This window comes from Aedes albopictus, chromosome 3 (genome assembly GCF_035046485.1).
Source record: "Aedes albopictus strain Foshan chromosome 3, AalbF5, whole genome shotgun sequence".
NCBI lineage: Eukaryota > Metazoa > Arthropoda > Insecta > Diptera > Culicidae > Aedes > Aedes albopictus.
The window spans coordinates 169,871,053-170,901,946 of record NC_085138.1 but is presented as its reverse complement, the minus strand read 5'-3'; the positions used below and the strand labels follow the sequence as shown (position 1 = coordinate 170,901,946).

The 1,030,894-nt window shown below is 39.5% G+C and overlaps 4 protein-coding genes, 4 long non-coding RNA genes and 1 pseudogene across 23 annotated transcripts; 3 read left to right on the top strand and 6 right to left on the bottom strand.

The window, feature by feature from the left end:
- Positions 1–117,343: 117,343 nt before the first annotated feature.
- LOC109402762 (ras-specific guanine nucleotide-releasing factor 2-like) lies at positions 117,344–956,486 on the bottom strand. 14 transcript variants are annotated; one of them, XM_062861318.1, is made up of 27 exons: positions 956,069–956,485; positions 955,557–955,933; positions 946,523–946,667; positions 861,430–862,602; positions 775,647–775,715; positions 775,362–775,535; positions 761,321–761,427; positions 760,991–761,138; positions 759,916–760,224; positions 752,876–753,053; positions 752,292–752,714; positions 752,108–752,231; positions 750,458–750,801; positions 749,951–750,319; positions 741,649–741,975; positions 740,948–741,576; positions 723,893–724,023; positions 716,916–717,101; positions 649,349–649,369; positions 634,166–634,520; positions 633,859–633,974; positions 633,591–633,710; positions 603,364–603,526; positions 567,657–567,854; positions 542,949–543,458; positions 166,221–166,855; positions 117,344–119,144 (listed from the first exon to the last, which is right to left on the bottom strand). In XM_062861318.1, exons 4-25 carry the CDS (start codon positions 861,517–861,519, stop codon positions 543,270–543,272), a joined length of 4,770 nt encoding a protein of 1,589 aa, XP_062717302.1. In that variant the 5' UTR covers positions 861,520–862,602; positions 946,523–946,667; positions 955,557–955,933; positions 956,069–956,485; the 3' UTR covers positions 117,344–119,144; positions 166,221–166,855; positions 542,949–543,269. The 14 variants fall into 14 exon arrangements, with proteins under 14 accessions (XP_062717302.1, XP_062717309.1, XP_062717299.1 ...); XM_062861325.1 differs by having other exon boundaries at positions 749,951–750,304; positions 955,557–956,486; XM_062861315.1 differs by having other exon boundaries at positions 955,557–956,485.
- On the bottom strand, positions 308,454–310,182 carry LOC134291192 (uncharacterized). Its single transcript, XR_009998962.1, has 2 exons — positions 308,678–310,182; positions 308,454–308,551 (listed from the first exon to the last, which is right to left on the bottom strand). It is a non-coding gene; the product is annotated as an uncharacterized LOC134291192 (long non-coding RNA).
- Positions 324,390–340,953, bottom strand: LOC115261202 (uncharacterized). Of its 2 annotated transcripts, XR_009999491.1 has the most exons (3): positions 339,121–339,517; positions 337,479–339,025; positions 324,390–326,620 (listed from the first exon to the last, which is right to left on the bottom strand). It is a non-coding gene; the product is annotated as an uncharacterized LOC115261202 (long non-coding RNA). The 2 variants fall into 2 exon arrangements; XR_003894838.2 differs by lacking the exon at positions 324,390–326,620 and having other exon boundaries at positions 335,415–339,025; positions 339,121–340,953.
- LOC134292110 (uncharacterized) lies at positions 341,681–343,625 on the top strand. The gene is made up of 2 exons (XM_062860870.1): positions 341,681–342,105; positions 342,225–343,625. Exons 1-2 carry the CDS (start codon positions 341,971–341,973, stop codon positions 343,230–343,232), a joined length of 1,143 nt encoding a protein of 380 aa, XP_062716854.1. The 5' UTR covers positions 341,681–341,970; the 3' UTR covers positions 343,233–343,625.
- Positions 731,795–739,586, bottom strand: LOC134292264 (uncharacterized). Of its 2 annotated transcripts, XM_062861314.1 has the most exons (3): positions 739,323–739,586; positions 739,185–739,252; positions 731,795–739,126 (listed from the first exon to the last, which is right to left on the bottom strand). In XM_062861314.1, exon 3 carries the CDS (start codon positions 738,998–739,000, stop codon positions 732,413–732,415), a length of 6,588 nt encoding a protein of 2,195 aa, XP_062717298.1. In that variant the 5' UTR covers positions 739,001–739,126; positions 739,185–739,252; positions 739,323–739,586; the 3' UTR covers positions 731,795–732,412. The 2 variants fall into 2 exon arrangements, 1 of the variants encoding a protein (XP_062717298.1); XR_009999549.1 differs by having other exon boundaries at positions 731,795–732,076; positions 732,147–739,586.
- LOC109430340 (uncharacterized) lies at positions 765,705–769,352 on the top strand. Its single transcript, XM_019706400.3, has 5 exons — positions 765,705–766,590; positions 766,652–766,858; positions 766,920–767,306; positions 767,826–768,510; positions 768,572–769,352. Exons 1-5 carry the CDS (start codon positions 766,558–766,560, stop codon positions 768,697–768,699), a joined length of 1,440 nt encoding a protein of 479 aa, XP_019561945.3. The 5' UTR covers positions 765,705–766,557; the 3' UTR covers positions 768,700–769,352.
- Positions 797,042–797,767, top strand: LOC134292008 (uncharacterized). The gene is made up of 2 exons (XR_009999407.1): positions 797,042–797,180; positions 797,236–797,767. It is a non-coding gene; the product is annotated as an uncharacterized LOC134292008 (long non-coding RNA).
- LOC134292094 (uncharacterized) lies at positions 804,080–804,857 on the bottom strand. The gene is made up of 2 exons (XR_009999459.1): positions 804,667–804,857; positions 804,080–804,611 (listed from the first exon to the last, which is right to left on the bottom strand). It is a non-coding gene; the product is annotated as an uncharacterized LOC134292094 (long non-coding RNA).
- Positions 956,487–969,262: 12,776 nt separating the features above from the next.
- On the bottom strand, positions 969,263–970,567 carry LOC134284102 (histone H2B-like; annotated as a pseudogene).
- Positions 970,568–1,030,894: the final 60,327 nt, after the last annotated feature.

The window sequence follows — 1,030,894 nt, the reverse complement described above, 5'->3', positions numbered from 1 at the left end:
ACACTTTAGATTATGCTTTGCTACTTCCACTTCACTAACTTTGAAGTTACTTAGCACTGCTACTATCTTCACTAAGTTTTGGAATAACGTCTGTTCTGGTCGATGAGTCGTTTTGAACTTGTTCGATGAGCGCGAACAATAATCGCATTAACTATATGGAAATTGGCTATCTATTTTGTCGTGAACACAATATTCTTTTGTATTACTTCCGATCGTGCATCCTTCTCCCGCCTACACTGCATTGTTTTAAATTGCGCATCTAATTTGCATATTGCAAGTACTAGGCTACCCTGAATTAGCAGTTAATCTCTTTTTTTCGCAGTAGAGATTTAACCGGAATGAGACCCTTGAGTGGAGGCACTCATTTAATTTAAATTCGCGAAAGCTTCAGTAGTCCCATCACATTCCGTAAGAGCTCGCTCTAGTAGCTTTTGAGTCAGGCAAGTACACCTAAAATCTGGATGTACATTTTTTTTGTTACAGGGATTCCTCCTGGAATTCATCCATAAATAGTTCCATGGAATTTCTCCAAGATTTCCTATAAAGATTTGTCCAGAAATTCCTCCTGAAATTCCACCTGGAACTTGTCCGGAAGTTCCTCCAGGAATCCCTCCGAAGGTTCCTCCAGAAATTTGTTTCAGGGATTTCTCCAGGGTTCTTTCCAAGAATATCTCCAGGGATTCATTCAAGAATTTTTGTAGAATTTTCTCTAAGAAATTTTGCGGGAATTCCTTATGAGGTTTCTTCAGAAATACTCCAGGAATTCCTTCAGAAAGTCCTTCAGGAATTCATATAGGAATTCCTTCAGGAATTCCTCTGGGAATTCCTTCAGGAATTCCTCTGGGAATTCCTCAGAAATTACTACCGCAGTGTCTCCAGGGGCTCCTCAAGAAATTCCACCAAGATTTACCGTAGGTATTTCTTCAGAGAGAGATTGCTTCCGATATTCTTTCAGGAAATTCTATAGGAATTTTTCCAAGGGATTCCTCCGGAAATTCTTTCAGGTTTCCTCTAGGAATAAATCCATGAATTTCAACTCCAGGGATTCCTCTAGAAATCCGTCCAGGAGTTATTTCACGGGTTCTTCTAGTAATTCCAGCAGGAATTCCTCCAAGAATATACTAGAAATTCCTGCAGGGATTCCTCTAATGATTCTTCCGTGAGATTCCTCCAAGAATTCCTCCTGGAATTCCTCCAGAAATTCCTCTGGGAATTCTTCTAGAAATTTATCTTGAAATTTCATCAGAAATTTCTCTAATGCTCCAGGCATTACTCCAGGAACTTCTCCAGGGATGCCTCTAGGAATTGCTGAGAAAATTTGCTTATGATTTCACAAAAAAAAAGAGCCTATGATGCTTCGTTCTATGATTTTTCAAAGTAGGTGGTGTCTGTGGAAAATGTTTGATTTTCACTGGAGTTTTCCGGAAAATTAGGCGACCCTGATTTTTTTCAATTTAGTTTTTCAAATATATATGATCCTTACCTAATTTCATTAACCTTCAGAAGCTTCATACCAATTTGTACGATAATAAAAAAAAATCCCTTAATGCTCCAGGCATTAGTCCAGGAACTTTTCCACAGATTCCGTATGGATTTTTTCTAGAAGGTTCTCCCGGATATCCTCCAGAAATACATCTCCTGTGATTTCTTGAAGAATTCCTCTAAGGATTCCTCCAGGAATGCATCCAGAAATTCCTCCAAGGATTCATCTAAAAAAAAATCAAGTAATTTCTACAGGGATTTCTGATGCGAATTCTTCAGATTTATTTTTCCTGAAATTCCTAGCATAATTGTTTTTCGGATTCCTCCAGAAATTCATCCAGGGATTCCTTCAGGTATACTTTCACAAATTACTCCAGGGATTCCTGCAGGTATTGCTCCGAGAATTCTTGTAATGATTTCTTCCGAAATTTCTCTCGGGATTTTTTTAAAAATTTCTTCAGCGGTTAGTTAAAAAATTACAGTATTCCGTTCATAATGTTTTTCAGGGATTCACCCCAGGGTTTTTTTTAGGATTACTTGTAGATTTTTTGAATAATTTGAAGGATTTCTAGAGGAATTCCTCCAGCGATTTGTATTGAAATTCTTTTAGATAATTTTAGAGGGACATAGAAGCCAAGAAATTCCCCAAGAAGTCATCCAGGAATTCTTTCACAATTATCTCATGAATACCAAGTCTTTTACAAGTCCAATCATGAATACCTTCAAACTTACGATTACATCTTGCAGCACCAGCTTTTAAATAGATTAAAACTTCCTCAATGACCATTTGAATTTGTGCGTTGTTTGATAGACGCAAAAATACCCCTGGCCCACGAAATAAAAGAAATTAATAGTGACCGACTAGAAATCACCTCCAGCATGGTTTTAATGAATACACTCGCGTTTACGCTTCAGCTACGTACATCTATTCTCACTAGGAATTCACAAACTTTTGCTGGAATTCCATTGCAAATTCAACCAGAGTTTTTTCCCACATGATACTTGATTTCCATAAAGAATCACTTAACCATATTTTGCAGTAATGCTGCTAGAAAATTCAAAGATTCTTAAAGATACCCATCCAGCACACTTAATTTGGAATACCGTGTTCGGTAAATTCTTGACGAAAATAGAACAGCTGAATACAGCTAGACTGCATTGTTTACCTTTTGCACCCGATTTTGACACTTGGTGTACTGAGCCTCAGTGAAATCGATTACCGAACCTACCGAAATAGTTCTGCTGTTCTATTTGCGTCAAAAAAGTGCTGAACAGGCAATTCAAGATTGAGTGTGAGGAATTCCTGGAAATTATCATTTAAATTTAATTTCTCAGCGATTTAAAAAAGAAGTTGTACAAAGTATTGCTTTTTATATAATTCTGATTATATAATATTTCCAAACAAAACTAACTAATTACATAGACCACTTTGGACAATGATCTTATAAAGAGTGACAAGTTAAGAATTGTCTCCAATAACTGTCAATTTAACCCTAAAAGGGATACCTGGGGTCCATTGGACCCCAGGCGCCTTTCAGAGCTCGTCTATGATGGAACACACTCAGCGAGGTGACGAAACTGAGGCCATGAAGGTATCCCTTTTAGGGTTAAACACATATTATGCCAAATAAATTTCTATTACTGTACGTGCAGTTGAAACCCGGAATTTTCGACTAGCGAAGTTGGATTTTTCTCCAAATCCGTGCGTCGGACCTAACTTCGAAAGTGGTGCGCTGTATAGCTGTTTGGTATACAGCGCACCACTTCCGAAGTTAGGTCCGACGCACGGATTTGGAGAAAAATCCAACTTCGCTAGTCGAAAACTCCAATTTTCAACTAAATTGAGAATATAGATCTATGTTTGTCACCACGACAGTGGATTTCAGATTTTTTTCTAATTTCCATATATAAAGTCACGAAAAATTTCTGGGGGGGGCCGTGCGGATTCTGGGGGGGGGGCCTGGCCCCCCTGGCCCCCCCTCTAGTTACGCCAATGGGGACTCCTGAGGTTATGTGAAAGCACTTCCGACCCACCTCCGTGTCGTATACTAGTACGCGATTCTGGAAGTAGCTTCCGAGAATCTTGTACAAGTACTCCGGTATCCCCAGACGCAAGAGCGCATCGGCAATAGCAGCCCAACTGGCGCTATTGAATGCATTCCTTACATCCAGAGTCACTACCCCGCAAAAGCGAATTCCCCTCCTCTTAGGCTCGAGTGCTTTCTCGGCGGTTTTTGTAACCGACAAGATAGCGTCTACGGTGGACCTCCCCTTCCGGAAGCCATACTGGTTGCTCGAGAGACCATTTACGCCATTCGTTCAAATAGTTTCATTACGCAGCTTGTTAAGTATATTGGTCGAAGATTTTTTGGATCGTTGGTTTGCTTTCCCGGTTTTGGTATCGGGATTAACAGTGACTCTTTCCAGTTTTGAGGAAAAGTACCAGATGCCCAAATATGGTTGTATGCTTGGAGAAGTTTCTTTTTGATGTATAAAGGAAGTTTTTTGAGCATTTCGTTGTGTATATCGTCAGGACCGGGCGATGTTCCTTTTAATCCGTCCATTTGATATAGAAGTTCAGTGATTGTGAAGTTTTCATTGTACATTTCGTTTTCGGCGAATGATAAACAGACGCCTGATGAACTTCCTGGAAAACAAAAATATCCTTACAACAGAACAATACGCTTTCCGAAAAGGAAGACAAACTCTGGATCCACTGACGAAAATAGAAGATATTTGTAATAACGCCATCACAGAAAATAAACATGTCGAACTACTTTTTCTTGATATAGAAAAAGCCTACGACAAAACATGGCGATATCTCATAAAAGAAAATCTATCAAAAGCAGGAATTGGAGGCCATATGGCAAACTTCTGCGAAAACTTCCTTCAAGATCGAAGATTTAGAACACTATATCAAGGATACACCTCAAATCTCAAAATTCAACAAAATGGAGTCCCACAAGGATCGGTACTAGCAGTCACCTTCTTTCTACTGGCCATTAACAGTATCACAGAATGGCTACCCAAAAACACGATAATCAAAATATATGCGGACGATATAACTATTGCAGTCTCAACTCGCTCAGCCAGATGGACCAGACTTCGTATCCAAAAGATACTTGACCAAATCGAAGCCTGGAGCAACGAAACCGGATTTACCATATCAACACAAAAATCATCAATCATGCACATAGGAAACCGCAAAAAACTACAAAAGCAACCACCGGCACAGCTACGACAAATTCCAATCACAACAACAAAAATAACAAAAGTGCTAGGAGTCTGGATGGACTACAAACTAAACTTTAAACATCATATACAAGCAAAACGAGAAGAATGCAACAAAATCATATCTCTGATGAGATGCATCAACAGCACAAAATTTGGAGCAGACAGGAAAACTCTATTACGTATCACAAACTCCATGCTAGTTCCCAAGCTCTTATACGCAGCACCAATCTTAAGTAGAGCAAAAGACAACGATATAGACCGACTAAAACCAATATACCATAAAGGAATCCGAATAGCCACAGGGGCTTTCCACTCTAGTCCAATAGAAAGCATGCTGTCAGAAAGCGGCCAGCTTCCGCTCAACCTCATAATAGCAGAACAACTGATCTTATATGCAGCAAAACAAACCAGCCGACAGATTATCTCAACAGAATGCTCCCTAGTTAGGCGAGCAATTCAAAAAGTCGAGGAAATGGACATACCTTTAATTACAACAGAATCAACAACACCAAAATACAACCGCCCGGTTGAAATCCACGGAGTAAACCTCGAAATCTCCAATGAAGCCACCACGATAGGGAAGAAAACCCGATATCAGGAGTTAAGAGAAACGAAATACTCACACCACAAACACATATATACAGACGGCTCAAAAACCCTCCAAGGAACCGGATGTGGAATCTTTACACAAGACACTGAAATCAGCATAAATCTACCATCGCACTTATCTATATTCAGTGCTGAAGCGTACGCAATCAACAAAGCTATTGACCTCTACCCCTCAACCCTCTCTGTTATCTTCACCGACTCAAAAAGCGCACTAATGGCCATCAAAAATCCAGATATAAATCACCCCTGGATTCATGACATCAGAAATAAGCTGATTAACAACCCCGGCCGCACCGAATTCTGCTGGGTCCCCGCTCATATAAACATAACTGGAAATGAAAAAGCAGATAAACTTGCAAAAAAAGGAGCAGCCGAACTCGGAACAACAAACATCAATACCCCATATGATGATTACAAGAAGCTAGTTCGCTTACATGCCAGACTCAACTGGGAAAACAGCTGGCGCAACTACACAGGAAAACTCCGGGAAATTAAGTACGACACCATAGAATGGCACACCTCAAATATGCTCAAAAGAAAAGAGAGTCTCATCATCACCCGACTAAGAATAGGACACACTAGGGCAACCCACGGTCATTTTGCCCGAAAAGAAACAGAATCCATCTGCAACACTTGTGGAATTAAAACAAGTGTCAAACATATAATTCTAGACTGCCTTAAATTCGACAACGCCAGAAAAGAAAGCAAAATAGCTTCATCATTATACATTGCCCTGGGCAATGACATCAACGAAGTCAAAAAAACAATTAGCTTCATCGAAAAAGCCAACCTCGCAAATGATATCTGACCAAACAAAAATAATTGATAACAACAGTCATCAAAAACCATCCACAAAATCGAATATAAATTACACGATCAAACCAATCAATCATCATAAAAAGCGCAGCAGTCCAGTAGCAGTGACAGAACCAACAGTGCAAAACGATCAACCAAATCAACATTAACAACCATCTACAAACATGGGCGGAACGAAATCCAAGGAGGAAAACACCGCCCATACACACGGAAATCAACTAGTGACGGTGATCCAGACTCAGGAGGTCCACTCCACGGAGCACCAGGAACAACAAACGCTGCTGCACATCATACTGGTGTTGCAGACCATCATCATCCTAATACTGGTGGCGAAGATGATACACAAGACGATGCGGAAACGGTGGATGAAGAAGGGCATCAGAGCGGCCCAATCCATAGCCACACTGGACGTGTGAAGACCATTAAGAATTTCATTACCACTAAATAATAAAATAATTTAAGTCTGAAATGTAATCTTACATAGAACGTGAGTCGAATGACTATAGGTTAAAGACTCACGAAAATAAATAAATAACAACAACAACAACCATTTACGCCCTCAGTGAACTTCAACATTCTATTGAGGATGATCTTTTCGAGCACCTTCCCCGCCGTGTCAATCAAGCATATTGGTCTATATGCCGACGGGTCTCCGGGTGGTTTCCCCGCCTTTGGCAATAGTACCAGGCTCTGCCTCTTCCAAGCTTCTAGGAAAACTCCCTCGTCCAGGCATTTCTGCATAGCAGACCTGAACATCTCGGGAGCTTCTGCAATAGCTACTTTTAAGGCCAGGTTCGGAACTCCGTCCGGACCTGGGGCCTTACCTACGCTAAGGGACTTAGCTATCCCCGCAAGTTCCACATCGGTGACCCTTTCCTCATCGCCAGCCCCAGTCCCCGGCTGTCCTACGAAAGGAGGCCAAGGACTAGGATCATGACGCGGAAAAAGTCCTCCAATGATCCCCTCAAACATCTCTGGAGATTGCTCTGTAGGAGCCATCACACCTCTCGTCTTGGCCATAACGATCCTGTAGGCATCACCCCACGGGGTCGTATTGGCACTCTGACAGAGACCCTCAAAGCAGGCCTTCTTGCTTGCTCTTATCTCGGTCTTGAGCGCGGCTTTTGCAGCGGCGAACACCACCCGCCGTTCGTTTCGCTCTTCCTCTGATCGTGCTCGCTGCATCCGCCGCCTAGCCCGTAGGCAGGCGCGGCGCAGGTCCGCAATCGCGTCGGTCCACCAGTAAGCCGGTGGCCTCCCATTTCTAGGGTGGACTCTCCTAGGCATGGTCGCATCACACGCACGTGAGAGCACCGCTACCAGCTCGTCGCCGTCTAAACCGAGTAAGTTTCGCTCACGGCGGAGCGCTTCCCTAAATACCTCTTCGTCGATGTATGATGTCTTCCACCTACGAGGGCTTGGCCTTGGCCTAGCCGCCTCTTCTTCTATCCGCTGTCTGCTGTTGTTGTAGTCGATACTGTAGCGAACCGCCAGGTGGTCGCTGTGAGTGTAGCCATCATCTACTCTCCAGTTCGAACTACTTGTTAGGCCAGGACTACAAAAGGTCACGTCAATAATTGACTCCGCTCCGTTTCGACTATAGGTACTCTTGGTACCGACGTTAGCCAAGTCGACATCTAAGATGGCCAGTGTTTCTAGCAGGATCTGACCCCGCTGGTTCGTGAAACGGCTTCCCCATTCCACAGCCCAGGCATTAAAGTCACCCGCTATTACCACCGGCCTTCGCCCTGTTAGCACGGTCGTTAAGCGGTCCAGCATTTGCGTGAACCGCTCGATCGGCCACCGCGGAGGCGCATAACAGCTACAGAAGAAGACCCCGTTTACTTTGGCGACCACGAAGCCCTCATAGGTAGTAGACACCAACTCCTGCACGGGGTATTTACCCGTCGTCCATATCGCCGCCATTTTCCTGGTCCCATCCGAGGCCCAGTTGCCGTTGCCGGCGGGTACTCGGTATGGGTCCGAAATGATGGCGATATCCGTCTCCCACTCAGAAACCGCCTGACAAAGCAGTTGCTGAGCCGCATCACAGTGGTTCAGGTTCAGCTGCGTTACCTGCACTGTGATTTGTTGCTCACTGCGGCTTTCTTAAAGGCCGGGCACCCTGGACCACCCATCGCATGTCTGTTTTTCGAGGTTTTCCCGGTACAGATCATGCATATGGGCGGACTCGTGCAGCTTTGGGCCTTATGACCTTCAGCGCCGCATCGCCTACACAGTTTGCGCCTGTCGGGGCCTTTGCAGTCCCACGACTTGTGTCCTGGTTCCAGACACCTGAAGCAAACCTCAGGTGGCTCGTGGAATGTCAGGTGACAAACACACCAGCCCACCTTAATACTCCCTACTTTAACGGACTTTTTAACATCCGCCACAGGTAGCTGAACCAAAGCTATCTGTGTCCCTGCTGGCCCTCTCCGTAGCTTAACGGCTGCGGCGGCCACCTGCACATCGCACTGTTGCCGCAGTGCCGTGACGAGCTCTTCCACTTCGGTGATCTCGTCAATGTCTTTGACCTTGAGAGTCGCCTCATGTGTCAGAGCCCTCACCTGCACACCTTCGCCAAGGACCTCTTCTGCCAGCCTTTTGTAGGCGGCGCCCTTGTGCTCCTTCTGGCGCTTCAGCTCCAGGATCATCTCGCCCGTACGAGTACGTCTAATACTGCGTACGTCGGCTCCAAGACCCTCAAGCTTGGCGTCGCTTCGCATCGTCTTCAAGACGTCCGAGTACTTGGACTGTTCCGTCTTGATGACGATAGCGTCGCCTTTCTCACGCCTGGCACCTGCCTTCCTACGCCTTGGTTTGGCGTCCTGTACTTCTACCTGCGGATTCACCTTCTTCTTCTTCTTCCGCTCTACCTTTGTCCAAGGAGGGTCTTCTCCTTGGACCGCCCTGCTCTGTGGCTGCTGAGGGCCCACCATTGGTCGCAACCCCTTATTCCCATCATTCCGGGACGGGCCAGCCTTTTCAGGCCCACCCTTCCCAGCTTTCCGGGAACCCTGGCTGGGGTCCGACTTTCCAGCGTTACCACCGGCTTTCGGGGTTATTATACGCCTGGCCTTGCGGGCGCCGCCAGACAGCTCCTCACCTGACGGCTGCCTCGCCCGCTTCTGCGAATGCTTGTCACGTTTGTCACGAGCATTCGCTTCCACACTCCTCGGACTACCTGCGAAGGAGAAGGCCTCTGTTTGTGTAAACTTCGAAACATTCTCCTTTGCTGGTTCCGCAGCTGTAGCAGCCAGCAACGCCACCGCGTGCTCCTGCTTGGCTTCATCGACAGACACTCTAAGTCTAAGCAAGGCCGTTTTCAGGTCCTTGCTTTTATTCGACTTAGTTGTCGCAAAGTCGATGATTTTGCCAAGCTGGTGCTCAGCAACCTCTAATGCGGGCCGTCCTTTACCAACTTCTTGGCTTATGGCCCTCAGCAGCCACGCTCCGTCCATGACCTCCACCGGCTGGCTTGCCGTGGAGTGGACAGGAGCTCCCACGCTTGAGCTACGTAAGCTACCAGCACCTGACTCCTCGCTTCTCCTTGTCGGAGACCTCATCAAACCACTTCTTGCGAAGGGGTTGATCGCACCACTACTTCCACCTAAGTTAATTGATTTTTGATTTTTGCTCATACTTGTTCCCACGAGTTGCACGAGAAATAATGTCCACCACGCCAGAGCTCTGCATTAACGCGGTAAGGGACAGCATACTGTGGGGGGTGCCCAGGTACCCCACAGGCTCCGTTAAAGATCGAGCATCTTTTTCACCCCCTCGATCACTCATTCCTCGGCACGGGTCGCTTGACACCTTGAATTGGGGTTAGTAGGCCTATTCTTAGCCGGCAACTACGCGGCTGACTCGCAAGCGGGGGGGTGCGTCAGGCCCCAGGACATCCGTCCCTGCTGCCCCAAGGTGATGTCTGTGTGTATGTATGTGTGTGTGTATGTGTGTGTGTATGTGTGTGTGTATGTGTACAAAAAAACTCACATCACTTTTTGGCAGTTAACCTCAACCGATTTTAATGATCAATGGTTCATTCGACGCGGAATCTGGTCCCATTGTTTCCTATTGAAAATGGTTTGGATCGGTCCAGCCGTTCCGGAGTTATGGACATTTAGGTGTTCCGGACCAGTACCCTTGGAAGGGGCCATACATAAAAATGTAGCAAACACATACATGCGACACATCAAACTGTGGCATTTTGGATAACTTGATGAGAAGTTAGCAAGAAAACAGTCTCAGACCTTATCTGAACCGGTTATGTTCCGGAACCGGTTCCGGATGTCCCGCTGGAAGTGGTCAAATAATAAAGTGATCCAAACCCATGCATGTGACACATCAACCTGCGGCGATTTCGATAACCTGATGAACAGTTAGCAAGAAAACAGTCTCAGACCATATCTGAGCCGGTTGTAATCCGGAACCGTTTCTGGGTGTCTCGCCGGAAGTGGCCAAATAAAAAAAATACCAAAGCCATGCATGCGACACATCAAATTGCGGCAAATTCGATAACCTGATGAACAGTTAGCAATAAAACAGTCTCAGACCATATCAGAACCGGTTGTGTTCCGGAACCGGTTCCGGATATCCCGCCGGAAGTGGCCAAATATAAAAGTGAACCAAATCTATGCATGCGACATATCAAAAAGCGACTTTTTTGATAATCCAATGAAAGGTTGGCATAAAAAAAGACTCAGACCTTATCTGAGCCGGTTATGTTCCGGAACCGGTTCCAGATGTCCCGCTGGATGTGGTCAAATATAAAAGTGATCCAAACCCATGCATGCGACACATCAACCTGCGGCGATTTCGATAACCTGATGAACAGTTAGCAAGAAAACAGTCTCAGACCATATCTGAACCGGTTGTAATCTGGAACCGTTTCTGGGTGTCTCGCCGGAAGTGGCCAAATAAAAAAAATACCAAAGCCATGCATGCGACACATCAAATTGCGGCAAATTCAATAACCTGATGAACAGTTAGCAATAAAACAGTCTCAGACCATATCAGAACCGGTTGTGTTCCGGAACCGGTTCCGGATATCCCGCCGGAAGTGGCCAAATTTAAAAGTGAACCAAATCTATGCATGCGACATATCAAAGCGCGACTTTTTTGATAATCCAATGAAAGGTTGGCATAAAAAAAGACTCAGACCTTATCTGAGCCGGTTATGTTCCGGAACCAGTTCCGGATGTCCCGCTGGATGTGGTCAAATATAAAAGTGATCCAAACCCATGCATGCGACACATCAACCTGCGGCAATTTCGATCACCTGATGAACTGTTAGCAGGAAAACAGTCGCAGACCATATCTGCATTGGTAGTGTTGCGGAACAGGTTCCAGGAGCTCCACCGGAAGTGGCCGTATATGAAATTTGACAAAACTTTTGCATGCGACACGTCAAATCAAGGCTTTTCCGACAACTTAATGACCGGTTATCTAGGAAGTATGCTAAGGATGCTGTGGATTATGGACTGTCAGTGTTCCCGAAATTAGTTCCGAGTATCCCTCCGAAAGCGGCTAAATATTAAATTGTACCAAACCCATGCATACAACACAGCAAAGCGCGGCATTTTTGATAATCTAATAAACGTTTTCAAGCAAATAGGCTCAGACTACTTAAGAGACTATCGGTAGTGTTCCACAACCGGTTTCGGACCGGAAGTGAAACCAAAACAATGCATGCGATACCTCAAATCACGGCTTTTTAGGTAACATGATGAACAGTTGCAAAAAATAGAGGAAAGCCATATCAGTGTGTTACGGAACCGATTCCGGGAGTCCCGCCAGAAATGGTCGAATGTAAAAGAGAACCAATATATGTGACATATCAATGACTTATTCAGTAACATGATAAACGGTCAGCCAACAAACAATCTCAGACCATATTTGGGAGAACCGGTAGTATTCCAAAACTGGTGACGAGACGAGTAACCCACCGGAAGTGGTAGAATATAGAAGGGAACTAAACCATAGCGGCGTTTTTGATAATCTGATAAACGATCACCAAGAAAATAGTCTTAGGCCACATCTAGAACTTGTAATAATATTTCGGAATCGGTTGCGGGTGCTCCATCGGATTTAATAGAAGTAAACCAAAATCATGCATGTGATACATAAAATCGTGGGTTTTTCAAAAATTTGCTGTACGGTTAGCAAGAAAATAGCCTCAGATTACATTAATTTTTAGCTTCTTAGGTACCCGATGAACAATTGACAAGAACATAGTCTCAGACCATATTTGATACAACCATACAACCGGAATCGATTCCAGGTGTCCCACCGGGAGTGGTCAAACGCGAAATTTAACAAAACCCATGCAAGCTGTACATCAAATAGCGGAATTATAGAAGTGAACAAAATAAATGTCAAAGCGATATATCAAATCGTGGCTTTTTTGATAGCCTGTAAACGTTGGGTAAGATTATAAGTGAAGAAATGGCCAAAGTCTTCATATATGCAAAAGAACAAAGTTGTGACCAAAGCGATCTCTTCAAATCACACCACTTCAGATTCCTGCGGTGTAAATGTATAGTAGGATGGATCAACGTTTTATATAAAAATATAATTTAATCGCATCAACCTTATACAGTTTTTCTATCTCCAATCTCCTTATGCTTCTAAAATTACTGCTCACAATTTGGGTGCGGCTGGTTGAGCCCTCACTCTTCTCATTGCGATTGAAATTTGAATGGAAAATTTACATTTTATGCATTTCCCTCGTAAGAAGGTCAAATTTTACATGAATCGTGTTACCAATGGTAAAAAAATAGCCTGAAGTGTGCTAAATTAACATTGGCGAAATTACAAAGTGATCTGTTATTGTGAATAAAGTTAAGCTTCTTCATGCACCCCGCTGCCGTAGTGCATGAAATGGAGCCATAATGACCCTAATGCACGACTAGGGATTAGGCGGTCAAGCAGTCAACTGAGAGGTCTGATATTTGTCAGCTCTGTATTGATGTTGAACTTTACATCGGAATATGTACCATAAATAAGTTTCCCAAATCGATGATGGCTTTGTTAAAATTGTTGCTTTTCTATATAAAGTGTTTTCAGGATTCAAGAACATGTTGGCTAACGTCGACGGAAAGTTCATGAGCTCATATTCGACGAGAAAGGCACTATCACCACTAGGTGGATTAATCTGGGTTTTTAAATTTAGTATTGTGCATGGAGATGCTCTATACTCATGATAATCGACGACATTTCCATTACGAACAGTTCCTGGACCGACAGGGAATTGAGCTCTTAGAATGATCTTGTTGAATACCCACGCATCTACTGCTTCTTTTCATTATAGCTTGTATGCTGAAGATATCTATTCTACATGCTTCTGCACTAAAATATTCAATCTACCACCATAATGCCGCTAATGAATGTTTGGACAAACACGCTGTAATGGATGCTTGGTTCTAGCTCATTCTTTCCCATGCTCCAATTACTCATGCACGGCAAGATTTATGAGACGGTAAACGAGCTCTCGCGGGAAGTGCTTTCTTTTACATAAACGGGAGAGATTATGAGCGATGGTATAGTAGTGGCATCGACCCCTGCTGATGTATGGGGTGACATCCATTCCTGCATTCCACCCGCTGCTGCTGCTGGCTGCCGCACTACCGTTGGTGAAGGATTAGCTAGCAATTGTTTTCCCATCCTTGTCATGTCGTGAAACCGAGGCTTACGTGGTGGGAGGCACCGAAACATGCGGCCAAGCTTAGACAGTAGATATTGTAACTAATTTTATGAACCAATAACTTCCGCCTCACTCAAACGGAGCAGCCAGTGGTGGCAAGTGCCGGAGCTTTGATCCGTAACGAGTCTGACGGTTTCCGGAAGCGGCGTCATTTTGCTCGATGAGTGCACTTAAAATTTATTGGTTTGTAATGGCTGGCGGTTACGTGAGCCCTCTTCCATGAATCCACGAACCACTCTTGAAATTTTTATTGACATGTTGGGTTGTGAGTTTTTGAGAGGGTGCATTTTGAAGGCATTGTTTGGAGTGATTGATGTGATTGGAATTCATAATTAGGCTCTTACTATGAAAATGCGTAGCTTAGCTAGGGTAAGTGTTCCAATTATGGCTACAGTACCAATTATTCGCCATAGTTGATTTTCACCCTTTAACCATGTAAATCCACAAGAAAGGAATTGTGAACAACAGATCACGTTCACAAAAGATGGTTGCACTCATTTAAACTCCACATTTTATTTTGACTTTTTGTCAACCCCCCCCCCTTCAAAAATTTTTGGCTGAATTTTGCATTTTGAGGGGGCACATAAAAAATATTTATCAAAATTTCGGGTTTCGCTCAAAATACTTTAACAAATCCGATGAGTTTTTAATATTTTTCAAATTAAATGCTTTATTATTTTTATCCCCCCCCCCTCCACTAGTCAAAGAGTGGTGGGAAAAAAAGTGGAATAAATATTTGTAACGGCCTTACGGTAGAAAAAACCCAAATTAATCCACCTATCGGTGATAGCGCCTTTCTCGACGAATATGCACTCTAAGATATTTCCGTCGCCATAAGCCGAAGTGTTCCTGAAAATACTCTAGAACGGAGCAAATATCATTTTCTTTTTTTGTCACAGTGCTCGTTCGTCAATGAGGGAGTGGAGTTGATAAATAATAAATGTATTTGATGAAAAAAATACTCAAACAAATAAGCAAAATCGCTTAATTCATCGGGTTTGGTAAGAAATTTTGTGGAGGACTCTTTACCTTAAAATTTAAAAATTTATTGGTTTATTCATTTGTGCCCTTCCTCAAAATGTTGAATTCCGACCCAAAATTTCCAAGGGGGGGCCCTCTTGACTTAAGAGAAAATCGAAATTTGTGTCAGCCTTGTCTAGAAAAGGGAGCATTCATTAAGTACGTCACGCTTAAATTGGAAATTTTCGACCCCCCTCTCCCCTTTCATACGGGTTTTTCCTATATCTAATGCATTGCAATGCAAGAATCTTATCAAAGCCATAATCAAATTTGGAAACTAATTGATGGCTCATATTCCTTTGTTATGTATTATGTTAAACGTATAAGCAGAGCTGAAAAATATTAAACCTCTCAGTTGACTGCTTGACCACCTTCACTAGCACTGGATGCCGAACATTATCAAGACATTTCAGCAATTTTTTTTCTGCACAGTTTAGCCTTTACTTTATTATCATTGGTTATACTGCCGTCCCGAGCAAAGTCCAACAACAAAATTACAGCAAATCGAAAACATGATTTGTATTCAGCAACAAATTGATATCATTTTATATTTACTTAATTTGATTTCAAATTTTGCTTTCGGTTTGCTGTCATTTTGAATTAATGTAAATATTTAGTGTTATAATAGTTTTTAAATTTTTTAGTTATCTATGTGAAATAATTCTAGGGATATATCATGAGTGCAATTGTATTATTGCATTTAGGATTTGATATCAACCGAAAAACTCTACATTTAACGATTTTTCATTTTTATTGCGCTGATAACAAAAACAGTTATCAATTTGCTATCATCGATAGCAGGAATGGTTTCAAATTTGCTGTCACAGGAACATTTTTCTGCTCTCTTTTTTGATGTTTTAACCGTTAAAACGACCAAAACGATAACAACCTGAGTTATCAAAATTTGCAATATCACAACATCAAAATTAGTTTTCAATTTGCTATCAGACTTAGCTCGGGGCTCTACGCATGATTATCCCATGTTATATGAGATTCCCATATAACATGGGACAATTGGCGTGGAACGGCAGTATAAGATTCATGTAAAATTTGACAAAAAAAAAGTGCAAGCAAGTAAAATTTCCCATAATAACACCCATTCAAATATCAACCGTGTTACAGAGCGCGATGGCTTTACCAGTTGCATCAAAATTGTGCGCAGTAATTTAAGTCGCAAAAGGGGATTGATGCTATAAAATTAAAATTTTCCCATACAACATTGATCCATCCTACTGTATAATTACGCCTCAGGAAAATGGTGGGGTTTGACAAGATCGCTAAAAATTTTTATCAAGATTTTGTTCGTTTACGCGTATGTATCGCTTGCATCGATTTTGTTTTGTTGTAATTTCAGCGATGTATCTAATCCTGATTCTGCAACACTGCCGGTAATCTTAGGTGTGGTCAGAGCTTGGGTCAAAGACTATTTTTCCTGCTGCCCGTTTATCTGGTTATCGAACATTTTTGATGATTTGATATTTCACATGCATGGGTTTGGTTCACTTTTTAAACTGGCCACTTTCGGCGAGACATCTGGAAACGGTTCCGGAAAACAACCGGTTCAGATATGTTATTTAGAGGATTGGTTGGTGATTATCGGTGATAAACAGCTTGTTAAGCGTTTCGACCAACAATTCTTCGGTCATCATCAGACGCATTCAGCAGGATTCACCCCTTCAACTTCGACAGTTTACTATATTAGCGATTCAGATATGGTCTGAAACTATTTTCCTCCTTACCGTTCATCTGATTATCGATAAAGCCGCTATTTGGTGTGTCGCATGTCTGGGTTCGGTTCACTTTTTTAATTGGCCACTTCCAGCGGGACAGCTGGAACCAGTTCCGGAACACAACCGGTTCAGATACAGTCTGAAACTTTTTTCCGGCTTACCGTTCATCTGGTTATCAAAAACGTCTCTTTTTGATGCGTGGCATGCATGGTTTTGGTACACTTTTATAGTTGGCCACTTTCGACGGGACACCTGGAACCGGTTCCGGAACACAACCGGTTCAGATACGGATTGAAACTATTTTACTGCTTACCGTTAATCTGGTTATCGAAAAAGCCGCTCTTTGATGTGTCGCATGCATGGGTTTGGTTCACTTTTTTAGTTGGCCACTTCCGGTGGGACACCTGGAACCGGTTTTGAAACACTACCGGTTCAAATATAGTCTGAAACTACTTTCCTGCTTACCGTTCATCAGGTTGTCGCAAAAGCCGCAATTCGATGTGTCGCACGCCTGGGTTTGGTTTTTTTATTGGCTACTTCCAGCGGGACATTTGGAACCGGTTCCGGAACACAACCGGTTCAGATATGGTCTGAAACTATTTTACTGATTACCGTTCATCTGATTATCGATACAGCCGCTATTTTGTGTGTCTCATGCCTGGGTTTGTTAACTTTTTTAATTGGCAACTTCCGGCGGGACACCTGGAACCGGTTCCGGAACTCAACCGGTTCAGATATTCTAAAACTATTCTCCTGCTTACCGTTCATCAGGTTATCGAAAAAGCCGCTATTTGGTGTGTCGCATGCCTGGGTTTGATTAACTTTTTTAGTTGGCCACTTCCGGCGGGACAACCGGAACCGGTCCTGGAACACTACCGGTTCAAATATAGTCTGAATCTACTTTCCGGCTCACTGTTCAACTGGTTATCGAAAATGCCGCAATTTGACGTATCGCATGCATGGGTTATGTTTACTTTTATATTTGACCACTTCCGGCGGGATACCCAGAACCGGTTCCGAAGCACTACCGGTTCAGATATAGTCTGAGACTATTTTCCTACTTCCCGTCCATCAGATAATCGAAAATGCAGTGGTTTGATGGGTCGCATGCATGGGTTTGTTGCATTTTCATATCTGGCCCCTTCCTGGGGTACCGGTCCGGAACACCTAAATGGCCATAACTCCGGAACGGCTGGACCGATCTGAACCATTTTCAATAGGAAACAATGGGGCAATATACCACGTGGAATGAACCATCGGTCGTTGAAATCGGTTCATATTTACTATCTAAAAATGAGGTGACCTTTTTGTACACATACACACACACATACATACATACACACACACATACATACACACAGACATCATTTCAACTCGTCGAGCTGAGTCGATTGGTATATAACACTTGACCCCTCCAGGGGCTCTATCAAATTTTCGTTTTTGGAGTGAACATATAGTCTTTCGGTACACCTTGGTGTACGAGAAAGGCAAAAATCATTTTCCTTAAAATTTCGGCTTCCTTGCACCCTTTTTCGCCGTGGTGTACCAGTTATGGCTAACCCCATAAGGAATGCATGCAAATAGTGCGAAAAGGAACCGAAGTTAAAAAATGTAACCATAACTGGTACAAAGATCCTATCATTTTTTTTTCCTCCCCTGTTGGGGAAATTAAGCCACTGCGTCCAATGGCTGAACTTTTGTGGCATGAAGATCCTATCATTGGCATACGCTATAATAAATACTAAAAGTAGTTTAGGATCCGTTTCTAAATTTTTCCTGTAAAGTATGGAAACTAAGCAATCTTTTAATATTTCGCTTGTTTTACGGCTCTTTCAGTCTATATGAAGCAGCTAAAACGCCTTTCGCATCTACTGTCCTACGTTTCGGTGTGTATTTCACCTTCTTCTGGGAAATACACACCGAAACGTAGGACAGTAGATGCGAAAGGCGTTTTAGCTGCTTAATATAGACTGAAAGAGCCGTAAACAAGCGAAATACTCGTCAATACAGTCGTTAGCAGTCAGTGCAATCTTTTAACATATTGATGACATTCGCTGGTCTTCTTCTTATTTTTGTACAAATAGATTTCCTTAGGTTGGTACATGCACCCTAAGCATTGTTTTCTGTTATAAATCATCAATGAATAATATTTCTTTAAACATCCCGAACCGTTCCTGTAAAATTGGGTGATCCCAATGAAATAAAGGGATCTGCAGTTTCGCGTTCTGAACTTTCAATTGTAAATCTGTTTCGGACGCTAGGTTGATGCTTTGATCACACGTTACAGAGGTACAATTTGAAATTTAAAAAAAAACCGCTAATTAATCCACCTAAGCCGCCTTTTTGGATTTGGGTCCGCCATCTTGGAAATTCTGGTCGTCATTTATGGAAGCCATACTTCTTCCCCATTACCAACTGCATGGTTTTAGAGATTCAAACTCCATTAAAGACAGACTTACTTACCTTACCGGTCAGGCTAAGGCCGGGGTAGCCTCTGCTGTACATAGTAGCCGCCTCCATTCCACTCGGTCCATGGCTGTTTGTCTCCAGTTCCGCATTCTGCGTAGGGTCCGCAGATCGTCCTCCATAAAGACAGACTTGTTAGAATCCTAATATGGCCGCCACAATGGCCGACTTTGGCACCTACTCACGATTTTGAGGGTACAAATCTCTTCGTAAACCTCTGAGCTTCTTATTTTAAGCTTTTCACAAGTGAGCAAGAACAGAATAATAAAATGCATTGTTGTTTGAAGCTTGCTTCTTGAGATTTGTGTGTCTGAAGTTTTGATGCACTGTTGAACCGGGATTCCAAGACGTTTGTCCCTAAACAGCCGCCATATTTGACTACCATCTTGGATATTGTGGTCACCATTTTTGGACTCCAGACCAGGGGACCCGCATGCGGCAAGATAGGCCTACTGCTCATCTTTTGCGAGTGTGTTAGTGTGACTGGTAACGCGACCAGAAGCCTGTTCGAATCCTGCTTGGAAATCGGTTTGATTTGTCGATGGGGATGGCCCGCGAAATCGCATTGTGTTGATTGGGAAGGCCCGCTCGATGCATGTTAGGTAGGCGTAGTTTGTTCGAGTTTGACGTGCCTGCACCCTCCCTGCTCCAGACATCTTCTCTATACCAAATACAGTCTCTTACCGTTTTTGATAGCATTTTTTTTCGCCGATTTTGACAATACCCGAAGTTGGCAACGCACGATTTTGGCAACAATATTTTACCAATTTTGTCTGTGTTTTAGCCTTACTTTTCCAAATAAAATCAACATTCGTAAAATTCTTCAAAAACGATTTTTTTTTCAAATCATGACATAATTAATGATCGTCATTTAAGCGAAGCGTTTTATTACTTTTGAATAGTCCATATTTATAATACATAGGGTAAACGTTCCAATAGTGGTGCTATTAGTAGCTGCTTGTAGTAAAATAATTGAATATAATTGAAAATACCATACAATAAAAAGTCTGAAAACGTTAATCAATAGTTTTTCATTTAAACTTGCTTGGAAAAATGAAAAAAAAAAAAAACACTAATTATTTGAGTTTTTCTTATAAATCACTTGCACCAACTATAGGTACACAGTTCCTATTGTGGAGGTAAAATTTAACGTTGGTTCCTATAGTGGCACATCCCATTGAATTCTTATGAGACGCACCACCACCACTATATGTAGGTGCAAAGGAGCAAAAAAGTTGAGAAAGATAATTGTTTAAAATAGATTTTTCAACAATTTCTGAACACAAAACTGAATTAATGTCATTAATTGAGTATAATGAATCTATGAAAAATATCATTCGTAAGCTTTTTGGTCGAAATAGTGCTAAATTGCCAATTGGGTTTGCCAATTGGGTTTGTGAAAGTGCGACAAACAATGTATTAAGTATAAAAAAAACCGTACGAGGGGGGATGGGGTGGTCGAAAGTTCCCGATTTTAGCGTAACGTACTTAATGGATGCTCCCTTAGTTTAAATGCTGTTCTAAATTTTACAACCTTTTTAATGCAGGTTATTTCTATGCAATTTCAGTTTATGCATCTTTTTAATGTCCTGCAATATTGTGTATATAAAAATGTAATAATGACGGTAACAATGGCAACGGCAGCTAGGGGCGAGCAAAGGTTGATTGCAGGAAGTTAAAAGGGGTTTCAGCGGGGTACCAAGAAATAGCAGGAGTGTTTCAAGGAGTTACCAGGAGATCTCAGGAGCGTTTAAGGGGGTTTTTGGACTCCCTCTGGGGGCTTCAGAGATTCTAGGAGGTCTCAGGAGTGCTTCAGGTGGCCTTAGAGGGATCAAGGGGAGTTCTAACGGGTCTCAGGGCCATTTCTGGGGCATTCCATGGGGAACCAGGGCGCAGCAGAAGGACTTGGGGGCATGTTAAGGGGAAATCAAAGGGTTTGAAGGGGTCTCATGGGTGTTTCGAAAGATTCTGAGGGTTTCTGGGAGTACCTTGAGGTAAAGGTCATTTTAGGGGGTCGCAGGGGCGTTTTAAGAGGTCTTAGAGGCGTTTCAGGAGATCCAAAGGTCAGACGCGCCAACTTGGTCAAATTATTGGGGGGGCAGAGCCTGTTTTTGCTGATTTTTTGTATGGGAAAATTAAAAAAATCGTCAAATATTGGGGGGGCAAATCTATGCTTGCCCCCCCTAAGTTGGCGCCTATGCCAAAGGGGTTTCAGGGGAGGACCTGGGGGTCACGCTGGGGTTATTGATATTTGTAGCAGGTCTTAGGGCATGCTGGTAGGTGGAACCGAAAACGACCGGATCCGTCTGGGTAGTAATGTTACGATAGACGGGTATACTTTCGAGGTGGTGGAGGAATTCGTCTACCTTGGATCCTTACTGACGGCTGACAACAACGTGAGTCGTGAAATTCGGAGGCGCATCATCAGCGGAAGTCGGGTCTACTACGGGCTCCAGAAGAAACTGCGGTCAAAAAAGATTCACCCACGCACCAAATGCACCATGTACAAAACGATTGGTGGGAGTTCGGCTTTGCAGTCTAAAGTTCTCTAGAACAACCGTTTAGGATTCGTCCCTACGTTTCGGCAATTGTTGGTGCCTTCTTCAGAAGAAGGCACCAACAATTGCCGAAACGTAGGGACGAATCCTAAACGGTCGTTCTAGAGAACTTTAGACTGCAAAGCCGAACTCCCACCAATCGTTACATCCAAACAGTCGATCCCTCGAACATGTACAAAACGCTAATAAGACCGGTGGTCCTCTACAGGCACGAGACATGGACCATGCTCGAGGAGGACCTGCAAGCACTCGGAGTTTTCGAGCGACGCGTGCTAAGGACGATCTTCGATGGTGTGCAGGAGAACGGTGTGTGACGGAGAAGAATGTACCACGAGCTCGCTGCACTTTAAGGCGAACCCAGCATCCAGAAGGTGGCCAAACCTGGGAGGATACGGTGGGCAGGGTATGTTGCAAGAATTCCGGACAACAACCCTGCAAAGCTGCCGGGGCCCGTGGCGCAGTGGCTACACGTTCGCTTGATGGTCATGGGTTCGATCCCAGCCACGGCAAGTCGTCAGTTGCCAATGAAACACCCCTGAAAACCCTTGGAACTTCCTGGAAATTCCCTTGACCCCATCTCAAATTTCCAGGACCAAGATCTGTTCTTGCAAACTACATTCGCTCATTAAAGCCCTGACTTAAGTTATGCACGAATAACCTTTTTTATGCCCATTTTAATTTATGCACCCCCAGCCAATACAAAAATACATTTCTAAGGCTAGTTTCCACTTCGTACGTACTGAACCAAGAGATAGAACAAGTAATGGTCAAGTATGTAATGATTCCACTTCAAAATTACTCGAGCAGTTCGCAGGCGGCAAGCAAAGTGTAACATCGGTAATATCTCCCATGCAATTCAAATGGAACTGTCACTTTTCTTTGCGGAAAATAGTCCAATACTGTCTAATATTCCGTAAGGAAAAGAAAAACCATTTTTTGAGTAAACATAAGTATAGCCTTTCAGTACACTTAGGTGTACGAGAAAGGCAAAAAGAATAGATGGTGGGCTAATTAAAACAGCTAATTGCAAACAAAACGTCAAATTTGTATCTCCAGCGAAATCCGGTGACATTAAATGCACATTTTATGCTCATTAAAGCGCCAAACTTGCAAATAAACGATATCTATTCCCATGACACCACCGATCCTTTCCAACGTATACGCATATCGTCGGTTTCCTGCAATAGGGGCACAACTAAAAATAAATGTGAATATTTCAGAATAAGCGTTTGAAAGCTGGGAATCTTGAAGCACATCCTAATAGTTCACACATTTCACTCATCAGTCATCATATATATTTGACAAAAGTAAACGAATTTTGATTGTTCTTCTTCTTCTGTATTACTCTACGTTCCCAGTGGAACTAGGCCTGCCTCTTTCCAATTTAGTGTTTTTAGAGCACTTCCCCAGTTATTAATTGGAGGGCATTCTTTGCCAGCCTTTGCATGATTTAGTATATCGTGAGGCAAGCACAATTATGCGCTATGCTCAGGAAGTCGAGAAAACTTTTCCGACTGGAACGGGAAACGAACTCGCCGACTCCAGATTGGCGATCTTAACCACTAGGCTAAATATATTTTGATTGTTGTTCCATTGAAAGGCACTTTTGGATTATTTGTTTCGTAAATTTTGGATTACTATTTTTAACGACTATTGAAAAAGTTGGCTGATTTCAAGTTGTAGATTTATTGCAGAAAATTGGTAAAAATGACAAAATCTCGCGTTTCTCAACGAGTTTTGGAGCGGGTCTTTGTGAGGTAAAATTTTACATAGTTCTTCATCATTTGCCATCAATATCTCAAAAATGACAAATTTTGAGTTGTGCCCGTATTGCAGGAAACCAACGATATGCTTTCAGTAGTGCGTGGATTTGCCACCACTTGAAACACCAATGGACCTGCTGGGTCAGTTGAACCAAATCATGCTGAACTAGCGGTCAGCCATTTATGTCAAATGGATGACATTACGACAATGCTACCGTACTACACATCTAGGTGGTGGCACGCTTGCAATTAATCCTCCAGCCAGCCTGCCCGATGGAGATCTGGTGGATGAGTTGGTCTCATTAGGGCGGGAATGGTCACAGCCAGCCAACCAGCCAGCCAGCAAGCCAACCAAGCAGCCGAACACAGGGGATATGCTGGAGCTGGTTTGGTTGCGGCTGCTTGATTTGGTATACAGTGGTAATGGAGGTTACGCAATAATCACCACTTTTCGGGAGGGATAACCTTTTGGGTCATGACATATTGCAACGATTTATTCGCAAGTATAATTGCGATTGCTGGCAGTATTTGAAACTTAGCTTTTTTAAATGGCTTGCATCATTCTAACTGGACAAGTTTTGCATGTATACTCCCGATTTTTTAATAATCTTTGTTGGTATCACAATCATTTTTTTTTCATTTATCAACTTAAACTAGGTGATCTATGTATTTTTACACACTATCATCCTTACTTGGTAAAATAAACCAAAGCTTTTACCAATATTGTCAATTACATATATTACATTTCATTTGAAGCAGCAGTAAAGAGTTTTGCAGGCTTTATTTTTCACCTGCGTGTCAGCAATAAATTTTCTAACTTATTTACCCTAACTCCAGCCTAACTATACCTTTTGAAGCCGGAAGGGTCAATATGATCCCGGTGATGAACCCGAACATAACAAACATATTCGCGCAGCGAGGTTGCGGCAGCAGTGACGAAATTAACCGGCTTCAAATGGTTAATACTGGAGAAACTTGTAATTAGAATGCACGAACTGTTGCTAATTGACAAATTGAGAAATGAAAGCTGTGAAAAAATCGCGTTCTGGTGAGATTTGAACCCACAACTCCGTATTCGTAAAACTTTAACTAACTCAGCCACATAACATGTAGTGCCTATACGGAGTCGTGGGTATTTTAAGTTGGGATCTGGAGATTTTTTTTTTATTATCGTACAAGTTGGTACCATGATTCTCAGAATTTAATGGTTTTTATTTTCACAGGTAGGGTTCACATAAAGCCCGTATCCGCAATAATCGGGACACAGACACCCAGCTGTAACTCTGCAATAGATACATAAAAATTACTCAAATTTTGCCTAATAACATCTAAAGAATGAGTTCATTTCACCTACAAAATTTCATGTGAATCGGTACAATATTTTTTGTTGTAGCAATGAAAGAGTAGAATGCCCGCCTTTGAATTTTGTACAGCCCCTAGTTTAGCTTGTCAGTTCTGTAACTTTTCAATTTGGCAAAGGAAATAGCTGAAATTTTGAACTCAAACCTCTTATTCTACATTTCGATGCACCATCAACAATTTTATAGTCGAAACATGTTTTGGGACTGAACGTGATTTAAGCCCCTCAGACAGAAATTATTCAGCACCCTTTATTGTTTCAATTGTCCTATTGAAAGTACTATACCAATGATCATCAAATTTTGCAGGCATAATTTACACATAATCAACTACCTTCAGTGAAAATTTCATGAAAATTGGCAGAGAAATTCAAAAGTAGGCAAACACCGCACATAAAAAACGAAAAAATTTCACTAACACTCACTCCTATCAATACCAGTAGCTTTCAAACCAATTGATTAAAGTCGATGAAATTTTGCAAGAAAGTGTTTCTATAAGTATCATAACTGCTATCGAAATTTCATAATTATCATCACAGAACTTTGAACTGTAACGTAAAAGAACCATCTATTATGCGATTGTAAATTGGTCATGCTGTACAAAATGCATAGAACCACGCCTGTTTGTTTTTCATCCACAGTTAAAAATAATGCATCGATTTTTATGAAATTTTGCATAAATAATAAACATACACCAAAGAGTTCTCAGTCAATTATTTGGCCAATTTTACCGATTCATTACAGAGCTACAGCCGTACTTTTGTGTCCCGAATATTGCGGATACAGGCTTTATATATGAACAAAAACTAAGGCTGATACAAATTTAATTTTGACTTTTTGTCTCCCCCCCCCCCCCGTTCAAAAAAAATTTGGCTAAATTTTGCATTTTGAGGAGGCAGATAAAACAATATTTATCAAAATATCGGGTCTTGCCAAAAATTCTGTAACAAATCCGATGATTTTTAAATATTTTTCTGATATAATGCTTTATTTTTTTATCCCCCCTCAACCGGCCAAAGAGTGGTGGGACAAAAAGTGAAATAAATATTTGTAACGGCCTAAACTGAGAAAAATCAGGGTCGCCTAATTTTCCGGAAACCGCCATTGGAGATGGTGTAGTGTCTTTAAACAAAATGGGTTGTAAAAGTCGGAAAAACTATTTACGAAGTTTGTAAAAATTCCCAAAACAATATTTTTGGAAGGAAATTGTATAGGCTATATTCTGTGAAAATTTCAAGATGTGTTTTTTTTTCGTTCCTGCCCAAGTAACAAATTGACAACCTTTCAGCATTCATGCTTATTTATAAAGGTTTTATTGTAGCAATGTACATGCCACTTTACCTAATGAGCGCATTTAAGGATGCAAAGCAATTACTTTACTACTGGCTGTCTCAATAACCTTTTGTAGCTAGAAAATAAAATCAATCATTGATAAGTTTTAATGACTAATTTAACACGGCATTCTATACCTTCATAAAGCCGTTCGATAAATCTGTCGAATTGATACTTATGAAAACCATAATAAAATGCTTCACAAGAGTGTTTCGTTTCCATAAATGCCACTACTAAACCAGCGGAGCGACTATCGCCCCCGGTGGTCACTGTCATTAATTTTTTCATCACTGCGAGGAGTAGCGGAATTCCTTAAGGAACCACAATTTGCTAGCAGGTATTATTTGGAGAGGAGCAATCTTGTTATCCAGGTCCTTCCACAGAAATAGGACCTGAATAGATGAACCGATCACTACGCGGGACGCAAACGCCATGTCAAATTGGAAGGTTCGGAGACGACTGAAAGTCGTTTGCGAAATATGAACTGACGCGGCTCGATGGTTTGCCGATTTCCACTGTGATGTTGTTACTGAGTGTGAAATAGTAATATTTATATACCTAGTTACATGCAGCCGCGATATGCAAGCGCTTTTGTACAATGTAAAATGAGAACAATTTACGCGAAAGATGATTCAAATGTAAACAAAGCGGTGCATCTGTCAAATTCTTATCTGGCTGCTGTTCGATCTTCACAAATGTTGAAAAAATGCTGAACGGTTTAATATCGGCTTTTAAAGCAACTTTTTGGCATGTATTCGGTGTTCATAAATGCGATTTTAAATTTGTTTGTATTAATGAATGCTTTTATAAAAGCAAAGCAGCAATGCTGATAAAAATGAGATTTTCGCATTCGCCATATTAACTGCAGAGATTTTCGTTGATACGAACTGTAATTTAGAACGCATTTTTATGTCACAATTCGTATTATTCAGCATTATCTTGAACAAAAATTGCGTCGTGCTATGGAAGAAACCATAACAGGAATGTTTTAGGCAAATTTCGTCAAAACTGATATTTCAGCGAAAAACTTAACAAAATTTTGTAATAAAATATTTTAGAATATTACAGATTTCGATGGGGGAACTTGTTTTACAGATGTTTTACGGCACTTTTCACAGTAAATTTCATTGGCCCTTGGAAACTGAGGCACTATATAGCAAATAACTAGCCGTGATATTTTGTAATTTTGGAGCTTCACTGAAAGATTATTTATTTTTTAGGATGAATTTATCGAGGCAATTTATAATTTATAAATGCCACAATGTTATTATGAATGCCCACGCTAGTGGAAGTAGCAGCTGCCAAGGCAGAGTGACCTGGAAAAGGTTTTTATAAATGTCATACTACTTTATTGCAATTGATATTTAGCACTCTTCACAACCTTCCCAAGGGTGGGCCAACTGGCCGGATTTCATTCTCCAAGAGGTCTTGATAGAAGCAATGAAGATGTTATTGCTTTGATATGTGTTTTATGGACATTGATTTATAGCAACCTTGTAGTACAGCATAAAACTAAAAATGTTACTTGGGTGGGTAATGATCATTTTTTGTGCAAATTGATATTCAAGACGGTCGAAAATCCGCCAACATCTGGACAATTTCCACAAAATTGATCATAACTCAGGAACGGAGAAAAACCACAACTTTAAACATTTCACAGAATATAGCTTTTTTGAGAATTTTTCCGGACTTCCTAACTTGTTTTTCCGACTTTTTCAACCGATTTTCCTCAAAAGTGTCTACGATGCTTCATTCTTGAGTTAAGATTTTTCAAAGTAGGAGGTGTCTGTGGAAAATGTTTGTTTTCCATTGGAGTTTTCCGGAAAATTAGGCAACCAATTTTTCAATTTAGTTTTTGTTCATATGTATTTATGAACCCTACCTGGAAAAAAAAATTCAATAAATTATGAGAACCTTCATACCAATTTGTACGATAATATGAAAATCCCCTTCTACCAAAAATGACACGCAAACTCCGCTTCTTGGCGGAGATACAGGGGATAGACAAAATGATCGGGGCAGGCAAAATTTTCACTTTTCAAAAAATGTTCAATTTGCTGTAACTTTTCGAAAAGTGCATCAAATATTTTTACTGTAAGTTCTCCAACTAGTTGTGTATAAGTGGACAAAATTTGGAAAAGATCGGACAATTCTTCACGAAGTTATAAAGATTTTTGAAAAAGATAAAATTATCCGATAGCCAACTTTGAGCTGTTATATCTCCGGATTCAATGAACCGAATGCAATGAAATTTTGACCATTCATGACTTATATAATGAACTCTGGAAAACATTTAACTTAACTTGAATTTTTTAACAAGCGAAAAAGTTATAGCGATTTTATTTTTTTCACGATTTTTTAGTAAATTGGTCTATTTTTAATGTGCATCCCATTACTTTTTCAATTTATTGGCGGCTATGTTGTTACTTTCCTTCAAAACGTATTCATATATAAGTCAATTAGAGGGAAACTAAATGAACTATAATTTGCATCTTGAATTTTGAAACGATGTTGATGTTTTGGATAAATTAGTGTTTTTTTAGAAAATAATCTAATCGTTATAACTTTCTTCCATGTTAAGAATATTAAGTTAAGTCAATGGTTTTTATAGCTCATTATATAAGTCATAAATGGACAAAATTTCATTGCATTCGGTTCATTGAATCCGAAGATATAACAGCTCAAAGTTGGCTATCGGATAATTTTACCTTTTTCAAAAATCTTCATACCTTCGTGAAGAATTGTCCGATCTTTTTCAAATTTTGTCCACTGATACACAACTAGTTGAGGAACTTACAGTAAAAATTTAAAAGTATTTGATGCACTTTTCGAAAAGTTACAGCTAATTGAACATTTTTTGAAAAGTGAAAATTTTGCCTGTCCCGATCATTTTGTCTTTCCCCTGTACCTGTGTCATCTGCAAATAACGATTTTTGACATCTCTGAGGCAAAGGCTGAGTAAGCCAAAGGTAAAGATATTATATAATACTAGCTGACCCGGCAAACTTTGTCTTGCCAAGCTGTGGTGGTTTGACAACTGTTGAGCTCATAGCATCACCGCACTCTAGATTGGTTTCATATCGATCGTGTTGATCTCCTTCCCAGCTCATAAAAAACCATCATTTTGTCAATTTTCTAGCTTTTTTAGTTGATTTTCGTAGCTTTTTTTACATAAAAACACAGCCACCATGAATACGAATCGAACCATGCAAGAGTCATGCTGATCGGATCATCCGATCGCGAGTTTTGTTGCCTCAAAGGGACCTATCTATATATAGATAGATTGGCCCCAATATTTTCTTTCAGCGCATGTATAGACTTCTGAGGATTTTCCAAAAATTTTGTCCAAAAAAAGCGTACAGCAGAGATTTAATTGAGAAAGGTAATAGGCAAACTTTTTGTTTCTCAATTCTGTGAAGCATTTTTACTAAGCTATACCAAAATTTCCCCGATGGAATATTTTCAAACTTTCCATTTACACTATTTAGCCGTAGTTCTGACATTCTGTGAAGAAAAATCTGAGGTACACGAAAGTTCGATAATAATCGAAATTTTAACCCGGTGAGTTTTCTAAGAGTTTCCTTGAGACAATTCTCCCTCCAGTGATCTCTTTGAAATTACTTCAGAGATTTCTTTAATAATTCTTTAGTAATTTTTGTGCGATTTCTGGAAGAGCTGTAGAAATATTAAATATTACGTGGATCTCTAAAGGCATGCAAGAAAATATCTCTGATGTGCGCTTCCATCGTTTTCTAACAAAAAATGCTTGTGGGCATTTCTGCAGGTCCTGGACTTCTGCTTCTTCTTCTTTATGGTTCGACGTCCGCACTGGGACTTGGCCTGCTTCGTTTCAACTAAGTGTTCTTTGAGCATTTCCACAGTTAAAATAATTAATAACTAATGATTGAAGGGCTTTCCTTGCCTGCCATTGCATGAATTAATATATTTTGAGGCAAGTGCAATGATACACTATGCCCAAAATGTTCCAGACTGGAAAGGAAATTGAACCCGCCGTCTCAGGAATGGTGACGCATAGCCTTAACCACTAGGCTAACTGAAAACTGCAGATCTTACCGAAGGAATTGCTCAAGGAATTCTTGCAGAAACCTTGGGAGGAATTTATAAAGAAATTCCTATAGAATTTGTAAATGAATTTTAGATGATTTTTTGAAAATTCCATGGAAAAACTTCTGAATAAATTGCTGAAATTCCTGAAGGAATCCCCAAAATTCTGAAGTTTCTGGGTACAAAAATATATGTTCGCATGAATTTCAAAATCCTGGCAAAATAAAAACCCTGAAGGGTTTTCTGAAGAAATCCTCAGTAGAATACTTGTTGAAATCTTAAGGAGTACTTTTGAGCGAATATCTGGAGGAATATCTGAAAATACCCCGAAAAATGTTTCAATGAATTACAGAAGGAATTTCTTAAGAATTTTCTGGAGCAACTTCTGGGGAAACCGCTGGTCAAATTCCTATTAAAAATATTAAGGAATTCGAAGAAAATTTTTTTGCAGAAATCATTCAATGGAAATCTTGGTGTTCCTATAAAAAAATATATTAGTTTTTCCTGGAGAAACGCGTAGAAACGCGTAGAAACGCGCATCTGAAAATGCCCCTGGAAAATAATCTTGAGATATTTCTAATGGAATTTCCGTGGGAATATAGGAGAACTTACTTATTTTCGGCCATTCTGTTCTCTTCATCATGAATAGTTTTGTTGAACTTATTTTGTTTTTTTTTTTAATTTTTATTATTGTGTATTTCAACTTAAGCTAGTTCTACACTGATGAGCTTAAAATTGTCCTTAAATATTTCCTAACCAAGCTGAATTATACAACCAAGTTTCAGGAAAAAAACACTCATGACGAAGAGAACAAAGCTGCCTATAATACCCAAAGTCACCCTATATTTGAAGGATTATATAGAGGAAATCCTAAAGAAATTTGTGTATCTCGGGAGAAATTCGTGCCTAAATCACTGAAAGTAACAACGCAAGAATCTCTGGAGGATTTGCTGCAGAATTGAACCCCTGAAGAAATATTTCTGGACACATTTATCAGGAAATATTCAATGGATTGCCAGGAACAATTCCTGAACAAATTTCTGGTGGACATCTCGAAGAAATACCTGAATGAATTTATGAAGGAATATTTGGGAAATTTTCTAAAGAATCATCTGGAAGAATTTCTGAAAGAAACCTCGAAAGAATTTTTGATTTACTCTGTAGAAAATTCTAATTAAAACCCTGGAGAAATATCCGATTAGTTTTATAAAAGAATAACTGGATTTTTTTTTTAATTATTCCTGGTAGAATTTCAGTAGGAACCCGTAGAAATCTACCTAAAAGAGTACTTAAAAAAACATGAGGGAATATCTGATGGAAATACTGAAGAAATGTCTTAAAGAAGTCCTGGAAGATTTTTTGAAACAAAAAGAGCCGGTCGTGCTATAAAAAATAATGATTGATTATACGACGAAATTTCTGGAGTATTTTTTGAAGGAATTCATAGAATTATTTTAGAAGAAATCTTCCTAGGAAACCCATATGATTTTTTGGAGATTTTGTTAATGAATTCTCTAACGACAATCTCGAAGGAGATTCTAAAGGAAATTCTGAAGCATCTGAAGCAATACTTGCAAGATGTTCTAAAGAACTAGGAAAAAATCCATGGAAGCATTTCTGAAATAAATTCCTGGGAAGTTTTCCAAAAGAATCAATGGGACAATATGGGAAGGAATCCAGGAAAAGCTTTAAAAAAGTTCCTAAATTAATTCCGGGGGCAATCTCTGGAAAGCTTTCGAAAAAATACATAGGAAACAAAGTATTTTTTCATCAATTTAAATCGCTTAAGGATTACGGAAGAAATACCAGGAGGAGGTTTTTGGATGAGTTTCGTAAGATATAAGATAATTGGTGTTACCCTTTTGCATGAATTAATTGATAACTTTCAGGAGAAATCTTCCAGAGAATTTAGGAAGCATCTATGCATTCCTGGAAAATCCCCAAAATATTCATTTTTCATTTTCTTTGAAGAAATTCTACGGGTGACGACAAAAAAAAACACCACCACTCTTAAGCAAGTCGAGGATAAAAATAATAAAGCATTTAATCTGGAAAATATTAAAAACTCATCGGATTTGTTAAAAAAACTTTTGGCAAGACCCGATATTTCGATAAATATTTTTTTATTCTGCCCTCTCAAAATGCAAAATCCAACCAAAAATGTTTGAACGGGGGGAGACAAAAAGTCAAAATTAAATTTGTATCAGCCTAGGACAAAAAAAAACCCATAGGTTTCTTATTAGTAGGAGAAATTTCCATTATGTATGTAAGCGCAAAACTTGTGATATTCACATGAATGTTTGTAAGAGGATGAAAGATTAGAGTACTTCTTCTTCTTGGCGTAACATCCTCACTGGGACAAAGCCTGCTTCTCAGCTTAGTGTTCTATGAGCACTTCCACAGTTATTAACTGAGAGCTTCCTCTGCCAATGACCATTTTGCATATGTATATCGTGTGGCAGGCACGAAGATACTCTATGCCCAAGGAAGTCAAGGAAATTTCCTTTACGAAAAGATCCTGGACCGACCGGGAATCTAACCCGTCACCCTCAGCATGGTTATGCTGAATACCCGTGCGTTTACCGCCTCGGATATATGGGCCGAGATTAGAGTACAAATTATTCAATTTGTGAGTGCGCGAATCTCAAATGCCATGGGTGTTAGGTTCAAGAGTGCAAACTTTTTAAAGGGTGATTTGTGATGATAGTTCACGTAGTCGTAACGGTTGAGATTTGACCATGTGCGTAGAACATTTTTTTTCACCATTTATGGTCCTCTATCACCCTGTAAAAAGTTTGCACTCAGGAACCAATTCATCTGCGATTCTGTTGATGATATTTGTGGGCTTGAGATCCTTCATCGAGATTGAGCCTCGCTCTGGATGTGTTTTATATAGAGCTGGCCGCAGTATTTCTTCGCCTTTTCCACTCGACTAATTTAGTGGATTTTGGTGAGCTTCAGACTGTAGTCCATCAGGACGTTAGCTAGCTGCTCCATACTCATATCGTCGAGTTTGCGTTCGAGTGGCTTGTTGCTGGGAACGCATGAACTCTTGATCAACTTGAACTTGAACAACAGTTCTAAATTGCGTACTTTTCCACTATCACTCAACCGATCAATAAACTGTATCTATGATCTGTCCTACTGCCCTACGTAGACTGTGCCTCTGCGGATAGAGGGTGGGCGTCTGGCTAAAGTCAACGATCCATGGAACTTGTCGAAACATTTCCATGGGCAAAAGTCCTCCTCTTCCTGGCTTTAAGATGGTCAAAAATAAGTCTGCGTAGTTTATGTACAGCGTCCTAGATGTACAAAAAGTGCTTGCCGTTTGGTATGACAATTGCTTCCCACACTGCCCAATTCGCTGCGGTATGCAAACCGTAACAAAACCTACATACAGGGGATAGACAAAATGATCGGAACAGGCAAAATTTTCAATTTTCAAAAAATGACCAATTAGCTGTAACTTTTCGAAAAGTGAATCAAACATTCTCAAATTTTCACTGTTTGTTGATCAACCAGTTGTGTATCAGTGGACAAAATTTGGAAAAGATCGGACTATTCTGCACGAAGTTATAAACATTTTAGAAAAAGGTAGAATTATCCGATAGCCTACTTTGAGCTGTTATATCTCCGGATTCAGTGAACCGAATGCAATGAAATTTTGTCCATTTATGACTTATACAATGAGCTCTGAAAAACGTTTGACTCAATTTGAAATTTTTATCAAGAGACAAAGTTACAGCGATTTCATTAATATTATGATTTTGTAGTAAATTGGTCTATTTTAAATATGCCTCCCATTACTTTTTCAATGAATTGCGGCCTATGTTGTTTTTTTCTTTCAAAACATGTCTGTGTTCAAGACAATTAGAGGGAATTTAAATGAGCTACAATTGGCATATTGAACTTTGAAACGATGTTGAAATTTAAGAAATTTTTTCGATTTATTAGAAAAATAATCTAATCTTTATAATTTTCTTCCATGTTAAGAATTTTAAGTTAAGTCAAAAGTTTTTCAAAGCTCATTATATAAGTCATAAATGGTCAAAATTTCATTGCATTCGGTTCATTGAAACGTGAGATATGACAGCTCAAAGTTGGCTATCGGATAATTATTCCTTTTTCTAGAATCTCCATAATTTCGTGCAGAATAGTCCGATCTTTTCCAAATTTTGTCCACTGATACACAACTAGTTGATCAGCTTACAGTGAAAATTTGAGATGATTTGATGCACTTTTAGAAAAGTTACAGCTATTTGAAAAAAAATGAGAAGGGAAAATTTTGCCTGTCCCGATCATTTTGTCTATCCCCTGTACATGTGTTTGACTAATATTGAATCGCAATAAAATCCAGTAAACTCATCGATTCGATTCATGGAAACATGTGGGGGCTTTCTGGTAAACGGTATTCTAATGTGTCGTTCAGCACCAACCCTGGTAAAAGAATATTGCGGTCCCAATTTCCCAGAGCAAATCAAACCAACGTCGTCCTCGTCGTCGTCTTCGCCGTCACCGTCACCATCGCCGACCGGTGGGTTCCGTGTCCGATTCCCATTAGGGTGGCGAGCGAAAATCTTTCTCCTTTATGTTCGTTTCGGTCCATAAAAGTTTATTTCCCCACTGGGTGGTGGCACACTCTACTAGGAGGACGTCACCGTCGCGTCGGTCGTCCCGTAAGCCGGGTTTCTTGCCAGAGCCATAAGGTGACGCTATTTTCTTCCCTCATTTCTGCTGTTTAGGGCGTTCTTTCTTCCCGGTAGGTACCTAACTGCGGCCATTTGGCACCGGCATCTATGATAGCGCAAATTAGGCCAGCGGAGTGCGATACGGCAGGTTGAAGAAATGCGTCAATGATCGTAAATTTTACGAGCCGTCAAGAGAGTTTCGGATATTGCTATAGGTTTACAGTGCCATTTACTAATTAATGCCGCTATCCGGGCTGCTGGATTACGGGAATGCTTGTTTTCAATTTGGGTTGCTTTATTACTAGGATAGCTTTGATGTACTATGCGGCTATTGAAATTCTATTCAGATATATTCATTTTTATGAAAAGTTTACCGGTTAGGGAAACAATGTTGCCACCAAGTTGAAACGCTGTCTATACTTCCTTCAGATATTTCTTCAGGAATTTCTCCTCCAGTAAATTCTTCCTCGTGAATTTCTCAATAAGCGTCTTGTGGGGTTCCGATTTTAGGGCTTGTTCCAATTAATAATGCATCGAAGAATTTATCTAAGACGATTACCATCAAATAAGTGAACTAGATAAAAAAAAATCTCCAGGAATTTTCAAATAGCTGCCTTCTATTTTTTCCTGGAGTTCTTTCTGAAAATTCTACCAGAAAATGAATCGAACAATTCCTTACAAATTTTCTACAGGGAATTCCCACTGGGATTTCTTCATGAATCCCTCCAGTTATTCCACCTAGAATTTTTTCAGGGATTCCACCAGGAAATTATCCCGGCATTCCTGCAGACATTCTCCCAAGATTTCCTCCCAGCATTTCTCCAGGGATTTTTCAGATAATTCTCGTCGGATTTTTTTGCAATTCCAGCACAGATTTGTTCAGAAATTTCTCCAGGGAATCAAGAAACCGCCAAAGAATTCTTCAAACAAAATATCCAAGGATTTCTCCAAGAATTCTACCAAAATATTTTCTATGAATTATTTCTTAATACTCAAGGGTATTCTTAAGAAATTTCCCCAAGTATCCTTACCAAAATTCATGAAGGGATTTTTTCACGAATTCATGCAGGGATTCCTACAGGATTTTTTTTCCAGAATTTTCTCCAAGGACTCTTCTAGGCATTCTACCACGGAACTTTCACGATTCCCTGCAGGGACTCATACAAGAATTTTTCTACGGATTCTTCTTGGAATTCCTCATGGAATTCCTTTAGGGATTTTATCCAGGAATTCCTCCAGTAATTTCTCCAAGAAATCCTCCAGGGATGCCCTCAGAAGTTCTTCCAGGCATTTCTCCGGAAATTCTTGCAGGAGTTCCTCCAGGGATTCCTACACGTATTTTTCCAGAAATTTATCTAGGGGTTTCTCCCGGAATTCCGCTTGGAGTTTCTACAGGAATACATTCGGGGATTTCTCTAAGGATTCTTCCAGAGGTTTTTACAAGAATTTATCTACAAATGTCTCAAGGAATTTCTCCAGGCATTCTTTCCGTAGTTCCCCAGTTATTCCTTCAGAAACCCTTCTAGGCCTTCCTCCACGAATGCATTCAGGGAGGATTTCTGGAGCTCCTCCATGATTTATTTTAGGAGTTTCTCCGAGAATTCCCACAGGAATTCCTCCAATTTTTTTTATAAATTTTCTCAGGAATTCTACCAGGAATTCATCCAGGTATTTTCTCATAAATTTCTCCAAGAATTCCTCCAGAGACTGATCCAAGAGTTCTTCCAGAGATTCCTCAAACAATTCCTTCAGAGATTCCTCAAACAATTCCTTTGGGGAATCCTCCATGGATTCCCACAGGGATTTTTTCAAGAATTCTTGCAAGTATTCCTCCAGAATTTCCTGCAGGTATTCATCCGGGAATTCCCCAAGAGATTTCTTCGTTTTTTTTTTTCAGAAATTCCTTCAGGAATCCCTCGAGTAATCCAGGGATAGACCTCCAGGTATACTCTCCGGAAATCATCCAGGCATTCCTCGGGACATTTCTCCAGGAAATTCACCAGGCATTCAACTATGAATTCTTCCAGGAGCACCTCCAGGGATTTGATCAGATATTTCTCCAGGGATTCCATCCAGATTTTTTCTAGGGATTTCTTCAGAAGTACATCCTGAGATGTCTCTAGGAATTCTTCCAGAGATTCCTCCAAGAGTTTATCCAGAAATACCTCCTCCAGGGATTCCTCTTGGAATTCTACTACGGATTGCTTCAGATATTACTTCAGGAATTCGTCCAGGAATTGATTCAAGAATCCCTGGAATCTAGGGATTCGTCAAAGAATTTTTTAAGGCATACATACAGGAGCTCATTTAAGAATTTCTGCAGAATCCTTCCAGAAATTTCTCCAGCAATTCTTCGAGAGATTCCTCGAATAATTTTTCCAGGGACTCCTCCAAGGATTCCTTCAGGAACTTTACCAGATATTCATGCAAGTATGCTTCAAGAAATTCCTGCAGGTGTTTCAGATATTCCTCCAGGAATTCCTTAAGGGATTTCTACAGTTTTTTTTTTTTCAAATATTGCTCCCAGAATTCTTATAAAATTTTCTCCACCAATTTGTCCAGCAGTTACTCCAGGAATTCTTCCATTGATTTCTCTAGAGAATCTTTTTGGAATTCTACCACGAATTACTTCAAAAATCCCTCCAGGATTCCGCCAGGAATAAGTCCTGGAATATCTCCAGGAATTCCTCCAGGTATTCCAGGCTTAAATTCAGTTTATCTTAAAAAAAAAAATCCTCCAAGAATAACTACAGGAGTTCCGCTAATAATTCCTTCCAATATTCTTCTCGTAATATCAGAACATATTCAGGGTTTCCTTCAGATGTTTCAAAAATGCTTCCATCATCTTTCCAGGAATGCACTTAAGAATTTCTTCAGGGATTCCTCCAAGAATTCCTGCATTTTTTTTTCAAATTACTTTAAAGATTGATAGAGGAAATACTCCAGCTATTGGAATTGTCTAAGATAATTTTACAGGGTTGCAAACATGAGGCTGGAAATTCTCCTAAAAAGTAATCCAGAAATATTTCCCCAATATTTTTCAAGATATTTTAGGAGTTCATCCTCGGATTTAGTGAGGAATCCATCCAAAAATTCCTTCGAGAATACCCCTGCAGCTCCTGCAAAAGAATTCTTTCAAAAATTCGGTCTGCGATTATATGGTATCCTGAGATTCTTATTTTCAACAAGAAATCCTTCGAGAAGATATCCATGGATTTCTTCAGGAACTACTCGAGAGTTTCCTGTACTTACTTACTTTCAGTCCTGGGCACCCACGGTGGTGCAGAGGGCCGAATTGAAAGATTTCCATCCTGGGCAATTGCCGGCCATCGCCTTGACCTTTGGCCAGGTCAAATTTCTGTCAACTTGCATGATTTCGTTGTTGAGGCTCCGCCGCCATGAGCCTCTGGGTCTGCCTCTGCTGCGATGTCCTGCTGCGTTCCAGTCTAACGCTTGTTTGCAGATTTCGTTTCTGCCCCTGCGTAGAGTGTGGCCGACCCACCTCCACTTTCGCTCCCGAATTTCTGTCGCTATCGGCTTTTTTGATGACATCGACGATGGAGCTCCACACGTTGGTGATCCAGTTGTGAGGCCACCATGCACGAATTATATACCGCAGGCATCTATTTATAAGAACTTGCAGCCGTTGAGTGTTCTCCACTGATACACACCAGGTTTCACTGGCGTATAGCAGCACAGATTTCACGTTCGAGTTGAACATTTGGATTTTGGTGCGTCGACTAATCTGGTTTTTTTTTTCATACATTTCTTAAACTCGAAAAAGCAGCACTCGCCTTCTTGATCCGTGCACCTATGTCGACCTTGGTGCCGCCATCGGCCGCTATTTGGCTACCAAGATATTGGAAGCTTTCAGCATTCTCCATTGGTTGCCCAGCTACCGTAAAGCTGGAAGGGTTGATCGTGTTTACATCCAACGATTTGGTCTTGTTGACGTTGATGGTAAGACCTGCCGCTGAGGAGCGATTGGCAAGATCATCGAGCTTGCTCTGCATATCAGAACGCCGTTGAGCAAGGAGAGTAACGTCATCAGCCAGTTCGAAGTCATGGTAATGGTCTGCCAAAGCTATCCACGATTTGATTCACGGTCAATCGCACCTACCAGGATTTCGTCGATTACGATGAGGAACAGTAGCGGTGATAGAATACATCCTTGCCTCACTCCAGCAACGACCCGGATGGGATCGGACAAAACACTGTTGTGCAGTACTCTGCAAGAAAGTGCCCTGTACTGTGCTTCAATAAGGCCGTTGATTTTCTCAGGGAGACCCTCGCGCCTGATGGCTTCCCACATGTTTTCGTGATTGAGGCGGTCGAAATCAATGAACACCAGGTAAAGAGACTCTTGGAATTCATTGATTTGCTCCAGGATGATATGGAGCGTGACAATATGGTCCACACAGGATCGTCCGGTACGGAATCTTGCTTGCTGCCGTCGGAGAGTTGCGTCAATCTTCTCCTGTATCCGGTTTAGGACCACTGTGCAGCGGACTTTGAGATCATACACAGTAACATGATGCCCCGCCAATTATCGCATACAGTCAGGTCACCCTTTTTGAGTACCTTTACTAAGACGCCTTGCATCCAGTCGGCTGGAAATGCGTCGAACCCTTGGCGTATCATGCTGAGGTGTTGATGGCGTGGCCGACACTTGAAAAAGGATTTTAAAGTGCTCGAACCAGCGTTTCAACTGGTCACGCGGGTCGGTCAGTAACTGTCCAGATGTGTCTTTCACGGGCATCGTAGCATTCATCTTAGTCCCACTAAGGCGACGGGAAATATCGTAGAGGAGACGGATGTCACCGATGTTTGCGGCTTTCTCGCCTTCGTCGGCTGGGAAGTCCACCCACGCTCTTTTGTCCCGTCTACATGAGCGTTTTACTTCCTCCTCGAGAGCCGAATAGCGCTAATGGGCTACGGCTTTGGCTCCTCGTGTTTTCGCTCGCTCTATCGCGGTTTTGGCGTTCCTTCGGTCCTCTATCTTCCTCCAGGTATCATCTGTGATCCATTGCTGTCTCCGGGTGCTCACCCGGTGGCGATGAAGGCGTTCTTGATGGCGCTCCATCGATCTTCTACGCTTCCACCTGCTGGAATATCTGCAGCACGGTTTTCTAGCTCCTCGACGAAGGACCTTTTTACCGCAGCGTCTTCCAGTCGGCGTGTGTTGAACCGGCTCCCGATTTTTTCTTCTTGTCGCTGGATCCTGGCAGTGCGCTGTCAGATCTCGCCGATTAGAAGATGATGGTCGGCAAAATAAGGGACGGCCAGTATTATTCGTAATTAGTTTGCCATTGGTCAATATAAAATTGAAATCGCAATTAAATTCTATGTATGCACAATATCGCAGTCCAAACTTTAATGTAACTTCTAACTGCTGATGAGGTTTAATGAAAATGGAACAGTCTGCACTCTGCATCAATAACATTAGCGGAAACGTTTTGCTTACTGATTGCGTATCATTTATCTAATCATGAATTAGTCCTGAAAACCCCGGAAAAATAATTCTCACGGTTGATTTCATCAGCCCCGCCTCACTGGGATAAATCAAACGACTACGGTATTGTCATTAGCAAAAATAATTGCAAACATTTACCACAATTGTGCCGCACCAACACCAAAGGGCGCGTTTTGGTCACAATTATGACCGGTCGACCCATTCTGTCGGTTTAAACTAGCCGTCACAATGACAGATGCCAGAAATGAACTTTTATGCGCCATCATCCTGACTCGATCCAGTCAGCGAAGTGGAACCCCGTTTTTTGCGGCGGCCATTTTTCGGAGCAATCAGACCCCGTCATAATTATTGCACGAGGCAATTATAGCGAATTCTCGCGACTCGTTTTGGATTGGTCCTAATAACGACGAACGGGTCGGGTCGGGCATTGACTGTTTTTGCTCACTGGCGTAGGACAGCAGGGCCCCGGACCGGTGTAATAAAATTAACCGTTTCGAATAATAATAACCCAAATTAGAGATTCGTGCGCGTTATCTATGCGGATCGTCGGTGCGATGCATTTGGAAGCTTAAACTGCTATCAGTGAGTTTGGCGATTTACCTCAGAGATTCTCCTGTGGTTATTGGTGACAGTTCACTTTGCTATTTGTCCATCCTTTGAAAAGGCAAAGTTTTTTGGAATATTAATCTGGTAACTATAAACTATAAATGGCGGACAAATTATGCCTGAACATGAAAAAGTCCTCATGCTCAGGTGAGTTTTGAACTCACGATTATTGCATGGTAGACTAATGTTTTACCACAAAACTACCGATTTTTGACTGTAGGAAAACGAAGCATGGTGGATGGGATTCGGATTTTCATGTAACCTCTAAACTGCTGTGTCACACAGTAACATGACCTTGAGTTAGGGAACGTCCATAAATTACGTCACGTTTTAAGGGGGAAGGGGGGGTGTCAGTCAAGTGTGACAACCCATACACAAATTTCAGAGGTCTCACACAATAAGTGTGGCATAGGGGGGAGGGGGCCATCAAGACGGCCATCGAGGCCGAGCCTGACATGTTCAGAATGGCTATGCAGTATGCAGATGTGCCTAGACAGAGGCGAATTTCCGGAGAGGTGGAAAAGGCAAAGATTTGGTTCTACTGCCCAAACCCGGGAAACCACCTGGCGACCCGTCGGCATACAGACCTATCTGTCTGCTGGACACCGCCGGAAAACTGTTGGAATGGATCATTCTGTCGAGGCTGATGGTCTATACCGATACCGAGAAACCCGATGACTCTGGTCTCTCGGATAACCAATTCGGCTTCCGGAAGGGTCGATCGACGGTGAATCCGCTGTTGCGCGGTCGTCACGCTGGATGTTAAGAATGCGTTCAACAGCGTCAGCTGGGCCGCAATTGAGTGCGCAATACACCACCTAGGAGTCCCGGTTAGCCTATGCCGGATACTGGAGAGCAACCACCGACGAACCGACGTGACAGCTAGAACAAATAAATTCAAATTTGTTGTCCCCGACGCCATGATGAAAAATAGCCGAACACTACCGCCTCCTCTACAACGGTTCGCGTTATTTGATAGCTTGACTTCCAACCCCCGTGTATTAATATAGGAAGAGGTTCGCGTCTGCGCTTATTTGACAGAAGCGTTCGCTCGCTTCGCTGGTCGACCGTTAAATTTGGGGGGGGGGGGGACAGTTTTGAATCACCACTGTAACGTCGGTTCGTCGGTGGAGCAACTTCCAGAATAGGGTGCTAATCTATGACACCAAAAAAGGCGAGAAGAGCTACAACATCACCGCAGGGGTCCATCCTGGGCCCGGTACTATGGAACGTGGCGTATGATGGCGTATTGAGGCTCAAACTTCCACCGGGCGTAAAGCTGGTCGGCTTCGCCGATGATATTACCCTTGTAGTATACGGCGAGTCGATAGAGGAAGTGGAACTGACAGCAACTCATGCAATTGGCATAGTGGAGGACTGGATGAGGTCGAGACATTTGGCACTCGCGCACCACAAAACGAAGGTGGTGGTGGTAAACAACCGCAAGTCTGAACAGCAGGCAGTGGCCACCACAGGTGGATGCACGATCAACTCTAAGCGCTCACTGAAGCAATTGGGGGTCATGATCGACGATATGCTGAAATTCGGAAGCCACGTAGAATATGCATGCAAAAGGGCAAGCATGGCGATAATGGCATTGTCAAAGATAATGTCAAATAGCTCGGCAATAGTCTCGAGTAAGCGTAAGCTGCTCGCGGCAGTAGCGGTCTCCATACTACGGTATGGCGCCGCTGCATGGTCGAAGGCGCTAGTGGTTAATCGAAACGTGAAGCGACTTGAGACTACCCACAGGCTGATGTGCCTTAGGGTGGTGAGCGCATACCGCACGGTCTCAAAGGCCGCGGTATGTGTGCTAGCGGGCATGATGCCCATAGCTTTAGTGGTGGCAGAGGATGAAGAATGCTTCGAGCGACGCGGCATAAGAGGCGCGAGGCGTATCGCCAGAACCTCGTCTATGTTGAAGTGGCAGAGCGAATGGGATTCCTCCAGCAAGGGTATGGACACACAGGCTCATACCAAGCGTGTCCAAGCCCGAGCAGAGGAGAATAGCAAGTTAATAACTACGAAATCACATAACCTGTTTTTATATCTTGTTTTGTTATTATTGAATTATCAAGGCACAGCTTTTCCATAACAAATTTTGTTGGACAATCTCATTTTGTTATAATCAAGCTATTGATATACATTAACTAAATTACATTTAAATAACATGTTTTATTGAAGTACAAGTTTAGTTATTGTTGTAGTATTGATCCACTCATCAGCAATAGCACAACAGTCACAAGTTTTGAAATTACAGCAACAATTCGACAATTATGACCTGTCCCTTTGAATTGTTCAATTTTTGTATTCAGTTAAGAAGGAAATTTCTGAACGACTCCTTTTAAGAATTCCTTAAATAATTTTGGGATAAGCACAAGTTCTGGAGGAACTTTCGATAAATCCCTGAAGAAGTCTTGGTCTTTTCTTAGAAATTTCGAAGGTAATTCTTCTGAGCAATTATTAGAATTCTTGGCTGAATCTTTTAAAAAACTCCTGGAAAATCTTTCGGAAAACTCCTGGTGAAATCCTCAAAGAAATTTTCAGAGAAATCTTAAGATGAACTCCAGGACTAATGATCACAGGAAATTCTGAAGAAATCCTTGAAGGGATTTTATGCAGTATTCTTGAGGAATTTCTAGAGGATTCTTTGAAAATCCATGAAAGATTCCGTAGAACACCCGAAGAAATTTTTAGAAGATTTTTGGAGTCATTTATGGAAAAGTTTATGACCTAATCTGTCGACGAATTTCTAGAAGAATTTTATGACAAAGTCACTTGATAAGCATATAAGGAGTTTTTGACGGAATCCTTAGAGAAATAAATAGAGGAATTTTAGAAAAAAAAATATTGCAAAAAATTCTGGTGAAAGTCCTGTAGGAATCATCAGAGGAAGTTCAGGAAAAATTATAGAAAATTTTTTGGAGGAATCCTTGTAGAATCCAGGAGAAATATTCGACATTATTCTTGAATCCAGGGAAAAATCGGAGGAAATAAAACAAAATTCCAGAAAAATTGTAATAATTTGTACAATATTTCCAATATCCCAAAAAAAATCTGCAAAACTGTTGAGCATTCTAAAAATTCTTCAGTTTCCATGCTGTTAAAAAAAAAAACAAAACAAAAGTCACAAATTGCTATCGACGATCAAACTTTTTCAAGTACACGTGTTGATTTCAAAACCGTGCACCGAAAACAATTAAAGTAGAACAGTATATGAATTACAGGTGGAAATCGAAGCTTTTTCGATCATTTGAAAATATGTCTTACGTCAGGGTGATGAGCCTCATGTTATTGGCGGGCTTGTAAGACAAAGCGAATAATTTTATATAATAAGTATTATAACTTATTTAGTAACGAGTTTGATATCATAGCAAATTCTGCTCTCCGATTATTATCAATAACATATTAATATCAAAATTTGATATTGAAATGTTTTCCGAATTCACTGTTATTTAGTTGTTATTAAAACTAACAAAACAAGTTATTGAAATGGGTTCCCAGGAACATTTTTTTGTTATGAATTTTGTTATTTTGCCGCTTATGACAGACAAGTTTATAACAAAATATGTTATGGTAATAACTTAGAAATTATCGATTTTATTATTCAGTTATTTTCCTCAAATAACACAGCTTCTTATGTTGTTGTTATTCCCTTCTGCTCGGGAGTGGACGAGCAGGCCCCATGGCGAGGTGAAATTTTACTTGACTCAATTTCTGTCAGGCCATGGGTGCTTTAGATGGTATCTGCACAGATTCGGACATGCAGGTTTCCCCGCATGTCCGGAGTGTGCAGACTGCGACGAGACCGCGGAGCATGTGTGCTCTTTGAATGTCCACGTGGAGCAAAGGTCGAGTATGCAGGAGGTATGCGGTAGAGATATCACGCCTGACAACATTGTTGAAAGGATATGTATGGGGCGGACAAGTGGGACTCCGTTACTTCCACGGTTTCTCGAATCGTACTTGAACTACAGAGTAAATGGCGAGCCGAACAACAGGCAGTTGAGTTGGCCCGCCTTCCCCATCCAGGAGCTTGAGTTCAACGGGTAATCTAAGTACTAGCCAGGACCCGAGCCTCCAGGGGAGAGTGAACAACTTAAGGCGGTAGCTGGTGGAACGCTTACTATTAGAGTGTACTCATGTACGGTCCCCCCCTTCTCGAAGTCATCCCTAACGGGCGTACCGCGAAGGTAAGGAAGAGAGAGAATGAGTTTTTAGTGGGTCGATCCCCACATCACCCGAGGAACCACCTCTTGGGTATCTGTTGCAGATTTTCTCATTCTATAAAAAAGGGGGGGGGGCGGGGGTTGAAAATTGTCAATTTTTGCGTGACGTAATTTATGGACGCTCCCTTACTATGTTGACAAGACATTTAGTTTGGTTGGTTTTCGCTGATCTAGCATTAGCATTAGCATTAGCATTAGCATTAAGCGAGTCGCACAAATTCGTAGGTGGTACAGTCCTAGACCGCTGTTATGAGGGTTGCCTCCTTCCCGTCCGAACCAAAGCACAAAGATTTGGGACTAATCTCTGACTCTTAGACAAGACTGACGCAATCCTCCAATGGTCGAGCACTGTCCTGGCCACGTCCTTACGACTGCTGAGGAATGGGAAAGGATGGTTAGTTTTGGACACCTATGAAAAATGTAGACAACTCTACGATCTCTCAGGCCTAGGTGTCACAGGAATTTGGGTGTTGTTAGTGGAAGAGTAAACTCCACAGGATACGCTTGGTTAACGTCCAGGCACACCATTGTTAGACTGCTTCGAATCAGTTGTCTGCCCAATTCATCCTGGTTTCCTCGTCATCTTGTTGGCATTCGGTTGAATTACTAGATTCTTCGGTTGATAATCTGAAATATAAAATAATATTAACATCGTACGTCAAATAAGCTACATATTAGTGATACGCTCGCCACAGTTACATATTTTTAAAATATTATTTATATCGTACGATACATTTACCTGAATCCTGCTGCAATAAAATGTTAATTAGCAGTACATTGAAACACAAATACTACAAAACACAAGGAAAAGAGCATCAAACTTTGATCTTGGAATATTTAAAAATACGGTAAATATCAAGATCAAAATTTGATTTGGTAGATCTTACACCGCAACGCACCATTCTAAGGTGATCTACCCACGTTACGGGATGTTTGGTTGGTTTTCGCTGATCTAAACATAAAATATTGCTCAAATGCTATCAATTTCTTCGCAGATAGCAGTAGTATATTAACCTTCCAGGACGCGCGCCACCAAGCAACCGAATCTGAACCGCGCTCGCGCTGTATACGAAAAGCGAGGTTTTTTGGTAGTGTTGTACTTTTTACAACAGCGCGCGCGCTGAAGGGTTAATCTTCACAGAATAAAAACCAGCCAGATTACTATTGAAAATTAAATGGCGTTCAAAATTTTGGGAGCGTCTGTTCTAAACTGCGGTATAGCATCGGCAACTGTCTGCGTGTAGGACAGAAAGATCAAGTCGAACGTGCACCAGCTGCTACGCGGAGGTTTTGCTAACAAACCTGGCGACCGGGCGTAGTTCAAACCACACATTCATAAGAACACGCTCGGGATTCATAATTTATCGGCTTTAATAGCCTGGGCTGGATTCGAGTGAGCTCGTCGGCCATGGTGTGCACCATCTGTAAAATTATATTTACCAATAATATTTTGCCAAACCGAAAAACAACCCATCGCATCGCATCGGTCGGCGTACGCACAATCGCTAATTTCAAGCACAAACATCACAGAGAGTACTGTGTATCCCATACCGTTCTGGGGTGAACCGTTTGGGCGGCCTCTTTCCATAACGATGATGCGGTGATGATGATGATGGTAGGTTCATGAGCGCACCGAAGGGGAAACATGCAATTTGTATCTGCTGGACCGTTTGTTGTCAATTTAATGGGGCTCTGCAACAGCCATGTAATAAAGAAAAACACCACTGTGGGCGTGCGAATTTTAATCGTTGTCACCCACCCCGATGGAGGTGCAAATGTAATAATTGATTTTATCGATTTTATGTTTTGAGTATGTTACATTTATTGAAGTGGGCGTTCTGTAACGAAAATTTGCCATTTAAGCTATTCTCGGGTGGAATTGACGTACCGACAATCAAACCCCTGCAAGGGGAATAACAACAGTATAAAATAATACGTAACTTAATACTGTTATACCATATTATGTTGTAAACTTGTCTGTCATATGCGACAAACAAAAAGAAATTATCCTGGAGGGCCATTTTAAATACTTGTTTTGTAAGTTTTAATATAATTTAATTACTCATTCATTTAATTGATTAATTATTACTCTAAATTCCATATATATTTCTCGATTATACACGGTTCGTAGTGCTCTCCATCTTCGGTCACGCTCCACCTGGTCCACTCATCCTGCTCTCTGTGCTGTGCGCCTTCTTGTACCAAACGAACCAGTCGTGAACACCAACTTTGCAGGGTTGATGTCCGACATTCTGGCAACATGCCCCGCTAGGGCAGTTCAGATTTCAAACATGTAGAAAATTCAAAGCTCCCATAATATGTTCTTTACAATCCTTGGTCCTGTAAAATTTTCAACCATAAGGGTATTGATGTGGTCCAAGGCACGGCTAGTATTGTTGTCAGCCGCCAGTAAGGATCCAAGGTAAACGAATTCCTCCACCACTTCGAAGCAGGCACCAACTTTTTCACTCACTCACGCGAGTAACGATCTATCATATTGTCGCTGCAGCACTAACCTGCAATTCGCTGGACAGTCCAGCGACGCGACGATGTCCAGCGACGTCAATGGAACTGTCATTGCAGTCCTGACGTTGCGCTACCAGCTACCATTATTTACCTCACGCTGGCTACGTGCTTAGGTTTCCAATCTGAGTTCTGGAGCCATTTTTGGTTAGATTTGTTCGTTTTCATCCGTTTTTTGGCGTGCTGATGGTATTTGAACTTAAAAAGCCACCGAACCGACATATAATCAAAGGTAATTAAAGAACAATTCACAGCGGCATCGGATGCTGTCGAACGGACACCTCAACGGTCATGATACTGGTCGTCACCGACGTCGGCATCTTCAATTGGGCAAAAAAGTGTTTGATTGCGTGTAAAAGTAATCCTGTATTATCAGCGTTGGGTTTTGTGAAACAGAGTGCTGTGAAAGTATCTATTGAAAGGTATGTATTTAATTACAATAAATTGTGATCAGCTCCTCCAAAAGCTCTTCGTCTTGCTTGTGAGCATTCAACTAATTTCAATATGCTTGGTGGGAGAAATGCATCGGGAAGTAAATAAAAATCACGGTATGTTAGCCAACAAAAGTTGTCTTGATCCATGACGAAGATCCTTAAAAATTTGAATGATTTTATCAGGGACTTTATCAAAATTTTGTGAATTTAATTGTATTATAATACAATATTTAATGTATCACCTTGATTCTTTGAAATTTGATAGTTAAGCATCAATTTACAGCGAAATATTTATTTCTTTTTTAATTCATTTTTATAAAATTTTATCAATTCGGGAAATAAGACTACACTCCATGAATATATTATGATCATCGCTGGAGGTTCGTGTGCAGTCCAGCGACACATCGCTTCCGATTTTTTTCTGCAGGCACAATATATTATCCGGATAAAGCAGCCTGCGGTATTGCGATAAAATAGAAAAAAATCCAACGGGGTTGCGGTGGTTTCGACCACCGCAGTCGTTCCGCTAACGTCAAAAGTGCTCGGTTCACACTAAAAAGCTCTCACTCACTTGGTTGCCATAAATTTCAAAAATAATGAAAATTGTTTCATTTATGGTTTATGTAATCGCAATTGCTGCCACAACATGTAACTTATTTCTAAACTATATTAGATGTAGTTTTAGCACTTTTGTATGCAGCTGTACGCCATTAAACATAATTTAGATTTTCAACTATTTATTTTTGTTTCAAGGTTGTGTGGATACTTTTCGAAGTGTGCAGCAGTTTGACGTTTGCGGAACAGGTTTTCTTTGTCTTCTTCACTCCGCCAGATTGAAAGATTTCTCTGGATAAGCAATATTTTCCTTGCACCCATAGACGATTAAAAAGGCGCTCACTCCGGTTCCTTTGCGTGATAAAAGTATGCTCTCTCCAACTAGCGCTCGTTCGCTCTCACAGGAGAAAAAGGTTGCTCAGTCTGCACCAATCCACGTTTTCATTCGGTTGACATCTGAACGGTGCCGTGTTATCTAGATAGCCTTGAATATAAGAAGTTGTATGTAAACACGGACCACTAAACGTCAAATAATTAATCTCGTGCATCGATGGAGACGTTATGTAGCTCGCGGACGGAGTGAAAACTTGGATGCTTTGTTGTTAATCCGTGAGTTGTGCATGGAGAGAAAGAGAATTATCGTGAGCGCTGGAGTGGGAGACTTATATTTTTCTTCCCATGCAGTGAACAATCATGATCGCGGAGGCGGATAAATCCGGGGATTTTGATCGCGTGAGCGAAAAATTGGATACCTGCTTCGAAGGTATCCACGTCACATTACTAGGTACGTAGACGGAGCCGGTCCTGTTCGCTTCCGCTTGTCAGCATGTACACGGAAAGATCAATGTACACAGAGCAAGGAGTAACTTTCACGCAGCGATCGAAAAGACAAAAGATTTCATGCAAACTTGTGTGAAAATTCACGCAATTTGTGTATCACCGGATCAGCACATTTTTTTGTGCTGATCCAGTCGTACGCAAATATAAGTGAAAAATCCTTTGTCTTTTCGCAAGTTACTCATTCGCTGTGTACTTTCGTTTTAGGGTGTACTTTGTTTTGGACGCATTCACCAACAGTGCGACCTTTGCTGCTCCGCGTTTCAGGCGGGTGTCCAGTTCTGGCACCGTTCCAAATGTTCTGGCGGTAATGCCCACGTCATCCGCTATGCACACAAATCGACCGGATAAGTAAGAACGTGCCTCTGGAGCCGACCTACTGAAGCCGGCTGTTCGGGTTCGTTTTGAAGTTGACCATCAATGTTAACTTCTTTTCCTGATCAGCCTAGATAGCTGTGTAGTGTCGGTAGCGGTTGTCTCAATTGGCTAAGAATAACACTACGGACCGCCTGATCCAGTGGTAAGAGTCCACTAAACAGGTGACCCCTAATTCATGGTGTTATGCGGCTTTATGCTTACCGTGCCAAAGAATGAATGGTTAGGGGGGTCTAATAAAAACCAAACCACAAACGGAGCCTGTGGAGAGTTAAGGCGTCCTTCACAGTATTACGCCCTTACTGCGCTAACCGGAGCAATGGTGCAGCGGACCTTGCGTTTCTCCGAGATAATCAGTTGCCCTTCTTAAGTCTCAAATTTGAGGCTAAATAAGGGCGGGGTTATTCAAATGTTGTTAATTAGCTTACATTACTGCCTATATGGGTTCGCTTAATGCGTTTTCGCCATTGGCGTTTTTCAATTGACCACGATTTGGTTCGTCGTTGATGTTTCCTGTTTGTGCTGTGATTGTGAAGTGCGTTATCCTGTCTAGTTTGGGTAGTGGCTACAGCAAGGAAACCTCAGATCAATTTTCAGCGTAAAAAGCGTGTGTAGCCCAAGTGGATCTACTTCAAAAAGTTCATTTTCGTAGGGTAACTTCTGTCTAGGTTACCTTGTGAACCCAGCGTTGCTTTTTTTTATTATAGATGAACTGTCGTGCCTCGAGCATGCTCTATTTTAGAATAACGTTAACAGTATGTTTCAACCTTTCCTTATGGATGCCTTCAAGCAAGCTCTTGTTTTCAGCATCTTTTCGCTGATATTTGGCATCTGAAGTAGCTCAAACATTGATTTGAGATGCTTCAATTTGATGGAATACTTAGGTAGTACAGTTCATGGTTAACTTAACATAGAATTGCACCTAACCCAACTCTGCATGAGCAGAATTTGTCATGACTTGACTGATTGGCATGTGTCAGATGAGGACTCTCCATTTGACCTTTTTGCACTTTGGAGTGTTCCTTCGCAAACTTTGCGTATTCAGGCGTACCTGCTCAACAAGCTAGGGAACCTGTAATAATTGGTTGCGATCACATTTTATGGATAACTCGCTTCCATTGCTACTCCAAGAGAGTTTAATTATGGTTTTGTTATTACAACGCCCTTCATTGTGGTATACCATAGCTACTGCTTTGAAAGAAGCTTGTCCTCTGCGGTCTGTGCGGACCGCAAGAGGTATTCCTGAATGGAACTCGGACCTGTTCAAGTTCTAAATATCTTCGGATAAACCAGTCTTTTGTATAGTTACGAATCTTTAGCTTCTACCCCAAGGATTGTAGCTATAGAATCGATTTATTGAGCACTAAAAAGCTCTGCTTACTTCAAATCTCCTGAAGCAAATGGGGCTTTATCCTATTTTTCTCCAGAGGGATTTGAGTTTTTCAAACATGTTTTGAACTCTTGTAGTTTTCTATTGGGTATTTTCATGGCATGAAATTACTCTGTAGTTTTATCCCGAAAGGGTGCGTGCGTTGTAAAAAGAAGGAATAAGTTCCAGATTTATCTGGTTACGTCGTTCTTTCTGAAATGCTCGAAACGCATTATCGATTATCACATCTGTGATGTTCGTCTGGCTAACATGCCTGTTCATGTGAACTCACATGTCTCCCAATTTGGGATGTCCACAGTGACTCTTTTACATAAAGTTGTATACGTTTTCAAGAAAGCACTCGCTCAAACGTAGTTTTTGCTTGGGTGATTTCTTGAATATTGAGGATGCTTTTGATGACGTGCCTTTCTATGTCATATTGAATGTCACATGACGTCGCAAGTTACCTCCAATGAGCTATAGGCTCTTTTTACGCTTATGCGTTTTACAGTGTCCTTTTCAGGGCACTGATTAACCCCGTTGTGGTATGAGCTATGAGCTCTCGTTGCGCTTATGCGTTCATTCCCTCTTCTAGGGCACCCCTTCCTATTTCATCACCTTTCCCTTTCCCAATTCCCATCCCTTGTCCCATTCTCCCTCAGGTAAATGATGAGATAGGCTCATATGTATGGCGATGGCACAAATGTCCCAAATGGAGGATAACGTGCCTCTGGAGCCGGCCTTCTGATACCTGAAGAATGTGCCTCTGGAGCTGACCTACTGATCCCGTAACCCGGCTCGTCGCATTACACCTTCCAGAGCGATGTTGTTGCGACCTTGTCGCAGTCTCCGGCGACATTCGAAAGAACTGGATAGTTCACCCAAAACTCTTACGCAGTTGTGTACACCGTCCATCGTTGCTTTAATCACAGTCTATTCAGCTTCTCAGGAAAGACGTTCCCGCCCATGATTTTCCATAGCTCTGTGCGGTCGGTACTGCCGTATGCCGCTTTGAAGTCGATGAACAGGTGCTGCGTTGAGACCCGGTATTCATGTCATTTCTGGAGGATTTGCCGAACGGTGAATGTATAGTCCGTTGTCGACCGACCGTCGATGAAGCCGGCTTGATAACTTTCCACGAACTCATTCGTTTTAGGTGACATGCGATCGAAGTTGATCTGGGATAGCACGTTGTAGGCAGCATTCAAAATAATGATCGCTCTGAAGTACTCACATTCTAAATGGTCGCCTTTCTTGTGAATGGGGCAGATTACCTCATCCTTCCACTGCTCCGGTAACTATCCAATTTCCCAGATCCTGACTATCAATCAGTGCAGACAGGTGATCAACTTTTCTGGGTACACCTTGACGAGTGCAGCTGCGATACGATCCTTACCAGCTGCTTTGTTGGTTTTGAGCTGGTGAATGGGATACTTAACTTTCCTCAGTGGCTCATTTCCGTCCTCTGCTGCATTGGCGTAGTCGTTTCCTCAGTTGTCGTGTTCTTCCGTGCCTACGCCTTTCACGCCATCCAGGTGCTCGTCAAAGTGTTGCTTCCACCTTTCGATCACCTCTCGTCCGTCCTTCAAGAGCCCTCTGTCCTTATCTCTGCATATTTCAGCTCGCGGCATGAAGCCGTTGCGGAATGCGTTGACCTTCTCGTTTTCACGTACCCGGCAGTGCTCTCGGCTGTGTCATTTATGGCTGCTTTAAGGACAGACTTGTTAGAATCCCAAAATGGCCGCCACAATGGCCACCTTTGGCACCTACTCACGATTTCGAAAGCACAAATCTCTTCGTAAATAAAACCAGCGCACCTGAGCTTCTCATTTTAAGCTTATTAGAAGTGAGCAAGAACAAAATAATAAAATCCACTGTTGATTGCAGCTTGCTTCTTGAGATTTATGTGTTTGAACTTCTGATTCACGGTTCATGCGGGATTTCAAGATGTTTGTCCTTAACTGTTCACCAACAGTCATCTAGAGGGGCCACATCGAGCTCGTCCTCGTCTGGCAACGCTGCTTCGAAATTCTACGTGTGCGCTGCGCGAGTACCGTGGCGGTCGCCGGTACCGTTTACACTAGTTTACAGCATTTTTGAACTCGGTAAGCTGATGATCATTTTTGGTGCAGAATCATGCCCTGAGTTCGAAAACGCGAAAGAAAAAAAATTAAAGTAGAGCGGAATTTTTTTCGTTTTTCCATACAAGGTTGATGATTTGGAATCGATTTTTGTTCTATTTTTAAGCAAAGTCGCTCACTTCAAACATCTCATTCTCCGTAATCAATGCTCCGATTAAGCTGACATTTTTACTGTAACTTGCCTATATATGATATGTCAACTAAACGTCGAGAAAGAATTTTTAAGTTGGTTGAAGTCCTTCTTCAAAACCAAATACACACATAATTTCTATAGGAGCACCTCTGGGAATTCCTTCACGAGTTCTTCAACGAGTTGATCCGGGAGTTCCTTAACGAAATTCTACGGGATTTCCTTGAGGAGTTCATAGAAATTGCACTGGAAATACCAGAAGTTTCCTCCGATAATTCCTCTCGGAGTTTCTTTTGTTATTCCTCTGAGAGTTCTTCCGGAAATTCTTCTGGGAGTTATACCGGCAAGTTCTGTAGCAGTTCCTCCTGGAATTCTTCAAGGAGTTTCTTTAAAAGTTCGCCCGGATATTCTTCCAGAATTTTCTCTGAACATTCCTCTAGAAGTTCTTGTGGGAATTTCTCAAGGGTTTCCTCTAGGAATCTTCCGGGAATTCCTTCAGGATTCCTCACCAATTAATTACACTATGAGTTTCGCTGTGACTCGCTCTAAAAGTTCTTCCGGGAATCCCTCTAGAAGAATTCGTCTAAAAGTGCTTCCGGGAGTTCGAATATCTTCGGAAACACCTTCACGACTTTCACCGGGAAGAAGCTCCCCAGGCAATTTCACTTCAAGTTGCTATATAAGTTTTTTCTAGAACTTGCACTGGGTATGCCAGGAGATTCCTTCTAGAAGTCCTTTAAGAATTTCCCTGAGCGTTCCTCTAGGAATTCTCCCGGGAATTTCTCTAGAAGTATCTGAGTTCATCCGGGAATTTCTCTACGAGTTCTTCCGGGAATTTTTCCACGAATTTCTTGGGAATTCTTCTACGAGTTCCATTGGGAGTTGCTCTAGAAATACGGCTGGGAATTCCTCGAGAAATTCTTCCGGGAAATCCATTAAGAGTTCATCCGAGAACTCATCTATGAATACCACTGGTTATTTCTCTACGAGTTCCTCCTTGAATTCCTTTTCTAATTTTATCTACAATTTTTCTACGAGTTTCTCCGAAAATTCCTCTGGCAATTACTTTACTATTTGCTCTAAAAATATTTCTGGGAGTTGCACAAGGAATGCCCGGAATTTCCTCCTAGAATTTTTCTGTGAGTTCCACCGGTAATTCAACTAAGATTATTTTTAATCACCGCATGACTTTATCATAATCTTTAATTGGCCTTTTTCGGTGATATATCACCGAAAAAGGCCAATTAAAGTTAATTATGAATTCAACTAAGAGTTCCTCCGGCAATGAGTTCTTCTAAGATTTGTTTCCGGAATTCTTCAAACGTTCCTCAAAGAGTTCATCAGGAAATTCTTTTAGATGCTCTTTTGGAAATTCGTTTGAAGTTCATCCGGGAATTCCTCTGGGTGTACCTGCCTCTACGAGTTCCTCCGGGAATTCCTCAAAGAGTTTATTCGGAAATTTCTCTAGAAATTCCACCGGAATTCTCTAGAATTTTTTTCAAGAATTCCTTTAGAAGGTTATTCTGAATCATTTTTTGGGCAGCTGATTCACCATAACAATAATTTTAATAAATTTTTAAAAAGCATGTGAACATAAAAAACCCGGATTGATCCACCTAGTGGTGATAGTGCCTTTCTCGTCGAATATGTACTCATGACGTTTCCGTTGACGTGAGCTGAAATGTTCCTGAATCATGAGAATACTTTACTTAGAATTTTATCAGAGCCATCATTGCATCATTGAATTGACTTTAAACTTATTGATGGCACATATTCCGACGTTATGTTCAACGTATAGGCAGAGCTGGAAAATATCAGACCTCTAAGTTGACAGCTTGACCTCCTTCACTGGAGGCCGATCAACACCAAGACGATACAACATTTTTAACAAATAGAGATACCTTTACAATTTTCGACAAAGAATTTTCTACACACTTCTACCCAACTAACCAGTAAGCATTTAAAATAGCACTCCTTCAACATTATAGTTGCCTTTACGACAAGTGCTAATTAGCCGTATATACGCCTTTATTGCTACTCCACAGCAGGTTTTGGCAAAATAACGGGCTGTCTAAGTGCTACCCCTTCAGGAACGTCGTGACAAAATGTCAAAGAAGCGTAACGCCAGTAACGCCTCGTCGAACAAAACAAAATAAAAATAGATTTACGTCTGCTTCTCAGTCTCTCAGCCCGCTTCTCCGCTTCCTCATCCTTTCACACTCCAGCTAGTGATAGGTGGTTCTTTTTGCTTGTTTAAGTAGTGATTTGGGTTCGAACTTAGGATCCGAAGATACTGAAATGTATTTACTTCTCAATCTGCTGCTACTGCTCCACGATGCTACAGCTGTGCCGATGTCGTGCGTTGAATTTATCCCAAATATAAAGAATGCTTGGAAAACAGCTCCAGTTCGAACACCCAAAACTTGTTTTCAAAAAGATATTCCGTTGTGTGTAGAGAATTTTCATTTCTTTTTCGATCTGTAGCATATAATTTTCTTTTCCTCTTTCGAATAGTCTTATGATCCGCCCTAGGATCCGCCAAACCATCCACCTATTTAGCATCAGCGCACATTTTCCGACGAAATCATAATTAGTCATTTTTGATGGCCAAGTTCCATCAAACCCAGCGGCCGCAATGTTTGCTTCTGAGCTCTTGAATTGGTGAGGGAAAAATGAAGAAGCAAATCAGAAGCACAATTTTGTAAACAGAAGCATAGTTCCTGTAAAAGTGAGACAACATGTGCTGTGAAATGCATAACATATCTCCCATCCTCTTTGCTCTTAGCATTTAAAGAGCAGTTGGGAAGCATTCTGATTGCTTCCGAACACAAACTCCTCAAGCAGTTGAAATGCTAATTCACAGCTTAAAACTTTTGAGCAGCACAGCTTATGCTATTTCAAGGCAGTTATGCATTCGAACTGCTTATGTAGGGCAGCAAGCATCTGAAATGTAAAGCTTATTTAAATGCTTAGTGGTTACCTGGGTACACACGCTATATTTTATTATCATGCATGTAAAATTTGACAAAAACATGCAAGTAACTGAAATTTTTCATACTGAATCCCATTCAACTTTCAACCACATTACAGTGCGTGAGGGAGCAACCAGTCGCACAAAAATTTTATGCAGTCATTTTAGATGCGAAAGAGAATTGAAAAAGTTTGTTCGGAGTTATTACGATTAAATTTTAATTTTCCCATACAACGTTGACCCATCCTTCTGCATTATTACATCTCAGGTATCTGAAATGGTGTGATTGGATGAGATCGTCTTAGTTTTGTCAAGATATCTATCGCTTGCTTTAATTTTTGAATTCCGACGAAGCACCCAACGCTAGTTTTGGAATACTACCGGTAGTTTCTTATGTGGTCTGAGACTATTTTCTTGCTAACCGTTCATCAGGTTACCTAAGGAGCCGCGATTTGATGTGTCGCATGCATGTGTTTGGTTCACTTAAATATTTGGCGGTGGAGCGGGCCTGGTTTGATGGTTAGAACACAAGACTATCATGCCAAGGACCTGGGATCGAATCCCACTCCCGACATATTCACAAAATGTAGGTTCTTCCTTCGGAAGGGAAGGGTCCCAAGATGAACTAGCTTCGAGTTAAAAATCTCGTTAATAAAGACAAAAAAAAAATTATTTGGTCTCTTCCGGAGGGAACCCGGAACCAGTTCCGGAACACCACCGGTTGTCTCAAATATGGTCTAAAACTATTTTTACTAACCATTCATCAAATCGCCTAAGGAGCCGCGATTTAAAGTGTCGCATGCATGGGTTCGGTTCAATTTTATATTTCGCCACATCTGGCGGGACATACGGAACCGATTCCTAAACACTACCGGTAGAATCTTAGGTTGTCTGAGACTATTTTCTTGCTTATCATTCATCAAGTTATTGAAAAAGCCGCGACTTGATGTGTCGCATGCCTGGGTTTGCTTCACTGTTATATTTGGCCACTTCCGGCGGGACCTCCGGAACCGGTTTTGGAACACCGGTAGTTTCTTATGTGATCTGAGACCATTTTCTTGCTAACCGTTCATCAGGTTATCGCAAAAGGCGCGATTTGACGTGTCGCTTGCATGGGTTTGTTTCATTTTTATATTTGTCCACTTCCGGCGGGACGCCCGGAACCGGTTCAGGAACACTACCTGTTCAGTTATGATCTGAGACTATTTTCATGTTAACCGTTCATCAGGTTATTGAAAAAGCTGCGATTTGATGAGTCGCATGTATGGGTTTGGTTCACTTTTATATTTGGCCACTTCTGGTGGGACCTTCGGAACCGGTCCCGGAACATTACCGGTTCAGATATGGTCTGAGACTATTTTTTTGCTTACCGTTCACCATATTATCGAAAATGCCGTGGTTTGATGTGTCGCATGCGTGGGTTTGTTGCATTTTCATATCTAGCCCCTTCCTGGGGTACCGATCCGGAACGCCTAAATGGCCATAACTCCGGAACGGCTGGACCGATCCGAACCATTTTCAATACCAAACAATGGGACCAGATTCCGCGTCGAATGAACCGTCGGTCATTAAAATCGGTTGAGATTTACGCCGGTCACGCCGCCGCCGCCGACCAAAAAAGTGCAAAACGCCGCCGCCGACAGAATTTAAATCGGCGCACACCTCTAGCGCCGTCAGTTTTTCCGAAGCTTACCGGCTTCGTCAAGCTGCAACCGCGAACGCTCGGCAGTTGAATCTAACGATAGGAAACAAGCGAGGAAGGAGGAAATGAAGCTGTCGCAGCGTCAAGGGACAAGTGAAGCGTGCCAGCGTCAAAGGAGACAGGTGGAAAGTGTGGTTGTGGAAGAAGTAGCCCCGCTGACCGTTTAAGCAATAGGAGGAAGAAGAGTGTAAGGCATCAGGTAGATGTAAGGAAGTAGGAGGAATAAGACTCACTTGTAAACTAAAACCCCAATTTACGCTCAAAACGGGGGGAGCGTAAATTGGGGGAGCGTAACTTGGGGGGAGCGCTATTTGGGAATTAGTGCGTAAATCGGGGGAGCGCTATTTGGGAATTAGTGCGTAAATCGGGGGAGTGTTTTTTTTTCAATTTTATAACTAGTTTGTGAAGATCGAAATCACAAAGTTCCTAACCTATGAAAAGGTTATAAGTTATTCAATTACAATTAATAATTTAGCAGTTTTGCTAATTTGAGTGGTTCCCAACCTACGGTCACGGGCCAAGCGAATTTCTCAAGAATCAAAGGTGTGAGGATAAAGTGAAAAGGTTTTTCGCATTCTGCACTTCAGGGAGTATGTACTTATCACAATGTAGTTGTATTGCAACAATCAGTGGTTTCCAACCTATGGTCACGGGCCACGTGAATATCTCAAGAACCGGAAGTGCTAGGAAGAAGAGCAAATGTTTTTCGGATTGATCATCTCAAGGATCAGTATCTCTGATATAGATATGTTGTAAAATCAGTGGTTTCCAACCTATGGCCACGGGCCACGTGAATATCTCAAGAACCGAAAGTGCTAGGAAAAAGAGCAAATGTTTTTCGGATTGATCATCTCAAGGATCAGTATCTCTGATATAGATATGTTGAAAAATCAGTGGTTTCCAACCTATGGTCACGGGCCACGTGAATATCTCAAGAACCGAAAGTGCTAGGAAGAAGAGCAAATGTTTTACGGATTGCTCATCTCATGGATCAGTATCTCTGATATAAATATGTTGAAAAATCAGTGGTTTCCAACCTATGGTCACGGGCCACGTTATTATCTAGAGAACCGAAAGTGCTAGGAAGAAGAGCAAATGTTTTACGGATTGCTCATCTCAAGGATCAGTATCTCTGATATAAATATGGTGAAAAATCAGTGGTTTCCAACCTATGGTCACGGGCCACGTTATTATCTAGAGAACCGAAAGTGCTAGGAAGAAGGGCAAATGTTTTTCGGATTGATCATCTCAAGGATCAGTATCTCTGATATAGATATGTTGTAAAATCAATGGTTTCCAACCTATGGTCACGGGCCACGTGAATATCTCAAGAACCGAATGTGCTAGGAAGAAGAGCAAATGTTTTTTCGGATTGATCATCTCAAGGATCAGTATCTCTGATATAGATATGTTGAAAAATCAGTGGTTTCCAATCTATGGTCACGGGCCACGTGAATATCTCAAGAACCGAAAGTGCTAGGTAGAAAAGCCAATGTTTTACGGATTGATCATCTTAAGGATCAAGATCCCTAATATAGATATGTTGAAAATTCAGTGGTTGCCAATCTATGGTCACGGGCCACGTGAATATCTCATGAACCGAAAGTGCTAGGAAGAATAGCTTTAAGTTTAAGTTCGTTTGGCCAAATGTCGTTTGGCCGAATGCCATCTGGCCGATAGGGTCGTTTTTCCGAATGCCGTTTGGCCGAATCATGATCAAAAGAATTCAGAGGAAGTTTTCGACATTCTAACTGCCAATATGACCATCAGAAGTATTTCCTTCTTTCAATCATAGGCTATTCTTTCTAGTATTGATTTTCATTGATAAGTTGGCGATATTATATCAAAGCTTTTTCGTTCTTTGATCATGGGCTGTTCTTTAGAGATATACTGAAACGGGAAACAATGCCATAGTCACTTTATTTCATCATGCATTTTTCTACCAAACGGCATTCGGCCAAACGACTTTTTCGGCCAAATGGAGTTTTACCAAACGGCATTCGGCCAAACCACCCGGAACTAGACGTGTGTGCCGCCGCGCCGCGCCGCCGTCGCCGACGATTTTTCCACGCCGCTGCCGCCAGTTAAACTGACCCGGCGCGCCGCTGTTCATATTTTTCCACGCCGCCGAACAAAATTTCTCACTCCGATGAGAAAACGGTAAAGATTTTTTCTCGCCAAAATTTTACGAAGCACCTATTTAAACATGGTAGCAATTTTTTGAACAGTTTCTGTTGTTTTTTCTTCTGCATATTAGGTGTATTTTTCTGAAGTTCTTCTTATTTATCTTTTATAAAATTTTTATGAGATTTACTTTAGTGATTTCTTACAGCAATACTTTGAAGATCCTTACTTATTTAACTTTAAGTAATAAGCGAGTCTCTTTTGTAAACCATAACGAGTTATAAAAACATTTTTTGGCGGTGATCTTATAAGGTTAACAAACACATCCTCCTAAATATTCTTTTTTATTTCTTGGAAGATTTTCATGGCAATTTACTAATGACATTCTTGAAGGCCATGCAATCTTCAGAAATTCCTATAGAGGACCCTCCAGAAATTTCACCATGAATTCTTCTAAAAAAACTCCATGCTTGAGAAACTCCCCCATGGATTATTTCAGAAATTTCTCCGAATAATCTTTCAGAAAACCATTCATGGATTCCTGACATTCTTATAGCGTTTTATTATTAGAAAATAAAATGTCAAGAACTCTTTCAGAAAAATCTCCAAGGATTCTTAAAAAAAAATCGAGTGTTCCTTCAGAAATATTGTTAAGAGATGTTTTAAGTTTCTCCATAAACTTTCCACCTCCTGAAATGGCTCCATTGATTTATTAGAAATTCCATAAATAAGGTCACGCAAAAATATCAATTTTCAAACCACCCCCCCCCCCTTCACACTCTTTGTATAGGACTCTGAAATTATCGAAAAGCCTCGCCCTTCAAAGCGTGGCGTAACTTATGGACGTTTGTCCTTCAGAAATAACTCCAGGAATTATATTTACACAGTTATTCCAGGGATCTTTCAGGAATCCCTATATCGGATACCCCAAAAAATCTTAGGTCTTTTATTATAAATTTCTTCATGGAGTGTCTCCAGGACATTCTTCAGGAGTTCTTCCATGAACTCCAGGAGATATTCTAGATATTCTTTAAGAGATTTCTGAAAAAACTCATATAATTCATGAGTTCCTCCGGGTATTCCTTCACGTATTTCACCAGTAATTCCTCCTAAAAATTTTCCAAGGATACCTTGCGGATTTTTTCTTTTGATTCTTTAGTAAATTTAGAATTATCTTCAGTAACAATTCTTAGATAGTTTTACATATATTCCTTTGGTAAGTACTATGAACCCTTACAGAAGTTGAAGTATTTCTCCAGACATTCTTACAGGGATTCTTTTAAAACTATGTTCTTGAATTTCTTCGGGAATTCTTCCCGAGCATCCTCCATGAATTTTGTTAAAAGATTTGTCTTGCAATTTTTCTAAATATTGAAACGGATGGGGAAAGATGAAACACGAAGTTTTGAAATAGATTTGTAAATTTATCCTTCGCTAAAAAATTGATTGAAACAAAAACCATGTGTTATGGCGATCAAACTGTTTATCATCATTAGAAAACAGCATGTTAACCCGCTTTTTCATCTTGCCACACTCGATTCAACTTGCCCTGGTGTACCTTTATGAATCCCTGCAGGAATTCCACCAAGGGTTTCTGAGGGAGATTTTCCAGTAATTGCTTTAGCAACTATTTTTGGACATGTTTCAGAAAATTCCTTGGGATTCTTTCACATAATCTTGGAATTAGATGAACAATTTATTCAAAAATTCCTCCATGGATTCTTTCAGAAATTCCCCCATAAACTCCTTCAGTAGTTTAAGGATTTTTCATGAATGTCAGTAAGAGATTACCTTAAACATTTTTCCATGATTTTCTTCCAAGGAACCTCTTGGAAAATATCGTCAGGGGTTACAGTAGAAATGCCTAGAAGGTTTCTTTTTGGAATGCCTCCTGCGGTTCTTTTAGAAATATTTCATGGGATTCCTTTGGAGATTCCTCCGGGAAATCTTTGAGATATTACTCCACAGATATTTACAGAAGTATTTTATGAAATTACATAAGACATGTAGGAGTTGTTATTGGAGGGTTATTTGAAAGAGTTTCTATAGAAATGTTAAAAGCTTTCCTGATGAAATTTAATTTCATTGAAACAATTTCAGAAGCAATCGTTGGAGGAGCCCCTGGAAAAGCCTTGGGGAGCTCCTGAGATGCACCAGAAAAGTTCAGTTAATTGCACGCCGTGGTTTATTTCCCCAACCGAGTAAGAAAAAAATCTCCTGAGATGGCTTTGGAGGAATTTCTAGAAGAATTTTATGAGAAATTTTTGGAAAAATTCAAGGAAAATATCCTTGATTAGTTTCTGATAAAACCGCTGAAGGCATTATTAAAGAACATCGTTGAGGAATTTCTGATTTAAATCACGACGAAGTTTCTGAAGGAAGCCTTGAAAACAATTAATCGGAAATTCTTGCAGAAATTGCAGACAAAGTTCCAAAAAAATCTTGAACAAATCCGCTAATGAATTGTTGAAGGATGATTTGGAACAAACCTTGGAAGAACTCCAGGACATACTTCTGGATTCTTGAAATAATTTCTTGCATAATGTCTGCATGGTATTAGTGGATAAAACTTCCTGATACAATTTCCCTAGAAGAACTTGTGAAGTATTCATAAGGGCCTGTCCATAAACTACGTTGACTCTTAAGGGGGGAGGGGGGTTCAGGCCAAAGTCTACGTTCCAAACAAATTTCGAAAATTTTGTATGGACAAAAGTCTACGAGGGGGAAGGGAGGGTCTGAGATTGTCCAAAAAAAGTCTACGTAGTTTATGGACAGCGTCTACTAAAAGAATCGCGGGATTTTTTAAGGGTCGCCGGAAAAAATCTGAAAGAATCCATGAAGTTTCTGTAAATCGCTAGAGAAGTTTGCGATCTCACCATTGGCGTAGCTAGGGGGGGTTCCAGGGGTGCCTGGCACCCCCTAGAATAAATTTGGCACCCCCTAGAATTTTCCCGTTAACAATCACCTAAAATTACAAACTGCGCACGGTAAATCAACTATGTGTTAATGGCGCATTTTAACAAAACTCAAGCTATACCCGGGATTACTGTGGATACTGTGAGAACAATCAATAGACTTACCTATATTCTTCAAATTAAGCACCAAAGTGATGCTTGTTTATACTTGCTTATTATTTTGTTGAGAACAACGATAAGTTAAACATGAGGGGCCCAGATTCAAAGGGGTGTAAGTGACCATTTTGTCGATTTTGAGTTGAGCATATCAATAAATTCTTCAGATTTCAAACTTTTAGGAACTTTTTTAAGATGTTTTTACGATGATTAAAAAAAATACAATAAATCGTAGAAAATTGGGTTGATTTTGAAGCTCCATACATTTTGTATGGCATGAAAAATTTGTAAAAAACTTTGAACCTCATTTACTCGAAAGTGGGTTTTTGTCACTTACATATGTACTGCACACCCTTTGCTTCTAACCTCCTCACATTATCTTTTGGAAAAATGAAGTGAGGTGTATGACCTAAAATAATATCTTAATTTTAAACAATCAACAAAACAGTAAAGATTACGAATTAATTAAAACTAATGCGTTACGGGTGGTACGTAATTTTTTATTTTATTTTTCTTTATTATAGAGGTTTTCAGCCCTAGGCTGGTTCATCTCTCAACAGTTACGAAAATTGATCAAGGCAGGCAACAGAAAATTATTAGCAGATTAGCAATTTGGGCCAATCTAGTAAATGTACAGTTAATTTGGATCGATCTGGTGCTATTTGGGTTCAATTCACGGTAGATCCAGAATGATTTTTGTGACTGCTCTGGGTAGAGTGTCAGCCTGGTGTGAGCCATTTGCTTAAAATTTGCTTGGTTACATATGGACCTCTCACAGTTGACTAATTGAATAGATAATAGACACTTTCTCAAACCAAATTTCAACATGATTTCCTTCCAGCTGGCTAATTATAAATTGTATAGCTCTATAAGCTGCGTTGCAGAGCCTTGTTCAAATAAAACAAACTGAAATTATTTATCACACTCAGTACGCCCCATTTAAAACTCCTAATGCTTTTCCAATTTTTGAGGTTTATTATCGAAGTTACGTGTCATTCCTTCAAATATAGTATTTTTAGGGCAGAAATGTTACACTGAAATTGTTGCAGATGCTCTATTCAAAGACTATGAAATCTTCAAAAAATCACGTATAATACAGGAAATTTCAATACTTATCGCGACAACCCGTTTGATTTTTAGCTTGAAAACAATTATGTGAATAATTTACCAGAATAATTGTTAGAAGTTTGAACTCTGAAAATTGCAAAATTCATAAAATTACACACAACACATCATATTCATATGTACAGTTCCAACTAAATATTCATTGAATCAAATCAACGCTGTTATTTTGTAATTTTGAACCAATTTCTTGTATTACAAGTAATTATATGGAGATACGCATAATACAGGAAGTTGTTGTTTTGGTGGACCATCAATGATGGAGATGAACATTCATATCAACATTTTATTAATTAAATCCAAGATTAAATTGAACTAAGCATTTCTTTGGACACAGGGTGAGCCATTATTGCAACCATTGTTAAATTCTTTAACAATTCATTCGGTATTTCCATCAGTAACAAATTTGTAAATTTTGTTGACAATTGATTTGGGATTCGGTTATTCCTGAATTGCTTTGTGAATTTCTGAAGTAATGTTTTTGAAAATTGTTGTTCAATTTCTTTGGGATATTTTGCAAAAATAAGGAAATGTTTTTTGGAAATTTCTTTGTAACTCCTCCGTTATTTTTTTTTCTTTGAAAAGTTCTGTGTAAATTCCTTTATTTATATTGCAATTTCTTTGGGGATCCCTTCGACATTTTTTACAGTTTTTTTTTTGAGAATATCTGCGGTAGTTCCAATGAAATTTGATCACCAATTTTATTGAAAATTCGTTTTGAAACTTAAAATAATTTGTTTTGAAACACCGATGATTCCTTTGAAATACCTTTGCCATTTCTCTTTGCATTTTTTTTTTGTAAATTTCCTTGACAGTTTTATTGTGATTTGTTCTGTATTACTCATGAATTCTTTCTATTTATTTTCATTACTCGTAGACTGCCTCGAAAATTTACTTAAAAACTTTGTCGGTATTTCTCTTAAAAAAATTTTCGAAAGTTTCTTTAAGAATTGTTTTGGCTATTTAATCGAGAATTTCTTCGGCGATCCTTTTGTGAGCTACTTCGGTGTTCAGCACTTCTTTTGGAAGTTCCTCCGGTAATTTGTTTGGAAAAAACTCTTTAAATATTTTTAGTAAATTTCATTGGTAGCTTTTTCGGTCATTTCTCTAGTAAATCCTTAAGCCATTAATTTGGGAAATTCCTCGGACGGTTTCTTTAGCGATTATTTTCACAATTGCTTTGGCGTATTCTGTTTTGTTCGTCCGTGTGAATTTCGTGGGGCGTTCTTTTGACAGTTTCTCACATAATTCCTTCGGTAACTCAGAAATTTTCGAATTAACTGAAGGAGTTTTAAAAAGGAAGTTCGATTTTCAAAAGAATATTGAAATAAATGCTTAATCGCAAAGGAGTTTTCGATGAAAATCTCAAAAGAAAATTCGAAGAAATACCCTCAAAACTTGCTGAGGAATTTCAGAAAGAATTCCCAGATCATTTGCTATAAAAATTGCGTTTCCAATGGTGTTTCCAAAGTGATTCCTATAATAATAGCCAAAAGAATTTATGAATAAATTATGATATATGAAAGATGAAATTATGAAAACAATTGGCCAAATCCTATTCCAAAATAAATTGGTCAAAAATATTCCATAGGAGTTGCCGAAGCAATTTACGATGGAATTTTCAATATTATGCAAAAGGAGTTTCAGAGGAAATCTTTTCCAAAAACCATGCCAGCGAAATTCTCGAATGTTTTGTTGGAAAAAAAACATCGAAGGAATTTCTGAACGAATTTGAAAAGGGGTTCGTCCAAAATGTGAAGAAATGTTCAAAAGAATGGTCCACTAAAATAACTAAATCGGCCGCTATGAAATGAACAAATACCACCATCGTAGATTTGACGTAACTCGACTGCTGTCACCGTGTTACAGTGCATATACGGTGGCACTTTTGTTTTGATGCGGTGAGCGGCGGAAAAGTTGGTTTCAATGATTGATTTGCGAAGATTTTTCCAAAAAAAAACCGAAGGAAATCTCTTAGAAATTTGTCAGAGGAATTTTCAAAAGAAATACTGTATAACTTCCCAAGGGAATAACGAAAGACGATTCCTGATTTGCCTGATAACATTTTCAAAGCAAGTTTTATTGGAATTGCCGAAGTATCCCGAAAAAAACTGTTGCAGGAATTCCTTAATTTATTAATGAAGAAATCGCGATGAATTATTTGTCTGATAACATTCACTGGAATTATAGACGTGAATTATAAAAGAATTGCCCAAAAAGTTTTCAAAGTAATTGTCGAGAAATTCCTCAAATATATTATCAAAGGAATATTTAATTACAAAGATAAAATAAATTTAAAAAACGTATCGAGAAAAATCCCGAAAAAATACAGTGGGAATTGAAAGACTTCACCGAAAGATGTTGATATCGAGATACCGAGAGTTGCTGGAGAAATTGAATAAAATATCAAATGGGTTGGTGGCATAATTAAAGGAAAAACTCTTGAGAAACTTCTAAAACGATTGGTGAAGGAACGCCCAAAAAATCCGAAGGATTTGAAATGACATTTAACAATAAGCCACTCAAGCCACTTAAACTCCATGAACTTACAAATGAAATTATTAAACGATATGCTGAAAGTTTTTTTTTTGTTTGTAACAAATCCCAAACTTATTCCCAAAGAAATTCTCAAAGAAATTATCTAAGAGGATACAAATCAGTTGCCGAAGAAATTTGTCAATCTCAATGAAATTACTGAGGGATTTCCAAAAGAAATTTGAATTGTGCAACAAATTAACAAACCATTTTCTAATAAATTGTCGGACAAATTTCTGAGGAATTCCGAACTAATATCTCCGAAAATACAAACTTCTTGTATTTTACGTACTTCTTATCAAAAAATTGTTGTTTTTATGAATCATACTCTCAATTGCTCTTCAAAAATAAGTTCACGTAGTAGTTTTTAACTTATAAAAGATAAAGACAGTCACTATTTAGGTTGAGTTCAAAGCGAAAATGCAAATAAGTATCCTGATTTTTGGTGTTAAGTATTACAGTTGCTCTGGAAAGTTATGTTTATATTCAAATGATTGCTTGCATGCGATAAAACACAGAGCTTGCCGTAGTAAACTTGAAGTTTAGAATGAAAATACAAATTTCCTATATTAACCTTATTTTTTGGAGATTTTTTAGTTTCTGCGGTTTACTGAGTTTTTAGTTCACAATAATACAGCATTTGTCTAATAGACATTTTAAACACCTCACATTAATCTAGAAGGCTGAGTTCCACAATTTTGCAAATTAGATCAATCGGTTTTAGCGGCTGAAAAAAGCCACTAAATCTGGCACCCCCTGGGCACCCCCTAGGAAAAAATCCTAGATACGCCAATGGATCTCACCTGTGAAGGAATATCTGAGGATCTTCCAGGAAGCCCTCTGGAGGAACTTCCAGAAGAAATGCATGCAAGAATCCTACGAGGAGGTCCTGAAAAGAATCCCAACCGAACTGAAAAAATATCAGATTTTACCATAACAGCACTGGTCTAAAATGAGTTAAAAAAAAAGAATATCCTAGGAAGAGACGTGCGACGTTGTGAATTTCTATCGAGAGGAATCCATTATAAATTTCCTGGTAAACGTCCTCAAGGATTGTCTTTAAAATTTATAGCATAAATCTTGCAGGGATTGTTTTAATTGATATCTCTGATTTACATACGTTTACACCTTTCACACAAAATAGATGGAAATTGTACTTAAGGCGAAACTGGAAGCATTTTCTCATTTTTTGGTTTTTGATTTTTTATTAAATAACGCAGCAACATTTTCAAAACCGGTTTTCGTGCACATGTAGAGTATGGATCAAGGTATCTTCTGAATTTTTTTGAGGTGGAAAATGTTTTCCATTTTTTCAGAAACCATTTTTTTGTGAAATTTTGTTCAAAAATGGTTTCTGCAAAAACGAAAAACATTTTCCTCTACAAAAAAAATCATAAGATAACTTGATCCATACTCTACATGTGCACGAAAACCGATTTTGGAACCAAAAAGTGAGGAAATGCTTCCAGTTTCGCCTTTAGTACAGGAAACAAATTATTCTGTATTACCGTTTTTAAGCATTTTACTAAAAAAATAAGGTCACGCCGATTACGCCGCCGCCGCCGCCGCCGAATAAGGCGAACGGCGTGGCGCCGGCGTCGCCGCCGCCGCTGCATCAAATTACTATAAACGCCGCCGCCGGTGAAAACTGCTTCGGCGCACACGTCTACCCGGAACCCTATTGTATAATGCTGCTTGTGATGTATAATTTAAAAAACCGATTTCATTTGCTCATCGCCTTTAAGATTCTTGAGGAATTCGCATGGCCCATAACTCTAGCTTGAAAATCCCTGATGTTTACAACACCAGAGCATTGTAATAAATACCCCTTGATATGCATAATCACTCTTTCTCCTCGGCCTTAAGGTTCTTGCGAAAACAGCATGGCCTATGACCTCAGCTTGAGAACCACTGTATCTCATCTCTCATCTCATCTCTCATCTCATCTCTCATCTCATCTCTCATCTCATCTCTCATCTCATCTCTCATCTCATCTCTCATCTCATCTCTCATCTCATCTATCATCTCATCTCTCATCTCATCTCTCATCTCATCTCTCATCTCATCTCTCATCTCATCTCTCATCTAATCTCTCATCGCATCTCTCATCTCATCTCTCATCTCATCTCTCATCTCATCTCTCATCTCATCTCTCATCTCATCTCTCATCTCATCTCTCATCTCATCTCTCATCTCATCTCTCATCTCATCCATCATCTCATCTCTCATCTCATCTCTCATCTCATCTCATCTCTCATCTCATCTCTCATCTCATTTCTCATCTCATATCTCACCTCATCTCTCATCTCACCTCTAATCTCATCTCTCATCTCATCTCTCATCTCATCTCTCATCTCATCTCTCATCTCATCTCTCATCTCATCTCTCATCTCATCTCTCATCTCATCTCTCATCTCATCTCTCATCTCATCTCTCATCTCATCTCTCATCTCATCTCTCATCTCATCTCTCATCTCATCTCTCATCTCATCTCTCATCTCATCTCTCATCTCATCTCTCATCTCATCTCTCATCTCATCTCTCATCTCATCTCTCATCTCATCTCTCATCTCATCTCTCATCTCATCTCTCATCTCATCTCTCATCTCTCATCTCTCATCTCTCATCTCTCATCTCTCATCTCTCATCTCTCATCTCTCATCTCTCATCTCTCATCTCTCATCTCTCATCTCTCATTTCTCATATCTCATCTCTCATCTCTCATCTCTCATCTCTCATCTCTCATCTCTCATCTCTCATCTCTCATCTCTCATCTCTCATCTCTCATCTCTCATCTCTCATCTCTCATCTCTCATCTCTCATCTCTCATCTCTCATCTCTCATCTCTGATCTCTCATCTCTCATCTCTTATATCTCATCTCTCATCTCTCATCTCTCATCTCCCATCTCTCATCTCTCATCTCTCATCTCTCATCTCTCATCTCTCATCTCTCATCTCTGATCTCTGATCTCTCATCTCTCATCTCTCATCTCTGATCTGTCATCTCTGATCTCTCATCTCTGATCTCTCATCTCTCATCTCTCATCTCTCATCTCTCATCTCTGATCTCTGATCTCTCATCTCTCATCTCTCATCTCTCATCTCTCATCTCTCATCTCTCATCTCTCATCTCTCATCTCTCATCTCTCATCTCTCATCTCTCATCTCTCATCTCTCATCTCTCATCTCTCATCTCTCATCTCTCATCTCTCATCTCTCATCTCTCATCTCTCATCTCTCATCTCTCATCTCTCATCTCTCATCTCTCATCTCTCATCTCTCATCTCTCATCTCTCATCTCTCATCTCTCATCTCTCATCTCTCATCTCTCATCTCTCATCTCTCATCTCTCATCTCTCATCTCTCATCTCTCATCTCTCATCTCTCATCTCTCATCTCTCATCTCTCATCTCTCATATCTCATCTCTCATCTCTCATCTCTCATCTCTCATCTCTCATCTCTCATCTCTCATCTCTCATCTCTCATCTCTCATCTCTCATCTCTCATCTCTCATCTCTCATCTCTCATCTCTCATCTCTCATCTCTCATCTCTCATCTCTCATCTCTCATCTCTCATCTCTCATCTCTCATCTCTCATCTCTCATCTCTCATCTCTCATCTCTCATCTCTCATCTCTCATCTCTCATCTCTCATATCTCATCTCTCATCTCTCATCTCTCATCTCTCATCTCTCATCTCTCATCTCTCATCTCTCATCTCTCATCTCTCATCTCATCTCTCATCTTATCTCTCATCTTATCTCTCATCTCATCTATCATCTCATCTCATCTCATGTCATCCTTCCCTAACCCTCCATCCTATCCTCTAAACTCCCCTATACCCTACCCTCTACTCTAACCCTCTATCCTATTCTCTACTCTATCCTCTACAATAAGCCTCTACCCTACCCTCTACCCTATTCTCTACTTTAACCTTCTACCCTAACCCTCAACCCTACCCTCTACTCTAACCCTCTATCCTATTCTCTACTCTATCCTCTACAATAAGCCTCTACCCTACCCTCTACGCTAATCATCAACCCTACCCTCTACCCTACTTTCTCTTCTACCCTCTATCCTAACCCTCTACCCTAACCCTCTACCCTAACTTCTACCCTACCTTCTACCCTAACCCTCTACCCTACCCTCTTTTTTTTTACTCTACCCTCTACCCTAACTCTCTACCGTACCCTCTACCCTACCTTATATCCTATCTTCTATCCTAACCTTTTACCCTACCCTCTACCCTACCTTTTGCTCTACCCTCTACCCTACCTTCTACTTCTACCCTACCCTCTAACATAACTTTTCACCCTACCTTCTACCCTACCCTCTACCCTAATCATCTACCCTACCCTCTACCCTAACCCTCTACCCTACCTTCTACGCTAATCATCTACCCTAACCTCTGCCCTCAACCCTACCTTCTACCTACCCTATCTTCTACCCTACTCTCTACCCGTACGCTCTATCCAACCCTCTACCCAACCCTCTACCTTAATCCTCTACCCAACCCTCTATCCTACCTTCTACCCTAATCCTCTACCCTACCCTCTACCTTGCCTTTTACCCTACCCTCTACCCTACCTTCTACCCTACCATCTAACATTACCCTCTACCCTAACCATCTACCCTACCCTCTACCCTTACCCTCTATGTATCATATGTATCACATGTTACTTGTTCCCGAATACCTAAAACCCCAATTTACGCCTAAGGAGCGTAAATTGGGGGAGCGCTATTTGGGAATTAGTGCGTAAATGGGGGGAGCGTTATTTGGGAATTAGTGCGTAAATCGGGGGGCGCAAATTGAGTTTGGCGCAAAAGAAGTGAGCGTAAATTGGGGTTTTAGTGTACTTGTGTTCACGAAAGTTTGAATAAAGTGGGAAAAGTGTGTTGCAATCCGGAGCTCAAGTATTTTCTTGGTCAAATTCCTTGGTCGCGACTGGTTACGCGCATATGCCGACCCCGAGGCAATGTAGAAAGGGGTCTCATTGATGCCGGATAGGGGGCGGCCCTATTAGTTACACATTTCAATATGATAAGTTCCATATTAACTAGGGTAAGTGAATTGACCGAACATATTTCTTCACATTAGGTGTTGGCAAAAGATGCCGTAATATTCTTTTTTGCAATTTCTCATCGTAATAGGCTGTTTTACCTCACGCAAATCTGACAGGAAAAGGCCTACTTTCCCACACCAAATTATCAGTGCTGTAATGGTTCATTACAGCACTGATTTGCGTTGCGTAATGAACCATTACAGCACTGTTTTCAGTTTTGATAAACTTCTTGATGCTTTCTGGACACAGGTTTGAAAAATTGTGACAACTGCACAGTATAACCTGCTATGATCAGATTTTCTTAAACATGGCTGTGAACATCAGTGTGCAGTTTGATGTAAAAGTTTTGTTAAAAACTATCCTCAAGTGGTAATTTATGAAATTGCAAAAAACGTTGTACGCATCTCGGTGCAGAACTCGATTTTTACAGCACTCGTCGTACTTATCCAACTCGGCAAGCCTCGTTGGATAAGTGTACAACTCGTGCTGTAAAAATCTTCATTCTGCACCTTGTTGCGTAAACTACTATTCTGAAATTTCTGTAGAGTTTCTTCAAAATTTATTTTGAAACCTTACAAACTGTGTGCCTCAGTGCCCTAGTGCACCGTGAACATTTCACATGTGCGCCACAGGCTGTTGAGTCAAAATACAAAGAACAAACTTTTGTTATTCAAGGCGAAATATCTTTTTTGTTTTATTTGGTAAACCTAGTATCGCCTTACAGGCTTTGGTATTCTTAACCAAAGCCTTGACTTTTTAAGGGACACCCCAAAAGAAAGTCTCTTCCTTCTTCTAAATTTCAGTTTAAAAGTAATTCCGAAGTCTTTGAATGTTTTCCAACATTTCTGACACCCTCATGAAATTTTTAAGTTTTTACCATTTATTTTGTAAATTAAAAAGTTTTGACATTTTTCGTTAAACTTTGATATTGTTATTTGATCTTTTTGTAATTCTATTTTGTTTTCGATTTTATTAATAGCTTGTAATTATTATTGATATTTCCAGCCCTAGGGTTTTTAGAATTCGCTCATGTTCAGTATCATTTTTAAAGTTGTGTCCCTCGAGGGATCTTACACAAAAACTAAAAACTGATCTCTCACTGTCAGCCATCCTGACAGATTCTAAACCATTCATTTTATATCTATGTTTTCCCTAAATTTGGTAGTCTACATACTTTATTTAACAAATTTATAAGTTTTGCATTGCAGTCCTCTATAAATAATTGTTGATAAGAAATGAGAAATTTTTAACTGAAAGTGTTAAAATCATCAAATTCTTTGTAGAAAGCCGATAGTGTGCCATGACATTTTTGAGAATTTCAAAAGGTGCGCGGTAGCAAAAAAAAATGGGAACCTCTGTCTAAAGTAAATTCCTACCGAATTCCTGCAGTAATCCTTTTTGGAAAACCGTAAATGATTTTTTTCTGATGCTCCTACGGTTTTTCAAAGAAACTTTTGCAAGGATTGCATCATAAATTAATTAATGCTTCATAAATTAATTAATAAATTAATTCATAAATTCATAAAGTAGTATTAATTCAGTAATCCATTCATACATATCAACAAATTCTCCTTCAAAAGTTCTTGCAGAGATGCCTTAAAGTTCTCCAGGTATACTTCGAAAAAATTCTTCCTGGGATTTCTTCAGGAAATATTCCAGGCACTGCTTTGGAGATTCTTGGTAAAAATTGAAAACTAGAAGGCAGATAATGTTGATTTATTGGAAAACTGAGAGATGAAATTGTGAGTAAAAAAATGCGTTTAGGTGGGAATCGAAGCCACGACTCTTTATTTGCCGGACCGGAGCATCAACCAACTGAGTCACAGAGAAGGCAACGATTCTTCGGAATTGAAAGCCAAACTGCTTCCTAGCCCACATCCTCTACACACCCCTGTTTCACGATTCCATCTCGCGGTTGCGCCTTCTAACTACAAGCAAGAGCTAATTGTTTTTAGAGTTCCCTGACTTACTCTTTCACTACGCATACCTTGCTGGTATCGATGAAACGCAACATGAAGTTGCAACAACGGATAAACACCGCACCATTTTGGTCGGTTATTTTGTGTGTGTTTTATCCTATAATTCTCTATTATGGTTTGCGCTGAAAAGTTGATCGAGCATCACCAGCGAATAATCAATCGATAAGCTTTTCAGCACAAACCTACTTTTGGTTCTTCGGATACCGTCCACCCCCGTTGGTTTGACCTCATCTAATCTGAACACTTTTTAATTTGACCCCCGCTTATATGCACATCGTTCAAACTAAAAATAGTTCAAACGTCATTCTTCCCATGGAACGGGGTGAAACAGAACGCAGAAACAACACAAAACAGCAAATCAGGTTACCATCAGTGTGTTTTTCGACGCCCACAGGGTTACTAGAAGTTCAAATTAAAAAATGAACCCCGTTGGTTTGCATGAGGTGTCGTTCAAACCAACGGGGGTAGACGGTATTGTGCTGTTGAATATTCGAGATGTGGCTTCATTATATCCTATAACCATTGCACTTCTGTTACATCCGGCTAATTTCGGATTCAAAACCACGAAGTATTACAAATAATAGGGTAGTGGACGTATTTTGGCCCGGGTAGGCACCATGGGAATTTTATTAAATTTATCATATAATTACTAAAAAAAATCTTGGCAATTTTTGGATTTTCCATTAAAAAATTTTTCAACATTTTATAGAGATTGTATGATCAATGTGACAAAACTTCCAAGGTGGGCCAAAATACCTTCCCGGGTCAAAATACGTCCACTATCCAAGTTCACTGTTAATTTCTGATCACTGACCTAACTTCATTTGTTCTGTTTCAAACTTCCTTCTGCGACATGAACTATCCGTTATGCTCGTGTTGCTGAGCAGTAATGAGTAGCACAATCAACTCATCGTTGCATTCAAGCTGGAAATAATAGCTTGTTCGAAAACTTTTCAATCTGAGCCATGATCCAAACCAAGAATGGTCTGCACCCGGCTTTCGTGGCATCCTCGTGCACATTTATCCCTCCATTACCGGAGAGTAAAAAGTTTAAACTGTTCCCAAAAACTAAAATGTTCGCTTTCAAACTAACCCCGCGTTTTTCTCTCTTCTTCTACGTCTCGTTCCAGATTCCGCCAGTGTGGTCGTCCATGTCATAAACGGCGAACAGCCCGCCGCAATGCAGCACGGGAATAGCAGCGCCAATGGCATTTTAATAAATAAACATAGTTTTAGCTTAGCATACCTGGCGACCGTCCCGGGCGGTACAAATTTAATAATATCATTAACGTCGTCATCCATTGGCTTGGTTCTGAAATCGGTGTTCCTGCACAGGTGACTCGCGCTGTAAAACTTCTAGGTAGTGTATAGTTACCTTCGTAGAGAATGTGAAGTGGATGAGCGCCGCCACCGATTTGGTGTAACTTTGGGTCGTTGAATCGTCGTCGAGCCGTACCTATACATATGTTCGTTTTAGTTTTGAGCGATTGGATTGATTTATATCGTCTTTGGAAACAAGTATACCCGATCCCAAGGATTATGGAGAACAATAAAGGATTCTTTTACTGTGAAGCAGAGCTGTGAAGGCATAGACTGGCCCGGAAAGTGAATGCACTGCTGATTTTTGTTTGACGACTTTTGCAAAACTAAATCTAAATTGTTTAACTTTTCAAAAAAGTTAACAAAATTCGGTTTAACAGAAAATCTGCTAGCGTTAGGTTCTTAAACGCTCTACCAAGTTTTTCCAGAAAGCAACAAAAACTTCGATTAGTAGCTTTATAATTATTCAAAGATATTAACATTCTCAAGGCATATTCCCTTTGAATATTATGAATTCCTTCAGAGTTTTGTTCCAAATCATTTAGGTTTATTGAGGTTTTCTAAGAAAGTGTAGCCAAGAAAATGTTTCAAAGAGCAAGTGTTATTCCTTACAGTATGTAATCAATGTGTTAATTTCGTGAAGGAAAATTTCTATGAAGTATTTCGCCGGATTCCTGCAATAGCGACACAACTCAAAAAAGTAAATTTTCAGAGTGAGAGACTGTAAATTGGGAAGTACCTTCTTCAATTGCACTTATTTTACTCATAATTTGATAAAAATAAACGAATTTTGGTTATTGTGCCAAAGAAAGGGCCGGATAAACTATCTGAGTTTTGAATTACTATTGTTAAGTTGGCTGAATTTCAATTGTGCCTTTGTTAGGTACACAAAATTCATTCATCTCGCGTTTCTCAACGAATTTCAGATCGGGTGCTTGTGAGATGTAAGTTTACATCATGGTTTTTCATTCACAGCAATCATAACCTCGAAAATAACTAATTTTGAGTTGTGCCCCTATTGCACGGAACCGATGATATATGGCTTCATGTACCTTGAATTTGAGTAACTAGGCGTAATGAAAATTGATGGAACTGCTTAGAAAACAGCGGGCTTGACACGCTGGCATCAAGCCTCTGTAATATAGTGACTTACTATAAGTGAGAACCAGAGATCTTAAGAGAAGTTTAATGCAGTAAGGCTCCGTTGCCAGTGCAGTACTGTCAGGGTTAAATCAGAATTGGTTACTCAAGGTTTCCAAGTTTCAGCGCCCCTATATCTACTGGCACGCCCTCAAAGAAATAACATCACTATCGCTCCGAATTAGGAATTGTCCCGGGAAAACCCCTCCATGCATGATTATTTCACAAAACTTTTCTATAATTGAAAAGGACATTCGTGTTTGAATTCCTTTTATAGGTTTGGCAAGAATTTTTATGAAAATTTCTAGAAAATTCTCCAGGATTACCTCCAGGGACACCGCTAGAAACTCCTCAGTGGATTCTCAATTGATTTTTTAAACATTTTCTGGAATGTTTGCAGAAAAAAGATTCATTGAATGATTTAAGCAAGAATTTAATTTACTGTTCCTCTTAGTATCCCTTCAGAATGCGTTCCTGTAAATGAATTTCCTTTAAAATTTCTCTAGGAATTCCTCCAGAGATTCTATCAGAAATCACCCCGGGAATTTTCAGACTCAGACTTTTTCTGGGTTTTCTTAGAAAAATATTTCAAAAAATGGTTCACGGGTGTCCTAAGAAATTACTTCCAAAGTGATTCTATGGGAAATTCTTTCAAGAATTGCCACATAAGTTTATGCTTGAATTCCTAAATGTATTTCCTCAAACATTTCCGTGGCCATCTCTTTAGAAATATTGTCTGAGTATTTTTTAAGAAGTTTTTCGTTGTTTTTATTTAAATTCCTCTAGGAATACCTATAAATTTTTCTACACAAAAATTTGGTTTTCCTTCAGAAATTTATTTTGGCTCAGCAGCTTTTCTCGTCAATTATTATGAAATTTCTTTGGAAATCGAGAGCGCATTGCGATTGAAATTTGTATAGAAGTTAGTATGGGAAAACGTACTTTTTTTTCATTTTATCCATAATTTGATGTCTTTTGTCTAAAACCATGTAACTACAAAATGTGTGGAAAGTAAAGCGTGGATCCCAAGATAAAGCTGTGGGCTTCGTGGCCGTGCGGTTAGCGGCGTCAGTCGTCTAGGCATTTCGTAAGCCTCGGAGTGCGGGTTCGATTCCCGCTCCAGTCGGGGTAAACTTTTCGTCAAACGGAAAATTCTCCATTGGGCCACTGGGTGTTATTGTGTGTTGTCCGTTGTCTCGTGTATGTAATGTTCAGTCTGTGCAGCCTCTGGCTGAAGACGGTGTAGTGTCTTTTTTTTAAATGTCTATTAGACTGGGTCAACAAAGTCGATTTTTGGAACAAAGCTTTTTCGATTCCTTTTGGCGTCCAAAACAACTGCGCCAAATTTGGGATCGATTGGTTGCGCGTCCCCGTATTCCGCATTGCGGTTGAAATTTGTATGAAATTTAGTATGAGAAAACGTGCTTTTTTGCATTTTTCACCTAAATTGATTTTTTTTGTCTAAAACGATGACGTTAAAGTATAGCCTTGGATATGACGAAAAACTTTGCCGAAGACCGCAAAGTGATCCGACGCTTGTGAAAAAAGGTATTCGCTTGGTAACCTAGGTCAAAAATTGAGATTTTATTATTGATGTTATTCTTTTACATGTTAAATGTTATGCACCACCGGGCAATCTGTACGCTATAACTTTTTTCACAATTATCAGATCACCTTGCGGTCTTCGGCAAAGTTTTTCGGCATATCCTAAGCTATACTTCAACGTCATTAGGTAGAACGTTTTAGACAAAAAAAAACAATTTAGGAGAATTTAATAATTGCATCAGGGATGTTTTCAAATTTTTTCTCTGAATCTTTTGACAATTCCTGAAAAATCTATCCTTTGGCACTTTTCAAGGAGCTTTTCAAGAAACTTTCCCATGAGGGACTGTCCATAAACTACGTAGACTCTTAGGGGGGACGGGGGGTCTGGCCAAAGTCTACGCTCCATACAAATTTCGAAAATTTTGTATGAACAAAAGTCTACGAGGGGGGAGGGGGGTCTGAGATGGCCGAAAAAAAGTCTACGTAGTTTATGGACAGCGCCTTAATACCTGTAAACGGTTCTCCAGGTATTATTATTATTATTTCAAGGATTTCTAGCATTTTTTTTTTCAACTTCTGCAGTAGTTCTCCGAAAAATCTCTCCAGAAATGGTTTAAAAGCAAATATTCTGAGAACTAATCCAGATATATCTCCAGCATCCATGGGGCTGTCCATTTATTACGTAAGGGAATTTTTGCGATTTTTCGACACCCCCACCCCCCCCCCCCCCCCCCCCTTGTAAGATTTTTTGTATGACAGCCCGAATATTTTTGTATGGCGCGTAAGATTTTTCAAACCCCCCCTCCCCCCAAAAACCCTTACGTAATTAATGGACAGCCCCCATGGGATAGCTCAGGAATTTATTGAATGATTTCTTCAAAAATTCAACCAGTACCATTATCTGAGATTTTTGCAGATTTTTTTAAAGAGATGCTTCCACAACGATACTTCCTCTACAATTTTTTCTAGAACTCCCTTGAGATATTTCTCAAGCACTTTTCCCCTGGAATTACTTGCCGAGTTACTTCAGAAGTCTCTCTTTTTTTTAACAGAAGTTGGCATTCATGAAGGAATTCAGCAAAAGATAATTTCAGAAATTGTTAAAGTATTTTTGTCCAGGAATTCCTCCAAAAAATGTTCTAGAATTTCTTCTTGGTGTTTCCAAAGGTATTTCCAGGAGGTCCTTAAGGGATTTCCTGAAACAAATAATCCAGGAACCGCTGAAGGAACTTCTCGTAGAATTCACGCAGAATCCTGGGAAGAATTTTCGATCATAATTCTGTAGAATTTGTGAAGACATTTTTGAATGATCTATTGCTAAAATTTTGAAGAAAACTCTCGAGATAAAAATGTCTTCTTAAGGCTCAAATAACCATCATTCAGTCATCAGCAATCATCAATTATTGGACGCAGTGGCTTAATTTCCCCAACAGGGGAGGAAAAAAATCATCAATTATTCAAAAGCAGTTTTCTTGCAAGAAATCCAGAAAGCGTCAATGAAAATGATTTCACTGTTATCTAGATGGTGAGTAGAGTGCAGTGATAAATTTTCATTCAAATTGGTTGTGATTTCAGCAAAAAAACTGCTTTTGATTTTCTGGCGAAAGATGATGGTTTCCTCTTAAAATAATTTCAGAAGGAGTCACAACAGGAATTTCTGAAAGAAACCCTGAAGGAATTTCTGAAGAAATCATAAGAAGTATTTTAACCTGAGTCTCAGGAAGGATATCGAATATCTAAAGAAAGATATAGGTTCTTGTACCATTTGGGCAAGTGTACCTATTTTGGGCATTTGCCGCTATAACTGAGTCAATTTCAAACCGATTGATTTGAATCAATCTGTACGTGCCTAACTCTATACAAAATTTGAAATCAATCGGTTTGAAATTGACTTAGTTACAGCAGCAATTGCCCAAAATAGGTACACCTGCCCAGATGGTAAGATACCCTACTTAAGAATTTTCCGGAGAAATACCCCGAGAAATATTTCCAGTGATATTCCTATAACAAATATTTGGGGATTTATATCAAAACTCCTGGAGAAATAATTTAAAAAAAATCCTGCATTAGTTTTGTAAGTATTTCTAAAGAAATCTGTGCATGAATTTCTAAAAAAGAACCTGTAAGAATACTTGAAGAAACACATAGATATGCATCTACAAAGATCCCTAGTTCAAACTCTTGCGATATGTCTAAACAAATTTCCAAAGCGAATGCTAGGAAGTATTCTTGAATAAATTTCCTAAAGAATCCGTGCAGGAATTATTGGAATTATCCTTAGAGGAAATGCCCGATAAATTTCTGAGATAGTACATGGAGAAATATCTGGCTAAATCCTGACGGGATCTCTGAATGAATTTTACCAGAGATTCCTGCTTGAATCATTGAGGATTTTTTGGATAAATCCCTGTAGAAATGTCTGGGCACATTCATGAGGAAATTTTTAATGTAATCCCCAAGGCAACTCTTTAGCAAATCTCAGGATGACTATTTACAGGAGCAAAATTTTAAAGGAATATCTGGAAAAGCATCTGAAGCAACTGGAAGGATCTAGAAGTGCTGGAAGAATTTATTAAATAAAAATTTAAAAAATCTGAAGAAAATCCCGGAGAAATTTCCTATGCTTTTTAAGCGGATCCCTAAAAAAATGCTTGGAGGAGTTTCAGAGGAACCCACAGAGATCTACCTCATAGAATTCTTGAAGAAATTTCTTAAAGAATCTCTGGAAGAGATTTAAAAAAAATCGCCGGAGAAGTTTTTCAAATAAACCTTGAAGGATTTTAAGACCAAATTCCTGAAGTAATTTTTAAGGGATCCACTGAAGAACTTTAGTGGAAATATATGTAAGATTTCCTTGAACTTGGAAGCCGTAGACAATTATATTGAGAAATGTCACAAGGAATGTTTGGACCCCCAGGGAGAAATGTAAAAGAATCCCTGAAAGAATTTCTGTAGCAGACTGTGGAAAATTTTATAAATAAATCCTTGGATTTGCTGGAAATATTTATGGATTTTCTTCAGAATCACCGAAATCATTTTTGAAGGAATTCATAGATGATTTTCTGGAAGAATTTTTCGGATTCCTGAAAAATCTATGCGGGTAGTTTTAAAGAAGCTGTTTTAGAGGAGATTTCGGAGAAAATTCTGGAGGATCATTTAACGAAAATTCCGAAGAAAACTTTAGAAGAAATTCTGATGCGATCCATGGAAGATGTTTTCGAGAATTTTCATTAGAAATCCATGAATGACTTTCCGAAAAAAATAATTCAGGAAAATTTTCTAATGCAATCCATGAAGCAATATAGGAAGAAATTCAGGATAGTTTTTGTCTTTGTTTTTGTGAAAAAAAAGTCTCGAGTTTCATTTCTAGGGTAATCTTTACAATACTAGAAATTCTAAAGGAATGAATGAAAATATTTCTGCAGTTTTCTTGGAAAAAACTGCGAAGATATTCATGGTACCCAAGCAGCACCTGCAACATCCTTCAGATTGTGGCTTTCTATGCTTTGGTCTATATGAGTTGCACTAGAAGCACACGAAACTTCCATCTTGTCAGTTGAGTTGCATTTAAACTGCGAAATCCGTAAAGTTGCGGCTTTGTTTCATAGAAATCATAAATTACCACGTGTTTGACATCGATCTGTGGAGGCGGAGCTTACATATTGCTCGCAAGTGATAATACAGTCAGCTTACATTAAATGTGTTATGTAACATGCCTGAAACATCTAACTCTGGTTTGTTTGTTCAGATTAGGTTCCATATGCGTTACAGAAAACTTGAGCGTCTTTTCATTTTGACAGTTCTCTAACTTGCGACAAAGAAGGTGCAATAAAGTAAAAGGTACCTTCAGTAGCTTTTATGGTGTGTTGAGCATCGATTCTCTCACAGAGCGTTTGGTGTAGTATGTAAGGTGAGTAGATAATACTCCTGGTGTCCATGGTTCGAGTCTGAACAAAAATTTTTCCCAACTTTTTTTATCATTCCTCCTCGTTTATGTTGCATAAGAATTCAGAATCTGCGCTTTTTGGGTTTCAAAGAAGAAGCAATTGTGTTCTGTCGTCCGTAATACGGACAGTGAATAAATTGCACTAAAGTTGCTATTACTGGATTAGCAACAAGTCGTGTTGCTTGGGTAAATTCTTAAATTCTTAAAAATTTACTGAAAGATATACTAATCGCTGAAGGAACTTCTGAAGATATCCATGAGAAGCCAAATAATACCATGGTGTGGAGCGAACCTGGTGTGATGGTTAGAACACTAGACTATCACGCTGAAGACCTGGGATCGAATCCCAGTCCCGACAAACTCGCAAAATATGAGTTCTTCCTTCGGAAGGGAAGTAAAGTGGGTCTCGAGATGAACTAGCCTAGGGCTAAAAATCTCGTTAATACAGATAAAAAAAATACCTTGGAGAAAATTTCCGAATGAATTTTTGATAGATTTTTAAACCCTTTGAAGCTAGAATTTTTCTAACGCCATTATAGAGTTTTTTCTTCGTTTTGTTTTTGTATTTTGGTGCTCAACAACATAAAAAGGGTAGAATATGAAATATGTTTTACAGCCCACAGGTGTAACGATAACTTCTTTCAATATACAGCCTTTGGAAAGTTCGATAGACAGTATCAGATCAGTTGGGATATCCTAGGTCATCCAAACTATTCTTTAATTCATATCCTAAAGTCTACGGGTGTAACGGTAACTTCTTTTATTACACAAAGTTTCGATTTGTAAATTATCATGTCCAGTAAGTCTCCTGAACTGCCCCTGCAGATACTATCTACAAAAGATCGGAGCAATCTAAACCTCAAATTGCCGCTTCTGTGACGAGGAGAGGGAAACATCAGAACACATCCTCTGCTATTGCAGTGCACTCACTCAACGTAGGTTCAAAGTTCTCAGCAAGCCCTTTTTAGGGCCTGCTGACATATGGATCTTATCTCCCAAGGACGTGGTTGGCTTCATAAAGCTAGTCTCGCCAGAATGGGGGGAGTCACATACTGTAACTCAGGATCTCTATTCATCAATAATAGATGGTCTTGAGTTCAGTCGATACCTAGGTATCTCAATGTATTGAAAGATGTTGTAGCGTATATTGTATTTTCCCGGGTGAGTCCTTCTGGCTCACCTCTTGTTTAGGATAGAGATGAACCAGCCAAGGGCTGAAAGTCTCTTTAATAAAGACAAATCAATCAATCAGGTATCTCAGTGACAAATATGTTACTGAGATAACTTGCGTACCTCACAGCAAAAGGGTATATCACAATAGTTCTAAAATCTGGACGCAGTGATCTTCATCCGACAAACGAGAGAGAAGTATCCTGAAAGTTCAATAGACAGTATCAGATCAGTCGGGATATCCTAGGTCACCAAACTGTTTTTGAGTTCTGATCCTAAAGTCAAGGGTGTAACGGTAGCTTCTTTCATTATACAAAGCTACGATATGTAATCTATTATGTCCAGTAAGTCTTATGAATGTTCAATGGACATCATCAGATCAGCTGGAGTCTTCCAAACTATTATGATGTTTAAAATCTAGCATCTACAGCAATTGAATTTATGTATTGGCTATATAGAGTTATGTTGCATAATTTATTATACTTACTGGAGCTCACACAATATAATCAGATACATTGATATAGCTTCGGAATATTGAGAATCGTACTCACTAACCTGCAATGTATTGCATGGAGTCTGTAGTCGTAATAATATTTTTTGGTGTTTTGAGTCACACAACATTACTAATCGTTCCGCGCCCGTGCTTGAGAAACTTCTGTCATGACTATAGATTTTTAAGAACTGAGCTCCAGAAAACCCACACATTTCTAATAATGCCTTGTGTCCTTCAACTAAGTATTCAGTGAAACAATGTTGATTCAAATGTTCATTGAAAGTTGTTAGTTATAGAGAAGTTTAGTAATCCAGAAATATCTCAAAAGTATTTTGGAATGGCTCTGAAGTTCACAGAAGTTCATGGATGGGCTGAAAGTCTCTTTAATGAAGACAAATCAATCAATCAAAACAATCAAGATCATGGATCTGGGTGGGTTACACTAGGTAATGTAACTTTCCATAACACTAACAATAACTACAACGAATGCAGATGTCAAAAAATGAGTTTCATAAAAGTTTGTACAATTTTTAATATTTCAAAGGTACAGAACAATGTTTAATAGTCTTTGAAGAATATTAGTCAATATGGTTATACAATGTAGCAGGCTAGCATTACAATTGTAGATATAACGTTATATACGTTATGAAAGATTGGATGACCTAAATTATCACAAAATTATCATGGAGTGGTTTGAGAGTTAAGAGGCTCATGGGTCCTATTTGGTCATGTAACGTTTTTATCCTAAACGAAATCACCAGTGATTATTGTTATCAACAAGGCTTCATTACAGTAAGGAAGACCCATACATAATATCCCAAAAATATACAAAAACGCTTATTGCTTTTAGAACTATTTTGGTAAATACAGGTGATTATGTAACACAACTTACCGTAGCGGCAAAAGCTATTATCACAAGTGTAGACCTGAAGCTATGATCTCCGGAGTACTTTGGTTGATTGTTTGGAATATCTCAAAAGTATCTTGGAATGACTCATGAAAATACCAGGGGGATTACAGATTCCAGTTGAATGTGAAATGTTACAGTTCATTGTGAGAATACCTACTGTTACTGTCAAGAGATAAATATCTGGACAGTTTGGACGACCCTAGATGTCCCAAAGGTTTATAATAATATTTTTGTGCGGCTCCGTGGTCGTGCGACTAGGGTCACCAAGCCCGTAGTCGCACCGTGCTAATGAGCGCGGGTTCGATTCCCACCGCAGCTGCCAGGAAAAAAATCAGCCGTTCTACTGGGCATTGCATGCTAGTTCGTTGTCTAGTGTTGTGCTTCCTTCGCAGAGCGAAAAAGCTCACTGGAGGCATTGAACGTATCCGTGTCTTTTAGTAACCGCGATTGATCATGCAACGTTACTAAGTATATCAGATGTGGCTAATGTTACGAGTGTAGATGATAAATTCTGAATTTTTGTAGTTTTGAAGGACCATACAATAGAACAATTTGGACGACCCTGAATGTCCAAAAGGTTCATAATTTTATCTAGTATATTTTATATTGGTCCAGTAACCGCGGTTGATTACGTAACGTCACTCACTTTCGCAGATATGGTTACGAATGAAGACCTGAAGTTCTGATCTCCAAGGTAGTTTGACTGACCTGGAATACCGAAATCGTGTATCTAAATGCATTTTTCTTTTATTTTTCATTTTTCTTGATTCGGCTTTCAGTCTGTTTCAATTCAAAACGGATTCTTATGTTTTCATCCGATGTTTCGGATTCGGACACATTTATTTTGCCTTCTTCTTAGGAATCTATCCTATTCTATTCGATTTTTCTTACACATATTTGAGAAGGCGCTCATGCTTGAAATTAAAATAAAATTTGTTTCCTATGTATACCATGTAACTTCGATGACATCACTAAATGACGGGTAATATCCATTGGGAATTTTATATCAACAAAAAACTTGCGTTTAAAATTATTTGCATATTACTGGAAACCGCAACATAAAAAAGTAATGCTTTCACATTCCGGGACAGTCTATGTGCATAGGAACGTAGAAAATGATGACACTGCACGTAATGAGAGTTTTTCATCGGATTACGAAACATCTGGTTACTTCATGTGAAAGAAAAAAAAATCAAAATGATATCAAACCCATTTGAATAAAAAAAAGAGTCCTTGCTCGTCACCACAATCAGTATAGAAAATGCAAAACGAGACTTGTACATATATGGTGATGGATTTTCCCAGCCCCGAGGCACGGTTCCTCTCGTTAGGATAGTAAAATGATAGCAAAAAAAAGCAGTAGATAAATTTACATTCGATAATCAGGCGTCGCACATTCAATTTGTACAGCCATATTTCAGAGTTCATTGTATTACTCGCCCGGAGGACGGAGCAGGATGATCAGTCACAGGAGACGAGAGGATGCGGTCTGACGAACACGGTTGAAACACTGGAACTTACTCCTATGTATGTACGTACATCAACCGGATGAAAAAGTTAATTGAAAATTTCTGACACGGACCTGTTTGATCTCGAAGGCTGGAATGAGAACGATACATTATTGGGATGATGCTATTTTACGCACAGAACCGTTCATTCAGGTCCCCGGCCGGTAGGTTATTCCGGCCCACGCAGCAGCAAGAATCGAACGAGAAGATGGTTGGGGTTCACATTGGGAAGGAAATTGAAATTGAAACATGGATGATACTCACATGGTTGGAAAATGTTACTCTTTGATACGTGATGCTGCCATTGATATCATGCCAGATGGGTGCAGATTTGCGAATTTACGGTGGATTACTGGCGTATGAGTTCATTGAAAGCTATGGATAGTAGCCCATTTCGGGAACACGCTTAAGGCTTGTTTTATTTTTACAGAATTCAAGGTATTGATCAAGAAGTGCTGGTATATACTGCCCATGATTACAGAGTTGACGTAGGCACCATTGCAGTGAACATTTCAGCAAATTTGTTATTCCCAGGTAGAGGTCTAACATAGACAAGCAAAACGTAATATTGAAAATATGTAAATAATATCTAACAAAATTTTTCTGGAGCATCCGAACACTTTCAACGCCTGGCGGATGGCGAACATATAGTCCGTTATAGCGCGTTTACCTATGAATCCAGCCTGATATTGCCTAACGAACTCTCTTGCAATCGGTGATAGACAGCAGCATAAAATTTGAGAGAGTATCTTGTAGGCAGCGCACAGTAGTGTGATCGCGCGGTAGTTCCCGCAATCCAACTTGTCGCCCTTTTTGTAGATGGGACACACGATACCTTCCATCCATTCCTCCGGTAATACTTCCTCCTCCCAAATCTTGGTAATGACCCAGTGTAGTGCTCTCACCAGTGCTTCTCCACCGTATTTTAGAAGCTCGCTTGGTTGTTGATCTGCTCCAGCGGCTTTGTTGTTTTTCAACTGGCCAAACTGCTCCACAATCTCGTGGAGGTTATTGGCCGGAAGTCTTTCGTCCTGCGCACGTACTCCTGGATCTGCTACGCCACCTTCGGTGCTTGTACCGTTGCCATTGAGGTGCTTATCGTAATGCTGCCGCCACCTCTCTACCACGTCATGCTCGCTCGTGAGAAGATTCCCGTGATTGTCTCGGTACATGTCGGCTTGTGGCAGAAAGCCTCTGCGCGGGCGGTTCAGCTTCTTGTAGAGCGTCTGTGTGTCCTTAGCGTGGTACAGCTCTTCCATCGTTCCGTGGTCTCGTTCTTCCTGCTGTCGCATCTTTTTCTGGAAGACTGAGTTCTGTCTGTTCCACGCCTGTCTGTAACGTGCCTCATTCGCTCTCGTACGGTGTTGCGACATTGTCGTCTCTGCTGCATTCTTCTGGTTTTTCAACAGTTCACATTCGTTGTCGTACCAGTCGTTTATGTAATTTGGAGTCACGAAGCCTAGTGCTGCAGCCGAGGTACTACCTATGGCAAATCGGATGTCCCTCTAGCCATCTTCAAGTTTAGCTGCACCAAGCTGCTCTTCCGTTGGTAGGGCCACTGCTAACTGCTGCACGTAGTCTGGGAGCTCTCACTGTTTAAGTAAATATCCATTGCACAAACCTGTATGAGATCACGGATGCGGAGGAGCTTGTCATGATACTGCGGCAACAGTGCGTGGTACAGGTCAGCCTATGGAAAGACCCGTAAGGGACACAGATGTCCTTGATTCGGCTACCTGTAGAGGATACCAAATCATCCAAGAAGGTAGAAAAGTTCAAGGTGGGATAGTCAAAGTGTTTGCTAAGCATTTATCAGCCGCTGGAAGCTTATTTCAGGTGTTTGGAACTGGGCCACAAGTCACGGGACTTCGAAGGCTCTGACAGAAGCAAGCTTTGTGGGCGTTGTGGAGATGAAGGCCGTAAATCACAAGGCTGCACGATCGCACTGGAGGGCTTCACTTGAGGCCTAAAGTTCAAGGCTTGTAAGAGAGCCTCAGTTGACAAGTCAGAGTGCTAGTAACGCAGCTGAACCTGAACCATTGTGGCGCAGTCGAGTAACTTCTGTGTTAATTAGTCGCTGAGTGGGGGCTGCTGCAAAAAAGTGAATCGATAAGGAGAGCGTCAAACATAGCCACGACTCCGAATCACAGAAACGACTGGTACGACGGCGAATGTGAACAGTTGAAAAACGAGAAGAATGCAGCATGGGCGAGAGTGCTGCAACACCGTACGAGAGCGAATGAGGCACGTTACAGACAGGTGCGGAACAGACAGAACTCAGTCTTCCGGATGAAGAAGCGCCAGCAGGAAGAACAAGATCGCGAAGCGATGGAAGAGCTGTACCGCGCTAAGGACACACGAAAGTTCTACGAGAAGCTGAACCGCTCGCGCAGAGGCTTTGTGCCACAAGCCGACATGTGCCGAGATAATCACGGGAATATTTTCACGAGCGAGCGTGAGGTGGTCGAGAGGTGGCGGCAGCATTACGATGAGCACCACAATGGCAACGTTGCAAGTACCGAAGGTGGCCTGGTAACCGATCTAGGAGTATGTGCACAGGACGAAAGACTTCCGGCCCCTGACCTTCAAGAGATTGAGGAGGAGGTTGGCCAGTTGAAAAACAACAAAGCCGCTGGAGCAGATCAACTACCAAGCGACCTTCTAAAATACGGTGGAGAAGCACTGGTGAGAGCACTACACTGGGTCATTACCAAGATTTGGGCGGGGGAAGTATTACCGGTGGAATGGATGGAAGGTATCGTGTGTCCCATCTACAAAAAGGGCGACAAGTTGGATTGCGGGAACAACCGCGCGATCACACTACTGAGCGCTGCCTACAAGATACTCTCTCAAATTTTATGCCGCCGACTATCACCGATTGCAAGAGAGTTCGTGGGGCAATATCAGGCTGGATTTATGGGTGAACGCGCCACAACGGACGGAGATGTTCGCCATCCGCCAGGTGTTGCAGAAATTCCGCGAATACAACGTGCCCACACATCACTTGTTCATCGATTTCAAATTGGCGTATGATACAATCGATCGAGAACAGCTATGGCAGATTATGCATGAATACGGATTCTCGGATAAACTGACACGGTTGATCAAGGCGACGATGGATCGAGTTATGTGCGTAGTTCGAGTATCAGGGACACTCTCGAGTCCCTTCGAATCTCGCAGAGGGTTACGGCAAGGTGATGGTCTTTCGTGCTTGCTGTTCAACATTGCTTCAGAGGGAGTAATTAGGAGAGCGGGGATAAACACGAGTGGAACGATTTTCACGAAGTCCGTTCAGCTGCTTGGTTTCGCTGATGATATTGATATTATTGCTCGTAAATTTGAGACGATGGCGGAAACGTACATCCGACTAAAGAGTGAAGCCAGACGAATCGGATTAGTCATTAATGTGTCGAAATGTACTTCAAAAGGCTTTCCGCTAATTGTTGGCAGTTATGCTAATGCTCACCATATCATCTGAGGTAGCTCAGACATTAACTAGAAAGCCTCCAGTTTGATGGAATACTTAAATAGTACAGATCTTGCATTACTTAACATAGGCAACCGCCCAACCTTCATGGTATCATGGTATTTTTCCTTCCTTTTCCCTCAGGTAGATGATGAAGTAGGACATAGGCTGCTATTTTGGCGATGGCACAAATGTCCCAAATAGAGGATAACGTGCCTCTGGAGCCGGCCTTTTGATACCTGATGATACCTATGACGGATTGGATGTCCCTCCAGCCATCTTCAAGTGCAGTTGAGCCAAGCGCTCTTCTGTTGGTAGGACCTCTGCCCACTGCAGTGCGTATTCTTGAGTCACTTCTATGTTCCGTAGCCACTCAATGTTGAGCCGCGGCGATCGACTTCGACGCGTGGTAATAACTGGTGAAAGATTTGTGCTTATGCATTCAGATACTAGGTAGTGATCCGACTAGGTAGTGATACAGCGACTAGGTAGGTAGGTATGCGATCTTCCCAAGTAACAATGCCAGTTGAATATCAGCTTATTCAGCCAAAATTTTCAAAATAAAGCTTCAGACTTGTTCAGACTTGTTAGAATCCCAAAAAGGTCTACGAAGACATCGAGTTCGGAAATTTCATCAAGCCCTACTTGAGGTCCTAGTTGACGTTGCTTGTTGATGACGTGAAGCGGATTATCACGTCCAGTTGTTGCGCAGCCTCTTCAATGGCAGAAAGTCCTTATCTGTTTTCATCGCATCGCCTATGTCCTAGGGTTCCCAAGTGAGTGTAACTCTTTGCAAGTGAGTGTACCCACTTCCCCCTCCTGTGAGATGGAAATCAGTCTGGCTTTCTGTTGCGCTTTTCAACTTTTTCTGTGGCTTAGCTGGTATAATGACGATAGCCTCGTAAAGGATGGGCTAGAGGTGATTGCAAGGTGGAAGTATCACTTTGGTGAACGCTGCAAATGTTCTACGAATAACTTGAGAATTGTACACACCGTGTGTTAATGTGAAATTTTATTCCCTAAATACATTCAAATAAAAGTTTTGAGAGATTTTCAAACAATCTGAAAATAGTTGTGTAAATGTTCCGGAAGGCATAAATGCATTAGTTGTTCATTTCAATGCCAAAAAAAAAAAAACACTTTAAAACGTACCACCACATGTGTCGTTCAATGATTTCCATACCCCTGAGCAGAATGAGCCCGAACCACAATAATCGACACTAATGAATTCCATTATAACTCTCACACAGCATGAAATTGATGCAGGTCCGTGTTTGATATGAAGGCGAAAAAACGTATATTGTGCTCCAGAAGAGAAAAGTGAAGAGATTTACCATGTTTTTTTTTTCATTTTGATATTAAAGGAGCAGACTGTATCTATCTCCTTGTTGCAGTTCACTGTAACTATATCCATGACTTTTGTAGATTTGTACGAGGCGTGATGCAAACGTTTAAAATTTCGATTGAGATTATTGGCATCTACGGATGGTCAGACATGTGTACGTCTCAGTTTCAGGAACAAATATTCAGACAAACGATTTTCAAGAAAATGCCACCCTTATTTTTACCGCGAAGCATACATTAAGTGTAAATTGAAAGCCAATAAAACTGTTTTTAATAAATATCACCCCTTTTACTTTAAAGAATATGATGACCTCAAACCTATATTTTTTGTTATTTCTTGCGTTTCTTCGGGGATTTAGTTGTATTTTTTCTCATAAAAACGAGTTGAAAGCTCTTCAGTTCAGAGCTCGTAAAACATCAATTGCAATGTTTAGAAGGGTGATTTTTTGATTTGGTTAAAATTTAAATCATCAGTTTGTTGTTTTGATTCTAGTTTTAAAGCGAAAAGAAAAATGAATGTTATCCATAAACTATGTTAGTAACGAGTAAGTATTTAAAATGAAGAAATTTTGTTTACTAGAACAGAATTTGCTCCTGAAGGTTTGAGATGGAAGCAGGTGTGTTTTCAAGAAGTTTCAAAAAAAAAAACAGAAAGGAGAGGGCCCCTGGGGATTTAAAAGGGCGATTAGTGATATCAAAAAGGTTAGCGTACGATTAAGGGAAATTGCAGAAATTGTTCCAGTGCCTAGTTTTTAATTTAAGACTTTATTTATTTAGAGTTCCAATTAACCTTACCTATCTTTTACACAGGGCCGCATCTAAAAACCGTTCGAACCTCTTGAGAATCACAAAAATGTCTCTAGAATCCCCTAGAGCATCCTGGGTAACCTCTTTGAAAACCCTCTGAATTCAATTCATTTGAAACCTGCTGAAACATATCTAAAACGCCATTGCAAATCCTCCAAAACTCCCTGAGAATTCATAAAATGCCCCGGAAACCCTGTGAAATTCTCTGTAGCCTCATAAATTCCTTCTGAAACATCCTTGAAATACATGAAACATTCCTAAAACTTTCAAAAGAGGTCTCCAAATTTCTTGAAACGTCTTGCAACTCCTTCAAAAACCTATAAAAATAAAAAAATCAAAAAAAGAATTTTTGATATTTTTTTTTATCTGCCCCTTCGAAATGCAAAATCCATAAAAGATAAAAGTCAATTATTCAAAATGCAATTTGTGTCAGTCTAAAATCCGATGTTTATTTATCCAACTAATTAATTAGGCGTCGTCCACAAATTATGTAACGCTCTAGGGGGAGGGGGGGGGGTGGATTAAGCCGAGCGTTACGGTCCATACAAAAAATAGAATTTTTATACAAAAAAGCGTTACGGAGGGGGGAGGGGGGTCCAAAATTGTCGATTTTAGCGTTATGTAATAAATGGATGCTGCCTTATTTATTTATTATTAGCATGCTATTCCGTGGAACAATCCTCTACGTTTTGTCTTCCATCATTATAAAACGATGTTTTTATCGTCTTCTAAGTAAAATACCAACCCAGCGTTCTCCGAATAGGAAAATCGGCGCCAGCAGCCACAGCCCTTATGAATTGACAGTGTAATTTAAGCAGTACCATTGGCGATTATCATATTTCATTCAGAGGCCATAACTCAATCAGGTAAGAATTGAACAACATTCAACCTGCATTTGTAAATCGAAATGAAAATATAACAAACATACATCGATAATCAACTTAATTTACTTTTCGGTGGAATAATTATGCCGGCTTTTGGTTGGGGAAAAAAATCATTAACTCGGAAGCGAAAGGTAATCGGATCATTCGGCTTGGCCAGTGATTTATAAAGCGGTGGGCCTCTCGTTCTCGGGCAGGGAACGTGGCAGCCAAGGCGGCATTAAAGTGACATATCCGGGTGACAGATGGGTCCAGTCAGGCCCTTTTTGGTTGACGGCAAGGCTGACCTCACCAGAGTGATTTAATTGAAATTAAATCTCATTAAATCAAGAGGAAACGTTCATGTCATGTTCACATAATAGGATTACGCGTCCAATAAAGTGATTGACTGTAGAATAGCACAATAAATATTGCATAATTTCGTGATGGTGAGATGAACAATTGGATAATCAGTTGGAAATTTGATTAAAAGCAAGAAATGAACAGCACGGGGTGAATAATCCAGTCGAAATGCAGTGAGTCACCAGATGAGCTGCAATTACACAAGATGATTCCTTGGTTGTTTTTCCATACATTTCTTAAATTCGCAAAGGCAGCCTTCGCCTTCTTGATCCATGCACTTATGTCGATCTTGATGCCACCATCGGCCGCCATTTGGATGCTACGATTTTGGAAGCTATCAACATTCTCTATTGCTTGCCCAGCTACCGTGAAGCTGGAAGGGGTGACCGTGTTTACATCTAACGATTTGGTCTTGTTGACGTTGATGGTAAGACCTGCCACCGAGGAGCGATCGGCAAGATCATAGAGCTTACTCTGCCTATTAGAGCGCCGTTGAGCTACAAGAGCAACGTCATCAGTCAATTCGAAGTAATTTAATTGCTCCATTGTAATGGGTTGCCAGAGCCACACACGATATGGTTAACGATCAATCGCACCTATCAGGATTTCGTCGATTACGATGAGAAACAGCCTCACTCACCTAACCCACAAGATACCGTTCTGCAGCACTCTGCACGAAAATGTCCTGTACTGTGCTTCAATGATGCCGATGATTTTCTCAGGGACACCCTTGCACCTGAGGGCTTCCCACATGTTTGGAAGCCGGGAGGTGTTTATGGGGGAGAGCAAAGGGAGGTTACAGGAGTATTTCAGGGGGTCCCAAGAGGTTTTAGCGGGGTACCAGAAGATCTCAGGGGGTTTTTGGGCGTCTGAGGGGGTTTTCGAAAGCATTGCAGAGAGGATTTTTGACTCACTTTGGAGGCGTTACTGGTACGTTTTAGTGGGTTTCCACCGGTTTTATCAACGTTTTACATACATTAGATTTATTTGTGCAACATCATTAAGACAAGACATAGTCAACAATAGTACGCCACAATACTCGGTTTGTGGCTGCTGTCCATCCTCGGTCGCGCCCAATGCACGCCAGGTCACGCTCCACCTGGTCCGCCCATCGTATTCTATGCGCTCCACGCCTTCTTGTGCCAACCGGATCAGTTGCAGACACCAGCTTTGCAGGTTTGTTATCCGGCATTCTTGCAACATGCCCTGCCCACCGTATCCTTCCGGCTTTGACCACCTTCTGGATGCTGGGTTCGCCGTAAAGTGCAGCGAGCTCGTGGTTTATTCTTCTCCGCCACATAGCGTTCTCCTGCACACCGTCGAAGATCGTCCTCAGCACGCATCGCTCACAAACTCCGAGTGCTTGCAGGACTTTCTCGAGCATGGTCCATGTTTCGTGTCCGTAGAGGACTACCGGTCTTATTAGCGTTTTGTACATGGTGCATTTGGTGCGTGAGTGAATCTTTTTCGACCGCAGTTTCTTCTGGAGCCCGTAGTAGGCCCGACTTCCGCTGATGATGCGCCTTCGAATTTCACGACTCACGTTGTTGTCAGCCGTCAGTAAGGATTCAAGGTGGACGAATTCTTCCACCACCTCGAAGGTATCCCTGTCTATCGTAACATTACTACCCAAACGGATCCGGTCGTGTTCGGTTCCGCCTACATGCATGTACTTTGTTTTTGAGGCATTTACCACCGGTCCGACCTTTGCTGCTTTACTTTTCAGGCGGATGTACCGTTCCAAATGCTCTGGCGATAATGTCCATGTCGTCCGCAAAGCACACAAATTGACCGGAATTAGTGAAAATCGTTCCGCAGCTGTTGAGACCAGCTCGTCGCATCACACCTTCTAGAGCGATGTTGAAGAGTAGGCATGAGAGTCCATCACCTTGTCGCAGTCCCCGGCGAGATTCGCATAAACTGGATAGTTCACTCGAAAACCTTACGCAGTTTTGCACACCGTCCATCGTTGTTTTGATCAGTCTAGCCAGCTTCCAAGGAAAGCCGTTTTCGTCCATGGTTCTCTATAGCTCTGCGCGGTCGATACTGTCGTATGCCGCTTTGAAGTCGATGAACAGGAGAGGCGTTGGGACCTGGTATTCGAAGCATTTCTGGAGGATTTGCCGTACGATAAAGATCTGGTCCGTTGTCGACCGGCCGTCGATGAAGCTTGATAACTTCCCACGAACTTATTCGTTTTAGGTGACAGACGACGGAAGATGATCTGGGATAGCACTTTGTAGGCAGTATTCAAAATAGTGATCGCCCTAAAGTTCTCACATTCCAAATGGTCGCCTTTCTTGTGAATGGGACAGATTACCCCTTCCTTCCACTCCTCTGGTAGCTGTTCGATTTCCCAGATCCTGACTATCAGCCTATGCAGACAGGTAGCCAACTTTTTTGGGCCCATCTTGATGAGTTCAACTGCGATACCATCCTTACCAGCTGCTTTGTTGATTTTGAGCTGGTGAATGGCATCCTTAACTTCCTTCAGCGTGGGAGTTGGTTTATTTCCGTCCTCCGCTGCACTGGCGTCGTCATTTCCTCCGTTGCCGTAGCCTCCCGTGCCTACGTTCTCCACGCCATTCAGGTGCTGATCGAAGTGCTGCTTCCACCTTTCGATCACCTCACGTCCGTCCGTCAAGAGGCCTCCGTCTTTATCCCTGCTTATTCCGGCTCGCGGCACGAAGCCGTTGCGGGATGCGTTGAGCTTTCGATAGAACTTCCGTGTTTCTTTTGGAACGGCACAGCAGTTCCATTTCTTCACACTCCGCTTCTTCCAGGCGGTGCGCCGCGGCGCTTTTTCTCCCACTTCTGTTTATAACGTTCCACGTTCTGTCGGGTCCCTTGCTGCAGCATTACCGCCCTCGCTGCGTTCTTCTCCTCCAAAACCGTTCTGAACTCTTCGTCGAGCCATTCGTTCCGTCGATTCCGTTCCACTTACCGATGGTGCTCTCGGCTGCGTCGTTGATGGCTGCTTTCATTGTGCTCCAGCAGTCCTCTAGAGGGGCCTCATCGAGCTCGTCCTCGTCTGGCAACGCGACCTCGAGATTCTGCGCGTATGCTGAGGCGACATCCGGTTGTTTCAGTCGCTCTAGGTTGTACCGTGGCGGTCGCCGGTACCGTACATTGTTGATGATGGATAGTCTGGTGTCACCATCACCAGATGTGGTCGGAGTCGATGTTGGCGCCACGATAGGTCCTGACGTCGATAATGTCGGAGAAGTGCCGTCCGTCAATCAGTACTTCCGGAGTGTGGGCTGTGCACGTTTATTATGCTGAAGTTGAAGAATCGGCCCTTGATCCTTAACCTGCACATTCTTTCGTTGATCGGCCACCAACCGATCACGCGCCTCTGCATATCACCCATCACGATGAAAGCTGTTCCCAGCTCGCGTGTGTTGCCGCAGCTCTGGTAGATGGTATGATTACCTCTAAACGTTCGCACCATGGATCCTGTCCAACACACCTCCTGCAGCGCTACGATGCCGAACCCGCAGTCCTTTAGTATATCGGCGAGTATGCGGGTGCTCCCAATGAAGTTGAGAGATTGGCAGTTCCACGTACCGAGTTTCCAATCACAAGTCATTTTTGTTCACTGGGGCCGTTGCTGTTGGTCTCGGTAAGTATTATTCTGTTGCTGATTTTCCGTTACAATGATTTTTTACGGCTGGCTCGTATGGCCTGACACCAACCCCCTACTATCCGGAGGACCATAGTGCACAGTTGAGCTTAGAGTCCTTCCCTGGCACTCGGACGTAGATCAGCCGCCCCTAACATGGGGATCAGACGCTGTTGTGAGCCGCTCCTCCTGGAGAACAGACGCTCAGGTTTGCCGAAGCAACGGTTGTACATGGTATATTTGGTGCCAGGGTGAATCTTTTTCGACCACAGGTTTTTGTTGAGGTCATAGTAGGTCCGACGTCCGACTTCCACTGATGATGCGCCTTCGTAGTTCGCGGTTAACGTTGTTGTCTGCCGTTATCACCACCTTGAAAGTGTGCCCGTCTGTCGTAACACTGTTGCCTAGGCTTGCTTTGTAGTTCGTGGTTCCGTTTGCCAGCATGCACTTCGTTTTAGACGCGTTAGTCGTGAGTTCAACCTTTGCTGTTTCACCTTGAAGGTGGGTGTACAGTTCTGCCGCCATTCCACATGTTCTAGAAATAATATCCATGTTATCTGCAAAACAGACAAATTGGCCGGATTTCTTCAACATCGTGCCTTGGCTGTAGAGCATGGTTCGTCGTATAACACCTTCCAGAGCGATGTTGAACAGCAGGCATGAGAGTCCATCATCTTGCCGTAGTCCCCGGCGAGATACGAACGAACTTTATAGAACGCCCGAAACCTTTACGCAGTTTCTCACACCGTCCATCATCACTTTTATCAATCTAATGAGCTTCCTGTGGAGCCGTTCTCGTCCATGATTTTCCATAGCTCTCTACGGTCGATATTGTCGTACGCCGCCTTGAAGTCAATAGGCGAGTGGTGCGTTGGGATCTGGTATTCATGGCATTTTTTTTTTGAGGATTTGCCGCACGGTGAAGATTTGTCCCGTTGTTGAGTGGCCGTCGACGGAACCGGCTTGATAACTTCCCACAAATTCATTAACTTTGGGTGAAAGACGACGAAAGATGATCTGGGATGGCACTTAGTAGAAGGAATTCAGAACTGTGATCTTTCGGAAGTTCTCGTTTTCCAACTTGTCACCTTTATTGTAGATAGGGCAAATGACCCCTTTCTTCTACTCCTCTGGTAGCTGTTCGGTCTCCAGAATCTGGACTATTAGCCGGTGCAAGCAACTTTTTCAGGCTCTAGATGAGTTCAGCTCCAATACCACCCTTACCAGCTGACTTATTACTCTTGAGCTGCCGGATAGCTTCCTTAACTTCACTCAACATGGGTTGGCTCGATGTTTCTCCCTACTGTACTGACGTGATCATTTCTTCCGCTTCCTTGGTTCTCTATGTCTGCGCTCCCCGCACTATTCAGGTGTTCGTCGTAGTGCTGCTTCCACCTTCCGATCACCTCACGTCCGTCAGTAAAGATGCTCCCGTCCTTATCGCTGCACATTTCGGTTCACGGTACGAAGCCTTTGCGGGATGCGTTGAGCAGCTGGTAGAACTTCAATTGAATCGTTGATTCTTCACACTTTGGAGCTTAAATTAAGAACTTCGGGAGTTCACTCAAAGACAAAAATCATCTGTTATTTTCCTAAATAGTGTTGTGCAGTTTGATGAGATGTTGAAGCTTCAAATCACTTACAAATATTTCAGTTGATCCAAATACATACCACCCCAACGTTTGCGAGTGTCCCTTCGTAATCCATCAGCGAACGGTTTCCGCATCACTTTTGAAATCAAACGCATCAGGTTTATTTTTTTATGAACTGAATCGGATTACCATTTTATCATCCTGGGGCACTTGCTTTGAAATAATATAATGATCCTGTCAATTGACATTCTCATGTTTCACTAACTAGAGTGGATTGCATACCGCCAGTGCGTATCTATTTTTAATGCTGTGGCTAAACGTGGCGATTTGATTTGACCAACAAGTTTTTTTTTGTTTATTTGCTTGTTACCCACTACGAGAGAAAACTCGTTATGAAAATGGTACAATCCGTAGATTTAGCATAGAAACGAGTCGGCCAGATTGTGCAATGGTGTTTGCATAAATTATGATGAATTGATTTACATGGAATTGATTGCATTGCTGATTATTATACTATCAAAGCATACAGGGTCACAGCGTCATTAGTTATCCTTCATTCCTAAAATAATCGGATTCGAAAACACAGCATAGGTCGATTCCGATATTTTTGTTTTTATACCTGTTCACTTCTAACAAAATACAAAATAATAAACAAAATAAACAGTGCTTCTGTTCTTATTCTATTCTCTGAGGATAAAATCAGGAGTGCTATACCTCATACAGAAACCAATACCCTACTGAATAGTTTTCTGATAATTTAGATGATAAGTGCATAGAGCTGTGTTTTGGTAATCAGATTAGATAATGTATATGATGGTAAAACATAATTTTAATAGTCAAACATATTTTGAATTATTTTTCTAAAAGTAACCTCTCTGCTTGCACAGAGCCTGGTTCTCATCGTAGTGTAATATGAACACCTTCGCAGTTATGAACAGATAGCTTTTTTTGCCAATGACCATTTTTGCATTCGCATGTCATGTGGCAGGCATGAAGATTCTGTAAAAAAAAATCTGGATCGTCCGGGGATCGAACCCGTCATCCTCAGCATGATCTTGAAGAATACCCTCGAAAACTACTTGGTCGCCTGAAATGAGCCTGAATTAATTGAAGCTCAATTAAGCAATACAAGATTTGTTTCTCAATTGCTTATACAATGTTTACTCTACCTAATTGACCAATTATTTCCCACAGCACTATAGTTTCAAGACAACGGCAAAGAAAATGTAATCGTACAAATTCTTAGCGCTGCTGGCATTTTTCCCTGCCATATGAACGCAGAGAAATTGCTGGATCGTAATCTGCAACATGGGAGCAAATCGTAGCTGCATACATTTTGTTTCATAAGCCATTCCTGTGAATGCGATGTCAACGCCGCAGAGCGCCAAAAACAGCGACGACCCCACCATTCCAGCGAAAGGCATGCTTCAGCAGATAAATCATAGTGGAATGAAATGTGTGAATATGGAACTGTGCGAGGCAGTGTGGGAGATATGCATTGCAGCAGATATCCACGAGCAAGTTAAATTAGATTAAAGCATTTAGCATACGAAGCAGCGGAATTGTACATCTCGTGGAGTAGAGGGTCTTGTTTCCCGGACTGAAAAAAATCCCGGGATTCGGGATTTTTATTTTCCAAATCCCGGGATTTCCCGGGATCCCGGAAAAAATCTAAATTTTCTAAAAAACGATGAAAAAGTTAATGGAACGATTTCTTAAGCCCTTTTAATTAACTTCGATCAACTAATAACCATTATATTCGAAAGAAAATACATATTTCATAGACATTTGATTGTGTGAGGGCAGTTGGAGACATTCAAAGGTATTTGTAAATTTTCAAATAAGTTCATCCTCTTCCGCAATAGGTTAACTTGGGCTATAGGTTAACTTCTGCCTTACTTATCCGAAGGAATTTTTTGACAGAACTTGATGATATTTCTAGAGTAATCCCTTATAGTTTACCCTGAGACGTGAATGAATTCTGTGTGAGAATTTTATGACGGAGTTAAAATGGCAGTGTTAGAATGGTGATTTGAAAACTTCAAACGGCAATTTCTTAAGATATTATTTGTCCGCATTTTGTTTTTTTTTTTAAGAAAATGTGTGACTATTTCAATTATATGTGGATATACATTCATGTTAATATTTTAGAATTTCGATTAGTTGTTTTGGTGAAATACATTGAAGAAACTGTGGAAAAAATCCAGAATAATTCAAGACAGACCCTCTCAACAAGCTTCTTGTTAAACTGATATGAATATCTTCAAAAAAATCCTTATAAAATTCTTTCGAAAATTTATTTATGATTTCCATTTCAACATTTCTATCCCAAAAGTCCATTGATCTTTTTTTCGATTTATTTGGCAGGATGACAACTTTAACAATTTATTCAGATGTTTTTTTTGTGGTTTTAACAACAACTTTTATATTTCTATTATTTCCTTTATATGGCATTAAATTATATTCTTCGATTTTATTGTACGATTCGCTTTATTTTGTTTTTTTTTTGCAATTCGATATTGCTCTGTTTTTCACCATAAATCATCACAGAAATTTCTGCAGAAGACTTAAAAACGGTGTGCTGTTTCTTCTTGTAAATAAATTCCTGATTTCTCTTAGAAATTTCGTCAAAATTATCACTTGTATTATCTCTAGTGATTGTTGAAATGAGTTCCGCAGAAAATTTCGCCTGGACTTAAGAACAAAATGTCTCAACGAATTTTATCGCAAATATCTTTACGAAATCGTCAACAAATACTTCAAAGATTGCCAAAGTCCTGCAGAGGTTAGGGATTGTTTATCCGTTTTATTTTGAAAATTCTGCGAATTTTCCTCATAATTCAAACGTAAATGTGCAAGCAATTGATCAGGGCTGTTGAATATTATATAACAACACAGTATTCTTAAGGGATAACTCCAGAAACATCTAAAAATATTTGCAACAGTTTACATATTTCACATATTGTAAAAATGTTGAACATTGCCATAAATTTAAAGAATACTACCAGAACAATCTAGCTTGAAATAAATCATTTTATTTCACATTCCGATATTCTGTCTGTTGATTCAGTTTGCTTTTAATTGTAATGTAACGCCACATAAATGAAAAATGGAAAGGCAGTAATAAATTGTAAAATGTAAAATCAATGTAGAAACAAAAGATTTCGGCTCAGCTATGCCCATGTGGCGCCCGAGCCTTCCAAATAAACGAATAAGTAAAAAAAATGAAAAATGAATGACATAAATTCAGCCAAAATATCTTTGGTTTAATTAGTTGGATTTTCATCTAAGCTTGATTTAAGTAGAAATAAACTATACCTGACAGATAGCGTAGAATTGGATGGAAAAAGAAAACATTGATAAAGAGAAGATTTCAAAGTGAAAAGGTTTGTTTTAGTATTGTCATTTTTTTTTTTATTTTCGGGAAATCTCGGGAATTCTGAAAAATATCCCGGGATTCGGGATTTTTCAGATCCCGGGATATCCCGGGATTTTTGTCCCGGGAAATCCCGGGCAAGACCCTCTATCGTGGAGGATGACGACGACAAGGATGACGATGGATGAGATGGTTTCTTGTGGAATAATGCCTGTCTAAAACTAGATTTGGGCTAGATAACAGCGCTGGCATGCTCTTTTAATTGGTTCATCCTTCATTTTGATGCATTGCTGCATGCTTGAGTGTTGTTTTAATATTTCGAAATTTGTGCTAAGCTGGCACTCAAACGGATTAAAGGCGTGGGAATATGTTACTTGTATGAATCCTCTTATATGGGACGCTAATCGGTACAAAGTTGATGGAAGCTTTGCATCGAGTCAAAATTAGTTCTTAATTCTTATGCATATCTATATATATACCGTCGATGGGGGTGACGATGGGTCTGGGGGGTGAGATTGGGTCAAAACGGAGAAACATAAAATTTGAAATAACTCATCAACTATCGCTAATTTATATTGAAAACTTTATATTATTTCAAAGAGAAGATGCTTTTAAACGTCATGATGCAGAATAAGATGTTTGGCAATCATCATTTTTTGTTAAATTTGTGGCTAAACTTATGTGATGAAACTACATACTAGTAAATCACCCTGAAAAAAAATATCCTTCGCAATGGTCCATACAAGCACCTAACCGTATATTTTCTTATAAGTAGTTAGCTGTAGGTATTACCTGGTTGATGCAATGAAAAAAGCGGGCTGTCATTGCTCTATTTATTTAAAAATTCAATATTTTCGACCCTATGTCAAAATATTAAGAATGGGGGTGAGATTGGGTCAAGCAAGTTATTGAGTGCACATAAGTTATTGAGTGCACATAAGGGCCCATATAGCCGAGGCGGTAAACGCGCGGGTATTCAGCATGACCATGCTGAGGGTGACGGGTTCGATTCCCGGTCGGTCCAGGATCTTTTCGTAATGGAAATTTCCTTGACTTCCTTGGGCATAGAGTATATTCGTGCCTGCCACACGATATACACATGCAAAATGGTCATTGGCAGAGGAAGCTCTCAGTTAAAAACTGTGGAAGTGCTCATTGAACACTAAGCTGAGAAGCAGGCTTTGTCCCAGTGAGGACGTTACGCCAAGAAGAAGAAGAAGAACCTTAACTAAAAATTCAAATTGTTATAAAGTCTCCGTTTGACGTTAGAGTGGTGCCATGTTTACCGTATCTTCATAAAAACACGCTTTTTTCGAAAATATGTCGAAGAAGTGTCAAGCGAGTGTGTTCCTACGTTTAGTGCCTAAAACCATTTATAAAAATACACTAGCTCCTCTAATCTGCATCTAGCCTTTAGTGTATTGCATACTTGTTTCAATGTTATTGCGAGAGAGGGTCTAATAGTGTGAAATGTTGTGTAACATAATATTTGAACGACCCTCTATCTTGAGAGGCCAATGAACATGTACATAAGAGTTTATAACGAAGGGTTTGGTTAAACATTTCTTATGCAGTATACTAAAAATATAATGTTTTTTTTTTCAATCAATCTTTCAATGCGTCCCTCCCTCATTGTAATCTCCCCCCTTCTCTCTTGGAAGTTGAAACTTGGATTGGAAACGTGGATTTATCATTTTTTTAAATTACCTAAGTTTTTATTCGTCATGGTTACAATGTATTTTGAATAGATTTACTAGATATGATCAAAAAATTAACTTATATTCTTAGATAGGCGACTTCGAATACTTTGACCCATTCTCACCCCCTCTAAGGGGTGAGATTGGGTCAATTTTCAATCATTTGTAGTTTAGTAAGTAATTCATATAATGTGATACTTTTTTGCTAAACTATCTTTACCACATAGAAGAGTATACATACCAAATTAAAAGTTATTCCGACTTCAATTGCATTTGTTATTTAACAACTAATCTTTGAGTATCCTTTTTTGACCCATTCTCACCCCCAACGATGGTATATAAAAATGAATTTCTGTCTGTCTGCCTGGCTTTATCTCCTCTCACGACATTTTTTTATTGATTCTGTAATTTTGTTTATATGATGAATAGTTTGAGCGTAACATGCTACCCCCAGATCGCTACCAGGTGTTTTTGCCGGCTATTCGACCTAACGACCTATTCTGCCTAACGACTTATTCGGCCCAGTAAACATTTTGGTCTGTATAATTTGTGTTATACACTACTATATAGTAGTGTATCCTAAATGTAATCTCAAAATGAAGCTCCAATTTGGAGAGGATTGTTGAAGGACCAATTTATACAAAAACCTAACTATTCGTTGAAGGAGTCGGAACGGAGCTCTAGATGAGGTGTCATTACCGCTCATTACTATCGAGCTTGAATGTCTACGAGAGGAGGTAATGTTTGCAAAAGGCTATCCGTGGCGCAAACAAGAAACTCAAGCGTGCTTTTATGAAAGAGACAGCATTACAGCATCGGACTATATGGCTAAAATATAAACGACACATTATAAAGTGATCATTCTTTATAAATAAATCCAAAAGTCCCAGTAAAGAAACAGGGGTGTAAGTAATAATAGATAACAAAATTTCCGTAAACTAATAAAAAATGCATAACCAAATCAAAAGTTTTCATAAATAATAAATTTTTGAGCAATTAAAAACGTAAAAAATGCAATGAATAAATCAAATGTTGCAATAAAAAACCCAAATTAATCCACCTAGTGGTGATAATGCCTTTCTCGTCGTATATGTTCTCACGACCTTTCCGTCGACGTAAGTCAAAGTGTTCCTGAATCCTGATATTTAAAAAAAGTAAGCATCTTATCAAGGCCATCATTGAAATGACTTAAAACCTATTGATGGCACATAGTGCGACGTTATGTTCAACGTATAAGCAGAGCTGAATAATATCTGATTTCTCAGTTGACTGCTTGAGCACCTTCACTAACACTGGGGGCTGATCAATATCAACACGATACTAACAAGCTAAGATATAACTTTTAACACAATCACAGATCACTTTGCGGTCTTCGATAAAGTTTTTTCTGCTCATTCTTGATTATGTTTTATTGACCGTTGAAAACAATAACGTAGTGAGTATAGTGAGACGTCTGTTTGTATGTGGGTTTAATTTGGCAAGATTTTGTTCTCATACACATATTTATCGCTTGCATTGATTTTATTTATTTTCGTAGTTCCGGCGAAGCACCAAACACTAGTTGTGCAACCCTACCGGTAGTCTCTAATGTGGTATGAGCCTATTTTCTAGTTAACCGTTCCTCAGGTTATTTAAAAGTCGTGATGTGATGTATCGCATGGTACATTTGGTTACTTTCGATGCGGTACTGGAACAGGTTCCGGAGCTCCACCGGGTTTACCAAATATTAAGACTATTTCATTGCTAACGTTCATTAGGTTACCTAAAAATCACGATTTGATTTATCTTATGCATGGGTACAGATCACTTTTACATTTGACCCCTTCCAGTGGGACACCCAGAACTGGTTTCGGGACACTACCGGTTATCTAAAATATGGTCTGAAGCTATGTTCTTACGAATCGATCATCGTGTATCAAAAAAGGGTCAGTTGGCCTAGTGGTTGGATCGCCAATCCGGAAACGGCGGGTTCGATTCCCGTTCCGGTCGGAAAAATTTTCTGGACTTCCTGGGCATAGTGTATTATTGTACTTGCCTCACAATATACCAATTCATGCAATGACAGGCAAAGAAAACCCTTCAATTAATAACTGTGGAAGTGCTTTAAAAAACACTAAGTTGAAGAGAGGCAGGCCAAGTTCCAATGCGAAAGTCGAGCCATAAAGAAGAATAATTTATCACAAAAGCTGCTGTTTGATGTACTGTCAAACCCCGCGTAATCATCACTCTTTAATACGACACTTTTTAATTTGTACCCCGCTCATTCGACATTTGTCGAATTAAAATGATCAAATGTCACAGTGTCATACACTGTAAGTACGGATGATCCGATATTGTGGTGTTACTCACACCCGCAGCTTCTCCTCGTGCAGCTGCTTCTTCCGAAAGTTCAAATTTGGTGCTTTCCGACACCTGATCCGTTTGATGATCAACCGCAGTGAACCTCGGATCGGAAGCCAACAATCGTAAAATGAACAAGCTATCAATTCGTACCACCACAATATCTGTAAGATTTGTGTTCAAAAACAAATCATACAATCTAAATAAAACTAAAATAGAGTTTGTTTATCGAATTAAAAGTTTACGCCGGTTATTTGACAGCAATCATTGTCGAATTTCACATTTTACCACTTTCGGTTCACATTTTAGCACTTACTGATTGTCCATGATATGGTCTTAGACTAGTTTCATTCAAATTGTTGATCAGTTTTCCTTAAAAGTCGCAAATTGATGTAATGCATGTGTGGGTTTGGTTTATTTGTGCATTTCACCAGTTCTGGCGAGGCACTCGAATCTGGTTCCGGAACACTACCGGTAAATGTGGCCTGAGACTTTTTTCTTGCTGATCGTTCTTCACGTTATCGAAGAAGCCGTTATTCAATGTGTGCGTTTGGTTCCGTTCTACATTTGACCACTTCCGTCGGGCCACATGGAATCGGTTTCAGCACACTATTGGTTTTCCAAAGTATGGTCTATGATTTTTTTTCGTGTTAACCGTTCATCACGTTACCTAAAAATCATTTAATGTGTCGAATTTATGGGTTTGGTTCTCCTTTACATTTACTCCTTTACTTCCGATGGGGCAACCGTAATCGGTTGCGGAACACTACCGGTTGTTCCCAATATGGCCGGAAACTTTTTTTTGCCAACTCAATGTACCTAAAAATCCGCAATTTTCTTGTGTCACTTGCATGGGTTTCATTTACTTTTATATTTGGCCATTTCCGGCGGGAAACCCGGAACCGGTTCCGGGTCACCACCGATTCAAATATGTTCGGAAAATATTTCCCTGCTTACTGTTCATCAGGATAAAATAAAGCCACTATTTGATATGTCGCATGGATGGGCTTGGTTAACTTTTATACTTTGCTACCTCCGGCGGCACATCTGGAACCGGTTCCGATATGGTCTGAGAATGCTTTCTTGCTTACTGTTCATCAGGTTACCGAAAAAGCTGCGGTTTGATATGTCACATGCATGGTTTTAGTTCAATTTTATATTAGCCACTTCCAACGAGACAACTGGAACCGGTTCCGGAACACAACCGGATCAGATATGGTCTGACAATATTATCCTGCTTACTGTACATCAGGATATCAAAAAAGTCACTATTTGGTATGTAGCATGCATGGGTTTGGTTAACTTTTATACTTGGTCACCTCCGGCGGGACATTTGGAACCGGTTCCGGAACACTACCGGTTCCGATATGGTCTGAGAAAGTTTTCCTGCATACTGTTCATCGCGTAATCGAAAAAGTCGCGGTTTGATATGTCGCATGCATGGGTTTAATTCACTTTTATGTTTGGCCACTTCCGGCAGGACACCTGGAACCGGTTCCGGGACACTACCGGTTCAGATATGGTCTGAGACTATTTTTCTGCCTACCATTCATCAAGTTATCGAAAATGCCGTAGTTTGATGTGCCGCATGGATGGGTTTGCAGCGTTTTCATATCTGGCCCCTTCCTGGGGTACCGGTCCAGAACACCTAAATGGCCATAACTCCGGAACGGCTGGACCGATCTGAACCATTTTCAATAGGAAACAATGGGACCAGATTCCGCGTCGGATGAACCGTCGGTCATTAAAATCGGTTGAGGTTTACTGCCAAAAAGTGATGTGAGTTTTTTTGTACACATACACACATACGCACACACACACACATACATACACACACACATACATACACACACAGACATCATCTCAATTCGTCGAGCTGAGTCGATTGGTATATAAGACTTGACCCCTCCGGAGGCTCTATCAAATTTTCGTTTTTGGAGTGAACATATAGCCTTTCGGTACACCTTGGTGCACGAGAAAGGCAAAAAGCCACTTTTCCCACCAAATAACTTCGAATTTTCCATAAATAATAACCCGATTTTTCCATAATAAATTGGAAAATTCACTATAAAAAAATATCTAAAAAGCAATAAATAATTCAAAAAGTGCAATAAACAAAAAAAATAATTATCAATAAATGTCAAAAAACGAGCAATAAACGTAAATGCATTTTGAGTCAAAAATTCATATAGACCATGCGGCGATGCCGCATAGAGGGTTGAGGAACTGAGGCGGCAAAAGGCCGCCGAAGTTTCCGATATCCGATGCACCGCAACTGCATCGATTCGGTTCTAGGCAAACCACAGATCAAAGAATTTGCCCGGTATAATATAAACATAGATGTTATCCCTTTTTTTAGGTCCGACGAGCGATAGCGAGTTTGGACAGCAAGCAATTGCTCGGTAAATTGCAATCATAGTTAAGCAAGCTTTTCAGTCGTTTCAGTCATATAAGTGCGATTAAACATTTCACTGCCTAATTTTTTCCTGCATTTGTTTCTCACGAGTAATTTAGTCATTTTTGCCTTTCTCGTACACCAAGGTGTACCGAAAGGCTATATGTTCACTCCAAAAACGAAAATTTTATAGAGTCCTCGGAGGGGTCAAGTTTCATATACCAATCGACTCAGTTCGACGAGTTGAGATGATGTATGTGTGTGTATGTGTGTGTGTATGTATGTGTGTGCGTATGTGCGTGTGTGTGTGTGTATGTGTACAAAAAGGTCACCTCATTTTTAGATAGTAAATATCAACCGATTTTAACGACCGATGGTTCATTCGACGCGGTATATAGTCCCATTGTTTCCTATTGAAAATTATTCAGAACGGTCCAGCCGTTCCGGAGTTATGGCTATTTAGGTGTTCCGGATCGGCACCCCAGGAAGGGGCCAGATATAAAAACGCTGCAAACCCATGCATGCGACAAATCAAACCACGGCATTTTAAATAACCTGATGAACGGTAAGCAGGAAAACAGTCTCAGACCATATCGGAACCGGTTGTGTTCCGGAACCGGTTCCGGGTGCTCCGCCGGAAGTGGCCAAATATAAAAGCGAACTAAACCCATGCATGCGACACATCAAACAGTGGCTTTTTCGATAACCTGATGAACAGTAGGCAGGAAAACATTCTCAGACCTTATCTGAACCGGTAGTGTTACGGAACCGGTTCCGGGTGTCCCGCCGGAAGTGGCCAAATATAAAAGTGAACCAAACCCATGCATGCGACACATCAAACAGTGGCTTGTTCGATAACCTGATGAACAGTAGGCAGGAAAACATTCTCAGACCATATCTGAACCGGTAGTGTTCCGGAACGGGTTCCGGGTGTTCCGCCGGAAGTGGCCAAATATGAAAGTGAACCAAATCCATGCATGCGACACATCAAACAGTGGTTTGTTCGATAACCTGATGAACAGTAGGCAGGAAAACATTCTCATATGTATCATATTTGAACCGGTAGTGTTACAGAACCCGTTCCAGATGTCCTGCCGGAAGTAGCCAAGACGCATAACACCGCGGCTCTTTAGGCAACCTGATCAACCTTTAGCAAGAAAATAGTTTCAGACCATATTCGGATCAACCGATAGTGTTCCGGAACCGATTCCGGGTGTTCCGCCGGATGTAGTCAAATGTGGAAGAGAACCAAACCCATGCCTGCGGCACATTAAATAGCGGCTATTTGAATTACTTGATGAACGATTAGCAAGAAAATAAGCTCAGACCACATCAAAGATCTTTTTAAAGACTACCGATAGTGTTCCGGAACCGATCTAGGGTGTCCCGCCGGAAGTAGCCAAGTGCCAAAAGGAACCAAACCCATGCATGCGATACATCAGATAGATTTTATTGACGAGTATCTGGCCTGACACTGCAATGTGTCGAATCCATACAAGTTTGCCTGGGTTTTTAACTCGTGCGCAGAGTAAGACCCACTGCGAACTTTTGCCCCGCATTACTCTATGTAAACAAAAAAGAGATTTTCACATGAGGCGCTGAATTTCGTTAAGGGCTACTTGTGTCACTTATCTTTAGGATGATTTGTGAAAAAATACCCGGATTTTTCACGTTTCTGAAATGCTCAATGTATTAGTTGCTACGGTAACAGCGAACTTTTCCTTCGATTGTCTCCGTTCGTGGATTTTGTTAGATACGGTGTTTGGTAAAGTTACACGTGAAATCGTTTTTGTTCGTTTGACGTTTACTCACTACCGCCATCAAGCCAGCAGCGAGTTGTGAAATGCAACCTGATGCACTTGGCGATTATTTTTTCGTGACGAAGTTGATGATGAATATGTTCCAAATGATATGTCTGTTTGTCTGTACTAAAGCAATCTCAACAAATCACACCATTTCAGATTCCTGAGGTGTCAAAATATACAGTAGGATAATATACAGTACGCATCAACCCTCTTTTGCGTCTAAAACTATTGGAATTTTTTATGGATTTTATTGCTTGCATTTTTTGTCAAATTTTACATGAATCTTGTAACCTATAATAATAAAATATAGCCTAAAGTGTGAAGAAAAAACTTTGTCGAAGACCGTACAGTCATCTGTGATTGTGAAAGAAGTTATATCCTAGCTTGTAACTATCGTCTTGATGTTGATCGGCCTTCAGTGGTAGTGAAGGTGCTCATGCAGTCAACTGAAAATTCTGATATTTTCCAGCTCTGTCTATACGTTTAACATAATGTCAGAATATGTTCCATTAATAAGTTTCAATTTTTTTTTTTAAATTATTGTTTTTCTCAATAAAATATTCTCGGATTACGTCGACGGAAAGATCATGCTTCGAAATGATGGCCCATGCACAGAAATTTTCTATACAAAGCAATAGTGGAAGATTACAAGAACAGGGACCGAATTCTAGACCACACGATAGGTAGTAGATTGTCCGCATCACGACGGTTTCAAACCGAACGGACTCAATATATACCAAAACTTCCGTATGAAATTTTTGAGTTTAGCAAAGCCACCTTGACAAGGAAACCTTAACCAATTGAACCCCTGAAAAAGCCCCATACGGACCGAAACGTCGGAAAAAATCATAAATTAGTGTTTTCGATTTCTCCAAATTGCAGTGCCAAAATTCTGAAGCAAAACTATCTCAGTCGTATCCCGACCAAGGAAAGATCATGAGTACATATTCGACGAGAAAGGCACTATCACCACTAGGTGGATTCATCTGGTTTTTATTACTTATTTTGAATTTTTTAATGCTTTTTCAATATATTTTTATTGTGAATTTTTCAATTTATTATGGAAAAATCGGATTTGTTTATGGAAACTTCGAAGTTATTTGGCGGAAAAAATGGCTTTTTTTTATTGCAACAGTTGATTTATTCATTGCATTTTTCACGTTTTTATTTGCTTAAAAATCTATTATTTATGGAAACTTTTGATTTATTTATGCATTTTTTTTTATTTGTATATGGAATTGTTTTGTAATTTATGACTGCTTACACCCCTGTTTCTTCACTGGGACTTTTCGAATTATTTATGGGAAATTTTGTATTTATTATGGAACGTTAGATTGTCTGCCCGGACTATATGCCACCGAGTTAGAGTTTTTATGAAAAGGCAATATGGAAACTGACATTATAGCAGGCTGCACGGAACTGCCAAACTACCCAAAATTGAGTTCTTTTGACGAAATTCCATAGTTCGGCCCGATAAGCCAAAATTTGAGTAAATCGATTAAACTCACGCTAGGTAGATTGCCTCTACCCCAGCTTAAAAATATACTCAAGAGTAGGTGAATTCAACCTAAACACTCCACCCCCCCCCCCTCATTCAACTCATTGTTGAGTAAACCGAAATTTACCCAAAACTGGCTTATTGGGGTCATGGACCCACTTTGGGTAGATGCATCTCTGTTTGTTTTTGACAACAGAGAGGGAAAACAACCTAATTTTGGGTAACGAGTTTATTCGATACACTCAGATTTGAGTAAAATCGACCCAAATATTAGGTAGTTTGGATTTTCCGTGTGAGATTTATGTTGCGTTAGCAGGCGGCTAAAATATAAACGACTCATAAGAAAGTGATCATTCTTCATGAATAATTCGAAAAGTCCCAGTGAAGAAACAGGGGTGTAAGCAGTAATAAATAACAAAATTTACATAAACAAATAAAAAAATGCATAAATAAATCAAAAGTTTCCATAAATAATTGATTTCTGGGCAATTAAAAACGTCAAAAAAGCAATTAATAATTCAACTGTTGCAATAAAAAAAAGCCAATTTTCCCACCAGAAAACTTCGAATTTTCCATAAATAAATTCGATTTTTCCATAATAAATTAGAAAAATTCACAATAAAAAAATATCTAAGAAGCAATTAATAATTCAAAAAAGTGCAATAAATAAAAAAATAAATTATCAATAAATGTCAAAAAACGAACAATAAACGTAGATGCATTTTGAGCCAAAAAAAATGATGTAGAACATGCGGCGAAGCCGCATAGAGGATTGAGGAACTGAGGCGACAAAAGGCCGCCGAAGTTTCCGATATCCGATGCACCGCAACTGCATCGATTCAGTTCTAGGCAAACCACAGATCCAAGAATTTGCCCGGTATAATGCAAACATAGATGTTATCCCTTTTTTAGGTCCGACGAGCGATAGCGAGTTCGGACAGCAAGCAATTGCTCGGTAAATTGCAATCATAGTTACGCAAACTTTTCAGTCGTTTCAGTCATATATAAGTGCGATTCAGCATTTCACTGTCTCATACTTTCCTGCATTTGTTTTTCATGGGTAATTTCGTCATTTTTTATTGCATTTTTTGTATTTTTTTATTGCTCTTTCGATATTTTTTTATTGTGAATTTTCTAATTTATTATGGAAAAATCGGATTTATTTATGGAAAATTCGAAGTTATTTGGTGGGAAAAATGGCTCTTTTTATTGCAACAGTTGATTTATTCATTGCATTTTTGACGTTTTTAATTGCCCAGAAATCAATTATTTATGGATTTTTTTTATTTATTTATGCATTTTCTTATTTGTTTATGGAACTTTTGTTATTTATTACTGCTTACACCCCTGTTTCTTCACTGGGATTTTTCGAATTATTCATGGGAAATTTTGTAGTTATTATGGAACGTTTGATTGTCTGCCTTAGCAGGCTGTGATTTATGTTGCTAGCAAGTTATGACAGAATAAAAGATATAGTATCTGCAACTGCACGTCTTTCTTCACTACAGTATAAAGATATTCAATTCAGAAACATTGCTATTCTACCCATCCCTGATCCCTAAACATGATTATTTTGTATGGAAAACGGCTCTGTCTTTATACTTATTTCTCGCACTGTACAAAGGTACCTATCTATCTAATATACGTTAACTCAAGCGTTAAGTGGTATAGTCACGTTAAACCGATGGCCCAAGTACGACATGCAAATATTGAGTAGAGAGCCAGAGAGTCTGTGAGGTAGCACGCGCAAACGATGGCAGATTGCAGTTGAAGAAAACCTAGACGATCGGCCCAGGATGAGGCCCGTGCGCAGAAAAGGCGGCCAGGGAGGGATTTACAGTAATTTCGGAAACAGACGGCGGCGTCTAGTACATGGAAATTCAGTAATGGGAGGTGTTTTACTCCCAAAACCCCTTCCTTGGGCACGGGCCTGGGTCCGGTTGATTAGAATTTTGTATTATTATTTTTTTGTTTTTGTTTTAAACGTGTACAAAACGAGTAAAAAGTAATAAACTTTTCATCTCTCTGTTAATTTCTGTTATCATAACTTATCTTCTACATTATTTTGCTCTTTATTTGTGCTAGAAGTTTACGTTTCCACATTTGCAAACAAAACATCGTGCATCGATTAAAAACTCGTCATGTTGGTAATCCGTCATCCTGAGGTATATGCCATCAAATTTTCATGAAAAACGTCAATGTTTACGGTCGCCATATTGCATTATGGTCACCTAATTGTGTATCAAAATTTAGTACGGCCTAGGTTTGTAAGTCATTCCTATCATGCTCTTTAAAAAGGCAATAATACGGCATTCCGAATGATTGCAAATCTTTCATTTCACGGTCACCATATAGTGTTGACTGACATCGCATTAAAAATGGAATACAATGTCAACTTCTACGAACTAAGGAGTGTATCGGAAAGTAGTTGAAAATGTTCAGAATGCTCTATCTCGAAGCTGGGTTGGTCTTTTCATTTCGATTCTTCTATGAAATATTCACAATATAGTTAAGTTTAGAATATCTTGGAAAAATTTGGAAAATGTTTAGTATTATTGAAAATATGGTTAAATGAATACACCTCACAAAATAAAAATCTGCACAAAATGCAATTTAGTAAAGATTTTCCAACATTTCAAAAATCTGTAGCGAGTAAAATTTGTACGATAAAAAATCTGGAAAATATTGATGCTTGTTAACAGTTATGTACACATAACATATCATTCAACACCGACTTTCAAAAATAGAAAATTCTCCTATATCTACAAAATGGTCCACTCCAAAAAACGTCTATTTTTTGGTTAAACTTTGAAGTTCTGCTTTTAATATCTTAAAAGGTTTTTTTTTTTTACTAGTTCATTTATTTAGTAGGCTCAGGCGTGAGTATCACTTTACGGAGCCGAATCTGTTATTTTTGTGTATACAATAATGTAATAAAAACAAAACTAAGCACAGTAACAAAAGAAAAAAAAACTAATAAAAACTAACTAATAAAAACTAACTAATCATGATAAAAAATTATTTCATCCAACGGGGTGTTGGTTGCTGCGGCGATCCTCTGCTTATCCTCTTCGATTGTCGATTGTCGTTCCTTTTCATCTGTGATCCATTCGTAGGTTGGAATTCGCACCCTACACTTGCTGAGAGAAGCGTCGGGAACGATGATCAGGCTACTATCATCGCTTTTGCTCAACGACGGGCTGTGATTATTCTTCCTTTTGTGTGTCTGGTTGACCGCAACGTCCGAATCTCGATCCGTATCGAACGACCGTTGTCGCTTAGCATCCATCTTCTTTGTTTTTTGCTGTCTCTTCTCGTCCATTGTTTCACTGTTGTGTGAATCCGCATCGGCCGTTGCCGCTGCGATAGATGTGTCTATTTCTTCTTCTTCTAGATGAGCAGTATCAAGCACTGCCCTCGGCTGCTTTTGCGCTTTCGCACACTGTCGTTCTCGCACTACCGGACAACTTTTTTTCAAATGCGTGTCTGACTTGCAGGCAAAACACTTCAATTTTACACCTTCGTAATATATTCTGCCTTTCCGATTGCGGAAATAGAGAATATCCGGTATCTCTTTTTCAATGTCCATGTAGAGCCCACGGACACCAGTGAACATGTCGAGTTCAAATTCTGCCGGGAAACGTTCGCGTACGGTACGCTTAACTTTCCCATACCTCTGCATTACTGCTGCTAGGTCCGCATCGGATACTTCTGGCGGTAGATCGAACACGCGCACGTAGCGTGTATTCCCAGCTACCGACATACGGACAGTCACTTTATTGCCATTGGTATAATGGAAAGGCAGTGACTGGTCATTGTTCGCAAGCACAAAATTCATGGCTTCTTCGCATTTGAAGCGGATGAAAACAGACTTCTCGTCCGAAATCTTGTACGCTGTATCCATCAACGACTGGTCGCCGTTGAGGGTTTTAACAAAACGCACCATATCCGTCACGGAGGGCTGGGCGGCATCTCCAGGAAAAAGAAAAGCCAAGGTGTTTTTCACTGATACATCCGACATTTTGATCGTGCGTTTCTATTTGTATTTCACCGCGAGCACAAAAACGAGCGAGCGAATGAACAGAACGTCTGTCCACTTCGAGAGGCGATCGTTGACTGATCTTAAAAGGTTATGAAATTATTTTTTTTTTGCCCTAACTTACTCATCCATAAATTAAAAAACATACCCTATTTAAAAAAATGCAAATATTTCATTTTATGTATTTTTTAATTGCGTAAACATGATTTTGAGGAGCATAGAAAAAGGGGGTTCCTCAAAAATGGCCTTTTTTTTCATTTTTAAGAATTGCGCTTAAATGCAGCGGAGATTTTTCTAGTAAAAAATAATTTGCCTATATCATGAGGATTCTTTAGCTTATTATATTTGCACAAAAAAGTTGATAATTTTCAAACATTATCGAACTTTTTTCGCAATTTCAATTTTTTAGAAGGTGTGCAAAAATTTAAAAACATGCGTTCAGTAATCTAGGTTAAAAACCCAGTTAAAAGAACATTTTTAGAAAATCATAAAAGTCATTTCTTTTTTCAAGGATTTATACAGTATCTCCAAAAATAAAATTACTTAAAAGTTGTATTAAACTATTTTTGAGGCTATTTTAAACATTTTCAACTACTTTACGATACACTCCTTACTGCGTATTAAGAATGACCATGTTTTCAAGTTTTCAAGGTCTCGCCATTCTTCCAAACTGTGAGGTGTCGCAATTATGTGTATGTGTGTTTTATGTATGCTCACGGTTACATCGATCACATCGCATACCAAAGTGAATCCTGATTAATGTAACTATCAATCCCTCCCAACTAACAAAAACTCCTTCCCGCGACAACTGTGGAGGGCACAGTAATATATACAACCTCTAGTAGCAACGGTTAAATAAATGTATGTATGTAGTAGCAACGGTTGTCGAACTAACATTCCTTCCCCTCCCAGGTTGACCGTAAGGACGTGGCCGGCGCCGTTATTGACACATAAAACTGTGAGTTCTCGGAACGTGTACATTGAGGATGCTGGGCTGATCCCATGCCCCATCTGTTGGTTCTCTGTGCAATTCCGCTAGCTCTGGTCAATCACGGAGTAGAAACTACGAAGTGTGCGGTCACCAATGCTCATGCTCATACTACTGCCATTTGAGCACCAAAACTGAAATCAAAGAATGTCTTCAAAATACCATCTAGAATGTATCCGAATGCTCTATAGACTGTTTCAGAAATTATAAAAACACTAACGAATGACTGCCATTTAATTTTGAGCACAATATCCAAAAAAGTTTCTTCTAGCTCATGGTTTCCCAAACTGTGGGTCGCGACCCCCCAGGGGGGTTCTTCCTTACGGCTCGACGTAAGAAAAATTTGATCAAGAATCGTCATTACGGGCCTTCTCAATACAAAAACTTTTGTTTCAAATTTCTCAACAACAAAGGAAGCACCAAACGTTAAGCAAACGAATGTCTTACTTACTGCTTACTGCATTTTGTTTTTATGTTATGACAAGCTGTGCTATCTGAAGGATCGAATGAGCTGAAAAAATAAATTGGATTAAATTAAATGTGTTCAAAGCTTAAAAAACTGTGTGGTAGTTCTTATGTTCCGTAAAAAAACTCAAGAAACAAGAACCTTGATCTCAAAATAAAATGTTGTGCAAAAGCCTTGATTGATTACTTTTTTTCTAAAGTTGACAGTGCTTCAGATTTCTTTCAATATCAATAAAATACTCACCAGGAGAAAATAAAAAGCTTCTTAAATGCACAGATCGAAAAAAGAGTGTAAAATTCTGTGACATATGATGCACATAATTGGAGCGTGGGGTATCACAGAAGTTTACATGACATATCATGTAAAGTTCATGAAATATCATGTAAACTTCCATTATATGTCATGTAATTCAGCATGACTCTGAGAGTTTACATGACATATAACACAAATTTACATGATATATCATGTAAACCATCATAACACTAAGTTTACATGACTAAAATGAAGTTTACATGACGTGTAAATCTCATTATTTTTATTTGTGTGGGACGGTTTCGGATAATGAATTCTAACTCGTAATGTCCTTGAAGCTTGAGGTTGAACTTTTATTTTTTTTAAGAAAAGAAAGGTTTACATTGTTGTGTTTTATCGAGTTAATCGTTTCAAGTTTTATCTTTGGCATTTTTTTTCTTTTGGTGGAATATAGGATTGAGCAAAACTGGACTTACTGTGGTTATAATGTTTTATTTCACTAGTTGCTTTTGGAAAGGAATGTGTTTCAAAGTTTGGAATTCGTTTTGTTACCTTTCTGAGGAAAATTTTTGATTATTATTTTTTCATCACTGAAAAATTAAAAAAGAGGATTTCAAGAACTTTTAATGTTATTTGTAAAATTGATTGTTTTCATTGAGAATGCTCAGCTCAGCCATATTTAAGAAATGTTAGCATTGGCGCATTAGTAAGTGTTTTCCATTCTTCACGCATAATTTGAGTTTTCGCAAATTTGTTCCAGTGTTTGATGTGTTTATGATTCGTCATAATTGAATCATTGTTCTCACAGTTGCATTCTCTTAGGGTTGTCGTGTTTTTTATCAACTATCAATAAAATACTTGGTTGCACGCAGTGCCTAAACTACAAATGGCTTTATATCAACATTTCAACAGACAGTTAACAGGTAAAAGGGACCCTCTTGGTGCTTAATACTAAGGATTGTTCGCAATCAGTCCAGCAGATTTGATACACTTGATGAATAAGATCATTTGGGTTTGATTTGTTTTTTTTTGTAAGTTGTTAATCTTGTTGAGTATAGAAACGTTATGTTGATTGAATAGGTAAAAGGTAATACATCACATTTTGTTTCTGCATTCGACGTTCGGCTAAGCTCTTGGAAATCCCATTCGCGTCGTTTCCAATTCTACCCTTTCGTTTATAGTAGCCAACAGCAACAGAAAACACCGTACCACTTGGAGATCCATCGATAACACCAAGTCTAATGAGCTAGCGCTTTAATGAATTGGCCACATTTCTTGTTTCCAACAATCGAATAATATCAATCTGATTTATTGAACTCTTCTCTCTTAATTTTCTACCGCATAGTCCCGATCAAACGACTTAGATATGGAAAACAGCTTTCTCTTGCTCTTACATCTAGCTCTACTTCGGCGGTGGTTGCTCATGCAGCTGGCAGCCCATCGTGCCATGTTTGATTTGTTTTTATCGTGTTCATAAGAAGATTTGAGGAATGTTAGTAAATTGGAGAGCAGATTCCAGTCGTCTGGCTGTCTCCTGGTAAACACTAACAAAGAAGTTAACATTGAGTTTCGTTTTCTAGATTTGGTTTATAAATTGAGTCATTTGCTAGATATGTAGGATTGTTTTTTTCTCTTCTCTCACTTTCCCAGTAGAAAATTATCCCCATTTCGTCCTCTACAGGTGTAATCCACACATTGGAACAAGACAAACACTAGATGCTCTATCATTTTTTCTTATTTCTGGTTCACTCGACTACTCCTTATTGTTTATTCCTAGTACACGTACTCGTGAGTCCAATACCAAGTTATGACCAGCATAACAAACTATTTCTAGATAATTCTATTTCTACAAAGTTTATGCAATGCATTTATATGGGAAGTTCATATTTTCAAGGTTAGCTGATTTAATCGGATCAAGACAAAAGAGAGAAATATTACCGGAATTGTAGCAGATGAACAATTTTATTGATTCTCTAGTGAGCGAAGAAGGGAAGAGCAAATATTATTTTGGACGTGTTAGAACGTGTTGAGCCATTGTTCAACATATTCGTGTTTTTACAGGCTAGTTTTTTTCAAAGTCTCTGACAATGTTTCATTTCATTTGAATAGGAGGAAGGATTCTCGGACTTTTGCAACCTGGAAAGAAAAAGAAAAACAAATACATAATTAGTATTGTTATTTGTCGTTTTAGATTTTATACATAAAGATTTATTACTTCATCATGTGCCGTTTATATTTAAGTCTATTGAGGATATCGTCGGTTGCAATGGGGGCACAACTCAAAAAATGTGATTTTTCAGAAAAAGTGTTTGCAAATTGGAAATCTTGAAGTACATCTTAGCATTGCACATATTTCATTCATTATTTGAAAGAAGTTAACGAATTTTGATGGTTGTACAGTGGTTTTTCGGTTTTATCACGGTCGAAAAAAATTTTACCGTGATATAAACGAAACCGTGAATTTAGCGGAACGAGAAATAAATGTAATTTTTTTTATCCAAAAACGTTCAGCTGCAAAATATATAAGTCGTAGCTAATATTTGTTAACTGTTTTGGTGGACTGGACAATGCTGTATTCATTTTATATTGATTTCGGAATGTTTTAAAACAAGTGTGATAAAAACGAAATGATAATCGTGATATAATCGAATAGAAAACCGTGAATTTGGGCGAGTAGTGATTAAAACGACTAGTGATAAAACCGAAACGCCACTGTATCATGGAAAGAGGTTGTAGAACTATCTGTTTTGTGAATTTTTGATGACTATTTTCAACGACTTTTGAAAAAGTTGATTGATTGCCTTTATTGCAGAAAAGTTCCAAAATCTCGCGTTTCTCAATGAATTTCGGAACGGGTCTTTGTGAAATGGAAGTTTACATAGATTTTCATCATCACACAAATGACAAATTTTGAGTTGTGCCCCTATTGCTGGAAACCGACGATATATCGTCGGTTTCCTGCAGTGCAGCACAACTTAAAATTTGTCAATTTTGAGAATTTTTTGGCCAATGACAAACAATTATGTAAACTTTTATCTTAAAAATCTTCTTCTTCTTCTTCTTTATGGCACTACGTCCCCACTGAGACTTGGCAGGAATTTCTGCAGGGATTCATCCAGAACATCATGCAGCGATTCTTCCAAAGATTCTTGCAAAAGTGCTTTCAGTTAGTGATTTGGGCAGAAATTCTTTCAAAATTTCCTCCAGATATTCCTCCGCGTATTTCCCTAGAAATGTCTAAGGCATTTCCTCTAAGGATTACTCTAAGAATTTCTGCATGGATAATTTAAAAAAAATATTCAGTAATTTTTCCTACGACTTTAGAAGATTTGTTTTTGGAAATATCTTAAGAATTTTTCTAAGACATCTTTACAAAAGCTTATCTAAGCCTTTATCCAAATATTCCCATTGGAATTCTCCAAAAAATACTTTCACAGATGCCCCAGCAACATTTTTAGAACATTCTCCAAGAATATAATTAAACATTTCTTCAGGAATATTGCTAAAATGCCTCAATATTTTTTTCTTGGATTTTCCAAGGATCTTGGCTAGTTATTTCTCTTACAAATTTATCCAAAATTCCTCTTGAGATTTCTTAAAAAAATCCTTGTTCCTAGAAAAAATCTAGAAAGAACCCCGTAAAATTGTCTGCTGAAATTGCACATGAAAGTACTGAGAGGTCCCTGAAGGATTTTGTGACGGAATTCTTGGGAGAACTTCTGAAGATGCATCTGGGGAAATTCTTCAAAAAATTTGTTATACAATTTCTGGAGAGATTAGTACACAAAAAACGATTTTAAGGAAAACAAAATCTAAGGGAAATCCTGCAGATACAAAATTGTGGAGGATTTTTCTTTAGAGAACTACTAAAGAAATTTCGGAAAAAAATGTTTTTCAAGAAACTTTGGAAGAGCTGGAAATCTGAAGAACCATGTACACGAATTTATAGAAGAATTTCAAAAATGGAAAATGCCATTGAATGGATTCTTGAGTAATTTTGCTTAGATAATCTTATTGTAAGTAGAAACATCCAAAGCATCACCAGAAAAATTTCTGAAAGAATTCCTGAATGAAGGTCTGACTAAACCTAAGCAACCTTTGGAGCAACCTCTGGAAGAATTTCCAGACGATTCTGTGGAGGAATGCTTCTAGAAGAATTTTTAACAAAATACTTGAGAGTATGCCACTCTGAACCCTCGATCACATCCAATTCTCGCCAGATCACGCTCCACCTCATCCGGCCATCGTGCTCTCTGCTCCTTGTATATATGGAGTTATACCTGAAGTAACTTCTAAAGAAATAGTTTCTGAAAAACCCCCGATAAAAAAAATCTTATTTCCTGTAGAAAACACCTTGTGCAATTTCTGAAAAAATCTCCATATCTTCATTGAAAAATTCCTTCTGGCATTGCATCTTTTGATTAATTCTTTGGTAAAATTCCTAGAGAAACCCATACAGAAATTTCCAGAAAAAAAAATCTTGTGAAATTTCCAGAAGAATACGGAAAAAATCTCAAAGAAATACTTTTGAAGAAAACTCTGACAATATTCCTAAAGGAATTTGTTCAAAAATGTTTAAAGAAATGAAGGAATACATACATGCACGAACTTCAATAGTAGTCTTCGAAGCAAAAGAATTTATGAAGAAACCTCAGAAAGAATTCCTAAAGGAAATTCTGAAGAAGCTCGTGGTTTTTTTCTCTGCTCGGAACATAAACCACTGCGACCAAAATAAGATCTATTGTGGTATATCCCGTGTCCAATGAATTCCCGAATAAAAAGGAAGCATTAAAATCATCTCTACAACACTAATTAGCCATGAACACTTTACTTGGGAATCCATGCAAAATTTTCTAAAGTATTTTAGGAATAATACGCAAAGTATCTGAATTAATCATTCTATGAAATCCAACAAATCCCTGAAGAAAACTTGCAATTGAATCTTTGATAGAACTTTCAAAGAGTCTGTAGAGGAATATCGGGAAGAATTTGGAGGGTGATCCTTGAGAAAGTTCTTGAAGAAATTTCGGGACGGGTTTCTGAAAGAATCCCCGAAAAATTTCCAATATCACAAAAAAAAGGTGTATCCTGCAAATATGTGAGAGACAAACAATTAGAAATTCATTTTTTTCCTTACATATATGAGGGCGTATCCAAGGGAGGGATTTTGGGGGTTAAAGCCCTTCCTTTACACAATTTTTGTACAGTAGGCGCCCTCCGCCTTTTACAGAAAATGAGAAAAACTCCTCATTAGGCGATTTCTTCATATCCAGTAGGGCAGAAACTTTTCCAAATTTCTATCCTCAAGAACAGGTTACTCAGAGAGTAACTTGGAGTAACCTCGATGACACCATTGCTAGGAGGAATCTTTGGAAAAAATCTTTCTGAAATTATTATAAAAATCTATTCGATAAAAACTTCAAGAAAATTTTGATAAAGTTTAAAAGAATCCCTGAAGAAATTTCTGTCGGTCTCCCTAAAGTTCATGAGAAGGGATACATTCCAAAGAATTCTCGGAAGAATCTTTAGAATTTATATTTTGAATTTTGAGCCGCAACTTTTGATTTGTGTTCGCCATATTGAATATTCTGATCGCCATTTTTGGACTCCGGACATCTTTCCCATACCAAATATACTCATATTGCACGGTTTTATAGAGTTTAAAACTCCATTAAACAGCCGTCATCTTGGATTTCAAACCCCCACCTTGGACATTCTAGTTACCAGTTTTAGACTCCGGACATCTTCCCTATATCAAATATAACCATATTTCATGGTTTTAGGGCCTAAAACACAATTAAACAGACACCATCTTAAATTTGGAGCCGCCATCTTGAATATCACGCTACCATCTTGAATTTTGGACCGACATCGTGAAATTTCTGGTCTCAAGTGTTGATTTCCGCACAAAATTCGGCAACCATACTGAAGTTTCCAAAAGCACCGCAGTTCGATGTGTCGCATTATGAAGTTAGGTTCAGTTTGATATACTGCCAGTTCTACCGGTGCTGGTCCAGATCACTAAAATGGCCATAACTCCGAAACGCCTTGACCTATACGAATTATTTTTAATAGCTAATAATACGGTAAAACTCCGGTTCGAGCTTTAATCCGAAAAATCGGCCAATGGGAAGTGCCTTAAAAGTAAGTGAACTTTTTGTACACAGACATACTTACACATTCACACACATACATCATCTCAATTCGTCTATATTGGTATATGTGATTTAACCCTCCGAGCCTTCTATCGAAAACTCATTTTTTGAGTGAACATATAGCCTTTCAGTACACTTTGGTGTACGAGAAAGGTCAAAAGGTTTCTTTTAAAAATGCTTAAATTATTTCATCACGTATTCTTTTAGAGTTTTTGTTCATAAACTGCACTTTCTCGAGCAATCATTCATTCAGAAACGGAAATTTCTCAAGAATATTGTCTAAAGTTTCTTTCAGCAATTTCTCTAGGGATTGATCCAAATATATTTATCCAACGATTTCAACATTAAGGGATTATTCTAAGAACGTATACAGGGACCATCTAAGAGTTTCTCTTTTTTTTTCTGTAGGTAAAAGGTTATGTTTTTATCAGACCCCTTAGCCTGCACAGTACGCAATTAGCAGTTCGTAGAAGGGAAAGCAAACCAAAACGCGGCTTTGGTGTTTCAACTGTAGGTGGACGCGTCCTTTAATCCTGTTCGAGTTCGTATGAAGTTGATCATCAATATTAACTTCTTTTCTCGATCAGCCTAGATAGCTGTGTAGTGTCGGTAGCGATTATGTCAATTGGCTAAGAATAACACTACGAATCGCCTGTTCCGGTGGTAAGAATCCACCAACAGGTGACCCCTAATTAATGGTGTGATGCGGCTTTATGCTTACCGTGACTAGAAATGAATGGCTAGGGGGGTCTAATAAAAACCTAACCGCTAACGGAGCCTGTGGAGTACCAGGTCGCCCTCCACAGTATGTAGCCCTTACTGCGCTAACCGGAGCAATGGTGCAGTGGACCTTGTGTTTCTCCTAGACAATCAGCTGCCCTTCTTTAGTCTCACTTGAGGCTAAATAAGGGCGGGATTATGAAGATGTTGTTAATTAGTTTAAATTACGGATGCTTTCAAACAAGTCATCGCATACTGTACTTCAAAAGGCCTTCCGCTAATTGTTGGCAGTGATGCTAATGCTCACCATATCATCTGGGGAAGCTCAGACATTAACTTGAGAGGCTCCAGCTTGATGGAATACTTAAGTAGTACAGATCTTGCATTACTTAACATAGGCAACCGCTCAACTTTCATGGTATCTGCTAGAAAGGAAGTGTTAGATATAACGCTTTGCTCTAGCAGAATTAGTCACGAGCTGACCAATTGGCATGTGTCAGATGAAGAATCTTTATCTGACCATCACTATATCTTTTATGAACATTTAAATGTTACTTCGCAAACATTGCGTTTCAGGAATCCTCGGTCAACAAACTGGAATCTTTTTACTGAATTGGTTGCGGCCAAATTTCATGGATACTCACCATCCATTGACACTCCAAATGATTTAGATGATGCCGTTGATACCACAACGACCTTCATCATGGAAGCTTTTGAAGAACCATGCCCTCTACGGTCTGTGAAGATCACAAGAGGAACCCCTTGGTGGAACTCTGATCTGGCGAAACTCAGGAAACAATGTAGAAAGAGTTGGAACAGACGACGTTCAGCTGGTTCGGAGGCTTTCAGGTCGGCTCGCAAGGCCTACAGCAAAGCTCTCCGGTTTGCTGAACGATCCGGCTGGAAAAACCTTTGTACAAATGTTTCCAGCTTGAGTGAAGTCAGTCGATTGAACAAAATCCTTGCGAAATCAAAGGATTTCCGGGTGAACGAACTTCGTTTGCCAAATGGCGGTCTGACTTTCTCTGATGAGGAAGTTCTGGAATGCTTATTCAGCACACACTTCCCTGGATGTGTGGATATTACATCTTCGGATAAACCAGATGTCTTTTCTTGTAGTTATGATTCTTTAGCTTTGACTCGGAGTATTGTAACTATAGAATCGATTGAGTGGGCTCTTAATAGCTTTGCTCCTTTCAAATCTCCTGAGGCAGATGGGATTTATCCTATTTTGCTTCAGAAGGGATTTGATTATTTCAAACATGTTTTGAAAAAACTACTTGTTTGCAGTTTTGCTACAGGGTATATTCCCAAATCCTGGCGGGATATTACTGTAAAGTTTATTCCAAAAGTGGGTCGTGCGTCGTATGAAGAAGCAAAGAGCTTCAGACCTATCAGTTTGACCTCTTTTCTTCTGAAATGATTTGAACGCATTGTGGATCATCACATCCGTGATGTTCATCTGGCCAACGTGCCTCTTCATGTGAACCAACATTGGATTGGTAGCAATCTGGTAAGTCCACTGTGACTCTTTTACACAAGGTTGTTTACGATATCGAGAAAGCATTCGCTCAAAAGCAGTCTTGTCTGGGTGTTTTCTTAGACATCGAAGGTGCCTTTCGATGCCATATTGGAAGCCGCACGGAGTCATGGTATATCTCCAATGATTTCCAATCGGATTCACCAAATGCTCAAAAACCGATATCTCTTCTCGACATTGTGTCTAGCAGGGATTAGGAAATTGAGTGTTTGTGGATGTGGATTTGTGGATTATCACCGCTTTTGTGGAATCTTGTAGCAGATACTCTATTGAGGCAACCCAATAATAGCGGTTTTCCTACTTATGGTTTTACCGGCGACTACCTAACATTGTTAGTTGGTATGTGCATCAGCACCCTTTTCGACCTGATGCAAAGCGCCCTTCAGGTAGTTGAGGGTTGGTGTCGCCAATATGGCCTTTCGGTTAATCCGAGCAAAACATCTATTGTTCTTTTCACGGAAAGGCGAAACCGTAATCGCGTTCGACCTTTGCGTCTCTTTGATTCTGAAATCGATGTGACTGAGCAGGTAAAGTACGTTGGAGTCATTCTTGATTCCAAGCTTTCCTGGACACCTCACATTGAGTTCAGAATCAAGAAAGCTTGTATGGCCTTCGGGCAATGCCGGCGAACCTTTGGTACAACTTGGGGTCTAAAACCCAATTATATCAAATGGATTTACACAACTGTGGTTCGGCCAATATTGGCTTATGGATGTCTTGTGTGGTGGCAAAAGGGCGACATGAGAACGGTCCAATAAAAGTTAGGCCATCTCCAAGGGATGTGCTTAATGGCGATGTCTAGAGCGTTCTCTTCAACTCCCACGGCAGCGCTCGAAGTTCTCTTTGACGTTGCCCCACTACACATTCATCTCAAACAAGAAGCACTTTCTTGCACTTACCGGTTACGGGTACTCGGTCTACTAGAGGAAACTCCTGTGAACCGCACATCAACACACACCTCGTTGTTTTCACTTTTGGTGAATTGTGACAAAATTGTCCTTACTCCAAGTGATCTTACAATTGCTTGTAATTTTCCATATAGGACATTTTCCACGAAATTCCCTTCTCGGGAAGAGTGGACATCTGGATATTTGGAATGAAGTATTTCAGACGGAATCGTATGTTACACTGATGGCTCCCTTCTCGAAGGTCGAGCAGGTGCTGATGTTTATTCTCGTGAGCTAAGGCTGCATCAGTCTTACTCACTTGGTAGATACTGCACCGTTTTTCGGGCGAAATCTTTGCTCTTATGTGCGGAGTGCAATCAGCACTTCAGCAGCACGTAATGGGAAAAATAATATACTTCTGTTCAGATAGCCAGGCTGCTATTAAAGCACTTGCTTCGGCCAACTCCAGGTCGAAGATAGTTATCGCTTGTCGAACTCAAATCGAGGAGCTGAATTCAGCAAACGCTGTTCACCTTGTATGGGTACCTGGTCATTCTTCCATCGCTGGAAATGAATTGGCTGATGAGTTAGCTCGCACTGGAGCATCACATGACCTCATTGGCCTGAGCCAGCTATGTTGGGTAAAGCTTCAGATTCACACCTGGGCTGCCACTCAACACAGACAATACTGGAATACTTTGGAGTCATGTCGTCAAACCAAATTGTATTGTACTGAGCCATCTCCAAAGGTGGCGAAGTATCTTACAAATCTGTCAAAGCAGAATTGCAGCATTCTGGTCATAGCGTTGACTGGCCACTGCCGACTCAGCTATCACATGGCGAATATTCAGCAAGCTGATTCATTTGCATGTGATAGCTGTGAATTTGATTATGGAACTTCGTATCATTTGATATGTAACTGTCCAGTTTTTGTGCAACTGCGTTTCCGAGTATTCGGTAAACACTTATTAAGTGAAACTGAGTTCAGAAACCTGAATCTTCAGGATATTCTGTTGTTCGTAACCCGCTGTGGTAAAGAGCTATACACGCTAAGAAAACCGTTTAGATAAAAGTGAACAAACAAACGCAAATATGAGAACATGCAAATATACACCGTGAACTGGTACTAGTTCTAGCTGTCAATATGGGCGTTCAGGAAAACGTGAAATCTAGTTCACGGTGTACATTTCTTATTGTTGTTATCGTTGCTATGCATAGTTCCCGTTTGTCCCCGTTGCTGTGATTGGGAGTGCACGTATAGGGCACTGCAAGAAATTCTCTCCTTCTCTTTCACTCTCACAGAAATTATGTAAACAACAAGGCCAAGAAACGTCAAAATCCCATACAAAATCAAAATAGTGCAGTGCCCTATATCGGAACGGATTTATTTGCGTGTATAGTAGCCTGGTACACGGTTTATATGGGAAAATACAAAAAAAAATGAAAAACTCAAGTTCCTGTATACTTTTTGAGTTCCATTTTGGTCGCAAACTATATTTTAGCGCCCGCCATTCTTAGTTTTTCATACGATTTACTATGGTGAAATTTTACTCCCGCAAAGAAAAATCGCTATGAATCACCCCTAGATCCCTAAAAATAAGTCGACGAATGATTTCTGTAGAATATTTTACTAGGAATCAGACCTCCGAAGACAGCAAATCGATGCGACGTTCGTGGAAAAAGTTATAGGGCCTCACCCGATTGATAAAATAACGAGATTTTATTATTTATTGTTATTCCTTACATGTTAAACAGCGTTTGCATGCCATTCGGTTTTCAGTCAATAACTTTTTCCACATGCCTCAGATCGCTTTGCGGTCTTCGGAGGGTTGGTTCCTCGTAAAATTTCCAACAGAAATCATTCATCGATTTATTTTTAGGGGTTAAGGGGCAACCTGTGGCGATTTTTCTTTGAAAAAGTGATTTTCCCCATACTAAATCGTATGAAAACTTAAAAAGGCTGGCGCTAAAATATAGTTTCTCCGATCGATCTGAAATTTTGCACAGTTCATATGGGACCAAAATGGAACTCAAAAAGTGTACAGGAGTAAAATGTCTTTTTGTGTCCCACGCTAGTGTATAGGCTCTCTTTCGCTATATGCGTTATTACAGTGCCCTTTTCAGGGCGCTGTTTAAACCCATTGTGGTACGATTGTGCGTTAGTACCCTCTTCCAGGGTATTTTTCCTATTTCGCTTCCTGTCCCTATCCTCATTAAAATCCTTTTTCCTTCCTTTTCCCTCAGGTAGATGATGAAATAGGCTGTTCTTTTGGCGATGGCACAAATGTCCCAAATGGAGGATAACGTGCCTCTGGAGCCGGCCTTCTGATACCTGATAGCCTGCACAATACACAATTAGCAGTTTGTAGAAGGGAAAGAAAACCAAAACGCGGCTTTGGTGTTTCAACTGTAGCTAGGACGCGTCCTTTCATCCTGACCGGGTTAAATTTAACTAACACAAGTGACCTTCTCCGTATAGCATCAGAAACGCGTCTTGAAAGATTCTCGATTCCTCGACAGCAATCATCAGCGTTGAATATTTACGATAAGAGCGGAGCTGTTCGCAAATTTACATTTAAATTTGGTTTTCGCTTCTGCCTCTTTGATTTCACTAAAAGCGAATCTCGAGCCACCCACCCACCACACAGTCCGACAGAGCTGAGGAGCGGAGTCAAGTGCGCTACCGACGACGACGCGAGCGGTGAAGCTTTCACTGTTTATCGCCATCCGTTTGCTCCACCAGCTTTCGGTCCTGTCTCTTTTGGGCTCTGAGCTATGCATGAATTGAAGGGGTACAGAAATGAAGAAATTTTCTTATTGCCAAACAGCCAGTCATATACTTTTTCGCCCTATATCTGATCTCTGAGGGCTCTCTTGTTGATGGTTGCGGCTTCACTTTGATCGTTATTTGAGTTTTCCGCGACAGCATAATCGATTCCCGCGATGGGGAAGTTCGGTCCGTGGTGGAAACGGCGGAAAGTGAACAATGCTTTTGTGTTGTTCAGAGCCCTGCTGGATGGGATCGTTGCCAACTGTGTTGTTCGTTTGTTTGTTTTCAATTTTTACGGCCAACTTAAAATCGGCTGAATTTGGGTCTATCTGAAAAAGGCTGAATCCCAAATTCAATTGGCAGAAAGTTGGAAATTGCATTAGCCGTTAAGTTAGTACGCATTGTTGTTTGAGGGAGTTTTTTACTTGATGTTTGTTTTTTATTTTTTTCAATTAGTACAACAAGGAATTTGTGAAATTGGGGTTTGGATATTCTTTAGGTTTCGATAACCTTTATTGCTTTAACGAACACGTTGTCTATATTATTCTTATAGTCAAAGTATACTTTACAAGAAACACGGAAACTCTATCAGAAACTCAACTCGTTCCGCAACGGCTTCGTGCTGCGAGCCGAACTATGCATGGATAAAAGCGAGAGTCTCTCAACGGAAGCACGTGAGGTGACCGAAAGGTGGAAAAAGAACTCCGATGAGCACCTGAATGGTGTAGAGAGCGCAGAGATGGAGGCCCAAATCAGCGCGAGAAATGACTACGTAGGGTCAAGTGGGGTAAAATGCCATTTTTCAAACTTTCATCGTTTTCTATGATAATTAACCTCATTTGTTAGGCTTCCAAAGTGGTAACAGCAACTAGACAATATTAGCTCGATACTTCAGCAAAAATATTCACAAAACTATTGCATTTTCATCGATTTTCAGCGATTTTAAAAACTGATTCGTAAAACGGAAGTGGTGCAAAACGACCATCTGCCATGGGGTAAGATGCCACTTCATGAAAACATTCAAAAATTACGTCCATCAGTTTCCGGGCATTTCCGACTCCTTTTCCCCCTCTGTCCCGCTCTTTTCGTATACTCAATAATTGGAGTGTTACACCCCTCCCGGCAAAATGATGATCGTAATATTTGAATGACCCCTAACATGGAAAGCTTAGACATCAACAACCATGCGTCTCCATGTGTGGCTCAATCTCGCTGGAAACACTTGGCTGGTAATAAAATTACCAGAAAACCTTAATTGCAAGCACGAAAAACCGGAAGTTGCCAATTTTCATTGGGAGATCAAAGGATTTCTCGTGGGTTTGGTGGCCAAGCTTCTAGAGGAATGTTTGATGCAAACATATCTTGACACCATTCACCTATAGCAATGATCAAGTTCCATTCAGGAATGATTTTATGAGTTGGGCCATTTTACCCCATCTTGGCATTTTGGGCTTTGTTCCCCTACGTCAGTACAGTTAAGGGAGTACCAACGCAACGAGCCAACTCCCACGTTTAGGGAAGTTGAGGATGTTATCCAGCTTAAGAAAAACAAGTCAGCTGAAAAAAAATGGTATCAGAGCTGAACTCATCAACATGGGCGCGGAAACTTTACTTGTTGGATTTTATCACCGTCAACTAGTATATATCTTTTATTTCGATATTTATTCGTGTACGAATAAAATAATGTTGTTTTTTGCGTGTCGTTTCGGCCCCAAAAACCATCATTGTTTTATTCGTTCACCGAGAATTATCATCAAAAAATATATATGGGCTCGGAAAAGCCGGCCTCCTGCCCACCCCTAGTTTCGCTATCCAACTTTATCACCTTGCCGATTAGGGGTGATACATAAATTATGTCACGCAAAAATCAACATTTTTCCACCCCGCCTCCCCGCTATATCCCTCTTTTTGTATGGGACGTCAATATTTTTTTGTATGGGTAGTCACGCTCTACAAACCCCCCCCCCCTCCCCTCACCCCTGATAGCGTGACGTAATTTGTGTACGACCCCTTACTGCGATAATTATCAGAAGACAAATAACAAAAATTGCGCAGCCAACGAGATTCAAACTTAGACCCTCCACAACAATGTTTCTTAGTGCGCACCATAACCACCCTGCCACACAAACTGATCGAGAGGTAGATGAAATTTGATGCATAAAAACTACCTTTGGAGGCGTCGGCAAGACGGAGAAGCAAACTAAGAGCAGAAAGCAAACCAGTCAGCCGACTGGTGATAATCTATTTTCGGCGCTGCAGGACGAGTGAGAATACTTTCTCGGGAGAAAACCGGATCTGAATTAATCGCATGTCTTTTTTCGCCGATAATGCGTGTGAGAGAGTTTTCTTAGATCGCGATCGTGAATGATAATTTCATTCCCTGCTGAACAGCTACTGGAGAAGTGGAAGCGAGGGGTTATATGCCCATCTACATGAAAGGTGACAAGTTGAAATGTGAAAACTTTCAAGCGATCATAATTCTAAATGTCACCTACAAAATACTATCCTAGCCGCTTCACAACAAACCAGATCTTTGCCGAGCTCTGGAAAATCATGGACGAGAACGACTTCTCCAGGAAGCTCACTAGACTAATAAAAGCGGCGATGGACAGTGTAAAAAACTGCGTACGGGTTTTGGGCGATCTGTCGGGTTCGTTCGAATCTCGCCGGGGACAAGGTGGTGGAATTTCATGCCTGTTGTCTTATACGACGAGTCGGACTAAACAGCTCACGAAATCCGGCCAATTTGTCTGTTTTACGGATGCGGGACATTTGTAACAGTGACTGAACTGTACATCCGCCTGAAACGTGAAGCAGCAAAAGTTCGGAGGATCGGACCGGTTGTGAACGCGTCAAAAACGAAGTCCAAGCTGTTTGGAGGAACCGAGAACGACAGGCCTAGGCAGCAGTGTCTTCATACCATCTACCTCGGAACCTGAACAACGGTAAACAACAGTTCTTTGACAAAAGGTTGAAAGGACAAAAGGTCGAAAATACATGTGGTCAAAAGGTCGAAATAGATAAAATAACTAGGACAAAAGGGTCGAAAATACATGTGGTCGAAATCAAGAATATGACTAGGACAAACAACCTTAATGAATACGTTGGATAGGAAGCTCTCAGCTGGACTCTCATACAATGATCCAGAGATACAGCTACTATATCAGAAGACTGCTTTGATGGAGCACTGTATACAACAACGGCACAAATTTGACGTAGCCAACCCTACAATTATTGACAACTGCTTCAAAACACAGGCTCTCCCTGTGTTGGAAATATGCCACATTCTCACCATTCCACAAACGGTGAACCGTCGTACCGATACGGAAGACATGAGCGCTACATACATCTTTCTCATCACATCGGTAGACAATCTCCGGAGAGAAAACAGACGTACAGATGGATCGAGCAACCAATACAATGATGCGAGACAAACAACACAATATCACACCGTCGGCTAATACCAGTAACGGATAAACAGCTGATCAGTAGAGGCGACCATGTGCACCGGCAGGTAGTACCCGTGCACCAGATAGGGATTTCCCAAATCCGACCGGAACGAATGGCCCAAACGTGTGCCAGACGGTGTGACCCTTTTCAACCCGACAGTTCTAAACTTGTACAAAATTGTGTAACTTGTTGATTAGCGTATCGAGTGAGTTTGTGTAATGTAATTTTGTGTGTTTAACCTTAGTAAGGTCTTGGGGTCTTATTTGTAACTTTTTTTATGGGAGCTCCCCTAGGGGTCGTCTAATGTTTTGGATGAATGGAAATGATAGTTTTCCGACAAATTAATTGGAAAACTATCATTTCCATTCATCCAAAACATTAGACGACCCCTAGGGGAGCTCCCATAAAAAAAGTTACAAATAAGACCCTGGGGTCATTTTTGACCCCAAACTTTGAACGGCTCTCAAAAATCAGTGGCTGGGCCGATTTTGATTTTCTTTGGCCCAAATGAAAGCCACACATGTCTAGTTTTCAAAACCACCGGAGAGTTCCGGATTTGGTCACTGTGGCCACCGGGAACCTGCTTCAACTGAAAAATGCCGCTTTAGAGACCCTAACTTTGGCAAGCTATAACTTTGCAACCAAACAAGTAATCAGGACCGTTCAAGAATCGTTGGAAAGGTACTCACGTGGACTTTGATTAAAGACATTAATATTGACTAATTCTTAAGAACCGGTTCCGGAAATCCGGAACATCCGGAAAGTAATGTTTTTCACGATAATGTGCTACAAAGCACATTCATATTATTAACAGGATAGAAGTTTTTGCATCAAACTTCTCTAGGCCATACTACAATCTGTCGAGAACTATTTCTGTATGTTTTTGGTTATGTCCCGTCCTTCTGGAACCGGTTCCAGGGATCCCACAAGATGGCCAACGAGTTAACTGTAACGAAATTGAACGGTTTTCCGCGCTAAACACATCTGCGTTGGTTAACTCATGATGAAATCTCAATAATTTCACATGCTCCATATTGTTGTGATATGTAAAAACATTGTTGGACATTGTGGTCCTATGTGGCCACCGGAGTGACCACCGGAGAAACCCGTATTGAGGGACTTCCATGTTTTTGCAATAAAGATAGGCATTCGACGGCTCTAACTTCATGATTTTTCATAGCCATGTGGCTTCTGGCATTAAATAGAAGAATTGACCATTCTGGTCTGTTTTGGCCACCGGAGTGACCACCGGAGAAATCCGTATTGAGGGAGTTTCATGTTTTTTCGACCAAGATAGGCATTCGACGGCTCTAACTTCATGATTTTTCATGGCCATGTTACTTCTGGCATTGAAAAGAAGAATTAACCATTCTGGTCTGTTTTGGCCACCGGAGTGACCACCGGAAAAACCCGTATTGAGGGAGTTTCATGTTTTTGCAACAAAGATAGGCATTCGACGGCTCAAACTCAATGATTTTTCATGGCCCTGTGGCTTCTGGCATTGAAAAGAAGAATTGACCATTCTGGTCTGTTTTGGCCACCGGAGTGACCACCGGAAAAAAATGGCATTGAGGGACTTCCATGTTTTTGCAACAAAGATGGGCATTTGACGGCTATAACTTCATAATTTTGTACTATTTTGACTATTCTGGTCTGCTTTGGCCATCGGAGTGACCACCTGGAGAAACACATACTAGGAAACTTCTATGTTTATTTTTAAATGCTCATATTATCTAGATTTATCACCAGAAGCAGTCTTTCGACGGCTCAATTTTCATGCTTAGACACGCGACATATTATCTTTATGCTCAGTTGTTATTCTTACTGTTCAACAAGGTTATTCTGTAGTAGAGGCAATTCATGTTAAAATATACTGCGATTCTTGTAGTCTGATACTGTACTGTCAATGGTAATATGGTTAGTTCGAGAATTGAGGATAGTATTACTTCGGTTTACAAACAAACCTTTCATCGTATATTTTGGTTAACACCACTTAACGTTTTGGTCGTCTTTGTTCACTGTTCTTGAAAATCACATCGTTTTTTTTCATTATCTTTTTAGATATGTCCACATTATTTGTTAGTTCCTGATATGCTTTCTCCTTTGCCTTTCTTGCTGGCTCTATTTCCTTATACGTGAAGTCAGCTTTTTCAGAATGAAAAGTTGTCTTAGTTGGTAGGAGAAGGGCTTTCTTTAGGAAGACAAACAATGTTTCATTTGAATTGGGGAATTATCGAGTTCTGCAATCGAGGAATTTAGTCACAAATATTATCCATTTAGTGAGTTTTATGAACATTGTACAATTGGGTTAATAGTTGATTCAGATTATTCATAATCGGAAACCCAAAAATATTTCATCATTTTTGGTGCACGTGGAACAATTTTTAAAATTCATTTTTTTAGCTATCATTCTATCAATTGAACTGTTCTTTATTTCATTCACGAAAATTTAAACTGTTTTTGTTTATAAAAAAATATTCGTACTAAAAATGTGGTATACTAAGAAAAATGAGCTCTTTCAATTAGGCTAGAGAAAATATAAATATTTTATTCACTTAACAACCCGATTCATGTGAAGAAAAATTGGGAAAATGTGGGACTTTTTTGCCTATTTTTGTGAGATTATTTTGGATATACAGTGGGGTTCCGATTTTGGCGGAAAACGGAATCTTTTTTCGTCAACATTTTTTTACATTTCTCTGTTTGTAAATGATTACATAATATGCCTAGTTACCATTATGGAACCATAGGACGATCTACGCAAGTAACACACTTGTCACCGAAGAGTCACGGCGGCGCAGGTTTTTGTTGCGCAGAAGTCACTGTGACTTACTCCTAGCCAGTAAGTATTTATTTGTTAGACGTAAGTCACAGTAACTTCTGCGTAACATAAACCTGCGCCGCCGTGACTCTTCGGTGACAAGTGTGTTACTTGGGTAACCCCGGAACAATTAGTTTGATCATATTTTCGTAAAGCAGTTTGTAGCCTCATCAATGAGGATCAATGAAAGGATCTCTAAAATCAAATATCCTTATGCGTGTAGCTAACAATATTTGTTACTTTTTTGAAACATAGTATAAGTTCTATGTGAACTCTTTCCATAATTGTCCTTTGTGCAATTTATAACCGCATTAGTGACGTTAAAACGCCTTAAAAGCTTTGAATTTATGATAATGTTGATTTTAGATATTAACTGCTTCTCAGAGACTTTACAGGTAGTGTTTTTTTTGTTTAATGTAGAATGACAAACAACACAGTCAATAATACACTGTGCTTACAGTTGAGTAAGGCCTTATAAAGTGTGGCCTTGTTTGCCAGGCAAGAAGGTGTTAAAATAAAGTTATAAAGCAAAGAGGCAGCATTTACGTTGTCACAAAAATAGGATCATTCGTGAAAGATACAAACATGAAAATCATGGACAAATTCCCAGTCAACAAACCCAGTCTACACACGACTGCATATTATACAGAATGAGACAACAAAAAAGAAAAAAAAATTGCAGACATTTAATTGGTGTATGTCCGCATATGCATCATCCCATTCAGCAATATTTGCAAACATTACGTCAGTTTGGCAATTTGAACCTAACCATAAAATATCTTAAAGGAACAACAACTTTCTCGAAATTCTTAACGAAATTTCTGATCTATTTTGTAACATATTCTCATAATATGTGGATAATATTCACGAAATTTAACAGGAATTGCTGAAAAAATCCCTTCTTGTAATATTTTGTGAAAACTCTGAAAAAGTTTTGGCAAAATTTCTGCAGGTGTTTCTGAAAAATAAATCTTGTGGGTTTATTCCCATTCGCAACGAAATTCATGTGTAAATTCATATAAATATCAATGGAATTCTTGAAAAGAGCCATACAGACTAAACGACTCATAACTGAACAGCGAACACTGAGTTGACAAAGACCAGTACTCAACCAACATTTTGGTCGTATAAGCATCGAATAAACTGCTTTTAACCCTCGAGTGATCACGCTGCTGTATTTTGTACAACACGTTGAAATAATCTCGCTTTTTGTTCTCAGCATTAGCGTGGTGCTGACGGTGGTGGCCAACCGCGCAAGTTACGGAAGGTTAACCTAACTTCAACTAAAAGTGGAGCGGACCTAGTGTGATGAGTAGAATACGTGACTATCACGCTAAGGACCTGGGATCGAACCCCACTCCCGACAAACTCACAAAAATATGTGTTCTTCCTAAGGCAGGGAAGTAAAGCGTGGTCCCGAGATGGACTAACCTACAGGGCTAAAAACTTCAACTAAAGAAACTGTTGTTCAGCTACTTCTGTTTGTTAGGTATGACTATGAACCATTTGGACATCCTGGACAAACTTGTAAATTTTTTAGAGCCTCGGTGAACTTATTTTAACATTTCCTGGATGAATTCTGTGAGGAATAAATTATTATTTTTTATATATTTCTAGATGTCTGGAGATTTTAACAGAGCCAAACAATAAGCCAAAATTTATCACTAAGACAAATAGTGAGGTGGTCCCATAAAGATTATGAAATGATTCTCTCAAAGCAATTTTCCACAAAATTCTCTAAAGCAAAAGTACCCCCAGCGGACCCTTGTGCTCTAAAGGACAACACTTTCGCGTTGTAAGTAAGTGGTCAGAGAATCAATTCTCAGCTCTGCCACCAACAACTTTTAGACAAGCACAATTATTCAATCTATCGTGTCTACTCTAAGCAACTGCTCTAACGAAAGGATAATTTGATAACGCTTCTGGACTACATCACTGCAAAGAATAAGAATATCAAGAACGCCCACTCCGCTGATGCTCGGTGGGACACTACCGCAGCGCTATCTGCGGATGAAAGTTCAATCTTCATGTGATAGTGTGCGTTACTGATTGTGGGCGGATACCAAAACATACGCACACCATCTTTTCTTATGACAAATCACGAATATTGTTACATACACGCAAAAAAATCCGTTCCGATATACGTGAACTCCCAATCACGGCAACGGGAACAAACGGGAACTATGCATAGCAACGATAACAACAATAAGAAATGTACGCCGTGAACTAGATTTCACGTTTTCTAGAACGCCCATATTGACAGCTGGAATAAGTTCCTGTTCACGGTGTATATTTGCTTGTTCTCATATTTGCGTTTGTTTGTTCACGTTTATCAGAACGGTTTTCTGAGCGTGTAGAGCTTACATCTTGAAACAGTTTAAGCGCTTATAGAGCGCCACTTGTCTTGTCGCTTGACGTTTACATATAAAAAGGCAAGAGAGAGCATTCTTTCTATTTTTATTCTTTAATCACTGTCTACTGGACTGACAACCAATATGAACAAAAATACCTCGTGCTCATCGTTCTATCATCGTCAAAAGTAGAAAAGTAAGCAGTAGTAGTGTAAGAAAAATATTATTAGTTATTAGTGTAAGAAAAAATATTATCCAACAGCACACGTTCTAGTCCTAGTGGACAAATGACAGACTACAAATGTGCGAGGAAGTAAATTTCTAAAACGTACTTTGAACATCAACGCCACAGCTTAAAAGTCGTGTATATTTACCATGGCCAATGGCCATGCTGAGGATGACGGGTTCAATTCCCGATCGGTCCAGAAACATTTTGTGAAGGAAATTACCTTAACTTTCTTAAGCGTAGAGTACCTTTCGTGCCTGTTGCACGATATACACAATAATATCTGTGGAAGTGATCATAGAACACAAAGCTGAGAAGCAGGCTTTGTCCTAGTTGAAACGTTATGCCAAGAAAGAAAGATCTATTCAGTTTTGTGCACCCTGCAAACAATAAACAGTTGGACATAATATAAAAAGATATATGGACCCATACATCACGTATTTAGGATATGTGTGGCAAACTTAAATGGGCTGGTTCCTTTGTTCGAATGCCAGAATAGCATAAAATCGATATTATTTCTAATTTATATAATACAAGTTGTCTATTAGAAGAATTATTTATCAATATTTGCTATATTTTTATTAGACTTGAAAATGTTGCCAAAAACGGAAAACTTTGTTGCCAAATTCAGGGGGTGCCAAAAACGGAACATGCCAAAAATGGAGCATGCCAACAGCGGAATCCCACTGTAGCTGTTTCTTCTTGATATTTGTTAATTCCAAACATTATTAAGGGACTTCCCTTAATACGAGTTTCTCCGGTGGTCACTTCGATGGCCAAAGTGGACCAAAATAATTAATTATTCTTTTTAATACTAGAAGCAACATGTTAATTTCAATTCTTCTTTTTTATGCCAGAAGCAACATGGCCATTAAAAATGATGAAGTTAGAGCCGTCAAATGCCTATCTTTGTTGCAAAAACCTGAAACCCCCTGGTCAAAGTGGACCAAAATAATTAATTGTCATTTTTAATACCAGAAGAAACATGTCCATGAAAAACCATTGAGTTAGAGCCGTCGAATGCCTTTCTTTGTTGCAAAAACATAAAACTCCCTCAATACGGATATCTCCGGTGGTCATTCCGGTGGCCAAAACGGACCAGAATGGTCAATTTTTCTTTTCAATGCCAGAAGTAACATGGCCATGAAAAATCATGAAGTTCGAGCTGTCGAATGCCTATCTTTGTTGCAAAAACATGAAACTCCCTCAATACGGATTTCTCCGGTGGTCACTCCGGTGGCCAAAGCGAACCAGAATAGTCAATTGTTCTTTTTAATACCAGTAGCAACATGTCCATGAAAATCATGAAGTTAGAGTCGTCGATTGCCTATATTTTTTGCAAAAACATGGAAGTCCCTCAATACGGATTTCTCCGGTGGTCACTCCGATGCTCAAAGTGGACCAAAATAATTAATTGTCATTTTTAATACCAGAAGCAACATGTCCATGAAAAAACATTGAGTTTGAACCGTCGAATGCCTTTCTTTGTTGCAAAAACATGAAACTCCCTCAATACGGATTTCTCCGGTGGTCATTCCGGTGGCCAAAACGGACCAGAATGACCAATTTTTCTTTTCAATGCCAGAAGTAACTTGACCATGAAAAATCATGAATTTAGAGCCGTCGAATGCCTATCTTTGTTGCAAAAACATGAAACTCCTTCAATGCGGGTTTTTCCAGTGGTCACTCCGGTGGCCAAAACAGACCAGAATGGTCAATTCTTCTATTTGATGCCAGAAGCCACATGGCCATGAAAAATCATGAAGTTAGAGCCGTCGAATGCCTATCTTTGTTGCAAAAACATGGAAGTCCCTCAATACGGGTTTCTCCGGTGGTCACTCCGGTGGCCACATAGGACCACAATGTCCAACAATATTTTTACATATCACAACAATATGGAGCATGTGAAATTATTGAGATTTCATCATGAGTTAACCAACGCAGATGTGTTTAGCGCGGAAAACCGTTCAATTTCGTTACAATTAACTCGTTGGCCATCTTGTGGGATCCCTGGAACCGGTTCCAGAAGGACGGGACATAACCAAAAACATACAGAAATAGTTCTCGACAGATTGTATTATGGCCTAAAGAAGTTTGATGCAAAAACTTCTATCCTGTTAATAATATGAATGTGCTTTGTAGCACATTATCGTGAAAAACATTACTTTCCGGATGTTCCGGATTTCCGGAACCGGTTCTTAAGAATTAGTCAATATTAATGTCTTTAATCAAAGTCCACGTGAGTACCTTTCCAACGATTCTTGAACGGTCCTGATTACTTGTTTGGTTGCAAAATTATAGCTTGCCAAAGTTAGGGTCTCTAAAGCGGCATTTTTCAGTTGAAGCAGGTTCCCGGTGGCCACAGTGACCAAATCCGGAACTCTCCGGTGGTTTTGAAAACTAGACATGTGTGGCTTTCATTTGGACCAAAGAAAATCAAAATCGGCCCAGCCACTGATTTTTGAGAGCCGTTCAAAGTTTGGGGTCAAAAATGACCCCAGGGTCTTATTTGTAATTTTTTTTCAGGGACTAAGGTAGGTTAAATATTCGAAAAATATCGGTTTTTCCGTGACTTTCTTGCAGAACCGGTGTAGTCGCACACGTTTTTATATGCCATATTCTCATGTTCTGCTTATAAAACGAGCTGTAGGTGATTGAATTTAGATATGACGAAATGAATTTTTCAGCACTGTCTTTAGTCTCACTTGAGGCTAAATAAGAGAGGGATTATGAAGAGGTTGTTAATAAGTTTAAATTTTCACATATATGGTTTCGGATTTTACGATTTACATAGTGTATTCTGGGTATCCTCGCCTTTAGCGTTTTCCATTCGATACCGATCTGGTTTTGTTGCTGTTGTTCTTTGTTGTGCTGTTATTGCGAAGAGTTTAATCTTACCTAGTTTGGATAGTGGCTACGGTTAGGATAGCTCAAATCAATCTTCAGCATAAAAGAACAGCATCGATCAATCTTTGCAGACCTATTCAAAATGGTACAGCCCAAGCGGCCTTGGTCCAGGAACACTACTTTCGTTAGGGGAATTTCTATCTAGGAAACCTTGTGGACTCGGTGTTTGCTACTTTCAGTAAACATGAAATGGCAAACTCGCGTATCATGCCTCGAACCTGTGAGCTTGTCAACAACGCAATAGTTGCTACACTCATCTCTGAACTAATCACTAGAGATGTATGTGCTATCACAATGGATGTATCTGTTGGAAACCTCAACAGGAAATACGTCTATTGTTCGGAGTATTTACCGCATGATGAACCATCCCCTACAGATGCTTTCAAACAAGTCATCGCATACTGCACTTCAAAAGGCCTTTCGCTAATTGTTTGCAGTGATGCTTATGCTCACCATATCATATGGGGCAGCTCAGACATCAACTTGAGAGGCTCCAGTTTGATGGAAATCTTAAGTAGTACAGATCTTGCATTACTTAGCATACACACCAAAAATGGATTGAGGGTTTCAGCAAAATTTTGCTGAATTTTGCCGAGCTGAAGATTTCAGCAAAAAAATACTGAAATTCAGCAAAATTTTGCTGATTTGTTCAGTAAACTCTGCTGATCACCAGTAACGTTTTGCTGAAATTCAGCAAACTTTGCTGAAAGTTCAGCAAAAATTTTTGCTGGACCTTTCAGCTCGGTAAAATTCAGCAAAATATTGCTGAAAGCGTTTGGTGTGTAGGCAACCGCCCAACCTTCATGGTATCTGCTAGAGAGGAAGTGTTAGACATAACGCTTTGCTCTAGTAGAATTAGTCACTGACGAATTGGCATGTGTCAGATAAGGAATCTTTATCTGACCATCGCTACTTCTTTTTTGAACATTTAAATATTACTTCGCAATCTTTGCGTTTCAGGCATCCTTGGTCAACCAACTGGGATCTCTTTACTGATTTGGTTGCGGCTAAATTTCATAGATACTCACCATTCAGTGACACTCCAAGTGATTGTGATGATGCCGTTGATACTACAACGGCCTTCATCATGGAAGCTTTTGAAGATGCATGTCCCTCTGCGGTCTGTGAAGATTACAAGAGGAACCCCTTGGTGGAACTCTGATCCGGCGAAACTCAGGAAACAATGTAGAAAAAGTTGGAACAGACGACGTTCAGCTGGTTCAGAGGCTTTCAGGTCGGCTCGCAAGGCCTACAGGAAAGCTCTCCGGTATGCTGAACGATCCGACTGGAAAAACCTTTGTACAAATGTTTCCAGTTTGAGTGAAGTCAGTTGGTTAAACAAAATCCTTGCGAAATCTAAGGATTTCCGAGTGAACGAACTTCGTTTGCCAAACGCCCAAGCAGCACACAAGTCACAAAGGAGCGCAAGCAGCGCAAGTTTCTGGTTGTACAGAAACCATATTCATGTAAATCTAACTCAAAGTCAGAATAACTTGAAAATAACTCGCGTCCAACCAAAAACCTGCGCTGTCGACTCTCCTTTGTGACTTGTGTGTAGCTTGGGTGGTATTAACACTAAGGGTATGCGGTATGGTTTTTTTTTTTCAAAGCGAAACGAAACGAAACGATATGTGACATTTTTTAAGCAATGCGGTACGAAACGAAACGAAATTCAAAAATGTTTCGTGAGATCGATACGAAATCCGAATTCACTCGGTATTTTACGAAATTTTCGAAAAAGTTTCGCGAAATTTTGCAGTTATATCAAATTGATCAGGAAATGGATGCTGCATGTTTGATTTTTTTTCTAGCGGTGGCGTGGCGGTGTTTCCGTTTAGTCTCATCTTCAAAAGACTTCATTTGCTACAGTTCCATTTATAGGTTTGTTGCTGGGACTGCCGTTTTTCTACCGATTCTCACATCAAACCCGACATTGGATTTGTCTTCGGTAAGCTAAAATGTTTAATTAATACATTTATTAGAACAAACATACATAAACATACATAAAGGGCTGTTCGGGCTCGTTTAGAAGTTGACCATCAATGTAAACTTCGTTTCCCGATCAGCCTAGATAGCTGTGTTGTGTCGGTAGCGGTTGTCTCAATTGGCTAAGAATAACACTACTGATCACCTGATCCAGCGGTAAGAGTCAACTAAACAGGTGACCCCTAATTCATAGTGTTATGCGGCTTTATGCTCACCGTGCCAAGGAATGAATGGTTTGGAGGGTCTAATAAAAACCTAACCACAAACGGAGCCTGTGAAGAATTAGGGCGCCCTCCACAGTATTACGCCATTACTGCGCTAACCGGGGCAATGGTGCAGTGGACCTTGCGTTTTTCCGACATAATCAGTTGCTGTTCTTAAGTCTCAAATTTGAGGCTAAATAAGGGCAGGATTATTCAAATGTTTTAAATTAGCTTACATTACTACCTCCTCTCCTCTCCCCTCTTCTTGGCATAACGTCCTCCTGGGACAAAGCCTGCTTCTCAGCTTAGTGTTCTATGAGCACTTCCACAGTTATTAACTGAGAGCTTCCTCTGCCAATGACCATTTTAAATACAATTCACACCGTCTTCAGCCAGAGACTGCACAGACTGAACACATTACACTTACATTAGACAACGGACAACACAGAACACCCAGTGGCCCAGTGGTGAATTTTTCGTTTGACGAAAAGTTTCCACCGACTGGAGCGGGAATCGAACCCACACTCCCTGGCTTACGATACGGCTAGACGACTGCCGCCGCTAAACGCACGGCCCCGAAGCCCACTGAAGCATGTGTAAAAAAAAAAAAAAAAAAAAATCCTTTACGAAAAGATCCTGGACCGACCGGGAATCGAACCCGTCACCCTCAGCATGGTCATGCTGAATACCTGTGCGTTTACCGCCTCGGCTATATGGGCCCTTAATTACTACCTATATGAATTCGCTTAGTGCGTTTTCGCCATTGGCGTTTTTCAATTGACACCGATTTGGTTTGTCGTTGATGTTATCTTTTTGTGCTGTGATTGTGAAGAGTGTAATCCTGTCTATTTTGGGTAGTGACTACGGCTAAGAAACCTCAGATCAATTTTCAGTGTAAAAAGCGTGTGTAGCCCAAGTGGCTCTTCTTCAAAAAGTTCATTTTCGTAGGGCAACTTCTGTATAGGTTACCTTGTGAACCCAGTTTAGCTTCTTTCATTATAAATGAAGTGTCGTGCCTCGAGCATGCTATATCTTCGAATAACGTTAACAGTATGTGTCAACCTTTCCTCACGGATGCCTTCAAGCAAGCTTTTGTAATCAGCATCTTTTCGTTGATATTTGGCAGTATTGCTACGATGATTACATCATCTGAAGTAACTAAAACATTATTTTGAGATGCTTCAGTTTGATGGATTACTTAGGTAGTACAGTTCATGGATAACTCAACATAGAATTGCACCTAATCCAACTCTGCATGAGCTGAATTTGTCATGAGTTGACTGATTGGCATTTGCCAGATGAGGTATCTCAATTTAACCTTCTTTGCACTTTTGAGCGTTCCTTCGCAAAATTTGCGTATTCAGGCGTCCCTGATCAACAAATTAGGGAACCTGTACTAACTGGTAACGACCACATTTTATGGATATCTCGCTTCCAATGCTACTCCAAGAGAGTTTCATTGTAGTTTTGTTACTGCAAAGCCCTCCATTATGGTATACCATAACTACTGCTTTGAAAGAAGCTTGTCCTCTGCGATCTGTGTGGACCCCAAGAGGTATTCCTGAATGAAACTCTGATCTGTTCAAATTCAAAATATCTTCAGATAAACCATTCCTCTTTATAGTTACGAATCTCTAGCTTCCGCTTGAGAATTATAGCTATATAATTGACTTAATGGGCCCTAAAATATCTGCTTACTTCAAATCTTCAAGAGCAAATGGGGTTTTGTCCTATTTTTCTCCAGAGGGATTTGAGTATTTCAAACATTTTTTAAACTCTTTGTAGTTTTTAATGGGGTATTGTCATGGCGTGAAATTACTCCATAGTTATGATGTTCGTCTGGCTGACATGTCTATTCCTGTTAACTCACATGCCTCCTAATTCGGGAAGTCCACAGTGACTCTTTTACACAAAGTTGTATACGTTTTCAAGAAAGTACTCGCTCAAACGTAGTTTTTGTACAATCTAGTTGAAATAAAAAATACCTTTTTTTCTTTTTGTGGACAATCAAGATATCATTTATGGAAGGTGAACCATCATTACCAACTAATTGCGTATTCATGGTAATTGAGCTCCATCAAACATCAAGCAACTTATCATAAATTATGCTACGCAATAACCACATTACATCTAGAAGCGGCTTACAAAAAAAAAATCTCATCGCCCCAACAAATTGACGAGCTGCTTTTTATACTCCACTGTCAAGTTTCCGAGAAAATTTGCGCTGTGCAACCCGCTGCGTGCGCTGTGATGTCCGTCTCCATCAGATTGTATTATTTTTCCTCCGAAGCCGCCCAGTCCAGTCCATTCCGTTCGTTCTCTCTGACAACCGGCGACTGATGACAAGCAACGACGACGACGATGGCGGCGTGTCGCGACGATGACGATACCCAATTCAAGACGAGAGAAAAGTTTATTATGAATCTGCGACCACAAGACGGTAATCGGATTAAATCGCCGAGATAGCGAAAATATGGCAGCTAATAGGATCAGTGGTGACCGAAATTTTACATTCTATTGGGTCCGGGCCGGGGGTTTGCGCGAAGATGGAGGAAGAAGGATGATATTTTTTATTATTCTTGCAAAGTATATAGCAATGTTACTTCCCTGATTGGCAGATATTGATGGAATTAATTCCTTGAAATAGTGTTCTCTTGAAAAAAGATGCAAGAATGTCTTCCGAGAGTTCAGTATTGCACGGTGTCGTGCAAGAGGGGCAAAACTCACACACTTAAAACAGAATGCCGAGATCGGCTGTGCAAATCTCGGTTAATATTCATTTGCTGAAATCTCGGCTAAACGCTGGACGTTTAACGTTTGATGCTACTCCGTGACTGACCGGACACCGCCTCGTGTTTTCAATCGCTCGTTGATGATCTCCGATGTACATAGGAGTTGTTTACTACTCGGTCCATGGCTGTGTGTCTCCAGTTCCGCACTCTGCGTAGGGTCCGCAGATCGTCCTCCACTTGGTCGACCCACCTAGCTCGCTGCGCACCACGTCTTCTTGTACCGGTCGGATGACTCTCGAGAACCATTTTAGTTGGGTTACTATCCGACATCCTGATGACGTGACCCGCCCACCGCAGCCTCCCGATTTTCGCGGCATGGACGATGGTTGGTTCTCTTAGCAGCGGATGCAGCTCGTGGTTCATTCGCCTTCTCCAAGTCCCGTCTTCTATCTGGACTCCGCCGTAGATGGTACGCAACACCTTCCCTTCGAAAACTTTAAGGGCGCGTTGATCGTAGGGTCCATGTTTCGTGCCCATAGAGGACGACCAGTCTAATCAGCGTTTTGTAGATGGTTAACTTCGTGTTACGACGAACTTTATCCGATCGTAGAGTTCTGTGGAGTCCAAAGTAAGCGCGATTTTCTGCCACAATGCGCCTCTGAATTTCTCTGCTGGTGTCGTTGTTGGCGATCACCAGTGAGCCCAGGTACACGAATTCTTCAACCACCTCGATTTCATCACCGTCGATATAAATTCGGGGTTGGCGGGCGCGGTGATTCCTCCCTGGAGCCCTTTGCCATCATGTACTTTGTCGTCGACACATTAATGATCAATCCGATTCGCCTGGCTTCACTCTTTAGTCGGATGTACGTTTCCGCCATCGTCTCAAATTTACGAGCATATTTGATATACAAATATCAATATCATCAGCGAAACCAAGCAGCTGAGCGGACTTCGTGAAAATCATTCCACTCGTGTTTATCACCGCTCTTTTAATTACACCCTCTAAAGCAATGTTGAACAGCAAACACGAAAGACTATCACCTTGCCGTAACCCTCTGCGAGATTCGAAGGGACTTGAGAGTGTCCCTGACACTCGAACTACGCACATCACTCGATCCATCGTCGCCTTGATCAACCGTATCAGTTTATCCGGGAATCCGTATTCGTGCATAATCTGCCATAGCTGTTCTCGATCGATTGTACCATATGCCGATTTGAAATCGATGAACAAGTGATGTGTGGGCACGTTGTATTCGTGGTATTTCTTTAACACCTAGCGGATGGTGAACCTCTGGTCCGTTGTAGCGCGTTTATTCATGAATCCAGCCAGATATTTCCCCACGGTTGCAATCGGTGATAGATAGCAGCATAAAATTTGAGCGAGTATCTTGTAGGCAGTGCTCAGTAGTGTCACAGACAAACAGACGTAACTCCTTGAGCGATTTTCATGGAAATCCATCGCCCAGTTCACACTACCATCACCTGGTGGAAAAGTTGCACGAATCACTGTGTTGTGCAATATCGTCAACAGAAGGCGCTAGTGTGAAATGTCAAACGCATAGAAAAACGAGCCGCGCACCTCTGGTTGTGAAAGCCACAACTATGAAAATTTAAAATGATCGTTAAAAGCGTGGTCGATGGAAATTTCGCAAGTGTTACGTCTGTTTGTCTGTGGTAGTGTGATCGCGTGGTAGTTCCCGCAATCAAACTTGTCGCCCTTTTTGTACAGGGGATAGACAAAATGATCGGGACAGGCAAAATTTTCACTTTACAAAAAATGTTCAACTAGCTGTAACTTTTCGAAAAGTGCATCGAATATTCTCAAATTTTTACTGCACTCTTAAAAAATTAGGAATTTACACGTGACGTAAACCATCAACGTACGTAAAGATTTCATGACTGAATGGCAAATTTGATTTAATTTTACATCCATCATGTAAGTTCGAGTTGGTTGCACAAGATGACAACAAACCTATCTGATCAGATAGGTAGAAACAGTTTTACATTTATCATTTGTCTCACAACTTGGTGGTACAGCCGAGAGGTAAAGTGCGTTCCTCTCAATCAGTGGACCAGAGTTCGAATCCCATGCATAATTTTACTTACATATCTTTTATCTTTATCTTTTATTTTATCTCTCGCTTCGGCTCTTTTATTTTATCTCTCGCTTCGGCTCTAGCGATTGCTAGCTCGACTTTATTTGCGATAGAAGATGTGAATTTGTGTCAAACGGGCCGCTCCTTTTATGTGCATCCAAGTGAACTTAAATTTACATGATTTTTTCTAAGAGTGTGTAAGTTCTTCAACTAGTTGTGTATCAGTGGACAAAATTTGGAAAGAATTGGACAATTCTTCACGAAATTATAAAGATTTTTGAAAAAGATAAAATTATCCGATAGCCAACTTTGAGCTGTTATACCTCCGGATTCAATGAACCGATTGCAATGAAATTTTGGCCATTCGTGACTTATATAATGAACTCTGGAAAACATTTGACCTAACTTGAAATTTTCAACAAGCGAAAAAGTTATAGCGATTTAATTTTTTTCACGATTTTTTACTAAATTGGTCTATTTTTATTATGCATCCCATTAATTTTCAATTTATTGGCGGCTATGTTCTTACTTTCCTTCAAAGCGCATTTATATATAAGTCAATTAGAGGGAAACTAAATGAACTCTTTTCCAAATTTTGTCCACTGATACACAACTAGTTGAAGAACTTACAGTAAAAATATGAGAATATTTGATGCACTTTTCGAATAGTTACAGCTAATTAAACATTTTTTGAAAAGTGAAAATTTTGCCCGTCCCGATAATTTTGTCTATCCCCTGTTGATGGGACACACGATACCTTCCATTCATACCTCCGGTAATACTTCCTCCTCCCAAATATTGGTAATGGCCCAGTGTAGTGCGCTCACCAGTGCTTCTCCACTGTATTTTAGAAGTTCGTTTGGTAGTTGATCTCTGAGAGAGAGGAGACAGCTCATTGACAGCCACGATGTTTACATGTCTTCTTCTTACTTCTTTGTACAACTTTCGGCACCGCACAATGGTTTGAAAATATAATATCGGTCAAAAATTATTTTCATACTACGTTCGCTGCTACAATCCATAGACAACTAATGGATTCGTTGCGCTGGTTTAGGAAAACTGATCATCATTATTTTATCTTTTTAATTACAAAGAACGGAGCCATATTTTAAAAAGAAATTTTGGAAATTTCACTACCTTACACCATCAATGTGCGATTTTCAGTTCGGTTCGCGGTGACAGTTTGTGACAGGTCCTCCTTGATATCAAGTAGCACGCAATCGAAGCCAGCTGTCTTCTCTCTCTCAGGTTGTTTTTCAACCGGCCAACCTCCTCCTCAATCTTTTGGAGGTCAGGGGCCGGAAGTCTTTCGTCCTGTGCACATGCTCCTCCAATCTGTTACCACGCCACCTTGAGTACTTGCAACGTCGCCATTAAGGTGCTCATCGTAATGCTGCCGCCACGGTACAGCTCCTCCATCGCTTCGCGATCTCGTTCTTCCTGCTGGCGCTTCTCCTTCCGGAAGACTGAGTTCTGTCTGTTCCGCGCCTGTCTGAAACGTGCCTCATTCGCTCTCGTACGGTGTTGCAGCATTCTCGCCCATGCTGCATTCTCCTCTTTTTCCAACTGTTCTCATTCGCCGTCGTACCAGTCGTTTCTGAGCGATTCCAAGCAACAGCATCAAAATTAAAGAAAATTTTTAATTCATGATTTTCTATTGAACTGAAACTTTGCACAGTTTTTCAGTTCCATCTAAATCGCCATTTTTCGATATCAAATTTTTATTTAGAGCCACGACTAACTTTTCAAAAGGGTGTATGTGAAAATGGTTCAAAAATATTCAAAAATATGCACAGCAAAAACGGATTGTTCGATTGTTATGAATTTTTCAGCAAAGTTAGATAGCTAAATGGTGATTTCTAAGAAAATATACACTGTGAAAAAAAATCTATTTTATCATTGAAAATCAAAAATCAAAAAATGGCGATTTATATGAAATTGAAAAACTGTGCAAAGTTTCAGATATTTTTGAAATGGTCGCTCAGGATCGACTGACATGACTCCGTGGAATTCCTCTTCTGTGATTCGGAGTCGCGAAGCCTAGTGCTGTAGCCGAGGTACTACCTATGGTGGACCGGATGTCCCTCCAGCCATCTTCAAGTGTAGCTGCGCCAGACTGCTCTTTCGTTGGTAGGGCCACTGCTAACTACTACGCGTAGTCTTGGGCCACTTCTACGTTACGCAGCTGTTCGAAGATGAGCCGCGGCGTTCGACTACGACGAGTGGTGATAACTGTCGAGAGTTTTGAGCGCATACATACAGCGACTAAGTAGTGATCCGAATCTACATATCGTCCCCTTAATGCTAGAACTAGGTAACTCAAAAATCATAGTTTCGAGAAAAACGACTTTGAAAATTTTACTATTTTTCAAGCACTTGTTCCAATTATCTTCTAGCATTGATTGCTTATTCAGCTTCTACTCTTTCTGCTAGAAGAAAAAGTTTTGAACTATTTTGGGTTAAACCTTTGATATAAATAATAAATGGTTGAAAAATTGTCGAGTTACCTAGTTATAGCACTCAAAATGCAACATAAATATTGGAGAAGATGTTCTGAGATACCTAGTTTTTACCACTATTGATATCATTCTTTTTAGTTTTCTTGTTGCAGTATGCAAATTCAAAAGGGTTTACATGTTGAAAAGGTGTATTTACTGAATTTGCTAGGATACCTGCTATATCACCACATGACACCTCAAAATGTTCATAAAATAATCGTCTACGAACAATCACAGTTTCCAGCTAAATCAATACAAGTAAAATGTTTTAAGTTTTTAAGCCTAAAATGAAAAACAGTAGTAGATTTCCAATCTACTAGCAAAAGAATGACGAGTAACATTTCCACGTCCAAGCGTTCGATAGCTTTTTACCTGTACGGTTTAAAATAGATATGATTTTCTTAGTTACCTAGTTATAGCACTCAGTTCTTGTATTCTACACTGAGATACCTAGTTTTGAAATTGGTGAATATTTTCGTCGTTTATAATCGTATTTCATTGGTCTTTGGATATATTATAGAGCTCAAAAAGCTCGATATAATGGTATATTCAACTCAAAAACGTCAAATTTCGAGTTACCTAGTTCTAGCATTAAGGGGACGATATATTCGCACTACGGTATGTGCGGACATTGGTTATATCCGAGAAGAATTTACCGTCGATTAGAACGTAGTCGATTTGGTTTTCTGTTTGATGGTCGGTTGATCTCCAGGTGGCTTTGTGGATATCTTTGTGGGGGGAGAAGGCGCTTCGGACTACCATACCACGAGAGGCTGTAAAGTTTACGCATCGCTGGCCGTTATCATTCGATACGGCGTGCAGGCTGTTTCGCCCAATTACCGGTCTGTACATTTCCTCCCTTCCTACCTGCGCGTTAGTGTCGCTGACAACGATTTTCACGTCACGCGGCGAGCAACCATCGTATGTTTGTTCTAGCTGCGCGTAGAACGCTTTTTTCTTGTCATCAGGTCTCCCTTCGTGTGGGCAGTGGACGTTGATGATGCTGTAGTTGAATAAACGGCCCTTAACTTTCAAATGCACATCCCTGCGTTGATCGGCTGCCAACCGATCACACTTTGTCGCATCTTGCCCAACACTATAAATCCTGTTCCCAGTTCATTGGTGGTGCCACATCTTTGGTATAAGGTAGCCGCTCGAGAAGTCCGAAAAGTCCCAAAAAAAAAATGACCACGTGGTTTATGGACAGCCCCTTTGTAAGATGAAAGTATGCATATTTATCATTTGCCATAAAAATCTCAAAAATGACAAATTTTGAGTTGTGCCCCTAATGCAGGAAACCGACTATATAGTGTATACTGCCGAGTTCATAGCTCTTTATACGTATGTGATTCGAATACTTTTACGTTTCCTTCCAAAAGCAAAACTGTCTCACCAACAGCAACATCGTGTGATTAGTGTTGTGATTTTTTGGTAAGCCACCCTCATCAGTCTGCCAGGACCACGCAGTATCTCAAGTAAGGCAACAATGTCCATTCCGCATGACCCCGTAAACCGTCCGTACATAGTTACTCTTGGTCTTTCGCAAAGTGCCAAATCAACAACCGTCAACCAGTCAGCTGCAGGGCTACAATCGTTCATTGGAATTGCTTCCCGTACGTGATCCGACTTACCAAACTGTGTGGAACCAACAACGCGTAACATTTACACTTTGCCCAAACGCTACTACTGTTCATGAACCACACCAAACTTACTTACACGGCAACGAGAAAAGCTCCAATCACGTCGGCAATGGAGTGCAACACAACACACATTAGATCGTGCCGTTGTTGGCCCGTCCGTGTTGTTATCGTCAAAGAAAGCTAATGAACGTTGCTCGATTGCAAATCACTGTTTTTGCGTATTAATGGAAAGCAGGGTAAATCCTCCGAAGGTATTTGTTCCCTGGTGGCATTGACTGGTACGTTGTTATTCTTGTGATTAAATCTCGACTCGGAAAAGTGCAAATTGCTTCTTCAAAATATGGGCCAACCAGAGGCGTAGGCAGTATACGAGCTTAGGGAGGATTGTCGAAAATGACGGTGATAAAATGCTGATCCATTCTAGGAATTGGTGGTGGAAAACTCTCAACACGAATTTGTGAGCCTTCAATTTACGCCCATGGACATTGCCGTACTGCAGGTAGCGCAAACTGAGCTCATCGATCTAAATTAGCCAATTAATCCAAGAGAGAAGCAGAAAACGTGAAATCTTGAGATGGTGCTGTTTTGCATGGGAAGATGCCACTTGGCGAAAAGATTCTGTTTGTTCACGAATCACGGAGCACGATTGCCCGTCTAGCTGGGGTCGAGTTTCTGCGCCAGCGGCTCTTTGAGCCCGCAAGAAAATCTTTCCACTTTTAATTGAAGTGATAAATCTTCAGGAACCAACACTTGATCTGTCTCCGTATTCGAGACATTCGATCCAAAGGTCAACAAGCACCGCGCCATGCTGCTTCTGCAACAAACAGAGAAATGTAAATCAAGATAGCGATTCAAAACAGTAGCGCAATCCGGCGTTAATTTAATTAGCCATGGAATTCTTTTCTGCGTTATCTACCTTGGTTGTTTTTTTTTTTCTTGACAGTTAGAGAAAGTTGGTATCTTGGTGATACGCTCTAGATTTAAATGTAATATCTTAATTTTCGAATACCTAATGAATGTCGATATTTACTTGGATGCTTGTTGGGTTATGGTTTGCTTCATTGTGTTACACCAAATAAGAAAATCCTTCTGGCCCGGATATGCACCAATCGTTCCTTATCATTCTGAGTGAATTGAATCTCTGAAGCGAAAGTGCAAACATCATCGGTTTCCTGCAAAACGAACACAACACAAAAAATCTGTATTTTCTGAATAAGCGTTTGGAAATTGGGAACCTTGAAGCAACTCCTACTCTTTCAAATTGTACGCCGCCGGCCGTCTATCATCGCTTGCAAGAGAGTTCGTTGAGCAATAACAGGGTGGATTCATGGGTAAACGCGCTAGAACGAACCAGATGTTGGCCATTCGCCAGGTGTTGCAGAAATGCCGCGAATACAACGTGCCCACACACCACTGGTTCATCGATTTTAAATTGCCCTACGAAACAATTGTTCGATACCAGTTATGGCAGATTATGCACGAATACTGTCCCTTCGAATCTCGCTGAGGGTTACGGCAAGGTGATGGTCTTTCGTGTTTGCTGTTCCACATTACTTTTGAGGGTGTTATAAGGGGAGCGGAGATCAACACGAGAGGAACTATTTTCACGAAGTCCGTTCAGCTGCTTGGTTTCACTGATGATATTGATATTATAGCTTGCAAATTTGTGACGAAGACGGAAACGTACATCCGACTAAAAATGAAGGCAAGCGAATCGGATTAGTTATAAATGTATCGAAGGCATAGTACACGAGGACAAGGGCTCCAGAGAAGAATCACCGTGCCCGCCATCCCAAATTTTATCGACTGTGAGATATCGAGGCGGTACTTGGACTGACTGGTGACCGTTGAAAATGACACCAGCAGATAAATTCTGAGACGCATTTTGGCAGTAAATTGAAGCATGGACTCTACGTGCAGAGGACCAACGCGCCCTTGGAGTTTTCGAACGGAAGGTGCTGCGTGCCATCTACGGCGGAGTGCAGATAGAAGACGGGAATTGGAGAAAGCAAATGAATCTCGAACTGCATCAGCTGCTGAGAGAACCAACCATCGTCCATACCGCGAAAATCGGGAGGCTACGGTGGGCGGGTTACGTCATCAGAATGTCGGATTGCAACCCGACTAAAATGGTTCTCGAGAGTCATCCGACCGATGCAAGAAGACGTGGTGCGCTGCGAGCTAGGTGGGTCGACCAAATGGAGGACGACCTGCGGACCCTACGCAGAGTGCGGAACTGGAGACAAACAGTCATGGACCGAGTGGAATGGAGACGGCTACTATGTACAGCATGTCCAGCTCTGTCACGCCGAAAACGCATTTCTCCCGGTTCAGTTTTGCATTGTTTTTTTTTTTTTTCTAAAACAGACAATACTTTTTTCTTACCTCAGGTCGTGTTCCTCGCGCTTGCTTCTAGCGACTACCACGTCATCTATATAAACTACGACTCCATCGATTCCCGCTCCCGCTAGCATTTCCGTCATCACCCGCTGACATATTTCCGAGGCACAGTTTATCCCGAACATGAGCCGCTTGAAACGCATCAGATCTGGGTTCGACTGGATCCTACAATTATGAGTGACGGAATGCGAGATAAAATATGGCGTACATCATCGCACTGCAGATACCTTAATACTTGGAAATCCGGTTCTCGCAACTAACGCATCCTGGTCCTACAGCCTTCGATCTTTTAACCTTTTATCCTTCTTCTTTTAAATATTTTGTCCTAGTCGATTTCTCCTAGAGCATTTCGGCGTGCAGTCTGATAAATTGCATTGATTAATTATTTATCATCACCGACGTTTCGGTCCGGCTATTGGGCCATCTTCAGGGCCCAAATATTCTATTAAAATTGGCACAAATTAACATTAACCTACCTTAGTCCCTGAAAAAAAATTACAAATAAGACCCTGGGGTCATTTTTGACCCCAAACTTTGAACGGCTCTCAAAAATCAGTGGCTGGGCCGATTTTGATTTTCTTTGGTCCAAATGAAAGCCACACATGTCTAGTTTTCAAAACCACCGGAGAGTTCCGGATTTGGTCACTGTGGCCACCGGGAACCTGCTTCAACTGAAAAATGCCGCTTTAGAGACCCTAACTTTGGCAAGCTATAATTTTGCAACCAAACAAGTAATCAGGACCGTTCAAGAATCGTTGGAAAGGTACTCACGTGGACTTTGATTAAAGACATTAATATTGACTAATTCTTAAGAACCGGTTCCGGAAATCCGGAACATCCGGAAAGTAATGTTTTTCACGATAATGTGCTACAAAGCACATTCATATTATTAACAGGATAGAAGTTTTTGCATCAAACTTCTTTAGGCCATAATACAATCTGTCGAGAACTATTTCTGTATGTTTTTGGTTATGTCCCGTCCTTCTGGAACCGGTTCCAGGGATCCCACAAGATGGCCAACGAGTTAATTGTAACGAAATTGAACGGTTTTCCGCGCTAAACACATCTGCGTTGGTTAACTCATGATGAAATCTCAATAATTTCACATGCTCCATATTGTTGTGATATGTAAAAATATTGTTGGACATTGTGGTCCTATGTGGCCACCGGAGTGACCACCGGAGAAACCCGTATTGAGGGACTTCCATGTTTTTGCAACAAAGATAGGCATTCGACGGCTCTAACTTCATGATTTTTCATGGCCATGTGGCTTCTGGCATCAAATAGAAGAATTGACCATTCTGGTCTGTTTTGGCCACCGGAGTGACCACTGGAAAAACCCGCATTGAAGGAGTTTCATGTTTTTGCAACAAAGATAGGCATTCGACGGCTCTAAATTCATGATTTTTCATGGTCAAGTTACTTCTGGCATTGAAAAGAAAAATTGGTCATTCTGGTCCGTTTTGGCCACCGGAATGACCACCGGAGAAATCCGTATTGAGGGAGTTTCATGTTTTTGCAACAAAGAAAGGCATTCGACGGTTCAAACTCAATGTTTTTTCATGGACATGTTGCTTCTGGTATTAAAAATGACAATTAATTATTTTGGTCCACTTTGAGCATCGGAGTGACCACCGGAGAAATCCGTATTGAGGGACTTCCATGTTTTTGCAAAAAATATAGGCAATCGACGACTCTAACTTCATGATTTTCATGGACATGTTGCTACTGGTATTAAAAAGAACAATTGACTATTCTGGTTCGCTTTGGCCACCGGAGTGACCACCGGAGAAATCCGTATTGAGGGAGTTTCATGTTTTTGCAACAAAGATAGGCATTCGACAGCTCGAACTTCATGATTTTTCATGGCCATGTTACTTCTGGCATTGAAAAGAAAAATTGACCATTCTGGTCCGTTTTGGCCACCGGAATGACCACCGGAGATATCCGTATTGAGGGAGTTTTATGTTTTTGCAACAAAGAAAGGCATTCGACGGCTCTAACTCAATGGTTTTTCATGGACATGTTTCTTCTGGTATTAAAAATGACAATTAATTATTTTGGTCCACTTTGACCAGGGGGTTTCAGGTTTTTGCAACAAAGATAGGCATTTGACGGCTCTAACTTCATCATTTTTAATGGCCATGTTGCTTCTGGCATAAAAAAGAAGAATTGAAATTAACATGTTGCTTCTAGTATTAAAAAGAATAATTAATTATTTTGGTCCACTTTGGCCATCGAGTGACCACCGGAGAAACTCGTATTAAGGGAAGTCCCTTAATAATGTTTGGAATTAACAAATATCAAGAAGAAACAGCTACAGTGGGATTCCGCTGTTGGCATGCTCCATTTTTGGCATGTTCCGTTTTTGGCACCCCCTGAATTTGGCAACAAAGTTTTCCGTTTTTGGCAACATTTTCAAGTCTAATAAAAATATAGCAAATATTGATAAATAATTCTTCTAATAGACAACTTGTATTATATAAATTAGAAATAATATCGATTTTATGCTATTCTGGCATTCGAACAAAGGAACCAGCCCATTTAAGTTTGCCACACATATCCTAAATACGTGATGTATGGGTCCATATATCTTTTTATATTATGTCCAACTGTTTATTGTTTGCAGGGTGCACAAAACTGAATAGATCTTTCTTTCTTGGCATAACGTTTCAACTAGGACAAAGCCTGCTTCTCAGCTTTGTGTTCTATGATCACTTCCACAGATATTATTGTGTATATCGTGCAACAGGCACGAAAGGTACTCTACGCTTAAGAAAGTTAAGGTAATTTCCTTCACAAAATGTTTCTGGACCGATCGGGAATTGAACCCGTCATCCTCAGCATGGCCATTGGCCATGGTAAATATACACGACTTTTAAGCTGTGGCGTTGATGTTCAAAGTACGTTTTAGAAATTTACTTCCTCGCACATTTGTAGTCTGTCATTTGTCCACTAGGACTAGAACGTGTGCTGTTGGATAATATTTTTTCTTACACTAATAACTAATAATATTTTTCTTACACTACTACTGCTTACTTTTCTACTTTTGACGATGATAGAACGATGAGCACGAGGTATTTTTGTTCATATTGGTTGTCAGTCCAGTAGACAGTGATTAAAGAATAAAAATAGAAAGAATGCTCTCTCTTGCCTTTTTATATGTAAACGTCAAGCGACAAGACAAGTGGCGCTCTATAAGCGCTTAAACTGTTTCAAGATGTAAGCTCTACACGCTCAGAAAACCGTTCTGATAAACGTGAACAAACAAACGCAAATATGAGAACAAGCAAATATACACCGTGAACAGGAACTTATTCCAGCTGTCAATATGGGCGTTCTAGAAAACGTGAAATCTAGTTCACGGCGTACATTTCTTATTGTTGTTATCGTTGCTATGCATAGTTCCCGTTTGTTCCCGTTGCCGTGATTGGGAGTTCACGTATATCGGAACGGATTTTTTTGCGTGTATGTAACAATATTCGTGATTTGTCATAAGAAAAGATGGTGTGCGTATGTTTTGGTATCCGCCCACAATCAGTAACGCACACTATCACATGAAGATTGAACTTTCATCCGCAGATAGCGCTGCGGTAGTGTCCCACCGAGCATCAGCGGAGTGGGCGTTCTTGATATTCTTATTCTTTGCAGTGATGTAGTCCAGAAGCGTTATCAAATTATCCTTTCGTTAGAGCAGTTGCTTAGAGTAGACACGATAGATTGAATAATTGTGCTTGTCTAAAAGTTGTTGGTGGCAGAGCTGAGAATTGATTCTCTGACCACTTACTTACAACGCGAAAGTGTTGTCCTTTAGAGCACAAGGGTCCGCTGGGGGTACTTTTGCTTTAGAGAATTTTGTGGAAAATTGCTTTGAGAGAATCATTTCATAATCTTTATGGGACCACCTCACTATTTGTCTTAGTGATAAATTTTGGCTTATTGTTTGGCTCTGTTAAAATCTCCAGACATCTAGAAATATATAAAAAATAATAATTTATTCCTCACAGAATTCATCCAGGAAATGTTAAAATAAGTTCACCGAGGCTCTAAAAAATTTACAAGTTTGTCCAGGATGTCCAAATGGTTCATAGTCATACCTAACAAACAGAAGTAGCTGAACAACAGTTTCTTTAGTTGAAGTTTTTAGCCCTGTAGGTTAGTCCATCTCGGGACCACGCTTTACTTCCCTGCCTTAGGAAGAACACATATTTTTGTGAGTTTGTCGGGAGTGGGGTTCGATCCCAGGTCCTTAGCGTGATAGTCACGTATTCTACTCATCACACTAGGTCCGCTCCACTTTTAGTTGAAGTTAGGTTAACCTTCCGTAACTTGCGCGGTTGGCCACCACCGTCAGCACCACGCTAATGCTGAGAACAAAAAGCGAGATTATTTCAACGTGTTGTACAAAATACAGCAGCGTGATCACTCGAGGGTTAAAAGCAGTTTATTCGATGCTTATACGACCAAAATGTTGGTTGAGTACTGGTCTTTGTCAACTCAGTGTTCGCTGTTCAGTTATGAGTCGTTTAGTCTGTATGGCTCTTTTCAAGAATTCCATTGATATTTATATGAATTTACACATGAATTTCGTTGCGAATGGGAATAAACCCACAAGATTTATTTTTCAGAAACACCTGCAGAAATTTTGCCAAAACTTTTTCAGAGTTTTCACAAAATATTACAAGAAGGGATTTTTTCAGCAATTCCTGTTAAATTTCGTGAATATTATCCACATATTATGAGAATATGTTACAAAATAGATCAGAAATTTCGTTAAGAATTTCGAGAAAGTTGTTGTTCCTTTAAGATATTTTATGGTTAGGTTCAAATTGCCAAACTGACGTAATGTTTGCAAATATTGCTGAATGGGATGATGCATATGCGGACATACACCAATTAAATGTCTGCAATTTTTTTTTCTTTTTTGTTGTCTCATTCTGTATAATATGCAGTCGTGTGTAGACTGGGTTTGTTGACTGGGAATTTGTCCATGATTTTCATGTTTGTATCTTTCACGAATGATCCTATTTTTGTGACAACGTAAATGCTGCCTCTTTGCTTTATAACTTTATTTTAACACCTTCTTGCCTGGCAAACAAGGCCACACTTTATAAGGCCTTACTCAACTGTAAGCACAGTGTATTATTGACTGTGTTGTTTGTCATTCTACATTAAACAAAAAAAACACTACCTGTAAAGTCTCTGAGAAGCAGTTAATATCTAAAATCAACATTATCATAAATTCAAAGCTTTTAAGGCGTTTTAACGTCACTAATGCGGTTATAAATTGCACAAAGGACAATTATGGAAAGAGTTCACATAGAACTTATACTATGTTTCAAAAAAGTAACAAATATTGTTAGCTACACGCATAAGGATATTTGATTTTAGAGATCCTTTCATTGATCCTCATTGATGAGGCTACAAACTGCTTTACGAAAATATGATCAAACTAATTGTTCCGGGGTTACCCAAGTAACACACTTGTCACCGAAGAGTCACGGCGGCGCAGGTTTATGTTACGCAGAAGTTACTGTGACTTACGTCTAACAAATAAATACTTACTGGCTAGGAGTAAGTCACAGTGACTTCTGCGCAACAAAAACCTGCGCCGCCGTGACTCTTCGGTGACAAGTGTGTTACTTGCGTAGATCGTCCTATGGTTCCATAATGGTAACTAGGCATATTATGTAATCATTTACAAACAGAGAAATGTAAAAAAATGTTGACGAAAAAAGATTCCGTTTTCCGCCAAAATCGGAACCCCACTGTATATCCAAAATAATCTCACAAAAATAGGCAAAAAAGTCCCACATTTTCCCAATTTTTCTTCACATGAATCGGGTTGTTAAGTGAATAAAATATTTATATTTTCTCTAGCCTAATTGAAAGAGCTCATTTTTCTTAGTATACCACATTTTTAGTACGATTATTTTTTTATAAACAAAAACAGTTTAAATTTTCGTGAATGAAATAAAGAACAGTTCAATTGATAGAATGATAGCTAAAAAAATGAATTTTAAAAATTGTTCCACGTGCACCAAAAATGATGAAATATTTTTGGGTTTCCGATTATGAATAATCCGAATCAACTATTAACCCAATTGTACAATGTTCATAAAACTCACTAAATGGATAATATTTGTGACTGAATTCCTCGATTGCAGAACTCGATAATTCCCCAATTCAAATGAAACATTGTTTGTCTTCCTAAAGAAAGCCCTTCTCCTACCAACTAAGACAACTTTTCATTCTGAAAAAGCTGACTTCACGTATAAGGAAATAGAGCCAGCAAGAAAGGCAAAGGAGAAAGCATATCAGGAACTAACAAATAATGTGGACATATCTAAAAAGATAATGAAAAAAAACGATGTGATTTTCAAGAACAGTGAACAAAGACGACCAAAACGTTAATATACGATGAAAGGTTTGTTTGTAAACCGAAGTAATACTATCCTCAATTCTCGAACTAACCATATTACCATTGACAGTACAGTATCAGACTACAAGAATCGCAGTATATTTTAACATGAATTGCCTCTACTACAGAATAACCTTGTTGAACAGTAAGAATAACAACTGAGCATAAAGATAATATGTCGCGTGTCTAAGCATGAAAATTGAGCCGTCGAAAGACTGCTTCTGGTGATAAATCTAGATAATATGAGCATTTAAAAATAAACATAGAAGTTTCCTAGTATGTGTTTCTCCAGGTGGTCACTCCGATGGCCAAAGCAGACCAGAATAGTCAAAATAGTACAAAATTATGAAGTTATAGCCGTCAAATGCCCATCTTTGTTGCAAAAACATGGAAGTCCCTCAATGCCATTTTTTTCCGGTGGTCACTCCGGTGGCCAAAACAGACCAGAATGGTCAATTCTTCTTTTCAATGCCAGAAGCCACAGGGCCATGAAAAATCATTGAGTTTGAGCCGTCGAATGCCTATCTTTGTTGCAAAAACATGAAACTCCCTCAATACGGGTTTTTCCGGTGGTCACTCCGGTGGCCAAAACAGACCAGAATGGTTAATTCTTCTTTTCAATGCCAGAAGTAACATGGCCATGAAAAATCATGAAGTTAGAGCCGTCGAATGCCTATCTTGGTCGAAAAAACATGAAACTCCCTCAATACGGATTTCTCCGGTGGTCACTCCGGTGGCCAAAACAGACCAGAATGGTCAATTCTTCTATTTAATGCCAGAAGCCACATGGCTATGAAAAATCATGAAGTTAGAGCCGTCGAATGCCTATCTTTATTGCAAAAACATGGAAGTCCCTCAATACGGGTTTCTCCGGTGGTCACTCCGGTGGCCACATAGGACCACAATGTCCAACAATGTTTTTACATATCACAACAATATGGAGCATGTGAAATTATTGAGATTTCATCATGAGTTAACCAACGCAGATGTGTTTAGCGCGGAAAACCGTTCAATTTCGTTACAGTTAACTCGTTGGCCATCTTGTGGGATCCCTGGAACCGGTTCCAGAAGGACGGGACATAACCAAAAACATACAGAAATAGTTCTCGACAGATTGTAGTATGGCCTAGAGAAGTTTGATGCAAAAACTTCTATCCTGTTAATAATATGAATGTGCTTTGTAGCACATTATCGTGAAAAACATTACTTTCCGGATGTTCCGGATTTCCGGAACCGGTTCTTAAGAATTAGTCAATATTAATGTCTTTAATCAAAGTCCACGTGAGTACCTTTCCAACGATTCTTGAACGGTCCTGATTACTTGTTTGGTTGCAAAGTTATAGCTTGCCAAAGTTAGGGTCTCTAAAGCGGCATTTTTCAGTTGAAGCAGGTTCCCGGTGGCCACAGTGACCAAATCCGGAACTCTCCGGTGGTTTTGAAAACTAGACATGTGTGGCTTTCATTTGGGCCAAAGAAAATCAAAATCGGCCCAGCCACTGATTTTTGAGAGCCGTTCAAAGTTTGGGGTCAAAAATGACCCCAGGGTCTTATTTGTAACTTTTTTTATGGGAGCTCCCCTAGGGGTCGTCTAATGTTTTGGATGAATGGAAATGATAGTTTTCCACAAAAAAATAATTGTCTGAAAATTTCAGATTTCTAGGCCTTTCGAAACAAAAGTTATAGCGAATTGAAATTCGGAAAAGGTCAAAAAAGACCCCAAGACCTTACTAAGGTTAAGGTAAATGTCACGGACTACCTTCGAAAAATGCAAATGATATTAAAGGTGAATATCATTTGGCATTTTTTAAAGGTAGTCCGTGACATTTACCTTAAATATTCGAAAAATAGCGGGTTTCCGTGACTTTCTTACAGAACTGGTCTAGCCGCACAAGTTTTTCATATACCATATTTTCAGGTTCAGCTTTTAAAATGAGCTGTAGGTGGTTGAATTTAGATATGACGAAATTAAATTTTCAGCACTGACTAAAGAAAGGCAGCAGATTGTCTCGATGAAACACAAGGTAAACTGCACCATTGCTCCGGCTAGCGCAGTAAGGGCAACATACTGTGGAGGGCACCCTGGTACTCCACAGGCTCCGATAGTTATTAAGTTTTTATTCCGATAGTTATTAGGCTATTCATTCCTAGGCACGGTTAGCATAAAGCCGCCCCACACCATGAACTAGGGGTCACCTGTTGGTGGATTCTTACCACCGGAACAGGCGGTCCGTAGTGTTATTCTTAGCCAATTGAGACAATCGCTACCGACACTACGCGGCTATCTAAGCTGGTCGAGAAAAGAAGTTAATATTGATGATCAACTTCATACGGGCTCGAACAGCCAAGCACAACCAAACACAACTTGACAAACCGGATGTCACTAGGGTTCGGTTTGGTAGATTTTTCACCGTAAAGCAACTCGAAAAGGTGATCTACCTCCGTTAAAGATCGAGCATTTTTTAAACCTTCTCAGCCATTTACTTACACCTTGACACCTAGGATTGGGGTTCCCTGTTTGGTGGATTTAAACCCCCGGAACAAGTGGCCCATAGTGTTATTCTTAGCCAATTGAGACAACCGCTACCGACACTACACAGCTATCTAGGCTGATTTGGAAAAGAAGTTTAAATTGATGGTTAACTTCTAATCGAGCCCGTTCAGCCCGTCTGCTGCATCAGCGAAGCCGTTCCCTACATTGTCGTGGTCTCCCGTGCATACAATTACCACGCCATGCAGGTGCTCATCGATGGGCTGCTTCCACCTTTCGATCACCTCACGTCCGTTCCACAAGAGGCCCGTTATTATATCCGCATATTTCGGCTCACGGCCGTTGCGGGATGCGTTGAGGTTCTGGTATAACCTCCGTGTTTTATGGGAGTAGCACAGCAGTTCCATTTCTTCGCACTCCGCTTCTTCTAAGCGACGCTTTTTCCCGCGAAAAAGGCGAGTCTGCTGTTTCCGCTTCTGTTTGTAACGTGTCACGTTCTGCCGGGTTCTTTGCTGCAGCATTACTTCCCGTACTGCGTTATTTTCCTCCAAAATCGCTCTGCACTCCCCGTCGAACCATTCGCTTCGTCGACTCCTTTCAATTTACCCGTGGTGCTCTCGGCTGCGTCGTTGATGGCTGTTTTCACTGTACTCCAGCAGTCATCTAGAGGGGCCACATCGAGCTCGCCCTCGTCTATCAACGCTGCCTCGAATTTATGTGCGTATGCTGAGGTAACATCCGGTTGCTTCAGTCGCTCTAGGTTTACGGTGGTGGTCGCCGGTACTGTACATTGTTGACGACGGAAAGTTTTGGACTTAGGTCGGAGTAGATGTGCCGCCACGATAGGTCCTAATGAGCATGAGCATGAGCATGAGCATAGATGACCGCACAATTCGTAGTTGCTACTCCGTGATTGACCAGAGCAATCGAAATTGCACAAGGAACCAATGAATAGGGCTTGGGACTAGCTTACTATTCTCAATGTACACAGGTCGAGAGCTCTCAACTTTAATAAGGTCAATAACGGCGCCGGCCACGTCCTTACGGTCATCGAGGATGGAAGGGAATGTTAGTAAGACAAACGTTGTTATAAAGACCGCGAATCGCTACATCTCCACGTTTGTCTCAGGAAGGAATTTTTTGTTAGTAGGGTAAGGTACATTGTCAGTCCGGGAGTCACCTATGGTTGGTGATATGATTTGACAATGGATCAATATACACAAACCGCCGTTAACAACCAACCACTTTTCGACGCAAGAACTAGCCAAAAAGAAAATTCTATCGCGCGTCTCCACTCCACTAGGGAGCAGAAACCTTTAGTCTATTCCACACAGAAATACACTGAACGTGACTCACTTGTCGGCGCCCGGATTTTTTCTCGACCGGCGAACCCGAAGTAACATTTTTCACTCTTTTGTGTAAATGCAAAAAATGAAAGAAAATATTTATTATCAACTAAAAGTGTATTGGAAACTAGCGCCGAAGGGAAGCGAAAAATTCGGAACCGACTCGAACCACGGCGCGCGCACACTCGTCCCGTCATCGGAGCCCCGCAGAGAGAAGAGGAAAAAAAAATCGCAAAAATCTAGCAAAGCGAGCGCGCGAAACTTTGCTGCTGCCGAACTACCGCACACTACTCTGTGCCGCCACGATAGGTCCTAATGTCGATAATGTGCCGTCCGTCAATCAGAACGTGGTCGATTTGTGATTCCGTCTGCTGTGGTGATCTCCAGGTGTAACGATGAGGGAGGCTGTGTTGGAAAAAGGTGCTACGTATGGCCTTATTTTTTGGAGGCGGCAAAATCAATGAGTCGTAGGCCGTTTTCATTTGTCTGCTGGTGGGCGCTGAACTTTTCAATCGTCGATCTGAATTACTCCTCCTGGCCTACCTGAGCGTTTAAATTTCCTACTCGTCGTTCAAGCTGCGCGTGAAATGCGTCTTTGTCATCATCAGTGCTTCCAGAGTGAGGGCTGCGCACGATTATAATTCTGAAGTTGATCCTCAACCCGCACATTCTTCCTAAGATCGGCCACCAACCGATCACGCTCCTCTGCATATCACCCATCATGATGAAAACTATTCCCAACTTGCGTGTGTTCTGGCAGTTCTGGTAGATGGAATGATTACCTTTAAACGTTCGCATCATTGATCCTGCCCAACACACCTCCTGCTGCGCTATAATGCCGAACCAGCGGTTCTTCAGTAGATCGGCGAGTATGCGGGTGCTCCCAATGAAGTTAAAAAATCGACGTTCCACGTATCGAGTTTCCAATCGCAAGTCCTTTTTGTTCGCTGGGGTCGTTGCCGTTGGACCAACTGCTCATTCCAATCTCGCTAAGAACTGCGAGAAAGTGATGGGTGTCACATGGGAGCTGATTTGCGTAGTTGCGGTTAGTTGAACTTTTCGTGATGGATTTTCTTGACATTCTCGTGTTGGCTATCAATTAACAACTGCGAAAGTGCCAATCAAACTTTGATCCTGGCTCTGTCCCAGTTGAGACGTTACGCCAAGACGAATAAGTAGTCCTCAAAGTTTTTCATGGTTGAAAAACGGGATGAATGCATTTAATCCTTTTTTCGTCCCAAAAAGCTTAACAAAGTATTTTTTATTGCGGTGAACCGCGTAGTGAATGTTTCACAGAAGGGTCATCGTAAAAAAAGAAAAGTTTTTACGATGATTACAGCTCCTAATTGGAAAGTACCTAACTGTTCGGTGTGTAGTAGTACTGCAATTGAGCATGTTCTGAGCTGACGTTAGCGAACTCACTTGGAAACAATGCTTTGTACATATCTGCTAAATAATAATCAAACTTTGTCTTGCAATTCGTCCCAACCACACCTTTTACATTTGACCTATGACCTCCGATTGTACACAATGTAATTCGCGTCTATTAATCAGAACGATTCCCACACTCACCTGTGTAACATCCATCAAAGCACCGTCATCCACCGTTCATCGGAACCGCCGTCAAAGTAATCCCTTTGAAACGCAGTGGAACTCTCGCTCTGGAGCGGGGAAAAAACACCGATTGGCTTTTCACTCTGTGCCCTTCAGTCAGTGCAGTGGTGGCGTTGGCGTACGGCACTCGCTCGCTATGAAAGTCCTGATTGAACTTTGTAAAGGTAATTATCCCGAGCACGAGCATCATCATCATCGTCATCATCACCATCAGACGAGCGAACTTTGATTGCATTGATTTATGTTGCCGGCGATGATGATGTTGGCGTCTTTCGCTTGCATCCTCCGAAGTCACACTTGTAGGAGCGTCATCTAATGAAAACCGTAGTAGGTACGACGTCGAACATGCTTTTTCCCTGCTCTTTGTTCTGCGTTCAGTTTGACCTCCGGTTTGGTTTTTTTTTTCTGCGCCGAGCTAAATTTTCCCTTGAAGTCGAGCTGAGCTGTTGGAAGTGCATGGTATTAGATCCGATTTTTTCGCAGATCTGCACACTCTCTAGTCGCTATCAGCCACACTCTGGCGTACCTTTTTTTTGCAAGCAACTGGCCTTTCCGGTGTTGATGGCTTGTGAAACTTATAATTGAGTTAGTGTCTGAAAAGATTGGAAAACAGAACAAAAAACATTAGAAATCGCGTACTCGATGTGGCGGTACACTATTCGAACAGTTTTGGTGAAAAGGGTGTTGATTGGTTCGTAGAAGGATTAAGTATTCTGTTTTAATAGTAATGCTGGGATTTTAAAATGTTTATTTTCAATCACAGTATTTGTGAACTGGGCTGCAAAATGGTGAGCGAACAAGGGGCGTTCAACACAGCCCTGATCCTCACAAGTTCCTACCTCATGCTACTGCGGGTCAATCGATGACAAAACCGCCAGCTAAGAGTTGTGTGCTTAGCTAGTAGTGCAGCCTGGGCACTGTTGTCCTTCTGACTTCAGCTAGATTGAGTAGGTACAGGGGATACTCAAAATAACTGGGACAGCTAAAATTTTCACATTTCAAAAAATGTTCAACTCGCTGTAATTTGTCGAAAAGGGCATCAAATATTCTCAAATTTTTACTGTAAGTTTATCAACTAGTTTTGTATCAGTGGTCAAAATTTGGAAAAGATCGGGCCATTTTACACAAAGTTATAACAGTTCTAGAAAAAGGTATAATTATCCGATAGCCAACTTTTAACTGTTATATCTCCGGATTCAATGATCCGAATGCATTGAAAATTTGATCATTTATGACTTTTATAATGAGCTATTAAAAACATTTGACTAAACTTAAAATTCTTCACACGAAAGAAAATTATTTCGATTAGTTTATTTTTCTAATATAACACACATTTATCCAAAACTTCATCATCGTTTCAAAATTCGAGGTAGTAATTATTGTTCATTTGAATTGAATATATTTATGTTTCAAAGGAAAGCAACCAAATAGCCGGCATTAAATTGAAAAAGTAATGGGATGCATGTGAAAAATAGATAAATTTACTGAAAAAAACATGGAATAAATTAAATCGCCATAACTTGTTTTCTTATTAATAATTTCAAATTAAGTCAACTGTTTTTTAAAGTTCATTATATAAGTCATAAATGATCAAAATTTCATTGCATTCGGTTCATTGAATCCGGAGATATAACAGTTTTAAGTTGGCTATCGAACAATTATCTCTTTTTGTAGAATTTTTATAGCTTCGTGTAGCATAGACCGATTTTTTCCAAATTTGAACCACTGATACACAACTAGTTGATGAACTTACAGTAAAAGAGATGAGAATATTTGATGCCCTTTTTGAAAAGTTACAGCGAGTTGAACATATTTTGAAAAGTGAAAATTTTACCTGTCCCAGTTATTTTGAGTGTCCCCTGTACATACCGAGCGCCTGTTCACCAAGGAGGTGCGGGTCTAACAGCGTCTGTCCTGGCATCCAGCGGCTGAGTATGAAATACTCCTCCACCGGAACTATACCTAAAGTGGTCGGCGTTAAGTCAGAGGGGACCGAGTAACAAAATTGACGAAAATTAGATTTTTAAGGCATTTGATTAAGAATTACTTAAGCTACTTGGAACATTCACCCGATTTTCTTAATATTACAATTAACGAGAGTTATAGCACAATTTTATTTTGATTGAACTGCGAAAATCGTTAATAGTGTGCAGTCAGAGTGGACCAAATGCTTGATGTCAAGAGAGCTGAAAATATGTGTATTGGTTAAAATCCAATAATCAAAATAGTTTTTCATCAAATTGTGATACGTTTCCAAATCGTATGACTTCCTAACGCATTTTCTGATGATTATTGATCACGAAAGCACGTGGAAATCAATTTTACTATGGTCAATATAGTATTTTACAGATCATCGTGTTGAAGCATATTGTGGCATTTCGCGTGCAGACAGAGTGGACCATGTCTAAGAAAAATAGTTGAAATTACCTTATTCTTCGTAATCCTCTCCATATCAAAATATGTTGGTTTAGTAGCTGCTGGGTATCATAATAAAATGTACCAATACCCGTTTCATGAAGAAATTGATTTTACCGGTTATTTAAGAGTTGTGTACTTGGTTCACTCTGTCTGAACGATTTTTTGAAAAACGCCAGTCTTCTGAATAAATTATTATGAACTGTGTAACTACAATATTTCAAAAACGTACCGAACTATGAAAATATGTTCAAAAGTTGTTGGTTATTAAATGTTTAAGGTAAGAACTCTTAAATAGCTTATTAAATGACTACCCTTCATGTGGCATTGAACTGTTGTACGTGATCCTTTCTGACTGAACATAAAAATTGAAAAAGGTAATCAACAGTGTAATAACAGAAACATCAAATTTCAAACTTCCTGCTCACATTATACACCACTCCCATTAACTGTTGTCCTACTTGTGTATTATTTTTTCATCAAATATGTAAAAACTTGAGTGTGAACTGTAGTTGGTTGTAGATTTTCCAAAAATCGTTCAGTCAGAGTGGACTAAGTACAATCAATAACTTAGCAATTTCTCGGTTTCAAGCTTTATTTTACGTTTTTTCTCGATCAAGAAAGAGCGATGCTTTGATGAATAGTTATTCAGATATATGGCAAAAAATCAAGAACATATGTTGAAAAAATTAAAACTTATAAAGCTGCAAACTTTAAAGTCGTTTTTCTATAAATTAGATAAAAGACACATGGTCCTCTCTGACTTAACGCCGACCAAGTGGAAGTCCCACTACGGAGGATAGGCCTACAACCTACTGTTCTCGAAACCCAAAAACAGAAACCGAAAATGAAATACACTCAGTAGCAAGCTGATTTTTTTTCCTAAAATGCGTCATGTTCAATCCGCTGCAACTTTGACAATTATCAATATTTTTGGCTGAAAATTTTACCACTTTATCATCAATATATTGATAATGTATGGACAAAATTTCAAATTTATAGAAATTATATATTTTAAGTTATAACAACTTATATGAAAAAATCCATTTTTGGACATACCTTTTTCAAAAATCCGTATTTTAGTGAAACATTTAAGTAGCTTCATAAAAGTTTCACTGAAGCGTCAATATATATAGGAAATGTTGTGGTCAAAATTTGAAATGTTTTCATCCAGTGGTTTGGGCCACAGAAATCGTCAAAGTTGAAGTACCACTGTGGGTGCCTACAGTTTTCACTCCATATTGACCACGCTGAAACACCGGTGCAGAAAAAAGCCGAGGTCAATTCGTTCCATTAATGCTTTGATCTAAGTTTTAATAAACAATCTATATTATATGACATATTTTTATAAATTTTCGTGCGGTCTGCTAGTTGTTTATGACATTCTACACGTAACATATAGTGCGTTACGCGTTACACGTAATGCGTTACAAACATACGTATATTAGTGAATATACAAGTAGTTTGATTAATTTACAAATTTTGGCAACTGTTAAAACCTTATCATAAGCAAACAAGTGATGTTACATGCCTTTCTATATCATACTTAGTGGTTCTCAATTATACCCCACAAGTTGTTTGCGTATAATATTTTTTTTACAGTTGCCAAAATTTGAAAATTATACAAACTACTTGTACAATACTTGTATATTCACTAACATATGTATGTTTGTAACGCATTACGTGTAACGCGTAACGCACTATGTGTTACGTGTAGGAATGCATAAACAACTAGCAGACCACACGAAAATTTATAAAAATATGTCATATAATACGGATTGTTTATTAAAACTTAGATCTAAACATTAATGGAACGAATTGACCTCGGCTTTTTTCTGCACCGGTGTTTCAGCGTGGTCAATATGGAGTGAAAACTGTAGGCACCCACAGTGGTACTTCAACTTTGACGATTTCTGTGGCCCAAACCGCTGGATGAAAACATTTCAAATTTTGACCACAACATTTCCTATATTTGCTGACGCTGCAGTGGAATTTTTATGAAGCTACTTAAAATTTTCACTGAAATACGGATTTTTGAAAAAGGTATGTCCAAAAATTGATTTTTTCATGGTTTCCTGCAATAGGGGCACAACTCAAAAAATGTGAATTTTCAGAATAAGCGTTTGAAAATTGGCAATCATGAAGCACCTCCTGCAAATTCACTTATTTGTCTCATTATTTGACAAAAGTAAACAAATTTTGATTGATGTATCATTGAAAGGGGCTGAAGGACTATCTGTTTAATGAATTTTTGACAACTATTTTTCAACGACTATTGAAAAAGTTGACTGATTTTGAGTTGTTCCCTTACTGCGGAAAATTGGTGAAAATGCTCAAATCTCGCGTTTTACAACGAATTTTGGAACGGGTCTTTGTGAGATGAAATTTTACATAGTTTTTCATCATTTGCCATCAAAATCTCAAAAATGACAAATTTTGAGTTGTGCCCCTATTGCAGGAAACCGACGATATAAGGCTGATACAAATTTTATTTGACTTTTTGTCTCCCCCCCCCCCTTCAAAAATTTTTGGCTGGATTTTGCATTTTGAGGGGGCAGATAAAAAATATTTATCAAAATTTCGGGTCTTGCTCAAAACTCTTTAACAAATCCGATGAGTTTTAAATATTTTTCAAATTAAATGCTTTATTATTTTTATCCCCCCCCCCTCGACCAGTCAAAGAGTGGTGGGACAAAAAGTGAAATAAATATTTGTAACGGCCTAAGTTGTTATAACTCAAAATATATAATTTCTATCAATTTGAAGTTTTGTCCATACATTATCAATATATTGATGATGAAGTGGTAAAATTTTCAGCCAAAAATATTGATGATTGTCAAAGTTGCAGTAGATTGAACATGACGGATTTTGGAAGAAAAATTCAGCTCGGCTTTTTTTTTTGCTACTGAGTGTAGGGTATCGGGATGCTTCGTTGGCATAGTCCCCTCGTTCGGCCTAGCTCAACGTTAACCAAAAACTCAAACAAACACGCATAACTGGATATCGGAAAAGGTATGCGGTAAACAACTGTAACATTTCGTTTCTATGTTAGCACTTTGGAGCATTAAAATTGAATGAAAATGTCACTTTGTTTAGCTTTTGTAGATGCCATGATTCTTCGGCTTAGCGGGTAGTCTATACACATTATCATAAATGGCATGATTCTGAAACATTTTGAACTGACTTTTCAATAACTGAACATTTGATGCGACGGTCAAAGACGCTATTTTTAACTTGTATATTTGTTTTCAACGAATAATAACTATTTTACAAATTGAATGTGGGCCGAATATTGAGGACATTTTTTCACTATGTACCCAAATCTTGGCCCATCAGTAAAGTGACATCAACAACATTGCTTGCGTAAGAACCAGAAAGAACGAACAGGAAGAAAGATTTTGTGTAAAAATGTAAAAATATAACACATTAGTAGGGTTGCGTTGTTTTCGTTAATAAAATAAGAAAGATCTTAAGTTTGAGTAATTTATTTACAGTTTTTTGAAAATTTGGCATCGAAAATGTAATGTACAAGTAAGATTGGTGAACAAACAGAGATAATACTTCAGCAAAAATATTGAAAAAATAGATAATAAGTGGTTCTAGTGCATGGAAAGCAAGGCCAAGGCCAACTTTTTTTTTGTTTTTATTTCTGTGTATTTTAACTGAAGCTAATTCTACATACTGGAAAAACTTGTAATTAGAAGGCACGAAATGTTGCTAATTGACAAATTGAGAGATGAAATTTGTGAAAAAAATCGCGTTCTGGTGGGATTTGAACCCACGACTCCGTATTCGCTAGACCGGCGCTTTAACCAACTAAGCCACAGAACAGGTAATGGTTCTGCGGAATAGAAAGCCAAACTGACTCCGAAGCCGCACCGTGAACACTTCCTAATTCTACACTTTTTTTTTTTACTCCCCTGTTGGGGAAATTAAGGCTTTGCGTCCAATAGGCTGAACTTTTGTGGCATGTCCCGTTTTGATATTCACATCTAGCCAGCTAATTACCATGTGTCAAGTAATCAGCTACTGCCACGACGCGTCGTCTCCCAGTCAGGTGCAATGGAATTGATAAACTCCAAGACCTTCCCAGGTTTTGCAGACCAGATCTCACTGGGTTGCAAGCAACCACTATTTAGAAATCTTTGCCTGCGCGTGTATAAAGCACCACAACTGCACAGCAGATGTTCCGAGGTTTCACGTTCCGTATTACAGAAACGACAGATATCACTCTGGATATGGCCAATATTTTTCAAGTGATACCTGCTCGGGCAGTGTCCAGTTACTAGGCCAGTGTATGTACATAGAGCTCTCTTGTTGAGCTCTAAGAGCTTTTTGGTTTTATAAGCATTTGGTGTTATGAATCGTTTTGACTGATTGCAATTTTTGACGTCCATCCAATTGGATATCACCCTCTGCTCAGCCCAGCGTTTCAGGTCCATTTTAATTGTACAGTTTGATATACCTCAGAATGGTTCTGGGTCAGCAAACTGTAAATTGGAACCACTTTTAGCAAGCTCGTCTGCCATTTCATTCCCTTCAATGCCACAGTGACCTGGAACCCAGTATAAGTTTACTGAATTCCCTTGGCACAGCCTGCGCAGTGAAAGAATGCATTCCCAGACAAGCTTTGAAGTACATTTGTAAGCGCACAATGCTTTTAGTGCAGCTTGACTATCTGAGAAAATACAAATATTTGCATATCTGTATTTTCTCTCAAGGCAGATATTTGCGTATTTCAAAATAGCAAGAATCTCTGCTTGAAACACCGTAGGATAGTGTCCCATCGCCACTGAAATTTGTATTCCAGGGCCGTAGATTCCTGCTCCCGTTTTTATTCCAACTTTTGAGCCATCTGTATAGAATTTGATTGACCCTTGACGAACAGTGGGACCTCCGACTTCCCAATCTGCACGAGTTGTTTCGTGCAACTTGTAAGGAACATCATGGTTCTCCACAGGTTTCATCCAGTCTTTAATCATTTTCATTACTGGCCTATTTTGGAAGTATTGTGAAATGCTCAGGTGACCTACAAGATCACCTGGCATAATTTTTTCAACTCGATCAAATCTCAGCAATTCCTTCTCTGCTTCTAATTGCACGTACTCGTGCAAAGGTAGCAGATTGAGAATCGCATCTAAAGCTTTTGATGGAGTGCTTCGCATCGCTCCTGTAACAGCAATGGACGCAAGACGTTGAATTTTCGCAAGCTTTGATTGCGTGGTAGCCTCTTTTGTTTTTGGCCACCAGACAAACGAAGCATACGCCACTTTTGGGCGGATTATGGCAGTATAAATCCACATTATCATTTTTGGTTTCAAGCCCCACTTCCTGCCAATAGTTTTAGAGCATAACCAGAACGCACTTGTTGCCTTACCGATCACGGACTCAATTTGAGCATTCCAGTTCAGTTTAGCATCCAGTATCAAACCTAAGTGTTTGACTCGATCACTAGGATGAATTCGTATCCCTCCAAGCCGAAAAGCTTTTAGGTTGATCTTCCTTCTCCTAGTGAAAGGGACAATTACGACTTTTGACGGGTTGATGCTAAAACCCTCCTTAATACACCATGAATGTGTATAGTTTAGAGCCCTTTGCATTCTCTCCGAAACAGTTTCGTCATACTTTCCTCTCACTATCATGACTATATCGTCTGCAAAGCCCACAACTTCGAAACCTTTTTCCTTCAAGCTTCTTAGAAGATCGTCTACAACCAAGGACCACAATAGTGGTGAGAGGACTCCTCCTTGAGGGCAACCTTTCGTTGCCCTTACTGTTATAGAAGAACTTCCCAGCTCAGAGGTGATTTCTCTTTTTGCAAGCACAGTATAAATCCAATGTATGATACATTGGTCGAAGTTTTTGTTCTCCATGGCACGCTTCATAGATGAATAGGAGGCATTATCAAATGCCCCTTCTATGTCTAAAAAGGCGCATAGAGCTTTTCTTTTGCTGAAAACGTTTTTTCCACCTTTGTTACTAGCGAATGCAGTGCCGTAACCGTTGACTTACCAGATTGATAAGCAAACTGGAAGTCAGATAGGGGATGGTCTTTTATGTAAGAAGAATTGATAAAATCCTTCAAAACCTTTTCCATAGTCTTCAACAAAACTGAAGAAAGACTAATTGGCCTGTATGCTTTGGGATGCGTCTTGTCTCGCTTCCCCTTTTTTGGTATAAAGATAACTTTTACAACTCTCCATTTTGATGGAACGTAATTCAATCTTAAACTAGCCTTGAACATCTCAATTAGTGGTGGAACCAACACCGCTTCTCCATTTTGAATCAGTGCTGGAAATATTCCATCAACTCCTGCAGATTTAAAAGGCTGAAATGATCTAATTGCATTTTCCACTCTGGCCTTCGTGAAGATTTCATCAGCTAGATCTGAGGCGGTGTTTATTGTACTAGTTGACTCCGATGAGTTTATACTAGGGCATCCTTCACCTTCCTCAGATATAGTATCATTGGAATCCACACTTAGAACCGAACCTAGAAAATGGGTTTCCATCATTAAATCCAAAGTTTCACGAGGAGTTTTGGTAAAAGCTCCATCGTCGCGCTTCAGGTTTCCCAATTCATTTGAATGATCTTTTGCAAGCGTTTTCTGTAGTCTTGCAACTACAGGAGTGCTTTTATGTTTTCACATGTCAGCATCCAAGATTTTCTTTTAGATTTTCGTATTTCGTTGTTGTAATCAGTCAGGGCTTTCCTGTACTGAGTCCAATCTCCCGTTTGTTTCGCTCTATTCAACATTTTACGAGAAAATTTTCGAAGGCGATCCAGTTTTAAGTTCCACCATGGCACGTCTCTAGTAGAAGACGATTGTATAGTGGGACAACTTCTGTTAAAGGAATTGATGATACTTTCATTTACCCTTTGAGAAAATGATTCTAACTTTTGGGTTGAATCTATAGTTTCTCTCATTGTAAATGAATGCGTATTCAACAATTCTACATATTGATTCCAGTTTGTCCTCCTGGGATTTCTAAATGCGGTTCTAGAATAATCTCCACCACTCCAATTGAAGATTATGTGTTTATGATCAGATAGAGAAATCTCGTCTGTCACGTGCCAGTTTGTGACCTTGTCAAAGATTGCAGCATTGCACAGTGTTAGATCCAAGACCTCTTGTCTGATTACATTTGAGAAAGTAGGTTTATCACCATTATTGCAAATGTCTATATTGTTCGAAGACAGATACTCTAATAGTGACTCACCTCGACTGTTAATATCCGTACTACCCCAAACCGTGTGATGTGCATTGGCGTCACAGCCAATGATAAACGATTTGTTGTTTTCTTTACAGAATTGGACAAATGATGCGATCTCAGGAGGAGGTGCCTCAGGAACATCACCAGGAAAGTAAGCTGAAGCCACAGCGATCTCAGTTTTACCCCTAGTGGTTGGTACCTCTACCATGATCGCAACAATGTCCTTTCTGATAAACTCTGTAATAGGATAGCATTTTAACGTTTTGCGTACTAAGACAGCGGTTCTGGGTGAATCTTGTTGCTCATCATAAAATATTTTACTATTTTGTGTCAGAACTCCACGAATCTTTCGTTTATTGGACCATGGCTCTTGAATAAGCGCCACTTCCAGTCCTTCTTTTTTAAACCTTCGACTCAACACAGCAGAAGCACCTTTTGCGTGATGAAGGTTTACCTGTACGAACTTAATTCCTGTCATAAAAAAAATTTCATTTACCCACTTTTATTAAGCCTCAGAATTGAGACGTAAGAAAAGTGGCCGATTATCCCGGAGACAAATAAGGTCCACTGCGCCATTGCTCCGTTTATCACAGTAAGGGCAACATACTGTGGAGGGTGCCCTGGTACTCCACAGGCTCCGTTCACGGTTAAGTTTTTATAAGACCCCCCTAACCATTCATTCCTAGGCACGGTACGCTTAACACCATGAATTAGGGGTCGCTTGTTTGGTGGACTTTTACCACCGGATTAGGCAATCCGTAGTGATATTCTTAGCCAGTTGAGGTAGCTGCTACCGCCACTACACGGCTATCTAGGCTGATCGGGAATAGAAATTAAAATTGATGATCAACTTCTTTAGAGCCCGAACAGCCGGCACTTGAATAGGCCAACGTTGTATCCACTAATAGGCCAATTTTTGTACCATATACCAACGTTGCATACCATCGCATCGATTCTTTTCAACTTAATTAAGTAAATTCTTGAATATTTACGTTAGTTTACTTCCAATTGGTGAAACATGCATTGCCTAGAGTGTGTAATAGGGTCAACATATTATATACCCTATTACAACCTGATTCAACAGCAACGACTTTTAGCGCGAAACGACGGACAAGAGATGGAACTTGAAAAATCTATTAACCCTAGCCCAGCAGGGTTAACTGGCACAACTAGCCAATGAGGCAATCCGTATCTTGAGATCCTAGGACTGAGCGAAGTCCGTTGGCTGAACTTTGAAGAACACAGATCGGCGTCGGGGAAAACTCTGCTCTACTCTACGATGTGAGCGCACTCCTCGTCACCGTGGAGTTAGTTTCCTGCTCAGCGCTCACATCTGTGCTGCGCACATGAAGTGGGCACCTTATAATGAGTGGATGACTGTAGAAAGATTCATAACACGGGTTCGATACCTTATCATGATTCAATGTATTTAACGCGCCAACCGATGCTGCCGAAATGCAAGACAAAGAGAGCTTTTACAGCCAATTAAATGCTGCCGTGGACAAGATTCCGAAAGGTGATACCAAGATCCTCATGGGCGACTTCAACGCAAAGCTTGGTTCCAACAACATGGACTGAGCACGTCATGGGACGCCATGGTCTCGGAGAAATGAGCGAAAACGGAGAGTTGTTTGCAGAATTTTGTGGCAACAGTGACATGTTGATTGGGGAATCACTCTTTCCTCATCGACCAGTGCACAAAGTGACATGAGCTTCCCGTGATGGCGTCGCGGAAAATCAAATCGACCACATCTGCATCAGCCGAAAATGGAAACGAAGCCTTCTTGATGTGCGGAACAAACGCAGCGCCGACATTGCGTCCGACCATCATCTTCTAGTTGACGAAGTCCGGTTGCGCATTGCGAGGATCCATCGACAGGAGAAAATCGGGCGCCTAATCAACACACGCCAACGCCAAATGAGCGACCGAAAACACAAGGAGCCAAAACCGTAGCCCGTAAGCGCTATTCGGCTCTCGAGAAGGAAGTGAAATGCTCATGTAGACGGAACAGAAGAGCGTGGGCGGACTCCCTACCCGACGAAGGCGAGAAAGCCGCAAATTTCGACAATATTCGTGCTCGAAGAAGACACATCTGGACACTTTTGAAACACCTGGTTGACCAGCTAAAACGCTGGTTCGAGCACTTTGGAAACCTTTTTCACGTGTCGGCTACGCCAGCAAAACCACAGCATGCTCCTATAGCAGGAAACCAACGATAAGCAGACTAAGCACGATGATCTTGCCAATCGCTCCTCGGCGGCAGGTCTTACCATTGTCAACAAGATCAAATCGTTGTATGTAAACACTGGCAATCCTTCCAGTTTTACAGCAGCCGGGAAAGCAGTAGAGAATGTTGAAAGCTTCCAATACACTGAAGTTTTTTTTTACGCGGTTTTTTTTTACGCGGTTTTTTTTTACGCGGTTTTTTTTACGCGGTCCGTCCTAAAAAAAAACCGCGTTATTTCAAGACCCGTCGTAAAAAAAAACCGCGTTATTTCAAAAACCGTCGTAAAAAAAATCCGCGTTTTTTCAAAAACACGCGTGAAATACTCAGCACCACATCTAACGTGACTTGACTTTTTTTACGACGTTTTTTGAAATAACGCGGTTTTTTTTTACGAAATAACGCGGTTTTTTTTACGACGGGTCTTGAAATAACGCGGTTTTTTTTTACGCGGGACCATTACCGTCGTAAAAAAAAACTTCAGTGTATCTTGGTCGCCAAATGGCGGTCGATTTTGGCACCAAAACTATCTGCGAAGTTATCCGAAAATGTATTAACCTTACCAGTTTCTTTGAAAACGGCTCACTTGTGGCACACAACGTGTGCGTGGTGCCGTTGAGGGTGGCTGAGGACGCGACTACTCGAGGCTCGAGGGTTAAAACCGTTCAGTATTTTTATCGTTATTTTGTGAATTTAATGAAGACATGGTTTTTGAGTAATAAAATAGTACAGCCCTACTATTTATGTTTTGTAAATCCAACTCCAACAGTCAAAGCAGCCATCAACAACGCTGCCGAGAGCACTATCGGGTACGTAGAACGGAGTCGACGAAACGATTGGTTCGACGAGGAGTGCAGAGCGGTTCTGGAGGAGAAGGATGCTGCAGCATGGAACCCGACAGAACGTGGAGCGGTACAGAAAGAAGCGGAAGCAGCAGACCCGTCTCTTCCGGGAGAAAAAGCACCGCGTGGCAAAAGCGGAGTATGAGAAAATGGAACTGCTGTGCCGTTCACAAGAAACACGTAAGTTCTACCAGAAGCTCAACGTAACCCGCAAAGGCTACGTGCCGCAAGCCGAAATCTGCAGAGATAAGGACGGGAGCCTCCTGACGGACAAACGTGATGTGATCGAAAGGTGGAAGCAGCACTTCGACGAGCACCTGAATGGCGAAGAGAATGTAGGCACGGAGGACCAAGGCAGCGGAGGAAATGACTATGTTGGTGCAACAGAGGACGGGAACGAACCAACTCCCACGCTTAGGGAAGTTAAGGATGCCGTCCACCAGCTCAAAAACAACAAAGCGGCTGGTAAGGACGGTATCGCAGCTGAACTCATCAAGATGGGCCCGAAAAGTTGGTCACCTATCTGCACCAGTTAGTAGTCAAGATCTGGGAAACCGAACAGCTACCGGAGGAGTAGAAGGAAGGGATAATCTGTCCCATCCACAAGAAAGGCGACAAGTTAATGTGTGAGAACTTTCGAGCGATCGCCATTTTGAATGCCGCCTACAAAGTGCTATCCCAGATCATCTTCCATCGTCTTTCACATAGAGTAAATGAGTTCGTGGGAAGTTACCAAGCCGGTTTCATCGACGGCCGGTCGACAACGGAGCAGATCTTCACCGTACGACAAATCCTCCAGAAATGCCGTGAATACCAGGTCCCAACGCACCACCTGTTCATCGACTTCAAAGCGGCATACGACAGTATCGACCGCACAGAGCTATGAAAAATCATGGACGAGAACAGCTTTCCCGGGAAGCTTACCAGATTGATAAGAGCAACGATGGACGGTGTGCAGAACAGCGTAAGGATTTCGGGTGAGCTATCCAATTTATTCGAATCTCGACGGGGACTACGACAAGGTGATGGACTTTCCTGCCTACTCTTCAACATCGCCCTGGAAGTTGTTATGCGACGAGCAGGGCTCAACAGCCGGGGAACGATCTTCACGAAATCCAGCTAATTTGTCTGTTTTGCGGATGACATGGATGTTATTGCTAGAACATTTGTAACGGTGGCAGAACAGTACACCCGCCTGAAACGTGAAGCAGCAAAGGTCGGACTGGTGGTGAATGCGGCTAAGACAAAGTACATACTGGTAGGTGGCACTAAACGAGACACAGGACAAGCCTTGGAAGCAATATTACGATAGTCGGAGATACTTTCGAGGTGGTAGAAGACGGCTGACAATAACGTGAGCCATGAAATACGAAGGCGCATCATCAGTGGAAGTCGTGCCTACTATGGGCTTCAGAAGAAACTGCGGTCAAAAAAGATTCACCCCCGCACCAAATGTAGCATGTACACGAGACATGGACGATGCTCGAGGAGGACCTGCAAGCACTCGGAGTTTTCGAGCGACGGGTGCTAAGAACGATCTTCGGCGGCGTGCAGGAGAACGGTGTGTGGCGGAGAAGGATGAACCACGAGCTCGCTGCACTTTACGGCGAACCCAGCAAGCAGAAAGTGGCCAAAGCCGGAAGGATACGGTGGGCAGGGCATGGTGCAAGAATGCCGGACAACAACCCTGCAAAGTTGGTGTTTGCTAACCATCCGGTTGGTACAAGAAGACGTGGAGCGCAGAGAGCACGATGAGCGGACCAGGTGGAGCGTGATCTGGCGAGTGTTGGGCGTGACCGACGTTGGAGAGCTGCAGCTGCAAATCGAGCATAAGCGTAACTAGGTCATGGCTCTAGAGGGGCCAAGGCCATGTCGATGTAGATTTTTTATACTAAAATGACACTTTTCGCCTGAATTGCGTGTTTTTTTCCAAAATGGATTATTCTGGAGGGGGCCAGGCCCCCCCTGGCCACCCCCTATTTACGCCAATGAAATCGAGTATTATGGCGGCAATTGGGCGGCAAATTGTTGATTCAGTATTATCATGAATTTGATGTTAACTAAATAAATGAATCCTACAAAATGGTCCATAAGGTGAGTTGTAAAATGAGTGTATCAAGATTTCATCCTCTAAGAACAGCAGCACCGAGTGAATTTCGAAATAAATTGATTTCTATGTGTAGGCTTCCATTCTTTTGAACCAATTAGCCGAGGGCAGTATCCTTCAAAGTAATCTAGAACGTAAGCTGTACAACACTTATATAAACAAGACAGCTCATAAGAACGCTATAGATTTGATGGTTTCAACATTGTGATTTCAACATATTTAACTGTTTATTTTTTATTCTCATTCTCACTTAAGAATAGCGATGGTTTGCTTTTCTGCATCAATACAACAACCCTCAAGAGAAGCTGGATGGTATTAAAGTATTTAGGGAAGCCTCCAAAATGTCAAAACGTATTATGAATAATTAGTGTCTAAGCCTCTCCGTGACTAAGAAGCCATTCTTCGATACCAAATCTTACCGTAAACTTTTGCCCGCTTTGTTTTAGCATGCGGTTCCGGCTTGGGCAAACACAGCATCTCTCGGCTCACACAATTAGATGCTTATCCACGATGGTACCAGTTCATAATTCATCATAAGACAACTTTACGCAGCCGAGAAGCAGCCTTCACAAAGACCAAATCGCAAAACCATCATCGCCACTAAAGCTGCCATAAATTGCTTTAACCAGGGAACCAAACTTGGTTGGTCCGTCTCGTCCCTCTGGTTCGCACCTCCTTATCCAATCCACCCGAGGTTGTTTGCCTTCGGATGATACCAACGAACTGCTGTGCTGTGCTAACTTTAACCAGACACAGTGTCAGAAATTAAAGTTTATCACAATCTGAGAGACACTTTCAACGAAAAGAACACGGGGGACCATTACCATGGCGAAGAAAACTTTTTTCTTGCTATTATCCTTCAATTTGAGTAAGTACAAGGATGCGAAAAAATCCGCATCAATCTACTTTTGGAGCAGACGTACTATTTTGCATTGATAAAACAAAATACTGCTGTTGGAATTGGAAGTCCAGTGGGAATACTAACAAAAACTCCTGCAGAATTCCCGCAATAAACTCCAACAAGGTTCCCAGACGATACTTCAGAAATAATTTCAGAAGCATCTCCTGGAAGATTCACAGTAATAACTAGAGGATTCCCAAAAGGAACACCTCTCTTGGATTTCCAGAAAGAACTGCTGGAGAATTCCCAGAAGAATCCCCTGGAGGATTCCCAAAAGAACTCATGGACGAATCTCAGCAAGAACTCCTGGAGGATTCCCAAAGGGAACTACTGCAGGATTTTCAAAATATACTACAGGATTCCCAAAAGAAACTCCTGAAGTATTTCCAGTAGAAACTCCTGGTGGATTTCCAAAAGGAGCTCTTTGAAGAAGGAACTCATGAAGGATTTCGAGAAGAAATTCCTAGAGGATTTCCAGAAGGAACTCTTGGAGGATTCCCAGAAGGATCTCCTGTAGGATTACTAGAAGGATTTTCTCTGAGATTCCTAGAAGGAAGTCCTGGAGGATTCCAAGAAAGAAATCCTAGAAGATTTTCAGAAAGAAATCCTGGAGGATTCCCAGAAGGAACTCCAGGAGAATTCCCACAAGGAACTCCTGACGAATTTCTAGAAGAAACCCCCGAAGGATTCTCCGAAAGAAATTCCTGGAGGATTTCAAGAAGAACTTCTGGTGGATTTCCAGAAGGATTTCCTCTAGGATACTCAGAAGGAATTTCTGGAGAATTCCCTGATAGGAACTCCTTGAGGATACCCAGAAGGAACTCCTGTAGGTTTATCAGAATGATTTCCTTTAGGATTCCCAAAAGGAACTCCAGGAGGTTTCCCAGGAAGAAATCTTGGTGGTTTTCTAGAAAGAAATTCTAGAGGATTTCCAGAAGGAACTCCTGGAGGATTCCCAGAAGGAAGACTGTAGAATTACTGGAAGAATTTTATCTAAGGATTCCCAGAAGGAACTCCTGGAGGACTTCCCAAAAAAAAACCTGGAGGGTTCACAGAAGGAACTCCAGGAGAATTCCCACAAGGAACTCCAGGAGAATTCCCACAAGGAACTCCTGGAGAATTTCTAGAAGAAACTCATGGAGGATTCCCCGAAAGAAACTCCTGGAGGATTCCCAGAATGAACTCCTGTAGGATTATCAGAAGGATTTCCTCTTGGATTCCCAGAAGGAACTCCTGTAAGATTATCAGAAGGATTTAATCTAAGATTCCCAGAAGGAACTCCTGGAGGATTTCCAAAAGGAATTCGTGGAGGATTCCTAGATAAAATCCAGGAAATTTCCAGAAGGATCTTCTGTTAGATTACTCCTGGAGGATTCCCAGAAAAAAAAATTCCTGGAGGATTCCCCGAAAGAAACTCCTGGAGAAGGAGCAGGAATTCCTGTAGGATTCTAAGAAGGAACTCCTGGAGGATATCCAGAAAGAACTCCTGAAAGATTCTCAGAAGAAACATCTGAAGCATTCCCAGAAGGAACTCCTGAATGATTAAGAGAGGGAACTCCTGAAGGATTCCCAGAAGGAACTCCTATAGGATTCACAGAAGGGATTTCTGGAGGATTCCCAGAAGGAACTCCTGGATGATTCCCAGAAGAAACTCCTGGACGATTTGCAAAAGTATTTCCTCTAGGATTCTTGAAAGGAACTCCTGGAAGATTCCCAGAAGGAACTCCTGAAGGATTACCAGAAGAAACGCCCGGATGATTCCTTGAAGGAGCTCTTGGAGGATTCACAGAAGGAACTTCAGGATGATTCCAAGATAAATCACTTGGAGGATTCCCAGAAGGAACTCCTGGATGATTCCCAAAAGGAATTCCTGAGTGATTCCCAGAAAGAACTTCTGAAGGATTCCCTGAATGAACTTCAGGAGGATCCCAGAAGAAACAACAAGGGAATGCCCTGAAGGAACTCCAGGATTCCTAGAAGGAACTCCAGGAGAATACACAGAAGGAACAACTGCAGGATTCCCAGAAGAAAATCCTCCTCCAGAAGGATTTCCTCTAGGAATCCCAAAAGGAACTTCTGAAGAATTCCCAGAAGAAACTCCTGAAGGCTTCCCAGAACGAACCCCTGGAGAATTTCCAGGAGAAACTCTTGAAGGATTCCCAGGAGAAACTCCTGAGGGTTTCCCAGAAAGAACTTCTGGAGGATTCTCAGAAGAATCTCCTGAGGTATTCCCAGAAGGAACTCTTGGAGTATTCCCAGAAGGAACTCCGGCATGATTCCCAGAAGGATCTCCTGAAGGATTTTCAGAAGAAACTCATGTATGATTCTTAGAAGGCACTCCAGGAGGAATCCTAGAAGGAACACCTGGAGGATTCCCAGAAGCATATCCTGGAGTACTCCCAGAAAGAACTCCTGAAGGATTTCCAGTAGAAACTCCATGAAAATTCTCTAAAGAAACTCCTATAGCATTCCCAGAAGAACTCCTGGAGGATTCCCAGAAAGAACTCCTGGATGATTCCCTGGGGGATTTCTTGGAGAACTTCAAGGGAATTCTCAGAAGAAACTCCTGGATGACCTCCAGAAGGAGTTCCCGAAGGATTTCCGGTAGAATCTCCTGGAGCATTTCCATAAGAAACTCCTGGAAATTTTACAGAAAGAGCTCCTGGTGAATTCCCAACTCCAGGACGATTCCCAGAAGGAACTCCTTGAAGATTACCAGAAGGAACCCTAGAAGTATTTCCAAAAGGAACTCCTGGAGGATTCTCAGATGGAACTCCTGGAAAATTCCCAGAAGCAACCCTTGGAGTATTTCCAAAAGGAACTCCTTGAGGATTTCCAGTTGTTACTCCTGGAGAATTCTTTTGAAAAATTCACAGGAGGAATTCCTGCAGGATTCTCAGAAGAAACTTCAGGGGGGTTCCCAGAAGGAACTTCTAGAATATTCCCAGGGTAAACTCCTGGAATATTCCCAGAAGGAATCCCAGGAGTATTTTCAAAAGGAATATTTCCAGAAGGAACTCCTGAAGGATACCCACAAGGAACATCTGGAGGATTCTCAGAAGAAACTCTTGGAGGGTTCCCAGAAGTAACTCTTAGAGGATTTTCAGAAGGAACTCTTGGAAGACCCCCAGAAGAAGCTCCTAGAAGATTCTCAGAAGAAACTTCTGAAGGATTCCCAGAGGGATCACCTGGAGGATTCTCTGTAGAAACTCTTGGAGGGTGCCCAGAAGGAACTCCTGGAGGATTTTTAGAAGGAACTCCAGGAGGATTCCCAAAAGGAAATTCTGAAGGGTTTCCAGAAGAAACTCTTGGAGGGTTCCCAGAAGTAACCTCCAGGGGATTCCCAGAAGAAACTCCTAGAGAATTCGCAAAAGAAACTCCAAGAGGATTCCCAAAAGAAACTTCTGCAGGATTCCCAAAAGAAACTTCTGCAGGATTCTCAAAAGGAACTCCTGGAAGATTCTCAGAAGGAACTTTTGGAGGGTTCCCAGAAAAAGCTTTTACAGGATTCCCAGAAGGAGCTCCTGGAAGATTCTCACAAGGAACTCCTGGAGGATTCCCAGAAGAAGCTCTTGGAGGGTTCCCAGAAGAAGCTTCTAGAGGATTCCCAGAAGGAACAGGGTTCCTAGGAGGATCTCCTGGAGATTTTAATTCGACAGAAGGAGCTGAGCATTCTTCTTCAGATTTCGTATAAGAAACATAAACACACAATCCAAATCTCTGGAGCAGAAGAAGTGGAAGCCAAACGTCCTTGCCACTACCACTGTGTGCTCCGTCGAGATAAATGATGACAGTCAGCTTAAAATGATTATTATCCACAAGGCAAGTTCATTTATCACGAAAATTCGTTTTTGTGTTTCCACGGCTTCGCACACGGCTCGGGGGAGTTGGCACACTCACACAGCCGAGAGAGGAAAAAGTTATTGCAAAGGTAAAATTCTTGAAATAATTACCATGATTTGCCACAGCTACGGCGATGTGACGGTAATGCCGCGGGTCCGCACCGGTTTGATGCACGACGAAATGCTCATTTTTAGGTGGAGTAATATTGTAACTCACAGGATTACTCATTATATGCTCCCCAAGAGTTTGCACTGCGAAATGTGCGCTCGACTCGGCTACTAAGTTGGTCGCCGGCATTTCGAAGAGCTTTCCGGCTGAAGAATGGTGGTAACTAATGGTAACGGTCAGACAGCTTGGCGCCTGCCGGCTCTTCTGTGTGGTGCGGACTTTTGTTGTTCATCACTGCTGGAAGCAACTGTCACTGTTGTTGGTTGGGATGCTTGGCCGTTCCGCAGAATGTGCTGCTGTGTGTTAGCTTTTGTCGCCGACGAGCCGAATGAATTCCCATTATACAATGTAACGAGTTTCCTAGCAGCCATTGTGGTGAATAATGAAGTGAATTGTGGGTGGACGAGATTGAATTAGAAGTGACTTTGTACGAGAATGAAGATAATCGGTTGTACATTGTCAAAGGAAATATCAATGAAAGGCCGATACTGTTTCTTGGAAATGCTTATATTGTCATAAGATGTGGATATATGGTTATGCCCTAAAAGGTTAGTCGTGATGAAAAAAATATAATGTCATAGAGATGATTCAAGTCATACAGAAAGCAAAAATACCAAATTATAACATATTAAGGTTTTGATGAGCACCTCAACGGCGACGTTCCAAACACCGCACCCTGCTGAGGCAGCAGGGTCGAAATTCCTGGGGCCTGACGCACCTCCCCGCGTGCGAGTCAGCCACGTAGTCGCCGGCTAAGAATAGGACTACTAACTCCAATTCAAGGTGTCAAGCGACCCGTGCTGAGGAATGAGTGATCGAGGGGGTGAAAAAGATGCTCGATCTTTAACGGAGCCTGAGGGGTACCTGGGCACCCCCCACAGTAAGCTGTCCCTTACCGCGTTAATGCAGGGCTCTGGCGTGGTGGACCTTGTTGCCCGTGCGACTCGTGGGATGAAAAAATGAGCAAAAATTCAAGAAATCAAAATTTAGGTGGAAGTAGTGGTGCGATCAACCCCTTCACAAGAAGCGGGTTGATGAGATCTCCGACAAGGAGAAGTGAGGAGATAGGCGCTGGGAGTTGCGTACGCAGCTCAAGCGTAGGTGCTCCAGTCCACTTCCTGGCAAGCCAGCCGGTGGAGGTTATGGACGGAGCGTGGTTGTTGAGGGCCGTCAACCAAGAATCCAAAGGACGGTCCGCAATAGAGGTGGCTGAGCAGCAGCTTGGCAAAATCATCGACTTTGCGTCCACTAAGTCGAACATAAGCAAGGACCTCGAAATGGCCTTGCTTCGACTTAGGGTTTCGATCGACGATGCCAAGCAGGAGCACGCGGCACTCGCGTTGCTGACTGCTGCAGCAGCGGAGCCTGCAATTGAGAAAGTGCCGAAGTTCACCCAAACGGAGGTCTTCTCCTACGCAGGAAGTCCGAACAAGGCGGAGGCAACTGCTCGCGACAAACGGGACAAGCAATCGCAGAAGCGGGCGAGGCAACCGTCAAGCGAGGAGCTGTCTGGTGGTGCCCGCATGGCCAGGCGAATCATTACCCCGAAAGTCGGTAATAATGCCGGAAGGTCGGACCCCAGCCAGGGTTCCCGGAAAGCTGGGAAGGGTGGATCTGAAAAGGCTGGCCCATCCCGGAACGATGGGAACAAGGGGTTGCATGGGCCCTCAACAGCCACAGAGCAGGGCGATCCAATGTGAGGACCCCTCTTGGACGAAGGTAGAGCGGAAGAGGAAGAAGATGGCGAATCCGCAGGTAGTAGTGCAGAACGCCAAGCCAAGGCGTAGGGGGGCAGGTGTCAGGCGCGAGAAAGGCGACGCTATCGTCATCAAGACGAAACAGTCCAAGTATTCGGACGTCTTGAAGACGATGTGATGCGACGCCAAGCTTGAGGGTCTTGGAGCCGACGTACGTAGTATTAGTCGAACTCGTACGGGCGAGATGATCCTGGAGCTGAAGCGCCAGAAGGAGCACAAGGCTGGCAGAAGAGGTCCTTGGTGAGGGTGTGCAGGTGAGGGCTCTGTCACATGAGGCGACTCTGAAGGTCAAGGACATTGACGAGATCACCGAAGTGGAAGAGCTCGTCACGGCACTGCGGCAACAGTGCGATGTGCAGGTGGCCGCCGCAGCCGCTACGGAGAGAGCCAGCAGGGACACAGATAGCTTTGGTTCAGCTACCTGTGGCGGACGTTAAAAAGTCCGTTAAAGTAGGGAGTATAAAGGTGGGCTGGTGTGTATGTCACTTAACATTCCACAAGCCACAAGAGGTTTGCTTCAGGTGTCTGGAACCAGGACACAAATCGTGGGACTGCAAAGGACCCGACAGGCGCAAACTGTGCAGGCGATGCGGCGCTGAAGGTCATAAGGCCCAAAGCTGCACGAGTCCGCCCATATGCATGATCTGTACCGGGAAATCCTCGAACAACAGACATCCGATGGGTGGCCCAAGGTGCCCGGCCTTCAAAAAAGCCGCAGTGAATAACAAATCACAGTGCAGGTAACGCAGCTGAACCTGAACCACTGTGATGCGGCTCAGCAACTGCTTTGTCAGGCGGTTTCTGAGTGGGAGACGGATATCGCCATCATTTCGGACCCATACCGAGTACCCGCCGGCAACGGCAACTGGGCCTCGGATGGGACCAGGAAAATGGCGGCGATATGGACGACGGGTAAATACCCCGTGCAGGAGTTGGTGTCTACTACCTATGAGGGCTTCGTGGTCGCCAAAGTAAACGGGGTCTTCTTCTGTAGCTGTTATGCGCCTCCGCGGTGGCCGATCGAGCGGTTCACGCAAATGTTGGACCGCTTAACGACCGTGCTAACAGGGCGAAGGCCGGTGGTAATAGCGGGTGACTTTAATGCCTGGGCTGTGGAATGGGGAAGCCGTTTCACGAACCAGCGGGGTCAGATCCTGCTAGAAACACTGGCCATCATAGATGTCGACTTGGCTAACGTCGGTACCAAGAGTATCTATAGTCGAAATGGAGCGGAGTCAAATATTGACGTGACCTTTTGTAGTCCTGGCCTAACAAGTAGTCCGAACTGGAGAGTAGATGATGGCTACACTCACAGCGACCACCTGGCGGTTCGCTACAGTATCGACTACAACAACAGCAGACAGCGGATAGAAGAAGAGGCGGCTAGGCCAAGGCCAAGCCCTCGTAGGTGGAAGACATCATACTTCGACGAAGAGGTATTTAGGGAAGCGCTCCGCCGTGAGCGAAACTTAATCGGTTTAGACGGCGACGAGCTGGTAGCGGTGCTCTCACGTGCGTGTGATGCGACCATGCCTAGGCGAGTCCACCCTAGAAATGGGAGGCCACCGGCTTACTGGTGGACCGACGCGATTGCGGACCTGCGCCGCGCCTGCCTACGGGCTAGGCGGCGGATGCAGCGAGCACGATCAGAGGAAGAGCGAAACGAACGGCGGGTGGTGTTCGCCGCTGCAAAAGCCGCGCTTAAGACCGAGATAAGAGCAAGCAAAAAGGCCTGCTTTGAGGGTCTCTGTCAGAGTGCCAATACGAACCCGTGGGGTGATGCCTACAGGATCGTTATGGCCAAGACGAGAGGTGTGATGGCTCCTACAGAGCAATCTCCAGAGATGTTGGAGGGGATCATTGGAGGACTTTTTCCGCGTCATGATCCTAGTCCTTGGCCTCCTTTCGTAGGACAGCCGGGGACTGGGGCTGGCGATGAGGAAAGGGTCACCGATGTGGAACTTGCGGGGATAGCTAAGTCCCTTAGCGTAGGTAAGGCCCCAGGTCCGGACGGAGTTCCGAACCTGGCCTTAAAAGTAGCTATTGCAGAAGCTCCCGAGATGTTCAGGTCTGCTATGCAGAAATGCCTGGACGAGGGAGTTTTCCCAGAAGCTTGGAAGAGGCAGAGCCTGGTACTATTGCCAAAGGCGGGGAAACCACCCGGAGACCCGTCGGCATATAGACCAATATGCTTGATTGACACGGCGGGGAAGGTGCTCGAAAAGATCATCCTCAATAGAATGTTTAAGTTCACTGAGGGCGTAAATGGTCTCTCGAGCAACCAGTATGGCTTCCGGAAGGGGAGGTCCACCGTAGACGCTATCTTGTCGGTTACAAAAACCGCCGAGAAAGCACTCGAGCCTAAGAGGAGGGGAATTCGCTTCTGCGGGGTAGTGACTCTGGATGTAAGGAATGCATTTAATAGCGCCAGTTGGGCTGCTATTGCCGATGCGCTCTTGCGTCTGGGGATACCGGAGTACTTGTACAAGATTCTCGGAAGCTACTTCCAGAATCGCGTACTAGTTTACGACACGGAGGTGGGTCGGAAGTGCTTTCACATAACCTCAGGATTCCCGCAAGGTTCCATCCTGGGTCCGGTGTTATGGATTGTCATGTACGACGAGGTGTTGAGGTTAGAGTACCCAGTGGGAGTGGTGATTGTCGGATTTGCCGACGATATTACGCTCGAAGTCTACGGTGAAACGATCGAGGAGGTGAAGTTGACTACCGACCACTCGATCAAGGTTGTGGAGGCGTGGATGCGGTCCAGAAAACTGGAGCTGGCTCACCACAAGACAGAGGTGACGGTTGTTAACAACATGCAGTCGGCGCAGCAGACGGAGATCAGTGTAGGAGAATGCACTATCCTGTCGAAGCGCTCTGTCAAGCACTTGGGCGTGATGATCGATGATAAGCTTACCTTCGGTAGCCACGTCGATTATGCCTGTAAAAGAGCCTCCACAGCTATTGCGGCACTGTCCCGGATGATGTCCAATAGCTCAGCGGTGTACGCCAGTAAGCGCAAGCTTCTGGCTAGTGTTGCTACGTCCATACTTAGGTATGGCGGCCCGGCGTGGGGTACCGCGCTAAGTACTGAATGCTACCGACGGAAGCTGGAAAGTACTTACAGGCTTATGTGTCTGAGGGTTGCAAGCGCGTACCGTACCGTGTCACACGACGCTCTCTGCGTCATTACTGGTATGGTGCCTATCAGCATTCTTATCAGTGAGGACATGGAGTGCTTCGAAATGCGCGGCACAAGAGGCATACGCAAGACTGTCAGGATGGCCTCTATGGTCAAATGGCAGCGCGCGTGGGACAGTTCCACCAAAGGAAGGTGGACCCATAGGTTGATACCGAGGGTAGATAGTTGGATTAATAGGCGCCATGGGGAAGTTTCATTCCACCTGACACAGGTCCTTACAGGTCATGGTTGCTTCCGACAGTATCTACACCGTTTCGGGCAGGCGGATTCTCCCGAATGCCCAGTGTGCAATGGTTTAGAGTAAACGGCGGAACACGTGTTGTTCGTGTGCCCGCGTTTTCGCACAATGCGTGACCGCATGCTTGCCACATGCGGGGAGGACACAACTCCGGACAACTTGATCCAGAGAATGTGTAGGGATGAGATTAGCTGGAATGCCGTTTCAACGGCTATCACCCATATCGTCTGGGAGCTACAGAGGAGGTGGCGCGTGGACTCGGAGAATGGCTAGTCCAGATGCAGTACAAGAGGTGGTCCAGGGGTTCGAAGTCGGCTTCGTAGGTCATACCGGTGCCCTGCGGTCGAGATCGACCCTTACAGCGATTAAGTGGCCGCGGAGAGGAAGTCCCGATAGCGGTGCTGTCGTGGCGTCGGTCTACTGGGTTGGATCCAAGCCCGCGGTTGGAAAGGGGTCCCCGGCAAGGGTCGGGGTAGGTGAGCTCCTGCTGTCTGCAACCTACGGGTGCATCTGATAGGGCCTGAAGGGTAGTGATACCCTTCTTTTGCGGGCAGGTCAGATCGGGTTGCACGTGGGCATCAGTTCTTGATGTCCGCTCAGCAGTAGGGCGCGGGCGGGGTTGACCCTGCCCGCTTTCCGAGGACAAAGGGAGTGGCGAGGACCACTCGGGAAACTGGCTAAGCGCCAGCATACTATCGTGATGGACTCTCCAGAGCGAGTCATCGATGTTCGTTGCTGCAAGGCTACGGCAGCTAACCTTGAGGGTGCGATGTGCACTAGCCCCTCTCTGAAGCAATACCTTCTTGGTGGTTCCGGAGAGACGTAGGGTTTGGCGACCATAGGAATGTGTTTTAGTGGGTCGAGGAGAGAGTAGTCCTGGCTTCTACCGGCATTGTAGAAGACGGCCTCATCCCCACACTACCCTAACCTTCCTGTTAGGGTGTCTGATGAGCAGATTTATCCCCCTATGGTTTAGAAAAAAAAAAAAAAAAAAAAAAGATGCATCCTAAATCATACCTTCAACCTTCCCTTAACTCGGCCTTTATCACGACCTTGGCGGCAAACACCCTTTGTCGCTCATTTCACTCCTCATCAGTACGTGCCCACTGCATCCGCTTCCTAGCCCATAGGCAGGCGCTAGGTTCAAGCTATATCACTTAGCTTTGGCATCAGTGTGTAACACTTTCGCGTGTGAAATTTCTTTTGTGTAATAATCGACTGCCGAGCATACCCAATGGCAGTTCCTGCTGGTAGCTCGTTGAGTACTCCTTAATTCCTTTACAATCGTCACAACTGCTGATAAAAACCAAGTTCTACAAAATATCCGTATCAAAGGCAACGTCCACTTTTTGACACAATTATAAATACTTCCAACGGCGAGTCAAATCCGTCTGAAGTTCAATTGAAGCATTGATTGCACTTTTTTGCATTATTCGGTACCACTTCTGGCAATTTTCGTTACCCGAGCAAAAAACATCCGCGCTTTAACTGCGCTGCCGCTGGTAATGGTCCTTGGGGCAATTGCAATTCACTCCAATTGCCGAATCACCGACTCCCAACACCTCTTCCCCCTGAGTCAATCGGTGCTGTGGTGGCCCACTTTTCAAGTCTGGGACGGGACGCAGTGCTCTCGTGGCAGTAGGAACTCGTGTTCCAGTTCCGGCCCCGTGCCCCAGCACCATTCAGCACAGCAGTGACAATCGCGTCACGGAAGCCAATAATTTGCGAACCCATCAGCACAAAACTCATGAAAATTTCAATGCAATTAAAAATAAAGCACCATAAAACGAATTGCGATGCATAAAAACCATCTGATTAAAAAATTAATTTTTAAGTCATAAAAACAATTGCCGAGACCGTCGTCGTCGTCGTCGTCGCAAAACTACTGACCGAAAATGGACAAATGGACGCCGGGGTTCGCATATTTGCTTTATTGCACTTTGCTTGCTTTTCTCGATTCCGAGCGCCCCCGACCGAGCGGAGAAAGAACACAGCATACCCATTGCAAATTATTGAAAATACAGCTTTCCAAGAAACTATTTTTTTAGTTCCAGGTTCCATTTGAATTATCTTGGATACTCGAGAGTTATTGTAGGACAGTTTTGGGATATTCCAGTTCGGGAGCTTCAGATAACAACAACATGCATTGAACTGTAAGGTTATGTTCAAAAATCAATGCATATCATATGGGGGATGATCTGAGTAGTTCAAGCAGATCACGCTCAATTTCTGGAAACTACAGCCGTAACAGTAATGATTTTTGACTGTACAATGTTTACGTTACTCACTCTACCAGGTTTCGTATTCCAAGCTTTTTACAAAAATTACAATGACTTTCACAAATACCGTCATTTCATGTTAAGATAAAATTCATCTTCATTATCATATTGGTCATTTCTTCCCGATCGGGGAGTGCCTTTGTGTGCCATGCCTTCATCCTCCGGATGGTTTACGGAGTGTATCTCTCACTGCAAATTCACCTCGCGACGTAGTGTCATTTTTTCCAGAGTATGCACACACACTCGCCGAGACTTGAATTGATCAGTTTCGACCGAAGTGGATTTTCACTCTCTGTTTGTTTGCCTTTGGCCCTTGTGTGGAATTGCTTTCCGAAAAAAAAAAGATTTAATTGATGCACATTTACATAGGAAGTAAGTGCTCTGCTGCCTCTGTCGCCTCCGGGGCTTGAGTAGATTTTTCATATTTCGTTACAGTCGAATAAAAGATAGATGGTGGGCGAAATTGATATTTTGTCGGTTCCTTTTTATTTTAATTTGCAGAACACTGCACTGGAGGCATGGTTTAATAAAGTAAATAAAAGTTGCACTGAAGCCCCAGCATAAGCAGTTATAGAAGAAAGGACTGGGTAAACAGTTTCTCCTGTCCTTCCACATAAAGAACCGATTTATGGCCACGTTCATGTGGCAACCGAATCTGTGACGAATACCAATTGAGTAGGCTTGAAAAATGCCGGCTTTGTACTCCTGCTGGATACTGGTTTTGCCGAAGAAACCTGAACGTCTGTTCTTTAGGAGGAGCGGCTCACAACAGCGTCTGATCCGCATGTGAGGGGCGGCTGATCAACGTCCGAGTGCCAGGAAAAGACAACTCAACTGTGCGCTATGGTCCTCCGGAAAGTAGGGTGTTGGTGTCAGGCCCTACGAGCCAGCCGTGAAAACCCATTGTGATGGAAAATCAGCAACAGAATAATGCGAACCGAGACCAACGACTACGACCCCAGCAAAAAAAAATGACTTGCGATTGGAAACTCGGTACGTTGAACTGCCGATCTCTCATATTCAATGGAAGCACCCGCATACTCGCCGATCTACTGAAGGACCGCGGGTTCGGCATCGTAGCGCTGCAGGAGGTGTGTTGGACAGGATCCATGGTGCGAACGTTTAGTGGTAATAACACCATCTACCAGAGCTGCGGCAACACACGCGAGCTGGGAACAGCTTTCATCGTGATGGGTGATATGCAGAGGCACGTTATCGGTTGGTGGCCTATCGACGAAAGAATGTGCAGGTTGAGGATCAAGGGCCAATTCTTCAACCTCAGCATAATAAACGTGCACAGCCCTTACTCCGGAAGCACTGATGATGACAAGGGCGCATGACAAGGTAGGCCAGGAGGAGGAATTCAGACCAACGATTGGAAAGTTAAGCGCCCACCAGCAGACGAACGAAAACGGCCTATGACACATTGATTTCACCGCCTCCAAAAACATGGTCATACGTAGCACCTTTTTCCAACACAGCCTCCCTTATCGTTACACCTGGAGATCACCACAGCAGACGGAATCTCAAATCGACCACGTTCTGATTAATGGACGACACTTCTCCGACATTCTCGACGTGAGGAACTATCGTGGCGCCAACATCGACTCCGACCACTATCTGGTGATGGTCAAACTGCGCCCAAAACTTTCCGTCATCAACAATGTACGGTACCGGCGACCGCCACTGTACAACCTAGAGCGACCAAAACAACCGGATGTCGTCTCAGCATACGCGCAGAATCTCGAGGCCGCGTTGCCAGACGAGGGCGAGCTCAATGAGGCCCCTCTAGAGGACTGCTGGAGTACAGTAAAACCAGTCATCAACGAAGCAGTCGAGAGTACCATTGGGTATGTGGCATGCATTTGACAGAACGAAAGGTTCGACGGAGAGTGCAGAACGGTGTTGGAGGAGAAGATCGCAGCGCGGCGGTAATGCTGCAGCAAGCAAGGGCGTAGCCAGCTTTTCGGTCGGGGGGGGGGGGGGGGGGGGGTGGCAAGCACCCATAGTAAAAATGTACCTACTAGGTTTCATAACTAAACGCAACACGATGAAATTGAATATAATAAATTTATATTCTATATGCTTTATTTAACCCTTAACCCTGTTGTATTTTGTACAATACGTTAACAACAACTCGCCTGATCTACACAAATCAACGTGGTGCTGGTAGCGATGGCCAATTTCTGGAAGATTAAGGATTTTTATTTACTCGTGCAATATTTTGCTCTGATTTTTTTGTCAATGTCTACAAAACATTCATCAGAAATTATAGCTGAACTCTTTTGGAAATTACGAACTCTTTTGAGGATAAACCTAGAATTTCCTGGTTCCTGCATGCCTTCCATTTATCTTCCAATACTATTTGCTGGAGACATTCCTCCAGATTTTTTTGAATTTTTGAATTCCAGAAGGAATTTCTGTAAGAATTTAAAAAAATAAACCTGTACGAATTCCTGGATAAATTATGAGAGGGATACCTAGTGAAATTCTGAAGAGATCTCATGAGGAATTTCTAGATAAATATCTGGAGGATTCCTTGGAGGAAATTCTAGAGAAATTCCTGGAGGAGTTCTGGACGGAATCCCCAGTAAAATTTCATAAGAAATGTCTTTAAAAATTCCTATATGAAATCTTAGAGAAATTTGTGAAAGAATCCTTGGAGGAATGCCTGTAGAAACTTCTGAGCAAATTCCTGGCGTAATTCCTGGAAGAATTCCTGAAGAATTTCCTTGAGCAATTTTTTGGATGAATTCTTGGAATCCCTAGGAGAATTCTATGAGAAATTCCTGAAAAAATCTCCAGAGGAACTCTGGGAGGAATTGCTGAAGAAATTTATGAAAAAAAAAACCTTTGATAAATTCCAGGAGGATTTCCTGAAAGAACCCTTGAAGGAATTTCTGGAGGATTCCCTGGTGGAATCTCTGGAGATATCCCTCGAAAAATTCGTGGAGAAATCCCTGAAGTAATTGCTGGAGGAATCTCTGGAGGAATATCTGGAGGAATCCCTGAAAAATTCCTCAAAGTATTCCTGGAGAATTTCCTAAAAGAATCTCTGAAGAAAGCCCAAGAGGATTTCCAGGAGAAATTCGTGGACGAATTGCTGGCATAATTCCTGAAGGATGCCAGGAATATTCCGGAAGAAATTCCTGGGGTATTTCCTGGAGGTATTCCGGAAGAAATTTCCTGGGGAAATTCCTAGATAACATCCCGGAGGAATAAGTGGAGGAGTTCCTTGTGGTATTCCTGTGGAAATTTCTGGAGGAATCTCTAGAGAAATTCTTGAAAGAATTACTGGATGAATATCTAGAGGAATCTCCAGAAGAATTCTGAAAGATTTCTGTTTCTATTTATGTTATTTTTCTATTTTTGAAAGAACCCCTTGAGAGATTCCTGGAGGAATTTCTAGTAAAATTCCAAGTGGAATTCCTGGAGAAATTCCTGAAGGAATCCCAGGGGGTTTCCTTGAAGAAATTTGTGAAGAAATCCCTAGAGGAATATCTGGAGGAATCCCTGGTGGAACACCTGGAGGAATCCCTGAAAAATTCTTAAAGGAATTCCTGGAGAATATTCTTGAAGAATTTCTGAAGAAATCTCTAGAGGATTTCCTGGACGAATCTTTGGAGAAACTTCTGGAGGATTTCCTGAAGGAATCTACAAAGAATTTCCTGAAAAGATTTTTCATGGAGAAATTCCTGGAGAAATTTCTGGAGGAATTCCTGATGAAATTCTTGGTGTAATTCCTGAAGAATTTCCTGCAATAGTTCTTGGATATATTCCTGGATAAAATCTTGGAGGAGTTGCTGGAGGTTCTCCTTTGTGAATTGCTGGCAGAATCCGTGAGGGAATCTCTAGAGGAATTTCTTCAACAACTTCTGGATGAATTTCTGGGGGAATCTATGGAGAAGCTCTGGGAGAAATTTCTGAAAAAAAAAATCCAGAAATTCACGGAGGGATTTCAAGAGAAATCTCTGGAGGAATCCCTTAAGCAATTCCTGATGGAATCTCATGAGAAATTCCCGGAGAAATGCCTAGAGGAATTGTTGACATAATTTCTGCAAGATGTCTAGAGAAATTCCTGGAGAAATTCCTGGGGTAATTCCTAAATAAGTTCCTGGAGAAATTCCTGGATAAAGTCCTGGAGAAATTCCTAGAGGTATTTCTGGAGGAATCTATAGAAGAATTTTTGGAAGAATTACTGGATGAATGTCTAGAGGAATTTTGGGAAATTTCTATTTTTATTCAATTATTTTTTCTTTTTCTGAAAAAATACCTTGAGAAAACCCCGGAGAAATTTCTAGCGGAATTTCTGGAGGAATTCTTGGATAAATCCTCGAAGGAATTCTTGGATAAATCCTCGGATGAATTCCTGAAGAAATCCTTGGATACTTGGATATCTAGAAGCAGTTTGTAAAGAAATTCCTGGGGGAATCCCTGAAAAAATGCTGATGGTATTCCTCCAGGATTTTCCTGGAAGAATTTATGAAGCTCCCTAGAGGATTTTCAAAAATAATCTTCAGAGGAACTTCTGGGGGATTTCCTGGAGGAATCTTTGAAAAATTCCTGAGGGTATTCCTGGAGAATTTACTGGAAGAATGTCTGAAAAAATTTCCAGAATTTCTGGAAAAAATCCTGGAGAAATTGTTGACATAACTTCTGAAGGATGTCCAGGAGCAATTCCTGGATCAATTCCTAGAGAAATTGCTGGAGGTATTCTTGAATAAATTCTTGGGGTAATTCCTGGAGAATTTCCTGGAATAGTTCTTGGAGAAATTCCTAAATAAAATCCTGGAGGAATTGCTGGAGGTTATCCTTTGGGAATTGCTGGCGGAATCATTGAAGGAATTCTAGGAGGAATCTCTGTAGTAATTTCTTCAAAAATTTGTGGATGAATTTCTGGGGGAATCTCTAGAGAAGCTCTGGGAGAAATTTCTGAAAAAAATCGCCAGAGAAATTCCCGGTGGAATTTCTGAAGAAATCCCAGGAAAAATCATTAGAAAAGTTCCTGGAGGAGATTTTAGAGCAAATCCTGGAGGAATGCCTGTAGCTATTCCTGGAGGGAATACTGGAAGATTTCTTGACGGAATTTCTGGAAAAAATCCAGAAGGTATTCCTAGAAAAAGCCTGGAAGAATTTCTGAAGGAATCCCTGAAGCATTTCCTGGAGTAATTCCTAGTGGAATTCCTGAAAAAAAAAATCGTGGATGAATCTCGTAGGGAATTCGTATAGGAATACCAGTAATAATTCCTCAAGAAATCGCTGATGGAGTTCTTGAACAAATTCGGGAGGAATCCTTAGAAGAGTTTCTGAAGAAACTCCAGAAGGAAACCCGGAAGAAATTTCAAGAGGAATTACTAAGGGAATCCCTAAGCAGTTCCTGGAGGAAGTACTGAATCAATTCCTAGAAAAATTCCTTAAAAAATACGATGAGGAATTGCTGGAGGAACCCTGAAAAGAGTTCGTGGGAGAATCTTTGGAGGATGTTTAAAATAAGTTGTTTCAGAAAGAATCACAGAAGGAAGTCCCGAGTTAAGTCCTGCAGAAATTCTTGGAAATACTCCTGGAGGAATCTCTATAAAAATTCCTGGAAGAATTTCTGGAGAAATATCTATGCGCATTTCAATTCCCAGAGGATCCCTGGAATAATTCTTAGAGGAATCTCTGAAGAAATTCATGGAGAATTCCCAGTAAAAATTTCTGAAGAAATTGCAGATGGAATCCTTGGAGGAATCCTGAAGGAATACTAATAAGAGTTCGTGGAAGAACGCCTTGAGGAATCCCTGTAGCAGATCATGAAGAAACCCCAGGAGAAATCCTAGGGAATCCCTAAATAGTTCCTGGAGGAAGTATTGGATTATTTTTTGGAGAACTTCTGAAGGAATTCTAAAAAGTGTTCCTGGGGAAACTCTTGGAGGATTTTTTTTAAATAATTTCTGGAGTTGTTTCTGAAATAAACACAGAAGATATTCCCGGTCGAATCCATGGAGGAATGTTTGAAGGAAAATCTGGAGGAATTCCGGAAGCAATCCCATGATTCCTAAGGAAATCCCAAGAAAACTTTCTTAACAAATTCCTGGAAGAATTTCTGTAGGAAAAAAAATGAAGGCATCCATGTCTGCAATATTTTTTGAACGAATTATTGTTTAAGGAACTCCTGGAAATTTCTGGAGGAATTATCGAAAAAAGCACTGGAACAATCACTGAAGGAACTTCTAAAGATATCCCAGGAGAAATTCCCGGAGGATTGCCTGGTGAAACCCATACAGGAATTCTTGGAAAACTCTCTGGAGCAATCCATGCTAGAATCACTGAAGGAATCCATGGAAAATTGCTGAAGGAACTCATCGATGTATCCTTGCAGAAATATTTGTAAAAATCTGAAGGAATCGTGGGAAAAATTCTTAAAGCATTTCTTGGAACAAACCCCAAAAAACTATCTGATTCCTGCAAGATGTCCATGAATATAACAGCATATAATTCTACAAAGTCCTTGTTTTTCCCTACCTGAAACTTGCCATGCTGTTTTTGTGTTCCATGAATAAACATCACAAAATTTAACCATTTATCCAAGTTTGTTATTTGGTTAAATTCTATGATAAATATATATATATAGATCTCTTGGAGAAATACTTGGCGAAATTTCCTGTGATTCTCAAGAAAAAAAAAAGGTTGGATAATTGTGGATAAAAACCTCAATTATTAGAATAGTCTAGAGAATAGTTTTTTTTTTTTAATATTTTTTCTGGAACACTTGAATTATTGACAATCTTTGAATCGGCTTGAATTAAAAAAAAATCTGTCGGCCAGGGGGGGCCACGCCCCCTGCCCCCCTCTGGCTACCCCCTTGGCAGCAAGGGACCCAACAGAACGTGGAATGTTATAAACAGAAGCGGAAACAGCAGACCCGCCTCTTTCGGGAGAAAAACGCTGATTGGGAGAAGTGGAGTGCGAAGAAATGGAACTGCTGTGCCAAGAAATGCGGAAGTTCTAACAGAAGCTCAACGCATCCCGCAGTAACTTCGTGCAGCGAGCTGAAATGTGCAGGGATAGGGACGGAGGCCTCTTGACTGACGGATGTGAGGTGATGGAAAGGTGGAAGCAGCACTTCGATCATCACGACAACGGAGGAAACGCCAATGCCAGTGCAGCGGAGGACGGAAATGAACCAACTCCCACGCTGCTAAAAACCAACAAAGCATCTGGTAAGGATGGTATCGCAGCTGAACTCATCAAGATGGGCCCAGAAATGTTGGCCACCTGTCTGCATCGGCTGATAGTCAGGATCTGGGAAACCGAACAGCTACCGGAGAAGTGGCAGGAAGGGGTAATCTGCCCCATTCACAAGAAAGGCGACCCTTTGGAATGTGAGAACTTCAGAGCTATCACTATTTTGAATGCTTCCTACAAAGTGCTATCTCAGATCATCTTCCGTCGTCCGTCACCTAATACGAATAAGTTCGTGGGAAGTAATAAAGCCCGTTTTATCGATGGAAAGTCGACAACGGACCAGATCTTGATCGTACGGCAAATCCTCCAGAAATGCCGTGAATACCAGGTCCCAATGCATCACCTGTTCATTGACTTCAAAGCGGCATACGACAGTATCGATCGCGCAGAGCTATGCAGAATCATGGACGAAAACGGCTTTCCTGGGAAGCTGACTAGACTGATTAAAACAACGATGGACGTTGTGCAAGGGTTTCGGGTGAACTATCCAGTTCATTCGAATCTCGCCGGGGGCTGCGACAAGGTGATGGACTCTCATGTCTTCTCTTCTACATCGCTCTGGAAGGTATGATACGACGAGCCGGGCTCAACAGCCGGGGAACGGTTTTCACAAAATCCGGTCAATTTGTGTGTTTTGCGGACGACATGGACATTATCGCCAGAACAATTGGAACGGTGGCAGAGCTGTACACCCGCCTGAAACGCTAAGCAGCAAAGGTTGGACTGGGAGTGAATGCCTCAGAAACAAAGTACGTGCTGGTAGGCGGAACCGAACTCGACCGGGTTATAATGTTACGATAGACGGGGATACCTTCGAGGTGGTGGAGGAATTCGTCTATCTCGGATCCTTACTGACGGCTGATAACAACGTGAGTCGTGAAACTAGAAGGCGCATCATCAGCGAAAGTCGGGCCTACTACGGGCTTCAGAAGAAGCTGCGGTCTAAAAAGATTCACCCACGTACCAAATGCACCATGTAAGTACAAAATGCTAATATGACCGGTGGTCCTCTACGGACACGAGACATGGGCCATGCTCCAGGAGGACCTTCAAGCACTCGAAGTTTTTGAGCGACGCGTGCTAAGGACGATCTTCGGTGGTGTGCAGGAGAACGGTGTGTGGCGGAGAAGGATGAACCACGAGATCGCTGCTCATTACGGCGAACCCAGCATCCAGAAGGTGGCCAAATCCGGAAGGATACGATGGGCATGGCAAGAATGCCGGACAACAATCAAGCCTAGTTGGTGTTCGCGACACATCCGGTTGGCACAAGAAGGCGTGGAGCGCAGCGAGCACGATGGGCGGATCAGGTGAAGCGTGACTTGGCGAGCATCGTGCGTGACCGAGGATGGAGAACAGCAGCCATGAACCGTGTATTATGGAGAAATATGGTTGATTCAGGTTATCTTGAATTTGATGATGAATAAATGAATATTATTATTATTATTATGTATTATTATTATTATTATTATTATTATTATTCTCCTTCTTCTTTCTGGTTCCACGTTTGAACCTGCACTTGGCCTGCCTCTTTTCAATTTAGTGTTCTTTATGCACTTTCACAGTTATTAATTGAAGGGCTTTCTTTGCCTGCCTTTGCATGAATTTGTACACTGTGAGGCAAGTACAATGGTACACTATGCCCAGGGAAGTCGAGAAAAGTTCCCGGCCGAAACGGGCATCGAACCCGCCGTCTCCGGCTTGGCGATCCAAAGCCTCACTATTAGGCTAATTGGAGACCCCATATACAACGTTCATATAGTGTGGAAAGTGCCCAATAAGCTCCCGATTTTGCACGATAGAATAAGAACAATCAATAAAAAAGTTTTAAAACACAATAAAGAATTGAATTTAAGGCTTACAACAATCGGTGGAAACAGTGAAAGCCCGAAAACATAAGTCATAACATTCTTCCACATATGTAAATATTTCTCCATATTTATGTATGTAATTCTTGCTATGAGTTTTTTTTTTGCTGTCATGACTTCCATTATCCTAAATTGGACAATAAACACATTTCAGCCACTCAATTGATTCAATCCCCTAGCAATTTCACAGTACACTCCAATTGCAGAGCAAGCTCAATTTACGCTTCCGTCAAATTCTCGCTTCCAGTCAGAAAGTCCCTTTTTGTTAAGGGGTCATTTAAAATTCAAAGTGGCGCGCCTCAAAATGATAGTCTTCCCAAAAGTCAATTACCATCAGGACAATTCACATATTCACCCATTCCCATAATTGGAGTCAGTTTGTCGGCCGGCAAAGATCTCGGCGAGCTACAATTTGTGTAGTTCACCGAAAGTATGTCTACACCCGAAGCGATGCGGAGGCCAACCCTCAACTATCCTCCCATTAACATCATAAAAAGCGCCGCGCAATAAAATGTTTTACCGAGTTTGCCTCGCTCTAGCCTCCACGCGCTGACTGCTGCTACTGGCTGCCAACTGGTTCCGGATCGTTGTGCTTCGTTAGACGTCGACAAAATTCGGAGGAGGACCATTCAATTCCTAGAACAGTTGCTATCTGCGGCTCAACAACCGTCGTCGTGTCGTTATTTTTCTATATGTCAGCAGCAATGGCAATGCGTCCATCCTGTTCAGAACTTCCTTCTTTCAGGGCGTCGACGCAAGCGAAAAAAAAAACACAAACGGCTCAATCTTCAATCCAACGACCGCCCAACCGAGGACCGTAAGGCCGGCGAACGTCTTTGCTGGGATGGAATTACTTCGCGGTGGATCGGAAGGCAAGGCAAACCCTAAGAGGGGAAAATAATTTCTGCACTTTAGTTTTTACGATTATGACAATTATTGGCCATTAGGCTTGATAAGGCTTACTGCACGCTGGCGCTGACTAACAGCGTCTAGCGGCGGAAGCTGGATGTTCCTGATGGAAGTGAGCCATTGCTGCTGCGGTGGGTTTTCGTTGTGCGTTCGTAGTCTCCATCATAGTTCGTGTCTGATAAGATGAGTGAGGGTGTAGCAAATGGGTTCGCTTTCGCTCAATTATCCATCAAGAAGTCAAAAGGAGTCATAACAGCCGGGTACTGGTTTCTTATGGAGCTGCTGGTTGTTAACGGTTGGTAAATGGAAAAGAATGTCCCATTTCAAACTATGCCAGGTCGCATATCAAGTCATTAAAGGATCGTTCCTATACGACATAGGCTTTTTCAGGGTTGAAAAGGGGTTGGTTATTTGATGGTGTGGCAAAAATCTAAGTTGCATACAAATATCCAAAACATGGAATACTGGAATGGAACTTATACACGAATTTCGCCAGTTTCGTTCTCTTCGTCAAGTTTTTTTTTTAACCTGTTGAAAACATAGTTGGCCTCAAATTTTTCTTTGTGATATTGGGACTTCTTACAGGGTTTCCTTCCGAAATCCCTACAAATGGAAGAAATATTTCATTGCGGGAATATATTACCAGAAATATATTCAAGGATAACCCAAAAAAAAAATACTCCTGAAAGATTTTCTTTATAATTTTCTCCAAAGTGAGATTACCCAGAAATTTCAATGGATTTTTTTTCTTATAAAACCTTGGTGGTCCTCTTCCGAAAGTCCTTTTTTCCTTTTGGGGAAGTCATCCACGGATTTCTCTTGGAATTCTTTTGAACATTTTTCATACATCCCTTCAAAATTTCCTCTAGAATTTTCATCGGAATTTCCGTTACAGGATCCTACAAAAATTTCCCGAAAAAATCCACTGGAGATGTTTTCAGGGGTTTCTCAAGAAAATCCTCCATAGATTTTTCCAGGAATTTATACGAGAATTGTTTCCGGATATCATCCACGGAATTCTTCAGAAACGCATTCAGTGATTCTTTAAGATTCAAAGATTCCTCCAGAATCATCTCCAAAGAATTCTTTGGAAAATCTTTCACATACTCTTTCCAGAAATTATTATGAAGGTTAATTCAAAAATACTCTCTGGAGGTTCCCAAAAAATCCCCATGTGATTCCTTCATTAATTTGTCCAAGGATTTCAAGTTCAAGTAAATTTTCCATGGATTTCTTCCAAAATTAATTCATGGATTCCTACAGAAATTTCTCCAGGAATTTGGTCTTGCAATCTGCCAAGGTTTCTTACAGAAGTTCATATGGCTATTTCGTTAAAAACATTCTTCCAAGAATTCTTTAAGAAATTTCTCCAGGGCTTCCTTCTGGTATTCCTTCTTCAAGAAATCGTTAAGATATATTTTTACGGGTTTGTTTCGAAACTCCAACAGGAATAACTTTAGAAATTCTGCTGTGGATTCGTCCAAAAATATCATCATTTCAATTGGCATTTCTTCCGAACGTCCTACTGGGATTTTTTCAGAAATTTTTTGAAAGATTTTTCAATAAATTAGTCTACTAGTATCTTTGAAAACTTTTCCAGATATTCCTTCAGAAATTCCAACAGAGATGTGTTTGAGAAATGTTCTGGGGATTCTATTGAAAATTGTTTATGAATATGTCCCGATATTTCTTCAGGGATTCATTTAAAAAAAAAACTGCAGAAATTCCTCCGGAGATTCGTGCATTATTACCTTCAGTGATTCAGGCCGAAATTCCTCCTGATATTCCTGCAGGAGTTCATACAAAGGTTCCTTCAGGACTTCCTCGCTCCAGATATCCTTTAAGGATAACACCGATAAATGTGTTCATCGACTTCAAAGCAGCATACGACAGTATCGACCGCACAGAGCTATGGAAAATCATGGACCGGAACAGCTTTCCCGGGAAGCTGACTAGACTGATAAGAGCAACGATGGACGGTGTGCAGAACAGCGTAAGGATTTCGGGTGAACTATCCAGTTCATTTGAATCTCGACGGGGACTACGACAAGGTGATGGACTTTCCTGCCTACTATTCAACATCGCCCTGGAAGGTGTTATGCGACGAGCCGGGCTCAACAGCCGGGGTACGGTCTTCACGAAATCCAGCCAATTTGTCTGTTTTGCGGATCACATGGATGTTATTGCCAGAACATTTGGAACGGTGGCAGAATAGTACACCCGCCTTAAACGTGATGCAGCAAAGGTCGGACTGGTGGTGAATGCGGCTAAGACACAGTACATGCTGGTAGGTGGGACTGAGTGAGACAGGACAAGCCTTGGCAGCAATGTTACGATAGACGGGGATACTTTTGAGGTGGTAGAAGAATTCGTCTACCTCGGTTCCTTGCTATCGGCTGACAATAACGTGAGCCGTGAAAAACGAAGGCGCATCATCAGCGGAAGTCGTGCCTACTATGGGCTCCAGAAGAAACTGCGGTCAAAAAAGATTCACCCCCGCACCAAATGTACCATGTACAAGACGTTAATAAGACCGGTGGTTCTCTACGGACACGAGACATGGACGATGCTCGAGGAGGACCTGCAAGCACTCGGAGTTTTCGAGCGACGGGTGCTAAGGACGATCTTCGGCGGCGTGCTGGAGAACGGTGTGTGGCGGAGAAGGATGAACCACGAGCTCGCTGCACTTTACGGCGAACCCAGCATCCAGAAGGTGGCCAAAGCCGGAAGGATACGGAGGACAGGGCATGTTGCAAGAATGCCGGACAACAACCCTGCAAAGTTGGTGTTTGCTAACCATCCGGTTGGTACAAGAAAGCGTGGAGCGCAGAGAGCACGATGGGCGGACCAGGTGGAACGTGATCTGGCGAGTGTTGGGCGTGACCGACGTTGGAGAGCTGCAGCTGCAAATCGAGTATTATCATGAATTTGATGTTAACTAAATAAATGAAAATGAACGATAAATATAATTTCACCGTGGATTATTCAAAAATGTTTCATAGGAATTTATACGGAAATTCAGAAGTTTTCGGAAAATCTTTCACAGATTTCTCGTAGAACACTTTTATAAAATCCCGCCAAGAATTTTATGAAAAGATTTCTCCAGGAATTTCCTTATAAATTGTTCAAAATTGTTGTTTTTCTAAGTTTTGTTTGATTGGTTTATCTTTAGAGACTTTCAGCCATTGGCTCTCTTTTCCTAGGAATTCCAGCAAGGTTTTTCCGAGTTGTTTCTCCAAGAAGTTTTTATCGTGGGATACCTTCAAGAATTTTCCGGGGATTTCTCTGGATATTCCTCTGGAGATTCATTCTGAAGTACTTCCTAGGATATCTACAGATATTACGGAAGATCTCTTGAGATGAAAGGTTCAAGCTGACACTTCGGGGGAGATTCTGCCTTGTTGATCATGGGACTCCTGATGGTTTCTTTCAGAAATTCTTGTTGGGGTTGCTTCTGAAATTTCTTTGAGGACATATTGTTGTCTCAAAAGACTTTTTCAGAAATTTAAGGATTTTTTTTAGTAATTTCAACAAGGTTTTTTTTTCAAAAGTTCTTCAAGGGTTTCTGAAAAATTCTTCCCTATTTTTTATCAAATCTTACACGGATTGCTTTGGAAATTCTTGCCAGGGTTTCCCAATGAGTTCGATTCTTGTTGAAATTCCTACAACGATTTTTAAAAGAAATTGTTGCAGTTTCATCAGAAATATCTCCTAAAATGTCTTCATAGATAAATTTTCTGCTGATTTTTTTCAGATATTCTTCCAGGGATTTTCAAAAGTGCTTCCAGAAATTGCACAAAAAATATTAAGGAATTCTTCAAGAAATACCTGAAGCAATTTCTGAGGAATCATTGAAGGGTTTTCTCAAGAAATTCTTTGAAAACTCCTGGGGATACGTTGGGAAACTTTTAGAATAAATTCTTAATTTTTTTTTGGAGGAATTTCTCGTCAAAAATTCCTGAAGCAATTTATTAAGATATCTTATGAGTTAGTCCTGAATGAATGCCTAGGAGAATACCTGAAGAAACACCTAAAGATATCCTACGAGTGAATACTAAACAAATCTCTAAACAAATGTCTGCCAACATCGCAGACAAAGGTACTGGTGGAAGGATTTTCTGATGAAATCCTGGAAAGAACCTGGAGCTACCTTTGGAGTATTTTTTAATACAATTTTGGCGGTGAAAAATAAAATCTGAAAGAATTTAGGAAGAAAGGAAGGAATAAGTGAAAAAAGTTCTTCTTCAAAAATAACACGTATGCAGGAGTTCCTGAGGCTTTCCCTGGAGAAATTTCTAGTAGAAATTATTGAGAACTTTCAAAGAAATCCTAAAGAAAAACTCCTAGAATAACATTCTTCCAGAAATGTTTGAAGAAATACATTAAATAATACAAGCATTTACTTATGTAAACTTGAATGGAATTGCCATAAAATCCTTTCAGGAATATCGAAAGAAACCCGTGAATCAGTTGCAGTTTTTCTGGAGCAATTCATGAATAAATGCTAAGGAAAACTGCTGTGGGAATTCCTGATAGAATATCTGGAGGAATCCCTGGAATATTTTTCAAAGAAATTCATATACATGGATGCATTTTGAAAGGTACTAAGATACATTGTTAGAAGAATTCTTGCTAATATCGCATTCTAAGAAAACCTGCCAGCATCTTATTTTAAGAAACTTCTGGCGTATTCATGGAGGTAATCCTGAAGGATTTTTTTTTTATTTTTCTTGCAAAACTCATGAAGACTCATGAAGACTCAAGAATGTCCCTTTCGAAATAATCTTGAAAAATTTGTGAAATAATAATGCATTGAAGGGTTTTCCCGAAATAATTTTTAATTGAGCGTAACAGTGCATTCATTCCCTTGGGCGTACCAGTAAAATGGGCGCTGATATTTGGAAACCTTGAGTTACTAGCTCTGATTTAACTTTGACAGCACTGAAAAGGTGGAAGACAAAAGGTGGACGTTTTGTGGCATTTGTTGTTAACGATGCGGCTTTAGACAGCCTTACATGGGTAGTATGGTTATATTCAATATGTAAGGCTCGCACGCTTGAGAAAGTGTGCTGATTTATTACTTGCTGTTGTGATTCTTCCACGTGATCCCTTTGAGATTCCTCCAGGAGTCCCATTTGCGGTTTCTACCATTTTTTTTCTGCGAGTCTTCAGAGAGTTCGTAACCAAATTCTTCCGAAATTTTATTCAGGATTTCAGGAAATTCTGGGATTCTTCCTAGAGTTCTTTTCGAAATGACTCAAGAGATTCCTTCCAATTTTTCTGAAGCACTTCTTTCTGGGACTGTTTCATAGGTGTCCAGATTCATTCAGAAACTTTTTTTGAAGATTTTCGCAGTTTCTGGGATTCTTCCAAGAATTCTTTCCGTTGCTTCTCCATGGATTCATTCATAGGATTTGTTTTTCATTTCTTCTTAGGATTTATTTAGGATTCCCTTCGAAGTTGGCTCTAGGATTTCTTCAGGAGCTTTTTCTGAGATTTCTTTAAAAAAACTTTTTTCAAGGCCCTTCAAAGGATGCCTATTGAGATTCCACGGAATTCCTTCTAAGATTTCTCTAGAAGATCCTTCAGTGATTTCGCTTTGGAAGTTTTATCTGATATTCTTCAAGTTTATTTAGAAATATCTTCATATTTTTTATAAGACATTACAGAGAAGAAATATAATCCCATATGCAACTATTGGAAGAGAACCAGAAGGAACTCCGGGATTAATGCTTCACAAAAGTGCTTAGAAATTGTTTCAAAAATTCCTCAAGGAACTCCTATGTACGGTAATCCTGAAGTGAGAAAAACTTCTTCAGGAATTCCTTTAAAAAATTCTGGAGGTTTTCAATTAGGAGCATCTAGAAGAGTTCTCGAATGAACTTCTGGGGGAATTCCAGAATTCCCATAAGAAATTGCCGGAAAAAAATCCCCGAGTAACTCCTAGAGAAATCTCGGATGGAATTCCTGGGGGAATCCAGAAAGAATCCTGGAAGAGTTTCCTAATAGAATCCTAAAAACGAATTATTGGAGGAATAGAATAAAATACGCTGACGAAATCCCAAAAAGAATTTATGAAACAATCCCAGAAAAAAAGCTACTGGAGGAATTCTGAAAGGAAATTCTGGAAGGTTCTCGGATGAAATCCCGCTTGAAATTCCTGGAAGGATCCCAGAAGGAACTCCTGATATATTCTCAGAAGAAAATCCTTAAGGATTAACAGAAAGACCTTGTGGAGGAATTCTTGGAGAAGTTCGTAGATGTACTTCCGGAAAAAAAACTCTTGTACCACAGTAGAAATGCTTGGAGGAATCTCAGAAGAAGATTACCTCCTTCTCAAGTTTCCTAAAAGGTACCCCAGAAGAAAGAGTTCATTAGGAATCCCAGAAAGAACACAATATAAAGGAATTCTGAGGCATTTTTTTTAGAAATTTCAGACGAAAGTATTGAAGAAATCCCAGAAGCAACTCCTGGAGCAATTCTCAAAACGGGGAATCCAGGAAGAAAATTCTGAAGGGCCCCTGGAAAGAACTCTTGGAAGAACTCAAAAAGCAACCTCTGGGTCAATCTCAAATAGCACTCCTGGAGAAATATCGGATGGAAAAGAACTCTAGGAAAAAAATCAGAAGAAACTTCTGTATGAACAAATGAAGGAATACCAGAAGGAACTCTGAAGCCAAAATAAATTTCTGAAGAAATTTGTTTGGCTGGCCAAGCATTACAGATAATGGATCGTTTGATTTGAAATTGAAAAAATGTAGTTACAACCAATACAGAGCACTTTTTCGAAGACTGAAACCTTCCAAGATGCATATTTAGAGCTCTTGAATAAGATTAAACTTATCTGGATAAGTTAAAGTAGGTGTAGATTCAAATATGTTGAATTGTAGAAGTCATCAACAAAACTAATTTTTCCGATGAGTGCATTTTTTTAGAATGAATATCCTAGACGTTCACTAGACACCAGAGGCACTTCACAGACATTTAAGAAGATATTAAAAAAAACATATCTAGAGTAGTTACAGCCAATCTAGTTCAAAATCTAATAATTATACGTAAGGCATCAATTTAAGGTACTTATTCGAAGACTCTAATCTTAGAGAATACATATTCAGAACATCCCAACATACATTTCCGCTGTACAAAAGTTGAACAAACGACTCAAAACAAACTTTAGCTTAAGAAACTGTTGTTCATCTAGTTCTGTTTCTTGGGACTAGATAATCATATCGAGAGATACAGCTGATCTAGATCAGTTTAATCAGATTATACAAAAACCGAAGCATAAAAACATGATTTTATCATGAACTAAAAGTAGAAAATTTAGAAAACTGAAAATCGGTTCACAAGCAGCTGAGAACGAGCTGCTAAGAGTAAAGTCACACTTTTTCTGGGTAAAGTTTTTTTTTTATCGCGGTATTATTTAAAGTGGTAATATTGGCACGGTAAAGGCTGGGTATGCTGCGCAATTCAGATCCCATCGTGATCCACTAGTCTCTGCCCAGCAACTCCTATCCCTACCTCCACGCGGTACCGGCCGGAAACTATGAGCAACCTTAGGGAAGATCGGGTAACCAACCCCGGTGGGACCTTTGGTCGTAGGCTGACAGGGAAGGGGGGGTTTGCTTCGGCAAACCTGAGCGTCTGTTCTCCAGGAGGAGCGGCTCACAACAGCGTCTGATCCCCATGTTAGGGGCGGCTGATCTACGTCCGAGTGCCAGGGAAGGACTCTAAGCTCAACTGTGCACTATGGTCCTCCGGAAAGTAGGGGGTTGGTGTCAGGCCCTACGAGCCAGCCGTAAAAACCCATTGTAACGGAAAATCAGCAACAGAATAATACGAACCGAGACCAACGGCAACGCAGGGCCCATATAGCCGAGGCGGTAAACGCACGGGTATTCAGCATGACCATGCTGAGGGTGACGGGTTCGATTCCCGGTCGGTCCAGGATATCTTTTCGTAAAGGAAATTTCCTTGACTTCCTTGGGCATAGAGTATCTTCGTGCCTGCCACACGATATACACATGCAAAATGGTCATTGGCAGAGGAAGCTCTCAGTTAATAACTGTGGAAGTGCTCATAGAACACTAAGCTGAGAAGCAGGCTTTGTCCCATTGAGGACGTTACGCCAAGAAGAGAGAGAGAGAGAGAGAGAGAGACCAACGGCAACGACCCCAGCGAACAAAAAGGACTTGCGATTGGAAACTCGGTACGTGGAACTGCCGATCTCTCAACTTCATTGGGAGCACCCGCATACTCGCCGATCTACTGAAGGACCGCGGGTTCGGCATCGTAGCGCTGCAGGAGGTGTGTTGGACAGGATCCATGGTGCGAACGTTTAGAGGTAATCATACCATCTACCAGAGCTGCGGCAACACACGCGAGCTGGGAACAGCTTTCATCGTGATGGGTGATATGCAGAGGCGCGTGATTGGTTGGTGGCCGATCGACGAAAGAATGTGCAGGTTGAGGATCAAGGGTCGATTCTTCAACTTCAGCATAATAAACGTGCACAGCCCACACTCCGGAAGTACTGATGATGACAAGGACGCATTTTACGCGCTGCCCAAGCCACGACGTCAAGATCATCATAGGAGATTTGAACGCTCAGGTAGGCCAGGAGGAGGATTTCAGACCGACGATTGGTAAGTTTAGCGCCCACCAGCAAACGAACGAAAACGGCCTACGACTCATTGATTTCGCCGCCTCCAAAAATATGGCCATACGTAGCACCTTTTTCCAACACAGCCTCCCTTATCGTTACACCTGGAGATCACCACAGCAGACGAAATCTCAAATCGACCACGTTCTGATTGACGGACGGCACTTCTCCGACATTATCGACGTCAGGACCTATCGTGGCGCCAACATCGACTCCGACCACTATCTGGTGATGGTCAAACTGCGCCCAAAACTCTCCGTCATCAACAATGTACACCGGCGACCGCCACGGTACAACCTAGAGCGACTGAAGCAACCGGATGTCGCCTCAGCATACGCGCAGAATCTCGAAGCCGCGTTGCCAGACGAGGGCGAGCTCGATGAGGCCCCTCTAGAGGACTGCTGGAGTAGTGAAAGCAGCCATCAACGACGCAGCCGAGAGCACCATCGGGTACGTGGAACGGAATCGACGGAACGAATGGTTCGACGAAGAGTGCAGAACGGTTTTGGAGGAGAAGAACGCAGCGAGGGCGGTAATGCTGCAGCAAGGGACTCGACAGAACGTGGAACGTTACAAACAGAAGCGGAAACAGCAGACCCGCCTCTTTCGGGAGAAAAAGCGCCGCCTGGAAGAAGCGGAGTGTGAAGAAATGGAACTGCTGTGCCGTTCCCAAGAAACACGGAAGTTCTATCAGAAACTCAACGCATCCCGGAACGGCTTCGTGCCGCGAGCCGAAATATGCAGGGATAAAGACGGAGGCCTCTTGACGGACGGACGTGAGGTGATCGAAAGGTGGAAGCAGCACTTCGATCAGCACCTGAACGGCGTGGAGAACGTAGGCACGGGAGCCCACGGCAACGGAAGGAACGACGACGCCAGTGCAGCGGGGGACGGAAATGAACCAACTCCCACGCTGAGGGAAGTTAAGGATGCCATTCACCAGCTCAAAACCAACAAAGCAGCTGGTAAGGATGGTATCGCAGCTGAACTCATCAAGATGGGTCCAGAAAAGTTGGCCACCTGTCTGCATCGGCTGATAGTCAGGATCTGGGAAACCGAACAGCTACCGGAGGAGTGGAAGGAAGGGGTAATCTGCCCCATTCACAAGAAAGGCGACCATTTGGAATGTGAGAACTTCAGAGCGATCACTATTTTGAATGCTGCCTACAAAGTGCTATCCCAGATCATCTTCCGTCGTCTGTCACCTAAACCAAATGAGTTCGTGGGAAGTTATCAAGCCGGCTTCATCGACGGCCGGTCGACAACGGACCAGATCTTTACCGTACGGCAAATCCTCCAGAAGTGCCGTGAATACCAGGTCCCAACGCACCACCTGTTCATCGACTTCAAAGCGGCATACGATAGTATCGACCGCGCAGAGCTATGGAGAATCATGGACGAAAATGGCTTTCCTGGGAAGCTGACTAGACTGATTAAAGCAACGATGGACGGTGTGCAAAACTGCGTAAGGGTTTCGGGTGAACTATCCAGTTCATTCGTATCTCGCCGGGGACTGCGACAAGGTGACGGACTCTCATGTCTACTCTTCAACATCGCGCTGGAAGGTGTGATGCGACGAGCCGGGCTCAACAGCCGGGGAACGATTTTCACAAAATCCGGTCAATTTGTGTGCTTTGCGGACGACATGGACATTATCGCTAGAACATTTGGAACGGTGGCAGAACTGTACACCCGCCTGAAACGCGAAGCTGCAAAGGTCGGACTGGTGGTGAATGCCTCAAAAACAAAGTACATGCTGGTAGGCGGAACCGAACACGACCGGATCCGTCTGGGTAGTAATGTTACGATAGACGGGGATACTTTCGAGGTGGTGGAGGAATTCGTCTACCTCGGATCCTTACTGACGGCTGACAACAACGTGAGCCGTGAAATTCGGAGGCGCATCATCAGCGGAAGTCGGGCCTACTACGGGCTCCAGAAGAAACTGCGGTCGAAAAAGATTCACCCACGCACCAAATGCACCATGTACAAAACGTTAATAAGACCGGTAATCCTCTACGGGCACGAGACATGGACCATGCTCGAGGAGGACCTACAAGCACTCGGAGTTTTCGAGCGACGCGTGCTAAAAACGATCTTCGGCGGTGTGCAGGAGAACGGTGTGTGGCGGAGAAGGATGAACCACGAGCTCGCTGCACTTTACGGCGAATCCAGCATCCAGAAGGTGGCCAAAGCCGGAAGGATACGGTGGGCAGGGCATGTTGCAAGAATGCCGGACAACAACCCTGCAAAGCTGGTGTTTGCAACGGATCCGGTTGGCACAAGAAGGCGTGGAGCGCAGAGAGCACGATGGGCGGACCAGGTGGAGCGTGACTTGGCGAGCATTGGGCGTGACCGAGGATGGAGAGCGGCAGCCACAAACCGAGTATTGTGGCGTACTATTGTTGACTATGTCTTGTCTTAATGATGTGGAACAAATAAATGTATGTATGTATGTATATTGGCCCCTTGGGGGATATCCAGATCGTTGCAGTTCTCGTCACATTTTGAATTAAATTTGAAAAGAAAATTGCAGTTGAATGATATACCTTTTCAACCATTTTCATCCTCGTACGAAATTTTGTTGAAGTATGACTATTTTTTATGGTGGCTCCGAAGAGGAACGGCCAAACTAGCCGTCATCACTGCAACGCCATTTTCGAGGTCGTTTAGATTTCAAGTAGACGTGGCTAGCTAGTGCTGACTAGATCGTCCTTTTTGCATACAAATTGCTAACAGCGATGTGCAGTTCAATTCAATGGAGCTTATAGCATAAAAATAATAGAAAATTTGTATTAAATACACTTCTAAAATGAATATTTTAAATTCTCATTTTCTTTCAATAGAAAACTAGCTACCATCAACGGAACGGTGGCATAAATGTACACTCGCTTGAAACGTGAGACAGCAAAGATCAGACTGATGTGAGCTTGTCAAAAGTGAAGTACATGCTGGCAGAAAGAACCACGAACGACAGGACAAGCCTTGGTAGCAGTGTTACGATGGACAGGAACATTTTCGAGGTTGTGGAGGACTTCGTCTTCCTCAAGTCATTACACAGCGCAACATTTTTTTGTCTCTAGAGCAATCTTATGTGTCTCTGCTAGATTTTGGGCCGCTGAATCCGAATCTGTGCTCAAATTTTCTTCGGCACGTCACAATTTTGAGCTATACCTCAATTTATAGGCAAAATATGCGATTTTGTTTTTTTTTGTGTCCCAACTGGGACTTGGCCTGCCTCGCTTCAACTTAGTGTTATTTGAGCACTTCCACAGTTATTAGTTGAAGGGCTTCCTTTGCCTGCCATTGCATGAATTTGTATATTGTAAGGCAAGCTCAATGATACACTATGCCCAGGGAGTCGAGAAAATTTTCCCGGTTGGAACCGGAATCGAACCTACCGTCTCTGGATTGGCGATCCATAGCCTTAATTACTAGGTCAACTGGAGACCCCAATAACTAGGTGTTTCCCCTTTCTATTCTCTGCTTATTAATCGAGCAAAGGAAACGACAGACTTGAATTTTGGGCGGCTTTTAAAGAGTTTTGTGATTCCTCATTTGAATGAAAATCTGTTTTTTTTTCTATTTTCAACGCATTTATTTATTTTTTATCTCTAATTTATAATTTGCTTAAAATAATCTTAAATTTCTTTATGAGATACTTCAAAAAAATATTGCAACGTATTTTAAAGATATTTTATTAAGTGACCTTATAAACATCAGACTAGCCTAGACAAAGAAAAAAAATCAATCGAGATATTTAGGTTCAAGTGAACACTTCTTTAATCAAAAAATATCTGGATTCCTCAAAGATATGCTTTTCGGAGGACACAACATCGCAGAAGCAATGGACAAAGAATGTCGGGAAAACACTTTAAATTGTTATTGTTGCAAAGCCAAAGTTAGCTTAAGTGAATTATGGAGGAAATAAAATGCAAATTTAGAAAGGGATTCAGTATTTTGTATCAAATCAGCGACGTGATCAGTTGTGTAGATCCGAGCGACCAGCAAACTCGTAAAATTAAACAAACTATTTCAAACGATTTTATTTTTAAAACTTCTTGCAAGGGAAAGTGGCACAACAGACATTAGATAAGTAGTTTACTAACAGTCAATCTCAAATCAAAAATATCTGAATTTATTGCATACTAGAAACCAACTTTTTGATAAATAAGAGACGCATATTTATTCAAAACAATGAACGTCTTAAGTAGTCCAGATTAACAACAAGTGTATCTTCGTTTATCACATCACACTCCCTGATATGGTTGGCTTCAACCCCGGAGGCCAGCCAAATTACTATATGTGTCTTATAGTTTGATACATCACTTTACATGGTTTCAACCCTGGAGGACATATGATTATGATAGAAAATACAGTACGGGTCCTTAGACTTTTGGAAGGACAGTGAAACAATATTTCGTATCGCTAAAAAAACGCAAAAAGCAAAGATGAAAGGGACATATACATACTGAATAGGAAAAGAATACACAGTCCGTGCCGCAAACCGAGAGGAACAAGACGAATTCAGTCTTCACTTCAAAGTTCGCAACAACGAGGTATCGATGCGTACTGAAACCAGACTTGAGAAGTTCTACAGCAGCTGTTCCAATTTTGGTATAACAGTCGCTCTCACGTGTCATATTGACGTTCGACGGAGAAATTCAAGATATGATAGACAAGGCCAACGAGTCCGACCGCATAAAGCTGTACCATCTGAAGAACTCGCTCATTGCTATAGTAATCTGACCTTATTAGTATGTTGTAAGTAGACTCAAAATAGCGAATTTGAAATATGTACATCAACTGTTCACAACTGATTGAACCGTCCTCAAGTTCAATCAATCCGAACTCACGCTCTTCAAAATTGTTGCTACAAGATAGTGAAAAAGCCTTTCACAATTTTAATAATAGAAATAGAACTTTAAAAGAAACTACAGTGTTGGTTCTTGACTTTCAAATATCGTTGGGAAGTGACCCAAGAGACGAGGCGTGCCTCAACGACGTCACAGTCAGTAAATCCCACCTTCGATTCCGTCAGGTAATGGGTATTGATTTGCCGATTAAAAACTTATCCTTTCTCTGCAAAGTCAGCAATATGATCCACCGCAACACTAACACTGTAATGACGGTGTCATATTACAGAAAAGCTATAGTCCTGAGACTATGACTTCGACAACAACAGCAAGCTTCACTTTCAAAACATAAATGGTGATGCTCGATCGGAGTGATGTACGTTTTATACATCATGAGGGTAGTTATTATTTTCTCATCATATCTACCCAGCTTCTTCTTCTTCTTCTTTATGGCCCTACGTCCCCACTGGGACTTGGCCTGCATCGCTTCAACTTAGTGTTCTTTGAGCACTTCCACAGTTATTAATTGAAGGGCTTTCTTTGCCTGCCATTGCATGAAATTGTATGTTGTGAGGCAAGCACAATGATACATTATGCCCAGGGAGTCGAGAAAATTTTCCCGACTGGAACGGGAATGGAACCCGTCGTCTCCGGATTGGCGATCCATAGCCTTAACCACTAGGCTAACTGGAGACCCCAGCTATTTGTACATAATAATTCGAACATTCATTTATCATGCATCCTGGAAAAAATATGTTACCTGATGTGGACGCATTGCTTAGCCTTGATAGTACCGCCAATTAGGTACAAATAGCTGGGTAGCTATTTATGATGAGAAAAAAACTACCCTCATGATGTATAAAACGTACATCATTTCGATCGATCTTCATCATTTGTGTTTTGAAAGTGAAACTTGCAGTTGCTGTTGAAGTCATAATCTCTGGACTATAGTTTTCATGTAATATGTGACCGTCATGAAGCAGAAAACAGTTATAGTGTTGCGGTGGGTCACATTGCTGGCTATGCTTCATAGACGTTAAATCGTATCCAGTCAAGGTAAGTTCAAATTAACGCGGAATAATTAATAACTTGGTGCAATAAATTTATTATTGATTTGTTAAAATATTAACAATATTTTCTTTTCGTTACAGATGTTTTCTAACTTAACTGGGATAAACTGATTACATTCAAGATGACATGTTGGTAAAGCTGCAGCGACTAAGCCTGAAGTCGTAAATCATTTTCTGAATGCGTGTTATGAAGAGGAAAAAGAACTATTCAACGGAAAAAGCGATGTCAAATTCAAGTTCTGACGGGATAGAAGGTGGGATTTACTCGAGCTATTTGAAAGTCAAGAACCAACACTGTAGTTTCTTTTAAAGTTCTGTTTATACTATTAGACTTGTGAAAGGCTTTTTCACTATCTTGAACAATCTTGAAGAGCGTGAGTTCGGATTGAATGAACTTGACGTTGGTTTTATCAGTTGTGAGTAGTTGATATATTTCAAATTTCCTATTTAGAGTCTAACAACATACTAATAAGATCAAGAGTATTGTATTGTTCTTTGCTGTGCATGCATCGCTCCTGTAAGGGGTGAGTATGGCAGCATAATCGATCGCGTTCGCTATTGTCTCGAGTGAAAATTAAAACAATAGATGCGCGGGTGTTTAGTGTTCAGTATTGTATTGTTCTTTGCTGTGCATGCATCGCTCCTGTAAGGGGTGAGTATGGCAGCATAATCGATCGCGTTCGCTATTGTCTCGAGTGAAAATCAAAACAATTGATGCGCGGGTGTTTAGTGTTCAGTATTGTATTGTTCTTTGCTGTGCATGCATCGCTCCTGTTAGGGGTGAGTATGGCAGCATAATCGATCGTGTTCGCTATTGTCTCGAGTGAAAATCAAAACAATAGATGCGCGGGTGTTTAGTATTCAGTATTGTGTTGTTCTTTGCTGTGCATGCATCACTCCTGTAAGGGGTGAGTATGGCAGCATAATCGATCGCGTTCGCTATTGTCTCGAGTGAAAATCAAAACAATAGATGCGCGGGTGTTTAGTGTTCAGTATTGTGTTGTTCTTTGCTGAGTATTGTGTTGTTCTTTACAGAGAAGAACATTAATCAAAACAATTAGATGATCGGCATTGAACCACAAAACCCCCACAACAATTGGTGAGATCTTTCCAATATTATTTATTTAGAAATAATTCTACTTCATCATATTTAACTGCATATAAGTTGAAAATTCGCTATTTTCAACATCCTTTCATCTATTGGAAGATGCTTCAGTTCTGGGCTCTTTCTAAGTTGATGAAGGGATTTATAAATGCTTGCAAGGACTTGGCCAGGTGTGTGGAGCTGAGTGAATCTATGACATTGAAGATAGTAGCGACATCAGCAATGTCAATGGAAATATTCAACTTTGCAACTCCATCCAAGATTTGTGCAAGTATTCATGCTATGCTATGCTATGCTAACAACATACTAATAAGATCAAATTACTACATTTAAGAGCGAGTTCTTCAGATGGTACGGCTTAATGCGGTCGGACTCGTTGGCCTTGTCTATCACATCTCGGATTTCTCCGATGAACGTCAATATGACACATGAGAGCGACTGTTTTACAATACAACAGCTGCTGCCGATCTTCTCAAGTCTGGTTTCAGTACGTATCGACACCTCGTCGTTGCGAACTTTGAAGTGAAGACTGCATTCGTCTTGTTCGTCTCGGTTTATGACAGGGATTTACTGAACAGCAAACATTTACTTTTTACGTTTCATAAGCGATACGAAATATTGTTTCATCATTAATAAGTATTCACAGTCATTTCAAAAGTCCTAGGCCCCACATGTATTTTCTATCATAATCATATGGCCTCCAGAGTTGAAACCACGTAAAGTGATGTATCAAACTGGAAGATACGCTTCTTGTGAATCTTGATTAACACTGATCCGCTTTTTTTCATTCTTTTGAATAAATATGCGTCTTTGATTTATCAAAAAATTGGTTTCTAGTATGCAATAAATTGAGATATTTTTGACTTGGAATTGACTGTTGGTAAACTACATATCCAATGTATTTACTTTTTTTTTGCTAAAAAACAGGATCGTTTTTTTTTTTTACTTTTACGTCGCTAGCTTGATGCAAAATACTGAATCCTTTTCTTTATTTACATTTCGTCTTATATAGTGATTTTCACGTTTCTGTAACGGTTAGTAGACATTTTGTTTAAAGCTGTGTGATATATAATATTTTTCGTATGGTTGAGTAATAGTTTTTTTTTTAAAGTTCTACTGTTCTTGGCATTTGATGCTGTTAAACTTGGATTTTACCGTTTATGACGGTCATGAATAAACGTGAGGTTTCTGCCCGATACTAATGGTATCCACCATAATTTACTTAAGCTTACATAGATATTAACTTGTCTTTGCATTAATAACACTTCGAATTGTTTTCTAGACTTTAATAACAACGGACTTTTTTGTCCTTCAATTCGTCGGTATGTCTCCCTCGAAAAGCATATCTTTAAAAAATCTACGTATACTTTGATTGCAGAAATCTTCACTTGAACCCTTGAACCTAGGCATCACAATTGAATATTTTTTCTTTCGTTAGAGTTTTTTAACATCACACAATGAAATATATTGAAAATTAGACGGCAATCATTTTTGAAAACTTCTCAGAAAGAAAATAAATTAAGATAGTTTTAAGCAAACTGTGAATCAGAGATAAAAAATAAATGAATGAGTTGAAAAAAGAAAAAAAAGACAGATTTTCATTCAAATGAGACATCACAAAACTTCTAGTAAACTTCCTTCAATTCAAATCTATCGTTTACTTTGCTCATTAGAAGAGCAAAGTTAATGATAAGTTTGATTTTTTTTTTGGAATGAACTTTTTCATCAGGTCTTTTTTCAATCTCTGTGGTAACAACAACTATACAACTATACTATACCCCCCCCCCCCCGCGTGGTCATTAGTCCATACAAAATTTTATATTCGTCCATACAAAATGGTCATTGGCCGAACCCCCAAACCCCCCCCCCCTCATGACCACGTGGTTTATGGACAGCCCCCAAGTGACCGACCGCTTGCAATCGACCATCACGGATTTGAACCAATTTTGGCTGAAACTTTTGTTTAGATGCTAAAAGAAAAAATAATCCAAATTTTGGTGCCGATCGGATCACCCCTCGGCCCGAGGCAGCTCCCCTCGTTTTGGCCGATATGAAAATTATCCTCTCTTTCTTTTATTTTTATCATTGAAACGATTGCACATGCACATTTTCGACCTAAGGCTTTTTAAAAGGAAATCGTTCAGGGAATACAGAAAAAATATTATTTTTTTGATACAGTGTTGCCAGATATCTATTTTTCAATTTTAAAACTAAAAAACGATTTTTCTCAAAATACGTATATTTTGATTTTAAATTTTTTGATTCCATCGTGTTTATCAGACGTTTTTCGACCGAAAAAGCTTAACTCCCCAAGGTAATTTGCGTCGTTCCTGAGGTATATGGTTTTTAAGAAAAAATAATCATTTTTTTTCATATAAGTATCATATAAAATCAGGTGCAGTTTCTAAATTTCGTAAAAAAAACATTGTTCGATGCCATATAAAGACGTTTTGTGATGATTTGAACAATATCGAGTATAAAAAGAATTTTTAAAATTGTGTCAGTGTTGCCAATTTACCTTTTTTTTATTATAACATGAAACCTAACCTTCAAGTGTTTGACAATGTACAGGTTATTCTGAAAAATCGCACCATGTGTGCTGCAAGATGTGTGAGCAAGATAAAAACAATACACATCTTCTCTAACGACCTTGTTGTTGATTTTTTCTTCACAGGCAAACATACGTAACACCTAGAATAATTTCGAGAAAATCCATCGCCTAGTTCACACTACCATCAACTGGTGGAAATGTTTCTCGATATACTGCATTGTGCAATATCGTCAACAGAAGGCACTAGTGTGAAACGCCAAACGCTTAGAAAAACTATGCGCGCACCTCTGGTTGTAAAAGCTACAACTATAAAGGTTTAAAAAATCGTTAAAACCGTGGTCGATGGAAAATTCTCCATTTTTTACGTCTGTTTGTCTGTGTTTTCTTGTTTATGGTCCTATCTGACAAAATGACCCTATAATTGGCAGTTATTGTTAGTTTGATAGTTAGCAATAAAAAAAGTTGGTTCATTGGAAAAGATGAGGAAAAATTGTTAAAATGTAAAATGCATCTATTGTGAAATTCATTTCAATTGTCATTTTATTCATTTCAACGATGTTGTAGATGGAAGTGTTGCCACACATGTCATTTTTACTGTAAACATCTAATTTACACGGAAGCTTTCGTAAATAGATAACACAAAATAAAAACAAATGATTTTTGTTTTTTTATATATATCGAGCACATTTGGCAACACTGCATGAGTATGAGCAAAGATGGCAACAAAATTCATGATTGCTACTCCATGGTTAATCGCAGCGAACGATTGTCGCTTTAGTTTGTGTGTTTGCTTGTCAGCGACGACAGCAGCCACTTCGATCACTTTCCAGCATTCTTCACCATTCGCCATTCATTCATTCGCTTGCGATCAAAACTGCGACGAACTGCAACAAATATTCATGTCAAGCAACTTGCGCATGGCTTCCCACAAAAAGGAGTGAATATGAATGCAGTGAGGCGAATATACCAATCCTTAATACGATACTATACATTGTCGATCTGGGAGTCACATATAACACTAGTTTACAAAATAAAATGGAAGTCGTGAACTTCTGTCAACGACCAAAATTTTTGAAGCACAATTTAGTACTGATTTCGAAACCATGCTTCAAAAATTTTTAAGCAGAACAGTTTTTGAGTTTTAGCTCAATATCGAGTTTTACAACTTTAAAAAATATGGAATTTACTAAAATTCAAATATCTTGCGTTTTGTTCAACCAATTTCAAATCTTTTTCCATAAATTAAAAGCCGAATACAATACCATTCGATCATCTGAATGCAGGTTTTGCGTCAGATTGATGAAATTCAAGATATTGGCGAGTTTTAGGGACGATCTCCTTAAATTTTAGCCAAATTTCCAAAAATATATGAAGAAAGGTATTTTTTTCAATAAGAAAAAAACAATCTAAAAATTCTTTCTCAGCGTTTATTTGACATATCATATGTAGGCGAGTTACAGTAAAAAAATCAGCTCAATCGTAGCATTGTTTACGGAGAATGAGATGTGTGAAGTGAGCGACGTTGCTTAAAAATAGAACTAAAATCGATTTCAAATCATCAACCTTGTATGGAAAGTCGAAAAAAATTCCGCTCTACTGTAATTTTTTTCCTTCGCGTTTTCGAACTCAGGGCATGATTCTACACCAAAAATGATCATCAGCTTACCGAGTTCAAAAATGCTGTAAACTAATGTAATTAATCAAACAATCGATTTGATTTATCGGAATTAACCTTCGCGTACAATCGATCTCTTTTGCATGCAAAAAAAAGCCTAAGAAAAGTTATTACCCTCTAGGGAGCAAACGCCACTAATCCATTTCACTCAGAAATTTTAGTTCATTCTTCGCCACGAAGAACAAACGAAAACTCATACCGTATATGGTATGAACACAATGCTCAACACTGTTCTTCACTTCTCTGCCCGGGACATTAAAGACATGATCTATTATTCTGCGATCCCCTCATAGGGGTGATGCATTTACAGTAAGAATAAACGCAATACTAAGTTTCCCCGCACATATTGTTTGCGTTTCCGCGGAATACTAGCATACTTGGCAACACTGCCGCAAAAATCAATCAAAAGATATTTTACAGGGATTTTTATAAGGAGGTAAACCTTCGAATATGAAATAAAAATACTGAAGTCTGAGCTACCAGTTGCTCGACGACGCGTAGTATCTAATATTATCTAATTCCAAAGGATATCATACTTCATATTTTATCATATTCCATATTTTTAGGCTATGAAATTAGCTGTGGGTCATTGAATGTAGTTATATCGAAGTAACATTTTCAGCACTGTTGCTTATAAATACACTCATCAAATGTGAATATATTTTACGTCGATATTGCCAAATGTCTCTCTCTCTCTCTTCTTGGCGTAACGTCCTCATTGGGACAAAGCCTGCTTCTCAGCTTAGTGTTCTATGAGCACTTCTACAGTTATTAACTGAGAGCTTCCTCTGCCAATGACCATTTTTGCATGCGTATATCGTGTGGCAGGCACGAAGATACTCTATGCCCAAGGAAGTCAAGGAAATTTCCTTTACGAAAAGATCCTGGACCGACCGGGAATCGAACCCGTCACCCTCAGCATGGTCATGCTGAATACCCGTGCGTTTACCGCCTCGGCTATATGGGCCCCTAAATGCCAAATGCCAAATGTACTAAACCTAAATATAAAAATACTTTTGGCTTGTTAATTAGATTTCATACTAAGGTTCTAGTAAAATTAGGATTTCTGCAATAAATATTACATATTTGGCAGCACTTCCGTTCAGATAATGTTAAAATATATAAAATTTGTTTAGAAATAAGAATTGATGATATCAATAGATACATTTTTTTTAGTTCAAAAGGTTTTGCTAGTCCATTACGATAGACTCATGATTGATGAACTGGCAACACTGTCACATTTTTTAAATCCTTAATATACTTGATATCAGTGATGTTTTCAATCAGATCAAAACACGATCGACTACCGTTCTTTTCCCATCCAACCAACACCCTCACAGTGTGACTACGCATCGCCTGTCAACACGAAAACTGTTGCGGTAACTCAAACACTGAATGAACAATGATTTATCTTGAGCATCTCTCAGCTTCTCGTATGTTCATCATCGCATGTTTTTATTATGAATCGATTCATTCACCGCTGCCAAGCTGATATTCATTATCACTTCCCGATCCGATTGACGTCTACAATTTTCGTGGTCCGATCGAATCAATATAAATTGCAGTCGGAAAATTTTCGCTTTCAAAATGTACCGTAAGGCGAAAACGCAGAAGGATAAAATTTTGCAAGTGGTGGAGCAAATTCGCGACGGAGACAAAACGGTTTACCAATGTGCGGTGGATATCGACTGTGCGGAAGAATGTTTCTATTCACAGAGTAAAACATTTATTGCCGGGAACTTCAAACGGCACTTCCAGAGCCATCACCCACATGTGCTCAAGGAACTTGCCTTGGAAAAGTGCAGTGCGGACGAAGACGAGCCTGGACAGAAGAAGTCCAAGGCATGTAAGCCTAAACTGGCAGTGGAGATGGAGAAGCGAGACGGTAAGTTATGTAAGATGGTTATCGAGGGATTATTGAAATTTTACGCTACACTTGAAAAGGCAAGTTGTAACCCCATATCTTGCATCAGATGGGAGGGGTAGGCAATCCCTATTAACATGGGATAACTATGCTGCACATTGCAGTTTAGACCCCTACCTTTTCCGTATAGTATTACGCAATTTGTAAACAGCTCCATACATCTCTTTTCCAGGCTTTCTCGGACTGCTGCAGCTCGTAACCTGCAACAATTTGCCGTTCAGTTTTGTGGAATGGTCCGGTGTTAAAACACTGCTGCACCCGATACTTAAAGCGTGCGGAGCGGAGATGTCACGGCAGCGAGTATCAGAGTATGTGAGACTTGCTGCTTCCGCGATCCGTGAGATCATGCGGTCGCAGTTTGAGAAGCAAACAGTCAGCATAAAGATCGATTCTGCATCGCGGCGGGGCAGATCAGTGTTTGGCATGAATGCACAATATATAGACGCGGATGGCAATGTGCAAATCAGGCATTTGGGTAAGTTTTGTTGTATATTGTTATTGTGAATAATGGAATATTCTGCATATATCACGTTCTACAGCATATGCCAGTCTCGCAACACGGGGTAAAATGTTTAACAAGGAATGAACTTAAAAGTTAACATCTATTGGATCAAGTCAAACCACATATTTGAGCATTGGGTGTTTTGGTCAAATACTTGACCCTGTGTACTAGCACCTTATACATTTTATCTTTGGTTGAATTTAGGGTTATTCAACAATACTTAGTGTAACGCGTACAAAAGGTTTCAGGGCGTTTCAAGAGGTTCCAGTTAGATTTCAGAAGATTTGTGCGAGATGTTACGGGAGAGTTTCAAGGATTTGCAATTAGGTTTCAGAGGGCTTTTTAAGGAGCACCAGGGGGTTTTAGTTACGTTTCAGAGAGCTTTAAGGAGTTTCGGTAGTGTTTCAGTGATTTTCAGGAGGGTTTTGAACACTATCGTGCGCAGGGTTCTTGCTTAGGGGGGGGGGGGGGGGGGGGCACTATAATGATGGTGCAATATATGATCATGGTGCAAAATATAATCATGGTGTTACAAGCAATATGAATTCCCAAGCAGGGGTTTCAACATGCTGTGGTGCTAACATCGCCAAGTACTTCATATTGGGATTCTGGAGAAGGCAAGGGAGAAGGCTTCGGACGGTGATGATTTCAAGGCAACGCGAAACTTTAATATGAAGTCATTACCTCGTCTCTTATAAAATTTTATTAACGTATCAAATACATCGGAATATATCGAGAAATTTATCAATTAGAAAAAAAAAATGTGGTGACAATTAGTGGCGCTAGAATCGGAGTAGAATTCATAGACTGAGTCAGAATTCCTAGATAGAAAGTTTCGATCGGAATCCTTCTTGCAATCTACAGAGATTCCTCCAAGGATTCGTGCATGAATTCCTCCAAAATTTTCCTAGGAATTCCTCCAAAAATTCCTCCAAGATGCCTCCAGGGATTTCTTCTAGGAATTGCTCCACGGATTTCTCCAGAAAATCCTGCAGGAATTTCTACCGGAATCCTTCCAGGAATTCCACGAGAAATTCCACGAGGAATTCCTTCAGGAAATCCTTCACGGATTCCTCTAGAAATTTCTCCAGGATTTTTTTCAAGTGTTTCTGCAGGAATTCCTCCATGGATTCATAAATGAATTTCTTCATAAATTCCTCAAAAAATCCTACAGAAATTTCTCTAGGAATTCCTTTAGAAATTCCTCGAGGAGTTCCTTCAAATATTCCTCCAGGAAGCCTCATATATTTCTCCCGAAGTTCCTCAAGTAATTCCTCCAGTAAATACTGTTCAAATCAACACAAAACGTCTTTATATGGCATCGAACAATGTTTTTTTTGGCGAAATTTATAAACTGCAGCTGATTTTATATGATACAGGGGGTGGCCAAAATGTTTCGGATAGGCAACTTTTTATCTCTCACAAAAAAATTCAACATGCTGTAACTTTTCATAGAGTGCATTAAAAAATCTCAAATTTTGACTGTTTATCAACCTGTTATATGTGCATCACTGTTACAAATTTGGGCTCGATTGAATAATTTTTCACGAAGTTAGAACCGGTCGGGTAAAACACTATTTTTTAGACAACTCATTTTTGATCTGACATATCTCGGAAACCAGTGAACCGAATTGAATGATTTTTTAGCGTTTATCAACAATATATTAGTTCTTAATACAACGTTATAAGACGTAATATTTTCTCACGGCGAATTAAGTTATATCGACTTGAAATTTTTACACATATAGAGGAAAATAAGGCAAATTTACAATACCACAAAAATAACTAAATGTGTTCTTCCTTTATTCTAAATAGCCTCTAATATATCTTATTAAAAATAGCTTGAGAACAGAAGTGGAAAATCTTTGAACATCAACAATTCGTCCCCTTAATGCTAGAACTAGGTAACTCGAAAATCATAGTTTCGAGAAAAATGACTTTGAAAATTTTACAATTTTTCATGCAGTTGTTTCAAAGGTATGGAGCCCTGAAAATGTTTTTGTTTTGCATTTATTGCTTATTCAGCTTCTAGTCTTTCTGCTACAAGAAAAAGTTTTGAACTATTTTGGTTTAAACTTTTGATAAAAACAATAAATGGTTAAAAAATTGCCGAGTTACCTAGTTATAGCACTCAAAATGCAACATAAATAATGAAGGAGATGTTCTGAGATACCTAGTTTTTACCACTATTCATATCATTCTTTTCAAATTTCTTGTTGCAGTATGCAAATTTAAAGGGTTCACATATTGAAATTAACGTGTAATTACTGAATTTGCTAGTATGCCTGCTGGTGATACATGACACCTCAAAATGTTCATAAAATAATCGTCTACGAACAATCACAGTTTTAGCTAAATCAATACAAGTAAAATATTTAATTTTTTTTTTGGCCAAAAATCTAAAACAGTAGTAGATTTTCCATCTACTAACAAAAAAATGACTAGTAACATTTCCACGTCCAAGCGTCCGATAGATTTTAACCTGTGCGGTTGGAAATAGATATGATTTTCTCAGTTACCTAGTTATAGCACTCAGTTCTTGTATTCTACATTGAGATACCTAGTTTTGAAACTGGTGAATATTTTCGTCGTTTTTAATCATATTTCATTGGTCTTTAGATATATAATAGAGCTCAAAAAGCTCGATATAATAGTATATTCAACTCAAAAATGTCAAATTTCAAGTTACCTAGTTCTAGCATTAAGGGGATTATTAAACTTATTGACATTGACGTAAAAAAATTACACTTTTTCGAGAAAAATCCAAAAAGTGTCAATCCATGATAACTCTTTTCAACGTTCAAAAAGTATCTATGTTTTAAAAGTTTGTGAAGCATTTGTATATTGTTAGTGTACGTTCAAAATTTTATTCAATTCGGTTCACTGGTTTCCGAGATATGACAGCTCAAAAATGAGTTGTCAAGAAAATAGTGTTTTACCCGAACGGTTCCAACTTTGCGAAATATTAATCAATCGAGCCCAAATTTGTACCAATGATGCACATATAATAGGTTGACAAACAGTCAAAATTTGAGATATTTTGATACACTCTATGAAAAGTTATAGCATGTTGAACTTTTTTGTGAGAGAAAAAAAAAGTTGCCTATCCCAAACATTTTGGCCATCCCCTGTACTTTATATGAAAAAGTTAATATTTTTTCTTTAAAACGCTATATCTCAGGAACGACGCAAATTACCTAAGGGAGTTAAGATCGAAAAACGTCTGATAAACACGATGGAATCAAAATTTTTAAAATCAAAATATACGTGTTTTGAGAAAAATCGATTTTTAGTTTTAAAATTGAAAAATATGATATCTGGCAACACTGTATCAAAAAAATAACATTTTTTCTGTATTCCCTGAACGATTTCCTTTAAAAAAGCCGAAGGTCGAAAATGTGTATGTGCAGTGGTTTCAATGATGAAAATAAAAGAAAGAGAGGATAATTTGAGGATATGAATCAGCCAAAACGAGGGGTGCTGTCACGGGCCGAGGGGTGATCCGATCGGTAGCAAAATTTGGATTTTTTCTTCTTTCATCTAAACAAATGTTTCAACCAAAATTGATTCAAATCCGTGATGGTCGGTTTCAAGTTTACACATTTTCTCGATCATTTCATATGGAATGACCCATATATATCTAGGGAACGGAATGTTGTATAAAGCTGAAATTTTCTCATTTTGTCGAGCCAACTTTGATTGAAAATCAGTAAAAATGTCTGCTTTGCATTCCGTTTCCCAGATTATATGTTTGGACAGCTTCAGAACCCAGTTCCGGATAACCGAGTCCGGCCTGTAATACGACATGAACTAAATATTTTGGATTTACCGGCTAATTGTATTCTACCGGTCGCTTCAGTATGGCCTCCAAAGTAGCCGTTTTATAAAAAGAGTAACTTGAAAATGAGCTTAAACACTTTTAATGAATGCGCTATTGCTCGTTGCCTCTAGCTACTCAACGACATTCATTTTTTTTTACAACTAAGTTGATTTTAATATGAAAACGGCTACTTAAGTAATCGGTGGAATATAAGTAGCCGGTAAATCCACAATACAAAGGCTACGGGTGTTGCCACAAAAGATCTGACAACGGCTCATCTAAAAAAAGTGAAATAATAACGATAGGTAACACGAGTACACAAGGTGCCATAGGTAACATCTAGTCTTGCTGTTCCTCTTTGGAGCCACCAACAGAAGTCACCCTTCAACTCGTTAAAAGAGTAATAAGGCTTACAATGGTTGTCCAAGATTATCGTGTACAAGCAATTTCTATCGAATTAGATTTCAAAAACAACAGGAATTGCTATTATTCGGTATATTCTCGTACATTGAAGTCAGTTATTGATTAATTTAATATTACATCGTTATTACAATAAAACTGAATCAACATTTACCAAATCGTTCTGCGCTTCCTCCCAGATCTTCTTGTGGCATCCGAATCCCTTGCGAACACCAGCTTTGCAAGGTGTATTCCGGCATTCTCTCAACATGCCCGGCCCATCCTATCTTTCCAGATTTTGCGACCTTCCAGATGCTAGGTTCGCCGTAGAGAGCAGCAAGCTGCTCGTGGTTCATTCTTCGCCACCACACACCGTTCACCTGCACATCGGCAAACATGGTCCAACGCACCCGACGCACGAGCACTTCGAGTGCTTGCATGTTTTAATTGAGCATAGTCGGTGACTGTAAAGAACATACAGTTTTATCAGCATTTTGTACATGATACATTCGATCGCAGTTCTACACGCAGCTAGAATGGTGCTACGATGGTTGCTCACCGCGTGACGTGAAAATCGTTGTTGGTGACATGAACGCGCAGGTAGGAAGGGAGGAAATGTACCGACCGGTAATCGGGCGAAACAGTCTGCACGCCGTATCAAAAAATAACGGCCAGCGATGCGTAAACTTTGCAGCCTCCCGTGGTATGGTAGTCCGAAGCACCTTCTTCCCCCGCAAAGATATCCACAAAGCCACCTGGAGATCACCCGACCATCAAACAGAAAACCAAATCGACCACGTTCTAATCGACGGTAAATGCTTCTCGGATATAACCAATGTCCGCACATACCGCAGTGCGAATATAGATTCGGATCACTACTTAGTAGCTGTATGCATGCGCTCAAAACTTTCGACAGTTATCACCACGCGTCGAAGTCGAACGCCGCGACTCAACATCGTGCAGCTGCTAACGTAGAAGTGGCTCAAGACAACGCGCAGCAGTAAGCAGTTAGCTACACTTGAAGATGACTGGAGGGACATTCGATCCGCCATAGGTAGTACCTCGGCTACAGCACTAGGCTTCGCGACTCCGAATCACAGAAACGACTGGTACGACGGCGAATGTGAACAGTTAAAAAACGAGAAGAATGCAGCATGGGCGAGAATGCTGCAACACCGTACGAGAGCAAATGAGGCACGTTACAAACAGGCGCGGAACAGGCAGAACTCAGTCTTCCGGATGAAGAAGCGCCAGCAGGAAGAACGAGATCGCGAAGCGATGGAAGAGCTGTACTGCGCTAAGGACACACGAAAGTTCTACAAGAAGCTGAACCGCTCGCGCAGAGGCTTCGTGCCACAAGCCGACATGTACCGAGATAATTACGGGAATATTCTCACGAGCGTGAGGTGGTCGACAGGTGGCGGCAGCATTACGATGAGCACCTCAATGGCGACGTTGCAAGTACCGAAGGTGGCGTGGTAACAGATTTAGGAGTATGTGCACAGGACGAAATACTTCCGGCCCCTGACCTCCAAGAGATTGAGGAGGAGGTTGGCCGGTTGAAAACCAACAAAGCCGCTGGGGCAGATCAACTACCAAGCGAGCTTCTAAAATACGGTGGCGAAGCACTGGTGAGAGAACTACACTGGGTCATTACCAAGATTTGGGAGGAGAAAGTATTACCGGAGGAATGGATGGAAGGTATCGTGTGTCCCATCTACAAAAAGGGCGATAAGGATTGCGGGAACTATCGTGCGATCACACTACTGAGCGCTGCCTACAAGGTACTCTCCCAATTTTTATGCCGCCGTCTATCACCGATTGCAAGAGAGTTCGTGGGACAATATCAGGCTGGATTCATGGGTGAACGCGCCACAACGGATCAGATGTTCGCCATCCGCCAGGTGTTGCAGAAATGCCGCGAATACAACGTGCCCACACATCAATTGTTCGTCGATTTCAAATCGGCGTATGATACAATCGATCGAGAACAGCTATGGCAGATTATGCACGAATACGGATTCCCGGATAAATTGATACGATTGATCAAGGCGACGATGGATCGAGTGATGTGCGTAGTTCGAGTATCAGGGACACTCTTGAGTCCCTTCGAATCTCGCAGAGGGTTGCGGTAAGGTGATGGTCTTTCGTGCTTGCTGTTCAACATTGCGTTAGAGGTTGTAATAAGGAGAGCGGGGATTTTGTACGATTTTCACGAAGTCCGTTCAGCTGCTTGGTTTCGCTGATGATATTGATATTATTGCTCGTAAATTTGAGACGTACATCCGACTAAAGAGTGAAGCCAGGTGAATCGGATTAGTCATTAATGTATCGAAGACAATGAACATGATGGCAAAGGGCTCCAGGGAGGAATCACCGCGCCCGCCACCCCGAATTTATATCGACGGTGATGAAATCGCGGCGGTTGAAGAATTCGTGTACTTGGGCTCACTGGTAACCGCCGACAACGACACCAGCAGAACACTTCAGAGGTGCATTGTGGCAGGAAATGGTGCTTTCTTTGGACTCCGCAAAACCCTACGATCGAATACAGTTCACCGTAACACGAAGTTAACTATCTACAAAACGCTCATTAGACCGGTCGTCCTCTATGGGCACGAAACATGGACCCTACGTGCAGAGGACCAACGCGCCCTTGGAGTTTTCGAACGGAAGGTGTTGCGTACCATCTACGGCGGAGTGCAGATGGAAGACGGGACTTGGAGAAGGCGAATGAACCACGAGCTGCATCAGCTGCTGAGAGAACCAACCATCGTCCATACCGCGAAAATCTGGAGGCTACGGTGGGCGGGTCACGTCATCAGGATGTCGGATAGCAACCCGACTGAACGAGAGTCATCCGACCGGTACAAGAAGACGTGGAGCGCAGCGAGCTAGGTGGGTCGACCAAGTGGAGGACGATCTGCGAACCTTACGCAGAGTGCGGAACTGGAGACAAACTGCCATGGACCGAGTGGAATGGAGACGGTTACTATGTACAGCAGAGGCCACCCCGGCCTTAGCCTGGTTGGTAAGGTAAGTAACATTCGATCGCAAATACTTGTGGAGCCTTTAGTAGGCCCGACTTCCACTGATGATCTCACGTATTTCGTATTTCCCGTCTTACATTATTATCAACCGCCAGCAAGGATCCGAGGAATACGGATTCATCCATGACCTCGAAAGTGCCCCCGTCTATCGTAGCACTGCTACCAAGCCTTGCGCTGTCGCTAGTTGTTCCTTCTACCACCATGTACTTCGTTTTTGACGGGTTCACCAACAGCTCGATCTTTACTGCTTCACGTTTCAGGCGGGTGTACAGTTCTGCCAACGTTCCGTTAAAGTAAGTTATTTTTCAATGGAATGAAAATGAGCATATCAAATATATATTTTCGAAGTGTATTTAATCTTAACTTTTAGGAACTTTCGGCCCTCAGACGTTGAATTATTCTTCTGTCATCGGCAATGTTTCGGTCCGGCTATTGGAGCATCTTCAGGGCTCGATACACAAATTAACAGGCCACACAAGTTTTGCAAACGTCCAAACAGTCGAGTTGTCAGTCGACGCTATCTGGTACACTTTTGGGCCATTCGTTCCGGTTTGGTTCGGGTATTCCCTAGCTGGTGTACGAATACTATCTGCTATCAACCGGTCGGTACAGGGGAAATATTCCCGACTGTTTGAACGTTTGCAAAATTTGTGTGACCAGTTGATTTGAGTATCGAGCCCTGAAGATGGTTCAATAGCCGGACCGAAACGTAGGCGATGATAGAGGGGTAATCAACGCAATTTATTAGACTGAGGGCCGAAAATTCCAAAAAGTCAACCATCATCCAGTCGAAACTTGTAATTTAATCTAAACTTTTGTGTTAATTTTAGACTATAAGCTAAATTTAGTAAGATAGCACAGAAATTGAAATGGGGTGAAAAAGGAGTCACAGCGTTATAGGAGGTTTGGTTGCACATCGTTGTTTACAATTTGTATGCAAAAAAGAAGATCGCGTCAGTATTCTTTAGCCACGTCTACTTGAAATCTAAACGACGTTGATAATCTTGTTGCATAAGTTCGATATCAGCTAGTTCTGCCACTCCTCCTCGGAGCCACCAACAAAAATCGCCATACTTCAACTAAATTTCGGTTGAGGGCGAAATGGTTATAAAAGGAAATTGTTATATTAGGGTAATTCTTGCTGAGACCGGCCCACTATTTACACCTTATCTTCAAAAATGTTTAAGGTGCTGATTTTCTGAAAGCCCTCGCCTAAAAAAGTAAGAAAAATGCATTTGGTTACTCAAATTGATGGACCCCCCGTTAGTTAGAGCCACAACAATTTTTGCAGACCCCTCGATTTTGGTCAAATGGTGGCTCACTTAAACCGTTATAACTCGAAAGTTTCTCCAACAACCACCTCAAAATGAATTGTTGTTGAAAAGAGGAGAGATAGAGCTACTATTTACAATAATAAAAAGTTGGGTCGGCCATATTGATTTTGGCCGCCATCTTGGATTTTTATACTAAAACATTTTTTTCACCATGAGGGCAACCACCGATTTTCAAAATTTTTGCATCAATTGAAGGCTGGGACATTTATACATAACATATCAAAAAATTAGAGATGTCTTTTTCTTCTTTCAAAAGTTATTTGCAGTTTTGTAAATTAAACCACGTTTTTTCCATACATTTCCATGCGCACCGGCAACGACATGCAACAGCATCCGAGTTTACGCCTGCATGTATACACAAAGGCGCGTGCCGCAAAATTTGGCCAAATCGGAGGTTCGTTTCCGTTTTTGACTGTTTCTCAATTATGCGGGCATTGTTTTTATAACTTTTTTAGTGTTTTGAAAAGCTTAAACCTTCAGCTTTCCATTAGTGGGTTCAGAATTCAAATTCGTGTTCGTAAACACTGCGAAATAACGCTGCATTTATGTAAACAGCCGACACCGGGCCCAGTGCCCAAAAGTGGCATGATTTACAAAACGGCAGATAACTTTTGAATGAAGAAAAAGACATCTCTAATTTTTTGATATGTTATGTATAAATGTCCCAGCTTTCAATTGATGCAAAAATTTTGAAGATCGATGGTTGCCCTCATGGTGAAAAAAATGTTTTGGTATAAAAATCCAAGATGGCGGCCAAAATCAGTATGGCCGACCCAACTTTTTATTATTGTAAATAGTAGCTCTATCTTTTCTCTTTTCAACAACAATTCATTTTGAGGTGGTTGTTGGAGAAACTTTCGAGTTGTAAAGGTTTAAGTGAGCCACCATTTGACCAAAATCGAGGGGTCTGCAAAAAATGTTGTGGCTGTAACTAACGGGGGGTCCATCAATTTGAGTAACCAAATGCATTTTTTTTACTTTTTAGGCGAGGGCTTTCAGAAAATCGGCACCTTAAACATTTTTGAAGATAAGGTGTAAATAGTAGGCCGGTCTCAGTGAGAATTACCCATTATATTATTAAAATTTATTTTATTCTTTTTGTCAATTATTTTGAGGTTGGTTTCGTCAGTGCAATAAAATAAAATATTCATAAGTTCAACTTGCCCCACATATGCACCGAAGCAAATAGAACCAGCAAAGGAGAAGTTGAACATAAAAATCAAAAACAGATTTTCACGAAAAAATCATGTGCATGATCACAAAATATTTACCTTAAACCACGAAAGTAATGATGATAAACCAAGGCGTGTTAGATAAATACCTGTAAGTAGAAGGAAAAAAGGAAATATAAACTGTTATCTCTTTGTGAGTTGGATATGACATTTTATCAGCTGTGCTCCTGGTGGTGCTAACAGTAACTATTTTTGTATTCAATGTAGTTGTTGGCGTGATTATTATGAATGTATTCCAAAAAGAAAATGAGTCCAAAAAATTGATTGTTTTAATAAATACAATTGAAGTTCTTTTTTGCTTCGGATGCCATGAGATACCTTTTTTTCTCTCTTTATTTACTAATTCAAATGTTACAGCTCGTTTGTCAACGTGGGTACCACGTTAGAGGGGAGAATCTCTGGCTGATGTGTTGTAGTATACGCACGAAGTCTGAAGATCACTTTCTTATTTACTAACACTGTTGGCTTGGTGTTTATTGCTACGGTGCTTCTTTTCTTCTGCACTTTCGACGGTAGAGAGAATAATGTGCACACGCTTAATATTTTATGCACATCGTATGTGTAACACTAACACAGTGACAAGCAGGGCGCGGAGGCTGAAACATGCCGCATTTCGTCGTTCCCGCGTTTTTGCGTTTTTCTTTGTGTTTTTAGTTCGTACTTGAGTGGAACGCTGATGGAAGAGTGAACGGTCGTCGAGATTGTTTTTCAGTGCGTCGGGTATTCTCGCTTATGTATTTTTTTTCGGATTCTTCGATGGACGATCGGAGAATCAACGAGCGGTGTGAACGAGTGCACATTTAATATGGTTGGACCGTTTGCATGCTGAGACCAAAGCCAAACATAGAAAACCAGCTGGTCAGGATTACCCGGTGAGTTCGTTCCTTATTACTTTTTATATTTGAACATGACATATATGGTGATTTCGGAGGGGTAGCCTAAGGAAGTTAAATGAACTGGTTTCCGGGCAAATGTGCGTGGGGTGGCCAGACTTTGTCACGAGATAACAATTATCATGTTGTTTTCCGAAGGTCTCCAGTGAATTTAGCTTACCCTGCTACAACAAACCATCAGGTAGATCATTCCGTTCCGGTATGACTCTGCACTCTGCAGCCATAGGTAATCCTTGCGCTGATGGTGGGTACACAATCCACGGTGTGTCTGGTAGAACAAATTTATTACAAAAAAATGGGCATCGCTAATTTTTACGCTACGTGAAAGTTGACGCTACCAGCTTTCATTCAAGCCCAACATCGAAATATTCCATCGGGGGAACTTTTTCATACAAAAATTGGGTATGTTTGTTAAGTAGAAATAGGGATTAATTTGGAACCGTGCATTTTGTATGGGGAAAAACAGTATTCTGAAAAAGTTGTTCGGGATCCCTCGGTGGGTTTTTTTGGGGAACACGTTAAATGAAAGCTAGAAGTTCATATTTTCGAAAAACGGCGGATTTGGCGATGCCTAATTTTTTGTGATAAACCTTCACCATATGCACGCCGTGAATCATCATCATCATCATCATCATCATCGTATGTGTAACACTAACACACGCTGCGAAAACGGATGAAAAATGACCGGAATGTGTGAAAATTGTGTGTAAGTCATACTCACGACTTGAGTGGTCCAAAATAGAAGCCCGAGATCCTTCAGGAGTATTGATATTTCTTGTATTTACTACAACAATTTTGAGTTCTGTTTGGCCTTTTTCGACAGAAAACATGTTGCTCTACGTAATGGCTACTGAAATTGTCCATATTTTGAAGTGGGAACTTTCTTTTTTCGCTGAATTGTTCATCCACTTCCTTAAGGGGGACAGCTATTCCGGCATCTAAGTGTCGGGGGAAGCTTCAGATTGACATCAGGGCTGCAACTCAACACAAACAATACTGGTATAGTTTGGAGTCATGTCGTCAAAACAAATTGTATTGTACTGAGCCATATCCAAGGGTGGCGAAGTATCTTACAAATCTGTCAAAACAGAATTGCAGCATGCTGGTCAAAACATTGACTGGCCACTGCTGACTCAGCTATCACATGGCGAATATTCAGCAATCCGATTATGGAACTTCGAATCATTTGATATGTAACTGACCAGTCTTTATGCAACTGCGTTTCCGAGTATTCGGTAAACACTTATTAAGTGAACTGACTTCAGAAAACTGAATCTTCAGGATGTTCTGTTGTTTATAATTCGCTAAACATTTTATGCAGTATTACAGTGCTCTTTTAACCCTTATGTGGCCGACAGGGTACCCAGGTACCCAGCGCCCATTTAAAAAGCACGGTGTAGAAAAAAGCAAAAAGTTCGTCGGACACATAACGGTTAAGGGCGTTGTTTGAACTGATTGTGATAGGCTTATGCGTTATTACCCTCTTCCAGGGTATCTTTCCTATTTTTTCTACCTGTTCCTATCCCCATCCTATTCCTTATTTCCATTCTTCTCCCTCAGGTAGATGTCAAACTGGGCGTTATTTATGGCGATGGATGGCCTTCTGATACCTGATACGAATCATACAAATATGAACATTAAAAGTAATCGTTGAATTTGGATGGATAAACTTTCGCAATGACAAGTGTATCTTTCTACACGGGGAAAGCTAGAATTTCTCGTTATTCAGATCCCATGGCCTCTGTAACTCTATCCATACCTTTCTGTGGGACCGGCCGTAAACTGCGGGCAACCGCAGACACGGCGACAGCATAACCAATCTCGGTGGGAACTTTGTTTGTAAGTTGACAGGGAAGGTGACTCTAGGAGGAGCGATCCATAACACTGTTCTCCTTATTAAGGACGGCTGGTCGAGTTCTGAGTGCTGCTTGGGAGTGACTCTAAGCTCAACTGTGCATTATAGTCCTCTGTAAAGTAGGGGGTTAATGTTCGACCCTTGGAATCGGCCGTAACGAAGACCAACAGCAACGACCCAGTGACATAAAAGGACTCGAAGAACTTTCAATCTCGCAACTTCATCGGAAGAACCCGCATTCTCGCCAATCTACTGAAGGACCACGGATTCAGTATCGTAGTGCCACAGGAGGCATGTTAACACTTTGATATATAAGGGATATCAGCACATTACAAAGTTTTAGCAGAGTTCCATAAATCTACTTATTTCTAAATAAACCTATCTATCATATGGGCCAGAAGGGCTACAAAAATATACTGTCAATGTGTTTTAACTGTCCGATCTAAAAACTTGCTTGATTTTTGTGTGAGGCGGATTAGCTGTAAAAAAGAAAAAGGTTCCAAAGGTTTCGCGAGGGGAAGAGGTATTGCCTAACCACCTCTAGGTGGCAATCCGCCACCATTTGTAGGCCAGGATGCCCCGATGTGAAAAAGAATAAAAGAGGCAGTAATCTGCGAAGCTACAAGCGGGACTTACGACACCGGGATAGGAGATCCCGGGCTGCCCAGAGCCGATGAGAAAATTAGATGCTGTTGTACATCTGTGCGTCCTTGAGAAAATTTATCAGTTGCCTCTAAAATGATGGGTCATCATTTTGATGTGCTCTGACTACGTTGGTGATGTCATGTATTTTTCTCAGATCCTCAAGAGCTGGACAGTGGCTTATAATATGCTCGGTTGTGCAGCGTTCGCCGCACGATTCACAATGTTTGCGGAAACCATCAAGCTGTTGAATTTTGTACAACACGTTGAAAAAATCACGCTTTTTGTACTCAGCATGAGCGTGGTGCTGGCGACAGTGGCCAATCGCGTGAGTTACGGATGGTTAACCCTCGAACGATCTCGCTGTTGTATTTTGTACAACACCAACGTGTTCAACAAAAAATCTCGCTTTTTGTATTCAGCATTAGCGTGGTGCTGACGCAGGTAGTCAACCGCGCGAGTTACGGAAGGTTAATAAGCAATAACTCATACTCGGCGACCCATGGATTTTTCAAATGAAAGTGGCTATGCCGATAATTATTGTGAAATCAGAAAGAACTTGGAGACTCCAGAAATTCCACCAGGGACTGGTAATTACTGGCGCAATAGTTTTTTCATAATGATAGCACTATAATCATGCGTCCTTTGGCAAAAGCAAAACGACTTTAGTGGGTGGCTCCAGAGAGGAACAGTTTCTTAAACAAGCAGTAGCTGATTGAATCTGGATTTGTCGAAATGAAATTTTCAGCACTGCTAGTGAGACTAGTAAATGTTCCTCTCTGGAGCCACCAACTAAAGTTGCAGCGTTGTGATGTTGAAAAAAAGATATAAGAAAATTTCAGATAAAGGTTTTTGCGTGCCTTTATGTCTATTCTTTCTTGGGCAAATGTACTTATTACACAAAGGATCATTTTCAACCCATTTATCTCGTTAATAATTAATCTTGGTAATTACAATGTAAACCTGGTGGCGCTTACCCTGCGCTGTGTGTGCCTATTTTTTTTGTGCGAAGATGCACCAGAATCCGCAGTGTGGCGGGTTTGATAATAGATCGAGTGAGCATGCATGATAACAAAAAAAGCGGAAACAAATTTTATTGACATTTTTTTCCAACATTCGCGTCTCATCCTGCCCCGGTGTAGGCCTTACGTCGATGGAGTGGAAGTCGTTGCCGGCGAAAACCGGGTGTGAAATGATGAGCTTCTTTGACGCCAAGTGGACAATCATTAATACGCCGATTTGTTAAGACCTTGCCAGGGATTTTGTGATATTTGTTTTAAACAGGAAATGTTTTAAGTTAAATTTGCTTTTTATTCATTCAGTAAACCTAGCTGACAATATAAATACAATTTTTTTCTAGTTTCGTTTTCAGTTATAGAAGTTAAAAAATGAAATACAAACAACAGTGTGGCATCTAAGACATTTTGGAAGACTTGGAATATTGTCACAAAAATAATATTCCGTAGTGATAATATCACGGTTCGACAAGATTCTTTTGTTTACAAGATGAAATATTTTCACAGTTCAAAGACATATTTTTCTTTCTATCGTATCTTCATAAAGACTTATTCAAGACTCAAATTTGTAATGCATATTGTAATATTGTGAAATTGCAGAAACGTTGGTATCTTTTAAAACAAAAATAATATTCCGTAGTGATATTGTGGTGAGCTGTCCTTCCAGGCAGGATTGGACGGCACCACATGCCTACCCGACTAGGGATTTCGATGTTGCTTCGTAGGCAGTACCAACTGCCATCTATTTTTGCATCCTTTTGCGAAGGTACATGTAAATCAACACAGAGAAAGAACGCTTGCTACCTCTTTGAGGTAGACAATCGTTCTATTATGTTTAGGTAGTTTTTAAGTTTAGTTTTTAAGTGACAATGAAAATAAAGTTGAGACTCAGTTTTAACCCTCTTACTTATATCACCTCCCCGATAGCCATCTGGCATCCTGCTGGATGCTGGACGGCTCAAGAATATTACATTGGTGGCAGCGGTTAAAATCGTGAAAAGTTTACAGTGAAAAAAGTCCAAAAACTGAACGAATTAATGAAATTGAAACGCGTGTAGTGTTTGAGTTATGACCGTTAATGGGGGAGCTCTCCACATTCTGTAGTGAGAATATCACGGTCAGAAAGCCTTTGTTATGTAACCGCTTTCACAAAAAAAATTGAAATAGAATTTGAAAAAAAAAATTCTAGTGGTTGGATTCAAAAATAATAGAAATAGAACTTAAAAAGAAATAACAGTGTTGGTACATTTCATTTTCGTACTCATGCGACCTTTGGTCATATGATGACGACTTTTTGGAGGAACTTTACTTTTTTGTAAAAATAATTGAAATAGAACTTAAAAAGAAACCACAGTGAAGGCATTTTAAATTTTCGCACTCATGCGACCTTTGGTTATATGATGACGACTGCTAAGCAGAACTGATAATTGCAATCAATTTGCAAATTGTAAGTCGTATGTCTCATTTTGCTAGAAAATTCTTTTTTTTTTCAACTTGCGTGCGACTGTCAAAGAGTGAACAACATTGTGTTTTTTTATTTGTGTACAGGCAAAACCCTCGATTTGCAGTATTAGACGTAAACATTTCCGCAAAAAAAATTGAAATAGAATTTGAAAGAAATTACAGAAAGGTTGGATTTTTCACTGTTTGTAAAAAAAATTGAAATAGACCCATAGTAAAAGGATAGTAAATGCAACATGGGAAGCTGACGGATCAGCCAAAGAACGGAACGTGAGACTGCAGCTTACGCGAAGATTCTCATTTATTAGAGTTACCTCCCACCTTATCTACCCGTGTAGGGAATTAGGAATTTCCATATTTCCCTCCCCCCAAAAAGTCTACGTGGTTTATTAATGGCCACAAAGTAACATTAAATGAAGCAGATCTTCATTGGAGAAAGAAATCCAGTACAAGAGGCAATGAAGATTGAAGAAGACAACAAGATTCACCATGTGTCGGAAACAGTTCAAAGAGTGTATGAAAAAAACCCAAGCTATGAATAAACAACTCAAAAGTCAAATTGATAAAATTTATGACGGCATACATTCTTTAGATCATGGATATTCTTTATATGACTCAGAGATTTTACATGCTGGATTATTGGACGCAGCTATGTTAGCTAGAGCAATGGTTGAAGAGATTGTTAATAAGTACCGAAAGTGTAGAACATTTCCATTAACAACCAAAGAACTTCACAGAGTTAAAGCAAATATTTCAAGTTCACTACCTGCTGGATACATTTTATTTGATCATTCGACTGCAATCAAATTTGAAACTCATTATTTGAAGTCATTAAAGATACGATAATTGTTGTTGACGACTGAGCTATATAGTTTAGCATAAGAATAAACAAATGTACGTTTATGACAGGGTCAGAATAAGAAGATGCCTTGGTGCGTCACCGAAAGGCACCAAAGCTTGGCGTCAGGTCAGGTAAAGTCGTTAGGATCAGGTAAAGCTTAGACATAAGAAAATCCATAATTGTAAGTAGAAATAGGAAATAAAGCATTACTATCTCAGCATCGTTGGAGTTCAGTTCACTCTTTCAAAGTTGGAAAAAGAAAGTCAATATTTTTTAGTAAATCAGTGTCATCGTGAGACGAGTTTGATTTCTTGGGTAAATAAATAGTCTCGAAAGAATAATATTCCATAGTGATAATATCACGATCCGAGAAGCTTTGTTTATGTATTCTCAATGGTAAAAAAATGAAATAGAATTTGAAAGAAATTTCAGTGGCATGGTAGTTTCTGTCAAGGTTTTCGCACTCATGCGACCTTTGGTCATATGATGACGACTTTTGGATGTAGACTCTTGCTATCCGTAAAAATAATAGAAATAGAACTTAAAAAGAAACAACAGTGGTGATTCTTGTTTTGGCATTCATGCGACCTTTGGTCATATGATGCCGACTTCTAAAGAGTAGAGTATTTTTCAAAAATAATATTCCGTAGTGATAATATCATGGTCAGAAAGCCTTTGTTATGTAACCGCTTTCGCAAAAAAAAAATGAAATAGAATTTGAAAGAAATTCTAGTGGTTGGATTCAAAAATAATAGAAATAGAACTTAAAAAGAAATAACAGTGCTGGTATATTTCATTTTCGTACTCATGCGACCTTTGGTCATATGATGACGACTGCTAAGCAGAACTAATATTTGCAATCAATTTGCAAATTGTAAGTGGTATGTCTCATTTTGCTAGAAAAATCTTTTTTTTTTTCAACTTGCGTGTGACTGTCAAAGAGTGAACAACATTGTGTTTTTTTTATTTGTATACATGCAAAACCTTCGAATTGCCGTATTAGACATAAACATTTCCGCAAAAAAATATTAAAATAGAATTTGAAAGAAATTACAGATAAGTTGGCTCTTTATCTGTTCAAAAAAAATTGAAATAGAATTTGAAAGAAATTACAGTCTAGTTGGTGTATCTTTAAAATTCTCATACGAATAGGAAATAGAAAATATTGAGAAATTCAAGTAATTAATTATTTTTCTGATACGAAAAGGAAATAGAAAACATTGAGAAATTTCTGTGGCTTTGACGTTTCATCTAGATTCGTAAAAATAATAGAAATAGAACTTAAAAAGAAACCACAGTGAAGGTATTTTAAATTTTCGCACTCATGCGACCTTTGGTCATATGGTGACGACTTCTATGAGTTACTTTTTGTATTTTTTTAGCACTCATGCGACCTTTGGTCATATCATGACGACTTCTATTAGATTTTTTTTTTTATTTTTGGCACTCATGCGACCTTTGGTCATATGATGACGACTGCTAAGCAGAACTGATAATTGCAATCAATTTGCAAATTGTAAGTCGTATGTCTCATTTTGCTAGAATTTTTTTTCAACTTGCGTGTGACTGTCAAAGAGTGAACAACATTGTGTTTTTTTTTGTATACATGCAAAACCCTCGATTTGCAGTATTAAACATTTCCGCAAAAAAATGAAATAGAATTTGAAAGAAATTACAGATAAGTTGGCTCTTTATCTGTTAAAAAAAAATTGAAATAGAATTTGAAAGAAATTACATTCCAGTTGGTGTATCTTTAAAATTCGCATACGAATAGGAAATAGAAAATATTGAGAAATTCAAGTGGTTGGTTTTTTTTCTGATACGAATAGGAAATACAAAATATTGAGAAATTACTGTGGCTTTGATATTTCATCTTGGTTCGTAAAAATAATAGAAATAGAACTTAAATAGAAATAACATTGTTGGTTCTTGACTTCCGTATACGAATTGTAAATAGAAATATATAGAGAAACTTCAGTGATGGCATCAAGCCTTCGCAAAAATAATAGAAATAGAACTTAAAAAGAACTTATGATGGTGGTAATCTTGCGTTGAGAAAAAATAATTGTGATGGAATTCATATGAATTCCGCTGCTTCACGCCGGTTGGCGTGTTTGGGGTTAGGAACGTTTTTCTCACGGAGCATGGCCGAGCGCATGCCCATACGCCATTGCAATTTTTTGATGAGTCAGCAAACATAACGTCCACGTGTGGCTGAAGGACGCCATCTTGGAAAACTCGCATTTCCGGTCTCGTCGGAAATTTGGCATTGCTTTGCCAGTCGGAATACAGTACAGACTTTACCTCAGCCTTACAGACATTCGGAAATTGATTTTTGTGAACCTGTAAAGAACAGAAAAGAAAAGTCATATAAAACCACCTTACAATTCCATAGAAGTTATAATTTTTTCTCCGTTAAACACTGTTGTCCGTTAAACAATTGTTTGATTCATTATGCACTGAATCTCCGGAGTTACTTTAACTTCAGGCGTGGTGTATTTCCGCCATTTTTCGTTGAATCACCAATTTGTTAAACAGTTTTAAGATTCACGATCACTTATAACATAAACACTGTTAATATTGGACTATAACTTCACAAGAACAACTTCAAGATTCCCTTCTTAAACACAAATGATGATAGCCAGTATGAATGCTGTGCATTTATACATATTTTGGGTAGGCAATTTGAAAGTTACCATCATATCTACCCGGCTATTGGTACCTAATGAAAGTACCTGAATGAATCGTTTCGAATCAGACAGCAACATTAACATAAAATCACATGTACCTACACTCCGCTCTTCTCAGTTATACATAATCTAAACTTTCTGATCTGGTTTTTTTGTAGCACAACGTATCTTCACCGAACTGCATCAGCTTTAGTCCTTGGGATTTGGTGACCTATTGCAGAAATACTCTGGAACTGTTAGTGCAGCCATACTATTTGAAAACTTCACTGTTCACTTCCAGAAACACGTATGATGATGATCTGAATGAGCTGCGCATTTTATACACCGTTTAGGTATACATTTCTTCCTATCTCATCTACCTGTCTACTTATGGGTAGATAATATAATTTATATAGGTAACTCTAACAATTTATACCTACTCTTTTGTCGCTTTTATTTTAAGACTGGAAAATTACCTGATGCGACTATCATTAGAATTAGATTACAAATTGTACAAGGATCGAGGAAGCGCTCCTTGGAAGGTTCTCAAGTTCGTCAACTACTTATAGTCAATATTATCAGGTTCTGGCACAACAGCATCCAGCAAGACGTGTTGAACTCTTTACTGTTTACATCTACAAGATTTGATCAATCCATCCAATCGCAAGGGCACTCTATTCGTCTCCAGTATAGCTCCCGGTGTAACCGACGATGAATTTATGCGACTGGTTGGAGGTTTTGTCAGGCTGCACGCGAAAATAGGTACGCTTAAAAAATGTACGAATGTTACACATTCTATGTGCTGCATGGATGTTTACAAAAAATAATACTTTTATTTTAGAGAGTGACTTTGGGCATTATCGGCAGGTTTGCTCCAGCAATTTAACTATTTATGAATAATTTTCTGGTTCACTGAAATTTACAAATTGAACGCGTTATATCATATCGTTCGGTAGGAAAGGTACTACATACATACATACATACATTTATTTGTTCAACATCATTAAGACAAGACATAATCAACAATAGTAAGATACTATGAGCGTTAAAAATTTTTCACTCAAACGTAACGGTGTTGGTTTAATAAATTTTGAAATGACCGGATAAAGAAAACAGAGACGTAGTCCTACGTCAATAAATAAATAACTAAACTTTCTAGCAACTTGTTCAACAAAAGCAAACGTGGTGGGTACAATTTAATAGAACTGTTGAACTGTGACGGGTTGTGTTTCGAAAATGGGAGCGCGTAGGCTGAGTGAACCAGTTATCACCATAATGGTTCCCTATTTAGCCAGTGTGATTTGTAGAGATAATACAAAATTTTGCACCATTTCACGGGTTTTAATGACAATATACATTCAAATTCTTGCTACTAAAAATTTCATAATAGGTCGAAACTCTGAAACTTTCAAAATTTTCACTTTGGACAAATAGGGAACCACTATGGCCATAACTGGTACACTTACCCTATAATTGTATTACCACAGCATCGGCAATGGATATTTTAACCGTCGATATAATCGCTTCTGATATATATTACAGTCTTATAATACCACCTATGACGCAATACCTGCTCTTGTTTCGAGTTTTACACCATTGGTGCTTTGAAAGACCTTTTCTTTGACACGACCAATACACAACAACACAGTCATAGTTTTCACAGGTACTATACACATACCATTTGCTCAACTCTTCGAGCTAAATTGATTGATATATTGACGATCCCCCCCCCCCCGCCCTTCTTTTCGAACGCGACAATTTGAATCCGTCGCGAGTGAAACCATCGCCAGAGTCGTCGCCAGCCAATCAGCTGGCAAGAGTGTGACGTTTCTCCGATCTCATAAACACAAACAACATCAGAGGTGGTGCTTGATTGGTCACGATGATTCAGAAATGCCGACTGGAAGTGTGAAAGAAACGTACAATACGAGACTTAGTCCTCAGGACCTTGGACCAACAGTCGGTTTTCTAACACATAATCATACTCATTTTAAAAAAGGGAAAGCCAGGGCACTGACAGGCGTTGTTTTCAATATCTATTGTCGCAAAAACTACCAGGTTCGCTGTTTTCTTTGTAGTCAAGTTAACAGTTTGTGGACGACACTCCGATACCCAGCTCTTAATTTTTGATTGGTCCGTAACTGTCAGATTGATGTAACACACTAAATATTATTTATACAAATGATAAATTACACGGAAAAATTACCCGGTAAAAGTGAATATTATTGGGAACCCGATTGGAAACACGAAAATCATTGTTCGCAATGTACTTTTAATTGTAATCTTGTGGGCATTTTCCTCCTTTCCATCTATAATAAACAACAACAACCGCTGCCGCGTGTCTCACTTACCATATTCTTCCCCAGCAGCTAGATGCAAAGTGGACATCCAATACACGTCGATTTATTGAAGCCTTGTTAGGGATTTTGTGATATTTGTTTGTAAATCAAATAGCGGGGTATCGTTTTAGTTAGCTTAGCTTTTTTATTCATTCCGTAAACCTAGCTTACAATCTAAATACAAGTGTTCATCTTGCTTGTTTTCAGTACCAAATGTTTTCAAAAAATTGAAATAGAATTTGAAAGAAATTACAGTGGATTGGTAGTTTCTATCATTGTTTTCGCACTCATGCGACCTTTGGTCATATGATGACGACTTCTAAAGAGTAGAGTATTTTTCAAAAATAATATTCCGTAGTGATAATATCACGCTGTTGCATTTAAGCATGCTAGATAAATTAATAGATAAATTCAGAAATCCTCAAGTCATAAAACAATTAGAAGAAAACCTTTTTTTGCAAACCATCACAAAAAACCAGACCGTCATAAACCGTCAGTTTGTAACGGCATAGGTAAAAACCCAAACAATAAAACATAAGAGAAAACCCAACAACATTTGTGCAATGACAAGGGCCCTATCCGCTCTTGAGCATGAGCTACCCGTTAAGCATAAACAGAAAACAGCAACAGAGAAATTTGTAAACTAGTATTTAAGGCTTGAGGTAAATAAAACCTTCTCAGTCTTTTAGATGGAAGTTCAGATAAGCGGACATGCTGTCCGTATTGTGTGATGAGTTTAATCAATATCACAAACCCGTGAAACTGCGTAAGAGCATACAACTAATACAGGAAAACACAATGAAAAACTTCGTCAATCTCAAAAATAATATTCCGTAGTGATAATATCACGGTCAGAAAGCTTTTGTTATGTAACCGCTTTCGCAAAAAAAAATTGAAATAGAATTTGAAAGAAATTCTAGTGGTTGGATTCAAAAATAATAGAAATAGAACTTAAAAAGAAATAACAGTGGTGGTTCTTGTTGTTTTCGCACTCATGCGACCTTTGGTCATATGATGACGACTTTTTGGAGAAACTTTACTTTTTTTGTAAAAATAATAGAAATAGAACTTAAAAAGAAACCACAGTGAAAGTATTTTAAATTTCGCACTCATGCGACCTTTGGTCATATGATGACGACTTCTTCTCAAAATGTTTCTACAACTTTCCGCATTCATGCGACCTTTGGTCATATGATGACGACTGCTAAGCAGAACTGATAAGTGCAATCAATTTGCAAATTGTGAGTCGTACGTCTCATTTTGCTAGAAAAATCTTTGTGAACAACATTGTGATTTTTTTTATTTGTTTACACGCAAAACCCTCGAATTGCCGTATTAGACATACACATTTCCGCAAAAAAAATGAAATAGAATTTAAAAGAAATCATAGTCTAGTTGGTGTATCTATAAAATTCTCATACGAATAGGAAATAGAAAATATTGAGAAACTCGAGTGGTTGGATCTCGTTCTGATACGAATAGGAAATAGAAAATATTGAGAAATTCGAGTGGTTGGATCTCGTTCTGATACGAATAGGAAATAGAAAATATTGAGAAATTCGAGTGGTTGGTTGATTCTCATACGAATAGGAAATAGAAAATATTGAGAAATTCGAGTGGTTGGATTTCGTTCTGATACGAATAGGAAATAGAAAATATTGACAAATTCAGGTGGTTGGATCTCGTTCTCATACGAATAGGAAATAAAAAATATTGAGAAATTTCTGTGGCTTTGATGTTTCATCTTGGTTCGTAAAAATAATAGAAATAGAACTTAAAAAGAAATAACAATGGTGGTTCTTGTTGTTTTCGCACTCATGGGACCTTTGGTCATATGATGACCACTTTTAGGAGAAACTTTACTTTTTTTGTAAAAATAATTGAAATAGAACTTAAAAAGAAACCACAGTGAAGGTATTTTAAATTTTCGCACTCATGCGACCTTTGGTCATATGATGACGACTTCTATGAGTTACTTTTTGTATTTTTTGGCACTCATGCGACCTTTGGTCATATGATGACGACTGCTAAGCAGAACTGATAAGTGCAATCAATTTGCAAATTGTAAGTCGTACGTCTCATTTTGCTAGAAAAATCTTTTTTTTTCTCAACTTGCGTGTGACTGTCAAAGAGTGAACAACATTGTGATTTTTTTTATTTGTTTACATGCAGAACCCTCAAATTGCCGTATATGACATAAACATTTCCGCAAACAAAAATGAAATAGAATTTGAAAGAAATCACAGTGTAGCATACTAATTATTCCAAATTAACAATCATAAAATTACACTGATTAGGGTTTCCCAAATGGTCAACGACGGGAAATACCGACTTACTTTCTTACCTCTTCGAGTTGTAAAAACCCAAACAACCTTTTTACCAACAAACAAAAAACCCATCGCTTTTAACCTTTCTTTCAACCGTCAACAAAAAAAAACCCATACGTAACGGCACTGCAATGCCAAGGCAATGAACAATAAACTTACCTTTTAGATAAACATCACTTACCTGTAAAAACATCACCAGACTGTTGTACAAACAGCTACCTAGGCTAAGAGAAATGTGTAAACATAGTATATAAGATATAGTGAACATTAAAGACACATGATTCGTGAAGTTCAAGTTTAACTGAGCGGACACGCTGTCCGTTGTTTTATTCCTCAAGTTGTGACGTTCACCGCCAATCCTCTCTGAGTTTCTTCCGACCAGAACACCAGCGAACACGATGTTCGAAATGATTGTTGTTTAACTGCTAAAGTGTTATTATAGGCCGATACCGTCGCAGTTGCCGAAGCCGCCGAAGAATTATTTCGTTCAATTATACAATATATTGTTTCCGACTAGAACATGGCGACCGGTGATTTAAATCTGCAATCATCGAATTAGAAGTGTGCGATACAAAAGTGAAACAAGTGCTTTGGTAGTGACAAACATTAAAGATGGGCTGGTTTTCTACAGAAAATTTTATTACAAACAACAACATGGCGGTCGAGGAAACGAGGATAATCGCAATCGTACTCGTGGTACTCACAGTGATATTAGTTGCTTTCGGAATGTTTAAGGCTTACAATAGCCATATGAAGGCCCACGTGAAGCACGCGGCAACAAGAGAGGCTGTGTTAAATAACGTTCGCGCGTTATAACAGACTAATGTTTAGAGTCCCATGTGGAACACCCGGCTGTCGGCCGATTTGGGCACGCCTTCCAGAAGAACGAAGCACGACGGAACCTACAACAACGACGATAACCAACACCGTGAGTGAAAAAGACAATGAAACAGAACATATGGTGTGCCTAGTATCCATCACAATATTAGTGTTTGTGTTGACAGTGCTAATTATCACTGTTTCGTACGTTTACATGCGGCGCAAGAAGACGAACGCGCAAACGAAATTAATACAAGTGATCATCGCGGCAGCGCAGTCCGCCGCAGTGGAAAAAGGTGAAATGCAGTAGCACAATTCCGTGGTCAGCATCATCAAAATATAACAAGTCCAGGGGCGATCGGTCGAGGCCAGATCACCCTGTGGGACAATGCAACGAACGGAGCGCAGAGATCCATAACTTCAGGGGCGAACGGTCAGAACCAGACCACCCTGAGCAACGAAAGGGGCGAACGGTCAGAACCAGACCACCCTTAGGGCACGAGAACGAGCATTAAAACAAATTCTTCGGACTGGTTGGTATGATCTTAAATTAAATTAATCCTTTTTCCTATACGATGCAATAAATCAGATGACCAGATTGAAGGAAATCAACCAATACATAAGCAGAGAACATCTAAATTTATTAAAAAGCATAAATCGTCCACGCTCATTACAAGGGGTAACAGAAAAAACCGAAATCTTGAAAGATTTATTTATCGAATACAAACTCATTTTAAAAAAAATACGACAATAGAATACCACCATTAGAATGGAATAGAGAGATAGAAGCGTACCAGGCACTTAAAACAAAATATAATGAATGTATGAATATTCTGGAAAATACGCAGATAGCTACTACCTCTCGAAAGTATTCATTAAAATCTGTGGCAAAAACAATTATCATATGCAAACGCTTAAGTGGCGACAAATATTCGTGGGATTATTCACCCACTGTTTCCATCACGTCAAATCCAAATCCTTCTAATACACGTTTGTTCAAGTCCGTTGTCAACGCCATAATATTTTGCCAAAAATTAAGTGGAAGCGTTAAACCGTGGCAAAATACACCCACCGTTTCCATCACGTCTACACAAAACACACAAATTATTACAATGCCAGACCCGGCACCTTTTGACGTCAAGTCAGCGACGGCGATCGTACAGCCATACGACGGCTCACACGATGCCCTGAACACTTTTGTCGACTCAGCTAATTTGCTGAAAGAACTGACCACCGCGGAACACGTACCGATTGCAATACGGTTTTTAAAAACCAGGCTGACCGGAAAGGCTCGGTTGGGCCTACCAGATGCTTTAGCCACTATCGATGAGTTGATCAACGATGTTAAAAACAGATGCAAAGGCACTGTAACATCCGAGACCATCGTGGCCAAATTAAAGACCACCAAACAAAGGGGAGACACGGAGAAGTTTTGCAACACCGTCGAGTCCCTATGCCATCAGCTACAAGCAACATACGTGGAGGCCGGAGTGCCAACTGCCGTAGCGAAACAAATGGCAACCAAAGCAGGAGTTGACGCCCTCACCTCCGGCGTTACCAATAATGAAGCCAGGTTAATACTGAAAGCATCTACTTTCACGGACATTAATCAGGCAATTCAAAAGGTAACGGAAAACGCGACAACCAACAATATCGACACCCAAGTCCTAGCGTTCAATTCAAACCCTAGGCACAACGAGAGGAACTCGTTTAGTCCCTCGTTTAGTCAAAATCGTGGGTATCAAAACCACTACGGACATCGCGACAATTACAGAAGTCAAGATCAACGGCAATCACAACCACAACACAGAAATAATTTCAACCGAAATTATACTAGAAAGGGATCCCAACAACCCCGACCTCAGTCCAATCAACCGCAATATAACAACCCACCGCAAAGATTCTATAACGGTTATAATAGTAATCGCTTCCAGCGTGGAAGGTCCAACTTCCCATCAAGAACCATTTATACCACGAGCGCCGAACAGGCTCAACCATTGCAGGCGTCAATGTCGTTCGACACCCCAACTTCAATGGCAGTAGTACAAAACCATCATCAAAGGCTGACGATGCCACCGGGTGGCCCAGTTATGCAACCAGGTGGCTCGACGCAAAACAATACTTTTTTAGGGCACCAGGGCCAGTACACGGGCCCACCAAATCACTATATACAATAAATACTAGTGCAGCCAATTTTGTGACGTTATACGTACAAATGGCCAATCGCAAATGCACGTTTATCGTCGACACAGGAGCCGAAATTTCGCTTAGTAAGATAGGATTATTAAATCCTATGCAAATGATTAACACTAATGTAGTCTTTAGGGTAACCGGTATTACAGAAGGCGTCACCACCACAATTGGTGAAACCAATACGAACATCACTTTTTCAAACAATTTAACGGTAAATCATTCGTTCCAACTGGTTGGAGATGATTTCCCCATCTTGACCGACGGTATTTTAGGTCGAGATTTCTTCATTAAATACAAATGCACATTAGATTACGAGAGTTGGTTGCTCAACTTTAACTTTAATAATAGTTTGGTATCAGTACCCATAGAAGATAAGATTAATGACATTATCTTGATTCCAGCAAGATGCGAAGTTATTAGGAAAATACCGAACTTTGAAGTAACCACCGATTCAGTGGTTTTGTCACAAGAAATCATTCCAGGCGTATTCTGCGCGAATACTATAGTTTCGCCAAATGCTCCGTATGTAAAACTAATAAATACGACCTCCAAACAGGTTGCTATTGCACGTTTTGAACCGAAAATTGACCCATTAAATGATTACACTAAGCCTGAGCCCAAAGGCAGTGATGCTCAAATAAATCGAAACGTTCGGTTAAACAAAATATTTTCAGAAATTAAACTGGATCAAGTTTCATCCCATGTACGACCGAAACTGGAAAAGTTAGTCAAAGATTTTCCGGACATATTCTGTTTACCTGGAGAAAACCTGACCACTAACAATTTTTATTCACAGCATATCCCATTACAGGATACTGCACCGGTGTATATACCCAATTATAAAAGTATTCACTCCCAACAAAAAGAAATTCAGGATCAGGTACAAAAGTTAATTGATGAAGACATTATTGAACCATCGGTGTCTTCGTACAATTCACCTATCCTATTAGTACCAAAGAAATCAGACGATGCTTCAAAGAAATGGAGGCTCGTCGTGGATTTCAGACAATTAAACAAAAAGGTGCTGGCAGATAAATTTCCATTGCCTCGCATAGACACTATTTTGGACCAATTAGGTCGAGCTAAATATTTCAGTACGCTTGATCTTATGTCGGGATTCCACCAAATCCCCCTAGATCAAGAGTCCAGGAAGTATACTGCTTTCTCCACTCCTTCTGGACACTTTCACTTCAAAAGATTACCATTTGGGTTGAATATCAGCCCAAACAGCTTTCAAAGAATGATGAATATAGCAATGGCTGGACTTACTCCAGAATGTGCTTTCATCTACATCGATGATATTGTAGTTACAGGATGTTCTTCTGACCATCATCTTGATAACTTACGAAAAATATTTGAACGACTAAGGCATTACAATTTGAAACTTAATGCCAGTAAATGTAAATTTTTCAGAGCCGAGGTTACTTATCTTGGTCATAAAATTACAGATCAAGGAATTCTGCCGGATGACTCAAAATTCGATTTATTGAAAAACTTCCCTACACCCACAAACGCAGAAGAAGCTCGTAGATTCGTAGCTTTCTGCAATTACTATAGGAAATTTGTCCCAAACTTTGCGCATATTGCCAAACCATTAAATGATTTACAGAAAAAAGGTTCAACGTTTCAATGGACCAAAGCTCATGAAAAAAGTTTTCAGACACTCAAACAATATTTGATGTCACCTCAGATTTTGCGCTATCCAGATTTCTCTAAAAAATTTATACTGACCACAGATGCATCGGATATAGCATGTGGTGCTGTACTTTCCCAAATGTACGAAAATGGAGACTTCCCAGTTGCGTTTGCAAGCAAAAGTTTCACACCAGGAGAGCGTAATAAACCAATAATTGAAAAGGAGTTAACAGCAATTCATTGGGCCGTTAACTATTTCACACCATACTTGTACGGAAATAGGTTTTTGGTCAGGACAGACCATAGACCTCTAGTATACTTATTCAATATGAAGAACCCTACATCGAAACTCACTAGAATGAGAGTCGATTTAGAAGAATTTAATTTTGACATTGAATTCGTAGCGGGAAAAGCAAACGTTTGTGCGGACGCGCTCTCACGTATTGCAATTCCTACTACCTCAGAACAACTCAAAACGCTAAGTGTTCTCATGGTTAACACAAGAGCCATGGCAAGAAAAAAAGCAACATTAACTACGTCCACGGATTCAAAGAAAAACTGCAGTAAGACTGATCATCTTACAGCTTGGCAAACCGAGAACCCGTCATACACCACAAAACTACTTAAACTTGGTTCTGAAGTGCACCACAACCAGTTAAGAATGTTCATTTTTAACCATAATTATAAGAAAATTTTAGGAGCAGTCAACGTTCCACTAACGCGCGCTAATGGAAGCCGAACACTAGAGTTCGCGTTTCTAGAAATTGGAAAAATACTCGAGAAATACGGAAGAAATATTATCGCATTATCAACAGAGGACATTTTGTTTAGAAACGCATCCCTGCATACTATAAAGGAAATCGTTAACACAACCATTTCCAGTTATCAGCTAATCATATACAAACCTCCAACAATATTGACGAAGCAGGAAGATATAAACCATATATTACATCAACACCACGCTACTCCGGTAGGTGGACATGTTGGACAACATCGTTTATATCTAAAAATTAGAGAGTTTTACAAATGGAAAAATATGAAAAATGACATCACAACCTATGTCAGGAATTGCGAAACATGTAAATTAAATAAAATCACTAGACATACTAAGGAAGCAGAAGTCGTAACCACTACTCCTTCCAAGGCATTTGAAGTCCTTTCAGCGGATACAGCTGGACCCTTTACAAGAACTCACAGCGATAATAGATATATTTTAACCATTCAATGCAATTTGAGCAAGTACATAGTTCTCATACCACTAGCTAATAAAGAAGCCAATACGATTGCCAAGGCACTCGTAGAAAATTTTATCCTCAAATATGGACACTTCCTTGAATTAAGAACGGATCAAGGAACAGAATATAATAATCAGGTATTAGAACAAATTTGTAAGATTCTTGAAATTAAACAAACCTTTAGTACAGCCTATCACCCACAGACCATTGGTGCGCTTGAGCGAAATCACAGATGTCTCAATGAGTATCTGCGATGTTTTGTTAATGCTCACCAATCGGACTGGGATGATTGGGTAAAATATTATGAATTTTGTTTCAACACCACTCAGCATACAGAACATGGCCTAACTCCGTTTGAGCTCGTTTTTGGACATAAAGCTACTCTTCCACAAAATATATATAATAGCTCTGTAATCGAACCTATCTATGATATCGACCAATATTTTAACGAATTAAAGTTTAAAATTCAAAATTCCAATGCAATAGCGAAACAAAACCTAATCGATAATAAACAAAAACGTCAAAGCATAGCCAACAAAAATATACATCCAATTTCATTAAACGTAGGAGATAGAGTATACATTAAAAACGAAAACAGAAAGAAGTTAGACTCATTTTATATAGGTCCTTACATAGTAGATAAAGTAGAAGATACAAATTGCACCATATCACATCCAAACACAAACAAAGTGTCAACAGTTCATAAGAATAGAATAATTAAAGCATAATCAAAAAAAAAATTGTCCCTTTTTTTTTGTCAAAAATTTACATTTTTTTTTCTTAAGGAGGGAGGTGTAGCATACTAATTATTCCAAATTAACAATCATAAAATTACACTGATTAGGGTTTCCCAAATGGTCAACGACGGGAAATACCGACTTACTTTCTTACCTCTTCGAGTTGTAAAAACCCAAACAACCTTTTTACCAACAAACAAAAAACCCATCGCTTTTAACCTTTCTTTCAACCGTCAACAAAAAAAAACCCATACGTAACGGCACTGCAATGCCAAGGCAATGAACAATAAACTTACCTTTTAGATAAACATCACTTACCTGTAAAAACATCACCAGACTGTTGTACAAACAGCTACCTAGGCTAAGAGAAATGTGTAAACATAGTATATAAGATATAGTGAACATTAAAGACACATGATTCGTGAAGTTCAAGTTTAACTGAGCGGACACGCTGTCCGTTGTTTTATTCCTCAAGTTGTGACGTTCACCGCCAATCCTCTCTGAGTTTCTTCCGACCAGAACACCAGCGAACACGATGTTCGAAATGATTGTTGTTTAACTGCTAAAGTGTTATTATAGGCCGATACCGTCGCAGTTGCCGAAGCCGCCGAAGAATTATTTCGTTCAATTATACAATATATTGTTTCCGACTAGAACAACAGTCTAGTTGGTGTATCTATAAAATTCTCATACGAATAGGAAATAGAAAATATTGAGAAACTCGAGTGGTTGGATCTCGTTCTGATACGAATAGGAAATAGAAAATATTGAGAAATTCGAGTGGTTGGATCTCGTTCTGATACGAATAGAAAATAGAAAATATTGAGAAATTCGAGTGGTTGGATCTCGTTCTGATACGAATAGGAAATAGAAAATATTGAGAAATTCGAGTGGTTGGTTGATTCTCATACGAATAGGAAATAGAAAATATTGAGAAATTCGAGTGGTTGGATTTCGTTCTGATACGAATAGGAAATAGAAAATATTGACAAATTCAGGTGGTTGGATCTCGTTCTCATACGAATAGGAAATAAAAAATATTGAGAAATTTCTGTGGCTTTGATGTTTCTTCTTGGTTCGTAAAAATAATAGAAATAGAACTTAAAAAGAAATAACAGTGGTGGTTCTTGTTGTTTTCGCACTCATGGGACCTTTGGTCATATGATGACCACTTTTAGGAGAAACTTTACTTTTTTTGTAAAAATAATTGAAATAGAACTTAAAAAGAAACCACAGTGAAGGTATTTTAAATTTTCGCACTCATGCGACCTTTGGTCATATGATGACGACTTCTATGAGTTACTTTTTGTATTTTTTGGCACTCATGCGACCTTTGGTCATATGATGACGACTGCTAAGCAGAACTGATAATTGCAATCAATTTGCAAATTTTAAGTCGTATGTCTCATTTTGCTAGAAAAATCTATTTTTTTCAACTTGCGTGTGACTGTCAAAGAGTGAACAGCATTGTGTTTTTTTTATTTGTATACATGCAGAACCCTCGATTTGCAGTATTTGACATAAAGATTTCCGCAAAAAAAAATTGAAATAGGATTTGAAAGAATTCTCAGTTTAGTTGGTGTATCTTAAAAATTCTCATACGAATAGGAAATAAAAAATATTGAGAAACTCAAGTGGTTGGATCTCGTTCTTATACGAATAGGAAATAGAAAATATTGAGAAATTCGAGAGGTTGGTTGATGCTCATACGAATAGGAAATAGAAAATATTGAGAAATTCGAGTGGTTGTTTTATTTTTTTGATACGAATGGGAAATAGAAAATATTGAGAAATTTCTGTGGCTTTGATGTTTCATCTTGGTTCGTAAAAATAATAGAAATAGAACTTAAAAAGAAATAACAGTGGTGGTTCTTGTTGTTTTCGCACTCATGCGACCTTTGGTCATATGGTGACGACTTTTATGAGAAACTTTACTTATTTTGTAAAAATAATTGAAATAGAATTTAAAAAGAAACCACAGTGAAGATATTTTAAATTTTCGCACTCAAGCGACCTTTGGTCATATGATGACGACTTCTATGAGAAACTTTTTTTTTTTAATTTTACGCACTCATGCGACCTTTGGTCATATGATGACGACTGCTAAGCAGAACTGATAATTGTAATTAATTTGCAAATTGTAAGTCGTATGTCTCATTTTGCTAGAAAAATCAATTTTTTTTCAACTTGCGTGTGACTGTCAAAGAGTGAACAACATTGTGTTTTTTTATTTGTATACATGCAAAACCCTCGTTTTGCAGTATTAGACATAAACATTTCCGCAAAAAAAATGAAATAGAATTTGAAAGAAATTACAGTCTAGTTGGTGTATCTTTAAAATCCTCATACGAATAGGAAATAGAAAATATTGAGAAATTCAAGTGGTTGGTTTTTTTTTCTGATACGAATAGGAAATAGAAAATATTGAGAAGTTACTGTGGCTTTGATATTTCATCTTGACTCGTAAAAATAATAGAAATAGAACTTAAAAAGAAATAACAGTGTTGGTTCTTGACTTCCGTATACGAATTGTAAATAGAAATATATAGAGGAACTCCAGTGGTGGCATCAAGCCTTCGCAAAAATAATAGAAATAGCACTTAAAAAGAATTTACGATAGTGGTAATCTGGCGTTGAGAAAAAAATTATTGTGATGGAATCCGCTGTTTCACGCCGGTTGGCGTGTTTGAGGTTAGGAACGTCTTTATCACAGAGCATGACCGAGCGCATGCCCATACGCCATTGCAATTTTTGATGAGTCAGCAAACATAACCCCCACATGTGGCTGAAGGACGCCATCTTGGAAAACTCTCACCTCCTGTCTCGTCGGAAATGTGGCATTGCTTTGCCGGTCGGAATACAGTACAGGCTTTACCTCAGCGTTACCGACATTCGGAAATAGATTTTTGTGAACCTGTAAAGAAAAGAAAAGAAATGTAAAACCAGTCACTTGCAATTGTGTAGAAGTTACAACTTTTTCTAAAAAACACAGTTCTTACCTTAATTGTTTAATTCATTATGCACTGAATCTCCGGAGTTACTTCAAGTGATCGTATCCCTAATTTGGGATTGATCTTTTTAAAACTTCAGGCGTGGTGTATCTCCGTCATTTTTCGTTGAATCACCAATTTGTTAAATAGCTGCATCGGTTTTAGACTTCACGATCACTTATTACATAAACACTGTTGATATTGGACTATGACTTCACAAGAGCAGCTTCAATATTCACTTCTTAAACACAAATGATGATAGTCAGTATGAATTCTGTGCATTTTATACATCTTTTTGGGTAGGCAATTTGAAAGTTACCATCATATCTACCCGGCTATTGGTACCTAATAAAGGTACCTGAATGAATCGTTTCGATTCAGGCAGCAACATGAACATTGAATCACTTGTACCTACACTCCGCTCTGCTCAGTTTTAATCTGAACTTTTTGATCTGGTGGTTTTGTAGCACAACGTATCTTCGCCGAAACAATTTGTATCGTAACCGCTTTAGCCTTTGGAATGTGGTAGAATTTGGTGAGAAATACTTGGGAACTGCTACTATGGCTGCACTATTTGAAAACTTCACTCTTCACTTCTAGAAACACATATGATGGTGATTACTCAGAGAGCTGCGCATTTTATACATCGTTTAGGTATACATTTCTTCCTATTTCATCTACCCGTCTACTTGTGGGTACATAAAATAATTTATATAGGTACGTTCACTCAAATAATTTGTACCTACACTCTTTTGGTTTAAGATTCTATGTTTTGTTCATTGTGAGCGTTCCAAATACTTCCCTAAACATCATAAATCTTAAGGGCGATTTCTTCACCCTGGCCAGGTTTAGTTATATCGGTAAGCCTGGCTTACGCATTATGCCGAGGTGAAGAAATCAGCCCTAAGTGATTCAAATAAGAACAGTATTGGATTCCTGAATACATCTAGTGAACCTCACAGAAAAATATGTTAAGCAATCTTAGTGCACCCGGAATTGCAATTGAAATAAAGCTATTACAAAAATTTTAATATATTTCAGCGATGGCTCAACCGATTTTCAAAATTATTTTACTAATATTTTGTTCACTCTTTGGCGAGCGTTCGTGCGAGACAGTCGCAACTTTTCGTTCGTCCGGTTTGTCTCCCGATTCTATCCAGTTCGGTGGCTTTTTCCAAAGTGCTAGTTTTCCGAGTGATCAAGTGTTGAAGTGATTATCCCTAGTGGGACGAGTGCGGTTGGCTAGGCCACAATTTTTGACGCAAAAGTTCGTTTGGTTTGAGTAAAGTTCACGTTTTCATTATATCACGTGGCGCATTGTCCAATCATCGAGCACAGCAGTGCAGCACCCCCCGCACACCGCGCCGCTCGCGCGGCCGTGATCGGCTTCTTCCAGTGAGTACCCAAGCTCATCGTCGTCGACAGCAGCAGCCCACCGAGAGAAGAGCAGAGAGCGTTCAACCGCCGCACACCAGCGCAGCGTCGGGCGCTCAGCAGCAGCTCGCTTCCTCCCTGTGCGGGCCATCCGATCGCTTGGACCTGTCGTCGTCGAGCCTGTGGCTAAACAGAGTGCACAAAGATAAGTACATAAAGGTACCTCTCGTTGTTCCCCCCTCTCCACTGACTCTTTGATTAGATTTAAGGCTTCCCCAAACCAAGGCGACTTTTCCGGCGACACGATTTTTTATCGCCGCGATTTTTCTCAACGACTACAGCGATAAATGCGTCGCATCAACCATCTACACCAACGCGAAAACTAGTCACAAACAAAACTTAGTCGCCCCGCGACAGCGACGAAAACTGTGCATGCAGCGACCAGCGCCGCGACACACCGGCGACAAGTACAAAAATCGCTACACTGTCGCTTGTCGCCTGCGACGACGTCGTCGCAGTGTGGAAGGTCCCCTTCAAATCAGTGCGCAGCGATTTCGCGACAAAAACATAGCGACAAAAAGTCGTGTCGCTGGAAAAGAGTCGCGTCGGTTTGGGGGAGCCTTTAATTTGGTACATAAGCAGTTTTTTCTCACTTTTCCTGTAGCGTTAATTTTGTCCCTTGTTTTTTGATTATTTCTCGTCCCTGTGATAGTGGTAGTTTAAGATTTTTGAGTGACCCGTGGTGGTAGTTAGCTACCACAATGAGCGATGATGATGATGGCGGGGGGACATCGTACCGCATCAACGAAGCTTCGTTATTGGCATCGGACTGCTCGAGCCAACAAGGCGATGTAAATGCTAATCCCTTTGTCTCCCTTCACCCTGGTGCTTCTGCAATGGACACCAACAGTAAATCTGTTTCGACGTCCCCCCGCCTCAAGGCCTACCCTCCTGACTTTGGCGGGCCATATGTTGTTTTCTTCCGACCCAAAGGCAAACGTTTGAACACCGTTCAAGTCAGCAAGGATCTGACTAAGCGGTATTCTTCCGTTGTCTCCATTGACATGGTCGGTACAGCTAAGCTTCGGGTGACAGTAGGCGACCGTAAACACGCTAATGAGATTGTGGCCTGCGAGTTGTTTACACTTGAGTACTTCGTTTACCTACCAAGCGCGTCGATAGAGATTTCGGGGAAGGTCGCCGACGCATCTTTGACCTGCGAAACGATCATGCAAGGCTGTGGTCGTTTCCATAATCCTTCTCTACCTCCTGTCCAGATACTGGATTGCCGGCAACTGCATTCGGTATCCCAGGAGGGCGAGAAGAAGGTTTACGCACCATCTGAAGAATTTTCTGTGACCTTCTCCGGATCTGCATTACCAGATCTGCTGGTGATTGGCAAACTTCGGCTACCTGTGAGGCTGTATGTACCGAAGGTAATGAATTGCATCAATTGCAAGCAGCTGGGCCAGTACTACAGCAATAAACCTCGCTGTGCAACATGCGGGGAGAGACATGTGGACGGTGCGTGTAAAACGCCGCCCAAGTGTGTTTATTGTGGCAGCGACCGTCCACATGATCTGATTGATTGTCCAAGGTACATACAGCAGAAAAAACATCAAAAACGATCGTTGCAGCAGCGATCACGGCGAAGCTACGCCGAAATGCTGAAAAAAGCTGCCCCGACCGTTGAATCCCGTAACATCTACTCGTCTTTATCTCTCGATGATCAGGGCTCTGACTCTGAGGTCGGGGACGGGGTTCCCTTTGTTTTCAAGGGTGAAACGAGGAAACGGATGAGGCTCCAGAGACCCACCAAAAAACCTCGGAATCTGCCTAGCAACGACCCCCAACCCACCATGACAAATTTGAAGAGTGGTAAGAAAGTCACAAAACGTTCCCCTCCGGGATTCAAAATCCAGGACGAACGAGACTTTCCATCACTCCCGGGAACATCTAAAATCCCAGATGTCCCACGTTTTTCGAATTCTCAACCGGAAAGACAGCATTCGGAGCACCAGGAGCAACCTCATGGTGCGCCATTGTTTACGCTCTCTGGCATCGTAGACATCATCCTCAGCTTCTTCAATGCTTCAGATTCCGTGAAGAACATTGTAAAAGGACTTCTTCCTTGTGTGACCCCTCTTTTGAAGCAGTTGGCTTCTAAAATGCCCCTCCTTGCGACAATCGTATCTTTCGATGGCTAATTTAACCACCGAGGTCGAAGATACGATTTCGGTTCTACACTGAAACTGTCGTAGTATTACACCGAAATTAGACGTTTTTAAATTTTTAGTTAACAATTTACAATGCGATGTTTTTGCACTATCCGAAACATGGCTGACACCTGATGTAACCTTATTTTTTCCCGATTATAATATCATTCGCCTTGATCGATCCGACTCGTACGGAGGGGTGCTTCTAGGGATCAAGAAGCAGCACTCATTTTACAGAGTCGATTTTCATCCGATGACAGGCATTGAAGCCGTCGCAAGTGAGGTGACTATCCGAGGTAAAACCCTCAGTGTTGCCTCCATATATCTTCCTCCGAGAACTGTGATATCTCGCAGGGATCTCGCCCACATCTGCTTGGTTATGCCCGAGCCTCGGTTGCTCATGGGAGATTTCAACTCCCATGGTACAGGCTGGGGGGAACTGTACGATGACAGCCGTTCAACGTTGATATATGACCTTTGCGACGACTTCAACATGACAATTTTGAATACCGGAGAAGTTACACGAGTGGCACCTCCAGCTCAAGATGGCAGCCCTAGAAACAGCCGATTAGACCTCTCAATCTGTTCGAGCTCACTATCGCTGGAGTGTACATGGAAGGTTATCCAGGATCCCCATGGTAGTGATCATCTGCCGATTGTTGTTTCTATTTCCAATGGGTCACATCAACCTCCATCTATCGACATCGCCTACGATCTCACCAAGCACATTGACTGGGAGAAGTACGCAGAAGCAATTATCGACGGTGAGCAATCGGTAGAAGTCCTTCCACCGCGGGAAGAGTATCAGTTTCTATCAGAACTGATCATCAGTAGCGCGCTTCAGGCACAACGTCGACCAGTGCCAGGTCCGTCGGTTCGCAGGAAACCCCCCAATCCGTGGTGGGATAGTGAGTGTACAGAAATCTATCGCGAGAAATCCGCGGCGTTCAAAGAGTTTCGGAAACGCGGTTCGGTCGAAAACTTCAAGTGGTTCGCTTCCCTTGAAAGCAAGTTCAAGAACTTGATCAAGGCGAAGAAAAGCGGTTACTGGCGTCGGTTCGTCGAGGGTTTGTCGCGCGAGTTTCTCCAGGAATTCCTAAGGAAAGTTCTTTCAGGAATTCTTCAGGGATTTCCCCAGAAATTCCTACGGGGATTCCTCAACGAATTCCTTTGGGGATTTTCCAGGATTTTTTTTCGGAGATCACTTCCCAAGCAACACACATGTTATATATTAGTTACAACAGTGCAAATTTTGGTTGTATAGAAGTTTACATGACGTTATTCCAACAACATGTTAGAATTACGTAAAATTAACTTCTATACAACCAAAGCTTGCGCTGTTGTAACTCTTATATAACATGTTTGTTGCTTGGAATCAGGGATTCCTTTGGGGATACCTCCAGGGATTTTTTCGGCGATTCCTTCAAGAATTTCTTTGGAGATTCTTCCAGTAAATCCTTTGAGGATTCCTCCAGGAACTCCTTCGGATCAACTTTTTGCATCTCGTTACATAAATAACTATTTTCATTCAGCATACCATTATTTCATCAGTTGATATATTTTGGCATCATATACACATTACGTAACAAACACATCTCCCGTTATATTTGAAAAGAACCAAACAATTTAAAATTTCGTTTCAGCGAAAAAAATGCTGAATTTGCGACTGATATCAAAATATAATTTACGATATGCTTTAAAACAGACTTCAATCAAAGAATATCCCAAACAATGCCTGCAGAGATTCCTTCGGATATTACTGCTGGGATTCCTCTAGAATTTTCAAGGAAAAATCATCCAGATTTTTTCAATGATGAATTCCCGGTACAAATTTCCAGCAGTTGGAAGCATCCAACTAAAATGAATTTCTCTTGATATTCTTGGTATTCTTGGTCCTAGAATTCCGTATGAAATTCCTTCAATCCGCCTAGGATGTCTTCAGGAATTCCTACTGCAGATTCTTCCTTACCTTCCTTACCTTTACCTTAAATACCACCAGGGGTTCCTCTACGGATTTTCTAAGAATTATTTTTGCGATTTTCAAAAGTTTCCCCCAGAATTTCCTGTTGATGGAACATAGGAAATCCTTTAGTACTGCTGGAATTTCTCGAAGGACTATTCAAGGAGTTCCTTTTCCTTGAATTTCTGCAGAAACTCGTGCTTGGATTTCTTCAGAATCCCTTCCAAATATTTTAGGAATTTCTCCAGGAAGCCCCAGATACCCGAGCAAGATAGAATAGGTGTAGAATACCAAACTGAGGTATGCGAAGCCTAAAACAATACATGGTGCGGGTTCTATAATTCAATAATACCTCAAGCAGTCCTCATTACCAAACCAATACTTCGTTGGGGTATTTTTGTCGATGACTCGATACCTTGTATTGGCATGTTGTCCAGGATTTTGTCCATGGATTTCTCTGGAGATTATTTTCGAAATCTTCTTTGAATTACAGTGATTTCGGTAGTGATTCAGAAACTTCTTTCAAATTTCTCTAAGGATTCCTCCAGGGGCAAATGAATTCAGAGATTTCTACAAGGTTCCCTCTAGCGAAATTGTGATTGTTTTTGTATTAAGCGTGTTTTAGCGGAATTGGCATCACCGCTCTCAGTACTACGTGTGTATCATAGACCTAGCGCAGAAGCTGTTTCTGGGGTAGAATACTTTGTAATATAACGCGAAAAGACAACGAAAATGGAGCCACTCGTTGATCTGAAATGGGAAATGTTATTAGTGATGTTTATTTTTATTTTCCGCTCAATTATGATTTATGACTCAAGCTGTCCACACCCGTTTCACCTATCGTCTACTGTCTTCAAAATTAAAAAAAATGTATTGTTTTTTTTTTGATTTTATACGAAAGAGCACTTCCACTTCGATTTTTTTTCAGATTGTTAGAACTTTATTTTGGTATTTCAAATCTATTTTAAAAAGATTTTTTTTTGGAATTAACTTTCGATAGCTGGGCAACTGTTTGACAACTCTGCCCAGTACAAACTGCGATGAGGGGTGGTCCGACAAATCGCTCCCATTTAAGCTTAAAATTTGATTTTAAATTGGCATAAAAATTCACGAAAATTAGGATTTTGGCTTTGTTTGACGTGCAAATTCAGAATATCGAATTATCTCAACATCGTTAAAGAAGCCAATTATTATAAGCTACGAGAAAACTGTGTTGCAGTAGGCATTTCATGCCAACAAAAATTAGAAGATAAAATTGTTCCGCTATAAATAGCAAAAGTACATTTCTAATACTACAGCCCTATTCATCACATTTTTTTTCTCGTTCATCAACACTGACACAAAATAATATAAACCACACCCCTCTACCACTGATAGAATCAGAACCTTTTTATGTAGTTCAAAATTCACAAATTAAAACTATGCTGATTTTGCCTAAAATACAAATAAGGTCCCCTGCATACAATATTCTAAAGGAACACCTATAACTTACGTCACGCTTTACGAGGAGAGGGGGAATTCAACATAGTGTGACGACCAATACAAATACATCGGGGTCTCAATAAAACAGAATTACTAGGAGGAAAAGAATAGATAAAGAAAATGTGTTACGGTATTTATGGACGTCCCCTTATTGAAATTTTTAGCTACGTCAAAAAATAATTTAAAACGTTCACAATGAAGAAGTAGCACTGGTATGAAAGAAATTTGAACACCCTTAGATTATATTTTCTTCAATTGTCTGAAATTTGAACAAATATTTTTTTTTTTTACTTATTCGTTTATTTGGAAGGCTCGGGCGCCACATGGGCATAACTGAGCCGAAATATTTTGTTTTTACAATGATTCTAAATTTTACAATTTATTACTGCCTTAAAACTATGTTAGTTTGGGAAGCCGAAGTACTCGCGGCTGTTTCGAGGTTAAGGATTGAAGAAGAAAAAAAATGGGAAGGACGGATTAATGGGTTTAAAACTAAATTATTTGCTAACTTATACTAAAACATTGATGGGACAAATTGTCCATATCTGTAACGGAACCAAAAAGAAAAGACTTTATCGGTAGAAAACGACAAGAAGAGGACAAACGGAAGGGGGGTGACGACAGACAGGGGCGAACAACAAAACCAAAAGGCGGACAACGAAAACAAGGAACGTACTACATCAAACTCTGACATCAACACGTTTCAAAAACTGATAAATCAGGTTCATGTATTCCAAATCAAGTCCTGCCAACACTTCTCTAACGGGTTTCTGTTGTTTTCCTCGGACCCGGAGAATTTCATGCAGCTCAGATCTGACCTCATGATACTCATTGCATCCCCACACGACATGTTCGATATCCTGGTAAGCCACACCACAGACACAGAGATTGCTTTCTGAGAGCCCAATACGGAAGGTGTGTGCGTTCAACAAATAGTGGTTGGACATCAACCGACACATCACACGAATGAAATCGCGGCCTAAATCCAACCCTTTGAACCATGGCTTCTTCGACACCTGTGGAATGATGGAGTGCAACCATCTACCCATCTCTCCATCTCTCCATTTGTGTTGCCAGCTGATCAAGGTCTCCTGACGGGCCAATGCAAAAAATTCGTCGAAGGCGATTTGACGCTCGTAAATATCGCCTTCGCTAGCGCCCACCTTAGCCAGAGAGTCCGCTTTCTCATTGCCCGGGATTGAACAATGTGAAGGGACCCAAGCTATGGTGATGATGTATGAGCGTTTGGACAAAGCACTCAAGACTTGGCGTATTTCTTTCAGGAAGTACGCTGAGTGCTTCATCGGTTTCATTGACCGAACAGCCTCCAGAGAGCTTAGACTGTCGGTAAAAATGAAGTAGTGCTCAGGTGGAAGAGTGCGAATGTACTCTAAGGTGTAGTATATAGCCGCGAGCTCAGCAATGTATACCGAACATGGCTTTTGAAGCATGAAGGTGGCGCTATGAAATTCGTTGTAGACACCGAATTCAGTCGAATCATCGGTTTTGGAACCATCTGTGAAGAACTGTCTGGCCCCGCTAACATGCCCGAACTTATTTGCAAAAATTTGTGGAATACCTATGGAACGAAAAGATTCCGGTATACCGGTGATCTCATCCTTCATAGAGAGATCAAAATCCACAGAGGAGCTGTCGAAGTCTGAGAAGTTGTCACGATTGGTGTTAACCGGAGATGGGCTTACCTCCAGTGTCATGTACCAGTAGTACACACTCATAAAACGAGTTTGGGGATTCTGTTCGAGCAGCTTTTCGAAGTTTTCTATGACTAACGGATTCACAACCTCGCATCGGATGAGGAACCGGAACGACAACTCCGCAAAGCGGTCTGTCAGAGGCTGTACACCAGCAAGTACCTCTAAACTCATTGTGTGAGTCGAGTTCATGCAACCTAACGCGATCCGAAGGCAACGGTACTGAGCCCGTTGAAGCTTCAGCAAGTGTGTTTTCGCCGCGGATTGAAAACAGAAGCTACCGTATTCTAAAACCGACAGAATGGTTGTTTGGTACAGCCTGATCAGATCTTCCGGGTGTGCTCCCCACCATGTTCCGGTAATAGTTCGCATAAAGTTGATTCGTTTTTGGCATTTCTGTATCAGATACACAATATGCTTCCCCCAGGTGCATTTGGAATCGAACCAGACGCCGAGGTATTGTGAAGACATGCTATGAGTGATTGTCTTACCCATCAGAACGAGCGGAAACTTAGCCGGTTTGTGTTTTTTAGAAAAGACAACCATCTCAGTTTTCTCCGGAGAGAACTCGATAACCAGCTTAAGAGCCCAAGTAGACAAATTGTCCAAAGTATCCTGTAGTGGTCATTGCAGATCGACTGCTATTGATCCCGTTACAGAGACAACACAGTCATCCGCAAGCTGCCTTAACGTGCAGTTTTCCATGAGACAATCATCTATGTCTCTGACATAAAAGTTGTAAAGAAGGGGGCTTAGACATGAACCCTGGGGGAGGCCCATGTAGCTAATTCGTGAAACTGTCAAGTCGCCATGAGCGAAACTCATCTGCTTCTCAAACAGCAAATTATACAAAAAGTTGTTCAGAATTGGTGAAAGGCCACTGTCGTGTACTTTGTCAGAAAGAACATCGACATAAACTGAATCAAAAGCCCCCTTAATATCCAAAAACACTGAGCCCATTTGCTGCTTTTGAGCAAAGGCAAGCTGAATTTCTGAAGAAAGCAACGCAAGACAGTCGATCGTACCTTTGCCTCTGCGGAAACCACACTGTGTATCTGACAACATGCCATTCGATTCAACCCATTTGTCCAGTCGAAAGAGAATCATCTTCTCCAACAGCTTCCGTAGACAAGACAACATCGCGATTGGACGGTACGAATTATGATCCGACGCGGGTTTCCCGGGTTTGTCGCGCGAGACTTCGATGAGAACTCTTTGGAACGTCGGTAGAAGAATGCGTAACGCGTCGTCCAGGTTCAACTTGCTTAAAAACCTCCCCGACATCGCTAAGAGGCGCTTGTTGAACTTGTTCAATCAGTTCCTGGATAACAACATCGTTCCGGATGACTGGAGACAAGTGAGGGTGATAGCTGTTCAAAAACCCGGGAAACCCGCGTCGGATCATAATTCGTACCGTCCAATCGCGATGTTGTCTTGTCTACGGAAGCTGTTGGAGAAGATGATTCTCTTTCGACTGGACAAATGGGTTGAATCGAATGGCATGTTGTCAGATACACAGTGTGGTTTCCGCAGAGGCAAAGGTACGATCGACTGTCTTGCGTTGCTTTCTTCAGAAATTCAGCTTGCCTTTGCTCAAAAGCAGCAAATGGGCTCAGTGTTTTTGGATATTAAGGGGGCTTTTGATTCAGTTTATGTCGATGTTCTTTCTGACAAAGTACACGACAGTGGCCTTTCACCAATTCTGAACAACTTTTTGTATAATTTGCTGTTTGAGAAGCAGATGAGTTTCGCTCATGGCGACTTGACAGTTTCACGAATTAGCTACATGGGCCTCCCCCAGGGTTCATGTCTAAGCCCCCTTCTTTACAACTTTTATGTCAGAGACATAGATGATTGTCTCATGGAAAACTGCACGTTAAGGCAGCTTGCGGATGACTGTGTTGTCTCTGTAACGGGATCAATAGCAGTCGATCTGCAATGACCACTACAGGATACTTTGGACAATTTGTCTACTTGGGCTCTTAAGCTGGTTATCGAGTTCTCTCCGGAGAAAACTGAGATGGTTGTCTTTTCTAAAAAACACAAACCGGCTAAGTTTCCGCTCGTTCTGATGGGTAAGACAATCACTCATAGCATGTCTTCACAATACCTCGGCGTCTGGTTCGATTCCAAATGCACCTGGGGGAAGCATATTGTGTATCTGATACAGAAATGCCAAAAACGAATCAACTTTATGCGAACTATTACCGGAACATGGTGGGGAGCACACCCGGAAGATCTGATCAGGCTGTACCAAACAACCATTCTGTCGGTTTTAGAATACGGTAGCTTCTGTTTTCAATCCGCGGCGAAAACACACTTGCTGAAGCTTCAACGGGCTCAGTACCGTTGCCTTCGGATCGCGTTAGGTTGCATGAACTCGACTCACACAATGAGTTTAGAGGTACTTGCTGGTGTACAGCCTCTGACAGACCGCTTTGCGGAGTTGTCGTTCCGGTTCCTCATCCGATGCGAGGTTGTGAATCCGTTAGTCATAGAAAACTTCGAAAAGCTGCTCGAACAGAATCCCCAAACTCGTTTTATGAGTGTGTACTACTGGTACATGACACTGGAGGTAAGCCCATCTCCGGTTAACACCAATCGTGACAACTTCTCAGACTTCGACAGCTCCTCTGTGGATTTTGATCTCTCTATGAAGGATGAGATCACCGGTATACCGGAATCTTTTCGTTCCATAGGTATTCCACAAATTTTTGCAAATAAGTTCGGGCATGTTAGCGGGGCCAGACAGTTCTTCACAGATGGTTCCAAAACCGATGATTCGACTGAATTCGGTGTCTACAACGAATTTCATAGCGCCACCTTCATGCTTCAAAAGCCATGTTCGGTATACATTGCTGAGCTCGCGGCTATATACTACACCTTAGAGTACATTCGCACTCTTCCACCTGAGCACTACTTCATTTTTACCGACAGTCTAAGCTCTCTGGAGGCTGTTCGGTCAATGAAACCGATGAAGCACTCAGCGTACTTCCTGAAAGAAATACGCCAAGTCTTGAGTGCTTTGTCCAAACGCTCATACATCATCACCATAGCTTGGGTCCCTTCACATTGTTCAATCCCGGGCAATGAGAAAGCGGACTCTCTGGCTAAGGTGGGCGCTAGCGAAGGCGATATTTACGAGCGTCAAATCGCCTTCGACGAATTTTTTGCATTGGCCCGTCAGGAGACCTTGATCAGCTGGCAACACAAATGGAGAGATGGAGAGATGGGTAGATGGTTGCACTCCATCATTCCACAGGTGTCGAAGAAGCCATGGTTCAAAGGGTTGGATTTAGGCCGCGATTTCATTCGTGTGATGTGTCGGTTGATGTCCAACCACTATTTGTTGAACGCACACACCTTCCGTATTGGGCTCTCAGAAAGCAATCTCTGTGTCTGTGGTGTGGCTTACCAGGATATCGAACATGTCGTGTGGGGATGCAATGAGTATCATGAGGTCAGATCTGAGCTGCATGAAATTCTCCGGGTCCGAGGAAAACAACAGAAACCCGTTAGAGAAGTGTTGGCAGGACTTGATTTGGAATACATGAACCTGATTTATCAGTTTTTGAAACGTGTTGATGTCAGAGTTTGATGTAGTACGTTCCTTGTTTTCGTTGTCCGCCTTTTGGTTTTGTTGTTCGCCCCTGTCTGTCGTCACCCCCCTTCCGTTTGTCCTCTTCTTGTCGTTTTCTACCGATAAAGTCTTTTCTTTTTGGTTCCGTTACAGATATGGACAATTTGTCCCATCAATGTTTTAGTATAAGTTAGCAAATAATTTAGTTTTAAACCCATTAATCCGTCCTTCCCATTTTTTTTCTTCTTCAATCCTTAACCTCGAAACAGCCGCGAGTACTTCGGCTTCCCAAACTAACATAGTTTTAAGGCAGTAATAAATTGTAAAATTTAGAATCATTGTAAAAACAAAATATTTCGGCTCAGTTATGCCCATGTGGCGCCCGAGCCTTCCAAATAAACGAATAAGTAAAAAAAAAAAATATTTGTTCAAATTTCAGACAATTGAAGAAAATATAATCTAAGGGTGTTCAAATTTCTTTCATACCAGTGCTACTTCTTCATTGTGAACGTTTTAAATTATTTTTTGACGTAGCTAAAAATTTCAATAAGGGGACGTCCATAAATACCGTAACACATTTTCTTTATCTATTCTTTTCCTCCTAGTAATTCTGTTTTATTGAGACCCCGATGTATTTGTATTGGTCGTCACACTATGTTGAATTCCCCCTCTCCTCGTAAAGCGTGACGTAAGTTATAGGTGTTCCTTTAGAATATTGTATGCAGGGGACCTTATTTGTATTTTAGGCAAAATCAGCATAGTTTTAATTTGTGAATTTTGAACTACATAAAAAGGTTCTGATTCTATCAGTGGTAGAGGGGTGTGGTTTATATTATTTTGTGTCAGTGTTGATGAACGAGAAAAAAAATGTGATGAATAGGGCTGTAGTATTAGAAATGTACTTTTGCTATTTATAGCGGAACAATTTTATCTTCTAATTTTTGTTGGCATGAAATGCCTACTGCAACACAGTTTTCTCGTAGCTTATAATAATTGGCTTCTTTAACGATGTTGAGATAATTCGATATTCTGAATTTGCACGTCAAACAAAGCCAAAATCCTAATTTTCGTGAATTTTTATGCCAATTTAAAATCAAATTTTAAGCTTAAATGGGAGCGATTTGTCGGACCACCCCTCATCGCAGTTTGTACTGGGCAGAGTTGTCAAACAGTTGCCCAGCTATCGAAAGTTAATTCCAAAAAAAAATCTTTTTAAAATAGATTTGAAATACCAAAATAAAGTTCTAACAATCTGAAAAAAAATCGAAGTGGAAGTGCTCTTTCGTATAAAATCAAAAAAAAAACAATACATTTTTTTTAATTTTGAAGACAGTAGACGATAGGTGAAACGGGTGTGGACAGCTTGAGTCATAAATCATAATTGAGCGGAAAATAAAAATAAACATCACTAATAACATTTCCCATTTCAGATCAACGAGTGGCTCCATTTTCGTTGTCTTTTCGCGTTATATTACAAAGTATTCTACCCCAGAAACAGCTTCTGCGCTAGGTCTATGATACACACGTAGTACTGAGAGCGGTGATGCCAATTCCGCTAAAACACGCTTAATACAAAAACAATCACAATTTCGCTAGAGGGAACCTTGTAGAAATCTCTGAATTCATTTGCCCCTGGAGGAATCCTTAGAGAAATTTGAAAGAAGTTTCTGAATCACTACCGAAATCACTGTAATTCAAAGAAGATTTCGAAAATAATCTCCAGAGAAATCCATGGACAAAATCCTGGACAACATGCCAATACAAGGTATCGAGTCATCGACAAAAATACCCCAACGAAGTATTGGTTTGGTAATGAGGACTGCTTGAGGTATTATTGAATTATAGAACCCGCACCATGTATTGTTTTAGGCTTCGCATACCTCAGTTTGGTATTCTACACCTATTCTATCTTGCTCGGGTATCTGGGGCTTCCTGGAGAAATTCCTAAAATATTTGGAAGGGATTCTGAAGAAATCCAAGCACGAGTTTCTGCAGAAATTCAAGGAAAAGGAACTCCTTGAATAGTCCTTCGAGAAATTCCAGCAGTACTAAAGGATTTCCTATGTTCCATCAACAGGAAATTCTGGGGGAAACTTTTGAAAATCGCAAAAATAATTCTTAGAAAATCCGTAGAGGAACCCCTGGTGGTATTTAAGGTAAAGGTAAGGAAGGTAAGGAAGAATCTGCAGTAGGAATTCCTGAAGACATCCTAGGCGGATTGAAGGAATTTCATACGGAATTCTAGGACCAAGAATACCAAGAATATCAAGAGAAATTCATTTTAGTTGGATGCTTCCAACTGCTGGAAATTTGTACCGGGAATTCATCATTGAAAAAATCTGGATGATTTTTCCTTGAAAATTCTAGAGGAATCCCAGCAGTAATATCCGAAGGAATCTCTGCAGGCATTGTTTGGGATATTCTTTGATTGAAGTCTGTTTTAAAGCATATCGTAAATTATATTTTGATATCAGTCGCAAATTCAGCATTTTTTTCGCTGAAACGAAATTTTAAATTGTTTGGTTCTTTTCAAATATAACGGGAGATGTGTTTGTTACGTAATGTGTATATGATGCCAAAATATATCAACTGATGAAATAATGGTATGCTGAATGAAAATAGTTATTTATGTAACGAGATGCAAAAAGTTGATCCGAAGGAGTTCCTGGAGGAATCCTCAAAGGATTTACTGGAAGAATCTCCAAAGAAATTCTTGAAGGAATCGCCGAAAAAATCCCTGGAGGTATCCCCAAAGGAATCCCTGATTCCAAGCAACAAACATGTTATATAAGAGTTACAACAGCGCAAGCTTTGGTTGTATAGAAGTTAATTTTACGTAATTCTAACATGTTGTTGGAATAACGTCATGTAAACTTCTATACAACCAAAATTTGCACTGTTGTAACTAATATATAACATGTGTGTTGCTTGGGAAGTGATCTCCGAAAAAAAATCCTGGAAAATCCCCAAAGGAATTCGTTGAGGAATCCCCGTAGGAATTTCTGGGGAAATCCCTGAAGAATTCCTGAAAGAACTTTCCTTAGGAATTCCTGGAGAAACCCTCGAAGAAATTCCTGGAGTAATCCCCGAAAGAAATCCTGAAATAATCCTCGATGGAATTCCGGGAGGAATCACCAAAGAAGTTTCTGGAGGAACCCCCATAGGATTTTCTAGAAGGGAGGAATCCTAGAAGGAGTTCCTCCGAATGAATTCCTGAAAGAAAGTCTGAAGGAATTTCTGAAGCAATCCCCGAAGGAATTCCTGGAAGAACCCCCGAAAGAATTCCTGGAAGAATCCTCGAAGGAATTCCTGGAGGATTCCACGAAGGAGTTCCTGGAGGAATCCTCGAAGGAGTTGCTTGAAGAATCTCCAAAGAAATTCTTGAAGGAATCACCGGAAAAATCCCTGGAGGTATCCCCAAAGGAATCCCTGTAGTGATCTCCGGAATAAATGCCTGAAAAAATTCCCAAACGAATTCCTTGAGAAATCCCCGTAGGGATACCTTGAGGAATCCCCGTAGGACTTTCTGGGGAAATCTCCCTAGGAATTTCTGGAGAAATCCCTTTAGGAATTTCTGGGGAAATCCCTGAAGAAATCCTGGAGGAACTTTTCTTAGGAATTCCTGGAGAAACCCTCGAATAAATTCCCGGAGGAATCCCCGAAGGATTTTCTGGAGTAATCCCCGAAAGAAATCCTAAAAGAATCCTCGATGGAATTCTGGGAGGAATCCCCAAAGGAATTTCTGGAGGAACCCCCATAGGATTTTCCGGAGAAATCCTCGAAAAAAAATCTGGAGGAATCCCCGAAGGAAATGCTGGAGGAAACCCTGAATGAATTCCTGGAGGAATCTCCGAAATAATTCTTGGAGGAACACCCGAAGAAATTCCTGGAGAAATATCCATAGGAATTCCTGTAGGGATCCTCGAAGAAACTCCTGTAAGAATCCTCGAAGGAATCCAAAAAAAAAATCCTGCAAGAATCCTCGAAGGAATTCCTGGGGAAATCCTTGAAGAAATTCCTGAAGTAATCTTCAAAAAAACAAATGCCTGGAGGAATCCCAAAGGGACTTGAAGGAATTCCTGGAGAAATCTCTGAAAAATTTTCTGGAGGAACCCCAGAAGGAGTTGCTGGTGAAATTCCCTAAGACATTCCTAGAGGAATCTTTGAAAAAAAAAATCCTGGATAAATCCTCGAAAAAATCCCAGAAGGAATCCCTGAAGTAATCTCCGAAAAAAATGCCAGGAGGAAACCTAGAAATTTGTGAATGGTGTTACTGGTAGAGGAATCTGCAAAGGAATCCCGAATCCGGTTGAATTTTTACTGGAGTTCCTTACATTTGGTGAAAGTCTTCGCAAATACTGCCATTTAAAAAAAAACAATTAGCGACCAAACCTGCTATGAAATCACGAGTCAACTACCAGCGAGCAAGAAGGAAGCCACCGTGTCTTCAAAATTCGCTGAAGTAGGATGTCTGCTATTCACGGCGGGTATTGGAACAAGCGAATATCTGCAAAACTTCTCCCCTACATGATATGAAATTTGGAGCCGCGGTCGTTTTTAGCTGCAAGGCACTTCCAAAGTGAGAGAGGAATCCAGGTCGAATATAAATCAAAGAGCGCGTGACAATTCTCCGGAAAACAAGCTGCAGCTGCAAATTTCAGCTGCTTGTTGTATTTGTTTTGTTCACCTTTGACGTTTCTGCACGCTGCACGCAGCCAGTTATTTTGAATTTGAGATCAATCTTTAGTACGCCGAAATAGGCGTACTAAGATTAAAACTCGGATTAAAATCATGGATGATACCCTTGATGATACCGCTTGGTGTTTGAGAAAATCAAGGATAATACGTGCTTGGCGTCTAATACGCTGTGGAGCTTACCGCCATAAAAATCCCGCAAAACAAACTACGACACTAACTGGTAAATTTAACAGCTGATAGTTTTTAACAAGTTCCACTTAAAACTAGTTTAAAACTGACATTGTTCCTGTACACAAAATACAGTGGGCAAAATTGAATAAAAAATTGAATCAATTTTTACCAAAATAATTACGTTGAACTATTTTGATAAAAAATGATTATTTACAAATACACATGAGACTCGTAACCTTAAACGAGTTTTTTTTAGATTTTTAGAGGGGATGTCCATTTATTACACATCGCAAGTTTTAATGCAGTTTTTTCTTTATTATCCAACTAGCTGTCCCGGCAAACTTTGTCTTGCAAAGCTGGTGGTTTGACAGCTGTTGAGGACGTCTCAGCAACGCACTCTAGATTGGTTTCATCTCAATCATGTCAAATTTCTTCGCGGCTCATGAAGAACCAGTATTATTTCATTATTCATGCTTCTTGATTGATTTTCGTAACTTTTTATGTACAAAATACAGCTACCATGAATACGAATCGAACCGTGTAAGAGTCACACGAATCAGTTCACCCGTTCGTGAGTTTTGTTGCCTCAAAGGGACGTCAAACTCATTTATATATCTATATATATAAAAATGGATTTCCGTCTGTCTGTCGGTCTGTCTGTCTGTCTGTCTGTCTGTCTGTCTGTCTGTCTGTCTGTCTGACCGCTATGCATTCGGAAACTACTGAACCGATCGGTGTGAAATTTTGTTTGTGGGTGCTGTTGGGACCGGGGAAGGTTCTTAGCTTGGTGCGAGACCTCTCCGGTCCTTGGAACGGGGGGCTCCCATACAGATGACTTTGCGGGAGACGTCCCTATGAAGCCGTACGTCAAAAACACAGTAGGCAGGCAGTACGACGTTTGCCGGGACAGCTAGTATATAATAAAGATAGATATAGATAGATACAGTCGAGCCTCTATTAGTCGATGTTCCTTGACTCGATATCGACTCATGGAGGTAATTTTTTCCATACTGAAAAATAATTTCTGGGTTACTATGATGGCCCCCCAAGAAAGCTTCCCAAGGGATTTTTTTTCCTTGAGTCCTTCAATATCGACTCATGGAGGTTTAACTGTATATATATCATTGTCCTTGCTCCACACCGCTTATTCGATTCGTAACCAGATTCTATGCCTTCTCCCAAAATTTGGGATCATTTTGTAGAAAATTGAGGCTGCACAAGCCCTTCAAATTTTGTATGGGAATTACTAAGGGAAAGCAATTGTTTTCATTCAATTGCCCGTATCATTTTCCCAAGTGCCCTAGAGGGTTAGTTGATCATTGGTATTTCTAGGCTACTCTATCAGCTACAACTTTGCCGAAGACTGCATTCAAATCGCATGCCTTATTAATTAGTTATCGATTTTTATCCAGAATCGAAATCTTTACTCATGATGGTTAAACTATTTGGTGGACATCACTGCATTTGGCAGTTAAACATAGTAGGCAGGGTTGTGCAGTTTCAGGATGGTTATTGTCAGACGACACTCGCTTTAACCATCACTTCATACGACAAACGCAGTCCATCAAAACATAATCGATTCACGCAAAAGCCACTCAAATCAAACCTCGTTCAATGCAGAGTCAACCACATCCAACAGGAGCGATCGTCTCTTGTTTTCGAACCATACGATGAAACAGCGAAACGAGTTTATGTTCTACGCCTTGCATTCATATTCGTAGGGCATACTATGTTTGTGTTTGTTGCGCCATGCAATACTGCTTAACAAATCGACCTTCATCCTGGCGCTTTCAGATGAGAGTCACCCAGCAGTGAGTGACATAGCTCTGCGTCGGATCGACTGTTAACAAGCGTTCGGCTGCTCAGGTAATTTGCAAAGATAGAGCGTGGTGCGGCAGCCACTGTATCAATGCGTTCGTCTCAAATGTGTTCGTAAGCAACATAGAGACGGTTGATGGAGGAAGAAGGGCAATGTTGATGTTACGGCTTTTTTGTGTTATGATAGTCATAATGCACAGTTATTACACATTCTTATTCCAAAGGGTCCAAAAATTACATCAAAACGGTTGGAAACACATTTTTTGCATAACTCTGCCACTGCATAACGAAATCGGTCCAATTTGTATTGACGAGTATCTGGCCTGATAATGTGTCGAATCCATACAAGTTTGCTTGGGTTCTTAACTCGTGTGCAAAAAAGACCTACTGCGAACTCTTGCCCCGCATTACTCTACTTACCATCTTCTACCTCAATATCTGGACGCAAAATGGACATCCAACAAAACGCCGATTTATTGAAGCCTTGTCAGGGATTTTGTGATACTTGTTTTTTATTTCAAATAACGGGACATCATTTTAGTTAACTTTATTTTTATTCATTCCGTAAACCTAGCTTACAATCTAAATACAATTGTTTTTCTTGCTTTGTTTTCAGTTACAAAAGTTTTCAAAAAAAATTGAAATAGAATTTGAAAGAAACTACAGTGAGGTATCTTAGACATTTTAGTAAACTTAGAATGTTATCGCAAAAATAATATTCCGTAGTGATAATATCACGGTTCGGATAGACTCTATTGTTTACAAGATGAAATATATTCGCAACTCAATGACATATTTTTCTTTCTATCGTATCTTCATTAAGACTTTGAATAAGTCAAAGACTCAAATTTGTAATGCATATTGTAATATTGTGAAATTACAGAAACATTGGTATCTTTAGAGGCAAAAATAATATTCCGTAGTGATAATATCACGATCCGAGAAGCTTTGTTTATGTATTCTAAATTGTAAAAAAAAATTGAAATAGAATTTGAAAAAAATTTCAGTGGCATGGTAGTTTCTATCATTGTTTTCGCACTCATGCGACCTTTGGTCATATGATGACGACTTTTGGATGTAGACTCTTGCTATCCGTAAAAATAATAGAAATAGAACTTAAAAAGAAACAACAGTGGTGATTCTTGTTTTGGCACTCATGCGACCTTTGGTCATATGATGACGACTTCTAAAGAGTAGAGTATTTTTCAAAAATAATATTCTGTAGTGATAATATCACGGTCAGAAAACCTTTGTTATGTAACCGCTTTCGCAAAAAAAAATGAAATAGAATTTGAAAGAAATTCTAGTGGTTGGATGCAAAAATAATAGAAATAGAACTTAAAAAGAAATAACAGTGTTGGTATATTTCATTTTCGTACTCATGCGACCTTTGGTCATTTGATGACGACTTTTTGGAGAAACTTTTTTTTTTGTAAAAATAATAGAAATACCTGGAACTTAAAAAGAAACCACAGTGAAGGCATTTTAAATTTCCGCACTCATGCGACCTTTGGTCATATGATGACGACTGCTAAGCAGAACTGATAATTGCAATCAATTTGCAAATTGTAAGTCGTATGTCTCATTTTTTTCTAGAAAAATCTATTTTTTTTTTCAACTTGCGTGTGACTGTCAAAGAGTGAACAACATTGTGTTTTTTTTATTTGTATACATGCAAAACCCTCGAATTGCCGTATTTGACATAAAGATTTCCGCAAAAAAAATTGAAATAGAATTTGAAAGAATTCAAAGTCTAGTTGGTGTATCTTTAAAATTCTCATACGAATAGGAAATAGAAAATATTGAGAAACTCAAGTGGTTGGATCTCGTTCTTATACGAATAGGAAATAGAAAATATTGAGAAATTACTGTGGCTTTGATGTTTCATCTTGCTTCGTTTAAATAATAGAAATAGAACTTAAAAAGAAATAACAGTGTTGGTTCTTGACTTCCGTATACGAATTATAAATAGAAATATATAGAGAAACTCCAGTGGTTTGAACTTGTCATATACGAATTGTAAATAGAAATATATAGAGAAATTCTAGTGGTTGATATTCCGTCTGATACGAATTGTAAATAGAAATATATAGAGAAACTCCAGTGGTGGCATCAAGCCTTCGCAAAAATAATAGAAATAGAACTAAAAAAGAACTTACGATGGTGGTAATCTTGCGTTGAGAAAAAAATAAATGTGATGAAATTCATATGAATCCGCTGCTTCACGCCGGTTGGCGTGTTTGAGGTTAGGAACGTTTTTCTCACAGAGTATGGCCCAGCGCATGCTCATACGCCATTGCATTTTTTTGATGAGTCAGTAAACATAACCTCCACATGTGGCTAATCTTGAAAAACTCTCACCTCTGGTCTCGTCGGAAATTTGGCATAGCTTTGCCGGTCGGAATACAGTACATGCTTTACTGACATTCGGAAATTGATTTTTGTGAACCTGTAAAGAACAGAAACGAAAAGTCATGTTAAACCAATCACTTACAATTTTTTAGAAGTTATAACTTTTTCTTCGTAAAAAAACACAATTCTTACCTTAATAGTTTGATTTATTATGCACTGAATGTTCGGAGTAACTTCAACTGATCGTATCCCAAATTTGGGATTACTCTTTCTGGAACATCAGGCGTGGTGTATCATCATTTTTCGTCGAATCACCAATTTGTTAAACAGCTGTACCAGTTTTTGGCTTTACGATCACTGATAACATAAACACTGTTGATATAACTATGACTATGACTTCACAAGAACAACTTCAAGATTTACTTCTTAAACACAAATGATGATAGTCAGTATGAATTCTGTGCATTTTATACATCTTTTTGGGTAGGCAATTTGAAAGTTACCATCATATCTACCCGGCTATTGATACCTAATAAAAGTACCTGAATGAATCGTTTCGAATCAGGCTGCAACATGAACATTGAATCACTTGTACCTACACTCCGCTCTGCTCAGTTTTGATCTGGTGTTTTTGTAGCACAACGTATCTTCGCCGAAACAATCCGTATCGTAACTGCATCAGCTTTAGCCTTTGGATTTGGTGACTTATTACAGAAATACTCTGGAACTGCTACTATGGTTGCACTATTTGAAAACTTCACTATTCACTTCCAGAAACACGTATGATGATGATCATTCAGAAAGCTGCGTATTTTATACATCGTTTAGGTATACATTTCTTCCTATCTCATCTACCCGTCTATTTGGGTAGCCTGGCTTACGCATTATGCCGAGGTGAAGAAATCTAAAGAACCTCACAGAAAAATATGTTAAGCATCCTTAGTGCACCCAGAATTGCAATTGAAATAAAAGTGTTACAAAATTTCGAATATATTTCAGCGATGGCTCAACCGATTTTCAACAGTATTTTACTAATATTTTGTTCAAATCTGAAAATTTCAGACAATTGAACAAAAAATATTCTAAGGATGTTCAAATTTCCTTCATGCCAGTGCAGCAGATATGATTTTTTTTCTCGCCCATTACTTCTTCATTGTGAACGTTTCAAAATGTCAATATGCTTCAAATGTTAAAATAGTAAAAAACTAATGTCATTTTCGATATTCATGCTGCACCGGTGTAGCACTTTTTCTGCACCGCTCAAGATAGTGCAGCACTCAAAAATTCGAGAGTGTAACGGGTGTACTCCGTGTCCACCAATCAATGTTTGCAAAGATGTAAATATTTTACTTTTTATTCACGCACACCAAAGCAACTGCACCGAAAATGTTCGTTTTTGCAGCGAAATGTGCAGTACGAAGCGGTGTAGCACCGTCACAAAAACGAAAACGACACAAGAAAAACATGTAGCGTGTTAAAAGCGGAACCTGTCTATCAGAATCCTTCCTTGCGAACTAGTTGAAAATGACTGCTGTAACTAAGCCGAATACTTTATAACTTCTCCATGGTGATAAAGTGATATGACATGAACTATACAAAGGACACGAGGTATACCACAATGGCAATTAGGGTTTCGAACAACTTGGGCAGACGCGTCAATTTCCAGCACCTCACAGCAAAATAAATCAAAATATCACTTGCCTCATATTTTCCAAACACCCTTCCCTAAATCGTCCCCTTAATGCTAGAACTAGGTTACTCGAAATTTGACGTTTTTTAGTTGACTATGCTATTATATCGAGCTTTTCGAGCTCTATTATATAGTCGAAGACCAATGAATTACGATTATAAACGACGAAAATATTCGCCATTTTCAAAACTAGGTATCTCGGTGTAGTATATAAGAACTGTGTGCTATAGCTAGGTAACTAGGAAAATCCTATCTATTTCTAACCGCACAGGTTAGCAGGCTTGGTGGTGGAAATGTAACTTGGCATTCTTTTGATAATAGATTTAAAATTCGTGAGATGTTTTTCATTTTAAGCTCGAATATTTAAAATATTTTACTTGTATTGATTTGGCTAATGTTGTGATTATTCATAGAAGGCTATTCCATTAAAATTTTAGGGTATCTTGTGGAGATATAGAAAGTATTCTAACAAATTCAGTGATTGCACGTTAATTTCAATATGTAAAACCTTTTTAAACTGCAACAAGAAATCCAAAAAGAATGACATGAATAGGGGCTGTCCATAAACCACGTGGTCATTTTTTTTGGGAATTTTTAAACCCCCCCGTGTGGTCATTTGTCCATACAATTTTTTTTATTTGTCCATACAAAATGGTCATTGGCCGAACCCCCCCCCCCCCCCCTCATGACCACGTGGTTTATGGACAGCCCCATAGTGGTAAAAACTAGGTATCTCAGAACATCTACTTCATTATTTATATTGGATTGTGAGTGCTATAACTAGGTAACTCGACTATTTTTAAACCCTTTATTGTTTTTATCAAAAGTTTAAACCAAAATAGTTCAAAACATTCTCTTGCAACAGAAAGAGTAGAAGCTTAACAAGCATTCAAAGCTAAAAGAATATTATTTTAAGGTTCCATACCTTTGGAACAACTGCATGAAAAAATGTGAAATTTTCAAACTCGTTTTTCTCGAAACCTTGATTTTTGAGTTACCTAGTTCTAGCATTAAGGGGACGAAATAATCGTCTCCCGCAAACCTTTTGCAACGGGATCCACAGTCAATGAGCTAGACTTTCACTCTAAAGCCGCACAAGTGCTCAAAACAAATATAGTTTACTGCATTGCTAACTGGACTGCGACAGATTGCGGAATCATAAATAAAAGTGCGATATTGCATCAAATCGTTCCGGTGTCTTCACCGCACTTATTCATCATGAGCTAATGAATTAGTGCGCTGAAGACACCGAAACGATCTGAGTCATGGAAATAATCGTTCACGATTCATTCATTTCGAGCTCTCTCACAAACATTCTCGCGGAACGAAACACAATCCCAGCAATCCTGTACCGTCTACCCCCGTTGGTTTGACCGCATCTAATCTGAACACTTTTTAATTTGACCCCCTCTAATCTGCACATTGTTCAAACTAAAAATGGTTCAAACGTCATTCGGCTCATGCAACGGGGTGAAACGGAACGCAGAATCAAAACAAAACAGTAAAAAGCGTTCCTATCAGTGTGTTTGTCGATGCCCACAGGGTTACTATAAGTTCAAATTAAAAATGAACCCCGTTGGTTTGCATGAGGTGTCGTTCAAACCAACGGGGGTAGACGGTATATAGTATGTTACGCACTCAGGCGAATGAAGGGGAAAAAGCAAATACACGAAAATTATGGCAGCGTTCATCGTTGTTCGCGTTCACCCGTTGACTCATTCGGTACGGGACTGCAATCGCAAGGCGAATGTCTTGAAAGGATCACACGTGAATGCATCAGGGGAGTAAGCTGGCTGTCAACTGGGAACAAATTGCGCCTACCCTCTATTCAATTTTAGTACCATAAGAAGGACGTAACGGCCAACCAAGAAAATATCTATTTTCGTTCGCAAAATTGATTTGAACACCGTTTTATCATGCTAAAAGCAAGTCAGCATGTGATTCAAGCATAATCCCACACATTTTATTTAGATTATATTGAAATATTTTATTCCCAAAAAAATCGGTGTTTTGTTTTCGCCATTATGAAATATTTGCCTCTACTCTCGCTTGTTTTTGTTTTCGTTTTGTTTGGAGTGCGGAAATCGCTTGAAAATTGAAAACTCCCAGAGCGGTTCTGGTGCTTTAATATGAGGATAATTTAACGCTACAACTCAAGAAATTTCGATAATTACCTAAAAAACTGAGCATCAGCACCGAAAGGAAGAGAAAAACGCTGATGTTTTTACTATTGTTGATGTTTATAAACAACTAAACAAAAGAAGTTTACAAATTAGAACCAACAGCAGATGGCGCGCAGGTGGGCATGTTTGGGTGGGCGTAGAGGGTAGGATCTACCACCCCTGGAATGCATTCCTTCAATCGCGGCGATTCTTTCGTTCGTCTTACTGCTGCTGATGGTGCTAGTTTCATCTATCCCGTTTGTTGGGGGTATTAAGCAATTGCGTGTTTTAACTAATTAGGAAATTAACTAGTATCGATGGTAAATATGAAAGGGTCTATAGATTTCCACGTAATTTGAAATCAGGCAATTTTACTAGTGCATGTGGATAACATCGCCAAACGTACATTATTTATTTGGGCTTATAGCAAAGATGGGCTAATTTCTGATTTAGAAAAACAATATATAACCGGAAAAGGGCAATAAATTATCATGTTTACATACTTGACAAAAGAAATAAAATACTACCGCTATATTGTACCGTGTTTTAATAGATCAGGAGAATTATTACTCTGGTTTATATATGTTTTTAATGTGAACCAAAGATTTCACTATTTCAATAATTTTGACAGTTACATTTTGGCCAAGGAATACAGGGCAAACAAAAATATTTGTCACTCTCAAAAAACAAATCAAAGAAAAAGCCGCAATGCATTTGTCAAAAGTGGTCAAATATATATCGTTCAGGCATATCAGGCACAAATCGGCGAGTTTGATCCTCATCAATGTCCCGGCGGCGCGGTAGACATGCATGCATTCAAGTACGGTAGAAGTATGTAGAAATATTTTCTGATAGAAAGCTAGCACATCTCATCATGATACATGGTACAATAGTAGATATATTTTACCGAACCAACCGTTTTCGCGCCGCACCATCTGCACAATGTCACCGCCAAGGTCAACGCATTTTCCCCCTTTGCCCTCGCACGACCAAGGAAATATAACACGAATAGACATGCTTTACATTCCCATCTAGCAATAAATTAAGAAAACGCACTAAACCCGCAAAATAACATTCTCATAACAATCACGCGAATGCAATCTTTCATTCACACTGAATCTAAAATTTGATTCGTGTGTGAACGTTCGCGTAAAGATTCATTGAATCACGGCCCAACCGAAGAACCACGATCGACATGATTCAATTGCTTCGGTGCCATTCTCTTTATGCAATCTTTCTTTCTGCAGTTCATTTGTATTGAGACTCGGTGGAGTTCATTGGAACGGTTTGATCCAACCGTGAGCGAACGATACAAAGCAATCAAAACAAAGAGCGCAGTTGGCAAGATGAATGTGAGTGAATGAATTTTCCCGTGCCTGGATCTGACACCAAATCGCACTTTTATTTAAGATTCCGCACTTCCTCGTCGCACTTTTAACTGCACAATGAGCAATATTACTCGCAGACGGGTGCACTTCGGCAGCACAAAGATGGGTGCCGAAGTGATTTCCCATTTGATTTTGCTGGAAGTTCGGCACTGGTGCCGAGAATTGGTGCTGGACTACTCGTTCGCAGTAAACTCGTTCAAAATCAACTTTCCGGCAGAAAATCTTCACAACAATCACTGTTAACAACAAGTTCACTCAACAAGGTATCTGATTCAGACGGAAGAAGTGGATGAAAACAGTCGTTTCGTTGTGAATTTAGGTGAATATAGAACATAATTGTGTTTACATGTTGTGCCGGGAATAGGGTAAAAAACCCTATATGCAAATTTCCTTTTACGCATGTGAAAGTAGGGGAAAGAGGGGCATAACGCCCCGGCTAAACATATGTGGTCATAAACCTGAAATTATGCTTATTTTAAGGTCGTATTCTGCCTTGGAGCGCAGTTTACTAAGAGACTTCAACTTATGGCTCGCGTGCCCGCAAAATTTCCCATTCAAATAAATAATTCAAAAAAGTGTTACTTTTAAGGTGCCGAAAAACTGCTGCATGGACTTCAAGGATGTTACAACGTATCAGTAATGTTACAATAATCCATTGATTATGCTTGATTATGATCATAAGGCCTTTACACGTAGTTGACTGCCTACACTTGTAGCCTCCAGACGCTTTCTTGAGATCTCCCGTGCTATCAATTCGGTGAAAAGTATGGTTTTCGAAAAAAAAAACATTTTAAGGCGAAACTGGAAGCATTGCTTCACTTTTTGGTTTTTGATTTTTTATTAAATACGTAGCAATATTTTCAATATTGGTTTTCGTACACATGTAGAGTATGGATCAAGGTATCTTCTGAATTTTTGTTGTGATGGATAATGTTTTTTCGTTTATGCAAAAACCATTTTTGAACAAAATTTCACAAAAAAGATGCTGTAAAAATGGAAAAAAAATTTCACCTCAAAAAAAAAAAATCAGAAGATACTTTGATCCATACTCTACATGTGTACGAAAACCGATTTTGAAAATATTGCTTCGTTATTTAATAAAAAATCAAAAACCAATAAAAAAATGAGGAAATGTTTCCAGTTTCGCCTTAATAGTTGATTTTAGTGTTATTCTCGGGTCTCGGGCGTCCCGACATTCGAAAAGTAGAACAGTTTTTAGAAAATGAGCTACAGTTAAATCTTGCGGATGTAAAAAGTATCCAGTTACAATACACGCGTAACTGTGTTTATATTGAAATGGTGAATCACGATACGGCGCTGGGCTATGAAAAAGCGCACAATATCAAGCGGTCTTTAGTTTTAAAAGACAAACAGTTTAAAATCCTCGTGCATGTGGACAGCGAGGCAGTGACTGTTCGCGTGCATGACCTGCCCCCTTCTGTGCTCCCTTCTGTGCCCCATACCTCGGTCGCTAATTTCATGATGAAGTACGAGGATGTTTCCATACAAACGGAATGTTGGAAAAATTACTTTGTCGGCATACCAAACGGAATTCGAGTGCAATTGATGAGGATCAAACACCCGATCCCTTCATATCTTACGATAGCCGACGAGATTTGCTTTGTGGAGCACGTGAACCAAATTAGAATCTGCAGGCGGTGCTCCAGGCCGGTACACCCCAAACAGAGATGCTTGGAAGAAACCGCATCACCTCCTGAAACAAGAGCAACAACAGCATCAGCAGCAGCAGCAACATCTCAATCAAGCGAATATTTTTTTTTTTTTTTCGATGCCGATTTCCCACCGATGAGCAGTAGTCAACCGACTCCATCCTCCCCTGAAGTAGGTGAAACATTCATTGAAATAGTGGTTACAAATCAAGCCAACCAAGTAGAGCAACACAACAACCGGTGCCCTGCGGTCGAGATCGACCCTTACAGCGATGAAGTGGCCGCGGAGAGGAAGTCCCAGTAGCGGTGCTGTCGTGGCGTCGGTCTACTGGGTTGGATCCGAGCCCGCAGTTGGAAAGGGGTCCCCGGCAAGGGTCGGGGTAGGCGCGAGACCTTGCTGTCTCGCTGTCCGCAACTTTCGGGTGCATCTGATAGGGCATGAAGGGTAGTGATACCCTTGCCTTCAGAAGGTCAGATCGGGTTGCACGTGGGCATCAGTTCTTGATGTCTGCAAAGCATTTGGGCGCGGGCGGGGTTGACCCTGCCCGCCTTTCGAGGACAAAGTGAGTGGTGAGGACAACCCGGGAAACTGGCTAAGCGCCAGCATGTTACCGTGATGGACTCTTCAGAGCGAGTCATCGATGTTCGTTGCTGCTAGGCTACGCAGCTAACCTTGAGGGTGCGATGTGCACTAGCCCCTCTCTGAAACAATACCTTCTTGGTGGTTCCGGAGAGACGTAGGGTTTGGCGACCATAGGAATGTGTTTAGTGGGTACGAGGAGAGAGTATTCCTGGCTTTTACTATTATAGTAGAAGACGGTCTCAGCTCCACACTACCCTATCCTTGATATTAGGGTGTCTGTTGGCAGATTATTCCCCTATGGTTTAGAAAAAAAAGCAGAGCAACACAGCACATCTGGAGACGACGACGACCGGAACGACAGCTCATCTTCACCATATGAGACCAACGACGGAACGAACAAACGACGGCTGTCAACGAAGCGCGCCAAGGACAAAAAGAAATTATATGATACTTAGGAGTGACAAAGTAACTGTGATTTTATTGACATGTCTGTTAAAAATATATAGGTTAAAAGTCCTATAAGCCTTTTGGGCGTCTGGGCCTGCCAAATAAAGAAATTTAAAAAGGCCTTTACACGCGGAAGTTCTTGGATGACATAGAATATCTTTGTAAATTACATCTCCATCTTCCATAAATCTATATGATTTTACACCGTATCAGTAATGTAACAACAATGGATTAAATACGCTAGTAGACCTTCAGGCCTATACTTGCGGAAATTCTTGGATGACCTAAGCGCAACAGTTACTAATCATAACAGCGTCACCAGCTTCTGCAAGTATTTTATTCCATTATATGGGATTTGACAGCAAGCACACTTATTTCACTGAGCAACTGTTACCACCCATCACAAATACATACAAAAACATCTGTCACTTCGCAAAACCCACACGCATTTGTTTTAGGCGGGAACATATTTTCACTTGTTTTGCCTTGCGAGTGTCATTGCGATTGTATGTCTTGCGGGCGAACAATCGCCGCTGGACTCTAATAAAAGCTAAGCGTGACAATATTACAGTCTTATATTACCACCCGCGACGCAACACATGTTCTTGTTTTGAATTTTACATCTTTGGTGCTTAGAAAGACTTTTTCTTTGGCAATATGTACGACGTACGTACAGGGGGTGGCCAAAATGTTTGGGATAGGCAACTTTTTTTTTCTCTTACAAGAAAGTTCAACTTGCTATAACTTTCCATAGAGTGCATTAAAAAATCTCAAATTTTTACTGTTTGTCAACCTACTATATGAACATCATTGGTACAAATTTGGGCTCGATTGATTAATGTTTCGGAAAGTTAGAACCGTTCGGGTAAAACACTATTTTTTAGACAACTCATTTTTGAGCTGTCATGTCTCGGAAACCAGTGAACCGAATTGAACGCAATTTGGAACGTACACTAACAATATGTATATGCTTCACAAACTATTAAAACATAGTTACTAGAGTGGGTCAACGTTGTATGGAGAAACTTTAAATTTGATCGTATCAACCCGGAACAAAGCTTTTTCAATCTATATTAGCGTTCAAAACAACTGTGCAAAATTTGGGAGCGATTGGTTGCGCCCCCGTATTCCGCATTGCGATTGAAATTTGTATGGAAAAACGTTCTTTTTTGCATTTTACTCATAAGTTGAATTCTTTTGTCTAATACCATGTAATTAATAAAGTTAAAGTATAGCCTAGGATATGCCGAAAAACTTTGCCGAACACCGCAAAGTGATCCGACGCTTGTGAAAAAAGTTATTCGGCTGGTAACTTGGGCCAAAAATTGAAATTTTATTATTGATGTTATTCCTTTACTTGTTAAATGTTAAGTACCACCGGGCAATCTGTACGTTAAAACTTTTTTAACAAGTGTCGGATCACTTTGCGGTTTTCGGCAAAGTTTTTCGGCATATCCTAGGCTATACTTCAACGTCATTAGTTATGAAATTCAAATAACTCAACGTACATATGTACAGATGGGTAAATTATTGGTTAAATTGGGAAAAAATCCACAGCTCAGGTGAGATTTGAACTCACGACCCTCACCTGAGCTGTGGATTTTTTCCCAATTTAACCAATAATTTACCCATCTGTACATATGTACGCTGAGTTATTTGAATTTCATAATTTGACCACACGGATTGGTATTACCGAAAATTTGCACTTCAAGTGAGTCGTCATTAGTGAGATCGTTTCAGACGAAAAATTTCATTTTATGAGAAAAATGCAAAAAAGCACGTTTTCCCATACTAAATTCCATACAAATTTCAATCGCAATGCGGAATACGGGGAAGCAACCAATCGCTCCCAAATTTTGCACAGTTGCTTTGGGCGCTAAAAGGAATCGAAAAAGCTTTGTTCCGAAAAATCGACTTTGTTGACCCAGTCTAATAGGTACTTTTCATACGTAGAAAAAAGCTATCATGGATCGACACTTTTTGGATTTTTCTCAAAAAATGTGATTTTTTTACATCAATGTTAATAAATTTTAGTTTTGACATCCAAAGATTTTCCACTTCTGTTCTCAAGTTATCTCTAATCAGATGTATTAGAGCCTATTTAGATTGAAGAAAGAACACATTTAATAATTTTTGTGTGGTATTGTAAATTTGACTTATTTTCCTCTATGTGGGTAAAAATTTAAACCCGGTATAACTTAATTCGCCGTGAGAAAATATTTCATTTTATAGCGTCGTATTAAGTAATAATATATTGTTGATAAACGGTAAAAAATTCATTCAATTCGATTCACTGGTTTCCGAGATATGATTGTTCAAAAATTAGTTGTCAAAATAATAGTGTTTTATGCGAACGATTCTTACTCCGCGAAAAATTAATCAATCGATCCCAAATTTGTACCAATGCACAATGGGGAAAAAAATAGGTATAAAACGCGAATAAATACAATATCTCTGCTCGGAGTGCATGGATTTGAATGAAATTTTGACACAAACTACAAAAAACTCTACAGTTTCGGATAAGGAGGGGGTCATTCGCCGCACGATGCTGGAAATCAGTGTATCAGGTCCGTTTTACGCCACTCTCTCTCTTTTTCACATTTTTGGAAAAATCCTGAAGTGCAAAATAAATCATTTATTTGATTCGTGTTTAAGTTAAAACTTCTGTAGTATCGAATGGAGCTGGTTTAAGTCACCGCACGGCCTTAAAAATTGAAATATCTTCAAATAACCCCGATATCCCCTATTTCTTTAAATTTTCACATGCATCTCCGCTCGGAGTGGAATGCAATCGACAAGAGAAGGAGCAATCTTATGTCAAATTTCCGATACATTGGAAGTTTCTACACAAAAACGAGTTAAATAAGTCATTTATTTTGCACGCTGGTCGGGAATAGATGAGGATTTTCTCAAAAAGGTGTGGAAAAGAGAGCGCGGGGTAAAACGAGCTCAATACACTGATTTCCAGCATCGTGCGACAAATGACACCCTTTTTATCTGAAACTAGAGATTTTTGCAGTTTGTGTCAAAAATTCATTCGAATCCATCCACTTCGAGCAGAGATATTGAATTTATTCGCGTTTTATACCTATTTTTCCCACTGTGCAATGATGCACATATAATAGGTTGACAAACAGTCAAAATTTGAGATTTTTTTATGCACTCTATGAAAAGTTACATCATGTTGATTTTTTTTTGTGTGACAAAAAAAGTTGCCTATCCCAATCATTTTGGCCACCCCCTGTATTCTAATGCAGCACAATAGAGGCACGACCAATGCACAACAACACAGTAAAAGTTTCCACAGGGCAGTGACAGGCATTGTTTTCAACATCGCTTGTCTCAAAAACAACGTCACCATGTTTGCTGTTTTCTCTGTAGTCAAGTTAGCGGACGACACTCCGATATCCAGCTCTTAATTTTTGATTGGTCCTCAACTGTCAGATTGATGCAACACACTAAAAATTATTGTACAAAAGACAAACTACGCATTTTCCCCCTTTCCATCTATAATAAACAACAAAAACCGCTGCCGCGTGTCTTACTTACCATATTCTTCCCCAGCAGCTAGACGCAAAGTGGACATCCAATAAACGCCGATTTATTAAAGCCTTGTCAGGGATTGTGATATTTGTTTGTCAATCAAATAGCGGGGAATTGTTTAAGTTAACTTTATTTTTTATTCATTCCGTAAACCTAGCTTATAATCTAAATACAATTATTTTTCTTGCTTTGTTTTCAGTTACAAAAGTTTTCAAAAAAAAATTGAAATAGAATTTGAAAGAAACTACAGTGTGGTATCTAAGACATTTTAGTAGACTTAGAATATTATCGCAAAAATAATATTCCGTAGTGATAATATCACGGTTCGACAAGACTCTTTTGTTTACAAGATGAAATATATTCGCAATTCAAAGCCATATTTTTCTTTCTATCGTATCTTCATTAAGACTTTTAATAAGTCAAAGACTCAAATTTGTAATGCATATTGTAATATTGTGAAATTACAGAAACGTTGGTATCTTTTTAAACAAAAATAATATTCCGTAGTGATAATATCACGGTTCGGGAAACTCTGTTCATTAGTTCTCCTTGTAAAAAAATTGAAATAGAATTTGAAAGAAATTACAGTGTGGTATCTCAGACATTCAACAGACTTCAAATATAACCGCAAAAATAATATTCCGTAGTGATAATATCACGGTTCGATTAGACTTTTTGTTCGAATTCGCAAATTTGTAATGCATATTGTAATATTGTGAAATTACAGAAATAATGGTATCTTTACAGGCAAAAATAATATTCCGTAGTAATAATATCACGATCCGAGAAGCTTTGTTTATGTACTCTCAATGGTAAAAAAATGGAATAGAATTTGAAAGAAATTTCAGTGGCATGGTAGTTTCTATCATTGTTTTCGCACTCATGCGACCTTTGGTCATATGATGACGACTTTTGGATGTAGACTCTTGCTATCCGTAAAAATAATAGAAATAGAACTTAAAAAGAAACAACAGTGGTGATTCTTGTTTTGGCACTCATGCGACCTTTGGTCATATGATGACGACTTCTAAAGAGTAGAGCATTTTTCAAAAATAATATTCCGTAGTGATAATATCACGCAAAGAAAAGACTTCGTTAATCTCAAAAATAATATTCCGTAGTGATAATATCACGGTCTGAAAGACTTTGTTAATTTCAAAAATAATATTCCGTAGTGATAATATCACGCAATGAAAAGACTTCATTAAACTCAAAAATAATATTCCGTAGTGATAATATCACGGTCAGAAAGCTTTTGTTGGATTCAAAAATAATAGAAATAGAACTTAAAAAGAAATAACAGTGTTGGTATATTTCATTTTCGTACTCATGCGACCTTTGGTCATATGATGACGACTTTTGGATGTAGACACTTCAAATCCGTAAAAATAATAGAAATAGAACTTAAAAAGAAACAACAGTGGTGATTCTTGTTTTGGCACTCATGCGACCTTTGGTCATATGATGACGACTTCTAAAGAGTAGAGCATTTTTCAAAAATAATATTCCGTAGTGATAATATCACGCAAAGAAAAGACTTCGTTAATCTCAAAAATAATATTCCGTAGTGATAATATCACGGTCTGAAAGACTTTGTTAATTTCAAAAATAATATTCCGTAGTGATAATATCACGCAATGAAAAGACTTCATTAAACTCAAAAATAATATTCCGTAGTGATAATATCACGGTCAGAAAGCTTTTGTTGGATTCAAAAATAATAGAAATAGAACTTAAAAAGAAATAACAGTGTTGGTATATTTCATTTTCGTACTCATGCGACCTTTGGTCATATGATGACGACTTTTGGATGTAGACACTTCAAATCCGTAAAAATAATAGAAATAGAACTTAAAAAGAAATAACAGTGGTGGTTCTTGTTGTTTTCGCACTCATGCGACCTTTGGTCATATGATGACGACTTTTTGGAAAAACTTTGCTTTTTTGTAAAAATAATAGAAATAGAACTTAAAAAGAAACCACAGTGAAGGTATTTTAAATTTTCGCACTCATGCGACCTTTGGTCATATGATGACGACTTCTAGGAGTTACTTTTTGTATTATTTGGCACTCATGCGACCTTTGGTCATATGATGACGACTTCTATGAGAAACTTTTTTTTTAATTTTACGCACTCATGCGACCTTTGGTCATATGATGACGACTTCTATAAGAAACTTTTTATTTAATTTTACGCACTCATGCGACCTTTGGTCATATGATGACGACTTCTTCTAAAAACTTTTCTACAACTTTCCGCACTCATGCGACCTTTGGTCATATGATGACGACTGCTAAGCAGAACTGATAATTGCAATCAATTTGCAAATTGTAAGTCGTATGTCTCATTTTGCTAGAAAAACCTTTTTTTTTAACTTGCGTGTGACTGTCAAAGAGTGAACAACATTGTGTTTTTTTTTATTTGTATACATGCAAAACCCTCGATTTGCAGTATTAGACATAAACATTTCCGCAAAAAAAATTGAAATAGAATTTGAAAGAAATCACAGAAAGGATGGATCTTTCACTGTTTGTAAAAAAAATTGAAATAGAATTTGAAAGAAATCACAGAAAGGTTGGATCTTTCACTGTTTGTAAAAAAAATTGAAATAGAATTTGAAAGAAATCACAGAAAGGTTGGATCTTAATCTGTTTTGAAAAAAAATTGAAATAGAATTTGAAAGAAATTACAGATAGGTTGGCTCTTTATCTGTTCAAAAAAAATTGAAATAGAATTTGAAAGAAATTACAGTCTAGTTGGTGTATCTTTAAAATTCTCATACGAATAGGAAATAGAAAATATTGAGAAACTCAAGTGGTTGGATCTCGTTCTTATACGAATAGGAAATAGAAAATATTGAGAAACTCAAGTGGTTAGATCTCGTTCTTATACGAATAGGAAATAGAAAATATTGAGAAATTCGAGTGGTTGGTTGATTCTCATACGAATAGGAAATAGAAAATATTGAGAAATTCGAGTGGTTGGATCTCGTTCTCATACGAATAGGAAATAGAAAATATTGAGAAATTCAAGTGGTTGATTTTTTTTCTGATACGAATAGGAAATAGAAAATATTGAGAAATTACTGTGGCTTTGATGTTTCATCTTGGTTCGTAGAAATAATAGAAATAGAACTTGAAAAGAAATAACAGTGTTGGTTCTTGACTTCCGTATACGAATTGTAAATAGAAATATATAGAGAAACTCCAGTGATTTTAACTTGTCGTATACGAATTGTAAATAGAAATATATAGAGAAATTATAGTGGTTGATATTCTGTCTGATACGAATTGTAAATAGAAATATATAGAGAAACTCCAGTGGTGGCATCAAGCCTTCGCAAAAATAATAGAAATAGAACTTAAAAAGAACTTACGATGGTGGTAATCTTGCGTTGAGAAAAGAATAAATGTAATGGAATTCATATGAATCCGCTGCTTCACGCCGGTTGGCGTGTTTGAGGTTAGGAACTTTTTTCTCACAGAGCATGGCCGAGCGCATGCCCATACGCCATTGCAATTTTTTGATGATTCAGCAAACATAACCTCCACATGTGGCTGAAGGACGCCATCTTGGAAAACTCTCACCTCCGGTCTCGTCGGAAATTTGGCATAGCTTTGCCGGTCGGAATTCAGTACAGACATACATTCGGAAATTGATTTTTGTGAACCTGCAAAGAACAGAAAAGAAAAGTCATGTTAAACCAATCACTTACAATTTTGTAGAAGTTATAACTTTTTCTTCGTAAAAAAAAACAATTCTTACCTTAAATGTTTGATTCATTATGCACTGAATCTCCGGAGTTACTTCAACTGATCATACCCCAAATTTGGAAATTTCTGGAACTTCAGGCGTGGTGTATCTCCATCATTTTTCGTTGAATCACTAATTTGTTAGACAGCTGTATCAGTTTTAGGCTTCACGATCACTTATAACACAAACACTGTTGATATTGGACTATGACTTCACAAGAACAACTTCAAGATTCACATCTTAAACACAAATGATGATAGCCAGTATGAATTCTGTGCATTTTATACATCTTTTGGGTAGGCAATTTGAAAGTTACCATAATATGATATTATCTACCCGGCTATTGGTACCTAATAAAGGTCCCTGAATGAATCGTTTCGAATCAGGCAGCAACATGAACATTGAATCACTTGTGCCTACACTCCACTCTGCTCAGTTTTAATCTGGTGTTTTTGTAGAACAACGTATCTTCACCGAAACAAATTGTAACTGCAGCAGTTATATCCTTTGGGATTTGGTGACCCATCACAGAAATACACTGGAACTGCTACTATGGCTGCACTATTTCCACTATTCCACACTTCCAGAAACACGTATGATGATGATCATTCAGAAAGCTGCACATTTTATACATCGTTTAGGTATACATTTCTTCCTATCTCATCTACCCGTCTATTTGTGGGTACATAACAAACTATATATAGGTACGTTAACTCAAATAATTTGTACCTACACTATTTTGGTTTAAGACTATGTTTTCTTCATTGTGAGCGTTCCAACCACTTTCTTAAACATCATAAATCTTTTGGGCGATTTCTTCACCCTGGCTTAGGCCTTAAACCAGGTTCAGCTGTATGGGTAGCCTGGCTTACGCTATATGCCGAGGTGAAAAAATCGGCCCTAGGTGGTTCAAATAAGAACAGTATTGGATTCCTGAATACATCCAAAGAACCTCACAGTAAAAAAAGGTTAAGCATCCTTAGTGCACCAAGAATTGCAACTGAAATAAAAGTGTACAAGGCAAACAGTTTCAAACAATGAACAAATCGCTTTCGCTCTTCGTACATATGTACAACAGAGATGGTTATATTTGCGGTTTAGGGGAAGATGATATAGATCGATGAGATTAGAATTGAACCTTATGACAACTAAGTTGGCGGGTCATTAATTGGCTCGGTAGCTTAGTTGGTAAGGCACTTGTCTAGCGAATAAGGGTCGTGAGTTCAAATCTCACCTGAGCTGTGGATTTTTTCCCAATTTAACCAATAATTTACCCATCTGTACATATGTACGTTGAGTTATTTGAATTTCATAATTTGATCACACGGATTGGTATCACCGAAAAAAAAAAATTTGCACTTCAAGTGATTCTAAGGATGTTCAAATTTCCTTCATGCCAGTGCAGCAGATATGATTATTTTTTTCTCGCCCATTACTTCTTCATTGTGAACGTTTTAAAATGTCAATATGCTTCAAATGCATAAATAGTATAAGACTAATGTCATTTTCGATATTCATGCTACACCGGTGTAGCACTTTTTCTGCACCGCTCAAGATAGTGCAGCACTCAAAAATTCGAGAGTGTAACGGGTGTACTCCGTGTCCACCAATCAACGTTTGCAAAGATGTAAACATTTTGCTTTTTATTCACGCACACCAAAACAACTGCACCGAAAATATTCGTTTTTGCAGTGAAAAATGCAGCACGAAGCGGTGTAGCACCGTCACAAAAACGAAAACGACACAAGAAAAACATGTAGCGTGTTAAAAGCGGAACCTTTCTATCAGAATCCTTCCTTGCGAACTATGTAGTTGAAAATGACTACTGTAACTAAACCGAATAATTTATGACTTCTCAATGGTGATAAAGTGATATGACATGCACTATACAAAGGACACGGGGTATACCACAATAGATCAAATATTGGTCGTAGTGGTTATGTCCCGAACAGAGAAAAAAAAACACGGGAGCGTGGCAATTAGGGTTTCGAACAACTTGGGCAGCCGCGTCCATTTCCGGCAGCTCACAGCAAATCAAATCAAAATATCACTTGCCGCATATTTTCCAAACACCCTTCCCAAAATAATCATCTCCCGCAAAGTTTTCGCAACGGGATCCACAGTCAATGAGCTACACTTTCACTCTAAAGCCGCACAAGTGCTCAAAACAAATATAGTTTACTGCATTGCTAACTGGACTGCGACAGATTGCGGAATCTTAAATAAAAGTGCGATATTGCATCAAATCGTTCCGGTGTCATCATGAGCTAATGAATAAGTGCGCTGAAGACACCGAAACGATCTGACACCAAATTGCACTTTTATTTGAGATTCCGCACTTCCTCGTCGCACTTTTAACTGCGCAATGCACAATATTACTCGCAGACGGGTGCACTTCGGCAGCATAAAGATGGGTGCCGAAGTGATTTCCCATTTGATTTTGCTGGAAGTTCGGCACTGGTGCCGAGAATTGGTGCAGGACTAGGTGCAGTAAACTCGTTCAAAATCAACTTTCCGGCAGAAAATCTTCACAACAATCACTGTTAACAACAAGTTCACTCAACAAAGTATCTGATTCAGACGGAAGAAGTGGATGAAAACAGTCGTTTCGTTGTGAATTTAGGTAATACATAATTTTGTTTACATGTTGTGCCGGGAATAGGGTAAAAAACCCTATATGCAAATTTCCTTTTACGCATGTGAAAGTAGGGGAAAGAGGGGTCATGTGGTCATAAACCTGAAATGATGCTTATTTTGAGGTCGTATTCTGCCTTCGAGAGCAGTTTACTCCCTTGCCTAAGAGACTTCAACTTTTGGCTCGCGTGCCCACAAAATTTCCCATTCAAATAAATAATTCAAAAAGGTGCCGAGAAACTGCTGCATGGACTTCCAGGATGTTACAACGTATCAGTAATGTTACAATAACCCATTGATTATGCTTGATTATGATCATAAGGCCTTTACACGCAGTTGACAGCCCACACTTGTAGCCTCCAGACGCTTTCTTGAGATCTCCCGTGCTATCAATTCGGTGAAAAGTATGATTTTCGAAAAAAAAACACTTTAAGGCGAAACTGGAAGCACTTCCTCACTTTTTGGTTTTTGATTTTTATTAAATAACGAAGCAATATTTTCAAAATTGGTTTTCGTAAACATGTAGAGTATGGATCAAGGTATCTTCTAAATTTTTGTTGTGATGGAAAATGTTTTTCGTTTTTGCAAAAAGTATTTTTGAACAAAATTTCAAAAAAAAAGAATGCTGTAAAAATGGAAAAAAAATTCATCTCAAACAAAAAATCAGAAGATACTTTGATCCATACTCTACATGTGTACGAAACCCGATTTTGAAAATATTACTTCGTTATTTCATAAAAAAAAACCCAGATTAATCCACCTAGTGGTGATAGTGCCTTTCTCGTCGAATAAATACTTATGATCTTTCCGTCGACATTAGCAAAAATGTTCCTGAGTCCTTTGTATAGAAAAGCAACAATTTTAACAAAGTTACCATCGATTTGGGAAACTTATTGGTGGTACATATTTCGATGTTAAGTTCAACAGAAAAACAGAGTTGCGAAATGCATTGGGATCATTATGACCCCATTCTATTCACTACGGCAGCGGCGTGAGCATCAGCTAATGCATGAAGAAGGTTAACTTTATTTACAATCACAGATCACTTTGTAATCTTCGACAAAGTTTTTTTTAGCACACTCTAGGCTATATTTTATGTATTATCATTGGTAACACGATCCATGTAAAATTTGACCTCCTTACGGAAAAAATGCAGAACATGGAAATTTTCCATTCAAACTTCAATCGCTATCAGAAGAGCGAGGGCTCAACCAGCCGCACCCAAATTGTGAGCTGTAATCTTAGAAGCAAAAGGAGACTGAAGATTGAAAAAACTTTATTGAGTGTTGATACGATCAAATTATAATTTTTCCATAAAACGTTGATCCATCCTACTATATATTTACACCGCAGGAATCTGAAATGGTGTGATTTGATAAGATCGCTTTGGTCACGATTTTGTTCTCTTGCATGTATGAAGACTTTCACCATTTCTTCACTTATAATCTTACCCAACGTTTATTGCTTTGACGTTTAGTTTGTTCACTTTTATTATTCCGATATTTGATGTGCAGATTGCATGGGTTTTGTTCAATTTAACGTTTGACCACTTCCGGCGGGGTTATCTCAAATATGATCTGAGACTATGTTCTTGTCAACTGTTCATCGGGTTACCTAAAAAGCCGAATATTAATGTGATCTGAGGCTATTTTCTTGCTAACCGTTCGGCAAATTTTTGAAAAAGCCACGATTTTATGTATCGCATGAATGATTTTGGTTCACTTCTATTTAATTACTTCTAATGGAACACTCGCAACCGATTCCGAAACTATTTTCTTGTTGAGCGTTCATCAGATTATCAAAAACGCTGCTCTGGTTTGGTTTCCCTCTATATTTTACCACTTCCGGCGGGTTACTCGTCTCATCACCAGTTCTGGAACACTACCGGTTCTTCCAAATATGGTCTGTGATTATTTGCTGGCTAACCGTTGATCATGATACTGAAGAAGTCAATGATATGTCGCATGTATTGGTTCTCTTTTAAATTTAACCATTTCTGGCGGGATACCCGGAATCAGATCCGTAATACACTGATATGGCTTGCGTCTATTTTTTGCAACTGTTCATCATGTTAGCTAAAATCCACGATACCTCAATGCATGGGTTTGGTTTGAGCCTATTTCCTTGCAAAGTTTATTAAGCCATCGAAAAAGCCGCGCTTTGCTGTTTCGCATGCATAGGTTAGGTTCAATTTTATATTTAGCCGCTTTTGGAGGGAAACTTGGAACTAGTTTCGGCACTACTGTCAGTCCCTAATGTGGTCTTAGCCTACTTCTTTGATTAGCGGTCATCAAGTTGTCGGAAAAGTCGTGATTTAATGTGCCGCATGCATAAGTTTTGTTCACTTTTATATACGGCCACTTCCGTCGGGACACCCGGAACCGGTTCCGAAACAATACCGGTTCAGATATGGTCTGAGTATTTTTTTATGCCAACCTTTCATTATCATAAAAGTTGCGCTTTGATATGTCGCATGCATGGATTTGGTTTACTTTTATATTTGGCCACTTCCAGCGGGACATCCGAAACCGGTTCCGAAACACTACCGGTTCAGATATGGTCTCAGACTGTTTTCTTGCTAACTGTTCATCAAGTTATCGAAAATGCTGCAGTTTGATGTGTTGCTTGCATAGTTTTAGATCACTTTTATATTTGGCCATCCGAAACCGATTCCGGAACACTGTCGGTTCGGATATGGTCTGAGATTGTTTTCTTGCTAACTGTTCATCAGGTTATCGAAAATGCCGCAGTTTGATGTGTCGCATGCATAGTTTTGGATCACTTTTATATTTGGCCATTTCCAGCGGGACATCTCTTACGGTTTTCAAGATATGCAGCGTTTTGTGCGAAGTACCCCTAAAACTAGTTTTTTCAGTGTAGCTTTAACAGATAAAATCCTACAGTTTCGTGACCTTCTACAAACTTGTTCAGGACGTCGAATTACACATTTCTTCCGAAGATGTCAAGTCATTCTATCTAAAAACAAAAAAGTTATAGGCAAATTTATCATATTTTAAGGTGTACTTTTACCTTAAGTAACTTCCGGCGCAAAATGGCGCAGATGGCTCAGTTGGTAGTTGAAAGATTAGACTTTTTACTATCACTTGGGGGTGGAAACCTTCGTGGGCAATAGTGGGAAAGGTGGTTTAAATACATGACAAAAACTAATTATTTTGCCTGTAATACAAGCAAAATAAATAAAAAAAAATAATTAAGAAGCCCACAGTATTTTTTACTGCACTGTGATACTTCCGGCAATATTTTACAATGTTTTTGCAAAAACCAGTGAGTATTTATCACTAAAAATTAAAACATCAGAACAAAATATTGTTCCCGAGAGTTATAACTAATGCTAGTTCTAAATAAAAGTATTGAATTTCTTCAAAATAATGACAATATATCTATGCCCAAATGAATGACAACCTACTCGATAGTCATAAAACTGAATGGCTACGGTGGTTAGAATATCAAATGCGTTTTGATAAATACCTTCGCAGTTCTTATAAAGGTAGTTGTAATTTTACATTCTTCAATACATATTTTGACGATTTCCTGGTGAAAATAAAGTTAATCTTTTATATCAAATGACCAATTTGATATAACATTTTATTTTCAACCCGATTTTCGTGAAAAGTACTGTTAAAAATATGAAAAGTACTTCAATTAGCTCATGATGCAGACGATGGGACGTAACATGTAATTGGTTAACATCAAGAGATTAAAAGTAATGTTTGAAATTAAAACAAAAACTGTCGCGTTATTTCTGGGCACCCCCTTTATTTTATTGATTTATATCTGATATATTTCTATTGCTTCCCAGTTGTAAGTCAAACTCGTGGATTACCGAAAAAGCTGTTAATCTGCTATCGGACGAATCAAAACTGCTCCTGATATTTTCCGATACTGATTCCGTAGTTGAAAAGTCAAACAACAAATATAAATATAAATACATGAAAAAATAACTAAAAAACTACTATGTGTTTTGATGCACATCTTGAACTGTTTGATATTTCCTTCTTCCTATTTCTAGCGCTACTTAACTTGAATATTGCCCCAAAAAAATTCAAACAGGTAATTTTAAAGTAACTTTATCAGAAATTGTCTGACCATCTGATAGTAAACAATATGAATTCAAAAACATGAATAAAATAATCTGTTTGGTAAAAACAATGCTCAATGCTCAAAAACGACACGAATGCAACTTTGGTGTAAAGTGTCGCTAATTTAAGTAAATAATTAAATAAATAAATCATGCTCAAAAATGTTGTAAAATATTGCTGGAAATAACGCAATGCAGTAAAAATTACTGTGGGCTCCTAAATGATTAATTTTTATTTGTTTTTCTTGTATTACAGGCAAAATAATTAGTTTTTGTCATGTATTTAAACCACCTTTCCCACTATAGCCCACGAGAGTTTCCACCCCCAAGTGATAGTAAAAAGTCTAATCTTTCAACTACCGACTGAGCCATCTGCGCCATTTTGCGCCGGAAATAGTTACTTAAGGTGAAAGTACACCTTAAAATATGATAAATTTACCTATAACTTCTTTGTTTCAAGATATAATGACTTGACATCTTCGGAAGAAATGTGTAATTCGACGTCCTGAACAAGTTTGTAGAAGGTCACAAAACTGTAGGATTTAATCTGTTGAAGCTACATCGAAAAAACTAGTTTTAGGGGTACTTCGCACAAAACGCTCCACATCTCGAAAACCGTGAGAAATGGAACATTGACATGTTCTACGATTTTTGTTCTCCTATTATGGGCTACAACTTTGCCCAAGACGGTAAACCTCTAAAAAAAATATTTCGAAAAAATAAATTTTTTATCTCATTTCTAGGGGGATTAATCATTTACTACATTTTATCAAAAGACGCCTTTTAACATGCAGAAAAACTTTGTAGAACACGCTAAACCAACCTAAAAAAAGTTATTTATTTTTGATCGTAAAATCATTGATTTCGAACACTGTGCGACGTACGTATTCTAATGCAGCACAATAGAGGCACGACCAATGCACAACAACACAGTAAAAGTTTCCACAGGGCAGTGACAGGCATTGTTTTCAACATCGCTTGTCTCAAAAACAACGTCACCATGTTTGCTGTTTTCTCTGTAGTCAAGTTAGCGGACGACACTCCGATATCCAGCTCTTAATTTTTGATTGGTCCTCAACTGTCAGATTGATGTAACACACTAAAAATTAGAACCCGTAGCTTCCGGGAAGGTAAGCCCAGCTCCCTGGGTTAGTGGGTTGGTGTCAGGCCCTGCGAGCCAGCCGTAAAAAAGACTAGCACCGGAAAATCAACAAGAGAAGAAGGCGAACCGATACCAATGGCGACGACCACAGCGACGAAAAGGGACTTGCGATTGGAAGCTCGGTACGTGGAACTTCAGATCTCTCAACTTCATCGGGAGCACCCGCATACTCGCCGATATACTGAAGGACCGCGGGTTCGGAATCGTAGCGCTGCAGGAGGTGTGTTGGACAGGATCTATGGTGCGAACGTTTAGAGGTAATCATACCATCTACCAGAGTTGCGGCAACACACGTGAGGTGGGAACAGCTTTTATAGTGATGGGCGACATGCAGAGGCGCGTGATCGGTTGGTGGCCGATCGACGAAAGAATGTGCAGGTTGAGGATCAAGGGCCGATTCTTCAACATTAGCATAAAAAACGTGCACAGCCCTCACTCCGGAAGCACTGATGATGACAAAGACGCATTTTACGCGCAGCTCGAACGCGAGTACGACCGCTGCCCAAACCACGACGTCAAGATCATCATAGGGGATCTAAACGCTCAGGTAGGCCAGGAGGAGGAATTCAGACCGACGATTGGAAAGTTCAGCGCCCACCAGCTGACGAACGAAAATGGGCTACGCCTCATCGATTTCGCCGCCTCCAAGAACATGGCCATTCGTAGCACCTTCTTCCAGCACAGCCTCCCGTATCGTTACACCTGGAGATCACCACAACAAACGGAATCGCAAATCGACCACGTTCTGATTGATGGACGGCACTTCTCCGACATTATCGACGTCAGGACCTATCGTGGCGCTAATATCGACTCCGATCACTACCTGGTGATGGTTAAACTGCGCCCAAAACTCTCCGTTATTAACAACGTACATTACCGGCGGCCGCCCCGGTACGATCTAGAGCGACTGAAGCAACCGAATGTCGCCACCGCATACGCGCAGAATCTCGAGGCAGCGTTGCCGGACGAGGGTGTGCTCGATGTGGCCCCTCTAGAGAACAGCTGGAGTACAATCAAAGCAGCCATCAACAACGCAGCTGAGAGCACTATCGGGTACGTAGAACGGAGTCGACGAAACGATTGGTTCGACGAGGAGTGCAGAGCGGTTCTGGAGGAGAAGGATGCAGCGCGGGCGGTAATGCTGCAGCATGGAACCCGACAGAATGTGGAGCGATACAGGCAGAAGCGGAAGCAGCAGACCCGTCTCTTCCGGGAAAAAAAGCGTCGCCTGGAAGAAGCGGAGTGCGAGGAAATGGAACTGCTGTGCCGTTCACAGGAAACACGCAAGTTCTACCAGAAACTCAACGCATCCCGCAAAGGCTACGTGCCGCAAGCCGAAATCTGCAGGGATAAAAACGGGAGCCTCCTGACGGACAAACGTGAGGTGATCGAAAGGTGGAAGCAGCACTTCGACGAGCACCTGAATGGCAAAGAGAATGTAGGCACGGAGGACCAAGGCAGCGGAGAAAATGACTATGTTGGTGCAGCAGAGGACGGGAACGAACCAACTCCCACGCTGAGGGAAGTTAAGGATGCCATCCACCAGCTCAAAAACAACAAAGCGGCTGGTAAGGACGGTATCGCAGCAGAACTCATCAAGATGGGCCCGGAAAAGTTGGCCACCTGTCTGCATCAGTTAGTAGTCAAGATCTGGGAAACCGAACAGCTACCGGAGGAGTGGAAGGAAGGGATAATCTGTCCCATCCACAAGAAAGGCGACAAGTTAATGTGTGAGAACTTTCGAGCGATCACCATTTTGAATGCCGCCTACAAAGTGCTATCCCAGATCATCTTCCGTCGTCTTTCACCTAAAGTAAATGAGTTCGTGGGAAGTTACCAAGCCGGTTTCATCGACGGCCGGTCGACAACGGACCAGATCTTCACCGTACGGCAAATCCTCCAGAAATGCCGTGAATACCAGGTCCCAACGCATCACCTGTTCATCGACTTCAAAGCGGCATACGACAGTATCGACCGCACAGAGCTATGGAAAATTATGGACGAGAACAGCTTTCCCGGGAAGCTGACTAGACTGATAAGAGCAACGATGGACGGTGTGCAGAACAGCGTAAGGATTTCGGGTGAACTATCCAGTTCATTTGAATCTCGACGGGGACTACGACAAGGTGATGGACTTTCCTGCCTACTATTCAACATCGCCCTGGAAGGTGTTATGCGACGAGCCGGGCTCAACAGCCGGCTTACGATCTTCACGAAATCCAGCCAATTTGTCTGTTTTGCGGATGACATGGATATTATTGCCAGAACATTTGGAACGGTGGCAGAACAGTACACCCGCCTGAAACGTGAAGCAGTAAAGGTCGGACTGGTGGTGAATGCGGCTAAGACAAAGTACATGCTGGTAGGTGTGACTGAGCGAGACAGGACAAGCCTTGGCAGCAATGTTACGATAGACGGGGATACTTTCGAGGTAGTAGAAGAATTCGTCTACCTCGGTTCCTTGCTAACGGCTGACAATAACGTGAGCCGTGAAATACGAGGGCGCATCATCAGCGGAAGTCGTGCCTACTATGGGCTCCAGAAGAAACTGCGGTCAAACAAGATTCACCCCCGCACCAAATGTACCATGTACAAGACATTAATAAGACCGGTGGTTCTCTACGGACACGAGACATGGACGATGCTCGAGGAGGACCTGCAAGCACTCGGAGTTTTCGAGCGACGGGTGCTAAAGACGATCTTCGGCGGCGTGCAGGGGAATGGTGTGTGGCGGAGAAGGATGAACCATGAGCTCGCTGCACTTTACGGCGAACCCAGCATCCAGAAAGTGGCCAAAGCCGGAAGGATACGATGGGCAGGGCATGTTGCAAGAATGCCGGACAACAACCCTGCAAAGTTGGTGTTTGCTAACCATCCGGTTGGTACAAGAAGGCGTGGAGCGCAGAGATCACGATGGGCGGACCAGGTGGAGCGTGATCTGGCGAGTGTTGGGCGTGACCGACGTTGGAGAGCTGCAGCTGCAAATCGAGTATTATGGCGGCAAATTGTTGATTCAGTATTATCATGAATTTGATGTTAACTAAATAAATGAAATGAATGAACTAAAAATTATAATACAAAGGACAAACTACGCATTTTCCTCCTTTCCATTTATAATAAACAACAAAAACCGCTGCTGCGTGTCTTACTTACCATATTCTTCCCCAGCAGCTAGACGCAAAGTGGACATCCAATAAACGCCGATTTATTAAAGCCTTGTCAGGGATTGTGATATTTGTTTGTAAATCAAATAGCGGGGAATTGTTTTAATTTACTTTATTTTTTATTCATTTCGTAAACCTAGCTTACAATCTAAATACAATTATTTTTCTTGCTTTGCTTTCAGTTACAAAAGTTTTCAAAAAAAATTGAAATAGAATTTGAAAGAAACTACAGTGTGGTATCTAAGACATTTTAGTAGACTTAGAATATTATCGCAAAAATAATATTCCGTAGTGATAATATCACGGTTCGACAAGACTCTTTTGTTTACAAGATGAAATATCTTCGCAGTTCAAAGACATATTTTTCTTTCTATCGTATCTTCATTGAGACTTTTAATAAGTCAAAGACTCAAATTTGTAATGCATATTGTAATATTGTGAAATTACAGAAACATTGGTATCTTTAGAGGCAAAAATAATATTCCGTAGTGATAATATCACGATCCGAGAAGCTTTGTTTATGTACTCTCAATGGTAAAAAAAATTGAAATAGAATTTGAAAGAAATTTCAGTGGCATGGTAGTTTCTATCATTGTTTTCGCACTCATGCGATCTTTGGTCATATGATGACGACTTTTGGATGTAGACTCTTGCTATCCGTAAAAATAATACAAATAGAACTTAAAAAGAAACAACAGTGGTGATTCTTGTTTTGGCACTCATGCGACCTTTGGTCATATGATGACGACTTCTAAAGAGAAGAGTATTTTTCAAAAATAATATTCCGTAGTGATAATATCACGCAAAGAAAAGACTTCGTTAATCTCAAAAATAATATTCCGTAGTGATAATATCACGGTCTGAAAGACTTTGTTAATTTCAAAAATAATATTCCGTAGTGATAATATCACGCAATGAAAAGACTTCATTATCTTAAAAATAATATTCCGTAGTGATAATATCACGCAATGGAAAGACTTCATTAAACTCAAAAATAATATTCCGTAGTGATAATATCACGGTCAGAAAGCTTTTGTTATGTAAACGCTTTCGCAAAAAAAATTGAAATAGAATTTGAAAGAAATTCTAGTGGTTGGATTCAAAAATAATAGAAATAGAACTTAAAAAGAAATAACAGTGTTGGTATATTTCATTTTCGTACTCATGCGACCTTTGGTCATATGATGACGACTTTTGGATGTAGACACTTCAAATCCGTAAAAATAATAGAAATAGAACTTAAAAAGAAATAACAGTGGTGGTTCTTGTTGTTTTCGCACTCATGCGACCTTTGGTCATATGATGACGACTTTTTGGAAAAACTTTGCTTTTTTGTAAAAATAATAGATCTAGAACTTAAAAAGAAACCACAGTGAAGGTATTATAAATTTTCGCACTCATGCGACCTTTGGTCATATGATGACGACTTCTAGGAGTTACTTTTTGTATTATTTGGCACTCATGCGACCTTTGGTCATATGATGACGACTTCTACGAGAAACTTTATTTTTCAATTTTACGCACTCATGCGACCTTTGGTCATATGATGACGACTTCTATGAGAAACTTTTTTTTTTTTAATTTTACGCACTCATGCGACCTTTGGTCATATGATGACGACTTCTAGGAGTTACTTTTTGTATTATTTGGCACTCATGCGACCTTTGGTCATATGATGACGACTTCTTTTGAAAACTTTTTTTTATCTTTTTTGCACTCATGCGACCTTTGGTCATATGATGACGACTTCTTCTAAAAACTTTTCTACAACTTTCCGCACTCATGCGACCTTTGGTCATATGATGACGACTGCTAAGCAGAACTGATAATTTCAATCAATTTGCAAATTGTAAGTCGTATGTCTCATTTTGCTAGAAAAATCTTTTTTTTTTTTCAACTTGCGTGTGACTGTCAAAGAGTGAACAACATTGTGTTTTTTTTTTATTTGTATACATGCAAAACCCTCGATTTGCAGTATTAGACATAAACATTTCCGCAAAAAAAATTGAAATAGAATTTGAAAGAAATTGCAGATAAGTTGGTTCTTTATCTGTTCAAAAAAAATTGAAATAGAATTTGAAAGAAATCACAGAAAGGTTGGATCTTTCACTGTTTGTAAAAAAAAATTGAAATAGAATTTGAAAGAAATCACAGAAAGGTTGGATCTTAATCTGTTTTGAAAAAAAATTGAAATAGAATTTGAAAGAAATTACAGTCTAGTTGGTGTATCTTTAAAATTCTCATACGAATAGGAAATAGAAAATATTGAGAAACTCAAGTGGTTGGATCTCGTTCTCATACGAATAGGAAATAGAAAATATTGAGAAATTCGAGTGGTTGGTTGATTCTCATACGAATAGGAAATAGAAAATATTGAGAAATTCGAGTGGTTGGATCTCGTTCTCATACGAATAGGAAATAGAAAATATTGAGAAATTCAAGTGGTTGATTTTTTTTCTGATACGAATAGGAAATAGAAAATATTGAGAAATTACTGTGGCTTTGATGTTTCATCTTGGTTCGTAAAAATAATAGAAATAGAACTTAAAAAGAAATAACAGAGGTGGTTCTTGACTTCCGTATACGAATTGTAAATAGAAATATATAGAGAAATTATAGTGGTTGATATTCTGTCTGATACGAATTGTAAATAGAAATATATAGAGAAACTCCAGTGGTGGCATCAAGCCTTCGCAAAAATAATAGAAATAGAACTTAAAAAGAACTTACGATGGTGGTAATCTTGCGTTGAGAAAAGAATAAATGTGATGGAATTCATATGAATCCACTGCTCCGGTTGGCGTGTTTGAGGTTAGGAACTTTTTTCTCACAGAGCATGGCCGAGCGCATGCCCATACGCCATTGCAATTTTTTGATGAGTCAGCAAACATAACCTCCACATGTGGCTGAAGGACGCCATCTTGGAAAACTCTCACCTCCGGTCTCGTCGGAAATTTGGCATTGCTTTGCCGGACGAATAGGGTAGCTTATCATCCTCATTACTAACATTTAGTAATTGTTATTCTTGAACCTGCAACAACAGAAAAAAAAGAACTTTAATACCATTTATTTATATTTTTCAGAAACTACTTATAACTTTTTTTTGTGAAAACACGATTCTTACCTTAATTATTTGATCCACTATGCATTTGATTGATTTGTCTTTATTAGAGAGACTTTCAGCCCTTGGCTGGTTCTTCTCTATTCACTATGCACTGAGTCTCCGCAAAACTGAGATTCTGCAGTTTCTCTTCTTGGCACTTAAGTTGTGGTATGTCTTCGCTATTTTTCGTTGAACCACAACAATTTGTGGCATAGCTGCAACAGTTTTAGGTTTCACGATCACTTATAACGAAAACACTGTTGAAGTTTCATAGTCCAACTTTAAGATTCACAACACAAATGATGATGGTCAATATGAATTCTGTGCACTTTTTACAGTTACCATCATAGTTACCATCATATCTCCCAGCTTTGGTACCTAATGAAAGTACCTTGATAAATTGTTCCAAATCAGGCAGCAACATGAATTTTCTGCGTGTTCATTTGAATCACTTGTAGCTAGACTCAGCTGTTGACATTTTTCTGATTTGGTGTTTTGTAGCCAGGGATGGGAACACTCACTTTCAAAGAATTACAGTCACTCACGAATTCGGTATGCGTGTGCGACTCCTACTCTATTCGGCAAACTTTTAGACAAAATCCCAAGGCAAAAGTCGTCCATACATCGTTGTTTGATTGCACGCTTCTGAGCTGAGAAAACTGCAAGTGAGTGTAACTCTTTCCAAGTGAGTGTTCCCATCCTTGTTTGTAGCACAACCTATATTCAAACAGCAATTCACCGAAACTATTTGTAGCTGCATTAGCTTTAGGACGGTGACTTTTACAGAAATACTCTGGAACTGTTACTATGGCTGCACTTTTTAAAAAAAAAAACTTCACGCTTCACTTTCAAAAACACGTTTGTTGATGATCCATCAGAGAGCTGCTCATTTTATACGTCGTTTAGGTATACAACTTTTCCAATCTCGTCTACCCGTCTGTGGGTACAATAATTTATTTAGGTACGTTAACTCGAATAATTTGTACCTATTAGTGTGGGACACCAAAATACATTTTACTCCTGTACACTTTTGAGTTCCATTTTGGCCCCATATCAACTGTGCAAAATTTCAGCTCGATCGGAGAAACTATATTTTAGCGCCAGCCGTTTTAAATTTTCATACGATTTACTATGGGGAAAATTACTTTTTTAAAGAAAAATCACCACAGGTTGCCCCTTAACTCCTAAAAATATATCGATGAATGATTTCTGTTGGAAATTGTACGAGGAACAAACCCTTTGAAGACCGCAAAGCGATCGAAGGCATGTGGAAAAAGTTATTGACTGAAAACCGAATGACATGCCCACGCTGTTTAACACGTAAGGAATAACAATAAATAATAAAATCTCGTGATTTTATCGATCGGGTAAGGCTTAATAACTTTTTCCATGAATGTCGCATCGTTTTGCGGTCTTCGGTGGTCTGATTCCTCGTGAAGTTATCTACAGAAATCATTCAACGACTTATTTTTAGGGACCAATGGTTGACCTCAAGCGATTTTTCTTTGAAGAGGTAAATTTTCCCCATAGTAAATCGTATGAAAAACTAAGAATGGCGGGCGCTAAAATATAGTTTCTTCGATCGATCTGAAATTTTGCACAGTTGATATGGGACCAAAATGGAGCTCAAAAAGTATACAGGAGTTGGAGTTTTTCCATTTTTTATATTTTCCCATATAAACCGTGTACCAGGCTAGTACCTATGCTCAATGTCATCATACTTGTTGCTTATGGTTTAAGAGTGGAAAATTACCTGATGTGTATTGAGACTGCTCATTAATTTGAACGGGGATCGATAAAGTTCTCCTTGAAAGATTCTGAAGTTTGTCAACCACTAATTGTGAATGTTATCAAGTTATAGTATGTTGTAGCAAGTAACTTGGGCTTATTTACCGAAATCATTCGTTTCCAAATTTCAATGTTTGCTATCCCTATCCGGGTAGACGCACAGATCTAAATCAAATGACGAATCAATCAAATTTGGCATCATTTATTATTTCGATATTGAAATGCTACTGAAAAATTTGACTTAATTTACCTATGGTGATTAGAACCTTTATAACTCACCCTTATTCAAAACAACATTATTGTCGTATTTAACATATTTGCTGTTAGATTGTGCATTTTGGCATGCTTCAAAATACCAGCTTTAACCTATGTGAAATAAAGATAATATTTATCTCAGAAATTACCACGACACACTTGTTGATGTTAACTTAATGTTTCTATCGGTAATGATATCGTCGGTTTCCCGCAATAGGGGCACAACACAAAGTTTTTTTTAGATTTTGATGTCAAATGATAAAAAAAACTACATAGGCTTTCATCTCACAAAGACCCGTTCCGAAATTCTTTGAGAAACGCGAGATTTTGTCATTTTCACCAATTTTCCCCAATAAAGACACAATTCAAATTGAGTCAACTTATTCAATAGTCGATGAAAAATAGTATCCCAAAATTCATGAAACATATAGTCCTTCAGTTCCTATCCATGATACAACAATCAAAATTCTCTTACTTTTGTCAAATGATGAGAATGTTTACATAGTTTATCGTCATTTAGCTTCAAAATCTCAAAAATGGCAAATTTTGAGTTGTGCCCTTAGGCTGACACAAATTTCGATTTTCTCTAATGTCACCGCCCCCTCGGAAAATTTTGGTCGGAATCCGTCATTTTGAGAGGGTACACAAATAAATTATTCAAGAAATTTAAACTTTTTAAAATAAAATAGAGTCGTCAAGAAAATTTCTTATCAAATCCGATGAGTTTGACGATTTTGCCTAATTGTTTGGGTAATTTTGCATCAAATGAACTTATTATTTATCATCCTCCCCCTTGACGAGTCAACGAGTAAAGTGACAAAAGAAGAAAATGAGATTTGTTCCGGCCTTATTGCAGGAAACCGACGATATATATTGTTTTACCCTCTGCTAACCCCCACACCAAAAAGCTCTCGTGGAGCTTCCTGGTTGTGGACACACCTAACAAAGTACAAAAAACGCGAATATTAAGTAACTAAGAATTAAAAAAAACTAATGTGAAATCCCAGTGGAGCATTTGCTCCTATAAAGGGATTCACGAATAAAACCAATAACAATTCTAAAATTTAATTATATTGTGATAACGACTGTGGCTTAAGAATGAAGTAAAGCTAAAATATACTAAAATGCAGGAGAAAAAACCCAACTAACAATCAAGTGTGCAGAAGACACCGAGACAATTCGATGCAAAATCGCGGTTTTGTTCACGATTCCGCACTTATACTAACTGTGATAGGCAACGAAACTGCGGACCAGCTAGCTAGGGAGGGATCTCTGGGTGCCTTGTATGGACCGGAACCCTTCTGTGGAGTATCATCAAGTGCTCTATCGATGGAGCTAAAAAAATGGGAGAAACAGAGCGTAGGAGCAAACTGGCATACTGCACCTGGAATATCCCAGTCAAAGAGATTCATCGTGCCAAGCGTGAAAAACACGAACACACTACTGAAACTTAGTAAACGCGAATTAAGTGTGTACACAGGATTGTTAACCGGGCACTGCCCATCTCGACACTTTCTATTGAAGCTCAAGAAGATTCAATCAGAAGAATGTTGGTTCTGTGGTTTCAACTCTGAAACCTCGGAACATCTACTTTGTGAGTGTAGTTTTCTCTTTAAGAAGAGAGAACGTTATTTCGGTGGATGCATCATGCACTCCCGAGATATCTGGTGGAATATAAATCCCAAGCAGGTAGTGGCTTTCATTTTCGAAGCTATTCCAGACTGGGGTTTAATGCAGGCTTAAAAAAATTGTTAGTTGTTAATACAAGTAAGTGTACTAATGTACTGCATAAAGCAACTGGGTCTTACCACAATAGATCAATTAATGGTCGCAGTGGTTTTGTACCCCTACAGGAAAAAAAAACTGCGATAGGGATCCAGTGGGGTGAGAAATGCGCAATATGTATACTAGCGTGGGACACAAAAAGACATTTTACTCCTGTACACTTTTTGGGTTTCATTTTGGTCCCATATCATCTGAGCAAAATTTCAGCTCGATCGGAGAAACTATATTTTAGCGCCATCCATTTTAAGTTTTCATACGATTTACTATGGGGAAAATCACCTTTTCAAAGAAAAATCACCACAGGTTACCCCTTAACCCCTAAAAATATATCGATGAATGGTTTCTGTTGGAAATTTTACGAGGAACAAACCCTCCGAAGACCGCAAAACGATCTGAGGTATGTGGAAAAAGTTATTGACCGAAAACCGAATGGCATGCTAACGCTGTTTAACATGTAAGGAATAACAATAAATAATAAAATGTCATTTTATCGATCGGGTAAGGCTTAATAACTTTTTCCACGAATGTCGCATCGCTTTGCGGTCTTCGGAGGTCTGATTCCTCGTAAAGTTATCTACAGAAATCATTCAACGATTTATTTTTAGGGATCAATGGGTGACTTCAAGCGATTTTTCTTTGAAGAAATAAATTTTCCCCATAGTAAATCGTATGAAAAACTAAGAATGGCTGGCGCTAAAATATAGTTTCTTAGATCGATCTGAAATTTTGCACAGTTGAAATGGAACTCAAAAAGTATACAGGAGTTGGAGTTTTTTTCATTTTTTATATTTTCTCATATAAACCGTGTACCAGGCTAATGTATACCCCAGTATGGAATTATAGTAATAATAGCAGTTTACCCAACAAGGTGCAGAATGAAGATTTTTACAGTACGTGTCGTACATTTATCCAACGAGGCTTGCCGAGTTGGAAAATTAAGATAAGTGCTGAAAAAATCAAGTTCTGCACCAAGTTGCGTACAACGTTCTTGGCAATCATAAATTACAATTTGAGTGTATGTAGTTTCAAGGGTCCTCCAAACCAAGGCTATTATCGCCGGCGACAGCGATTTTTCAGGCGAAGGTTCATTGAAGCCGAACCTTGCACTTTCTACAGTACAATTGGAAAAGATTAAACATCGAATCGCACTGAAAGTTTTATCGATTGATTATCACCAGTAAGTAATCAATCGTTAAAAATTTCAACACAAAACGATGCTCGGTTTTTCCTATATGTGCTTTTGAAAATGCACTACTGGGCTTCAATGTTCACACACCTGAAAAATCGCTGTCGCCGGCGACAGTCGCGTCGGTTTGGGGGAGCCCTTAAACAAAACTTTTTCATCAAACTGCCACGGTGCTCCATTTACTGCTATTATAAAATAAAATATACCATCAAAACCTGAAACGCCATTCTCTTTATTTATCAATCCTACACCTCTGGACAAATTTTTAAAATCATCGTTGGGCGAATTTTTGAGTAACGCCCTTTTAACCTCTGAAAAATCGAGTTTTCTATAGAATAACGGGTGGCCACTAAATAACGGGAATGCTTTTAGCAGCTGATTAAAAACAATAGAAGCATCCATAGAGTAAACATTTTTTAGACAAAACCATCGCCTATATATCCACAAAGTCAGCGTGTTTTTTATTTTGTGTCAACTTATTCTGTTCTGCAAAAAACGACATTGAAACAGGAAGCACTACCAAAACGCCTTGGACGGCTCTACTGATTGCTCAAAACAACCGTAAAAAAAGTTAATAGTAAACCATTATAAAACTAGAACCCGCCCGGTTTTGAATGAATTCCACATTTCGGCATCCCAAGAAACAGATCCTGAAGGAAATAGAGGAAAACTAGCAAAACCAATAAGCATGATATCATTTCACATAATAAAATCTTCTTTTGTGACATGGGCTGGATAAATCAATAGAATGCCTTGTTAAATAACAAATATTTACATCAAATCACATTTACACATTGAACAAGATGTAAATGGTTCGTTTTAAAAAAAATAGCACAAAAAAAGTTCAACAATGAACCGCAGTGCACAAATTACATCGACACGTTTTTTTTTTTTTTTTTTTTTTTTTAACCTTCAAAATTTAGTATATTTCGTTGATATTGTATAAAATTAATTACAGAGCAATTAGTTACATTTCAACTGAGAGATAAAATTCCATTTCATTGACGTCTACTGCATTATCACAATTATTGATGAAGGTGACGTAGTTTACAAACATTTTAAGAATTTGAATCTTTTGGTTCCTATTGATATTGTCTAATGTTGGATGTATAAGTTCTTCGAATGATAGTCTCCTCCGTCCATTCAGGATTGTTGCCAGCATTCGTTGCAGACGCTCCCATGCCGCAGTTACTCTCGTACATTCGCATAATTTGGTGATACAGAAAAATAACATTTTTTGGAAATTTCTATAAATGTCATTTACGGGAAAAGGCTACAACCAAAGCAAAAAAAACAAGTCAGTATCCCCATTTTTTCTTATTACTGTTTGAGTGTGTAGATGCTAAAGGTAGCTGAGAAACCATTTATTTTGACCAACGATTTCACAGACGCAGAAAATGCGTGAAAGTAAACTCTGAAAAGTCGTACAAAGCAGTTGCTCCAACATCACTGCAAAAAATACTGTACAAATTACTACGTTCAACTTTCTTAAATTTTATATTTTCCATGGACGTACATTGTTAAACGTTTATGATAGTTAAATTCAGATTGCCATTTTTAAAGATCATATATTTTTAAGAGCACATTCAAAGCATTCCCGTTATTTAGTGACCACCCGTTAGCATCACATTTCATAACAGAATCATGAATTAAAGGCATCAATAACAGAAATTATCATGAACAATATTGATATTTGGTAGTATGCATTCATATGAATATCGTTGGAGTGCATTTTGTATCAAAATTTGTCATTACGTCAATATACGGTAGAAGTTCTTTGGGCCTATAGGAAGCAAACATTACATTGGTGTAACAAATTCAATTAAAAGTATATTGTATTGTGATTCCATATGTCAATAGATGTTCATATTACTGTCAGTCATAGTGATAGTATTCACATGTATATCAGCACCAACATTTCAAAAGGTCGTAACTGATCTTTAAAACAATATTTTTTCCCATAGCTGTAGATCGCATCTCATCCTTAACAGGACACCAATAACCATTATCGGAAAGAATTGCATTTCCTCCGTCCAGTAGTGGTTGTACATTGCAACGGAGAGATAAAGGTTTGGTTTCGGCTAGCAGTTTCGCCATTTTGAAATGTTTGCACCGATATATTAAAAGCGTACACTCTCTATAAAGCAAATATGCCTTAAAACAATAGTCAAATATGGGCAACCACAAATTAAACAAAAAAAAATATGTCTGGGTGCCAAACGGCTTAAGTATAGAAAACCAAAACATTGAAAGGCCAAAAGACAAAAAGTCGAATCATGCTTCAAATAATCACACATAAAATGCTGCATGAAAATTCTTTTTTTTATATGTAGGTAAGACCTTTGGGCTGCAAAACGGTGAGTCGATAAGGAGAGCGTCCAACATAGCTCTGGTCCTCACAAGTTCCTACCTCATGCTTCCACGGGTCAAGCGATGACAAAGACCGCCAGCTAAGAGTTGTGTGCTTAGCTGGTAGTGCAGCCTGGGCACTGTTGTCCTTCTGACTTCAGCTAGATTGAGGAGGTACGTCCCGAGCGTCTGTTCACCAAGGAGGTGCGGCTCAAACAGCGTCTGTTCTGGCATCCAGCGGCTGAATATGAAATGCTGTATCGCGTCAGCTATACCTAAGGTGGCAGTCCCACCAACGCGATGTAAGCAGCGCGACCCCGGTAAGGTAGCCTGTCGAAACCTTTCAACACTACGAAAAATGAAGTAAGAAATAGAATATGCGAACGATACTCTCGGAAACCGACCCGGCAACGAAATAAGGACTATGATTGGAAACTCGGTACCTGGAACGTCAGGACCTTAAATGAACCTGGACGAGTGAGCCTTTTGGCTCGTGAATTGCAGAAAGTTGGTGTGTGCGTGGCTGCTATACAGGAAGTGCGGTGGCCCAAAACTGGTGAACGTGAATTCAGGGCGGTGGATCCCGTCGCCAACACATCGTTCAAATATAACATCTACCACAGCGGCAGCGATAAGGCAGAACATGGGGTCGGATTCATGGTGATCGGGAAACAGATGAAGTGAGTTATGAGGTGGAAGCCGATCAACGAACGGATCTGCGTATTGAGGATCCGGGACAAATTCTTTAACTACAGCCTGATCAATGTCTATGCGCCGACAAACGATAAAACCGCTGATGCGTTTTTTGAATGTCTTGACAAGACCTATGGAGAATGCCCAAAACACGACGTTAAGATTGTCATCGGTGACGCCAATGCACAGGTCGGAAGAGAGGACTTTTTCCGTCCAATCATCGGTACGGAGAGCCTTCACTCCGTCACTAATGACAACGGCCTGAGATTAGTCAACTTTGCTGCCGCCAGGGGGATGGCCATTAGTAGCACCTACTTTGCACGCAAGGATATCCACAAGCACACCTGGAGACACCCAAACGGCGATTTTTGCAACCAAATCGACCATGTGCTGGTAGATGGCCGACATTTCTCGGACGTAATTGATGTTAGAACTTTTCGAGGTCCCAACATCGACTCAGATCACTATCTCGTAGTTAGTAAGATTTGAGCTCGGTTATCAACCGTGTCGGACTCTAGGAACCGGCGATCGATGCGTTTCAACATCCAGCGGTTTTCAGCAGACGGTACGGTAGCTGACTATCACCAGAAGCTGGACGAGCGGATAAGTGAGATCAACGAGAGCGATAATCTCAACACTCTGTGGCAGTCTATCCACGGAGCGATTAGTACAGCAGCGTGGAAGGTGATAGGTACTGCTCAAAGACGACCTAGAAACGGGTGGTTCAACGAGGAGTGCCAGAGAGTAACGGACGAGAAGAATGTTGCCAGAAGCCGGATGTTGGTGTCGGGGACCCGGCAGAGCAGGGAGCGATATAGGGAAGCAAGAGTAGCCGAAAAACGAATCCACCGCAAAAAAAAGAAAGAGCACGAGGAAAATGTGATTTCCGCGGAATTCCACGGAATTCACCCAGGCGAAATTTATGATTTTGAATTTCGTTTCGTTTCGCCAAATTCTAAAAATTTCGTCTCCAAAAAATAGATTTTGACGAAATCAAACGGAATTCCGCGGAATGTCTAATAAATTTCGGAAACACATAAACACTGTAAACGTCCACATCATCTATCGAAGATATTGCTAATCTCAAGTTACTCAAAAGTGTTTTAGGAAAACATCGCTAATAGCGAGAGACAACAAACTACTCCCAGGCTCTATGCTAAAGTCAGAAAAAATCTCGAATTTACTTCTTATCTTAGGCATACCATCAAGATCTTGCTCAATAGGTAAAGCCTGCGCACTTAAGAATCGGTACACTTTCAACCTGCTGCCGCTCAAAAACGATGTCACTTGGAAAAAGTGTTGTTAGAAGCAATTGAAGCTTATCTATTGTAGTTTGTAGGAAAAATATAAAATTTGCTGTTTTTATATTTTTAGATGAACTATTGGTCTGAATTCGTAAATAGTGCCAGTTTTTTCTGCACACATTGAGCAAAAACCAATCATTGTCAGATTAACGATTTGTGTAGGAATAAATAATTACCAAACCCACCTATTACGCGGTATAGAATAGTTGTGTTGATTAAGGAATGTAAAATATTCCATGAGTGTTTTAAAATTTCCAATATAGCTATGGTAAGCCTTTGAAGGGTTTCATGGAAAATCAAAGGCTTGCATAGATATTTAAGGTCAAAAAAGTTGTTTTCGCATCAACGTTAGTTCGGCAAATACGCATACGGGAAGGCTACTATACGAATAGTGTTGGTATACAAGTAGCCATTGATTTGATGCAGAACAATATAAATAATCGTGGCTCGAAAGCTGTATGGACTATTGCTGACGAAATTCATTAGATGTGTTTTGATGGCGTGAAATATCTAACTATTTTTTAAATAAATGTGGATCTACTCGAAAGTTTTTTAATTGTGATCATAGAATCGCACCTCTCTCTCTCTCTCTTCTTGGCGTAACGTCCTCATTGGGACAAAGCCTGCTTCTCAGCTTAGTATTCTTTGAGCACTTCCACAGTTATAAACTGAGAGCTTCCTCTGCCAATGACCATTTTGCATGCGTATATCGTGTGGCAGGCACGAAGATACTCTATGCCCAAGGAAGCCAAGGAAATTTCCTTTACGAAAAGATCCTGGACCGACCGGGAATCGAACCCGTCACCCTCAGCATGGTCATGCTGAATACCCGTGCGTTTACCGCCTCGGCTATATGGGCCCTCGTATCGCACCTATAGTTCCATAATCTATATGGTTTTCAGTGTTTTATTTATAAAAACTATCTTATTTTAGGTTTATTATGAGGAGTTAGCCTTATGACTGTTAATTTCCGACTACTGTGAGGAAAAACTGCTAATAATTCCAAAAATAATCCAGGTTTCGATATGAATTAAGTTGGGACACTTGAGTTAATGAATTGTAGATGCAAAAAACGATCCCAGGAAATATTTTTTCATAAAAAATTACTTTGAGTAAAATTATATTTTAAATATAGCGTGAATGGACAATAAGGCTATAAGCACATACTATAAGTTTATTATGGTCTTGTGAACCATATTTGTGAAGAGTTTAATGCCGTAACTTGTTTTGAGCATATCTTTGATAAATATAATTTTGTTTCTTGTGGAAATATCAGCCCGTAAGCTGTGAAATTTGCAAATATTGACGATCTTTGGTTTGTGCAGAATTAAATGGCATAAATTTCACAATCAGGTCAAAATTTTATCTTAAAGAAATAAAAACTGAATTTTTCATATTTTTCCTACAAAATACAATAAGGCCGGAACAAATCTCATTTTCTTTTTTTGTCACTTTGCTTGTTGACTTGTCAAGCGGGGGGATGATAAATAATAAATGTATTTCATGAAAAATTACCCAAACAATTAGGCAAAATCGTCAAACTCATTGGATTTCTTGAGAAATTCTCTCGATGACTCTAATTTCACTTTAAAATTTTTAAATTTCCTAAATAATTTATTTGCGTCCCCCGTCAAAATGTCGAATTCAGACAAAAAAATCCGAGGGGGGGGGGGGTGTTACATGAGGGAAAATCGAAATTTGTGTCAGCCTAAATAAGCTTCATTTTCTTCTTACAACATTTTTTTTCGGGGTCTAGAAAAGTGTGACAGTACATATATTGGGTATAGGGAAATTGCGTGACAGAGGGGGGAGGGGGGTCTAGAAATCCCGAAAAACGATCGACGTAATATTTGAATCTTCCCATGAAATTTCGTCATCGTTCGTAACCTTTGACGGACTGAAGCAGGGCGATGCTCTTTCGAACTTACTGTTCAACATAGCACTGGAAGGAGCGATAAGGAGAGCTGGTGTGCACAGGAGCGGAACCATTGTCACGAAGTCGCATATGTTCCTGGGCTTCGCGGACGATATCGACATCATCGGAATCGACCGTCGGGCCGTGGAAGAGGCGTTCGTACCTTTTAAGAGGGAGACTGCGAGGATTGGACTTACGATCAACACCCCAAAGACTAAGTACATGATTGCTGGTGTTCAACGTCGGTCCGGCCGTGGTAGTGGTGACGAAGTGGTGCTAGGTGGGGAAAAGTTTGAAGTTGTGGATGAATTTGTTTATCTTGAAACTCTAGTGACGTGCGATAATGATGCTACCCGCGCGGTGAAAAAACGGATTGCGTCTGAAAATCGGGCCTTTTTCGGTCTGCGAAACCAGCTGAGGACCCGCAGGCTGCAAACGAAGAAAAAACTCGCGTTGTACAATTCTCTGATTCTCCCGGTCGCTTTAAACGGTCATGAAACGTGGACGTTAAAAGAAGTTGATCGGAGAGCCTTTGGAGTCTTCGAACGTGAAGTGCTGCGAACAATACTCGGCGGTAAACTGGAGGACGGCATCTGGCGGCGTCGCATGAACTACGAATTGTACCAGGTATATAAAGAGATGGATATAGTGAAGCGAATACAATGCGGCAGGCTGCGGTGGGCTGGACACGTAGCTCGTATGCCGGAGGAACGACAAGCTAAAATTATATTCAGCAGAGAACCAGGAAGGGGTCATCGGCTTCGTGGGAGGCCGCGCACACGTTGGCTTTTTGCAGTTGAGGAGGACCTAAGGACTCTAAACGTTCAGGGCGACTGGAAGCGATTGGGACCGAGGTCAGTGGAGGCGGATACATCATTCGGCGTAGACTCACCGCTACGAGTTGTAGCCAATCAAGTATCAAGTAAGGTAAGACCTTTTGTCCCTACTAATTTTATTTTTTTCGACCTATTATACATTACAAGAAAAATTATCGCGCAAAGTTATGCAAAATGTAAATAGATATGCGCGGTTACATTTAATCGTTTCAGTGTCTTCTGCGCGGTCAATCATTAGCTATTTACGCATTTATAGTAGAAGACACGAACAAGATATGATGCACTGGCGGCGTTCTATTGACGATTTTGAACATTTTTGTGTGATAATCTACGGCGAAACGCGCAATATTGTCTTCGATTTTTTTTTTGCATTTCTACGTTTTGTTTTCTTAGCCTCAGCATTTCTAGAGCGCGTTACTGCTTTCCAAAACAACACCTTTTTTTCAATTTATTCACACAAGCTAAGACCGTTTTCAGATAGAACAAACATCGATCTTTCGGATAACGGTGTTCATTTGCGTGGGCGAGCTGCTGTTGGGCCCTCGAAGAGATTTCGTAAAAAAGGCACAAAACTTGTTGGGCCCTTTTCAAATGTTGCTCCAGAAATGCAATAAAACATTAATGACAATAGAGTGAAGAAAAGTTAAATAAGTAGGGACAAAAGGTCTTACTTACATATTTTAAAAGAAGAAAGAATTTTCACCCAGAATATAATGTTTGATTATTTGTTGCCTGTTCCGACTTTTGGTCTTTCGATATTTTGAATTTCTATTCTTATAAATTAAGATATGTGGCACACAGACATATTTCTCTTTGTCTAATTTGTGGTTGCCCTTGACAAATTTTGACTATTGTTTTCAAGGCAGATTTGCTATATAGAGAGTGTACGCTCTTAATTTATCGGTGCTAACATTTCGAAATAGCGAACCTGCTTGCCGAAACCAAACCTTTATCTCTCCGATGCAATGTACAACCACTACTGGACGGAGGAAATTCTTTCCGATAATGGTTGTTGGTGTCCTGGGAACGATGAGATTCGATCTACAACTATGGGAGAAGATATTGTGTTGAAGATCAGTTACGTCCTTTTAAAATGTTGGTGCTGAGCATGTAAATACTATCGCCTTGACGGAGAGTAATATGAACATGTATTGACATATGGAATCACAATACAATATACTTTTAATTGATTTTTTTACACCAATGTAATGTTTGCTTTCTATAGGCCCTAAGAACTTCTACCGTATATTGATGTAATGACAAATTTTGATACAAAATGCACTCTAACGATATTCATATGGATGCATACTACCAAACTTCAATATTGTTCATGATAATTTCTGTTATTGATGCCTTCAATTCATGAATCTGTTATGAAATGTGGTGCTATCTTATAGAAAACTCGATCTTTCAGAAGTTAGGCCCTTTAAAAGGGCGTAACTAAAAAATTCGCCCAACGATGATTTTAAAAATTTGTCCAGAGGTGTAGGATCGATAAATAAGGAGAATGACGTATCAGGTTTTGATGGTATATTTTATTTTATAATAACGGAAAATGGAGCACCGTGACTGCACTCTGATGTCCATGTTTAAGAAAGTCTGATCATAGCAGGTTATGCTGTGAAGTTGTCCCAATTTTTCAAACCTGTGCTAGAGCATGAGCATGAGCATAGAAGACCGTAGAATTCGTAGTTGCTACTCCGTGATTGACTAGAGCAATCGAAATTGCACAAGGAACCAATGAATAGGGCTTGGGACTAGCTTACTATTCTCAATGTACACAGTTCGAGAGCTCTCAACTTTAATAGGGTCAATAACGGCGCCGGCCACGTCCTTACGGTTATCGAGGATGGGAGGGAATGTTAGTAAGACAAACGTTGTTATAAAGACGGCGAATCGCTGCATCTCCACGTTTGTCTCAGCACATTAAAAATTATTATACAAAGGACAAACTACGCATTTTCGCTGCTGCGTGTCTTACTTACCATATTCTTCCCCAGCAGCTAGACGCAAAGTGGACATCCAATAAACGACGATTTATTGAAGCCATAACAGGGATTGTGATATTTGTTTGTAAATCAAATAGCGGGAATTGTTTTTAGTTAACTTTATTTTTTATTCATTCCGTAAACCTAGCTTACAATCTAAATACAATTGTTTTTCTTGCTTTGTTTTCAGTTACAAAAGTTTATAAAAAAAATTGAAATAGAATTTGAAAGAAACTACAGTGTGGACATTTTAGTAGACTTAGAATATTATCGCAAAAATAATATTCCGTAGTGATAATATCACGGTTCGACAAGACTCTTTTGTTTACAAGATGAAATATATTCGCAATTAAAAGACATATTTTTCTTTCTATCGTATCTTCATTAAGACTTTAAATAAGTCAGAGACTCAAATTTGTAATGCATATTGTAATATTGTGAAATTTCAGAGGTTGTTTGTATCCTGAATGGCCCATAAAGGGTCACTCCATAAATTTGTAATGCATATTGTAATATTGTGAAATTACAGAAACGTAGGTATCTTTTTAAACAAAAATAATATTCCGTAGTGATAATATCACGGTTCGGGAAACTCTGTTTATTAGTTCTCCTTGTAAAAAAAATTGAAATAGAATTTGAAAGAAATTACAGTGTGGTATCTCAGACATTCATAAGACTTTGAATATAACCGCAAAAATAATATTCCGTAGTGATAATATCACGGTTCGATTAGACTTTTTGTTCGAATTCGCAAATTTGTAATGCATATTGTAATATTGTGAAATTACAGAAACATTGGTATCTTTAGAGGCAAAAATAATATTCCGTAGTGATAATATCACGATCCGAGAAGCTTTGTTTATGTATTCTCAATGGTAAAAAAAAATGAAATAGAATTTGAAAGAAATTTCAGTGGCATGGTAGGTTCTATCGTTGTTTTCGCACTCATGCGACCTTTGGTCATATGATGACGACTTTTGGATGTAGACTCTTGCTATCCGTAAAAATAATAGAAATAGAACTTAAAAAGAAACAACAGTGGTGATTCTTGTTTTGGCACTCATGCGACCTTTGGTCATATGATGACGACTTCTAAAGAGAAGAGTATTTTTCAAAAATAATTAATTTTTCAAAAATAATATTCCGTAGTGATAATATCACGCAAAGAAAAGACTTCGTTAATCTCAAAAATAATATTCCGTAGTGATAATATCACGGTCTGAAAGACTTTGTTAATTTCAAAAATAATATTCCGTAGTGATAATATCACGCAATGAAAAGACTTCATTATCTTAAAAATAATATTCCGTAGTGATAATATCACGCAAAGAAAAGACTTCATTAAACTCAAAAATAATATTCCGTAGTGATAATATCACGGTCTGAAAGACTTTGTTACTCTCAAAAATAATATTCCGTAGTGATAATATCACGCAAAGAGAAGACTTCATTATCTCAAAAATAATATTCCGTAGTGATAATATCACGCAATGAAAAACTTCGTCAATCTCAAAAATAATATTCCGTAGTGATAATATCACGCAATGAAAAGACTTCATTATCTCAAAAATAATATTCCGTAGTGATAATATCACGCAAAGAAAAGACTTCATTAAACTCAAAAATAATATTCCGTAGTGATAATATCACGGTCTGAAAGACTTTGTTACTCTCAAAAATAATATTCCGTAGTGATAATATCACGTAATGAAAAGACTTCATTAAACTCAAAAATAATATTCCGTAGTGATAATATCACGGTCAGAAAGCTTTTGTTATGTAAACGCTTTCGCAAAAAAAATTGAAATAGAATTTGAAAGAAATTCTAGTGGTTGGATTCAAAAATAATAGAAATAGAACTTAAAAAGAAATAACAGTGTTGGTATATTTAATTTTCGTACTCATGCGACCTTTGGTCATATGATGACGACTTTTGGATGTAGACACTTCAAATCCGTAAAAATAATAGAAATAGAACTTAAAAAGAAATAACAGTGGTGGTTCTTGTTGTTTTCGCACTCATGCGACCTTTGGTCATATGATGACGACTTTTTGGAGAAACTTTGCTTTTTTGTAAAAATAATAGAAATAGAACTTAAAAAGAAACCACAGTGAAGGTATTTTAATTTTTCGCACTCATGCGACCTTTGGTCATATGATGACGACTTCTATGAGTTACTTTTTGTATTATTTGGCACTCATGCGACCTTTGGTCATATGATGACGACTTCTATAAGAAACTTTTTTTTTTAATTTTACGCACTCATGCGACCTTTGGTCATATGATGACGACTTCTATGAGAAACTTTTTTTTTTTAATTTTACGCACTCATGCGACCTTTGGTCATATGATGACGACTTCTATGAGAAACTTTGTTTTAAATTTTACGCACTCATGCGACCTTTGGTCATATGATGACGACTTCTTTTAAAAACTTTTTTTTTATCTTTTTCGCACTCATGCGACCTTTGGTCATATGATGACGACTTCTTCTAAAAACTTTTCTACAACTTTCCGCACTCATGCGACCTTTGGTCATATGATGACGACTGCTAAGCAGAACTGATAATTGCAATCAATTTGCAAATTGTAAGTCGTATGTCTCATTTTGTTAGAAATTTTTTTTTTTCAACTTGCGTGTGACTGTCAAAGAGTGAACAACATTGTGTTTTTTTTTATTTGTATACATGCAAAACCCTCTATTTGCAGTATTAAACATAAACATTTCCGCAAAAAAAATTGAAATAGAATTTGAAAGAAATTGCAGATAAGTTGGCTCTTAATCTGTTCAAAAAAAATTGAAATAGAATTTGAAAGAAATCACAGAAAGGTTGGATCTTTCACTGTTTGTAAAAAAAATTGAAATAGAATTTGAAAGAAATCACAGAAAGGTTGGATTTTAATCTGTTTTGAAAAAAAATTGAAATAGAATTTGAAAGAAATTACAGATAGGTTGGCTCTTTATCTGTTCAAAAAAAATTGAAATAGAATTTGAAAGAAATTACAGTCTAGTTGGTATATCTTTAAAATTCTCATACGAATAGGAAATAGAAAATATTGAGAAATTCAAGTGGTTGGATCTCGTTTTTATACGAATAGGAAATAGAAAATATTGAGAAATTCGAGTGGTTGGTTGATTCTCATACGAATAGGAAATAGAAAATATTGAGAAATTCGAGTGGTTGGATCTCGTTCTGATACGAATAGGAAATAGAAAATATTGAGAAATTCGAGTGGTTGGATCTCGTTCTCATACGAATAGGAAATAGAAAATATTGAGAAATTCAAGTGGTTGATTTTTTTTTCTGATACGAATAGGAAATAGAAAATATTGAGAAATTACTGTGGCTTTGATGTTTCATCTTGGTTCGTAAAAATAATAGAAATAGAACTTAAAAAGAAATAACAGTGTTGGTTCTTGACTTCCGTATACGAATTGTAAATAGAAATATATAGAGAAACTCCAGTGGTTAGAACTTGTCGTATACGAATTGTAAATAGAAATATTGCTTTTTTCACTGAAAATTTTCCTGGCTTCGCTGAACAACATGACGTTTATTTCCAGCGAAGGCTTATGCGATACATAAAAACGCTGAATTTCACACTAACACTGCCGAAAATCTGTCAACAATAACTCAATACACATGCATTTTCAGCGAAAAGATCTATTTACGTGACAACAATCCACTCCCATGACTACCGGGCGGCCGCCGTCAAATATCAGGATTGCCAACTGTCCGGCGACTGCTGTCCGTTTTCTTTGTCGCCGAATCTGGCGCTGGGTCTTCGGCGCGGAAACCCAAAGGTGGGAATAAAATTTTGGGGTTTGCGCGCAATATATAGAGAAATTCTAGTGGTTGATATTCTGTCTGATACGAATTGTAAATAGAAATATATAGAGAAACTCCAGTGGTGGCATCAAGCCTTCGCAAAAATAATAGAAATAGAACTTAAAAAGAACTTACGATGGTGGTACTTTTGCGTTGAGAAAAAAATAATTGTGATGGAATTCATATGAATCCGCTGCTTCACGCCGGTTGGCGTGCTTGAGGTTAGGAACTTTTTTCTCACAGAGCATGGCCGAGCGCATGCCCATACGCCATTGCAATTTTTTGATGAGTCAGCAAACATAACCTCCACATGTGGCTGAAGGACGCCATCTTGGAAAACTCTCACCTCCGGTTTCGATGGAAATTTGGCATTGCTCAGAATTACTGACATTCGGAAATAGATTTTTGTGAACCTGTAAAGAACAGAAAAGAAAAGTCATGTTAAACCAATCACTTACAATTTTGTAGAAGTTATAACTTTTTTGTAGAAAACACAATCCTTACCTTAATTGTTTGATTCATTATGCACTGAATCTCCTACTTGGATTGGCACAAATTTGGGAATTCTCTTTTTGGAACTTCAGGCGTGGTGTATCTCCGCCATTTTTCGTTGAATCACCAATTTGTTGAACAGCTGCATCAGTTTTAGACTTCACGATCACTTATAACATAAACACTATTGATATTCGACTATGACTTCACAAGAACAACTTCAAGATTCACTTCTTAAACCCAAATGATGATAGCCAGTATGAATTCTGTGCATTTTATACACCTTTTGGGTAGGCAATTCGAAAGTTATCATCATATCCACCCGGCTATTGATACCTAATAAAGGTACCTGAATCGTTCCGAATCAGGGCACTATTTGAAAACTTCACTCTTCACTTCCAGAAAGACGTATGATGATGATCATTCAGAGAGCTGCGCATTTTATACATCATTTAGGTATACATTTCTTCCTATCTCATCTACCCGGCTATTTGTGGGTACATAACAAATTATCTATAGGTACGTAACCTCAAATAATTTGTACCTACGCTATTTTGGTTTAAGACTATGTTTTCTTCATTGTGAGCGTTCTAAACACTTACCTTAACATCATAAATCTTTCGGGCGATTTCTTCACCCTGGCTTAGGCCTTAAACCAGGTTTAGCTATATGGGTAGCCTGGCTTACGCATTATGCCGAGGTGAAGAAATCAGCTCTAGGTGGTTCAAATAAGAACAGTATTGGATTCCTGAATACATCTAAAGAACCTCATAGAAAAATCAACCGATTTTCAAAAGCGTGTGGCTTCGTGGTCGTGCGGCTAAGGTCACCAAGCCTATAGTCGCATCGTGCTAGATGCGCGGGTTCGATTCCCGCCGCAGCTGTCAGGAAAAGTTTTCGGCTGTGCCACTGGGCGTTGCATGCTAGTCCGTTGTCTAGTGCGTGCTTCCATCAAAGAGCAAATAGCTCACTGAATAGCATTGAACGTGTCCGTGTCTCTTTTTTTTTTAAAGTATTTTACTAATATGTTATTCAAATCTTCAAATTTCAGACAATTGAATAAAAAATATTATAAGGATGTTCAAATTTCTTTCATGCCAGTGCAGCAGATATGATTTTTTTGTCGCCCATTACTTCTTCATTGTGAACGTTTTAAAATGTCAATATGCTTCAAATGTATAAATAGTATAAAACTATTGTCATTATCGATATTCATGCTGCACCGGTGTAGCACTTTTTCTGCACCGCTCAAGATAGTGCAGCACTCAAAAATTCGAGAGTGTAACGGGTGTATTCCGTGTCCACCAATCAACGTTTGCAAAGATGTAAATATTTTGCTTTACAGGTGGGAGCCTAGGATTCATTCCTAAGCGAACCATATCCACACATCAGTGTGGACTTACCACCTTTGGCACCGGGAGGTGACCGAGCACCGGCACATACGAACTGCTCAAGCGGAGTAAGCCTAGGCGTGGTGGGGGACCAGCAGTGGGCTCTGCTGGTCCTCTTCAGAAATTCCACACAGCCGGAAGCAACTCTGTTCAAGCGATATGGCACCACTTCCAAAGTGTCACAGCCCAGTTATATATGTGTATATACTTAAGTGCCTCGGGCACATCAGGAACGATGCCAGTAAGTTCCTGATTATGGTATACTGGTCATGCTTAGTAATTGGTAAAAGAGATGGTACACGCTAAGGTAACTATGCACAAGTGAGCTGATGGCGACGGCATTCTATCCTCTTAGTAAGGTCGGGTGACACTGACTTGAAACGGCGGATAGGCTAATGTCGACGCTGTCTTCCGCCCCATAAAACCGTGGCATGGCCTTAAAGTACGTTCCTGATCTGTGCCCAGCTTAGACACCTATCTGGGTGGAAGTAGGTTCAGATGAACACTCCTGATTAGCGCTGATCCGGCTCTGAGCTCAGTCCCCATAAGGGCCTGGGCCAACCCTCGGGTGGCCTCGCTGCTTGCATAGATAATTACCAGGATCCTTGGCGACTACTTCATTTACAGTGAGGGATAGCGGCTCTAAGGGGGGCCCAACAGACATGACTTCGAAATTCAACAACTGTAACAACGTGGTCGAGTGTGGAGTAACTGAGGGAGCAGCTTTGAACCCGTTCGCGCGTGGAGGCTTGGCTAGATCGCCACTCCAAGGGGCTGGTGCACCCACCAGCGAACCAGCGGCAGGAAGTTCAAGTGGAGAAAGTGGTGCACGAAGCGGTACAGCGCCGACGGAGGAAGCACAGATGACCGGTGTGGACCTCACGCGGGTGCTGAACCGCAACAGGAGCGGGCTACCAAAGATGTTGGTAGTTGCCGAACAGCTGGATGAGCTGATCAGCTACACGAGTGGGCGGACAACCATCAGCAAGGACCTGAAACAGGGCCTGCTGAAGCTCCGCAAATCACTGGCTCTGGCCAAGAAGGAGTACGACCTCCTGGTGGAAGAGCGCAGTGCTGCTGATGCGAGCAGGGAAGAGCGGTCCACCCAAACGGACAACTTCCTCTTTGCTGAGCCTTCTGAACCTGCTGAGGAGACGCGGCCCAAGAAGCGTCCGGCAGAGTCGGGTGCAAAGCCGCAGAAAGAGAAGGTGAAGACTAGCGTAGGTAACCAGGCTGCTAAGCCGGTTGCGAAGCGCGCAAGGGACAGGGAAACCAAGCCCCAGCAAGCCAACAAGAGGAAGAACGGAGGCCAACCGGACCAAGGGAAGGAGAACCCTTGGATTACGGTAGGAAAAAAGAAGAAGGTGAGAACTACGAAACCAGCCCGCAAACGAGCGAGAAGTGACGCGTTGGTCTTCAAAACCGAGGCAGACACATACGCCAAGGTGCTGAAGGCCATGCGAGGCAAGAATCGTCTCTCACCGTTGGGCGCGGATGTAAAAAACATCCGGCGCACCAGGACGGGAGAGATGATGCTAGTGCTGAAGAAGGAAGCAGCCAATAAAGGTACTTCCTACAAAGCACTATCCCAAGAGGTACTTGGCGAAAAGGTGCAGGTAAAAGCCATAACGGCGGAGGCAACTCTCCAGTGTAAAAACCTGGACGAGATTACCGACGCTGAGGAGCTCGCAGCCGCACTCAAACAGCAGTGTGAGATAGATGTACCAAGTGCATCGATCCGCCTGCGTAAGGGTCCGGCTGGCACGCAGATTGCCGCGTTCAAACTCCCCGTAGGGGATGCGAATAAGGCGATTTCAGTCGGGAAGATCAAGGTAGCTTGGTCAGTGTGCCCGCTCAGCATATACGAGCCGCCAGTGGCGTGCTTCAAGTGCTTTGAGCAAGGGCATAAGTCCTGGGCATGCAAAGGCCCAGACCGGAGTATGCTCTGCAGGAAGTGTGGAGTAGAAGGCCATATCGCCAGGGAGTGCAACTCTGCACCAAAATGCCTGATTTGCACGGCGAACAAGGGCCACACGACGGGCGGGCCTAAATGTCCTGGCTCGCGAGGAGGTCGAAGTTCCAAACGATAATGCAGGTTACACAACTAAACCTGAACCACTGTGAAGCCGCACAACAGTTGCTATGGCAGTCAGTCTCGGAGTCAAGTACAGACATCGCACTACTATCGGACCCATACCGCATCCCTCTCGATAACGGAAACTGGGTAGCGGATAAGGCCAAGCTAGCGGCGATCTGTACAACCGGTCGTTTTCCGGTCCAGGAAATAGTTTCCACGTCGCACGAGGGCTTCGCAATAGCGAAGATCAACGGGGTATACTACTGCAGTTGTTTTGCCCCTCCCAGGTGGACGATAGATCAGTTCTCCTCTATGCTGGAATCGTTAACAAGCGCAATGGTGGGATTGAGTCTCGTGGTCATCGGTGGAGACTTCAACGCCTGGGCGATTGAGTGGGGTAGCCGCTTGACTAACGCGAGAGGTTGGGCCTTACTCGAAGCTATGGCTAGACTAAACGTGGATGTCGCGAACGTAGGCGACAAAAAAAACCTTCAGTAGGAATGGTGCAGAGTCCATCATTGATGTAACCTTCTGGAGCCCGGGTCTAAACCCTAGCTCGGACTGGAGGGTCGACGATGGATACACGCATAGTGACCATCTGGCGATTCGATACAGAGTGGAACACGGAGGAAGACGGCCACAGCCGAAGGTCATCGACCGTCATCGGGGATGGCTGACCTCGCGATTCGATAAGCCGGCATTTGTGGAGCGATTGTTTATGGAGAGTAACACCGACGATCTATCCAGCGATGATCTTGTCGGAACCCTAAGCCGTGCATGTGACGCCGCTATGCCAAGGCGATCCCTACCCAGAAATAGACGCAAACCGGTGTACTGGTGGTGTCCAGAAATCGCAGAACTCCGCGCATTCTGTTTAAGAGCTAGAAGGAGGATGCAAAGGGCTCGTACCGATGTGGATAGAATTGAACGAAGCGAGGCCTACAGGGCGGCTAAACTGGCACTGAATAAAGAGATTAAGACTCGTAAGCGGGCGTGCTTCGAAAATCTCTGCCAGGCAGCCAACACGACCCCATGGGGTGATGCCTACAGAGTAGTCATGACCAAAACGAAGGGCGCGTCAGCACCCCCAGAACGCTCCCCAGAGATGCTGCAGAAGATCGTGGAAACGCTGTTCCCACGCCACGATACAAGACCATGGGCCCCCTTCCCTATAGCCAAACCGGCCATAGCGAGGTAGCCCCGGTGACGAACGACGAACTCATTGCAATAGCGAAGTCGCTTAAGTTGAACAAGGCTCCGGGTCCGGACGGTATCCCGACATTAGCCATCAAGACGGCCATCGAGGCTAAGCCTGACATGTTCAGAATGGCTATGCAGATGTGCCTAGACAGAGGCTAATTTCCGGAGAGGTGGAAAAGGCAAAGATTGGTTCTACTGCCCAAACCCGGGAAGCCACCTGGCGACCCGTCGGCATACAGACCTATCTGCCTGCTGGGCACCGCCGGAAAACTGTTGGAACGGATCATTCTGTCGAGGCTGATGGTCTATACCGAGAAACCCGATGATTCTGGTCTCTCGGATAACCAGTTCGGCTTCCGAAAGAGTCGATCGATGGTGGACGCTATTAGGGCTGTAACCAAAACGGCCGAGATAGCGCTCCAAAAGAAGCGAACAGGAGTCCGCTACCTGCGCGGTCGTCACGCTGGACGTTAAGAATGCGTTCAACAGCGTCAGCTGGACCGCCAATGAGTGCGCAATACACCACCTAGGAGTCCCGGTTAGCCTATGCCGGATATTGGAGAGCTACTTCCAGAATAGAGTGCTAATCTATGACACCGAGGAAGGCGAGAGGAGCTACAAAATCACCGCAGGGGTACCGCAGGGGTCCATCTTGGGCCCGGTACTATGGAACGCGGCGTATGATGGCGTATTGAGGCTCAAACTTCCACCGGGCGTAAAGCTGGTCGGCTTCGCCGATGATATTACCCTCGTGGTATACGGCGAGTCGATAGAGGAAGTGGAACTGACAGCAACTCACGCAATTGGCATAGTGGAGGATTGGATGAGGTCGAGACATTTGGCACTCGCGCACCACAAAACGGAGGTGGTGGTGGTAAACAACCGCAAGTCTGAACAGCAGGCAGTGGTCACCACAGGTGGATGCACGATCAACTCTAAGCGCTCACTGAAGCAATTGGGGGTCATGATCGACGATAAGCTGAAATTCGGAAGCCACGTAGAATATGCCTGCAAAAGGGCAAGCATAGCGATAATGGCATTGTCAAAGATAATGTCAAATAGCTTGGCAATAGTCTCGAGTAAGCGTAAGCTGCTCGCGGTAGTAGCGGTCTCCATACTACGGTATGGCGCCGCTGCATGGTCGAAGGCGCTCGTGGTAAATCGAAACGTGAAGCGACTTGAGAGTACCCACAGGCTGATGTGCCTTAGGGTGGTGAGCGCATACCGCACGGTCTCAAAGGACGCGGTATGTGTATCGCGAGGCGTATCGCCAGAACCTCGTCTATGCTGAAATGACAGAGCGAATGGGATTCCTCCAGCAAGGGTAGATGGACACATAGGCTCATACCGAGCGTGTCCATGTGGACGAGCAGGCTCCATGGCGAGGCGAATTTTCACCTGACTCAATTTCTGTCAGGCCATGGGTGCTTTGGGTGTTATCTGCACAGATTCGGACACGCAGGCTCCCCCGTATGTCCGGAGTGTGCAGACTGCGACGAGACCGCGGAGCATGTGCTCTATGCAGGAGGTATGCTGTAGAGATATCACGCCTGACAACATTGTTGAAAGGATGTGTATGGGGGCGGACAAGTGGGACTCCGTTACTTCCACGGTTTCTCGAATCGTACTTGAACTACAGAGTAAATGGCGAGCCGAACAACAGCTTGTTGAGTTGGCCCCCCTTCCCCATCCAGGAGCTTGAGTTAAATGGGTAGTCTAAGTACTAGCCAGGAGATAAGTGCGACAATATCACAGTCTTATAATACCACCCGCGACGCAACACATGTTCTTGTTTTGAGTTTTACACCTTTGATGCTTAGAAAGACTTTATCGTTGGCAATATGTACGACGTACGTATTCTAATGCAGCACAATAGAGGCACGACCAATGCACAACTACACAGTAAAAGTTTCCACAGGGCAGTGGCAGGTATTGTTTTCAACATCTCTTGTCTCAAAAACAACGTCACCATGTTTGCTGTTTTCTCTGTAGTCAAGTTAGCAGTTTGTGGACGACACGTCAATACTCTTAATTTTTGATTGGTCCTCAACTGTCAGATTGATGTAACACACTAAAAATTATTATACAAAGGACAAACTACGCATTTTTCTCCTTTCGATCTATAATAAACAACAAAAACCGCTGCCGCGTGTCTTACTTACCATATTCTTCCCCAGCAGCTAGACGCAAAGTGGACATCCAATAAACGCCGATTTATTAAAGCCTTGTCAGGGATTGTGATATTTGTTTGTCAATCAAATAGCGGGGAATTGTTTTAGTTTACTTTATTTTTTATTCATTCCGTAAACCTAGCTTACAATCTAAATACAATAATTTTTCTTGCTTTGTTTTCAGTTACAAAAGTTTTCAAAAAAAATTGAAATAGAATTTGAAAGAAACTACAGTGTGGTATCTAAGACATTTTAGTAGACTTAGAATATTATCGCAAAAATAATATTCCGTAGTGATAATATCACGGTTCGATAAGACTCTTTTGTTTACAAGATGAAATATATTCGCAATTCAAAGACATATTTTTCTTTCTATCGTATCTTCATTAAGACTTTGAATAAGTCAAAGACTCAAATTTGTAATGCATATTGTAATATTGTGAAATTTCAGAGGTTGTTTGTATCCTGAATGACCCATAAAGGGTCACTCCATAAATTTGTAATGCATATTGTAATATTGTGAAATTACAGAAACGTTGGTATCTTTTTAAACAAAAATAATATTCCGTAGTGATAATATCACGGTTCGGGAAACTCTGTTCAATAGTTCTCCTTGTAAAAAAAATTGAAATAGAATTTGAAAGAAATTATAGTGTGGTATCTCAGACATTCAACAGACTTTAAATATAACCGCAAAAATAATATTCCGTAGTGATAATATCACGGTTCGATTAGACTTTTTGTTCGAACTCGCAAATTTGTAATGCATATTGTAATATTGTGAAATTACAGAAACATTGGTATCTTTAGAGGCAAAAATAATATTCCGTAGTGATAATATCACGATCCGAGAAGCTTTGTTTATGTATTCTCAATGGTAAAAAAAATTGAAATAGAATTTGAAAGAAATTTCAGTGGCATGGTAGTTTCTATCATTTTTTTCGCACTCATGCGACCTTTGGTCATATGATGACGACTTTTGGATGTAGACTCTTGCTATCCGTAAAAATAATAGAAATAGAACTTAAAAAGAAACAACAGTGGTGATTCTTGTTTTGGCACTCATGCGACCTTTGGTCATATGATGACGACTTCTCAAGAGAAGAGTATTTTTCAAAAATAATATTCCGTAGTGATAATATCACGCAAAGAAAAGACTTCGTTAATCTCAAAAATAATATTCCGTAGTGATAATATCACGGTCTGAAAGACTTTGTTAATTTCAAAAATAATATTCCGTAGTGATAATATCACGCAATGAAAAGACTTCATTATCTTAAAAATAATATTCCGTAGTGATAATATCACGCAATGAAAAGACTTCATTATCTCAAAAATAATATTCCGTAGTGATAATATCACGCAATGAAAAACTTCGTCAATCTCAAAAATAATATTCCGTAGTGATAATATCACGCAAAGAAAAGACTTCATTAAACTCAAAAATAATATTCCGTAGTGATAATATCACGGTCTGAAAGACTTTGTTACTCTCAAAAATAATATTCCGTAGTGATAATATCACGCAATGAAAAGACTTCATTAAACTCAAAAATAATATTCCGTAGTGATAATATCACGGTCAGAAAGCTTTTGTTATGTAAACGCTTTCGCAAAAAAAAATTGAAATAGAATTTGAAAGAAATTCTAGTGGTTGGATTCAAAAATAATAGAAATAGAACTTAAAAAGAAATAACAGTGTTGGTATATTTCATTTTCGTACTCATGCGACCTTTGGTCATATGATGACGACTTTTGGATGTAGACACTTCAAATCCGTAAAAATAATAGAAATAGAACTTAAAAAGAAATAACAGTGGTGGTTCTTGTTGTTTTCGCACTCATGCGACCTTTGGTCATATGATGACGACTTTTTGGAGAAACTTTGCTTTTTTGTAAAAATAATAGAAATAGAACTTAAAAAGAAACCACAGTGAAGGTATTTTAAATTTTCGCACTCATGCGACCTTTGGTCATATGATGACGACTTCTATGAGTTACTTTTTGTATTATTTGGCACTCATGCGACCTTTGGTCATATGATGACGACTTCTATGAGAAACTTTTTTTTTTTAAATTTTACGCACTCATGCGACCTTTGGTCATATGATGACGACTTCTATGAGAAACTTTTTTTTTTTTAATTTTACGCACTCATGCGACCTTTGGTCATATGATGACGACTTCTATGAGAAACTTTTTTTTTTAATTTTACGCACTCATGCGACCTTTGGTCATATGATGACGACCTCTATGAGAAACTTTTTTTTTTAATTTTACGCACTCATGCGACCTTTGGTCATATGATGACGACTTCTTCTAAAAACTTTTCTACAACTTTCCGCACTCATGCGACCTTTGGTCATATGATGACGACTGCTAAGCAGAACTGATAATTGCAATCAATTTGCAAATTGTAAGTCGTATGTCTCATTTTGCTAGAAAAATCTTTTTTTTTCAACTTGCGTGTGACTGTCAAAGAGTGAACAACATTGTGTTTTTTTTTATTTGTATACATGCAAATCCCTCGATTTGTAGTATTAGACATAAACATTTCCGCAAAAAAATTGAAATAGAATTTGAAAGAAATTGCAGATAAGTTGGCTCTTTATCTGTTCAAAAAAAATTGAAATAGAATTTGAAAGAAATCACAGAAAGGTTGGATCTTAATCTGTTTTGAAAAAAAATTGAAATAGAATTTGAAAGAAATTACAGATAGGTTGGCTCTTTATCTGTTCAAAAAAAATTGAAATAGAATTTGAAAGAAATTACAGTCTAGTTTGTGTATCTTTAAAATTCTCATACGAATAGGAAATAGAAAATATTGAGAAACTCAAGTGGTTGGATCTCGTTCTTATACGAATAGGAAATAGAAAATATTGAGAAATTCTAGTGGTTGGTTGATTCTCATACGAATAGGAAATAGAAAATATTGAGAAATTCGAGTGGTTGGATCTCGTTCTGATACGAATAGGAAATAGAAAATATTGAGAAATTCGAGTGGTTGGATCTCGTTCTCATACGAATAGGAAATAGAAAATATTGAGAAATTCAAGTGGTTGATTTTTTTTTCTGATACGAATAGGAAATAGAAAATATTGAGAAATTACTGTGGCTTTGATGTTTCATCTTGGTTCGTAAAAATAATAGAAATAGAACTTAAAAAGAAATAACAGTGTTGGTTCTTGACTTCCGTATACGAATTGTAAATAGAAATATATAGAGAAACTCCAGTGGTTTTAACTTGTCGTATACGAATTGTAAATAGAAATATATAGAGAAATTCTAGTGGTTGATATTCTGTCTGATACGAATTGTAAATAGAAATATATAGAGAAACTCCAGTGGTGGCATCAAGCCTTCGCAAAAATAATAGAAATAGAACTTAAAAAGAACTTACGATGGTGGTTATCTTGCGTTGAGAAAAGAATAAATGTAATGGAATTCATATGAATCCGCTGCTTCACGCCGGTTGGCGTGTTTGAGGTTAGGAACTTTTTTCTCACAGAGCATGGCCGAGCGCATGCCCATACGCCATTGCAATTTTTTGATGAGTCAGCAAACATAACCTCCACATGTGGCTGAAGGACGCCATCTTGGAAAACTCTCACCTCCGGTCTCGTCGGAAATTTGGCATTGCTTTGCCGGTCGGAATATAATACACGCTTTACCTCAGCATTACTGACATTCGGAAATTGATTTTTGTGAACCTGTAAAGAACAGAAAAGAAAAGTCATGTTAAACCATTCACTTACAATTTTATAGAAGTTATAACTTTTTCTCCGTAAAAAAGCACAATTCTTACCTTAATTGTTTGATTCATTATGCACTGAATCCCCGCAAAACTGAGATTACTCCAACTGATCCTAATGCAAATTTGCAATTCCACTTCTATGACCTGGCACTTGAGGCGTGGGATGTCTCCGCCATTTTTCTTTTTCACTGGTTTCCCGTTTCTGCTAATTGCGTTTTCGCTGTGGTTACAACAGCTCCCATTCCAACAACTTCACACATAGGTGATTATCAATTTTTCCTCCTGGGAGAAATATTGCTTTTCCTCTAGCACAAATTAAAGCACATTCCATTATGGAATCACAAATCCAATACTTTCACTTCACCATTTTCCTTTTCTTTACTCACTTTGTACGTGCCACACTTATCGCCTTGACTGCCGAGAAACGAATGATGCCGAACCGTTCCTGTCATACGGCTTATGTAGTGCCGGCAGGTAACAGACGTACGTTCGACCGTAGCCGTGTTGAGAGTTGTTGTTGCCGTTGGTATTTTACCTATCGCTCGGGGTAGCGCATGTTGGTGTTCGTACCACGATCTGAGTTGTATCGGGCTGGGTAGGAATAACATTCAACTATGAAGACATGTTTCTGCATGAAAATTGTGAACATTTTTCGCTAAATCTCAGGAGTTTTCTTTGAATCCTTTCAACTGAAAACATAATTAGGTAACCGTTAAGGGTTTCGATCCGGGGCCCAATTTTCTGCGGGTTATAATGTTGTAGGTTTCCAGAAAATCAAGTTTTTTGGTTGTTAATTTTGGATTATTTCCATTGCGCCTTAAATCTTTATGGTTATTTATACAGTAATAAGAGGTAGATCTTTCCATTCTTCATAACGATGAAGCATCGATTAATTGCCAACCTTCTGGTGTAACTCAAATTTTATTCATGGTATAAAACGTTTCTGAAAAACCAGTCTGAACTGTGAAAATCGATCGACAAAGGCAGTTTGTGGGGTCCGCCATTGCGGTTTTGAACCACCCTGTGTCTTGTTGGTTGTCTGCTGCCGAACGGTTTTCGTATCATGGTATGCGTGACGCAAGACTAAATTTTCCGCTGGGCGCACTAAGACAGTGATGACCGGCTTTCAACTGTCGACCGTCTGGAAGGGAAGAATAGCGCGAAAGTAGGTAGAATGACGCCCTGCGAAAATTCACGTGCAATCTTGAAGGGCTTTGAAATGCATTTTTGGAGATTTTCATAACAATAATTTGAATGACTGTTGGGGAACAATTGTCCTGGAGGTGAAATCGAGTGATGGAGTTATTCAGCATGAACTGTTTTATGGTATCATTCGCAAGTTAGCCATGGCCTAGGTTATCGATTTATGGATGGGGTGTGCTCTGCAGATTATGCTATTTAGCTTATCGCTGCTGCTGTATGAACAGTGTGTCTATCATCCTTTAAACATTTCTACAAATCGTCTGTTTCCACGAATGTTCATGATTTCTTTAATATAATTTGCGATATTGGTTCAAAGTAACAACAACTATATCAGCGTTGCTGATGTGCTGATTTGAAATATCTGCCTCTATTCGCTGGAAAATTTATTACAACTAAGAGGTTATGGAGATCATTCGATTAACTGTTTATGCAGTCTGTTCATTCTGATCTTTTATGCAGTCATGTTTCTTCTCATATAGTTTCATCATAATTCAATTGTACTGATGCTGCAAAGCTTTCAAATAAAATGCATGGAGTTTTGGGACACAAAATAAAAACATTTGTCGGAAGTCAAGGAAATGTCGGTGGTTTTTGGCTATCGTTTTCACAAGTCACAGGCCAGCTCACTGGCATTGCATATGCTCTGCGAAATTGTGATCTTATTTTTTTTTTTTATAAAAATGTTGATACTTCAAATAGGTTGCAGTCTGTTTTCTAGCCAGTCACTTCTTGCTAACTTTTTCATTGTCGACCAGTGTGTGGTGGTTGCCTTTGAGAAAACGATGGAAATGAGTTTTCTTCTGGCAATGGCCTGGTAATGTATTTGTGAAATACCTACGTTCTGCCTTGCGTTCTGCTCTTCTTGCATTCCAATGCAATTGTAAATGTGATAAGAATCTGCCATGTGGCTGACTATTCTTGAAAGGGGGTTTTACCGTAAGAATGTCTAACATAGAGCTTCACGTTTTTGGAAACTTTCAGAGAAGTTTTCCGATTATATGTAACGTGAAACTGATTTCCCGTTAATCCCGTTACTCCCGTTAATAGAATATCGATTTGTTATTCACATGGAAAGAGCATGAAAGCTCTCCAAATATTCTCAACTTGGTTTACGCAACAAATTAGGTGTAAACGGTCAGCTAGATATAACAAATCATGATTTGGTTAATTTTTGGGAATTAATTATATTTGTAGCAATTGTTCACTTCGTCAATGGACGTTGAACATAAAATTCTGGAGCTCGATTTGAACAGGTCGTATGTGCTTTCGTCGATATAAAACTCAATCAGTTGAAATCGCTTATTATAGCGGAAACTGTTTAAAATTAACATAATTGATACATACAACTGATTCCTCTCCAAATGCACCTGGGGGAAGCACATTGTGTATCTGATACAGAAATGCCAAAAACGAATCAACTTTATGCGAACTATTACCGGAACATGGTGGGGGAGCACACCCGGAAGATCTGATCAGGCTGTACCAAACAACCATTCTATCGGTTTTAGAATACGGTAGCTTCTGTTTTCAATCCGCGGCGAAAACACACTTGCTGAAGCTTCGACGGGTTCAGTACCTTTGCCTTCGGATCGCGTTAGGTTGCATGAACTCGACTCACACAATGAGTTTAGAGGTACTTGCTGGTGTACAGCCTCTGACAGACCGCTTTGCGGAGTTGTCGTTCCGGTTCCTCATCCGATGCGAGGTTGTGAATCCGTTGGTCATAGAAAACTTCGAAAAGAAAACTTCGAAAAGCTGCTCGAACAGAATCCCCAAACTCGTTTTATGAGTGTGTACTACTGGTACATGACGCTGGAGGTAAGCCCATCTCCGGTTAACCCTTCAGCGCGCGCGTTGTTGTAAAAAGTACAACACTTCCAAAAAACCTCGCTTTTCGTATACAGCGTGAGCGCGGTGCAGTTTCGGTTGTTTGATGGCGCGCGCGCTGGAAGGTTAACACCAATCGTGACAACTTCTCAGACTTCGACAGCTCCTCTGTGGATTTTGATCTCTCTATGAAGGATGAGATCACCGGTATACCGGAATCTTTTCGTTCCATAGGTATTCCACAAATTTTTGCAAGTAAGTTCGGGCATGTTAGCGGGGCCAGACAGTTCTTCACAGATGGTTCCAAAACCGATGATTCGACTGGATTCGGTGTCTACAACGAATTTCATAGCGCCACCTTTATGCTTCAAAAGCCATGTTCGGTATATATTGCTGAGCTAGCGGCTATATACTACACCTTAGAGTACATTCGCACTCTCCCACTTGAGCACTACTTCATTTTTACCGACAGTCTAAGCTCTCTGGAGGCTGTTCGGTCAATGAAACCGATGAAGCACTCAGCGTACTTCCTGAAAGGAATACGTCAAGTCTTGAGTGCTTTGTCCAAACGCCCATACATCATCACCATAGCTTGGGTCCCTTCACATTGCTCAATTCCGGGCAATGAGAAAGCGGACTCTGTGGCTAAGGTGGGCGCTAGCGAAGGCGATATTTATGAGCGTCAAATCGCCTTCGACGAATTTTTTGAATTGGCCCGTCAGGAGACCTTGATCAGCTGGCAACACAAATGGAGAGATGGAGAGATGGGTAGATGGTTGCACTCCATCATTCCACAGGTGTCGAAGAAGCCATGGTTCAAAGGGTTGGATTTGAGCCGCGATTTCATTCGTGTAATGTGTCGGTTGATGTCCAACCACTATTTGTTGAACGCACATACCTTCCGTGTTGGGCTCTCAGAAAGCAATCTCTGTTTCTGTGGTGTGGCTTACCAGGATATCGAACATGTCGTGTGGGGATGCAATGAGTATCGTGAGGTCAGATCTGAGCTACATGAAATTCTCCGGGTCCGAGGAAAACAACAGAAACCCGTTAGAGAAGTGTTGGCAGGACTTGATTTGGAATACATGAACCTGATTTACCAGTTTTTGAAACGTGTTGATGTCAGAGTTTGATGTAGTACGTTCCTTGTTTTCGTTGTCCGCCTTTTGGTTTTGTTGTTCGCCCCTGTCTGTCGTCACCCCCTTCCGTTTGTCCTCTTCTTGTCATTGTCTACCGATAAAGTCCTTTCTTTTTGGTTCCATTACAGATATGGACAATTGTCCCATCAATGTTTTAATATAAGTTAGCAAATAATTTAGTTTTAAACCCATAAATCCCTCCTTCCCAATTTTATTTTATTATTTTTTTTTTAATCCTTAACCTCGAAACAGCCGCGAGTACTTCGGCTTCCCAAACTAACATAGTTTTAAGGCAGTAATAAATTGTAAAATGTATAACCATTGTAAAAAAACCAAAAGATTTCGGCTCAGTTATGCCCATGTGGCGCCCGAGCCTTCCAAATAAACGAATAAGTAAAAAAAAACGGATTCCTTACAAAACAGGCTTTCGGTTCCATTATCAAAAGCCTCAAAAATATCATCCATATTGCTACAATAACTAAAATGAACTGATCGAATTTTATACCAACGAAAGCACATACGACCTATTCTAATCGAGCTCCAGAATTGTCCTCGAAACTCTCCGTACCGGTTGGAATTTTGCGACCACGTTTTAGGCATCCCCTATTTGATTTTATCAATGTTCGAAAATTTCTGCAACAAATGAATCTTAGATTTTATTAAATATGCTAGCGAATTAGGCTGACACAAATTTCGATTTTCTCTAATGTCACCCCCCCCCCCCTCGGGAATTTTTTTTTTTGGAATTCGACATTTTGAGGGGGGATACAAATAAATTATTCAAGAAATTTAAAAATTTTAAGGTGAAATCAGAGTCGTCGAGAAAATTTCTTAACAAATCCCCGATGAGTTTAACGATTTTGTCTAATTGTTCGGGTAATTTTTCATCAAATACATTTATTATTTATCATCCCCCCCTTGACGAGTCTATGTGACCAAAGTGACAAAAGAAGAAAATGAGATTTGTTCCGGCCTTATACACTTAAAAAAATCAGAAAAAGTTAACATGACAGAATTTGAAAGAGTAAAATTATAAAAAAGGCTCTTCGTAAAGTTTAATAGTAATAGCAGAATAACATAAAAGGGTCTCTACTAAGCATGAAGGATATGGACAATCCGGAGAAGATGGGACGTATACAATATAAATGCAAGGTCATGCAATAGTAAGGCTATTGGGGATCGAAACGTTTCATTTATTTCAAAGGTCAAATTTCGTCTTAATTTTTTTGTACGAAATCTGCCGAAAATAGTACCCACGTGTTTCATTATATTCCAAACTCAAATTGTGTCGAAAGCTTGAAAGAAATAGTTGGCAAAGCAGTTCCAAATTCTTGTATGGATATTAGATCAATCAAAATCGAAGCTAAGTATTATCATCATAAAATGTTACCTCGTCTACGACTTTTTCACAGTGGCCTAGCATAGTTTTTCTTTTGTCAAATATGAAATTCTACCGAGCGTTCCATAATATTGGACAAAATATTTTGCCATTATTGTAGGTAAACTAATGCAAATGCATTCAAACATTGGGCAGTCAATAGCAATGGAACGGAACTAGGTAAAAAAAAGTAAAAATAACGATACCGGCAAGGTAGGTATGTTCCAGAGTGTGATTTAAGATACCTAAGCGCAAGCAAACGGACGCACCTCTTCTATCCTTTTCCTGAGGCTCTCACTTTTTCTAGCTTTCAGTTTTATCACGTGATATTCACATTTTTATTTATTTTTACCTGCGAGCGTTTGTTCAGCGTTTTTTTTTTCATTACCTTGAACCCAGCGGATGTTTCGTGTGAATTGTGGGTCGAACACCTGATGATTTCCCAGTCAACACACAATCGCATATGATGTTGAATAGGATGCTAATGCGGAGGCGATATGCGTACACTTTACACGCGGTTAGATGGAAGCAGGTACGCATATGGCCTCCACTTTAGCATCCTATTCAACATCATTTACGACTTTGTGTTAGCTGGGTTATTAAATTATTCAAGAAATTTCTTCGAGTAGTAGTGACTAATAACACCTGACTTTGTAACTACCTCACTTTTACAGGTATTGGACAAAAAGCAACTGCCCGAAATAGATCTCCCCGCTAAAATCATACCAGACCCTACATTTCCATTCGAAAATTTCTAAAGATTCCAAAACCGTTAGATAAATGACCGAATCATACAATATTTTGTTCGTGACGGCAGGGATGGCATGCTGCTCTGTGTGAGTGCAAGTGTGCTCGATTTTAATATGAAAATGAGCTGCTCAGTGCACATTTTCAGTGCGAAATGCCATCCCTGCGTGACGGTCGCACAATTCGAATGGCATGTATGAGCCAATCCAAAGATAGCAGTCAAAATGACTGCCTTGCAAATGCCAAAAACACAGATCTCGTCATCTAAACAGCACACAAAGCTGACATTGCTACTCATTGTTCTCTTTTACCTCTGCCGTCTCCATTCTACTCGGTCCATGGCTTTGTGTCTCCAGTTCCGCACTCTGCGAAGGGTCCGCAGATCGACCCATCTAGCTCGCTGCGCACCACGTCTTCCTGTACCAGTCGGATGATTCTCGAGAACTATTTAAGTCGAGTTGCTATCCAACATCCTGATGACGTGACCCGTCCACCGTAGCATCCCGATTTTCGCGGTGTTGACGATGGTTGGTTCTCTTAGCAGCAGATGCAGCTCGCGGTTCATTCGCCTTCTCCAAGTCCCGTCTTCCATCTGCACTCCGCCGTAGATGGTACGCAATACCTTCCGTTCGAAAACTCCAAGGGCGCGTTGGTCCTCTGCAAGTAGGATCCATGCTTCGTGCCCATAGAGGACTACTGGTCTAATCAGCATTTTGTAGATAGTTAACTTCGTGCAACGGTGAACTTTGTTCGATCGTAGAGTTCTGCGGAGTCCAAAGTAAGCTCGATTTCCTGCCATAATGCGTCTCTGAATTTCTCTGCTGGTGTCGTTGTTGGCGGTCACTAATGAGCCCAAACACACAAATTCTTCAACCGCCTCGATTTCATCACCGTCGATAGAAATTCGGTGTGGCGGGCGCGGTGATTTCTCCCTGAAGCTTTTTGCCATCATGTACTTTGTCTTCGACACATTAATGACTAATCCGATTCGCCTGGTTTCACTCTCAAATTTGCGAGCAATAATATCAATATCATCAGCGAAACCAAGCAGCTGAACGGACTGCGTGAAAATCGTTCCATTCGTGTTTATCCCCGCTCTCTTAATTACACCCTCTAGAGCAATGTTGAACAGCAAGCACGAAAGACCATCACCTTGCCGTAACCCTCTGCGAGATTCGAAGGGACTCGAGAGTGTCTCTGATACTCGAACTACGCACATCACTCGATCCATTGTCGCCTTGATTAGTCGTATAAGTTTTTCCGGGAATCCGTATTCGTGCATAATCTGCCATAGCTGTTTTCGATCGATTGTATCATACGCCGATTTGAAATCGATGAACAAGTGATGTGTGAGTACGTTGTATTCGCGGCATTTCTGCAACACCTGGCGGATGGCGAACATCTGGTCCGTTGTAGCGCGTGCACCCATAAATCCAGCCTGATATTGCCCCACGAACTCTCTTGTAATCGGTGATAGACGGCGGCATAAAATTTGAGAGAGTATCTTGTAGGCAGCGCTTAGTAGTGTGATCGCGCGGTAGTTCCCGCAATCCAACTTGTCGCGCTTTATGTAGATGGGACACACGATACCTTCCATCCATTCCTCCGCTAATACTTCCTCCTCCCAAATCTTGGTAATGACCCAGTGTAGTGCTCTCACCAGTGCTTCTCCACCGTATTTTAGAAGCTCGCTTGGTAGTTGATCTTCTCCAGCGGCTTTGTTGTTTTCCAACCGGCCAACCTCCTCCTCAATCTCTTGGAGGTCAGGGGCCGGAAGTCTTTCGTCCTGCGCACATACTCCTAAATCTACCACGTCGCTATTGAGGTGCTCATCGTAATGCTTCCGCCGCCTCTCGACCACCTCACGCTCGCTCGTGAGAATATTCCCGTAATTATCTCGGCACATGTCGGCTTGTGGCACAAAGCCTCTGCGAAAGCGGTTCATCTTCTCGTAGAAATTTCGTGTGTCCTTAGCGCGGTTCAGCTCTTCCATCGCTTCGCGATCTCGTTCTTCCTGCTGGCGCTTCTTCATCCGGAAGACTGAGTTCTGCCTGTTCCGCGCCTGTCTGTAACGTGCTTCGTTCGCTCTCGTACGGTGCTGCAGCATTCTCGCCCATGCTGCATTCTTCTCGTTTTTCAACTGTTCACATTCACCGTCATACCAGTCGTTTCTGTGATTCGGAGTCGCGAAGCCTAGTGCTGTAGCCGAGCTAGCCTAGTGTAGCTGCGCCAAGCTGCTCTTCCGTTGGTAGGGCCACTGCTAACTGCAGCGCGTAGTCTTGAGCCACTTCTACGTTACGAAGTTGCTCGATGTTGAGCCGCGGCGCTCGACTTCGGCGAGTGGTGATAACTGTCGAAAGTTTTGAGCGCATGCATACAGCGACTAAGTAGTGATCCGAATCTATATTCGCACTGCGGTATGTGCAGACATTGGTTATATCCGAGAAGAATTTACCGTCGAATAGAACGTGGTCGATTTGGTTTTCTGTTTGATGGTCGGGTGATCTCCAGGTGGCTTTGTGGATATCTTTGCGGGGGAAGAAGGTGCTTCGGACTACCATACCACGGGAGGCTGCAAAGTTTACGCATCCCTGGCCGTTATCATTCGATACGGCGTGCAGGCTGTTTTGTCTGATTTCCGGTCTGTACATTTCCTCCCTTCCTACCTGGGCGTTCATGTCGCCGACAACTATTTTCACGTCACGCGGCGAGCAACCATCGTATGTTTGCTCTAACTGCGCGTAGAACGCTTCTTTCTCGTCATCGGGTCTCCCTTCGTGTGTGCAGTGGACGTTGATGATGCTGTAGTTGAAGAAACGGCCCTTAATTCTTAACATACACATCCTGGCGTTGATCGACTGCCACCCGATCACACGTTGTCGCCTGTTCCCAGTTCATTGGTGGTGCCACAGCTTTGGTACAAGGTAGCCGCTCGATGCCCGCTTTTCCACACTTTCTGTCCAGTCCAACAAAGTTCCTGCAACGCCACGATGTCGAAGTTGTGAGGATGTAGTTCGTCGTAAATTATCCTGTCACATCCTGCGAAACCTAGTGACTTGAAATTCCAAATTTCCAATCGTAGTCCTTATTTCGTCGCGTGGGTCTTTGCCGATTGTATCGAGCCGTATTTTTTCTCCATGGTTATTCGCAATGGGGATTTTTACGGGTGGCTTATTGGGCCTACGCCAACACTCCTGTCTCGCCGGAGGGCCATCGTGCCAGTTCTGTTTAACGTCCCAACCAACACTGGGACGACCACGCTGATGGGGCTACCACCTTGGATCTAGCTGGGCGTGGTGCAGCGTTTCTTAGTCAGCCGCTGGATGCCAAAACAGACGTCCTTGGTCCTTGGACGTTGTCCTTGGTGAACAAACGCTCGAATCGTACCTCCTCAATCTAGCTGAAGTCATAAGGACAACAGTGCCCAGGCTGCACTACCAGCTAAGGGGCTGTCCATAAACCACGTGGTCAACGTTTGTACGTCAGTCCGGTCGGAGAAAACAGTGACCAAAGCGTAGGCGATAAAAAGTCGAAGAAAATCGTAGGCGATCAAAGTCGATAAAGCCGTCAAGAAAGCTCCACTGAAAATACAGTGAGGTACAAACGGATCGACACAATAGCACCATAGCGGACGCCATTACACCATGACTCCGTATATTGAACGTTTCCAGAAATCTAACAAGAAAACGTGCATCTAATCCTTGAAAAAGGTTAAATAAATAACCGAAACCGTCGGGTTAAAATGCAATAATCGTTTTTGCAAACGTTTAGAGACTGCCAAGGCCGAAAACACCCCCTCTGCCGGTTCAAACACCAACAGTCGTAACGAAAATCAAATTAAAATTTTTGTATGAACAAATGACCATGAGGGGGGGGGGGGGCTTGAAAAGTCCCAAAAAAATGACCACGTGGTTTATGGACAGCTCCTAACCACACAACTCTTAGCTGGCGGTCTTTGTCATCGCTTGACCCGTGGAAGCATGAGGTAAGAACTTGTGAGGACCAGAGCTATGTTGGACGCTCTCTTTATCGACTCACCGTTTGCAGCCCCGTTGTTGTAGAGCAGAGTTGCGCAATATCAGTCTTGTCACGTGACTACTGATATTGCACAATCGTCACTAACACTCCAGGCCGTTCAATATCAAAATACAATGACAGGCAACGACCTGATATTGACCCGCACTCTAGATCACAATCATTGTAGCTGATGTGATATTTTAGTGGTTTTCGTCAAAACTCAATCTTTTTTGTGACCAACATGCAAAACTTGTTATTTTGTACCACATATTAAAATATTATCTTGAAAAATCTTCATTTGGATTTGACGGTGACTTAACAGAGCGCACGCTGACTTGGATCGCAGTCGACCTATCAAAATCAGCGCTTTGCTTACCATTGACAGTGACGGTGTGCAACTCTGGTTGTAGGTTCAAAGCTTTTGCTATAGTGACGTCAAATCCGACATAAACCTATCTTTGACCTGTTTTTATTTTGGTTATCAAACCCAACATAGACCCAACAGATGTTCGATGTTGGTCCAACATTCGATAAAAATTGACCCGACTTCAACCCGACATTCGATATTTTTTCAGCCTGGCGGAATTTTGCAGGGTTTTTTGTGTGTCGTGCCCAGTCGTTTTAAACATGACTAGAAGGAAAACTGACTGAAAGATTTATCATTCAAATGAATGAGATGAATTTTTTGCAACACTGTCATGATTTCTATAATGATTCCATCAGCTATTTTCCACGGGATTCCTTCAGGAATAAATTAATCCCTGATTAGGAAAATCTTGAAAGGACTCTTTCAGAGATTCTAGCCAACATTCCTTCAGGCATTACTACACAGTTTTTTCCTGGTATTATTTCAAAGATTTCCATTTTATTCAGAGAACCCTAGTGTAACTGTTACAGGTATATGTGTCAGGATTCTTACTGGTATTCATTGAAAGATTCTTCTCGGATTTAATTTTCAGGGATTTCTCGCGGGATTCCTCCAGTAATTCCTCTCGGGATTTATTCTGTAATCTTTCAGTCGAGCTTCCAGCTCAGATTCCTCTTAAGATTGTACTGCCGTCCTACGCATAATTGTCCCATGTTATATGGAAATCCCATATAACATGGGACAATTATGCGTAGAACGGCAGTGTACCAGATATGATTTTAGGAAACCCTCCCGGAATTCATATAAGTTTTCTGCCGGAATTGCTTTAGAAAATCGGGAACTGACAAATGTTCTAGTCGACAATCCTTCAGGGATTACTGCTGAAATACCTTGGCGGGTTTTGTAAAGACTTCCTTTAGAGGTTCCTGCTAGGATTGCTCCGGGGATTTCTCCTTGCATTCCCGAGCAGAGGAAAAAAGCTCAATAATAGCATATTTTGATATGGAGAACAAAAAGTGATATTGGTTTGTTTGAGATAAGAGGTAAAAGTTCTGAAAATAATATCTCAGATTTACTCCTGGAACATCATCATTATAGCACATTTAGCTCTTGGTAAGATCTAGCCAATAGCAGTGAGCTATTTGATTGATCTTCAAATATCATATTTTGCTATTGGTTAGATGGTTCAAGAACAAATTTTTGCTATTATTTTCAGTACTTTTACCTCTTATCTCAAACAAACTAATATCATATTTTGATCGTCAGTGAAGCGCCCTGTACCGTCCAGGGGCTGCATTAAACACTAAACGGAATGTGATATCTTTCATTTCATTACAGTCCGACAAAATCTTTTAATTAACTATATTGAAGTATCACGAAACATCACTTATCTTATATTACAACGATTCACTTTTTTCTTATATCACCTTAACATTTTCTGTATTTCTTCACCGAACTACTTAAGCTTAACAATCTAGACGCTTCTAGCTTCTTCTTGACCACTACTAAGTCCTACCTACAGCCTTAGGACAGTATCTAGAGGTGTCCCACATGGGAGCTCAAGACTTATCCGATGTGCTGCCTGCGTTAACGTTGTCACCGAACTCCCCGACTACTGGCCCCGACTGAAGCCAAAGCCTCCGTATTTATAGCCTAAATTTCCTAGCAATACCCGAACCAGCTTGAGCGTGTCTAAAATTCCTACGATCATTCTCGTCTTGCCGAAGATGTCATGATAAATCCTAACAATGCCCGAACCAACTTGGGCGTATCCAAAACCCTACCAAATGAAAATACTAATAAGTCCAAAACCTAGACCTCTACCTATCCTACTTGTCCTCATCGTGATTAAAATCCTTCTCTTCTTGAAAACATCACGACTCTTCTATCTTGGGCGTATCCCAAGCCCTACCAAGAATATTAATGCCAACGAAAAACTTAAATCTCCTAACCCCGCCTGACTTGGGCGTGTTCGCGCAAAACCTACTGAGAAATTTACACCAAGGCCTACATCTTCTAGCCCCGCCTCACTTGAGCGTATACAAGGCTTGGGTGTGTGAAAGAATTGAACCCCACCATCGACGTCATTGTCATTCTCCCCACCATCATCATCGTCACCATCATCATCCTCATCGTCTTTGGAATTTGGCACCAAATTCTCCAAAACAAAGCACCCGCTTTGTTATTGAAGTGTACCTTACTTGGGCACAATGAACCCTAGCCGAGCCCCGTCCGCGGATGTTGGTTGAAATTATACCCCCACATTCTTTTCTTTCAGTTTACTCGAAGTCAAAACAAATCGAGTGCAAAACAAGTCCGGCGCCGTATGCCGCCAATACGGTGTCTCAATTTCAGAACAGTCCAGCTAAGGTTCACCTGAGTTCAGAACCTTACCCGGCCAATTCGGCGCCTTGATTTCGAAACAAAAATAAACAATCTTTGTTCCAGCGCGATCAATATGATGTCGCGGTTCCATATCATTCTTTCGGGTTTATTACCCATCGTTGTCCCAAGCGTAATTGAAATTGCATCACACCGACCGGACCTAACGCGGTGCAACACGATCGCACCCGGCCACCACCGGACGATGATGGGTTATAAAAACTAGGTAAGTAACGAATGGTGCGATTTTCGTTGCTTCCAATATTGAGCTTCTCGAGAATTTTTAGCATTTCGAAAAGTTTCTCTTCGACCTCTAGGCTGCGCGCCAGGGTATAATGTGTGTTGGGCACTTTGCGACGATTAACTCAAATCCGCACACCAGCGCACAATTTGCACGCCGATTGCCTATGCGCCAAGTTTTTTACTAGCCAAATCACTATTAATCAGTGGTTTAATGAAGTAAAAGCGTTGTTATCGTCAATAATATCTTTGTTGTACATTATTTCCAGACATAAAGACGTTCAATATTTTAGACAAAAAATGGAACCGAACCCTGAGAGAGATAGAGCTCTTGGCGCGAACCATTTTGACACTTGTTTATTTACATTTTGTATGGCGCACAGCCCGGCGCATGGGCTGTCGGCGCACCAGTTGTTGGCCAGTATGCGGATTTCAGAAAAGATTCGCAATATGCCGCGCGTGAGGTAGGTAGACCCTACGATGAAAATTGAATCTAAAATCCCCCGGACAGCTGTTGGGAATGTGGGGTGAAAATGCATTTTTGTTTCAGTTGAATTGACTTTGAATAGGAAGGCGTGGGAATATTTAGGTCTTTGCAGTCAGTACTTGAACTCTGCCCGCGTTCCTTCAAGGAATCTTGCGGGAGTCTTTCAGGTATTCATGCCAGGATTCTTGTTGTGGTCCCTTCAAAAATTCTTCTCGGTTGTTTGATATTCCTCAAGGGATTTCTCCCATGATTCCACCAGGGATTTATTTAATTATTCTTCCAGGGAGTTCTGCCGAGCTATCAGCTGGAATTGTTTTCGTGTTTTCATTGAGGATTCTGAACGAGATTTCTTTCGTGACTTTTAGGGATTTCTACAGGAAAAAATGCTCCGTGAGTTACAGCTAATCAGAGTGGGAGAGTTAGATAAAAATAGAGAAATAAAGTGAATACACGTTGATATTTATAGTAAACTTTGACGCCATTTGGCAGTCATTTTCTTATTCTTCGTGAGTAATTATGCTCTCTTCAACGATATACTGATCGGAATACAACGATAGTAGGCTTACATGGGTTATTATTGAAGATTTGGAAAAGGCTGAGTTGAGTATCACATCTTACAATACTTTGTGACGGCAGGCACGAAGGTACCCTTTAACCAAGAAAGTCTAAGAAATTTCCTTTACGAATAGATGCTAGACCGACCGGGAATCGAACCCGTCATCCTCGGCATGGTCATGCTGAATACCCACGACTTAACAGTTGTGGCTATAAGGACCCTAGGAACTAATGGTACTGTAGAATGCTCTCGCAAATGATAAGGCAACTGCCTCTAGGAAGATTAACCTTACCGATAGAACCCGCTAACTCCGGTAGACACGCATGCATTGAAGAACGACCCCACCCAGTACGGAGGGTTAGCCTAACATTAGCCTAATGTGAGACTAACTGGCCAGCATGTTAGGCTAACTTTTTGTCTCACTTTTGCCTAATGTTAGTCTAAAATTAGACAGATATGACACACTTTTGTTAGACATGTTGCAAATTCGAAACATGTTTGTTAGTCTAACATTAGACTAACGTTAGACATGTTTTAGTATGGGCTGTTAGACGAATGTTAGGCATAGATTTTATGCTGCTTGTTTTCATTCCAGCTGTCATCCGAGCAAGAAGTGTGATTGTAGTAGTGAACTTTTATCGGCGTTCACTACTACAACCGCACTTCTGCCTCGAATGAAAGCTGGACGAAACATATTTATTAAAAAAAATCGGAGCCTGTTTAAATTTTAATTTTAATTTTAATTTTAATTTTAATTTTAATTTTAATTTTAATTTTAATTTTAATTTTAATTTTAATTTTAATTTTAATTTTAATTTTAATTTTAATTTTAATTTTAATTTTAATTTTAATTTTAATTTTAATTTTAATTTTAATTTTAATTTTAATTTTAATTTTAATTTTAATTTTAATTTTAATTTTAATTTTAATTTTAATTTTAATTTTAATTTTAATTTTAATTTTAATTTCAATTTTAATTTCAATTTTAATTTTAATTTTAATTTTAATTTTAATTTTAATTTTAATTTTAATTTTAATTTTAATTTTAATTTTAATTTTAATTTTAATTTTAATTTTAATTTTAATTTTAATTTTAATTTTAATTTTAATTTTAATTTTAATTTTAATTTTAATTTTAATTTTAATTTTAATTTTAATTTTAATTTTAATTTTAATTTTAATTTTAATTTTAATTTTAATTTTAATTTTAATTTTAATTTTAATTTTAATTTTAATTTTAATTTTAATTTTAATTTTAATTTTAATTTTAATTTTAATTTTAATTTTAATTTTAATTTTAATTTTAATTTTAATTTTAATTTTAATTTTAATTTTAATTTTAATTTTAATTTTAATTTTAATTTTAATTTTAATTTTAATTTTAATTTTAATTTTAATTTTAATTTTAATTTTAATTTTAATTTTAATTTTAATTTTAATTTTAATTTTAATTTTAATTTTAATTTTAATTTTAATTTTAATTTTAATTTTAATTTTAATTTTAATTTTAATTTTAATTTTAATTTTAATTTTAATTTTAATTTTAATTTTAATTTTAATTTTAATTTTAATTTTAATTTTAATTTTAATTTTAATTTTAATTTTAATTTTAATTTTAATTTTAATTTTAATTTTAATTTTAATTTTAATTTTAATTTTAATTTTAATTTTAATTTTAATTTTAATTTTAATTTTAATTTTAATTTTAATTTTAATTTTAATTTTAATTTTAATTTTAATTTTAATTTTAATTTTAATTTTAATTTTAATTTTAATTTTAATTTTAATTTTAATTTTAATTTTAATTTTAATTTTAATTTTAATTTTAATTTTAATTTTAATTTTAATTTTAATTTTAATTTTAATTTTAATTTTAATTTTAATTTTAATTTTAATTTTAATTTTAATTTTAATTTTAATTTTAATTTTAATTTTAATTTTAATTTTAATTTTAATTTTAATTTTAATTTTAATTTTAATTTTAATTTTAATTTTAATTTTAATTTTAATTTTAATTTTAATTTTAATTTTAATTTTAATTTTAATTTTAATTTTAATTTTAATTTTAATTTTAATTTTAATTTTAATTTTAATTTTAATTTTAATTTTAATTTTAATTTTAATTTTAATTTTAATTTTAATTTTAATTTTAATTTTAATTTTAATTTTAATTTTAATTTTAATTTTAATTTTAATTTTAATTTTAATTTTAATTTTAATTTTAATTTTAATTTTAATTTTAATTTTAATTTTAATTTTAATTTTAATTTTAATTTTAATTTTAATTTTAATTTTAATTTTAATTTTAATTTTAATTTTAATTTTAATTTTAATTTTAATTTTAATTTTAATTTTAATTTTAATTTTAATTTTAATTTTAATTTTAATTTTAATTTTAATTTTAATTTTAATTTTAATTTTAATTTTAATTTTAATTTTAATTTTAATTTTAATTTTAATTTTAATTTTAATTTTAATTTTAATTTTAATTTTAATTTTAATTTTAATTTTAATTTTAATTTTAATTTTAATTTTAATTTTAATTTTAATTTTAATTTTAATTTTAATTTTAATTTTAATTTTAATTTTAATTTTAATTTTAATTTTAATTTTAATTTTAATTTTAATTTTAATTTTAATTTTAATTTTAATTTTAATTTTAATTTTAATTTTAATTTTAATTTTAATTTTAATTTTAATTTTAATTTTAATTTTAATTTTAATTTTAATTTTAATTTTAATTTTAATTTTAATTTTAATTTTAATTTTAATTTTAATTTTAATTTTAATTTTAATTTTAATTTTAATTTTAATTTTAATTTTAATTTTAATTTTAATTTTAATTTTAATTTTAATTTTAATTTTAATTTTAATTTTAATTTTAATTTTAATTTTAATTTTAATTTTAATTTTAATTTTAATTTTAATTTTAATTTTAATTTTAATTTTAATTTTAATTTTAATTTTAATTTTAATTTTAATTTTAATTTTAATTTTAATTTTAATTTTAATTTTAATTTTAATTTTAATTTTAATTTTAATTTTAATTTTAATTTTAATTTTAATTTTAATTTTAATTTTAATTTTAATTTTAATTTTAATTTTAATTTTAATTTTAATTTTAATTTTAATTTTAATTTTAATTTTAATTTTAATTTTAATTTTAATTTTAATTTTAATTTTAATTTGTTAATTTTAATGTGTAATTGTAATTGTAATTGTGATTTTAATATATATATTTTAATTTTAATTTTAACCTCAAGTAAATTAAAATTAAATTAAAATTAAATTAAAATTAAATTAAAATTAAATTAAAATAAAATTTAAATTAAAATTAAAATTAAATTAAAATTAAATTAAAATTAAATTAAAATTAAATTAAAATTAAATTAAAATTAAATTAAAATTAAATTAAAATTAAATTAAAATTAAATTAAAATTAAATTAAAATTAAATTAAAATTAAATTAAAATTAAATTAAAATTAAATTAAAATTAAATTAAAATTAAATTAAAATTAAATTAAAATTAAATTAAAATTAAATTAAAATTAAATTAAAATTAAATTAAAATTAAATTAAAATTAAATTAAAATTAAATTAAAATTAAATTAAAATTAAATTAAAATTAAATTAAAATTAAATTAAAATTAAATTAAAATTAAATTAAAATTAAATTAAAATTAAATTAAAATTAAATTAAAATTAAATTAAAATTAAATTAAAATTAAATTAAAATTAAATTAAAATTAAATTAAAATTAAATTAAAATTAAATTAAAATTAAATTAAAATTAAATTAAAATTAAATTAAAATTAAATTAAAATTAAATTAAAATTAAATTAAAATTAAATTAAAATTAAATTAAAATTAAATTAAAATTAAATTAAAATTAAATTAAAATTAAATTAAAATTAAATTAAAATTAAATTAAAATTAAATTAAAATTAAATTAAAATTAAATTAAAATTAAATTAAAATTAAATTAAAATTAAATTAAAATTAAATTAAAATTAAATTAAAATTAAATTAAAATTAAATTAAAATTAAATTAAAATTAAATTAAAATTAAATTAAAATTAAATTAAAATTAAATTAAAATTAAATTAAAATTAAATTAAAATTAAATTAAAATTAAATTAAAATTAAATTAAAATTAAATTAAAATTAAATTAAAATTAAATTAAAATTAAATTAAAATTAAATTAAAATTAAATTAAAATTAAATTAAAATTAAATTAAAATTAAATTAAAATTAAATTAAAATTAAATTAAAATTAAATTAAAATTAAATTAAAATTAAATTAAAATTAAATTAAAATTAAATTAAAATTAAATTAAAATTAAATTAAAATTAAATTAAAATTAAATTAAAATTAAATTAAAATTAAATTAAAATTAAATTAAAATTAAATTAAAATTAAATTAAAATTAAATTAAAATTAAATTAAAATTAAATTAAAATTAAATTAAAATTAAATTAAAATTAAATTAAAATTAAATTAAAATTAAATTAAAATTAAATTAAAATTAAATTAAAATTAAATTAAAATTAAATTAAAATTAAATTAAAATTAAATTAAAATTAAATTAAAATTAAATTAAAATTTAATTAAAATTAAATTAAAATTAAATTAAAATTAAATTAAAATTAAATTAAAATTAAATTAAAATTAAATTAAAATTAAATTAAAATTAAATTAAAATTAAATTAAAATTAAATTAAAATTAAATTAAAATTAAATTAAAATTAAATTAAAATTAAATTAAAATTAAATTAAAATTAAATTAAAATTAAATTAAAATTAAATTAAAATTAAATTAAAATTAAATTAAAATTAAATTAAAATTAAATTAAAATTAAATTAAAATTAAATTAAAATTAAATTAAAATTAAATTAAAATTAAATTAAAATTAAATTAAAATTAAATTAAAATTAAATTAAAATTAAATTAAAATTAAATTAAAATTAAATTAAAATTAAATTAAAATTAAATTAAAATTAAATTAAAATTAAATTAAAATTAAATTAAAATTAAATTAAAATTAAATTAAAATTAAATTAAAATTAAATTAAAATTAAATTAAAATTAAATTAAAATTAAATTAAAATTAAATTAAAATTAAATTAAAATTAAATTAAAATTAGATTAAAATTAAATTAAAATAAATTAAAATTTAATTAAAATTTTATTAAAATTTTATTAAAATTTAATTAAAATTTTATTAAAATTTTATTAAAATTTTATTAAAATTTTATTAAAAATTAATTAAAATTTAATTTAAATTTAATTTAAATTTAATTTAAATTTAATTTAAATTTAATTAAAATTTCATTAAAATTTAATTGAAATTGAATGAAAAATAAATCAAATTGAAAATAAAACGACTCACCGACACGATGGTGCCAAACTTAACGGAATCGGTCACTGTTTTGGAGATGACTGGTTCCGGCGACGGTACGACGCGAACGAAACGGACTTAGTGGCCAGGAGCAGCGACGATTAACTGACGGTTTCGACAACGCAACGACGGAAATGGTTCCTACGGTTTCCTACTATTTGAGACGAGCATTTTTTTTTTCTTTTTCTCGACCGACGAACGCGATTTTTAAGATGCCGCAACTAACAAAGTGTTTTTCCACTGCCATTTGCTCAACTGTCAATGATGCGCGAAAAAATCGAACATTCAGCATAAATTCGGGGTTATGATTTATGCTCTCCAAAAATTTTCGATGAGCAACATAACTAACAAATGCCTAACATTGTCGAACGCCTAACTTCCTCCGTGCTGGGCAACTACAGCGGTGCACGTGATGTTTATTATGAGCGAAGAAAATAATAAACAGCAAATGCCAGAGCAGCCATACTGCAAGCAGCACCACGCCACGTCGTCGTCATCGTCTTTATCCAGAGTGCAGAGCAATAACGGCATGCCGAGCTAGCAGTTAGAAAGGAGAGACAGCCCAACCGAGGAGGAAAGTTGCGTAGTCGGAACTTGAAGTGCTATTAGATGCAATTTCTTACACTCCATTTCCGGCGTACGCTTCTACGCTGCTGATGTTGGGCTGGTTCGTCCTCGTGGTGCGACCGGATACTATAATGAAATGCAGCAATCCCTGTCTCGCTTTCTGTGTCTCCCCGTGGCTGCCTCCCTTTATTGCTATGCATGGAATCCGTTCGACAATGTCGAGTGCTGTCCTATGTTTCTGTTCGAAACGGGCAACTTTGTGCACCGCTAGCTGGCCATAAAACTCAATTGATGTAGCAGAAGAGAACGCCGGCTCCGTGGAAGATTGTGAGTCCTGATCGGGGGTAAGTTCCGTCGTTCTGGTACAGGAGCTTGTCCGTGGTTTGTAAAGTGGTTGCTTTATTGCTAACAACTATTTCCGTTCGGCGTCTCTGGTCAAGAATGGTACGAAACCATTAAACTACGATTATTTATCTAATAAAAGGTCGTATGCAGAATGATAGTTTATGTTTAATTCAGTAGGAATGTAATAGGGTCGTCTGAATAAACCATTGGTTTCGTGCAAGCCAGGTGCAACTACAAATTTGTTACACGATATCATCCCCTTAATGCTAGAACTAGGTAACTCGAAAATCATAGTTTCGAGAAATACGACTTTGAAAATTTTGCAATGTTTCATGCAGTTGTTCCAAAGGTATGGAGCCTTAAAAATAATTATTTTTGTAGCATTTATTGCTTCTTCAACTTCTACTCTTTCTGCTACCAGATTATGATTTATCGGCCGTATTCTATTTATAACTTAATCATTTTATGGCTATATCGGTATTTTTCTACTCAAAGTGTGTTGAATAGAGATCAATGATATTCGCTAGGTTGCGAACAAGTATGAAATTAATAGAAGGTGAAATTAGGCAAGTAGGCCATGTGTTGAACGAATACATCTACTACAAGAAAAAGTTTTGAACTAGTTTGGTTTAAACCTTTGATAAATAATGGAGGAGATGTTCTGAGATACCTAGTTTTTACCACTATTGATATCATTCTTTTCAGTTTTCTTGTTGCAGTATGCAAATTTAAAAGGGTTCACATATTGGAATTAACATGTAATTACTGATTTTTTAGGATACCTGCTTTTTTTTTTCTTTTTTTTAATAATCTTTATTAGTATCTCAATCAATTTTTACATTCTTCAACTTAATCTTGGTGTTCTGTGTATTATAACACACTATCATCCTAATTTGGTGAAATAAATTTAAGCTATTATCAATACTAATTAATAACATATTACATTTCATTTGCTGTAGCAGTTAAGATTTTTTGCAGGCTTTATTTTTCACCTGCGTGTCAGAAATACATTTTTTCATTTTATCCCAACCCTAACCTAACTTAAACTAATTATACAAAGAACTAATCGTAGCAATAGAAGACTGCAACGATTTTTGACGAAAGTTGGCAATGATTTTAGTTGACATCTGTTCCAATGTTTCAATATTTGAAATTTGATGCAACTCATTAGTGCTATACCAGGGAGGCAACTTCAGAATCATTTTCAAAATTTTATTTTGAATCCTCTGAAGTTACTTCTTTCTGGTATTGCAACAGCTCGACCATATTGGGACAGCGTACAACATGGCCGGTCTGAAAATTTGTTTATAAATCAAAAATTTGTTTTTGCGACAAAGTTTTGATTTTTTATTAATAAGTGGGTATAAACACTTAATGTATTTATTGCACTTAGTTTGAATACTTTCTATGTGGTTTTTAAAAGTTAAGTTTTTATCTAGTAAGAGCCCTAGATACTTAACTTCTTCCGACCAATTTATTGGAGTTCCTCTCATAGTGACAACATGTCTACTTGAGGGTTTCAAATAAAGAGCTCTTGGCTTATGTGGGAATATGATAAGTTGAGTTTTGGAAGCATTTGGAGAAATCTTCCATTTTTGCAAATAAGAAGAAAAAATATCTAAACTTTTTTGCAATCTACTACAAATGACACGCAAACTTCGCTCCTAGGCTGGAATACCTGTGTCATCTGCAAATAACGATTTTTGACATCCCTGTGGCAAATCAGGTAAGTCGGAGGTAAAAATATTGTATAAGATTGGTCCCAGTATGCTGCCTTGTGGAACACCAGCTCTTACAGGTAATCTACCTGACTTGGAATTTTGATAGTTTACCTGAAGTGTTCGATCCGATAAAAAGTTTTGAATAATTTTAATAATATAGATTATAGGAATTTCTCGGCTCTGGCAACCTGAGTGGGTAGCAAAAGGCTGTTTTGCTCCTACATGTAAGAGCAAAACAGCCTTTTGCTACCCACTCAGACTGCCAGAGCCGAGAAATTCCTATAATCTGTAGAATCCACAGTCGCAAAATCACACGTTTAATAATATATAGTGGAAAATTAAAATGTTTCAATTTTACGATCAAGCCTTCGTGCCAAACGCTATCGAATGCTTTTTCTATGTCAAGAAGTGCTACACCAGTGGGGTAACCTTCAGATTTATTGGAACGAATGAAATTCGTTACCCGTAAAAGTTGATGAGTAGTCGAATGTCCATGGCGGAATCCGAACTGCTCATTGGCAAAAATAGAATTTTCATCAATTTGAATCATCATTCTATTTAAAATAAGCTTTTCAAAAAGTTTACTGATAGATGACAGTAAGCTAATTGGACGATAACTAGAAGCTTCGGCAGGATTTTTGTCAGGCTTCAAAATTGGAACAACTTTAGCATTTTTCCATTTTTCAGGAATATATGCTAACTGAAAACATTTGTTAAATATATTAACCATAAATGATAAGCAACTTTCTGGAAGTTTTTTGATGAGAATATAGAAAATTCCGTCATCACCCGGAGCTTTCATATTCTTAAACTTCTTTATAATAGATCTCACTTCGTCCAAATCAGTGCCCAATGAATTGTCGAAAATGTTCACATTTTCTTCTTTTGTCACTTTGCTCAATGACTTGTCAAGCGGGGGATGATAAATAACCAATGTATTTGATGAAAAATTACCCAAACTATTGGACAAAATCATCAAACTCATCGGATTTGCTATGAAATGTTTTTCGGCGACTCTATTTTCACTTTAAAAATTTTAAATGAAAAACAAAGGATTAAAGCGCTGTTTGTTTTGTTTCTTATTTTTGTATTTTTTTGTAAAAATGCGTGTTCAATGAAAACAAAAAGAACGGAATCAATCGGTGCCGTATTCGCTTGTTTTCGAATAGGATAAATATGGGAGCGTGAAATTACTGATGGAACATATACCCTAGTTTTCCATCTGCTTCTTTCTCCAGTGCAATTGTCTTTCATGGGTGTAGGTCAGCGTTTCTTAAACTGTGGGTCGTGACCCTCTGGCGAGTCGCTAGCTGATTAACCACGTGCTTCATAGATGGCCGCAAAGTTTATTGCAGACTTGCATAAAATATTTCATACGATTTCGAACAAGAATTTTAGATATTTATGTACAACAAAAATTCTTGTTGGAATCTACTACACTGAGAAATATTTCTACTCAATGACTGAGTTGGCCTTACTTAGAAATCGAAAAATCCTTCGTTTTCTTACTCAGTTTCCGTTAAACTGGGACAACTCATTGCCAATGGGTTGTTCCATTTTTAGCCGAAACTGAGTAAGAAAACAAAAGATTTTTCGATCTCTGAGTAAGACCAACTCAGCCACTAATTAGCCTGTGCAATAATTATTTTAGGAATTCTTTAATTTATCGCTATTTTTCTTAGGAATTCTTTAATTTTTCCGATTTTTTTTATTTTATATGTAAAGAAGTTTCCAAAGCAATTGGCTTCTTAAGCGCTGTTGAGATAATTCCATATTCTGAATCTGCATGCCAAACTGAGCCGAAATTCAAATTTTCATCAATTTTGGTGTCCGGGAATCTGTTTGAAAATCAGTTTGAAGTTTGTATGGGAGCGATTTGTCGAATCACTCCTCGTCGCATTTTGTACTGAGCGGAGCTGTCAAACAGTTACCTAGCTGTCAAAAGGTGATTTCAAAAAAATCTTTTTAGGTATCAAACTAAAAAAATGTTTTTAGGTATCAAACTAATGTTTTAAAAATCTGAAAAAAAAATCATAATGGCTCAGAAAAAGGTTCTCTTTCATATAAAATAAAAAAAAATCTGTACTTTTTTATAATTTTAAAGCCCAATTGCTGCATTGCCGATGTTTTTCCAATGGAAATTCTCGTTAAGTTCTTGAATAAATTGCAGGAAGCATACCTAAAATCCGAAGCAGTATATAATATAAGATCCTCTTCACATCTGCCACGCTTTCTAAACATAGCTAAGGCATATGCAGTGCTGCAACACTTTTTCAAAATGACACGAATGTCACAATAATGGTAAAGTGTCGTTAATATAAGTAGTAATAATAAAAACTTTTTAAAAGTTCTCCTTTCCCCTTTCCCTATCTTTTTGTCGTTATTTGTTAAATTTTCCCAAAGGAAATTTCTTAGAAATGCCTAAAATAAATGTCGGAGAATTACTTGAACATATAAGAAAGATTCCAAAAAAAACTGAAGAAATGTTAGAATCATTTCCTATAGATAGAAGATCTACAAATGTGGAATAATGGTCAGAAGAATATATGGGCACCTATTTAATTATTTTTATTTGTTCTAATAAAAATGTTCTTAAACTAGAAGCTCTCATCGGAACTTCGTCAGTAATTATTACAGAAAGCTGCATTTTAGAACTGCAGAAATCCTATTATTTTATTCAAATATCTAAGATTAATTATTTCTTCCGCTATTTTCAATGGTTTTTCTACGGTGTAGTGAAAAAGTTTCATGACCTCTCTGCCCCGTTCCGGACGGTGCACAGTGGCTGCTTTCGTCATTTTAGCGCGCTTAATTAATAACTTTTTAACTATGACGTTTAGCGTCATGGTGTCTTCGAGAAAGTTTTTCACTATCACAAGGAGCTTCTTTTGAACTACTGTAAAAATTGATCAATACCCCTAAAAGTGAGATAGAATTTTTTTTTTAATTTTTCATGGAACAAGTTTGGCGTCTTCACAAAAGTTGTGGAAAATGTTGATGTAGACGCCAAGTTTGTAACTCAGTTCCTTTTAAAGATATGTTAAGTTTTTTATCATCAGCCCCTTGAAAATGGTTTTTTCGCAATAACATTCTAATAACTGATTCTACAATTTTCTCATGTTCTACAAAGTTATAGATAATGGTAAAATAAACAATTTCGCCCAACATGACGCCTCGCTAATTTCAAAAACTAAATAGTTATAACGGTTTTTATAGTTTTTTGGGCCATATTTCAAGCATATGTAATTTAGCTATTGGCAATTATATGCAAATTTCTTTTTACGCACGTGAAAGTACAAGTTATTGTCTCTCCTAGAAAGCCAAAGTCATCGAACTGTTAGAGACTGTAACATGATTTTTGTATAGAAACTTACAACCATTTATGTTACTTTTATATGGGATTTATTTATATCTTCAACATAATTATTTGACAGTTTAAGTCAACTTGCATTTTTATTGTTATTGTAAGTGTGTGTGAAAGTATAGAAAGGTTTGTGGTCTATTCAGGAACATTCATGAAGTACGTTACATGAAAACTTACCATGAATATTCGCCATGTGATAGCATAGTCGACAGTGGCCAGTCAATACTTTGACCAGAATGCTTTGACAGATTTGTAAGATACTTCGCCACCCTTGGAGATGGCTCAGTACAATGCAATTCGGTTTGACGACATGATTCCAAATTATTCCAGTATTGTCTGTGTTGAGTAGCAGCCCAGGTGTTAATCTGAAGCTTTACCCAACACTTCGATATCGGAATAGCTGGCTCAGGGCCAATGAAGTCATGTGATGCTCCAGTGCGAGCTAACTCATCAGCCAATTCATTTCCAGCGATGGAAGAATGGCCAGGCACCCATACAAGGTGAAAAGAGTTTGCTGAATTTAGCGCCTCGAATTGAGTTCGACAAGCGATAACTATCTTCGACCTGGAGTTGGCCGAAGCAAGTGCTTTGATAGCAGCCTGGCTATCTGAACAGAAGTATATTACTTTGCCCATTACGTGCTGCTGAAGTGCTGATTGCACTCCGCACATAAGAGCAAAGATTTCGGCCTGAGAAACGGTGCAGTGTCTACCAAGTGAGTAAGACTGATACAGCCTTAGCTCACGAGAATAAACACCAGCACCTGCTCGACCTTCGAGAAGGGAGCCATCAGTGTAACATACGATGCCGTCTGAAATACTTCTTTCCAGATAACCAGATGTCCACTCTTCCCGGGAAGGGAATTTCGTGGAAAATGTCCTATATGGAAAATTACAAGCAATTGTAAGATCACTTGGAGCAAGAGCAATTTTGTCCCAATTCACCAAAAGTGAAAACAACGAGGTGTGTGTTGATGTGCGGTTCACAGGAGTTTCCTCTAGTAGACCGAGTACCCGTAGACGGTAAGTGCAAGAAAGTGCTTCTTGTTTGAGATGAATGTGTAGTGGAGCAACGTCAAAGAGAACTTCGAGCGCTGCCGTGGGAGTTGAAGAGAACGCTCCAGACATCCTTTGGAGATGGCCTAACTTTGATTGGACCGTTCTCATTTGGCCCTTCGCCACAACACAAGACATTCATAAACCAATATTGGCCGAACAACAGTTGTGTAGATCCATTTGATATACTTGGGTTTTAGACCCCAAGTTGTACCAAAGGTTCGCCGGCATTGCCCGAAGGCCATACAAGCTTTCTTGATTCTGAACTCAATGTGAGGTGTCCAGGAAAGCTTGGAATGAAGAATGACTCCAACGTACTTTACCTGTTCAGTCACATCGATTTCAGAATCAAAGAGACGCAAAGGTCGAACGCCATTACGGTTTCACCTTTCCGTAAAAAGAACAATAGATGTTTTACTCGGATTAACCGAAAGGCGCTTTGCATCAGGTCGAAAAGGGTGCTGATACACATACCAACTAACAATTCTAGGTAGTCGTCGGTAAAGCCATAAGTAGGAAAACCGCTATTCTTGAGTTGCCTCAATAGCGTATCTGCTACGAGATTCCACAAAAGCGGTGATAAGACTCCCCCTTGGGGGCATCCACAAACACTCAATTTCCTAATCCCTGCTAGACGCAATGTCGAGAAGAGATATCGGTTTTTGAGCATTTGATGAATTCAATTGGAAATCATTGGAAATATATCATGACTCCGTGCGGCTTCCAATATGGCATCGAAAGGCACATTGTCAAAGGCACCTTCGACGTCTAAGAAAACACCCTAACAAGATTGCTTTTGAGCGAATTCTTTCTCGATATCGTAAACAACCTTGTGTAAAAGAGTCACAGTGGACTTACCAGATTGGTAGGCATGTTGGTTCACATAAAGAGGCACGTTGGCCAGATGAACATCACGGATGTGATGATCGACTATGCGTTCTAAGCATTTCAGAAGAAAAGAGGTCAAACTGATAGGTCTGAAGCTCTTTGCTTCTTCATACGACGCGCGACCCACTTTCGGAATAAACTTCACAGTAATATCCCGCCAGGATTTGGGAATATACCCTGTAGCAAAACTGCAAACAAGTATTTTTTTTCAAAACATGTTTGAAATGATCAAATCCCTTCTGAAGCAAAATAGGATAAATCCCATCTGCCCCAGGAGATTTGAATGGAGCAAATCTATTAGATGCCCACTCAATCGAGTCTATAGTTACAATACTCCGAGCCGAAGCCAGGGAATCGTAACTACAAGAACAGACATCAGGTTCCTCCGAAGATGTAATATCCACGCATCCAGGGAAGTGTGTGCTGAATAAGCATTCCAGAACTTCCTCATCAGAGGAAGTCAGCTCGCCATTTGGCAAACGAAGTTGGTTCCCTCGGAAATCCTTAGATTTCGCAAGGATTTTGTTTAAGCGACTGACTTCATTCAAACATTTGTACAAAGGTTTTTCCAGCCGGATCGTTCAGCAGACCGGAGAGCTTTTCTGTAGGCCTTGCGAGCCGACCTGAAAGCCTCCGAACCAGCCGAACGTCGTCTGTTCCAACTCTTTCTACATTGTTTCCTGAGTTTCGCCAGATCAGAGTTCCATCAAGGGGTTCCTCTTGTCATCTTCACAGACCGAAGAGGGCATGCTTCTTCAAAAGCTTCCATGATGAAGGTCGTTGTAGTATCAACGACATCATCTAAATCACTTCGAGTGTCAATTGATGGTGAGTATCCATGAAATTCGGCCGCAACCAACTCAGTAAAAAGATCCCAGTTTGTTGACCGGGGATTCCCGAAACGCAATGTTAGCGAAGTAACATTTAAATGTTCAAAAAAGATGTAGCGATGGTCAGATAAAGATTCTTCATCTGACACATGCCAATTGGTCAGCTCGTGACTAATTCTACTAGAGCAAAGCGTCATGTCTAACACTTACTCTCTAGCAGATACCATGAAGGTTGGGCGGTTGCCTATTTTAACTAATGCAAGATCTGTACTACTTAAGTACTCCATCAAACTGGAGCCTCTCAAGTTAATGTCTGAGCTGCCCCAGATGATATGGTGAGCATTAGCATCACTGCCAACAATTAGCGGAAGGCCTTTTGAAGTACAGTATGCGATGACTTGTTTGAAAGCATCCGTAGGGGATGGTTCATCATGCGGTAAATACACCGAACAATAGACCTATTTCCAGTTGTGTTGAGGTTTCCAACAGATACATCAATTGTGATAGCACATACATCTCTGGTGGTTAGTTCAGAGATGAGTGTAGCAACTATTGCGTTGTTGACCAAAACACAGGCTCGAGGCATGACACGCGAGTTTGCCATTTCATGTTTACTGAAAGTAGCAAACACCGGGTTCACAAGGTTCCCTAGATAGAAATTCCCCTTACGGAGGTTCTAGGACCAAGGCATAAGTCTGAACCATTTGCAACCAACCAAGGCATAAGTCATGAACCATTTTGCATAAGTCTGCAAAGATTGATTGTTGCTGATTAAACTCTTCGCAACAACAGCACAACAAAGAACAGCAGCAACAAAACCAGATCGGTATCGATTGGAAAATGCCAAAGGCATACACTGTGTAAATCGCATAATGCGAAAATTCACATCTTCATAATCTCGCCCTTACAGGGGATAGACAAAATGATCGGGACAGGCAAAATTTTCACTTTTCAAAAAATGTTCAACTAGCTGTAACTTTTCGAAAAGTGCATCAAATATTCTGAAATTTTTACTGTAAGCTCATCATCTAGTTGTGTAGCAGTGGTTCAAATTTGGAAATGATCGGACCATTCTCCAAAAAGTTATAAAGATTCTTGAAAAAGGTAATATTATCCGATAACCAACTTTGATCTGTTATATCTCCGGATTCAATAAACCGATTGAAATGAAATTTTGACCATTTATGACTTATATAATGAACTCTGGAAAACATTTGACTTAACTTAAAATTTTTAACAAGAGACAAAATTATAGCGATTTTAATTTTTTCACGATTTTTTTAGTAAATTGGTCTATTTTTAATATGCATTCTATTACTTTTTCAATTTATTGGTGGCTATGTTGTTATTTTCCTTCAAAACACATTTATATATTGATCAGTTAGAGGGAAATTAAATGAACTATAATTTACATCTTGAATTTAGAAACGATGTTAATATTTTGAATAATTTGGTGTTTTATTAGAAAAATAATCTAATCGTTATTATTTTCTTCCGTGTTGAGAATATTAAGTTAAGTCAATGGTTTTCCATAGCTCATTATATAAGTCATAAATGGTCAAAATTTCATTGCATTCGGTTCATTGAATCCAGAGATATAACAGCTCAAAGTTGGCTATCGGATAATTTTACCTTTTTCAAGAATCTTTATAACTTCATGGAGAATGGCCCGATCTTTTCTAAATCTGAACCACTGATACACAACTAGTTGATGAACTTACAGTAAAAATTTGAGAATATTTGATGCACTTTTCGAAAAGTTACAGCTAGTTGTACACTTTTTGAAAAGTGAAAATTTTGCTGTCTCGATCATTTTGTCTATCCCCTGTATTTAGCCTCAAGTGAGACTAAAGAAGGGCAGCCGATTGTCTCGGAGAAACTGGTCCACTGGAGGTCCACTGCACCATTGCTCCGGTTAGCGCAGTAAGAACAACATACTGTGGAGGGCACCCTGGTACTCCACAGGCTCCGTTTGTGGTTAGGTTTTTATTAGACACCCCTAGCCATTCATTCCTAGGCACGGTAAGCATGAAGCCGCATCACACCATGAATTAGGGGTCGCCTGTTGGTGGACTCTTACCACCGGAACAGGCGGTCCGTAGTGTTATTCTTAGCCAATTGAGACAATCGCTACCGACACTACACTGCTATCTAGGCTGATCGAGAAAATAAGTTAATATTGAAGATTAACTTCATACGGGCCCGAACAGCTGGCAAAACCAATAGCAGTGAGCTATTTGGATAATCTTTAAATATCATATTTTGCAATTTATAATAGGGTGCGACGCAAATGCCCATCATACAATATGGAGCAGCTCTGATATTAATAAAAGAGGAGAAGATCTCCTGAATTACATATCATCTAATAGTATTGACATGTAATAGAGGAGATTCTCCAACTTTTATAAATGCCATCCGGCAAGAGGTTTTGGATCTAACAATTTGTAGCGACCTCTTGTCGGACAAGATTGTGAACTGGCATGTTTCCGATGAAGAATCATTGTCAGATCATAAACATATCCGGTTTGACTATAAAGCTGGACTACAAGTATCGGATACCTTCAGAAATCCAAGAAAAACAAACCGGGATCTCTGTCGTTTCCATTTGTTGAATGAAATTTCTTATAACGGAGAGCAAATTACTTCGGTTTCACAGTTGGAAGGTGTCTCTGATGAGATTGGAAACAAATTGGTCTCTTCGTATCATGCCAGCTGTCCTGTTCAACATAGGTTATCAAACAGGGATGTATCATGGTGGAACAACAGGTTGGCGGAATTGAGAAAGAAATCTAGACGTTTGTTTAACAGGGCGAAAGTTACTTCTGACTGGGATCCATATAAAAAGGCCCTATCAGAATATAACAAAGAATTATGGCAAGCCAAACGAAAGGATTGGAAGAGGGTATGTGAAGAGATAAACAACGCCCCTACAGTTGCAAGGCTACACAAAGTCCTTTCTAAGGGCCATTCAAATGGTCTTGGCAGCCTTAAAAAAGAAGATGGAAGCTTTATCGTCGATTCTTAGGAAACGTTGGAAGTAATGATAAGAACTCACTTTCCAGGGTCGATTCCTTATTTGAATGATGAGCAGGACTCAGACGAGGCAAGACATGTATGGTCGACAAATGCCTATCAAAAAGCTTGTAAAATCTTCACGTCATCTAGGGTCGAATGGGCATTGAGTTCTTTTCAACCTTTCAAATCAGCTGGGAAAGATGAAATCTTCCCAGCGCTACTTCAACAAGGTAAAGAAGTGCTTTGTTCGCTTATAACTGAAATGTTCAAGGCTAGCGTCACTCTGGGCTACATACCTAAAGCATGGAGGAAGGTTCGAGTTGTGTTTATTCCGAAAGCTGGCAAAAGGGATAAAACAACTCCAAAAGCTTTCAGACCGATAAGCCTTTCCTCAGTTCTATTGAAAACAATGGAAAAGGTATTGGATGACTTTATCAAGTCAACCAGCTTAGTAGAGATACCTCTTAGCAAATTTCAATTTGCGTATCAAGCAGGTAAATCTACAATAACAGCGCTTCAGTCGCTAGTAAATAAAATTGAGAAATCGCTTCAAGCCAAGGAAATTGCCGTGGCTGCCTTTCTCGATATCGAAGGAGCATTTGACAATGCATCCTACAGCTCAATGCGTTCAGCATTGGAAGCTAGAGGCTTGGATAAATGCATAATAGAATGGATAATGGCTATGCTGAAAGATCGGGAGATTTCTGCTGATCTTGGAGGTGCGCAACTATCTGTTAGATCTATGAAGGGCTGTCCTCAAGGCGGAGTATTATCGCCCTTGCTGTGGTCTTTGGTAGTAGACGAACTCCTTAAAAAGCTAGCTGATCAAGGTTTTGAGATCATTGGATATGCAGATGATGTGACCATTATTGTACGTGGGAAATTCGATGCCACGATCTCTAATCGGCTACAATTTGCGCTCAATATTACGCTAGAATGGTGTAGGAAAGAAGGCTTAAACGTAAACCCCTCAAAAACCACTATAGTTCCTTTCACTAGAAGGAAGAAATTAAGTCTTATGCAGCCTTATTTAGACGGAGTTCGAATTCACTTCTCAGAAGAAGTCAAACATCTTGGCGTTACTTTGGACAAGAAACTGAACTGGAATTCTCATCTGAACAAGGTTATTACAAAGGGTACAAATGCTCTTTGGGTCTGCAGTAAAGCCCTAGGTAAAACCTGGGGACTTCGGCCAAATATGGTATACTGGATTTATTCAGCAATAGTCCGGCCGAAAATAACATATGCTTCACTTGTCTGGTGGCCCAAAACAAATGAGGTAACCGCTCAAAGGAAATTAAGCAAGCTTCAAAGGCTTGCTTGCATATCAATAACAGGGGCAATGAAAAGTACACCATCAGCTGCTTTAGATGCCCTTTTCAATCTACTACCATTGCATCAATTTGTGCAAATGCAAGCGGCAAAAAGTGCCCTGCAATTTATTCGTTTCAACAAAACAATGGACGGGGATCTTGTGGGTCATCTGAAGATCATTAGAGACTTCGATCTGAACTCAAGTATAAAAACAGTGGAAGATTGGATGATTACGAAGACCAACTATGATGTTCCCTTTAAAGTGGTGAAACCAAGCCGCTATGTTTGGGATTCTAGTGGGCCAAGTTTACGCCCAGGTTCTATTGTATTTTATACTGACGGTTCCAAAATGGGTGAAAATACAGGGGCTGGAATTGTAGGCCCTGGCATCAATAAAGCTATACCAATGGGATACAGTCCCACTGTGTTTCAAGCAGAAATTCAAGCAATTTTGGAGTGTGCTTATACATGCCTCAAGAGAAACTACAGGTTTGCCAAAATCTGTATCTTCTCAGATAGTCAAGCTGTTCTAAATGCGCTAAAGGCATTCACGTGCCAATCTAAGCTGGTGTGGGAATGCATTCTTTCTCTAAAGCAATTGGCCATTAGGAACGAGGTTATACTATATTGGGTTCCTGGTCATTGTGGAATTCAAGGAAATGAAAAAGCCGACAAATTAGCAAGACACGGTGCAGCATCGTGTTTTGTTGGTCCTGAACCATTTTGTGGAGTTCCGGAGTGTACTCTTAGAATGAAACTTAAAACCTGGGAAATGTCTATGGTAGAATCTAATTGGAATGCCACGGATACTTGTAGACAAGCTAAAAGATTTATAAGACCCAGTGCAGCAAAAGCCAAGGCCATATTAAATCTGAACAAAAAATATCTCAGGGTAATAACCGGTCTGATGACTGGGCACTGCCCAAGCAGATATCACTTAAATAAGATTGGTAAAATTCAATCTTCTGAATGTCGTTTTTGTCAAACGGAAAACGAAACTGCTGAACACATTCTATGCAAATGTGGAGTACTATATAATTTAAGGTCGTCAATATTAGGGAAAGGGTTATTAGAGCCCTTGGAAATTTGGCAATTTAATCCGAACAGGGTAATCGACTTCATAAAACGAGTTGAGCCTAGTTGGGATCAAGTGCTACATCAACCAATGTCCATCGCATCTCAATTGTGACAGGATATTTGATAAGCACTAAAGCAAACATGGGTCATGCCACAATATTCCTACATAATGGAAGCAGTGGTTCAAAGGCTCTACAGATAAGGGAAAAAAAATCATATTTTGCTATTGGTTAACTGGTTCAAGAACAAATTTTTGCTATTATTTTCAGTACTTTTACCTCTTATCTAAAAAACCCAATATCACATTTTGATCGTCAGTACTTGAACTCTGCCCGGGTAGTACACTAAATAAATCTAAATCAATGCTTTGTAGTCAAAATAGTTTTCTATTATTTGTGAAAGGAAATTTTGTTTGGAAGGTGTCTTTATTATTCTTTAGGTAGATTCACAGATAACATAACGCTTGCTCTTATTTAAGAGTGGGACATAAAGCTATTGCTATTTGGTAGTGTTATTGGTTCACATTGCGTCCTGATGAAGTAAGATATATTTCAAAAAACCTCTTAAGCAACTTTTATAGCTATGCATTCATGAGAATGATCAGAGCATAAGTAGATATCAATCCAAACTCACCATCAATGTTATCTTTTCTCGCTTATTCACCTTCGTTCAATGTTTCCAAAGCGATAAAAATGTGGAATTTTATTGGTGTATAGCCTCAAGTACATCACGTTTCATAACTGGAGTACTCAAGAGGAAATTATCGCATAAACCTACCTCCACGATCCGTTAGACCAGAAAAAAAATCAACCTTCTTATTGGCAACCATCGTAAACTCGATTTCGGAGATAATCCCAAGAAAATTCATAAACATAAAATATAAAACGGTCGTAAACTGGTAATACCAGAAGAATGAAATCCTCTCAAAATACCACCAGCCAGCATATGAAGGTAATTCCTCGACCCACAGGTAGCAAGCACAAGCAGCATTTTCCGGAACACTTTCCCAACCTCGTACTTATTGAGTCGTGATGAAATTCCATTAATTCTCACATTTGTTCCGAAGTGGCCAACAACGTGAGCACACCTCCTGCTACGGACTCATCCTCCTGTGTAGTTGAAACAGAAAAACAGACACGTTTGCACCCCAAGTGATGGCATTTCTCTGAGTTCGGCTAACCAAGGACGTTGCAAGAAAGCGATGAACTCCCAAATCCGATTCAAATCGATTTGAGAAAAGGTTTAGAGTAATTGATTTTTTTAATAGTTATACAAAAAATCTAAAGGGTTTCCGACAAACTTAGTTTTTCCCAAAGAATAGTATGTACATACTAGAAACATTGTGGTTGGAGCACGCAGTGCACTGCGTTGACAGACAGTAATTAACAAGAAAGGATAAACTTACAGCAACAAAAAATCGTGTGCTCTTGCGGGATTCTAACCCACGACTCTATATTCGCTGACCGGCTCTTCAGTCAACTTATCCTCAAAACAGGTTAAATCTTTCTTTGTCCAATGTCTGTGCAAAGACCAGCTACGACACTGCTCAGCAGCAAACAACACTGTCAGCTACTACTGGTAACAATCGAACGGCACAAGAGCAGCAGTTCGTCGACGAGCCAACATTGCTGCAACATCAACACGGTGGCAACATAGCAGTCATCAGCATAAACATGACTCGATATGGCCCATTAGGCACCATTTCGCTCTTTTCATTTTGCGCATCACCCACTTACCTACTCCCAGTCCCGACAGGATGCCCGGCAGAATCCCACAGTTATAACTCGATTTACGCACTTTGTATCACTCCGGAATGCTCGCTGCTGGAGCACGCCGAGTACAAACCTATCATTTCTGATCCCGATGGCTGACGTTGTTGTTGGACTGCCTTCGTGAATGTACATAGCTTCTGACCAAGTTTTCACACCAGCAGAATCACTGGCACTGCAGCAGCCGTACAGTAGTAGCAGTGAAGAGCCGGCAAATGACTAATTCGCCATAATTTACAGTAGATTTAATTTAGCTGATTTCAACGGTTTCTGGGACGTTTGACTTGATTTCCCAGAGCGATTGTTTGGAAAGAATGTGACGAAGCGAAAATGCCCGGTTTCGCAAATATGTCATCCCCAGTAAAGGGCGGCGGCTAATAGGGAGGAAACGGATGATTACCGAAAAACCATCGTGTTGACTGATTTACGGGTGGAATTTATTGGACTTGGATGACATTGTGGAATTTGTGCCAACGAATGTGGGCAGCAGCGGATGAATTCGTGTAGCTTAGATGGAATTTTTAGAATGAAAATTTGGATGGGTTAGAAGTAGCTTGTGAAGCCTGATCATTCGAAAGTATTTGTTCGGTACTTTGCAAGGTACTGTGTACTGCGTATGGTATATAGTCGATGTAAATTATTTTATATGTTATCAGCCTAGTAAAATCATACAACATAATTGAACAACGACCTTTCATTTCTATTTCAGATTTTGAGCTAAGTTCATCAAATTAAATCATACTCACAGGTTTTCAATGTAGATCATTTCTTCCCATTCCAGCTGTTTGGTTCTTCTTGTGACTTACCTGAAATGAGACAAATAAAAAAACATCTTTGAAACATTTGGTTTTTGCTATTGGACTACGTTTCTGTGAAATGACTTCATATTTTAAAATTGATCAAACGTTACATTTGAGTGTAAGATGCTAAATCTTCTTTCTACTGAACAATATTGAGTATTTCCAGCTCAACGCACGAATCACGTAGATACGACCTTTTTAAATTCATGTATGAGCTGCTATTTGAACATGTTTTCAATGTTATATGTTTTGCAATATTCTTTACCTAAGTTTTGATAAGGGTGTTTGAAAAAACCTTAAAAGTGTAGCTCAAAACGGTTAGTTGGATTTAAATGATAAATGGTGAAAAAATTTGTTCTTCGCATATGGTCATATCTCAGCCGTTACGTGGTTATTGAACTTTCCATGTTTTTGATTATTATTGCCTTAACTGGCTATAACTTTAAAATGATCAAACTTATCGCAGTTTTTTTACCCTTATTTGAAAGATTATTGAATTTTCTATCAAATGACAACTTTGAATCGATTGGTTTAGTTCAATAACTAAGTTTTTTAGAGCAAATAGCTCAAAAGTAGTGTGTTTTAATTTGGTTTTGTCAATTATCGAATGTTTCAAGCGTAATAAATTAAAATTCTTTCATCGGCAAACTTGTGGCCTCTGTTCTACTCAACAATTGGTTCTATGACACCAAACTTCTAGCTTTTATCGTTTTCCTGCAATTTTGATTTAAATGTGCAGCACAGTGCACAAAAAAGTGCTTACCTTGACAGTTGCTAATTTATGATCTGAAATGCAATGTTTGAATCGAAATTGCAAGAAAACGATAAAAATAGAAGTTTGATGTCACACGAAATGTAGAGTAGAACAGGGGCCACAACTTTGCTCAAGAAGAAATTTTAAATTAATACGCATTTTTAAAGATAATTGACAAAAACAAATTAAAACACACTACTTTCGAGCTATTTTCTCTAGAAAACTTAGTTATTTAACTAAAATAATAGATTCAAAAATGCCATTTGATGCCATTCAATTACTACGTAACGGTTGAGATTTGACCATATGCATAGAACAAGATAATGTAATGCTTGATCAAATGCCTTAAAAATCTCATTTTCATCGATGTTGTTACAGTGAACTTTCGGTCGTTGGGCTACGTTTAGGTGGGCTGCGTTTTAACTGGGCGCCCGTTAGGTGGGCTATAGACGTTTTAAGTCAAACGTCACTTTTTGACGTGAAGCACGATTTGTCAAGGTTGGTAGCCCCGAATCTCTATTGTTAGAGATAATTTGACAGCACAAAACTCAGCCCACCTTGTGAAAGTCTTTCACTAACTGGGCTACGAGCTTAGTGCAACGAACGAAAGTTGACTGTACTTGGTCCCCTCCAACTCAAAGCCGACCAATTACACAGCGTAACAAAAATTAGCTTTTTGTCTGTCTCAAGAGCAAACATGTGTGTCTTCAAAGGATTTTGGGCCGCTGAATCCGAATCCGGGCTCAGATTTGCTCTAACACGTCACAATTTTAAGATATACCTCAATTTATAGGGCAAAATATGCGATTTTGGGCTTTTTTGACTGCAAGCCATTAAGCAAGGAAATATTTTTTTGAAGCAATCTAAAGGTTAATTGGTCAAATAACATCTAAATTAACGACTCATGCAAAATATTTCGTTTTACTAAATCAAATTTGATAGTTTTAAGCGATTTATGTTAGGTACGATATTTCCCATACAAGTCATCCTCCAAAAGTTGCATGCGAGTTTTCATACTAACATAAAATGCTTAAATCTATCAAATTTGATTAGGTAGAACGACATATTTTGCATGTGTCGTTAATTTAGATGTTAATTGACCAATTAACCTTTTGATTGCTTAAAAAAAATAATTATAGGCTTAATGGCTTGCAGCCAAAAAGCCCAAAATCGCGTATTTTGCCCTATAAATTGAGGTACAGCTCAAAATTGCGACGTGTTAGAGCAAATCTGAGCCCGGATTCGGATTCAGCGGCCCAAAATCCTTCGGAGACACCTAAGTTTGCTCTTGAGACAAAAAAATGTTGCGCTGTGTTATAGGATTATTTCCTAAGCTAAACGATTTCCAACAACGTTGTTGTTAGATTCTGTGCATAACAAGTTGTTATGATCATCCAAAAGTTGCTCGGCCTCATCTTTTACAGCTGAGTAGTCACATTCCTTCTGCAACTGCTCAACAACGTCCTGCAGCGATTTGTACTCCTTGATCAAATCAACGAGCTTATCCTCCAGGTGCGAAATCTGCCTGTACGTTTCGTTACTCTTCAGGTCGATCTTGATCTCCTGGTTACGCTTACGGGCCTCGTCAACCACATTCTCCGTGACCCGTTTCTTGTCTTCCAACTCTTGTAGCACCCCGGACAGCTCGCTCATCTTAACGGTTGCCTCCGATCGCGGGACCTCCAGGTTGCTATACTTCTGTATGTTGCTCAGAGCTTCCGTTTCTGGCCTTTAAAAAGTTTACACTCACGAACCTAACACCCTGTATATGAACACAAACTAATTTGAAAAAAATCAGGGTCGCCTTATTTTCCAGAAAACTCCAGTGGAAAACAAACATTTTCCACAGACACCACCTTCTTTGAAAAATCACAACCCAAGAACGAAGCATCGCAGACAGATTTTTTTTGTGAAATCATAAGCAAATTTTCTCAGCAATTCAAAAACAAAATACAAAATGGAAATTGTTTCACACAAAATTTTCCACTGTTAAAGAAACTCACAAAACTAATATTTTTGAAAGAAATTTTTTTTTATAGCTTTATTCTGTAAAATTTTCAAGATGTGGTTTTTCTCCGTTCCTGAGTGGTGAAGTTTGTGGAAATTGTCCAGATGCTGGTGGATTTTCGACCGTCTCTATTACCACATCTTGAACATTTTACAGAATATAGCTTATCAAATTTCCTGTCAAAAATATTAGTTTTGGAGTTTTTTTTCCGAACTTCAAAAATAGTTTTTTCCGAATTTTCCAACCGATTTTCCTCAATAGTGGAAAATTTTGTGGAAAACAATTTTCATTTTGTATTTTTTTTATTGCTGAGAAAATTTGCTTACGATTTCACAAAAAAAAATACATTGTGTCTACGATGCTCCGTTCTTGAGCTATGATTTTTCATAGTAGGTGATGTCTGTGGAAAATGTTTGTTTTCTACTGGAGTTTTCCGGGAAATTAGTTTTTTTTTTTCAATTAAGTTTTTATATAATATATATATACAGCCATTCCATAGAAAAACGATATAGTGCATCTCCGATTGTCGTGAAACTTGGTGGGCTTGTAGTTCTTCGGAATTAATTAGACCCGTATTTTTTTTTTTATTTCGTCATTAGGGTGACCAATTTTCATATAGGGTAGTCCAAAAAATAAAGGTTTTTTCAAAACCAAAAATTTTCAAAAAATCGTAACTTTTGAACCATTTGACCGATTTTAAACTCTTTTTTTTTTGTTTGAAAGCTATTGAATTTTAGTTTTCAGGAAAAATACGTTAAAGTGGCTATAATGTAAAGAGTACTATAAAATATGCAAATATATTAGTTTTTTCACGTTTTCATGGTCTTGGGACCAAAGAGGTATCCTGGTTTTATATTTTTATCAGAATATTCAGGAAATTTGGCGTAACATATCAAAAAATTAGAAATGTATGTTGTTTTGTTTTTGAGATATGATTTTTTGAATATAGAGAGTCATATATTTTAGTACTAAATAGCTACTCTAAAATTACTTGGAATTGTAAATTCTCATAAAACTATGCATAGTATTGCTTTTTAAAATGATTCCTGGTGGTTTTGGTATCCATAATATTATAAGGCATCAAAATATAATCACATTTAAAAAAGTGTCTTGTATGGGAAAATTTGACCTTTTATTTTCAAAAAATCATATCCCAAAAACTAAAAAATATACATCTCTGATTTTTTTTGATATGTAACGACAAATTTCCTGAATTTTCTGATAAAAATATAAAACCAGGGTAACTCTTTGGTCCCCAGACCATGAAAACGTGAAAAAACTAATATATTTGCATATTTTACAGTACTCTTTACATTTTAGCCCCTTTAACGTATTTTTTCTGAAAACCACAACCCTACTATGGAAAAAAATCAATAAATTCTGAGGACCTTCGTACCAATTTGTAAGATAGTAAAAAAAATCCCCTACTGTTGATGTATTCGATGTAAAATCAACCCAAGATAAAGTTTTCAGTGAAATCCACAAAACCAGTCATGAAAAACATGAGTTTTCATGAAAAAGTAATTTCGTTTTTGTGCTAAGATATAACGTGTACTATTTTTTTCCCAATTTGCGCTTATTCTGGGTAACAAGGCAAATGCTGCAATAATATATTTACGAGTGATTTTGTAGTTTATCTGGGGGTTATTACTGAAATTTTTTTCAGTGTTGTACGTTATATCGAATTTGCTATATCGAGGGTACGTTATATCGAAGATTAGTTAGCACCCCCTAGCACGCTTAATTCTAGCACGGCTCAACCCTAGCACCCACTTAGCACCCATCAGCTATTCCAGTGAAAATTAAACAAAACACATGAAAGACATAACACACATGTTGAATGTCTCAAACAAAAACATAGGGGAGACTGAGGAGACTTGATCCCTAGGGAAACTTGTTCCCCCCATATTTTCTCGGAATCAAAAACAGTTTTCTTCTAGCATATTTTTTTCCAAAACAACATCTGGACAGACGACAATGATTTGGGTACAATTGATTTTAATTGAGTATTGAATTATTTTTTAATGGCTGATGGTTTGTTTTCAGTCCTTCAGAAATCTTTTAGGCAATTCCGTAAAATCTCAATAACTTTGTGAAAATTGAATCAAATCGTGTCAAAATTTCACAGCACATAGTATAAATAAAATACATTCAAACTTATTTATCCAAATAAGGCTGTTATATAAATATTTCAATTAATGTAGCTTAGTGTATGCAACAGTGACATGGGGAAGCTTGATCCCTCGAGGATTACACACTAGACTGTCCCAAAAAAAATCGATGTTCGAAAAGTCAAGGTGCTCAACCCTTAAATGAAAGATATGCATATTTGAAGCATTTTTGTAGAACATTTCGATTTTTTTAAAAATCATTTAGAGGTTCCGCTAGGGCAATTTTTGAAAAATGGACTTTTTTCTTGAAAAGTCTCAAAAAAAATCATTTTTTCGTAATATTTTTTCAACTTCTGAATTTTTTCAATATTTTTGTATTTTTCTATGGACCTCTAGGCATTTTTGAAGGGGATAAGTTTTTGAAATATTGTATTTATATTGACGGCAGAACCGTTTTTGCGCTGATAAAAGGACTATTTTTTGATAATTTTTCATCTAAATTTGAGAAAAAAATACACGCACGATTTTTTATTTTCAATTTTGAAAATTTGATCTGATAGTACTATTTGTATGCGTCATTTCTCAAAAAAAAGATTTAAAATATCTTGTCTAGAAGCTGAGATATTAGGATTTTAGTAAATGGACAATATTTCAAATTTTTGCAAAACTTTGTATATTTTTAATATTATAAGGTTTTCGTGACACTCCAATGTACGTATATTAAAAGAAGTTAAATAAAAACAGCTTTTCTTGTTGTATGGTCAAGCTAGTTTAAACATGGATCTTTTATTCTGGGCTGGTTGGCAGTAGATTCATGAAGAGCTTTTATCTGAATAACTACAAATATGACGGGTATCGTGGTTACTGGTAGCAACGTATTTAGTTCGAGATTACGTCGTGGATTTCCCGACTACTGCGCCCATTTTTTCTGAAACGACCATTCCTTGCAGAGATTATATAACATTGATACAACCAATAAAAACCATAGTTAGGACATGATTTTTACTGTAGACTTGAATTTGAAATGTAATGGACAATTTGGTATGTAACCCGGCAACGGGGTGCATAGTTATTCGGACAAACGCCGATTGTCATACAAAATTGCCAACTTTGGGATGGTTTAACTATATTTCCTTTGATGAATTAAACTCAAATTTTGATACGAAACCGACACGATGAAGAATTTTGCGTTTAAGAAATACAAAACATTTCTGATCACATGTGTTGGCGTAAGTGCAAAACTGATCGAACAGCAACACACGTGTAAATCAAAAGACTGCCATTGTCCGATCACTTTGACACATTTTGGTTGCCCTATCGTGCCTAAGCTTGTGATCAGACACGATTTGTATTTCGTATGTGCAAAATTCAGCATATTTGCAATTACGTGTCAAAATATTAGCTCAATACATCAAAGAAATGAACGTTTAGCAATCATAAGATGGCGTATTTCCTCAAAAGCCTATTATTGTCTATTATTTTATAATTTTTTTTAAATCATTCCTGACTTAAGTTAGTTATTTTTTTATTGATTTCATCACTATTATGTTATCTTTGCATAGAATGGTTTTTGCCACTTCAGAACAGGGGTGGAATTGTCGAGAATTCCACGACATAATATCGAAATTAATGCGTTGCTACCCGTCATTGTTGTAGTTATTCAAATAAAAGCTCTTCATGAATCTACTACCAATCACCCCAGAATAAAAGATCCATGTTTAAACTAGCTTGACCATCCAATAAGGAGAGCCTAATTTTGAAGCCCAACTACTTTTCATATAGGTACATTGGAGTGCCACAAGGACCTTACAATATTCCAAATATACAAAGTTTTGCAAAAATTTGAAATATTGACCATTTACTATAATCCTAATATCTCAGGCTGATTCTCAGCTTCTAGACAAGATATTCTAAATCTTTTTTTTAGAGAAATGACGCATACAAATAGTACTATCAGATAAAACTTTCAAAATTGAAAATAAAAAATCGTGCATGCATTTTTTTCTCAAATTGAGATGAAAAATTCTCAAAAAATAGTCCTTTTATCAGCACAAAAACGGTTCTGCCGTCAATATAAATACAATATTTCAAAAACTTATCCCCTTCAAGAATGTCTAGAGGTCCATAGAAAAATACAAAAATATTGAAAAAATTCAGAAGTTGAAAAAATATTACGAAAAAATGATTTTTTTGAGACTTTTCAAGAAAAAAGGCCATTTTTTAAAAAACGCCCTAGCGGAACCTCTAAATGATTTTTTAGAAAATCGAAATGTTCTACAAAAATGCTTCAAATATGCATATCTTTCATTTAAAGGTTGAGCACCTTGACTTTTCGAACATCGATTTTTTTTGGGACAGCCTATTACACACACATTATACATGTGAAAAATAAAATTCTATTTGGAAGCCTCTATTTACATGGAATTCTAGTATATTCAATGATAAAACGTGTCAGATAATTATTATTTTACTAGCTGTACCCGGCAAACTTTGTCTTGCCTACTGCATTTTTTGACGTTTCAAGCCCCTAGTCAAGCGCCCAAGTCCCCGTTCAAAATGTATGAAAACCAGATTTTCAAAAACTCGCAATTTTTCCATGTTTTAGGCCTCATAAACCTTCCTTGGGTGAAAACTAACAAAACAAAACTTAGACGACCCAAATCGGACCACCCGTTCGCAAGTTATGCGCGGTCCCACGTATGCCACTGCATTTTTATATATATAGACTAGCTGACCCGGCAAACCATGTATTGCCCATTTTAATTATTGCTCTTGCACAGTTTTTCTAATGTTTTGTTAATTTTCTTAACTTGTTCTACATACGAACATAGCCACCCACCATATGAGGACAAATTGATCCGTTCAAAAATCTTGTTGATCATTTCATTAAATAATTAGTTGTATGGCTTCAAAGAGTATGTAAACTCATTTGTATAAACATCGGAAGCCCGGCTTCAGAGGCACGTTATCTTCCATTTGGTACATTTGTCTCAGATAAAGAATACTGTTTGCTAACCAACTTTTTATCAATGTAATGTAAACGGAAAACTCGATCATAGAATTTACAGTTCAACTGCCATAAACTACACACCAGCGCCACTCGAAAGAAAAACCTTCGATAAAAAGAAGGAAACATTTAGGTATGTTGTAAATTTTAGCAGTTGGTCCATAAAGAAAATGGAACAGTGTGACTTGAAAGTTATCTGTATGGGAGCCTCCCGTTCCAGAAATCGCATAGGTCTCACACCAAGCTAAGAATCTTCCCCGGCCCAAAAATATCTAGGGAATCGCGCCACTTGGGCGGTGGCTTCTATATTCGTCTGTTTTCCAATATAACTCAGTCAAACTTAAACCAATTGACACAACTTTTGGAATGTGGTGAGATAGGTAGAGTATCTACCCGTGTAAGGTACACCGGGGCAAGTTGAAACGGGTGGAACAAGATGAAACAGCGGGTTAACATGATGTTATCCAATGATGGTAAACAGCTTGATTGCCATAACACATAGTTTTTGATTCAAACAATCTTTTAACGAAAGAAAAATTTAGAAATTGTATTGATATCTATTTCAAAACTTCGTGTTTTATCTTGCCCCACCCGTTTCAACTTGCCCCGGTGTACCTTACAACATTTCAAGTCAATTGGTTCAAAATTGACTGAGTTATAGTGGAAAACAGACGAATATAGAAGCCACCGGCCAAGTGGCGCGATACCCTACCTACAAAATTTCACACCGATCGGATGAGTATTTTCCGAATGCATAAGTGTCAGACAGACAGACAGCGCGAGTAATAAATTCCTAGAGAAATTCCCAGAGGTATTTCTGGAGTAATTCCATGAAGAATTCTTGGATGAATATCCGGATGAATTACTGGAGGAAGAATCTTTAGTGGCATCCCTGATGGTATTCCTGGTAAATTCCTCGAGAAATTACTGGAAAAACCTGGTGGAATTACTGAAGGAATCCTTTGAACCAATTCCTGGAAAATCCCTGGATTCTTGGAATAATGCGTGTATAAACTCCGGGAGGATGATTTTTTGGATAAATTGCCGTTGTAATTTCTGAACGAATTACTGCTTTAATTTCTTTGGGAATTCCTGAAGTAATATCTGCAGAAGTACCTGGGATAATTTCTGGGGCAATTCCTAGTGGAATTCTTAAAGGTATTCCTGGAGAAGTCCCAGAATCAAATGCTGAAGAAATGCCTGGATGAATCCCTGGAAGAATGCCTATGAAAATCCCTGGAGAAACTCCTGGAGTAATGCCTGGAGGTATTCCTAAAAGAATTCCTGGAGGAATTCCTAGAGCGATCCCTAGTGGATTCCCTAGAGAAGCTCCTGAAGGAATGCCTGTGCGAATTTCTGGAGGAATATCTAGAGAAATTACTCGAAAAATCTTGAGAAGAACTCCTGGAAGAATTTCTGGTAGATTTTCTTGAAGAATCGTTGGAAAACTTTCAGGTAGAATCCCTGGAGAAATCCTTTAAAGATTTTCTGGAGAAACTCCTCGAGGAATCCCTAGTGGAATTTCTACAGGAATTTCCCGAGGTATCTCTAGAGAAATACCTGGAGGAATTCCTCGAGGAATCCTTGAGAAATCTCCAGAAGAACTTCTGGAGGAATCCCTTCAGAAATTCCATTAGCAATTTTCAGTTTAATGTCTGGAAGAGTTCCAGAAAAAAAAAACTTAGAAGAACATCTGGATGAATTATTGGAGGAATTATCGAAGGAATTCCTGGAGGAATCTCTGCAAGAATCTTTAGAGAAATCCCTGAAGGAATTTCTGGTAAATACCTATACCAATTCCTGAAGAAATTCCTGGAGAACATGCTGGTGGGATTCCTGGAGGAATCCTTGGAAAAACTTCTCAAGGAAACTCTGGAAGAATTGTCGGAAAAAATGCTGAAAGAAATACTGAAGAAATTCTTAAAAGAATTTCAAAAAGAAATTCGTGGAGGATTTTCTGAATCAATTCCTGGATCAATTCTTGGGGTGATTCCTGGAGGTATTCTTGGTGGCAATCCTACAGGAAATGCCTGGATGAAATCCAGAATTCCTGAGGTAAATTCTGCAGGAATTCCTGAGGTAATATCTGCAGGAATGCCTGTTGGAATTCTCAAATGCATTCCAGGAGGAGCCCCAGAATTAAATCCAGAAGGAATGGCTGGATGAATCCCTGGAGAAATCCCTATGGAATTCCTTGGAGGTATTTCTGAAAGAATTCCTGGAAGAACTCCTAAAAGAATTCGTGGAGGAATTCCAAGAGCAATCCCTAGAGGAACTCCTGAAGGAATGCCTGCAGGAGCTTCTGAAGGAATTCCAGTACATACCTGAGGGAATTTTTAGTGAAATTTCTTGAGCTATCTTCTAAGGATCTCATGGAGAAATTTCCAGAGAAATCCCTAGAGGAATTTGTGGAGGGTTTCCTTGAAGAATCATTTGAGAACTTTCAGGAATAATCATAGGAGGAATTCTTTGACAAATCCCTGAAAGAATTGCTGGAGAAGTTCCTGGATGAACCCCTGGTGGAATCTCTAGAGGAATTGCTTAAGGAATATCTAGAAGGGAGTTTTAGTGGAATCATTAGCGGACTTTATAGAGGAATTCCTGGATGAATCCCTGTAGGAATATTTAGACGAATCCCTGAAGGAATTCACAGAGGAATCCTGGAACAACTCCTGAAGAAATTTCTGGAGGAATCCCAAGCAGAGTGCTTGGAGTCATTTTTAAAATAATCCCGAAAGGTTTTGTACCAGGAGCCTTTACCACTCTTGTATTCTGGTCACGTGAAATAATTGGCCACCTGAAGTTCGTCTGGAGCCCCGTTGCATTCTGGGCTTTTAGCAAATTGTTTGTCTGGAAGAATCCATGCCTCGTGTTGTCCAGAAGTGCGACCTACAGCACTAGATCATGTATTCTGCCTCGAGTCCAGAGAAGTCCAGCGTTGTCTTCGCCGGACCGTCTAGTTCTACGTGGTGCCAGTTACTGGACACCATTTGACGCCACGACGCTACCACCTATAATACCTGTCACGTCGCATTAACTACTTGCGCGTTCATTACTTCGAATTCAGTTCGAAGGAATTCAAATTTATTGATTCTTCTTATAAGATTCACTCCGACACAATATCGACTGTTCTTTTCGAGCACTCCACTTTGAATGATAGGATGGTCGCGATGCAAATTGTTTGAGACCGAAAAGCTAAAACGCAGTTTCCCTGCAAGCTGTACAATGTTTAACAAGCCGTTTCTTGATTGGAATTTAATGAAAATAGATGGAAATTTCCACAGGAGTGGAAATTACGCAGCAGGAAAATGCATTGAGATTAGGTCAATTCGCCTTTTAATATGCAACCATCGATGTATCCGCGAATTCAAAGTCTATCATGCCGAAATATCGAAATTCGAGCTTATTGACTTCCAGGTGGCAGCACAAGTACGAAATGAATAAAAGCTTCAAAGTGGATTTTATGCTGCAGGATACACGGAAAGAAATTATTTCCTTCTTCGGATAAACATTGAAAATAATTCCGAATAACAATAATTCCGAATAATTATTTAATTTAATTTGGCGAACAACTTGACATCTTACAGAAGGAAGAACTCACATTCTGCGAGTTTGTCCGGGAGTGGGATTCGATCCCAGGTCCGCTCCCCATGTGTATTTTAATGTAAGTGTTTTTAATATAGTTTTTTAAGAAAATAGTTTCGTAGATAAAATTTATTAACTGATTACCTGTACATACTTTCTCCAACATCCAACCATACTTTAGTTACAATGAATTGAAAAAATCAAAAAATAAAATAAGAAAAAAAAAATACTAAATGTTATTCGAGACACATTTTACATAATCCCATACAATTTTCTTCATTTAGGGAAAAAAGTGTGTATGGTTTTTTCTTTGGTACTTGTACGTAGAATTTAGAAAAATGTTTTCTTTTAATTGTTTTAAAAGTCAATAGGGGGATTCACTTAACAGCATACCTAAACTGATTGATTAAACTACACAGTGATCCACGAACCAGAAATACGAGGAAAGATGCATTTAGCGCCTTCAAATGATTTTTTAGACAAATATGGTCTTCAACAAAGTTGTTCCTCATGATAAGGCCCTCTTTCCAATTTATATGAATATTAGGGTGGTCCATATTTTCTCAGAAATTGGAAACCAAACTTTTTTATTTGTAAATAATATATGTATATCTATACAGGGGGTGGCCAAAATGTTTGGGATAGGCAACTTTTTTTCTCCCACATAAAAATTCAACATGCTGCAACTTCTCATAAAGGGTGAGTCGATAATTATTGTGCCATTTTCAAACTAACGTAACTTTTTTCCTACTTCACCAAAATCAACCAAACTTTGCACTGTTTCTCCTTATAGTCTATTGTTTACATATAATTTATTGAGCAGTTATCGGTGAGATTCCGGTCGATATAGAATAAAGTTAGTTAACAGTTCTAAAAAAGATGTTGTACGATCACATGCTAAAATAAAAAATCATGGTACAGCGCCTTGGAACAATTAATGATTATACATTATCAGATCATCTTAATGTTCGTCAATAAGTTTCAGGAACGGTTGTCACTGAAACATAAGCTTGGAGCTGGGTGAAAACCAGGCACGATACGCATAAACAAACCAGAGAGCTTCAATTATTTGTTTCAAGTGGAGCCTGAGCATGTCCGTCCACATGGAGGGCGTTAATTGAAAATGTCGTGAATTTCATCAAAACGCATTCTAAATTTGAACCTATACCAAAAAGTTGAAATACATACGTATACTAAAGTACTGTAAAAATTTGGTTTCATTTCGTTAACTGTAGACAATTTGCGAATCAGTTGAAGGTAGGGTGGCACAATAATTAACGACTCACCCTTTAGAGTGCATCCAAAAATCTCAAATTTCTACTGTTTATGAACCTGTTATATGTTCATCATTGATACAAATTTGGGCTCGATTGAATAATTTTTCGCGAAGTTAGATACGTTCGGGTAAAACATTATTTTTTAGACAACTCATTTTTGAGCTGTCATATCTCGGAAACCAGTGAATCGAATTGAATGAATTTTTTAACGTTTATCATCAATATATTGATACTTAATGCAACGTTATAAAATGTAATATTTTCTCACGGCGAATTAAGTTATACCGGGTTGAAATTTTTACCCATATAGAGGAAAATAAGTCAATTTTACAATACAATACAATACACAAAAATTATTAAATGTGTTCTTCCTTTAATCTAAATAGGCTCTAATATATCTGATTAAAGATAACTTGAGAACAGAAGTGGAAAATCTTTGGACACCAACACTAAAATTTATTGACATTGACTTATTATATTTTTTCGAGAAAAATCCAAAAAGTGTCAATCTATGATAACTTTTTTATACGTTCAAAAAGTATCAATATTTTAATAGTTTGTGAAGCATTTGTATATTGTTAGTGTACGTTCAAAATTTCATTCAATTAGGTTCACTGGTTTCCGAGATATGACAGCTCAAAAATAAGTTGTCTAAAAAATAGTGTTTTACCCGAACGGTTCTAACATTACGAAACATTAATCAATCGAGCCCAAATTTGTACCAATGATGCACATACAATAGGTTGACAAACAGTCAAAATTTGAGATTTTTTGATGCACTCTATGAAAAGTTATAGCACGTTGAACTTTTTTGTGAGAGAAAAAAAAAAAGTTACCTATCCCAAACATTTTGGCCATCCCCTGCATATATAAAAATGCAGTGGCATACGTGGGACCGCTCATAACTTGCAAAAGGAAGGTCCGATTGTGGTCGTCTTAGTTTTGTTCTGTTAGTTTTCACCCAAGGAAGGTTTATGAGGCCTAAAACATGGGAAAATTGAGAGTTTTTGAAAATCGGGGTTTCTTACATTTTGACCGGGGACTTGGTCTTGGCCAAAAACTTGAAACGTCAAAAACGCAGTAGGCAAGACAAAGTTTGCCGGGTACAGCTAGTATATATAAAAAAATGCAGTTGCATACGTGGAACCGCGCATAACATGAGAACGGAACGTCAGATTTGGGTCGTCTTTGTTTTGTTCTTTTAGTTTTCACCCAAGGAAGGTTTATGAGACAAAAACATTGAGAAATATTTTAGTTTTGGGAAATCGATTTTTCATACGTTTTGCACGGGGGGACTTGGACTTAAAACGTCAAAAAACGCAGTAGGCAAGACAAAGTTTGCCGGGTACAGCTAGTAGCTATATACATTCTTTGGAAAAGTTGTAGATCTATAAATTTTTAGCAAGTTTGCTGGAGACAGATTTTATGTAGTTTGAAAATTGACCGATCTAGAGATATTTCTCTAAATTAGCTCAGGATGATTCAAGCTAAACAGGTTTTCTGGCTTCAAATTTCTTAGTTTCAATTTCTCATCAAAGTCGCCCAAGAAACAGTTGTAGAGCATTTGAAAACGCGTCGTTTCGTGCGCTGAGACGATCGTTATCACTTCCGGTGCAATAGTTATGAGCGATTTTCTTAAAAAATCATCGTCTATTCAGAAGGCGATATTTCGGGTTGGGGCAAAGATAAAAAATATCTTTTTTCAGCATTCAAAAAAAGAAATATTATTATAAAACATATCAAAAAATTAGAGAGGTGTTATTTTTGTAACTCAGGAAAAAAAATAGTAGATAGGTGCCCATTTTTTCTAGAAATTCTCAATGTCTTTTGAACAGAATGACGTAGCAACATTTTCAGCGCACGAAAATGTGCGTTTTTGGAAGCTCTAAAAGTGGTTCTTTAACGACTTTGATGAGAAAAGAAAAGAAGTCCTCAGAACAGCAGTCCTCAAAACAGCCTCAAACATTTTCGATGACATAATTTCAACCCAACAAACCGTTTTAGGTTTATATGTTTTAAAGAATAAAATTAGGCAGTGACAAACAGGGCGCGGAGGCTGAAACATGCCGCATTTCGTCCTTACCGCGTTTTTGCATTTTTCTTTGTGTTTTTAATTCGTACTTGGGTGGAACGCTGATGGAAGAGTGAAAGGTCGACGGTCGTCAGTGACAAGCAGGGCGCGGAGGCTGAAACTTACCGCATTTCGTCGCTCCCGCGTTTTTGTATTTTTCTTTGTGTTTTTTGTTCGTACTTTGTGTAAACGATCGACGATAGCTCGGTGGCAAGAGTCCACATTGCCCGCATCGTGGTGCTCGTGCTCGTCGTTATTCCGAGTTCGGAAATGCTAGTATCCAAGAGATTGTTTTTCAGTGCGTCGGGTATTCTCGCTTATGTATTTTTTTTCGGATTCTTCGATGGACGAGCGGAGAATCAGCGAGTGGTGTGAACGAGTGCACATTTAATATGGTTGGACCGTTTGCATGCTGAGACCAAAGCCAAACATAGAAAACCAGCTAGTCAGGATTACTCGGTGAGTTCGTTCCTTATTACTTTTTATATTTGAACATGACATATATGGGGATTTCGGAGGGGTAGCACAGCGCAACATTTTTTTGTCTCAAGAGCAAACTTATGTGTCTCCGAAGGATTTTGGGCCGCTGAATCCGAATCCGGGCTCAGATTTGCTCTAACACGTCACAATTTTTAGCTATACCTCAATTTATAGGGCAAAATATGCGATTTTGGGCTTTTTTGACTGCAAGCCATTAAGCTTGAAAATATTTTTTTTGAGCAATCAAAAGGTTAATTGGTCAATTAACATCTTAACTAACGACTCATGCCAAATATTTCGTTTTACCTAATCAAATTTGATAGATTTAAGCATTTTATGTTAGTATGAAAACTTGCATGCAACTTTTGGAGGATGACTTGTATGGGAAATATCGTACCTATCATAAATCGCTTAAAACTATCAAATTCGATTTGGTAAAACGAAATATTTTGCATGAGTCGTTAATTTAGATGTAAATTGACCAATTAACCTTTTGATTGCTTAAAAAAATATTTCCTTGCTTAATGGCTTGCAGTCAAAAAAGCCCAAAACCGCATATTTTGCCCTATAAATTGAGGTATACCTCAAAATTGTGACGTGTTAAAGCAAATCTGAGCCCGGATTTGGATTCAGCGGCCCAAAATCCTTCGGAGACACATAAGTTTTCTCTTGAGACAGACAAAAAGTTATTTTTTGTTACGCTGTGTAGCCTAAGGAAGTTAAATGAACTGGTTTCCGGGCAAATGTTCGTGGGGTGGCCAGACTTTGTCACGAGATAACAATTATCATGTTGTTTTCCGAAGGTCTCCAGTGAATTTAGCTTACCCTGCTACAACAAACCATCAGGTAGATCATTCCGTTCCGGTATGACTCTGCAGCCATAGGTAATCCTTGCGCTGATGGTGGGTACACAATCATCATCATCATCATCATCATTTAAAGAATAAAATTAGGCTTTTAATACGCCCTTTTAAAAAGTAAAGTTTGGAAAAATGGTTTCATGTTGATGCAAAAGTAAATGATTCATAGAATCTGGCAATTGAACATAAACTAATTGAAATTATAAAACATCGTGTAAAATAATGTCATTTTTTCGTGTTTTGGGCTGAAAATGCTTCCAGGCAAAAACATGAAAATTCAAATGTAAAGAAGCATTTAATTCTTATTTAAACTCTGTTGCAACAGAGTTGCAAAAAGTTGATTTTTTTCAGCAAGAGTCGTACATTTAGCCGGGGCCCGTGGCGTAGTTGGTCACACGTTCGCTTCATATGCGGATGGTCATGGGTTTGATTCCCAGCCCCGGCACTTGCAATTTTTCGTCAGTTGCTTTTCCCCCGAGAGCAACTGACACTGACCCTCTTCTGAGCCCCATGGCTCAAACGGACCCGGATACCTGGATATCGGCGAACTGCTACTCATATTGGACCCCCAATCGGACTGGAAAGGAACAACGGCCATCCATCATCATCCTTGTGCTCATCATTCTACTAGGTATAAAGTAGAAAAAGTGAAAGCAGCAGAAAGGAAACCAGTTCGATAAAGTAGAATAGAATCTAGGCGCTGTACAAAATGTAAGTGCAGCTGTCAATTGAAATTGCTCACGTAGTGCCCCAGTGGACAATAGAGCTGTAAATTAGGTTAAGTGATTAAGAATAAAAAAAAAGAGTCGTACATTTATCCAACAAGGCTTGCTAAGTTGGATAAACTCGCAGAGTGCTGAAAAATCGAGTTTCGCAACGAGTTCCATACCTACTTTAAAGAGCCATATTCGTTTTATGTAATTACTCTTTCATTATACTACTCATTTGAGTTGCATAATGATCATAATGCAACTCAAATGAGTTGCATAATGAACATTATGCAACTATTTTTCATTATGCAACTCATCTCAGTTGCATGATGAGCCGGTACGGAAAAGTAGGTCTTTATGATACTGAAATGAGTAATATAAAACGGATTTTCATAGCCATCAAGTTTCTCTTAAGGCAGTGAAGATAATGCAGTAATAAATTCAAAAAGCAAATTTGGCTGATTATTGATTCTAACATGTGTATTTTCGTGATGTTAAAATTTTAGTCGCTGTACTGTGTAATCAGTATATCGTCGGTTTCCTACAATAGGGGCACAACTCAAAAACTGTAAATTTCAAGAATGATCGTTTGAAAATCGACAATCTTGAAGCACCTTCTACAAGTTCACTTATTTCTCTCATCATTCGACAAAAGTAAACGAGTTTTTATTGTTGTATCATGGAAAAGGACTAATAAGGACTATCTGTTTCATGAATTTTGGATTACTATTTTTCATCGACTATTGAAAAAGTTGGCTGATTTTGAGTTGTGCCTTTATTGCGGAAAATTGGTAAAAATGACAAAATCTCGCGTTTCTCAACGAATTTTGGAACGAGTCTTTGTGAGATGAAAGTTTACATAGTTTTTTCATCATTTCAGGCTTTCGATTTGAATAGGTCCTAAGTTTACTGTTATTAATATGTGGATTCGATCTATTCAATGCCAGATTTGCCATCAAAATCTCAAAAATGACAAATTTTGAGTTGTGCCCCTATTGCAGGAAACCGACGATATATGCCGACCTTAGACTGTTGCCATTATGCAAAATATTTGCCATTGAAGTCCGATACTCATACAAGGTTACTGTGATTCGCGTTGTGTTGGTAATTTTTTGGGCCCGTTTGGCCAAATATTATTCATGTCTAATGGGCCTTTTAATCTGTAAAAAGTAACGCCAGATGCGAAAAAAAAAACATTATAATCAAGAAAGGCTTACCCAGATAATCATACTTAAATTAGGAATTTGTTGTAAAATTTTGGCATTACAAAGAAAATTAATATGATTGATCGGAAATAAATTCTTCTCTATTGTATGTTTGCTCTATCGTCAAATATGTTTAGAAGCATGACAATAACGACAAATACCTACACAAAACATAGTTGAAAGTACTAAAGCTCGAGGCAACGTTATTGTTACGATTTGGAATCTCCATTCAGAGCGTGCACAGTTCGTGCCAGAGTACCTAGTTTCACCTCAATGCTTCTGTGTTGTCGTCGTCGTCGTCGTCGTCATCGCAGTGGGGAATAGTCCTAGGTACCTACAACGAATCTAACCTGGACTGGCGGCAACGACAAATACCTTGCATATCCCTTTCCTGGAATCGGCATTCGACTGAATTCACGGTAGGAGTGCTGCCTGCTCGGATTTTGCACGATGTAAACGTATTTTAGCACCGTATGCAGAGGTGGATTAGTGCAGTTGAAACTGTTCTGTTTAACAATATGTTCCTACAATATGATAATAGGTATTTATGCAACAAAGGAAGGACACGACCAATAGCAGCGCTGGTAAAATTAATCTAAAAAATCAAACCAGCCCCATATTACGGTACTCGTTTACAAGAATAATAGTGGCGTCGGTTGCTGAAGCTGCCTTACCCCACTGACTGGAGTCTTTCGACATGTTCATAGGCCAGCAGAAATTATACGTGATACTCCAAAAATGACTCTATGCGCTCTGGATTCTGACTACTGCCGCCGCCGCCGGCTGGAGGGCCCAAGTCCGCATGGATTCACGGAAGCAGGAAAGACGTGACTCGTCTGGGTGGTCGTGCTGGCACGAAAATATTTAAATTGCTGCTGGAAATGAAGAGGAAAAATTTAATCTGAATTTAACGTGTTCTACACATTTAATTCGTGAACAATGATTTCGAACAAATATTTTACTGGTTATTTATGTAAGAGTACATTTTATGGGCCATTTTATGTCGCTATGCTCGTTTGGCAGCACTATTTATGGCGGGTGGCGAGAGCTTAGTGAGGCGTAACAGGAGCAGATGGGCCGCCAGCCCCGAATGGCCCCGAACGACGGACGGATTTGAAAGGGAAGTTTCGGTGAAAATAGTAAGCTCGCATTTTAACTCGGAAGGCCGACCCATAAAACTAGAAGCTCAGCACTCTCGAAGTAGCACCACCACCGCACCACCGGTGCAACGCTTGAAGAACACATGTTGGTGAAAGGCTCGCGGGTGAGATTTTGTTTTACGAGTGAGCGAGTGTTGTAATCGCACAACCGCCCTTGATATATGCGAGGCTCTGTGTGAAACCCATTTGTCTATATATTTGACCTGGTTGAGACGGAACTTAGCCAGCTATTTTCAAGGATTGAAAGCAGCAAACTGGATTTTATGAGGTCGAAAAAGACACGTTACATTTGTGCCAGCTTTTTGCTCTTGTGCAAGTAGTGAATCGAACGAAATGTTTGGTTAAATGGGGTACAATATGTTACTTAATGGAATAGCAAACACCTTTGGCAATAGAGGGCTGCAACGACTTTTGTCAAAATTTTGTTATGATTATACAAAGTATGTGTTTAAATGTCTCAATATTAACTAAATATACACCTTAATTGTGTGCTATATTAGTTAAAACGCCATTTCCATTGTGATGCAGTCTACGGTAAAAGGTATTCTGCTAGGACTCTCTCGCAAATTCGGGAGAAAATCTTGTTGAGTTACAATGAACATACTGTGAATGAACTTTGGTACGACTTAGAGGAAAATTCGGTGGAAAATCGATGGAAATTCAAGTAAAGATTCCTGCATATGAGGAAAATAATACATAGTGTTATTCTGGGAGAGGTGTGATACAAATCGTATCAGTATTTGTCGAGATTTTTGGTGAATTGATGTTAATTCCATTGACATTCAGGTTGGTAGAAGACTTCCCAGTGTGGCTTACTGAAATCGTTTTGGAATATTTGCCAAAAGCTCTTAGGAGTTTTGATCGTGACTCCAGAATAACTCAAGATTTTTCCAGAGGTTTATTCAGAATACCTCCAGAAGTCCCCTATCGGATTCCTTTGGGACTTTTTTTTCTATGATTCCTAAAGAGGTTCTATGTGGAATTCCGCCAGGAGCTGCTTCCGGAATTTCTGCTAGAACAATTCACAGAAATAATTTCAGTAATTTCTTTGAGAGTTTCTCCTGATATTCAGGTATCGGTAGGTCGGCTCCAGAGGCACGTTCTCCTCCATTTGGGAAATTTGTGCTATCTCCATGAATACGAGCCTATTCATCATTTACCGGAGGGAGAGGGAAGGGAGGAATAAGGAATGGGAAAGGGAAAATGAAGGTAATGGAATAGGATCGCCATAATCGCATAAGCGTACCACAACGGGTTCAAGCAGCGCCTTGAAAAGGGCACAGTAAAAAACGCATAAAGCGTAAAGCAAGCCTATAGCTACTTGCAACAACGGATTAAGAACCATGAAACATCCTGAAGATTCAGGCTTCTTATGTCATTAAGCGTTTCTGCTACGAGATTCTATAAAAATGACGGCAAGACTCCCGCATAGGGGCATCCACATACGCTCAATTTCCTCATCGCTGCTTGGCGTAATGCCGAGAAGAAATGTCGGTTTTTGAGCATTTGGTAAATCCTATTGGAAATCAGTAAAGATAAACAGGAAAATCCGCGCGGCTTCCAATATGGAATCGTAGGGTACGTGTTCAAAAGAACGCTTTATCGATATCGTAAACAACTCTGTGTGAACGAATCATAAAAGACTGTCCACTTTGGTAAGCATGTTGGTTCCCATGGAAAGGCATGTTTGCCAGAAAAACATCATGGATGTGATGCTCGACAAAGCGTTCTAATCATTTCAGAAAAAAGAGGTCAAACTGGTAGGTCTGATCTATCGTATGAAGATCAGACCTACCAGTTTGACCTCTTTATTTACACCCGGAATAATCTTGACAGTATAATCCCGCCAAGATTCGGGAAAAGCAAGGCTGCATGCAAGCAGTTTTATCAAAACATATTTAAAGTATTCACATTTTGGAGATTAAAAAAAAAGCAAAACGATTTAGTGCACATGTAATTGATATGTTTTTATCAGGATCATCCGAAGATGTAATATCCACACATCCAGGGAAGTGTGTATCAAATAAGCTTTTCAGAAAATCATCATCAGATGAAGATTATTGCCGCTCGAGGCATGACACGCGTGATTGCCATTTCATTTTTACTGAAAGTAGAAAGCATCGGGTAAAACGCATAATTCGAAACCATATATCGTCGGTTTCCTGCAATAGGGGCACAACTCAAATTTTGTAATTTTTGGGATTTTGAAGGCAAATGATGAAAAACTATGTTAAATTTCATCTCACAAAGACCCGTTCCAAAATTCGTTGAGAAACGCGAGTTTTTCTCATTTTCACAAATTTTCCGCATTAAAGGCACAACTCAAAATCAGTCAACTTTTTCAATAGTAGTTGAAAAATAGTAAACGAAAATTCATGAAACAGATAGTCCGTTAGTCCCTTTCCATGATACAATAATCAAAATTCGTTTACTTCTGCCAAATGATGAGAGAAATAAGTGAACATGCAGAAGTTGCTTCAACATTGCCAATTTTCAAACGCTCATTCTGAAAATTCACATTTTCTGAGTTGTGCCCCTATTGCAGGAAACCGACGATATGTGCTAATTAAAGCGAAGACACCTGCATGGAAATCCCCCTACAAAAGTTTTGTTCTTGGATTAAAGCTGTTCTTTTATGCTAAAATTGACCTACTGCGTTCAAATAAGTGCTAGATAAAAGGCGTCTTCGGCAAAGTTGCTCGACAACATTGCCTACAACATTGCCGAAGAACTCCATCGCGTTTGACTTAAAAAAAGTTCTATTCCAGATTTGAGTTAAGACTAGAACCACCCTAATCAAGCTCATTTTGAAAAAAATACAGCAAACAAAATGCAAACAACCTAAAATTAACGATAACAGAGATAGAAAATGTGTTCCTGCTAAAACGTGGATTCGGACCATTATGCACTGCCAAAGCGAAATAGCTCTTTTCAGTGCTATGATGAACAGTCAGTTTGAAAGAACATCACCCTGCTTCTGTTCATATTAGGGGCGTTTAATTTCGTTTCAATGAGACACTTTCATGCTACATTTGAATGAGTCACTTTTTCTGTTTGACACACTATTCAAATCTTTATTTTCGATTCGGAAAACGTTCTCATTCATCGTAGCACTCGGTAGTCTCTCTTCGGGGTGGCGTTGCTTGTGCTTCACTCTGCAGAGCAGTAGTGTCTCTTGCGCGTTAGTCTCTCAATGGTTACAGCCGCCGGTTAATTGGATTTAAGCGGTCGAACTTGTGCACCTTTTTCATAAAACATATCTAATGATCATTCTATTGACGTGCACCACTATTTGAAAAATTGTTTTAAATAGTGTTTTTTGCACATTGAAAATTGTCAATGACCCACAATTGAAACGAAAATCCAAAGTGTTTTACTTCAATTTTCAAACACACTTGTTTCAGTAGCAATAATGAACGAGCGTGTTGCAGTGTGAGTTATGAAGCATCGCAGCAGTCCCGTCGCATGGGATACGATTTGCTACAGCTTTCGTGCGTCATGTTTTCCTTTCGAAATTGCACGTCCCTGGTTCATATCATGGTTACGATCGATTACGCAATTTCATCCTGCTTAACGACGTAGGTTGAACTTGCTCGAAGTGCTGCATCCTGTTCTTACACATTTGTAAATAAACGTGTGAGAGCAGGATGCAGCAACTTCGAGCATGTTCAACCTACGTCGTTGAACAGGACTATTATCTGCAATAACTTGTTTCTGTTAACTGAATCGTTCGCCGTCTTGAAATCAATAAACAAATGATGAGTCTGCAAGTTGTACACCCAAAGTTTTATCGAGAAGTTGCCACAGAGCAAGCATATTATCCGTCGTTGAGCGATCCTCACAAAACCCCGCTTGATTTTTGACGCTGAATTGACCTCAGCCTGTTGACCCTCTAATACCCAGGACTTCTTCGGGGATTTTAAAAACGAATACTCTACTTTTCTCTTCTTTTATTCGTTTTATAATGGAATCTCTTGTAGATTTCTTTAAAATTTTCATGCATTTTTCTTGTGAGTCTTCAGAAATTGTTGTTCTAGAATTTTTTTTAGGAATTTTAGAAGGTAAGGTCTGGAAGATTTCTAAAAGCAGTTTTGGAAGTAATCCTTGGATGAAGTCCTGGAGCTCTCTTTATAGAAATTCGATTTCGATCCTAATAAAAAATCGATTTGTTTGTTTGTTTTTTTTTTTTAATTTCTTGATACTTTTTAGCCTTGCAATTGAAACGGCCTCATCAACATTGCGTAAACAAAAACGTTTCTGTCGACTTAGGGCCTTCTGGCATCTACCCACGCATCTCCCCTCCATTAACAGAAAGCTTGATGTTTGCGCTTTCTGTTAGTGGTGAAGAGGTGTGTTGGTGGAGTTCTAAAGGCCTCAAGTCGACAGAAACATGTTTGTTTACAACCGTTTCAATTGTTATTCTTGACTTGTTTGGTAGGAATTAGATTTTTTTTTTCTATTCCTTGTGGAATAATGGGTAGTACGCAGATCGCAAGAAATTTCTTGGCCTATCTCGATGCGTGGAAAATTCAGGCAAGAAATCGCTCAAAAAATAATAAAGCGTTGCCTTATTCCGGATCCTAGTATGGAGCTGAAACGAAACCTCAAAATAGGGCTTGCTGTGTTAAATTTCTTGACCATTCCTGTCCTTAAGGTACACCGGGGCAAGTTGAAACGGGTGGGGCAAGTTGAAACACGAAGTTTTGAAATAAATTTCAATACAATTTAGAAATTTTGCCTTCGCTAAAAGATTGTTTGAATCAAAAACTATGTGTTATGGCGATCAAACTGTTTATCATCATTAGAAAACATCATTTTAACCCGCTGTTTCAACTTGCCCCACCCGTTTCATCTTGCCCCGGTGTACCTTACATTACTTTCTGCAGAGTTTTTGTGCAATTTTTAAAGATTAGGTTAGATTAGGATAGGTTCCTGATGAATCTATGAAAGAAAATTTATTTGGATGTGGGATTCCTAGAAAAGTATTTGAAAAACACAAAAACACAATTCCATTGAAAAATAAGAATTATAACATGTTGGATAGTCTTTTCCAGAATTCAGGGAAGAACCTATTGGAAGATAGATTGTAGGAAATCAAAGAGAAATAAAACCTGAATGAATTTCTAGAACTTCCTTGAAGAAATCCTTAGAAAATCGCCTGGAGGAATCTCAAGAACAATTCCTCGAGAAATTGTTCAAATTAAAGAATCCTAGGGATTTTTTGGGAATGCTCCAAATAATATTTTTTAGGATTGATCTTCGAATGATTTAATGATAATTGCTTGTATGAGTTGTTTTTTCGACTAATCTAATTCTACTCAAAGTTATATAGAGTAAGAAAAAAAATGAAAAAAAATGGACTGAATCGCAATCGAGTGACGATAGAAATTAAACAGATATTGAGATTAGCAGAGGGGAATTGTTGAACAACTCAATCATCACGACGATTTCCATGCCTAACTTCTTGGTCTTGAGCGGTTAGGGATAAATAGTTTAATGAATACTACTAATCCTAGACATGAGAAAATATGGATGTTATGATCTGTTGTTAATTTTTTTTTAACGTGTATTTTAACATTTAGCTAATTCTGCACTTTTTTTCGGATTTATTTTTAAGCTGTTTTGATTTAAAATAATTTCTCTCGTGCTTTGACATACATGTACACATCGGTGTATGTGTTGGATGTTCACCTAATGCTATCTAAAAAAGATTTAGATTGTAGAAAGATGCAAACCATGTGCACTATGTACACCATGTCCAATAAGTTCTCATACAAAACCAAATTGAATTCATTTCACATCTGTTTTTGGGATTTTATTGTAGGGCCTAACACTGATCAAATACAGCATATGTTTTGGAATCAGGGGCTACGTACAAAAGGCTGAATTACGAAAGGCTGAATCACAAAAGGCTGAAATTACAAAAGGCTGAATATTGAAGCGGTTAAAACTTTGGACCCTTTCGAATTATCTCCCCTCACTAAACTCCGTTCCAACTTTCTAGTATCTCTATTAATCACGCGACGAAGTAAAAATTCCGACCGGTCACTTACCCGAATAAGTGTAGACTGTCTCATCGTATCCTCTCCTCATCCATCTTCGGTAAGTATAGTAGGGTGGTCAGTTACAATATTAACAACTCAGACAAAAAGACGTATCACTCCAATGGATCACTAAATTATCTAAAACGACAGCTATGAAATGAACAGATAGCGCCACCGTAGCCTTGTGTGTTCGACGTAACTCGACTGCTGTCACTGTGTTGCCGTCCATATACGGTGGCGCTTTTGTTTCGATGTGATGAGTAGCGGAAAAGTTGGCTTTAATGAATCATTGGGAATAATTACGTACTTGCATTGATAAATAAACATTAAAATAAACATGTTAATTGAAAATTCGCGGTCGATTCCCAGCTTTGGCACTCACATTGGTTTTGCGTGAGCTTGATCGTCCTACCGTTCCCTAGTTCATGGCTGGCCAAACTAAACCATTGTGGGGGAACATGCTTCAGTTACTATGTTCTGAACCGGAAAGATTCACGACTGGTCATAATGCTATGGATTATTGAACGCCTACATGACTAAGACAGTATTTTTCAAAAGAATGGCATATATTTCAAAGAAGGGAAAGTTTCTGATGATATTGTTAGTAGCCGTAATGTCAACAATCTCCAAAACAAACATGACTCGAAAGAATAGCTCATGTCTAAAGAAGGAAAAAATAACAACATGAATATTGTCAGTTCCTTTTTATGTTCGTTGGTATGCACCATTAGCGTCTTCACTATGCTCAGTTTCGAAACTAAGGCCCATGCTGACGGTCACGCGTTCGATTCGCATTCGAACCAAGAACTTTTCATTATGAAAATTTTCTTGACTTTCTTTGGCATTGAGTAAGACTGTAACACGGTATGCTTAAGCTGAGAAGCAGGCTTGATCTCAGTTCGGGCGTTACTCCAAGAAAAGGAAGAAATCCTATAACTTATATATGCATTTTCATATTTTCAGCCTTTTCAATTTTCAGCCTTTTGTGATTTCAGCCTTATGTTACATTTTCTTAATTTCAGCCTTTCGTATTCAGCCTTTTGTGTATTCAGTCTTTTGAAGTTGAGCCTTATGTTACCATACCGAAATCAGCTGTCCTTTATACTTTTCTACTCGTATGAGTCGTAAATACATATCAGCTGGCACGCACGTCATTTCATTGGCATTTCGTCTCATTTTAACGAGTAATGATTTCAAGTTGAAACAAATTAAGTTCCTGTCCTTATCATTGCTAGTAGCAACTATTTTTTTTTTTTTTTTACTTGTTCGTTTATTTGGAAGGCTCGGGCGCCACATGGGCATAACTGAGCCGAAATCTTTTGTTTTTACAATGGTTTTACATTTTACAATTTATTACTGCCTTAAGACTATGTTAGTTTGGGAAGCCGAAGTACTCGCGGCTGTTTCGAGGTTAAGGATTGAAAAAAAAAAAAAAAATAAAATAATATTGGGAAGGAGGGATTAATGGGTTTAAAACTAAATTATTTGCTAACTTATACTAAAACATTGATGGGACAATTGTCCATATCTGTAATGGAAGAAAGGACTTTATCGGTAGACAACGACAAGAAGAGGACAAACGGAAGGGGGGTGACGACAGACAGGGGCGAACAACAAAACCAAAAGGCGGACAACGAAAACAAGGAATGTACTACATCAAACTCTGACATCAACACGTTTCAAAAACTGATAAATCAGGTTCATGTATTCCAAATGAAGTCCTGCCAACACTTCTCTAACGGGTTTCTGTTGTTTTCCTCGGACCCGGAGAATTTCATGCAGCTCAGATCTGACCTCACGATACTCATTGCATCCCCACACGACATGTTCGATATCCTGGTAAGCCACGCCACAGACACAGAGATTGCTTTCTGAGAGCCCGACACGGAAGGTATGTGCGTTCAACAAATAGTGGTTGGACATCAACCGACACATTACACGAATGAAATCGCGGCTCAAATCCAACCCTTTGAACCATGGCTTCTTCGACACCTGTGGAATGATGGAGTGCAACCATCTACCCATCTCTCCATCTCTCCATTTGTGTTGCCAGCTGATCAAGGTCTCCTGACGGGCCAATGCAAAAAATTCATCGAAGGCGATTTGACGCTCGTAAATATCGCCTTCGCTAGCACCCACCTTAGCCAGAGAGTCCGCTTTCTCATTGCCCGGAATTGAGCAATGTGAAGGGACCCAAGCTATGGTGATGATGTATGAGCGTTTGGACAAAGCACTCAAGACTTGGCGTATTCCTTTCAGGAAGTACGCTGAGTGCTTCATCGGTTTCATTGACCGAACAGCCTCCAGAGAGCTTAGACTGTCGGTAAAAATGAAGTAGTGCTCAGGTGGGAGAGTGCGAATGTACTCTAAGGTGTAGTATATAGCCGCTAGCTCAGCAATATATACCGAACATGGCTTTTGAAGCATAAAGGTGGCGCTGTGAAATTCGTTGTAGACACCGAATCCAGTCGAATCATCGGTTTTGGAACCATCTGTGAAGAACTGTCTGGCCCCGCTAACATGCCCGAACTTACTTGCAAAAATTTGTGGAATACCTATGGAACGAAAAGATTCCGGTACACCGGTGATCTCATCCCTCATAGAGAGATCAAAATCCACAAAGGAGCTGTCGAAGTCTGAGAAGTTGTCACGATTGGTGTTAACCGGAGATGGGCTTACCTCCAGCGTCATGTACCAGTAGTACACACTCATAAAACGAGTTTGGGGATTCTGTTCGAGCAGCTTTTCGAAGTTTTCTATGACTAACGGATTCAGAACCTCGCATCGGATGAGGAACCGGAACGACAACTCCGCAAAGCGGTCTGTCAGAGGCTGTACACCAGCAAGTACCTCTAAACTCATTGTGTGAGTCGAGTTCATGCAACCTAACGCGATCCGAAGGCAACGGTACTGAACCCGTTGAAGCTTCAGCAAGTGTGTTTTCGCCGCGGATTGAAAACAGAAGCTACCGTATTCTAAAACCGATAGAATGGTTGTTTGGTACAGCCTGATCAGATCTTCCGGGTGTGCTCCCCACCATGTTCCGGTAATAGTTCGCATAAAGTTGATTCGTTTTTGGCATTTCTGTATCAGATACACAATGTGCTTCCCCCAGGTGCATTTGGAGTCGAACCAGACGCCGAGATATTGAGAAGACATGCTATGAGTGATTGTCTTACCCATCAGAACGAGCGGAAACTTAGCCGGTTTGTGTTTTTTAGAAAAGACAACCATCTCAGTTTTCTCCGGAGAGAACTCGATACCCAGCTTGAGAGCCCAAGTAGACAAATTGTCCAAAGTATCCTGTAGTGGTCCTTGCAGATCAACTGCTATTGATCCCGTTACAGAAACAACACAGTCATCCGCAAGCTGTCTTAACGTGCAATTTTCCATGAGACAATCATCTATGTCCCTAACATAAAAGTTGTAAAGAAGGGGGCTTAGACATGACCCCTGGGGGAGGCCCATGTAGCTAATTCGTGAAGCTGTCAAGTCGCCATGAGCGAAACTCATCTGCTTTTCAAACAGCAAATTATACAAAAAGTTGTTCAGAATTGGTGAAAGGCCACTGTCGTGTAGTTTGTCGGAAAGAACATCGACACAAACTGAATCAAAAGCCCCCTTAATATCCAAAAACACTGAGCCCATTTGCTGCTTTTGAGAAAAGGCAAGCTGAATTTCTGAAGAAAGCAACGCAAGACAGTCGTTCGTACCTTTGCCTCTGCGGAAACCAAACTGTGTATCTGACAACATGCCATTCGATTCAACCCATTTGTCCAGTCGAAAGAGAATCATCTTCTCCAACAGCTTCCGTAGACAAGACAACATCGCGATTGGACGGTACGAATTATGATCCGACGCGGGTTTCCCGGGTTTTTGAACAGCTATCACCCTCACTTGTCTCCAATCATCCGGAACGATGTTGTTATCCAGGAACTGATTGAACAAGTTCAACAAGCGCCTCTTAGCGACGTCGGGGAGGTTTTTAAGCAAGTTGAACTTGATTCGATCCATTCCTGGAGCGGAATTGTTACATGAAAGAAGAGCAAGTGAGAATTCAACCATTGAAAAAGGCCTATCCATGTCGTCCCTATCTTCAGAAACATCACGAATTATTCGCTCGACGGGCACGGAATCTGGACAAACTTTTTTTGCGAACTTGAGAATCCACCGAGGAGAGCTTTCTCTATCCTCGTTTACCGACGACGCGTTACGCATTCTTTTTCCGACGTTCCAAAGTGTTCTCATCGAAGTCTCGCGCGATAAACCCTCGACGAACCGACGCCAGTAACCACTTTTCTTCGCCTTGATCAAGTTCTTGAACTTGCTTTCAAGGGAAGCATACCGCTGAAAGTTTTCGACCGAACCGCGTTTCCGAAACACTTTGAATGCCGCGGATTTCTCGCGATAGATTTCTGTACACTCACTATCCCACCACGGATTGGGGGGTTTCCTGCGAACCGACGGACCTGGCACTGGTCGACGTTGTGCCTGAAGCGCGCTACTGATGATCAGCTCCGACAGAAACCGATACTCTTCCCGCGGTGGAAGAACTTCTACCGATTGCTCACCGTCGATAATTGCTTCCGCGTACTTCTCCCAGTCAATGTGCTTGGTGAGATCGTAGGTGATATCGATCGATGGAGACTGATGCGACCCTTTGGAAATAGAAACAACAATCGGCAGATGATCACTACCATGGGGATCCTGGATAACCTTCCATGTACACTCCAGCGATAGTGAGCTCGAACAGATTGAGAGGTCTAATCGGCTGTTTCTGGGGCTGCCATCTTGAGCTGGAGGTGCCACTCGTGTAACTTCTCCGGTATTCAAAATTGTCATGTTGAAGTCGTCGCAGAGGTCATATATCAACGTTGAACGGCTGTCATCGTACAGTTCCCCCCAGCCTGTACCATGGGAGTTGAAATCTCCCATGAGCAGCCGAGGCTCGGGCATAACCGAGCAGATGTGAGCGAGATCCCTGCGAGATATCGCAGTTCTTGGAGGAAGATATATGGAGGCAACACTGAGGGTTTTACCTCGGATAGTCACCTCACATGCGACGGCTTCAATCCCTGTCATCGGATAAAAATCGACTCTGTAAAATGGGTGCTGCTTCTTGATCCCTAGAAGCACCCCTCCGTACGGGTCGGATCGATCAAGGCGAATGATATTATAATCGGGAAAAGGTAAGGTTACATCAGGTGTCAGCCACGTTTCGGTTAGTGCAAAAACATCGCATTGTAAATTGTTAACTAAAAACTTAAAAACGTCTAATTTCGGTGTAATACTACGACAGTTCCAGTGTAGAACCGAAATCGTATCTTCGACCTCGGTGGTTAAATTAGCCATCGAAAGATACGATTGTCGCAAGGAGGGGCATTTTAGAAGCCAACTGCTTCAAAAGAGGGGTCACACAAGGAAGAAGTCCTTTTACAATGTTCTTCACGGAATCTGAAGCATTGAAGAAGCTGAGGATGATGTCTACAATGCCAGAGAGCGTAAACAATGGCGCACCCTGAGGTTGCTCCTGGTGCTCCGAATGCTGTCTTTCCGGTTGAGAATTCGAAAAACGTGGGACATCTGGGATTTTAGATGTTCCCGGGAGTGATGGAAAGTCTCGTTCGTCCTGGATTTTGAATCCTGGAGGGGAACGTTTTGTGACTTTCTTACCACTCTTCAAATTTGTCATGGTGGGTTGGGGGTCGCTGCTAGGCAGATTCCGAGGTTTTTTGGTGGGTCTCTGGAGCCTCATCCGTTTCCTCGTTTCACCCTTGAAAACAAAGGGAACCCCGTCCCCGACCTCAGAGTCAGAGCCCTGATCATCGAGAGATAAAGACGAGTAGATGTTACGGGATTCAACGGTCGGGGCAGCTTTTTTCAGCATTTCGGCGTAGCTTCGCCTTGAACGCTGCTGCAACGATCGTTTTTGATGTTTTTTCTGCTGTATGTACCTTGGGCAATCAATCAGATCATGTGGACGGTCGCTGCCACAATAAACACACTTGGGCGGCGTTTTACACGCACCGTCCACATGTCTCTCCCCGCATGTTGCACAGCGAGGTTTATTGCTGCAGTACTGGGCGGTGTGACCCAGCTGCTTGCAATTGATGCAATTCATTACCTTCGGTACATACAGCCTCACAGGTAGCCGAAGTTTGCCAATCGCCAGCAGATCTGGTAATGCAGATCCGGAGAAGGTCACACAAAATTCATCAGATGGTGTGTAAACCTTCTTCTCGCCCTCCTGGGATACCGAATGCAGTTGCCGGCAATCCAGTATCTGGACAGGAGGTAGAGAAGGGTTATGGAAACGACCACAGCCTTCCATGATCGTTTCGCAGGTCAAAGATGCGTCGGCGACCTTCCCCGAAATCTCTATCGACGCGCTCGGAAGGTAAACGAAATACTCAAGAGTAAACAACTCGCAGGCCACAATCTCATTAGCGTGTTTTCGGTCGCCTACTGTCACCCGAAGCTTAGCTGTACCGACCATGTCAATGGAGACAACGGAAGAATACCGCTTAGTCAGATCCTTGCTGATTTGAACGGTGTTCAAACGTTTGCCTTTGGGTCGGAAGAAAACAACATATGGCCCGCCGAAGTCGGGAGGGTAGGCCTTGAGGCGGGGGGTCGTCGAAACAGATTTACTGTTGGTGTCCATTGGAGAAGCACCAGGGTGAAGGGAGACAAAGGGGTTAGCATTTATATCGCCTTGTTGGCTCGAGCAATCCGATGCCAATAACAAAGCTTCGTTGATGCGGTACGACGTACCCCCGCCATCGTCATCATCGCCCATTGTGGTAGCTAACTACCACCACGGGGCACTCAAAAACTAACACTATCACGGGGACGAGAAATAATCAAAAAAAAAAAAACAAGGGACAAAATTAACGCTACAGGAAAAGTGAGAAAAAACTGCTTATGTACCAAATTAAATCTAATCAAAGAGTCAGTGGAGAGGGGGGAACAACGAGGGGTAACTTTATTTACTTATCTTTGTGCACTCTGTTTAGCCACAGGCTCGACGACGACAGGTCCAAGCGATCGGATCGCCCGCTCTGGGAGGAAGCGAGCTGCTGCTGAGCGCCCTTCGTGGTGTGCGGCGGTTGAACGCTTTCTGCTCTTCTCTCGGTGGGCTGCTGCTGTCGACGACGATGAGCTTGGGTACTCACTGGAAGAAGCCGATCACGGCCGCGCGAGCGGCGCGGTGTGCGGGGGGTGCTGCACTTCTGTGCTCGATAGTCGGTCAATGCGCCACGTGATATAATGAAAACGAGAACTTTACTCAAATCAAACGAACTTTTGCGGCAAAAAATGTGGCCTAGCCAACCGCACTCGTCCCACTAGGAACAGTCACTTAATAACTTGATCACTGGGAAACACTAGCACTTTGAAAATAGCCACCGAACTGGAAAGTATCGGGAGACAAACCGGACGAACTAAACCTTGCGACTGTCTCGCACGAACGCTCGCCAAAGAGTGTGTAGCAACTATGGCCATTAGATAAAAATATGAGACTCGGTATTAGTGAAGTGCGAAGCCGTTTTATTTTGTACAAAATAAAACGTAAATTAAACAAAAATGCCCATTAAAATGTTTAAATGAGATATGTTGTTTTAAAGAAGCATGGCTGCATCTTATCGTGTTGTTTTCCACCATTCCCAAAACATGCTTGAATCCCTTTTGTGGTAAATTTTGTCTAAAAATTTACGTTTTATGGTGTTTATGTTTAATATAACGGTCATTTTCGAGAAAATCAGCCCAAGTTAAGCATACTTGTAAATTTCTTACCATTTCATCACTAACATTGTATTGTTTTATCCTTAGTGTATCCATTTGGTACAATACTTGGGTACAATACTTGGGATAAAAAAATTTAACTTTATGGGCTCTATTTAGCTACCGAAGAATGAAACACTTTTCGAACCGGAGCCAGAGCAAACAGATTTCAGAAAACGGTAGTGCACTGTTAGGCTTATAAAAACTAATAGAAAATAAAGTTATTCTAAACCATATGCTTTATTTAATCAGTATTATGTGGCCCTTCAATACATGCATTCATTTTGAAAATATAAATCACAGATATGAAATGAAATTATATTTTTCAAATTTTTAGTTTGTATGAGAACTTATTGGACACGGTGTATTTTTCTTTAACCCTTGGAAGCCGGCAAGCGTTACTATGGAGTTTTTTCTACGTTTTTCTGTAGCTTTGGTGGTTAATACCATAAAAATAGTATAATATAATGCAGAATATGTTTTCTGGATATCCTAGGTCATCTAAACTGTTCTTGAGTTTAGATCCTAAAGTCTACGGGTGTAACGGTAACTTCTTTCATTATACAAAGCTACGATTTGATATATATTATGTCCAGCAAGTCTTCTGAAAGGTTAATAGACATTATCAGATCAGTCGGGATATCCTAGGTCATCCAAACTGCAAGGATGGGAACACTCACTTGCAAAGAGTTACATTCACTTGCTATTTTCTCAGCTCAGAACCCAAGTAACACACATGTTATATAAAAGTTACGACAGCGCAAGTTTTGGTTGTATAGAAGTTTATTTTACGTTATTTCAACACAATGTTAGAATTACGTAAAATAAACTTCTATACAACCAAAACTTGCGCTGTCGTAACTTTATTATAACATGTGTGTTGCTTGGGAAGCGTGCTATCAAAAAACAATGTATGGACGCCTTTTGTCTTGTGAATTTGTCTAAAAGTTTGCCGAATAGAGTATGGGTTGCACACGCACACTGAAGTCGTGAGGGAGCTGCGAAGGCAACTCTCCACGAGGTGAATGTTAATTACACTCACCTCGTGGAAAGTGGCTTTCACAGCTCTCTCACGACTTTGGTGTGCATGTGCGACCCATACCTGAGCGCCAGTGTCACCAACAGATGATATCAGAGATGGGTCAGTCATGCTTTCAGCAGCGGCGGAAACGAAATATGTAAAATAAATCAATGAAAACTAGACCTGCCAGTTGGTCAAACAGGTGGCACTGTCCATAAACTACGTAGACTCATTTTTGGCCATCACAGAAAGCCCCTTCCCCTGTCGTAGACTTTTGTCCATACAAAAAATCGAAATTTGTATGGAGCGTAGCATTTAGCCAGACCCCCTCCCCTTCCTTCCAGGAGTCTACATAGTTTATGAGCAGGGGCAGGACCTAATGATTGGCAACCGCCTAGGATAAAGAACGTTCAAGACGATCCTCAACTCCGTCAAGGACTGGTGATAAGTGATTGCAATAGCATTTCTGTTAAGTTGCTCTCTTTCTCTTCTTGTCTTAACCCTTTGACTGAGGAAAAACTTGCTTCTCAGTTTAGTGTTCTATGAGCACTTCCACAGTTATTAGCTGAGAGGTTCATCCGCCAATGACCATTTTGCATGCGTATATCGTGTGGTAGGGACGAAGATACTCTACGTCCCAGGAAGTCAAGGAATTTCCCGTTACGAGAAGTTCCTGAATTGACCGGGAACTGAACCCGTCACCATCAGTACAGTTCTGTTGTATATTGTGCATTGCAGCTATCGGGCTTATAAATCTAAGTTAAATTCAGTATATTCAAGTACACAAGCCAAAAACACAACCAATTTGTGATATTCAATTGCTAACATATTATCAAAGAATCAATAGAAAAACGTTATCCTGATAGAAAATGCTACTTTAACCAAATGCTCATCAACACGAATTAAGTAGCATCCGAGAAAGAAGACATTAATAATGCCGGTGTGTGTTTTCTTTTTTGGTGTTTCATAACAGCTTCCTGTTTCATCTCATAATAGCCCACAATTACACTGCCATTCATATAAATCAATCTATTTAAATATAATTTTAAAAGAATAATAAGATGATTGATTCCTATAGGTACCGTAAACCGGGGTCAAATTGATCTCTGGGTCGAAATTGATCAGACGTTTTTCAGTTAGATTAAGCATACTTTACATAGTTTCCTTCCAAGTATCGTGATGTAGGAATCCTATACTAAACGATAAATACGAGAAAAATATTTAAAACATACCTTATCTAACAGAAAAACGTCTGATCAATTTCGACCCGGAGATCAATTTGACCCCGGTTTACGGTACTGAAATTTGAAAGCATACACCTGTTTTATTAAAAAAAAAAATACAAAATAATTTTGACATTTTCTTCATTATGTGACTTGAATCTAGCAGCATGTGATTTACATCGCTACCAACACAGTATTGAAATAACACAAACCACCCAGTAGTGAGTGGACGACACATTCCGTGTAATTAACAACAGACCAATGAAAAATGGTCACTCATAAAGAATGCGATTCGGAAGGCAGTTTTTCTAGGGCTTGGTGGTGCTTCACTTCCACCGTTTCGGAAAATAATTCACCCTCTTTGGCTCCAATAGATTGTCCCTGCTGAAAGAGCATAACCATAATGTAAAGCGACCATATAACTCATATCAAGCGTTTATTTGTGGGATGACATGGTGAAGCTGCAAAACGTTAAACGATAAGGAGAGCGTCCAACATAGCTCTGGTCCTCACAAGTTCCTACCTCATGCTTCCACGGGTCAAGCGATGACAAAGACCGCCAGCTAAGAGTTGTGTGCTTAGCTGGTAGTGCAGCCTGGGCACTGTTGTCCTTCTGACTTCAGCTTGATTGAGGAGGTACAACCCGAGCGTCTGTTCACCAAGGAGGAGCGGCTCAAACAGCGTCTGTTCTGGCTTCCAGTGGCTGAATAAGAAACGCTGCACCACGCCCAGCTAGATCCAAGGTGGTAACCCCATCAGCGTGGTCGTCCCAGTGTTGGTTGGGATGTTAAACAGAACTGGCACGATGGCCCTCCGGCGAGACAGGAGTGTTGGCGAAGGCCCAATAAGCCACCCGTAAAAATCCTCACTGCGAATAACAAAGGAGAAAATACGACTCAATACAATCGGCAAAGACCCACGCGATGAAATAAGGACTACGGTTGGAAACTTGGAACATGGAATTGCAAGTCACTAGGTTTCGCGGGATGTGACAGCCGATCAACGAAAGGATGTGCATGTTAAGAGTTAAGGGCCGTTTCTTCAACTACAACATCATCAACGTCCACTGCCCACACGAAGGGAGACCTGATGACGACAAAGAAGCGTTCTACGCGCAGTTAGAGCAAACATACGATGGTTGCTCGCCGCGTCACGTGAAAATCGTTGTCGGCGACATGAACGCGCAGATATGAAGGGAGGAAATGTACCGACCGGTAATCGGGCGAAACAGCCTGCACGCCGTATCGAATGATAATGGCAAGCGATGCGTAAACTTTGCAGCCTCCCGTGGTATGGTGGTCCGAAGCACCTTCTTCCCCCATAAAGCCACCTGGAGATCACCCGACCATCAAACAGAAAACCAAATCGACCACGCTCTTATCGACGGTTAATTCTTCTCGGATATAATCAATGTCCGCACATACCGCAGTGCGAATGTAGATTCGGATCACTAAGTCGCTGTATGCATGCGCTCAAACCTTTCGACAGTTATCACCACGCGTCGAAATCGAACGCCGCGGCTCAACATCGAGCAGCTGCGTAACGTAGAAGTGGCTCAAGACTACGCGCAGCAGTTAGCAGTGGCCCTACCAACGGAAGAGCAGCTTGGCGCAGCTACACTTGAAGATGGCTGGAGGGACATCCGATCCGCCATAGGTAGTACACTCGGCTACAGCACTAGGCTTCGCGACTCCGAATCACAGAAACGACTGGTACGACGCACAGTGGCGGACCTCCATACAAAAGTCGGACAAAACCTCAAATGTTAACCGAAATTGCTCAAATTCACAGGTTATGATAATTTTAGTTCCCTAAATCTATTTCTGATATGGAACTTAACATATATTTTGATTTTACTATATTAGGGTGGTTCAAAATTTTGAAATCTGCTGATTATGGAAAGCATGTAAAAATAATCGATAATAAACTATCACGATGTGCTTTCTGAACGTAGGTTTTGATTAACCTTTTAATTTGGGGATTCTTAAATCATGTATTGGTTATTGAAATAAACTATAATTGTGTATTTGTTGCTGTTAGGGTGGTCCAAAATCTTCAAAACTACATGAATCATTAGAAAGATTCGTTTACCTACGTTTTCTTCCAATGGATCAATTCAGGTACACACCAATGTTGGCTGACAAGACGTGGTCTATTCTCAGAGACTGCCCGTAGACCACGTGACATTTTACGGTGGGTGCACGGAGGTGTGTTTATTCAATCGTTATGGGGTCAGATAGTCTAATATAATGAACTGCGTAAAATTTCAACTGCTTTTTATCAATCTCGTTTCAACAACTTCATATATGCTCTTCCGAGTTTGGGTTGTTGGGTTGTCATGAGCTGACCAATTGGCATGTGTCAGATGAAGAATCTTTATCTGATCATCGTTACATCTTGTTTGAACATGTGAATTTTACTTCGCAAACTTTGCGTTTCAGGAATCCCCGGTCAACCAACTGGGATCTCTTTACCGATTTGGTTGCAGCCAAATTTCATGGATACTCACCATCAATTGACACTCCAAGTGATTTAGATGATGCCGTTGATACTACAACGGCCTTCATCATGGAAGCTTTTGAAGAAGCCTGCCCTCTGCGGTCTGTGAAGACCACAAGAGGAACCCCTTGGTGGAACTCCGATCTGGCGAAGCTCAGGAAACAATGTAGAAAGAGTTGGAACAGACGACGTTCGGCTGGATCGGAGGCTTTCAGGTCGGCTCGCAAGGCCTACCAGAAAGCTCTTCGGTCTGCTGAACGATCCGGCTGGAAAAACCTTTGTACAAACACAGAGAACAGACATCCAGGCTAGAACAAATTTCATGATGTCTGTTCTCTGTGGTACAAATGTTTCCAGTCTGAGTGAAGCCAGTCGATTGAACAAAATCCTTGCAAAATCTAAGGATTTTCAAGTGAACGAACTTCGTTTGCCAAATGGTGATTTCACTTCCTCTGATGAGGAAGTTTTAGAATGTTTATTCAGTACACACTTCCCCGGATGTGTGGATATTACATCTTCGGATGAACCTGATGTCTTTTCTTGTAGTTATGATTCTTTAGCTTCGGCTCGGAGTATCATAACTTTAGAATCGATTGAATGGGCACTTAATAGCTTTGCTCCTTTCAAATCTCCTGGGGCAGATGGGATTTATCCTATTTTGCTTCAGAAGGGATTTGATCATTTCAAACATGTTTTGAAACAACTACTTGTTTGCAGTTTTGCTACAGGGTATATTCCCAAATCCTGGCGGGATATTACTGTGAAGTTTATTCCGAAAGTGGGTCGCGCGTCGTATGAAGAAGCAAAGAGCTTCAGACCTATCAGTTTGACCTCTTTTCTTCTGAAATGCTTAGAACGCATTGTGGATCATCACATCCGTGATGTTTATCTGGCCAATGTGCCTCTTCATGTGAACCAACATGCTTACCAATCTGGAAAGTCCACTGTGACTCTTTTACACAAAGTTGTTTACGATATCGAGAAGGCATTCGCTCAAAAGCAATCCTGCTTGGGTGTTTTCTTAGATATCGAGGGTGCCTTTGACAACGTGCCTTTCGATGCCATATTGGAAGCCGCACGGGGTCATGGTATATCTCCAATGATTTCCAATTGGATTCACCAAATGCTCAAAAACCGACATCTCTTCTCGACATTGCGTCAAGCGGCGATTAGGAAATTGAGTGTTTGTGGATGCCCCCAAGGGGGAGTCTTATCACCACTATTATGGAATCTCGTAGCAGATACGCTATTGAGGCAACTCAATAATAGCGGTTTTCCTACTTATGGTTTTGCCGACGACTACCTAACATTGTTAGTCGGTATGTGCATCAGCACCCTTTTCGACCTGATGCAAAACGCTCTTCAGGTAGTTGAGGGTTGGTGTCGCCAATATGGCCTTTCGGTAAATCCGAGTAAAACATCTATTGTTCTTTTCACGGAAAAGCGAAACCGTAATGGTGTTCGAACTTTACGTCTCTTTGATTCTGAAATCAATGTGACTGAACAGGTAAAGTACGTTGGAGTCATTCTTGATTCCAAGCTTTCCTGGACACCTCATGTTGAGTTCAGAATCAAGAAAGCTTGTATGGCCTTCGGGCAATGCCGGCGAACCTTTGGTACAACTTGGGGTCTAAAACCCAAGTATATCAAATGGATCTACACAACTGTTGTTCGGCCAATATTGGCCTATGGATGTCTTGTGTGGTGGCAAAAGGGCGAAGTGAGAACGGTCCAATCAAAGTTAGGCCATCTCCAAAGGATGTGCTTAATGGCGATGTCTGGAGCGTTCTCTTCAACTCCCACGGCAGCGCTCGAAGTTCTCTTTGACGTTGTCCCACTACACATTCATCTCAAACAAGAAGCACTTTCTTGCACTTACCGTCTATGGGTACTCGGTTTACTAGAGGAAACTCCTGTGAACCGCAGTTCAACACACACCTCGTTGTTTCCACTTTTGGTGAATTGGGACAAAGTTGTCCTTGCTCCAAGTGATCTTACAATTGCTTGTAATTTTCCATATAGGACATTTTCCACGAAATTCCCTTCCCGGGAAGAGTGGACATCTGGTTATCTGGAGAGAAGTATTTCAGACGGCATCGTATGTTACACTGATGGCTCCCTTCTAGAAGGTCGAGCAGGTGCTGGTGTTTATTCTCGTGAGCTAAGGCTGTATCAGTCTTATTCACTTGGCAGACACTGCACCGTTTTTCAGGCCGAAATCTTTGCTCTTATGTGTGGAGTGCAATCAGCACTTCAGCAGCACGTAATGGGCAAAGTAATATACTTCTGTTCAGATAGCCAGGCTGCTATTAAAGCACTTGCTTCGGCCAACTCCAGTTCGAAGATAGTTATCGCTTGTCGAACTCAAATTGAGGAGCTGGATTCAGCAAACGCTGTTCACCTTGTATGGGTACCTGGCCATTCTTCCATCGCTGGAAATGAATTGGCTGATGAGTTAGCTCGCACTGGAGCATCACATGACTTCATTGGCCCTGAGCCAGCTATTCCGGTATCCAAGTGTTGGGTGAAGCTTCAGATTGACACCTGGGCTGCCACTCAGCACAAACAATACTGGAATAGTTTGGAGTCATGTCGTCAAACAAAATTGTATTGTACTGAGCCATCTCTAGGGGTGGCAAAGTATCTAACAAATCTGTCAAAGCAGAATTGCAGCATGCTGGTCAAAGCATTGACTGGCCACTGCCGACTCAGTTATCACATGGCGAATATTCAGCAAGCTGATTCATTTGCATGTGATAGCTGTGAATCCGATTATGGAACTTCGTATCATTTAATATGTAACTGTCCAGCTTTTGCGCAATTGCGTTTCCGAGTACTCGGGAAACACTTATTTAGTGAAACTGACTTCAGAAACCTGAATCTTCAGGACGTTCTGTTGTTCTTGACCCGCTGTGGTAAAGAGCTATAGGCTCTCTTTACGCTTTATGCATTATCACAGTGCCCTTCTCAGGGCGCTGTTCGCACCCATTGTGGCACGCTTATGCGTTATTACAGTGTCCTTTTCAGGACGCTATGTGAACCCATTGTGGTACGCTTTTGCGAGTATGACGATCCTATTCCCTTACCTGTCCTTTCCCATCTCCTATCCTTTTTCCTTCCCTTCTCCGTCAGGTAAATGATGAATAGGCTCGTGTTCATGGCGATGGCACAAATTTCCCAAATGGAGGAGAACGTGCCTCTAGAGCCGACCTACTGATACCTGATACCTGATATGCTCTTCCGAGTTTGGGTTGTAAGGTACATTGAGCTCTGCTATCACTTGTCGAAGCAACCGAAACAAACCCATCTATAAAGAATTGGCAATTCATATTCGCAATATTGAAGGGAATTTTTGATAAACGATCATCAGTGATCGGTAATCATATTTATGAACAGTAGAGTTTCAGTAAGAAATATCAAAATCTTTATCACTCTGTGTGTCGTTCAATAGAAATGTGTTTAACGAAACTGCATGAATTACATACAATAAAACTTCAAGTTTTATAAAAAAAAAAACAGTATAAGGGGTTTCACTAAAGAGCGTAAAATGTTCGCTTCATAAAATTGCGATTCAAATATTCGATGATTGCCTTGGCGATCGCGACGTTTACCCTGGAAAATATTCAACGTTGCGTTTTAAGCCGTTTAGTGAATTCCTTTTATATTTTATAGACGATTGTTGCTTTGAACTGTAGCGATGTGCTTGTAGAAAAGAAACACGTAGATGTCGACGAATTTGTGTCACCATATATTGAAACTTCGATAGAAGTTCGTGAATCGTGATTGCTTCCAAGGTTGTTGAGCAATTCTAACGATTAAGATTAATCGAAGAAATGACCAGTTTAAGAAAATCAATGAGCAATGGTTTGTAGTTATTTTTACATGTTTTTCATGGTTGTTTTTGTCTTTCTTTTATTTTGAAGGTTAAACGAGTTAGTTGTATCTAGTGAAGCAACATGTGGGTAGTGTATAAGAAAATAAAGGCTTATTCATACTTAGTCATCACTCCTTTCCTCTCCAGCTTACTGTTTTTAACTAGAGCACCCACCTTCTTGTGTTTTTCTGTCAAAAAATAAAATAATATTTAAAAAAAATTAAAAAAAATGTTAGAGCTGTGACCATTACATTATCAGATACACCCATACCCCCAATCTACCCCCCCCCCCCTCCCCCTTATGACCATCTGACTTGGTGAAAGTCTCTTACAAGAATGAAAATTACACTAAATTTTAAGTATTCGGAAGTCAATTTGAACTATGTTAAGATAAAATTTAAACTTCAAACAATCACTTCCTCCACAACCATGCGGCTCCGTTGTGACCTGATACAAAAAAAAAAATTTTTTTCGCACTTAGCGCAAAAAAGCGCAAACAGTGACCTATATAGCCAAAAACTAGGCAACATTGCACGTCATATCCGGGATACGGCGTCGTTTTCTGATGTTTCCTAAACAAGTACTGGATCTCTTTAATACGAAGTTTTTCTCCAAAATTTCATAAAAGTCAATATATTTGCATATTGTAAAAACATAATAATTTTGTGATTGAATTCCAAACAATCCCTGAAATGTAATGGTTATTCATACCCAAAAACACAAAAAATATTGTCACATTATTCAAGTCTTCCTAACTTTTACAACAAACTCATGAAGAAAGCTCATAAAATAAAGACAATAAATACTAATATTGTAGCACATAAAACTTCAACTTTGAAAAAATCTACAAGACTCAATTTTCGACCAAATGACTTGAAAATTTGGGGTTTTCTTAGTTGAAGTATCTATAATGGAAGAAAAATATTAGAAAAATAAAATATTGAAGTCGATTTTTGAGGTTTTGTCCGGCTTCCGGCCACTGTGCGACGGTGAATGTGAACAGTTGAAAAACGAGAAGAATGCAGCATGGGCGAGAATGCTGCAACGCCGTAAGAGAACGTATGAGGCACGTTACAAACAGGCGCGGAACAGGCAGAACTCAGTCTTCCGGATGAAGAAGCGCCAGCAGGAAGAACGAGATCGCGAAGCGATGGAAGAGCTGTACCGCGCTAAGGACACACGAAAGTTCTACGAGAAGCTGAACCGCTCGCGCAGAGGTTTTGTGCCACAAGCCGACATGTGCCGAGATAATCACGGGAATATTCTCACGAGCGAGCGTGAGGTGGTCGAGAGGTGGTGGCAGCATTACGATGAGCACCTCAATCAATGACGACGTTGCAAGTACCGAAGGCGGCGTGGTAACAGATCTAGGATCTAGGACGACAGACTTCCGGCCCCTGACCTTCAAGAAATTGAGGAGGAGGTTGGCCGGTTGAAAAACAACAAAGCCGCTGGAACAGACCAACTACCAAGCGAGCTTCTAAAATACGGTGGAGAAGCACTGGTGAGAGCTCTACACTGGGTCATTACCAAGATTTGGGAGGAGGAAGTATTACCGGAGGAATGGATGGAAGGTATCGTGTGTCCCATCTACAAAAAGGGCGACAAGCTGGATTGCGTGAACTACCGCGTGATCACACTACTGAGCGCTGCCTACAAGATACTCTCTCAAATTTTATGCCGCCGTCTATCACCGATTGCAAGAGAGTTCGTGGGGCAATATCAGGCTGGATTTATGGGTGAACGCGCTACAACGGACCAGATGTTCGCCATCCGCCAGGTGTTGCAGAAATGCCGCGAATACAACGTGCCCACACATCACTTGTTCATCGATTTCAAATCGGCGTATGATACAATCGGTGGACGTGTCACATCATCAGAATTTTGGATAGCAACCCGAATAAAATGGTTCTCGAGAGTCATCCGACCGGTACAAGAAGACGTGGAGCGCAGTGAGCTAGGTAGGTCAACCACGTGGAGGGCGATCTGCGGACCTTATGCAGAGTGCGTAACTGGAGATAAACAGCCATGGACCGAGTGGAATGGAGACGGCTACTATGTAGAGCAGAGGCCACCCCGGCCTCAGCCTGATCGACTACTTCCCCCCGATAGTTTGCTTCAAAATGAAGCTGAATTCATTAGGCTGGTAACGATATGTCCCTATAAGAAAGCATGAGAAATGTGTATCTGTAAATGCCTACCGTTACTGAAATTTAGTAAATTGAAACGATTGGACTTGCATAAATTTAATCACCAATAATTTAATAATTATTATATAAAAATTTTTGGTGGGGTTCTTGTGACGGTCCTCCCACTGCAGCTCTCCTCATCACTAGAACAGGACGATTCCCCGGCAAGCCGGCGATTATACGGTTCGATGTGGAAGCTTTCATCCTTATCCGGATTACCCATACTACAAGATTGATTTAATGAGTTCGACGAATAGGACGTTGATGCGGTGGTTGAGCTGGATGCACTTGAAGAGTCATTGTTGGACTCGGGTGATGGGGAACATTGAAGTTTTATCTGGTTCTGGTCGGACATTTGGGGGTGCTTCGCGAAAAGTAAAATGAACTGGTCCCTAGCTTTAAATGGCAGTGTCGGTTGTTTTGACAGCTCGTCTATGGTCACTGGACTAAGAATTTTAACGAAATCGTGAAACTCATGAAAGGAAGCCTAAGAAGTGGTTTATAAATAATATAGTTTTTTTTTTTTTGAGTGGAAGAGTCACGTATTTCACATTCCATACCTTTTGAATTGGGATGTAGATTGTTGAAATTATCTTCCAAAGCATAAAATATCAAGATAATGTTTACACAAGTGTTAGGACTGTTTCCGATCCGTGTCTACTACGATCCATGTAAATTGCTTTTAAAATGGATCACTGAAATAACTAGAGTAAAGCCTGTATCCGCAATAATCGGGACACAGAAGTGTGACTCAAGGTGTGGCTGTAACTCTGCAACGAATCGGTAAAATTGGTCAAATAATTGACTGAAAACTCTTTGGTGTATGTTTATTATGTGTGCCAAATTTCATAACTCTTTTTAACTCTGGATGAAAAACAAACGGACGTGATTTTAAGCATTTTGTACAATCATGACCAATTTTCATTCGCATAATAGATGGTTCTTTTACGTTACAGTTCAAAGCTCTGTGATGATAATTATGAAATTTCGTTAGCACTTATGATACTTATAGAGACACTTTCTTGCAAAATTTCATCAACTTTGATCGATTGGTTTGAAAGCTACTGTTGTTGACAGGGGTGAGTGTTGGTGATACTTTTTCGTGTTTTTCATGTGCGATGTTTGCATTCATAACTTTTGACTTTCTTTGCCAATTTTCATGAAATTTTCACAAAAGGTAGTTGATTTTGTGTATATTATGCCTGCGAATTTGATGATTATTGGTATAATACTTTAAATAGTGCAATCGAAACAATAGAGGGTGCTGACTAATGGCTGTCTGAGATGCCAAAATCACGTTCAGTCCCAATACATGTTTCGACTATAGGGCACTGCATGGAATCCTCTCCATCTCTTTCACTCTTACAGAAATCTTGTAAACAACAAGGCCAAGAAACGTCAAAATCCCATACAAATTCAAAACAGTGAGGTGCCCTATAAAATCGTTGCTCCGTCGTCATCTAGAGCTCCCTCGCCCAGCAGTTATCAAGAGACCACCGTTTACTATCAGAACGTTGGCGGTATGAACAGTAGTGTCGCGGATTTCCGTGTTGCTATCTCCGGTGGTTGCTACGACATCATCGTTCTCACCGAGACTTGGTTGGATGCACGAACGCTTTTCCACCAAATTTTTGGTGACGAATACGAGGTTTTCCGGCGTGATAGGAGCATTGAGAACAGCAAAAAACTAACAGGTGGGGGTGTCTTAGTAGCTGTTAATTGTAGGTTAATTGTACCGAGAAGAGTTGATAACCCCTCTTGGATTGGTTTGGAGAGCAAGTGTGGGCATCGATCAAGCTGGGTGATCGCACCTTGTTTTGTGGTGGATACGGCCCTGGTAGCAGCACATAAAGTGCTGATAAATAAACAATTCCAGTTAATGTAAAAACACAAGCTCAGCATAACTGCAATCATACCACCCGGGCGATGACCGCCCAAGCGACGAATGCGATTATGCTGAGATTGCACAAAGGGTCACGTAGCCACCACCGAGGGAGACCCTAAGTTAAGGCTGAATTATGAATAAAGAGCAATCGTAGTCTAACCACCAACGGAACGCGTCGTTATTACTGATCACGTCCCTGACTAATTTAGGAACGCGTAGCAGTTTCTCTGTGCGCTGTATATTCCACCTGATCGCAAACGTGAAGTATCACTTATGGAATCACATTGCCAGTCATTGTTCTCTATTCTGGAACTCGCTAGACCCAGGGATGAAGTTGTTGTGATAGGTGATTTCAATCTCTCTGAAATCACGTGGAGCAGAACATGCAATGGCTTTCTCTATCCTGACGTAGACCGCTCCGTCATTCACTCTTCCGCGTCTTGCCTTTTGGACAACTACAGTGCTGCAGCGCTCTCTCAAATCAACCACGTTTTCAACCAAAACAACCGCAGCTTGGATCTCTGCTTCGTTAGTGCACAGGACATCGCCCCACTCATATGCGAAGCTCCGACTCCTCTAGTGAAATTAACACGCCACCATCCTCCTTTGCTGTTAGCCATCAATTCAAAGTTGCCAATTGAATTCGTTGTTTCTCCGATTGCCGTGTCCTACGATTTTCGCAAGGCTGATCATCGCAGCATCAGCGAACTATTAGCCGGTCTTAATTGAGGCGATATCTTAGATACCGAGGACATCGAAGCTGCTGCTCGCACTCTGTCCAATGTGCTGACGTACGTTATTGACAGACACGTTCCTAAGAAGCTACACCGTCATACATCGCGTCCTCCATGGAAAACAAGTGAGCTCCGTTCGTTGAAATCTGGTAAGAGGGCCGCCCTGAGGAAATCCACCAGACACCGCACACTGTTACTCCGGAACTACTATGTGAGGATCAATTGAGGGGGTTAGAAGCAAAGGGGTGTAAGTGACAAAAACACACTTTCGAGTAAATGAGGTTTAAAGTTTTTGACCAAATTTTCATTCCATACAAAATGTATGGAGTTTCAAAATCAACCCAATTTTCTCTGATTTATTGTAATTTTTCCAATTATCGTAAAAACAATCTTAAAAAAGTTCCTGAAAGCTTGAAATCTGAAGAATTTTGCGATATGCTTAGTTCAAAATCGACAAAATGGTCACTTACACCCCTTTGATTCTGGGCCCCTCAATTACGAGTATAAACGAGTTGCAAAGCGATTCTTCCTACGTTACCAACGCGGCATTCAGAGAAAGCTCAAATCCCATCCAAAACAGTTTTGGAAATTCGTGAATGAACAGCGTCGCGAATCTGGTTTGCCAGCTTCTATGGCACTCAATGACAAAGTTGTTTCCTCTCCGCAAGACATACAGGGGATGGCCAAAATGTTTGGGATAAGCAACTTTTTTTTCTCCCACATAAAAATTCAACATGCTGTAACTTTTCGTAGAGTGCATAAAAAAATCTCAAATTTTGACTGTTTGTCAACCTATTATATGTGCATCATTGGTACAAATTTGGGTTCGATTGATTAATGTTTCGCAAAGTTAGAACCGTTCGAGTAAAATACTATTTTTTAGACAACTCATTTTGAGCTGTCATATCTCGGAAACCAGTGAACCGAATTGAATGATTTTTTTAACGTTTATCAACAATATATTGATACTTAATACGACGTTAAAATGTAATATTTTCTCACGGCAAATTAAGTTATACCGGGTTGAAATTTTTACCTATATAGGGGAAAATAAGTCAATTTTACAATACCAGACAAAAATTACTAAATGTGTTCTTCCTTCAATCTAAATAGGCTCTAATATATCTGAATGAAGATAACTTGAGAACAGAAGTGAAAAATCATTGGATATCAACACTAAAATGTATTGACATTAATGTAAAAATAAATACATTTTTTCGAGAAAAATCCAAATAGTGTCAATCCATGATAACTTTTTTCAACGTTTGAAAAATACCTATGTTTTAAAAGTTTGTGAAGCATTTACATATTGTTAGTGTACGTTCAAAATTTCATTCAATTCGGTTCACTGGTTTCCGAGATATGACAGCTCTAAAATGAGTTGACTAAAAAATAGTATTTTACTCGAACGGTTCTAACTTTTCGAAACATTAATCAATCGAGCCCAAATTTGTACCAATCGTGCACATATAATAGGTTGACAAACACTCCAAATTTGAGATTTTTTGATGCACTCTATAAAAAGTTATAGCATGTTGAACTTTTTTGTACGATAAAAAAAAATTGCCTATCCCAAACATTTGGCCACCCCCTGTATGTAGCCTTTGCGCCGACAAATTTGCTAGTGTTATCGTCGACGAGGAGCTGGATGATAATCACGTCGCACGTTCCACAGTTTGGGCAATCGTTGAGCAGCGTTGACATTGGCGAGAATATGATTGCCAGGGCTGCCTTAAAACTCAAAACGTCGTACAATCCGGGTCCCGATGGTATTCCGTCGGCGTTCCATTAGATGCAAACCCACAACCTTCTGTCACCATTGCTTCACGTTTTCCGACTCTCCGCAACCACTGGCCTATTTCCAACATTCTGGAAGTTTGCACACATGTTTCCAGTCCACAAAAAGGGGAGCAGACAAGAGGTTGGCAATTATCGCGGCATTACTTCGCTCTGTGCCATCGCCAAACTGTTTGAAATCGTCATCATGGACCCCGCTATTCGCTCACTGCAAACCGTATATTAGCTCAGACTAACATGGATTCATGCCGGGTCGCTCTACGGCCACTAATCTGCTATGCCTCACCTCCCATATCATCCAGAGCATGTCGAAGCGCGTTCAAACAGACGCTATTAACACCGACCTGACTGTAGCATTTGATAAATTGCACCATCGTATTGCTGTAGCTAAACTAGATCGGCTGGGAATCCATGCCCCCCTGCTGCAATGGTTTCAATCTTACCTCACTGGTCGGCGCCTGTCCGTCGTTACAGGTGATTGCCAGTCCTCTTCATTTGCCGCAACATCTGGTATCCCACAAGGCAGCCACTTAGGACCGCTGATCTTTTTGATCTATTTCAACGATGTAAACATGGTGATCGCGATTATCCTTTGCGGATGATCTTAAACTATACCTTCGGGTTCGCTCAATTGAAGACTGCCATTTCCTTCAACGACAGGTGGATGCATTCGCTGAATGGTGTACCTTAAATCGAATGGAAGTGAACCCATATAAGTGCTCGGCGATCTCGTTCTCGAACAAAAAATGGCCTGTACTGTTCAATTATAATTTGTAGGGTACCTGACGTGTTAGTCATATCAAAGACCTTGGTGTAGTCTTGGACGAACAGCTCTCCTTTAAACAGCATATCAGCTATGTCGTCGGGAAAACTTCGAGTGTACTGGGATTCATATTCAGAACAGCTAAAGAGTTCACGGACGTCTATTGCCTTAAATCCTTGTACTGTGCCCTATCTCGATCCATACTAGAGTACTGCTCGGTTGTTTGGAACCCGTTCTACAATAATGGGGTCGGAAGGATCGAGTCCGTTCAACGACGGTTTTTGAGGTACGCTCTTCGACGTTTGCCTTGGAACAATCCATATCGTTTACCAAGTTATGAAAGCCGCTGTCAGCTAATCCACTTGGAACCGCTGTCGACCCGTAGAGATACTGCTAGGGCTTTACCTACTGGTAACAGATATTTTGCAGGTACGCATCGAATGTCCCGCTCTCCAAGGTCAAATAGACATCAATGTCTAACCTCGTGCTCTTCGCAACAACTACATGCTTCGGCTGCCTTTGAACCGGGCGAACTACAGCATGTTCGGGAGTGTCAATGGGCTGCAGCGTAATTTCAACAGAGTTTCTTCACTGTTTGATTTTAACGAGTCTCGTCAAATACTTCGTTGGAGATTCAGTCTGTTTTTTTCAAGGTCTACTTTCATTTCATTTCATTTATTCATAAATATACTTGTAGAATAAGGGTAATCCCTTATAAAACTCTACAATCGGGTATTCTTTGTTGTTGCCTGAACCACTTATTCGTATAACACAATTCATTTTTTAATACTAATAATAATCTTTAAACATATAAATTCATTAAACTACCGCTACTTTTTATCTATTCTATTAATTTCCTTCATTAAGCCAGTCTACACATTCACGATGGAATCTTGCGATTGTATGAATTGCCTTTATTCTAGCTGGAAGCTGATTCCATAAAACAGCTGCGCGTACAAAAAAAGAGTTACCAAAATGCGAGGAACGATGTTGAGGAAGAACGAAATGTTGGACACGTGTACTTTGAAAGATTTGCAGCTTCTCTCTAAGGTATTGAGGCCCCTGGTGTATTATTCTAAAGAAGGTTAAACAGCTTCTTAATTTGAAAAAGTTTTGAGACGAACATCCTAATAACTGTCTCTGTAAATGGCTTACACTAGAATATCTTGTTAAATTGAACACCCAACGTATGCACTGATTCAAGGATACTCTCAAACGGTCAAATGCAGCAGCAGAAGCGTTTAAAATCAATTCGGACCCATATGTAAGGTAAGGTAATAAAAGGGATTTGAAAAGCCTAATTTTAGTAGAGACTGGTAGCATCCCGGCGGTCAGTCTTAGGTGCCGTAGCCCTGCATAAATTTTACCACATAAAGAATTAATTTGGGCGTCCCATTCTAAATTACGTTGAAAAATAATTCCCAAATTAGTAGCTTTATCAATGTAATCTATTTCATCATTATTGATAAATAATCTGGGCAAAACAGGTGGAACAAGCCGTCTCGAAATAAACATTGCCTTAGTTTTCGAAGAGTTTATCGGTAGCAAATTAGTTGCTGACCATCGAGCAACATTCCTTAGATCAGCATTTATAAGTCTTGCCATACTATTAGGATCCATGTTAGTTGAAAAGTAATAAAGCTGGACATCATCAGCAAACATATGAATAAAACATATCTTTAACAGTGATGGAAGATCATTAATGAAGAGAGAAAATAAGAGGGGGCCTAACACAGATCCCTGGGGAACTCCTGATAAAATATTAGTTGGACTTGAAAGATTTCCATGGAGATCAACTACTTGAGAGCGACAATTCAGAGAAGATTTAATCAGATATACTGCATTCCGGCCAAAATTGAATTGATGAGATAGTTTTTGTAATAATTTAACATGGGAGACTCTATCGAAAGCCTTTGAAAAATCTATTAAAAGTAAAAAGGCAGTACCCTTTTTATCGATATTTTGTAAAATATCATCATGAACCTTAAGCAGAGCTGTAGATGTGCTGTGACCAGAGCGAAATCCTGATTGATATTGGCTTAGCAAATCGTAACGTTGAATGTGAGACTGAATTTGACTTTTCAAAATTTTTTCAAAGACTTTGGAAAGAGAACAAAGAATGCTTATTGGGCGAAGATTATCAAGATTGTCACCTGTTGGTTTCTTTCGTATTGGAATAATTCTAGCTGATTTCCATGCGCGTGGGAATTTAGAGGTGGAAATAAAGAGATTGAATACGTATGTTAATGGCGAGATAATCATAGGAAGAATTATCTTGATGAACCGCAAAGGAATACCATCTAAGCCTATCGCATTAGAAGAAATTGAAAAAATGGCTGCTGAGATGTCCTGTTCTGAGCAAGGAGAAAAGTCAAACCCATTTGTGTTAAGCGGCGGAACTGACGGAAGTGATGTTTCTCGGGTAAAGTGTTTTCCAAAGTAATCATTGATCTCATCGTTAGTGAACTTTGAATGCGGGCTATTTTGAACATTCCCAGTTACATTAAGATTTTTGAGTTTTTTCCACATTTCTTTGTTTGAATTGGCTGATTCTAAATTAACGCTTATGAAGTCAGATTTAGCCTTCCTAATCAAATCGGTTACTTTATTCCGAAGCCTCTTGAATTGCGCATGATCAGAGTTATTCCTACTACATATCCATTGACGGTAAGCTACATCTCTCATAAGCATGGCATTTGCGATATTATCATTAAACCATGGAGCATTAGATTTTGGACGATAATGTACAAGTGGAACAAAATTCTCATACAATTCAGTAACGCAATTGTTGAAAAAATCTAGCGCTATATCAGAGTCAGAAATACTGTATAGCAGTGACCAATCAATTTCACTTAGAACCTGAATAAGATGTGGATAATTTATACGATTATAGTCTCTTTGTGGTATTGAAGGGTTTGTTCTGGTACGCGTAATATTCAGTGATGAAAAAATCATATCATGCTGAGAAAATCCAGAATCAGCGACCTGATTGAAATTCAACACAAAGTTTGTGTCGTTGGTTACCAACAAGTCAATAAGAGAGCACCCACCAGAATAGAAATGTGTAGGTTCATTGTTTAAACGTGATATCCCAAATGTATCCATCATGCTACAGAATCGATTTGTCCTCCCACATGACTTCATCAAGTTTGTATTGAAATCGCCAATCAATACTATACTAGTGTAGCTAAGTGATAATTCTGTAAGTTTTTCATCCAAGACACCAGCGCAATCAACACCAGGTGGGCAATAAATCACACCAAGAAGAAATTTTTCATGGTTGATTCGAACATCGATAAATAAGTATTCAGTGCGATTGCTATCATTCACATCAACTAATGACTCTGAAGCAGCAATTATTTTACAAACTAGGTCATTTTTATAATATACACATAATCCTCCACCTCGACTATACCTACGGTCGTGTCTCAAGAAACCATACCCATCGATAGCAACAGAGTTATCAGAAACATTTTCATGTAAGCAGGTTTCAGTAACACAAATTAAATCTAATTTACTGTTGGTAAAGCAGTTCATAAACTCATCGAATTTGCTCAATTGACGGGCACACAAACTTTGTACATTCAAGTGACATAGATTGATACAGTCATCTCGAAGAGCAACACCCATTTGCACGCGCAACATTAGTTGCTTGACTAACCGGCATCATTGGGAAGCAATACAGTCAAACATGAAGTGAAGAACAGGCAAAAATGAAGGAAAATTGTGAATGGATAAAACAGCAGTTCAACAAAATACATCGTAATCATCGCAGAATATTTGCTAATCACCTACATTACTATTAAGTGGTCCGAGATCGCTAATTCAACTAATGAAAATAACTATGAGCTACAAATACAGCAACAAGCAGCAGCAACAGTATCCAATGGCAGCAGCGCTTTGTAGCCACTTTGGTGTGACTGTCAGGAAGGAAGAATACACGGAAAAGTAAAAGGAATGGATTCACAGGATAAAATCAGATAGGAATTATAAAAGTATTCATAGGAGTGGTAAAATATCTATTGACTTTCAGGAGTGGAATAATCAAAGGAAAACGAGGATAGGAATCACGGAAAAAAATGTTTGATGGGAAGATGATAATACAAGGAAAGGTATTATGTGTGATGTCCGTAATCGGTTAGTTGAGTAACGTCGAAAACCGGTTGGGCGGCAACATCTCCCATCGGTTTGACAAAGATTATCCCAGCCTTCGAAAACACATTACTTATGTGGCCCGAACGTTTTAGCTTGAGTGCGATCCCTTTGATATTTCGCGCTGATTCCGTTAAGTTTTCGTTCAGAAGCACTCGTTTGCCACCTTCAAAGCCCAGATCACTCAGGGTCAAGTTCTTTCTGGCAAGATAGCGGAGGAAATAATCATTCCTCGAAGCTTTGAACGCAAACTGAAGTAGAATAGGAGGCGTAGCACCGACGGCGATAGGAAAACGGGCTAGACGCTTGGTGTACACAGGCGGAGCATCGGAATCGGTGTATCCAAGAGTAGCAGACATCTGTTTTACTAGTACGTTAGTATTCTCAGCTGGACTGTACGGAACACCAATAAGCAGCAGATCATTCGATTTAGAAGCCCTGTCAACAGCATCCTTATTTCTTTGGATCTGGTCATCGATGTTGGTCTGTGATTTCCTTAACTGATTAAAATCCCGTACACAATCAGTCTTCAGTTGTTGTACCTCGTTACGTAGCGTAGACATTTCATTCACCAGAGAAGCGTTGCTGGAGTCAATCTTCGCCTCTATCCTCGCGTTTCCATCCTCGATCATCTGCTTCATTCGTTGCAATAGTTCATCAAAATTCTCCACTTAATCCGCAGTTTGATTGAGGTCTTCTCGGGAGAGTGTTTTTGTTTGGCTCTCACTACCAGATCGCAGGGAAACGGTGAGTGTATTCTTGTCCTTCCCCATTGTGCCGACACGGTATTGCACTTTGTTGTTGTTCATCCGAAATAGAAGATGAAGTGAGCGTTTGTTGATTTATAACGACGAGAGAGATGATAACAACAATGCATTGCAATGGAGGGCTCAAAATTGCGGTTTGATCCAGTAGCAAAAACACAGTTTTTATTCAGATTTCAGTCGCAATCCAGCAAATAACATGATTTTTAGACTAAGCGAGGGTTAGCTGGTCACACCATCACGAAAAAACGGCAGCTCACAACCAATTAGCAGGTCAAAATCTTAGTTGAATCACGAACACTGACAACTCACTCCCTACCAGACTGCATTCTCCTCACACTCTTCAAGAATACTTCAAGAATACTACTACTTAGTGTTTATTCTGTATGCTGCTTTTTGTTTTTGTATGTGTAGTTTCGATTATTGTATTGATTTGTATTGTATTAATTGACTATCCATTGTAAGTATGTAAGTTTTATATGTGACTGTAAATTTTGTACTTTAAATCTTAGAATTAAGTAACATCATTGGGGCTTAAACATAGCCTGTTGATTAGACAAATAAAATGGAAATTGTGGTCGTGCGGCTAGTGTCACCAAGAATGTAGTCGCATCGTGCTGAGGAGCATGGGTTCGGTTTCCCCGCCGCAGCTATCAGGAAAAGCTTTCGGCTGTGCCACTGGGCGATACATACTGGTCCGTTGTCTAGTGACGTGCTTTTTTCAAATAGTGAATAGCTCACTGGAAGCATTGAACGTGCCCGTGTCTTAAAAAAATCCTAAAGAAAAATCATTTTAATCTTCTAGAGGAACTCTAAAACTAACTCCAAGAAAAAATCTTTAAGTAATTTCTGTACAATTTTTAAAAGGATTTCTTTGAAAATGCCTACAGCAATCCTTGCGAAAATTGTCGACAAAGGTTCTGGTTGATATCTTGAAAAATCCTTTAATACAATTCCGGGGGAACCCCTCAGGGTTATCTGAAGTTATAAGTACACAAACATCCTTGAAAGATTTTTTGACGGAAATTTTTGAGAAACAAAATAAATCCTAGAAGATTTTTTCAGAGAATTGCAGAACTGGAGAACCAAAGGGTTAGTATTTATGGAAGAATTTCTTGAAATTCCTAAAATGTCAGTGAATTCATTTTTAATTTATGGAGGAATGGCTGAGAGAATATGTGTGAGAAATATTTTAAACATAACTGGAAAAAATCTGAAGAAAACCTTGAAGAAGAAATCCTAAGTAATCCTACCGTAACTTCTAGTAGAGTGCTTGAGAACTTTCACGAGGAATTTCAAAAATAAATGCGAATTGATCAAAATTTTAAATAATATTTGAATCAACCTCTGGTAGAATTTCAGCCATGATAGCTGGAAGAGTTCCTGGTAAAATCTGTATTTCTAAAGGAAACTCCAAGAGCAACTTCTGAAGAATCCCTAAAAAAGTCTCCGAGTGTCTGTGAAAAAAAAATATCCTGGAATTACAACACCTTTCGAAGAAATTACATCTTTCGTCGAATTCCTGAAAAAAAAAAACCTAGAAAAGTATCTGTGAAAAATTTATAAAAGAATTTCTGAAGAAATCTCAAAGAAAAACTTCAGGTGAAAATTCCAAAAGAAGGGTAAAGCATTGTCCATTTAGAATCCGCGTTTCAGATTTTTTTTTATGCTTTCCAAAGTTTTAAGGCAGTGATTCCCAAAGTGGGCGAATTCGCCCCCTTGGGGGCGAAAACGACATCGAAGGGGGCGAAAATTTTAAAAATAGAAATTGGGGGGCGAAAAATCCAACAAGGGGGCGATTTTCCAAAAACCATTTCAATCAGAGTGATTTTGGGTATTTTTTGACAATTTCGGTCTCTTTGTCAAGAGGAGTTTTTGTCATTGTCTGAAAGTTGGTCGAACCAATCAGCCCGATTGGAAAAGTTTCTATATAAATTTGGAATTTCACAGGCTTATTATACCTTACCAAACAATAGAATAAGTTCCCCTTGAACGGGTTGTAATTATTTTCAGAAAGATTCATTTTGAAACCCTAATCTCAACTCAAGTGCAACTATTTCGAAGAATTTGATCATGTGCTTTTCTTTAGCCATCAGCCATTAAGTAAAAACAGATCTCTTTTAAAACAACAGTTTTCGCTTTTTTTAACACAGCAATTCCTATATTTTTTTAGTTGTGAATAATTTAAAATGCCAACTATCAAATAACATCTGATTTAATATAATAAGTCTACTTAATGCCCTTAATTCTCGAATACAGTAGCAAATTTTGAAAACGACGTATAATCAATGCTACACCATTGATTATACGTCGTTTTCAAAATTTGTTACTGAATACATGTTTGAAATTTTAACATTTATGTAGTACATTTGTTGTTACCTGGTATATAAAAAATGAAGTAATTACAGAAATTCTACTCGTTGATTATCGCAAGTTTACAACAATATGATTTGATACATTCTTCATATATAAAGAAATACGAAACTTGTGTGTCCTTGATTTGGTCTCAGGTGTAAATTGAAAACGCGTTTTTTTTTTAAAGCATTCATATATTCCAAGATATAGAGAAGCTCTGAAAGTATTTTGATTTTACCAGAGTTTTTCAATGGTATTTTGAGATTTTCTGATAAAAAAAGAAAGCAGAATTTTAAACAAAATTTGGGATTTTAAGATTGTATTTAAGATGCTTATGCCTTTCTTTTCTTGGATTTTACAAATGTCCCGTTATTCGAAGTTTATATTAAAGATGACATTTTACGCCTACCTATTTAGTAAAATTGCTGAAATTTTCCACTCTACTTGAAAGTTTTTTGTTTTATTTTTTGGCATATTAATTACGGAATTATCTAACTTACGGTGAAATTTCAATCTTCGTCGAAATTGTGGAGTTACTTTGAGAAAACCAAGACGACTTATAAAGCTGAATCCTTAAACCCTACCATCTATTCTTCCTGCATCGATATTTGGAAATAATTTTATTTCGAAGTCACATTTCCTTGAAATTCCAGCAAAAAATATGATTCTTAAATGCTATTTATTCACGATTTTATATTATAAACTGAGGAGCCCTCTTCTTCCGATTTCAAGCTTTCAAGAACTGTCTTAAGAAAAATACAATAAATCAGAGAAAATTGGGTTGATTTTGGAACTCCATACATTTTGTATGTTACGAAAAAATGGTGAAAAACATTAAACCTCATTTACTTGAAAGTGGGTTTTTGTCACTTACATCCCTTTGCTTCTAACTCCCTCAATTTAAAGCTGAAAATTAAATGAAAATGTAATATTTTTTTGCGCACGTTTAAACATTAAGAAAATAAAAAAAATACAGTGAAAAAAAGCAGGTTTTGTTCTAGTGGCTTACAAAATAGACATATTTTGTAGATTTTAATGCAATTCCAAAATTTCGAATCGTATTTAAAAAAAAGCAAGCTTAGGGGGGCGAAAATATTTTTCAACAGCTTCAAGGGGGCGATTGCTCCGACAAGTTTGGGAACCATTGTTTTAAGGTTTTAAGATATTTATGACGAAGTCTCTCCTCGAATTTTCAAGAACACAAATTTAAGGAATCGTATGCCAGTTTACACTGAAAAGTTGTTCAATTGTTTATCACCAACAGGTTACATTAGTGCTCCTTGAGGTGTGACTTCGTCATATATTGACCTTAACCCGTATCCGCCCAACAGAAAGCAAAAAATTCAAATGGCTGCCATTTCGTCAATTTTCAACCAATTTCTTTCATTTTTTGACCGTTGCATTGTTTTGATGCCTAGTTTTAGGAAACCTATTGGTCATTTTTTAATTGTCCGTCTATCCGGAGTTATTCCGGTGAGTCACTGGGTCACATCCGGTAAAAAAGACCCAAACTTCCTTTCGCCACTCAATTTCTTAGAGTAACTGCTGAAAATCCAGTTTCATTTTAACAAATTTTCATAATCTGGACCACAGTGATATTTTCAGAAGCAAATTAGGCGATGTAACCAGTTCCAGGCTGGATCCCTGGAATCTACTCCAGGGACCCCCAGGGAACCGGCCCAAGAGCGGTCAAATATTATTTTTCGTTCAAGTTTAGCAATATGGGTATCAAACTTCAACATTTTCTAATACCAGTTAGAAAACGGTCGCTAGAAGATGTTTTGCACACATTGGCCACCGGGAGGACCGATCCGGTGATCCCACGCGGAACAAGATGTCGGCCATTTTGAAAACTGTTTGCATCCCACACTGGGCAGAACGATAGTGCTCTGGATAACCGTCCTAGAGGCTTCGTTTCTTCAGAGAAATGTCTTGTGACAGTTTTTACTATAATCTGGTTATCTAATACTTGATCTAGATAAGTTGAAACTGATCTAGATCAGTTCTATCTTTTTATAGAAGTGTCCTAGAAGAAAATTTTCTTCTGCAAAGATGTTCATACTGCTTTTTTTGACATTTCTTCCGAAAGCACCTGGACTGTAAAATGTTAACAAAAGGCACAGTGGACCACTTCATGAAAAAAGTAAAAAAATATGTTTGATCAATTTTTCGTGAAAAAATATTTTAAAATAATGCTTTTACTACACGTTTGCAACCGTATCGTCCCTACAGAAAACAAAATATTCAAATGCCTGCCTTTCGTCAATTTTCAACCGATTTCTTTTATCTTAGAACCATTTGAATCGTATTGATGCCTAGTTTTAGGAATCCTGTTGGTCATTTTTGGATTGACCGCCTTTCCGGAGCTCCCTTTGGGGCTAAATTTCTTAGACTAAATGCTCAAATCCCAGTTATATTTCAACGAATTTTCACAGTTTAGCCCAGAATGATACTTTCAGAAGCAAATTAGGCTTCCCATACTTGGAACCGGTCCAAGTGTGGTCAAATATTATTAGTGTTGGGCGGGTTAACCTTTCCGACTTTTTTTTCATGATTTGTGCTTGACTGATAGCTGCCTGTTGAAATATTTGTACTTGGGGTTGGGACATCGGAAAATGAAGCATTTTCAACTTTTGTCTTTACGAAATGACAGCATAACTTAAGTATCGATTGACCAACAATAATCCAGCGGCCAACAAAGGATATATTTTCAAGTAACCCACCACGATAACTATATGCAAATTAATTCTGAAAAATTATGTAACGGTGACAAACATGCACGACCATTTGTGTTTTCCTCCCTGATTGCCCTATAATCCATGCAACAGTAACGCTTTGTTCTCCGAGATTGTCCCATCGGGTGGTATGAAAAAGAATAAAAAATTAGCATAAAATATTGACGCAGTTAACAGGATACTAACCATGTGCATCCTTGTCTTGTCTGTCTAGGAACTTCTTTTGATATCAGTCGACGACGGATGATGGGTGAAGACCGGTAGAATGGGGCGAATATCGCCAAAGAAAGTCAAAACACACCATCCAGCTTGCTTTGGCTCTGGTTCCTCCGGGTAGGGCAATCAAAACGTCGAGAAGAGCTGAGATGAGTCTTTCATTGGATCATCGGTATCCTTCGAATAAATAGCTGAATAATTTTACATGAAAGCAAAGAATAAATGGAAAGTTCCTCACCAGGGTTTTGCTGCATGACCGGAAGGTTTGTCGCTAGCAGACCCCAGGAGCATGCATACACGTAAAGTAAGGGGTTGTTGGTGTGGAGGTAAAGGGCTATTCCAGAGCAAAAACGGATGCAAATTTGCGTTTTCTATCCCACTTTTTCTCTCTCTCCCTGCCCTGGGTGTATGTGTTAGCGCATGGCATCACTGCAACCTAGCCTCTGCTGCAAGATGCAAATTTGATCGAGTTTTATTTTTGCATATTTCTCTAACTGGGGGTACTGCGAGCAATAAGGACAAAGAAAGCAACCTAGCAACAGTGCAGATTCCCATTACATAGCTCTTCAGGGATATTTTTGTCGATAATGACAAAATGCATTTTTACCCTTGGATACGTTGGGAAGAATTTGATTGCAACGATGGCGCTTGTTTGATTTTGTTGTGCATCACGAAGCATGGCATCATTTATTGGAGAGCAATGAATACTGAGAAAACTAAATGAAACATTTTCGAAAGATTGCTAAGCTCCTGTTGCATGTAGCAAATACCCATCTTTAATAATGACGTAGTTTGTCTGCGTTACGATTACGATTTACTTATTTTTTCCTTATGATCACCTCACACAAGGGAAATGTATAGTTTATAGACAAGATGATCGGTGCAGAAAATTTTTCGACGATAATCAAGTTGCTGTAACTTTGCGAACAATCCACCGATTCTGAAAATTTAAGAAACATATGGCGAAGAAGTGTTTTTATTTTGTTTTATTTTACCTTTGTTTTAGGGTCCTGAAATCTAAAAACCGTTGTAAAGACCGCAAATTAAAGATTACGAACTAATTCAACGGCAACGACTGTAAGCGCGAAACAATGGACAAGATTTGCAGTTTCGGCAGTGCCGTATGAAGTTTGAAATCCTAGCACTGAGAGAAGTCCGTTGGACGAACTTTGGAGAACAAAGATTGGCGTCGAAACAAATTCTGCTATGCTCTGGTCTACGAGGTGAACACACCCCTCTTCACCATGCGGGGAGTTGCTTTCCTGCTTAGCGCCCATGCTAACGCTGCGCTCATGAAGTGGGAACCTATTAATAAGAGAATAATTATTGTAGCCAGGTTCAGACTACGGGCTCAAAACCTTACCATGATCCAATGTTACGTGCAACCGATGCTACCGAATTGCGATACAAAGAGAACTTTTACAGTCAATTAAATGCTGCCGTGGAGAAGATTCTGAAAGGTGATAGCAAGATCCGCATGGGCGACTTCAACGTGAAGGTTGGTTCTGACAACACGTCATGGGACGCTATGGTCTCGGAGAAATGAGCGAGAACGGAGAGCTGTTTCCAGAGTTTTGTGGCAACAATGACATGGTGATTTGGGGATTGCACAAAGTGACATGGGTTTCACGTGATGGCATTACGGAAAATCAAATCGACCACATCTGCATCAGCCAAAAATGGAGACGGCTCGAGCCTTCTTGATGAGCGGAACAAACGTAGTGCCGATATTGCGTCCGACCATTATTTCCTTATCGGCGACATATAGCTGCGCGTTGCGAGGATCCATCGACAGGAGAAGAAAATCGGGCGCCGGTTCAACACACGCTGAATGGCAGACGCTGCGGTGAATAGGTCCTTCGTCGAGGAGCTAGAGAACCGTGCTGCGGTTATTCCAGAAGGTGGAAGCGTAGAAGATCAATGGAGCGCCATCGAAAAAGCCGTCATCGCCACCGACGAGAATAATTTGGGTGAGCTACGCATCCGGAGAAAGCAGTGGATCACAGATGATATCTGGAGGAAGATTGAGGAGCGAAGGAACGCCAAAGCCGCGGTAGAGTGAGCGAAAACATGAGGAGCCGAAGCCGTAGCCCGTCAGCGTTATTCGGCTCTCGAGAAGGAAGTGAAACGCTCATGTAGGCGGGACAAAAGAGCGTGGACAGAGTCCCTAGCCAACGAAGGCGAGAAAGTCAGAAATACTGGCAACATTCGTTACATCTCACTTCGTCTTAGTGGGACTAAGATGAATGCTACGATGTCCGTGAATGACACATCTGGACAGCTATTGACCGACCCGGCTGACCTACTGAAACGCTGGTTCGAGCACTTTGGAAACATTTTTCAAGTGTCGGCCGCGCCATCAACATCTCAGCATGACCCGCCAAAGGATCGATGCATTACCCGTGTCAACACCGAAGCTCCATCAGTACAGGAGATAGAAACAGCCATCCGTAGCATGAACAGGGCCCCAGGGGTTGATCGCAAATCAGCTGAGATGCTCATAGCTGATCCCGTAGTATCCGCAATACTGCTGCATCAATTATTCTGCCATATATGGGAAACCGCGACCTTTCCAGCCGACTGGATGCTAGGTGTCTTATTGAAGGTACCCAGAAAGGGTGACCTAACTGTATGCGATAATTGGCGGGTTGCCCAGGACTCAAGATAAGTAAGTATTCCTTCAAAAACTACAACTTTTGGCAGAGACGCTTCTCTCTAGAAAGTTCTCAAGAGATTCTCCTAGAAGTTCCTCCAGGTGGGGGGGGGGGGGGGGGGTCCTAGAAGTTGCTCAGATATTCCTCCTGGGATTCCATTTCTGTTCATGGGATTTTTTTTGAGAAATTGCCTCGGAAATTGTTTCAGAATGCTTTTCCGGGGATCTTTGGAAATTTTTGTCGGGTTTCCTCCGGATATTTCTCTAGGTCTAAAGATTACTTCAAAATATGCTTGAGACGTTTTGACCACTAAAACCTTAAGAAGTTTTGCAAAAAAATATTTTTAATAATCATTTTGAAGTACCTATCTTTTAGAGCTGGATTCCTACATATTTTTTTAAAAGAATTCTTTTAGAAGTTTTTCTCAAGTTTACTCCATGTTCCAATGTTACCCATACATAATTGAAAACGTTTCATGCTTTATAGAAAACTTACCGGTAAAACATAAAGTTTTCAAATTAAAAGTGAAACTTTGCATCAATTGATAATACTGAAATGCTTGATAATAAAATGCAAATGCTCCTTTAAATAAATAAAATTGTACCAATTGTAAATTGAATATTGCTCCATGGAAAAATTATATTGCACTATGGAAAATAGATGGATTCCATAATATAAAATATGAATTGTTCCATGAAAAATTGATAATTCTCCATAAATAGCAAATTATCATAATTTAAATTCGGCACTGCCGAATTGCTTGACATTTCACTACCTAAGTGGCGCAGATGTTTGAAGTAATGGAGAATTTTTATTTTTTATAAGTACAATTTTGTTTTTATGGATATTTGCGTTTATTACGGAACATTTTAGTATTATTTATTGGATCCAAATTGCAATTTTCATGAGAAAATCTTGTGTTTTGCGCTGTCTCAATTTGTTATGGTCGCAATATCCTTTTGCCTTCAGAAACTCCTCAAGTGTGTCCTTTGGAAATCCTTTCAGTCAGCTTTTTCCATTAATACATTTAGGATTTTCGCTTAAATGTTTCATAGGAATTTCCCCAGAGCCTTCTCAAGGAGTTCCTGCCAGATTCCCCAGGGTTTTATCCAAATATTATTTAAAAAATTCTATTGAATATTTTATTCAGAAATGTATTTAAGAAATTTTCAAAAAAAATCTTAGAATCTCAAGAGGTACCTGCAGGGATTCCTTGTAGAGCTTATCCAGCATGTTTTGTGGAATTACATGAAGTACTTCTATAAAATTCGAAAAAGGAATATCTAAAAATATCCTGGAGGAATCTTTGCAGGAATTCCAAGGGATATTTCTGAAGCAACGACTGGAGCAATTCAGAAAAAAACCTCCTAAATTTTTTCAGTAACCCTTGAATACATTTTTTTAGTGATTCCTGAAGTAACCCTTGCACAATGGTCGGAAAAAGATAAAGTTCGGCCAAAACTCTTTTTATGTGTTTAATCGAAGTTATAGGTTGCCTAGATATGTTTTATAGTATTTTTAGTGTTTAAAAAGGGGTATTCAAAAATTACGTGATTTCAAAAATTTCAAAAACGGTGAAAATCAGTAAACCCCATATTTTTTGCGTTTTTTGTTAAAAAAACAACTCGAATTTAAATAAATGATCATCTATCGATCAAATCCAATCAAGTTTGTTCAAAACGTGTGAAAAATGTGGAAAGATAAATTTTATTTCAGTAAAAAATGGAAAAATAACGTAAAATATATGAAAAAACATGACTTTTTTAAATAGCTCTAATTTGAAAAACTGCAAATTTCTGCAAAATATTTAAACGTTTTTAGGCAGCTCTGAGCATGATGTTTAAGATGTACTATTCGAAATTGCGGCGACACGTGACGACACGAACCGTTTTTCAACTTAAAAATTACCAAAATTTCTAAGGTACAATATATGAAAATTTGAAAAGTTTTGTGACATACTAATTTTGCACCATACGTGCATTCAAACAGTCCAATAACAAGCTTTCATATGCTGTATAACTTAAAACATATATTTCATTCTCAAAATATTATTATTTTACTTTTTTCGAATAATTCATTTTTCAAATTTATGACTTATGCCACTTAGGCAGTGTAAATGTCATTGAAATACAAAAGCTGGTATGCTTTTGATTAAGAATCATAAAAGTACAATACATTAACTTTGTTATAAGGTGAAATAAAGTTTAAAAATATCAATTTCGTTTTTTGAGAGTTTTGGCCGCCCCTTTGTATGGAGCCCGACCAATGTGCCTTGGAAGAATTTCCGAAAGAATTGAAAATAATTTTTGAAAATATCTATAGATTTTTTATCTGTATTAACGAGATTTTTGGCCCTAGGCTAGTTCATCTCGGGACCCACGATTTACTTCCCTTCCGAAGGAAGAACTCAGATTTTGCGATTTTGTCGGGTGTGTGATTCGTTCCCAGGTCCTCGGCGTGATGGTCAAGTACTCTAACCATCACACCAGTTACGCTCCACAATATCTATAGATAAATTTCTGCAAAATAAAATTCATAGAAGCATTTCATATGAAATCACTTTCTGACATTCACGACAGAACCCTTAAACTACTGTAGGAGCCTCTAGAAATATTTGTGAGGGATCTCCTGAAAAAAAATAGAAAAAAATCCATAGAGCAACTTCCACAAAAGCCCTTAGAAGATTTTTTTTAATTAATTTTCTATCAAATTGGTGTACAATTTTCTGAAAAGATTCTTGAAACAAAACTCCTTGAAAAACCTTGATTTGGAATTTTATATATAGATGGCACTAGTGAGCATGTAAGTATTAACACAGAGAACAGACGTCTATCTTTGCTTTCTGCCTTGTGTAAAACTTTGTAACGGTCATATCGGAGTATGTCGTTATGCTCCCGCTGCGTGGCGCCAGCGCACATTGGAGTAAATCATGTCAAAACCTGATCATAAGTGGAAAAACTCAAAATGAAGCAATTGGATTTTCCGTTGTGTTTTTGCCAAGTGAAATTATCGTGTAATCGTTTGACAGCTAAGCAGTGTCCAAATGTTTTGTTTACGCTTATCAGAAGAGGTTTAGTGAAGGTGAATGTTACCTGTTTTCTTTGATATGAAAGAAAGACAATTACACCGTCTTCGACCTTGCGGCCTCTACAGACTGAACATTACAAACATTTGACAACGGACAACACATAGAACACCCAGTGGCCCAGTGGAGAATTTTTCGTTTGACGAAAAGTTTTCCCCGACTGGAGTGGGAATCGAACCCACACTCCGAGGCTTACGAGGCACCTAAACGACTGACGCCGCTAACCGCTCGGCCACGAAGCCCACAGCGCGTGCAAGTTTTGACCATACAAAGTGAATAAAATTGATAGTCAATCAATTCAACGATGCAGTTTGTTAAAGTAGGTTAATGTTGTTATTCTGTTAATTTGAAACCCAAATAACGTTAAGTTTACATACAATACATGAAAATATTGAAAAAAAAAATATTTGATGGAATTCTTTACCGTACATTCTAAATGAAATAAGTCGATTTTCCGGCTGTTTCCGGGAAATCTGCATTAAGTGTATGATAAAACTATTGTTCCTCTTTCAAATGCAGAAAGAAAACCTTCCGGATGCTTCCGATTTCAAAAGTTGCAACACTTTGAAAAAAATCGTGATTATTATATTATTATATGATATTATTTCTCAAAAAACACTGTTCGGCCCTCTGATTGTATTTTTGCTGAAAACTAGAATTCAACAGCTTTCAAGCAAAAAAAAGAAGTTTAAAATCGGTCAACTGGTTCAAAAGCTGTGATTTTTTGAAAAATTTTAGTTTCGAAAAATCTTGATTTTTACAATCATAAAATTGCTCACCCTAATGACGAAATAAAAAAATACGGGTCTAATTATTTTCTATGAACTACAAAACCACCAAGTATCACAATGTTCGGAGATAAACTATATCAATTTTCTACGGAATGGTGGTATTATTATTTAAAAAAAATCTTGTTGAAATCGGTTAGATTGGTTGTTTCTCACTGCTAGGTGAATTTATTGTTATAAAATTCATTGAAAACTATTAAATACGTTTTATTACTAATTTGGGTTGTATTTGGGTTGTCCGTTGCGTTGATTTGTAGGAGCACTCGCGGTTTATTGTGGGCTATTGACCATCAAGAAATCAAACATCGTGATGCTCGAGAAAAATATTTTGACATTTGGCACTAACCTCACTAAAGAAGAAGTTGTAATTTAGTTTTTCTAGTGTTGTAATGATTGCCCCAAAACAAACAAAACCTATTTTGATATGCGCGTGTTGAATTAACGCTATTGAGACGTATTACAAAAGTTATTTAGAAATGCCTTCACAATCCATTATTGGCTTGCTATCATAATGCAATTTCAACAATGTTTCAACTTTATAATGATTATGAAGGTTTGTAGAAATAGATAAATTTTTGAGTAACAGTACCGGTCAAAAACTTGTTTACATATTCTTTATTTAAATGAAAATGTGTAATAAATTAGTCTTATTATTTTCCTTGCTTGCAAATAAAACTATTATTAGCAGTTGTAATGTACAATTCATCATAATGGAATTTCATTTCAGGCATTGTCAGTGTTAGTCATTGTGATTCGGATTGTAGGTTTAATCAAAATTGTGATTGAAATAGTTTAGAGTACTCTGAATGTCACTGTAGGTCTTTCGACAAATCTGCCATATTGCTTTTGCATGTAGATATACAATTTATCTTCACATATCAGGATTAATTGGTTGGGACATGTAACGTTTTCATTTCAATTCAATGGCGCTTAATTCACAGGCGAGTAAAACTTGTGGTTTCACGATAAATCTGGAACCGCATGAAAAACATGTGTATGTACGTACTACTATTGCCCAATTCAGATTATTTTATTTGAATAGGTTTGAAAATAAACCATGACTTGGAAATTATTTTTCGGGTGGATAAAACTGAATGAATTTATATTTTTTCTTTTCAGAAATTTTCCACGTTTAAAATTGATTCTAAGTGATGATCGTTAGTTATATCACTTAGAAATAGCTTAATGTCAACATTTGCATATCGTACGAAATATAAGTGTATATCTTAAGTTGTATCACTCGGAAGTAGCTTATTTTCAACTACCAAATACGTTTGTATTAAAATAGTATTTTCCAAGTTTTTATTGTAAAGAAATAACTAATTTACAACTAATAATTACTCAAGCGTTGATTTGAACGTATTGTGGACGTCATTTTTAGTACTATAAATGTATTCGAATACACGTTATACAACTAGTGAGATGTTTTATAAGCCGCCATTTTTTGCGCTGTTTTGATTATATAGGTGTTCGCTTTTAAGTCAATTTAACAAGAAAAATACTTCCGGATAAGCATTAAAAGTGAATTTTAAACTATTATATAACATGTTGTGTTGCTTGGGAATGTTGTTTATTAGGTCAAGTGTTTACTAATGATGGATCGTTTGTTTGAAAATTCCTCACATAGATGGCGCAACTAATCCTGCAAATTCTATATTTCATGTATCTCAGGATCCTGAGCACCTAAAAAGATGATATTTCCGGCAAAGTTGTTGGGCGGTTAATGACTTACAGATGATGTGCCGTTTGATTTGGATCTCCACGTATAGGTGGCGTTACTGAGCACGCATACTTCATATATCTCATATATCGCAAAGATGAAGTCCTCGGAAATGTTGTAACGTAGGGCAAGTACTTGCTACAGACCATGGGCCGTTAAATTTGTAAATATGTCATACGTAGATGGCACTGGTATGCATGCAAATTGTATATGTCATATATTTCACGATTGCGGGCTCAAAAAAACATGGGGTCTTTGTCAAAGTTGTTGAGTACATCATCAACTTACAGTTAGTGGGCCGTATAATTCGGAATTCCAGGTGGCGGTACCTAGCATGTACAGGGGATGGGCAAAATGTTTGGGATAGGCAACTTTTTCTCTCCCACAAAAAAATTCAACATGCTGTAACTTTTCATAGGGTGTATCAAAAAATCTCAAATTTTGACTGTTTGTCAACCTATTATATTTGCATCATTGGTACAAATTTGGGCTCGATTGATTAATCTTTCACAAAGTTAGAACCGTTCGCATAAAACACTATTTTTCAGACAACTCATTTTTGAGCCGTCATATCTCGGAAACCAGTTAACCGGATTGAATAAAATTTTGAACGTACACTAACAATATGTGAATGCTTCACAAACTATTAAAACATAGATACTTTTCAAACGTTGAAAAAAGTTGTCATGGATTGACACTTTTTGGATTTTTCTCGATAAAATGTAATTTTTTCACATCAATGTCAATAAATTTTAGTGTTGATATCCAAAGATTTTCCACTTCTGTTCTCAAATTATCTCTAATCAGATATATTTGAGCCTATTAAGATTGAAGGAAAACCACATTTAATATTTTTTGTGTGGTATTGTAAATTTGACTTATTTTCCTTTATATGGGTAAAAATTTCAACCCGGTATAACTTAATTCGCCGTGAGAAAATATAACATTTTATAATGTCGTGTTACGTATCAATATATTGTTGATTAACGTTAAAAAATTCATTCAATTCGGTTCACTGGTTTCCGAGATATGATAGTTCAAAAATTAGTTGTCTATAAAATGGTGTTTTACCTGCACGGTTCTAACTTCGCGAAATATTAATCAATCGAGCCCAAATTTGTACCAATGATGCACATATAATAGGTTGATAAACAGTCAAAATTTGAGATTTTTTGATGCACTCTATGAAAAGTTACAGCATGTTGATTTTTTTTTGTGGGAGAAAAAAAGTTGCCTATCCCAAACATTTTGGCCATCCCCTGTAAATTTAATGTTTCATATATCTCAGGAATGATTGCCATACCTTTCAGTTTTACCCATTTTGTTGAACCAGCTACTATTTGCGTCGTGGGTCACACTGTGCAACATAATGATAATAAGTACAATTTATGTGTGGGTATATGTTTCTTCTACTTACATGCCAAACTTGTGACCGTGCGGATAGCATCGTCAAACATACTCGATGTTGTAACATACTATTTGAGAAACAGAGAGAGCGGCGCTGGAGGCGTAGTGGTTAGCGTGATTACCTCGCACCCCAAATGATCTAGGTTCTATCCTACTCGACGCTCCCGTAATTTGTGAGACAAATATATCTGATCACGTCTTCCCACGTCCTAGTCCATGTGTTGTTGGGTTTGAAATGTAGGGTGTCATGTAAATGCGTGTGGATGTCTTCATGGCCATCCGTATTTGTGCTGAGTACCATAATTAGGCGGAAGTGATGAATATCTCAATTTTTGAAATAGACTGTAATTGTTTAATTGTTAAATATCAAACGTGAATTGTTAGTGTTAATGTAATGTATGTTATAAAACTCTGAATGTGTATCGAACGTAGTAATTTAGAAGGTTTACCTTACACTACTGGAAATAAATGCTAAATAAAATAACTAAATTTAATATTCTAGAAAAAAAGGAAAACTATAACTCATGTCGAACGGTGCGCCAACAAATTTCAGCTCAAACAAATGTTTTTCAAAGGCTAATATTTTAGTCATTTATGTACAAAATTTCATTTTATTCGTTTCCCTAAATGCAGAGATGTAGTAGTTTGAATAAACGGAAATGACATTAGAATTATTTTACTAGAAACACTCCAACTTTGAATTGAGTCAACATAATTACAGCTAACTAGTTGGTAATTACACTGTGTTTCGCAAACCCACTAAGTAGATGGCGGTAGTGAGCAAACGTCAAACAGGAGCAAAAACGATGCGAGCGCCATGAGCGAGAGATTTGCGAACTACAGAATATTTGAATAGTCCGTTAAAAAAGGAAACGATAGGAAGTAAAGTGAGACGTCTGTTTGTCTGTGCTTGCATGCTCATGCAAATTTGCAACTAGCGCCACCTAGTGGCAGAAACTCGGATCAAACAATAATTCAAATAAAAGCCCTTGATCAACTATCCAACTTTGCCGAAGACACCGTATTTTCAAATAATCAGGATCCTGAAATATGTACAATTTGAAATTTGTTTGCAGTCTGGCGCCGCTTAGCGCTGGAATTCCGAAACATACGTACCATCATCTGTAGGGCCTTTATCAACCAAACATCTTTGCCGAAGACACCACGTAATCAGGGTCCTGAGATATATGGGATTGAAAGTTCGTTACTGTTACATCTGATTGTCTGTGATTTATGTGATGTCAAAGACAAGTAGACGTAACGCTGAAAAAAATTCTATCCCATATATTTAGAGAGTTGATGCCTTCGACCTAAGTCATTCAGCTGCTCAAGAACTTTTCGATGATGAGCCGTATGATTCGAAATTCTATCGCTAGATGGCGCTAGAGTAATAACAAATTTTAAATTTTACAAATCTCAGGTTCCTGGTTATTTAGAAATATGGTATCTGCGGCAAAGTTGTTAACAAGATCAAGGACTTTCATTTGATTAGAGTGTCTGTCATTAAGTGGCGCTAGTAGCAGATTTGCAAAAATATAGAAATTTTAATTATTAGCTGGACAATTTTATTTTATTAAGTTCACTAAAAATTCTCAAATTTTGACTGCAAGTTCCCATACTAGTTAGCTATAATTGGTACAAATTTGGGCTTGATTGGTTTACTCTACTTGAAATTGAAGTGTTTCTAGTAAAACACCTAATTTCTCTGCAGTTCATTACACTACTATATCTTAGGGTTAAGTTAACCAAAATTAATGAAATTTTGAAAATATATGACTAATCCACTGGTCTTTGATTATCATTTGACCTGACTCACATATGTCTGAAGAAAAAAAAATACAGCTTGTTGAATACATTTATTGAAATTCCAATTATTTGCAACCTATTGCCAATTTGTAACTAGCGCCGCCTAGACATAAAAGTTTGCATCAAATGGTAAAAAATTGCAAGCCCTTAACTTATCAAAAGTTTTGCCGAAAGAACCATCTTTCTAAGTAACCAGCGTCCTGAGATATTTAGAAACTAAAATTTACAGGCTCCCTAACGCCAACACTCTAAGTCAGTGTTTCCTAGATTTGTGAGATTTATTTTTTTCTATGGAAAAAAGCCGAAACTTGTTCAGCTGAAGCCCTCAAAAACCCTCTATTTGACACTACTGTGGCAAAACTGGTATTTAATGTATATAAATTAGTATCTCTTATTAAAAAACCAACATTATTGCATGTAAAACAATACATTTTGAAATCTTGTTTGTGCAATACATATTCTTGAACAAAAAAACGAGCAAACAGGACGGACTGCAAAAATTCACGAAAACTCGTTATTTCCACCAGATATTTTACCAGTGTTTTCCTACGCCCGAGATGTTTGGTCACAAGTACTCAAATAAAGGTGCCATTAGACTGTTTGTCATTATGCCAAATATTTGCCATTGAAGTCCGACATTTATCCAAGGTTGCTATGATTCACGTTGTGTTGGTCATTTGTTGGGCTTGTTTTGCCAAATATTTGTCATCATGGCAAACAGTCTAATGGCACCTTTAAGAGAGGTGGGAAAATGAAAAAAAAAAATACTAAAATATTTTTTATGCAGAAAGAACAAATCAGAAATTTTACTGTGTATTTTCATATGTAGTCAGCTTCTCTCAGTAATTGAAAATAATGGAAATCCAGTATAAATTGGAGAACTTTTTTTATTGTCAAATAAGTAGACATGCAACAGTCATTATTCGGTTTTGAAAGAAATCAACGCTGAATTTGTGAAAAAAAAAAATCAAAATAGCTCCTAGTAATAAGCAAAGATTGAAATTTCTCCGGGAAGCTTCTCAGAAATATTTTCAAACAATGTGTGACGGCTTTCATCCGGAAAGTGTTCTAAAATTCGTCTGAAACTTCATGTTTTTGATTGAAAATTCCATGATAAAAACGCCTATTAATGCAAAAAAAAACTTTCTCATCAAGTAAAAAAAACGGTTCCTCTCATAATATTTTATTGAAGTTTCTTAAAATAAATAATATTAGATCTCCATAATTCCTAGGAATTCTTTAGGAAATTCATAAAGCAGTTTTATTTGGGTTTTTTCTAGGAATTTTGCCGAAAAGTTCGCATAATCATAAAAAAATTCTGTAAAATCTAATCGATTTCGGAACAGACATTTTTCAGTAATCCTAGAAATATTTTTTTTTAGAATGTTCGGGATTTTGAATGATTCGGTTGTCATTCTGGACTAGCATTTTAATATTTTTGATATTTTTCAAATATTGAAAAAATCGCCCCCCAATTTTGGTTTTTCAAATTCTCGCCCCCTTCGACCTGATTTTCGCCCCCTGGGGGTCGATTTCGCCCACTTTGGGTATCACCGCTCTAAGTAATCAAAATCCTGAGCATGTAGGGCGAAAAATTATGTTAGTGTTATATCTGTTTGTTTCTGATATCACAAGATGTGATGTCTCTTAGATTTTTTTTGCGATCCACTAGTATGCGTTTGGTTCATCAAAATATTTGAACAGTCCCCTGTGAACACTCTGCCTGTGCACTGAGTAGTGTTTTTTTTATTTTTTTTATTTTGAGTGCGCGGAAATAGTGCACTGGGATTATAACTTGCGGGTTCTCAATGCTCTAGTAGTCTAGTCACCCGCACACAAACTCTGCAATTTAACATGTTTAAACATTGAAAAGTGAACAAAACTGCGTGGTTCAGTGAAAGATGAGCGTAAATGGGCTCAGTTTCTGCGCGACATGCCAGCCCTGCCAAATAGTCAGCATCTTGTGCTATATGAGATATACAAATTGAATACTACACAGAAAAAAATAATCATGTAAAATTCAGCGAAAAATCATGCACATAAAGGGAATGCTAGAGTTAGAGCATATTTACATGAGATATCATGTAAAATTACGTTACGTTAGTGTAAATTTCCGCTAATAGTCGCGTAACCGGTTGGAGTCCATGACGGTTTACGCGATGGTTGGCGGAAATTTACACGATGGTAATGTAATTTTACATTACATCTCATGTAAAAGTGCACTAACTCTAGCATTCCCTTTATGTGCATGATTTCTCGCTGAATTTTAATTACATATTTTTTTCTGTGTACTGACGCCACCTATGAGCAAAATTTAGAGTAAAATTACTCATAATTTATAAGTTCTTGCAACTTGTTTGCAGAATCTTAAATTTGCCAAAATAATCTTAAGCTTCTGCAAATTAGTTGCAAGAACTTGCTGTAATGATTCAAAATGTGTATGCTCAGTAGCGTCATCTAGTGATAGAGGTTCGAATCAAACGGTCCATTATCTGTATATTCTTGACTTACCAAACATCTTTGCTGAAGATAGTAGAGGCAGTAAGAGAGTTATTTGGGTCCTGGGATATTTGAAATATAAAATTAGCATACTCAGTAGTGCCACCTTTGTGGATTTCCGAATCAAACTTGCATCATCTACAAGTTCTTGACCTACGAAACAACTTTGCCGAACACACCATCTTTTTATGTGATCAGGATACTGAGATACATGAGATGTAAAATTAGCATGCTCACTAGCGCCTCCTATGTGTGGAGTTTGGAATCGGACGGCCCATCATCTGGAAGAGCTTCACCAACACAACAACTTTCTCGAAGACGTCATCTTTCTAAGTGATAAGGATCCAGTGATATATGAGATACAAAATTACATGCACACTAGCACCACGTAGTGGTGAAGATTTGATTCAATCGGTCCATTATATGTAAGGGCTCGACTTACCGAGCAACTTTCCCGAAGACGTGACGCTTCTACAAGCTCTAGATATTCCGATAATTTCGTTTTTAGACATTATATTACTAAATCGGTTATATCAAATAGCGCCATTCAAATTACCCAATTCATCGCCAGATGGCGCTTAACTTACCGAACAAACTTGGCGAAGACATGAATATTCTAAAGCAACAGAATCAAAAGATATAGATAATTAAATTTGGGGTCCAAATGAACCACAGGTATACAAAATCACCCGGTTCAACTTTGACATGGAATAAAAATCAAAGTACTTATGCCTTGAAATCAACTTTACTTTTGCTTAAATAACAGATCTAGAACAGACTAGTTTGAAGGTATTGCAAAAATAAAGTCAATGTGTTTTCCCAAACTTGTTTGCCATTACTCCAAAGTTGCCTGGGTTCCAACATTTCTAGAGAAATCCCTTACATAAGTTCATGGAGGATTTTCTGATAGAATTCCCGAAAGATTTCGTGAACGTTTTGAAAATTAAATCTTTGGTAGAATGTCTGCAGAATCATCCATATTTCTGCAAAGAATTGTAGAAAAATCTTCCTAAAGAATCCGAGTGAAAGTTTTAAAGGTGTTCTTGAAAGAAATCCATTGTGTAATATCTGGAGGAACTCCTGAAGGAATCTCTGTATGAATTTCTGCAGGAATCTTTGGCGACATATTTACATGTTGGAATCACAGAGAACGAAAGCATGATTTAACTTCGGGAGTCATTCCATGAGACATTCCTGCGGGAATATTCAATAGAATTGCTGGAGAATTTAAAAAAAAAAAGAATATCTGTAGGAGTTTGTGAAAAAAATTCTGTAAGCATTCCCTGGAATAATCCATGTAAGGAATCTCTGAATTTTCTTAAGAAACACATAGAAGAATTTCTGAAAGCAAGGATTTTTTTCACTTCAAAAAAAATTCTTTGAAGGTTTTCTGGAATCGATGAAAGACTTCCTGAAGAAACTTTTGGGAACAAAAACTGAAGAAGTGCTTGAAAATATGTTCGAAGAAAAACTTCGAGAAGTCAATTAAAGATTCCCAGGATAAAAAAATACAAAAGGTTCATAATAGATCCCAAGAAAAGTATGCCAAAAATTTACAAAAAAAAAGTGTCCAAACGATTAAAAATACCTCTATTATAGCTATCAGGCCTAAACAGGTGGTTCTTCTACATTTTCTCAGGAATGCATATTCTTCTTCTTAGTGTGTCATCACCAGAGGAACTAAGCTTGCTTCTCAGCTTTTTTTTTTTTTTTTTTTTTTTTTTTCTTTTTTTTTTCTCCCCTGTTGGGGAAATTAAGCCACTGCGTCCAATAGGCTGAACTTTTGTGGCATGTCCCGTTTTGATATTCGCATCTAGCCAGCTAATTACCATGTGTCAAGTAATCAGCTACTGCCACGACGCGTCGTCTCCCAGTCAGGTGCAATGGAATTAATAAACTCCAAGACCTTCCCAGGTTTTGCAGACCAGATCTCACTGGGTTGCAAGCAACCACTATTTAGAAATCTTTGCCTGCGCGTGTATAAAGCACCACAACTGCAAAGCAGATGTTCCGAGGTTTCACGTTCCGTATTACAGAAACGACAGATATCACTCTGAATATGGCCAATATTTTTCAAGTGATACCTGCTCGGGCAGTGTCCAGTTACTAGGCCAGTGTATGTACATAGAGCTCTCTTGTTGAGCTCTAAGAGCTTTTTGGTTTTATAAGCATTTGGTGTTATAAATCGTTTTGACTGATTGCAATTTTTGACGTCCATCCAATTGGATATCACCCTCTGCTCAGCCCAGCGTTTCAGGTCAATTTTAATTATACAGTTTGATATACCACAGAATGGTTCTGGACCAGCAAACTGTAAATTGGAACCACTTTTAGCAAGCTCGTCTGCCATTTCATTTCCTTCAATGCCACAGTGACCTGGAACCCAGTATAAGTTTACTGAATTCCCTTGGCACAGCCTGCGCAGTGAAAGAATGCATTCCCAGACAAGCTTTGAAGTACATTTGTAAGCGCACAATGCTTTTAGTGCAGCTTGACTATCTGAGAAAATACAAATATTTGCGTATCTGTATTTTCTCTCAAAGCAGATATTTGCGCATTTCAAAATAGCAAGAATCTCTGCTTGAAACACCATAGGATAGTGTCCCATCGCCACTGAAATTTGTATTCCAGGGCCGTAGATTCCCGCTCCCGTTTTTATTCCAACTTTTGAGCCATCTGTGAAGAATTTGATTGACCCTTGACGAACAGTGGGACCTCCGACTTCCCAATCTGCACGAGTTGTTTCGTGCAACTTGTAAGGAACATCATGGTTCTCCACAGGTTTCATCCAGTCTTTAATCATTTTCATTACTGGCCTATTTTGGAAGTATTGTGAAATGCTCAGGTGACCTACAAGATCACCTGGCATAAACATTTCAACTCGTTCAAGTCTCAGCAATTCCTTTTCTGCTTCTAATTGCACGTACTCGTGCAAAGGTAGCAGATTGAGAATCGCATCTAAAGCTTTTGATGGAGTGCTTCGCATCGCTCCTGTAACAGCAATGGACGCAAGACGTTGAATTTTCGCAAGCTTTGTTTGTGTGGTAGCCTCTTTCGTTTTTGGCCACCAGACAAAGGAAGCATACGTCACTTTTGGGCGGATTATGGCAGTATAAATCCACATTATCATTTTTGGTCTCAAGCCCCACTTCCTGCCAATAGTTTTGGAGCATAACCAGAACGCACTTGTTGCCTTACCGATCACGGACTCAATTTGAGCATACCAGTTCAGTTTAGCATCCAGTATCAAACCTAAGTATTTGACTCGATCACTAGGATGAATTTGTATCCCTCCAAGCCGAAAAGCTTTTAGGTTGATCTTCCTTCTCCTAGTGAAAGGGACAATTACGACTTTTGACGGGTTGATGCTAAGGCCCTCCTTAATACACCATGAATGTGTATAGTTTAGGGCCCTTTGCATTCTCTCCGAAACAGTTTCGTCATACTTTCCAGCTTAGTGTTCTATGAGCACTTCCACAGTTCCACAGACCTTTTTGAAGTTGTGTATCGTACGACAGGCACGAAGATACTCTATGTCCAATGTACATAACGAAAAGTTCCTGGGCTGACCGGAAATCAATTTCATCACCCTCAGCATGGTCTTAATGAATACCCGCGCGTAGATTGAAAACGAACGTTAGTGCGATTTGTATATGAAGTTATGTTACAATTTGAATATGACTGCGTATCAAAACTGGGTAAAATGGTGTTAGATTTAGATCTTTGTTTTCTCATTTCAGAAGCCAAATTATGCAGCATATTCTGCTATTGAATGTTTTGTTTCAGCTGTAATAATTTTCATCATCTTATTTCAACCAACAGATACGGTTCCTGTTACTGATGGATTTACGCCACTTGACTAACAACCGAGCCGTGTACTGCAAGTCAAGTGAAGCAAAAAAACCTTTCTGCAACGTGACCTTCATCTTAATCTGATTTCCGACTGAATCCCAACTGAACATTAAATTTTCATGGTGAACCAACCGGAAGAAGTTAAACCAAAGATCTCTTCAGGATCCGAAAAAAAAACCTCACATCTGCCGGTGACAGGGCCACTTCATCCCATGGCCAAACCCAAAGTTCCTAGAAGTGCCTATATCATTTCTTTACACGAGATCCGGACTGTCCGTCCACTGCTGTGTAGCCGGCTGAAATGGCAGAAGTAGGTACTTCGCAGCAGACACAAAATCGGATAGAAATTCAATCAAATAAAACTGTCAAATTTCTTTTTGGATTCGCTTGAATTTCCATTCCCTGCGGCTTTAGTCGACTGTTGCTGCTAATGGTGCCCGTAGCATGACGGCAAAGTTCACATGCTGGCCCAGGAAAATCCGGTCCAGCCAGAGCAGCAGCAGCCAGCGGTGGCACCACTGGGATACGAGCCGAATCATGAAACAAACTTTTTACTCCTATTGAATTACAATTATATTACAGCGGCAGAGCAGAAGAGCTGCCGGAGCCATAAAGTGCATCTCGCTTTGGGTCGTGCCTGGTCCGATTTCGATTTCGAGTGAATCAGGTGGATGCTGTGTAAGAAAATGTTCCCAACTTCGGGACTAAAAGATTGGTCTCCGTACTTTGGGAAGTTGGATGTGTGGCGGAGTAGGTTTACTGCCTTACCTATATATTCCGGCCGGTCCCGTAGTCGACGGTGGAAGAAAGGCGAAAAATTTGTGTGGCGATAATAATTTATTGGAGAGACACCTGGAACCGACGCTTACCGTAAGTAAATTTCTTTTACGGTTTCCGGAAATACCTAACTTCCTACTCGCTGGGGAATGGTGGTTAAGGTTAGGGCAGAGTCGGAGCAGGTGGTTTTGCGAAAAATAACTTCGGAGTCGCGGAGAACGTCTAGATAAATCTTGGATGTACAGTTGATGATGTTTTCCTTCAGTAACTGGCATCACTGATGAAATACACCGGAACCTCTTATTATACACCTGGCTGAGTATGCATAAATTGAAAATATGCATCAATTCAAAAAGCAGACAAATATAGAAGGAATGTTTTACATAAATTAAGTTTTAATTGGGCTTTAATGGGGAAAATTTGCGAAATGAGGAAAGCTGTTTGCAAGAACAGGCGTTCCTCGTGGGTGTCTGAGATGGGAACAAAGGGGTTCCCAGGAAGTTTCCAAAGAGCCTAAACGTAGGGAATTCCAAGAAGCTTCTGGGGCGTGAAATTCCTGTAGAAATACTTGGGAGAATTCCTGAAGATATTATAAGAGAAATTCCTGAAAGGAACTACTGAAATTCCTGAAGGAACTACTGAAGGACTTCTTGAACGGCGAAATTCCTCTAGAAATTTTTGGAGGAATTTCTGAGAAAATCACTGAAGGAATTCTCGGACGAATTCTTAAATTAATCCCTGGAGTATTTTCTGTAGGAATTAAGGTTTCTAAAGGGTTACAGAAGTATTAATGGAGGAATTTCTAAATTCATGAAAAAAAAAATTCTTTAAAAATATTTGGAGACATTCCTGCAAGAATTCTTCAAGAAATTCCTGAAAAAGTTTTTTGAGGAATTCCTAAAGGCATTTCTGGAAAAATGCCTGAAAGAAATCTTGGATGAATCTCTGTAGTAATTTTTGGAAGAATTTCTGGAGGATTCCCTGCAGGTTTTTGAGGGAGTTCTTCGAGGAATTTGTGGAGAAATTCCTAGAGGAATTTTTGAAGATTGTTTTAGAGTTATTCCTGGAGAAATTCTTTAAGGAATTCTTGGATCAATTCTTGGAAAAAATGCTGGAAGTATGTTTGGAAAATGTCTTGGCAGAAGTCTTGGAGGAATTCCTTGAAGATTTCTTTGGGAGTTTCTTGAGAAATTTCTGATGGAATTCTTGGAGAAATTTTTGGCAGAAATTCTTGGAAGACTACCTGGAGCTCTTTAGAGAAGTTTTGGCGAAATTCCTGAAAGATTTATTGGAGGAACTTTGGGAGGAATTCTTGGAGGAATTTCTGGAGAAATTCTAGCAGTAATTCCTGGGATAATTCTTAAGTTATCTTTTTCTTTTTTGTGGTTCGACCTTCGCATTGGAACTTGGCCTGTCTCTCTTCAACTAAGTGTTCTTAGAGCACTTCCAGAGTTATTAATTTAAGGGCCTTTCTTTGCCTATCATTGCATGAATTTGTACATTGTGTGGCAAGTACAATGATACACTATGCCCAAGAAGTCGAGAAAAGTTTCCCGACCGGAACGGGCATCGAATCCGCCGTCTCCGGATTGACGATCCATAACTTTAACCACTAGGCTAACTGGAGACCCTAATTCTTGGATTATTAACTTTATTTAAGAGGCTTTCAGCCCTAGGCAGGTTCGCCTCGGAAAATTCTTGGAGTTATTGCTGGGGGAATTCTTGGAAGCATTTCTGAAGGAATGTTTTGATGAATTCCTGAAGGAATTTTCGGAGGACTTCAAGGAGGGATTCCTGTAGGCATTTCGGAATTAATTTCTGGAAGAATTCCTGGAAATTCCCTGTTGTAGCCTCTGAAGTTTAGTTTTATGGATTTTCTAGGAGGAATTATTTGATAAATACATATAATTATTTCTTACTAGCTGGCCCGGCAAACTTTGTCTTGCCCGGTTGGGGTGGTTTGACAACTGTTGAAGTCATCGCTGCACCGCACTCTAGATTGGTTTCATTTTGATCGTGTTGATTTTCTTCCCAGCTCATGAAAAATCAGCACTTTTCCAATTTTCGTACTTTTTAAGTAGATTTTCGTAACTTTTTGTACATATAAACACAGCCACCATGAATACGAATCGAACCGTGCAAGAATCGAGCTGATCGGTTCATCCGTTCGTGAGTTTTGTTGCCTCAAAGGAACTTTAAACTCATTTTTATATATATAGATTTATTTTAGGAAAGATTCTTGGAAGAAGTTTTAGCAGAAGTCTTCAAGAAATTCCTGGAGATTTTTGAAGGAATATCTGGATGAATGCTTCGAGGAATTACTGGAGAAATTCCAACAATAATTTCTGGAGGAATCCCTAGAATGATTTCTGGAGAATTTTGTGAAGAATTTTCTTGAGAAAATTCTGAAGAAATCCCTGGAGATATTCTCGGAGCAGCTCCAAGAGGAGTTCCTCTAGGAATCCCTGAAGCAATTTTGAAAGAAAATTGTGGAGGAATTTGTGTACGAATTTCTTGAAGACTTTATGGTAATTCCTGGAAAAATGGCTGAAGTAGTTCTAGAAGAAATTCCTTGGGAAACATTCAGAATCATTCCTGGAGTATTCTAGAATCTAGAGCAATTCCTGGAGGAATACTTGAGAAATTCCTGGATAAATTTCTAGAGGGCTTTTTTGGAGAGTTCATGGTGCCAAGGGCTGAAAGTCTCTTAAATAAAGACAAATCAATCAATCAAGAATTCATGGAGGTATTTTTGGAGTGATTTCTCCAGTAATTTTAGGAGGATTTTTTGTAGAAATTTCTGAAGGAATTCTTGGAGAATTTCCAGGGGTGTTCTTGGAGGAACTCCTAAAAGAATTCTTGAAGGGATTTCTTTGTGATTTTTTTTGAAAACTTTCTGGATGATATCTTTAGGGTTTCTGAAGGAATGCTTTGAGGAATTGCTGAAGGAATTCTTGGAGGAATTCCAGGAGGGATTGCTGTAGGCATTTCTGGAGAATTTCCTGGATAATTTTATTGGAAAAAATCTAAAAAAACCCGGTGGAATTCACGGAGCGATCCCGATATAATTATTTGAATAATTCCTAGAGTAATCCCAGGTGTAATTCTTGAAGTAATTTTTGAAGGATTTCCTAGACAAATTTATAAAGAAATGCCTGGAGGAATTTCTTGAGTAATGCAAGGAATAATTCCTGGAACAATTTCTGATGGATTTTCCGGTGAATCCTGGTGGAATTACTGTAGGAATTTTTGAAAGGATGCTAGGATTTTTAGCGGCAGTCTCCAAGAAATTCCTGGAGATTTTTTGTGAGCGTATCTGGATGAATGCTTCGAGGTATTTCCGGAGAAATTCCAATAATAATTTCTGATGGAATTCCTAGACTGATTTCTGGAGAATTTTGTGAAGAATTTTCTTGAGAAAATTCTGAAGAAATCCCTGGAGATATTCTCGGAGCAGTTCCAAGAGGAGTTCCTCAAGGAATCCTTGAAGCAATTTCGAAAGAAATTTGTGGAGGAATTTCTGTACGAATTTCTTGAAGACTTTATGGTATTTCCTGGAGTAATTGCTGAAGTAGTTCTAGAAGAAATTCCTTAAGCAATTTTCAGAATCATCCCTGGAGTATTCTAAAGCAATTCCTGGAGGAATACTTGAGAAATTCCTGGATAAATTTCTAGAGGTTTTTTTTGGAGAATTCATGGAGGTACTTGTGGAGTGATTTCTAATTTTAGGAGGATTTTTTGTAGAAATTTCTGAAGGAATTCTTGGAGAATTTTCAGGGGTGTCCTTGGAGGAACTCCTAAAAGAATTCTTGAAGGAATTTCTTTGTGATTTTTTTTGAAAATTTCTGGATGATATCTTTATGGTTTCTGAATGCTTTGAGGAATTGCTGAAGGAATTCTTGGAGGAATTCCAGGAGGGATTCCTGTAGGCATTTCTGGAGAATTTTGTGGAGAATTTTAATGGAAAAAAACTGAAAAAACCCGGTGGAAATCACGGAGCATTAAACGAACATTCTATTCGATGAAAATATTATAGAGTATACCAATACTGCAAGCTATTCTTCGTGAAATTTTCGACTAGCATTCCAGAATAGTTTGGATGACCAGGAGGGTCCATTTATATGCCTGTAAACACCCAACTAGTAACACACAGAGATACTCGTAATACTATGAGGTACAAAAGACACAATCGTGAAACAGTTATGCCATGTTATGGGATGTACACTTCAATAGACTTTGATGGGTAGTGATACATTGCATGATACATTGCATGATACATTGCATGCAAAGGGGGGAGCTACCATGCATTTTTTAGCACAACTTTTACCCTTGACTATTAAAAAAGACTCCAGGATAAAATGTTTTAAAACAAAGAAGATATTGCATTACTACCAAAAGAAGATCGTCCCGGGTGTTTACAGGTTAAGGGCGTTTTGTCAGATTTTGTTGGCGCTCCAGTTGTATTACGGTGTTATGACGATAGTCATGACTTCAGTGACTAGGGGACGCTTATAGGAGAGAGCAAAGGGAGATGGCAGGGGCGATCCATGGAGTTGCACCTGGATGTTTCAGTTTTTGGCGGTTTTAGTGAGATACCGGGATTTTTCAGGGGCGTTTCAGAGGGTCCCAGTGGGTTTCAGAGGGTCAAATGATAACTCAGGGGGTGTTTAAAGAAGTCTCAGGTTTACCTCAGGTGATTCGAATGGGTTCCAGGGGGTCTCAGAAGCTTGTCATTGATCTCAGGGGCGTTTCAGACGTTCTCGAGAACAGTTCCAGAGGGACTCAGAGTTGTTATTGAGAGCTTTAGGGGATACCAGGAGATCTCAGGGGCGATTCAATTAGGCTCAAAGGTCTCAAGGAACTCATGGACGTTTAAGGGAGTCTCACGGTCGTCTCAGGTGATTTTTGGGGATTCCAGGTCGCTTCATAGGTCTCAGAGACGTTTCCGGAAGTTTTTTATCCTCCTCTGTTGGGGAAATTAAGCCGCTGTGTCCATTAAGCTGAGTTTTGTGGCATTCCGGAAGTTCAATGGGTGCCTCAGGAAAGCTTCATTGGGTCTCATGGGGTTCCGTGGAAGTACCAGACAGTCTCAGAGACAGGTACCAGGAGATGTCAGAGGCTTCAACGAGCGTTTGGGGGCGTTTTATGGGGTTCAGGGTATTCTCATGGGGTTTTAGAGGGTTCTATGAAATTCAAGGGGGTCCTACGATGCTTCAGGGGATATCAGGGAGTCCCAGGAGGCTCAAGGACGCTTCAAAAAGTCTCGGGGGGTCATGGAAGTTTTCTCAAGGGCGTTTCAGGAGGCTTCAGTGGCGTATTGGGGGATTTCAGAGGGTACCAGTAAGTCTCAGGGGGGTTTCAAATGGGTCCCAGGAGGGCGTGTCAACAGGGTCCTAGGAGGTTGTAAAGAGTACCCGGGTCCAGGAGGTATCAGTGGCGCTTAAGGGTATCTCAGGGACGTTTTAGGAGCATTCAGTTGGTTTCAGGGGGCACCAGGGATTTCAAGGCGTTTCAAGCAGGACCCAGTTAGTTTCAGTAGACTTGAGAGAATCGTTGCGGCAATCCAATAGTCCTTAAACTTCTCATCCACCGCATTCAGCTTGTGGATCAACTTCGTCATATTCGCCAGATGATCAGGAACGTATCCTCCTTCCGGCAACCTCGGCATTATAAACTTCCACAGAAAAAGCACCTTCGGTTGTAGTAAGTTGCAAAGGAATATATAACAATAGACTGGGTCAACAAAGTCGATTTTTCGGAACAAAGCTTTTTCGATTCCTTTTAGCGTCCAAAACAACTGTGCAAAATTTGGGAGCGATTGGTTGCGTCCCCGTATTCCGCATTGCGATTGAAATTTGTATGGAAGTTAGTATGGGAAAACGTACTTTTTTGCATTTTACTCATAAGTTGAATTGTTTTGTCTAATACCATGTAACTAATGAAGCTGAAGTATAGCCTAGGATAAGCCGGAAAACTTTGCCGAAGACCGCAAAGTGATCCGACACTTGTGATAAAAGTTATAACGTACAGATTGCCCGGTGGTGCTGAACATTTAACATGTAAAGGAATAACATCAATAATAAAATCTCAAATTTTAGCCTAAGTTACCAGGCGAATAACTTTTTTTTGCAAGCGTCGGATCACTTTACGGTCTTCGGCAAAGTTTTTCGGCATATCCCAGGCTATACGTCATTATTTACATGGTATTAGACAAACGAATTCAACTTATGAGTAAAATGCAAAAAAGTACGTTTTCCCATACTAACTTCCATACAAATTTCAATCGCAATGCGGAATACGGGGACGCAACCAATCGCTCCCAAATTTTGCACAGTTGTTTTAGACGCTAATATAAATTGAAAAGGCTTTGTTCCGGGTTGATACGATCAAATTTAAAGTTTCTCCATACAACGTTGACCCACTCTAATATAATAAGTAAGTTGCTGAGGAGTTGCAGTATTCTACGATCATTTTGTTGCTTCGGATAACTCAAAAGCTATGAGTAAAGGCATCACCTACCCTGGACCAACTACAACTACAACTTGTATGGATAAAATCGATTTTTTTTTTCAACTCGTTGCATAACTTCAAGTTCAGCCCTGCTGAGCACAATCTTCTACACTAACTGTCCTTCCTAATCACTAAAACCCATCCCTATTGCAATCTGTAACCAAAGCAACTGCACAACTCATGCCATCTGCAATGGCTAACTGAACTGCAGCAACGTCTTTATTCTAAGGTTAGCAATCATCCGGCATGAAACCTCCACCCAAAGTCCACAATCACAGATTTGCCAACGCCGATTTACATCTTTGAAGGAAATCCACCCCGTCGTGGTTCACAGTATCACCACAAATATCCATCTCGAAGGCACCAGCCAGCCTTCCCAGAAGAGAAGATAACGGTGTGGCACAACCCTGTTTGCAACCACGACAGAGGAATAAAATGCATTATTATAAGCGCTCGGTGGCCCACAAGACCCAGTAGCCGGCAGTCGAGCTGCGATGTAGCGGAAAGACCAAGATAATGCTTGCTCGAACTTTTCCGGAAGGAAGTCGGTAAAAAGCATCGCCTTCAAATTAGAGGAGAAAGTGGCAGCGCGCGAACAATGCTCGGAACGACCGCAGCAGCACAATGCATGCATGGTGCGCCGCGAGGAGAGCGCGTTTAATGGATAACCTAAAAGTGTTGGGGAAACTTTATCGATAAATTTACGCTCTCCGTGCAATCCGGGAGTCCACGTGGGAGTCGGACGGAGACACTTTCTTTCCCTTTTTTGTGTTCATGGTTGTGGTTGTCTTCGAAAGAAAACCCATTTGTTTTCCACTTTGCAGGAGCCTCGAAGGCATATATTACGTCGTACGGGGAGAATGCGCGTTGATTGCCGGAAAATAAGTGGTGATATGAGAGAAAACTATTTTATGACCTATGTGCGTAATTGGAAGATGTAAGAATGCATGATTTATTTAGGACAACTGTATCAGTGAAAGATACTCATCTTCGAATCAACTTAAGATCTCTCTCTCTCTTCTTGGCGTAACGTCCTCACTGGGACAAAACCTGCTTCTCAGCTTAGTGTTCTATGAGCACTTCCACAGTTATTAACTGAGAGCTTCCTCTGCCAATGACCATTTTGCATGTGTATATCGTGTGGCAGGCACGAAGATACTCTATGCCCAAGGAAGTCAAGGAAATTTCCTTTACGAAGAGATCCTGGACCGACCGGGAATCGAACCCGTCACCCTCAGCATGGTCATGCTGAATACCCGTGCGTTTACTGCTTCGGCTATATGGGCCCTCAACTTAAGATGGAAACCGTGAAATTGTCACCTGGAGAAGTAGATTGGAATTAATTTCCATAGATACATAACCATTCCCGAACAGGTATTCTGTTATCAATGTCGCTGTCCATTGGAACATTACCAGTTTCCACCGGTTCCGGGTCATTTGGCCGAACGCCATTTGGCCGAATGCCGTTTGGCCGAAAAATGAATGATGAACTTAAGTGACCATGCCTTTGTACCCAGCCCCAGTATAACTTGAAAGAACAGCCTATGAGTCAAAGAAGGAAAAATCTTTGATAAAATATAGGCAGTTTCAACGCCAACTAATCCCTGAAAATCAAAACAAGAAAGAATAGCCTATGATTAAAAGAAGGAAATATTTCTGTTGATCATATTGGCAGTTAGAATGTCAAAAACTTCTTCTGAATTCGTTTGATCATGATTCGGCCAAACGACTCATTCGGCCAGATGATATTCGGCCAAATGGCGTTCGGCCAAACGGCATTCGGCCAAACGGTATTCGGCCAAATGGCCGGACACCCCTACAGCGATCCGCCATGGCGACGATGGACACGCCTAAGGAAATAAGTTTAGGTGGTTCACGAAATTCAGTGGTTACATCTACCACTCGGTAGCCTGTTTACGGATACATATTTGTTTTGTTCCTTTTTTTTTGTAAGAATAAAGGAATAATAAAAAAATAATAAAGGAACTCGTCCGTACTTTATAAAATTGTAATCAAATCCATCAATCAGACGAAAGTTTACGCTTCCGCATTCCAGTACATTCACCTATATTCACCTATCAAGACATAATCTTCTCTCCGTAAGCTACTGATGAAGGGAAGCTACTGAAAATGAAGATTAATTCTCTATTGGCCCTACGTAGTGAACGATAATCAATGCTGTGAGTGATCACCCACCCATCCACATTGAGGTAATCGATTTTCGTGCGCCGATTGATAATTATTTACCACCCAGGTTTCAGCCGGCATTGGTTCCGTATTGATACTGAACGAACCGCCCCGGGGATTGATACGATTTATTATCACATTATGGTGCTAATCCTCGACAATGGCAGCAGTAATCGTCAAGTGAAATTTATGAGACACAACAAACGGAAACGAAGCCCGTTGGTGATGGAGGTGATGGGACATCAAAAGGTTTACCGAAGTGAGTTAATCTGATTGGATTATAGCCATTAGCAAATAATAAAATTGTTTATGGAGAAAAATCTATTACATTGAAGTTTGTTTACCTTTGTGATATTTGAAGCAGAACACCGGCAAAGGGAATTTCAATGTACATAGAAGAACTAAAGAAGTCTGGTGGAAGTAAAATTGAACTGGAGTGCATTTCAGGAAGGTCATAATTAGGGAGTCAGAGTTAAAATCTCGTTTTATGGGCCCATATAGCCGAGGCGGTAAACGCACGGGTATTCAGCATGACCATGCTGAGGGTGACGGGTTCGATTCCCGGTCGGTCCAGGATCTTTTCGTAAAGGAAATTTCCTTGACTTCCTTGGGCATAGAGTATCTTCGTGCCTGCCACACGATATACACATGCAAAATGGTCATTGGCAGAGCAAGCTCTCAGTTAATAACTGTGGAAGTGCTCATAGAACACTAAGCTGAGAAGCAGGCTTTGTCCCAGTGAGGACGTTACGCCAAGAAGAAGAAGAAGAAGAAGAAGAAGAAGAAGAAGAAGAAGAAGAAGAAAAGGTTAAAATCTCGGTCCAGACCAGGATCTTTCGTAACGTAGATTTCCCTAACATTCTTGCCCAAAAGCAAAACATAAATTAACAACGATTTGTCTTAGTAAGTCACATTCATACCATGTCGTCTTTGAAGAGCAACACCAGAAAGAAGAAAACTTGTAATCGAACTTCATTGGACCAGTGAGCCCTTTGATTAAGTCTAAACTAATTGCCGCTTTTCAATCATCAGCTGAAAGCTTCATCCAAGTTCATTTGCACTAGGTACTCATGGATTTCCCAATTAGCCAACAAACGGCAAAGGTAACGAAACGGTGCACTTGAAAGGCGAGCAAACTAGACCGAGCGTCTGCAGGACAGAAATTTGGTAATGTCGACGGTTTGCTGCAATAGGGGCACAACCGCACAACCAGTGCTGTCATGGTTAAATCAGAGCTGGTTAAATACTTAAGGTTTCTAAACTTCAGCGCCCCTATACTGGTACTACACCAAGGAAATGGCTTCACTGTTGCGTTTATTAAGAATTATGTATTCCCCTCTACATATGCGTTATTATATCTATTCAACTATCGCAGAAGGGACATTTTTGATGGAAATGCTTTTATGTGTTTTGCAAGAATACTTCTTAAAGTTTTTAGAAATTTCTGCAGGATTACTTACAGGAACACCTCCAGACATTCCTTTGTGCATTTATCGAACATTTTTTGGAATGTTTCAGATAATAAAATTTGTATTTATCGAAAGATTACTCTTTGTATCCCTTCAAAATGCAACTCCATGTGTCCAAAGATTTCTTTGAAAATTTCTCCAGGGATTCCTCCAGAAATACTTTCAAGTATTTCCCCAGAAATTTAACTTCTTCAGTAGTTTTCAAGAAATTTCTCAAAAGATTCATCTTGAAACTGAAATTCTTTTTAGGGCTTGCTTGAGAAATGCAGAAAATCCCACAAAAACTTTTTTCAGAAAATTCTGCTTGGATTTCTTCAGAAATACCTTCAGGTAAAAGTCAGTTAATTCATGTTTTTTCACGGGCACTCATTTGAAATCTCTTCTAAAAAAACTCTCAAGAGTTTCTCCCGGAAGTTTCTTACGGTATTTTTCAATGCATTCCTTTTGATTTATTTTAACCTTCCTTCTGCGACTCTTGCAGAATCATTTTTCCGAATATTCCTGCATAATTTATTCCAGAAACTGTGCATAGCCATTTTTAAGGAATTGTTTAAGAAATATGTACAAACTCCTTCAGATATTGTATAAGATATTTTTCTTAGAATTATTTCAAAGATGTTCTTTGAAGAATTCCTTCAGAAACTCCTCCAGAGGTGCCTCAGAAATTAATTGAGGAGAGAAAAAAAGGATTTCACCAATACCAATTTTTGGGAATTTCTCTACGGATTTTTCCATAAATCCCTCCAGGAATTCAAGAAGATTTTTTTCTTGTAACTAATTGCAAAGATGTTCCATAAGTCTCCCATGATTTTTTTCTGATATTCAAGGGGGTTCCATAAGATGTATCTTCAAATATTATTCAGGAATGTTTGGTAAGAAACACCTACAAAAAATTCAAAAAATTCTTCTAGGAGATTACAAAGATAACTCCAGGGCTTTAGAAGGGATTTCTTGTGATGATCCTCCAAGGATTTATTAGAAATTCCTTGAAGAAATCTTTGGTAACAAATTCTGCAGTGATCTCTGAAATAAATCCGAATCGATATATCTGAATAAACCACAAAAGCAATTTACAAAAAAATGTATAAATTTTTCAAGAAATCACTGAAGGAATTCCACGAAGATTTCTTAAAGAAACGCTGGAAAGAATATCCGAAGGAATCCCTGTAGAATGTGTAAGGAAGTTTTTATAAGAACATCTGAAAAACTCCATGGAAAAAGTTTTGAAGAAATGCCTTACAAAGTTCCTGAATAAATCCCTCACATTTTAAGGAAGTCTTTGGAGATGAAATATGTATTTTCCAAAAAAAAAATCGAAAGGTATCTCAGCAGGAATTTCTGAAAGAAACCCAATGAAATCTTCAGTAGAATCCCTAAAGAAATCTTAAGAAGCACTTTTGATTAAGTCTCTGGAGGAATATGATAGAAAACGCTCTCAAAAATTTCTGAGGCAATTTAAGAAGAAATTTCTAAAAAAGTTCTCGAAAAATCCTTCTTCCTAGAAAAAATATTGAGTGATTTATATGAAAATTCATGGGGAAATCCTCTAATAAAATTATTGAAGGGTATTCTTTAAGAAATCTGTGAACGAATTTCTGAAAAAAAATCCTGAATACCTCGAGAAACGAAAAGATAAGCTTCCGCAAAAATCCCTAGATAAATCTGGCAAAATATTTCTTAAAGAATTTCCATGGAAATTCTGAGAAAATAATTTTGATTGAATTTCTGAAAGAATACGTGTTCAAAACTATTGGTGTTTTACGTAGAGGAAATATTTAATGACTTTCTTATCGACACGAATGCAAAATTGTGTAAAGTGTCGTTAATAAGCAAACAAACAAGCAGACAAACTAATAACTTTCTAGGGTAATACATAGAGGAATTCTTTGAGGATATCCGGAAGAAATCCCTTTATAAGCTCTTTATAATTTCTGGGGAAGTTCCTGCCTGAATCACTGAAAGTCATAATGTAAGAATCTCTGGAAAAAAAAATTCGGCGGGATTTAATGGATGAGTCCTTGAAAAAATATTTGGACACTTTCGTGAGGGAATTTTTAATAGAATCCCTAAAGTAATTTCTTAACAAATCTCTGGTGGATTTTCCGAAAAAATACTTGACCAAATTTCTGGAAGAATGTCTGGAAAATTTTCTAATAAAAACCACGGGAAGAGTACATTGAAGAATTTTTGGAATATTTTTTAAAGAAATCTCTGTAGAATATTCTGAAGGCATCCCTGGAGAAATTTCCGATGATTTTTTTTTCAAACGAATCCCTAGAAGAATTCCCAAATTAATCCTTGTTAAGTTTCAGATTTAACCCATGGAAATCTACCTAAAAGAGTTCTTGGAGACATTGTTGGAGAAATTCATGGCGAAATACATTAGAATCCCAAGTAACATTTTTAGTCAGATAGACTAGAAGAGGTTCTCACAACCGTCAAAAACCAAAATAAAAGGTATTAGGTTTTATGATGGTTCTCAAAACCTTTTCAGGACTAATTGGTCATCAAAATGTCGCTTGGAATTATGATGGACTTCATGGATTAACAGGACTTGAAATCTTTGGACAAATTTATGGACAAAATTTTATGAGGAATTCATGAAGGGATTTCCTGGGAAATTTTTAAGAGTCTACCTGGAAGAATATCTGTGAAAGAATCTTTGTGGAAATTTCTAAAGGAGCCTGCAAAAGATTTTCTAAAGATATCCTTGGAAAAAGACTAGAGGAACCTTTGATTTTTTGCAAAAAATCAAAGAAAGTATTTTTCAAGGAATGCTTTTTTCAAAGAATTCCCATATGGATTCCTGAAAAAATCCTCGGGGGGGATGATTCAGAATGAATCCATAGAAGCTCTTCTAGAGAAATTTTTGAAAAAAAATGAAGAAGGATCCTCTAACCGAAAATCCGAAAGAAATTCTAGAAGAGATTTTGAAGCGATCCATAAAACTATTCTCTGAGGAACTTTAAAAAAAGCTGCAAAAGATAAAAAAGAATTTCTGGAGGATTTTCCAAAGATGGAGCATTATCAGAAAGAATCCAGGGAAGGTTTTATAAATAAAAAAGCTAAAACAATCTGGGATAATCTCTAGAAAAAAATTGGAGAACAATCAAAAGGAAACTAAAAAGTTTCTAAAGGAATAAATGGATAAATTCCTAAGGGGTTTCCCAGAGAAATCTTTGAAGGCATTTATGGCAGATTTTCTCAAAATTCCTTGAAATATTTTCTGAAGAAATCGCTGGAGGAATTTCCGAAGAAATACCTGGAGGATTTTGGGCGAATTTCTGAAGATGTCCATGAGACACTAAACAAATTCCTAAAGAAAATTTCGGAATGAATCTTTGATAGATTTTTCAATGAGGCTGTTGACGAATTTCAGGAGGCATTTGTGAGACAATCCTTGAATAAAATTACGAAGAAACGCCGTGATGAATTTCCAAATCAATCTTCGAAGTATTTCTTTTATTTGTAGTTATTTCTGAAGGAATCCCTGGAAAAAGTCCCAATACCACAGACATTACATTGCACGTAAAAGGGCGCTAAAAATTGAAAACTCTCAGAGGTAACACAAATACATATATACATGAGACCACAAAAATTCGTTGACGGTTTTTGAATTTAGAGGAGAAATTTCACAAATTTAAATATAAACATGAATTATTACTCTGTGTTTATGTGGGAGCGCAGAAAGATTTGGAAAATGATATAGGGATTTTATTAGATTCAGGATGGCGGAATAAAGAATTCCTTCGTATAAAAAACTGGTTATTCTTAGACATACCATTTTGGAAAACGGCATAAGAAACTGTTCTTATATTCATGTGGCTGAAAGTAATTTTGTAGAAGCAATCCCTAATAGTAGTTTACGCAACAAGGTGCAGAATGACGATTTTTACAGCACGAGTCGTACATTTATCCAACGAGGCTTGCCGAGTTGGATAATTACGATGAGTGCTGTAAAAATCGAGTTCTGCACCGAGGTGCGTACAACGTTTTTTGCAAGTTCATAAATTACCGCTTGAAGGAAGTTTCAAACAAATCGTTTTCATCAAACTGCATACTGATGCTCATAGCCATGTTTAAGAAAATCTGATCATAGCAGGTTATACTGTGCAGTTGTCACAATTTTTCAAAACTGCATCCAGAAAGTATCAAGAAGTTGATCAAAACTGAAAACAGTGCTGTAATGGTTCATTACGCAACGCAAATCAGTGCTGTAATGAACCATTACAGCACTGTTTATTTGGTGTGGGAAAGTAGGCGTTTTCCTGTCAGATATGCGTGAGGTAAAACAGCCTATTTATTACGATGAGAAATTGCAAAAAGACATTATAAGAGGCACTTCTGACATTCCAAAATTATAAATAATGTCCTATCTGTTTTTAAGAATAAATATTTTTCAACGGCTAATGAAAATTTTAACTGATTTTGAGTTGTACCTTTACTGCCCAAAATTGATAAAAATGTGTAAATCTCGCGTTTCTCAATGAGTTTCGGAACAAAACTTTGTGAGATGAAAGTTTACACTATTAAAATATCTAAAATGACAAATTATGAGTTGTGCCCCTATTGCAGGAAACCGATGATATGTACATTTATAAAGAGGGTTAATTTCCTTTGAAACACAAACTTCGGCAGAAACTAATCTCACTCGTTTCGTTTGCTCGCAAGAAACGGCATCGGTATGGGATGCAATCTGGGCTTCCAATTTGATCCACAGCTTTCCTTCCAACTCCTTACCTTCCTCGGGTGTAATCGTAAACTTTTCATTTACATCGGCTCTATCTACAACATTCCGTCCAATTCGGTTGGGTTTTTGTATTTTGCAATCATATCAATAACGATTATCAAGATGTAATTGCAATTTACATACAAATTTGAGCGATCGTTTCGTGTATTCTCATTATTCTCACTATGATTGCACAATGAATTAACTCAACAAATTTAAAAATTCCATTGATTTTTTTTTTCAAATTTGATGTAAATTTGTCTGGATTTGCGATATTTTTGCCTTTATAATTTAATGTTTGAGAAATTGCTTGGGTTCATTTCCAATTTTCAAATGTACATGAGGGTTTCACAGTATTTGATACATTCACTCGCAGGATCGGTTCAATTAAACTAGGGTATTGGTTCCATTATTGAGCGTGTGGCTCCCATTTTCATCCTACGAAAAACAAAGGGTTGATGCGTTGTTTGTTTTAAATCGTATTATTGTATTTTTTGTTAGAAGTGAACACGCATGAAAACAAAAAGAATGGAATTAAAAAATCTTTCATTCTAGAAGAACATCATGAAAATCAAAATTCAAGTGAGGAAACACTATTCCGAACAAAAGAAGCAACGAGGACTCATGTGACCCATTTGAGTCATTAAAGAACAAATATCCAAAAGGCGACCCCTTTTCTTCCTCGTCTGAAGCGAACGAAAATAAATCCTCCGCCAGTTCATTTTCCCCGTTGACAACTGAAAACTCGCGAAAACAAATGTTTCCCGAAACGGGGCTGTTCATTGATGTTGGTTGGCAAACAAACAACAACGGTGCGGCGCGCAAAGGTTTATATTTGTGTTAAAATTTATGACGCCATTAATTGTCCAGCCGGACGAGACGAATGAGTCGACGGGTCACATGTCACCGCGCGCGAACCGAAAAATGCGTACATTTTTAACCCGACCTGGTCTGGTGGTATGTGACCTGACGAACGAATAAATATTGAGTTCACCGATTCACAGATAAGCAAATGAAACATTTGAAGGAAAATTTAAACCCATAAAATCTCAAATTATCGTGGAATGCGTAAAAGGTGGAAAATGCCTTAGGGTAACGTCTATCTGACTGTGGTCAGTGTATCGTTACGGCCATTCACGCAATATTGAACACCCGCTGGACGTGAAATGCAGGTGTAGGGGCGCTGTGCGTCGTACTGGACAACCTCTTTTTCACGCTTTGTGGCAATCGTCATTCAACAACGTTGATTCGAAAAGGTAAACAATTAATTATCAAAAACTCATTAATTTGTTGCGATACTGGTTGAGCTTTAATGGGTAGAATATTTATCGTTGCGTTAGCATGCGCTATTGTTCGAAAGAATAGAAAAAAGCAAGCGTTTTTTTAACGTGTGTACGCCGTACGGGATATGTTGACCGAACAACGCTCCCATTGTCGCCAAGCCCTACGTCTCTCCGGAACCACCACGGAGAGGGGCTAGTGCACATTGCACCCTTAAGGTCAGCTGCGTGGCCATGTAGCAACAAACATCAATGGAACACTTGGGGGAGTCTACCAAGGTAGTATGCTAACGCTTTGCCAGATGCTCGGGTGGCCTTACCACTGTCTTTGTCTTCAGAAGACGGGAGCGCTCAACTGTTCTGCAAGCATAAAAACTCTATTTTACTTTGAGGTTACGGTCCTATCAGCAAGCACCAGAAAGAGCCAATAAGGCGTTCATCTGCCCCGGTTTTTATAAGGGACCCCTTTCCGATCACGAGCTCGGATCCAACCCAGCAGACCAATGTCACGACAGCAATGCCACCAGGATGTTCTCCCAGCGGGCACGAGTTCGACCGCAGGGCACTGGTAAGACCTATGAAGCCGACGCCAAAGCATTAAGATCACCTCCTGTATACCCGGGCAGAGATCAAGTACTGACGATCAATATGTGATATTGATTTTGTAGCATACCCTAATACACAAATGTCATACATGCAAAGTCAAACTGTAATAAAATTTACTCACCAATAACAAAGCAACGACCGGGCGCAAAAGCGCATAGTTATGCAATCGTAAACAACACATCTGGAAGTCATTAACCACCAAGGCGCACCGTTCTATCGACTCTCTCTCCACCTCTACTTGTGTGGCGCGAGGCCCGATAGCCCGCAGCGCGGAGGATTCAAATTACAAAGCCATAGGCACTTGAAACAAATAACCCAAAAGAATCGATAATGCAAGGATAGGCAATTTTGGCTATTTGTCACTCCAGTCGTCTTCTTTACATATCTATACCACTCTTTCAGACACATGTAATGTATTGTATTTGACAGGGTATAAAAACCCTAGAACTTTCAGACAATAAAGGATTCTTTTGATTTAGCTCGACCCAATTGGATGTTATCCAATCTTGGCTATCGACCACTACGTTGAAGACTCCAATGCGACCCACTTGGTGAATACCAGGATGGCCATCGCACCGTAATTAAAAGTAAGTCCGTCGCGTTTGCACCGTAGCCGTGTTCGTTTGCACCATACCCGTGTTCGAAAGTGAAACCATAGTTATATCTAAGTGTGCACGTGCAGTTTAAGTGAAAACTGGAAGAAACCAGGAAAATTTGTTTGAGATAAGAGGTAAAAGTACTGAAAATGATAGCAAAAATATGTTCTTGAACCATCTAACCAATAGCAAAATATGATATTTGAAGATCAATCAAATACCTCACTGCTATTGGTTAGATCTAACCAAGAGCTAAATGTGCCATGATGATGATGTTCCAGGAGTAAAATTGAGGTATTATTTTCAAAACTTCTACCTCTTATCTCCAACAAACAAATATCACTTTTTGTACTCCATATCAAAATATGCTATTGTTGAGCTTTTTCCTCTGCTCGGGTAGCGTCTTAACTAGTCACTCCTCGAGTCCACGCGCCATCTCCTTTGTAGCACTAAGACGACGTTGGCGATAGCGCGGACGCATGTACAACACGTGTTCCGCCATTTCCGCTAAACCTGTACAAGCCGGACTTTCGGGAGAACCCGCATAACTACGAAAGGAGGCCAAGCACAAGGATCGTGACACGAAAAAAGCCGCTCTATGATCCCCTCCAACAACAATGGAGATTGTTCCGTAGGAGCCATTACACCTCTTGTCTTGGTCATCACGATCCTGTAGGCATCACCCCACGGATTCGCATTGACACTTTAACAGAAACCCTCAAACCAGGCCTTTTTGCTTGCCCTTATTTCGGAGTTCAGCGTGATTAAGCCGCCTAGCCTATAAGCAAGCGCGGCGCAGATCCGCAATCGTTTGAGTCCACCAGTAAGCCGTAGGTCTTCCATTTCTACCACTTATCTACCACTTATCTAGGCATGGTCGTATCGCATGCACGCGAGAGATTCGCTGCCAGCACATCACAACTTAAACCTAGTAGGTTTCGCCCTCATGAAAGTGCCGCCCTGAATACCTCGTCGTTTAAGTATGATGTCTTCCGCCAATGAGAGCTTCGCCTTGGCCTAGTCGCCTTTTCCTCTACCCGCTGCCTGCCATTTGCTGCATTCGATACTGTATAGATCCGCCTGGTGATTGCTGTGAATGAAGCCACCGTATACCTTCTTGAACAAACTACTTGTTAGGCCATGACTATAAGAAGTAACGTCGATAATCGACCCAGCTGCATTTCGATTAAAGGTACTTTTGGTAGGTACTGACATTAGCCATATAGACAGCGCGCCGGTGAACCAGAAGTCTATCACCAACACTGATGTCTCATTGCAAGCCGTACATCAGTGAAAATCAACATGGTTACATCTCGGGTAGATCCACTACCACGAATCTCTTGAACCTTACATCTCACATTACGGACAGCATGGCTGAACAAGCCCAAACAGATGTGGTCTACACGGATTTGAGCGCTGCATTTGACAAGATTAACCATGCTGGAACGATCGCTAAACTTGAGAGACTTGGGATCGGCGGCCAGACACTACGCTGGCTCTACTCCTACCTCACAGAACGCTTTCTGACGGTTGGACTTGATGGGCATTTCTCGGAAACTTTCAATGCTACTGAGCGGTTCCATATCATTTCAGCAACGAGTAATTTTCATATATCTTCATTTGGATGAAACCTTGCATACAAGTCTTTGGGGGAGAAAAACGCCGTTTTGTACATCAAATTTGCAAGAAAAAAGTATTTCGGTAACATTTTTCTAAGATGCACCGTTTAGAAGATATTACTAATTTAATATTGATTTTTTTGATAACTTAATAAGTTTTAGCCCTTTTCGGATGTACTCCGTGTTTCTCCAGTTTCAAAAGTATTTTTTTCGGAAAGATTGGAAAATTTTGAGTTAAAATGACACTGACAGCTTAAAGATTTGAGTGAAATTCTCTGCCTTAGAAGTATTTTGAAACAAGTTACAAAATCCCACTATCAAGAACAATGATTTCTTCCAGTGGTTTTTATTGCCTTCTGCTGAAAACGTGCTAATAAGTATTAGATACAGGTAATTAGATACCAGTTAGCTGTACTACGTACAGTTGGTAATTGTAAACATGGTCTTTGTTGGAACTAGTCCACCATGGCCACGCTGGCCCAGGCTTGTAAACATTCGACACTTTTCACTGCCTTCGTTTCGTTGTCGCGGTCGGATGTCAGCTTGTTTTATTTCATTCGAACGCGACCGCTACCTCTTACACACAACACAAGCGGCAGAACAAAGATCAATAAACAAAAAAGTGGATCAAATCAACGTAGTCTGACACGATGACATTAGTATAATTCCAGCTTTTCGCAAGATTTCAGCCAATTTTGATTAAAATTGGTATAATATTAGTATAATATTAGTCACCTTCCATCAAACTAGACGGCTGCCGACTGATACCTCAATCAACAACCGCCGCACTCTTTATTCATTCCAGGTATATACAATTTACAATCTTCTTCAATAACAATATAGGGTAATTGTTCCCATCGTTGCGGTAGTACCTATTGTTGCGGTAATGGCAATTGAGCACTTTTTCGACTGAAATGTTACCAAAAGGTATTTTTAATAGATGTATGGTGCTTAAATTATGAGATTGCACCATTTGTTTGCTTAAGATTTGCCCAAAAACCTATTTTAAAAAAATATTTTCATAAATGTGTTTGCTGCTGTGTTCCTATTGTTGCGGTAGTGTTCCTAATGTTGCGGTATCCCATATGATTTCAATGGGATACCGCAACAATAGGAACAAAATACCGCAACATTAGGAACACATACCGCAACATTAGGAACACAATGATCTTTCAGATAAAAACGAATAAAATGCTCATAACAACATCAAAGTGGCAATATTTCGTTATTTTCCCGTAGATTAAGGATGGATTTTATTATTTTCAATTCAATCCATGTAAAAAGTTTGCTTGGGGCGATACAATTGTGGTTTAAACATGAACCCAGCGCTTAACTCCTCCATGATCGGATCAATTACCCTACCTACGCCAGCAAATCTACCTCGCTCCAACTCTCCAAACTCGTACCTGACGATACCTGAGCGTTCAACTCTACCTATCTTCCAGCAGTCTTTACCCAGCATTCTATGATTTATACCCGTGAGCTGTATAATAATGTCTGACTCGGTTCTGAATTCATCCAGTATCTACTAGGGAAAACCAAACAGTAAATGCAGAAAGGTTGCTAGAAGCATAGTGATTTCATAGTAATTTCAGCTAATAATCCAGTGTTTTTGAACTAGATCCAGTGTTGTTTGATAACATAATAATTGTAAAGGAAAGTGTAACACGTTTTGGTGCTAAGGTAAGTTTTAAATACACATTTTAATTATATGTGTTGTGATATTTTCGTTCAAAACTAAAAATTGGAAAATATTTTCTATGTTACAGATTACAAAATGAGTAAAATCAGATGTATTCGTCCATTCAAAGACATTCAGTGTTCGAAAGAGCTGCGATATCTCACGGATGGTATCATCCAAAAACTGAAGTCAATTGAATTTTCCAAGGTATCCACACTGAACACCAAGGATTTTCGTATTTGTTCGTCTTGCCGTCTACATATTGATTCAAGAGCTCACCTCACCCAAAACGAAGAACAAAGCGTAGCCGGTGGCTCAAGGATGCCAACTGTTCAGACCATACCTGTTGTACCTGATTCGCAAAGCTATGAAAGTTTGGTCAGGATACCATCAGCGTCAACGCTAAGCACAATTCAATCAAATGAAGACTTCACGATGCCTGTAGACGTCGAAATATTCAACCGAGGAATAGCAGCTATTCGTGTTTCGCCTATAGATTTAGGTTAGGTTAAAAATGTTCACTATCCTGAAAAAAAGTGCGCTGAAATCGTCGAAGGTGTACGAAGAAATCTTTTTAAATTAGACGCTAAAACAGAAAAAGCAAACGAGTTTAATGAAGTCATAGAAAATATGAAAATTAAATTTTTAAATTCAGCCACAAGGCAAGAAAAACTATCAATTTTATCATTGTTACCAAAATCATGGTCAGTACAAAAAATTGTAGACGAATTTAAAACTAGTAGAAATATGGCATCAGATGCAAGAAAGGAAAAAAATAATGTATTAGATTCATCTCAAGGTTCAAGCTCTGGAAAAGCTTTGAGTAATGAAACAAAAGAACTGGTTTTGATTTTTTTTGAGGACGATGATATAAGCCGTGCAATGCCAGGCCAAAGAGATTTTGTTAGCGTAAAGACAGGAAATAAGAGATTAGCTGTTCAGAAAAGATTGTTAATGATGACATTAAGAGAAGCTTTTAATCGCTTTAATGAAGTGTACGTCAATGTAAAAATAGGGTTTTCATCATTTGCAAGCCTCCGGCCAAGGCAATGTAAACTATTGACTATCACAGGAACACATAATGTTTGCGTTTGCACTACGCATGAAAATGTCAATTTAATTCTACATAGCTTAAAAAAATACAATGTCTTGAATGATCTAAAAACATTAACGAATAGATTACTTTGCGAAAATAAGACAACTCATTGCCAGAAGATGTAAAAAACAACTCATTGCCAGAAGATGTAAAAACTGCCCAGATACCTCAGTTTTAGAAGACAGTTTATTGAAACAACTGGAAGAAAACTTTGTTGAAAAGCTTTCATTCGAACAATGGGTTACCACTGACAGATGTGATTTAGAAACTATTGTAAAGCAAACCGATGACTTTGTTACATTTTTCAGCTCAAAATTAGAAAGTTTGATTCCGCATGATTTTGTAAAAACCGAACAATCCAATTTTTTGAAAACTACAACTTGCAAGATGGTGAATTTTTGGCTATTTGTGACTTTTCTGAAAATTACAGCTTCGTTTTGCAGGATGAAGTTCAATCACACCATTGGAACGTGCAACAGGCCACAATCCATCCTTTCGTAATATATTATACTGAAAATAGGCAAATTAAACATTTTAGCTTCATTATAATTTCAGAAGAACTAAGACATGATTCAGTCGCTGTTAATTTGTTTATTGATAAAATCATGAACTTTTTACAAATTGATCAAAATAAAAACATGAAAAAAATTTATTTTATGTCAGATGGTGCTGCTTCACAGTATAAAAACCGAAAAAACTTTTCTAGCCTTTGTAAGTTTAAGTCAAAGTATGGTATTGACGCTGAATGGCATTTCTTCGCAACATCGCACGGAAAAGGTCCATGCGATGCTATTGGAGGTACGATAAAACGCATGGCTACCAGAGCAAGTGTAGCCAAAGAACGCGAACACCCGATAAAGACTGCAAGATAGTTGTTTAATTGGGCAAACAAACGAAAAGAAGAAGAACTTACAAAGTTGTCATTTTGTTATTCTACTACAGAAGAATACGAAAATATGTCTTTGCAGCTAAATAATCAATATAATAATGCAAAAAACAATTCAAGGAACTCAAAAATTCCACTCATTTCTTCCTCTATCAGAAAATACAATAAAGGCAAAGCTTTATTCAAACTGCCCTGACAATGATGCCAAAATATTCGATATTGTTAAGAAAGTTGTGTAAACAATAATTTGATAAAAATACAGGAATAAAAATAAACTGATGTACAAAGTATAATCTTATTTTTTATTGCGCACAAATACCACCCCTGAAAAATAAGCCTTATTCGCTCTTTTGAATCTTGCTAATTGAGGAGCTTGCGATATGCAAGAGTTGAATGCACATTTTCAACACAATACACCAAAAACCACTGGAAGAAATCATTGTTCCTGATAGTGGGATTTTGTAACTTGTTTTTCAAAATACTTTTAAGGCAGAGAATTTCACTCAAATCTTTAAGCTGTCAGTGTCATTTTAACTCAAAATTTTCCAATCTTTCCGAAAAAAATACTTTTGAAACTGGAGAAACACGGAGTACATTCGAAAAGGGCTAAAACTTTTTAAGTTATCAAAAAAATCAATATTAAATTAGTAATATCTTCTAAACGGTGCATCTTAGAAAAATGTTACCGAAGTACTTTTTTCTTGCAAATTTGATGTACTTTCATAAAATTAGGGCGACAAACTTTTTTGACTTTACTTAATAGCTTTTTTTGAAAAACGTAATTTTTTAAAACATTTTTTTTTTCATTGTAACCTATTTTTCTCCAGAACAACCCACTGTGCACTAGGTAGCATTTTCAGTCAGCTATAACATAAGGGTAATAAAAAAAATATTGACATGTCACTTTTGAGGGAAAAACTATATTTTAGTTCAAATCACAAAAACCAAACATATTTTTTTACCGTGCATATTTTCTCCATATAGCACCAACAATTGTCTAAAACTTCGCCGAAGACACCAAACCGATCGGACAAACCGTTTTCGAGATACAATTTTTTGAAGATATCATGTGCATTTTTCATAGGCCCTTCTCATAAGTAAGGCTAGATTAAAAATGGCGAACCAAGTATGCAAAACGGCGTTTTTGTTCCCCAAAAACTTGTATGCAAGGTTCCATGCAAATCAAAAAATACAAAAAATAAAAACTGGAAAAATTTCCCACTTGTTCGTGGAATCGCTCTACTTCTGGAATACCTCAAGGGATGTTCCTGCTGTATTTCAACGATGTCAACTACGTTATCAAAGGCCCACGATTAAGCTTCGCAGACGATTTGAAAATGTTCCTGCGCATCCGTTCTATCTGTGATGCTACGATGCTTCAAGCTGATTTGAATGCCTTCGCGAACTGGTGCAGTTTGAATCGTATGGTAGTTAACCCCGAAATATGCACCGTTATTTCGTTCTCTCGGAGAAAACAAACAATCCTGTTTAACTATCAGTTACACGGAACAGAACTTCAACGATCTGACCATGTGAAAGACTTAGGTGTAATTCTGGACGTTCAGCTGACTTTCAAACACCATTTGTCGTATGTTATTGCGAAGGTTTCTACCCAGTCAACCAGTCATCGTATAAGATGTTGTATAAGATGGGAAAGTGGAGGCGATATGCGTACACTTTACATGCGCCTAAATGGAGGCATGCACGCATATGGCCTCCACTTTATCATCTTATGCAACATCTTATACGATGACTGGTTGTCTGGGTAGGACTCTAGGATTCATCTTCCGTATTGCCAAGGACTTTACCGACGTCAACTGCCTTAAGTCACTCTATTGCTCGCTTGTTCGTTCGACTCTAGAATATTGTTCCGCTGTCTGGCTTCCATACTATCAGAACGGCATAGAAAGGATTGAATCGGTTCAGCGTCGCTTCATCCGTTTTGCACTTCGCATGCTTCCCTGGCGTGACCCTCACCGATTGCCGAGCTATCATAGTAGATGTCGATTGATACACCTCGAAACGCTACAAACACGCAGAGATGTTAATAGAGCGATGATAATCGCGGATTTGCTGCAAGGGAGAATAGATTGTCCTGCTATTCTTGCACTGATCGACATTAGTGCTCGCAGCAGAAGACTACGGGCTAATGCCATGTTACGATTGCCGCTCCGACGAACTCTTTTTGGACAAAACAGTGCAATGATTGGCCTGCAACGTTGTTTTAACAGAGTAGCGTCAGCTTTTGACTTCCATCTTCCCAGGCAAACCATCCGCCGTAATTTTATTGAAGAACTCACCTCCAGAATAGTGTAATGAATTGTATTGTAGTTGTTTTGTTCTGTTTTACGTATTATCTTTTACTGTTATTTGACCGAGCTTTGTTGTTTTTGCCTTTCTCGTACACCAAGGTGTACCGAAAGGCTATATGTTCACTCCAAAAACGAAATTTTTTTAGAGCCCTCGGAGGGGTCAAGTCTTATATACCAATCGACTCAGCTCGACGAGTTGAGATGATGTCTGTGTGTGTGTATGTGTGTGTGTGTGTATGTATGTGTGTGCGTATGTGCGTGTGTGTGTGTGTGTGTGTACAAAAAGGTCACCTCATTTTTAGATAGTAAATATCAACCGATTTCAACGACCGATGGTTCATTCGACGCGGCATATAGTCCCATTGTTTCCTATTGAAAATGGTTCAGATCGGTCCAGCCGTTCCGGAGTTATGGCCATTTAGGTGTTCCGGACCGGTACCCCAGGAAGGGGCCAGATATAAAAACGCTATAAACCCATGCATGCGACACATCAAACCACGGCATTTTGAATAACCTGATGAACGGTAAGCAGGAAAATAGTCTCAGACCATATCTGAACCGGTAGTGTTCCGGAACCGGTTCCGGGTGTTCCGCCGGAAGTGGCCAAATATGAAAGTGAATTAAACCCATGCATGCAACACATCAAACAGTGGCTTTTTTGATAACTTGATGAACAGTAGGCAGGAAAACATTGTCAGACCATATCTGAACCGGTAGTGTTCCAGAACCGATTCCTGGTGTTCCGCCGGAAGTGGCCAAATATGAAAGTGAACCAAACCCATGCATGCGACACATCAAACAGCGGCTTTTTCGATAACCTGATGAACAGTAGGTAGGAAAACATTGTCAGACCATATCTGAACCGGTAGTGTGCCGGAACCAGTTCCTGGTGTTCCACCGGAAGTGGCCAAATATGAAAGTGAACCAAACCCATGCATGCGACACATCAAACAGCGGCTTTTTTGATAACCTGATGAACAGTAGGCAGGAAAACATTCTCAGACCATATTTGAACCGGTAGTGTTACAGAACCCGTTCCAAATGTCCTTCCGGAAGTAGCCGAGTATAAAAGTTAAACAAACCCTCACATGCGACGCATCAAATCGCGGCTCTTTAGGCAACCTGATAAATCTTTAGCAAGAAAATAGTTTCAGACCATATTTGGATCAACCGATAGTGTTCCGGAACCGGTTCCAGGTGTCCCGCCGGATGTGGTCAAATGTGGAAGAGAACCAAACTCATGCCTGCGGCACATTAAACAGCTGATATTTAAATTATTTGATGAACGATTAGCAAGAAAATAAGCTCAGTCCATAACTAAGATCTCTTCAAAGACTACTGATAGTGTTCCGGATCCGATCTAGGGTGACCCGCCGGAAGTGGCCAAATGCCAAAAGGCACCAAACACATGCATGTGACACATCAGATAGCGGCTTTTCAGATAACTTGATGAACGGTCAGCAAGAAAATAGGCTCAGACCACATTAGACAATATCGGTAGTGTTCCAGAATCGTTTCAATTGTTACGCCAGAAGTGGTCAATTGCACAAATGAACCAAACCCTTCCATTAGACGCATCAATTCATGGCTTTTTAGGAAGCCTGATGAACAGTTAGCAAGAAACTAGTTTCAAACCATATAAGGTATAATCAGTATTGTCCCGGAATCGGTTCCAAGTGTCCCGCTGAAAGTGGTTAAATGAAAAAGTGATCCTAACCCATGCATGCTATACAACAAATCGTGACTTTTTAGATAACCCCATAAACGGTTAGCAAAAAAATTGGCTCAGACCGCATTCAAAACTACCGATAGTGTTCAGGATTGGGTTTCCCGGGTATCCTACCGAATGTGGCCAAATACAAAAGTGAACCAAACCCATGCATGCGACACATCAAACCGCGTTTTTTTTTAATAATGGAGCGTCCATAAATTACGTCACACAAATTTTGACAATTTTCAACCCCCCTTCCCCCTATGTCACACTTTGTATGAGGCCTATAAAATTTTAGTATGGGTCGTCACACTTTGCCGAACACCCCCTCCCCCCTCAAAGCGTGACGTAATTTATGGACGTTCCCTAACCTGAGGAACGATTAGCAAGAAAATAGGCTCAGACCATATTGGAGGCTACCGATAGTGATGCAGAACCAGCATTGGGTGCTTCACAGGAACTATAAAGGTGAACAAAGTCAATGCAAGCGATAAATATGTGTAAGAGAACAACATCTTGACTAAACTAAGACCACATATATACAGACGTCTCACTCTACTCACTAGCCATCGTGCTTGTTTCAACGGTTGAATCAAATATAAATCAAGCCTAACTTTACCAAACACCGTATGTAACATAGAGTAATGCGGGGCAAAAGTTCGCACCTAACAGTCTTTATCAAATAACTATTAAACAAAAAGAAAATAATATCGTTGTTTCTCGTTAAACGAATCCCTGTCATGTTACCTTCGAAACGTAGTACTAGATTTTTTCACGTTCTTTTGGTAGTTTTAGTAATAATAATTTTAATTCAAGTACTCAAATGCGAACTTTTGCCCCATAGTTTGAAGTTCATTAATTTCATGTAAATTCATGTTCACCATTTCACTCTATGCACGAAATGTGTTTCTTTCAATTCATGACATTACATGCCAATTGGAACACGGCCTGGTACTTAGCTTTAGTATACAGTGTATTTTATGAACACTTCCAAAACTTATAACAAAAAGCGTTACTGAAGTTGTCAAATTACATTGTGAAGTAATTACAGTTGTAAGTGTTACACAAAATACTTGAAAAAAAAAACAAATATGCTGCACAAATTTTGAACGGGACTGTAATTTTAATCTAACCTTCGTCAGTATGGTGATGAATTATAAGTATGAATTTACAAACGAAGCCATGAAAACCCCAAAAAAAAGTAGAACAACATAATTATCCCAAAAACTTTCAAAGGTTGACATGAATATAGCGAAAAAATGTTCCAAAATGTTTTTCAGCTTTTTCATTTTTAAAAGGCGAACACACTGATAGCCTTATAATCGATTTTCTTCCAAAAATAAGTTCAAATCCTTTTTCAGAACGATTTAAAGAATACGGTCTACTACACATATTATACATAATATTAGTTTCTATACGAAATCGTCATTGCTTCAAATGTTTTGTAACTATATTGATGCTCTAGATTCAGAAATATAGTGTGAACTTTTGCCTCACAGCTACTGCGAACTTTTGCCACACTTTCGAGGATTTAAAAATGTTCATTCCTACAAGAAACACTAGAATCTTTTTGTTTATTCAAGTGCATTTCTCGAATTACTATGGAATGACGATTCTCCGACATCAAGAGATTTAGTAAATCTTCTTTCGATCATTACAAATTCTTATAACAAAAGGTCCAAAAATTACATCAAAACAGCTAGAAACACATTTGTTTACATAACTCTGCCACTACATAACAAAATCGTTCCAGTTTTTATTGACGAGTATCTGGCCTGACAATGTGTCGAATCCATACAAGTTTGCCTGGGTTTTAACTCGTGCGCAGAGAAAGACCCACTTCGAACTTTTGCCCTGTGCGAACTTTTGCCCCGCATTACTCTATGTAAACAAAAAAAAAAAAGATTTTCACATGAGGCGGTGAATTTCGTTAAAGATTACTTGTATCACTCATCTTTAGAGATGATTTGTGAAATAATGCCCGGATTTTTCATGTTTCTGAAATGCTCAATGTATTAGTTGCAATGGGAACAGCGAACTTCCCCTTCGATCGTCTTCGTTCGTGGATTTTGTTAGATACGGTGTTTGGTAAAGTTAGGGTAAATCGGGGTAATTTGGCCACCTTAAGCAAAAGTTGATTGAAGATGCGGAGAACAACGTTTAATCTCTCGTACATCGTATGGTCAGAATGTTTCTAATAATACTATACTAGTTGCATAAAAATATCATAGTCTAATCGTGTTTAAATTCCAAAAAAATGATTTTTGAAAAAACTGTTGTTTTTGGGTCGATTTTGAACCGTCGGGGTAATATGAGCACCCTATTTTCAATAATGAATTTATATCGCCTAATGCAATACAAACTTAATATGCTTTGCTTGAAGTTGAATCATATAGTATCGACTTAAAGTATACAGAAAACAAACAAATTTGAATGTTATTTAAGGTATTTAAACAAGAGAAGTCTTATAAGATGTTTTTGTTCAGCCCTCGTCGGGGTAATTTGGCCAACAATTTTAAATTTTATTTTTCTTATTTATTATGAGACTAAATTACTTCGTTCTAATGTTTCGATCGCTTCAATATCAGGCCAGTATTGGAGCTCCTAGGTGGATTTCAAAACATACTAGATTTTAGGTGATTTTCCAGTGGTGCTCAAAGTGCCCCATTGGCCAAATTACCCCGACTACCCCTATGCGTGAAATCGTTTTTGCTCTATTGACGTTCCCTCACTACCACCATCAAGCCAGCAGCGGGTTGTGAAATGCAACCTGATTAGCATTTGGCGATTATTTTTTCGTGACGATGAATATAACAGCAATATGTTCCAGGTCTCCAGTTAGCCTAGTGGTTAAGGCTATGGATCGCCAATCCGGAGACGGTGGGTTTGATTCCCGTTCCGGTCGGGAAAATTTTCTCGACTCCCTGGGCATTGTGTATCATTGTACTTGCCTCACAATATACAAATTCATGCAATGGCAGGCAAAGAAAGCCCTTCAATTAATAACTGTGGAAGTGCTCAAAGAACACTAAGTTGAAGCGAGGCAGGCCAAGTCCCAGTGCGGACGTCGAGCCATAAAGAAGAAGAAGAAGATGTTCCAAATGATATGTCTGTTTGTCTGTACTAAAGCAATCTTAACAAATCACACCATTTCAGATTCCTGAGGTGTAAAAATATACAGTAGGATGGATCAACATTATATGAGAAAATGAAAATTATCGCATCAACCTCGGACAAAGTGTTTTTCAATCCTCTTTTGCGTCTAAAACTATTAAGAACTTTTTTATGGTTTTATTGCTTGTATTTTTTGTCAAATATTATATGAATCTTGTAACCTATGATAATAAAATATAGCCTAAAGTGTGAAGAAAAAACTTTGTCGAAGACCGTAAAGTCATCTGTGATTGTGAAAAAAGTTATACCCTAGCTTGTAATTATCGTCTTGATGTTTATCGGCCTTCAGTGATAGTGAAGGTGCTCATGCAGTCAACTGAAAATTCTGATATTTTTCAGCTCTGTCTATACGTTTAACATAACGTCGGAATATGTTCCATTAATAAGTTTCCCAATTTTATTAAAATTATTGCTTTACTAAATAAAGTATTCTCAGGATTTAGGAACAGTTCGGATAACGTCGACGGAAAGATCATGCTTCGGAATGATGGCCCATGCACAGAAATTTTCTAAACAAAGCAATAGTGGAAGATTCCATAAACAGGGACCGAATTGTAGACCACCCGATAGGTAGTAGATTGTCCACATCACGACGGTTTCAAACCGAACAGACTCAATATATACCAAAACTTCCGTATGACATTCTTGAGTTTAGCAAAGCCAACTTGACAAGGAAACCTTGATCGATTGAACCCCTGAAAAAGCCCCATACGGACCTAAATGTCGGAAAAAATCATAAACTAGTGTTTTAGATTTCTCCAAAAGACTGCAAAGCCAACATTCTGAAGCAAAACTATCCCAGTCGTATCCCGACCAAGGAAAGATCATGAGTACATGTTCGACGAGAAAGGCACTATCACCACTAGGTGGATTAATCTGGGTTTTTTTAAGTACAAACCATCATTGGGACAATAAGTCTGTTGATGTATTAATAATAAATAAATAAATAAACTGGAATAACTGGACCAATTTCGGCACCTCGTTAGTCGGGATGCCATCACCGGTGTCAAGAAAACGTCCATCACCGGAGTTTTCTCCGAAGGAGTAGGCCAGGTCCACCGTCGTGGACTAGACTGAGTAGTCCGCGGAAAGCACCGAATATTGGTTGTCCGGGCGCATGTGAACTGGAAGCTGGCCTGAACCGGAACCGCAGAACCGACCTCGGCACCGTACCGGGAAGAAAAATCAGTTGCGGGAGAATTTCCACCCCACTCAGAAACTGCCTGACAAAGCAGTTGCTGCGCTGCGTCACAGTGGTTTAGCGTCAGTTGTGTTGCCTGCACTGTAATTTATCAGTTGTGGCTCTTTTGCTGGGTGCTTGCTGTTCGCGGATTTCACGTAACATATCAAACACGTAAGTGGACTCGTACAGCCTTTGCCTTATGGCGTTCACTGCCGCATCGCCTACACAGCTTGCTCCTATCAGGGCCTTTGCAGTCCCATAACTTGTTTCCTGGTTACAAACACCTGAAGCAAATCTCCGGTGGCTCGTGCAAAAGCAGTTGGCATATTGACCAGCCAAACTTTAGCTTCTCTAATTTAACGGACTTGTTTGCGTCCGCCTCAGGCAGCTGTATCGAGACTACCTGTGTCCTTGCCAGGCCCTTCCATAGCCGAACGGCTGCGGTGACCACCAACGCCTCACACTGTTGCTCTTCTGCGTCAGTGATATTATATCTATGTTCTTCACCTTCAGGGCTGTCTCTTCCGTAAGTGCGCTCACCTCGACATCCTTGCCAAGCACCTCTCCGCCAGACTACTTTAGGCGATACCCTTGCGCTCCTTGTCGTGCTTGAGCTATAAGATCATTTTACCTGTACGAGTACGTCTTATTCTGCACACGTTGGCTCCCTGATCCACGAGCTTGGCGTTGCTCCTCATCGCCTTCTAGTCTTCCGAGTACTTAGACTCGTTCGTCTTCTTAATGGCGAGTTCATTACCCTTCCCTCGCTTAGTTCCTGGTCTCCTCGTTTCATTGGTTTAGCGTCCCAAAGGTGATGTTTCTCCTGCTTCTTCCTTGGTTCTTCCTGTCCAATAGGGTCCAAAGGACTATGGTGGTTGCTAAGGACCTACACATGATTGCCACCCTCTGCTCCCTTTGATTTTTGACAGTCCGATCTTTCCAGACCAACCATCCCAAGCTTCCCAGGGCACTTGATAGTGGTTCGACTTTCTGCCATTACTTCCCTTCATTGTCTGGGTTAACAACCTCCTGACCTTGCGAGTACATCGCCTGGAAGTTCCTCACCTCACAGCTACCTCCCTCACTTCTGCAATTGGACTGTGAAGGCTTCTGCCTGAATAGACTTGGCCACCTTCAGCTTCACGGGCTCTGCTGCTACCGCAGTTGCCATGAGTTGATCATGGTCCTGCTTGGTCGCAATTGTTGACTTACTAAGTCTCAAGGGCTCCTGAAGTCCTTGCTGCTGTTCACCTCTGTTCTGGTTGATTCCCTGCGCTATCATTTCGCGCAAAGCCACCTCCTCCTGTCCCTGTTCACCTTAAAGGATCCTACCTAACCCGCTTCTTGTGAAGTGCTTAATCTCACCACTACCGCTACTAACTGTTTTCTGATTATTTGTATATAAGATCATTTTGGAATCCCACGAGTAGCACCGGAAAGGAGGTGCCCCGGCATTCTCCACAAGATGGCTTTGCTACGCCAATGTTTTATTATTATATGTTCTGCTCATACTGGTATAACACAGAGGTGGGAGTCAGATACTTTACCAGTTGAACAAAAAGCTAGCTTACTGAGCATTACTGATAACTGAAGCATTGCTGATTGGTTTAAATTATCCAACCAAGAAAATTCCAGAAAGCCGGGTTTCCATTTATATGACACATTTCATAAGCATACATCCACTTCATGAACTGAACGTTGTTATTCTCATTATGTTGCATAATACTTGCCTGATGTTTGCTTCCCAATATTTGCCTGCTGAAACTAAAGCAGATATTCAAATACATTCACCATAATGAAACGTGCATTGCTTTCTAGGACGACGACAGGTCAACGGTAACTGTAAATGATGCTTCTCCTCGATTAAATCTTCAAAGCGTCTCCGAAGAAGCAGAATGCACCGAAGAGTCACTAATTAATTAACAGCGAACATCTCTTCTTTGGGCAAACGAGCGAACGGCCAAAGTGGTGTCAAGTGTTCTGTTTGTACAAACGAACGAGCGACCTCTTCAGTTTATGTGGAGCAATGCGCTGCTGAAGAGCCCGAACCAGCAAAGCTCGTTGGATGTCACACGAAATACATCCAGAGAAGTTGGCATGGCCTCCGGGTGGTCGTCCTCGTCGTTGTTGAAATCCAACTTCAACCGGCACGAACCTGCATGTCAATGGCGGTCGGAGGGGTAGGTGATGTTAAATTTAGGACGGCTGCTAGCTAGCAATGCTGCACACCGCTGTCATGTGCAGATAGAACATCTAAAAATGTTCCATTTGGCGGAAATATTTCAAGCATTCGAAAAGCCATGAAAAGCTTTAAAAAGTGGATATTTCACAATGTCAATTCGGGGTCTAACCTTCGAGATATATCGCTAACCCAACATCATCCTCGGTTATTTAGGTCGGGAAAGTCAGTTCCTCCCAATTCATAAATTACGAGAAATACACACACACACACACAGTTTTCTTTCCATGCGATATCTACTCCCCTCCCAATATGGTGCACGTGACCGTTTTTGTCTGGTAGAAAAAAAAAAGCTCTGTGGTTGTAGGAAAAGAAAGGCAATGCAAGGTATCTGAGCATTATGCATGGTCATAAATTACGGCAGGGCTTTGCTATAAACCTTTTTACATGTGCAGTCTCATCCATGAGTTCAAACAATACATTCGCTTTCTTTTGGTAGCGTCTATATTGGCATTCTCCGGTTTTCTCATTTAGGTTCACACAATGATGTAGCAAGGGGGAAAATTGGGATGCTCTGCCATAAAAACATCGCATGTCGTTCGGATATTACTAAGGATTTTATTAACATCTAGTGAGAAAGGTTCCCATTTCTGCGTTGTTGATGAAGTCGCAGAGACTTGCCGCTGAATATCCTGAGAGTAGAGATAACAAGGATAAAGTGCGCAAATAGCCAACAATGAAATGGAAATTTCCTTGATTTCCTTGGGCATAAAGCATGTGCGTGCCTGCCACAGAATGTATACAAATGCAAAATAGTCATTGACAGAGGAAGCTCTCGGTTAATTACAGAGGAAATGCTCATAGAAAATTGAGCTGAGAAGCAGGCTTTGTCCCAGTGAGATGTTGCGCCAAGAAGAGATAATGTGATTATATGAACGCCTTAAGAACACCTCTTACGACCCTCCATAAACAGGCCTTACAACCCTTCAAAAGGCTTCATAGGTAAATTTATTCAAAACCAACAGAAATGCGACTTAAATACGCATGGAAGATTCTTTGAAGGCCAAAAGGTAAGCAAAAAGTATACATTTAACCTGTATGTTTCAGTTTCGGATGATTCTCTTCCGGGAATGTATAGCTCCCCGATCAGAAAGGCATAACAAAATTATAACCGATTGAGTTATTTATTTCAAAAAATTTTCATAACAGAATGAGTTATAAAATTCGCCGGTTAGGTGTTAAAATAACAAAAATTGCTCTAGCCATAACATAATTATAACAGGTCTTGATACAATTTTAACAAATTTATAACAACGTGAGATATAATAAATCTTGGAATGATCGAGAAGTTATAACACATGCTGTTATAAATTAGATATAAATATATTGGGTAAAAATTGAGTTGGGTAAATTTTAACTCATTTTTTGGGTAATTTTTATTAAGAGTGTTATTTATTTTTAGCGAAAAGTTTTTTGTACAAAAAACTTGCCCCACTTAGTATGTAAAAAACCCACACCCAGACGGGAATCGAACCAAGGACGCCAGCCTTCAACTACAATCCGGCGCCTTTATCCATGAGGCCATTGCAGCACTTGAAGTGAGGGGAGGTTTAAGATCAAGTGGTTCTTCGTTTTGGTGGCTGGTCTATAAATAGACTCGTTTGTCCAACGCACAGGCGAGGGAAACTATGACGTCACATAAAAGTATTCTTGATACAATTGATCGCAATTACGTCATCTTAGGATATAATAACAAAAGTGGATATAATTTAGTTACAATTGTAACTCAAGAATGTGCTCTGCATTTTAGCATGTTTTGTCTCGTGATTCAGACCAGAAATAAATGTCGTATCTTCTTTAAAGTGGTAAAGATAGTCAATGGCTCTCAGACATTGAAAAGAGTGGTACAGTAATGTTCCGATTTTATCACCCTCTTTCCATAAATGTTTTCAAACACTGTAAAAATCTATATGCGTTTTCAATATTTTGAACGTTGGAAAGCACGCATACAAACTTCATCCTGAAGAAGAGGGAGGAGATTTTCCCTAAAATGTAACAGGGCATTAATAAAAAATGAAGGTCTGACGCGTGGAGGGGGTGATAAAGTCGGAACATAACTGTATACAATTTCACCTTTTCTTGGCGCTAGCGAGATAATTATCTAATGTTTCTCACCATAAAGGAAGTTCCTGCCTAGCAAAGTTATGCAGTAGTCTTGTGATTGGAAATTACATCACTTCGTGGCGTTAGTATGCATTCCTGGAGATTGTCAGATTTAGGTGGCTTGTGAAATAAAAAAATAAGTTATTATTATTATTTATTTATTAACGAGGTTTTAACAAATAGTCATTCGCCTCCGTAAAACTAAAAAAAAAAATAAGTGTTTAAAGCCAAATTTAAACATTATATGGTACAAGAATTGACATACTAAAGCAACTTTGTGAGTTTTGCTTTGCCTCGTGATCTCATATAATGTTTTTATTTTCAGCAAAAATACTCACAACAAGCAATTTCCTCAAGTATTCCAAGCTACTAGGTACTTCACTAAATACTAAGTATTCCAACTTCGAACTTCGGTATTTGCCTTGGCATTTGCTCAATATGCATGACGATGTCCATTAACATATCGATAATATTCTGCTATTGATTGGTTTTTCAAAAGCTTTTAACAGGGTTTCTCATTTTGAACTGCTGCAGAGATTATCACATCTGTTTGATTTCCGTTGAGATTCTGTGTCACTGAGTAAATCCTATTTGAATAACCGCTTTCAAATAGAGGAAGTTAAAGCAAATCATTCTAGCCCGATCGGTATTCCATCGGGAGTGCTACAAGGATCGGTTTCAGAACCATTGCTGTTAGCCTTATGTGCCAACGGCCTTCCATCATCTCGTTGTTATATACGTGAAGGCTCTCTTTGTTCTGATTCTCATTAAATTATCACGATATCACATTTTTACAATTTGTTATGTATAGATCAAAAAAGGGTTGCTTCTAGGGTTGCTTTATCTACCTTCTGACATGAGAAAAATCCAAATTCATAAATACAAGTACGTTGTAATCAAAATAGAGGAGACTTAAAGAGAGTCTCTCATCTGCAGATAACCCCTATAGGCATGTTTGTCGTCAAATGGGAGCGTACGAGTAATTTTGAAATTTGTGTAAATGTTAATCGTTCAATGAATGCCATGCAAAAGTGTAAACATTGGTTCTCCGTGAGGAGTAGTGGCTGGCCCATATAGCTGTAAGGGCGTGGGTAGGGTATCCAGCAAGACCACGCTGGGTGTGAAGAGTTCGATTTCCGGTGGGTCCAGGAACTTTGCATAAAGGAAATTTTCTTGCCTTCCTTGGGCATAGAGTATCTTCGTGCCTGCTGCACGATGCACACATGCAAAATGGTCATTGGCAGCGGCAGCTCTCAGTTAATAACTTAAGCTGAGAAGCTGGATTTGACCCAGTGGGGACGTTACGTCAAGACGAAGAATTAGTATGGGAGTGAAGAGTATGGCTGTACACCACAGAGCGGCGAAATTGCGCACCAAACACCACCTGTAACATATTCATTTGACATACACTTCATTTTCAAAACTATAACTGAGTTTGTTATAATGTTGATATAAAGATGATCAATATGAATTTATTTTGATTATAACTGATCTTGTTATAATTCTGATATAATTATATCAGGTTTTCAGATCAATTCTGTCAAATATATCTAAATATAACAAACGTTGATATATATATCAACCGTTGATATAATTTTGTTACATTTTTGTTATGCCTTTCTGATCGGGTCAGGGGCTGCACGTAGTCATTTTTTCCTGAACTTTGGACCCCTTCCCCTCTCCCCCCCTGCGACCTTGCGTGGTGCCAGCCTTTTTTTCATTAAATCATTTAGTTTTACTTAAGGCGAAACTGGAAGCATTTCCTCAGTTTTTTGGTTTTTGATTTTATATTAAATAACGAAACGATATTTTTTAAATCGGGTTTCGTGCACATGTAGAGTATGGATCAGGGTATCTTCTGATTTTTTTACGCGGTAGAAAATGTTTTTCGTTTTTGCAGAAACCATTTTTGAACAAAATTTCACCTGATCCATACTCTACATGTGCACGAAACCCGATTTTAAAAATATTGTTTCGTTAATTAATAAAAAATCAAAAACCAAAAAACTGAGGAAACGCTTTCAGTTTCGCCTTAAAGGCAGTCTTTCCAAGGAAAAAAAATGAAAATTTTAATTTTGAACCGAATTCAGGTTATGATTACCCTCGACTAGAAGCACAAAACAAGATCATAACAAAATTATGACAACTGTTATTAGAAATAACAATAATTGATATAATTCTTTTACAAGGATTTTTCCGTATGAATATCCACAACAAAACTATACTAACGTTTGTTATTATTTTAGTAACAAAATAATAACAAAACTTATTATGTATAACAACATTTGTTATACTATGCGTTATAATAGAATTACCGCTAACATAATTTCACAACACGTTTATTGCAATGTAACAATGTTTAAAAATGTAACAAAATTATTTTAGAATTCATTAGATTTTTTGTATTGTTGCGAAATAGATTGATATTTTTTTGTTATTTTGGTCACTCGAGCCAAGAGATTTATAACAAAACTTGTAACAACTTTATTCTGAAATATATAACAGAACTTGTTATCACTTTGATACAATTTTGTATGTTTAATCTAAAAAAAAAATATATAATCTTGTTATGATTATATCTCAATTAGTTTTATTTTTGTTTAAACTTTAACGAATTTTGTTAGAAATATTGTTATTTTAACTGCTAACAGTGCATGTTTTATAACATTTGTATCAATGCCATTGTAACAAAATATCACAATCTGTAATATTGTTGTTTTTCCTATCTAGTCGGGTAGTTGGCGATTCAATGCATTTGATGACTGAATCGTCAACTAATCATTTTCTGGAAGTACATCTACATTCTCTCAAAATCATAGTTTTTAACTGCTTAACCTTATCTACAGCTGTTAATAAACTATTGATGTGTAGCTAGATCATGGTTGTGCCCATTCTCTCTGCCACTTCAGCATAGACGATGTTCTGGCGATCCGTCTCGCGCTCTTATGCCGCGTTGCTCGAAGCACTCTTCGTCTTCTACTTTCACTAGTGCTATGGGCATCATCGGTTGAAAACTAGCGCACTTGACCATGTAGCGGCGGCATACCGTAGTATGAAAACCGCCACTTTTGCGAGCAGCTTACGCTTACTCGAGACTATAGCCAAGCTATTTGACATTATTTTAGACAATGTCATTATCGCCATGCTTGCCCTTTTACAGACATATTCCACGTGGCTTTCTAAATTCATCTTATCGTTGATCATGACCCCCAATTGCTACAATTAGGGTCCATCCATAAACCACGTGGTCATGTTAGGGGGGGGGGGGGGGGTTCGCACAAATACCACGGTCCATACAAATTTCAAAATTTATGTATGAACGAAAGACCACGCGGGGGGGGGCCTTGCTTTCGGAATCACCCAAAAAATGACCACGTGGTTTATGGACAGCCCCTGAGCGCTTAGAGTTGACTCCTTGATAAACACGAGAAATAGCGGGATGCAAAGATGTGGCACGGAACGCCTTTCCATCCTTCTCTTTCTCGTGTTTGTTTAGTTTAGGAGAGTGAGCCAGAAAAAAGAAAAAAGCTAGATTCGCCAATGTCAGTTCCACTTTCTCTATCGACCTACCGTATACCACGAGAGTAATATCATCGGCAAAGCCGAACCGCTTCACGCCCGGTGGAAGTTTGAGCCTCAATACGCCCCATCATACGCCGCGTTCCATGGTACTGGCACAAATGTCCAAATGTTCCAAATGGAGGATAACGTGCCCCTGGAGCCAGCCTTCTGATACCTGATAGTACTGCACCCAGGGTGGAGCTCTGAGGTACCCCCGCGGTGATGCTGTAGCCCCTCTCGTATTCCTCGGTGTCATAGATTAGCACCCTATTCTGGAAGTAGCTCTCCAGTATCCGGCAATAAGCTATCTGGGACTCGTAGGTGGTGTATGGCTCACTCGATGGCACTCTTATCGAGCGCTATCTCGGCTGTTTTGGTTACAGCTCTAATAGCGTCCACCGTCGATCGAATCTTCCGGAAGCTGAACTGGTTATCCGAGAGCCAGAGTCACCGGGTTTCTCGGTATAGACCATCAGCCTTTCTTTTTTTTTCTAAACCATAGGAGGGGGGGGGGGGGGGGGGGAATCTGCTCAACAGACACCCTAACAGGAAGGTTAGGGTAGTGTGGGGTTAAGGCCGTCTTCTACAACACTAGTAAAAGCCAGGACTACTCTCTCCTCGACGCACTAAACACATTCCTATGGTCGCCAAACCCTACGTCTCTCCGGAACCACCAAGAAGGTATTGCTTCAGAGAGGGGCTAGTGCATATCGCATCCTGAAGGTTGGCCTCGTAGCCTAGCAGCAACGAACATCGATGACTCGCTCTGGAGAGTCCATCACGGTTACATGCTGGCGCTTAGCCAGTTTCCCGAGTGGTCCTCGCCACTCACTTTGTCCTCGGAAGGCGGGCAGGTTCAACCCCGCCCGCGCCCAACTGCTTGGCAGACATCAAGAACTGATGCCTACGTGCAACCCGATCTGACCTGCTGAAGGCAAGGGTATCACTACCCTCCAGGCGCTATCAGATGCACCTTCGTTGCAGACAGCAGGGTCTCACCTACCCCGACCCTTGCTGGGGACCCCTTTCCAACCGCGGGCTCGGATCCAACCCAGTAGACCAACGCCACGACACCCAGTTAACATTTTGGTCTGTATATTTCGTGTTATGCATCGCCATATAAACACCAATTCAGTCGTATAAACTGCACAAAACTGCTATATGCGTACCAAAGTGGAGGCCATATACGTACTCATGATAACTTTTTTCGACTTTTTCTGACTAGCACTACGATGTCCCAAACAAAACATCAAAACGACTTCCCATAACAAGTAATAGGGTGCCTAAAGTATTGTAAATAAAAAAAAAATGCTCCTGGATTCGAACACGGAACCTTAAGATTCATAGGTCGATACGATACCACTGTACCAACGCATCTTACTTGGTGAAAGAGTGAGTATTGACCATTATAAGCTTTAGGTACCTAACCCGTTATAGTTAACTTCAATTTTTTTGATGTGGAAATTTGCTAAGTCGTTGCGATAGCATTTGATACTTTTCTGACCTGATATATGTTATATATTATTGTCTGTCAGATTATACAACATGTAGCGAGTTTGCACTCCGTTATTTATGACTAGTCTTGTTGTAAACATTAGCGCCGTGTTGTTTTCGTCGTCGTCGTCGTCGCGGTCGCGAAAATAAATTTATGAATTCGTCGGAGTTTTTCGGAATTTATTTGAGCGATTATCTAGCTTGTGCGTCTATCATAGTGTGGAAAATCTAAGGATATTGCCGGAACCCTCATCCAAGGCCGCGCTGAATTCAAGGAACTGCTCAACAGAGGATTTCCCCCAGATGGTTGTGCCCGCAGGTGCCTTTTTTTGATCGCCTAATGAGATGATGGTGACTTATGTGCGGTGTGTGCAAAAATGCAGCTTGACATTGAGTGCGGTAGATAGCATTCCGGTCACCAAGGCCGTGCGCAGAGGACACTGCATCTTGCCGATGGATCCGGAACCGTCAGAAAACCGAAAGTTCCGGAGTGTTTTCCATTGTGGATTTCCAAGCGGCGGGAGTGATTCACATGAATTTACATGAATCAGATCACCTGAAGATTGCTGGGGGAATCGTACGTTCGTTTCATTTTGAGTATCTGGAACCACCGTAAGATTTATTGCCAAACAACAATGAGGTAATCATGGCCATTCAGGGTCCACCGTACAAGCTGTGGGTGGTAAATGCTTCCGAGATTAGCAGAAGTGCTCGAGATGGTGTTAGAAGCTAGTCAAGAAACTAGCTAAATATCAAGTGCAGATTACAATCTTCTTTAATGAGAAGTGGTGTTCATTTGTTACAGAAGCTGCTGGCGGTGGGCAAACATGTGCAAAAGTGAATAAAAGTAGCTAGGATCACTGGTGGCTTTTTGGAACACAGGAAATCGGCGAGTTGCAGTTTTCATTGTGAGGCGAATCGGGTTGTGGGGATCAAAAAGCAATGAATATTTGTTCAGAAGTTTACTGTAAGACGGATCGGACCCTCAATCTCTTACTTTATATATATATATATATATGCGGGTAAGTTTTTCAATTAATATGAAGACCAATTTTCATTTCTGTGTAATTATGTTGACAATTTAATGCGCAATGCGATTTTGGATTGCGCTAACTATGACTCATTGTGTGCAACATAGATAATCGTTAAAAAATCGCAATGATGATTTATATACAAGCTGCTTAATCATTCTTGCACCGTGGTTTTGGCATTTTGTGCGATTGTGATATTCGGCGAGTGTAAATGCGATTTCTCGTACACATGCTTTTACGATGCGTGGTTTACTGGGGCAGCACCGCTACCGGGACTTCCTCTCCGCCGCCACTTAATCGCTGTAAGGGTCGATCTCGACCGCAGGGCACCGGTATGACCTACGAAGCTGACTTCGAACCCTTGGACCACCTCTTGTACTGCATCTGGACTAGCCATTCTCCGAGTCCACGCGCCACCTCCTTTGTAGCTCCCAGACGATATAGGTGATAGCCGTTAAAACGGTGTTCCAACTAAACTCATCCCTACACATCCTCTGGACAAGATTGTCCGGAGTTGTGTTCTCCCCGCATGTGGCAAGCATGCGATCACGCATTGTGCGAAAACGCGGGCACACGAACAAAACGTGTTCCGCCGTTTCCTCTAAACCATTGCACACTGGGCATTCGGGAGAATCCGCATGCCCGAAACGGTGTAGATACTGTCGGAAGCAACCATGACCTGTAAGGACCTGTGTCAGGTGGAATGTAACTTCTCCATGGCGCCTATTAATCCAACTATCTAATCTACCCTCGGTATCAACCTATGGGTCCACCTTCCTTTGGTGGAACTGTCCCACGCGCGCTGACATTTGACCATAGAGGCCATCCTGGTAGTCCTGCGTATGCCTCTTGTGTCGCGCATTTAGACAGAATGATCCGTTCCAACACTTTCCCGGCGGTGTCCAGAAGGCAGATAAGTTTGTACGCCGACGGGTCGTCAGGTGGCTTCCCGGGTTGGGACAGTAGAACCAATATTTGCTTTTTCCACATATCCGGAAATTCACCTCTTTCTAGGCACATCTGCATAAACGTTCTGAACATGTCAGTGCTAGCCTCGATGGCCGTCTTGATGGCTACTGTCTGGTATGACCCGGACCCGGAGTCTTGCTCAACTGAAGTGATTTCGCCATTGCGATGAGTGTATCGTGGCGAGGGAACAGCGTATCCTCGATCTTTAGCAGCATCTCGGTGGAGCGTTCTAGGGGTGCTGACGCGCCCTTCATTTAGGCCAGGGGTTTTCAGCCCTTTTGGCTCGCGGTGCACTTTTGGGAAATGAATTGCTTCGTGGTGCACCTGTTCATTATAGTCAAAGAATCCGATTTGTCATATTTTCCAAAGTGTCTTCCTGGTGCAACGATATATGTTGAAATACTTTTTTTCCATTGATATGATAACCGTCAACCCCCGTTGTTTGAACAACTCCTCATGCAAACCAACCAGTTTTTAATTTGAACTTCTAGTAATCCGAAGAGCGGTTTGCTGTTTTGTTTTAATCCTGCGTTCTGTTTCACTCCATTTCATATTCTGCTCATGACGTTTGAATCATTTTCAGTTTGAACGTTGTGCAGTTTTACGGGGGTCAAATTAAAAAGTGTTCAGATTAGATGCGGTCAAACTAACAGGGGTAGACGGTATAACATTGGTTAGCTTTTTTGTAACTTGTCGGAGCTTACTACGAGTAAAACTGTTGATGAACCTGGAACATTTTTTTTTCTGTTGTTGACGGTATTCTTGAAAATTTTCAGACAACAATAGTCTCCGGTGGATTCCTAACAAGTTAACAAGAACCTCGACGAATTGCTGCGTTTACCCTTATATCAATTTTTAGAATTTTTCAACTATAACTGGATTCTCGGAAGATTCCTGGCAAATTTGTTATAATTGATAAGATTTTCGGTAAATTTCATCCTTGTTCTCTGGCCGATTCATAAGGAAATTTGAAGTTAATACAAAAACAATCAAAATACGAAAAGCAATGGAAAATTGAGAGAAATTCTAGAATGCTGCTTGCGAGACCCTTTCCCAGGTCATACGAGAATTCGTAGTGCAATACAGGTTGAATTTCTTTTAAGATTTTCAGCGAAGTTATTGAAGATGCACTACAGATTCCTTGTATAACAATTGATGTCCGGATTTATTAAAAAAAATCATTCTTACATTTCTCTCGACATTTTTGGTAAATCAAGGGTAAATCAAAACTCTCCCTCAGCAAGATCCTTTAAAATTTATATTATAGCGATCGTTCGAAATTTCGTTTTGCAGTGGACAACGTACTTTCGAAAATTGTTGGTTAAAGTGATGGCAGGACTTTTTAATGTCTTGCGGTGCACTTGTTGAGACTTTGCGGTGCACCAAGTGCACCGCGGTGCACGATCTGAAAACCGCTGATTTAGGCCATTACTACACTGTAGGCATCACCCCAAGGGGTTGTGCCCCTTAATGCTCCTCAATCTCTTTGTTTAGTGCCGGCCGCCCTGTAGGCCCTCTACAGGGTTGTTTTTTTTTGTGATGAAATACCCTTCTCACCGGAATAAAGTTCCAAGTAGAGGAGAGCTAGCATTTAAACTTATAACTACATATAACTATATAACTTCCGGAATGATTCTATTGACAAGCATTATTTTTCTTTAAACTACCTCAGTAATTCCTACAGAAAGCCCATTTTCGATTGCTCCAGCAATGAGGCTCCCTCAGGAGTGTCTAGTGGAATCCACCAGAAAGTCTTGCTGAGATTCCTTGGGTAATTCCAGCTGGAAAATTCACAGCAACACTTGGAGGGCTCCTAAGAGCAATCACTGAAAATTCAGCTGAAATTGTTTAAGGAATCCCAGCTAGAGCTCCTGAAGAAATCTTAGAAGGAATATCTACAGGAATCCTAGCGGATATTGCTGCTGCTGTTCCAGGAGAAATTCCTTAGGATACCGTGGAGAAGTTTTTGGAAAAATCACAAAAGGAATTTCTATAGGAGTCGTAGGATAAGTTTTTGGAGCAATCTCAGCAAAAATGTTCAGAGAACCCATCAGACATTTGTGGATAAATTTCAAGAGGATTTCTCCAAGGATTCATTCATGGATTCCTCCAAGAATTCCTTCAGGAATTCCTCTTGGAACGCCCACTGGGATTCATGCGGCAATTCCTGATTTCTATATTTTTTTATTCTTCCAAAAGATGCCTCCACATTTTTTTCTTGAAAATTCCACACAAATGCCTTCTGGGTTTCCTCCAGGAATTCATCAGGTGGTTCCCGCAAAGATTTTACCAAAGACTTCTCCGAGTAATCCTGTTTTTTTCCTATGGGATTCATCTTGCAATCCCTGGTTTGATTTCTTCAAGGATTCCTCCAGAAATTCACCAGAAGTATAACTTATGAATTCATTCTTTGCTTTAGAATTCAAGCCTTACTTTACCAAACCGTATGTAACATATGTAAACCAAAAATTATTTTTTCACATGAGGCGCTAAATTACGTTAAGGGCTACTTGCAGGGCCGGATTTACAAATGTGGGGGCCCGGGGCCACAGTGTTATGGGGGCCCCTCTGTATAGAGGATATGTTTTTGCATATAACATGGGGAAAAATCTAAAAAAAAAACATCAACAATTCCGATAAAAATGTATCAATGAAGGTATTACTGTAGTTGTGAAACAATTTGAATAAAGAGCAAAAGAAGTTGATATTCACTAAATTCATTCATAGCAGATTTCATTTCTTTTGTTTTCACGCTATAAACAATGATGAAATGAATTTACATAAAGTAAAACATGCTTTTTGCCAGTGTGCTCACAGCATTAGATCCCAGATTTAATAAAAAATCATGCTAGAGTTCACATAGAAACTGCAAGATGAATTTATAGCTGAATTTTTTGGAGAAATCTAGTATAATTTGTAGCGCATTCGGTAGTGTCGCTTTTGTGAAATTCAATGAGAATTTCTTGGGAATTCCTGCGGCAATCTCTGATGAAGTTGCTGGTCGAAAACAATAAAGTATGAAAACTTAACAAAAATTTGTTCTAATGTTACTGCTGGGAGACCTGGCGACCTCACAAAAAAAAAATTCAATTTATCTTTGAAATCAAATGGATTATTAAAAATATTGAAGAAATTTTACCGGGAATCCATGAAAAATTTATAATGTAGTTACGGATATAAAATACTATTGAACATGAAAATCTATTGCTGAAAACCTGGACAAATGATTAGCCAATTGCTCCACAAATTTCTTCTATAATTTTCTCAAGAAATCTATTGATGTTATCAGAAGTTCGCCAACGATTCATCCTAATTTCAGTAAGCAAATCTCTCAACTCATGAAATTTGAGCTTAAACTATTCAAAACAATCCCTTATATTCTAGCTAGATAACCTCCAGAAAATGTTGCAACAGTTTTGGTGTCCTCCGATTTGAGTAAATTCAAACTATTCCAAAAAAACTTCCAAATTTCGAAAAAAAATCTTTCAATTCCTCTAAAACCTCTGTGGTAAATTCTTAAAAATGTTTGTATTTATGTATCTTAAATGAATTTGAATTGTTCTCAGCTGAAAGGTAAACCAAATCTCTGTAAATGTAAATGTAAATATTAAATGCAGTAACGTTGAATTCCAGACAAATAAATTAAATTGAATTGAATTGAAAAAACAAACTTATTCAGCAGGAAATTTTTGACTCTTCAATTTACAGAGTTTTGCTTAAGCGTAACTTGTTCATAAGTCTAGGGAGGGCCATGGCCATGAACTGCTCCAAATATTCTTATTGCCTGAATCTCGTGATTCTGGAGACGGCCAGGCCTCCTGGCCATCCCATACTTACGCCAATGGAGATTTGGTGTTTAGCATGAATTCAGTCGAAGATATTCTACATGATTTCTGGTAATTTATCTTGAGCAATTGCACAAATAAAAATAAATGTAAAAAGCTAAAGAAACAATTTATAATTTCACTAAAAGCTGGACAAATAGTTGCAGTCTTGCTGAAACGAATCACAAATAGTTGCTTGAAGTTTTAATGACAGAAATCTAACCAAAAGAGAAGGGTCTTGCACTAGTGTTTTTTTTTTCTTGCATCATTTTTTTTTTTGTGAAGTGAAATTTTGTGGGGGCCCCTGAAATGTGGGGGCCCGCGGCCCTGGCCCCCCTTAAATCCGGCTCTGGCTACTTGTATCACTCACCTTTGGGGATGATTTGTGAAAAAAATACCCGCATTTTTCAAGTTTCTAAATTGCTCTATGTATGAGTTGCTATGGGAACAGCGAACTTCCCCTTCGATTTTCTCCGTTCGTGGATTTTGTTAGATACGGTGTTTGGTAAAGTTAGGCTTGAATTCCTGTAGAATTTTTCCAAGAATTCCTCTTCGTATTCTTACTGAAAAATTCCCTTCAGATTCTTCGAGAACTTTTCTCGAACTTACTCTTGGATTTCTTCATGCATTCGTGGGGGAAATCCTCTAGGAAATCTTGCTGGAATTTCTCCGGGAATTCATGGTGGAAATCTTTTGATAAATAATTATAGAAATACCGTCTGAACCCGAGCAGAAGAAAATATCAACAGCATAATAAAATATGTTTTTTGGTCTAATAACTGTATAATGGAATCAGTAATTATTATGTTATTAGCATAACATATTATGTTTTAAACTTGTCTGTCATAAGCGGCAAAATAACAAATATCATAGCAAAAAACCCAGATTAATCCACCTAGTGGTGATAGTGCCTTTCTCGTCGAACATGTACTCATGATCTTTCCTTGGTCGGGATACGACTGGGATAGTTTTGCTTCAGAATGTTGGCTTTGCAGTCTTTTGGAGAAATCTAAAACACTAGTTTATGATTTTTTCCGACATTTAGGTCCGTATGGGGCTTTTTCAGGGGTTCAATCGATCAAGGTTTCCTTGTCAAGTTGGCTTTGCTAAACTCAAGAATGTCATACGGAAGTTTTGGTATATATTGAGTCTGTTCGGTTTGAAACCGTCGTGATGTGGACAATCTACTACCTATCGGGTGGTCTACAATTCGGTCCCTGTTTATGGAATCTTCCACTATTGCTTTGTTTAGAAAATTTCTGTGCATGGGCCATCATTCCGAAGCATGATCTTTCCGTCGACGTTATCCGAACTGTTCCTAAATCCTGAGAATACTTTATTTAGTAAAGCAATAATTTTAATAAAATTGGGAAACTTATTAATGGAACATATTCCGACGTTATGTTAAACGTATAGACAGAGCTGAAAAATATCAGAATTTTCAGTTGACTGCATGAGCACCTTCACTATCACTGAAGGCCGATAAACATCAAGACGATAATTACAAGCTAGGGTATAACTTTTTTCACAATCACAGATGACTTTACGGTCTTCGACAAAGTTTTTTCTTCACACTTTAGGCTATATTTTATTATCATAGGTTACAAGATTCATATAATATTTGACAAAAAATACAAGCAATAAAACCATAAAAAAGTTCTTAATAGTTTTAGACGCAAAAGAGGATTGAAAAACACTTTGTCCGAGGTTGATGCGATAATTTTCATTTTCTCATATAATGTTGATCCATCCTACTGTATATTTTTACACCTCAGGAATCTGAAATGGTGTGATTTGTTAAGATTGCTTTAGTACAGACAAACAGACATATCATTTGGAACATCTTCTTCTTCTTCTTTATGGCTCGACGTCCGCACTGGGACTTGGCCTGCCTCGCTTCAACTTAGTGTTCTTTGAGCACTTCCACAGTTATTAATTGAAGGGCTTTCTTTGCCTGCCATTGCATGAATTTGTATATTGTGAGGCAAGTACAATGATACACAATGCCCAGGGAGTCGAGAAAATTTTCCCGACCGGAACGGGAATCAAACCCACCGTCTCCGGATTGGCGATCCATAGCCTTAACCACTAGGCTAACTGGAGACCTGGAACATATTGCTGTTATATTCATCGTCACGAAAAAATAATCGCCAAATGCTAATCAGGTTGCATTTCACAACCCGCTGCTGGCTTGATGGTGGTAGTGAGGGAACGTCAATAGAGCAAAAACGATTTCACGCATAGGGGTAGTCGGGGTAATTTGGCCAATGGGGCACTTTGAGCACCACTGGAAAATCACCTAAAATCTAGTATGTTTTGAAATCCACCTAGGAGCTCCAATACTGGCCTGATATTGAAGCGATCGAAACATTAGAACGAAGTAATTTAGTCTCATAATAAATAAGAAAAATAAAATTTAAAATTGTTGGCCAAATTACCCCGACGAGGGCTGAACAAAAACATCTTATAAGACTTCTCTTGTTTAAATACCTTAAATAACATTCAAATTTGTTTGTTTTCTGTATACTTTAAGTCGATACTATATGATTCAACTTCAAGCAAAGCATATTAAGTTTGTATTGCATTAGGCGATATAAATTCATTATTGAAAATAGGGTGCTCATATTACCCCGACGGTTCAAAATCGACCCAAAAACAACAGTTTTTTCAAAAATCATTTTTTTGGAATTTAAACACGATTAGACTATGATATTTTTATGCAACTAGTATAGTATTATTAGAAACATTCTGACCATACGATGTACGAGAGATTAAACGTTGTTCTCCGCATCTTCAATCAACTTTTGCTTAAGGTGGCCAAATTACCCCGATTTACCCTAACTTTACCAAACACCGTATCTAACAAAATCCACGAACGAAGACGATCGAAGGGGAAGTTCGCTGTTCCCATTGCAACTAATACATTGAGCATTTCAGAAACATGAAAAATCCGGGCATTATTTCACAAATCATCTCTAAAGATGAGTGATACAAGTAATCTTTAACGAAATTCACCGCCTCATGTGAAAATCTTTTTTTTTTTGTTTACATAGAGTAATGCGGGGCAAAAGTTCGCACAGGGCAAAAGTTCGAAGTGGGTCTTTCTCTGCGCACGAGTTAAAACCCAGGCAAACTTGTATGGATTCGACACATTGTCAGGCCAGATACTCGTCAATAAAAACTGGAACGATTTTGTTATGTAGTGGCAGAGTTATGTAAACAAATGTGTTTCTAGCTGTTTTGATGTAATTTTTGGACCTTTTGTTATAAGAATTTGTAATGATCGAAAGAAGATTTACTAAATCTCTTGATGTCGGAGAATCGTCATTCCATAGTAATTCGAGAAATGCACTTGAATAAACAAAAAGATTCTAGTGTTTCTTGTAGGAATGAACATTTTTAAATCCTCGAAAGTGTGGCAAAAGTTCGCAGTAGCTGTGAGGCAAAAGTTCACACTATATTTCTGAATCTAGAGCATCAATATAGTTACAAAACATTTGAAGCAATGACGATTTCGTATAGAAACTAATATTATGTACCGTCAAATGGGGTAACTTGCAACACTTTTCGACTTTGAAGCAATATCATTGAAAATCTAAACATTTGAAACATCCTGTGAAGCATCGTGTACGCTAATTACCCCGAGTAGAATACTATGCAGCACTTGGTTTACCAAAATACGTTGTCACCTAATCAGGAGGTGCGAAATACATGCTTGTTGCAAGTTTCCCCATCTGTGGGGTAACTTGCAACATAGGACATGAAGCTAAGTTAGCTATCATTAAACAGCACTAACATTCTAGCATTTAGTCGTATTGTGAAATTTTGATGTTATGCATGAAACATACCATGAAAAGATGTACACTAACCAATTGACATATAATTTTTCATGAAAGGATTGATAGTTATTGCAAGCGAGAGTATATCGTTTAGCAACAGGTCTCACGTCCCTCAAACACAAAATATATATGATTCTCTTGACTTAGCACTCATTACAAAATATCAACAATGTTTATTGTCATTTCTTGAAAAGGTAGAGTGAGTCATCTTCAAGTAGTTTTTAGTTTGAAGTGGTGTTTGGCAATTTCTGCTAAATTAACATGATTGAAACACATCTATTCTACTTTTTAAATTTCAAACTCGCTAATTTGGGTATTAAACTGAAATAATTTACTCCATCTAGGTTCAGACTTGATATTGGTGATTGCTTTACAGCGTTCATAAACAAAAATTGAACTTTTATGATGATGAAACATGAATGAAACTTCAAAATGTGGTATTTCTTAACAATGTTTGAAGGTCACGTGCAAAAAATGTAAAAAATGAATTGTCATTTGAAAATGAACGCGTTACGTAATCAATAAATGATCAATTTCGGTTATTTCTGTCAAGTATATCGTGAAATGAAGATAAATAATAGAAGGTTTCGTCAAATTTAACTGTTGCAAGTTACCCCATAGTGGTTGTCGAATATAATAATGATTTTTTGCATTACTTAGTCGATAAATTTATCAAACTTTTATCGTTTAGCTAAGCTTACTATTAGGTACCCTAACTGCAAGCAAGGTCACCAAACTTATCGCACTTACCATAAGGGAGAGGTCAAGCACGATTTTCATACTTGTTTTTATGGCATAAAATGAGCAATCCGTTTTAACAGTGTAGCTAAACCATAAACAAAGAAACAAAGCTAATTTTTATACTAAATCGATCCTTGATACACATAATCTCTATAACCGAAATAGTAGGGCATACTAGTTTTTATTATTATTAGAAAATGCTTCATATTTAGTGTATGTCATCGTGTTGCAAGTTACACCGCTGTTGCAAGTAACCCCGTTTGACGGTATAATATGTGTAGTAGACCGTATTCTTTAAATCGTTCTGAAAAAGGATTTGAACTTATTTTTGGAAGAAAATCGATTATAAGGCTATCAGTGTGTTCGCCTTTTAAAAATGAAAAAGCTGAAAAACATTTTGGAACATTTTTTCGCTATATTCATGTCAACCTTTGAAAGTTTTTGGGATAATTATGTTGTTCTACTTTTTTTTGGGGTTTTCATGGCTTCGTTTGTAAATTCATACTTATAATTCATCACCATACTGACGAAGGTTAGATTAAAATTACAGTCCCGTTCAAAATTTGTGCAGCATATTTGTTTTTTTTTTTTCAAGTATTTTGTGTAACACTTACAACTGTAATTACTTCACAATGTAATTTGACAACTTCAGTAACGCTTTTTGTTATAAGTTTTGGAAGTGTTCATAAAATACACTGTATACTAAAGCTAAGTACCAGGCCGTGTTCCAATTGGCATGTAATGTCATGAATTGAAAGAAACACATTTCGTGCATAGAGTGAAATGGTGAACATGAATTTACATGAAATTAATGAACTTCAAACTATGGGGCAAAAGTTCGCATTTGAGTACTTGAATTAAAATTATTATTACTAAAACTACCAAAAGAACGTGAAAAAATCTAGTACTACGTTTCGAAGGTAACATGACAGGGATTCGTTTAACGAGAAACAACGATATTATTTTCTTTTTGTTTAATAGTTATTTGATAAAGACTGTTAGGTGCGAACTTTTGCCCCGCATTACTCTATGTTACATACGGTGTTTGGTAAAGTTAGGCTTGATTTATATTTGATTCAACCGTTGAAACAAGCACGATGGCTAGTGAGTAGAGTGAGACGTCTGTATATATGTGGTCTTAGTTTAGTCAAGATGTTGTTCTCTTACACATATTTATCGCTTGCATTGACTTTGTTCACCTTTATAGTTCCTGTGAAGCACCCAATGCTGGTTCTGCATCACTATCGGTAGCCTCCAATATGGTCTGAGCCTATTTTCTTGCTAATCGTTCCTCAGGTTAGGGAACGTCCATAAATTACGTCACGCTTTGAGGGGGGAGGGGGTGTTCGGCAAAGTGTGACGACCCATACTAAAATTTTATAGGCCTCATACAAAGTGTGACATAGGGGGAAGGGGGGTTGAAAATTGTCAAAATTTGTGTGACGTAATTTATGGACGCTCCATTATTAAAAAAAAACGCGGTTTGATGTGTCGCATGCATGGGTTTGGTTCACTTTTGTATTTGGCCACATTCGGTAGGATACCCGGGAAACCCAATCCTGAACACTATCGGTAGTTTTGAATGCGGTCTGAGCCAATTTTTTTGCTAACCGTTTATGGGGTTATCTAAAAAGTCACGATTTGTTGTATAGCATGCATGGGTTAGGATCACTTTTTCATTTAACCACTTTCAGCGGGACACTTGGAACCGATTCCGGGACAATACTGATTATACCTTATATGGTTTGAAACTAGTTTCTTGCTAACTGTTCATCAGGCTTCCTAAAAAGCCATGAATTGATGCGTCTAATGGAAGGGTTTGGTTCATTTGTGCAATTGACCACTTCTGGCGTAACAATTGAAACGATTCTGGAACACTACCGATATTGTCTAATGTGGTCTGAGCCTATTTTCTTGCTGACCGTTCATCAAGTTATCTGAAAAGCCGCTATCTGATGTGTCACATGCATGTGTTTGGTGCCTTTTGGCATTTGGCCACTTCCGGCGGGTCACCCTAGATCGGATCCGGAACACTATCAGTAGTCTTTGAAGAGATCTTAGTTATGGACTGAGCTTATTTTCTTGCTAATCGTTCATCAAATAATTTAAATATCAGCTGTTTAATGTGCCGCAGGCATGAGTTTGGTTCTCTTCCACATTTGACCACATCCGGCGGGACACCTGGAACCGGTTCCGGAACACTATCGGTTGATCCAAATATGGTCTGAAACTATTTTCTTGCTAAAGATTTATCAGGTTGCCTAAAGAGCCGCGATTTGATGCGTCGCATGTGAGGGTTTGTTTAACTTTTATACTCGGCTACTTCCGGAAGGACATTTGGAACGGGTTCTGTAACACTACCGGTTCAAATATGGTCTGAGAATGTTTTCCTGCCTACTGTTCATCAGGTTATCAAAAAAGCCGCTGTTTGATGTGTCGCATGCATGGGTTTGGTTCACTTTCATATTTGGCCACTTCCGGTGGAACACCAGGAACTGGTTCCGGCACACTACCGGTTCAGATATGGTCTGACAATGTTTTCCTACCTACTGTTCATCAGGTTATCGAAAAAGCCGCTGTTTGATGTGTCGCATGCATGGGTTTGGTTCACTTTCATATTTGGCCACTTCCGGCGGAACACCAGGAATCGGTTCTGGAACACTACCGGTTCAGATATGGTCTGACAATGTTTTCCTGCCTACTGTTCATCAAGTTATCAAAAAAGCCACTGTTTGATGTGTTGCATGCATGGGTTTAATTCACTTTCATATTTGGCCACTTCCGGCGGAACACCCGGAACCGGTTCCGGAACACTACCGGTTCAGATATGGTCTGAGACTATTTTCCTGCTTACCGTTCATCAGGTTATTCAAAATGCCGTGGTTTGATGTGTCGCATGCATGGGTTTATAGCGTTTTTATATCTGGCCCCTTCCTGGGGTACCGGTCCGGAACACCTAAATGGCCATAACTCCGGAACGGCTGGACCGATCTGAACCATTTTCAATAGGAAACAATGGGACTATATGCCGCGTCGAATGAACCATCGGTCGTTGAAATCGGTTGATATTTACTATCTAAAAATGAGGTGACCTTTTTGTACACACACACACACACACACGCACATACGCACACACATACATACACACACACACACACATACACACACACAGACATCATCTCAACTCGTCGAGCTGAGTCGATTGGTATATAAGACTTGACCCCTCCGAGGGCTCTAAAAAAATTTCGTTTTTGGAGTGAACATATAGCCTTTCGGTACACCTTGGTGTACGAGAAAGGCAAAAATGTTCATAGAAGGATAATTCAATAACATGTTTTGTTAGATCAATTACAACTTAATAACAGGAAATTTGTGAACTTGTTACTGTTGTGTTATTCTTCATCACATATTTGTACATTCTCTATAGCAGAATAATAACTAAACATGTTCTACAACAAAATATATTATTGAAATGTTATCTTGTGAATATATCCCAAAAACTTGAATATAACAAAATAAGATTGCCCATCAAAACATGTTATTAAAAAGATATATTTTGATAAGTTAACAGTAACAAATTATGATATAAAAACAGACTATGTGATTTTGTTGTTATTAATTTGCTATTCCCCTCTGCTCGGGAAAATGCAAGATAAACACAAAGATGAATGCTTGAAAAAAATCGTGATATCAGAAAAAAAAAATTGGAAGCTTTCCCGGAGAGATTTGTCAAAGTAATCGTTAGCGCAATCCCAGAGAGAATCAACGAAGCTACTTCTGGAGAAATCCTAGAAGAAATTCAGGATGGAATTCCAAGAGCATTTCTTAAAGATTTTTCAACGATTTCTCTTGGAATTTCCATAGGGATGCTCACTGAGGTTCCTCCAAATAACCCTTCCAGGATTTCTCACGGGAGTCCTTTTGTAGTTATTCCAGAAATTCCTGTTATGATTCCTTCAGAGATTTTTTGAAGGATTCCTCTAGGCTTTCTTCTTGGAAAACATGCAGTAATAATTTATGGGTTTCCTTCAGAAGTCCTTGATAGAATTCTTAAGCATTTTCGGCAAGAACATCTACAAAACCAATATTGTGCTCACCTGAGTATTTCCGGCAGGTTTTACATGGGCAATTAAAAAAAATAAAATAAAATCTAAAGGGGTTTCTTACCACAAATATCTAGAGGAATCCCAGTAGCATTCGTAAAGATACCCCAGCAGTACTGCCTAAAATAATTCTTGAGAATTTCCAGTAGAAATACAAAATTTCCGAAGATATCCACGAACTAGTTACAGCAGGTGTATCAAGAAAAAAAAATTGGAGGAACTCGAGATGGCATGCATTGCGGGGAGGTTTCCTGAAGCTATTCTTGGATCTGAAGGTTAGTTAGAGCAATCATCGGAGGAATCCTTACGGCAATATTAAAAAAAAACCCTGGAGGAATTCATGAAGAATTTCTTGAGAATCCCACCAGGCAGTTGAAATGCAGGCTCTGTATGACTTGAAGCGTTATTCCAAAAGAATAAAAAGAAAAAGAGGTGTATTTCATCACAATGATTATTTTTATAGAACATACGAGAACTAAAAAAAAGCATAGAGAGGGTTGTAACGAAAAATACTATGTATTATTTTGCAATTCAGCACACTATTTTTTTTTCATACTTGGCAAGCATACTTGGATAAATTTACAACTCGTGCTGTAATAATCACCCAGTAAACATTTTGGTCTGTATAATTTATGATATGCGACACCTTATAAAAACCAATTTAAAAGCATAAAATGCACGAAACTGCTATATGCGTACCAAAGTGGAGGCCATATACATACTTCTGACGATTGTTTTTGATTTCCTGTGATAAGTATTACGATGTCTTCATAATCGATGAAATAGCAGAAACAACGACTTTCTATGATTGGTAATACGACGGTACCTATTCTCGACAAAAAAAACAAAGTTGAGACACTCAGCCTCGAACCGAGAACCTCGAGATTCTGAGTCTGGCACCATACCACTGTACTAACTGCTCTCTCTCTTGAGAAATAAATAAATTGTAGTCAAGATAAGCAAAAGTTTCTCAACCAGCAATAATTCGTCACTTTTCCTTTCGTTATTTTTGTTGAGAAATGGTGAAAATCTTCCTAAGTCATAGAGATTTCGTTCGGCATGATTCTTGTATTATATATACTAATACCATAACCTGTCAGATTATACAACCTTTAGCGAGTTTGAATAGCCGTAATTGTGATCAGTCTTGTTTACTTTTCCGTATCAAGTGCACGTCGTCGTCGTCGTCGTTGTGGATGAAAGCACATCCAATTTTTCTAATTAATTACTCGGTTCGGTGTTGAGTGAAAAACCTCTTCTGAAAAAGGCTTCGTTCGATATGGACATTATCTGTGTGAAGCTATCCGGACCGGAGTGTAGTGGAGAATCTAAGTGTTTTGCTCGCCGGAAAGCTCGCTGAATATTGCTTGCCACCTTCCAGGACCGGAACTTACATACGAAGGAGTAACTAGTAAATCCAGAGCTGGTGATAGCATCCCGTGACAAGAGATATTGATCCGGATGCAAGTCTTTGAGAGATTAATCATATTTTAGTGATTAACGGGATGTTTTTTTTAATGTTTTGAAATCGTGTGATTGTGAGGCGACCGGCGATGATGGGAAAGCGGAGGACTGCTGGTGGACTTTTTTGATCTTCGATATTCCATGTTGCACTTATTTTAAAAGTAAGTATTGCCATTTGGTTGGAAATAAACCGTTCTGTGGTGATGGGCGAAAGGATCGTAGCAGTGTTAGTCAGTCAACACCCAAGAAGTTGGCTTACACCACAGGCACTAGAAAGATTACATGAATTTGAGAAATAGGTAGAAAATTGATTATGTTTTCGGATCATAATTATATGTGTTCAGGTTACATAATGCATTAGGAAGTGGCCAAAAAAATGGTCTAACTTTACAACGAATGATCTGCTGTTTTATATTTACATGAAATGTTGAACGCCATCGTATCGCATTTGGGTAACAATTTTCGCTAAGTCACTATGATTTCATTCGATCCTTTTTATCCAAATACTGGAGCTGTCAATTACTAGTACTTATAGCGATCCCAGATCGTGTTATTTATGACTTGTTTTGATTCCAACAGTGATTGTCGTTAAGGAATCACAACGATGAATGATATATAAGTTTTTCTATCATTCACGTAGAAAGATTTTGCTTTTCTTACGATCCTGATTTTTGATAATGAGAAATGCGATTTTGCCTATGCATCGTTATGCGATGTGTGGTTATCTGGGGCATTATCCTGCAACGCATTGCATAAATAACTATTAAGGGGTTTTCCACAAAAAATGAAGCACAACACTTAAAATTGCCGGGGCCCGTGGCGTAGTGGCTACACGTTTGCTTCATAAGCAAATGGTCATGGGTTCGATCCCAGCCCTGGTACTTTCGTCAGTTGCTTTTTCCCCCTAAGAGCAGCTGACACTGACCCTCTTCTGAGCCCATGGCTCAAATGAACTCGGGTACTTGGACATCGGCGAACGGCAACCCATAATGAATCCCCAATCGGACTGGAAACAGGATCAACAAAACAGCCATACATCAACATCCTCGAGCTCATCATTCTACCATGATAGAGTAGAAAGTGAAAGCAGCGCAACGGCAACTAGTTCGATGTAGTACAATTAGAAATAGAATACATTTAGGCGCTGTATATAAGGTACACTTGTACGTATGTACAGCTTCCAATTGGAATCGCTCACGCAGTGCCCTAGTGGACAATAGAGCTGTAAATTAGGTTAAGTGATTGAAGAATAAAAAAAACACTTAAAATTGAGCAAATAAGTTAATAGTTTGTTCGGCAAACTTTCCTATACTATACATTTTCCTGCAGCACTCAATTAGGCTTGCTCAAGGATAATTGTGCAATCAACTCGTCCTGGCAACTCATCCTCTTGAAAACATCACCCCCTTGTTACGTTCTTGGTAGCCAGCATAAAGTGCATTAAAAGCTTTCCAACCAGGGCAACGCTGTATTCTGGTGGTAGTAACACTTTGGTTGGGCGTTTGGTTCCCACAAATTTACCGGGAATATAATAATTTGCTGCACGACGGGTAGTAACGAACGGTTTACTCGTTGCTTGCTGTTAGCATTGCCATTGCATCTTGTTGAATGTTTTGCACAAAGTAATGTGTGACTAAAATAAACGGTGATACGAACAAAATAATGGAATGGTAAAACGTTCCTATAATTTTCATTTAAAATATTAAGATCGATTTTTTTCAATTAGCGTGTAAATTCTGGTTTTGCCGAGCTCAAAACACTAACTTCCTCAAAATGTTTCCAGTACGTTCAAGATAACAGATTCTCTTGTCGGATTCTAAAATATGCTAATGATTGTTTTTTTCTGAGAAAAATTAAGCAATACTACAACTTATTTTAGACAAACATAGTAAAAAAACGGTTGGCCATTTGATATGTCTATATAAAATTTAAATTAAGCTAGTTTACAGCATTTTTGAACTCGATAACCTGATGATCATTTTTGGTGTAGAATCATGCCCTGAGTTCGAAAACGCGAAGGAAAAAAATTACAGTAGAGCGGAAATTTTTTCGACTTTCCATACAAGGTTGATGATTTGAAATCGATTTTTGTTCTATTTTTAAGCAAAGTCGCTCATTTCACACATTTCATTCTCTGTAATCAATGCTCCGATTGAGCTGATTTTTTATTACTGTAATTCGCCTACATATGATACGTCAGTTGAACGTTGGGAAAGAATTTTTAAATTGTTTTTTTCTTATTGAAAAAATACATTTCTTCATATATTTTTGGAAAATTTACTAAAATTTAAGGAGATCGTCCCAAAAACTCGCCAATATCATGAATTTCATCAATCTGACGCAAAATCTGCATTATGATCGTATGGTATTATATTCAGCTTTTAATTTATGGAAAAAGATTCAAAATTGGTGGAACAAAACGCAAGATATTTGAATTTTATTGAATTCCATATTTTGAAAAGTTGTAAAACTCTATATTGAGCTAAAACTCAAAAACTGTTCTACTTTAAATTTTTTGAAGCACGGTTTGGAAATCAGCGCTTAAATATGCTTAAAAAATTTTGGTCGTTGACAGAAGTTCACGACTTTCATTTTATTTTGTAAACTAGTGTTATCCTAAAAGCCATTATTAGAATTAGGAAGAATCTTGATTTCCCCTGTTAATCCCAAAAACACGATTAACTGTTTCGACCAGTTTACCAGTTCGTCAAAATAAAAAGCGAAGAATTATTGCAAGACTAACTATCACTGAAAATCATCCAACCACCATCGAAAGCTCTTCCATCGTCACCCCCAAACTCGCTGACAGACAGCCATAATTCAAGAGCCATCGTCGTCATTCGTTTCGTTGGATGTCACGGGAAGCCGCAGTCCTGGACCCAAATTGAGCCGGACTGACAAACAGAGGAGGACATCCGCCGCCGTCGCATCGCTCTGCTCAGTCGGTCCGCATCCGTCCAGTCAGTTCGTCAGTGCCAGTGGTGACCATTACCATCACCATTTCGACCGACCCGACGGACGTCGGTGGACGATTGATTAAATCAAATACGACAAGCGCTCATTTGCTCTTCAAAGTGTGTCTCTCTAATCACTAATTCACCATAAACAACTCATCAAATAAATCTGCACCCATTTCGGGATACCCGTAGCATAGCAGTGCCACTCGTGGTGGTGTTGGCGGTTGGTATGGTCTCTGCATGCTTCAGATCCAGATTCGATGAACTGTGGTCTAGGAAGGAGACTTACGGGACAGATTCATTTTGAAGCTTAACATTATATAATTATAACTCGAACGCACGTTGGGCGGGCCGGCGAAGTACGTCAAAAATTTACATTTTTTTTTTATAGGATGAGAAAATCTGCTGAGGAGATACCCAAGAGATGGTTCCTCTGGTTATGTGGGGATCGATCATCTAAAACTCATTCTCTCTCTTCCTTGTCTTCACGGTACGCCCGTTAAGGATGATTTCAAGAAGGGGGGGGGGGAGGGGGCGTTCATGAATACTCTCTATTGGTTAACGTTCCACCAGCCACCGCCTTCAGTTGTTCTCTGTACCGTGGAAGTAACAGAATCCGACTTGTCCGCCCCAGTAAACACCGGTGGCCTATCTTTCGCACCAGGTTCCGACCGCCAAGAGGCCAGACTCGTCACGATGAGGTCGGCCAAACGATGCTGAACCTCTTCTGGGTATTAGAAGCGGTTGACCAGCTCATCGATCGTTCGGGGATTGCTAAACTGGCGGTTACGCTCTATGCTTAGTCTACTAGGAATTTGTCCAGGATTATTCGCAGGCTAAACATTCGTTCCATTGTTAATCGGCCCTCCAACTGGTATTCTTCTACGAAGGACTTCTCACGCGGTTCTAGTCCGAACAGAGGAGTCTTGTACACACAAATAAGTGAGTTATCGCATTTGTATCTGTGTTCTCTTTTGTAGATTTAGCATATGAGCAAACTTCCTCATAAATCTACAAACCGGACCACAGTGCAGCGGAATGGACACACCCCGATGTGCATGTGAACTATCACGGGGTGACCTCCCGGACAGTCTCCTTCTTGGGAATTTGTGATGTTGCTCCGAAACAGGAATCCATTTGACCGAAAGCACATCATCCATTGGAACTTCCCAAACCGTGAAATGGAATGTTTGTTCAACGGCCGTCGTCGTCGTCAGTTTGGCTAGTGCTGCAACAGCAGTAGCATCAACGTCAACTTAATCAAGCACGCTCCGATGCACCCTGGCATGTGAACGAGAACAGGGAAAGATGCCCACTAACGACCAACCGGACCCCGTCCACGTTCCGTACCCCCAGGTCACGCCATTCCGGGCCATCGTAAAGTTTGGGTTTATACAAGCACCACCGACAAGGAAGCTTCGAAAACTTGTCCATTCGGCCGCATTCCCTGCTGACTCATTTGGCAGCGATGGTCGGCTAGTTTATGGCAGGAGCATTCATCAATCTATCGGGGTATCTTCGACGAGCGGGATCAAGAAAAGCCAATATTTGGACACCAATGCCTTCAGGAAAAGAAACATTGGCACGAACAAAGTGGAAATCTCCGAAAATTGCAACTGATGTGGAACAGTTCGAAAGCTTGCATTGTGAGAAGATAAGTCTAAGTGGTCAAATTGTTGGATTGAACAGTGGAGCAAGTAACTTGACGATCATTCATTTTAGTGTTTTATTTTTGTTATGTTAGGCTGATACAAATTTTATTTTGACTTTTTGTCTCCCCCCCCCCCTCTTCTAAAATTTTTGGCTGGATTTTGCATTTTGAGGGGGCAGATAAAAAAATATTTATCAAAATTTTGGGTCTTGCTCAAAATTCCTTAACAAATCCGACGAGTTTTTAATATTTTTCAAATTAAATGCTTTATTATTTTTATCCCCCCCCTCGACTAGTCAAAGAGTGGTGGGACAAAAAGTGAAATAAATATTTGTAACGGCCTTATATGGAGGAAATTTTATCTTTTCCCATAAACAACTTCGTATTCGCATTGAATATCCATTCGCATCATGACCAAGCTGTACCGTACTCGTGAAATACCACTGTTAGACTGGCAAGGACTTAGGTAACATTATGGGTGTTTCTACGAACACATTGCTTTCAAAATGCATCATAACATAAGTATCAGTAGGTCGGGCTAAGAGGCACGTTTTCCTCCATTTGGGAAATTTGTGCCGTCATAACATCAGTGGTAAATTATACTAACAAGAAATAATCGTAAACTATGGAATGAAGAATTTTTCTTCATGCTTCTTCCTCGCTTTCGTACTGCTAAGAAAACTAGCTTCCATTTGCCAAATCATTTCTACAACGTCTCACAAAGTGTAGTTCGTTGCTACGATGGAAATGAGAATACGCCATTAGCCACGAATGAACCCATCACAGTCCGATTGCAGAGCAACAAAGTTTTAATTGAAATTGCACGGTAATTTTGCTAAGTATTTTCGGATAGCCATCAAAATCTATTTCCAAGGACTAGAGCGGTATATCTGTTGGGAAATTTTCCCAAATAGGAACACATTTTAATCAATCTGCAAGGTTGTGCAGTAGAAGAGGATTCACCAAACGAAACCAAACCAAACGAAATTCGCAATGGTTTTGACGATGAAGCGATACAGAATAATTAATTGATCCGTAAAATCAACAAGAACATTGATTCCATTAAGAATTAATCGAGGCACACTTTAGTAAATTTTACGTGAAATTTTCAAAGTTTTGACAATGATTCAGAAAAAAATCATGAAGGAATTTCCGGGAAAATTCACAGAAGATTTTTTTTTTGGGGAACTCCTGAAGGAATTCTTGGTAATATGTCTAGAGGTATTCTTGAAGGAATTCCTTTAGAAATTCTTGAAGGAATTTATTGAGAAACTTATGGATAAATTCATGAAGAAATGCCCGAAGAATTCCTGGGGAAATTCCCGGAGAAATTCTGGAGGAATTCCCGGAGGAGTTCTGGAGCAATTCCTCGCGGAATTGTTTAAGAAATTCTTGAAGGAATTCCTGAAGGAATTCTTGGAGAAATTCCTGGAGAAATAAGATTATTTCAATATTGGAGGAATTCCCGGAGAAATTCCTGGAGGAACTCTAGGAGGATTCCTGGGGGAATTTCTTGAGGAATTACTGGAGGAATTATTGGAGATATTTCTTTAGAAACTCTTGGGAAATTGCTGAAAGAACTCTTGGAAGAATTCTGGGAGAAATTTACGGAAAAAAACTTGGATAAACTCCTGGAGGAATTCTAAGATGAAATTTCTTGAGGAGTTCCTAGAAGAATTTCTTGTGGAACTACTTGAGGTATTTTTGGAGAAAGAATTCCTGAAGGAATTCTTAGTGAAATTGCTAGAGCAGTTCTTATAGGAATTTCTGGAGAAATTCACCGAAAAATTCATGGAGGAATTGCTCGAGGAATTCCTGAAGGAATTTCTGGAGCAACTCTTAAAGGAATTCCTGGAGGAATTTTTGGAGGTTTTTCTTTCTTGGAAGAATTCCTTTGGAAATTCTTGAAGGAATTCCTGCGGAAATAACCGAAAATAATGTTGGAGGAATTTCTGGAGCAATTTACTGAGGAATCCTGCAGGAATTCCTTAATGAATTTCAGGAGGAATTCTTGGAGGAATTCCTGGAGCAATTCACGAACTTCTGGAAGAATTCCTGGAGGAATTTTCGGAGTAATTCACGAGGGTTCATTTAGAATTTGCTGGAGGAATTCTTGAAGGAATTCCTGGTGAAACTGAAGGAGAATTTATGAAAGAATTTGCTGAAGAATCCTGCAGGAATTCCTTGAAGAATTGTTGGAGGGAATCTTGGAGGAATTCCTGGAGAAATTCACGGAAAAAATGCTGGCGGAGTTCCCGGAGGATTTCCCTAGAGAAATTTCTTGAGGAGTTCTTGGAACAATTCCAGGAAAAATTCCTGGAGCAATTGACGGAGGAATCCGGGAGGAATTTCTTAAGGAATTACTGGAGGAGTTCACAAATTCCTGGAGGAGTTTTCGGAGTAACTCTAGAGGGATGCTGGGGAAATTCCCAGAGAAATTCCGGCCAAAACTCTTAAGAAATTCTTGAAGGAATTCCTTTAGAAATTCTTAGAGGAAATCCTGGAGAACTTCCTAGAAAAGAACGTTGGAGGAATTCCCGGAAGAATTTCCAGAAAAAAAATCTTTATGAGTTCCCGGAGTAATTTAGAGCAATTTCTTTAGAGATTGATGTAGGAATTCCTTTAGAAATTTTTGGAGGAATTCCTGAAGAAATACCCGCAGAAATTCACGGAGGAATTCCTGGGGAAATTCATGGAAAAGTTCTTGGAGGAATTCGGGAGGAATTCTGGAGAAGTTCTGGAAGAATTTCTTGAGGAATTGTTGGAGAAGTTCTTGAAAGAATTCCTGGAGGAAATCTTGGAAGAATTCAAGAAGAAATCTCTGGAGGAATTCTCGCAAGAATTAATGGAGGAATTCTTGGAGGAATTTCTGAAGGAATTTCTCGAGCAATTTCTGGAGGAATTCCAGGAGGCATTCCTGGAGGAAATTTCTTGTAGAATTCCTGAAATAAATTTCTTGATGAATTCCTGGAAGAGTTCCTGGAGCATTTCCCGGATAAATTTGTAGCATAATCCTTGAAAGAATTCCTGAAGGAATTCGTGAAGGAATTACTAGAGGAATTCTTGAAGGATTTTTTGGAGAAATTCATTTAAGAATTCTAGGAATCCCTTAAGAACTTCTGGAGGAGTTCCTGGAGAAATTCACAAAGAAGTTCTTGAAAGAACTCCCGGAAGAATCTCTGGAAGAATTTGCGGAGGAATTATCAAAGGAATTCCAGGAGTTTCTTCGGGAATTCGTCCAGTACTTCTCCAGAGATGTCTTTAAAAGTTCGTTCAGTGAATGTTTTAGTGCTTTTCCGTGAATTTCCACAGATTTTTTTCTAATGGTATTCGTGGACGACTTTCTTAAAGAACCATCAAAGAGATTCCTGAAAGAACTTATGGCAACATTAAAAAAAATAAAATATGAGAGGTTTTTTGATGAATTCTAGGAAATATCTGTGGAGGAATTTTTTAAGCAATCCGATAGGAAATTTTCGAAAAGAATCCCTGGATGTTCTTCTTAACGAAGATTTGTAAAATGTTCTAAAAAGAGTTCATGAATCACTTTCTGAATTTTCTGAAAGAAGTCATAAAGCACTTTCGGAAAGAATCCATGGAAGATTTTATAAAGTAGTTCTTTAACCTAATTAGAGAACCTTGGAGAAATTTCAAAAATAAAATACAATATTTTTTAAGGATTCTCCGAATGAATTCCTGAATAAATTTTCAGAGGGAACTCTGAAAGAATTATTGGCAGAATTTCTTATAAATTCCCTTGAAGGTTTTCTGAGCAATTAACAGGAGAAGAGAAGAGACGAATGCCGAGGACGGAAAAGCGTCTCTAGACAAAAAAAAACAGGAGACATTTCTTAAGAAATTCTTGAAGGAGTTTCTAAATAATAACATGGAGACATGTCTTTAGACATGTAGAGGTGTTTTAAGATCTTTCCTTCGAGAAATTTCTGGAAGAATCTCTCCACAAAGTCATCGTTATAAGATTTCTGAAATTTATAGAGGGCTTTCTGAAGCAATCCATGCAAGATGCTCTAAACCAAACATTCTAGAAATTGCTGTAGGAGTCCTTGAAGAACTACCGAAGTACGCAAACAAAATTTGCTTTGTGTAAGATGCTGATTCTTCCAGTGGCCCATGAAAGGTAGACGGTGAACGTTAAGGGAGATATACCAAAAAGCTTTCAAAGTTTTTGAGTGCAAAGTGCTTTGGATAATTCTCTGTGAGAAACTAGAAAATGCTGTGTGACTGACACGCATGAATCACGAGTTGTCTTAAGTGCTTATCCAAAAAAGCTACCAATTTGCCTGATCTCTTATATAGATTGAATACGAAAGCAATGTTTTGACCACAGCAGTGATTATTATTTGAGGTTGAGACATATCGATTTTCCCTATCTCATCGTGATAGTACATAAACAATAGTAATGTGACAATCGCCTGTGCCTAACAGTGGAAGAATACTTGCACAGAGATAGACCCCAAATAGAAACTATGATTTCAAGGCCCAAGGGCATATCCGTTCCAAATTTCTGGACCTATTTTGAGTTATTCTACTATGATAATACATGAGCATGAGCATGAGCATGAGATGACCGTACAATTCGTAGTTGCTACTCCGTTACTGACCAGAACAGTCAACATTGCACAGGGAACCAAATGGATGGGGCCTGGGTGTAGCTTTCCATCCTCAATGTGCAATTTTGAAGGTTCAAAACTTTATATTGTCAGTACCGGCGCCGGCCACGTCCTTACGGTCATCGGGGAAGGGAAGGAATGTTGGTGTGACATCCGTTGCTACTAGAGACCGTGTGTACCTCCGCATCCCAATGTTGCGATCATTCATTTGCAAAGATTAACATTCATTTGCTATTATCTCATTTCAGAAGCATGCTATCGAAAAACAATGTATGGGTGAATTTTACCTTGTAGTTTTATCTGAAAGTTTGCCGAATAACATTGGGGTCGCAAACGTATACCAAAGTCGTGAGCGAGCTGTGAAAGCAACTTTCCACAGCGTGAATATAATTTACATTCACAGCGTGGAGAGTTGCCTTCACAGCTCGTTCACGACTTTGGTATACGTCTGCGACCCCAATGTTATTCGGCAAACTTTCAGATAAAATTACAAGGTTTAATTCATCCATTCATTGTTTTCCAATAGCATGCTTCTGAACTGAGATAATAGCAAATGAATGTAAATCTTTGCAAATGAATGGTCGCAACCTTGCCGTATCCCCACGGTTGTCACAGGAAGGACGTTTGTTAATGGGAAGGGAAGGGATAGAAAGTTACATAGATCTGGATTCACATTGGTAAGTGATGTGAGCTATGCAACCCTTGATATGATTTAGTCTTCCGCCAGCCGGCTGTCGGAAGAATACAATAATTTTATAGTATGTTTGTGTATTAAATTTAATTATATACCGGGTATGAATATTTTTTTAAACCACGCTTACGTTGGATCAACTCGTAATAACGCACGTTTTAAGCTTATCGTTTCTCAGTCAGAAAATAAACTGTATGCAATTCCGTTTAGTGTTACTGCCAATGCTGAAAAACCGAAACCCGCGCCGTAGCTTTACGAGAAAACTAGACAACTAAACAACTAGCAGAGTCGTTGCTTTTAAGTTTCATCTTTGTTCTTGTATTACTTTTTTTCGCGTTCCCGTGTTAATAAGATTGCGGATAATAAAACCGTTGTACATTAGACCTCTTCACTTTGAAACTTTTTTTCTCAGATTCTCCGTGACACATCAAATTATCAATCCACATGTAAAACCATCAGTCCAAAATTGAGCCAAATTGATGAAGATTTAAAGGTGTATCAAATCGATTTTGTGTTTTTTTAGCCGTTTTCACAGAAATTTACTCAGAAATTCACAAAATTGCTCCGAAAAGATGTCGGAGATACCGTTAAGATATAGTTAGAACAATACTCTACAACTTTGCCGAAGACACTACGGTGTTTAAATTGCGTATTTCGAAGTTATTCAACAATTTTAGTTAAAAAATCACGAAAAAACACGATATTTTTACGATTTTACATATAAAAGTCATGTAATTTTACATTGTTTTTAGTGACTAAATTAATTAGCGATTACTCCTTTGTGTAACGAACATTTCGTCCATACATCGTTTTTGTGTAGGAATTCGTTTTCATTGACTAATTATCAAAAGCATGTCACGTTGATACTAAAAATCGCACAGAGTTACCAGCACGAATTAAAACAAAGTTACCCATGATTAAGACGTCATGCCATCGTATTCTAATGTCTTTTGATTTAAGTATCAGAAATGGTGCAGATGGTAAGGCTCGAGCTTGCGGATCAGAAGGTCCCAGGTTCAAGCTCAAATACATGATAAACTTTTTTTTTCTTTCTTTGTAGCAGTTAGGATGATGAATCTGCCATGACTTACACGCAATCTCCCAAAGAATAATGATCGGGACCTGCCAATTAAGCCCATTCCAGGACTAGCAAGATATTAAGTTTGTTGACAATAAATCATGTCGACGATATCAGCTGGGCGAAATATTGAGCATCTGTTGGATAATGATCAATTTAGCTAAATACGATGATGGAACTGCTTCTGGATGCAACATTTTACAGAAAACTGTGGGTGTAGCTTACTTGTTATCTATCTACCCACAAATCAGCACAACTACACGATGAAGGGAAACTTCATTCTTACTATGCACTCTACTGTTCCGAAACAATGCTATGATGCCAAATTGCAATGAGATGCAGTGCATAGTTTCATCAACTTATAGCAGGATCGAGACGCAAAAAAATCTATTCCAGGACTCGAACCTTGAATCTTCCAATCCACAATCTCATGCTTAACCAACTGCACCAAATTTAAACTGATGCAGATGAGACAAAGAAGTGTAATGACGTTTATATCATGGGTAACTTTGTTTTATTTTATGCTGGCAACTCTGTACAATTTTTAGTATCAACGTGACAAACTTTTGATAATTAGTCAATGAAAACGAATTTCTACATTAAAATGATGTATGGACGAAATGTTCGTAACACATAGGAGCAATAGCTCATGAAATTAGTCACCTAAAACAATGTAAAATCACATGACTTTTACATGAAAAATCGTAAAAATATTGTATTTTTTGGTGATTTTTTAACGAAAATTGTTGAATAACTTTGAAATACGCAATTTAAACACCGTAGTGTCTTTGGCAAAGTTGTAGAGTATTGTTTTAACTATATTTCAACGGTATTTTCGGTACCTTTTTGGTGCAATTTTCTGGATATTGAAGTATATTTTCGTGAAAATGCTCGAAAAAACACAAAATCGATTTGATACACCTCTAAACCTTTATCAATTTGGCTCAATTTTGGACTGAAGCCTTGTTTTAGCATGTGGATTGATAATTTGATGTGACACGGGTAGGTCGAAAAAAAGTGAACAGGTCTATTGTACATATTTATTATCCGCGAATGTTCGCAACGCGTAATATTAGTTAAAAGGTGTGATGAACAGAAATACATTATCATAAATGTTCGAAAAAGAAATCGAAATTATGGAACTCAGCACGAATAAATCGACGCGAAAAACGTGGTCTACTTGTCACTGTATCGTAGGAAATCTTGACCTTTCTAAAGAAAGAGATACTTCGCCGTTTTGATCGCTGATTGCCTGCTTGTAAATCTGAAATAGAAAAAAGTAATAAATTGTGATACGTTCTCCACTGTTATATTTTTGCAAATTGTTATTTATATATGGTTTAAATTTACCTCCATCCCTCTGAAACAAACGGTATATTAGCAGTGAAAAATAAATAGAATAAAAAAATAAATAGTGTAAAAAAGTAAACCAAATCTTGATCCTGGAATTTTCCTCCATTTTAATAAACCAGGCTGGAAAATAGCAAGATCAAAATTTGAAATGGTAGATCTTACACCGTAACGCACCATTCCAAGGTGATATACACGGAAAAAAATCCATTCCCAAGACCATGAATATGACTCATAGTTTCCCGATATTTTTATGATTTTATGTTATAAATATACACCATGATTAAATTTTATGATCTTATGATTGATTTCACCATAACGCTATGCACCCGTTATTGTTTTGGCTTTCGACGACCAAAAATGGAAAATATAATCATGAAGCTATGATTAAATAAGCTGGGATCATGAGTAGCATTCATGAAGCCAAGAATAATTTTCATAAACCTGGATGCAGATCCTGATGCTTTACCACCAGATTCATAAAATTATGGTTTGGTGAGGTAGAACCATGCATAGAATTCATGGAATCAAAAAATACTTTTATGATTCCGTCGTCGTCGGACCTATATGCTTCTCAGTCAAATTCATAAAATCATGGTTGAGGGAGATGGAACCATGCATAGAATTCATGGAATTAAGAATTACTTTTATGATTCCGTCGTCGTCGGACCTCAATATTTCTCAGTCAAATTCATTAAATCATGGTTAAGGGAGATGGAACCATGCATGGAATTCATGGAATTAAGAATTACTTTTATGATTCCGTCGTCGTCGGTCCCAAATGCTTTTAATTAGATTAATAAAACGATGCAAGCTAAAATCATAAGAAAATAAAATACGTGATATCAGAGCCCATTTCTATGATTTTGGGACCTATCCATCATCCTTTTTTCTATGAGCAAGCAGCACTTTTTAGTTGGCCTCTTGTTAGTGAAGATATGTAATGTTCAAATATAAAAGAGAAAAACAATGGTCGAACTCACCGGATAATCATATTTAGCTGGTTTATTATTTTTGTCTTTGGCATCTACATCCAACAGGCTAAGGATGCCCTCCAAACCACATCAATTGTTCACTAGTTCACATCACTTGATGAGTCTCCGAACTCCGAACGAAAACGCGAACTAGGCACTGTTTACTTTTTGCGCGTTTACTTTTTAGTCAATCAACTCCCAACAACCTGCCGAATCTTACGGGCACACTGTTTCGATGTTCCATTTCCTCATATATGCACATTTATTACTCTAACCAAATAAAAACTTTGCAAAAATAGCAGGTTCAACTTTTTCCACATGTCTGTGCTGGACGACCGCGCGATTTATATAATTGCATATGGCAGATAAATGTAACGCTAGGAAGCGACCATGAATATAATTTATGAAAATGCTTGTTTTTATTCATATTTCTGGCCAACTCATTCATGATATTATGAATTTTAATTATGATATTATGAGTTGGCAGACATCATAAGAACATGATTTTTTATTCATGATTAGGGGAATGGATTTTTTTCCGTGTACCCACGTTACGGGTTTGAGTTATTCTACTATGATAATACAATGGATTTAGATTGATGAAATTCTTAACATATAAAAATACTTCAAAGTTTTGTTTGTTTAATTCTCATCACCGAGATATTTAGTCCAAAGATAATCCATCTTAAGAACAGCTTCAATTAAGTACATTTTAAACCCAATTAAAAGTTCGCAGGTCCTCAAAAAGCAAGTACCAGCCATCAACTTACAGATCCTGTTTTCACTCAAACCGTACGTATAACACCCTGAAAGAGCAACTCTTCTGAAACGGCATTTCGCACTTAAAATGTTAAACATGTTAGGCATTTTAGTGACAAAGTTGCACCACCATTCGCGTATCCTCGCACTGTGCAGAGCACTTCATTTCTGCGATTATCACTTTGGCTAGGCTCGTGGTGGTTGGTACGCGTAGGTACAAGAAAACTGCCGGGCTGGGCTGGAGTGGACGGTTCGCCGTTTTGCATGTCCTGTTCTAGAGGGTTGTGTGGGATCGCGCTTCCAAGTGATGTAGCTACGCTGGCTGCTGCTTGTCTCGTCCGAGGCTGGTCGTTGGGGCAATCGTTTCGTTCACATGCTACCACCGCTGCATAGCAAAACGATGTACAAGAGAGAGAGAGTAGCCGTAGAATTAATAGTTACTCATTGCAAGCATTAACTTATACGGCTCTGGTGCAACTGGAAACGAGAATACCAGCTGCAAAAACGGAAACACGAATTTCTTCTCAGGGTATATGGTACGGTGTGTGTATTTGTGTCAACGAGAAGTAATCGCCGCCATTCGTACCAACCAGCCCTAATCGAATTATAAACATTTGGTTTACCGCCGTGGTGCAAGTGCAACGTTGTGGGAAGAATTGGTGTTGTCATAGATGTCAAATAAATTACCAATTAGGTAAAAGTTTAAATTTGTTCACAAGAACTGTTGAAAAACAGTCAAGTTAAAGATCATAATGTCTCCCAAAGCAACAATACTTGTAGACAGCGCGGTATGTCTACACTCTAGAGCCTCGGGCATTTTGAAATAACAGTCAACGAAAGAATCACCGTCGTGGGAAACAAACTGTTACCACAGCAATGGATACAATTTTCCCCGTCTCTGAGTGAAACATTAGAGTTCAACAGTTCCCGTCGTACCGCAAACCGAGGAAAATTTATCTCAAGAAAAAAAAAAATATCAAACATACTTGAAGAACGGTTTTATTGTTTTGTAAATATCCTAAATAGACAACCTGGATGGAGCAGCCAACATAGCTTCGATTTTTTACAAGTTCCTGCTTTAGGTTTTGTAGGGACAATAAAATTACATCGACCACCATCTATGAGTCATGCTTTAAGACGAAACTGGATCCATTTCCTCACTTTTTGGTTCTTGATTTTTTATAAAATAAAGAAGCAATATTTTCAAAATCCGTTTTGGTGCACATGTAGAGTATGGATCAGGGTATCTCCTGATTTTTCTTCCAGATGGAAACTGTTTTTAGTTTTTGCAGAAACCATATTTAAATAAAATTTCACAAAAAATGGTTTCAGCAAAAACGAAAAACATTTTCCACCTGGAAAAAATTCAGGGGATACCTTGATCCATACTTTACATGTGTACGAAAACAGATTTTGAAAATATTGATTCGTTATTTTATGAAGAACCAAAAACCAAAAAAATGAGGAAGCGCTTCCAGTTTTGCCTTAAGCTGATAGTATAGCATGGAAATTATTGTCTGTTCTGGCGCATTAGCTACTCCTTATGAGGCAGGCCATCAAATATGATGTGGACAGCACGGCTCTGATGAGGTAGCCTGCTGAAACCATTCAATTACCAAGAAAAGAGCAAATTGATCCAATGGCAACAAATTCAGGATAATAAAAAAAGTATTCCTTTAGGTGTTCCTTCAAAAAATTCAGAGCAGGAATTTTTCTTTGTAGTTTCTCCAGGAATTTTCCTAAAAAAAAATTCTCGAAATTTCTGCAAAGATTTCTGCAGAACACCTCAATTTATTATTCCAGCAATTTTTTTTTTTTTTTAACAAAATTTTGCAGTTCCAGCAAAAAAAAAAACAAATAATTTGGCAAGAATTCATCTAGAGATTCTGGCAAAAATACTTAAGATAATTCTGCAGGAATTCAGAAATCAGAGATTTTCGCGGGTATTTCTTTAGGCATTCCCATTCTTCAACCTTTCTGGCATTTTTTTTGCTGAAATTCCGCCAAGAATCAATTTTTAGTATTTCCCCAGAAATTCTTTTAGACAATTCTCAAACGAGAGATTCTTCAAAAGTTGATCCACGTACCCCAGAATATCAATAAATTTATTTTAAGATTTGCTCAAAATTCTCAAGGAAGTTTTTCCGAAAATCCTCAAAGCATTTCTCCAAGATAGTTTCAATGAATTGTTCTGGTGATAGCTGCAGAGGGTTCAACAGTACTTCCAGGGATTTCTTCACCATTTGTTCAGGTATAAATATTTTGGGCACTTGCCGCTTTAACTTAGTCAATGTTAAACCTTACACGCAAAACAAGAAAGACTACCAAAAATTGTGATATGCCTTTTCTACCAATTAATGTATTAAAAACGTACAGAAAATGTGTTAAATCATAATCTATTCGTTGTATTAAGATGCGCTACACGGTTCCACAGGTTCCATACCACTACACACAAACACCACTATTCAAACCCGAGAAGTAGAACCGGGTTGTTTCTAAAAATAACTTTCGCTTCGCTGCTGAGCTTCGCGTCCTATTGTCTACTAGGAATTTTCCACTAGTAAACAGTAAACTGCCGGATGCGGCTTGGGATGCGGGCTTTCAGTGCACAATGGGTTTAGAGTCGTAGGGGCATCTGGGGTAATACGCACTGTCGAGGCAAAACGCACCCCCTTTGTTTTTCAGGGATTATCGATTTTAGAGCTTTGAAACCTTATCAGTCTAATAGAATGTCTTAATAAATGAGCATCTGGAAAATTTTACATATCTGCGTTACGTAATTAGTGAGAAAAATGAATAAAATTGAAAAGCACGATTCTGATGTAATTTTCCCGATCGTTTGTCGAATGATTTGATGGTGAAAATCGACCAAACATCTAATGCTGTTGTGTTTATTCAGTTCATTGAGGGCAATGCTAAGCATAGGAAAAATAACTTAAACAGTAATCTACGTAAATTATATGTTTTAAACTATTTTATTTTTTGCTATTGATTGGGGCAATATGCACTCCATTCGTTGGGGCAAAACGCACCTATAGAAAACAAGCTGTAATCATATCTATGAGTGCTCTGTAAGTAATCGCAAACAAAATTGAGCTATTGTTTGTCTTAAAACCTTATAAAACATGCATTTTGTCTAAGAAGTAAAAAGATTTCTAAACTCGACGGTGCATCTTGCCTCAATGTTGTGGTGCGTCTTGCCCCTTTGTTTGAGTGCATCCTGCCCCATTGTTGTAGTGCATTTTACCCCGAGCAAGGGTGCATACTGCCCCGCATAAACATACGAAGCCGTAATGTTAGTCTTTACAAAAAACGTTATTTTCAAGAGCTGAACTGTATTAAGTCTGAAATTTTGTTTGGTTTCTGAATGAAAGTATATGCAATGAATGCATGCATTAAACCAATAAATTATTGCCTTTTTATATGCATTTGGACGCATTATCCTTAAGTGGTGCGTATTACCCCAGAATCCTCTATTTACGAAGTCAAAAATGTTTCTGCCAAGTTCTGTCATTTTTTTTGTATTATTGTGAAATGAATACGGTCACTCGAGTGTGGCTTATCCAAAAATCTGCTGAATAATTATTCTCTATACAATTTCAAAATGTTCTACAAAGTTGTAGCAAATTTGCAAAAAAAAAAAACGTTCAAATGATTAGAACTTTTTGAAAACTATTCAATAAGTTGCAACTTCTTTTCCCTTTGGACATACTTTAGTCGAGTCCAATTGTACATGAAGACCAATACATTAATCATAAACTTTCAAAATTAAATTTAATTCGGTTCGCTTAATCCTAAGGTACAGTAATTTGATAAACAGGAGTCAAATAACAGGTATTCTACTAAAAGGGCTCTAATTTCGTGTAGAGTTAATCAATCAAGACCAAATTTGTACCAATTATATCTAACTCTGATCACTTACAAACTTGGTGTCTTCGACAATGTTGTTTGGTAGGTCAAGGGCTTACAGTTAATAGTCCACTTGTTTCGAAATTCCGCCACTAGGAAGCGCTAGTTACACATTTCCAAAATTAAGCAAATGAACGATTTTTTTTCGTAAGCTGTAATTTTGTTTTCTTTGAACGTATTTAAGTCAAGTCAATGGTTTTTCAATGAGCTATATTATATTATATTAGTCATAAATGTGCAAAATTTTATTTCATTCGGTTAACTTAATCATGAGATATATCAGTTTAACGAAGAACACTCAAATATGAAACATTTTACTAGAGTTGCTCTAACTTCATGTAAAACTATCCAATCGAGCTCAAATTTGTATCATTCATAGCTAATTAGTTGTGCAACTAGCAGATAAAATTTGAGAATTTTCCCTACACTTTAAAAAAAACTTACAGCTTGCTGAATATTTTCGAGATAATAAGTAAAAGTTGCATGCTTCTACTAATTTGCAACTAGCGCCGTCTACTGGCAGAATCTTGAACTAATCAGCTAATCAACTGAAAGGCCTTAATAAACAAAACAACATTGCCGAAGAAACCAACTTTCTAAGTGATCAGAGTCCTAAGATATATGGAATATAAAAATTGATTTATCGTCAGCGCTACCTAGTGGTGGAATTTTGAATCAAACGGCCCATCAAAAGTAAGACCTTGGCTGACCTAACAACTTTGCCAAATATACCGAATATTTAAGTGATCATGGTGCTAAGATATACGGTATGGAAATTTTGCAAGTGCTACGTCTTGTTGTCTGTGATATCTGTCATGCCAGAGACAAACAGACGTAACTCTGATTAAATGTTTATACCAAATATCTCATGATCCTAATTACTTGGAGAGTTGGTGTCTTTGGCAATATTATTTGGCTGGTCAAGAACTAACAAATGATGGACCGTTTGTTTCAAAATTCTACCACAAGGCGGCGCTAGTGAGCATACAAATCTTATGTTCCATATATCTCAGGACTCTGATCACTTAGAAAGTTGATGTCTTCGGTGATGTTGTTAGCTTGGTTAAGGCCTCTCAGTTGATTAGCTGATTGGTTCAAGGTTTTGCCAGTAGGCGGCGCTAGTTGCAAATTAATTGAAGCATGCAACTTTTATTTAATATTTTGAATATATTCAGCAAGCTGTAATATTTTCTAAGGTAAACCAAATATTCTCAAATTTTACCTGCCAGTTGCACAACTAGTTAGCTATAAACGGTACAAATTTGGACTCGATTGGATAACTTTACATGAAGTTGGAGCAACTCTAGTAAAATGTATCATATTTGAGTGTTATTCTAAAATTGCTATATCTCTGGATTAAGTGAATCGAATGAAATGAAATGTCGCACAATTATGACTAATACATACACAGTTCGAAAAAAAACCTGTAAAATTATGACGGATCGAATGTAACAATAGGACCCCGTCATATATGATAAAAATTTTTGTGCGATCTTAAAATTCCATTGCAGATATTTCAGGCCAAACATGTCTAAAGGTCCTATCTGCAGAAGAGAGGCTCTCTTTGGTTTCCCTCTCTTTCGTTAATATCTCAGCTGTTTATTTGTATTATGATTATCTCCTTGCATTGAACGATGGTCAAAACAATCGTCTTTTGATATGTACTGCAAAAATAGTTGAAAAGTGTACCATTACATTGCAATAGTTGAAAGAGAAAGTGAACAAAGAGAGTCTCTCAAATGCAGATAGGACCTATTGAAATGTTTGGCCTGATTTGTTATAAATAAAATATAAAGTTAAATTGAGCTTCGAGCGAGAATTGAACTCAGATCCTTGGGGTGTGAGTAGCACGCCCGAGCTCTCTCGGCTATCTCAGCTTGTTGAATAGTAGACAACCAAAGACAAACTGCTTCTACCATAATGCACGCATTCCCGACATGCTCCGGCTGCTGCAGAGAGTACTGAGAGAGACGACGGGGAAACCGCCACAGCTGCGAGCAGCCGTTCGTTTAGCTGATGACGGAGAGTGGCTGGCATGATTTATAGCAGATGCATGTAAATTTAAAGCGAATATGTTTTAAAATCTGTAAACAAGCCTTCTGACCAGCAGCGGGCTGCTCGGCTGACGTTAACTGTTGGTGATTTACATTTTTCTGCCGCAAATTTCAGTTGATCTTCAATTTACGTGCTGTTTAACTTTCATATTTTTTTGCTGTGTAGCTCTTTGAAAAACCTTTGACTTGACATAGACACGTTCAAAGAAACAAAATTTACAGCTTGTTGATTACTTCACGAAAAAAAATCAATCATTTGAATGATTTTGCAAATGTGTAACTAGTGCCACTAAGTGACGAAATTTCGAAACAAGTGGACCATTAACTGTAAGCTCTTGACTAACTGAATAACATTGCCGAAGACACCATCTTTCTAAGTGGTGAGAGTCCTGAGATATATGAAATTTAAAATTTGCTTGATCTCTGGCGCAGCTTATTGGTGGAATTTCCAATTAAACGATCCATCATGGAATCGTAAATAAAATTATTAGAGAGCAGATTTTTGAATCAGTTTAACCAGGTGTTTGACATAACAATAATGGGGAAAAGGATCAAAAAATAAAAAGAAACTTTCTAAAACACAATATGTGTCTAAAAACTTAAACAGTTTTGTCTTCGTAAACACGGCTCTGGGCCCATTGTGCAGTGTGATGGCTGTATCACTTCCATCACCAAGCCACGTTTGTGTTGTTTATGATGGCTTTCAGCCTCTCGTCTATCCATGTGCAGTTGTAGCCGTGCTGGTTAGAGCGCAGGGTACTGTTAATCACCATTATAGTGTCTCGGTTCGATTCCCGCCGCTGCCCGTATTTCATTTTAAACATGTTTTGGTAATTGATGCCGCCGCTGCTGCCATGACCGGTCTAAAAATAGAACAAATAAAGAGAAACCAATGCAACAGAGCACACGCACACATGCGAAATTTTCCTTTTCCAGATTCTAGGAAGCCAATACATTTTTTGGTATACTGCCACCTACCAATTAAGATATGTTCAGTATCTAAACATGTACAAAAAATTCGAACCATTTGATGTGAAATTGATTTTTTTCCTCCCCTGTTTGGGAAATTAAGTCACTGGATTCTGCAAAATTTTTTTTTTCAAAGATTCAGAAATTTCGAAAATTTCTGAAGGATGTCCCTTAGAAGGTATTTTCGTAGTAATTCCTTTAGGATTAGCTCCAGAGATTTTTCTACAAACTACACCAAAAATTCCTCCACTAACTCTCCACAAGTTTTCTTCAAGAGTTCGTTCCGGGATCTCTCCAGGGTTTCATTCAGTAGGATTCAAGGATGCCTTTAGGAGTTTCAAGGATTGTTCCAGAAGTTCCTTCAGGGTTTCTTCCAGGAGTTCTTTCAGGGATCGCTCCTGGCATTCTTTCGGGGATTGTATATATTTCTAGGAAGATTTAGCGATATCTCCTCAGGGATTCTTCTAGAAGCTCCGTCAAGGATTTCTTTAGGACTATGATCAGATATATATCCAGGATTTCCTTCAAGGATCACTCATGGATTTCCTACAAGAATTTCTGCAGGATTTCTTCGAAGGAATCTTTCAGGGTTTCCTTCTGGAATTCCTCCAGAAATTCTTTCAGAAGATCCTCTTGAAATTCCTTCGGATTTCTTGTGGAATTCTCCCAGAGTTGCCTCCTGAAATTCTTTCGAGGATTAGGGGTAGGCGGGGCATTATGGACACCCGGGGCAGAATGGACACCCTCAATATTTTGAAATATGCGAACTTTTTTGAGCTTTTAATAAATGGAGAATATAGTCCATTTGTCTAAAACGTAGTTTCAGGAAAGTAACATTCGAAATTAAAATTATACTTGATTTTACACTAAAAAGTTGCGTCCTCTGTTTTTTGTGCATGGAAATTATAATTTTCACACCATCTACAATAAGATTTAGCGATTAATTTATTGCGGGTCGATTAAAACCTGATATTTCTAGAACACATGCAAGTAGTTTTGCTGTATCTACATGCTTAACATGTTTATATTTTCTTTTTCATTATATCAAAAATCAAGTTTGGAAATATCTTCTGCTGCCGGGGCAAAATGGACACTCACCTTTTTGAAAGAAGCGCAAGGGAAAAATAAATCACAAACCAACCAAATTCTTCGATTTCAGTAAATTTTCGGTTAAATGTTCACTATAGTAGACATAGGGTGAAACAAATTGGTCAAAAAATGACAGCAGTGGAAAATAGTTGTTCTAGGCACAGCTGTACATGCCGACAAAAACGAAGCTTTATCCAAAACAGCCTGAATTTAAATTAACTGAACAAAAATGAACTACTTCGGCGTATTATTCATCCATAATAGTTGTTTTGTAATGAAATGACTTTATAGGTGTAAATAATGTACGAAATTCGTAAAAGTCTCATGTTGTCCATTCTGCCCCGTATGCTTGAAGACGGTCATGAAAAACTAACATTTTTCATAACATTTTTTGAAGTGGATAAATCATTTTTCTTCGTGATAATTCTTATGCAATAGATGCTAAATAGACATTAAAAGGATACATGTATCAAAAAACTGAACTTTTTTGACATCTTGCCAGGTAAAGTTGGCAAAAACCTTAGGGTGTCCATATTGCCCCGCCTACCCCTACACCTGAAATTCCTTCGGGGATCCCTCCAGAAGTTTCTTCGGCAATTCCACCTGGAATTCCTTCATGGGTTCCTCTTGGAATTTCTACGGGGATTCCACCCGGAATTCCTTCGGGAATTCCTTCAGGAATTCCTTCGGAGATTTCTCCTGGTATTCCATCGGAGATTTTTCCGGGAATTCTTTTCTTAGGATTCCTATCTTAAAAGCGTGACCTTGCCATTACATTTAAAGGCTTCTAGCTTATTAGAAAACATAAAAATAGTATGAAAATCGATACGCTATTGCCTTTTAATGACAATGGACAAATTCGAACAAGGGTTAAAAATTGGTATTCGACCGTAATAATTTATGCCATCATAAGTCATGGGGTCTCCAGTTAGCCTAGTAATTAAGGCTACGGATCGCCAATCCGGAGACGGCGTGTTCGATTCCCGTTCTAGTCGGGAAAATTTTCTCGACTTCCTGGGCATAGTGTATCATTGTACTTTTGCCTCACAATATGCAAATTCATGCAATGACAGGCAAAAAAGGCCCTTCAATTAAAAACTGTGGAAGTGCTTAAAGAACACTAAGTTGAAGCAAGGCAGGCCAAGTTTCAGTGAGAACAAAGAAGAAGATATTTCTTTGGAGATTCATTCTGTTTTTTTTTACCTTGTTCAGTGATTCTTTCAGAAATTCCTCCTTGCATTGCTATAGAAATTGTTGCAGGTATTTTGTCCACTAATCCCTTCAGAAAATGATCAAGAAATTGTTCTAAGGATTCTTCAAAAATATTCTCCAGGAATTCTTCAGAAATGTGCTCAAGATGCTTTCAAAAATTTCTCCAGTATCGTTGTTTGCAATTGATGTGTTGGCAGGTCATCGATTGATTTTGATTGTTTTCCCAACAACACAGAAATGATTTAGAGATTCAGAATTATTTCCAGGGATTCCTTCAGAAATTCCTCAACGGTGTCAATTAAAAATCTCCACAGGGTTTTCTTGTAGCATTAGTTCCAGTGGTTTTTCTACAAATTTCACCAAAAAATGCTTCACTATTTTCATTTTGATTTTTTTTGAGAAAAAACTTTCAAAATTTCTCCAAAAGTTTTTTTTATAAAATTCTTCTAAGAAATCCTCCAGAAGTGTCTCAAGAACTGTCTTCAGCTATTCCTCACTGAACGTCCTGAAGTATTTCTCCAGGGATTCCCTCATAGGTTACTTCAAAATCTGCTTCAGGGAGTTTTGTCCAGGAATCCCTTTTGTTATTCCTGTTCGGGTTTGTCACTACGACCAGTTTTAGATCTATTGTGACATTACCCGTATCCTTAGTGCAGTGCATGTCGCATTACTCAATTGCCATTGAAGGGCAATAAAGTATCGATTTTGATACAGTTTTTGTTTTGTTTTTTTTTAGAAAACAAAACAAGAGTACTGATATCACTAGTTTACAAAATAAAACGAAAGTCGTGAACTTCTGTCAACGACTAAAATTTTTGAAGCATAATTCAGCGCTGATTTCGAAACCGTGCTTCAAAAAATTTAAAGTAGAACAGTTTTTGAGTTTTAGCTCAATATCGAGTTGTATAACTTTTTAAAATACGGAATTTAATAAAATTCAAATATCTTGCGTTTTGTTCAACCAATTTTATATTTTTTCCATAAATTAAACGCTGAATATAATACCATTCGATCATCTAAATACAGGTTTTGCGTCAGATTGATGAAATTCAAGATATTGGGGAGTTTTTGGGACGATCTCCTTAAATTTTAGCAAAATTTCCAAAAATATATGAAGAAATGATTTTTTTTCAATAAGAAAAAAATAATTTAAAAATCCTTTCTCAACGTTTATTTGACATATCATATGTAGGCGAGTTACAGTAAAAAATTCAGCTCAATCGGAGTATTGATTACGGAGAATGAGATGTGTGAAGTGAGTGACTTTGCTTAAAAGTAGAACAAAAATCGATTTCAAATCATCAACCTTGTATGGAAACTCGAAAAAAATTCCGCTCTACTGTAATTTTTTTCCTTCGCGTTTTCGAACTCAGGGCATGATTCTACACCAAAAACAATCATCAGCTTACCGAGTTCAAAAATGCTGTAAACTAGTGTATCCCTCCCAAGTAACAATTGGACAGCATTTTAGCATTTGATGGAATTTATAATGGTTTTATCGATGTATCGCGCGTCTCCACTCCACTAGGGAGCAGAAACCTTTAGTCTATTCCACACAGAAATACACTGAACGCGACTCACTTGTCGGCGCCTGGATTTTTTCTCGACCGGCGAACCCGAACTAACATTTTTCATTTTTTTGTGTAAATGCAAAAAATTAAAGAAAATATTTATTATCAACTAAAAGTGTATTGGAAACTAGCGCCGAAGGGAAGCGAAAAATTCGGAACCGACTCGAACCACGGCGCGCGCACACTCGTCCCGTCGTCGGAGCCCCGCAGAGAGAAGAGAAAAAAAAAATCGTAAAAATCTAGCAAAGCCAGCGCGCGAAGCTTTGCTGCTGCCGAACTACCGCACACTCTCAAGTCGATTTCAAGTGGTAAATTAAGGAAAAATCGCCATTCTGACTGATTTCAGGATGAATTCTATTTTACATCACGCTTCAGCTGTCAAATTTTGATGGTTGCCATTTGACTACTATAAAAACTGAAAAATGACAAAACGGTAATCAATCAGCATTGATAAATGCTGTTCGACATTCATAAATTTCATATTAAAGCAAAGTGCTCTTTTTTCAAATTTTATGAAGGCCGAACAGCATTGACCACTGAAACTGTCACTTACGGGCTCCGCCATGTTTATTTTTCTCTTTTCGAGAATTTGTGAGAATTTTCAACTGGATTATTCTCGATTTGTCTGCCATAAAAGAGAAATGACCTGATTTAGAACAAGATGCAATGTTGTTCGGAACATAAAAAGTGAACGAAAATAGCACCACCTGCAAAAATCATCAACTTGCTATTTTTTGTGTTTTTCAAAATAACTTTAAATATGTCACTTTCCGAAGCTGCAATTCAAATATACGTCTTTTTTTACGTATTCCGCAGAAAATTTCACACGGCACTATAAATTTCCCCTCTATAAAAGGGATATTTCACATAAAAAAATCAGGAAATTACAGCTCTCGATTTTGTTTTCAATCCTATGTTTTGGTTGAAATAAATCTGTCAAAATTGACGAACTGCACAAATTCAACTATGCAATGATAAAAGATAGTTGTAGTGGAACCAGCACTTGTCTAGAAAAAGTGGCATAGAGACGACAATCATAAATGCCAAACGGTATCCCTGGGGCAGCATTAATAATCTCTTCATAACCTTAAGATGGTTGGGCCAACTAGACATATTCTAGTCTCCAAGAGGTTTTGATAGATAGTTTGGAGGTTAAAATGCTTTGACTCCGGTTTTATTGATCACGATTTATGGCACTCTTGCAGAGTTTTATAAAACTTAAATTGTTACACAAAAATTTCTCTAGGAATCTCCGAAGGTATCTCCACAAGTTTTTTTCATGGATTTTTTCAAAAATTTCTTCAGAGATTCCTGCAGATATGCCTTCAAGTGTTCTCCAGTAGTGGAGTGCTATTTGTGGAAGAACTCCTAAAAAATTCTTAAAGAAATTTCCTGGAGGAATATTGGAAGAAACGCCAGGATATATTTCAGACGAAATCGCAGGATCAATTTCAAAGTGAATCAAGGAAATAATAATGTATCAAGGAATTCCTGGAGAACCCTTGGAAAAATTCCCGAAAGAATCTCAGAAAAGTTGTTCAAAACAGACCAATTTCTAAAAAAAAAAAAAAAGTTTAAATCATTGGCGATTACATCAATTCTACACGTAGTTAGTGTCTTTTTGTGCGGGAAATCAACTAACTTGATTTGGTATTGTGTTTAGCCAAACCGTAACTGTCTTGTCAATAGTTTGCTGGTAAATGACTCAGCAGATGATATGTAAAGGATTCTACAAATGATATGTGAAGGATTCTACAAATAAATTCTCGGATTGGTTCTGAACTAATTACACGATAAATTTCTAAAGAAATTCCCGGAAGAATTTTCTAGCATGAAAAAAAATCTGAAGACATGTTTAGATGTTTTTAGGTCAATCAAACTTCAGGAGTTTGAAGCCATCGCAAAAAAGATTCCTGAAGAAATTTATAGAGGGCTATCTTAAGCAATTCATGTAAGATGCTCCGAAATAAACTTTTTTTTTAATTTTCTGTGGGATCCCTTGGTAGAACTACTGAAGTACGCAAACGAAATTCACTTTGTATAAGACGCTGATTCTTCCGGTGGCTCGTTAAAGGAGGTATTTTTGAATGCAAAGTGCTAGGTATGCGAAACTAGAAAATGATGTGTGGTGGAGACGCATGAAACACGAGTTGTGCTTATCCAAAAAAAAAACTACCGATTTGGCACCGCTCTACGGTGCGCGATGATACAGAAACAAGTACCTGCATAGAGCGTGGCTTCAAACCTCACCCCCACCCCATCGGCAACGCTCTTTGTGTTTTGCGCGTTCCTGTTTTCGTGACTCCTAATGAGCAAAGCTCAACGGTGTACCGTGGTTTCTCGCTGCATTTCTGCTGTACACGTACCTAACCAACTGAAGCGCAGCAACACCCTGCTCCGTCATCTAGGTTTGTTCCTAACCGCACGCTGCTCCCGGTGGTGCAATGTGCTCTCTTTCGAAAAGAGCACGTTAATTTTAATGTCCTCCTCGGAGGATGTTAATATCTGTTAAGCTATTATTAAAAGCCACCGGTGCTTACGGGCTTGAGTGGATGCAGGATACGGGAATGGCTTCCTGTTGTGTCGGGGAATTATTTTCTCGCCATGCTCAGTCGGTGTGGTGATGTTTAGTGGAATCGTTTTTCATATTTTTGAGAAAATGTGTAAACAATAATTAATTTGCTAATCGTTTCACCTTTGAAATAGTGGGAGTGAGAAAAGCATTGCAAAAACAATTTGGTTGCAGTTCAATATTCTTCTTCTCCAGATAGTTACGAGGATTTCACCAAAGATTTATTCAGAAATTTTCCTGGAAATTCCATCAGGGATTTCTTCACCATTTTTTTTATAAACTTCTTCTATTCTTCACAAATATGTTTACTAGTTGCTCTATAGTCTCGAGATTATTATGAATATCACTTCAGAAAATCCTCTTCAGATTTCTGCAGGAACATTTCAAAAAATATTGGTACAAACTTTTGTCGGGATTTCTGCAAGAATTCCTTCTAGAAAATTCTGGGTAATTCTTCCAGGGATAAATAAAAAGTGTTCAGAGCTTCTTCAGAGTTTAACCCTTTGAAGCCGGAATTTTTCCAAGCGTTATTATGGAGTTTTTTCTACGTACGTTTTTTATAGTTTTGGTGGTCAACAGCATCAAAACGGTTGAATATTATGCAGAATATTTTTTCTGGATATCCTGGGTCATCCAAACTATTCTTGAGTTTAGATCCTTAAGTCTACCGGTGTAACGGTAACTTATTTCGTTATACAAAGCTACGATTTGTAATCTGTCATGTCCAGTAAGTCTTTTGAAAGTTCAATAGACAGTATCAGATCAGTCAAGATACCCGAGGACATCCAAACTGTTCTTGAGTTTAGATCATAAAGTCTGCGGGTGTAACGGTAACTTCTTTCAGTATACAAAGTTACGATTTGTTATCTATCATGTCCAGTTAGTCTTCTGACAGGTTAATAGACAATCTCAAGACATAGATCGCAAGGTCTACGGGTGTAATGGTAACTTCTTTCATATCATGTCTAGTTAGTCTTCAGAAAAGTTAACAGACAGTATCAGATCAGTCGGGATTTCCTAGGTCATCCAAACTGCTCTTGAGTTTAGATCCTGAAGTCTACGGGTGTAAAGGTACCTTCTTTCATTATTCAAAGCTACGATTTGTAATCTATTATGTCCAGTAAGTCTTCTGAAAGGTTAATAGATAATATCAGATCAGTTGGGATATCCTACGTCATCCAAACTGTTTTTGAGTTTAGATCCCCAAGTTCACCGGTGTAACGATTACTTCTTCCATTACACAAAGCTACGATTTGTAATCTATTATGTCCAATAAGTCTTCTGAAAGATTAACAGACAGTATCAGATCAGTCGGGATATCCTAGGTCATCCAAACTATTCTTGAGTTTAGATCCCAAAGTCTACGGGTGTAAACGGTCACATCTTTCATTAAAAGCTACGATTTGTAATCTATCATGTCCAGTAAGTCTTCTGAAAATATCAGTGGTTGTTTTTATCAACACAGGCCGAACATGCCGAATAATGCAGATTAGTCGATATGATTTTACCTATGTTTTTATAGCAAAAAATAAAATATCGTATTTTTTATTTATTTGGTTAGACTACATGTAATTCTACTAGAATACAAGGAAGCCCATTATATCCCAAAATTATATAACAATGCTTACTGTTCCCGTAACTACTTTGGTAAGTACAGTGGACTATGTACCTAACGTAGAGACAAAAGCTGTTATCATAAGTGTAGATCTGAAGCTATGGTCACCGGAGTAGTGTTGATGACCTGGAATATCTCAAAACTATCTTGAAATGACTAATGATATGCCAGGATGATTACAGATTACAGTTTAAAGTTCATTGTGAGAATAACTACTGATACTATCAAGAACTAAACTTCAGGATAGTTTGGACGACCCTCAATGTCCCAAAGGTTCATTATAATACATAGTAGACTTCAGGTTGGTCTAGTCACCGCGATTTATTATACAACGTTACTTAGTATGTCAGATATAGCTGATGTTACGAGTGTAGACCTGAAGTTCTGAGCTAAAAAAAATTGGCTGAACTGGAACATTCCCATAGTGACAAAAAATGACTTTTGAGATTTCAAGAGCTTCACGAATCTCAGCAGATTATGCTATGCTATTATTCATGGTGAAAACACATAAAGTTTTTCTTGTAGATTTGAAGGACTTCATTATAGAGCAGTTTGGACGAACCTGAATGTTGCATTGGTTTGTAATAAAAAAAGTAGACTCCAGATTCCTTGCTCCAGTAACCACGGATAAATATGTCACGTCACTCCCCTGGAATATCCCTGTAGTGTCTCTCTCTGTAGTGTAGTGACATTTGAGATTTCAAGAGCTTCGCGGATCGCAGCAGATTATACAATACTAATATTTATGACAAAATCACATAAATTTATTCTTGTAGATTTGAAGGACTTCATTACAGAACAGTTTGGACGATCCTGAATGTCCCAAAGGTATAATAAGCTAGTATACTTCAGATTGCTCCAGTAACCACGGATAAATATGCAACGTTACTCAGTATAGCAGATATGGCTATTGTTACGAGTGTAGACCTGAAGTCCTGAACTACAAGGTAGTTTGGCTGACCTGGAATATTCCTATAGTGTCTATAAGGGGTGATACACAAATTATGTCACGCAAAAATCAGTCTTTGTCAACACCCACCCCTCCCCCCTATGTCGCACTTTTTGTATGGGACCTCAATAGTTTTTGTAAGGGTCGTCACGTTCTGCAAATCCCCCCTCCCCCCTAACAGCGTGACATAATTTGTGTACGGCCCCTAAATGACATTGTAGATGTCAAGAGTTTCACGGATCCCAGTGGGTTATGCAATGCTATTATTGGTGGCGGAAATACATGAAATTATACTTGTAGATATGAAGGACTTCACTATAGGACAGTTTGGAACACCTAGAACATCCCACAATATAAAACACCTTTCGATATTCTTGACGAAGGTTAAATGAATACATTTAAACGTTACCCACGTCCAAATTCAGCTTTTAGAATAACTGGTATGTCAATTATTTCGTTTTTTTTTTTAAATTTCATGGTATTCAGGATGTTCTAGGTTATCAATGAAGTCCCAAATTCAAATATTCTCATTTTTTCTAATAGAGGACTCAATTTGCAACAACTTTGCCGAAGACTGTATTCTGTTTTATCAAATTGGTGAATTTATGCAGCCGTTTCTATGTTGGGGTCATATATGACCATTACGGCTTCAAAGGGTCAAAGTAATAACTTTAACAGGGACAAATCTGAACTATTTTTAAGGATTTTTATTTTTGTTTTCTCAGAATTCCCTTCAAGTTTATCTCTAGAAATCCTTTACCTCGAATTATTTAATTATCTAAAGATTTTTTTCTGGTTTTTTTCTCCTACAATTTGTTTACAAGTTCAACAGGAGCTTCTCTATAAACTATTTCACAAATTCCTGAGGGGTTTTTACAAGATGATATGCAAAAACATTACTTTTTTATCTGTATTAACGAGATTTTTAGCCCTAGGCTAGCTTTACTTCCCTTCCAAAGGAAGAACTCACATTTTGCGATTTTGTCGGGAGTGGGATTCGGACCCAGGTCCTCGGCGTGATATTCAAGTGTTCTAACCATCACACCAGGTCCGCTCCACTGCAAAAACATCTCTTTAAAATTTCTACAGTAATTCTTTCAGAATTCTTCCTAAAATCCTTTTAACTAAAAACCCTAAATAACAGTTTCGACATTCGTTGACAAAAGCAAGATTTTGGCGTTTCTGCAAGTTTTGTGCAAAAAAGGCACAACTCAAAATCAGTCTTTTTTTTTTAAACAGGTAGTCCTTCAGGCCCTTTCCAATATACAACAATCAAAGTTCGTTTTGATTTGTCAAAAGTTAAGGTGAAAAAGTGAACTTGTTAGATGAGCTTTTAAATTCCAAATTTTCAAACGCTTTTTCATAGTTGTGCTCCTATAGCAGAAAACCGACGATACATTGTATGTTGTTTACTTAAACCTCATATTATAAGCTTGAGCTTGATTGACCGCCAAACCAGCTACAATCTTCTGTTTTTAGGCGATAATGGCGCCTGCCACCTCAGGTTGCTGGTTAACGTGGGAGAATGGGAAGGAGATGATGATTGTAATCGTTTGTATCTACATCAGGCCGTACATACCTCTACGTCTGCACACAGTCATGCGTATGTCAAAATATTGGCGGGATATGGTTGGCGGAGGGTTCACACATTGGTGCGTGGATGCCACACGTAAGGTGATAGAATTGTATATTTTATTATTATGAAGATGATTGCATAGCTCATATGCGTTATCTGATAGGTTGACACTGTGCTTTGAAAGCCTGGAAGGAAGGGAAACGGCTTTTTGCAAATCCGTTTCTGTACCAGCAATGGCTATAAACATTAGAGTGGGTCAACGTTGTATGGAGAAACTTTAAATTTGATCGTATCAACCCGGAACAAAGTTTTTTCAATCTATATTAGCCAAAACAACTGTGCAAAATTTGGGAGCGATGGGTTGCGTCCCCGTATTCCGCTTTGCGATTGAAATTTGTGTGGAAGTTAGTATGGGAGAACGTACTTTTTTTGCATTTTACTCATAAGTTGAATTCTTTTGTCTAATACCATGTAACTGATGACGTTAAAGTATAGCCTAGCATATGCCGAAAAACTTTGCCGAGGACCGCAAAATGATCCAACGCTTGTAAAAAAGTTATTCGCCTGATGACTTAGCCCAAAAATTGAGAATTTATTATTGATGTTATTCCTTTACATGTTAAATGTTAAGCAACACCATGCAATCTGTATGTTATAACTTTTTTCACAAGTGTCGAATCACTTTGCGGTCTTCAGCAAAGTTTTTGGCATATCTTAGGCTATACTTTAACGTCATTAGTTAGATCGGTTTAGACAAAAAAATTTCAATTTATGCGAAAAATGCAAAAAAGCACGTTTTCCCATAGTAAATTCCATACAAATTTCAATCACAATGCGGAATACGGGGAAGCAACCAATCGCTCCCAAATTTTGCACAGTTTTTTTGGACGCTAAAAGGAATCGAAAAAGCTTTGTTCCGAAAAATCGACTTTGTTGACCCAGTCTAATAAACATCTGAATAAACATGAGTTGCATATGTAGAGGAGGGAGAAAGTATATAGAAAAATACAAAGTAGGAGGAAAAGGAAGGACCAGAGATTGAACCCACGACTTTCTGCATACGAAACAGAAGCGGTAGCCTTTAGACTACCAAGCTCGTCATGTTTATTTCCACCACGTATTATGTTCAAGATTTTCGGATTCTGAAGAAATTTCGGACAGAAAACAATCGGTAATTTTTGTTTCAGATGACGTTAAAAAACATTTCACTAATTATTCAGATCGACTTTATACAACTTTTGATGTCACAGCTCAAGGAGTAAATAGCAGAAAGTACAATAAGTAAGTAATTTTGCAGAAATTGTTGGCTACATAGTTTTTAATTGAAATTTTTTGGAATACTTGATAAAATGGTCAATGGCACCATTAGATTTCCCTGTAATTTGCGCTACGTTTTTTTTTTGAAGTTACACTTTTTTTCTAGCTTGATAACACTTTCATAATTAAAATCCCTTCTTGATAAACAACGTAATATGAAAATACATTTATGAATTTCCAGTTAAACAAATGCAATCGAAATGACTTACCTTCTAGGAAGCGAAGCATATGAATGCCGTTCGCCTGATGCATCGATACTCGTGCCACATGATACTACTCCTCGAGCTCACTATCCCCACAACTTTCATTCTCTTCAAACATTTATCACAATAGCCTAGCCACTTGTCACTCAAATTCACTTCACTTCAAAATAAATACTTCCACGTTGCAATGTCCATTTTCTCTCGTTCTGCTGCTGCGCCGTATCGGATGGATTCAACCTCCAAATGTTCAATGGATTCACAGTGCGACAAGGTCCCCCTCCCACTCACTAGCTCCCCGGCATGCCCCGGTGCAGAAAAATGTAAAATTTAAACATTCGCCGTATTGGGTGCACTGAGACGCGAACTGCGCGGTTCGATCTGCAGCGACTTTCGGTACAATTCGTCGTCGTCCAGCAGCAACGATGTATCCAGGAGGTAGGATGTAACTTTCGGTATGTGATCTACTTTGTACGGCGTCTGTTGGAAATGGCGAATCTCCCGTATCACATGTGCGATCTGCGAAAATTCCGGAAAACCAAAAAGCAATTTATGTATGAGACGGGTGAGTATGGGTGTGAGAGAGAGAGAGAAAAGTACGCTGATCGAACAACTATTGCACCGTACGTACGGCGGATGGTGCTTCGCATTTCGAACTCGAGGGGATGCTAGAATAACCGACGAGTTATGACTACATGAATGCAAAGCTCCGACTCTAAATGCTACCAGGTACCGTCGAATGAGGTGAGATTGTAATTCGTTTCCTCCATTTCGAAGGAACCCCTTAAGGAATTTCAGAAAGGATTCCAGGAGGAATGCTTGAAGCATTCTCGTAAAGGAGTCTCCGAATGAATTTTTGATCTTTTTGATTTTTTTTGGGAAATTTATGTGAATAACGTTATTGGCCAGTCAATCAACCATAAATATTTTTGGAGACATACAATTTTGATCGTAACAAGCTAGTGAGATAATGGTTCATTCGAATTACTAATACATGTTAGAAACTTCGAGCCTTTTATCGAAAACTCAGTTTTAATGCAGCTTTTATATGTGTTGGTATATTTTGGTATTTAAACAAACATAAAATTTAAAGAAATGCTTCGATTTTATGTAAAAATCTCTTTGGACTCCTCCACGAGTATTGTGTTGTTCTTTGCTGAGTATTGCGTTGTTCTTTACAGAGAAGAACATTAATCAAGACATTTAGATGATCGGCATTGAACCACATAAACCCCACAACAATTGGTGAGATCTTTCCAATATTATTTATTTATAAATAATTCTACTTCAGTATATTTACTTTATAACTGCATATAAGTTGAAAATTCGCTATTTTCAACATCCTTTCATCTATTGGAAGATGCTTCAGTTCTGGGCTCTTTCTAAGTTGATGAAGGGATTTATAAATGCTTGCAAGGACTTGGCCAGGTGTGTCGAGCTGAGTGAATCTATGACATTGTAGATAGTAGCGACATCAGCAATGTCAATGGAAATATTCAACTTTGCAACTCCATCCAAGATTTGTGCAAGTATTCATGCTATGCTATGCTATGCTAAATCTCTTTGGACTCCTCCACGATTCTGTGAATGATTCCTCAAGGATTTTTTTTAATTCTATTCGTCATTTCTCCAGAGATTATACATATCACTGATTCAACGCTGGATTCATTTTGGGATTTCTCCCAAAATTCATTTTGATAGAGACGAACCAGCCAAGGGCTGAAAGTCTCTTTAATAAAGACAAATCAATCAATCAACCAACATTCATTAAGGGATATTTTTGGTATTCCAAGGGTTTCCTAAGTTTTCTCCAAGGATTTCTTTAAGAATTTCTTCTGGATTCATTGAAGCGTTCGTCTCTGAATTCTATCATTCACGTCTCCGGAGATTCATTCATTGATTTTACCAGATTTTCAGGTATTCTTCCCAAACTTCATTAGGAACTTTTCTGAGAATTCCTTACGGGCTCCTTTCAGGTTTTCCTCTCGAGATTTAAATAGGGCTTCTCCCCATGTTCCTTCAGAGATTCCATGATTTCTTCATTGATTTCTCCCCAGATTATTTTATGGATTTCCACCAATTATTTAATGCCTTAATCTCATTCAGATATTTTTGGGAAATTCAGTTGTAACTCCTTTCGACATTGGCCATTGCTTTGAAAATTCCCAGACAATCAGTTGAGCTTGCCCAAAGAATTTCCAATAGAATGCACGGAGAAATTTGAATACGTTGGATACTGACACTTTTCAACACTGCATGGAAGCCCCCCCCCCCCCCCCCCCTTTAGGGGGCATATCTCAAAATTGCATTACCCTAACCTCCCCCCCCCATATCCCCTTAACACCCCTTCTTTCCCGTAAACGAACTTTATACCTAATCTTAAGTACCTACTCCAACTGATCTGAACACAATCCAATTCCATTTAGGTAACGTTACCTAAATGGAGGGACCTAAATAGATTTTACCTAAATGGATCCTACCTAAATGGAGGTTTGAGTGTATGGAGTTTTCGAATCAATTAGCAAAGTAATACTTAAAGGGATTTCTAAAGGAAAATCCAAACAAATTCGTGAAAAACTTTCTGAGAAATTTCCAAAGGAATTGACAGGTTCACCAAAACTACCTAAAAAAATTTAAAAAAAGCTGCTAGTTGGATTTCTATAATAATTTCCAAAGGAATTCCTGAAGATGGAAGCTTTTCAATAAAATTTGCCAGCCAGTGAAGAAAATTGTCAGACAAAAGAGGCACAAAACATGCAACTAGGAAGGTGCGAGGATTAGTCTTTATCCCTACTGGTGACAGATAATGACATGATCTCGAAATTTTTTGTTGCAGACAAAACGGAAGCTGAATTTGTTGCGTACTTTTCAACTCGTGAATAATCAATTATTACTAACCCAAAGTCGAAACTGTTTGATGATAGAGCTACACCAGAGTTGCAGTGTTTACCGACTCGAAGTTACCGTTCGGAAATCGCAATGCAAGGCTTAAAAATCTCTAAACTCGTGGTCTACGATGATAATCCCATTATTTTCAAGTTGGGACAAACTTATGTCGCATGGGTTGTTTTGTCGCAACAAATACAAGTTGCGACATTGTCATTATTGTTGCGCGATGGTTGAATTTCGATTCACTGGCCAGAGCTAACCTCTAAATAAATTGTCGAAATACTGGAGATAGACAAAATGATCGGGACAGGCAAAATTTCCACTTTTCAAAAAATGTTCAACTAGCTGTAGCTTTTCGAAAAGTGCATCAAATATTCGCAAATTTCCCTGTAAGTTCATCAACTAATTGTATATAAGTGGTCAAAATTTGGAAAAGATCGGGCTATTCTCCACGAAGTTATAAAGATTAATGAAAAAGGTATAATTATCCGATAGACAAATTTGAACTGTTGTATCTCCGGCTTCAATGAACCGAATGCAAAGAAATTTTGACCATTCATGACTTATATAATAAATTCTGAAAAACGTTTGACTTAACTTGAGTTTTTTAACAAGAGGAAAAGTTATAGCGATTTCATTTATTGTTTGATTTTCTAGTAAATTGGCCAAATTTTAATATGCATCCCGTTACTTTTTCAATTTATTGATGGCTATGTTGTTACTTCCTTTTCAAACAAATTAATATATAAGTCAATTAGAGAGATATTAAATGAACTATAATATGCATCTTGAATTTTGAAACGATGTTGAAGTTTTGAATAATAAGGAATTTTATTACAAAAATAATCTAATCGTTATAATTTTCTTCCTTGTTATGAATTTTAAGTTAAGTCAAAGGTTTTTCATCGCTCATTATATAAGTCATAAATGGTCAAAATTTCATTGCATTTGGTTCATTGAGTCCGGAGATATAACAGCTAAAAGTTGGCTAGCGAATAATTATACTTTTTTCAAGAATCTTTATATCTACGTAGAGAATTGCCCGTTCTTTTCCAAATTTGGACTACTGATTCAGAACTAGTTGATAAACTTACAGTGATAATTTGAGGATATACAGGGGATGGCCAAAATGTTTGGGATAGGCAACTTTTTTTCTCCCGCAAAAAAATTCAACATGCTGTAACTTTTCATAGAGTGCATAAAAAAATCTCAAATTTTGACTGTTTGCCAACCTATTATGTGTGCATCATTGGTACAAATTTGGGCTCGATTGATTAATATTTCGCGAAGTTAGAAGCGTTCGGGTAAAACACTATTATTTAGACAATTAATTTTTGAACTGTCACATCTCGGAAACCAGTGAACCGAATTGAATGATTTTTTTAACGTTTATCAACAATATATTGATACTTAATACGACGTTATAAAATGTAATATTTTTTCACGGCGAATTAAGTTATACCGAATTGAAATTTTAACCCATATAGAGGAAAATAAGTCAAATTTACAATACCACACAAAAATTACTAAATGTGTTCTTCCATCAATCTAAATAGGCTCTAATATATCTGATTAGAGATAACTTGAGAACAGAAGTGGAAAATCTTTGGATATCAACACTAAAATTTATTGACATTGATGTAAAAAAAATACATTTTTTCGAGAAAAATCCAAAAAGTGTCAAACCATGATAACTTTTTTCACCGTTTAAAAAGTACCTATATTTTAATAGTTTGTGAAGCATTTACATATTGTTAGTGTACGTTCAAAATTTCATTCAATTCGGTTCACTGGTTTCCGAGATATGACACCTCAAAAATGAGTTGTCTGAAAAATAGTGTTTTACCCGAACGGTTCTAACTTTGCGAAAGATTTATCAATCGAGCCCAAATTTGTACCAATGATGCACACACAATAGGTTGACAAACAGTCAAAATTTGAGATTTTTTGATGCACTCTATGAAAAGTTACAGCATGTTGAACTTTTTTGTGAGAGAAAAAAAAGTTGCCTATCCCAAACATTTTGGCCATCCCCTGTATGATGCTTTTTCGAAAAGTTACAGCTAGTTGAACATGTTTTGAAAAATGATCCCTAAGAAGTTGCCAAATGATTTTCCTTGAAAATTCCGCAATTATTCACACAGAATTTTCGAAGGAATTCTCAAAGAATATGCTGCCGAAGTTTCGGAAGGAATTCCAAAAAGATTTGCTTGAGAAATTCTCAAAAGAAATAATGAAAAAAAAAAACCTCAAAGCAATTTCTGAAGGAGTTTTATAAAGAATTCTATGGGAATTGTCGAAAGAACTTTCGAGCGATTTCGGAAGGAATACCCGAGGGAAAGTCTTAAAAGAAGACTCTTAGAAATATGCCAAAAAAAATTTCAAAGCAATTACCGAATGAGTTTCCAAAGTTATAATCGACGAAGTCTTAAAAATACTTGCCTGAGAAAATAACAAAGGAATTGCTGATGATATTCCCAACAAAATTGTTGAAGCATTGAATTTAGCAAAGGTATTCCGAAACAACCTGCTTCTGGAATTCCCTAAGTAGGTACTTATTGCAAAAATCTCACAGGAATTGTCTGAAAAATTATACAAGAATTGTGTCATTGGAATTATACAAGAATTGCCGAAAAAGCTCTCAAAGAAATTTGTGAGGAAGTTCACGTAGTTATAATTGGATGATTTATCACAGGCATTTCCAAAGAAATTTCTGAAGAAAATGTCGGAAGAAAAAAATGCTCAAAAAATTTACTGACATCATTGCTTGAGAGACTACTAACAGAAAATGGCGAAGAAACTTCCGATAGAATACCACGAATGAGTGATTCATTTAGGGTTTTCTTCGAAAATCCTGAATTTATTCAAGGGTTCCTTCATTTATTCTTCTTGGATTTCTTTAAGGGATTTTGTACAGGTTTTTTTTAGGGATTTCTCCTAAGGGAACCCTAATGAGATTCTTTTAATGATTTCTCCAAAAAAATCGGAATCCTGGGAATCCTTTTAGGACTTCTCCAGGATCTCAAAGGACATTTTTTGAGCCTCTTTAGGGGATAGTTGCTAAGGGTCTTCATCCTTGTCGTGGATATTTCACAGAATTCCCCCCGGGGTTTTTTTTTTCAGGATTGGAAATTCCTCCTGAGACATCGCTATTATATCTTTGAGGGTGTTTCTCCCGTGTTTTCTTTTGAAATTCCTCCAAGGAGTTCTCCTGTTGTTTATTTAAGACTCTATGAAGATGAGAAGGGGATTCTTCGATAGCTGAACTTCAACTGAGTTCCCATCGAAATTTCTGAAGGAATTTAAAAAAGTTTTGGAACAAAAAAAATTTGAGAATTTATTTTTGAAAGAATTTCCAAATATTTTGGAACAGAAAATCACACAGGAATTTCCGAACAAATTTTCAATGTCAATTATATTGAAATCCAATTGAATTTTTCATAGGGAATATCATGAGATGTATGGTTCACAAATTCTAAGATTATCCCGAAAAAATCTTAAATAATTTGCTGAAAGATAGCTCAATGAAATGTTCAATTAAATATCGGAAATTAATTTCTTATGACATCTTCTTCTTCTTTACGGCTCCACGTTCCCACTGAAACTTGGCCTTTAACTCAGTTTTCTTTGAGCATTTCCACAGCTATGTATTGAAGAGCTTTCTTTGAAAATTTTCCCGACTGGAACGAGGATCGAGCCCAACAAATTAACTTCCGAAAGATATTGTGAAGGAATCATCAAATTATTAACCAAAAGATTATTTATGAATTAACGAAAAAGCTTCACGAAAATAAACGAAGGTATTTTTTTTTATTCTTCAACCACTTAACTTAATTACAGCTTTTGTTCACTAGGGTACTGCGTTAACGATTCCAATTGGCAGCTGCACTTACATTTTGTACAGCGCCTAAATGTAGACTATTCTAATTCTTCTATATCGAACTGCGGTTGCCTTCGCACTGCTGTCACTTTTCTACCCTGTCCATAGTAGAATGATGAGCACGAGGATGTTGATGTGCGGTTCTTGTACCATTTCCAGTCCGATTGGGGGTCCATTATGAGTTTTCGTTAGCCGATATCCATGTTTCCGGGTCCGTTAGAGCATATGCTCAGAAGAGGGCCAGGTGTCAGCCGCTCTCGGGGGGAAGAGCAACTGACGAAAAATTGCAAGTGCCGGGGCTGGAATCGAACCCATGACCATCCACTTTTGAAGTGAACGTGTAGCCACTACGCTACGGGCCCCGGCATCCTAAAGTAATTGACAGGCATATTTCCACCAAAATTACCTAAAAAAATTTCCAAAGAAGCTGCCAATTGAATTCCTATAAAAATTGCTTAAGGAATACCTGAAGACATAATCCAACCCCTAAATAAATTGTCGTAATATATTCCAAAGGAGTAACCAAAGGCTTTTCCATAAAAATTTCACATAGAATTTTCGAAAGAATTCCCAAAGAATATGCTGCAGAACTTTTGGAAGTTATTCCAAAAAGATTTGCTAAGAAACTACCGAACGGTTTTTCAAAGGCCATACCAGAAACATTCTTGAAGAAAATTTTGAAGAAATCGCTAGGAATTTCTGAAGGAGTTTTAGAAAGAATTGTATGTAAATTGCCGAACGAACTCCCAAACGAATTCTGAAGGAATGCCCGAGAGATAGTCTCAAAAGAAGACTCTGAGAAATATGCCGAAAAAAATTCCAAAGGAATTACCGAATAAGTTTCCAAAGTTATAATCGACGAAGTCTCAAAATACTTGCCTGAGGAAATAACAAAGGAATTGATGATGTTATTTTTTTTTTTTGAGCATAGATGACCGTACAATTCGTAGTTGCTATAGCATATAGTATACTCCGTGATTGACCGGAACAATCGAAATTGCACAAGGAACTAACAAACGGAGCTTGGGAGTAGCTACCGCTCTCAGTGTGCACAGTTCGAGAATTCCAAACTTTATTAGGTCAATAATGGCGCCGGCCACGTCCTTACGGTCATCGAGGAAGGGGAGGAATGGTAGTGTGACGTACGTTGCTACTAGAGACCGAGATCACCTCATCTTCTCCACGACTGTCACGGGAAGGAGTTTTTGTTTGGGGGGTGTTCGGGTAAAATAACCTATTTTTGAAGCAGCTCGTTTTATTTGTAGCAGCTCAAACTGTAATTTATTAATTAACAATAATTTAACAATTTACACTAATTCAATTATAATTTACTTACAAGAAGTGGTCTACAAACTCCTCTTACACGCTTCGCTCCTATTCCAATTGTACTTTTAGGGATACTGTCCTCTTGACGCGCTAGAAATTTGCCACTTTAGGTTGATTTTAGTTCATCGAAACCGGGCACTAATTCGACTTGTTTTGGTTTTTCTCCTCTTCTATTCATACTGCATGAGCCGTCAATATTTTGATCTACGGTAATACACCGTGTGACCATCGCGTTGGTGACCGTATTCTGCGGTGTGTTAACAGGGGGGGTAGAGTCACATGATTTGGATTCACTTTGGTAAGTGATGTGATTCATGCAACCTTTATTTGAATTAAAACATTTATTCATTTTAACTAAAATATTACAAATGTCGACACCGAAGATGACGAACCATTCAAATTATTATGTGAGTGCAAAAAAATGAAATAAAATATTTATTATCAACAAAAAGTGCTCTGGGAACTAGCGCCGAAACATGACGTCACGAACTTTCCAATATTTGCTAATTAAATACACAAAAACAGCAAAATTTTATGTTATAATGGTGAAATTTATATATCTGCATTAACTATTAAAATAAAAATAAAATTTGTAGCCAGCCCGGGCGATCCGTCTCAAAACACGTGGCTTAAGCGCCACTCCACAAGGGAGACCACATGCCCAATTTTAATTGCCCGGTTGAGACTCTCCTGAGGGCGAGTCCATAGATTCTCCTCGAAAGGAATTTTACAGATCGTTGGCTGGCTTACGAACCAAACGTCCGAACGGGTTCACCCTTTTATCACAACGAAATTCTCTACTCCCAAAGACACTCAGAGATTCCGGTAAGAGATCCACTCATTCTCCCAAACGATGCAACATACTGAGTCACTCGTTATTTCTCATCACGGGCAGACTCTCCGATCGTCGCGCAACAAATCAACACATAAGAGATGGACTAACTGCCCATTAATCAAACCCCAACTGGGTGGAGGACGGGAACCGATACTTATCGCGAAGTGACGTGCAACACATGAAATTAACTAAACACCAAGGAGCTTACACAACACTAACATTTATTTCTGAAAGACGGAAACGGAATTCATGGAAGTTTTAGTTATAATTTTATTAACATCTAACAAACATTTCCCTTCGATTGTGTGTGTATTGGTTTTGGCTAGCTACTCCCTATCTTGTGTGCATTCTCTTGCCCTGTCTGTCTACTCTCACTCTGTGCTCATGTGCTTTGCGTTATCTCGCGTGACGTCACGGCTTTAGCAGCGCAGATGCGTATTAGTCTGCGCTCCTGGTTCTACGGGGATCGACACGGCGGTAGTTTGTCACGCACGTGTTCACGATCCAAGGTTTCGTGTTCGCTCTAGATGCGCATTTTTCTCAGTCTTTGGACTGGCAACAAAAAACTCCGAGGCGCCCTCATCGGACGCCCCACTTCACTCCAAAAAAGATTGTCTGGTATGACTCACCGGTTTCGTTGGTCTACTCTACCGCAGTCGATGACCTATGGCTGGGTCAACGATCTCGTCCACCGAGTTCGTTCAAGATGGACGAACAGCGACTGAATCGTCAATGCTGACATTGGATGTCCTAGGATGGCGGTGGATGCATTCACGAGGTCCCCTGAACCTCGCTCGGCCGATATGTTGGTGAATCGGGCGACTTCCAGCTGGTTGACGGTCGCTGGGCACGTTTTCGTCCGTTGAGGGGCAGGTTTTGGGCGCTTGGGTGCGAGATGAATCTGCTGCGAATAAACATCCTAGCGGCTAAATCGAACACTAAGCACAGGCACTAAACGCACATGAAAAGCACAATTACCTTGCTATGTTTGGCTTCCTATCTAATTTCGCACACAATTTTCAAAACTACGCACACTTTCTAGGAACTGGGAATAAATTAGACATTTAATTATTTTACATGCACATAACGTCACTAACTTTCATACCTTTTATGAAATCGAACAAAATTCTCAAACGCGCACACCTCTGATTAACTGAGAAGTCACGGACGAAATGGACAAATCTGTGGCTCCTCAGATTAAAGAACATGGACCTCGTCATTTCCCGAACTCCCGTCGTGCACTTTGTGACTACAGAACCCCGAAGAATAACTCAGTACGAAGGTCGTGCCGCTGTCCTTTTCCAACCTTTCAGTGAGACGGAGGAGCCCGCCCCGGGAAAGATTTTGCAAAGTGCTCGCAACTCATGATTGCATAATCTAAGGGATGCTTCATATTTGAACTTCTTTTCGTTCATTAATCTGATTGACCTTTCCAATCTTATTGAGATATATATTTGGACTACATTAATGGAATTCATGCCGGTATATACATATAAACTATTTACAAAATTCCTGACTGCTACAAATTCAAATGAAACGAGCTCACCGATAAATATCTATCCAAGTGTCCAACGCCTGCAGCATCTTCCACTAACTGGCTTTGTCTCCGAAATAACACACAACCGCTCCGATTACGACACTGCACACAGTCAAATCGACGACGACGCCGCGGGCACCCCGAATGAAAAAAAGCGGCACTTCCACTTTGCCTCCCAAAACACACTCGGTTCGGATTCCCGCTGAAAAAATCACTTTTAATTCCACACTAATACTAAGACTAACGACGCGTGGTGGAAGGACGACGAGTACTGGCTGGAACTAGCCACCAATTCGGCTCGGACTCCCGCTAAAAATCACTTTGAATTCCACACTAATACTGAGACCGACGACGCGCGGTGGAGGGACGACGAGTACTCAACAAAGGAATTGATGATGTTATTCCCTACAAAATTGATGAATCATTGGAATTCTCAAACGTATTCCGAAACAACCTGCTTCAGGAATTCGCTAATTACACAGCGTAACAAAAATTAACTTTTTGTCTGTCTCAAGAGCAAACTCATGTGTCTCCGAAGGATTTTGGGCCGCTGAATCCGAATCCGGGCTCAGATTTGCTCCAACACGTCACAATTTTGAGCTATACCTCAATTTATAGGGCAAAATATGCGATTTTGGGCTTTTTTGACTGCAAACCATTAAGCAAGGAAATATTTTTGTTTAAGCAATCAAAAGGTTAATTGGTCAATTAACATCTAAATCAACGACTCATGCAAAATATTTCGTTTTACCAAATCGAATTAGATAGTTTTAAGCGATTTATATTAGGTACGATATTTCCCATACAAGTCACCCTCCAAAAGTTGCATGCAAATTTTCATACTAACATAAAATGCTTAAATCTATCAAATTTGATTAGATAAAATGAAATATTTTGCATGAGTCGTTAATTTAGATGTTAATTGACCAATTAACCTTTTGATTGCTTAAAAAAAATATTTCCAAGCTTAATGGTTTGCAGTCAAAAAAGCCCAAAATCGCATATTTTGCCCTATAAATTGAGGTATAGCTCAAAATTGTGACGTGTTGGAGCAAATCTGAGCCCGGATTCGGATTCAGCGGCCCAAAATCCTTCGGAGACACATAAGTTTGCCCTTGAGACAAAAAAATGTTGCGCTGTGTTATTGAAAAAATCTTCCCGTAGTCGAAATTGGATGATTTATCACAGGCATTTCCAAAGAAATTCCTGAAGAAATTGTCGGAAGAAAAAAAAAATGCTCAATAAAATTACTGACATCATTGCTTGAGAGCCTACTAACAGAAAATGGCGAAGAAACTTCCGATAAAATACCCCGAATGAGTGATTCGTTTAGGGTTTTCTTCGAAGTTTTGTCCTGAATTTCTTCAAGGGTTCCTTCATTTATTCTCTTGGATTTCTTCAAGGGATTTCGTATAGGTTTTTTTAGGGAATTCTCATGGGATTCTTTTAATGATTTCTCCAAAAAAATCGGAATCCTGGGAATCCTTTTAGGACTTCTCCAGGATTCTCAAAGGACATTTTTTGAGCCTCTCTAGGGGATAGTTGCTAAGGGTCCTTCATCGTTGTCGTGGATCTTTCACAGGATTCCCCCCGGAGGTTTTTCCAGGATTGGAAATTCCTCCTGAGATATTGCTATTACACTGGAACCTCTTTTTATGCACATGACTGGGACTGCATAAATTAAAAATATGCATAAATTAAAACAGGCATAAAAAGAAGGAAATTTTTGCATAAATTAGGTTTGGGCTTTAAATAGGGAATCTGGTTAGCGAGAACAGGTCTTGCTCCTGGGCAGTTGAGGAGGGGCTAAGGGGGTTTCCAGAAAGTTCCCAGAGAGCCCAAAAAGGGGGGTTCTAAGGGGCTTCAGGGGCGTTTTGAGGGTTTTTTTTCGGTGGATTTGGGGAGCCTTTCAAGGGCGTTCTGTCAAGATTTTTGGTGTTTTCATTGGATTACGGGGAATTCAGCGGTGTTTAAATAGTATTAAGTGGGTTCCAGTGGCGTTCCAAGGGGCTTTTGGGGCAATTCAAGGGATCTCAGGCGCCATTGAAGAACGATGCAAGAGATTTGAGGGGCGTTTTAAGGTATTTCAGAGTCATTTCAGAGAGTTTCAGGATGTTTCGGGAACATTTTAAGGGCATTTTAGGGGTTTTTGATGGTATTTCAGGGGCGTTTCAAGGAATTTTCAGGTTCGTTTCAAGATTCAACGGGTTTATGGACCCTATTGAAGGCGTCCAAAGGGGTTTTAGAGGTATTTTAACTCGATTGATTTCAAGGGAGTTTCAATTGGATTACGGAGGTTTCAGGGGCGTTTCAAGGCATTTTAGGTCAGGGTTGTATCAGGGGGTTTCAAGACAATCTTTAAATCAAAGGGTTTATCATTGGTGTTTTTAAAGATATTGTGTTGGGGTCTCTAAAAATCCTTTAAAACTTCCTGAAATGCCAACAAGATCCCCCTGAAACCCCTACAACCCCATGTAACGCACCTAAGTCGGTCCGAAACCCGCGGAAACTCATCGTAACGCTTCCGTAACGACTCTGAATCCCGCAAAAAAATGGTCTGAAACATCCAGAAATGCCTCCAAAATCTCCCTTAAACTCCCTCGGATCCCATGTAACGCACCTGAGAGGCTCCGAACCCCCCGAAAACTCATCGTAACGCTTAAGTAACGTCTCTGATTCCCACCGGAAATCCTCTGAAACGTCCGGAAATGCCTCCAAAATCCCCCTTAAATCCCCTCGGACCATGTAACGCACCTGAGACGCACCAAAATCTCTGAAACCTCCTCCGTAACGCTTCCGTAACGCCTCTGAACCTCGCCGAAAATGCTCAGAAACTTCCAAGAATGCCTCCAAAAATCTCCCTAAACCAATACCCCTACAAATGTCTCCGCAACGCTTCTGATAAAATGCTCTGTGGTTTCCTGAAATGACTCCGAAACCCCCTTAAGACCCCCTCGGATCCCATGTAACGCACATGAGGATGAGACCTTCGGAAACACCCAAAAACGTACCTGTAACCTTCCTTTGCTCTCCCCTGTAAATGCTCCTTGGCCGCTGTTGCAATAGTTCACGTCATTATTAAATATTCTTATGCACCATATAGGATTTTTCGATAGCTGAACTTCAACTGAGTTTCCATCAAAATGTCTGAAGGAATTTTCAAAAAGTTGCATATCAAATTAAATCTTGAGAATTTATTTTTGAAAAAATTTCCAAATATTTTGGCACAGGAAATCACAAAGGAATTTCCGAACAACTTTCCAATGGCAATTATAGCTAAAATCCAATTGAAATTGCCAAAGGAAATATCATAAGATATATTATGGTTTACAAATTACGGCCCATATAGCCGAGGCGGTAAACGCACGGGTATTCAGCATGACCAGACCATGCTGAGGGTGACGGGTTAGATTCCCAGTCGGTCCAGGATCTTTTCGTAAAGGAAATTTCCTTGACTTCCTTGGGCATAGAGTATCTTCGTGCCTGCCACACGATATACGCATGCAAAATGGTCATTGGCAGAGGAAGCTCTCAGTTAATAACTGTGGAAGTGCTCGTAGAACAGCTGAGAAGCAGGCTTTGTCCCAATGAGGACGTTACGCCATGAAGAGAGAGAGAGAATGGTTTACAAATTCTAAGATATTCCTGAAAAAATCTCAAATAGTTTGCTGAGAGGTAGCTCAAAGAAATGTCCAATTAAATAGCGGAAATTCATTCTTTATGGCTCTACTTTTCCACTGGAACTTGGCCTGCATCTTTTCAACTTTGTTTTCTTTGAGCATTTCCACAGCTATGTAATGAAGGGCTTTCTCTGGAAAATTTCCCGACTGGAAGGAGAATCGAATCTACCATCTCCGAACTGGAAACCCCTAATTTCATATGAATTTCTAACAAAATTTCCAAAATAATTACCAAAGAAATTACACTTGTTTACAAATTAAAATGAAAGTCGTGAACTTCAGTCAACGACCAAAATTTTTGAAGTACAATTTAGCACTGATTTCGAAACCGTGCTTCAAAAAATTTTAAGTAGAGCAGTTTTTGAGTTTTAGCTCAATATCGAGTTTTACAACTTTTAAAAATATGGAATTTACTAAAATTCAAATATCTTGCGTTTTTGTTCAACCAATTTTAAATCTTTTTTTCATAAATCAAAAGCTGAATACAATACCATTCGATCATCTGAATGAAGGTTTTGCGTCAGATTGATGGAATTCAAGATATTGGCGAGATTTAGGGACGATCTCCTTAAATTTTAGCCAAATTTCCAAAAATATATGAAAAAATTTATTTTTTTCAATAAGAAAAAATACAATTCAAAGATTCTTTCTCAACGTTTATTTGACATATCATATGTAGTAAAAAAATCAGCTCAATCGGAGCATTGATTACGGAGAATGAGATGTGTGAAGTGAGCGACTTTGCTTAAAAATAGAACAAAAATCGATTTCAAATCATCAACGTTGTATGGAAAGTCGAAAAAATTTCCACTCTACTGTATTTTTTTTTTTCCTTCGCGTTTTCGAACTCAGAGCATGATTCTACACCAAAAATGATCATTACCAAAAAAAAAATACCGGAACAAACTTCAACACATTTTTCAAAGAAATCCCAAAATAGTTTACAGAAGGGCATCTCAAAGGAATTTCAATCCTATTTTAAACTGAATTCCTTACGAAATTTTCAAAGGAATATCTAAAACAATTAGACCAAAAAAAAATCAAGAAAGTTTCGAAGCAATCTTCAAGTAATTTGCTGAAGGAAATCTCGAAGTAATTCCCAAACAAATTGCCAAAGTTATTCTCTGAACTGAAACTGAAGCCGAACTTACGGAAATGTCGTCGGAAACTGAATTTCCAACGATATTGCCGTAAAAATTCAATAATAATCGAAGAAGTTTTCGATGGACTTCTTAATTGATTCTCGAAGAAAGAAATGACAAAAAATACCAGAAATTTCGGAAGCAATTTTCAAATTAATTGCCGAAGGAAATCTTAAAGGAATTACCAAAAAAAAATGCCAAAGTCTTCTGAATGCATAACGCTTTTTTTGAAATAATCAACACAACAGTAACAGGAAAAAGTACTCAGAAATTTCCGTAAGAATTCCCAAATATTTTGCCGAAGAAAATTTCATGGTAAATTCCATGTAAATTGCCAAAGACAATTTCAGTTTAAGCAACAACGAAATACCCGGAAGAATTACCAAAAACAAAGATATATATATATATATATATATATATATATATATATATATATATATATATATATATATATATATATATATATATATATATATATATATATATATATATATATATATATATATATATAAGTTATAGTTGCTTCCCACCAACCAAACAAACCGAACATCGTAAACGACCAGAATAGTCAACACCATCAAGTAAGGAATCTGCAACGTCAGCAGGTGGAGCTAGAGAAGGAGCTGCAACGACTCCGCGCGCATTTCTACGAAGAACAGTCTACAGCACCGCAACCGGACACCACCACGAGGCACCACAACGCGATCCAATAGAGTGTGCATACTCAGCAAGTAGCTGGACAGGGCTCATAGGTAGTCAGGGACTCAGGATAGGTATAATAAATCAGTCTAGAGTCAGAGCTCTAAGTGTGAAGTTCAATTTTGTGTTTTTTTAAAAACCTCTATCCGCAGCCCCGTTTTATAACTGGCTTAGTGCGGTAGGATACAGTGGTGCAGTGATAATTAAGTGAGTGCGTTCGTGGAATCGTCGACGAGGGAATATCGACCGACGAGGAAACATCCCCAAAGGAATATTGGAGATTTGCAGCGAACTCCGGAATTGTCACCACCCACGGACCTGATTGCTGACTCCCATCATCACCCGCGCGACGGCTTATCGCGCAAAAATAAGGTTAGTAACTTAGTTAAGAAACAGTGAAAAGTGATCCCCACCAAACATAAATGAAACGATAAAGAATTTTGAAATAAGGCGCAGTCGAGATAAAAAAAAAGATTATTTTAACCAAATATAAGTGAAACGATAAGGAATTTTGAAAAAGGCGCAGTCGAGATTATAAGGTTATAATCGATAAAAATATCAAAAAGTGATTTGAAAACGGACAAGCTATTGAAAAGTGCGTGAAAATTACGGTGAATGCAGAATTTTAGTAGTTAGTGAATACACATTTTCCCAGTAATCCCAAAATTTTAGTGAACCAAAATCTCAATTATTCCATTTTATTTTTCTGAAAAACGTGCGAAAATTACAGTGAATGCAGAATTTTAGTAATCAGTGAATACGCATTTTTCCCAGTAATCCCAAAATATTAGTGAACCAAAATTTCAGTTAATCAAAAATTGAGATTTTGAAGAAAATTTAAGCGAACCAGGATCTCAGTTGATCTAAATTGAGATTTTGACGTAAATTTTTTGAAAGCCGACTTTTTAAGTGAAATCTAGTATATGAAAAACGTGCGAAAATTACAGTGAATGCAGAATTTTAGTAATCAGTGAATACGCATTTTTCCCAGTAATCCCAAAATATTAGTGAACCAAAATTTCAGTTAATCAAAAATTGAGATTTTGAAGAAAATTTAAGCGAACCAGGATCTCAGTTGATCTAAATTGAGATTTTGACGTAAATTTTTTGAAAGCCGACTTTTTAAGTGAAATCTAGTATACTGCATGTTCACCCGAACAATGTCGATGGAACTACAGCAATTGGTGGATGAGCTGATGGCAAAAATGGAGCAACAACGGCTCCAGATTTCTGCCCTTGAGGCCTCCAGAAACCAATCAAGTAGTCCGTCACAGCAAGCTACTGTGGCAGTTGAGAAAAGGTTCGATGGTTTCAGTATACCTGATCCCATCAAACTTATTCCGACTTTTTCAGGAGAACCGGCAATGTTATCCTCCTGGATCGACTCCGTCGACCAGAAAATAACGTATTGCCAGGCCACTATAAACGACCAAACCACTGTGGACAGAGTAATGCCACTCTGGACTGGTCTCATCCGAGACAAAATTGTCAAAGATGCAAATGATGTATTAGTCAGAAACCAAGTAAAAAACGATTGGAATGAAATAAAGCAGGCCTTAAAGGATGAGCTGGGAGATAAACGTGACTTAGCCACGCTAAGTACAAAAATAGCTCAGCTGAAACAAGGCAACCAAGATCTGACTTCATATTATCAGTCATGCAAGAAGTTAAAAGCGGACATAAATGCTAACCTTCTTGCAAACGACGATACCAGACCGTGTGTCAAGATCTTAATGGTTAACTACGAGGCAATGATAACTAACGCATTCATTGACGGCCTTCCCGACCATCTCTCGTCTTTAACACGAATTTATAGGCCCAAAAACCTGCAAGAGGCTTATGAAGGAGCCTTAGAACAGCATTTGGCCAATCAGCGGAGACGCGAAAAATTGTCAAAATTTCATGACTCAAACACTTCAAGAAATCTTAACAGTAATTCGAAAGGTTATCCCTTTGGACAAACCGGGCGTGGGTATAATGCTCCACAACCCCAAAACAGACCCCAAAATTCAAACCCCCATAATTCGAATTCATCCCAAAATAATCGCTTCATTCCCCAACAAAAGCATGCCAGTAACTTCATCCCACAATACAACAATCGCTTCAGTCCACAACCTGGCCGACTCCAAATTAAACCAGAGATAATGTCGCAACAAACTAGACAATATCACTCTAATTTAAATCACCATGAATCCGTTCAACCCCAGTGCGAACAACCAGATGTTACTGGTTACGACACCCAATGTTGTAACTGCGAACCAAGTTACGGTCAGATGACAAACGATGAACACCAAGCTAACATTCCGGTTGAGGAAAATTCGAATTCCGATTCACTTGTCAATGGTGAAAACCTAAATTTTCATCTGGGACTGGACATTCCCCAAGAGGAATGACCAACAACTTCCTTCCCTATATCGTGATACAATCACCCAAATTTGGAGAGATTAAATTGCTTATTGACACTGGTGCCAATAAAAACTACATCTCACCGAAATTGGTCCCATATAATTCCATTAGATTAGGTGCTCAACATAAAATTACTAACATAAGTGGAACCTTCTCTGTGGATAAATTCACATATTTTAATCCGTTCGTAAATTTCAATAAAAACCTCCCATCTCAAAAATTCTTCTTATTCGACTTCCACAATTTCTTTCAAGGACTGATAGGATACGAATCTTTAAAGTCATTGAGAGCTGTTATCGATACGGCTAAGGATACCTTGAGAATTGGATCGATAGAAATCCCACTCCACAAAAAATTCCCTGAAACGATAAATATAAATGCAAACGAGACCAAGGCTATCTTCATGCCAACGTCCGTTTCGGACGGAGATTTCCTTTTCGGAAATGAGGTCAAACTGCTGAAAAACGTTCACATTTTGGCTGGACTCTACACCAGCAAGAATCATCGTGCTGAAATCCTCATTCACAACTTCAGTAATGAATCCCAAGAAGTCAGCCTTGGTGATGTTCTTAACGTGGAGCTTAATAATTTCGAAGTCACTTCTCCACAAAAGTCGGATCCTAACAAAACAGAGTCTTTAAACCAACATATTCGTATGGATCACTTAAATTCAGAGGAAAGGACAGAACTAACAAAGGTGCTTGGTAAATTTCAAGACGTGTTTCACCACGGAAATGAACCTTTAACCTTTACAAGTGCAATTCAACATGAGATCAATACAAGGGATGAACTTCCCGTATACACAAAGTCGTATAGATACCCCTTCTGTCACAAAGAAGAGGTACAACGACAAATTATGAAAATGCTCGAACAAGGAATCGTTCGACATTCAAGCAGTCCATGGTCTTCCCCAGTATGGGTAGTGCCAAAGAAGCTAGATGCTTCTGGACAAAGGAAATGGAGATTGGTTATAGATTATCGAAAGTTGAACGAAAAAACTTTAGATGATCGTTACCCGATCCCCAACATAACGGACATTCTAGATAAACTAGGAAAATGTCAGTATTTTTCAACATTGGATCTAGCTTCTGGCTTCCACCAGATAGAGCTAGCAAAAAAGGATATTCATAAGACAGCTTTTAGTGTCGAAGGAGGACACTACGAGTTTCTCAGAATGCCCTTTGGATTAAAGAACGCTCCCGCCACATTTCAAAGAGTGATGGATAACATCCTCCGAGAACATGTCGGTGTGATTTGCCTGGTGTACATGGATGATATCATCATCTATTCAACCAGCCTGCAGGAGCATTTGATAAATATATCCAAAGTAATGGAGACTCTTCGCAAACACAATCTGAAAATTCAGATTGATAAAAGCGAATTTCTCCAGAAGGAGGTAGCCTTCTTAGGACACATAGTTACTCCTGAAGGAGTAAAACCCAATCCGGATAAAATCAAAGTTATCCAAAATTGGCCTTTGCCAAAAAATGAAACCGAACTCAAAGGGTTCTTAGGAACCATGGGTTACTACCGAAAATTCATAAAGGATTTTGCTAAAATTGCAAAACCTTTAACCCAGCAACTACGTAAAGGCGAAAAGATCACTCATTCACCCGAGTTTGTATCAGCCTTCAATCGTTGCAAAAATATCCTGACCAGTAGCCATGTGCTTCAACGTCCGGATCTTTCGAAGCCATTTGTGCTCACCACAGATGCTTCTAACTACGCTTTAGGCGCGGTTTTGTCACAAGGGCCCATTGGGAAAGACAAACCTATAGCCTTCGCGTCACGTACGCTGACGAAAAGCGAAGAAAAGTACTCTACAATTGAGAAGGAACTTCTCGCTATCGATTGGGCGTGCAGATATTTCAGACCATATCTGTTTGGTCGGAAATTTACTTTATACACGGATCATAAGCCGTTGACTTACGCCTTGAATATGAAAACATCAAATGATAGGCTCATTCGGATGAAACTGCGACTTGAACAATTCGACTATGAAATTCAATATCGCCCCGGAAAACAAAACGTCGTCGCAGACGGTTTGTCTCGTCTTCACCATGAAATAAATATTAACCCGGCAATAAATGCTAACGAACAAGAATCTTTATCATCATCCAGCGACGAAGATAAATCTGATGACAATAACGATAATGATGACAGTGATAGTGGGACCGTCCACTCCAGCTCATCTGATGCAAGTGACTTGATCAAAATGACCTTACGACCAATTAATGTCTTCAAAAATCAAGTTTTAATTACAGAAGGGCCAAGGAACGATGAATCGTACGAGGAAATTTTCCCCTCTGTATTCAGACGAACCATCACCAGAGCAACATTTGGATTGGTGAACGCCATAAGTATCTTCCGAGACTACATGCATCCGACCCGAACGAGTTGTATCCTATGCCCAGAAAAATGGTTAAAATGGATACAATTAGCTTATAAAAACTATTTTTCCCGTAATAAATCCTTCAAAGTTGTACTCACCCAGTCTATTTTGCAGGATATTCTTACCGAAGAGGGACAAGACCAGATCATCGAGGAAACGCACGACCGCGCCCACCGCGGAATCGAAGATAATTACAAGGTGATCTCTGGAAAATACTTCTTCCCAAGGATGCGGAACAAGGTAACAAGTTTCGTTAACCTTTGTAATATTTGCCTTCAAAACAAATACGAGAGGAACCCATATAAAATTAAGTTCGCATACACCCCAATCCCTGCTAAACCTCTCGATATCGTTCATATGGACATCTTCATATCCAGTCCAAATATCTTTCTATCCGCAGTGGATAAGCTATCTCGATTCGCGATGCTTATCCCTGTCAAGTCAAGGTCTATTCCGGACATTAAAAGGGGTCTCGTTAAATTACTCACGACATTTAGAACCCCAAAGATGATTGTGTGTGACAACGAAGTCGCTTTTAAGGCAATAGAAATACGAGGTCTCCTTCAGAGGCTTAATATAGAAATTTATCACACACCGTCAGATCACAGCGAAGTGAATGGTATCGTGGAACGATTCCATTCAACTTTAAGCGAGATCTTTAGGTGTATTAAACATAAGTTTCCCGATCTTTTGAACAAAGAAATATACAAAATAGCGACGGAACTGTACAACACAACCATACATTCGGCAACTCAACTAACGCCCTTTGAAGTATTTTTCGGATGCAAAGATGGCGACGAAAGACCACTTGATCTCCCAAAGATACTTGAAAATAGGGACGAACTCTTTGATGAAATTATTCAAGAATTAGAAGCGCGTCAGAAAAAACAAATTGATTCTCGTAATAAAACTAGGGAGGACGACCCAATTTTTGAACCAAATCAAGACATTTTTGTAAAAACTTCCGGTATTCCTAATAAAAGAAAATCTAAATTCAGAAAACAGAAAGTTAGGGTCAACAGGAGGAAAACAGTGATAGATTTCAGAGATATTAAGCTACACAAAGGAAATTTAAAAAGGAAAAGGAAAGCTTGAAAGATAAAAGAATCTGTCCCCTCCAATCTTGAATTGCCTAATCGAAAAAAAAAAAAAACCATAATCATACTAAATCCATACTAACACACTAACTTTAACTTTACAGCTAATATGTGCTTCGATCATTATATACAGTATAATTCCATACACATTGGCAGACTCATTTTTGAATGTTATAAACATAGGAAATAACCCAATTGTCGAAATCAAAATAACCAATTGTAAGATACAAACCGGAAACATAAAAATCATACACCCAGTGAAGCTAGATAGAATTGAGGAGAGCATGGAAATTATAACGAATTCATTCTATAACAAACTAACAAATACTAACAACCCCTTACACGAAGTGATCAAGTTCAGGATTAAGAAGCTATATGCAACTCTCTATGGATTGAAGCCACAGCAGGCACGTCGCCACCGACGATGGGATTCACTAGGCACCGCGTGGAAATGGATAGCTGGATCACCGGATGCGCAGGACTTACACATCATCAACTCTACCATGAACGAGCTTATTAACCAAAACAACCACCAATACAAGATAAACGACAACATCAACAACAGGATTACGCAGCTCACGATAACCGTTAACCAAATAGCTAACTCCCTCAACAGTAAAAACAAGGCAAACCTGGATGCCTTAGATGCAGTCACAACAATGTTAAACGTCGACGTCATCAACGAGCTATTGGACAACATTCAAGAAGCCATCACCCTCTCAAAGATCTCCATCAGTAACAACAAAATTCTATCTACGCGGGAAATTAACATCATCAAATCAACCCTTCAAGACCAAGGAGTACTCATCCACTTCCCAGACGAAGCACTTCAATTCGTTACCCCGAAGGTTGCTGTTAGAAACGGTGATTTACTGTACATCCTTAACGTTCCACAGCTGGAATCTACAACATCGACAATCACAAGGATCTACCCACTCATCGTGGATAATCAAATAATCAGATCATACCCAAGCCACATCATACGGCATGGTAACAAATTATTCACGACCAGAAACCCAGAAGATTTCGTCCAAAAATCAACATTCATCACAGAGTTTGAGGACGACTGTATCCAAGCCATCATATTTGGAAAACAGTCACGATGCAGTTCTATTTTCCAAAACGAAACCACCCAACAACTGGTAAACGAGAACACCCTATTAATCTCGAATGCCGTCAACCACACCTTGGAAACAAATTGCGGACCAGATACCAGAAGAATCACCGGAAATTTCATCATCAAATTCAACAACTGCACCGTCAACTTCAACGGCCAATCATTCCGAAGTTCGGAAACGTTCATCGACACCGAAGTAATCAACAATGCATTTCACAACAGTTTAATGGAATGGAGTCTTCATAAACCACACGACATAGCAGAGATCAGCAATACTGCAGTTAGTAACCGGCAAAAATTGGACCACGTATATCTGCAACAAGACAGTCTACATTTCAAACTTTGGACAACGTTCGGAGGAATTTCGATATCAACCATACTTGGATTTTGCGGTATTTGCATCATCATCAAAGTCATCGTGAAAAACATAACCAACGGACCGGGACGTTCCGTACTTGAGGAGGGTTCAGTTATAGTTGCTTCCCACCAACCAAACAAACCGAACATCGTAAACGACCAGAATAGTCAACACCATCAAGTAAGGAATCTGCAACGTCAGCAGGTGGAGCTAGAGAAGGAGCTGCAACGACTCCGCGCGCATTTCTACGAAGAACAGTCTACAGCACCGCAACCGGACACCACCACGAGGCACCACAACGCGATCCAATAGAGTGTGCATACTCAGCAAGTAGCTGGACAGGGCTCATAGGTAGTCAGGGACTCAGGATAGGTATAATAAATCAGTCTAGAGTCAGAGCTCTAAGTGTGAAGTTCAATTTTGTGTTTTTTTAAAAACCTCTATCCGCAGCCCCGTTTTATAACTTATATATATTTCCTTTACTGGCATTTAACCAGATTTGCTGGTATGTCTGTAACAAACTGGAAAAGCGAGAGCATGCGACCGTGATAAGATCTCGTGCAAGAGTAAGTCTTGGCTTCATAAAAAAAAATCGCCCTGACTTGTAGCTAGTGGGCACAAACGCGAGTGTGTTGTGTATTGGCATCTAAGCCGAAAGGGGGATGGGTTAATGAAAAAGGAGTGTTCACTGTGTGGCTTTCTATTCCGCAGAAACATTACCTGTTCTGTGGCTTAGTTGGTTAAAGCGCCGGTCTAGCGTGGGTTCGAATCCCACAAGAGCGCGATATTTTCACAAATTTAATCTCTCAGTTTGTCAATTAGCATCATTTGGTGCTTGTAAATTACAAAAAAAAAATACTAAAATATTTTTAAGAAAGTTTTGAAGAAAATTTTTGAAATGATTTGCTGAAAGACACCTCCAAGGGACTATTGAATGAACTACCGAAGACACTTTATACTGAATTCTCTACGAAATTGAAAAAGAATTTAAGAAAACATTGACTAATATTTTTTTACAAAATTCTCTACGAAATTGAAGAAGAATTTTGGACAACATTAACTAATATATTTTCACCCAAAATTTCAGGCAATTTGGTAAAACAAAAACCATGACGAAGAGAACTAACTTGCTGATAATACCCTTAGTCGCCCTATTTAAAAAATCAGGTATTTCTTGACCAATGAGTTCAATCCACTGATCAAGGTCACCTTGCTCAACGATACCCCATTTAGCAGCAGCAAGTCTCGAGTTTCGAAGCAGCGAACGCGAGTGGCACCGCCATATCAATCTTCATAAATCAGACCATCGAGGGTGTTTTTTTTCTCCTCCCGCTCGCGCTCTTCCCAAATGGTACTTACCATTCGCATTTTGGAAAAATTCAGCAAACCATCCGGTGTAAAGTCCGGCGTGCCCTCTTCGATGAACGAGAGGTCCGTTAGATACATGCCCAGGTACGGAATGCAGGGTGGATCACAACGATGCAGTGCCTCCCGCATGACGCGAAACCTCCCATCGGAGCACACCACAGCCTGCAGTTTTGTGATTGTCGATTTGATCTGGAACGGGAAACGGGAAAATTATTGGTCCTCTCCTCTGGTACGGTACTAGACGGTTCGTTCTCTTGAGCGAACGAAAATTATTCAAGTGCTGCCGAAATGCGGAATGCAGTGGATGTCGTATTCAGTCCAGCTGGAACGGCGAATGCTGTCCATCAAACTTTTTCTGACTCATATTTATATGGAAATTGAAAAGTGCTCGCACTTTCAAATTTTTGAAAACTGCATTAGGTAGTGTGTGCTGAATCGTTTACAAATTGCAGAGTGGAATCCTTGCATGCGAAGCATGTTATTTGAACAAGAAATAAAATGATGGAATGCACACCAACAAAATGGAAATCGAGATTTTATGAGAGTAAAATGGAATATTTTCACCTATCATACACGGAAACGACGACCGATGCATAAGCTTTCAGATTTTTTTTTTCATTTGCCTTTGCTGAATTGTAATTGAAGCTTTTACGCATACTAGAACCATATTTGGAAATGCTCTATTTTTGGTTTTAACCCCGCTTCATAAGCACAAGGGCTACTAGAAAAAACGGTGTTTTGCAAACATCGCAATTGATAAATCAAGCTTAGGATTTCCTTTTCTCTACTTCCAATTAGTTGATCCTTATGGATTACCTACAAATCAAAAGACATTTAACGCAATGTGAAACCATCCAACGGCAGTAAGTTCTATCCGACCCGCTTTCACTCGACGCACATTCATCCGGAGCAAACAACGCGGAAAATTTATCGTGATCTTAATTTAGAGCCCTTTCACCATCGTCGTCGTCGTCGTCATCTGTGTGCCATTTGGCAACTTGTGCCAACTTTGGCACTTGCCCCAATAAACTGAAATCTAAAGGATGCGAAACAATGAGCATTACTTTGTCGGGTGAGTTTTCACGCCGGAGAAAGCCCGAACTGCTACTACTGTTGGCCCGGATCCAAAGGTTGCCGCAATGCTTCCGTCCGACCGAGGTGAAGCTGCCCAAAATGGGGTCGTATTTTTCGGAGTTGGGAACAAATCGGATTGCATGCAACGGTTTTTCATGTTCCGCTCGAACAAACTGGTGTCCTTTTGTATACTGTGGGGTGGTTTGGGTATAAAATTAGTAGAAAATATTTTAACTGTTGAATTTTCCTTTGAATTTAAAGTGAGTATCAACATGTTTTAAAAAGTCAATTCATGTAGAAGAAAAATCAGAAACAAACAGTCTCAGAAGAAACTAGTAATTATTTGCCATAATCAACAGTGAAATTCAAACAAACAAAATGGTTCGACTAAATCACACATGCATGCAAGAAAGTCAAAAGTTCAATGAAAGAAGAAAGTTCAAACTCTCTAAATGGTACTTGAAGAGGTAAGATTCTTCATCATTCAGCAACATGCTCCACTGTGCAGTATGTGTTCAACACAGTGTGTTGTGGCCATTGCTGTTACTCGAAAGTGCAAGTTCATCATTTGTTTGTGTTATGTTTTGCCATGCATTGCTTATTCCACTAGATTCAGCAGTAGGCAGTATATTTTGCTTCACAAGATTTCAACTTGCATGCATTCGATGCCAACTATGCATCGCCTGCACCATGTATCATTCTTAAGAAACACAGTTCGGAAGTAAGTTTAAAGCTCGTGGTTATGATGAAGCTTGCAATAGGGTAAGTGTTCCAGTTATGGTTATAGTACCAATTATTCGCCATAGTTGATTGTGGTTTAGGGACAAAACGTCGAAAGACAAAACGTCGAATGCCAAAACGTCGAATGCCAAAAGGTCGAATGCCAAAACGTCGAAAGGGACAAAACGTCGAAAGGACAAAACGTCGAAAACGAGTAATCTAAGCAAATAGTAAGTTCTTTATTCTTTTAAAGGATACTCATTCTTTCACTTGTATCTGCCAACTAGTTCAGAGGGGAGTCTTCCTGAGGCTCCCTGAAACAACACCTCAGGGTGGGCATGTGCACGGGGGTGAATCTTCATCACGAAAAGAGCCGCTCGTTTGACTGCTGCACACTAGCGAACCTGGTGGTGGAAAGCAAGCTTTTTGTGCAGCGAGCATAGGGCGGGAGCGGGGCACGCTTTGATGGTTTTTTATTTCTCCAAGGAAATGCATTCCAATCTAGTTCTCCAAGTGAAAATTTCACGACTTCCACCTCTAAACTTCAAATTTGTTCGAAGATACACATCTGTTCTGTGGCATGTGTCTTAACCAATTCTTCGCGGGTAGGGGATATTCGCGCTGTAATATATAAAAACTCACATCACGTCACGTTAAGTGTAACACTATTTATTCTCGAACTTTCCCGGCCTTTTCTTCTCTTACTTCTTCGGAGCCCCTTCTACTGGCCCCAGTGTTGCATTTGAACTAAACGCGAGCCAAAAATGAACTGAGCTTGGATGTGTCATCAAAACTTATGTGCGTCCTGACCAAGGTGCTGCCCTAGGCTTTGTGGCGCATCTGCATACATACGTTGTTGCGTGAAATTATGCGCCACAATGAAGTGGTACATTTGGCATCGGGCATTAAGATTCTGCACCGAAATCCGGATTTTCCGTAATTCACGGTGACCGAACCGGTTCCCCCTCTCAATAGAAGGTGAGTTTCTGAATTGAATCAGCCCAAGATTGCTAGAATTGGTGAAAAAATGGTAGAAACATGACCATTTCAGTTTACCAGGTACCAGGGTACCATGTTGGCATTCTGCGGGTGCTGTTCTTACTCAGGTTGCGTTCACTGTCGAGCTCACGTGCGTTTCAAATTTTGAACTGAACAATGTTCAAATATGTTTGATCGCAGCGTGCCGTTTTTGAACTTCAATGCAAATTGATTGCATTCAAATGCAATACTGCGAGTGGCACAATGTCAGCGGCACCTTCCACAAATGTTCAGCATAACGTCATAACTTGCTTCAGGGTGGCTATGATGGTGGTCTCTAGCTATCGTCGGCCGAATCTCTGGCACATTTAGGGTGGAGATGGCGATCATCAGGCGCATTATTCCTTCAAGGGCGTCTGATTTGGTTACGGCTGTACTTCTCCGCAATTCATCCGGAATTCCAGTATATGGTACTAGCACAACAATGCCAAGCATCCACACAATAATCTTTACACAGCCGGTGGTTTCAACTCGGGTCTGAAGCATCCTAGAGTGCAAAATGAGTCACTGACCTTCAGCGCTTGGGCAGAGACCCGAGATAATGAGACATAATTAGTGTGTTCTCGTTAATTATTTCGTCATCCTGCCATCTTGGTGGATCTACCGTATCGCCACCCCTCTCAAGTTATCAACAGGAAATCAAAAAAAAAAATCCACACTGAACTGCGAACAGTTACACACTTTTCGACGTTTTATCCTTTCGACGTTTTGTCCCTTCGACGTTTTGTCCTTTCGACGTTTTGGCATTCGACGTTTTGGCATTCGACGTTTTGTCTTTCGACGTTTTGTCACCCATTCGTTGATTGTCACCCTTTAACGATGTAAATCAACAAGAAAATTTTTGTGAACAACAGATCACGTTCACAAAAGGTGGTTGCACTCATTTATACTCCACATTTTGCTCAAATTATGGTGGAAATCTGAGGATTGCGGACTGAAATTTGACAGCAGCCAGGCTGCTGCCAAACTTCCAAAATGATCAGAGTGTGCCAAGATACAAGTTCGATTGGAAAAGTCACGCTAAAATATGTAAAACGTTCAATGACACACAAACTTTTTCATCATGAACGGAAACGTTTTTCTAACGTTTTTCTGAGTAAAATTTAAATGTAATACAAGACCAAAGTTTATAAAATATTTTTTAAAAACCCGTGTAAGACCAAAGCAGTTGATTATATACGTTTTATTGTAACTTTTGCTGTCGGTAATTTGGTTAAAGTTTGTGTGGAGTAGTTTGTGCGTGCACTTTGAAATTGATCTCCATAGAAATAAGCAACTCAACAACGGGAAGCACTCGAAGAAAAGATACGTGTTCAAATTGAATGATCAAAATAGTTGAGTCCGCACACCTCAGGTGGAAATAAATCATTTTCCTTAAAAGTTCGGCTTCCTTGCACCCTTTTTTGCCATAGTGTATCAGTTATGGCTAATCCTATAAGGATTACATGCAAATAGTGCGAAAAGGAACCGAAATTTTAAAAAAAATGTAACCATAACTGGTACAGGGTTCCCAGCCGACGTTTTTTGCAATTTCATAATTTACCACTTGAGGATAGTTTTTAACTATTTTTTTTTTCATCAAACTGCACACTGATGTTTATATATGTATATTAGAGTGGGTCAACGTTGTATGGAGAAACTTTAAATTTGATCGTATCAACTCGGAACAAAGCATTTTCAATCTATATTAGCGTCCAAATCAACTGTGCAAAATTTGGGAGCGATTGGTTGCGTCCCCGTGTTCCGCATTGCGATTGAAATTTGTATGGAAGTTAGTATGGGAAAACGTACTTTTTTGCATTTTACTTATAAGTTACCAGTTGCATACCATATAACTAATGACGTTAAAGTATAGCCTAGAATATGCCGAAAAACTTTGCCGAAGACCGCAAAGAGATCCAACGCTTGTGAAAAAAGTTATTCGCCTGGTAACTTGGGCCAAAAATTGAGATTTTATTATTGATGTTATTCCTTTACATGATAAACGTTAAGCACTACCATGCATTCTGTACGTTATAACTTTTTTCGCAAGTGTTGGATCACTTTGCGGTCTTCGGCAAAGTTTTTCGGCATATTCTAGGCTATACTTCAACGTTATTAGTTAGATCGTTTTAGACGAAAAATTTCAATTTATGAGAAAAATACAAAAAATCACGTTTTCCCATACTAAATCCCATACAAATTTCAATCGCAATGCGGAATACGGGGAAGCAAGCAATCGCTCCCAAATTTTGCACAGTTGTTTTGGGCGGTAAAAGGAATCGAAAAAGCGTTGTTCCGAAAAATCGACTTTGTTGACCCAGTCTATACAGGGTGACTGGTAATTCGTGTTACACCCGAAAGGAGGTGAAAGTAGACCATATTTGCAGCAAAAAAATGTTCTACAGGTAGGTCCGGAAATCACTGCTAAGTGAGTTATTCAAAAATTAGTGTTATTAAATTACCCCATCTTTAAACACCTCTAACTCAGAAACTATGAACCGTATCATCAATCTTAGCGCATGGATAGAAAGCTTAAAGCTTTGTCTTTTAATGCTCTTTGGACAGGTAAATGATAAAAAGTCATTTAAGTGCAGAAATTTTGACTTTTATGTAAAAAGAGCCTAAAAATGTACCCCCTTTTCACCTTTTTTGATAGTTTACTCGTGAAAAACGTGATAAATGTGAGAAATGTTCTTCTACAAAACATTCATTTTTTGATACGCTACCAAACTGTCCTTTGGAGCAACATTGTATCTTTCATAGTTTTGTCACAATCTTGAATTCAAAATTTTGTGAAATAAATCAATGTTTTTATTGCAATACTGTCTGGCAACCCTACACGTTTGCTTGCTGTTGGTCGTCGTGCGCATGGCAACGAAGTCCAGCGTCGCGGCGGCGGTCATCGTTTGACAGAGCCAACAGTGAACGGCAAATTGCGCGCAATGTTTATGAATCAATCTCAAGGCATCCTTTTCTTTGGGTGAAGATTCAATTCGCCTAGTTGATGGCATGCATACACCCACACCCACTCACTGGTGGAATTTAGCGAGATCATACCGCTGGGTGGCACCGTTTTAAGGGATATTCAAACCTACGGGCCGGGACTGGGTCCGGGCCGGGGCTGCGGCCGAGACTCGATAGGGCTTTTGTCGCTTCGTTCTCACTGCACACAATGCTCACCGGGCTATAGCGCCTGCGCACCAGCAATTTATGTTGCGCGAACGCACGCACAGTACGAAGCGGTTGTCATTTATTTTTGTTTTTGTTTCTTTGCACTGTCTCCAGTGTTTGTGATGTACATTCATCAAGAACTTTCTTTTGTAATTTCTACAGGAATCTGGGATTCCTCCAGCTTTTTTATGATTTCCCTTGGAGTGCTTTCTGGGATTCTCCCGTAGTTCTTTCTGGAAAACCTCTAATGAGATTCATCTAGGAGTCTGTCCTGGAGTTCTACTAAAATTTCTTCTGGGATACTTTCAAGAAATGGTTTAGAATTTTTCTCCAGAAATTCCTCCAGGAGTAGCTTCCCACAGTTTATTTCTTTTCAGTTCAACGGGAAGCCCTCCTGAAGTTCCTGAGAGTGAGTCCAGGAGCTCCCCAGGCATTACCCAAAAAATACCATGGGAATTTCTTTAGAATTAGCCCAAGAATTCCTCCAGCATTTGTCGTAGAATCCCCCTAGGATTTTACTGGGAATTTCTCCATTATAACTCTGGAAATAAATGCAGGAGCTGATCAATAAGTTCGCCAGCAATAATGCATGCTTCTCTTCAGGATTTTTCCCTAAAATTACTGAAGCACTCAAGGGATTTCTCCAGAAATTCCTACATTAATACCACCAGGACTTCCTCAAGGGATTCCTCCAAAAAATCCTCCACGATGTCAACTAAAAATTCTTCCAGTAGTTCTTCCAGGAATAACTCCAGAAATTCATCTCGAAATTCCTATCGGAATTTCTCTTCAGAAATTGTAGAAGGCATTCCATCTCAGCTGTCGCAAGGACGTGGCCAGGACAGCACTCGACCGTTGGAGGATTGCATCAATCTTGTCTAAGAGTCAGAGATTAGTCCCAAATCTTTGTTCTTTGGTAACGGCCAAGAAGGATGCAACCCTGATAACAGCGATCCAGGGCTGTACCACCTACGAATTTGTGCGACTTGCTTAATGCTAATGCTAATGCTAAGGAATTGTAGAAGGCATTCCATCAGGAATTCTTCCAGGGATTTCACAGAACAATTTTTCAATAAATTGCTCCAAGACTTTCTCTACGAATTCCTGCAAGGATTCATCTAGGAATTCCTCTGACGATTTCTCTAGAATTTTTTCCACGGTGCCCCCCACGAATTCTTCCAGTTATTCCTCCATGAGTTCCTGCAGGAATTCATCCCAAAATTCTACCAGGAAATACTGCAGGGATTCCTCCAGGAATTCCTGCAGGAATTCCTCCAGAAAATCCTCATGGGATTCCTTCAAGGAATTCCCCCTAAATCATCCAGAGATGCTTCCAGGAATTCCTTCAAGGGTTCATTCAGGAATTCCTCCTGGAATTCCACCATAAATTCCTCCTGTAATTGCTGCAGGAGATTCTCTAGAGATTTCTCCAAGGATTAATCTAGAATTCCTTCCAGAATTTCTCCCAGGAAATCATCAAGAAATTCATCCAGGAATTCCTTCAGTAATTCCTCACAGAATTCCTCTAGGAATTTCTACAGGGATTTCTTCAAAAATTTCTCCAGAAAGTACTCCATGCATTTCTCCAAGAATTGCATGAATTTACTCCAGAAATTATTCCAGGAATTCCTCCAGAAATTACTTCAGGTACTACTCCAGGAGTTCCTCCAGAAATTTCTCCGGAAATTCCTCAAGGAATACCTCCAGAAATTTCATCAAGTATTTTTCCAGGAAGTCTTCTTGGAAATACTCCAGGCATAACTCCAAGAATTTCTCCGTGAATTTCTCCAGATATTTCTACAGGATTCCTACAGGTGTTTATTCAGGAACTACTGCAGTCCTCCAAATTTTTTCCCAGGAATTCCTCCAGTGATTCTTTCATAAATTTCTCCAGTAAATGCTCCAGAAAATTCTTTAGAGATTCCTCCAGAATTCCTTCCTGAATTTCCTCCAGAAAATCGTCTAGAAATTCCTCCAAGAATTCCCCCAGCAATTCCTCTAAGAATTTCGCCAGTGATTCGTTAAATAAATCTTCTAGGAATTCCTACAGAAAATCCACCAGAAATTCATCCAGGCATTCCTCCAGAAATTTCTCCAGAAAATACTCCTCGAATTCCTCCAGGAATTCCACCAGAAATTACTCCAAGAATTTCTTCAGGAATTCTTCCATAAAGTCTTCCAAGAAATACTCCATTAATTACTCCAAGAATTGCTTCAGAAATAACTCTAGGAAATTCTCCAGGAATTGCTCCAGAAATGACTTCAGGGATTCCTACGGGATTTTTTCCAGAAACTTCTTCAGAATATCCTCAAAAAAATCCTCCAGGAATTCTACAAGGAAATACTTACGGGATTCCTCCAAGAATGACTCCAGGAATTCCTCTAGGATCTACTCCAGGGATTCCTGCACGAATTCTTTCCGATATTTATCCAGGAACTCCTCCAGGAAAGACGTCAATAATTCCTCCTGGAAACAATCCAAGAATTTCCATAATTTCTCTTTGAATGACTCCAGGAATTCGTCAAAAAAAAATCCTTCCGGAATTTTTCCAGAATTCCTTCCAGAATTCCTTTTAGAAATACATCAAGGAAATGCTTCAAGAATTTCTTCAGAATTTCTTTAAAGAGCTGCTTCAGAAGTGGCTCCAATCTTTTAGGAATTCCTTCACGAATTATTTCAGGAATTTCTCCAGATATTGCTTACGAATATCTCCAGGAACTCGTCTTGAAGAACTATTTCAGAACCTACTCTAGGAATTACTCCAGGATTTCCTCAAGAAATGTGTCTAGAATTTCATCCAAGAATTCCTTCGGTTAATCTTCCAGGAATTCCTCCCGGAATTATCTCAGGTACAGGAATTCCTTAAAGAGCTACTCCAGGGATTTCCTGGGAGAAATTCTGGAAGGAATTCTAGATTAATCCTTGGAGGAATCTCTAGAGAATCTCCTGCAGCAATTACAGGAGGAATTTATGGTGGAATTCCAGGAGGAATTCCTGAATGAACCCTTGAAGGAATTCCTGGAAGCATCTCTGGATGATTTAGGGGGAATTCCTTGAAGGAATCCCATGAGGATTTTCTGGAGGAATTCCTGCAGGAATTCCTGGAGGAATCCCTGCAGTATTTCCTGGTAGAATTTTGGGATGAATTCCTGCAGGAACTCATGGAGGAATAACTGGAAGAATTCTTGGGGGACACCGTGGAAAAAAATCTAGAGAAATCGTCAGAGGAATTCCTAGATGAATCCTTGCAGGAATTCGTAGAGAAAGTCTTGGAGCAATTTATTGAAAAATTGTTCTGTGAAATCCCTGGAAGAATTCCTGATGGAATGCCTTCTACAATTCCTTAGCATTAGCATTAGCATTAAGCAAGTCGCACAAATTCGTAGGTGGTACAGCCCTGGATCGCTGTTATCAGGGTTGCATCCTTCTTAGCCGTTACCAAAGAACAAAGATTTGGGACTAATCTCTGACTCTTAGACAAGATTGATGCAATCCTCCAACGGTCGAGTGCTGTCCTGGCCACGTCCTTGCGACAGCTGAGATGGAATGCCTTCTACAATTTCTGAAGAGAAATTCCGATAGGAATTTCGAGATGAATTTCTGGAGTTATTCCTGGAAGAACTACTGGAAGAATTTTTAGTTGACATCGTGGAGGAGTTTTTGGAGGAATCCCTTGAGGAAGTCCTGGTGGTATTAATGTAGGAATTTCTGGAGAAATCCCTTGAGTGCTTCAGTAATTTTAGGGAAAAATCCTGAAGAGAAGCATGCATTATTGCTGGCGAACTTATTGATCAGCTCCTGCATTTATTTCCAGAGTTATAATGGAGAAATTCCCAGTAAAATCCTAGGGGGATTCTACGACAAATGCTGGAGGAATTCTTGGGCTAATTCTAAAGAAATTCCCATGGTATTTTTTGGGGGTGCCCTGGAGAAATGCCTGGGGAGCTCCTGGACTCACTCTCAGGAACTTCAGGAGGGCTTCCCGTTGAACTGAAAAGAAATAAACTGTGGGAAGCTACTCCTGGAGGAATTTCTGGAGAAAAATTCTAAACCATTTCTTGAAAGTATCCCAGAAGAAATTTTAGTAGAACTCCAGGACAAAAACCCAGACGGAGTAGCTGGAGAAACGCCAGGAAGGACTCCTAGATGAATCTCATTAGAGGTTTTCCAGAAAGAACTACGGGAGAATCCCAGAAAGCACTCCAAGGGAAATCATAAAAAAGCTGGAGGAATCCCAGATTCCTGTAGAAATTACAAAAGAAAGTTCTTGATGAATGTACATCACAAACACTGGAGACAGTGCAAAGAAACAAAAACAAAAATAAATGACAACCGCTTCGTACTGTGCGTGCGTTCGCGCAACATAAATTGCTGGTGCGCAGGCGCTATAGCCCGGTGAGCATTGTGTGCAGTGAGAACGAAGCGACAAAAGCCCTATCGAGTCTCGGCCGCAGCCCCGGCCCGGACCCAGTCCCGGCCCGTAGGTTTGAATATCCCTTAAAACGGTGCCACCCAGCGGTATGATCTCGCTAAATTCCACCAGTGAGTGGGTGTGGGTGTATGCATGCCATCAACTAGGCGAATTGAATCTTCACCCAAAGAAAAGGATGCCTTGAGATTGATTCATAAACATTGCGCGCAATTTGCCGTTCACTGTTGGCTCTGTCAAACGATGACCGCCGCCGCGACGCTGGACTTCGTTGCCATGCGCACGACGACCAACAGCAAGCAAACGTGTAGGGTTGCCAGACAGTATTGCAATAAAAACATTGATTTATTTCACAAAATTTTGAATTCAAGATTGTGACAAAACTATGAAAGATACAATGTTGCTCCAAAGGACAGTTTGGTAGCGTATCAAAAAATGAATGTTTTGTAGAAGAACATTTCTCACATTTATCACGTTTTTCACGAGTAAACTATCAAAAAAGGTGAAAAGGGGGTACATTTTTAGGCTCTTTTTACATAAAAGTCAAAATTTCTGCACTTAAATGACTTTTTATCATTTACCTGTCCAAAGAGCATTAAAAGACAAAGCTTTAAGCTTTCTATCCATGCGCTAAGATTGATGATACGGTTCATAGTTTCTGAGTTAGAGGTGTTTAAAGATGGGGTAATTTAATAACACTAATTTTTGAATAACTCACTTAGCAGTGATTTCCGGACCTACCTGTAGAACAATTTTTTGCTGCAAATATGGTCTACTTTCACCTCCTTTCGGGTGTAACACGAATTACCAGTCACCCTGTATAAACTTTGATTTTAGCAGGTTATACTGTGCAATTGTCAAAATTTATAAAACCTGCGTCCAGGAAGCATCGAGAAGTTGATTAAAACTGAAAACAGTGCTGTAATGGTCCATTACTTAACGCAAATCAGTGCTGTAATGAACCATTCCAGCACTACTAATTTGGTGAGGGAAAGTACGCCTTTTCCTGGCAGATTTGCGTGAGGTAAAACAGCCTATTGCGACGAGAAATTGCAAGAAAAAAAATTTTTAGCATATTGATGGCATTTGTTGGTCTTCTCGTTATTTTTGTACAAATAGTTTTCCTTATGTAGTGGCATAATTGGTACAGGCACCCTACAGAGAAATGGCTGAGTATGAAATGTTTAATGATAACAGTAGTTTATCACACTACAATATTAGCGTGGTTCATAGTAATCGATTTTTTCTGATCAAGGTTTTTTTGTACAATTGATAAGGGCCATCAACCACAAAAGAATGGGCTATCTTCACAGAGGTGGCCGAGTAGCAGGTTAGTAAGATCCTCGACTTTGCGTCCACGAAGTCCAGCATAAGCAAAAACTTTGAAACGGCACTGTTGTGACTTTGTAAGTCGATGGACGATGTCAAGCAAAATCACGAAAGACTCGTGAAGACTGCAGCAGCGGCGGCAGAACCGGCGAAAGCAAAGGTTACGAAGTCTACCCATACGGAGGCCTTCGCTTTCGCAGGAAGTCCATAAAGTGTGGTGGCTGCAGGGAGGCAGCCGTATGGTGGGGAGCTGTCTTTTCTTTTTCCTTCTAAACCAAAGGGGGATAGTCTGCTCAACAGACACCCTAACAGGAAGGTTAGGGTAGTGTAGGTCTGAGGCCGTCTTCTACAACAAAAATAAAAGCCAAGACTACTCTCTCCTCGTACCCACTAAACCATTCCTATCGTCGCCAAACCCTACGTCTCTCCGGAACCACCATTGCTTCAGAGAGGGGCTAGTGCACATCGCACCCTCAAGGTTAGCTGCGTAGCCTAGCAGCAACGAACATCGATGACACGCTCTGGATAGTCCATCACGGTAACATGCTGGCACTTTGCCAGTTTCCCGAGTGGTCCTCGCCACTCCCTTTGTCCTCGGAAGGCTGGCAGGGTCAACCCCGCCCGCGCCCAACTGCTTTGCAGACATCAAGAACTGATGCCCACGTGCAACCCGATCTGACCTGCTGAAGGCAAGGGTATCACTACCCTTCAGGCCCTATCAGCTGCACCAGAAGGTTGCTGACAGCAGGGTCTCCACCTGCCCCGACCCTTACCGGGGACCTCTTTCCAACCGCGGGCTTGGATCCAACCCAGTAGACCGACGCCACTTCCTCTCCGCGGCCAGTTAATGGTAAAAGGTTATTGCGGCCATAATAATTACAAAATGCACCATAGGAAAATCAAAATGCACCATAAATAATTAAGCAATGTACCGACAAAATGCACAGCTTTCTCCATAAATAAATAGAAATGTTCCATAATAAATTAAAAATGTAGCGGTAAACCAAAAGATTTTCTAGTTAAAAATGAAACATTGTATCAATAAAAAATTAAATAAAACACCATAAACAAATAAGTTTGCTCCATAAAAAATAATAAAAATATCCATAAATAATGAACATTTGCTCCATAACTATACCATATTTGCTCCATAAAAAATTAAAATTGCACCATAAATATCATCAAATTGCACCATTAACAAACTATAAATTTTACATAAAAGAATGCAAAATCTACAAAAATTAATCAAATTCTGCATCATTAGCAGTATTTCAATGGCTAGTAGCACTGGAAATTTGTAAGTATATAGTAATATGTGGAATTTAAAAGGCTATATTCTGCAACTTCTGCCTAAATTAAAAAAAAATCAAATCTGACTATACATGTCAATGGTTGCTCCTCCGTGATTGATCTGAGCTGGTACCAATTGCACTGGGATCCAAATGAATAAGGGCTGGGACACTCCACTTATTCTAAAAGTGCGGCTCCGTGGTCGTGCGGCTAGGGTCACCAAGCTCTTAGTCGCAGCGTGCTGAGGAGCGCGGGTTCGATTCCCGCCGCAGCTGTCAGGAAAAGTTTTCGGCTGTGCCACTGGGCGTTGCATGCTAGTCCGTTGTCTAGTGTCGTGCTTCCTTCAAAGAGCGAAAAGCTCACTGGAAGCATTGAACGTGTCCGTGTCTTTTTTAAGTGCAATTTAAGCAGCTCATACATTCTTGATCAAAAACGCGCCGGCCACGTCCTTATAGTCAGTTAGGAAGGGAAAGGAATGTTCTAACATTCTAGTGTGCTGGTTGTTGCTACTAAAGACCGGGATCACCTCTGCATCCCCACAACCAGCACGGATGCGATCCATGAATAGGGGTTATTTTTATAGTGTTCGTGATAGATTGTGTGGTGAATAAGGTGAATAAGGTCAAGCGGCACAGCACGCTTTGATTGCATAACTTGTAGGCGTTATATATACTGTGCTGTGAGAAGAAGTTGGAAATGAGGGAAACGACTTTTTTCCAATTCGTTTCTGGTTCTAGTGAAGACTATGAACATATGAATATACATTAGTTGTATATGTAGAGAAGAGAGAGCGAGAGAAAGTGGATAGAAAGATATAAAGTAGGATGAAAGGAACGGGCCAGGGATTGAACCCATGATCTTCTGCATACGAATCAGAAGCGGTAGCCACTAGACCACCAAAACCGTTTTCTGCTCCTCCTGATAATCTAAAAAGAATCTAATAAAAAGAACGTCAGTTATTATCAGGATACTTAGTTTATTTTATAATTATATAAAACATGGATTAATTTTTTGATAATTTTTCCGATCAAATTGAAATCATTAATAAATATAATATATTTACATTACATATTATCTAAACTACAAGGGTTAACCCTTCTTTCAAAATGCGGATTCTTTTAATGCATGCGGCGTAGCCTGTGGATGCGTTGTAACTGTGTCGATTCGGTTATAGGTAATCCACAAATCCATGAATTTGCCCGGTATAATGCAAACAGAGATGTTATCCCGTGAGCGTTAGCGAGTTAGAACAGCAAGCGATTATCCGGTAAATTGCATTCATAGTGTTTCCATCTTTTAAGTCGTTCTATCATAGATGCGTGCTTCGGTACATGGTTTCTGTTTATTTTCTTCTTACTTTTCATATTAACATTATCCCATCCACATCCTAAAACTATATGTCGTTGGACACTGCAGCAATGGTACAATAAGATTAAATTTATGTAGCTTTTACATTCTTTGTGGTGAAATTTACAATTTGTTTATGGTGCAATTTGATTATATTTATGGTGCAATTTCAATTTTTTATTGAGCAAATATGGTATAATTATGGAGCAAATGTTCATTATTTATGGATATTTTTATTATTTTTTATGGAGCAAACTTATTTGTTTATGGTGTTTTATTTAATTTTTTATTGATACAATGTTTCAATTTTAACTAGAATTATTTTTGGTTTACCGCTACATTTTTAATTTATTATGGAACATTTATATTTATTTATAGAGAATGCTGTGCATTTTATCGGTACATTACTTAATTATTTATGTTGCATTTTTGTTTTTCTATGGTGCACTTTCGTTATCTATGGGTGCATTAAATAGGCTGCCGCCACTTAATCGCTGTAAGGGTCGATCTCGACCGTAGGGCACCGGTATGACCTACGAAGCCGACTCCGAACCCCTGGACCACCTCTTGTACTGCATCTGGACTAGCCACTCTCCGAGTCCACGTGCCACCACCTCTGTAGCTCCCAGACGATATGGGTGATAGCCGTTGAAACGACGTTCCAGCCAAACTCATCCCTACACATCTTCTGGACCAAGTTGTCCGGGTTTGTGTCCTCCCCCCATGTGGCAACCATGCGGTCACGCATTGTGCGAAAACGCGGGCACACGAACACAACGTGTTCCGCCGTTTCCTTTAAACCATTGCACACTGGGCATTCGGGAGAATCCGCATGCCCGAAACGGTGTAGATACTGTCGGAAGCAACCATGACCTGTAAGGACCTGTGTCAGGTGGAATGAAACTTCCCCATGGCGCCTATTAATCCAACTACCTACCCTCGGTATCAACCTATGGGTGCACCTTTCTTTGGTGTAACTGTCCAACGCGCGCTGCCATTTGACCATGGAGGCCATCCTGGCAGTCCTGCGTATGCCTCTTGTGCCGCGCATTTCGAAGCACTCCATGTCCTCACTGATAAGAATGTTGATAGGCACCATACCAGTAATGACGCAGAGAGCGTCGTGTGACACGGTACGGTACGCGCTCGCAACCCTCAGGTACATAAGCCTGTAAGTACTTTCCAGCTTCCGTCGGTAGCATTGAGTACTTAGCGCAGTGCCCCACGCCGGGCCGCCATACCTAAGTATGGACGTAGCAACACTAGCCAGAAGCTTGCGCTTACTGGTGTACACCGCAGAGCTATTGGACATCATCCGGGACAGTGCAGCAATAGCTGTGGAGGCTCTTTTACAGGCATAATCGACGTGGCTACCGAAGGTAAGCTTATCGTCGATCATCACACCCAAGTGCACTCTCCTACACTGATCTCCATCTGCTGCTCCGACTTCCGGGTGTTAACAACCGTCACCTCTGTCTTGTGGTGAGCCAGCTCCAGTTTCCTGGATCGCATCGACGCCTCCACAACCTTGATCGAGTGGTCAGTAGTCAACTTCACCTCCTCGATCGTTTCACCGTAGACTTCGAGCGTAATGTCGTCGGCAAATCCGACAATCTCCACTCTCACTGGGTACTCTAACCTCAACACCTCGTCGTACATGACATTCCATAACACCGGACCCAGGATGGAACCTTGCGGGACTCCTGAGGTTATGTGAAAGCACTTCCGACCCACTTCCGTGTCGTAGACTAGTACACGATTCTGAAAGTAACTTCCGAGAATACTCGGAAGGTACTCCGGTATCCCCAGACGCAAGAGCGCATCGGCAATAGCAGACCTGCTGGCGCTATTAAATGTCCCAAGCAGCACCTGCAACATCATCCAAAATGTGGTTTTCTATGCTTTGATCTAAAAGAGTTGCAATAAAAGCGCACGCAACTTCCATCTTGTCGGTTGAGTTGCATTTAAACTCCGAATATCGTTAAGTTGCAGCTTTGTTCCATAGGAATTGCAAATAACATCGTATTTAACATCGATTTATGGAAGCGGAGCTTACATATTCCTCACAAGTGGCAATACAGTCAGCTTGCATTAAATGTGCTATGTAACACACATGAAACATCTTACTCTGGTTTGTTTGTTCAGATTAGGTTCCAAATGTGTTACGGAAAACTTGCGCGTCTTTTCATTTTGACAGCTTTCTAACTTGTGGCAAAGACGGTACAATGAAGTAACGCGTAACTTCAGTAGCTTTTATGGTGCATTGAGCAGCAAATCTTTCACAGAGCTTCTGGTGTAGTGTGTAAGGTGAGTGGTTAATACTACTGGTGTCCATGGTTCGAGTCTGAATATATTTTTTTCATTTTTTTATCATTCCTCCTAGCTCAAGTTGCACAACGATTTAAAATTTGCGCTTTTTGCGTTTCAAAGAAGCAGCAATTGTGTTCTGTTGTCCTTAATTTAAACAGTGAATAAATTGCACTGATGTTGCTGGTACTGACTTTGAAACAAGTCGTGTTGCTTGGGGTATTCCTTACATTCAGAGTCACTACCGCGCAAAAGCGAATTCCCCTCCTCTTAGGCTCGACTGCTTTCTCGGCGGTTTTTGTAACCGACAAGATAGCGTCTACGGTGGACCTCCCCTTCCGGAAGCCGTACTGGTTGCTCGAAAGACCATTTTCGCCCTCGGTGAACCTCAACATTCTATTGAGGATGATCTTTTCGAGCACCTTCCCCGCCGTGTCAATCAAGCATATTGATCTATATGCCGACGGGTCTCCGGGTGGTTTCCCCGCCTTTGGCAATAGTACCAGGCTCTGCCTCTTCCAAGCTTCTGGGAAAACTCCCTCGTCCAGGCATTTCTGCATAGCAGACCTGAACATCTCGGGAGCCTCTGCAATAGCTACTTTTAAGGCCAGGTTCGGAACTCCGTCCGGATCTGGGGCCTTACCTACGCTAAGGGACTTAGCTATCCCCGCAAGTTCCACATCGGTGACCCTCTCCTCATTGCCAGCCCCAGTCCCCGGCTGTCCTACGAAAGGAGGCCAAGGACTAGGATCATGACGCGGAGAAAGTCCTCCAATGATCCCCTCCAACATCTCTGGAGATTGCTCTGTAGGAGCCATCACACCTCTCGTCTTGGCGATAACGATCCTGTAGGCGTCACCCCACGTGTTCGTATTGGCACTCTGACAGAGACCCTTAAAGCAGGCCTTTTTGCTTGCTCTTATCTCGGTCTTGAGCGCGGCTTTTGCAGCGGCGAACACCACCCGCCGTTCGTTTCGCTCTTCCTCTGAACGTGCTCGCTGCATCCGCCGCCTAGCCCGTAGGCAGGCGCGGTGCAGGTCCGCAATCGCGTCGGTCCACCAGTAAGCTGGTGGCCTCCCATTTCTAGGGTGGACTCGCCTAGGCATGGTCGCTCACACGCACGTGAGAGCACCGCTACCAGCTCGTCGCCGTCTAAACCGATTAAGTTTCGCTCTCGGCGGAGCGCCTCCCTAAATACCCCTTCGTCGAAGTATGATATCTTCCACCTGCGAGGGCTTGGCCTTGGCCTAGCCGCCTCTTCTTCTATCCACTGCCTGTTGTTGTTGTAGTCGATACTGTAGCGAACCGCCAGGTGGTCGCTGTGAGTGTAGCCATCATCTACTCTCCAGTTCGAACTACTTGTTAAGCCAGGACTACAAAAGATCACGTCAATAATTGACTCCGCTCCGTTTAGACTATAGGTACTCTTGGTACCGACATTAGCCAAGTCGACATCTAAGATGGCCAGTGTTTCTAGCAGGATCTGGCCCCGCTGGTTCGTGATACGGCTTCCCTATTCCACGGCCCAGGCATTAAAGTCACCCGCTATTACCACCGGCCTTCGCCCTGTTAGCACGGTCGTTAAGAGGTCCAGCATTTGCATGAACCGCTCGATCGGCCATCGCGGAGGCACATAACAGCTACAGATGAAGACCCTGTTTACTTTGGCGACCACGAAGCCCTCATAGGTGGCTCGTGGAATGTCAGGTGACATACACACCAACCCACCTTTATGCTCCCTACTTTAACGGACTTTTTGACGTCCACCACAGGTAGCTGAACCAAAGCTATCTGTGTCCCTGCTGGCTCTTTCCGTAGCTTAACGGCTGCGGCGGCCACCTGCACATTGCACTGTTGCCGCAGTGCCGTGACGAGCTCTTCCACTTCGGTGATCTCATCAATATCCTGGACCTTCAGAGTCGCCTCATGTGTCAGAGCCCTCACCTGCACAACCTCACCAAGGACCTCTTCTGCCAGCCTCTTATAGGCGGCGCCTTTGTGCTCCTTCTGGCGCTTCAGCTCCAGGATCATCTCGCCCGTACGAGTACGTCTAATACTGCGTACGTCGGCTCCAAGACCCTCAAGCTTGGCGTCACTTCGCATCATCTTCAAGACGTCCGAGTACTTGGACTGTTCCATCTTGATGACGAACGCGTCGCCTTTCTCGCGCATGGCACCTGCCCTCCTACGCCTTGACTTGGCGTCCTGCGGATTCGCCTTCTTCCTCTTCCGCTCTACCTTCGTCCAAGGAGGGTCCTCCCCTTGGATGGCCCTGCTCTGTGGCTGTTGAGGGCCCACCAGCGGTCGCAATCCCTTGTTCCCATCGATCCGGGACGGGCCAGCCTTTTCAGGCCAACCCTTCCCAGCTTTCCGGGAACCCTGGCTGGGGTCCGACCTTTCGGCATTATTACCGACTTTCGGGGTAATGATTCGCCTGGCCTTGCGGGCACCACCAGACAGCTCCTCGCCTGACGGTTGCCTCGCCCGCTTCTGCGATTGCTTGCCCCGTTTGTCGCGAGCAGTCGCTTCCGCCTTATTCGGACTTCCTGCGAAGGAGAAGGCCTCCGTTTGGGTAAACTTCGGCACTTTCGCAATTGCAGGCTCCGCTGCTTTAGCAGTCAGCAACGCGAGTGCCGCGTGCTCCTGCTTGGCATCGTCGATCGACACCCTAAGTCGAAGCAAGGCCGTTTTCAGGTTCACCTTGCTTAGTAGACGCAAAGTCGATGATTTTGCCAAGCTGCTGCTCAGCCACCTCTATTGCGGGTCGTCCTTTGGATTCTCGGTTGACGGCCCTCAACAACCACGCTTCGTCCATAACCTCCACCGGCTGGCTTGCCGGGAAGTAGACTGGAGCACCCACGCTTGAGCTGCGTACGCAACTCCCAGCGCCTATCTCCTCACTTCTCCTTGTCGGAGATCTCATCAACCCGCTTCTTGCGAAGGGGTTGATCCCACCACTATTTCCACCTAGATATTGATTTTGTTTATTTGACTTTATTATTAAATCCCACGAGTAGCACGGGAAAGAATGTCCACCACGCCAGAGCCCTGCATTAACGCGGTAAGGGACAGCTTACTTTGGGGGGTGTCCAGGTACCCCACAGGCTCCGTTAAAGATCGAGCATCTTTTGCACCCCCTCGATCACTCATTCCTCAGCACGGGTCGCTTGACACCTTGAATTGGGATTAGTAGTCCTATTCTTGGCCGGCGACTACGCGGCTGACTCGCAAGCAGGGGGTGCGTCAGGCCCCAGGACTTTCGTCCCTGCTGCCCCAGGGGGAGCTGTCTGGCAGTGCCCGTAAGGTTAGGCGGATGCTAACCCCGAAGGTCGGCAGTAATGCCGCAAGGCGGACCCCAGTTATGCAACCCGGAAAGCTGGGAAGGATGGGCCTAAAACGGCTGGCCCGTCCTGGATGGAAGGAAACAGGGGGTTGTGACCGTTGTTAGGCCCTCAGCAACCACAGAGTAGGGCAACCCAAGGAGAGGACCCCCTTTGGCCGAAAGTCGAGTGAAAGAGGAAGAAGAAAAAATGCAAGTCGAGGAGATCAGGGACGCCAACCAAGAAGGCGTAGAAGAGCATCAGGTGCCAAGCACGAGAAAGGTGATGCGCTCGTCATCAAGACCGAACAGTCTAAGTACTCGGACGTCTTCAGGATGAAGTGAAGTGACGCAAAGCTCGTGGCTCTGGGAGCCGACGTGCGCAGTATTGGACGGCAGCCTATTTATTGCACCCATAAATAAATAAATAAAAACGCTCCATAGAAAATCAAAAAGCGCTCCATAAAGAATGAACATATGTACCATGAAAATGTTACCCATAAATAATTGAAAACGTTCCATACTTTATAAAAAATGTACCGGTAAAACATAACATTTTCTCATTAAAAGTGAAATTTTGCACCAATAAATAATACTGAAATGCTTCATAATAAAATACAAATGCTGCATAGAAAAATACAAATGCTCAATAAATAACTAAAATTGTACCCGTAGAAAATTGCTCCATAGAAAAATTAAATTGCACCATAAAAAAAATGAAAAGTAAACGGGGTCTTCTAGTGTAGTTGTTATGCACCTCCGCGGTGGTCCGCAGTTCACGCAGATGCTGGACTGTATGACGACCGTGCTAACAGGGCGAAGGCCGGGTATAATAGCAAGTGTCTCCAATGCCTGGGCCGTGTAATAGGGAAGCCGTTAACGAACCACTTACGATTATTGACGTTGGATGTAGGCAACGCGGTTAATAATGACAATTGCGCGGCTATTACCGATGTACCCCAGTGTTTTGGAATACCCGATTTGAATGCGCTTTCAAAACTTTTACTCGAAAACGTGAAAATTTGAGTAACCTAGTTCAAGCACTAAGGGGACGAATGCATCTCTGTACATGATCATTCATACTTCTATTTGGCAAAAATCAAGCTGTTTGAGTTGCATAACCACTAGGCACAAATTGGTTCACAATGCTTTGTAACTTGACATAAATTAGCTACAACCTCCTTAAGCAGCACCGGTTGTCTACTATTCTAATCATAATCATTAAAATGGACACCGAAGCTGTAACCTTTGATGTGACCCTATTATGCTCAATTGCACATCCGGTTGATGCTATTTAAATGATAACCTTGTCAGCCAACCGCACCTCGCCACCGCCTTCTGTTACCAGACTTCCTAAACATACACAATTATTACAACGAAGGGATGAGACTTTCTTCCGTTTCATCTGCCACGTAAATATAAACTCATTACAACTTTTCACCAGCAATTTCCGCTACATCGCGCACCCACCCGGTCGACGACCGAGCCACCGAAGCACTTAAACTTTACGCATTTGCGGCTGTTTACTTGGAGTGTCTCCGAGTTGCTCCATATTGTAGAAATACCTATTCCAGTGTGATTACCAAGAAAGAGAGACAGAGGATCGTAGATTGAGTTCACTTTTTGCACCCTGCTGAAGGCCGATTGCCTCCACTTGGCAACACACAGACAGAAGAATTGGAATGCACATTAAGAGCTTAAATTACGATTAAACTTTGGATAGGAACATTCCTTACGCTACAATTGCGGACATTCTCTCTGCGGAGTGTACCGGGAGGAGGATGATTCAAATTGGCAACTTAATGATTTCATTGAGATAGGTATTTTCGAAGCAATTTTGAAAGAGCATTGAGACACATTGGACAGTTATTGACTTATTATTTAGAGAATCCAGATCGAATGTGATGATAAATAGGACGACAAATCGGAGGTGGTATTTTCAGTTTCATTCAATAGGGGTCAACTTAAAACTCGTCACTTACAGTTTGCACAGCGCCTTAATTTATTCTATTCTACTATATCGAACTGATATTTTGCACTGCTTTCACTTTTCCATTCCATACATGGTAGAATGATGAGCACATGAATGTTGATGTTCGACTGCAGTCCGATTGATGGTTCATATTAAGTTGCCGTTTCACCGATTATCCAATTATCCAGGTCCGTTAGAGCTCCCAAGTAACACAACTTGTTATATAACAGTAAAAATTACACGTTTCATACTAGATCTGTTGTATTTTTTTTGCATTATTTACATAATATGGCACACTAATATAATCAAAACAGCGCAAAAAACGGAGGCTTATAGAACATCTTATAAGTTATATAAGATGCATGCTAATACACGTATAGTACTAATTATGTCGTTCAAGGTACGTTCCATCCAGCCACTGAATGTTAATTGGTTGCAAATAAGATATTTGTCTTCATTGGAAACTAGCAAAATACCTTTTTAATGCAGCCACTATCATCAGTTGGAATGAGGTATTTTTCGAAGAGTACAGCTTACAGAATGCTGTTATATTACATACATTAGTTGGAATTAAGTTATTTGAAGGTAATATATCTTATGGGATCCCATAGTAAAACAAAATGAATATCGACACTACATGAATAAGTACAAGTGCTGTATCATCGGACAAAACACAATTGTATTGATAACTGCAACAACATATTTGTTTCCAAGTAATGGATGCTATAATATATGACAGCTTATAAATTTTGCTGATAGTATAATTTATTATATGGGAATTAGTCAGTGAAGACGGTGCTTTTTCACATGCGCGGCTAGATTCACTGCGAAACTTCTGGTTTTACTTCATCAGAATTCAAGCGCCATTGAGTTGAATTAGAAAATGCATATAAAAATTATGAAATTTTGCATATGAAGATTTGCCACAGCAATCTTCGATTTGGTTCACGGTCAATCGCGCCTACCAGGATCTCGTCTATTACGATGAGGAACAGTAGCGGTGATAGTATACATCCTTGCCTCACTCCAGCAACGACCCGGATGGGATCGAGCAAAACACCGTTGTGCAGTACTCTGCACGAAAATGCCCTGTACTGTGCTTCAATGAGGCCGATGATTTTCTCAGGGAGACCCTTGTGCCTGAGGGCTTCTCACATGATGCCGTGATTGAGACGGTCAAAAGCTTGTTCGTAATTAATGAACACAAGATAGAGATACTCTTGGAATTGATTTGCTCCAAGATGAAACGAAGAGACACAATATGGTTTACACTGGATCGTTCGCTGGTTGTCGTTGGAGAGTTGCGTCAATTTTCTCCTGTATCCGGTTGAGGATAACTTTGCAGAGGACTTTGAGAACGATGCATAGCAACATCAACAACCCCGCCAATTACCGCATTCAGTCAGGTCACCTTTTTGTCACCTTTACTATGACTTGCATCCAGTTGGCCAAATGTCGCGGTTTCCCACATAGTGCAGAAAAAATGATGCAGCTGTTGTGCAGATACTACGGGGTCAGCTTTAAACATCTAAGCTGATATGCGATTGACCCCTGGGCACAGTGGTTGAAATCGCGAAAAACACGATCGTGGGCATTTTGAGTGATGCATTTTGAGTGATGTGAAAATAATATAATGTGATGTTCTGCAAAGTTGTTACATATTTTAAGGAGCAACTTTTGATAACTTTTGATTTTTGATAAATTTACCCAAAAGTTAGATGAAAAATCTATTTTCTACAAAAGCAAAGAAAACTAAATGGTGTCTTCGGCAAAGTTATAGATAATATCATGCAGAAAAATATTGCCGAAGAGACTTTTGCTCTATCTTTTGAAATGAGCGATATATAATAAATTTAGTATAAAAACCCCTTAAAACCTTGAAAAGCCACTAAATGCTTTATATCTCTTCAGGATTAGGTTTTCGAGGCTTCCGATGTTCTGAAGACTTTTTCATTATGTTATTGTGCATCTTTTTTCTTAAGACAGTGTTGCCATATTTTCATCGTTTCTATGTGATTTTTTAATTTTCCTATAAAAAATGACTGTTTTTAATAATGAGATATCTCGAAAAGTTGCAAAAAGTTGCAAAAAATTCAAAGCATGATGAAAAGTTGAATAAAATTGCTATCTTATACAGGTCAACTGATGAGTTGCTCTCTGTCTCTTCGATGCTTAAAATCTGTTTGAAAATTGTCACTTTCACACTTTTTAATGTTGAAATAAATACTTTTTCCATGTGATAATCCAAAAATTGTGCTATACAATGTTCAGCAAAGTTGTTGCATATTTTAAGAACAAACTTTTGATAAAATTACTTTTTTCAAAAATTGCCTTAAAGTTAGATGAAAAAAATATTTTGGTTCAAAAATGTGCTTATTTTCTTTGAAAACGCATGTTATCAAGAGAAATATTCAAGATAACTTCTTGGTGTCTTTGACAAAATTGTGCATTTATTGAATACAAAAAAGTTCCTAAAACATTCCATGTCAAGGAAATCAAATATAAAAAAGTTAAGTGAAATTTTCATGTTTTTCTAAACATTTAAGGGCTTTTTTCATAAAATCAGCTCTAAAATGGTCAGTTTTGAAGATAGGGTCATGGTGTCTTCGACAAAGTTTTTCCATTTAACATTTAGAACAACTTTCCTGAAGACGCCATTTTGATTTGCGGATTCCTAAGAGAAATATTTTTTTTATCTAACTTTAAGGCAATTTTTTTAAAAAGTAATTTTGTCAATAGTTTGCTCTAAAAATATGCAACAACTTTGCTGAACATTGTATAGCACAATTTTTGGATTATCACATGGAAAAAGTATTTATTTCAACATTAAAAAGTGTGAAAGTGACAATTTTCAAACAGATTTTAAGCATCGAAGAGACAGAGAGCAACTCATCAGTTGACCTGAATAAGATAGCAATTTTATTCATTTTTTCATCATGCTTTGAATTTTTTGCAACTTTTTGCAACTTCTCGAGATATCTCATTATTAAAAACAGTCATTTTTTATAGGAAAATTAAAAAATCACATAGAAACAATGAAAATATGGCAACACTGTTTTAAGAAAAAAGATGCACAATAACATAATGAAAAAGTCTTCAGAACATCGGAAGCCTCGAAAACCTAATCCAAAAGAGATATAAAGCATTTAGTGGCTTTTCAAGGTTTTAAGGGGTTTTTATACTAAATTTATTATATATCGCTCATTTCAAAAGATAGAGCAAAAGTCTCTTCGGCAATATTTTTCTGCATGATATTATCTATAACTTTGCCGAAGACACCATTTAGTTTTCTTTGCTTTTGTAGAAAATAGATTTTTCATCTAACTTTTGGGTAAATTTATCAAAAATCAAAAGTTATCAAAAGTTGCTCCTTAAAATATGTAACAACTTTGCAGAACATCACATTATATTATTTTCACATTATCACACTCAAAATGCCCACGATCGTGTTTTTCGCGATTTCAACCACTGTGCTGGGGCCCTGTTCGCTTTCATGCTACTGATGACTGTTTCTATCTCCTGCACTGATGGAGCTTCGGTGTTGACACGGGTAATGCGTCGAACCCTTGGCGAATCATGCTGAGGTGTTGGTGGCGTGGCCGATACTTGAAAAAGGCTTCCAAGGTGATCGATGAGGGCCCATATAGCCGAGGCGGTAAATGCACGGGTATTCAGCATGACCATGCTGAGGGTGACGGGTTCGATTCCCGGTCGGTCCAGGATCTTTTCGTAAAGAAAATTTCCTTGACTTCCTTGGGCATAGAGTATCTTCGTGCCTGCCACACGATATACACATGCAAAATGGTCATTGGCAGAGGAAGCTCTCAGTTAATAACTGTGGAAGTGCTCATAGAACACTAAGCTGAGAAGCAGGCTTTGTCCCAGTGAGGACGTTACGCCAAGAAGAGGAGAGGAGGTGATCGATACAGCGTTTCAGCTGTCCAGACGAGTCTTTCACGGGCATGTAGCAGACGGATGTCGCCGGTGTTTCTCGATTTCTCGACTTCGTCGGCTAGTGAGTCCGCCCACGCTCTTTAATCCCATCTATGAGCGTTTCACTTCCATATCGAGAGCCGAATATCACTTTTGGCTCCTCGTGTTTTTGCTCGCTCTACCGCGGCTTTGACGTTTTTTCGGTCCGCTATCTTCCTTCAGGTATCATTCGTGATTTACTGCTTTCTCCGTATGCGTAGCTCATCCAAATTATTCTCACCGGTGGCGATAAAGGCGTTGTTGATGGCGCTCCATTGATCTTCTACGCTTCCACATGCTGAAATATCCGCAGCACGTTTCTCTAGCTCCTCCACCTTTTCACCGCAGCGTCTTCCAGTCAGTGTGTGTTGAACCGGGGCCTGATTTTCTCCTCCTGTCGATAAATCCGCACAATGCGCAGCCCGATCTTACCGATTAGGAGATGATGGCCGGATGCAATGTCGGCGCTACGTTTGTTCCGCACATGAAGAAAGTTCCGTCTCCATTTCCGGCTGATGCAGCTGCGGTAGATTTGATTTTCCATGACACCATCACGGGAAACCTAAGTCACTTTGTGCACTGACTGGTCGACGAGGAAAGAGCGATCCCCCAATCACCATGTCATTGTTGCCACAAAACTCTGCAAACAGCTCTCCGTTTTCGCTCATTTATCCGGCATCATGGCGTCCAGTGCGCGGTGGACGGTCGGCCCGGTCGGTCGTGCGGATGGTGTGGTTGCGAAAAATGCCGCGGTTTTCGAGTGCAAAAGCGTATTTTAGAGTCTGAAAGATGTTTTCCCGATTGGTAGAAGTTATGAGTATGGCGAAGACAGTGGTTTCAGCTGCTTGTGACTAATACAAGTGAACAAAATAGTGAAATTTGTCGTATTTTTTCGGCTTCCATTGCTGGGTAGCTGCAAAGCAACGGCAAAATGTTTCACGTTAGTCGAAGGGCTGTCGGGTGTAGTGCAACAAAATCGGCATGAGCCATTTTACGAAGTGACAACAATGTTGATGATGATATTGATTTTCACGGGTTCGGGCGCATGCTTCTGTCAAAATTTCATTCATAAAATGGACTATTGTAGTAAGGGGCTGTTCATAAACCACGTAGACCAAAATTTGGCCATCTCAGACCCCCCCCCCCCTCGTAGACTTTTGACCATACAAAAATTTTGAAATTTTTATGGAGCGTAGCCTTTGGCTAGACCCCCCCTCCCCCCAAAAAGTCTACGTGGTTTATGAACGGCCCCTAACAAATACAGATTACATGATCATAATTCACGCCAAAAAAAGTAGCGAAGTGCAAATCGCAGAGATTATGCTGAATAATATCGATAACTGTGGGAAATTGTGTGTATGCAATCATAACAGCAGGTTACGCAGAGTGAAAATTGAATGGCCTGATATACCTGCTTGCCATTGTCGTGGGTTGTATGAATAGCAGCAACTCGATCAACTCTTCGTACGGACAGCATGTTTCAACATTTCCAGCTAATTTGGTGAGATCTTTTCATTATGCATTGTATAATCCATATATCGTCGGTTTCCTGCAATAGGGGCACAACTCAAAATTTGTCATTTTTGAGATTTTGATGGCAAATGATGAAAAACTTTCTAAACTATCATCTCACTAAGACCCGTTCCGAAATTCGTTGAGAAACGCGAGATTTGGGCATTTTCACCAATTTTCCGCAATGAAGGCACAACTCAAAATCAGTCAACTTTTTCAATAGTCGTTGAAAAATTGTAATCCAAAATTCATGAAACAGATAGTCCTTCAGTCCCTTTCCATGATACAACAATCAAAATTCGTTTACTTTTGTCAAATGATGAGAGAAATAAGTGAACTTGCAGGAGATGCTTCAAGATTGCAAATTTTCAAACGCTCATACTGAAAATTCACATTTTTTGAGTTGTGCCCCTATTGCAGGAAACCGACGATATTTGCACATGCCTGTTTATATTTCAAAAATATTATATACCAATACGGGAAGGGGGGGACCATCAGGGCACCCGATTGAAACGATTTGGACAGGAGCTTGGAACTGCCTTCTCCTTGTTGTTAACATTTCGTAGATTGAGGGCGGGCTCTTCGACCCCATCTATTGGGAGTGTTCTGTCAATTGAGGGCTTGATTTTGCAGTTGATCGTGGGATCTTTTTTCTGGAAGGAGATTCTTTTCCCCTGACGCGGATTTCGTGCAAGTGTCTCTGCTTGCGGGTCCGCACAACCGTTTTTGGCCCTTCATACAGAAAAATGACAGACCACTAACAACAGCACAGTCTTGATCAAATCGCTTTTCAGATTATTCCGGTGCTATAGGCAGATGCCTTGCTACAATAGATGGTAGAACAAAATCATCATCATCATCATAAAAATTATGAAATTTTGCGATATTTCTTTAAAATTGTCTCGATAAACAATATGGCAGCTATCCATAAGAATTACAGTATCGGTTGAAAGTATTAGGAATTATTAAAATTTCAACCATATTTACATTTTAGCCTGTAATTCAAACAACTGATCATACTTTAATTGGTAACCTAATGAGTTTATATTTAAGAAAACAATTTCTACCAATTGATAACAAAAATACTTGAAAAAAACCCTAATTAATCCACCTAGCGGTGATGGTGCCTTTCTCGTGCTTTAAAATATCCTTTCAACAAAACTCGAGCGACATGTTGATGACATTGACATAAATACAAAATGAAAACTGCTTTCTAAATCTGTTCAATATGGATACATTTTATATTAGCATATCATCCAATATTCAGAAAATATAAGACAACGATCCAAAACTCAAACCAAACAAGTGTCATGAAGCCGCATATAGCCGAGGCGGTAAACGCACGGGTATTCAGCATGACCATGCTGAGGGTGACGGGTTCGATTCCCGGTCGGTCCAGGATCTTTTCGTAAAGGAAATTTCCTTGCCTTCCTTGGGCATAGAGTATCTTCGTGCCTGCCACACGATATACACATGCAAAATGGTCATTGGCAGAGGAAGCTATCAGTTAAAAAACAGTGGAAGTGCTCATTGAACACTAAGCTGAGAAGCAGGCTTTGTCCCAGTGAGGACGTTACGCCAAGAAGAGAGAGAAAGAAGCCGCAAAATTTTGAAACGTCATTTTAGATTTTCCGGTCATCATTTTATGACTCCGGATATATACCCCAACTAAACTAACCGCCATCTTGAACATTGAGACACCATCTTGGATGTTCTGGTATTCATTTTTTGGACTCTGTACCTAAAATTACATAAAATAGTCGCCGTATTGAATTTTGGCATGTCGTTTATGATTTTCTGGTTACCAGTTTTGGACGAAGACCGGCATTCTTCCCCATTCAAACTATAGTCAAATTGCAGACCTTGTGAAACAGCGCACAGCTTGGGTTTTCTGATTACAAATTTTGAATTCTGGACATATTTTCATACAAAATATGCCCATAATGCAAGAATTAAAAATCCTATAAAATAGGCACTAACTTGAATACTGGGCCATTATATTGGACTTTGGACCGCTATCTTGGATACTCTGGTGGACTCCGAACATATTTCCCATACCAAATACACTTATTTTACATAGTTTTAGAGCTCAAAATTCCATAAAACAGCCACCATCTTCTGTTGACGCGATCAAATTCTTATTTTTCCATTCAACGTTGACCCATAATGCTATAAATTTACACCTTAGGAATCTGAAATGGTGCGATTTGATGAGATCGCTTTAGTTTTGTCTATATTTTGATCTCATATATGAGAACTTAGACCTATTCGTCACTGTTGTTCATACCTAATGTTTATCAGGCCATGTGTCGTATGTATGGGTTTGGTTCATTTTTATATTTGGTAATTTCCGATGGGATAGCCGGATCTGATTCCATGAGTCATGAACCATGACACTACCGGTTGTCCCAATTATGGTCTGAGAATATTTTATTGCTATTTATTCACCTTTACCTAATCATCGCGATTTGATATATCGCATGAATGGGTTTGCTTCACTTTTACTTCTAACCACCTTCGAAGCCACAGCTGAACCCGCAACACTACCGGGAATCTAATATGGTCTGACCCTATTTTTCCATCAGGTTGTCGATAAGTCGTGAACAGTCTTGTTAGAGATCACAGTCATTTGAACCTTTTCGTCGATATTCGGCCTCCTTTGTCTCCGGTATTCGCAACACAATCAATCAAACTACTGTTCGAAACAAAAATGTCAAACGAATGCACTTCACCACGATAGCGGCTTCGGGAGACGGTTCGGCTTTTGTTATTCCTGTCTTCTTCCATAATAAGAGCTATGTTGCCCATCTGTGTGTCGAATTCAATGCAACATGCAATAATAAACTAATATTAACATTCATAATCGGAATTGGCTGAAAATCTATGCGTAAAGCTAGAATTAGACACATGTCATCGTGTCAGATGACATTGATTTGATCCTTTCTTATGTTTATTGATCTTCGTTCTACTGCTCGTGTTGTGTGTAGGTAAGAGGTAACGGTAGCGCACGAATGTAACAAAGCCGACTGACACCCGACTGCGGCAACGAAATGGAGGTAGTAAAAAGTGTCGAATGTTTACAAGACTGGTCGTGATTTAATGTACCACATCCATGGGTTTGGTTAAATTTTACATTTTACTACCCGGAACCCATTCCGGAACACTACCAGTTGGCTTTAGTGTGACGTAAGGCTATTTTCTAGCTAACTGTTCATCAGGCTATCGCAAAAGACACGATTTGATGTATCACATGCCTGGATTTTGGTTTACTTTTACATTTGGCCTCTTCCGGCCACTCAAAACCGATTCCGAAACACTTGCTGACCGTTCATTAGGTAATCTAAAAAGCCGCTATTTGATGTGACGCATGTACGGGTTTGTTTCTCTTTCAGATTTAACCACTTCGGCGGGAACCCCGGAAGTGGTTTCAGAAAACTACTGGTTCAGATATGGTCTGAGATGATTTTCCTGCTCATTATCCATCAGGTCATCGAAAATGCCGTGGTTTGATGTGCCGCATGCATGGGTTTGGTTCAATTGTATATTTGGCCACTTCAAGCGGGACGCCTAGAACCGGTTCCGGAACACTACCGGTTCAGATATGGTCTGAGATGATTTTCCTGCTCATTATCCATCAGGTCATCGAAAATGCCGTGGTTTGATGTGCCGCATGCATTGGTTTGGTTCAATTGTATATTTGACCACTTCCAGCGGGACGACTAGAACCGGTTCCGGAACACTACCGGTTCAGATATGGTCTGAGATGGTTTTCCTGTTTATTGTCCATCAGGTCATCTAAAATGCCGTGGTTTGATGTGTCGCTTGCATGAGTTTGGTACAATTGTATATTTGGCCACTTCCAGCGGGACGCCCAGAACCGGTTCGGGAACACTACCGGTTCAGATATGGTTTTAGACTATTTTTCTGCTTACCGCGCATCAGGTTATCGAAAATGCCGTGGTTTGATGTGTCTCATGCATGGGTTTGGTTCACTTTAGTATTTGCCACTTCCGGCGGGACACCCGGAACCGGTTCCGGAGCACTACCGGTTCAGATATGGTCTTAGACTATTTTTCTGCTTACCGCTCATCAGGTTATCGAAAATGCCGTGGTTTGATGGGTCGCATGCATGGGTTTGTTTCATTTTCATATCTGGCTTCTTCCTGGGGTACCGATCCGGAACACCTAAATGGCCATAACTCCGGAACGGCTGGACCGATCCGAACCATTTTCAATAGGAAACAATGGGACAAAATTCCGCGTCGAGTGAACCGTTGGTCGTTAAAATCGGTTGATGTTTACTATCTAAAAATGAGGTGACCTTTTTTGTACACATACACACACACACACATACATACACACACACACACACACACATACATACACACACACACACACACACATACATACACACAGACATCATCTCAACTCGTCGAGCTGAGTCGATTGGTATATAACACTTGACCCCTCCGGGGGCTCTATCAAATTTTCGTTTTTGGAGTGAACATATAGCCTTTCGGTACACCTTGGTGTACGAGAAAGGCAAAAAATCAATTTGTGTCGCATTTTTATTTGTGTACTTATTTTTAGGCGGTACTTTTATCTGCATAATTTTATCTAGTGGAACACAAACCGCAATCGAAATCTAGTGTTGTCATTGTAAATAAGTTGAAATTACGTAAAAATTACTTTTCGCGAACTACTTCGCAGTAGATTCATAATTTAGTCATAGAAAGTATTTTGCGACACTGAACTAACTCTTTTACAGCTAATCATTTAACGCGGCTTAACCATATCTGTCAAACGTCAAAATGTTGTTATTAGCAATCGTGCTGCTTGTTTGTTTTGGTCATCCGTCGGAGCTTTGTCGTCTTCACGTGATTCCTGGTGGTCGATGATTTACCCGACCATCCCGTTTTCGAAGTCAGTTTCCTGCAGCGCTAAGGATGAACGATTTCACAGTTCGTAGGATTTACACGGTGTTCAATAAGTTCGGATACACAGTAAAATTGAATTTATTTCCCATCTGTAATTCAGATTTTCAAAGTGAATGTATTAATTGAAAGCTCACATAATACTGATCAAATACAGTATATGTTTTGAAACAAACTGTCCTTTATCCTTTTGTAATAATTGCAAATGTGTCACAAGATTCTTTCAGCCGGCACGCACGTCTGTCATTGGTATTTCGTCTAGTTTTTTGTTGAGTAATGGTGTTAAGTTAAATCAAATTAGGTTGTTGTCCTCAGCATTAGTGGTAGCAACTATGGCCATACGAAATAATCTATAAAATTCAGATTTGGTGAAGTACGGACTCATTTTATTTTGATCTTTAAAATTGCTAAAATTGCCGCTGTACCTGTTTTAATGATTTTTGTTTTGTCAAAAAGCAAGGCTGTGTTATATCTCAGTTTAATCTATCATTATCTTTTCCAAAACTTGATTATATCCCTATTGTGGCAAATTTGAACCAAAATTGGCTTTATATAATGTATTTATGCCTTTTTCATAGATTTAAGCACATTTTGACTAAACTTGCAAATTTATCACCATATGATCACTGAAATAGCAGTGTAAAGCTTTTGTCTATTAATTTAGTTATTCTAATTTAGTATAGTGAGATGTAAACTCAAAAGTCAACGTTTTAGACTTCTGTAGCTTGAGCAACTTATCGAAAATTATTCCAGCGTGCCGGAACTAACAAACTTTAGATAAATCTAAGGCTTATAAAAAAAAGTAGAAAAAGATTTTATTCAAAACCATATGCTATATTTGATCAGTGTTATATGACCTTTCAACAAATACATTTACTTTGAAAATCTGAATTACAGATGTGAAATTAATTCAAGTTATATGGTGTATTCGAACTTATTGAACACCCTGTATACAGGGACCCGCCAGGATCTATATTCCGGCCAACAAGATCTGTTAACAGTCCCGGCATTTACGATGGCGTCCGAAAAGCAACATCTAATATACATACTAACACTTTCGCGGTGGCTAGAGCGCAAGCTGTGTGGAGCGGAACTATTTGGGAAGTTGGATCAGGATTGCGAGCATTGTAATAGCAACATAAAGTCTACAAAACTGGCGCAAAGGCCACAGAGGGTACATTGTTTTTCCGAAAGGTTGAAGTGGCTTATCAATGATTTACAGAAGTGCTCAGAACATAGCCTAACATGACGTGGTAATACGAGAACTAAGCTCGGTGGATGCTTGATTCTTTCTAGAGATATTACTGCTGGTCAGTCCACCGAAATCATTTAACACAAACCATAAAAGACTGCGCAACTGATCATAAATAAATCAACTTGAATTTGATGCTTTTGTAGTGCTATATAATTGTAAAAGAGCATGTTTCATACATGAATGAGTTAATGTAATTTTTATTGATGTTTGTTTTTGGGCAACTTAATTTCAGTTAAATAATAACATAAGAACTTGTCAGATTCGCTTATAATACTACTATAAAACATCTTCTGTAATTTTTTATTTCTGAAGATGTTTTCTGTGTTACTTGGGTATGAGCTCAGAAGAAGGTCAGTGTTAGCCACTATTGGGGGGAAGAGCAACTGACGAACGTACCAGCGATGGGATCGAACCCATGACCATCCGCTTATGAAGCCAACGTACGACCACTGCGCCACGGGCCCGGCTATCAGCAAATTTTAGGGGTTTAAGTTGTTAAGGAAAGTCTACAGAAGTTTCGGGAGGAGGAGGGCTTTCTGAGGGGTTTCAAGGCGTTTAAGTAGATTTCAGGAGTTTCAGGTGCCTTCAGTAGAGTTTGACCGAAATCTACCGAGATCTGAGACAGTTTTTCTGAGGGATCATCACGCATCAATTTCAAGGCATTCCAGTGGGTTTCAGGGGATTTCATGGACTTTTAATGGCTTTCAACGAGATTCAGGGAGCTTCAGTCGAGTTTAAGCTTCCTGCTGCTGTGTACCACTAGTAAGATTTTTCTGGAGGTGTTGTACTATGTACAACGGCGCACGCAATGAAAGATTAAGAAAGGTTTACGGGAGTCTCAGGGATTTTCTGAGGGTATTGAATCTGAATTGCGTCGTGTCTTTTTAATCTGGTAGACACGACACCCCAGTAGCATCACTTCTCTTCGGACGTGTACGAACATCGTACGAAAACTTAAGGCAACGGTCGGACATTGTCCTGTTGATGGGCGACATCACGCCCGAAACCAGTCGACCAAAGGTAAATTTTAATAGGTATCTTGGCGATTGTAAGAACTATAAGTGTTATGTCTCGTCTCACGTCGCGCGTATTGGGAATATCGTTACTGTTCTTACGTTGGCACAAATCACGAAAATTTGATATTGAAGACGTTTCAGTAAGTTTCAGGAGGTTTTATGGCGCTGTCCATAAACTACGTAGACTCATTTTTGGCCATCTCAGACACCCTTCTCCCCCTCCGTTGACTTTTGTTTATACAAAAAAAAATGTATGGACCGTACACTTTTGCCAAAACCCTCCCGCTCCAGAGTCTATGTAATTTATGGACAGGCCCTAATGCGTTTAGAAGTGTTTCAGTGGACTTCACGGGGCGAGTAAAAACATTATAGGCAATTTAGCGAAAGGCAATTAGCTAGTAGAATCGATAACCTATACTCATGGAAGTTATTTCAGATCCTATCCGTAGGTCGGATCCAGAGACACCTTTCATAAGGCTGGGTGAGCATGATGTTTGACCCCATCTTGTGTCTTCCACATGCTGTAAATACAATGAAATTAAAGTAAATAGATCTACAATAGATGGAAGTTCCAGCATTTGAGTTTTTTGATTTTATATAGTTAAATATAGGAAAGTTATTGTTTATGTTTATGTTTATGTTCTTGTATTCATGTCCATTGGATTTCAAATCAAGAAGAATCTAAATTTCCAAAAACCAAGAAGCTATCAAATGGTTGAAATTAAAACCAATGCATGTTTATAAGCGTTTCTATAAGACAATAATCATTAAGATGAACAAGTTCATTAGAACCTGCAGGATTGATTGACGATGTATCTATCATAACCTCAATTTCTGCGTACTGCATTTCTATCAGGACATGATGTGACCTCAAAAGCTGAAACTCATGCGAAATTATAGATTGATTTGCAAACAATTGCCCGGATCCAATAATGGCTCTGCTGATGTGGAACCGAACGTAAACCTCCGCACTGCATTCCAGCTGACATTTCCCATTCCACCCATCCATTATTGTTAGGTAGGTACTTACTGTTCTCGGCACTTTGTCCCAGGTTTTCTTCAGTCGATACACAGCCGCATTGGTGAAGGCAGCACAGATTTGCAGCACTCCGTTAAAGTTATGCAAACACCGGCAAATGTCTGCTACGGCGGTCCACTTCTCGATGGCAGCTACCCGCGCTGTCATGTTTTGCCTGGTTTACCCACGATCGACAACAAAAAAATCGAAAATCGAATTAGAGAGAGAGTGAGAGGGTTGCTGGGCAATTTGTTCAGTTGGAAATAATCTGGAACAGTGGTTTTCAGTCGGAAAGTCATTTCAGGAAGAATTGACCTACCCTAGGAAAATCTATAGGAACCTCCGAGATCTGCATGAGTATCTTTCATAACTAGACTGACCTTCCGTTCCATATTTAACAGAATAACTCAATTTCAAAAATGTTGCAAGTGATTGAACCCATCCGTGGACCTAGTCCTAAATCAAAATGCACCAAGGCAATAAAACATGTAAAATAAATAAAAAGAAAAACGGGTTAAGTACTGGAAAGACATTTCCAGAAATTACTTCGAGTTTTAATCATTGGAAAAATCTCATTCTCAAAAAAAAAAAAAAAATAAAATCTTTAACCCTTTATAAGGCCGAGAAACTAGAAGAGTTGTCAACGCATACTATAATGGAAATAATTATATACATGATAACATGTATCAAAAATTTTTTGTTTGAAAGAAACTCTCAAAAATCTAGGTGGAAACATAGTTGCCACTGCCCGTTCACCCCAAAAACGATTTTTTGAGGTGGCAATATAGTTGCCACTGCCCGTTTAGGCCACCAGCGCTGGTGGCAATATTCTTGCCACTGCCCGTTTAGGGTACTTTTCTTCTTTTGATTTCGACAAAAAGCCGGAAACAAGATTTTAGAGTGGATTAGGGCTTAACCCGTAATATAAACTGTGTAATTCAGCTCATATCAACTCATATTGTATTTTTTACGAATAATCAGACTTTGGCGACGAAATTGAACTCGCCCTAATATGGTACTAACCTATCATTTATGACACATTTTTGCCTTCTTTCCCAGATTCAGGCGAATCCAGCTGATTTTGTTATGAAAACAAAAACAGCTGGTAGCTGAGAACAATAAGGATGAACGTAAACATCGGTGAACCAGCTGGTTTTGTTGTGTAAACATGACAAGCTGGTGGACTGATAACCAGTGCTGAAAATTTCATTTCGTCATATCTAAATTCAATCACCTACAGCTCATTTTAGAGGCTGAACCTGAGAATATGGTATATGAAAAACTTGTGCGGCTAGGCCAATTCTGCAAGAAAGTCACGGAAAAACTGCTAGTTTTTGAATATTTAAGGTAAATGTCACGGGCTACCTTTGAAAAATGCCAAATGATATTCACCGTGAATATCATTTGCATTTTTCGAAGGTAGGCCGTGACATTTACCTTAAATATTAGAAAAATATCGTTTTTTCCGTGACTTTCTTGCAGAACTGGTCTAGCCGCACAAGTTTTTCATATACCATATTCTCAGGTTCAGCCTCTAAAATGAGCCGTAGGTGATTGAATTTAGATATGACGTAATGAATTTTTCAGCACTGCTGATAACAAAAGACCTTAATGGTAAACATTGAGACGGCCGGCGAAAACTGTCACATTATCGGGCGAGTTGCAAAAACCCTGCGACTGAGAGTGACAGCGAAATCGAAAGCGAAATATGAGTACGACGAAATTTATTGCATCAAAGTCTAAGTCGAAAAAAAATCGCAATAATTTGATTATTTCTTAATAGTTATTTATGTAACGAGTTGCAAAATGATGATTTTTACAGCACGAGTCATACATTTATCCAACGAGGCTTGCCGTTACGATACCAAAAAGGCAAGTATAAAAATAGAGATTATAGGACGGAGTAGCAAATAGTAGTTTACGCAACAAGGTGCAGAATGACGATTTATACAGCACGAGTCGTACATTTATCCAACGAGGCTTGCCGAGTTGGATAATTACGACGAGTGCTGCAAAAATCGAGTTCTGCACCGAGTTGCGTACAACGTTTTTTGCACCTTCATAAATTACCACTTGAGGATAGTTTTTAACTGAAATTTTTCATCAGACTGCACACTGATGTTCATAGCCATGATTAAGGAAGTCTGATCATAGCAGGTTATACTGTGCAGTTGTCACAATTTTTCAAACCTGCGTCCAGAAAGCATCAATAAGTTGATCAAAACTGAAAACAGTGCTGTAATGGTTCATTACGCAACGCAAATCAGTGCTGTAATGAACCATTACAGCACTGTTAATTTGGTGTGGGAAAGTAGGCCTTTTCCTGTCAGATTTGCGTGAGGTAAAACGGCCTATTACGATGAGAAGTTGCAAAAAAATATTTACCAAATCTATAGTTTTACAATAAGTTTGAGCTAACTTTCTTCACGCGGTCAAATTTAGCCATTTTTGAGACTACAAAAGGCTCCCAAATTGTTGTTCAAGCTTTGTTTAGTACCAAAAAAATACCAGGCGTTGTTAGTAATCCCAATTTTGCGTAAACCAACAAAAAAGTTCGAAACTAATTGTTATAAAACCGAAAAAAAATAAAAAAAAAACAGTAGGTGGCGATATAGTTGCCACTGCCTTATAAAGGGTTAATGGATTACTTCAGAAATTGATCCAACAATGGCTTCAAAAGTTTACTTAATTATGTATTTGTTTAAAAATTTAGGCATTATTCTAGTGTTTTTTAGAATATGCTCTAATGGCTGTTACAAGTACCCCTCGTGGTATTTTTCTTCAGTAAGGTACTCCGGGGCAAGTTGAAACGGATGGGGCAAGATGAAACAGCGGGTTAACATGATGTTTTCTAATGATGATAATCAGTTCAATCGCCATAACACATAGTTTTTGATTCAAACCATCTTTTAGCGAAGTCTAAATTTCCAAATTGTATTGAAATCTATTTTAAAACTTCGTGTTTCATCTTGCCCCACCCGTTTCAACTTGCCCCGGTGTACCTTAATGTCTTCACGGACTCCTCCAGAAATTATTCATTTGCTTCATGGATTGCTTTCGAATTAACAGCGACTCCTTCAGACATTTACCCAAGCATTTACCTATGGAGATTTCACAGATTTTTTAATAATATAAGATTGAAATATTAAGGTTGCTTCGGAAACTGCTCCATAAATTTCTTTAAAAATTTCACCAGAGGCTTTCATTAAATTTTTCAGAGGTTTTTATAAAAATTAATAAGTTTTTTCCTGAAGTTTCATAAGAGAATTACATCATACCATCTTTTTGCATTTTTTTTCGAAAATCTTCCAGGGATTTCGTCGAAAAAATCTAGGGATTCTTCTTAAATTACCCTGAGAAGTTTTTTTGAAAAGTTAACCTTCTTCGTGCAATAGTTGACGCTCACCACGCTGATATAGCAAACAGCGTGCTTGTCTGGGTCAGAATGACCCCAATGCATGACTAGAGTTGAGAAATAATTTACAAAATCTTCCATGGAATGCTCCAGAAATTCCAAAAATAATTTCTTCACAAATTTAACCAGAGTTTTCTCCAGGAATTCCTCTGCGGATTAGTTAGGGAATTTTAAGCCATCCAAAAGTTTTCGCAAAATTTCCTTAAGTAATTCTACTGAAGATTCCTCAAGAAAACGCTTCAGAAATTCCTCCCAGAAGATATTATATGGATTCCTTAACAAGTCTCCAGACATTATTCAGAAAAATATTACACGAATCGTTCAACATTTTTTTTTTCATTTTTGTTTTTCAAAAATTTTCTATGGATTTGCTCGGAAATTTCCTCAAAAATTACACGGACTTCCTCAGAAGTTTTCATGCACATTATTGTGTAAATCCCTTCGCGGCTATTCTGCAAAATTTTACTCGATTTCATCAGAAAACCAAAAATTAAGAATTCCTTCCCCAAATTTTCCTTCACTAAGAATACCCCAGGAATTCATTAGCCCTCCACTAGTCGCGCTATTATGTTTTGTCCAGCACGTTGAAAAAAATTCGCTTTTCGCACACAGCATCAGTGTGGTGCTGACGATGGTAGTCAATTATGCCCTGGAAGGTAAATAAATTCTTCAAAAGTTCCCTTCATTGTTTATTTATTGGGTTCCTCCAAAGATAACATCAGAAATTGTTCTAGAGATTTTTCTAGAAATTCTTTCAGGGATTCTTTCGGAAAATGTTCCATGAATTCCTTCAACATTTTTTTTCTCTGTTCGGGCACTGCGACCAAAATTTGATCTTTGGTGGTATATCCCGTGTCCTTTGTAAAGTGCATGTTGTATTACTTTATCACTATTGAGAAGTTATAAAGTATTCGGTTTTGTTACAGTAGTCACTTTCAACTTAATTGCAAGGAAGGATTCTGATTGATAGGTTCCGCTTTCAACACGATCTTTTTCAGTCAAAATCGGATTCCTTAAAAGTCAAGAAATGAAACCGATAATGACCATGCACCAGAACCCTAGTCCTTACTGTCTCCAACTTGTGAACGGCGAATAAAAGATTAGGAACACTAACCCGTTTTGCCTTGTTTCAAGACCCATCTCGACAATGAATGCTGAACAGTAAGAGTGTTCGCTGAAAAGTGGCCGGTTAATGGTGTCAGTGGCTGAGCACAATGACAGCTGCATATTGGTCTGAAGTATGGCTTATTCAACCTCTTTAATCAGCAATACATGTATGGTTGAATATCAAGTTGAATAGTAAAGTCTTCATATGTGTCACTAGTTATAAAGCATACACCAGCATGCAGAATCAATCATCTGCAGTTCATCCTTTAATCAAATATTTTTTGACAACTGACCCAAGCATGTTTCGTGAAGTCCACATCGCTTCTTCAGCCTGTATACAGGCTTAGTTCAACTTATGTTCTTGACTATTCAGACACAACAAGAAATGCTCTTGTTCTTGAGGATACGTTTACAATTGTGTGTGGTGTAGGTGCTAAGGTGACTTATTGTAACTCAGGAGGTTCGAGTTCGATTTCCAGTTTACCCACAGATCGATTTATACATTTCGTTACATCTTCTCTAGAAAAAGAATCAGCTAATCTGCCGTAATTCTGCAAAGTGACGTAAGCGCCATTCAAAATGTCAATATTTTCTGGTATATTATAAATAATATCTCGTGTAAAAATAACACCTGGGTATACCTGCTGTAAGATCTAGTCGTAATCTATCATCTATGGAAAGAAACTTAGAGGATGAGCAAGATTTTTATGCATAAAAACCAAAAAATGGGTCAAAACTATCAATATCGCTTACGTCACTTTGCAGAATTACGGCAGTAATGGTGAAAATAGGCTTGCGAAAATATTTCTATTTTTATATTTACACAATTAATAAATTTAATTTAATATTTCCTCCAAAGATACCTCTTGGGTTCTATCCACGGATTCTTTCAAAAATTCAGTAGAATTTTTAACAGAAATTCAAGGAGATTCATTAAGAAACTTTTTCAGAATTTACTTTTAAAAAAGTCTTTCAAAAATTCATTTGGAAAGACCTCTAGGGATGCGTTCTAAAATTTCTACAAGACCCCTTGCAGCATTCCAAAGATTTATTTAAGAAGTTCTGAACTTTTTTCATGTTTTTTTTTTGAAATTCAAATAGGATTATAAAAACATCCTCCAGGAAATCCTTTCGAAAATCTTCCACGGATCTTTTATCTCGCAGCAAGGAAAAGCGCTTATTTTTCCGAAGGCGCATTTATCCGAATCCATCAGGGATGTATTCTAGTTTTATTTCAGGAGTTCCTTCAAGAGTTCTTTAATGTATTCCTCCAGGATTTTTTTGAGAAGTTCTACCATCGCATTTTTTTCGAAATTACTCGTCACACTTTTGTTTGGAACCAGATTGTCACAAAAAGTTTGAAATATGAAGAGCCCAACATTCTAATGATAGTTTGCTTCTCGTTTATTTTGATGGGAAGTTGCCTCTAGAAAAGTCAAAATGACATTATCAGGATTGCTCTAAGCACAATCGCTCATGTTGAAACCTTTGGAAAATCATTCAACAAATAACAGAATGAATATCTTCATAATTTTCATTGACGAAATATCTTCGATAATTCATTTGAAAATCCTTTCAGAATATTCGATGGATTTTTTTTTTGAGAATTTCTTTGAAAATGTTTCTATTTCTCTGAAATTTTTCTAAGCTGTCCTTTGAAAATGTTTTCTGATTTTTTATGCCTATGGCGTTTGTTTTGTCAATTCTTTGTACAATTGATTTAGGAATTAATCCAGTGAATCCTACAGAACTTCCTTACATTAATTATTTTTTGATTTTCCCAGGCATTTTTATGAATCTTGAGAATTGGAGATTCCTTCGACAATTATTTTCGGGATTCTGACTGATATTACTTTGGGGGATCCAACAGATTCCTTTTTGTCAATTTTCAAGTGCCGTAACCGAAAGATTTTACAATGGAATTGCCGAAGGAAATCTCACAGAATTTCCAAAATCAAAGGCCTAAGAAACTAATTAAAAAATTTCTCAAAGAAAAATCTCTGAGAATTTGCCGAAGGTATCACAAAGGAATTGGTAAACATGTTTCCAAAGACAAACACAAATTGTCACAGAAAATCCAGAAGGCGATGCCAAACAACATTTCAAGAAGGCTTTAAAAGAGCTGCGAAAGAAATTTCCAGAGAAATGACCGAGTAAGCTCTCAAAAGCATTTCCGGAAGAGCGGTTCCAAAATGAATTGTCCAAGGAAATTATGAAAGACTGTCGGATCAATTCACGAAGGATTTTGTGAATAAATTTCCAAAATATTTGCTTAATCAGTACTCAAAGGGATTATCGATAGAAGTCAAATTATTTGCCAGATACATTGCAAAAAAAACGAAATTTCAAAAGAAAATTTTAAAGGTGGTGACGAAAAAATATTCATAGATATTATCTAATTATTTTCCAATGGGAGTCATCAAATATTTTCTTTTCTTCTGAAGAATTACCAGAATTGCCAAAATTACAAAGGAAATTTTAAGAAGTTTTGATAGAAATCAACTGAGAGATTTCTTTTGAATAGTTGGATTTTTTTTTTAATTTTGAGCAAGTTTCCGTATTTTTCTAAGTGATTCAGAACATGATATATGTATAAAAGTATAGACATATCTGGTCGCTGATGACAACGCTTGCGCACATTTCGAAATAAATTGTTTTCTAGATGAAAGGTTTTATTTTTCTGAGCAACTTTGACGCGTGTTCTCGTAACTCCTGTGGACAGGAAAAATTATGCGTGTTTGGGGCAGTTGCGATGGGGACCACGATCGCGTCGCATTGTTCGGCGAAAAAAAAACGAAAAGTGACGCGTGTTTGTGGCAGTTGCGGTGAAAATCTCGGTCGCGTTGCATTGTTCGAAATTGAAGGAGTTAAGGAGTGTTTGCGGTCATCCGACGACATGGAACTGGGTGAGATCATTCCGAGTTTTTTTTCTTTACATATTAAAAGAAGTTGTGGTAATTTCGCCAATGCGTTTTCATGAGGACTATTGGAGTCTATAATATCTGCAAATTAATCTTGAAGTTCTGGTGCAGGCCTAATATTGAAGCGATAAAAATGTTAGAAGAAAGTGATTGCAGTTCACAACAATCATTGAGCAAATTTATAATAATTGGCTTAATTACCTCAGCGACTGTCGATCACTGGTAACACAAGACACTACTCTGAGTAATATCTATTAAAGATCAGTCTCTATGTAGGAATAAACATTATCAAATAAAATGTTTGTTTGCAATCTCTGACCAACTATGTATGTGCAGTTAGTTTGATCGCAAAGATCCACAAAATAAAACTATGTTTACATTGATTGATGAACTTAAATTTTATTGAAGAAAGAAAAAAAAGAAATAGCTCATTTTACCTTTCTTCTGCTACTTTGAAATAATAACTGAATCTACCATTATTTTAAAATTGAATTTGAACAACTAAACCTACCATTATTTTGATTTTCACATAAACAGCTAAATTTGTTGTTATTCTGTTATCAATAACTCAAGAATGTCATATTTTGTTATTAACCGATAACAGCTTATTTGGGTCTTATTTTGTTATCAATATCTCAATAATAACTTATTTTGTTATTCAATTCAATCCGCATGCTTTACCATTACTTTGTTATTACAATGGCAAAATAAGTTATTTTTAAGTTTTTCTACTACCAAAATTTTGTTATTATTTTTGTTATTTGAACTCTTATTTCAAACAAACAAATAACACATTTTGCCATTCAAACATTCTGTTATAATGGTAAAATTTGCCATTCTTTTGCCATTAAGCTCTACCCGGGAAAGCACTTCACAACTCTTCTTACTGTAGTTAGTCAAGGATACAGTTGACCTCAGAGAAATTGTCTTTCTTTCCGTTTCTGGTTCAATTTCTTGGAAAACGGGATCTCCTGAATACCGCAAAACCCGAGCGAAGCAGTTTAATGCATCTGAACACGATGGAGATACGATTTCAACTATTTATTGTTTTCTAGGACCTTTATGACTTCGTGTAGAATGGCCCGATCTTTTCCAAATTTTGACCACTGATACACAACTAGTTGACGAACTTACAGTAAAAGTTTGAGAATATTCAATGCCCTTTTCGACAAGTTACAGCGAGTTGAACATTTTTTGGAAAGTGAAAATTTTACCTAACCCACTTATTTTGAGTGTACCCTGTATTCTCAAAATTTCATAGCAATCGATTCAGTGAATCCGGAGATATAAAAGCTCCAAGTCAGCTAACTCGTATAGAATAGCTTGATCTTTTCTAAATTTGGACCACTGATACACAGCTAGTTGATCAATATACAGAAAATTTGAAAATATTTGAAGCACTTTTTTTAAAAGTTACAGCTAGTTTAATATTTTTCTTAAGAATTTTGTTTGCCTTTCCCGATCATTTTGTCTATCCTCTGTATTGCGCATTTAGTTCACCACTGAACTGCGCAGTGCCCACTTGGTCTTCATAAATGCGAAAACGTTAATAAAAGTGCGCGATTGCACCAAATCCATTTGATGTCCTCGACGCACTATTTCTTTGGCTTATGCTGAATAAGTGCTCTCAACTCGGTTGAGTTGATTTGTTGCAATCGCGCACTTTAATTTGCATTTTCGCACTCTTGAAAACTCATGCGATAGTCCAGTAGTGAACTAAATGCGCTATATAAATATCTCTAATTTGCCAATTGAACACACGTTGTAGTTTCGAATTTTGAAAATATCGTAATAATCTATATATATAAAAATGAATTTCTGTCTGTCTGTCTGTCTGTCTGTCTGTCTGTCTGTCTGTCTGTCTGTCTGTCTGTCTGTCTGTCTGTCTGTCTGTCTGTCTGTCTGTCTGTCTGTCTGTCTGTCTGTCTGTCTGTCTGTCTGTCTGTCTGTCTGTCTGTCTGTCTGTCTGTCTGTCTGTCTGTCTGTCTGTCTGTCTGTCTGTCTGTCTGTCTGTCTGTCTGTCTGTCTGTCTGTCTGTCTGTCTGTCTGTCTGTCTGTCTGTCTGTCTGTCTGTCTGTCTGTCTGTCTGTCTGTCTGTCTGTCTGTCTGTCTGTCTGTCTGTCTGTCTGTCTGTCTGTCTGTCTGTCTGTCTGTCTGTCTGTCTGTCTGTCTGTCTGTCTGTCTGTCTGTCTGTCTGTCTGTCTGTCTGTCTGTCTGTCTGTCTGTCTGTCTGTCTGTCTGTCTGTCTGTCTGTCTGTCTGTCTGTCTGTCTGTCTGTCTGTCTGTCTGTCTGTCTGTCTGTCTGTCTGTCTGTCTGTCTGTCTGTCTGTCTGTCTGTCTGTCTGTCTGTCTGTCTGTCTGTCTGTCTGTCTGTCTGTCTGTCTGTCTGTCTGTCTGTCTGTCTGTCTGTCTGTCTGTCTGTCTGTCTGTCTGTCTGTCTGTCTGTCTGTCTGTCTGTCTGTCTGTCTGTCTGTCTGTCTGTCTGTCTGTCTGTCTGTCTGTCTGTCTGTCTGTCTGTCTGTCTGTCTGTCTGTCTGTCTGTCTGTCTGTCTGTCTGTCTGTCTGTCTGTCTGTCTGTCTGTCTGTCTGTCTGTCTGTCTGTCTGTCTGTCTGTCTGTCTGTCTGTCTGTCTGTCTGTCTGTCTGTCTGTCTGTCTGTCTGTCTGTCTGTCTGTCTGTCTGTCTGTCTGTCTGTCTGTCTGTCTGTCTGTCTGTCTGTCTGTCTGTCTGTCTGTCTGTCTGTCTGTCTGTCTGTCTGTCTGTCTGTCTGTCTGTCTGTCTGTCTGTCTGTCTGTCTGTCTGTCTGTCTGTCTGTCTGTCTGTCTGTCTGTCTGTCTGTCTGTCTGTCTGTCTGTCTGTCTGTCTGTCTGTCTGTCTGTCTGTCTGTCTGTCTGTCTGTCTGTCTGTCTGTCTGTCTGTCTGTCTGTCTGTCTGTCTGTCTGTCTGTCTGTCTGTCTGTCTGTCTGTCTGTCTGTCTGTCTGTCTGTCTGTCTGTCTGTCTGTCTGTCTGTCTGTCTGTCTGTCTGTCTGTCTGTCTGTCTGTCTGTCTGTCTGTCTGTCTGTCTGTCTGTCTGTCTGTCTGTCTGTCTGTCTGTCTGTCTGTCTGTCTGTCTGTCTGTCTGTCTGTCTGTCTGTCTGTCTGTCTGTCTGTCTGTCTGTCTGTCTGTCTGTCTGTCTGTCTGTCTGTCTGTCTGTCTGTCTGTCTGTCTGTCTGTCTGTCTGTCTGTCTGTCTGTCTGTCTGTCTGTCTGTCTGTCTGTCTGTCTGTCTGTCTGTCTGTCTGTCTGTCTGTCTGTCTGTCTGTCTGTCTGTCTGTCTGTCTGTCTGTCTGTCTGTCTGTCTGTCTGTCTGTCTGTCTGTCTGTCTGTCTGTCTGTCTGTCTGTCTGTCTGTCTGTCTGTCTGTCTGTCTGTCTGTCTGTCTGTCTGTCTGTCTGTCTGTCTGTCTGTCTGTCTGTCTGTCTGTCTGTCTGTCTGTCTGTCTGTCTGTCTGTCTGTCTGTCTGTCTGTCTGTCTGTCTGTCTGTCTGTCTGTCTGTCTGTCTGTCTGTCTGTCTGTCTGTCTGTCTGTCTGTCTGTCTGTCTGTCTGTCTGTCTGTCTGTCTGTCTGTCTGTCTGTCTGTCTGTCTGTCTGTCTGTCTGTCTGTCTGTCTGTCTGTCTGTCTGTCTGTCTGTCTGTCTGTCTGTCTGTCTGTCTGTCTGTCTGTCTGTCTGTCTGTCTGTCTGTCTGTCTGTCTGTCTGTCTGTCTGTCTGTCTGTCTGTCTGTCTGTCTGTCTGTCTGTCTGTCTGTCTGTCTGTCTGTCTGTCTGTCTGTCTGTTTTTTTTTTTTTTTTTTCCTCCCAACCTCCCCAGCAGAGAAAACCGATTGGAAAAACTCTGCTACACCTTGATGCCTCGATCCCCCTGGTACCACTGATATGCGACTGCTTCAGGGGGGGCAATGCGCTCATGCGCTCTTCTGCTACTGTGCTCATGCACTTTTTGTCGCTACACGTCTCGTATTTTGCTTACTCCGGTTGGTGTTGGCTCGCCATTAAGCGGACAACATGCTTAGTTTCAAATTTGTTATTCTACACGTTCTAATGTTAGTACCTAACATCGCCATTCAGCGACACATAGGTACAACATACACACAATTTGTTATTCTAATACCACGCAAGGCATTCGGATCCTACTAACTTGCTCCGAACGGTGTCCTCCCCGTGCCGCCGTTGCGCCATTAAGCACTCCAGCTTTCCGCGCACGACTTGTGTAGTCCCCGACGGTGGATCTACCCTACGCCGACAAAGAGTTCCCCGGCAGTGGAACATCTTCCGAAACCGTTTCTTCCCAGACAGGTGCCGAGGTCTCTCCTGCGATTCCGGTTGGAGACTGGCTTCCAGTTCACAGGCGCCCCGACGACCAAATTCCGGTGCTTCTTCGCGATAGACTCGGTCTAGTCCCCGGCGGTGGCCCTAGCCTACTCCGACGGAGAAAAACCCCGGCGGTGGAAGTTCTCCCGATACCGATGTTTCTATCCCGACCAGTAAGGTGCCGAAGTCGGTCCGGCGATTCCGGTTGGTGGTGGACTTCCGGTTCACCGGCGCTCCGACGACCAAAAACCGGTGCCACATTACGGACGACTCAGTCATGTCCCCGGCGGTGGATCATGCCTACCCGGATCGCGTTCCGCCGCTCTCTGGTCTTCGCGCCACTTCCTCTGCAGCGCGGACAGCATCCTCGTTACTGCTCTGTCGACAGCGTTCCACGTGTTTTCATCGCGACACATCTCTTCGACAATGTTGTCGACTGTCACTCCGCCCAGCAAGACGCGAATTTCTTCGAACCTGGGGCATTCGAAAACGACATGTTCCGGTGACTCCTCCACGTTAACACACTCCGGGCAAAAGGGCGAAAGAGCATGCCCAAACCGGTGCAGGTACTTCCTGAAGCAGCCATGGCCGGACAGGAACTGCGTCAGATGGAAGTTCACCTCCCCATGCTTCCTATTCACCCACGCTGACACGCTAGGGATAAGCCGGTGAGTCCACCTGCCATTCGCCGAATTGTCCCACTCTTGCTGCCATTTAGCCAACGAGTTCGCTCTGACGATATCTCTTACGCTCCTGGTACTTCTGCGTTGGTAGCATTCCACGTCTTCGGCGATGGTGATGCAAATGGGCATCATTCCCGCGATAACACATACTGCCTCCGTCGAAATGGTTCTGTACGCGCTGGCGACCCGAGTGGCCATGAGTCGGAATGCGCTGTCTAGCGCTCTTCTATTCCGCTTCGTACTCAGTGCTTCAGCCCATGCTGGGGCACCATACCTGAGTATTGAGCCTGCTACGCTCGCCAGAAGACGCCTCTTACTACTTCGTGGTCCCCCGACGTTCGGCATGATCGTCGCTATAGCATTGACAGCCTTCGCTGCCTTTCCGCAGGCGTAGTCAACGTGCTCCTTGAAGTAAAGTCGATCATCGACCATCACTCCTAGATGCTTCAAAGCTCGTTTCGATGTGATAACATGCTCTCCGACTACGATCTCCATCGTTTGGACTGCTTTACAGTTGCTGACCAGAAGCACCTCCATTTTGTGATGGGCAATCTGTAGCTTGACCCCAGTCATCCATCTTTCAACAGTGGACATTGATTCCGTCGCCAGCATTTCAACTTCTTCAAGAGTCTCTCCCATTACCGTCAACACGACGTCGTCTGCGAAGCCCACAATGACGACTCCTTTGGGAAGTTTTAACGACAGTACGCCGTTGTACATGGCATTCCAGAGTGTTGGGCCTAGTATGGACCCTTGTGGAACACCTGCCGTTACTTCTATAGACCTCTGCCCTTGTCTGTCTGTCTGTCTGTCTGTCTGTCTGTCTGTCTGTCTGTCTGTCTGTCTGTCTGTCTGTCTGTCTGTCTGTCTGTCTGTCTGTCTGTCTGTCTGTCTGTCTGTCTGTCTGTCTGTCTGTCTGTCTGTCTGTCTGTCTGTCTGTCTGTCTGTCTGTCTGTCTGTCTGTCTGTCTGTCTGTCTGTCTGTCTGTCTGTCTGTCTGTCTGTCTGTCTGTCTGTCTGTCTGTCTGTCTGTCTGTCTGTCTGTCTGTCTGTCTGTCTGTCTGTCTGTCTGTCTGTCTGTCTGTCTGTCTGTCTGTCTGTCTGTCTGTCTGTCTGTCTGTCTGTCTGTCTGTCTGTCTGTCTGTCTGTCTGTCTGTCTGTCTGTCTGTCTGTCTGTCTGTCTGTCTGTCTGTCTGTCTGTCTGTCTGTCTGTCTGTCTGTCTGTCTGTCTGTCTGTCTGTCTGTCTGTCTGTCTGTCTGTCTGTCTGTCTGTCTGTCTGTCTGTCTGTCTGTCTGTCTGTCTGTCTGTCTGTCTGTCTGTCTGTCTGTCTGTCTGTCTGTCTGTCTGTCTGTCTGTCTGTCTGTCTGTCTGTCTGTCTGTCTGTCTGTCTGTCTGTCTGTCTGTCTGTCTGTCTGTCTGTCTGTCTGTCTGTCTGTCTGTCTGTCTGTCTGTCTGTCTGTCTGTCTGTCTGTCTGTCTGTCTGTCTGTCTGTCTGTCTGTCTGTCTGTCTGTCTGTCTGTCTGTCTGTCTGTCTGTCTGTCTGTCTGTCTGTCTGTCTGTCTGTCTGTCTGTCTGTCTGTCTGTCTGTCTGTCTGTCTGTCTGTCTGTCTGTCTGTCTGTCTGTCTGTCTGTCTGTCTGTCTGTCTGTCTGTCTGTCTGTCTGTCTGTCTGTCTGTCTGTCTGTCTGTCTGTCTGTCTGTCTGTCTGTCTGTCTGTCTGTCTGTCTGTCTGTCTGTCTGTCTGTCTGTCTGTCTGTCTGTCTGTCTGTCTGTCTGTCTGTCTGTCTGTCTGTCTGTCTGTCTGTCTGTCTGTCTGTCTGTCTGTCTGTCTGTCTGTCTGTCTGTCTGTCTGTCTGTCTGTCTGTCTGTCTGTCTGTCTGTCTGTCTGTCTGTCTGTCTGTCTGTCTGTCTGTCTGTCTGTCTGTCTGTCTGTCTGTCTGTCTGTCTGTCTGTCTGTCTGTCTGTCTGTCTGTCTGTCTGTCTGTCTGTCTGTCTGTCTGTCTGTCTGTCTGTCTGTCTGTCTGTCTGTCTGTCTGTCTGTCTGTCTGTCTGTCTGTCTGTCTGTCTGTCTGTCTGTCTGTCTGTCTGTCTGTCTGTCTGTCTGTCTGTCTGTCTGTCTGTCTGTCTGTCTGTCTGTCTGTCTGTCTGTCTGTCTGTCTGTCTGTCTGTCTGTCTGTCTGTCTGTCTGTCTGTCTGTCTGTCTGTCTGTCTGTCTGTCTGTCTGTCTGTCTGTCTGTCTGTCTGTCTGTCTGTCTGTCTGTCTGTCTGTCTGTCTGTCTGTCTGTCTGTCTGTCTGTCTGTCTGTCTGTCTGTCTGTCTGTCTGTCTGTCTGTCTGTCTGTCTGTCTGTCTGTCTGTCTGTCTGTCTGTCTGTCTGTCTGTCTGTCTGTCTGTCTGTCTGTCTGTCTGTCTGTCTGTCTGTCTGTCTGTCTGTCTGTCTGTCTGTCTGTCTGTCTGTCTGTCTGTCTGTCTGTCTGTCTGTCTGTCTGTCTGTCTGTCTGTCTGTCTGTCTGTCTGTCTGTCTGTCTGTCTGTCTGTCTGTCTGTCTGTCTGTCTGTCTGTCTGTCTGTCTGTCTGTCTGTCTGTCTGTCTGTCTGTCTGTCTGTCTGTCTGTCTGTCTGTCTGTCTGTCTGTCTGTCTGTCTGTCTGTCTGTCTGTCTGTCTGTCTGTCTGTCTGTCTGTCTGTCTGTCTGTCTGTCTGTCTGTCTGTCTGTCTGTCTGTCTGTCTGTCTGTCTGTCTGTCTGTCTGTCTGTCTGTCTGTCTGTCTGTCTGTCTGTCTGTCTGTCTGTCTGTCTGTCTGTCTGTCTGTCTGTCTGTCTGTCTGTCTGTCTGTCTGTCTGTCTGTCTGTCTGTCTGTCTGTCTGTCTGTCTGTCTGTCTGTCTGTCTGTCTGTCTGTCTGTCTGTTTTTTTTTTTTTTTTTTTTTTTTTTTTTTTTATTCTAGGAGTCCAAAAATCTTCTAAAGACGCTGTGTGGGATTCGAATGTGCGCCTACCCACTAAAAACACTCTCCTAGTTTACCTCCACCTTAAATTCCCCTCCGGTACCACCATGCAGTATTTCTTCGGAGGGGAGGCGTTATGTGCCTTGTGCACCATCACCAATTTGTTATCCTAGTCTTCTTCATGCTATGCGCACCGCTTCGTTAGTTGCTGTTAATATTCCAGTATCGCCACTAAGCGACATACATATTTTTCAAATTTGTTATTCTAATCGTTCTTAGCCTTTCGGCTCCGGTTAGCTTGTTATTTGCTTAATCTGCCGCCATTGAGCGGTAAACTCTATGTTAGTACCACTTTCATCAAATTTGTTATTCTAAAGCCATGCTGAGTTCATCGGCTGCTACTAATTTGCTCCGAGAACGTTGCCCTCCCGGTGCTGCCCGAGTGCCAATCAGCACTCGAGGTTTCCGCGCACGACTCGGATAGTCCCCGACGGTGGATATATCCTACCCGACGAAGAGTTTCCCGACACTGAAACTTCTCCCGCAACCGACTTCCCGGGCAGATGCCAAGGTCGGTCCTGCGATTCCGGTTGGAGACGGCTTCCGGTTCACAGGCGCCCTGACGACCATGCTCCGGTGCTTCTTCCCGATCGCTCTACTCTGACAGTCCCCGGCGGTGGATCTGTATTACTCCGACAGAGAAGTCCCCGACGAAAGACGTTCTCCCGTTACCGCCCGTGTGCCATTGAGCACAATGACTTCACGCGCACTACTCGGATACTCCCCGGCAGTGGATCTATCCTACTCCGACAGAGAGTTCCCCGACGTAGGAAGTTCTCCCGAATACCGACCGAGAGCCAGTAAGCTCCACACCTTAATCGCTCACGACACCGGTAGTCCCCGACGGCGGATCTACCACACGCGGACGGAACTACTACGCTTGCCCCGGATTGTCTCTACGATCATTCATTTGCTGCTCTCGCCATTTCCGCTGGAGAAACGACATTATCTTTATCACCGCAGCATTCACCGCGTTCCAGCAGGCTTCGTCACGGCACATTCTAGTCACAATGTTGTCGGCCCTTATACCAGCACCGCAGATTGTTGTCATCTCGCTGCGTTCCACAGTGAAACGTGGACACTCGAAGACAACGTGTTCCGGCGATTCCTCGACATCTCCGCACTCAGGGCAGAACGGCGACCCTGCGTGTCCGAACCGGTGCAGATATTTCTTGAAGCAGCCATGACCTGACAAGAACTGCGTCAAATGGAAATTGACTTCTCCGTGAGCTCTGTTCACCCATTTCGTCAGATTTGGAATAAGCCGGTGGGTCCACCTTCCCTTCGCTGTGGTATTCCACTCGTGTTGCCACTTCGCCATCGTGACGACTCGCGCTGCCTTCCGAGCTCCTCTAGCGCCCCTGGCCTCGTAGCACTCTTTGTCCTCTTCCAGAACGAAGACGATAGGGACCATTCCGGCGATCACGCACACCGCATCCGATGATATCGTGCGATAGGCGCTCGCCACTCTCATGGCCATCAGTCTGTGCGTGCTGCAGAGCTGAACGCGATTCCTCCTAGTTTTTGTTGCGGTCGCCCAAGCCGGACCAGCGTACCTTAGGATCGATGTGGACACGCTAGCTAGTAACCGCCTCTTGCTACTGCTGATTGCCGAGTTGTTCGGCATGATCCTCGACAATGCTGTGATCGCCTTTGCTGCTTTTCCGCAGGCATAATCGACGTGGCTATTGAAATTTAACCGGTCGTCGATCATAACGCCGAGATGCTTCAATTCCCGCTTGGAGTCTATGGCATGTTCCCCGACTATGATTGCAGCCTTCTGCACCACCTTGCAGTTGCTGATCAGCACCAGCTCCGTTTTCTGGTGGGCTATGGATAGTTTCTTCCTCTGCATCCAGTTCTCAACAGCATCTACCGCCTCCGTAGCAAGTATCTCTACTGCTTCTAGGGACTCGCCAACTACCACCAACGTGATATCGTCCGCGAATCCGACGATTTTGACGCCTGTCGGTAGCTGCAGTGTCAGCACCCCGTTGTACATTGCGTTCCACAACGTCGGACCTAGGATAGACCCCTGTGGGACGCCTGCACTTATCGTGACGTTCTTTTGCCCTGCACTAGTATGGTAGCACAGAGTCCGGTTTTCGAAGTAGCTACTGAGAATCCTGCAGAGGTAGTCCGGAACCTTCATCTCGTGCAGCGCTGTAGCGATGGCTTCCCAGCTTGCGCTGTTAAATGCATTCTTCACATCGATCGTGACGACGGCACAGAAGCGGTTACCCCGTCGTTTTTTCGTCCTTGCTTTGTCGGCTGTAGCAACAACCGCCTGGATAGCATCTATCGTTGACTTCCCTCTTCGGAATCCGAATTGCATCCGCGACAGACCATGCTCTCCTTCCGTGAAAGTTGTCAGCCTATTGAGGATGACTCTTTCTAGCAGCTTGCCGAGCGTATCCAGCAAGCATATCGGCCGGAATGAACCTGGTTCACCGGGGGGCTTGCCTGGTTTCGGTAGCAGTACCAGTTTTTGCCTTTTCCACTGAGGCGGGAAACAACCCTCATCTAGGCAGATCTGCAGAGATGTCCGGAACATATCTGGGTTGGCCTCGACAGCTGTTCTCAACGCTATGTTGGGGATACCATCCGGGCCGGGCGCTTTCTTCGCTTTCATTTTCTTGGCCGCTGCTATCAGCTCGTCGTTGGTGATACTCACTCTCTCCTCGCCTGTATGGCCGTATGGAGTGGGTGGCCATATCGTAGGTTCGTGTTGAGGGAACAACCCTTCGACGATAACTTGCAGCTTCTCTGGGCATGTCTCAGCGGGTACCGCTGGGCCTCTGATTTTGGCCATCGCCACTCTGTATGCATCTCCCCATGGGTTTGCATCAGCATCCCGGCACAACTCCTTAAAGCTTGTTTTCTTGCTCCGCTTGATCTCCTCCTTCAGAGCAGCTTTTGCGGCTCGCAGCACTACTCTACGTTCTTCTCTCTCACCGTCGGTTCTAGCTCTTTGCATTCGTCTCCTGGCTTTGAGGCAGGCTTTCCGGAGGTCCCGAAGCGCTTCATTCCACCAGTATGCCGGACGACGTCTATGGTTTGGCTCGAACTTTCTAGGCATGGTTGTGTCGCACGCACGCACCAGCGCTGCCGTTAGCTCCTCCGGCCTTAGATTAGACCCCGGATCTTCTCTTCTGAGAGCTTCGACGAACAGCTCCTTGTTGAACTGCTTCGTCTTCCACATTCGATCGCGAGGTTGACTGCCAGTTAGTGTACTCCCTGGCCGTGATCCAATACTATACCGGACCTCCTGGTGGTCGCTGTGAGTGTATCCGTCGCAAACCCTCCAGTTCATGTTTCGCGCCAGCACGGGACTACAGAAGGTGATGTCGATTATTGATTCTCGACCATCCCTTCGGTAGGTGCTGGTGCTTCCTACGTTGGCCAAGTCCACGTCGAGCTTTGCTAGCGCTTCTAGCAGAACACGCCCTCTTGGGTTGGTGAGGCGGCTGCCCCACTCAATCGCCCAGGCATTAAAGTCACCGGCGATTACGACCGGTCTCCGGTCGGCTAGCTTGTCGGTTATCTCGTCTAGCATCTGGTTGAACCGTTCTGTAGTCCACCGAGGAGGTGCGTAGCAGCTACAAACAAAAACTCCGTTAATTTTGGCGATCACGAAGCCTTCGTTTGCCTGGTACACTACTTCCTGGATGGGATACTTCCCCATCGTCCATATAGCAGCTGTCTTCGCCTTATCTGCGATCCAGTTACCGTCTCCAGCTGGTATACGATACGGCTCAGAAAGGATAGCCACATCGCACTTCGACTCCGATACGGATTGCCACAGCAACTGTTGTGCTGTGTCGCAATGGTTGAGGTTTAGTTGAGTTACCTCCACTGCGGTTTAGTACCTCTCGCCTGCTTAAAGGCCGGACATCTAGGGCCTCCCGTCGCGTGTCTGTTGCGACTTTTGTCGACACAAAACAGACATCTTTGCTCGTTGTTGCAGTCTTGCGCCTTGTGACCTTCCTGACCGCACCACCTGCACAGCTTACTCCTGTCGATTCCTTTGCAGTTCCGCGCCAGGTGGCCGTATTCCAGACACCTGTAGCACCCTTCCGGTCGCTGGGAGAACCTCAGTGGGCAAACTGAACAACCGACTTTGATTTTGCCGATGGTCATCGCTTTGTTGGCTGCGTCTACTGGAAGCTTTATCGACGCTGCCTGCGTTCCAAACGGTCCTCTTCTCAAGCGTACCGTCATTTCCACGCCTTCCAAGTTACATTGATCCCACATGGCGAGTCTCACTTCATCCTCGGTGGTGATCTCGTCCAAATCCTTGCATTGGAGCGTCGCTTCGGGACACATGGCTTTCACGTGCACCTTTTCGCCCATTACTCTCTCTGTAAGCTCTTTATACGCTGAGCTTCTGTTTTTCGAGTCTCTTTTCAACTCGAAGATCATGTCTCCTGCCTGGGTTCGTCTGATCTTCTGGACGTCATCACCAAACTCCTTGAGTTGCGGATCCGTTCTCATGGCCCGCAAGACGTCGGCGTACGTGTCTTCGCTGGTTTTTACGATGACCGCTTCACCTTTCTTCCTCCTCCTGATAGGTTTTTGCGTATTAGCGCTATCCTTTTTGTTTCTGTCCTTCCTGTTCCGGACCTCGCGCCAGGGGGAATCACCCTTTCCGCCGCTAATCACTTCGTTCGTCGGTCTTGCATCCGCATTCTTTTGTTTTTTGGGTGCTGCGAGCCTTTCATCTCCAGGTGATGATCTGGTTCTCTTTGGGGTGAATGCAGGTGTGCTATCCATCCCCAATGGCTTTCCTTTCGTCTTGGTACCTCTACCGGGGGCTGTTCCGGTTTTCGCCTGTTGTAGTACCGCTGCTGCCAGGGCGTTCTTAGTCGCCGCCAACTCGGTTTCAGCAGCTTCCGCTCTCTGCATCAGCCTTCTCCAGTCTTTGATGGCTGACCCAAGGCTACCTTGGATCCTTGCAACGAGGTCCTTGATATCCTTGTGCACGTTGTGCCTTTTGTCAACGAACTCACGGAGTTCGTCCGCTACAGTTTTCGCAGCTTCCACCTTTGATTGTTTTGGAAACACATTCCATGCGCTTCGCAGCTGTCGTTGCTGCTGCTTCTCGTTCTGTTCTTGTTCGCGCTGCTGTTGGTCACACAGCTCCTGCTCTAGCTTCTGCTGCTCGTGCAGCTCTTGTTCCCGCTCCTGTTGTTCCAGCTGCTGTTGTTGCATCTGCTGGTTCTGTTCTGTCGGCGACCTCGCCAGACCGCTTCTTGCGAACGGATTCTCCGCACCTTTGCCGTTGATGTTGTTGTTGTCGTTATCTTTATCCATGCTTTTCGGGTCCCCCCTCCGAGCCGCTATCTCCACTCGTCGTAAGTAGTCGTCTGTTGATCTCATGGTTGTCTATGTAACAGGGAGGCCATGATAAGGTTGTCACGGTCCTTCATGGGGTACCGTGATCAGAGCCGATCGACGCTAGTCAGGAATCTTCAACTGAGCCTACTTTCCACCAGCTAGGGTGGCGAGTTTTGAACGTACTAGGAGGCCAGCCACGGTTTTAACGGGACGGGGGCAAACGTACCATTAGCCCAAATGCCGTTTCAGAACGGTGTCACCCATTCTTAGTAAGGAAGTGGAATAATACGCAAACCAGCTCCATAGCGTCGTGTTGATTAAATCCTTGGGAAATCCTAGTCTTTGCAGCCAGTATACCGTAATTAGGACCTAACTGGTATCGGTCCTAATGTGCTCAGCGGCACGCCTTCTTTTGAGCCACCTATGGAGTTAGGCGCTCGGTCACTTTTCCACCTCCTAGAGGGTGTAGGGGGCAGAGAAAGTGCCAACTGGTGGTTTTTCATTGGCGCTAGGGAACAAGCCCCTAGCTCCCACCTCTTGTCTGTCTGTCTGTCTGTCTGTCTGTCTGTCTGTCTGACTGTCTGTCTGTCTGTCTGTCTGTCTGTCTGTCTGTCTGTCTGTCTGTCTGTCTGTCTGTCTGTCTGTCTGTCTGTCTGTCTGTCTGTCTGTCTGTCTGTCTGTCTGTCTGTCTGTCTGTCTGTCTGTCTGTCTGTCTGTCTGTCTGTCTGTCTGTCTGTCTGTCTGTCTGTCTGTCTGTCTGTCTGTCTGTCTGTCTGTCTGTCTGTCTGTCTGTCTGTCTGTCTGTCTGTCTGTCTGTCTGTCTGTCTGTCTGTCTGTCTGTCTGTCTGTCTGTCTGTCTGTCTGTCTGTCTGTCTGTCTGTCTGTCTGTCTGTCTGTCTGTCTGTCTGTCTGTCTGTCTGTCTGTCTGTCTGTCTGTCTGTCTGTCTGTCTGTCTGTCTGTCTGTCTGTCTGTCTGTCTGTCTGTCTGTCTGTCTGTCTGTCTGTCTGTCTGTCTGTCTGTCTGTCTGTCTGTCTGTCTGTCTGTCTGTCTGTCTGTCTGTCTGTCTGTCTGTCTGTCTGTCTGTCTGTCTGTCTGTCTGTCTGTCTGTCTGTCTGTCTGTCTGTCTGTCTGTCTGTCTGTCTGTCTGTCTGTCTGTCTGTCTGTCTGTCTGTCTGTCTGTCTGTCTGTCTGTCTGTCTGTCTGTCTGTCTGTCTGTCTGTCTGTCTGTCTGTCTGTCTGTCTGTCTGTCTGTCTGTCTGTCTGTCTGTCTGTCTGTCTGTCTGTCTGTCTGTCTGTCTGTCTGTCTGTCTGTCTGTCTGTCTGTCTGTCTGTCTGTCTGTCTGTCTGTCTGTCTGTCTGTCTGTCTGTCTGTCTGTCTGTCTGTCTGTCTGTCTGTCTGTCTGTCTGTCTGTCTGTCTGTCTGTCTGTCTGTCTGTCTGTCTGTCTGTCTGTCTGTCTGTCTGTCTGTCTGTCTGTCTGTCTGTCTGTCTGTCTGTCTGTCTGTCTGTCTGTCTGTCTGTCTGTCTGTCTGTCTGTCTGTCTGTCTGTCTGTCTGTCTGTCTGTCTGTCTGTCTGTCTGTCTGTCTGTCTGTCTGTCTGTCTGTCTGTCTGTCTGTCTGTCTGTCTGTCTGTCTGTCTGTCTGTCTGTCTGTCTGTCTGTCTGTCTGTCTGTCTGTCTGTCTGTCTGTCTGTCTGTCTGTCTGTCTGTCTGTCTGTCTGTCTGTCTGTCTGTCTGTCTGTCTGTCTGTCTGTCTGTCTGTCTGTCTGTCTGTCTGTCTGTCTGTCTGTCTGTCTGTCTGTCTGTCTGTCTGTCTGTCTGTCTGTCTGTCTGTCTGTCTGTCTGTCTGTCTGTCTGTCTGTCTGTCTGTCTGTCTGTCTGTCTGTCTGTCTGTCTGTCTGTCTGTCTGTCTGTCTGTCTGTCTGTCTGTCTGTCTGTCTGTCTGTCTGTCTGTCTGTCTGTCTGTCTGTCTGTCTGTCTGTCTGTCTGTCTGTCTGTCTGTCTGTCTGTCTGTCTGTCTGTCTGTCTGTCTGTCTGTCTGTCTGTCTGTCTGTCTGTCTGTCTGTCTGTCTGTCTGTCTGTCTGTCTGTCTGTCTGTCTGTCTGTCTGTCTGTCTGTCTGTCTGTCTGTCTGTCTGTCTGTCTGTCTGTCTGTCTGTCTGTCTGTCTGTCTGTCTGTCTGTCTGTCTGTCTGTCTGTCTGTCTGTCTGTCTGTCTGTCTGTCTGTCTGTCTGTCTGTCTGTCTGTCTGTCTGTCTGTCTGTCTGTCTGTCTGTCTGTCTGTCTGTCTGTCTGTCTGTCTGTCTGTCTGTCTGTCTGTCTGTCTGTCTGTCTGTCTGTCTGTCTGTCTGTCTGTCTGTCTGTCTGTCTGTCTGTCTGTCTGTCTGTCTGTCTGTCTGTCTGTCTGTCTGTCTGTCTGTCTGTCTGTCTGTCTGTCTGTCTGTCTGTCTGTCTGTCTGTCTGTCTGTCTGTCTGTCTGTCTGTCTGTCTGTCTGTCTGTCTGTCTGTCTGTCTGTCTGTCTGTCTGTCTGTCTGTCTGTCTGTCTGTCTGTCTGTCTGTCTGTCTGTCTGTCTGTCTGTCTGTCTGTCTGTCTGTCTGTCTGTCTGTCTGTCTGTCTGTCTGTCTGTCTGTCTGTCTGTCTGTCTGTCTGTCTGTCTGTCTGTCTGTCTGTCTGTCTGTCTGTCTGTCTGTCTGTCTGTCTGTCTGTCTGTCTGTCTGTCTGTCTGTCTGTCTGTCTGTCTGTCTGTCTGTCTGTCTGTCTGTCTGTCTGTCTGTCTGTCTGTCTGTCTGTCTGTCTGTCTGTCTGTCTGTCTGTCTGTCTGTCTGTCTGTCTGTCTGTCTGTCTGTCTGTCTGTCTGTCTGTCTGTCTGTCTGTCTGTCTGTCTGTCTGTCTGTCTGTCTGTCTGTCTGTCTGTCTGTCTGTCTGTCTGTCTGTCTGTCTGTCTGTCTGTCTGTCTGTCTGTCTGTCTGTCTGTCTGTCTGTCTGTCTGTCTGTCTGTCTGTCTGTCTGTCTGTCTGTCTGTCTGTCTGTCTGTCTGTCTGTCTGTCTGTCTGTCTGTCTGTCTGTCTGTCTGTCTGTCTGTCTGTCTGTCTGTCTGTCTGTCTGTCTGTCTGTCTGTCTGTCTGTCTGTCTGTCTGTCTGTCTGTCTGTCTGTCTGTCTGTCTGTCTGTCTGTCTGTCTGTCTGTCTGTCTGTCTGTCTGTCTGTCTGTCTGTCTGTCTGTCTGTCTGTCTGTCTGTCTGTCTGTCTGTCTGTCTGTCTGTCTGTCTGTCTGTCTGTCTGTCTGTCTGTCTGTCTGTCTGTCTGTCTGTCTGTCTGTCTGTCTGTCTGTCTGTCTGTCTGTCTGTCTGTCTGTCTGTCTGTCTGTCTGTCTGTCTGTCTGTCTGTCTGTCTGTCTGTCTGTCTGTCTGTCTGTCTGTCTGTCTGTCTGTCTGTCTGTCTGTCTGTCTGTCTGTCTGTCTGTCTGTCTGTCTGTCTGTCTGTCTGTCTGTCTGTCTGTCTGTCTGTCTGTCTGTCTGTCTGTCTGTCTGTCTGTCTGTCTGTCTGTCTGTCTGTCTGTCTGTCTGTCTGTCTGTCTGTCTGTCTGTCTGTCTGTCTGTCTGTCTGTCTGTCTGTCTGTCTGTCTGTCTGTCTGTCTGTCTGTCTGTCTGTCTGTCTGTCTGTCTGTCTGTCTGTCTGTCTGTCTGTCTGTCTGTCTGTCTGTCTGTCTGTCTGTCTGTCTGTCTGTCTGTCTGTCTGTCTGTCTGTCTGTCTGTCTGTCTGTCTGTCTGTCTGTCTGTCTGTCTGTCTGTCTGTCTGTCTGTCTGTCTGTCTGTCTGTCTGTCTGTCTGTCTGTCTGTCTGTCTGTCTGTCTGTCTGTCTGTCTGTCTGTCTGTCTGTCTGTCTGTCTGTCTGTCTGTCTGTCTGTCTGTCTGTCTGTCTGTCTGTCTGTCTGTCTGTCTGTCTGTCTGTCTGTCTGTCTGTCTGTCTGTCTGTCTGTCTGTCTGTCTGTCTGTCTGTCTGTCTGTCTGTCTGTCTGTCTGTCTGTCTGTCTGTCTGTCTGTCTGTCTGTCTGTCTGTCTGTCTGTCTGTCTGTCTGTCTGTCTGTCTGTCTGTCTGTCTGTCTGTCTGTCTGTCTGTCTGTCTGTCTGTCTGTCTGTCTGTCTGTCTGTCTGTCTATCTGTCTGTCTGTCTGTCTGTCTGTCTGTCTGTCTGTCTGTCTGTCTGTCTGTCTGTCTGTCTGTCTGTCTGTCTGTCTGTCTGTCTGTCTGTCTGTCTGTCTGTCTGTCTGTCTGTCTGTCTGTCTGTCTGTCTGTCTGTCTGTCTGTCTGTCTGTCTGTCTGTCTGTCTGTCTGTCTGTCTGTCTGTCTGTCTGTCTGTCTGTCTGTCTGTCTGTCTGTCTGTCTGTCTGTCTGTCTGTCTGTCTGTCTGTCTGTCTGTCTGTCTGTCTGTCTGTCTGTCTGTCTGTCTGTCTGTCTGTCTGTCTGTCTGTCTGTCTGTCTGTCTGTCTGTCTGTCTGTCTGTCTGTCTGTCTGTCTGTCTGTCTGTCTGTCTGTCTGTCTGTCTGTCTGTCTGTCTGTCTGTCTGTCTGTCTGTCTGTCTGTCTGTCTGTCTGTCTGTCTGTCTGTCTGTCTGTCTGTCTGTCTGTCTGTCTGTCTGTCTGTCTGTCTGTCTGTCTGTCTGTCTGTCTGTCTGTCTGTCTGTCTGTCTGTCTGTCTGTCTGTCTGTCTGTCTGTCTGTCTGTCTGTCTGTCTGTCTGTCTGTCTGTCTGTCTGTCTGTCTGTCTGTCTGTCTGTCTGACCGCTATGGATTCGGAAACTACTGAACCGATCGGTGTGAAATTTAGTACGTGGGTACTTTTGGGGCCGGGGAAGGTTCTATGCTTGGTGCGAGACCTCTCCGGTCTCTGGAACGGGGGGCTCCCATACAGATGACTTTGCGGGGGACGCCCCTAAGGAGCTGTGTGTCAAAAAAACACAGTAAGCAGGCAGTACGATGGTTGTCAGAAGTGTGTAATAAAAAATGATTGCATCGGAAACATCTCGGAAACACCAGTTGCTTTTGCCGCAGATGCCTGCTTGCATGGATCAATATAACCTTTTTTCGCCCCGGATATCAACGGTAAAGTCGGTTGGGTTAAGGACAGCAATGACAACGGACTAAATGAGTTAGCGTCCTAGAGCTATCCAGGACAATTGTGATGCATATGAAGATTTATAATGGTGATTGCGAACCGCTGTTGGAAGTTCGGGAAAAGTTGATAGCACTAAACGGTAGGTGGACCCTAGACAGACTATATCGGTCCGAGGATTCTGCTTGGTTAGATCAAGGATGATTTTTGTTACGATCCACTATGTAGTGCAGTGTAGTGCAGGTCTAGGTAGACTTCATGGAATCTCGGAGTACCGAGGCCTAATATGAAGCCGCTGATCGGAAAATGTATTGCAGATTGTTAGTATGGAGGAGGGCAAGGTCTTTATAATATCTTTGATTCACCTATGCAGGCTCATGAAATTTTAACCCATGCTTTATCGGAAATTTTATATACTCCTGTGCTGTACGTGAATCGACGAGAGCAAAAAAAAATTAACCAATATTAAATTTTCCGAGTAATAAAACGAAAAGTGCCTAAAATAGGACCCTCCCTGCCTAAGAGTCAGAATAGATTTTTTTTGTACTAAGATTATCGAGACGGGAATTGTATCAAAGTTTTCGCAAAAAGTTTCAGCATACTCTAATACAGTTAAACCACAAGTCACATTGTTACATACATACATTTCCGACCAAATATTTGGGATCACTCCCTCAAAAACGTGTCATTTTAAGCCCCATATCTTAATCAATCTGCGTCCGATTACACCTAGGACTCATAAAAGAAGGATAATAAATCAAAAAAAAAAATTTGAACATGATTCAGGTAAAAAATTTACGAATATGTGTATGTAAACTTACCCTTAAGTTACCAAATTTTCTAAAGAGTTTGAAGGTCACCCCTCAAAATGATGTATTGGACAAAAGTTTGGGGTGACTTCTTTGTCAAAGTTCATTCAATTTTGATTCTTTTTGTCTGATTTCAAAGATAATAAACTAGACTTACGAGTTATGACTTCAACTGAATATATTCAATATTTTATAAATATAAAAATGTTATGTAAGTGTCAATATTACATCACATTCACTACTTTTCCAAACATAAGGCCACTTTTCGTTAAGTTTAAGTATCTGAGCCTCAACAAATATTTGTGGTTCTATGCCTATGCAGTAAGTACCATTATGTTTAAAAAAGCCAAGAATTAAAATTGAAAAAAAAATGACAAAGATATGAACAAATTACTGTTCAAAGTTTTGCTAAATTGACCCCAAACTTTTGGCCGATACTTTATTTTGAGCGGTGATCCCAAACTTTCGGTCGATGACATAAATAGATAATTTACTTAGGAACTTTTTTCTAGATGTTTTAGCTAAGTTCGGCGAAAGCTGTTGAAACCTAATAAAAATTAATAGCTACCGCTCTCATCTTAAAATGTGGTCAACCCTATTTCCAGCGACTCAGCCGTAAGCTTAAATTTATTTTTTAGGAAATTCGGTAACTTTATTTTAAGTTTACATATAAAAGTTGTCATAAAAATCAACTAAATCATGTTATTTGACACATTTTCCTTTGAATGAGACCTTGGATTTAGAAAACAATCGCAAATTGGCGAAGATACGGACCTAAAAAATTACAAGTTTTTGAGGGGGTGACCCCAAACTTTTGATCGGGAGTGTATGTTTTGGTGGTCGAGCTGCTGACACTTTCATCACAAATTTTTCCTTCTTTTTATCAAAGGTTTTTCTTTCGAGAAGCATTGTTGTGTTGTTTGTAGCGGTCGAACTGTTAACTCTATATGAGATCTGTCTTTCTTTTAAGTTATACTGATACACAGTTGGTTGGCAACCAAAATGCTTACTTCACCTCAGATTTTTTTTTTCTTCTATTAAAAATAGGCTGTTCTTTTGCGTTACCAATGAGCGTGATTTTTGCACTCGACAAATATTGTCAAAAAGCCTACACTATCATACTTTAAATGGGCAATAAATGATTTGCGATTATTCATAAATTAATCTAGAAATTGCTTATACATTTTGTTCAATAAAATCCTTTAGGAGTCCAACCAATTGTTCCCTCAATAATTCGTCTAGAAATTATTGCAAACATGGATTTCTTCAGATTTTTTTTTATCCAGCGATTCCTACAGAAATTCTTCCAGGAAATCGTTAAGAAAACTCTTCTGTGATGCCCTAAGGAATGCACCCGGGAATTCCTTCTGTGATTTTTTTAGGAACAACTCCAAGCACTCTTCTTGGGATTCCTCCAGAAATTCCTTCAGAAGTTGTTACAGGATTCCTCTGTGAATTCCTTCACGGATTCGTCTAAAAATTCCTACAGGGATTCGTCCAGGAATTCCTCTATAAAGTCCGCTAGAGATTCCTCTAGAAATTCCTCCAGGTATTTCTCTAGATATACCTCAAGCAATTCGTCTAGAAATTTCACCAGGGGTTCATCCAGGAACTCCTTTCCTTTAGGGATTTGTTCAAGAATTCCTCCAGGGATTTCTGAAAATTCTCCAGTGATTCTTCAATTAAATACTCCAGTAAATCCTCTAGGAATTTCTCTAGAGGTTCCTCCATGAGTTCCTTAGAAGATTGCTCAAGGAATTTCTCTAGAGATTTCTCCAGAAACTCTCTCAGGTATGTCTACTGGAATTCCTTCAGGAGCTCCTCCAGGCGTTCCTTCAGTAGTTCCTCTAGAGATTTCTCTTGGAATTTCTCCACGAATTCTTTTAGGAATTCCTCCAGGAATTCTTTTAGTAATACCTCCAGGCATTTCTCCAGGGATTTCTATAGGGATGCCTCCAGGGTGTCATCCAGGCATTCCTGAAGGATTTAATTCTGGGACTCCTCCAGGAATACCTTTAAGAATTCCGTTTGGAATTAGCCCAGGAGCTCCTGTAGATATTACCTCAGGAACTCCTGCAGAATTTACCTCAGGAATTCTGGATTTCATACAGACATTTCCTCCAGGATTGCTATCCAGGAATTACTCCAAGAATTGATCCAGATAACCCTCCAGGGATTCCTTTTTGAGATTATTTCAAGAATTTCTCCAGTAAATCCTGCAGGAGTTTAACACGGATTCCTCCGGGAATTCTTCCAGGGTTCCCTTGAGGATTTTTTCCAGAAATTTCTCCTCCAGGTATTCCTCAAAGGATTTCTCCAGGAATTGGTTCAAGGAATCCCTCCAGGAAACCCACAAGCATTTTCTCCAGGAATTCCATTAGGAATTGGTCCAGAATTCCTCCGATGATTCCTCCAATAGTTCATCCAGATACTCCTCCAAGAATTTTTCATGGAATTCCTCCAGAAAGTTTTCTCCAGGAGTTCCTCTGGAAATTTCTCCAGGATACCTCGAGGAATTCCTCCAGGTATTTCATGAAATTCCTGTAGAAATTCCACTAGGGATTCCTCGAGGAATTTCTCCAGAAATACTTTAAAGGAATCATCAAAGAATTCTAACTGAAAGTATACCAACAATTCATAAAAAAAAAACCCTCCAGAAATTCCTCCAGGCCAAATTCCCTCAAGAAATATCTCAAGATACTCTTCCAGGAATTCGCAAAGACATGTCTCCAGGCATTCATTCAGGAGCTCCTCCAGAGATTTTCATAGGGATGCTTCCAGGTATTTCTTCAGAATTTGATTCTGATACTCCTCCAGGAATACCTTTCTCCAGGAAATCATCCTCCCGGAGTTTATACACGCATTATTCCAAGAATCCAGGGATTCCTTCAAGGATTCCTCCTGAGATTTCTCCAGGAATTGGTTCAAGGAAAGCCACAAGGATTAAGATCTGTCAAATGCGAAGAATTACAAAAACAACACTAAAAATAATATTAAAAGCGGTAGATAATTGTAAAAAAAAATACACCAACATATTTAAAATTGGCAATACAAGGTTTGCCGGGTCAGCTAGTATATTATAAGAATCAAAATGAAATCTACTTTGGCGACTACTTGTAGACGCTGTCAAAGATACGAAGTTCACCACGTGGTCGGGTGATGTGATGACTGCTGCGACTGCACGTGGTATTTGTACTGCGATTAAATTTCTTCCATCTTTCAAGACCCGATAGTCGCCATAAATGTGTTTTTCATGCAATGCACAATATCCACAGAAAAATTTATAGAACCACATGAACTTTTATGGTAAAATCTACAAAAGAGTAAAGTCGATTTTTTTTTTAATTTTATACAAACTTCACGAGAAATTTCTTATAAAAATGCTGTTAAAAATCTGGCCGAAGTATCTCGCCAAAGATATACATAATTCCTAACCCAAAATGAACTGAAAACCACTGATCTCGAACCCTTTTTCCACCGGACCCGTTCGTTTCCCAACAAATACTCACCTCGAAACTATTTCGGAGCAGACCAGTCGAGAACCGTCGTTGAATCGTTTCGTCATAAGAATGATATGTTCTGAACGTGACTTCTTGTCCGATTTCATCCACGCTTGACCGAGAAATTCCCTAGCGAGCAGGCGAGGGAGAGACAGAGAGAAATCCGGGGAAAGAGGTTAATTAAGTTGGTGCTGCTGCTGTCGGAATGGGTTTTCTGGTTCAGAGTTTTGGAACAATATCGATTGTTCCGTGCTGAACCGGACCGGGAAAAACTTACTCGCTTCGAATGGCCTGAAATATTTGATGATCCAGGTACGTCATTTGTTCCGCTATTTCCAGCGCCGATAGAGTCTCTATGCTTTCCTTGCCCGCCAGCTGTTCGGTGGATGTGGACTGAAATAAAAACGTTTCTTTTGATAGGAAGCAAATATTTCGAATTCTAGCCTTGACGACCATCATCAATTTTAGTGATTAGTGTATGATGATTGATTGAAGATTGTTTTATGATTATGATGTCTGATTAATGTTTAAAATTGAGATTAGAGGGTAAATTTGCACTGAAGGTTCTTTTTCCCCCAACTTACCAGCGGTGGCGTCAGCAGCGTCTCCAGATGTTGCTTGCCACTGTCGATGTCCTCGCGGCACAGCAACCGCAACAGTTGGGATGCAGCTCGATGCTCGGTTGGTAATAAGTTCGGACTGCACGTGATGTCATCCAAGAAAGCTATCGTCTGAGAGCGCAGAGTTGCATCCTGTTCGAAGTCCTGGAAGTGTTTGGACACCCAGTGGCGCAGGACGTTCAGCACACGCATCGTAGCAGGGGAACTGACAACAGATTCTTTCCGGTTCCTAGCTTCCACTTCGGGGGGCTCGTCCCTAGGGTTGCTGGAAGCTGAGGTAGCGATTGCGAAAGCCGCTGCTGCCGTTGAGGTGCTACTCCTGGCGAGGCGTTCCGGAGAAGTTTCGTGTTTTTTTTTTTGTTTTTGCAATTGATTGATACAATAAATTGGTCATTTAAAGAATAAAACATTTGATTTGAAAATGATCTCACGACGAAAAAAAAGGAGCGATGATCGATGTCAGGTCAGCTAAAAATATTTTGAAATGATGACCATAACCACTTCACCATCATCGGTTTTGAAAGATGATAATAATGATAATAATGAAAGGAATAGAACGAAAATAGCAAAGATGTGAGAGAAACACTCATCCATACAGTCTTGCACGTAACAAACAAGCATAATAAAACAATTATCCAAAATGTCTGTTGTTGAATGGCATTAAAAGTAGAATGCAACTTTTCTCGAGGAGTAAACACGACACAATAGAATTTTTATTCCAAATTTGAAAGGTCGAAACAGTAGTTTACGCAACAAGCATGAAGATTTCTAGACGAACATTTAAAAAGGGCCTATCTGCTTTTTGTAAACAAACATGTTTCTGTCTCTGCAGGGCCCATCTGCATCAACCCATGCACATCAATACCCATATCCGAAAGAGTATTCTTTAGGCAGGCCCGTGCACAGAAGTGGCGCCAAGGGAGGGGTTTTTCCCAATTTTCGGAGGGTCGCCTAGTTAGGATTAGGTATCTTTATTAGAGAGATTTTCAGCCCGAGGCTGGTTCATCTCTTGGAGAATTACCAACTAAACTGGAAGAACCTGAAGGGTACCTTCCAGTGGTACAGAGTTTACAAAAAATATAAAACTAGGCTGTCAGTCATATTGGACTAAAAAGTCCTTTCTAAAGGCGGTGTTCTTCAAAAGAGTTTTCCACATCGTTAACCATGTGGTAAGCCGGGTCGATTATATCCATTGGTGTTGTTTTCCTTAAATATCCGTGTCTGGTCCGTATGTCGAGCGTGAGTCGTTTGCTAGATGTCATTGAATAGCCTAGCTTCTTTGAGGAAGTTCAGCAGAGTCCTTTCGCATACAGAGTCATTTTGGAGGGCACGACTTGTAGACGTTATGTCATGTTGTATTCGGAGATGTTCCAAGATTGGGCAGTTACTGATAAAATGTTGTACAGTGTTCTGGGTACTGCACGTTTCACAAACTTTGTGGAAATTTCGGCCATCGCCCATATTATGGGATACACGCGTGTGGCCGGTTCGAAGACGGGATAAAACCTTCTGCTCTTTCCAGTTTTGTTGATCTATCCATGCGTTAACCTCTTGCTTGATTTCTCTAAGGAAGAGAGATCTATCTTGATTCCATTCACTAGCCCATGCTCTCCATAAGACATTTTTTATCCACAATCTCACATCGTCTCCTGGAATTGTATTAGAAAAAAGCTCACTCTGTCGGCCTATGCTGGCTAGAGCATCGGCGCGCTCGTTACCCAGTATACCGCAGTGACCAGGAACCCACATGAGAGTTACTGGCGTGTTTCCGATGTCCAGCTCGGCCTGAATAGCTTGGATAAATGGGTGCTTGTTGGTACTGCTCTTAATGGCTTGTATAGCACTGGCAGAATCAGTGACTATCAGCATAGGGTTTTCGCTAGGCTCTGAAATCGCAATAAGAATTGCTGCAGCTTCAGCAGAAAATACTGAACACTGATTCGGTAATCGATGCGATATTTAGAAAGTCGGCACCATATACGCCGATGCCCACACGATCTAATAGCTTCGAGCCATCAGTATAGCGGATTTCGGTGTGTTGATATCTTTTTTGGATTCTCTGACGAAAGTGTGCTTGAACTTGCGTGGGGTTGGAGCTTCTTCGGAAAAGGGATTTCATGGTACAGTCGATCGATGTTTCTCTGGCCTTCCAGCTTCGAGGACCAATACGGTGGAGTTCAGCCACCGGGGGAAGCGTGGATCCGGCCACAGTATTAAGGGCGTAGTTCGCTTGCTCAGCAAGAAAGCAAACTTGCCCATCATCCTCGGTCCGTTCTAGATAGCCAACTGCCCGACAACAGATCGCCATCGCAGCTTTGTATCGGAATGGAAGCACGCCTGCTTCTACGCAGGCTGCGAGAGCCGGAGTAGATGGAAGGAGGCCTGACAACGCACGTATCGTATTATTATAAGTTGGAGAGAGGTATTTCACCATACAGTCGAAGGCTCGACAGGTTATTTCGACCCCGTAAAGCAACCGACTGCTGATAACTGCATCAGCTACGCGCAGGCGAGTAGCTCTATCACTTCTGGTACGTTTGCTCGAGATACTTCTGATCATATTTACACGATTTTTGCAGGCTTCCTTGATCTTGGAGAAGTGATTCTGGAATGTCAAGTGTCGGTCTATGGTAACTCCGAGGATTTGAACAAATTTCCTTGTGGGTATGGGACTACCGTTCACTGTTAGCAGCTTGCGTGGTGGCGTATGCCTGGACTGGCACACGTGTAGTCTGGCACACTTTTCAGCCGAGATATCGAAGCCGACTTCCTGTGACCATTTAGCGACGGCGGAAACTGCAGCCTGTAATTTGCGCCTAATACTCTTGGGATGCTTTCCAGTGACGATCAGGAGTATGTCGTCCGCGTAAACCAATATGTAGACTCCCTTGGGAAGTACAAGGAAGATTCCATTCATGGCCACCAGAAAAAGGGTAACAGCAATTACCGACCCTTGTGGAACACCTGTTTCCTCGGTCGTCACTTTGGATTTGTGGTTTCCCACGAGAACTTGAAAGGTTCGTTCGTCAAGGAAATTTCTTACGAACGCAAGCAGGTTACCGGAGATGCCCCAGGATACTAGTTTGCTTAGTATTCCGGGGGTCCATGCTCGATTATACGCCTTGGCTAGATCCAGAGACGCTATTTCGACGTGGTCTCCGTTTTTCACAGCGTCATCCAAAATTTGTCCTAGAGAAGCCAGGTATGTCCCGGTTCCAAAGCTGGGTCGGAAAGCATGCTGCCTGTTGTCCAACTTACGATTTTCTTCGAGAAACTCAACCAGTCTGCGGTTCACCATCCTTTCCATAATTTTAGCTACACAGCTGGTGAGGGCGATTGGTCGGTAACTAGCGACGTCGTTTGCAGGACCGGATTTTTTCGAAATGGGTATTACAAAGCTGTGTTTCCAGCTTTCCGGGAGGGTACCAGCAGTCCATTCACGATTGATTATTTGAAGAAAGGTTTCCTTACCTATCAGGGAAAGACGCTTCAACATCGGGTATCCGATGTCATCGGGGCCAGCTGATTTTCCTTTTGCCTTTTGTAGTGCGTGCTCCAGTTCTCTAATGGTGAATGGGATGTTAAAGGCCTGACCTCGATCTGGGGGAATTGGAAATCGATGCACTGCCGCATCTGGATTTGGATGGTGTTTTAGAAACTTTTCTGGGTAGCGTTGATGCGAAGAGATGTCGTGAAAGTAGTTCGCCAAGGCGTCTGCAATAACGTTAGGGTCTCTTCTTGTCGTGCCATCGATTTTGAGAGCAATTCCTTTAACTCTTCTCTTGCCTTGGAAGTTGTTAATCCGCCGCCAAAGTTCAGATGATGACTGATCCTCGTTGATGGTGTCGAGAAACTCTGTCCAGGATTTTTCCTTTTCCTCCCTGATCACCTGACGGCATGTGTTGCGGGCGTGTTGGTAGTTTTCTATGGCGGACGTCCTCTCTGGGTGGTCTTCGGGGAACTTTTTCATAGCTCTTTTGGCAGCGCGAAGAGCTTTCCTGCGAGCCTTGACTGCGTTCTTGGAGGTCTCATTCCACCAATGAAGAGCTCGTCGTCCAGGAGCAGGACTAGTTTTTGGAATGGTTGTAGTAGCAACTTTGGTTATCAGGTTACAAAACTCCGGAAAGGAGCCCGGTGGCGATAATACTAGTTCAGTGTCGAGAGCCGCTTGGAACTCAGACCAATCGGCTTGAGGATATAACCAACGAGGTCGTCGTGTTGTTTCGGGAGCAGTATAATTTTCTAGGGCTAGTACAATCGGTATGTGGTCATTTCCTCGGGATTCAGCTTCTACAGACCAAAGAAACCGATTGGTAACAGTAGCAGACACAAGTGACACATCGATTGCAGATTCAATCTGTCCGCGGGAGAAAGTTGCAGAACCATCGTTGAGGATTGTGAGATCAAGCTGGTTGGCAATGTTTACGATGATGGAGCCACGCGCATTGTTGCTGCGGCTGCCCCATGCCCTATGGTGACTATTCATATCACCAAGTATAGCTTTCGGGCCCGGGATTTGTTCGAAAGCGTTTTTAAGCCGGATTTCCAAATCAGGCAGATTTCCATTCGGTAGGTAAATCGAAACCACAGAGATGGGGAACGGCCATGGCACGCGAACGGCAACTATCGGCAGGTCAGAGTCAATATCAATTACTTCAACCGAGATATCAGCTAATACTCCAATGGCAACTAAATGGTATATATTGGCAGCAGTTTTGGTGTACCACAGGTATTTCTTGCCAAGGGTGTTGTTCATTATTGTGGGAGATACTCGATGAATTTCTTGTAGAGCAAGTACCACGGGTTGCTGATCACGCACTAGCATTTCAAGATCTGGAAGGTTATGTAGAAATCCATTTATGTTCCACTGAACAGCGAAGACGGTTCGGCAACCGGTTAGTTGACTGTGAGTACTTCGGCTGATATCGGATTGCTGATTTGGGGGACTTTTTGCCGTTAGTGTGCTGGTGTCGATAGCCGAACGAAATAGAGTTCTACCAGAGGAAGGTGACGGTAATTCACCCGCCAAGGGCAGAGATATTCCGACGGGACAAAAAAGAGAATTTTGGAAGGTGTTGAGTGTAGGCTGTCGGGTTGGGTGGGACTTACCGCCTGGGTTTGAGGACCCAGGGTGCCCAAGGGTCGCCTAGTGTATGGAGCGTCGGTAATGGGGAGGGTTTAACACCCAAAACCCCCCCACCTCCCTTGTGCACGGACTTATCTTCAAGTTATCTGTCAAGGGTGTTGATATGTGTGGGTGGATGCAGATGGGCCCTGCAGAGACAGAAACATGTTTGTTTACAAAAAAGCAGATAGGCCCTTTTCAAATAATCGTCTAGATTTTTACAGCACGAGTCGTACATTTATCCAACGAGGATAGTTTTCGAACGAAACTTTTTCATCAGACTGCACACTGATGTTAGTTATGTTTAAGAATGTCTGATCATGGCAGTTTAAACCGTGCAGTTGTCCTGTTTTTCATAACTGCGTCCAGAAAGCATCAAGAAGTTGATCAAAACTAATAACAGTGATGTAATGGTTCATTACGCAACGCAAATCAGTGCTGTAATGAACCATTACAGCACTGCTAATTTGCTGTACGCCTTTTCCTGGCAGATTTGCGTTAGGTAAAACAGCCTATTAAGATGAGAAATTGCAAAAAGAATGTTAATCTGATTTGAGCAGCGTACACACCTACAGGGGATGGCCAAAATGTTTGGGATAGGCAACTTTTTTTCTCCTACAAAAAAATTCAACATGCTATAACTTTTCATAGGGTGCATCAAAAAATCTCAAATTTTGACTGTTTGTCAACCTGTTATATGGCAATCATTGGTACAAATTTGGACTCGATTGATTAATTTTTCGCGAAGTTAAAACCGTTCGGTAAAACATTATTATTTAGACAACTAATTTTTGAACTGTTATGTCTCGGAAACCAGTGAACCGAATTGAATGAATCTTTTAACGTTAATCAACAATATATTGATACTTAATACGACGTTATAAAGTGTAATATTTTCTCACAGCGAATTAAGTTATACCGGATTGAATTTTTACCAATATAGAGGAAAATAAGTCAAATTTACAATACCACACAAAAATTACTAAATGTCTTCTTCTTTCAATCTAAATAGGCTCTAATATATCTGACTAAAGATAACTTGAGAACAGAAGTGGAAAATCTTTGGATATCAACACTAAAATTTATTGACATTGATGTAAAAAAATTACATTTTCTCGAGAAAAATCCGAAAAGTGTCAATCCATGATAGTTTTTTTTCAACGTTTAAAAAGTGCCTATGTTTTAATAGTTTGTGAAGCATTTACATATTGTTAGTGTAAGTTCAAAATTTCATTCAATTCGGTTCACTGGTTTCCGAGATATGACAGCTCAAAAATGAGTTGTTTGAAAAATAATGTTTTACCCGAACGGTTATAACTTTGCGAAATCTTAATCAATCGAGCCCAATTTTTTTCCAATGATGCACACAAACAGTCAAAATTTGAGATTTTTTGATGCGCTCTATGAAAAGTTATAGCATGTTGAAGTTTTTTGTGAGAGAAAAAAAAGTTGCCTATCCCAAACATTTTGGCCATCCCCTGTACCTTTTCGATACTTAATTGACGAAACTAGAATAGCAGAGCTGATTCTTTGACAAAAAATCAGCTGAGTTTAAACTCCCAATCAAAGGTATGTCATTTTTTAGGGCCCATATCTCTGCCAATTTGCGTCCGATTTCAAAACCCTAGGTCTTATCCAGGCTTGTCATTTGCTCCCACAATGTGCCTCAAATACACGTTTTTGCTCTCTTTATCTTTGTGCGTTCCTATCGAAGTCGTTCGCGCGAGAGCGATGCACAAAGAGAAAACGTGAGCGAGACAATGAGAAACGTCGAGCCACTAGAATCAACACAAAGTGTAACTTTTTTGTGCCTCATTTTAGTGAAACCCGGTAAGTTGTTTGACAATTTCTGGGGCGTTCTTCGCAGTATGAGCTCACCGATCGGGTGGTATGACATAATTGCAAACATAAATACCAGTGAATTTTTTAATAAATGATTTATTATCATAAACATATTTATGTTTACTCCCAGCGTGCACGAAGTGCCTCAATTTTGAGAAAACGCACTTTTTTGTGCAACCAATCCGCACGTTTTTCGGAGTCACAAGCTACAAGCAGGAAGGTGGAATAATGCGAGAGAAAACGCTCTAGCTTTGGATGCGGGAGCGCGGTGCAGATTTTTTGTTCTTCCGTTTTGCTCTGAGGAGGATTCCATGCCTGGTCTTATCCAAGAGATGATAAATCAAAGATATTTTGAATATGATTTTGGTGATATTGTTACAAAAATATTTATATTTAAACTCAACCTAGAGCTACAAAACCTTCTAAAAAATAAATTCAAACTTACAATAATGTCGCTGGAAATTGAGTCGATAAAATACTAAGACGAGAGCGGTAATATAACCTAATTTCTATCAGCTTTCAACTGCATTTTACCGAACTTAGCAGAAAAAAAGTAATTAAGGAAATTAACTCTTAATGTCATCGACCGAAAGTTTATAAGTTCTAACAAATATGTATGGTTCAAAAAAATTCATTATGATCGAAATTGAATGAAAGTTGATGAATATATCGTCAAATCACTTTTCTATGTTTTACTAAAAGAAACTTTTGGCCGATACATCATTTTGAGGGGTGACTCCGAAATTTTGGTCGATGAAATCAAGAGTTAATTTTCTTAATAACAATTTTTCTAGATTTTTTTCAGCTAAGTTCGGTGAAAACCAGTAGAACCCTGATAGAAATTAGGTAATATAACCACTCTTATTTGGTTGATCCAATTTCTAGCGATACTGCGATACTGTACGTCTAAATTTATTTTTTAGAAAATTGTTCAACTTTAGATTAAGTTTACATATACATATTTTTGTAAAATTTTCACCTGATTCATGTTAAAAGTTTCTGTGACTTTTTTTTGGGACTGAGAGTTTGGAAATTGAACGCAAATTGGTGAAGATATGGGCCTAAAGAAATTACATGTTTTCAAGGGGGTAACCCCAAACTTTCGATTGGGAGTGTAAATTCAAGTGTTCCGACCAACAATAATCTGGTTTACTTTTGAAACATTTTATGTCTGTATTCATAATTATTAGAGTGTCCATCCCGTGACGTCCTGGAACAAAAAAAAAATTTGGGATTTGAATGATACTATCGAGGCTACGCGGGCTGCAAAACGGTGAGTCGATAAGGAGAGCGTCCAACATAGCTCTGGTCCTCACAAGTTCCTACCGCATGCTTCCACGGGTCAAACGATGACAAAGACCGCCAGCTAAGAGTTGTGTGCTTAGCTGGTAGTGCGGCCTGGGCACTGTTGTCCTTCTGACTTCAGCTAGATTGAGGAGGTACGATCCGAGTGTCTGTTCACCGAGGAGGTGCGGCTCAAACAGCGTCTGTTCTGGCATCCAGCGGCTGAGTAAGAAACTCTGCACCACGCCCAGCTAGATCCAAGGAGGTAGCCCCATCAGCGTGGTCGTCCCAGTGTTGGTTGGGACGTTAAACAGAACTGGCACGATGGCCCTCCGGCGAGACAAGAGTGTTGGCGTAGGCCGAATAAGCCACCCGTGAAAATCCCCATTGCGAATAACATAGGAGAAAATACGACTCGATACAATCGGCAAAGACCCACGCGACGAAATATGGACGATTGGAAACTTGGAACATGGAATTGCAAATCTCTAGGTTTCGCAGGATGTGACAGGATAATATACGACGCACTACATCCCCGCAACTTCGACATCGTGGCGTTGTAGGAGGTTTGTTGGACTGGACAGAAAGTGTGGAAAAGCGGGCATCGAGCGGCTACCTTTTACAAAATATGTGGTACCACCAATGAACTGGGAACAGGATTTATAGTGTTGGGCAAGACGCGACAACGATGGATCGGGTGGCAGCCGATCAACGCAAGGATGTGCATGTTGAGAGTTAAGGGCCGTTTCTTCAACTACAGCATCATCAATGTCCACTGCCCACACGAAGGGAGACCCGATGACGAGAAAGAAGCATTCTACGCGCAGTTAGAGCAAACATACGATGGTTGCTCGCCGAGTGAAGTGAAATTCGTTGTCGGCGACATGAACGCGCAGGTAGGAAGGGAGGAAATGCACAGACTGGTAATCGGGCGAAACAGCCTGCACGCCATACAGAGCCGTCGCGTGGTCACACGGCGCCCTTGGCAAGCATCCAGATTGGCGCCCCACGACAATTGAACGTTGTTAATTTGCAAAAAATGTGGTTATTATTTTTTTTTTCTCAAAGTTTTTAGTTGGATTTTTGTGTTTTGAAGAAACTAATAGGCTCCTAAAGTCCTGTCGGGATTCTTGTTTTAAACCACAATATATGGTTCAAGAGTACATATTTACTAATTTTTTGACGTTTTTATTAACCGTAGTTGAAAATAAATAATTTTTATTTTTTTAGCCTTTTGTCTCGTCCCTAGCTTATAACGCATACTTTGAGTGATTTTTTTTTCACCGTGTATGTCAGATAGGAACATTTTCGAAATCCCAGAGCGAAAAACGTCGAGCTCAGTCACACAAGGTTGACCTCAAATGTCAAAGTAGAACTATTTACCATTTCACTTATTTCAAATTTTCTCATTATTTCTTTGTTTTTCAAGTTCAAGTAAAGTACAATTCCGATTAGAATACCATGCTTGATCGTATTATTCAATATAAGCGAGATTTCGTCTTTAATTTTAGGACCCTATTCCCCTCGTTTTTTTTTTTTAATTTATTTTCTATATTTTTTGCTTGATAGAGTTTCAGAGGTTTTCAGGGATCCTCTAAAGGTAAAACAAATTTTTGATGATTTCAATTGGTTTTAACAGAATTTTCTATTAATTTTACGAAAGTTTTCTTCTGAAGTTCAATCCTAATATTTATTAGAAAATCTTGAACTGATTTTTCAGTAAACATTAGATGAATCATGGACATGGAGAAATAACATGAGGAAATCCTGAAGAGATCTATGACTTTTTGTTGAAATCTCCGAAAAAAATTCTGCTGAGCCACTGAATGAAATTATGCTAGAATCTCTGTAGTAATTCCTGCAAGATGATCCAAAGGTATACCTAATGAAAAAATATATCAGCAGGAATTTCCAATGGAATTTATGGAAAAATTCTTCCAAGAATTCCTGGAGCAGTTCTTGAAGAAATGCCTGAAGGATTGCCTGTAAAAATGTGGAAAACAATTGGAAGAATTTCTGAAAGGAGCTTTTTTGAAGGAGTCGTAAAGAATCTTTGGAGGAAACAAATCCCTACCAGGTTTTATGAAGAAATCCCTGAAGAAATCCAATGGCAGATTTAATAATGGAATACCTAAAAAAATGTCTGAAATTGTTCCAAGTTAATAATTTTTTGGAAGAGTTTAAAACTTTTCTAGAGAAATTCTACAAGAAATTTATGGCGTAATTTCTAATGAACATGAACCAATTTTGGAAGCGATCAATGGAAGATTTTCTAAGCGACATGGTAGATTTCTTCTTTCTAAAGATAAAGATACAGATTTTATCTATAGAAGACTTTCTGAAGGAAACTGGTCGAATTTCTAAAATAATCTATAGATAATTTTCTTTGAAAAATCTTGAAGAATTTCTGAAGGAATTCTCAGAGACATTTATGAAGGAATCGTTGGAGAGATTTCTAAAGGCATCCCTGCATGAGTTTCTACAGGAATCAATGGCAGATCCTTAATAGTAATCCATAACCTTCAAAGATATTCTTTCAGGAATATCCATAAAAATCTCTGAAGAAAACATCGGAAAATTTCTTTTGAAATTCATTGAAGGTTTTCCAGGAGAAACCCAGGAAAAAAGCTAGTGAAATAAGTATTGAGAAAAAGAAGTATTAACCCCTAGAAGAATTTTGAAAGGAATCTGTGGAGGAATTTCTAAAGGTATCCTTGAAGAAAATTATCTCTGAAAAACTTTTTTTTTAATATCTGCAGAAGTTTCTTATATTTCTTGTTTAAGATATTCTAATAAAGTATTTATGGAAAAAGATCCGCAGTAATCTTTTGAATAATTGCCGAATATATTCCAAGATTACTTCCTGATAGCATTCCTGGAGGAATTTTTAAGGAAGTCCTTCGAGGAATTTCGTGAAAAATCACCAGAAGAATTTTGTATATTTCAGAGGATTCCTGAAAAAGTTTCCGTAAGAATTTTAGGAGAAATTATTTAAGAATTTTTCGAAGAAATCCCTAGAAGAATTTCTGAAAGAATTTTTGAAAGATTTTATGAAAGAAACCTAACAAGAAATTCCGAAGAAAGACCTGGTGAAATTTTTTGAGGGCTCCAAAAATATTTAATTTGTTTTGAAGAAATAAAAATAAAAACTCACTAATAGTTTTGTGGGTAAATACGACTTGATAGGTTGCGCTAGTTTTACAAGAGTTTAATCCCTAATAAACATAAAGTTTTTTTTCCAACAATTGTATATGAACAAAAATAATTTAAAATATTTTTGTCATCACTGGGCATTTTACCTCAGAATTAACCTCAAGAGAATGTGTAGGAATTATGAGAAAAAACTTACACTAGAATTTCGAAAGCATATAGATTTTGCTTTTTACATTGAAAAAAAAAAACAAAATAGTTTCTCGAAATAAAATAGTAGATAATTTTCCAGATAACATCATGGTAAAAATTCAAAATAATTTAGAAAAATCTGATTTTTTGAGAAACCGGAAAAACGTAAAAATACATTATCAACCTTAGATACTTTGAACAGTGAAATCTTGATAATATTCATACTGTTTGCCTTTTGCCTCATGCCTTTTCGGCGCCCCTCTGAGCCTGGCGCCCTTGGCGGGGGCCAACCTGGCTAACCGCACGCTACGGCTCTGACGCCATATCGAATGATAACGGCCAGCGATGCGTAAACTTTGCAGCCACCCGTTGTATGGTAGTCCGAAGCACCTTCTTCCTCCGCAAAGATATCCACAAAGTCACCTGGAGATCACCCGACCATCAAACAGAAAACCAAATCGACCATGTTTTGATCGACGGTAAATTCTTCTCGGATATAACCAATGTCCGCACATACCGCAGTGCGAATATAGATTCAGATCACTACCTAGTCGCTGCATGCATGCGCTCAAAACTTTCGACAGTTATCACCACGCGTCGAAGTCGAACGCCGCGGCTCAACATCGAGCAGCTGCGTAACGTAGAAGTGGCTCCAGACTACGCGCAGCAGTTAGCAGTGGCCCTACCAAAGGAAGAGCAGCTAGGCGCAGCTACACTTGAAGATGGCTGGAGGGACATCCAATCCGCCATAGGTAGTATCTCGGCTACAGCACTAGGCTTCGCGACTATGAATCACAGAAACGACTGGTAAGACGGCGAATGTGAACAGTTGAAAAACGAGAAAAATGCAGCATGGGCGAGAATGCTGCAACTCCGTACGAGAGCGAATGAGGCACGTTACAGACAGGCGCGGAACAGGCAGAACTCAATCTTCCGGATGAAGAAGCGCCAGCAAGAAGAACGAGATCGTGAAGCGATGGAAGAGCTGTATCGCGCTAAGGACACACGAAAGTTCTACGAGAAGCTGAACCACTCTACAGTGGGTTATTACCAAGATTAGGAAGGTGGAAGTATTACCGGAGGAATGGATGGAAGGTATCGTCTGTCACATCTACAAAAAGTGCGACAAGTTGGATTGCGGGAACTACCGCGCGATCACACTACTGAGTGCTGTCTACAAGATACTCTCTCAAATATTATGCCGCCGTCTATCACCGATTGCAAGAGAGTTCGTGGGGCAATATCAGGCTGGATTCAAGGGTGAACGCGCTACAACGGATCAGATGTTCGCCATCCGCCAGGTGGTGCAGAAATACCGCGAATACAACGTGCCGACACATCACTTGTTCATCGATTTCAAATCGGCATATGATACAATCGATCGAGAACAGCTATGGCAGATTATGTACGAATAAGGATTCCCGGATAAACTAATACGATTGATCAAGGCGACGATGGATCGAGTGATGTGCGTAGTTTGAGTATCAGGGACACTCTCGAGTTTCTTCGAATGGTGATGGTCTTTCGTGCTTGCTGTTCAACATTGCGTTAGAAGGTGTAATAAGGAGAGCGGGAATAAACACGAGTGAGACGATTTTCACGAAGTCCGTTCAGCTGCTTAGTTTCGCTGATGATATTAATATTATCGCTCGTAAATTTGAGACGATGGCAGAAACGTACATCCGACTAAAGAGTTAAGCCAGGCGAATCGGATTAGTCATTAATGTGTCGAAGGAAATCGTGCTTACTTTGGACTCCGCAAAACTCTACGATCGAATAAAGTTCGCCGTAGCACTAAGTTAACTATCTACAAAACGCTGATTAGACCGGTCGTTCTCTATGGGCACGAAGCATGGATCCTACGTACAGAGGATCAACACGCTCTTGGAGTTTTCGAACGGAAGGTGTTGCGTACCATCTACGGCGGAGTGCAGATGGAAGACGGGACATGGAGAAGGCGAATGAACCACGAGCTGCATCAGCTGCTGAGAGAACAAACCATCGTCCATACCGTGAAAACCGGGAGGCTACGGTGGGCGTGTCACGTCATCAGGATGTCGGATAGCAACCCTCGAGACTAATGCTTCTCGAGAGTCATCCGGCCGGTACAAGAAGTCGTGGTGCGCAGCGAGCTAGGTGGGTCGACCAAGTGGAGGACGATCTGCGGACCCTACGCAGAGTGCGGAACTGGAGACAAACTGCCATGGACTGAGTGGAATGGCGACGGCTACTATCTACAACAGAGGCCACCCCGGCCTTAGCCTGATCGGTAAGGTAAGTATGTTTTATCGAAGACCACATTATCAAGAAGACTTGCAACATTGTTGAAAATCGGGAGTCACTGCTAGCAGCGCCACCCCGGATGAAGGTGGCACTATTCATGATAGTGTGTGTAAATTTTCATACTCGCACCAATACACTCTTACACTTTTACAAAAAGGTACCACCTTAGCTCACCAGGCGGCGGTGCCGTCGGTGACGCTTGCCATTAGCATGGGAAAATAACAGAGTTGCATGTCTTCTTGATAAAGTAGTCTTCGGTTTTATCCCAAGCAACACACATGTTATATAATAGTTACGACAGCACAAGTTTTGGTTGTATAGAAGTTTATTTTACGTTATTTCAACACAATTTTAGAATTACGTCAAATAAACTTATATACAATCAAAACTTGCGCTGTCGTAACTCCATTATAACATGTGTGTTGCTTGAGATGCTATCCCAATATGGCAATACCAGAAATAAGCAACTTTAGAGGATTCTGAATAAAATATGGAAGCTTCCCTGGTATAGTACCAATGAGATGTCTAATTTTCCGATATCGAGGCATTGGAACAGATGTCAGTGAAAATTATTGCAGCCCAAATCTGTGCAGTCTACTATTCTATAGTTCTGGTTAAGTAAGAGTTAAGATAAGTTAAAAATGTATTTCTGACGCACAGGTGAAAAATAGAGCCTAAAAAAGATTAGAAAAAAATAGTCTACTATCAAGCTAAAAATGTTGACAAGAATGTGGGACGACTTGAGTAGAGGGTCCCTTTTTAAGCTGTTTTCCGTTATAACTTAGCCAATTTTATGACAATTGACTTAAACTGTACGTATCTAAACATGTTCAAAACATCAATTCTTTTAGTTGAAAATTAACTGAGTTATAGCGGAAAATTTTTTGATATAGGACCCCCAGACTGTCAAAATACTAGAACGAGTCTTAAAGCTATAAAAATTGATAATTCAATGGTCAAAATTTATGACCTGGTGATTGTTGACTTTTCAGTAGAAATTAATCAAAGAAAGAGCTTTTATGTCATTATATTATCTCCAATCACCACAGTACACATAAAATGGGATATTACACCATCACGAGTAGTTAATTGAAACCTATTTATCAAATGCAATCAGGTTGTTCCTAGAATAATTTATTCCACAACAACAAAAACAAAAAAAGAAGATAATGACCGCTAATGGAAAACTCAAAACAGGGCAAAACTAGTGACCCGCGGTTTAACCGTTCGACCCCATCAACAAACTGGACCACTCAGTCGAGAGAACTTACCATAAGGGGTCAGGCCCAAAACTGTTGATACGATTCACCCCCGTACGTTCGTTCGTTCAGTAATGTTCAGCGAATCCAGAGGACCGTGCAATTACACCGATGAATAATAATAGTTGAAGCGAGTGGGTTGAACAACAACAACAAAAAAGTTGCGGGAAAATAAGCGGAATGGCAGCAGGTTGTACATTTCCAACGGTTGTCATCATTTTGTTTTTTTTTGTGTTTCACGCCCAGTTGAATCGTGAAATCAGAACCACAGTCGCGAAATTGTCAACAGTGGTAAATGATGATTGCGGCGCGGCGACGGAGAGATTTTTTTTTCGATGGATGATTTTTTTGGGAATGATAAGAAGTTTTTATTGCATTTTTCACGGTAGAGAGGATTTGGTGCATCCATTGAAGAGGATTCGGGGGGAAGGAAAGTTTCTCATACGCGTACGAGGGCCGGCAGTGGCAATTTTTCGACATGACAGCAATAAAACCAGCATGGGTAAGCGGGAATGCGATATTAATAGGAAACGGATGTGTGTTCACATGGAAGCGCAGCATCGGTGGCAGCAGCAGTCCGACAGGATGACGCGTACAAAGATAGCGAGACCGAGAGCGCGTTCGGATGATAAATTTATTTATGATGTTTGAGGCATCGTTGGGTAGTTGGGGCCGCAGATTCGAAATTTATTTCGATCGGTTGCACCGACGGGGGTTGGGTTTTTATCGTCAATTTTTATTCATATTTCCCCGCGTTATCGGCAGTTTACAAGGGCATGAGCCAGTCCGTATTAATTACAATAGCACAACGGCGAATGCATTGTGGAACCGGAGTCGGTGGGCGGAGATTTTCAATTTATCAGGATACGCCACCCAGGGGGGAGCCGGAAGTTCATTCACAATCGACCCACCACCCATTGAGAGAGCACATTCGCACGCCCCACATAGACACCCAGAAGCACATTCAAAAGAGGCCAGATGAAAAATAGTGGGTGATTGCACAAAAGCATTGGGGGCGGTAGAGGCGTGGTGGGCATATGACAAGCATGACGATCCATGTGACCATTCCAGAAGGCAATTGTCGGTATGGTTCGGTATGTTCATATTGTTAATCGCAATACCAATCGAGGAGAGAAGGCAGCAGCACCAACAGCAGTAAGTGATTAGTCGGAACCCCCCGGGAGGAAAATGCGCAACAATAAATCATCGTCGTCGGTCCAGAATGGTTTTGATTTTCGGAATCGATTAGGATGAGGATTTCGTTTGCAAGTGTCATCAGATTTGGTTCGGGTATTAGGGACCATTTTCATGGAGAGTCATCCCACATTCACAGATTTCACACGCACACACGCACAACAGGAACAAACATAAAAAATACAACAGCAAAACCAGAAACCCAATTAGAATGGATTTGGTGGATAAAGGTGACGATGATGATGATGAAGTGTATTCCATTAAGTAATTCCGGAAAAAGATGGATGGATAACATGTGCAATAATAGTGGGACACACAAAAAGTATTCGAGCGCCATTTTTTAGGAGGATTAGAGAGCAATCAATATATAGTAAGTAACAGGAACACGTTGAACACGTGTGAACACGAGAGTACAAATTTGGTCGGCAGCCAGCATAGCACAGTCACAGGTCCGATTTTTTTTTTGTATTGTGGACACCATTTTTTTTTTCGTTTCGTTCACAAACACACACGGTAGATTTGGCAAATCAGTGGCGTTCAAGGCACAAACGGTTAATAAGACGTAAACATCCACAGTCAATTCACGTATGAAAGAGAGCGGAAAGGAAGAGAACAAGAACAAGAAAAAACCGGAATGAACATACACTTTCGGACTGAAACATGGAAAAGATGGATGGATGATGTAGTTCGATTGATGGACGATTTTAATAAGGGCAGGACGAGTTTAATTTTTTATGTCGCGGACGATTGGACTTCTGTTACTGGAAACTGTTCTTCAAGTTGAAAAATAATGAATTACTATAATTCCACACTAACACACAATCATAGAGAGTATTCATCATATTTTTGGCAATTTTTCAGCTTTTTACCCGATTTTTGTTGGTTTGACCGACAACTTATACATTGAACTTCTATCAATGACCAAGTTTTTTTTATTCTTAATTATGTACTGGTATCAAGATCGTGCTTCAAAAAAAATAGAAGAACAGTTTTTGATTTTTTCCTGAAAATTGAACTCTACAGTTTTAAAAAATGTAGAATTTACTGAAATATAAATATCTTGCGTTGCGGTCAACCAATTTTCAATCTTTGTGCTCAACCCTTTGGAGCCGGAATTTTTCCAAGCGTTATTCTGGAGTTTTTCTGCGTTTTTCTGTAGTTTTGGTATTCAATAGTATAAAAACGGTAGAATATTATGCGGAACATTTTTTCTGGACATCCTAGGTCATCCAAACTATTCTTGAGTTTAAGGATCTATGGGTGTAACGGTAACTTCTTTCATTATACAAAGCTACGATTTGTAATCTATCATATCCAGTAAGTCTTCTGAAAATTCAATAGACAGTATCAGATCAGTCAGGGTATCCTAGGTCATCCAAACTGTTCTTGAGTTTAGATCCTAAAGTCTATGGGTGTAACGGTAACAGCTTTCATTATACAAAGCTGCGATTTGTAATTCATCATGTCCAGCAAGTATTCAGAAAGGTAAATAGACAATATCAGTTCAGTTGGGATATCCTAGGTCATCCAAACTGTCCTTGAGTTTAGATCTTTAAGTCTATGGGTGTAACGGTAACTGCTTTCATTATACAAAGCTACGATTTGTAATCTATCATGTCCAGCAAGTCCTCTGAGACTTCAATAGACAGTATCAGATCAGTCGAGATATCCTAGGTCATCCAAACTGTTCTTGAGTTTAGATCCTAAAGTCTATGGGTGTAACGGTAACTGCTTTCATTATACAAACCTACCCAAGTAACCAGTAAGCATTTAAAATAGCATTCCTTCAGCATTATAGTAGCCTTTACGACAAGGCGTTTAATGCTAATAAGCCGTATATGCGCCTATAGTGCTACCTCACAGCAGGTTTTGACAAAATAACGGGCTGTCTTAGTACTATCCCTTCCGGAACGTCGTGACGAAATGTCAAAGAAGCGTAACGCCTCGTCGAGAAAAAAAAAGACATACTAGTCAATTTTGGATTACCATATCTCAGTTATTTCCCAACCGATTGTTTTTATTTTTCTGTGACGAACTACAAAACATGTAAATTCTTAAAAACTATTGAAAAAGTTTGGGGATAACTATTGATACAAAAGTTACAGATAGGTTGAATTTTGACAATAAAAATGCACCAAGATAAAACAATTAATAACAAAAAATGGCTACGTCATAACATTATGGTGTCTTCGGCAAATATGTTTCTTGTGTAATAACGAATAAATTTGCTGAAGAGACGAACATGATTTGACTTCAGCATTTTTCGCTATTAATTTTTTGGTCTTGGTGCATTTTTATTGTCAAAATTCAACCTATCTGTAACTTTTGTATCAATAGTTATCCCCAAACTTTTTCAATAGTTTTTAAGATTTGACATGTTTTGTAGTTCGTCACAGAAAAATGAAAACAATCAGTTGGGAAATAACAGAGATATGGCAATCCAAAGTTGACTAGTTTGTATGGGAAAACGGCTTTGGTGCATTTTTATTGTCCGATACTGTAGATGAATTGACGTCTTCTTCTCGTTCTCTCAGCCTGCTTCTACGCCTCATCGTCCTTCCATATTCCAGCCGGTGCCAGGTGGTACTTTTTTGCGGATTTTTGTAGTGATGTAGGTTTGAACTAACGATCCGGACATTGATCAATCATATCTGCTTCGGATTCTGTTCCTCCTGATCCACGATGCTAAAGCTTTCCCGGTGGCGTGCGTTGATTTAATATAAAGAATGATTCGATAACAGCTTCAGATTCAACATCCAAAACTTGTTTTCATTGTGGTAGAGCATTACGATCCCTTCTTTTAACCCTTTGGAGCCGGAGGGGTCATATATGACCCCAACATAGAAACGACTGTATAAATTCACCCATTCGATAAAACAGAATACTGTCTTCGGCAAAGTTGTTGAAAATTGAGCCCTCTATTGGGGAAAAATGGGGATATTTGTATTTGGGACTTCATTGATTACCTAGAACATCCTGAACACCATGAAAATTGCAAAAACGAAAGCTGTTGTTCTAAAAGCTGAATTTGGATGTGGGTTTGTTGTATATGTATCCATTTAGCCTTCATCAAGAATATCAAAAGGTATTTTTTATTCTGGGATGTTCTAGGTGTTCCAAACTGTCCTATAGTGAAGTCCTTCAAATCTACAAGAATAATTTTATGTATTTTCGCCACAATTAATAGCATTGCATAACCTACTGAAATCCGTGAGTCTCTTGACATCTACTATGTCATTGATAGACACGATAGGGATATTCCAGGTTAGCCATACTACCTTGGAGTTCAGGACTTCAGGTCTACACTCGTAACAGTATCCATATCTGTTATACTGAAAAACGCTGCATAATCAACTGCAGTTACTGGAACAATCTGAAGTCTCTTAGCTTATAATAAACCTTTGGGACATCTAGGGTCGTAAAAATGGTTCTATAATAAAGTCCTTCAAATCTACAAGAACAACTTTATGTGTTTTCACCATATATAATAGTATTGTACAATCTGCTAGGGTCCACGGAGCTCTTGAAATCTCAAATGACATTCAGAGACACTACACTTACATACTGGACCAATCTGAGGTTTACTTTTAATTATAATCCTTTGGGACATTCAGGTTCGTCCAAACTGTTCTATAATGAAGTCCTGTAAATCTACAAGAATAACTTTATGTGTTTTGCCATAAATAATAATAATGCATAACCTGCTGGGATTTGCGAAGCTCTTGAAATCTCAAGTGCCATTTAAAGACACTACAGGGATATTCCAGGTCAGCCAAACTACCTTGGAGTTCAGGACTTCAGGTCTACACTCGTAACAGTATCCATATCTGTTATATTGAGTAACGCTGCATAATCAACCGCAGTTACTGGAGCAATCTGAAGTCTACTTTTTTTGTAATAAACCTTTGGGACATTCACGGTCGTCCAAACTGTTCTATAATTAAATCCTTCAAATCTTTAAGAAAAACTTCATTTGTTTTCATCATAAATAATAGCATAGAATAATCTGCTGAGATTCGTGAAGCTCTTGCAATCTCAAATGTCATTTAGAGACACTATGGGAATGTTCCTTCCAGGTCGGCCAAACTATCTATGAGTTTAGAGCTTCAGGTCTACACTCGTAATATCAGCTATATATGACATACTGAGTAACGTTTCATAATCAATAGCGATGACTGGACCAACCTGAAGTCTTCTATATATTATTATGAACCTTTGGAAATTGAGGGTCGTCCAAATTATCTTGAAGTTTAGCTCTTGATAGTAACAGTAGTTATTCTCACTATGAACTTTGGACTATAATCTGTAATCCCCCTGGCATATCATGAGTCATTTCAAAATAGTTTTGAGAAATTCCAGATCAACATCACTACTCCGGAGGCCATAGCTTCAGGTCTACACTTGTGATAATAGCTTTTGCCACTACGTTAAGGTGTTACATAATCCACTGTACTTACCAAAGCAGTTAGAGAAACAATGCGCGTTGTTATATGTTTATGGGATATTATGGGCTTCATAACAGTAGGTTAGTTGACAAAAACAACCTTCGTAACTTTCAGAAGACTTGCTGGACATGATAGATTACAAACCGTAGCTTTGTAAAATGAAAGAAGTTACCGTTACACCCACAGACTTTGGGATCTAAACTCAAGAACACTGCCTATATTCGCATAGTTGACGTAAGCGCCATTGTAGTTTTCAACACACTTTTGAAATTTCAGCAATGATAAATGGGAAGTTTAAGAATTTTTTTTTCACTTTGACATATAGCTAGTGATTAGATCTTGTGCTCTATTGAATAAAACTGCTAACAATTATGAACATGTGATAGATATTAGCTAGTGAATACTGACATTGTGAATGGTGGTTACGTCGACTATGCGATTATGGGAAGAACAATTTGGATGACCTAGGATCAGTGAAGAGAATTGTCAGACAAAAGAGGCACAAAACAAGCAACAAAGAAGGTGCGACGATTACTCTTTATCCCTACTGGTAACAGATAATGACATGATCTCGATTTTTTTTTGTTGCAGACAAAACGGAAGCTGAATTTGTTGCGTACTTTTCAACTCGTGAATAATCAATTATTGCTAACCCAAAGTCGAAACTGTTTGATGATAGAGCTTCACCAGAGCTGCAGTGTTTACCGACTCGAAGTTACCGTTCAAAAATCGCAATGAAAGGCTTAAAAATCTCTAAACTCGTGGTGTACGATGATAATCCCATTATTTTCAAGTTGGGACAAACTTATGTCGCATGGGTTTGTTTGTCGCAACAAATACAGGTTGCGACATTGTCATTATTGTTGCGCGATGGTTGAATTTTGATTCACTGCCTAGGATACCTCGACTGATCTGATATTGCCGATTGAATTTTCAGAAGACTTACTGGACATGATAGATTACAAATCGTGGCTTTGTATAATGAAAAAAGTTACTGTTACACCCATAGACTTAAGGATCTAAACTCAAGAGCAGTTTGGATGACCTAGGATATCTCGACTGATCTGATACTGTCTATTGAACTTTCAGAATACTTGCTGGACATGATAGATTACAAATCGTAGCTTTGTATAATAAAAGAAGTTACCGTTACAACCACAGACATGGGATCTAAACTCAAGAACAGTTTGGATGACCTAGGATACCCCGACTGATCTGATACTGTCTATTTATCTTTCAGAAGATTTGCTGGACATGATAGATTACAAATCGCAGCTAAACTAAACTCAAGAGCAGTTTGGATGACCTAGGATATCTCGACTGAGCTGATACTGTCTATTGAACTTTCAGAATACTTGATGGACATGATAGATTACAAATCGTAGCTTCGTATAATAAAAGAAGTTACCGTTCCAACCACAGACTTTAGGATCTAAACTCAAGAACAGTTTGGATGACCTAGGATATCTCGACTGATCTGATACTGTCTATTGAACTTTCAGAATACTGACTGGATATGATAGATTACAAATCGTAGCTTTGTATAATGAAAGAAGTTACCGTTACACCCGCAGACTTTAGGATCTAAACTCAATAACAGATTGGATGATCTAGGATATTCCTACTGATCTGATATTGTCTATTCACCTTTCAGAAGACTTGCTGGGCATGATATATTACAAATCGTATTTTTGTGTAAAGAAAGAAGTTACCGTTGCACCCGCAGACTTTAGGATCCAAACTCAAGAACAGTTTGGATGACCTAGGATATTCCGACTGATCTGATACTGTTCATTGAACTTACAGAAGACTTACTGGACATGATAGATTACACATTGTAGCTTTGTGTAGTGAAAGAAGTTACCGTTACACCCATAGATTTAAGGATCTAAACTCAAGGACAGTTTGGATGACCTAGGATACCCCGACTGATCGATACCGTCTATTGAATTTTCAGAAGACTTTCTGGACATGATAGATTACAAATCGTAGCTTTGTATAATGATAGAAGTTACCGTTGCACCCACAGACTTAAGGATCTAAACTCAAGAATAGTTTGGATGACCTAGGATGTCCAGAAAAAATATACCGCATAATATTCTACTGTTTTTGTACTATTGAATACCAAAACTACAGAAAAACGTAGAAAAAACTCCAGAATAACGCTTGGAAAAATTCCGGCTTCAAAGGGTTAAATATCTGTGGAGTATGATTGTTTCTTCCCTCTTTCAAACAATCCTATGATCCACCAAAGCATCCATCTATTCGGCACATATTTTCAGACGAAATGATAAATAATTGGTGATTTTTTGATGGACAAGTTCCCAATCCAATCCACCTGCAGTAGTGTTTTCTTTGGTGCGTTTGGATAAGTAGGGGAAAATGAAGAAACAAATAAGATGCACAAATTTGTAAACAGAAGCATAGGCTCTGTAAGAGAGAGACAAAATATGTTGCCAAATGCGTAACATATCTCCCAACCTTTTTGCTCCTAGCATTTAAAGAGCAGTGGAAAAGCATTCAGTATGCTCCCAAGTGAAACCACTTCAAGCAGTTGAAATGCTAATTAACAGCCGAAAGCTTTTGAGCAGCACAGCTTATGCTAACTCAAGGCAGCTATGCATTCGAACTGCTTATGTAGGGCAGCAAGCAGTTTAAATGCGTAATACGGGCTGATACACGGCTTATTCAAATGCTTAGTGGTTACCTGGGTACTATTTGTAATCTATCATATCCAGTAAATCATCTGAGAGTTCAATAGACAGTATCAGATCAGTCGTGATATCCTAGGTCATCCAAACTGTCCTTGAGTTTAGATCTTTAAGTCTATGGGTGTAACGGTAACTGCTTTCATTATTCAAAGCTACGATTTACAATCTATCATGTCCAGTAAGTCTTCTGAAAGTTCAATAGACAGTATCAGATCAGTCGAGATATCCTTAGTCATCCAAACTGTTCTTGAGTTTAGATCCTAAAGTCTGCGGGTGTAACGGTCACTTCATTCTTTACACAAAGCTACGATTTGTAATCTATCAAGTCCAGTGAATCTTCTGGATGTTCAATAAACAGTATCAGTATCAGATCAGTCGGGATATCCTAGGTGTTCCAAACTGTTTTTGAGTTTTGATTCTTAAGTCTATGGGTGTAACGGTAACTGCTTTCATTATACAAAGCTGCGATTTGTAATCTATCATGTCCAGTAAGTCTTCTGAAAGGTAAAGTAGGGGTAGGGGTATCCTAAGTCATCCAAACTGTTCTTGAGTTTAGATCCTATAGTCTACGGGTGTAACGGTAACTGCTTTCATTGTACAAAGCTACGATTTGTAATCTATCATGTCCAGCAGGTATTCTGAAAGTTCAATAGACAGTATCAGATCAGTCGGGATATCCTAGGTCATCCAAACTGTTCTGCCCATGATCGCATAGTCGACGTTACCACCATTGACAATGTCAGTATTCACTAGCTAATATCTATCACATGTACATCATTGTTACCAGTTTTATTCAATAGAGCACAAGATCTAATCACTAGCTATATGTCAAAATGAAAAACAAAAATCTTAAATTTCCCATTTATCATTGCTAAAATTACGTCCTGAACTCCAAGGTCTCTGAATGACATTTGAGATTTCAAGAGCTCCGCTGACTCCAGCAGATTAAACAATACTATTATATATGGTGAAAACACATAAAGTTGTTCCTGTAGAATTGAAGGACTTTATTGTAGAACAGTTTGGACTACCCTAGATGTCTCAAAGTTTTATTATAAGCTAGTAGACTTCAGATTATTCCAGTAACTGCTGTTTATTATGCAGCGTTTTTCAGTTTAACAGATATGGATACTGTTACGAGTGTCCTGAACTCCAAGGTAGTTTGGCTGACCTGGAATATCCCTATAGTGTCTATCAATGACAAAGTAGATGTCAAGAGCTTCACGGATCCCAGTAGGTTATGCAATGCTATTAATTGTAGCGAAAATATATAATATTATTCTTGTAGATTTGAAGGACTTCACTATAGGACAGTTTGGAACACCTAGAACATCCCAGAATATAAAACACCTTGTGATATTCTTGATAAAGGCTAAATGGATACATATACATGAAACCCACATCCAAATTCAGCTTTCAGAACAGCTGGTGTGTCAATTATTTCGTTTTTGCAATTTTCATGGTGTTCAGGAAGTTCTAGGTTATCAATGAAGTCTCAAATACAAATATCCCTATTTTTTCCTAATAGAGGACACAATTTGCAACAACTTTGTCGAATGCAGTATTCTGTTTTATCGAATGGGTGAATTTTTACAGTCGTTTCTATGTTGGGGTCATATATGACCCCTCCGGCTCCAAAGGTTTAAATAGAACATACATACATACATATGTTTCGATCATCTGAAAATAATGTTTGCATCAAATAAGTGAGATTCGAGATAAGACGGACTTGTGGTCTAGTGGCTACCACTTCTGTTTCGTATGCAAAAGGTCCTGGGTTCAATCCCTGGCCCGTCCCTATTCTCCTACTTTGTATCTTTCTATGTAATTTCTTACTACAGTGTATCAAACAATTGTCCGTACAGCAATTTTATGGTCAAAATATTTTTTCATTCAAATGGTCATAACTTTTTTATACATCAATGAAATACGCTGAAATTTTGACCAATCATGAACCATATATCAAAGCTCCATTAGTAAAATTTTGAGCGAGATCGAATAAGTTTTCTAAAAGTTATAGAACTTTTGGTAAAGCTTATAAGACTTTTGAATACTTTTTTAAAACATTATATCTGAATATGTACACGATGAAACTTTTTCATTTTTTTTGTGATACAGCTGATACTAAGGCTTTTATATGCAGCTTCGTTTGAGGTGTTATATTCACTACAAAAAATATGAAAAATCTGTAATGTTCAGAGCGTCATTTGGAAATTTATCATACAGTCGAACTTCCATGAGTCGATGTTCCTTGACTCGATATCGACTCATGGAGGTAAATTTTTTCATACTGAAAAATAATTTCTGGGTTACTATGATGGTCCCCCTAAAAAGCTTCCCAAAAGATTTTTGTTCCACTACTCGATATTCCCTTGAGTCTATGGTCCCTTCAATATCGACTCATGGAGGTTTTACTGTATTTTTTATCAATAAAAGTGCCAAGTGTTTTCAGCGTTTTTAAACTCTCTTAATGTAATTATTTTTACAGGACCTACTAAACTACATATAAATAGTAAGTCCAATGTAATTTTCATTCAGTTATTGCACTTTTATTGGTGGAAAACGTCTGGCAGATTATATGTGCAAAATATGGTAAATTTTTAAACATCATCATCTACATAAGCACATTTTCCATATTTGTTCGTACTGAATATAAAACCTCTAAAGAAGCTGCATATGAAAGCCTTAGGTATCAGCTGTAACACAACAAAATTTGAAAAAGTTTCATCGAGTACATACTGAGATATATTGTTTTAAAAATGTGTTCAAAAATCTTATAAGCTTTTCTAAAAGTTCTACAACTTTCAGAAAACTTATTCGATCTCGCTCAAAATTTTACCAGTGGAGCTTTAATATATGATTCATGATTGGTCAAAATTTCAGCGTTTTTGATTGACGCATAAAAAAGTTATGAACATTTGAATGAAAAATTATGTTGACCGAAAAATAGCTGTACGGACAATTGTTTGATACACTGTATGTTCGTTCATAGACTTCATAAACCAGAAACGGATTGAAAAAAAATAACTAAATAAATAAATAATTTAAAAAATAATAAAACATACAATTCTATCACCTTACGTGTGGCATCCACGCACCAATGTGTGAACTCTTTGCCAACCATATCCCACCAACATTCCGACATCCGCATGAATTTGTGCTGACGCAGAGGTATGGTCGGTCTGATGTGGATACAAATGATTGCATTCATCACTTCCTTCCCCTTCCCCACATTGACCTGCAACCTGACGTGGCAGGCGCCATTGTCGCCTAAAAATAAAATATCACCAACGCTCACACGCAGAAGATGCCTGCTAGTCCCCGGCAGATATTTTATTGGTTCCTTGTGTGAGTGTAGCTGGTCTGGCGATACTGTAGTAGCATCTACGGACGGTCAATCAAGCTGAAGCTCAAGCAAGTTCAAATGAGTGGGATTCCAGATATTGGTGATTATATTGGCCAATCTCCTTAAATTTGAGCAAAATTCCCAAAAATTTATGAGGATTTTTTTTTCAATAGGAAAAAAATCAATTAAACAAATTCTTTCTCAAAGTACATTTGAAATAATAAATGTTAGTCAGTGACAGTATAAGTTTCAGCTCAATCGGAGCATTGATTATGGAAAAAGAGATGTATGAAGGGAGCAATTTTGCTTAAAAAGTGATTAAAAATCGATTTAAAATCGACTGCCTTGCATGGAAAGTCAAAAAAAAATTCACTCCACTGTTTTTTTTCCATCGCGTTTTCGAGCTCAGGGTATAATTCTACAGTAAAAATGATTATCAGCTTACCGAGTTCATAAATGTTATAAACTAGTGTTATTACCAGGTCGGGGATATATTACTGAAGAGTTGCGAGTATTAAGGAAATAATATTGTACAAACGATCAGATGAATCAAACTATTTTAGTTTTAGCTGATACAAGCAACCAACAGAGTGCTCCATCTGCTCAAAGAACTCCTCGGCAACATCTAATAAATTTTCCAAACCAAAGAATGTGAAGGTTAACCATTTTTAAATGATTGGATCAGTTTGCTTCAGATTGCTTCAGTTCTCTCGAATGCTTCTTTATTTAAAACAACTTAATGAATTTACGATCTCAAACAGCTATTAACACCTAGCACTCAATATTGTTACAAAACAGATCCTTTATCTATACATAAAGAGAGTGCTGAAGTGCGATCCACAGCATAAACACATGCACCTATTCACCAGTGTGGGAGTGCATGCAAAATCACTTGAAACGACAGGTACCGAACCGATTGCGTGCTGCACTTGTTTTCATAAATCATAAATTTTCCTGTCGGCAACAGTGAAGGCATAAACATGCCCTGCTGCCCGGAAAGACACTCCCTCACGCTCGCACCCGGTTTGAGTTTGACCCGTTCACTTGATGCGGCGGGCGGCACAAAGAACCTGTTTTGTTCTAAATTGCCCACATGCCTGAATGGATGAGAACACGCCCTGAAGTCTCAACTTTATCACAAATGCTCGGCTTGCTTGCTTGTTTGCTGCCTGCCTGCCTTAGCGTAATGCAACGACTGTATGCAACTAGACTGGGACCTGTACTGACATATTTTAGGACTTAACAATAATTTTCAGTGGCAGAGCAGCTCTCAGAGACGGCCCCAGTTAGATGAAGAAACAATAAACGAAACCGGGCGGGCTGGACTTTGCCGGGGCGGTTCACTGTGGGCAGAATATATGTTTTTACCCTTCTTATACCCTTAAATATCGCTCGAAAAACCGACTTTCGATCCGAGGCCCGGAGGGCCGAGTCTCATATACCAATGAACTCAGCTCGACGAACTGAGCAAATATCTGTATGTGTGTGCGTATGTGTGTATGTGTGTATGTGTGTATGTGCGTTACAAAAAAAAGTCACGCACGTTTCTCAGCCGTCTGTCAACCGATTTTAGTTCTCTTGGAAGCAAATGAAAGCTACTACATCCTAGTAGAACGCTATTGAATTTTCTTTCAATTGGACGTTTGGTTACCGAGATATCTCTCGAAGAGTACTTATGAGTCATACATCTAAACTTTTTAAGATTGTTTACCAAGTGTATCATAATAAATATTTCGTCCGTTTGTCAATCGATTTGGGTTCTCTTGGCACCAAATGAAAGCTACAGCATCCTAGTAGATCGCCCAGAAATTTTATTTCGATTGGACATTTGGTTACAGAGATATCTTTCGAAGAGTACTTAGGATTTATACAACTAAACCTTTTGAGATTTTTGACCAAGTGTATCATAATAAATATCTTAGCCATCTGTCAACCGATATCGGTTCTCCTGGCACCAAATGGAAACTACAACATTCTAGTAGAACCCTTTACAATTCCATTAGGATTGGACATTTGGTTACCGAGATATCTTTCAAAGAGTACTTTGGACTAATACAGGCTAACTTTTTGAGAGATGTTTGATTAAGGGCACCATAATAAATATCTCAGCCGTCTGTCAACCGATTTGGGTTCTCTAAGCACCAAATGAAAGCTACAATATCCTTGTATAAGGCCCTGAAATTTTATTTCGATTCGACATTTGATTACTGAGATATCTTACGAAGAGTATTTCAATAAATTCTTTTTGCCTTTCTCGTACACCAAGGTGTACCGAAAGGCTATATGTTCACTCCAAAAACAAAAATTTGATAGAGCCTCCGGAGGGGTCAAGTCTTGTATACCAATCGACTCAGCTCGACGAATTGAGGTGATGTCTGTGTGTGTGTATGTGTGTGTGTGTATGTGTGTGTACAAAAAAAACTCACATCACTTTTTGGCAGTAAACCTCAACCGATTTTATTGACCGACGGTTCATTCGACGCGGAATCTGGTCCCATTGTTTCCTATTGAAAATGGTTCAGATCGGTCCAGCCGTTCCGGAGTTATGGCCATTTAGGTGTTCCGGACCGGTACCCCAGGAAGGGGCCAGATATGAAAACGCTACAAAGACATCCATGCGGCACATCAAACTACGGCATTTTCGATAACTTGATGAATGGTAAGCAGAAAAATAGTCTCAGACCATATCTGAACCGGTAGTGTCCCGGAACCGGTTCCGGGTGTCCCGCCGGAAGTGACCAAACATAAAAGTGAACTAAACCCATGCATGCGACATATCAAACCGCGACTTTTTCGATAACGTGGTGAACAGTAAGCAGGAAAACATTCTCAGACCATATCGGAACCGGTAGTGTTCCGGAACCGGTTGCAAATGTCCCGCCGGAAGTGGTCAAGTATTAAAGTTAACCAAACCCATGCATGCGACATATCAAATAGTGTCTTTTTTTATATCCTGATGAACAGTAAGCAGGATAATATTCTCAGACCATATCTGAACCGGTTGTGTCCCGGAACCGGTTCCGGGTGTCCCGTCGGAAGTGGCCAAAAAAATTGAAATAAAACCATGCATGTGACATATCAAACCACAGCTTTTTCGATAACCTGATGAACAGTTAGCAGGAAAGCATTCTCAGACCATATCGGAACCGGTTCCAGATGTTCCGCCGGAGGTGGCATAGTATAAAAGTTAATTAAACCCATGCAAGGGACATATTAAATGGTGGCTTTTTTGATATCCTGATGAACAGTAAGCAGGAAAATATTTTCAGAACATATCTGAATCGGTTGTGATCCAGAACCGGTTCCGGGTGTCGCGCCGGAAATGGCCAAATATAAAAGGGAACCAAACCCATGCAAGCGACACATCAAATCGCAGATTTTAAGGCATCTTGATTTAACAAAAAAAAGTTTCCGGCCATATTGGGGTCAACCGGTAGTGTTCCGCAACCGATTACGGTTGCCCCATCGGAAGTGGTCAAATGTAAAGGAGAACCAAACCCATAAATGCGACACATTTAATGACTTTTTAGGTAAGCTGATGGACGGTCAACAAAAAAATCATAGACCATACTTTGGAAAACCAATAGTGTGCCGAAACCGGTTCTAGGTGCCCCGAAGGAAGTGGTCAAATGTAGAAAAAAAAACCAAACGCATACACGCAGCACACTAAATAACGGCTTCTTCGATAACGCGAAGAACGGTCAGCAAGAAAATAGTCTCAGGTCAGTAGTGTTCCGGAACCAGGTTCGAGTGCCTCGCCGGAACTGGCGAAATGCACGAATGAACCAAACCCATACATGCATTACATCAATTTGCGACTTTTTAGGAGAACTGATTAATAATTTGCATGAAACTAGTCTAAGACCACATCAGGGACAATCGGTAAGTCGTAAAATGTGAAAGTTGTAATTGTGAAATTGAATCAAATCCATGCGTGTCGTACCATAAAACCACGCTGATTCGACAATGATTGCTGTCAAATTACCTGTGTAAGCTTTCAATTCGATAAACTAACTCTATTTTAGTTTTGTTTAGATTGTATGATTTGTTTTTGAACACAAATCTTACAGATATTGTGGTGGTACGAATGGATAGCTTGTACATTTTACGATTGTTGGCTTCCGAGGTTCACTGCGGTTGATCATCAAACGGATCAGGTGTCGGAAAGCACCAAATTAGAACTTTTGGAAGTAGCAGCTGCACGAGGAGCCGCTGCGGGTGTAAGTAATATCACAATATCGTATCATTCGTATTTACAGTAGGGGGATTCACTTAACAGCGTAAACTGATTAAACTGATTAAACGTCGCGATCACCAAGGCAATCTTTGATTATTTCATTTGCAAAATCCTGAAACATTTCAAATAAGCAGAAAATCATGGCTTACGCAGCAATTTAATCTGTTTAGTGAGTACCCCTAGTGTATTACATTGAGACATTTGATCATTTTTTTAATTCAACAAATTTCGAATGAGCGGGGTACAAGTTAAAAAGTGTCTTATTAAAGAGTGATGAATACGCGGGGTTTGACAGTACATCAAATAACAGCTTTTGTGATAACTTCTTCTTCTTCTTTATAGCTCGACGTTCGCATTGGGACTTGGCCTGCCTCTCTTCTACTTAGTGTTCTTTAGAGCACTTCCACAGTTAATAATTGAAGGGTTTTCTTTGCCCGCCATTGCATGAATTTGTATATTGTGAGGCAAGTTCAATGATACACTATGCTCAGGAAGTCGAGAAAATGTTCCCGACCGGAACCGGAATCAAACCCGCCGTTTCCGGATTGGCGATTCATAGCCTTAACCACTAGGCCAATTGGAGACCCTTTTTTGATAACACGATGATCGATTCGTAAGAACATAGCCTCAGACCATATTTTAGACAACCGGTAGTGTCCCGAAACTAGTTCTGGGTGTCCCACTGGAAGTGGTCAAATGTAAAAGTGATTTGTACCCATGCATAAGATAAATCAAATCGTGTTTTTTTTTAGGTAACCTGATGTACGTTAGCAATGATATTGCCTCAGGCTATATTTGGGAGACCCGGTGGTGCTCCGGAACCTGTTCCAGAAAGTAACCAAATGTACCATGCGACACATCACATCACGGCTTTTTTAATAACCTGAGGAACGGTTAACTAGAAAATAGGCTCATACCATATTAGAGACTACTGGTAGGGTTGCACAACCAGCGTTTGATGCTTCGCCGGAACTACGAAAGTAAATAAAATCAATGCAAGCGATAAATATGTGTAAGAGAACAAAATCTTGACATATTAAACCCACATACAAACATACGTCAAACTATACTCACTACGTTCTTGTTTTTAACGGTCAATAAAATATAACCTAGAATGTGCAAAAAAAACTTTATCGAAGACCGCAAAGTGATCTGTGAATGTGTAAAAAGTTATATCTTAGCTTGTTAGTATCGTCTTGATATTGATCAGCTCCCAATGTTAATGAAGGTACTCAAGCAGTCAACTGAGAAATCTGATATTATTCAGCTCTGCTTTTACGCTGAACACAACGTCGGAGTATGTGCCATCAATAAATTTTAAGTCAATTCAATGATGGCTTTGATAAAATGCTTGCTTTTCTTAAAAAATATCAGGATTCAGGAATACTTTGACTTACGTCGACGGAAAGATCGTGAGAACATATACGACGAGAAAGGCACTATCACCTCTAGGTGGATTAATTTGGGTTTTTATTATTATGTTCATTTGTTATCTTGCATTAGTATTTGACCAGTCTATGGGAAATTATTTTTCAATAAATAATGCTGACCTCATACAAAGTATATACTAGCAGGTTATTGTTTTCAACAAAATTATAAATAACGAACTACAAATACACAGGAATTTTATGAAGACTAACAATATGTTAAATGAAAGCTTTGAATGTATATAATGTGGGAAAAATGCAAGAACCGGACAGCCAAAATAACTAGCTAATGCCAAAACTCAGGCTAAACATTTCAATAGGTCCTATCTGCATTTGAGAGGCTCTCTTTGTTCACTTTCTCTTTCAATTATTGCAGTGTAATGGTACACTTTTCAACTATTTTTGCAGTACAAATCATAAGATGATTGTTTTGACCATCGTTCAATGCAAGGAGACAATCATAATGCAAATAAACAGCTGAGATATAATCAAAAGAGAGGGAAACCAAAGAGAGCCTCTCTTCTGCAGATAGGACCTTTAGACATGTGTGGCCTGAACTGATTAACTTAGAAGATATATCATGTTTGTCCTTTCTACACCATAATCATTAATACCAAGTACTTCGGAGCTACTGATTAAGAGATATTAGACAAAGTGTATCTCGCTGATTTTCTTACCCATTTGTTAATCGATTCAAGACCTTTTGGCAGTTAACAAAAGATACAATATTCCAGAATATAAAAGCTGTTTTTTAAACATTTCATACAAGATTCTAGAAGGTGTCTGATATTTCTGGTAGTTTAGTCCATGGTCCATGATGCTATTTTGGAAACCAATCCACTAGATGCCAAATCCACAATATTTTCTAGAACTTTTGGTCAGTTACACAAAATAAATATTTTAAACTAGCTGTCCCGGCAAACTTTGTCTTGCCGTCTTATGGTGGTTTGACAACTGTTGAGCTCAAAATAGCACCGCACTCTAGATTGATTTCAATTCGATCGTGATGATTTCCTTCCCAGGTCATAAAAAATCAGCATTTTGTCTATTTTCTTACATTTTTAGTTCATTTTCCTAACTTTTTTCACATAGGTATAAACACAACCACCATGAAAACGAATCTAACCATGCAAGATTCATTCTGATCGGTTCAGCCGTTCGTGACTTTTGTTGCCTCAAAGCGAAGTCAAACTCATTTTTATATATATACTAGCAGTCCCGGCAAACGTTGTCTTGCCAAGCAGGTTTGGTGGTTTGACAACTATTAGCTCATAACATCACCGCACTCTTAGATCGTTTTCATTTCGATCGTGTTGATTTTCTTCCCAGCTCATGAAAATTAGTGCTTCATAACTTTTTTTAACTTTTCTAGTGGTTTTCGTTAACTTTTTGTACATATAAACACAGCCAACACGAATACGAATCGAACCGTGCAAGCGTCATGCTGATCGGTCCACCCGTTCTTGACTTTTGTTGCCTCAAAGGAACTTAAAACTCATTTATATATATATAGATAGATACAACAATAATTTTAATAAGTGTAAGAAGGGTTCTGTTCACCATAGGTGGATTAAATCGGGTTTTTTTTTATCAAAAACTGGAATTAAGGCAAACTTATCTAGTCAGCGGCAGAACTAAATGACAATTTTCAGGTGTGAAGGCTTTGGGTTTTCATGCAATAAAAATAGGAATTAATGCATTTTTTCAACTTTGAAACATTTCAGAACTTAACTTGTTTTTAATGTTATTTGATTTCATATAAAAAAAGCTCAGATATGAATAGTCAATCAAAATGCCTCAAAACTCTTCCAGTAGTTTTTACGTTATTCCAATAATACTTCCTTTGAGAAATTCATCAGAAGTTTCAGAAAGTTCATAAGAAATTTCATCCCGCACATTGTTTTGAAGCGCTTCGGCAATTCATTTAAAGATAATTTCTTAAAGAATTCTTATGGAAGTTTCTTAAGAAATTCTTTTGATATTTTTCAATCGATTTCTTCCCAAATTCATTCATAATTTCTCCAGAAGTTCTTTTGGGGATTGCTCCAGAAAATCATTGAAGAATTTCTTGGGAAACCATTTTTTTGGGTTTCATTCAGAATTTCGTCATACTTTTTTAGAAATTTGACGGGATATTCAATAAAAATTTACCAATATTTTTTTCAGAAATTCATCGGCAACTACTTGAAGATTTTCTCCAGCGATTTATCCGATTTCCTCTGACAATTGCTCTGATTACAAAAATAATTCTCTCTTAGAATATCCGCGTTCTTCGAGGTCTCCAGTTAGCCTAGTGGTTAAGGCTATGGATCGCCAGTCCGAAGACGGCGGGTTCAATTCCCGTTCCGGTCGGGAAATGTTTCTCGACTCTCTGGGCATAGTGTATCATTGTCCTTGCCTCACAATATACAAATTCACGCAATGGCAGGCAAAGAAAGCCCTTCAATTAATAACTGTGGAAGTGCTCAAACAACACTAAGTTAAAGCAAGGCAGGCCAAGTCCCACTGGGGACGTAGAGCCACAGAGAAGAATAAGTTCTTTCCAAACCTTATTTTTAAGAATTCACCAACATTTCGTTTAAAAATTGTACTACCTGCAGGTCTGCAGAGACTCTTCCGGCAGTTGGCTTTGGAATTCCTTCCGTTTTTGGTATTTATACATAAATTTCGACAAAGCTCCTCCGGAACTTCCTCCAAGAATTCTCAAGAAATTCCTCCAAGAATTCTCAAGAAATTCCTTGATCAATTTGTATAAAAATTCCACCTAAAATTTCTTTAGGAATTACTCCAGGAAATCGTTTAGAAACTACTATTTAAATTCCTTTAGGAATTCTTCTGGTAATTTATAAAGTAATTTCCTAACCTTTTTTGGGGTCATTTCTTCAAAGCTTTCTTCAAGAACACTCAAAGAGACTGACGGAGGAATTCCCAATCTAGTTGACTGCAAAATCTCATAGAATTAATTGCTGTAGTTTCTGAACAATATGTCAAGAACATTCTGAAGGAATTTTTGAAAGAAGTCTCCCAACGAAAATGCCGGAAAAATTCTTGACAGGAAGTCCGAGAGGTCTAGAGAAATTACATGAGCAATTTCTGAGAGAACTTCCACAAGAATTTATTTGAAGAATTGCAACAATCTCCAGCAGAAGAGAATATCAACAGTATAATAAAATATGTTATTTTAGCATTATAATTTTGTTATGTTATGAATATATCTCATTATGTTGTAAACTTGTCTGTCATAAGCGGCAAAATAACAAAAATCATAACACAAAAATCTTCCTGGAAGACCAATTTAATGACATGTTTTGTTAGATTCAGTAACAACTTAACAACAACCCGAGCAGAAGAAAATATCAACAGCATAATAAAATGTGTTATTTTTGCTTAATAACTGAATAATGGAATCAGTAATTTTTATATTATTGGCATCACATATTATGTTATAAACTTGTCTGTCATAAGCGGCAAAATAACAAATATCATAACAAAATATTGTTCTTGGCAGACTTATTTAATAACATGTTTTGTTAGATCAATTACAACTTAATAACAGGAAATTTGTGAACTTGTTATTGCTGTGTTATTGTTAATCAAATATTTGTACATCTAGTAGAATAATAACTTAACTTGTTCTACAACAACATATATTAGTGAAATGTTATCTTGTGGATATATCTTAATAACAAGAACATAACAAAATAAGATTGTCCAACAAAATATGTTACTAAAATTATATATTCTCATAAGTTAACAATAACAAATTATGATATAAAAACGGACTATGTGATTCTGTTGTTGTAAATTTGCTATTCTCCTCTGCTCGGGAATGAATCTTGCAGTGAATTTGAAAACTTGTTATTGTTGTGTTATAGTTCATCACATTCTGAGCAGAAGAGAATAACAACAGCATAAGAGAATAAGTTATTTTGGCAAAATAACTGAATAATGGAATTAGTAATTTTCAAGTTATTAACATAACATACTGTATTATAAACTTGTCTGTCATAAGAGGCAAAATAACACGTATCATAACAAAAAAATGTTCCTGAAAGACCAATTCGATAACATGTTTTTTAATTTCAATAACACTTTGATAACAGCGAATTTGAAAAACATTCAAAAAACAAATTTTGAAACTAAATAGTTATTGATAACAACCCGAAAGCAAAATTAGTGATGATATCAAACACGTGACATAGTAAGTTATGATGCTATATGCATAACAACATAATCTTTGATACCATATCTTTATCATTGCTAGTTACTCTACAAAATCAAATAATACACAATTTTTTTTTTAATTTTCCATTTTTATTCTTTCTGGCAGCAAAATGGCAAGACATTTCTGCCTGGTGAAGACACAGGGTCATGAAATGCTGTAAGCAACGTTATTGTAGAATGATGTTGGTTTTATTTCAAAACTTGTTATTTTTGTGATATTTTAGATAAAATATTAGTATACTCTCTAAAGGTTCAATAATAACTGAACTTGTTCTACAATAAAATGTTTTATTGAATTGTTATTTGATAGCCGTGAAAGCTATAGGTTCACGGCTATTACAAAAAAAGGTTGTATAACAAAACATGTTATGAAAACGTTATGTCTTGATAAGTTGATAATAACATACACACCAAAATTTTTGGAATGCTTCCAGCACAAAAAAAATCAGCAAAACAAATTGCTGAATTGCAGCAACATTTTTGCTGAATATCAGCACAACGTTGCTGATCAACTGTCAAAATTGCTGGATGGTTGAGCAAGTTGAAAAATAATTGCTGATATTCAGTGAATTCGTATTGCTGAATGCAATCAGCACAAAAAAAATCAGCAAAAATTGCTGAATAACAGCAAACAATTATTCAATTTGCAGTGTAACAATATATAAAAACAAGTTCTGTGATTTCGCAGTTATCAATTTGATATTCTCGTCTGCTCAGGATATTTGTACATTTTCAATAGTAGAATATTAACAAAATCTGGTCTACAACATAGTATATTATTTAAATGTTATTTAGCGGATGAATCTCAATAACTTGATCATAACAAAATGAGATTGCCCAACAGAACATGATCTAAATGAGTAATACTTTGATATGTTGATAATAACAAATTATGATATGAAAAACAGGCTATGTGATTCTGTTGTTATGAATTTGATATTCTCCTCTGTTTGAGATGATTCAAAGTAGAGGTTGTATGCTATTAGTGGACCCTGCGCCTATAGTGGACCCTCTTCAGAAAAATTCAAATATAAATGCCCAAATCAACTGTTTCCAGGCAACTTCCACCGGGGGAACATCAATTACATTGCTACACAGCAGTCCCTGATAAACAAATGACCAAGTGGCCGCAACAATCGGTTATTTTAACTATTTAATGAATGTAAACACTCAAAAGCGTCCGCTATACGCACACTCAAGGAGGGTCCACTATAGGCACCGTCGACGGCGTGACAGCTAACATGAAAATCAAATGGGGGGTCCACAATAGGCGCCAAGATATTTGTAAATAATCCTATAATGGACCCCGGTGGTGTCCATTACAGGCAACATCGATGCGTATTTTCAAATACGTATTTCACTGGAATAATGTATTAATTTTGTATGTTTGACGGTCTTGACATAAAGAGGGAACGTGAAACTTGATAAAAATCCACTTTGAAACAATCCACTAACTTAACATAGCTAAAGAGCCGCAGAAGTAAATTTCGATGGCTTAGGGGGTCCACTACTAGTACCCAAACCCTAAGTTGAAGGAATTTGCGGAGCCTCGTAGCCGTGTGGTTAGGGTCACCAAGCTTCTAATTGCACTATGCTGTGGGGTGAAGGTTTGATTCCCGCTCCGGACGATGGAACTTTTCGTGAGAATTCCCTCCTCTCCGTATCCACTGGTGCATGCTCCGTGTGTCCTTTGTCTAGTGTTAAGTTTTAATTCAGTCAGTGCCTTTGGCTGAAGACGGTGTCCACGTCTTTTTTTATAATTTCAAAACTTGTTTTTAAGGAAATCCTGAAGAAATTGTCCGATGAATTCCTAAAGAAATTATCGGCAGATTTTTTAACAACTTATTTAACTATCCAACGGATTAATTTAACTATCATTCCAAACACAGAAATCGAAACTGTTTTTTTCTTTTCATGATATTGCTGGCCAATAAAATTGTCCTTTTCCCTGTTTAAATTGAGCTATTAGCTAAACAATTTTCGAAAAAATCTTAAAGAATAACAGATAAACTGTTGGAGAAATTTCGGAAGGAACCGTCGTAGATTGCCTAAACGAATTTTTGGAGATTTATTTGAAGAACTTGCTCTTGAAGGGATTTCCGGTGAAAAAAAAATCCTGGAAAGAAGTTACCAGAAGATATTATTATTACATTTGCAAAGATATGTATCATATAAAATAGGGCCCATATAGTCGATATGGTAAGCGCACGGCTATTTTGCAAGACCATGCTGATGGGATGGGTTTGATTCTCGGATATTGTAAATACGAATCAAGTCATTATGTCCGAAATTTGTATGTATAATTACAGTGTAATGTTGTTAGCCGTTCCATGAGTCCATGCCCAATCCCACTTGACCTAAAACAACTTTTGATGTGAGTATTTTTTTGTATAACAAATAACATGACTACTTAAACTTTGTATGTAAATTTTAGTTTGCCCTGAAGATGAGTGAATAAACGCTCGAAACGTCGGCTTTGTTTAAAACAGTTGTTTTATAAATAACCCGAGGACCGAAAATACGCCAGCAATCGCAATCAAATTATCAAAGACAGTCGTTATTTTGTCAATGTAATTTATGTTCCCTCGGTGGAAGTTGCACATTCATAATTGGGTTTTTCTATAGGGCGTCCAATATAGGCACAGGGTTCATAATTAGCACTCAACCCCAGGATTCCTTTAGAAAATAGTCTTGTGATTATGTTAGGCGTTCCTTCAGAAATTTCTCTGATAACTCCCTGAACAATTTTTTCAGAGAAAATCTTACAAAATCTGCTTTCGAATGTTTAAGAAATTGCCCCAAAGTTTCCGTAAGAAATTCATCCAGAGATTTCCTAAGAAAATCATTCGTAGAATCTTCTTGAAATTAGGTAATTCAGTTTTTTAATGGATTCCATTTAAAAATATTAGGCATTCGTTGAGAAATTCCTCAAGAAATTTCTACAGAAGTGTCTTCAAAAACTTTTTTAGATAATCTATCATAGATTCAATCTAGAAATGATTCATGGAAGCATAAAAAAAACCTTCGGGAAATCCGATCAGAAAATGTCTACGCATTATTCAAGAAAATTCTTTATGGATTCTAGTAATCTTCCAGCTTTTCCACCAGAGTTTCCTACATAATTTACTCAAGTGATTCGTCCTAAAAATTCTCTAACATCTTTCATGAAATACATAGGAATACATCCGGTGACATAGACATACATCCAGCAATTCGTTTAAAAAAATAGAAATTCAGCTTCTTCGGATTTTTTTTCCAAATATACCTTTAAAAAGTCTTCCAAAGATTCTTTGGCAAATTCTTTCAAACCTTCTTGCAGATTTTTTTCCGTGGATTTCTTAATAAAATTTTACATAGAATCATTAAGAAACTGCTCCAAAGCTCCTACAGGATTGCTTTCGGTGACTGTTTGTGAAAATCATCAAGAGTTTTCTCTTCAGATTTATAAAAAAATATGCTGTAATTGTTCAATGAATTCCTAAAGAAATTTCTCCAGGGATTTTTTCAGAACATTTTCCTTCGAAAAGCATTTCAGCGATTCCTTTAGAATTTGTTTCCAGGATTTGTTGAGGAATTCCTGTAGGGTGCATTTTACATATTCCTTTAAGGATTTTTTTTTTCTAAAATGTCAGTAAGAAATCAAAAATGCTTCCAAGGATGAAATTTATCATTTTCTTTCATAAAGATTATTCCAATGATTGAAATTTCTGATAGATTATACTAGCGTTTCTTTTCAGGAATTCTTTAAGGAATTTTGAAGAATTAATAAAATTTAAAGTCAATTTCAGCTGAATGGCCCACAGTGCATCTGTGCAAATGAAGTTCCCACTGCTTGCTTTTATTTCCAAGAGTGCAAGGAGTCACAAGACAAAGGCGTCTTCGTAGAGGTGGTGGCTTATTGTTTTTCCCACAGACAATGGCTGTTTCTATCATTTATGATTATCCCGCAGTAGGACGATCGGACAGCTGTCTTCCTCCATACCCCAGGGAGGATAGACGACACACGAACGATCTAACCCAGGAAATGTGATTTAATCAATTTGCAATATTGAATGGAACGACCGACGACGCCAACAGTGACAAATGGTGAATAAATCAATTGTTTCTGGGCTCCGTAATGCGACCACAATGAGAGGTCGGACAGGAATCGAAAGCAGACCTTCCTAAATGGAACCGATAAACCATCCCATCCTTGATTTTGCGACGAACGGAAGGATAGCAAGACATGAAGATTAGAGATCATGTACTTTTTGAGGCATCACTCCTACAAAGGGGATGGGATTAAAACAATCCATTGGGAATCCAGCCCAACCATTAATTGCAAATATAAATTACGAGGAAATAGCCTTGCATAATCCATCAGACTTAGGGCACTTCGAATGCAACGCATTTTCAATCCGTCAAACTCTACGGCATCGAGGTACAACACAAGCATTGCACAATGCACACACACACGTGGCAAACGGGTCAGATAAATTCGGTAGACACGCTTGCCATGTGTGGTACCACCATATCGTACCCGCGTGTTGGTCCAAGGGACATGCATTGCGCCAGAGCTCAATGCATATCAATTCAATATTTAAAGTGCAATCTATCTATTTCGAATATCCGGGATGGGCTGGGTTTCCCTAAGGTGGCCTGGTTTCACGTTTGGGTGAAAGGTGCAGGGGCGTTTACAGGATTGAGCGTCTACCGGAAATGTAAAAAAAAAAACAAAAAAGTTTTGTTGCTGCAAAATCTACAAAAGCCGAAACGCCAGGGGTCAAATGCCAGCAGCCGGTACTCGGTTTAATATACATAGAGCAGCTTAAAGAGTAAGTGCAAAAAACAATCGAATCCACCGTATCGAGAAAAGGCAGCACGAAAACAGTGTGATATCAGAAGCTCAGGAATGTGTGGATGAGAACGATATGCAGAGATTGTACGCAACGGTCAGTGAAGCGCTGTACAAGACTGCAAGAATAGGTGATCAACAGAATAGGTGTGTTCAACAAACTTCAATTTTTTACATTTTCTCTTCGATCTACCACTACCTCTCTGGTGACCCTCTGGCTACGTAGCCAGCAAAGATTATGCGGGTTCGTGTTCCTTCCGTGTCACATTTATTAAATTTATCCACATTGATCCGGCAGCACGTGGTTCCTGCTGTAGTAGCTAATATTTGAGCGACATCGACATCGAATTGTGCATGCATAAAGTCGGGACTCGTGCCACTAGCAAGCCCCGAGTTCCCTCAAACCTACTCGTCCACATTTTGTTGAATTTATTTTTGATATTCAATATAGCTAAAACAAACAGCACCGACAGACGTCCAAAACATCACACCGGTCGGCGTGGAGAACGTTGGCCACCACCGCTGCTGCCGTCGTCACCATTTACCGATGTGGGATCGAACCGGAAAGCCGGTCCACAAACAAACCGAATAGCTGAGCTAGCATCAGTAGCCAGTAGTGTGAGAGCTGTCAGGAACATGCATCGCTCCACCAAGCGCAAAATTCCATCATCTTCTTCATTGCAGTTTGCCAGTGGAGAGCTAACAAGCGACACGGCATCGGCACGACAGTTTGGCTGGACACTGTCCAACTCCGGAACACCCGACACGGGATTTTTTTTTCGCTAAAAATGACATAACTAACGTTCACATGGCGGATGAATAACTCATCCAGATTGCTCGGGAGCAGCGCCTGTCGGCCTTGCCGGCACACATTTCGATAATAAATGAGCGGGCTGCGTGGCATTTGATGAGCATAGATATTTTTTGCATTTTTGGCAACTGATCGGTTCCACCAGGGTCAGGAAGTTGAGGTTTTGTGCGGCTTTAAGGCCGCACAGGGTATATGGATTGCTTGCACTGTTGATAACCTAGATAGCTGTGTAGTGTCGGTAGCGGTTGGTTCAACTGGCTAAGAATATCCACTAATCAGGTGACCCCTAATTCAAGGTGTTATGCAGCTTTATGCTTACCGTGCCTAGGAATGAATGATTAGGGGGGTCTTATAAAAACCTAATCGCAAATCGAGCCTGTGGAGTACCAGGGCACCCTCCACAGTATTTGCCCTTACTGTGCTAGCCGGGCAATTGGGTTTTTTAAATCAAGAAAAATGTTTTAATGTTTTGATTGTATACGAAAGAGCACCTTTTTCTGAACCACCATGATTTTTTTCAGATTTTTAGAACTTTATTTTGGTACCTAAAATCGATTTCGAAGAGATTTTTCAAAATCACGTTTTGACGGCTGGGCAACTGCTTGACAGCTCCGCCCAGTATAAAATGCGACGAGGGGTGATTCGACAAATCGCTCCCATACAAACTTCAAATTGATTTTTAAATAGGTTCCCGGGCACCAAAATTCATGAAAATTTGGATTTCGGCTCGGTTTTGCATGCAGATTCAGAATATGGAATTATCTCAACACCGTTAAAGAAGCCAATAGCGCGGTGGACCTTGTGTTTCTCCGAGACAATCAGCTGCCCTTCTTCAATCTCATACTTGAGGCTGAATAAGGGCGGGATTATGAAGATGTTATTAATACATTTAAATTGTTCACCTATATGGTTTCGCATTATGCGTTTTACTCAGTGTATTCTGTGCATCCTCGCCTTTGCACACTCAAATCGATACCGATGTGGCTTTATTGTTGCTGTTATTTTTTGTGCTGTGATTGTTAAGAGTTTAATCTTGCCTAGTTTGAGTAGTGGCCACGGTTAGGACAGCTCAGATCAATCTTCAGCACAAAAGAACAGCAACGATCAAGATTTGCGGACTTATGCAAAATGGTACAGCCCAAGTGGCGTTAGTCCAAGAACCTTACTTTCGTAAAGGGAATTTCTATCTAGGAAACCTTGTGAATCCTTTGTTTGCTACTTTCAGTAAAAATGAAATGGCAAATTCACGTGTCATGCCTCGAGCATGTATGCTTGTCAACAACGCAATCATTGTTACACTTATCTCTGAACTAACCACTAGAGATGTATGTGCTATCACAATCGATGTATCTGTTGGAAACCTCAACAGAAAATACGTCAATTGTTCGGTTTATTTACCGCATGATGAACCATCCCCTACGGATGCTTTCAAGCAAGTCATTGCATACTGCACTTCAAAAGGCCTTCCGCCAATTGTTGGTAGTGATGCTAATGCTCACCATATAATCTGGGGCAGCTCAGGCATCAATTTGAGAGGCTCCAGTGTTATGGAATACTTAAGAAGTGCAGATCTTGGATTACTTAACATAGACAACCGCCCAACCTTCATGATATCTGCTAGAGAGGAAATGTTAGACATAACGCTTTGCTCTAGCAGAATTAGTCAGGAAATGACCAATTAGCATGTGTTAGATGAAGATGACCATCGCTACATCTTTTTTTTTAATGTGAATGTTACTTCGCAAACTTTGCGTTTCAGGAACCCCCGGTCAACCAACTAGGATCTCTTTACCGATTTAATTGCAGCCAAATTTCATGGATAAAGCCTGTATCCGCAATAATTGGGACAAAGTAACTGTAACTCTGCAATAGATACTTTAAAATTGCTCTAATTTGGCCTAATAACATCTTAAGATGTGTTTATTTCACCTACAAAATTTCATGTGAATCGGTGCAGTACTTTTTGTTGTAGCAATAAATGAGTAGAATGTGCGCCATTGAACTTTGTACAGCCCCTAGTTTTGTCAGAGCTGTAACTTTTGAATTTGGCAAAGGAAATGGCTGAAATTTTGAACACAAACCTCTCAATCCACATTTGTTGCATAGGCAAAATTTCAAAAAAAATCGATTCACTATCAACAATTTTATAGTCGATGCATGTATTGGGACTGAACGTTATTTTAGCCCCTCAGACAGTCATTATTCAGCACTCTTTATTGTTTCGATTGTACCATTGAAAGAATTATATCAATAATTATCAAATTTTGCAGGCATAATACACACAAAATCAACTACCATCTGTGAAAATTTCATGAAAATTGGCAGATAAACTTAAAAGTTATGAATAGGCAAACATCGCACATGAAAAACACGAAAAATTTTCACTAACACTCACCCCCGTCAACAACAATAGCTTTCAAACCAATCGATCAAAGTTGATGACATTTTGCAAGAAAGTGCCTCTGTAAGAGTCATAACTGCTAACGAAATTTCATAATTATCATCACAGAACTTTGAACTGTAAGGTAAATGAACCATCTATTATGCGAATGAAATTGATCATGTTTGTACAAAATGCTTAAAATCACGTCTGTTTGTTTTTCATCCGTCGATTTTTATTAAATTTGACATAAATAATAAACATACACACTCAATCCTGAATAGCCTGTTCAGCAGAACTATTTTGGTAGCTTCGGTAATCGATTTTACTGAGGCTTAATACACCAACTGTCAAAAACGGGTGCAAAAGGTAAACAATGCAGTATAGCTGTATTCAGCTGTTCTATTTTCGTCAAAAATTTACCGAACATTCCAAATTTAGTGTGTACACCAAAGAGTTCTCAGTCAATTATTTGGCCAATTTCACCGATTTGTTGCAGAGTTACAACCATACTTCTGTGTCCCGATTATTGCGGATACAGGCTTTACTCACCATCCATTGACACTCCAAGTGATTTAGATGATTCCGTTGATACTTCAACGGCCTTCATTATGGAAACTTTTGAAGAAGCATGCCCTCTACGGTCTGTGAAGATCACAAGAGGAACCCCTTGGTGGAACTCTGATCTGGCGAAGCTCAGGAAACAATGTAGAAAGAGTTGGAACAGACGACGTTCTGCTGGATCGGAGGCTTCCAGGTCGGCTTGCAAGGCCTACCAGAAAGCTCTCCAGTCTGAGTGAAGCCAGTCAGTTGAACAAAATGCTTGCAAAATCTAAGCATTTTCAAGTGAACGAACTTCGTTTGCCAAATGGTGATTTCACTTGCTCTGATGAGAAAGTTTTGGAATGTTTATTCAGAACACACTTCTCCGGATGTGTGGATATTACATCTTCGGATGAACCTGATGTCTTTTTTTGTAGTTATGATTCTTATGCTTCGGCTCGGAGTATCATAACTTTAGAATCGATTGAATGGGCACTTAATAGCTTTGCTCCTTTCAAATCTCCGGGGGCAGATGGAATTTATCCCATTTTACTTCAGAAGCGATTTGATCATTTCAAACATGTTTTGAAACAACTACTTGTTTTCAGTTTTGCTACAGGTTATATTCTCAAATTCTAGCGGGATATTACTGTAAAGTTTAATCCGAAAGTGGGTCGTGCGTCGTATGAAGAAGCAAAGAGCTTCAGACCTATCAGTTTGACCTCTTTTCTTCTGAAATGCTTAGAAAGTATTGTCGATTATCACATCCGTGATGTTCATCTGGCCAATGGGCCTCTTCATGTGAACTAACATGCCTACCAATCTGGGAAGTCTACTGTGACTCGTTTACATAAAGTTGTTTACGATATCGAAAAGGCATTCGCTGAAAAGAAATCCTGCTTGGGTGTTTTCTTAGATATCGAGGGTGGCTTTGACAACGTGCCTTTCGAAGCCATATTGGAAGCCGCACGGGGTCATGGTATATATCCAATGATTTCTAATTGGATTCACCAAATGCTCAAAAACCGACATCTCTTCTCGACATTGCGTCAAGCGGCGGTTAAGAAATTGAGTCTTTGTGGATGCCCCCAAAGGGGTGTCTTATCACCACTTTTGTGGAATCTCGTAGCAGATGCGCTATTGAGGTAACTCAATGATAGTGGTTTTCCTACTTATGGTTTTGCCGACGACTACCGAACATTGTTAGTTGCTTCGGATTCCGATAATCTCGGACAGAAGATACCCGTAGTGGAATTAGTTGACCGTTATTGAAGTGTGATAGTGACACAAAATCTACCGAAGTCATAAGAACCACGTGAATATTCCTCGGAAGTGTGAACGCGCTATTGGGTGGGCGACGAAATCGACGAAAAGCAATGTTTACGAAATACTTCCGAAATACCGTAATTCCCGCGTGTGCAGTGTGGCGAAGCGACCTCGAGGCCCGCCGAAGAACCATCACACCATTAGGGTAAACCGTTGTGAACCAAGCGTCCAGCATCCGACGGCAGTTGGGCCGTCATACAGTTAGGAATTGCAGGTAAAACAGCCCCTGGGATGAGACGGAGGTAAGTGGACATTAGAGTGGGTCATCGTTTATATGAAAAAGTGAAAAATTCAATGGTATCCCATCAGATCAAAGTTTTTTTTATCCCATTTCAGGACCCAAATAAGTGTGCAAAATTTGGCACGATCGGTTATGTCTACGCTATGCGCAACGCGTTTGAAGTTTGAATGGGGGTTTACGTGGGAAAACACACTTTTTTGCATTTCTCTCATAACAAGCTCGAATTTTTCTAAAACCGTGTAACCGTTAAAGTGAAAACATAGCCTAGGGTGTCCTGAAAAACTTTGTCGAAGACTGCGAAGTGATCTGATGCTTATGAAAAAAGTTATAGTATGTTTCTCCATACAAAATCCAATACAAATTTCAATTGCAATGCGCAAAGTGAAGACGTAACCGATTGTGCTCAAATTTTGCACAGGTACTCAGGACCCGAAACGGAACCAAAAAAGCTTTGATCTGAGAAAACGCTTCCGATGACCCACACTAGTGGGCATGCTTTCTACTAGCCTTGGCAAACCTCAGATTGTAATATTTTGTAATAAAATCCTCAATCGTAGATTGCTAGTTGCTATGTGCATCAGCACCCTTTTCGACCTGATGCTAAACGCTCTTGAGGTAGTTTAGGGTTAGTGTCGCCAATATGGCCTTTCGGTAAATCCGTGTAAAACATCTATTGTTCTTTTCACGGAAAAGCGAAACCGTAATGGTGTTCGAACTTAACGTCTCTTTGATTGTGAAATCAATGTGACTGAACAGGTAAAGTACGTTGGAGTCATTCTTGATTCCAAGCTTTCCTGGACACCTCATATTGAGTTCAGAATCAAGAAAGCTTGTATGGCCTTCGGGCATTGCCGGCAAACATTTGGTACAACTTGGGGTCTAAAACACACGTATATCAATTGGATTTACACAACTGTGGTTTGACCAATATTGGACTATGGATGTCTGGTGTGGTGGCAAAAGGGCGAAGTGAGAACGGTCCATTCAAAATTAGGCCATCTCCAAAGGATGTGCTTGATGGCGATGTCTGGAGCGTTCTCTTCAACTCCCACGGCAGCGCTCGAAGTTCTCTTTGACGTTTCCCCACTACACATTCATCTCAAACAAGAAGCACTTTCTTGTACTTACCGTCTATGGGTACTCGGTTTACTAGAGGTTCAGTACACACCTCGTTGTTTCCATTTTTGGTGAATTGGGACAAAATTGTTCTTGTTCCAAGTGATCTTACAATTGCGTGTAATTTTCCATGTAGGACATTTTCCACGAAATTCCCTTCCCGGGAAGAGTGGAGATCTTGTTAACTAGAGAGAAGTATTTCAGACGGCATCGTATGTTACACTGATGGCTCCCTTCTCGAAGGTCGAGCAGGTGCTGGCATTTATTGTCGTGAGCTAAGGCTGCATCAGTCTTATTCACTTGGTAGACACTGCACTGTTTTTCAGGCCGAAATCTTTGCTCTTATGTGCGGAGTGCAATCAGCACTTCAGCAGCACGTAATGGGCAAAGTTATATAATTTTGTTCAGATAGCCAGGCTGCTATCAAACCACTTGCTTCGGAAAACTCCAGGTCGAAGATAGCTATCGCTTGTCGAACTCAAATCGAGGCGCTAAATTCAGCAAACTCTGTTCACCTTGTATGGGTGCCTGGCCATTCTTCCATCGCTGGAAATTAATTGGCTGATGAGTTAGCTCGCACTGGAGCATCACATGACGTCATTGGCCCTGAGCCAGCTATTTAGATATCGAAGTGTTGGGTAAAGCTTCAGATTCACACCTGAGCTGCTACTTAACACAGACAATACTGGAATAGTTTGGAGTCATATCGTCAAACCAAATTGTATTGTACTGAGTTATCTCCAAGGGTGGCGAAGTATCTTACATGTATACAAATCTGTCAAATTGCAGCGTTCTAGTCAAAGCATTGACTGACCACTGCAGACTCAGCTATCACATGGCAAATATTCAGCAAGCTGGTTCATTTGCATGTGACAGCTCTGAATCCGATTATGGAACTTCGTATCATTTGATATGTAACTTTCCAATTTTTGCGCAACTGCGTTTCCGAGTATTCGGTAAACACTTAATAAGTGAAACTGACTTCAGAGACCTGAATATTCAGGATATTCTGTTGTTCTTAACCCACTGTGGTAAAAAGCTATAGGCTCTCTTTCGCTTTTCAGGGCGCTGTTTGAACCCATTGTGGTACGCTTATGCGTTAGTACCCTCTGTTCCGTCTTCGACCTTGGCGCACTGGTCAACACAACCGAAATGACCGTTCTCAATCTGGTCTTATCCCGATTCGCGGTTCTGGGAAAGATCGCGGCCCAGAGTGGTAAGCACGATGATTTTATCTGGCAATTAGTCCCGCACCGAGAATTCTTCCACCAATTAACGAACACTGCGGTTACTACGGTACAAAAACACAGCCTTTATTCAGGAGACGAACGAATGTATTTCACGTGTGGTTTATTCGCGCACGGTTTTGAGACTGATCTCATCTACCTATTTGGTTCGGCTATTGCATTCTCCTATCTCCGGGCAGCCGGAGAGATAGGTTGATATGCGCTATCGCTATCTATTTCTGCTGGATGGATGCTGTGAGAATGAGTGTCTATCTCGCGATCTTCAGTTAAGGACAGACTTGTTAGAATCCCAAAATGGCTGCCACAATGGCCGACTTTGGCACCTATTCACGATTTCGAGAGCACAAATCTCTTCGTAAACAAAACCAGTGCACCTGAGCTTTAAATTTCATGCTAATTATAAGTGAGCAAGAACAGAATAATGAAATGCACTGTTGTTTGAAGCTTGCTTCTTGAGATTTGTGTGTCTGAAGTTCCGATACGATGTTTAAGCGGGATTTCATGACGTTTGTCCTTAAGCTGAAGATCGTTGCAGAGTGGAACCAAAACCGAAAAACATGGAAAAAACATACAATATTTAACACCCTCTTCCAGGGTATTTTCCTATTTCCCTACCTGTCCTTATCCCCATCCTTATCCTTATTTCCTTCCTTTTCCCTCAGGTAGATGATGAAATAGGCTATTATTTTTGCGATGGTACAAATGTCCCAAATGGAGGATAACGTGCCTCTGGAGCCGGCCTTCTGATACCTGATACCTCTGCAAAGTTATCCTCAACCGGATACAGGAGAAAATTGACGCAACTCTCCAACGGCAACAAGCAGGATTCCGTGTCGAACGATCCAGTGTAGACCATATTGTCACGCTTCGTTTCGTCTTGCAGCAAATCAAAGAATTCCAAAAGTATATCTACCATGTGTTCATTGATTACGAAAAAACTTTCGACCGTCACGAAAGTTCTACCAGAAGCTCAACGCATCCCACTCAGGTTTTATACTGCGAGCCGAATTGTACAGGGATAAGAATATGAGGTGATTGAAACGTGGAAGAAGTACTACGAACACCTGAATGGTGCGGGGAACGCAGACAAAGATGCTATCCAGCAGCTAAAGAACAATAAACCAGCAGGATGATATCGGGACGAAACTCATCAAGATGAGCCTGAAGCAGTTCGACATCTGTCTGCACTGACTATTAGTCCGGATCTGGGAAGACGGGGAGTGGAAGGAAGAAGTCATTTGCCCCATCTACAGGAAAGGTGACAAGTTGGAGTGTGAGAACTTCCGAGCGATCACAATTCTGAATGCCGCCTGCGAAGTGCTATCTCAGATCATCTTCCGTCGTCTTTCACCTAAAGGGGGTGAGCATGTGGGAAGTTATCACGCCAGCTTCGTCGACGACTGCTCCACAATGAACCAGAGCTTCACCGTGCAACAAATTCTCCAAAATTGCGGCAAATAGCAGGTCCCAATAACGCAGCACTTGTTCATCGACTTCAAGGCGGCATACGACAGTATCAACCACACAGACCTATGGAAACTATGGACGAGGAAGATCCCTTGACTGATCAAAGCGTCTAGCTCGTTCGAATCTCGCCAGGGACTCTCATGCCTCTCATGCCTGCTGTTCAATATTGCCCTGTAGAGTGCTATGCGACGAGCCGGACTCAACAGCCAAGGTGCGATTCTCACGAAATCCGGCCAATTTGTTTGTTTTGCTGATGACATGTACATTATTGCTAGAACATTTGGAACGGTGGCAGAGCTATGCAACCGCCAGAAACGCCGAGGTCGCTTCCAATCCGGTTGGCACAATAACGCGTGGAGGGCATTGGGCGTTACAGAGGAAGTAGTGTGGCAGCCACGTACCGAGTATTTGACCACTTGCATTTTGCTCATTGACTAGTAATGAAATATCAGGCAGCTCCATCCACATACATATGTATATGCACAGCAACAATCGACGAATAAGGAGGCGCGTGGTAGTTAATGGATTGAAGCCATTATAGTCAGTGCTCAACTGCTTCAAATTTTTGACGTAAACTACGTCTATGGGGAAGGTACGGTACTGTACCACGGTACCGGGTGCAAAATGAAAATCTAAAATTTTGCGACCGTCACGAAATTGCAACAGATTTCAAACGCTAATAACTCAAAAAGTAATCGATGGATTTTCCGGATTATAGCTCGAATCGATGGGAAAACTGCACAACAATTTTCTACAATACACAAAAGTTACTATTTTCAATTCTAAACTATTGAAAATTTGGAAATAGTGAACCCATATTTTAATTTTATCCAGCCAATCACGTGCGAGCACAAGTTTGAGGAAGAAACGGGCAGTATAAAAGATTACTGCTTCTTCTCATCTTCCATCATTCCTCTTCGACTACTCGATGGGAACGCATCGGCAGAGCGCTGCCGGTCTGAGTTAGTATTCTTCCGCGGTGGAGCGGGAGAGAGCATTCAGGGATGCCACATATACAGATTTTTCTGTAATCATGCAGATTTTCTTGCAGCTTTTCATACAGAATTCTGTATACCAATATTACAGATTTTTGGAAATGATACAGATTATACAGATTTTTTAGAAACTTACAGAATTTCAAACAGATTTTTCGCGAAATATTACAGATTTCATACAGATTTTTGACAAAAAATGGTGATACAGATTATAAAGATTTTTGAAAGGCAAAATACAGATTTTAATGTGGCAACACTGAGAGCATTTTCGCTCTCCCATTCTGCTTCACACTGCCGAGCGCGTTGGACGTGCCGTCGGCAACCAAGCAGCAGCGGCGGTGGTGGCTCAATCGCGTGTTTCCAGTGCGGTAGCGGATGCGCCCGGCAGCAACGGAATGGAAATTTCAACATCGGATCCAACACCTTCGCCGGAGGAAAATATCTCTTCTGAAAGTGGAATATATTTTGGTTTTGCGAAATCAAATTTAAACAGCCCTTTTGAGGGCTAATATTTTAAATTTCTGCACAAGAGTTCATTCAGAATTATCCTACAAAGTGAAATCACGTAATTGCCGACATATTAAAACCAACTACAACGAAAGCGCTGCCGTGCGCGATAGCCGCACCGACAGCAACCGAGTAGCAGCAGCAGGGATGATGGCTTATTAAGGGCGGACGGGACGGTTAGGGAAATACCCGCCATTGCTCTGTTGCTACTAAGATGGTAATCTCAGATTCTACTTCATATTTTGCAACAAAAACTTATCATTGTGTATGCTCACTTGCAGTGCATATGCTGATTGTTTTTCAACATATTCAGTGCGATAGAACTCGAGATTACCATCTTCAAAATCTCGAGGCAAATTGTTAGAAAGAGAGGCAAGATAGGAAAAATAACACGGCGTCCCGTTTCACCTTAAGATTTCCCCTGGGCGGTAGCGGATAGGCATGACACTGCAACTGGGAATTTTCATCGGAGAGAATTTAACCGCTTGATGTCGAATCAGTTCTGAATTCGATGTTCTGTGTATAAACTTATGCGCGCATGGAATTTTCCAACTTAGAAAAATTTGCTGGTTTGCTGGAAAGTGAAAATTGTTAACCAGCGTTGCCAAATTTCCATAAGAATTTTCGAATTTCAAATATTCACATATTATAATATTGGTTAATCCTAAGTCTACTGTTCAGGAAAAGGCTAATAATTATCATTTTAAATTATTTTGAATATTCTGCAAAAATAAATGATTACAGATAAATTTGTATGGCATCATTGATTTTGACTCCCCTCGTATCTAACCAATCACGTTCAAGAGGGGAAACCATACCTTTGTGCAGCATAAAAGCAAACTGCTTCTTCTCATCTTCGTTCATTATTCTTTGACCCATCGATGCAGAAGGCAGAAGCATCGCCGGGCGGAAAGCGGAGCTCAGTTTGCTTTGGTCGCCGAGTCGAACGGTTGTCCCGCACACCGGACAGTAGGCCTGGTTTCATCGACGGTGGCTCATTTGAAATCTCCCAGTGCGGCTGCGGATGGGTACGGCAGCACGCGGAAAAATTTTCATCATCGGATCCAGCACCATCAGCGAAGGAAGAAATCAACAGTAAACAGATTTGGTTTTGCGAAATCAAATTTAAACAGCCCTTGTGAGGGCTACAATTTTAAATTTCTGCATAAGAGTTCATTCAGAATTATCCTAGAAAGTGAAAACAAGTAAGTGCTGACATATTAAAACCCACTTCAGCGAAACCGCTGCCGAGCGCGGTAGACGCACCGCCGGCGATGGTGGCTCATTCGCATTTCCCCAGTGCGGTAGCGGATAGGCATGACACAGCAACTTGGAATTTTCATCAGAGAGATTTTAACCGCTTGACCCATCGACGCAGAAGCATAGCCGGGAAGCGGAGTTCAGTTTGCTAATGCCGGGTCATCGGCGGTGGCTCATTCGAAATCTCCCAGTGCGGTTGCGGATGGGTACAGCAGCACGCGGAAAAATTTTCATCATCGGATGCAGCACCATCATCGAAGGAAGAAATCCCTCCTTACTGTTGAACAGATTTGGTTTTGCTAAATCAAATTTTAACAGCCCTTCTCAGGGCTACAATTCTCAATTTTCTGCTAGAGTTAAAACCGAATTCTCGCGGCAAACGCACCGCCAGAAACGTAGCAGTAACGGGGTGGCCCATTCGCATTCTCTCATAGCGAGCGGTTGGTCATGTCAACTGGGAAGAATCTTCTTCTTCGGAGCTAACCCGGGCGGCAAACGATTAAGATTAAAAGGGAATTTATTAGAAAGCAGAGTGAAATTTCTTCTACAATTTGCTGGTTTGCCTAAAAATGAAAATTGTTGACCAGTGTTGACAAATTTGAATAAGATCTCAGCAATTACAAAATTACAAAATATTCAATATCTGTAATTACCAGTAATTTTTGCCGAAAATTATTAAAATGTGTATTACATACAATTATTTACTAAATATTATAATATTCGGTAATATTAAGCCTACCCGTCTGGAAAAGGCTCATAATTAATATTGAAGAACAATTTAGGTTAGGAATGCATTTTTCCCAAAATTTCAATAATTTTCTAATGGAAATAAGAAATGAGTTACGTTTAAGAATGTAATCGCTCATAAAACAACAAAGAGGAGGAAGAATATAAATCAACGAATGAAGACAACCATGGTATACACCTACCGAGCTGTCCGCCAAAAGTTCTACAAACTTAAAGTAGTTTCCGATCTAGCCAAACCACAAACCTCGAAGTTGGTCTAAACAAATTGTATGATTTGTTCGACAAAACAGCAAACAGAAGTCCGTTATCAATCATAATAAACTGTTTTACGTAGTTTACGTCATTCGGTTGTGTCTTGCACACACCCCTCTGATTTTTTGCTAAAATTTAGATGACAGTCATTCTCGTGCTAAACCGACTCAATTTTAGATTTACATAGTTTACTTGCATATGAAGAAACATCATATACCTCATACTGGATTTTGAAGTTCTCATCCCTATGGCAATTAATTTGATTGACAATTCATCGTTCAAAAACCTACCTGTTCATCATCTAAAACTAACTTTCTCCGAGTCTAGAGTCTATTGTATTGAGAATCGCTCAATTTAGTTCAAAATGCAGCTAGCTCGAGAACATCCATTGCAGAAGATTGCTGTATTGTTTCCTTTTTTCGTCATCGGCTATAACCCCATACCCAACCAGTTGAAGCAAGATTTATGTACGGGAATGTATTTTCATCGTTTCACCAGTAATAAATCTTGCCGAGAACAAGACAAGTCCGTAAACCGGAGAGGAGGTGCCCACATACTGGGAACGGGGCCGGTTGCAGTCTTCTCCCAACAACGACAATGACGTCGACGCCCGAACCATGAGCGCATAAGGAAAGCTTACCCGGCCTCCATCTTCGTCCGAAAACCATGCTTTTCTTTGAAGGAAAGCTTTCCGGATTTTCAACCAAACAGGAGGCGGGCAACCAACAACAGTTTGTTGATGTTTAGAGTTTTTTGAGGAATGAGTAAATGAAGTGCAACATATTTGTTTGGTCTTCCGGAAGGAAAAGTCTTACTCTTACACCCATTGGCTGTTGCTACAATGGAGAGAGCCATCGCAATTTCTGGTGTGCACGTTAAAAGAGTAAACACCGTTCTGGTGCCTGTTGGATGTTATGATTTATGATGATCTATTGTGTGGTGGATGAGTTACGCTGTATGTTTTCTCTTGATTGCTTGAAGTGTTAAAATGCTAGCAGACAACCTTAATTTAATTGCTAATTGTCTTAAAAATGTGCAGTCTACGTATTGAGTTAATTTTTTTAATGATGAACGGCCAAATGCAGCGCAGGCAGTAAACGCGAGATATAAAGGGATATACAATACAACCCTCCTTGAGCATATTTCCTTTATACCCTATCTCAAATTTATCGATGAACTGAAAACAGCTCATCGATCCGTGCTACGCAAGACATACTTTGGGGATGCTGTAATAAACTTTTCGGTTACTTACTGCCTGCGGCAGCATTCTTCAAAAACAATTTGTAATCAATAGCGATTGTGCATGTGCAAGGGTTTATCCTAAAAGTGGTTGTTATTATTCGAAACCCGTTAATTAAGGGTTTTCATTAGGGAATGTTTTGGAATTGTTTTCCTGTTCAGCGAGTTTGCGTTCGTCACTCGTGCAGAATAATTTGAATTTCTTCCCATTTTGGATACATTTTAATAGATGCTATCTCTCATATTCGATACGAACTTAAACTGAATGGGCTAATGCAGCGTTTCTCACACTATGGGTCGCGACCCACTGGTGGGTCGCAGGTTGATTTTTGGTGGGTCGCGAAGACTTGTTCGTATTGCAATAAATGTCATAATTTTCGAATGTCAAATGATATTGCTAGCCATTTTCCAATATAAAAAAACTCCTAGAGAATCGTCAGAGTTTCTTGGAATTCGGTTTCTCCTTTATTCCATTCAAACTAGGCATTTGTCTGGAATGCATAGAATATTGGATTGTCTGCATTCTGAAATAGATTCTGAAGGTATGAGATTTCAATCAAAAAGTTAAAAATCAGAGTAACATTTTAGATTTTTTAAATTTTTATTTATGTATATTTTAGATTTTACTTGTGTTCTGTAATAAATAAGTTCAAGTTTTTGATTGCCGTTGGTGTTTTCAGATTTACAGTCTTGCACCGACTTTTTGTACCATCTAAGAAGAATAACCTTTTCGAATGATTGTAGATTCACACGCCAAGTTCAGCAGTTAAAATTCATCTGACCATCTAGCAACACTATAGTTCTTAAAACTTTGAAATTCTGCAGAAGCATAAAATTGCCACTATATCTTCAAGGACTTGATAAAAATTCTAGTTTTGTTTTTGTTTATTTCTAGAATGTGTGCGAGAATATCTAAGACCTGTTATGTAGTGTTTCATTGGAGCCATCATAAACTTGGAAATTTGTCTCGAATTATTTAGATCTCTAAGAGTTTACTGAAGCTGCACACTTAAGCACCTCAATCTTACTCAGACTTAAAAAAACGAAAAAAACACTATAAATCAAACACTGTAAATTAAAACAAACTTTTTAAATTTGATTGCTACGTAACGAACGTATGAAAGTGTATTTATTCAAAAAGTCAGGTCGAATTTGCAGAAAAATTACGTATTTTATGAAAATGTGTGCTGATGGGTCGCCAAATCCTATAAAACTCAAAAGTGGGTCGCAAGCTGAAAAAGTTTGAGAACACCTGGGCTAATGTGTACCAGTTGTCGTTGAGCTGATTTCATTTCTGACCACACAGAATTATTATATAAAATTGAGAAAATTTAGTGCATAGCATTACAAGAACCAAATTTTGATCCCATCCGGACAGGGAAGAGAATTGTCGGACATGTCTCTTTTGTCCAAGCAACAAAGAAGGCGTTGCGACTACTTTTTATCCCAACCCCGCCTTTTTCCGTAAGTAATTTTGACATTTGTTTAACTGACAGCATTTTAACAAAACGATGCTGTAAAAAGGATGTGAAGAAAAGGGCACCAGGTTGTTTACGATTTGGACTTGGAGAAATTTCGTTCGTTTCTTCAGAAAATGTTATTGAAATTGAAATGAACTTTTTCGCGCGCGTGTGTGGAAACTGATTCAATTTAAAACTTTTGGGTGGGCTTCTGGTTAAAATCCAGATACAGGGTGTCTACTACCTGGAAAAACCTAGAAAACCGGGAATCCTCAGGGAATTTTATTTAACAGGGAAAAACCTGGAATACTCAGGGAACATCGTGAATACTCAGGGAAATTTTGCACCGATGAAAAAACAATAAAACGTTGGGTCGTAAGAATAAAAAGAAGCGAATTTTATTATTCGTAGATCTACTCAAAAATAGAGTCCATAGAGTTTATTACATCATGGGTCTGAAAAGAAAAGTTTTCAATTTTGTAGTGTTGGTGTATCGGTCTAGAAAATCGGCTACAACGATTTTTCAAGAAATTCTTTTATTTCTGGAACTTCTTTGGAGGTTCCTCTTGAAATTCAATTCCTCCCAGGATTTTTGCACGATTCCTTTCGTATTTGTTCACCCCATTTGTCTTGGTATTCCTTTTTGAATTCTTCCCGGAGATTCCTCCGGATTCCACCATTTTTCCAAGATTCGAACTTTTCTTTACGGGATTATTCCTTGAGAATTCCGGAATTCCGAATGATTTCTTCTGGAATTTTTACATACAAAATTCTGGAATTTTTATCATACAGATCATACAGATTTTTTCTAGAGATTTTCCTAGTGTTGCTCTCAGAGCTCCCGTGGGTTTCTACCTGAATTCAGACTGAGATCTCTACAAGAGTTACTCTCAGGATATACCACAGATGTTGTCGCGGAATTTTTGTTATCGTTTTTTTTTCGTGATTCCTCTTGAAGATGTTATTCCTCGGATTTCTACTAAAGCTCCTCCAACAGTTTAAGGGGACTTTCACTAATTTTCTGCGGGAATTCCTTACGGGATTTTTTTTCTTCCGAAGTCTCTTCTGTGATTTCTTCAAGAAATTTAGCTTTCTTCTAGAGTTTCTCATTGGATTTCTACAGAAGTTTCAGCTGGTATATTTCCCAATGGTTCTCACGGGATTGCTTTTGATATTTCTCTTGGAGATTCTGAGAGAAAGATTCTTTACGATGTTGATCTGTGATGTCTTTCAGAGTTTTTCAGAATTTATCCTAGACATTCCCCTAAGATGTTTTAGAGAGTCTTCTAGGATTTCTGCAGCAGCTACTGCTGGTATTTCTCAGGGAGTTCGTGCCGTGTTTTTTTTTTCGGATATTTACCAAAGATTTTCCTTGTAGTTGATTATCTAATTTCTTGCAGTGATCCACCTGAGAATATTTTTTACAGATTTTCTCGTGATTATTCCCAGAGTCCTTCATGGAATCACTACCAGAAATTATCCCAGGATTCTGGATGCTCCTTTTTGGAATTTCTTTAAAAATTGCCTGTGATTGGTATTATGCTAGCGGGAATATTTTCTCGAAATATCTCCTGAGACAACTTACGTGATTTCTTGTAAGAAATTCCCGGAGAAATATTCAAAGGAATCCCGGTCAAATTTTGCGAAAATCTCCGCAAAGACTTATTGGAGTAATCTCGAGAGCAACTACGAAAGAAATCCTGAGAGAAACTGGGACACCTTGGAAAAAAGTTCTGGGATTATTCCCAGGAGGAAATTTAAGGATGAATTCTGGAAACCTCCAAAAGTAAGCCTGGGGGAAACTACGTACGAAATGCTGCGACATCCACGAGAAATATCTGAAAACTGTCTCAGAAAGAAATCCCTGGAAATTCCAAAAGAAACTCTTAGAAAACTATCCCAAAACCACTAAGAGAAATTCCTTTGGAAAAACTTTGGAAAAAATTGAGATCTCCAGGAGGAATTCAGCGAGAAAGAAATTTCGGGTACATACTCTAGCAGAGACCCCGTGAAAAACGTCGAAAACCTGAAATTATGAAAAACCTCGGAAGGATCTATTTATGGAAGCAAATAAGTATAAAACTCCGGATATTCTTAGGTAAACTGGAGAAAGCCAGAAAACAAAAATCTTCGATAATTTCAAGGAAAAACTCTGCGAGAAACTGCAAATGAATTTAACGGAGGAATTCTAGAACGATTCGAAGGAAGAGATGAATTTCGAAATCTCAATATTACTACACCACCAGCACAGAGTACAAACATCCAAGTTTAAATTATAAACTGTGGATGGAATTAAACGGTCATTGGAATTACTGGTTGAACTCCTGAATATTTTTTCCTGATTTTTTAGAGTATTTGGATGTCATCGTAAGTGGAAATGTAAAAGCAATTTCTTGTAATTAACCAAAAAAAAACTTTGGGAAAAGTAAAGAAATATTGCTCAACCGATTTTTGCAATATATTCAAAAGAGATTTGTTAAACAGTTCTTGAAAGAATTCAGTGATTTGGTAAAATCTCTTAGATGATAAATCTTGCGCATTTTTTCTTAAATATTGTTAACTTAAGTTTTGCTGATATTTCTGTATATGTAGTTTTTGAGAAGTATAAACATTTTATAAAATTTGGACTACTTTTTGACTTATCAACATTTGAAATTTCGCCCTGGAAAAACCTGGAAAACTCAGGGAATTTTATTTTGTCTTATGAGTAGACACCCTGAGATAGTGAGATTCCAACGGAATTGTGAAGCTTTCCAAGGAAAATACTGATGAGAGACATTGCGCTGGGATTCTGGGGGAACTTTTAATGGTATTACTATCTGGGAAATCGTTCCTACAGCAACTTCTTCCGGAATTCCTCCAGAAGCTCCTTCTAGATCTCCTCTAGCAGTAAATTGTTGGGTTCCTCTTATAGTTTTTTTTGGTATTACTCCAGAATTTTCTTTTGAGATTACACCAAGAATGGCATCATAGAGATCAGGTATCCATTCAGGAATTCCTCCGGAGATTCCTACTCCTCCGGCGATTTCTCCAGAAATTGCTCCAGAGAATCCTGCAGATTTTTTTTCGGAAATTCCTCGGGGAAAACCTTCCGGAGAAATTGCTCCATAAATTGCTCCGGAGATTCTTCCACGAATTCCTCCGGAGGTTTCTTCGGAGATTATTCCAGAAATTCATCCCAGAATTCCTCCGAGGATTCCTCCAAGAATTCCTCCGAGGATTCCTCCACGAATTACCCCAAGGCTTCCTCGGAAGAATCTCCGGAGGAATTCCTGAAGAAATCTACGAAGGAATTCCTGGAGGAATCACCAAAGAAATTACTGCAGGAATATTTGGGGGAATTCCTGGAGGAATCTCCGGAGGCATTCCTGAAGGAATCTCCGGAGCCATTCCTGGAGGAACCTGTGGAGAAATTCCTGGAAGAATCTCCGGAGAAATTCCTGGAAAAATCCCCGGAGAAATTCCTTGAGGAATCTCAGGAGGAATTCCTGGAGGAATCTCCGGAGGAATTCCTGAAGTAATATGCGAAGGAATGCCTGAAGGTATCTCCGAAGAAATTACTGCAGGAATCTTTGAGAGAATCTCCGGAGAAATTTGCGAAGGAATTTCCGGAGAAATTTGCGAAGCAATTTCCGGAGGAAACTCCGGAAGAATTCCCGGAGGAATCTCCAGAGGAATTTCCGGAGGAATTATTGGAAAAATCTTAGAAGGAATTCCAAGAGGAATCTCCGGAGGAATTCCAGGAGGAATCTCCGGAGGAATTCCTGGAGGAATCTTCAGAGGAATTTCTGGAGGAATCTCCGGAAGAATTTCTGAAGGAATCTTCGGTGAAATTCATGAAGGAACCTTCGAAGAAATTCCTGAAGGAATCTCCGAAGAAATTACTGCAGGAATCTCTGAGGGAATTGGCGGAGGAATCTCCGGAGGAATTTGCGGAGGAATTTCCAGAGGCATCTCCGGAGGAATTTCCGGAAGAATCTCCAGAAGCATTCCCGGAGGAATCTCCAGAGGAATTCCCGAAGAAATCTTCGAAAGAATTCCCGAAGGAATCTCCAGAGGAGTTATTTGGGGAATTTCCGGAGGGATTCCTTAAGGATTCTCCGGAGGAATTCCTGGAGGAATCTCCAGAGGAATTCCTGAGGGAATCTCCAAACGAATTCCTAAAGGAATCACCAGAAAAATTCCTGAAGGAATCTCCGGAGGAATTTCTGGAGGAACCTCCGGAGGATTTATTGGAGAAATCTCAGAAGGAATTTCTAGAGATTTGCTGCAGAAGATCTTCTGGTGATTGCTCCAGGAATCCCTCCGAGAAAGTTCTGGAGGAATTCTGGAAGAATCGACAATATTATTCCGTAAGGAATATTAACAACATGACTGACAGCATCGCATGACACTGCCATCTGTTGGCAAATCTTTCTGGCTGCAAATTACTTATCACCTGCGAACGCTTAAGTAATTTTGATTGTAAAAGTTTTACGTGACCATTACTTGTCCTATCTTTTTACACAGTACTTACCAGGTGGAAACTATCCATGTCAGATAATGACATAATCTCGAAAGTTTTTGTTGAGGACATAGCAGAAGCTAAAATTGTTGCGTACTTTTCAACTTGTGACAAAACGGTTATTTTTTACCCGACCTTCAACAGCGTTGTATTGTTTACCGACTCGAAGTTACCCCTCAAAAACCGCAATGCAAAGGTTAAAAATGGTTCAGAAGCATTTTTTCTGTTCGGATAAACCACTGCAACCAGTATTTAGATCTTCTGTGGTGATACCTGTATCGATCCTTAGTCATTGGCGTATCTGGCCATTTTTTCTTGATTTTACGACAATCAAAAAAACTTTGAAAAGAAGGTTCTTAATGACAAACAGTGTCAATAACATGCATTTATATGGCTTAAGACTGAAGCCTTTTCTCAATTTGATAATGTGCCATACTGTACAAGTGCATTGCCCAAAAGGTTCTAAGTAATTTAAATTGTTGAATTTGTTTGCAAATGTGGTATTGCTATAAATTTTATTTGTAAAGCCTGTATCCGCAATAATCGGGACACAGAAATACAGCTATAAATCTGTAATAGTCATAAAAAAAATGCTCAAATTTGGCCTAATAATAACTTAAGCTGTGTTCATTTTACCTAAAAAATTTCATGTGAATCGGTGATGTACTTTTTGTTGTAGCAATGAAAGAGTAAAATGTGCGCCATTGAATTTTGTACAGCCCCTAGTTTTGCTTGTCAACGCTGAAACTTTTGAATTTTGCAAAGAAAATGGTTGAAATTTTAAACACATACCTCTCAATCTACATTCATTGCATACGCAAAATTTTAAAAGAATCGATGCACTATCAACAATTTTATAGTCGAAACATTTATTGGGACTGAACGCGATTTTAGTCCCTCAGACAGCAATTAGTCAGCACCCCTTATTGTTTCGATTGTACTGTTGAAAGTACTATACCAATAATCATCAAATTTTGCAGACATACTATACACATCATCAACTACCTTCTGTGAAAATTTCATAAAAATTGGCAGAGAAATTCGAAAGTTATGAATAGGCAAACATCCCACATGAAAAACACGAAAAATTTTCACTAACACTCACCCTTATCGACACAAGTAGCTTTCAAACCAATCGATAAAAGTTGATGAAATTTTGCAAGAAAGTGTCTCTATAAGTATCATAACTGTTAACGAAATTTCGTAATTATCATCACAGAACTTTGAACTGTAGCCTAAAAGAACCATCTACTATGCGAATAAAAATTGGTCATGACTGTACAAAATGCTTAAAACCACGTCTGTTTGTTTTTCATCCACAGTTAAAAGTAATGCATCGATTTTTATGAAATTTGGCACAAATAATAAACATACTGTTTGGGTGTTACATAAACCACTGTTGAGGAACCCCTAGATGATGATCCAATAGGAAAATCCGGAGCAAAGCAAACCACCGATAATAATTTAAGAATAGGAATAGAAATTTAAGATCAGTGTTTATAACGAGACCGAACAGCTCAGACGGAGCATATTCCAAAGGAAATTGACCAAATATATGTAGTTTGTTAAGTAGAGTAAATGTAACTTGTGTGTCAATAAATAATCTGTATGTGAAGGTGTTGTAATGGACTATTGTAAATAAATTGTGAATGGTGTAGCTAAGTCTTTCAATTGGCAAATCCCGAGGAAACTACTTACAAAGGCGCTAAGGAAAACCCAAGGAAACGATTGTGTCCCCTCCAGATAGAACCCAGGAATCACTACCGTCAACCCTAAACAAATACAGTCCACATCGGAAGGCAGGTAAGGACCAGTCCCAAAACATTGGTCCTTCGAGCCGGATTCACCGGGATTTGGAAGGAATTTCAAGGCGCCATTGCACATCTCCAACGGACACCACCAAAATTCGCCATAGCAGAACACCAACAATCTTGAGTAAAAGTATCCACCAACCGAATCCAATTGGAAACCGCTGATCGTCGATTACATTGCCTTGTGATATTAGCACCGAGAGGAAAATTGATTCAGGCTGATTGCCTCGGTTCGTCCAGGTAAATAAATAAAAACTACACTGTATATGTCCTGCCGTTGCGGACAACTTTCAGTATCTACAACAACTTTTCTTCTTCCACTACATCAAACTACTACCACACTACAAACGGGCTGCGAGACGAATCAACACGAGTAAACCGGGACGAAAACAAATGCGGCGATAACCGAATGCACAGGACGGCCTAATTCACACGATTTCGCCGTTATCAATTCGACCGTACTTCAATGCGATTGCATTATTTACCACACCTGCAATCGGGATTCGGACCGACTTACCATTGCATTTACCGCCGATTGATTGAAGAATCCTTCCGCACCAATTTTCCGTCGGAACGCACCGAACAACGGGAAAGGAACACCACCGTACCGACGACAATCAAACCGACCGTTTGCGACTGAAAGATCGAACCACGACGACTGATAGGAGAGTAACAACAACGACGACGACATTCCACACTGCGCACGACCGAGACCATTGGTGACGACGAACTACTTGTTTCCACAGGTCAGTGTTTATTGTATTACACCAATGTATATGTCTTGTCGAAGCGGAGCAAATAGATAGCTACATATAAATTTATTCTCTCGTGACTGTGGATGTGTTCAACTTCAACATATTTCGTGGAGCATAACCAAGGGGCGTGTAGATGCGTTTTGGCGGCTTCCACTATTTTGGAAAACAGAGGTGAACCGTGACTTTCCGGCACACTGAACCTTGGATATTCTTAGCGCAGATACTGGTTTCTCAGGTTAGTTAGAACAGTATATGCCTAGCCGAAGTTGGACTCCACAGTATACTACATAACCGTTTTAACTTTCGTGTGACCATTGGACATTGAGGGATCTGTCAATTGAAGCGTTTTGAACAATAACCATTGGAAACCCAACCGATTCGAATCTGCTTGAAGCTGAATACCTGTAGAGAAGGTGAAATTCCTGTTTTTCCAGGTAAATATAGAACAACTCTACAGTGTATGTCTTGCCGAATCTAGGATCAGCAGATTACTACACCTAATTATTTTGTATTTGAAACGTTTCCAAACCCGAGTTGTAAAGATGCCATCGACGACGTCCACCGCTCGGAAGACTCCAACTATGCGGACCCTGAAGACAACACTGCGGTCGCTACTCAATATGTTCCAAGATATTTGTGGGTTTGTTGATAAGTTAGATGACGTGACAAGTGCAAATCAGGTGACGGTGCGACTCGAAAAGCTCGATGAATTGTGGGAGAAAGTGAACGATGTTATCCTGAAGATCGAAACACACGATGAGTTCACGGAAGAGGATGAGGTCTACATCAAGCAGCGATCGGAGTTCGGCAGCAAGTATTACGATATGAAGTCAGTGCTGTTGGACAAGGTCAAGGATTTAGAAGAACCACATACTTTCAACCAATCAACCCGTAGCCTGGATACAACGCAGCAACCGACAATCGAGCATGTGAAACTCCCGCAGATCAAGCTACAAACGTTCGACGGTAACATAGAAGAATGGTTGAGCTTCCGTGACCTGTATACGTCACTCATACACTGGAAGACGGACTTGCCAGATGTGGAAAAGTTCCATTATCTGAAAGGATGCCTCGCAGGCGAGGCGAAAGCTCTAGTGGATCCACTGGCAATTACAAGAGCGAACTATCAGGTCGCATGGGACACCCTCACCAAGCGGTACAACGACAGCAAACAGTTGAAACGAAGACAAGTACAGGCGCTGTTCAAGCTACCAAGGCTGACAAGGGAATCAGCTAGCGATTTGCAATCCTTATTGGAGGGATTTGAACGGACCATCCAAACACTTGATCAACTGGTTCAGCCGGCTGAGTACAAAGACCTACTGCTTCTGGATATTTTGTGCGCTCGTCTAGATCCAGTAACGAGAAGGAGTTGGGAAGAGCTTTCGTCAACAAGGGAGCAGGACACAATTAAGGATCTGACCGAATTTCTTCGACGAAGAGTCAAGGTTCTGGATTCATTACCAAAGAAATCGCCTGATTTGAAGCAAGAAGCCCTACAATCAAGAAGGAAGCCGTACGAATTCCACTCTAGCTACAGTACAACTCAGACATTTGATAGATGCTGCGTGGCATGCTCCGAGGATCATCTCCTTTATCAGTGCCCGGTATTCCAACAACTGTCCATATCCGATCGAGACAAACTGTTGCGGAACAACACTCTTTGTTTCAATTGTTTTAGGCGTGGACATCGAGCGACAGAATGCCCTTCCCGATTTGTTTGTCGAAGGTGCAGTGGTAAACACCATACGATGGTTTGTTTTCGACCGCCTTCTGTTGACGGTGACAGCGAAACACCCTCGGAGCGAACTATGGCGCTAAGAAACAGCACTCTTTCTCCAGGAAGATCAAGAATTCAGCATGGTACGTCTGGCCTGGTATCATCCAATGTTTCCGGAAGTAGATCACAGTTCCTACGACCTGTTGTAGCGGACCATAATACCCAGACGCCAGAGAGGTCGAGGATTCCCCATGGAACGACTACACGAGTTTCAAGCAACGTAACCAGTGGTCGCGCATCAGCAGTACTGCTCGCAACAGCCGTTGTAATGGTAGAAGGCGATGATGGAGTCCGTATTCCGGTTAGAGCCCTCCTAGATTCCGGATCTGAATGTAATTTCATGACAGATCAGCTGGCTGTACAGCTAAAACTTCAACGACAACAAGCCGATATCTCTGTTTGCGGAATTGGGCAAGCGAACATGAAAGTGAAGCACAGAACCTCAGCCACAATCAAATCAAGGTTTTCCGAATTCTCACGCAGGATGGATTTCTTATTACTCCCGAATGTAACAGCAAATTTACCAATGACCAATGTGGATATTAGCGGTTGGCAATTTCCGGATCATGTGCAACTGGCAGATCCAGCATTTTTCAGAAGTAAAACCGTCGACCTTGTACTAGGAATTAAACACTTTTTCGCGTTCTTCAATACTGGTGAAGAAGTGGCACTAGGTGATGGTTTGCCCACTCTGACGGAGTCCGTATTTGGATGGGTTGTATCTGGATGCGTGGAAGAAACACATAATAGCGGTAACGTTACGTGCAATATAGCAGTTGGTCTGAAGCAGTACCAACGAAATCACAACAGAATCTAACGTGAAGAGCTCCTGAGCCAAATCCAACGACTACAACGGAAATACTCTAATCCCGAAGTTTAGCGATGCAGTATGACATGTAGTAAGGGACTAAGACCAAGCCAAGGAATGAAGGAGCCAGGCGGAATACAAATGAGACTATGAGCCTGGCAGCATGGAAGTTGCGTACTCGTTCCCAAGAAGATGCTGGACCAAGCAATTCGATGGACCTCGTAGCTCCAAAAATCAAATCAGAGAACTCCCAAGAAACGAATTCAAATGTGATACCCAAGTTTCAATCGTCAGAACCATAAGATTCCAAGATCCAAACAGTCAAACCGTCCACCTGTGCACGAGAGAATTTTCTTCTTTCTTTTCAGAAATTAAGCAATTTCAGGGCGGGCGAGAATGTTTGGGTGTTACATAAACCACTGTTGAGGAACCCCTAGATGATGATCCAATAGGAAAATCCGGAGCAAAGCAAACCACCGATAATAATTTAAGAATAGGAATAGAAATTTAAGATCAGTGTTTATAACGAGACCGAACAGCTCAGACGGAGCATATTCCAAAGGAAATTGACCAAATATATGTCGTTTGTTAAGTAGAGTAAATGTAACTTGTGTGTCAATAAATAATCTGTATGTGAAGGTGTTGTAATGGACTATTGTAAATAAATTGTGAATGGTGTAGCTAAGTCTTTCAATTGGCAAATCCCGAGGAAACTACTTACAAAGGCGCTAAGGAAAACCCAAGGAAACGATTGTGTCCCCTCCAGATAGAACCCAGGAATCACTACCGTCAACCCTAAACAAATACAGTCCACATCGGAAGGCAGGTAAGGACCAGTCCCAAAACACATACACCAAAGAGTTCTGAGTCAATTATTCGGCCAATTTTGCCGATTCATTACAGAGCTACAGCCGTACTTCTGTGTCCCGATTATTGCGGATACAGGCTTTATTTATGATTTGCACAACTTCTTATTTTCAAATCGCTGAGAAATAAATTGTAATTGACAGTTTTCAAAGAAATCCTAAGATAGATTCAAGAAAGCTAAACTCATTTCTGGCAGCAAATAAAGCCTGTATCCGCAATATCCGGGACACAGAAACACAGCTGTAACTCTGCAATAGATACATTAAAATTGCTCAAATTTTGTCTAACAACATCTTTTGATGTGTTCATTTCACCTACAAAATTTCATGTAAATCGGTGCAGTACTTTTTGTTGTAGCAAAGAAAGAGTAAAATGTGCGCCATTGAACTTTGTACAGCCCCAAGTTTTGCTTGTCAGCGCTGTAACTTTTGAATTTGGCAAAGGATATGGCTGAAATTTTGAACACAAACCTCTCAATCTACATTTGTTGCATGGGCAAAATTTCAAAAAAATTGATGCGCCATCAACAATTTTATAGTCGAAACATGTTTTGGAACTGAACGTGATTTTAGCCTCCCAGACAGCAATAAATCAGCACCCTTTATTGTTTCGATTGTACTATTGAAAGTACTATACCAATAGTCATCAAATTTTGCAGGCATAATATACACATAATAAACTAGCTTCTGTGAAAATTTCATGAAAATTGGCAAAGAAATTCAAAAGGTATGAATAGGCAAAAATCGCACATGAAAAACACGAAAAAATCTCACTAACACTCACCCCTATCAACACCAGCAGCTTTCAAACCAAGTGGTCAAAGTTGATGAAATTTTGCAAGAAAAAGTCTCTATAAGTATCATAACTGCTATCGAAATTTCATAATTATCATCACAGAACTTTGAACTGTAGCGTAAAAGAACCATCTACTATGCGAATTAAAATTGGTCATGATTGTACAAAATGCTTAAAATGACGTCTGTTTGTTTTTCATCCAGAGTTAAAAGTAATGCGTCGATTTTCATGAAATTTAGCACAAATAATAAACACATACCAAAGAGTTCTCAGTCAATTATTTGGCCAATTTTACCGATTCATTACAGAGCTACTGACGTACTTCTGTGTCCCGATTATTGCGGATACAGGCTTTACACAGCGCAACATTTGTACAGCTGTGTTCATAAAAATAGCAGGGAAAGCCGTTTTCCATACCAAATGACCAACTTTGACATGCTGTAACTTTATTCTGCTGTGAGCGATTGAGCTAAACATTTGACTACGAACTACAAATATGGTGAATATTGTTTTAGCAAAATCTGAGAATTTTTGAAGCACGTGGAAAAAAGTTAAACACTATGTAAAATTGATCAAAATAATAGCAGTGTTTGTTTTGATTATTTTTATTCAGCCAACATTTTCAATTTTTCGACCTTATGCTTTAACTTGTAGTCAAGGTGGAAACTACTTAAATAGCATGCGAAAATATGTCTAGCTTCTTCAAGATAAAGCTACATTTTAATTTATTTACACTGCTATTATTTTGAATAATTTCACATAGCTGCTATGGCTTCGGAGAAGCCATAATTGCACGCGGACACAATTAGTTAAACTATTCACTTTATTTATTATAATTAGTTACACTAGTATTAGGAGCCAATTTAGGGTCGACTGATCGATCTAACCGTCGGATGGTGAAAGAGCCCGACTTCCGTTGGCGTAGACTAAAGAAGCCAACAGCTATAAAACAGTGATTTGGTACATAATGGTTGGTACCATTATTATAGTTAACCGAGGGATACTACAATAACCTTTTTTTCACGTGCTTCGAAAATTCTCAAATTTTGTTAGAACAAAATTGACCATATTTGCAGTTCGCTGTCAAATTTTCAGCTCAATAGCTCATAGAAGAACAAAGTAACAGTATGTCAAAGTTGACCATTTTGTATGGAAAACGGCTTCCACTGCTATTTTTATGAACACAGCTGTATGTCTCAAGAGCAATCTATAGGGCCATAGAAAATGATGCACTCAAGATAAATACCTTCATGTATTTTTCAATGTTTATATTTATTTCCAAGATGAATTTGTTGAAGCTCAATATAATTTATAAATTCCATTTAGTGATCATTAATGCCCTCCCTTTGTGAAAATAGCAGCTTCCAAGATGAGGGATATAGAGAGGGTTATAATAAATGTCAAACGACTTTGGAGGCTGCAGCATTTGCTATCCTTCATAACCTTCTCAAGGGGGGCCAGCTGGCCGGATTGTACACTTCATGAGGTTTTGATAGAAGCTATAAGTGTAGATAAAGCTTAATGTTAAAATACACATTATTAAAAAAAAGAAGCTATGAAGATGTTATTGCCTCGATAAGAGTTTTATCAACACAGCTTTATAACAGCCTTGTAGAATTGCATAAATTAAAAATGTTACTTGGGTGAGAATGACGCCAAGAAACATAGAAGATAGTAGTTTAATTTTAGTGCTTAGTAAACAGAAATTCTTTAAAAAAAATCGCTAATGTTTTCTTAAGATGATATGTGAAGAATACAAGGAACTTTTTTTTTTTTTGCGTTTATTATAGAGGTTTTAAACCAGAGGGGTTCATTCGCCTCTTAGTAAATAATTTTAACAACTATTACAATAGTTCAAATAAACTACTTTTCCTTAAAAATTTTAACAGTTTGGTTTCTTCTGATTTAGAATTACTAAGTGCGATTTGGATGTTGCTGTTGATGCCAATCTTGTTACGTAGGTCATCGTATTTCTTACAACTAGTGATTAGGTGTTCAACGGATAGTTCAACTTTACAAACTTCACACGTTTTGGATTGATGTCGATCGAATAGGTGCTTCTTGGTGAGTTTGGTATGTCCAATCCTGCAACGTGTTAGAACTTTCTGCTCTTGACGGTCTCGACGATCTTTCCACTGTCCAATTGCTGGCTTGATTTTTTGAAGCAAAGTCGGTCGATGGTCATTCCAAATTTGTTGGAATTTCTCGCACACTCGTTTGGAGATCCACTTGATAACGTCGTCGGCAGGTACATATTCGTGTAGTAATGGGGCAGCTCGGCCCCTTTCAGCGGCTTGATCTGCTGCTTCGTTCCCGGGTATCCCTGAGTGTCCTGGAACCCAGCAGATGGTAATGTTCTTGTGGCTTGCAGATACTAGAACAGCTTGTAAAAACGGGTGCTTTGTATCCCTTTTTTCTATAGCAGATATGCAGCTAGCTGAGTCGCTGAAAATCACGGTGGGATTATCGTCAGCGCTTTGGACTGCTTTGACAAGCGCTGATGCTTCTGCGGAATAAACGCTGCTTTGAGCTGGTATACTCCCTTCTATCAGAAAATCTCGACTGATCACAGCTAGACCTACCGCGTAGCCGGATTTTGAACCGTCGGTGAATATTTGACTGTATTCTTTGTACTTTTGACATTGGAGATCCTTTGTAATGGCTCTGGCAATATTCTTGTTGTGACCTTTTTTGAAGGCCGATTTGATAGACCAATCAATTTTGACTGGATGTAAATCCCATGGAGCTTTACCCGTCCAGAGGAGTTTGGCGACAGCTGGGATTTGAAGACCGGTTTCATCGTTGAATAGTTCTGCTACCCTATTGCGGAGGTGTTGAAGGTCACGATTGGGTTTCTCTGCAAGTCTAATATAACTTCGGGTGAAAGATTGGACCAATTTTAGGTCCAGTGGTAGTTGTCCGGCCTCGACAGCTAAGCTAACTGTAGGTGATGATATTAGGGCTCCAGATGATATTCTCAATATTTCATTATAGATTGTTTGGAAGGTACTGGTAAGTTCAAGACCGAAAAGCTCGATTCCGAAGGTAAGCTTGGAGATACATACAGCATTGGCTATTTTCCATAGGGTGTTTCGGTCAGCTCTGAAGGACAATGCTTTCAAGTAGTTGATGCGACTGCTGATTGATTCTTTGGTTTTTGCTCCGTGTACAGCAAAGCTGCCTTTCTGATTCATCCACACTCCCAGAAACCGAGCAGTTTTTACTTCTGGAATCACTACATTATCGATCATAACGGCATTCCGAGCATTTCGCCATCTGTGTCTGGATTTTTTGCAAAGATGAAGGATACAGGATTTGGTGGCAGATAGACAAAATTTGACACTTTTAGCCCACTTGTTGACTGCATCCACTGCTTCTATTAGTTTACTTCGCACTTTCGGAAGGTGTTTGGAAATAGCGACCAGAACTATGTCATCAGCATAGACTAAAACCCTAATGTTTTTGGGGATAACTTCAAATACCGGGTTGATAGCAAGCAGGAATAGGGTAACAGCTAACACGGATCCTTGTGGAACGCCATTTTCTTGTGCCCGCTCCGTCGATAAAGATCCCCCATAGGACACTTTGAAACGCCGATCCATGAGAAAGTTGCTAATACAACTTCGAATACGTTTTCCAACGTTAAGGTTATCGATTTGTTGCATAATATGTGAGCGCCAGACTTGATCGTATGCTTTATTAATATCAAGCAAGGCAAACTCTGCATGTGCATTGGTTTGTTCGATTTCGGCCAATATTTCAGACAAGTCAGCAAAGTAGGATGATGTTCCACGCCCGGCTCTGAAACCATGCTGGTGTTCGTCGAGAATGTTGTTTTCTTCGAGAAATGTCATCAACCTATGGTTCACCATACGCTCATACACTTTGCCAATACAGCTCAGGAGCGAGATTGGCCGATACCCTTCTACACGTTGATGCTGATTACTGGATTTGGGTATTGGTATGACGACTCCTTCTTTCCAGCTACTTGGAAATTTTCCTTCCGACCAGACTTTATTGAAGCTTTTTAGCAACGTAAGCTTTCCTGCATACGGCATACGCTTGATCATCGGATACCCAATTCTGTCTTCTCCTGTTGAATGTCCGCTGGCGGAGTCGATGGCCCGCATTAGTTCATAGATGGTAAAGTCTGTATCAAGTCGAGGGTTATCCGCGGCGTCGATATTTTGATCCCAATCTGCATCACCCAAGTCGTTTCTGACACTGGAACTTCCTGAAGATGTTTGGTGAAAAAAGTCGGCAAAGCGATCAGCGATTATGGAAGGATCTTGCACATATGATCCATCGATTTGGAGACCTCGTTGTCCCTTCCTTCTTTTCCCCATTAGACGGTTGAAGTTTCCCCAAAGCACATCAGCTGGAGTGCTTGGATTGAAGGTTTGGCAGAACTGGTTCCATGAGTCATGTTTGGCATTTGAGATCGTCCTTCGAGAAATCGCCCGCGCCTGTTTGAAGGCAGTTTTAGCGTCTTCGTGTCGGGGGTCCGAGGGGTCCATACGCTTCAGTATGCGAAGAGCTTTCCGCCGTGCTTTAACGCTTTCTTTGACTTCTTTAGTCCACCAAATTTCTGATCGTCCTTTAGACATTCCAGACGTTTGTGGGATGGAAATTTCTGCTGCACTGACGATGATATTACTAAGCTGTTCAACACAATCTTCTGATGGCGAGAGAGAGTTCGTAATACTGCTTTCGAAAGCCGCCCAATCAGCATCTTTGTAGATCCAACGTTTACGTGAACGTTGAACTAAAACACATTGTTCGGAGGTGACTGTGATAGGAAAGTGATCGCTTCCCAGGGTGTCATCGTAGGTGGCCCAGTGAAATTTCGCTGCGAGATTGTATGATACGACTGTGAGATCTATTGCAGAAGTGGTCCCGTGAACAGAGCTGATGAAGGTGGGTTCACCAGTATTAATTACTAGGAGTTCGTGTCTGACGAACCATTCGAGTAGGATGCAACCCCGTTTTGTTGTTTTCGTGCTGCCCCAAACCTCATGGGCTGCGTTAAAATCTCCGCCGATGACGAAAGGGGGGTCGGTATTTTTAACAATGTTGTCTAGCGCTGCTATTATGTCCTGGTCACTAGTGTTTGGTGGCACGTATATACTTACAATTGTAATATTGAGAGGAGCTTGTAGTCGAGCAGCAGTGGCGGGTACGCATGTGTTGATTTGGTAGAATTGATGTGGGAACTCTTTGAGAATTCCCAGTCCAGCAGCACCACCGCCTTGGGGATAGTGCCGGTTAGATAATTCCCATTCGTAACGAGAACTGAGGGCCGTGCCCGGGTTTCTGGTCATCATTTCCTGAAGACCGATAGCAATTGGTGCATGTTGGTTCACAATGCGCGAAAGTTCGGGGTGGTTACCCCAGAACCCTCTGATGTTCCATTGTAGCATGAGAATATTTCTGTTCCTGTCGACATCCGTTGATGAAGAGCTTATACATCCAGGTGAGCTTTCGCGAAGGTTCAGTGTTTCTGAAACATTGTGGGGAGAACTTGGGTGGGATCTATGTCTTGGTTCGAAAAGTGAAGAAATACTTGCTCGAGATGAGGGGCGAGCCACGCCGACTGCCGCCAGAGGCTCATCGAGCATGCTCGGGACATCCCTGGTCAGGGTCGACGTGGCGTGCCTCGCGCTTGGCGAATCATTTATTCCGGCAAAAAATCCGGTCGATGAGGTTGATGGTTGCGGGTGGTAGTTGTTCAATCGATCGTATTCGCTTGAGTCCGACGGCATCATTGGCGATGTTGTGTTTCACAAAGATTCGATTTTTCTGAAACGTGGTGATGAATACTTGGGAGAGAACTTTGTCTTGGTTCGAAAAGTGAAGAAATACTTGCCCGAGATGAGGGGCGAGCCACGCCGACTGCCGCCAGAGGCTCATCGAGCATGCTCGGGACATCCCTGGTCGGGGTCGACGTGGCGTGCCTCGCGCTTGGCGAATCATTTGTTCCGGCTATAAAGCCGGTCGATGAGGTTGATGGTTGCGGGTAGTAGTTGTTCCGTCGGTCGTATTCGCTTGAATCCGATAGTATCATCGGCTGTATTGGGTTGTTCGAAGTGGCGGCCGAGCTGAGGGTTCGGTGGTCAACAGGTAGATGGATGACGTCCTGGATCACCTCTCCACTCAGACTCGCTCCCTTCCCCGGAAGTGGAGGGGGTACTGCACATTCCCCACCTCCAAACCGCGAGGTTGTTTTGTCCGAAAGTGCTGTGCAAATTTCTTTTATCAGAGTTTGTTTTTTTGTTTTCAAATCTTGGTCCATTGTTTTGCGGGGTCGATTACAAAAGGCGTCGGGTGGGTTTCGTAGGTCATCCGATTTCATCTCATTTAACAATGCAGTGTCCGTTATCCTTTGATGGCTTTTTTGAGGGAGCATCTTGTTTATTGATCAGAGGTTCCCCCAGTGTCGGCGATCAACGTTGCCCTTTTGTTAGAGTTGGAGCTAGCATCGGTTGGTGACATTTCCATTAGGTGCTTTCTACTTTTGCTACGCGTTCTTATCCCTTCATTCACAGAGAGGTTCGCGGTCCTTCTAGTATCACTGTGTGTGGGTGGAGGAGATACAAACGTTTTGTCTTTGCGGGAGAGTCGCTGAGAGTTTTGCTTGGGCTTCGATGAGCTGGGTTCTACTGATACGGTAGTTTTCTCTGGTCTGGAAACATTGGGAGAAACTAGGCGGGTATCATTTACTATGGCTTCAAGCTTTCGTTTCAACGACTCAATTTCCGCTCGTAATTCAGCAATTATTTTATCTTTGCTGGATTCTTCTTGCCTGAGCCGCTTCTGCACTTCACTAGCGATGGTTTCCTTTTGTGACTCAATGGCGTAGATTCTCCTTGCTTCAGCGGGTGAGATTTTCTTGTCCACTCTGATCCGAATAACGTTAACTTCATCTTTGTACTTCGGGCATATGCGTGCTATGGGTGAATGGGCTCCTTGGCAATGCATACAATACGGAGCGTTATTGCATTGTTCTCCTTCAGTTACGTGTTGAGCTTGAGAGCACTGCAGGCAGATTCCAGACTGCTGGCAGAACTTCCGAGGATGTCCATATGTACCACACTGAAAGCAGATGATCGGAGCAGGGTAGTAGGAGCGTATGGCAACGCGAAGTCTACCAAAGTATACGGCTTCGGGCAGCATAGTTCCGTGAAAAGTTAACACGACTAGTGGAGTATTTCGTACCGTACCGTTGACTTTTTTGGTGATTCGGCGCACTGCTTGTATCCCTTGTGACTTCAGATGATTAAGAAGTGTTTCTTCATCCACGTCCGTAGAGTCTGCCTCAAACACGGTGCCTTGAACCTTGTTCAAGGTGGGATGGGATATTACTTCGACGACGGTTCCATCAGTAAGCCGGGTGATGCCAGTCAATTTGCGGTAAATTGACTTCAGATTGGTGCGGAGCAAATACCTAGTTCCACGACCTTCCTTGACCATTCCCACTTTTTTGACTTCTTTTGCACCTACTGCGACTTCGATTGATGCGGTGATGATGAACGGGTTCGGTAGTGGTGTTTGCGTGTTTTGCCCATTCTCGTCCGATTTTCTACGCAGAAGCAAAACCATGGTTTGCCCTATTTCGTCATCACTTAACATCCAGTCCGGTTGAAGTTTTTCCCGCAGGGAACCACCTGGATCCCCAGGGTCGCCCCTACCAGGGGCATGGTTGACCCCGGCCATTAGGCCGGGAAGCTAATACGATGATCACTAGCACTTAAATGTTCACTGTTGAGTCTCTTCTACTACTCGGGAATTCACTGTGATTTATCGCACAATACAACAATGGAACGGCGATAGTTGTATCACTTGTTATTGTTGTGTTCCGCGCACCAGTGGAGATGAAATATTCACAAATTCACCAGTTTTTTTTCGCGGGTTTGGATTTTTAGTGAAATAAACGCGATCAGTGTAGATGAATTGCTGTACTAGCAACTTTTCATAAACGAACGCGATGGATTTCACGAGAAAAAAGGGGTTCGAAACTGAGAGCTAAACGGACGCGTGGTAACAACGACTGTGTCCCGAACTCAAGTTGACACACAAGGAACTTGCTTCTAGGAATTTGTACAGAAATTTTATCTGGGAACTCTATCCAAGACTTCCACATGTTGATTACTGTAAGATTTTTTCATCAAGAATTATTGGTAGGGATTCCTCTAGGAACTGTGCATTACTCCAGGAATACTATCAGGAGATTCCTACAGAGATTCTTTTACTTCCTTCTTGAGAATGTTACAGAAATATCATCCATCTCGAAATTCAATCTGTCGATTAGTGATGATGATTAACCATGGGCTTGTTAGGGGAATATCTGTAAGTAAAAAGTAAGTACTGTTCCTTTGAATTCCATTAAGAATTTGCATCCTTTGACAGATACGTATTTCGACCTCAATTGTAAGGTCGTCTTCAGTATCTTGTACTTGAGTCGAGTCAAGTACAAGACACTGAAGACGACCTTACAGTTGAGGTCTAAATACGTATCTGTCAAAGGATGCAAATTCTTAGTGGAATTCAAAGGAACACTACTTAACACGATTTTTCTTTTACTGTCGATTAGTTTAGAAATGTCATCTAGATTTTTTTCAGGAATTTCTGCTCGGTATTCCTTCTGAAAGTGTCTTTAAGGATTTTTCTAGATTCCTTCATGGGTTTCTTCTGGAAAATTCAATTTACGGACTCCTACAGGAACTCCTGAAGGATTCCCACAAGAAACTACCCAAGTAACACCGAAAACATAATCCGAAATATGTAGCAAAATATTAACTTTGTCCTACAGCAGTTATTATGAAGTTTCTCGAAACATATTATGTCATGGATATGTCGTTTTCATGATACCTAAAACTTATGCTCAGTGATCTTTCATTTGGAAGTCTTATTAAAGATTATTTATTGTTTTTTTTTAAACAAACCTTGCATGTTGTTTTCGATTATGTAGGGTATGTTCTATTTAAGTATACTTTGTTTGTTACCATACATGCTCAGTATGTTCTATATGTCATATTAGAGTAACATTTGCAGTTTCTTGTTTAAAACAAGTCTTAACAAGTCTTAAATCATGTTTAGACAAAACATAATATGTTTCGTATGTTTATAATTAGTCGAATTTTGGTTTTCTGCAGTATGTTATAAAACATGTGTAACATAATCCAAATTCATTTCTTTTTTTGAACAGGGACATGTTACACTACCGATCATAGAAATGTAGAATCGATTTTTATTACCTACGTTAAAAAATATACTCCTAACCAAGCTTGCTATTTGATGAAAACATTCGCGAAATGATGCGATTTGCTTTCGACAACGAATACGTTTTCACCCATCCTCGCTTTATTCAATCAACCTCCCATACGAGTAGCACACGAACGGACTCAACACTGAACAGCATAGTTGACTCTTCCTTTTCGTCGTTGAGCCGTTGCGTTCTAGCCAAGCATCTCTTTTCATCGCTTTCGATGCGATTTACATCATGTTCGTTTTGCCACCTCTTTGCTGCTGGTCATCGCTGATCAGTGCACAGTTCAATCGCACGCGATAAATATACAGTTGATGAGTTGTGATGAGCACTAGTGAGGTGATCATTTGCATCATTGCTCCTAACAGAATCTTAGTTATGAATACGTATATAAAAAAATTACAAAATGACTCTTTGAGCCGCTTCAATGTATAAACTGTGATAATTATTTGATACTTGATATTTGTTGTCTTTCCAAATCGTGACAGATATCAAACCGTTCAAATACCAAACCAAACATGCGTACCAACAACAACCACAACAAAATTATCCACAAAAACAATATCAAGCCAATTTTGAATCATGTCTCAAAACATGCATCATGTCATGTCACAGAGTGCCATTTAATTTTATATCTAAACTATTAAATATTTGTGATATGTATGTATAAACTTGACAAATTCTTGAGAAAAAAAAAGCACGATTGAGTTTTTGTGTTAAAATAAGATTAAAACTATTTAGTTATTTTGATGCAAAATTCTTCAAAAATACTGATTTATAAGGCGCATTAATTTTATCGGGGTGCAATTGTCTATTCCACCGTAAAAATGATTGGCATTAAAGTGTATGATCACAGTATGGCAATTAGGCGTTGAAGTGGCTTGGTAGAATTATTGATACATGTCGATTTTCGCAGATGTCGATTTTTATTATTGACATTTTGAAACTTCATTATTTACAGCAATAAAACATCTTGATTGCCAAGGCACTGTTTTCTAGAATTTGTTGAAAATATATAATAATAAACATACTAAGACACATAACTAAATATGCTCAGATTCATATAGAACATGAATAGGGGTAGGCGGGGCATTATGGACACCCGGGGCATAATGGACACCCTCAATATTTTGAAATATGCGAACCTTTTTGAACTTTTAATGAATACAGAATATAGTCCATTTGTCTAGAACGTAGTTTCAGGAAAGAAACATTCGAAATTTAAATTATACTTGATTTTACACGAAAAAGTTGCGTCCTCCGTTTTTTGTGCATGGAAATTATAATTTTCACACCATCCAAAATAAGATTTAGTGATAAATTTATTGCAGTTCGAATAAAACCTGATATTTCTAGAACACATGCAAGTAGTTTTGCTGTATCTACATGCTTAACATGTTTATATTTTCTTTTTTATTATATCAAAAATCAAGTTTGGAAATATCTTTTGCTGCCGGGGCAAAATGGACACTCACCTTTTTGAAAGAAGCGGCAAGGGAAAAATATAACCTAAATTACAAACCAACCAAATTCTTCGATTTCAGTATATTTTCGGTTAAATGTTCACTATAGTAGACATAGGGCGAAACAAATTGGTCAAAAAACGACAGAAGTGGAAAATAGTTTTTCTAGGCACAGCTGTACATGCCGACAAAAACGAAGCTTTATCCAAAACAGCCTGAATTTAAATTAACTGAACAAAAATGAACTACTTCGGCGTATTATTCATCCATAATAGTTGTTTTGTAATGAAATGACTTTAAAGGTGTAAATAATGTACGAAATTCGTTAAAGTCTCGTGGTGTCCATATTGCCCCATGGGGGTGTCCATTCTGCCCCGTATGCTTGAAGACGGTCATGAAAAACTATCATTTTTAAAAACATTTTTTGAAGTGGATAAATCATTTTTCTTCGTGAGCATTCTTATGCAATAGATGCTAAATAGACTTTAAAAGGATACATGTATCAAAAAACTAATTTTTTTTGACATCTTGCCAGGTAAAGTTGGCAAAAACCTTAGGGTGTCCATAATGCCCCGCCTACCCCTATGACATCACAAAGATGTTGCGCAGGCTCCACCTTCTGCGCTTTTTCAGTCGTATAGCAGTCTGAAAATCGGTTTTATTGCTTCAAATCAAAACTTTGTAACTGGTCATACTGGAGTCGAAATAATTTCTATAGGACATGTTGTGTTACTTGGGTACTGCAAGATTTCCAGAACGAATTTTTGAGGGGTTTCACAAGGATCTGTTGGAGATCATTCAAAAGGAGCTCCTCAAGAATTCTCAGATATAACATCGAGAAGACTTTCATAAGCAACATCAGGTAATAGAGGAACTTCTAAAGCTTTTTAAGAATAAACTACTGTAGGAGTTGCAAAAATGTTGGTTGATTCCCAGAAGCATCTTCCGGAGCAAACGTAAAAAGATCCTAGAGAAATTCAAAAGACGATTATTAAGAAATTCCAGTGAAAGCTTTTGGGAGTATTCAAGATAGAAGTTCTAGAAAAAAACGCTGTGTGAATACCAAAATAAACTCATACAGGAACGCCAGAAATAATTGATTGATTGATTTGTCTTTATTAAAGAGACTTTCAGCCCTTGGCTGGTTCGTCTCTACCCAGAAATAACACCTGAATTAGCTTAAATTAAAATACACATAAATCAAAACAAAAAAAAAGAACTCCTGAAGAAATTATTGGAAATGCCCCAAACGGATTTCCTAGTAAAATTTCAGAAGTAACTTGATGAAATTCTAGAAAACGATTGGAAGAATCTCAGGAAGAGTTTCCCGAAATTCTTATAAAACCTTCGAGGATTCCCTATGGGAATTTAGGCAGGACTATTATCAAAAGCAACTCATGGAGGAATTTCAAGAGGATCTCTTAATTAAAACTCAGAATGAGTTCCTTTATCAATTCCTCATTCCTGGTAGAACGCAAAATAGTTTCCCTATATAAGCTCTAGAAGAAATTTAACTAGAGATATCTGGATGAATTCCAGGAAGTACTCCTGATGAAATCTCACAAAAAAAAGTGGCTCTATAAGTATCATAACTGCTAACGAAATTTCATAATTATTATCATAGAACTTCGAACTGTAGCGCAAAATAACCATCTATTATGCGAATGAAAATTGGCTATGATTGTACAAAATGCCTAAAACCACGTCTGTTTGTTTTTCACCCACAGTTCAAAGTAATGCATTGATTTTTATGAAATTTTGCACAAATAATAAACATACAATAAAGAGTTCTCAATCAACTATTTGGCCAACTTTACCGATTCATTACAGAGCTACAGCCGTACTTCTGTGTCCGGATTATTGCGGACACAGGCTTCATTATGAGGCGAGAATGGCGCCTGTTACGTCAGGTTGCAGGTCTATGCGTGTAAGTTGAGGGGAGTGATGGCAGCAACTGCTTGCCCATGGCAAACCGTAATAACAGAGTTAGTTTTTTATGTTTTGACACTAGGACCATCTAGCAGATGAATTTCGGAATTTGAATATGACGCTCAAATATGTGGAACCAAAATGGATTCCTAGATATTTCTGGCTGGGAATCTCGACTTGAATTTTTATCAAGTTTGTATCATTGTGTTACGATGTTATAATAATTTAACTTTTATGGTTTTTAAGAAACAACTTGAACTTTGTTAACACTTTTGCCGCCAAGGATACCATACATATATACAGAATTATCGGTATTATACAGTTTTTTGAGCATCCGTACAGGTTTCGTTTTTTATGAAATACAGATTTTCAGCATGAGGGGCTATTTCATTGTTATATGGTATACAAATTTTTCAAACAAATTTTGTATGGGATGCAGATTTTTGGAAAAATTGATACAGATTTTAAAAATATCATCTGGAGTTCCTGATTGTCCTAATGTGTTGAATAAGTTTGCTAAAACACCGTTCACCTAGCTAGTCGAGTGCAAAAAGTAAGTGTTGAGCAAAGTATGTGGCCAGCTTTGAATAGTTTGATAGCACCAGACAATTCGGAATATCTCTGGGTCATGAGGATAAGTACTTATGACTACTAGAATATCTTGATCAAAAAAGTTTTTTCGAGAAGTTACGAAATCTTCACCAAAACCCATCCAAAAACATAAAAATGTTCTATTGTTTGTGCTTTTTACGGTACTTTGGATGTGATCTCATTTTACTTAGAGGTGTAGCACCAAATATTTGTTGAAAATTGTCGTACAGTATGTGCTATTCGATTGTTTTAGTTTCCAGTAACAGCATAGTCCACAGTTGCGTTGTAGATGAAATTTCACGTATGAAAATCATTGCGAAGAAAAGACAACGTAAATCACAAATAACCATACCAAACAAACACTCCCAAAGGACAACAGAAACATAAAGAAAAACAACAAGAGAACACTTGACGCAGAGATAAAAAAAAACGAAGGAACAAAACACGAAAAAAACATAGCTCGAGCACAATATGTCCCTCCACGTAAAGTGGGTCACTCCGAGCAAAACAATCATGAAAAAGCCGAACCCAAGACAGACTAGAACAAATTTATTGAATGCGAAAAGCTTTCCCGGCACGCCTGTTAAACGTAGTAATAATAATTTAAAAAACTTTCAGCACAACACAATTCAACAGTAAAAAGGAAAAAAGCAGGCAAAAAAACTTCTCGACCGGGAAACATTAACGCAGCAATTGGAAACGAACAACTAAAACAAACCGGAAAGAAGTTCCGAAAAGAAAAATGTATTCGCAACGAAGCTCTCAACAACGGAAGGAAACGAGTCGTTTAATGATAAAACCACGAGAGTCAAAACTGGGAAGAATAATGTAAGAAACGAGCTCAAGTTGAAGAAGCGCCAGGTAACCGGGTTGAAAATGAACGGGTAAGAAAAATCTGCCGGACCAATGCGGTTCCGGTCGTCAGCTCTGGTATGGAAGAGGAAGTGAAATAGAGTGAGAGAGACAGAGCGAGAGAGAGAGTGGACGGATACGGTACATTACCTGCGTTGCGATTGCCGATAGGAAGTGATTACGACTCCTACTTTGCTGGAACAGTGCGGAACGTGATCGTGCTGCATGGAAGCTCGGGACGAGAGGGTGTTGAGCGAGACGCCACCCACCGAGCCGCGGGGCGTCGTGAAGATCGAGGTGGCCATGTCGTCATCGCTTTCCGAGAACCGACGCGTACTGGTTGATTTGATTTTTTTTTTCGTTTTTTTTGTGGTTTTGCATAGTGGAAGATGGCCATCGAGAAGGGGTGAAAGAAGAAGTAGTTCAATTAGGTTAGTGGTGCTGGATGAGAATAGGAAGGGAACTCAACAACCACAACATCGTTGGAGAGATACGGCTGAATTTATTATACACATCAACTGGATAACGCCATGGAAATTGAAGTTTTATGTAAATAACACTAAATAGCGATGTAATTTTAAGATTAGAAGCTGAAAGTTGAAAATTGAGGTCAACGTACAAAAATGTAACGAACAGTAAGTTTGAGTAAAACATCGAAACAGTACACTCTGAAGGTTTGATAAAAGTTATTATATTCGAGTACTAGCTTATTATAAAAATGAATACTAAATCAACAGTAAACTTAATAAATATTAAAAAGCTGTCGGTTAAAATATATGCGCATATTTAAGAATCATTCACAACATTCACCGATAAAATAATAAGGATTGTTTAATCAAAGTCACGAAAACTTTCACTAATGGTAAACCATTCTGTCCAACCTGTACGTACTTATATAACGTTTACTTAACTTAGAAATCTAATACAGAATCCTTGCAATGTATCCGCGCCCAAGGTTGGCACCAAAGTTCATCACAATTCCTTAAATTCAATCCCAACATGAACTGGCAATATTTCATCAGCAGCTTCAAATTACCTTCCTGTACGATATCTTCGAGTGATAGAACCGTCGTTATTGCTGCCATGGGAAATCAAACAGGACACAATCGAAAAGGAACCGGATAATATCCATAAATCACAATCTACCACCTATATGTACGTAAACGTTGTGAGAAGCCGAACGAAATCCGTGGGTTAGGGGGGGAATGATGACAACACCAGAAATCAAATGTTGTCCCCCATTAGGCCTTTAGTGCGTCGTCGTTGTCGTCTTCGTCATCGTCGTCGTGCTTCAGACGGAGAAATTTCACAGCCCAGTACCAATACGAACGGTCGGTCTTCCAACGACCTGATCGCCTGTATGGTGTGGTTGATTTATTACTTAAAACAATAATTTTATGACTAGCCAGAGCCGGCGATGGAATGGCGATGTCTCAAATCCGTACGAAATGTGAAAACTCCTGCTTTAACGACCATTGTCCAGCTGTGCTTGATTTCGGGATGACTCGTACATTTACGGCTCAGTCAACGAACGTGGCCAACAACGGGACTCTGCCTCGTGCTGCCTGTACTGGGAGTAGTGAAATACTGTGTGTTCGCTGTCGTACAGTGGAAGAAATGTTGAAAAATGAGACAAAACTTCCAGAATTCCTAGAGAGTTCCTTCTGGAATCCCTCCATGAGTTTCTTCGGGAATTCCTCCAGGAGTTCCTTTGGGAATTTCTCCAAAAGTTTCTTCGAAATCTCCACCAAAAGTTTCTTCAGAAATTCCTCCTGGAGCGCTTCGGGAATTCCTCAAGGTGAATTTTCAGGAATTCCTCTAGAAGTTCTTTCTTGAATTTATCCAGGAGTTCCTCCAGGAGTTCCTTCGGGAATTTTTCAAGAGTTTCTTCAAGAATTTCTCCAGGAGTATCTTCGGAAATTCCCCAAGAGTTCCTTTCGGCATTCTTCTAAGCAGGAGTTCTTTCAGTAGATCCGTCGGGAATTTTACCAGGAGTTCCTTCGGGAATCCCTTCAAGAGTTCCGTCAGGAATTTCTCCAGGAGTTTATTTGGGACTTTCTCCAGCACATTCTTCAGGAATTCCTCCAGGAGTTCTTTCGGGAATACCTCCAAGAGTTCCTTGGGAAATACTTTCAGGAATTCCTTCGGGAACTCTTACAGGAGTCGAGCCGTTCTTCGAATAGTGCCAGGAGTACCTTCGGCAATTCCTACAGGAATTACTTTGGGAAGTCCTTCTGGAATTCCTCTAGGAGACCTTTCGGGATTTCATCGAAGAGTACCTTCCTTCGAGAACTCCTCCAGGAGTTCCTTCGGCAACTCCTCCCTGGGTTCATTTGGGATTTCCTTCAGAAGTACCTTCGGAGATTCTTCCAGGAGTTCCTTCAGGAATTGTTCCAGAAGTTCCTTCGGCAATCCCTCTCGGGGTTCATTTGGCATTTCCTGAAGGGGATTCCTTCAGAAGTTCCTTCAGGAATTCCTCCAGGACTTATTTTGGGAATTCTTCCAGGAGTTCCTTTGGAAATACCTCCAGGAGTTTTTTTTCTGGAATTCCTCCTACCTAAAGTTTCTTAGGGAATTCTTCCAGGAATTCCTTTGGGAATTGCTCCTTCAGGAATTCTTCCAGGAGTTCCTTCGGTAATTCCTCTCGGGGTTCATCGGGGTTTCCTTCAGGAGTTCCTCCGGGAATTCCTCCAGGAGTTCCTTCGGGAACTCCTCCAGGAGTTCCTTCAAGAGTTCCTTTAGAAATTCTTCAAGGAGTTCTTTCGAAAAATCCTTCGGGAATGCCTCCAGGAGTTCTTTCTGGAATTCCTCCTAGAGTTTCTTTGGGAATTCTCCGGGAATTCCTTTGGGAATTTCTTCTTCAGGAATTCTTGCAGGAGTTTCTTCGGCAATTCCTCCTGGGGATTATTTGAAATTTCCTCCAGGAGTTCCTTCGGGGATTCCTGCGGGACTTTCTTTGGAAATTCTTCCAGGAAATCCTTTGGGAATTCATCCAGGAAATCCTTTGGGAATTCCTCCAGAAGTTCTTTTGGAAATTCCTCCATGAGTTACTTCAGGAATTTCTCCAGAAGATCCTTCCAGGATTTCTAAAGAATATCCTTTGGGGTTTCCTACTGGAGTTTTTTCGGCAATTCCTCCAGGAGTTCCTTCGGGAATTCCTCATGAAGTTCCATCGGGAATTCTACCAGGAGTCCCTTAGGGAATTTCTCCAGAGTTTCTTCGGAAATACCTCCAAGAGTTCCTATGGGAATTCCTCCAGGAGTTCCTTCGGGAACTCCTCCAGGAGTTCCTTCAAGAGTTCCTTTAGAAATTCTTCAAGGAGTTCTTTCGAAAAATCCTTCGGGAATGCCTCCAGGAGTTCTTTCTGGAATTCCTCCTAGAGTTTCTTTGGGAATTCTCCGGGAATTCCTTTGGGAATTTCTTCTTCAGGAATTCTTGCAAGAGTTTCTTCGGCAATTCCTCCTGGGGATTATTTGAAATTTCCTCCAGGAGTTCCTTCGGGGATTCCTGCGGGACTTTCTTTGGAAATTCTTCCAGGAAATCCTTTGGGAATTCATCCAGGAAATCCTTTGGGAATTCCTCCAGAAGTTCTTTTGGAAATTCCTCCATGAGTTACTTCAGGAATTTCTCCAGAAGATCCTTCCAGGATTTCTAAAGAATATCCTTTGGGGTTTCCTACTGGAGTTTTTTCGGCAATTCCTCCAGGAGTTCCTTCGGGAATTCCTCATGAAGTTCCATCGGGAATTCTACCAGGAGTCCCTTAGGGAATTTCTCCAGAGTTTCTTCGGAAATACCTCCAAGAGTTCCTATGGGAATTCCTCCAGGAGTTTCTTCGGGAATCCCTCCAGGAGTTCGTTCGGGAATACCTCCAAGAGCTTCTTCGGGAATACTTCCAGAAGTTCATTCAGGAATACCTCTAGGAATTCCTTCGGGAACTCCTCTATGAGTCCCTTCGGGAACTATTCGGAGAGTCCCAGAAGTTCCTTCGAGAACTCCTCTAGGAGTCCCTTCGGGAATTCTTCGAAGAATCCCAGGAGTTCCTTCAGGAGTTTCTCCAGAAGTACCTTCGGCATTTTCTTCAGGAGTTTCTTCGAGAATTTCCAGGAGTACGTTCAGGAATTACTCCAGGAGTTCCTTCAGGAATTACTCCAGGAGTTTTTTCGGGAATCCCTTAAGAAGTTCCTAAGGGAACTCCTCCAAGAGTTTCTTAAAGCATGGTTTCCCAAACTGTACTTCGGTTGATCGGAAGCATCACGCTTGAGAATAGTCCAGAGGTGGAACTTCCGAAACTGGCGTTGATGGATATTAAACCGTACGTGTGGCTTCTGGATGAATCCGTGCCAACCTCATCGAGCACCGGACCTTCGCAATCGACAATAGCAACAAATCATAAAACCATCGCAAAGCTAACCAATCCCTCTCCGTTTGAGCTGTGGCATCGTGAAACGTGTAACCGTCGACAGCAACGTGGTTTGTATCGGCAACGCGATCTGAAACCGAATCACCAGCAAGAAACGGAACTGAGGCATAGGCGCGAGGTAGACCTGGTGTACCGTTTGAATCGTCTAAAATATCAGCGTGTCGAGGAGTGGCGGCAGCTGAAGGAAATGGAAAGCGCGTTCAAGATGTAACTGGAGGTGAGTCAACTGCGGTATCAAGCCCTGGAGATGATACGTTGGAAGGAACAGTCTGCACGGGAGGAACAGCTACGTTGATATCAAGAGCGATAGCGTCTACAAACCGAACAGCTGAAGTCGGTGCAAGTAGGTGAAGCAGCATTTAAAAAGTTGGAGGGTGCAGTAGGTCAATCACAAAACAATAATAGAAGCACGATCGGTTAAAGTCAAGCAAACGTGTTTCTGCAGCGATTCGAGCAACGTTATATCATGGATTAGATCGGACACTAATCGTTACCGACAATACGTAGCTTTCTACGTCAACGAGATCCTGAGTCTGTCGACGGTTGAAGACGCTGATAACAAACAGAAACGTTACTGAAGAGGCGATGATGTGGAGAGGAGAACAGTTGGCTAAAGGATACAGTAAACGAACCTGAGGAAGAGTTGCGTCCAGCGTTAACATTCAGTCCCTTCGTGACCGTTCCAGAAGTCAGTTTCAACCGTTCTTCGAAGTACGAACAACTGCTACCAAGCATCGCATACGTGCACCATTTTTGTGATATTACAGCGAGCAAGAAGTGATCATCAAAGTTCTGCAGGTGTACTGACAAGCAAAGATCTCCAGAAAGCTTAACGAAGTTTGTGGCGTATGGCAAAACAGATCAGTATATCCAGATGAGGTGGCAACATAGATGAGGAATGCCGAAGTGGAAGCAGATCAGCGGAAGGCGCAAAGACAGCTCGATCACGAAGTTGCAACCACGGCTACATGAACCCGGCGTATTACGTTTCGATAGTCTTATCGCAGCGGTGGAATTCGTAAGCTACAACACTAGACATCACATAATTTTGCCAAGGCAACACCAGATCACTCACCTGCTTCTGGATTCGTATCTCCGTAAATTTCGGCATACGAATTACCGAACAATCTTGAATGAAATTCGCCAGAAATTCTACATTCCAAGGCAACACGTTGAAGTACGTTCTGCAGAAAATCGCCGCCAATGGAACCGTATCTACAAGGCTACACCAGTTCTACCGAAAATGGAACAACTTCCTAAGTTTCCTACTACATAAAAGTAGGGCGCTGCTTAGTCAGGCACTGGGTTGTCATATTAACGTGTTAAGCCGTGAGCTAGCAAACAGTTTGACGATTGAAGCTCCAGAAGAAACTCCTAGCGATCAACACTACGATGAGCAATACGTTTACGGACACGAGCACCAAGTGGCGATTCAATCCGTGTAGACTGCGTTGGGTTCTCGATGTAATTCTGCATGGTGACTCCGAGGAGGAATCCCCGATAGAAGTCCAGGAGGAATTCCATACGGAACCCTAAATAAAATTCCCGACTGAAGAATCCCTAATAGATCTCTCGCCCGGAGGAATTGCCCATTCAATTCCTGGATGAGCTCTTGAAGAAAATGCTTAGGAGACCCCCGATAGAACTCCTGGAAATGAATGTCGAATGAACTCCCGAAGCGATTATTGATAGATCTGCTAGAGGAATTTCCAAAGAAATAAAAGAGAAATTTCTAATGGAACTCTATAAGGTATGTTCAAAGAAAATATGGAAAATTTGAAGAATTCAAAAAGGCGCTCTTGGAGGAATTCCAGAAACAAATCTTCAAATCCAATGGAACTTCTGTAGGAATCACAAAAGAACTCCTAGGGTATCTCCACCAGAGATTTTCACTGAGACCTTCTTTATGCAAAACATCCTAAATAACTTATCTTAATACATATATAACTAAGTTCCAAAATTGATTGAAATTCATCTTCACGATTTCTTGAAAGATTATTCCATAAATTAAAGAAAATCATAAGAATTTCATAGTTTCTACGGATTTCGGACAAGCTTCTTTGAATGTTTATGGGCGATATTTTCACTAATGCTTTAGGATGCATCTTAAGAAAATTGCTTCACAGTTCAATAAAGTTGTAAATGGAATGTGCGTGTTTAAAGATTGGCAATGTTAAATTCAAGAAAGTGTTATCATCATATTGCTCAGTGTATAAAGGTCCGCTGAGAAACATCTTGATATCCATTATTGTTTCGCCACGTTCATTGTTGGTTGAAAATCCCTCTTACTAGTTTGTCATTCAATTCACAATTCATAAATATACATCAATGTGCAAAAGAATTCACTCGTCTATTTATATTGATAGACGAGTGAATTCTTTTGCACATTGATGTATATTTTGATTATTACTCGTTTCTTACCCACAGTACCCAGAGACTGAATTGGTAGGGATGTTACAAGTTCCAGTACATTTCGTGAAAAAAATATATACTTGACCACAAACACCTGCACAAACATCCATTCACATTCAAACTTCATAACACTCATAGCAATGTAGAAAGCGAAAAAAAATTCAGCGGCATGCGAAAAGAAAATAATACAAAACAAATATACATATTGATCGAAATTCATGAAAAATATTCAGCCAAAATGTTGTTCCAAACAACAGCAAGGAAACGAAAAAAAAGAGAAATCACATGAACATACCTCGGTGAGTCGCGTTCCCGTTGTGGCGTTCCGAAGAGGCTCTTTCGCGGGCGGTCCGGCGTTTTCGGAGCGGAGAACTTCCGTGTGGTCAAACGTGGACTGCTGATTTGTGTCTGTAGCTTTTCGCTGCCCTGGTGTTTCCAACCAACCAGATCCGTTGTTGATGCCACACAAGTCCGGGTTGAAGGATGTTCCATTTTTTTTGCGGCAAGTGCCCGTGTCCGTGGGAAAGCATATAAGTGAAATAGATAGATGAAATCACAAATCAAATCACGCGGTAATAAATTCGGGACTCAACACGAATGATGAGTTTTATGAGGATGAGCTCTGTGTGTTAGGAATTGCGAGAGAAGGATTGGAAACGACGAAGAGATGGTGAATATGTTGAGGAGCTGACAACACGGTCGCTACCCGAAGGAATGCAATAATTTATATTCTCATCAGTTGCGGGGCTTCAGAATCAACAGTGCAGATGAATACGTCCGATGCACGAATGCACGTATATTACATAACACAGTTTGTAGAAACGGTCTATATAAAATCAACGAATTCCCGCTTAGTTTTATAAAACAACGTTGGGAATTAAAATAAAGAAAAACTAATGAGCTACGGCATCGGAAGACTTCAAAATGCAAATTGCGATATTTGTACATTACCTGATAGTAATAAACATCGTATTATGCTATGTTCAAGTGCACAACAAGCCTGGGGCTGGGCAAACGAAGTTTTAATAAAACATTTAAAAATTAATGTTCAAAACCCAGAAAATATTCTTTTGTGGAAAATTAATCAAAAAAATAGCAAGCAGAAAGCTGCCCTATTCATTGTAAGTAGGGTAGGTTGTTTTAATTTAAATGAGGGTGGTGATATTTACTGTCTAAAAAAGAGATACGGGAAATGAGATGGAATCACAGAAAAGTGTTCACGAAACATTTTGATAAGTATTGTAATTTTTGTTAAATGTAAAATGTTGTTTAAATAAAGAAATGTATAGAAAAAGAAAAAAAATGCAAGCTTCTTTTCGTTTTTTTCTTCCTTTTGCTAATAACTAAGCCGCACTTACGTTTTCCACTGAAACCTTTCAGCGAATCTCTTTATCCAGTCAATCGCATTGTTCCGCACGAATTATGTTGTAAGAACTCCATAATTAAGCTTTATTGCGCTTGGGAGAAAGCTACAGATTGAAAAGTGATAATGGAGGCGCATGGTATCCCACTTACTTGCTATGCCATAAATGAATGTAAATCTCATCAAACCTCGTTAGATGAATGTTCAATTCGTACAATCATCATTTTGGAATTCGTTATATACATAATGAATTAACCCATAGGGAGCTGTTCATAAGCCACGCAGATCAGATTTGGGCTTCTTCATTTATTTGAACAAAATGAAGACCATAAACATGGTCCATAAGCACTCACACATCTTTAAAATTCTTACCCCAATATCACTACAACGAAGAAAGTGTAGAAAATCCATCACTCCGACTTCCAAGTGCAGTTTTGGCCGTGATGGATAACGCGCAGGTACTCAAGACAGCATCCACAAAAAGTTGATCGGCTTCGATTTTTTGCCTTTTTTTATTCGTTCTCGCTTCCATCCGCTTGCCGAGTGTCTAAAAATGGATTTCCGAGCTCCCGCAGGAGCTGCCATCACCAACACAATCACTTTCCGGCTCTGTTAGTGGCAAAAGTGCAGTCGTTTAAAACAATCGGTTATTTTATGTTGAAACTACCAAATCTCTGTTTGTTCTAACAAACTGTCAAAAATTCCGGCAAACGAAAATATTTGTATTATCAAACAATGGAACAGTTCAGTTTAAACCAGAGCGTTAATGATTAATCATAAATTTAATCATGATTAATGATTAATGATTAAGATTAATCAAAATCATTAATCATAATCACAAAAAAATCTCATTTAATCATTAATCATTAACCTTAATCACACTGTTTTTGCAATCTAATCATTAATCAGTAATCATAATCATAAGAAAAAATTATTAATAAATCATTATTCATTCATCACCAAAAATGATTCATCATATAAAATATATAATCCAATTTAAATTGGTTCAAATGATGTTTCAAATAATATAATTTATTTCTTTTTACAAAAATCTCCTGGACAGAGTTACCTTTTACTTTTGAAACTTCAAAAACATGTTAAACAATAAATATATTTTAATCATTTCCAGTTTTTTGTGATTGATTAATCATTATTAATCATGATTTTTAATCAATGAGCCGTTTTTTATCATTAATCATAATCATTAATCACAGATAAAACCAATTTTAATCATTAATCATAATCTTTAATCATCCTAAAAATCAAATTAATCATTAATCATCATCAATAATCACCAAAATTAGAATTTTAATCACCAATGATTAATCATGATTGAAATTTTTGTTAATCATGAACGCTCTGGTTTAAACTAGAAATCAGTTTGTCGCTATAGCAAACTGAAAAATCGGTTGATTTGAACAAGAATTTAATTGTGTTTACAAGTTATTTTTCTGCGTGTATGCGAAGAACAATTTTTTTCACCATTTATGCTCCTCTATCACCCTTTAAAAAGTTTGCACTCACGAACCTAACACCCTGTATATCTTCAAGAACATCTCCAGGGACTTCTCTAGGAAATCCTCTTTCGAGAATTCCTCTATCGACGCCTTGCTAGGTCTCGCTAGTGACTGTTTTAGGGCTTATACCAAGAAATGGGCACGGTAAAGACTGGGTTTGCTGCGCAATTCAGATCACATTGTGATCCACTAGCCTCTGCCCAGCTCACCTATCCCTACCTCCACGCGGTACAGGCCGGAAACTATAAGCAACCTTAGGGAAGATCGGGTAACCAACCCCGGTGGGAACTTTGGTCGTAGGCTGACAGGGAAGGGGGGGTTTGCTTCGGCAAACCTGAGCGTCTGCTCTCCAGAAGGAGCGGCTCACAACAGCGTCTGATCCCCATGTTAGGGGCGGCTGATCTACGTCCGAGTGCCAGGGAAGGACTCTAAGCTCAACTGTGCACTATGGTCCTCCGGAAAGTAGGGGGTTGGTGTCAGGCCCTACGAGCTCGCCGTAAGAAAACATTGTAGCGGAAAATCAGCAACAGAATAATACGAACCGAGACCAACGGCAACGACCCCAGCGAACAAAAAGGACTTGCGATTGTAAGCTCGGTACTGCCGATCTCTCAACTTCATTGGGAGCACCCGCATACTCGCCGATCTACTGAAGGACCGCGGGTTCGGCATCGTAGCGCAGGAGGTGTGTTGGACAGGATCCATGGTGCGAACGTTTAGAGGTAATCATACCAGAGCTGCGGCAACACACGCGAGCTGGGAACAGCTTTCATAGTGATGGGTGATATGCAGAGGCGCGTGATCGGTTGGTGGCCGATCGACGAAAGAATGTGCAGGTTGAGGATCAAAGGCCGATTCTTCAACTTCAGCATAATAAACGTGCACAGCCCACACTCCAGAAGTACTGATGATGACAAGGACGCATTTTACGCGCAGCTCGAACGCGAGTACGATCGCTGCCCAAGCCACGACGTCAAGATCATCATAGGAGATTTGAACGCTCAGGTAGGCTAGGAGGAGGAATTCAGACCGACGATTGGTGAGTTCAGCGCCCACCAGCAGACGAAAGAAAACGGCCTACGACTCATTGATTTCGCCGCCTCTAAAAATATGGCCATTCGTAGCACCTTTTTCCAACACAGCCTCCCTTATCGTAACACCTGGAGATCACCACAGCAGACGGAATTCCAAATCGACCACGTTCTGATTGACGGACGGCACTTCTCCGACATTATCGACGTCAGGACCTATCGTGGCGCCAACATCGACTCCGACCACTATCTGGTGATGGTCAAACTGCGCCCAAAACTCTCCGTCATCAACAATGTACGGTACCGGCGACCGCCACGGTACAACCTAGAGCGATTGAAGCAATCGGATGTCGCCTCAGCATACGCGCAGAATCTCGAAGCCGCGTTGCCAGACGAGGGCGAGCTCGATGATGCCCCTCTAGAGGGCTGCTGGAGTACAGTGAAATCAGCCATCAACAACGCAGCCGAGAGCACCATCGGGTACGTGGAACGGAATCGACGGAACGAATGGTTCGACGAAGAGTGCAGAACGGTTTTGGAGGAGAAGAACGCAGCGAGGGCGGTAATGCTGCGGCAAGGGTCTCGACAGAACGTGGAACGTTATAAACAGAAGCGGAAACAGCAGACCCGCCTTTTTCGGAAGAAAAAGCACCGCCTGGAAGAAGCGGAATGTGAAGAAATGGAACTGCTGTGCCGTTCCCAAGAAACACGGAAGTTCTATCAGAAGCTCAACGCATCCCGCAACGGCTTCGTGCCGCGAGCCGAAATATGCAGAGATAAAGACGGAAGCCTCTTGGTGGACGGACGTGAGATGATCGACAGGTGGAAGCAGCACTTCGATCAGCACCTTAACGGCGTGGAGAACGTAAGCACGGGAGCCCACGGCAACGAAGGAACGACGACGCCAGTGCAGCGGAGGACGGAAATGAACCAACTCCCACGCTGAGGGAAGTTAAGGATGTCATTCACCAGCTCAAAACCAACAAAGCAGCTGGTAAGGATGGTATCGCAGCTGAACTCATCAAAATGGGCCCAGAGAAGTTGGCCACCTGTCTGCATCGGCTGATAGTCAGGATCTGGGAAACCAAACAGCTACCAGAGGAGTGGAAGGAAGGGATAATCTACCCCATTCACAAGAAAGGCGACCGTTTGGAAGCTGAGAACTTCAGAGCGATCACTATTTTGAATGCTGCCTATACAGTGCTATCCCAGATCATCTTCCGTCGTCTGTCACCTGAAACGAATGAGTTCGTAGGAAGTTATCAAGCCGGCTTCATCGACGGTCGGTCGACAACGGACCAGATCTTTACCGTACGGCAAATCGTCCAGAAATGCCGTGAATACCAGGTCCCAACGCATCACCTGTTCATCGACTTCAAAGCGGCATACGACAGTATCGACCGCGCAGAGCTATGGAGAATCATGGACGAAAACGGCTTTCCTGGAAAGCTGACTAGACTGACCAAAGCAACAATGGGCGGTGTTCAAAATTGCGTAAGGGTTTCGGGTGAACTATCCAGTTCATTCGAATCTCGCCGGGGACTGAGACAAGGTGACGGACTCTCATGCCTACTCTTCAACATCGCTCTGGAAGGTGTGATGCGACGAGCCGGGCTCAACAGCCGGGGAACGATTTCACAAAATCCGGTCAATTTGTGTGCTTTGCGGACGACATGGACATTATCGCTAGAACATTTGAAACGGTGGCAGAACTGTACACCCGCCTGAAACGCGAAGCAGTAAAGGTCGGACTGGTGGTGAATGCTTCCAAAACAAAGTACATGCTGGTAGGCGGAACCGAACACGACCGGATCCGTCTGGGTAGTAATGTTACGATAGACAGGGATACTTTCGAGGTGGTGGAGGAATTCGCCTACCTCGGTTCCTTGCTAACGGCTGACAATAACGTGAGCCGTGAAATACGAAGGCGCATCATCAGTGGAAGTCGTGCCTATTATGGGCTCCAGAAGAAACTGCGGTCAAAAAAGATTCACCCCCACACCAGATGTACCATGTACAAGACGTTGATAAGACCGGTGGTTCTCTACGGGCACGAGACGTGGACGATGCTCGAGGAGGACATGCAAGCACTCGGAGTTTTCGAGCGACGGGTGCTAAGGACGATCTTCGGCGGCGTGCAGGAGAACGGTGTGTGGCGGAGAAGGATGAACCACGAGCTGCACTTTACGGCGAACCCAGCACCCAGAAGGTGTCCAAAGCCAAAAGGATACGGTGGGCAGGGCATGTTGCAAGAATGCCGGACAACAACCCTGCAAAGCTGGTGTTTGCAACTGATCCGGTTGGCATCCGGAAGGCGTGGAGCGCAGAGAGCACGATTGGCGGACCAGGTGGAGCGTGACTTGGCGAGCATTGGGCGCGACCGAGGATGGAGAGCGGCAGCCACAAACCGAGTATTGTGGCGTACTATTGTTGATTATGTCTTGTCTTAACGATGTTGAACAAATAAATGTATGTATGTACCAAGAAATGCTTCAAGTCTTCCTCCCTCGATTCCTTCATATATTTTACAAATACTTCTGCAATGAATTATCGACGAATTCCTCCAGGGAACTTCTCCAGGGATATTTTTAGGTATTTTGCAGGTATTTCTTCAGAGATTTTTTTCGGGGATTCTCTGCATATTTCTTCAAGAACTCTGCTAGTGATTGCTCCATTAATTCCATCTGTAATTATTCTTAGTGTTCCTTAGGAATTTCTTCCAGGAGTTCTATCTGAAACTTTTACGAGAGATTATTAAAAAAAATCCAGGAATTCCTTTAGAAAAATGTACAAAAAATACTTACGGAGTCCATGTAAGGATTCCTTCAATTATTTGTTCAGAAATTACTGCATAAATGAACACCTTCAGATTTTTTTCAGGAATTCCTACAAAAACTCCTCCAGGAATGTACTAAGAAAGCTTTCCTGGGATTTCATAAGGAATTCCTCATGGGATTGGTTCCGGGATTTCTCCAGGGATTCACTTGGAAATTCCTTCTCTTTCAAGAATAACTTCAGGCATTATTTTAAGAATCCCCCCAGAAATTCTTCTTGGAATGCCATGAGGAATTACTCCTGGAATTGGCTTCTTAAGCGGTGTTCCATATTCTGAATCTACATGCTAAACAAAGCCGAAACCCAAATTTTCATGAATTTTGGTGGTGGTTGAATCAACCCTCGTCGGATATTATACTGGGTGGAGCTGTCAAGCAGTTGCCTAGCTGTCGGAAGGTGATTTCAAAAATATCTTCGAAATTGATATTAGGTATCAATATAAAGTTCTAAAAATCTGAACAAAGTCAAAGGCCCAGAAAAACGTGCTCTTTAGCGTAAAATTTCAAAATGATTTTTTTTTTTTTCAATATATTAAAACCCCATTCTTTTAGTAACTCCTACAGGAATTAATCCAAGACATTCTCCAGAAACTGTTAAGGGATTCCCAAAATAATTCCTCTTGGGATCGCTTCCGGGACTCCACCTGAGGATTGTTCAGTAATTCATCCAGGGATTCCATCAGGAACTGCTTCTGGGATTCCTCCAGGAATTTCTCTATGAACTCTCCTTAGGATTCCTGCAGGATTTCTCCACGGATTCCTTCTGCGATTTCTATAGTAGCTCCTCCTGAAATTCTTTATGGGATTTCTGCAGTAATTCTTCTTGGGATTCCTCCAGGAATTTCTTAAGGGATTCTACCAGGAATTCCTCTAGAGATTCCTCTTGGAATTCCTCCAGATATTCCTCCAGGAGTTCCTTCAGAGATTCTTCCAGAGATGCGTCCTGGAAGTACTCCAGTGATTCTTCAAGGAAATCCTCAAGGTATTTCTCTAGGAGTTTTTCCAGAAATTCTTCCAGTCAATTCCTCCAGGGATTCTTACGGGAAATAATGCAGAGATTCCTCCAAGAATTCCTCTAAAGCTTCCTCCGGGAATATCGCTAGGAGAAACTCTAACGAAACACCTCGAGACGTACCTCCTCAATCTAGCTGAAGTTCGAAGGACAACAGTGCTCAGGTTGCACTACTGGCTAGGCACACACTCTTAGCTGGCGTTCTTTGTCATCGATTGACCCGTGGAAGCATGGGGTAGGAACTTGTGAGGGCCACAACTCTGTAAGACGTAACGTACGCAACTTGATTCACTGAGCAAGTAATTAAACTGGATTTTACAAATATGTTTCACTGTACCAATCGATGATAACGAAGAAAATCTTTTCATTCTGCATGTCGTTTCATGTGGACATTTTTTAGGTGACTGTGATGATGTTAAGGAATATCAAACAAAACAGAGACCAGTTAAACGATAGATTTATTAATAAACGGAAAAAAGCGCAATATTAATAAACATGTGTTTGGTTAAAATGGTTGTTACGGTTAGTGAACAACAGTGGTTTTTCGGGAAGCCTTTTTAGCAAACTCGGTTTTTGCGGGTTGAGAATGCTTTAAGCTGCGGAGTTTTATTTATAATTATTATATAATCATGTTAACAAACAAATTTTACTTACGTATTTAGTCCCTCCTTTTTAACCTGTTTGTTCAATGTCCGCAACTATGTTTAACAAATTATGTGTGTCTGTGTAGTACAATTCATTTCATTAATATATTTCATATAATTTAGGTGTAATTCTGTGTCGTGTACTTACGAGTTCAATAAACAACTAGAAACTATGTTTATTTCAAGTGTTTTTAACGTATTTTAGTATAGCAATAGAAAAATCAACCACGTTTTAATTCGTTGGATCGTTTTTGATCCCTATCTGTCGTTCTGTTTTGTTTTGTCCTCATTCATACCTATCAGTGACAGCTATGCTGACCACGGTAGGTTATGCAAGGTAGGTCTACTTCATCATCCGTAATAGTGGTAGTGTGCACGGTGGGCCTACTCAACTACATTCCCCGACCCGTATTGCTAGTGGTCATCCTCAGCTGTACCTCCAACTGCCACGTCTAACACTGCCACTTTGGTAACTGGTCTCTGCAACACTCCGATGTTCGTCTGCACATCAACTCTTCGTACTCTTCCATCGCTGCCAGGAATCACCTTCACCACCTTTCCGCGTATCCAGCTGTTCCGTATACCTTCATCGACTATAAACACCAGGTCTCCAACGTTGACTGGCTTGGTGTCGTCGAACCACTTCGTGCGACGGCAGATGGTAGGCAGGTATCCCTTGATCCACTTGCTCCAAAATTCATCCAGTAAGCATCGCACCTGGTCCCAATTAGCCCGAAGCGACCGACCACTGTCCTTTGCTGGCATTTGCGGTGGCTGGCAAACGCCATTTGAGCTCAGCATAAGGAAGTGGTTGGGCGTAAGCGCTTCATCATCTTCCGTTTCTAGAGGCACAAACGTCAACGGCCTGGAATTGACGATTCCTTCGACTTCAATGAGGAGAGTGTTGAAAGTTTCTTCGTCCGGTGTTTTGCTGATCGACAGAGATTCCAACGAAGTCTTCACGGTTCGTACTAGGCGTTCCCACACGCCACCCATGTGGGGGGCGGCGGGGGGATTGAACCGCCATTGAGTGTCACGGTTGGTAAAACTTCCTGCCAAGACACGATTCACCGCTGCAACTTCCGCTTTTAGCTCTCTGCTCGCTCCGATGAAGTTCGTGCCCTGATCACTATAAATCTCCTGTGGAGCACCTCTCCTGGCTATAAACCGCCTGATCGCCATCTTACACGACTCGCTGGACATGCTGCAGGCGACTTCTAGGTGTACGGCTCGTACCGTCAAGCAGGTGATGAGCACAACCCAACGTTTTACGCTGCTTCTGCCGATCCGAATCATGAACGGTCCACAGTAGTCGATTCCGATGAATGTGAATGGCCGGACATAAGGGGTCACTCGTACTGCTGGAAGAGGTGCCATTCGAGGTGCCTTCGGTACAGCGCGATATACGGTACACCATGGACAACTCCTAGCCACTTTCCGAACAACTGTTCTCAAACTTGGGATGTGAAAACTCTGTCGTAGTTCATTCGTTACTGTTTCTCCAAATCCGTGTGCGTAGCGCTGATGGAAGAATTCAACGAGTAACTCGGTGAAACGGTGCTTTTTCGGAAGAATCACGGGAAACTTGGACCCGTATGGAACACATTTGGCCGCACCAATTCGTCCTTCGATCCGCAAGACTCCTTGTTCGTCCAAAAATACTGTCAACTTCCGCAGTGGACTGCTTTTCTCCAGCCGCTTGCCGCATTCCGGTGACAACTGATGATTTCTGCGCAATGTTGTTAGCTCTTCAGAGTATTCTTCGGCCTGCACCAGCTTCCACAGCACAACTTCTGCTTTCAACAGTTCTTCTTTTGACAATGTCCTGGAATCACGCCGTTCGGGATCAATTCTTCTACGGCGGGAATCAATGAAGCGAAGAACGAATCCTACGGTCCGCAGCAGCCGTTGATATTTGGAAAACCGGTAATATTGAATCAGAGATTCCGGAGCCACTCGATGGTGAGCGTGAACCACGCGCATTTCTTCCGAAGTGTCCGGCGGGGAGGACTCTTGTATAGGCCATTCAGATTCGTCCTTGTACAGAAATTCAGGGCCAACAAACCACCGACTGTCAGTTTGGAAGCATGGTCCTTTGCCCCATTTTGTGGCCTCATCTGCAACATTGAGCCGCGTCGGAACCCATCGCCATTCGTCTGTACTCGTTTCGCTGAGGATCTCACTGACCCTAAAGGCCACGAATTGCCGGTATTTGCGTTGGTCAGAACGGATCCAGGACTGCACCGTTTTCGAGTCACCCCAGATCACACGACGACTGATCGGTAAGGTGTGATGCTCCTGAACCGACTTCATTAATCTTACTCCAATGACTGCAGCCTGTAACTCTAGCCGGGGAACTGACATCGGTTTAAGAGGGGCCACTTTAGTTTTGGCAGCAACAAGTGCGCAGCGGACATGCCCACGATCGACAATTCGAAAATATGCGACACTCGCATACGCTGCCTCACTCGCATCGACAAAAACATGAAGTTCCAGGCTCTGAAGGCTGCGTGGGTCGTATCCAGGGAAGTAACAGCGCGGGATCTCCACGTGGTCTAGATTACGAAGCACCTCGACCCATCGCCGCCATTGATCGACTATCTCCGGTGGAATCTGGTCGTCCCAGTCGACGCCTGCTCTCCAAATGTCTTGGATCAAGCACTTGCCGTGAACAACAAATGCCGCCACCAGTCCGAGGGGGTCAAAAATACTCATCACGACCCTGAGCACCTGACGCTTGGTTGGAATCGTGTCTTCGTCTAGTAGATGTTGAATATCAGGGCGAAACTTGGCGGCGAACAGGAGGCTGTCATATTCTGGAAGCCAGGTTATACCCAGAACTCGTTCTGCATCGGCTGACTTTCCCACTGAAAAGGTTTTCGAGGTTTCTGAACCTTGTTCCCCGACCCGTCGAAGAACTTGTCCGGAATTCGAGAGCCAGTTCCGAATTACAAAGCCCGCGCTAGCATGAATCTCCTTCACTTCGAGTGCTACGCGAACTGCTTCTTCAACCGTATCCGCACTGTTTGCATAATCATCTACATAGGTATTCTCTACTATGGCTGCAGCTGCTTCGGGATATCTCTGCTTCCATTCCTCAGCGTTTTTGTTCTTTACGTATTGGGCAGAACATGGCGAACATGTAGACCCAAACGTGGCTACGTCCATGACGTATTCCTGAATCGGGTCTTCCTGACTGTCCCGCCACAGGAAACGCTGGGCCTGTCGATCTTCCGGACGAATGATAATCTGGTGGAACATTTCCTTAATGTCGCCTGTGACGGCAACCTCTCGTTGGCGAAAGCGGAACAATACAGATGGAAGCGAGGTGAGAAGATCCGGACCCGGTAGAAGCATTGAGTTCAGTGAAACACCACCAGTTTTGGCGGCAGCATCCCATATGACCCGAACTTTTCCGGGTTTGTTCGGGTTCTGCACGACTCCTAGCGGCAAATACCACACCTTTTTTGGTTCACTGCGGTTAGTTTCTTCATCGGTAAGCTTGTGCGCGTAACCCTTTGCTTGATAGTCGAGTATCTGTTGACGGACGTTCGCGTATAATTCCGGTTTCTTTGAGAGGCTTCGTTCTAGACAAGTCAATCGTCGCTCTGCCATGAATCGGTTTTCTGGAAACTCGACACAATCAAACTTCCATAGCAGACCTGTTTGAAATCTTCCGGTTGCTGTGCGAATGGTTGTCCTTTCCAGAATTTCGCGTGCCCTGCGATCTTCGTCGGCTTCGACTTGCGGGACAAGGGCTACACCTACGTTTTCGATCGAAAAAAAGCTCTTCACTGCATCGTGTAGCTGTTGATCAGACGACCGGCCACAAATGTGAAGTAGACGATGTTCGGGCGAGTCGTTAAGGCCTTCCGCTTTCCCGTAGACGGTCCAACCTAATCTAGTCTTCGCCGCAACTGGTTCGCAGTACTTTCCTTCTCGCTTCTTTAATGTCAGCAACAACTTGGCATTGTCGGCGCCGATCAGGATACGAGGTGCAGCACTAGAATAACTGTTCACAGGAATACCCTTCAGATAGTCGAATTTGCGCGCCATTTCTTCGTACTGCAACGATTGTGGAGGAAGATCCAAGTTCTCCACCGTACGCACATGGTCCAAAGAATGCTTCCGATCGTTACCAATCGCCGAAACTGCAAGCTGAACGTTCTGGGATTCACTTTCTGTTCGTCGTATATTGCCTGTCCACTGTATGCACAGGGGTTCCACTTCGCCTTCAACGCCTAGTTCGTCGGCCAACTTCTTCTCGATAAGCGTGTGCGATGATCCATCGTCGAGAAACGCTAGCGTGTTGACTGATGCACTTTTCCCGTAAAGTGTAACTGGCAGTATTCGGAAGAGTACCGGACACGGATGCTGTCGATGCACATTCACGGTCGCTGACGATGCGGGCTGGTTTAATGCTGGCGTCGTACCTTCGATAACCGACGACTGGGGATCTCCAGGATGTAACAACTTGTGATGACGCGCTTCGCAGTTACCTACTCCACAAACTGTGGCCTTGCATGGCCACTTTCCGTGTGGAATCAGACAGCGACGACAAAGGCTCAGCTGATGAGCAGTTTTCCATCGATTCGCCAACGTTAATTGCTTGAATCCCTCGCAATCCTTCACTTTATGCCCCTCCAACTTACACAACAGACACGGCTTTGGTTGATAGCCTACACTCACGCCGCTTGTCTCCTCCTTCTTGTCGCGATCGTTGTGTCTGTTGGGTTCCGTTGAATGGGCGTTGACGAAACCTTTTTCCTTCCCTTTAGGCTTCTCTGGCTTTGTAGACGGCTCTGCGTAAAGCGTGACCTTGCTAGCGGCAGATACAATTGTGGTCATATAGGTGCCGAAAGCACGCAAGTCCACTACTGGAACGTGGCGCTGGTACATAGCCCAGTCCAGTTTAATGTTAGCTGGCAGCTTGTCTACCAGATCCTGGAGTAGTGAGGGATTGGCCAAATGGGTTTCCATACCCATAGACTGCAGCTGGCTACAGAGGTTCTGCACAACGAGTCCGAAACTGATGAGACTTTCCAGTTTATCTGCTTTTGGCGCCGGAGTAGAATACACTTTGCTCGTCAAGCACTTTACTATTAATTCCGGGCGTCCGTATAGGGTTTCCAAGGTGGTCATAATCTGTGGCACGGATGACGGATGGTAGAGATGCCCCCGAACTGCTTCCTTCGCATTCCCCTTCAGGCTGCGTTGTAGTCGCATAAGATTTTCGTCGTCGGTATATCCACACATTCGAGTCGAGTTGTTGTAACTGCTCACGAACAATGGCCACTCTATGGGATCACCTGCGAACTCCGGAAGCTCCTTGGGCACGACGTGCCTCGCGGCGATTTGCTGCGAACTCGGTCCACAATGCCTGGCCGATGGATCAGGAACCGCTCGTTGTGACACTACTGGCGTAACGATTGGATTTGGGACACTCGGCACACTCGCGACGAAAGGGCGGGAGATAACATCAACCGGAAAAGCGACTGGCTGACTTATCTGATTCGAAGCACTTCTTTCACTCGCGATAAAAGGATAGGAAGGTGCTTCTGCCGACAAAGTTGATCGGGTATTGGGATTGGAAATTCTTGGTTCATACTGCTGGAACAAGTTATCAGCGAGAACATTGGGATCGTTGTAAAAACTCGGATTGGGAACCCCTGGTGGGTTTGACGTTAAGCGACTTGATGAAACCATCGGGTTCCAGCGAGGAAGAAAGCTAGTGTTTGGAACCGTGTTCTGTATGGTACATTGTGTAGCGAATCTAACATTTGCCTGAGTCCCTACTGGGTAACTGCGCGGAAACTGCGCCTGTCTACCTTCATCTTGAGTCGCTTGAAACAAAACATGCAAGTTTGACGTACCTGTATCTGCCATGTTACTTAGGCTAGTTACTGGAACTGAAACGTTGCTGATGCCACCAGGAGCTGGACAGTGATACTGACTGGACGAACTTCGTTTGAGGTTGGCTAACTGTTGCTGCAGTTCCTGCAGCTCTCGCTCTAGATCCGCTCTAGACCGTTCGCCGACGTGAGGTGGAGAAATGTCCATATCGTACACTGCTGGCCCAACTTGCTGCGTCGTCGCGGGGGGAGAAATGTCAGCTGCTACGTGATTGCTGCTACGAGGAATCTGCTTTTCCTGCACCGGAGTACTGGACGTTGTCGGTAGCGATGGAGGGGGAACCGAAGCTGAATTCGCTGGGCCCTGACCCGACCGGGGTACCAGTATTCCCCAAGAAGCGATATTGTTAAGGTTGTACGGACCGGTAGCTGCTACAGATGTATTGGGAACACCAGCCTGCGCGGAAACGATCGGAACTGCACCGCCACACGAACTACTAGCTGTTGTTTTGGGGTCAATTTCGACAACTGGCGTGGCACCGATGGGGGCTTGACTCGTCCCGGATCCAGTTACCAAGGCCAAATTTTGATTATTCACCCACTTCTCAACGTCGCTCAGTTTGCTTCGAGTGCTGGAATGACTTTTCCGACTCCCACCATGATTTGATCGTTCCTCTTCCTGCAGCACCTCGTACTTCTTGTTGATATACCGCTTGGCAATATCCAGCTTCTCCTGCATGATCCTCTTTCGACGCTCCCGTTCCTCTTCCACTATCTTCCTTTGCAGAGCCGCCTCCTCTTCGACTTGTTCCGCTAGCAGTTTCTCCTGAAGTTCCTTTTCCTCTTCTAACCGGAGGAGCTCGAGCCGTCTTCTCGCCGAATTTGTGCTGGATGTGGTCGATCTAGTGGATTCCAACCCGTGTTGAAGTGCGCAGGTTCCACATGCGAAACTGCGGTCTCGCACACTCTCATCGACTCTTGCACAGGAGAAGTGAAACCACCTTTGACATAGATCACACTGGACCATCCATCTATCTGCCACATCTGGCCGATCGCATGAAGGACAACGGGCGGCAACGGAGCTCTCTTCGTCCGTCAGCTGTCGGATGACGCCGCGGCGCTTGTTCGTTGTATTATTAGAGACCGACATTCCGAACGCTAATGCGTTCCACTTCGAGGTAAATACCTTAAAGTTTGTTACGGTTAGTGAACAACAGTGGTTTTTCGGGAAGCCTTTTTAGCAAACTCGGTTTTTGCGGGTTGAGAATGCTTTAAGCTGCGGAGTTTTATTTATAATTATTATATAATCATGTTAACAAACAAATTTTACTTACGTATTTAGTCCCTCCTTTTTAACCTGTTTGTTCAATGTCCGCAACTATGTTTAACAAATTATGTGTGTCTGTGTAGTACAATTCATTTCATTAATATATTTCATATAATTTAGGTGTAATTCTGTGTCGTGTACTTACGAGTTCAATAAACAACTAGAAACTATGTTTATTTCAAGTGTTTTTAACGTATTTTAGTATAGCAATAGAAAAATCAACCACGTTTTAATTCGTTGGATCGTTTTTGATCCCTATCTGTCGTTCTGTTTTGTTTTGTCCTCATTCATACCTATCAGTGACAGCTATGCTGACCACGGTAGGTTATGCAAGGTAGGTCTACTTCATCATCCGTAATAGTGGTAGTGTGCACGGTGGGCCTACTCAACTACAATGGTTTTTCGAAGGTACGATAAAGGCATCATCATCTCTAAATGAATCAATGAGGTTTTGTTATAGATAGAGCATAGAAAAGACATGTTTCTCCATACCTTGCAGGGCAGGTCTCATTATTTGAGGGTACGGTAAATACGGTACGCGGTTTTTCAAGTAATTTAGCATTAGTGGTACACAGATGAACTATTCGAAATTCCACATATTAGTAGGACAGGATATAGCTAAACTTCCTATTCTGCTTAAGCATAACCTCCATCGCACATCGGAAACTCAATATTCCCGGAAAAGGGTTGAATTTCAATTCGTGCTATTGCCGAATAGAATCCATCCTCTCAGTGCATTAACTCCCCAGAACAGCCGTTGATGGCTGGCAGCATGCGATGCGGTAACACTTACTTCGAGTAGCAGATTGTTGCCTTTGATATAAACACAAAGTCGGGCTTAACGAACCCTTAATTCTGTAAATTGCACGTATGCGGCTTTGTTCCACTAGTTCATCTGGAATAATGCAAATTAGTTCTTCACAGCAGCAGTGTAGTGTGTGCTTTCCTGTCCGCGACTCCGCTTTCGTTCCGCCTCCCCGGACGGATCAGGTATTTTGAAAGCTGTATGCCAGGCAGTGAATTCGTGTGAAAGCATAAACCTATCAGAACAACCAGTCGACATAGCTTGATAGGAGTTTAATGGGTTGTGCGAGAGGGAAATATTTAGAGGGAAACCTTCAACAGTTAGATGATACGGTATGTGATTTTCTTTCATACATAGTTCACGTAAATTTCTAACGAAACATTGAAACATACGATTGAAGATTCGAGTAGTTCAAGTTAATATTTACAAAACGCTTATAAGACCGGTGGTGATCTGCGTTCATGGCACTCATAGTAAGACTCATGAGCAGGCTGGGCAAAACATGTTGCAAGAATGCCGGGTACAACCCTGCAAAAACAATGTTTGCTAAAAATTCAGATGGTGAAAGATAACGTGAAGAATAACGCACAAACCCATCAAGTCGAAATTGATCTGGCGAGTATGGGAAGCTCCCAAGGCAAACCTAGAATTGTTCACTCAGTCTTTTCATCGTGCAAAGTTCAACTAAATAAATTAATGACAATGAATGAACATCCCACGGTTGACACCTTTCCCCTACATGGTCAAGTTAGGCTAATACCCCAGACAGACATGTGATACGAGTGTGATTCCTGTACAACGGTACGCAGTGTCAAGAAAATTCTAACAAGACTGACTTGAACTGAGAGAATTTTTAGTATGGCACTCATTTCAAGCGCAATTGTACAGTGGTTCTTGTATCACATGTGTGTCATAAGTATAACACTCCACCAACAACGACTGGGAACTTAGTGAAATGAGCATACCTTCCCTAAGAAGCTGCCGTCCCCGTTCAGCTGTAAGCTATGGCGATGTTGACAGAGGGCAGCATGTGGAATGGCAATGTTGTGTCCAACGCTTGGTCTTCGGTCCGTCGGCAGTAGTTGGGGCGGCGAGATACTTTTGGCAGGCGTTGTGGTAGTTGTTGTCGTTATCGTGACCGTTGTTGTGGTTGTTGTGCTCAGATAAGGTTGAGTTATTATTTTCGGCCCTTCGTGTCCGTTTTGGCACACTGTCGTTGGTTGGTCTTTGGTGATTAGCAGTGGCTGCGGCTGTTGCTGGACAGCGGATGGACTGTGACACGGCGTTGTTGTTACTGTTGGTGGCGTTTGAGGTATTTTAATCTGCTGCTGCTGCTGTTCCTGTTGTGGTGGAAGCTGTTGATGTTGTTCTATCGTGCTGGAAGTGTCCGTCGTACAAATTGTTGGTGGAATATCTTTCCGTTGTTTTGGATAAACACGTTCTGGCAGTGGAGAGGTCGGTGCTTTGCCATATTTAAACGTGCCCTCCGTGGGTGTTTGAGCTTCCGATTTGTCCTGTCCACCCGACCCGGTCGATCCCACCAAGGTGACACTGCTCAGATTGGACGGCGACGAAGGTCCACTCATTGCAGCTTCTGTAAGTAAACAGATGCAAACTGTAGCTAATTTAATCTTCAAATATCTAACATGGGTGCCATGCTGCTTACCGGTTAGCGTGTCGGAGCTGCTGGAGCCAGCCATCGTTTTCGGTATGGCCAGATAGGAATCGTCCTGCGGCTGAGGGTGGATTTGGTGTTGTGACTTACTTTGCATGTGGCCAGACTCGTGCTTTGGAGAGATTTGCTTCTCCTCTGGTTTATCGTGATGATGCGACCCATGAACTATGACAGGACCCACCTGTTCCGGTATCCATGATAGAGTTTCCTGTTCCGAGCCTTGATGGCTTGGGTAACCCCGTCGTGAACCTCGGAATCGCAGTCCTACGGAGTCACCGCTCATTGAACGATCGCGGTCTGCACCTTCCGAGCAGTAACCTAGAAGTATGAAGAAATGTGTAAGTGGTTTTTGTGGATAGAAATTTACCATTCATTGGTCTACCTAAAATAAAAAATGTTTCCTTCAATAATATTCAGACATTTATCATTCTAAAACTACTCTGATCTGGCTTTCTGATTTTTTATTATATGGAATGCCGGCAGGGTGCCCGGGTACCAACGAAATTAAAATGATCATATCTCCGTCAATTTTCCACCGATTTTTCAAATTTTTGGCTCATTAGACCGGAACAATTCTCATTTTCTTCTTTTGTCACACTGCTCGTTGACTCGTCAAGGGGGGATGATAAATAATAAATGAATTTGATTGAAAAATACCAAAACAATCATCGTGATTTTCGCAAAATCCGGATTTTTGGTAGCATGTCCTTATACCATATTGAATCCCACATTGCTGAGCCTAGGATACCGTAAAGTGGCCATTGCCAGCCATGGCCCCGCGGGAAGCCTGATCCGAAATTGCAGCTACAAAGTCAACATGTTTTATGGTCTCAGGCTGGTCATATACTGTATGATGAAGCAATTTTAGGTTGGTTGATACCGATATTGCCACTAACCTACCGAAAATCTCGATCATTGTTTTGTATAAACATGGGCCCGGAAATACGGATTAACCGGCACCAATGGTGGTAATTGGACCGGTCCAATCATATATTTTATTCATGAATATGAGAATATAGAAAGAATTTGAATATAGAGAGTCATATATTTTTATACTAGCTACTTTAAAACTGCCTAAAATTGTGAATCCTCATAAAACTATGCATTGTATTGGTTTTTTGAGTGATTCCTGATGCTTTTGGTATCCATAGTTTTATAAGGATTCAAAATAAAATTAAATTTAAAAAAATGTCTTGTATGGGAAAATCTAACATTTTATTCAAAAAAAAGTCATACCTCAAATCTAAAAAACAAACATCTTTGAATTTTTTGATATGTTACGCAAAATTTCCTAATTTTTTAACTGAAATATAAAACCAGGGTACCCATTTTGGCCATGATACGATGAAACTATGAAAACTAAGGATTTCCTTTTTCAGAATTCCTCCAGCACATACTTCTGATACTGATTCAAAACTTTCTTCTGTGATTTTTCTGAGATTCTTCAAGGAGTTTCTTAAAGTTTTTCTTGGATTTCTCCCGAAGCTCCTTCGAGGATTCCCTCAAGAATTTCTTTCAAGATTTTCCAAGTGTGACCAGAAGTTGCTTCTGGGGTTTATCCAAGAGTTCCTTTAAAGATTCCTATTTCTGGGAATTTCAACCGTGGTTTCTTCCGGTATTTCTCCAGAATTTTCGTCCGGAAATCTCTGAGAATTGTTTTGTTCCTTGCTGTGCATGCATCGCTACAGATGGGCGCGTTCGCTATGGTCTTGCGCAAAAACGAAAACAATAGATGCTTAGTTTTGTGTTGTTTCTTGTCGTGAATGCATATGGTTTGGATCATTGGTTTGTCCTATGTCGCGTTCAGTTCATTCCTGTGTGGAATGGGCTTAAAGCTTCTGCTCCCTGATGGGGTGGATACGCGCGACAGGATTTCTTTTATTAGACATGTTTTCATATAGAAAAGTGATCGGTTGTGCGCGAAAGTGTTTATTGATCCATTGTCAGATCACATCACCAACCATAGGTGACTCCTAGACCTGACAATGTACCCTACTCTACTAACAAAAATTCCTTACCAAGACAATCGTGGAGACACTGGGATTCCCAGTCTCTATAACAACGGTTGTCTTACTAACATTCCCTTCCCTCCTCGATGACCGTAAGGACGTGGCCAGCGCCGTTATTGACATTACTTGTGAGTTCTCGAACTGTGCACATTGAGTATAGTATGCTAGTCCCAAGCCTTATTCATTGATTCATTGAGCAATTTCGATTGCTCTGGTCAATCACGGAGTAGCAACTACGAATTGTGCGGTCATCTATGCTCATGCTCATGCTCAGAATTTTCGTCCGGAAATCTCTCCTTCCTTTGATGATTTCTTCAAGAGCCTTCTGGGATTTTAAAGGTATTTCTTGGGATTCCGGGGAAATTGACTCTGGTAAACTCCAACGTAATTTTAAGTGATTCAGTTCTGATTCTTCCACGTGTTTCTTTTTAATTCCTAAAGAGGTTCCATTTGTCATGCATGCAGGAGTACTAGTGTTCGCCGACACAGCCCATCGTTGTGAATGCCCCTATTGGGAGGCAATGTGAGCCACTGCCTGCGGTCGTTGGATCTGACGGCAGCGATGAAGCGTCAAATGGGATGACGGGCAAAATATGATTATAGGCAGAAAGTGATTGAAAGTCGTAAACAACATTTTGGTTTTGCATTGGAAGCTTTCTTTTTGATTTGCAATTAACACTAAACTAAGGTAAACTGTTTATATTTCTTAATCTAGATTAAAACTTAGATCTATATTTTGAACTATCTACAGGTTGAAAATTTAAACATTAGAACACTGTTGTGAGTTAGACGAAACGGTAGTACGGAGACTGAAATGTGAACAAAACATGAATTTCATTTATAAAACCTATCCTTTAATAAACTTTCCTTTTAGCTTTAAGCTGATCTCACCGAATTCCTCGGGACTGATTACTGCTGAAAGAATTCCTGCTAAGTCTATCGCAACAACTAGGACTCCTCCAGAAATTGTTTTTCTGTGATACCTCCCAGAGTTCCTTCTGAGATTTCTACAAAGGTTCCTTCAGGGAATGTGTTTGCTTTTAGAATGTTTTCAGAAGTTCTTTTACCGGTATTCCCGTAAGGAAATCCTGGAGAAATATAATCTCAAAAGGAGCTTTTGAAGGAAACCCAGAACGAACATCTGGAGGAATTTATACAAAACTTCTGGAGATATTCCATAAAACAATTTTGGGGAATGAAGGAGGAACGCCGGAATGCGATTCCTAAGTAAACCCAGAAGAAGTTCCTAAAATAATTCTGGAATAAGTTCTGAATTTCTGAAAGAATACCTGAAAGGAAGAATCCTTGAAAAAATCCAGGGAAAATCTCCGGAGAAAATCATGAAGAAATCCCAATGGGAGAAATTCATGATGGAATTCTAGTTTCTGGAGTAATGGAATTCAGTTTCTGGAGTAATCCCCACATGAGCTAATGAAAAACCTCGCAAGAAGTTCTTGTTAAAATCTAGGAAAGATTTTTAGATAAATCATAGAAATAGCTCTTGGAGACATCTCAGAAGGAACATCTAAAGAAATCCCAGAAGACTTCAGAAGAAATCCTTAAAGGAAGGAGTGAATTCCGAAAGAAATAACGATAGAAATTTCCAGAAGGGTGAATCTTTGAAGGAACTCTTGGATAAATCCCAGAAGTAAATTCTGGTCAAACTTTGAAATTTTGGAGAAATCTCAGAAGGAACTGCAGGAGGTATTCGTAAAGGAAAACCTGAGGGAATCCTCGAAGGATCTTCTGGAGGAATCCATTTCAGACTCTAAGAAATTCCTTGAAGAATCTCAGAAAGAACTCATTGGAAAATCACAGAAGAAACTTTTGAAGAATTTCCAACTGCTGCAGGAATTCTCAAAAAAAAAATCAAAAAAGTACTTCTTGACGAACGGGATGAATGACCCATAAAAGGTTAAAATCCCTGGTAATAAACAAACAACAACAACAACTTCTTGACGAATATAAGAAGAAACCCATGAAGAAAGGATTCCCAAGAGGAACACCAGAAGAAACTGTTGGAGTAATTCAAGTGGGGTCCATCGAAGGACCTCTACAGAAATCTTAGAAATAACTTTTAAATCGATCTCTGAAGGCACTCATGGAGGAACTCTAGAAAGATTTCGTGAATGAATCGCAGAGAGAACTCCTGAAGGAATCTGCGAAAAAACTTCCGTAGGAATATCACAAGGAATTTATAGAGGAACTCAGAAGAAACTTCTGAAAGAATGCCTGAAGGAATTCATGGAGGATTATCACTCTGCAGAAACCGAATTCGCTTTTTTTACCAAAATGAAGTTCACTCATAAGCCCGTGGCTGTATACTAGCGTGAGTCATCGGAACCGTTTTCTTAGATCCAAGCTTTTTTGGATCCATTTCAGGTCCTGATTATCTGTGCAAAATTTGAGCACGATCGGTTGCCTCTACACTTTTTGCATTCCAATTGAAAATTGCATGGAATTTTACAACAGAACGCAGAGATACACCACAATGCATTTTATCACCTCAGTAGAAAATCGTCGGTAGAAACATAATATTCTTCGACATTGTTTCAAATTTATTGCCATACCTCCACAAAAAATGCTAATATCGTTATAAAAACTGGAGTGCAAATAGAAGCCGTGTTGTAGAACAGCGGCAAAATTCAAATTAAGAAGCAATGTAAAAAATTGTTGAAAAGATTTATTTTTAAAAATGCATACATTATTTGAAACGTTTTTGTAGAACATTTCGATTTTCTAGAAAAAATATTCATCAAAAAACAATAAAAAAAATCGTTAATTTTTATTTTTTTTATTTTTCCATTTTTTTTTTCTGGAGGAATCACAAAGGGAATTTCTATAGGAATCCTGGAAAAAATCTCTGGTCATAGGGGAATCATACGGGAGAGCATTTGAATCCTTCAGAGAAACTTCTGGAGCAATCCCAGCAAGCATTTCTAGAGTAATTTTATCAGGCGTTCCCGGGTGAATTCCGAATTGCCCACTCCAAGAATTCTTTAATTTCCTTCTGAGATTCCCTTAGAGAGTCTACTTAAAGTTTCTCTTGTGATTAGTTCTAGAATTTCTCCAAAAACTCGTCAGAATTTTCACTAGAATTTTTTCCAGGATTACCTGCTGGGATTCCTTCAGAAATTCTTCTCCAGATTCTTCAAAAGAATTTCTCCAGGGATGTCTCCAAGAATTCCTTACGGCATTCCTCCATGGATCTCCAAGGTATTTTGTAGGAATTCATCTAGGATTGTCCACTGGGATTCCTTTTGTGATTTCTACATGGGTTTTCAAATGGTTCCTGCAGAATTTCGTGAAACTTCTTCAATTATCTGATGGGATTCCTCGATTATCTCATATTTTTGTAATAATTTTCTCTTCCAGAGATTTTTCCAAGAATTCTTCCAGGAATTCCTGTGAGACGTCTGAAAATTCTTGCTGAGATTCCTTCAGAAATTCTTGATAGGGTACCTCCAGAAATTTCTGCTGTAATTTATCCATAAATTCATCCAGATACTTTTTCAAGGGATTATTTCAAAATTCAAAAATCCTCAACATTCCACCTGAACAAATTCCTGGAGGACTCTTAATCTTTCAGGACTGCACTGCGCTCACGCTGTATACGAGAGTTTTTTTGGTAGTGTTGTACTTTTTACAACGGCGCGCGTCCCGAAGGGTTAATAGCTATAGTTGTAGGAATACCATCTGTAAATGCTTCAGAAATTCAAAAAAAAATACCAAGAATAAAAATTTCAAGAGAATTCCCGCAGGAATTCTTGGATGAGCTCCTATGGAATGCTCTTCGGCTGTTCGGGTCCGTATGAAGTTGGTCACCAATATTAACTTCTTTTCCCGATCAGCCTAGATAGCTGTGTAGTGTCGGTAGCGGTTGTCTCAATTGGTTAAGAATAACACTACGGACCACCTGTTTCGGTAGTAAAAGTCCACTAAACAGGGAACCCCAATCCAAGGTGTCAGGCGGCCCGTGCTGATGGATGAATGGTTGAGGGGGTTTGAAATATGCTCGATCTTTAACGGAGCCCGTAACGTAGGTAGATCGCCTTTATGTGTTGCGTTACGGTTCAAGATCTACCAAACCGAACCCTAGTGACATCCAGTTTGTGAAGTTGGGGTAATGTGTTTTGGTAATAAGGATTCATGGTACAAATCCTTGTTACTAGTGACAGTTTCTAAAATTGCATTTATTCTGCCTTGCTGATAGTTAAAGAATCGGACTTTGCCCACCCGAGACTACACTTGATGTTAGGAAAACAAACATGCTTTACGTATCTAATTGCGTACTAACCTATCAAGGACTGTTAAGTTCTGGTAATTCAAGGACTCACGTGCATTCTTATTGCAGAATACATTCTCTAATTTGACAGAGTTTTGCAACTAGCCTAAAGTCCCGGGTTTTTCTTTGTTGTCCTGGGACTAAACTAGAAGCAAGACATGGATGGGGCTAGAGTTCCGATGCATGGATAAATATCAGTACCACCGGTTTGTTTTATTTTCAGAATTCAAATCGATAGTGTTTGATTAGGGGCGCTCTTTCACTGGGATTTCAATATCTATGATGACGGGACCTTTTTATCGCAATCTATTTCTTGCACCTCTGGGATAACAAAACAGGAACTGTACAGAAATCGATGCTTCATTGCCTCACCTCTCAATGACAATGGAGTAGTACGACATGCCTTAAATACTAAGGATACGGGTAATACCCCAAAAGATCTAAATACTGGTCGCAGTGGCTCACCCGAACAGAAAAAAAATGGAATGCCCTCTGCGATTCCTCGGAAATTTCCCAATAGAATTTCATCTTGTGATTCCTCCAGGAAGTTCTCTTGAAGTTCCTCCAAGAATACCTCGCAAGATTCCTTCAGAGATTTCATCAAGAATTCTTGGAAATACTCTTGGAATATACCCAGGAATTACTGGTGAGATACTGTCGGAATTCTTACTGGAATCCTTCAAGGAACGCTTACTGAGATTCCTTAGGCATGAATATTTAGCTAGAATATCTCCAAGCATTGCAATTGAGAATCCCCTAGGGATTATAGGAGGATGTGCAACGGGTGCATGGAAAACGCAGGAAATAATTCCTGAAAGATTCCCATCAGAAATGTCTGAAGGAACCCCAGTAGGAATTCCTAGAAGAATTTCAAGAAGATTTCCAGTAGGAATACAAAGAGCAGTTGCTCTGCATCTCACTTTTTAATGTGTTGGCGCATAATCAGAGATTGTTTTAAGTAAGGTTTGGTCTAAGCCGTTCCGAAACTGAAATGCGGCGTATCTAAGTTGATGCTTGGACGATTTTGTTTCCTGGTTAATCAGTGCAACTAGTTACGCTCATCTTAATTCCGGACCGCAGTGTATCGGTTATTGACTGGCCGATTCTGGTTAACCCTCTAATACCCAAATTTTTGATTTTGATCTAAGTATAATTTTTCGTCATCTAAAATCGATTTAAGCATGTTTTGGAAGATGATTCTTTTTAATTCTCGATTTTGCAAGTTTCGGTTTTTGATTTTTCTTATTTTTATTTTTTGACATCCCTCCACTTTTATGTTTTTCCTGGAAGCCCTTTCGGGATGCGGATTTTTTGAGACGAAAACATTTTAAGATTTTATGACTATTGTTGAAATATTATTATTTTTTTTTTATTGACAATATTATTTTTCGTATAATTTGAAGGAAAATAATTTTAGAGTGTATTCGACTCCCTTAAACTATTTTACTTTGATAGAATGAATTGGGAAAAATTTAAAATATGTGATTTGTAACGATTTAATACAAAATAAACAATGACTTCTGAAAGGTGACTAAAACATCAATTTTCCAATGATTTAAAAAAATGTAAATACGCCTTAAAAGACACCAAAAATCATTTTGAGATATACAGAGCAGTCCTAAATGTCAGCCAAAAATATAAAAATTTTGATTGTCCACGAAACTAAAATTACAAAAATGCTCAAACTATACCCCGTCTAAAGGCGGGGTTGGGTATTAGAGGGTTAACTGGAAATTGGTTTCGTATCGTTTAGTATCGGGTCGGCTAGATAACAGCTCAATGCCAAGAATGCGGTACAACCTAATATTATGACAACTAATATCAGAACACATTGAACTTAGGTATCAAAAATTCTAAATTTGGTAACTAAAATTGTTTTAGTCACTGAATTTATGTGAACGAAGTGGATGGTCAGAATTCGCGAGCCTCTGCCGACCTATGAATTAGCTAATCAAGCAGTTTTGAATCAACACAATCTTTACCTTCCTAAAATACTTACCCGAAACCGAACTAGCACCGGACGTTCTCCGTGGGGACGCCCGTCCATCCTGGTAGGGCAGCTCTAAAAAATCCGTCTGATGATCACAGTCGTACGACGGTTCCGTTGGAGGATCGTAGAATACACTTTTCAGTGCTTTCAGCACCGTTTCTCCATCGGTGAACACACGGTAGGTGAGCAGGAACGTGTTCAAAAAGTCGATCGATAGGAACCGTAGGTCAGTCAACCGTTGCAGCAGTCGTTCCGGGGTCGCATAACGAACCTGAGGTAATTTGCATGAGTTGAGCGTTCGGGAAAATCGAATGTCCACGTCGTCCTTGAACAGTCTCGGGTCGGCTCGGAGCGCTTGATGTCCTGCAAAGATGGATCCTTCATAGTTTTACCCGCGACCCCAAGGTTACACGTGCGACATAGAAAAGAAAAACACCGAGAATCAGAGATAAATAGAATAAGACAAGATTGAAGAACATTCATTCAACACGGAGTTTGGATGAGCACAACATTTACCTCCAGACGAGCTCCCGATTCCAGGCGACAGTAGCGAGTGCATATGAATATTGTCCAAACACTGCGATATATCACTAATCCAGGCTTCCTTGTCTTGAATGGTCGGCGCAACTAAGTGAATAGTGTGCCTTATCCCGGACTTTATTTCTACGATTATCTTGAAATCACGATTTCCGGCATTGACCGTTTCGGTTACACTCAAAGTACTGCCTTTGGTGGAGGCGGAACACACGGAGGCATTCTCCTCCTCGTGTTGCACTTCGCTGGGGTCCTCGACGAGGGTAGCATCCGCCAGCGGAATTTTACCCACGTCCGGTAGTAAGTGCAACCGACCTCCGGATGTTCTGTAAAAAAAAAGTTAAAAACAAATTGTATTTTAAAAGCTAAACGGAAATGGTGTAGCCCGTGTAGCTGCCGGCTTAGAATAGCACTACGGACCACCTGTTCCGGGGGTAAAAGTCCACCAAACAGGTAACCCCAATCCAAGGTGTCAGGCGACCCGTGCTGAGGGATGAATGGTTGAGGGGGTTTAAAAGATGCTCGATCTTTAACGGAGCCCGTAGCGTGGGTAGATCGCCTTTTTGGGTTGCGTTGCGGTGATAGATCTACCAAACCGAAATCTAGTGTCGTCCTATTTTTCAATTTTGGAATATGTGTTCTTGTAATTCAAGGAGTTATAGCATTTAGTCCTACTACTGGTGTTTTGGTGACTTCCAGTTTTTGAATAAAACTGAGTTTACCAACTTTACTTTGCATATAGTTAAAAACCTCACCATCTGAGGCTAAACTCAATGCAAAGGAAATCAAATTGGGTTAGGGATCCATGTATGTACCAACTCTTCGAAGACTGGAAAGTGCTAGTACGCAAGGAACATACTAGAATCCTTATTACTGAACACATGTTCCATTATTGGAATGATATTGCTGCTAATGTTAAAACCCGGGTCCTAAACTTCCTACTGGGGAGAATTTAGCAGTAAAACAAGGATGATGCTAGGTTTCCGATGCATGGCCAATATCAGTACTCTTGTTTTGTTTTCTAAGAAAACAAAACAAAAACTGTATCAAAATCGATACTTTATTGCCCCTCAATGGCAATTGAGTAATGCGACATGCACTACACTAAGGATACGGGTAATGTCACAATAGATCTAAAAACTGGTCGCAGTGACAAACCCGAACAGGAATAAAAAAAAAAAAAAACGGAAATGGTAACTGGTCAAACTATAAGTCAAACAAAAGTTGGACTTTATTAGAAACATTGTAAAGCAAACTCATCAAGAATGCCAAGGAATACGACCAAAGTTTCCTCAAATAATTTCTCCGGAGATACCAACGGTACATTCGCAAAAAAAACTCCTCACAGATTCCACAGTTTTTTTAGAGCATTCATAAATTTTCTCAAACATTAATTCATATATTCTCGCGATAGGAAGTTTAGGTTCTCTAGAATAAAAATTAATTTCATTTGGGATTGTAGTCTGTAGCATTCCAGAAATTCACAATTTTGTTAACATTTATTATTTTTGTTATGTGCAAACTATGCCATAAAGGTTCTTGTCTATAAGGTTAACCACTGGCATCAACTGTCAGAAAATGCCATATATGTACCAAAGAATTTCGAACTTAACTAATCCATAAAACTCTTACCTCGTTGCTATAATCATATGGTTGGAGAAGAGAAAGCACTGTCGAACATGGTCCCGGTCGCTTTTGAACGAAGCCAGACGACTCAGAAGCTTTCCTTTCCCCGGTGGAACTTGTACCAAACTTCCTGCAAAAGAACAAGCACATTATTTATCCAGCAAAGCTTATTCTAAATGGAGAAGCTCACCCTGCCGCACAAACACCTGATTGACGTCGAGCAGTATGTCACACCCCTCGACGATCATGCGCTCTACGGCCAGGTTCTTTCGTAGGTTTTCGGTTTCCGAGACCTCATCGTGCATTTGGCGCGAAAGGTCCTCCAGTTGCTGGCGCGCACTTTGCAAGCTTTTACGCTCCACGTGGTCATGCGGCGTATGAGCCAGCAGCTCGTGCAGTGTGATGATGTATCGAGGGATTTGGTGCATCGGATATGTGAGAAAAGTTTCCAGACTGCGCCCCTGGCAGGAGGGCTTTGCTTCCAGCCGCTTCAGCACGGACGCGAAGTTCGTGTTGCTCTTGCACTCGGTCAGTACCTGCAAACTGTAGTGATGGTTGCGTACGTACTCCTGGTAGATGCTTAACATGGGCAACAACATATCGAAAAGATCACCTAGAAATGTAGTTAGAAATTAAAGCTAATTTTATACAACAATGATAAATGCGATAAGGTGAAGCAGTTGCACGATTATCTGGACCAGGAGCTGGGAGACGAGGCACAACGAGACACTGTGGGACGAGACAGCTGTTTTGGCGGTTTGATATTTGTCTTACCAAGAACCAAAGTTGGCCACGACTCCAGGCGTGAGGTTAGGCCCTTCAGGAAGATCTGATGCAGGAACAGAACCGTTTCGGAGTTGAGGAAGATCGAATTGACGTCTTCGTGCGAGCATGGAGGACGCTTAGAACTGGCGGCCATTTTGAAGGGACGCAGGAAACACGCGACGAGTACCTGAGGAAAAAGTTGAATATTAAATGTTAAACGCTAATATCGTCCCTTTATGCTAGAACTAGGTAACTCAAAATTTGACGTTTTTGAGTTGAATATTCCCTTATATCGAGCTTTTTGAGCTCTATTATATATCCAAAGACCATTGAAATACGATTAAAAACGACGAAAATATTCGCCATTTTCAAAACTAGGTATCTTAGTGAAGAATACAAGAACTGAGTGCTATTAACTAAGAAAATTATATATTTTTTCAATTACACAGGTAAAAAGCCATCGGAGTTTGGACGGGGAAATGTTACTAGTCATTCCCCAACTAACATTTTTGCTGTATAAGAGCTTAAACGAGCTTTCTACCAAAAGCGTTTGCTCCATAAGCTTTTATGCAGCTACTGTTGTTAGTAGGGTCTTTTGTTAATAGATTGAAAATCTACCACTGTTTTTTTAGTTTAGGCCTAAAAACTTAAAATATTTTACTTGTATTGATTTAGCTAAAAATTGTGATTGTTCGTAGACGATTATTTTATGAACATTTTAAGGTGTCATGTTGGTAGTTATCAGGCATTTTAGCAAATTCAGTAATTACATGTAAATTTCAATATGTGAAACCTTTTAAATTTGCATACTGCAACAAGAAAACTGAAAAGAATGATATCAATAGTGGTAAAAACTATGTATCTCAGAACATCTCCTCCATTATTTATGTTGTATTTTGAGTTCTATAACTAGGTAACTCGACAATTTTTCAACCATTTATTGTTTTTATCAGAGTTTTAAACCAAAATAGTTCAAAACTTTTTTTGAAGCAGAAAGAGTTGAAGCTGAATAAGCAATCAATGCTAAAAAATAATTATTTTAAAGACCGCATACCTTTGGAACAACAGCATGAAAAGCTGTAAAGTCGTTTTTCTCGAAACAATGATTTTCGAGTTACCTAGTTCTAGCATTAAGGAGGCGATAATATCGTCCCCTTAACCTTCCGTAACTCGCGCGGTTGACTACCTGCGTCAGCACCACACTAATGCTGAGTACAAGAAGCGAGATTTTTTCAACGTGTTGTACAAAATACAACAGCGCGATCGCTCGAGGGTTAATGCTAGAACTAGGTAACTCGAAATTTGACGTTTTTGAGTTGAGTATACTATTATATCGAGCTTTTTGAGCTCTATAATATATCCAAAGACCAATGAAATACGATTATAAACGATGAAAACATTCACCATTTTTAAAACTAGGTATCTCAGTGTAGAATACAAGAACTGAGTGCTATGACTAGGTAACTAAGAAAATCATATCTATTTTCAACCGCACTGGCTAAAAACTATCAGACGCTTGGCCTTGAGAATGTTACTTGACATTATTTTGCTAGTAGATTGAAAATGTAGTACTGTTTTTCATTTTAGGCTTAAAAACTTAAAATATTTTACTTGTATTGATTTAGCTAAAAACTGTGATTGTTCGTAGACGATTATTTTATGAACATTTTGAGGTGTCATGTGGTGATATAGCAGGCATCCTAGCAAATTCAGTAATTACATGATAATTTCAATATGTAAACCCTTTTAAATTTGCAGACTGCAGCAAGAAAACTGAAAAGAATGATATCAATAGTGGTAAAAACTAGGTATCTCAGAACATCTCTTCCATTATTCATGTTGCATTTTGAGTGCTATAACTAGGTAACTCGACAATTTTTCAACCATTTATTGATTTTATCAAATGTTTAAACGAAAATAGTTTAAATCTTTTTCTTGTAGCAGAAAGAGTAGAAGCTGAATGAGCAATCAATGCAAAAAATATGTATTTTGAAGGCTCCATACCTTTGGAACAACTGCATCAAAAAAATGTAAAATTTTCAAAGTCGTTTTTCTCAAAACTATTTTTATTTTCGAGTTACCTAGCTGTAGCATTAAGAGGACGATATGTAGTCTGCCTTTCCGAGGAAGGTTTTGGGACAGATGGCCGAATGATAGTTGGTCAAATAACAATGCATTGAAAGACAAATGCCCGAAAGAAGAGATGATCAAATAAACAGATTAACAAATGAACAGATGGCTGAATTCATATTAAAATTTTCTCCTTCTTTTTACTAAAAGCAGATATTCACAGGAACTCGGTAAAATGTCTTTCGATCATTTGCCATAAGACTCCGAAAAGAACTCTTCTACATACAGGGGATGGCCAAAATGTTTGGGATAGGCAACTTGTTTTCTCCCACATAAAAATTCAATATGCTGTAACTTTTCATAGAGATGCCGGGGCCCGTGGCGTAGTTGGTCACACGTTCGCTTCATATGCGGATGGTCATGGGTTTGATTCCCAGCTCCGGCACTTGCATTTTTTCGTCAGTTGCTTTTCCCCCGGGAGCAACTGACACTGACCCTCTTCTGAGCCCCATGGCTCAAACGAACCCGGATACCTGGACATCGGCGAACTGCTACTCATAATGGACCCCCAATCGAACTGGAAAGGAACAATGGCCATCCATCATCATCCTTGTGCTCATTATTCTACTAGGTATGAAGTAGAAAAAGTGAAAGCAGCAGAAAGGCAACCAGTTCGATAAAGTAGAATAGAATCTAGGCGCTGTACAAAATGTAAGTGCAGCTGTCAATTGAAATTGCTCACGTAGTGCCCCAGTGGACAATAGAGCTGTAAATTTGGTTAAGTGATTAAGAATAAAAAAAAAAACTTTTCATAGAGTGCATCAAAAAATCTCAAATTTTGACTGCTTGTCAACCTATTATATGTGCATCATTGGTACGAATTTGGGCTCGATTGATTAATGTTTCGAAAAGTTATAACCGTTTGGGTAAAACACTATTATTTAGACAACTAATTTTTGAACTGTCATATCTCGGAAACCAGTGAACCGAATTTAATGAATTTTTTACCGTTTATTAACAATATATTGATACTTAATACGACGTTATAAAATTTAATATTTTCTCACGCTGAATTAAATTATACCGGGTTGAAATTTTTACCCATATAGAGGAAAATAAGTCAAATTTACAATACCACACAAAAATTACTAAATGTGTTCATCCTTCAATCTAAATAGGCTCTTATATATCTGAATGGAGATAACTTGAGAACAGAAGTGGAAAATCTTTGGATATCAACACCAAAATTTATTGACATTGATGTAAAAAAATGCATTTTTCGAGAAAAATGCAAAAAGTGTCAATCCACGATAAATTTTTTCAACGATTAAAAAATACCTATGTTTTAATAGTTTGTGAAGCATTTACATATTGTTAGTGTACGTTCAAAATTTTATTCAATTCGGTTCACTGGTTTCCGAGATACGACAGCTCAAAAATGAGTTGTCTAAAAAATAGTGTTTTACCCGAACGGTTCTAACTTTGCGAAACATTGATCAATCGAGCCCAAATGTGTACCAATGATGCACATATAATATGTTGACAAACAGTCAAAATTTGGGATTTTTTGATGTACTCTATGAAAAGTTATAGCATGTTGAACTTTTCTGTGAGAGAAAAAAAAGTTGCCTATCCCAAACATTTTGGCCACCCCCTGTATATATATAAATAACGTCACCAAAAGTTTCAGTAAAGTTTATACACCTGTCATTTGCGTGGGGAAGTAAATGATAGCAGAACGACAAGGATAATGTTTTATCGAAAATGTAGCTGTGATGCTAAAGTTTTCATCTGAGCTTTTTTTCTGTTTAATATACAGGTTGTGCTTTAGAGTTATGTTCTCTGGGTTAAAGCCTTTCGGAAGCTCTGGGATACCGATGTTTGAGTTATAAGTTTTAGTGAGTGTCTTTTAAAATTGCATTCTTTTTTAACAGGCATTTCAACTTCGTAATGATACACAATTTTATAGTGTATTGTCAAATGTCCATTATGTTAACATGTTTATATCACTTATGATATTCTACACCAGGGTTCCTCAAACTATGGAACGCGATCTTCACAGGAGTCTCAAGCCTTTAACCGGGCGGTCTCGAAGAGTCGTTGTTCTATGGTTGATTGATTGATTTGTCATCAGAGACTTTCAGCCCTTAGCTGGTTCATCTCTGCATTGTTATATGGCTTCGTTTGCTGAATTTTTAAAAGCCCAAATACGATAATGGATGCTTTTGATTGTAGAGTAAGACTGTCTTTCTCTAGAATCCAATTTATTTTTAATAAATGTAACTAGTCAAAAGCAGTTAGTAGTGGCCCTACCAACGGAAGAGCAGCTTGAAGCAGCTCCACTTGAAGATGGCTGGAGGGACATCCGATCCGCCATAGGTAGTACCTCAGCTACAGCACTAGGCTTCGCGACTCCGAATCACAGAAACGTCTGGTACGACGGCGAATGTGAACAGTTGAAAAACGAGAAGAATGCAGCATGGGCGAGAATGCTGCAACACCGTACGAGAGCGAATGAGGCACGTTATAGACATGCACGGAACAGGCAGAACTCAGTCTTCCGGATGAAGAAGCACCAGCAGGAAGAACGAGATCGCGAAGCGAACACGCAGAACTCGATGTACACAGCGCAACGAGTAACTTTCACGCAGCGACCGAAAAGACAAAAGAATTTTCACGCAGATTTGTGTAACACTGGATCAACACAAAAAATGTGCTGATCCGGTGTTACACAAATCTGCGTGCAAATTCTTTTGTCTTTTCGATCGCTGCGTGAAAGTTACTCGTGTGCTGTGTTGTTTCATTTAAGGGTGAAGGAAGAGCTGTATCGCGCTAAGGACACACGAAAGTTCTACGAGCAACTGAACCGCTCGCGCAGAGGCTTTGTACCACAAGCCGACATGTCCCGAGATAATCACGGGAATATTCTCACGAGCGAGCGTGAGGTGGTCGAGAGGTGGCGACAGCATTACGATGAGCACCTCAATGGCGACGTTGCAACTACCGAAGGTGGCGTGGTAACAGATCTAGGAGTATGTACACAGGTCGAAAGACTTCCGGCCCCTGACCACCAAGAGGTTGAGGAGGAGGTTGGCCGGTTGAAAAACAACAAAGCCGCTGGAGCAGATCAACTACCAAGTGAGTTTCTAAAATACGATGGAGAAACACTGGTGAGAGCACTACACTGGGTCATTACCAAGATTTGGGAGGAGGAAGTATTATCAGAAGAAAGGAATGGATGGAAGGTGTTCTAGAATCACGTGGAAGGATCCACACGCGCGTAGAATCCACGCGACGTGTGTGGAATCACCATCACTGACGACAGTCAATGATGATGATGATGCCGGGTGCGGCTACGACGGCGGCGCTCGCTACTGCTCTCACGGTGGGTACTCACGGCACTCGCTCTCTCGCTGTTAGTCGCTGCTATTTCGTCGGCTCGAGTGAGTGCGTGTGCTTCGTCACGATGATCGATGATGGTTCCGATGCAATGGTTGGTGGTCGCGCAGCTTACCATGCTGCTGCCGTCATTTGAAGCGTATGTTCGCGAACAGAAGGTATCGTGTGTCCCATCTACAAAAAGGGCGACAAGTTGGATTGCGGGAACTATCGCGCGATCACACTACTGAGCACTGCCTGCAAGATATTCTCTTAAATATTATGCCGCCGTCTATCACCGATTGCAAGAGAGTTCGTGGGGCAATATCTGGTTGGATTTATGGATGAACGCGCTACAACGGACCAGATGTTCGCCATCCGCCAGGTGTTGCAGAAATCGATCGAGAACAGCTATGGCAGATTATGCACGAATACGGATTCCCGGATAAACTGACACGGTTGATCAAGGCGACGATGGATCGAGTGATGTGCGTAGTTCGAGTATCAGGGACACTCTCGAGTCCCTTCGAATCTCGCAGAGGGTTACGGCAAGGTGATGGTCTTCCGTGCTTGCTGTTAAATATTGCTTTAGAGGGTGTAATTCAGAGAGCGGGGATAAACACGAGTGATACGATTTTCACGAAGTCCGCCCAGCTGCTTGATTTCGCTGATGATATTGATATTATATTTAATTTGAGACGATGGCGAAAACGTACATCCGACTAAAGAGTGAAGCCAGGAGAATCGGATTAGTCATAAATGTGTCGAAGACAAAGTACATGATGGCAAAGGGCTCCAGGGAGGAATCAGCGCGCCCGCCACCCCGAATTTATATCGACGGTGATGAAATCGAGGCGGTTGAAGAATTCGTGTACTTGGGCTCACTGGTGACCGCCGACAACGACACCAGCAGTGAAATTCAGAGGCGCATTGTGGCAGGAAATCGTGCTTACTTTGGACTCCACAAGTTCGCCGTAAGTAACACGAAGTTAACTATCTACAAAACGCTGATTAGACCGGTCGTTCTCTATGGTCACGAAACATGGACCCTACGTGCAGAGGACCAACGTGCCCTTGGAGTTTTCGAACGGAAGGTGTTGCGCACCATCTACGGCGGAGTGCAGATGGAAGACGGGACTTGGAGAAGGCGAATGAACCACGAGCTGCATCAGCTGCTGAAAGAACCAACCATCGTCCATACTGCAAAAATCGGTAGGCTACGGTGGACGGGTCACGTCATCAGGATGTCGGATAGCAACCCGACTAAAATGGTTCTCGAGAGTCATCCGACCGGTACAAGAAGACGTGGAGCGCAGCGAGCCAGGTGGGTCGACCAAGTGGAGGACGATCTGCGGACCCTACGCAGAGTGCGGAACTGGAGACAAACAGCCATAGACCGAGTGGAATGCAGACGGCTACCATGTACAGCAGAGGCCACCCCGGCCTTATCCTAATCGATGCAATGATGCTCGATTTTCATTGAAAAGTACACAAAATTTGATTTTAGTTTTGTTTTTCCATGATATTCAGCCAATGTGTAAAAAGCACAGGTTTTAAAAAAATATGTATAGTACCAATAGTGCTTCCCGCTTAAAACTCACCTCCAGCTGTTCCAGGTACTCCTCTTCGGCTTCAACCATGCTGAACACCAAGTGGTTTCGTTTCCGCATACTTTCCGCGTGGGGTGACCGTATGTACTCTTCGACTATTTGCTTCCAACGGCGACGGCACAGCCAGCCGCGAAAAAAGCTCTGCACCTTCTTAATCTTCCTCAGCTCGAGCGAATCCTGCACGGACGCACACAGACCGGACAGCGACGAGTGGTCGTCCTGGCCTTCGGCCGGTACGCTGAAGCTCCCTCGCGGCGTAGCGTGGTAGCTGGTGCGGGTCTCTTTGCGAAGCGCATATAACTGCAAACGACGGAAAAATAAACAAGATGAGAGTAGGTATGTTCGTATTCGAACCAGATTGAACCGGCCGCAGTGAGTGGCCACAATCGGTCAGCTTGGAAGCGCGTGGGAAGTGGTCCTTCTTCTGTTGGCATGATCTATGCAGTGGGACTTATTCCTATTAGGACAGTGGTTTTCAATCCATCCCATGTCACCACAAATTAATTTTTACTAAACCTCGTTATATTACTTAATCAAATTGTAACTAGATGAATGATTATGGAAAGTCTCTTTAATAAAGGCAAATTAATCAAATCAATGAATGATTACGCCATATTTGGAAGAAAACCAAGCATGCTTTCTGAATGGGTTACGTTGAAAACCACTGCGCTGCTAAGACATAAAGGTTGTAGTTCCCAACGAATAGAAAAGTCGTTCAACGTTGAATAAAAAGCGAAGCTAAGAAAAACAATGAGTTTCCCTTGCATTTTGAAATCAAAACGAATGGGTAACGGAAGTAGAAAAAATCACATAAATGAAACAGAATGGACCAGGCCAACATAAAAGTAAAGCAACACCAAAACAATAATTGACTTCCTTTCCGGCTATAGCGATGAAGCAGCGAATGTAGTGCCCCTACACGACGGCCAGACCATAAGCACAGAAAGTATACGTCTTTCCGGTTTACCTCCGCCCACTCCACCGACAGGGGGTGTCAAAGGTTGAAACAATGCAGCAGCGAGCGAATGATGCGATGCGAGCAAAGGGAAAAACAAATACCACTTACCTCGGCTCTGAGCTTCCGTATTTCAGACACAAGCTCTTCACATTGCATAGTGTACTGCCATTTAGCTGTTTTCTCGCTTTCAACGACCTGCAGCAGGTGAACGTGCTTCTGTTCGAGCTCCTCCTTTTGCAAGAGCAGTTTGTTGAAGCTGAGGGAGAAAAAAACGCACATACAATGCGATGTTACTGGACTAGGTTCAATAGCCAATTCAACGGAAAGCACTGATTTCTATAGAAAAGTTTTGCTCAATGAACAAATTGGTTTACAGCCATCAGGAGCCATGTGGTCAATAAGTAGAGGTCTTTTCCAAGAAAAGAAACGTCTCATTACCTTGCCTCCCGAATGGCAATTATCCAGGTTGAACATTCCGATTCCGAGGTGGCCCGCAGCTCGTATTGTCGCTGATTTTCTCGTCTGTAGCAAATGACAAAGCAGTGCTGAAATTGTAAGATGATAAAGTATTTATTACCCAACAATAGCTTTTAGGTTCATTTCATTAGTCTGTATGGCAATGTATTGAAGTACACTTGAATCTCTTCCCGAGCAAAGTCCAACATCAAAATGACAGCAAATTGATAACATTTTTTGTAATCTACATCAAATTGATAACACGATTTGATTTCAAATGTTTGCGATCTTATCTGACATCAAATTTTGTTATTATTTTGATGTTGTTTTCAAGTGGCATTCATTTAACATTTTTATAGGAAATACTACGTTTAAGACATGTGAATATTGAAAAAGAAATATATGATGTGTTTTAAAGTCATAAAACATATATTTGTATGAAATACTTACAGTAAAATGTAAATTTTGATAATGTTGTAATTTTTATTTTATCTACTAAACAAATCTACTACGCTGCAGTTTATCGACCATGACCATTAATCTACTTGACTGCTGAATTTGCATTTTGAAATGAAATTTATGATATCACCTTCCATATTTATAGAAACGCTGACACATTGTCGGAAATAGTTTTTAGTTTTCTTCAGAACTAGAATATCACTCTCTATATATGAATACATGTTTTTAAATAGCTGTTTAGTGATTAACTTGGTTGCAACAATATACGACACATTGCTTTTATCAGTCAGGATCTGCTCTATACGGTAAAATTCATCATCAACGGAAACGTAAGAATCATCATAGCCAAGTTTTTTACAAGATAAATTTGTTCGGAACTGAATGTTTCCAATATACATTCGGTCATGGTAACTGAAAACCTTCTCTTGTACGTCATTATCTATAACCATATTTTTTGGCAATGTATATGACAATCTATAATCATAATGTAGGTCGGCGAATTTCTTTGTGCTCCATATTTTTGAATGCCACAGCTTAATTTCTGGATTTGACACAATCTCATACTGACATATTCTGTTCATGATGTATTTCGTGCTAATCTGAATTACGGGGTGATTATTGCCTGTGCGATATTTCAGAACAACTCCATTAGCGTTTTCGTAGGGAAATAAAGAAGAATTCCATAATGCACCAAAGTTTCTGGTACTCTCCGATAAATGAGTTAACAAATGAACGTTAAACACCATGTTTTCTTCTCCGTAAAATTTGCTAAAATCTCTGACAAAGCGATTAAGAGATTGCTCACAAATATTGATCTGTGCCTGGGTCAAATGTACGTCTAACAGTTCAAATATACATGATGCCAATAACATGAAATGATGCAGAAATTTTCTAGGGAGAATTTTATAAAAGCAAGGGTAAAAATAGTGAAACATAATGTTCTCCCAATCTGCGGCTTTGTTTTTCTTCATGTCATCCAATCTGCCTGTGTAATGAGAAAAATTACTAGGAGCACGTATACAAGACATCCGTTTCTCAACCTCTCCCATTTGTAACCCCACATAAAACGGTTGGCTGTGGTTGGATGCAGCAGAAAATAACTCCCACATCATTTTTACTACACCCAAGAGAACGTTGTGCATATAATTGGGAGGGAAGCCTATAAAAAAAAGTTTGATTAATTATAGTGATACCTACTGTTGCGTACAAATAAAAAATTACCATAAACTATGTCAAAATCTGGCACAGCAAGAAACACCGATAATTTTTTAATTCCTTGTTTTGGCTTCTTTGTTTCGTGTACCTCCAACATTATGTTTTTAGTTGAATTATGATCCCTTTGCTTTACAGAGCTGACTGGATACCGATTTTGATTGCCATTTACGATTTTTCCGCTGTGGAGGCATAGAGAGCATCCAAATTTTCCGTTGAATTGCGTAGTTCCTTGGACTTTACATCTGGCTACTGTATCTAAGCAGGTTTGAAGAACAACTACTTTGTACAACTCTCCGTCTATTTCGAGTCGTTCTCTTAGATCTCGTATTTCCTTACAGAAGTATTTGAAGAACAGGCTCATATTAGGATCTCCTTTACTTAACCAAATTGCAGCGAGCATTATATTATGTTTGCTGAAGCGTATGCGAGGTGGCAAATTGTTGAGCACAATGAATATGGGATAACACGGCTTATTAAGCGTCCACCGGTAGGCGGCTGCTCCGTCTGTGTTCACGGATAGAGTTAGCAGTTTTCCATCGTCGTTTTCTTTGATTTTTGTGATCATGTTACCTTGATTAATATCAGAGAGTCTGTCAGTTTCAACCAGTGTTTCATATTCCTGTATCTCACGCCTATATTTTAATACTGTTTCCTTCAGTTGTTTTTCTATGGGCAGTACAATGAAAAAATCAAACTTGGTTGAGTTGCATCCATGGACCAAGCAGATAGCGTCCTTTACCGGAGCTGTCAAGCCGTATTCACATTGGCATTGGGCACATAAGTATACGCGATGAGAATCATATGGATCGGGGAACACAGAGGCAAACGCTTCAAAACTTTCGGGGCAGTTTTTTATGCCGGATATCAGATTAATCATTTTCAGTAGCTGTACAACAGCTTCCTGAGTTAACTGATATCTATCTATATATATATATAAAAATGCAGTGGCATACGTGGGACCGCGCATAACTTGCGAACGAAAGGTCCGATTTTGATCGTCTTTGTTTTGTTCCGTTAGTTTTCACCCAAGGAAGGTTTATGAGGCAAAAAACATGAAAAAATTGAGAGTTTTTGGAAATCGGGGTTTCATACATTTTGAACGGGGATTTGGACGCTTGGCTAGGGACTTCAAACGTCAAAAAACGCAGTAGGCAAGACAAAGTTTGCCGGGTACAGCTAGTTTTATATAAAAATTTAGTATCATATATAGCACCTCGTATATTTGAATGTTTGTGTTGAACTCCATCGGTTTTTTGTATTTGCCAAATACATCCTAAAATATATAAAAGAAAGTCAAAATTCAGTACTAAAACGGCAAATTCAATACTCTAATTTTCGTTGGCAATCCACAATAAATATACCTCGTAAAAACTTTGATCAGAAGAATCATGTCCTTGGCTTGATGTTCCAAAACTTTCGTCAACATTTGGTTGCTGTTGTAGGTCTGCATCTGCTCTATCCTCTAAAGAGTTGACTTCCACAAAGCTCACTGGTAGATGTGTAGCTGTACAAACGTTATGTTCTATCGTAGCTGAGCGATTCTGCTGTTCTCCAAGATATGTTTTCAAAGCAGTAACGTTTTCATCAGGAACCATTTCAAAATCGTCAAACCCATTGAACTCTGAATCACTGGATGAACATTCAGCTGGCATCTTTGTTGTTAGGGTTCTTTGCATATCTATTTCAACAGCATCATCGCAGGATTGTGAACAATCCAGCCGCCGAGGAATGGACTGAAAAAGAAAATTCATCAAAATTGGTTCGGAAGTAATCCAGAGTTGATATACCTTGCGAACGTATTTTCTTCCCTGGTTCTCAGCCATCATATAATGATGCCGTTTATTTCGACGAATCATTTTCTGTTTTAGTTTTCTTTTAGAATTTTAGAAATTTAGTTGCAGCACGTAACTTTACTTTACTATAGCTTGTCGGTTGTTTTGTATGTTTTTTTAGGACGATTGGTGAACATCAACCACAACTTACTTTTCAAGAGGACATAACTAGCTTTGGCAGAAAAATCCATTCAAACAATGAAAAAACATCAAATTTATTTTTTTATAAAATTATGTTGTTTTAGAGCATTTGAATTATTGCATAATCTGAATCTCGGCCCGGTATTGGTAATCATTTTGGTGGCTGGAATTATTTTGTAAATTTAATGTTTTATGGGTTTTTCTTTTCTTCAAGGCTGTCATTTTATTGATATTTGTTATTCTATCCAAAAAATATGATGTTTGAATTATATTTAGTTTCAATGATGTACATATCAGCTGTGCTCAATATAAAAAGAATTACCCATAAAAAAAAATAATTCATAATCAGGTTGCATTTTAGTTTGTGTTTTAACCTTTTGTACGAAAAATATCAAACACGATCTTGCCTTCATAAAAAAAATATGCAAATGTAAAGTTAATACGTAATAGTTTTAAAAAATTGAAAATAAAAAAAACCGTTTTAGATAGTCCGTTATGGAAACTTGAGCGAGAAATTCATACCAAACAAACTTTGATAAAATTAGGCGCCGAAGCACATGTTCATTCGTTTGACTATTAAGCGGTGCTTTGTTATCTAGAATACCATGTAAACAAGTTCGTTTTCTGTAAACACGCCACCGCTCAAACGTCAAAATCGTGAACTCGTGCATCGGTTCATACTCTCTAAAATAAAAACTCTCATTTTTGGTTAACACCCATGCCGCACAGGGACTGTGTTGGAAACACACATTTTTAAAATTGCTCGTACGATAACATTTTTGCTAAATATCAATATTTTTCGGTATTTGAAGGTGGTTTATAAACCCAGTGAGGTTGCCATGTCGAAATTATTGCAAAATACATGCTCATGTGAGCGTACGAGCAATTAAAAAAAAAATGTGTGTTTCCAACACAGTCATGTGCGGCATGGATGTTTACTAAAAATGTGCAGGCCGAACACATTTTTGAGCGTAGTCGTTTTTGCGTGTACTCTGTTGCGTCGCCGTCAGTTGCAGTGCGTCTTCTGTTTGTTGAAAAAAAAAACATTTTGCAAGTTTAGTTTATTAAAAATGGCTCGAAAACGCACTACTGCGTCGAAAAAACGCGTTCTAACGCTGGCAAACGAACAGAACTCGGAGTTTATCCTGAAAGGATTTCCAGAATCAACCGTAAGCTGATGCAAGAAACGCTATTTGGTGAATTTTTTTAACCTCTCTTTATTTCCAGAAAGCGCTCGAGTCCGACGATAACCCGGCCTCGGCGAAAATCGAAAACAGGCGGAAAAAAGTCGTCAAATTAGGTCAGTCGGGTCAATCCGGAGGTGATCCGACGAATGTCAAGCGTGCTGGCTCCACAGTCGGTTCTACAAAGGCTTTGCAAAAACCGAACAGTGGAAACAACCTTCCGGATTTGACAACGCATGCATCCGGAAAGCCAAGCGGTGTGTCCGCTGCCAACAAATCTTGCCTTGGAAAACTAACAGAGAACGCCGCTGAACCGGGACACACTTTCTCCAGGAGTGATACTATCAAACAACCTGGTCTGTCAGGCGGAAAATCAGTCCAGTTTGCAATGATTCCTGGAGACGATCTTGCGGAATTCCGGGTAAGCTAATGTGAATATTAATTTGAATTGTTATTTTCTAAACGTTTGAATGATTTTACAGAAAATTCCTGGATCCGGCAAGCCAAGTGATGAGCCTGCCGCCAAAAAACGGTCCTTTGGCAAACGAACAAAGAATGGGGCCGAACCGAAACGCACGTTTTCCGGCAGGGATCAGGCTAGTCAAGCTGGTTCGTCAGGCGAAAAATCGGAGGGATTTACAACGTTTTCACAGGAACAGGACAGTGGAGATGATCTTGTGGAATTCCGGGTAAGCAAAAGTAAATATCAAATAGATTTGTTATTTTTTAACCTTTGACCGAATTGCACAGAAAATGCCTGGATCCGGTGAACCAAATGGCGAGCCCGCTGCTAAAAAACAATCCCGTGGCAAATCCACGAAGAGGGATACCGAGGCTGGAAGCACATCGCCTTCAAATTACGGAAACGCAACACCAGGAACCTCCACGATTTCCGAAGTTTCGCCACGCGCCAAAGGTACTCAGCGATCTGCAAAGCCTCAACAACAAACTAAACCTGGCGCCATACGAGCATCGGGTGTGCAGCAAACTATTTTGCAACAATTTACCGGAAACGACATGGAAGGCACTTCTGAAACATCAGATTCTGACAATCATGCCGATAGTTTTGGTTGCGATGATGACGATGGACATGATGAGTTGGAACAGTGTGGCGAACGTGACAAACTTGAAATGAAGGTAAGATATTGAAAAACTGCTTGGACTCTAAACTTAACCATCGCTTGAGAAGGAATGGAATGCTGAACTAAAAAGCAATAGTTATTTATGCAAAAAGTTGCAGAGATGTTTTTTTTCAGCACGAGTCGTACATTTATCCAATGAGGCTTACCGAGTTGGATAAATACGAAGAGTACTGTAAATTGCAATGATTTTTTTCGTTACGTTCCGTATTACGTAAAACCATTGCATTAAATGGTTATGCAACTGAATGCCAAACTCTATTTTTTAAGCACTTAGTATTTGTCCAACTCGGTAAGCCTCGTTCGAAAAATGTAACGCTCGTGCTAAAACTTTTACCTTGTTGCATAAATAACTTTTTTGTGTTTTTAGTCAAGGTCCATTCAATATGATCTGCTAGTTCATAAATTCAGTCAAATAAGAAAATGAACTGATTTGTTGTGATTGTTCGTCCGTTTAAGAACTTCCTTGCCATCTCTGCATCTACTATGATTTTTAAACCATATTCTTATTTTTCAGCAAATGTCTGAATCTGTCGATTCTGATGAGATTTCCAAGAACTGGGTTGTCGCTAAACCAAGATTACTTTCTGGACTGAATATCGGAAATAGTGCAGGACAAACGAAGTCGCAACATTCCGATTTGGAAGACACGTCGGTGGATTCAGACATGGAAAATGATTTTCTTGGATGGGACATGAGCGGAGATGAAATGGTGAACAAAAGTGTACAGAATCAGTTAACTTCGCAAGAGAAGATCCAAGAATGTTCATGTGGATTGGCAGAGGAAGTGGCTAAACTGAAATCTGACAACTACGAACTACAGAGGCGGAACATGTACCTCAAAAAGCGCAAGGACACTATTGAACGATCTCATGCAAGGATGCAAGAAGCTTTGATGTCGAAGCTTTTACCTACCACTCACAAACCGTTTGAAAATGTAACAGGATATCCGGATTGCCTGAGCGCAGATAATGTATCGAAGATGTCCATGGTGGCAAAGGATAGCGATTACATTTTCGTGAAACTGCTTATGTACGCTATTTGGCCAGAAGGTTTTGAGGGAAAATCGGTAACGGGACGATCATCGAACAATCCGATGGGTCGTGGCAAGAAAAATGTCAATGATGCTGAAGATGATGCCAATAACCGAACAATTGCTGATCGCACTGCACTCGAGAAGAACAAAGTGCAATTTGTTAACGGTAAATCATAATAATTAAACCATCTAGTTGTATTAGTTTTTATGTTAATAATTTCTTTCAGATTGTCTCCATGAGCGTCGGATCTTATTGAATGATACAACACTGGTGGCACAGAAGGTTGCTTCTAAGTGCAACCGACTTATGCAAAACGTGATAAGTAACTGTAATCTTTATAAAACCTCTGCTTAATCGTTCGGCGGTCGCGCGGGCATCCATCGCCGATTGCAGAACGCTGTGCACAACAAACAATGTTGTACAGGAAACAACAGCGTTTCCCGTGGAGGTTCAATTTTGTTGAAAACCTTTTTTTAATTATTTGACTTGAACTACATTTGTTTAAAACTTTTTTATTAAATATGATCGATATGAATTCTGATCCGGTTGAAAAATCAAAACTAATTTGATTAATATAGCTGGGCTTGTATTGATTTATCTGGTTAAATAAATGACAAGATAAAAAGCTTTAAACACTTTTCTATTGTTTATATTTTAAATAAAAAGAACAATGAATTATATTTTTGTTATAACCAGTGTATTATTACAACAAAACGATAACTAATTATGTATTCACAATTTTGTTTTCCGTCCATACTTTTCAGAGCACATTTATATCAAAATTTGATGTTGTAAATTTGTTTTCATCGTTTTCATTTTACTGCAAATTGATTACTCAATATGTTCTCTCAGTTTTGTTTTCATTGCCCTAATACAGCATCATATTGCATACTCGTTTTGTTTTCAACTGATAAAAAACCAATATCTTATTGTGTTTTCAATTTGCTAGCACCGATAGCAAAACTAGTTTTCAACTTGATTTCAGGGGAACATTTTTCTGCTCTCGATTTTGATGTTTAACCGTTAAAACGACCAAAACGACAGCAACGTGAGTAATCAAAATCTACGACATCACAACATCAAAATTAGTTTTCAATTTGCTATCAACCTTTGCTCGGGTTTTTATGGATATGGCTGGTTGTGCATGAATTAAGTTTGGGATTTAATGAGAAAATCTTGTTCACTAGAACAGGTTCAGCTCCTGGTTATTTGAGGTGGGGCTAAGAGGATTCCAAGGGGCTTCAGCGCCGTTTCAGGAGGTGATTTCAGGGGATTTCAGGAGCCTTTTAATGGCGTTCTGTCAGGTTTTGATAGTGTTTTGATGGGATAACGGGAAATTCGGGGGCATTCCACTAGTATTAAGAGGGTTTCAGGGATGTATCAAGAGGCTTTAAGTGTGACTAAGGGGGCCTCAGGAGCCTTAAAGGGATTTACGAGGGGTTTCAGCAACATTTTAAGGGCATTCCTAGAGGTTTAAGGGGCGTTGAATAGCATTTCAGGGGCGTTTCAGATGCATATCAGGGGGATTTGAGAACACTCTTAAATCAAAGAGCATTTCGGGGGCGTTTCGGAAGATATTGTAATGGGGTCTCTTAAACTCCTCTGAAACTTCCTGAAATACCTCCGAAATCCCGCTAAAACCCACATGAACCCCATGTAACGTACATAAGACAATCCAAATCCACCGAAACGCATCCGTTACGCTTCCGTAACGCCTCTGAATCCTGTCAAAAATGCTCTTCCACTTCCTGAAATGCCTCCGGAATCCCCCTAAAGCCCTCTCGGACCCCATGTAACGCACCTGAGACCCCCAAAACAACCAAAAACCACAATGTCTCTGAAACTAGCCTGAAATGCTCTGGGACTTCCTGAAATGGCCCCGAAACCACCTTATGACCCACTCGGACATCATGTAATGCACGTGAGACCCTCGGAAGTCCCCGAAAACTTTCCTGGAACGCCTTAAAAATCCGTGGAAAATCTCTGGATCTACATATCTGCAATGCTTTCGAAAACCCTTCTGAAATCCCCTGGTACCTCGCTGAAACCCCTGCGACCCCCTGAAACGCCCCTGCAACTTCTCTTTGCTCTTCTCCCTAGAACCACCCCCTGACCACCGCTGCAATCAAGCATGGGAAAACTAATTCGCTCACCCGAATGCCGGCGATGCAAAATAGCAAAAAGAACGCCAACATCCCAATACTGAGTGAGAGCATAGCGCACTAAGAGCGAACGCAACACGAACGGCTCGCTACTTACGCCACCGAAGCGAATCAGGAGAGAAACAAATAGAGTGCGAAACGAATCAGCTTGCATCGGTGTACAACGGAAAGAACGTTCGTTCTCTCAACTACCGCCCAAGTAACACAGCTAGTATTATAACAGTTTAAAATTCACAATTAATACATAGTTGGTTGTATTTTTCCTGTATTATTGACTTATCGAACACTTATATAAGCAAAACAGCGCAAAACATGGCGGCTTATAGAACATCTTACAGGTTATATAAGATGTATCGTTATACACTAATAGTACTCCACAGGTACGTTTTGATCCACACTCTACTACTGTTTAGTTGAAATCGAGTTATTTGTCAATAATAATACTTGAATATAACTCATATAATACAATCTCATTCATAAGTTGGAATTAAGCTGTTTTATAGTAATACAAATCTGCAGAAAACGTTTATACAACGACCTTTTGAAAATGTTGTAATTGAGCTATTTGAAAGCTATATAATTTTAAGATTCCATATATAATACCAGTCTCTTAAGAGACCCGACTGTAAAGCGTAACAACCTCCAGAGAAAAAAAATATGAAATGAAAAATAAATAAATCGTTTTTTTTTCTGAATAAATGAAATTCTCTGTTTCAACATGGTAACTACTTTTCAAGTGATGGAGTCGATGATATATTTTGATATTTGGGTGTTTGATCATAAAATGGCATATATACTATGTGGTGTCAACATTGCTTCACTTGCGCTTTAAGATTTATTGTGAAACTTATGATTTTAGTTATTCACAATTCATGTGCCATTTAGCGGAATTGAAAAATGTGGCAAGAATCAGCCATTTAATACTGGTTTACTGATATTTTTTTCAATCCACTCAAAAATAAATATGGCAGACTATAAACGAAACTTACAGTGCTGTTCAAAATATTTTGAAAACAATTTAAAATTTAATTCTTAATTTATATCGAACCCTTGACCACTGATTATGGCCCATGAACGAGTATTAATTAACATTAATGTTGTTTTCTTAACAATTATCAACAAATCAAGTAGAATAAGATTTAGTTTTCGTTTCAAATTTGGTTTGTTTTCTGATGCTTTTATACGGTACTGTAAAATGAACCATTTTTGGAATGGAATAAATTGAAACAGAAAACACAAATCTTTTGTTTTGATACAGCAGAAGTTAAAATTACTTCTGATTTACATCTTTCAAGCAATTCTACAACATGCATATATTGTTACATTTATAATACGCTTGCTTTACATATGTTCAACACATTCGCTTATTAGTTTGTTTTCTGACAACGCTAAAACAACTACATTATAACTGTTTTGTTTATCTGTCAAAGTGTCAAAATAAAATCAACAGTTATCGCAAATTCTGCTGATGGAGGCTCATATTTGTCTTCAGTTTTCAGTAAAATCTAATAAGCGCAACGAAAAATTCACCATTCACTCGACTAGATCATGTCCGGAGCAACCCGTGATTGGACGGTTCGTGAGTGGTGTGAGTTGGCAAGCAGCTCGGGAATACAACACAGCAGATTACATCAGAATGTTGGTGATAGTGGTTAGCGGATTTGACGTTAGGAAACTCGCTGCAAATTTGAAATGGACCGTAATTCCCGGGGAACTGCCCGAATGCTTCCCATATTTGAAAATGTTGACTCTGTGTTTGGACAAAAATGTTGATCACAGCCGCTGCTTCCAGAAGAACTTGGCAGGGAAAATGATGGGTTCTTCCGAGGATATCGGCTGTGTATCGAGCTGGTGATTCCGTTCAAATTCAACAGATACGCTGTCCTTCTCGAGGCTAGTTTTTTATACCCTTTTATAGTTTAGTAACTAAACTAAATTAACCAGTTTTTTTAGATGATTTTTGCTTTTGGCAGCTTTGTCCCCAGATAACCCAGTAGTTTGCATCATCAACAAAGTAAATGTTATTTTCGAATTGATTGCTGTCAAGACTTAACAAAGATTGGTGTTGAGTATATGCATTATCTGCGTATTTTTTCACGATTTATAGCTAATAATTTTCTTTAGTTATTAGTAAGCAGCTAACAAAAATAAAGCTTGCAAATAACATTTTGGGGCCGTCCATATACCACGTGGACAGCTTGGAGGGGGGAGGGGGTTAGCGAAAAGTCCACGCTTGTCCACGGGGAGGGGGGTGGGGGTTCGTCAAATGTCCACGTGGACAACATTGACATATAAATTAAGAAACAATAATCTACAAACGAAAAAAAATATGCCGCATAATTGTTGATATGCTCTTCAACAGTTCTTTCATATATTTTATTTTATTATACATTGTCTTTTAGTTGTAAGTTACTTCTTCAAGGAAAAATAATCATGGTATTGATTCACAGACTAATTTGTTTTAAATTATCAGAATTTCTAATTACTTAGTTTTCTTCATCGAGAAATATTCTGGAGATTTAAAATGGAGTGACCATGAAAATGATGGTGTTTCAGTCAAAAAATTTTCATCGGAGTTATGTATGGATTTTTCGAAGGTTCATATCAAATTTTTAAACTACTTCAAAATTTCAATATACATGTAGGGGTTTGCAGGCTTATCTCAAAAACTTTTTGTTGTAGTTTCCTTTAAAATTTAAGATGTTTCTAATGAATATTAAAGTCTAAACCTCAGCAATACAATTTAGTTGCTGTAAATCTTGTTTTTTGTAAGAATCTAAGCAATATAATCTAATCTCAACAAAAATCTAAGATTTAAAATTACAACAAAACAATCAGACAATTATAGATTGAACAAACATTCTAAAAAACACCGTCTTCAACCAGAAGCTTTACAGACTAAACATTGAACAATCACTAAGGCGCTGTCCATAAACTACGTAGACTCATTTTTGGCCTTCTCAGACCCCTTCCCCCTCGTAGACTTTTGTCCATACAAAAATTTCTAAATTTGTATGGAGCGTAGACTTTGGTCAGACCCCCCCCCCCCCCCCGTCTCCCCCTCAGAGTCTACGTAGTTTATGGACAGCCCTAACATTAGGCGATGGCGATTACACGAAAAACACCCAATGAAGAATTTTCCGTTTGACGAAAATTTTTCACCCGCTGGAGCAAGAATCGAACCCACACTATCACAAACAATGAGCTGAATTAAAAACAATGTTGAAATCTTGTGGGTAGGTTTCCTACTAGGTTTGTGCTACTTGTTTGTGCTACTTGTTTTTTTATACGTAAAGCTATAGAACATTTGTATTTTATAAAGTTTTCAATAATAATATTATCTAAGACATTTTTAAGAAGAAAAAACACAATTTAAAAAAAAAATGCTTTTTCAAAATCACTTTTTTTATTTATTTTAGAAATATGAAAAAAAAAAACTTGTTTTCGGATGTCCACGTGGACATTGGGGGAGGGGGGTAGGGGTCAATGAAAAGTCCACGCTTGTCCACGGGGAGGGGGGAGGGGGTCAAAAACCATGAATTTTCTGTCCACGTGGTATATGGACGGCCCCTTTGATGTTTACTGATGCTTTTATAATACGTTTATAAAGCATCTTTAAAAATTTTAATTTTGAAAGATGTTTTCTGTGTTACTTGGGGAGTGGCATTCAGCTGATTGAATCAAAACGCACTCACCGATTCAATTCCCAGTACTGAATGCTTCCACTGAACGCTAAATGAACGTTCCAACATGAATGCTCTCGCACCCGACTCAGAACGCAAACATTCGTTCAATCTTGGTTCGTTCGCCTTCGGCACTCAGATTCGGTAGCGATTCATTCGGCCGTCGTTGCTTGCGTTGCCCGGTGCTCGGCGATTAGAAAGAATGGGCAATGAAAGTGGAAAGATTTTGCTTGGCTAGGGGAGAAGCACACTCGCATCAGATTGTGCGTGGACGTGAGCGAGGGATACGCTATAAATAAATGATTTTTTCCCATCTTTGGCTGCTATATTTGCTATCATTATTAGATACAATATTGTTTCTGAGTAGATTTCCCTCTTTTTATGCAGGGCATGAAAAAGGGGCATGAATAAAAAGTGCATAAAAGTAGCATGCATAAAAAGAGGTTTTAATGTAGTTAAACGAAATATGTTTCTGTTTACTACACTCAGAGAAATAAACGAACCAAATTCATCAGTTAACCTTATGATTTTTTTTTTTTTTGAAAATTGATCGTGCTTGTTTGTGAGACTTTTTTTTGTTGAATTCAACACGTGGAAACATGTTTTAATGCACCATGGTGATGCACCAGCCTTGTAGAAAAAAGATTCATACGTAACAAATGATTATTGACAGAGAAAGTCCTCATTGAGGACTCTCAGTTAGTAAATGTGGAAGCGCTCATAAATCTCTAGGCTGAGAAGGAGACTTTGTTCCAGTATGGATATTAGGCTTCAAAAAATAAGGCGAAGGTAGATATTTTTCAATACCCATCTAGGCCTTCTTATGAAAGCACCCAAACATGCATTAATTCAAATCAGTATCACAAACAGCGAATCAGCTAACAAGTTTCAACTGCTCTCAATTTGTTTCATAGCCTCAGCAGTTCAAGCAATTTCAATACCGTAGTGCACGCGATGTAAAAAAAACTACAACTTTGATGTTAGGTTCTTTTCATCACGTTCTATTCGGCCAAGTGCTGCACCTTCAAACCATCTACCGTCTGTTGCAAGTGGTCACCACTAAAAAAAGAACTTTATTCCACCCTTCAAATCGTTCGAAGGCTTGCTAGCTGCAATCGTGCAGCAATCGCCAATCCAAATTTTTCGTTTGATGTGCTGAAGCGGATCTCACCTGTAGTTTTTCCTCCTTGACAACCTTGGAGCCCTGTCCGCTGCTACCGCTGCCAACGGGCGAAGCGGACAGTGTTGAGGGGGCTGAAACAATTCGTTCGCAGTAGCATCCTTCCAGAAAGATCATTCCCAAGGGACGGATTGAGTCAAACGATTCGTAGTAGAAGAGCAGGTTCTGGGTGGTTGAGAAGAGTAGATTATTTTGTTTATCAATATGGATAGGTTGCTACCGATAGTAAAAGAACATTTAATGGACGCATCGAATCAAAATACGTGCCAAACTTACCTGATACAGAACGAAGTATCTTTGCTGCCATTTATTATTGTCTGATGTTCGCTTGTACAGCAGCCCGTGCTAAAAAGAATGTGGAAAAATGAGAAAATACAATTTATTAGTTTATAAAATTAAAATAAATTTATTTTCCGTTTCCCGGATATATATTTGAGAAGCAGCAAAACCCGACTCCGGATAATCGAATCCGACCTGTATAACGTCCCCTTAATGCTAGATCAAGGTAACTCAAAAATCAAGGTTTCGAGAAAAAAACGAGTTTGTAAATTTTTCATTTTTTCATGCAGTTGTTCCAAAGGTATGAAGCCTTAAAAATAATACTTTTTCAGCATTTATTGGTAACTCTGCTTCTACTCTTTCTGCTACAAAAGAAATTTTTTGGTTAGTTTAGTTTAAACATGTGATAAAAACAATAAAGGGTTGGAAAATTATCAAGTTACCTAGTTATAGCACTCACAATCCAACATAAATAATGGAGGGGATGTTCTGAGAAACTTAGTTTTCACCATTATTCATATCATTTATTTAGTTGTCTTGTTGCAGTATGCAAATTGAAGAGGTTCCACATATTGAAACTAGCGTACAATTACTGAACTTGTTAGAATACCTGCTATATCTCCACAAGATACGTTTAAATGTTTTTGAAATAATCGTCCACAAACAATCACAGTTTTAAGCCAAATCAATAAAAATAAAATATTTTAAATTTTTGAGCTAAAATTGAAAAACACTCACGGATTTTCAATCTACTAGCAAAAGAATGTTAAGTAACATTTCCACCGCCAAGCATCCGATGGCTTTTAACCTGTGCGGTTGGAAATAGATATGATTTTCTTAGTAACACAGTTATAGCACGCCACGCAGTTCCTATATTCTACTGTATTCTACTCCGAGATACCGTAAAATGGGGTGTTAAGAACTCATGGGGTGTTAAGGGATTCATCTTCACACACTACTTTGATAAAACGCCAACCCATATAAAAATTAATTAACTAATTCCAAATTCGCTTCAAATGTGTGTTGGAAATAAAGGCATACTCTAAGTATTACCATTCATGAAAATAGGTTTTTAACTAGACACTAAACATCAAAAATAGAACGGCATTGCTTTTTCTCAATTTCGCTACCATTGAAACATTCATTTGTGAGGTCAGAAATATTATTAGGAAAAATATGTGAGTAATCGCAAGCTGTTCTACAACTGATTTCAAAGGAAAATAGGATAAAATATTTGATGTAACTAAGCTGGTTTTCGAAAACAGTCAATTTTTGTGAAAAAAGTAAGGTTTCATAAACTGGTGGGATGTTAGGAGATGAAATTTCTCATATAACTTTTTTATTTGTATCATGAAGTTTTGAGGCGATTGATTCATTTTATACCAGTTACTACTTATTCTGAATGAGTATTACGGATTTCATTTTGGGTCATAGACATCCAATAGTTGCTATGGATGATAACTTCAACTAATACAATATAGATCTTCAGAAACAAGTGTTAGATTGATACATATAATTAGAAAATTGTTCAAATATTTATTACTCAATGCCGCAGTAATCCCCTCTTTACAGAAGTTTGTGTTCTTTAGGTGTTTTGTTATGTTTTAACGAAGGCGTGTTCTTCAAAATAGATCTTCTGTCTGTTTTCTTATTTAAATATTATAAATGATTGGCGCTAAAAAGTGACAGCTTTATGAAAATGTGGAATATGCCCACTTGTTCCATATACCGTCGTGCGGGGTGTCATAGGACCACTATTCCGCACGATTACAACACGACGGGAACGCATATTGTGTGCTAGATTACTAGAATGCATAATTCTAATATAGTTTGCATCCACCGCACCGTCGGATTCTCTGACTTATATCGAATCCGTGGGATTAATGGACCAGTGTTACCCTCTAGGCCAATGTCACCCCGAACGACGGTATTATGTAAACAAGACTGCCACTAACTCTTGCAAAAGAAAGTATTTATGAAGAAAACTCATGGCTGCTAAAATATCTCAGAATCTAAAATGCGACCTATCAGCGATGCTCCAGAGTAGAAATATCAGCATTGAATAAACAGGGGTTTCAATATAAAGTGAACAAAAAACTGTAAATACACATTAGGGTGGCCCACACTTATATGAAAAACAAAAATTTCGAAAAATATCAAGTCTTACCTCCGAAATCAGTTGTTTTGGACTCCCAAAAGCTACGTTCAAAATTTGAGCAAAATCAGTTGAGCCTAAGGGGGCGCTCAAAACGCTTGAAGTTTGTATGGGAAAACTTGGCTAAATGTATGCAGAAATTTTAAGTTTTCGAATTTTGCCACTAGGTGGCGCTGTACGCGTTCAATAATCAAACCCTTTGGTATTATTGTAGGTGACTATATGCCAGAGAATTTTGATCCGACGGCTGTGAAAAAAGTTATACCCTAGGCAAAGTGAGGCAAAGTATTGAGATTTCATTATTGATATTATTCCTTTACATGTAGTGGAAAAATAACAATAAAGTTTATCCTCACTTTTTCTAGGGTATAACTTTCTTCACAGATGTTGGATCACTATTACAAGTTTTATTTTCGTGTTAAATGTGCTATTTTAACCTGTAAATGTTCCCCTAGTATTAATTCACATTTATAGGGCTCCGGCAGAATAGAGGCCCGCAATCATATTTCGATTGCCAACATTCAGGCCATTTCGGGCCGTGATTAAGTACTAGAGATGTAAACCTTTCCCTGACACAGACTTCAAGTTATAGAACTCTAGTGTTGAAACCCGAATCGGGAGGCCCCTTAGGATTTGAAACAATCTCAAATCACCATCAACTATAAAAACCTAATTCTGTTCTTGCGGTCTACCGCATTCAGATCTAAATTGCTAGCTCAGGTTACTCAGGGCAAACCGTGGGAAGATCCGATAAATCGACACTTACCTGGAGATAGATAGCCTCACAATGCTGGTAAAGGTGCTTTCTTCTTGCAGATTGATTAAGGATCAAAATTTACGTGCACATTTTGTTTAATTGTAAATAAAGCTAAAAAATTTTGGGAATGCATTTAGAAAATTCACAAGTGTACATTCGCTAATAATCGTTGGCTAGCTTGAAGTGTTGCGGCCGTCGGTCGGTTGGGCGCCGTCGCAGACGAAGGTTGCCGCAAGACTGGCGATCCACGAATTCGTCCGGGGAGCCACAGGAGGGGAGAGATTAACAGGGCCACTCACGTACCTGGCTAGCGATACGCCGATCGCCTTGAGGGGTTGTGTTTGTCGGGTCGCTCGGTGAGACCCGCCGATGGTATGGGTTCGCTGGATACCGTACGGACCACGTGGGTGTGGATGAACTGGTCCTCGATGCGGTCCACAGTAGATATACGTTCTGCAGGCTTTTAAGCCGCCGCCGAAGGGTCACTTCTCATCCGTGATGGCTTCTCTATCACGGATCACGATTCACTGACCGACCGTAGGTTGGTGTTCGATCGATCTGCTTACCGGCTCGCTACTCCAGAGTCCTCTCAATAATCACTCAAACTTTCAGATTTCACCTGGGTTCACCGTCACTTGTGCCTCAGAGCGGGTCTTCGGGAGGGAAAGCACTAACTTGGCCGGGTACGAGACCCCTAGTCTGGCCTCACTCAATTATTTCACCTCCGATATGGGCTCAGTAAACTAGTCACCCTTAACGTTCTTTTCGAGCACACGGTATCTCCCGATAAAACTTTCGCCGATTCTCCAATCGCACTCGGTTGTATTCGCGAAGCCGGACTAATATCGATATTTTCCAGAAAGGAACAGAGAGCGATCCACATGGAAGAATCGCCTTTTATATCTTTCGCTCCTCAATAGCCCTCCTTTTACCGGAGTTTTCTCTCCCACTCCAAAGCAGCTGTATCCGTCGAAAACGCTACCTATGTGGACGCCAATTTTCAGAAGAGGTACGCTTCGTCGAGGGCAGGTTACCGCAGATTTGTATTGACAGTTGATTCCACCTTATAATTTAGACCTGAGTAATTGAATGGAGGTGATCCGGCGCGGCTTGGGTTAATACTCTAGCTAATGGCAGGAATTAAAGGACATTTAATTTGGGGTATACATCACCCTCTTTAACGGTAATAGCAAAACATTTAATTTCTGCGAGGGGGGGGGGGGGTTAATTCAAATACATTTCTTTTTAATTGTTTTTTTTTGGTTTGCCTTATGGTTAATTTCTACTAAGAGTATATTTTATGAGATAGATCACCTCCCTTCCATGATTTCTCACCTAATTAATTCCACAAACGTGAGACGAGCTCGTCCTATCATTTTCTGTGAACGCGTCCCAGGTTTGGCGGCGACATCACTCGCCTCCATTTAGATGAGCAATCATGGGAAAGAAACAGAAAGGATATTGAGAAAGATTTTTTTAATTTAATTCAAATTTCGAGTTCATTTGTACAATTATTTCATCTTGTATTTGGGCTAACTAGCATCAGGTTGTAACCCGTTGGTTACAATACTCCCCGGGCTAGGAGAAAAAAAAATAAACGCATTTTTTTTTTTGTCAAATGCATCTATCCATACTGTGTGGGTACGAAAGAGCTCACCGCATTAAGTGTGCATGTAGCTGAACCTCAGTGGTATCAGAAGGCCGGCTCCAGAGGCACGTTATCCTCCATTTGGGACATTTGTGCCATCGCCAAAATAACAGCCTATTTCATCATCTACCTGAGGGAAAAGGAAGGAAAAAGGATTTGGATGGGGATAGGGACAGGTAGGGAAATAGGAAAAATACCCTGGAAGAGGGTACTAACGCACAAGCGTACCACAATGGGTTCAAACAGCGCCCTGAAAAGGGCACTGTAATAACGCATAAAGCGAAAGAGAGCCTATAGCTCTTTACCACAGCGGGTTAAGAACAACAGAATATCCTGAAGATTCAGGTTTCTGAAGTCAGTTTCACTTAATAAGTGTTTACCGAATACTCGGAAACGCAGTTGCGCGAAAACTGGACAGTTACATATCAGATGATACGAAGTTCCATAATCGGATTCACAGCTATCACAGGCAAATGAATCAGCTTGCTGAATATTCGCCATGTGATAGCTGAGTCGGCAGTGGCCAGTCAATGCTTTGACCAGCATGCTGCAATTCTGCTTAGACAGATTAGTTAGATACTTCGCCACCCGTAGAGATGGCTCAGCACTATACAATTTGGTTTGACGACATGACTCCAAACTATTCCAGTATTGTTTGTGCTGAGTGGCAGCCCAGATGTCAATCTGAAGCTTTACCCAACACTTGGATACCGGAATAGCTGGCTCAGGGCCAATGAAGTCATGTGATGCTCCAGTGCGAGCTAACTCATCAGCCAATTCATTTCCAGCGATGGAAGAATGGCCAGGTACCCATACAAGGTGAACAGCGTTTGCTGAATTCAGCTCCTCGATTTGAGTTCGACAAGCGATAACTATCTTCGACCTGGAGTTGGCCGAAGCAAGTGCTTTAATAGCAGCCTGGCTATCTGAACAGAAGTATATTACTTTGCCCATTACGTGCTGCTGAAGTGCTGATTGCACTCCACACATAAGAGCAAAGATTTCGGCCTGAAAAACGGTGCAGTGTCTACCAAGTGAATAAGACTGATACAGCCTTAGCTCACGAGAATAAACACCAGCACCTGCTCGACCTTCGAGAAGGGAGCCATCAGTGTAACATACGATGTCGTCTGAAATACTTCTTTCCAGATAACCAGATGTCCACTCTTCCCGGGAAGGGAATTTCGTGGAAAATGTCCTATATGGAAAATTACAAGCAATTGTAAGATCACTTGGAGCAAGGACAATTTTGTCCCAATTCACTAAAAGTGGAAACAACGAGGTGTGTGTTGATGTGCGGTTCACAGGAGTTTCCTCTAGTAGACCGAGTACCCGTAACCGGTAAGTGCAAGAAAGGGCTTCTTGTTTGAGATGAATGTGTAGTGGGGCAACGTCAAAGAGAACTTCGAGCGCTGCCGTAGGAGTTGAAGAGAACGCTCCAGACATCGCCATTAAGCACATCCTTTGGAGATGGCCTAATTTTGATTGGACCGTTCTCACTTCGCTCTTTTGCCACCACACAAGACACCCATAAGCCAATATTGGACGAACAACAGTTGTGTAAATCCATTTGATATACTTGGGTTTTAGACCCCAAGTTGTACCAAAAGTACGCCGGCATTGCCCAAAGGCCATACAAGCTTTCTTGATTCTGAACTCAATGTGAGGTGTCCAGGAAAGCTTGGAATCAAGAATGACTCCAACGTACTTTACCTGTTCAGTCACATCGATTTCAGAATCAAAGAGACGCAAAGGTCGAACGCCATTACGGTTTCGCCTTTCCGTGAAAAGAACAATAGATGTTTTACTCGGATTAACCGAAAGGCCATATTGGCGACACCAACCCTCAACTACCTGAAGGGCGTTTTGCATCAGGTCGAAAAGGGTGCTGATGCACATACCAACTAACAATGTTAGGTAGTCGTCGGCAAAACCATAAGTAGGAAAACCGCTATTATTGAGTTGCCTCAATAGCGTATCTGCTACGAGATTCCACAAAAGCGGTGATAAGACTCCCCCTTGGGGGCATCCACAAACACTCAATTTCCTAATCCCTGCTAGACGTAATGTCGAGAAGAGATATCGGTTTTTGAGCATTTGGTGAATCCAATTGGAAATCATTGGAGATATACCATGACTCCGTGCGGCTTCCAATATGGCATCGAAAGGCACGTTGTCAAAGGCACCCTCGATATCTAAGAAAACACCCAAACAAGATTGCTTTTGAGCGAATGCTTTCTCGATATCGTAAACAACCTTGTGTAAAAGAGTCACAGTGGACTTACCAGATTGGTAGGCATGTTGGTTCACATGAAGAGGCACGTTGGCCAGATGAACATCACGAATGTGATGATCCACAATGCGTTCTAAGCATTTCAGAAGAAAAGAGGTCAAACTGATAGGTCTGAAACTCTTTGCTTCTTCATACGACGCACGACCCACTTTCGGAATAAACTTTCCAGTAATATCCCTCCAGGATTTGGGAATATACCCTGTAGCAAAACTGCAAACAAGTAGTTTTTTCAAAACATGTTTGAAATAATCAAATCCCTTCTGAAGCAAAATAGGATAAATCCCATCTGCCCCAGGAGATTTGAAAGGAGCAAAGCTATTAAGAGCCCACTCAATCGATTCTATAGTTACAATACTCCGAGCCGAAGCTAAAGAATCATAACTACAAGAAAAGACATCAGGATCATCCGAAGATGTAATATCTACACATCCAGGGAAGTGTGTGCTGAATAAGCATTCCAGAACTTCCTCATCAGAGGAAGTCAGATCGCCATTTGGCAAACGAAGTTCGTTCACCCGGAAATCCTTAGATTTCGCAAGGATTTTGTTTAACCGACTGACTTCACTCAAGCTGGAAACATTTGTACAAAGGTTTTTCCAGCCGGATCGTTCAGCAGACCGGAGAGCTTTCCTGTAGGCCATGCGAGCCGACCTGAAAGCCTCCGAACCAGCCGAACGTCGTCTGTTCCAACTCTTTCTACATTGTTTCCTGAGTTTCGCCAGATCAGAGTTCCACCAAGGGGTTCCTCTTGTGATCTTCACAGACCGTAGAGGGCATGCTTCTTCAAAAGCTTCCATGATGAAGGTCGTTGTAGTATCAACGGCATCATCTAAATCACTTGGAGTGTCAATGGATGGTGAATATCCATGAAATTTGGCTGCAACCAAATCAGTATAAAGATCCCAGTTTGTTGACCGAGGATTCCTGAAACGCAATGTTTGCGAAGTAACATTTAAATGTTCAAAAAAGATGTAGCGATGGTCAGATAAAGATTCTTCATCTGACACATGCCAGTTGGTCAGCTCGTGACAAATTCTGCTAGAGCAAAGCGTTATATCTAACACTTCCTCTCTAGCAGATACCATGAAGGTTGGGCGGTTGCCTATGTTAAGTAATGCAAGATCTGTACTACTTAAGTACTCCATCAAACTGGAGCCTCTCAAGTTAATGTCTGAGCTGCCCCAGATGATATGGTGAGCATTAGCATCACTGCCAACAATTAGCGGAAGGCCTTTTGAAGTGCAGTATGCGATGACTTGTTTGAAAGCATCCGTAGGGGATGGTTCATCATGCGGTAAATACACAGAACAATAGACGTATTTCCTGTTGAGGTTTCCAACAGATACATCAATTGTGATAGCACATACATCTCTGGTGGTTAGTTCAGAGATGAGTGTAGCAACTATTGCGTTGTTGACAAGCACACAGGCTCGAGGCATGACACGCGAGTTTGCCATTTCATGTTTACTGAAAGTGGCAAACACCGGGTTCACAAGGTTTCCCAGATAGAAATTTCCCTTACGAAAGTAAGGTTCTTGTACCAAGGCCACTTGGGCTGTACCATTTTGCATAAGTCTGCAAAGATTGATCGTTGCTGTTCTTTTATGCTGAAGATTGATCTGAGCTATCTTAACCGTAGCCACTACCCAAACTAGGTAAGATTAAACTCTTCGCAACAACAGCACAACAAAGAACAGCAACAATAAAACCAAATCGGTATCGATTGGAAAACGCCAAAGGCGAGGATACACAGAATACACTGTGTAAATCGCATAATGCGAAACCATATAGGTGAACATTTAAACTAATTAACAACATCTTCATAATCCCGCCCTTATTTAGCCTCAAGCGAGACTAAAGAAGGGCAGCTGATTGTCTCGGAGAAACACAAGGTCCACTGCACCATTGCTCCGGTTAGCGCAGTAAGGGCTACATACTGTGGAGGGCGCCCTGGTACTCCACAGGCTCCGTTAGCGGTTAGGTTTTTATTAGACCCCCCTAGCCATTCATTCCTAGGCACGGTAAGCATAAAGCCGCGTCACACCATGAATTAGGGGTCACCTGTTGGTGGATTCTTACCACCGGAACAGGCGGTCCGTAGTGTTATTCTTAGCCAATTGAGACAATCGCTACCGACACTACACAGCTATCTAGGCTGATCGAGAAAAAGAAGTTAATATTGATGATCAACTTCATACGGACTCGCATAGCCGACAATGCATGTAGCTGAACCTCAGTGGGTTTAGCCCTTTGCGATTACGGTTCGCAAGAGCCATCACGATGGTCCCACGCATGCATCAGACCGTCTCCATCCTCATTCCTTTATCGACCAGCGGCAAGGTAAGACGTGCTGCGTTGTGTTGCTGGGTGATTCCTTTCCGGCAGGTATTTAGCTTTGCACAATGGCGGACCTTGCCAGGTGTTGCTAATTTTTGGTAGCAACATAAATTCGGACCTTTTCTTTAGTTTTTATCAAGTCACTCCTGCATCGGAAAGGAATCACCTTGGGCTAATTTAATTATGGAATATTATCAGTAACATTTGAGTGAAATATGGCGGAACGAAGAGCAAAATTTTCAGTCGGGATAGAAAATGGCGGATCATTGAAATCGCGCAAGCACAAACATGGTACTGTACGAGCATGGAAAAAAATGGCTGCGCTTTACAAAAAAAAACCCTTCTGGAAGCGGATCACTTTGATCGCGCATTATAAAGCGGACTACAAAAGTCGCGCATTGCAAAGCGGACTGCGAAAGTCGCGCACTCTGTATCAAACACGAATCGTCAATTGAGCGGACACAATGTCGCGCACTAATACAGCGGGTTACATAACCGCGCTTCATTAAAGCGGACGAAAGGTCGCGCATATTATGAAGCGGATCTCTTAGATCGCGCATGCAATAAGCGGATTTCGTAAATCGCGCATTTTGTAGCGGACCAAAAGTCGCGCTCGCATTGAACCCATACGAGCGGACTAAGCGTCGCGCAATTAAAAAAAAAAAGCGGATATGCCGACCGCACTCCTCACAATATCGTGCATTTGCCTAGCGAATCACTCAGATTGCGCATTCAATTTTTATTACTTTCTATGTCAACAGAAACGTAAATACTCTGCCTAAAGTAATCAGAGATATTTGTTTCGAATCAAAATGTTTGTTCCACGATAACTAAGGACATTTTTTGACGGTTCCCATTCCAGCAAAGCGGAAAGCGACTTACTGTGTAGCGAAATGGCGAACGACGGCAAATATGTCCGATGGGTCGACGCTCCGGTCGGCGACGATAACGAGTCCTCGCCTGCAGATCAAATCGACGGCGAACGATCACCAAGTTCAAGTCCAAGTTCTTCCAGTTCAAGTTCTTCAAACAGCGACGCTAGCAGCAGCAGTTCCGATAGCGAAACCGACACAGATGACAACCACGACGAAGAAGTAGCCGAAGCTTATGTCAACGAACTCACCAACGTACCCACATCTACGATGGGCTCGCCGTCCGTTACATGTTCGGACCCGGCAACCACAGCGATCGGGAACGCTAACGGTGAGACATTGGACGTAGCAAACGCAAAACGTATCGAGCTAATGGAGAAAATGATCGTCGGAATCAATGAAGCTCTGAGTCGTTTTCAGCCCGGCCTTCCCCGACCACCATTGAACGACAATCCTGACAATAGCTGGAGTTTCCCAAATGAAACGAGTTCGTGTACTAACTCAAGCACATCCCCCGGCATCCGCTGGGACCACGTGAAGCCGTTCCCGAGCGGTATCCCCTCCAACAAAATGTGGGAGGAATGGAACCGCTATATCGAAAATTTCGAAATAGCGGCTGCACTCGGAAATGTGAACGATCCAGTCAAAAGAACTCAGCTATTATTTCTTTCCCTGGGTAACGAGCTACAGGAAATCGTTAAAGCTGCCAAGCTGCGCCCGTGTTTGACGGATCCGAACTGCTATAGGACCTTTGTGGCAAATGTGAAGGGTTACTTCCGTTCGATGACAGACACCGCCGCCGAACATGAAGCCTTTACACGGATGAAACAGGAGAACGGCGAGAAGGCGGTTGCCTTCCATGCACGATTGATGTGTAAAGTGCGCAATTGTAATTACAGCGCTGATGACGAAGACCGATTCGTGCGGGCACAACTGCTAAACGGACTGAAAAACCGAGAGTTGGTGAAACAAGCACGGACCTACGGATTTGAGACGAACTTTATTGTCCAGGCAGCTACAAGGGATGAGACGTTCGAAGCCGAGACACACCGTCACGAAGATACCGCCGGTGCCTTTGAAGTCAGAAACACGCGTCGACCACCCCCGCACGGCGGAAATTATCGAAAACGACCGAATGTTGGAAGCCGAGCTGAAGGACCACCAATCAAGCAACACCGAGGAAATCCGATGAATCAACGCTCTCAAGAACGACGCCCACGATGTGATCGTTGCTCTCTGTTCAGCCACCGTAACGGCCAATGCCCCGCATTGAGTCGCAACTGCAACAGATGTGGCAAGCGGGGGCACTTTATGGCAGCCTGCAAGCAGAGACAAGTGAATTTCACGCAAAACGAACGAATCGACCAACCCATGGATAGATTGGCACCATTTCCTGAAGACAAATACGAGGATGACAAGCAGGTATTGAAGCATTGAAGGACACTTTGAGTTTTATTCGTTTACGATGAATCCACAATCACAAGAATTGATTTTTTTAACGAAATAAAGAGAAAAAAAACACACGTAAACTTAATTTGTCTAATATTGATCGAAACAACCGTTTTTATCTACTACAGGAAGTTAATGCACTCACACTACAAGACGTGTTGATTGACTGTTTCGTTGGATCGTCTAGTGCTATACGGTTCCTGATAGATTCAGGTGCTGATGCAAACATCATCGGCGGGAAAGATTGGGAGCGATTGGAACAAGAGGCCAAGTCAGGAAAGGCAAAACTTGAAATGATGAGTGGCACCTCAACTAGTAGACTGCACGCCTATGGAATGCGAGAACCCATGACCATAGAGTGCGTCTTCAAAGCAGAAATCTCGAGCGCATGGCCAGGCTCCTCGCGACTGGCAACATCCGCTGTTTTCTACGTTGTTCTTAAGGGATCAAGGTCCCTACTTGGACGGTCCACAGCGAGTGACATGGGACTGCTGCAGATTAACAAAACGATTAACCAGTGCGGTACAAACGACGTTTTCCCAAAAATGCCTGGGGTGAAGGTGCGTTTCAGCGTCAACAGCGACGTTCCACCATCCAGAAATGCTTATTACAACGTTCCAGCTGCATACAGGTGAGTTTTCTCTTTCTGAATATTATAAGCACGTTTAAAACTGTGAACACATGACGTTATTCCGCTATATGGAAAAAGGCAAGCAATTTTTGCACAGCTAGTCCCTCGGCGTGGTAATAAAAAAAAAAAAGAGATGGTTGATAAGAAACGCAGAAAACTAGTAGGAAAGTAATCAATCAAGAATTTTAAAGACTGATTTCTTTAAAACAAACTTAAGTAACTACAAACAATTAAAAACTTGTGATATATTTAAAACTACTCAATACATAATACATCTGGTGTCTCATGGGTTGTTGCGTTGAGAACCACTGCTTTACTATTTCTTTCGAGAACAGCTTAATATTTACCATGGGCTTCTCATTTACATTGGTTACAGAGAGGCTGCCCGAACCAGATTACACGAAATGGAAGCCCAAGGCATAATAGAGAAGGTGACATGGGCCCCCAATTGGATTAGTGGAATGTCCGCGGTGGCCAAAGGTAGCAACGATTTTAGACTTGTTGTTAATATGCGCGCCCCTAACCGCGCTATTAACCGAGAGTATTATAGGCTGCCTCTACTCGACGAAATGAGAGTAAAACTCCATGGTGCAAGGTATTTCTCGAAGCTTGATCTCAGCAATGCCTTTTACCATCTTGAGCTGTCCGAAGAGTCTCGGGATTTGACAACCTTTTTGGCCGAAGATGGCATGTATAGGTTTACCCGGCTCATGTTTGGTGTTAACTGTGCGCCGGAAATCTTCCAGCGCGAGATGACCCGTGTCCTGAAAGGAGTCGATAACATCATTGTATTCATCGATGACATTCTGATCTTCGCTGAAACATTGGAGTCCCTCCGAAATACAACAATCAAAGTACTACAGATCTTACGCGAAAACAACTTAACTTTGAACCAGGCGAAGTGTGAATACGACCGGACCAAAATTAAATTTGTTGGTCACGTACTCGATGCTGACGGATTCCATATAGACGACGAGAAGATTAAAAGTGTGCGACGCTTCCGGGAACCGACGACCCTATCGGAGCTTAGGAGTTTTCTGGGCTTGGCAACTTTCTTGAGTCCGTACCTCGAAAATTTTGCGAATATCACCAGCCCCCTTTGGGCTGCTACTGCTTCCAAAGCTTGGACATGGGGTCCACAAGAAAGTGAAGCATTCGCATTGATCAAGCAGCAAATTATACAATGTACCATATCGTTGGGTTTCTTTTCCGACAAAGATAAGACTTTCTTGTATACCGATGCCTCACCCGTCGCACTCGGCGCTGTACTGGTACAACAGAGCCCAAATCAACCAGCGAGAATTATAAGCTTTGCCTCTAAATCTCTTACCCCTACCGAGAAGCGGTACGCACAAAATCAAAGGGAAGCCTTAGGTGCAGTATGGGCTGTCGAGCACTTTTCCTATTTTCTGCTCGGTAGGCATTTCACGCTCCGTACTGATGCTCAAGGGGTATCTTTCATCCTCAACCGGTCCCGAGAGGAGTCAAAGAGGGCGCTCACGCGCGCTGACGGATGGGCCTTAAGGTTGACCCCCTACAATTATACCGTTGAATATGTTCGCGGTATAGATAACATCGCGGATTCTTCGTCCAGGTTGTACGACGGGGACGATGAACCCTTCGACGAGGAGGCTAGCCCGTGGGAAATAGCGTTCCTAGAAACAAACTCTATTGAGTTCCTGACAGAGACAGATATCAGAACCGCAACCGCAACGGATGAAATCCTGCTGCAGGTAATTTCAGCCATTGATACAGGAATGTGGCACAAGGACCTACGCAAATATCAAGCGGTCGAAAACGATCTTGCTATTCAGAACGGCATCCTCCTCAAGACAGGCTGCGCCATCGTACCGAAAGTTCTTCAAACACGTGCATTAGAAGTAGCTCACGAGGGACACCCGACGACCACAAAGATGAAGAGCATAATGCGGCAACGCGTGTGGTGGCCAGGCATGGCCAGCGATATTACCAAATGGGTGAACTCGTGCGAAACATGCTGCGTCAACGGTAAACCAGAGAGGCCAACTCCGATGAAGCGTGTGTTTGTCCCGAAAACGGCCTGGGAGTCTATTGCACTAGACTTTAACGGCCCTTATACAAAGTTTGGCGGCATCTTGATCCTAGTTATAGTTGACTACCGGTCGAGATACATCATCGCAAGACCTGTAAAATCAACTAAATTCGAATGCCTACAGAAAGTCCTGGACGACGTGTTTGACAAAGAAGGGTACCCGAAAACCATAAGGACCGACAACGGACCCCCCTTCAATGGTTCAGACTTTTCCACGTACTGCAAGAAACGGGACATCTGCACCACAACTTCGACGCCCCTTTTCCCACAGCAAAATGGGCTTGCAGAAAGCTCTATGAAGGTCATAAACAAGGCTATGGCCACTGCAACAGCAAATAAAACCGATTACGTGGAGGAGTTGAAAAAAGCCATAAATGCTCACAATGCGGCCGCACATAGTGTAACAAACGTTCCTCCTGAAGAAGTAATGTACGGCCGCAAAATCAAACGAGGCTTACCTCTGATGCACCACGGAAAATCAAGCCATGACGAAGAGGATTTGGAACGCAGAGATCGAGAGGGAAAACTGGCCGGAAAGTACCGCGAGGACTCACGACGCGGTGCTCGCAGATGCAGAGTACAACCCGGCGACGAAGTCGTGATCGAGCGACAAAATCGTCCGAAAGGAGATTCACGTTTTTCACCAACGAGATACACGGTAATCCAAGAGCAAAACGGAAGCCTTACCTTGAACGATGGAGAAGGAAGGATTGCGAAACGCCACGTTACACAAACCAAGAAGGTTGGCCAGTGGCGCGATCCTCAACGCCAGATCACCACACCTACCAATGAAAAACAAACAACCACCGAAAAAGCACAGCCCGAAGCAGTCCAGAGACCGTCTCGAGAAAAACGAGTCCCAACGTATCTTCATGACTTCGTCCAAGCGGTTGAAAACGATCAAAACTTGAGCTCCGAGTGAAATTAAGCGATTGCAACGAAAACGTTTTAAGAGGAATAATCAAATAAAGTAGAAAAAATCATTTACCTTGCCTATTTATTTATTGGTTTTGCCCACATTGAAAATTTCGACTCGCTGGATCTGCCCTCCGTTGCACTCTCTGACACTATTTTCCAACTCATCGAGCGCTCTTAATGGACGAAGGGTAAGTAGTATGTCTGTCCGCTGGTCTGACACCGCACAAACCCGACCGTCGGTGCTTTTCCTCAAACACAACAGTCATGTCTTTCTCCAGTACGATTCGAAGATCCACTTCCGACGAATACCTATCTCCTCCGACTGGTTCTGGCTCGCCTCCAACGGAATGCATAAAGCTGCAACATGACACTAGCCTGCGATGTATTTGATTGATGCTGAAATGATAGTAATGCCACACAGTAACTTTATAAGCACGCAAAGTAAACAACAACTTACAAATATGCACCAAATTTCCGCAATAGTCAGCATATCAGCGTAGGTCAGCAGTCAGCATGTCAGCATCAAACCAAAGAAAAACATTGGAATGCGCGAGGTGACACAAACGGCAGGATTGACAACACGCTTTTGACAACCAGAAATTTCGAACTTAAACGGGGGGTGAGTATATGGACCCTTTTTTTTCGAACATACACTGAAACTCTTTTCCATGAAACTGAAAATTGGGTTCTTTAGGGGTATCCGGATTATTTCCCAGTACGGAGGGTTAGCCTAACATTAGCCTAATGTGAGACTAACTGGCCAGCATGTTAGGCTAACTTTTTGTCTCACTTTTGGCTAATGTTAGTCTAAAATTAGACAGATATGACACACTTTTGTTAGACATGTTGCAAATTCGAAACATGTTTGTTAGTCTAACATTAGACTAACGTTAGACATGTTTTACTATGGGCTGTTAGACAAATGTTAGGCATAAATTTTATGCTGCTTGTTTTCATTCCAGCTGTCATCCGAGCAAGAAGTATGATTGTAGTAGTGAACTTTTGTCGACGTTCACTACTACAACCGTACTCTTGCCTCGAATGAAAGCTGGACGAAACAAATTCAATAAAAAAAACTCGGAGCCTGTTCAATTTCAATTTTAATTTTAACTTTAATTTTAACTTAAATTTAAACTTGAATTTGAGTCTGAATTAAATAAAAATTTAAATTAAAATTAAATTAAAATTAAAATTAAAATTAAATTAAAATTAAATTAAAATTAAATTAAAATTAAATTAAAATTAAATTAAAATTAAATTAAAATTAAATTAAAATTAAATTAAAATTAAATTAAAATTAAATTAAAATTAAATTAAAATTAAATTAAAATTAAATTAAAATTAAATTAAAATTAAATTAAAATTAAATTAAAATTAAATTAAAATTAAATTAAAATTAAATTAAAATTAAATTAAAATTAAATTAAAATTAAATTAAAATTAAATTAAAATTAAATTAAAATTAAATTAAAATTAAATTAAAATTAAATTAAAATTAAATTAAAATTAAATTAAAATTAAATTAAAATTAAATTAAAATTAAATTAAAATTAAATTAAAATTAAATTAAAATTAAATTAAAATTAAATTAAAATTAAATTCAAATTAAATTAAAATTAAATTAAAATTAAATTAAAATTAAATTAAAATTAAATTAAAATTAAATTAAAATTAAATTAAAATTAAATTAAAATTAAATTAAAATTTAATTAAAATTAAATTAAAATTAAATTAAAATTAAATTAAAATTAAATTAAAATTAAATTAAAATTAAATTAAAATTAAATTAAAATTAAATTAAAATTAAATTAAAATTAAATTAAAATTAAATTAAAATTAAATTAAAATTAAATTAAAATTAAATTAAAATTAAATTAAAATTAAATTAAAATTAAATTAAAATTAAATTAAAATTAAATTAAAATTAAATTAAAATTAAATTTAAATTGAATTAAAATTAAATTAAAATTAAATTAAAATTAAATTAAAATTAAATTTAAATTAAATTTAAATTAAATTTAAATTAAATTAAAATTAAATTAAAATTAAATTAAAATTAAATTAAAATTAAATTTAAATTAAATTTAAATTAAATTTAAATTAAATTTAAATTAAATTTAAATTAAATTTAAATTAAATTTTAATTGAATTCAAATTGAATTCAAATTTAATTAAAATTTTATTAAAATTTAATTAAAATTTTATTAAAATTTAATTAAAATTTTATTAAAATTTAATTAAAATTTTATTAAAATTTTATTAAAATTAAATTTATTAAAATTTTATTGAAATTAAATTAAAATTAAATTATTTTTTTTTAAATTTGATTAAAATTTTATTAAAATTTTATTAAAATTTTATTAAAATTTTATAAAAATTTTATTAGAATTTTATTAAAGTTTTATTAAAATTTTATTAAAATTTTATTACAATTTTATTATAATTTTATTAAAGTTTTATTAAAATTTTATTAAAATTTAAAAAAAAATGAAAATTTAATTAAAATTTAATTGAAATTTAATCAAAATTTTATTAAAATTTTCTTTAAATTTTATTAAAGTTTTATTAAAATTTTATTAAAATTTTGTTAAAATTTTAATAAAATTTAATGAAAATTTAATTAAAATTTTATTAAAATTTGATTAAAATTTATTTAAAATTAAATAAAAATTAAATGAAAAATAAATCAAATTAAAATTAAAATGACTCACCGACACGATGATGCCAAACTTAACGGAATCGGGCACTGTTTTGCAGATGACTGGTTCCGGCAACGGTACGACGAGAACGAACCGGACTTATTGGCCAGTAGCAGCGGCGAGGAGCTGACGGGTCGGACGACGGAACGACTGAAATCGTTCGTTACGGTTTTAACTAATTGAAACGCGCAATTTTTATCATTTTCCCGACCGACGAACGCTGCCGCAATCAACAAAGTTATTTTTTTAACTGCCGTTCAGGCAACTGTCAACAATGCGCGAAAGAATCGAACACTGAGCATAATTTCGGGGTTATGATTTATGCTCTCCAGAAATTTTCGATGAGCAACATATCTAACAAATGCCTAACAGTGTCGAACGCCTAACTTCCTCCGTGCTGGGTTTATAATCGGATTCTCCACCCAAAAAAAAAAATAGTCGAAATCCATAATTTCATAATTTTTGGAGTGCGGGAACTATTTTTAAAATACATTTAAATTTTGTATGGGAAATTTTTTTTTTTTGTTCGGGTCGAACTGTCATTTTATCAATTGAACTGTCATTCTATCCACGAAAATAAAAACTGTTTTGTTATTTTAATCATCAAAACAAAGCTATTGGAATCCAATAAAATCACGTTATACTCAGAAAAATGAGCTCTATCAATTAGGCTATAGAAAATAGCAATATTTTATTCACTAAACAACCCAATTACAATCGAAAAATATTTATATATTTAAGTAAATGCAAAATAGTCGAGCAAACAGCACAGCAATACGGCCGAGTATTGCGAAAGCCGTATGGGCCTTTTCATTTGACGTATTAAATCAGCTGATCTTTTGGGCCTTTGACAGTTTAGCGTTTGCGCCTTTGTTCAGCGGTTATAAACAGTGGCATACACGGACCTGTCAGCTAAAAAAAAAAAGGCGGTTGAATAGTCTATTTTACGAAGCGACAACAGTGTTGATATTGATATTAACACTCACGGGCTTGGGCGCAACCTCCTGTCAAATTTTCACTCATGAAATGAGCGATCAGCTGATCCGAAACGTCTCATGAAATGGCTCATTGTATTGCCAGAGCAGTGATGCCAGATTTTGTTTGTTTAAAAAAAAATATATATCTATATACATGATCATATTAAAAATAGGTATTGTCACACCACAATGAGCCCCAATTTTAGCACATAGAGGCTCGTTTCGCTGCTAAAACAAAAATCTTTAGAAAAGTAAACATTTTACTTTATTTTCGAGAAGAGGGTGGATGTGTGGGTACGAAAGAGCTCACCGCATTAAGTGTGCATGTAGCTGAACCTCAGTGGGTTTAGCCCTTTGCGATTACGGTTCGCAAGAGCCATCACGATGGTCCCACGCATGCATCAGACCGTCTCCATCCTCATTCCTTTATCGACCAGCGGCAAGGTAAGACGTGCTGCGTTGTGTTGCTGGGTGATTCCTTTCCGGCAGGTATTTAGCTTTGCACACATACTATTCTGCCCTTGCTGTAGAGGCACACTTGCTCCAACTAGTAAGGTGCAACTGAATCTTGTGAATAGAAGAATTTGTGGAATTTCTGGACAGAACCACTTGTTGGGACAAAATTTAGCTCACATCAAACCTCCGCATCTTGACTTTTCAAAGAGATTCAAAATAAATGGGTCATATCATCTTTTGAGAGTCGCAAACTGACAAAATCGGGCAAAAAAATTAATAAGTACCTGCTCTCGATTTAATATCTCCTAAAACTAGTCAATTCCTGTCTAAACACACTCATTTCTTTTCATTCATACTTCTGTGAGGCCTCAAGAAACTTCTCATTCACTCTTCTTGCATTCTTTCCGCACACACTTCCCTTACTGTAGACATTAGTGGCCTATGAGTCTTAACACTGCCACTAATGTGATTGCTATCTATTTTGGTCGACCTTCTATTGTTTATAATCCATATAGCGCTCCGCGTCCGGAGCCTACGAAGCAATTGGGATCCCTTATGTATCAACTAGTGGGGATGTTAACTGTTCAAATGGTACGCCCCGAGGCTAGTCGAGAGAATCGTACCGGGCGAGTACTCTCTAAATGAGTGCCCAGTTGAGACCTAGCATTGGAAGCCAGGTTTTAGGTGGTATGGATTCAGTCACCGCTGAACCTTCGGGAGGGTTTGATCTCGCCAAACCCCTAGTTTATTTATTTAATATAGGTATATTCTTTTTTTATTCTAAGACAGCAACGGCCGGGCTAATCTGGCCAAAATGGAATGCTTGATGCTAACTAATCGTGGAACTTCTAATCTAGTATTCTTTCCGGTGTCCAAAAACTACGCGAAAACGTATAGCCCCCTACGCGAATTGTCGGAAAGGAGTCTACACCGTTGACCTTGATCTGACCCTCCTGACACCAGTGTGAGTGCAATGACCTGCCGCTTGCTGGAATCGGCAAAAAAAAAACCGCTGAGCATAATGATCTACTCATATTAATCTTAATTCTGGATCAACCTGGCTTTAGGTGAACCGCTGGCCAAATACCTAAAGGTTTTCCATCTAGGTCTTCGAGGTCATACGAAGATGTCCCAATTTTGGCTTTAATTTTGCATGGTAAATACTGTGAGCCATATTTCGCATTATAGCTATCGGCCGCGCACGACAGTCGCATATTTTTTCTGTAGACTAGCTGTCCGGGTGCATAAGCATTCGGAAAGCGACGATGCCGAAGATTATAATGTTTACGGCAAGTCTCGTTGGCTTTGGCTAAATTGGCCTTGACCTTGGCATAAAGTTCTCCAAAATGGATAGACCTTTGTTCCTCTTGTTGGTCTGAGGATAAAGGGTCCTGGTGCCGAGTACGCTTGTGATCGCCACCTTGGAGAAACATCTCGTGGCCATGGGTGACAAAAAAAGGAGTGAAGTTACTTGAGCTATGAATGCTACTATTTAGGATGGACTCAATTTCTAGCAGTCGCGTGTCCCACAACCGTTGATCACTTCTGGCATAGGTTCTGATTGCCGCATTCACCGTCCTGTTTACCCTCTCTACCGGGTTCGCCTGCGAATGGTAACGGGAATTGAGCCAATGCTGAACCTCAAATTTATCCAGAAGCGCTTTAAATTCTCGAGATAGGAAACAGGTTCCGTTGTCTGTAATTATAGTTTCGGGTGTGGAGTTGCGATAGAACCACATATCCCGTAAGGCAGTGCACAAGCTTGAACTTTCAATTCGTTTAGTCGGGTGAAGCATCACCCACTTACTAAAAAGATCTGAGACAACTAGAAGGTACTGGTTGCCCTTTTTACTCCGGGGCAGGGGACCTATGAAATCAGCGGATATAATCTGCCATGGGTGTTCTGCTATACGCATCTCGCCCATTGGAGGTGTAACGGGTACCGAGGGTCCTTTGGTCTCTTTACAAGTGCCACAGTTCTGAATATGCTGCTTTATTTCCTTAGCCATCTGAGGCCAGTAAAACCTCTGGCGTATTTTGGCTAACGTTTTTTCGTAGCCAAGGTGCATTGCCTCGGGCAGTGCATACTGCGGTTGCTAAGGAAAAAATTTCTAAGTCTCTGACGTTTCGTGGCCTTGTTGTTTACGATTCGGACTTAGAGAAAAAATCAACGAGTTCCACCACCAGAGTGGAAGTTCAATCAGATGCTTCTTTTTGGGAGAGGAATTGAATTAAGTTGTGCTTGTTTTATTTATATGGTATTATGAGGTGAGATGTACGTATGCAACTTGGAAATTATTATTTAACTTTGTTCTTTTTTTAGATTTCAAATAGACTATTTTACGGCAGTGTCCCGCAAACTGGACGTCGTTTGAAGGTTTCAGTGTCGGAACTAAGGAGCATAACCACTCTAGACTCTACTACTTCCTACTCCCTGGTCGGAATCATACGTAAATTGAACGTCGCCGGCCATAAACCTTCTGGAAAATGTTAATGTTATCCAAAGGCGGCGTCCAGGAATGGGTCAAGCTGAGTTTCAATATGCCACAGAACGAGCAATTAGAGGAGCAGAACCGTGGATCTCACAAGGCTGGCGAACGAGAACGTGCAAAACACAACTGAAACATTCGTCCGTGACTTGTTAAAGGTTTTTTTTTCCAGATGAGGATCCGGATGAGGATCTTTTCGGAAAAGATATGGCTAAGAAACTTTAAGTGAAGTTCATTTGGAACCGCCCAACATAGACAAATCTAATTACAATTCATCTTGGCAAGTTTAAATCAACCGCGTCTCATTTGTCGTATGTACGATAGTATTAAGTAAAATAAAAAATGTTCATGGGTCGTGGAAGAATACTTGGTGAGATTTTGTTGGAATTTAGATGAAGGTTCTGGTGGAAGATAGAATTTAGGAAGAAACTCTGAACGGATTCTGGGATAACTCTGATGGGCTACTGGGTGGACTTCAGTCTGTGAAAAAAATCCAGCGAACTTGCCTGCTGCAGAATGCCATTCCTCCAGGAGTCTCCTCCAGGAACTTCTTCCGCAAATCTTCTTCAGGATTCCTTCAAAATTTTCTTTTGGAATTCCTTCAAAGAGTTCCTTCTTAGGTTCTTTCAGAAGTTTATTTAGGAAGTTCTGGAAATCTTTAAGGAGTTTCTTCTGGGATTTCTTTATTTCTTCCTTTTGGGTTGCCTCTTTTTGCAAATTCTGCTTTCTGTGGAGTCATCAAGGAGTTTTGCGTAGTATTCTTCCCTTTGTGAATTCTTGCTGGAGAAACTACAGAAGGAATTCTTGCAGGAGTTTCTCTCTGGAATTCCTCAATGACTTCCTATTAGTATTCCTCTTTTTGAAAATTCTGCCTTCTGGGATTCATCAAGGATTTTTTTCTGGAATTCCTCCCTTTGAGAATGGCTTCTTCTGTGGTTCTTCCAGAGTTCCTTATGCATTTTTTGTAGATGCTTCTGTGATTCTCTCATACGCTCCTTATGGAAATTCTCAAGAAGTGGAAGATGGAACCATTTTAGAAATCTCAGAAATTTCTGGAGAAATCTCGTAAGGAATTCCTATAGAAATCCCAGAAAGAATTCCTTAGAGGAATCCCGGAAGGAATTCATTGAGGAGTCCCGAAATGAATTCTTTGAGGAATATTGGAAGGATATCCTAGAGGGATCCCGCAAAGAACCCTTGGAAAAAAATCTTTCAGGATTCCCTCAGGATATTGATCTGGAATTCCTCAAGGAGTTTCTTATGAGGTTCTTCCAAGAGTTTATTTAGCGTGTTATTTAGGATTCTCTCAGAAGTTCTTTCTGATATTCTTCTTAGAGTCCCAAACAGGTTCCATCTGCGACTCCCCAGGAGTTCTTCCCGGGATTCCTTCAGAAACTCTTTCTGGGAGTCCTTCAGAGATTCCTGCCAGAATTTCTTGAAAAAATCCTCTGTGACTCTTCTAGGAGTTGCCGGATTCCTCCAGAGATTTTGCCAGAAATTCGTGCCGGTTTTTTTTCTGAGATTTCTAAAATGGCTCCATCCTGGATTCCGTTCAGAATTCCTTCAAAGATCCCTTTTGAGATTTCTCTGGGAATTTCTTCCACGACTCCGCCACAGGAATCTCTCAGTTTTTTTCCAAGATTCCTTCAGGAATTCCTTGTGAGATTTCTCAGGAGCTCCTTCTAAGATTTCTCTAGAAGTTCTTTCAGTTTTTTTCTGAGATTTCTCCTGTTCAAGGGCGTAGCCAGGGGGAGCAGGGGGGGGCCGTGGCCCCCCCCTGACCGAGCAACTATATTCTAACTTAACCGAAAAACTTAGATGATCAGAGCTGTTTTTGACTAGTAAAAATAAAATTCTCCTGCATCCTCGTATTTTTTTTAATGTATGCAGGAATTCCTTCGGAAATTCTTGGAAGAATATCTTCGAAAATTCCTGAGGGTATTCCTTCGGAAATACCTGGAAGAATTCCTTTGGAAATTCCTGAAGGAATTCCATCCAAAATTCCAGGAGGAATCCCTTTCGCAAATTCCTTTGGAAATTCCTGGAGAAATTCCTTCGAAAAATCCTGAAGGATTCCTTCGGAAATTCCTAGAGGAATTCCTTCGGAAATTCCTAGAGGAATTCCTTCGGAAATTCCTTGGGCAGTTCCATGGGAAAATCTTGGATGAATACCTTTGGAGATTCCTGGAGAAATTCTTTCAGAAATACATGGAGAAATTCGTGAGGAAATCCTTAGGTGAATTCCTTACGAAATTCCTGGACAAAATAATTCCAAACTTCCTGGTAGAAAGCTTTTGGAAATTCCTGGAGGACGAATGTCATTGAAAATTCCTGGAGGAATTCCTTCAGAAATTCCGGGAGGAATTCCTTCGGAAATTCCATTAGGAATTCTTTCAGAAATTTCGGGAGAAATTCCTTCGGAAATTGCTGGACGAATTCCTGTGGAGATTCCCGGAGGAATTCATTTGAAAATTCCAGTTGAAATTCATTTAGGAATTCCTGGAGGAATTCTTTCGGAAATTCCTGAAAGAATTCCATCGGAAATTGCTAGACGAATTCCATTGAAAATTCCTGGAGGAATTCCTTCCAAAATTCTTCAAATTTCCCTTCGCAAAATCCTGGAAGAATTCCTTCGGAAATTTCTGGAGAAATTCCATCGGAAATTCCTGAAGGACTTCGTTCGGAAATTACTGGAGGAATTCCATCGAAAATTTCTTGGCGAGGTCCTTTGAAAAATCTTGGATAAATACTTTCGGAAATTTCTGGAGGAATTCTTTCAGAATTCCGGGAGGAATTCCTTCGGAAATTGCTGGACGAATTCCTTTGAAGATTCCCAGAAGGAATTTCTTTAGGAATTCCTGGAGGAATTCTTTCGGAAATTTCGGTAGGAATTGCTTCGGAAATTCCTGAAGCAATTCCTTCAAAAAATCCTGGAGGAATTCCTTAAAAAAATCCTGAAGGAATTTCTTCCAAAATTCTTGGAGGAATCCCTTCATAAATTCCTGGAAGAATTCGGAAATTCCTGAAGGAATTCGTTCGGAAATTCCTGAAGGAATTCCTTCGGAAATTTTTGGAGGAATTCCTTCGGAAATTCCTTGAGGAGTTCCCTCGAAAAATCTTGGATGAATACTTCCGGAAATTTCTGGAGGGATTCTTTCAGAAATCTAAAGAGAAATTCCTGAGAAAATCCTTGGATGAATTCCTTAGGACATTCCTAGAAAAATTGCTGGAATAATTTCTTCTTAAATTACTGGAAGAATTCCTTCGGAAACTCTCGGAGGTATTCTTTCGGAAATTCCTGGAGGAATTCCTTCAGAAATTCCTGGAGGTGTTCCTTCGGAAATTCCTGGAGAAATTTTTTCGGAAAGTCTTTTTGGATTTTATTTTTGGAAATTCCAAGAGGAATTCCCTCGAAAATTCATGGAGGAATTCCTTAACAAATTCCGTTAGGAATTCCTTCAAAAATTCCTGGAGGAATTCTTTCGGAAACTCCGGGAGGAATTCCTTCGGAAATTGGTGGACGAATTCGTTTGAAGATTCATGGAGGAATTCCTTTGGAAATTCCTGCAGGAATTCTTTCGGAAATTCCTGGAGAAATCCCTCCGGAATGCATTCCTTCTGAAATTCGTAAAGCAATTATTTCGGAAATTCCTGGAGGAATTCCTTCGGGAATTCTTGGAGGAATTTCTTCAAAAATTCCCGGAGGAATTCCATCGGAAATTCCTGAAGAAATTCCTTTGGAAATTCCTTCGGAAATTCCTGGAGAAACTCTTTTGGAAATTCCTGAAGGATTTCTCCATGAAGGAGATCCTCCAGGAATTTTCAAAGAAATTCCTTCTGCAATTTCCGAAGGAAGGAATTTCCCCAGGTATTTCCGAAGGAATTACTCCAGGAATTTCCGAAGAAATTCCTCCAGGAATTTCCGAAGAAATTCCTCCAGGAATTCCCGAAGGAAATCCTCCAAGAATTTCCGAGGGAATTCCTCCAGGATTTTCCCGAAGAATTCCTCCATGAAATTCCGGAGGAGTTTGTCTAGGAATTTCCGTAGGAATTCCTCCAGGAATTTTCAAAGGAATTTCTCCTGGAATTTTCAAAGGATTTTCTCCTGAATTTCCGAAGGAATTCCTCTACGAATTTCCAAAGAAATCCCTTCCGGAATTTCCAAAGAAATTTCTTATGGATTTGCCTTGAAATACCTTAAAAAATTTCCGAATGAATTCCTCCAAAAATTGTTGACGGATGTCCTCAAAAAATTTCCTTAGGATTTTCTCACATAATCCCCTAATGTGTTTCTGAAGGAATGTTCGAAGAAGTTTCTCAAGTTTTCGTAGGAGTTCCGCAATACATTTTTGAAGGAATTTCTTGAGGAGTTTCCGAAGAAACTTCTCAAGGATCTTCCGCTGGAATTCCTTGAGGAATTTCGTAAAGATTTATCAAAAACCGAAAAAAATCCTCAACGAACTTATCAAACAATTTCTCACGAAATTTCCGAAGGTATTCCATGAGATATTTCAGACATGTCAAAAAAAAATCGAAACGAACTCCTTTAACAATTTCCGAATTTTCCTTATCAAGGCATTTTTAAAGGAATTCTTCAAAGAATTTTCGAATGAGTTCCTCTAGGAAATAAAAAATCTCAAAAAGCATTTCTTCAGGAATTTCCGAAATATTTTTTCAAGGAAGTTTTAAAACATTTTTAAAGAAATTCCTTATCGAATTTCAGAAGGGATATCTCAAGAGAGCTTTAGTGATTTTTTTTTCGATATTTTCGAAAGAATTGCTTCAGGAATTTGGGAAGGAATTCTCACAGAAATTTCCGGATAAATTCCTCCAAGAATTTTTAAAGGCATTCCTCAAGAAATTTTTGGAAGAATTCCTCACGAAAACTCCAAAGGAGTTCATCAAGGAATATTCGAAATCTATTTCAAAGAAATTCCTCAAGGAATTCCCGAAGAATCTTCTAAAGGAAATCGTAGAAGAACTCTCGAAGGAATGTCTTATAGAATTTCTCAAGGAACTTTAGAAATGAAGGAATTCCTCAAAAAATTTCTGAAGAATTTTTCAAGGAATTTCCGGTTGAATTCCTCAAGGATTTTCGAAATAAATTCCTGAAATTTTTTTTAATTGATTCCTTTAAAAATTTCCGAATGCATTCCTCTAGCAGCTTCCAAAGATATTCCTCCAGGAATTTCCGAAGGAATTCCTTTAGAAATTTTCAAAGATTTTTTTCCGGTAATTCCGAAGGAATTCATTAAAGGATTTTTCGAAGAAATTTCTCCAAAAATTTCTTAGGGTATTCCTCAAGGAAAGGAATCTTAGTTTAATTGGAATTTTTGAAAGAATTCCCGGAGAAATTCTTAAAGTATTTTCTGGAGCTTCTCAAACGGATTTCTGGTGGAATTAAGAATGATATTTGTTAAACTTCTGGAGGAATTATTGAAGAAATTTCTGAAGGTTCTCAACGGAATTACTGCAAGTTTTCCGAAGATAATTTCTGCTGGAATATCTACATTAAAATAACCTGGAAAAATATTAAAGAAATTTCTGGAGAAACTGCTGGATAAATTCAAATTCATGATGGCATTTGTTATGAAATTCCTGAAGCAATATCTTGAGGAATTCCTCAGGATTATAATCATATATGATTCTTCCATTGAACCATTCCTGTTAATCACCCATATTTCATACTTCACTTTTTTTTTAAATGTTGAAGTATTTGAACTCCTTGTCTTTGCAAAGTGGTTTTCAGTGTAAGGGTGCTCGCCCCCCCCCCTGGCCGAAAAGCTGGCTACGCCCTTGCTCCTGTTCCTTTTGGATTATCTTCAGAAGTTTTGTCTGGAATTACTGGTGAAATATAATCCCAGACGGAGCTATTGGAGAAAATCCAAAAGGATTTAAGGGGGGAATTCCTTGCAAAACTGCTTAAGGAATTCCTTATGGAATTATTGAAGGACATCCTCAAGAAACTCTTGTACGAATTTTAAACGGAATTCATATAGAAGTTACATGAGGAATTCTATTAAAAAAAACTTCTTGAGAATTTCCATAAGGAGCATATGAGAGAATCACAGAAGCATCTACAAAAATGCATAAGGAACTCTGGAAGAACCACAGAAGAAGCCATTCTCAAAGGGAGGAATTCCAGAAAAAAATCCTTGATGAATCCCAGAAGGCAGAATTTTCAAAAAGAGGAATACTAATAGGAAGTCATTGAGGAATCCCAGAGAGAAACTCCTGCAAGAATTCCTTCTGTAGTTTCTCCAGCAAGAATTCACAAAGGGAAGAATACTACGCAAAACTCCTTGATGACTCCACAGAAAGCAGAATTTGCAAAAAGAGGCAACCCAAAAGGAAGAAATAAAGAAATCCCAGAAGAAACTCCTTAAAGATTTCCAGAACTTCCTAAATAAACTTCTGAAAGAACCTAATAAGGAACTTTTTGAAGGAATTCCAAAAGAAAATTTTGAAGGAATCCTGAAGAAGATTTGCGGAAGAAGTTCCTGGAGGAGACTCCTGGAGGAATGGCATTCTGCAGCAGGCAAGTTCGCTGGATTTTTTTCACAGACTGAAGTCCACCCAGTAGCCCATCAGAGTTATCCCAGAATCCGTTCAGAGTTTCTTCCTAAATTCTATCTTCCACCAGAACCTTCATCTAAATTCCAACAAAATCTCACCAAGTATTCTTCCACGACCCATGAACATTTTTTATTTTACTTAATACTATCGTACATACGACAAATGAGACGCGGTTGATTTAAACTTGCCAAGATGAATTGTAATTAGATTTGTCTATGTTGGGCGGTTCCAAATGAACTTCACTTAAAGTTTCTTAGCCATATCTTTTCCGAAAAGATCCTCATCCGGATCCTCATCTGGAAAAAAAAACCTTTAACAAGTCACGGACGAATGTTTCAGTTGTGTTTTGCACGTTCTCGTTCGCCAGCCTTGTGAGATCCACGGTTCTGCTCCTCTAATTGCTCGTTCTGTGGCATATTGAAACTCAGCTTGACCCATTCCTGGACGCCGCCTTTGGATAACATTAACATTTTCCAGAAGGTTTATGGCCGGCGACGTTCAATTTACGTATGATTCCGACCAGGGAGTAGGAAGTAGTAGAGTCTAGAGTGGTTATGCTCCTTAGTTCCGACACTGAAACCTTCAAACGACGTCCAGTTTGCGGGACACTGCCGTAAAATAGTCTATTTGAAATCTAAAAAAAGAACAAAGTTAAATAATAATTTCCAAGTTGCATACGTACATCTCACCTCATAATACCATATAAATAAAACAAGCACAACTTAATTCAATTCCTCTCCCAAAAAGAAGCATCTGATTGAACTTCCACTCTGGTGGTGGAACTCGTTGATTTTTTCTCTAAGTCCGAATCGTAAACAACAAGGCCACGAAACGTCAGAGACTTAGAAATTTTTTCCTTAGCAACCGCAGTATGCACTGCCCTATATAGCATCTCCGGCGGAGACAAACTTGAACAATTGTCCATCCGTGACCCGGAAACCTATGTAGTCGTCCGGATTTTCTATCACTTTTTCTTTCAATGAGGTGTACCACGATGGGTCGGTGGAGTTTGAAATTGCAGCGACACTTCTCGACAGCGCATCCGCCACCACATTATCTTTCCCTTTACGGTGGATAATAGTCATGTCATGTTGTTGCAAATTCAAACTCCATCGACTGCACCTAGATCCCACCTTCCAAGAAGTAGTGAGAATGTAGGTTAATGCTGCGGAATCTGTAACCACCGTGAAATGGCTACATTCCACATAACCACGAAAGGCTTCTATAGAAAGCAGCGCGGCTAACGCCTCTTTTTCCGCGGGGTGATAGTTACGCTGCGGTGTGGTTAGTTTATGGGAGAAATAGGAAATTACATGTTCTTGGCCGTCCTGTATTTGCGAGAGAACACCCGCGACCGCTACGTCCGAAGCGTCCGTCTGAATAATAAATTCCTTCCCGAAATCCGGACTACTCAAAACAGGAGCAGTGATTAGCCGTTCTTTTACGGTGTTGAAAGCTGTTTCAGCCTCTTTTGACCAGTGAATAATCTTGGATTTAGTTTTGAGCAACTCGGTCAAGGATGCTACCATACCGCTGAAATCTGGAATAAAGCGGCGGTAGTAGTTGGCCATTCCTAGGAACCTCCGAAGTTTTGTGATCGTCCCTGGTCTTTCATATTCGACTATGGGCCGAATTTTCTCCGGATTCGGCCGTAATCCGTCTGTAGAAAGGAGGTACCCTAGGAATGGCAACTCTGAAACACCGAATTTGGACTTTTCTAGATTTATGGCTAAATTGGCCGACGACAGACGCCGAGAGACTTCTAAGAGCAACCGTACGTGCTCCTCAAACGTTTCGCTTACTATGACTATGTCATCTAAATAAACGAAAACGTTTGGTTCCAGTTCCCCGAATCCCAACACTCGATCCATTAAACGCGCCAGCGTTGCTGGACTGTTAATGAGACCGAATGGGAGGCGGGTGAACCGGAACAACCCTTTGCCCTGGACGCAAAATGAGGTGTACTTCCTGGAATTCCGTTCTAAAGGGATTTGAAGGAATGCTTCCGACAAATCAATTGTGGAAAGATACTTCGCCCTTGGGAGTTGGCTCAGAATGCGTCCAGGGTGAGGTAAAGGGTAGGAGTCACGTACGGTTCTCTCATTAATCTTTCGAGCGTCCAAGCAAAGCCTAACTTTCCCACTTGGTTTTATAATAGGCACCACATTCAAGGCCCAGTCCGAATTAGTTCGCTCGATAATCCCTAAGCTTAACATTCGCTCAAGTTCCTGCGAAACCAACCCCTGAACTTTCGGGGACATCACGTATGGAAATTGCCGTACAGCCGGCTTGTCTTTCCATTCCTCCTTCAATTCAATTGAATGGGATATTAAAGGAGTTACGTTTAGCTGTCCAGCGAGAGCAACTTTAAAAGACTGCTTAACCTCATCAATTTTGCGCTGCTCCTTGAGGGTAAGGGTGGATTCGGGGCCGGGTTTGGCGGCCATCAGCTCTTCTGCAAAAGCGGTGTACTGAACTGTAGGGAAAATATCAAACTCGTGCCAAAAGTCCATTCCACACAGACAATCAACTGCTAGCTGTGGAATCACGAGGGTTTTCACAACTTTTGTGTGATTATTCAGTGTAAAGGGAGCATAAATCTGCCCCTTAACTTCTAGAATATTACCGCCTGCAGTTTTTAAAATAACAGGGCGATCCAGAGGGAGCAGACGGGCTTTCGTTTTGGAAAAAATATTCTCGTTGATCAGGGTGGATTGGCTCCCGCTATCAAGTAATGCTAGAGTGGGGATACCATAAAATTTTACATGGGCGTAGGGTCGATTATCGTCATTGTCTTTGAGGGTTATCTGGTTCACTTCTTGGTTAGGGGCATACATGTTCTCTAGAACTATTTCCCACTCACCAGAAGAGTCCCTGGGCTGACTAGACGGGTCTATTCGCGTGGGATCAGATTCGACGAACCACGACTTTGGTTCGTCTGAATGCCGTTTTTTCGACAGTATGGACAGTTCAGGGTCTCAAAGCCTTTGAATGCACAAATCAAACAAAACACTCGTTTTGGTTCTGAGCATTCTTCATGTTGGTGATTTTGCTTTCCGCAGTTGTAGCATGAGCTCATTCCCGGAGGACGGTGCTCATCCACCAATTTTTCCAACACTGATGGTAGTTTTGAAGTTTTGTGGGGTGTAGCCCTCTGAGGGTTTCCAGACTGGGACGTATGCGCTGCAGTTGAAGAACTGGCTTGATTGATTTTCGGGGGAACGCGAGGAGCATTACTTCCTGAGTGGGATGGATGTGTTTGGCTAGGGTTTTGATTTTGACGACCGAAATTTCCGGGATTTCCTGGTCGGTGTTCCGATCGCACGGGAGCTTTCTTAATCTCCTGCTTCCGTGAGGTGTCGGTAGCTACCGCGTTGACCGATTTCTCGGTCCCGAACATTTTGTTGTAAAGAGAGAAATTGTTCGCATCAACTCTCCTTCCCGCAGCAATAAGGGACGGGAGGTCATAAATAGGTAAAAATGTCAATTGCCTTCGGTAATCTGATCGCATATTTTGATTTACGATCTTCATTTTTTCGTCCTCGGGAATTTGACAACTCATAGAGCGGAATAATTTTTCCAGATCGTAATAGTAAGACTGAAAAGATTCATTCCTCTGTTGCTTGCGTAGATACACTTTCATTTTGACCATATTGTCGAGGTCTGGATGCACAAAAGCGCAACGGAGCTCCATCACCAAATGGTCCCAACTGAAAAGACGACCAGTCGTTCGCATAGAGTGATACCAATTTAAGGCTGGTCCGCTAAAGAGGTGTAAAGCCGAATCAAACAATTCAGCATCTGACACTCGTTCAGAAAGAGCCAGGCTTTTCACCTTGAACAAAAATTCATTTAAGTTCAACCCCTGATCGTCGCCTGAATATTTCTCGATCGTCCATTTCGATACCGGCAAAGTTCGGTGTTGAAGCGTGGGAGTTGGAGGAGGCCAAGGAACCGAAAAGTTTTGCATTGGATTCCACCCACTGGATTGGGAATTCCAAAACCCTGTCGTTGGCGGGATAGTCGAAGGCTGAGTTCGAACTGAGTTGTTCCACGTAGGCAAAGAATTTTGCCATCCCGAAACAGGCTCTGACGAAGCTGGATTGTTGAAGAGAGTAGGTTGAATAGAAACCGAGGGAATGGGGTTACTCCATGAGGAACGCGTAACATTACTTGCACCAGCGTATGGTGCCGATCCTAGACCTGAGCTGTAGGTCGGGTGTGCCCCAAAACTGTTACGCGAATTAAATTCTCCGCCATCTTTCCACGACCTACTCTGGATTGATGTCAGAGGGCAAAAAACTACCGAGCTGGCGGAAGAAGATACCACCGGAGGCCTGGGGACAAAATCTTCTAAATTATCCGTTTGAAACTGTTGATTCCAAGTTTCCTTGCGGTGGAAAAAATCTTGCAACTGACTGGATAAATTTGCCACTTCAAGCGCAAGGCTCTCTTCTGCCTGTTCCGCCCGCAGACGTCGCTCTAACTCTTTCAGCAAAACTATTCGAGGAACCGGTATCATTTCGACTTCACACTCAGTTTCCCTTAAAATATCCTCTAACGTGGGAATATCTTCCCTATCTTCTACTCCAAGCACTTCTTCGTCCTCTCTTCCATTGTCATCTTCAAATTCTACCGACTTGTAATAGAAATAATACAAATGGTCCGTCACAACTACGAACATTTTCCCTAACTCATCTCTTAGATCATTGGGTGCACGACGCAATACCAATTGAACTCTCGCGCCTAAGTGTAGTAGTCGATCCTTACAAACGGTGGTCGCGTCTTCGCGAAGCATAGCTTCAAGTTCAGTAAGTTTTGCCCTGCACTGTTCTGTTTCATGGATCGGGTCAGATTTCAAGTTCTTCGTGCTGCTACCTTCCTGTCTCTCTAGTTTCAACCTAGCTCTTAAACATCTACGCCTTTGTGAGCGATCTTTATCAACTGCTATGTCCCTCACGGCTAACTCAAAAGCAAGTTCATCATCTGCGAGCAGGTCAACCCGAATGTCATAATACCATTTGTCGAATGTAGATTCTCGATTGAGGGAGCCAGGAAAAGAGTTGTAGGACTCCATGATCCGAGCAGCAAATCAAAATGTCTGTATAATATTGAAAAGTCAAAGTCTCTGGAAGGAATAACCGCAAATCGTCAAACCAACTGTAGTTCTGTTCAGTATCAACAATAGAACTCTATTCGGTCGATTCAATTGAACGTTACTGTTTTTCACAAGAAATGCACCTATAGAAGAGCAAAAAAGCATGCAGTCAATGCAGACTATTCGCGATAAAGTGTCTATTTATCGTTCTTCCCGTCTATCAGTAAAAAAATATTTCAAAGGAATATTTTTAATACATTTTTTTTTTACGCTGCGCGCCAATTGAAACCATCTCAAATCACCATCAACTACAAAAACCTAATTCTGTTCTTGCGGTCTACCGCATTCAGATCTAAATTGCTAGCTCAGGTTACTCAGGGCAAACCGTGGGAAGATCCGATAAATCGACACTTACCTGGAGATAGATAGCCTCACAATGCTGGTAAAGGTGCTTTCTTCTTGCAGATTGATTAAGGATCAAAATTTACGTGCACATTTTGTTTAATTGTAAATAAAGCTAAAAAATTTTGGGAATGCATTTAGAAAATTCACAAGTGTACATTCGCTAATAATCGTTGGCTAGCTTGAAGTGTTGCGGCCGTCGGTCGGTTGGGCGCCGTCGCAGACGAAGGTTGCCGCAAGACTGGCGATCCACGAATTCGTCCGGGGAGCCACAGGAGGGGAGAGATTAACAGGGCCACTCACGTACCTGGCTAGCGATACGCCGATCGCCTTGAGGGGTTGTGTTTGTCGGGTCGCTCGGTGAGACCCGCCGATGGTATGGGTTCGCTGGATACCGTACGGACCACGTGGGTGTGGATGAACTGGTCCTCGATGCGGTCCACAGTAGATATACGTTCTGCAGGCTTTTAAGCCGCCGCCGAAGGGTCACTTCTCATCCGTGATGGCTTCTCTATCACGGATCACGATTCACTGACCGACCGTAGGTTGGTGTTCGATCGATCTGCTTACCGGCTCGCTACTCCAGAGTCCTCTCAATAATCACTCAAACTTTCAGATTTCACCTGGGTTCACCGTCACTTGTGCCTCAGAGCGGGTCTTCGGGAGGGAAAGCACTAACTTGGCCGGGTACGAGACCCCTAGTCTGGCCTCACTCAATTATTTCACCTCCGATATGGGCTCAGTAAACTAGTCACCCTTAACGTTCTTTTCGAGCACACGGTATCTCCCGATAAAACTTTCGCCGATTCTCCAATCGCACTCGGTTGTATTCGCGAAGCCGGACTAATATCGATATTTTCCAGAAAGGAACAGAGAGCGATCCACATGGAAGAATCGCCTTTTATATCTTTCGCTCCTCAATAGCCCTCCTTTTACCGGAGTTTTCTCTCCCACTCCAAAGCAGCTGTATCCGTCGAAAACGCTACCTATGTGGACGCCAATTTTCAGAAGAGGTACGCTTCGTCGAGGGCAGGTTACCGCAGATTTGTATTGACAGTTGATTCCACCTTATAATTTAGACCTGAGTAATTGAATGGAGGTGATCCGGCGCGGCTTGGGTTAATACTCTAGTGTAATGCTGTGTCTTATTTTACAACACTCGGCGGTGATATCGATTAAAAACGACGTTATGCGTTGAGGTCCGAAGACCAAATTGAACTGATTTATTCGGCCTGGGAAGACCCCTTTTATAGGGCCAGCCAGACTGCCAAAAGTATATCATACAATGTGTTTACATAGAACCTTATGGAAGTTTCCTGGAGTGATTTATGCTTAGGTCAGCGGACGACGCGTCGTCGTCGTCTCGATCGAACCGTCGTATGCTCATATCGATTTGGCGAGCGATACATTGTTGTAATTAATTTGCAAACGTAAGCGTTGGGATACGAACGATAGCACGTTCGTCGCGTATGTAGAATTGGCTCGTTTTGCACTACACCTTTCCCCTTTTTCAGAAGAATGGCGTAGCTATTCTGATCAAGCATCACTTAAAGAATCTTTTACAATATATTTTGTTACATTTTTATGATTCGGTTTTTATGTACTTGTATTTCTTTTTTGTTGGAAATATCGATTATTTTACAATGTATATTGTCAACTTCTTTAATTTTAAATGGACCTATAAAATGTGGCTCAAGCTTTTTCCTATTTTCGTTTGATAAATACACCAAATCTCCTACAGAAACATCTATTGGATTTAAGTTATTATTCAAATTTTGTGTTCGTTTGATTTTTTGTTCTATTAAAATTTTCCTAGCTATTTCGCTTGATTTTTGCAGTTTGAATTTTAACTCTGTGTAGTATTCGTCCAAATTATATATCGGTTCTGGTGTAACTTTTTGCATATCCTGAGGAAGTTTGGCTTTTCTACCGAATACAAGTTCAAAAGGTGTATATTCGGTATCGGTGTGAGCAGTAGTGTTATAGGTAAATTCATAAAATTTAGTCCACTCATCCCAATCATTGTGGTGTACGTTGGAAAAATTTCGTAGGTATTCGTTTAAACACCTATGATTTCTTTCTAGTGCTCCAATGGATTGTGGATGGTAAGCAGTTGAGAATGTTTGTTTAAAATTAAGTATTTTACTAATCTGCTTAAGTACTTCGTTCTTGAACTCTGTACCTTGGTCAGATTTTAACTCTAAAAATGATCCATAGATAAGTATAAAATTCTGCACCAAAGCTTTCGCAATGGTATCAGCTTCCTTATTTTCTAATGGTATAATTACAACATATTTGGTTAAATCGTCTTGCAATGTTATGCAATAACGATTGTTTTTCGCAGTTCTTGGTAACGGACCTACTGTGTCAATCGAGATAATATCGAATGGTTTACAAGGTGTAGTTGTTACCAAAGATTCTTCTTTTGTCCGTTTTGTTACTTTGTTCATTTTACAAAGTTTGCAGGCCTTTACAAACTTCGTAATCGAACTTCTCATGCCTTTCCAAAAGTAAAGGTCTCTGAGTTTGAGATAAAGCCGGTTTTGTCCAATATGACCACCTGTTGGAGTCATATGGAAGTCATGTAGGATGTTATTGATCTCTTCAGAATTCGTCAATTCTTTCGGAGGGCGATATAGTATTAGTTCGAATTTACGGATGACGTCTAGAGCGATCCGTTTAAAATCTTGTAGTGGTATATGTTTTAAAATATCTTCTTGTGTCGACATTGCAATTTTTCTATTTTCCAATATTTTATTCATCTCTGAAAGAGCAAACTCTAGCGTCTGACTTTCATTTTCGTGAATAATATCTCTTTCAAGCGTTATTAAAGTTTTGCGCATATTTTCATTCATTAATTTTATAATAATCATTCCATTTTGCATGCATATTTTCATTTTATTCAATTTTTTAATGTCTGCCGGCGATTCTGTTTCATAGACAAGAAGGTGATCAAGCTTCTTTTTTTGTGAAACAGTTTTTGTTTTGTCAATTTTGTGTTGATTTTTGGTCATAGATCTAGTATGGACCATGAGAATTGATTTTGATTTAATATCATCTGAAGTTATAATTCTGGATAATGCATCTGCACCAACATTATTACTTCCTTTGATATATTGTATTTCGAAGTCATAATCTTCAAGATCTAAACGCATCTGGGTTAACTTTTTGGTAGGTTCTTTCATACCAAAGAGATACACCAGAGGGCGATGATCTGTTCTGATCATGAATCTTCTTCCATACAGATATGGTTTGAAATGATCGATGGCCCAGTGTATGGCAATCATTTCTTGTATTATTGTATGTTTTTTCGTGTCTGCATTGCTAAATGCTTTACTGGCATAAGCAATGGGTAAGTCATTTCCGTCAAAATTTTGTGACAACACCGCACCGCATCCAATGTTCGAAGCATCCGTTGTCAATACGAATTGTTTTGTAAAATCAGGATATTTAAGAATTGGTGGGTTTAATAATTTTTCCTTAAGAGCTTCAAAAGCTGCCTGACAATCATTTGACCACGTAAACTTTATATCCTTCTTTAATAAATTGTTTAACGGCCTAGCAAGTTGCGCAAAATTTGGCACAAACTTCCTATAATAATTACAAAAGGCCACAAACCTACGAACGTCATCTGCGTTAGTTGGTTTGGGATATTTTTTTATTACATCAAATTTTGAATTATCTGGGAGAATTCCATTATCTGAAATTTTATGGCCTAAGTAAGTTACTTCTGCCTTAAAAAATTGACATTTTTCGGGATTGAGTTTCAAATTATACTGTCTCAATCTTTCAAAAACTCGCTTTAAATTGTTAAGATGATGATTTATAGAGCATCCTATGACAACTATATCATCAATGTATACGAATGCACATTCAGGTGTTAAACCTGCCATGGCAATCGTCATCATGCGCTGGAAACTATTTGGGCTTATATTGAGTCCAAATGGTAAGCGCGTAAAAGCATAATGCCCAGAGGGTGTTGAAAATGCCGTATATTTTCTGGAATCAAAATCTAGAGGAATTTGATGAAATCCTGCCATCAAATCCAGAGTACTGAAGTATTTAGCTCTACCTAGTTGATCCAAAATAGTATCGATTCTAGGTAGGGGAAATCTGTCAGCCAAAATTTTTTTATTCAGCTGTCTGAAATCGACAACTAGTCTCCATTTTTTCTCACTGCTGCTCGACTTTTTGGGTACCAACAGAATTGGTGAATTGTAAGCCGAGACTGAGTGTTCAATCACATCATTTTTCAACAAATTTTGGACTTGAGATTCAATCTCCTCATTGTGCGCGTGTATATTCCTATAATTTGGGATGTATACAGGCACGTTATCTGAAAGTTCTATATTTTGTGAATAGAAGTTGTTAGTAGTGAGGTTATCTTCTCCTAACGCAAAAATATCATTGTATTCGTGAATTAAATTTTCAAAAGGTTCCTTGGCTGATGCTGGTAGTTCTGAAACATTAATTTTTGATCTTATTTGATCAGTTCGGTCGGAAATATTACCGTTTTTATTGACATTTGCTACGATAAAATTCTTCAGAGGTTTCATCATAGGCTTAAAATCTTTTATAAGTACTGCTTTATCAGTAGTATTTATAAATTTAACGTATTTTGTTGATGGTGACGTCAATGTATTGCCACAGAAAATCCCTGGTTGGATTTCTTCGGCACACACTAACATATCTTCATTCAAATTTAAATCATTTATTTTTCTTACAACTTCGCAACGTTCAGGAAGTATGAATCCTCCATTGAAGTTGTCTTCAATGGGAATGTTAACTTCCTCATTATTGCATCGAATGTTCAAAATCCAGGATTCATAATCAATACTGCATTTAAATGCAGTTAAAAAGTCTCGTCCCAATATCCCATCAGTAAATATTGGAAAATTTTCTTCAACTATTTGGAACTCATGTTCCAATGTAATGGTATTTTGGAATGTTAGTTGTGTCACAGCTGATGCAACAGTTTCAATTTTATTTTCTGATATTCCAGAGATCATACATCTTCGATCTCGATTTATCAGTTGATCATGCAATATATTATTTAATTTGAATATAGAAACGTCAGCACCTGAATCGACCATAAAGGTACATGTAGAATTTGATATTCCAATATGTGCCTTTATGAAATTTGATGCTGATGGGTTTATTGTGAAAAGCGTTGAATTTGGCCTAAAAAATTTTGTGGCTGTTGAGTGTTTTGATGTTGCGTTGTTGGTTGTGGAGCGTTTGTTGCTTGTTGGGGTAACTGAGGTGTCTGACCACTTTCACTGTTCGTATAATAAATACGGGACTGAGAATGTCCTCTATATGGTCTTCTACCACGTGAAGAATAGAAATTTGCACTATGTCCTCGGTTTTGATATCGGCCTTGGAAATTTCCACGAGAATTGCCTCTGAAATTTCCACGATAGTTACCTCTGTTTCCTCTATAGTGGCCTCTGTCGAAAAAACTTCTATCTCCTCTGATGTGTCCACGATGTACTTGACCTCGTTGGACAAACATCAGTTGAGAGTGGTTGGCATTAGAAGAACTTTTCTCATTTTCTACAGTTTTCTCGATGGCCGCAGACAAGGTTTTAAATTCTGCTGCCTTTAATAAGATTTTTGTTTCTGGGTTTTTCACTCCTGTGTAAAGAGCTTTTACCCCTTGTTTAATTGCCATTTTTTGGGCTGTATCAACTGGTATTTTCTCAGCAATGTATGCTCTTTCGAGCTGCTGAGTGAGTTTCTCGACGCTATCTGTAAATTTGTTAATGTCTCCTATTTGTTTCAAATCTTGAAGCTTTGCAACAAAAACATCAGGTGATGTTTTTGATGTACATTTTGCTTCTAATTCATTGATTATCTCATCGAAATTTCGTGGATTTTCACCTACTGCTGCTCTTGCTTTTCCAGATAGTTTCGATAGTACTACCTGTACGGCTGCAACGGTATTATCATTAGTCAGAATTGTCTTTCCTGCTTTAAGAGCAGAGATAAAGCTTGATAAATTATCATTTGATCCATCGTATGATGGAATCAAAGATGAGATTGTTTTGATTGTTTCAATAATATTAGCCATTTCTTCCTCCTGATATTCTTCTTCTAACTCTTCTTTTTCCCCTTCTACTCTGTCTTCTTCTTCTACTTCTTCTTCTTCTTCTTTTTCGATTGTTCCTGCTTCTTCTACTTTACTTTCTTCTACCCCTGATTCTAGTGCTGTCCGTGAAATTCCTAATTGTTCGTTCTCGTTTAGTAATGTCAATGATTGGTTGATTTTTCCACAAATTTCTGTACCCTTTTTTATAACTGCCTCATTTTGCAGATCTTTATTAGTTTTTAGAATGTTTTTAAGCCTTTTCTTCAAATCACTTAAATATTTCACCTTTTGTAGTCGCGTTTCCTCTGAAAATCGGTTGTACTTTTTCAAACTTTCCAAATATTTATTAGAAATTTCATTTATTTGGAAAAATTCGTCCATTGAAATTAATTAAAATCTTCTATGAGGTAAATTGAAGGAGGTTTCCATGTTTAATTTTACCTTATCTTGAAGTCGGAGCAGGATCAGGTGACACCCAGCTGGCACGGCCCCTATTGTCGCTAGGTCGTTGGTATCTTATTTTTGTTGCTCGAGGTTTAATGCTTGCCTTCAGTTGCATAGCCAGCATTTTAACCTCATCCACTGGTATTTTTACGCGTGCGCCCCACTGGCGCATGTTTTCGTCTGAACGGTTGACGTTTAGTGGTATATATTCAATACCATCTTTTTTCACTTTTTGTCCAGTAGATTTTTGTGTGGTTTTTACTTTTTCAATTACACTTTTTAGTTTTTGTTCACTTGTCGGTGCACCTTTTACTTGTTGTTCATTTCTTGGTCCGAATTTTCTTACGAGTTCTTCTCTTTTTCGGCTTACTTCTTCTAATATTAGGCCATGGTAAGCCTGCACATTTGAGGTACGATTTTTCTTCATTTCACTTTATTTTTCTTTGTCAATGTTTTAAACTTTGCTTAATGTTTCTGAGGATTTGCATCCTTTTTCGAAAGCTCTGCGCCTGACGTGTTTTGCGTGCCATTTGTAGGCAGTCACAGATAGTTGTATAATATTAAGAGCAAGAAGGATCCACAATTTTATGGCATGTTCTTCATGCAGGATACTGTGATCTTCTAGCTGGTTCACTATATTCACTTGTGGGTCGCCGCTGATTGATGTTGTTTTGGACTGTTGTTTTCCCATCACGAGTTACGCAATCACTTTGAAAATTTCAGCAAGCGTTCCTTAACGAATCACACAGTCACAGAATTTTCCTCGGAGAAGGTTCGGCCACTTGGCACGGTCAGCCATGTAATGCTGTGTCTTATTTTACAACACTCGGCGGTGATATCGATTAAAAACGACGTTATGCGTTGAGGTCCGAAGACCAAATTGAACTGATTTATTCGGCCTGGGAAGACCCCTTTTATAGGGCCAGCCAGACTGCCAAAAGTATATCATACAATGTGTTTACATAGAACCTTATGGAAGTTTCCTGGAGTGATTTATGCTTAGGTCAGCGGACGACGCGTCGTCGTCGTCTCGATCGAACCGTCGTATGCTCATATCGATTTGGCGAGCGATACATTGTTGTAATTAATTTGCAAACGTAAGCGTTGGGATACGAACGATAGCACGTTCGTCGCGTATGTAGAATTGGCTCGTTTTGCACTACACTAGCTAATGGCAGGAATTAAAGGACATTTAATTTGGGGTATACATCACCCTCTTTAACGGTAATAGCAAAACATTTAATTTCTGCGAGGGGGGGGGGGTTAATTCAAATACATTTCTTTTTAATTGTTTTTTTTTGGTTTGCCTTATGGTTAATTTCTACTAAGAGTATATTTTATGAGATAGATCACCTCCCTTCCATGATTTCTCACCTAATTAATTCCACAAACGTGAGACGAGCTCGTCCTATCATTTTCTGTGAACGCGTCCCAGGTTTGGCGGCGACGCATTTGTAAGGTTCCACTATAATATGCTATATTTTAATTTGCATTTGTAGTGATCCATTATTTTTTCGTAATAATGGCGCCCAACGTCGGCACGGGTTTTGTAGGTGTCCATGTTATGGCGCCCAACCGCAAAACCCACGCGGGCATTGTAAATAGTGTACATATAGCAATAGTATTAGGTTAGGTTTGTGTTTAGATGTATAAGATTCTTCGTCGCGATCGTGACGGAGTATGAAAATGGAAAGCTTTGCCTGTTCTGCACAACTACACTACGTTGTGAAGCAAGTTTCCATTTCTTTTGTGTTGAGTTTATTTAGTTAATCCAAGATCGATAATCCAATGATGGAATTTTTCTGATCGATTTGGAATTTTTGTTTGAGTTAGTACTAGTGCCGCCAAGATCGAAAACCCAATGATGGAATGTTCTGTTCGATTTGGAATTGAAGCCTACGTACAGTTTTGTTGTGTTCCTGGTGTATTGCAGTAGGTCTAGCCGAACCAACTTCAAGGTCTTCTACCAGGACAGAAGAGTCTCTGTTGAAGTTGGATGTAAGTTATATGTTAAGGGTACCTTTATATAAGTTTTTATATAATTTAAGTACATACGAAATTTTTGTGGATGGTACGAAAAAATAATGAAGCACTACAAATGCACATTAAAATATAACATATTGTAGAGGAACCTTACAAATGCGTAATAAAAGAGGACTTCACACTTGGACAAACACAACACAGAACATAAATTTTGCCCTGTTACCCTATTGGATAACAATTCCCGATGACAGGATGACGAGGTTTCATTAATGTTGTTGGTCCATCAGTCAATCCTGTAATCGTATTTTCTCTGGCAGGTTGCCTTTTGTTCACAGCATTAGTTGCTTTCATAGCTTGTGTTTTGTCTAGGAATTTCTAATCCTAAGGGGCATCCAGATTCGGGTTTCATCACTAGAGTTCTATAACTTGAAGTCTGTGCCAGGGAAAGGTTTACATCTCTAGTACTTAATCACGGTCCGAAATGGCCTGAATGTTGGCAATCGAAATAAGATTGTTGGCCTCTATTCTGCCAGAGCCCTATAAATGTGCATTAATTCTAGGGGATTATTAACAAGTTGAAATAGCACATTTAACACAAAAATAAAACTTGTAATACCACTTTGCAGTCTTCGACAAAGTTGTTTGTCACACGAATAAGAACTTTTACATTCATTCCCTTAAATTCCTTAACACCCCATTTTAATATATTCCAAAAATTCGCACATTTCTTAAAATATCTTCAATTTCTCCAAAAAATCGTCAAATTTTGTAATCTATATGCGTAGCAGGCAGCAGGACAATGATCGGACTGCTTTTACTGAAAGTTTTAAGAAGTAGAACCCATGAATTGATGGGGACGAAAAATTTTTCCGTCCCTTAACACCCCATTTTACGGTACCTAGTTTTGAAAATGATGAACATTTTCGTCGTTTATATTCGTAATTAGTTGGTCTTCGGATATACATATGATAAAGCTCAAAAAGCTCGATATAATGGTATATTCAACTCAAAAACGTCAAATTTCGAGTTACGTAGTTCTAGAATGAGGGGCGATATGGAGCTTCTATTTTAGATGTAGGTAGATTGATTTTTTTTATAATTGTTACACTTTGCGAAGCATTATGACAGTTTGAATATTTTTGTAAATACCTACATTTGTAAAGCGAAAATTTTGCTACTTTTCTTTATCACCTGTAGAATGAACATCAATTTAATTTGAGATTTCAAGCCGTGTTGGCATATTTACTAACATTGGCAATTAAGCAAATAAAGCGTTGCAAGGAAAAGAAACGTATTATCCATAGGCGAAACTACTGGGGGTGCCGGGGGTGCCAGGCACCCCTTAGCATTTGAATGCATTGCTGTGAGATATGGGGCGATGAATAATGAATGGATGAACCAATGAATATTTGTTTGTAGTGCACCCCCTGACAAAACTCCGTAGTTTCGCCCATGGTATTATCGAAGCGAAGAGTGTCAAGTGATTTCGTCGGGGCGCGGTGGCAGTGCCCTAAGGCATCGGCATCTGTGGTATGAGGAGATTTTTTTTTGTTTTGGACTAATTTCGTCGGTCAAATTACTTACTGTGGGAGTGATATCGCGGCGCGATGCAGTGCCTAAAGGCGATGTGTGGGAGAAGTGATTTTTATCGTTAGGTGTGATTGCTCGCAACACTAATCGTCGTCATCGAGGGTAGTCTCGTAGCAGTGAAAATAAGTTTGTTTTGCCGATTTTTTTGTTGTGTGGAAGTGTAATCCAATCCACTGTACTGGTTGAAAAGAATGGTAAGTGTCGGCCTGGCCAGGCAATGGCAGCAGCCAGAGCAACTCCCCCGTGGGATCATAGTCAAGTTCCCAGAAAAAAAAAAACATTCGTTGTCGAACGTTAGCTGGAGCATACGGCGAAAGGAAAATTAGACAAGGTGTACACAGAGAATAAGGGAACAAGGTACGTTCTGAAAATGTGCAGAGAAGCGAAGGCGCAGGGTCTGCTGAAGCTGACCGAGTTGATGGACAGAACGTAAGTGGATGTGCAGTTGCATCCGATGATGAATTTCGTCAAATGCCTGGTCATCTCTCCAGATACCGGACTGCTGTAACCAGGACGTGAAAGTTCACCGCATAACTCGGAAAGGTAAGAGGTCCAGCATAGGGCAAGTTTGGCTGAGACATCGATTTTTGTGAATCGATTCGAATCGGACCAGCAGAATCGATTCCCCGATTTAACCGAATGCGTTGAATCGATGTTTTCACTTGTGCAAAACCATAAAATGATTCGTTTGCAGTATGGAGTACAAGTTCGAGTATTTGTCTAAATAAATTTAATATCAAAAATTGAGATTGTACGTCGAACCGTCTCTGGAAGAGTTCCTGGATGAATCCGTAAAGGAATTCCTAAAGAAATTCCTAAAGGAGTTCCTGCAGGAATACCTGAAAGAAATCCTGAAATAATCGCAGGAGGAATCCAGGAGAATTTCCTGGATGACTCCCTGGAGGAATTCTTGGATGAATGCCTGGAGCATATTCTGGAAGAAATCTTGAAGGAATCCCTGGATGTACTCCTGGAGGATTCTCTAGATGAAATCTGGGAAGAGTGCCTGGATAAGAAACATCTTAAGGAATCCCTAGAGAAATTTCTGGAAAAATTCTTGGAAGAACTCCTGGAGGACTTTTTGGAAAAATCGCTGGAGGAATCCCTGAAGCGATTTCTGGAGGAACCTCAGGAGGAATGCCTGAAGGATTTTGGAACTCCTGAAGACATCCCTAGAGGAATTCTTTAAGATATCCCTGAGTGAATCCCTAGAAGAATCTATAGAGGAATTCTGGGAGAAATTCCTGGAGAAATTTCAGAAGAAATTCTTAGAGGAATTCCCCGAGAACTATTTCTAGAGGAATTTTTAAAGGAATTTTTGGAGGAATCGTCGGAGAAATATCTGGAGGATTCTCTGGAAGCATCCTAAGAGAAATCTCCGGAGAAATTTCTGGAGAAATACCTGGGGTAATCCCTGAAGAAATTTTTGGTGGAATTCCCGGGGGAGTCCCTGGAGAAATGCCTGGATGAGATTCTGGAGGAATGCTTGGAGGAATACCTGGAATTATTCCTGGATATATTCTGGGAGGGATTCTTGGGGGAATTTCAGAAGGAGTCCCTGGAGGATTCCTCAAGAAATCCTTGAATGAATGGATAGAAAAATCTCAGACGGAATTCATACAGGAATCGCCGAGAAAATTCTTGGAATAATTCGTGGATAAACTCCAGAGGAATTCTTGGGGAAATTTCTGAAGGAATCTCTAGAGGGTTTTTTGGAGAAATGTCTGGAGAAGTCGCCGTAGGTATTGTGGATGTATTTCTAAAGAAATTCCTGGATGCTTTGAGCAATCCCAACAGCAATTCCTGAAGAAATGCCTTGGAAAAATTCTTGGTGACACGCCTGCAGGAATTCCTGAACGAATATTTAGAGAAATTCCTAGAGAAATCACTGTTTAGGCCTCTCCACTTTTTCACTGTTCTCTGATTCTCAAGTCTGCCCCCATAATTTGATTGGCATCCTAAAAGAAGTAAGTGGTCAAAATTTCAGCCAAATCCATTGAATGCATTGAGGTGCATCAATTCAATGTGGTGTTTTTCGACTAGTTTTGTACTTCAAAAAAATCATAACTACACTAAACTTGTCAAAAATTAATTCTTTCAGCACAAGTTGAACACACAAAATTCCTCCAGAAATCCTCCTAAAAGTGCACCAGTAGTTCTTCAAGGAAATCCTCCAGGGATTCAGCATACCTGGAGGATTTCCTAGAAGAACTACTGGGGCACTTTCAGGAGAAATTTCTAGAGGATGGAATTCTTGAAAAATCCCAGGGAGAATTCCTGAAGAAATCTAAGGATCAATTTTTGAGAGAATTCTAGAAGGAGTTTCTGGAGAAATCCCAGAAGGAAGTACTAAATAAATCGCAGAAATTCCAGAGGAAATCCCGAAGTAATTCTAAAAAAATTAGCAGAGGCACTTTTGGAGCAATCCCTGACGCAGTTCCTGAAGGAATCCCTGCAGCAGTTCCTAAAGAAACCCCAGGATGAAGCTTGAAAGCAATCTCAAGAGGAATTTTTAAGTGCTTCTCTTAACAGTTCCTGAAGGAAGTCTTAGATAAATTCCTGGAGAGTTTTCTGGAAGAATTCCTGGAGAAATTCCTGAAGAAATTCCTAGAAGAGCTCTCGGAGGCATTTTTAAAATAACCCTGGAAGCTGTTCCCGAAAGAATCACAGAATGAATTCCCAAGTGAATTCCTGGAAGAATCTTGGAGAAATTTGTGAAGAAACCCCATGATGAATCTCGGAAGCAATCCCTTGAGGAATTCCGTAAGGAATCTCACGAGAGCTTTCTTAGCGAATTCTAAGAAGAATTTTTGTAGGAGTCCCAGGATAAAAGTTTGAAGAAATCCATTTCTGCAGTAATTTCTGGACGAATTATTGAAAGAATACTTGGATCGACTCCTTATTAAATTTTTAGGAAGTTCCTAGATTATTTTTTGAATAATCTCTAATAAAATTTTCTGAAAGAATTTCTGCAAGACATTCCTGCAGAAATACTTCGAATAATTTGAAATGAAATTGTTTTAGCAATATCCAGCGGAATTCTGGAAAGAATATATGTAGAAATCCTTGAAGAAACCTCTGAAAGAATACCTGCAGAAATACCGTTAAGGATTTCTAGAGAAAATCCTAAAGGAAACCTCCAAAACAGCACTTGAACAATCACTGGAGAAACCTTTAAAGATATCCCAAGACAAATTCCGGAAGAAATGTCTGCTGGAATCCCTAGACGAATTCATAAAGGATACTCTGGATGAATTCAAGATGGAATGACTACAGCAAGCCATAGAAAAATTCCTGGAGGATTGCTCATACTCATATAGTTTACGAAACTAAAAACAAATCGATAAACAGTCATTTTGATTCCTCAAAACTGCAACGCCTATTTGCTTATTCACATATCGTAACGCGAGGTGAAGTTGAGAAAAGTGAAGCCCTTTTACTGCTCCATGAAATGACAGATAAAAACATAATAGTCCTGTTCAACGACGTAGGTTGAACTTGCTCGAAGTTGCTGCATCCTACTCTTACACGTTTGTTGACTAATGGGTACTTTGTTGAACAGGACTAATGTCAACTCGATTCATGCACTGAACAATAGCCATATAAGTGGACAGTCGATAAAAAAATCCGCTCTACTTTGTTCCCTTCGCTTTTTAGAACTCAGACTATGATTCTATACATCAGCTTACCGAGTTCAAAAACGCTATAAACTAGTGTTTTTCTTTTATCTCCCTATTTTTGGCACAGACCTACTGGTCCATAACGAACTAGTATTCTTATCCAACGCAACGTCTATCTGTCCCCTTACATTTGACGCATGGCGCGACTAGGTCAGCCAGCAAACATCTCCATCAACTTTGGCAGAAACTCGGCCTTGTCAAATATTTGCCTGTTTGTTGATTCACCCATAGTCAAATATTAACAATCGTCTACTGGACTCTTTTTCGGTTACCAAATCAAACGATGCTGGCTATTAATAGAGCAGCTGTTCGGGATGTTGTGTCTCAACAATATTTTTGTTTTGGTTCTGACCGAATTTGTGCATTCAATTCAATTTACCTGAGGGGTCAATTAAAATGATGCCAATTATTTAGTGGACAAATAGGGAGTTTCACTCAATGTATCCAGGCATGTTAATTTAGCATACACCGGGGCTAGATGAAATGCGAAGTTTTCAAATAAATGTCAATACAATTTCTAAATTTATCCTTTACCTATTTTTTTATTCAAAAGCTATGTGTTATACCATTGTATTTTTTTATCTTACCATATCCGTTTTAGCTTGCCCCGGTGTATCTTACACTAATTAACGAAAAGTCATAAACTTCTAACAACGACCAAATTGTTTTATTTTTGCTCAAAAATATTTCAAGTAGAGCAGTTTTAGATATGACAGACCATTGCTTGCTTATGCTTCTTAAGACTTATGAAACGATCCATGGAAGATTGCCAAATGATTCATTGGTATTTTTTTCAATATTCGATAAAAGCATACCAGAAAACCCCAAGGAGTCATTTGGAGCTATGGAACATTGTCAAATCCCTTATTTTTTGGTAAAATTTAGCATTTGAATTTCATAAACTGATCCATGGAATGGCTTCAATGATCTATAAAAAAACTATCCTTGAAGAGTAGAAGGGTAGAAAGAATAGGAAATGCTAGGATAGATGGAAGGGCAGAGAGTTGGAGTGAAGGATAGGTTAGAGGATAACGTAGAGTTAAGATAGATAGTAGGTTAAGGGGTTAGGGCAGAGGGTTAGGGTTAAAGGTTATGGTAGAGGTTATAGGTGGAGAGTTCAGATAAAGGGTAGGATGAAGGATAATGTATTGAATAGAGTGAAGGATAGAGTAGAGGATACAGTAGAAGGTGGGGTAGAATATAGGGTTCAGGTTTGGAGAAGAAGGTGGGGTAGAGGGTTGAGATAAAGGGTAGGGCAGATGGTACGATTGAGCATAGAGCGTAGGATAGAGGATTGGGATAGAGGGTTGGGATAGAGGGCAGGGAAGATAGTAATGTAGAGAGTAGTGGGTTAGGAAAGAGAGCTGGGTGAAGAAATAATGAGATAAGATTTTTTTTCGAGGATTTTTTCCGGTATTTCTTGAGACATTCCTCTCGAGAATCTTACCAAGATTCCTCCCGGGATTTCTAAAAGATTTTTTTTAGTTATTCTGTTCGGCATTCCCTCTGGGATTTGTGCTGGAATTTCTTCAAAGATTCCTTCCGTGGCTCGTGCTGTGATTTCTTAGGAGATTCCTTCCGAAAAGGATTATGAATGCATTTAGATTTCTGCCAAAAATTCTTCGATGGAATTCTACTAAAAATTCGTCCAAGTTTTTTCAGGGACTACTTTAATAATTAATAAATCCGCATTTTCAACTCGAACGTGAAATCTGTGCTGCTATACGTCAGTGAAACCTTGTGTGTATCAGTGGAGAACACTCAACGGCTTCAGGTCTTCACCAATAAGTAGATGTCTACGGTATATAATTCGTACATGGTGGCTTCACAATTGGATCTCCAACGTGGAGCTCCATCGTCGTTGTCATCAGAAGCCGACAGCAACAAAAAATCGGGAGCGAAAGTAGAGGTGGGTCGGTTACACTCTACGCAGGGGCGGAAACGAAATCTGCAAACAAGCGTTAGACTGGAACCCAGCAGGACATCGCAGCAGAGGCAGACCCAGAGGCTCATGGCGGCGCAGCTTTAACAATGACAGAAATTTGACCTGGCCACAGGTCAGGACAATGGCTGGCAATCGCCCAGGATGGAAATCTTTCACTTCGACCCTCTGCACCACCGTAAAAAAGGGTGCCCAGGACTGAGAGTAAGTAAGTACTTTAATAGCTTCTTCCGGGATTTCTTCTATGATTCTTTCAGGGATTCCTGCTCAGCTTCTAACCGCGATCCCTGCCAAGATTCTTTGACGGATTCTATAAGGTTTTCTCTATGAGGCTCTATCAGGAATAATCACGATTGGCCCGGGAGGACGAGTACCCGATCGAGAAAAAAAACTTTCTTGCGATGTTCGCCCTGATTCCCTTCACTCCGAGCCCCAACCATCACATTCAGCGACGATTGCGTTTTCCTGTATCCGTTCGCTTACTACACCGGTGTTGCCATTTAAAGCCATCTGTTGGAAAAACTACACGCCTCCCTTCTGGGTAGCGCTGCGCGGAGCAGAGGGGTTCTGAAACCGTACCCATTGCAAACTAGCTGATCCGATAGTGAAAATAGCAAACGAAATACTTTCTCTCGATTAACATACAGTCAGGTGTCAATTTCTTGATTTTGCCTTGGCTGACCAAGCCATTTGGGAAATTACACTATTGAAAATGCTTTGACATCCATGTGCACAACAGAACATGTGCTCGATGAACAAATTGAGATTTGAATTATGAAAAGAAATCCACGTACACCGGTGAGTCTCGAACTCACGACTCCCAATTCGCTAGGCGGCCGCGTAAATGAAAACTCCATATAAACAAAATTTTCATCGTCTCATTTTTGCATGATTCGTCGTATTTTGAAATTTGAACTGAGTTTTTTTTCGCGGTACGTATCCCCCGCGTAAAAAAAAACCTGACTGTACTAATTGTAATTCATATTCATGATTACAATTTAAAGGCACGGTGAGATACGTACACTGCAGTATTTCGCAGTATACAAGAAATCCAGTCAATTGATTTGGAATTGACTGAGATAAATCGGAAAATGAATCCCCAAATGGTCCTACACATACTCAGCTCTTTCAAGCATCTGTCGCATGTTGCTGTCTATGTAAGTCGCCCCTCCCATCTCCACGTGACAATTTCTCCCTTTAGCGTTATGTAATATGTACGAACGAAATATTGGATAGTACTCACAAGATAACAATTTTATATTCAATTTTAAAACTAGGCAAGTGCAATGTTTTTGTACTTCGACAGATTGATTTATTCAATATTCCTCTTAATGTGAAGATATGACAATCAAGTCACACCAATTTTCAAGAGCATAAATCTGAAGATTCTAAAGTCGGTTTGTGCTGAAAAGTAGATCGATTGGATACCCGATGGTGCACAGCCATGGTGGTAAAAATTTAAATAAAGTGTATAATTTACTAAGCGAAAATAGAAAAAAAAAAAGAACAATTGTCGAACTGGACTTGGAACTGTGGATTATCTTGAACCGAATAGACGCAGCTTCAACGCGACGAATTCGGAAACGTATTGCTCATTTTAAATTGCTTTTCAACATTTATTCAATTGTGAATTTTGGGCGAGTTTTTGACAACAGCTTTTTAAATTTCCGACAAATTTCCTAAAAAATGTTTTTTTTTTATTTTTTTTGTTTTTTTTTTTTATTAAGGGAAATACAATTTTAAAACTATTACTTAACGTACATTAATATTAGACAGGATATTAGCAAAGCTAAAGCATTGGTTACGGAGAAACATATGTATAAAGTGAGCAAATTCATTTATTTAGTTCACATCAAATTCATGATAATACTGAATCAACAATTTGCCGCCATAATACTCGATTTGCAGCTGCAGCTCTCCATCCCCGGTCACGCCCAACACTCGTCAGATCACGCTCCACCTGGTCCGCCCATCGTGCTCTCTGCGCTCCACGCCTTCTTGTACCAACCGGATGGTTAGCAAACACCAACTTTGCAGGGTTGTTGTCCGGCATTCTTGCAACATGCCCTGCCCACCGTATCCTTCCAGCTTTGGCCACTTTCTGGATACTGTGTTCGCCGTAAAGTGCAGCGAGCTCGTGGTTCATCCTTCTCCGCCACACACCGTTCTCTTGCACACCGCCGAAGATCGTCCTTAGCACCCGTCGCTCGAAAACTCCGAGTGCTTGCAGGTCCTCCTCGAGCATCGTCCATGTCTCGTGTCCGTAGAGAACCACCGGTCTTATTAACGTCTTGTACATGGTACATTTGGTGCGGGGGTGAATCTTTTTTGACCGCAGTTTCTTCTGGAGCCCATAGTAGGCACGACTTCCACTGATGATGCGCCTTCGTATTTCACGGCTCACGTTATTGTCAGCCGTTAGCAAGGAACCGAGGTAGACAAATTCTTCTACCACCTCGAAAGTATCCCCGTCTATCGTAACATTGCTGCCAAGGCTTGTCCTGTCTCGCTCAGTCCCACCTACCAGCATGTACTTTGTCTTAGCCGCATTCACCACCAGTCCGACCTTTGCTGCTTCACATTTCAGGCGGGTGTACTGTTCTGCCACCGTTTCAAATGTTCTGGCAATAATATCCATGTCATCCGCAAAACAGACAAATTGGCTGGATTTCGTGAAGATCGTACCCCGGCTGTTGAGCCCGGCTCGTCGCATAACACCTTCCAGGGCGATGTTTAATAGTAGGCAGAAAAGTCCATCACCTTGTCGTAGTCCCCGTCGAGATTCAAATGAACTGGATAGCTCACCCGAAATCCTTACGCTGTTCTGCACACCGTCCATCGTTGCTCTTATCAGTCTAGTCAGCTTCCCGGGAAAGCTGTTCTCGTCCATAATTTTCTATAGCTCTGTGCGGTCGATACTGTCGTATGCCGCTTTGAAGTCGATGAACAGGTGATGCGTTGGGACCTAGTATTCACGGCATTTCTGGAGGATTTGCCGTACGGTGAAGATCTGGTCCGTTGTCGACCGGCCGTCGATGAAACCGGCTTGGTAACTTCCCACAAACTTATTTACTTTAGGTAAAAGACGACGGAAGATGATCTGGGATAGCACTTTGTAGGCGGCATTCAAAATGGTGATCGCTCGAAAGTTCTCACACATTAACTTGTCGCCTTTCTTGTGGATGGGACAGATTATCCCTTCCTTCCACTCCTCCGGTAGCTGTTCGGTTTCCCAGATCTTGACTACTAACTGGTGCAGACAGGTGGCCAACTTTTCCGGGCCCATCTTGATGAGTTCTACTGCGATACTGTCCTTACCAGCCGCTTTGTTGTTTTTGAGCTGGTGGATGGCATCCTTAACTTCCCTTAGCGTGGGAGTTGGTTCGTTCCCGTCCTCTGCTGCACCAACGTAGTCATTTCCTCCGCTGTCTTGGTCCTCCGTGCCTACATTCTCTTCGCCATTCAGGTGCTCGTCGAAGTGCTGCTTCCACCTTTCGATCACCTCACGTTTGTCCGTCAGGAGGCTCCCTTCCTTATCCCTGCATATTTCGGCTTGCGGCACGTAGCCTTTGCGGGATGCGTTGAGCTTCTGGTAGAACTTGCGTGTTTCCTGTGAACGGCACAGCAGTTCCATTTCCTCGCACTCCGCTTCTTCCAGGCGGCGCTTTTTCTCCCGGAAGAGACGGGTCTGCTGCTTCCGCTTCTGTCTGTATCGCTCCACATTCTGTCGGGTTCCATGCTGCAGCATTACCGCCCGCGCTGCATCCTTCTCCTCCAGAACCGCTCTGCACTCCTCGTCTAACCAATCGAATCGTCGACTCCAATAATGCTCTCGGCTGCGTTGTTGATTGCTGCTTTGACTGTACTCCAGCAGTCCTCTAGAGGGGCCACATCGAGCACACCCTCGTCCGGCAACGCTGCCTCGAGATTCTGCGCGTATGCGGTGGCGACATCCGGTTGCTTCAGTCGCTCTAGATCGTACCGGGGCGGCCGCCGGTAATGTACGTTGTTAATAACGGAGAGTTTTGGGCGCAGTTTAACCATCACCAGGTAGTGATTGGAGTCGATATTAGCGCCACGATAGGTCCTGACGTCGATAATGTCGGAGAAGTGCCGTCCATCAATCAGAACGTGGTCGATTATTATTATTGTCTTTATTAACGAGACTTTCAGCCCTTGGCTGGTTCGTCTCGTAACGTGGTCGATTTGCGATTCCGTTTGTTGTGGTGATCTCCAGGTGTAACGATACGGGAGGCTGTGCTGGAAGAAGGTGCTACGAATGGCCATGTTCTTGGAGGCGGCGAAATCGATAAGGCTTAGGCCATTTTCGTTCGTCAGCTGGTGGGCGCTGAACTTTCCAATCGTCGGTCTGAATTCCTCCTCCTGGCCTACTTGAGCGTTTAGATCCCCTATGATGATCTTGACGTCGTGGTTTGGGCAGCGGTCGTACTCGCGTTCGAGCTGCGCGTAAAATGCGTCTTTGTCATCATCAGTGCTTCCGGAGTGAGGGCTGTGCACGTTTATTATGCTAATGTTGAAGAATCGGCCCTTGATCCTCAACCTGCACATTCTTTCGTCGGTCGGCCACCAACCGATCACGCGCCTCTGCATGTCGCCCATCACTATAAACGCTGTTCCTAGCTCACGTGTGTTGCCGCAACTCTAGTAGATGGTACATATGATTACCTCTAAACGTTCGCACCATAGATCCTGTCCAACACACCTCCTGCAGCGCTACGATTCCGAACCCGCGGTCTTTCAGTATATCGGCGAGTATGCGGGTGCTCCCGATGTAGTTGAGAGATCTGCAGTTCCACGTACCGAGCTTCCAATCGCAAGTCTCTTTTCGTCGCTGTGGTCGTCGCCATTGGTATCGGTTCGCATTCTTCTCTTGTTGATTTTCCGGTGCTAGTCTTTTTTACGGCTGGCTCGCAGGACCTGACACCAACCCACTAACCCAGGGAGCTGGGCTTACCTTCCCGGAAGCTACGGGTTCTGAGTTGGCATTTCCGCCAACTACAGTGCTAAATAGCTAGGCTCGAGCGCCAGTCTTCGCCGGGGGTGGTGTTTTTAATGGGCGCCCAGGAGATAATATTTTACCTGAGCTTCCAAGTGAGCAACTTGTTTTCTAAATAGAACAAAATATGATTTTGAATCGTCAGGCTTATATGGGAAATCGACAAAAATGCTGTAAACTTGTGTTAAGATTGTACATGCTACGCGTTAATGCAAACACATTGGGTCATTGGGTGTTTTGTATGTTGTCTGTTGTCTACTAATGTTAGTAATGCTGAATCTGTATAGTTTCTGGCTTGAGACCATTGTCACAGGTTCTCTTTCACTACAGGGATTTGTCATCAACGTCGAAAAGAAGAACCATTCGATTTGAATCAATCCCGAAAATTGCCGCGTTTATTCAACTGGCGCGTTTATCAAACTGGTTTTGTTAATTTTCACTTAATCTAGTACTACATCATAGTTAGGGAAATTGAGAGTGTTTTTTTGTGAAGAGAGGGAAAAAGGGCGTAATTAAGTCTCGTTGTCCATTTGGTTATCGTCACGTGCTTTTATCGTTTCGTTCGTTGCACTGAGTGCAAGAAAGAGAGGATTGCTTTGTCGCGGGGGTGCATCTTTAAGCTGTGGGAATATTGCTCGTCGGTGGTGTGCTTGCTGGTGCCGGTTAAGCGATCGGTTCAAGTCGATCACTCCGTTATTGCATGTATGTAGAAATATGATCGGTGTCTAGAATTTATGGTCGTTGACACTTGTAACTGTCCGTTTTGTGTGGGCAAATAAGAGGTTTGGAATGGAACGTGTGAACTGATAGAAATAGGTGTTTGGGATTTGTAAATCAGTTCTGGAAAATATTATTTTGCACTTTAGAAAAGGCTAATAGCATTTTCTCAGATTTCTGACATGGTTTTGGTTTAAGCATTTGCGGGTTCATGTTAATTTATTGTCATGAGAACATGTTCGTCTTGTCAGGTCTTGTGTTTCATGATCTTCGTATGATTTTGTTATGTCGTGGGAATTGTGGAATTGGATTTGTCAAGCTTCTTACTAAATGAGAAAAAGTGATAAGGTTTTACCTTACACCATGAGTATAATATTTTTTTTTCTTTTTAATCGTTAATTGGCAGTGTATGTAAGTTCTCAGTTACGATTTTGGAAATGTGAACATGCCTGGAATGCTGGAATACTGTGCTAAGTAGTAGGCTTTATTTCATTTATGAAAAACATAACAATAGTAACGACGAGGAGAAGAAGATGTTAGTGTTTTCTTAACTGGCCCAAGTCCATAAAATTCACTGACGAAACCATAAGCTACACTTAAGAAGATTGGCACGTGTTGATGTTGAGAAATCATGGGATGGAACACGAAAATAACTTTCCCCTCTTTGATGGCACGGCACACCTTTGATTACACTAGTTTACAAAATAAAACGAAAGTCGTGAACTTCTGTCAACGACCAAAATTTTTGAAATACAATTTAGCTCTGATTTCGAAACCGTGCTTCAAAAAATTTTAAGTAGAGCAGTTTTTGAGTTTTAGCTCAATATCGAGTTTTACAACTTTCAAAAATATGGAATTTACTAAAATTCAAATATCTTGCGTTTTGTTCAACCAATTTCAAATCTTTTTCCATAAATTAAAAGCTGAATACAATACCATTCGATCATCTGACTGCAGGTTTTGCGTCAGATTGATGAAATTCAAGATATTGGCGAGTTTTAGGGACGATCTCCCTAAATTTTAGCCAAATTTCCAAAAATATATGAAGAAATGTATTTTTTTCAATAAGAAAAAAACAATCTAAAAATTTTTTCTCAACGTTTATTTGGCATATTTTATGTATGCGAGTTACAGTAAAAAATTCAGCTCAATCGGAGCATTGATTACGGAGAATGAGATGTGTGAAGTGAGCGACGTTGCTTAAAAATAGAACACAAATCGATTTCAAATCATCAGCCTTGTATGGAAAGTCGAAAAAAAAATCCGCTCTACTGTAATTTTTTTCCTTAACGTTTTCGAACTCAGGGCTTGATTCTACACCAAAAATGATCATCAGCTTACCGAGTTCAAAAATGCTGTAAACTAGTGTTACTGAAAAGGTCCTTCATCCCGAGAAAAAGGTTCGGTATGTGCCGTGTTCGTGTTTTGTCTGCAAAAGGAAATTCCAGGCAACAAAAATGCTTTAGTGTTGCGTGCTTCAGTACTATACAGGGCCCGTGTTCGGTTGTCACGTGGATGTCTATCTCAATTATTTTTATATGGGCGATGGTATATGTCTGGTAGAATTCTGTGATATGACAATCAATACCAAAACCTAAACCTAAAATTTTTATTTAACCCTTTGGAGCCGGAGGGGTCATATATGACCCCAACATAGAAACGACTGTATAAATTCACCCATTCGATAAAACAGAATACTGTCTTCGGCAAAGTTGTTGCAAATTGAGTCCTCTATTAGGGAAAAATTGGGATATTTGTATTTGGGACTTCATTGATAACCTAGAACATCCTGAACACCATGAAAATTGCAAAAATGAAATAATTCACATACCAGTTGTTCTAAAAGCTGAATTTGGATGTGAGTTTCGTGTATATGTATCCATTTAGCCTTTATCAAGAATATCGAAAGGTATTTTATATTCTGGGATGTTCTAGGTGTTCCAAACTGTCCTATAGTGAAGTCCTTCAAATCTACAAGAATAGTTTTATGTATTTTCGCCACAATTAATAGCATTGCATAACCTACTGGGATCCGTGAAGCTCTTGATATCTACTATGTCATTTATAGACACTATAGGGATATTCCAGGTCAGCCAAACTACATTGGAGTTCAGGACTTCAGGTCTACACTCGTAACAGTATCCATATCGGTTATACTGAAAAACGCTGCGTAATCAACTGCAGCTACTGGAACAATCTGAAGTCTACTAGCTTATTATAAGCCTTTGGGACATCTAGGGTCGTCCAAACTGTTCTATAATAAAGTCCTTCAAATCTACAAGAACAACTTTATGTGTTTTCACCATATATAATAGTATTGTATAATCTGCTGGGGTCCGCGGAGCTCTTGAAACCTCAAATGTCATTCAGAGACACTACAGGGATATTCCAGGTCAGCCAAACTGCATTGGAGTTCAGGACTTCAGGTCTACACTCGTAACAACAACCATATCTGTTATACTGATTAACGTTGCATATTTATCCGTGGTTACTGGACCAATCTGAAGTCTTCTTTCTTATTATAACCCTTTGGGACATTCAGGTTCGTCCAAACTGTTCTATAATAAAGTCTTATCTGTAAGATAAACTTCATTTGTTTTCATCACAAACAATAGCATAGCATAATCTGCTGAGATCCTTGAAGCTCTTAAAATCTCAAATGTCATTTAGAGACACTATGGGAATGTTCCCTCCAGGTCAGCCAAACTATCTATGAGTTCAGAGCATCAGGTCTACACTCGTAACATCAGCTATATCTGACATACTGAGTAACGTTTCATAATCAATAGCGGTGACTGGACCAACCTGAAGTCTACAATATATTATTATGAACCTTTGGGACATTGAGGGTCGTCCAAATTATCCTGAAGATTAGCTTTTGATAGTAACAGTAGTTATTCTCACAATGAACTTTAGACTATAATCTGTAATCCTCCTGGCATATCATGAGTCATTTCAAAATAGTTTTGAGATATTCCAGATCAACATCACTACTCCGGAGGCCATAGCTTCAGGTTTACACTTGTGATAATAGATTTTGCCACCACGTTAAGGTGTTACATAATCCACTGTACTGTACCAAAGCAGTTAGAGAAGCAATGCACGTTGTTATATATTTTTGGGATATTATGAGTTGCATACTGTTAAGAAGGTTAGTTGATAAAAACAACCACTGTAAATTTCAGAAGACTTGCTGTACATGATAGATTACAAACCGTAGCTTTTAATGAAAGAAGTTACCGTTACACCCGTACACTTTAGGATATAAACTCAAGTATAGTTTGTATGTCCTCGACTTATCTGATATTGTCCATTTACCATTCAGAAGACTTACTGGACATGATAGACTACTTGTCGTAGCTTTGTAAAATGAAAGAAGTTACCATTACACCCACAGACTAGGATCTAAACTCAAGAATACTGCCTATATTCGCATAGATGACGTAAGCGCCATTGTAGTTTTCAACACTTTTTTTGAAATTTTATCAATCATAAATGGGAAGTTTAAGATTTTTTTTTCACTTTGACATATAGCTAGATCTTGTGCTCTTTTGCACAAAACTGGTAACAATTATGTACATATGATAGATATGAGCTAGTGAATACTGAAATTGTCAATGGTGGTTACGTCGACTATGCGATCATGGGCAGAACAGTTTGGATAACCTAGGATACCCCGACTGATCTGATATTGTCTATTGAATTTTCAGAAGACTTACTGGATATGATAGATTACCAATCGTAGCTTTGTATAATGAAAGAATTTACAGTTACACCCGTAGACTTTAGGATCTAAACTCAAGAACAGTTTGGATGACTTAGAATACCCCGACTGATCTGATACTGTCTATTTACCTTTCAGAAGACTTGCTGGACATGATAGATTACAAATCGCAGCTTTGTGTAATGAATGCAATTACCGTTACACCCATAGACTTAAAGATTTTAACTCAAAAGCAGTTTGGATGATCTCGACTGATCTGATACTGTCTATTTATCTTTCAGAATACTTACTGAACATGATAGATTACAAATCGTAGCTTTGTATAATGAAAGAAGTTTCCGTTACATCCGCAGACTTTAGGATCTAAACTCAAGAACAGTTTGGATGACCTAGGATATTCCTACTGATCTGACATTGTATATTTACCTTTCAGAAGACTTGCTGGACATGATAGATTACAAATCGCAGCTTTGTATAATGAAAGTAGTTACCGTTACACCCATAGACTTAAGGATCTAAACTCAAGAACAGTTTGGATGACCTAGGATATCTCGACTGATCTGATACTGTCTATTGAACTTTCAGAATACTGACTGGACATGATAGATTACAAATCGTAGCTTTGTATGATGAAAGAGATTACCGTTACACCCATAGACTTAAGGATCTAAACTCAAGGACAGTTTGGATGACCTAGGATACCCCGACTGGTCTGATACTGCCTAATGAACTCTCAGATGATTTACTGGACATGATAGATTACAACTTGCAGCATTGTATAATGAAAGCAGTTACCGTTACACCCATAGACTTTAGGATCTAAACTCAAGGACAGTTTGTATGATCCAGGATATCCCAACTGATCTGATATTGTCTATTTACCTTTCAGAAGACTTGCTGGGCATGATGGATTACAAATCGCAGCTTTGTATAATGAAAGCTGTTACTGTTACACCAGTAGACTTTAGGATCTAAACTCAAGAACAGTTTGGATGACCTAGGATATCCCGACTGATCTGATACTGTCTGTTGAACTTTCAGAATACTGACTGGACATGATAGCTTACAAATCGTAGCTTTGTATAATGAAAGAAGTTACCGTTACACCCATAGACTTAAGGATCTAAACTCAAGAATATTTTGGATGACCTAGGATGTCCAGAAAAAAATATTCCGCATAATATTCTACCGTTTTTATACTATTGAATACCAAAACTACAGAAAAACGTAGAAAAAACTCCAGAATAACGCTTGGAAAAATTCCGGCTTCAAAGGGTTAAGCTAACAAGACGTATTAATATTTGGAATTACTTCAAAATACAGTAGAGGGGTTAGAAGCAAAGGGGTGTAAGTGACAAAAACCCACTTTCGAGTAAATGAGGTTTAAAGTTTTTTATCCCATACAAAATATATAAAGTTTCAAGATCGATCCAATTTTCACGATTTATTGTTACTTTTCTAATCACCGTAAACATAATCTTAAAATAGTTTCCAAAAGCTTGAAATCAGAAGAATTTTAAGATATGTTCAACTCAAAATCGACAAAATGATTTGGCACCTGGGCCCTTCAGTACACAGCATCAAAAGCAAGCAAATGAATTATGTTTTAGCTGAAATTAGCCATACAATCTCATTTTATGAATGGTTTAAAATGCCTCGTTCTACATATATTTTGCTTAATTTGTAATTCTTCGATTCTCACACATTACACATTTTCCCAATGTTTTAAGCTACTAACTTTCGGTTCTTTTTTATTTTTGAAAACATCTAAGGATACGATGAACCATGATGGACCTGATAGTATTTGTTCGCCGCAACAGCCCCTTGTATTGAGGTTCTACCGCAACAGTATTGATGGTAACTTAATCTGAAAAAAATTGGAAGACAGAGCATGCTTGGAGTATGCCGCATAGCAAGCCTATAAATTCTACGTTCTTCAGATGCGCCCTGGAACGCAAGAAGCATGATGGTTTGATGGGTGTTGAGTGTGAGCGAGGTTTGAATAGTTAGGTCGGAACAAATCTCATTTTCTTCTTTTGTGCTCGTTGACTCGTCAAGGGTGAGGATGATAAATAATAAATGTATTCGATGGAAAAATATCCAAACAATTGGGCAACATCGGTAAACTCATCGGATTTATTAAGAAATTTTCTGGGGAACTCTAGTTACACTTTAAATTTGTTAAATTTCTTGAACATTTTATTTGGTTCCCCCCTTAAAATGTTGAATTCCGACCAAAATTTTCCGAGGGGGCGGTGACATAAGAGAAAATCGAAATTTGTGTCAGCCTTATAGTCGTGAAATTTTCGAAAACGGTTGTATTTTTATAGGTGTAATACCAATAAATTATTATAACCACTATTACTAAATTACTATTCGTTCTGTTACGCTAGTTTACAGCATTTTTGAACTCGGTAAGCTGATGATCGTTTTTGGTGTAGAATCATGCCCTGAGTTCGAAAACGTGAAGGAAAAAAATACAGTAGAGCGGAAATTTTTTCGACTTTCCATACAAGGTTGATGATTCGAAATTGATTTTTGTTCTATTTTTAAGCAAATTCGCTCACTTCACACATCTCATTCACCGTAATCAATGCTCCGATTGAGCTGAATATATTAATGTAACTCGCCTACATATATTATATCAAATAAACGTTGAGAAAGAATTTTTAGGTTGTTTTTTTTTTCTTATTGAAAAAAATACATTTCTTCATATATTTTTGGGAATTTTGCTAAAATTTAAGGAGATCGTCCCAAAAACACGCAAATATCTTGAATTCCATAAATCTGACGCAAAACCTGCATACAGATGATCGAATGGTATTGTATTCAGCTTTTAATTTATGGGAAAAAAAATGAAATTGGTTGAACAAAACGCAAGATATTTGAATTTTAGTAAATTCCATATTTTAAAAAAATGTTAAGCCAAATATATCGTAAAACTCAAAAACTGCTCTACTTAAAATTTGTTGAAGCGTGGTTTCGAAATCAGCGCTAAATTGTACTTCAAAAATTTTGGTCGTTGGTCGTTTATTTGGAAGGCTCGGGCGCCACATGGGCATAACTGAGCCGAAATCTTTTGTTTTTACATTGATTTTACATTTTACAATTTATTACTGCCTTAAGACTATGTTAGTTTGGGAAGCCGAAGTACTCGCGGCTGTTTCGAGGTTAAGGATTGAAAAAAAAAATAAAAATAAAATTGGGAAGGACGGGTTTATGGGTTTAAAACTAAATTATTTGCTAACTTATACTAAAAACATTGATGGGACAAATTGTCCATATCTGTAACGGAACCAAAAAGAAAGGACTTTATTGGTAGACAACGACAAGAAGAGGACAAACGGAAGGGGGGCGACGACAGACAGGGTCGAACAACAAAACCAAAAGGCAGACAACGAAAACAAGGAACGTACTACATCAAACTCTTACATCAACACGTTTCAAAAACTGGTAAATCAGGTTCATGTATTCCAAATCAAGTCCTGCCAACACTTCTCTAACGGGTTTCTGTTGTTTTCCTCGGACCCGGAGAATTTCATGCAGCTCAGATCTGACCTCACGATACTCATCGCATCCCCACACGACATGTTCGATATCCTGGTAAGCCACGCCACAGACACAGAGATTGCTTTCTGAGAGCCCAATACGGAAGGTATGTGCATTCAACAAATAGTGGTTGGACATCAGCCGACACATTACACGAATGAAATCGCGGCCTAAATCCAACCCTTTGAACCATGGCTTCTTCGACACCTGTGGAATGATGGAGTGCAACCATCTACCCATCTCTCCATCTCTCCATTTGTGTTGCCAGCTGATCAAGGTCTCCTGACGGGCCAATGCAAAAAATTCGTCGAAGGCGATTTGACGCTCGTAAATATCGCCTCCGCTAGCGCCCACCTTAGCCAGAGAGTCCGCTTTCTCATTGCCCGGAATTGAGCAATGTGAAGGGACCCAAGCTATGGTGATGATGTATGAGCGTTTGGACAAAGCACTCAAGACTTGGCGTATTCCATTCAGGAAGTACGCTGAGTGCTTCATCGGTTTCATTGACCGAACAGCCTCCAGAGAGCTAAGACTGTCGGTAAAAATGAAGTAGTGCTCAGGTGGAAGAGTGCGAATGTACTCTAAGGTGTAGTATATCTAGCGGCTATACCGCAATGTATACCGAACATGGCTTTTGAAGCATGTAGGTGGCGCTATGAAATTCGTTGTAGACACCGAAACCACTCGAATCATCGGTTTTCGAACCGTCTGTGAAGAACTGTCTGTCCCCGCTAACATGCCCGAACTTACTTGCAAAGATCTGTGGAATACCTACGGAACGAAAAGATTCCGGAATACCGGTGATCTCCTCCTTCATAGAGAGATCAAAATCCACTGAGGAGCTGTCGAAGTTTGAGAAGTTGTCACGATTGGTGTTAACCGGAGATGGGCTTACCTCCAGCGTCATGTACCAGTAGTACACACTCATAAAACGAGTTTGAGGGTTCTGTTCGAGCAGCCTTTCGAAATTTTCTATGACCAATGGATTCACAACCTCGCATCGGATGAGGAACCGGAACGATAACTCCGCAAAGCGGTCTGTCAGAGGCTGTACGCCAGCGAGTACCTCTAAACTCATAGTGTGAGTTGAGTTCATGCAACCTAACGCGATCCGAAGACAACGGTACTGAACCCGTTGAAGCTTCAGCAAGTGTGTTTTCGCCGCGGATTGAAAACAGAAGCTACCGTATTCTAAAACCGACAGAATGGTTGTTTGGTACAGCCTGATCAGATCTTCCGGATGTGCTCCCCACCATGTTCCGCTAATAGTTCGCATAAAGTTGATTCGCTTTTGGCATTTCTGTATCAGATACACAATGTGCTTCCCCCAGGTGCATTTGGAGTCGAACCAGACGCCGAGATATTGAGAAGACATGCTATGAGTGATTGTCTTACCCATCAGATGGAGCGGAAACTTTGCCGGTTTGTGTTTTTTAGAAAAGACAACCATCTCAGTTTTCTCTGGAGAGAACTCGATACCCAGCTTAAGAGCCCAAGTAGACAAATTGTCCAAAGTATCCTGTAGTGGTCCTTGCAGATCGACTGCTATTGATCCCGTTATAGAAACAACACAGTCATCCGCAAGCTGTCTTAACGTGCAATTTTCCATGAGACAATCATCTATGTCTCTAACATAAAAATTGTAAAGAAGGGGGCTTAGACATGAACCCTGGGGGAGACCCATGTAGCTAATTCGTGAAACTGTCAAGTCGCCATGAGCGAAACTCATCTGCTTCTCAAACAGCAAATTATACAAAAAGTTGTTCAAAATTGGTGAAAGGCCACTTTCGTGTAGTTTGTCGGAGAGAACATCGACACAAACTGAATCAAAAGCTCCCTTAATATCCAAAAACACTGAGCCCATTTGCTGCTTTTGAGCAAAGGCAAGCTGAATTTCTGAAGTAAGCAACGCAAGACAGTCGTTCGTTCCTTTGCCTCTGCGGAAACCAAATTGTATATCAGACAACATGCCATTCGATTCAACCCATTTGTCCAGTCGAAAGAGAATCATCTTCTCCAACAACTTCCGTAGACAAGACAACATCGCGATTGGACGGTACGAATTATGATCCGACGCGGGTTTCCCGGGTTTTTGAATAGCTATCACTCTCACTTGCCTCCAATCATCCGGAATGATGTTGTTATCCAGGAACTGATTGAACAAGTTCAACAAGCGCCTCTTAGCGACGTCGGGGAGGTTTTTAAGCAAGTTGAACTTAATGCGATCCATTCCTGGAGCGGAATTGTTACATGAAAGAAGAGCAAGTGAGAATTCAACCATCGAAAACGGCCTATCCATGTCGTCCCTATCCTCGGAAACATCACGAATTATTCGCTCCACGGGTACGGAATCTGGACAAACTTTTTTTGCGAACTTGAGAATCCAGCGAGGAGAGCTTTCTCGATCCTCGTTTACCGACGACGCGTTACGCATTCTTCTCCCGACGTTCCAAAGAGTTCTCATTGATGTCTCGCGCGATAAACCCTCGACGAACCGACGCCAGTAACCGCTTTTCTTCGCCTTGATCAAGTTCTTAAACTTGCCTTCAAGGGCAGTGTACCGCTTGAAGTTTTCGACCGAACCGCGTTTCCGAAACTCTTTGAACGCAGCGGACTTCTCGCGATAGATTTCTGTACACTCGCTATCCCACCACGGATTGGGGGGTTTCCTGCGAACCGACGGACCTGGAACTGGCCGACGTTGTGCCTGGAGCGCGCTACTGATGATCAGTTCTGATAGAAATTGATACTCTTCCCGCGGTGGAAGAATTTCTACCGATTGCTCACCGTCGATAATTGCTTCCGCGTACTTTCCCCAGTCAATGTGTTTCGTGAGGTCGTAGGAAATGTCGATAGATGGAGGTTGACGTGAACCATTGGAAATAGAAATAACGATCGGAAGGTGATCACTACCATGGGGATCCTGGATAACCTTCCATGTACACTCCAGCGATAGTGAGCTCGAACAAATTGAGAGGTCTAATCGGCTGTCTCTAGGACGGCCATCTTTAGCTGGAGGTGCCACTCGCGTAACTTCTCCGGTGTTCAAAATTGTCATGTTGAAGTCGTCGCAGAGGTCATATATCAAAGTTGAACGGCTGTCATCGTACAGTTCCCCCCAGCCTGTACCATGGGAGTTGAAATCCCCCATGAGCAGCCGTGGCTCAGGCATAACCGAGCAGATGTGGGCGAGATCCCTGCGAGATATCGCAGTTCTCGGTGGAAGATATATGGAGGCAACACTGAGGGTTTTACCTCGGATGGTCACCTCACATGCGACGGCTTCGATGCCTGTCATCGGTTGAAAATCGACTCTGTAAAATGAGTGCTGCTTTTTGATCCCTAAAAGCACCCCTCCGTACGAGTCGGACCGATCAAGACGGATAATGTTGAAATCGGAAAAAGGTAAGGTTACATCGGGCAAAAACATCGCATTGTAAATTGTTAACTAAAAACTTGAAAGCGTCTAATTTTGGTACGATACTACGACAGTTCCAGTGTAGCACAGAAATCATATCTTCGACCTCGGTGATTAAATTAGCCATCGAAAGATACGAATGTCGCAAGGAGGGGCATTTTAGAAGCCAACTGCTTCAAAAGAGGAGATACACAAGGAAGAAGTGCTTTGACAATGCTCTTCACTGAGTCAGAAGCATTAAAGAAGTTAAGGATGATGTCTACGATGCCAGAAAGCGTGAACATCGGAGCACCAAGGGGTTGTTCCTGGTTCTCCGAATGCTGTCCCTCTGGCTGAGAAGTCGAAAAAATTGGAACATCTGGGATTTTTGATGTTCCCGGGAGCGAAGGAAAGTCTCGTTCATCTTGGATTTTGAATCCAGGAGGTGAACGTTTGGCGCCTTTCTTAACACTCTTAGAATTTGTCACGGTGGGTTGGGGGTCACTGCTAGGCAGATTCCGAGGTTTTTTGGTGGGTCTCTGGAGCCTCACTCGTTTCCTCGTTTCACCCTTAAAAACAAAGGGAACCCCGTCCCCGACCTCAGAGTCAGAGCCCTGATCATCGAGAGACAAAGACGAATAGATGTTGCGTGATTCAACGACCGGAGCAGCTTGTCTCAGCATTTCGGCGTAGCTTCGCCTTGAACGCTGCTGCAACGATCGTTTTTGATGTTGTTTTCGCTGTATGTACTTTGGGCAAACATTGAGATCGTGTGGACGGTCGCTACCACAATAAACACACTTGGGCGGCGTTTTACACGCACCGTCTACATGTCTCTCCCCGCATGTTGCACAGCGAGGTTTATTGCTGCAGTACTGGGCGGTGTGGCCCAGCTGCTTGCAATTGATGCAATTCATTACCTTCGGTACATACAGCCTCACAGGTAGCCGAAGTTTGCCAATCACCAGCAGATCTGGTAATGCAGATCCGGAGAAGGTCACACAAAATTCTTCAGATGGTGTGTAAACCTTCTTCTCGCCCTCCTGGGATACCGAATGCAGTTGCCGGCAATCCAGTATCTGGACAGGAGGTAGAGAAGGGTTATGGAAACGACCACAGCCTTGCATGATCGTTTCGCAGGTCAAAGATGCGTCGGCGACCTTCCCCGAAATCTCTATCGACGCGCTCGGAAGGTAAACGAAGTACTCAAGTGTAAACAACTCGCAGGCCACAATCTCATTAGCGTGTTTTCGGTCGCCTACTGTCACCCGAAGCTTAGCTGTACCGACCATGTCAATGGAGACAACGGAAGAATACCGCTTAGTCAGATCCTTGCTGATTTGAACGGTGTTCAAACGTTTGCCTTTGGGTCGGAAGAAAACAACATATGGCCCGCCAAAGTCGGGAGGGTAGGCCTTGAGGCGGGGGGACGTGGAAACAGATTTGCTGTTGGTGTCCATTGGAGAAGCAGCAGGGTGAAGGGAGACAAAGGGGTTAGCATTTATATCGCCTTGTTGGCTCGAGCAATCCGATGCCAATAACAAAGCTTCGCTGATGTGGTACGACGTACCCCCGCCATCATTGTCATCGCCCATTGTGGCAGCTAACTACCACCACGGGGCACTCAAAAATCTTAAACTAACACTTATCACGGGGACGAAATAATCAAAAAACAAGGGACAAAATTAACTGTACAGGGAAAGTGAGGAAAAAAAAAACTGCTTATATTCCAAATTAAATCTAATCAAAGAGACAGTGGAGAGGAGGGAACAACGAGGGGTAACTTTGAATACTTAGCTTTGTGCTCTAAAACAGAGGCTCGACGACGACAGGTCCAAGCGATGGGATCGCCCGCACTGGGAGGAGGCGCGCGGTTGAACGCTCTCTGCTCTTCTCTCGGTGGGCTGTTGCTGTCGACGACGATGAGCTTGGGTACTCACTGGAAGAACCCGATCACGGCCGCGCGAGCGGCGCGGTATGCGGGGGGTGCTGCACTGTTGTGCTCGATAAAATATCAATGCGCCACGTGATATAATCAGTGCTGAAAAATTCATTTCGCCATATCTAAATTCAATCACCTACAGCTTATTTTAGAAGCTGAACCTGAGAATATGATATATGAAAAACTTGTGTGGCTAGACCAGTTCTGCAAGAAAGTCACGGAAAAACCGCTATTTTTCGAATAATTAAGGTAAATGTCACGGACTACCTTTGAAAAATGCCAAATGATATTCATCGTGAATATCTTTCGCATTTTTTGAAGGTAGTCCGTGACATTTACCTATTTCGAAAAATAGCGGTTTTTCCGTGACTTTCTTGCAGAACTGGTCTAGCCGCACAAGTTTTCCATATATCATATTCTCAGGTTGAGCTTCTAAAATGAGCTGTAGGTGATTGAATTTAGATATGACGAAATGAATTTTTCAACACTGGATATAATGAAAACGTGAACTTTACTCAAACCAAACGAACTTTTGCGGCAAAATTTGTGGCCTAGCCAACCGCCCGCGTCCCACTAGGGATTATCACTTAATAACTTGATCACTCGGAAACACTAGCACGAAAAAAGCCACCGAACTGAAAAGTATCGGGAGACAAACCGGACGAACGAAAAGATGCGACTGTCTCGCACGAACGCTCGCCAAAGAGTGATAAGCTAGTGTTATCAGTCTATTATCTATTCGTTATTTTTTTTATTCTTTCCTATAAAAAATCTATTACTGCAGCATAGGCTGAAATTGAAAAAAAAACAACGCAAAGAACCTTGATGTAAACCCACAACAGTTATTGAAAACAAATCACATGGGAAATACCTTCAAAGCGTACCTTAAAGTCCATCATCCCTGCTTAGTGCTTAGGTGCCGGAGTAAAAAGAGGGCAATGAAAATGTTCTACTCACAACATACCCCTACACATATATCGTCGGTTTCCTGCAATAGGGGCACAACTCAAAATTTGTCATTTTTGAGGTTTTGATGGCAAATGATGAAAAACCTTGCAAACTTTCATCTGACAAAGACCCGTTCCGAAATTCGATGAGAAACGCGAGATTTTTGCATTTTCACCAATTTTCCACAGTAAAGGCACAACTCAAAATCAGTCAACTTTTTCAATAGTCGATGAAAAATAGTAATCTAAAATTTATGAAAGAGATAGTCCTTCAGTCCCTTTCCATGATACAACAATCAAAATTCGTATACATTTGTCTAATAATGAGAGAAATAAGTGAACTTGTAGGATGTGCTTCAAGATTGCCAATTTTCAAACGCTCATTCTGAAAATTCACATTTTTTTAGTTGTGCCCCTATTGCAGGAAACCGACGATATAATCCGTACGGGACGGTCTCACACGAGTACACGCCGCCCCAAACGACAGCGCAAAGGACTCATAATGGACCATGTTTCAACGGACCGTAAAATATGGCCCCAAGCCGATACAGCACCGCAACGAACGTGTAGAACATCCCCATTCGTAGCCCAGTTTGTCAAATCCACTCGAACGTGACTGGAAGGCATGCGGTTGAGGGGTGCAAAATGCGCTTGGGAAATATAGAATTGTTTACTGCGTACTCGTCTATTATCGGAGATAAACCAGCCCCTGGATGACAATTACGATAACAATGATAATAATAACTTTGACTGAACATTCTTAGAAGAAAAGAACTTCCCACCTTTTTTTATGCAAACGAATTTAGTAAATCAATGGAAGAGACCTACAACGTTGGACCCCTTTTTCGACTTTTATTTCATTGCCGCAAGCGGTTCATTTTTGCCAGCATGAACGGATGTGCTTTCAGAACTGTGGGAACCACAAACTGGATACACTGCGATGAAAGACTTGTGTTGTCACTTTTGTGGAAACGTGCTTCCAATGAAGCATAGATTCCAGAAAGAGTGGTGAATATTTTGCTTCAAGGCAACACACACACCGGAGCCATGCAAACCCAAAATAAAGTGGATTTCTCGGCAAGGGTTACCTTAAATTTTTTAAGTGTAGAATTAGCATAAGTTAAAATACACGTAAATACAAACAAAAAAAAAATACCTTAAATTTGTCAATCATGAAGGATCAGTCAGAAGCTATTTGGCTCGGTTATAAAGAAAGTTTTAAAAATTGAAGTAAACTGATATTTTTTTCTAAAATGGAAAAATAATGGAATACATTCATGCCTCAATAAATCGTAGTTTTTTGCATTTTTGGTGCTGTTTTTGATCTTGCGTATTTCATAGACTAATCTGTATGTGATGATACTACATCTTGAAAAAACTGCTGCTCAGCTTAGTTGACAACTTCCGAAGTTTTATTAGAGTTTTGATGTCATTTTTTTCACATTTGTATATTGTTCAAAAGGTAGGAACATGTTGGGAAAACCCAAGAAATTTACTGTTAAATTATTATATGACACATATTTAAATGTGTTTTTTGTATGGGACTTCTGAAATTTGTGTATGGGTTTTCACACTTCGATGAAGCCCCCTCCTTCTTCAATGCGTAAGAATTTTTACGGAAGTTCCCCCTGCGTAAATAAAAAAAAACTCCAGGAATGAATTAAATGCTTTGGTCTACTTTCCGCATCGACCAATGTGCGCGAAAAATCGGAAAAAGTAGCTCTCGGAGTTTCGAGCGATGCGTGCTAAGCGATATTATGATGGGCAGACCGAGTTGAGCGTGATATGGCGAGCATTGGGCGTGACCAAAGATGGAAAGGGGCTGCCATAAACCTTATATTGGGGCGTACTAATAGTGATGTAAAGAAAATGAAACTATAGATAAGTAGAGTGAAGTGGGGCAAGAGTTTCTTCTGAAGTTTTTGAGCTCAATTCAAATTATTTCTTTTGAGTGTCAAGGTTGTTCGAAGCCTTTTTAAAAAAGAGTCTTTCGCTCCAAAAAAAATTAAAAATTGATCAATATTTCGAAAAGTTTTAAATAATTGTAATTTGCGATGGTCCTTCCAACGCATGGAATGGAATCGTTATAAAATCGAATTCGATATTTTATTTTTTGGCGTAACTATCAGTAGGTCGGCTCTAGGGGCACGTTCTCCTCCATTCGGGAAATTTGTGCCATTGGCGTAACTAGGTATATTTTGAAGATGCTTTAGCATGTATAACTTTTTGCAAAAATATTTGGAAATCATATTCTACACATAGTGGGGCAAAAGTTCGAATTGTGGGGCAAGAGTGCGCAACCTTAGGTAAAAACCTAAAATTCTGCAAAATGTTCATATTATTTCAAGAAATTATGCAATTAGTGAAAAAATTTGACTATAGTTGAAAAAAAAATTGTTTATACTAGATTTGGAGGAAAACTACTAATTTTTGGTGTAATAAATTTAACCCTGATTTGGGTAAAATCCAGATCGAAATTTAAAGTGTATTCCAATTTCAACATCAAATATTAATTGGTTTTGAGTATTCCTATAACCAAAGTGTCAAAATAGTGTACTACGGGTATGCGAAATTCCACAAACACTAGATTCGAACTTTTGCCCCAGTGGTGGGCAAGAGTTCGTATAAGACACACACATACGAAAAGTGTTGTAACTCAAAATTGAAAAGACATTTGGCGTAAATTTGTTCAACACAATTTTAGCTCATGAATGGTAGAATCACCACACGGTATTCATTAATTTTATCTGCGCAAATTTTTTGAAAATAATTGAACCTTCAACTAAGGTCGAACTTTTGCCCCACCTTACTCTATGTGAAATAAGCCTACTAACAAACATCTTTCAATATTAAAAAAAGGTCATTGTAATGCTTCGGCAGATTACTGACAAGATGTGTGATGAATTAGTTCTGTCATGGTAAAACTTCTAGCAAGTTAGTCAAGGTTCTCTGATTTCAGTGCCCCTTCATTGGAACATTCCCTTTCCCATAGTTGAATTCCTGAAGTAACTTCTGAAACAACTACTGAAAGAATTCATGAATCAACTTTTAAAGAAATCCCTGCTGAAATTTCAGAAGTTATTCTAGGAATATTGAAGGAGTCTCTAAAGATAATTCCGAAAGTAGCGGATGAAATTTGAGAAAACTATAAATGAAATTGTAAATGAATTCGTTAAATAATTTCTAAAAAAAACAGTATTTTTTTAAGAATTCATAGATGGATTTTCTGAAGAAATTTCAGGAGAAATATCTGAATAAACACCTGAAGGTCCCTGAAGGAATACCTAACAAAACCTCTTGAGATATTTTTGTTGTGTAGAGGTACGCCTAGAGGAAATGCTGGAGAAATTTCTAAAGAAAAAAAAACACACACACAAACATAGAGGAATACCCGGCGGAATTTTTGATGCAATCTCTGTGTGAATTTCTTTGTGAATCTCAGCAAGAATATCTTTCAGACTTTACATACGAACCCTTACAAGCATCTCTGAAAGAAACTGCAGAAAAACTTCTGAAGGAATTCTAGGAGCATTTTCTAAGACTTTCTCAGGAAATCGTTGGAGCAATTTCTAAAGGTAATGTAAACAATTCTTGAGAATTTCCTTAATATTTTTTTTGTAGAATCCAACAATCCTTGGAGAAAATTCTTTAGAAAGAGAGGAAATTCTGGAGATATTTCTGAAGAAATTATTAGTCGTATTTATAATTAAAGCCGTGGGAGATTTTCTGAAAGAATCCTTCGAATTTTTTTTGGTGGAGCCCCTAGGGATGTTTCTATAGTAATCCCTGCAGAGAATTCCTGAATGGATCTCACATGTTTTCAAAACAGTCCCTGGAGGAATTAAAAAAATCCCACGAAGAACTTCTGACGGAAATTCAAATTTTCAAAAATTTCCTGGAACAATTTTTTTAAGTAAACCCCAGGGAAAGTTTTAGAATAAATCCTAGGAAGATCGTTTGAGAAAATACTAAAAAGAAATTCAGAAGAATTTTTCGGTAAAGGCCCCGAAAAATTGAGTAAATCTCTGGAGGAATTTATGCAGAAACTCATACACAACTGTCTTAAAAGGGCTTGGTGGTCTAGTGGCTACCGCTTCTGATTCGTATGCAGAAGGTCATGGGTTCAATCCCAGGCCCGTCTCTTTCATCCTACTTTGTGTCTTTCTATCCACTTTCTCTCTCTCTCTTCACTACATATACAACTCATGTATATTCATATTCATCGCTAGAACCAGAAACGAATTGAAAAAAAAGTCGTTTCTCTCCCTCCCAAATTCCATTCACAGCACAGTGTATATAACGCCTACAAGTTATGCAACCAAAGCGTGCTGTGCCGCTTGACCTTATTCACCTTATTCACCACACAATCTATCACCTTACCTTACGAACACTATAAATAAATCCCTATCCATGGATCGCATCACCGACCCAACGGTGACTCCCAGATCCCCCATCCTTTCCGTCTAACAAATACCCCAGTCCGTACTGGTTGTGGGGATGCAGAGGTGCTCTCGGTCTTTAGTAGCAACAACCAGCACACTCTAACATTCCTTTCCCTTCCCAACTGACTATAAGGACGTGTCCGGCGCCGTTATTGATCCAAAATGCATGAGCTGCTAAAATTGCACTTTGAGAATAAGTGGAGTGTCCCAGCCCATATTCATTTGGATCTCAGTGCAATTGGTACCAGCTCAAATCAATCACGGAGGATCACAAACAATATTCAAATAATATCCTATGTTATTTTATAATACATTCTGCAAATTATTTCAAGCTGATTACCAATGGTGTCAATAGCCGATATTAGTCATTGACAGCACCAGCTTACCTTACCTTACCGGTCAGGCTAAGGCCGGGGTGGCCTCTGCTGTACATAGTAGCCGCCTCCATTCCACTCGGTCCATGGCTGTTTGTCTCCAGTTCCGCACTCTGCGTAGGGTCCGCAGATCGTCCTCTACTTGGTCGACCCACCTAGCTCGCTGCGCTCCACGTCTTCTTGTACCGGTCGGATGACTCTCGAGAACCATTTTAGTCGGGTTGCTATCCGACATCCTGATGACGTGACCCGCCCACCGTAGCCTCCCGATTTCCGCGGTATGGACGATGGTTGGTTCTCCCAGCAGCTTATGCAGCTCGTGGTTCATTCGCCTTCTCCACGTCCCGTCTTCCATCTGCACTCCGCCGTAGATGGTACGCAACACCTTCCGTTCGAAAACTCCAAGGGCGCGTTGGTCCTCTGCACGTAGGGTCCATGTTTCGTGCCCATAGAGGACGACCGGTCTAATCAACGTTTTGTAGATGGTTAACTTCGTGTTACGGCGAACTTTATTCGATCGTAGAGTTCTGCGGAGTCCAAAGTAGGCACGATTTCCTGCCACAATGCGCCTCTGAATTTCTCTGCTGGTGTCGTTGTCGTCGGTCACCAGTGAGCCCAAGTACACGAATTCTTCAACCGCCTTGATTTCAGCACCGTCGATATGAATTCGGGGTGGCGGGCGCGGTGATTCCTCCCTGGAGCCCTTTGCCATCATGTACTTTGTCTTCGACACATTAATGACTAATCCGATTCGCCTGGCTTCACTCTTTAGTCGGATGTACGTTTCCGCCATCGTCTCAAATTTACGAGCAATAATATCAATATGATCGGCGAAACCAAGCAGCTGAACGGACTTCGTGAAAATCGTCCCACTCGTGTTTATCCCCGCTCTTCGTATTACACCCTCCAAAGCAATGTTGAACAGCAAGCACGAAAGACCATCACCTTGCCGTAACCCTCTGCAAGATTCGAAGGGACTCGAGAGTGTCCCTGATACTCGAACTACGCACATCACTCGATCCATCGTCGCCTTGATCAACCGTATCAGTTTATCCGGGAATCCGTATTCGTGCATAATCTGCCATAGCTGTTCTCGATCGATTGTATCATACGCCGATTTGAAATCGATGAACAAGTGATGTGTGGGCACGTTGTATTCGCGGCATTTCTGCAACACCTGGCGGATGGCGAACATCTGGTCCGTTGTAGTGCGTTCACCCATGAATCCAGCCTGATATTGCCCCACGAACTCTCTTGCAATCGGTGATAGACGGCGGCATAAAATTTGAGAGAGTATCTTGTAGGCAGCGCTCAGTAGTGTGATCGCGCGGTAGTTCCCGCAATCCAACTTGTCGCCCTTTTTGTAGATGGGACAAACGATACCTTCCATCCATTCCTCCGGTAATACTTCCTCCTCCCAAATCTTGGTAATGACCCAGTGTAGTGCTCTCACCAGTGCTTCTCCACCGTATTTTAGAAGCTCGCTTGGTAGTTGATCTGCTCCAGCGGCTTTGTTGTTTTTCAACCGGCCAACCTCCTCCTCAATCTCTTGAAGGTCAGGGGCCGGAAGTCTTTCGTCCTGTGCACATACTCCTAGATCTGTTACCACGCCACCTTCGGTACTTGCAACGTCGCCATTGAGGTGCTCATCGTAATGCTGCCGCCACCTCTCGACCACCTCACGCTCGCTCGTGAGAATATTCCCGTGATTATCTCGGCATATGTCGGCTTGTGGCACAAAGCCTCTGCGCGAGCGGTTCAGCTTCTCGTAGAGCTTTCGTGTGTCCTTAGCGCGGTACAGCTCTTCTATCGCTTCGCGATCTCGTTCTTCCTGCTGGCGCTTCTTCATCCGGAAGACTGAGTTCTGCCTGTTCCGCGCCTGTTTGTAACGTGCCTCATTCGCTCTCGTACGGTGTTGCAGCATTCTCGCCCATGCTGCATTCTTCTCGTTTTTCAACTGTTCACATTCGCCGTCGTACCAGTCGTTTCTGTGATTCGGAGTCGCGAAGCCTAGAGCTGCAGCCGAGGTACTACCTATGGCGGATCGGATGTCCCTCCAGCCATCTTCAAGTGTAGCTGCGCCAAGCTGCTCTTCCGTTGGTAGGGCCACTGCTAACTGCTGCGCGTAGTCTTGAGCCACTTCTACGTTACGAAGTTGCTCGATGTTGAGCCGCGGCGTTCGACTTCGACGCGTGGTGATAACTGTCGAAAGTTTTGAGCGCATGCATACAGCGACTAAGTAGTGATCCGAATCTATATTCGCACTGCGGTATGTGCGGACGTTGGTTATATCTGAGAAGAATTTACCGTCGATTAGAACGTGGTCGATTTGGTTTTCTGTTTGATGGTCGGGTGATCTCCAGGTGGCTTTATGGATATCTTTGCGGGGGAAGAAGGTGCTTCGGACTACCATTCCACGGGAGGCTGCAAAGTTTACGCATCGCTGGCCGTTATCATTCGATACGGCGTGCAGGCTGTTTCGCCCGATTACCGGTCTGTACATTTCCTCCCTTCCTACCTGCGCGTTCATGTCGCCGACAACGATTTTCACGTCACGCGGCGAGCAACCATCGTATGTTTGCTCTAACTGCGCGTAGAACGCTTCTTTCTCGTCATCGGGTCTCCCTTCGTGTGGGAAGTGGACGTTGATGATGCTGTAGTTGAAGAAACGGCCCTTAACTCTCAACATGCACATCCTTGCGTTGATCGGCTGCCACCCGATCACACGTTGTCGCATCATGCCCAACACTATAAATCCTGTTCCCAGTTCATTGGTGGTGCCACAGCTTTGGTAGAAGGTAGCCGCTCGATACCCGCTTTTCCACACTTTCTGTCCAGTCCAACAAAGTTCCTGCAACGCCACGATGTCGAAGTTGCGGGGATGTAGTTCGTCGTAGATTATCCTGTCACATCCTGCGAAACCTAGTGACTTGCAATTCCATGTTCCAAGTTTCCAATCGTAGTCCTTATTTCGTCGCGTGGGTCTTTGCCGATTGTATCGAGTCGTATTTTCTCCTATGTTATTCGCAATGGGGATTTTTACGGGTGGCTTATTGGGCCTACGCCAACACTCCTGTCTCGCCGGAGGGCCATCGTGCCAGTTCTGTTTAACGTCCCAACCAACACTGGGACGACCACGCTGATGGGGCTACCACCTTGGATCTAGCTGGGCGTGGTGCAGCGTTTCTTACTCAGCCGCTGGATGCCAGAACAGACGCTGTTTGAGCCGCACCTCCTTGGTGAACAGACACTCGGATCGTACCTCCTCAATCTAGCTGAAGTCAGAAGGACAACAGTGCCCAGGCTGCACTACCAGCTAAGCACACAACTCTTAGCTGGCGGTCTTTGTCATCGCTTGACCCGTGGAAGCATGAGGTAGGAACTTGTGAGGACCAGAGCAATATTGGACGCTCTCCTTATCGACTCACCGTTTTGCAGCCCGACAGCACCAGCATCATCCCCAAATAACTCTCATATTACACTAGTTTACAAAATAAAGCGAAAGTCGTGAACTTCTATCAATGACCAACATTTTTGAAGCACAATTTAGTGCTGATTTCAAAACCGTGCTTCAAAAAAATTGAACTGGAACAGTTTTTGGGTTTAAGCTCAACATCGAGTTTTACAACTTTTTAAAATATGGAATCTACCAAAATTGAAAAACCTTGCGTTTTGTTCAACCAATTTTAAATCTTTTTCCATAAATTAAAAGCTGAATATAATACCATTCGATCATCTGAAGACAGGTTTTGCGTCAGATTGATGAAATTCAAGATATTGGAGAATTTTAGGTACAATCTCCTTAAATTTTAGCAAAATTTCCAAAAATATATGAAAAAATGTATTTTTTTTTTTCAATAAGAAAAAAACAATTCATTCTCAATGTTTATTTGATGTAGGCGAGTTACAGTAAAAAAATTTGCTAAAACGGAGCATTGATTACGGAGAATGAGATGGGTGAAATGATCAACAACATCATCAACCTTGTATGGAAAGTCGGAAAAATTTACGCTCTACTGTATTTTTTTTCCTTTATGTTTTCGAACTCAGGGCATGATTCTACACCAAAAGCGATCATTAGTTTACCTAGTTTAAAAATGCTGTAAACTAGTGTTTTTTTCTGTAGGGTAACTTATCACTGCGACCAATTTTCTGATCTTTTGTGATACACCACCCGCTTTAATCTATGTAACCACATATCAAGGCGATAGGTCACTATGAGCAGAGACCCCCAGCGCATGATCGTCGGATGTTTCCCCGCAGGGAAGAATGTGTCGTGTAAAATTAATTACTTTACAAGGCTGTAAGTACCATATTTCAGAGGGCTGTAGGAATCCCTTATCAAAATATCTGACTCTTGTAGTAAAGAGTGTAACACAGTCACATAATAAATGTGCAGAGGTTTCAGATTCCTCATCGTAAAACCGACAAGTATCATCTTCAACTTTTCTCATTATTTTCTTGTGATAATTGGTAAGACAGTGTCCTGTTATTAGTCCTGTATATGTGCACAGGTCTTTTTCGGACAGTGAAAGATGCTTGTTTGTAATTGATACATTTAGAGTAATGAACTTTTTAGTTTGTCGTGCACCTTGGGTTTTACTCCAGTTTGCATGAACCATAACCCTTTCCCAGTTCCTCAGTTCCATTTTTATGGAACATGAAGAGTTGCCACAAAAAGGCTCTGGGCCTAGAAGAGGTTTTGATGATCCTATTCTTGCTAGTTCGTCTGCTTTTTCATTCCCATCTATTCCTTGGTGCCCTGGCACCCAGTAAATATTTATGGTATTGTTAGCAGATAATTGCTGTAGCAAGAGAATACATTCCCATACTAACTTCGCATTACAGCTGTAAGATTTTAAAGCAGTTAACGCTGATTGACTGTCAGAGAAAATGCAAACATTTGAATGCTTGTATTTCCTCTTCAAACAAATTGTGGCACATTCTAGTATTGCTTGTATTTCAGCCTGGAAGACGATTGGCCATCTACCCATTGAGACTGACAAACTAACACCAGGGCCTATTACTCCAGCTCCCACTTGATCGTTTTGTTTCGATCCGTCAGTATAAAAAACGAAAAACGATTGAACCTGGACGAATTTGCGGTCCGCCTTCATTCCAAATGGTACGGTCCGGCTCTTCTACGTTATATAAACGATCAAAATTGAACTGCGTTTCCACCCAGTCATCATTGACTGTAACTAATGGGTTGATTTGAATTTCTTTTAAAATACTTAAATTTCCTTTGATGTCACCATCATAGAAGACCTTGATTCGTTTAAGCCGTAATGCGGCTTTTTCTGAAGAAGATTTAGAATTGCATCTAGTGCTTTTGTACGAGTGCTACGCATTGCACCAGTAGTAGACACGGTAGCCAGATTTTGTAGTTTATCTAATTTTTTTATCGCTATTTTTTGCTTAGTTTTTGGCCGCATGTGATGTCCAGTTCTCTATGTTGCCGTGGAATTCTTTACAATGTTTCATATGGAAGTTGTTCTTCTCCCGAAATAATCAAGGATAACATGTTGAATGATTCACAAATCGATCCAGGTGTTGCAATACGAACAGTTGAAAAAATGGGCCTGAGGATCACTGCTATAGGGCGTAATTGACAAAGCAACAACAATGCGCAACAACAACCAAATTTTCTTGATACAATTCAATTCCTATTCAGAATAATTAATAATTCAAAGTAGTTCAGCATGAACAAGCTTAAATGACACAGTTCTTAATTTTCTAAGAATACAGTATGAATTTTATAATTTTTGCACTGAAAATTGCATTTATTTTATTGCGCCCGAATCAATACCCGATGATGCTAAATACGCCCAATACTATGCGCCTTGAATCAATATCAATTTCAGAATCGCCTTTTACTATTCCCCTTGTTTTTGAAAGAATTTCACCGTGATTACGTTTTGATTTCAGTTTAGCCTTTTACTTTCGTAAACAAAACACCAGAAGTAGAAAGCGTAATTCTTGTTTTTGTTTCGTAAGACATTGTTCATTTAGAATTGGCAGCCAATTAAACACCCCATAATAAATTAAAAAGTTTCCATAAATAATTCGAAAATTGACAATAAGTAAATAGGGGTGGAAGCAATAATTAACTATAAAAGTTCCATAAACAAATCAAAAAGCGCATAAATAAATCAAATCTTCCCATTAATAATTGATTTTCGAGCAATAAAAAATGCCAGAATTTCCACAAATAAATCAACAATTGCAATAAAAAACTAAAGTTTTTCCAACAAAAAATTTCGAACATACTACATTACAGAACTATTATAATAGAAAGACTGAAACTATGTGTGCAATTTTACAGACAATCGCTTGCGGTCCGAACTCGCTAACGCTCGTCGGACTTTAAAAGGGGATAACAACTCTGTTCGCATTCTACCGGGCAAATTCTTGGATCTGTGGATTGCCTAGATCCGAATCGACGCAGTTACGGCGCGTCGGATTTCGGAAACTTCGGCGGCCTTGTGCCGCCTCAGTTCCTCAATCCTCTATGCGGCTTTGCCGTATGGCACGGCCGAAACTTTTACTTTACTCATTGTTTCGTATTTATTGCTAAATTTTCAATTGCTTTTTTGATGTTTTTCAATTGGGAATTTTTAAATTATTTATGGAAAAATCAGATTTATTTACGGAAAATTTAAACTTTTTTGGTGGACGAAATGTAGTTATTTATTGCAATTTTTGAATTATTTGTGGAAATTCCGACATTTTTTATTGCTCAAAAACCAATTATTTATGGGAAATTTTGATTTATTTATGCACTTTTTGATTTGTTTATGGAAATTTTATAGTTTATTATTGCTCCCACCCTTACTTCTTTATTGGCAATTTCTGATTTTGGTATGGAAAATGATAACTTTTCTATGAGTCGTTTATATTTTAGCCTTTAGAATTCGGACGCAGATAATCACTTATATCTCAAAGGTGGAATAACAAATGGAAAATGTAAAGCCCTCAACATAGAGATAATTTATTGCAGTTTATTGGAAAAATATCATTGAAATTATTAAATTTATTTTTTATGCATTTTTTCATTTTTTTTTTCGTTTTAACTTGCTTAAAAATCTGTACAATGGTAATACATTTTAGCATCAACGCGTCGACGTATTTGTCTTACAATCGGGTCATCTCTTTAGTGGCCTTAAACCCTCTACCAGTCTGATTAGGATTCCTAAGAAACTGTGCCAAGCATTTCTTGCGAAATTAAGGGCAATTTAGTGAATTCCAAGGAGGTGAAATTAGAGTGTTTTTGAGTGCCAAATACTATCTATCGGTAATCATACTACTGAACATTCCCAGCTGTCGTGAAAGCTCGCCAAAGTAGCTCATACATCTACAGATCCCTCGTGTGCATTTTTGAAAAGCAACACGAGGTTCTTGAGGCTCTCGTCTTTGTACACATTTGCTGTCATCGTAATGTGAGAAAACGATGCCCAAAACTCGAACTTCCTGCCAAAATATGGAATTCCAAGCGGGTTAATCCATGAACACAAACTTCAATCTTCCTGGGACACTTTTTCATGGCATCTGTGCACATCACACATAATGGTTTTGGACTTTAGGAGGTATTATCATTTTACGAGACTGTCGTAGCGGACCACACTAAATTTTCAACGAATTTGTGAAAGATGTTTTTCCTTCTCTTGTCTTCAATTTGAAATAACTTTTCACTCGTTGTAAGAAAATTGATGAAAATTTCACCATTAATAGAAGACTAGTTTATGATCAGACTACTGTAAAAGAGTGGTGATTATGATCATTTACAGCGTCACAATAAATTATACTTTGCGTCCGGATTCTGACTGGACAATGCTTTACGACACAGAATGGAATTACGCCTTTCACTCTACCCGTGATTTTAAATAGTTAGAAAAATAATATCAAGGAAAGTTGATGAGTATTTAGTAGGAAAATCTTGCATCTTTTCACTCTTACAATCACTTAAAATGTGTACATTTAGCCAGTTACGACCTTTTCACGAATAACTCCGGATTTCTGTTCTTGATTTCGCTAGTCGTCTTCTGCATATCTGTGATCATCTCAGACCTTAGTATTCTTATATCCACTGTAACCCTTTACATTGTCAACCGTCCTAAATCCTAAAGATACATGTAACTAAAATCCTGCTTTTTTTGTCAGCGTTATTATACTTTCTAAGATATAAAAACATTAATGTTCAGTCAGCTGATTTTTGTGTCAAAAGTAAAATTGATAAAGATTATTTATCAACTTCCTTACATTATTTGTCATCCCTACAAAACCTCGAAAAATAAAATATATAAATATAAATTTATTTAAAAAATCAACAGTTTCATCTTTACCTAACCAGTCCATAATTTTCTAATGGTAATGAATTTAATTGTTATCATAACCCAATCTGTAAGGCTGTAAGTCAACCTATCCAAGCGTCCCCTGTCCTGTGTACTTTCGAATTCAAGTGATGAATGATGAGTGTAACGCTGAGACCTCCCCTACTCTTGCGTTACGTAAAATTTAACAATATTTTTGTTCAAAAAAAAAATCAAAGAATGCAAAGATAAGGTCTATGCAAGCTGAATTTTAACGCTCGAGCAGTCGCGTCTATGACTACCTGCAGCGACACCGCGCTCACGCTGTGTACCATGCCTGCATTGTTCATGGTGCGTGTACACAGTACACGACGCGACCGCTCCCGGGTTAACTTGTCTTTGACTTGTGATAAATGCACAACGGATACTTCTTCGGTTCCCATTAGCGCTTACGGCCGATTCCTACACTTGCGCTCAACTAGTAAACCAGATATACATATTTAGCTCAAAGTCCAAGCGGTGCACAGTGGGAAAAAATAGGTATAAAACGCGAATAAATTCAATATCTCTGCTCGGAGAGGATGGATTCGGATGAATTTTTGACACAAACTGCAACAATCTCTACAGTTTCAGATAAGGAGAGTGTCATTCACCGCACGATGCTGGAAATCAGTGAATTTAGCTCGTTTTACCCCACTGCCTCTATCATACACCTTTTTGAGAAAATCCTCATCTATTCCCGACTGGCGCGCAAAATAAATTACTTATTTAACTCGTATTTGTGTAAAAACTTCCATAGTATCGGCAATTCAACATAGGGTTGGTTCTACTCTTATCGATTGCGTTCCAGTCCGGGCGGAGATACATGTGAAATTTCAAAGAAATAGGGGATGTCGGGGTTATTTGAAGATGTTTCAATTTTTAAAGCCGTGCGGTGAGCCAAATCAGCTCCATTCGATACTACGGAAGTTTTTACACAATCACGACTTAAATAAACCATTTATTTTGCACTTCAGGAATTTCCGAAAAAGGTGAAAAGAGAGAGAGTGGGGTGAAACGAGCTAAATACATTGACTGCCAGCATCGTGCGGCGAATGAAACGTTCTTTATCTAAAACTGTAGAGAATTTTACAGTTTGTGTAAAAAATTCATTCAAATCCATTCACTCCGAGCCGAGATATTGAATTTATTCGCATTTTATACCTATTTTTTCCCATTGTGCGGTGGTGAATGAGCTGGCGCTAAAGTGCTAATGGGTTAAGGTGAAACTGGAAGCATTTTCTCATTTTTTCGGTTTTTGACTCTTTATTAAATAACGAAGCAATATTTTCAAAATCGGTTTTCGTGCACATGTAGAGTATGGATCAAGGTATCTTCTGAATTTTTTTGAGGTGGAAAATGTTTTCCATTTTTGCAGAAACCATTTTTTCGTGAAATTTTGTTCAAAAATGGTTTCTGCAAAAACGAAAAACATTTTCCACTACATAAAAAATTCAGAAGATACCTTGATCCATACTCTACATGTGCACGAGAACCGATTTTGAAAATATTGCTTCGTAATTTAATAAAAAATCAAAAACCAAAAAGTGAGGAAATGCTTCAAGTTTCGCCTTAAGCCCTCCCATCGCGTCAAGATCGAATATCCACAAAAGTAATCCCGGTCTGAGTTTGTCAAACGGTATCTGAAAAATTTCTGATCATGCTAAATTTTGTAAAAGAACTCTGTGTGACACTTCTGGAGGAACACATGGAAGATTTTCTGAAACAATCTGTAACATGATGATTTGGTTTGGGAAGTTTTGTTCGGAGACCGTCGCAATGAAGTTGAAAATTCTGGGTTTACTTACTTTTATTTAACACCGCAGAATAGCAACAACAGCCGACCTACACTACTCGTATAGGAAGATCGTTCGCCAAATACAGCACAACCAGTAACCACAATATATCAAGTGCTTGTCAAGAATCTCTTAATTTGCGAAGGAACCCCTTGAGAAGTTTCGGAAGGGATCCATGGGGGAATTTTTGAAGAAAATTTTTGAAGCAATTCGTAAAGGAAAACCAGGGTAAACCCTTGGAGAAATTTTAAATGAATTTCTGAACTTTAAAAAAAAATTTGGGGCATTTATGAAAAAATCTTCAATATGTATGTTCATTACTCAAAATATTGGCTATCGAATCAACCATACATATTTTGGGAAACAAAACATACCGATCGTAACAAATTAGCGAGATCTTGGTTTATTCGTTATTTAGCGAGAATTACTAATATACGCCAAAAACTCCGAGTCTTTTATCGAAAACTCAGTTGTCATTTTTTAATGTTTTGGTACAGTTTGATATACAAGTTAAATAAAAATAAAACAAAAAAATGCTTTTATTGTATATAAAACTCGATTTTATAGACGTTTTGAAAATTGCAATGTTCACCAAATCGGAGTATACCTGTAGAGCCGACCTACTGATACAGGGGATAGACAAAATGATCGGGACAGGCAAAATTTTCCCTTCTCAAAAAATATTCAAATAGCTGTAACTTTTCGAAAAGTGCATCAAATATTCTCAAATTTTCACTGTAAGTTGATCAGCTATTTGTGTATCAGTGGACAAAATTTGGAAAAGATCGAACTCTTCTGCACGAAGTTATAAAGATTCTAAAAAAAAAGGTATAATTATCCGATAGCCAACTTTGAGCTGTTATATCTCCGGATTCAATGAACCGAATGCAATGAAATTTTGACCATATATGACTTATATAATAAGCTTTGAAAAACTTTTGACATAACATAAAATTCTTAACACGGAAGAAAATTATAACGATTAGATTATTTTTCTAATAAAATACCAAATTTTCTTAAATTTCAACATTGATTTAAAATACAAGATGCTAATTATAGTTTTTTTAAATCTCCTCTGATTGTCTAGAATACATAAATGTTTTGAAAGAAAAAACCAACATAGGCGAAAATTCATTGAAAAATTAATGGGATGCATATTAAAAATAGACCAATTTACTAAAAAATCATAAAATTTATGAAATCGTTATAACTTTTTCTCTTGTTAATAATTTTAGGTTTAGTCAAATGTTTTTCAGAGCTAATTATAAAAGTCATAAATGGACAAAATTTCATTGCATTCGGTTCATTGAATCCGGAGATATAGCAGCTCAAAGTTGACTATCGGATAATTCTACCTTTTCCTAAAATGTTCATAACTTCGTGCAGAATAGCCCGTTCTTTTCCAAATTTTGTCCACTGATACACAACTAGTTTATCAACATACAGTGAAAATTTGAGAATATTTGATGCACTTTTCGAAAAGTTACAGCTATTTGAATATTTTTTGAGAAGGGAAAATTTTGCCTGTCCCGATCATTTTGTCTATTCCCTGTACCTGTAGTACGATATTAAAATTAAAAAAAAATATCGCCTCACACCATCTCTACCTACATGTATGTTGATTAAAGACTCTAACATATCAGAGACAATATCGTCCCCTTAATGCTAGAACTAGGTAACTCGACGATTTTTCAATACTTTATTGTTTTTAACAAAGGCTAGAACCAAAAAAGTAAAAAACTTTCACTTGTAACAGAAAGAGTAGAAACTGAATTAGCATTCAAAGCCAAAAAAAAGTATTATTTTAAGGCTCCATATTTTTGAAACAACTGCATGAAAAATTGTGTAATTTTCAAACTCGTTTTTCTTCAAACCTTGAGTATTGAGCTACCGAGTTCTAGCATTAAGGGGCCGATATGTTTTACGCATTCCACTTATAACAACTTATTACACATTTTAAAAGACTCACCATCGAACGATCATAATGTGCTCGCTCGGACATCATCAATAGCTGATTCTCGTTGACACGAATGGCCCGCTGCATTTTTGGGCTGAGCATTTACAACCAGTTGAAAGTGACTTCGTCCCGTCCTATATACTGCCACCAGAAATCCAATATCGATGAGCACCTCTAATGGCAACGAATGAACTTCACACGTGATCAAACTTTAACGAGTTTTCCAATCCAGGCCAGAACCGTCACACCGATGCTACTGAATCATTTAACTAAACTTTCGTCGAATAATTGCTGGCCGTTCTACCGTGAAATGAGCTGCGACGAGCTTTGCTAATGCATGATTAAATTCACACGAACATCCTTCTGCGTTTTCACAACACTTGTCGGGAAGCACGAGTACATCAGAAATCTCACTCCCAAATGGCACCAGCAACAGGTCGTCGTATTCCCATTTGAAGAAAATTAATTGCGAAACCGAGCACACGTTCACCTCGCACATTCCTTCTGTTGTCACCCGTTGGAGATGGATGCTCGCAGGGTTCCATCAGCTGCTATATCCATCGCATGAAACACTTCCATTCACTTGCCCACGACTGTATACCAAATAATTCACCTTATTCTTCTTAACGATGATTTCTTTCCGTTTTCACCTGCCCAATCACATCGTGGCAAGAACAAAAAAACGCAGACGGGTTGTGCTTTACGAGCAGCTCTTCTCACTAATTTGAACAAAGAAAGCTTTTTATATTTCACTTCCTCTGCGGCATCCCCTAAGACGGTAGAACACAAGCATCGACTGTCGCAAATAAATAACGCAAGACCTTTTTTATGTCATAATTGCCATCCCCAGAGAGCCGAACTCCCCTCGTTCGAATGAAGATTCGGTTTCGCTGAGTTTCACCGACGGAACCGAGCTTCTGTGACTTTCCAATACATTCGCACTTTTAGCACTTTGTTTTGAGATCACTGCTGGTTAAGGACAGGAAATGGTTGCCCGAAGCTCTTGTTCCATCATACGGCTGTTGTTTCAGCCCCCTCGATTGGTTTATTCGAACTTGAAAACTAGTAGAGTATGGAGATTTCCGCTAAGTGCTGAGGGTGCTTCTAAATCCTGGAAGTCACCCTGGTACGGCTTCCATGCGGTATTAAGATCCGACGATTATCCTAAAGTTGTCCGCAGACTATCTGAAAGTGAGAAAGTTGAGAAAATGAAGAACATCTTAGATACACATCATATAGACTGTAAAATGTAATGCCAATAAATATAAAAATAGTTTTGCTTTTGGAAATTCAATTTTAAAATAACGATTTGGACTTGAATTTCAATTTGATTTGTAATTGGTATTGAATTGAACCACACCATCTTGTTATTTGTCACCCTAATCACAAGATAAAAAATGGGTCCAATATTTTTCTACGAACAACAAAACCACCAAGTATCACGACATTTTGAGATCCACTAAATAGATTTTCTAAGAAATAACTGCTAGGAAATTAAAATGCCAGATTTCAAAATCATCCAACCGATATCTAAACTTAGCATCATGCGGCTCAAATTATAATTGGATTGCTAGGCAACGGTTCGGAATGAGCGCGTAGAACCTGCGATGTGGCCTAATGCCCACAAAGGATTTGGACTATAAAATTGATTTGCCAGATGCCAAGGCACCGCGCAAAGGTCTTGAAACGATTTGCTATTGATATTGATTTCAGGAAAAGCGACGTCTAAATTTGGTTCAGCCAGCCAACCAGCAGCCAATCCTTCGGCGCTGCGCTGGTTTGAAACCATTGGCGTAGTTGGGGGGCGTTCCAGGGGTGCCTGGCACCCCCTACAAAACATTTGGCACCCTCTAGGACAGACATCTTAAATTTAAAACTTAGCACAATAATTCTAATATTTATTAATGGCCCATTTAAATAAAACTTAAGCACACCCAGAATTACTTACTTGTTGTACGTTTTGGCGTATAGGATATTAGTAAGAACAATCAACAAACTTCTCTATGGATTTTTCCAGAAATACCTCTATCTATTTATACAGTGATTTCTCTAGGCTTCCTTATGGATTCCTATCGATTTTTCTTTCATTAAACTTCCCTTAGGATTCTCCAGGCAAAATATATGCAGAGATTGATCCAGCAATTTCTCCTAGGATTTCTTTGAAAATTCTTACTTCAATACTTTTCGGAATTGTTTTAGGGATTCCTCTAAAAACTTTTATTGGGATTCCTTCAGGAATTCCTTGCGGGATTATTCAACGCAATCTTCCTGGGATCCTTTCAGAAGTTTCTCTGGTGATTCTTTCAGAAATTTCTTCAGAGATATAATTCAGAGATTCTTCCAAAAAATTTCCTCCAAGAGCTTATATTGACCTTCCTCCGGGAATTGTGGCTAGGATTCCTCGCAAGCAACTCCTGCTGCGATTCTTGCAGCAATTTCTCTTAGAACTCCTCCAAAAATTCTTACTGTGGTACCTAGTAGAATACCTCTAGGGAAGTTCCAGAAATTCTTCCGGAAAATCTCCCTGGGATTTTTCTAAAAATTCCTTCGGTGATTCTTCCAGAGATGTTTTCAAGGATTTATCCAGGACAGAGTTTCTTTCAGAAATTCCATAGAGGATTTCTCCAAGAACTTCTATTAACCTTCCTCCATAAATTGCAGCTGGAATTCTTCAAGCAATCCCCATTACGACTCCTTCAGAAATACTTGAAGGGAATTCTCCCTGCATACTTACTTGCTGCAATACTTTCGGGAAATCCTCCTGAGATTCCTCCAGAAATTCCTCCTGCGATTCCATCAGGGATTGCTCCACTATACTTCTACCGATTCTTTCAAGGAGAACTGTAGGTATTCCTCCAGGCATTTGTTAGAGGAACTACTTTTAGGATACTCCCGACATTCCTGATTCTACGATTTTTTCTAGAAATTTCTTCTATGAAACCTTCCGGAATTCTAAGAATTCCTCCAGAAAACTGTGGAACTTTAGAAACTATGCTACGGATTCTTCTAGAGCTTCCTCCTGGCTTTTTTGCTGGGATCTTTCCAGGCAAACTTCCTGGAATTCTTGCAGAAATTTCTTTGATTTTTCTACCACTCATTTCTCCAATGACTCATCCAGGAATTCCTTCAGAGATTTTATCCAAGATTCCTCCAGAAATTCCTGCAGAAACTCTCTTTGGCCTTTCTCCAAGAAAACCTCAAACAACTTTTCCTGCGGTTCTTCCAGCAATTCCTCCAGAAATTCTTACTAGAATACGTATAGAAATTCTTCTAGTGATTCCTATGCGAATTTATCCTAGCATTGTGGCTGGGCTCTACCCCATTTGGCATAATGCCATTTGGAATAAAAGCCATTTGGCATAACGGCCATTTGGCATAATGGCCATTTGGCATAACAAATATTATTCACATTCTTACCAAGAAGGCTGTTCTTAGTGTTATGCCAAACGGCATTATGCCAAATTGTCATTATGCCAAATGGCCTTTATGCCAAATGGCATTATGCCAAATGGCGTTATGCCAAATGGCATTATGCCAAATGGGGTAGAGCCTGTGGATGGATTCTTCCGGGAAATCTTCTTGAGATTCTTGAAATTCCTCCTGCGATTCATTCAAGGCCTTCGTTATAAATTCTTCCAAAATACCTTTACTGGTTCTTGCAGGGACTTCTCTAGGTATTCCAAGGCATTTCGTGTATAGTTTCCTCCAGCAATTTCTCCTAGGATTTATGCTGAGATTTCTACAATAATACATCCCAGAATCCTTCTAATAATACTTTCTGAGATTTTTTCTGTGGTTTCTTCAGAAGCTCTCCGGTGATTCCTCCAGGAATTTTTCTTCTTCTTCTGTATGGCTCTACGTTCCCACTGGAACCTGGCTTGCCTCTCTCCAACTTAGTGTTCTTAGAGCACTTCCACAGCTATTAATTGGAGGGCTTTCCTTGCCAGCCATTGCATGAATTTGTATCTTGTGAGGCAAGCACAATGATACACTATGCCCAGGGAGTCGAGAAAATTTGCCCGACCGGAACGGAAATCGAACCCGCCGTCTCCGGATTGGCGATCCATAGCCTTAACCACTAGGCTAACTGGAGACCCCAGGATTTTTTATCCAAGATATCTTATCCGAGGATTCTCTCATAAGCTTCTCATGCTCTTCCTGCATGAATTTCAGCTGGATTTCTCAAGCTATTCCTGCTGTGGTTCTTCCAGTAATTCCCCCTAGGACTCCTCCACTGAAATAGGGAATCGCGCCACTTGGGTGGTGGCTTCTATTTTCGTCTGTTTTCCGCTATAACTCCGTCAAATTTAAACCAATTGACACAAATTTTGGAATGTGGTGAGATAGGTATAGCATCTACCCTGCCCATATTCGCATAGTCGACGTAACCACCATCGACAATGTTAGCATTCACAAACTAATATCTATCGTATGTGCATAATAATGACCAGTTTTATTCAATAGAGCACAAGATCTAATCATTCGTTAGATGTCAACGTGAAAAAAGAGCTCAAACTCTGCATTATTCATCGTAGAAATTTCAAAACTGTGTTGAAAACTGCAGTGGCACTTACGTCAACTATGCGAATATGGGCAGTACCCGTGTACAACATTTCAAATCAATTGATTCAAAATTGACTGAGTTATAGTGGAAAACAGACGAATATAGAAGCCACCGCCCAAGTGGCGCGATACCCTACCTCTCGAAATTCTTCTAGGGATTCTTTTAAGAATTTCTTCAGGGATTCCTCCAAAAACTAGCTAAGATTACTCAAGGCAATTTTCATAGGAGCCTTGTGTTCAAGTGTTTCCAGGACGTTTTTCCGGAAATTTCTCCAAATATTTATCATTGGATTCCTCCAGGAACCCATCATGACTTTCATCCATCAACTCCTTCTGGGATTCCATAAGCGATTCCTGCTACCTCTAATGTTTCAACCATGCCTCCTGGATCTCCTCCAGAAATTCTTATTGTGATACCTGCAGGAATCCCTCTAGGGATTTCTTCTGGGATTCTTCAAGGCAATTTTTCTTAAGGCTCATCCAGGAGATCCTCTAGAGTTTTTATTCATGGATTACTCTAGAAATTAATCATGATATTACTCCTAGAACTCCTATTGTCCATCTTCAAGAAATTCCAGCTGAATAATCCCAATATAAATCTCTTTCGGGATTGGTTGAAATTTCCAGAGAAATCCTACAAGGTACATATTACTAGAAAAATCTCTAGTGAAATCCTTTAGGGATGTGCGGGAAAAACTTGTAATTATTTAGAAGGCACAGAATAGTGCTAATTGACAAATTGAGAGATGGGTGGGATTCGAACCCACGACTCCGTGTTCGCTAGACCGCAGTACGGCAATTTTTTTTGCGAGTTCCTGCGGTAGTATCATTGGAATTGAATTTATTTAATTTCTTTGGATTTTTTTTTATAATTTCAATGGATATTCTTCTGAAATTATTTTAGCAAGTTTTTCAGTTGTTTTTCAATTTTTTCAGGCAATTTTATCGTGATTACTTTTGCAATTCTTTATGATTTAATTCTATTTATGTCTGTTGCTTCCGGAAATTGCTGAATTGGAAATTCAGAAATTCTAAACTGGACTTGCTTGAAGAAAATCCAATGAAATTCACGGAAAACTTCCCGACCAATTCCCAAAAAAAAAAAACTGGAAAAATTTCTGTTGACATAGTAAGCAATCACCTCTGCCCCGAGGGGTTAGTTACACCCTTGACAACCATAGTTGTTATATTTTCCTAACAGTCAGTTCTTGACTAGACTCCGACCAGTGTGGTTGTTAATGAAGTTACTACCGAAATTTATCCGTGTCGCATTCATTCCGAAGCTCCCACTCTAAGAATTTCCATCACAATTACCTTAGAACTTTCAAAGTAGTTGCAAAGGAATTCAAATAAGCATTACCAGTGGAATTATTAAGACTGAAAATATTAGGACTTTTTTTAAAAATTGGCTGAATCCAATCTCCAAATAAATTGCCGAAATATATTCTATAAAAATCTTCACAAACATTCACAACAAAATTTTTGAAGAAATTCTCAAAGAATTTTCCGAAATCATCAAAGGAACTCCTGAATAAAATTTTGAAAGAATTCCAAAAGTAATTCTCGTAGTATCACCGTGACAGAATTTTTTAAGAATCACCAAAGATTTGTTTTTCAAATGAATTCTCGAAGAAAATCTTTAAGAAATTTGCCGAATCAATTCAATCTTTAAGAAATTTGCAAAAAAAAATCAACGCAAGACATATCGGAATTGCCGAAGGTATTCCAAAACTATCTGCTGTAGGAATTCCTTAAATAATTACTGAAGAAATATAGAAGAAATTTTCTGAATAATTTTATTATAATTTTAAGCGATTTATAAAAAACAAAATTCCGAAGAAGTTTTCGAAGGAATTGGCAAAGGAATACCGAATAGCATAGATAACGAAAGTCCAAAAAATCGACGAAAACTCCATAAAAAAAGGAGAATGATTTGCCGGAGACATTTCCAAAAAAAAATGTTAAGAAGTTCCCAGAGTCATTGTCGAATGAATTACCAAAGGCAAGAAAATATCAATAGAATTGTTGACATTAACAAAACAATGCTTGAAAGACTGCTGAAAAAATTGGCGAAGGAACTCCCGAGAAAACATTTCAGAGGATTTGCCAATGAAATTAAAGCCAAATAAACTCGTAATAGAATTGAAGAAGAAATTTTCAAAGTGATTGCCGATAAAATTTTCAAAAGATGCGTGAAAGGTGTTTAGTATCAATTTCTTAACATATTTAATACCAAATAAATTCTTAAAGAAATTGCCGAAAGGGATCCAAAGATATTACCGAAGAAATTTGACAAAACCAAAGGAATTACTGAGAGATTTGCAAAAGAAGTCTTAAATGAAAAAAATTGCAAAACAATTTCCAAAATACAAATCCCATCTCCATGTATTAAACGCAATCAAGTTATCAAGTTTCCAAACCTCACATCAGTACAATGGTTTGGATTTTTCAAAAAAAAAAATGCTGTTTTTTAAAATATAGCGCGTTTAAATTTCCGTTCTATTTTTTTCCGCGACGCAGTATACCATTATACTAAGAAATTGACGGTGGATCGATATTTCCTGTTACAAAAATAGCAAAACAACCTAGAAGCCTCTGGAACTGGCACCCCTAGGCACCCCCTAGGAAAAAAATCCTAGATACGCCAATGTTTGAAACGTGAAGCTGAGACTCGTTAATAATTCATGCGATACAATTGATGGAGGGAGGCTAACAATTCAAACGGCTCTTTGATGAAGGTGGATTCTCCGCTAGTAAACAATTCGTGCAGAGAGGGATCGGATAGGGTTAAGAGGCGATATAGTTCAAACGACTTCTTCTATGTCTATTCATGACCTTTGTATTGTGTCACTCAGTAGCATTGCAATTGTTTCGTTGTTTCCATGCTATATGAAAATAATGCCAGTCATCTGCAACTTTTATTCAACTTAAAAGAGGAAAATCCATCCGAGTGATTTGCGGTCACAGTGTGAAAAGGCACTTTTCAGCTGTGTCATTTTTTGAGAAGAGAAAGCTGCATAGAATCTGGTATATCGTGACCGGCTGTCCGGTTTGCAGATGCCATTTTACTCGTTTACTAGAGGGTTTCCACTACAGTCACTATATATACAGTAGCCTGGTACACGGCTTATATGGGAAAATATAAAAAATGTAAAAACTCCAAAAATTTACTTCTTCAAAGAAAAATCCTTAATAATAAATCGTTGAATGATTTCTATAGATAACTTCACGAGGATTCAGACCTCCGAAGACCGCAAAGCGATGTGACATTCGTGGAAAAAGTTATCAAGCCCTACCCGATCGAAAAAATGACGTGATTTTATTATTTATTGTTATTCCTTACATGTTAAACAGCGTTAGCATGCCATTCGGTTTTCAATGAATAACTTTTTCCACATGCCTTAGATCTCTTTGCGGTCTTCAGAGGGTTTGTTCATCGTAAAATTTCCAACAGATATTATTCATCGATACATTTTTAGGGGTTGAGGGGCAACCTGTGGCGATTTTTATTTGAGAAAATGATTTTCCCCATACTAAATTGTATGAAAACTAAAAACGGCTCGCGCTAAAATATAATTGCTCCGATCGAGCTGAAATTTTGCACAGTTGATATGGGGCCAAAAAGGAACTCAAAAAGTTTACAGGAGTAAAATGTTTTTTTGTGTCCCACGCTAATATACAGTCTGGCGGATAGAACTATCAGAGCCAATTGAGCTTGATATTTCGAAAGAGCTTGAATGCAAGGGGAGTATTGTATCCGTAAAGATAATAGATTTGTGTTCTGGAAACACGATGTCTGTCGACAGCTTGAGTTTTTTCTAGTGTTGGCAGGATATACTCCAGTTGCCAGTTCTTAGGATTTTGTATTCGCCAGACTGTTTACATATTTAGTGACTGTAGTTTTCACTAATTGAGCATTTTCAGTTCAACGCACGAATCGCGTGGACGCGACCTTTTTTAATTGCAATGAAATTTTGCCCATGTGTGATGTACTATCCGAAAATGTTTTTCATCGAATAAGTGTAATCAGTTTTGGACCTATTCATTCCGCCCTATTTTGCTTATCCTTTGACAAAGGGTAATTTTGCTTAGAGGGTTCGAAAAGTCGGTACAAGATATATTTCATGTAATTTATTTTGCAATTCATTACAATTATTCACCTGACTATTGAAAAGCGTGTATAAAGAAAACCAATTTTCTACTTTCAAAAATTATAACTTGATAACGGTTTGTTGTATTGAAATGATACCTTCACAAATGTTTCAAAATATTTGAAGTAATTAATTCTATGTAAGATGTCAGAATTTAAATTTTTCAAAAACTTTAAATTTGATTTTTTATTAGAAATTTCATGTTTTAAAATTAAGAATAATGAAATGATTATAACTCTTTTTCCTAGATTTTTTTTCGATCAATTTATAAAACTACTGGCAACACTGCTATGTAATATATATGGTTGACTGAAGCTTCGCATTTGACGTTATTTGTTGCTCTTAATTATTAGTTTTCGATTGATCTTCGATTCATTCTAACACTTACAGAATTTTGGAACTGCAATTAACCCATATCCGCCCAGCGTCCTATAAATAGGACAGTCCTTTTGATGTGAATATCTCTAGAATTATGCAAAAATTTAGAATACTTTCTTCAGAGAAGATGTTCTCCACACCCATAGTTTGCTCATAATGGACAATATAGTTTGTGACTGGTTCACTAGGTGGCGTAAACGATGCTGCAAAGGATGCATATTTTCACGAATTATGAGCTTCATTTGCAATGCGAAAAAAAAATATTTCCCTGGAATCTTGACAATGGTTGATAATTTATAGTTCATTTCTTCGGCAGAGTTGATAAAGCCTGTATCCGCAATAATCGGGACACAGAAATGTGGTTGTAACTCTGCAACAGATACATTAAAATTGCTCAAATTTTGCCTGATAATATCTTAAGATGTTTGATTCCCAGCCCCGGCACTTGCAATTTTTCGTCAGTTGCTCTTCCCCCGAGAGCGGCTGGCACTGACCCACTTCTGAGCCCCTTGGCTCAAACGGACCCGGATACCTGGACATCGGCGAACTGCTACTCATAACGGACCCCCAATCGGACTGGAAAGGAACAACGGCCATCCATCATCCTTGTGCTCATCCTTCTACCATGTATAGAGTAGAAAAGTGAAAGCAGCAGAAAGGCAACCAGTTAAAGTAGAATAGAATATACATCTAGGCGTTGCACAAAAATGTAAATGCAGCTGTCAATTGAAATCGCTCACGTAGTGCCCTAGTGGACAATAGAGCTGTAATTAGGTTAAGTGATTAAGAATAAAAAAAAATATCTTAAGATGTGTTCATTCCACCTGCAAAATTTCATGTGAATCGGTGAAGTACCTTTTGTTGTAGCAATGAAACAGTAGAACACGAGCAATTGAATTTTGTACAGCCCCTGGTTTAGCTTATCAGTGCTGTAACTTTTGAATTTGATTAAGGAAATGACTGAAATTTTGAACACAAACCTCTCAATCTACTTTACTTGCACAGGCAAAATATCAAAAAAATCGATGCACTATCAACAATTTTGTAGTCGAAACATATATTGGGACTGACCGGGATTTTAGCCCCTCAGACAACAATTAGTGAGTAGCCCTTGTTGTATCGATTGTATTGTTGAAAGTGCTACACCAATAATCATCAAATTTTGCAGGCATAATATACACAAAATCAACTACCTTCTGTGAAAATTTCATGGAAATTGGCAGAGACATTCAAAAGTTATGAATGGGCAAACATCGAACATGAAAAACATGAAACATTTTCACTAACACTATCCCCTATCAACACCATTTACTTTCAATCCAAATGATAAAAGTTGATGAAATTTTGCAAGAAAGTGTCTCTATAAGTATCATAACTGCACACGAAATTTCATAATTATCCTCACAGAACCTTGAATTGCAGCTGAAAAAAAACCATCTAGTATGCGAATGAAAATGGGTGATGATTGTACAAAATCTTAAAAACCACGTCTGTTTGTTTCTCATCCACAGCTAAAAGTAATGTATCGATTTTTATGAAATTTTGCTCAAATAATAAACATACATCAAAGAATTCTCAGTTAATTTTTGGCCAATTTTTATTGATCCAGTACAGAGTTACTGCCGTACTTCTACGTCCCAATTATTGCGGATACAGGCTTTAATCAATACATACGAAAGTCGATGTACACTCCCGTTCAAAAGTTTGGGGTCACCCCCTCAAAAACATGTCATTTTTTAGGACCATATCTCCGCCAATTTGCGTCCGATTTCAAACCCCTACGTTTTATTCAAAAGCTAATAAGTCAAAGAAACTTTAAACATGATTTAAAAGAAACTTTTTCAAAAAATTTTGTATGTAAACTTAACCCAAAGTTGCCAAATTTTCTAAAAAATGAATATAAACTTACGGCAGTGTCGCTGGAAGTTGGGTCGACCAAATTTTAAGATGAGAGCGGTAATATAACCCATTTTCTATTACCTTTCAACTGCTTTTTATAGAACTTAGCTAAAAAATCTAGAAAAAAAGTTATTAAGTAAATTAATCCTTGATGTCATCGACCAAAAGTTTGGGGTCACCCCTCAAAATGCCGTATCGGCCAAAAGTTTGAGGTCACTATCGTAAAACATGGAGAAGTGATTTTGTGATATCTTTGTCATCTTTCATTCATTTTTAATTCTTCTTGGCTTATTTGAAACAAAATGAATGATACTTACTGCATAGATATTGAACCACACATATTTGTTGAAATTTACATATTAAAACTTAACGTAAAGATGCCTCATTTTTTGAAGCGTGGTAAAATGTGCTAACTTTACATAACATTTTTATATACAAAAATCGTTAAATACGTTAAGTAGAAGACATCAAACGTGAATTTAGTTAATTATCTTTGAAATGAGCCAAAAATAATCAAAATTGAACTATAGATGACGAAGCCCATATAGCCGAGGCGGTAAACGCACGGGTATTCAGCATGACCATGCTGAGGGTGACGGGTTCGATTCCCGGTCGGTCCAGGATCTTTTCGTAAAGGAAATTTCCTTGACTTCCTTGGGCATAGAGTATCTTCGTGCCTGCCACACGATATACGCATGCAAAATGGTCATTGGCAGAGGAAGCTCTCAGTTAATAACTGTGGAAGTGCTCATAGAACACTAAGCTGAGTAGCAGGCTTTGTCCCATTGAGGACGTTACGCCAAGAAGAGGAGGAGGATGACGAAGATATCACCAAATCACTTTTTCATGTTTTACGAAAGTGACCCCAAACTTTTGGCCAATACATCATATTGAGGGGTGACCCCAAACTTTTGGTCGATGACATCAAGGATTAATTTACTTAATAACTTTTATTCTAGACTTTTTAGCTAAGTTTTGTAAAAAGCAGTTGAAAGCTAATAGAAAATGGGTCATATTACCGCTCTCATCTTAAAATTTGATCTACCCAACTTCCAGCAACACTGCCGTTAGTTTATATTCATTTTTTAGAAAATTTGGCAACTTTGGGTTAAGTTTACATACAATTTTTTTTGAAAAAGTTTCTTTTAAAGCATGTTCAAAGTTTCTTTCACTTATTATCTTTTGAATGAAACTTAGGGTTTTGAAATCGGACGCAAATTGGCGGAGATATGGGCCTAAAAAAATGACATGTTTTTGAGGGGGTGACCCTAAACTTTTGAACGGGAGTGTATGTATGATTGTATGTTTATATGCTTGTATGTTTAATGTTTATATGTTTGCATGTTTGTCTATTTGTATGTTTATATGTATGTACGTATGTATGCCGGAACATATGCATAACTCAGGAATGCGTCAAGAAATTTCAATCAAATTTGGCATACACATTCCTTAGGATGTGGAGGTGGTGGTAGTAGGGGTATTGGAATTCAAGATGCCGGCTTAGGCTCCAAGATGGCGGCTTAGGTTGCAAGATGGCGGTCAAAACTCCAGAATATATGCCTTTTAACGGTAATGCTGCTTCGGATACTATGCAATATGGGTATCTATCGATCGGGTTAACTCAAAAATGAATATGCGACGCCATTTTAAAATGCAAGATGGCAGACCATATCTACGATGGCGGCCACGAAATAGTAGTTTGAGCAATATGGGTATTTATTGATCGGGCTTGATGAGTAGAAGTAAAAAATCGATATTGGACGCCATTTTGAAATCCAATATGACGGACCATATCCAAGATGACGGCCACAGAATGGTAGTTTGAGCTATGATACCATGCAATATGGGTATCTATCGATCGGGCTTAAAAAGACACGGACACGTTGAATGCTTCCAGTGAGCTTTTCGCTCTTTGAAGGAAGCACGACTCTAGACAACGGACTAGCATGCAACGCCCAGTGGCACAGCCGAAAACTTTTCCTGACAGCTGCGGCGGGAATCAAACCCGCGCTCCTCAGCACGATGCGACTAAGAGCTTGGTGACCCTAGCCGCACGACCACGGAGCCGCACACAATGAGTAGAAGTCAAAAATCAGTATTTAATTCTATTTTGAAATCCAAAGTGCCGGGTCATACCCAAAATTGCGGCAACGGAATGATTGTTTGAGTTATGACAATATGCAATATGGGTATTTATCGATCGGGCTTCATGAGTAGAAGTCAAAAATCGATATTTGACTCTATTTAGAAATCTAAGATGGCGGACTATATCCAAGATGGTGGGCACGGAAAGGTAGTTTGAGCTGTGATATCATGCAATATGGGAATCTATCTATCGAGCTTTATGAGAAAAAGGTTAGAGGGTAATGGTAGTTGGTAGGGTAGCAGGTAGGGCAAACGGTGGAGCAGACGGTCGAGTAGAGGGTTTGGGTGAAGGATAGAGTAGAGGGAGTGGAGTAGAAGGTTATAGTAGAGGATAGGGTAGACGGTTGGGAAGAGGGTAGGATAGAGAGTAAGGATTGAGTAGACTAGAGGGTACGGTAAAGGATAGGGCAGTGGTTATGGTAAAGAATAGGGTAGAGAGTAGGGCAGATGGTAGGGTTGAAGGTTGTGTTAGAGCGAAGGATAAAGGGTTGGAATAGAGAGCAAAGAAGACAGTAAGGTAGAGGCTAGAGTGTAGGGGGAAGAATTGAGATGAGATTGGATAAGCTGAGGAACAAAATGGACTTGCGATTGGAAGCTCGGTACGTTGAACTACAGATCTCCCAACTTCATCGGGAGTACCCGCATACTCGCCGATATACTGAAGGACCGCTGGTTCGGTATCGTAGCGCTGCAGGAGGTGTGTTTGACAGAATCCATGGTGCGAACGTTTAGAGGTCATCATACCATCCACCAGAGCTGCGGCAACACACACGAGCTGGGAACAGCTTTCATCGTGATGGGTGATATACAGAGGCGTAAGATCGGTTGGTGGCCGATCGACGAAGGAATATGCAGGTTGAGGATTAAGGGCCGATTCTTCAACATCAGCATAATAAACGGGCACAGCCCTCACTTCGGAAGCACTCATGATGACAAAGACGCATTTTACGCGCAGCTTGAACGCGACGCCCAGGTAGGCCAGGAGGAGGAATTCAGACTGACGACTGGAGAGTTCAGCGCCCACCAGCCAACCAACGAACATGGCGTACGCCTCATCAATTTCACCGCCTCGAAGAACATGACCATTCGTAACACCTTCTTCCAGCACAGCCTCCCTTAACGTTACACCTGGAAATCACCACAGCAAACGGAATCGCAAATCGACCACGTTCTGGTTGATGGACGGCACTTCTGCGACATTATCGACGTCAGAACCTTTATCGTGGCGCTAATATTGACTCTGATCACCACCTGATGATGTTAAACTACGCTCGAAACTCTTCGTTTCTAACAATGTACAGTACCGGTGGCCGCCCCGGTACGATCTAGTGTAAAGCGACTGAATTAAGGAGATGTCGCCACCGCATACGCGCAGAATCTCGAGGCAGCATTGCCGGAAGAGGGTGTGCTCGGTGTGGCTCCTCTGGGGGACTACTGGGTACAGTCAAAGCAGCAATCAACAACGCAGCCGAGAGCATTATTGGAGTCGACGATTCGATTGGTTAGACGAGGAGTACAGAGCGGTTGTGGAGGAGAAGAACGCAGCGCTAGTGGTAATGCTGCAGCCTGGAACCCGACAGAATGTGGCGCGATACAGACAGAAGCCGAAGCACTAAACCCACCTCTTCTGGTAAAAAAAAGCGCCGCCATAATGAAGCGGAGTGTGGAGAAATGGAACTGCTGTGCCGTTTACAAGAAACTCAACGCATCCCGCAAAGGCCTCGCGCCACAAGCCGAAATCTGCAGGGATAAGGACGGGAGCCTCCTGACGGACAAACGCGAAGTTATCGAAAGGTGGAGGCAGCACTTCGATGAGCACCTAAATACCGAAGAGAATGTAGGTAAGGAGGATCAAGGGAGTGGAGGAAATGACTATGTTGGTGCTGCAGAAAACGGGAACGAATCAACTCTCACGCTGAGTGAAGTTATGCCATCATCGCAGCTCATCAAGATGGGCCCGGAAAAGTTGGCCTCCTAGTCTGCACCGGTTAGTAGTCAAGATCTGTGAAATCGAACAGCTACCGGAGGAGTGAAAGGAATGGATAATCTGTTCCGTTCACAAGAAAGGCGACAAGTTAATGTGTGAAAACTTTCGAGCGATCACAGCTAACCTTCGCGGTACGTTGGGCCTGCCCGTCGTGCGACCCTTTTTCGCCACTGCTGCTTGAGGGCGGTTGCGAGCTCCTCTGCGTCGGTGATCTCATTAAGGTTTTTATACTGCAGAGGCGTCTCCGCCGTCAGGTCTCTCACCTGCACCCTCTCACCCAGTACCTCTTGGAGTAGTGCCTTTGTAGGAGGTTCCCTTTTTGGCCACCTCCTTCTTCAGTACTAGCATCATCTCTCCGGTCCTGGTGCGCCGGATGCTTTTTACATCCGCGATCAGCGGTGAGAGACGATTTTCGCCCCACCTAGCCCTCAGCAATCCTGTATAAGTGTTTGCCTCGGGTTTGAAAGCTTGATTTGATTGATTAAAAGAACAGCACATGAAGAAACCTTGGAGAAAATTATAAAAATATTGTTTTTACTTGGGATGCCAATATTCTCCCGCTGACACTCGGATGCTTCTAACTTGTAGAACGGACGCATTAGTGCACAAGTAATCCCCTTTTCCTGACATTAACTCGCTAATCTAGGATTATGAGCTTACCTTCTTGATAGCTACGGGTTTTGCATTGGCAATTCTTCCGCATGTAGTGCTAAATAGCTAGTTTCAATCGCGAGTCTTCACCGTGGGTGTTATTTTCCAATGGCCACCCACCCAGCAGATATGCAGTTTTTAACCTGGTCTTTCACCTCCCCAGTTGGTGGGAATAGCCTGTTTGTTGTGCGGTACATGAGTAGTTTACAATGAGAGACCCATGACTTTTAATTGTTTTTCACACAATCCATGGCGCGATGTAACGTTATTATCAATTGTGAAAATATTGACTACCTATAATCCCTTAATCCACACAATTACCTCCAATTAACTTTGTTCCTTCAATCTGACATATTGCAGCACAGCTCTCTATTATGTTGCACTTCCTGTTTCCCGTCGATGATTCCGTCTGCTCCAGAGCAAATCCTCCTCACCCTCGTTATCGGGTAATTTATCAAGTGGTGTGCTTCAATCCGTACTGAATTATTATCATCCGATTCAGGTGCTGTTACACGAGGTGCAAGTACCTGTTTGCGTGTTTACTGGCTGCCGAGAGTTGAAATCAAGCGATCACCATTAAGCACATCATTAACACGAACGTTTCCTTAGACCCGACGGGTGACGGCGGATCGTCCGGTGACTGTGACGGACGGCGACTATGTCGAATGGATTTCACCTCCATTCCATCTTAGTTTAGCTTCCTTGGGGTCAGTCAGTCCGGTTTGTGACCGTTGGTTGGGAGACTAATGTAGCAACAGACGTTGCTGCTCCTTGTGGGTACGATACGGTGCTGTCTGGCATTCGTTCTATGAAATGGAAGAAATGAGCTACCGGCTGTAAAACCCTCTCGACTTTGGTCGTTGCCAGCAGATGGGAGACAGACAAATGACTTGGTCCAAATGGCTGCGCTGTGGAGCCAGGTCGTTAATGGTTCTATGATGTTGGAAGATTATGGCGCTCTTTAGCAGGTACACAGTTGCCAACGAAACGGCAAATCATTAGTGTTTGAACCACTATTTATTATTAAGGTGAAACTGAAAGCAATTCCTTGTTTTTTTTTTAGTATTAAACAGCAGACAGATGTCATTCGACTGTTTGCTATAATAACAAATATTTGGCCAAACAAGCCCAACAAATAACCAACACAACGTAAATCGTGGCAACCTTGGATAAACGTCAGACTACAATAACAAAAATTAATATAGGGTACGTATGCCATATTCATCCTATTCGAAAACAAGCGATTACGGCACCGATTGATTCCGTTCTTTTTGTTTTCATGGGTGCTCACTTCTAACAAAAAATACAAAAATAAGAAATTAAACAAACAGCGCTTCAATCCTTTGTTTTTCATAGGATGAAATTGTGAGCCACATGCTTAATAAGGGAACCAATACCTTATTTGTCCGTCTAATGGAGCATAGAAAGTGTGACCATGATACAGCCGCTGTAAATCAATGGAGGCGCATGGTAGTCTAGGCATATAAGAGTTTTATTCTTGAACTGGCAGCTAACTGAACTTGAAAAACTTTACGGCAAACGGCACCGGGCCCATTGCGCAAAAGTGGCATTATTTACAAAACTGCAGACACATAACTTTTGAAAGAAGAAAAAGACATCTCTAATTTTTTGATATGTTATGTAAATGTCTCAGCTTTCAATTGATGCAAAAACTTGAAAATCGGTGGTTGCCATCATGGTGAGAAAAAAGTTTTGGTTTAAAAATCCAAGATGGCGGACAACATCAATATGGTCGACCCAACTTTTTATAAATGAAGGGCCCAGATTAGGGCAGTTCAGAATTCAAATATGTTAAAAATTTAAAGCTCCCATATGTTCATTGCAATCTTTGGTGCAAAACTAGAGTCCTGTCAAATTTTCAGCCATTTCGGTGGTGATTTTATGGTGGCCCAAAAGCAAAATAGGTTTATATGGGAATTAATATGGAGAATTTTCGACAAAGATTATCCACGCTGTAGAACATTAACACATGGATAAAGTCATAGGGTCAAAGTCAAATTGAATTCTTCAGATATCAATGATGAATGTTGCCGAAGACCGCAACTCGTTTCGACTCACCAAAAAGAAGTTAATCCATATTCATCCATGCATGCTTGAACAGAAGACCACAGCTCGACCGACACGCTTGACACGCAATCATAGTATGCGTGTTAGCTTCCTTCACACCTTGCAGGACATCGTGTATGAAGATGCGCATTCGAGTGAGAATTTGTTAAATATCTTTTTTGCCGATTGTCGAAATAAGTTCCGGTCTTCGGCAACATTCATCATTGAGATCTGAAGAATTCATTTTGGCTTTGGCCCTATGACTTTAGCCATGTGTTAATGTTCTTCAGCGTGGAATCTTTGTCGTAAATTCTCTACAACGCGGAGAACTTTTTTTGAAAATTCTCCATAGTAATTCCCATATAAACCTATTTTGCTCTTGGGCCACCATTAAATCACTACCGAAATGGCCAAAAATTTGACAGGACTCTAGTTTTGCACTAAAGATTGTAATGAACATATGGGAGCTTCGAATTTTTTAACATGTTTGATTTCTGAACTGCCCTAGCCCAGATGCATGATCATTTTGTCGATTTTGAGCTGAGCATATCACAAAATTCTTTAGATTTCAAGCTTTCAGGAACTTTTTTATGTTTGTTTTAACGATAAATAGAAAAATAACAATCAATCGGAGAAAATTGGGTCGATTTTGCAAATCCATACATTTTGTATAGGATGAAAAATTGTTGAAGAACTTTAAACCTCATTTACTCGAAAGCGGATTCTATCCCCATTGCTTCTATCCCCCTCAATTGTATATAGAAGCTCTATCTTTCCTCTTCCCAATAACATTTCGTTTTGAGGTGGTTTAAGGCGAAACTTTCGAGTTATAACGGTTTAAATGAGCCATTCCACTCGGTCCATGGCAGTTTGTCTCCAGTTCCGCACTCTGCGTAGGGTCCGCAGATCGTCCTCCACTTGGTCGACCCACCTAGCTTGCTGCGCTCCACGTCTTCTTGTACCGGTCGGATGACTCTCGAGAACCATTTCCGTCGGGTTGCTATCCGACATCCTGATGACGTAACCCGCCCACCGTAGCCTTCCGTTTTTCGCGGTATGGTCGATGGTTGGTTCTCTCAGCAGCTGATGTAGTTCGTGGTTCATTCGCCTTCTCCAAGTCCCGTCTTCCATCTGCATTCCACCGTAGATGGTACGCAACACCTTCCGTTCGAAAACTCCAAGGGCGCGTTGGTCCTCTGCACGTAGGGTCCATGTTTCGTGCCCATAGAGAACCACCAATATAATAAGCGTTTTGTAGATAGTTAGTTAACTTCGTGTTACGGCAAACTTTATTCGATCGTAGAGTTCTGCGAAGTCCAAAGTAAGCACGATTTCCTGCCACAATGCGCCTCTGAATTTCTCTGCTGGTGTTGTTGTCGGCGGTCACCAGTGAGCCCAAGTACACGAATCTTCAACCGCCTCGATTTCATCACCGTCGATATAAATTCGGGGTGGCGGGCGCGGTGATTTCTCCCTGGAGCCCTTTGCCATCATGTACTTTGTCTTCGACATTAATGTGTAATCCGATTCGCCTGGCTTCACTCTTTAGTCGGATGTACGTTTCCGCCATCGTCTCAAATTTACGAGCAATAATATCAATATCATCAGCGAAACCAAGCAACTGAACGGACTTCGTGAAAATCGTACCACTCGTGTTAATCCCCGCTCTTCTTGTTACACCCTCTAACGCAATGTTGAACATCAAGCACGAAAGACCATCACCTTGCCGTAACCCTCTGCGAGATTCGAAGGGACTCGAGAGTGTCCCTGATACTCGAACTACGCACATCACTCGATCCAGAGGAATTCCACGGGGTCATGCCAGTCGATCCTGAGCGACCATTTCAAAAATATCTGAAACTTTGCACAGTTTTTCAATTTCATCTAAATCGCCATTTTTCGATATTAAACCTTCATATTCTCTCACGACTAACTTTTCAAAAGGGTGTATGCGAAAATAGTTCAAAAATATTCTAAAAGCTGTACAGCAAAAACGGATTGTTCGATTGTTATGAATTTTTCAGCAAAGTTAGATAACTAAATGATGATTCCTTAGAAAATATACACTGTAAAAAATTTATTTTTTTACTTTAAAAAAATATGATCTTTGTCACAAAAACTAAAATATCTCAAAACCCTATCTTTTTACCAACGTCAATTTTTTAGGGGAAATGGCCCATTATATCAGCTATCTACCATAAAATTTTGGTGATGGTAAACTGATAAACAAAAAAGTTATGACATTTCAAACACTTCACAATTTCAACATTTAGTAACAAAAAAAAATTTTTTTCTGTGTAAATTATTTCGAGAATTATATTTTGATGCTGATTTTATTGTAAAAGCTACCGCCTGAATTAAACAAGTTGTTTTCATGATATTTTTGTTTGATTATTCATAATTACTATTTGAAACTTAGACGCGATCCAGTCTTGTGATCAAAAATACGCGTATACGTCTAGTTTATCTGCAAAAAAAAATACCTCTTAGAGAACATACTTCATGATCGGAAGAATGCGAGTAACTTCAACAACAACAAATGCATGAGAGGTACATACCACAGACAAACAGACGAAACGCCTAGAACAATTTTCGTGAAAATCCATCGCCCAGTTCACACTACCACCACCTGGTGGAAATGTTTCACGAAACACTGCGTTGTGCAATATCGTCATAAGAAGGCGCTAGTGTGAAGCGTCAAACGCAAAGAAAAACGATGGGCGCTCTTCTGGCTATGAAAGCCACAACCAAGATTCAAAGTGATCGTTAAAGGCGTGGTCAATGAAAATTTCGTCAGTGTTACGTTTGTTTGTCTGTATACATACCATGACAATGCTCACGAAAAAGCAAAACAATACTACCGCTATGGATATTAAAAATTTTATAGTATTTTTTTTTTCAGCCAAGCAAACAACACCAAACTAGTCAATAAAAACTAATAAGTGATTTTGTTTATTATAATCTAACGAACAACATGAACAGTCGCTTTTCCAAAGGTCTTCAACTCAACGCTCTCTTGTAGACCGTTTGATGAAAAAAAAAATGTTCAAAAGCGTTACGAAATCTCACCGAAAGCACCATAGATAAACTGAAAGAGACTGGTTATGCCCAAATGTCCACATTGAATACAAATTTACGCATTCGCACGTCCTGCCGTCTAGACTTTGACAAACGAACCAACTGTATATCATCGGTAAAGCAGAGCGCAGGAAGTTCGAAAACGACAACAACTGAGAAATTGCCAGAAGTGCTAAGTGCAGAGAGTCATGCCACCGTACCATCAGCGACATCTGTTTAAACAATTTAATCACGCCCCTTTTCAATAATGCTTTGAAATATCCTTCAACATCTATACCCATTTCAATATTTTTAACGTTGCAAAACACGCTGAATACCCATCTTGAAGAAGAGGGAAAACAGTTGTCCTCAAATGTAACAGCAAATTAATGAATAAACGACTAATGCGCGGAGGGCGTGATGAAATCGGAACATTACTGTACATATAATATACTCTCTCTCTTCTTGGCGTAACGTCCTCATTGGGACAAAGCCTGCTTCTCAGCTTAGTGTTCTATGAGCACTTCCACAGTTATTAACTGAGAGCTCCCTCTGCCAATGACCATTTTGCATGCGTATATCGTGTGGCAGGCACAAAGATACTCTATGCCCAAGGAAGTCAAGGAAATTTCCTTTACGAAAAGATCCTGGACCGACCGGGAATCGAACCCGTCACCCTCAGCATGGTCATGCTGAATATCCGTGCGTTTACCGCCTTGGCTATATGGGCCCTATATAATATACATAATACATAATAAAAACAGCTTGTTTTACTCACGCAAGGCCATTAACAATAAAATGAGCATCAAACTGCGATTTCCGGCCGAAATAATTTACACTAAAAAAAATATTACTAAATGTGAAAATTGTGAAATGTTTGAATTGTCATAACTTTTTTGTTTATTAGTTTATCATCACCAAATTTTTATGATCACCAAATTTTTATAATACAATGGACCGTTTTCCCTAAAAAAATACGTTGGTAAAAAGATAGGGTTTTGAGATATTTGAGTTTTTGTGACAAAAATGATATTTTTTAATGTGAAAAAAGATTTTTTTTCACAGTGTAAATTTTCATAGGAATCACCATTTAGTTATCTAACTTTGCTGAACAATAAAATTAGCATCAAACTACGATTTCTGACCGAAATAATTTACACAGAAAAAAATATTTACCAAATGTGAAAATTGTGAAATGTTTGAAATGTTATAACTTTTTTGTTTATGAGTTTACCATCACCAAATTTTTATGGTAGATTGCTTATACAATGGACCGTCTTCCCTAAAAAAATTACGTTGGTAAAAAGATAGGGTTTTGAGATATTTGAATTTTTGTGCCAAAAATTATATTTTTTCATGTTAAAAAAGATTTTTTTTCACAGTGTATATTTTCTTAGGAATCACCATTTAGTTATCTAAAGCGTGTCCGGAAATAAATTTTGTATCATTACACAAATATCATAGGTTTATTAAAACTTAAAACAAATCTTTTTCTCAACATTTATTTTCCTCAGGTATGCTCCTTTACACTTTTGCAATAATACATTTAAATTTCACCTTCACGCCCAAACTTTCGAACCTTCGACTTTACTCCTGCCATCAAGTTTTGGACAAGCTTCTCCCCTCTGGTTTTGTACGCTTTTGACCACTTTTTCTTAAAGTGTTGAATCGAGTTCGACTCTCCTCCCATTTTTCGACAATCAGCCTTCATTACTGCCCAAAATTTCTCGATCGGTCGAAGCTCCGGACAGTTTGGAGGATTAATGTCACGAGGTACCACAGTAACATTATTTTCCTCATACCATTTCCTTGTCACTGTTGAGTAGTGGCAAGATGCCAAATCGGGCCAAAACAGGGTTTTTTTAGAATGCTGCTTTAGAAGAGGCAATAAGCGTTTCTGGAGGCACTCTTTGATGTAGGTTTCACTGTTGATATTCCCGGTTGTGATGAATGGTTGGCTTATTTTACCGCACGTACAGATGGCTTGCCACACGAGATATTTTTTCGCAAATTTTTCCACCCTCTGCTCTTTAAACTTAGGCTCCAGGCTTCCTCTGTCCTTCGTAGTGTAAAACTTGTTACCAGGGATTTGCGAAAAGTCAGCCTTCACGTACGTTTCATCGTCCTGTACGATACATCCTGTATGTTTGGTTAACAATGAATCGTACAACTTTCGCGCCCGACTTTTCGCTTTTTCAAGCCCTTTGTCATCTCGGCGAGGTTTCTTCTGGGCTTTGAATGACCTCAGTCCACATCTCACTTTAATGTCCTGCACAGTTGACTTAGCTACATTAACTTTTTTGGCAACATCTCTGACCGACAAGTTTGGCTTCTTCGTGTACGCTTTAACCACTTGCTTTTCACTTTGTTTGTTGCGTGTTCCCCTTTTCGACTGCTTGGTTGGCTTCCTTAGAACCGTTTTGGTTTGTAAAAACCTGCTGATCACATTCGACACCGTTTGCTGCGTCACACCGACCGAATTCGCGATAGTTTTTTGCGAACGATTAGGATTTTCTAATCACTTGTCCAAAACACGATTTCGCAGCTCCTGTTGTCGAGACGCCATTTTCAAAACTTCAATTTGAGGGTAAACAATGATCACGCCGACACGAAGGAGAAAGGATCCACTGACAGATAAGCCATACACTGAAAGAAATTCTTACGTTGACTCCGCTCACTGACGCGACAAAGTTACAAAAAATATTTCCGGACACGCTTTAACTTTGCTGAAAAATTCATAGCAATCGAACGAACCGTTTTGGCTGTGCAGATTTTTGAATATTTTTGAACCATTTTCACATACACCCTGTTGAAAAGTTAGTCGTGATTCAAAATAAAAATTTGATATCGAAAAATGGCTATTTAGATGGAACTGAAAAACTGTGCAATGTTTCAGTTCAATAGAAAATCATGAATTAAAAAATTTCCTTAATTTTGATGCTGTTGCTTGGAATCGCTCTCCATCGTCGCCTTGATCAACCGTATCAGTTTATCCGGGAATCCGTATTCGGGCATAATCTGCCATAGCTGTTCTCGATCGATTGTATCATACGCCGATTTGAAATCGATGAACAAGTGATGTGTGGGCACGTTGTATTCGCGGCATTTCTGCAACACCTGGCGGATGGTGAACATCTGGTCCGTTGTAGCGCGTTCACCCAAAAATCCAGCCTGATATTGCCCCACGAACTCTCTTGCAATCGGTGATAGTTGGCGGCATAAAATTAGAGAGTGTCTTGTAGGCAGCGCTCAGTAGTGTGATTGCGCGGTAGTTCCCGCAATCCAACTTGTCGCCCTTTTTGTAGATGGGACACACGATACCTTTCATCAATTCCTGCGGTAATACTTCCCCCTCCCAAATCTTGGTAATGACCCAGTGTAGTGCTCTCACCCGGGGGAAGATGTACACGAGCGTTCGCGTATGAGTGAGAATTTTTTCGTTAGCAACGGGACAAGTTTACCCGAAGAGACCCGAAGTTGAGCCGAAATTTCTTATAGCAAACCGAGTCGGCTGCTGGTGAGTTTTCTTAAAACCTTGAAACATCACAGAAAAGTAGCAAACACCATCGATATTTGCTACCAGATCGCATCAGAGGGATGCTTGCTAGTAATTGCCCTACAAATTCCTAATTTATTTGCACATTTGAAGAAATTTTCTGTTTTATGGTGCAAAAAGTTTCCATAATAAATTCCAATCGTGAACCAAAAGAACAGAAAAGGAATAAAAAACTCAGAGAGTTCACCGAAAAATGGAAAAATTCACCAGCCGTCGGCCACGCACACGACCATACTATCTTTATACCCGACTTTAATTATATCCTGTGCTCTCACCAGTGCTTCTCCGCCGTATTTTAGAAGCTCGCTTGGTAGTTGATCTGCTCCAGCGGCTTTGTTGTTTGTCAACCGGCCAACCTCTGCCTCAATCTCTTGGAAGTCAGGGGCCGGAAGTCTTTCGTCCTGTGCACATACTCCTAAATCTGTTACCACGCCACCTTCGGTACTTGCAACGTCGCCATTGAGGTGCTCATCATAATGCTGCCGCCACCTGTCGACCACCTCACGCTCGCTCGTGAGAATATTCTCGTAATTATCTCGGCACATGTCGGCTTCTGCGCGAGCGGTTCAGCTTCTCGTAGAACTTTCGTGTGTCCTTAGCGCGGTACAGCTCTTCCAACGCTTCGCGATCTCGTTCTTCCTGCTGGCGCTTCTTCATCCGGAAGACTGAGTTCTGCCTGTTCCGCGCCTGTTTGTAACGTGCCTCATTCGCTCTCGTACGGTGTTGCAGCATTCTCGCTCATGCTGCATTCTTCTCGTTCTTCAACTGTTCACATTCGCCGTCGTACCAGTCGATTCTGTGATTCGGAGTCGCGAAGTCTAGTGCTGTAGCCGAGGTACTACCTATGGCGGATCGGATGTCCCTCCAGCCATCTTCAAGTGTAGCTGCGCCAAGCTGCTCTTCCGTTGGTAGGGCCACTGCTAACTGCTGCGCGTAGTCTTGAGGCACTTCTACGTTACGAAATTGCTCGATGTTGAGCCGCGGCGTTCGACTTCGACGCGTGGTGATAACTGTCGAAAGTTTTGAGCGCATGCATACAGCTACTAAGAAGTGATCCGAATCTATATTCGCACTGCGGTATGTGCGGTCATTGGTTATATCCGAGAAGAATTTACCGTCGATTAGAACGTGGTCGATTTGGTTTTCTGTTTGATGGTCGGGTGATCTCCAGGTGGCTTTGTGGATATCTTTGCGGGGGAAGAAGGTGCTTCGGACTACCATACCACGGGAGGCTGCAAAGTTTACGCATCGCTGGCCGTTATCATTCGATACGGCGTGCAGGCTGTTTAGTAGTATGGGACAAACATTAAATTCTCGCTCCAGTCGACTTTTTTGATTCCATTTAGGTCCCATATGAACTGTACAAAATTTCAGCGCAATCGGTGAAACTATAATTTAGCGCAAGCGGTTCAAAGTTTTCATAGGATTTACTATGGGAAAAGTTACACTTTCAGATAAAAAATCCCAGAGATCCCCACTTGTCTCCTTAATTCAAATCGATCAAAGCTTCTTGTAGAAACATCATTTATGAAACTTTCCTTCGAAGACCGCAAAACGATTGTATGCTTGTGCAAAAAGTTAAGGATTTATTACCGATTAGTAATCCAACGAACGGCTTTTTGTTTTGTTTTATTAGCAGCACTGTAGCTGCTGCCTTGGCTGCTGCTGTTTCTGGGGGTGGTGATGCCTCCCGCCACCCCATGCAACAACGGCAGCAGCAGTGCTGCTGACAAAACAAAAACCCGTTCGTTTGATCAATAATCAGTAATAAATCAATAACTTTTTTCACAAGCATCCAATCGTTTTGTGGTCTTCGAAGGAAAGTTTCATAAATGATTTTTCTACAAGAAGCGTTGATCGATTTGAATTAAGGAGGCGGGGGGCGAACTCTGGGATTTTTTGTTTGAAAGTGTAACTTTTCCCATAGTAAATCCTATGTAAACTTTGAACCGCTTGCGCTAAATTATAGTTTCACCGATTGCGCTGAAATTTGGTACAGTTCATATGGGACCTAAATGGGATCTAAAAAGTCGACTGGAGCGAGGATTTATTTTTTCCATACAAGCGTGTCCCATACTACTGTTTAGCCCGATTACCGGTCTGTACATTTCCTTCCTTCCTACCTGCGCGTTCATGTCGCCGACAACGATTATCACGACACGCGGCGAGCAAGCATCATATGCTTGCTCTAGCTGCGCGTAGAACGCTTCTTTCTCATCTTCAGGTCTCCCTTCGTGTGGGCAGTGGACGTTGATGATGCTGTAGTTGAAGAAACGGCCCTTTACTCTTAACATGCACATCCTTGCGTTGATCGGCTGCCACCCGATCACACGTTTTCGCATCTTGCCCAACACTATAAATCCTGTTCCCAGTTCATTGGTGGTGCCACAGCTTTGGTAGAAGGTAGCCGCTCGATGCCCACTTTTCCACACTTTCTGTCCAGTCCAACAAAGTTCCTGCAACGCCACGATGTCAAAGTTGCGGGGATGTAGTACGTTGTAAATTATCCTGTCACATCCTGCGAAACCTACCCAAGTAACCACAAGCATTATATTATAACATTAATTCAATCATATTGTAGTTTAGCTAATGCAAGATAACTTTTATTATACATCTGTCAAGTAATGAAGCGTTTAATCTACATTATGACAGCATTGAAGCATTATGGGATTTTGACAGTTCGGTATAGTTCTATAGGGCCGTTGATTAATGCTTCATTGCATTACCATGTTAAAAGCTTCATGGCAAATAATAATGCAAGCATTTATTACTTCATATATGCCTTTACTAAAGTTTCCATCGTTGTAAACAGAAAAATACCCCTCAGTTCGAAAAAAAAACATTCATAGAAACAGAACCATTCAAAAGAAAAGAAAAACAAACCAAAATGTTCATGGATTGCTGCGTAGCTCAGATGGCGCTGTTTGAAAATTTATATTTTGTATGGTTTTATGGGTTTGTGGTTGGGACATGAAAACAATCACATGCTGAGGGAACAAAAATTATATGCGGTATTGATTTCCTTATTTAACATAACGCCCCGATTTCATAAAAGAATGGATTAAAGCGCTGTTTGTATTGTTTCTTATTTATTGTATTTTTTGTTCTTGTTTTTGATAGAAGTGAGCACGTATGAAAACAAAAAGAACAGAATCAACACAGACGAATTTATATCTAAGTATTATCTTCGTTTGTGGAATCAATCGGTTCTGTAATCGCTTGTTTTCGAACAGGATGAATTTGGGAGAGCAAGATAACTGATGGTATTCAGACTCCAACACAATTTTTTAGAGCTGCTGAAAACACAACTCAATACGGCACGAGCTAAGTATACGTTACCTTATGTTGCACATTTTTCCAAGTGAAAAATACATGATAATCGTAGCAAACAGCGTTAGCGCGTCTGAGTTTCATCGTGGTCCAGTTTCAGCAGTCTAGGTTCAATTCCCGAAATACAATAAAAAAACATCAGAGTGAGAGTGTTGGAGCAGGTATGAGAAGATAAAAATAGATAGAAAAATGAAAAATATACTTTTTCCTTTTTTGACAGGATGCCTTAAGTATGCATTCCTTACGATTTGATTGCATTAGCTATAAGGAACAAGCATTTTATATGCTTTAGCAATCACCACAGTAAAGCTTGCTTTAAATCAACAATAGTAGCGCCACTTTCAACTTTAAACTTACTTTAATAGTACCTATATGACAAAGCAACTTTATATCGCTTGTCATATAATACACTATAAAGCGAAATTAATGCGCTATATCCAGCGTCATGGTTACTTGGGTAGTGACTTGCAATTCCATGTTCCAAGTATCCAATCGTAGTCCTTATTTCGTCGTGTGGGTTTTTGGCGATTGTATCGAGTCGTATTTTCTCCTATGTTATTCGCAATTGGGATTTTTACGGGTGGCTTATTGGGGCTACGCTAACACTCCTGTCTCGCCGGAGGGCCATCGTGCCAGTTCTGTTTAACGTCCCAACCAACACTGGGATGGATGGGGCTACCACCTTGGATCTAGCTGGGCGTGGTGCAGCGTTTGAGCCGCACCTCCTTGGTGAACAGACGCTCGGATCGTACCTCCTCAATCTAGCTGAAGTCAGAAGGACAACAGTGCCCAGGCTGCACTACCAGCTAAGCACACAACTCTTAGGTGGCGGTCTTTGTCATCGTTTGACCCGTGTGAGCATGAGGTAGGAACTTGTGAGGACCAGAGTTATGTTGGACGTTCTCCTTATCGACTCACCGTTTTGCAGCCCTTCGTTAAAGATGATCAGGGTATCTCTCCGATAATGTGTCATGTAGGCTTATAGAGGACGGAGCGAACTGGCCAAACTCTACACTCTACACAAATTATCAAATTTGTGTATGAACGAAAGGAGTGAATGAGGCTGAAATGACCAACGTGGTTTATTAATGGCGAATGAACTATAAATGATTCACATAGCTAATATAAGTTACGTAACTGTTAATAATGGAGAAAAATATTTTTTTAAGAAAATCATTATACATATCGGTTTGATGTGAAATGGCTGTTTGAATAAATGCTAAAGAGTCCTTATGTCCACCAAGAAGTAGTTTGCATGGCTAAAAATTGAAACAAGTTGTTCAATGATTATTCTAAAGGACCCATGTTTTGGTAACCATCTCTTCGAAATATGTACTAAATTGTGCTAGAGTTTTAGAACGCAGGAAATTAAATATCAAAATTAAAACCATTCCAAATCGCGCGATGCGTGTGTTGAAGAAATGGTTATCGTTTGATGTAAGCAAAGCAAACACAAAAAATCAATATTTTGAATTCGAAAACTCATGTGCTCCCTGAATTCAAATGAATTTCCTCTCCTGCTTCGCCATGTCAAATTTTCAAAATATCATCGTTCCCATTCTCGTTCTCCTTCTTCAGACAACCCCAAATCGCCAAGCGTATTATATTCAAATTTATTTCCCAGCAGCTGATGTAGGTATCCGCACTTCTGGGGAATCAATTAGTAGCTTTCAGCGAAACATGCTTTGTTCATCACGCGAAACGAGCCTTTTCATCGAAAAAAAAATTCCACATGAAATTTGGTTTTCCACAGAAAAGAGAAAAAAAAACAATCCCCTTTTCAACGGAGATGAAGTAGAAAGGGAGACGGATACGAGTTTCTTGAAGTTGAAAACCACGTTCTATCAGTAGTCGGAGGAAGCCTTTGAACGTGCTGGAAGATGAGCAACAAGAAGGTCGATCCCATCAATTGAACGTTGTGACGTGCTTGAATAAGCCAAAAATGGGGTGAACCAGCCAATATAACGTCGGTTTCCTGCAATAGGGGCACAACTCAAAATTTGTCATTTTTGAGGTTTTGAAGGCAAATGACGAAAAACTATGTAAACTTTCATCTCACAAAGACCCGTTCCGAAATTCTTTGAGAAACTCGAGATTTTCGCATTTTCACCAATTTTCCGTAATAAGGGCACAACTCAAAATCAGTCAACTTTTTCAATAGTCGTTGAAAAATAGTAATCCGAAATTCATGAAACAGATAGTCCTTCAGTCCCTTTCTATGATACAACAATCAAAATTCGTTTAGTGTTGTCACATGATGAGAAAAATAAGTGAGCTTGTAGAAGGTGCTCCAAGATTCCCAATTTTTAAACGCTCATTCTGAAAATTCACATTTTTTGAGTTGTGCCCCTATTGCAGGAAACCGACGATAAGACCGTTAACATAACAATGATGCTAGAAAATCTATCAAGATTAAGACAAACAAATTTGGTTTGAAGGCGTGAACTTAAAATGAAGTTCAATAAATTTTATATATTTTATATCAGTTCACTATATTAATCTTCTTCGTGCATTAACAGACGCGCATCCCGCTGACGTAATGCATATTCAGCGTGCCTGACTGGGTCATAATGACCCCAACGCACGGCCAGGGTTAAAAATACCTATATTCTTTTCAAGAATTCACAAAAAAACGAAACGATTGTTACAGAAATTTCCGGAAAACACTCTAAATAAGGTTAACTTTACTATTATTCTCTGTGACTCACTTGACGTCCACCACAGTTTGCACATTGGACTTACGCCTAATAAAACATATTTTCAAAACTTTAGTTAAGCTTTTATTCAGCTACAAAACCTGCTCGGTCGGGTGCAAAACAATTGAGAAACTGTTGTAGACATAAAATAAGGGGTACAGCGTTGAAGGACACTCAACTTTGCTTGCAACTTTGGCACTATAACACTCTAAACCATAGAAATTGTTCTATTCTAAAACATAAATCAATGTTGGCAGATCAATCACCTCTCTGAAAGGAAGAGTCAATAGAGTTTCCTTGCCAGATCAATGAATGTCATTTACTGGGAACATTCACCCTAGTCAGTGAAATCGCAAAAGCGGAAAACTTGTCGATTACGGCTAATGAAGAGCACGGCAAAAACCCATAAAACAAACTGGAGGAGAACAAAAAGTGCCAGTGGGAAATGGGCACGGTCGGGCAGTCGGGCGGTTGGTCGACGGTAAGTGTCATGATGAAGGAGAAAGCTTCACCACAATACTGTTAGTTGGAAGCTAATTCCATACACGTTTGGAAAGTTTGCTTCTCGGGTGTTTTTAATTATGTGAGGTGAGCACGTGAGCCGCAACACCTTTTCTGTTTTTATTAACAGAAAGTGCTCACTGGGGATTGTGTTTTTCCAACGTTTTTTTTTATCAACAAAAAAGAGACAATTTCAATTAGTTTCTAGTGAAACGGTATCCTGGCAGCCATTATGATATCACTACACTGCTCAAACTCCATTTCAACACATATCTGTCTTTTTTAAAGTGGACCGTCGTTTCTCTTGATTAAATGTAGGATTCGAAACATGTAGGCATTTTTCTAGCACTGCTACATAGTTTGAAACAAAATTGTATGGTTTGTGTTTCGCTAAATTCTAGAAAATGTGTATTGGACACTCCACGAAGTTCTTTTGACCCCGTAACGTGGGTAGATCACCTTAGAATGGTGCGTTGTGGTGTAAGATCTACCAAATCAAATTTTGATCTTGATATTTACCGTATTTTTAAATATTCCAAGATCAAAGTTTGATGCTCTTTCCCTTGTGTTTTGTAGTATTTGTGTTTCAATGTACTGCTAATTAACATTTTATTTCAGCAGGATTCAGGTAAATGTATCGTACGATATTAATAATATTTTAAAAATATGTGACTGTGGCGAGCGTATCACTAATATGTAGCTTATTTGACGTACGATGTTAATATTATTTTATATTTCAGATTATCAACCGAAGAATCTAGTAATTCAACCAAATGCCAACAAGATGAATTGGGCAGACAACTGATTCGAAGCAGTCTAACAATGGTGTGCCTGGACGTTAACCAAGCGTACCCTTCCACTAACAACACCCAAATTCCCGTGACACCTAGGCCTGAGAGATCGTAGAGTTGTCTACATTTTTCATAGGTGTCCAAAACTAACCATCCTTTCCCATTCCTCAGCAGTCGCAAGGACGTGGCCAGGACAGTGCTCGACCATTGGAGGATTGCGTCAGTCTTGTCTAAGAGTCAGAGATTAGTCCCAAATCTTTGTGCTTTGGTTCGGACGGGAAGGAGGCAACCCTCATAACAGCGGTCTAGGACTGTACCACCTACGAATTTGTGCGACTCGCTTAATGCTAAAATGCTAATGCTAATGGACACTCCACGAAGTTCTTTTCTTCTTTTTCACTCTTACAGACATTTCGTAAACAACAAGGCCAAGAAACGTCAAATTCCCGTACAAAATCAAAACAATGCAGTGCCCTATGAGGTCATAGAGCACTTCAAGCCGAGGTTGCTAAGATAAATTCTGTCTTTGACGTTTTGTAGCCTTGTTGTTTACGATTCGGTCATAGAACAATTCCGTTAGCTTTTGGACTTAAGAGAATATCATCAGCTTTTCATGGGTGGGAATTGGGAAAGTTCCGGGTTTCCTCCAAGAAATTCTTCGCGATTTCTCCACATATTTGTTCCAGAAGTTTTATGTCGGATTCTCAGTTCTTGATGATTCTCTTGGTTTCTTCAAGGAGTTTCTTCTGATAATCCTAAAGAGATTCCGATTGTGAATCCTTCAGGAGCTTTCGCCAGAATTCCTCCAAGAAATCAAATACTCCTGAGATTTTTCCAGAGTTTTTTTTCCGGGATTTCTTGAGAAATACATTCTGAAATAACAATAGGAATTCCTAGGTTCCTTAATCCTCCAGGTATTCCATCCTAGATTCAACTAATACAGGGGGTGGCCAAAATGTTTGGGATAGGCAACTTTTTTTTCTCTCACAAAAAAGTTCAACATACTGTTACTATTCATAGAGTGCATCAAAAATTCTAAAATTTTGACTGTTTGTTCACCTACTATATGTGCATGATTGGTACAATTTTGAGCTCGATTGGTTTATCTTTTGCGAAGCTAGAATCGTTCTCGTAAAACACTATTTTAAGACAACTTATTTTTGAACTGTCATATCTCGGAAACCAGTGAACCGAATTTAATGAACTTTTGAACGTTTATCAACAATACATTGATTCTTCTCATGTCATTAAAACATAGGTACTTTTTGAACGTTGAAAAAAGTTATCATAGATCGATACTTTTTGGATCTTTCTCGAAAAAATGTATTTTTTTTTTTTACATCACTGTCATTAAATTTTAGTGTTGATATCCAAAGATTTTCTGCTTCTGTTCTGAAGATATCTCTGATAAGATATATAAGAGCCTATTTGGATTGAAAGAATAACACATTTATAAATTTTTGTATGATATTGTAAATTTGACTTATTTTCCTCTATATGGGTCAAAATGTCAAACCGGTATAAATTTATTCATCATGAGAAAATTATACACTTTATAGATTGATAAACGTTAAAAATTTCATTCAATTCGGATCACTGGTTTCCGAGATATGACAGTTCAAAAATTAGCTGTTTTGGACAGTGATAGTGTTTTACCAGAACGGTTCTAACTTCGCGAAAGATTAACCAATCGAGCTTAAATTTTTACCAATCATGCACATATAGTAGGTGAACAAACAGTCAAAATTTGAGAATTTTTGATGCACTCTATGAATAGTAACAGTATGTTGAACTTTTTTGTGAGAGAAAAAAAAGTTGCCTCTCCCAAACATTTTGGCCAACCCCTGTAGTAGGTTCTTTGGAATGTCTTAAGACATTTTTGCCTTTCTCGTACACTAAGTGTACCGGAAAGCCTATATGTTCACTCCAAAAATGACTTTTTGATAGGAGGCCCGGAGATTCGAGTCACATATACCAATCAACTCAGCTCGACGAATTGAGGTGATGTCTGTGTGTGTATGTGTACAAACGAACTCATATCACTTTTCGGCAGTAAATCTCAACCGATTTTAATGACCGACGGTTCATTCGACGCGGAATCTGGTCACATTGTTTTCTATTGAAAATGGTTCGGATCGGTCCAGCCGTTCCGGAATTATGGCCATTTAGGCGTTCCAGATCGGTACCCCAGGAAGGGGCTAGATGTGAAAATGCAACAAACCCACGCATGCGATACATCAAACTACGGCATTTTCGATAATATGATAAACGGTAAGCAAGAAAATAGTCTCAGACCATATCTGAACCGGTAATGTTCCGGAACCGGTTCCGAAGGTCCCACCAGAAGTGGCCAAATATAAAAGTGAACCAAACCCATACATGCGACTCATCAAATCGCAGCTTTTTCAATAACCTGATGAACGGTTAACAGGAAAATAGTCTCAGATCATATCTGAACCGGTAGTGTTCGTGAACCGGTTCCGGACGTCCCGCCGAAAGTGGACAAATATAAAAATGAAACAAACCCATGCAAGCGACACGTCAAATCGCGGCTTTTTCAATAACTTGATGAATGATAAGCAAGAAAATAGTCCCAGACAACCTAAGATTCTACCGGTAGTGTTCCGGAACCGGTTCCGTATGTCCCGCCAGATGTGGCCAAATATAAAAGTGAACCGAACCCATGCATGCGACACTTCAAATCGCGGCTCCTTAGGCGACCTGATGAACGGTTAGTAAAAAATAGCTTTAGACCATATTTGAGACAACCGGTGGTGTTCCGGAACCGGTTCTGGGTTCCCTCCGGAAGTGGCCTAATATTATTTTTTGTGTCTTTATTATCGAGATTTTTAACTTTTATTATTATTTTAATTGCCGCGATTTGATGTGCTGGTAGTTCATCGATTGGTTTTCGGCGAGATTTTTAACTCGAAGCTAGTTCATCTCGGGACCCTTCCTTTCCGAAGGAAGAACCTACGTTTTGTGTATATTTCGAGAGTGGGATTCGATCCCAGGTCCTTGGCATGATAGTCTTGATTTCTAACCATCAAACCAGGCCCGCTCCACCGCCAAATATTTAAGTGAACCAAATACATGCATGCGACACATCAAATCGCGGCTCCTTAGGTAACCTGATGAACGGTTAGCAAGAAAATAGTTTCAGACCATATTTGGGACAACCGATGGTGTTCCGAAACCGGTTCCGAGTGTTCCGCTTGGAGTGGCCTAATATAAAAGCGAACCAAACCCATGCATGCGACACGTCAAATCGCGGATTTTCCGATAACCTGATGAACGGTCAGCAAGAAAATAGTCTCAGACCACATAAGAAACTACCGGTAGTATTCCAAAACTAGCGTTGGGTGTTTCGTCGGAATTCAAAAGTGAGAAAAATTAAAACAAGCGATAGATATCTTGACAAAACTAAGACGATCTCATCCAATCACACCATTTCAGATTCCTGAGGTGTAATAATGCAGAAGGATGAGTCAACGTTGTATGGGAAAATTGAAATTTAATCGTAATAACTCCGAACAAACTTTTTCAATTCTCTTTCGCGTCTAAAATGACTGCGTAAAATTTTTGTGCGACTGGTTGCTCCCTCACGCACTGTAATGTGGTTGAAAGTTGAATGGGATTCAGTATGAAAAATTTCAGTAACTTGCATGTTTTTGTCAAATTTTACATGCATCTTGTAGCCAATGATTATAAAATATAGCGTGTGTAGAAAATACTTTGTCGAAAATCGTTAAGGAATCTGTGTTTGTAAAAAAGTTGTATCGTCTTGGTGTTGATCGGCCTCCAGTGATAGTGAAGGAGGTGAAGCTGTCAACTGAGAGGTCTGATATTTTTCATCTCTGCCTATACGTTGAACATAACGTTGGAATATGTGCCATCAATAAGTTTAAAGTCAATTCAATGATGGATGGCTCTGATAAAATTCTAAGTAAAATATTCTCATGATTCAAGAACATTTCAGCTCACGTCAACGGAAACGTCATGAGTACATATTCGACGAGAAAGGCACTGTCACCACTAGGTGGATCAATCCGGGTTTTTTACTTCCAGAAGATATTGCTGGGAATTCAGGGAATTTCGCTGGGATTCTCGGGGAATGCTTCAAGAATTAGTTTCGAGATTCTTTCATAAACTCGCTTTTAAATTCGGTCAGGGATCCTTCCAGGAAGTCTATACAATATTTCTCCTGGAGTTCCTTCTGGGATTTCCTCAGGATTTTTTTTTCTGAAATCCTTACAGGAATCCTTCAAGAACTTCTTTCAATACTTCGCCAGAAACGGTAGCCCATTTATTGCACCCATAAACAACTTGAAACGCTCCATAGAAAATCAATAAGCGCTCCATAATGAATGAACATATTTTCCATGAGATTGTGCAATGTTACCCATAAATATTCGAAAACGTTCCATACTTTAGAGAAAATGTACCGGTTAAACATATTTTATTTTCAATAAAAGTGCAATTTTGTACCAATAAATGAAATTGTACCCATTGAAATTGCACTGTTGGTGGGAAAATTTTATGTTTTACCAGTATATTTTCTATAAAGTATGGAACGTTTTCAATTAATTATTGGTAACATTGAATATTTGCATGGAACATATATTTATTTTTTAGAGAACGCTTTTGAATTTTCTATGGAACATTTGCAATTTGTTATGGTCGCCATAGCCTTTTGCCGTCAAAAACTTCTTCGAGATTTCCAGAAGCTTTTTCCGGGACTTTTTTCAGAAATTACTTCTAGAATCGCTTCAAGCATTTCCTCTGGGATTCCAATGCTAATTCCGTTGAACCTAGAACTTCTACCAGGATTCCTCCAAGAACTACTGCCAGGATTCCTTCAAGAGCTGTATAAGGGATTTGTCCAGGATTTTTTTTCTGGGCTTCTGCCAAGAATTGCTTCTGGAATTTCTTCAGGAAATCCTTCATGGATTTCTCCGGGAACTTCTTCCGGGATTTCTTTTGGAACTCTTCCTGGGATTCCTCTTGGGGCTTATTTCGGGAAGTTCTTCTGGAATTCAGCTTCCTGGATTTCATCACGAACTCTTTCCAGGATTCTTATAAGGACTCTTTTCTAGTTTCCTCCAAGAGCTACATTTGGAACTCCTGCAGATCCTACTTAAATTCCTCTTCATTCTGGAGTTCTTTCGGATGTTTTCAATGGAAATCTTCCAGGCATTTAATAGGGAGTATTTTGAGAAATTCGTCCTGCAGTTTTTGTTTGTAGAATTTATCATGAAGTTATCAGAATTTCCTTGAAGAAATAATCCAGCAAGTTCTTACTGGTTTTCCTCAGAAGCCATCAAGAGAATCTCGGATGGAATTTCTGGAGGATTCTCGGAACTCCATGAGCAATCCCTTGAATTCCTAGTAGAAATTTTGGAGAGACCACGGAAGAAATTCGTGAAAGAATCTCAGAAAAAATAGCTGGGGTAATCATTGAAGGAGTATTCTTAGAGGAATCTCGGAAATAATTTCTAGAGAAAAAAAATCAGAAGGAACTCCTGGCAGGAGGAATCCTGTCAAGAGCTTTTGAAGGAATCACAGACGAAACCTCTTTAGGAATATCCAAAGAAATTCGTGGAAGAACCTCACAGGGAACTTCTGAAGGCATCCTAAATAAATCCCCGGAAGAATCTCATCAAGAACATTCTGGGAACCCCACAAGAAACTCCTGTAGAAGCGCAAATTTGAAACAAAATTTGTAGGAAATCCGCGAAGGATTTTGTGAAGGAATCTCGGATGGAATTCCTGTGGAATCCTAGTAGGATTTCCTGTAGAGGTGCCACCAGGCTGTCATCAAGCCATAAATCAGCACACTTTCCCACGCACACGAACCCTACATGTTAAATGAAATCAAACCAGCCATGAAAAGCTGGCAAAATTATTGTGGATTTAGTATTTAGCAACTCTTCCCTTTTTTTTCACTCTTACAGAATTGTTGTAAACAACAAGGCCAAGAAACGTCAAAATCCCATACAAAATCGAAACAGTGCTGCAGTACCCTATGGTCCACTGCACGAATTTATGCTGGCCTGTTTACTCTCACTGAAAATTTGACGTTTGAGAGGTGCCGACACCGCTCAAACGTCAAATTTCGTGTGAGAGTAAGCAGGCCAGAATAAATTCGCGCAGTAATCCATAGTCTAAGTCCGAACCGTGAACAACAAAGCCACTGTTACGTGAGAATAGTCTTGCGAACCCCTGGACTCAGTTTCATTGTATGTTCTTTATTCTTCGATGCTTCGCTTTGCAGGAGAAAAAATCATAGTGCTTTGAAACAACAAACACGTTTGATGATTTGTCAATTGTTCAACAGCCGGGGTACGATATTCACGAAATCCGGCCAATTTGTCTATTTTGCGGATGATATGGATATTATTGCTAGGACATTTGGAACGGTGGCAGAACTGTACAGCCGCCTGAAACGTGAAGAAGCAAAGGTCGGACTGGTGGTGAATGCGGGTAAGACAAAATACATGCTGGTAGGTGGGACTGAGCGAGACAGAACAAGCCTTGGCAGCAATGTTACGATAGACGGGTTACTTTCGAGGTGGTAGAAGAATTCGTTTATCTCGGTTAACGGCTGCTGACAGTAACGTGAGCCGTGAAACACGAAGGCGCATCATCAGTGGAAGTCGTACCTACTATGGGCTCCAGAAGAAACTGCGGTCAAAAAAGATTCACCCCCGCACCTAATGTTCTCTACGGACACGAGATATGGACGGTGCTCGAGGAGGACTGCAAGCACTCGGAGTTTTCGAGCGACGCGTGCTAAGGAGAAGGATGAACCACTAGCTCGCTGCACTCTATGGTGAACCCAACATCCTGAAAGTGGCTAAGGCTGGAAGGATACGGTGGGCAGGGTATGTTGCAAGAATACCGGATAACAACCCTGCAAAGTTGGTGTTTGCTAACCATCTGGTTGGTACAAGAAGGCGTGGAGTGCAGGAAGCACAATAGGCGGACCAGGTGGAGCGTGATCTGGCGAGCGTTGGGCGTGACCGACGTTGGAGGCTGCAGCTGCAAATCGAGTATTATGATGGAAAATTGTTGATTCAGTGTTATCATGAATTTGATGTTGAACTAAATAAATGAAATGAAACGTTTGTTGATTTACAATCTGCCACAATAGTTATATCACACCTCATTTTAGTTGCTTCCAAACTATAGCTTTGGTTTTAAAACAAACGACATTGGTAGTTGTTTGTACTTTACAAGGCAACTACAAAATAATTTATTTCAAACCAAAATTTGGGATTGTCGGGTGCAGCTAGTTTAGTGTAATTATTCGATTTCCAGTGCTAAAGATGCTGGTTATCGATAGTCTTTTTTGTTTCCATCCAATGAGGCATTGAAAAAGGTAAGCCGGAATATCTGTATTGATTTGTTATTTTCCACCTGAAATGCTGAAATAAATAAATGACAAAAATTAAATAAATACAATGCATATGATTCCAAACAAATATTTTAAAAACATGTACTTAGTGGACCTGTTTCAAGTTCCGTAAACGAAATTCTTACAAAAAAACTGCTTCATTTTGTAAAAAATGTTCAAATCGTCAAATTTGAAAACTTTCAATCCTGGGTGAAGTTGATCAACCAATGACATAAGGACTGTATCGGAAATTAACTATAAACATTCAAAATGCTCTATCTCGATGCACGGTTGATCTTTTCATTCCGGTTCTTCTATGAAATCTTCACAATATAATTAAGTTTGGAGCAGCTTGAAGAAATTTGGAAAATGTTTAGTATTATTGAAAATATGGCTCTATGAGTATACCACACAAAATAACAATCTGTACACACAGCATTTTAATTTTAATTTTTTTAACGTTTCAAACATCTCTAGCGAAAAAAATCTGTACGGAGACAAATCTGGAAAATAATGATTATTACTAGCAGTTATGTACACATAACATATCACTCAAAACCGACTTTTAAAATTTTTATCTTGGATAGAAAAACCTTCAACATTAAGAATATGGTCTATCCCAAATAAACACCTACTTTTTGTTCGAACTTTGACGTTCTGTTTTAAATATCTTTAGAGGTTATAAAATTCCGTTCTCTGGCAAAACTACCTCTTCAATAGATTTAAATACAAACCCAATCGAAAAAAAATCAAATTTTTCAACTTTATGTATTTTTTATTTGCGTAATCGTTCTTTGAAGACGCATAAAAAAAGAGTTCCTCGAAAAATGGCCTTTTTTCATTTTTAAGAATTGCCCTAAACTGCGGAGGAAATTTTTCTTGATAAAAATAATTTTCCTACATCATGAGCATTCTGGAAAAGAATATATTTGCGCAAAAATAAGTGAAAAAATTAAATATTTTCCCACAGTTTTCGCAATTTTAAATTTTTAGGAGGTGTCCAAAATTTTAAAAACATGTGTGCAATCTTTGAGATAAAAGTCCAAATTAAATGATTATTTTTTGAAAATCAGAACTGCCATTCTTTATTTAAGAGATTTATATAGTATCTCCAAAAATAAAGTTATGTTTATTTCGAACAGATTATTTTTCAGGCAATTGTGAACGTTTATAGTTAATTTCCGATACAGTCCTTAGCATTCTAAGATTTTATTTTTATTTTTTAATTCTGTGTATTTTAACTTATGCTAATTCTACACTGATTTCTAAGAGTGAAAAATTGAACAAACTTAATTTTATGATGCTGAATCTGAATAAGTTTTTAAAATTCTTAAGCTGGTGTATTTCGTGTGTTAAAAATAAAATGAAGTTTAGTAAGTTACAGAATGTCCCACATTACACGCCTAAAGGTATGCATTTTCTTAAAAAAAATCTTCTTATTTTCGCAAAAATGTGCGATTTTCCAATCAATTTTATCTCAAAACTAAATTTAACAAGCCTGCCATGAATGAATAAAAGTGTTTTTTGAGTCATCTGATATACAAGGCGTTAATGGGAGGCAATTTTTGAAAGACAGTGTTTTTACCGAGTTTTAATGCACATCTTAAAAATCGATATTTTCATGTAAAATCTGACACAATTGATAAAAAAAAAACCTTCAAAAAGTCTTCTAACATATTCACACAATTGATTTACATCAAAAGTTCATCCAGTTCTGAAGGACGTGGCTCCCATAGTGATCAACTTCACCCCGCTGATCAACTGCCTCCCAGATTACGGTACCAGAGTGACTGGAAGGAAGAGTGGCGTCAGTGATCTAGATTAACCCACCTTAGGTGCTACGCTAGGAGCACCACGTTCAGCGAGCCTGTCCGGCTCATATTGACCCCAACATTCTACTAGTATTAATTGAATTACTTCATCCAAATGTTGTTTTACATGCTGGAAGGACCGCGGCGCTAAACGTCCGGATTACAAGCTCACTCTAACAAACCGTGCGACCTACTTTGGTTCTGTTCTGTGGCTTATGCTACCACCAGCATATGCCGCAACATTACAATTCGTACCACAGAGAACATAAAAGTTTTACCACCCTTGATCAACCAAAATAAACACGGCTGCTGGTGGTAGGCCAGTAGTACACTACCTATAGCTCACATGGTGTAGCCCCAGGTGAGCCACTCATGTAAAGTTGGAAAATTAACATATCCCGTGGGCACTCACCCATCCCCACTGGCTCACAGAACGACAACAACGAACAGCGGTTCGAGCCAATTTCCGATTGGGGACAAGACTGCCTAGTTGGGAAATTGATATTGCCAATGGTGCTGTGTCCTTGTCCAAAAGGATGGTAATTGCACAAACAAACAGACGTAAGAATATTTTCATCAACCATGTGAATTTGAATGATGAACAATGAAATTATTTTTTTTTTAAGTGGTAATCTTTACATTTCGTGGTGTTAGGCGTTTCATATCAACATCCACTGAAAAAAATCTATTTATTCAAACATATTATAGATACAAATCTTTCAGTCATTTTGATCTGAATGAAAGATTTGGTTTGAAAAGTAAGTTGATAAAGTTACGATTACCTACTTAAATGGATCTGACTACTTCATCTTTTCACATGTGAGTACACTGCTCGACAAAATTTTACAAAATTTGGTGTTATGGGATGAGAAAAAAAAAGAACAGGGGTTTGGAACCCTAGAAGTGTCATAGTGAAAGAATTTTTGAAAAATATTGGACCGGGCCTTCACAGTTCCAAACCGAAGTTTGTATGGAGAAATTTGGGTGTTCAATTAGATGGGTTTTGTTACCCGGCGCCAAACCACCCTTCAGGGAATTACATACATTTAGGCGTTTTCCGCATATGAGGGAAATTAAAGGAATCCGATCGTCCTGCGATTTCTATATTTTCGAATAGAATCCTGGCAATAATTCAGGATGGCTTTTGAGGATATTTTCTACGAATCCAGCAGGATCGTTCTGATTTAGACCTGATTTATACCTCGTCGACTTGTTCGACAAAATATGCATGGAAAATGTCGAAGTCGCTTATTGTTCCACAATATTCGATCTTTCATCCACTTAAACGCAAAGGGTGATGGGGTGTGAGGATGTAATGTCCTGCCGATGTTCAAGGATCATTTTTGAGGTCCTTTTGGATCAATCCTGGTGATTGGACTTCTTCCCATTTAATTTTATTACGATTTGTTTGAGGTAAAAAGTCGAAATAATTGATTATTCCTTAATATTCGACTTTTCATCCACTTAAACGCAAAGGGTGGTGGGGTGTGAGGATGTAATGTCCTGTCGATGTTCAAGGATCATTTTTGAGGTCCTTTTGGATCAATCCTGGTGATTGGACTTCTTCCCATTTAATTTTATTACGATTTGTTTGAGGTAAAAAGTCGAAATAATTGATTATTCCTCAATATTCGACTTTTCATCCACTTAAACGCAAAGGGTGATGGGGTGTGAGGATGCAATGTCCTGTCGATGTTCAAGGATCATTCTTGAGGTCCTTTTGGATCAATCCTGGTGATTGGACTTCTTCCCATTTAATTTTGTTACGATTTGTTTGAGGTAAAAAGTCGAAATAATTGATTATTCCTAAATATTCGACTTTTCAACCACTCAAACGCAAAGGGTGATGGGGTGTGAGGATGTAATGTCCTTTCGATGTTCAAGGATCATTTTTGAGGTCCTTTTGGATCAATCCTGGTGACCGGACTTCTTCCCATTTAGTTTTATTAGAATTTTTGGAGGGAAATTGGATGAAATAATTGATAATTCTACAATATTCGATTTTTCATCCACTGTAACGCAAAGGGTGATGGGGTGTGAGGATGTAATGTCCTGTCGATGTTCAAGGATCATTTTTGAGGTCCTTCTGGATCAATCCTGGTGACCGGACTTCTTCCCATTTAATTTTATTACGATTTGTTTGAGGTAAAAAGTCGAAATAATTAATTATTCCTCAATATTCGACTTTTCATCCACTTAAACGCAAAGGGTGATGGGGTGTGAGGATGTAATGTCCTGTCGATGTTCAAGAATCATTTTTGATGTCCTTTTGGATCAATCCTGGTGATTGGACTTCTTCCCATTTAATTTTATTACGATTTGTTTGAGGTAAAAAGTCGAAATAATTAATTATTCCTCACTATCCGATTTTTCATCCACTTAAACGCAAAGGGTGATGGGGTGTGAGGATGTAATGTCCTGTCGATGTTCAAGGATCATTTTTGAGGTCCTTTTGGATCAATCCTAATGATCGGACTTCTTCCCATTTTATTTTATTGCAATTTGTTGAAGGAAATTGGCTGAAATAATTGATTATCCCCTAATATTCGACTTTTCAACCACTCAAACGCAAAGGGTGATGGGGTGTGAGGATGTAATGTCCTTTCGATGTTCAAGGATCATTTTTGAGGTCCTTTTGGATCAATCCTGGTGACCGGACTTCTTCCCATTTAATTTTATTGCGATTTGTTTGAGGTAAAAAGTCGAAATAATTGATTATTCCTCAATATTCGACTTTTCATCCACTTAAACGCAAAGGGTGATGGGGTGTGAGGATGCAATGTCCTGTCGATGTTCAAGGATCATTTTTGAGGTCCTTTTGGATCAATCCTGGTGACCGGACTTCTTCCCATTTAGTTTTATTAGAATTTGTGGAGGGAAATTGGTTGAAATAATTGATAATTCTACAATATTCGATTTTCAATCCACTTAAACGCAACGGGTGATGGGGTGTGAGGATGTAATGTCCTTTCGATGTTCAAGGATCATTTTTGAGGTCCTTTTGGATCAATCCTGGTGACCGGGCTTCTTCCCATTTAATTTTATTGCAATTTGTTTGAGGTAAAAAGTCGAAATAATTAATTATTCCACAATATTCGACTTTTCATCCACTCAAACGCAAAGGGTGGTGGGATGTGAGGATGTAGTGTCCTGTCGATGTTCAAGAATCATTTTTGAGGTCCTTTTGAATCAATCCTGGTGATCGGACTTCTTCCCATTAAGTTTTATTTGTGATTTTTTAAAGGAAAAATGACTGAAATAATTAATTATTCCACGATATTCGACTTTTTATCCACTCAAACGCAAAGGGTGGTGGGATGTGAGGATGCAGTGTCCTGTCGATGTTCAAGGATCATTTTTGAGGTCCTTTTGAATCAATCCTGGTGATCGGACTTCTTACCATTTAGTTTTATTTGTGATTTTGTAATTGAAAAATGACTGAAATAATTGTTTGTTCTACGATATTCGACTTTTCAACCAAAGGGTGGTGCAGTGTGAAGACGTAGTGTCCTGTCGATGTTCAAGGATCATTTTCGAGGTCCTTCTGAATCAATCTTGGGGACTCGACTTCTTCCCCTTTTTTTTGCGATTTGTTTGAGGTAAAAAGTCGAAATATTTGATTATTCCACAATATTGGACTTTCCAACCACTTAAACGCAAAGGGTGATGGGGTGTGAGGATGTGATGTCCTGTCGATGTTCAAAGATTATTTTCGAGGTCCTTTTGGGTCAATCTTGGTCACTGGACGTCTTCCCATTTAATATTATAATATTTTTTTTGGAGGGAAATTGGCTGAAATATTGTTTATTCCACAATATTGGACTTTTCATCCACTTTACCCTTCAGCGCGCGCGCTGTTGTAAAAAGTACAACACTACCAGAAAACCTCGCTTGTCGTATACAACGCGAGCGCGGTGCAGTTTCAGCTGCTTGATGGCGCGCGTCCTGAAAGGTTAAAAGCCGCACCTTGGTTATGAATTATATGCTTTGGCTGCAGACGCGCCAACTGGTCAAATTATTGGGAGGGGGGGGGGCGGTGTGGTTTGGTGCAAGGCCTGTTTTTTTCTGATTTTTTTGTATGGGAAATTCAAAAAATCGTCAATTATTGGGGGGGGGGCAAACCTATGCTTGCCCCCCCTCTAAGTTGGCGCCTATGTTTGCTGTTTTCCTACTCTCCGCATAGACCAATGTTACGCTTAAAGTTATATGGCGAATAGCATCTAAAGGCGTATTTCTCTAAGTGGAACCCATTATTCGAAAAAAAATATTTGGTAGCGGCAGCCTATTTAATGCACCCATAGATAACGAAAGTGCACCATAGAAAAACAAAAATGCACCATAAATAATTAAGTAATGTACAGATAAAATGCACAGCATTCTCCATAAATAAATATAAATGTTCCATAATAAATTAAAAATGTAGCGGTAAACCAAAAAAATTTCTAGTTAAAAATGAAACATTGTATCAATAAAAAATTAAATAAAACACCATAAACAAATAAGTTTGCTCCATAAAAAATAATAAAAATATCCATAAATAATGAACATTTGCTCCATAATTATACCATATTTGCTCCATAAAAAATTGAAATTGCACCATAAATATAATCAAATTGCACCATAAACAAATTGTAAATTTCACCACAAAGAATGTAAAAGCTACATAAATTTAATCTTATTGTACCATTGCTGCAGTGTCCAACGACATATAGTTTTAGGATGTGGATGGGATAATGTTAATATGAAAAGTAAGAAGAAAATAAACAGAAACCATGTACCGAAGCACGCATCTATGATAGAACGACTTAAAAGATGGAAACACTATGAATGCAGTTTACCGGATAATCGCTTGCTGTTCGAACTCGCTAACGCTCACGGGATAACATCTCTGTTTGCATTATACCGGGTAAATTTATGGATTTGTGGATTACCTATAACCGAATCGACACAGTTACAACGCATCCACAGGCTACGCCGCATGTATTAAAAGAATCCGTATATATAACGCCTACAAGTTATGCAACCAAAGCGTGCTGTGCCGCTTGACCTTATTCACCTTATTCACCACACAATCTATCACGAACACTATAAAAATAACCCCTATTCATGGATCGCATCCGTGCTGGTTGTGGGGATGCAGAGGTGATCCCGGTCTTTAGTAGCAACAACCAGCACACTAGAATGTTAGAACATTCCTTTCCCTTCCTAACTGACTATAAGGACGTGGCCGGCGCCGTTATTGATCAAGAATGTATGAGCTGCTTAAATTGCACTTTTAGAATAAGTGGAGTGTCCCAGCCCTTATTCATTTGGATCCCAGTGCAATTGGTACCAGCTCAGATCAATCACGGAGGAGCAACCATTGACATGTATAGTCAGATTTGATTTTTTTTAAATTTAGGCAGAAGGTGCAGAATATAGCCTTTTAAATTCCACATATTACTATATACTTACATATTTCCAGTGCTACTAGCCATTGAAATACTGCTAATGATGCAGAATTTGATTAATTTTTGTAGATTTTGCATTCTTTGAGGTAAAATTTATAGTTTGTTAATGGTGCAATTTGATTATATTTATGGTGCAATTTTAATTTTTTATGGAGCAAATATGGTATAGTTATGGAGCAAATGTTCATTATTTATGGATATTTTTATTATTTTTTATGGAGCAAACTTATTTGTATATGGTGTTTTATTTAATTTTTTATTGATATAATGTTTCATTTTTAACTAGAAAATCTTTTGGTTTACCGCTAAATTTTTAATTTATTATGAAACATTTCTATTTATTTATGGAGAAAGCTGTGCATTTTGTCGGTACATTACTTAATTATTTATGGTGCATTTTGATTTTCCTATGGTGCATTTTGTAATTATTATGGCCGCAATATCCTTTTACCATTTGGTAGCGGTTGTGCACAATGATGACTGGTTTGGAGCATACCAAAAATGTTTTCGGTAAGAACTTTTTATTTCGAGAAATTTGCGTTTAGATACTTCTCGTCAAACAAAATATTTTTTTTTCACTCCTCCCAGCGCTGACCAACATTGAACGCACTCTCTGCTGGAAATCGGAAACAGTGGTTGCAGCTGATTCGAGTTTTCTTTGATCACTTTGCGTGTACGTTCGTAGCTAATTCGTAGTAGTGGTGACTGGAACTGATAACCGGCGAGACATTTTTATTCTCTCAACGTTTGTTCTGTCTCCGAGAATCATATGCTTCTCCCACACCCTTAAATGAAACAACACAGCGCACGAGTAACTTTCACGCAGCGAGCAAAAAGACAAAGGATTTTTCACTCATATTTGTGTACGACTGGATCAACACAAAAAAATGTGCTGATCCGGTGTTACACAAATCTGCGTGAAAATTCTTTTGTCTTTTCGAACGCTGCGTGAAAGTTACTCGTTACTCTGTGTACATCGAGTTCTGCGTGCACAGCATATGAACTGCACCCTTAAACAAAAGTACATAGCGCGTGAATAACTTTCGCCCTGCAATCGAAAGAAGTTTTATTTGTGTCACCTAAATCAGCACATTTTTTTCAAAACAAACAAAATAATTTTCAATCGCTGAGTAAAAGTTACTCATGTGCCGTGTTGGCTATGTACTTCCATTTAAGGGTGTGCGTTAAAAACTAGATTTTTTTGTTCATGCACTCACGTTTGGACTGCACATTTGACGCAGCGATGAAGCTTATCCAGTCATACCACAACAATGTGTTAATTCTTTTACCGTGTGTTTTAAATGTAAATTTCACTCTTTTTTTGCTCTAGCGCTGTCATTCACATTCTTTTTACAACTTTGGTTTGCACTAAAAGATTCTTTATAATGCATATCATCGTTGAATGCTAAAATACTTTGAATTTTGCAGCACATTTTGGGGCCGTTTTAACAAAAGAGATGTCGACAACAATGCCTGTCAGTGGGTTGGAATTTTGCTTACGTGTCTTTGCTATAGCCAGAAAAGAGAATGTATACATTTGACACGGCGGTGGAGGCTGTTCTGTACTCTCACACAAAAATGAATCAATAGTCTGTGTACTTTAGTTTTAGGGTGCAGAAAAAAGAAAGAGAGAGAGAGAGGAGAGAGAGAGAGAGAGAGAGAGAGAGAGAGAGAGAGAGAGAGAGAGAGAGAGAGAGAGAGAGAGAGAGAGAGAGAGAGAGAGAGAGAGAGAGAGAGAGAGAGAGAGAGAGAGAGAGAGAGAGAGAGAGAGAGAGAGAGAGAGAGAGAGAGAGAGAGAGAGAGAGAGAGAGAGAGAGAGAGAGAGAGAGAGAGAGAGAGAGAGAGAGAGAGAGAGAGAGAGAGAGAGAGAGAGAGAGAGAGAAAGAGAGAGACAGAGAGTAAGAGAAAGAGAGAGAGAGCGAGAGAATTTTTTCATAGATTTTATAAAACAGCTCATTAGATTCAACGGTTTTTTCATTCATCCGTTCTTTGGCTACCGGTCGGTTGCTTGTTTTGTGCGCGAAGATTTTTTAGTTATAGTTATATAGTATAAGGTTTAGAATAGAATTAGTTGATTAAGTGATTTATTATTTGAATTTGTGATTATTTGTATTGTCATCATTATTAAAAAGGTAAGATTTTAACATATTGCGGAATTGTGAACATATTGCTTCCATATAACATTTTGAATGGTGAGAAGGTGAATTCTCCTTTTCTGAATCATGCCCTGAGCTCAAAATCGTAAAGGAAAAAAATACAGTGAAGCGAAATTTTTCGACTTTCCATACAAGGCTGGCTGTTTAAAATAGATTTTTGTTCTAATTTTGAGCAAAGTTGCTCATTTCAAGCATCTCATTCTTCATAACAAATGTTCCGATTAAGCTAAATTTTTCACTTTTCAATTCAAGGAAGACGGATTAAGACGGCCACCCTAAGCCAAAAAAATCATAACCTAACACTGACACTGAACTACACTAATTTCAACACGGCATATCATTTTTCAAAGTGTTGGGCATGCAAGAAAATAATTTTTCGATTCGTGCTGTTGAAACTTTTATAATTTTAATCCATTTGAAAATGTGATTAAAAACACTTTTTTTTTTGGCGACGGGGTAAGATGGCCCACCAGCGGGGTAAGAAGGACCATCACAATTTTTTTTAATAATAGTGATTAGAAATGTTTGTATTCCATACGTTGAAATAAGATATGACCCCCTTCCTTAAGTCCCTCACATGGAAAATTGATTAACATAATTGTCCGGGGGTTACCATTTATTATTTTTATTGGGGTATCGTAAATATGGATACTCAAACACCCATTTACATCACAAAAATGTTGTCTCTGGTTACATCCAGCGCAGACAACGCAAATATGAGTTTATTTATGTGAAATGTCATATATTCAACATACAATTTTCGGTAAATTGGGTGCAGCCATATTATTCTATGATCAGGGGGGGTGGCCGTCTTACCCCGTTCGAGGTGGTCGCTTTTACCCCGCTTGGGCAGATTTTACTTATGAGGCTAAATAGTTCATAAGGATTTTTGTTTTCAATCTCAATCCCGTTCCTCCTATGTTTTGTTAACATTTCTGGTAAGTTATGAACGGGATACTTTTTTGGTTTGAAAACGTTATTCTGAATCAAAATCCCTAAGGTTATATGCGACAAAATTAGATCAAATACATCATCATGGAGCAAAATTTTTGATTGGCATTCTGAAAGAAGTAACTGGTCGACATTTCAGCCAAATCCATTGAAATTAAGAGGCGCATCAAATCAATTTTGTGTTTTCCGACTATTTTCGAACTTCAAAAAATCATAACTACACTAAAACTTGTCAAAAAATAATTCTTTCGACACAAATTGAAATATATACTTGTTTGCTACAAGTTTTCCGAACAACGCACGCTAATAAAATTGAAGGAAACATGTGCAGAGGAATTTGAGTAAACTGACAGATTATATATTATGTGAGAAAAAAACCGAACGGAGTCACAACGACTTAGTTAAAATTTTCACTCTGATTTCGCATTTAATAATCAGCACCAGCAAAGAAATTATCAAGGCTGAAATTCCTACCAAAGAGTGAGTCGTTGGTCTAGTGGTACAAAGTACATCTGTAGATCTTGAGGTCGTTAGTTCGAGGCTTGGTTGATGAACTTTTTTTTTTTATTTTCATCAATAAATTGTGACATCGTATTATTGTTCAATGCAAGTTTGAAAAAGTCGTCCAAGGTATCTATGTGGCCTCCACTTTGGTACGCATATAGCAGTTTTGTGCATTTTATACGAGCGAATTGATTCTTATATAATGATGTACAACCCGAATTACATGGAGCAAAATGTTTACTGGGGATTTTTCAAAGTAGTGTGTGAAGATGAATCCCTTAACACCCCATGACTTCTTAACACCCCATTTTACGGTACGTTTAAAGAATAAAGGAACTTTGGAAAGTCATTTCGAATTTATTAGGAACTTGATAGATACTCAAGAATTTCCATGGAATATCGTGAATACCACTATTCGTAAGTTTTGACTATTATTTGCAATTAGTTCGCTTTCTAGCTACGGCAATGATGACTAGTCCAGGATTGAATATATGGGACCGTTAGACACATATAGTATATATGTTTGTATGGTGTTAAATGATTGAAGTGAGATAAATTAAATTAGAAACATAATAATATCTTTATACAGACGCGCGCTGAGATTATCCGTTACCGGAGTCAAATCCCAGTCAGCAGAATGAGTTGTCGTCCTGGAGCATACAACAGGAAAATAAAAACCCAAAACGACTTAGAGTTCGAGAAGGTAAGCCAGCATTTGACTGCTATCACCAAGCCGGAAAAGATCGAAGCACCCGAAGAGGCAATCAGAACTTATCAGCTCGAATCAGTGCAAGCTAAGTGGAGCAGAAAATCCAAACTTGACATTGCCACGACTCCTAAAGGATTGCCACATAAACCTATTCAGGTATTTTGTAAAAAAAATAATCTCATGTAAAAAATTAAAGCTTGTTTCTTTTATAGAAAAAACTATTTGATAAACGGCTTGATAAACTATCTCTTAAAACGCGCACCATTGAAGACTACGAGAAAATGCTAAGCAATGTCGAAGAAAATGAATATAGACATGCATACTACGTCGCTAAATTCGAAAGCCACCTTCTCGATTTGCAGGACATGGCGAGTTTGGCTCCTGGACAGTATGTATTCCTTTCACGAGTTTTGTTACTTTTCTGGATCATACTAGTTATGTGTACTAATATTTTTTTTAAATATTTCAGGGAAATATACGAAACGGTTATCAATGTTTTGTTGTGCCTAATGAATGTCGAAGACAAATGCAATGTGGTCGATACCTTTACTGCAACAAAACTGTTTCAACTCGGAATTTTTGAGGACATCCGACAGCTCGATAATGCCACTAACCACCGGATTGCGACAACTCTGGCGAAGATTTTAAGTCAGCCAAGAGACACAATAGTGCCAATTTGTTTTGCCCACCATTTTTATCTGGCGAAGATTAGGGTTGATGGGGGCAAAGGCACTATTGAGCTCTTCGACTCTCTACGAGAAAAGACTTCCTTGCGGGCGGCGGATTTGCTGTCTCGTTTAACAAGCCAAGTGAACAGTATTGTGGACATCACCGGGATGAATTTCCCATGGGCAAAAACGTGGAGGGCGAGAGATGTAGCATGCGTGCAGCAGACAGATTGCTATAACTGTGGAATATATGTGCTGCACTTCGCCGACAAAATCTTCAAAGGTTTGCATAAACGAAGCTTGTAAAGGCTTATTAATTGTAATAAATAAATAATTATCTTACAGGACAGACAACCTACAATCAAAAATTCGAGCCAGATTTGAAGAGAATCAGCTTTTTCAAAATCTTGCAAGGTGAAGTAAATCTTCAAAACGTGTGTTACAACTGCTGCGGGCAAATTGGCGAAAACAAGAAATACTTCACTTGCATCAAGTGCCCGGCAGCAGTCGACGAAATCTGCTTTCGCAAGCAGACCAGTGGGCAAGTACACATTGACGGAAAGGAGTATATCCAGTGTCCTGCTTGTGCAGAATAAGAGAAGACTTAAGATTCTTATTCACCAATGTTATTTTAAAATCGTATCCAATAAATCTTTCTATATATAACCACCACCCTCTGCGATTAAGGGGATGAAAAGTTTAAAATCTTGGAACAATCAATTATTTCAGCCATTTTTCCGTTAAATCATAAATAAAACTAAATGGGAAGAAGTCCGATCACCAGGACCTCAAAAATGATCTTTGAACATCGACAGGACACTGCGTCTTCACACCCCACCACCCTTTGCGTTTGAGTGGATGAAAAGTCGAAAATCGCAGAGCAATTAATTATTTCAGTCATTTTTCCTTTAAAAAATCACAAATAAAACTTAATGGGAAGAAGTCCGATCACCAGGATTGATCCAAAAGGACCTCAAAAATGATCCTTGAACATCGAAAAGACACTACATCCTCACACCCCACCACCCTTTGCGTTTCAGAGGATGAAAAGGCGAATATCGTAGAACAAACAATTATTTCAGTCATTTTTCCCTTAAAAAATCACAAATAAAACTAAATGGTAAGAAGTCCGATCACCAGGATTGATCCAAAAGGACCTCAAAAATGATCCTTGAACATCAACAGGACAATACATCCTCACACCCCATCACCCTTTGCGTTTAAGTAGATGAAAAGTCGAATTTTGTGGAATAATACATTTTTTCTACATTTTACCTCCAAAAATTCTAATAAAATTAAATGGGAAGAAGTCCGGTCACCAGGTTTGATCCAAAAGGACCTCAAAAATGATCCTTGAACATCGACAGGATATTACATCCTCACACCCCATCACCCTTTGCGTTTAAGTGGATGAAAAATCGAATATAGTAGAATAATCAATTATTTCATTCAATATCCCTCCAAAAATTCTAATAAAATTAAATGAGAAGAAGTCTGGTCACCAGGATTGATCCAAAAGGACCTCAAAAATGATCCTTAAACATCGGAAGGACATAACATCCTCACACTCCATCACCCTTTGCGTTTAAGTGGATGAAAAATCGAATATTGTGAGGTATTGGTTCCCTTATTAAGCATGTGGCTCCCATTTTCATCCTACGAAAAACAAAGGATTGAAGCACTGTTTGTTTTGTTTCTTATTTTTGTATTTTTTGTTAGAAGTGAGCACGCATGAAAACAAAAAGAACGGAATCAATCTGTGCCGTAATCGTTTGTTTTCGAATAGGATGAAATTGGGAGCATGAGATTACTGATGGCACACAAACCCTAGAATAATCAATTATTTCATCCAATTTCCCTCCAAAAATTCTAAGAAAATTAAATGGGATGAAGTCCGGTCACCAGGATTGGTCCAAAAGGACCTCAAAAATGATCCTTAAACATCGACAGGACATTACATCTTCACACCCCATCACCCTTTGCGTTTAAGTGGATGAAAAGTTGAATATTGTGGAATAATTAATTATTTCGACTTGTTACCTCAAACAAATCGTAATAAAATCAAATGGGAAGAAGTCCGGTCAACAGGATTGATCCAAAAGGACCTCAAAAATGATCCTTGAACATCGACAGGACATTACATCCTCACACCCCATCACCCTTTGCGTTTAAGTGGATGAAAAGTCGAATATTGAGGAATAATCAATTATTTCGACGTTTTACCTCAAACAAATCGCAATAAAATTAAATGAAGAAGTCCAATCACCAGGATTGATCCAAAAGGACCTCAAAAATGATCCTTGAACATCGAAAGGACATTAAATCCTCACACCCCATCACCCTTTGCGTTTAAGTGGATCAAAAGTAGAATATTGAGGAATAATCAATTATTTCGACTTTTTACCTCAAACAAATCGTAATAAAATTAAATGGTAAGAAGTCCAATCACCAGGATTGATCCAAAAGGACCTCAAAAATGATCCTTGAACATCGACAGGACATTACATCCTCACACCCCATCACCCTTTGCGTTTAAGTGGATGAAAAGTCGAATATTGAGGAATAATCAATTATTTCGACTTTTTACCTCAAACAAATCGTAATAAAATTAAATGGGAAGAAGTCCAATCACCAGGATTGATCCAAAAGGACCTCAAAAATGATCCTTGAACATCGGCAGGACATTACATCCTCACACCCCATCACCCTTTGCGTTTAAGTGGATGAAAGATCGAATATTGTGGAACAATAAGCGACTTCGACATTTTCCATGCATATTTTGTCGAACAAGTCGACGAGGTATAAATCAGGTCTAAAGCAGCACGATCCTGCTGGATTCGTAGAAAATATCCTCGAAAGCCATCCTGAATTATTGCCAGGATTCTATTCGAAAATATAGAAATCGCAGGACGATCGGATTCCTTTAATTTCCCTCATATGCGGAAAACGCCTAAATGTATGTAATTCCCTGAAGGGTGGTTTGGCGCCGGGTAACAAAACCCATCTTGTTCAATTGATATGTGCATTAGAACGTTCCGTGCATATTTTTAGGATCTCCAATGTCAAAAGTACAAAGAATACAGTCAAATATTCACCGACGGTTCAAAATCCGGCTACGCGGTAGGTCTAGCAGTGATCAGTCGAGATTTTCTGATAGAAGGGAGTATACCAGCTCAATGCAGCGTTTATTCCGCAGAAGCAACAGCGCTTGTCAAAGCAGTCCAAAGCGCTGACGATAATCCCACCGTGATTTTCAGCGACTCAGCTAGCTGCATATCTGCTATAGAAAAAAGGGATACAAAGCACCCGTTCATACAAGCTGTTCTAGTATCTGCAAGCCACAAGAACATTACCATCTGCTGGGTTCCAGGACACTCAGGGATACCCGGGAACGAAGCAGCAGATCAAGCCGCTGAAAGGGGGCGAGCTGCCCCATTACTACACGAATATGTACCTGCCGACGACGTGATCAAGTGGATCTCCAAACGAGTGTGCGAGAAATTCCAACAAATTTGGAATGACCATCGACCGACTTTGCTTCAAAAAATCAAGCCAGCAATTGGACAGTGGAATGATCGTCGAGACCGTCAAGAGCAGAAAGTTCTAACGCGTTGCAGAATTGGACATACCAAACTCACCAAGAAGCACCTATTCGATCGACATCAATCCAAAACGTGTGAAGTTTGTAAAGTTGAACTATCCGTTGAACACCTAATCACTAGTTGTAAGAAATACGATGACCTACGTAACAAGATTGGCATCAACAGCAACATTCAAATCGCACTTAGTAATTCTAAATCAGAAGAAACCAAACTGTTAAGGTTTGTAAGGAAAAGTAGTTTATTTGAACTATTGTAATAGTTGTTATAATTATTTACTAAGAGGCGAATGAACCCCTCTGGTTTAAAACCTCTATAATAAACGCAAAAAAAAAAATATTTTTAGGCGTTTTCGGTATTTGGGTTAGTTTCGTTCTTGTCTAACGCCTAAATATATGCACAGCGCGTTCTAATGCACATATCAATTGAACACCCCAAGTTCTCCATACAAACTTCGATTTTGAACTGTGAAGGCCCGGTTTAATATTTTACAAATATTCTTTCACTATGACATTTATAGGGTTCCAAACCCCTTTTTGCCTTTCTCGTACACCAAGGTGTACCGAAAGGCTCTATGTTCACTCCAAAAATAAAATTTCGATAGAGCCCCCAGAGGGGCAAGTTTCATATACCAATCGACTCAGCTCGACGAGTTGAGATGATGTCTGTGTGTGTGTATGTGTGTGTGTGTGTATGTATGTGTGTGTGTATGTGTACAAAAAAAGGTCACCTCACTTTTAGATAGTAAATATCAACCGATTTTAACGATTGATGGCTCATTCGACGCGGCATCTGGTCCCATTGTTTCCTATTGAAAATGGTTCGGATCGGTCCAGCCGTTCCGGAGTTATGGCCATTTAGGTGCTCCGGAACCGGTACCCCTAAAAGGGGCCAGACATGAAAATGCATCAAACCCATGCATGCGACCCATCAAACCACGGCATTTACGATTATCTGATGAACGGTAAGCAGGAAAATAGTCTCAGACCATATCTGAACCGGTAGTGTTCCGGAACCGGTTCTGGGTGTCCCGCCGGAAGTGGCCAAATATCAAATTGAACATTACTCATGCATGCGACACATCAAACAGCGGCTTTTTCGATAATCCGATGAACGGTTAGCAGGAAAACAGTATCAGACTACATCTGAACCGGTAGTGTTCCGGAACCGGTTCCGGATGTCCCACTGGAAGTGGCCAAATATAAAAGAGTACCAAACCCAAGCATGCGACACATCAAACAACGGCATTTCCGATAACCTGATGAACGGTAAGCAGGAAAACAGTATCAGACCATATCTGAACCGGTAGTGTTCCCGAACCGGTTCTGGATGTTCCGCCGGATGTAGCCAAATATAAACGAGTACCAAACCGATGCGTGCGACACATCAAACAGAGGCATTTTCGACAATCTTACGAACGGTAAGCAGGAAAACAGAATCAGACCATATCTGAACCGGTAGTTGTCCGGAACCGGTTCCGGGGTCTCGACGGGTGTGGCCAAATATGAAAGAGTACCAAACTCATGCATGTGATACAACAAATAATGGCTTTCCTGATAACCTGATGACTGGTTATTATATCATATTTGGTATGGGGAAGACTTCCAGAGTCAAAAATGGCGATCAGGATATCCAAAATGTCGATCTAAAATTTAAGATGGCGGCTCCGAATTCAATATCGCGCCTGTTTAATTGAGTTTTAGGGCCTGAAACAATGCATTATTGGTATATTTGGTATGGGGATGATGTCTGGATTCCAAAAATTGCGACCAGAACATCCAAGATGACAATCTTTAATCTTAAATGGCGGCTTCAAATTCAAGATAGCGTCTTTTTCTTAAGAGTTTAAGGCTCATACATCGAAAGCCAGATAAACGATATGATTTCTGGTATGATGAAATGGATTTCTGTTAATTGTATGAAAGTGCGATATACATAAACATTTCGCTTGAGTTTTATTGAAATGAGGTTTCGAAGGCACGAGAAAGGCGCCATCACCGCTAGGTGGATTGATTAGGGTTTTTTTCTCATCCCATAACAAAATTTAGTGTTGAACGGTGTTATGAAACTTGCAACGAGCAAAACAGCAAAAAAGTCCTTCACATGAACAAGACAACAAGACTTAACTGAAAAATACAAATAATTAAATAATCTACATAGTGCTGACGACACAACCACTCTTTACATCACACCACTAGTAGAGAAATTGACCCTAATAATTGTGTTGTTATTCAATTATTCAGTACTCCCGGATGCCGTACATGCATGGTTGTTGGTCTATTAGGGTGACTTCATGTGTGTATGCCCATACAATTCGTGGTTTCTGCTTCGCGATTAACTGGAGCAATCCAACTAGTACAAAGAACTAAAAGCGAGAGCCTTGGGTAGGCTTATCAATCTCAATGTACATTTTTAAAAGCCTGGAGTGTTATCAAGCCAGTAACAACACATCGTCGGTTTTCTTCAACACGGGCACAGCTCAAAATTTATGAATCTTGAGATTTTAATAAAAAATAATGGAAAGCAGTGTAAACCTTCATCTTACAAAATTCCAAAATTCTTCGAGAAACATGAGATTTACGCATATTTATCAATTGAAGGCACAGATACCTTGATCCGTACTCTACATTTTTTTATATAAAAGGTGAAAAACCAAAAAGTGAGAAAATTAATCCAGTTTCGCCTCAACGAAAATTTATCGTTTTGCATAAAAACCAAAAAAGAAATGTTCGCTAAAGTCTTTTTTTACACTGGGGATACGTACCGTGTAAAAAACCTTGTTAAATCGCGAATCCATGTAAAAAAACATGTTAATATGAGAAACGGTGTAAAAAATACAGTACGAATTCGGGAACCCGTGTAAAACAAAAACAGGGAAATCTGAAAATATTTCAAATGTCCTTACTTTCAGATATCCGAGGATTGTTTTAAAGTTAATAAGGAAAGGGAGGGGGTAGTAGTAAGGGTTGAATCTAGGGGTTAGTGGGGACGTGGACAAGGGATGGGTAGAGTGCATACTGTTTCCAAGGAAGATCGCAGAGGATATTTTGGGTTGTTAAGGACTGTTTAGACGGACGAAGCGGAGGATCAAGGAGGCCTCATAGGCCCGTGGAGCAAGGTGGTGAAGAGAAAGATGTTCCAGGACACCCAAGAACTTTCGCGACTGAAGGCTTTATTATCTACGAGAGTAATCGATTGATTTTTGTTACATTACTTATACTGTGCAGCATCCTACAGCTCTACGGATCATTGTTCCGTAAATAAATAATTTTCAAGCATGACCTCCAATGTAGATCTCCAAGAACTTCCGCGAGTAAACGCCTGAAGATCTACAAACATAACTAATGGTTTCTTGCTCCTACCGATGCGTTGTAACATCTCAGAGATACTTACCTTACCGATCAGGCTAAGGCCGATGTGGCCTCTGCTGTACATAGTAGTCGCCTCCATTCCACTCGGTCCATGACTGTTTGTCTCTAGTTCCGCACTCTGCGTTGGGTCCGCAGATTGTGCTCCACTTGGTCGACCCACCTAGCTCGCTGCGCTCCACGTCTTCTTGTACCGGTCGGATGACTCTCGAGAACCATTTTAGTATGGTTACTATTCGACATCCTGATGACGTGACCCGCCGATTTTCGTGGTATGGACGATGGTTGGTTCTGTTAGCAGCTGATGCAGCTCGTGGTTCATTCGCCTTCTCCAAGACCCGTCTTCCATCTGTACTCCGCCGTAGATAGTACGCAACACCTTCCGTTCGAAAACTCCAAGAGCGCGTTGGTCCTCTGCACGTAGGGTCCATGTTTCGTGCCCATAGAGGACGACCGGTCTAATCAGCGTTTTGTAGATGGTTAACTTCGTGTTACGGCGAACTTTATTCGATCGTAGAGTTCTGCGGAGTCCAAAGTAAGACAAATTTCCTGCCACAATGCGCCTCTGAATATCTCTGCTGGGGTCGTTGTCGGCGGTCACCAGTGAGTCCAAGTACACGAATTCTTCAACCGCCTCGATTTCATCACCGTCGATATAAATTCGGGGTGACGGGCGCGGAGATTCCTCCGTGGAACCCTTTGCCATCATGTACTTTGTCTTCGACACATTAATGACTAATCCGATTTGCCTGGCTTTACTCTTTAGTCGGATGTACGTTTTCGCCATCGTGTCAAATTTACGAGCAATAATATCAATATCATCGGCAAAACCAAGCAGCTGAACGGACTTCGTGAAAATTGTTCCACTCGTGTTTATCCCCGCTCTCCTTATTACACCCTCTAAAGTAATGTTGAACAGCAAGCACGAAAGACCATCACCTTACCGTAACCCTCTGCGAGATTCGAAGGGACTCGAGAGTGTCCCTGATACTCGAACTACGCACATCACTCGATCCATCGTGGCCTTGATCAATCGTATCAGTTTATCCGGGAATCCGTATTCGTGCATAATCTGCCATAGCTGTTCTCGATTGATTGTATCATACGCCGATTTGAAATCGATGAACAAGTGATGTGTGGGCACGCTGTATTCGCGGCATTTCTGCAACACCTGGCGGATGGCGAACATCTGGTCCGTTGTAGCGCGTTCACCCATAAATCCAGCCTGATATTGCCCCACGAACTCTCTTGCAATCGGTGATAGTCGGCGGTATAAAATTTGAGAGAGTATCTTGTAGGCAGCGCTCAGTAGTGTGATTGCGCGGTAGTTCCCGCAATCCAACTTGTCGCCCTTTTTATAGATGGGACACACGATACCTTCCATCCATTCCTCCGGTAATACTTCCTCCTCCCGAATCTTGGTAATAACCCTGTGTAGTGCTCTCATCAGTGCTTCTCCACCGTATTTTAGAAGCTCGCTTGGTAGTTGATCTGCTCCCGCGGCTTTGTTGTTTTTCAACCGGCCAACCTCCTCCTCAATTTCTTGGAGGTCAGGGACCGGAAGTCTTTCGTCCTGTGCACATACTCCAAGATCTGTAACCACGCCACCTTCGGTACTTGCAACGTCGCCATTAAGGTGCTTATCGTAATGCTGCCGCCACCTCTCGACCACCTCTTGCTCGCTCGTGAGAATATTCCCGTGATTATCTCGGCACATGTCGGCTTGTGGCACAAAGCCTCTGCGCGAGCGGTTCAGCTTCTCGTAGAAGTTTCGTGTGTCCTTAGCGCGGTACAGCTCTTCCATCGCTTCGCGATCTCGTTCTTCCTGCTGGCGCTTCTTCATCCGGAAGAATGAGTTCTGCCTGTTCCGCGCCTGTCTGTTACCCCTGTAGACCCTTGTAGACCTGAAGATCTACAAGCATTATCAATGGCTTGTTGTCACATTACTGATACAATGTAGCGTCCTACAGGTCCAGTGATCATAGTTCTGTATAGAAATAATTTCCAAAGATGATCTAGGACCTCCAAGAACTTCCACGAGTAAAGGCCTTAAGATCTACAAGAGTAATCAATGGATTGTTCTTACATTACTTATACGGTTCAAGATCATACAAAACTATGGAGCATTGAGCTGAAGAGAACGAATCTCCAAAGATATTCTAAGTCATCCAAGAACTTCCGCGAGTTGAGGCCTTAAGATCTACAAAGGCAATCTATGGATTTTCTTTTATATTACCAATGCTGTGCAACATCCTACACGTCCATGGAGAGTTGTTAAGTAGTTAAATAATTCCTAAAGATGTTCTAGGTTTTCCAAGAACTTCCGTGAATAAAGCCCTTTGGATCTCTAAGTAATCAATGAATTGTTGTTTCATTACTGATGCGGTGCAACATCCTTCAGGTTTTCCGGTTGTCAACTGTGACTGTGATAGCTATGGACTTTGGTCAACTTCGGACTCACTCGCATTGAGTTCTCGCATTTTTAAAGAATCCATAAGAGAGATGATTGGATAATTTCTGTTTGGGCTTGGTCTCTACGAAAAATAAATGTTGCTGATTTATAAGTTAGTTTTTTCGATTATACATACTCAACCAGTACCTCATTATACTCAAAAAGTGAGATGCTTTGGAAACAAAACTCGAATGTCATTCGTCCGAATTCCAAATACCTGAATGACAAACGCTCGAATTTCTTTCGCCCAAAAAATCTCTTGCCCGAAAACTCCACATGCATTGTTGCAATACTACATCTAGAATTGCGGTTTAATTGCTTACCATAAAGCAAATGTTTGAAGACTCAATCCTAAAGCTAGCATATCATGCAGAGATAATCTGTGATTGGGAAATAACGCTTATTACATACATCACAAGCGTTGTGTTACCGTCGATAGTTGTTTGTTAAGGCCTATATTAGCAAGAGTACTTAGAAGACCTAGAGCATCCTTGGAAATCAAGGCTTTACAGAACTGTCTTCCCTGGACCTGTAGGGTGTTGCACCGTAATCAGTAATGCAACAATAGTCCATTAATTATGCTTATTGATCTATAACAGTGCTCGACAAAATTTTACAAAATTTGGTGTTATGGGATGAGAAAAACAAGAACAGGGGTTTGGGACCCTAGAAATGTCATAGTGAAAGAATTTTTGAAAAATATTGGACCGGACAGTTTATGACCGAAGTTTGTATGGAAAACTTGGGGTGTTCAATTGATATGCGCAATAGTAGATGCCGTGCATATATTTAGGCGTTTTCGGTATTTCTGTTTGTTTCGTTATTGTCTAACGCCTAATTATATGCACAGCGCGTTCTAATGCACATATCAATTGAGCACCCCTAGTTCTCCATACAAACTTCGGTCATAAGCTGTGAAGGCCCGGTCCAAGATTTTCCAAAAATTCTTTCACTATGGCACTTCTAGGGTCCCAAACCCCTGTTCTTTTTTTTCTCATCCCATAACAAAATTTAGTGTTGAACGGTGTAATCTTTACACGCGAAAGACCTCGATTTTCTTAGATCATCTTTGAAAATAGAACCTCTATAGAACCGTGCTCCATAAATCTGTATGATGTTACACCGTATAAGTAATGTAAAAGCAATTATTTAATTACGCTAGTAGATTCATGCCTTTACTTTTCTTCTAGAAAAGAAAAGTTCTGGATGACCTAGAACACGTTTACAGAACCATACGCCAAGAACCTCATCAGTTAGGTAACAACATCACATTATAATACTTGTAGACCTTAAGGCTTTTACTTCACCAATACGTTTGGGCTATACAAACTTCTACTGTGGCTAAAATGTAAAAACCATCTGGATTTGACTCACCCTATTGCGCACATCGTGTACCTATGTCAGATAATTTGATTAAAACTCACGGATAAATTTCCCCCAGGTAGCGCTAATCGATAACCCATCGAAGCAGAGTGGCCACAAACGTCCAAGCCATTACGATTAATTCATAGATAGTTAGAGGCCAATGCTCGCTAGTTGCATGGCGCGATGGGATGAATGCCCATCATGAACGATTGTCGCTTCGGAAGAATTGACTTCATGTCGGCTGATGTCGTACCACTCGGGGTAAATACTTACAGTTATCCAGTACCACATTATATGCGATGCTTTCCTAAAGTCGGTCGGTAAAGCTGCATCCACGCCGAAATTGGTTAGGTTCAAATCCATATTCACTCAAGACTAGTTGAAACGTTGAGGTGAAATTAACGTATACAGCTCTCCTCAGAAGCAGGCCAAGTTTCAGTTGGCATGTTGGCATGAGGAAAACCTAAAAGTTACTCATATGGGTGCACACGAGAGCTGCCAGTGACAGGTGAACCGAATCAGCCGGAGTGAGAAGCTTGTTTGTTACGAGGAGGAAACTCTTCCATAGTGTGCTACCAACACGTACCTATACCTACGTCGAATGGTTTCAACAAGTTCTGGGCAAGCTTTTACTCAGCCAACAGTCGGAAACTGTTGGGCTGGAAAATCGATCGGCTGCCGCTTGGCTTGGTTGGGATGAACGGGGATTGGTCTCAAGTTGTTCTATTATGCATGAGAGAAAGGCTCGGTGAAAGCAGGAAAAAACGAATCGTAACCGTATACACAGGATTCTGAAAGTTTGCCTCATTGGTGTCGTATAGAGAGATTCAATGAAGAGAGCTTCGGCACAATCTCCATTACCTAGCCGGGTTAGTAGCCGGGTAATCATTCACTCAAAGTGAACTTTAATACAGTTGTTGAAATTGTGGAAACAAGGGGTTGAACACGAGAACTGAGGCACAGACAAGCGGGCTAAATATTCGGCACAGATGTAATTAATTTTTGATTCAAAAAGAGACGACATAGATCAAGATCATAAGTATTGTTCCCTTCCCACTTGCAACAACTACTTTCTGTGACAGCCGCCCGTGGAGATACAGAGATTATCTTTGTTTCAACATCACCGCATGTCACATTCCCGAGTAATATATATATATATATATATATATATATATATATATATATATATATATATATATATATATATATATATATATATATTTATATATATATATATATATATATATATATATATATATATATATATATATATATATATATATATATATATATATATATATATATATATATTACTATTACTATATTACTATATATATATATATATATATATATATATATATATATATATATATATATATATATATATAAGTTAACGCCGAGCCCGCGCAATTATCATCAACTTGCACATCAGCAGACAACGCACGTGGACCAGCACCAGCACCGACACCGGCACCGAGGTCAAGTTACACCCGTGAGTCGACAACAGATAGGAATGCCAGGCTAGCAAGTCTGTTAGGTAGCTCAGGGAACGTTAGGCCTTTGTAATAATTAATATGAGAAAATAAAATCAGTCTTAGTTCAACAGTGAAACGAAATAGTCGTTTTTTTAAAAACCCCTTCCGGGACGAGTAACTGATAGTTGGCGCAGCCGGTAGGATTCAGTTCAGTGATAAGCGCGTGTTTCGAGTGTAAGCCACCGCTAAAGGAAAATTAGCGGCTTGTGTGAAAATCGACAAGTTAAGTGTGAGTGTTTTCATCGGCAAGCGCATCCTGAGGGAACATCAGGAGGAACAGCATTGACCCACAGGACTGGATCCCGGCGAGACGAACCCTCCCAGATCATCGGAATCGAGGAACACGATCATCGGTGGTCAAAGGTTAGTCATAGCTTAAGTTTAATTTAATCCATATTATTTGAAAAAGTGAACATTATTTAGTTGAATAGTAAAGTGAATATTTTTTTAAGTGACTCCTATTTGTGCAGTGCAGTGTGAGAAGAAATAATGCCGACAAGACAATCTACCGTCTCCGACTTGCAGGAGCAGATAGATAATCTCCTACGAATTGTAGAAGATCAGAATGTTAGAGCAGAGCGCACGAATGAGCTACTACAAGCCCTTCAGGCTGCAGCTCCTGCTCAGCCAACAGCCCCCGCACCATCCGTGCAGTTGGCTCCGGCATTTCCAAAGATTCCGGACCTAATTAGAATGGTCCCGGAATTTAGCGGAAACCCACGTGATCTGCCACGGTGGATCGACTCCGTGGAAGAAAAATTAACAGAATCAAAAAAATTTATGCCGCCACAGGATATTCCTCAAATTCTGCCCATTTGGACGGGCATAATTAGAGATAAAATCAAGGAGAAAGCAAGCGATGCCCTCTCCGCGAGTCACACCCCTTTGGAGTGGGACTCAATAAAGAATACACTAATAGAGTATTTCGGAGATAAGTCCAGCTTATCTACTTTAGTGTCGAAAATGACAACCTTAAAACAAGGCGGACAAACAGTGACAGAATTTTATCAAACAACGAAGTCACTACTGGCAGAAATCAATGCCAAAATTTTAATTACCAACAACACGCCAAACGAAGCAAAGGCCATAATGGGTACGTATGAGACCCTTATAGTTAATGCGTTCGTTGACGGGTTGCACGACGCGACATCGGATCTAACTAGATCCACCCGTCCCAAATCTCTCGCTGATGCGTACCTCGTTGCTTCCGAGCACGAAGCGGCGATACACAGGAGACGCGAAAAGATTATAAAACAACCAATGAATGTTTTTAAAACAATTAAAGCCCCCGTTGCTACTCATAATAGGCAGCCTACGTATGTGCCGCCGGCACAACCGAGGCCCTTTTTTCCACACAATCAGCGATTAGCAAGACCGTTTGTCCCCAACCAAGGCTTAGCGATCAAACAGGAACCAAAATCGCATACTGGACTAAGGCCGCCCTTTAGGCCCGGGCATATCAACGTGCACGAACAGTATATTGATGAAGAAGGGCAACCACCCACTTCATCGCAATACAATCTTGCATACGAAGAGGAAGCAGAATACGAGCCTGGTCAAAGCTATAACTTTCAACAAGAAGAATTAGCCAATCATGAACATGACGCAAATTTTTCTCCAGACTTAGAACGAAACCCCCCGACGTGATTAACAATTTCCTTCCTTATTTAGAGCTCGACACCAGTCTTGGGAAAATTCGTCTTCTCATTGACACTGGTGCGAACAAAAATTATATCTCGCCCAACTTAATTGAACCAAAACACATTAAATGTTTCCAACATCAAGTTAGAAACATCAAGGGTACATTTGATGTCGACGGGTACATCGAATGGAATCCATTTGAAAGTATCATAAGAAACTATGCTCTTCCAAAGCAAACGTTTTTTTCTTTTCCGTTTTCATAATTTTTTCGACGGACTTATAGGATATGAAACTTTACGCAACCTAAATGCCATCATCAACACCGCAAATAATTCTTTATTTATCGATGACAATGAAATACAAATGCTTAAAAAGTTCCCGAAAATGACAGAGTGTAGTTTTCAAGAATCTTTATTACATAAACCAATAACAACCCCTTTTGAGAATGGTGATTTTTATATCGAACGAGATACAGAAGTCTCCCCAAACATCATCATACCATCCGGAGTTTATCGCGCTGAAAATAATCAAGCGATAATCCCTCTAATGAATCTTGATCAAAAACCCGGTATAGTTTCATTAGATCTTGACAGTATACCACTAGATATTTGTAATTTTGAGGAAATTGCCCCACCTGTAACCACAAACAAGCTGAGCACTAAGTTCAGTAAACAATTAAGATTGCTTCATCTTAATCAGGAAGAACGGAATGGTCTTATTAAAGTGCTAGCTAAGCACGAAAATACATTTTTCCAAGAAGGAGCTAACCTAAGCTTCTCGGATGCAATAAAGCACCGAATTAAAACTACTGACGATCTTCCGTGCTACACAAAGAGCTACAGGTATCCTTTTTGCCACAAAGAAGAGGTGCAAAAACAGATATCTGGAATGCTCCAACAAGGGATAATCAGACCCAGCACTTCTCCTTGGGTATCACCCATATGGATCGTCCCTAAGAAAGTAGATGCTTCGGGACAAAGGAAGTGGCGCCTGGTTATCGATTACAGGAAATTAAACCTGAAAACTATTGATGATCGGTATCCTATACCGAACATCACTGAAATCCTTGACAAACTTGGGCGTTGTCAATATTTTACGACTCTCGACCTTGCATCTGGCTTCCACCAGATAGAGGTACATCCAGAAGACATCCCGAAGACCGCTTTTTCAGTGGATCACGGATTATATGAATTCGTGAGGATGCCATTTGGATTGAAGAATGCTCCAGCAACCTTTCAAAGGGTGATGGACCATGTCTTGAGAGATTTGATTGGTAAATGTTGTCTTGTTTACATGGACGACATTATCATTTTTTCATCGTCTTTGCAGGAACACCTGGTAAACTTGTCCAAAGTCCTTCAGGCCTTGGAGAAAGTTAACCTCAAGGTGCAGCTTGACAAAAGCGAATTCCTGAAAAAGGAAGTCGCTTTCTTAGGCCATATCGTAACGGATGAAGGCGTAAGGCCTAATCCGGAAAAGATTGATGTAATTAAAAAATGGCCAATACCCAAAAACCAGAAAGAGCTTAAAGGCTTCCTGGGTCTTTTGGGATATTACAGAAGATTTATAAGAGATTTCGCTAAGATAACGAAACCTCTTACAGCCCAGCTCAGAAATGGAGAAAACGTCGAACACACTCCACAATTTCTGAAAACTTTTGAAACATGCAAAAACCTGCTTACTTGTAGCGACGTGCTACAGTATCCAGACTTTTCTCTACCTTTTATCCTGACAACAGACGCAAGCAATTTTGCAATTGGTGCCGTCCTGTCACAAGGAACAATTGGTAAGGATAGGCCAGTCGCCTATGCTTCCCGTACCCTTACGAAGTCCGAGGAAAACTACTCAGCTATCGAAAAGGAGCTTTTGGCTATTGATTGGGCCACTAGGCACTTCAGGCCATACCTTTTTGGGAGAAAATTCACGTTATACACGGATCATCAACCGCTAACGTACGCTCTAAATTTGAAAACCCCGAATTCCAAATTAGTTAAATGGAGATTGAGATTATCAGAGTATAATTTCACTCCTGTTTACAAACCTGGAAAGCAAAACGTCGTCGCCGACGCTTTGTCTAGAATTCCAGTGGGAAACTCTGAAATCAATGTCAATGAGGAAGCTCCTGAGGAACCTACTGATGACACATCAGATGATTCTTCAGTACATTCTGCCGATTCAGATGTTACTGATTACATTCCATGCACGGAGCAACCTATAAACCACTTTTCAAACCAAATCATTTTGAAAATTGGAGAAACGGATAGTGAAACATTTCAAGAAATATTCCCAAGAGTCTACCGACGGGTTATCACCAAACTTATTTTTGGAGTACCCACACTTATCGGAATCTTGAAAGAATACACTAATCCGAAAAGAGTCAATTGCATCATGTGTCCCGAAAAAGTTATACCAACCCTTCAGGTTGTGTACCGTAACTATTTCAGCCAACACAAAAATTTTAAAGTGAAAATTTCACAAAAACAGCTGATCGACATTACGGCCGATGAAGAACAGGATTTGCTCATTGAGCAAACCCACGAATGCTCTCATCGTGGAATTAACGAAAATTATGACGAAATTTTAAGAAGGTATTATTTCCCCAATTTGAAGAGGAAAATAAGACAATTCGTCATTATGTGTGACACATGCAACCGTAACAAATATGAAAGGAAACCATATAAAATTAAATTTGGCGAAACTCCGTTGCCGAAAGCCCCTATGGAAATCGTACATACCGACATTTTCATAGCGCAACCGAATATCTTCTTATCGTTTGTAGATAAATTCTCAAAGTATGCTTCTCTCATAGCTATTAAGTCTAGATCAATACCCCATGTAAAGAAAGGTTTGATCAAATATTTTTCAATACACGGATTTCCCAAACTACTTATTTCAGATAACGAACCAGCGATAAAATCTATAGAAATAAGAAGTCTTCTTTGCGAACTAAATATCCAACAATTTTTCACCCCTGCCAACCATAGCGAAAGCAATGGCACGGTAGAGCGGTTTCACTCCACATTGAGTGAGATATTTCGTTGTAATCGTGATAGGTTCCAAAACGTTTGTCAAAAAGAAAAGTATCTTTTGGCATGCACCATGTACAACAATGCTATCCATTCTTCAACGAAATTAAAACCCAGAGAGATTTTTAGAGCCTGTAAGGATGGAGAAGAAAGGCCTCTCGACATGGAAAAAATAATTGAAGCCAGAGATCAACTTTTCGACGAGGTCGCTCTACGAGCAAAGTTATGCCAACAGAAACAGCTAGAGTGGCACAATAAACGAAGAGAGGATCCACCTCCTCTTGATTCTGGTCAGGATGTGTTAAACAGACGGCAAGGAATCAAACAAAAAACGAGAGATTTGTTCGAAAACGTGGTAGTAGACACAGATCGCCATCAAACCTATGTAGATGGTGCAAGACGCAAATTGCATAAAGACAAATTGCGCCGCGTTAGGAAATAGAACAGGTCTCTCTCACTTTTACATGATTGATTTATAATATGCTAATACGTTCTCCTATCTTCCTTTAGGGAAAATGGAAAAGAAAGAAAAATTCCCCAAATTCAACAGTAATAACAAAATGATTAACCGAAAGAGGATTTTCGGCACTTTAAGGAGGGAGGATGCACCCTCTACCATTTTCAAGTTTTGCAAGAAAAAGAAGAACAAACATATTTTATAAATATTCAGAACACTTTCGCAAATTGTGTCATTTCAATTTATTAGCGTAAACGTGTAACTCAGTGCAAAACATTTATTTCTTCGATTATTGTAACGTTGTTCAACCAATGAAATCAATTTATAACGAAACACGATCAATATTTAATTTTCCATAGAGTTAAGAGGAATATAACACAACTAACATTAGCCTTAATTTCACAGATGTTACGTCTTACATTCATGTTATTCACCGCGTTTTTTATGACATCATGCGAGCCGCTACTACACATCATAAACACTTTAAACAATCCTATTGTTCAAATCAAAATAAATGATTGCAAAATTCAAACAGGATCCATAAAAATAATACATCCAGTTAATTTAGGCACAATAGAAGAAACCATTGAAAGTCTAACAAACTCATTTTATAACAAATTAACACCTACTAACCCATTACACGAGGTCATAAAGTTCAGGATAAAAAAGCTCTATTCGACTCTCTACGGGCTGAAACCTCAGCAATCACGTCGACATCGAAGATGGGATTCCCTTGGCACCGCATGGAAATGGATCGCAGGAACGCCGGACGCTCAGGACCTCCAACTCATCAACTCCACAATGAACGACCTTATCAACCAAAATAATCATCAATACAGGATAAACGACAACATTAATAATAGGATTACCCAGCTGACACAAACAGTTAATAATATAGTAAATTCGATCAACGTAAACAAGGCCAGCATGGACACAACAGATGCAATCACCACGATGCTGAATATCGACGTCATCAATGAATTACTGGACAACATACAAGAGGCGATCACCCTTACGAGAATATCCATCGCAAATCACAAGATACTGTCTACGCGAGAGATAAACGTCATCAAATCTACGCTCCAAGACCAAGGAGTAACTATCAATTTTCCTGACGAAGCATTACAATTCGTCACCCCAAAAATTGCGGTGAAAAACGGAGACTTGCTGTATATTTTACAAGTCCCACAGCTTGAGGAAACCACATCGACCATAATCAGGATCTTCCCGCTCATCGTCAACAATCAAATCATCGAAGCACACCCAAACTATGTCATCCGACACGGTACAAAATTGTTCACTACGGATAAACCTGGAGACTTTGTACAAAAATCATCAAATATCAAAGAGTTTAAGGACGATTGCATCCAACCGATCATACTTGGAAAGCAGTCAAGTTGCAACTCAATTCCAAAGAATGAAACAACACAGCAGTTGGCAAACGAGAATACCATCATTATCTCGAATGCCATAAACCATACATTACAAACTAATTGCGGACCAACCGATAGAGTCATCACCGGAAATTTCATCATCAGATTCCAAAATTGCACAGTTAGCTTCAATAATCAAACATTTCGGAACTTGGAAACCACCCTTATCAACACAGAAGTGCTACACGGAGCATTTCAAGGCAGTTTAATTAAGTGGAACTTAAGCAAACATCATGACATCGCAATAATTGGAAATACAGCCATCGAAAACCGGCGGAAATTGGATCACGTTTATTTGCGACAAGACAGTCTCCACTTCAAACTTTGGACAACGTTCGGAGGATTTTCGCTGACAACGGTAACTTGCTTCATCGTCATAATTCTACTAGTGAAGAGCATCAACCCTTGTTTGCGGCTAAGACATCAGGAACCATCAAACACCGATCCGAGACGGCTCGAACTTAAGGAGGGAGGAGTTAACGCCGAGCCCGCGCAATTATCATCAACTTGCACATCAGCAGACAACGCACGTGGACCAGCACCAGCACCGGCACCGGCACCGAGGTCAAGTTACACCCGTGAGTCGACAACAGATAGGAATGCCAGGCTAGCAAGTCTGTTAGGTAGCTCAGGGAACGTTAGGCCTTTGTAATAATTAATATGAGAAAATAAAATCAGTCTTAGTTCAACAGTGAAACGAAATAGTCGTTTTTTTAAAAACCCCTTCCGGGACGAGTAACTGATAGTTTATATATATATATATATATATATATATATATATATATATATATATATATATATATATATATATATATATATATATATATATATATATATATATATATATATATATATATATATATATATATATATATATATATATATATATATATATATATATATATATATATATTAGAGACCTGTTCACTTTTTTGACCTACCCGTGTCACATCAAATTATCAACCCACATGCAAAAACAAGGCTTCAGTCCAAAAATGAGCCAAATTGATAAAGGTTTAGAGGTGTATCAAATCGATTTTGTGTTTTTTCGAGCATTTTCACGAAAATGTACTTCAATATCCAGAAAATTGCACCAAAAAGGTACCGAAAATACCGTTTAAATATAGTTAAAACAATACTCTACAACTCTGCCGAAGACACTACGGTGTTTATATTGCGTATTTCAAAGTTATTCAACAATTTTCGTTAAAAAATCGCCAAAAAATATAATATTTTTACGATTTTTCATGTAAAAGTCACGTAATTTTACATTGTTTTAGGTGACTAATTTTATGAGCTATTGCTCCTATGTATTACGAACATTTCGTCCATACATCATTTTAGTGTAGAAATTCGTTTTCATTGACTAATTATCAAAAGTTTGTCACGTTGATACTAAAAATTGTACAGAGTTGCCAGCATAAAATTAAACAAAGTTACCCATGATTTAAACATCATTACACTTCTTTGTCTCATCTGCATCAGTTTAAATTTGGTGCAGTTGGGTGAGCATGAGATTGTGGATTCGATGATTCAAGGTTCGAGTCCTGAAATAGCGTTTTTTGCGTCTCGATCCTGCTATAAGTTGATGAAACTACGCACTGCATCTCATTGCAATTTGGCATCATAGCATTGTTTCGGAACCGTAGAGTGCGTAGTAAGAATGAAGTTTCCCTTCATCGTGTAGTTGTGCTGATTTATGGGTAGATAGATAACAAGTAAGCTCCACCCACAGTTGTCTGTAAAATGTTGCATCCAGAAGCAGTTCCATCATCGTATTGAATTGTTTTAGCTATCAAACAGATGCTCAATATTTCGCCCATCTGATCTCGTCGACACGATTTATTGTCAACAAGTATAAACTAAATATCTAGCTAGTCCTGGAACGGGCTTAATTGGTAGGTCCCGATCATTATTCTTTGGGAGATTGCGTGTAAGTCATGGCAGATTCATCATCCTAACTGCTACAAAGAAAAAGAAAAAAAGTTTATCATGTATTTGAGCTTGAACCTGGGACCATCTGATCCGCAAGCTCGAGCCTAACCATCTGCACCATTTCTGATATTTAAATCAAAAGACATTAGGATACGATGGTATGACGTCTTAATCATGGGTTACTTTGTTTTAATTCGTGCTGGTAACTCTGTGCGATTTTCAGTATCAACGTGACATACTTTTGATAATTAGTCAATGAAAACGAATTCCTACACAAAAACGATGTTTGGACGAAATGTTCATTATACAAAGGAGTAATCGCTAATTAATTTAGTCACCTAAAACAATGTAAAATTATATGACTTTTATATGTAAAATCGTAAAAATATCGTGTTTTTTTCGTGATTTTTTAACTAAAATTGTTGAATAACTTCGAAATACGCTATTTAAACACCGTAGTGTCTTCGGCAAAGTTGTAGAGTATTGTTCTAACTATATCTTAACGGTATCTCTTCGGAGCAATTTTGTGAATTTCTGAGTAAATTTCTGTGAAAACGGCTAAAAAAACACAAAATCGATTTGATACACCTTTAAATCTTCATCAATTAGGCTCAATTTTGGACTGAAGACTGAAGGTTTTACATGTAGATTGATAATTTGATGTGTCACGGAGAATCGGAGAAAAAAAGTTTCAAAGTGAACAGGTCTAATATAGATTCAAGAATGCCCTTAGAACCGTCATGAAACTTAATTTAAACAATTTCGGTTTTATGAGAGCGTACACGCACAGTGATCACCTGGCAGTACGATACAGGGTGGAACATGGAGGAAGACGGCCACAACCGAAGGTCATCAACCGTTATAACGATAATTACACTAGTTTACAGCATTTTTGAACTCGGTAAGCTGATGATCATTTTTGGTGTAGAACCATGCCCTGAGTTCGAAAACGCGAAGGAAAAAAATTACAGTAGAGCGGAAAATTTTTCGACTTTCCATACAAGGTTGATGATTTGAAATCGATTTTTGTTCTATTTTTAAGCAACGTCGCTCACTTCACACACCTCATTCTCCGTAATCAATGCTCCGATTGAGCTGAATTTTTTACTGTAACTCGCCTACATATGATATGTCAAATAAACGTCGAGAAAGAATTTTTAAGTTGGTTTTTTCTTATTGAAAAAAATACATTTCTTCAAAAAAATTAGGGAATTTTGCTAAAATTTAAGAAGATCGTCCCTAAAACTCGCCAATATCTTGAATTTCATCAATCTGATGCAAAACCTGTATTCAGATGACCGAATGGTATTGTATTCAGCTTTTAATTTATGGAAAAAGATTTAAAATTGGTTGAACAAAACGCAATATATTTGAATTTCAGTGAATTACATATTTTGAAAAGTTGCAAAACTCGATATTGAGCTAAATCTCAAAAACTGTTCTACTTTAAATTTTTTGAAGGTCGGTTTCGAAATCAGCACTAAATTGTGCTTCAAAAATTTTGGTCGTTGACAGAAGTTCACGACTTTCGTTTTATTTTGTAAACTTGTGTTATCGGGGATGGCTAACCTCGCGCTTCGATAAGCCGGCATTTGTGGAGCGACTGATTACGGGGGTAACACCGACATCCATCCAGCGATGATCTAGTCGGAACCATAAGCCGTGCATATGACGCCGCAATGCCAAGGCGATCGCTACCCAGAAATGGACGCAAATGGGTATACTGGTGATGTCCGGAAATCACAGAGCTCCGCGCAACCTGTTAAGAGCACGAAGGAGGATGCAAAGAGCTCGCACCGATGAGGGTAGAATGGAACGAAGTGAGGGCGGCTAAACTGGCGCTGAACAAAGAGATTAAGGCAAGTAAGCGGGCATGCTTCGAGAATCTGTGCCAGGCAGCCAACACGACCCCTTAGGGTGCTAAAACGAAGGGAGCGTCAGCACCCCCGGAACGCTCACCAGAGATGCTGCAGAGGATCGTTTTTTTTTCTAAACCATAGGGGGAAAATCTGCTGAACAAACACCCTAACAGGAAGATTAAGATAGTGTGGGGTTAGGGCCGTCTTCTACAATACTAGTAAAAGCCAGGACTACTCTCTTCTCGACCCACTAAAACACATTCCTATGGTCGCCAAACCCTTCGTCTCTCCGGAACCACCAAGAAGGCATTGCTTCAGAGAAGGACTAGTGCACATCGCACCCTCAAGGTTAGCTGCGTAGTCTGCAGCAACGAACATCGATGACTCGCTTTGGAGAGTCCATCACGATAGCATGCTGGCGCTTTAGCCAGTTTCCCGAGTGGTTCTCATCACTCCATTTGCCCTTGGAAGGGTCAACCCCGCCCGCGCCCAACTGCTTGGCAGACATCAAGAATTGATGCCCACGTGCAACCCGATCTGACCTGCTGAAGACAAGGGCATCACTACCCTCCAGACCCTATCAGCTACACCAGAAGGTTGCTGACAGCAGGATCTCCACCTTCCCCGACCCTTGCCGGGGACCTCTTTCCAACCGCGGGCTCGGATCCAACCCAGTAGACCGACGCCAGAGGAAGAGCGAAACGAACGGCGGGTGGTGTTCGCCGCTGCAACAGCCGCGCTTAAGACCGAGATAAGAGCAAGCAAAAAGGCATGCTTTGAGGGTCTCTGTCAGAGTGCCAATACGAACCCGTGGGGTGACGCCTACAGGATCGTTATGGCCAAGACGAGAGGTGTGATGGCTCCTACAGAGCAATCTCCAGAGATGTTGGAGGGGATCATTGGAGGACTTTTTCCGCGTCATGATCCTAGTCCTTGGCCTCCTTTCGTAAGACAGCCGGGGACTGGAGTTGGCGATGAGGAGAGGGTCATCGATGTGGAACTTGCGGGGATAGCTAAGTCCCTTAGCGTAGGTAAGGCCCCAGGTCCAGACGGAGTTCCGAACCTGGCCTTAAAAGTAGCTATTGCAGAGGCTCCCGAGATGTTCAGGTCTGCTATGCAGAAATACCTGGACGAGGGAGTTTTCCCAGAAGCTTGGAAGAGGCAGAGCCTGGTACTATTGCCAAAGGCGGGGACCACCCGGAGACCCGTCGGCATATAGACCAATATGCTTGATTGACACGGCGGGGAAGGTGCTCGAAAAGATCATCCTCAATAGAATGTTGCGGTTCACCGAGGGCGAAAATGGTCTTTCGAGTAACCAGTACGGCTTCCGGAAGGGGAGGTCCACCGTAGACGCTATCTTGTCGGTTACAAAAACCGCCGAGAAAGCATTCGAGCCTAAGAGGAGGGGAATCCGCTTTTGCGCGGTAGTGACTCTGGATGTAAGGAATGCGTTTAATAGCGCCAGCTGGTCTGCTATTGCCGATGCGCTCTTGCGTCTGGGGATACCGGAGTACCTGTACAAGATTCTCGGAAGTTACTTTCAGAATCGTGTACTAGTCTACGACACGGAGGTGGGTCGGAAGTGCTTTCACATAACCTCAGGAGTCCCGCAAGGTTCCATCCTGGGTCCGGTGTTATGGAATGTCATGTACGATGAGGTGTTGAGGTTAGAGTATCCAGTGGGAGTGGTGATTGTCGGATTTGCCGACGACATTACGCTCGAAGTCTACGGTGAAACGATCGAGGAGGTAAAGTTGACTACCAACCACTCGATCAAGGTTGTGGAGGCGTGGATGCGGTCCAGGAAACTGGAGCTGGCTCACCACAAGACAGAGGTGACGGTGGGACATCCAACAACAGAAGATCGTGGAAGCGTTGTTCCTGCGCCACGACAAAGAAGTGGTAGCCCCAGTGACGAACGATGAGCTCATCGTAATAGCGAAGTCACTCATGTTGAACATTACTCCGGGTCCAGACGGTATCCCGATAATCTCGTGGATACTATTGATTGGTAATTCTATACTTTGAGGATTTTTAGGGTTAGAAAGATGGCCCACCAAAACGTCGGGCATAGAAGACATATGTCGTTTTGACTTCACCGGAGACTGCAAGGCCGAAAAACCCCCAAGGTATCCCGAAAGTAGCCATCAAGATGGCCATCGAGGCTAGCCCCAACATGTTCAGAATGACCATGCAGGTGTGCCTAGACAGAGGCGAATATCCGGAGAGGTGAAAAAGGCAAAGTTTGGTTCTACTGTCCAAACCCGGGAAGTCACCTGGCGACCCGTCGGCATCTGTCTTCTGGGCACCGCCGGTAAACTGTTGGAATGGATCATTCTGTCGAGGCTGATGGTCTATACCAAGAAACCCGATGACTCTGGCCTCTCGGATAACCAATTCGGCTTTCGGAATGTTCGATCGACGGTGGTAACAAAAACAGCCGAGATACCGCTCCTTAAGAAGGGAACAGGAATCCGCTATTGTGCTGTCGTCACGCTAGATGTAAAGAGTGCATTCAGCAGCGTCAGCCATCGAGTGCGCCATGCCGGATACTGGAGAGCTACTTCCAGAATAGGGTGCTAAGCTAATCTATGACACCTAGGAAGGCGAGAGGAGCTACAACATCACCGCGGGGGTACCTCAGGGCTCCATCCAGGGCCCGGTATTATGATACGCGGCATACGATGTGGTATTGAGGGTCATACTTCTACCGGGCGTAAAGCTGATCGGCTTTGCCGGTGATGATATACGGCGAGTCAATAGAGGAAGTGGAACTGACAGCAACGGACGCAATTGGCATAGTGGAGGACTGAATGAGGTGGAGACAGATGGCACACCACAAAACGAAGATGGTGGTGGTAAACAACCGCAAGTTCGAACAACAGACCACAGATGAGTACACGAGTGTGCTCACTGAAGCAATTGGGAGTCATTATCGACGATAAGCTGAAATTCGGAAGCCACGTAGAATATGCCTTCAAAAGGGCAAGCATGGCGATAATGGCATTGTCAAAGATAATGTCAAATAGCTCAGCAATAGTCTCGATTAAGCGTAAGCAGCTCAAGACAGTACTGGCATCCAGTCTGCAATAGTGGTGGCAGATGATGAGGATAAATAAATAAAGAATGGGCGCGAGGGGGATTGCCAAAACATCGTCTATGCTAAAGTGACAGAGGGAATGGGATTCCTCCAGTAAGGGTAGATAGACACACAGGTTTATACCGAGCGTGTCCAAGTGGACGAGCAGGTCCCATGGTGAGGTGTATTTTCACTTGACACAATTTCTGCCAGGCCATGGGTGATTTAAGTGGTATCTGCACAGATTCGGAAATGCAGGCTCCCCCCAGCAAGTCCGGAATACGCAGACTGTGGAAAGCAGACGAATATAGAAGCCACCGCCCAAGTGGCGCGATTCCCTATGCAGGAGGTAAGCGGTAGAGATATCCGGACAACATTGTTGAAAGGAGCCCATGGAGCACCCAAATGACTTTGAATTGGCTGATGACGTTGCTCTCCTAAATCAACGGCGCTCTGATATGCAGAACAAGCTCGATGATCTTGCCAATGGCTCCTCGGCAGATCTTATCATCAAAGTCAACAAGACCAAATCGTTAGATGTAAACACGGTCAACCCTTCCTGCTTTACGGTAGCTGGGCAAGCAGTGGATAATATTGAAAGCTTCCAATATCTTGGTAGCCAAATGGCGGCTCCAAGATTGACATAGGTGTACTGATCAACAAGACGAGGGTTGCTTTTGCGAGTTTACGAAATGTATGGAATAACAGTCAAACTCAAACGTGAAATCAGTGCTGCTGTACGCCAGTGAAACGGGGTATGTATCAGTGGTGAACACTCAATGGGTGCTGGTCTTCATCAATAGATGCCTGCGGTATATAATTCGGGGTGGCCTTACAATTGGATCTCAAACGTGAAACTCCATCGTCGATATCACCAGAAGCCGACAGCAATAGAAAGTCAGGAGCGAAAGAGGAGATGGGTCAGCCACACTCTATGCAGGGGCGGAAACGAAATCTGGAAGCAAGCGTGAGATTGGAACCCAACGAGATATCGCAGCAGAGGCAGGCCCTGAGGTCAAGGAGATGGCGGGCAATCGCCCAGGATGGAGATCATTCAATCCAGCCCTCAGCACCACTATGGGTGCGCAGGACTGAAAGTTGTTCATTTCTGCCAGGTAGCCATTGTCTAGTTTCCCCTACAAAATTAAACATACCTAATCACTTAAAATTTCAATTAACCTAAAACAATTCAGGAAAACGTTTCTGGTTTCGTTGTGTCATTTCAAATTTTTTCTGTCTCCACTGATTGAAGGGAAATTGAATTATCTTTTCTTCGTAAAAATAAACCCATTCTCGGTATTTCGCCGTCGAGTGAACGCCCTGTTGCTTGGCTATGGCCCGGTCAATTAAATTACCGTTTGCAGCCGCGCGGTGGACCTAAACGATGCTCGAGATGTATAGAACCGTGGCGGGATGGGGTTCCACCCGGTTGCTCTTCCAGGGGGTCGCAACGCCATGCGGGTAGGTTCGGGCACTGGATGACAGGCACGACGTCACGCGTCGTCATAGCCAGGCACCAGAAACTTACTATTCACCGAACTCCGTTTCACTTTGGATGATTTTTTGATACTCTTGATTTTTGCGTAGCCTACGTACTTGACTGGTTGGTAGATGATAGCTTGTTTCGTTTTCTTTTCTCTCACTGGGCCGATGATTAATGATACTTGGATCGGAAGGTTGTTGAAAGGTTTCGAGATTTATGCACTGATCTAAGATGGATGGGGAGGTGGTGCTGTCGAATAATATAATCCTGACTTCGTAGTAATGGATGGTTTTGCTGGTGCTACAATGATTGAATACAATAAGACTAAGAGAAAATGCACGTTTTTTCATCTGCTTGCCCGAGCAGAAGAGAAAAACAATCGCATAACAAAATGCGTTATTTTGACAAAATAACTAAGTAATGAAGTCAGTTATTTTAATGTTATTAACATAACATATTATGTTATAAACTTGCGTGTCATGAGCGGCAAAATAACAAATATCATAACAAAAAAATGTTCCTGGAAGACAAATTTAATAACATGTTTTGTTTGTGTCAATAACAACTTAATAACAATGAATTTGGAAAATATTTCAATAACAAATTTTGATCTTCAAAAGTTATTGATAACAAACCAAAAGCAAAATTTTTTGGACCACCCTTCAGATAGAGTTATGCTAATTGCGAATTATAACATATGAGTCTAACTATTTCCGAGGAACTACTAATCAACCAAGTATTACAACATTCTGAGATTTTCTATGGAATTGATACGACTATATGTAACTGGATACAAAAAATTATAAATAAAACAGGGCTTAATTATCGAAGTGTTCATAAAATAATAAGCTGATAAGAATAATAATTATAATAATTAGCTAATATGTACGGAATGCTGTAAAGAACGTAAATCTCCAATATTGTAGTTACAATTTCAAAACTTGTTATTGTTGTGATATTGTTTATCAAATATTTGTACACACTCAATATCAATATAATAACTTAGTTTGCTCCATAACAAAACATGTCATTTAAATGTTTTTTAATGGGTGCATATCAATTGCTGGATAATAACAAAATAAGATTGTCCAACAAACCGTGTTATGAAAAAGTAATTCCTTGATAAGTTAATAATAACAAAACAAGATATAAAAACTGGTTATGTTATTTTGTAGTTATTATTTTGCTATTCTCTTCTGCTCGGGTGGTGATACGTTAGTGATTTAAATTATTAACATGAACCATGCCGTCTATTAGAGAAATAAGAAATCTCGTATCATCAAGGAGTGCATCGTAAAAATGTTGTAAATGCTCACGATAGCCTAACCAATAATATATTGGCCTTATACAGAAGTTTTTTTTAAATACTGTTTACATACATGGAAAGAGGAATACCAGTTCTGATTTTCTAGAAATAACCATTAAACATGGACTTTCATCGTAAAGTTTGAACACATTCAAAAATCTGGATACCTCTTAAAAATTAGAAATTGCGAAAAATGTAAAAAAATGTTTTAAACTTTTTCATATTTTGGCGCAAATATATTCTTTCCAAGATTGCTCATGATGTAGGTAAATTAATATTTAAACAAAATTAACTCCAATTTAGCGCAATTCCACAAAATGAAAAAAAAACGTCATTTTTAAGAACCCCCTTCATTTTTTAAACTTATTGAGGCAGAGAACGTAAACGTATGACCTTTGAAGATATTTGAACAAGAATATCAAAGTTTGAACAAAAACTACTAGTTTTTAGGATCGTGCATTTTCTAAATGTTCAGGATTTTTCCATTGAAAATTTAAAATCTTTACGTCGGTCTTCAGTGCCCGAGCAACACGTATATCATATATGAGATACGGCAGCGCAAGTTTTGGTTGTATTTGTATTACACTGTGGTGCACAATTGATCGGACAAACGCCGATTTTCATACAAAATGGCCAAGTTTCGGATGCTGTAACTTTGGTTTGCGTTGATTAATTGAGCTCAGTTTTTAACATGGAACTACTAATATGCTGAATTTAACGTATACGAAGTACAAAATGTTTTCGTTCACATATTTGGGCGTGGCAAGGCGTTCAAAATGTGCAAAAGTGATCGGACAGCGGCACCCCTTTGATTTACACGCGTGCCGCTGTCCGATCACTTTTGCACTATTTTCAATATCTTGCCACGCTCAGATCTGTGAACGAAAACATTTTGTACTTCGTATATGTAAAATTCTGCATCAACGCAAACTAAAGTTACAGCATCCCAAACTTGGCCATTTTGTATGAAAATTCGCGATTGTCCGATCAATTACACCACAGTGTAAATTAATTTGACGTAATTCTAACACAAAGCTAGATAACGTAATATTAAATTCTATACAACGAAAACTTAACACTGCCCCAACTCTCATAGGACATGTGTATTACTTGGGTGATATGTTATGTGTACACAACTGCTGACAATAAATAGTTTATAGATTCTTCACCGTACAAACTTGAGCTTGAATTTGTGAGGTGTATTCAATCAACCATATTTTCATTCAACCATATTTAGTGGGCCTGTTCACTTTTTTTCAAAAAATATCTCTAATTCTCAAGTCTAGCCTCATAGTTTGATTAGCATCCTAAAAAAAAGTAACTGATCAAATTTTCAGCAAAACCAATGCATTGAAATTAAGAGGTGTATCAAATCAGTTTTGTGTTTTTCGACTATTTTCAAACTTCAAAAAATCATAACTACACTAAAAACTGTCAAAAATTAATTCCTTAGGCACAAATTAAAAGACATACTTGTTTGCTACAAGTTCTCCGATCAAAGTTTGCCAATAAAATAAATCAATTATGTAATTATCACAATTGTAATCAGAAAAACCTGAAAAGGTTGATATTTTATGGGTTATGTTCTGACCCCATTTATATCATAGTAGTATGGAAATGTCAATTGACGTGTTCTTGGAAGGAATCTTAGAAGAATAGTTGAATATTTTCGTAACAGCTTTGAAACTATCGCTGGGGATCCAAAAGGGAATCCCTGTAGAAATTCTTGAAAAAGTTTCTGGAGGTATTTCTGAAGAACTCTCAAATAATGGAAGGGAAAATCGCTGGAATGCATTCAAAAAGAAATATCTGGAGGAATTTAGGAAGGCATTCCTAGAGACATTCCTGGTGCATGTCCTAGAGAAATTCCGGGAGGAAAACCTGAAAGAATTCCGAAACAGACTTCCCTGGGAGCCTCGGGCTGAAAATCCCCATAATAAAGAGCCAATAGAATAATAACTTCCCTGGGTGAATTCCTGAAGGATTCCCTGGGGAATTGTTGAAAGCACTTCTAGCTTGTTAGTACTTATTTGTTTAATTAAGTCAGTAATTTCTGCGCAACCAAAACCTGTACTCCCGTGACTCTTATTTGAAATGGGTGTTGCTTAGAAGAATCCCAGGACGACTGATTATAAGAATTCCTGAAGGAATCCCTAAGTTAACTCCTGAAGAAACTGCTGGAGGGATTCCCTGAGGAATCCCTATTAAATTTATTAGGCAACTTCTTGGAGCAATTTCAAGAGAAATTTCTGGAGGTATACATACAAAAATTCGGAAGGTGATCCCTCCAGAGGTGTTTGAAGGGACACCTTCAAAACCCCTCTGGAACAACTTCTAGAGGAGTCTCTAAAAGAGTTCCTGAAAAAAATCAATGGATAACTTCTTGAAAGCTTTCTTGGTAAAAAAAAAACAAAATATCAGGATATATTCCTGCAAGAATCGCAGGGCGATTCCTGAAGGTATTCCTTTGCAATAAATACATGGACGAACTCCAAGAATTTTTTTTTGGAGAAAATTTGAATGACTGCCTAGATGACTTCTTGGAGAACGTGCATCCTCCTTGGCCTCTATATGTGTCCCTCTAAAATTATCTTACTGAATTCCAATACAAATCGCTGGAGGAGTTCCTGGAAACCTTCAAACAATCCTAGAGAAATTCTTGGATGCATCCCTGAAAAGATGATACAAAGATTCCTGAAGAGTCTCCTGAATAAGTTTTTAAAATCATTTCGAGAGAAATTTCTTAAGAAACCACCAGAGGAATTCCTGGAGCAATCTTGGGAATATTCTTGGATAAATCCCAGGATCAACTTCTGGATGAATGCCTGGAAGAATGCCTGAAGAAATTACTGGAGGAATTTCTGCATTAATTCCTGGAAGAAACTGTGGAGGAATTCCCGGAGCAATCCCTGGATGAATTCCTGCAAGTATCATGTATCAAAGATTATCTCACAAAAAACAGACAAAGTAGGAACGATATTGACCCCAATGCAATAGAAATAGATGAAGCACAAATGAATCAAAATGACGATCAAAGTTGAACAGCTAGATAGTTAACACAGATAACAGATGTTTATCCTAGAACAAAATTTAACTCAAAACGTGTGTAAAAACTGGAAAAACCATATGCCTTGGTTACTGCTTCCATCTATACAACGAATTTCTGCAGTGATTGCTATCTCACAGGGGCTGCTTGCGTTTGGCATTTGCACTCAAGCGCTATGAATGCGATCGATGCGCCATCTCTAAATGGTTGCCAGTTAGGTTTCCTGTTTGAAATGACGGTTGAAAAGGTTTACACACATTTCATATGCTAGCATAAACGTCTGTTATCTGTGATAGTTAGTAAGTATTACATTGAATTGTGGGCGAAAAAACATAGGACGGTGAAGGCGTATAAATGGTAGTATTAGATTACCAAACCAAGTTTAAATTAGGACGCAAACCACATAGTATGACACTTGAAACAAATACTTTTCATATGACCTTGCAACAACGAAACATAGACAACACTACAGGCTGAATGTTTTTGGACAGCGACGAATAATTCTTTGTAAGTCTATGTTATATGTAAAATCGCTAATGATAATTAATGTTTCGTGTCACTATATGTATGTTGTACATCAAATAAAATAAGATCCCTGAAGAAGATCCAAATTGGGATCGAAACGTTGGAGCCAAGATAATACATTCGTAGGCCAACTTATTAGAACTGCAAGCCAGACCAAAGCAAATCCAAAGTACACAATCCAGTCGAAAGTCGCTAGACATGAAAAAGTAACCGACAGATATCAGGAGGGAGATACACTAGTTTTGCCGTACCAAAATATCTAATACAAAAGGCGAAAGAATGAACTTTATAGTTTAAAGTGACGTTGATAAAAATGGCCGGTAAGCCCCGTGAAAGCTTTTTCGTGTTTTTTTCGGATTTTTTTAGGATATTTTGGCTTGGCAAAACTAGTGTCGCTCCCCAGCGAGATATGCTGTAATAGGCAGAGAATTTTTCTACCAATACCATGAATTAATTTTCGCATGTAGAGGATTGGGTGTGCCCAATCTGACTGATTTGCTTGTCTGACGTATTTCTCTGTGTAAAGGCAAAGCACAGATCCTAAATCGAAAGCAGCAGCATTTTCACGAGGAAAAAAACAAATAGGGTAAGTGTTCCAATTATGGCTATAGTACTAATTATTCGCCATAGTTGATTTTCACCTTTTAAAAATGTAAATGAACAATAAAAATTGTGTGAACAACAGATCACGTTCACAAAAGATCATTGCACTCATTTAAACTTCACATTTTGCTCAAATTAGGCGCCCTAATATACGTACAACAAATAAAGCTGACGCTCCGTTTTATGTAGCATATCAAAGGTCTAATGTACCACATTGTATCAAATAAATGCACTAGAAAGTTATAAAATAGTAGCTCATTTTCCAACTGAGAGCTTTCCATTGATTCCTATCGCTTGCACTGCAAATATATCAATGATCCGTTTCACGATACCGCCCACTTTAACGAGTGTAGTAGTTTCGAGTTGCACACTTGGGACATCAAGAGCCGCTCTCATTCTATACACTACCATCATCATTATCATCATCATTGCCCGAGCCATCATCCACCTACGATGTCTGCATCGAGCTACGAGATTGCGCTTGTGCCTACTCCCTCGTTATATGGTCAAGGGCATCAGCTGCTTGCTACCCGATGGAGTAACGACGATTTTCTGTGCTCCCAGTTTCCAGATTCAACCTTCAAAACTCATCCCAGCCAGAACTGAAGTGGGTCAACCTTCTCGAACATCATCGGGTTTGAAAGGGGGTACACACAAGTGGGATATGCAAAAAAAAACTGCGATTACATCAAAGTCGATTCGTCCTCCCGCCCGAGAGCACTCCCATCGAGATCGATTTGATTAAGATTGACATTTTATGTAAGCACTCATGTTGCACGTCAGCTTCCGAGAACTTTCGGTTCCCAGGAGTCCCCGATGTTTACGTGATGACGGTTTTATTTTTATCATACCACACCGATATTAGGGGCACAGCTTGTAATGTTGCACTTCTGTAAGGGATGATTTGCTTCATGAGATAAATAAAACATCGACGGCATTAACACAAGACATAAAAACAGCAAAAAGTACTTACGTGTGTCTTCTCCGTAGTGATCAGCCCGCGAGAAGAGGGTTCCAATGGAAATGCGAACCTCCGCCAAGGAAAATCACTTTTAATTGCAATCGACAGGTGGTTTACAAGCTCCGCGACTGTTGTAATACACACCAAACTCTACACTCTGGAGAGAGGGAATCCACTAGTTGCATGAAGCAAGAGCCACCACCAACGAGCCAACGCAATCGGTAGTGTAGGTAAAGGGAACGTTCAAAAATTACGTCCAACATTTGGGGGAGGGGGGGGGTCTACAAAAGTGTGACACTACGTGTATTAGGTATAGGGAAAATGCGTGACAGAGGGGGGAGGGGGGGTCTAGAAATCCCAAAAACTGATGGACGTAATATTTGAATCTTCCCAAAGACAAACAACTTTAATCTCCCGTGGAAAACAACTACGAGGCGAGCGATGGCGGCGTCTCGCGTGGGAATAATCCCCCAGCAGCCACCCCAACAGCCACCACAGGAAAACACAGTTCTATGGTAAGGTCCCGAACCTCAGTCAGCCATCCAGCCAGTCAGCGGCGTCACACCATCTTACCTACCGGGCGGCACTGATTGTTTCCATTTGCTTGCTATGAACGGAGGGTTCCCAACCTGACCGGTTTAGAGATTGTGGGCGGTACTTCGACGCGCTGTTATCTTGGCCAAAATTTGCTCCCTCGGGTGATTTTCGCCCCTTGTGCTTCGAATTGGAGTAACGTCCCAACTGTGGCAAAACCTGCTTCTCAGCTTAGTTGGGCTGTCCATAAACCACGTGGTCATAAGGGGGGGGGGGGGGGTTCGGCCAATGAACATTTTGTATGGACGAATAAAAAAATTTGTATGGACTAATGACCACACGGGGGGGATGGGTTTGAGAAGTCCCAGAAAAATGACCACGTGGTTTATGGACAGCCCCAGTGTTCTTTGAGCACCTGCACAGTAATTAGCTGAGAGCATCCTCTGGCTATGACCATTATGCATATGTGTCGCAGGTATGCTACATGCCCAAGGAAAGCAAGGAAATTTCCACTACGGAAAATTTCTTGACCAACCGGGAATCGAACCCGTCGCTCTTGGCATGGTCTTGCTGAAAAACTGCGTGCTAACCACTTCAGCTATATGGGCACAAATATCTGGGAGCGATATTGCTCACCCTGGAAGAATCACTAGCTAATTTGTACAATTTCGGAATTAAACTTGGTAGGGGGATTAGGGGCATAATGGACACCCTAAGCAAATGAGTACGTTAGGCCTGTGTAACAGAGTGAAACTTAACATATTATCAGTTGACTTACAACTTTAACTTGTTCCCTACGTCTCTCAATCATTTACAGCAGGTAGAATGTATGTATTGTGAATAAATAATGAATTGAAAACCGTGTGATTTTCAGGGCTGGCAGGAACGGTTCGGGGCGAAATGGACACCCATCGGTGCATAATGGACACCCCTGCGTATTTTATGCTAATTCTTTGGTTACATCGACCAGTTAAGTGATTTGCCTCCGGAGATCAATTCCACAGATATATTACTCCATCTTAGACGAGTTTACATAACATCAAAGTTAATTAAACAAACTTAAGGATAAAATAATTGCCAGTAATTGCCAGTGCTCATTTCGTCCCGAATCGACTACAACATTATTTTGTAGATTATGTAGATAAGGTAACAATACACTTGTTTTTATGGTGGACACGCTCAAAGACTCATAATACCTTATTTGCTGCTGCTTCGAAATTATAAGAATTTCGCCATAAGAAAAACACATTTTAATTTTAATGATATTTTGATTATTTAGGAGCAATGTAAATGGTACTTATGAAAAACAGAACCATGACTTGTGCCTTTACAAAAAAAGTTTACATAAAAGTCAACGGAATCGGCAAAAAACAGGGGCGTCCATTTCGCCCCGGGTGTCCATTATGCCCCTAATCCCCCTATTAACTTCGTCAAAGTTAAGTAGATAGAGATAGATAGACCATATCTTGAAATAGTTAATTTCTGCAGATTTGGTAGGATTTTGCTTAAATATGCACCGTGATTCTAAAGACAACCAAAAGTCGCATAAGGATGTATGCATTAGATCGTATATAGTACTATATAAAGTTACCACCCAATTAATTGGACAAGCAAAGATCTGTAAAGGAATTCGAACACATCGCACATGATGTCATTTTTTGAACATATTGCAACAAGTATTACAATGTATCTGGTAAAGTCGTATAAGAATACAACTTATGTAAGATAACATTGCACACATTCTGCAATGAACATAACTCATACGACGAATTTCGCGCCAACCCTTCTATGGGGCTGGCAGCACCCTCTCAGAAGCAAACGAAACTTGGCGAGCATTAAAAATATGTCTTTCAAAGCAACTTTGTATGCTTTGTTTTTTGAAATTTGTCAAGAATAACATTTGAAGAAGACCTAATTTTTTCATAGATTTCATTAAATCGATGTAACTCAAAAATGACAAGACCTACAAAAAAGTGTTGTATGGTGGACTATCGTGAAATTGCATGATTTTTTAAAGAAAAAAAAAACAAAAATTATAAAATTATTTCCTACACTGAAGAATGAAGGTTTTAATAATTAAAAACAATATTTCAAAAAAGTCTATGTTTTTCAATTGATGATTTTTTTCTGAAGAAATGTATTTAAATTACCCACATTTTCTCCAAACAATGTTGTTTGACATATTTGAGGAAAAAAAGTTTTCCTAAGAAAAACTTGTTTCATATGTCTATATTGAGTGAATATGTTTCATTGTGTTTCGTGCCAACATGGCCATATATACAGGGTGTTAGGTTCCTGAGTGCAAACTTTTTAAAGGGTGATAGAGGACCATAAATGGTGAAAAAAATTGTTCTACGCATATGGTCAAATCTCAACCGTTACGTAGTTATTGAATTCCCCATGTTTTGGACTCTTATTGCCTTAACTGGCTATAGCTTTAAAATGGTCAAGCTTATCGCAGTTTTTTACCCTTATTCGAAAGATTATTGAATTTTCTATCAAATGGCATCAATCAATCGATTGATTTAGTTAAATAACTAAGTTTTCTAGAGCAAATAGCTCAAAAGTTGTGGGGTATGAACAAAGCTGAGTAGCATTTCCCATGCGTGTATTTCCCCTAGCAAGCATCAGTGACAGCCAGCACCATGACGGGGTCGTCGTCAGTGTGATGCTGCCTCATTGACGAGTGGACTGTTGGCGGAGCAAGACGCCATCACCGTGAGGTTCCGTATTATGCCAAGTGATTCTACTGCAGTTTGCTAAGATGGCTGGGAACGGATTGTTCCAGTGAGTTGCCCGGTATTCACAAAAGTAGTGTGTTTTAATTTGCTTTTGTCAATTATCTTTGAAAAATGCGTAATAAATTAAAATTTTCTCTTTGACAAAGTTGTGGCCCCTGTTCCACTCTACAATTCGTTCTTTGACATCAAACTTCTATCTCTTATCGTTTTCTTGCAATTTCGATTCAAACGTCGCATTTCAGATCATAAATTTGCAATCGTCATGGTAAGCACTTTTTTGCGCACTGTGCCGCACATTTAAATCGAAATTGCAAGAAAACGATAAGAGTTAGAAGTTTGGCATCAAAGAACGAATTGTAGAATGGAACAGGGGCCACAACTTTGTCAAGGAGAGAATGAATTTATTACGCATGTTTCAAAGATAATTGACAAAAACAAATTAAAACACACTATTCTTAGCTATTTTGCTCTAGAAAACTTAGTTATTTAACTAAACCAATCGATTCAAAGATGCCATTTGATAGAAAATTCAATAATCTTTCGAATAAGGGTAAAAAAACTGTGATAAGTTTGACCATTTTAAAGTTCTAGCTAGTTAAGGCAATAAGAGTCAAAAACATGGGGAGTTCAATAACTACGTAACGGTCGAGATTTGACCATATGCGTAGAACATTTTTTTTCACAATTTATGATCCTCTATCACCCTTTAAAAAGTTTGCACTCATGAACCTAACACCCTGTATGTAGGCTCAGTAGCCTCGCATCAACCATTGAAACTTTATGGATGTTTAAAAATTGGTTTAAGAAGCAACTTTGAACAATCTAACATTTATCTGGACTAAAATTTGAAAAGGGCGCATCAAAATGGCCCACACTTATATGAATAACAAAAAAATGAAAAATACCGGGTCTTACCTCCTGTATGTGTGGTTTTAGACTCCCAGGAGCTACGTTCCATATTTGAGGTCTAAAGGGGACGAACTTGAAGTTTGTATGGGAAAACTTGGCCAAATGTATGCGGAAATCTTAAGTTTTCTATTTTTGCCGCTAGGTGGCGCTGTAAACGTTCAATTAATAAAACGAAGACCGCAAAGCTATCCGACGCCTGTGAAAAAAAATATATCCCAGCCAAAGTGAGGCGAAGCATTGGGATTCCATTATTGACATTATTCCTTTACATGTACTGGAAAAACGACAACAATGTTTTATCTCATTTTACCTGAGGTATCAGTTTACATATTTGACAGAAAACATTGCCATATTAACCGAAGAGTTGAGAAAACTCGGTATGTTATACCGAAGATCATTAATTAATGACGTTTGGCAGCTTTTCAACTCCCCGATGGAAATTACTACCGAACACTCGGTTTTCATTATTGTAGCCAGCCATTTTAAGTTCGGAACGTCTGTTGGAGTGCAAATATTTGCAGCGCAATTATCGAGCTTGATCCAGTGTATAAATGTGAGAATAAATCTGGTATAATTTTTACATAAACTAATGTTTCTTTTTGTGTATTTACAGTCTACGGTTAACATATCCACCAAAATCAGTATCGAACTACAGAACTACAGAACTACAGAAGACACTCATCCGATTCCGCCGTATGTTATGAATAGAGTAAAGTGGGGCGAAAGTTTCTTTTGAAGTTTTTAAGCACAATGGAGTCTTTCACTCCAAAAATTTTGAAAATTGATCAATATTTCGAAAAGTTATGAGAAAATGTTGGTTTTTGATCAAAAAATTGTAATATGCGATCGTCCTTCCAACGCATGGAATGGGATTTCAATGAAATCGAATTCGATATTTTATTTTGGGTCGTAACTAGGTATATTTTGAAGATGCTTTAGCATGTATAACATTTTGCAAAAAAGATTTCGAAATCATATCTTACACATAGTGGGGCAAGAGTTCGAGTCATGTGACAGCTTTAGGTGAAAACCTAAAATGCTGCAAAATGTACATTTATCTCTAAAAATGATGGAATTAGCGAGAAAATTCGATCGAAGTTGAAAAAAAAGTTGTTTTATCTGAGTTTGGCGGAAAACTACTAATTTTTGGTCTAGTAAATTTTACCCTGATTTCAAAAGTTCAAAAGTTGGCCCTCTGAACGTATTTTTGCTGAAAACTAAAATTTCATAGCTTTCAAGCAAAAAAAAGTTTAAAACCGGTCAACTGGTTCAAAAGCTGTGATTTTTTGAAAAAAAATAGTTTTGAAAAATCTTGAATTTTACATTTATAAAATTGGTCACCCTAATGATGAAATAAAAAATACGGGTCTAATTATTTCCGATAAACTACAAAACCACCAAGTACCACTGCTAGGTAAATTTATTGTTATAAAAATCATTGAAAACTATGAAATACGTTTCATTACCAATCCAATCCGAGTCTTCAACTATCCGCAAGGCGAAGTTTATGGAATTTTAGAAACTGTCACTAGTAACAAAGGCTCTGTACTATGAATCCTTGTTTCCAAAACGCACATCCCTAGCTGAACAAGTTTTCAGATCTTACTTCGTAACGCAACACAAAAAGGTGATCTACCCTCGTTACGGTTTCCGGAGCATGTTTTAAGCCCCCTCAACCATTCATCCCTCAGCACGGGTCACCTTAAACTTTGGATTGGGGCTACCAGAGTCGCGCAATATCAGTCTTGCCAGGTGACTACTGATATTGCAACATCGTCACTATCACTCCACTTGATATTGACCCGCACTCTAGATCACAATCATTGCAACTGATGTGATATTTTAGTGGTTTTCGCCAAAACTCAAACTTTTTTATGACCAACATGCAAAACTTGTTGTTTTGTACCGTAAACCGGGGTCAAATTGATCAGCGGGGTGAAATTGATCAATCGAGGACTAGATTGTTACTCCATTCTAGTAACTTATATACGTCGCTGTCCACTTGGTGTCTTCCACAATAGTTTTTCCAAATTGATTGAAGCAAAGTTTTCTATGGTATTCACTTTGGGTAAATTGAAGAATGAAGGAGTTAAAATCTATTTTTCTATGGTTTGCCAGACCAACCTATTTGCCAAAAAGCCATCACTGTTCAGCCATTCCATAGAAAATAGATTCGAAGTCGATCTCCAAATGTCGTTGTTGTAGTTCTTGTCTGGGTTTGTAGTTCATCGAAAATAATTTGTCCCGTAATTGTTTGTTCTCTCATTAGGGAGGTCCAAAAAAAAAAATGCTGAAGGTCTCTCTAATAAAGACAAATCAATCAATCAAGGTCCAAAAAAATCAAAGTTTTTTTAAACTTAACATTTTCAAAAATCATAAATTTTGAAAATGTTAACCAATTTTTAATTTTTTTTTGTTTGCAAAAAAAAATAGTTTCAGGAAAAATACATAGGAAGCGCAAAAAAGTGTTCAGAAAATTTGGCGCAACATCAAATCAAAGATACATATTGTTTAAATTTTTGAGATATGATTAAATCCAAACCCCAATCAATCCACCTAGCGGCGATGGAGCCTTTCTCGTGCTTCCAAGCATCCATTCAAGATATTTTTAGATATTTTGTATAGCTACCTATGTCCACTAGACTTCAAATATAGACATCTTGGATATAGTGGTCGCCATTTTTGAACTCCATACATTTTTGCTATTCCAAATATGTATTGCCATATTGCATAGTTTTAGATTCAAAACTCCGTAAAACATCCCCCACCTTGAGTTTTGGGCCACTATCCTAGATTTCAGGCCGCCATATTAAGTATTCTGGTCACCATTTTTGGACTCCGGATATCTCCTTATAAAATATACTCACATTGGATGGTGTTGAGCCTGAAACTCCTTGAAGAAACCGCCATATTATATTATCAGCCACCATCTTGAGTTTTAGACTGCCATTTTGAATTTTGAGCTGACGTGATGGATTTTTGTTCTCTATTGATAAACTCCTCTCAAAATTTTTCAACCATGCTAAAGGTTACAAAAATGGTGCAATTTATCGCATGATAGGATTTGGTTCAGTTTTATATATTGCCGGTGGCTGGTCCGCATCACTAAAATGGCCGTAACTCCGGAACGCCTCGATTGATACGAACCATTTTCAATAGCAAACAATGCGGTTAAATTCAGGCTAGATTCATGCTAAAATCCGTAAAATCTGCAAATGAGGAGTACCTTAAAAATGAGTGACCTTTTTGTGCACAGACATACATACTCACATACACACACAAACACACAAATCCAAAATTCGCTTTTTAAGTGAACATATAGCCTTTCAGAAGACAAAAACCAAAAGAAGGCAAAAACCAAAAAAAAACTTAGTTTTATGAGAATTTACAACACATTTTTCCTAAAAACTACAATTCAATATATCTAAAAAATAATAATTCAAGATAGTCCAATTGGTTCTTAATTTGGAAATTTTTAATGTTTGATTTATGTATGGCTTTGAAAAACTTTCATTCTTTGGACCACCCTATCCTAAAATTGTCAGCCTTAATAACGAAATAAATAAAATATGAGCCTAATTATTTTCGACAAACTATAATCCGACCAAATTTAGCGGCATTTGGAGTTTTACTACATATTTTGATTTTCTATGGAATGGCTGGATAGTAGCAATAACGCTGAAAAGACAACCTCTAAAACATCATTTTCATAGTAAAAACATGTTTTCCTCCTAACCTCGCGATCTGGCTTGGTGTGAATAAGAAGTGTGGCCTGGTTAAGTTCTGGCTCACGTTTATTTTAAATTGGTAATTCTATAAATGTTTCACGAGAGGATTCCTAACAATTTGCATAAAAAAAACGGTATTTCCCACTCAACAATAAAAACGACCTCAAAATCCTTTTTCATTGTAGACTTAAAAGAAGTTCAAATGAAATAGATCAAAATTCAACCACAGCTTAAAAGCATGGATATTCAGCATTGCCATGCTGAGGGTGGCAGGTTCAATTCCTGGTAGGTTCAGGAACTTTTCGTAAAGGAAACGTGCTTGGCTTCCTTGGCCATATGCAGAGTATCTTCGTGTCTGCCACACAGTGGAAGCTCTAGTTGCAGAAGTGCTTATAGAACACTAAGCTGAGAAGCAGGCATTGTCCTAGTCACGACGCTCCGACATGAAGAAGCAAAATAAAAATGTTCAAGATGCTTTTACAGTATTTTTTGAATTTCCAATACTCGTACTTTTATGGAAATGAAATTTCCAAGATTCTTTCAAACATATGTAATCAAAAACGTTGTTCCATTTTTGCACGTTTAATCTAGAATGAATTCTACAACTATATAACTATATCAAAACGATGAAACAGTGAAAATGTATATGTTCATGATTCGTGTTTAAGGAGACAATTCTAGTCGTTAAACCTTACGAAAAAGTACTTTATCATAACACTATGTTAATGCCTTTTATATCATCCATTAGTTTCTAGCACCGCCATATTTGCAACAAGTGGTGTGCCACTGATTCAGTTTTCTTTGGTTATAAAGATTAAGAACACTCACTTTAACTAACACTAACTCTGACTATTTGTTGTCATGAACAATTTTAGCTCACGTTTTTAATCAAAAACAATAAGTGAAGATCTCACTGAAATGAACAGGTCGTGACTTCACCGAAACCATTAAGAATGTGACTGTTCCGTAATGCAATTCCACTATGCAGACTGAAACTTGATACCATTTTGGAAGGCTCACTAACAACCGGAATTTTTCCACATCTAGAACCCATTATAAAATGTAAGAAAACATCGTTATCTGCCATTTTCTCGAAAATTCTGTGGACCCATCCACCGTTAGTACCCCACCCACCTCTACAGATTGGGAACCGCTTGCAAGCTTCGCTACCGCCGTGGGTTCGCCGAAGTTAATGCGGCGACACGGTACGAGGAGGACGGGGTGGGAGCTGCGAGGTTTCAAATAGGCGTTAGGCTAAATTTGCCTTGCTGGTTGGCTCGGGTCCGTGGCAAGTTCTTCTCCGGTTTCCTGTGGGTTGATTTTTTCTTCTTTTTCTGCAGCGATTTTATTTTTCACTAATGTATTTTTCATTCACTTCAGTTGTATCCTTCCTTGGCCGGATGAACCGTGTTCCACACCGTTTTCGCTGCCTTCCCACAAACACTATTTATAGACACAGACGCACGTACGCCTCCTGACTGCCAAGGTGATAGATATCCTGTGTGCTTGAGCTTTCATCAGCGTGGTGAACGAGGAAAAAAACGGTTAAAACAACTTCACTGCCACTTTCTGTCTAGGAAAAAAAAAATGCTGGCAAACCCAGCAAAATCACTTCACCACCAGGAGAGGAAAAAAGGATATCCAACCAGAATATTCACACGACCGCGGTCTTGGGCAGAATTTGCGTGTCGAGCGCGTCAAGGGTAGTCTTTGACTGAATCGGAAAATTTTCACTTTCTCTCGTTGTTCTGGCTCGAATGAGGTATCCCCCGCACTTCCAGGTAAGCGAGCCTGGGAGGAGCATGATGGGTGGCTTAGAGTCGGAGAGAGTGAGCCTAATATTCTACAGGAGAACCGGAAAACACGGAGAGGAATCCGACCGCACACGAGAGTCTGTTTGGAACGGTTATCCTGGACCACGCGGACCATGATGGCAAAAACAGGGAGACGCGTAACCATAGATCAGTGTTTTATGTACGGTCCATCTGATTCGTTTGAAGATACTTACTACATGTACTTGATGAAGATTTCGAGTAGCAGGTGCTTGTGACTAATGGAGTTTCAGGAAAACGCAATTTATATCCTTGTTGCACGTGAACAAATACAAACATCCCAATTTATCTTTGAGAAATTCTACAAGCTTTAATTAGATGAGAGTATTATAATACATAGATGATATCGTCGGTTTCCTGCAACAGAGTGCACAAAATTGGTCAATTTTGAGATTATGATGACAAATGATGAAAAAACTACACTCCCGATCAAAAGTTTGGGGTCACCCCCTCAAAAACATGTCATTTTTTTAGACCCATATCTCCGCCAATTTGCGTCCGATTTAAAAACCCTAAGTTTCATTCAAAAGAAAATAAGTCAAAGAAACTTTGAACATGATTAAAAAAAACTTTTTCAAAAAAATTTGTATGTAAACTTAACCCAAAGTTGCAAATTTTCTTAAAAAAAAATAATATAAACATACGGCAGTGTCGCTGAAAATTGGGTCGACCATATTTTAAGATGAGAGCGGTAATATGACCCATTTTCTATTAGCTTTCAACTGCTTTTTATAGAACTTAGCTAAAAAATCTAGAAAAAAAAGTTATTAAGTAAATTAACTCTTCATGTCATCGACCATCGACCCCTCAATATGATGTATCAGCCAAAAGTTTGGGGTCACTTTCGTAAAACATGGAAAAGTGATTTGATGATATCTTCGTCATCTATAGTTCAATTTTAATTCTTTTTGGCTCATATCAAAGATAATTAACCCTCTAATACCCAAATTTTTGATTTTGATCTAAATATCATTTTTCGTCATCTAAAATCTATTGAAACATGTTTTGGAAGATGATTCTTTTTAATTCTCGATTTCGTGAATTTCAGTTTTTGATTTTTCTAATCTTTATTTTTGAACATCACCACACTTTTATATTTTTCCTGGAAGCCTATTTGGGATACGGATTATTTGGGATGAAAACATTTTGAGATTTTATGATTATTGTTGAAATATTTTTATTTGAAATTTTTTTCATATAAAATTTTATTTTCCGTGTTATTTTAAGGAAAATAATTTTAGAGTGTATTCAATCCCCTTAAACTATTAAACAAGGATAGAATGGTTTGGGAAAAATTTAAAATATGTTAATTGTAGCGATTCAATACAAAATAAACAATGACTTTTAAAGGGTGACCAAAACATCAATTTTTCATTGTTTTTTGAAAAATGTAAATACGCTTTAAAATACACCAAAAACCATTTTGAGATATACTTAACAGTCCTAAGTATCAGCCAAAAATATAAAAATTTTGATTTTCCACGAAACAAAAAATACAAAAATGCTCAAACTATACCCCGTCTAAAGGCGGGGTTGGGTATTAGAGGGTTAAGCGTTAAGGGGGAAATTTCAAAATTTAATTTTGCATTTTAAGTGTAAAATTCACTAGTTGTAAGAGTTTTGACACGTTATTCGGATTTAGAAGAGCAAAATTAAGTGGATAAGATTTTTTAGCTTTTTAACCGATGCTTAATTGTATACTGATCATTTTTTTTTTTTTTTTTGATTTTTGAATTAATTTAACTAAAAGTTTGCACTTGTTGAACAAAGTTCTGTCACATGGTTTCATAGAGATCCACTGTAAACTGATTTTACAGAAATTCTTTTGGCAATATTTGAATTATCACTAATGTCACTGATGTAATGTTATGAAAAATTGTTACACCATAAGGTGTTTTATTCTGAAAATGTGTTCCATAAATTTTGCCTCAGGGGGGGGGGGGGTGTTTTAACGCTAAACCACTCCTCCCCTGTGGCTACGCCACTGAGGTTGTAAGATAATTCAAAAAGTTTAGGCAATTCGGTTATCCTCTTATGAATAACATGATTGCCTGAACTTCAAACGGCTGAATGCACAAAAGGCTGAATTTGAGAAACTGTAACAAAAGGCTGAGTTTACAAAAGGCTGAAAATTGAAAAGACTGAAAATACGAAAATGCATAAAAAAGTTATAGCACACCTTTCTTTTCTTGGTGTTACGCTCCAACTGAGATCAAACCTACTTCTCAGCTTCATCATGTAACTGGTATGACGAATACCAGTCAAAGAAGTCAAGGCAATTTCCATGGTGAAAAGTTTCTTGCCCGGAGAAACTTGTATTGATTTTGAAATTCCATACATTTTGTATGGGATGAAAGATTGGTGCAAAACTTTAAGCTTAGTTTACTATTACCCTGCACGTGATTTCGGAAACTCTACAAAGGTAGGAAAATAGTGGAAAAATGCAAAATGAATGAAGTTGGAAAAAATGCTGAAATTTCATTTTTTTGTCAGAAAAGGCAATTTTTGGCGTAGATCACTAATATTTAACTCATATTTTGGCACCGACTTCTCGAACCCTCTTCGAATGAGTGTAATCAATTGTGCACCCGTGTACCTTTTAATTCCGCCCTCTAGTGTTTTTTTTTTTTTTTTGGCAGATACATGTATTTCGACTACCGCTTGTAATCTTCTTTAGTAATCCAGTCAGTTATTTTGATTATTGTATCTTGAAAAAGATGCAAGGGACTATCTGTTTTATGAATTTGGATAACCTTTTATCAACGACTATTGAGAAAGCCGATCGATTTTGAGTTGTGCCTTCATTACACGAAATTGATTGATTGACAAATTTTGAGTAGTGCTCCTATTGCAGAAAACCGAAGTATTCCTGGTATAAGTGACGAATGACCAATAGGTTAAAGTCCCTTGATAGAATCAAAAACACACACAGAAAACCTAAGATATAATTTCGCGACCATTTTTCCATCGCAAACATCATCGATGGTTCGTGGTATAGGTAAACTAGGTTAGACTTCTAAACACATGTTCCAAGGATAAACGTCATGAAAATGTTTATTGCATAATGCATATGGTGTTTTTTTAGAGGCTTCCGCTATGCAGTATTTGTCTCTACATATGGTGTTATACAGTTACACATTCATATTTGTGTGGAATAAATTGCATATGTTCCAAAATATATTCAAAACGCACTACCTATGGAGCTCAAATACACCAGATACTATTAAAATCTATTTAGGTAACGTTGCATAAATGGAATTTGATTGTGTTCAGAACATTTGGAGTACTCAAGATTCGGGATAAGTTTGATTTACGGGAAAAAAGTAGCGAGTGAGTTTAGGACGAGAGCTGAGTTTAGGATGAGAGATGTGCGGGGATTGAAATTAAGGCTCCCAGAATTTTTTTTTTTGAGCATAAGTAATCGAATAAACACAACACAACTTGTGCGTTTGGATGAAATTTATGTATGCACTGCCTCATGCAACTATGCGCTGTCGAGCGGTGAGTTCAACGTGTGATTAAGAATCTTCAAGAATCTGTCTGGAACGTTTTAAATTCCTTGAAAAACCACCGGAAACGTTTATGAAACGCTTCAAAACATCTCTGAAATCCCCCTGAAACTCACCTGAGAGAAGTTATCTCTCGAAATGCATTTTCAAAACTGTAGGCCTCCTAAAACCCGCTGAACACCTACTGTAACGCTTTTGAGACCCTTCAAAATCCCCCAATACACCTCAGGAACCCGCTGAAAATCTTCCAAATCTTCCTGAAATGGCTCTAAAAATCCACTGAAACTCCCTGGCCTCTCTGCAAATAAATTCTGACACCTCTGAAAACGCTTATGTAACGCCTCTGAAAACCACTGAAAATCCTCTGAACCTTCCTAAAATGCCTCCGAAATTCTCTTGAAAACCTCTCGGACTCTCTGTAGCGCACCTGAGGCTGAGACCCCCTTAAACCCTCGAATACGCCTCTGAAACTTGCTGGAGATCCACTAAAATGTTACAAAAAGTCCTCTGCAACCCCCTCGGACCTGTATGAAACGCACCCGAGACCCTTCAAAACCCCCGAAAACGCTTATGTTATTGCTCAAGCACCCTCTAAAAATCTTCCTGAATCTTCCTGAAATGCCACCGAAAGCCCCCTGAAACCACCCTGCTCCTCTGTAACGCACCTAAGACCTTTCTGAACGCTTCTGTTATGCCCCTAAAACTCACTGAAAATCCTCCGAAACTTTCTGATATGCCACTTGAAGCCTTATGTAACACACATGAGATCCTTCCAAGCCCCCGTAAATCCCTTGAAGCTTCCTGAAAATCCCCCGGAACCCCCCTGAAAGGCCCTCGGGCACCACGGGCACCCTCAATTTAAGTAGCTCATATATTTTTGATCAATAACGGCACCGTCCCTTCCAGCTGGGAAGGGAAAGGAATATGTTAGAGTGTGATGGTTGTTGCTACTAGAGACCGAGAGAACTCTGCGTCTCCACAACCTGCACGGGCTGGTGTATTTGTTAGACGGAAAGGATGGGAGATCTGGGAGTCGCCGTTGGGTCGGTGATGCGATCCATTGATAGAGGTTATTTATAGTGTTCGTAAGGTGATAGATTGTGTGGTGAATACTATGAAGCTCAAGTGGCACAGATCGTTTTGGTTGCATAACATGTAGGCGTTATATACACTGTGCTGTGGAAGTTGGACGGAAAGGAAACGATTTTTTCCATTCGTTGTTGGTTCTAGCGATGGCCACGAACATATGAATATATACGCTCCCGATCAAAAGTTCTGGGTCACCCCCTCAAAAACATGTCATTTTTTAGAGTCATATCTCTGCCAATTTTCGTCTGATTTCAAAACCCAAGATCTCATTCAAAAGATAATAAGACAAAGAAACTTTGAACATAATTTAAATAAAAAAAAACAAAATATGTGTATGTAAACTTGAGCTAAAGTTGCTCAGTTTTCTAAAAAAATGAATATATGTAAATTTTCGGCAGTGTCGCTGGAAATAGGGTCGACCAAATTTTCAAATGAGAGCGGTAATATAACCTGTTTTCTATTAGCTTTCAACTGATTAAGTAAATTAACTCTTGATGTCATCGACCAAAAGTTAGGGGCCACTATCCTAAAACATGGAAAAGTGATTTGTTGATATCTTCGTCATTTTTCATTCAATTTGAATTCTTCTTGGCTTATTTGAAACATAATGAATGGTGCTTACTGCATTGACATTGATCCACAATTTTTTGTTAAAATTTACATACTAAAACTTAATGCAAAATTTCGTCATTTTTTGAAATGTGATGAAATGTGTTAACTTTGCATAGCATTTTCATATATAAAAATCGTTGAATACGTTAAATTATGGACATCAAACGTAAATTTAGTTATTTATATTTGAAATGAGCTAAAAAGAATTTTAAATTGAACAATAGATGATGAAGATATCACCAAATCACTTTTCCATGTTTTACGACAGTGACCCCCAAACTTTTGGTCGATGACATCAAGAGGTAATTTACTTAATAACTTTTTTTCTAGATTTTTAGCCAAATTCGGTATAAAAATCGTTGAATACGTTAAATTATGGACATCAAACGTAAATTTAGTTATTTATATTTGAAATGAGCTAAAAAGAATTTTAAATTGAACAATAGATGGTGAAGATATCACCAAATCACTTTTCCATGTTTTACGACAGTGACCCCCAAACTTTTGGTCGATGACATCAAGAGGTAATTTACTTAATAACTTTTTTTCTAGATTTTTAGCCAAATTCGGTATAACTTTAGGTTAAGTTAACATTCAAATGTGTTTGTAAAAGTTTCACCTAAATCATATTCAAAGTTATTTTGATTAATTATCTTTTGAATGAGACATAGAGTTTTGAAATCGGACACAAATTGGTGAAGATATGAGCCCAAAAATACAGGGTGCAGCAAGAAAAGTTCAAGGCACTATTACACGCTTAATATAAGATATTTATAACTATTTTTTCATGACAGTGTATCAGTCAATGTCTATATTCTAGCAATGCAAAATAAAAATGAACATATTTGATGTTTAACATGTGATAATGTAAGCCTAATAAGTGGGTATCAATAAACTGCGCGCCCAATGGTCATTAAACAAAATGACTGTAACAGTAAAAAAATTAGCTTAAATTCGATGAACAACCAGACCACACTGATTCAGAGCCATTAAGTTTCACATACTAGATGAAATAAGTACATATATTTGATGATATTGTTGAGAAAATTAATAAATTTGGTTTATCAAATACGAAATTTAGCGACCTGTGTACTTTTCAGCGGTTTGAAAATTCTGATTGTCTTCAGCTTCAGGTTCCACCCTGTAAAGGTTAGTGACCAAAATGGGAAAATGTTTAATTAACTTTTCAGAAAACTAGCCTATTAGAGATCATGGAACGTTGAAACACAGATTAGTAAAATGGACGAAAATGAGGTTTGAAGTTGACCCCAAACTTTTGATCGGGAGTGTATGAGTTATGTGTAGAGAAGAGACAGGAAGAGAAAGTAGACAGAAAGATACAAAGTAGGAGGAAAGGAACGAGCCAGGCATTGGGAACCCATGACCTTTTGCATACGAATCAGAAGCGGTATCCACTAGACCACCAAGTCCGTCGTCTTGCATCCCTAGAATTCATATAGGTCATAAACTGAATCCATTACGGTAATGACACAAGTTACCAAAATTTACCTTTTCCATGACATAATATACATTCAGATAAAGTTCTTTCTGGCTGCTCAATAGGCTAATAATGCGTCTTGCTGGAGCTTCGAACACAAATTCTGGTAATGCTCACTGTTAGCCTCTTAAGCAACTTGAAAGCTGCTTAAGAGGTTACTTGGAACTTTGTCGGAGCTTTAAGCTCAAAGAAGTTCATTTTAATGACATTGTATTCTAAGGAAGACTTTTTTTTGTTATTTTAGTAAAAAGAGAATGGATGACAAATTAGATTTGCCAAATCAATTACTCAAATTGAAAAAATATATCGCCCACCGAATTCAAACCGATTTCTGTTGCGCGAGATCCCTACGCTCTACCACATTACCGCAAATACGATGAAGTGCAAACTGGTGAAATCGTACTTGAATGAATTCTCTGTCAACAACTTGTACAGAAGGAAAGTTAACTTGACCTTGTCAATAATCTACAGCAGCGCAGCGGTAAGTCAGCAGGCTTTCACTCTGGAGGAACCAGTTCAAGTCTACACAGGACATCGTGTGTGTGTATATATGAGTAACGAAAGCAATCTCTAAGCAGCAGTTTGTGATGAATGTGAAAACCACATTTTTGTTTCTACCTGAATTTTGGCTAAGCTCCGTCACTATGAAAATTTTCATGATTCAAAATCACCTAAAAAAGATGCTCACAGCTTTGACGACGACTTTTTGGGTATTTTTGTGGCGTTTCAGTCTTTTCGGTTTTCGGTTTTAAAACAACTAGGGTATTCGTTCCCTTATTAAGCATGTGGCTCCCATTTTCATCCCACGAAAAACAAAGGATTGAAGTGCTGTTTATTTTGTTTCTTATTTTTGTATTTTTTGTTAGAAGTGAGCACCCATGAAAACTAAAAGAACGGAATCAATCGGTGCCGTAATCGCTTGTTTTCGAATAGGATGAATATGGGAACATGAGATTACTGATGGCACACATACCATATATGTTTTCTTTTTCCAACGTTTCGATCATAATTGGATATTTTTCAGTTAAGCAAATAAATTGTTGTTTCTTAGTCTAGTAGTTTTTTTAAACATCTCTCATTCCTTGTTTTAGATTTTTTTTATTCTTCAATCACTTAGTATAATTCAAAGCTCTAATGTCCACAAGAGCACTGCGTGAGCGATTTCAATTTGAAGCTGCACATACACAAATCCTGAAAAAAACATTTCCCGGGAAGAATCTCTAAAGATATGTGAGAATTCTTGAGAATACAATAGATTATCCCAGAAGGAATCAACGGAAGAATTCTGAAAAATATTCCTGATTATCTGCCAGGGGTCCTTTGAAAAAATCTCAGTAGAATCCTGAGGAGAATTCCTGGAATAACTTCGGCAGGAATATCTGGATGAGTTTTTTGGTTGGGCACAGAGTATCTTCGTTGCCTGCCACACGTTATGTAAAAGTCATGGTCTCAGTAAGCTCTGAGTGCAAGTGCTCGTCAAACACTAAGCCGTGGAGCAGACTTTGAACCAGTGGGAATGTTAAGCAAAAAAGAATAAAGGAACATCTTTTTATTTTATTTTATATTTGTAAGTTAATTCATCTGACAATAAATATTAGTCTTAATGAATCTTAAATACTATTTCTAAAACTATTCACATTCATTCCGAAGTCAAAATTAGGATATGCTTCATTAAAAACATTCATCATTGAGCGAATGGGCTCATTCACATCATAGTTATAAAAACGACGAGGAAGACAAAAGAAGTCGCTAGAACGAAGCGTATAGGCGGGCACATTTATATCCAACGACGCTAGAAGGTATGGAGCATCCATTTTATCGGCCAGGATTTTGAATACAAATACTGCCTTGGCAGTTTTCCTCTAATGTCTCGATGTTTATCAGCCGATATCTTGCTTCATACGGTGGCAGATTAAAGGGATCATTCCAATGAAGATTGCGTAGGGCAAACCTTACGAACTTACGTTGAACAGCTTCCATACGGTCAATCATTGTGGCATGATATGGGTCCCACACCACCGAAGAGGTTTCCAGTATGGGTCGTACTAGTGAAACGTACAAAGCCTTCAATGTCTTGAAGAATCCACGGAATGAACTCACGGCCTCTCACACCATTACTCACCGATCCTGCTGATGTGATGGCTTTGACGCCGGGTAACATCTTAAAAGGAAAACCAATACACTCTCTACCAGAACCTGATTTGAGTGACATTCTAGTCTAGTTAACGATCTAAGAAGTGTTCGTGGTTCTCAAAACAAGTATTTCCTTAATGGAATGCCATAATGTCCATACATCATAGGAACATCTTCAAAATGTTGTGAAATTAAATTGCAAGAATTATTGATCACCTGCTTGCATGGAGTTGACTGTCACATAAAGCGAAGTGTCTTGGAAGGAGTGTTGCGATGGAGAGAGAGATATCTCCGCGGCGGTGAAGGAATTCGTCTATTAGGACCCTTGTTAATGGCAAGCCGTTACAAAGGCGAATGTCAAAGCATTTCAAATTGATGAAGTATATATGAAAACGAAAAAAAAAAATCACTCAAAACCCGTATCTCAAACCCATATCAGAAACGGACATATAAATGTAGAATATCACCAAATATACATCACATAAACGCATTTATTCGTAAAAACGCTGATCTTTTTCTTGGAATCCGCAAAAGCATCGTTTCATCGATTCGCCAGCCATCAATATGAGATATTTCTCCAGCAGCCAACCCATATCAGATATAATCGGCGGAAATGAACGCAACCAAGTTCAAGAAACATATTTTGTAAGCCGGATTCCACGAACAGCCTCCAATCACTACACACTGTGACTGTATGTTGACCCCCAATCCACCCAGTCGGTCTAGGGCAGACCGCATTCAATATGTAGACAGGCTCTCACCCACCCTCTGGTGGCTCTTTCGCACGGTGCGAGCAAAACTGGAGTTCTCTCGGGTCTCTGAGTTCACCTGGCTCTCCGATACCGAACGAGCGCACCACCCGAAGCCGGGATAAGGTTCTTCACGGACAACACCGAACCAGCATCATCAGTTGGTTAGCGGCACCGACCAAACTGTTGCTTCGCCTGTTGCTCTTCCACCCTCCGAACAAACTACCCCAGTACGGAGGGTTAGCCTAACATTAGCCTAATGTGAGACTAACTGGCCAGCATGTTAGACTAACTTTTTGTCTCACTTTTGGCTAATGTTAGTCTAAAATTAGACAGATATGACACACTTTTGTTAGACATGTTGCAAATTCGAAACATGTTTGTCAGTCTAACATTAGACTAACGTTAGATATGTTTTACTGTGGGCTGTTAGACGCATGTTAGGCATTGATTTTATGCTGCTTGTTTTCATTCCAGCCGTCATTCGAGCAAGAAGTGTGATTGTAGTAGTGAACTTTTGTCGACGTTCACTACTACAACCGTACTCTTGCCTCGAATGAAAGCTGGACGAAACATATTTGATAAAAAACTCGGAGCCCGTTTTAATTTTAATTTTAATTTTATTTTAAATTTTAATTTTAATTTTAATTTTAATTTTAATTTTAATTTTATTTTAAATTTAAATTTAAATTTAAATTTAATTTTAATTTGAATTTGAATTTGAATTTGAATTTGAATTTGAATTTGAATTTTAATATTAATATTAATATTAATTTTAATTTTAATTTTAATTTCAATTTCAATTTCAATTTTAATTTTAATTTTAATTTTAATTTTAATTTTAATTTTAATTTTAATTTTAATTTTAATTTTAATTTTAATTTTAATTTTAATTTTAATTTTAATTTTAATTTTAATTTTAATTTTAATTTTAATTTTAATTTTAATTTTAATTTTAATTTTAATTTTAATTTTAATTTTAATTTTAATTTTAATTTTAATTTTAATTTTAATTTTAATTTTAATTTTAATTTTAATTTTAATTTTAATTTTAATTTTAATTTTAATTTTAATTTTAATTTTAATTTTAATTTTAATTTTAATTTTAATTTTAATTTTAATTTTAATTTTAATTTTAATTTTAATTTTAATTTTAATTTTAATTTTAATTTTAATTTTAATTTTAATTTTAATTTTAATTTTAATTTTAATTTTAATTTTAATTTTAATTTTAATTTTAATTTTAATTTTAATTTTAATTTTAATTTTAATTTTAATTTTAATTTTAATTTTAATTTTAATTTTAATTTTAATTTTAATTTTAATTTTAATTTTAATTTTAATTTTAATTTTAATTTTAATTTTAATTTTAATTTTAATTTTAATTTTAATTTTAATTTTAATTTTAATTTTAATTTTAATTTTAATTTTAATTTTAATTTTAATTTTAATTTTAATTTTAATTTTAATTTTAATTTTAATTTTAATTTTAATTTTAATTTTAATTTTAATTTTAATTTTAATTTTAATTTTAATTTTAATTTTAATTTTAATTTTAATTTTAATTTTAATTTTAATTTTAATTTTAATTTTAATTTTAATTTTAATTTTAATTTTAATTTTAATTTTAATTTTAATTTTAATTTTAATTTTAATTTTAATTTTATTTTAAATTTAAATTTAAATTTAAATTTAATTTTAATTTGAATTTGAATTTGAATTTGAATTTGAATTTGAATTTGAATTTTAATATTAATATTAATATTAATTTTAATTTTAATTTTAATTTCAATTTCAATTTCAATTTTAATTTTAATTTTAATTTTAATTTTAATTTTAATTTTAATTTTAATTTTAATTTTAATTTTAATTTTAATTTTAATTTTAATTTTAATTTTAATTTTAATTTTAATTTTAATTTTAATTTTAATTTTAATTTTAATTTTAATTTTAATTTTAATTTTAATTTTAATTTTAATTTTAATTTTAATTTTAATTTTAATTTTAATTTTAATTTTAATTTTAATTTTAATTTTAATTCTAATTTTAATTTTAATTTTAATTTTAATTTTAATTTTAATTTTAATTTTAATTTTAATTTTAATTTTAATTTTAATTTTAATTTTAATTTTAATTTTAATTTTAATTTTAGTTTTAATTTTAATTTTAATTTTAATTTTAATTTTAATTTTAATTTTAATTTTAATTTTAATTTTAATTTTAATTTTAATTTTAATTTTAATTTTAATTTTAATTTTAATTTTAATTTTAATTTTAATTTTAATTTTAATTTTAATTTTAATTTTAATTTTAATTTTAATTTTAATTTTAATTTTAATTTTAATTTTAATTTTAATTTTAATTTTAATTTTAATTTTAATTTTAATTTTAATTTTAATTTTAATTTTAATTTTAATTTTAATTTTAATTTTAATTTTAATTTTAATTTTAATTTTAATTTTAATTTTAATTTTAATTTTAATTTTAATTTTAATTTTAATTTTAATTTTAATTTTAATTTTAATTTTAATTTTAATTTTAATTTTAATTTTAATTTTAATTTTAATTTTAATTTTAATTTTAATTTTAATTTTAATTTTAATTTTAATTTTAATTTTAATTTTAATTTTAATTTTAATTTTAATTTTAATTTTAATTTTAATTTTAATTTTAATTTTAATTTTAATTTTAATTTTAATTTTAATTTTAATTTTAATTTTTTGATGAATCACTTATAAACTATATCATATTTATTTCATAACAATTTCATTAGAAAAAATAGAAATGAAATGCCTCGCAACTTAGGGGAACATGACGAACTAGCTTTGATTATTTGTGATTGAACGCAAGACCATTTTAAAATATTATGAGAAAGAATTTGATTTAAAAACTAGACAAATAAATTGGCAAACCAGTTTTCATTATTTCTGATTTCGATTCCAGATTCAATTATTAAAAATTTCAAAGTTTTAATACATATAAAATGATTCTAAAGTTCAAGAATCACTTTGTGACTCAATCAATCAACCAATCAATCACTTATAAACATTTTTAGGAGAAAAAAAAATCATTAGATATAATAGCCAGATGCTTAAGGGAATCTCTAATGGTAAATGATATTGATTATCAAATCTTTTAAGGTATTCCCAAGGTATCATAATAAAGTACTAAAAATCTTAAAAAATTAGTAGTAGCTTAGGAAAAAGTACTCTTTTGTATAATACATTATTCAGCATTGCGCCCAGGCGTTTCATAAGAATTATAATCTATGACGACACAGATGCAAAGTTATTAATACATTTATCAGAATTAGGTTGTTCAGTGAATAAAAAAAAATCGAAAGAGCATTTTTTTCTGAGCATAACGGGATTTTATTATAATACTAATATACTATCCAGTTTTTCAGACAATTCACCGCATAGCAAATGGTTAGAGAACAGTTTAATCATAAATTTGGAAGGAAAACGAACACTGTATGTGTTATTATTGATTTATGATCTTCCATGGTTAATTAAGCTTATGCCATATGGGTCTAGTGTATTTGAACCATTTAAAAACAAAATTGCGGTTATGCGTTCAAGATCTTTTTATTCATTAAATAATTCAATAAATAATAATCATGCTCTTTCTGAGAGGATGGGCAGTGATGACTGCTGAACTTCCCCGATTCGTGACGCGTCCCATTGTGGCCCCGGTGGCACCTACGGCGATGAAAACTTACTGTCGTCCTTGCTCCGTTGGGAGCGGATTTGTAGTCGCAAGAGAGTAGAGACACACATCCGATTTTTCGGGGTGCGTCTGCTTCGTTTACTTCGAGCTTGTGTATTTAGTGACGGCCTTGGTACCTTCGGACACAGCATACTTGGCCAACTCTCCGGGGAGCAGCAACCGGACGGCGGTTTGAATTTCCCGGGAGGCGACCGTCGACCGCTTGTTGTAGTGCGCCAGACGGGAGGCTTCGGCGGTGATGCGTTCGTAGATGTCGTTGACGAAGCTGTTCATGATGCTCAAAACCTTCGACGAGACACCGGTGTCCGGCTTGTTTCAGCACCTTGTAACGTAGCTTTCCTTCCGCCGTGGCTTCTTCTTCTTCTTTTCGCCCTTCACGATGTTCTTCTGAGCCTTGCCGGCGAACGACTTCTTGATGGCCTTTCCGCTTACTTTCGGTGCGGTGGTGCCGAGCTTTTCGCGGTGGTTGTCGGTCACTCTCGACTCTCCTGCTCCTACTGGAATACGGAAGAAACTGAGCACCAAAAAACAAAATAGAAAAATCATGCCAAACTTACCCTTTTGCTCCCTCTAGTTGCTTTGGACCGTTTATTTACCGAGATAAGTTTTCAAGTTTCTTTTCTGCAAACTGCAAAAGTTCGATCGGTACATACACCAATGTGCGCAACTATTTGGCAAACTGTTGGATTTAAGTGGCATATAGTGAAATACACTTGTGTAAGTGTGTTGCGAAAATATAATTGCAAACCATTTGAGAAAAGGTCTTTCTATATTGCCAACATATCTCCTGAGTTGTCATCCCTATATTATTTGACAATTTCTGCACAATATGACATATTGTTACAACTTGGTATGGATTACATAGACCGTTCTTTATGATTGAATGTTTCGAGTTTCATAGTTTCAACAGAAAAGCACCTGTTCGTGGTACAGTAACAGTAACAGATGAAGGGGACATACTGTGTGGAGTGTAATACAAATTGTATTTTTCTATGCGGGTAGTTTTTATGCTATAAGTTTCCCGACTTTGTTAATAGTTTAAAATATATAAGGCTTCCTTCATTACTTACAATTACACAGCTTCTGACCAATTGACTTAACTTTTGAAGAGAACCAACACGACACATCATAATACTAGTCATATTATTTTTATTCAGTAGCTGCGCGGTTTGACATTCGCATATACGTCAATGGTAAGTTGATGGATGTTTCATAAAATGCATTTACATGCATTAGATGCAAATTTAATGCATATTCAAGGAGTGATCCGCCCCTTGTGGTGGGTACACAATCATCATCATCATCATCACAAAACCATAGACAAACAGACGTCTCACTTTTCATAATTACCATTTTTAACAGATAGCTCAAATATTTTGTAGTTCACAAATCACTCGATCACGGCGCTCGCATCGTTTTTACTCCTGTTTGACGTTTGCTCACTACCGCCACCTATTGAGTGGTTTGCGTATCATAGATTGGTTAGCATTGGACGATTATGTTTTCGTGACGATGATTTTTATCACAATTTGTTCCAAGTGATAAGTCTGTTTGTCTGTGACAAAACTTTATTACCCATTTTATTTTGTTTTTCTTCTTCTTATTGATATTCCAATAAGAAAATAACAATTTACTGAATCTCGGTATTATAAAGTGCCGAAATTCTCGGCAATGCTTTACCGAAGTGTTCGTCAAAGTTTGACAGTTGAGCTTCTCCTAGTTTGCAGTTCAGTCGGCAGTTTAAACTTTTACCGAGATTTTTACCTAGCTCTCAGCTGTTGGATTCTCGGCAATTTATTTTGCTGACCTCGGCGAAATACATTGAGTGGGTAACTCTTGAAAATCAATACATATCATCATCATTATTGTTGTCAAAACTTCTTTTTCTTTTCACTTGGTGCATCAATCAATGATCCACTGTACGAATTTATGTTAGCCTACTTACTCTCACTGAAAATTTGACATTTGAGCGGTGCCGACACCTCTCAAACGTCAAATTTCGTGTGAGAGTAAGCAAGCCAGTATTTGTGCGTTACTTTTCCCTTTCGCCGATCTGAACGAACTGCAACTCGACGAAAACGATTTTCGTATGGTGTTTGTGAACCCAATTTGGCACCTCCTTTACTCCTAACACGGCGCCACTGCCCAGTACGGAGGGTTAGCCTAACATTAGCCTAATGTGAGACTAACTGGCCAGCATGTTAGACTAACTTTTTGTCTCACTTTTGGCTAATGTTAGTCTAAAATTAGACAGATATGACACACTTTTGTTAGACATGTTGCAAATTCGAAACATGTTTGTCAGTCTAACATTAGACTAACGTTAGATATGTTTTACTGTGGGCTGTTAGACGCATGTTAGGCATTGATTTTATGCTGCTTGTTTTCATTCCAGCCGTCATTCGAGCAAGAAGTGTGATTGTAGTAGTGAACTTTTGTCGACGTTCACTACTACAACCGTACTCTTGCCTCGAATGAAAGCTGGACGAAACATATTTGATAAAAAACTCGGAGCCCGTTTTAATTTTAATTTTAATTTTATTTTAAATTTTAATTTTAATTTTAATTTTAATTTTAATTTTAATTTTATTTTAAATTTAAATTTAAATTTAAATTTAATTTTAATTTGAATTTGAATTTGAATTTGAATTTGAATTTGAATTTGAATTTTAATATTAATATTAATATTAATTTTAATTTTAATTTTAATTTCAATTTCAATTTCAATTTTAATTTTAATTTTAATTTTAATTTTAATTTTAATTTTAATTTTAATTTTAATTTTAATTTTAATTTTAATTTTAATTTTAATTTTAATTTTAATTTTAATTTTAATTTTAATTTTAATTTTAATTTTAATTTTAATTTTAATTTTAATTTTAATTTTAATTTTAATTTTAATTTTAATTTTAATTTTAATTTTAATTTTAATTTTAATTTTAATTTTAATTTTAATTTTAATTTTAATTTTAATTTTAATTTTAATTTTAATTTTAATTTTAATTTTAATTTTAATTTTAATTTTAATTTTAATTTTAATTTTAATTTTAATTTTAATTTTAATTTTAATTTTAATTTTAATTTTAATTTTAATTTTAATTTTAATTTTAATTTTAATTTTAATTTTAATTTTAATTTTAATTTTAATTTTAATTTTAATTTTAATTTTAATTTTAATTTTAATTTTAATTTTAATTTTAATTTTAATTTTAATTTTAATTTTAATTTTAATTTTAATTTTAATTTTAATTTTAATTTTAATTTTAATTTTAATTTTAATTTTAATTTTAATTTTAATTTTAATTTTAATTTTAATTTTAATTTTAATTTTAATTTTAATTTTAATTTTAATTTTAATTTTAATTTTAATTTTAATTTTAATTTTAATTTTAATTTTAATTTTAATTTTAATTTTAATTTTAATTTTAATTTTAATTTTAATTTTAATTTTAATTTTAATTTTAATTTTAATTTTAATTTTAATTTTAATTTTAATTTTAATTTTAATTTTAATTTTAATTTTAATTTTAATTTTAATTTTAATTCTAATTTTAATTTTAATTTTAATTTTAATTTTAATTTTAATTTTAATTTTAATTTTAATTTTAATTTTAATTTTAATTTTAATTTTAATTTTAATTTTAATTTTAGTTTTAATTTTAATTTTAATTTTAATTTTAATTTTAATTTTAATTTTAATTTTAATTTTAATTTTAATTTTAATTTTAATTTTAATTTTAATTTTAATTTTAATTTTAATTTTAATTTTAATTTTAATTTTAATTTTAATTTTAATTTTAATTTTAATTTTAATTTTAATTTTAATTTTAATTTTAATTTTAATTTTAATTTTAATTTTAATTTTAATTTTAATTTTAATTTTAATTTTAATTTTAATTTTAATTTTAATTTTAATTTTAATTTTAATTTTAATTTTAATTTTAATTTTAATTTTAATTTTAATTTTAATTTTAATTTTAATTTTAATTTTAATTTTAATTTTAATTTTAATTTTAATTTTAATTTTAATTTTAATTTTAATTTTAATTTTAATTTTAATTTTAATTTTAATTTTAATTTTAATTTTAATTTTAATTTTAATTTTAATTTTAATTTTAATTTTAATTTTAATTTTAATTTTAATTTTAATTTTAATTTTAATTTTAATTTTAATTTTAATTTTTTGATGAATCACTTATAAACTATATCATATTTATTTCATAACAATTTCATTAGAAAAAATAGAAATGAAATGCCTCGCAACTTAGGGGAACATGACGAACTAGCTTTGATTATTTGTGATTGAACGCAAGACCATTTTAAAATATTATGAGAAAGAATTTGATTTAAAAACTAGACAAATAAATTGGCAAACCAGTTTTCATTATTTCTGATTTCGATTCCAGATTCAATTATTAAAAATTTCAAAGTTTTAATACATATAAAATGATTCTAAAGTTCAAGAATCACTTTGTGACTCAATCAATCAACCAATCAATCACTTATAAACATTTTTAGGAGAAAAAAAAATCATTAGATATAATAGCCAGATGCTTAAGGGAATCTCTAATGGTAAATGATATTGATTATCAAATCTTTTAAGGTATTCCCAAGGTATCATAATAAAGTACTAAAAATCTTAAAAAATTAGTAGTAGCTTAGGAAAAAGTACTCTTTTGTATAATACATTATTCAGCATTGCGCCCAGGCGTTTCATAAGAATTATAATCTATGACGACACAGATGCAAAGTTATTAATACATTTATCAGAATTAGGTTGTTCAGTGAATAAAAAAAAATCGAAAGAGCATTTTTTTCTGAGCATAACGGGATTTTATTGCGTTACCATTCCTTAGTTTTGAAGGTTTAATAAACAAACAGTTAATATTTTCGTGAATAGAATAACAGTTCAATGGATAGAACAACATTTCGCCCCGAACAAAAATATTTCCCCATACAAACTTTAAATGCATTCCCGGGCACTGAAAACGATGAAATTTTGAATTTCTAATAATTTTTGGACGGAGATTCCTATTATGAAATAATTTGGATACCCCTAAAAACATAATTGGTCCAAGAAGTTCTATGATAATTCCGTAACAAATTTTGAAAACGACGTATAATCAATGCTACACCATTGATTATACGTCGTTTTCAAAATTTGTTACTGAATTGTCATCTTGCGACATCAACTATTATCATAAGTATAATTTATGAAATAATTTTTAAGAGGAATCAAAATTGCTCCGAGGAGTTCCATAGAATCTGTGAGCTTATAACACTCAATTTAAAAAAATTCCTAACAAAAGTTAAATTAAAAAAAAATAATTTATATAAATTATTCAGTATTGCTCCCAGGAGTTGCATAAGGATTGTTATCAAACGACACTAATGCAAAGTTTTTAAATAATTTAGTGGCATTTTTCAATAAGGTTTCGACTTCCGTGATAATTTGAAAATTCTTTTCAATCCTAGATACATCCTAGATACATTTTACAATAATTAAACTTATTTCGTTTAACCACAACAGCCGACCCTGTAATGAATTCAAGGGAACTTGTTTACGTTATTCGTTGCAAGGTCGTATGCGAAATTCGGCAGTGATTATAATCACACCAAGGAGTTTCCAAAGAACTGTGATCTTACGACAACAATTCTTAACGTGAATAACATCTGAAAATAATTTAAATAAATTTATCAGAATCACATCAAGGAGTTTCTCAAGAACTGTGATCCTACGACCAGGGATGGCATTCTGCACTGAAAATGTGCACAGTGCAGCTCATTTTCATATTAAAACCGCGCACACTTGCACTCACACTGAGGAGCATGCCATCCCTGCCTACGACAACCATTCTTAACATAAATAAAATCTCAAAATTATTTAAATAAATTTATTTTAATCACACCAAGGAGTTTCCTAAGAACTGTGATCTTACGACAACAATTTTTAACATAAAAACATAAATAAAATCTCAAAATAATTTAAATAAATTTTATCAGAATCACACCAAGGAGTTTCCTAAGAACTGAGATCTTACGACAATAATTCTTAACATAAATAAAATCTCAAAATAATTTAAATAAATTTATCAGAATCACACCAAGGAGTTTCCTAAGAACTGTGATCTTACGACAACAATTCTTAACATAAATAAATTTCAAAAATAATTTCAAAAAATAATCAAAATTGCTCGAAGAAGTTCCCTTAAAACTGTGATCTTAATTTAAATAAATTAATTATAATCACACCAAGGAGAACTGTGATCTTACGACAATAATTCTTAACATAAATAAAATCTCAAATTAATTTAAATAAATTTATCAGAATCACACCAAGGAGTTTCCTAAGAACTGTGTTCTTGCGACAACAATTCTTAACATCAATAAAATCTCAAAATAATTTAAATCAATTTTATCAGAATCACGCCAAGGAGTTTCCTAAGAACTGTGATCTTACGACAATAATTCTTAACATAAATAAAATCTCAAATTAATTTAAATAAATTTATCAGAATCACACCAAGAAGTTTCCTAAGAACTGTGATCTTACGACAACAATTCTTAACATAAATAAAATCTCAAAATAATTTAAATAAATTTATCAGAATCACACCAAGAAGTTTCCTAAGAACTGTGATCTTACGACAATAATTCTTAACATAAAAAAAATTCAAAATAATTTAAATAAATTTATCAGAATCACACCAAGGAGTTTCCTAAGAACTGTGTTCTTGCGACAACAATTCTTAACATCAATAAAATCTCAAGATAATTTAAATCAATTTTATCAGAATCACGCCAAGGAGTTTCCTAAGAACTGTGATCTTACGACAATAATTCTTAACATAAATAAAATCTCAAATTAATTTAAATAAATTTATCAGAATCACACCAAGAAGTTTCCTAAGAACTGTGATCTTACGACAACAATTCTTAACATAAATTAATTTCAAAAATAATTTCAAAAAATAATCAAAATTGCTCGAAGAAGTTCCCTTAGAACTGTGATCTTAATTTAAATAAATTAATTATAATCACACCAAGGAGAACTGTGATCTTACGACAATAATTCTTAACATAAATAAAATCTCAAATTAATTTAAATAAATTTATCAGAATCACACCAAGAAGTTTCCTAAGAACTGTGATCTTACGACAACAATTCTTAACATAAATTAATTTCAAAAATAATTTCAAAAAATAATCAAAATTGCTCGAAGAAGTTCCCTTAGAACTGTGATCTTAATTTAAATAAATTAATTATAATCACACCAAGGAGAACTGTGATCTTACGACAATAATTCTTAACATAAATAAAATCTCAAAATAATTTAAATAAATTTATCAGAATCACACCAAGGAGTTTCCTAAGAACTGTGATCTTACGACAACAATTCTTAACATAAAAACATAAATAAAATCTCAAAATAATTTAAATAAATTTTATCAGAATCACACCAAGAAGTTTCCTAAGAACTGTGATCTTACGACAACAATTCTTAACATAAATAAATTTCAAAAATAATTCAAAAAATAATCAAAATTGCTCGAAGGAGTTTCCTTAGAACTGTGATCTTAATTTAAATAAATTAATTATAATCAAACCAAGGAGAACTGTTATCTTACGACAATAATTCTTACATAAAAAAATCTCAAAATAATTTAAATAAATATATCAGAATCACACCAAGAAGTTTCCTAACAACTACTGTGATCTTACGACAACAATTCTTAACATAAATAAAATCTCAAAATAATTTAAATAAATTTATCAGAATCACACCAAGAAGTTTCCTAAGAACTGTGATCTAACGACAACAATTCTTAACATAAATAAAATCTCAAAATAATTCAAATAATTTATCAGAATCACACCAAGGAGTTTCCTAAGAACTGTGATCTTACGACAACAATTTTTAACATAAAAACATAAATAAAATCTCAAAATAATTTAAATAAATTTTATCAGAATCTCACCAAGGAGTTTCCTAAGAACTGAGATCTTACGACAATAATTCTTAACATAAATAAAATCTCAAAATAATTTAAATAAATTTATCAGAATCACACCAAGAAGTTTCCTAAGAACTGTGATCTTACGACAACAATTCTTAACATAAATAAATTTCAAAAATAATTTCAAAAAATAATCAAAATTGCTCGAAGAAGTTCCCTTAAAACTGTGATCTTAATTTAAATAAATTAATTATAATCACACCAAGGAGAACTGTGATCTTACGACAATAATTCTTAACATAAATAAAATCTCAAATTAATTTAAATAAATTTATCAGAATCACACCAAGAAGTTTCCTAAGAACGGTGATCTTACGGCAATAATTCTTAACATAAATAAAATCTCAAAATAATATAAATAAATTTATCAGAATCACACCAAGAAGTTTCCTAAGAACTGTGATCTTGCGACAACAATTCTTAACATAAATAAAATCTCAAAATAATTTAAATAATTTATCAGAATCACACCAAGGAGTTTCCTAAGAACTGTGATCTTACGACAACAATTCTTAACATAAATAAAATCTCAAAATAATTTAAATAAATTTATCAGAATCACATCAAGGAGTTTCCTAAGAACTGTGATCTTACGACAATAATTCTTAACATAAATAAAATCTCAAATTAATTTAAATAAATTTATCAGAATCACACCAAGAAGTTTCCTAAGAACTGTGATCTTACGACAATAATTCTTAACATAAATAAAATCTCAAAATAATATAAATAAATTTATCAGAATCACACCAAGAAGTTTCCTAAGAACTGTGATCTTGCGACAACAATTCTTAACATAAATAAAATCTCAAAATAATTTAAATAATTTATCAGAATCACACCAAGGAGTTTCCTAAGAACTGTGATCTTACGACAACAATTCTTAACATAAATAAAATCTCAAAATAATTTAAATAAATTTATCAGAATCACATCAAGGAGTTTCCTAAGAACTGTGATCTTACGACAATAATTCTTAACATAAATAAAATCTCAAATTAATTTAAATAAATTTATCAGAATCACACCAAGGAGTTTCCTAAGAACTGTGATCTTACGACAATAATTCTTAACATAAATAAAATCTCAAAATAATTTAAATAAATTTATCAGAATCACACCAAGAAGTTTCCTAAGAACTGTGATCTTACGACAACAATTCTTAACATAAATAAATTTCAAAAATAATTTCAAAAAATAATCAAAATTGCTCGAAGAAGTTCCCTTAAAACTGTGATCTTAATTTAAATAAATTAATTATAATCACACCAAGGAGAACTGTGATCTTACGACAATAATTCTTAACATAAATAAAATCTCAAATTAATTTAAATAAATTTATCAGAATCACACCAAGAAGTTTCCTAAGAACTGTGATCTTACGACAATAATTCTTAACATAAATAAAATCTCAAAATAATATAAATAAATTTATCAGAATCACACCAAGAAGTTTCCTAAGAACTGTGATCTTGCGACAACAATTCTTAACATAAATAAAATCTCAAAATAATTTAAATAATTTATCAGAATCACACCAAGGAGTTTCCTAAGAACTGTGATCTTACGACAACAATTCTTAACATAAATAAAATCTCAAAATAATTTAAATAAATTTATCAGAATCACACCAAGGAGTTTCCTAAGAACTGTGATCTTACGACAATAATTCTTAACATAAATAAAATCTCAAAATAATATAAATAAATTTATCAGAATCACACCAAGAAGTTTCCTAAGAACTGTGATCTTGCGACAACAATTCTTAACATAAATAAAATCTCAAAATAATTTAAATAATTTATTAGAATCACACCAAGGAGTTTCCTAAGAACTGTGATCTTGCGACAACAATTCTTAACATCAATAAATTATAGAAATAATTTCAATAAATTAACCAGAATTGCTTCAAGGTGTTGCATAAAAATAACGATCAAAAGACAACAATTCAAACTTGACAAATATTGTTAAACAAAATGAACAGAGGAGATCCATTAGAATTGTGATCTTGCGATATGAATCAATCAATACTAAGTCAAGATTTCTCCAGGAAGTTTCAAATAAATGATGATCGAAAGGCTCTAATTCTTATCACAATTCAAATTCAACACATGTCAAAATTTTAAATATAGCAATCATAATCGCTCCAAGGAGATCCATAAGAATTATGATTTGGTGGAAACCATTTCTTAACACAAGTACAATTTAAAAAAATCCTCTTAACGCATGCAGAATTGCACCAAAGAGTTCCGTAAAAAGAGATGAAAATTTACTTACTTCTTACTTGTTGGACTATACGTTGCACGGATGAACCCACGCTAAGTGATGATTGCTTCTTCATCCACTGGGATCGCAATTGGTTTCTGTCTCCGTGGATGTTGAGTGCCCTTAGGTCCTTTAACTGCAGGCTGAATGTAGTCGCTGACCTCTTCGTGGTTCTGTGCTAAATTTTATTTTCGGCTGTCGGTCTTACAGCATCAATGCTATTTCAATATATATTTGGTGTATTCCGTTATCCATGCGATTCCACCAAATGCCGTTTTGCTTTTTACACAAAGACACTCTCTACAGCCATTTTCACTCAATAGATAACATCATTATCGCACCATTTCACTACTCATATTTATTTTTACTTCTTCTCCTTTTTTTTTTCTTTGAGCACTTCCACAGTTTTTAATTGAAGGGCTTCTTTGCCTCCCATTGCATGAATTTCTATATTGTGAGGCCAGCACAATGATGCACTATTCCCATGGAGTCGAGAAAAATTTCCCGATCGAACCGTATTGAAAACACAACTACACAATTAATCACGGTTTCCTCCTCCGGAAGAAGCGCAAACACTTACACAAATGTAATCACTGCAGCATCGAATCGCGCGAAAATCTCCGGGCACAGCGGGTTCGCGAATCGGTTCTTCTTCATCGGTTCCATCTTCCAAACAGCGCCCCTCCAGTCTCCAACTGCCGGAAGTACACGGGAAATGCGGTTTCGGCGGGTTGTACCCATAATGACGCCATCGACACAAACAACAAGAACAAACCGGACGCGCAACTCTTTTTATTTTCTCGACCGACGGACCCGATTTTTGTTTCCAACTGATGCTTTGTTGCTTTTTTGACTGCCTTTTCGGCAACTGTCAACGATGCGCGAAAAAATCGAACACTCAGCATAAATTCGGTGTTATGATTTATGCTTTCCGAAATTTTTCGATGAGCAACATACCTAACAAATGCCTAACAGTGTCGAACGCCTAACTTCCTCCGTGCTGGGACGACAACGACGACGACAAGGACGATATTGCTCAAAATGAACTACCCTCCTCCCCTCTCTCCTAACCTTCATGGTTCAACAGGGTCCACCGACCACCACCAGTCATCGTTCGGTCGCTCCCACCCATCCATCCACCCATTGGGTCCTTCCGCCCCCTTCTGGCCGCCCTCGCCCACGAACGACTTATGTACGTGGGTCTGCGGGTGGTAAATGAAAAACGCTCCGCAAAACTTTCCTGGCGCAGCCGAAAAAGAGGCGGACGACGAAAATAGAATTTCTCACAGCTCGTCGTTTAACAAGCACGTGCTTTTTCCCTTCGAACACATGTGGGGGTGTGGGTGTTTGGGGTGCGGGTCGGTATTCGAAACGGGAGAATTTAAACGAGATCGGTTTCTTGCCGCTTACGCCTAACTTGAAAATGGGAATCTCACTTTGCAGCATCAATCTTCCGTAAATCCGCATGTACACGTTGTTGGGTGTAATGAGGATACCGTAATATATCATGGCTGGTCTGGTAGCATGATAGGTTTGGAGAGGTGTACCGATGCATGTCACTGGATGGAAATGGTGCCGGCGCTGTTTTGAGTTGAAACTCGACCGCCATTAAATCACTAATCTGAGTTGGGCTACTTGAAGCGGGAAATTCCGAGTGGAATTCGGTATCAAAGTTCCGTGACTGAAGTAATACTTTGAATTTGATAAAAACACAGGTGGGCTATATTAACGTGTTACTCTTTGTTGCTATTAGATATCACAAAGCGACTTCCAGTAGTTACGATTCCCAACGTTTTGATTATCTCAAAGAATGACCTCCTAGTAGTATCAGAATCCTCACATTCATCTAATAAGGAAACTTGGTTTACGAGAACGATTGTACTTCTGGGTGATTGAGAAGCGACCATTGGAGGTTTGCAGGAAGTTTTAGGAGAGTGTAAAAAGAGGAGTATAATAACTGACGATGTGCTCCAAGAACACTAAGCTTAAAAAAGGCAAGCCAAGATCCAGAAAAAAACATCGAGCCATAAAGAAAAAGAAAAAGAGGGATTTCCAAGGATTCTGAGAAATGTTGAAAAGGAGATTGCGCACTTCAGGGGGTTAAGAAGAGTTTCAAATGGTTTCAGGAGGTTTAAGAGTGTTTAATGGACATTCAAATGCGTCTAAAGGACTTACGATGGTTTTAAGGGGTTTCAGGATCCTCAGAAAGGTTATACGGCACCCGGTCGAAGGTCAAAATATCAAAAGATCAAAGAGCCAAAAGATCGAAAGGTCAAAATAAAAAATAACTAAGACAAAAGGTCGAAAGGCCAATCGCAGTTGCTGAACCAGTATCGCCAGATCAGCTACACTCACACAAGGAACCAATGAGATAGATGTTTGGGATTAATAGGCATCTTCAGTGTGTGAGCGTTGGTGGTCTTTGTTTTTTACGCGACAATGGCGCCTGCAACTTGACGCAGGTCAATGTGGGGAAGAAAGGAAAGTGATGATTGCAATCGCTTGTAGCCAACAGGCCGTTGGGTCCTCTGCACCTGCACAAGGTCATGCGGATGTCGGTGTGTTGGTGGGAAATGTTGAATTTTTGCATTGGTCGATGCAAGCCAGGCGTAAAGGGATAGATTGTGTGAAAATTACTGTGAAGCGGCGCAATTCGCTTGATTTTACCTGAGAGACCCTAAACCCCTAAAACCCGTCCGTAACGCTTCCGTAACGCCTCTGATTCGCGCCGAAAATGATCTCAAACTTTCTGAACTGACCCAAAAACTCCCTTAAACCTCCTCGTACCACATGTAACGCACCTGAGAGGCTCCGAAACCCCCGTAAAAGCCTTCGCAACGCTTCTGTAACGCCTTTAAATCGCGCCGAAAATGCTCTGAAACTTTCTTAAATGCCTTTGAAATCCCCCGTAAACCCCCTTGGACTTCATGTAACACACCTGAGAGATTCCGAAACCTCCGAAATTTCCTCCGTACCGCTTCCATAACGCCTCTCAATCCCGCCGAAAATACTCTGAAAGTTCCTGAAATGCTTCTGAAATCCCCCTTAAGCCCCCTCGGACTCCATGTAACGCGCCTGAAAGGCTCGAAACCCCCTGAAAACTCCACCGTAACGCCCCTGAATCACACCGAAAATTCACTGAAGCTTTTTTAAATGCCTCTGAAACCCCCCTTCAAACCCCTTGACTAGATCTAAAATTAAAATCCTCTAATATTTTTTTTAAAGTTTCAAATTATTAATAATTTAAAAATGAAAATTATGTTAGTCATCCATATCCATAATGTTTATTTTCAAATTTTCACGGGGAAAACCCTGTTGTTATGGCAAACAATCCATGCCAAAAAAAAGTTTGCCGGTGCAATGCGATGAACTGTTTTTAAACAAGACGGAGCGCTAAGTTATATATTAATGCTTGTAATGCATCTCCGATGTACTGCAATTGTTGGAGAAACTGATCACCCGGCAACACTGACTCCAGTTGATAGACTGGACTCGAGGTCAGTGCGGAACGTCACGTTGGCAGACGAGTGACAGACATGACGAAAACAAAACGCACATGATAACACAGAATTGATTGTTATACGAAAAACATTGAGTTTACATCACGCGTGTTAAACTAGAATTTATTCAGTTAATTTGATTGTAATTAAAGTATATCTTGGACACTGAAACATTTAAACTTTGTAAGTACAGTCATTGCACAATTATGGGTCACACACAATTATTAGTCACTTTTCACTTTAATAGATAAATACTTATTAATTGCAAGCTTTTGTTAGCTATTATTATTTTTCGTACATAAGTTGATTTGTTTTGTGTCACTATACGTATCGCACACGGGCTAATACATCAAAAAATACATATTTTCGATATTTTTTTGTTCGGCGCAAAACTAGCCTTCAAAGTAACGCTTCGATTGTGAATAACGGACAGTGCGTGCGCTGCTTTCGTAAGCTCTGTAAAAGCGAGATTTAGTGATTTTCATGTGCGAAATGGTATTGTCACCAGAACAAAGATATAATTTACGTTCTAAATGTAGAAATTCATGTGACTGCAGCTAATTAAAGCTTATTTCAGACAAAATTTAAGTGACTCATTATTGTGCCAAAGAACACCGAAAATCACACAATTATGGGTCACTTTTTGTGCAGCATAATATTGACAGTTCTGCGTACATGGGCATTGCATACTTTTAGGCGTTTATCGGTGGTTGTGTTGGAGATTTTGTCCCAATTTCGAAAAATTAATTCCAAATCATGAAAACACGCTTCGTTAAGAGGTTTGAGACCAGTTTTGGATTCTACTATAGTTGATCTATCGAGAATAAGTGATCATTCATTGAAAAAATAGACAAAACATTATTGTTGAGCCGATTTCTCTTGAGTGACCCATAATAGGCAGCAAATTGACCCATAATTGTTACACAGCCAATTTTGACCCATTATTGTGGTTTTCATTATTCACCAACATTTTAGTAATTTTCACCGCCTAAATTGAATTTTACAAGCATATTTTTATTTAAAACAATAAAAAGGGGTTTAAAAGAGGAGAATATAAAATAAAAATAATGAAAGTGTTTTTTTTGTATGAAAAACGATTCATATTATGAAATGGTTGTTCCTTGAGTGACCCATAATTGTGCAATGAGTGTACACGATATTGAACCTATTTGAAATTAATTATATAACTAATAAAACACATACACACAGGACAGTTACAACAGTTGCTACAGTTAGACACGGACGAATTAGTTACAACAAAGGACTTAGAAATGTAGGTAGACATACTTTATAACTAAAACTGTGTACACGACAATGAATTACAAATAATTACAGCTTAAAGCATTCTCCGTCAAAACCCGAGTTTGCTAAATAGACCGTCCGAACGTCTGTGTCCACAACTGGCCGCAACAGCAATCATTAATAATGACAAGAAAAATGATGGAAGTAGTCAATTCTATCATTTTCCAGGATGCTTTCAATGAATGGCTGTGTATGTGTAGACTAGACTAGACTAGACTAGACTAGACGGAGCGCTAAGTTATTTTGAGGTTTTTGTCATATAAAAAGTAACAATATTCTTTCCTCTTGCAAAAGCATGAATTCAATTTGCATTCCAAACATCAACTTGCACATACTTTGCAAACAGGAACTGATTATCGCGATGAAAGAATATGGATGTCGTCAAGTTAAATCCTCCTGGTTTTGTTTGAGATTAGTTAGCCCAAAAGGAACATGTTCTAGAGCTGTTGTTCTTTATGAGTACGATGCAATAACTAGCATATATGCGCTTATTCTTAGCGCATATTTATGTGCGCAACACAAACACTCCCAACTAACAATCACTCATTTAACAGGCACCATTATGACGAATTAGTTCAGCATAATGTTGAATAGCATTTGAATTATTTTCACGTATAACCTATGTTCGGGTTTAAATTTGCAGAAGTTATAAAGCATCATGTTGTGCACCAACTTATTTTTTTGTTGTTCAAAGCGTTTTACAAATGTACAGGAAAGTTGTTATTAAGCTTTGGCAAAAATGATTGAAAATAAATAAAATGCAAAAATGTTGAACTCTCACGAGAGTGATTGTTTGCTCTCATGTTGAGAACACCTATTATGAAATATGAATTACATATAAAATTACCTGAATCCGGATTAGAACTCGAGACCTGTTGATTGCCAGCCGCATGCCTTCCTATCTGCGCCATCCTAGCGATGGTGAGAAGCAGCACCCAAAGCAAAACATAATCTTCCCATGACTCAACAATGGGGGAACTTGTGTTCAGCTGTGGTGAATTAGTACAGCACGTGGTAATCAACTGAACAACGCCTTATATTTCAACAGCTGTTCAGCACAAAACACGTGTTTTCCATTCGGATTTCGCTGTCAGTATTTTTATCGCACGGTGTGAAAACTTGTATCGTACTACTTGACGTACTAATTGCGATATGAATATGTTTTTAGTTTTATTATTAAATATCGATCTTTAAAACTGTATGACAATATGTGGTGCGGTATGGTCTTGGACATGGTGCATTCATAGCATCTGTTCAGGTAATCTACTCATGTTCAGTCGAAGATCCGTTTAGCAATTTTTTAAAATATGCTTTTTTCATGGAATCTTATGTTCAATAAATAGTGCATAAGAATGTTTAGGGATACTTGAAATGTGTCGATTTCTGAATGCTGTTTGATTATCTAGGTGACTGTGGGAACAATATTCAGTAAATACGACAGCACTGAAATGTCAAATGCAGCAATCCAAGCGTGTCGTACAATTGAACTGCTACGGAAGATAAAAATATAATAATCAAGGTACAAGATATCTTGTTACAGACTAATAATAATAAACAAATGCCTCATTTTTACGTTGATTACGTCTCTTGGCACTCAATGTTAAACTACATAATTCTATACTGTTGTATTTTATGTGTTTCGTTTAAAATATTGGTTCGTTAATTACTTGGTTGTCTGAACAGTTTTAGCCATGATTTATCCCATAATCCGAACAAAGTTCCGAGTCAAACTATGACGGGCTGAAGGCGTTTATTTGACAAGTGAAAATCGCATTGCTCAGGATCATATGCTTATCGATACATCAGCTTAATAAGATGCAGACAAATGTTTTGTTAAACTCTTTTTTTAAGGAATCAGTGCTTGTCGAATAAATTTTTGGTTAAACTTTTGAAAAGTGTTTTAATTTATCATTGTTGATACCGATGAGGAAAGTCGAACATTGACTATTTTCTCAATTGAAAAATCATTTATGCAATTCAGCATTATAATTTACATTTTATATAACTCACTTTGGTATCATAATGGCTAATTTTTCCGAACTGGCTCATTATGCAACTGAAATGAGTTGCATAATGAAAAATAGTTGTATAATGTTCATAATGCAACTCAAATGAGTTGCATTATGAACATTATGCAACTCAAATGGGTTGCATTATGAAAAAAATCATCGCATAAAATTTTGTATGGAACTCGTTGCAAAACTCGATTTTTTCAGCACTCTTCGTATTTATTAAACTCGACAAGCCTCGTTGGATAAATGTACGACTCGTGCTGAAAAAAAATCAACTTTTTGCAACTCGTTATATAAATAACTATTAAACAGTAATGTGTAGAGCATAATTTTAGTTCAGCTTTCATTACCATTATTAAGCAACAATTCAGCAAGCTTGCTTGTTTGTGACTTGCAATTGTTAGTTGGGTAGTCTTGAAGTGGTTTTGAGCAGCGTCATAAAACTTAATACCTTTTCTGTTGGTTTTATGATGGTTCTAAGAACATTTTTTTAGTCTATCTGACTAAAAAATGTTACTTGGGATTTGACACCCTAAACCCCCTGGAACATCTCTGTATCACGTCTGCAACACCTCTGTAACCTCTGGAAGGACAACCTTCCAATTCTTGTAACTATGTATGTCTTTGATATTTATGGCCGGTTTGCCAGTATATAATATAATATATAATATATATAATTCGCTATAGAATACCAGAACTGCGTGTTATAACTAGGTACCGTAAACCGGGGTCAAATTGATCTCCGGGTCGAAATTGATCAGACGTTTTTCAGTCATATAAAGCATACTTTAAATAGTTTCCTTTCAAGTATAGTGCTGCTGGAATCATATACTAATCGACACTTCAAAGGAAACTATTTAAAGTATGATTTATCTAACTGAAAAACGTCTGATCAATTTCTACCTGGAGATCAATTTGGCCCCGGTTTACGGTACCTAGTTATAACACGCAGTTCTTGTATTCTACAGCGAATTATATATCGTCGGTTTCCTGCAATAGGGGCACAACTCAAAAAATGTGAATATTCAGAATGAGCGTTTAAAAATTGGCAACCTTGAAGCATCTCCTACAAGTTCACTTATTTCTCTCATTATTCGGCAAAAGTAAACGAATTTTGATTGTTGTATCATGGAGAGGGACTGAAACACTATCTGTTTCACGAATATTGGATTTCTATTTTTCATTGACTATTGAAAAAGTTGACTGATTATGAGTTGTGCCCTTATTGCGGAAAATTGGTAAAATTGCAAAAATCTCGCGTTTCTCAACGAATTTCAGAACGGGTCTTTGTGAGATGAAAGTTTGCATAGTTTTTCATTATTTTCTATCAAAATCTCAAAAATGACTAATTTTGAGTTGTGCCCCTATTGCAGAAAACCGACGATATATTATATACAGTTTCTTACCGATTTTGGCAACACGAGGTGAATTTTATGTTGCCAAATTGGGGTGTTGCCAAAATCGGTAAAAAAAAATTGTGGATTATTTTCAACTTTTATGCGTCAATTAGGCTTATATTATAAATATGGACTATTCACAAGCTATAAAACGATCCCTGTAGGTGACGTTCATAAATTACGTCATGATTTGTAAAATTGCCGATTTTGGAAAATTTAATGAATTTTGATTTTTTAAAGAAAAGTAAGGCTAAAATAACATTACATTTACAAATACAAACGATTTTTCGGTAAAATTTTTTGGTCAAAATTTGTTGTTGCCAAAATCGGTAAAAAAATGTTGCCAAAATTGGGTGTTGCCAAAATCGGTAAGAAATTGTTGCCAAAAACGGGTGTTGCCAAAATCGGGAAGGAAATGTTGCAAAAACGGGTGTTGCCAAAATCGGGAGTAGACAAAAACGGGTGTTGCCAAAATCGGTAAGAAACTGTATTATATATTATATTATATTCGAGAGGTGGCGGCAGCATTACGATGAGCACCTTAATGGCGACGTTGCAAGTACCGAAGGTGGCGTGGTAACAGATCTAGGAGTATGCACACAGGACGAAAGACTTCCGGCCCCTGACCTTCAAGAGATTGAGGAGGAGGTTGGCCGGTTGAAAAACAACAAAGCCGCTGGGGCAGATCAACTACCAAGCGAGCTTCTAAAATACGATGGAGAAGCACTGGTGAGAGCACTACACTGGGTCATTACCAAGATTTGGGAGGAGGAAGTATTACCGGAGGAATGGATGGAAGGTATCGTGTGTCCCATCTACAAAAAGGGCGACAAGTTGGATTGCGGGAACTACCGCGCGATCACACTACTGAGCGCTGCCTACAAAATACTCTCTCAAATTTTATGCCGCCGTCTATCACCGATTGCAAGAGAGTTCGTGGGGCAATATCAGGCTGGATTTATGGGTGAACGCGCTACAACGGACCGGATGTTCGCCATTCGCCAGGTGTTGCAGAAATGCCGCGAATACAACGTGCCCACACATCACTTGTTCATCGATTTCAAATCGGCGTATGATACAATCGATCGAGAACAGCTATGGCAGATTATGCACGAATACGGATTCCCGGATAAACTGATACGGTTGATCAAGGCGACGATGGATCGAGTGATGTGCGTTGTTCGAGTATCAGGGACACTCTCGAGTCCCTTCGAATCTCGCAGAGGGTTACGGCAAGGTGATGGTCTTTCGTGCTTGCTGTTCAACATTGCTTTGGAGGGTGTAACAAGAAGAGCGGGGATAAACACGAGTGGGACGATTTTCACGAAGTCCGTTCAGCTGCTTGGTTTCGCCGATGATATTGATATTATTGCTCGTAAATTTGAGACGATGGCGGAAACGTACATCCGACTAAAGAGTGAAGACAGGCGAATAGGATTAGTCATTAATGTGTCGAAGACAAAGTACATGATGGCAAAGGGCTCCAGGGAGGAATCACCGCGCCCGCCACCCCGAATTTATATCGAAGGTGATGAAATCGAGGCGGTTGATGAATTCGTGTACGGCTCACTGGTGACCGTCGACAACGACACTAGCAGAGAAATTCAGAGGCGCATTGTGGCAGGAAATCGTGCTAGCTTTGGACTCCGCAAAACTCTAGATCGAGTAAAGTTCGCCGTAACACGAAGTTACCTATCTACAAAACGCTGATTAGACCGGTCATCCTCTATGGGCACGAAACATGGATCTTACGTGCAAAAGACCTACGCGCCCTTGGAGTTTTCGAACGAAAAGTGTTGCGTACCATCCACGGCAGAGTGCAGATGGAACACGGGACTTGGAGAAGGCGAATGAACCACGAGCTGCACCAGCTGCTGAGAGAACCAACCATCGTCCATACCGCGAAAATCGGGAGGCTACGGTGGGCGGGTAACGTCATCAGGATGTCGGATAGCAACCCGACTAAAATGGTTCTCGAGAGTCATACGACCGGTACAAGAAGACGTGGTGCGCAGCGAGCTAGGTGGGTCGACCAAGTGGAGGACGATCTGCGGATTCCACGCAGAGTGCGGAACTGGACACAAACAGCCATGGACCGAGTGGAATGAAGACGGCTACTATGTACTGCAGAGGCCACCCCGGCCTTAGCCTGATCGGTAAGGTAAGGTAAGTATCACGACATTCTGAGATTCATCAATCCATTTTCTATGGAATAGCTGTATGTTTAGAATACTAATATTCCAATAAAAAAAAACTCTCGCTGTTCAACCAAAGCCATGAATAATTCACTGTAGAAGTAACAGACAAGGTGAAAAATCTTATATTTATTTACGCCCAGTTGGACGTCTTTAACTCATATTTTCTGCTCAGCTACTATGTATCCCACCAGAACGGCAATTACCTCCTGTCAATTTCTCCCATGTATTCAGTCTTTCCTTCGGAAAGGAAAGCTGACAACTTTAGTTAGAACACCCACTAATGCTCTTTGATGATACATTCCCTGGACAGTCCGCATCACTTGTTAGAAATAAATTTCAAAACTTATCTGCGAGAATTTCACAATTTTTTTGACCAGGTGAACTGTTGCAAAATTCAATAAGGAAATATTTGGATTCCTGGTAAAAAATGTTGGACTATTACTTATTGCATTAAGTTATAGTAATGAAAAAAAAAAAAACTACACAAACTTCAATAAAAATACCATACTGAGAGGCAGCCTCTGTTCCTGTTGGTATGTAAAGTCAATGGTCGTCATTATGTAAGACACCAACTAACTCTAGCAAGCATTCATACTGCATGTGGGAATCTTACTGCTGTGTGCCCTGCCCATCCATCCAATAGTCCAAACCAGTTGAAGAGTTTCATCATATGTAGTTGAGACGGAGCCGCAAAGAAGATTCCGATGCATAATTTATAATCCCATTTCGTGGCGTCTTCGCAGCTTTCACCGGCGATCCAGTAGCAAGTGTTTTCTTCCGACATTAAAGCGCTCGGCGCTTAGGCTTATACACGTAAATATAACAAATATATATATATATACAGTTTGGATTTGAAGAAATATTTTTTTTTAATGTATCACAGTTTTGGATCCTCATGCAAAATAAATGTGGGCATTATTAAAAATTTATTTTTCAATATTTAGCTTTAAAAAAATACGGCGTTTCTATAGATATTCGAGAGGGCCCATCTTTCCGAAGCGACGCATATAGTATGCTCATACCTGCCATACGTTATACTGTCTCAATTTCGTTTTCTATACTTCTTCTTCCTTTTTTCCTCTTCTTTTACTTATTTTCCTTGTTTTCTTATTACACGTTTTAGTATTACTAATTACTGATTTCAACCTTTTCTAGATCTTCTTTTGATTATTATTTTTCGTTTATTTGTTATTGTGCTATATCATTACGTTGAAGCATTTTCGTATTTCTAAGACCTTGAAATGAAAAAAAATCAGACTTCCCAAGGCTAACTGGTAATCAACTGAAACGCTGAAATATGTACCGAAGTAGTGAACAAGTTACCTTGGCGGCATCGTAATAAGTCATAGGCTATGTTACTTATCATGGTTTAATTATTTTGTAGATGATCATTCTTACAGTAACGCACGCCTGTACTCCTAATAGAACTACAATTAATCTAACATAAACTAAACCCTGTAAATTAGAAACGTGGTTAAATCTATAAATCATACCGCAGCCGTCGTATATTCCCACCCTCTCCTATGTTCACAGGATAACAGCTAATAATATGCTATTAATAAACATGAAAACTGTTGATAATCACGACCGCGTCCTTCAGTCTAGAGAGCGCCTGTGGGCCTCGCGTCCGCATCGTACTCCTGAGTCCTGCCGCTGCTAGTCCTATTTGTTCCGCGCGCACGAAGAACGGTTCGTTTGTATGCAAATAGTACTCCGCGGCTGGCACATAAACGGGTACTCAAAATGATAGCAATCTCCGCTTATATTGCTTTCGAGGACTTTCGACGGCGGCGTGGTGGCAGCTGCCATTTGGGACCGTGCCGTACATACTGGGACGACGACGGCGACGGAACGAACAGCCGCCAAACGAGAAGTGCCAATAATGTGCTCATCCTGCTCGTCATGTTGTTCCTAGGTACTTCCCCATGCAGGGCATGGTTCAGCGCGAAAATTTTGCTGACGCTGTAGGGAGAAATAAAAATGGATCATAAATAGTAGGTAAACAAGATTACAAATAAACGGGCTTATTACAGTGTTGAATCACATGGGTTAACTCATACCATAAAATTATATAGATTTGCAGCTAATTTGGCACGGTAAAGGTAGTGCACACCAACTGACAAATGAATATGGCCATTCAGAACACCTTTTTCCAACACCGCCTCCCTTATTATTACAACTGGAGATTACCACAGCAGACAGAATCGCAAATCGACCACGTACTGATTGACGGACGGCACTTCTCTAACATTATCCACGTCAGGACCTACAGTGGCGCTAATATCGACTCCGACCACTATCTGGTGATAATCAAACTACGCCCAAAACTCTTCGTCATCAACAATGTACGGTACCGGCGCCCGCAACCTTGGGCGACTGAAGCAACCGGATGTAGCCTCAGCATACACGCATAATATCGAAGCAGCGTTGCCAGACGAGGGTGAGCTCGATGTGGCCCCTCTAGAGGACTGCTGGTGCTGGAGAATAGTAAAAGCAGCCATTAACGACGCAGCCGAAAGCACCATCGGGTACGTGGAAAGGAGTCGACGAAACGAATGGTTCAACGAGGATTGCAGAGCCATTTTGGATAAGAAGAACACAGCATGGGCGGTAATGCTGCAGCATGGAACTTGGCAGAACGTGGAACGTCACAGACAGAAACGGAAATAGCGGACCCGCCTCATTCGGGTGAAAAGCGCCTAGTAGAAGCGAAGTGCGATGAAATGGAACTGCTGTGCCGTTCCCATGAAATACGGAAGTTCTACGAGAAACTCAACGCATCCCGCAACGGCTTCGTGCTGCGAACCGAAATATGCAGACACAAGGACGGAAGCCTCTTGACGAACGGACGTGCGGTGATCGAAAGGTGGAAGCAGCACTTCGACGAGCACCAAAATGGCGTGGAGGACGTAGGCACGAGAGACCACGACAACGGAGGGAACGACTACCCCAATGCAGCAGAGCACGGGAATGAGCCAACTCCTATGCTGAGGTAAGTTAAGAATAATGTTCAACAGCTCAAAACCAACAAGCAGCTCGTAAGGATGCTATCGCAGCTTAAATCATCAAGATGGGCCCAGAAAAGTTGGCCATCTGTCTGCACCGGTTGATAGTCAGGATCTGGGAAATCGTACAGCTGCCGGAGGAGTAAAATGAAGGGGTAATCTGCCTCATTCGCAGCGATCACCATTTTGAATACTGTCTATAAAGGGCTATCCCTGATCATCTTCCGTCGAAGAGTACGTGAGAAGTTATCAAGCCGGTTTCATCGTCGGCCGATTGACAATTAACCAGATCTTCGCCGTACAGCAAATCATCCAGAAATGCCGTAAATACCAGGTCCCAACGCATCACTTGTTCATCGACTTCAAATTATCGCCAGAACAGTTGGAACGGTGACAGAACTGTACACCTGCCTGAAACGCGAAGTAGCTAAAGCAGTCTGATTTGGTGAATGTGTCCAAAACAAAGTTACATGCTGGCAGGTGGAACCGAACACGACCAGGTCCGTCTAGGTAGTGATGTGACCATAGACGGGGATACCTTTGAGGTGGTGTCTACCTCGGACCCTTACTGACGGCTGAGAGCAAAGCTAGCCGTGAAGCACGAACGCACATCCTCAGTGGAAGTCGTTCCTACTATGGACTCCAGAAGAAGCTGCGGTCCAAAAAGATTCATCCACGCACCAAGTGCACCATGTAGCTTTACCATACTCCTTTTAGGACCTGCAAGCACTCGGAGTTTTTGGTGTGCGGGAGAATGGTGTGTGGCGGAGGAGGATGAACCACGAGCTCGCTGCACTCTACAGCGAATCCAGCATCCAGAAAGAGGCCAAAGCCGGAAGGATACGGTGGGCAGGGCATGTTATAATAATGCCGGACAACAACCCTGCAAAGTTGGTGTTTGCGACTGATCCGGTTGGCACAAGAAGGCGTGAAGCACCGAAAGCACGATGGGCGGACCAGGTGGAGCGTGACATGGCAAGCATTGGGCATGACCGAGGCTGGAGAGCAGCAGCCACAAACCGAGTATTGTGGCGTACTATTGTTAATTGTGTCTTATCTTAAATTTGATGTCGAGCAAACAAATGTATGTATGAATGTTTCTGGATGAATCAATGAAGAAACTCTTGAAGAAATCCCTGAAAAAGTTCCTGAAGGAATCTCTTCAGGAATTACAGGAGATATCGCTCAAGAAACTTCGGAAGATATCTCTGAAAAAAAAAAAAATCCAGTTGGAATCCCTGAAAATATTCCTAGAGTATTCTCTGAGCGCATTTTTGGAGGAACCTCTGAAAAAGTTCCTGGAGAAATTCAGCAACAGGAGGAGCTTCTCAAAGAATTCTAGGAAAAATCTCTGGAGAATCCTGAAAAGAATTTTTAAAGAAATCCCTTAAAAGGTCCTGGAGAAATCCTTGCAACTTTTTCTAGTGAATCTCTGTAGAAATTCCTGGAGAAATCGATGAGAAACTTCTTGGATGAAGCAATGAAAAAACTCATGAAGGAATCCCTCAAAAAATACAGAAGAATAAATCGTTCTATGAACATCAGAAGAAATTTCTCAAAAAATTACAATACGAGTTCCCGAACGTATTCCTGGAGGAATCCCTGAACGAGTTACTGGAGAAATCTCTGATGAGTTCCTGCAGGAGTTCCTGAGGGAATTCCTGGAGAAATCCTAGAGAAATTCCAGGATTAGTTTTTCGAAAAATTCCATAAGGAGTTTCTGAAAAAATCCGAAGGAATTCCAAGAAAAATCTTTGAAGCATTTCATGGGGTAATTTCTCCAGCGATTTCAAAAAAAAATCCATGCAGAAATTCCAGGGGAAAATTCTGAAAAAATACCTGGAGGAGCGCCTGGAGGAATCCCAGAAAAAGCTCCTGGAAAAATCACTCCAGTAAACACAGGAGAAAAATCTCCAGCAACTTCAGTTTCCCAATGAATTTTAAAGGAAATGTTTGAAGAATTCCAAAAAGAAACTCCTGAATGAAGCCCTGAAAAAAATTCTGAAGAAATCCCTGTAGCACTACCTGGTGAATTCTTGAGAAAACTCTTGGAAAAATCACTTTCCCTCAAGAAACTTCAGAAAAAAAAAATCATTAAGGAACTACCGGCAATAAATAGTTACGAAATCGGAAAAATTGTAGTAGTCTGTCTGTGTGCTGTCACAACAGAATTTAAGAAGAAACCCTGAAAAAGTTCCTGAAGAAATTCCTCCAGCAATTTCAGGAAAAATCACTTGAAGAAATTCCTGGATTCCTCGCGATTACTTGAAAACTACTGCAAAAATCACCGAAGAAGATTCTAGAGGAATCCTTGAAGAAGTTCATGGCGAAATCCTTCAAGAAATTCCAAGAAAAATCCCACAAATCTCTGAAAGTATTCCTGAGGAAATTCCTTGAGAAATGACTTAAGGAATTCCAGGAGAAATCTCTCAAAGCACTTCATAAGAAAACCCTCAAAGAATTCCAGGAGAACTCTGTGAAGGAAATCCTAAAAAAATCCCTGAATTAGCTGCTGGAGGAATTCATGATAAAATTTTTAGAGGAATCGCTGATAGAATTTGAAGGAATTCCTTAGAAAACCAATATGAACTTTCTGTATGAATATTCTAAGGAATTCCTGGAGGAATTCAGGAAAAAAAAAACATCTTGGAGAGATCCTTAAAGGGTCTTCTACAAGAAACCTTGAATGAACTCCAGGAGGAATCCCAGACGGAACTTCTACAGGTATTTCTGAATGAATTCCAGAATACATTCCAAAAAAATCCTACATGGAACTCCAGACGAAATTCCTCTAATAATTCAAAGAGAAATTACAGGAAAAACCTTCGATGAGTTCCTGGAGGAATCCCTGATTGAGTGCTAGGAGTAGTTCGTCAAGAAAATCCAGGAGAAATAACTAAGGGAATTTGAGAACAAATCGCTGTAGGAGTTCCTGGAGGAATCCTTGAAGGAGAAATCCCTGAAAAATCCTAGTGGAATTCAAGAAGAAATTTCTAGAGCAAACCCCCATTGACGTAGCTAAAGGAAGGGCCTGGGGGGCCATCTCTAGAGAAATTCCTGCACGTATGCCTGGAGTAAAGCCTGTAAGAATCCCTGGAAGAATTTCTGACAGCATATCTGGAAGAATCCCTGGAGGAATTCTTAGAGCAATTATGAGAGGAATCCCTGGAAAATGTCTGAAGAAATCTCTTGAGGAATTCCTGGAGGAATTCGTAGACAAATTTCTTCAGGCATCCATGGAAAATTTTTTTGACGAAATCGTAGAGGATCCCCTGGAGGAATTCTTGGAAATAAATCCCGGAGGAATTCCTTTAGAAATCCCTGCAGCAATTTCTGGATCAATCTCTAAGGAGTTCTGGGTGAGACCACCGGAAGAATTCCCGGAGCAATCCCTATATGTATTCCTAGAGAAGTCCCTGGAAGGAATCCTGGAAGAATTATTCGAACAAACCCTGGAAGAAATCCTACAGGAACTCCTGGATGAATTGCTGTAGGATTCCCTAAAGGAGCTCTGGGAGGAATCCCTGGAGAAATCTTTTGAAGAATTCCTGGAGAAATTCTTGGAAAATCCCCGAAGGTATTCCTGGAGGACTCCCTGAATCAATTTCTGTAGTAACCTCAGGAGTAATGTTTGGAGAAACTCCTCATTTGATACCCGGTGGATGCCATATCGAAACAAAAGCTTGTTGTGCTCGTTCATCACATTCGTATTGCCCTCATACTTGCGTAGTTTGCTATACAGATTTGCTGTCGATATTGGTCATACGCAAGGTCATACGCCACCTAGTTTTGAATAGCGCTACATAGTCAAAAATAGGGTGTACCAAAATGGATCAAAAGTGCCATAAATGCGGAAATGGTTGTGAACCCGGACAAATCGTGGTCGTATGTGAAGGTTTTTGCGAATGCATTTGAAGTTTCCATTCGACATGTGTCGGACTCACAGATGGAGAAGCCGGCGGATGTCTGCATCGAAATATTATGTTCATGTGCGATGACTGTCGTGACTTGATTGAAAATATACGCTTTCGTTCGACCATCAATGCAGTGAAGATAGTTCAAACGCCCGTTGAAAAAGAAGTTATCTCAATAAAAAACGAAATAGCAAGGATGGGTGAAATGATGAACCATCTAAATGAAACGGTAGATTCGTTTATGAATGCTGCTCCATCATCAATTGCTGCTGAATCATCGCAATCCCTTCTGTCATCGACGAAAATTGTGTCCAACGTACCGAATGCCAATTGTGTACATACTCCGACCGAACCAAATGAAACATTCAAGCTGTACATCTCCAATATTGCAAACGACGTTTCTGAAGAAGAAGTGAAACAAATGATAAAAGATGCAATCTCTGTGGACAACTTCTACGCGTTCAAATGCCTCAAACCGGCTTGGAGGGATGTTTCAACGATGGACTTTGTATCGTGCAAAGTAGAAATTGATAAAACGTACCGCAACGATGCTTTGAACTCCTCTAACTGGCCAAAGGGAATAAGGTACCGCGAATTCAGGGATCGCTCAATGGCAACCTGGAGACCCGATCGTTGATGCTGACCAGTCGAGCTTAAAAAACTGTTTCATTGTATAGTTTGTGTACATTATGATGTCTTGTTAATGTTAATAATACGAAGTGCCGCCGTTGGAAGTATTGTGTGTGCGTATTTGTAGTTCTTTGTTGCATATTATTTAGTTTTAAGTATGTACAGTTTTAAGTCTGTATAGTATTTCACTGAAGACAAAATTGAATAAATAAACGAAATAATTCCTGTTGAAATTCTTGAAGGTATTGCTGAAGGAGTCGCTGAATGCCTGGAGAGTGGAGGTATTCCTAAAGGGATTCCTGGAAAGAATCCAAGAAGATTCCCCAGAGGTATTCCTGAAGGACTGCCTGGAGGAACCCCTGGTGAAATTCCTGTAGGATTTCCTCGAGGAATCCCTGCATAAACTCCATGAGAAATCCCTAGAGAAAATCCCTGGATGATTTCCTGGAGGATTTCCTTGAAGCACATTCAGGAAAAATCCCGAGAGGAATCCCTGGAGAAGTTCGTGGAGGAATTCCTGGAAGATTCTCTAGAGAAATTCCTAGAGGTATCTCTAGATGAATATTGAAGCAATCTCTAGTGGAATTCTGGAAGGAATATATGGAGAAATCCCTGAAGAAATCTCTTAAGTAATATCTGTAGAAATACCTTAAAAGATCTCTGGAGAAATTCCTGAGGAAACCTTGAAAAAAGCACTGGAACAATCACTGAAGAAACACTGGAGGAATCCATGATGTAATCACTGCAGCAGGGTATGGAAAAAATCCTGGAGGAATTTGAGAAATTCCTTTAAAAAATCCAGGAAAACCCTTGAAGCAATTTCTAGGGGAATTCTTGAAGAAATTCTTTAAGGAAACCTCGAAACATCTGAAGAATTGCTAAAGTAGTTTCTGGAAGAATCCATGTAGAAGTTTATGAAGAAATTCCTCAAGGAATTCCAAGAGAAATCCCACAAAAAAAAATCAAGAAGAAATTCATGAAGGGCCCCCTGCAGGAATCTTTGAAGAGTATTTCCTGGGACAGTCCCTGGAGGAATCTTTGAAAGAGTCCCTGTAGAAGTTCCTAGAGAAATCCTCAAGGAATTAAAAAAAACATCAAGGATATGAGGAGAAATCATAGAAAAAAACTGCTGGGAGAATCCCAAAAGGAGTTCCTGGAAAAATCCCTGAAGGAATTCCTGTAGAAATCCATAAATGAGTTTCAGGTGAAATCCCTCAAGGACCATCAAAATAAATTCCTCAAAGAATTCCAGGAGAAATCTCTTAAGGAGTTTTTAGAAAAAATAAACCTGAAGGTATCCTTGAAGAAACTGCTGGAAGATACCCTGATGAAATTTCTAGAGGAATCACTGAAGATCTTCCTGAACCGATCTCTGATTGAATTCCTGGAGAAACCAATGAAGATCTTTCTGAAAGAACTCCAAAAGAAACCCTTGAAGGAGATTGTTGGAGAAATCCGAGAAAAAAAATCACGGAGGAATGTTTGAAAGAAACCCTTGAAGAAGATTGTTGGAGAAATCCGAGAAAAAAATCACGGAGGAATGTTTGAAGGCACTTCTAGAGAGATATCCTTGAATTTGCTTCAGTAAAATCTTCTGACGGAACTATAGTGGGAAGATAGTGGAAGATAGTGACACTTCCAATCATACCCAGCACAGAACCTTATCTTCCATATGGCTTCAAAATTTCCTTCGCGGCTTTTACGTAATTATTGCAGATTGTTGATCTCGGACAATCGAATGAGACAAGCGCAAACTTATACGCAAGTCGTTTACTCACGCATTGAGGGCAACTCAATTGAAGTTCAGCTAAAATTCGAAAGTCTTATTTCATACGCCGAATTTTACTTAACCCTCTAATACCCAAATTTCTGATTTTGATCTAAATATCATTTTTCGTCATTTAAAATCGATTTAAACATGTTTTAGAAGATGATTCTTTTTAATTCTCGATTTCGTGAATTTCAGTTTTTGATTTTTCTAATTTTTATTTTTGAACATCCCCAAACTTTTATATTTTTCCTGGAAGCCAATTTGGGGAACGGATTTTTTGAGATGAAAACATTTTGAGATTTTATGATTATTGTTGAAATATTATTATTTTAAAATTTTTTCACAGAAAATTTTATTTTCCGTGTAATTTCAAGGAAAATAATTTGAGTGTGTATTCGATTCCCTTAAACTATTAAACAAGGATAGAATGATTTAGAAAAAAAATAAAATATGCTAATTGTAGCGATTTAATACAAAATAAACAATGACTTCTAAAAGGTGACTAAAACATCAATTTTTCATTGATTTAAAAAAAATGTAAATACGCTTTAAAATACACCAAAACCATTTTGAGATATACAGAACAGTCCTAAATATCAGCCAAAAATATAAAAAATTGATTTTCCACGAAACAAAAATTACAAAAATGTTCAAACTATACCCCGTCTAAAGGCGGGATTGGGTATTAGAGGGTTAACTTCCCAAAAAATATGGTCTTATTGCCATCATTTTTTGGACTTTTTAAGAATTATACCCTAATACGAATAATTTATGTACTGCAAGCCAACAAAATTCTGGTTTCATACTACAGCAAGCATGGATGTTACCAGCACTAGCCTTCCCACTTTTGCCAACCATCCATATTGCTTGGGTGCGCTGGCATCCCAACCAAACTGCGGTGTGGGTAAAATAGGTCAATGTAACGTAGTGGCTCGCCATTCGCTCGGAGCATTGTCCTTCATCTCAGCTGTGGCAGCAACAAGTTTATTCTCCCAGTCACAGGGTTCTCTCCCGGTTTCGAAAAATTCGGGAACATGGAATGCATTCCCCGTTGCCCACCAACGTCCAAAAATAATCTCAGAATCGTACCACAGCGCACCGCTCCGAAGGACACATCCCAGTTGGTTCGAGCGAATCCTTGTCCCACATTGTGTAGGTATTGCTTCCCCATGAATCCCGACCTTGATTACTCAATTTCAGTCGTGAATCACAGCCGCAGGTGTGCCCAGCCCATTCCACCAGGATTGGGTTAACAACCCATTTCTGTCGAACGTCGTCATCTTTGTTTTACACAGTTTACAGTTATTGAGTTGCCTCATGCCTATATCTACTATAGCGAGTATTCCTTCCAGCTCATTACTGATACAGCAAGCCTTTTGATATAACGGAATCCAAGGTGCGGGAGACAATCGTACCTACGTCGATTGTCTCTAGTCCAACACTATATTTAGACTGGAAACTGAATAACACGTTATTCAGATTGCAAATTGATCATAGTGCTAGACTCCCCAAAACCTATCACGATTTCACGACCACGTGGTTTCATGGGCTAACTAGAATTCAAATGTTCATCTCATCGGGAAACCTATAAGACGCTGTCAACACCCTTACGCTCATCGCAAATTATCGGTTATCTTACATCCAATGTTGTGCTGATTTTGTGTAGGAAGCTAGGACATGTAATAAACTAATTGTCTTTAAAAAATTGTCCGTTTTCTGAACTCGCACCGTGTTATAATATGTAACACTGTAATCTCAGTAGTGAACGATGGAAGTGCTGTTACGTTTGTAAATTGTTGTGAACATTTTGTCTGTTTATTTTGTATGTTTTACTAAGGTTTGTACATTTGTCCCTGAAATTTGATGTGCATTTGTAGCGCTCCAAAAATTTCAGGAGCGATTCAGTACAAAACGCACAAGCCGTCCCCTAACACGGACATCAAATTGTAGACGGTCTTGTGATGTTGCCCGAATCTGGATGCCCCCTTAGGATTAGAAATTCCTAGATCAAAACAAGCTATGAATGCCGCAACAGATGCTGTGAACTAAAAGGCGAACTGCCAGAAAAAATACGATTACAGGATTGACTGATGGACCAAGAACAAAAATGAAACCTCGTCATCCTGGGTTCGGACTTAGTTATCTATTTGGATAACTGGGCACAATTTATGTTATTTGTTGCATGTTTGTGTTTTGAGCATTTGTAATGTTCCATTTTATTTTGCGTATCTAAGTTCCCAGACGTGGGGCCCGATACGGAAAATAAAATGTGCATTTGTAAGGTTCCAATGTATTCGTTATATTTTACTTTTCGTATCCCACTAGCTTCAAAATATGGGGCTCGATGCGGATAATAAAATGCGCATTTGTAGGGTTCTTTTAGCAGTTGTCTACATTGTGGTACCCATCGGGAGCACAATGCATTTGTAGTGTTTCGCAAAACTTTTTTTTCCGCCGCCCCACGTTGGGCGCCAATATAACGGAAAAAAAAGTTTTGCGAAACACTACAAATGCATTGTGCTCCCGATGGGTACCACAATGTAGACAACTGCTAAAAGAACCCTACAAATGCGCATTTTATTATCCGCATCGAGCCCCATATTTTGAAGCTAGTGGGATACGAAAAGTAAAATATAACGAATACATTGGAACCTTACAAATGCACATTTTATTTTCCGTATCGGGCCCCACGTCTGGGAACTTAGATACGCAAAATAAAATGGAACATTACAAATGCTCAAAACACAAACATGCAACACATAACATAAATTGTGCCCAGTTATCCAAATAGATAACTAAGTCCGAACCCAGGATGACGAGGTTTCATTTTTGTTCTTGGTCCATCAGTCAATCCTGTAATCGTATTTTTGACGTTGAATAACGTCCTTCGGCAACATATAGGGGTGTAACTTCAGAAAATCCAAAAATCGGCCGCGTCACGAAAAGTGGTCAGCTTTTGAACGCTAATAACTCGGTCATTTATGAACGAATTTTAAAAATTTTAGCACCGATCAGACGCAAATATTTCCAGCAATTATGTCAATTAATAACAACTATTGATTTTCAACAGCGAACTATTGAAAATTTAGGAAAAGTGAACTCATGTTTTATCCAGCCAATCACGTTCGAGCACAGTTTTGGACTTTTCCGTCCGAGCGCCTGGCAGTATAAAAGCTATTTCTTCTTCCCCGCTTCCTTCATTCTTCATCAACACCTCGTGGGGAACGCATCGGCAGAGAGCTGTGCAGTTTGCTCCGTTTGCGTTTTCATTTAGTGTTGTTTGGCAAGCCGAGCGCGGTGGTCGGTGCGGTGCGTCTTCGCGCGCAGCAGGTCGAGCGGAGTCGTTTACCGGATCAGAAACGGGTCAGCACAGCTCGGTTTGTATTTTCGCTCAGCATTCTCTTCTCACAGCACATTCTCACGCTGTCGACCGCGGTAGACGGACGGACGCACCGACGACAACCGAGCAGCAGCGGCGGTGGTGGAATAATTTATCATTTCCCCAGTTCGGAAGCGGATGGGCGCCGACGACACGGCAGCAATGCGGTTTGGTTTTGTGAAATCAAAATTAAACAGCCCTTATTAGGGCTGCAATTCTAAATTCCACGTAAGAGTTGTTTCGATTTCCTCTAGAAAGTGAAGAAACGCAAGTGCAAACATTTTGAAACCTACTTCGAGAGCACCGCCAGCAACCTAGAAGCAGCCGCGGCGGTGGCTCATTCGCATTTCCCCAGTGCGGTAGCGGATGGGCATGGCAACAACTGGGAATATTTTAACCGCAGGCATGATGTCGAATCTATTCTAAATTCAGGATACGGTAACAAAAGCATAAACTTATGCGCGCATCATAAATCTGCTTGAAATTTCTTCAACTTTGAAAAATGGCAGGTTTGCTGGAAAATGAAAACTGTTAGCCAGCGTTGCCAAATTTCAATAAGAATTTTAGAATTTCAAATATCTGTAATCTTTAGAAATTTTGGTCGAAAATACATGACTTTTGTACCATATGCTGTCATTCCTTACTAAACATTATAATATTGGTTAATCCTAATCCTACCTACTGATTTGGCAATGGCTAATAATAATAATCATTTTAGTATATTTTAATACTCCGCTATAATAAATTAATGCAGATAAATGTGTATGGCATCGTTGAATTTTACTCCCCTCACATCCAATCACGTTCGAGAGGGGAAGCCAGGCCATTGTGCCGTATAAAAGCAAACTGCTTCTTCTCATCTTCCATCATTCTTTCTTGACCCCTCGAGGGTATCGCATCGAAGGAGAGCTAGTTAGTTTCTCCGTTTGCGTTTTCTATCAGTACGCTTTGGCAAGCCGAGCGCGGTGGTTGTCGGCTGTTACGCTCTTCTTCGCATCGTTGTACGAGGCGCCAAATTAAACAGCCCTTCTAAGGACTTCAAAAATGTTCCCCACAAGAGTCACCCGAATAATTTTCCGAGTCGACGCGCCAGGTCACAAATGTGTCCAAACCGGCTAAGTTCAAAACTATAGCATAATTTTTGCTAACGGAGTAGTGGAAATATATTAGATTCTTGTAGCATCCTTGATATTTCCCATCCAAATTTCAATGTGTGTTGACTCCGCAAAAATTGAACACTTCTATGCCCATTTTTGCCACACAATCTAGAAGAAAACTGTACGATATCTAAAAATGCTTAGTTATTTAATTAACTATTGGTAAATTCAGTTCACCAATTAGCAAAAGCTTGATGGTTTGCATTTTTGAATGATCTGTTGGATTGCATCAGTTTAAATTCTTATAAAATGAACGGTTACCAAGACAATTCTGTTATAGGTAAAGATTATTAAATAGTTTTGACAAATTCGTTTATGGAAATATGTTGAAACCAACTACTACGCAGGTCAAGTCTTGTCGCATCCATTCAAAATTTCAAAAACCAGCGAAAGCAGAGATATTGCGCGAGAGGATCTGAAATCTGCATCAATCTGGCGTCAAACACTGCTCAAGCAACAACTAAAAGACGATTATTCGAGGATTTGGCATTTCCTCGAAATGTGAGGTATGAAAACTAGAGATGCTTTGCGGTGCTTCCTCCACCACCGACCGATGCTGACAGTATTTATGTGTTAACCATGTAGTTTGTCGGATAAACTTTGATTATATATTAATAATAATTGCATGATGATGAAGTCGAGTCAAGTACAAGACACTGAAGACGACCTTACAATTGAGGTCGAAATACGTACATATCTGTCAAAGGATGCAAATTCTTAGTGGAATCAAAAGGAACAGTACTTAACCCTATTTTCATTTTATTCAATAATTGCAATTTCAAAACAGTAACACCAACCGATTCCAACCAATCTTATGAGCTTTTTCCTCAATCCTTCAACGGCATCAAGATGCATGACATAGCGACAAATCAATATTCATTACCAACAAGATTGATAAATCATCATCTCCAATCAAACCAACAGTTCTTTTCAGGGCCACCGAAAATTCCGCTCAAGGGTTAATTATTGAATTCATAGGGTTCGTTCAAATATTACGTAACGCTGAGGGGGGGAGGGAGGTCTAGAGCTGTATTACGCTTCATACACAATTTCAAAATATCCCATATAAAAGTTGATTGATTGATTTGTCTTTATTAAAGAGACTTTCAGCCCTTGGCTGGTTCGTCTCTCTATAAAAGTTGTTACGTGGTGGAGCGAGCGGATCGAAAACTGCCAAATTTTGCATTACCTACGTAATAATATATAATATGAATGAACCTATATAACAAACTCCACTATCAATCGCCGTCTACAATAAAACTAAACCAAATCAAAATTGCGTATCACAGTCTTTATCAATGTTAATTACAGCATTCAATAATCGAATGCATAAACGGACGTTATGGGGTCTCCAGTTAGCCTAGTGGTTAAGGCTATGGATCGCCAATCCGGAGACGGCGGGTTCGATTCCCGTTCCGGTCGGGAAAATTTTCTCGACTCCCTGGGCATAGTGTATCATTGTACTTGCCACACAATATACAAATTCATGCAATGGCAGGCAAAGAAAGCCCTTCAATTAATAACTGTGGAAGTGCTTAAAGAACACTAAGTTGAAGCGAGGCAGGCCAAGTTCCAGTTGGGACGTAGAGCCACAAAGAAGAAGAAGAAGAAGAAACGGACGTTATTCAACGTCAGACTTGCGGTCGTGTCTAGTATACAACCCCTCAAACTTTTTCTGGCAGTTCGCCTTTTAGTTCACAGCATCTGTTGCGGCATTCATAGCTTGTTTTGATCTAGGAATTTCTAATCCTAAGGGGGCATCCAGATTCGGGCAACATCACAAGACCGTCTACAATTTGATGTCCGTGTTAGGGGACGGCTTGTGCGTTTTGTACTGAATCGCTCCTGAAATTTTTGGAGCGCTACAAATGCACATCAAATTTCAGGGACAAATGTACAAACCTTAGTAAAACATACAAAATAAACAGACAAAATGTTCACAACAATTTACAAACGTAACACACTCCATGCAACAATCGAAGAATTTTCCATGAATTGGAGAATGCAATCCATGGAAAATTCTTAAAACTACTTTACATACGTCACAACTAATTTACAAACGTAACACAACACCAGCAACAGCGGAAGAATTTTTCAAGAATCGAAATCGCGATTTTTGAAAAATTCTTAAACATTCCTATTTACCATTCTTTCAAGTGGTCGGTTGATGGCAGCGATGATCATTTCATTTGGTGTCACCAGACTAACTAAAATACGTAAGCCAAACGCTTACCAGATAACTCCGCGAGTTAAATTGCCACCAGGCTAACCTTAAACTAATTGCTACCAGGCTAACACTAATTGCCACCAGGCTAACTTAAAACTAATTGCCACCAGGCTAACTTAAAACTAATAACGCCAGCGAATCCTGGCAAAAGGTATGATCTAACGCCATTAACCAACGGCCAAAGAACTGCCATCAACCAAGCATTTAATCTTCATCTATCTTTACTGTTGCGGACGCTCATATCTGATCTACTCTAAGTTTACCTAACCGAAACCAGATGGATCAACAAAGAAACAATAAACTATAACATCAACGTGGGTTTTTTAGTTGGACGCCAATGTAACGAATAGTACATTGGAACCTCATAAATGCACATTTTATTTTCCGTATCGGGCCCCACGTCTGGGAACTCAGATACGCAAAATAAAATGGAACATTACAAATGCACAAAACACAAACACGCAACATATAACATTAATTGTGCCCAGTTATCTAAATAGATAACGAAGTCCAATCCCAGGATGACGAGGTTTCATTTTTGTTCTTGGTCCATCAGTCAATCCTGTAATCGTATTTTTTCTGGTAGTTCGCCTTTAGTTCGCAGCATCTGTTGCGGCATTCATAGCTTGTTTTGGTCTAGGAATTTCTAATCCTAAGGGGGCATCCTGATTTGGGCAACAACACAAGACCGTCTACAATTTGATGTCCGTGTTAGGGGACGGCTTGCGTGTTTTGTGCTGGTTCGCTCCTGAAATGTTTGGAGCGCTACAAATGCATATTAAAATTTAGGGGCAAATGAACAAATCACAGTACAAAACAGAAAATTAACTGACAATATGTTCACAACTATTTACAAACGTAACACACTCCATGCAACAATCGAAGAATTTTCTATGAATTGCATTCTCCAATTCATGGAAAATTCTTAAAACTACTTTACATACGTCACAACTAATTTACAAACGTAACAGTGCTTTGGTTCTTTGTTCGGTTTGATTCTGCGACTTTGCCTTATGGGTTCAAAAGCGTCACGCCGACTTCTCTCCGTCTCTCGAAGTTTGTCGTACGGAAATTAATCATTAAAATCGATCCCATCTCGTTTGCCCGTTTTGCGGGATGCGAGAAAGGACAATGCCATCTAAATAGATCCAAACGAGGCTTGGAAAGGGCTGTCTTTTTGAGATTTTTTTTTGTGGGTAGTACAAAAACGGTAGAATATTATGCGGAATATTTTTTCTGGACATCCTAGGTCATCCAAACTATTCTTGAGTTTAGATCCTTAAGGCGAAACTGGAAGCATTTTCTCATTTTTTAGGTTTTTGATTTTTTATTAAATAACGAAGCAATATTTTCAAAATCGGTTTTCGTGCACATGTAGAGTATGGATGAAGGTATCTTCTGTATTTTTTTGAGGTGGAAAATGTTATCCATTTTTGCAGAAACCATTTTTTTGTGAAATTTTTGTTCAAAAATGGTTTCTGCAAAAACGAAAAACATTTTCCACTACAAAAAAAAAATCAGAATATACCTTGATCCATACTCTACATGTGCACGAAAACCGATTTTGAAAATATTGCTTCGTTATTTAATAAAAAATCGAGAATCAAAAAGTGAGGAAATGCTTCCAGTTTCGCCTTAAGTCTATGGGTGCAACGGTAACTTCTTTAATTATACAAAGCTACGATTTGTAATCTATCATGTTCAGTAAATCATCTGAGAGTTCAATAGACAGAATCAGATCAGTCGGAGTATCCTAGGTCATCCAAACTGTCCTTGAGTTTAGATCCTTAAGTCTATGGGTGTAACGGTAACTTCCTTCACTACACAAAGCTACAATTTGAAATCTATCATGTCCAGTAAGTCTTCTGTAAGTTCAATAGACAGTATCAGTTCAGTCGGAATATCGTAGGTCATCCAACTGTTCTTGAGTTTACATCCTAAAGTCTATGGGTGTAACGGTAACTTCTTTCATTATACGGAGTTGCAATTTGTAATCCATCATGTCCAGCAAGTCTTCTGAATGGTAAATAGACAATATCAGATCAGTTGGGATATCCTAGGTCATCCAAACTGTTCTTGAGTTTAGATCCTAAAGTCTATGGGTGTAACGGTAACTGCTTTCATTAAACAAAACTACGATTTGTAATCTATCATCTCCAGTAAATCATCTGAGAGTTCAATAGACAGAATCAGATCAGTCGGGGTATCCTAGGTCATCCAAACTGTCCTTGAGTTTAGATCCTTAAGTCTATGGGTGTAACGGTAACTTTTTTCACTACACAAAGCTACAATTTGTAATCTATCATGTCCAGTAAGTCTTCTGTAAGTTCAATAGACAGTATTAGATCAGTCGGAATATCCTAGGTCATCCAAACTGTTCTTGAGTTTTAATCCTATACTCTGCTTGTGCAACGGTAACTTCTTTCTTTACACAAAGCTACCATTTGTAATCTATCATGTCCAGCAAGTCTTCTGAAAGGTAAATAGACAATATAAGATCAATAGGAATATCCTAGATCATCCAAACTATTCATGAGTTTAGATCCTAAAGTCTGCGGGTGTAACGGTAACTTCTTTCATTATACAAAGCTACGATTTGTAATCTATTATATCCAGTCAGTATTCTGAAAGTTCAATAGACAGTATCAGATCAGTCGAGATATCCTAGATCATCCAAACTGTTCTTGAGTTTAGATCCTAAAGTCTGTGGTTGTAACGGTAACTTCTTTTGTTATACAAAGCTACGATTTGTAATCTATCATGTCTAGCAAGTATTCTGAAAGTTCAATAGACAGTATCAGATCAGTCGAGATATCCTAGGTCATCCAAACTGCTCTTGAGTTTAGATCCTAAAGTCTATGGGTGTAACGGTAACTTCTTTCATTATACAAAGCTACGATTTGTAATCTATCATGTCATGTAAGTCTTCTGAAAATTCAATAGACAATATCAGATCAGTCGGGGTATCCTAGGTCATCCAAACTGTTCTTCCCATGATCGCATAGTCGACGTAACCACCATTCACAAAGTCAGTATTCACTAGCTAATATCTATCACATGTTCATAATTGTTACCAGTTTTATTCAATAGAGCACAAGATCTAATCACTACCTATATGTCAAAGTGAAAGAAAAATTCTTAAACTTCCCATTTATCATTGCTAAAATTTCAAAAGTGTGTTGAAAACTACAATGGCGCTTACGTCAACTATGCAAATATAGGCAGTGTTCTCGAGTTTAGATCCCAAAGTCTGTGGGTGTAACGGTAACTTCTGTCATTTTACAAAGCTACGATTTGTAATCTATCATGTCCAGTAAGTATTCTGAAAGGTAAATGGACAATATCAGATCAGTCGAGAAATCTTAGGTACTCCAAACTATACTTGAGTTTAGACCGTAAAGTCTACGGGTGTAACGGTAACTTCTTTCATTAAAAGCTACCCAGGTAACCAATAAGCAGTTAAAATTGCATTTGTTTAGCACTATATGCGCCTTTACTGCTGGTTATTAAATGCTTATATGTCGTATATGCGCCATAAGTGCTAAATTAATGCAGGTTTTGGCCCAATATACGGCTGATTAAATATTTATCTTTCCTATCCCCAAAAAATCGAACATAAACAAAAATATTTTCCCCTGCACATTTCAGTCGCTTCATATTCTTCCCTTTCTATTTTTACTCACACTCTCCTGTGCGACTTTGGGGCTGTTGTTTATTTTTGCAGTTGTTTTTTGCTGTTCCCGCTGAAATTGGGATTCGATCCGACAATCCTCTGGCAGATGATGATGCTGAGCCGCGCTACAGGATGAGCTATAAACGATCAGATAATGTGCGTTGATTTTTTGATCTATTAAAGGCTTGAGTACCACACCGGCAGTTATTTTGCTGTGCCCGGACAACGGCTCGGACAAGTGCTGATAATTAAACCATGCACATAATACACGATGGCATAATTGGTTTCTTATTCCATGCGATTTATTTGGAAAATATTTGTTCTCTCATTTATTTACTTTGTTGCTACCTATAGTCGTGGTACATGAATTGAAAAGTTGAAATGTGTAACAGTTTTAGCATCGCTCATCTCTCTGAGCAGTTTTATCATAGATTTAATGTTGGTTTTATGGCAATAAAGTAGCAGTTAGGATGCTTGTTAACCAAAAATTATCGTGCATTTGAAATGCTACACAACAGCTGTCAGATTATAAGCAGCATTTGAATTGCTAATTCAGAGCAATTCAGCAGTCGAACTGCTATGATACAGCAGCAAGCAGATATAATGCAGTTTTATAGCTGAAATACAGCTTATTTAAATGCTTATTGGTTACCTGGGTACGGTTTGTAATCTATCATGTCCAGCAAGTCTTCTGAAAGTTACAAAGATTGTTTTTATTAACTAACCTACTGTTATGAAGCCCATAATATCCCAAAAACATATAACAACGCGCATTGTTTCTCTAACTGCTATGGTAAGTACAGTAGTGGATTATGTAACACCTTAACGTAGTGGCAAAAGCTATTATCACCAGTGTAGACCTGAAGCTATGGCCTCCGGAGTAGTGATGTTGATCTGGAATATCTCAAAACTATCGTAAAATGACTTATAATATGCCAGGGGGATAACAGATTATAGTCCAAAGTTCATTGTGAGAATAACTACTGTTACTATCAAGAGCTAAACTTCAAAATAATTTGGACGACCCTCAATGTCCCAAAGGTTTATAATAATACATAGAAGACTCAGTATGTCAGATATAGCTGATGTTACGCGTGTAGACCTGAAGCTCTGAACTCATAAATAGTTTGGCTGACCTGGAAGGAACATTCCCATAGTGTCTCTAAATGACATTTGAGATTTCAAGAGCTTCACGGATCTCAGCAGATTATTCTATGCTATTATTTATGATGAAAACAAATGAAGTTTTTCTTAAAGATTTGAAGGACTTCATTATAGAACAGTTTGGACGACCGTGAATGTCCCAAAGGTTTATTACAAAAAAGTGTACTTCAGATTGCTCCAGTAACTGCGGTTGATTATGCAGCGTTACTCAATATAACAGATATGGATACTGTTACGAGTGTAGACCTGAAGTCCTGAACTCCAAGGTAGTTTGTCTGACCTGGAATATCCTTGTAGTGTCTCTAAATGACACTTGAGATTTCAAGAGCGAATCCCAGCAGGTTATGCAATATTATTATTTATGGCAAAACACATAAAGTTATTCTTGTAGATTTACAGGACTTCATTATAGAACAGTTTGGACGAACCTGAATGTCCCAAAGGGTTATAATAAAAAAAGTAGACTTCAGATTGGTCCAGTAACCACGGATAAATATGCAACGTTACTTAGTATAACAGATATGGCTGTTGTTACGAGTGTAGACCTGAAGTCCTACACTCCAATATAGTTCGGCTGACCTGGAATATCCTTGTAGTGTCTCTGAATGACATTTGAGATTTAGCTCCGCGGACCCTAGCAGATTATACAATACTATTATATATGTTGAAAACACATTAAGTTGTTCTTGTAGATTTGAAGGACTTTAACTTTTATAGAACCATTTGGACGACCCTAGACGTCCCAAAGGTGTATAATAAGCTAGTAGACTTCAGATTGTTCCAATAACTGCAGTTGATTATGCAGCGTTTTTCAGTATAACAGATATGGATACTGTTACGAGTGTAGACCTGAAGTCCTGAACTACAAGGTAGTTTGGCGGACCTGGAATATCCCTATAGTGTCTATAAATGACATAGTAGATGTCAAGAACTTCACGGATCTCAGTAGGTTATACAATGCTATTAATTGTGGCGAAAATACATAAAATTATTCTTGTGAATTTAAAGGACTTCACTATAGGACAGTTTGGAACACCTAGAATATCCCAGAATATAAAATACCTTTTGATATTCTTGATAAAGGCTAAATGGATACATATACACCAAACCCACATCCAAATTCAGCTTTTAGAACAACTATGGGGCCGTCCATTAATTACGTAAGGGTTTATGGGGGGAGGGGGGGTTTGAAAAATCTTACGCGCCATACAAAAATATTTGGGTTTTAATACAAAAAATCTTACAAGGGGGGGTGGGGGTATCGAAAAATCGCAAAAATTGCCTTACGTAATAAATGGACAGCCCCTATGTCAATTATTTCGTTTTTGCAATTTTCATGGTGTTCAGGATGTTCTAGGTAATCAATGAAGTCCAAAATACAAATATCACCATTTTTCCCTGATAGATGACTCAATTTTCAACAACTTTGTCGAAGACAGTATTCTGTTTTATCGAATGGGTGAATTTATACAGTCGTTTCTATGTTGGGGTCATAAATGACCCCTCCGGCTCCAAAGGGTTAAATCTTTAGTGAAGTTTATTGTTATCTACTCAAAATGATACCGTTATCCGGTTGTAATCAAATTGATCACTTATAAACAACTTTTGCGGATAACATTGATGGCATTTCAAATAATGCCAAAACAATTTCTGTAAACTTGATACCCAGTGGAATTCCATGAAACCATGTTACAGAATGTTGTTCAACAAATTTAAACTTATGTTGAGTTCATCAAAAAACATTTCTCCAGAAGTCTCCTCTGGGGATTCCTCCAGGAGTTCCGTTCAAAGATTCCTTCAGAAATTCCTTCAAGGAGTCATGCAGGAATTACTCAAAGACATCTTCAGGAATTCTTTTCAGAGTTTCCTTTCCTACGAGAATTTCTTTAAGAATTCCTTCCAGGATTACTTCAAGGATTCCTTTAAAAAATTATTCAAGGATTCTTTCAGGTATATCCTTCAACGATTCCTCTAGAATTCCTTCAAGAAGTAACTCAGGAATTCCTACAAGAATTCCTTAAATAATTCATTCAGGCATTCCTTCAACTTCAACGATTCCTTCAGAAATTCCTTCAAGGATTCGTTCAGGAATTACTTCAATGACGTCTTCAGGAATTCCTTCGAGGATTCCTCCAGGAATTCCTTTGGAAAAGGGGTTTTCAGATCGTGCACCGCGGTGCACTTGGTGCACCGCGAAGCCTTGCCAAGTGCACCGCGACACTTTATATGGTACGATTGCATTTCAAAATGTTCAACATCTCCAAAAATCTTATGATCTGCATACGATCAGTGCCCTCAGCAGGGATGGGATCATTCATTACAGTGACTTTCACTTGATAATATCTCATTTCAGAAGCATTCTGTCAAAAAACAATGTATGGATGAATTGAACCTTATAGTTTTACCTAAAAGTTTTCCGAATAGCATTAGGGGAGCATCCATTAAGTACGTCACGCTAAAATTGAGAATTTTCAACCCCCCCTCCCCCCTTCGAATTCTTGAAGAAATTCCTGGAGGAATCCTTGAAGGAATTCCACAATGAGTCCTAGAAGGAATTCTTTAAGGAATCCTTGAAGGAATTCCTGAAGTAATTACTGAAGGAATCCTTAAAGTAATTTCTAGAAAAATCATTGTAGGAATTTCTGAAAAATCCTTAAAAGAATTCCTGATGGAATTCTTTGAAGAAATTCCTGAAAGGAATTTCTTAAGGAATCCTTTTTATTCTTAATCACTTAACCTAATTTACAGCTCTATTGTCCACTAGGGCACAACGTGAGCGATTTCAATTGACAGCTGCATCTTCAGTATTGTACAGCGCCTAGATGTGTTCTATTATACTTTATCGAACTGGTTGCCTTTCTGCTGCTGGGGCTGGGAATCAAACCCATGACCATCCGCATATGAAGCGAACGTGTGACCAACTACGCCACGGGCCCCGACAAGGAATCCTTGAAGTAGTTTTTGAAGAAATCCTTGACAGAGTTACTGAAGGGATTCATGAAGGAATTCCTGAAGGAATCCTTGAAGCAATTCCTGAAGAAATCCTTGAAGGAATTTCTAAAGGAATCCATGAAAATATTCCTGAAGAATCCTTGAAGGAGTTCTTGATGAAATCCTTGAAATAACTTGTGAAGAAATCCTTGAAAGAATTCCTAAGGGAATCCTTGAAGCAATTCCCTAAGAAATCCTTGAAGAAATTTCTAAAGGAGTCCTTGAAGATATTCCTGAAGAATTCTTGAAGGATTTCTTGATGGAATCCTTGAAGTAATTTGTGAGGAAATCCTAGAATGAAATCCTGAAGGAATCCTTGAAGCAATTCCCGAAGAAATCCTTGAAGGAATTTCTAAAGGAATCTTTGAAGGTATTCCTAAAGAATACTTGAAAGAAACCCTTGAAGTAATTTCTAGAAAAAGCATTGTAGGAATTCCTGAAAAATCCTTAAAAGAATTCCTGAAAAAATTCTTTGAAGAAATTCCTGAATGAATTAACATCCTCAAAGGAATTTCTTAAGGAATCCTTGAAGTAGTTGTTGAAGAAATCCTTGACAGGATTCCTAAAGGGATCCATGAAGGAATTCCTGAAGGAATCATTGAAGCAATTTCTGAAGAAATCCTTGAAGGAATTTCTAAAGGAATCCTTGAAGATATTCCTGAAGAATCCTTGAAGGAATTCTTGATGGAATACTTGAAATAATTTGTGAGGACACCCTTGAAGGAATTCCTGAAGAAATCCTTGAAAGAATTTCTAAAGAAATTCTTGAAGACATTCCTGAAGAATCCCTAAAGGAATTCTTGATGGCATACTTGAAGTAATTTGTGAGGAAATCCTTGAAGGAATTCATGATGGAATCCTTGAAGCAATTCCTGAAGAAATCCTTGAAGGAATTTCTAAAGGAATCTTTGATGATATTTCTGAAGAATCTTTGAAGGAATTCTTGATGGAATCCTTGAAGTAATTTGTGAGGAAATCCTTGAAAAAATCCTGAAAGATTGCTTGAAGAAGTTGCTGAAGTAATTCCTGAAGGAATCCATGTCAAAATTCCTGAAGAAATCCTCGAAGGAAATCCTGAAGGAATTTCTGAAAAAAATCCTGAAGGAATCCTTGAACTATTTACTGGAGAAATCCTTTAAATAATTCCAGAAGGAATCCATGAAGATATTCCTGAAGGAATCCTTGAAATATTCCTTGAAGTAATTTCTGAAATAATTTTTAGGGATTAATGCAAAAATTCCTCAAAAAATCTTTTGAGGAATTTCTGAAGAAATCACTGAACAAATTCTTGAAGGAATCCCTGAAGCAATTCCTCAAGAAAACCTTGAAGGAATTTCTGAAGGAATACTTGAAGATATTCATGAAGAATCCTTGAAGGAATTCTTGATGGAATCCTTGAAGTCATTTCTGAAGAAATCCTTGATGAAATTCCTAAAGGAATTCTTGAATGAATTCTTGAAGAAATCCATGAAGCAATTCCTGAAGTAAATCCTGAATGCATTCCTTAAGTAAACCGTGAAGGAATCCATGTAAAAAAATCCTCATGGGATCCTTGAAGGAATTCCTGAAAGAATCCTGAAGGAATCCACAGTGTCAAACGGACGCAATCAGTGAATCAAAATTCAACCATCGCGCAACAATAATAACAATGTCGCAACCTGTATTTGTTGCGACAATCCACCCAATGCGACATAAGTTTGTCCCAACTTAAAAATAATAGGATAAACATCGTGCACCACGAGTTTAGAGATTTTTAAGCCTTGCGTTGCAATTTTCGAACGGTAACTTCGAGTCGGTAAACACTGCAACTCTGCTGAAGATGTATCATCAAACAGTTTCGACTTTGGGTTAGTAATAATTGATTATTCACGAGTTGAAAAGTACGCAACAAATTCAGCTTCTGTTTTGTCTGCAACAAAGATTTTCGAGATCATGTCATTATCTGTTACCAGTAGGGATAAAGAGTAATCGTCGCGCCTTCTTTGTTGCTTGTTTTGTGCCTCTTTTGTCTGACAATTCTCTTCACTGGACGCAATCCAATTCCGGTCGCTAAGCAACCGACGGGTATCCATTCCTAAGCAAAAAAAAACTCCGGGGAATCGAATAGTGCCAACCCCGTTCCTGAAAAACATCGCCATGTGTCTCATTTTGGCCATTTTCCCCTAAATTTGTCAGAAATATTTGAATACAGTCGACTCTCCACAACTCGATATCCAAGGGACCATAGAGTTATAGAATTATCGAGTTATAGAACATATGGGGAGAAAAAATTTTCTCAACTAAAAACGTCGAAATTAAGCTTTGTTGATCTTACATCACTGTTTTAAGCTAGAAATTATGTAGGTATCAATTTTTTTTCTCGAAAAAAAATTGAACCTTGCACAAAGCCGCATCTGGCTGGTCAAAATTGTTTACGCTTAAATTATTAGTTTTTGCTATATGTTGTTTTCAGAAAAGTTTCTTCATTTTTTCAATTATTTTTTTTCTTCACATTCTTTTCAATATTGCTAAAGTAGAGTGGTCCAAATAATTTTCATGACAACAATGTCAACTTTTGAGATTGTTTTGAGATTGTTACATAAAGAGAAATTCAATATCTCATTAAGTTGAAAAAACCTTGTTTCCAAATAACTTTGTCGAAAGAAATATAATTCAATCGCTTATGGTTCAAGATATATTATTCTTTTAAACACATGTTAGGGTGACACCTAAAATGGGTTTCTTCCAAAAACTTTTTATTCGCGGATTTCTCGCAAAAACAATGGTCCGAGCACTTTCAGCAAAGTTCTCTATTTTTATTTTGTAGTTATTCGGGGTTTTGTTCTAAAAACGGTTTATTTTTGACACTTAATATTTCAGAATGATTTATGATTTTTATTTTTTAATAATGGAAAAAGTTGCTTGATACTAAAAGATTGAAATTCTACTTGCGCTATTCTGAAATATTAAGATGTTCAAAAAAAAAAAGGAATCCCTCGATAACTTATTGAATTGAAGATACAGAACTTTGCTTTTATTGGGAAAAAATGTAAAATATTGACTACTCTAAAAGTTCTCGGAATAAAGTATTCTCGAGAAATCAGCGAAAAAAATGTTATCGAAAGAAAACCTCTGTTGATGTCACCCTAAATGTTTTCTTTGAAAATTAATATCACAGATAACAGACATCTATGTCCAGTTCCGAAGCTGTGTAAGGAATTTAACGTTCATTTAAAATGGCAACACAAGTGGCAATTCTGTAGCGGCGCTGCTATCGCAAAGTTTCAATGCCGTTGTCAGTGGTGAATATGAAACCTATCTAGATATGTATACTCACCACTGATTGTGACAACTTGCTGTATGGCGGCGCTAGTAATGTCAACGCTAAAAATGTTTGAGTTCTTACATAGGTGTCGAGTTAAAATTTGTTCTAGTTTGGATGTCTGATCTCTGTGTTAATACACTGAAATAAATTTTGTTGTTGTTTCCACCGAATCACCGAACCATGCGTGAAGTACCATTGACTAAAAACATTCTTGATGTTACTATTTTGACATTGTATTTTTGACCATGTTTATCTAAGACGCGCAACATTCAAGTCTACATGGTCGAAATTACAATGCCCAAATAGTAGAACCAAGAATTTTTTTAGTCAACAGTAATACACGCATGGTAATATTGACAATGTTTCAGTACAATTAACAGAATTTTGCATTCGGTTGAAAATTGTTGGTACAGTTCTTAATTCTACCATGGATTCGGTGGAAGCGACAACAAAATTTATTTCAGTGTATCTGATTCAACCATAAATATTTCAATACACGATTTTCCAAGTGCGCAAATTTTTCCGCCAGCAGCGGTCCCAACATTAACAAAACATCGGAAATGTCAGGCGTATGCTTTACTGTTGTTTGATGCATGCGAAAAAGATTGCACACTTGGCAAAGCGTGTACTGATAGCTTAACCCTTTATAAGGCCGAGAGAACCAGGCACGGAATCCACCTGTTCTACATTGGAATAAAAAGTACATGTGGTGTAACGAACAAAAACGTTTTTATTTTCAAAAAATTCGATGGTCGATTTTGTATGAAAAAAATTGGTCTAAATTTCAACTTTTTGTCAACAAAGTTTAAAATGTTGTTATTTTGTGAAGCGTTTGTCAATCGTGCTGATTTTTTGACAGGTTATTGCCCTAATATCCACGAGTTACATGTGTGGATTTAAACTCGATTGGTCAATTATTTTGGACGATATGGCAATTTTAGTACACGCCCATTTATTGTAGTACATTTTTTCAAAAGGCTAAGTTTATAAAAGTAATGAAGCAATAAAGTTGAAATGTTGCCCACAAGTAAAAGCAACATAGGCCTTTTATTTCCCATCATTCGATTTTCAATTCGCTTACCACAACAGATGTTGGAGCTTATAAACCTTTATGCACTCAAAAATAGCAGTTTTTGGAGAGACATTTTGTTCTAAAAAAGCCCATTCATATTTGTTATGGCTCAAAAAAATCATGAGTGTTCCCAAAGGCCTAATGTATCCATCAGTTAAAACAGAAGTTGTAAAAATTTTCTAAACGAACAGAAAAAAATGTATATGTGTATAAGGTGGCAATATAGTTGCCACTGCCTTATAAAGGGTTAAGAGATAGAACTAAGATTTTTGTTTTCAACTTTTTAGAACACTTCATTTCTCAATCTTAAAAAAAACTAAATAGTTAATATCATGGTTTGCGAAAGATTTGGACCACCCTTATGGTATATTATTGATAAAAATATATGAAGAAACTTTCTTGAAGACAGCACATAGCAAATAAGCTATTAGCCTATTAGCTTAGGCGTGAAACTTTCCGTCCAATTTGAAACGGCTCTGGGACCGTAGCGCATGACATAACAAGTGATAATTTTCAATCAGCCATCAACATTTTTATTTTCGTCTTTTCAAGTACTAATGAATTGCAAACTACTTCAAACGATTTAGTAGCTATACGTCGCCTATTATGCACTGGTTATATTGAACTTTCAAGCTAACATCGAGTTTGTAGTGAATACGAGCCGAATAGAATTGAGTAAAATCGAATCACCTTTACGTAGTTTACGTTGAGTGTGCATTGATGACAGATACTGAAATGAACTCAAGGGAAGAAAAAAGAAGCGAACGGATCGAAAGAAATTTCCCTTCAGTTATATGACGAGTGTTACGAAGAACGGTCGAGGTAGAATAATAATTTTATTTTTGTAAACAATAATAGAAGATTTCGAATACGACATGGCGCAATCGGTAGTGAAATGTGATTTAGTGAGGTTACCACCGGATCTGCTGGGGGAGAGAGTTTCTCCAGCAGAAATACCAATCCTCCGGATGGGAAAGTGAGGTTTCCCACCGGATCTGCTGGGGGAGAGAGTTTCTCCAGCAGAAGTACCAATCCTCCGGATGGGAAAGTGAGGTTTCCCACCGGATCTGCTGGGGGAGAGAGTTTCTCCAGCAGAAGTACCAATCCTCCGGATGGGAAAGTGAGGTTTCCCACCGGATCTGCTGGGGGAGAGAGTTTCTCCAGCAGAAATACCAATCCTCCGGATGGGAAAGTGAGGTTTCCCACCGGATCTGCTGGGGGAGAGAGTTTCTCCAGCAGAAGTACCAATCCTCCGGATGGGAAAGTGAGGTTTCCCACCGGATCTGCTGGGGGAGAGAGTTTCTCCAGCAGAAGTACCAATCCTCCGGATGGGAAAGTGAGGTTTCCCACCGGATCTGCTGGGGGAGAGAGTTTCTCCAGCAGAAATACCAATCCTCCGGATGGGAAAGTGAGGTTTCCCACCGGATCTGCTGGGGGAGAGAGTTTCTCCAGCAGAAGTACCAATCCTCCGGATGGGAAAGTGAGGTTTCCCACCGGATCTGCTGGGGGAGAGAGTTTCTCCAGCAGAAGTACCAATCCTCCGGATGGGAAAGTGAGGTTTCCCACCGGATCTGCTGGGGGAGAGAGTTTCTCCAGCAGAAATACCAATCCTCCGGATGGGAAAGTGAGGTTTCCCACCGGATCTGCTGGGGGAGAGAGTTTCTCCAGCAGAAGTACCAATCCTCCGGATGGGAAAGTGAGGTTTCCCACCGGATCTGCTGGGGGAGAGAGTTTCTCCAGCAGAAGTACCAATCCTCCGGATGGGAAAGTGAGGTTTCCCACCGGATCTGCTGGGGGAGAGAGTTTCTCCAGCAGAAATACCAATCCTCCGGATGGGAAAGTGAGGTTTCCCACCGGATCTGCTGGGGGAGAGAGTTTCACCAGCAGAAGTACCAATCCTCCGGATGGGAAAGTGAGGTTTCCCACCGGATCTGCTGGGGGAGAGAGTTTCTCCAGCAGAAGTACCAATCCTCCGGATGGGAAAGTGAGGTTTCCCACCGGATCTGCTGGGGGAGAGAGTTTCTCCAGCAGAAATACCAATCCTCCGGATGGGAAAGTGAGGTTTCCCACCGGATCTGCTGGGGGAGAGAGTTTCACCAGCAGAAGTACCAATCCTCCGGATGGGAAAGTGAGGTTTCCCACCGGATCTGCTGGGGGAGAGAGTTTCTCCAGCAGAAGTACCAATCCTCCGGATGGGAAAGTGAGGTTTCCCACCGGATCTGCTGGGGGAGAGAGTTTCTCCAGCAGAACTACTGATGATGATGATGATGATGATGATGATGATGATGATGATGATGATGATGATGATGATGATGATGATGATGATGATGATGATGATGATGATGATGATGATGATGATGATGATGATGATGATGATGATGATGATGATGATGATGATGATGATGATGATGATGATGATGATGATGATGATGATGATGATGATGATGATGATGATGATGATGATGATGATGATGATGATGATGATGATGATGATGATGATGATGATGATGATGATGATGATGATGATGATGATGATGATGATGATGATGATGATGATGATGATGATGATGATGATGATGATGATGATGATGATGATGATGATGATGATGATGATGATGATGATGATGATGATGATGATGATGATGATGATGATGATGATGATGATGATGATGATGATGATGATGATGATGATGATGATGATGATGATGATGATGATGATGATGATGATGATGATGATGATGATGATGATGATGATGATGATGATGATGATGATGATGATGATGATGATGATGATGATGATGATGATGATGATGATGATGATGATGATGATGATGATGATGATGATGATGATGATGATGATGATGATGATGATGATGATGATGATGATGATGATGATGATGATGATGATGATGATGATGATGATGATGATGATGATGATGATGATGATGATGATGATGATGATGATGATGATGATGATGATGATGATGATGATGATGATGATGATGATGATGATGATGATGATGATGATGATGATGATGATGATGATGATGATGATGATGATGATGATGATGATGATGATGATGATGATGATGATGATGATGATGATGATGATGATGATGATGATGATGATGATGATGATGATGATGATGATGATGATGATGATGATGATGATGATGATGATGATGATGATGATGATGATGATGATGATGATGATGATGATGATGATGATGATGATGATGATGATGATGATGATGATGATGATGATGATGATGATGATGATGATGATGATGATGATGATGATGATGATGATGATGATGATGATGATGATGATGATGATGATGATGATGATGATGATGATGATGATGATGATGATGATGATGATGATGATGATGATGATGATGATGATGATGATGATGATGATGATGATGATGATGATGATGATGATGATGATGATGATGATGATGATGATGATGATGATGATGATGATGATGATGATGATGATGATGATGATGATGATGATGATGATGATGATGATGATGATGATGATGATGATGATGATGATGATGATGATGATGATGATGATGATGATGATGATGATGATGATGATGATGATGATGATGATGATGATGATGATGATGATGATGATGATGATGATGATGATGATGATGATGATGATGATGATGATGATGATGATGATGATGATGATGATGATGATGATGATGATGATGATGATGATGATGATGATGATGATGATGATGATGATGATGATGATGATGATGATGATGATGATGATGATGATGATGATGATGATGATGATGATGATGATGATGATGATGATGATGATGATGATGATGATGATGATGATGATGATGATGATGATGATGATGATGATGATGATGATGATGATGATGATGATGATGATGATGATGATGATGATGATGATGATGATGATGATGATGATGATGATGATGATGATGATGATGATGATGATGATGATGATGATGATGATGATGATGATGATGATGATGATGATGATGATGATGATGATGATGATGATGATGATGATGATGATGATGATGATGATGATGATGATGATGATGATGATGATGATGATGATGATGATGATGATGATGATGATGATGATGATGATGATGATGATGATGATGATGATGATGATGATGATGATGATGATGATGATGATGATGATGATGATGATGATGATGATGATGATGATGATGATGATGATGATGATGATGATGATGATGATGATGATGATGATGATGATGATGATGATGATGATGATGATGATGATGATGATGATGATGATGATGATGATGATGATGATGATGATGATGATGATGATGATGATGATGATGATGATGATGATGATGATGATGATGATGATGATGATGATGATGATGATGATGATGATGATGATGATGATGATGATGATGATGATGATGATGATGATGATGATGATGATGATGATGATGATGATGATGATGATGATGATGATGATGATGATGATGATGATGATGATGATGATGATGATGATGATGATGATGATGATGATGATGATGATGATGATGATGATGATGATGATGATGATGATGATGATGATGATGATGATGATGATGATGATGATGATGATGATGATGATGATGATGATGATGATGATGATGATGATGATGATGATGATGATGATGATGATGATGATGATGATGATGATGATGATGATGATGATGATGATGATGATGATGATGATGATGATGATGATGATGATGATGATGATGATGATGATGATGATGATGATGATGATGATGATGATGATGATGATGATGATGATGATGATGATGATGATGATGATGATGATGATGATGATGATGATGATGATGATGATGATGATGATGATGATGATGATGATGATGATGATGATGATGATGATGATGATGATGATGATGATGATGATGATGATGATGATGATGATGATGATGATGATGATGATGATGATGATGATGATGATGATGATGATGATGATGATGATGATGATGATGATGATGATGATGATGATGATGATGATGATGATGATGATGATGATGATGATGATGATGATGATGATGATGATGATGATGATGATGATGATGATGATGATGATGATGATGATGATGATGATGATGATGATGATGATGATGATGATGATGATGATGATGATGATGATGATGATGATGATGATGATGATGATGATGATGATGATGATGATGATGATGATGATGATGATGATGATGATGATGATGATGATGATGATGATGATGATGATGATGATGATGATGATGATGATGATGATGATGATGATGATGATGATGATGATGATGATGATGATGATGATGATGATGATGATGATGATGATGATGATGATGATGATGATGATGATGATGATGATGATGATGATGATGATGATGATGATGATGATGATGATGATGATGATGATGATGATGATGATGATGATGATGATGATGATGATGATGATGATGATGATGATGATGATGATGATGATGATGATGATGATGATGATGATGATGATGATGATGATGATGATGATGATGATGATGATGATGATGATGATGATGATGATGATGATGATGATGATGATGATGATGATGATGATGATGATGATGATGATGATGATGATGATGATGATGATGATGATGATGATGATGATGATGATGATGATGATGATGATGATGATGATGATGATGATGATGATGATGATGATGATGATGATGATGATGATGATGATGATGATGATGATGATGATGATGATGATGATGATGATGATGATGATGATGATGATGATGATGATGATGATGATGATGATGATGATGATGATGATGATGATGATGATGATGATGATGATGATGATGATGATGATGATGATGATGATGATGATGATGATGATGATGATGATGATGATGATGATGATGATGATGATGATGATGATGATGATGATGATGATGATGATGATGATGATGATGATGATGATGATGATGATGATGATGATGATGATGATGATGATGATGATGATGATGATGATGATGATGATGATGATGATGATGATGATGATGATGATGATGATGATGATGATGATGATGATGATGATGATGATGATGATGATGATGATGATGATGATGATGATGATGATGATGATGATGATGATGATGATGATGATGATGATGATGATGATGATGATGATGATGATGATGATGATGATGATGATGATGATGATGATGATGATGATGATGATGATGATGATGATGATGATGATGATGATGATGATGATGATGATGATGATGATGATGATGATGATGATGATGATGATGATGATGATGATGATGATGATGATGATGATGATGATGATGATGATGATGATGATGATGATGATGATGATGATGATGATGATGATGATGATGATGATGATGATGATGATGATGATGATGATGATGATGATGATGATGATGATGATGATGATGATGATGATGATGATGATGATGATGATGATGATGATGATGATGATGATGATGATGATGATGATGATGATGATGATGATGATGATGATTTTTTTTTTCATTCCATCGTCACAAGAGTAGAGAAGAAGGCGAATGTAGTGAATACGAGCCGAATAGAATTGAGTAAAATCGAATCACCTTTACGTAGTTTACGTTGAGTGTGCATTGATGACAGATACTGAAATGAACTCAAGGGAAGAAAAAAGAAGCGAACGGATCGAAAGAAATTTCCCTTCAGTTATATGACGAGTGTTACGAAGAACGGTCGAGGTAGAATAATAATTTTATTTTTGTAAACAATAATAGAAGATTTCGAATACGACAGAGTTATGGAGATAAAATTATACTAAGCGTGACATCGACTAAAGGAAGCATCGAGTTATGGAAATATCGACTTATGGAGAGTACGGTCTATGGAAAAATGAAGGGACTGACGAATCCATCGAGTTATAGAAAATATCGAGTTATACAACATCGAGTTGTGGAGAGTCGACTGTATATCAAACTTAAATCCAAAAAAGTTGGGAGGAACCCTAAATAGGTATTTCAAAAAACTTCATGTAGCAATAATGTTAGTCAACTTGGTTTAGCTTTTCCGTGGCGAACTCGCCTAGGGTGAAAAGCCATGTTAATATAGACAAAAAAAACTTGGTTTAGTAAATGTTTTTCACTTTTGGTCACAATAAGTGTCTCATTTTGTCCAATATCCCCTATAAAATGAGAATATTTGTGAATTTCGGATGAATTTGAACAAAAAACCATGCAAAGTCGTTAAAAAACCATGCTACTGCATGGAGAAACGCCAAACGGGGTGTGTCTTGTTCATCACATTCAGAGATGATGTCCCATTTTGTCCAATATCCCCTATAAATAAGAAATATTTAAGAAATTCATATGGATTTCAACATCCGAACAATCCGATGGACATTCGTCCATCGCATTCAGTGATATTGTCTCATTTTATCTAATACCTCCTATAAATTAAGAATATTTAACCTTCTTCGTGCATTAACTTGCGCGCACCTCGCTGGCCTAGTGCATGTTTAGGGGTCATAATGACCCTAATGCACGAAGAGGGTTAAGAATATCAGATGAATTTCAATAAAAAACCATGCAATGTCGTTCAAAAAAAGTCTGATATTTTTTTGACTTTGAATATTTTTATGTTTTTTTTTTAATTTGTAAGGGAAAAAGGACAGAATGAGACATCATTTCTGAATAATATAAAAAACAAGAGATGATCTGTTTGGGGTTTTACCATTAAGTAGCACGACTTTTGAACGACTTTGCACGGTTTTTTTTTATTTAATTCATCTGAAATTCTCAAATATTCTTAATTTATAGGGGATATTAGATCAAATGAGACAACATCATTGAATGTGATTGACAAGAGACGATCTGTTTGGGGTTTCTCCATTCAGTATCACGACTTTTGAACGACTTTGCATAATTTTTTTATTGTAATTCGTCTGAAATTCTCAAATATTCCTTACAGGGGGTATTGTACAAAATGGGACATCATCTCTAAATGTGATGGACAAGACATGATTCGTTTAGGGTTTTACCACGTTTTACCATTCAGTAGCATGACTTTTGAACGACTTTGCTTGGTTTTTATTAAAACTCATCCGAAATTCTCAAATATTCTTTATTTATAGGGGATATTGGACAAAATGGAACACCATCTCTGAATGTGATTGACAAGACACGACCCGTTTGGCGTTTCTCCATGCAGTAGCATGGTTTTTTAACGACTTTGCATGGTTTTTTGTTCAAATTCATCCGAAATTCTCAAATATTCTCATTTTATAGGGAATATTGGACAAAATGAGATACTTATTGTGACCAAAAGTGAAAAACATTTGCTAAACCAAGTTGTCTGTCATTGGTACATGTAGTTTTTTTGAAATATTAAGGTTTTCGCCCACCTTTTTTGGATTAAGATTTGATATATTCAAATATTTCTGACAAATTTAGGGGAAAATTACCTAAATGAGACACTTGGCGACGTTTTTTTTCTGGAAAGGGATTGGCGCCATTCGATTCCCCGAAGTTTTTTGCTTAGGAATGGGTATCTGTCGATTGCTTAGCGACTGGATCTGAATTGCGTCCGTTTTTTCGCTCGAATTTTTAAACTGTGGAATCCTTGAAGTAATTACTGGAGAAACCCTTTACATAATTCCGGAAGAAATCCTTGAAGATATTCTCACAGACAAACAGACGTAACACTCTTCAAAACGGCTTGACACATGCATTTAACGATCAATTCAAATTACATTTGATTTGCGCGATCGTTCCACCAGAGGCGTTAGTGTTCGATCGCTTTGATGCTTGCCAGTGTACACGTTGCTGAATGATGCAAACGAAAATTACAGGCAATTTGTGTAGTAGTGTGCGTGTCAGAAAAACGTCAAATCGAAATCCATCATGGCCAACAGTGTCGCGCGCGGTTCAACCAACAGGTGATAGTGTGCTCATGAAAATGACCCCGGCAAAAGTTTTTGATGTATTTCCTCTAAGAGCTTCGTCTGTTTGTCTGTGATATTCCTGAAGAATCCTTGAAGGAATCCTTGAAGGAATTTCTAAAGTAATTCCCGAAGAAATCCATGTAAAATCCCTCAAGGGACCCTTTAATGAATTTCTTAAGGAATCCTTGAAGCAATTCCTGAAGGATTCCTCGAAGGAATTTCTACAAAAATTCTTGAAAGAATTCCTGAAATATTCCTTGAAGGAATTCCTGAAGTATTTATTGAAGTGGTTAATGTAAAAATTCCTCAAAAAAATCCTTGAAGGAATCCCTGAAAAAATCCAGAAGGAATCCTTGAAGAAATCCTTTAAGTAATTTAAGTAATTTCTGAAGAAATCCTTGAAGGAATTCCTCGAAGGAGTTCTTGAAGTAATTCCCGAAGGAATCCATGTAAAAAATCCTTAAGAAATCCTTGAAGGAATTCCTTTGGAATCCCTGAAAAAAAATCCTGAAGGATTCCTTGAAGATATTACTGGAGAAATCATTAGAATAATTCCTGAAGGAATCCTTGAAGATATTCCTGAAGAATCCTTGAAGAAATCCTTGAAGTAATTTCTGAATAAATCCTTGAAGAAGTTCTTGCCATAATTCCTGAAGGAATCCATGTCAAAATTCCTCAAGAAATGATACAACTTCGTTATTACACAAGTTATTCCAAGAAATTCTATGAGAATTCTTCCAAAGGATGCTTTGAGTGTTTTTGCTAAAAATGCTTTCGAAATTCCTCCTTTCAAGGATTTAGGAATTCTCCAATGAATACTTGGAAATATTTCAGTAATTAATAAATATACGAATTCTTTCAAGAATTCTCACAGAAATTACTCCAGGAATTTCTTCAAAAATTTCAGGAATCGCTTCGCGATTTTCTTTTCGAAAATTGTTAGTGAACCTTCCTGGTAATCACCTTATTTTTTTGGAAATTCCTTGGTAGTCCTTTTGAGATTTTCTTCGGCCGTTCCGTTGTGAATTCTTGGATTTTTTTTTTTCAAAACTCGCAAGAGTGTACCTATTTCATTTCAAAAGTTGCCACTTAAATTTGCAAACGATACCTAATGGACTAAACTCGGGTTAATAACTGTGGAATTGCTTACAGAACACTAAGCCACAGACAAACAGACGTAACACCTTGAACGATTTTCATTAAAATCCATCGCCCAGTTCACACTACCATCACCTAGTGGAAAAGTTGCACGAATCACTGTGTTGTGCGATATCGTCAACAGAAGGCGCTAGTGTGAAACGTCAAACGCATAGAAAAACGATGCGCGCGCCTCTAGTTGTGAAAGCCACAACTATGCAAATTTAATATGATCGTTAAAAGCGTGGTCGATGGAAATTTCGCAAGTGTTGCGTCTGTTTGTCTGTGACTAAGCCGAGAAGCAGGTAAGGTCCCAGTGCGGGGCCGTCATGTCAAGATGAAAAAAAAAAGAAAAATACTTAACAAAGCCCTGTGGTTCATGGCCTGAAAACTCCTGGTGTAATGCAACGTGTGCGTACACTGAGCAAAAGCCCCCGCCATGAATTGAATGATTTTTGCCTTACCCGAGCCCCATGCCTATTTTCAGACAAGTTTTGGATGATTTTTCATTCGATTCAGCCTCCTTTAAAACAAAAACAGTTTGAATGATGACCATCTAAAACGAAGATTATTTTCACTGCTTTTTAAGAAGCCGATATCTGAATGATATTCATTTCTTTTTCGATTTGATTTTATAGGGGGATTTGTTTCTAATGATGAAACATAAAAAATAACGAATTAAAATAAAATTAAATACACAAATTTAAGAGTATTTTTTCAATTTTTTATTATATGCATATTTTCGGAAGCTTATATTGTCGAAAATGTTCTAACGATGATCCAATGCTGGTTCATATGTAAAAACGGGATGTGATGCTGGAAGCGGATATCCTGTAAAATATTAAGCAGTCGGAATGAAGTCCTATAAAATACCTTAAACTATTCATTCCTACAGATTCTTACCTTCCATGATGTTTAAATTATACATTATCCTCGGCCTCGCTTTCGGTCCTCTTCAAACCAACAGTGTTCAAATCCACCATACTGTTTTTTACGAAAAAAAAAAAGACGTCGAACTTAAATTGAATGATTTTTGGTATGGGACACCAATGAAAATGGTTTCAGATGGTTTGAAGATGATTATCAGTCACAACAAACACCAAGCAAGAAATCGTTTAAACATTGTGTCAACTATAATTTTATAACAGGATGATTTTTATTCAGTAGGACGCAGTAGAATCATTCTGCTGTGCAATCATTCAAATTTGAGATTCTGCGGATCTAAAGCGTATTGAATGAAGAATCATTCTTTTTTCGGCGGGGGTTTTCGTTCAGTGTATGCACAACACCACCATGAGCAGAAACGGTCGTACATACAGTCCTACAGAAATTCACATTTGCAGCCGTAGGCACAAAAGAAAAACATCAGTTTTCATTATAGACACTATAGATTCCATAGACTCGCGGAGGCGAAGACAACTGTAGCCAAACGAACTGTCAGTTCGTGTAGCCAAACGAGCATGACGTCATGATTTCAATAGCGACAATGGATTGCGTGACGTCATATTCGCTCGGTACACTCTAAATTCCCGACAAAACACACTAAAGTCGTTTTGCTCAACCATGTCTCCGCGAGTCTATGGAATCTATAGTGTCTATAGTTTTCATGTGTTTCTTGTTCGACTTGGACCATCACCGTTCTGGCTGAGCTCTCCCTGAAATTGTTAATGTTATCCTGTGAAGTTTTAGATTATTGTTTCAAAATAGTTGTTAAGGCTGTGCAACCAAAAAAGCATCGAAAGAAATCTATAGTGAGTAATTGCTAAGTAGAATCATTTAGTATTATTTATATAGTTGATCGAGGATTTGATTGAAGCTTAAAATAATAATGTTATTCTAGGTAGAACCAACGTAGAACCTCCGTCAGAACGGCCGATCACAATGACAAACCACGCAGTTGCAATTTATTGGTTTGCTTGTGTACGACCTCGGTTACGATAATATTATCAGATCAACGTTTCCATTTTCTGATTCAGTTTCAACCCAGGCTTCTAAACAAAAACAGCATTAGTTTTAAGAAATGTGTCCCATTAAAAGAAACAATGAGTGATTGAATTTTGTGCACAATGCAATCCTTATTTGCAAGGGCTTCTTGTTTTGTACTCACACTAAGATTCAGATGTTCCAGCTCAGTAATTTTTTCACTGAGTTCAGTATTTTTTCCATCTTTTTA

Excerpts from the sequence above, each read along its gene's own strand:
- LOC134292264 (XM_062861314.1), bottom strand. The coding sequence starts at position 739,000 with ATGTCGGTCTCTAATAATACAACGAACAAGCGCCGCGGCGTCATCCGA.
- LOC109402762 (XM_062861315.1), bottom strand. The coding sequence starts at position 861,519 with ATGCTCAGCCCAAAAATGCAGCGGGCCATTCGTGTCAACGAGAATCAG. Across the intron at positions 761,139-761,320 it reads ATTGCCATTCGGGAGGCAAG|CTTCAACAAACTGCTCTTGC; the intron begins GTAATGAGACGT and ends TTTCTCCCTCAG. Across the intron at positions 752,715-752,875 it reads GTGGCCAACTTTGGTTCTTG|GTGATCTTTTCGATATGTTG; the intron begins GTAAGACAAATA and ends CTACATTTCTAG.
- LOC134292110 (XM_062860870.1), top strand. The coding sequence starts at position 341,971 with ATGCGAGGTTGTGAATCCGTTGGTCATAGAAAACTTCGAAAAGAAAAC. Across the intron at positions 342,106-342,224 it reads TGGAGGTAAGCCCATCTCCG|GTTAACACCAATCGTGACAA; the intron begins GTTAACCCTTCA and ends GCGCGCTGGAAG.
- LOC109430340 (XM_019706400.3), top strand. The coding sequence starts at position 766,558 with ATGATTCCTGGAGACGATCTTGCGGAATTCCGG. Across the intron at positions 766,591-766,651 it reads ACGATCTTGCGGAATTCCGG|AAAATTCCTGGATCCGGCAA; the intron begins GTAAGCTAATGT and ends ATGATTTTACAG. Across the intron at positions 767,307-767,825 it reads GTGACAAACTTGAAATGAAG|CAAATGTCTGAATCTGTCGA; the intron begins GTAAGATATTGA and ends CTTATTTTTCAG.